Source organism: Lynx canadensis, chromosome C1, assembly GCF_007474595.2.
Source record: "Lynx canadensis isolate LIC74 chromosome C1, mLynCan4.pri.v2, whole genome shotgun sequence".
In the NCBI taxonomy this organism is placed as follows: Eukaryota; Metazoa; Chordata; class Mammalia; order Carnivora; family Felidae; genus Lynx; species Lynx canadensis.
Window position 1 is genome coordinate 215,669,612 of NC_044310.1, and position 1,142,649 is coordinate 216,812,260.

Here is a 1,142,649-nt window from a genome sequence, read left to right on the forward strand (position 1 = left end):
TCCCCACTGTTGCATTGTGACGGTCTTCCCAGGTTCTGGAAAGTCTAACCCCAATTTAAAGCCGTATTTAAGCCCAATCTAAACCTACGTTGGTATGACCAGTAGTAACCGATTAAAAAAAGAAGAAGAAGAAAGAAAGAAAGCTACTGCCCTGGGCCATGTGGCCAAGGCACTTGCAGAGAGCAGGGAAATATCAGCCTCCCGGTAGACGTTTTTGCTGATCGCACTGTTTCCTCCTCACAAAATTGGCCACGGGTTGTAGAACTGTCATCTCTGCTGTCTATTCCCAAGCCGACTGGGCACTTTTATTAAATTCTCACAGTGTGACATTGAAATACTCCCTGTGGGGAGGCCTGGCCTTGCGCAGTTGGGGTGCTCCGGGCTGCACAGGACTCCCCGGGGTTAGAGCTACACTTTGCGTCCGGCCCGTGGACACATCCCGAGCCACGCCGCCCACGCAGGCTGCCCCCTCCGAGCCCACAGCCCCTCCAGCCTCCAAGCCTGGCACTCGCACTTTCCACCTGGATGCCGCCCCTGTTCCCTGTTCCTACACCTGTCACAGTTGCATTCAGTCTCAGCCATCCAGCCATGAGGGTCCCCGCCCCCTCATCTAGGCTGGGTCAGGGGGCTGTCCTGTGTGCGTCCTGCCACTTACTTGACTACCTAACACTCTACAGCATAAGTGCTTGTTCTCACAACTTCCTAGCCAGAAAGATCTAGAATGCACTTCTTTTCTTATCCCCGGGTCTAGCATGTTACCTGACATACAATAAGCATTCCAGACACTAACTGTTAAATGAATCACTGAATAAATGAGTAGGACTAGGAGTATCTATTTAGAAGTATTTCTAGAAGTTTCCTGAAAGCCCCAGAACTCCCCTCAGCTGACTATTTTGTCCGCGTCCCTTCTGGACTCTGCACGAGAGACTCGCGTGCTCCGGTGATGCCCTAGTTATGCCCTTGTGTGTACGGGTTAATTAAGGACAACCAGCAAGATGGAGGGCTAGGTGTCACAGCATCTCAGAGGCTCCCCAGAATGGCAAACGGGTCACCCAACATTTTCTGACTAAAACAGACAGTCTCTCGTAAAGCTAGTGCCTGACGGATTTCTTGGCAAAGCAACTTTCTCTGAGCTGCCGCAGGAGTGGCAGAGGACGGGGCAGTATCTGGACGCCCCACATCCCTATACAGGCAATAGGCTTTAGGGGCCCAGCACCCACCATCTCTCTGTCCTCACCTGTCCCTCTGTCTTCACCTCACTTTTTCACCCCAGACACGTAGGGCATCATTTCAGCTTCCTAAAGGTGAAAAGCTCTTTCTGGCTTCAGGGTCTTCGCACATGCTGTTCCCTCTGCCTGGCATGCTCTTCCCTGGCTCCTTTCACTTTGTCTGATGTCACCTCTCTTGACAGGGCCCTGCCTGGCCATCATACCTAAGGCAGGTGTCTCCTTTCTCAGCCTCTGGCGCTTGCCTTTAGGGCAGGTGCCACGAGCAAGCTGGCCCCTTTCCCGTCTCAAACCACTTCTGGTCTCTCGGCACCACGAGAGCAGAGCTGATCCTGTCTCTCCCAGCCTCATATTCTCAGGGGCTGGCACACAGTAGGTGTTCAAGAAATATTTCTCAAGTACACAAACCTCATTCTTCAGGCTTATGAATCACGCAAAGACCACCTTCTCCCTCCACTTAAGTCCACAGAGGGCATTTATTCAGGCTACGGTTTTCACATTCTGAGTTGCAGACAACAAATGTGAAATTCCATTTGGCCACGTTGATGATTCACTGCCTGTTTTATGGAGTCGATTGGAAAAAAAAAAATGCCTTATGCCTTATACTCTTTTCTCCCTTAGCTGTGTTTTGTATCTTTTTATTCTATTTTCTTCTTCTCACGGGCAATTTGGTCATTCCTGATTTCACGTCACCAAAAGAACAGTATTCTTTTTATTTCCTTGTTGAGAACGCCCTCGTCCATAGAGAGATACTTTCACGATGGGCCTACATGAAATTTCTGGGTGGTTCCACCCTAACGGGAAGTGTATTTTGCAGGCGGCCAGAACGCTATAACATGAGCAAGTTTTGGCGGAGTTCAGGACCATATGTGGCCCTTGGGAGTTTTCTTCTTTGACCTGCTATCTCTGGGGCCGCTGTGTCTATTTTGAGAAGCACTTAGAGTGAATCTTCGGTGGTGGCGATTGGTGCGGATTAAGCTTAAACTACTGCGGGTTGAAATAACAGAGGCACGTGTTGACAGTCCAAACCACCCCACTCCCTTCCTCTAACCTATCTGTGCATTTTGCTTTCCTACACTCAAGAATCTTCCTAGAATGGCATTTTTCCTATGCACAGAATACAGACCCTTCTAGAAGAGCCCACACTCGTGGAGGAATCCTTTTGTGAAGTCTGAAGTTCGCTTTCTCAGCCTGTCTCCTCCACTCTTTCCCCTCAGAGCAAAGTTACCAAGTTGTCCCCTTAAGAACTACAGGGACTCGAAAAAAAGGTATTTCTGTGCACAGATGATACAAACCTAAGATTGCTGTCTTGGGTTTTATGTGACTCAAAGCACACGTGTAGATATGTGCGTGTGTAAGTAATGATGACAAGGGCTTATGTGTATAAATAATATACACGCAACACGGAGCGATCTGCATGCATTCTCTCCCATCGAATCCTTGCGAGCACTGCACCCATTTTCAGATGAGTAAACACCCAGCCATTAAGCGGTGCGGCTGGCATTCAGCCACGGGAAGCCCCATCTCAGTGCCCATTACAGCCAGCCTGGCTTCCTCTGTGTACTTGAGCTTGTGTTTACACATACGAGAGTGAGTACACACATTCACATCACACACCCGTGTAAGATAAATTCAGGCACAAACACACTAACACATATGTAAATGCTTAGGAAATGTTTCTGCAGGGACATATAATAATGCACTGTTAACCCGTGGACTCTAGGGAGAAGGTATGAAATTGTTACACAACACACTTTTCTAATCATCCCTGCCCTTTGAAACAAACATGCGTTAGTTTCGTACCTAAATCCCCAACTTACTGATTTTGCTGTACATGTTCCCACTAGAAATGCTTGTTGGGTCATTGAACGTTAGGAATAGCTTACGTGTTTGTTTGTTTGTTTGTTTCTTTTGTCTTTGGAAGGGCAAGGAATAAAAATTGGTGGAACGAGAAAGCATACATTCAACAGGAAGCAACCTCTTGAGATCTCCTTGCCTTCAAGAACAGGAAAGGCAAAAAGAGTCTGCACACAACTTACCCCTAAACGTGTAACGTTGTCGCCCAGCTTCTCCCAGACCCGACTCTGGCTTTCTTATTTGATTATTTCTGTGTGTTGAATGCTGATCTGTGCTAATCTGCTAAACAGTTTACATGCAGCATTTAATTTTCATATTTGTTTAGGAAACTGAGTCACAGAGAGGTAAAACAGCCAGAGATTCAAGCCCAGCAGGCTGGCTCCTGGGTCAGTGCTCTTAGCCTGTCCTGATACCATTGAGAATTTCCTGGGCCCCCCAAATGCCCCTTTGATGTTCTCTTCCTCTCTGAGTCTTCTCTACCTGCCCTTTCAGGGTGACTGCCTCCTTTTAAAGGCTGCAACATACATTTTAGGGCTAATTGTATCATTTGCAGGAATTCAGTTGCCCACACCAAAATCAGAACACCAATATTCACCCTTCTTGAACCATGTCTCTGTCTTCCTGTGTCCTCTGAAAATCCAGGGTTTGCATTTAGAATCCTGTGCTCCCATGAGATCCTGATACAGCACATAAAATGAGCATAATAAGGGGCGTGTGGGTGGCTCAGTCAGTTAAGTCTCCGACAAGCTCAGGTCGTAATCTCATGGTTCCTGAGTTTGAGCCCAGCATCAGGGACAGCTCAAGCCTGGAGCCTGCTTTAGATTCTGTGTCTCCCTCTCTCTCAGCCCCTCCCCTACTCGTGCTCTGTCTGTCTGTCTGTCTCTCTCTCTCTCAAAAATAAATAAACATTAAAAATTTTTTTAAATGAGAATAATAAAAGTATCTGCCCTACTGGTTAATGGCGAAAAAGGACTCAAGGGGTAACTAGCTATGGACCTTGGTCAGCCAATGATAGCTTTTGTCCCAGGAAAGACCCCTGATTCCTCCAGGTTTCTGCATTGTCGAGGGCCCTCAGTCGTGCAGGGGGGACTCCCGTGCTGCAGTAAGAAGGCTGGCAATTGCCGGAAGTGGTTAGAATCCAGTGTCCAGAGTGGTCTCAGGTCAAATTCTGGTTCTATTACTTTCTTGCTGTCCAATCAAACCCTGGAGCTTCAGTCTACGCAAATGTGAAATGGACTAAAGAGAGTAGCCAAGTATGGGATTTAGGATTAAGTGTGTCACCCCATGGAAAGTGCTTGCCACGCAGTAAGTCAGTGGTGGTTCAATTTACTGAGCATTTATTGAGCGCTTATTGCATGCCTGGCTTAGGGACACAGGCTTGGCGAAACGTAAACGGTTATGATGCTACGTATTCCACTTGCATTCTGCGCAGCAGGAAGTACTCCTTCTTTGTAACGTTCACCGTGACTGCCTTTCTTTTCGTCTTACTTTTCCATTTTGCACTTGCCCTCACAGCCCCGCAACCGCCTGCATTCCACCGTCCTCGACCGGTGTTAGAAACAGGATTCTCAGAGTTAGGCACCACCCTCCGCGTCCTGGCCGACGCTGGAGGATCCAAACCTCAGCCAGGGGTCCCTCTTGGAGTTCTCCAAGAAGGGGTGGGAGGACAGGGGTGCGGGGAGCACAGTAGCGTGACCGAAAGGTCACTATGAACCAGGCGCATCTAGATCTGCTCGGTGCCAGGGACCACGACCCCGGGGGCGCCCGGCGACCGGGACCCCATTCTCCGGGCTGGCGCCGGGAGGAGGAAGAGGAGGAGGCACCGAGGCCAGGTCCCCGCCGGGGGTAGGAGAGCCGCGGCGCCACCCCCCGCCGGCACGCTCTCTCCCGGGCGGGCCTCCGGCGGCCCCGGCACAGCCCCGCCCCTGCAAACCACACCCGGCTCCGGCCTCCCGGAGGCCCCGTCGGCCCCGCCCCCTTCACGCTCGCCCCACCCCCGGCCTCCGGCGACAACGGCTCGGCCACGCCCCCTAATTATCCACATTCCGCCCCCCGGCCTCTCGGCTGCCGCAGCGAGGTCCGCCCCTCCATGTTGGCCCGCCCCCTACTTATTCCTACCCCGCCCCGGCCTAGCAGCCGCCTGGGCTAAACCCCGCCCCCACGGCCTCGGGGGAGCGGGGGGACCCGCTGGTCCACACCCCGCCCCTGCCTCTGGCCCCCCCCCGGCCCCATGATCGGCCACGCCCCCTCCGCTCTTGCCCCGCCTCCGTCCGATAGGCCTGCGGAGGCCTGCTCCCTGCTCCCCCTCCCTGTCCCCCTTTCTCCCTCACTCCCGGTCTCCCAAGTAGCCTCGGCTCAGGCACCGCCCTGCCCCCAGGCCCCGCCCCGGCGCGGAGACCACCCCTCCCCTCCGAGCCCGGGTCCCCGCCTCGCGCGCCCCGCCCCCGCTCCCGCCCCCGCCCTCGCGGCCCCGCCCCGGCGCGGGGACCACCCTCCGCCCGCGGAGGCGCGGGCCGAGCGCTCGGGGCACTCTCGGCGGTCCCGGCCGTTCGCCGCCGCCGCGCGGAGATTCGCGCGGAGATTCCGCGGAGCCGCGCGCGTCCCCGGCCGGGCTGAGCTCCCAGACCGCGACGAGAGCCGCAGGAGCCCGCGGGGACGCAGTGCGAGCCAGGTAAGCTGGCGGCAGCCCGGCCGTCCCCTGCGGGCCGCTCCCGCCCCGCGCCCGGCCTCGCTCCCGCGGCGCCTGCCGGGGCTCGGCGGGCTCGCACCCTCGTGGGCGCCGATCGCTCGCCCGTCGCCTGAGTTCGGAGCTCCGGCTGCCTGGGCACGGCCGGCGCCGGGAGGCTTCGGGAAGACTCGCGCCCCTGGTCGCCTCCTGGGCTCCCGAGTCACCCCGGCGCAGGCGGCCGGGCCGGGGTTCCAGGCGCCGAGCCGCTGTCGGAGCCCCCCTCTCCTGGCCCTGGCGCCTCCCAGGCAGGCCCTGCGGGGTGGCCCGGCTCGGTGACCGCACGCGTCCCCGGGGCGCCCCCTCGCGCGGCCCTGGGGAGGAGAGGGGCCGCGCGGTCCCGGGTTAAACTTGTTGGTGACAATGCATATTTCAACTTCGGAGATCCCTCGTTTTAGGATGGAAATGAAAATCCCGGGTTCTGGCCCGGCTGTCCGGTGAGCGAGCAGCCGCGAGCTGATAGCGCGGGCGGCCGGCGGGTGGGGACGGCCGGGAGAGAGGCACGTTGTTCTCCCAAGTGATGTTTCCCGGGAAGCCGGCTCCGCGCTGCGGATTGGTGGTGCCCGGGAGTGCGGGCGGCTCCTGGCCCGCGGCCGCTCCTGCAGCCGGGGGACCAGGCCGGCGCTGGCCCTTCCCCGGGGTGCCGGGCGGCGCGCGGGCGGCGGGCCCTCTACGTGCCGAGAGGCCGGGGAAGTCTCCCGGCCAGTGAGATTCAAGAAGGGGACGTTGGGCTGGATTTTATTCGTACTGATTCTTGGCAAGTTAATGCAGCAGATTTGCACTGTGTCCTCCATCAGTAATAAGTTCGTGTAACTTTTGATCACAAAAGCAGTATATGCTTTGGGTAGAAAACGTAATAAAGAGAAAAACAGTAAAACAGAAACCATCTGTGATCGCACTCTTCCTACCTGCCTTCAATGTTTACATTCTTGGGGTCACAGGCTTGCCGATTTAATGAGTAAGTTACCACTGGAGCCTCTCCTGCCTAAATCAAAGTAATCGCTTTATGCGACTCTACCCTTCCGCACCCTTCCAAGTGTGATGGTCTCTGAACACCAAAGTTTGGGTTTATTGGCCTGGCTCCCTTCTCAGCTGGCCACGGGTTCCCTTCCTGCAGGCCTGAGGTGGAGAGAGAGGGCGCAGTCCGCTTAGAACACTGGGTAAGACTTGATTGGCCTGGTGCCTCTCCACCTTCCCCTGTGGTTTTGGTTCCTTGCCTTGTAATAATGAAGGTAATGATTCTCAATCTGCTTCTCAGGCCACCATAAAAATTAATGGGTGGTTTGCAAAGCGTTTTGACATTCTTGGATGGACAGCGGCTGTACTTTAAGGGGCTAGGGAGCGTTTTGCTGTTCCACGTTGCTGTCGTCATCAAATAAAAACAGTCTACCTCCCACCTGGCCGCCCTGACCAGGAAACAGTCTCTACTGATGTCCGGTGGAGCCTGGAGAACGTTCCTGGCTCCCTGCTCAGTGCATTCTGTCCAACAGGTCGGGGAGGGGGCGGGGGCTTGGAAGGAGACAGCACCCCCCCCAATCCGCCTCCTCGCTCTGCTTTCCGCCTGTGGGCGGTTGTGGGGAGGGTGAGGGGAGACTGACATTAAGTGGGCCCCCCGTTGCACAGGCCCCCGTGCCTGTCCATCTGTGGAATGCCAAGGCCACGCTGATCCCAGAAGGAACAGTTAGTTCTGGGAGGACTCAGAAAGTGAACAAACCTGGCTTCCTAGGGATTTGTCTTACAGCTCGCTTGTTTACTAAACGAACAATGAGCAGCTCAGATCTGCGGTGCCGGAGAAGCTTCTGTGAGCTTTAGTTTTTTTCCTGTTGTTCCAAGACGCAGGCCCCACACTTTGTGGCCTTTGAAAACAATTACTAGGGACTCGGACCTGGTGTGCGAAGCCCGCGTGGGGAGCGGTGCACGCACGTTGCCTTTTGTTCCCCCGGCAGAGAAACCACGGTGGCAGAGCCTCTCTGTAGGCCGGTCTGCAGGGCGCCTGTTTGTCATTTGATAGTTTCGTGTGTTTATTGTTGCTACCACCAGCACTTTGATCTGCCCAAGGTCTAGCTGATCGCAGCCCAGACACAGGGGGATTTCCAGAAGGACCCAGAATGAGGGCTGGACAAATTGCAGCTAAGTGTCCTTAACTGGGCCGTCTGCCAATTAGTGTTGTGCTCTTAATTTTCTCGGTGGAGGGAGGAAGAGGCAGTCTTCCTGAATTTTCTCCCTTGCTGTTGTTTGCTAACTTGATTTCTGGTTACCCAGCAGCCTGGAATTACTTTCCTGCGGCTGCTGGTGCAGACTTCTTTCTTATTCTAATGGGTTCTGGTCCGTCGATAAGGTATGCTAATGTGAATGGGGTTTACGCCCTTGGGTCCTGGGAGGCCGCTCCCACATTTAAATCTTCAGATCGCAGCCAGTTCCTTGTGGGAGGAGGCCCCCTGGCCTCCCTCAGCTTCTTAGGGGAAGCCCTTGACCCAAACAAGGTTAAGAATCCCTGAGTTCGACCCTTGCCGACCTCATGCCGGGCTCCACGCAAATGTCTGTGGCTCCCTGTTTAGGGCATCAGCCTTGTTTTGACTGAGTAGAAGCTGCTGTTGTAGCGAGCGGGCCTTGGGCCAGCCACGTGGGTTTTCCTTAGGTCTGTTATTTTCAAATTCAACACCTGAACCGGGCAGTGCTGTGACTTTTCTTCTGAGAACTGGAGTCAGGCCCCCGGGATATTTTCGAAGGCCCTGGAGATGCACACTGGGGCATCTTTGCCCCGAGGTCACTGCCTGACAACCCAGTTACTGGGAAAAGGGTCACCCAGCAGCTGCCTAGACATCACCCAGAGTGCTCTGGCTGGCTTTGCTCCTGGCCCAGAGGGGAGCCCGGGGTCTTTCAGTGTTTACACTCAGCTCCCAGGACTCTGCGCCTCCGGCCTCCCCAGCTATTGGCACAATAGAAGCCCCACCTTCTGCCTTCACCCTCCGCGGGAGGGACAGAAAAATAATTCACCGAGTCCCCGAACACCCAGGGCACAGTCCCGTGACTTATTCAGGATCTCTCAGGAAGCCTGAGCCTGTTTCTCAGTGGGCCCTGGGGCATCCGTGTGTTACGTAACAGCACCTGGTGCCATCTGGCCGCACGTCTTAAGGGAGAGGATGTCAGTATTCGGCCTTTCGAAGGCAAGAGAATGCAGAAGGTATTTTAGAAATAAAGGGGTGTGTTTCAGGGAGGGAAGGGTGATCCCCACCTGGGGCATCACGGCCCCCCATCCGCCAGGTGACCCAGTGCCCGCCCGAACCAAACGCTCACTAAGCGAGTAAGATTTCAGGAAGTAGAGAGGTGGTCTGGGTTCACCTAATTGAAGTTGAAATTTGGGGCGGTTTGGGGGCAAGAAGGGCTTACGAAGCATCGGGCCTGGAGTGCACGCTTAAAAATCCCTCCAGACACCGCGAGGGGTTCCATTTTACAAGGAAGCTACGAGAATTTAAGCAGCTCTCACAACACAGTGGTCCAAAAAGTGCTTGAGCTGAGAAATCAGCCTCTATCTGCCTGAGCCCAGAGCTCGTGATCGCATCTCCCAGTGTGCTAAAATGAAAGATATTCATACCTTTGGGTCACATGAAGCCACGCACAGGAAAATAGCAGAGTACCTGCCTCCCTTGCACAATTCTAAAAAAGCTTGCACTCTGAAGGTGAGACATCTCTAAAACCCGTAAAAATCTCTGCAGCCTAAATGGAAGGCAGGCGGTTGGCACCTTTATTCCCCAGGGTTGGGGGGGGGGGGAGCGAGCTGTGTCCCGCCCTGTCCGCAGGGTCAAGGTTGATTTCTTTGGGAGACTGAGGTTTTGAAGTTGGGGTAACTCGGACAGGAGCCACCGTGAAGTCTGTTCTGGTACCAGGAAGCGAGGGTATTCCGGGCAGATGAGGTCACTAGAACAAGGTAAAGATTATGGGAAGTCTGTTAAGTCAATGTAAGATAAGGATTCCGCCTTCCGCGTCGTAATCAAATAAATGACATGCCCCGCGATTATGCTTATCTGCTCATTAAAAGCTTGTCTCTGGAGAAACTCTCTGCTGGTTCCTGTTAGCCCCACTCCTCTGAACGACTTGAGAAGAAAACTTCCCGTGGAAGGCTTCTGTGGTTCCAGAATTCCTGGTATTCATTTCTCCTCTCTCTGTCTTCCTCTTTCCCCCGGTCTGTGGGACTGAGGCAGGAAACCCTGTCCCATTTTTAGGAACACGCAAGCCTGCTCGGGTCCCCGGGCCTGGAGGGAACAGAGGTGTCCTTTGCCGGCCCTCCCGGGCCTGTGCTCCACTGAAAACCCCACTCTCCGAGGAAAGGAACAAAGAGCCTTTCTTGGCGGCACCTGCCGGTTAGGGTGCTGTCGTTGTAAACACCCCCTCTGGCACCAGCTGCGGCCCTAAATGTCGCACAACCTGTGGGAGCCAGTGGGAGCCGGCTGCAGCCCGCCTTCCGTTGCACTGAGCCTCCGCAGCCCGACCCCCTTTCCGAGTGGGGGAACCCGTGACCCAGTCGCCCGGCTTCTGCCCGGACCGCGTGTGCCCGGCAGCTGGGCCGGGAGAGGACGTGGATGTCGCTGGTAGCCTGATTCGGCCAGCCTCAAAACGTACTGGATGTTGAAATCTCCTGGGAGATTTTGTAAAAATCCACCTTCGCCAGCCTGGTGCCCGGTGGAATCCAGATCTCTGAGGGTGGGGCCCAGACACGGGCAGTTTCTACAAACTCCCCGTGAGAATCCCCGTTCTACTCTAGTACTCAGGGCTCCACTCCGCCGAGGTGGGGGAATTTGTAGGAAGGACTGGAGATGTGGTTTGGGACCGGGTGGGGCAGACCCGGTATTTGAGGCCAGGGAAGGTTTTTAGGGCCAGGTTCTTGGAAAGGCAGGCAGAGGTCCCCGATCTTTCCAGTTGCCATTTGGAGACCTTACTCCGTTGGCCCTTTCCTTCCGTGGGTGGCGATCAGCATACTTCCTGGTGGTGCCTTGGTCTAGAACAGAGAAGGGTGTTCGTGGACAAAGGGATCGGGATCAAGCCAGGAGGCCTGTCCTTGGGGCGATCGCTTCTTGGGTGGGTTTTTGAAGAGCTGATTTTAAAGCAGAGTGCCGGAGTCGAGAGGAGCTTCCCAGGACCACCCAAGCGAAGAAAGGAGAAACTAAGGGCTTTGTGAGTCTGAGCTTGGTTACACGCATAATCTGATTATTTGGTCTCTATCATCATTAGCAGCCAAATTATTTTAAAACAGCGAGAGCTCCTTGGGAGACAGCAAGCACGTGGGAAGGGGGGGAGCGTCCTTGAACTTCTGAGCCAGGCTTGTTAGCAGGCTGTTAGCAGGAAGAGGGAAGCGAGGCCCCGGGATGCAGAATTGGAGGAGGCGTCCCTGGGGTTGTTCCCTTACAGGGTGATGAGACGAGGAGGACCGGGTTGAGAGGTGAGAGCGCGACTGGGGCCTGTTTCCTTAGGGTTGAGCCCATGAATGTGGAACAGCTCACTGGAGACTGAGTGTGAGCTGGGGCCCCTGGGAGCACGCTTCGGGTCACCCATGAAGATGGGGCAGGAAAGCCAAGGGGGAGGAGGAAAGAAGCTGCTGGAAGCGGGAGACCATGCAGGCTCTGTGTCCCACCGAGCCAGGCAGGAGAAGATGGGGTGTAGAGGAAGGGGGTTGAGAGCCTGACATAAACAGGGTGGTTGTGGGGTTGATCAGAGAAGCAACATCAGGAAGACAGGGGGCCCTGGGTTTGGCTTGTTAGACCCGTGTGATTGTGGTGGTTGGAAGCTTCTAGAAAAAAATCGAGAACACCGAGCGTGGACCACTGAGAAGAATGTTAGCGGTAAAATAAATAGGACTGTCGTTTGATGGTGTCGAGACCAGAGGGACCCAGGGCTGGGTCAGAGGGCCTGCGATGCTCCAGGGCAATGAGTGGGTGAGTGGCCCCAGGTCCCCTGAGGGAAGGAAGGAGATGGTTGTGGGTGGTTGTCATCGGGAAGAACAGGTTACAGAAGACTTCCCCAAATGCCTTTTCGCCCTGTGCTCATCTGGCTCGTTTTTTTGCTAGCCTTTGGGGGGTGCTGGCTGGGGGACTCCTGGGTGCAGGCCCCTTCTCGAGAATCCCTTCCTGGATCCCCAAGATGGGGAGCTGACCCTGCTCCCTGCATGTGTGTTGACCCGCTAGGCTGGACACTGCTCAGCACCGGTTACACTCGATCGCCACACCTTCCGTGCACAGACAGTGTGTCCCCTGAACCTGGGAACTGACAGGTGGAGAGAGGGGCTGACCAAGCTGAACACTCAAGGTGGTGACCTCCCGTATAACCATTTGGGGAGCACGTTAACATTCTCTTCTTAGACATCTTAACAGTTCAAAACGCACACTGGGTGGCGGAAGTAATTTCTGGCTTTTAAGAATTCTGGCCTGTGAATGGTAATCAGCTTACTCGGAAATGTCGAGTGGCACCTCTGTCACTCTGCCATTTTAACGTTTCATTCAGCGAGGCTCACCCCACCCTTTGCTTACCCATTTCCGCTACTGCCCCAAATTCAAATTGAAAGGATTTGAATTTTTAATAGGTTTTGAATACAAAGAAGTAAGTGGAATATGGTAACGCTGCACATGCGTTCGACTCTCTGTTTCTTATGACCCTGAGAATCGTGGCTTTGAGAAGTGGTATCACATATGTGTACGTGTCCTTTGGGTGAATGGAAAGTCAAGGCGCTGTGTTGAAATTTCACTGGAAACCGTCACTGGAGCTGATACAATAATACGTGTAAATAACTCACGTAAAGTGCCGGAATCGCTCAGTTGACGGCGCGGAGGTCCATGGTCACAGCCAACATGGTCGTCTGCTCTGATCTGGTCTCCCTTTTCCTCTCCGTCGCCCCCATCCCGAATACCCCTCGCGGAAGTTGGGCTATTTGTTTTTCCCCCTTTGTGGTTACAGAAATCAGTGTTCAAGACGTTTACAGGAGAAAAGCTCTGTCCCTCAGAGTCCTGGTGTCCTGGCGACACCTGTTGGATATTTTACCTTTGTAGTGCCGGATGAGAGGAAACCGCAGTGTCCCATTTTGTTCACGTTTCAGGCCCTCGTCAGAGGGTGCTGGCTCAGGGTGACGTCTCGGGAGATCGGACACTGGCTGTACGTCCAAAATGAATTTCTTCGAGTTCATGCGGCGCACGTGTTTTGCTCGTATTTTATTAGAACCATCTATGATTTCAGGACTGTTCACCTGGGGACAAGTGTATGCTGGTCACAGAGACGGTGCCTGAAGGACTTCTCTGCTCCGTAATCAGGGCTGCGGCGGATGCTGGCAGTCACAGGTGGTATAGTGACTGTGGGAAGAAAGGAAAAGGCCACCAGGAGTTCATTTTCTCCGGGTGCGAGCCTTGTCCTTTCCCTCACTTGTATTTTATTTGTAAATATCTTAAGAGCCCAAGAAATTCAGTTTCAGGTAATTTGACATTTAGATGCTCATCTCTCGGAACTGTAGTTACTGTTTGAAAGGGATACACACGCACACACGCACGCGCACACACTTGAAATACTACTATCCACCTTTTAACATGGAGATTTTTCTGTGGTTTCAAGTATTCATCGGGCTTTTCCTCCTTGTCAGGCACTGTGCCGAGTCTCCTATAAATGGCCTTTTCTTTTCAGTCAATTAGGAAACAGCCTGACTTGCACAAGCGAAAGTCACACGTGCTTCAAGGAAAATCTTCAAGGAAAATGAAGAATGAACCGACCAGCCACCTATCTTGTTCTTCCAGCCCTGTTCTTTGTACACAAGCTGCTGTCCGGGAACAGAAATAGGTGAAACTTAAGTTTTTCACAGACCGGAATCCGGGAAGTTCCTCTTTGCCGTGGTGTCTCCCATGACTCGGGGCACACCTGGGGTTTCTCAGTCCCATGCACCTGTCCGTGTCTGGAACTTGGGCTTTTCTGTTTACTTCTGATTTTGACACTGGACAACTTCGAGACCCGGCTTTCTTGTCTGGGAAAGGGTGGTGTAGTGCTTACTTCTGGGAGCTGGGAGATGTCGACGCGGAGGTGTGGATTTTACCGCATTAGCCCCGTACCTATCCTGGGAGGTTTTTGTGACCGTGGCCTCTTTTGAGTCCTGTGTGCACCGCAGGTTTTTCTTAAATACTGAGTAAATAGAGATTCTTTGGTGATGTTTCGCCATCTGAATTAAACCGGAGTGCAGGGCTTCGATATTTTTAGGTGTTCAGTCTGACCTTTGGCCCGCGTACAGGCGCAGACTGATGGCGTGATGTATTGGTAGATGTCTAAATAAGGATCACTTCCCCAATCCTTGCCCCATTCCTCAAATTTCTGGGAGCAGGAGGAAATGGGAGGGATACAGTCAGCAGGTTGTGCCCCAGGCTCAGACCTGGGCTGGATTGTGGCTCTGGCTGGTCTCACGTGCGGGGGGACCAGCAGCCGGTCCCTGGTGGCCGCTGAGCCTGCGTTTTAAAAGGCCTGACCTGCCCGGACTACCCTGGGGGCTGCGAGTGGGGGGACTGAGAAACGTGGTTTAATGCAAGTACTTTCTAGATGAACACATTTTTCTGGAGGAGTTTATTGTGATTGTTTCCTTCTTTTCTCTTAAAAAAAAAAAAAAAAAAGACCTCTCCCCCTGAGGTTTTTTAAATTAGTCAAGTAATCATATGTTCATCTTAGAAACATTACAAAACGTGGGGCGCCTGGGTGGCTCAGTTGGTTAAGCATTCAACTCTTGATTTCAGCTCAGGTCGTGATCTCAGCGTTTGTGAGTCTGAGCTCCTTGTCAGCCTGCTTGGGATTCTCTCTCTCCTCTCTCCACCCCTCCCCTGCTCGTGCGTGCTCCCTCCCTCCCTCTCTCTCTCTCTCTATCTCTCTCTCTCTCCCCTCTCAAAATCAATAAAAGTAAACTTAAAAAAATATATTATAAGATGCAAAAGGAGAAAAAAGTTCACATCACTGGAAGTCGGCCACTCACGATAACCACTCTGGTGTGGACAGGACATTTTTCTCAGGGTCTCTCTGACGTCTTCAGAGGTCAAGTCCAAGCCCTTGCAAACAGAGCAGCATGGTAGAGTGGGGACTTGTTCAGTGCGCACCTGGTGTGTAGCAAGTCCTTCTTATTTTTGAATGAACTCTGTGCTTTTGAAAAACTGCTTTTTACCTAAAATTGTTGCTGACGTATTTTCACATCAGCAAACACAGACTTGGACCCCCAAATGACCGTCAGATTTGTACGGGAGGTACCCTCTTTAACAAATCCTTATTCAGAGACCATTTCCAGCTCCTCTGAAATTATAAACAGTACTACAGTGAACATCTCCATACACACATCTTTCTTTCAGTACGTGTAAGTTTTTCCTTTGGATGAATTTTTTTACCACTATTGTGCTCAAATTCTCCAGAGGACTTCTAATTCTATTAACGGTTGGACGAATGTGTAATCGCTACTCAGAGAAACACCTCCAAAGGCAGTGACCTTGAGAAGAGTGTCTACATCCGATTCATGCAACCGGGTGAACTTTAAGACCAGCCTTAGACCTGCCGGTACCCCAAACCCTCATGCTCTGCATTGTGAGGTTTTGGGGCGGGCTTGGAAACGCACACCTGAATTTTAGGATGTGCGCTTACACGCGGGTTTCAAAAACATTAACATCTGGGGGGGAAGTGTGCGTCTGAGGACACAGGAGGAGTTTCTGTCGGAGGTCCTAGGGGCCCCCTCCGCCCTGGAAAGGAGTGACTGATGATTTCCTCGCCGGCTGCTTCAGGAACTGTCATTGCTAGGGGCCCCCCTGCCCCCAGGGCCATGTCATTCTGGGCACGGGGGTGATTTGTGGGGCGGTGTCTCTGATCAGCTGTGACGAGACGGACTGCGGTTGGATCTGGTGGGTCTGGCCCAGGGCAGCGCCCCAGACTTGGTTTTCAACTTCCAGGTTCATTAAGAGGAGAAAGTGCTTGCTGCCTTCCACGGACAGTGAGGCCGTCCTTTTGATTCCTAACCGCGGTCTGCTGTCACAGGACTTCTTCGTTCTGGCAAGAGAGGAAGACTACGTTCGGGGTGGAATGTGTTTTGGCCTGTGTCCTCAGCGTGGCTTTGCAACGGGGGCCTGGCTGCCTCCTCTTGGCACAGCCGCGGCCATGAGTCACTGTTCACCTATTGTAACATGAGGCAGCACTGTGGAGGCTGACGGGAAGGCCTGGGGACAGCTCCTTCGCTCTGGGTATTTGTTCTCGGTGGAGTTTGGGGGGCGGGGAGCCCCTAGACTGGGCCTGAGCGCTGAGCCTTTTGTAACTCTCGGGGCGCTGTCCCTGGCCCTGTTCCCCCGATTAGCTGTTGTTTGACTCAAAGTCCTTCATTCCCTCACTCACACTGACCCTGCTGTGTGCCAGGCAGGAGGCTGGAGAAACCACTGGAGGAGGCCTCTGTCTAGGGAAGTGGCCACCAGAGTACAGGAGGAGAGGTCAGGGTTCGTGAGGTTAGGGAAGCAGCCACCAGTGTACAGGAGACGAGGTTAGGGAAGTGGCCACCAGAGTACAGGAGGAGAGGTCAGGGCTCACGAGGTTAGGGAAGTGGCCACCAGTACAGGAGGAGAGGTCAGGGTTCACGAGCTGTGCTGGGGGTTCAGGACACTAGGTGAGAGACAAAGAACTGGGCAGGCGCCTGCAGGGGACTTGGGGGCGGGGGCAGTGGGTAGTTGGGTGAGTACAGGAAATCAAAGGAGGTGACTGCTTTCTGGGAGACCCTGGCGGGGGATGCCAGGGGCAGGTGGCTGGATGGAACAGTCCTTCTGGGCTTCATTCAGCTTTGAACTTCAGGCCCTGGAAAAACTTGATTAAACATGTGGGCGTGACTTGAAAGGGGTCTGACACCCTCCCCTCACCCCGGATCACCTCACAGCCCTCCTCTCCCCACCTGGGACTCCCGTGACCCTGCCGGGTGACCGGCCACTTCTCCCTCCCGACCTATTAGGAAAGTCTCCTACAATCATCCAACTAAATGACCACTCTGCGCGGGGTTGCATTACCTTTGTTAACAGGAATGACACAGGAAGCTAAGGCAGCTGTCAGATTAGTAAGAGAGCCACAGCATTTTTGTGTTCCAGAAAGGAAGAGGTATTGAGGAAGAAGGGGAGGTCTTTCAGCAGAAGCAACATCAGAGGGACCCTGTGACGGAGATCAGAGCACCTCTCCTGGGTCGCTTGTCTCCGACGTGTGCACCCAGGCCGTGGCGCACAGGGGCGTCAGGGTGAGCCCTGGCTTTCCTGGCCAGGCCCAACCCCCCAGGCCAGGCCATCCTTCCCCTCCTGACAGCCCCCTCCAGGGACCGCAGCAGCCTGAGCCGCTGAGAGGCCGTGGCTTTGCTGACCGTCCAGCGGATTTCTGTGTTTAACCCACGTTGACCTGGCTAATCCCGGTTCCGCTTGGGGGGAAACTTCAGTACAGCCTTCTGTCCCAGGAGGACAACCCGCCGTCCTCAACGTGCTCGGGGTAAAACCATTACTTTTTCAAGGTTAAAAGAACATGACTGAAAAGCTGGAACATGATGTCACAAACGCCGCTTTTTTGTCATTAGTGGAATTGTCAAGAAATTGGCTGCTGGCTAAATTGGGAGTCTGATTATTTTTCTGGGAAGGAGCCGGGTTATTTTGATGAGCAGGAAAAGGGAGAGAATGGCAGTGATCCCCTGGGGGGGTGGGCAGGGGGTGCGCAGAGGCTGGGAGTAACAGGTAAGGGAGGCAGGCAGGACACAATGCCGAATTATGGCTGAGCAGACGACTGGGACTCAGGCACTCGGGGGGGAAAAACCTGAGCGAGTGTGACTTCGAATACGTCAGGTGGTTTGTGGTTGTCCTTTGCCTTCGGGTTTTAGTGCCGGGAATTGCAAATAGGCAGTCGGGGCTGGAGGGGAGCGCCCAGAAGTAAGCAGTAGTCGTTTGGACGTGTACAGGGGCGGGTGAGGGCTGGGGTGGTCGTCACTGGTCTCCCCCCAGCCCCCTCCATTGTCTTCCACAAAGCAAGGAATCTGCACATTGAAACTGTTGTGGGAGAGGAGAGGAGAGACAAGCGGTAGCTACCTCCCCCGGCACCTGCCCCTGCAGGCAGCGAAACCGTTTGCTCCCAACCTACCAGTGAGGACACTGAGGCCAAGAGACTCATGGATGTGTCCGTGGACCCTACGAGGACCTGGAAATACCAGGCAGTGAGGAGTTTTATGTGGTGCCAGTGCCTGGATGTGAACTGACGGGGTTGTTTGCCGAGGCACTTGACCGCGGGGCTCTCCGTGTAATGGTTGTGGATAGCAGAGTGGAGGGGCTCAGATCGCTGAAAATGACCACCCCGGACGTGTCCCTGGAGGACGGTTGTTCACGGGTACTTCTGGGCTCAGCACTGAAGCAGGGTTAACTCGCTTTGACTGCATGTCAGGGGCCGCGCGCTTCTCCCCAGCCCCCACCCCGCCGCGCTTGTGTTAAACACCGGCGTCTCATTTTCAGTCTCCCGTCCACACCCTGGGGGGGGGGTGTCTGTGTCTTTGATTCCCGTATCTTGCTTTGAATTGTAAGGATACTCAGAAACTTTGGAAGCCAAAGTCATTTTCCTAGACGTTCTTGCATAACACAGATACGTTATGCATATGTTAGTAGTGATGGTTAATCGTAGTAGAAGAGAGGTCAGTAACACTTGCTCTGTGCATCCCATGGCTTCACGGCTTTCCCAAAAAACTCTTTGTCCTCACGACCCGCGACGGGAGGACTCTTGCCATCTCTGTGGAGCGGGGAAACTGAGGCACCGGGAGGGTAAAGGACCTGGCGGAGCTGTGAGTGCAGAAGCAGATTTGAATCCAGGCTGTCGTGCTACACTGCTCTGCCCCCCCCCCCCCAGCTGGGTGCCCGGGGCAGGGAACGCCCCAGGGCAAGCGAGGTGATTTCCGGAACCAGGCCAGGGAGCAGCGTGGGGGCAGTGCTGCGGGCACACAGGCAAGATGACGTCTCAGGCGAGATGGGCATGGGCAGGTGACAGCCAGGTGGGTAGTCTGGACCGTTCCAGTCCACCAGCAGGAGCCAAGGGTGGAGCAGCCCCTAACGCTGGGAGGTTGGGGACCTGGGCAGGAGAGAGTGTCCACATTGCCTCCCGACTGCGCCCTCACTTGGCAAGCCCACGTGAGCCCTCCCGCTGTGCCGTGTGGCCGTGTGACCATTTCCCTCTCGTTCCCATCGAAGGTGGCCCTTGCAAGAAGTACACCACATCGGGCACCGTACGGAGCTCTCCGTTGAGATAATCGGGAATCGTGGATCTTCACAGCCCTGAGCGGTAGGTGTTCAGACAGCAGTCTCTGTACCCGAGAGGTCTGCCCTCAGATATCCCCCATTTTGGGGTGCCTTTCTGAATGGCCATTATCCGTTGAACTAAGAATCAGCACAGTACGAGAAGCCCCCTGCCCAGATGGGTGAAGGAGCCCCTGCTTTTCCTGCCACCCTTGGAGAACCCCCGGTGGGGCTCCATTAGGTGGTGGCGGCCACTCCAGGGCCACCTGGTCCTCCATAACCTGGCCGCCACTGATGGGATGAATGGTAGGCAGGCCCCCTCTGGGTTGTAGTCACCCAGAAATCTGGAACTCAGGTTAGCTTGGTGGTAGAGGTGATGACTGATGGAAAGTTCCAGAATGTTGGAACCCAGAGGGAATAAATGGAAATGGCAGCATCAGTAGAACCATGGCGGGGGGGATGTGTGGTTACAGTTGGTTTTCACAGTGGGGCCTTCCAGACATAGTCACGTGATCAGGGCCTAGAGCCAGGTGGACCCTGAGCTATTCTCTTTGTTCTTTAAGTATTTAGTTCTTTTCCTTTTCTCTTTTTCTCTCTTATTTTCTAGTTAGCTTCTGGTATTACTGCATTGGGGCTCAATAAAGGCCTCAGGAATGCTTCCAGTATTTTCGAGTATTCCTTGGTTACTTGCACAGCAATTGCATTTTCTCCAGGACAGGGAGTTTGACGCAGGTCGATGAGATTAAGCTCCTCGATGATGTTGTGGTTTATGTCGGGTTTTATTTAGGTTGGGTTTATGTGGTTTATGTGTGTTCCGCGTGTGGGCCCATCGGATTTCGAGAGCTGGGCTCACGTTCCTGGAGGTGACCGCGGTTCCGCCGTTTTCTCTGGACGACCGCTAACGGTTTCGGTGAGCATGATAACCAGACCCTTTTGCCACTTTGCGGTTTTCGTTTTGTCGGTGTAAAATTCCTCTTTTGTGTGTGTTCGACATTTCCGGTCCCGTTTTCTGGGTCGTTTTGTTTCTGATGGATTTCACGCCGCGCGTAAGCCATTCGCTGGCGGATGGACCGCCGCTGGCTTTGTCGCCACCTGATCTTTGAAGAGTTTGCGTCTCGGCCCACTTGGCGAGCTCCTTCTTCCGGACGCAGGGTTACGCCAAGTCCTGGGGCTCTGGTCTACTTAGCTCGAAACGACACGGAGAGCGTTTCCACCGAGGTCATGACGTATGTCGGGACTGCGTGCGGTTCTCGTGGACTGTGCCCCGTGGGCCACGTGAGAGGCTTGGCCGGGCTCCCGTCCGCCACCCCTCCTCTTGTTTGGGCCCCCGGCCCAGTTTTCACCGAGAGGCGTGACTTGTGTGTTGTTGGGTCCGCCGATCCTGTCACCCGGGTTTCGCTGTGTGGAGATTCTAATTAGTTGGGTTTTCCAGTGCTGTGTGCGTCTGCTTTTGGTTTGGGGCATTTAATGCCTTCGTCTGGGGGTGCCTCTGGGATGTGGCAAGGGTCTAGGTCCCAGCCCCTGCCCCGGTGCTCAGAAGCCCCCTTCTCTGTATTTGGGACGTGGCGTTGATATGTGTGCTGGTGGGTTTCTGTGGGACTCCACAGTCGCATCACGTCCCGTGCGCGCTGACGTCAGCTGTGAGCCGTGTGGCTCTGTGACCCCGGGCGTCCCCCTTGTTCTAACCATCCATCCATCCATCCATTCGTTGATTCCCCCAGCGAATTGCACACTGGTGGCTTCAGCCTGCCGGGCCACGGTTCACCCCACGGCCTTTGCGTTTTCCCAAGAACTGGAAATACGATCTGGCCTGCAGGTCGCCGAGGCCTTCCTGGCTTTGCAGAGTCAGCCTAAACTTTTCGGTGTGGCCTGCTTCCGGGGACTGGCAGGCTGGTGTCCGAGCAGTTGGATCTCTGACCTGCTCTTGCCTGCATCCGCCAGGCCCCGCCCCCAGATTCCACGGTGGTTCCCTAAGTGATGCGCGTTAGTACCCCTGGGCTTTGCTTTTTGCTGCTTTCCCGCCCAGCGGGACCCTCTGCCTGAGGCCTTAAGGCTACATGCTGCCCCACCCCCACCCCCAAACAGGGACCCTTGGCGCCTTACGTCTCAGTGCCAGCTGCATTGGTTCAGAACTCAGAAGTCGCCAGCATTAGCACCGAGCCGGCACAGGCGCGTTCCTTACTTTGTTTTTAAGTTTACTCATTTTGGGGGGGGGGGGAGGGACAGAGAGAGAGAGGGAAAGAAAGAATCCCAAGCAAGCTTCACTGTCAGCGCAGAGCCCGACACGGGGGCTTCATCCTGGGAACCGTGAGATCGTGACCTGAGCTGAAACAAACGCCAGACGCTCAACCGTTCTGAGCCCCCCAGGCTCCCCACTTTTCCTCGAAAAAAAACCTCAGCAGATTTAAATTTTTTTTTTAGTGTTTATTATTTTTGAGAGAGAGAGAGACAGAGCACAAGCAGGGGAGGGGCAGGGAGAGAGGGAGACACAGAATCCGAAGCAGGCTCCAGGCCTCCGAGCTGTCAGCACCCAGCCTGACGCGGGGCTCGAACTCACAGACCGCAAGATCATGATCTAAGCCGAAGTCAAATGTTTAACTGACTGAGCGCCCCCCCCCCCCCCAGGTGCCCCTGAACCTCAGCAGGTCTAGAATATCACCTGTGAGGATTACAAACATTGCTCAGGTCCCTTCCCTAGAGAGTTAGTTGGCCCTGGGGCTGGGGTCTCTGTGTCTCTACATTTAAAAGCATCCTAAGGTGACTGTAGGCCCAGCTGAGAAATCACCAGGTTAAAGTGACCCCTCCCCCGTGGGAATACGCGTCTTGGTTCTCATTCCCAAGATGGTGTTTTTTCTAAACTTTTCGCGTGCCTAAATCTGTATTGTAGGAATAATAAGTGCTTTTGTAGCCATTCCAAGTACTACGGCCACGTAAAAGGTGAAAGTGAGTCTGGGCTCCAGGGCCTTGGCTGCTGTTCCTCGGGCAAGTGACCTTGAATGCCCTTGACCTCTCGGGCCGATTCCACTGAGCCGACCTGCATCGCTCGGGTTTCTGTGTCTGGATTCCCAAGTGCTGTTCAGTACAGTTTTCTTTTTTGTTTGTTAGCAGGGTCACTTTTGTCACGTAAAACAAGGGGAGTGGACGTTCTTTTTTTGTTGTTGTTTTTCCCCCGCTGTCTTCAGACCCGTCTTGCGGGTACCAGGCCCGACTCGCAAGGAGTTTGGCGCGTGTCGTCGTAGGGTGTGGCCGGACGCGAATTTCTTCAGAAACAACATGAGGAAACAAAAGAGGCTGTTGTGTACGACCTTCCTCGCTTGAACTTCTTTTTAATCGTGAACACAACCAAAAAAACCCCGCCTGATACGAAACTTGCCATCGTAATGGTGTTTAAAGTGTAGAGTTCAGTAGTGTAAAGCGTGTTCACACGATCGTTGCAACAGATCTCCACAACTTTTTTTGCATCTTGCAAAAGCGAAACGGACACTAAACCTCCCCAGTTCTCACCCCCCACGCCCCGCCGCCCCCGGGGACCACCTTTCCACCCCTGATTCTACTGACTGTGTTAGATACCCCCTCCGATGCGTGGAATCACCCAGTGTGTGTCCGTCTGTGACGGGCCTCTTTCACTCAGCGTGACGTCGTCCGGGTTCATCCGCGCTGTAGTGTGTGACGGATCTCTTTTCCCTTTCAAAGCGGAACAACGTTCCACTGTGAGGACGGACCCCGTTTGCTTCACGCGTTCGTGCACCCGCGGGCACGTGGTTGCACTTCTTGGCTCTCGAGCGTAATGCTGCTCTGAACCTGGGTGTGCAAAAATAGCTTTCAAGACCCTGCTTTCCGTATTTTGGGTGGCATACCCAGAGGTGGGATTGCTGGATCCTATCGGGTGGTTCTCGTTTTAATTTCTTTAAGTTATTATTTTGTTTTATTTATTTTTGTTATTTAGTTTTGAGAGAGAGGGAGACAGACAGTGTGAGCAGGGGAGGGGCAGAGAGAGAGGGAGACACAGAATCCGAAGCAGGCTCCAGGCTCTGAGCTGTCGGCACAGAGCCCGACGCGGGGCTCGAACTCACGGACCGCGAGATCATGACCTGAGCCGAAGTCGGACGGCTTGACCGACTGAGCCACCAGGTGCCCCTAAAGCTAATTAATTTTAGAGAGACAAGAGACAGAGAGGGTGAACAGAAGAGGGGCAGAGAGAGAGGGAGGGAGAGAATCCCAGGCAGGCTCCACGCTGCCAGCACAGAGTCCGACGCGGGGCTCAAACTCACGACCGGCAAGATCATGACCTGAGCTGATGAACCAAGAGTCGGACCCTTAAGCGACTGAGCCCCCCAGGCGGACCCTAGGTTTAACTTTCCGAAGCACTGCCATCCTGTTTTCACGACGGCTGTACCTTTTTCCATTCTCCGCACCAGGACGCCAGTGTCCCGGGTTCTCCTGTTTTCTGTTTCTGTATGTTTGATCGGAGCCGCGCTCACGCAAGTCAAGTGATACCGGGGGTTTATGATTTGCCCTCAGTGATTATTGACATGGAGTATCTTTTCATGTGCTTGTTGGCAGGTCTGCGGTTTCCAAGTGGCATTTATTTACTTAGATTTTCCATAAAGTGCTTTTGACAAGCCCTTTTTATAGGTACTTTATGGTACACACGGTTGTGGTAAAGACGAAAACTCTAGTGAATCGTCCTGTGTGTCGTCCCATCACACAGTAGATTGGGGGGGGCTTCTTTCCTTCTTTCTTTCTTTCTTTCTTTCTTTCTTTCTCCCTTTCTTTCTTTCTTTCTCTTTTCTTTCTTTCTCTCTCTCTTTCTTTCTTTCTCTCTCGCTACTCTTTCTTCTTTCTTTCTTCTCTTCTTTACTCTTCTTTCTCCTTTCTTTAGTTCTCCCTTCTTTCTTTCTTTCTCCCTTTCTTTCTTTCTCCCTTTCTTTCTCTCTTTCTTTCTTTCTTTCTTTCTTTCTTTCTTTCTTTCTTCCTTTCTCTCGTAAGAGAGAGCACGAGCTTGAGCAGGGGAGGGGTAGAGAGAAAGGGAGAGAGACTCCCAAGCAGGCTCTACATGCCAGCGCAGAGCCTGATGTGGGGCTCGAACCCCCACAAACCATGAGATCATGACTGGAGCTGAAATCAAGAGTCGGAAGCTCAACCCGCGGCGCCAGCCAGGCGCCCCGGAACCTTATTTCTGAATAGATCATTAGAAGAGGAGTTTCTTCGTGAAACGAGGGGAACAAGCCTTCCCCTGGCATCGCTCCCAGAGAGCCACCTTCTCTTCCCCCTTGCAGATTATTTAAGAACCTATGTAACGAAAGTCCACTGCGATGAGCAACCTCTAAAACACCCATGTGTCCCCGGGGACCTGAAATCTGAGACTAAAGGCCACCCAGTGACTGCAAAGCTTGGCCCTTCATTGTCTGTTCTGTTAGGAGCGATCCATGCTAATCATAGATTTAGAAAACGCAGCCTGCGGAAGAAATGAAACTCCTCTGGACTCCCGGTGGCTCCCTCCCTGCGAGATAAATCACTAGGACGTTCTCAGAAGTAGGGCCATCGTGCTCAGTCCTGCAAACCTGCCTTTTCACTCCGTGGCCATGGGAACAGCGTTTTGCTGGCCGCACTGACGTCACCGCGTGCCATTCGGCGATATTGCCGCCCTGGCGTCGGGTTGGAATGCTCTCTTCCGGGCGGGTGTTACTGGTGGAACCCTTGACGACCCCTGAGTTGACCGCCCCCTCCTGTGCGTGCCTGGCCAGTCTTGCCCGCTGGAATGGGTGCCCTCCCTTGGCATAAGTCCTTCAGCACTCTCTCCGTGCTGAAGTCAAGCCAGCGAGGCATTGGTGACCACCCTTTACGTGGCAGGCACCGGTCTGGGAGCCATTCTAGCTTTGGGAGAAGAAATACACAGTTTGAGCCTTCTGGAACAGACAGGAAATGCTTTCTCGCACTTCCCTCAGCCCTCCCGCCCTTTCTACAGCCTGCATTTGGGACGACTGCAGGGGGCACTGCCCCCGTAGACTGCGAGCCCTTTGCCACGTGTTTTTCCGGGTCTAGGTTGACAGGTGCGGTTGGGAGACTTCTCCTGAGCCTCTGACAAGGAATGTTTTCCGTTATCGTGGGTCAGCGCCTCGCCAGCCCCGGGAACACTCATTCAGAGATCCCCGAGAATGGTGACCTTGGCCCGCAGTGCTCCCCGTGAGACACTTCGTTGGGCCAGAGCAGGTGGGGTGGCTCAGCCTGTGTTTGCACGGCTCTAAGCTACCAGTGATCCCTGACTCACAACTTGGAGGTGGGCCACCTCTGGGATCTTCGGCCTGTCTGGGCCCCGAGGGCTCCTGCCTTGGTGATGGGCTGGCCCTGGATGTCAGCGTGGCCCTTGGGTGCTTGAGGAGACTGGGGGCTCCTTCCCTCACTGGCATGGGATTTCCTGGCTCAGAAAAATCTCAGGGATTCGTGGCCGGGCACAGCTTCTCCAGCTTCTCTCTACCTCCTCCCTCCCCGTGGCGCCCCGTGTGTTCACTGGTGGTGCTGGGGTGCTTTTTGGCTGATGAGTGGGAGGCGGGAGGGAGTTAGGTGGGTCCTAGCCAGTCAGTGCGCCCACACTGGAGGGGATACAGTTCATCTTTAGCCACGGCAGGCCTGCCCGTCCGGGACCACGTGGCGATTTGTAACGGGGATAATCATAAAGCTCACCCTGATTGCAGGCGTGTGTGGCATCCTCGGGCACACATCTTGGCCTGCCCCTGGGGATAGGCCGCGCGTGGCCCAGCCAGCAGCTGCCTGGCACTTTGCGGAGTTTGGGGCCTGGAAAGGGGAAGGCCGGGGGGTAGGGTGCAGGAGCTGAACTGTCACCACCCCGAGGAGCCTCGGGCCACAAGACTAAATGTCATGTGGTGTCCTGGAACAAAAGAAAGACACCGGGAGAGAAACCCCAGGGACATCGGGTAAAGAACGGACTTGGTTAATTATAATGTATCTGCGTCAGGGACGTTGGACAAATGCGCCCTCCTCACGCGAGAGGTCAGTCACCGGGGAACCCAGGTGTTGGGCAGTAGAGGGCAACTCCCTGCGTTTTTCCCCAGCTTTTCTATAAACCTAAATCTAGTCTGAAAAGAAAGTTCATCTTTAAGAATAGACAAGAAGAGCGGCAGAGAAGCGAGGTGGCAACGGCGGGGTGGCCGGGCTGGCCCTCTGCCCCCGTGTCTGCCACGCCTCCGCCACGGTCGGTGTCAGCATGAGGGTGTCCTGCCGATGCCGGCCAGTGGTACGGGTGCCCCTGCCAGGAGGAGCCCGGGGCCCCCGCACCCCGGCCAGAAACGGCCCTTCTCTACAAAGCCAAGTGCAGTGGGCCCGGACCGCTCCGGGTCAGGCCGTGGCCTGTCTCTCTCCGTCAGCACATTCTTTGTTCTCCCGGACCAGACGTTTAGAGGTGAGCTGCTCTCCTGGCCAGTGAGGCAGCTGGCTTCTAAACACAAACACGGATCATCTTTTTGCCAGGTGAACTTGAGAAAGGTAGCAGAGCGGCAGAGACAATGGGCCCGTTTATAAGCTGCTCTGAAAATCGGAGTCCAGAACATTGGGCTTCGTAGCGAGCACAGGTGTTGGGGGCCAGAGCCCCGCTGGTCCTGTTAGCATCTCGGGGTCGATGCACGGAAAACAGGGTGAGATTGTCTCTTGTCTGTGTGCACAGAGTACACACGGCCGCTCTGAAGGGTGTGCTCCTTGAGATGTTTTTGGTTTATGCAGTGAGTCGGGGTTCAGGGAGCAAGCAATGTTACATTCCAGCTGCACACGCGTGCGCACACACGCACACGCACACACGCACAGACTTGTGGTGCACAGGCTCACAGGCACAGAGTTTGGAGTCTTAGGCAAGAAGTCTTTCTTCCAGGACCCACCTCGAGGAGGGCGGGTGGACAGAATGCTAGTCTCCGGCTGGACCCGACGTCTCCCAGCCCAGCGCTTCTCAGATCTTAGGTGCTCTGGAATCACCCCGGGATCTTGTTAAAATGCAGATTCTGGCACAGAGGGCCTGGGGTAGGTGCATTTCTGACCGGAGACTGCGCTTTGAGTGGCCGGGGCCTCCGCGATCAGCAGAGTCTCAGTCTGGGCTCTGGGCTCGCGGTTGGCGTGGCATTGGGAGGAAAGTGGACTAGTGCTTCACGCTTTGGGGCCGGGGCTGAAATTTTGCCAGAAGGGTGAACTGGGAGATAAGCCTGACCGTGCGTATTGAGGGACAAGATTCGGCGAGAAAGAGACGAGGAGGTGGCAGGGGGGTAGGGCAGTAGGCTTGAGAGCGTCACCAGGGGGCCTGTGTGTGTGCACCTGGGGTGCCGTCATCAGAGAATGACAGCTGTGAACACTTCTGTGGCGCTGACCGTGGGCTTGGTGCTGTTCCAAGTGCTTCACACATGCTGTTCATTCCCCACGGCAGCCCCGTGAGGGTGGGCCCCGTTTTGTGCCTGTTTTTTGAGATATGAGCGTTTCTGCTGCCCGCTGAAGCCCTGCAGGTAAGAGAGGGTGGGAGCTGTGCCCCTGAACGCTGGGGGGGTCCAACGTCTGCTTGGAGGTGCTCAGGTGGGACAGGTGGCCTTTCCCGGCCGATGCGTCGGCACTCCCGCGCATCAGAGCTCTCGGGCCCTGCGCTGGGTCAGTGCCAGCCACCTGGGAGCTTCTGGACTCCACCCTGCTCAGGGACGAGCACTGAGGCCCCGAGGGCTCCCGGGAGGCGACCTAGAGCCGGGAGGGCGCCTTTAGGGTCCTGAACTGCACCGGGGACCCCTTCACGGCTGGCCGGGCTTTCCAGAAGGTCCTTCCCCGGCCTGCCTTTGCTTCTCAAACCCGGGTGTGTGTCTCTCCATCCCCGACCGAGATGGCGGCACTTTGCAGCTCAAACCACAAACCTTCCCCATCCAGTCCTGGAAAGAAGCTCGTCCAGATTCCTTACATGCTTAAGGTATGTGAGGGAAAAACAATTTTCTGGTCCCTTCTCTGGTAGAAACAGGCAGTGCGGTTTCTCCCGGAGAAGGCCTGGTGTTTAGGGGGCTGGACTTCCGGAAGTCTTTTCTCCCTTGGGTCCCTTCCTCCCTCTCAAGATGCCGTCGGGCTGCGGGACAGGCGTCCGGAGAACAAGGGCCACCGCCACCGCCATGGGCCTGGCAGGGGGTTCGCTTTGCTGCCCGAAGCAGTTTTGTCTCCCTCAGACGATCCATTTATGGTTGGCGTTTCTTTCACGCCATCTGGAGAGGCGGCCTTCGTTCACCCATTCACTCAACAACCGCCTGAGAGCCGGCTCTGACCAGGGTGCGGAGGGCTGGCCCCAAATGCACGGTCCCAGGCGCCGTCTCTCCTCTCAGCCCAGACGCTCTGGCCCGCAAACCCCGGAGGTCAGGCTGGCACACGCTCAGGCCACTTGTGCCCGCCGACCAGTGCCGACCCGTGCGGGAACTCTGGCTGGGCTGGTTCCCTTGCTGCAGACGGCACGTCTCTCTTCTGTAAGCCTGCGTAGAAAGTTCTTTTGTTCGGCAATATTGGCATGACTGAATCGATGCTGCAGCCAAACAGGATGTGGTCTGGGTGGCTCCCAGCTTCCAGCCATCGGTGGTTCTTGTTGCAGTTGCCTCAGGAGGTAACACCCACGGCCACCGCCGCCACGGCGGAGCACAGGGCACTTCAAGGCCCTGGAGGGGAGGCCTCCGGTCTGATGCAGGGAGACTGAGTTCTGCAGCGCCTCTGACCCCGCCTTTAACTGCAGGGAAAGGGAGTTGGGGGGAAGACGCGCGGGGCCAGTTCTGAGTCATAATCCAGCCTTGGAGGAGAAGGCTTCCAGGTAGAGCTTGGAGGCCTTGACACTTAGTTTGCTGGGAGGGGAGACGAGGACTTCCAGGTGGGCCTCCCTTCTAGGTCGAAGCTGGTCTGTTTCTTTGCAGGGCGGGGTGAACAGGAGGCGGCTGTAGTGTGCGGGGCACCTGTCCTCCCTCTTCCATGAGGTGCCGGAAGGCCGGTGCCCTGGTCCCTAAATCTTGAGAAGATACAAAGAACGCTTTGGGGGTGTGAACAGGAACTCACAAACGCAATGAGCGGCCTGTATAGACCTGTAGCCACTACCCAGGCCAAGACAATAGAACTTTACCTTTGAGGTCCCCGGCCCCTCCCCCCGTGCCAGTGTGTTTTATCCAAGATAGCGTAAGCGTTCAAGTGGCCCCCTAACCTGAACTTTGTGGTTTCTCCCTGCTATTATAGTCTTTCCACATTAGCCAGTAAACGTTGGGTCCTTAAGCACTGCCCTCTGGTTTTCACATCCGTAATGTTTGTATTGATGGAAGCATGCACGTTCTGTTCGAGGCTGGCTGACCCTAATAGGGTCCCAGTCATCCCCACCTGGGATCCACGCCCTTGGCTCATCCCTCCCCTGGTGTGGCTGGCCCGGCAACCTGCTTCAGACAGATTCTTCCGGTGATGGGTGCCATTTAATGATAAGGTTACCTAGATTCTAACTGCTGGATAACAGCCTTTATCTCTGCTTGCTTTGATAAAGTAGGATGCCATACAGAGAAGCCCACTTGGCGAGGACCCGAGGCCTTTGGTCCAGTAGCCAGCAAGGGGTTGAATGGCGCCAGTAAGTACGTGAGCATGGACGGGGGCCTCCAGATGAAGCCCCTAGCCCTGGCTGACGTCCTGAGTGTAGCCTGACGTCACAGCTGAGCCAACATCTGGATCCCCGACCGCAGGAAACCACAAAATAATAAACATGTGTAGTGTGGGTGTCATTTGTTACGCAGCGCTGGCTAAACTGATGTGTATTCTTCTGAGAGTTCCTTTCTGGCTGCACAACCGTGTCCCTGAGGGTTTCACCTGTGCTGTGATAACCTATAGCTGTAGTTTATTGACTTTTTACTGCACTGTGGTTTTCCACTGTATGTTAATACCCTAGTTTACTTACTCGCGGGCACCAGAGCGCGTTCACAGCCCTTGCTGTTACAGCCTGCATGCAGATGCCCATCTCTGGGAGCCGTCTAGCAAGGGGCCAGCGTCACTTCCCGCAAGCACTGTTCGGGTCGTGGTCGTTCGGTTTGCTCCACACCGCCACCATTGTCCCATGTTGTGTGACTTTTCATTTGGGAGGAGGTCTGATGGAAGGGAGAGGGCATCTGATTTGCTTTAATTTATGCTTTCATGACTATAGCTAATATATTAATGTTTATTGGCTTTTCTGGTTTCTTCCGAGGTGAAGGTCCCTTTTCAGGGTTTTTAACCCATTTTCCTTATTGGATTGCAGGATATCTTTGAATTTTGCTGGAGAATGAAACTTTCTTGGCTTTGAGTGTTGCAAGGGTTGCTTCCCAGTTTGTTACTGGGCCACAGGGGCTGTTAACAGTCCCATAACGTACATTCTGAAAACTCTCCCGAGGGGATAATCTGCAGCATTGCTTTGGAGGGTTCCACTTCTGGCCTGTGGTCCAGTCTCAGGGCCATGGCTGTGCCTGTGAAATTAGGCTCCTGGTCTGGGAGTACTTTCCTGTCCAAGGAGCTCCTGTCAGTCTCTGTCATTCTAGAGAAATCCGTGAGTCAGTGCTGGGACCCGGGTTCCATGTGCGCCGCCCCCCCCTCCCCCCGGCAGGTCTAAATCCGCATTTTTCTCTGCGGTCCAGATTGCTCCGCATGTGGGTCTGGGGAGAATGTGCCCCGCGTGTTTAGAACGAGTGCATTCCTGAAGAAAGTTAAAGTTAGAGAAAGCGGCTGCATTTCCTGCCATTCAGTGGCAGTTGGCTTGTGTTTGTTGCACAAGGATTTTTTCTGGTAACAATCTGTAGTCTGTTTCTGGTGGAATGGGAGGCGAAGTCATGATTTTGGGATGGAGGTGATCTGTTCCATGGCGATCTTTGTTGCCGGAGAGCGGCTGTGTGTTTGTGAGCTCTTGCAGATGATGCAGGAATGGAAAAAATATTAATGGAAAACAACCCTTTCCTCCAGCCGGCAAGAATTATTTTATTTTTAACAAAGTTCTTTAGTGGGAAGTTACTATCTGGGAGCGCACCTCTTTGTTGGTGAAGTCTGGCAGGAGTGGCCCTGGTGGGCTTGGCCGCCGATTGCCCTCCTCCTCCCACCTCTCCCCTTGAAGCGAGCCTTCTTGGGAAGTCCCATCTGGCACAACCTGGAGTGGCCACCCCGCCACCCCCCACCCCTGTAGGGGTGCTAGGTTTAGCAAGTAAAAATGCACGACATCCAGCTATATTTGACTGTTTGGGACATACTTACGCTAACAAAATTGTTCGCTGCGGATTCGAAATTCACATTTAATGGGATGTCTCTGGAGATCCACTGTGTGTCCTCTGCCGATCCCATGCCCCCTGAGCCCCGGCTGTGCTTGGCAATCCTGGATCTTGGTCTCTCGTGGTGCCTGGGCCTCTCCCAGGTACGGAGAGGACATCACCTGCTCGTGGCCGACTGGCTTGTGGCACCTGGGGACACACCTTTGGCTTCCCCAGCTTTGCTCCGTCCTCCTGCCGGCCGCTGTGGGCACCGAGCTGAGGCTGGGAGTCACAGAGATGCCTTAGGGCTCACAGCCTGTCCAGTGGCGGCGGGTAGCTCGTAAACGCAGAGTCGGGTTCTGCCTGCTGGAAGGCGCAGGAGCGAGAGAGCCTGGAGGCATGTAGCACCTTCTGGAGAGCCGGAGTGCTCATCAGACTCACCCCCAGGGAACAGGGAGGAGCTCACGTGTGCGGGAGGCCCCGGAAGTGCCACCCTCTAAGTGGGGGGTAGGGGGTGTGCCAAGAGCTGAAGTGACAGGCTTTGTCGGGGGGAGGGGGAGGGGCTGGACCCTGGGTTTATTATTTCTTTTGGCGGGCAGGGCAGGGCCTGGGGAGGCTTTCGCTACTGGAGCAGGCGGGATGTGTGCGTAGGAGTTTAGGGTCAGGCGGTGGAGCTGGTCAGTGAGAGGAATTGGCAGTGGGCGCTAAGGAGGCTGGGGGTGACACGGGGCCAAAGCGGGGAAGAGCCTTGGGATGGCTCCGGAAGGCCGGGCTCCACGCGGGCAGGTGGCCGGCAAGCAGGGCACCTTGTGTTCAGGAGCCGGGGAAGCGGGTGAGGCGGGCGGGCAGGTAGGTGTGCGGAGGACGGGGCGGCTGGGACCCCTTGGGAGGCGGGTGATGAGCTGCTCAACATCAAACGGCAGATCGCAGCCACCTGGGGGACTTTCTTTTACTGTCAGGCGACAGGTCCTGGTGATGGAGCGTCGTCCCCGGGGGCCAGGCGCAGGCCTGGGGCCGGCGACTCGGCAGTGAGCGGACAGGCGGCTCCCGCCCCGGGGGCCCAGCCGGTTAGCTGCTTACAGAGACGGCTGCTGGCTCCTCCAGGGGCTCCCGGAGTGTCCACCGCGTGCCAGCTGTGTTCCAGGGCGTTCCGGCTGAACAGGATGAGTCCTGCCCTTCGCGGAGCATTTTTCCTCCGGTTGGAAGAGAAAGGAAATAAACAAAACAACAGCACAGAAGTCTAGAGTGATCCGCGAAGCCAGCCGAGGGGGCCGGGGGGGTGGAAGCGTGCTGGTTTGGGTGGATATGTGGGAGCCTGAACGACGGGCCCCCCGAGATAGTCCTATCCTCATCCTAGGACCTGTGAGGGTGCTTTAAATGGTCAGAAAGGGACCTGGCAGATGTGATTATGGAGAGAGACATCGCCCTGGATTCTCCTAAATATAATGTAGTGGACAAGTGTCATTTTAAGAGACAGGCAAAGGGGATCTGACCTTAGAGAAGGCCTCGTGATGACCGAGACCAAGATCGGGGTGGTGGGCTTTGAGGATGGAGGAGAGGGCACAAGCCAGGAATGCAGGTGGCCCCTCGAAGCCAAAAAAGGCCAGGAGACAGATTCTCTCCTTGGAGCCTCCAGAAGGAACGGAACCTGCCATTGCCCTGACTTTAGGACTGGTTTCAGATTTCTGACTTCCAGACTGAAAGCGAATGAGGTGGTGTTTAGGCCACCACGTCTTGGGGGGTCGGAGGAAGCGACATTTGAGCAGAGCCCTGAATGCGGCGACTGAAAGTCACAGCTCATGGCACTTCCAGAAGGCTGGGGTGGGCGTTCCTGCTGGTGTGGGCTGGGCTGCGGGGCCTGACCGGGATCCAGGCCCAACTTAGCGTCAGGAACTCCTTGGAAGCCATGAGCTCTGATGGCCTTGGCCTCCAGCCTGCACGTGAGCCACAGCGAATTTATTTTAATGTGAAAGGTCAGTTGGAGTACGAGGACCCTTTGCGTTTCCCCAGTTTAGCTGAATATAAATGTATCTTATTAATGGAATGGTGGTGGAAAGGAAAAGTTTGTTTCACATTTGCCTTGTGTTCTGGTTTGGGGACCCCCGAGTGCAGAGCCTGAGGTAAGGACTTGGGGACCGGTAGCGGGGAGCCAGGAGTGTGAGTTGAGAGCGGGGATAAGCAAGTGCAAGGTGAGTGAGTTTCTGAGCTCATGGTCATCGTGATGCTGGGGCTCCTTCATGCTGGGGACCGTCCTAGGAACCATGTGACTATGCCATAGAACCGTTCCTTGGAGGACAGGAGGCTGGGGCACTGACCCAGGGCCGCCCCAAGGAGCGTGTCCCTCCAGGCTGAGTGACGGCTGAGGCCTGGGGTGTTGCGATTGCACCTGTCCGTTTGGAGAGCATCTTTTCAGCACAGCGAGGGGGCAACAGATCCAAATACTGTGTGGCCTTCGTGTAGTCTAGACTTGGTGACGGTTCCCTGGGGATGTGAGAAAGGCTGATAGTTGGGCTCCCTCCAGCAAGAGCCGAGACAGCCAGCAAGGTCTGGCTTAATGACTGTCGGCCATCAGTGTGACAGGATGGTGTTCCAAGGATCATCAGAGAAGCTTCAGATGTGTGTGGAAATGAGGGCGCATGGGGATCACGGGCCGCACACCTGCAGAAGGACTTCTGTGCCGTGTGCCTGGCGTCCTCCCTTGAGACCTGCTGGGTGGCGCCTTCTCTGTGCCCCAGCAGCCCCTTCCCCTCCGAGGAGTCCTTGCTCCTCGTTCTGCGCTCGGACGAGGACTTTGTCTCTCCGTGTCTTCCGTTTCCAGCCTCGAATTTCCCTACCTGCTTTCTCTTCCTTCCAGCTCCAGGATGCAAAACCCCAGTTTCTTACTTACCTCGCTGTCCCGCTGTGCTTCACGAGGAGGCAGAGGCCCAGTGGGATCTTGGAGACGACAGAGTGGCCGGTTGACCCTCGAAGCTCGTGTCCCCCAAACCCGAATGAGCAGCAGCCCCCGAAGCTCGAGCCGCGTTTATAGTGGTGTTACCTCTCGTGTTTAATCGGTGGTTTGCTGATCAGGAAGGCAAGCGGAAGCAGGTTCCAGAGCAGTCCCTGGGCGGAGACACCGATCATACGGTGCAGGTGGCTTTGTTGGGGAAGTGCGAGACGGCAGTGAGAACCCACCTTTCACGCCCCCCGATGACCACCTGGACTGCTGCGTTCTGACCAGGACCCGGTTCCACACGTTCACACCTGTCGCTGGGAGCTGGGGGGACCAAGAGGGAGCTGATGTTGCACACAGCTATGCCCTTTGCCAGCCTTGCCGGTGGGCAGGGGGGCACGGTGGTCACCCAGCCCCGTGCCCCAAGGGAGACCTTTCCCGGGTGGACACCGCTCCGGTGGCTTTTCCAAGTTTGCAAGGTTTTCTAACTCTTTCTTTTTTTCTTGTTTGAAGATTGCGGGGTTTTTTTTTGTTTGTTTGTTTGTTTTTTAAGTTTAATAAGTAGGATATTCCCCGAGGATGGGGACTGCTTTACATTTCGGGATAACAATGTTGCGTATCTCAACAAGGAGATCTAGAAACTGCAGATTCATTTCGGGTAAATATTTAAAACTACAGAATGGTCCTCTTGTCCCATTATTTGGGTCTCGGGCTTCAGAAAATGTTTATTCCAGTCAGTGATTCTGTCACTGACCCAGTTTTTATATATGCTTCGCGGGTGTGGCTTGTTATCTGCGGAGGGGAGTGGTCTGTGATATGTAGTCAAATTTAACGAATTATGAATCATTTAATGCCCCTAGTGAGTATCCTGCCCTTTGCTCCCCCGCTCTGCTGGGCTTTCTAAACTGTGGGTGTTTCCACGGTCCCCCGCGGCGAGGCTGGCGGAGGCCCCCGGGCCCCTTTACGAGGCTGAATAGCGGAGGGGGCTCTCGAGGGCCTTAGTCTGGGATGAGTCAGGCGTGGAAGGGAACTGGAATCGGTGGAAAAGCCGACCCCGGGGGGCTCCAGCTGCATTTCTCCCTCTTGTCTCTTTCACTGTTGCTGAGGTGACAGGTTGCCAGGGTGAAGGTTGGACCCCAGGAGGGAGAATCCGAGAGGTCAGGCGGCTGGCGGCCCTGGGCTCTCCCTGCCGTCGGGGAGGGGCGAGCAAACACGGAGGGCGCCCTGGGGGAGGAGGTAGCCGTGGGGTTCTGGAACAAAGCCCGAGTCAGGTGATTCCCCGCGCTGCCCACCGCTGAGGCAAAGGGGTGAGACTTCCCACGGTCACAGCATCCGGACAGAGCCAGGACCCGAGTCCCTGTTCTGTGTCTGACAGCGTCCAGGTGTTCAGCACACCAGACTTCGACTTGCGCCCTCGCCCAGGACTTACTCCTGAACTCCCTTCGCCTCGTTCAAGCGGCCCATTTGACTTCCTCCTGCTTGAAAAGCCCTGAGAGGTGTTTTTAATCTTCTCCCTGCCTTGGAGACATCAGTCTTACCGCAGCCTGCTGTGTCCTCCTCTGTTGGCTTTGCATTTGACCTTTCTTCTGTGGCTCGGTCACGGGTGGCTGGCCTGGCACCAGAGCCTCGTGACCCCTGCTCTCCGCCACCGGACCTCGGCTCGGCCATCTAAAGCGTCCAGTCTTCGTTCTCCCATCTCGGAAATGGGCACAACGGTTCCTGCCTTTGCCCACCTCACGGTGTCATTGTGGGAAACAGCCAAGAGGCTGAGGGGAAGGTATGTGTGCAGCCATCATGCGTTGTTCCAGTGGTTCTCGAAGTCTTTTCCAGGCACCCGTCGCGTCACCATCACCTGGTGGAAGCCCAGCGGTCTGTTGTGGTGAGGCCTCCAGCGAGTCTGACCCGGGCTAGGAGGAGAACCGTTCGCCTGATGCAAATGTTAAACGTTAGGTTCTCACCGTCTATTTATTCCCCAGGCGTTTTGTGGGGTCTCTGCTCTTTAGTCGGCACCAAATATCTGGTCTTGCGCGTTCCAAAGAGGAAAAAGAAAAGCCTAATTGGACAGACTGTAGCATGGCACGGAGAGCCCTGTTTTACCCTTGAGGAAACCGAGGCGCAGACTCAAGTTAGGCCGTTTGCCCGAGGCCGTCCAGCTGGTGAAGGGCCGAGCTGCCCGTGGGCCCACGGACGTCCTGCATCCACGCGGCTGCCTTCCGCCACCCGGGCCGCTCCCAGACGCCACTCCCTCCCTGACTGGAGCTCGTCTCCCTCCCACTTATTCGGGGGAAAAGTTACGGGGGTCAGACTCAAAAGCCCCGGATGCTGCCCTGGGGAAGCTGTCTCCTTCATTGTCACTTGGCCAGACGCTGGACTTACACTTCTGGTCCCCCACGGGAAGCCCAGGATCACAAGCGGGTCAGATCGCCCGCGTCCTTACGTAACCACCCAGCAGGTAGAAAAGTTAGTCAAAGCCTGGAAGAACAACTTTCCTTTTTTTGTTTTTCTTTCTTTCTTTTTTTTTTTTTTAATGCGAAAGCCCAGGCCCACGCATCTTCCGTTGGGTGAAGGTCTTCTCCGAGCGAGTCTGAGAGCAGGGTCTGTTACGAACCACAGCAAACCCCCCTGTTTTCCGGCTTCAAGTCACATAACAGCACAAAGACGCCAGGGAAGCAGCCTGGGTCCAGTCGTCTTATTTCTTCCTCAGGTGTTCAGTGCCATCTCATTCGGCCACCTGCTCTTAAGCGATTCACCTTCATGGAGCCTTGCGGAATATTCCAGCTGATTTTCGTGGAAGCTGCCCTTGTGCACACTTGGCCATTTGTGTCATGTGATCGTTAAATACGGAAGATTTCCATAACAGGCCCCCCACCCCCCACCAGCTGCAACCAGAGGGGACAAAACCCAGAGGACGAGAGGCAGCGTCTGGCCACAGGAGTGCGAATCCACGTGTCTGAGACAGAGAGGGGACAGAGAGTGCCTCTGTCACACACACAAATGGAAGCCTCCCCCTGGGGAGGAGGGACAGCCAGACACGCCGGCCATCGCACACAGCGACCAACACGGACTTGTTCCCGCATCAGGTGCCCCGGAGGAACCCACAAGTCGTGGAGAGTGAACGGATGGACCCGTAAAGAAACCACCGTGGGTGGCTGGCGGTCTGTCTCAATAAACCCCTGTCCCCTTGTGCTTAATTTTCTGTTTTTTTTTTTTTAATTTTTTTGTATTTATTTATTTTTGAGAGCGAGAGACCCAGAGCATGAGTGGAGGGAGAAAGAGAGAGGGAGACATGGAATCCGAAGCGGGCTCCAGGCTCTGAGCTGTCGGCACAGAGCCCGACGCGGGGCCCGAACCCACGAACCACGATATCATGACCGGAGCCGAAGTCGGGACGTTCCGCCGACTGGGCCCCCAGGCTCCCCATTTGTGCTTAACTTTCAATACAGGTTTAATACAGGAGAGAGGAAAGGCTATTGCTTCTCGCATACCCTGTAAGACTTGAAATGTTGTGTAATTATGGGAAAGGTCCGTGAGCCGGGTCCCCATTCTGTGTGAGGAAAGTTCAGCACGTACATCAGGTGAGATTCCAGACACTTTCATTTGGCTCTGTAATCCACCACCAGGCTAAATACGTTGTCCGTTAACAGCGTCGAGTTTCAATTTGATAACATTAGATACAAAGGTCATTGCCCGTTACCAAAGTGCCACGTTTTCAGTTTTATTAATTGGTTATCTTGGAGTGGAATGGTGTTCTTCCATGACGAAAAGCCTGGGGTGAAGTCCACGGTCAGGCCAGGAGATCCCGCTTTGTCTTGAGGGTCACTTGCATAAAAACTACTGGTGTTGCCCTTGGGGGTCGGGGGGGGGGGGGGGGGGTCACCGCTGCCCTTGGGAGGTCAGGGATGCCTCCATCACTGAGGTTAGAGGTAGGTCTAGATAACAATTTTGAATTGATGAGTTTGCCTTTGGGCCAGTTCTCTCTCTGTTTCTGGCCACACCCCCTATTGTTTTTCTTTCCCTCCTTGTTGCCATATCTCCTCCTACCTACGATCTTGGCCAGCACGTCTGGCGTTTAGCCAGGCACCTGTGGATATATGCCCACTTCCCTTTGGCCTGAGCCAACCACGGCCTGGCCCTCTGCCCCATTGCGCAAGTAGGGCCGGGAGGGAAATGGGGTCGGCCGACTTTCCCCGTAGAAGGTCAGACAGTGACTATTTCCGGCTTCGTGTCCCCTCTCCAGCCCGGCTGCTGAGTCCTGGACGTACAAAAGAACTAAGGACAGAACGTACACACACGGGTATGGCTATGTTCAATGCAACTTGACTTATGGCCACTGCAACTTGCATTTCATAGAATGCTCACTCACGAAACATTCTTGTGTTTGTTCCCCCCAAACTACTTACGAATGTAAAAACATTCTTCGTCGTGGGCCACGCGAAGACAGATGCAGCACCGGATTTGGCCCTTGGGCCGAAGTTTGCCACTGATATAGGACGGGAATTTATCTGTTCTCTGCTTCCCCTCTTGCTCTGCTACTGTGGTCCCTTTTAGGACGGCTGTGTGATGAGGGTGAGCAGTTCCTGTCGTGGAGACACTCCCGAGTCCGGCAGGCTCGGGGTGCGAAGGTTCCTTCAGCACATGGCTCATACATGTCCCTCTTGGTGGCTTGGGAAACCTCAGCAAGTCTGTCATTCCCACAGCAGCCCTGAGGTGGACGAGAGGAATCATGGGAATTTCTTTTCCCGTCTCGCAGAGACGGTGTTACGGATTCCTAGGGCTGCTGTAGCCAAGTACGCCGTGGGTGGCTTAAGCACCAGAAATGTACCGTCTCACGGGTCTGGAGGTTAGACGTCTAAGATCGAGCATCGACGCACTGGTGCTTTCTGAGGGGGTGAGGCGCGTCTGTTCCACGTTTTCCCCCTGCTTCTGGTGATTCGCTGGCCATCCTTGACGTTCCTTGGCTTGTGGACACATCCACCGATCTCTGCCTCTATCTTCACATGGCGTTATCCGTGTGTGTGTGTGTGTGTGTGTGTGGTGTGTGGCGCGCATGCGCACCTCCAGATCTCCCCCTCTGTAAAGTCAGATAGGATCAGGGCCTATCCTAAGGACCTTGTTTCCTTCCATTCCCTCCGTAAAGACCTATTTCCAAATAAGGTCACATTTTGAGGTCCTGGGGGTTAGGGCAAGACTCCAAACATAGGAACGTGCGGGGCAGGGGGGCACAATTCCCATGTTACAACAGAGGAAATGGAAGGCCTGGCTGAGCGTCTTGTTGGTGACCGTCCTGGGGTGAGAATGTAGGACCAAGCTGTCACCTCTGTGTTGGTATGAATATAGTTTCCCATCTAAATGTCACAAGCCTCTTGGTATTCATGCACCCAGCCTTCCAGACCTTTTTCAAGTAGGGTAAACCCTCTGTACTTGCGTCTTCAGCCGAGACTGTAAGCTGCTAAAACAGCTACTGACAGGTGCCCAGGGACATTGGACTGTGGGCAAAGACACCTGTGTTTGGAGACTCCCCAGATCAACAGAATCTTGTGTATCCTCCGCATTGCTTTTTGACAGCTCGGTGGTTCTTGGGGATTCCCCTTAATTTTGTCCAATGACAGCGTTGACGTTTCTTGAAATAAAACCAGGGAGTGAGGCATCTTCCCGACTTCAGGACTTGATGCCCACTGACGAACATACATTAAGTCCTGTGGTTTCTTCTGGGGGGCCGTGGGGACTGGGGGGCCCACTCAGGCATATGGCCACTCCCTGGGGAGAGCAGCGCTTCCCCGAAATACCACACCAGCTCTCCTCCAGGAAAGCTGGTCGCTGTGCAGAAACCTGGGGCTCTCGGAGGGGTAGAGCATGGAGCTAGGGAGTTGGAGAGGGGCCAGCAGGTCCTGTCCACTCAGTCCATCCCCCCTGGACCTCCCGGGCAGGACCATTCACAGCCAGACCACCTCCCTTCCCTGCACTCTCAACACCGAATTGCCAGAGGGTTCCGTGTGCGTGTGTGTGCACGCGCACCAAGTACCTGCCCAGCGTCCAACACAGACAGCTCTGAGCCAGCTTGTTGGGCAACACGGGGTATTAGGTATAAGGTAGGAGCTGACCCAGTCACCCCCACGTCTGCCAGAGACTCGTGTGATGCAATACAACTCAGCTTCAGGGCCACGGGTCTGTAAGCGAAAGTTCTCTCCCTAAATAATCCTCTGGAAGGAGCGAATGGAGAGCCCAGAGAGCTTGCAAGGTCCTTACCCCAAGTGCCGAGTGACTCAGCCCTTCATTCAGCAGTGAGTAAGCGTGTTGTGGTAATCTCTTCACGAAGAAAAATCCTGGCAACGTTTTCGAGTTAAGACGAGGTAGCAGCCTGCAGTTTCCCAGCAGACGTTTATTTTGTGCCTGGGAGATGGGCTCTGGGTAGCCCGGGGCGGGGTGAGCCGCAGCAGGGGTGAGGGAGGCCAAGGCAGGGATCACGTGGAGGTGCTCCTCCAGAACTCCGGCCTCGCCGGCCTCCCAAGTACCCAGCCCGCACAGGGACCAGAGCAGGGGAACGAGGCCTCCAGAGCTGGCACCCGGTCAGAACGAGGCTCGAGATTCCCAAGACCCCAGCCAAGATTGAGGGGTTTGGGGAACAGGAAAGGAGGCACCCCGAGTTCTGGAGTAGGCTGGTATCGTGACTTGGGAGGAGTGACTTTTCGCAACGGGAAACGCGGGCTATCCTGTCCTCACCGTCGAACAAGTTGGGATCAGAGAAGTCTGAAGACGCAGAAAGCCCCCGTGAGCCCCCTTGTGTTAACATTGTCACCACCTCCTGTCCTTTCTCGGCGCCTTGAGCACATTATCCCCTTTTAACGTGATGAGGTCTCCGTTCTGTCTTGCATCAGTCTTCCAAGGGCCGTGAGCACCTTGCTGAATATTCGGGGAGTCCCTTGAGTCTCCTCGAGTCTTGGTGAATATTCGGGAGTCCCTGGCCCCCGTGGGTAGCAAGGTGGACGCATCCCAAACCAACGTGCCGGGTGGACAGCGGCCTCTGGTTCCTGTGCCTTGAACGTCCTGTCCCCATCCCCCCCCTCCCCCCCGCCTTTTTCTGGCTCCTTAGGATCTAAATCTTCTGTCGTGTTTGAATATATTTTCTCACATTGTTGCCTTTTTCAGCGCTCGTTGACTTTGATCGAGCTGTCTGCCTTGCCTCTGTGATTTCATTCATTGCTTGCGAGGTTTAGAAGTTCCGTCTACCTCGAGATTACTGTGTACGTGCCACATTTCTCTTCGCTTCGGGTTGGTTTTCTTCCTGTCCCCATGCCTCTCTGTACATCTGGAAATTGTTTACGTTTGAAGCCCCCGGGCGGGGGGTGGGGGTGGGAGGGCAGACAACATACTCCCCGCCCCCGCCCCATCTCAGCATCACAGGGAATGATTCCTAATGATGCCCCTTTTTCATCGCGTGTGGACATATTTACACGGAAGAGGGTCTGTTCCGGGGAAGGGGCAGGGGCCAGGGGGCCTTGATTTAAGGGGGCCTCCAGAATGAGATTTCAGCCTCACATTCCACGACGTGATGGGGCCGGGAGGCAGTGGCTGAGAAGGAGTCACGCATTGGTGACCTTCAGCCCCGCCGCTCTGTCCTGCCATCCCCGCTTCAGGAGTCCTTCGCGGCCGTGGGCTCTGTAGTGTCGCGTTAGTTAGGTGGGATTCGAACCACCTCCTCCTGAGCGGCCCGCCCTGCGTGGTGTGCGTGAGGAGGCAAACCCCACTGCCGGCAAGGCGACTGGACTGTGTCTCTGGGGTTCAGCTCCTGAGATTGTCGTGTGGAGCTAAGACTGCCGGTCTCTGCAGCAGATGTAAGAGCAGGTGAGGGAAGACACGGCACTGGGGAAAAAAACAGCCAAGGGGAAAAAAAAGCCTTTGTCGCAGGCCGGGCTGCCCGGGAGGCCAACTCTGACACAGGTCTTTGTGCGGGAGGTTGACTGGGGGGATGCATGCTTGGGGTCCGCCCTGCCGGGGCAGGGCTTGCAGAGGGAAAGCGGGGCTGCGGTGGGTCTCAGGGACGCCTGGGGAGTAGGGTGGGGGCGGCTGCCCAGGGAGGGTCCCCAGCATCCCCGCCTTGCCGTGCGAACGTGGCTCGGAGCACAGGGGACTCTAGACCTGGAAGGGGTTCCGGCCGACCGACGCCCTGAACCCTAGGCACCCCCCTTGTGTCTTGCAGCGCCCCCCTTCTCTGGAAGGAAGGCCGGTTCCCGGGACTTCTGCTCTGACGTCTGGAAGCCCGTGGCAGGTAAGCCGCGCGGGCAGGGTGTTGGGGTGGGTGGCCGCCCCGGGCCTGCTTCGTGGAGACTGTGTGTGGTGTCGTGGCCAACGTGCACAGACCCGGATGGGGAGATGGGCCCGTACACCTGCAGAGCAACTCCCGAGGGAGGAGTCACTTCTGGAAGCTTCCTGGCCGTTTATGGCACGGCACACATCTCCCTCGGGGCTCTCTTGTCTTCTTATCCTCCTCCGCTCTCAGGGTCCCCAACACGGGAAGGTCAGGTGGCACCGGTGTGCCTGGCACCGGTGACTTCCCTTCCTGGTGCCACCCGTGGAACATTCTCGCTCTACCCAGAAACCAGATGGGCAGCTTGCTCTGCCCTGACAGCCATGGGGCAGAGCCCAGGTGAGCTGTCCTTCTGTGTATGCACAAAGGAGTTATTCTTACAACGGGAGAGTTTATGAGCTCCCAAACAATGACCACCGGCGACGGGGTGCGGGTTGAGAGAGTGCCATGTGGCCGCGGTTACGGGTCGCCCACCCCGGAGCTCTGGGAGGGCATTTGTCCCGGAAACGTGTTGGCAGGACGTCAGGAGGAAGTATTACAGCCGTCACCAGGAGCAGGCGTGCCGCAGCAGCGAGAAAGAGAGAATGGTGTCCTCGTGGAACGTTCCCGGGTATTTTCTTGGCTTTTCCTTTTTTTTTTTTTAACTTTCATTATTTTTTTTTTTTTTTTCAACGTTTCTTTATTTTTGGACAGAGAGAGACAGAGCATGAACGGGGGAGGGGCAGAGAGAGAGGAGACACAGAATCGGAAACAGGCTCCAGGCTCCGAGCCATCAGCCCAGAGCCCGACGCGGGGCTCGAACTCACGCACCGCGAGATCGTGACCTGGCTGAAGTCGGACGCTTAACCGACTGCGCCACCCAGGCGCCCCTAACTTTCATTATTGAAGGTGCAGTTGACATACAGTGTTACTTGGTGAGTTCCAGGCGCACCGTGTTGTGACCGGATAAGTCCGGAAGTAACTCCCTGCTCCTCGGGGAAGTGGAGCTCGCATGGGATTCCACTCCAAAGTGGGATCCTAGCAGCTCGTGATTCTTACTCGCTTGGCCAGCCATGGGACAGTCACCTCGGTGGGGTCGTCTACACAGCGTGGTGCAGGCTTCCTGTGTTTAAAAACCACACACGTGTCCTCCCCCCGGGTGAAAGGATCAGATAGAATTACATGGAGCCTCTGGGTAGGAGAGGGGAGCTCGTAAGGAATGGCTTAGAGGCTGCTGCCTTCCAGATCGTGTCTGAGTGATAAAAGCGCTTCCAAATAAAGTGGACAGCTGCTTGACTTATTCCAGGTTTTTCCTTAAGCCTTATGTATCCTGTGTTCAACTGGGGAGGGGGCTAGATGGCTGGATTCTGTTCCAACATTCTTATCCCCCCACCTTGTAGATCAGGTCTCCTTGTTCCCCAGTATCTGCAAGTGCTTTAGGACGGAAAGAATGTTTGGGATGTCTGCAGGTTACGCCCTGGGGGCTTTTAATGGTGATGTAAGGAATTTAGGAGCCTTCTGACCCCAGGGTCAGTGCGGCCCCCCCCCCCCGCCCCGCCCTGCCCCCAACACTGAGGTCTCAGGATTTAAAATACTTCTGCCCTTGCCTTATAAGTACAGCCCCTTGCCCTGGAGGCTGTGGTCTGTTTGGATTTGCAGCAAAACCCAGTGAAAGGCATCCAAATTCCTAGCATTCTTCTGGCCTGGCATTGGCCAGAATGCCAGGGGTTCTGAAATCAACGAGCAAACACGAAGCTTGGCTCTTTTCTCTAGAGAAACGTGATAGACACCAGTGGGTTGTACAACACGACTCCCTGTCCGACCCCCACGTGGTCTCATCTCCGGGGTTGGATGCGGGGTGCAGCTTGGCAAGTGCAGGCCACCCCCTCCTGAGTAAGCAGCAGAAAGTTAGTGGGAGCCCCTGCCTGGGACCCGTCTCCTACCCCAGCAGCAACCTGAGTGGTATTCACGTGGCTTGCTTTTCCTGGCATTGAACCAGGCAGGGTTCCCAGGGCGGCAAGTTGCCTGTGAAGAGGAAACAGGCTGGTGGGACAGCGCCTTCCTTCTAGACAGGAGCCAGAGTGGTGCCCCTTGTCTCTGTCTTGGCATAAAGGGCTCCCAGGAGCCTGGGGAGCTTGTTTTGGGGGCTGAAATTTAGGGGAGTGGATGTGTGTCCTACAGCGTTTAAAGAGATCATCTGCTGGCTGTGGCCAAAAAAAAAAGGGGAGGAGGTTCTTAACACACGTGGTCAGTGTTTGTGGCTTTCCCCCCACGGGAACGTAAATGCAGTTTTTTCTTTGTGCATTTTAATATTCAAGATCTGATTTGTGTCAAGTTCATCGTGCGGTGGGGCTTCCCAGGGTTTCAATGGGGATGTGCAGAGTTTTGCTGGTGCCCGATTCTGTGATTTGCCTGTAATCCCAGCAACTCCGAGTTAGAGTCTTAACCTGTTAGCGAGCGCCTTGTTACCACCGCCAGACATGGTTTGTTAAAGCACCTGCTTTAATGTTGGCTGCTCAAGAGGATGGACCAAGGCAGGGAGCAGAAATGAGCCCTGACTCTGTTTCTCATCACTTTAAGACCAGTGTGAATGACCGTGTCGCCGTGTCTCCAGCAAGTACCAGAACTTGGCCCTACATCTCCTCGGGAAGTGTGCCAGCCGAGGGCAGAGCTCCGTTCCTCCTCCGCAGGGGAGACCGAGGCTCGTTCCCACGGTTCTGCCAGTGCCTGGGAAGGCTTCCAGTCACCACCCTCCGCATGTTGTATCTGCTCAAGCCCTGCGACACTCTTGTTGTCCTGCCCATTTTACAGATCAGAGATGTGGCTCAAGGGAGTACCTCATTCAAGTTCAAGTTCAGAGAGTCATTAGGAAGTAGAGAATCCCAATCCTGGAGCCCACCTCGTGTGCCCTAAGGCACTCCTTCCTTGCCCGCCCCCCTTTACCTTGGTCCTGGGAGGGCGCTTCATGGCTCACGTGGGCTAGGGTCTCCGGGTCCATGCTGGCCAGTGGAAACAAATTGCAAGCCACAAACGTGAGCCACAGAGCTCATTTTTAGAGTAAACAGCTGATCACGTTTCTTTTAGAACTCTAAATTTACCTGAAAGTCAAGGATACGATTCAGGAATGAGTTGCTCTTAAAGGCAGGTACCTTTCAGCTACCTGGATTCCTCTTCTGGAGGAGGGCCGGCCCTGGCCAGGCGCCCTCTGTCTAGACCACGTCAGAATCACCTGCTAATTCTTTTCAGGGGCTACTTTTCAGACCGGGGATCTCCAGACCTTTCTGATTGTGTGGGGTTTGGGAGTGTTTTGTTTTGTTTTGCAGTGAAATTCATGTAACATCCAGTTCGCCATTGTACTTTATTTATTGATTGATTATTTAAAAAAAATTTTTTTAACGTTTACTTATCTTTGAGAGAGAGTCGGAGCGCGATCAGCGGAGGGGCAGAGAGAGGGAGGCTCAGAGACACAGAATCCGAAGCAGGCTCCAGGCTCTGGCACAGAGCCCGACGCAGGGCTCGAACCCACAATCTGTGAGACCACGACCTGAGCTGAAGTTGGAAGCTTAGCCAACTGAGCCACCCGGATGCTCTATTTTTTTTTTTTTTTTTTTTTTAATTTTAGAGAGTGAGAATGCACACACACAGGCACATGGCAGTGAGCAGGGGAGGGACAGAGAGAGAGAGAGAGAGAGAGAGAGGGAGGGAGAATTTTAAGCAGGCTCTACACTCAGCGCGAGCGTGACGCGGGTCTCGATCCCACGGCCCTGGGATCATGACCTGAGCCGCCCAGGTGCCCCTCAGTTAACCGTTTTAAAGCGTACCATTTCCTGGCATCTAGTGCCTTCCCCGTGTTGTGTAGCCACCGCCTCTCTCTGGTTTGCAACGTTTTCATCACCCTGGGAGCAGAGCCTGCACCCGATAAGCAGTTACTCCCATCGTCCCCCTGCCCCCCGCCCCCACCCCCTGGCTACCACTAAGCGGTTATTTTTTGCGGTTTGGGTCTGGCCCCAGTGTGTACGGTCTTGAGAGCCTCTTTCATATGCCCTTGAGACAGAGCAGGCTAAGTCCCGCATTGTCCCCGGGGTGACACCCAGGCCTGCTTGGACTGCCCCTGGCCAGATGACCTAGAGGCACCCGTTCTGCACCTGCCGAGCGTGGACACCCCCTGGGGCAGGGGCTGACCTCACAGGGTCAGAGGGCGTGACCCAGGAGCAGGCAGAGGGCAGCCCCTCAGCCATGCGTCCGACCTGAGACAGCGCTCAGCCTCTTTCAAAACCTCTGCGTGAAAATGCCTCACATCGGTGCCGCCTCATTAAGTCAAGGGTGCAGTTGAATCTGAGTGAGGTCGCGGGCCAGCAAAGTACAATCTGGGGAATGTGGACAGATGAGAAACCCGAGCCACTCCCGGTGAGGGGTTACACTCAGAATGGCACCTGCCTTCTTAAAAGCCTCCTGTGTTAGTTGTGTTAACCCTCCTACCCGGCCTGCCTGAGGACAGATGAGAAATTTTTAACATACTTGAGGGTTTGGAGATAAAAGGTGTGAGTGAAGGAAGAGTCCACCATTGTTTATTTCAAGAGCCTCCCAATCTCTGGCTAAACCCCCGCTCAGACGACAAAGAACCGATCTAATCAGAAACTCCCACATTTTCCTATCTCTCTGGCTTGAGTTTACCCCTTTGTTAGTTCATTGTTTAAAGCTGACGGGGCCGGCTGCACTCGGGAAGGGCAGAGTGAGTGTATTTTATTCTCTGGTCAGAAAGCGTCCACGCAAAGAGCTTAGCGCTTTCATCTGTCCTGAGTATAGACGAGTTTCAGTAACGAGCCCGTGAGCATTTTGCCGACGTTAATTTCCTTGGCCTTCACTTTACTTGTCTGTAAAAATAGAGCCAGTGTCTAGAAAGTTCCTTCAGATCGAATCCAATTAAATATGCACTCCAACTTGCTCAAGAGTGGGGCGCCTGGGTGGCTCAGCAGGTTGAGCAGCTGACTGCGGCTCAGGTCACGAGCTCACGGTGCGTGGGTTCGAGCCCCGCGTCAGGCTCTGTGCTGACAGCTCGGAGCCTGGAGCCTGCTTCGGATTCTGGGTCTCCCTCTCTGTCTCTGTGCCTCTCCCGCTTGTGCTCTGTCTCTTTCTCTCTCTCTGTGAAAAATAAGTAAACATTAAAAAACTTTTTTTTAAATAAAAACTTGCTCAAGAGGAAGAAAAAGGATTATCAGAAGGATCGAGACCAAGCATAGTGGGTTACGGAGGACCCGAGAACCAGGATTTGACAAATGAAGCTGCTTTCCAAGAATTGGATGCCCGCCCCCGCCCCCCCTTCTCCCCACCCCTTCATGCTTCTGCCCTGTCACCTGGTCTCTGCTGCTCACCCAGCGTGCACCTGGCCCAGGAATGGCCTCCAGCCAATGCACCGCAGTCCTCAGCGGGACCTGCCCCTGGGCCATGTTGGCTTCCGGCACCCGGGAGTCGCTTGGGCCAGCTCATCCTTTTGGGCCAGTCCTCGCTGAGTCGTTGGGTCAGCAGGCAGGTCGTGGACTGGCTCTCCGGTAGGGGGTGTCCCTCTCGGACCCATCAGGGGGATGGGCGCGGGGCCACGGGCGTGTCCCTGGGCCAGGCAGTGACGGCTGATGGTCCTCCCGGGCAGGTGAGAAGGAGATCTGCATTCACCCTCACCTGGACTTACATGCAGTTTCCTTTCCCTCCTTCCCTCTCGCCTCCCCCCTCCCTCCCCTTCCTTCCTTCGGGACCTGGCACCACCCCATCATTTTGGACTAGCCATTTAGCCCCTCTGGGCCTTCTTTTTCTCGTGTCTTTATTGAGGGACCGAGCATCCGCCATGTGGCTCCTCCGAACATGCGGTTAATGTGGTCAAGGGGGCGGCCCTCCCCTGACATTTCGGTCCACGCTGCCCATCAGGCACGTCGCCCTCCCCACCTCGGGCTGTCCCGAGGGTCCCAAAGGTCAGAAGAGGGATTAACATGCCCCACTGGCCAGAGTGAATGACTTGGGGCCCCTCTTTCCAAGAAGTGAGCAGCTGGCCTGCGGGACGGCCGGGCAGAGGCGCCAGCCTGGACCTTCCTGGCACACTCTGGTGGTGTTTTGTCGGCTGTCGTCGGGCAGACGCATGTCCTGGAGCTCTACCTGTGATGCGCCCGGGACCTGCTTTCCCGCTCTGTCGAGAGTAAGAAGGGACTTAAAAGACCCTGGGGCCAAGCCTTGCATTTGACAGGAGAGGAAGCAGAAACTTAAAAAAAGCCGGCGTCTGTCCAAGCTCAGCGTTTTCCCAAGGTCACGGTGTCTTCCCAAGGTCACGGTGTCTTCCCTTGACCACCCGGCCGTCTGCTATCCCAACAGGTCAGGGGTCCGCCCTGGTGAGGGTCTGTCATGTTCTACACTGTGTGGTGTGCCTGTCGCCTTGGCTCCTTGTGAACACGGACCCCCGTCCCCCATGCCCCCCATCCACCCCCCAGGCCTCCCTGGACTCTGTGCTCAGTAAACACAACTTGATCCTTTTTCCTTCCTTTTCTGTCGTCACTGGAAATCCTGTTTACACTCTGTTCCCTGTAGGAGCTGGAATGTGCAGCCTCCTTCAGTTGTCCTTGAAATTAAGTGTCACCGAGTGATGCTTTAGGTTGGCCTAGGCTGGCCTCTGACAGTGTCCACCACCCTCTGGGTTGCTCCTTGTTCTCTTGAACATCATGTTTATCAGAAGCGAGCAGATGTGTTTCACCTGGGGCCCACGGCCTCCTAGCGTGGTGCTTCTAGAGAGTCTGTGGCAGAACTTTACAGGTACAGGTGGTTTTCTGAAGAGAAAGCCTGTAAGCCCTTACCAGGTTTCTCAAAGGATTTGCACCCTCAAAAAGGCAACAGTTCTGGACTTGGAAGGAAGCCCACGACAGGCTTGGAGATCAGATAAATTGGAGATAAATTAAGCGGGGGTCGGGTCCCACCGAGGCACCGAATCTCTCTCCTTGGCTGGAGTACTGAGCGGAAACCAATGTGGAACTGGACAGAAACCGGTTAAATCTCTTCTTTCTTTACCTTCCCTTTGTTTCTTTTGCTTTTTGTTCAATGCAGCTATTATTTGCTCAGTTACAGAATGGGGAAGACTTGGCTTATGAAAATGCTTTGGATTTTCAAAAAAACAACACACGAAGAGCAAAGGCGCCGTGCAGGTGGCTAATGGAAACTCAGCGTCCACATTACCAGCAGGCCATCCGTGGGTCCTCCCGAATTGTTTAGGTTCCACGGCGTTGAGGTCTTGAAGCAGCATTAGAAGAGGAATTAATGAATTGTGGCTTTCAAAGGAGGCTATTTCTTTTTAATGAATGGTACAGGAAGTCCTGGGGCCAAAGTCAGATCGGGCAAAGAGGAAGCTTCAGGGAGAGAAATGTTACTTGTATGGTGTTTGAAGACCTCTTCTGTAGCTTTGTTTCGTATTTAAATTTCACGCAGCACTTTACAGTTTGCAAAGCTGTCTTAGATTTGTTCTAGATCTCCGCAGGGAGAGGTAGAGCGAGCCACATATTAACTACTAGCCTCGTCATACAGATGAGGGAGATTTGTGCCTCTAGAAACTGAACGGGGAGTAAAGTGAGGTCAGACAGAACCTTCCAACCTCAGCACCATCACCCAGGGTCCCCATAAGAAGAGATCTGGGGTCCCGTGGTGGAAGGCTAAAAGCAGGGTTCTGGAATTGTCCATCTGGAGAAGTGGCCCGACTCTAGCGGCGTCCAGGGGCTCCTGGATGGGCCTGCCGGGAACAGTGTTCACCAGATTCCTATCTGGCTTGGATTTCTTGATTTCAGAGGGATTTAATGAGAACCAGGCCCCCATCTGCCAGGGCGTGAAGATTGATCGGGGGCAGAGTTGCATATAAGTCACCAGAAAATAGTTTGCCCACCTTGGGATACCAAGTTTCTGTGGAAATTTCTTCAGGGCACCACACGGGAGTCGGTGTCACAGTGAATCTGAATGAGCCTGCGTGAGGCCCGCCGTCGAGGGGCCCTGTGGACGGGGGGTGGCCGGGAGGCAGAAGGCAGCACCCCCACTTTGGAGTCCTCTGGCGAGGCTGGACCAGCACGACCCAGAGAGTCTCTGCTGGCCCCAGATCCAGACTCGGGGGGGGACTTACATCCTACAGACCCAGGCCACGGAGGCCAGGCTCCCGGTTCATGGATTTGGTGTGAGGGGAGCAGACGCTTTGGTGAGCGCATCCTGGCTCGGGGGGTGCAGCCGCTGGGTGTTGCTTTACCGGTTGGGAGAAGAAGAACCCTCTTGACCAGTGTGGTTCTGCAGGGCTGCGGTCCAGACCCTGGAGAGAACCTGTCTGGGTGACCAACAGCTGCGTGGCCCCAATGACTGACCCGCCGTTGTGCCTTAATTTGCTCATCTGTAAAATGAGAATGAGGAGCTGCAGTTATGTGAGCGTGGTGCCTTCACGGCTGCGCTCCCACCTCGTACAGAAGCGCATCTGTGGATAGAGCTGGTCCCGCAGGGACGGTGACAGGGGCTGGAGGCTGGGGGACGTTGCGTGTCCGCGTCCGAGTGGCTCCAGGGCCCAGCCCTGGCCTCCCTCAGCTGGACCATGGGCAGCCCCGTGTGTTCCCGCTTTCGCTTAGTGAGCCGGAGTTGGGTCTTGAGAGCCCCCAAAAACACCCCAGCTGGCCCCACACCTGTCTCTGTTCGGGGTGTGCGGTCGCAGCGGGACCCCCGTGCTCCCGGTTTCTCTGTCAGCACCTGTGGCCACTACCGCCTCGATCCCGCCTGTTCGCGGCTTCTTCCCGCACCTGCTCTTCCCCCCGAGTTTTCCTTTCCTTTCTCCTGACTGCACGTAAGTTCCTTTTGTCCTGTAGTGGTTTCTTCCTGGTTGTAACTGACAGAAGCCTCCGTGTGTACACGCTTCTCAGCGAAGGCGTCTTTGCGGACCGTTGGCCCAGCACAGACACAACATTTTAGCCCCTTAATGGGTTCCTGACGGTCACATTTTGAAAGCGTCCCAATTGAGCGATATCCGGCATAGTCACAAAGTGGTGCAACCACCACCTCTGTCTAGTTGCAAAATATTTTACCCAAAAAGAGACCTGCGAGCAGTCACTCGACCTCCCTCCGTGGCCCCAGTGCTGGAAACCGCGAACCTGCTCTCCGTCTCTGTGGATATGTGCCTGCCTGGAGCCCCACGATGTGTGACTTTCTGTGACCGTCTTCTTCCCTTTGCCAGAGTGTTCTCGGGGGTCATCCGTGTTGGGGCACGTGTCAGAATTGCCTCTCTTTTGTGGAGAGTAGCGTCCGTTGTGTGGCTGGACCGTGTCTTGTCGGCTTCTTCCGTCCGTGGACACTTGGGCTGTTTCTTCCTCTTGGTGATTGCATGTAACGCTGAGGCTCGTTTCTATTTTGATGTTCTAACTAAATTCTACGGGCTCTCTTCTCTGCTCCCAGCTCTTGGAGAGAGACCGCTCGCTTTGGGCTCCAGCTCCCCCAGCCTGCCCCCGTGCCAGTCCCAAGAACCAGGGCTTGACCCAGTTGCTTCTTTGTGAAAGTCCTTTCGAAGGATGCTGATCCGAGCACACCGTCCCCTTCCTGTCGGGACTCTCGAGTGACAGCTCAGCCTGTTCCCACCCAGTGAAACGCCAGGGCAGGGCCCGGGAACCTGCACTTCTCAGACCCCGACTGACCTGGTTGGTCGCTGCCAGTCTCGGCTGCCTGTCTCCCCCGGTTGGAGGGCCCATCAGACGAGAAGCAGATGCAGGGGCGCCCCCTGGTTCGATCGGGTGAGGAAGCAACTCTTGATCTCAGCGTCGTGAATTCAAGCCCCACGTTGGGTGCAGAGATGATTTAAATAAATGAAAGTTTTTGAAAGGTTTAAAAAATAAGAAGAGGCAGATGTTTACTGAGCCCTTCCCGACAACCAGACGTTAGGCGACCGCCCTGGGCGTCCCGAGGTTGTGTCCCCGCGCCCCTGACGGTGCAGGTGCCCCTGCAGCTGTCCAGCTCTGGCCCCCTGGCTCCAGATACTAACTAATCCTGTCCTGGGCTCGCTGTGGTGGAGGACGCCCGAGGATGCTGCCCTCTCCCTACCGGGGCGTGGGCTGGGCACCGACCCTTCCCGCCCACAGAGCAGGTGCAGACGGAAGCCGGATAGCAGGTGGGCGGTGGGGCCTTGGACTTCGCCTCCTTTGTCTCTTCCTGCTTCGAGCCAACCAGGCTTTTTCCTCCTCCTCCTTTCTGTCTCCCTTCTTTCCCCTCCCTTCCTTTCCCCTCCCCTCCCCACCCCCCTCCCCTTCCCCCTTCTCCTTTGGAATCTCTGAAGGGCTACTTGCTGTTTTGGGCGGTATCCTACCTAATATTCCTGGGTCTTAGTAAAGAATAGCTCAGTCAGAAATCCGCGGGATAGCACTGCTATGGGAAACAGAGCATATTCCCTTTTATTTCTAATGCATTTTTAAGGGTGATACAAGAACTTTCCAGAAAGGAGCTGGTGGGGTGGAGGCAGCCAGTCCTCTAGGATTCTCAGCACCGGCGTTCCCTGCACGCTGAGCTCACCTCACTTGCCCCCTGGGGCCACCAGCCGGGGAGATCCCTGCTCCACCAGCGTCCAGACCACTGAGAGGAGCGCTGCCACAGGCCTCCAGGGCCACCCCTCCGTCCTGTGGCTGTACCCGGGGACCCAGAGGAGGGCAGAGACCAGGAGGTAATAGGGGAGGGCTTGTGTAGCATCACGGTGAAGGTGAAGGTCGGGGGCATCACACAGCACCTGTGTGTCCTGGGGCGCGTTGCTTCTCCGGATCTGTTTCATCATCTCTACTAATCGAACCTGCCTTGGAGACGTTTATTGCAAGCCAGCCTCGCCCACCCGTTCGTCATCTGTGCTGTCTTGGGCCTTCGGAGGCGGAGCTGAGGGGTCACAGTAGAGGCCCACAGAGCCTGCGAAACTCCCCGCCTGGCCCTTCGTGGCAGTGCTGTCCCGGGGACATTGGGCAGTGTCTGGGGACATGACCGGTGGCCGCAGCTGGGGCTGGGAGTGCTACTGGCATCCAGTGGGTAGAGGCCGGGATGCCGCCCGCCTCTCCACGATGCACGGAACAGCCCCACGGCAAGAAACGACCAGGCCCCAGATGGCAGTCGCCCCGGGGCTGAGAAATCCTGTTTTCCAGAAGTGGTTTTCTGTGTTAACTGGTTGGGGAAGGGGGCGTCTAGGACGGGTGATTCTGAGTGGTGCCCTTGGCTGGGATGGGGATGCAGGGGTGCAGGGGGGGAGGCGAGGCCAGCGTGTCGCCGTCCTGAGTGGGTGCGGGAGGCAGATGGCTGCCAGAGAGACGTGAGCTTGGGGATCAGCAGAGACGAGGCGGCCCCGTCGCTCGGGGCGGCCTAGCTGTGGCGAGGCTCACCCCAGCCTTGGGGGGAGGGCAGGCAGGTCTGCTGGAGATCCTGGAGCCCCTCGCCCTGACGCTTGGGAGCGGGGAGACCTTGGACCAGTTCTGTCACTTCTCCGAATCTCGGTTTCTCGACTGTACGGTGGAGGCAGTGATCGTCTGTCTCGGGAACAGGTGCGCGGAAGGCACCTAGAACAGAGCCTGCCAGTCACTCAGTGTCCGACAGGCGCTGTGCGTGCTCGCGTCCACAAACCGCGTGGCTCAAAACCACGGGAACGAGTTCTCACAGCCAGGAGGCTGCAGGTGTGAAATCCGGAGACTTGCAGGACCACGTTGCTTCTGGAAGAGCCCACCCTTGCCTCTTCCCGGCGTCTGGGAAGTCTCGACGGGGGACCCGCCGTCTTGACGGTCTTCGGCTGGTGGCCGCATCTCTCGGATCTGTCTCTGTCTCCACGTGGCCTTCGTCCCTCTGTGTCTGTCTGGGTGTCTCTGTCCCGATCTTCCTCCTCTCGGAGGGACACCTGTGATTGGGTTTAGGGCCCACCCTAATCCGGTCTAACCTTACTTCAACCTGATCGCATCTGCACCCTGTTTCCAAACACCAAGTTCACAGACGCTGGGGGTCAAGATCTAATGGATCTTTTCGCGGTAGGGTCGGGGGAGGGGGTGCATTTAGCTGACAGCGGTGGGTATGGTTGTCTGGACTGCCTGTGTTACGGTTTCTGTTGGAGTCCGTGTGCCTTCGGCCTTTCTGCGGGCCGGCTCAGCAGGGACAGGCTTACTTCTCTCTGTTCTTGTAGCAGCTGACATGGCATGTGGCCGATGCATCTCTGTAGTTGACTGAAATTAAGGACGACCCCCCCCTTCTGACGACCCTCGTCGTTTTCAGAACAGCAGCCTGTGCTAGACGGGCCTCAGGAAGGCCGCGAACCTAGGAAGTCTGGCTTTGGAGAGGCAGCCACATCCCTAAACGGTGAGGTTGGGACAACCCGCGGGCCGTTCACTGGTTCAGGTCTTTGCCGAGCGGCTGTCACTCTGTGCGGGGCGCTATGGGGCTGCCTGCTGGAGGACACCGTCCTCGCCAACCCGGAGCTTGCAGCCCAGCTGGAGAGGCGCTCATTTAAATACAGTCGTAGTTGGGGCGCCTGGGTGGCGCAGTCGGTTAAGCGTCCGACTTCAGCCAGGTCACGATCTCACGGTCCGTGGGTTCGAGCCCCGCGTCGGGCTCTGGGCTGATGGCTCAGAGCCTGGAGCCTGTTTCCGATTCTGTGTCTCCCTCTCTCTCTGCCCCTCCCCCGTTCATGCACTGTCTCTCTCTGTCCCAAAAATAAATAAACGTTGAAAAAAAAAATTTAAATACAGTCGTAGTCAAGTGATTGGGTCCCATGGTGCCTGGGGCGCCGGGGCTGGTGACTGCAGATGTTGGCGTTGGCGCCCAGAGAAGCTTGCTGGTGTAAGGGGTCTGGAGCCTCCTGGCAGCTTCCTTTCTGCCCTGCACGGGCTCGCGGAGCACCCCGAGGGACAGCGGGCCGGAGGAGACAGCAAGGACAGGAACTGGGGACGGAGCACCCAGCTCCCACAGTGCCCCCTCTGCATCACAGCACAGTTCAGGGCTTGAGGACCAGAGCCGGTGACCCGGTTTGCTGGGCAGGTCACCGGAACGGGCCCTGGGTGCGCCGGTTGAGAAAGGTGCCGGTTAGGGGCTCCGTGAAATTCTTCTCGTGGGGCCTGAGGGAGAAACCAGAGTTAGCCTGTCAAGTGCACCTTGTGTTGTCTTCTCGAACCTGTGTGTCCTCCAGTCCCTCCGAGATGACTTTGCGCCTCTCGTATCTGAGTGGGGCGGGTGGCCCACGTCACCAGGAAAGTGGGCTCTTGCTTTTACCGGTGACCCCTGTGCCCGCGAGGCCTGGCCTCATCCCAAGCCACGCACCGTTTTCCTCTGTTACCTGCCCGGCCCGCCGGGCCCAGGTGCGCACCAGGCTGCCCAGGCAGGAGCCAGCCCCAGGCCCTCTCTCTCACCGCGTCCGTTGATGTGCCAGGTGCGGTGGCCTCGCTCAAAAGCTGTGTCCACCGGAGCCACGAAAGGTGAACGTAGTTGGAAACAGGGTCTTTGTAGATGTAATCGGTTCCGTTAAGATGAGGTCGTGTCTGGGGCGCCTGGGTGGCTCGGTCGGTTAACCGCCTGACTCTTGATTTTGGCCCAGATCCCGATCTCGTGGTTCATGAGGTCGAGCCCCACAGCGGGCTCCGCGCTGATGGCGAAGAGCCTGCTTGGGATTCTCTCTCTCCCTCTCTCTGCCCCTTCCCTACTCACAAGTGCACGTGCTCCCTCTTGCTCTCTCTCAAAATAAATAAACTTAAAAAAAAAAAAAAAAAACTGGAGGTCACGCCGCAGTCGAGTGGGCCCTGATCCCGTGACTTGTGTCCTTAGAAGGCAGCTGTGTGAAGACCGTGGTGTGGAAGCCGAGATCAGAGCGCCCGGAGTCGAGGAGAGACCAGGATTGACAGAGGGGACAGAGCAGTTCCTTTGATTGAAGCCGCCCAGTTCGTGGCGACTGATTCCAGCGGCCGTGGGAAACAGACCCATCCACCTTGTCCCAGCCTCGTGAGCGGGGAGGCGCTGGACGGTGCGGGCCGTGGCGCTCAGGGAGTGTGTCCTGTGGGTGTGTGGGCCGGTAACAGTGCCGGCCACGTAAGCCCTTGCCCGGGGCTCTGAAGCCTTCACCCCTCAACCTTGACTAGGAGGAAAGCCCGTCCCCCGCTCCCCTTGGCGAATGTGGGCAAGTGGAGGCCAGGTTGGGGCATCGGCTGCAGATGATTCTAGCTGATACCAGAGGGTTCTGTCTACTGCAGGGAAGCCCTCCCGTCATTGGAGGCGCCACGGTGGATGTTCTGTCCCTCTGAGAGTGCCTCAGGCTGGGACCCGGAGCCCTGGGTTCTCAGCTCTGCGGGACTGATGAGCTCTCTGACTTGGGTCAGCAGCTCCGCGTTTCTCTTCTGGTCGCTTCATTATACGCCGAGCGAGGCGTGCTGTTACTGTATCTGCACACGTCATGCGCTGGTCCCGAGCACGTGAGCTTTCACGCACCCTTCCACCCGCGTGGCCACCCTCCCGTCGCCGGAGAACCTTCTCCGGGCCCTTCTTCCCTGCCAATCCTGCCGTCTCCCCTTGACCAGTATTCTGGTTCCCAGAGTCCATTTCCACCGTGCTCGTGGGTCACATGGTGTGTGCTGTCTTGTGTTGGGCTTTTTCTTGGCCATAATTCCCGTGGGCTTCCTCTGTGTTGTCACATGTGAGCGTTTCCAGTTGGTGGACACGGGCTGTTTCCAGCGTGGGGCCGTTAGGGATAAAACCCCCGCAAACATCGTCAGGCAGGCCCCCTCCGTGGACAGAGGCTTCTTTTCTCCCGGGCACGTGGGCCCAGGGGTACGGTTGCCGTGTCTGGCACACGGGAAGTGTCCCAAAGCGGTGGATGTGACTGACACTTCTGGCCGGATGGATCTCGAGGGATTCGACCGCCTGGAGCGGGCGGGGGGCAGCCGGTGGGCAGATGGGTGGGACCCGGCTCCTCCTGCAGACGCCTGCCCGGCCCCCCTTTCCACCTACACGTAGAGCTACTGCGTAGTCCCCTCGCCCTTGCCTTGGGCTTCTGCCAAGACCCAAAGGATGGGCTCTGCTTCTGAAGATGGAACGCTGTGCCCTCCGGGCCTCACGATGCACAGCGACTGTTCCCAAGCGCTCGACTGTGCGTTTATGTGGTTGGTTCGGTTCAGACCCCGGCCCCCCACCGCAGAGCTGGGCTCGATCGGGACCGCAGGTTTATCTGCACGGTAACCACACCAGGAGACCGTCCCGGGGGTCCCTGCTCTGCAGGGACTCACCGTGTCACTTTTCTCTTAGGACACACACGGATCTTCTCAAGGTCAAAGTGTTCTCTCTCTCTTTTTTTTAATGTTTATTTATTTTTGAGAGAGAGAGAGAGGGACAGAGCATGAGCAGGGGAGGGACAGAGAAAGGGGGAGACACAGAATCCAAAGCAGGCTCCAGGCTCCGAGCCGTCAGCACAGAGCTCGATGCGGGGCTCGAACCCACGAACTGTGAGGTCATGACCTGAGCCACCCAGGCGCTCCTCGAAGCGTTCTTTAAGACAGAGTTGCCCATCCATTGGCAGAGCTCCCATCACCTGGGCATTCGGAGTCTGCACCCGATGGGGGACCAGTGACTCCAAGAGCCCTGTTGTGTGTGCCTCGTGCACGTCTGCAAACGAACTTCGCCTCCAAGAGTTTAGTGTGGGGGGCGTGTTGACTCGGGACCTGTGTGTGACACCCAGAAAGGGCTGCTGCTTCGGGGCGCCTTTGCGCTGGGAGTTGGAGCGGGGGACTCGGTGATGGCAGAGCGGTTTCGGGAGCATCGGTTGAAGGGTTTGGCCAGCAGCAGGCGGGGAGAACCTTCCAGGCAAGGGAAACAGCCTTGGCTGAGCGGGCCGCATTGGGTTTTCAACAGGGGGGATACTTTTAGCCGGTCAGAGGGTGGGCTGACCCAGCATCACACATGAGGGCAGTCACAGGGGAGAGGCTGGGCGGGAGATAGCGGGGGTGGGTGAGCAGATGTTATCTTGGGGGCAGAACAAATGAGGATTTTTTTCCCAAATAATGAGGCCACAGAGACGGGGGCAGGGATTTCAAGGGTGTCGGGGAAGGGCCACGTCCTCACCCGGTAGAGTTTGTTTGGGTCTCGAGGAGGCCAGGTGGGGGGCACCTCAGCCCATCATTTGCACTTGAGGCTGGTTCTGTGTTGGGGCGCGACCCCTCGGTGGGTGGGCGCGTGGGTGCAGGCTGCTCGGCGATTCTCTGTCCTGTCTGTGCGTCGTGGTTACCTGAGAGCCTTGGCAGATCTCTGGACTGGGAAGTATTTGAAAGCCTGCACGGGTGCTTGTCAGCGGCATATCCAGGGTCGAGCAGCGGTGACGGGGACCGCTTTGGGGCTCAGGCGTGTGAGGGCCGTACCAGCTGGAGGCTGTGGACGGAAGAGAAAGGAGACAGAGAGGGGATCACGCTGGCCGGTGGCTCCGATCGAAAGGAAAAATAACATTAATCGTAGCCCTCGCGGAGGATAGCGGTTCTCAAAACGGGTGCTTTCGCCACCGGGGACGTTTGGCAGTGGCCGGAAACATTTTGGGCGGTCTGGAGTGGGGACGCTCCTGGCTGCTAGTGGGGAGATGCCAGGGGTACAGCTGAACGTCTTCCGGGGTGCGTGACAAAGGACGATCCTGTCCAGGATGTTCACGTCCCGAGGCTGGGGACCCCGACCTGGGGAGCCGGCACTTACGTATCAGCACATTTCATCCGCACGCTTTGCGGAGGTGGATGGTGTTATCCCTGTTTCATAGAAAGGAAGCGAAGGCACCATGCAGCTGAGAGTTTCAAGCTTGGAGCAGTGACATCACTGAGAAAGTGGGGGCGGGAGAAGGTCCTCAAAGGTGAGAAAGTGGGGACCTTGGTTTTGAATAGATGATGACGTTGCCAAGAGGAAGTGCAGAGGATTCGTGACTTGTGGGACACCACGAAATCGAGTCCCTGGTACGGAGCTGTGTGGGGACACCAGTGCCATTCCCATTGTGTCTGTTCCCCAGGGAACACGGCGGGGAACGACAGACCTCGAGGCCCGCTGTGGGCCCACCCGGCAGGGCAGGTTTTGCTGTCCTCCTGCAGGTGCCGGAGGCTCAGAGAGGTTCAGTAACTCGGCCAAGAGCACACAGCTCAAGCTGGTGCTCACGCTCAGATCGACCCTGGAGCCCCGTGTTTTCTGTGCCACCTCCCCTAAGTTCAGTCCCCACTGCAGTCCGAGGGTTGGAGGAGGAAGACGCGGGCGATAATTTAATGGTTTACTGAGCATCAGGTGAGGAGACCGAGGCCCGCGGCCGAGGACAGAGCCGGGATGGGGCCGGCTGTGGGGCTGGAGGCCCGGGCCAAGCGTATGAATGCGGGCTCAGTCGGTTAAGCGTCCGACTTGCGCTTAACCAACTCACAGTCAGGATCTCACGGTTCGTGAGTTCGAGCCCCGCACCGGGCTCTGTGCTGACAGATCTGAGCCTGGAGCCTGCTTCAGATTCTCTCTCTCTCTCTCTCTCTCTCTCTCTCTCTCTCTGTCTCAGAAGTAAATAAACATTAAAAAAAAAAAATGCCTTCGAAAGGCCGCTGCGGTGACTTGGCCAGACTTTTCCAATAACACTTAGGAGGTACAAGTCCACAGTTGCCCTTTGCCTGCTGACACCAGACTCCTCCTTCAGGAGCCTGAGGTGAGCACTCATCAGCGGTGCCCTGGTCGCTGGGGACCCGGGGATGGAATGTTCTGGAAGTGTGGAGGCAAGGTCACATGTTTCAGTTGAGTCCGTGACTCTCTGTTTTAGGACCTTGACTCTTGTCTGCTTCCTGGCGTTCCGGTCATATTAGATGTGACAGAGAGGGAGACACAGGGGGAGTACGCTGGGACAGGCGTCTATTTTCCTGGGGCCGCCGTAACAAAGTACCGCAGACCGGGCGGCTGAAAGCGACAAGTTCACAGTCGGGGTTCCAGAGGCCAGACGGCCGAGATCACGGGGTCCGCAGCGTTGTCTCCCTCTGAGGCCGTGAGGCAGACGCCGTGAGAGGCCTCTCCCCCTGGTGTGTGGCCAGCCAGCTTCTTCGTGTGTCCTCCCACTGCCTCGCCTCTGTGCCCAGTATTCCCCTTTATAAGGACCCCAGTCACAGTGCACGAGGGTCGTCCCAGTCACTTCGTCTGCACCGGATCATCCACCAAGATCCTATTTGCAGTGAAGTCCTATCTGCAGGTATCAGAGGTCATTTGATGAGGCACCCGTGAACCCACCTTGGTGTAATTCTTCGCCACAGCAAACGGTAGGTCTCAGGACCACGGTGGTGCAGTTGGACAATAGCGAGGAAAAAAAAGGATATTTCGCGGGGACTCCGAGCACTTGTTGATGGAAAGTACAGGGCTTGTATGGGCGCTGGGTCCCGATAACAGCCTCCCCTCTGACCTCTGCGGACTCTTTCCTGTGCCTCAGGCCCTGTGCACCGCGTAAGGGCATCACCTGTCGTGGGAGCTCTCAATACCTCTTTGCCTTCCTCGGGCAGGCGAGGACAGTCGGGCACAGAGAGGTCGGGGTGAGTGTGGCTGAGGTGGTGAGTGGTCACATGGGGACCTTCTGAAGCAGTGAGCAAGACCTGAGTGACAACAGCTGTCAGCAAAGTGAAGTTCGGGGGGACGGAGATTGCCCGCCAAAGGGAACTGTCGGTGCCAAGGTCCTGGGGCAGAGATGATTTGCATTCGGAACAGGAAAAGTACCAAGAAGGAAAGAAGGTCATGGAAGGCTGGGTGGGGCCAGATCGGGGAGCCCTGATAAGTCTGCTAGATTTAATCTAAGTGCAGGGAAATGCCACTGGAGAGACTTTGTTGAGAGACCTCCAGCTGTTCTAAGGAAAGTGTGTTTAGGGGTCAGGGGAGAAGGGAATGAGATGTGGGAGACCAGGTCGGGGGGCCGCTGCAGTGAGAGAAGGGTCAGATCAACACACTTTGGAGGCAGAATTGCCTGGATTTGTGACAAAGAATGTGTGGTCCCCAAAGTTTAATTTATTCTTTGTCCTTTACAGAAAGAGTTTGCCTGTCTTTGCTCTATGCCATCCTGGGACTCATTTAAAAAAAATTTTTTTTGGTTTATGTTTATTTTTAAGAGCGGGAGAGACAGAGTGTGAGCAGGGGAGGGGCAGAGAGAGGGAAGAGACACAGAATCGGAAGCAGGCTCCAAGCTCCCAGCTGTCAGCACAGAGCCCGACGTGGGGCTTGAACTCACGAGACGGGGAGATCCTGACCTGAGCCGAAGTCGGACGCCCAACCGACTGAGCCACCCAGGCGCCCCCTGGGACTCATTTTTAAATAAATGAGACCCACCATGTTTCTAGAAGAAAATAAAGTATATAAAGATGCCAATTCTTACCGATGCCATGCCAACAAAATCCCAGAGGGGTTACTTTTGTGAGGGAATGAGGAGGTGGGGAGACATTTTATTAGATTATTTTAACGTTCATTGGGAAGAAACAATAGATAAAAATTGCTGATAAGAGACTGAAGTACAAAGTTGCTGGACCTTCCAGGTAGGCAAATGTGGCCCAACTTCTACTGTACTAAATACAGGCTGATGTTGTTATAAACATTTGCAGACCGGTGGCACAGAATCGATGGGATTCAAACCCTGGTGTCCGCCCACACTGAGTGCACTGAGATGACATCACATCCATCAGCAGGGGATGAATTGATCGGGAACTGACATAGGAGTGATTGCTTAGCCGTTCGGTAATGAATTTTGTAAAGTTCCTCACCGAGCAGCACAATAAATTTCTTGTACGTTAATGTCACTGTACAAATCATTTTTTTAAATAAAGGAGAATAGATGTGAATGTTTATCAGGTTTTTCATTAAGGTAGGCCTTTCTGTGTTTCCAGGCAAAATCACAAAGGAAAGATTGATACGTGGCTGCATAATTGAGACTTTATCAAGTTAGCAAATGGGTTTGTGCATGTACAAAGCAGCCGAGCGGGGAAGACATTTGCAATGGCTAGGATGAAATTTTAGGCTGTAATTCAGCAAAGGATACGAAATAATAGTCATAAAGCAGGAAATAAGGGGGGCCTCTGGGGGGCTCCGTCGGTTAAGCGGCTGGCTCTTGATTTCGGCCCAGGTCATGATCTCACCGTTCATGGGATCGAGCCCCGAATAGGGCTCTGCACCAACAGCTTGAAGCCTGCTTGGGATTCTCTCTCCCTTTCTCGGCCCCTCCCCTCCCAAAATAAGTAAATAAGCTTAAATAAAATAAAAAAGCAAGTGCCTGTGATTTTTTTAAAACAGAAAGCAGGAAGTAGTAGATATTCGAAAATTTCTGACCGTCGTGGCCAAAGGAATGTGAATTTAAACTTTAGTGTTTGTTTCCAGGAAAGTGTTTGGCAACGCTTCATACTCTTGCTAGAAAGTCGTCCTAAGAGGATAATCTAGAATGCTGAGGAAGATTAGTTATAAAGATGGTCACCACCGCCGGGCCATTTATAGCAGCAAAAATCTGGCTCCCGCCAGGAGGAGCGGGGTCAGGGTGTTCTCCGATTGCGGAACCACGGAGAAGGCCCAGCTGGCCGGGTCGGAGCTAGCCAGCCCATTCATGAAACTTTCTGTGTCGACTTTCCCTTCTCCCGCTCAGCTCCCATCAGGCAGCCCGCGTTGCAAGGTTCGTTGAATCGGAAAGGCCAGGAGGGAGGCTGTGGATGAGTGTGTCTGGCATCCGCTCGCCTCTGTGGCTGGTTTTCAGCTGTGCCGCGTAGCGGGCTCAGCCCTGCTCTCTGCCTGCGGGGTTTTGCAAACACGGTCACTCATCTGCGTGGCCCTTTTGGCTTCTGCGGCTCCTGCCATGTCTTGAGGATGTTAAACCCCTGCCTTGAACTTGAGCCTCAGACATGGCCTGCGCGTGTCATGAACGAGAGCGGTCCGTGGGGTCGGGGCAGCGTGGAACCGAGGAAGCCGCCTCCCGTCTCTTCCTTGTCTGAATCTGGCACTTTAATCGGGGTCTCAGAAACAAACCTCAGGGGCAGTCTCTCTCCGTGAAAACCAGATAAGCCTCCGCTTCCTTGTCTGCACAGAGAGTGGCACCGGCCAGGTGTTCGTTTCCCAGAGTGGTATCGAGGACAAACCTTGAAAACGCTGTTTCCAAGTTAATGTATTCTGGAAAAGTTATCCGCGTATCTAAGGAATATTTTTTGAAAGGATCGACTGGCTTCCTCTTCAAAGCAACAGAAAGCTGCCTTTAAAATAACTTCCTTAGGGGCGCCTGGGTGACCAGTCGGTTGAGTGTCTGACTTCGGCTCAGGTCATGTTCTCACGGTCCGTGAGTTCGAGCCCCGCATCGGGCTCTGTGCTGACAGCTCGGAGCCTGCTTTTGGATTTTGTGTCTCCCTTTCTCTCTGCCCCTCCTCTGCTCACTCTCTCTCTCTCTCTCTCTCTCTCTCTCAAAAATAAACATTAAACAAAATTTAAAAAAAAAAAGAAAAATGATTGTTCTTACAGAGCTTCTGCTTAAGAATTTTGTTAGGGGGCACCTGGGTGGCTCAGTCGGTTAAGCGTACAACTTCAGTTCAGAGCACGATCTCATGGCTCGTGGGTTGGAGCCCCACGTCGGGCTCTGTGCTGATGGCTCGGAGGCTGGAGCCTGCTTCGGATTCTGTGTCTCCGTCTCTCTCTGCCCCTCCCCCCGTTCATGCTCTGTCTCTCTCTGTCTCAAAAAATAAATAAACATTAAAAAAAATTTAAAAAAAAAATAAAATAACTTCCTTAAATACACTTGTTATAAAAAGTGGGTTGATCTAAAGACAACTATTAATTTAGTTGTTGTTGTTGTTGTTTTTAAGGAAGACAGTTAATCAATTTAGAAATCACATTTAGAAATCACAACCCCTTTTAGTGCTGCTGTTTTGCCTTTTGATGACCGTGTCAGACGGGCGTCCGTCCCCTGACCAGCAGCCCCCAGGCCAGTGAGCGGACCTCTCTTCTCGTCGCTATGACTGCATTTCAGAGACGGCCACACTCGTTCTTCCTGGCCACTGGCTGGGGACCAGGGGTGGTGAGTATTTCTCATCTGGGCTGGTCACAAGACCCTCCCTCACAGCCCGTCTGCCGCCAGGCCCGTCACAAGGTGGCCCGGCCTTCCCATGTGACCCAGCGTGGCAGATCGCAGACCACCAGACCTCCCGAACCCCGCGCTTGACGAGCGCCACATGAGGGTTATTCTTTGAACTCCTAGCCGTTTTCCGCAGTAGGCTAATGAGACACCATTCGTGACCAGCAGCCACCATAACGCGCTCGGGATGACAGGCGAAGCCCCGTGTTTAGTGCCGGGGAATCCAAGGAACCGTGTCCCCCGCTTGCAAAGAAACGAGCGTGGTCGTCAGGGGACCAAGTCACGAGCATGATAACAGCTGTGATGTTCAGGCTCAAAGCGGCCGGTGCCCAGAGGGGACACTGAGAGCTCGGAACGGAGATGGGATTCCATTGGCAAAGGCCCTGTTGGCCGAGGGTCCCTCTCAGATGGGCAGGTTTTAATGGGGGAGAAAGTAGGCCCCCCGGTGAGTTCAGGGGTGCCTTGGAGGCAAACGAGAGGAGCAGCTCCTGTGTTTGGCGAGAGTCCGGGAAATGGGAAGGAGCATGTGGGCAGACTGGGGAGAAGAGCCTGGGACTGCGGTTTTCACCCCAGGACCCTGGGCGGCAGGGCGCTGGTCGAAGGAGGCCGGGCAGGGGGAAGCTGGGCCGCTCCAGATCCGGGGTGTCCTCCTTTGTCACTGGCCGGAGAAACAGGCCGGCTTGCCTGGCCCTCACTCCTTGGACAACAGAAGTATCGAGCGAGATGTGGGGACGCGGGTGGGCACCCCGCAACCTGAGGGACCCCTGCCACCCGTGGGGCCCTGGGAGGTGCTTCTTGAGCTTTGGGGGAACAGATAAGGGCTTCCGCGCGTGCCCCTTCTAGCATCTAGCGCTCGGAACCTCCCCTCCTCCAAGCTCTAGGCTCCCAGTGGTGCCTCGGGCGTGGGTGCCTTGAACACGTCTGCTCTCACGTTTCCTTCTGCTGAGCACAGAGCCCTGTTCTAGAAGCCGGCGCTCGGTGGGTTTTCACGGAGGTGCTGGGGGCTCCGAGTGGCCCCTGCTGCCACTGCCCTGAACTAAAACCCGGGCGTCCAGCCTCAGTGAGGCCCACTCCCGACACGGGTCAGGGAAGCTAATTCCCCGGGGCCCTCGCCAGTGGACCCACGCTCTTGGCACCCCCAGAACGAGGCACCGTCTCGTGCTGCAGGTGCACACAGCAGCAGAGCCCCGGAGAGGAGACTCCTGAAGCCGCCTGTGCGAGGTGGCGTGGAAGCTTCGGGTTTCTCTGGGCCGGCCGCTCCCCTCTCGTAACTGGAGCCCGTGTTGTCCCCGCCAACCGAGAGCGAGCCTGGAAAGGGGACACGGGTCACGTGCTGGTTTTCCACTTGGGTCGTTGCCCAGCCCGGACGGGTCGGGGGTCAGGACGCGGCAGAGAGCTGGGAAGCTGGGAGGAGTGGGCCTCCTGCAGGGCTGTTTGCCTCAGAGGGAAAGAGGTGACCGAGATACTGGCAGGCACACAGGCTTGCCCTGGCCTCGCCGGGTCACTGCCGGGCTCCAACCTTCCGGTGTCCTCGGTGTGACCCCCGTGGGAATCAGGTGTCCCCAACGGCCCCCGCTGGCCCCACAGGCGTGCTGGGACGCGTGGTGGCTTCTCCGCAGCTGGCCCGTGGGGTCATGGCCCCGGGGCGTCGGGCTCCGGGCTGTTGCTCACGGGGACACAGGTCAGCTGGGGAGGGGGGGGGGTCTCCGAATTACCTTGCTTCTCCGGAGGCCGCTGTTGCTTGGGGAGTGGGCCAGGTGGGCACACGGGATGCAGTTTGTGCTGACGGTCCGGGGACCGAAATCACCGAGGGCGGGTTGAAACTCGTGCCTGCTTTTTAACCCGGAGGAAATCTGATGCAATCAACACGACACTCTTACTCCAGAAATCAAAATCAAATGTGGAGATGAGTCATCTCCAAGAAGGCACGAACAGAACTCACCGGGGAGGAACCCAGAGCGGTCTGGGTGCCCCGGTTCCCCCGCAGGCCGGGGCCCGGCCCAGAGCTTGCCCTCTGCACCTTCAGGTCGGGGCCACCGGGGGAGCCCCGCGTGTCACACACACACCCTGGGGTCCTGAGTCAGGGACCCTACAGACGCTCGCGTTCTTTGGGTTTTCTCGGTTGCTTTGCTTTTGCGATGTTCCTGGGGCGGGGCCTTGGCAGAGAGGCCCCCACATGAATATTCTGTGAGTCTGGAGCCCGAGGAGTGAGGCGGGTCTGCATGGGTGGCCGGTGGGCTGGGCCTAGGTTCCCAAGTTTGCCTCGAGAATCTGGAAATAATTCTGTGCATGTACAACGATGTTGTCTGTTCCGAGGCCAGCCTCCTCGTTCCCGGGGAGGAGCTAGGAGCAGGCTCTTGTCTCCGCAGATGAATCAGCCTTTGCGCTAAAGAAAAGAAAAACTCATTAGTTATGAGTCAGACACAAGGAAGCTCTAATGCCCCTTCCCGTCTTCCCAGACTTGACTACTACCAAGGGGGCGGGGGGTTCCCGAGTCCAGGCGTGGCCTGGGGAGGATGCGGGGGATGGCGTGGCCACACACCTCCCCCCCACTTCTGAGAGGTCCTGAGGTCCTGTGCCAGCCGCCCCGGGCAAGGGTGCGTGCAGCCACGGGCCGTCCTCGAGAATTGAGTGACTGTAGCAGAGGGAGGGTGGCCAGACTTGTAGGTCATGCCATCCAGGCACATCTGACTGAGGTGCCCCCCCTCCCCCGGGGCACCCATCAGTGATTAAGAACGTGCACGTAGATTTCCAGAATAGGCCAGGATTCTCAGAATCATCTTGCTTTGTGTAATCAAGTCACGTGGCCATCTGGGGGACACTAGACATTCACGGGGGATTTTGACTCTTGCAAGATTATCCCAGGGATACCTTTCAGAATGGTGTCCGAAGCCTTTGTCTTGATTCGAATAGAATTCATTGGTGCTCCTGCTCTATGCGGGTCTCACACAGCAGAGGGGACGCAGAAGCAGGGTGAGCGCTGTGGCCTCCTAGAGCTAACGTTCTCTTGGAGAAATCAGGCTGGAGGCAGGACAGCGTGTGATTTGTTGGGTCCATAAGGAAAGTAGGGAGAGAGGGTGGGGTTAGGGATGTTACCGTAGCAGGCACCTGTCCCTGCTGATTTGGTGACATTCGAGCAGGGAGCCGAACGAAGTGAGGGATCAAGCCTGGTGAGCATCTAGGTTTGGGCCTCCCAGGTGAGGGGACAGCAGGTGCAAAGGCCCCGAGGTCGGGAAGAGGGAAAGAACTTCCGGAAAAGGGTCCACAGAGCTAGCGAGGACCCATTATATGAGTCCTTGAGGGCATTGTGAGCACACGAAGAGCTAAGAGGCTTTTGCAGGGCGTTGAAGAGAGTCCTGACTTCTAAAATCATTCTGAGGGCTAACTGAGGGGTAGGCTCCCCGAGGGCAGAGTTGAACACAGTGGACCTGGTGGAACGATGCCGATTACTGTAAACGTGGAAGGTCAGGCGAAGGTGTATTCTGAACGGAGCGTGCGTGGCGTTGGGCATGCACACACTTGCGGGCCCACCGGCCTCCACGGAGTAGGGGGGTGGCTGCTGGGGCACAAGGGAGGAGGGAGGGAGCTGCTGGGGAGGGAGACCGAGCTCTGTGGCTGGTTGAACGTGCCATTCAGCCACGACCGCGGTGGTGAAGCCTGGAGGGGGCCTGAGGCAGCCCCCGAGCTGGGTTTGGACCTGGGAGGTTCCGTTCTGAGGGGGCCCTCGGTGAGCTGGGTTTGGGGTTTCTTGTCCAGCTGAGCAGGAACCCGGCCGTGTCTCCTTGTGCTGTGAGGGGGCTCAGCGCCTTGGCCATGTGACCCCATGGCTCCTTAGAGTTTTTCCCCGGGGCAAAGGGAGACACGTACAACATTCCCTGTCTCTCTCCGGCAAGGCAGGTGATGAATGGTTCCTCACATCACCTTCCTCGTGTTTTTTGTTTGTTTGTTTGATTGCAGGCCCGTTAAAAGACGTACGCACATAGGAAAATAGTAATAAAATAGCAAATAATTTAAAAACAGTAAATGGGGAAAATGGCATCGCGTCTAGTGGATATAATAACACGTGACAACAGTGTCATGTGCTGGAAGATGCCGTAGGGAAGCTTCACGAGCTCGAACTCATTACAAAGCGGATCAGAGCACTGAGCCGTTCACCCCGACACGACTCTTCTGACCGAAGCAGGGACTGATTCCGGGGGCGTGCTCCTTGAGCTCCGGCAACTTGAATGTGGAGCTCGGGGACGATGACTGCGGATCTGAGGCAGCACATGAGTCACTGGAGAAGCTTGCAGGCCTGTGGGGAGGAGGGTGGAGCGAGAAGGGTGGAGAGGACCGTTTTCCTGGAGGCGCAGGTGAGGGGAGGGTGCTCAGGGAGCGGTAGCCACAGAGCGCCAGGCGCACCTGAGAGGCAGCAGGTCCGCGTGTGGTCACTGACTCACGTTGGGGTGCAGGTGAGTGACAGGCCCGGAATGGCAGGTGGAAACCGGGTCGTGGGGGGGCTCTGAATGCCGGGGCAGGGAGGTCAAACTTCGCGGATTTAAAAGCAGGAAGCAACGCCAGGGAGTTTTGAGCTGGGCAGTGACCTGACGTCGATGGGACAGCCTTGAGACAAAACGGCGCTTCTGTAAGGGACAGCAGGAGGAATCGGGGATCCCACAGCCGCCGGCAGCACGGGCCTGGTGCACTCTGGGCCTGGAGAGAAGTGGTTAGCAAGGCTAGGGAGAACTCGAGGCATTTTGTCCCTGCTGCCTCCTGGAGTTTTACCCACCCGCTAGAGCATCACTCGCCCCCTAGAGCATCACTCGCCCCCTAGAGCATCACCCGCCTCCTGGGCAAGTTACTCCAGCAATCTCTCCATGCCTGGCTCTGGAATGAGTGGAGATGCGGAGCTTCTCTGGGAACCCTCACCCTGATGGTATCTGGTCAGGGAAGGTTCCAGGTTCCAGGAAGAGAGAGTCTGCCAGGCTTGTCCAGCGAGGGCCGGCTGCCCTCTTTGCTGTCAGGACATGTCCAAGGATGGTCTCCCATTGTCTCTGAAGAAAACTTGCCATTCTGGGCTTCACACAGGGCATTGAGCGCCACGGGACAAGCGTCCCTCTTCCCGGGAAGGGGTAGCATGAACGAGTGCGTTGATAACTCGGTGAGCACGCGGTGCTTCTGGCTGCCCGGGAGCCTCGCTCTGGTGCCTCGACTGAATTCACCCTGGCTGATGAGTGCTGGGCTTGTCAGGATGTACAGTCAGTGGCTTATCTCTTCCTTGAATGGCACCCTCTCTGGGGGTATCTTTGTTTTTAAAAAGGGCTGCAGATCTCTTTATGTAACTGCTAAACATGCCTTTGTGTCTCTGCTGGCTCAGGGTAAAAAACTAGGTCCCCCATCAACAGTAAACAAAAACAATGATCCATCTCCAGAAATCCCAGTGACGTCCTGAACTGCTTTCTCCTCTGCTCACCCCTAAGCCCGGAATCACGCCCCCCCCCGCCCCCGCCGCTGCCTTCTCGGTGGTGATAGCGAATGCAGGAATCTGACCACTCGTAAACGTAAACGTTTATCTCCAGTTCCATCTGCCAGCCCGCAGATTCTCCCGAGTGCTCGCTGGGAAGCCGTGCCCTGTCCTGCAGGCACCTCAGGGGAGCTGCTGGCTCTCCCTCTCCCTGCCCTGCATGAAATCAGCCCCTCCGACGACCACACCAAGTCGCCCTGCAGGCCTTTGTGGGGGTGTTGGGGCAGGTGCCCCCTGCCGATCGCCACGTGCACCTGCTCCCCACCCCCAGCCCTCTGCAGCCTGTCCATAACTACACTGTCAGTAACGGCATCGCTGCTTCCGTTTTGCTCATCTGCGGCCAGGTGTCCTCCATCAGAAAGCTTCTGTGACTTCCCGTGGTCTCCAGGGCCAAGGTCGTGGTCTCCAAGGTCAGCCCCATTGCCACCTGGGCGGGCTGCCTTCTCTCTCCTCACTTTGCCGGTCCCCAGCACTCAGGTAGCCCCCGGGCCCCGCTCTGTCTGCCGACCCTTCCTCGGCCTCCAGAACCCTCCGGCATGTCCCCTACTCTGGGTAGCTTTCCGGGCCTCCCCCCGGCAGCTAATCGGGCTGGACTCTCAGTGTTATAGCGCGGGGGCCCCCCTAGCCCGCCTCGGGAACAGGGCCACGCCAGCCCTGTTCACCGTGAGAGCGAAGAACTCGCCCTCCCCCTCCCCACCCCGTTCACCGAGTGCCCTGGGCAGCTCTGCAGTGGGGGGGAGGGGGGGCCCTCCTGGGACGAGCCGAGGGTGCCAGTCAGATTTCACAGCCAGCTGGCTTTGGCCGTGTCTGTCTGTCTGTCTGGCTGCTGTATCTCCAGGAGGCACCGTCAGACCTAGAATCTTGGGTGGTTAATTTGCAGGTCTACCCGGCAAGCACAGGTCTCAGAACTGTCCTGTAGCCCCCCCCGCGCCCCCCCCCCCCGCTGCCTGTCCTCTCCGATCCCCTCCCCCCGCCCCCATACACGAGTCCCATTTTCTCTGTTCCTGCCAGTAGGTGAGACCCGTCTTTCGGACCCAAAGGATCCTCACGTCCTCTCGTCTCAGTGATGGATCTTATCATCGCGCTTCTTTTCTGAAGCCAGGCTGCTCCAGGGGTGGGCTCTCCTTGTATCCCGGGCCCCGCGGGCTCCCCCATGCACGTGGCCACATCTTGCCTGGTGGGCACAGAGCCGCCTCTGGCCTGGTGACCGGCCTCCGCGGCCAGCTCCGCTCCCGCTTCTGTCCAAGAGCATTCCGGTGAGGAGTGTGGCGTTCGGCGGTTGAGAAGGAAAGAAGGAAAGAAATCCTCCCCGGGGCCGTGGTGAGCCCCTGTTCCCCGTTCCAAGCGCCTTGCACGGATTCTCACGTTCGGTCTCCCCACACACCGGTGAGGGCAGTGCTGACTTGGCCCCGCGTCACAGGTGCAACAACTGAGGCCACCGACTTAAACGCTGAACACAAGACGTCCCCGCGGACGGCAGAGCTTGGACGCAAACCTGCGTGTGTTCGCTGCACGGTTGGCACTGAGCCCCCGGGAGGCTGCGTGCGGAGCCTGGGGGAAGGGTAGAGGCGGACGGGCTAGGTCACCCCACCCCCCTGCCGCTGCAGGAGGCGGTGTTGGGGCCATGCGGGTCCCTCTCATTGGTGAAGGCCACTCATCTGGGCCAGAAGCCGTATTCCCAGCTGTCCTTGAAGGGCGCAGCCAAGGAGCCAGGGACCGGAGACCGGTCACACGAGCCGTGTTGAAACAGAGTGCAGTTTGCCTGCCCTCGGGTCCCTCCGTGCCCCGACAGGTGCGGCCAGCTATGGTGTGTCCGCCCGTTTCCGGGGAAGAGCATGGGGTATTTGCCGCTTTGAGGTTGGCTCCTGGTTGTTCCTTTCCCCTCCGTGGGCTGGCGAGGGTCATCCCACAGCTGATCACGTCACCATCTCCTGAGAGAGCCCCCCAGATGCCTTTGTGCCCCTTCCGGAAAGAAACAGGCCCTAGAGTGGCTCTGGAGGCTCGGTGACTCCGTCTGGGTACATATACCAGCTTCAGGGGCACACGTTCTGCAAAGGCCTTATGCGCAGAAGTGGCTACGTGTGTATCTTATTTAGGACTGTCGGTTGTTGGGGATCCAGGGAGGATTTTAGGGGAGCGTGGGCAGGCAGGGAGCAGCCCCCCCGGCCCCCCCCAAGGCGGGGCCACAAGAGGTGCTGTGCTGAGTGCTGCTTTCCGGAGTATCCAGCATCGCGGCCGGGGCTGTGCCTCTAACGGGACCAGCCATTGTCTGGGCACACGGACTCATTTCTTCTGCCCTGAACCCCGGAACCGGCCACGTGGAGTCTACAGATCCCGTTCGTCCCCCTCTTCGTGATGAACAGGCCGGCCAGGTGCTAGAACAAACTTCACAAGCCCCTTTGTACCCCAGGAAGAGAGGGTGCAAACAGCGGGCCAGGATGTGCTGCCCGGCTCTGTGCGCCCGCACAGCGGGTGAGATGGGCACAGGGTGCACACAGGATCCGGGGAGTGGGTCCCCCCTCGCTCTCTCGGGCCAGGAAGACTGTCCTGGGTCTGTCTTGACTGGAATGGCCCTGGAAGAAAGAGGACTCCCACTTCCCACAAAATTCCTGTCCAACCTATGTCGCGCTTGCTCAAGGGAAATTCCTTTTTTTTTTTTTTTTTCCTCTTCCCCCACTTTCAGGAAGAAGCACATCGCCCAGCTGACCCGTGTGCGGCATGGTTGCCTGAGGAGAGCTTCAGCGAGCGCCGGGATACCTGGAGGAGGAGATATGACACGTTAGCGGTCCCCCCGGGAAGAGAGTTCAAGATGGCAGCTCAGCGGATCCGAGCGGCCAACTCCGGCGGCCTCCCTCGGTGCAAGTCCGAGGGGACCCTGATTGACCTGACCGAAGGGTTTTCAGAAACGAGCTTTAATGATGTCAAAGGTGAGCTCCCAAGAGACACAACGGTGGCTGAGGGGGCAGATTTGCAAGTGCTCTGAGACCCAAGGACTTCTCTGCCTTCAAGGCTCTCAAGGCCCCATTCAGATGTTAAGTTTTAGCTCTCTAAACTTCATGAGGACACATTCAGCCCTGGAACAATAACCATTTGATTTGTTTTGTTTTGTTGGTGGGTTGGGAGGTTATGAATTCCCCGTTGGTTATGAAACTTCTTCATACAGAATATGTTTGTCTTTTCTCCTCTCGTTGAGTTTGGGTGACATTAAGGTAGGGACCTGGGTCACACAGGGAGTATGTTCATCCTTGTAGGCCCTCCGGGTTCCGTCACACTGTGCCGCGGCAGCTCGAGAGCAGTCACAAGAGAGAGTAAGCAATGGATATGGCTGTGTTCCAATAAAACTTTATTTACAAAAACAGCACAGGGGCCGTTGTTCGCTGACCCCTGGTTTAGAGGTGGCCCCAGGGTCAATCACCCTGAGCCTCTGGGTTCCTCTAACAGACACTTACAACTGGGTCAGTGAGATGGATGGGTCATTTTCTTCCTAGAAGTCCACCTTGACCTTACTAGGTGCTTACTGGTGTCATGGGTTACATCCTCATCATCCATCGTTAGGCGGCTTCCCTACAGCGTTGACCACAACGTGTTGAGGTTACCCACTGGGCCGTCCAGAATACAAGCTGAGCAGTGGGAGCGGACCTTTACCCTTGTATCTTTAACTTGGCACAAAGTCAGTGCTAAGTGAATAGTTCTTGAACCAAACTGCTGTCTCCTGGGTCACACTGTGGCCCTCTTCCCTGATGTCCTAACAACCGTATGTCCCCCATTTGTCTCTTCCTAATCCCTTCTCCCTTCACTGTATCCTCAGTCGCTTCCTGTCTCTGCTTTATGCTGGGAGCCTTGAGCACTGCTTTAAATGTTCCTCAAACAAACATACTGGCAAAAGAAATCATGAGATTTTATTAATAACAGTAACAGTTACCAGGTAGTTTTATAAATAATGGAACCATTTATTTTTCATAGCCCAGTAATGGGCATTGTTTTCTTACTTTATAGCCTAGCTGATCATGGTTAAAGTTGGAAAACGTGAGCATAAATTGTGGGGTTTGGGCCGGGTTCTCGAAATGAGAGAGCTGAATTTTTAAAAATTATGATAATGATCTGAGAGGCATCAGGGTCCTAAAAGAACACTGCGATTGTGGGAAAAAGATAAAGGAGACATCCTGGGATGTGAGCTGGGGCTGGTCCGCTGGGGAGGAGCCCCAAACCCATTTCCCAAGGGCAGCGGGTGGCCTCCGCTGCGTCCCCACGGTAGACAGGTGGGAATGTATTCCAGCCAAAGTGTCCTCTGTGAAATCCTCTGCCCCCTGATAAATGTTCCGCCTGTATAAGAACCGAGGCAGAGGGGTAAGAAATGTATTATTCAGTGCACTGAACTTCCCGACACGCAAGGATTTTTTTTTTTTCGTATGGAAATCAGGGATAGCTGTGAATCTGAGCCGCGCTCCCCAGAATTCATTAAGATGGGATTCGATAGGGATTCTCCTGCGTTTGATTGGATAGACGCCCCACCAGGTGTCCCCGGGTGCTCTGTGACAGTTGACTGATGGAGGGACCCGTCTGGCAGGAGCTCATACCACAGTCCATTTCCACGGAAGGATCGCCATTTCCCATTGGATGAGCCTGATCCTTGAGTGAAATATGTTACTGCTTCTCTGCTAAGGGGAGTGCTTGGAATTTTAAGTGAAACCATTTTTATTCTTCAGTCTGCTGAAACCAAAGTGATAATTTGCATTGATACGTTCTCTTAGGCTATATACAAAGCCTGCTTAATAGCTTTGGTTTTTAATTTTAAAAATATCACTCTAAGGGAATTGTTCTGGGGAACATAATAGGGATATAACTTCTGAGGGACTCTAACAAGATTTTAATAGCTGGCACGCGCTCTAATTTTCATTTGGTTTTAATTTTTATGTGACATTTTCATTAGATGTGTCAAGGAAACAGAAAGTGGTTTCTATTACAGGAGACGGTGGCTGGAAAACAAAGCAAGAGAGGTCTGCTGTTGTCCCCCGACCCCAGCCTGACCCGTCCCCTGTCTCCCCACCTCTCCCTCAGGGTCCTTCTCTTGTACTTGAATGTGTTTATTCACTCCCCTCCCTTCACTGTGAAGTGGTTTCTCCTTGGAGTGATTTTATAGCAGGGCACAGCCACGGAGAACTCTGGCTTTGCCTTCGGCCGACACCTTGACCCCAGAACATGACTATGGCCTCTCTGGTGTGTGCATACCGGAGGAGCATTCATTCCACGAATATTTGTCGAACACCTGCTATGTGGCAGGCTGCCTTCCAGGAATACCACTGTGAGCAAAACACCCTAAGAGGGCTCTCACCCCAATAGGGCGATGCAGCACCCCCCCCACTAAAATATTCGTGGTATATTGGTTAATGATAAGTGCTACGGAGAAAATAAAATTAGGAGGGGTGGGGGCGATGTCTCCTTTAACATAACAGTTTGTGTGTCCTTAGGCATCATTATGCTAAGCACATCATCAGAACGCTATCTCCACCAGAGCCCGTTGAGAGAGTATGTCGGGCTCCTGAGGTCTGGACGGGAAGCCCGTGCCCAGTGAACCCAGAGCCAGATTCTCCCCACCGCCCCACATGGAGGGCGGGAGGCAACGGCCTTCACCGCCCAGATGAGCTTTCTACCAAGCTTCTCTCTCTAACTTGGTTCATGGAAACAAACAGCAACTTCCTGCTTTATTTCCCCAGACTTTGCTAAGGAAATACAATTCCAGTTCCATTATTTCTTTTCAAAGGAAAGGGAAACTGGCAGACGCTGTTTTTTTGGAGGGCCAGTTTGGTAGAATAGAACGCTTCTTGACTTAATCGTATATTAGAGAAGATGTGGGTGTAGGTTCCACTAAAAATACGGTCCTTTCTTAACGTTTTTTACAGGAAGTCAGAATATCCCTAAACCCTGTGAAACAAGGCACAGCTGGGGTGGGGGCTATCTTTTCTTTCACAAGGCGCTTTCCTCCTCCTCTGGATGTGCTTTGTCATGTTTGGGTGGGAGAGAAGACACTTAGGTATTTCGTCGTCCGATATTTTCCAAAACACACACCCCTTGTTGAGCTGACTTTCGTGGTTCCCATTGCTGTCTACATTGGGAGCACACATAGTTGAACGCCGTGAACCCGAAATTAGCTCGAGTCGCTGTTGAACGAGTTGGGGGTTTTTCAGACTTAAACACTTGCTCGGAGATGACATGAATGACAGTGGACATAAACCTTTCATTTTCAAGGCATGCGGGAGAGCCCCTTTCCAAGCTGTCATTTTGAATGATCATTTAAAGGAGGCTGGAAGGCACCGGCCTCAAAAGTCTTATTTTATTTATTTTTTTAAGTGTATTTATTTTGGGGGGGGGGGGGGAGAGCATGAGCAGGGAGGAGGCAGAGAGACAGAATCCCAAGCAGGCTCCAAGCTGTCAGCCCAGAGCCCGACACGGGGCTCGAACCCACGAAGCACAAGATCATGACCTGAGCCGAAGTCAGACGCTTAACTAACTGAGCCACCCAGGCGCCCTTCCAAAGTCTTATTTTGATGAAGAGTGGGTTCAGCTTGGAAACGTAAGAGACAGGTCTGCTTGTCAGGGAACCTTCCCCCCATTCACGTGTTCTGCGTTCAAGGCAGAGCGTGGGACCAGCTCACGAACTCAGATTCTATTCCAGGCTCTTCATGTCCCGTCCCTGGCTACAGGCCATGGGTCACCCCACTCAGAATGTGACAGGTTTTAAGTCAGTCACATTCGGCTTCTGTCTCGACCCAGTGGCAGCTCCGGGTAAGTCAGTTACATGAGGAAAACTGGCCAAAATCCGATGGCATCGGGGGCGCCCGGCTGGCCCAGTCGGTGGAGCCTGCGACTCTTGATCTCGGGCTTGTGAGTTCGAGCCCCACGTTGGGTGCAGAGGTCACTTAAAAATAAAATCTTTAGAGCTTAAAAAAGGTTTAAAAATGAGATGGCATCTTAAAAGCGATCCCGGGGAAATGGGGGTGTATGAGCCCTCCCGCCCAGTGGGCTGGGACAACAGTGCCGGCCCTCGGGAGCACAGCGGAGTTCCCTGGGACTTCTTTATGGCACAGCTGCCTGTCGCCCAGAGCGCTCTCCCTCCTCCCTGGTTCCAGCCAGTGCTCCGCGGCGCCCGTGGGCCTCGCCCTCACCCCCTGTTTCTTTGTGTTTTATGCAGTGCCTTCCCCCAGTGCCTTGCTCGTAGACAATCCCACACCGTTCGGGAATGCAAAGGAAGTGATCGCAATCAAGGACTACCACCCAGCCAACTTCACCACCCTCAAGTTCTCCAAGGGCGACCACCTCTACGTCCTGGACGCGTCCGGCGGGGAGTGGTGGTACGCCCACAGCACCACGGAGATGGGCTACATCCCGTCCTCCTACGTGCAGCCCTTGAACTACCGGGACTCCACCCTGAGCGACAGCGGGGTGATCGACCATCTTCCAGACAGCCCAGACGAGGTGGCCAAGGAGTTAGACCTGCTCGGGGGGTGGACAGAGGACAAGGGGCCGAGCAAGACCTACAGCAATAACCCCTTCTGGAACGGGGCCCAGACAAACCCGTTTCTGAACGGGAACGCGCCGGCGATGCCCAGCTTGGACGAGCTGACCCCCAGAAGCACCGTGGATTTGCTCCTTTTTGATACGGGCACGTCTTCGTTCACCGAATCCAGCTCCGCGACCACCAACAGCGTCGGCAACATCTTTGACGAGCTGCCGGCCGCAGGCCGCCTCCAGGCCGAGGCGCCGGGCAAGCGGGACAACCCCTTCTTCAGAAGCAAGCGCTCCTACAGCCTGTCGGAGCTCTCCGTCCTCCAGGCCAAGTCCGACGCCCCCGACTCCTCGGGCTTCTTCACGGGCCTGAAATCCCCGGCCCCGGAGCAGTTCCAGAGCCGGGAGGACTTCCGTGCCGCCTGGCTGAGCCACCGGAAGCTGGCCCGGTCTTGCCACGATCTGGACCTGCTGGGCCAGAGCCCCGGGTGGGGCCAGACCCAGGCGGTGGAGACGAGCATCGCGTGCAAGCTGGACAGCTCCGGGGGCGCCGTGCAGCTGCCCGACAGCGGCATCAGCATCCACGTGCCCGAGGGCCACGTGGCCCCAGGGGAGACGCAGCAGATCTCCATGAAAGCCCTGCTGGACCCCCCGTTGGAGCTCAACAGCGACAGGTGCAGCAGCGTCAGCCCGGTGCTGGAGGTGAAGGTGAGCACCCTGGAGGTGAAAACCTTCATCATCGTGGAGATGAAAGTGTCGGCCGAGGTGAAAAACGACATCTTTAGCAAAAGCACGGTGGGTCTCCAGTGCCTGAGGAGTGACTTGAAGGAAGGGCCCTATGTCCCCATCCCACTCACCTACAGCTATGGGGACACGGTCCAGGTGCAGCTGGACAACCTAGAGCCCTGTATGTACCTGGCCGTTGTGGCCCACGGCCCCAACATTCTCTACCCTTCCACGGTGTGGGACTTCATCCACAAGAAGATCACCGTGGGCCTCTATGGGCCCAAACACATTCACCCATCCTTCAAGACCGTGGTGACCATTTTTGGGCACGACTGTGCCCCGAAGACGCTGCTGGTCAGCGAGGTCACCCGCCAGGCCCCCAGCCCTGCCCCCGTGGCCCTGCAGCTCTGGGGTAAGCACCAGTTCGTCTTGTCCAGGCCCCAGGATCTCCACATCTGCATGTTTTCCAACATGACCAACTACGAGGTCAAGGCCAGCGAGCAGGCCAAGGTGGTGAGGGGGTTCCAGATGAAGCTGGGCAAGGTGAGCCGCCTCATCTTCCCCATCACCTGCCAGAACCCCGGCGAGCTGTCCGACTTCACCCTGCGGGTTCAGGTGAAGGGCGACCAGGAGGCCATCCTGACGCAGTTTTGCGTGCAGACTCCCCAGCCGCCCCCCAAAAGTGCCATCAAGCCCTCCGGGCAAAGGCGGTTTCTCAAGAAGAACGAGGTCGGGAAAATCATCCTGTCCCCGTTTGCTGCCACCACCAAATACCCGACTTTTCAGGACCGCCCGGTGTCCAGCCTCAAGTTCGGCAAGCTACTCAAGACCGTGGTGCGGCAGAGCAAGAACCACTACCTGCTGGAGTACAAGAAGGGGGACAGCGTCGCGCTGCTCAGCGAGGAGAAGATCCGGCTGAAGGGGCAGCTGTGGACCAAGGAGTGGTACATCGGCTACCACCAGGGCAAGGTCGGCCTCGTGCACGCCAAGAACGTGCTGGTGGTGGGCAGGGCCAGGCCGAGCCTCCTCTCGGGGCCCGAGCTGAGCACCTCGGTGCTGCTGGAGCAGATCCTACGACCCTGTAAGTTCCTCACCTACATCTACGCCTCGGTCAGGACCTTGCTCATGGAGAACGTCAGCAGCTGGCGCTCCTTCGCCGATGCCTTGGGCTACGGCAACCTGCCGCTCACCTTTTTCTGCCGGGCCGAGCTGGACAGTGAGCCCGAGCGGGTGGCGTCCGTTCTGGAAAAGCTCAAGGAGGATTGTAACAACACGGAGAACAAAGAGCGAAAGTCCTTCCAGAAGGAGCTCATGATGGTAAGTGCCCGGCAGGGGCTGGAGGGGGGGCCAAGTCCAGTCTTGCCGCCTTTCCCCCCGCCCCGCCCCCGCCCCGCACACCCGGGCGTGGATTCGGTGAATCGCCGGACCGGCATCTGGGCTCACCTCCGCTCCCCGAAATACACGCACGCGCACCTGGAGATGGGCGTTTGTGTAGGGACCCCCAGACGGCTCAGGGTCCAGCATGGAGAGCCCCATTCAGGCGGCTTCCCGCTGGGCTTGCGAGCTCCTTGGAGGCCTCAGGCGGGTCTCCCGGGTGCCCAGTGGGTGTGGGGGCGCAGGGAGGCTCGCGCTCCAGCCCCCTCTGCTCCGATCTCTTGGGAGAAGGTGCAGGTTTCATCAGGTTCCCCGCAGGATCTGTGCCGCCCCAAAGTCTAACTTGATCGAGGCGTCTTCCTCTGCCTCATGTGTGTGTGTGTGTGTGTGTGTGTGTGTGTGTGTGTGTGAGTAGGGATTGAGGACGGTCTCTGGGAACTGCGATCTGAGAAGAGGAAAGGGGGGGGGGGTTGGTGTCACACTATAGGACATACCCGGGCCGCCGGGTGAGGGGGGAAAGCATTCGCTGCACTGCTGAGCGAACACGGCCTCCCCAGCCCAGGTTCCCCACCTGCTCTCAACAGTTCATCTGCTCCCGGTGGCCTGTCTTGGAGAAGCTGACTTGGAGGAACTCAAACGTCCTTCTCTTGGCGTCCGCCTCGTTTCTGTGGGGGACGTCCTCTCGATGGGGAGAGCCTGCTTCGTTCACCTCCCCCCCGCCACCCCATCTCCCCAGTAGGACACATCCCCGGGCCTGTTCCTCTGGAAACCCTTGTGATTTTCCACTGGAAGCCTCTTGGTGTTCCTTCCTTGCTCTGTCAGGCTCCACACAGCCTTCTCGCCTCCTGACTTGTGTACGAAGTGAGTCTCAGCGGCCCTAGGATTTCTGCCGCCCGACCCGGCACCTGCCATGCTGTGTGAGCGCCTCTGGGAACGGCCGAGCCGGGTGTGTGTGCCGAGGTCCGTCCGTGGCGCACACGGCTCTCGGGAGCCGGAGATACCCAGTCCGCGGGGCACAGCCACCGCGGCGGGGAGCGGGCGTTGCAGCCTGACGGCGCCCCCAGGAATGTAAAATGCCAGGCGCGTGCCGCACAGTGAGAGCCAAACCTCGTCCAGAAGAAGGGATGGGAACCGAAGGTGTCGATCTTGGCAGCCCGGAGGCTGGGGGCGCTGGTGGTGGCAGCTTCCGCGGGGAGGACGAGGGATGGTCGTGGCTGGGGAGGGCCCGAGGCAGCAGGGGGACGGCGGACGGCACATGGGCCCTGGGCATGGCCGTCACAGCAGTGGGACATCTCTCCCTTCAGGGCATCTGCCCCCTCGCTGGCCCAGCCTGGAATCCTCCCCGGAGCTGCGTTGAGCCCTCGAGGCCCTCTCCCCTCCACGGACCTCGAGCACCGGGCAGGGGCGTGTGTCCCTCTCTCGCGGGGCCTCATGGGATTCGCCACGGGTTCTAGAATCGGGTGCTCTCATGGCACATGAACAGTGTTGATTGTTCCTTCATTGCCGCCTAGAAAACACCTCCCCCCCCCCCCCCCCCGAGTGGGCGGAGGTGAAAAACAACACAGCGAGAGCGGCCCTTCCCAGCTGTGGAAAAATAAAGACCGAGGAGGCGGCTTGTTCATCCTGGTCCTTCATGTCAGGCCTTTTCAGACTTAAGCGAAGCTCTTTCTGCCCCGCTTGGGGGACTTCTCTGACAGCACAGGTTTTCGGGGGGCCGTCCCTGGGTTCGTTTGTGGGAGCGATGGGGGGGGGTCTCTTGCGCCCCTGGGTGGGAAGGCTGGCACAGCAGGGTCTGCTCGGAGGCTTGCGGGTTTCCCTCGCCCGGGCCCTGGGCTGAATCCGTCACCATCTTGAGAGCGGGCGGGTCTGAACGTGGGCCAAACCTCCAGAAACCCCAGGCTGCTTTGTCCCAGCACGCAGAGGAGTCCTGAAAACCGGGATTCCTTTCTCCCGCCGCTCGCATCACTGAGCAGCGGTATTCTGCAGTCTCGGCTTCGGGTGAGCCGGCCCCCCCGGCTGTCACTGCGCGGCCGCCACGACCCACCCCGGCCGCCGAGTCGTGTCCCACCCCCTTGCATTCTGAAGATGGTTTTCTGTTCGGTTATGCGTCCGTGGTCTGGAAACCGAGTAAACGAATTGGAAAGGGGGGAGGTTTGAGACGGTAGGTTTGCGGGGAGATGGGAAGGAGCCCGGAACGAAAGGAGAACCGGGCGGTTCCGTCCTGCCCACCGTCGAGTGGGGTCCGGGCCCTGCCTCAGGCCTGGAGCTCTGCCCACAACGTCACGTGGAAGGCTGTCACGTCCCTGGGGAACCAGCCCGGAGGCCGTGCTGGCAGACCTTTCCCGCGAAGCGACCCGGGGCCCCAGACCCTGGGCTTCACTGGGCTTTCTCCCATCCACAGTGGCCTCGTTTACTCGTGTTCCGGTTTCTTCTTATTGTCCGCATCGGACATAAACGCCGCGATCGAAAGGACCCTGGCCCCCAGGACACAGTCTGCTACTTGAGGAAATGCACGAGTGAATGAGAGCAGACCCCGCCCCGGGCTGAGAACATGAAGGGGCGCCGCCCACACGGCCAGCCCACGCCCTGGCCCCACTTCTTTGATTCCGTGTCCTTGCTGTTGCTTCAGTGCGGGTTTTCGATATCAGAGCTCCTCCGAGGGCCGTCTTGCACAACCACGTGGGCTCCTTGGTGCGCCTGCCTCCGTCTGCCCTTTCTCACCCACGCGGTGCGTGACCACCGTCAGAGAATGCCCCGTCTGTCCCCGGCTCACCGAGCTCTGCAGGAGAAACCGGGACGGCCCGTGACAGAGGATGGCCGGCCCGTCGACGGCCCACCCCGGACCTTATTGAACGTGGTGGTGAGGGGCACTGCCGGGCTGCTGTCGGGAAGGGGCGTGACTGGCACTGACCGAGGAGGGTAGGCCGGGTGGACAGAGCCCCTGGGGCCCAGAATGAAAGAGCCGCCACAGAGCGTTTGTACTCGATATTCACGAAGCGTGTCTTGGCCGCCTCCTGTGTGCTTAGGGGCGATGCTGGGTGCTGGGCTTCCCAAGAACACGGGTCTTTGACTTGAAGAAGGCACGGAGTGAAGAGTCACAGCGCAGGACTTACTTGTCTCGAGCCCCGAAGAGAAGGGCCCCCCGGCGGATCAGGGAACGGCGAACAGGGTTGGGGCAGGGTGGATCCTGATTCGGGCAGGAAGCACGGAAGCCCACCTGATGAGGGAGGGGCTGTCAGGTTGGGGGTACCGCGCGGGCAAGGACCGGGGTGCGCGAGGGCATACATAGATGGGGTCCGATCAGAGGCTGGGGTGATGGAGGATGGGGAGTCAGGCTGGATCCAGCTGAATCCAGATGTGTCCCTGGGCCTTGGATTCCAGGTGCGTCGCTGCTCCTTGCCACGTCTCCCAGTCTCCGAGCCACCCAGAGGCAGCGGTCGGTGGAGAGCCCCAACCCTGAGTGTCCTTCCTTCCGATGATCAGGACGCCTGGGGGTGGGGGACCTAATTTTCATACTCCTCTCCAGGTAGACTTGTGTGAAGGAAACAAATGAGTAATTCTGACACGGATTCCCCGGGCCACGCCCCCTCCGTCTGGTTTTCACACCTGGCCGTCCACAGCCGCAGGGCGCGTTCTCCCTCCTCCTCTGGCGGGTAGCCGTCGGGTGGCTGGTGGGTCCCAGGGCCTGCCGTCACTCTCTCACTGCGTCGCTGGTGACAGGCTCTGTCTTCCTGCACATCAGTGTCGACCTTCAGACCGTGGGGGGGGTCTTTGAGTTTGCATAACTTCCTTGACTCACCCCAGGTGTTGTTTTTTCCTGAATGAAAACAGTCCTCACTGATTTTTGTTTGTCTGTAAACACGGCCTGTGTTTCTTTTTTGCACCGGAATTTTACACGCGTGAAGGACAGAAGCAGAAGGCGGAGGGGTCCCCGGCCCCGTCGCCTGTCGTTAACCTCTTTGAGCGGTTTGGGGCGTAGACGCTGCGGCTGTTTATAAATTCCGTGGGGTTGGCCGAGGGGCTGTCCCCTGCCCCGCGGTGCCCAGTGGAGAGCGTGCGGGCAGCCCTGGGCGCGTGCCTGCTGCTTCCCGGGTCTGCGGAAGGGCCGGGTGCTGGTGCCTCCTTGTCCGTGTGCCTCTGCACGCCCGTCCACACTTAGATGTCCCAGGGGCTCTGCACGCCTGTCCACAGATGTCCCAGGACACTAAGCCGTGGGCCCTTCCCGAGCTCGAGAAGCCATCCGTCGGCGACGTCGCGAGCGTCACCGGGGGTGGGGGGGCACAGCTGTGAGTGGCAGGTGCTGTTACCGTGGTGGCCGACCGCACGGTGCGTACCCCTCCTCGCTTTCATCGACCTTGGGCTCCGTGTCGGGATTCTTGCTCTCTGGGGGGACAAACCAAGGCCGGCTCTTTGCCGTCGGCACGTTGAGGTTCTCTACCGCTGCTTCTGGTCCACTTTGTGCAAAACACGTATCTGAGTGTGTTTGTACCAGGAACTGTGACGGCACCGAAGGAGAGGGCTTGGCTCAAGTGGTGGCCCTGAGTAGACCTGGGGGGCCGAGCGTGTGCGTGGAGGGTGGCACACGGAACCCCGAGGTTTTCGTTCCGCGACATGCTTCCGATAGGAGAAGTTATGTCTCGTGTCCGGGAATCCCTCGCAAACAAGACACAGGGTCCGTCCTCACGGCGGGGAGGGAAGGGCCGTCGGGGACAGGGGCAGGCCTCCCTGGAGGGACCGAGGCCAGCGCTCAGAGCTCGTTGCTGGAGCCGCCAGGGTGGCCGGGGGTCACTGGTGGCGGCTATGGCTGGGGTCGTTTGAGTCCGGGTGCGGGCTCTTTGGAGAAGGTTCTCTGAGAAGAAAAACTTACTCTAGGGTGCAAATCGAGGGAGGGGCGGCTGTTTCCAGGAGTGAGGTGGGGTGGGGTAAACCCCCAGAGCCTTGGACGCTGATGGAAGTCACGGGGAACATCGCGAGGTGGGGGCAGACGGGGGCTGGACGGGATGGCGTGCAGCGATTCTCTGCGAATCTGCAGAAGAGCCTCCTTATCGCCCCAAACAGGAGGCAGGTAGCAAACCAGTGTGCGTTCAGGCAGGTTCCCGGGGCTCCTGCGCCCCCAAAGCAGGGGCTCCCCTGCCCGCCGCTCATGGGGGAGTGCGGCCCTTCTGGTGTCTGCACATCTCGGGAATAGAAGCACGCGCGGGATTCGCACACAGCAAAACCAAAATGACACTTCATTATGTGTTTCTAAGAGTGTCTCCCAGAACAGCGCTTGGCACACCGGCTCCTGTGAAGGAAGTCGCGCTGGACCGAGCTGTGCCCGGCGGTTCCCACACGTTTCTGCTGCTTTCCCTCCACGCCGGTGGCTGTGGCAGAGACCGCGTGGCCCGCAGAGCCACGTGTGGCCCTCTGTCCACCAGGTTTGGCCACCTGGCTGAAATTCGAGTTCACTCTGAGATTGCAGCCGGAATCAGCATCGTTTTGAATGGGGTTTTCTGGGATGACGTGTGTGTGTGTGTGTGTGTGTGTGTGTGCGCGTGCGCGCGTGTGTGTGTGAAAATTGAGGAGGAAGCTACAGGGAAAGGTGTCAGAGCCTCCTGTGGTGAAGCTCTCTACTACCCAGCTCTGGCTCTGGTGGCACCCGAAATGTGCCCTTAAAAAAGTGTCTGAACTGCCCCTTGGTGGTGGTGTGGCAGTTTTGTGACGCTTGAAGCTGGTGTGGCTCGATCAAAGTTGTGTCACCGGAGCTGAAGTTGGTAAAGGAAGGCACCTCCGTCCCTGTGCTCCCCGCGCTCCACGGGATAGAGCCCCCGTCCTTGCCCAGCGCCCCTGGGGACAGAGGCGCAACTCTGACACGTTCTATTACCTGGAAAATGAGGTCGCCTCCAGAGCCGGGCGGCTGAGTGAGTGCACAGACACACGCTTGCTTTGTGAGTGGAAGCTGAGTGGGGACACTGGGGGGCCGACCGTCCAGCTCTGTGAATAGCCCATTTTCTGAAATACATAAGTAGTTGAAACGAGGCGCAATCCAGACCCGTGTTTTATCGGGTTCCGTTCCTGACGTCGAGTAGCAAGTGTCCGCAGAACCGTGGAGGCCGTTCGTTGGCCTGAGCGCCACGAAATGTGACCCTGCCTCCACCTCTGTCACCCCGAGCGGTGGGACCCCGGACAGGCCACCTGGCGTCTCCGGCTGTCTGGATCGGAGCAGAGGACAGGCAGGCGGGTCCGGCTCTGACGCTCAGTCGGGGTGGGGGCCTCTCCGTCACTCTCTCGGCTTCATCTGCAAAATGGGGTGAGCTCAGCCCCTCCTTCACGGGGCTTCTGAGGAGCGGATGAGCCCGTGCCTGGCTCACAGTAACTCTCACTAGTAGTGGTCTACTGCGAAACAAAAGAAACCGGAAAAGGACCACGGGTCCTCAAGCTGCCTTCTGGCTAACCACAGGTGCAGCTAGTTGCAGCTTTGGGACCCGGGACAGCACCACATTGACCCGTCACCCCTGTTTTCAGTTGCAGAGCTTGGGGCGCCTGGGTGACTCAGTCAGCTGACCGTCCAACTCTCGGTTTTGGTTCAGGTCATGCTCTCGCGGTCTGTGAGTTCGAGCCCCGTGTCAGTGCGGAGCCTGATTATGATTCTCTCTCTCCCTCTCTCTCTGCCCCTCCAACGCTCACGTTCTCTCTCTCTCTCTCTCTCAAAATAAATAAATAAACTTTAAAAAAAAATTGCAGAGCTTGACCTGCTGGGGGCATTCAGGAAATTGCCAAAAAAAAAAGTCACGAATCGTCCGTACTGTTAAACTCCCAGACATCGAGATGAGGGCTCTCTGTCTCGATTAGCTGCGCCCTTTATTTTTTTGTTGTTTATTTAAAAAATTTTTTTAATGTTTACTTATTTTGGGGAGAGAGAGAGAGAGAGAGAGAGACGGAGTGTGAGCGGGGGAAGGGCAGAGGGAGAATGAGACACAGAATCCGAAGCAGGCTCCAGGCTCCGAGCCGTCAGCACAGAGCCCGACGCGGGGCTCGAACTCACCGGCCACGAGATCGTGACCTGAGCTGAAGTCAGACGCTCAATCGACTGAGCCACCCAGGCGCCCCTAGCTGCGCCCTTTAAAGTTAGCGACCCGGCAGACCATAGCCGCACTCATCCAAGGCCACCTGTCATCCTCACAAAATACGGACAGAGTTCTCAAACGAGCCACGTGTTCGGCTCAGTCGGGAAGGGGCTGCTTCCTTTGTTGTTCTTGACGTGCTCTTCGGAGTCTGGAAGTGTCCACAGCAGGTGCTCCATGGAGCGTGGAGGGACAGGACGAACACCAGGTGCCTTTCTGCCTCTAGCCTCCCCAACCCCGTGCTCGCCTAAGGAACCATCTCCAGGGTGCTCCCACTTTTCCCACTGTCGGGGTATAGTCCGAGAGGGTGCTGGGCGGCAGAGGCCTCGTGGATGGTGCCAGGCCCGCGTGCACCCTGCAGCCGTCACGAAACGTGGGTGGCTGGACTTCTGCATCTCCCCGTGTGCAGACGCGTGGGCCTGCTGGTTTGCGCCGGCTGCTGTGATTTTCTTTAAGACCCCAGCCCGGGGTCGCGCAGAACACACCGTGTTGGAAGCCGGCCTGATCCAGCCCCTTTCCTAGATGGGGAAGCAAGTCCCCGGTGGCCACCAGCTGGTCCAGGGCCCGCCTCTGTCGCATTGCCTCCTTCCCGCCCAGGGTGGCGGGCATTCCTTGCCCTCCTGAGTCCCTCCAGACTCCTGTCCTGAAAACACACTAGAAAGTTCCTGCAGCTTAGGCAAGGGAGCAGTCCTATCGGTTCCAGAAAGTATTCTGATGGTGCTTCCTTGGGTTCAGCCTCCGGCCTCCCCGTTCTCCTTTTCCTCCACACCAGGCCTTCACTTTGCCCCCCAAACCCGAGAGCCCAGATGTCCGGGTGAGCTGCGGGCCCCAATCTGAGCCCTCTGCCTGCGGAGCTCTGCATCCGGCCGAGGCCCGCGGCACCTAACGTCAGCCCGGCTCTAGGTCCGGTCCCCTAAGCCCCGGGTGTGTGTTCTGTCTCCCCGAAGCATCGCCCTCTCCAGCCGTCCCGAGGGTGCAGAAACGGGGCCAGCTGCGCTCCCCTGCCCTCCCGCCGGGAGTCAGCATCCTGGGGCCGCTGAGACAAAGTACCACAGACCGGATGGCCTGGGACAACAAAAGCCTATTCTCTCTCAGCGCTGGAGGTGTTCGAGGGCCTGGGTCCTCCAGGAGCTGCGAGGGAGGGGCCGCCTCTGGTTGCTCTGACAGCAATCCTTGGCGCTCGCTGCCTGCGGCCGCCTCTCCCCCGTCTCTGCCTCTGTCCTTTCGACGTGGACATGTCTCTCTCTCCTGATAGAGACAACCAGTCACTGGCTGAGGGGCGGCCCTCGTCTACCGTGACCTGGTTTTAACTAATTCACGTCTGCAAAGCCGCTGTTTCGAAACGCAGTCATTGTGAGGTTCCGGCTGCCCGTGAACTTGGTGGGAGAGCACAGTCAAGCCCAGGCCACCCCGCAAGCCATTGCTCTCGCTCCGTCCCGTGCCGCAGCCACGCTGGAGTTCGGGGGGCACTTACTAGGCTTAAAATTTTTCGGGGGAAAGAGTGCACCGCCTCCGCGTGGAGCTCTGCCTGAGACCAGAGCCAGCCCTCTGACCTGCCCGGTGCTCTGCTCCTTTGTCCTCAGGCCTTACTGAAAATGGACTGCCAGGGCCTGGTGGTCAGACTCATCCAGGACTTTGTGCTCCTGACCACGGCGGTGGAGGTGGCCCAGCGCTGGAGGGAGCTGGCCGAGAAGCTCGCCAAGGTGTCCAAGCAACAGATGGACGCCTACGAGTCTCCCCACCGGGACAGGAACGGGGTCGTGGACAGCGAGGTGAGCGTGGGCTGTGAGACACAGTCACGGCGACATCCACCCGACAGTGCGTTCGTGGGGATAAGCGAGTTAATGCGGGAAAGCACGTGGCGGGCTCTCCCTGCGTGGGGCAGGCCCCATCCCTCCCGGGACAGTTGGTTCTGACCGTGTCAGGGTCGCTGTGCCCAGAGGAGGGAAGTCAGAGCGGCCTGAGCAGAAATGCCCGCCCCTGCAGATCCTGATCTTAAATTACCTTCCGTCGGACGGAGAAACTTTACCTCCCGTGTGAACGGAGCCCTTTGTGGCCGCTTGTGGTCGGTCTCCGTCCGGGTCTGTGTTGGATGGGTACCAGGTATGTTGTGTACCTTCGGCCACAGCTGGTGGGGTTCCTGCTCAGAGGTCCTTTGTATCCTCCCTTGTTCGCTTTAAGCTTCCGGAAAGATGGCTCAGGCCCGGGAGACCCGGGAAGCAGGAAGTCCCCGAGAATAAGGGCGTCCTTTATTAACGCAGCGAGTTTCTAAAAGAAATGGCCCACACGGAAAATGCCACAGGGGTTGTAAGGAGAGAAATCCTTCCTGTTGGCCCAGACACGATTTGCCACTTACCGGCTCTCCCACGAAACACGTTCCTCCCTCAGTGTGCTGGTCCCAGGCAGAGTCCGTCCCCCCTGCTTCTCTGGGCTTCTCACTCTCAAAAGAAAAGCATAAGTAATGAGCCCAGGAGCTGCGGGTAAGAGGATCGAATCAATAGGATCAAATCTCTTTGCTGTCCCCTAACCTTTTCTTCCCCCTCCCTCCTTTTATTTTGGACGCCGCCACCCAGGCCATGTGGAAACCCGCCTATGACTTTTTATTGACGTGGAGCCACCAGATCGGGGACAGCTACCGGGACGTCATCCAGGAGCTGCACATAGGCCTGGACAAAATGAAAAACCCCATCACCAAGCGCTGGAAACACCTCACGGGGACCCTGATCCTGGTGAACTCCCTGGACATCCTGAGGGCAGCGGCCTTCAGTCCTGTGGACCATGACGACTTTGTCATTTGAGCGGGTTCCCTCCCGTCCGCTGCTGCTCTGGGGCATGCACCCCCCCCCCCCGCCCCCCGTCTGTCCCAGATGCCCGTGCAGTCACCTGGAGCGGGGGAGGCAGGAGGGGCCGGCTGCTCGGACACATCCGGGGTCCCTCTCGGCTGGACCCGCACCCGAGGACCAAGCACAGACAATGCTCCGCCGTCCTCCTCCGTTGAGGCGGGAGAGGGGGCGCCGAAGGGAACTTCTACCACGGGTCGTCGCCAACCAAAATAGCTTTCTATTTGTTAGGTATAAATTTAAATTTAAAATCACTTTTTTTTTTTTTTTTTTTTTTTTTTTAGGACGGGGGGAGGCCTATGAGACAGGTGGTATCTAATTTTTTTAATGGACCAGAAAAGTTTAAAAAACAAAACAAAACAAAACACCTTCATAGGGGCGGATGCTGTTGAGGTTTTTATGTTCTAGAGAGACCTTTTTAAATTATGTTACAGATGTATATATGTATTTAAAGGCGATTCCCAGCCTCACTTTGCATTTGAACACTTAGCACAGAGAGATGCTTGTTCAAGTGTTGGACCTCTTTTGCTCTGTCCTTGTGAAAAGGGTGAATCAAATAGGAAATGTGGTTTTTCGGTAGATGAGTCTAGCTCTTGCCCGTCCTTTCTGGGAATGTCCTGGGCCCTGCTGTCCCCTCTGAACTCCCGTTCTCTTCTGTACCTTTGCCCCGTGTTACAGTAAACGATCAGCGGCAGCACTTGTGACCCTTCCGTGAGCTTCAGTGGGCAAAGTAAAATCCTACACGAGCCAGCAGGTGCCCTTGAGATGACAGGCCGCTGGGAGCTGGCGTTCGCTGTGGCCCCCACCTGCGTGCGGTCACTCAAGAGAACGGTGCCACGTGCAATGCGGTGGTCCCTGCAGCTCTCAGATGCCATTACCCTGGGGGCAGGGGAAGGCTTCCGGCAGGGCTCCAGGCCTCTCTGCTCCATGGGCCTGAAGGAGACTTCGCCACGAGGGACCCCTGTGCTCGTGTGTGTGCAGACGTGCCTGCCGTCACTGGCCAAACTCCGCTCCGTTCCATGTGACGTGAACCCCGCTCCCTTCCTGGTGCACCCATGTCCCCCAGGAAAAAACCGCGTAAGGGACACCTTTTTTTTTTTTTTTTTTTTTTTGTACAATTAGAGATTATCCGAGCAGGATGTATGTTTTCTACAAATGAAAACGTGCCCCGCCTGGAACCAGAGGCAGGAGGCTGCCCGCCTTTAGGCTGTAGATCAGCGTGGCCGTGTGCGGGCGAGCGGTGTCGGGCCCCTGATCGCACCGTGGTTGCGCCCAGCCCAGAAGGGAGGAAGGGGCAGGACTGAAGAATTGGAATTATGTGGCACACGGAGAGAATTCCTGGGAATGGGTCAGCACCCGCGCTGGGCGGTTTGGGATTCCTGGACCTCGTTCTCTGAATCTGCTGTTTGGAAACACATCATGTTGATCCCTGGGTGTAATCAGCCTACGATCCCTATCGGGCTGAAACATTCTTATGTACCTATCGACTCAGATACTGAAGACCAACTGGCTAGGAAAAAAAAAAAGAAACACCTAGAAAAACTACGTTTTTTACGCTGCAAGAAGCAGGACCCGCAGTTCCCCCAACGATCACACGAAATAACCTTAAATCCTGCTTCCCCTGTCCGCCCTCCTTCTTCCCAGAGATTGTCTCTCACCTTCTCCCCAAAGAAGAGACAAACCCAGTTGCACCTTAAACCGTGGATATTTTTCCTCAGGGGCTTGAAGTAGTTTCCTATGCAACATGTCTTGTAGCACAAATTGAATTCTACAAAAGTTGCAGTAAATTTTATTTGCATATTTTAACCTATTAGCGTGCGTGTGTTTTTCTGTACCCATCCAGACTTTAAATTTTGTTTAATGTTTATTCATTTTTGAGAGAGAGAGAGAGAGAGACAAAGCAGGGGAGGGGCAGAGAGAGGGAGACACAGAATCCGAAGCGGGCTCCAGGCTCCGAGCCATCAGCACAGAGCCCGATGCGGGGCTCGAACCCACGAACCGCAAGTTCACGACCTGAGCCGAAGTCGGACGCTTAACCGACCGAGCCACCCAGACACCCCTACCCCACCAAACTTTTAAAAAATAATAAAACCTAGTGTTTTATCTGTGCATAGAATAATGGCTCCCTCCTTAAAGAGCCAACCCCGGAGGTCGGTGTGACAGTTGGTTTAGCATGTTACTTTTCTATTCTTACTGAATATTCTCTAAGCCGGTCCAAGAAGTTCAGTTAAAACCTTCATTTCTTTATTGATGTTAATTTCAACGCTTGTAATAATAGTAATTTGCATATGAAGTGAGGGTATTTGCAGGTGTTTTTGAGGACCAAATATTCAGGAAAAGAATTTGGTTGAAAAACATTCTAATTTCCCAAGAAGAAGACCATTGCGTCCATGATAAATTCCCGCCTTGGTCCTCGCTTGACCGCCACGCAGTCATGTCACGTGGGGCCCATGTCAAATCGCTTGTGATCACCGAGCCCCCACCCCTGTGTCAACCTGGTGCAGCAGCCAAGCCCAGGCTTGGTCCTGGGACCTTCCCCACCAGGGGTCACCAGATCCCAGCACCCTGCGATCTCCCAACCATTGCTACTGTCCTGACTGGACCACAACCTTTGCCTTCTCTCCTGCTCTCCTTACTACTTATTACTTAGCACCCTCCCATCTGGTCCACGGCCCGCTCTCCCCTCCTGCTTCCCGCCACATGGTCAACTCTGGGCTCACCCTCACCCTTGGCTGTGCCTCCCACGCGCTTGTCCCAGGCTGAGCTCCCTCGACCATCGCCTACACCCACAACTCCCTGCCTTTGAGCCGTTCCCCCAAGCTGGCACACCTCTCCTTTCTTCAAGGAGCCACACTGAGCTCCTTAAGGGCATCCAGTGTCTAAACTCGTCGCTGAATCCCCAGAGCCTGGTGCCATAAACATATCACGGGAGGGAACTGACCATACCTCCGCAATAGAAACGCATCCCGAACGAGGATCGCTTGGCTCTTGGAGGGCCTAGAACGGCCTTTGTACTGGGTTTACGACCCGTGTGAACGTATTCGGCCCAGCAATGGGGGCATCGGACTCAGTTTTGGGTGTTCAAAGGGGGAAACGTGGCGGGGGTGGAACTCAAGTGTACCCCAAAAGCAATTAGTTTTCCTACTAGTTCATTTCTGGGCACGAGGGAAACACTGTCAGTTTGGCCCCACGATTTATGCTGTAATAAAATGCAGTATTGTCTAAAATAGGTTGAGATGGCTTCATCTGAAACCGTCAAGCGACCTGAATTTAGGGGAAAAATTGTCCTGCCAAGTGTCCAGCCTTTGCTGCGCACCTGTGGTCTATGAAAGGTGTGCTGTTTCACCTTCGTGGTGACCTTGGTTTCAAAGATGAGGAGGTTGGCCGGGGGCGGGGAGGGGGCGGGCGGCAAACAGGATGAGCGGGGGCCAGCGAGAGCCCCGTCCACCCCAGCCGTGCCCTCCCGCCGCACCAGAAGCAGAGAGAACCCCGACAGTTCACGGCCACCGCCTGGGAAGCAGGTGCCCGGGAGCGAGGGGTTCCCTTTGACGGCTGTGTTCTGGGAAGGGGGCTGGGGGTCCACCCCTCTCGGACCTCTGCCGGAGCGTGTGTGTGAAAACCTTCAGTATGTAACGTATTTGCACTTAGCCCAAATTTTTCTTTTTTGACAAATTTTGGCTTTATTGAGGTACACTTGACATAAAAACAAAAGTCTTCTGGGGCACCTGGGTGGCTCAGTCGGTTAAGCATCCGACTCTCGATTTCAGCTCAGGTCATGATCTCCCAGTTCGGGGGATCAAGCCCTGCGTTGGGGTCTGGACTGGCAGCGTGGAGCCTGCTTGGGATTCTCTCTCTGTCCCTCCCCCCCAGCCCCCAATATATTTATACAGATTTTAAGTCTTCCTTTTTTTCTAAGTTTATTTATTTTGAGAGAGAGAGGGAAAGAGAAAGAGTGAGTGCACATGAGCAGAGGAAGAGCAGAGAGAGGGAGAGAAAATCCCAAGCAGGCTCTCCGCTGACAGCACAGAGCCCGACGTGGGGCTCAATCCCACGAACCGTAAGGTCATGACCTGAGCTAAAACCAAGAGTCAGACACATGACCAGCTGAGCCACCCAGGCACCCCGAGATTAGCCAGAATAGTATTTCTAAAGCTTTTGCTTCTCTGAGCCGATTCCACCGAACGGAGGAGAAGGCAATCTCGAAAAAATACACCGGTCGTGTCTGTGACTTTTTCAATATCCAAAGTCATGTTTCTTAATTTTCCATTTCAATTGGTGTGCTTTTCAGAAGAATGTCTATAAACTCATGTCCTGAGTATATAGCACAACCTTCTTTATAATCTTCACCTCGGGGGTCAGCAGAAGACCACGAAAACGGAGTGTGCGTGCGGCAGGGAGGGCCGACGGGCTTCTCGCCTGCCGTGTGTGCTGACCCTGATGAAGCTTCCCCCGGCCCACACGAAATAGAAAAGTAAGGACAGCACGCTGAGCACCTCCGTTCGGCCAAACTTAGGTCCACCCAATAATCACTCCTGATTCTGAGATTAAGTCCTTCATGTTTTTTGGTGTTAAAATGTCCTTTATGTGGGTAACTGATAATAGTAAACTGTAGATATTGCGGTTTTAATGCCTGTCTTGGCAAAGTAAAATGTTGGCCGAGGACAGACATCCACACTTTTTTTTTTTTTTAAGACTTGAATCTTTGGACAAATAAGGGAGAAACGACACGAAACCGTCTATTTCTGTGGCTCTTTGTGGCTGTTTCTACTCAGACCACCCTCTTCACCCGTGGTGATAGCATGATCATGTTTTCTGGGTGCTCGAAGAACACGTTGGCTATGTTTAGAACCCAGAGCATGCAAACTTGCAGCTTCTCTTGCAGCTAAATGCAGGCGTGTGGCTGACTTACGCCACGCAGCTCCCTGATTCACAGACCAGCGACCTGCAGAGGGAGGAGGGGGTGTGATGGACCTTCCGGCGTTCCGGGCAGCGGTGGTCACGGGGCACCCTCCTCGCCCCGTCATGGCATCGGTGCTAGCCAACGTCCGTGGTTGGTGTGCAGGGGCACATCCCTCACCAGGCCGTTCTGGACACCGGCATGGAGCGTGGCTCCTCTCCCAGCCCTCTGGCGAATGACCCAGTTCCAATTTCTGTTGCCTGCAAATAAGCATGTGAGCTTCCGACCGGTTTTATTCCTTCAAGATTCCGCTCTGATAATCAGACTCCCCTGGGAAGTCCTCTGGGATGCACCAAGGAAAACCCTTCCCCTGTTTTCCCACAGCCCTCCGTCCTTACCCCAAGTATAATCTGAAGCTTTCTGTGTCCGAGCTGTGGCTTTGCTGGCTGGCCCCCCAGACCATAAACTGAGCAAGGGAGATGTCTTGCTCACACTAAGTTCAGACGCCCGCTCACTAAATCCTCGGATGCATGGCTGGATGAGTGGACAACTCCAGGGAACTGCCAACCCATCCATCCAGGGGACCGGAAGCTAAGCCCTGGCTCCTGAATAGCTTTGTGTATAATTGTAGGGGGTTCTTTTTATCAAATACATAGAAGTTTTTTTTTTTTAATGTTTATTTTTACTTTTGAGAGACAGAGCATGAGCAGGGGAGGGGCAGAGAGAGAGGGAGACACAGAATCCCAAGCAGGCTCCGAGCTCCGAGCTGTCAGTGCAGAGCCCGATGCGGGGTCGAACTCACAAGCCGTGAGATCATGACCTGAGCCGAAGTCGGACGCTTCACCGGCTGAGCCACCCAGGCGCCCCTCAAGCACATAGAAGTTGTATGGGGAGACTATTCTGGATTTTTTCTAGAAATGTTTATATCTCTACTCAGTTTACCAGTCTTCCTGCTATAATATTACATGTCTTTTGCTCGGCTGGAGCTCACACTCGGAAAAACAAGGGTTTGCTTTACTGTTCACACATCCACATCTTCTTCTCCGTCCCAAATGCAAAGTCATCTCACACCCAAGGTGTGGATGATCACAGCTAGGTGAGAACAGCAGACGCGGAAGCACTTGGTGAACATCTATAGCCCCCCAGGGAACGGTCTTGTCACAGGCCTACCTGGACACCTGAGCAAGCAGGACGCAGGACGGGCAGGCAGGACGCAGGACGGGTTGCCTGGCAACCCCAGCCATCCCAGGGCCCTCCTTCTCCCCCAGAAGGGAAGAGATCCGGAGAATTGCCTCCCTTTCATTTTCGACTCTGAGCCTGGTTAGAATCAACGTCCACAGAATGAAGACTGTATGGTACGATCCAGGCCGACAGGTCAGCGTCACGACTTGTCCCATCGCACCGTACAAATAGAATCCTGTGTGTGGACAGAAGTAGGTGTATTCCCTGTGCGCCTGGTGAATTCAGAAGGATACGTTTATGTGTTAAAAATCTCTTCGGAAAATCAGGGGGCGCCTGGGTAGCTCAGTCGGTTAAGCGTCCGACTTGGGCTCAGGTCATGATCTTGTAGTCCTTGGGTTTGAACCCCGCATTGGGCTCTGTGCTGATGGCTCGGAGCCTGGAGCCTGCTTCGGATTCTGTGTCTCCCTCTCTCTCTGCCCCTCCCCTGCTCATGCTCTGTCTCTCTCTCTCAAAAATAAATAAATATTTTTAAAAAATCTCTTTGGAAAATTAGATTCCAGTTCTCCAAGTATTTTTGCAAAACACCTTCACCGATACCTAATTATCACATTTTCCATGTGAGAGATGAGTTGAGAAAATTAAAGACACAGAAAGTAATGGATGTGAGTGAGGGATGCAGGCACTTGACCTAGTTAGAACTAATTTATACAGCCCTTGGAGATTTATGTATTGTTCCCAGGCCCCGGGAGTTAGCGATCATTTTTCAAATAATAGATTTGTGCAAAATACATAGAGAGGTACCTTGGTACCTGGTGATGGCCAGCGTCACAATGCCACGCACAGGACAATCAGAGCTATCAACACAAAAATAAATTGGTTTTGCATTCATAAATCCATACCTAAGTAAAAGCATCTCCCTTTTCTGTTTGTGACATGTAATGTATCCCAAAATTGTGCTTAAGATATTATTGGATATCTTTGATGCACTCGGGCAGCATTTTCTTCCTAAATGACAAAAAAAAAAAAAAAAAAGCTTTGCACAACGCTCCTGCCTCCCTTCTGACAATTAGCGTCCTTATTTTCAAAATGTTTTCAAAACATAAAACTTCACTCTGTGTCATTCAAGTGTTTTTAATCTTCGCTCCGATTGGGGTGTTTTGCAAGTCAATCAGATTACAACAGGAGTCTGGTTGAGACATTATTATCTTGGATTCCTGTACGTCTTCCACCCACAGCTCTGGGCGGAAGTGAAACGGGTCCCAGCCTAACAATCTTGAGAAAGAAAATTCAGCTACTTCAGATTATTTTTTAAAAACCATAATTGCTGTGACCACTCGCCTGTTTTTATTTCTTTATTTTTTTTAATGTGGCATTTGTTTTTGAGAGAGAGAGAGAGAGAGAGAGAGACAGACAGAGCACAAGCAGGGGAGGGGCAGAGAGAGAGAGGGAGACACGGAATCCGAAGCAGGCTCCGGGCTCCGAGCCGTCGGCACAGAGCCCGACGCAGGGCTCGAACCCACGAACCGCGAGATCACGACCTGAGCCGAAGTCGGACGCTCAACCCGGGCGCCTCTCGCCTGATTTTTTAAGCGAAGTTCACGGACCGCCTGAGTGAGACTCACGGGGAGGAAGCGTATTTTTAAAATGCAGATTCCAAGGTCTTCCTAGGCCTTTAGAATCTGATACTTGTGGCAGCCCAGGAGTCTGCATTTTTTTTACCAGGCTTTCCATCCGAGTCTGGGGTGGGCTAACGTGTGAAGACCAGGCTCAATTTTTGATTTTACAGTAAAACCCCAGGCAGAAAAGAAATGGAAGTGACTTCCGTTCCTGGGCGGGAGGGACAGGTGCGGATTCTGTTTAGTGGGGTCCGCGTGTTTCCGCAGCCACAGCTCCCCGCTTCTGAGCCACCTGGACTCGGGGCATCGTCCCATGTTCCCTCGCCCTCCCGCTGAACTTGAACTCAAATCCAGCCGATTGTTTGGGAGGCTTCTCGGACGCGAGCCGTGTCGCAAGGCCGCCGTCCCCGCCGAGGACCTAAGGGGGCCGCCGGTGCTTAGCGGCAGGCAAGCCCTCCCTGTCCTGTGCCTTCCCAGGCCTCCTGGTTGGCAGGCAGGGATTTCTGCCCCCTGCTGGAGACTGTGCTCCGCAGCCCCGGGCCCGGGTTTGGGCCTCACCCAGTGTTCCGAATGCAGGGACCCCGGTCCACGCCAGCCGTGGGGATTTACAGCTGCCGAGTGGGAGGCCTCTTGCGGGCAGAAGCAAGTCTTGTCATTTGGTTAACGCTGGTCGTTAGGCAGGACTCCGGAGAAGTCCCTCCCGCTGGCCATTGCAGGCTCGACGGGCTCGGATGTCCCCGGGAGGTGTGGGGGTGTTCTTGCGTGTGCGTGTGTGCGTGAGCGTGTGAGCGTGCGTGTTGTGTCTCCACCAGACGTCCAGGAGGACTCTGAGGCAGGCCCCCGCATTGCTTACCTGGGGCGACGTCACCGCCACAAAGCAACCGGCCCTTCAGCTTTGTGCCAAGGCCACCCAGACTAATAACAGCCAACACTTAGCACTTGCTTTGTGCCTTGCCGTGGTCCTAAGAACTCGAGAGGCTTTAACTCGCTTGATCCTTGCAACATCCCTGTGAGATACGTATCATTATTAGCCACAGCTGACAGATGAGGAAGTGAGGCCCAGGGAGGGTAAGTAACCTTCCCAAGGTCACGCAGCGTCCAAGTGCGGAGCTGAGATTCAAAGCCCGGGCAGCTTGGCTCTGAGGTCCTTGCTGTAGCCCATTCCTGCCGCGGCCAGGTGATGTTTTCCTGTGAGCCAAACCCCCTAGCAAGAGAAGGAAGCTGTCGCCTGCCTCACTGAAAGTGATACGCGGCACAGATTGTATTTCTGACTTCAGAATGTTTTACGTGGGGATGATGAAAAGCGGAGAAGGGTTTGCAATAGCCTCTTCGTTCTTACTTTCCTTGGGTCGGGCGGATGTGATTAGTTTGCGTGCTGTCCGCAGACGTCAGCGGCTGGTGTGGAGCCCGCACAGAGGCCGGCTAGAGTAAGAGTGACTCTAGAACTTGCCACATCGTGAATGCCCGCCAATAATGGGGCAGTGAAATAAATTGCCGTCCATTTCCACAGTGGAATACCGTCCAACCGTTAACGGGAACAGGGCGCTCTATAATCGTCGGCGCGAAAGGGTCTCCAAGACCCGGTAAGCGGAACAGAATAGAACGGTGGGTACAGAAGCCTTCATTTATGTTACGAGGGAAAAAATAGGGCCATCCACAAAGCACCCCTAGACTGACACCAAAGAAGCATGCTCAGGGGGTTCCTGGATCCTGGAGAAGCTGCACCTGGGGGAAGGCCTTCTTCTCGTGCCTTTCGATTTCCTACTCTCTCGTGGTGATACTTTCATGATTCTATCTATCTTCTGCTCCAGATAATAACTTATGAAATGAGAGTCATTTAGAATCGGCTGCGGGGATAGAACGAATACCCCAATCCGCAGAATTAAAAAAAATCAAGCAAGTACCTACTTTGCATATTGTTAATCAGCAAAGTGGGCATAGAGAGGCAGATGATCAAAACTGATTTACGTGCCTCCAACAGGATGTTTGCAGACAGGGTCCCCGGATGGGTCCGGGGGCGTCTAGGAGACCCTCAAGGGGTGCGCTGCGTTTTTGTTCATTCTGCTCTGTGTATCTTTTGAGGAGGCTACGTGGAGTTTTGAATGGCTTGTCCTGCAGGTCGATAATCCACAAAAGTTTAACAACCACTTGCCTAGAAGCTATGCAAACAGATGATGTCCATGTAGAAGACTATACTATTCAGAATTGGGTTTTTGTCATTTATTCATTTAGAGAGAGATAGAGAGAGACCAGGGTTGGGGCAGAGAGAGAGGGAGACAGAATCCCAAGCAGGCTCCGAGCTGTCAGCACAGGGCCCCACGCGGGGCTCGAACTCACGAACCGCGAGACCATGATGTGGAGTCGGACGCTTAACCGAGTGAGCCGCCCAGGTGCCCCTGTACTATTCAGGCTTTTAAATGAGTATCCCAGAGGGATCCTGCAGCCTCCAGCTAAGGAAACGTAAAGTAGGGAGAGGCCGGCACCCGGGCCATGGTCCGATGCAGCCCGCCAGCCTGTGCCCGGGGCACGCCCCACCCAGAGGCTCTCGGCAGCCACGCATCACGAACAGCCTACGTGTGACACGTATCATCATCGTTCAATCCGCAGGGACGGCATCTGGCTGCCTGTCACAGAAACCTAAGAGGGGCTGGGTCAAGGGAGCGGTTCGTTTTTGTCACCTGACAAGGTGGCCAGGGAGGGAGAGTGCTTGGGGGCTGGCGCCCTTGCTCAGGGAACCAGCCTCCCGTTCTCCCTGCGCGGCCATCCTTAGCGTGTGGCTTCGTCCCCTCGTCGAGACTGCTGTCGAATCTCGAGGTGCCAGGTCTGTTTTCCAGGCAGGCATAAGGGGAGGGGGCAAGTGGCATGGGGTCGTCAGCTAAGCTTGTCTCCTTTTACAAGGGAAACCAGAACTTTCCCGGCAACGGCACTCAGCAGAATTCCCTTCCCTTCTGGCCTTTCTTTAGCCAGGGCACGGTCACACGGCCACCGCCCGCTCCGAGGAGGCTGGGGGTGGGAGCACTGTGTCCGCTGGTTGGTTGCAGTAACCAGAAGCTGACTAGAAATCCTGCTGGGATGAGAGGGGGGCCAGTGGAGACTGCAAGGGCCCCATGTGGAGTGTGTGTGGATGGACCTCTTTTTCTGCCGGGAGTTGGCAAGCGTGGTTTAGTTGGTCAATTGGCCCTAAACCCTAAAAACTGGCCTAACGCCCTCATTGTGAGGGTGCAGTCAGGGGTTATAACTCACGGACCTGCATTTATTAGTGCCGTTGGAATCGGAGATGAATATAATTGCATGATTTTTTTTTACACGTTATTTATCTATATATTTAGTTTTGAGACAGAGCACAAGCAGGGCAGGGGCAGACAGAGAGAGAGAGAGAGAGAGAGGGAAACAGAATCAAAGCAGGCTCCAGGCTCTGAGCTGTCAGCACAGAGCCCGACGCGGGGTTTGAACCCACGAACCTCGAGATCATGACCTGAGCCGAAGTCAGACGCTTAACCGACTGAGCCACCCAGGCGCTCCCTTTTTTTCTTTAAGTTTTTTTTTTTTTATGTGTAAGCAAAACGCATCCTAATAAAACCGACCCTGACATTCAAGGAAATAAATGAAGCAAACAGCAGGGGCTGCTTCACTGGAGCCACACAGAGCTCGGATCGGAGTCAACCGAGGGCACCTGTTACCGCCCCGACGTGCCAGGAGCCTGGCCCGTGGGCAGATTCTGTCCGCGTTCTTCACTACGATAAAAAAACAAGGATGCTTTTTACCTGAGCTCCTTTCCCAGACACCGCCAGATGCTAGAACCCCTCCTAACTGAGGACAGGAGGCCCGGGGCCGGGGCTGCTCCCGGGAACGAACCTGCGAACCGTGAGGTGGTTTGAGCGGAGCAAGCGGGAGCTGGAGGTGATGTGAGAGAGTCTTGAACCATAGTGAGCCAACAGGTCCCTAAAGGAACGGGCCGTGACTGGCCACGGAAGGAGCAGACCCGCACTCACGTACGACTGGCGTCTGTTGACCTGACACTATTACACGATGTCGTCTCCAGTTGCAATAGAAGCATCTTCCCGGGGGACCAGCAGGTGGCCTCCCAGGCTCACCCCTCGCACGCCCACCCCCCTCTGGACCCCAGCCGCCCACGGTCCAAGCGGCCCCACCAAACAGCCAGGGAACTCCTCGGCCGAGCTGGGAAGGGTTGCTCTGGGGGACGTTTTGCTAAGACATTTCTGCAGAGGCCAAGACCCCACTGATGAGCAGCCCCGCCCCGCCAGATGCCGAGTCTGAATATAAACTTAAAACCCTCCTCCCCCTTGGAAATCTTCCATTTTCTTGACGGTAACGCTGAGCGTTCGTTTGAAAACCTCGTATTTGAAAGAGATGCTGCCGCAAAGCCAAATCTTCAGACTTCGTCTCCCCTGTCTGTTGCAACGTGATATCTGTCCTCAACTCTAAGAGTTCGTCTGGATCCGGGTTTCCTAGGTGAGGAAAACTTGCCGGAGTCTGTCTTTGCAGAAATGGCCACAGGTGAGGGAAAGGAGTAAGAGTTCATGTTCCAAAAGAAAAAAAAAAAAAAACAAAAAAATGACTCGAATACATGGCACTTGCTCCGCCTTTGGGGGAAATGATTGGAGAATGAGTTCAGATAGAGCTTGCCTTTTATGGTTACACATGATGGTATTTTTTTAAATCACACAAGGCACCTTCGATTTATGCTTTCTACACACCCACGGGAGTAACTGTAAGGTGATTCAAAAGCTGTAGTTGGGGAGGAAACATCAGTTCTTCCATTTGGTTTCATTTGGCTTTAGTTTCTGAAGATAAATTTAAATCTGTCTCCCTAACATAAATACTCCTTGTTTATCGTAGCCCTAAAACGTTTTAAAGAGGTAGATTTCATGTAGTCTGGTTCTTTAGAGTACTTTGAAACATTCTCTGACAGCTTGTGAATCTTTAAAACGTCCCTGTGGGAGTTGCATAAAAAATTAAAGAGAGACCCACTAAAAAACGTAGGGAGCTGTGAGTGCTTTTGTTGAGAACGCCCACAGACATTTCCAGGGTGTCTGCCCGGCCCCTCCTCGGGGGGCTCCACTCCCTCTGAGAATGGGTAGCCAGGACTCTCTTATCTGGATAGACTTGGGAGGCAATGGCATCTTGCCAGCCCAGAGAAGGCTGAACCTTGGCCGAGGTGTCCTTGAGGACAAGAGGAACAGAAGGGTCACATCTGAGACCCGCTCTCGGTTCTCTGACGCTTCCGAGGCACAAGTGGGGTCCCCCTCTTTGAGATGGCTCTCTCTCTTGCACCCCTCCAGGCCCACCCCTGGGTGGTTCCTTCTCCGGCACCTCCCTAGGGTTACCCTCCCAGCTGTGGCCTCGGCCGGGTTCCTTTGTAAACCACTCGTACGTAGATCCGTGACTCTTTCCTCCTGAGAACTCACCTCACTTGGTCATTTACACCATCTTTCTTTTTTTTAAGGCAATGTATTTAGAGAGAGAGCGAGAGAGAGAACGAGCACGAGTGGGGGAGGGACAGAAAGAGAGAGGGAGAGAGAGAAGCCCAAGCAGGCTCCACGCTGACGGCCCAGAACCCAGAACTCGGTCTCGCAAACTGTAAGATCACACACAACCTGAGCCCAAAGTAAGAGTCAGACGCTTAACCCAGACGCCCCTACACCGTCTTCCACGTCTGCCTCTCTTGCAGGACTCTGGGCTGACGCCTTGTCTGGCTCCGCTCACCGCTGGGCCCCCTGGTGGCCAGCGTTGGGCAGCGCAGTAATCACTGGTGGGAGGAAGCAGGGGAGCGGAAGGGAGGGTCTCGCCGGTGAGTGGCTCAAACTCTCACCCGGACGGTCTGCTCTGACAGCCTGCAGAGCCCCAAACTTGCCGAGCACAGTATTGATTTTGTCGGTTACCTTGATTCCATCCGCATGGCCAACAGTGAGACTCTCCTTCCTTGGAAGAACTCAGCCCAACTCCTGGCTCATTCACCGTCGTTCACGTCGCTTTTAAGCAGCATCCTCTGTTGTGCTTGGAGCCGCTTCAAGGAACAAAAGCGCCGTCCTAGTTTATAAAACCCTTTCATACCCAGAGATCCGAACGTATGGTAGCCTCCTGAAAACTGCCTGCAGGAATATCTGCTTCTAATATCATTACCTGTGGCTTTAGGGCTCAACTTGGTCAAGCCGTCAACAAACAGGAAGTCGGCTGAAGTTCCTTTTTGTCCGCCGGGAAAACTTACGGCCTTGAGCTGCACCTAACCACCTTCCGCCTTGCAACAAGTGTTTTCCACGGCTGCTTTTGCTCCCCGAGTCATCCGCACATAACCGGAGCTAAATGAGGAAAGACAAAATGATGCCTTACCTCCACGACGTCAGCCTGAACCTCACATCGAGGGAAACAGGATCCTCTGTGTTGCAAGTGGAAATCAGGGAGGAGCACAGCTCAGAATGTTGGAGACATAGCCCCGTCCGTGACCGAGAGGGGCTGTCGCTGGCTAACACCCTCCCCACCTGCCCCGCGTTCTAGCATATCTCCTTCCACCCTGGAGGGTCAGATGGGAGCTCCACCAGGCCAACCACCCCACGGGGACACAGAGAAGCCCGCTCTGCCCTGGACCCGAGAGCCTGAGGGAGCAGGTGGGCGGTCCTGAAGAAGAAACCTATGGGGATTCTCTTTCCCCTCCTCTCTGTGCTCTTGAATAGGCTCGTTTCTTTTGAATTCACACTCGTGATAAAAGTGGTTTCTACCAACATCCTTCCACTCAAGGACGGTTATTGGCAATTCAAAGCTTTCTGCGTGCCACTGAGAGCAGTGCGTGGTTATAATGTGTTGGGTCCAGACGCTATTATGTGTGGGTATCGAGTGTGTCCTCGGGGGGAGGAGGGAGACTTCCGGGTTTCTGCAGGGCTGCTTGCTCATCATTCACTCTAAGGATCGGATTTCTTTTAAAGCTCTTTGAGGGCACCTGGGTGGCCCAGTTGGTTGAGCGTCTGGCTCTTGGTTTTGGCTCAGGTCATGATCTCACGGTTCATGGGATCGAGCCCCGAGCAGGGCTCTGAGCTGACAGTGTGGATCCTGCTTGGGATTCTCTCTGTTCTTCTCTCTCTGTCCCTCCCCTCCTCAGGCTCACACAAGAACTCTCTCTCTCTTAAAATAAATAAACATTTTTTTAAAAGTCTTCGAGGCCTGGGGTGCCTGGGCGGCTCAGTCACTTAAGCTCCTGACTTCAGCTCAGGTCACGATCTCGCGGTCTGTGGGTTTGATCCCCACGTCGGGCTCTGTGCTGACAGCTCAGAGGTTGGAGCTGCTTCGGATTCTGTGTCTCCCTCTCTCTCTCTGCCCCTCCCCTGCTCATGCTCTGTCTCTCTCTTTCTCAAAAATAAATAAACATTAAAAAAAATTTTTTTTAAACTTCGAGACCTATGGGAACTGGTTCCTTTCTATTCTGATTTATGGTTGTTTTCTTTATCTGTCCTTTTTTTTTTCTTCCTACAAAGATCACAAATGTAATATAAGAATAAGACAATATAATGAGTCATGGCCACTTCTTACCTTAGGTGTCCTTCATGCTGGCCATAAAACACTAATCATACTTCTGTCTAGACCTCATTTCTGCCTTGGTTCATTTAGTAGAAGGAGTTTCTAGACTGATTAAATGTGTTTGTTTGTTTGTTTGTTTTTAAGAAATGGTAAAATTGGACTCTTGCTTCCAGCCACGAGGTGAAACCAGTGCTGAAAAACCTAACCAACTATAAAACTGGATGAAATGTAAGCGACAACAGCATTCAGACTCTGGTCCAAAGTCAGTGCAGGATTTTCAGAAGAGAAAAACAAGGGAATGCCACCATCACCCTAGATTCCTGCCTGGAGGTCCTCTCCAGAGAACAGCACAAGGAGAAGAAATCCAAGTGAACCACAAAGACCCCACCGAGCTAAGGGTCAGGGACCGGAGTTCGGAGAGTTCAGGGTATGTGGAGCACAGCACTGGAGCAGAATGAGCTACCCAGAAACGTTGCTCTTTGGAAGGTCTCCTTTAGCGTCCTTGTGTCTTTGGGTAAAAACTATACTGCACCCACATGAGACCACCTCTCTGGGTTGAAAGTCCTACTTTCGGGGAAAGAAACACTTCAGGAACCCGGCCTGAAACTTCAGAAACTTCGTGCCCCCAGCCTCCCATCGGCCCCTCCCTAGGAATATCACCAACAAAGTGATAACTAGTCGTTATGTCTCCAGTAACGCCACATAAAAAAATTAAAAAATAAAAAAGACTTTTTAAAGAGCCACTCTGGAGATTTGGAAGGCAAGCAATTTCCAGAGATCGTACAGTTCCAACCAGCCCAGTGGAGAGGCCCCACTGAAGACACAAGGCGTTCGGAAAAGAATTCAGAAAAGTCATGCTTGAGTCGCAGACAAAACTAGCCCCAGAATAAAGATGATTCTAAGCCTATCACCAAAAAAAATGAATGAATGAATGAAAACAACACTCAAAAAGATCAATCTGATGCAAAAATAATTTCACTGGCTTCCACAAAGCAAAAAAGAAACCCACAAAAAAGCCAAAAACAAAACCCTGCCACACTCTTTAAAGGAAGACAACAAAATCTGGACACTCGGTAACGTGACATACACAATGTCCGATATCCAATCAAAACGTACTAGACAAAGAAAGGAGTGAGAAAACGTGACACATGGGCAGGATAAAAATCAGTCATAGAGACAGACCCAGAAATGCTATAGATGACAGAGAGGCGATGGCCCTAGCAGAGAAGACCTTTAAAACAGTTACTATAATAGGGCCCCACCATTTTCAAGCAAGCAGACTATAATGAGGAGAGAAATAGAGTATGGAACCATAGGAAACTGCTGGGCTGGATAATACAATACCTGAAATAAAAAAATCTCTACACCTTTGCTAAACCAAGGGAATGATTTTTTTTTTAATCTTTTAACATGAAAACATTTCAAACACACGAAGGTAGAAGAATACGATGACCTCACAGCGCTCGTCACCTATTTCAACGTTCACCCACCTTCCGTTCTTTGTATTTCTATGTCCTCCTAAAACTTTTTTCTTTTTTTTTTTTTGGAGGAATTAAAATAAATGCCAGATATCATATCATCTCACTCATAAATACTCCAATATTTACACCTAACAAATAAGTGATCGAAGCTTAAATGCACACCTAATACCATTATTCCACTCAAAACACTATCAGTGATTTCTTCATAGGACATAATAACTACTCATTCTTCAACTTTCCCGATTGTCCCAAGAAACTGGACTTGGCCTTTATGGTTCATCTGCCCTCTTTATTGCTTTCAGTTGATGTGTCTCTTAATTCGCCTGTAATGTTCACAGTTTCACCTCCTCCTCTGGTTTTTCCATGTCAGTTATTTGCTGGAAACAAGCTGATCATTTTCCAGGTCATTTGCCCGACAGAATGTCTCACTTCCCGATTCGGCCGGCTGAGTCACTGGGGCATCATTTAAATTTATTCTAAACCTCCTATTTCCCGTGAATGGCTAGATCTAGAGGCTTGATTAGGTTCCAGTTCAATTTATGGGCGATCGTGCTTCACAGGGGGTGCCGCAGACCTCTCACCGCAGAGCTTTGGGAAGCGCCTGACGCCTGGCCCTCCCTTGGTGACATTAAGATAGATGAAAGGGATCAGCTATTGCCAGCCTAATCCATCCATTTTAAGTCCCCCATCACCTCTTGACCCGAGGTGAGGTCTCTTAGACCTCCCTTGGAATTATAATTTTTAAGTATCTTTGCCAACTTGAGCAAGAAATTGGACCAGTTTTTACTCGGTCAGTTGTGGATTCATTGCCTATTTGTCGAGGACCCGGGAGGTCCTCGCCTCCTTGCCAGGCCTCCTCGCTGGGTCTTTATCATCTCCGCTCTACTCCTTGTCTTTCCCATCTCATCAGGTCCTTTGGTCTGCTGGGTGTGGAAGCCATTCTGTGCTCAGCCACCAGGACCTGTCCACGTTCCAGGCCACAGGTAAGTACGAGATGCCAGGCCTTGCTTCTGGCTGTGCAAGGGGAGGTCTACAATGTCTTTGAAGCCAATGGAGCCGCAAGAGAGCCGCTGAGGTCACCACGCTCGTTCCTAACCACTTTTTAATTTCCAGATCCCCTTCTTCAGACACAGGTATGAGTGTGCATGGGTTGGGCCGTGGACCAGTGTATGGGACAGACACCGTCCGGAGTCCAGATGGTTCTCCCCTCTCCGCTCTGTGCTCTCCTACTCTCCTCTGTCTTCAGATGAGTTATTTCCAAATGTATCCTTTGTGCGCTGACCCCAGAGGCCATGTACACAGGCCACAGAGACCCGTCGAGGTCTGGCCGAGCCCTAGGCTGAGCAGAGGCTAGGCCGGCCTGCGGGAGCCCCGCCCCTGCCTACACGGTACCAGGAAGCATTGAGGTCACTACCCACAGAGAGATGCTAAGTGCTGCCTAAAGAATGCTTTTCCAAAGGGTTGTTTTGTTTTGTTCTAAAGGAAAACAATGGAAGAAAATCATTTTAGTAATCCAGGTGTCTTTGTGAGAAATGTTGAAACCCCCCTCTAGGAGTTCCTACGCATCTCCCTAGGAAATCTACAGGACCTGTGCAGCTCTCCCTCCGGGACTGGGCAGAGCACCTAGAAGGCTCTTTCCGTTTGCCCCCCCGCACCCCACCCCCCCATGAGAAACTCCCTCAAGCCGCAGGCCCTCATCAACGACACGTTTCGAACCGGGTGTAGTTTGGGCCACGTCGCGTCTTCCGCAGCTCTGAGAGAATTCCAACGCAGAGTCACTGTGAGGGGCTCCGGGATGGACCCAAGGTCACTCACTGCCATGACCACCGTCCCAGTGACATTTAAACATTCACAGAGCATGCTGGGGGATCACGACGAGACCAGCAAGCCCTTGAGTCAGAATCTCGTCCCCAGCACCAGCCTGGGGTCACAGACGCCTCTCTCAAAAAGGCTCTGATTCCAGCACCCCCTGCTCCAAGGGGGGGAATAGTCACACCTTGGAAACCAGCAACATGAAGAACGCGGGCTGTCTTACTCATCGTTCACATGACGCTTTGTTTTTTCCTTGGAATAACAGAGGGCAGTCACTTCCATTTCAGCCACTGACAAACCATCAGCTCCCACTGCGCTCCTGGCCCCACGGCCTCGTCCAGACCACCGGACATCTCGGTCGCCAGGCTGATTCCCCTGCTGCCAGCGCCCTGGGCTGCTTCCTTTCTCCAGCCGGAAAGCCGATGGATCCCAAACACTATTTCCCTAGAGCTGGCAAGGATTCTCCTCTTTCTCAGAGTGGATTTATTCCAGTTGAATCTCAGCTCATTCTATCTCACTCAGGGAGGAGTCGCCAAGCCCCAGTGACAGCTGGTGAGGACATCTGACCGGAATGAGCCGTGGACCGCTGAGCAATTTTGTGTCTGGACAGTCGGCCCTTCGCCCTATGTGGCTGGATTGGGGCGCTGTGCAGCCCCCCAGCCCTTGTCTTCTGGGGGAGTGGGGCCACGGGCACCAAGTCTTCAAGCTCCCCGGGTCGGGGTCCCACCACCCCACCTCCAGCCACTGCCAGTATCTCCTGGGACTCCCCAGAATGGCGAGCTACCCTTTCTTCCAGATTCAGCTTCCTTCCCCTGCTCTCTGCAGTTCTTAAAGGGGAGTTAGTCATTCCTCCCATGCTGATGCACATTCTCTGCACCCCGCACCCCAAAGCTGGGAGGACAGTATGGCAAATGTGAGGCTGTGTGACGTCTGAAGTCGGGACAAGAGACCACGTGGTTTCGGGAACATCTGCTCTTGAAGTCCCGACTGCCATGTAAGAAGTCCAATTATTCTGAGCAAGTCCACACCACGAGGAGGCCATGAGGACACGCTCTGGTCAACAGTCCCAGCTGAGACCAGCCTTCGGGTCAGCCTGGCCCAGGCACCAGACAAGGGGGTGAAGAACATTCCAGAAGGTTCCAGTCACTGAAACTTCTCACCCTGTGGAACAGGGACAAGCCATCCTGACTGGGCCTCCGTGAATTCCAGACCCACAAAATTCATCAACATAGTAACGTGGCCATTGCCTTCCACCTCCGCGTTTACGGAACTTTGCCCTGTGGCGCCCCAAAACTAGAGCCTCGCTCGGTGGCTCTCCTCCTCGGTCTCCACCCACGCGTGGGTGGTCTCCCTCTTTTATCTCCTCCTCCTTCTGTCTTCCCTCTCTTTTGCCTGGCATCCGTTATGTCTGGGGAAACCCTGAACTTTCCAGGCCCTTCTAGAAAAGCCAAAGGAGCATCTCTCAGGCGTTTAACAACAGTCCATCCTTCACAAGTCTCTAGAAACGTGCCAGCGAGAGAGCCCGCAGGGGCACAGGCGGCTGAGGTGGACGGAAGGTCTGGGGTGACCATTTGCTTCGCTGACCCCCGTTCTCAACTATCTGAGATGACAGAGAGCTGAGCAGCAGAAACGAATCTCAGTACAAGGCAAGTCGCGCCATCAGCACGCTCGTGGTGGATTTAGCCGCATCCGCCCTGAGTCACGCACAGAGGTGGCTATCCGGGAGACGGCTTCGTCCCTGTGACGGAGTCGTGAACTCTGCTTAGAATGATGGAGTGGGGACAGCAGAGCTGTGGTGTGCACTTGAGGAGCGAAACAGCCACGGGGGCCCCGGAAAGAGTCCTAAGAGCAGTTTAGAAAGAAGAGAGACAAACCCGGCACATAGTGCCCACGTGCAGCAGGGAACTTGGACAGGAGTATTCACCGCAGCCCCGGTGGCCTTCGCCGCGACATGGGAACGACCCCCGGGCCGTCAGGGGGAAGGGTGGACAGAGGAGCTCTGTTGGTCCACGGCTCTGCGGTAAAACCGCCGGCAGCAGAGCCGGGTTCCGGCGACGATTCGCCTCGCGTGGGAGAAGGCACGTGGAGGGAGGCGAAACCACCTGGGTGCGGGGTCGCTGCTCACCCGCCACCTGTCGCTGGGGGCGGGGAGTTCTCAGGTACTTACAGACGCCTCAATGAGCAAATGCACAAGGGGGCGTCACCCAGGGGCCAAGGACGCGTGGGTGCCCCAGGGAGCAAGGACTGTGCTGTATCCAGTTCTGTGTGCGCGAGGCTCGACACAGCAAAGCGAGGGCAGGAACGTGGCGGGAGGGAAGGGCGGAAGGCGGGCTGTGACCGCAGCCCGGGGAGTGGACAAGTTCACAAGGTGGTTCCGCGGGTGCTCGTTTTGAGTTGCTTGCTTCACGGGAACAGCGCGGTAGCCGGAAAGACTATAGATGCAGGCGACAGGGAGGTTCAGGACCCAGATCCTCGAGGAGGCAAGACGGAATGCGACCCGGGGCCGCATGAGAGTCACTCTTTGGAGCAAATTCTTCTTCCCAATGTATCCGTGAAGGAGCCTTGTCCCCGCCTGGTAGGGTACGGCCTCCAGCAAGGGGGGTGCTAACTGAGACTTCTCCCTTGTGCCCACGTGGCTCCGCTTACCAGCCACCATTGACACGGGTGGCGTCTTCTCATTGGCAAGGTCTGAAAAGCCAGACTGTCCCCGTCCACCCGGCTGCCTTTCCTCTGAATCCTGCCTCTGTCGCCATCCTCCTGGGAGAGTCAGGTACGCCATCTTTCCAAGGGGGGCACACTAGGCAGCCATTAAGCCACCAGCAGGTTTGTGGGCCGCCCCACCTGTGCAGAGAGGGGCCCCGAGTCCCCTGTACCTGCTCAGACACCCCCCACAGCTCCCCCGTCCCCAAGCCCTGAGCTCCAGACAGCTGGGCACTGAACTTCCTCCATCATTCTGCTCCCGGAAGGTCTTTCCTCCTTCTCATTTGTAAGAAACTACCTACCATTTTAAGCTTAGTTCAAAAGCTGCCTCCCACATGAAGCATCCCCGGCCTCCCCTCTGCCCGCCCCACCCTGCCTTTCCCCTGCCGCCCGTACCTCTGTGTCCCCCGCCATCTCGGGTCCCCACAGGAGCCAGGCTGCCAAGGCCCTCTTCTGCCCTCCCAAGCAGCGGGCCCACAGAGAGAGGCTGGGGGAGCCGGGAAAGAGGCCTAACCCTGAGTCAAGCTCATCAGTCAAAACCGAGCCTGGGCGACGCACAGTTCTACTTTTCCTGAAAAGTCTTTGTTCTTTGAAAAGCGGACTTCGCCGTCTGTGACGCGGTTCTTAACCCCAAGCTGGAAACAGATACCTCTAACTCCTTCTGGAACCTTCCTCCAGGGTTCATCCTGGGCACGCCCTGCTGAACACCCTCTCCTTCCTCCTCCCCCCTCAAGGAACCTCCTGCCAGTGGGGGCTGGGCTCCCCTACTTCAGACCTCACCCCGCCCTGGCCCCATGCCCAGTCATGCCCATTCCTGGATGCCAAGGGTGTGCCCCCCGTTCCCTGCACTTCCCCCTTGTCCACCCCTCCCGTGGTGGGTGCCCCCCGCCCTGTTCCTGCAGCTCCCTTGCACCATACGCCTAGACCAGGGGCGGAGGCTGACCTTGGCTGAGCTCCCTTCTGCTCCCTGGGGAGCTGGGCGCCCCGGCTGGAGCGGACACGAAAGGCTCTCGTTGATTGTGCCCCTCTCCGGGCCAGCTGCCGTTTCCTCCTGCAGCATTAACCAACCCCTGCCTCCCACCCCAGACCCTTTCTCACAACCGGGAAGGTGGGCTGGAACAGAAGGAGAGGGTGGAATCGGGTCTGGCACTCTTGGTTTCTATTAATTATCTGCAGAGCAGCAAGAAACCCGGAGGAGGGACCCACCGCACGACCCACTACCCTGCCTACACATTTCCCCAAAGTTTGCATCTCTAGGTACGCAGGGGAGTTGAGGGAGCAGGGCTGGGGCCTTCGGAACAGAGGTCTCGCACAGCATTGCCAGCCTGGGGCCTGCGTGGGGGCCCCCCACGGGAGGGTAAGGGCGGAGGGCTGGAAGCATCCGAGGGTCCGCGTCCTCGGGGCTGATCCTCTCGGGAATTTTCAGATTCCGTTCTGCCCCGGCATAGGAATCTCCCTTCCTTCCACTCCAAGGCGAAAATAAGAGACAGGTTTCCTCAGCAACCGAGGAAACATCTCAAGAGGGCGGTTATGTTGTTTTGAAGTGTTTTGAAATCTTATCAATGGTTTCCAGGGAAACCCAGGATGATGAATTGAGGCCTTGCGAGGTAACTTTAAGACGAGGCACAGAGGAACGTATTTGAACTCACGGCACACAAGCAGGGAGCTGTTTATTAAGGTAGAGACGCGTATCTCCCTCACCCCTGACGTTTTCATTTCGTTGCCAGTTCAGTGTTCTCTGAAGTGACTCCTCGGGGAGGTCAGCATTAGTTGGATCGCAACGTGAGAAATGACACGAGGCTTAAAAATTTTGAGATCTGTGAATCGCAGGAGACTCGAAATTTTAATTACCTGTGTATTACACTTTGGGAAAATCAAGACTGAGACTGAGCGCCTCGGCTGCCAAATGTTGGGCAGAACAGTCTGTAGGCCCAATACTGCAATGACAAATGAGCTCAGTGAAAGATGACCGAAACCCCTGTTTCCCACCAGACCGTCCTGGCTGAGACTCTGTCCTGCCGGTCGCTTCTCCCCTGCTCATCAGTCAAAACCGCGTCCGGAGAGCCTGGCTCCCTAATGGATATTGGGCTTTAATGCGCTTTTGGTTTGGGCTTTGCCTCCGCTGAGATCACCCGTGCTTTTGCAGCAAGCCACGTCTTCTTGGTCCGTGATGCCCTCTCGTGTCATCTTGCTCCCCCGTCTCAAAGTCACCTTGCCCGTATTTACCGTGTGACTATTTAGGAAGTCTCCCCAGTCCTCTGAAGGCTTCTCAAAGGTGCAGGGAAAGAAGCAGATGAATCTATGTATCAAATTGGTATAAATCGATAACCAGGTAGACAACCATCTAAGTAAATTAAAAAAAAATTTTTTTTTAACGTTCATTCATTTTTGAGAGAGAGGGAGACAGAGACAGAGTGCGAACGGAGCAGGAGCAGAGAGAGAGAGGGCCACAGAATCCGAAGCAGGCTCCAGACTCTGAGCTGTCAGCACAGAGCCCGATAGCGCAGAGGGCTCGAACCCATGAACCATGAGATCATGACCTGAGCTGAAGTGAGACACTTAACCAACTGAGCCACCCAGGCACCCCACAATCCAAGTAAATTTTGAAGAGTTTTCTCTGGCTGTACACCCTCTGGTGGGATATACTTTGAGGACAAAGGGGCTACAAAGAAACTTAAAATTTACTTAATAGGTTTTGGGGCACCCGGGTGGCTCAGTTAAGCATCAGACTCTTGATTTCAGCTTGTAGTTCATGAGATCAAGCCCATTGTTGGGCTCTGTGCTGACAGTGTGGAGTCTGCTTGGAATTCTCTCTCTGTCTGCCCCTCTTCCATTCCCGTCCTCTCTCTCTCTCTCTCTCTCTCAAAATAAATAAACAAACTTAAAAAATGTACTTAATAGGTTTGGTTTTAGTAGTGATATTGGTGTAGTAATTACAGAATACTATTTCATGCGTATTCTAAGACGGGGCAAATGAGTCATTATGCAAATGTTGGAAACAACAAATCTTGCTGTGAGAGGGGAAAAACTAACATGAGCTATGGCGATATGAAAAGGACCCCTCTGATTTGTGTTAGAGGTAAAGGCATCTTCAGTAGGAACTCGTAATTTAAAATATATATATATATATATATATATTTTTTTTTTAATCTCTCTGCACTGACAAGATATGGATACAATGACCCTTGGTGGCTATGAGCACACTCAGTCCCCAGAACGTGGTTTCTAAATTCTTTTCTCCCCCAAAGGGAAATTGACTGACTCCGGGCCTGGAGCAGGGAAACTACAAAGTCATCCTGGAATATCTTACAGCCTCAGAGAGAAGGAGGGGCCCAAAGACTGATGTGGACGTGTGAAAACAGCTTTCTTGAGGGGCCTCTCCCTGTACAAATTTGGGATGATTTGAGTGGTAAAGACAATGTGATTATATAACAGAGTGAATTTTTTAGGAAGGTGTTCGTGAATCCAAAAGAGTACTTTACAACGTTTTTTTTTTTTTTTTTTTTTTTTTTTTTTTTTTTTTGGGACAGAGAGAGACAGAGCATGAACGGGGGAGGGGCAGAGAGAGAGGGAGACACAGAATCGGAAACAGGCTCCAGGCTCCGAGCCATCAGCCCAGAGCCCGACGCGGGGCTCGAACTCACGGACCGCGAGATTGTGACCTGGCTGAAGTCGGATGCTTAACCGACTGTGCCACCCAGGCGCCCCTCCAAAAGAGTACTTTAAAAAGCGGTGAGGGAATAGGTCTTCTTTATGAAATAATGCCAGCAAATAAATTGAGAAGAATCAATAGATTACAAGAATCACAGATTTAATTATTCAGGTAAAGATCGTAACTGATGTCTAAAATCATTGGGTGAAAGGTTTCTGCGGAACATATTCACATGGGCTCAAAATGTCACCCCGCAGGTTAAAGGATAATGTATATTTAAACGCAGTAACTTCACGGGGCGCCTGGGTGGCTCAGTCGGTTAAGCGTCTGACTTCGGCTCAGGTCCTGATCTCATGGTTTATGAGTTCGAGCCCCGCGTCGGGCTCTGTGCCTACAGCCTGTTTCGGATTCTGTGTCTCCCTCTCTCTCTGCCCTCCTGTAATTGCACACTCTCTCTTTGTCTCTCAAAAATAAATAAACATTAAGCCAATTTTTAAAAAATGGTAACTTCATGTTACCCGTAATGGGATAAAGTCACGATTGCCATGTGTCTCTTGATGGAGGGCACCTGTCCACACATCATCCATGTGACATACCTGCCCAAAATGTCTGTCCTCAAGTCTGTCTTGAGCAAACAGTGAGACAAATCCAAGCCAAATTATGGGACATTGGGAAAAAAAAAAAAAAAGGCTGGCCTGGACTCTGAAAATATCAGTCATGAAAGACCGTGAATGGATGGGCTGCTTAAGGTGGAAGATGAAGAGAAAACCACGAGAACTGAATCGAATTCATGGCTCCTGATGGAATCTTGGATTGTAAAACAATCATGAGGGACATAATTGGAAAGATTTAAATACGGATTAATTATTAGGTGATATTATTATATTAGAGGTAAGTTTCTTGGGTGCAATCGTGGTATAGATGCTTATAAAAGACAATGTTTTTATTCTTAGTGTTTAGGAGTAAAGCACCAGGATACCTGTAACTTCCAAAGAGTCAAACAGTCCAAGGGGGAGATCATTGACGTGATATATACACAGATATGTAAAACATGCCGTGTATTGTAGCACACACATTCACACACACACACAGCAAATGGGGCAAAATGTTAATTGATGGATCAACGTGTAGATTATTCTTTCAACTTTGCAGTAAGTTTGGGGAAAATTTTTCAATACAAAGCTTGGGGAGAAAGTCAAAAACTGTGTTATCTTTCTCGTCTTACCACGACCTAGGGGGCCTGAAACCGCCGGCTTTCGTCTCACACGGTGCTGCAAGGCAAAAGCGGGAAGTCAAAGGATCAGCAGGGCCGGGCTCTTTCTGGTAGCTTCAGGGGAGAATCCTTGCTCCCTCCAGCTTCAGGGGGCTCCAGCTTCCTTTGGCTGTGTCACCCCGGTCTCTGTCTTAGTGCCCACACGGCCGTCTTCTCTGTGTCTCTGTGTGTACAGTTCACTGTCCTGGCTATGATATTGTACTATATTAGACAATATGCTCCCTTCTGGGACTCCACGTGGAAGGTACCGGAGATCCTCTGTATTCTTCCTTACAACGGTATTGGAACATACACTTATCTCAAACTAGAAAGTTTGTGTTTTTGTTTGGTTTGGTTTTTTTTTTTTAAGTTGGCAGAGACAGAGACTGAGGGGGGAGGAATCTGTGGGTCTGGCCATCTGGCCACGGGCGGAGGGAGAGGTTGAAGGTGACATCACAGTCTCAGGCAGGGATGAAGGGAGACGGTGGAACCAGAACAAAACCGAGGCCAGAAAAGGAGAAATACAACCCAGGCTAGGGGATCCATGGCCAGCAGGATGGGCTTGGGGGACCAGAAGCACATGTGTCTTTGGGACGCAAGGACCATCAGGCTTGGGATGCAAGGACCATGCAGGACCAAATAGAGCCCGCTGAAGCAGACATGGGCCATTTCCTCTAAGTCTGCAAGGGAGACCCACTGAGGCTAGGGCAGAAATGCAATTGGGCTCGAGGGGGAGCCAGGACCAGGATGGGGGTGAAGCCCTCTCTGTCTTTTCCCCTAACAGACCAGCTCTCTCCGCGCCTTAGTCCGCACACTGCCCAGAAAACGGTGGCCCCCAGCTCCCAAGTTCTCGTGTGGCCATCCCAGCCTCCGGGAGAAACTGACCTCTTGCAACTGGTCTCGCTCCCAAATCCCCAGGGGAAAAGTTCTGACCGGGTCCCCTGGGGCAGGGTGCCCTCGCCGCCACCGTGACCAGAGTGCAGGGTCACTTTACACAGCGTGGCTGGAGCTCGGTGCCCCTGTCCGAGGCGGGTCGCTGCGAGCTGGGCAGACATCTCCAAATGAATCGCTCACAGAAGTCCAGAAAGTGCCTTATGTTGAGGCCAATGACCTTATTAGAGCCGGAGAATTAACCACCACATTTCCTTTTTCAAAAGAGAAGTCCCTGTTTTCCAACCATCACGTTTTAGAAAAACATTCGTCAACAGGAGCCGAAGCAAACATTTAGATTGGCTTTTTCTTAACCAGGAAATTAAAGGAACCAGAGCATCTAGTCCCCGAGCCTTCTGAGAATCAGAGTCTTATTTACTTTTTTAATTTTTTTAATGTTTATTTATTTTTGAGAGAGAGAGAGAGAGACAGAGCACAAGCAGGGAAGGGGCAGAGAGAGAGAAGGAGACAGAATCGGAAGCAGGCTCCAGGCTCTGCGCTGTCAGCCCAGAGCCCGACACGGGGCTTGAACTCATGGACCATGAGATCCTGACCTGAGCTGAAGTCAGACGCTTCACCAGCTGAGCCACCCAGGCGCCTCCAGAGTCTTATTTTTTTTATAAAATCCTGATCTGGACAAATAAAAGTCACTCTTTGGTGGATTTTTAGTAATCGCTCCCCGAAACGTTCTAAAATCATTACTAATGGTTCTGATAAAATTGATCGGGCAATCGCTTATGGTAGAACAGCCTGTCGGTGCAAGGCCACTCTCCTTTCACGGAGAAGCATGGCTTCTTCGCAGAGACAGACACAGACGGGCGCAGCCCGTGGTCATTCTCCGGAAGTCTGCGGCAAGTGGGGTGGTCACCTGCAGGGTCACACGGCACCAGAGCGTGGGGCTGGGGACAGGTGGTGAGCATCAAAGCCTCCAAAGCTGGGACAGGAAGAGGGCTTTTCTTTCCTTCACTTGTATGAAAATACAAGAAAACCTTCTGGGAGAAGGGCTTCCCCTCCTGTTGTGGTATTTGTGGAGCCAGGTCACAAACACCACACATCTGAATAAATAAATAGGTCCGCTTCCCAGATTCGGGATCTGTTGCTTTAATCCTACGGTTCGGCCTCCCGGTGATTCTTCATTAATTGCACGCTCTAGAAACAAAGGAACTTTGTATTCTTTAATCATGGAATTTCCAGAGCATCAAAGTGGACAGAGAAGTTTTCAGCTGCCCTTTGATTTTACACATCCCCCTCCCCCTCGGGGCGTCCACCAGTGAAGGGGGCTAAAGGTCAGCCCCAGGGTAGGGGGGTGGGGCTCCCCATAAGCAGGGAGGACAGTCTAGAGCCCTCAGGGACAGTGGCTCAGGCAAAAGTGGTTGAAAAAGGAAAAGGCTTTTTATTATTATTATTATTATTAAACCAGAGCTTTTAAAAAAATTTTTTTAACTTTTTTTATTGTTGAGAGACAGAAAGAGACAGGGCATGAACAGAGAATGGGCAAAGAGAGAGGGAGACACAGAATCGGAAGCAGGCTCCAGGCTCCGAGCTGTCAGCACAGAGCCCGACGCGGGGCTCGACCCCACGAATCATAAGATCATGACCTGAGCCCAAGTGGGATGCTTACCGACTGAGCCACCCAGGCGCCCCATTCCCTGGTATATTTTAAAAGTCCAGGGGCACCTGGGTGGCTCAGTCGGTTGAGCATCCGACTCCTGATTTCGGCACAGGTCGTGATCCCGGGGACATGGGACCGAGCCCTGTGTTGGGTTCAGCCTGCTTGAGATTCTCTGTCTCTCTCTCTCTCTCCCTCTGCCCCTCTCCTCTGCTCATGCATGTGCGCTCTCTCGCTCTGTCTCTCAAATAAAAGTCCAGCTTATGTGGCCTCGCCGATATTTCCAGCTTGTGTTTTGTCCCTCCCTTGTCACCTAACTCTCCGGCTTAGCCAACAGCCCTTGGAGAGCCACCCTTCTCATACAGGTGCGCCCACCTGTACACCCTTGTGCACCCGCCACCTGGCCCTGGACAGGACAAGCCCCCTAACCTCTTAGTGTCCCATTTTTTCTCATCTATAAGACGTACGTGATGATACTGTCTTGTCTTCCTTACAGGTCGCTCATTTATTCCGCAATCATTACTGAGGACCAGCACTGTGCCACTCCCTCGTTGGGTGCTGGGGTTACAGTCATGAATAAACTACACAAAATCCCCGGCCCTCTGGGGCTTGCCTTCTATACGGGGCGGTGCACCAGGGCCTCTCTGATCCGATGAGGTCAGGACGAGCCACGAATGAAGCGAGGTCACAGCCGTGCGGTTGTCTGGGGTGAGGGCACCAGGCGCAGGGAGCAGTGAGGACCGAGGCCTGGCTGTGTGCGTGGCACGCTGGAGCAGCGGAAGCTGGGCGGCAGTGGGCAAGATGTCCCTGTGATTCGTGGGGACCACAGTGGCCCCGCAGGCCTGAGCACGGGGCCCGCCCTTGGGGACAGAGCGCCGTCACCGGAAAGGGAAGGTGTCCTTGAGTAGCTCGCTCTGTTGAGAGGTGTGAAGGAGCTTTATCTTCCGAGGGGGTCGGACGGCTTTGCTAGATCACGGGATGTGGTTCGGGGACCTCGGTCCCCACGCGGCCTGGCAAGTCCCGGTCGCTGGCACTGGCTTGCTCTGAAACTGGGGAAGTCGCGTTGCCTCCTTGAGCCTCCTCTCATTCGTGCACAGAAGGAGCTGGATTCAGTCAGTGGTTTCCAACCCAAGGGCTCGGCTCTGAGGGCCACAAACAAAACACTGCAGGGAGGAGCCCCTTGTCCTAGAGCCGTTGTCGCTCGGGACATCTGCCTGAGCCCTGGTGCCGTAGACGTGCTTTCAGAGCTCACCTGCACTTTGGAGAGTCGAGAGGGGTGAGTGGGGCGAGGAAGGCACGGGCCCCTGGTGCGCAGGTGGCTGTCCCTGCCTGGGCTGCGGCCTGAGGAAGAGAAGAGGTCGATCGTAAAGACGCCAAGTGCTGCCTCCGTCGGCGAGAAACTCACAGTTCATGCTGCCTTTGGAAGAACGTTCCTCGTCCTTAAATGCAACTTTAGACCGCACCGTCTCTGAGAGTTACCACTGAGGTGTGTGTGCGTGCGCACGTCCGTGCATGCACGTGTGCGTGTGTTTGTGAGTGCTGTGTGTGTGGATGTGGATGTGTGCCTGTGTGTGTAGATGCGTGTGTGAGTGAGTGTATGTGAATTTGGTTATTTGTGCGTGGGTGGTGTGTGGGTGTGGGTGTGGTCTGCGTGCACGTATTGTAATTGTGTGCGCATGTGTGTGATGTATGTGCATGCGTGGGGTGTGTATGTGTGTTAACGTGTTGTGTGTGGCGTGCATGTATGTGCATATGCAGGGTGTGTACACGTGTGTACATATGTGGGGTGTGTGATGGGCATGTGTGTGTACTGTGTTGTGTGTGTGCGTATGTGGTGTATATGCATGTGTGTGTACAGATGTGGGGTGTGCACATGTGTTGTGTGTGTGCATATGTGGTGTGTGCATGTTTATGCACATATGTGGGCTGTGTACACGTGTTGTGTGCAGCGTGCATGTGTGTGTACATGTGGGGTGTGTACATGCGTTGTGTGTACATATATGGTGTGTGCATATGTGTACATCTGTGGGGCGTGTACATGTGTGTGCATACGTGGTCTGTGCATGTTTATGCACATATGTGGGCTGTGTACACATGTTGTGTGTAGTGTGCATGTGTGTATACAGATGTGGGGTGTGCACATGTGTTGTGTGTGTGCATATGTGGGGAGTGTACATGTGTTGTTGTGCATATGTGGTGTATGCATGTTTATGCACATATGTGGGCTGTGTACATGTGTCATGTGTAGTGTGCATGTGTGTGTACAGATGTGGGGTGTGTACATGTGTTGTGTGTAGTGTGCACGTGTGTACACATGTGGGGAGTGTACGTGTGTTGTGTGTGCGTATGTGGTGTGTGCATGTTTATGCACATGTGTGGGGTGTGTACACGTGTCGTGTGTAGCGTGCATGTGTGTGTACATGTGTGGGGTGCGTACACGTATGAGTGTGTTGTCCACAGAAGACAAGGAAACCAGAGGAGGAGGAGGGGTCGGTAGGTCCCACAGGAGATCGGCGTGGAGACCGGACCCCGGGACGTGTGCCCGTGGGAAGATGCCACGTGACGTCAGAGATGGTGCCAGACCCCGGACGGGACGCTGCGATGGTCAAGCGCCTTCCGTAGTGCAGTGCAAGGGAGAGAGGCCCGTCCAGGGCGATTCCAACCCCAGAGGCAGGAAGTGATGTGTTCTTCATGGAGGGGAAGGACTGGCGGACAACCTCCCAGTCGGGGTCTCTCCTGGGGTCTCTCAGAGGAGGAGAAAAAAGGCGATTCCTTCCGTGCACCTGGGCGGGCTAACCTCATTTCCCTCTGGTCCCCAGGAAGCGTGGTATCAGAATCCAGGTGGCAGCACGTCCCTGCAGCGGGGTCATCACGACATCACGTCTGCTGCTCAGACGCCATCCGGGGTGCGTGCTGCGGCAGGACGGCTGGAGAACCAGGGGTCGGGGTAGGCTCCCATTCCCTCTGGTCACTCGTGGCTTCAGTGCCACTCACCGGCTTACCATGTGCCACGCGCTGTCCTCTCTGGGAAGCACAGGTGCATCACTGTAGGGCCATCCCGGCCTTCTGGGCAATGGCAGGAGTGACAGACACAGTCCAAGGTGGGGAAGGGCAGGAGGTGGGGACAGGGCAATCCTGAGAGCAGCTGCAGGTGGTGGAGGGGGTGGGAGGTGCCCTCATGTCCCTCCCGACACAGCAGGAGAGGGTCGGGGGATGGCCCACGATCAAAGGATCCTTGGTGAAGAAACTTGGGGGTGACCGAGCTGCAGAATGTCTAGGTCCCCCCAGTACCGGCCAGCTTTCCTCGTCCAGCGTCGGGGAATGCTTTTGCCTCTGCCCTCGCAACACGACACGCTTACACCTCCTACCACCCCGAGGCTGTCTGTCCATAAATGCCATTGATGGGGCAAGGGTACCACCTTCTTGTCGAGGGACTTAGTTTCCAGCACCCGTGGACACCAACCCACGGTGGAAGGTCACAGCACCAGGAGACGCAGGGTAAGAGTTACCGCTAAGTGAACTGGGAAGTGAATGTAGTAAGGTTGCCAGATACAAAATCAACGTGACATTTTTATGTTCTAACAATGAAGCAACAGAAAGGGAAATTAAGAAAGCAATTCCATTTATAATTGCACCAAAAATCCTCAAATACCCAGGAATAAATGTAACCAAGGAAGTGAAAGACCTACACTCTGAAAACTGTACGACTGCTGAAAGATACTGAAGATGACACAAACAAGTGGCAAGATGTCCCATGTTCCTGGATTAGAAGAATAAATATCATTAAAAATCCATAGTACCCAAAGCAATGTACATATTTAATGCAACCCCTATCAAAATACCAGCCCTATTTTTCACAGGACTAGAACAAACAATCCTAAAACGTGTATAGACCCCAGAAAGACCCTAAATAGCCAAAAGGCCTTGAGACAGAAAAACAAAGTTGGAGATATCAGAATTCCAGATTTTGGGTCATACTGCAAAGCTGTCGTAATTAAAACAGTCTGGTGCTGGCACAAAAACAGACACACAGATCGATGGAACAGAATGGAGAGCCTAGAAATGAAACCACATTTATATAATCAATTAATCTTTGACCAAGAGGGCAAGAATATGCAACGGGAAAAAGACAGCCTCTTTAACAAATGATGTCGGGAAAGCTGACGGCTACACGCAAAAGAATGACAATGGACCGCTTCGTTACGCCACACACAAACATAAACTCAAAATGGATTAAGGACCTCAATGTGAGAGCTGAAATTATTAACATCCTAGAAGAGATCGCAGGCAGTAATGTCTTCAACATGGGATGTAGCAACTTTTTTCTAGACATGTCCCCAAGGCGAGGGAAGCAAGAGCAAAAACAAACTTTTGGGACAACAACAAAATGAAAAGCTTCCGCACGGCAAAGGAAACAGTCGACAAAACTAAACGATAACCGACTGAACGGAAGAAGATATTTGCACGTGACATATCCAATAAAGGGTTAGTATCCAAAATAAGGAAAGAACGACACGACTCAACATCCAAAAAAGTGATCATTCAACTAAGGATGGGAAGAAGACACGAGTAGACATTTCTCCCACAAGGACATACAGGTGGCCCCCAGGCACTTGAAAAGATGCTCAACGGCACTCATCAGGGAAATGCGGATCAAAACCACAGTGAGCTATCCCCTCACCCCTGTCGGAATGGCAAAACCCGACAACACAAGAATCAACGGGTGTCGGCGAGGATGTGGAGACAGAGGAACCCTCTTGCACTTTGGGTGAGCGTGCAAAGTGGCGCGGTCACTCTGGAAAACGGTACGGAGGTTCCACAAAAAGTTACAAATGGAAGTACCCTACGACCCGGCCGTTGCACTAGTAGGTATTTACCCGGAGAATAGAAAAATGCTAATTCAAAGGGATATGCATGCACCCCTATGTTTATGGAAACATTATCCGCAGTAGCCGAACTATGGAAGGAGCCCAAGTGTCCATCGATGGATGAATGTCTAAAGAAGATGTGGTGTACATGTTATATATACATACACACACACACACACACACATGCACACGCACACAATGGAATATTACTCGGCCATGAGAAGAATGAAATCTTGCCATTTGCAACAACACACATGTAGCTGGAGAGTAGAACGTCAGGCGAAATAAATCAGCGAGAGAAAGACACACACATGATTTCACTCCTATTTGGAATTGAAGAAACAAAACAAATGAGCCAAGGGGAAAAAAGAGAGAGCGAGAAAACAAGAAATACACTCCTAACTCTAAAGGACGAACCGATTTGTCCCTCCACCAGAGCGGAGGTGGGCAGGGGCGGGGCGGTGGGGGGAACGGAGGAGTGCACCTGTCGTGATGAGCGCCGGGTGGATGTATGGCAGGGTTGAATCACTCTATTGTACCCCCAAAACTAAGACGACACGGCATGTTAACTATGCTAGAATTAAAATAAAAAACTTCCCTCAAAAAAAAGAGAGAGTTATCAGCAAGCAGGTCAAACCCTGCCGTCTGTCTCTGAAGTTTCCGCACCGGCTGGAGTCCGAGAAGGAAAAAGGAGGGAAATGGCTTCTCGAACTCCTACCGCTGGGCCGCCCACCTGCTCCAAGGCAAAGAGAGGGGCGGGCCGTTCAGACTGATGCGAGCGTGACTCAAGGGAGCAGAGCTCCTCCCGGAAGGCCGAGCTCTGATGAGGGAGCCCCCTCCCTGAGCAGTGAGGAACCGGGGGACACGTCTCTGTCCTCAGAGGTTCGGCTGCCTGCACGCCTGCTTCCCCGACGGCGCCGCGGGTACGGTCCTCTCTGCGCCCTAACGCCACACTTCTTCAGGCAGTCGTTTCTCTTGAACGGGAAGCCGGCCCCCGGCCAGCCTTCTCTCTGGCTTTTAAACATTTTTATTTTGTTTCGCCCTGGGCTTGTAGATCGGAGAAGAAGATCTACTCAGGGCATTTCAAGGTACTCGAAACAGTCACATAAACGTGGGCCTCAGTTTCAGCTGTTCCTTGGGCCCTCGGCAACGGGCGATCATGTCTAAGTCAATATTCGCTGAAATTTGGGCTTTGTCGATAAGTGTTTCTGCCTGAGGGACGGGGTTGGGGATGCTACCAACACAGACGGATGGAAAAGGAAAACCGGGGCCCGGGAAAACTCGTTCGGAGGGAGCAGCCCGTGTGTGTGTGGCTCTCCAGGGTTGCTGTCGGGATGCCGTAGGATGCTGGCCCACCGCCTAGAACATTGCTCGCCCTGCCCGGCTCCCCCTGCCCCTCTAATGGGTCACCCAACACCAAGGAGTCTGTAGAGAGGAGCCAAACCAAAGCTCTTAGGATGCCTGTGCTTGGATTTTCACCATCAACTGCGGTCGCCCTTCTCCCTCCCTCTCTTCCCTTATGAATGGTTTTCCCCAAAGACATTTTTCCTCAATGAACCACTGGCTGATAATTCTACCACGGGGCCCCATCGGGCACAGAAGCGAACCAGGTCTGGTGTGGCGCCTCTCACAGCATGGCGCTGGGAGCAGCGTCTAGGCGGGAGGGTCCAGGAGAGACTCACACTAGTTAATCGTTTGGATGGTGTCGTCCCTTCCCCTCGCGCCGAGAAGGCTGCCCCTCCCTGCTATTCATTTCCCGGCACAGAGGGGCCTCCACCTGCCGGCCCCAGGAGCCCACCGGTTTCAGTTAGTCTCTGCCGAGGGGCCACAGGACCAAGATCCCGCCCGTGAAGTTCTCCAGCAAAGTTGCTGATTTGATTCTGCCTCCGATGTAGGCAAGGGGAGCTGCGTCCTTGGGCCCCCAGTTCTAGAGGGCCGCAGTTATTACTGAGAAGGACAGCTGGTAAAAGCAAGATAAAAGGGGCCAGCCGGATGTCCAAGGCCGGACGCCCCTCTTGCCTGCTTTTGGCTTCTGTAATCTTGCTGGCCTCCTGCATCCGTCAACTGCCCACGTAGCGCAACCGATGAGTGCCCCCCTCCTCTTTTTCTTTCTTTTCTCTCTCGAGTCCCTACAATCCCAGCCATAAAAAGTGGCTGACACCAAGGCTCGGGCCTCAGCCTCTGGAGGTGACACCGCTGGGCCGGCACCAGTGCGAAATAAACAGTCTTTCCTGATTCCCCAGGTGCATGTTGCTCGTCTCTTCCTGGGCACCGAGTATTTGCTGTAACGTGACGAACGCTCTCCCGGCCCAAGAAATATACCAAGGAACACACAGGCCCCCCTTTTGCTCAGGCGCTGGCACTCGGCTCTGGCACCGAGTGACCCTCAACCCTACACCTCTGTCCTCACGAACAATGCCCTCCAGGTCCCAGGGAAATGCTTTCCTGTAGGTCTCTGGCCTCGAGACCAAAGGTGACTTTACCCCAAAGCTGTGAAGGTTTGTAGAGTGTGCAAATGAGCTGTGAGTGCAAGGAGAACTGTGAGCCCTGAGGAGAGAAAATACAAGATAATCCCCCTGTCACATTCCCCCCAGGTAGAGATCACCCATCCAAGTGCCTGTTGCGTAATGAAGTATCATTCCCGACAAAGTGCCGAACATCCGTTTGCTTACCTCTCTGTGTTCCTGTTGGTGATTCCAGAAATATTCCTGGATAAGCAGAGTGCTTGGAGCACTGGCATCTGGCCCCAGAGGAGCATTTTCCCCTATCAAACCATTTGTTTTCCTTTTCCTTTGCCCACACGTAAGCCTGGGTGTAGTATGTGCAAAGCTAAAACCACTTCCTGATCATTCCCTATGAATCTCTATATTGCTTTAAGGGGTGGTGAAAATGATATGAGTGATAGGACAATGCACGTGGTAAGACTAAAACATTTTGCCATGTTTCATGCTACAATGATGGTCTATTTTCCAAAGTCCTGTTACAACGTTTGAGTGAAACTTGTAAATTCCTGGTGCATTTCTGCATTTAAGACTTTTATTGACAATTCCAGTTGCTAGTGCTTCAGCAGATGGACGTTTCCTAAAAATCAAACCAATAAAAAACCATCTGAGAACTCCGATGACTTAGGAACATTTGTCTCCTTTGTCATCGTTATCAATAAAACACAGATTATATGAAAATAGTGAATATAAAAACATAATCAGTGTGTTTTCCTGAAATGAAAAGATAGAAACGAGCGGACAATATATGATTTATGAATTATGTAGGTTGTTATTTACTTATTCGAACGGCATAACCTACCTACAGGACACTCTGTTGTACCGAATAACAAAGTCCCCTGTCTGATATCTTGCCAGCTTTCAGTCACTTCAAAGCACAGTTTTACGTAAATGCTCAGGAGGTCGGGGAAGGTTGGCAAGACCTAGAAATGTGGCTGACAACCTCAAGAGGAAGGAGGTTCAGCCAATGAGGAGTCCTGGAGAAGACATTCTGTTTGGGTGTTACGCAGGGGTGACATGAGCTTTGCTGTAGAAGCTTTATTGAGTCCAGGAATTCCCACATCGGCTCGTGGAAATTGTCCCCCTCTTTTCTTCGCAGCAATGTGGAAACCATACTTGGCGTTGACATCGGCCGTGCTTCGTGCTCCAAAGCTACAAGAGATGGGGACTTCACACCATGAAGGCCTCTTAGGGTCTAGCTTCATGGAATAGTTTTAGTTCAAAACCACTTACTACAGTTGCTCCAAAAGTTAAAGATAGAATTATCACGCGACCCCGCCATTTCACCTTTAGGCATATACCCAAAAGAATTGAAAGCGGGGTCTTAAAGAGCTATTTGTACAACCATGTTTCAGCAACGTTACTCACCATGGCCGCAAGGTGGAAACAGCTGCAGTGTTCATCAAGTGATGAGGGGATAAACAAAGTGTGATGGGTACATACAATGGAACATCATTTAGTCTTAAAAAAGAAGGAAATCCTAACACCTGCGACAACACAGATGAGCCTTGAAGACATGTGGAGTGAAATAAGCCAGTCACAAAAGAACAATCCTTTCTGATCCACTTCCGAGAGGTGCCTGGAATAGTCCAATTCACAGACAACAGAAGATAGCCTGATGGTTGGTGGCCGGCGTGGGGCGGGATGGGGGGGGGGGGGGTTGGGGCAGAGCGCTGTGATACAGAGTTTCGCTTTTGCAAGACGAACCATTCTGGAGATGGATGGGAGTGACGGTTGCACAGCAAAGTGAACGTGCTTGATGCCTGTGAATTGTGCACTTAGAAATGGTTAAGTCGCTCAGTTTTCCAGAATGTGTAGTTGGAATCATACAGTACGTAGCCTTTTCAGATCAGCTTCTTTCACTTAGCGATATGCGTTTAAGTTTCCTGCACGTCTCTTTATGCCCCGATGCTTCATTTCTCGTGAGTGCTGAGTAATATCCCTTCACCTCCGGAAGGATATCTTGGTTGCTTCCAAGTTTTTGCAATTGTGAATAAAACTACTACAAACTTCAGCACATTTGCGCTTTTGCGGATGGAAGTTTTCAACTCGTTTGAGTAAACGCTAAGGGGTGCCCTGACTGAGTTATCTGGTGAAAGGAGGTGCAATTTTGTAAGAAACTGCCAAACTGTCTTTCAAGGTCATTGTGCCAAGTTTGCATCATCACCAACAACGCATGGGAGTTCCCGTGGCTCCACAGCATCGTCAACATTTGATGTTGTCAGTGTTCCAGATTTTGGCCATTTTAAGAGGTACGTAGTAGCAGTTTTTGGTTTTTGTGTTTTTTTTTTTTTTTGTTTTTGTTGTTTTGTTTTTCTGGTAAAGCTTTCCTTCCTATGTTGTGGTCAATATATTCGTCAGTGGAGAAGTGAACATCATCCGGTGGGATGTCCGGTGAGAGGAGGCCTTCAGATTTCTAGGGAAGAACTCTAGCCAGCAGGAGTGAGACCACGTGAAATGATAACCCAGGGCTGGCAGACCATGCGTTTCTTGGACACAAAACGCCAACAGAGTGTTCAGATGCTGAAACCCTCTCTGTTAATTACAAGACAGACTTTCTCTCACGAGTCCTATTTCCAGCTTCGAAACGGAAAGGCATTTCACAGCGAGGCTATCATTTCAGCCCTGGCCGCCTGCATAGATTTGTGATCTTAATGAAACCAAGATTGGCCTTTTATTCTCTGGACATGGCAGAGCTTTGACAGTATGCAGGATGAAAATGCAAATGGATCCTTCACATCCTTCTGAAATAGAAATCTGGGAAACATACCAGCAGGCCGTAGCTGGGGGCGGGCTCATCTTAAAGTGCACTGACCCTCCCAATACTTTCCAAAACTTCTTTATGCATTTCTTCCCAAATTGAAAGCCGTGAACATTCAGACAGGGACCATGTAACTCACTAAAGTAAAGAGTACCAAAAAGCGATTTACTCGGTATGATAATTAATGCCATGTGTCAACTTGGCCCACTTATGGTACCCAGACATTTGGTCCAACACTAATCTAAACACTGTTCTGAAGGCACTTTTTCGATGTGATAAATATTTAAATCAGCAGACTTTGAGTCAAGCGGATTTCTCTCCACTTTGTGAGCGGGCCTCCTCCAATCAGTTGAAGTACCTAAGCAAAAAGATGGAGATCCCCTAAAGATGAAGGGGTTCTCCCTCCTGACGGCCTTGGAACTTGAGCAGTGTCTACTCTTGCCAGAACTCCCAGCCTGCAGGCCCGTCCTGAGAATTTCAGACCGGCCAGCCTCCACCATTGGGTGAGGCAATCCCTTAAAAGAAATAGCTGTTCATTCCAGTCGATCTCTCCGTCTTCCTTGACATCAGTGTGTGCTGTCTCCTCACTGGAAGATGTCTTCCATGCCTAAGCCTTCCCCAGACTTGACCCTGGTCACCCTCTACTCCTCACCTCAAAAAGTGCCTCCTCGGGGCGCCTGGGTGGCGCAGTCGGTTAAGCGTCCGACTTCAGCCAGGTCACGATCTCGCGGTCCGGGAGTTCGAGCCCCGCGTCGGGCTCTGGGCTGATGGCTCGGAGCCTGGAGCCTGTTTCCGATTCTGTGTCTCCCTCTCTCTCTGCCCCTCCCCCGTTCATGCTCTGTCTCTCTCTGTCCCAAAAAAAATAAATAAACGTTGAAAAAAAAAATTAAAAAAAAAAAAAAGTGCCTCCTCTTGGGGGTGACAATGCCTCAGGCAAGGTGGGATCTCTGGGTCGGTGGTGATGTCAGAGCATGACGGAGGGTTCACTCTCGGGACTCTGAGCTGGTGAAATTACACATGAGTGAAGGGGTCTTGCCTGGTTCAGAGTCCTGGAGCTTGCTCAGTTTGTCCCCACCTCCATGTGTTTGGAAGATAACGATCCTGGGTGGTGTTGAAGGTAGGACATCCCACCAGAGATCGGCGGGATGTCTCTGCTGGGCAGGGAGGTGGAGAAAGGAGGGGCTGGCCCCCTCCTGGCCAATCCCTGGCCCCAGTGCAGGCAGGGGATGGTGGCGGGAGGGAGGACATTGTCTCACGCACTCAGCACTGCCCGCTGGCCCTTCTCTCAGTTCCCCACGACCTGAGCAGAGCCTACACCCCCATCCTGCCCACGTGTTGTGGGCCGCCGTCATAATAATAATGAGATTTAAATTTAAAGAAATCATTGAGAATTGCATTCAGTAATTCCAAAGCTGGCAAGTAGCACAAATTCTAGCTTGTCTTCAGGCTATTGTCATAAGGCCGGGGCACCTTAACTGTCAACAGAAATCCTACCCATCCTGGTAAAAAATTTGCATGGACCACATTGCTGTTTGTTTGCATCTGGACCTCGGTGAGCCGTCACAGTGGTGGAATTTTAATATTGTTACGGTCTCCTGTTGGACGTCGTCGGAGCTACAGACGGCGATGCCGGTGCTGAAAGACCCAGGAGAAAATTCACGCCCTTAAGACAAGTCCTGGTGAGAGCAGGCTATGAGGGAAGGCGAATTATTGTTGTATGCCTTGCTAAGATTTTTCTCAAGTTTTTAAAATTTATTTATTTGAGAGAGAAAGAGTGGGGGAGGGGCAGAGAGACAGGGAGGGGGAGAGAGAGACAGAGGATCCCAATCAGGCTCTGCGCTGTTAGCACAGAGCTGGACGTGGGGCTCAAATTCACATGCCATGAGATCATGACCCAAGCCAAAGTCAGATGCTTAACCGACTGAGCCACCCAGGTGCCCCTGCCTTGCTACTATTTTAAGAGAGGCCACTGCAAACTATTAGGGATGATCCTGGAAAAATTAAAGGAGTGTGACAGAGGTAATGCCTTACGTTTAAAATATATAATCCAGGAAGGGCAAAGAAAATTACAAATGGCGCCAGCTGCATGGCGGATGACATACTTGCCCTGAGTCAGGTCCAAGGTCCCGTTGGTCATGGAGAATCTGGTGACGGTTACAGAGGGAAGTGAAGAGAAAGCAGAAAGCCCAAGCTGGCTTAACTAAGGAGCTGAAAGATGCAGGAAGGAAGAAGAACAGAAAGGAAAATAGGGGGAGAAGCTTGGGGGGTTGTACAGAGGGAGAGCAAAGAGAAAAGAAGAAAGGAAGCTTTGAAAATGATTGCTAAAGGGGCACTAAGCGGGCAGCTGGGCGTCTGGCTCTTGATTTTCGCTCGGGTCGTGATCCCAGGATCGTGGGATCCAGTCCTGCATCAGGCACTCTGCTGAGTGCAGAGCCTGCTTGAGATCCTCTCTCTCTCTCTCTCTTTCTGTCTCTCCTTCTGCCCCTCTCCCCTGCTCATGTTCTCTCTCTAGAAAAAAAACAGATAGGGACACGTGGGTGGCTCAGTTGGTTAAGTGTCCGACTTCCGCTCAGGTCATGATCTCGCAGCTCGTGAGTTCGAGCCCCGTGTCGGGCTCTGGGCTGACAGCTCGGAGCCTGGAGCCTGCTTCAGATTCTGTGTCTCCCTCTCTCTCTCTCTCTCTCTGTCCCTCCCCTGCTCACGCTCTGTCTCTTAGATAAACATTAATTTTTTTTTTAATTAATAGATAAAATGATCGCTGGAGTATGTGAAATATGTCACCTCAAACGCTCTTTTCCAGACACACTGTGGTTGGCATCAGTTACTTTGTTGGCATTTGCTGTCATTTGTTACCTTGGATGACACCATGGGTGGTGAGATGGGCCATGTGGAACCCTGACGTATACTCGGGCCTCACAAGGCAGAGAAAGTCGGCTGAACAAGCATTCGTGACGTGTCTGTTTTTGCGACTTGCTTTACGTGAGATCCTTTTGTTTGTTTATTTACTTATTTATTTTTGAGAGAGAGAGAGAGAGAGCACAAGCAGGGCAGGGTCAGAGAGAGGAGACACAGAATCCAAAGCAGGCTCCAGGCTCCAAGCTGTTAGCACAGAGCCCGACGCGGAGCTCGAACTCACAAGACATGAGATCATGACCTGAGCCAAAGTCGGCCGCCCAACCGACTGAGCCACCCAGGCGCCCCTATGTGAGATCTTTCTTGACTGGATCAGATGTGAGCATGAGAAAGTGTTGACTGAGCCTGGCTCTCTGGGTGAGACTCAGAAACACCGTGCACAGTCCTCGTCCGCTCACACGCCCACCTGACCCTACTTCCTCCAGGCCACATCTGGTCACCTCCTTCCTCCTCGGCCTGGTCCTCAGCGTCGTCCATATTCACACCCAGCTCTTCAGCCCTGCTCCTCCCGGGCTGTGGTCCTGCCTGAACCTCACATCCTCCGTGCTGGCTCGCAGCTCCCCAGGCTCACCCCTCCCTGCCCATCTGCTTGCAGCCTCCCCTGTTCCCTAGGGAGCAGTTCAGGTTCTGGAACGTCCTTGAATCTGTGGGCCCTTTGCCCTCTCACCCCTTTGATCGCCTGTAGCACTCTCTCAGCCTTTAAGCGTTGGTGCTTTCTGTGTGGTGCCTTGTTTATACCTCCCCTTATGGACCAGTGCTTGGTGAAGTCCCAGTTGTTGAAATTAACTCGTAAAATGCACAATTACTGTCATTCAACTCTTGCAGCAGGTCAGTTAGCCTTGATGAAAAGTTGTAATTGATGTTAGATGAAAGTGATATATATGAGAGTGAAATTTATATCTATATCTGTATATATATACATATATATATATACATATATTTCAAAATCATAGTATGTCTTTTTCTGAAGAAGCAGGACTAATTGTTATCAAGTGTCTCCACAGGAGTTTCCCTAATCCCTACCAGGTGGCACAAAAATTAAACGTGAAATGTCCATTCACATCGCCTTAGAAGTATTCTCTCTGTACCTTGTTTTAGCAAAACCAGCAAACACTATATTCCGAATCATCGCTATTCCATGACCCTTACTTGGTAAATGACGTTACTTTATTTGTAATACTACACTTCCCCCTGGTGGAAATAATCCAGCTATAACAACTGTAATCTTCCTTCTCCTGAACCCGCTAGCATATTATAAAAGGAACGGGGAGGAACATCTCGTCTGTTTATTTCCAGACTTTTTACCCCAAAGCTAATCATTTCCTCTCCACTGGTCCCATGATTAAAATATGCTCTTGTGTTGATTTTCCTCCCTACTTCTGATGTTGTATATAGTCTCGCGATGTATCTTTCTATTTAAATTAATTTATTTTTCTATTGAAGCAGAGTTGACATACAATATTATATGAACTTCAGGTATACAACACAGTGGCTCAACATTTGTATACATTATAAAATGCTCACCAGGTGGTCTAGTTACCATCTTTCCTTTCCTTCTACAACGTTATTACAATATTATTGACTAGATTCCCTCCGCTGCACTTTACGTATCCATGTGTGGTCTTGTGATGCTTTCATAGTGTTATACAAATGAAAAGGTGTATCTTGGGGTGCCTGGGTGGCTCAGTCGGTTGGGCGTCCGACTTTGGCTCAGGTCATGATTTCATGGTTTGTGAGTTCGAGCCCCACCCCGCATCGGGCTCTGTGCTGATGGCTCGGAGCCTGGGGCTGCTTCAGATTCTGTGTCTCCCTCTCTCTCTGCCCCTCCCCTGCTCATGCTCAGTCTCTCTCTATCTCTCAATAATGAATAAATGTTAAAAAAAAAAAAAAAGAAAGAAAGAAAAGGTGTATCTTTTGCAAGGTATTTTTATGTCCCCAAATTTCATTGATTAATCATGTTTTTACCTTTAGAAGTTAATATATATACATATATATGTTATATATATAGCATATATATAACATATGTGTGTATATAGCATATATATAGCAAATATTAACCAAAAAGTTTAATTTTTATATTAACTATATTAATATGAAACAGAACATTTAAGGTGAGAAGCATTATTAGAGAAAAAGAGGAATATTTCATACTGACCAAAGGGCCCATCCTGCAGGGAGATATAAGGATTTTTAATGTATAGGCATCTTATTAATACAACTTCAATATATATGAAGCAAAATTAGCCCGAATTCAAAGGAGAACTAAACAAATCCTTGATAATAGAGGCTTTCCCTGTCTTTTAATAAAAACTTAATAGGAAAGGCAGACTAAAAATTCATCAGCATTTAGAGGAAGTGAGCAGTTGCAATTAACAAATGACCTAATTTACGTATGACAATTAACAAATCAGATTGCTAATATGTATATCATTCTATCCGGCTGCTGAATATCCATTTTCTCAACCACAAGGGAACGTTGATCTGAACTGACCACATGCTGAGCCACAAAGCTGATCTCAACCCATTTCAAAGGATTGGATTAGATAGGTACATTCTCTGGCTATAGTGGATTTCAGCCGAAAATTGCCAACAACAAGGTAACTAGAAAATCCCAATTTAAGAAAATTGAGGAAGAAGTAGGAAACGTTTGGAACTAAGATATGAGAAAAAAAGCTACACATGAAATCTGTAAACTGCTTTCTGTGACCGTGAGGCCCGGGAGAAGACAGGAAATAATAAACATGAAACCAGAAAGAAAGAAAATAGCAATCAGACAATAAAAAGGCTCAAAGGTCAAAAAGTCGTTCTCTGAGGGGCACCCGGATGACTCGGTCGATTGAGCCTCTGAATTTGGCTCAGGTCGTGATCTCACAGTTCGTGAGTTCAAGCCCCCCATGGGCTCTGACAGCTCGGAGCCTGGAACCTGCTTTGGATTCTGTGTCTTCCTTTCTCTCTCTGCCCCTCCCCTGCTTGTGCTCTGTCTCTCTCTTTCAAAAATAAACATTAAAAAAAAAAAAATTAAATCTACTGAAAAGTAAATAAAGGTGTAGGTTTGTTCTTTCTCCTGTAAAAGAATTTTTATTTCTAGTCTGAACATAAGCTACGTATGTCAGTTTGATACACTTGGGTCAAAATCTACCTCCTGCAAAAGTTTCAAAAGCACTCTGTAGGATATCCAAATCCTAATTTTTAGTATCGCTGACTTTGTTAAGGTAAGAAAAAAATTCTAAATGTGATTTCCCAATTTATTGACATATGACCAGGTCTACTGTAATAAAACTGTAAAGACTAGAGATTTAAATCTTTAAAAATTCAAATACAATGCTAATGATATTATATTAATTGCATAATTACTCATGATTTAGTATTGTCACGAGTGCACTTTAGAGAACACTTAATCACTCAACTTTCCTTACAATGTGTTTTTCAAAGTGGCAAAATGTTAAACTCTTCCTAATAATTCGATTAATCTAAAAACTTTACTGATCAAGTCTGGGTTTCAGAATGGGACCACAGCAAGAGTGAGGGTACTACACTACAAATTGCTTTGAGAATTATTAGCAAGTAGATAGAGTCAGTCCTAATGCCATAAAGGCCTCATAAGAATAAAGATCTGGGGCGCCTGGGTGGCTCAGTCAGTTAAGCATCCGACTCTTGATTTTGGCTCAGGTCACGATCTTGCAGTTCATGGGTTCAAGCCCCGCCTCAGGCTCTATGCTGACCGCTCAGAGCCTGGAGCCTGCTTCGGATTCTGTGTCTCCTTTTCTGTCCTGACCCTCCTCTGCTCTCGCTCTTTCTCTCTCCAAAATAAATAAACACTAAAAAAATGTTTTTAATTCATTCTTTGAAAAGGCTAAAAAAAATTTCAATGTGAAACATTTAAAATGATATAAGTTATAACAGCATCAAAATATAAAACACATTGTTAAACAAACCTCAGGCCCAAAATGGAGTCTCTTGAGCCAAGTCCTCAAACCAGGGCTTAATACCTAATTGCGTTCAGCCTCCCCAGAGATGTGGTCTTAACTGGTCAGTCCAGAATTTTCTGACCAGTGCTAATGATATAATCTGTCACAATGGTCCCCTCCAGCCCCCAAAAGGAAGATGAGGTCATCTACCTAGTAAGAATCCCCTGCCCTTCCCCCTAAGGGAAGTGACCTTGCCTGAAGCAATCCTTTCTTTTCCTTTGCTAATTGTTCCGCTTCTTTTCTGCCTATAAAATCTTTCCGTTTTATACAACCCTTCCTTCTTGCTAGATGGGATGTTGCCTGACTCATGAATCATTGAATAAAGCTGACCGGATCTTTAAATTTACTCAGCTGAAGTTTGTTTTTTTAACCACACGGAACCATATCTACCAAAAGATTTGCAAGGTGTCTCTACATGAAACTATACAACATGTGCGTGGATTGGAAGATCCCACATGATAAGAGGTCCGTTCTACTGAAATTAATCCATAGATTCAATGCAATGCCAGTCAACACACAGGCAGGTCGTTTTGTGCTCATTGACGAGGTCACGGTAAGTTTCATGGAAATGCAATGGCCAAAAATAGTTCAGAAAATCTTGAAGGGGAATAACAGAGTCAAAAACTCTACTTGTTATTAATACTTACAGTAAAATTACAAGAATTAGGATTACGTAGCATAGGTACAAAATTAGACAATAGGCCGAGCTGCAGCGAACAAAAATACACCAAATTAACAGAACAGAGAGAAAGCCCGGTAACAGACCCACATATATTTGAACACTTGACTTACAACGCTGTCACGATACAGCCGTGGATAAATGACACTGTTTTTGTCTTACTGGTGCTTTGGTCGGTTGCATATCTATACAGTTGGAACAATGCATAGCGACCCCTCCCTCACACTGCACACAAAATATCAAATAACCTGTGGATGGATGATAGGCTTATGTGAAAAAAGGCAAACGATGAAGCTTCTAAAACAGCAGTATCCAAAGAAGTGTTGAGATGATGGAAATGTTCAGCATCTGAGCTGTCCGATAGGGTAGCCCCTGGCCACGGGGGGTGCTGGTAAGCATTTGGAATACGACTAGTGTGACTGAGGAGTTCGATTTTTCTCCTCTTTAGCTTCAAAGGTACTTAAAGAGCCACATGTAGCTAGTGGCCCCCATCACAGATCATGCATTTGTAAAATACAACATAGGAGACTGTCTTCATGGCTTTGCTGTAATTAAGGACAAGTTGCTGAAACAGGACCAAAAAGACGCTAAACATAAGGAATGCAACTGATAAACTGAACGTAATTGACAAATTGGCATTAAGTATCTCTATTCACCAAAAAATTCCTTTGTCATAATAAAGATGCAATAGATACAAATATATATTTATGTTTGTAAAGCATATAACTGACCAAAGGCCTTTGTCCAAGATAAACACAAAGAAAAAAGTGTAAGAAATGTATTGAGGAATTTTCCAAAATAGACTAAGAACGTCAGCCTCATTAGCCAGCAGGGAAATTCAAATTAGAAACACAGTAAGATATTACTACTGCACCTGCTAAATTCTAGGATTCATGTATTTTAGACTAGCTAGAATTAAAAGATTATGCTACGTGTTGGCAAAGATGAGAGGAACAAACTCACAAGGACCAGTGGTGGAAATAAGTTAGTATGAGCCTTGGAAACCAATTTAGTCTTATCTATTAGAGTTAAATATGCTCTTATCTTACAGTCCATGCACAGGCAAACCAAAATTCAAGTGTTGTTGTCTCATGTTGCATTAGACATAAAGCCAAAAATGTGAAATAATGAAATGTCCTTTAAGAGAATAATAGGTAGAGGGGCGACTGGGTGGCTCAGTCGATAAAGTGCCGACTTCAGCCCCGGTCATGATCTCACAGTTCGTGGGTTCAAGCCCCGTGTTGGGCTCTGCGCTGACAGCTCAGAGCCTGGAGCCTGCTTTGGATTCTGCGTCTCCCTCTCTCTCTCTGCCCCTCCTCCGCTTGCACTCTGTCTCTCTCAAAAATAAATAAACATTAAAACCAAAAAAGAGAGAGAACAATAGGTTTATGAATTGTGGTACAGTCCTACACTGAGTGGAAAACAATAAAACAATGGCAAACAACATGGATGAATGTCACCCACACAATGATGAATAAAAGAAGCCAGACACAAAATAATGCATGCTTACAATTCCATTGGCATAAAATTCAAAAACAACAAAAGTTATCTACAGTGTTGGAGAACTCACAACAACGATTATGTTTGGGGAGGGAAGGGTCGTGGTTAGGAGGGAGAGCAGGGGGGCTTTCGGAAGGGCCGATCGTGTTTTACTTCTTGACCTGGATCCTGGTTACCCGAGTCTGCTCTCTTTGTGACGTTTCATCGAGCTAGAAACACCACGTGACTACTTTTCCAAGTGTATGTTGGAAACCAATGAAGAATTCATAAAAGAATAAATCAAAGCTGTATGTCCCACCCAGTCTATGTGATGGGAAATTTGCCTCTGCTTCCCCCCCCCCCCGCAAGCCCTCCCACCCGCCCCGCCATGGGAAGTATGCATCTTCCCATGGATACATGACCATCAAAATGACCACTGGATCATACATGACCATCAACAAACTTCCCTTCAAAAAGCAGAAATTGTGCAGACCTGATTCCTTGGCCCAGCTCAATCAATCCGGAAATTCCTATCAGATTTGATCCCCAAATACCCACTATCTGGAAACCTCTTCCCAAGTAGATACTGAAAAAGAAAGAAAGCAAATATTTCAAGATTGTAAGAGGGTATATAAAATGATATAACCTCTAAGTATAACTGATTGAAAGAACTTAAAAACGTTTAGTGTTAGGAATTCGTTAATATATTACTCACAATAGAGTGAAGGATAGAAATGAGACACAAGATATGTTTTGCTTGGAAAGAAGATCTCTTTTTGATAAAAAAAAAAAAATACAGTTTAGCCAGCTGGGAAATATGGACAATTTTTTCCCTTTTCTTTTTTGGATTTCAGGTGGAAGAGTTTGAAGTCCTCACACAACCAGTTTGGGGCACATCGTCCCATGGAGCGTGTGAGGCTCCCACCTGAATGTTGTGCACACACGTTCGTTTATTCCCTTTATGTCCATTCTCCAGTCCTGTATTCTTCCCCCTCCCCTCAGAGGTGACAGCTCTGAAGGGTCTGATTGGTCCTTGTCAAATAAGCCTGGGGGAGAGGCAGATCGTGGGTAGGGCACCTCATCATATAGTTTCTTGCTTAAACTAAACGCTTACCTCTCCATTATATTTTTAAGAGCTCTGTAATTCACCGTGTGAATATCTAATGCGCTGTGTCTAACTCTGACATCGGCTTCTGTGTTCCCCTCGCGATAAGCACCTAGGTCGCTTCCAGCTGTGGGATTGTCCTCCTACACGACCCCACGTGGCCTGTGTCAGAATCGCTGTGGGACGCGAGCTTGCGTGTCCGATGGCGAGGACACGGGAGTGCGTGTGTGAACACATGCACGCGGGCATGAGGTTTGGCTTCAGTCCTGGCAGATTTGCTCTTTGGAGCGGTCGAACCCATCGACGTTCCCCTCATGCCCCATGTGTGTTCTTGTTCCACATCCTGGCCAAATACAGCTAGGATTCTGATGGTCACAGGGACAAGATTTAAGAGGTGCCTTACTGCTATTCTATTTTAACTCCTCTGATTGATGACACGTTTGGGGATATTTTCGTATTCTTGTTAACTATAGGATTTCCCCTTTTATGAATTACTTGTTTCATATTTGCACCCATTTTTCTCTTGGCCTTTTTGTCTTCTTGGGTAGTCACACAATAAACAAGATTGTAACTTCATGAAATTGTTCCAGGACCAGTTATTCACGTATTTTTAACCAATCTCTCATCTGTGACCTTGTCTAGGTGATATGTTAGTGGACATAAATCTTTAATTTTGATACAATCAAATAATAATTTTTTTCCCTCACTGTTTGTACTGTTTTGGCCTTCTTTGCCTAGGTCCAGATTCCCTCCTGTTTCATTGTCTTTTTTCATGGGTTTATTGAGGTGCAATTGATGTGTAATAACCTACACATATTTAAATGATACAATTTGATAAATTTAGAAATATATGTACACCTAATAAATAATCACATGAAGATAATGAACCCATTGTCTTCCACTCCCCCAGACTTTCTTATAACCCTTTATAACCCATCCCTTCTGTCCCCCACCCCCATCCTTAGAAATCACTGATTCGTTCTCTGTCACTATAGATTGCTTTGAATTTTCTAGAAATTTCTATAAACAGAAGCCTAAGTATGTACTGTTTGGGGGTCTGCCTTCTTTCTTTCAGCATAATTATGTTGAGATTCATTCCACATTGTCATAGGTCAGTTTCTTCTTTCTCTCTGAATTCCTGCCTGCTATGCCCTCATACGGATATCCTGCCATTTGTTTATCCATACACTTGGCGTTGGACATTGGTGTTGTTTCAAGCTGTTGGATTGTTACAAATATAATTTATAATATTTTATAACCGTACATTATGATAAATAGCCATACTTGTACTTTGTGTGTGAGTCTTGCGTGTACGTCTGTGTGTGGACACCTTCCCATTCTTCTTGGGTAAATACCTAAGAAGTGGCAGAGAGATGTCCCTCCACCTGCTGCTCGCCTGTAAAGCCTCAGGGCTCAGCCTCAGTCTCACCATGTGCAGATGGTAAGCTGGGTGCTCATGCAGTCACCCCATATTTCCTCCTTTGCTAGGCATTGCTATTCTCTGTTGCCTGCTGTCCGATGTTTGAGCCATTGTTTCACGTATTTTGGTGGGTTTTGTTTTGTTTTTTTATTTTTGGTTCTTTAAGGTGGGAGGGTAAATCTGGTCCTATTATTCTATCTTGTCTGGGCTCGGGGGCTCCCTCTGAGCTGACTTATAATTTCTCCTTTTCCGTCAGTCTTCAGTCCATCTAGGGTGTACCTTTATGGGCGGCTACGTAAGACCCACTGTCGTTTTCCTCTACATAACAGAGGCCGGTTCTCCCAGCCGGTTCTGCTAAATAATCTGTCTCTCCCCACTGACATCAGGTTCTCAACTTCCAGGGCAGTGTGACAGCTCTGAGTTGCGTGAGCCAGTCTCTGACCACAACCAGCTCCATCTAACTGTCCCTGGGCTGAGTTGGTAGGACAGGTCTGCCAAGGTTCCCTTAGCTATTGTGAATCTTTATTCTTCCATATAGTAGGAAATGTGTTATTAAATGAGAGATAGGGTTAAAACTTGGAAAAAAATCTTCTCTGAAAATTTCAATGTGACTGCTTGTAATTTAAAGAAAAACTGGGGAAGAAATGATGCCTTTATAATGTAGGTCATCTCATCCAAAGGACAGAATCACCTTTTTGGTTTTAATTTCCTTAGGTATTCTTTTCATTTTTTAGGATTTTAGGTAATCTCCACACCCAACGTGGGACCTGAGCTCACAACCCTGAGATCAAGAGTTGCGTGCTGACTGAGCCAGCCAGGTGCCCCTTAGATATTCTTTAAAGCACTTTTCCTTTTCATCTTAAAACACTTTAGAGAGACAGTGCAAGCCAGGAAGAGGGGCAGGGAAAGAGAGAGAGAGAGAGAGAGAGAATCTTAAGGAGGCTCTACGTTCGGCATGGAGCCCAATATGGGGCTCCATCCCATGACCCAGGGACACCACCCGAGACAAGGTCAAGAGTCGGACACTCAACCGACTGAGCCAATCAAGGGCCCCAAAGCCCTTTTCTTTCATAGAGTTCGCATGTATAAGGAAATTCTTGGTATTGAATAGTTGTGTTACTATCACGAATTGTCTTATTTTGAAGTACAAATATGTCACTGAGATTTTATACTTTGCTTTGGAATCTAGAAACCTTCCTAAAGTCTCTCGTTATTTCTAAATAGTTCTGCTTATTATACGTATATAAAGAGAGAGTCAAAGAGAAATTATTCCCCAGACTTTTGTTAAAAATAGCAAAATAGATTTTATTCCGACTACAGCTGGGGAGGCGATGTCTTCAGTATAGAGCTGAGTTCCCCCGCCTCCCCACCCCCACCAATGTATGTAGAAGCGACCGGATATTTCAAAGGGAGGAGAGGGGAGGAGGGAGAAGGGTGTGAAACAGAAATTCCCAAAAGTGACTAGGGGATTGGTCAATGAGATTGGGCCATCTGTGTCTGGTCTCTAATAACTGGGGCTTATTAAGTTAGGCTCCAACCCTCCACAGAGACTGGGAGGCGGACATAAAACCATTTCTTTTAATGTTTATTTTTTAGAAAGGGAGAGACACAGAGTGCGGGCAGGGAGGGGCAGAGAGAGAGGGAGACACAGTATCCTAAGCAGGTTCCAGGCTCTGAGCTGTCAGCACAGAGCCCGACCCGGGGCTCGAACCCACGAACCGCGGGTTCATGACCTGAGCTGAAGTTGGACGCTTAACCGACTGGGCCACCCAGGTGCCCCAGATGTAAGACCATTTGTGATGGGCAGTAGCTTTTACAGGCCAAGATCCCATAAGGCTCAGAGGAGCCTGATGGAGTTTGGTCTAGGACAGTGTCTTTGTCAATAGGTCTTTGTCAATTTGTCTTTGCAAATGATGCAAGTTTTATACCAACCCTTCCAATTCAATGCTACTGGTTTTTGACAGTTGTCTTACAGGTCAGTACCACCAGTATTTCTGTAAGCCACACTGGACACCCTTGTTCTAATCTGTATTTTGAAGGCCAATGTGTCTAAAGTGTTCCCATTAAGTAGGACATTGGCTGAAGGTTGCGGTGATCTTCCTATTTCCTGGTTTGCTGAGAAGACTAATCACAGATAAGTGTTCTAAGTGCTGTGGTCACAAGTTTTACTTTATAAAAAAAGAGTTTCAGGGCACCTGGGTGGCTCAGTCGGTTAAGCATCCGACTTCGGCTCAGGTCATGATTTCGCGGTTCGTGGGTTCGAGCCCCACGTCGGGCTCTGTGCTGACAGCTCGGAGCCTGGAGCCGGCTTCGGATTCTGTGTCTCCCTCTCTCTCTGCCCCTCCCCTGCTCGCACTCTGTCTCTCTCTCAAAGATAAATAAACATTTAAAAAAAAATTTTTTTTTAAACTGGCAAAAAAAAAAAAGAGTTTCTGAGTCTTCGGAGATCATCCTAAGGGCTGTCTCATTTAACTAATAATGTGGTAAACGACATCTTTAGATTTTTTTTTTTTTTGAGATTAAACTAGCCTTGCTGTTCTCAGACAAACCTCACGTAGTCAGAATATAACCTTAAAAATGCTTTCTAGTTTATGTTGACTGATACGTTATTTGAGACTTTTGCATGAGCGTTCAGAAGCAAAACGCAAGTGTGCATACCAGTTTTGGTACGACCTTATCCAATTTTGGAATAAAAGTTCTGCAGCACAATACAATTAATTTGACAGCTTTCCACTTGCTGGAATAACTTACATAAAATAGAAATTATCTGTGCCTTGAAAGTTTGGTTAACTGTCCACCTGAACCTAGGGGAGGGAGGGGTCTCTAATTACCATTTCAAGTTTTCACATTTTTGTTCTTCTATTCAAATGTTCTATCGCTTCTTGTGCTTATTTTCACATTCTACGTTTTCCCAGGAAGTTACCTCTTAAAGTTTATTAGAGTAGAGTTGCTCATCATATTCTCTTATTTTAAAATCTGTGGTTTTCCATCTATCGACTCTCTCTCTCTCTCTAATTTATCACTTTTAAATCTTTTATCTTAACTACTTTTGCTAGAGCGTTCTTCCATTTTTCTTTCCATAAAATCAACTATTTGTTGCTAATTATCTGTATTTTTATTCTCCTATTTCTGGCATGACCTTTATTATAGATATCTGGCTTTATTTCTATTATTCCATGCCCATTTGACTTGTGTTTGATGTTCTTTTTTTACAAAAATTTATTTATTTATGCTTGAGAGAAGAGAGAGGGCGTAGGCATGTGTGAGTGGGGGAGGGGCAGAGAGAGAATCCCAAGCAGGCTCCACACCGTAAGTGTGGGCTCGAACCCACAAACCTCGAGATCGTGACCTGAGCCGAAATCAGGAGTCTGGCGTTTAACCACCTGAGCCTCTCGGGTGCCCCGATCCGGTGTTCTTTAACAATGCTTAACTTGTTTGCTTACAGTCTTTCCTACTTTGTATGAATACATTTATACCTTTCTGTAAGTATTGATTTCTTTGTTTTCCAAAACCTGTTAACCCATGGGGTTTTCATTATTATCGTGTTCTAAGTATTTCATTATTTTGAGGATGCTTTGCTTCACAGTCTGATCTTTCTTTAGAAAACTATTGTTTGGTTTCCAGTCCCACGGGACTTTTTAGGTTTTGTTAATTATTTCAAAACACATTTTGTTACACAGTTATGAAGGCTTCTTTTGTCCAACAAAAAAGGTCTTTTTGTCTAACACATGTTTCTGCGGATACGTTACGGGCCTGAAAGCACCACGTTTTCTCCAGTATTGGGGGGAGATTTCAAGCTCAGTAATTGTGTGGTTCAGCTCTTCTAATTAAATTTGACCAGTGTGTGTTATTTCTGGCCAAATCTGTTCTTGCTTATTACACTTGCTATTGTAATGAAGCAATTTATAGATGCTTAATTACAACAAACAGATGAAATAGGACGACCGAAGCCCATGTTCCTGGGAAACTGAAGATGAATCTTCTAGAAAGACAAATAAAATCCATTTACTTGACCATGCATACGGAATTCAGGGATGAGGTGTTAGGGAGGTCATTGTAAAGGCTGGGGAAAAAGAGCAAAATCTAGGAGGATTCTACGCTTGGATTTTGTGTGGGTGTCCTTAACAGGCTTGACTTCGCAGAAAACGACACGATCCATCGTAAAAAGTGCATCACGGGTGTGGTTTACGTAGGAAAGGGGACTTCAAATTCCAGTCAGAGCCAAGGCATCATATGAACCCCCTGTCGATTTTCATTTCTGATAGGTGTTAAATTAAAATAAAATATTTAAATGATATATGTATTTTTTTATGACTTCCTGCTTTTGTTTTTTTTTGATCAACCCACTGATTAATCATTTTAACTGTGTCAGGTAAACCGGCATCCACTGCCTATTATTTCTGTGAATATTAGAATATCTATAAAAAAAGATTGATGGTCAAGATTCTGAAATGTTGGCAGTATGTCCTCGCTCTGTGAAAGGATTATATCTTCCTACAGCTTTTGTCTATTTGACACATTTTTAGGGCAAGTTTGTGTTATTCCTGTAATCAGAGAGGAGATTTTTTTAAATAGGAAAAAAAAAGAAATACTAATAAAATTAAAAGTGGGGGGGCACCTGGGTGGCTCAGTTGGTTGAGCATCTGGCCCAATTTCTGCTCAGGTCATGATCCCAAGATCATGGGATCAAGCCTGGCGATGGGCTCTGCACTGAGCATAGAGCCTGCTTAGGGGTCTCTCTCTCTCTGCCCTTCTCCCCTGCTTGCATGCTCTTGCTCTCTCTTTCTCTCTCTCAAAAGGAGTATGTAAACAAGCAATCGACAGACAAAAGCAGTAATAACAACATATAGTACTTTACAGATCCCAAAGCACTTTTATTTGATCTTTACAAAAGCCTTAAGTATCAGCTACTCCAGAAGATCATTTTCGTTCTCTTTTAAACAGATGCAAAAAACAGGATCTGAAAAGTTGCATGGCTAGCCCAGGGTCACTCTTCCCATTTTCCTTTCCACAACATTCTACTGGCCAACCAGTCAGTAAGACCAGCCCAGATTCAAGAAGAGGGGACTTCTAGCCCCTTCTCTCGATGGAGAACCACAAAGGGGAACGCCACCGAAGCCATGTGGAAGGGGAGACAGTGTTGGCGGCCATCTTTAGGAACACAGAATCTTCCACAGTCACCCAGCCAAAGATCCCGGAACAGGATGACACGGGGGCTCTTTTTTGCTTATTTCTTTCTTTATAATAAAGACTATCTGAGGGCAGTTGTATTTTTTAATGAACATCAAGACTGGCATTTTATTTCATTTCTTTAAAGATTCTATTTTTAAGTAATCCCTTCCCCCCTACATGGGGCTCAAACCCACAATCCCAAGGTCGAGAGTCGCAAGCTCTTCCCTGCTGAGCCAGGCAAGGCAGGCGCCCCCAGGACTGGGGTTTTCAAAGCTCTGAAGCGGATTGGAGTTTACGGACTGTTTCTAACGCCTGAAACGAACACTGGCTCGAGGGGAACTATGATCTCACCCTTCATCGATTTTCTTAGAGTAGAAGTTAGTGTCTTTGGGTTGCTGATTGGTTCTCGGTAATGAAGCGATTTCCCTAGGCATAAAAATAAAACTTAGTAACTGCTTTCCATATTAAAGTCGTGAATCGCTCAAAGCAGCTTCCTGTCCCCCAGGAATCTAAAACAAAGCCCAGAGTGACTTTTATGGCCTCCTTTATCCCGCCCCCCCCAGCCCACGTGATTTACGTTCTTTTTTTTCTTCTTTCTTCTTTTCTTGCCCCCCCCCCCACCCGCACCCCTTGGGCCATAATTTCCCTGGGAGGGAGTATCCGGGACCCCGGTCACTGGAAGATTCTGGAGCCTGGGTGACTGGTGGTGCCACAGGGTCAGAGGAAGTCCAGGCCTCGGGGGACTAAGTATTTTTTTCTTTAAAGAGATATAGTCTATTTGGTTTTGTTCCTCCTGGGTCTTAACACGGTTAGAGCACGTTTTTATGAGCAAAACCAGAATCTTCTTACAGTCTATCCAGTTATTTGTTATATTCATTAGGACTTTCAATTACGCTCAGTATTTGCTTCCCTTTGTACTGCTCATGGAGGTCACTGGGCACTTTTTTTCTTTTTTTATATAATGTTTATTTATTTTTGAAAGAGAGAGAGAGAGAGAGTGAGTGGTGGAGGGGCAGAGAGAGGGAGACACAGAATCGGAAGCAGGCTCCAGGCTCCGAGCTGTCAGCACAGAGCCTGACGTGGGGCTCGAACCCACGAACCGTGAGATCATGACCTGAGCCGAAGTCGGACGCTTAACCGACTGAGCCACCCAGGCGCCCCTGGACACTTATTTTCTAATGACGTCCATTAATTGTCATTTTTGCTGCGGGGGATCTTCCAAGCATGCTTGACAAATTGTTGGGGACCTTCCTTTTCTCCAAGCACGGCTTGGCCAGAGCCGCCGAAAGACCCCCACGACTCACCTGCTGAGAGCACCTCCTTCCTCCCCTCGCCCCACCAACCCTGCCCTTGGCGAGTGCCTGGGGTCAGAGACACGCAGGACGGAGTCCAAACGGGTGGAAGCAGGCGGCCCTGACCGCTAGAAGATGCAACAATTTTTGTTTGGGGAGGGGGTCGCTGTGGTCACCCAGGACAGCGACCAAGACCCTTAGCAGGGGCTATGGGGAGCCAGAGAGAAGACAGGGGGAGGGGGTACCATTTGCCGGTGCTGCAGACTGGCCATCCACCCCCCCGGGGGCACTGGGGTGCAGCCCCGGGTCCTAGTAAGCCCAGGCTGTGCTTTTGGGGTGCCCTTCAGCAACTTCTCCCCCTTCTGTCATCCGCAAACTCTGCAACCTCGGTTCCATGTTCACTTGTTGGATTTTCAGCGTGTTCTCTCCCCGGGTTTGGTTCCATCTCTTCTCCTCTTCTCCCTCTTGTACCTCCTACATTTTTGATCTCTCAAAACCCGTCACCAGGAAGCCGCCTTTCTGCTGACGCTTTTCTGGACGCAGCCCAGGTCCATCAAAACTGTTTGCGTCTCCTTTTGAAAATCAAGCATGTTTCCAGCCTAAGTAGAGCCCGGTGCACGCACACAGGGCAATCTCTCTAGAAGTGGCCTGCGAATGGCTACCTTAATGAGTTCCTCTGAGCAGCTCAGCCCTGGGGACGCTGATGTTACCGGGGTCCCATTTCTTCCAGGGTTTGGCTTCACGATTTGTGACCCGCGCTTTGCTGCAGGCTTCGCCAGCCTGGAATACAAATGAGGCGCGTTGACATTTATGCCCAGACCGAAACGGCCCCCACTGGCACTTCTGAAATGGATCCAAGCTTTTCTGAAGCTTTCCCTGCTCCAATGTTAAATAATCCCAGAGTCGTTCAAAGCCACGAATCAGCATCTGAGCTGCCCTGTGGTTGCCTGCTCCCCTCGGCCGTGGAGTCGACCTTCCCTCTGCGTCCAGTTCCTCGAGAGAAGGAGGGTACAGACTTAGGGGCGTCCCACAGGAAGGACTGTGGGGTCCTTTCCTTCGATTCGTCTCATTAGGGCCAGTCCAGCGCCCTCCCCCCGACCTTCCATGGTTTTTTGAGCCTGAAGTGAAGGGGAGAGTGGCTTAGTCCCCTTTTGCCCTGGGGTAACCCCACCCTTGTAAAGATCATCGGAGCCGATGCAGTCACATCCAAGCCCCAAATTCAAGCGTTAGTGGGAGACGGGAAGCCTGAGTCCCCTAGGGAGTGAGACAACCACAGCGTGAGTTCCATCAGCCGCTCAATTTCTTGAGGGGACAGATGAGGAGCTGGCGCCTTCAGAGCGGTTTCTCCCTGCAGCCAACAGGCACCTGTCTTCGTGGGGCGTGAGGGGTCTAACCCCCAAGGTGTGGGCACGCTGGGGGACCCTGATGTAGGGCAGTCACATGGAGTACCCAGCATGTCTGACTCCCAAGCGGGTTGCATTTCAACACCTCCCTTTTTAGACGATGAAATTATTTTTCATAAGGATTATGATTTGATGCGACAGGCGGGGTCCGAGGACCCAGAAAGGGGGGTTCCCATTGGACTAGCCAAGAGGGCCCTTGACTTCAACACAGTCTGGAAATCAGGAAGTGAAAGTAGAGTTTATGGCAAATAGAGAGAGGGGCGCCTGGGTGGCTCAGTTGGTTGAGGCTGAGAACCTCTGACTCTTGATTTTGGCCCAGCTCATGATGCCAGGGTTGTGGGATCGAGCCCCACCTAGGGCTGCCTGTTGAGCACGGAACCTGCTTGGGATTCTCCCTCTCTCCCTCTGCCCCTCCCTCCCACTCGAGCTCTCTCTCTAAAATAAATAAAATAAAATAAAATAAAATAAAATAAAATAAAATAAAATAAGAAAAGGAGAGAGAGAAAGAGAGATGGAAATGGAAAAGTGTCCGGGAGGCTCAGAAAGGAAAAGAGCATGAGTGTCATCATTGCTTGGGGTCTGGGGGTTTTATTGGTGATCCTGGCCCGGTGCCTGGGTCCTCATCCAGGAACAAGACAGAACGAGTACAGGGCACAGGTGTGTTTCAGAAGCCACTCATTCCCTGAAGCCAGAGGTCTTGGTGTTAAAGTGTTTGCAGTCAGCAGTCCTGGAGAACGTTCATGGCGACCCAGACAGGTTACTCCTTAGAGGTTAGCTACCGTGCTGGAAGCCTCCAAAGATACCATTATCTCTTTGCCCCTTACAAGGAGGACATATGCTATTTGCATTCTAGGGCATGTGTAGAGCCAGGGGGTGGAGGTGGGGTGGGGGTGGCAGGTGCAGGTCCTAGGAAGAATAGAAACCGGAAAAGGAGCAAAGGGGGGGGGGTGGGGAGAAAGGCTTTTTTTAATGGGATTCCTTCAGTTTCCCTGTCTCACATTGAAACAAACAGTAATCATGGCCAAAAAAGAAACATAACCGGTGAGGATGTTCTTGCTTTGAATTACATAGATACAATCATGCCAGTAAAATTAAATAATAGAAATAAAATAAATATTGCAGTACAGAAAATAAGCACACTTATTTTTTTTTCCAATGGTTCTAAAATCTACATCGTGGTTTAAACTTTGATCTTTTGGTTACAGCCTGCTAGAATGTTTATTTTTTACCTTATTTTTTTCCCCGCTTTTATTGAGGCTCAATTGACATATAACATGGGATCAGTTTAAGCCGTACAACCTAATGACTTGGTCTATGTGTATGTTGCAAACTGATTATAGCAGTTAAGTTAACATCCATCACCTCTCGTAGTTACAGACTTTTTTCTTGTGATGAGAGCTCTTAAGAACTTTTAAGATCTCCTCTCTCAGCAGTAGGTATCTGTGCCCGTCTGATATAACATTTTAGGTAAATAATTGGCCAGTAACCAATATGTGGGTTTTAATAAAACTGAAACGTTTACAAAAGGCACAGTTCGGGCAGCTACTAAATCATACCATTTTTGTAAATTTTACTTTCTTGATTTACTCTTTAGATTTTTTGGTAAACTTTTTAATGTTTATTCAGTTTTTGAGAGACAGAGAGAGACAGAGCATGAGCAGGGGAGGGGCACAGAGAGAGAGGGAGATGCAGAATCAGAAGCAGGCTCCAGGCTCCGAGCCATCAGCACAGAGCCCGACGCAGGGCTCGAATTCACAAACTGCGAGATCATGACCTGAGCCGAAGGCGGACGCTCAACCGACTGAGCCACCCGGGCTCCCCTCACTCTTTAGTTTTGAAATGAGCAATGACAAGAGAATATACTTCGTTTTCCAGATGTTCAAATCTAACACACAGCTGCATACCTGGACCCCGGTTCTTCTGGTCACCCATCAGTTTGCTTCGGGTCTCTGGCTAAAGGTGGGCCATGCGGGACCAGCATCAGCGAGCGGAACCGCGGGTTCTCGGGATCACCTTCCTGTGCATCCAACGGTACTAAGGCAGGCGTGATCACAGATGGGCAGCGTGAAGCCGTCTCTCTGTGACAGAGACAGTGACAGCCACGGGCTGTCTGTAACTTACACCCAAGACAGATTCGGGTTCGCGTGGGAGCTGTGTCCTCACGGGCACTGTTTGGATTTGCCCGCACATGGAGACGATAAAAGCCAGACTGCCTTTTAGTGGGTTCTATTATTCTTTTCAAAGTAGTCCAGACAACGCCATCCCCTCTCCTTATTGTCTGCTCCGGACAGACCTTCCCACGGCTGCGGAACACAGTTCCTGCTTAGTACAAATAGACAGGTGAACAAACACGACCCCACCCCAGGATCTGGTAACAGAGAAGGAATGTCAGTTGGCCACGCGGACAGGCCGGGTGAGGACCCCGAGGGGGTCCTGCGGGACCAGCCGAGAGGGGGCCTTGGCTTCCAGAGGATGGAAATGAAATTGAGCCAGCGGGATGGGACAGCGGAGTTTATTGGAGATATCGATATTATAGGGAGAGATGCAGACAGAGCTTTCTAGAGACTCAGAAAGGAAAGGAGTATGAGTCTCATCTTAGTTTGGAGTCTGGGGGCTTGTATCAATGGTGATCTGCCACACGTGTCCCCTCAGGCATCCAGGAACCAGTTAGAACAAAGACGGGGGCCCAGGTGTTAGTCCTTGGAGCCAGAGGGTTTTGGTGTTGAGCTGTCTCTCTGGGGTTCTGGAACACTCATATGCTGGCTTCCTCTGGTCCCTCCTTAGATGTTCCCTATTCTAGAGAAATCATGAACTCCCCGTCCCTCACAACGAGGACGTCCGCTATTGGCTGAGGCTTGTGTAGTGTGGGGGGGAGGGTCCTCGCAAGAACAGAAACAGGAAAAGGAGCAAAAAGTAAATTTTTATGGAGTCCTTCAGCCGCTCTGTCTCACAAGGAGTCCTGCTTTTTCCAAATACTGATCCGAAAAAACTCTTCCGGAATCTCCCAGACACAGAACCTTCCAAGGCCACAGCCTCACCAAGGTTAACCTACATTCCAGGCTCCTGACATCCCAGGAGTGTGGGCACGCGCGTCCCTGGTGCGCAGGGTGTCAGCGAAGGCTTGGGGTCTCCTGGGAGCGAGCCCTCCACGGCCGTGCCAAGAGGCCTCACCAGGTGTCCGAAGGGTTCTGCTCCTCCCTCCCCAAAACCCCAGGCCGGGCATCCTCGCCTCCCTGCTGAAAGAGCGTTCACACCTGCACAAAGTCATTCCGATTCCCCCAAATCCTCAGATGAAGAATTAGCCTAATAACTAGTAATCATTAGTTGCATACTGAATTTCTTTGGGACTTATAGCTAAACATAACTGGAGTAAATTGCTCTAAAATGGGGAATAAACAGACCAGACTGAACATTTGTTTTAGTGAATTAAAGTTATTTAAGACTGACACTGGAGGGGCGCCTGGGTGGCTCGGTCGGTCGAGCGTCCGACATCAGCTCAGGTCATGATCTCGCGGTTTGTGGGTTCGAGCCCCGCGTCAGGCTCTGTGCTGACAGCTTAGAGCCTGAAGCCTGCTTTGGATTCTGCGTCTCCCTCTCTCTCTGTCCCTCCCCCTCCCACCCCTCCCCCTGCTCTCTCAAATATAAGTAACATTAAAAAAAATTTTTGGAAAATGTAAAAGACCTCAAATGTATTATCTTACAGTTCTGGAGGTCAGAAGTCTGCACATGGGTCTCTTTGGGCTCAAATCCAGATGTCAGCAGAGCTCTGCTCCTTCTGGAGGCTCCGGGGCGGAATGTGTCCTTGCCTTTGCTGGGTTGAGAGGCTGCTGGCTGTCCTTGACTCCAGGCCCTGCCTTCCGTCTTCAGGTGCCTCCGTTACTACGTCTCTGACCCTTACATCCTGCTTCCCTCTTCCAGAATCCCTTATGATTGCATTGGACCCATTCAGATAGTCCAGAAAAATCTTCCCATCTCAAGATCCTTAGCTTAATCATATTCTCAAAGTCCTAAGAATAAAGAAAGGCAACTCAAGATTAGGTCTCAAGGATTAGTATGTGGGGGGGCGGGGGGGGGGCGGGGAGAGGAAGGGGGCTGTGATTCTGCCTGTTACCGGGCCTTCTTGCCATTAAAAAAAAAAAAATTTAATGTTTATTTTTGAGAAACAGAGACAGAGAGCACCAGTGGGGAAGGGACCGAGAGAGAAAGGGAGACACAGAATCTGAAGCAGGCTCCAGGCTCTGAGCGGTCGGCACAGAACCCAACGCGGGGCTCGAACTCACAGACCATGAGATCATGACCTGAGCTGAAGTCAGATGTTTAACCAAGTGAGCCCCCCAGGTGCCCGCCTTCTTGCCATTTTTGAAAAATAATTTTAAAAATTAGCTCTGGTCGGGGCGCCTGGGTGGCTCAGTTGGTTGAGCGTCCAACTCTTGATCTCAGGATCTTGGGGTCATGGGTTCAAGCCCCACACTGGGCTCCACGCTGGGCATGGAGACTAAGTAAAAAAATAATAATAAAATAAAATAAAATAAGATAAAATAAGATAAAATAAAATAAGATATAAAATAAAATATAAAATAAAATAAGATGTAAAATAAAATATAAAATAAAATAAGATATAAAATAAGATATGAAATAAAATATAAGATAAAATATAAAATAAAATAAAATATAAAATAGAATAAAATAGAATAAAATAAAATATAAAACAAAATATAATAAAATCTAAAATAAAATAAAATCTAAAATAAAATAAAATCTAAAATAAAATAAAATCTAAAATAAAATATAAAATAAAATATAAAATGAAATAAAATATAAAATGAAATAAAATATAAAATAAAATAAAATAAAATATAAAATAAGATAAAATATACAATAAGATAAAATATAAAATAAATAGACTAAAATATAAATAAAATAGAAATAAAATAAAATAAAATAAAAATAAAATAAAATAAAATATAAAATAAGGTAAAATATAAAATAAATAAAATAAAATATAAAATAAAATAGAATAAAATAAAATAAAATAAAATAAATCTAAAATAAAATAAAATAAAATAGAATAAAAATAAATAAAATATAAAATAAAATAAAATATAAAATAAAATAAAATATAAAATAAAATATAAAATAAAATATAAATAAAATAAAATATAAAATAAAATATAAAATAAAATATAAATATAAAATAGAATAAAATAAAATAAAATAAAATAAAATAAAATAAAATAAAATAAAATTAGCTCTGGTCTGTTCACTTCTCTGATTCTTAAGTTCCAACAGTTTGCCCCAGTTTATGTTCAGCTTAAGTCCCAAAGAAATTCAGCATGTAACAAACAATTACTAATTAGGCTAATTTATCATTTGGGACTCGGCTGTACTTGTTCATTGAACTGAGAGGTGGCGGTACATTCGTTTGTCATTTTGATTTAGGCTGTGTGTGGGTCCTCAAAAACAATCGAGACAGTTCGTAAACTTCAGATAGAACGAATACACTTCAGAGAGATGAGAGAGACTCAGAGAGATGAGCAGGTGTCACCAGGCCGGGTCACAGAGCGCCCGCGGACACAGCCAGGGTGGTCTGGCTGGTGGTCTGGTGCCCTCTGGGGTAGACGTGAGCCCCTCTGCTTCCTGGTCACGGGATCTGGGGGTCACAAGTACACGGCTTTGCCCAGGCCTGGCCTCCAGGGGGTGTCTCTGTACGTCCAGGTTCCGGCCAGGTTCTGAGACCCAGGCTCCCCTCTGGGGTGCCCTCAGGCCTCCACACCTGGACCTCGAAACCTGTCTCTAGATAATCCCGCCTTGTCTGGTCCCCTCTCCTCCCTGCTGTCCCCAAAGCAAACCCCTTTCCCTTCCTCCAGCCTCCCCTCAAGGCCCCTCCTGCTTCTTCCTCAGTGGCCCCAGCCTCCCTCCGCCCCCCCCCCCCCGAAGGCCTCATCCAGCCCTAAGTGAACATCCGTCATCAGCGGTGCCTCTCGGCCTGGGCCGAACCTCTCCCTGGGGCCCGCACCTGCCCTCCCTGCTCGTTGGTGGAGGCCCTCTGTTCCCCCAAAGCCCCCAGGCAGGGTCAGAGGTCAGGGGTGTGGGAGGTCATCATCCCTATTCTCGGGGGTACACGCAGACCCTCCTCTCTGAGCCCCCACCTTAGTGCCCCCGCCCCCCCCCCCCAGAAGCTTATCCTGAAGGCGCAAGTGCAGAGAGTCCACTGCGGCAGGAGTCACCCCCCTGCCGCTCCTGTACAGGGGACCCCCGGCTCCCTGCCGTCCCACCAGCCACAGGCCCGCCCTGCCCCCGCCCTGGCCATTCTCACCATCGCCCTTCCGCCGGGACCCCCCCTCGGCAGCCTCCCTGTGCTTCATCGGGTCACCCGGCGGCTCACACCGCAGCCCGGCGCCCACGGGACCAGCCCGCTCCCGCCGCGACGCCGCGACGCCGCAGGAATTCGCGGGAGCGCGGCGACCCCGGGTCTCCGCCCCTGCTCAATTCACACCCACGTGTCCCGCTGTTCCACACCGGTTCTCCCGTCCCGGATGCCACATCCATTTCTCTCTGAGGCCCCTGCCTCCACCCTCGCAGAGGAAATCGCGTGATGGAGTTTCACGTCCCTGCAGCCTGGAGTCTCGGGTCCTTGGACCGCATCACGTGGCACTGCAGTTCTTTCTTTTTTCTTCTTGGATGTTTATTTATTTATTTTCCAGAGACAGAGAGAGAGAGAGAGAGAGAGAGAGAGGAAAGGGCAGAGACAGAGAATCCCCCGCAGGCTCCGCCCCTGTCAGCGCAGAGCCCGACGTGGGACTCGAACCCACACACGGTGAGATCATGAGCGGAAACCAAGAGTCGGACGCTTCACCGGCTGAGCCCCCCCAGGCGCCCCTGCAGTTGCTTCTCTGACTGATCTTCCCCCAGAGCCACGAACGCCAGGCAGGCAAGGACAGTCCCCTCTCTACTCCTGCCCGGCGCCCGGTGGGACCGAGCACGTCTCGTGGATGAGGCTCCAGCTGCCATCATGCCAACCGCGAGTCCTGTTTTGCTCAGCTGTCACCTTCCTTGGAAAGAGACAGTGAGACATACCCGCTTTGTGTTGTTCCTGCGTTCGTGCAAACACATTTCTAGACCACCTACCACGTGTCAGGCCCTGCACCCGGTCCTGGGGACCCTGAAATGACTCGGATGCCCTCAAACCTGGAGCACAGCCTCGTTAGGGGGTGGTGTCGTATTTATGGCAAGGTTTTAAATTCAACTCCAATAGAAGGCTTCCGGAAATAAAGGTTTCCCATGATCCGGAAAAATGTCAGTTTGGGGGCATCGATGGTCAGTCCTGGGGGCCTTGCCGTAGCTCACAGGGAACCCAGAGAAGGGCTCTTGAATGTCTCCAAAGAAGTCACCGTCCTCCTGAGCTTCCCTGGCCAGTCAAGCACGCAGGCACGGCGGAATCATCACAGGGGCCCCGCGGGTCCCTTCAACACCTGCATGGGAGATGCCTGGCCCCCACTGGTCACAGCCTAGAGAGAAAGGCTGAGAAATAAAAGGAGAAACCCATGGGGGGTGGCCCATCCCATCCCAAGGAACCTTTGCTCTTCGCCATCCCGGGGCGGCCTCCTGGACAGACCACGCACAGAGGCCCGTCTAACAGGCCTTGTGCATCTGGCCAGTCAGCCTTCCCACCTTAGCAACTGAGAATTTCCACGGGGCACGGCTCCCAGTGGAGAGAGAGCCCTGGCGTCCCGGGACGGGCAGTGCCTGTTGACATTTATCCTCAGGGAACGCGGAGAGGCCGCCATAGCAGGATGGAGCTCACTCTCAGCCAGAAAGTCAGAGCGGTAATGAACCCTAGATCTAGAGGAACCAGGGGCAAGATCCCAGGTCACTGCTTACAGTTCATTGTTTCCGTCCCTTAGTCCTTATGTTATCAAAGTCTCACAGGCCCACGGTTTGAAAAGTCCAGGCGTTCTACAAGTCCTGTTAGAAATAACACGGTCCCCTTCCCCGTCTCCCCATTTCCTGTTTCCCAGGGACAGCCGCCTTCACCAGCGTCGGGCGGTTCTTTTGGTTTCCGCCACCACGTCTGAAATCACACTGTGCCCTTGGGATCTGTCAACCCCAGTGGTCAGCTAGGGACTCTTCTCGGTGGTTGAGGGCTCGGGTGTCTCTTGCGCCTCTGACCACACAGCGTGCATATGCCACGTCCTGTCCTCTTACCTCCCCAATTGGGTGACACGGTCACTTCTGTGAGATCAGTAGCCAATATCTGCATTAATAGAAGTTTGCAAATGCAGTTCCGAGCTGTGATGGTGAGTTTTGTGCCAACTTGACCAGACCCCAGTACCCAGTTATCTAACCGAACACTAACATGGGTGTTGCTTCGAAGTTAAACATCATCCGCGATCACTTGCCTTTGAGTAAAGGAGATCACTATCAGGGGTGTGGGTGGGCCTCATCTAATCAGGTGAAAGGCCTTAAGAACACGACCGAGGTGTGCCTGAGGTGGAAGATGTTCTGCCTCCAGACCACAGCAGCAGCTCCTGCCTGAGTTTCCAGCAGGCGCCTTACGGGTTTTCGACTCACCAACCCCACAACCCACTTAAAGCCGATTCCTTTAAGCAAATAAAGAAATAAATAAGTTCGTGTGTCCTATAAGCTGTGTCTTTGCAGGGCCTTCACTCTGACGATGCTGAGCCTATAGAATACGGTGCTGACGCTTTCTTTTCCACATCATTCTGTTTTTCCTGGAGTTGTTGATCGTTGGTTTTTGCTTGCCTGGCTTGTGACGTAGTTAACACTCATTTACCCCCAACTCCCTGAGCTGCTTCGCTGTCCTGCCTCCCCCTCCTTTGGTGCCTCTGTGCAAAACCTCAACTTGCCTCTTCCAGACTGTTCTCTGGGCCCCGTGGGGCTGGCCTCCTGGGACTCCCCCTCCAAGCCCAGGGGCATCCACATGGCCTCCTTCTCCTGCGGACCCCCTTCCTGGGTTCGTACCTTCTCTCGCCTGCTTTCCTCCCTCGGTTCAACAGAACGCAACTTCATGGCGCCCTGACAAAAGGGGACCAGAAAATAATTTTCCTGAAGTCTTCAATGTCTGAAAATGTCTGTTTCTGTCCTCAGCCTGGCGGGTGGGGGAATTCGAGGCCGGAAACTGCTTTTCCTCTGGGTTTCGAGGGTGTCCCTCCTTTGTCCTCTAGCTCCCAGTGCTCCCCTGCTCAGTCCCGAAGCGTTGTGGTTTTGGATCACCCACGAGAAAGCTGTCGCCCACTCCCTCAACGCCTACGGGGCTCTTTTTGTCCATGCCGTGCTAAAATGTCATCACGCTGTGACTTAGGGGGGCTGCCTGTGTCCACCCCGCTGGGCACTGGATGCTGCCTTCACGGGGAAGTCAGATCCCTTGGTTCCAGAACCGGCTGCTCTCCTCCAACCCCCTTCCGGTGTCCCCCGTGGAATTCACGTTATTTGGACAATTTGGACATTGGTCCCCTCGGGCAGGTTCTCTAATATTCTCATCTATCTTTCCTCTTGGTTTCAGCTCTTTTCTTTCTGCTTTGGTTTCGAGGAATTGTTTTCAACTTTCGTTTCAAAATTGTTGTCAAGTGTTGACTTTCTACCCTCTCTGTCTCTTTTCTTTTTTAATTTTTTTTTTTAATGTTTATTTATTTTCGAGACCGAGAGAGACAGAGCACGAGCTGGGAAGGAACAGAGCAAGAAGGAGACCCAGAATCCGAAGCAGGCTCCAGGCTCCGAGCTGTCAGCACAGAGCCCGACACAGGGGCTCGAACTCACGGACCTGAGATCATGGCCTGAGCCGAAGTTGGATGCTTCACCGACGGAGCCACCCAGGCGCCCCGGATTCCCCATGCTTTTTGGCTGGGTCCATTGCAAGCTTCACCTGTGCTCTTCAGCATTCGTATCTGTTTGCTCTTGTTTTCTTGTTCCATTTGCCCTTCGAGACTCGGGAGTAAGGACCAGAAGAAACAACCGAAGCACCGACCTTCCCTGTTGTCTCAGTGGGGTTTCAGAAGGGAACCGGGGTTGAACACACATGCTCAGTTCCTGGGCTCTTACAGGACACTTCCTCACATGCTTTCTTGTGCCTTTAGTGGCCGGCGTCCTGAAGCTTCCACCTGGAGGCTAGCTGTGGTAAGGACGCTCTTCCTGCAGGAGAGCAGTTCAGGTTAGGAAGGAAGTCCAGGCGTGAGGAATTCTCCTTCCCCGGGGACGCCTGCAGGGCTCGGTGTCCAGAACGAACATCCAGCACCTTTACTGCCCCCTCCTCAGCTGTGGATGTGCCTCCCCGGGAAATGGGTGCCTTCGACCTCACCCCTCAAAGTGAGCTTCCTCCTCGTAATGAAGGTGCCTCTCTGGCTCCGGGATGCGGGGGACCGTGAGCATGGGAAGCAGGGACGGTCTGGACGCTGGCTTGGTCCCCGTGCTGTGGCCCGGCAGGCACGGCCCATTCCCACAGGGTGCTCGTCTGGGCCTCTGGTTGGGGGTTGACACTGAGCACCGAGCATTCCGGGTCAGGGAGTACGAAGGTGGCTCGCGAAAGCATCGTGCCTGGCGTCGGCTTGACTTCACCGTCATGTTCGTGGAAGTATGACTCCAAGCGTGCAATCTGTGCCTTAGAAAATAATTTGTTTCCTTTCACGTCATGGGCTGGAGAGAGCTCGGTGGCCTTAAATTCACCACTGGCCTGATGGCAGCCACCAACGGCTTGCCCCGTGGTATCTTCTGCCGTCACCTGACGTAGGCAGATAGCGAAGCCAGGGGTCTATAGGACACCAATTTCATAATTTGCGTTTGAAGAGCTGCAGGGAATTCTTCAAAACCAGCATGTAACTGACATGAGATAAAACTCACCCATTTTAAGGGTACAGCCCAATACGTTTTGTGACAAAACTGTACGGTCGCGAAACCACAGCTATGTGCCAGACACAGGCTATGTTTCCATCCCCGGAAAGTTCCCTCGTGTCTCTCTTGGGGGGTGTGGTCTCCCTGTACCCCCACCTCCCATCCTCTACCCTCGGGCGACCACTGACTCCTCTCCAACACTGTAGCTTCCCTTTTCTAGATAAACAGATCACATAATCATACAGTCCAGCCTCTTTCGCTTAGCGGAACATTGCCGTGTATCAGAAATGTGTTCCTGTTTTATCCGTGGGGAGCGTTCCATTGCCATGGACATACAACAATGTGTTTTTCTTGCATCCCTTGATTGACATTTGAGCTATTTCCAATTTCCGGCTACGATGAATACAACTGCCACAAACATTTGATACATTTCTCTGCGTGTTTGTGTGTCCTTTCTCCTGCACGAATACCTAGGAGCGGAATGGCTGGTCACGCGATAAGTGTCACGCGTCAGACGGAATTGCATGACTGTGCCAGGGGTCTAGATGACGCACTGTCCACCTTTAAACTAATTAAAATTAAATACAAGTTAAAAATCAGTTCCTCAGTGGCAGTAGCTACATGGCAAGCGCTCGACAGCCACCCGTGACCAGTGGCTGCCACACGGGAGAGCGATTCGGAATGTTTCCACCATCCCGGGAAACACCGCTGGACAGCACGGGCTTGGAACTGAAAACCTTGAGATTCAGAATAGAAAGCGTTTCATTGTTTTGGACAAAAGACGTTTTAGAAGCAGTGGGTAGTCTTCCTCACCGTTGTTTACATAAACAGTAACACCCTTGCCAAATCTCCTTACAAGTAGAGCATTCCCGTCTTGTACGCATTTTGCAGAACTTGTGTTTGGAGCCGCCCAAGGACCAGGGAGTCCAACAGCCTGAAGAAGTTATTGTTCGTGCTGGAGCAGCCGCCCACGGGGACCCCCTGCCCTCCCAGCCTTGCTAAATTCCTATCAACAGCTGCAAGACCCCAGCGACCCTACAGGATGGAGAGGGGGCTCTGCTCGTAGCTGGGAGAATGTCAGAGGCTCCATGACAGGTCATGTAATAACCGATTGGAATCACAGTCTCAGAAACGAGCTTTATACAGTGCTTCTCAGATGGCTCCTTCGTTCATCGCGCTTTTAAACAACGGCACGACGCCCAACGGATGGAGCGCAGGTCAGCGGTCAACGTCGACAGTCTACGTTTCAAGTTCCAGCATCCTTGAAGACCTTTGGATTTAACAAATAGAATTCTTTTCCTGACCACAGCCCAAATAGGTTTGTTTCACCTTGGCTTTTCCATTGAGGTTCTGATTTCCCGGCAGCTGGGGCTCATGGTGGGGAATCTGGACTCAGGACAATCAGGGGCATTGACTGTGGGCATGGCTCGGTCCCTGTGTGTGGTCTTTCTCAGAGAAGGGAAGTCCCATCACATAAGAAGGGGGTTTTGTTACCTCTGGGGCAATGTTGCATTTTGTGAAAGAAAGTATTTTAACCACCAGTTTGAACAAAGCTGGCGAAACAATAGTCCTTCTTGTGGTCTTTGCCATTAATCTTCTTTTATGTAGGGGGAGAATCAGATGCCTCGATGACGTCATCGCTTGGCCAGGAACAGAACCAATGGGACCAAAGGGCTGCATTGTTTTCCTGACACAGTGGTTCAAGATGAAGCTGTGCTTGCTTTTTCTTTTCTAGAGAGAAAAGGGAACATCTGCATCTGACCACCAAAAAACATGGCTGGAGTCTTCACATTGGGAGAATTTGCCGGAATGTCTTTGTGGAAGAGATTCAACATTTCCAAAGAGGGTCCCCCATCCGTCATCTGCTCTCTTTTCATCCCCAGATAAAAAGAGCTCATTTTCTTTTTAATGGTAAGTCTGGTGGCATCTTTTTTCCCCCTTCACTGTATTGTTCCTTTCACTCTCCACCTTTGGGAGGCAAAGACGTTTAGGGCAATAAAGCAATAACGTTATCTTCTGAAAGGTGGTCGGTATTAGCAAGGAGAAAAGGTGTCGTTTACAGACGCTTTGTGTGAAGAAGTTGAGTGGCACAACAAGCCTGTTCTCAGGGAAACACAAAGGCTGGGCACTGCCCTTCCAGGATATTCTGAGAAATTGAAATCTCCATGGCGTTGTGAGGAAGGCTCCCTGGGGAGAGGGGAGGAAAAGAGCAAACAGATGGGAGGGAGGGGCACTAGACCTGACAGAGAGGGGACTCCCGGACGCCTATCGAAATCTAACTTCGTGTCCATCCAAAGCTGCCAGGATGGCGAAATGCAGGTCACAAAATGGCGCGCGAGTGTGACCGCTGATGCTGTTTTACGTGCCTTTGCTGAGATCGCAGGCCACACCAGCGAGGTACCACGACTGACTTCCATTGCAGAAATGACCCCAAGTTTCCACTCCTTTCCAGAGTCACGCCTTTCGCAGTGTGACTTTGCACCCTCGCAATGAAACCCCAACGACAGTTGGCACTGTCTTGTGCATGAGCTGTGGCTGCTGACGAAGCAGGACCCTGCAATGAGTTCTCCCCCACCCACACCCCCCAGGCTGGCACAAGGGGCTCGAGGCGTCCCAACCAAACTTCCTCTGGATTGCCTTCTCTCAGCTCCCAACTCAGAAGCCGGCACTCAGCACTCACGGACAAGCCCCCCGTGAGAGTGGGCAGTCTCTGACCCTCGTGTCACATAGCCAGTCACCTGTCAACTGGGTTGCTTAAGAGTTTACCGTAAGAACGAGATCTATTTATTGAAGCGAATGCAGACTGAACTCCCCTCACTTAGAGAAAAAAGCTGTTCACGTATCTGCGTACCGCCTTTTTTTTTTAAATTTTTTTTTTCAACGTTTATTTATTTTTGGGACAGAGAGAGACAGAGCATGAACGGGGGAGGGGCAGAGAGAGAGGGAGACACAGAATCGGAAACAGGCTCCAGGCTCTGAGCCATCAGCCCAGAGCCTGACGCGGGGCTCGAACTCACGGACCGCGAGATCGTGACCTGGCTGAAGTCGGACGCTTAACCGACTGCGCCACCCAGGCGCCCCAACTTTTTAAAGCCGAGTATGAAAGTCCTCTATCCCCGTAACTGCCGATGACCGGCTTGTGAATTTCTTTCAGATCCGTTATCACAACATTATCTCTTTGTCAGTTTGGTTTATATCCTGTGTTCTAAAACAATGCTTTGTTTTACTTAAAAAGTTTTTTTTTAACATTTATTTATCTATTTTGAGAGAGACAGCGAGCACGGGCTGGGGAGGGGCAGAGAGAAGGAGAGACAGAAAGAGAATCCCGAGCAGGCTCTGTGCTGCCAGCGCAGAGCCCGACGTGGGGCTCGAACCCACGAACCGTGAGATCGTGACCTGAGCCGAGGTCGAGAGCCACGAGGTGCCCCAAATAATGTTTTGTTTTTCAGCGACGTCCGTTACTTTATCCAATTCTTCTACTGAGGCTCTTGTTTCAATATTATTGGTTTTTGTTGTTTATTGGTTTTAATTTCCAAGAACTGTTTGTCTGACTGATTGTTTTCATAGCAGCTTGCTCCTGTTTAATGAATGTAGTATTGATTCCCAAAACGCTCTGAGGATATTAATGAGGATTCTAATGGGCTTCTCTTTCTTTTCTCTCCACCATCTTTTAAAATAGATCACGGGGCGCCTGGGTGACTCAGTCGGTTAAGGGTCTGACTTTGGCTCAGGTCACGATCTCACAGTCCGTGAGTTCGAGCCCCGCGTCGGGCTCTGTGCCGACGGCTCGGAGCCTGGAGCCTGCTTCCGATTCTACGTCTCCCTCTCTCTCTGCCCCTCCCCTGCTCATGCTCTGTCTCTCTCTGCCTCAAAATAAATAAAAACATTAAAAAAATGAAAAAAAATATATATCACAAAAATAACCGATAGATTAGAAAATTCAGATAAGCAACCAGTATGCGCTTTACATCCTAACTCTCTCTCCGTGAATTATCATTGTTAGATTTTGTTTTCTGTTTCTCGCGTTCTTATATTAACCGTGTTTCCCTATAAGTCATTTGCTGAACTTGTCACTTTCCGGCACTTGGCTCTCCTTCAGTGTCTTAGGATCCTTGCCTGTGGGTTTGTGCTGGTTGATGAAAATCTGGGTTCATCAGCAGTGATGGCTGTTGTGAGCATCTTTCACAACGATGAAGGTCACTGTCTTAATTCTCTTGTCATGAGTATTCACGGACTGCGGCGTTTGGCGCTCTGTCTTGGGGTGGGCTTGTCCTTGCCTGTAAGGCGAGTATTGGCCAACAGGGAGATTCTCCATAGTTGGCTTGGATGGGGAAGGGACTAGAGGACTGGAGATTCTCTTGGGGGAAGAAAGAGAGATACTGTTTACCCTGGGAGCAGAGTATGTTGCGAGTATGGGAATTGCTTGGAGGCCGTCTTAAAGCAGCTTGCTGGGCCCCTCCTGCTGAGTTACCGATTCAGAGGGTTTGGGGTAGAGCCTGAGAACTGGCATTTCTAACACATTCCCCGTGGTTGTTGCTGCTGGTGGTCCAAGGATGGCACTTTAAGAAACCCTGTAAGGGGATCTGACGGCCGAGATTCCCGGCTGTTTACCCCTCCATGCTGACGTGGGGGCCGGAAGCCACTCCGGACGGGACCTCCCTCCTCCACAACCTTGATGTTCTCCTGAGGACCACAGACCTGCGGCAAACCCACCCGCTCAGGGGTCTGGGGGTCTTCTGGAACCTCCCACCAACTCCCAGCCCCCGCCTGCTCCCTGAGTTCCGGAGGCTCCCGAAAAAGTCTATGCAGGCTTCCTGCAGCCTCTCTTGGGCTGTGAACTCTTTCCGTTCTGACCAAGCTTGTCCGGTCCCGTCGACTGTGTATCATTCACTGATTTTCAAGAACCCCTCATCTGTTGTTTTTTTCTCTTCTCTGTTTTCCAGCTTTGCCAGAACTCCTCCTCCTCCTTTTCCTCCTACTTCTTAACGTTTAATGTGGCCATTTCTCAACATACACGGAAGTTGAGAAAATAAAATGAGTAAACCCTGCTAATACACGCATACATACATACATAACCCACTACTAAATTTTAAATGTTTCTGTTATTTAAATATTTCTTGTTGTTGGGGCACCTGGGTGGCTCAGTCCGTTAAGCTTCCAACTCTTGGTTTCGGCTCAGTTCATGATCTTATGGTTTGTGAGTTCGAGCCCCGCATCAGGCTCTATGCTGACAGCACAGAGCTTGGTTGGGATTCTCTCTTCCCCGCCCCCGCACCCCTCTCTCTGCCCCTCCCCTGCTCTCTCCCTCTCTTTCTCCCTCTCTCTTTCTCTCAAAATAATATATCAACTTAAAAAATTTTTAATATTTCTTGTTGTTTAAATGAGATCTGGGAAGGCAGATACATAACGCAGGCATTCGATCTACCTTCTAGAGTTGGCGGTCTCCTGTCATCTTAAATAAAGCCCCATCGGCGCCTGGGTGGCGCAGTCGGTTAAGCGTCCGACTTCAGCCGGGTCGCGATCTCGCGGTCCGTGAGTTCGAGCCCCGCGTCGGGCTCTGGGCGGATGGCTCAGAGCCTGGAGCCTGTTTCCGATTCTGTGTCTCCCTCTCTCTCTGCCCCTCCCCCGTTCATGCTCTGTCTCTGTCTGTCCCAAAAATAAATAAACGTTGAAAAAATAAAATAAAATAAAGCCCCATCCAGGCTGGTTTACAACACAACATTCCCAGCAGTCTAGTCCTTCCGGTTATACGTTGCTTTCTGGAAAAGTCTTGCTCGTGTCACATATTCCACTTCATTTCATGAATCCATCTACGGATAAGCCAAATATATATACGGGGACCAAACGGATGTAACAGGATATGATCTGCATTGTAAACGCCACAAGCCTTTAAATCTTGAAGACAGAAAACAGGCTGATGGATATGATTATCTGCCTCATAGGAGGGTAACGTTTTGTTCATTTATGGCTGAAACTTTACCCTGGGTTCCATCCATGCTTCTACTCTGTACAGTCTCGCTACTTTTCTCCATCTGCCTGACCGTGGCCAGCCTTGGCCATGTTTGGATAAGTTTCTAGACGCCAGTGACTTACATAGGTGGAGATCAGCTATGTTGACTTAGTTAACACTCTTCTGTATATGTGAGAAACGCGTGTGGACGTGGGGAATAGGGATCTAGAATGCTCTGCCCCTCCCTGGCCAACACTAGCGTCTTCCAAGCATACAGCAGCGTCACCAGGCGGAGCTGAGCACCTGCTGTGGACAGCGGAAACACAAAATGTCCCTCTGACCGCCTCTGGCCAATTTGTCTCTTCCAGTCGGTAAGCTGTGCCAGTGCCCTATTCTTTTTAATTAAATTTTTTTTTTTTTTAAAGAAAGAGAGAGGGAGAGCAAGAGTGAGGGAGAAGGGCAAAGAGAGAGAGAGAGAGAGAGAGAGAGAATCTTAAGCTGGCTCCATGATCAGCACAGAGCCCAACGTGGAGCTCGATCCCACGACCCTGGGATTGTGACCTGAGCCCAAATCAAGAGGGGACACTCAACCCACTGAGCCATCCATGTGTCCCGTGCCAGTGCCCTATGTTTTTAAAAATTGCAGGTTAGGGGCGCCTGGGTGGCGCAGTCGGTTGGGTGTCCGACTTCAGCCAGGTCACGATCTCACGGTCCGTGGGTTCGAGCCCCGCGTCAGGCTCTGGGCTGATGGCTCAGAGCCTGGAGCCTGTTTCCGATTCTGTGTCTCCCTCTCTCTCTGCCCCTCCCCCGTTCATGCTCTGTCTCTCTCTGTCCCAAAAATAAAAACGTTGAAAAAAAAATTTAAAAATAAATAAATAAATAAATAAATAAATAAAAATTGCACGTTAACGTTTCTGCAGGGGAAGCGGGTTTTAAACAAGAGAGCTCGGCGGGGAGTGGATGGGTCTTTACCCGTGTCGCTTATCTGTGGGTTTGCCCACCGTCAGCATCAGAGACCAGGATCTGCGCCTAAAAACAAGGGTCGCAGGGGTGGAGCCCCAGGTCCTGCCTGACCCCTCCCTGGGCCAGGCACATGGGAGAACCTGCCAAATGAGTCACTGGACCCCGGTTATCATTTCTTGCTCTTTACTGCTTTTGCAGATGACAAAAACACACGCACAACTCAAAAAATGTGTTTAATAGACAGTATCTGAGAGACATGAAAGGCGGTCTCTCCAGCCTTACATCCCCAAGGCAGCCACTGTTAGCCGTTTGGTAGTTTTCATCCCAGAACCTTCTGTGCCTATAAACCTGCTCCGTCACTCCCTTGTACCTTTTCTTTCTCTAGCCTATATTAAAAACATATGATAGACATTCCCCCAAGTTGAGAGTTAAATTCTACCACGTGCATCCCACAATTGCTGACTCGTCCTTTGTATGATACACTGATCCTAGCGGAGGAGCCCTTAGGTTGTAGCCGTAAGCATCCGCGCGAGCGTATCTCTACCAGGAGTGGCGGCTCAAAGAACAACTAAATCTTGGGACGCCTGGGTGGCTCAGTCGGTTAAGCGTCCGACTTCAGCTCAGGTCATGATCTCGCGGTCCGTGAGTTCGAGCCCCGCGTCGGGCTCTGGGCTGACGGCTCGGAGCCTGGAGCCTGCTTCCGATTCTGTGTCTCCCTCTCTCTCTGCCCCTCCCCCGTTCATGCTCTGTCTCTCTCTGTCCCAAAAATAAATAAAATAAACGTTGAAAAAAAAATTAAAAAAAAAAAAATTTAAAGAACAACAAAATCTTCAGATCAGGGAGTCAAGACCCAATGCCTTCCAGCTCCTGCCCCTTTAAACCTTAGCACTTGAGGTGCGCCCCTTCCTGAGGCCACGCTGAGACCCCCTGGCAGGCCCAGGGACTCACCGCTCCGAGAGTGCCTGCTGGTTCCTCCACTTGGGCTCTGCTCCGCGTTTCTGCCCTGACGTGTTCTTTAAAAGTCAGGATTCGAAGTCGGGTGCCGATCGACCTCGAAACCCCCTCCTCCCGTCTCATTCTCGAGGATTGCTGCTGTCGCTGCTTTCTTCCCAGTCTGGTGCGTCCCCGTGAGCGGCCGAAAATAGTCCTCGGCTCAGCCCGCAGGCTCGCTGCGGGACCCAGCCCTCACTCGGAGAGCCCTTCCCCGGGGCCCAGGCAGGCAAGACCCACGTCGCCTCTTTGGCCCGTTTCTGCCATCCTAGGTCCCCCCTGCCGGGTGGAGCGTCCTCCAGACTGAGCTCACTGCTGACGGAGGGCTTAGAATGCTGGGGAAAAAGAACTCGCCCCGGACGCTCCCGGGGCGCCGTGATGCGGGCCCAGTCTCTGTGCCCGGTGACCACTTCTCCACCGCAGCCAGGGAGCGCGGGCACTGGAGGTGGCCCAGCGAGCGCGGGCAATGCAAGAAACAAGCCCAGTGCCAGCCGTCTGTTTCAAAAGGCGTCCTCCAGCCAGAGGAAGGAGTGTGTGCTTACGTGTGCACGAGTGTGCGTGCACATGTGCGTGCGCGTGTGTGTTTTCTGTTCCGCAGCCTTCCCCTACCTGAGCACATCATCCCGACCACGGTTTCATGTCCCTTATGCCGTGGGGACGACAAACAGTGGTGAGCCGGTAAACGTGAACCCACCAGCTGCCCGGAGGAAAAGCCCCGATGAGCATCCGCTGCCTTCCAGGGTATAAATCCTCCCACCGCGGCCAATTTGCAAGCTATCACCGTGACATCATTAAATTCGGAGTTGGGAAGAAATGCAAAGTAACCCCCCCGTTATATATATATCGGATTTCTGCCACACAGACACAACAGACGTCAATAGCCTCAAAAGCACCGGCGTTAGTCGAAGAGGCGGCAAGTGGCGAGTTTTGAATGCTTATTGCTTCTTTTTAAATACAGCTCATTTCTAAGTTTATATGCTTTGATTTTGAATAGCAGCTGCATTTAATAACTGGCTCAAAACATTCGTCTGACTGCAGCAATTTGCTCCTAGAAACTCGTCCAAGCCGCCGAAAACTTGGTCCACCGCTGAGTGGCTCTCAGAGGGAAGCAAACCCCTGAGATTCAGCGTTTCCTTAAACATTGACGTGAATCAGTTTCCCTCTTCGCTGCACGGCCGTGGGGGCTGAGTGGCACATTCTCTCTCAGCCGTGATGCTGGACACCCAAATCTCAGCTCTCCGCCCTTCCCAACTGGACTTCTGATTCTTTTTGAGAGAAGGGGGGCAACTTCTAGAAGGTTCTGAAAAGAATGATTCCGGGGAAGTACTTGTTCTGAGTGCCTCTCACAGAGGTCAAGCTGGGCTTTAATTCTAGTATACAAATCTGCACATATTCCTTGTTTCTGAATCTCTAGAGTATCTGAGCAGACAAGTATTTGTCCGAGCCTCCACGAAAGGAAACTAAGACCCTTCCTTGGTCACCCCGACTCCCGGGGACATGCTTACCTGAGACCAGGACAGAGACCTCGCCGCCAGAGAGCAGCCGGAGAAGATTCCAAATGCGTTTTCGGAAGCTTTTCTTACGTAAACTTTCCATTCTGACTTCCAATAAAAGAGCCAGACGATCTCTTTCCACGAATTAGGAATCCAAATCCAACGTGTGGATTAAATCCAATACACCAACGTAAATCTTCAAGTTGGCACAACGCATGAATTCATCAACAATAACTCTAGAAGTCAACGGCCGTGCATGTGATACAGCCCTCCTGGGCTTGGCCTCCCTGTGGTTGGACGTAGAAGCTGAATTCTCCCCAAACCGGCCTCTGTCTTTTGCTCCAGAACGTGCGTCTCGCTCGCTGGCTCTTCTCACTCCGGGCCCGCTGCGTCCCAGTCCCTCCGATGTTGTTTGGGATCCTTTCTAGCACAACCCTCCAACTATCTACCTATCTACTGGGGCGGGGCCACAAGGGAGGAAGCAAGTGCATTATTCCCTGATCCCCGAAACATACGCGCACATACACGAATGCACACACATGTATACACAGGCACACACAAGCACGGACATTCACAAAGACGCATATACAAACACACGCACAAAGACAGACAAGACCAGATACACACACGTGCGCGCGCGCGCACACAGAGCTCATAATCTGTCTTCCAGGGAACCTTTCAGACACCTAATTTCTCCCTTAGCCCCGCCTACTTTTATTCTCCCAATATGGGTCAGCTTAACCAGCGAGGGCTTCCTGTAGTGATCTTCCCAATTCCACGCGAAGACATTTCCACGCGTAGCTGGAAAGGTTTCTGGTTTGGGGAAACGTCACGCTGAGGATTGTGTGCCCAATTAGGACGTGGGGGAGGGGGCAGTTTCCACACCACCAAGCAGGGTTCAGACACCAGCTGGTTGTCCTACAGTTCGACCCAGTTCGGACACTCTACCCGGGGAGAGCGTCAGATCCCACAGGTTTAGGGCTCGGTGCCCCCGGACTGCCCTCCACTTCAGACACCAGTCGTAAGCCCAGCTTGTCACCTGTGCTTCTGACCGACTGGCTACAGAGTGGAGGTCCCAACAACTCCATTCTTCGGTTCCATTAATTGACCAGACTGGCATTCAGAACTCAGAGAAACATTGGATTTATCAGGTCACCAGTTGATTATAAAAGGGTATAATCCAGGAATAGCCAGAATGGAGGGCATGAACAGGACAAGATGTGGGGAAGAGACACGAAGCTTCTATGTCCTCTGACACCCCCACCCTTCCCACATCTCCACGTGTTCGCCAACCCAGCAGGGGCCCAAACCCTGTCTGTTTGGGGTTTCATAGAGGCTTTATTACATAGGTACCACTGATGAAACCATTGGCCATCCACGATTCATCCAACCTCCCCTCTTGCGGGAGTGGGGGGGACAGAAGCTTCCAGCCCTGTAGTCACACTGTCGGTTCTCCAGCTAACGGGCCCCCATCCTCAGGGGCTTTCCAGAAGTCACCTCAGTAACCTACCAAAGGACACCTTTGTGACTCTTATCACTTAGGAGACTCCAAGGGTTTTAGGAGCTTTGAGCCAGAACCAGGTAGGGATAAAATAGATACCTCTGACCACAAATCACAGCATCACAGCCCAGGTTGAGTGGCGGCCGGCTGGGCGTGCAACACGGGAGAGCTCCTCTCATTCCTCTTCCTCCATCATGTCTCGATTCAAAGAGGTGATGGAGGGATCATGGGAAGGGGGAGGCGGGGGGAGCTCCACGTGGAAGGGGAACACGCACCTGCAGGCTGGCATTGAGCCTGAGTGTCAGCATGGAAGCACCTAGAACAGAGAAGATGGGACAGCCGTGGCAGGGACACGTGAGTGGCCAGGGCGCGGCTCACGTGCCTCCTGGTGGCATCCATGAAGTCTATTTGACGTCACAAGCATAAACCACAGCTTCCCTGATAAAGAACAAGACTGGTATTTTCTTTTTCTCTTTTTTTTTTTTTACGTTTATTCATTTATGAAAGACAGAGAGAGACAGAGCACAAGCAGGGGTGGGGCGGAGAGAGAGGGGGACACAGAATCCGAAGCAGCTCCAGGCTCTGAGCTGTCAGAGCAGAGCCCAACGCGGGGCTCGAACTCACGAACCGCGGGATCATGACCTGAGCTGAAGGCGGACGCCCAACTGACCGAGCCACCCAGGCGCCCCGGGACTGGTATTTTCCAATTAATTACTTCAAAGTCAAATCACATCATGCTTCAAATTCCCAGAAAGGTCACTTCTCAGGCCTTCACCCCACGTCGCCGCCGATCTCCAGTCTTCCTTGTGCTGTGCGTTGAGCCGCGCACCTGTCCACGTGATTTATGATTCAAGGCTCCGGCCTTTTTATTACTTGGCATTTTCTGAGCACCTGCTGTAGGTCAGGGGCCTTGCACGTTGACCTCTTTCCTACACAACCATTCCCAGTCGGTGAGTACTGGTATCATCCTGATAGCCCGGGCCTCAGAGGCTCGGACCGGCCAGCAGACGTCACGGGGCCCCTCGCACTGCCCCCTACACTGGCCACGAGCCGGAGAGCTCTGTCCCCTCAGGCCCACCACCTCTGGACCCCGCAAGGCTGCCTGTGCATCAACCTGGGGCTCTGGTTCAGAGGGTTAGTGACTGGGGCAGCCAGCAGGGTGTTAGAGGGGGAGAAGTTGGGGTGTTTATCTCCCCAGAGCCCTCCCTGTGGGTCCCTTCAGGTTGACCGTCGCTGCTCTTCTCAGGGAAGTCGTCTTTACCTGTGCTCCTTCTTCCAAGTTCTGGCAGCCACTCCCCGCGCCGGTCCCGGGGCCTGGAGATGCTGTGATGAGCCCCCGGGTATGGCTCTGGACCTTGTTCTTTCCCTGCACTGGGCCTGGCCAGACCTTTGTAAATGTCTCCTCCGTTGCCACTAATAAGTTCCCGTAAGTTCCACCTCCACAGCAGACCTGGATTCTTGTCTGTTTTCCCTGTCTCTGCAGACATCACCTCGCTCATCTGGACCACAGGGATGGCCTCCTGAACGCCTCCTGCTTCCGCGCCCCTCTCTCCTCCCTAGCGCAGTCTACGAGCATCCGGAGGGATATTTTATAAACCTAGGTAAGATCACATCACTGCCGCACGGAAAATTTGTCAATACCTTCGCGGCCCGTTCTTGCCCTCACTCACCTCACTTTTTCCGGACCCCATTCCCACCTCTGCCCTCCTCATTGATATCCCCATGCCTGGAATGATCTTGCCCTCGTGTCTGCACTCGCTGGGTTGTTTAGTCTGGGTTATCCAGGGCTGAGCACGGTTCCCAGCGCGGTGGAAAACCAGAGAGGGCGCTTCGCGACGGGGCAGCTGCAGAGTCACCTTGCAAAGGGTGAGGATACCAAGAGGAACGAGGGACAGTGGCCCTTGGCGGACCCCCCCCCCCATGGGGTGGACAGTGGTGGAAACCAGGGCGATCCAAGAAAGTGGGGCTCATGATCTCCCCAGAAGCAGAAGGACCTTCCGAGTCCTGAATTCGTTCCGGACTGGCCATCTGTGCCTCCTGGGTCCCCACGAGAGAAGGTTGGACTGTTGCTCCTGGACAAGAAGCTCCTGGCCCGTGGGGAAGATTCTGTCCATGTCGTGTCCCCGTTCGAGGTCACTGGAGGGGTCTGATCAGCGAAGGCTTGTATCACCATCGCTTGTACGTGTCATGTGACCCTTTGTCCCCATGTCCTGAGCCTGCTGTCCGGGTCTCTCGGCCTCCCGCCTCGGGGCAGCGATTGACGGCTGGAGGAGGAAGTCCAGATTCCTGCTGAGTGTCGGAGGAAGGCAACCCGAGATCCGGAATGAGTCACAAAATAAAAATATCTGCACGGGCAATGCAGATGCACGGTACCCAAGCTGAAAAAGCGCAGGGGCGCCTTTAAAAACGCTACTGTGGCCAGAAGTGACGGCCAGAAGCAGCTTCTGACCACACGCTGCCGTGTCTAAGAATGCACTGCGGAATCCGAGCCGCAGGCTTCCAGGGCGGTGAGGGGCTGGAGGGGCACCCACGGTGGGGCCAGAGGCTGGGGGTGGGGACAGAGGGGTCTCAGCAGCCGGAGGGTCCCCTGCACTTGCTTGCTCTAAAATTACCCTCAAGCACAGGCATAAATCATCGGTGTTTTCTCCTCCCCGCCCTGTGGTCACTAGATGTCACTGCAGGAAAAAATCTGCCCGGGAAACTGATGCAAGGGCCAGAGATATTAATGTTTGGAGCCTACGGAAGTGGTTGCCTTGGCAACAGGGAGCGCGTGAAAGAACTTCCTTCTTCGCCGACACCAGCGGCTTCCCAGGGATATTACAGTCAGCGCTGCAGACAGCAGATGCTGTCGGGCACCGAAGCCCGGGTGTGGGACCCAAGGGACGGCCCAGGATGGGGCGGGGGTGGGGACCAGCGGGCGGACCCATAGACAGAGGGCCTCTGGCAGTGGGAGCGCTCAGTAACCTGCGTCGATTGTAACGCTGAATTCCGAAGCCCCCAACCCAAAGTGCAGGCGTGTCCCCAGATGTCATGACTCTAACAAAGACGCGTCCTTTGGCGCATTCAACCACGGGTGCAGAAGGCCCGAGAAGGAGCGGAGCCCAGACAGGTTCAGACACTGAACCGTGACCGAGGGGCGGCTTGGGGCAGAGACTGGGCACCCGCCACCAGGTGCCACCCCCTGCTTTTCCACTTTCTGTCCCCCCTCTGCGGGAGGGGGACTGTACCCCAGGCTGTGGGGATGGGAGATGAGGGGGGAGGAGAGGGCAAAGGGGAGGCTGGGCTGGTCGACCTTCCACGCCAGTCTTGTCTTCATTCAGCCGCGACTAACCAGCTAACTGATCGGCGGGGCCAGGAAGGGGCAGGCACAGATCCTGTCGCCTGCGGGACCTCAGCCCTCAGTAAGGCGGTACTGCCCTCCGCCCCCCCCCCCCCGCCCCCTTCTCCTCCTCCTCTCCCGTCTCCCGAGGTGCCAGTGCCCTTGAACTGCCCTCTGGCTTTTCCAAACGTCCACACTACGGCCACCTTCCTTCCCCCTCCATCAGACCTGGCTCCCGGACCCCAAGGACCTTTGCACGTTGGAAGCAATTCGCTCACTGGAGCCCCAGGTGTAACCCTTGGGGGATACCAGCATTTAAAGGGTAGCTTCCTCTCCAGACGCACATCCGGTGGCTAGAATGTATGCAAGTGAGAGCAAGGAGGATTCTAGACCTGACTCCATCCAGAGCCGGGAAAACCAGGCATCTTCCCCCTGGCCAAGGCGTCGGGCAAGGTCTGGCAGGAAGCCTCGGGTGCAAGGGGGAGGGTCAGACCCCGGGGCCGGGCCACTATCCCAGCCTCCGGGTGGGAGGGGCTGGGTACTCAAGCGGCTTGCCAGGAGAAATCATACCCTGGAGAGCCGAAGACAAATGAGAAAAAGACAAGAGACGTGGGTTCTGAAGACCGAGGTCCACACAGACTATAAGGTCCGGTCCGTCCGTGTCCAGCCACGCCTGCTGTCGGGTCTGGATCACACCAAGGCCATGTGGGAGCCATGGGCAGGGGCGCAGGAGAGGCAGGAGGGGCTGGAGGCCCTAGGGGCTGCTCACATTCCCCCCAGGGCCCCTGGGGGGCGGGGGGAGGGGACAACTTTCAGGACCAGCCGTATTTTTGCGTTTCTGTATTTTTGCGGTTCTGTAGTTTCATTCTTCTACAAAAAAAACACTTGTTACTCATATTATTTTAAAAGTACGAAATCGGGGCACCTGGGGGGCTCAGTCGGTCGAGCGTCCGACTTCGGCTCAGGTCATGATCTCATGGTTTGTGAGTTCGAGCCCCGCGTCGGGCTCTGTGCGGACGGCTCGGAGCCTGGAGCCCGCTTCAGATTCTGTGTCTCCCCTTCTCTCTGCCCCTCACATGCTCATGCTCTGTCTCTCTCTGTCTCTCAATAATAAATAAACAGTAAAAAAATTTTAAAAAAAAAGTACAAAATCATTCTTGGGGCACGCTGCGCACAGAGCAACAAGCTGGTCCCCAGCTATTTCACATGTTTGTTTCATCTCCTGCTTGAATTGTTACCAAGTGTCTATTAAGTACACGGAGCCACATTAGCCACATCGGCTGTGGTTAAGACGACACGATTTGGGCTCCGTTTCAGACGTGCGTGCATGATGAGGACGCGGCAACACGCTCGGGGGGGAGGCCTCGGGTCCCGCCATCAGATGGGTCTTGTAGCCTCGGCCTGGCTCGCCAGCTGTCACAGCTCAGGGAACCTGGAACGTTGCGACGGGAGAGCTAGGCTTCGGCTGCCCCCCAGGCCCCCCAAGACGTGCGGCCCGTTGTCCCCGCATGTGCTACAAAAGGGGCGGGCTCTTTGTAGCTCCGGGGGTTCCTGCGGCCGGTTCCAGAGTGTGTGTGTGGCAGGGGGGCTTCCTCATGTCAACAGGCAATTCTCAGACACCAGCAGGTTGAGGGCTCTGTCTTACCAGACCGCCTCCACCCCGCACCCCTGCCCGCTTCAGCCGCCAGGCGCCCGCCCACGCGGTGGCCTGTGTTTCTGACCTACCGGCCACACGTGAGCGGTTCCAACAGCCCAGCCTCGGGGTTCAGACACCAGCTGCGAGTGTAGGCCGTCACCTAGGCTTCCGACTGACGGGACATAAATCAGAGGCTCCCACAACCTGTTCCTCTGCTTGCGGTGAATTTGCCGGAGTGGTTCACAGAACTCGCTAGATCACCGGTTTCTCATAAAAGGATCGAACTCAGGAACAGCCAGATGGAGGAGACACAGAGGGCGGGACGTGGGGAAGGGCGGGGAGCGTCCCTGCTCCAAACACTTCCTCGTGTTCATCAGTCTGGAAGCTCTCGGGATCCTATCCTTTGCTTTTCTTTGGAGGCCTCATTACACGGGATTGATTAAATCATTGGCCTTCGGTGACTGATCCAAACTCCAGGCCGCCTCCCCTCCCCAGAGGTCAGGGCGTGGGATTGAATGTTACAACCCTCTAATTAGTCTATTGGTTCTCCTGGCAACCAGCCCCTCAGATGCTTTGCAAAGGTCACCTCACCAACATGACAAAAGCCACCTTTATGCTGTCGTCACTTAGGAAATGCCAAGGGTCTTAGGAGCAGTGTGCCAGAAATAGGGACGAAGACCAAATACGTATTTCTTTTGTCTCTAAGTTTATTTATTTAGTTTGGAAGAGAGCCAGGGGGAGAGAGAAGGAGCATGAGCAGGGGAGGGGCAGAAGAGAGAGAGAGGGAGAGAGAGAATCCCGAGCAGGCTCCACACCGTCAGCCCAGGGCCAGACCCAGAGCTCGATCTCAGGAACCATGAGATCCGGACCTGAGCTGAAATCAAGAGTCAGACACTCGACCGACTGAGCCACCCAGACGCCCCCCAAATACATATTTCTTATAGATCACAATATCACCCAGCCAAATACCATCCACGAGAAAGCAACACACGCAAGTCAGGAAAAGACGCCGCGTTTTGGTTTTTGGCAAGTGCCGATGCCTCCGGCAACGCTCGCCTGGAAACATGCTCATTGTGGAATATTCCACCTGTACTTAAGGTGCCCTCCCCACCCCCCCAGCACAGGAAACCACAGTGCCCTCCATCCTGCAGGCGCCATGGGCCGACTCCTTCAGGGTCTGTGCACCTTGCTCGGATGCCTCTGTTACACCTTCCGGCCTCTGCCTCAGTGGTTCTCAGAGGGTGGAGACAGAGGACTGAGGGTTGTTAGAAACTGAGGGTCCCGGGTCCCACCCCAGCCCTACTGGTCAGAGTCTACGGTTTCACACGGAAGCCTGAGAAACGCCAGTGTTCGCCGGGGCTTGCAGACTATGGCCCGTGGGCTAAATCTGACGACCACCTGTTTCTGTAGGGCCCACGAGCTAAGGATGGGATTTCTGTCTTTAAATGGCTGGTGCTATGGACTGAATGTTCGCGTCCCATGAAATTTATATGTGGAAACCTAACCCCCAACGTAATGGTACTTGGAGGTGGGGCCTCTGGGAAGTGATTAGGTCATGAAGGCAGAGTCTCGCGGATGGCATTAGTGTCCCTTAAAAGAGAGACCCCACACGATGGAATATTACGCAGTCATAACGAAGGCAATCGTGCCATTAGTGACGTTACGGACGGACCTGGAGGGGGTCGCATTGAGTGAGATGAGCCAGACAGAGAAAGACAAACAGCATCTGATCTCACGTATATGTGGAATCTAAAAAGAAAAACCCCAACTGATAGAAACAGGCTAGAAGAGTGGTCACCAGAGGCGGCAGATGGGGGAAGGTGATCAAAAGAGAAGAAATTCCAGTTATAAGGTAAATAACCCCTGGGGACGTAATGCGGCACGGTGACCCTGGTTAGCACTTTTGTGCTGTAGGTCCGAAAGTTGCCAAGAGCTTGGGTCTCCAAAGTTCTCAGCGCAAGAAGAAAACGTAACCACGTGAAGCGATGGATGTTAGCGAGGTTTCTTGTGGCCACCACTTTGCAATACACACGTATGTCAAATTGTTACGTTGCTTACCCAAGACGAACACCAAGTTCCGTGTCAATGAATGTCCAAACGAGACTGAGAGAAAGAAGAATGGAGAGCCCAGAGGGCCACGTGAGGGCACAGGGAGAAGACAGCCACTGATGAACCAGGGAGCGGGGTCTCACCAGATACGGAACGTGCAGGTGCCTTGATCTTGGACTTCCCGGCCTTCGGAACAATGAGACATAGACTGTTCCTGTCAGCCACCCCGACCCGATGGCATTCTGTTAGAGCAGCCCCAACAGACCAGAACAGCTGGAAAAGAAAACAAAAGAAGAAAGTATTTCACGGAGTGAGGATTATAGGAAATCAAGTTTCAACATCTATAAATAAAGTGTTATTGGAACACAGCCACCCTCACTCCTTTATATGTTTCTATGGCTCTTTTCACACCGCAACCACGGAGTGGAGAGTTGCACCAGGGACCACAGGTGGCCCACAAAGCCTGAAACACTTACTGTCTTGTCCTTGGTGGGAAAGCTTTGTCCAGCCTCGATCTGTAGGATCAAATGCTCTCGACTCATCTCCCATTTCCCAGGATTTTCCAACGCTTGTTCCCAGGAAAGCGTAAACGTGGCCTCCTCTCTGACCTCGTCACCCCATCTTACATCCTGTGTGACTCCCGTCCCGTTTCCCGTGTCCCCACCCCTCACCCTGCCTTGCACTGTGCCGAACGCAGAGCCCTCCTCTCCTGAAGACTTGGTGGGTTTCACACTTCGCCTCCATTTCTCCTTTGCTAAACTCTGACGCGGCCTGGCCACCGGGACCGCGTAGTTCGGCGTGACCCTTGACGCCTGATTCCACTTGTGTCTGTTTTTCAGGACGGCTGATCTGAGCACCGTCTTCGTGACGCGAGGATTCGCGGAGCCCTTGGCCCAGAAAAGGCACTCCATAACCTCTTTGCTGAGCCAATGACTGAGTTGATGGGCCATGAGATCTAGTCCTGGGTTCTCTTCATGGCCCCCAGCACAGCTATGGGTAGACAGTTTCTAATGGAATGATTAATTGATGAATTGACTTTCCTTCAAGCGGTCCGAAATGCCTCGTCTCTCTCGTTCACCCATTCATTCTCCACGTATGTATCACGCATTGATGCTGTGCTAGTTTCCAGGGTTACAGAGATGGATGGGGATAGAACACACCCGTTGCTGTCCTGCCAATCGGTGAGAGAGGGAGGCATGGGCCGTCAGTGCCGGCTTGTTGGCTCCTTTCTGCGTAGACAGAGATCTCTCCGCCTGGCAGGCATCCCTGGGAGCCCCAAGTCCGCACGAAACACACCAGCTTCCAGACCGAGGGACGTGGTAGGTGTGGTCCTGCTCCCGCCCTGCTTTACCTGCATTCCCGGCACCCAGTTCCCCGCCACGGCTCAGGACCGGCCAGAGCCACTTGGAGGACATGACAGGTGTTTCCAGTGCCTCGCTGGAGTTTCACAGGGTGCGAAGGCCTCCCTGAGGGTTACCTGAACTCCTGGGATGCTGGATGCTTTGCAGCCGGGAGCAGCGTGATAGGGATCGTTTTCCAGTGAGGAGTGAGGCCATGCTATCCCATGCCAGGGTCCCAGGGTGTCACAAGCTGCTTGTATTGAAGTCTTAACCCCTAGGACCTCAGCACGGCACCTTGTTTGCAGACAGGGTCATTGCGAAGGTAACTGGTTAAGCTGAGGTCGTCCTGGAGTAGGGTGGGCTCTCCTGATCCAATATGACCAGTGTCCTTATCAATGAAGGAACTTTGGACCCAGAGACGTACATGCAGAGGGAAGACGGTGTGAAGACACGGGGAGAGGACAGCCACCCACACGTCGAGGAGGGAGGGAGGCCTGGAGCGGCTTCTGCCTCACAGCCCGTGGGAGGAACCAACCCCGTCAACGCTGCGACTTTGGACTCCTAGACTACAGATTGTGACGCAGTGCGTTTCTACTGCCGAAGCCAAGGACGCGGTCCTCAGAATCCCCACCCCTCCGGACCAGCCAGATTTGGCTGTCTGGTCCAACCCATCCTGCCTGGCTCCCTCCCCTTTGCAAGGAAGCCTCTTCCCGCTGGCTCTTTGGGCCCCCTCCACCCACAGGTACCTGGAGGGAAGCCCACCCATTTTGCCCGGCCAACGGAGGCCGGTCTGGGCCCTGGCAGAGGGCACAGGGTGAGCCTTTTCCCAGGTTGGCCCTCAGTCCCCTTGCAAAGGCCACCTCGCACTGGTCGGCTTGCTCCCGTAGGCCAGACCCCAGGAGATGGGCCATGGAAGGGGCGGTTCTTGGCTGGGCTACTGTCTTACATTGCCCCTGTTCCCTGGATATTTGTGTCCCTCAGAGCACGGAGGCCCCACGGCTCACAGACCCTCTGTCTTTTATGTGGGGGCTTGTGCGTGGCGCCTGAAGGAAGAGCGAGGCCGCCTCACCCGCCTGCTTACTGCTCGTGCTTCGCGTCCTTGACGCGACGGGCTCAAGGCAGGAGCGCCGTCGGCCCTCCCCCGCGGTGGGCAAGGCCAAGTTAGGCCACTCCTTGCCACCAAATCACGGCCTGCTCCTCAGCAGGGGACTCCCTGGAGCCGGCAGAAGTGGAAATTAAAAAGGCGGTGAGCAGGGGCGCCTGGGTGGCACAGTCGGTTAAGCGTCCGACTTCAGCCAGGTCACGATCTCGCGGTCCGGGAGTTCAAGCCCCGCATCGGGCTCTGGGCTGATGGCTCAGAGCCTGGAGCCTGTTTCCGATTCTGTGTCTCCCTCTCTCTCTGCCCCTCCCCCATTCATGCTCTGTCTCTCTCTGTCCCAAAAATAAATAAACGTTGAAAAAAAAAAATTAAAAAAAAAAAAAAAAAAAGGGCGGTGAGCAGTGCCCCGCCTGCTCACATCCTTTTACCTCTGTCCTAGAAATCCGACACTTAGGCCAAGAAACGGTATTTTCCCTTCATCCCCTGAGGCCTCTTAAGGCAAATTCTCAAGGCCTCGGGGACTTAGTGGGCGTCTTTATCTTCCCAAGGGCGCTGGATCTTTTCAAGGTCACCCCCTGGTAGCCTGAGCATTTTCTGCTTATTGGAACGAAAGCGAACTTCTGCAATATTCCACAGTATCCGTCTCCCACGACAGGTCGGGTCAAGGAGGAGAGTTAGCGGCAAATGCCCGACCCCCTGGGAGGTGCCATTAAGGCAAGCGAACACCCCGAACACCCCGCAGACATGACAGGTGGGAAGGAAGGAAGGCAAGTTTCTCTTCCGTGCGAACCTGCTCTCCCGAAGGGGGCAGGATACTCGAGCGATTGGCGGTTGATAGAAGCCGTCTCCTAAGCCCTCGGGCTTTCATGTCAGAAATCCCACTAATCATCTCCCACCCGTATGGAGTGAAGCCTGGTCAACAGCATTTACTGCTAAGGATGTTATTAAAAGTCAAACCGGGTAACTCCTGCCAAACCCCAGGGGGAACGTTGCAGGGAATGAATCATTCTGGAAAGATCCTGGGCATCTGTGTGCATTAACCACAAAGAGCCATTAAAATGGGAGCGGTGAGGGGAGGGACCCATACGAGACGAGATGCTGGCTCCCCTGGGGCGCCGGTGCCTGGGCGCCCCCTGCGGTCCCAGCCTGCGGGCTGTCCTGTCCCTCTTTTGATCATTGCAGAAGAACAAGCAGACCCCTTCTCTGCAGTTCGGTCCGGAACTCAATTCACCAAGACGGTTCAGCTTGGCCTCTCCTTCTGTGTTCCCACCAAAGACCAACATTCCCGATGTTGCTGTCTAGATGATGCTGAGTTTGGGCATCGGTCTGCATCTAGGATGTCGGGCGCATTACTTAACCGATCTGAAGCTCAGTTTTCTCGTCTGTCAAAGGGGAATGATCCCCTTCTGGTTGCAAAACAGAGCCTCATTTAGGTCACCCCAGAAGAGGTAAGGAGAGCCTTTGAAGAATGGCAAGGATCTTGAACATGGGGCCATTTTGCAAAGAGACTGGATTGTGGTAGGCACTAAGGAATAACTCTAAGGACCTCCAGCTGAACCGCTGGCCGGCCAAGAACACTGGGGAGGTGTCCTCAGAAGGGGATAAGCCCCATCCTTATATCATCAACATGACTCAGCTCATTTCTCTGTGTGTCTTTCTCTGTCCCGTCGGCATTCCTGGAAAAACACGCTGTTGGACTGGGAACCACCATTTCCCCTGTTTGGTCCTTTTTGTGTGAAGCTACATTGTCGGGTGGTGGCCAGACGATAGGTTACCTGACCTTGTGCCACATGCCTGTCCATGTTTTAATCAGACTGTAGAGGCCAAGGGCAGTAGGAGGTATTTCATGCTATACCCTCAGCAAGTGTGCGGGCCGTGCTTCCCAAATACACCCTGTCATAAGAATTGACATGTCTTCAGAGGCAAAGGAAGTAAGAGAAAAATGCACTACTGGGACCTCATCAAGATAAAAAGCTTCTGCACAGCAAAGGAAACAATCAACAGAACTGAAAGGCAGCCATCGGGATGAGAGAAGGTACTTGCAAATGACATATCGGATAAAGGGTTAATATCCAAAATCTATAAAGAACTTCAAACTCAACACCCCTCCTCGAAAAAAAAAACAATCCAGTGAAGAAATGGGCAGAAGACATGAATAGACACTTTTCCAAAGAAGACATCCAGATGGCCAACACACACATGAAAAGGTCCTCAATATCGCTCATCATCACGGAAATACAAATCAAAACCACCATGAGATACCACCTCACACCTATCAGGATGGCCAACGTGAACAACTCGGGCAACGACAGATGTTGGCAAGGACGCAGAGAAAGAGGATCCCTTTTGCACTGCTGGTGGGAATGCAAGCCGGTGCAGCCGCTCTGGAAAACAGTCTGGAGGGTCCTCAAAAAATTAAAAATAGAACTACCCTACAACCCAGCCATTGCACTACTAGGTATTTAGCCAAAGGGTAGAAAAGTGGTGATTCGAAGGGGGCACGTGCACCCCCGTGTTTATAACAGCGCTATTGACAATAGCCAAACTATGGAACGAGCTCAAATATCCATCGACTGACAAATGGATAAAAAAGATGTGGTATACAGATACAATGGCGCATTACTCGGCAATCAAAAAGAATGAAACCTTGCCATTTGCCGCAACGTGGCCGGAACTGGAGGGTATTATGCTAAGAAAAGTAAGTCCGTCAGAAAAAGAGAAACATCACATGATTTCACTCACATGTGGAATTTGAGAAACTCAACAGATGAACGAAGGGGAAGGGAAGGAAAAATCAGATGAACACAGAGAGGGAGCCAACCCATAAGAGACTCTTCAACACCGAGGACAAACTGAGCGTTGGTGGGGGTGAGGTGTTAAGGGGGCAGGAGAAATGGGTGATGGGCATTGGGGAGGGCACTTGCTGGGATGAGCACTGGGTGTCGTATGATGGATCACTGGGTTCTGCTCCTGAAGCCAAGGCTGTACTGTATGTTATCTAACTTGACTATAAATAAAAAGGAAAACAAAGAATTATTATGAACATCCAGGCCCCTGCCGTGGAGAGTCTGTTCAGGTCTGGGTGGTCTGAAAAATCTGTAAGTTTGGTAAATAACCTTCAAGAGCTTTTTACGACTCCCACACAGGACGGGCTTCGTGGATGTGTGATCAGCACAGTGGCACCAGGCCCCCCTTCAGAAGGGCCCACGCTTGGGGTTTAGTTCTCTGGGCTGCTGTCTTAGACTTTTTAATCATTTTTTCTGTGAATTTGTGTTTTATAAGTAAAGTTGGATGGGATAAGGGGGCATGGCCCCATTATTTCCCTGCTCCCCCAGAGTGGGTTGTGGCCCCAGCTCACTGTCCCGGGCGCCCCAGGTCTGGGTGTCCCAAACCACGGCGGCCATCTGCCTGGGACAGAACCATCAGTGTTTCAGTTGCGTTGGCGGGGGAAAGCCTTTGCTCTTGGGCCACCCCCCACCCTTGGTGGGGGTCTCGGCACGACCACACTGGGGTCAGGGTCGCATGCGTGTGTCCAGCAGCGTCTCAGGACAGAGCCTGATGGGACAGAGGCCATCTCTGTCCCAGATCGGCAGGCCACATCACGGCAAGCAGGTGACTTGGTGGGGAGGCCTCTGTTCCGGGTACGGAATGTTCTCCCAGACGGAGGCTGCCCCCTGTGGAGGTGCCCGTCCACCGTGGGCTGGGGCAGCGGTCCTGGGGAAGGGAAGATCGCAAGAGTCCTTGCTTCCGGCAGGGGCCCGGAGCCTGTGCAGGAGGCCGGCAGCCAGGAAACACCAGAACGGCGCTTCCCTTGGGGTGTGGGGAGGACGCAGGGTGCCCGTGGGAGTCTGCACTTGCCCTGCCAGGATCCCTAATGCCCCAGGGACTGTCACATTAAATGGCAGATAAGAAACACCATGGCAAACCAAGAGAGAGACTGCAGAAGGAAGGAAAACAATTATTACCTCAGTACCTGCAACACCACTTTCCCCCCTAATAACAAGGGGCCCCACAAATAATGTAGCTGGCCCTGCCCCACGTTTGCGAAAAAGTGTCCTAGCCCAGAGGTGTCTGTAATATCAGAAACCACCGCAGTCGGATTTAACTGTCCGGGAGGAACCCCGGGCATCAGACTGTGCTTTAAGCCCCCAGCTGATTCGGAAACGCAGCCACGTTTTAGGGGGCAGCGTGCTGGTCTCCCGAAACTTCAGCCTGCGCACAGCTCCCCGGGAAGGAAGGGGCTCACTCGGTGGGGGTGGGGCTGAGACCGGGCACGGAGTGCATTTCTCACAAGTCCCTTGGCGGCCCCGAGGCTGCCCGTCCAGGGCCCAGACCTGCTAGAGCAAAAGTCCTAGACTTCAGGCGCCCAGACGGTGGTTGGTAACTCGGGATGCCCATCAGAATCCCCCGGGGGTGGCTTTGAGAATTCCGATGCCCGGTCCTCCCCCGGACCGATCAAGAGAGCACGTGGGACCTGCGTCCTCAGGATGTTTCAAACTCCCCTGGAGATTCCACGTGCACCCAGGATTGACACCTGCCCTGGATGATAAACGTCTCTCTGGCATGGGGCGACTGGGAGGTCCGAGCGAGACCACGGGTGCCGAGAGTGCCTTTGCCCCTCCCCGCCCTGGCCTCTGGCAAGCTCTTGAGCCTGGCCCAGGCATGAGGTCAGTGTCAGAGACTACGGCCCACACACCTCCATAAAGGAAGACTGAGGAACCAGCACAATGGCATGGAAAAGAAGGCCAAGGTGAGCTCTGAACCCTGCTGGGCACCCCGGGAGCCACGATGCTGCAGGATTTCGTGTCCTTTATCAGGGCAAGACCGTGCGGCCCCCCAGTCCGTTCCCTCCCCGGCCAGCTCGTCCAAGCACCAGTGTGATGATGGGAGTCAGTCCCAGACAAAGCAGCGGCCCTCACTTTACAGCACGTCAGAAACCCCTGGGGGACTGGTCGATTAAAACAGGCCTCAGGCTCCACCGGAGAGTTTCTGACTCAGTACGTGTGGAGCGGGGCCTGAGGATTTGCGGGTCTATACAGTTCCAGGTGGGGCTGATACAGAACTCGCAGAGGTTGTTCTCTTCCGTTCTCTTGAAGGCTGAATAAGACTCCCTTGTGCGCACCGAACACATTCCGCCAGCCATTCATCTGTCGACGGGCGTTTGGGCCGCTTCTACCTCGCGGTTCTCGTGGATACTGCGACCGTGAAGACTGGTGTGCGAATATCTCTTCGAGGCCCTTCCTGGAACCCTTGTGAATGTATGCCCGGAAGGGGGATTGCTGGGTCGCGTGGCGGTTGGATTGTTAACCTTCTGAGGCTCTGCCATGCCGGACCCCAGAATGGCCACCAGCCTCGCACAGGGTTCCCGTGTCTCCACGCCCTCGCCCACGCTCACCGCCTGTTGTTCCGATGGCAGAGCCATCTTCGGCAGGGGGACGTGGCATCTCGCTGTGCTGGGATCTGCGTTTCTCTGAGGCCGAGGGATGCTGACCAGCCGTGTGTCGTCCCTGGACGGGCACGGTTCCCAGCACGGGGATGCAGCCCAAGGAAAATGAGCTTTCGCCCTCCCTGGGCGTCCACGGTACCGGGCAAAAACAAGCCGAGGGTGCAGCCGTGCTAGAGGGTCGCACGGCGACAGAGGCCACGGCGAACCTCCAGGTAGGGCTGGTGGCAAAGGCGACCCTGGGGCAGTGGGGGGGGGGGGGCTCTAACGCGTAGGCATCCCTGAGGAAGTCTGCAGGGGGAACTCTGTGCATGGAGCATGTGGGAGGCGCCATCCAGGTAGAGACAGCTCAGGTGCACAGACCCCAGGAGGGGCGGCCGATCTGTCCGATGACCCAGGAGGCCACGGGATAGGACGGGGGAGGAGCTCTGGGGGGCCGGGTGTGGGGGGCAGTCATGTGGGCTCTTTACATCCAGTGGAGGTCCTCAACTCTTCCTCTGGGCAAGATGGGGACACCAAAGCGTCTAGCACAGCCTCCTGTGTAAAAAGGGCTAAATATTAGTGCTTCTTATTAACATCAGCCTATTTTGTTCATTGAAGAGAAAACATCTTGGCTGGTTTAAGGATACGGTCAAAAGAAAGAGAGAGTCAGAGAAGAAAACGTGTAATAAGATCCCCTCTTCCCTCTGGGAGTCGCTCTCCGAGTGGCTCCCTGGTTTTTCGGAACTCGCTCACGTCTGGAATGCGTCCCGCCTGCCCGGTAGCTTGGCTGCTTTCTGGAATCCTTGAGACTCTTCAGGAATTCCAGCGGCCTGGTAACTGTTATGCAAGACGACATTCCAGGGAGGCGAGGGAGAGCAGGCACACACGGCCTCCGAGACCCTACTAGAACCTCAGCCTCTGCTGACAGCCGGCCCAGGCTCCTCCAGGAGGAGGAGCTCAGGCTTGGCTCGTGTCTGAAGCAGACATCTTTGGATGTTCTCGTGCCTTCCAAAGAGCGTAGACAGGTTGCTATGCTTCACAGCACAGAGGTGGTCTTCAGACGTCCGGGCGATCCCACGGAGCGGGTCGGCCCCAGTGCAGACGTGAGGTCTTGACACAGAAGAGAGCACAGCAACTTCTTGAGAAATGAATTGTTTCCCACAGCGGAGGCTCCAGCCGGCCTCCCTGACCCCTGGGGCAGCTGTTTCCATGGCACCCGCTGGCACTGGACACGGGGAGAGAAAGAGCCGGATTGGACTCAGAAGGATTCATCATACGCATCGGGGAAGGGAAGAGAGAGACGTAGGGGAGAGCGAGTACGCAGGCTGCAGAGCCTTTTTGATTGTTCTTTTATCTCCAGCCCTGTGCTGGCACGGTGCTCTCCTTTCGCGAAGAGCGGGTAGGGTCGTCATGATGGCACTGTGGCATCACAAAGATTTTTGCTGCAAGTGAAGTTCAGGCTCGTGCGTCGGAGGGCTCCCGAGGCTCTGGGGTCAGATGGCAGTGCCGTTTGCCGTCTCTGCCGTGAGCAGCTAAGCCACGGAGCAAGGCCAGCAATGGTGGTTTTGTGCTCTGCGTTCCCGGCATCGTTAGCGTGGAGGGGGGCACGAGGTACAGCGTACCTTCTCGAAGGACCGAGAGATACGTGGACGCGGTTTCACCTTCAGGAGCGAGAGTCTGAAGGAGAGAAGGACCAAGCCGACCATGGGCGTTGACGTGAGTCAGGCAGCATTACAAAAACAAAACACCAAGCCACCGCCCGGACCTCCTCTCTCAGTCAAGCAGGGCACAGCACAGAGGAAACCATTAACCCCCCCGTACATTCAGAACCACTTAGAAATTTCTACTCGAAACATTACTAAAGGGAACACTTCAGCTTAGGAGAGAGAGTAGGTCTTCCCGCTTAAACATTCTTCTTCTCCAAAATGATTATCGGTTAGCTATACCACATTTGTTTCTATAACAGTGATAACATTTACAATATTATGATTAAAGCAATGCATGCGAATCAGAGAAAACGTGCAACATATGAAATTGTAGAAAAGGAAGCACTGAAATTGCCCTTAATGTACCACCCAGAGACCATCACTGTTAAGATTTGGGGTTGTGCCCTTTATTTTTATAGTTTGTGTTATAAACATGTATTTACGATACAAAATATAATTAGGCTAAACTGTGTACAGAGTAACTTGATTTGTTCTCGTGTAATATTATGCACTTCTTTCCATGTCATTGAAATTTTCTAAGCACCATTTTATGTTTTAAATTTTTTTAGTGTTTATTTCTCTTTGAGAGAGAGAGAGAGAGAGAGAGAGAGTGCATGAGCAGGGGAAGGGCAGAGAGAGAGGGAGACACAGAATCCGAAGCGGGCTCCACGCTCCGAGCTGTCAGCACAGAGCCCGACGCGGGGCTCGAACTCGTGGATCGTGCGATCGTGACCTGAGCCGAAGTGGGACGCTTAACCGACTGATCACAGCGCTTAAAAAAAATTCAACAGAGTAATGGGGCAGAGAGAGACCACGGGATTGAGGAGGTTGTGCTAGGTGAGACCCTCAGAGAAGGCCTTTGAGAAAGTGAGGTTGGGCCAGAGACCCACGTGCTGGCAAAGCATCTTCATGGCAGGCCAGGCAGAGAAAATAAAGCTGATTACGGCCTCAGGAAGATGGCAGCTTGGTGGGTTAGAAGAACCTGAAAACAATGAGTGTGGCTGCAGTTAAGGGAGCAAGGGAGCAGGTGGCAGGAGACAAGGTCAAGGCTCAGGCAGCTGGGCATCGGAGGCCCGGGCAAGCGGTGTGGATGGTGAGTGCGATGGGCAGCCATTGGAGAGGAAGGTCAGAACATGGTGTGGCTCGGTTTATATTTAACACAATTACTGCAGCTACTAAATTAAATTGGCTGTGGAGAGCAAGAGAGTCGAAGCAGACCCCAGCTCGGTCTGCAAGGACAGTGTTACTGTGATGCCCAAACCAGATGAAAACATCGCAAGAAGGAGGAAAGGCCCTACAGGCCAACCTTCCTCATGGATGCAGATGCAGAAACTCTCAACGAAATACCAGCAAGTCAAGTTCAGCAGTCCACAGAAAGGATTATTCACCATGACCAAGTGAGCTGTATCTCAGGAATGCAAGGTTGGTTTAACGTCTGGAAATTGATGCAGGGAGGGGGCTGGAGTTCTGGACACGTCCACTTCTCTGTGAAAACGAATCCTGAGATACAGCATGTCTGAGTGAAAATATAGAGAAGGAGATTTACTTGGTAAAAGTTTAGGGTTAGTGGTTCGTAAGTCACTGGGGTGACACGGCAGTTGAAGTGGTGAATCATCCCCTAGTCCCGGTACGACTCAGGCTTCTCCGGACATGTGTGTGGATGGATGCAAATGGGAGAAAGGGCCCAGGTCCAGTTTTAGGGACTTTGTCCAGCAAACCATCCATGTGCCCCCCAAAAAATCAGAGCTAAATTGTCCACAGTCTCTGGATCCAAGCTCTGTTTCCCTCCCACCAGAGGATTGCAAGCTACTTTGTAGAAATGTGGTTTAAACTTTTAGCTGGTGCTCGTAGGAACAGACATCATCTCCTAGAGGAGATCTTGCAGTTTTAACAAGTTCAACAAGCTGTAGCACGTGAGGACCTGAAGGGAAAGGAAGGAAGGACCAGAACAATGTTTAGGAGGAGGGGAGATAAGATGCGGAAGAGAGCTCTTGGTGGAGGGCGTGGGGAGAGGAGCAAGCATCTAACACAAAGCCTGTTCTCCCTTCCTGGGCCCCAGAGGGCTGGCCGTGTGAGCCTCCAGGGGTCACAGGACCGGAACCCACCAGGGAGAAGCGCCACCCCCCCAGCTGCACACGATGTAGGTGTGGGGAAAACAGCCCCCTAGAGTGAAGACTGTGTTCGTCTTTCTGGACTCTCTGTGTACTTGAGACTCCCTGTGTACGCTTTGAGAACGGCAAGGAAGTGAAGCCAGGATGAAGCTCCGTCCCTCTCATCTCTGTTTTCAAGGGCCAGCAGTGGACACGCACCTGCTCAGAAGTGACTTTCAGGGAGGACGCCGCTGCTGTTCATCTCGAAGAAATGGTCCCTGACGTAAGATTGTCAGCGTTCGGCTTTGAGGCCCAACGAGCTGAGCCCTGCGAGCTTAAAAAGTATCTGTAAGCAATGGACTCAGAGCCTCGAGCTCACTTTGCTAGTGGGGGTTTGCATCCTGTCAAAGGATTCCAGAATGTTCCAACGTGCTTTGAGCCGACTCCATGTTGGGTCATTTCCTTTGTGCACAGGCGGTGAGGTCACCTCTGACAAGCCTTGTTCCGTGTACTCCTGTGTTGTGGCAAAGAAAGGATCACACATCCACGTTTCAACCTGACGGTCATCAGAGGAAAGAAATCACCAAGAGTTTGGCATGGTTTCCAGATTTCTCCACGGAGAAGAGATACGAGGCCTCGTCACCCTGACTGCAGCCTGCCCGGCGCTTACTCTAGGAAAGTCCATCCACCTCCAGCCTTTTTCTCCAGGGAGGCTAATTTTCTAGCATCCTCTGTATCTGTCGCAGACTCTCGACGTAAAAGATGTATCTTCCTCATATGTCCTAAAATACTCCCCCAGGAATCCAAACTGTGAACGAATGCCATGTGAGCAAATAGATTTTCTTGTTTTCTCTCAAGAAAAGCAAGGCTGTGTAAATCTATGCTGTAGGTCTATGACTAAGTTCTCCCCCACGTCCCCCGTATCTAGAAAGGCTCATTCGGGCTTCGCCATCCACGATGTCTGGGAAGAGAGAAAGCACCAGCTTGAAGGATTTAAGATTGTACTGAGAGACACTGCTTGACGTGGAAATACCTGTAACCTCACGACGATTTGCGATCTGCATTCTTCCTGGCGGTAGAGCGACTGCCTCGCCCGGTTGCTGCAGAGATTAAGTGAAGCAGGAGAAAGTGCCCGTGAGGGTGCCGTGTGTTACTCAACTGTAGGGATTGTTCTCTTCAGAGCATCAAATAAAATCCTACTTGCATGAGAACTCTTTATCCAGGTGCCGCTAATATGCCGGATACTTTGATTTGTTGTCAGCTTTCCAGGGACTCTGCGAGGTATTGGTCCCATTTTTTTTTTTAAAGATAACCTCCAGCTAGGTTGTCTACAAGAGATGTTCCTAAGGGTTTAGAGTCTGGGAGACATTTTCCGCGCATATGAAGTATCTCTAGATGAAATTCTTGGACACAAGAAGAGTGTGGCGCTGGGATTTCGCTGAACGTTACAGCACGGGAGCCAGAGCTGAGCATTCAACAGGTACCCCGACGTTCATTGCGGTGGGAGCACGGACGGTCAGTGGACATCCATTCCCCTGAGAAGGTGAACGCAAACATGAGAAGGCAAGGCGAGAAAGAGGGCACGCTTCTCCGATGACCTCAGCTCCCAGGCGTCACCTCACTGGCTCGTGTTAAGGAGAGGTAGCTAGCTCAGTCTTCCCGGAGTTGTTCTCAAACCACTGGTCTGGGGATGGGAAAAGAGGCTCACGGCGGACAGAGGCACAGGGAAGGGTTGAATGCGGATGCTACAGGGACACGAGACACAAGGAGACCCCAGGCTCTTCGGAGCAGCTAGAAAGAAGGGTTTCTTCTCGCATCATGGGTTCGGAACGTCCTAGGCTGGACAGCGGACACAGAGAGAAGAGAGAAAAGACAGACTGGACGTTATCGTAGAATGAATTCACCAAGATAAAGAAGCAGACAATGCAGCTTCTGGGTCTGTTGGTAGGCATGCTGTTCCTTGGGAGTTTACTTTCTGTGTGTCCCTGTGGCAGAGAGGTGGAGGACTGAGATCAAACCCAGGCTGGCTTGTTTTAAAATAGCTACTGGCTGTGTCTTGTGGACCCGGTGTTGTTCCAGGTGCTGTTCCAGGCGCTACAGAAAGGACATCGGGTGGGCCCAACACTCCCGTCACATGGGCTCCTGTCGAAAGCAGAAGTCGGCACGTTAAGCAGAGGTTATGAAGCTGAAGGATGGCCCTTTACCAAGGACGATCTAGATCCAAGCAGCCCAGACTACGCCCAGCCGCCACAGGGAGATGGGAAAGGGAGCCCCCGAGGACCCTCCAGGGTCCCGCCAGCTCCTCATTTTATTTATTAATTTATTTTTAAATTTTACTCACTTATTTTGAAGGAGACAGAGACAGCGCGAGTTGGGGAGGGGCAGAGAGAGAGAGAGAGGGAGAGAGAGAATCCCAAGCAGGCTCTGAACTGTCAGCGCAGAGCCCGACGTGGGGCTCGAACTCATGAACCGGGAGATTGTGACCTGAGCTGAAATCAAGAGTCGGCTGCTTAACCGACTGAGCCACCCAGGTGCCCCTATAATATCTTAAGACAAATATTCCTTCCATTAACAGATGAATCAATAGACAAAATGTGGTATATACGCACGATGGAATATTACTCGTCCACAAAAAGGAGAGGACCTGGGGCATCGTGGAGGAAGCTTAAAGACCAGATGCTGAATGCAAGGAGCCCGTCACCCAGGGCCACCTGTGGTGCGAGCCCATTTATAGGGAATATGTAGGATAGGCAAGTTCAAGGAGACAGGAAGTAGGTCTGAGGTTAACAGGGGTGGGGGAGGGGGCATGGGGAGTTACCGCCAATGGGTAGAGAGTTTCAATTTAGGATGTTGAAAAAGGTTTGGGGAAAGATGTGATGCTGGTCACACGACACTCCCAGCGTACTTAATTCTGCTGAATGGTGCGCTCAAAATGGTTCAGATGGAAAATTTTATACCATATGATATATAGATGGGTAACGATTGCCATAATTTTACAAAATAATGTAATTCACCCTAAGCCACTGAATCGTATGCTTTCAGTGGGTGGCTTGTACGGGATGCGACTGTCTCCATAAAGCTGTTTAAAAAATAAACAAGTATTCTTGATTGTCCCGTCCGCAGCGCGTGAATGTTACTGCTCTCGCTTTCAGTTCTTTTAAAGGGAAAATAAAGAGACGGACTAGAAAGAAGAGCTTGGCGTCCCCAGTGGCCCCCCAAGGACCCGTCTCCACCCCACCATGCCCTCCGTCTCCTGGGATACATCTCCAGCCCCCTCCCAGGCGGGGACCCTCCGGCCGTCCTGCTCAGCATCCCGGGGAGGGACCCGTGGCAAGTGCCGGCCGGTGGACACGCCGAACCACAGCAGCCCGCGGGGCAAGGCGAGTGTGGAAACACCATCGCTTTTGAAAGTCGGTCCCTCGGAGTGGACACAGCTGTGCGCATTCTTCCTGGCTCTTGCCTTTCAAAGCTGCTCCGCGCACTTTGATCTACAAACGTCCAGCCTGTCGATGCGAGGCGGTTCTCTTTAATTAATGACGCGCAACTTCGTTCTGATTTGTTCTGTGTTTGTTCACTTCCAGGGTGCCACTCGGGCCTCCTCTCTAAGCGAAGCAACTATGAAGGAACGGCTCGGGTTGCATAACGGGGGCCCCCAGGCGCGTGTGACCAAGCTGCTGCTTCTGGCTTGTACCTTTCACCTCCTTGCAAAGCCACCCGGGAGTCAGCGGAAACGTGTGTGGGCGAGGGAAGGGAAGAAATGTGCTCCGAGGACAGGAGAGCGATCCAGCCGGTGCCTGTGCATCTGTCAAGCCAAATGTGGTCTTTTGGGGGAAAATCAGCTTCTGAAGATGAGGTTTACAGCAGGAATGACCTTCTACAACTTTGCGTATCGTATCTCCCCCTCCTCCAAAAAATTGATAAAACCAGCAGAGTCGCTTTTTTTTTGTTTTTGGTTTGCCTTTATTATTTTTTATTATTTTAATTTATTCATTCAAATTCAAGGGAGTTCACATAGAGTGTAGTGTTGGTTGCAGGAGCAGAACCCAGTGATTCCTCGTATGACACCCGGTGCTCATCCCAGTAAATGCCCTCCTTAGTGCCCATCCCCCATTTAGCCCTTCCCCCCCACCGTCTCCCTTCCCCTCAGCAACCCTCGGTTTGTTCTCTGTATTTAAGAGTCTCCACCGGGCACCTGGGTGGCTCAGTTGCTGAAGTGTGGACTTTTTTTTTTTTAATGTTTATTTATTTTTGAGAGAGAGAGAGAGAGCGTGAGTAGGGGAGGGGCAGAGAGAGAGGGAGACACGGAATCCGAAGCAGGCTCCAGGGGCCTGAGCCATCAGCAGAGAGCCCGACGTGGGGCTCAAACCCACGAACTGTGAGATCATGACCTGAGCTGAAGTCAGATGCTTAACCGACTGAGCCACCCAGGCACCCCTAAGTGTCGACTCTTGATTTCGGCTCAGGTCATGATCTCACAGTTCATGAGACCGAGCCCTGCAGTCTGGCTGTGCACTCATAGCACGGAGCCTGCTTGGGATTCTCTCTCCCTCTCTCTCTGCCCCTCCCCCCACCGTGCTCTCTTTCTAAATAAAATAAATAAATAGTCTCTTATGGTTTGCCTCCTTCTCTGTTTTTGTCTTATTTTTCCTTCCCTCCCCCTATGTTCATCTGTTTTATTTCTTCAGTTCCACGTATGAATGAAATCATGTATTTGTGTTTCTCTGACTTATTTCGCTTCGCATAATACCCTCTAGTTCCAACCACATAGTTGCAAATGGCAAGATTTTATTCTTTTTGATCGCTGAGTAATATTCCATTGTGCATATAAACCACATCTTCTTTATCCATTCATCCGTCGATGGACATTTGGGCTCTTTCCATACTTTGGCTGTTGTTGATAACGCTGCTGTAAACATCGGGAATCACTTCTTATTAAGATACTTGTGGGGTGCCTGGGTGGCGCAGTCGGTTAAGCGTCCGACTTCAGCCAGGTCACGATCTCGCGGTCCGTGAGTTCGAGCCCCGCGTCAGGCTCTGGGCCGATGGCTCGGAGCCTGGAGCCTGTTTCCGATTCTGTGTCTCCCTCTCTCTCTGCCCCTCCCCCGTTCATGCTCTGTCTCTCTCTGTCCCAAAAATAAATAAACGTTGAAAAAAAAAATTTAAAAAAAAAAAAAAAAGATACTTGTAACTTACTCTGAGATGCTCATTCTAGGGACAAACATTCATTTCCGAAGAACTTCCAATTCTGACACCTACATCTCCAACACAATGCTCCGGAAGACACACACACACACACACACACACACACACACTCACGGGTACATGCAGACGTAGTATGTTCCAATTTCTTCTTTAGTGGTGGGAGACACAACCCTGTGACTGCATATCTGGGTTGAGCCGAACACCAGAGACCAGACCGCACCTCAGGCCTCAGCAGAGATGTGCGGCTGATTATGGAAAACTTGTCCTGGGGCAGCAAACGATTGGTCTGGAACTGGGGGGACTCCAGGGGCAGAGCCAGCATCTGGACCGGGAAAGGACTGTCACCCGGGACCAGAGATGGAGCCATGGCTGAGGCAAGACCAGGAAGGCAAAGTAGGAGACCTGGGGTTTTGGGGGCTTGGCTGTCCATATAAGAAAGGCTTAGTGGTTAATCCTTAATCTTCTTTCCAACTGTCCCCCTCTTACGTGCACGCCCCAGCAGCCACCTGAGGATCGTCGGGGACCCTGTCCTCACTCCCTCAAGCCCTTCTCGCATCCAGTTCTACCAACTTTGTGTTCTTACTCTGGCCCACTAGCTCTCGATGGACAATTACGACGCTATTACAAAGTCGTGTCATCTCCACCTGCCCTCTGTCACGCATAGCCCAATATAATCCCTCCATGTCCTCCCCCCCTGGAGATCCTTGGAAAACACAACTATGCTTGTGTTCCTTCTCTGCTTGAATCCCTTCTACGGCACCACACCTTCAGGCTAAAAACACGCACACTGGACGTGGCCTCTGGCTCTGCGTGGTGTGGTCCATGGGCCTCCCTGGCATCTAACTTCCATTCTCATGCCTCACCTTGGCTGCCTCCCACAGGGCCCTTGCACGGCCTGTCCCTCCTGCATGAACCCCCTTCCCTCCATCTTTCCTCAGCCAAGTCCTGCTTATCCCCAGATGTCAGGACACCTGTCACCTCCCCAAGAAGCCTCCCCCGCCTCCCTCGAGCAACACCCCAGTTCACCTTGGAATACGACTCCATGCCTTGTCCACGGAGTAGTGAGACTCTCACCATTTTACATTTACTTATAGATTAATGGTGAACGGCTGCCTCCCTGTGGGCCACCTGCCTTATGAAGACGGAGCCACGACCACACCTGCGAATGGTTCATCAGTTCCTAGGTATACATTGTCTCTCTGGGAGCGCGTATGGCGTGGGCATCCGGGGCCCTCTGGGCTCCCTCCCGGCACCCCAGACCCAAGCGAATACTTTTGCTCCTTGTTCTGCAAATGGTTCAAAGGAACAATTAAGAAGTCATGTCCCGGGGCGCCTGGGTGGCGCAGTCGGTTAAGCGTCCGACTTCAGCCAGGTCACAATCTTGCGGTCCGTGAGTTCGGGCCCCGCGTCGGGCTCTGGGCTGATGGCTCAGAGCCTGGAGCCTGTTTCCGATTCTGTGTCTCCCTCTCTCTCTGCCCCTCGCCCGTTCATGCTCTGTCTCTCTCTGTCCCAAAAATAAATAAACGTTGAAAAAAAAAATTTAAAAAAAAAAAAAAAGAAGTCATGTCCCTGTAAACGTTCCACGTGAGCTGTTGAGAGTTAGATGACCTTTCACGAAAATAGCAAAGCAAAGGCTTTATAAACTACAAATAAACGTAGATACATAATGAAGGTAGTATGAAGAAATGAATCAATGAGCAAAGGGCAGGAGGGAACGTTACAAAGAAATAACCATGAGGTTCCTTACTGGCTGATTACGCAAAGGAACATTTTTAAAATTACATAATGCTAAGAAACATAGATGACACACGCTACAAGGAAACTGCCAACAAACATACACCCACATCAGTCAGGTGGCAAAATGGTCAGCGTGCTCCCCAAAGCGTGAGGGTACACAACTGGGGAGCAAAGGACCTCCCCAGGGGGTCTCAAATATTCTTCTATTCAGAAGCATGTATTGGTTTGTTTGTGCGTTAAAAACATACACAACAAGCATGTCCAATGTGGGACTTCATAGATATTACTGCTTAGGACAAGGCTTAACAAGGAAGAAAATAAATAAATAAAATGTAAAAAGTCTATTTACAGGGGGAAAAAATAAGCTGAGTCAGAGGTTGGCAAACCATGGACCAGGGCCAGGTCTGGCCCCCAGACTGGTTTTGTACAGCCCGCAAGCTAAGAATGTTTGCTTTTATATGCTTTTCAAAGGGTGTTTTAAAAAAAAAAAATGAACAGATGGCTGAGATCATGTGTGGCCTCCACAGTCCAAAATGCTTTCTTTTTTTTTTTTAATTTTTTAAAAATGTTTTATTTATTTTTGAAACAGAGAAAGAGCGTGAGCAGGGGAGGGGCAGAGAGAGAAGGAGACACAGAATCCGAAGCGGGCTCCAGGCTCCGAGCTGTCAGCACAGAGTCCGACGCGGGGCTCGAACCCACGAACCGTGAGACCATGACCTGAGCTGAAGTCGGACGCTCAACCGACTGAGACACCCAGGCGCCCCCTAAAATGCTTCCTATCGGGCCCTTTTCAGACAAAGTTTGCCAACCTCTGAACTACATAATCACCGCGAGGCCGGAGATGTGGCGACAATGTGGAGAGTGCGTGGTGGGGGGACACTGGGGAAGCACAACGCTCAGGAAAGAGTGAAGCCGGCCACGCCTGAATCCACATCTCTACCTTCAGCTCCGTGGCCCCGGTTCGCTATGTAATCTTCCGAAAGTGTTGCCCTCAAAGCTATAAAATGGGAGTCATAAGAGTTCCTGTCTCCTAAGGGTGACGTGCGAACTCAATGGGTTCATTCATAGAAAGCACTGCGTATTATGCCTGATGCCTGGTAGGTACTCAGTGCGTGTTAGTTATCGTTGTTTTTTTAAATGTTTGTTTTCTCCATCACAGAAAATTGGACAAATATCGCAATGCTCTGAAAGATCCCGCAGAGACAATCCCCATTGCTATTCCGGCACGATACCTTTGGCTAGCCGGTTTCATTCGTGCGCTCGTCTACTCCGTCCTTCGTTTATTTTGCGCAATGTGCCAGTTGGGTCCTCCGAGAGGCAGATGCTGAGATGGAATCAGGAATATAGGAAGGTTATTGGAATTAGTAGCTGTGGAAGATGAAAGAGGGAAGGAGGGAGCGGGAGCGGGCAGGGGAGCCTTCGACGGCAATGCAGCTCGGACGAGGTCCCGGCCGCCGAGCAGGAGGCGTTCCCTTGCTGGGCACAAAAGCCCAGATCTCAGCATCCTCTGTGCCGTCACTGCCCGGGGCAGCCCTGCAGGGGGTCTGTTCCGGAAGCTGAGATGGAATCTGAATTCGCGACAGGCTGCAGGATAGCAGGTCATTGTCCTCCATCCTGCAGGGGGAGACAGCAGTCCCCACGGTGACCGCCACAGTCCACCCCTTCCTCCTGGGCATCTGCTCTCCGTACATCACCAGGAACTGCACCCCAGGGGTCCAGGGGGCCTCTATCTGAGGGAGGCTGCAGCTGGTACTCCCCTGCTTTTTAAATTTTTTTAAAAATGTTTATTTATTTTGAGAGAGAGAGAGAGAGAGAGCAAGCAGGGAAGGAAGAGCAGGAAGGGGAGAGAGAATCCTAAGCAGGCTTCACACTGTCAGCGCAGAGCCTGATGCCGGGGTTTGATCTTACGAACCGTGAGATCATGACCTGAGCCAAAATCAAGAGCCGGATGCTTAGCTGAGTCAACCGGGCACCCTGGTACCCCCTTCTCCTGTCTCCCTCCTCCGCTGTCCATTGTAAGTTCCCCTCACCCTCAGACATCACTTCGGCAGGCCTGGGTCTTGTGACCCCCGCTGTTGTGACCCAGGCTGTCCTGTCTCTCCAGCGGGCAGAGCCCCTGGTTAGCACCTCCTTCTCAGGCCGAGGTTGCCACATGTGACCCACTCATAGTCACCACAGGGCACCAAGAAGCTTGAAGGGGGTCACCCGCATTCCATGTGGGCTCACCCCCACCCCCCGCCACCTGACTCTGTAAAAGCATCCCTGCCCCCTCTGGGTGAGCAGATCCAATTATCCCTGCCAAGACGGTGACTCCTCTCTTACCTGCCCAAGCCTGGGGGCAGAGTCCCCTGAGCTCCGGAAGCAGCTGCGGCTGGTACTTTACTTCAGGGGGCTCTGAAGGTTTCCCCCAGCAGCAAAGGATCCCCTTTGGAGACCGGGAACCCTGAAGAGCCCCAACTTGAAGGGAAGGGAGGTACAAGGTCCCCGTGGAGTCCTTCGGAAGGATGGCGTGCTGGCTCGGGTCCTCTGAGGAGCAGGTGTCCAGATGGGAGTCCCCGTGGAAGGGCTGCGAGGAGGGGAGGGTGGGAACAGCAGGTCCAGGAAGAGCCTTCAGCTCTCGCAGGCGAGACACCTGTGAGGGAGAGAGAAGCCAGGACCAGGGCAGGAAGAGTCCCAGACCACAGCGCAGTTCCAACAGGGGTGTGGCCAACCCCATGGGGAGTCCCTGAACAGAAGTCACCATTATGGGGTGGGGTGGTGGCTCAGTCGGTTAAGCCTCCGACTTCGGCTCAGGTCACGATCTCGCCGTCCATGAGTTCGAGCCCCGCGTCAGGCCCTGTGGCGACAGCTCGGAGCCCGGAGCCTGCTTCGGATTCTGTCTCCCTCTTTCTCTGCCCCTCCCCTGCTCGCACTCTGTCTCTCTCTGTCTCTCAAAAATAAGTAAACATTAAAAAATGTTTTAGAAGTCACCATCAGAAGTGCTGGGTAAGAAAGACTTCCCGCCACGATAAAGATGTGACTGGTGCATGGGGAGAGGTGGGCGGGGGCAGGGGGGCTCTAGGCAACCAGGAGAGGGCCCCAGAGGGGAGGCCTAGTGCCCTGCTCAGCCTCAAATCTTCTACAAGCTGGAGCCAGCTCACTGCTGTCCCTTGCAGTGGGGGGCGGGCGGGGGGGGGGGTGATTTGAGCAGTGCGCCTCCAGGACCGCCTCACCGGGCATGAGCGCGTGATCGGTTTCCACTTTATTGCCAATATTGTCAAATGACTGCTTATCTTCTTTAGGATGAGTCAAACAAGGATGAATAATTTTAGTGCCTATTTACAAGTATTTATATTGCTTAGGAGAGGTGTCTCAAAATGAAATCCCAGGGTCAACACTATGATTATTTTTAAGATTCTTGGTACACGGCGCTAATTTGGAAGCATTTTCTGCTTCAGCCGGAAATAGAAGAGCATGTTTAACTCGTTGAAAAAGGCCAGCTTAGGGGAGTCTAGTTAAAAGAAAAGAAAAGAAAAACCACTTTCATACTGGTGTTTCTTTCTTCATTGCAACTTCAATGGGATCTTTGCGTGCCATACGGATTAGACATTTTTTCATAAATGTCATTGAACCAGTAATGTTTTTGTTTTTTGTTTTTAACTTGGCAATGTGCATCTTCTGACAAGTGGGTGCCAGGACAGGACTGGCCGTGCCAGGGACCCACCAGAACGCTGGCCTGCCAGGGAGGCTGGTGGGGGGGGGGTGGACGTGGGAAGCCGGAAGACCGTGATGAGGGTTTGACTCCATGGGAAGGAGAGGAGGAAGGAAGGAAGGCTCTGGGAGAGGCCCTCAGCTGCAGTGCGGCCCCACGTGCCCAGGAATGGCCTCCTTAGTGGCCCTGCTGTGCTCGGTGCCTGCCTGGGAGCAGCCCGCAGGACGCTGGCCCCCGTGTGAACGTGGTTGACGGGTTTCAGCAGCAGCCAGGCCCTTGCTCAGTGAGGGTCCCTGCAGTCGGAGATCTGAGAGGTGAACTTCCATGGTCGCGACTAAACGTCTCACGTGTTTCGTCCACTCGTCGGTGGGTACTGTAGCGGCATTTAATTGATTTATATGAGAACTGAATGTAATCGCTAGCATTTCACTTGCCAATAATGTCTTAGATGTGTCTTAAGATTCTCTTTCAGTTTTTCATATAGGTTGTTTTCAAGTAGCCTAATGTGTCTGCTTTTTTTAATGCCCTTTTTTACACCGTAACCTCAAGAAATAGGTTTGCTTCGTTTGAATTTTTGTATTTGAGTTTTGTTTGTCGGAAAGTGTTATTTTGAAAGAGAGAGCACGAGCTGGGGAGGGGCCGAGGGAGAGGGAGAGAGAAAATCCCAAGCAGGCTCCGTGCTGTCAGCCCAGAGCCCCGACTCAGGGCTCGATCCCACAAACCGTGAGGTCCTGCCCTGAGCTGAAATCCAGAGTCAGACACGTAACCGACTAAGCCACCCAGGCGCCCCCCCTGCTTAACTTTTTGAATCGTTTCTAGACTTGATTTTAGCGTAGGGTTTCAAGTTAAGTACGAATGGTCTTAAAATGCCAAATCGCTAGCTAATCTCCCCCCACAGCTGTTTGAACACCCCCTCCCTTCTGTGTTGAGTCCAAATGTCACTTTTATCAGATGGTATATCCTTATCTATGCTTCTTGGCTGTGAGCGGTGTGTCAAAACCTCTCGTTTTCCCAGCACCACAGCTGAGTCCGGATGGTGGCCTTAGCAACATCATTTTCAGGACTGCAAGTTTATCATGTGTCGGCCACTTTGCTAAGAACTGTGTCTGACTCTCTCGATTCCCACCCCCAACTCCATTACAGACACTGTTCCTACCCCGGCCTAGAGAAGAGGGCTCTGGGGCTTCTAAGGGTTCACTTGAAGTCGACGCTGGCGAGTTACGGCGGCGGAAGACTCACACAGGCAGATGCGCCCCCATCGTCCAGCCGGGGACAACTGTGGGCTTCTATCCTGCCTCGACAGCTGAAGACGCGGGAGTGTGTGAGCTCCCCACTCTGTCCCCTGATCCATCAGTCTCTTCCAGAGCAAAATCAGCTGCCGGTGCCTAGCTTTGGGGCACGTATGGATATCCTGCTGGGCAAGTCACGTGCCCCCCCCCCCTTCCCGCTCAGCGTCTCCGAGCAGGCGTAAGTTAAGCTCCAGTTAGAGGGACTTAAACCACGAACGGTTGAAACATGTGTCTTAGTTTCCGGAGCCTGCCATAACAAAGCATCAAGAACCGGGGGGTTTAAAACAACAGAAATGTATTCTCACACAAATCTGGAGGCCAGGAGTCTGAAATGGGGATGTTGGCAAGGCCCTGTGCTCTCTGAAGGCTCTAGGGGAGAATCTGTTCCAGAACTTTCTCTTAGCTTCTGGCGTTGCCCAGCAATCCTCGGCGCTGCTTGGCTTGTAGAGGCATCCCTCCCCCCTCTGCCTCGTCGTCGTCACGAGGTACTCTCTCTCGAGCTCCTGTCTTTTCTCTTCTTATGAGGACACCGGTCACCTTGGATGAAGGCCCCCCCCCCCCCCGCTCCAGAATGACCTCATCTTAAGTAATTACATCTGCAAAGGCTCTTTTCTCTCGGATGCGGTGAGAGGAAGCCCAGAGCCTGTGTGGGTGGTTTGTTTCCTTCTCTGTGCCCGCAGGGTGGTCCTTCCACCGTGTCCCTGTGACCCTGTGCTCAGCACGTGGACTCAGGCCCCATCTTGCCCTTTGGAGGTCTTGGATGAGTCGGTCTGCTCAGCAGACCCAAACTTTTCCATGTGCAATTACTCTGGGGGGTGGATTCGTGGCCCCCAGACCCCAGCTCAGGTCTCCAATCCAGCGTCCCCTGCACAAAAGCTGACAGACGAGGTCTGACTGACCTGAATCGTGTGTCTGACCTTCAAGTAGTCTGGGATCTGGGAGTCAGACAAATTGGAGACGTGGCTGGAAAGGATTGGTATTGGAGGGCCAGAATTCACGCGTGGAGAGAGGGAAGCTTTTGGCCGGGACGGGGGCAGCAGCTGGACGGCTTGGGAAGCTCAGGGTGCAGGGGGCATTGCTGGCAAGAGAGTGGCCAGGGCGTGGGGAGAGGCCGGCCCAGGTCTCCGCAGTCGCCTTGACCCGACTCACCCGGGCCAGCTGGGTCACAGCAGGGACGGCAGAACCAGAGTGAGTCTTTGCAGCCCCAGCCAAGGGAGCTGCCGGGCGCGGGCTGTTCAGGTCACAGCAGCCGGCATCTCTCTTGGTTTTCTCCGGTTTTGTAGCCGACTCGGGGTGTCTACTCAGAGAGGTGCGCTATTCTTCTCTGCATCTTGTCTGATCTGCATCTAAGGTCAAGGCAGAGAGATCGAGGGCTGGTGGGGTCTCCCCACCTCAGAAAGCAAAACGAACCCTCTGGGAGCGCTGAGATCCGGACATGTGGCCATGAGGATTCTGGGGTTTGGAAATCAGAGGTGGCCGTCGCACAAGGCACAGGAGGTCTTTCACAGACACGTGGAAATGCAGAAAAGTGGAGTCCGGGTGAATGACATTAACACGCCTCTGAAGGGCAAAATAATCCTGCCGTGAGCATCTGAAGGGACGTCCCAGCCCACGAGACAAAAGAAAATACACACGCTCTTCTGTCCCCGGCTCCTGGCACAGAGCTGCTAAAACTCTTGTAATTTCCTAAGGGAAAAGAGAAGCCTCTTTTGTTCTAATATCTGGTCTTTGACCTGGGTTCCTGACATCGAGCTCCTAAGTCCCCTGTCATTTCCTGGGTGATACGAGTGACTCTGGATCTGATGAGGCGACTCTGGGGGGCTCCTGGATGGAAGGGGATCACCGGAAACACTAAGCCATGTTCAGAAGCCTGGAATTTTCAGCCCCATCCTTAGTCTCCAGAGAAGGGAGGGGGGCTGGAAGTGGAGTTTATAATCCAACATGCCTAAGGGAGGAAGCCTCCAGAAAATCCCAATAGTGTGGGGTTCAGAGAGAGCTTCTAGACTGAGGAACACATCCATACGGGGAGGCTGAGTGATGGGGTTCTGGTTGATGGCGGGGTTCGGAGCCGACGGCCAAGAAAAAATTCTTGGAGACGTTTTCGGTGCAAAAAGGTGATTTTCTTAAAGCACAGGGAACAGGACCTGTGGGCGGAAAGAGCTACGCCGTCAACATGAGGATCTCCAACTTGACAGGGACAGAAGATCCTGAGCTCAGGGCCCTCCCACACCTTGCCCTCTGTGTCTGGTCATCTGGCTGTCTGTTTGTCCTTTTGTAAACTGGTAAATGCGTTTTCCCGAGCTCCAGGAGCTGTTCTAGCGAACAATCGGATCCAAGGGGGAGAGGAGGTCGTGGGAACCTCCAACCCGCAGCCAAGTCAAACAGAGGCTGCGGGTAACCTGGGCACCTACCGCTGGTTGGTGATGCCTGAAGTAGGAGGCGTCTGACAGAACTGAGCCCTGACCTGGCGGGATCTGACGTTATTTCCAGATGGGTAAGTGTCAGAACGGAGTTGAAATGTAGGGCACACAGTTGGTGTCACAGAATCCCACACATTTGATGACCAGAAATGTCAGAAGTATTCTGGCTAAAAGTAAAGGATATACATGAAAATGAAAGACTGGAGGTTTTTCCCATACACAGACCCTGCGGAGACCGAGGGCGACAGTTAGAGAGGTTTCCGGAAGCGATGGAACTGCACAGAGAGAGGCAAGTCTGGATACAGCCCGCTCCCATGTTGGGCCTCCGGTCTACAGAGCGGAATGCTGCGCAAAGATAGGTTTGGGGGAGGGCAGAAGCACCGATCCCACCGGGCCACGAGGCACTTCAGAATCCTCAATGGCAGCTGCTCTTCGGAAATCCGCGGAGGGTGATTGTCCCGCCAAAAGAAATGCTGAAAGGGAGAAATAAATTAACCTCTAGGAGGTAGGTTTTATGGGCTGGCCCAATTCCCCAGCAGGAGGCAGCAGAAGCAGCCAGGGTGGCCAGGCCACTATCACTCAACGGCCTACCCTCAGTGTAGCGCCCAGGGGCCAGGAGCTCAGGGCTCAAAGGGAGGTGGAAATTAAAAGTCTTTTGAAAGTCAGAATGCGCAAAAGGGAACCCAAATCTAAGACCTGGTGATCGGAGTCTCATCATTCAGTGTCCTAGAATTTTCGGGAATATGGGATACCTCAGATGCTCATCTTTCGACTGTTTTTCTTTGTATCAAACCGCTGACAGGAAACCATCAAAACCCTAGAGGAGAAAGCAGGAAAAAAAACCTCTCTGACCTCAGCCGCAGCAATTTCTTACTTGACACATCCCCAAAGGCAAGGGAATTAAAAGCAAAAATGAACTATTGGGACCTCATGAAGATAAAAAGCTTCCGCCCCGCTAAGGAAACAATCAACAAAATTAAAAGGCAACCAACGGAATGGGAAAAGATATTTGCAAATGACCTATCGGACAAAGGGCTAGTATCCAAAATCTATAAAGAGCTCACCAAACTCCACACCCAAAAAGCAAATAATCCAGTGAAGAAATGAGCAGAAGACATGAAAAGACACTTCTCTAAAGAAGACATCCAGATGGCCAACAGGCACATGAGAAGATGCTCAACGTCGCTCCTCATCAGGGAAATACAAATCAAAACCACACTGAGATACCACCTCACGCCAGTCAGAGTGGCTAAAATGAACAAATCAGGAGACGAGGGATGCTGGCGAGGATGTGGAGAAACGGGAACCCTCTTGCACTGTTGGTGGGAATGCAACCTGGTGCAGCCGCTCTGGAACACAGTGTGGAGGCTCCTCAAAAAATTAAAAATAGACCTACCCTGTGACCCAGCAATAGCACTGCTAGGAATCTACCCAAGGGATACAGGAGTGCTGACGCATAGGGGCACTTGTACCCCAATGTTTAGAGCAGCACTTTCAACAGCCAAATTATGGAAAGAGCTTAAGTGCCCATCAACTCACGAACTGGATAAAGAAATTGTGGTTTATATACACAATGGAATACTACTTGACAATGAGAAAGAATGAAATCTGGCCTTTTGTAGCAACGTGGATGGAACAGGAGAGTGTGATGCTAAGTGAAATAAGTCAGAGAAAGACAGATACCATATGTTTTCACTCTTATGTGGATCCTGAGAAACTTAACAGAAGACCATGGGGGAGGGGAAGGGGGAAAAAAGTTAGAGAGGGAGGGAGCCAAACCATAAGAGACTCTTAAAAACTGAGAACAAACTGAGGGTTCGCGGGGGGTGATGGAGGGGGGGGGATGGCCATTGAGGAGGGCACCTGTTGGGGTGAGCACTGGGTATTGTATGGAAACCAATTTGACGATAAATTTCATGTTAAAAAAATAAAAATAAAACGCGGAGGCCAAGGGCTTGTGCATTTTGTTGTTTTGTTCTAACTGCTTTCTACGGAATTAAAAATTTTTTTGCGCTCTTGTCCTCACTAGAAACATGCCCCTCACCGAGGGTTCAGGACAGACAGTGGGAGAGACCCTCCTACTTCAGCCTTGGCAGAAATTCTTGCTGCCAATTAAGTGACTAAGTTACAGATTTCGTTAAAGAGTCGCTGTTCTGTTCAACACCTTCCCAAAAGACACAGTGACGGCACAGAGGTCCAGGACCACTGCAGTGACCTCATTTTCCCTTTGAGACTCACCCCTTTGGATTTCTCACGATTATTAAAATGCTCAACTTTTTCCGGAAGCTGATTTGAGAGCAGAAGCCCTGAAAAGACTTAGAACTTCCCCCACCGATGGGGAAAGGGCGTGCACATTTTGGGGAGAGGTTCTGCACTGCAAAATGACTGTATCGTGTATCTTGCTTAATTCAGGTGTAACAAAAGATCATTGAAGATTGAAGTCATTGAAGATCATTGAGGATCTTGAAGATCATTGAAGATCAGTGAGGAGTGATGTCCCTTGACAATTCACTTTGCCTTAGGCCATTTCAATTCAAGCATAAATATTCTGAAGACAGAACAAGTTAGATGTTTTGAAAATAGAAGAGAGTAAGGAGGAAAGCACATATGCAAATGAGTATGTGTGTCTGTATTTTCTTTAATTCTTGTTTTCTTTCCTGGGCCATAAAACTAGGGAAACTATTCATATAACAGAAAACATACTTGAACAAGATGCATTTGGTTACACTCACTTAACTTTTTTTCTTAATGCTTTATTTATGTCTGAGTGAGAGACAGAGCACGAGTGGGGAAGGGGCAGAGAGAGAGGGAGACACAGAACTTGAAGCAGGCTCCAGGCTCTGAGCTGTCAGCCCAGAAGCTGACATGGGGCTCGAACCCATGAGCGGTGAGATCATGACTTAAGCCGAAGCTGGAGGCTTAAACGACTGAGCCACCCAGGTGCCCCATACGTTCGCCGTTTAAATGCACTATGTGGAGACACAATATATTTGTTCTTATTTACATGCATGAACTCTATTACACGAGCGATATTTGTTTGGAGAATGAGACAGAGTTCTCATTACTGCTGAGGGGTGGGTGGCACACAGATTCCTGGAGGGAGGCGGGGGAACCCGACTGGGTCATAGCTACGGGCAACGTCCTAGATCCTACCACTGGGTCTTGGCTCTACACCACCAGGTACCAGCCACAAGTGTAGGCAGGTTTCCCAACTTCCTAAGCCTAGGTTTCCTCCTCTATAAAAGGGTAATAATAATACCAACTTCATGGGGCACCTGGTGGCTCAACTGGCTAAGCGCCCAACTCTTGATTTCAGCTCGGGTCACGAACTCACGGTTGGTGAGATCGAGCCCCACTTCGGGCTCTGTGCTGGCAGCACGGAGCCTGCTTGGGATTCTCTCTCCCTCCTTTCCTGCCCCCCCCCCCGTCCATCTCTCTCAAAATAAAAAATAAACTTTAAAAGGAATTTAAAAAATAATAATACCAGCTTCATAGGGTTGTTGGCAGAATTAATTAGGACAACGAATGAAGAGTATTTGGCACGGGATAAACAGTCGTAAACGTCAGTTGTCATTCGAAGTCTCATTAACGAGGCAAAGAGTGATGGACAGCTTAAGCTTTCCACAGAAGTTTGGAGACATGAATCCCAAGGCTCAGTCTTCTAGAAACAGCTAGGAAATCTCTTGCTCTCTCTGGGGTTCAGCCCCCTCACCTACAACGTCAGGAGCTTGGACGTTGCGATGTTTAAGACTCATCCAATTTCCAGATCCTACGCTTCTAACTCAGCCTCCCACCAAATACCTTGCAGGTGCCATGGCCTCATTTACTCCCCGAAGGACCCACCAAAGTGGGTGCTGGTGCGTCTGCTTGTGTCACACGAGGACACTGGGGCTGACTGGGTGGGACAGCACGGCAGGTGGAGCTGAGGGCTGACCCAGGGACACTGCACACCTTTCTCAACCTCCCTTTGAGTCCAGAGGTCTGCGTAGAGATTCGACTAAAGGAAACCCACGCGTCATCCAGCTAAAACCGTGCCACAGGGTCCACACTGATTTCTGCATTTGTATTTACCGGTGTGACCCTCCCTCCCACCCTTCCCTACCCTGCTGTTCACACACCACTACCCCAAGTGTCCTTCCCAGCATCTGGCTGTGTTAATTAGCGTGGAGATGACAGCTTGGACACTGACATGCGGTTATGACCCCCACATACTTCCCCTTGAGCTGTGTATGAGGACTCCGTGAATATATTTACCGCTGTTTGTATGGGCGAATTTTGATTCATGTCAGATTTTTTAAAAATCAATGTACTATGTAAAAGAAAGCACGTTCCCACCCCCAACCCCCAGCATCACTGAGCATTTAAAAGACGCGGGTGGTTCCACTTATGAGAATCACATGGGGAAATGTATTGACTGATACATTTATGATTCTATTAAATGGATCATTCTGTTTTTAAAAGCAGAGGGAAAGTTTATCTCATGAAACTTCTAATTAATTTTTTTAAGTTTATTTATTTATTTTGAAAGAGAGGGCACATGTTCGAGAGCAGGGGAGGGGCAGAGAGGGAGAATCCCAAGCAGGCTCCACACTGTCAGCGCAGAGCCCGACGTGGGGCTCGAACTCACGAACTGTGAGATCATGACCTGAGCCGAAATCAAGAGTCAGACGCTGAACTGACTGAGCCACCCAGACACCCCGGAACTTCTAATTTAATTCGACGATTCCATCACTGTTGCCGGGGACGCAGAAGTAGAATACTCAGGGGAAATTAAGGCAAACGATTGCCGTGGAGTTTACAGCACAGTAGTGGGCTGGTGTCCCCAGGGCTCGTGACAATCCCAGATTTTCTCTATACACACTTATGGTTTTTCTAGATTAGGACATAAAATCCAGTCATTTTTTTCGCCCCAGGTGATTTTTTTTTTTAATGTTATTTTTGAGAGAGAGACAGAGCACGAGTGGGGTAGAGGCAGAGAGAGAGGGAGACACAGAATCCGAAACAGGCTCCAGGCTCGGAGCTGTCAGCACAGAGCCTGACGCGGGGCTTGAACCCACAAACCATGAGATCACAACCTGAGCCGAAGTCGGATGCTCAACCAATTGAACCATGCAGGCGCCCCTCATTTTTTTTCACGGCAGCACAGTTTTGTGTGGAACCGATAGGCCACATTTGATTTATCCTATTTCCAAATAAGGAAATAAACATTTCCTTATTTGTTGCTATCAAGAACACTACATCTATGGGGGAAAAAACATGTTATTCACCTTAAAAATTTTAGTTTATGGGGCGCCTGGGTGGCTCAGTCAAGTGTCCGACTCTTGATTTCGGCTCAGGTCATGATCCTGTGGTTCGTAAGTTTGAGCCCCGCCTTGGGCTCTGCATCGACAGTGAGGAACCTGCTTGGGATTCTCTCTCTCTCTCTCTCTCTCTCTCTCTCTCTCTCTCTCCCCCCTTGCCTCCTCAAAATAAATAAACCTTAAAAAATGTTTTTGTTTATCTCTGTGGGTATATTCTCTTTTTAAAAATCTAAATGCGGTAGGTTTTAATTTCTTTCCTTTTTTTCTCCTTGATCATACTTCCTGAAAGTTTCTATTTTGCTCATCTTTTCAAAGAACCCGACCTTGGCTCTACTGACTATTTCTACACATTTTATTTCCACCTTATCATGTTCTTTTATCATGATCAATGCCTGTTTTGCTTTTTTTTGGCTTATTTTTCTGTAACTTCTTGAGTTGGATTGTTAATTCTTTCATACCTTTCCTCTCTGATGGTAAAGCACTGTAGAACTATGAATTTAAATCGGCAACTCACAGGTTTGATTTGAATTTTATCAGCATTGTTACTTTCTAATTCATTTGTAAATCTACTTTGACAATCATTGATTTGCTCTTTGACTCGAAACTATTTGAAAAGAGTTCTTTCAGAATGTCCCATACTTAAATTTCATTTTTCATTATTTACTTGCAATCTGTTTCCGGATCTAATACCTTTTGGGTAGATAGCACGACCTACGTAATTTTGACCTTGGAACACATCATTGAGTTTTCCTTTAACCTGCATATCACCAACTTTTGTAAACATTCCATGGTTATTTGAGGGGAAAAGAAGCTTTGTGTCTATGTGTAGGGTACAAAACTCAATGTGTGCCTATTAAAATAAATATGTTAATTGGAATGTGCGATCTGCTCTCTTCCTTAATTAATTCTTATCTCCATCTGGCCAATTCTGAGCTGGTGCATTCACGTCTCCCATTATTATCGTGTCTTGATCATGTCTTTTAGCAATTCCAAAGATTTTCGCTTTACACGTTTCAGCGCTATGCTGTTTGTGCATCAAATAGGTTCACGACTTTACACAACCCACAGCCTTTCAATGGAGTAGAAAATAAGTACTCGAGAGTCACGTGAACTCTTCCTCATTTATAGAGCGGGCTGTGGAACCACTTTCCTGCCTCCTGTGGAATCTCTCTAACCACCAAATTTGGCCAAACCACAGAGGGCACAGAAATCCGTTTGCTCAATAATTTTACCCAAGTTCTCAGAAACTCGGCCAGTATCTTTCCCTTGAACGCAATCCAGCCATTTCATGGAGCTCGTTAGCTCTCCCGAGGTATTAGTTTATGATTTCTTGAATCATGGGGTCACCATAACAAAATGAGCAGGGGCTAATTTGTAGCCAGACACAAGTTTCTACTCTTGGCAAAACTTGTGCTATTTCATCCCCCAAAACTTACTGTAAAGAAACTCGACCACAGTTTGTGGGAAGTTCAACGTGACGGCAAGTTAAGCTGTAATTCACATTTTGCTTTGCTAAATAAAGCTTACCTTATCGCAACAGGGGTGAGATTTAAACACATTTCTCAGTCCCGAGTTTGCGTGCATTCATATCTGGGGGTTGATATTTCATGGAACTTGGAGAGGTAATAGAAGGGATTTTTTTCTTCCCCTCTTGACATCTTTCTGGCAAAACCTTATTTTAAATATCCTTATATACATACTTTTATGCACTTGGGCTACACTCCTTAACCTAAATAAATTCCTCTAAGTGAAACTCTGATACCAAAGGATGAGAAGCTTAAGGTTTTCATGTATAATCTGAAATTGCCCTTTGCAAAGCCTGTTCCAGTCTGCACAATTTGGTGTGGAGCGATGCCTGTCTGCCCGGGCCCTCAGCGCTCCAGATGTTACCAGCCCCCAGCGTCTTCAACCCAGCAGAGCAAATAAGTCAACCCTTCAACCTGCTTTTCTTCGGTTGCTAGTAGGTTTTACAGTTTTCCTAAGTCTATTGATCGACTTTTCCAGTTTTACTGAAATATAGTTGACATACGCCACCGTGTGAGTTTATTAAGGCGTACGACAGAATGATTTGATATATACGTTATGTGTCACAAAGGGATCACCACAATACAATCAGTTAACATTCATCACCTCGCATAGTTATGATGGCTTTTTCCTTATAAGGAGAGCCTTTGAGGGGCGCCCGGCTGACTCAGTGGGAAGAGCGTGCGACTCCTGATCTCAGGGTTGTGAGTTCGAGCCCCGTGTCGGGTGTAGAGATTACTTGAATAAATATTTCTCAGAAACAGAACCTTGAAGATCTACTCTCTCAGCAACTTGCAAACACACGATACAGCATCGTTAACCACAGTCATCACGTTGTACAACGTTTTCCAAACTGAAAGGCTGTTTGTATTTCTTCTGTTAGTTGCTTGCCCTATTCATCGCCCATTTTTCTATCGGGTTATTTGTCTTTTTCTCATCTATCTTTAAATGCTGTGTGGAGGGGTATGCGTGCATCTTCTGTCGTCTTGACGAGATTTGAAAGCATTCTATATTCCATCCTTTTATGTACGACCCAGCTCTGTTCTTCTTATCCATCACTCCTCATATAAAAAGACACCACAAAGTAGATCGTTTGTTCTGCCCATTCTACAGATGGCAGGAATGGGACTCAGAGAGGTTCAGCGCGCGAGAACCGACTCTAAACCTGGATGGGGCTCTCGAGTCCCACCCGTGTTGTGTTGTCCTCAGTCCCCTGAAGGCTCATGGCACAACTTCGCTCCCGCAGCCACGGCTGCTACAGGGCTTCAGGCTGTGCAACCAGCTCCCACTCATTTGACCCGGAAACACCCAGGCCCAGAGAGCGCCAACAGCCCCGAAAATGCTCTCTTTCCCCTAAAGTCCTAATCTAGGAACAAGCTGGTGTAAAGTCCTATCCCCTGAAATTCACGGAGTTGCAGTTTCCAAGAATCTCTGTGTTCTAAGCAAGGGGAAAATATGATGACGCTTCGGTTTGTCTTGGGTTCAGACCCCAGAGACCAGTGCTGGGGATCGAGACAGTCCCGAAGCGGGTCTGCCTCCCGTTGGGTATTCGCCACAAGCCCCGGAGCGCTCTGATCGTCATCCCAGAGTCGTCCCTGCCAATCTCCCCCAGAGGGCTGAGGCTGAGTGGATGGACGAATCGTGCTAGTAGCCATCCATCCACGCCAGCCAACTGAACTGCTTGGGGGAGGCGCTACGGGAAAGCCGCGACTCGCGAGGCACCCTGCTTCTCGGCGGTGGTCACACCGAGCCAGCATTTTTCCCTTTCGGAACCACCACTGCTCTTCAGGGAGTGGACATCTGCGCTCCGGGGGCGAGCGGCCCCACCTGGTTATGAAAGCCCCTGGGCAGGTGCAGGTACAGGGCGGGGACCCCAGGGGACCTGCGCTCCAGCGCTGGCTTCAGGGGTTCTCGGGCCACCTTCGCCTTTTGCTTACACTCCATTAGAACACTACGTTTGTGAATTTAAATCATGCAGATCTGAGGGGCGTCTAGGTGGCTCGGTGGGTTGAACCCCCGGCTCTTGATCTCAGCTCAGATTTTGGTCTCAGAGTCGTGAGTTCAAGCCCTGCATGGGGGTGCATGCTGGGCATGAAGCCTGCTTCAGGCAAATTTTAAATAGCATAGTATTTTTTATCTTTTTAACATTTGTTTCTTTCTTTTGAAAGAGAGAGAGTAAGCAGGGGAGGGGCAGAGAGAGAGAGAGAGAGGGACGGAGAGCAAATCCTAAGCAGTCTCCACTCTGCAAGCACAGAGCCTGACACAGGGCTCGATCTCATGAACGGGGAGATCATGACCTGAGCGGAAATCAAGAATCCCACACTTAACCGACTGAGCCACCCAGGCGCCCCTGAAAACAGCATATTTTTAAATGAATATATTTTAACGATGTGCAAAAGACTTGAAATAATTCTGTGCCTTAAAGTCAAAACATCGTGACTCACATAATTTTAAGTCAGGCCAGCTGGGAAGAATCTGAAACCGTGTTCCTGTCCTTGCCGCCTGGTGGCGCCATGTGCACAGGCGGACAGCCCCACCTGAATTCCTGGGGTGGCGGGGGGGGGGGGGGGCAGGTGTTACTCTAGCATGATGCAAACCGGAACCACTGTCTAGCTTCAAGAGTGCGTGCTTGTCCCAAAGGCTTCCTTCCACGCGTGTCACTACGGCTGCTCCGAGTGACGCTTCTCTTCCTGCCACTGAGGCTTCGGACAACGCGTTTCTTGAACAGTTACTTTGCACCAGGTACCGCGCTGATCGCTGGAGATGCGACAAGAAACAGGACAGAATTCTTTGAAGAACTTCCGCTCTAAGGTCAGAGCATCCCGTAAGTAGACGCCAGTGTAAGGTGATGAGCGTGAAGTGGGGCGCCTGCTGGTACTCGGACGCCCGCTCCGAGGGGCTGTGCGGGCTTCCTGGAGGACGCAGCCTGAGAGGCGAAGGATCAGAAAGGACTGGACGGGTAAAAATGGTTGGGGTGGGGGCAGACAGCGGAGGGAAGAAACCAAGGCAGGTGAGGGCAGGTGCAAGGACACAGAGCAGCAAAGAGGGGGGTCTCAGCAGCCCCACTGGCCTGCGCTGGGCTCTGCTGCCTTTGAGGTTGTCCCCTGGGTTTTACCGTGTGTTCATAGTCAAGGACGCTTCGTCCTTGCTCAAGTGGAGATCCCCCCAGGGACACACCTTCAAGTCTGTGGCCCCCAGACTTAACAAACTTATTGGCCAACCTAATTACGCAGCCCCTGTCCTCAGGGACTCAGGTGGACAGTGGCCTCCTAGGACCAGCGAGCCCTTCAGTCACCCCTGGAAAAGACAGACCCTGAACTTTGCAGCCCAAGGGTTTCTTGTCTCTGGGCTGACGGGGCTCAGTGGAGCTTCCTCTCCATTTGGAGCCTTCTGGAAAGGACCCTTAGTGTCCCACCTCTGAGCGCATGTCCAGTTCCTGGCACTGGCAAAACCATCCTTCCAGAAACTCCTGCTGGCCTCTGCTGGCCTCTTCGTTCCCTTCCTGCAAACTCAGTCAGGGATGTTTTCAGCTCCCGTATTAGAGCAAATGTTTCCTTTTCAGCCCTTGGGGCGCCTAAGTGGCTCGGTCGCTTGAGCGTCTGACTTTCGCTCAGGTCATGATCTCATGGTTCATGAGTTCGAGCCCCGCACCGGGCTCTGTGCTGACAGTTCGGAGCCTGGAGCCTGCTTGGGATTCTGTGTCTCCCTCCGTGCCCCTCCCCTGTTCGCATTCTGTCTCTCTCTTTCTCAAAAATATACATTAAAGACTTCAGCCCCGTGTTGTCTATTCCACGTAAGGTTCATTTTAAGAAAACGTTCTTAAAAGCACACACTGGCCCACGCTGGGCTGCATGATTCCTGCCTGTGCACCTTACAGCTGTTGCATTAGATCCCACAGTGAGCCCCGAGTGTGAGTTTTCACCTGCTTATCCTGAGATCTGGGACTCGTGGAGCGTCGGTTTCCTTGACCGCGGAATCAAGACGGCATTCATTATGTCTTGGGTTGTTTGGAGAATTAAATTCAGAATAGCACATGAAAAACTCGTAGCACAGTACTTGGCACATGGCATAGCACTTGGCTGAGATTATTATAAATATTATTATTGTATCTTTGAAAAAAGATCATGAACATTTATAACATCTTTTTTTTATATGATGTAGAGTTTGTTGTTTGTTTTTTTTTTTTTTTTTAAACCAGAATTTAAAGAGTCGTTATACTCTGGTCTCTATGGAGCTCAGTTTTCTATGAGAAGTCCAATCGGGTTGTCTCAGTGTTACCACTCAGTGTCAGCATTCTTTCAGTTAAAACTGTGACTTTTCTCTAGCATTTTGACTAGAGGTTCATTTCTGGCCCTGGGTGTTCACCAACAGATTCCATTGGTTCCCGGCCACATTTAATAGGATGGCCCACCCGGGGCACCTCGGTGGCTCAGTCGGTTGAGCATCCAACTCTCCATGTGGGTTCAGGTCATAATCTCACCGTTCACGGGATCAAGCCCCGAGTTCACACTCAGCACAGAGCCTGCTTGGGATTCTCTCTCTCTCCTCTCTCTCCGCCCCACCCCGCTCGCTCTTTCTCTCTTTCAAAATCGGCCGATAAAGAAAATTTTTGAAAAAGAGGAGGCCCGGCCCCACGCTCTCCTCAAGCCCCAGCACACCTCAGCGACACGTGACCGTCACTTTCCTCCTTAGAGAAAGACACCAACACCTGCAGATGAGTAAAACAAAACCACCACCTGCTTGTTCTAGAGTTCTACGCGCGTAATCCCCGTGAGTCTTTCCGAAACAAATAGGACAGCTTCGATCTTACGGACACACAACGAGACTAGGAGAGAAAGAGTCATGGCGGGGGAGGGGGGCACACGGCGGGAAGGGGGCGATTCGGCTGGGCCGCCTCCACACTACCGCCCTCCGTCGAGACGCTGGCCGTGCGATGCTGTGTCAGACTCTCAGGTCACAAGGATTCCTCCTTCCCCGCAAAGCAGCCCTGAGCTGCAGGTCCAGCAGGGCGCACACACCCTCTCTGCTCTAGCTGACCCCACCCTCCGGCCCATCCCTGGGGGGGCCGGGGGCGGGGGGGTTCCGCGGGGGACACTTGACCTAGGCTGGGCCAGATTTCCACCCCGGGAATTTAAAGGGGAACCCGTTTTCATCAGTCAGGTAGCGTATGAGCGAGGTCAGCCTTGTGAGAGCCGCGAGCGGAGCCGGACCCCCCATCGCGTGGGCCACAGAGGCAAAGGACAGCTGTCCGCAGAGAGAAAGGCAGGGCCCGAGAGGGGACAGGGGACAGCGGTGGAGACGGTCCTACAGCCTCCGAGTCCTACACCGCCTCTCTCTGCTCTTGGCTGCAGGGGAGGCTCCAGAAGCCGTACGGTGTGGCCCACTTTGACTCAATGCGTCCAAATTTTACCTCCGCTGTTTGCAACTTAAGAATCTCACATTTCGCCCCTGACCCACCTCCACCGTATTTCTGTTGCTCCTAATTTAAGAATCTTACAAGCCAAGACAGTCTGTTGGTCCCACACGATTTGCATGCTCAAATCTCAAGACGGTCCATGAGGACGTTTTATTTTTTTTATTTTTCTAACAAATACCCTTTTAAGGTGAGTATTGTTTTTTTTTAATGTTTATTTATTTATTTTGAGAGGGGGCAGAGACAGAGCGAGGGAGAGAGAGAGACAGAGAAAGGGGGAGAGAGAGAGGGATTCCCAAGCAGGCTCTGCACTGTCACTGTGGAGCCCCATGTGGGGCTCGAACTCACAACCCCATGAGCTCATGACCTAAGCTGAAATCTCCGGATCTGGAGAACCCGGAGGCCTGCAGGGTTGGGTTTTTTTTTTTCCTTTTTTTTCTGTTGTTTGCCTGACTTTCTGTTCATTTGGTTTTCACTGGTGCCGAAGGCACCACCAAGAACATGAGAACGTAAATCTTTAATTCTTATCTAAGTCTGTAGGACTGCTATGTAATTTTCTGCGAATGTGTACCTCGTTTGAAAACAACAGTGAGACCACAGTCCGTGAGTTCGAGCCCTGCGTCGGGCTCTGTGCCGACAGCTCGGAGCCTGGAGCCTGCTTCGGATTCTGTCTCCCTCTCTCTCTGCCCCTCCCCTGTTCATGCTCTGTCTCTCTCTGTCTCAAAAATAAATAAAAACATTTAAAACATTTTTTTTTAAATACAACAACAGTGAGACCAGACCGTGGAAGTACAATCCCTCCCTCCTGTGGTCCTTCTTGCCATCCACGCTCAGGGTCAGGGTCGCAGAGGGGAGAGGAGCAAGGCCTCTCCTCTAGGAGGGCCAGCAGAGGCAGACTGTGTGGCACAGAGAACCCCTACCTTCCAAGACGGAGATCACCTTTCTCAGGATGCCAGCTTTTCAGGACGTGTTGATGCGGGTCCGGGAAAAGTAACAGGAATGGCATTCTGTGCTCAGAGGCGTCACCAGGCACTCTTGAGGCTGATGAGACTGCTGCTGGTTCAGCCCAGCATCCGCCCTGTCAGCATTAATGGGAGCCAAAGATGGGAGGAAAGGAGAGACGCAAAGGAAGCCAGGCGGGGGGTGGGAGGCGATGGAAGACTGGAGGGGAGGGGGGCAAGAAGACAGAAGGGGGGCGGAGGGAGGAGGCCTGCATTGCCCACCAGGCTCTTTGCACACCCAAAGAGGTGCTAGCCTCTCCCTGGAGCCTGGAGAGCAAAGCCAATGTCTCTCCCTCCTTCCGTCCTTCCTTCCTTTCCTGCCTCTTCCTTTCCCCACGCTCTTCCTCCGTGTCTCCCCCCTCCTCTCTCTTTCCCTCCTCCCTTTGTCCTTCCTTCCTTCCTTCCTTCTTCCTTCCTTCCTCCCTTCCTTCCTTCTTTCCTCCATCCCTTCTTCCTTCCTTCCTCCCTTCTTTCCTTCCTCCTTCCTTCCTCCTACCCTTCCTTCCTTCCTCCTTCCTTCCTCCTACCTTTCCTTCCTTCCTCCTATCCTTCCTTCTTCCTTCCTTCCTCCTTTCCTTTCCTTTCCTTTCTCTTTGTTCTTCCTTCTTTCCTCCTTCCTTCCTCCCTCCCTCCTTTCCTTTCCCTTCCTTCTTCCTTCCTTCCTTTTTCCTTTCCTTCCTTCCTCCTTCCTCCCTCCTTCTTTCCTTCCTTCCTCCTTCCTCCCTCCCTCCCTTCCTTCCTTCTTCCTCCCTTCCTTTCCTTCCTTTCCTTTCCTTTACCTTTCTTTCTCCTCCCTCCTTCCCTTTCTTCCTTCTCCTTTCCTTTCTTCTTCCTTCCTTCCTCTTTCCTTTTCTCTTTCCTTTCCTTTCCTTTTCTTCCTTCCTCCCTCCCTTCCTTCCTTCCTTCCTCCTATCCTTCCTTCCTTCCTTTCCCTTCCTTCTTCCTTCCTCCCTTTTTTCCTTCCTTCCTCCTCCCTCCCTCCCTTCCTTCCTTTTCTTTCCTTTCCCTTCCTTCCTCCTTCCTTTTCTTTCCTTTCCTTTTCCTTCCTTCCTTCCTTCCTTGCAATTTTTCTTTCTTCAGAGCCTCAAGGGAGAGTTGGTAATTCTTCATCCTTAAGGAATTATAACAAGGTTTTAGGAGCTCTCGGAATGTGCCACGTCTCAGAAACACAAATAATTTATTTTCTATTTTCCAAACAAAGCAATAATTAGATCACTCCAGATAACTAATATCATGTTTTCGGAAGCCCTGAGTGATGATAAGCTAATATTTGTACAGTTGACCTTAAAAATGTGACAGTTCAGAAGCTCTTGGAGGGATGCCCAGAAAGCCACCGGTTACTGCAGGATTTAGCAACACCGTGTGAAAAAAAAAACTTTCACAATTCTTTTAAAAATACATTTACAGTGTCGTAAGCCACTACGCTAGAGTAACTGGGGAATTATTGTTTGACAGCATAATTACATTTTAATTGTACAGCAATTATGTGTTCAATAGGAATGGAGGGGAAATGCTGCCGCTGCCGTGAAACGCAGACTTCGGGGTTCATACAGCAGACGAGGTGGCCATTCGCGTCCTTTCGTTGGGTCCCAGCTTTTACAAAGATGGCGAGGACTCTCTCAAAGACGTTTGGGCATTCACATTTCCCAAAGAAACAGCCAGTGTCTGTCGAAAACCCAGCTAGAGGCTATTTGACAAAATGTCCCAAGACCTATTTAGGAAAATATTCCCAGTTGTGCAATCAGCTTCCAGGGGACAATGAAGGCTACAGAGAAAAAAAGGAGCATTTTGCCGGGGGCTGGGGCGGGCGCAGGAGCCCCATCCAAGAATCTCCTCGGACGGTCCCATTTGGAACTGGTCTGGTCTCCCTTCTTTCTGCTCTGAATGGGAAGCAGTTCAGGCTAGAAGACCACAACCAGCACTAATGAGCAGCGAAGTGGCCCTTAATCCAGAAGATCTGTGTGTTATTCCCCCCCCCCCCCGCCACCCCCAACCCCCCCACCCCACCTCTCCCGCCTCCCGCCTCCCTCACTTAACAGATCTGCTGTCTGGGCTCTGAGGACGGGAAAACTACAAATCTCCCTCGCTGTAAACCATTTCCCCAAACACCAGCTTCCTAGAACACTAGGTTTGTCCCCATTGTCATCTGTAACCGTTTAGTGGTGCACACTGTGTCTAAAAAGGTAGTTGCGGCACTTGAACAACTTGGCAGTTACCTGGAAAACTGAGTCTGTTTTAAAACGGATCTGGGTAGGGGCGCCTGGGGGGCTCAGCCGGTTAACGGTTGTTGGCCTTCGGCTCAGGTCATGATCTCACGGTTCGTGGGTTCAGGCCCTGCGTCCGGCTCTGTGCCGACAGCTCAGAGCCTGGAGCCCGCTTGGGATTTTGTGTCTCCCTCTCTCTCTCTCTCTCTCTCTCTGCCCCTCCGCTGCTTGGGTGCTCTCTCTGTCTCTCTCAAAAATAAATAAGTAAACTGAAGAAAAAAGAAAAAAGAAATTGCATCTGGGCAGTTCTATGACACATTCGGTACTCACCGATCTATTATCTTGAAGGGCGGAGAAGGAAGTCATTCTGGACCTGAAGGCAGGGCCAAACTGAACCGGCTCAAGGAGAGGCAAGGGAGAGGAAAGGACTCAGCAGAGCGGGACGTAGGTGAACTTGACCTGGTGATTGCAGGAAGCCGGGAAAGGCAGACGGGAAAGACCTTCCTAGCGGAGCGCTGGAAAAAGCTTAACAAACCAGCTGCCTGGGGGAAAAGGTTTGCCAACCTGTGTGGCATCCATCCCCCACCGTGGCCGAATGCAAGCCCTCGGCGGGACTGAATTCCCGCTTGCGAAGAATGCCCAGCGCCTGCTTTCTCAACCCTCCTTCCCTCTGTCTCTTCTTCTCAGTCTCTCTCTCTCTCTCTCTCTCTCTCTCTCTCTCTCTCTCCCTCTCTGCTGGATCGTTTGAAAGTTAAAGACTTTATGTCCCCCTGAACATTTCGGATCACGCTGGGTGATAGGTTTTAAAGACGCTCATCAAGCGGAGTAAAGACTGGCCATTCCTTTGTGGCGTCCCAGAATCCAACACCTGCACCCGCATTTCAGGAACGGAGCGCTCAGCGCATCTCGGGCGCAAGCAGAACCGGAAGTGCCGGTGCTTCACCGGAAATGCCTGTTCTTCTCATTCCCAGCGCCCCTTGCATCCTCTCTTTCCCAGCATTCCTCGAAGCAGGGTGTGACCATGTGACCAGGCTCCACCAATGGGGCCTGCGGCCCATCCGTGGACTCGGAAGTTGGGAGTTGGTGAGGCAGGAAGCAGCGCTGCGGGCCCTCGATGTGGGGGGTGGACCCAGCTGCCTCGCGGGCCCAGGTTGGCCGTGGCCATCCGCCGTGTGGGGTCCTCACCAGCGGCGGCGGCTGTGGTCTCCGAGCCGTCGGGCGTCTCTGCGCCCCGTTTCCCAGCCCGGTTCTGGGGGACGCCCCATTCCCTGTCCCCGGACGCTTTTCTGCTCAGTAGCCAGAGCTGCCCCACGGCCCCGACCCCGGATCTGCAGAGATCTCACGCCCACCACACTCTGAGCAACGCGGGGCCGCTTACGGCGAAAGCGAAGTTGGGGCCGGAACCTTCTCTTCATCCCCACTTAGTGGAAAATGGGGTCTGGACATCATGCGGGGGCGGGGAGGGCAAAGCTGTCTCTAGAGGCAGGCAGCTCGGCCCCCTTATCCTACTGGAGCTGCGGGACCGGGGGGTGCCCCTCACGCTGGGCCTCGGTTTCTGTGGGTCTAGTGGGTGTCACGCACCGGATCGTCGTGGAAAGAAGAGGTGGTGGCGGAAGCTGGAGCGCAGCAGCTGGGGCCCCTGTTCTTAGGGTGTTCCTGCTGTTCCTGCTGTTCCTGCGCTTCCTGCTTTATATGCACAGTAGCCTCGCCGTCACTCAACCTTGTGGGGAGACCATCAGTATTTTTATCCTCTAACACGACCGTATTTTACAAAGGCAGTTTTCGAGATTTTGTGATCTTCAAGGACCCCCCCCAAAAGTCTGCTCATGTTCTCCCGGTGTCTGTGGGACCCAGTGAGGAGCACCGTCTTCAGAGTTAACCAGACCTGCTGTGGAGGCTGAGAGGCTATCACCAGACGTGTCTTAAACCTTCCCTTCGCCGGGGATGGAAACAACTGTGTGTGTGTGTGTGTGTGTGTGTGTGTGTGTGTGTATGTGTGTGGTCAATTGTGCCCATCGTGAGAATAAAGCTCTGAGGCTCTGAGTGGTTACGTGACCAGCGGCTTTTACGCGGCAGAGCCAGAGTTGATCCTGGACCTTGGGGCTCCCTGGTTTGGAACTTGGTGCCATTTTGCCGATGGCAGCAAACTATTAGGACATACCCAGACCCTGTGTGTAGGAGCTGGGGAGGGGCCGTGGGGGAAGGGGGCTTCCTCACACACAGAGAATGGGGATCGTAAACTGGTGCATTTTTTTATGAAAAGGGATTAGGTAATATGCCGGCGGCACCTTGAGAATATTCCCAATCTTTGTCTAATTCCGCTTCCATGCATCTGTCAAGGGGACTCCCATCAGACATGCACTAAAGGCTTCAAACTCAAGGTTGTTTATTTCAGCTTTATCTATAAAAGCAGAAATGGGAAACATAAATAAGTCAAAGGGTGGAAATGATTCAGAAGTGATAACTCATCCCTTTATGCGGTCATCAAAATCTGTTTCCAGGGGCACGTGAAATTGCTCATGAGGGCAATGTTAAGTGAGAAAAAAAGGCATAGAAGTATATTCAGCCTATCAATTATGTGTATTTGTATATTTATGTTTAATACATATTTATAATTATATACATACGTATGATTAACACAAAAATGTTAGAATGATTCTATATGGCCAGAGGGATCATTGCTGATTTATAGTATTTTCCAATAACTCGACAATGCGGTTTTGTCAGAGGATCGACGGAATGCTGCAGTGTGTTTTACTTTACGTGTGTATTTTTATTTTCCCCCCGCTTTGTTGAGATACAGCTGACAGACATACGGCATTGTATAAGCATGCGGTGCATAACGTGATGATTTGATACACGAACTGGAAAATGATTGCCACGGAAGCTTTGTGAACACCTACATCACCTCACATAACTACTATTTTTGGGGGGGGGGGTCGGTCATGAGAACACTGAAGATCCAGTCTCGTAGCAACTTCAAGTACATATCCGGGATCGTGAACTGCAGCCAGCACGCCGCACCTGTGAGCCCAGAACTTACCTTCTAACTGGAAGTTTATACCCTTTGACCGGCGTCTTCCCCCCCCCCACCCCCCAGGCCCTGGAGATCTGCATTCTGTTCCATTCTAGGGCTCGTTTGTGTAGGAAAATAAGAACGTGTATAGCAATGGGCCTGGCTCCCCATATTAAAAAAAAGAGGTTCCGGTAAGATTAGATTAAGAGCCAAAAAACAAACAGCTGACAGACCCACGAGAAAATGACGAGAGATGATGAGAGGGAGACAGCGGGAAAGCAAAGAGAAGGCAGACGTCTAATATTGACATAAAGTGGAGATCTATTAAGAAAGTGCATTGTGGAAAAGCTCGTCATTTTTAATGAGTGCAGGGGAGTATGGGGGCTCCAGTCTCTCTTTGCACCATTTTCTTTGTACTTAATGGCAGAAGTACCACCAGCAACCCCAGGGGGTAGCCGTGGAATGGACAGACTATACGTGAAAGCACTCATGCGATAATGTGCCTCGGGAGTTGCTCAGTAAATTTCCCTTTTATTGCATGTGCTGAACAGCGTGGCAACCAAATATGCAAAGGGAAATTTATTAGATGTTCAAGGGAGTAGACGGAATTGCAGCTATCAGACGAGACGGTAACTCACCGTTGTCCAAACTGAGACAATAGCGACCACCTCGGAGGGTTGCCAGGGGATCACGAGAGGTACTGAAGGGTTTTGTAACCTGTAAAACAGCATAACAGTATTAGTTGTTTTCAAGATGCAAAATAATATTTACGGGAAGTGATTACATTTTTCCCAAGGTCATAAAGAAATTCTCAATAAATTTTGAGGTGGAAATCTTGCAGTCCACGTTTATGACCCCAATATAATATCTAATATTAGCCATTTGTATTTAAACCAGAGAAACTCCATTCCCTCCAACATATTTAAGGGCTCTCCTGATTAATACTTATGTATAAAAAATGAAATAAAGTTAATAGTAACTGATTTGGAAAATAAAACACTATATATTGAAATCAAATTATAAATTATAATAATAAATCAAACCATGCCTTAAAAAGGGTAATGTAATATTAGATTTTGAATGCAGGATTAACTTATGAATTCGGAAGTGATTTTTAAAATCACAAAACAGACATTCCAAAAGTTTGGTAATAAAAAAAAAATGTTTAAATTATATAAATGAGGGCAGGCTGAGATAAAAATATTCCCAGAAAATATCTAAACTCCATAAAGAGGTCATGAAAATTGAATAAAAACAATTAAAGGTCTGGGGCCCCTGGGTGGCTCAGTCGGTTAAGCATCTGACTTCAGCTCAGGTCACGAGCTCACGATTTGTGGGTTCGAGTCCCACGTCGGGCTCTGTGCTGACAGCTCAGAGCCTGAAGCCTGCTAAGGATTCTGTGTCTCCCTCTCCGCCTCTCCCCTGTTCACCCTCTGTCTCTCAAAAATAAATATTAAAAAAAATATTTGCTGTTTAAAAAATCAAAGGTCCAACAGGCAAGCAGACAAAGGGCTTGAACCCGCAGTGCATCCTTCATTATGAGCTTGGTATAATAGATGGAAAGGTAAATAAGAACACGTAATTAAGTACCAATCTATTTTTCCAAGATGCTGGGCGTATTTCTAAGCACTGACCTACTAATTCTCGTCAATCACAGCAACCCTGTGCGGTAGATAGTGCCGTTCTCATTTCACAGATGGGGAAATGAATCCCAGGGAGATGGAATGATTCACCCACAGTCACTCCACCGGGCAAAGCCAAGATTCAAGCCCAGGTGGGGGGTTCTCTCCCTCGGTCGCTGTACTACATCACCAAGGTCAAGGCCACAGAAGGTGTGTGGGTGAAGATTTGGATGCAAGATTTATCGTGTGGTTAGAACGCAGGAGCCACCAACGAGGCGGCAGGGCTGAAATCAATTATAGCCACCGAGGAACTGACACCGTCCTTAAATTTGTAATTAAACCAACTGAGAGCAGCCTGAAAGACGGGATCAATGACAAGAACTTCAGCTGGTCGGCTATGTTTGCAGTGATGGGGAAAACCGTGTGCCCATAAGCCAGCATGGGGAGGGGGCCTGGAGGGTGAAAACAGAGGACACGGCTGTAAATTGTCACACGACGTCAGGCGACAGCATTAATTAGAGGGGAAATTTCACCAGCATCCGAGAACTCATTGTCTTGCCCGGATACAGTGTCGTCTCTTCCTGGGGCACAGCAGGTCCCTTCTGCTCCTGGCGGCTGCCTGCACTCCACCCTTCCATCTCCCCACCTCCTTTGAGGGGCCTTCCCAGACCCAACCTGACTCTGGGAGTCCTGGGTCTCCACTGAAGCCTACTTCTCCCCACTTTGCGAGGCCGGCTCCTCTCCCTGCCTGCAGCCCCCAGACCCTTGAGGGTGTGGCCAGGTAGCCCCAGCTTCCGCCGCCGAGCCTGGCCCCGGGGATACCTGCCGAAGAACTCAGATATCTGGGTGCTGTGGAGGAAGCTCTAACGGCTTCATCAGAAAGTGCAAATTTTCCCTCCGAGAACGCTGTAAATTTTGACCCAGAATTTCATATTGTGAGTTAGGCATTCTGGGGCCCCATCAGTGGGAGGAGTGCTAGATGATCCTGCACCCTGAGAGGGAATGTGGGACAATACATGCTGCTAAGCTGAGACGTCAGAGTTTTTAATTTTAAGTCCAAGAGCCCACTATAATAACACATCTTTTAAAACTTGCGCATTTTTCTTTTTTTTTTTCTTGCAAACTTGCGTGTTTTGCCAGATAGTGATTTTCAGTGCAAAACGCTTTGATGAGAATTTGCGTGATCTTTAAAATCGGCCTGGGGTGGGGGTGGGGGCCTTTAGTGGCTCAGTCGGTTAAGCGTCCAACTTTTAATCAGGTCATAATCCCAGGGTCTTGAGATCGTGCCCCGCAGGTGGCTCTGCAATGACGGTGCATGGAGCGTGCTTGGGATTCTCTCTCCCTCTCTCTCTGTCCCTCCCCTGCTCGTTCTCTCCCTTCCTCTCTCTCTCAGTAAGTAAACTTAAAAAAAAAAAGAAAAAGGAAAGAAAAAACGGGCCTGGGATGTAAGGTCATTATTTGTCCCATTTACCTTTGCAGGGTGGATTTACTGAGGTGGGTGATGTATTTTCCCACAGTTTTCTAGCTAAAAAAAGGCCACCTCTGGAGGACACACTGAACTACGTGTAGGAAAAGCATTTAAAAGTGAATTCATGGGGCGCCTGGGTGGCTCAGTCGGTTAAGCGTCTGACTTCGGCTCAGGTCATGATCTCACGGTTCGTGAGTTCGAGCCCCGCGTAGGGCTCTGTGCTGACTGCTCAGAGCCTGGAGCCTGCTTCAGAGTCTGTATCTCCCTCTCTCTGCCTCTCCCCTGCTCATACTCTGTCTCTCTCTGTCTCTTAAAAATAAGTAATGTAAAAACAAAATTTTTTTAAGTGAATTAAGTGCCTACTGAGATTGCTGCAGCTTTTCTGCAGTAATGACAGAATCAGCAGTGGCTCACACTTGCAGGGGCACAGTGTCAATTGCAAAGCTTTGTAGGTTTCAGCTCAGTTTCTACACCCTCCCTGTGAAGTTTCCAGGGTTGCATCGGCCTCACTTGACAGGGCTGGGCTGTAAGGAAGCTGAGAGGTTGAGAGAGTCCACCAACAGCAGGGAGCCTTCCGCGGGTCCCCTGCGACCTCCCTCCTCTCCTCTCCCAGTGGCACCTTCAGAGGGGCACGTGCATTGAGATGCTAATTGTATATACACAGGAAATAAAGCTGAGGGAATTTAAGTAACACTACAAAGATCGCACAGCCAGTGAAGGGAAAAACCGGGGCTTGGACGCAGCAGTTCTGGTTCTGAACCCACAACCAGGGTGGTCCCCGGTCCAGCAGAGACAGCAGCCCTGAGGAACTTGTCGGAGACATGGATGCCTGGTGGATTCTGCATTTGAACCCCTGGGGTGGAGTCCAGCAATCTGTGTTTTTGCCAGCCCTGGGCGCATATGCATACACGTATACATACCTGTGCACATGCACACACGCACACACACACACACAGACGCACACGCACACGTGTGTGCACGTACATGCACACAGCTGCTGACTGCTGGGGCGAGGGCTCAAATCCGGGTGTTCTGACCCCTAATCCCTACCCTACCAGCTGTTGTCAGTCCCTCCCCAACACTGAATCATTCGGAGGGCTTAAAAGCAGCTCATTCACAACAGAAACAAAGAGAAGATGGAGAAACAAACGAAACACACTGTGCGGACCCCACCCCAGAGCCACGAGGTCGGGCCCTGGGGGTGGTGCCAGGCACCGCCTTCGTCTGAAATTCCCCAGATGCCACACAGCTGTTTCCGCAGGCTCTCTGATCATCTTTGGCAATCGGTTGATATCCCAGAGCCAGGCCCTGAAAAGTGGGTTGGGAAAGTCTGTGTGGGTGGGAGACGGGCGGGGATGCTCTTGGTGTCGGGGTCCCACAGGGTGAGCCTTCACCGTCGGGGGACCGCCTGGGCCGTATCTTTGGGGAAACTCCGCGTTTGTGTTGGAGCCCTAACCTGAGCGGTAAGGGTTCCTCTCCGGCTGCTCCGGGCACAGAGTAATTTCTCCTGATGTCCTCCGGGGAGGTGGCCGGGGCCACGTGGGTGGCCAGCCTGGAGTCTGAGCGCCCTGCAGGAAAACCGTGCCGCGGGGCCTTTGGGGCTGTGGGGGAAGCAGGATTGCCTCCCTCGTGTCCCTAGCACAGGTTCCCCTGCTCCCCTCCCTTCTTTCATGCTGTCTTTGTGGGTCTATATCCTTTTGTTCATGTTTATTTGAAAGAGAGAGAGAGAGAGAGAGCTTGAGCAGGGGAGGGCCAGAGAGAGGGAGACACAGAATGTGAAGCAGGCTCCAGGCTCTGAGCTGTCAGCACAGAGCCGGACGCGGGGCTTGAACTCACAAACTGTGAGATCATGACCTGAGCCGAAGTCGGACGCTTAACCGACTGAGCCACCCAGGTGCCCCAAGCCTGCCCCTTCTAACCGGAAGCCTGTACAGAATTCCCAGCGGGGTCCTCCTTTATCCCAGGTGGGTGTGCAGACACACTACCCCCACCCCCACTCTAAAAAAATAGCCAACTCTCATCCTTATATACTTACTGGCTTCTCTCCTCCCACCGGGCCTTTGCACATGCTCCTCCCATTGCCAGAAATACCCTTCCCTTTGCCTTCTGCCTGCTAAATCCTTTCTTCCCTCCATAGTTCAGTCCACGCACTGTCCCCGGACTGGAGACTTCCCTGCAGCACGTGGCCTGTGTCTGCAGCGTGTTGTAGTGTAGTGAACGTCTGTCTTCGCGAGGCCAGAAGACTTGTCTCGTGGTGCGCACTGTCGCATCTATCCCTTCCACTCGATAAGTATTTTCCGAAAGAACCAATGAAAGAGTGGACGTGTGGAAGCTCGAAGGCTTTCCAGTTTGGGCAACGGCACGAGCCTGATATGAACTGGCCTCACAGCCTGGTGACGCGGGAATATGTCACAACTCCTGCCCTGACCCACAGTCCAAACCCGAAGGCAAACTAAACCAGGCTTTTACTAAGAATGGCTCTAAGACCAGAAACACCCGGGTAATTAACACCACCTCCTTACACACCCCTTATTACTACCTTTCAGCTTCCAATGTTCAGAGTCCCATGCAAAGCAGAGACTTAGGTCACCTGCATCTGGTTCTTTCTTTCTTTCTTTCTTTCTTTCTTTCTTTCTTTCTTTCTTTCTTTTAATGTTTATTTATTTTTGAGAGAGAGAGACAGGCAGGCAGAGCGTGAGCGGGGGAGGGGCAGAGAGAGAGAGAGAGAGAGAGAGAGAGAGAGAGGGAGACACAGGATCCAAAGCAGGCTCCAGGCTCCGAGCTGTCAGCACAGAGCCCGACGCGGGGCTCGAACTCACCAACTGCAATTTTATGACCTGAGCCCATGTCAGATGCCCAACCGACTGAGCCGCCCCGGTGCCCCCACGGTTCTTTCTTGTACTTCTCCACAATAATCTGGTTGCATAACATGTTAGGGTCACAGGAAAAAGGAAACCAAATCCATGGGGTGTAGGAGAGTGGATTTTTGTGGAAGCATTAGGAACATTCAGCAAAAGCCATAAAAAAAACAAATAAAGCTGCAGATATCCCGGACGGAAAAAGACTGCCACTGGCAACGATGGGTCTTTGGTGGTTGAACACGGTCTCTGAGCTGAATTCCCTTGAACCAGCAGCCTGTCTAGGAAGGGTGGATGGAGTCGATGGCGATGGCCTGTCCTGTAACACAGCTGTTCAGGCTTCCTCCAGCTGTCATGATGTCAAGCGAGCACAGCTCGGGACAAGACCCATACTGCCAGCCTCCCTCCAGGCGGCTGCCCCTGCCTAAGCCCCCACATGGGCTTTCAAATCAGGACCTCGTCCTGACAAAGGCTCCCTCTTCTTCTACTTGGCAACTGAAAGCAGGCTGGACCAGAATCTAGAAATTTCATACCAGCACAACCACTCGTTTGCGGGATGGGAAAAATCCATTCGTGTCTCTTTACACGATGATGAAAAAGTGGGAGGAGCGTTAATTCCTTCTAATTCTGATCTTCTGTGCTTCTCTTATGCGTTCTGAACCTCAGTGTCCTTTCTTCACATAGGATGACATCATGCCTCGTTTGATCACGAGTCACAGGAGGGGAGGTGCCCGGGAGAGAAGAGAGAAGTGCAAGAGCCAGCTGTCCCCTGAATCACATGACATATTGATGGAGATTAGAGAAACAGAACACCGTAGATTTTAGAGGGGGGAAATCTATCGAAAACACGTTGATAGGAAAATCGAGAGGCTATAAGGAATGTGTATAGGCCACATACTGCTGCATAACAAATGACCCCAAAGCTTAGTGGTCTGAGACGCTTCCCTTCTCCTGGTTTCTGTAGGTCGGAAATCTGAGCCCGGCCTTGTGGGGTCTTCCTGCCTTCTGCTCAGGGTGCCTGACGGGCAGGAATCCAGGCACCGGCCAGGTGTTAGCAGCTACCAGCAGACTGGGGAAGGGTCAGCTTCCAAGAGCACGTGGTCGTTGGAAGGATTCAGGTCCTCTCTGGCTGTCCCTGGGGGGTGGCCCTCAGTTCCCACTGCACCTCTGCAACGTGACAGCATGTGTCATCAGCGTGTGCAGCCTGGAGAGGGGTGGAGGGTCCGCCAGCAGAATGGAGGTCACCGTCTCACGTAACCTAATTATGAAGGTGCCATCCCCCTCCCCTGGGCCACGTGCTGTTGGTCAGAAGCAAGTCTCCAGATGCCGCCCTCAAGGGGGTGGAAGATGCCATTCCTCTGCCCTTCTGGGAATGGAGTCTCCCGGGGACTGGCAGGCCTTGCCAGGGGCCAGCACAGGCATCAAGAGGCCACTAGTGCTGTGTTAGTGTCCAGGGGCCCCCCTAACAAAGCACCACGAGCCGAGTGGCTTAACAACAGGAATTTAGTGTCGCACAGTTCCGAGCCCCGAAGTCTAAGATCACGGTGTTGACGGGGCTGGTCCTTTCTGAGGCTGTGAGGGGGCATCTGGTCCAAGCCCCTCATGGCCTCGGGTATCCTTGACTTGTAGACACATCCTCCCCGTGTCTTCAGGTCAGCTGCCCTTTGTACGCATCTGTCTCCGGGTCCACATTCCCCCTTTTTATAAGGACACCAGCCACTGTTAGAGCCCATCCCAATGACCTCGTCTTAACTTAATCATCTGCAAAGCCCCTATTTCCAAATAAGCTCATAGTGCTGGGGGCTCAAGGTGCTGGGGGCTGGGCTTCAACATCTATTTCGGGGACACGATTCAACGGAAGGCAAGTCCTAAGACAAATATTATTTTTCTCACATGAGCCACACTTGGCTAGGGCTTTGGTTTTTGAAAACTAGACTATGGTTTTGTTTTGTTTTTCCCAAAACACGGAATCGTTTTTACTAAGCTGGAGTGAAATTTCACACAACGCAGAATTAACCATTTAATCATTCGGTGAGATTGAGTACCTTCACCGTCTTGTGAGACCACCACCTCGATCGAGTTCCAACATGTTTCATCACCCCAAAAGGGAACTCTGTACCCATTAAATAATCATTCCCAGTTCCTCTTGCCCCCAGCGCCCGGCAACCGCCAATCTGGGCTTTAGCTCTCTGAGGGTTATTTTAACTGGCCTGTCACTGTACTCTTCCCCCGAGTGTCCCAGACAGACTCACAGCACTGTCACAGGCACTGTTGTAGTCATAGCATCCTCCATATAAATAGAACCAACAGGAGTTATATATATATGGTGGGGGAAGGGGAGAGGGAGAAGGAATTTTATTTTAAAGAATTGGTTCCCATGATTGTGGAATCATGGTGAGTCTCAAATCTGATGGGTCTCTGATGGTTCCAGCAGACTAACTCATGGAAGCACTACCGTTCAGGTCCAAAGGCCACCTACTGGCAGAATCAGTCTTTGTCCTACTAAGGCCTTCAACTGATTGGATGAGGCCCACCCACGTTTATGGAGGGCAATCTGTTTTATTCAAAGCCCATCAACTTAAACGTAAACCTCATCCAAAAACACACCCACACAGAAGCAAGCAGAATACTGTGTGACCAACTCTCTGGGCCTCATGGCCCAGCCAGGCTGACACATAAAATTCACCGCCATGACTATGACTCATCGCTTCCTTTTTAAAAGTGAGGAGACTGAGTCACGGAGAAGTTATGTCACCAGCCCCTGGGGAGATGGGGTGCTGTGTGAGCCCGGACAGTCTGGCTCCGTGGTCCACACTCCACCCCGTGCCCCACCGCCTGTCCCACACCTGACTTAAGTTCACCACAGAGATGTGCTTCTGCTGAGACCACGGAGCCCTCCCTGCACCAGCAGGGATGCACTGGTGAAGGTGACAGCCTCCCTGTGGGTCCCTCCACCCTCCACCCTCCTGCTCTCTCTCCCCACCCCTCCCTTCCCCTTGGCCCCCTGCTTGTCTCCAGGCTGCTGGGAGGCAGGGAGCTTGTAGGAACTCCTCTGGAAGTAGCTCAACGTCTCCATCAAGGACGTTTCTGGGTTCTACCCGCCCTAACAGTTATTTCTTACAAGGGCACTGTAGTCCCCTCCTTCCCTGCCTTTCTGGTGTCGTTCCGCCTCCCCCTGTCCCCCGTGCTCCACACTTTACCACAGGGCCCCCGTGGCTCACACGCTCCCCTGCCTATCTCTGCACTTACTAGCCTCAGAATTTTCCATGGGATTTGCTAATCTAAACCTGCGTTAATCTTCTGGGCTTCTGGAAGTTGCCGTGAGAGAAGCAGATTGCGGGCCACACATTCAGCTGTGCAGGAAGACGGCTTTCACTTCCTGAGGGTGACAGCACTGGGGCCATGCCAGGGGCCTGAGGACCGCAGCCCTGGGGCGAGCCGACGTCCTATCGGTCATCCTCACTGTGCCCTGTACCTGTCCGGGCCTCAGGTGTCCTCTCTGCCGAACTCTGGCTCGGCACCCTTGTGCCCTGTGCGCCCTAACGGCCCGCCCTCTGAAGTCGGCCACGTCTGGGCCACCGACGCGAGCCCAGCCCCACCTCCGAGCTAGCGGCCCGGAGACCTCCACATCCCTTCTCCCCAGGCTCCTGGAATGGCCCCTGGTCAGGACGGTCCTCTCCCCACACTTCCCCAGAGGCACACGGTGCCACTTCACGTGAGGACGCCTACCCTCAACTTCCAGAACTGCCGAGGGGCCTGGAAACCAGAGCCTTGCCCCAAACCTGGTCTGAGGTCCTGAGGCCACACGGCTGCCTCCGCCTGGAAGGGGCAAGTGGGGAGGTGGGAGGGGCAGGGAGAACGGCCTCAGTTTCCGTCTCTAAAAGTTGTTCTGCCACATTGAAGGATGCTCTTCCAGAACTTTCTCGGGATCGCCTCAGAATGGCCTCTGGGGAGAAGGATTTACATGGGACCCACTGCTGTGAACTGAATCCGGTTTCCCAAAGCCCCGGCTTCTCCCTTCGGGAGTGACCACGAGGTGCCTGTCACGGGCAGTGGGTGCGGGCCACGGGCCTCCTCTGTGGGCCGGTGGGTCCCACACCGAGCAAACTATCAGCAGGATGAAGGAGAGAAGCTGAACCTGGATTTCACTGAATCCGGCTTCCTGTTATGGGTGAAGTCAAGGGCCCGGAGAACGAAATGATGTGTCCAGGCCAGCGGGTCCCTGAAGGGCTCTCGGTGGCCGATGCCCGACCCCCTCCCAAAGCCACCGGGACCCACGGAGCTGTGTGCACGCCCGCCGGTGATAAGCAGCCGCAGGGAAATCATGCCGAAGGAACGAACAGTCACTTTTCCGGGCGCCTGACCGCAGAAGTTCCAGAAGGATCTTTCCAGACGTGGCTCTAGGCATTTCACAACACACAGTGCTTTTCAAAGACAGATTTCACACACTGCCAGTCCTTGAGGAGATCATCGTGGGTTTTCAGAGCAAGAGGAAAGGGGGTGGCTGAACATTTCTGCCGTCTTTGAAAAAAACCACAAAAACCACAGCAGGAACAAATGTGACAGAAGAAGGCTCCCCGCCAGACGTGGGGTTAGGGGGGGGACGAGACCCCCTCCTTCCACAACTGAGCCAGAGACCGGCCCTCCACCGGAAGTGAAGGATGCCTCTCAGGAGGACAGGCCGTTCCCACGGTCACAAAGCACGCTCATTTTCCAAGAGACAAATGGGGTGACCCTCCAGCCTTCAGCCTGCGTAATAATGCAACTGGGTATTTATGAGATGTTGCGACAAAGGATAATTAAAAATGGGAACACAGCTACATACAATGGCTTCTTAAGAGCCGGACGCTTGGCTTTGACAACAGGCCCATGACAACAAGAAATGGCACTGATGTACTGAACACTGGACAGAGAGTTTGTGTCTTTGCGTTGCTTTTTAGATTACATTTCGTCTTGTAGGAGACCTAAAACATCTCAGAAGCCACCAATTGACTTCTAGCTCCTTCTCGGGCTGGTTTCAGGGGCGCAGCCACCCCATCCCAGCTGAGATTTTAGCTGCTGTGAAGAGAGACCCCACCTCACAATCCTGGTGGCCGTGCAGCGCCAGCCAGGGTGTTTTTGAGAAATGGTTTGCAAAGCAGGTTCAGAGAAACTAGAAATAAGCACAAAGATTCACTTTAGGAGCCACATCCTTTGGACGTAGCACCATGACCAAGAGAGGCTTAGGGGACACTTTGCATGGACACTCCTAATTATTTCCTTCTTTCCTTTTTCTCGTATCAGTGGTAAGTATAATTGCTAAAAGGCTCTGGGATATAAAGATAAGGGTGCAGGTTTGTTGTTGTTGTTTTTTTTTAAATTCACATCCAAGTTAGTTTTCATACAGTGCAACAATGATTTCAGGAATAGATTTCTTAATGGCCCTTACCCGGTTCGCCCATCCCCCTCCCACAACCCCTCTAGTAACCCTCTGTTTGTCCTCCATATTGAAAAGTCTCTTAGGTTTTGTCCCCCTCCCTGTTTTTATATTATTTTGCCTTCCCTTCCCTTATGTTCTTCTGTATTGTATCTTAAATTCTTCATAGGAGTGAAGTCATCTGATTTTTGTCTTTCTCTGACTAATTTCACTTAGCATAATACCCTCCGATTCCATCCACGTAGTTGCCAATGGCAAGATTTCGTTCTTTTTGATTGCCGAGTAGTACTCCATTGTGTATATATACCACACCTTCTTTATCCATTCATCCATCGATGGACATTTGGGCTCTTTCCCTACTTTGACTGTTGTTGATAGTGCAGCTATAAATATGGGGGTGCATGTGTCCCTTCGAAACAGCACACCCGTATCCCGTGGATAAATGCCTAGTAGTGCAATTGCTGGGTCGTAGGGTAGTTCTATTTTCAACTTTTTGAGGAAGCTCCATACTGTTTTCCAGAGTGGCAAGGGTGCAGCTTTAAAAAAAAAAAGAAAGAAAGAAAGACCGTCGTGGGGCTCCTGGGTGGCTCAGACAGTCGGACAGCATCTGATTTCAGCTCAGGCCATGATCTCACAGTTCATGGATTCGAGCCCCGCATCGGGCTCTGTGCCGACAGCTCAGAGCCTGGAACCTGCTTTGGATTCTGTGTCTCCCTCTCTCTCTGCCCTTCCCCTGCTCACATTCTGCCTGTCTCTCTCTCTCAAAAATAAATAAACATTACTTATTGCCCACTGGGGGCCCGACAGGAACGTAGAACAGTAACAGCTTAAATGACCATTGTTAAGACAATTTCAAGAGCATTTTTTCCAGATTGGACTATAAACCCATCCTAAAGACCCCCCTTCCGAGCATGGGCTTAATGCTGCCACCCTGGAAAAGAATAAAATAAAATGAGTTTAGATGGTTCACCCAATTGCACGTCTGAGTCTCTGCTGAAGGAAAAATGCCACCCAACTCAGCCATTCAACGTAGCTGGAGAATCAGCTTCCGACAGCAACATAGAACGATAACAGATTAAAGAAGGAAAAGCCCGTGGTTATCTCACCTGACAGAGAAAAAGTATTTTGTCCTACTCAGTAGCTAATAATGAAAAAAAAAAAAAAGTCCCCAGAGAACTGGGAGAAGAGGTGAGCTTCCATCATGTGACAGAGTTTTATACCAACCACCTGCAATCAATGCTCCGTGACTGGCGGAGAAGCTTACTGTTTAAAAGCAGCAGACAGACGGGGGCATTCGAAAGTGAATGCCCCCTGATGGAGAGACTTTAGACACATTCCTTTTAAGATTAGTGACAAGATAAGAAGGCCCATTATTGCTGGGAATGCTCACGGTACTGTCGGAAGTCCTGGCCACTGGTGAAAGGAAAGAAAATTAATAAAGGGAATAAGAAGTAAAGAGGAAGAGATAAAACCATCGTCATTTACAGAGGGGACAATGATTTACCTGGAAAAGCTGATCGGCTCCACAAAATAGTAAAGCTAAAAACTGTTATTCATCAAGTTTGGGGTCCTGAGATCAATCTCTGGCGGTATTTCTTGGGCGCCTGGGTGGCTCAGTTGGTTAAGCGACCGGCTTCGGCTCGGGTCATGATCTCACGGTTCGTGAGTTCGAGCCCCGCGTCGGGCTCTGCATTGGCAGTGCTGAGCCTGCTTTGGATCTTCTGTTTCCTCTCTCTCTCTCTGCCCCTCTCCAGCTCCCACTCTCTGTCGCCCAAAAATAAATAAACATTTAAAAAAATAGCATTTCTCTACATCAGCAATAACAACAAAATGTGTCATTAAAGTAATTACCCACCCACAAGAACAACACCTTCTTAAGTAGTTAGAAATTTAGAAATTAGCTTAATTTAATTTTTTATTATTTTTTTTTAGTTTATTTACTTAGTTTGAGAGAGAGAAAGAGAGCAGTCTCCACACTATCAACGTGGAGCCCCGATGCAGGGCTCAAATTCACGAACTCTGAGATCATGATCTGAGCCAAAATCAAGAGTTGGACATTCACCCAACTGAGCCACACCAGCGCCCCTAGAAATTAGCTTAATTTAGAAATGAGCTTAACGAGTAACATAGAAGATTTCTGTCATGAAGCCTCTGAATCATGATGAACGTCCTAGAATACATGCAGAAGCCACACATTAGGGGAGAGATGGCTGAATATTATGAAGATGCCAGTTATCACTTAGCTATTACATAAATGCAATACAGCCCCAATCAAAACTTCAGTCCAATCCAATTTTTTTAGAAACTCGGAAACTTACTAAAAATTCTGTGAAGACATAAAAGGCCACCAACATGGAAGTCAACCTTACAAACAAAGAAACAGAGGATTTCCCTCACCAGATATTAAGACATACTTCAAGGTCATAGTAAAGCAGCATCAGCCCTAGAATAGTCAAACACAGAAGAGACAAGAGAGAGCTCAGGAAACAGCACCTTGTGGGAATTTAAAGCTCATTAATGCACATGTCCGAGAAGAAAGAGCAAATCAGTTAACAGACTTCTTGGGAAAATTGGCTCACTCTATGAACAAGAATCAGATTGGATGCCTACACCAAACCACATCTGAAAGTGGTCTCTGCTTGGGTTGAAAACCAACTGTGGCAGGTAAAATTATAAAGTAACTAGAAGAAGATGTAGTAGAATGTTTTTGGGACTTGGGTTAGGAGAGCATCTGTGAAACAAAACTCCAGAGGGGAAGTTACATGGCAAAGGTAATAAATTTCTGGGCACTAAACGGCAAAGATTTCTGTGCGAGGAAGGATACAATGGACGAAGTTATTAGATCACAGAATTGTAGTGTCTAAAACTGACAAGGGCTGGACACTTACAAATTCTTACAAATCTACCAGGAAAACAGGGCCATAAACAACAGAACGGCAAAAGGATATGAACAAATTGCTTTCTTTTTTTTAATGTTTATGTTTTATTTCGAGAGAGAAAGCACGCAAACAGGGGAGGGGCAGAGAGAGAGGGCGACAGAGGATCCCAAGCAGGCTCCGTGCTGTCAGCATAGAGCCCGTTGTGGGGCTCGAACTCACAAACCATGAGACCATGACGGGAGCCGAAGTCGGACGCTCAACCAACTGAGCCACCCAGGCGCCCCTCAAAAACACTTCTTAGTGAAAACTAAGAAACACAATGAAATGTATATGAGCTACACATCATATTTACTATCTCACTTGTGACATTTTATATTAGCATTTACACATATTTTTTTAATTTTTTTTAACATTTATTTATTTTTGAGACAGAGAGAGACAGCATGAATGGGGGGAGGGCCAGAGAGAGAGGGAGACACAGAATCTGAAGCAGGCTCCAGGCTCTGAGCTGTCAGCACAGAGCCTGATGCGGGGCTCGAACTCACGGACCGTGAGATCGTGACCCGAGCGAAGCCGGACGCTCAACCGACTGAGCCACCCAGGCGCCCCAGAATTTACACATATTAAAGTTACATAGATTACCTATCATTTACGTATGTTTAAACAATTAAAACACACTCCCAGAGTTTATTCTCTGCCATGTTTTGATTAGATTGTTTTAGGCCAAGCATCCCATTTAGTAAGACTAACAACGTTGAGCAAAACATAGAATATATTCGTGTGAGGGAGGATCCAGAGAAAGAATGTCACCAAAGAGGGACCCCAGCATTCAGGTTACATTTGCTCTTTTCCAAAAGGATAGACGGAGGGACCCCCCCTTTTTCAGTAAGAGCTCTCAGTGGTCTCTCCTGCCTTTGTCTGGGGGATAAAATGGGTGTTGTGGACACAACAACAGGGAGGGGCTTTTATAAACACACCAAGCTTTCATGGGGCGCTGAAGACCACATCCCAGCGAGAAAGGTGAACAGGAAACAGACCAGCCCACACGAGGACTGACAGCCAGCAACGCGCTCCAACCAGCAGAGGTGACAGGTAACCAAGTGACCTGAAGCCCAGCGGACTTCCAGAAGCAACAAACAAAACATCCTCTCCGTTGGGAGACCAAACCCTTCACATCATTAACAGCTTAAGGATACCAGTTACCTTTCCCTGAGTACAAGTCCGCCTACTATCTTCTCTCCCAGAGCTCGTTAATCTGAAAATATCTTTTTTTTTTTTGTCTTTGCTCTTTGGGGTTATTTATCGTATGTGAACAGACTTCACTTACACTGTTACACCGTGTCCTTTGGGTTTCTTAAAACGCTTTTTCATATTTTCGATCACTTATTATCTGTGTGCTAATTCCCTCCTCACGGTATCTAATCTGCCCGTAAGCTGTGTGCGTAGAATTCCGGGTTGCTAATTATCATATCTCAGTGCTTTCAAGATTATCCATTGTCGTCTAGGTCATTTCTGTTGAGAAGTGGACAGTCTTACTTTTGCTTTATGTCAATTTATTTTTAAAAATGTTTTCAAGGTATATTTATTTATTTTGAAAGAGGGAGAGAGAGAGAGACCACACAGTCGGGGGAGGGCAGAGAGAGAGGGAGAGAGAGAATCCAAAGCAGACTCTGCACTGTCAGGGCAGAGCCCAATGTGGGGCTCAAACTCGCTAATCAAGAGATCATGACCGGAGCCAAAGTCGGACACTTAACCCACTAAACCACCCAGGTGCACCTATTTTAAAATTTTGAAAGAAACTGAAATTTGTAGAGAGAGAAAAAAACTATCCCCCAAACAGATGATACAGTTATAGTTAATAGTCAATAGTTCTCTAGTCCAACCACAAAGAAAACTTATTCTCAGATGGTGCCACCAGTGAATCCTCCCAAACATTTAAAGGAAGAAATAATACTGCTCTTTCACAGAAACTTCCAGAAAATAGGAAAATTCATTTATGGTTCCAGCATAAGCTTGATATTAAAGCCCAACAAGGACATGATGAAGGATGAACATTACAGGTCTGTCCCACTCAAGCACACAGATAGAAAAATACTTTATAAAAATCTTTTATTTTCAAATCAAATCTGGCGGTTTTCAAAAGAATAATAATCGTGACCAAGTTAAGTGTAGTCCAGGAATGTATTTTAAACACATCACGGCATCTTTCTGCATAAACAGAATAAAAGAGCATCATCACCAGATGATCATCTTGAAAGAGGCAGCAGGAATGTTTGACAAAATTCAACACTCCTGATGTTAAAAGTTGGCATCAACTGACGGTAAAGGAACCACCTTAATTTGATAATGACTACACACAAAAGAAGGAAAAGAAGTGAAAGGAAAGGAAAGGAAAGGAAAAAAGAAAGAAGGAAGAAAGGAAAAAAAGGAAAGGAAAAGAAAAAAAAAAAAAAAGGAAAGGAACAAAAAGGAAAGGAAGAAAAAAAGGAAAAGAAAAAGAAAGGAAGAAAAAAAAAAAAAAGAAAAGGAAAGGAAAGGAAAAAGGAAAAAAGGAAAAAAAGAAAGGAAAAGAAAGGAAGGAAAGGAAAGGAAAGGAAAGGAAAGGAAAAAGAAAAGGAAAGGAAAGAGGGAGAGGAAAAAAAGGAAAGGAAAAAAGAAAAGGAAAGGAAAGGGGAAAGGAAAGGAAAGAAAAGGGAAAGATAGGAAAGGAAAGGAAAAAGAAAAGGAAGGACAGGCAAACGAAAGGAAAAAGAAAGGAAAACAAGGCAGGAAAGGAAAGGAAAGGGAAAAAGGAAAGGAAGGAAAGGGAAAAGGAAAAGAAAAAAGAAAAGAAAGGAAAGAGGAAAAGAAACCCTTCTCAGCTCAGGGTTAAGGTAAAGTATTGAAACCTTCTCCTTTGGACCAGGAACCAGACAAGGAAGCCAGCTAGCATGCCTTCTGCTGACATCACACTGGTGGTCCCAAGCAGGGCAGTTAATCAAGGGGACAAAAGACATACGGATTTGGAAAGGAAGATAAAAACTTTCAGTGCTTGCTGACAACCATGATGTTATTGGAAAAGCTAGGTTAAACATCACAATTAATAAGCAAATATATCAAAGTCACAGAAGGAAAAGGTCAGCATTTATCAACCAGTTTTATTTCTTCATATCAACAATGAGAAACTTAAATCTAAAAGCCTTTTTCAGTAACATCGAAAATTATCAAATACCTTATCAAAGATGTGTAAGGCCTTTAAAAAACAAGCTCTGAATATTGATGAGAAAAATTGAATGAAACCTAAATTAATGGAGAGATATACCATGTTCCTGTATTAAAAGGCTCGATGTTATAATGATGCTGGTTTAATTCAAACTGATCTCTAGATTCAACACCATCACACTTGCAGGTCTAGTATTGTGTGTGTGTGTGTGTGTGTGTGTGTGTGTAAACTGGCAAGTGTATTCTTAGATATATATGTAAATAAGAAGGGCAGAATAGGCAAGATAATCTTGAAGACTAAGGACAAAGTTGGAGGAAGATGCTACTAACCGATATGGAGTCAAAGATACCTAGAAAAATGGAGCCAAATAGACTCCAAAAACAAACACATTAAAAAGACGATTTATGGCAAAGAGCACTACAGAGCAATAGGGAAATGGCAGTCTCTCACTAAATGTGCTGGGTCAGTTAGCTATTCATCAAGAACATAATGAATCTATTCCTGCTCCACCCCTTTCATCTCAAGGACTGGAATTCTACATGTTAACGATAAGCAATAAAATTTCCAGAAGAAAACACATAGACTATCTTCACGATCTTGCGATTGCAAAGACGTATTAAACAGGAACCAAGAACTATTGATCATAAAGGCAAAAGTTGATAAATTATGCTGTGTTTTAATCAGGAGCTTCTGCTCAACACATGACATCATTACGAGGTTCAAAACACAAACCTCCGAGTGCAATAGAATATTTGTGAGACACACAACTGACAAAGGGTTTGTATCCAGAAAACAGAAAGTGTTCCTACAAATTCATAAGAAAAAGACAAGCCAAATAAAGAAGGCAAGAATTTTAACAAGCCCTGAACAAAAACCCTCCAAATGACCAATAAGCCTAAATAAGTTTTTATCCTCGTTATTCATCTGGGAAAAGGCAATGAAAGCCACAGTGAGCCATCACTGGACACCCAGCAGAACAAGGTAAATTAAAAATATTGACAAAATTAGGGGCGCCTGGGCTCGGTCGGTTAAGCGTTCGACTTCTGTTCAGGTCATGATCTGTCGGTTCATGAGTTCAAGCCCCGCATCCGGCTCTGTGCTGATGGCTCAGAGCCTGGAGCCTGCTTCCGACTCTGTATCTCCCTCTGTCTCTGCCCCTCCCCTGCTTGTGCTCTCTCTCTCTCCCTCAAAGGTAAATAAACATTAAAAATTTTTTTTAAATAAAAAAAAACAGGCAAACTAATCTTACGGTTTTGAAAATCAAGATGCAGTTACCTTTGGGAACCAAGAAGAGAACAGCATTTGAAGGGACCCACATAAAGGAGCTCTGGGGCCAGAAAATGTTCTTATTGACCTGGTGCTCATCACGTGAGTGTTTACTTCATAAGCATTCGTTGACATGAGCTCACTTATATGTGGAATTTGAAACAGTCAAATTCACAGAGGCAAAGAGTGAAATGGCGGTTTCCAGGGACTAGAGGGTGGGCGACGGGGGGCGGGGGGGGGGGGGCAGATGTTGGTCAAAGGGTACAAAGTCTTGGTTATGCAGGATGAACAGGGTTCAGAGATCTATGTGCAGCATAGTGATATTAACTAACCATAATGTGCTGTGTACTTGAAAGTTGCTAAGACAAAAAAACTCTTAAATGTTCTCACCTCCACCCCACCCAAAAAAGGTAACTTATGGGACATGATAGGCCTGTTAATTGGCTTGGTTGTGGTGACTTTTTTCCACAATGCATAGACATGTCAAAACATCACGTTGTACGTCTTAAATATATACAATTTTTAAACGTTTATTTACTTATTTTTGAGAGAGACAGAGAGAGCGCGAGGGAGGGGCAGAGAGAAGGAGAGAGAATCCCGAGCGGGCTCTGTGCTGTCAGTGCAGAGCCCAACTCAGGGCTCGAACTCACAAACCCTGAGATCATGCCCTGAGCCAAAACCAAGAGCTGGGCACTTAACCGACTGAGCCACCCAGGCGCCCCAATTTTATTTGTCGATTATACCTCAATAAAAATGGGGGGATTCATTCAGCTACACACTCATGATGTTTGCAACAGGCTGGAAGAAGATATCGGCAGGCTACATTCAGACAATGAAGCAGCGTCCAGAACATAGATTTAAAATAGCTCCAACAAATCAATTTGAAAGAAAGATCCACAACTCAGGAGCAAAAAGGAATAGAGACAGAAACACATATCCTGGGAGAAAAAAAAAAACAACAACAACACAATAACATACAAGACTATAAAAACATGAAAAGATGCTCAACTTTACTTTCAAAAAATGCACCCAAAGCAAAAATACACTTTTGTCGGCGATTCACGTTGTTATGGGTGGAACTGCGTTTCTCCAAAATCCGCGTGGTGGAGTCCTGACCCCTACTATCTCAGAATGTGATCGACTGTGGAGACAGGGTCTTTAAGAAGGTAATTGAGTTAAAAATGAGGTCATCGGGGTGGGCCTCGATCCAATCCATCTGGCACCCTTGTAAGAAGAGGAGATTAGAACACAGACACGTACGGGAGGAAGACCGTATGAGGACTGAGTGAGGAGACAGGCATCCCCACACGAAGGAGAGAGGCCTCAGAAGACACCAGCCCAGCCAAACCCCGATCCCAGACCCTGGCCTCCGGAACCGGGAGAACATACATCTGTGTGGTTACAGCCCCCGGGTCTGCGGTCCCTTGTCGGGACAGCCCAAGAGGCCTGATGTACAGGTGAACAAGGAAAGGGACACTAAATACATCAGAATTGTTGAGTGTGGGAGGACAGAAAGGGAGGACCCAGAATGGGTTCCCAGGAACCACAGAAGCACCTTGCGCGGGTCCCTCGCCAAAGTGTGCCCTGAACTGAGAAGGCGCTATTGACTCACCCTCTTACCCTGAGGTCGGAAACCAAAAAGAAAAGAAGTGACGAACCAGAGCCTTGCTGGTACTGACACAATCTGAGCATCCAACCAGATTCTTCGGCTGTCTGTATGTACGTTTTCACCTCTACCATGTCCCGCGGGAGGGTGTTTTTTCCTTCCTTTGGGGTTTCCAAGGCCCCGGCCATGCCCTCCCTCGGGAAGGCGGTGCCTCGCCTGTCCCTAGTTTTCCTCTTCCTAAAAAGAAATCAAAGTGATTTACAGACCACTCAGGGTGCAAAAACTAAGACCAAATATTTGAGAAAGTTAGAACTTTCAGAAAATACGTACAGGAAGATAATACAGATTATTGCACATTTCCTAGCGGGTTGGCAAAGGTGGTCACTGATGGAGCTCTGAGGATTTAAAAAAAATTTTTTTATTATGTTTTTAATGTTTATTTATTTTTGAGCGAGACAGACGGAGGGCAAGCAGGGGAGGGGCAGAGGGAGAGGGAGACACAGAATCCAAAGCAGGTTCTGGGTTCTGAGTTGTCAGCACAGAGCCCGACGCGGGGCTCGAACCCACGAACCGCGAGACCGTGACCTGAGCCAAAGTCGGACGCTTCACCGACTGAGCCACCCAAGCTCCCCTGCCTTTGTTTTTAATACAACTTATTTTCTTGTGAATTTGTGAAATTTAAGTTTTAATCATGGCTGTGTTTAACAACAGGCTCCGAAATTTCAAGATTCCTGATGATCTATGTCACTGCCATTCTCACCAGCCGATGCAGCCGGCTCTGGGACTCCACCCACCAAGCAACTGAAAAAGACACGCGTAGCGGGGCTAACCATTCCCAGAGTCCCTCCCGTAGGCACTGTGGTCACGTCCACAGCCCTGTTCCCAGGAGGCTGGGGGACCGTCCTGCTGCTGTGTGACTGCCCAGGCCAGAGCTGTGTGGGTCAGACTGAACACATGTGACCCGAGAAGATAGACTGAGTCGGGTTCTCTGTTTCCCAGGACGAGAACGGAGACCCAGAGAAAGTGGCCAGCAGCTAGAAGGAGAGAAAAGAGACATACAGAGCGATGGAGCCTGTCGACCACGAAATGCCAGCGTTGGAAGAAAGCATCATCAACTCTTTGCTGAGGTCGTGAAGCCGCCTTCCTTCCTGAGCCCTGATTCTTCAGACTCCCCCCTTTTTACTCACCTGGTTTTTCTCATCGTTACTCTACCTCCGTCCGCCTGCCCCACCTTTGAGCTAGGAACAAACCAAATCTATGACAGCTGTCACATCATTCACTTGAACCTCGTGTTGCCTGCACACAGACACGCACAGGGGCACAGTCCTGACAGAAACAACCATCAGCAGGCTCAGGTATGGGTCGTACGTAGGGCGCGACCGTGTACTCTCGGGAAACGGACGCAGCTCAAGGATAAGGTCAAGGACGGGTCAGCAACGGGACCGCAGAGCCCTCGATGAAACGTTAGTGAGATGTCACGAACAGGCCCATGAAGATTCATTTCAGCGCTGAAACCTGGGGCCAGATCGATCAGGTCGGCCACGTTCTTTTATTCTATAGCAGAAAGCACGCAGCGTGCTTGTGCAAGCCTCCTGATTCCCTCTGTTGAGTTAGTAATTAAAATACTCATCACTTCACATATTTACCCTTTTTTTGCTAAGAATATTTAAGTTCAGGGGTGCCTGGGTGGTTCAGTCAGTTAAGCATCCGACTTCAGCTCAGGTCATGATCTCATGGTTCATGGGTTCGAGCCCCGCATCGGGCTCTATGCCGACAGCTCGGAGCCTGGAGCCTGCTTCGGATTCTGTGTCTCCCTCTCTCTCTGCCCCTCCTCCACTCACTCTCTGTCTCTCTCTGTCTCTCTCTCTCAAAAATAAATAAACGTTAAAAAATTCTTTCAAATAATATAACTGAAATAAAATTTCAATTATACCAGACAGTGTTATCAACTATAGTCACCATGTTATTATGTATTTTTTTAAATGTCCAGAAGCAGATTTTTTTCTTTAATTCCTTAAAACTGGAGCTAGAACTTCGGGGCTGCCTCCTCAAGGAAGCCATCCCTGACTTCCTAGGGATGAAGCCTATCAAGGCTCTCATCTCACACTGTACTCGCCGAGTGTTCTGGAATGTTCTGGGAGGTGATCCCCGCACCATGTGGGCATGGCACGGGCCTGGGGAGTGGGTGTGTGATGCTGGGGCTGCAGCGGTCTTTGGGGTGATGAACAGGCTGGTGTCGGGGCGCCAACCCCGAGGAGGGGGCGGCACCAGGAAGACGGCTCCTCTCTGGGCTCCCAGCAGGCGTGTGGACGGGAGTCCGAGCAGAAGCCCAAGCAGAGAGGGAAGGCAGAGGCCAGCAGAAGAGGCAGGAGTTGCCGACATTCTCGGAAGATTCCCCAAAAGAAAGCCAAGCATACTTATTCCTCATGTTTAAAGTAACGTCTGCATATTTTACAAGAGTTCAACAAGGCAGAAAAACATAAAGGAAAGAGACATCACCCGTGTCGCCAGCCAACGGTGCTGGCAACAGGCTTTCTCCAGCCTTACGTCTGCACCATAGTGCGTGGGGGACCCTGGAGGCTCTTCTACGACCCTGCTCTTGAACCCTTAAAACAGCAACATCAGCATTTTTCCAAACGCTTGTCATTCTAAGAGCGTCACAGCGGACAACCAAGATTTGCTTTGGAAGGAAGAGGCTGATGAATTGAACCGGACGTTTGCTCCAGACCTGCAAGCGTCTTCAATGGAGGCAGCTGTGAAATCTCAGAAGGACAAACCCAACAGCAACCCCAGCGAAGGCTGTCGGACATTTCGCGGACGCAAACAGGAAACTGCAAATATATCCACTCAACCACTGGATAATGCCGAGGCTGTAAGACCTTTTACAATCCTAGGTTTTCCATTCACACATATTCAAATCTTCCAGAACTCCTTGAGAATACAAAGCCAATGAACTTTTATCTAAAAAAAAAAAAATATTTGAAGTTTGAAAATAAAAGCAGACGATTTTCTCAGCATCAAGAGAGAAGTGCAGTTAATAAATGCACTTGTCCAGGGGCGCCAGGGTGGCTCAGTCAGTTAAGCATCCAACTTCGGCTCAGGCCGTGATCTCGTGGTTCACAAGTTCGAGCCCTACATCCAGCTCTGTGCTGACAGCTCGGAGCCTGGAGCCTGTTCGGATTCTGTGTCTCCCTCTCTCTGCCCTTCCCCTGCTCATGCTCTGTCTCCTTCAAAAAAAATAAACATAAAAAAATGTTTTTAATAAATAAATGAAATAATTGCACTCGTCCGCATCAAGCGTTGTAACCAATGCAGTTTCTGTAATGTTCCTACACAGGCTTGAGTTTACTAATCAGCTCTTATCCAAGGATAAGCTCGAAATACGACAGGAAAGGTCCTTGCCTCTCTTATGAAGCAGACTCAGAAATTTATTTCTAAAGAGAGAGAACAGTTGTATATTTAGCTTACATTTGATGGCTTGTATTTATATTCTCTCACCTCCCTCATTGTCTAGACTGGGCGGGGCTGCCCACCGAAGGCATCACATTCTCGAAAGCGTTCTTATAAACGTGTCATGAGGCACTTCTCCCTAAGTTCTGCTGAAGTTTGTGTTTGGTTCACACAACTTTTAGACAAGGGCCGATTATCGTATTTGGGGCTAAGGAGAGTCTCATCCCACATGCAAGTCTGATGCTCACGTTCAAGGCCATTGGAAGTGTTTGGGGCAACAAACTCAGCATGGCTATGGAGAGCCTTTGAACCTACACTTCACCTCTTAGCAACTTGGCTCACTCAGCTTCTCTGTTTCCCTCTCTTTCCCCTCAGACATTCTCATATCTTTGCTTTAGTTTCTCCTCTTTGTCTCCCCCTCCCCCATCCCCCTTTCTTTCCCCCCTCTGTATTAGGTCCCCACATTGCACATGGCGGAACAAGAAGACAGTGGACTGGCTCATGCGGTGACTCTCCGGGGCCTGGAGGGATTCCAGTCAGTCCTCATTCTTCACAGTGTTACGGTCTATAAAATCACCAAATCATAGCTCCTGGGGAAACGCAGGGTGAGGTTCCCCCTGCCTTCTTGTCATGTTTTCCAACACGTTCATCAACCAATCAACACATGCCCTGGATTATATGGATTTATGTTTAAGATGTGTGTGTGTGTGTGTGTGTGTGTGTGTGTATACACAATGGAATACTGCTCGACAAAGAAAAAGAATGAAATCTTGCCATTTACAACAATGTGGATGGAACTAGAGGGCATTACGTTAAGGAAAGAAGTCAGTCAGAGAAAGATATCATAGGGTTTCACTCATGTGGAATTTAAGAAACAAAACTGATGAACATAAGGGAAGGGGAGGAAAAATAAGATAAAAACAGAGAGGGAGGCGAACCGTAAGAGACTGTTAAATACAGAGAACCAACTGAGGCTTGCTGGAGGGGAGGTGGGTGGGGGTTGGGCTAAGTGGGTGACGGGCATTAAGGAGGGCACCTGTTGGGATGACCACTGGGTGTCGTATGAGGACTCACTGGGTCCTACTCCTGAAGCCAAGACTGCAACGCATGTTAACTAACTTGAATTTAAATTAAAAAGAAATAAAAGAAAGAGAGACACCTTAGTTGATATATATGTATGGCTTCATTACCGTTGAGATCACAGCCAACAGCACCGTGACCGCACTGAGCTAACACTCCTGTTTTCCCCACGAGGCACGCCACACCCTCCTTGCACTTAGCGGCACGAGACCGCACTCAGCACGGCGTCCGGGGGCCACTTTCAGCAGCAAAAACACCAACAGGGAGCACAACAAACGTGAACAACGTGGCACTCAGTGGCCCGTGCGAGGGACGCTCGTCCACAGCCTGAGCGACCAAGCAAGAAGCCAGCGTTTCCCCCCACCCCCGTTCCACCTGCCTCGGAGGGACTCCCGAGTTTTCGAGGCTCTGCTCGTGTCTGCGAGTGACCACAAGAGTCCCGGGGGTACTGATTCGGGGGTTTCAGATTTCAAATGAGTTTGAGCAGGTAGGAAAATATGCCAATCGTCATCTTCAAGTGATGAGGATTGGCTGTATTTTGTGTCTCCCCTTCGGTCCCGGCTTTCTTATTCGCAAAATGTATTGGGGGAGGAGGTAGCGGGAGGGGGGTGTTGGGTGGTTTTCACAATGCGCCCTGGGGACCCTAGGGAACGGGGGGCTGAGCCTCAGAGCCGGGGTGTGGGGGAAGCCAGTGCCTTCGCTGCGTCTCTTCCCGTGGCAACCGCTCCTTTGATCTCAGATCCGCTTCTGCCTCCCTCCACCGCACGTTTCTACTGAGCACAGATTTGCGGCACAAGCCACCAGCCCAGAGCCAGGGCGTCGGACCCCCTGGGGCTCATCGAGGCCCTGGCCTCCCTCTCCCGCCTCAGTAATCAGCCCAGGGGGGCAGAGTCCTCTGGTGCACAAGAGGGACCCTGGAAGGAAAGCCACTCTTGTCCTGTCTGGACACTAGTGCAAGAACAGCGAGGGCCCAGTGTCACTATCGGCCACCTCCTGCCCGCGAAGGACGCCGTCACCAAGGACAACGGAGCCAAGAGATGGGAGAGGGAGGAGAGAGGAAACCAGCCCAGCCTGACAGCAGGGCTGAGCCTCTGACACGGCCATGCCTGAAGTCAGCTGACTTTCAGACTCCCCAGGAAATGCACTTGAAAGAATATGTTTCTTAAGTAAATTCAAGCTGGATTTCTGCCATTCGAGAAAAAGCAAAGCGCCCTCCTTTGCGCACAGAGCCTGGACCAGTTAGAACTCACTGGCCTAGGTGGTTTTTATGATCCCTTCTTCTTATTTTTTTATATTTCCTCTCCTCCCACCCCTGTGTCACCTCCCCCGTTTTGCCCATCGCAGCATCGGGCTGCGGAATTCAATCCATTACATGTTACGTGTTTCCCAGGCACATTTCATGTCTATTTTTCCTATTCTTTTTAAAAATCTCTTGATGTTCATTTCATTTTGAGAGAGAGAGGGACGGAGCACAAGTAGGGGTGGGTCAGAGAGGGAGACACAAAATCTGAAGCAGGCTCCAAGCTGTCAGCACAGAGCCCGACGCGGGGCTTGAACCCAAGAATGCAAGATTGTGACTTGAGCCAAAGTCAGACGTTCAACCGACTGAGCCACGGAAGATGCAAGCAATGGGTCCCGTCTCCTCTTTCCCTTTGGATTCTCCCACCTGCTTCTCAGCAAAGTAGAATGGCAGCCGCTGGCTGAATTCGAGCCTCCGTGTGGCATCTTAAATACACTCATTCACTCGGTTATCACAAAACCCAGAAGGAGTAGGCATGTTCTTGTACTTTACGGACGAAGGCTCTGCAACTCAGAGAGGCGAAGTGACTTGCCCAGGGCCACCCAGCTCAGAGATGACGGGGCCGCGATGGGAATCCAGCCCCAGCAGACTCCAGAGCACGCGGGGTTGCCGTCAGTGCTCCGGTGGCCCCTGCGTGGAGGACAGGGAGAGCGGCCGTCCCTCCGCATTGAGGGAAGTGTCCCCGTTTGCACCCTGACTCAGCTGCTTGGATCAATGTTCCAGGGAAGCCAAGGTTGCAGCTCCAAGTTCTCAAATAGGTCGGCCTTCGTTTGGTTTTGTGCAGGGGGCAGGGACTGGGGACTTTGGGGAAGGAGCCCCGCTTGAGGGCAGCCTACGCAGGAGGGGAAAGCCAGCACCCGACACGAGTTAGCAGGCGGAGTGTAGACCTGGGTTGTCTAGCCAGTGACCGCTCGCTGCCCGGGGCTGCCGAGCACGTGGCGAGCGGCGAGCCCGAGCCGAGCTGTGCTGTCTGTGTAACACGCACAGCAGGTTTCAGAGACGGGGAACGACACGGAAGAGGCCAAACGTCTCATCGACACAACCTTCTTATTGGCCATATGCTGAAATGACAGTACGCGGGATACACCGGGTGCAATAGAATATGTTTTAATATTAATTCCACCTGCTTCTTTAACAGTTTTAATGTGGCTACCAATAAATTTTAAGCCACGTATGTGGCCCCCATTTAAAAAAATTTTTTTTAACATTTATTGATTTTTGAGAAAGAGAGAGGGAGAGAGCACAAGCAGGGGAGAAGGAAAGAGAGAGGGAGACACAGAATCCGAAGCAGGTTCCAGGCTCCGAGCTGTCAGCGCAGAGCCCGACGCGGGGCTCGAACTCATGAACCGCGAGACCACGACCTGAGCTGGAGTGGGATGCATAACCGACTGAGCCACCCAGGTGCTCCATATGTGGCCCCCATTTGAGGCTCGGATCCCATATCTACTGGACGGACTGGACTAGACACATAGACGCACTGAAGCAAGTTAGCGTCACAGCTACCAGAACCTTCCGAGGCTTGGAAGCTTACACGCCAGAGCAAGAGAACAGCTCAGAAGGAGGAACCTTCAGGGTAGAATGGATGCTTTGATGAAATCCTCAAATATCCAGACAGGGTGTTGAATTTCCAACGCCCACGAAGCGATGATTAAGAACCTGAGGCAATAGAACGAAATGCATGATTAACGTCGGAAGCCAATGAAAGCCATGAAATAATGGGATCGATGGTGTGGCCTTGAAGCACGCGCTGGCACTCTCTGATGGCCCTGAGGGCCCAGCCCTGTCTCTGCCCTGCACTGTCATCCTTCAGGCAGAACGGGCTGGGCCCCCAGGGGCCGGTGGGTTTGGCCAACTCGAGGCACTGGCAGGAGTCAAAGGGCAAGCGTGGAGAGAGGCCATCGTCTCGGCCACACCTTGCCGGGCTGTGGCTCGTGTGGCTGTAACTGCCTTGCCAAGACCACAGCTCCTTCCAGATGGCCACTCCACAGCCACTGCCAGTGTTCAGGACCAGTCTGCCCCCCAGCCCCCGGGAGCTCCACCACACCTTGTCGCTTTCCCAGAATGTCTCCCGCTCCTTGTAAACACCCCTTCACCGTGCTCTCTTTGCTGATCGCTTTTGAGCCCACCAACCAGTCCCCACCCCACCACCCGGGGGTGCAGAGCACAGAATGAATGAATGACAAAGGGCACCTGGGGGTGATCCCGGCCGAGCCCCAAACGGCTGGGAGAGAAACCAGGCAAAGGCAAACCATGATGCCAACAAGAACGAGCTTCAGGGCCACCGGGGAGGCCCCTGTGCAGAGTTCAGGAGGGGACGGGGCGCAGAAGGGCGTGGAAGGGAGAGAGGAGGAGAGCCGGCTTTGCAGCCCAGCATCCGGGGCCTCGGTGGCCCTCTGCCGGGGCCACCTGTGTGACCGCATGTTTCCTGACCACCTGAGCCCCATTTTCCTCGTGTGTAAGATGATAATGTCCATCGGGCACGAGCGGTCAGTGCAGCGCAGGCCTGGCCTGGGGACGGGGGCTGCCGGTTCCTGGCTTAGGGGCTTGCTTGTGGGCAGATAAGAGAACCCCTGGGGGACACGGGCCCTTGCATCAGCCGTGAGTCAGGAGAAGCAGCTGGGACCGGCTCCCTCGTCCTCAGCGGCCTCGCCTCCTCCGGCCCCCCCACTCTGGAGCAGGGCGAGCCCTTGGGAACCGTCCCCGGCCTTCCTCAACCTGGGGCCTTGGGGAGAGGGCGAGAAAGAGCAGAAGTCGTGCACCTGAGCCCGGGGAGGCTGGGTGCCTCCTCGGACCCCCCTCCCCGCCCCCTGTCGTGGGGCAGAGGCGCTTCGGGCTAATTCACACTCAGGGAGCACTCTGAGTCTCCTCTTCCCACCACACCGGCCCATTCCACACTCGAGCCCGTGATGTCCCGTGGTTTCTTGCCGTCGCTGGCCCCCGGTACTTTTCATCTGTTCAGGCTGCCCTGCCCCCCATGCCCTCTGCAACCTGCCCTGCAAGACCACTCTTCACCTGCTCGTCAGCGTGGTCGCACAGCGCTGTCCTTGACGGGCCGTTCTCCCTGCCGGAGGTCACCATCCCCGGCAACCGCACCAAGGGCTGGCAGTCAATGGCTCAGCAACCCCTTCTGTCCGGGGTGAGACCTGGTTTGCACCCCCTTCACTTGGATGGACATGGCTGGACCGCGTCCCTCCTGCCTCCGCGAGGTCGGCCTCACGAGCCCCTGTGCGTGCCAGATGGGGGGACCAGCGGCGACAACGGGCCCAGAATCGGTGTGGAGAGCATCGAAGCCTTAGCCCTCATTTCCCGTTGCCACTGTGGCCGGGTTAACCTGGACCTTGACTTCCGACCTGCATCCTCCTGTCTCCTTGTGCCCAGCTGGTCTCGTCCGGCTCTTCACAGAGCCCAGTACCTCCTGCTGCGACAGGACCCCCCCCTCCAGCTCCCACTGTCTCCCCCTCTCCCTCCCTCCCTCCCTCCTTCCTTCTTCCCCTTCCTTCTTTCTTCCTCCTCCTTCTTTCTTTCCCTTCCTCTTCCCTCCTTCCTTCCTTCCTTCCTTCCTTCCCTCCTTCCTTCCTTCCCTCCCTCCCTCCTTCCCTTCCTTCCTCCTTCCCTCTTTCCTTCCTTCCTCCTCCTTCCTCCTCCCTTCCCTCCTTCCCCTTTCCCTCCTTCCTTCTCGTCAATCCTTCTTCCCTCCTCCCTTCTCATCCTTCTCTTCTTCCTCCTTCCTTCCTGGGTCCCTCCCTCCTTCACCTCCTCCTTCCTTCCCTCCTTCCTTCTCTCCTCCCTTCCCTCCTCCCTTCTTTCCTTCTCTCCTTCCTTCCTCCCTTCCTTCCCTCCTCTCTTCTCTCCTTCTTTCCCTCCTCCCTTCTCTCCTTCCTTCCCTCCTCCCTTCTTTCCTTCTCTCTTTCCTTCCTTCCTTCCTTCCTTCCTTCCTTCCCTCCTTCCTACCCCCAATACTGCACAAAAGCCCTCACCAGAGGAACTTTCCCATAACCAGACCCTGTTGTGTTGTTGGGGTGAACTTCTTCCCTGACCCTCTTCTCTCCTGTATTCCAGGCCACTCCTTCCCTGAACCCCAGTTTCCCCAAACGCAGATCATTTTCACCCTCCTTGGTCCACGCCCGTCACATGGAGGCCAAGCCAAGGGACCCTCACCTTTCGTGGCCACTGTGGCTCTTTGCCGAAACAAAGAGCAATTTTCTCCAAAGAGGAATCCTGCGGCCTCTCTGAATCATAGCTCTGTCACCTACAGACAGATTTCGCAACTATCGGTGTCCCTTCACGTCCCTTGTCACTGTCTCCTTTGCACTCCTGCTTTCCGCGGAAGCCCCAGCCCAGGCCACAGCGGCTCACACAGTAGATGATCTGTTTGTACTTGTTTAGTAAGTGAATGGAATCGGTAAAACCTGCCACAATTATTAGAGGAGAACCCCCAAGCCCATGACTGTGGGGTAATAGACCGTCCGCCATGGCCGAGGAGAGGCTGGAGTCCGTGTGGCTGAATCCCCCCGGCGTCAATCAGTGTCACCTGCTCTCATTTCTTTTGAAACTCACGGGCTCTGAACAGCCTCACTTAATCTCATTTTAAATCGGGGTGCAGTCTTCTTAAAAACGGAGGCCTAGCATTTATAAAATGCATAATTCTTCTCTAGTCTGGTCTTGGTGTAACCCCCCGAGACAGAATCCACTCCCCAATGTTGACATTCCCATCTGCAAAGCACACCCCCCCATCCCTCCCTCAGAGCAGGTTCAACCCTCGTCACTGGCGGCAAGGACAGAGAGAGCTGTCAGGGTTCCCCGCGTTTCCTCCGGGCCTGGGGTCCCTCCACGCAGCAAAGGCAAAGCCAGACAGGTGTATCCATGCTGGTTCCATCCCATTGGTGGGAAAACGGTGGAGGGAAGGCATGGTGGCCGAAGGTCGGTCTGTCCCCGACCGCCCCCCTCTGTCGCTCCCTCTCACGATCAAAACCACACAGTCGCCTTCCCTTCATTGTCTCAGTGTGTCTGAATATCATCGCGCCGAACGCACGAGTTGGCTAATCCAGGCGGATTCTCCTTATTCCGTGAGATCAATGTATTTTATTTCAACCAACAGATCTTACCTTTAAAAATATTCCCAGCTTTGCATGAACACATTCCAACTCTCAGAACCTTGAGGTAACCTAACTTATTTCCTACAGCACATTCACCTGGGGATAAGAGGCAGTGGTTGAAGCTAGGTGTGGGGTGGGGTGGGGAGGGGGCCATCTTGACGTGCCCGGCCACCCTCCAGCCCTGGGACAGCCCCTGATCTCTGCAGATGTGTGTACTTCATGGGGCACTGACTGGATACCATTTGCGGGACATTTTCAACCGACAGGAACCTGGAACCTGGAAGAAATACCTGTTGGTGACGTTTTTTATGTCAGGTAATGTATGAGTTTGCTGGGTCTGAAACCACAGACATCTATGTCCTCACAGTTCTGGAAGCTGGAGGTCCGAGGCCAAGGTGCTGCAGGGTGATACTGTCTCCTGAAGCCTCTCTCCTGGGTGTGCAGATGGGGACCTTCTCACCATGTCCCCACACAGCCTTCCGTGTGGGTGTGTGCAGCCCCACGTTTCTCTGTGTGTCCCCATGTCCCCTTCTTATAAGGACACCGGTCAGATTGGATCAGGACCCTCTCTAATGGCCTCATTGTAACTTAACTGGCCCCTGAAAGACCCCATCTCCAAACACTGTCACGTTGTGAGATATTGGGGTCAGGACACCAACACGTGAATTTGAGGAGGACGTAATTCAGTCTATCACAGATATGGTATCATTCTCTACATGGCTTCAAATGCTGGTCTGCCACGTTCAAATTGCATACCCAGGGGCAAATATCTTAACCTCCCTGAGTCCCAAATACCCCATCTTCCAAACGTAGGTGATGATCGCCGTCCCTCAGGACGTAGGTGAGGATTCGATGAGATAGTGCGGGCGAAGGTTCGGCACAGCGAGTGGCCCATACTACGTTCTCGAGTAATGGAAAGGAATTCGATCCTTTCCTCCCCTTCTCTGTATCTGCCGACAGGAGTCCTGCTTACACTTTCACAAAGAGGAGTGAGTGGCCATCGTCACAATGATGATGACAGTCGGCATGGCACCTTCCCGGTGGCCCGTGACAGTCGGACCCCGTCAGCTTCAAGGAGCTTCTGGGCCGGGACTGCGGAAGCTCAAGAGGAAAGTGGCTACACTTCATTGCGGTAGGAAACCTCTGTTTACATTCTGGGCCCAAAGAGAAAACAGAAGCGTTCTTTTAACGTCTGGTCACAAAATGCTTCATGCTGTACCTTCTTGCCTACCCGGAAGTCCCTGGAGGGTTACACACGCGGCTTCCTGTCAAGTTTTGCTTTTCCATTTCCACCTACTATTTTTAAGGTGACTTTTCCATGTTTTCAGCTTTCTTCTTCTCTTGGCTAAACGTATTTCCCTAATTGATATATTTTCACTTCACAGATTTGTATTTATCATCATTACTGATGCCCATCTCCCCTTCCGCTTTTCTAAACTGAGAAATGAGATTTTATTTCAGCCGGTTAAACATTGCTTTGACACTTCTTCTCAACCATACATTTTCCCCCTTTTCCCCCTATTTTCTCCCTCCTTCGGCTTTGTTTCCCTTTTACTTTAAATGGACAGAGCACTCTGGGGCGTCTGGGTGGCTCAGTCGGTTGAGTGTCCGACTTCGGCTCAGGTCATGATCTCGCGGTCTGTGAGTTTGAGCCCTGTGTCGGGCTCTGTGCTGACAGCTCAGAGCCTGGAGCCTGCTTCGGATTCTGTGTCTCCCTCTCTCTCTGCCCTTCCCCTGCTCACGCTCTGTCTCTCTCTCTGTCTCTCAAAAATAAATAAACATGAAAAAAAATTTAAATGGACAGAGCCCTTTGAGAAAAACCAAAATATCGTGTGACAAATAATTTCTCCTTCCACCCGTAAGCAATGAATGGACCTATTATATGAAGTTTGTCCACTTCTCAGAATCAGAATTATCCATTTCATGTATGTAATCTTATTGCCACCGTGTAATATACCCATTCTTCCTGGGTTCATAGAGTTTCATTCATTCAATACATTTCTGTTTAACAACAGATGAACTTAAGAGAAGGGAAGGAAAACGAGATAAAAACGGAGAGGGCGGCAAACCATAAGAGACTCTTAAATGCAGAGAACAAACTGAGGGTTGCTGGAGGGGAGGTGGGTGGGGGGAAGGGTTAAATGGGGGATGGGCACTAAGGAGGTGCTTGTTGGGATGAGCACTGGGTGCTGTACAGAAGGGATGAATCACTGGGTTCCAGTCCTGAAACCAACGCTACACTGTATGTGAGCTAACTTGGATTTAAATAAATAAATTTTAAAAAATACATTTCTGTTTCAAAGTCCTACACGGAAGGGCCGCAGCCCTCCTCTCTTGCGTACGCGAATCCAGCTTTGGCGATTGCTGAATGGACGTACCCGCTAAATGGCCACCCGGTCTCTCCAATGGCATTCACAAAAGACTCACCTTTAAGATGGTGCAAAAGGGTTGGGGCACCTGGGTGGCTCACCCGGTTAAGCATCCAGCTTTGGCTCTGACCGTGATCTCGCCATTCGTAGGTTCCAGCCCCTCGTCGGGCTCTGTGCTGACAGCTCGGAGCCCAGAGCCTGCTTCAGGTTCCGTGTCTCCCTCTCTCTCTGCCCCTCCCCTGCTCACGCTCTCTCTGTCTCTGTCTCTCTCTCTCAAAAATAAATAAACATTAAAAAATATTTAAGATGGTGTAAAAGGGCATGGCAGTCCATGCCTCCAGTGGAATTTTGAGCAAGAGGACACCCAAGCCAAGCCCTGTCAAGCCTGCGGTTCTAATAGTCTGCAAGACGCCTCATGCCCCAGATACACTGATGTCTTTCTTTGCCGTGAAGTCCGTACATAATCGACTCTGGTCAAATACTGTCAACTTTGTAAGGAACATGGCACTTTGCTTTTCCTTCGTAAAGAGCACAAAAACAACATTAAACGAACCAAGGAAAAACTCAGCGTGGAAACGGAAATCTCTCGGTAGGGCCGGGCGAAATCAGCAAGGCGAAACAAGAGCCCTGAAAATTAGGCCCCTGGGAGTTTTGCTCAGGACTTGAATCGTTTTGTGTCCGCTGCTGAAATGGAACTTGGCGGATATGGTACCAAGTTCATAAACAGGTTACCTTGTGCTACCGGGCACAGCGGGAGCATGCCTTCACAACGTCCAGCGTAGGTCTACACGTGCACGTCAATGACTTGCATCCAGTCTGGACGGTCAGAAAGTATTACCATCAGAAAGTGAGTGAATGAACGGCCTGGTAGAACAAGAATGATTATATTCCTCTGTAGATGGAAGCCAGGACCTTCATTTTACAGAATCCTAACGTCTATAGTTTCTCACTCTGGAAAAAAGGAGAAACTGAGGCTCAAAGAGATTAGACAACGCGGCTGATATCCCGCTGGAGCGAGACTCTTCCCAACCTCTGGTTTTCTGCTTCCTCCACTCTGTTCTCTCCCGAGTTGCCTTGCATGGTGGAGAGAACTCCAAGCAGAACACGTGCACCTGGCTTCCTTACAAAGTGAGTTACCTGGCGCAGAGACTCATCCTCCATCTATACGGACCCTTTCCTCATTCTGACAATGAGAACAGGATAGCTGTGCCACCTACCTCACTAGAGATGCAGAAGAGACATCCTCAGATGAGACTGTGGGTAGGATTAGAAAAAGCAAACCGACAGTAGATACCAGTGACAAACCTTATTTTACTAGCATTGTCACTGAATGCTACTTAAGGTCATATTTGTTCCGTAACTTTTGTACAACTGGACATTTATTAGGAAAACGTCCTCCTGGAGGTCTCTGAATTCTTTGGTTCATGTTTAAAATCCTGGAAAGAATGTGGGTTGGCCAGAGAGTATTAAATTCTGCAGGTATCGTGCCATACTGCAACCCCAACACAACCTCAGTGGCCAGCCACAGAAACACAAGGAATCTTGGGGGAAGTTACATCTTGGTCACAGGCCACCACAAGGAACTTGCTATCGCCAGTTGCCATATGGTTGTAATGCATCTACTAAGAAGCAGACTTTCTTTGGGTCTGTGAGTCATTGTCCGAAATCATCGTTCTCCTTTGAGTGCATGTGAAATCGGATGATCTATTTATGCATTTTTCTGAAAATTGCACAAGAATGGAGCGCACGACAGGCATTGTCTTTCCTTCATTCCCAAGCCTTTGGAATTCTTTGGTCTTAGCTCATTGCTGCTGGCTTGTTGTTGAGAAAGCCTGAATTCTTCCATGAGAATTCTAAGTGCCCCCAGTGATCAAGGTTGAAACAATGTGAACAATATGATGTAGTAATATTGGATTATAACCCAATATAAAATAAATATCCATGGGCCCATACTAGTGTAAAAAATGAGTCAATAAATAAATGAATGGGGGAAGGACAGACAAATCTCCCATGGAGAAGAAATCCAAATAGCTGTGTAAATACTCTGTCCTCAAGGAGGAGGTGGGAGGGTTTGCGTAAGACCCCCGCTCTGTGAATATGGGCCACCCATGTAACCCCTCACCGATACTCCTCAAAACCGTCCATGTCTCAACCAAGAGGATCTTTTTTTTTTTTTTTTTTTTTTTAATTTTTTTTTTCAACGTTTATTTATTTTTGGGACAGAGAGAGACAGAGCATGAACGGGGGAGGGACAGAGAGAGAGGGAGACACAGAATGGGAAACAGGCTCCAGGCTCTGAGCCATCAGCCCAGAGCCCGACGCGGGGCTCGAACTCACGGACCGCGAGATCGTGACCTGGCTGAAGTCGGACGCTTAACCGACTGCGCCACCCAGGCGCCCCCCAACCAAGAGGATCTTAAGGGGACATATAAGTAAATGTCACATGGTATCCTACGTGGGCTCCCTGAAGAGAGAAGGACGGGGGTGGGGGTTCTCTTGCTCACAGTAAACATCTGAGACCAAGCTGGTAGCTGCGAGGGAGAGATGGATAGAACAACCATCATTTGGCAAACGTCTTGGTGAGGACGGGATCAGAAAAGAATCCACAAGGGATACACAAACCTGTGACGAGGAGCAAATCCACAGCGTGGGTAGGGACAGGCAGGTCCCAAAGTGAATACAGCAATTCAGAAGACGCAGAGTAGCCAGGACACTAGTGAAGAAGAAGAAGAAAGTTGCAGGGCTGACATCACCTGACCTCAAAATGTGCTGTGAAGCCACAGTGATGAAGACAGGGTGACGTCGGTGAAAGAGAAGGCAGATGGATCACGGGAGCAGAATGGAACTCCCAGGAGAAGACCCACGTACGCGCCACCCACTGGTCTCAGACGAAAAGGCAAAAGCAATCCAGTGGCGAAAAGGGTCGTCTTTCCAACCAACGGCGCCGGAACAACTGGACATCGCAGGCAAAATCGTGACTCTAGACCCGGACCTTGCCCCCAAAAGGGATCATAGACCTAGATGGAAGATGCAAAACCATATGGCGGGAGGTAATCTGCGCGGTCATAACGTGCATTTATTAATTTACAGTGATGAATAGTCGTTCAATTGAATGGTGTCATAAATCATGAACCACACATCAGGAGCGTTTTCTCTTCCTAGGCAGATCTGCACAATAAATGAACTGGAACAGGAAGGAACAGAGGAAGGAAGGAAGGAAGGAAGGAAGGAAGGAAGGAAGGAAGGAAAGTAGGAAGGGGCGCAGGGTGGAGGAAGGCACGCAGGGAGGCAGGAGGTGGGGGTGGTGCTCGGGAAAACCCCCTCCTCTCTCTGCAGTCTTGACAAGCCATGCCCAGGCCAGTCTGTAACTGTGGAGCCCAAACCTAATGCACAAAACAAAGCCCAGTGACGTGAAGGGGCACACGCTTCTAGGTCTTATGGTAAACCCACGAGCCTAACAGATCCACCCGAGAGAGGGGGTATGGGCCAGGAGCAAGACTAATTTCCCTATTTAGGGCTTTCCTGCTCTGAAGTTCACAGTGACCAAGTACATGTTAAAAAAAAAAATCATAACGAAACATGGGCCCGCGTGAGTGCCCCTTGGTCTGGGGACAGTGTGTGTGGCTCCCTTCAGATTTTCACAGGGGTTCTGGACACACCCACCTTTGCCTCTATTTCCTTCTTGGACTTGAAGACAAATGATGCAATCCCCTCCTCGTAGACCATTCCATAATGACAAGAGCCCATGGGAACTGCATCGTGAGCCAGAGCACTTAATGGAATCACAGGAAGGGGTCAACATTCTTAGATGGAGCCCCTCATTGGGCTCTGTGCTGACAGCATGGAGCCTGCTTGGGATTCTCTCTCTCCCTCTCTCTCTCTCTCTGCTCCTCCCCCGCTCTCTCCCTCTCTCTCAAAATAAGTAAATAAGTAAACATTAAAACACACACACACACACACACACACACACAGTTTCTCAGTGAGGCATATCACAGCCTTTCAGAAAAAAAAGACACAAGAACGAAACTTTGTCACCTTTTCTCATTTTTTAATTGCTGCTAAGAATGAAACCTTTTGAGATGACAGTTCTGATGTTGAAATCAAGTTATTTTTGGAAACTGGGTTACAGATTTTTTTTTTTTTTTTAAATCTGGGATGCTTCACGACAATGGTCGTGGTTTAACGTCTTTAAAAGATCTTTGGGAAGCCATGCTTTTCTGAGAAGTGTACGCATTTCAGAAAAGGGAGGAACCATTTTCTAGGCAAAGGTACACTTGGACTAAAACCACGGCCCAGAACTGTCCAGACACCGCGAGCCTCTTTCCCTTGTTTGGAGATCTTAAAGGGTCTGGCTTGCTTTACTGCTTCAGGTTTGCTAACAAACACTCACTCACTGTACTGCCTCTGAACACACTTGGCCCACGGAGAAGGCTTCCTCTCTTGGCGGAACACCTGCCAAGCTTGCCGATTAACGGAGTCTTCGCGGGATTCACTCCTGATCATAGTTTGCATTTTCTCCTAGCACACCGGTATGATAACAAAGACATTTGCCCTGAATACTTATTTATATAGCCAATGATTAACCCTACGTGGTATTTTAAAAGTGTTTTCTGCCGTCAGGGGTGGCCTCACGATTTTAAGTGGAAGCTGTCTGGTGATCTTCTCCCAACGTATTCAGGGAGCTCAGGAGTTGGATGCTCTTGGTCAACAGTGGACTAAACCCCTCTATTGGTTGTCCGTTACTGTGTAACAAATAGTCACGCATTTAGCGGCCTAGTATCGTATACGTTTACTAGCTCACGGTTTCTGCGGGTAGGGAGTCTGGGCATGGCTTCGCTGCGTCTCCCGCATCAGGTCTAACAAGACAGCTACGGTGTGAGTCGGGGCTGCGCTCTCATCAGAAGGCTCCAATAGGGAAGGATCCCCTTCTATGTTCACGTGATCAGTTGGCGGGAATCAATTCCTCGCAGGTTGTTGGACTGAGGGTCTCGGTATCCGGAGCCCTCCTTCCCCGCCGTCAACAGCTTCAATGAGAGAGCCCCAGAGGGAGACGTGTCCTCCTCACGCCGTGGCAACCTTGGGTGTCTCTCTGTCCCAGGCGCAATGACTGTACCAGGCTCATTTATCTTCAGGTACATGATCTCCACTGGGTCAAGAAGAGATAAAGGTCCGGTCTGGAGGAACTGGCATCCCGGCCAGGAGTCGGGGAGGACTCTGGCCAGAGGACACGTCCGAATTCCTGTGTCACTGATGCGAGTCCACGAGCGCTAGACCTGACCTCAAGATAAAAGCCCCTGAGTAGCCACATCAGGGACAGTGGAACCTTGGCATGGCCTTTGGGGTTCCACAATAAGGGGGACTTTGTAGAAGTACTTGGGCTGTAGACTCCAGTTCCAACCTCTCTCTCGGCTTCAGTCCAGATGGGACTTTCAGACCAAGCATCTAAAGACACCCGACTTGAGGCCGCGGGTGGCTCAGTCAGTGGAGCGCCCGACTCTTGATTTTGGCTCAGGACATGATCTCGTGGTTCGTGAGTTCGAGCCCCACATCTGGCTCAGAACTGAGAGCTTAGAACCTGCTTGGGATTCTCTCTCTCTCTCTCTCTCTGTCCCTCCTCCATTCATGCGTGCTCCCTCCCTCTCTCTTTCTCAAAATAAATAAACATTTAAAATAAACAAATAAGGGTGCCTGACTTGACCCTTTTCGCAACTGTGCCATCAAAAGTACTGTTTTCGGCCCAACCCCAAATTAAAACAAACAAGAGTTGCTAATAAGTTCCAAGTGTAAGCAACTTGATAAACAAATTCTATTCATCGATTACAAAACAACAGGGGAGAGAAAAACCCTTCTAATGAGGCTCGTGAGGCATCAGCCCTTTTGTGTTGATTTTACTTATAAGGAATATTAAGGTACCTTACAAAACCCCAGTGATCGTTCTGAATATGCTTATTCAGTCATTCAACAAACAGTTTCCAGGTACTGGGGATACAATGGCAGGAAAAGAAACAAGAAGAACAAAAAATCCTAGAATCCTGGAATCACAAGATATTTTAATATTTAATATTTTCCTTAAAAATTGTTTTCAGATCTGGGGTGCCTGGGTGGCTCTGTCGGTTAAGTGTCTGACTCTTGGTTTTAGCTCAGGTCATGATCTTGCGGTTCGTGGGTTCGAGCTCCGCGTCGGGCTCTGTGCTAACAGCTTGGAGCCTGGAGCCTCCTTCGGATTCTGTGTCTCCTTCTCTCTCTCCGCCCCTCCCACCACTCGTGCTCTGCCTCTCTGTCTCTCTCTCTGTCTCTCTCTCTCTCTCTCCCTCTCTCTCAAAAATAAGTAAACATTAAAAATTTGTTTTAAATTGTTTCTAGATCAGCAGTAATACATTTTGGATGCTGCAAGAGTCTTCCAAATATGACAGAGGTAGGAAGGGCCTCTTACGCTCACATTCATGTTTCCTGTTAAATATTCTAGGCAAAATTCTCTTCCATGTACCGCTCCGTCGTATTTCCAAATAAAACACGTAGGGCCAGAAATATCAGGATGGCATTAAGGAATTGCTAACACTGAGTTAGCACCAGTCAGGGCACTCGCTGGCTTGCTATGCTGATGACAATTCAGAGCGACAGGCTGCCTTTCGCGTACAACGAGGTGGGAGACTATAGGTCAGCTCACCCGATGTCTGTTCCCGCCTCCTTCTCCCCTACCTGCCTCCGCTACAGAGGCCGCAAGCAGAGCTGGCTTCTTGAGCCTGTGATGACACAGGGACGTGCCCCTCAGAAGGGGCCCCTCCGTGGAGTTGAAGTCTCTGTGGCTGATGTCTTAAAATTCTTAACAGTTTTCTCTTTGAGTTTGCATTTGAGTGAAGTACCATGGGACCAGAGGACGTGCCCTGGGGTCCTAGAGCCTTGGCTCACCTCCTACTTTCTCCTCCACCACGAACCCGTTCTCAGCCACCTCCTCCACAGACCCAGCACCTGCAACTGGGGACCTGGGCACAGGTACGGGGGAGGGTCAGCAGGTGCACTGAGTCTGGGGGCAGGGCCTGGACACCAGGGAGCGTCTGTCTGCACTTCGTGACCATCCGCATCTCCGACATGAAATAGCGAATAAAAACCACCTTGGTAGATGGAGAGGAAAACCACAAAAGAAAGGAGAACTTTTCCCGTACTCTTTAATTGAATTTATTTTTTTAAATCTTTATTTATTTTTTAGAGAGGCAGAATGTGAGCAGGTGAGGGAGAGAGAGAGAGAGAGAGAGAGAGAAACACAGAATCCAAAGCAGGCTCCAGGCTCTGAACTGTCAGCACAGAGCGCGACGCGGGGCTCAAACTCACAAACCACGAGATCATGGTCTGAGCCAAAGTCGGACACTTAACCAACAGAGCCACCAGGTGCCCCACTTTTCCCTTACTTTTTGAGCTGAGGTCTGTTTGGCATGGGATCCTGAAAATTATGTAGCCCAGCCCTGCCTGTTAGCACCTCAAATTCTATTTCCTAGCCTCCCTCACGGCTTAGAGATGACCAGCCCCAGGAAACAGATCTGGCCAGCCCAGCCCACTTGCTGAATGTGGTTGCTTGAGAACTAGAAACGTTTGTCTTAGTCATTGCTAATTTCCTAATACAGAACAAAAAAGCAGGTGTTCAGCAAAGTCTGATAGAATCAACTAATTAAAACACATTGTGTATTTGTAGCGCTGACTAATTATTGCTGATGTATTACTCAGGTCTCGCGTTGTTTTTTTCTGTTGATCTGTTGAATCGGGAGAGTGATATGCTGTCCTCCAGGAGAGCTTCTGTCCAATTTTCCTTTTGACTCTCAACCCTTTCCTGTGTTAGATGGCTGTGTTCAGTACCTAAAGGTTTCTATGACAATTGCTTGTGGATTAGAGCTTTTGTTCATGTAATCATTTCTTTCTACGGGAGGCAATTATTCAGCCTTTAAAAAGAAGGAAATCCTTGATTAAACAAAGTGAACGAAGTGACAGTTATGTAAGATGAGTCCGTCTAGAGATGTAATGTACAGCGTCTGACCAAAGTTGCGAATACTGTATTGGAAATTTGCTAAGAGAGTAGATTTCAGATCGTCCCACCATACACAGAAAATCAGCGGTCACGGGCGGGGAGATGATATGTTAATTAGCTTGACATCAGTTAAGTGTTTCACTCTGTACATGTATACCAAATCATGTTACACTTCAAATGTAAACAATTTTTTTAATGTTTATTTATTTTTGAGAGAGAGAAAGAGAGCATGAGTGAGGGAGGAGCAGAGAGAGAGGGAGACACAGAATCCAAAGCAGGCTCCAGGCTCTGAGCGGTCAGCACAGAGTCTGACGCGGGGCTCGAACCCACGAGGCGTGAAATCACAACCCGAGCGGAAGTCGGACGCTTAACCGACTGAGCCCCCCAGGCGCCCCTCAAATGTAAACAATTTTTATTAAAATCACAAAATAAGAAAGTCCTGGCATTTGCAGCAACATGGATGAACATTTTGCTAAGTGAAATTAGCAAACCCTTTCCAAACCGCCTTCCGGGAAACTGATCGCTGCTGGTGCTTGAAACAAACGCATTGTGCGCACGTGGAAGGTATAGATGGGTATGTTTACCTGCCCGGCACCCTCCGCTCAGCCCGAACTTTCAGATGCTGCCTCTTCCAGAGTCAACGGTAGGGAGATTGACACTACCAGGAAAAAGGCTGGTTAGGAAACGGCCCTTGTGGCCCACACAGTGTCTCTGGGCGCGACGTCTGACCCTGCTTCATTGTTGCCGCCCCAACTGGGAGCCTCCGATCCCCACAGCGCCAGCTTGCAGCTGCCGGGCTCCGCTGACACCGCTTGCCTTGCAGCTCTTCAAGGATCCTGAGACCACAGCTACCTGACATCCAAATAACCCATCTGCTTCAAGACATAATCAGCAAAACCATTGTAAACAAAACAGCTGCTTGAGCAACTGTGTTTTCCCCCCCTTTAACTGCTTGTTTTATCCGCTGACAACTCTAGAAAAAGCCTTCGCAAAAAAGGATAGATTGTGCGTGTGTGTGTGTGTGTGTGCTTGGAATGACGTCCTGGGTAAGGGTGATTGACGCCTCCATGGGTCTTGGATGGACAAGGATGTAATTAAGAAGCCAGCCGATGCCGGCTGCCAACCCTCCTCTCACTTTAGAACCCTGATGCGTGGAACACATTTCATTCTTGACGTTTAAACCAGCCTCCGAATTAACCATTCCTTTCATTTGCCCTCTTTTGCAGCCTTCACTTTTTCGTTGCGTTATAAAAAAAAAAATCTTTTTCAATGGTTATTTGTTTTTGAGAGAGAGATGGGGGGAGGGGCAGAGAGAGAGGGAGACACAGAATCTGAAGCGGGCTCCAGGCTCCGAGCCATCAGCACAGAGCCCGATGCGGGGCCAGAACTCACACACCGCGAGATCATGACCTGCGCCAAACTTGGACGCTTAACCAACTGAGCCACCCAGGCAACTCTCGGTTGCGTTTTTTGACATTGGTTCCAACAGTCTGACATTCAGACCGTAATGTTGTCTATGAAGGGTTTATCTATGACCGTTATTAATCTATTTGGGAATTTATGTCATTGGTTGAATTGTTGTTTAACAAAAGAAAACCTGCCCTTGGTTCCAATAAGTGAAATAATCCAGGAAGAGTGTTGGTGACAGGGAGCAAACCCCATGACTGTTATTAATCTGTTTGCCCCCCGACTCTACTCGTTTCTCTTCAGCTCTTGTTCCAAAGGCAGCACCGTGTAACTTTCTGTTCTTCTCTCCTGATGGTTCTTCCATATGTCTAAACACTACGTGTCTACCATTCAGTTCTGAGTTATCAACCTGTACTCTGCTGTTGGCGTTCTGTTATGGTCTATCTCGTTATATCAACACCCCACTTCCCTGCGTCCAACAGCGTTGGGACTCCCCACTTTCAGCCACCTACACAGACATTGTCCCCTGCAATCTTTTTTTTTTTAATATGTAATTTATTGTCAAGTGGTTTCCACACAACACTCAGCGTCCATCCCAACAGGTGCCTCAATGCCCATCACCCACTTTCCCCTCCCACCACCCCCCATCAACCCTCAGTTTATTCTCAGTTTTTAAGAGTCTCTTATGGTTTGGCTCCCTCCCTCTCTAACTTTTTGTCCCCGCAATCTTGCACTCCTAATCTGTCTCAGTGTCTGCTTCCCAAGGAGCCAGAAATTCACACAGTGGTCCCCAAGGTATCTGAGAAAATAGCTGAAAGACAGGGTTGGAGTAGGTAATTCAATTCCAAGATCTCCGTTCTCTCCCCGTTAATTTATGAATTCGTCCAAGTTCTAATCCAAATACCAGCAAGTAGTTTTGTGAAGCTGGAAAAGTTGACGCTGATGTCCATGTGAAAATGAAACACGAAAGAACAGCTAAAGAGACATAGGAGGGAAAGGTATGATGGGGTCCAGCTCTTCCAGGCATGAGAACATCCTATAAGGCCTCTGGCAGTAAAACAGTGAACCAATAGACAGGTGGAACAGAATTTTAAAAGTCCAGAGATAGACCCAAGTACATATGGAAACTTAGTATATGGTAAAGATAGTATTTCAAGCCACCAGAGCAGAAACAAATGTTTTAATAAATGGCACTAGGCCAACCAGGTACCCATTAGGGAAAAGATAAAATTAGATTCATGCCTCCCACCATATGGGACAATCATGTCCAAGTGGACCAGGGGCATGAATGTGGAAACATGAAGACATGTCCACACTATGCAAACAGGGGTGAATTCTCTTTAACCTGAGTGTAGAGAAAGGCTTGTAGCTATGATCCCAAAAGGAAAAACAATGAATGTTAAGGAGTGATAAACTTGACTTCATAACTACATATGTGTGTGTGTATAGACATACAGATATACACATATATATGTACATATAGATATATACAGACTATATATAGACGATAGATAGATAGATAGATAGATAGATAGATAGATATAGTGTATATGTGGTTTATATATATCTATCTATATATCTATATAGACTATATACTCTATAGACTCTTTCTATATATAGACTATATACATAGACGATAGATAGATAGATAGATAGATAGATAATGGATAGCTAATGGATAGATGATAGATAGATAGATAGATAGATGGGAGGTATTGTAGGTCATCGTATGAACATGTGACTTTAAAGATAGGAATACAGGGAGGAGGGACGAGGGAGAGAGGGAAGGAAGGAGATAGGTAGATAGACAGATAGATAGATACATAGACACATATATACATGATAATGAATGGATAGGTAGATGGTAGATAGATAGATAGATAGATAATGGATAGCTAATGGATAGATGATAGATAGATAGATAATTGATAGATAAAGGATGGATAGATGATAGGTAGGTAGGTATAGTCTATGTATATAGTCTATATATAGAAAGAGTCTATAGAGTATATAGTCTATATAGATATATAGATAGATATATATCTATGTATAGAGTCTATGTATATAGACTATATATATAGTCTATGTATATAGACTATATATAGAAAGTATATATGTATAGACTATATATAGAAAGTATATATATATAGACTATATATAGAAAGTATATATATATAGACTATATATAGTCTATAGAGAGAGAGTAAATATGTGTAGTCTATATATGTAGACTATATATATATATAGTGTGTATATATATATATAGTACTATTATACAGAAAAAAAATATCATAAGTAAAGCTAAAAGGCAATGACACTTGGGGGATATATTCACAACATGTATCGTGGCTAAAGGGTGATATCTCCAATATAAAGAATCCTTTAAAATGGAGAGGAAAATGACCAAAAACCTGACAGAAAAATGGGCAAAGGGTACGATTCACAAAAAGATATAAAGTCGTGAAGACACATGAAAATATTTTCCATCTCCCTCAGAAGGGAAAGGTAAATTAAAACCAGAGAGCGATTTCATTTGTTGCTTATCAGATTGGCAAAAATGCGCAAGTATGACAACGCGTCCTACTGGTGACCCGGTGAGGAAACCTGCTCTCTCCTGCGTTGCTGGCGAGAACAGAATTAATACAACCCTTTTGGAGAGGAATTTGGCACCACCTGGCAGAGCTACTTATGTGTTGTCCATGTGCTGTAGCAATCTGACCTATGAAGACAAGGGTATTCACTGCAGCGACGGTCATAATCGGAGGCAACCTAGTCGCCCGTACCTAGGACAGCGGGTGAATAAACCACGGTGCGTCCACATGCACATCGAGTGCCTCGCAGCTGACTGGACAATGTCAAAGGTCAGTGATATGGAGGGATTTCCAGGAGACAGTAAGTTAAAAACAAACAAGCAAAATGCAAAAGAGGTCTAGGGTACGCCAGCTCCCGTGTAAGAAACAGGGAAGAGTAAGAAAATAAACGCGTGTGTTTCTGCTCTTTCCTGCAGAAAGATAAGCCGGAAGCTGATGGCGTTGGTTAACCTCAAGAAAATGGCGTGAAAGAACGAGGAGGGGCGGGTACCTGTGAGTCTAGCTCTGACATTTGGAACCACATTAATGTCTCTCTTACTTAAAATCAATAAGGATGAGAACAGAACTAACAGTGAAGGGCACACAGAACTTAACGTACAAATGAGCTTCATTATGTGACTTCAAATCAATAACATGACCACACGGAAGGACGAGGAAGGTGAACAAACCCAAATAACGTTTCAAAGCAATATTTGGACCCTGCATCCTTGGGCCAGAGGCGGAAAGAATAACAAACAAATACTGGACTGTCTGTACGGTGGGTTTTTTCTCAGCAGCATAGGTTAGCGTTTCTGAAACTAGTCTCTGCGTTCTAGCTTTGAGGAAGTAAGTAAATGTATTGTGGATCGTGGGAGCCGGATTTCTCATTATGCGAAAAGGAAATTAAAATGTTGGAAGAAAAAAGAGTGACCTCTAAGGGAGGTATTGTAGGTCATCGTATGAACATGTGGCTTTAAAGATAGGAATACAGGGAGGAGGGACGAGGGAGAGAGGGAAGGAAGGAGATAGGTAGATAGACAGATAGATACATAGACACATATATACATAGATAATGGATGGATAGGTAGATGGTAGGTAGATAGATAGATAGATAATGGATGGATGGATAGATAGATAATGGATAGATGACAGATAGATAGATAGACAGATAATTGATAGATAATGGATGGATAGATGATAGGTAGGTAGGTAGATAGATAGATAGATAATTGATAGATAATGGACAGATAGATGATAGATAGATAGATAGATAGATGATAGATTTAGCCAGGAGCTATCAGTCAGACTGGTAGAATCGCTTCGCCGCTATAAGCTTCCATCCACAGCAAGGTGACGGGGAGGAAGGTGGTGTTCTTCTGAAAGCCAGTGGGTTGGCTGGCTTCCGCAGTCTCCAGACCATTCTCTCCCTTGGAAATAGCCCCTCGGAATGTTAGCACCAACAGCCTCGCCTCTTCCAAGCACGAAGTCACGAGTCTCAAATCGCAGGCTCTGAATCCCTGCACGCCGAGAGGGTCTCCTGTGACTTGCAGCATTTTTATGACGTTGGATGTTCCTTGTCGTCGTTCAAACCGCACATATCAAGACGGTCCTGGGGTGGGCACCATATGGCTATCCTCCCCCGTCTCTGAGTGACACTGAGGAGGATAATGACATTCTTCCAGATCTGACTCGGTCATCTTAATCACGTAACCCTTGAGCACCCCCATTGCTAGTCCCAGCTCTGGGCTTCCTGAAATCAGCCTGGTAGGGAATTCGATTAATGAGCGGCCCTTGCGGAGTAGCTCTCTCCCGTCATTATGACCGGGAAGACAGATTCGCGGCAGAGAGAAATGGAAATTGTAGGTTCTGCTCAACCCCTTTGTGTCTCACGACCCCAGGAGCCGTCCCTGCATATGGAAGGACGGGGGTTTCGTTTTGGTGCGATTATCAAACCAAAATTTCTACTTTCTCGTCTGTTCGCTGGTTACCATCCGTTTAGCTAAAGGGCTATGAGGATCCTGATCCCATGTCTAGTTTTTTGCAGTGTTGACGTCCCTGCTTCCCCATCCAGAGTTTTCTCCTCATGCTGTCTTAGAAGAGAGGGAAACCCACGCATGTGTGTGCGTGATAGCAGTGTTTTCTTTCCGGACCACGGAAAGTAGTCAAAATTTAAATTTTGTGTTCTTTAATTTAAAACAATTTTTTTAACGTTTTATTTATTTTTGAATTTTTTTTAATGTTTATTTGTTTTTGAGACAGAGAGAGACAGAGCGTGAATGGGGGAGGGTCAGAGAGAGAGGGAGACACAGAATCGGAAGCAGGCTCCAGGCTCTGGGCCATCATCAGCCCAGAGCCCGACGCGGGGCTCGAACTCACGGACCGCGAGATCGTGACCTGGCTGAAGTCGGACGCTTAACCGACTGCGCCACCCAGGCGCCCCTATCAGGGATTTTTAAAAGTCTTTGTTTATTTATTTGTTTATAATTTATTTATTTACTTACTACTTTTTTTTAACATTTATTTATTTTTGAGAGACAGAGGGAGACAGAGCATGAGCAGGGGAGGGGCAGAGAGAGAGAGGGAGAGAGAGGGAGACACAGAATCCGAAGCAGGCTCCAGGCTCCGAGCCGTCCGCACAGAGCCCGACGCGGGGCTCGAACTCACAAACTGTGAGATCATGACCTGAGCCGAAGTCGGATGCTCAACACACTGAGCCACCCAAGTGTCCCAGATTTTGTGTTCTTTAATTTAATTGTAATATAGTTTAGAGGTGGTATCCAAACAGATTTTCTTTCATTTAATGTTCTGAAGTCCTTCATCTCAAGACTTCGTTAAACTGCCAGGTTTATGAGTGTTATTTATCTTAGAAAAGGAAAAAAAAATGCTGTGTTTTACTTCTCTCTTTTTAAGATGAATATATATGCTTCTTGGAAGCATCGCATTGGAGAGAACACAGAAAATATAAAATATTATCCATAGCCCCAGCGTCAGAAGATAAATGTTTGGTGTTTGTTAGAACTATTTGTCCCCGGCCTGTTTGCCAGTTTATTTTCACATTTTTAAAATTTTTTTTCAATGTTTATTTATTTTTGAGACAGAGAGAGAGAGAGAGAGACTGAGCGGAAGCAGGGGAGGGGCGGAGACAAAGGGAGACACAGAATCGGAAGCAGGTTCCAGGCTCTGAGCTGTCGGCACAGAGCCCGAAGCAGGGCTCGAACTCACGGACCGTGAGAACAGGACCTGAGCCGAAGTTGCACGCTTAACCGACTGAGCCACCCAGGCCCCCCAAGTTTTGCATTTTTGTTGCATTCACAAGCTTCCATTTTTATTTATCCACGTGTTGATTGCTTTTATCGCTTTTAAGTTTAGAAAGTTATTTCTTCTCTCCAGTCATCGATTTTAATTTCTTACCTTTTTTTTATATCTGACTTTTTAAACTCTTGAATCCATGTAGAAGTTACTTCGGTGAAAGAGGAGATGTTTTTTCCTGCAAGGAAACACCAAGACATGTCTCGGCGAATCACCGGGGTTCCACACGCGCCCTTCTGTGTAACGCAGAACCCACCACCCCGTATGTCCAGGGTGATGACTTCTGCCAAGATAAAGACTCCTCTGGTTTGCTGACCTGTGGACGCAAGGAGCCCGGAGCAGCCCTGACAGCGTGCGGTTCAATGGAGCCCTCGCTGTGTCCCCTGGCAGAGCGCGCCCCATCCAGGAGCCAAAACAGCTTATCCTGCAGGGTCTGCAATTGTAGGGACGGGGATCACCAAGTCCCCCGTGGGTCCCTGGAAATCAGGGTGAGGGAGGGCATCCCTGCTTTGCCCGAAGGTTCTAGGACGCAGTCTGCCTACTACGGGAGCCCAGTCTGATTCAGGGTGCCTCGTGCGCTCTGGGGGGTGGCACCCATTGTCAGAGCGCCCTCCCCGCTGTGCCTCGGCCGGCCACCTCCGCGCTTTGTCAGCCCGGCAGCTTCTGGATGACGTGATCTCTGGAGATCTAGTGCTCGTGGGCTCACTCCCACCTTCCTTGTACCCTTCCGGGCAAATGCTATGTTGTGTGAGATTCCAGGCTTGTGGGTCAGGCACCTGTAAAGCTCCCAGGTAGTGGAGATTACAGAGGTAGCGGAAGTCCCTGGACTGCCCTGGGGCCCCTCAAAGCTGGCAGCCTTCCACGTCACCTCGAAAACAACCCAAAGCGATGTTTTTAGGCTTGGAGCATGCTGCCTCCAGAACCAAAAGAAGCTTACCAGGCACATTCTTGCTTTTTTTCTTTTTTTTTTAACGGATGCAAGAGAGGGGCGCCTAGGTGGCTCAGTCGGTTAAGCATCCAACTTCGGCTCAGGTTATGATCTCACGGTTCGTGGGTTCGAGCCCCACGTCGGGCTCTGGGCTGACAGCTCGGAGCCTGGAGCCTGCTTCGGGTTCTGCATGTCCCTCTCTCTCTCTGCCCCGCCCCTACTCGTTCTCTCTCTCTCTCTCTTAAAAATAAATAAACATTAAAAAAATTTTTTTGATGAAAAAAAAAGAAGGATGCAAGATGAAGTGATTTGCTTTCTGTTTTGGAGGACATTCGGAATGTGCCCTTGACCCTAAACCCTGCACCAAGGTAACGGGTCCCTGGACCTTCAGAGCGTTTACCGGCCACCCTGTAGCCCGGGCGTCTTGCCAAGGCCTCCGGCATACCGGCCACCTCTTGCTTACCGGTCGAACCCACGAGCTGTGAGATCATGACCTGAGCCGGAGTCGGTCACTTAACCGACTGAGCCCCCCAGGCGCCCCTGCATAAGCTGTAATCCTATTTTTTATTTGGTGGAGGAGGCAGTTTCAGGGGCTTCCACTTGATCCCCCGCCCCACACTTCGACAGCTCTCATTTATTTCATGACCCAATGAACCAAGATGGGGGTTCTTCAAACTATGAAGTACACTGATTCTAACTATATAATGGGGAACTAAGGAAATGACCACCAGATGGGATTTACCAAACCGCTGGCACATTCTAAGGTGTACTTTGACAGGATACCACTTATTATCTGGTCGCCAAATGCCCTCATCCAACAGGGGACCAGGATGACACTTTGGGTCTCTGAGTAACAATGTCAACACAGAGCCTTTTACTACTAGTCCTCACAAAGTCGTGGTACTTTTCTTTCCACAGTGTCTGGGAGCTTGAGTAAATGGCCATAGTCCAATGGGGACTATGTGTACTAACAGTACACAGTTAGGACAATGTTGGGGGCCTTGACTTCTGGGAACCTGGGGAGCTCTTCAATCGATGGATTTCGCGTCTGAAACCTAGGACCCGGGCAACAGTTTGTGACTTTTTCTTGGAATGACTGCCCTCAGTCTCCTGCTCACCCATTCCGACTTCCTTTTGAATTCATATATGAAACACCACTTGTTGGAGGCTCATCCATTTCCCCCCTGGGATACCATGTTTTATTAAATTATCGCCACCATTCACGCCCCTCGCTGCCACTCCAATTTTGCGGGTTGTTTTGATAACTGTGACCATCTGGCTTCTGGTGGTTAGGTGCTGGTCCCCGGGTGTCCATTGCTTTAGGGACTCCAATGTCCCTAAAAGTCACTATCAACGAGCCAAACTCTGTGACCATCTCTCCTACTATCAGCCCCGGCCCAGGGCAACTCCAAGGAGAAACCAACAGCTCACAGGGAACAGAGAGGAGATGCCTGAATTGTCATGGCAGACGGTGGAAGAAAGGACTGGAAGGCCCAGAGGTATGGGCGTACTGGAGTGAGGCGAATGGGAGACCCTTCTTTAAACTTCTTGGCGATGCTGGTGCCCCTCTTACCAGCACACTCCTGATGGCCTTGGCCCCAGGCTTTCCAGTGAAACATGGAAAACCACACTCTAGAGAGTTTTCTGGCCTCTGCCAACCTAGCAGGGAGCTCTGGCATGAAGACTTCCCATAACAAGAGTCTTACTGAGTAGGAATTACCAGGTTTTGGTATTCTGACCGGGCTCTATCATTAGCAAGGAGCTGCCCAGGAAGGGAATGGCCTCTTCTCCATTGCTGAGGCAGGTCCTAAGGGCACTAACCACTGGAGGCCAGCAGTTAACTACGCTTCTCGTAGCTGAATGGCAAGTTCTTTCTGGAAGGAAAATGGAAGCAATTCGCTGCAGGCTTGCTAAATCTCTGATGTGATTACAGGTGACTTCATAATTATCTGTCTCCTTTTCATATTTTTCATATGTGTTCAAAGAACGGCGTTATATTTATATTTGCAAAAAGAAAACCCCACAAAGGTATTTTGTAAAAAGTAATTGATCAGTGTGGCACTTTTCCCATGATACCGTGTGGTCATTGGTGACCTTGGAAAAGGCAGAATTGCAAGAATGGATGACAGATGAAAGGAAATAAGGGAGTAGTCGGGTACCGATTCCCCGATCAGTAACGTGGCTGTTAAATTATTGCATCGGAGAGGCTTCACGACCGCCCATCAGACACCCTGCACTGGCTTCCAGTGCCATGATGGACATGTGGTCAGTTGGTAGCTGTCGTGGCGTTCGGGCGCCAGAACAGGGGAGACCTGGGAGTCATCTCAGTGAGAGGTCATCTGCCGTGACAAGGTATGAAGCTGAAAGGGCGGACACATCAGTGGAGCTGAGTTCATGAGGAACTGCGGTTAGGTGAAGGACAATGTCTGCAGGAGACTCTGAAAGATGGAAACAATATGAGCCGCTGAAAACAATCATTCCAACCTTCCCACTTGCCTTCACCTCTCTGGGGGGGGCTTGTCTGCATGGTGTTGGGCTGGCGATGCCTCTTCAAGTATCATCACAGTCGTGACCTGAGCCAAAGTCAGTCGTGTAACTGACTGAACCACACAGGCGCCCTGGAGATGTATTAATTCTCAAGTAAAAAAGAAAAAATCCTACCTTATGGAGCCAATATGAAGACTAACAAGCTAATATTTACACAGAACTATGAGAACACTGGTGGGTATTATTGTTTTAATACAACGTTATAACCAGAGCATTATAATAACCTCTTACGTTCCGGATGCTGGAGAGCTCTTATTTCCTCATTAATTCCCAGTTAAGGAAAGCATGGCTTACAGCTGGCACATTTCTTTGAAGCAAAGTAAGTGTCCTTAGGAACCGAGGATGGATTCTTTGCAAAGCACAATAATGGGGGGAAAGCAATCTGGGACTTTGCAGACTGTATTTCTCCTCCAGGCTTTGCCATCATCTACCCACAGGACCATCGCCAAGCCCGCTGCTCCCTGGGCTTCCATGTCTTCATCCGGAACAATTGGGTTGAATGGTGGATCTTAACCAGTTTGGGGCCACGAGTCCTAGGGCAACGTGATGAAAGCTATGGACCTTCCCCCAAGAAAAAATGTAACATACAACATTTATGTACAACCTCAGGGGGGTGTGGAACAAGGGAAACCCACTCCAGAGTCCTCGCTGAAGAACCCTGGATGACCTCTCAGTTCTCGCCAAGATTACAAGTTTTATACTTCCGAGATGAAGGTGCCCCTTCAGAAGAGGGGACAGATGGGGATGTGCAAAGCTGCCAGCTTCCCCTGAAGAGCAGCCTGTCCCTGCCACACCTCTTCTGGGTCTCATCCAGATAAACTTGTGGGAAAGAAAGTTTATGATGCCAGTAGAAAAAAGACCATGGGGTACGGCCAGATGCTGGGCATGCTTTGCATTTTTTTGAGACCACAAATATTTCCATGCTTTGAAATTACTTTTTTCTTTTTTCCTGATGTGAGCTTGAATTTGTCCCTATAACTGATGCCCCCTTTAACATTCTTATCACCTTAATTTTCATAGCTAAGGCTGTTGGGTGATCATCAACTCTGGTTCCATTATCCAGTCATTAACTAACTCCATGAATCCAAAAGGCGCTCATTGAAAAAATTTTAGCCTGTGGTTTTACATCCATTCTTTACATACAGCGATGTGATTCCTCGTATGTAGATCACGCAAGGACATCTTGATACACAAAGGGAATGTGTCTAATCAGACACTCTTATACACTCCAAACACTGGGATCTGAGGGCTACACTGGACTGAAGCTCCTCTCACTGGAAAGACTCCTGAGACAGGATTTCCTAACCCCCTTTCTAGGCAAGATGGCAGACCCATTCCTCTTTGCATCCTCAGTGGGACATTTCATCTCCACTTTTCTTGTCCTGCCTTCAATGATTCAGAGACCTGACCCTCTACCGTGTGCCCTGATGGAGCAGGATTCCCCTCAGTTGGGCTAAGGTTGAGCCTTGGACAGACTCTGCCTCTCAATCGCTTGAGATTTTAGCAGGGAGAGAATTCCAAGGGTTGCAAATCACAGAAACCCAACTCAAAGTAGCATAAGCAAAAAGAAGGGGTATATTTTAACGATCCTGGGTTGTCTCAAGAACACAATCGTAAGAATCCATCCAGACTTGAGAAGCCAATGAATCTGGGGTGGGGGTTGCAGTCTCGGGGGGGCTCTCATCCTCCATATTCCTGCCCAACTTCCTTTGCTCCTTTAGCCCACATGGCAGAAACCACCACTGCGGGTCTCAACTTTGGGCCCCTGAAGGAGGCTGGCTTCCCTTTCTCAGTTCGAAGTCCAAGACCCCACAAAGCACTCTTGCCCATGTGGAGTCAGGTGCACACTTAAGACCCAGCCCACTGCAGCCAGCAGGTGGGTAACAGAGCACTGTCATGGCAGCTCCCGTGGGGACCAAGAAAAAGAATGGAAGACAGATGAGCAAATTTCCCCAAAGGGGGCAGGGGTTATGCTAGGTGGATAGACTCCTGTCTCCTTTCCATCTCCTCCTCCTCCGGTCCTATAACCACCAACCCGAGTTCCTCCAACCCCTTATCTATGAGTAGTTATATTATTATAACTACCTTAAAAGAAACTTAGTTCTCCCAAAACTTCTCTTACTAGGGCGTCCCTGGACAAACTCTGTAACAGGCACTACCTGGAAAGTTGAGGCTTAAATACCTCTTGAAAATAACACCTTCACTGTGAGTGACAACTAGAGGGCCCCAAGGTGCGGGCTTTACCACAAGGGCCCTTTCCCCTTCCCCCGACTCTCCACTGCCACCTGGAAACAGAGATCTTGCACAGGTCATGAGTGACGGAATGGAGGAGTTCACAAAGTCAGTGAAAGGAACAGCTTCAAAGGACACACTCAGAAATTGGTACCCGTAGGGCACACTTGGCATTTTTCCACACTAAGCAGACCACGCGGTTCACGATGTCCCGGGTACCACCCCCACGCGCACACTCACCTATGTCCATGCCGCACCTCTGACGTCCATCACCGTCCCTGGGTGGGCAGCCAAGTGGTACATCCCCAAAGTGGAAAAACACGTTCAACGCTACTCCGACCTCTGCTCTAGAAAAGGAAATTGCTTCAAGCTTCCCACCGTTTATGATTTATCTTCTGGGCACCCTTGGGAGCTCTGACCCAGAGGCTTTCCACACACAGCCCTGCTGCTATCTCGACCATCTAGGGCAGGAGTTGTTAATCTGAATCTTTGGCTCCCAGGAGACCTCAGGATGGTAATAAGGGAACCAAGATGCTGCTCATGTTATGGATAAATTTCTCTAGGAAGTTCTTAGCTTTCGTCAGATTCTCAGCATGACCCGTAAGCCGAGAGACATTTCAAATGGCTATCTTCTGGAAAGAGCTACAACTGATCTTACCTGGGATTTCACCCCATCCACTGATACTTTCTTCAGCAAACCGGGGCCAGAGGCAGGGGACTCGGTGAAAACACAGCCTGTGGAGGCAGCCCACCCCAGGTCACAGCGCCAAGAGTTGGGAAGGGTAGACCAGGAGCACGAGAAACTTTGGAACGTTTTTCCTCCCCTGGGGTTCGCGTTAACTCCCGCAGACTCAGCCACGGCCTCCAGCTAGATGGGTCTGAAGCCTGGATCCCCACCTCCCAGGCTGCCTGACCTGCACTTAAACTTGGGTGGTCAGTAGCTGCCTCAAACTCAGTGTGAGGGGGGGTAGAGCCGAAACACTGGGGGCTCGAGAGATGAGCCCGCGCTATTGGAAGCCCGGCCGTATCACCTACTAACCAAGAAGCTTGGGCAGCTCCGGATCTCTCCGGGCCTCACTCCTGGCACTGCAGTGGGGGTGATGAGCCCTTCCCTGCTGGCTTGGGGGAACATTAAAGACCAAGGCCAACGCTTTGCTCAAGATTGAAATCAGTGTCTTTCCCTTTAAACTAGACTCCATCCAGTGTCCTGCTGTGCTGTGATGCCTGCTGAGTGCCCGGCCCCAGCTCTGTGCCTTGCACATGGCAGTCACGGCCTGCCCTGGAGGAGCTTCCACTGCATCGCGAGAGAAAGACCGAGAACGAGGAAACAGACTCACAAATGAAATCATACAAGTGGGGTGAAGAGTTTTGAAGGAAACGAGGGGCTAATGTGGGGGGTCACAGGAAGCACCTGTGCAGGAAGGCTGGCCGGGAAGTCTGTCAGAGGGAACAGCATTTAGGTTGAGACCCGGAGGGTGGGAGGTAGGCCGCCATTGGGAGAGCAAAGCAAAGAACATTCTAGAAGAAACAGCACAGATTATCGGAGGGGCGTGTTTCAGGAGTGGAGAAAAGGCCCTGTGACTGCAGCAAAGTGTCGTGAGATGAGGCCAGAGGCCAGAATGGACCTCCCACCTGCAGCAGGAAAGCCCTCAGAGGGGAAGTGATGTTGGGGGGCGGGGGGGGGCGGTCCCTTGGGTTTCCAGCTCCCTCCGAGCTCTGCGTGCAAGAGAGTCGCAACAGGCGAGCCTGGCAGCCGGGGACACGTCACACGCCCTGCAGGGGTCCAGTAGCAGGTCTCATCCAGGAGTGAGGTTGGACGGAAAGCCTGGCCTCTGTCTGTTCTCCTCCCGACACCCCATCACTTTTCCTCTAAAATGTATCTTTCCATGACACGTCCCTGTCCCACACCTGCTGAGGGGGTCGGGGGAGGAAGGGACAGAGAGCACTTGGGGAGCAAATCTGGTTTCAGAGAATCAGTCCCACCACACCAGGCTGTCCTGCGTGCACGGCCACCGGCAGCCCACTGCACACACTGCCAAGCACCCTTCCCCCAAAATGACCCATCCACCCCACGGGGCACTTTTGTTTCCCGAACCTGCAGTGACCCCCAGTCTCTCTCATCTCTGTCCCCATAAGCCGCCCTACCTCCCACCCACCCGTCCACCCTGTCTCCCTCACACATACATGTGAGGGCAAACTGGAGAGCTTTTTAAGAGAAGATTTTAATTGTTTTTTGACCTGTCTCTGGCAGGTTCCATTTGTTAGAGATAATTGATAAGGCAGCCCACGTATGCAAGAGGGACAGTGCTTTTAAAGGAGGTTTTATGGGGGCGCCTGGGTGGCGCAGTCGGTTAAGCGTCCGACTTCAGCCAGGTCACGATCTCGCGGTCCGTGAGTTCGAGCCCCGCGTCAGGCTCTGGGCTGATGGCTCAGAGCCTGGAGCCTGTTTCCGACTCTGTGTCTCCCTCTCTCTCTGCCCCTCCCCCGTTCATGCTCTGTCTCTCTCTGTCCCAAAAATAAATAAACGTTGAAAAAAAAATAAATAAATAAAGGAGGTTTTATGCATCTAAAAATCAACTTAAAAATAGATCAATTTAAGGGAGATCCCAAGCTATATTTGCATACGATGTCCTTTATCGATGGGTCATTTGCTGTCACCTCTGGGGATTTTGTAGATAAGAGGATTTCTTTCCTTCTCATTATTGTACTATATTATTTTGTTCCAGTCTGAAGCACGGAGATATATCATAGATTGGAAAAAAAAAAATAGATGAACAGGACTGCTGCCTCGTTCCTAGTGCAGAAACCTGCTAATAAAACCATAATCCCTCAGCTCTGCGGAAGTCAACAACGGGGAAAGTCAGCTTTATTGGCTGAGATCCTTCCCCAGCCCGGAACTGGGAACTACGGAGCTTCGAGAGATTTCTGCGTGATGCTCAGCTCTTTCCGCAGGCCACAGAAACACACCATACTCTCTGACCCGTCAGTTTCACGTGCCCGAGAAATACTGTCTTGTCCTGCAAATACGTTGGTTAACAGCCAACAGAATGCCATGCTCTTTAATCATAACCCTTTCCTGGTTAAATCTCCGAAGATAATTCCTCCCATTATCCTAAACGCAGGTCTTTTTAAAATAGCTCCCAATCCAGTTTTCCCCCTCAGCTTACATTTTCCTAGAGTTCCGACAAACCCTGGATTTAGACAGTCAACTAACTCGAATATCACTAGTCAACTAGTTTAACTGAAATACCCTGAAGTTAAAATTCGGTTGCAGGGGACGTTTTCCAGAATTTGAATTTCCTGTCTTTTGGAGAACAGAAGCCCGTCCTCACTCGTAGATGGACAATTGTCTTCAGCTCCCTTTGCTGCCCGCCCTCCGAGCGCTGGGCTGGAAGCCGTGCCCCAACACTAACTTGGCTTCTGTGAAAGAGGCGAAAGGTGAGCCCTGGAGAGTGCACGTACGCTTACCAAACTCCTGCGCCGTCGGTAAACTGAGGCTCGCGCGCTTCCTTCGGGGCGTGCTCACCCACCTGGAGAGCCGGGGGCTGTGTCACCTCCATGGGTAAATGCAGAACAATCCACATGACAGACTTCCCTTCTGGCCCCCTGAGGGTCGTCCCTGTGGCCGTGACTTCTGCACGGCCGCCTTTGCTGGTCAGAGACGGCCGTCGCCCCAGCTTTCATGGTCTCCCCTGCCTTGGTTTTCAGAGCTGGTGAGGGTCTGTGCGGCTGCGAGGTTCTGGCTCCCTCGACGGCGGGGTGTGCGTCAGCCTCTGTTTTCCTGGGGTCCCCGCAGGGCTGGTACTGTTCCGGGCTGTTGAGGCTGCCGACAGGGTTTGCAAACTCGGCTTTGAACTCCAGGGGTCCGGGAGAGGAGAGGCGAGGTTGGAGTCAGTGGCTGAGAAGATAAGACCACGAAATTCCGTCTCCTGGGAAAGAAGGGGATTTCTGCGTGAACACAGGCATGACATCAGGGTGAGTCGTGGGCCAGGACGGTGGCGAAAGGGCCGGGATGGTGGTGAAAGCCTATGGGAGGCGAGCTGAGTGGTGGGTGTGGCCACTGCAGCTTTCTGAGCCCCCCCTCCCAAGCCCTCAAGCCTCCTCCCTGTAATGAAGGCCTGCTGGCCTCCCCCACCCCCAGCAGCGACATGGCTTTGCCGGAGGCCTTTCTGCTGAGAATTAAAGCCCCCCCGGGGAGGAACCCTGGACACCAGGCTGACAGGTGGCGCATAAAAAGCCCAGCAGCCGCGATAGGATGACTGAGGGGCATCCGCGTGGTCACCCAAAGTTCCCTAGCATTTTACAGGCCAGGGTCCCACTTGGTCATTGGCTTAACAAGGCGCTCTTCGTCGGATCTCCTTCCCAACCTGGCTCATTTTTCATTTGCCCCCCGTGCTTGCAAGGATTAGGTCCCAAGTCAACCCCGGGGGCGGGAGTCCTTGCCCCACCTGCAGCCTGCAGCCAGGGGAGATGGGAGAAGACAGCCCTCGCTTTCACCGTCCCCGGCTCTCCGATGACCGCTCATTTGCGCAACCTGCTCTCATCAAGGAAGCCTGCGCCGAGACTACAGGTTCCAGCCGGGACGTTCTTCCTGCACTTGAACCTGGAGCAGACGCTGTGACATCATATGGCTTGCGGTGAAACCCAACGGGGGCTCCATCCCACGTGGGAGTCTTTAACCGGTTTTCGTTAGGGGTCTAGGAACTGAGTAGAGAATGGCTGGTGGACTTTTTCATTTAAGCTTTACTACGGAAATTTTCGGGGTGCCTGGGTGGCTCCGTCAGTGAAGCATCCAACTTGATTTCGGCTCGGGTCATGATCTCACTGTTTGCGAGATCGAGCCCCGCATCGGGCTCTGCACTGACAGTGTGGCACCTGCTTGGATCCTCTCTCTCCCTCTCTTTCTCTGCCCCTGCCCCACTCAGGCATGCGCACGTTCTCTCTCTCTCTCTCTCTTTCTCTCAAAATAAATAAACATTAAAAGAATGAATTTTCAAGCAGACATAAAGTAGAAAACTGATAGATGCCACTATATCACTATATTGTAAGGAGACGAAGGTCACCCTATGGGTGACGGGCCCCCAGGGGCCTAGTGTAGCTGGGACACAGGACAGAGTTGAAAGACTGTCTGGTACATCAAATGCGCTCACTCCCACGCCCCGTGTGAATGAAACACAGTGACTGTATCAGTCAGAATCTGGCAGGAGGCAGAATCCAACTCGCATGGTCAAGAGCCATGTGCCATTAAGGAAGAGCCAATTGGCAGAGCTGTGGGCGGGGTGTTGCAGACACAGGAGGGTGTCCAGGCGCCCAGGGCCCAGCAGCGGTGGGCGTTACCACTGCCATTACCACACCGGGTCACGGGGACCTGGCCCGAAATGGCCTGAAAGTGGAAATGGCCCAAGAGGAGCCCAGCAAGGGTCGGAAGCCAGGAAGCTAGGGCAGCCTGGGAGGAACCAGAATCACGCAGGAACACGGCCCATGGCAGAGAAAGGCAGCCCAGAGCTGGGAAGGACAAAGAACTATCCGGATCCCTCTCTCTGCTCCCACTGTAGCTACCGCCTCCCAAATGCCAAAGCCAGCGGGAAGCCTGATAGAGAGCACAGACCTCAGGAGCAGAGCAGAGAAGGGTATGGGATGGATGGATGGATGGATGGGTGTAGAAACTAACCATACAGTGCTCACTAACATTAAATCAAGAAAGTGCCATTCTTGTGGGACAGGTTTTCTCCACTGTGGCCCTATTAACATTTGGGGCCAGATCACTCTCTGTTGTGGGGCTGTCCTCAGCATCCTGGGATGTTTTAGCGACATCCCGGGTCTCTACCCACTAGAGGCCAGTAGCAGCCGCCCAGTCATGGCACCAGAAACAGTCAACAGACACTCCCAGTTGTCGTCAGGGGCAACTCATCCCCAGCCGAGAACCGCTGCCGTTGGGAAAAAATACGTCATCGCAACGAGATGATAAGGTCAAAGCTTCAGACATCACAGTGTCACCAATGAGCAGACACCTTAAGCTCCACACCACGTCTAAGGCTCCCAGAGAGAGATGAGGGTGGGAAGTCAACGAAAGGCACTTCTGTTTCTCAGAAGATAGCTGACAGAGAGGATGCGAAAGCCTCCGACTAGAAGCGCGGGGAACACGTGATAAAATGAAACATGATCACGCGTAGCTAGGCCAGGCATCGCTGCTTGGACCGCCCTGCACAGCCCTGCAGCCGGAGTGGGTGTAGCACAAACCTGGAAGCAGAGGACAAGCTTTGGAAAATCCTTACAGGAGTAAAATGGAAACTGAGGTCCAGGCATAAATCAGGGCTCTTAATGTGGGGGACGAGGAAAAACCTGCCAGCCAGTGGGAGGAAAGGACGAGGAACTGATGGCTTGTTAGACTCTGGGTGGGGAGAAATGTCTCCCTTTGCCTCCCGCTGGTTTGATGTTTGATTTCAAAGTTCTAGGAATCTCCAGGCTGTGAAGTTAGTGGAAAAACCCAAAAACATCATAGACATTGTAAAAACAAAATAAAAACAAAAACAAAAACAAAAACATTGTAACACAGCACAGGCACTGGTGACTTAAATGGAAAACCTCTGGATTCTTCTGGACTCAACACAGGAAGGAGGGGAGGGGACACTGAATGATCTTGAAATTCAAACAATAACAAAGCAATCGACCACGAGGGACACCCAGCAGATGAGCATCAAATTCCCAGCATGACAGAGCAGACATTGAGACAGAAAGACGGATGGAAATCGCAAGAAAAGAGCAACATACAGAAGGACAGCTTTGAAAAAAACACATGGGCTACCACATTTTTAAAGTTATAGCTACCGAAAAAAAATTTTTTAAATAACAAAATTAAATTAAGTTAAAAATTTACAAAAAGCGGGGTGAGGGCGCTTGGGTGGCTCAGTCAGTTGAGCGTCCGACTTCGGCTCAGGTCGTGATCTCATGGTTCATGGGTTCGAGCCCCGCGTCGGGCTCTGTGCTGACAGCTCAGAGCCTGGTGCCTGCTTCGGATTCTGTGTCTCCCTCTCTCTCTGCCCCTCCCCCGCTCGTACTCTATCTCTCTCTGTCTTTCAAAAATAAATAAATATTAAAAAAAAAATTTGAAGTCATAGCCACTGAAAAATCAAAACTCCACGGAAGAGTTACAAAGAGATTCAAACCAGCAGAGGAGTTTTATTTCTAAGCCAAATGTAACAAGTCAAAGTTAAGAGCCACCTGACCTTCTCATTGAAATACTCTTACAGTATCCAGAGGGTTCCTTCCTGTGGAGCCAACGACAACAATGTAATGTAGAAATAAACCCTTCTTCCACATTTGAGAAGCTGTAAATTGCATACTGCCCCTGCCCCGTAGAAAGCTCTCTCAAGAAAAATATGGATCGGTTATTTCGCACAATAGGGCAATTAATTGTATAAAGTTGTGCATGGTGTGATTTTTTAACAAGGTTCCACTACAAATTTATTCCCTTGCATTCCCGTCCTACTTCCTTCTGGAGTAAGCCACACCGTTATGGGATCAGACAGGTGTTGAGGGGCTTGGCTGCCCTTGAATCAACGTCATTTGATGGTTTCTAAGAAACTCACCATTTATTGGTGAAACTCACCAACTCACTCAGCATTTATTCACTCCACAGGTACTTACTGAGTACCTGCCATATACCGTCCACTCTTCCAAGCACTTAGGATAAATCCAACGGAGGAAAATCCATGGCCTTAAGGAGCTTGCATTTATGATAATGGAAGAAGAAGAAGTAAATGACACTCTGTACTGAAAAGAAATAGCTGACCTTCACCTGCCCTACTTGTTGGCAAAGGCAAGCGTTACCTCCCCTTTCTTATGACAGATTTCCCTGAAACAAACGTACGTTTTCCCATAGCTTTCCTTGTTGAGTTTCATGTCTGCAACGCTATCGGTGATCTGTTCTGTCATCCGTGATGTCAATGATAACCTGGACGTAAGGTCATCTCTCTTGTCGCTGTTTCTGTCACGCATACAGAGATGACCCAGAGGTGAACAGCCCAGCTTCTGCTGGCCCCCCTCAGGAAGACAGTGGGGAAGAGGCCCTCCATCAGGCTGACCAGGTGACCTTACGGCTGGGCCTTCCCGGGCTCCCTACTGATCAACCATCCCAGACAACCACTGGCAGCAACGTCGCCCAGAAATGGATTGAAAGCCCAGTTGCCGCTCCCCAGCTGGGCGGACCCCTGGATCTCTGGAAGGCTGGCTGCTGGGGAAAAGGATTTCACATCCTAGGAAGCCAGGGGATGGCCCAGAGTATGTCTCCGGGGAGAGTGGAAGGAGACCGCTGTCGTTTCTGTGCAATCACCCAGACCCTCTCCCCTCCCTCCACCAGGAAAAGTCTAATCAGGACGGGAGGCAGAGAAAGGAAAACAAAAGAGGAGAGAAGACTGACCGCATAGTGTGACTGAATTTTAGGGTGACAGCAGAAGCAGGGGTGCGATGACGCTGCTGCTGGAAGGTGGCCAGGGGCTGGAAAAGGCAAAGAAAGGCTCCCATCCTTCAGGATCACAAACGTCTTGAAATATGACGGGGGGCAGAAGGAGAGTCCCTAGAGAGTCTAGGGAACCTGCCAAATAGGTGTGACAGGAGGGCCAGAGGGACATGGAAGGGGCCCGCGGGGTCCAGGCAAGCCGAAGACTACCGGGCGGAGCCGGAAGCCCCGCTGTGCCCAGGGCCTAGACAAGGGGCCCACGTGTGCTGGGGAGAAGGGAGCCGGTCTCACAGAGCCACAGTGTACTTCTGCTGTGTGTATAGTGGTGAATATACTTTCCCACGCACACTGACGCACCAAGTCTATCGGACTCAAACACCCACACGTCTGATTAATTCGAGCTTTATCTAAACTGCGCTATGCAGTAAAAAAAAGTGTGCTCCGAAAATTCCACTTGTAGGAACTCTTTTTTAAAGCTTATGTGTTTATTTTGGGAGAGAGAGAGAGTGAGCACACACGAGTGTGTGTGAGCAGGGGTGGGGCAGAGAGAGAGGGAGAGAGAGAATCCCAAGCAGGCTCTCAGCGCAGAGACGACATGGGGCTCGATCTTGCGAACGTGAGCTCACGACCTGAGCCAAAGTCAAGAGTTGGATGCTCAACTGACTGAGCCACCCAGGTGCCCCCTTCACTTCTACGAATTTTGTCCAAGTGGTAGGCACCTACCAACAACCTATAAAGACACTCATTGTATCATTTCTACAGCGGCAAAGAAATAGAAACACAAAATTCACAGATGCATAAAATAACTTATAGGACATTATTACATAGTCCTTAAAATGTGCATTAAAAGAAAAATTACGATAGTTGGGATTTATTAAGCACTGCCTTGTAATTTCCTCAAAGAAACACCTAGCGTGTTGTATCGGCTCGTTAAATTCCCACAACAGCCTTATGAGGTATACACTACTATTCTTTTCTTTCCAGATGAGAGAATAAGGCACAGAGATATCAAGCAACTTCCCTAAGGACACATCGCTAGTAATTCTGAGAGGCAGTAAGCAAACAAGAGAAATGTATTGCTTAGCGTACTGCCCTTGGCATCAAATTCCAGACGGGCAACTCTAGACAAAAGTGCTTAACGGGTGTGAAGGGAGAAAGGAGGAAACGCTCATTCTTAGAGGAAGACCCCAATTTTCTTTCCCTCAGTGAAACCCGCAGCCCTCTGAGGTTTAACGGAGTCACTATGACTTCCTCCCTGGTCTGTTCATTGAAGTTCCCATCTGAGAATGTCAGCCCTGGAAAAAGGTCTTGGAGGGCATCTCCTCCAGTCCACACATCCTGCAGAGATTCTAGAACAGCGCTCTCTTTCCATGGTGGCATTTTCCTTCCGTGGGAAGAGATATGCCTCAGACCCAGCCAATTATGTCATTCAAGTTCTGTCATTTGTAGAGATAAAAACAAAGTCCCCCTCCGTTGGGTGTCTGTGGTAGATCAAAGATGACCACAAATTCTTGGGGCGCCTGTGTGGCTCAGTCGGTTAGGCATCTGACTTCGGCTCAGGTCATGATCTCACAGTTATGAGTTCGAGCCCCGCGTCAGGCTCTGGGCTGATGGCTTGGAGCCTGGAGCCTGCTTCGGCTTCCGTGTCTCCCTCTCTCTCTGCCGCTCCTCCACTCACGCTTTGTCTCACTGTCTCTGAAAAAATGAATAAACTTAAAAAAATTAAAAAAAAAAGATGATCACAAATTCTTGACATGTATCCCATGGGGAAGGAGCTCAAGGAGGGGATCCACGTTCCCTCCCTTGAATGCAGGCAGCTCTGTGACTACTTGACCAATAGATCGTGACAGAAATAGTGATGTGTCCCTTTCCGGACTCAGATCTTAAGAGCCTGGCAGCCTCCACTTCCTGTCTCTTACAACACTTGCGATTGGATTCCAGCCACCTGGCTATGGGAAGCCTGAGCCACAGGGAGAGGCCACATACAGACGCTCTGGTGGCGAACCCCAGCTGAGCTTCCAGTGGACAATCGCCATCCAGAACAGCCATGTGAGTGTACCATCTTGGACGTCCCATACAGCTGAGACCTTAAAGGATTCCAGCTCCTGCCATGCAGACCGCCACTGCGTGAGAGCCTGCCTGAGAACTGCCCCACTGAGCCCGGTCAACCCACAGAACCACAGTAGGCAATCATGAGTTGGTGTTTAAGCCACTAAATGTTGGGCTGCTTTGTTATGCAGAGACAGGAACCGGGGGCCAGTTTGCACAGCCTCCATTCTGGAACGACAATACTCAAGAAAGTCTTAGAAGTCATCACTTCATTCAACAAATATTTACTGACTCTTTTCTGGGAGCCAAGAGACATTCCAGGCACTCAAGATTCAGCAATGAACAGAATAAGCAAAGTCCCTGTGCTCATGGAGCAGAAGGGGACGGAAAATACCAGGTAGTGACAAACGTCAAACAGAGAATTAAAAGAGAGACATGAATGTAACCTTAAATTGCATATATATACTCTTATATTAATACTGCTACTTTCTAGCTATAAGCACGGGCTTTCTTTCTGTTAATATTTCTCTGGTACATCTTTTTCTACCTCTTTCATTTTAATCTTTCTGTGTCGGTTCATGTTTTACCTTTGTAAACAATGTATATTTGAATTATGCATTTTTTTTTTTTTTAATTTTTTTTTTCAACGTTTATTTATTTTTGGGACAGAGAGAGACAGAGCATGAACGGGGGAGGGGCAGAGAGAGAGGGAGACACAGAATCGGAAACAGGCTCCAGGCTCCGAGCCATCAGCCCAGAGCCCGACGCGGGGCTCGAACTCCCGGACCGCGAGATCGTGACCTGGCTGAAGTCGGACGCTTAACCGACTGCGCCACCCAGGCGCCCCGAATTATGCATTTTTAAAAGTAAATGTGTATTCAATTTGGAGAGAGTGTGTGAGCGGGGAAGGGCAGAGAGAGAGGGAACAAAGGACCCGCAACGGGCTCCAGGCTCTGAGCCATCAGCACAGAGCCCGATGCAGGGCTCCAACTCACGAACCGTGAGATCATGACCTGAGCTGAAGTCAGACACTCAACCCAATGACCCAACCAGGCGCCCCTGAACTATGCATCTCTTAATGGTTGCACTCACACATTCCTGTTTGTTTTAATTGTTGTTGTATTTTGGACATATTTCTTCCATATTGTTTCCTTTTTTTTTTTTTTAAACCATGACTTTTCTTCTATTCCCAATAACTGAAACTCCTTTACAATATCTCTTCTAAATGTCTCTCCAAGCCCAGTTTCTGCTTAAACGTTTCCAACTTGATGTATATGTTGGTGAATATAAAATTCCCTTTAACTGCCACCCAGTGGTCTTCCTGCTGTATCCACACAGAATGAGTCCCATCCATCTCGGACCTGCAACACTGCAAATCTCTGACATGTATGGCACACTCTTCCCTTCCGGAGTCTTCTCTCTGTCACACCCTCGTTCCTTCACCCTTGCCCCCGGGACCCAGTTTGAAGAACCATTATTTCATTTTGCTATGACCCCTTTACAGTGTGGTGCCCACATCGGAAAGAATGAACATGACAGAAATCTTATCAGTCCCGAGAAAAATGACACTGTCTCCTCCCTTCTTTGGACCAAGCATTAGCCCTGCGGGTTTGGCTTGCGCTGGTTCTCGGGGGCTGACCCACAGTTGGTTCACAGCAAACTCACCACCAACCAGAGTCCCAGCGTCACCTCCTTGCCACCAACCCACATCCCCCCCATGCCTGTTTTGCACTGAACCTTCCTAATGCAAGTTCCAGACTGCACAATTATCCCCAATCAGACTTAATCTTGTTAGAGTCAGACTGTGGCTCCAGGCTGTCAAGTATTTTTGGATTTCTCCCAGTACAGTCACCCACAGAAGTGGATGTTTTCTTCGTTCAGATTTTTCTCTCTGTCATTTCCATGGCCCTTGTCCAGTCACTCTTTACGTCCCTTGGTTTATTTTCTGGAAATATAATCGTATCTGTTGGCAGTTTGGGGAGGGTGGTTGAGGGAACGGACGGGAAGCTACCTCCAAAGAACTTGCACATAAACGCTCTCTCCAAGTTCAAGGAGGAAAGCTTCCACATGGTGGGCATGATTAAACGTCTGCGGGAATGAACTGAGAAGTTGCTAATGCGTGACGGAAAAGTTTGAACGCATCCAAAAGACCAACCAAGAGAAATCTCAGGAAGGCAGGATTATGTCGTGACCGGCATGTAACAAGCAGAAATATACTAATTTGTATCACAGCTCGTTTGTATCAAGAAAAGGTGGGCCAGCAGTGGCAATATTAAAAAAAAAAAAAAAAAAAAAAGCAAAAACAGAGACTCTTAGAAGCAAACATTATTGGCGTCCTAGATTGGACCATGTTACAGGCTCAATTGTGTCCCCTCAAAATTTGTATGCTGAAGGCCTAACACCCAGTATCTCAGAATGTGACTGTATGTAGAGACAGCATCTTTACAGAGGTAATTAAATTAAAATAAGGTCATTAGGGTGGCTCTTAAGCCCATATGACTGGTGTCCTCATGAGGAGTGGACATTAGGACACAGACACACACAGAGGGGTGACCATGTGAAGATACAGGGAAAAGATGGCTGTCTCCACGTCGAGAAGAGAGGCCTCAGAAGGAACTGACCCTGCAGACCCCTTGACCTCAGACTTCTGGCCTCCAGAACCATGAGAATAAATTTCTGTTGTCTAAGCCACCTGGCCTGTGGTCCTTTGTGACAGTAGCTGGAGAAAGCTTGCACTAGGTCAAATCATAATGACTTGTCTGCCAAGGTCACCCCTGAGTGGCAGTGACTCAGGCCACCTTCCTGAGATCAACCAGCTTCCTTTGTGTTGAGTCTGCACTCCCAGGAAACCATATTCCCTTGAGGTCCATCTTCTCAAGCATTTACTCCACGGGAACATCTCTCCCGAAAGAGGACAGACTGGGAAGTGGCTTGACACCTGCAGGTGTGTGTACATGGACACATCTGCAGCCCATGGTCATAGCTGCAGGTAGACCCAGGCACCAGCCTTGGGGAGACGGGTGGATCTGTGGCCTAGGGAAACCTCAGCCTCAGTGCCCTGGCAAGATAGGGTTTTTGAAGAGGCAAAATTGAAAACCAGACCCTGGACATTAGAGAATGGGCCAAGAGTCTGCCACTTTATGGGGCTGTCCAGGCAGCCAGTTGGCCTTGCTCTGTCTTACCACTCTTGCTCTATCTTGGAAATGCAACACCACCACTGCAACCTAGAGATTTTGTTTGTTTGCTTTGCAAACGCGGAAAGAGGGAATGAATTAAAAATTCAGTCAGGTCTACAGGAAGCTGATAGGGAGGGGCTGTGGTGTGTGGCCTGTGAGGGGTTAGGTCAGCCTTGACATCTGGGTTCATACTGAGTCCTGCCTAGGACTGCACAAAATTGGCCCACCCTGAGAATCTCCTAGTCTCAACAGTTCTGGAGATGGGGACAGAGAGGGTCTCAGACCTTTGGTGTTCTTTGTTCTACACAATGAGTTATTGACACATTTGAGACCAGAATGGAGGTGTGGCTTCCCACTGGCTTCTCTTGGCCTCTGAGTGCTGGCAAGGAAGGTCATGCGACTGGGTGCCACCTCCAGCACAGGCCACGGGATCTTGGGGCCTTCAAGGAATTGAAGGGACTCTCCAAACTATCAGGGTCCCTACCTTAGCTCCTTCCTCCTGCTGACCCTTCCTGGCAAAATGCAAATGGAGCCCTATCAATCTCACTGCCCACCATCCCCATGGAGACTCACCCAAGACCACTCAAAACCATTCTCTTTGGTCTCTAGCGTCCTCCACCATGTGGCCCTGACACAGCCCCCATCTCACCTTATCGTGCCGACTTCCAGGCCCAGCCTCACGGCCTCCACTCCGCCATGGGCTCTCTCCCGACAGAGCCTTACAGGTGGTTCCCAGTGTCACCCCAGCCTTCTTTTCGGGGAAATTCCTCCTTCCCCATGGAAGCCCTCCAGGTGAAGTCAGGCTCCTCACTGACATGCTTAGATGCTCAGGTCAGATCCGGTCTCCATGCTGTCAGAGACTACTCCAGAGTGTGCATTCAAACACCCGGGGGGTGGTAAGTGGCCGGCCCCCACGAGGCAGTGAGAACAGAGACAAAAGCAGAGTGTCTCTCCATCAATACTGGCCGAATGAGAGAATCAGCAAATCAGCCCTCACCGTGGGCCCTGGAATCAAGGAACTGGAAGCAGTTATTTCACACTTACTTTGGACACAGTTCCCATAGGACTGTTTTCTTTTTTCTTGGGAGATCAAATTAGCCCTCTAACAGAAGGATTAGGACATTCAGAGGTGAGTATAAATGGCGGTTCAAGAAGCAATGCTAATAGCCTGACAATAAGAAAAAAAAAAAGATTAAAACAAGTGATAAAAAACAAAAGACAGTTGATTCTCATGACGGCTTAATATTATCATTGGAAACACAGCACATATGATGCCCTCAGGACTCTGGGTGCGGTCAAGACGCCCATCGCTACACGGAATGGCCAGTGGCTGCCATTTTTCTTGAAAGTCAAATTGTTGCTCATCTTAAAGACAAAGACAACATATACAGTGCATTCTGGGTGGGTTTCCACCTCAAAGCATCACAATGTTTTGGTGGTTCAGTAAACCACCAGGGAGGATAGAGATTGGCAGACTTTTTATGTGTGTTAGACAATCTCTACAGCAATCGTAATCTCCATCAACAGCACTAAGCAAATGGGTATGGCTGTGTTCCAATAAAACTTTATTTATAAAATCTGGTAGCAAGCCAGATTCGGCTCCCGGCTGTAGTTTTCCAACTGCCATCGAAAGCACTCATATTGTGGGACCCCTCACTTACCACCCATGTCAGATGAGAAAATAGAGAGACCTCTAAATCTTAAATAGCCTAGATGTCATCTCATCAAGTCTGCGGGCTGGTTCCTTTCCCTCTGCACTCTGTTGGAGGTGGGCGGAGTTTTCTCAGAAAGAGAAAACTCTCTTTCTGCTCCGGATCTAGACCCCTGGTCTAGCGCTACCAGGCCATTGAGGGGTCTCCACGAGCCCTACAGATGAGAATGCGTGCACCAAGAAGTCCCCACCCACCCCTGGAGGAAGCCCTAGAACGATAATGGTGTTACTTGTGGGTCTTGCTGTCTAATGAAGAACACTACTTGGCTCTAATAGTGCTGCTAATTAAAGCCAGGACCCTCAGTCAAACAAAAGAAGCTTATTTTGCCACTTTATTCTAACTGTGGGCATGAATTTAAATGATCCATCCGTGAGGTGCCTGGGTGGCCCAGTCGGTTGAACATTCAACTCTTGATTTCGGCTCAGGTCATGATCCCCGAGTCATGGGATCCAGCCCCCCATTGGGCTCGGTGCTGAGCATGGAGCCTGCTTAAGATTCCCCCCCCCCTCCTTCTGCCCCTTGCCCCTGCTCTCTCTCTCTCAAATATAAATAAATAAATAAATAAATAAATAAATAAATAAATAAAACAATCATCCTAGTACTGAAGTAGTGATATAAAATACTACATGAATTCTCCATATTTACATTTTACGAGTCTTTCAATTATATTTTTACCATTTGCCTGGGTAAGCCCTCCTCCTCTTCCTTTTTTTTTTTTTCCTCTCTCTCTCTCTCTCTCTCTTTAAATTTCAAGGGTCATTGCCGAGACTCAGCTTCACACCAGAGTTAATAAGCCATAAGTTAATTGCCACCCCAAATAGTCAGTTCTGGAAATGACTCCGGTGGCCATTAAATTCAGACTTCGGTGATGCTCCTTGAAGGCCCTGTTTATGGGAGGATCAGAGGATCTGAGATGACCATGAACCCACGAGACTGCTTGGGCGGGGGTCCCCCTCCCGCACTCCCAGTTTGAAGATGCAGTGAGGTAATCTGTGCTGTAACAACAGAAAAAAATATCACACGGAGAAAATTGCAAAGAGAAGCAGTTTTCTCGAAAAGAACATGAACCATAGCTTTGGAATTCCAGAATAGCTAGGTCAAAGAGGCCTCACTGCCTTGTGATTTCTGGGTACTTAATTTTGGTCTAGGTTTCCCTGAATATCTGTATTTCCAGGACATATTTAGAAAAGAAAAGCAGGACTACTTTGTATGATATGGGGAATAGCAGGAAGGAGGACAATTTCAAATATTTGTTAATCAGATCTCGTCACAATGAGGCAATAAAATAGGTCAAGCCTATGGGTTTAAAGGAAATGTCAGGTTATCCTAAGGCCTTTAATTATCAGGTTAAGCGTGCTATAGATTTAAAAATTAAAATTAAATTCAATCTTTGGGGCCTCTTGTCACAGAGACTCAGAGGGCCTGCAAAACTAAAGCGGCTTCTGGAAGCTCCATTAGCCCCAAGCATCAAATCTGGGAAGAAATCGAGGTTTTTCTCAGAAACATTAAGAGGGAAATCCCAAAGGAAGACGAGAGTTGAATAGAGAATAAAGGAAGCAGTGTTCTGCTTCCATCTGGGGTGTAGAAAGCTGGAGAAAAGCATCACTCCTACCCTAACGACGAGAGAACACAGGATAAATCACAAAATCACAACGTGTTTTGACCTACCAGAGACCTGAAATTGCAGGGCAACCAAGTATCCCAAAATCCAAAGAAACGAAGGTCGATCTAAGGTAGGGTGTCATCACCTGTTCGTCTGTAGCATAGCATGAGAGGATATGCTGAGACCTATATGCAGGCAAGACAAAGGCAGCTACAATTCTAAGGAAATGCAAAAGATTGAACATGGGCTTGCATGACAGTATAGAACCTCAGCAGACACAAGGGGAGTTTGTACCCACTGGTAGGCTCTTTTCCCCAGACCTGTGGCAAATGTTTGGTCAGGGATGGACATAGCCACGGCAACAGGAAAACCCAATCCCGGCTCAATTCCTGACCAGAGTGACTCACGCTAACAGGGTAGGAGAAAAGTTGTGCCCACTTCCGGCATGATGCCATTTACATCAATCTCTACTCTTTTCTACATGATGTCTGGTTAACACAAAAGTTCTGAGACAAAAAAAAAAAAAAAAAAAAAGCAAGAAGCATCAAGCTTATTCCAAAAGACAAAGAAATCAACAAAACCAGACTCAAAAATGACCCAGATACACTATTATCAGACAGCCGATTTCAACTAAATATGATAAGTCAAAACTCTAGCAGAAAAGGTGGGTGTCATGTATTGAACAGATGGAGAATTTCCATGGAAAAGTGAAAACTGTAAAAGCCAAAAGAAAATGTTAGAAACAGGAGAGAAAAGGCTATGGTAACAGAGAAGAAGAAAGCCTGCATCAAGCTGATCGGTAGACCTAACTTGGCTGAGGTCTACTAAGACCTTATTAATAATAAGGCTAAGGAAAGGATCAGTAAATCTGAAGATAGACCAATAGGAAATACCCAGCTGATACACAGAGGGGGGAAAGTGAGAAAATAAAACCAACAGACCACTAAAGAAGGACATGATGTAGAACGTATGGACGAAGACCAGGCTCAAAAATGTGAAGCCGGAAGGTCTGCAACTCTTACTGGGAATATTAAGTGAGCCTTTTGATAAAACACGTAAAAACATGGGAAATTCAAGTGTCAGAGACATTATGCTTTAAACCAGTAAGGGCTGGGTCAAAACTCTGGAAAAAGCTCCCATCAGCATATCATGAAACGTTTTTTCATTCAACAAGTTATTTTCTGTATTGTTTCTGTCTCAGGGTTTAATAAGTTGTCTTTGTCAATAATCTTCCTACTTCATCTAAATCTGCCAAATTTAGTATTTATAAAATCCATAAAAATATAGTATCATATCTTACTATCCATTAAATGTCAGGTTCAGTACTAATTTTTCCTTTCCATTCCTAATCATGATAATTGTGTTTTTGCTTTCTTTTCATGCTCAATCTTGCCACGAGTATATCAATTTATGAATATTTCCAAAGATCTGACATTTGACCTGTTTTCTCCACTACAAGTCTGTCTTCCCTTTCCCTGACTTCTATCTTTACTCTTACTATTTCCTTTAATCTTTCTTTGGTTTCAATATGCTCCTACTTCTAAACTTTCTGGAGATGAGTGCTTAAAAATTGATTTTTAAACTCCTTTTTCCTTACATTTAAGATTATAAATACTTCTCTATTGCATCCCAAACATTTTGAGACGTTGTATTTACATTATTATTCATTTGAAAATGACTGTTTTTAATCTCCATGATAATTTATTTTTTGTAACCTCTAGCATATTGATGTGTTTCCAAATATTTAGGAGAATCTTAGTTATTTAGGAGCTAGTTAAATTCCATTTTTACCAGAGAACATATTCTATCCTACTTCCATCCTTAAATATTTATGGAGACCTCCTTTGTGGCTTAAGCGTATGGTGTATTTCGGTGAGGGTTGCATCTGTGTTTGAAAAAAATGATGATTCTGTAGCTGTTGAAGGTGGTGGTATGCTGTAAATGTCAACCAGGTCAGGTTGGTTAACACAGTTGTTTCAATCTTTTATATCCATAATGACTTTTTTCTGCTTCTTCCATCAGTTACTGAGAGTGGTGTTTTAACGTCTTTAACTGTAATTCAGAAGATTTATTTATGTTCCCTTAAAGTTATGTCCATTTTTTGTTTCATGTATTTTGTAGCTGTTATTGAGTAAACACACATTGTTATTCGCATGTCCTTCCAATAAACTGTCCCTTCTATCATTATGTATTGTTCTTTATTTCTAGTGATACTCCTCTTGAAACTGACTTTATCCAATATCAATGTAGTCACTCTAGCTTTCTTATGCTTAATGATTACACGGTACGTCTTTTTCCACCTCTATTTTTCAGTGTATCTCTGTCCGTACCATACCTAATGTGTGCATCTGTATCTTGTTTACAAATATATTGGGGATGCCTGGGTGGCTCAGTTGGTTAAGCATCCAACTCTTGGTTTTGGCTCAGGTCATGAGCTCGTGGTCATGGGATCAAGTCCTGCATCAGGCTCCACATTGGGCGTGGACCCTGCTTAAGATTCTCTCTCTCCCTCTCCCTCTGCTCGTCCTCTGCTCACTCTTACACATTCTCTCTCAATATATATATATATATATATATATATATATATATATATATTATATCCAACTCTTGACCTCAGCTCTTGATCTCGGGGTTGTGAGTTCAAGCCCTGCATTGGGCTCCATGCTGGGCATGGAGGCTACTTAAAAAATAGAGAGAGAAGGATCTTGACTTTGCTTCAATCTGACCACCTCCATCTTTCATTTGGATTGTTTAATTTATATATACTGAATATAAGTATGGATGTGATTGGGTTCAAGTTTTTCATCTTGTTTTCTATTTGTCCCATCTATCCCACCCCTTTGTTTCTTTTTTCCTGTACTCTTTTGGGTTAGTCAAGAATTTTTTCAAAACTTTTCCACCTTCTCTCCCCTCTTCGGGGGGCGTTGTGGTGTTGTTCCTCATCCCCACCCCCACCCCCCATCCCCTGCTTAACGGCCCATCCCTTTCGATTTCTGCAGACCACGCACTCAGCAACCCCACGAGAGGTAACACGTGGGCAAAGAGAATTAGCCTGCTGATCTGGGTCTTCTGCTGATTCCCATCCGTGTGTCCAGTCCACATGGTCATTAAAACGCCTCTGATTTCTTCTTAGCCCAGAACAGGTTCTCAGTCTGCTCTTGACCAGGCTTGTCAATTTCCCTCAGAAAGAAAAGTGTCTGCTGATCTCACTTCCGAGGAGCCACTTGTTTCTGTCTCGAATCTTGTTCCTTTGGATTTCTTTGCATCACAGCTTTTTGGTGGCTTTTTATTTTTATTTATTTATTTATTTATTTATTGTAATTTAATTGAGTGTTTTTATTTATTTTCTGCATTTGAATTCTTTTTTTTTAATATGCAATTTTATTGTCAAATTGGCTTCCATACAACACCCAGTGCTCATCCCAAAAGGTGCCCTCCTCTATACCCATCACCCACCCTCCCCTCCTTCCCACCCCCCATCAACCCTCAGTTCGCTCTCAGTTTTAAGAGTCTCTTATGCTTTGGCTCTCTCCCTCTCTAACCTCTTTTTTTTTTTTCTTCCCCTCCCCCATGGACTTCTGTTAAGTTTCTCAGGATCCACATAAGAGTGAAAACATATGGTATCTGTCTTTCTCCGTATGACTTATTTCACTTAGCATAACACTCTCCAGTTTGGTGGCTTTTCAAAATATGCTGTTTTTCTATTTCATTGAGTGTTTTCTTGTTGGTTTTTTTTAATGTGTTTTTTTTTTTATTTATTTTTAAGACGGAGAGAGACGGAGCACGAGCGGGGGAGGGGCAGAGAGAGAGGGAGACATAGAATCCGAAGCAGGCTCCAGGCTCCGAGCTGTCAGCACAGAGCCCGATGCGGGGCTCAAACTCACGGACCGTGAGATCATGACCTGAGCTGAAGTCGGACGCTCAACCGACTGAGCCACCTGGGTGCCCCTTCTTGTTGTTTTATGGTGCAAGTGATGGCCTATTGTGATCTTTGCATTCTAACCTGAGAAGGCAACTCCCGTGTAACAAATATCTGTTGATAAATTATTCTGTACCTGTCCCCCTGGTCATTGCTCGGGATAAAGTGGCGAATGTGTTCAGAACTCTGGACCAGAACATTAGAATGCCACCCTAGTGTTTCCAGAAGAGTGGAAAACAGTGAGTAGGAAGAGTTGCCACTTCCCAGGACAAGCTTTTATGACTCCAAAGAACCCGGTTTGTACTCGAAGCGAGTAATTTTTTCAACACGATGTCTATGTCATTTTTAATGTTTCTCTTCTGATCACTTTTTGTTCTTCAACTTTAATCTCGCCACCTGTACAAGTGTGTAAAACGTCGCACACCTCTTTTTTTTCTTTTCTCTTTTTCTTTGGAATCCACTGTGTTCAGTTAAGGTATCGGAACATGACAAAAACGAGCCCATGAGAAAAAAGAAGGGATCATTAACTCCAAACGAGGTGTGTGAATGTAGGTTTTGTGTTAATCTGGGGGAAAGAAAAGTAAGGGTATCAGAACTCTTTCCCAGAACAGAGATGCCCATCCTAGGTTTTGTAATGACAATCAAAGGCTCTCAACATGGCTTTCCAACGTTGAATAAATGAACTGGGTAAAGTTACAGGCTTGAAACGAATATGTTAAGGCAACGGCAGATATAATAAAGGATGAAAACAATAAGGAAAAGAAAATAAAGTGCATGCTTCTTCCCTTTACCTCCTTTGCCCTTAAGAAGCACAATGAAAGCAGCCCAACGATCTCGCTCTCCGTAAATACAGGCAGCTATTGAAAAGAACAGATATTAAACATGTAAAAATATTACCAATAAACCCCATTCCTGGGTGGCTTTTCCTCTGTAAGCCCATCACTCCATTGGTTTTGCAGTTCTTTACTGTTAAACAAAACAGATCAACGGACAGTGAAGACTGACATCACTGCCACTAAATAATTTGTGAGAATATACAAATGCCAGGTGGTCACATGTTGTGTAAAACCCATCACGGCTGTGCCTACAGGATGCCAAGCAAGCAGCTGTAAACTGAAATTTTCAGTCTGTTTGCTTTGTTGGACCTAACTATGCAAATGCTTTGACGGGTTCCTCAGGATCAATTGAATGTTCTGTCATGATCAATTAGGCAGGAAACCCTCCCCGGCCGGTGGTAGTCAATACCACCTTCAGGGCTCCCGCAGAGCCAGGAGGAAAACGAAGCACTCCATTTGGAATTACAAATCTACTTTTCACCTAGGCCTGCCATTAATGAACCATATGTCCTGGGCAGGTTACCTCCCCTCGCTCAGGCTCCAATTCCTCATCTGTAAAATGAGGAGGTTGGACTAAACATCCCGGTACCTGCCATCTGTCACATTCTCCCTTCTTGGTAATTGGTCATTAGTTGTCTTGGAAATATGCATGTCGGTTCTGGGTTAGCTCAAGCACAGGTAAGGGAACAGGAGAGCCTGGCTTTGGCGTTGAGCTTTGTGCTTCAGTGACTCCCCCGGTCTCCCCTTAGAACTTCTTTCTCCCTCTGTCCCACCATAACCTCCACCAGATCGTGTGCACCAAGGGGAAAGCGCTGGCAATAAATAAAAGCTTTACCCAACCTCACGCTTGGAAAAGAAAGAAGAGGAGACCACTGAGTAGCGTGAGTGGGGCTGGGAAAGTTGGGTTGGCATCTGCTTCTTCCAGAGTTGTGTCTCAGGAAAACCGCACACGCATCGTACTTCTTTCCTACGATCGTTACGAGGATTCAATGAGAAAACGTGTACAAAGGCTGCAGAACTATGTTCCACATTTAATAAGGACTCAACCAATGTTAAATGTTGTGACCGCTATCTCAGAAGGCAATGATCAAAAATTTAAGATAATAGAATTAAGTTATTAGGGAGTTTGAATTGCCATTCAGAAAATGTTCCTTCTTTCCCCTTCCCCTCACACTGTGGGTGGAATATACCACCCTGCCTCACTGAGGCTGAGTTCGGCCAAGGGAATTTTAGTGGATGTGATACAAGCAGACCATTTAAAAGTGCTTTCCCAGCCTGGAATGGTCTATAGAAGCTTCTGATCTCTACCAACAGGAGAACATCCTGGGTAGCCAATGGCCATTCAGCTTGGGAGCCAGAACGAAACATGTAGAACAGATCTGAGTCTGAGACCCGGCCGCACTGCAGCAAACCCATGAGCGTAAGAGTAAATGATTGTTGTTTGCTTCATTACACAGCGTAATTACGGAAATAGCTGACTGATACATGTTGCAATGATGTTATTGTGGGCCAAAGCCTGGGTATAAGGGAAGCCTCTCAGGTTGAATCATGTTTTCTGTCCTGCTTTGTTTCCTTGCATCTGCTTTCTTTTAAGTATTATGTGTTTGGTGGGGGCAGGGGTGGGGGCAGGTGTGGTTTCCTGCCAGAAAACCTTCATCGAATACCTCTCTGCCAGGTTCTAGGAATATAAGATAACCAAAACATCATCCTTACCCTCTTATTATCTAATAGGAACCATGGATAAGTTAACAAGAAACAACAACTCTGTTGGTTAGAGACTGTGATAGAAAAACATCAGTCCACTATGGGACTGAACGGAAGGGACACCTGACCCAGGTAATGGGGCAAGAGAAGGCATAAGGCGGGACCTAAAGACTGAGCTGGCACAACTAGGCAAAGAGCGAGAGCGAACCTCTCACCCCGAGAGCAAAGAAATAAGGCACGAGCCAACAAAAGCCCATCTTTCAAGATGGAGTTCCTGCCCCAGATCCCTGGTTGCCTCCCCCACCCCCACCCCCCGGTGATCTGGGTTCAACCACAGTGAAGCCTCAAGACAGATTAATGTTTGTCTCATGCTCCCTTGGGGAGCTGCTTGGAAATACCCATGCTGGGGCCCACTTCTGGAAATTCTGAGTTAGCACATCTTGGAAGTGGCTCAGGCAATCTGCTGAGTTAAAAAGCTCTCCGATGATGCTAACGCTTACCCTCCTCCCCACCCCACCCCCAACTTTCCTTTTTCCTACTACCACCCTGCTCCTGCGAGCCAGGATGCCTGGAGGAGACACCCCAAAAGCCTGTCACACCAGTTCAGCTCCAGGGGCAGAAAAAGCCATGGGCGTGTGGGTGGTAACATCTCTGCTCTTCCCACTGAAAACTCCCAGCAGCAGCGACTGGACGTTCCCACAGTTGCCAGATGCCCGTGTCCACAGGGACGATTTATAGCTGGAGCTTTGCGACTCCCGCACAGAACAGAGCAGAGTCGGAACAGGAGAGACCCTGGATTGGCCTGGAGGATGCAGGAAGGTTCTAAATCTGGAAATTTGGTATCAGGCTGCTGCCTAGCCTTTCAACCCAGATTTCCAAAGGGAACGCGGATTGAAGCAATTTACTCACGCAGGTCCCTGGAAAGCAGAGTTTAACTGGATCATTTATGAAGCTGGCTCTCCTCAGCTCTGCTCCCACACACGTGATTCCTGCCTCTCCCCACCCCCGCCATCCGGCTACACATTCGCACACGAACACACATTCACACACTCACCCCTGCAGACCCGAGGAAGAAAGAGAAGGTCAAGCCAGCCCTGAGCTTCAGCGAATACAGCCTCAGCTCACGCATTTGTGTTTTGGTCCTGGCTCGATGGGTCACCCGGTTAGGGTGCACAGGGACAACTGCCGGGGTCTGAGCGGTGGCCAGCTCATCCAGCCTCCTCTGTGACCATCGCTTCTCTACAAGAGAAGGTCATCCAACTTGGGGCGCCTGGGCGGCTCTATCGGTTAAGCGTCCGACTTGGGCTCAGGTCACGATCTCGCGGTCCGTGAGTTCGAGCCCCGCGTCGGGCTCTGTGCTGACAGCTCGGAGCCTGGAGCCTGCTTCGGATTCTGTGTCTCCCTCTCTCTCCGCCCCTTCCCCGCCCATGCTCTGTCTCTCTCTGTCTCTGAAATAAATAATAAAAGAAAGTTAAAGAAAGTCATTCAACTCTATATTGAAAATCTAATTTCCTGTCAGGCAGTCTGACTTAAGGGAGAGATGGTTGTAGTAAGCGGGGTGCAGTGTGTGTGTGTGATGTGTATGTATTGTGGAGCGCGTGGCCATGTGATGTGGCGTGTGTGTGTGTGTGTGTGTGCGCGCGCCATGCGCAGCATGATCTGTGCGTGTGCGATTACGTGCACACGCACGAAGAGAGCGTCCTGAGAAGCAGTGTAGTGATGGGGAAGGAAATTTCTCCCTAAAGCCCTATTTTCCAGGTCTTCTCTTTTTTTTTTCAAGTTTTCTTTCTGAATGTCATTTTCCCAGGTTGGACCTAACTCAGAGGTGACTTTCTTCTCCGGAAATAGAAATTGTCTAATCAATACACTTCTGAGTAACATCAGCAAATGCGATGTAAGGGCAGATTAAAGTTCAAACTTTGTCGTCAATTTTCTAGAAACACATTAGATTTTGAAATAGCAAAACAGCTCCCTCCCCCGCGAGAAGCCCCTGTCGTTTCCGGGGGGAGGGAATTTCCTCATTGGACCACGCGAGGCAAGCCATGAGCACCCACGCTCTCCCCGCTGCGGCCCTTCCTTCACGCGGGTCACTCGGCCCAATCCTTCTCCCAAACAAGCTTCGGGTTTCCTGCCCGTTGAGACTTTTGAGGCTCACGTTCACATCTTCCTTTACAAAGGCAAGTCCAGAAACGGAGACGAGAAATGGATGAGCTTGATATCCTGGGGCCATTAGGCCGTTCACCAGCTTTGCAGACGGCGGAGGATGGAAGGCCACGCCTTGGGTCCACGGAGCCACCAACACTCACTTCTGAGAGTCGCCTGGCACCAGCTCCCCTCCGGGCAGAGGGCGTCGGAGTGGAGGCAGGCGCAAGCAGAGCTGAGGGCAGTGTGTTCATCCGGGGCTCTTCTGAGAAGGACGAGGCAGAGCTGTCCCTGAGCAGAACAGCCAAGGAGGTGGCCCAGGATGGTTGGAGACGGCCTCACAGCACAGCCAGTGGGTCCTCAACCAGCTGAGCCCCAGGGTGCTCCCCCGTCCGTCCTTCCCCTTTTGTTGCCCCGCTCTCGGCCCCAGGAGGCTGGCTGGCACGGGCTTCTGGATTCCGGAGGGCTTGGCCAATGGGGAGCCCAGTCAGGAGCTGGGAAGGAGGAACATGGTGAGGGCGACTCCATCCGAAGGCTGGCGGTCCACCTCACCGGACGACCTGAGATCTGAGCTCATGGAAGGGCTCCAGTGCTACTCCTGCCCTCTGTCCCTCCAGCCTGGGAGTGACAACAGCGCCCCATACGACACCTGTCCCTGGATGGTGTGCCGTCTCCTGGCGCTCTCCCTGTGTCCTTCTCACGCCTTTGTAAATGGCCCTTGGCCAGACGCCCCTTGCACGACCCAACCTGCATGGACACCTGTCTCGCCAGGACCCCACTGATACACCCGGGTCTTACGTTTCTCCAGCTTTACATCTCCATTCCGTCCAAGCTCCGGGAGAGCATGCTTAGAGCACCAATCATGGCTGCACCTCACTGCTCAAGGCAGCCTGTGTGTCAGACATCCTGGCCTGGCAGCCACCCCAGTGCCAGCGTCTCCAGCCGACTCTGCCCCGAGCCCCGAGCCTTTCTGCTCTGTCCTTGCTCCCTCAACCTTCCTCCTCCTTTAGGACTTTATTGCTCTGCCTTCCAGAACTTTCATTCCTTTGAAAACATATACCTAACCCCACCACACCCTTCCAGAATGCTCCTACCACCTCCTGGCTCCCCACCAAGGACACTGCTTCGGTGGTAACCCTCTCCAGGGTGTTCCTCATGCCCCAGAACCCCCAGCTGAGGCGGGAGACTGGGTCTCCCAGATGCCCAGGAGCGTCCGCTTCCCCAGCCCTGCGTCTCTGTGTGTGGACAGAACTCGTCAGAAGCAACCCCCACCCCGACCTGCACACCAAGACCCAAGTCTAAGCGTGACCCCGCTTTCCCAGTGGTCCCCCGCTGAAGGCGTGCCTCCGCCTTCTAGCACTTTCCCTAATCCTAGTCTTTATCACCAAGCTTCAACCTCTCTCTGACAAATTGTCCCTTGTCCCTTCGCGTGTTAGAAAACTTGACCAAGCTGTGTTCTCGTAGGTGATGAGTCCCTGCTCCTTCAAACCTCACCAAGTCCTGTGACTCAGAAACCCCAGCCAGGGGGCCCCAAAACGACTGTCACCCAGCCTCGGGAGGGCCCCCTGAGACGTTGCATGAAGTACAAATAAGACGAGAGTCTCGCATCAGTGCGTTCTGGGCACTATCGGATGCATCGCAGTTTGAGAGACAGATTGTCACGGCACCTATTAGCGTTTTACTGATTCCAGTCATGATGAGTCTGATTTACAGCGAATGCCTTTCTTTTCACTAGGGACGGTGCCGCGTTGAAGAACATCTAAAAATAAGCTCAAAAGAACAACTGTTTCTGGCTTTATTGCCGTGACCACAGCCTGCTAAGACTTACGATCATACCGTTGATAGATCAATGCCTTGTCTTCGGAGAGCAGATTTTCTTCGTTTGCACGGAAAGGGAACAAAACGCCTGGGACGACAGCGTTGCCCTGTGGTCGCACGCAGACGACAAAGTCCCCGGGGCTGGCCTGGGCCCCTGACTACGTGGAGTAGGTCGTCAGAAGACCCCTGAACGGACGAGAGAAGATAATGGAGCTTGCAATCCCATCAGGTGTCTTAGTGGCTCCCGGCGGGGCTCTCAGAGAGCAGAATGGGTGATGGGGCCGGTCTGCTCCCCACTGAGACGCTTCTGCCTGGGCCCAGCCTGCCCTGACTTACCCTCCTCTACCTCAGACACTCCTGAGGGGCTCCGCAGGTCCCGGCCGTGTGAGTCAGTGTCCGCTCGGGCAAGGACGGGACACCCAGGCGAGCCTGTGCGGGGGGCGGGGGTGCAGGGTCCCCTGGCCAGTGAGAAAACCTGGCAGGCTGGCTGGAGCCGGCCTCTCAGCTGCACTTCACCTCTGCTCGCCCCTGGCTGCGGGTCTGAGGGGTCAGTCGCCTGGGACTGTGTTTGTGTTTGGAAGGAGGTAAAAAATTGTTAACACTCGTACTTAGCATTCGCAGAGCACTTGCTACGTGTCAGGCGCTGTGCTGAGCACCTTCCTGCCTCAGCTCACGAAATCCCTACGAGGCAGGGGCTAGTTTTCGGGAGCTGATGCTCAGAGAGGTTGAGTAACTCTTACAAGATCACACAGCTAGTGACACAGCTGGTATACGAGTCCAGCTGTAAAACCGATGTTCTTAGCTCTTAACCACTCCTGGGTCTCGAGACACGATCCCCACGGACGTCAACGGTGTGCTGCCCCAGTTACTTGGTCGCCATTCGTTGGACACATCTTCCTGCCAGCCCTGTGCCGTGCGATGCGTCGTGCGTGTGAGTACGGTGAACGAAGCCGCCGTCTCTGGGGCAAAAGGGCGTGTGCATCACGAGGGTGGCTTGCGCTAAGCGTGCGGGTTAAGAAGTCGTGGGTGAATCGAGAAGCAGCATGGACCGTTGCAGCGGGAGAGCAGAGAAGGGGGACGGAGGAGGCAGGAGGGACACGTGTGAGGTCGGGACGCCAGACACCCCAGACAGAGGGGACGCAGAACAACAGCGGGGACGTGCCGGGCGCTTCCCGGAGCCACGAAGCTCCCGGCTCTGTGGGAGGCATTTACGTGGAGTAGGACACCCCAAGTGGTCTTGGAAGGAGCAAACGCCCATCAGATCCCCAGCAAACTAGGGAATGTGAGTTTCGTTTCACTGCCAAGAAAGTTTTGAGCAGAGGTCATATCACGATCTGAGCTATGATTTAGGGAGCTCAGACAGAAGTCTTGGTGCGTCCGTAGGTTGGAAGGAGGCCCAAACGGAAGCAGGCGGACCTTCCAAAAGAAAATACGGCTTCCCAGGAGAGGAACACCAAGGATGTTAAACCACAGCCTCCGCAGGGAGGTGGAGAAAGAGGGAAGGACTTCGGGACCACGGGAGTGGATTTGAGAGAATGGGGGCTAAGTGGAAATGGGGGGACCGGAAGGGCGTGAGCTGAGCCCACTGAGAAAGGAGGGGTGTCATCAAATCGTGGTTTTCCGTGTTTGAGGTGCAAGGTCACCGGGCCGAGGCGAATGTAGACTTAGAAGGTAGGAGAGCTGTTCCCCCGAGACGCGGACTCCGGTGACGCGCGCGGCCCCCGGAGCAGGTGAGATCACACACACGAGTGAGAGGCGGGGGGAAAAGCGTGCAGGGGGCGCCTGGGGGGCTCAGTCGGTCAAGCCTCCGACTTCAGCTCAGGTCATGATCTCGCCGTAAGCGAGTTCGAGCCCCACGTCAGGTTCTGTGCTGCCAGCTCAGAGCCCAGAGCCTGCTTCGATTCTGTGTCTCCCTCTCTCTGTCCCTCCCCCGCTCATGCTCTGTCTCTGTCTCTGTCTCTGTCTGTCTCTCAACAATAAATAAACATTAAAAAAAAAAAAAGGAAGAGCATGGAGAGTGCTTTGGGGGGCGGGGGGAGGCACCCCGGGGCCACAAACGTTCGGGAGACGTGAGACAGGAGACGGATCCAGAGGTGGGGAAGAAGGCGGCTTGCAAATTGTTCCCAGGAGGAAAAAGACGCGAGGATGTCCAGGAAAGGGGCCAGGACACCGAGTCAGGTGCTACGGAAGGAGCGAGGCATGGGCTGCCAGCGTCAGCGGCTTTTGCTTTCCGCGCTGATCAGGTTGTGGCTCTCCCGAGTGCAGGGACCACGTGTGGCTCTTCTTGGTGCCCTGCGACGCACAGAGCACAACTCACAGGGTGAGGGAGGAAGGGTGGCAGGACACGGTGATCCAGCCCCCTTCCCTAACCTGGGGGACCGGAAGCACCCACCCCCAGCCCCTACCTGCTCCCCTGGGCTGGGAGAGGGGGGATGGCACCCAGAGGAGACTGCAGGCCCCCCGGCAACCAGGACGGGGCACCGCCCCTCTCTCCACAGCCCTGCCCCTTCCTTAGAAAAAAACAGAAGCTGTTTTAAACGGTCAAGGAGACATACAACCGGTGTAAACGTTTCCTTTTCCCTCTCGGCGGTGACTAACAGGTGCCAGCAGTGACCTGACCGGCTGCTGGGGGAGCCCTCTCTCAGCCCCTGATCCCGAACAAGCGTCAACGGGGAGAAAACGGATTACTGAGCACATGAAAAGATTTGCCGGTTCCAGAGGGAAGATCGAGTCAATCAAACTTAAGCCCAGGGAAAGAGTTACTGCAGGTCAAAGCCCAAACATTTTTAAACTCTACCATTTTCTCAGTGCGACGCCAAAGGACTTTCCATCCTTAGAACCAAAGCAGGCTGTCTTGAAGAAAAAAACCTCTCAAATCAGAAAGAGACCTACGTGGAGAATAGGATGACCGAATACTTTCACTTCATAGTGGTAGGAAAGAGTAGATTGTATTGCTGCGGAGAGCAAACGGTCCCTAACAGAACGGATGGGGAAACGCTTCCAGAACTATCGGGGAAACGATAAGCTGGGAACTGAGAACGGAGAAACGAGAGATTAATTCAGTCACATACATCCATGTAACAGACACTTAGGGAGCACCTGTTGGGCTCAGTGCTGGGATGCGTCAGGGAGCAAAAGGAAGGAAGATCCCTGCCTTTGAGGGTCTCACACGCTAGCAGATGCCAGACCTCAAACGGAAGCTGAAACAAGTTAGGAGACATCAAACGCTCCAGAATAGGGGGAAGGGGCGACAGGGACGGGGACCGAGAATCCCTGGGGTTCAGCAGTCCCTGAACGCAGGCTCAGGCGTCAATAGGGTGGCCATCGTGGGCCCTATTGGGAAGACGTTATCCCAAGACTGGCAGGGTGAGTCTTGGCATGGGGTTACTGGGGCAGGAGCATCTCAGGCTGAGGGAATGAGGACAGAGACCCCAGGGTGAGAAGCCCAGGCTTGGCCGAGGAACAGTAGGCACGCAGGGTGGCTGTTAGTGACATGAGGAGGGGGGCTGAAAAGGCCAGGAGGTAATGGGTGGGTCTTAGAGGCCACTGTGAGAGTTTGGGCTTCTCTTCTAACCAGATGGGAAACCATCCCTGGGAGGTTGCTTTTGAGCAGAGGAGTGACCTGATCGTATTTCATTTTAAAAGGATCACTCTGGGGTGCCTGGGGGGCTCAGTCGGTTAAGCCTCCGACTTCGGCTGAGGCCACGATCTCACGTTTCTTGAGTTCTAGCCCTGCGTCGGGCTCTGTGCTGACAGCTCGGAGCCTGGAGCCTGCTTCAGATTCTGTGTCTCCCTCTCTCTCTGCCCCTCCCCTGCTCGCTCGCTCTCTCTCTCTCTCTCCCTCTCAAAAATAAATAATAAACATTTAAAACTTAAAAAAAAAGAAGGATCACTCTGTCTACTGCATCAAGCAAAGATTAGGGGACAGGGAGGAGATAGGGACACAGGGATGGGACTGAGGAGACCAGCCCAGCAATAGAGGAGCAAGAAAACAATAGCATAAATAAAGGCAGTAGCAAAGGGGGGTGTTGGAAGGTGGTCAGTTTCCGCACGAATTCTGAAGCCAACCCGGTGCCAACGGGATTTCCTCATGCCTTGATGTGGGAGCATCAGAAAGAGAGAAGGGACGGTTTCCCAGTCTTCTGCAGGGCCGCGGGGAATCTGGAGTGGCCATGAGCTGAGACAGGGAGGAGCTGGCGAAGTGAATCCAGAAGTCAATTTTATAATTTTTGTAATGTTTGTTTTTGAGAGGGGTGTGAGGGGCAGTGAGAGAGGGAGACGCAGAATCCAAAGCGGGTTCTAGGCTCCAAGCTGTCAACACAGAGCCCGACGCGGGGCTCGAACTCATCAACAGTGAGATCATGACCCGAGCTGAAGTCGGACGCTTAGCCGACTGAGCCACCCAGGCGTCCCCAGAAGTCAGTTTTAAACATAAGAGATTGGAGATGCCTGCTGGACATTCTGTTGTCGAGTCTGAAGGCTGGAACTCGGGAGAGCAGCCAACACTGGAGATGTACCCGTAGAGTCTCGGCACCTGGCCCGGATCAAGAACAGTGCATCCTGGGCTGTGTTGTGTGACTGGGTTCTATTAATCACAACATAGTACACATTCAGTACACACAGACGGTATACACAAACGTGTCGTTTGCACCACATCCTGGGAATTTCATCTGCAGTCTCCTTTGAATCGAATATTACCACATATTTGTAAAAAATAATTCAGTGCTGTGGGTAGTGCTTTAAACGCCATAGCATCACCCACTGCAAGAGTGACAGCTGCAGTCCACTGCCTGACCTTGCGTCCCCGATCGATATTCAGAGCCGTGGCACCACAAGGAGAAGGGCCCGGTGGTCGGTACTCAGCAATGTCCTGGGAACAACTGAGTTCTTCATTTCAGCCAGCCAGCCAGCCGTCGGACCAGCCAGCCAGCCGTCATACCCAACCACCAGGCAGTCAGGGATTACCAACAGAAGAAGGATGGAAATATCAGTAAGTGGGAAGGAAGGTAGCAAGAATGGAACATTTTTATCAAGTTATACAAAAGACATGATACTTGCTGGGTGATTTTGACCCAAGGTCTCGAGTCCCCTCTGCTCACCATGAGGATGGACGCCACTGTGAGTGGTCAGAGGAGACGTCATTGCTGCTGCGTGGGGAAGGCTTCTAGATGGAACTTACGCAAATTTCACTCGAGCTCGGTGGATGGGCCGATCACTGAGCACCTGCCGTGTGTCAGAAACTGTGGGGGTGCTACAGACATGAAACAAAACATGGCCGCCTTTATCCCCTTTCCACCCCTCACCTCTCCACTCCTGGTTTCAGCCTGACCTCATAGCCCTGGAAGACAGAGAACAAGCTTCACAGAGAAGAGTCCTGCCTTGCCTGTTCTAACTGGGGAGAAAAGGGGGAAGGAGAATTATACCTTCTGCTACCCTGGGTCCTTCCTCCCCACTTCTCCCATGAAAATCCTGCCAAAAGGGAGCCATTGAATTAACCTACTCACCTTGGATCCCACTTTCTCTCGGGGGAGGGTAAAGGAGGGTGTCCTCCAAGAGCACGCGAGCCATGACGGTCCAAAGCAGTAGGTCACGACTCCCTTCCCCTGGCTGGGGACATCCGGCAATATCTGGGACACTTTCAATGATCTCAGCTGGGGGTGGGGTCTGCTACGAATGGATGCACCCGGGGGTAGATGCTGGGGATTCTGCTAAGCCTCCTCCAATGCACAGGACAGCCTTACTCCAAGGAATGACTCAGCCCAAAATGTCAACAGTGCCGAGGGAGAGAGACTTCGATCCAAAGAGAAGAAGCCAGATAACATGGAGGACCAAAAGCAAACCCATCACTCTCCTGAGGAAACATTCTAACCAAGGCTCTACCAATGCGTGATCGGCAGCATGACTTGGGCATCCTTTATCCTTTTCTACCTTGACGCTGTGACACTGACAAAGCCGAGGTAAGTGTGAGGAGAAAAATGAGGGGCCGGCAAACTGTAGGTAGATTTCTTTTAACCTCACCGCACGGCTGCCCACGATTTTTGTACAGACCTTCTGCCTCATCGGCTTCCCTATCATCTCATCTCACGCTGGAACCAGAGACAATTCTGCCACCAGAACACAAACACTTCCCGAGATTGGTACCTTGAGGGAACTGGAAGGAAAAAGGCAATGGCAGCTGGCCAATGGAATCCTCTGAAGCGTTAGTAAAATGGAGACTCCTGTTTTACAGAGAGTGATGGGTAAAGACATTGACTGGACATTCTAATCAGATGTCAAGCTTGATTTTTTTGAGTGTTTTATTACCTCCATAATAAATGGAAGCCTAAATGGAAATAGATATAAAGTCAGAGTTGATTTTTACATTAACATTGCCTCCCATGGTGAAAGGGCAGCTCTCCGGGAAGGCTCCTGCCTCCCCCAACTGCAAATAATGTGGTAAAATATTAAGAGGGTTTCTGACCATAAAAAATTGTTTCTCTTTGTTCATCTTGCTGCCATCACAGCAGCTCGGTCTTATTGTCTGGACTCTGAGGGTTGTACTCCACATCTGGTGATTTTTTAGATTTGTGGGTTACGTGTGGTCGCTTTTTGTCTTTTGATTACGTCGACCACGGGAAGTAACATGAATAGAGACACGAAAGAAATGACTTCCTTTGGCATCGTTGGTAGGAGTGTCACACATCCCGTGAGCTTTGTTTGGTTAACTTGGTTAACGTGGCCTCGGTTCCACCAAAGGGTACCGTCTCTCTCTCACAAAGAGCTGTAACGAGGTCCCCTTTAACAACATTCAGGTGGGTGTAACAGCAACCAAGAGACAGAGTGGAAAGGTGTTTGCAAGAAAGAGACATCCCACCGAGATAATGCATACAGCCGGAGAAGCTTCAAAGCTTCATATGCTCCTTCACGGAGACTCGTGTGGCTGAGTCATGGAGTGATTCGCATCTTTCCACTTCACCTTGAGTCAGGAAATAGCAAGGCATCCGAATGGTGAAAAAAAAAAATGAATATGACTCCTTCGCTGGTCACGGGTGACACAGACAGACCTTAAAAGACCAAAGTTCTGCTAGCGAGGGTCCTAATTTTCAGGACACAAGACAATCTTACTTTAATTTAATGTTCTTTCATGGCACTGCCTTCAAGGGCTAAGACGATGCTGGGAAGGGAAGTGTTGAGGGGCTCGGCACTCCCTCCGAGGTAGGACGGGAATCCCCGAGGGAAGGAGGAAGGGGAAGAGCTGCCAGTGTGTCCATCGTGCACAGACCCCATAGAAGGCACCTCACAGATGCCCCCCTGCCCCTCTCCACTCCCAACCACCCTGCGGGGTGTGCATGGTCAGCAAATTGTGCTCAGGAGGCTCAGAGGGGTTGGCCACCTGCACAGTCGGAGCGGAACGTGGTGGGGACAAGAGCCGGCCCCAGGCAAGACCTTTCCACAGCTCATTCTGTGTTGATTGCGACTTTCCAAAGACAAGTGTCCAAGTCCGGGAGGAGACGAATGCGTGCCTACTGGCCCCGTCTCCCATTGGTTGGATTCCCCCAAGGGGCGTCACCTTCCCCGCATGTCCTGTCGCACTTGTGTGGGCCTAAGTGGCCTGTGGCACATCTCAGCCACGATGGGGAAGCAAGGAGAAAGGCCAGCACTTGACTGGCCAGCGGCGCGAAGGATCCGGAACAGCCGCCACAGCAGGCCCAGCAGTGGCAGGGACCTCGATCCAAGATGGCAGCCTGGCCGCACCATGGCTGAGGCTCTGAAGCAGCGCGCGAACCGAGTCCTGGCCGAGTGGTGCCTCCGCGTGGCACCTTCTACTGTCCTACGTGTATTGTACGTCTCAGGAAATGGACAGCTTCTAGCCCTGTCTCTCCATGTATGGGTTCGGGGACTAGAAACATAACGATAGGGTGCTTTGAACAGCCCACTGTGAGCTCACTTGGATTCTGCAGAAGGGCATACGTCCCCCTTGTAGCAGCAGATGCCCGTTTTCTGCTACCGGCTTCCAAAGGCTGCCCTAAGAGTGGCCACAAGCTGGGTGGCTCGAAAGAACGCAAATCTCTTCTCTCACAGCTGTAGAAGCTGGAAGTCCAAAGTCAGGATGTCGACAGGGCCATGCTCCCTCTGAAGGCTCTAGGAATCCTTCTTTGTCCCTTCCAATTCCTAGTGGTTATTTGCAGCCCCTGGTTGTAGCTGAGTCCCTCCAATCTCTGCCTCGGTCATCACATGGCCTTCGGCCCTGTGAGTGTATCTCCCGTGAGTCTCTGTGTCCAAATCACTACCTCTTAGGAGGACAGCGGTCATTGGATTTGGGGTGCCCCCAATTCAGTATGGCCTCATCCCAACTTGACTAGATCTACACAGGCTTTATTTCCAAATAAGGTCACATTCACGGGTGACCGTACAGGGACTTCTACATATCTCTCTGGGGGACACAAGTCTACCCGCAACATTTTATCGCAGAAATCAAGCAACACCCTGCTAGGGGGTCCATCTCGTTCTCTCCTGAGAAAACCACCATCCATCAAGTCAGTTTCAACACAGGTCCCCTGGGGCCAAGGCCTCCTGCTTCCGACAATGGCCTTCGTCCCCATCACTGAGATTACCTTCACTGTCTGCTGGCCGGGTGCCCAGGACTCCATCCCACTCAGTTCACCCCACTTCTACAGGGGCCTTTCTGGGTCAATCCCAGCCATGGAGGATGGCCACCTGCAAACTCCCGAGAGATGCCAGTAGCCCCTCCTCTGGTGCATTTCCCGTCTCTTTAATAATGGGGATCGGGGCTCCTGGGTGGCTCACTTGGTTAAGCGTCCGACTTCGGCTCGGGTCACGATCTCGAGGCTCGTGGGTTCGAGCCCCACGTCGGGGTCTGTGCCAACAGCTCGGAGCCTGGAGCCTGCTTCGGATTCTGTGTCTCCCTCTCTCTTTGCCCCTCCCCCACGCATGCTCTGTCTCCCTCTCCCTCAAAAATAAATAGGAAACATTTAAAAATAATAATAATTAGGCTATCCTCTTGGCCCTCTGAGTCCTCAGAGCCACATGGCAAATCCATCCCAATCCCCCAGCCTCCAGGAGCCTTCTGACACATTCCTCAGCACTGGGCCTTTGCCAGGTTGTGTAGATGCGGGCAGCTCCCAGGTCCAGTGGGGTCTCACGCCTCAGTGGCAACAGGAGAGCCAGGGGTGGGGTGGGAGCAGCTGGCGGCGCCAACCCGGGGGAGGAGCTGTCAGACCGCGGCTCCCATCGCCTGAGGGACCAGGGGAACTGTCATTACAGGTGCTTCTTACCAGCGGGCTCCCATCCAGAGCCAGTGCTGGGCCCTCTGGCCACAAAGCAAGGCAGAAACATGGACCCAAGGGGCTCCCAGACCGAGTAGGGTGGGAAGGCACTGATTCGTCCCCGTAACCCTCTGCAGGGGTACGTTTTGTGCAAGGAGAGCGAGGCACGGGGAGGTCTGGCAACTTGCCCCGGGTCACCAGGGTCCGTACCGGTTCGACTCGCGGCCATACCAGCTTGCTTCTGCAGGACGGCCCGCCTGGCTCACCGGCACCCGCTGGCAGAGAAGCAGAGGCAGGCACCGAAGCTTCAAGCGAAGTTGAAGTAGAGAAATGCTTACAACGGGAAGAGTATGGCCCACTGACGTCATGCCCTTGGAAAAGCGGGAGGAGACTGCCACTAGTTTCCTTCTGCCGCAGAAGCCCCTGGCCCGGCTCGGAAGCAAAGCTGGAGAACTCCTTTCCCTGGCACTCCGTATTTGTCAAGAGAGCTGGGGCGCCCAGGGGATCCTCCCCACGGGGACAGAACACTGTCCCTTGACCAGGGGAGGTCAAGCTGAGGGCGTTAGCTACTTCCAGTCCCCTTGCCTGCAACATAAGGGATTAAACAAGACACGTCAGGAAGGTCCCTCTCGTGTTATACCAGGTTATACAGCATTGTGGTTAATTTTATGTGTCATCTTGGCTGGGCCACCGGGTACCCAAATATGCAGTCAAACATTACTCCGGACGTTTCCATGAAAGGTTGCGGGGTGAGATTTACGTTTAATCGATGGACTTCAAGCCACACAGACTGCCCTCCATTGCATGGCCTCATGCAATCCGCAGAAGGACAAATCTTTTGAACAGCAAAAGACTGACCCCACCCCACATCACCCCCCCGGAACAAGAGGGAGTTCTGCATGAGACCGTCTTCTGGCCTTGAACCTCAACATCAGCTCTCCAGAGCCTTCAGCCTGACAGCCCACCCTGAAGAGTTTGGACTTGTCAGGCCCCATAATCACATGAGCCAATTACTTAAAATAAATCTCTCTACAAATGCCCAGCCTACTGGTTCTGTTTCCCTGGAAAACTCTAATACATACGGTTTGGGACAATGCAAACCTAGGAACCCTTCCAATATTGCAGGCTCAGCTTAGTTGGGAACGTCGGCCCCACCACCGAGCTTCGTAGAGCCAGAACCTCCGACCTGAAAGACTTTGGCTTGCTCTTAACCTGTTCTGCCACACTGACTGTCCTTCGAGAACATAACGCTGCCAGCCAGAAGATTCCACAAAATTGGTTCCGAACAGGGAGCGGTCCACAGAAAAACGGGCCGTCCTGGGCTGGCCGGTCCTTCTGCTTCTCCGTCTAGGACTTTGGGAGCCACATGCTGCACTGAACGCGTTCGCAGCTACGAAAGTCTGGGTTTCTTTCTTCTAATGCTTGAAGGATTCGCTCTTGAAATCTGTGCCTCTGAAAAACAGAGACTCATTTAGAGGCAGCAAGACTGTCTCCATTGTTCCCTGCTTCCTTCCGCATCAGGATCCCTACTACCCATTTCCTTATTCATAAGTCACCCTGACGACGATTTCTACCCTTAGCCGTGCACGCACTCAGCTGACCATCCTTCTCGCTTAGCTCACCCACAAAACACACACACACACACACACACACACACACACGCCAAACAAAGCTGCTCCTTTTAAGCTTGGGGTTCCGAGGATTAGCCGACAGGAAGGCCCAGACTCCCCCAAGTTGCCTTGTTTCCGCACCGGCAGCAAAGGGATTTGTTCTAAAGCAAGAGGACCAATCTGCATCGCAGAAGCACCGGGTAAGTCAGCTACTCAGGATCTGGGATCCTGATAAAAGCGCTTTCTTTCCTTCCTCTCCTCCTCCAAGGCAATGCTGCGGATACTCATCTCTGCCCCTTGAAATCCTTCGTTGTTAAGTAGGATTTAGGAATTCTTTGCTTGTTTGTTTGTTTGAGGTCTTTAAGGGGGGGGGGTGGCTATTTGTTTGGTTTGGGTTCGCTTTATTTAGTCTCGTGAGCACGTAGTGGCAAAAAGCAAACGCCAGATCCTATGAAATGAAAAGGTCACATTCCCAACTCACCCGCCTCTGGTCCTTGCAGGGAATCAGACCTTCATTCTCCTGGCCTGTGGCTCGCGGCCCGCCTCTCCTGGAAATGATTCCTGGTGTCTCTCAAGCTTCTCCAAGCCCTAAGCTGGTAGGGCGCTGTCCTCATACGTCAATGTGCCTCAGAATCGCCTAGAACAAGCCACGTCGGTGGCTTTAAATTTTCTCGAAACCACTCTAAAAAAAGTAAGAGGAAGCAGGTAAAATGAAGTTTAATAATATATTTTAGATAGCTCAATGTATCGAAAATATTATTATTTCAACCTGTAACCAGTACAAAAAAATGTAATGCAGTATTTGACGTGCATTTTTCATACGAGGTCGCGAAGTCCAGTGCGTCTTCCCAGCCACCTCAGAAGCCACAGCAAGGCCAGCGGCCCCCACACGGGACAGCGCAGGCCCGGAAGGCTTGTTCACACACACGTTCCTGGGTGCCAGACCCAGAGTTGCCGGGTTGCTGGGTCTGGATGGCACCTGAGAACCTGAATATCCACCGAGCTCGCAGGTGCTGCTGATGCTGCCGTCCGGGGACGTACTCAGAGAAATGTCACAGGCAACAAATGGGGGCGCCGGGGTGGCTCAGTCGGTTAAGCATCTGACTTCGGCTCAGGTCACAATCTCACAGTTCGTGAGTTCGAGCCCCCCTTCGGGCTCTGGGCTGTCATCGCAGAGACCTCTTCAGATCTTTTGTCTCCCTTTCTCTCTGCTCCTCCCCTGCCTATGCGCGCGCTCTCTCTCTCCCTCTCCCTCTCCCTCTCCTCTCTCTCTCTTACTCTCTCTCTCTCTCAAAAATAAGCATTAAAACATTTTTAAAACTAGGGGCACCTGGGTGGCTGAGTCCGACTCTTGATTTTGGCTCAGGTCATGATCTCATGGTTCATGGGTTCAAGCCCTGCATGGCACTCTGTGCTGACAGTGCTGAGCCTGCTTGGAGCCTCTCTCCCTCTCTCTCTCTCTCTCTCTCTGTTCCTCCCCCACTTGCACTCTTCCTCACTCAAAAATAAGTAAACTTTAAAAAATAAGTAAATGATAAAATTAAAAGGTGACAAGTGAGGAGACATAATTATGTCAAAGCAGACATTAACTATCACTATTTCTAGGTGAGATGAGGCTCCCGGTGTTGCAAAGCCTCAGCTGCCTGGACAGAGGTCAGGTGCACGGGTCTGGTGATGCACCTGTCCGTGCCCGCCCCCCCCCCCCCCGCCAGCTGAGGACACAGGCAACCCACCCTGGTGCCCTCTGCTGTGCCTGGCTGGCACATGGCTGGCACATGGAGTTATTCTGATGACTCGCAGCCCGGGCTCCGGTGTGAGACCCCTTTACAGAGACAAGATGGCCATTTCTGTGCATCTTGTGTCCAGACACACGTGCTTTGGAGAGTCGTGGGTCCTCGGCTGGCTCGGGCAGAGAACCAGCATCCAGCCCCGCTTCTGGGCACCTGCTCTCGACGCACACGCTTCCGTCTGGGTGACAGCACAGCGGCCCTTGGGCCAGGAGTGAGAGGTGTGCCCACCGCGTGGAGGAAAGGGGCCTTCCAGGCAGGCCTTCGCGCCAGGCACAGGGGCCGCTGGGGTCCATTTTAAAGACATTATGAGTAGGTGAGGTCAGTTGCCAGCAACCCGTTCTCCAGTCCTTTCCTCTCCCCCAGTGAAGAGAAGACAGCTTCCGAGCATAAGCAGAGCCACAGGAAAGACCTGAGAGTGGGGCGCAAACACTCAAGGATTGTCTTTTGCAAGAGGCCACAGCCCTGACCCGTGTGTCCCCGAGGCTGAGATAAGACAGCGGGGAGCGGGAGGGGAGAGTGTCTCGGTGAGGCGTCCGTCCAGTCAGACGACCGGGACTGAGCCTCCCCCAGCCCCAGCTGTCTGCCGGCCACGACCCGGGTCTCGGAGTCTTCGAGACTTTATCAGCAACTTCGTCATCTCAGATCTCCGATGCAGACCACACGCACGAGACGGTTCCCGCTGGCCGTTTGGCTCCCCGCCCGGGCAGGGAAGACAAGATGAACTGAGGCAGCTGCACACGGAGACCACTCGGGGTCAGTAAGGGCTGAAGGTTCAGTAGAACAAGGTGACCTGAGAGGTACATGTTGTGACCCCAGGTTCTGTTCCAGCCTCCTCGGAGGGGTGTGTCGGGCATCAGAAGCAAACACAGAAGAGATGGAGGGGTCAGACAGGTCAGAGGGCGGGACACCCCCAGGATCACAGACCCAGGAGAGAGCCTCCTGGCGGGTGAAGGGAAAAGGGAAAGGATGGTGATGGCCCCTTCCACTCTCTGCCCCCAGCCTCCCTCCCGAGGGGGACTGTGGAGGGCGGGCGGAGACCATGGGGGAACCTTTGTCAGGAGGGAGAAGAGTGGACAAGGGGCCAGGGGGACTGCCAAGGGTTGGAGGTTCCAGGCTCCAGACCCCAATGTCAAGGGGGCATTACAGTGAGGTTTCCTTCTGGCTTGTCGGACCGCCCACCCCAGCTAGATCGGGATATGAGATTCTGGGCAGAAACCTGCTCCAAAACATGCCCACACATGCTCACACACACACATATCCAGCACCAGCAATCTTGCAGCTGATTCTCCAGATCCTAGTAGAACATGAGGCAGATGGGTGAGGGGTGTGCCAAAGACCAATGCAGTATGAACCCCTTTTGGCAAGAAGCCCCATCACTGTACTTTCAAAGGGGTCTCACTGAGTGTGTGTGTGGCCTCTACACGTGTCACATGGGGTGTGGAACCTGCACTGGGCAGAGACTGGAATAGAGCCACACTGTCCAGTATGGCAGCCACCAGCCCCATGGGCCTGCTGAGCCTTTGAAAGGTGGTTAGTCTGAGCTGTACCGCAGGAGTCAAGTGCCTATCAGATTTTAATGACGTGGTAGAAGGAAAATCCAAACATCAATACTTTCATATTGACTACATCTTGAAATGATAATATTTTTGATATGAGTTACGTAGGTCATATATAATTGTACATGTATTCCTCATTTATACCTAAGGATTTATATATTTTTATACATAATTTTATATTATATGACACATAATATATTATTAAAATTAATTTCACCTGTTGGGTGCCTGGGTGGGTCAGTCGGTGGAGCGTCCAAGTTCGGATCGGGTCACGATCTCAGTTCGTGGGTTCGAGCCCCGCGTCGGGCTCCGTGCTGACAGCTCAGAGCCTGGAGCCTGATTTACATTCTGTGTCTCCTTCTCTCTCTGCTCCTCCCCTGCTTGCGCTCTGTCTCTCAAGAATAAATAAATATTAAAAAAAAAGTTTTTTTTTAATTAATTTCACCTGTTTACTTTTATTTTCTTAACGCGACTATTGGGAAACTCAAATCTCAACCGTGGCTTGCCTTGGTGGCTCCCATTATGTTGCTGTTGGGCAGTGCCGGCCTGGGAGATCGCAAAGACTTGATCATTTCCTTTGAGAGCAACATTTTCCAAAATATGGACCTGAGCATAAGAGACCCAGAGTGGGTTCTACACCAAAAGATTTCCTTGCCTCAGGAAAGGAAGTTTGAGAAGTGCCCTCGACGCCTCCCTCCTTCGAGGACGCACACTTGTGCAAAGGACCCGACGTAGTCGTGTAACGAGAAGACCTGTCTAGCCCAACATTCCCCAAATAATTGTATTTTTCCATCCTGTCCTTGTACAACCCACGGAACGAGAGTCCCACGGGACCGACGCTGAGATTGCTTCACCAACCCACCACGGGGAGCACGAGCCTTTAGCAGCAAAAGAAGCTGAAGACGTGGTACGAATGCCACATGCAGAATTTATGAGACTCTGTGGGAAAACAGCAGAGGAAGATGCGATGTCCCTGTTCCGGGTCAGTAGCGCTCAAGATCAGAACTAATGGCTGCAGAAAGATTGACGCCCAAGCTCATCAGTCAGCGACGAGATCATCCTAATATCTTAATCACAGCCTGTTTTTCATGGGCAAGACAATTACTTGGGGAGGGAGTGAGAATAATAAGCTTTAAACACTCTGTGCTCTCCACCTATGTGGTTCCCAGGCTAACAATCATGACTATTTCCACTAATTCAGCAACCGTTTGCCCTCGGAGGGTCTGTGACTTAAACGGTGTGTCTGTCAAACTGTCAACCGACTGTAGCAAGTTAGCGATATTCCTCTCTCCACCGTCTTTCCAGGGGGGTCCTGGTTGGGGGAGGGGGCTTGAAATGACCAGCAAGAGGACTGCCATTAACCCCAACAGCTGCTTCTCTGACCTGGGGACAGCAGCCACCTCGGTCGCCTGGAGTGACTTCTGTGTCCTAGAAGAATCACTTGAGTGTCCTCTCCTACGCCATTAACTGAGCCATGGCCTTGGGGAAGCGATAGCGGGACCCTCTTTGGTGTCTCAAAAGGTCCCGAGACCTAGGCTCCCTTCCGACAAAGCTGACACGTTGGATCTGCCTGACCAGGCACTGCCTCCTCTCGGGACCCCCCGTCACATCGATGGTGCTGCTTTCAGTGAAACAGACCTTTCTCGACATCGTGGGCAGAAGCCAGTAAAAGGATTTTCTCCGCCCGCCATCCCCTATCAAGGGCGACTTCGTGCTCTGTCCGGAAGCTGCCACACCACCCCAGCCTCTGCCCCAAAATAGGGACCTTCGATGCTGGGAGACGCTTGAGACCCAGAGAGTCTCAGAGTAACAGAGGCTGTCACTCCGTGACAGAGAATGGATGAGCCAGGGCCTCATCTGTGACCCCCTGTGAACCCTGCGAGGACCACCAGGGTCCCTTCCAGTACATGCGTGCAGAGCTTCCGAAGCTTTCTATCCTTACCCTGAAACAAAAGCGACAAGGCCATGGTAAAAGTCTGAGTTCAACTTCCTTCTTCCCTCTTTGGGATGAAAAAGATAAGTTTCTTCATAATCTGTCCATAGAGCTATCCATATAAGAGGAAGGAAGAAAAGTGGGTAGAGTGGGAAAGAGGAAAGGAAGAAAGAATGGAGGGAGAGATGGAGGGAGGGAGGGAAGTAGGATGTGTGAGGATTTTTCCCGCTTGAAACACTTCATTTCTGGGATGACCTTATTTGACCTTGGTTGGGATCTACAGCATAAAGCCTGAAAAAGCATAGCAAACTTGACATTACTTGCTTAACAGTGATGTTCTTGGGGCGCCTGGGTAGCTCAGTTGGTTAAGCGTCTGACGCTTGATCTTAGCTCTTTTTTTTAAACTTTTAATGTTTATTTATTTTTGAGAGAGAGAGAGAGAGTGGGGGAGGGGCAGAGAGAGAGGGAGACACAGAATCCGAAGCGGGCTCCAGGCCCCGAGCTGTCGACACAGAGCCCGACGCGGGGCTCGAACCCATGAACAGTGAGATCATGACCTGAGCCGAAGTCGGATGCTTAACCGACTGAGCCACCCAGGTGCCCCTCAACTCTTTTTTTTTTAATGTTTACTTTTTTATTTTGAGAGAGAGAGAGAAAAAAAAAACACATACACACGTGAGCAGGGGAGGGGCAGAGAGAGAGGGAGAGAGAATCTCAAGCAGGCTCCACTCTGTCAGCACAGAGCCCATTGTGGGGCTTGATCCCATGAACCGTGAGATCGTGACCTGAACCTAAATCAAGAGTCCGATGGGGGGGTGTGGGCGGGGGGGCACCTGGGTGGCTCACTTGGTTAAGCGTCCAATCTCGGCTCAGGTCATCTCATGATTTGTGAGTTCGAGCTCCACATCGGGCTCTCTGCTGTCAGCACGGAGCCTGCTTCAGATCCTCTGCCCCTACCCCACTCTCTCTCTCTCTCTTTCTCTCTCAAAAATATATAAACATTAAAAAAACGAAGAGTCAGATGCTCAACTGACTGAGCCACCCAGGTGCTCCTCAGCTCAGGTCTGGATCTCAGGGTTCTGAGTTCAAGCCCCGTGTTGAGCTCTGTGCTGGGCAAGGAGCTTACTTAAAACAAAGAAAAGAAAAAGAATGATGTTCTTGATAAAAGTCTCCCCTGCCTTTAGAAGGTGGAATCATATACTCCAGGGGTGTCCTAAGGCTCCCCTCCACCACCCCCTGAGGCTCCCCGGCAGGAAAGGTTCCAAGGGCCCTTGGAGAGAAGTCAACATGGGGAAGGGGCTCTAGGCCAGCAGGCCAGCTTTCAAGGGAAGGGCTACCTGGCAGGGAAGAACAGCTTCTGGAAGATGCCCCCACCCCAGGCCCAAGAGCAGAGCGTGGACGTATACAATAAAGCAAGCTGAAGCCAGCAAGCAGGGGAGGGGATCTGGGACGTTCACGGGTGCCCTTACAGCAGGGCCAGACTCCTGAGAACGAGGAGGCCCCCTCTTCCAGCTGCACAGGCAACAGCACCGGCCGCCAAACCCAGGCTCTGCTCCTAGAGCAGAAGGTCTCCGCTTCCCTCTCCAAGAAGCTTCTGGAGCAGAACTGGCCTCTTGGCAAAGGAGCCCCACGGCTCACAGACAACACGGGGAGTGGCAGAGGCCCTTCCCACCTGCAGCAGGAGGTTTTCTCAACTCTATCTTCAAGGCAAGTAGGACTGTAGTTATTCGCCATGAACAAGGAACCCGGGAAGATTATAAGAGTGAAGTTCTCCTCTGCGCAGAGAAGACTTCTCCCAGAAGGACGCTTGTCTTCCACAAACGCCCTCTTCTCTTGCCATCCATTGGCCATTGAGCCATTGGCCATTGGCCGTCCAGTGAGGGCAGCGAGCTCTTGGCCAACGGGAAGCAGTGACATTTGCCTGTTGAACCACAGCCCTGTGGCCCGAGCTACAGAGGATGACAAAGTCCAGAGGGGCGTGGTGGTCAGGAGAACAGGCACCGAGCAGGTGGGCCAGGTGCCCCTTGCCCTTCCCAGCTGGGACACGGGGAAACCACGCAAAAACTTCCTTTACGACGCTTGGCTTTAAAACTAAAGAATGAATACATGGATGTCGAAAACCAGCACCCAAGCTCTCCCCTCGGTCTTATTAGGAAGTGCTGTTAGCTGGGGTGGAAGGCACTGGAGCGGGGCGAGAATCCGCAAAGCTCGCTCACACCCCGGGCTTCCAGGGCAAATCCACCCGCTCCCCTCCCCCCCATCCACACACACACACTGAACGAATCTTCCAGATTGCTCATCCGCTCCAACCGTGCGCCGGGCTCTAGCTCCTGCAACCGTCTGCACCCAGGACGTTGAAGCACCTTCTTGCCACCTGCCCCACTCCCCCGCGTGAGGACGACTTCCTGCCCGCCCAGCAGAACAGCAGAACAGCAAAAGGGACCATTCTGTGGCCTGAGAAGGCATCAGCAGTCGGGAATGGAAGGCTGGGACCTGGCCTCGCCAACCCAGGGCTCCGTACGTCCTCTGCGTGTCCCCGGGTCTCAGTGTTTCCTCACCTTGGTGCTTGCCTCACGAGGGAGGAGATACGTAAATCCATCATCAAGGCCACATTAAGGATGAGCTCATTCGCTGGCAAAGACCTGGGTGAGGGTTCTGCAGTGTTGTTATTTTCGGTCAGGGGGTTGGGAGTTGTGATGTGAGGCATCATTGCAGTCGTCTGTGTCAGCTTTAATGAGGTACCCATTTAAGCCCAAGGACGCACACTGACTCCCGTCCTAGATCAGGCCCCCATGGGCACAAGCCATTACGGGTCATTGGAGGAAACTGGCAGGGGGCTGGGCAGGGTCAGGAGCTAAGATGTTAGAAATCGTCCCAACACGCCCAATGGCCTCTCAACCACACTGCCGCCCCAACTGTATTTTCCTGCTCTTTGCGACAAAGCCCTTGGAAGGAGCTGTCCATACACGTGTCTCCAGGTCCTTACCCAACATGCTCTCTGCCCCCCATACCACTGGCATACGCTCCCTGCCCCTCCATCCTAACCACCCTGGTCAAGGTCACCGATGACCTCCCGTTGCCGATTCCAATGGCCAACTGGCTCCTCTGTGTGTTTGTCCTGCCCCTGGCTTTCCTTCCACGCATACCCAACGGCCTCCTCCTCATCTCCACATGGATGTCTCGTAAGCACCTCAAGCTCGTCTGTCCAGACAGATCTCTCATTTTAGTGCCTCACACCCGCTGCTCCGTCATGAGGGGTGAGCCATCCACCAGTCCGATCGGGCCAAAGCAACAGCCTCCTTCTCAAGTCCTCTATCCTCTCCCCCCCTACTCATCCGATCCAGCGGCAAATCGTGTCGGCCCACCTCCAAATATAACTGGAACGTGAGTAATCGTCACCCTACCTCTCACACGCCAGTCGGAAACGCCCTCACCTCCCCCAGACCCACAGTACCTCCGTGCCTGTGTGGCATCCAACCAACAGTGTCAGGGGAACGTGGGCAGCAGGGGACATCACAGAAGGACCTGAAGATTTCTAAGTCTCAGATTGGCCTGCTGGTCATAGCAACCAGGACAAGCACGGAAGCATGTGGGTTCTCATCCTTAGAAAAGCCACCGAGGGGTCCCAGCAAGGACACGGTAAGGGAGACCAGCAGGCCCACCAAGGGCCATCCTCCTCTTTGGGCACCCGCTGGAAAGTGAGGCACCAAGAGAGTCGATGTGTTCATAATGGAATTCTTACGCATTCATCATTTACAAGGTGATTTGGGGTGAGGAAAGTGCCTGAGGAAAAAGCGCTTTATCACACGGCAGAGAAAATCTAGACAACGCCACACGGAAAAGCATCTGTCAGTATCTACGGCTAGGGAAGAAAATCCTTCCGATTTTTGGAGCTCTCCCACAGATGCGTTTTTAAGGGTTCACCATCAGTTGTAGGCTTTCGTTTTCGCAAAGAAAAGGAGCAGCAGACTCAGTCTGTACGAATTTGCATCGAAGCCCGAGGAAACGAAATTCAGTAACGCAGGTTCTTGCTCATTTCACGTGCCACGAAGAGCGTGTTACCGTGAAGAGCTCGAAAATCACAGTTTAAACACATCCTGAGCTCAAAACGTGGGCTCTGAGCAAAGCAAATTATCACATTTTCAAGAGTCATCACCAGTGGGAAGGAGAGGGAAGCGGATACGTGTGTGAAGAGTTAAGAACGAGCAATTTGCCGCTCTGCTCAAAAGTTTATGAATAAAACAAGGGAAAGAACTTCTAGCTGTGTCCTTGCCCGTGTAGGCAGTGCTCGGGAGACTATGACTTGGAGGATATGACATTTGGATTGGGTGGTGAATGCCAGAGACGAGGAGGGGCTCCCAAGAAGCCAGGCCAGCACGCGCAAAGGCCAGGGGTAGAAAAGCACACCTAGGGGAACGGTGGCTATGCGGCCTGGCTGCTGGGGTCACGCGAGGTGCAGAGCGAGACAGAGAAGGGGAAGGAGGTCTAGAGCAAGGCCAGGCCGGGGCAGAGGGGGCCTTGAATGGCATACCACTAGAATTGGAGCTCGATTCAGAGTTTACAGGCCTCATTCTGGTGGAGACTGCTCTCCAAGCATCACAGAGCTGCTCTCCCCGGGGAGCGAGACCCAGAGGCCCCAGCCAACCCCACCTTCTGGCAAGGGTGTCACTGTCACATTTCTGGGTTCACCCTGACGCCCAACTCAGGGGCATGGAGTGGTTTCTTTGGCGAGACTCGGAACGGGCAGAAATCAGCCTCTCTCCTCCAAAGACTATAAGTCATCGTGTTTCGAGGCTTTCGCCACCTCCTGTGACCTTTATGTATCTAAGGGTCAGACGCAAATGAAAGTCACGGTGGGCCCTCACTGTCCCCAGCCACTGCACACCCTCACGGAAGCGCGGGCCTAGCCGTGGGCGTCCCGTGCTACTCCTAATACCCCGGGCCACTGGGTTGTGCCCCACCTTCCCTGCCCCTGGGATGGGAGCAGACGCTACCGTAAGTGATTTACCTTCAGCGGCCGCAAACTATTGGATCGTACTGGACCGACCCGGGATACCGGCTCAAATTTGTCAAGCAAAGCACAAATGACCACTCGGAGATTATGTCGCAACCGCAACTCCTGTACCTAGAATTGTCACTTAAATGAAGCCCACAGGCCACTCCACAGCACGCCCCGCGAGGCACGGCGGTCGCCGCGAGGTGCGAGGCGGGCTGTGATCCTGACCTGGAGTCAAGCCGGTGAACGCCCGCCATCCTGTGCGTCCAGGCGTCCAGGTTCCGTGCCCTCGGGCATTGCTACAAAACCACAGCCTGCCCTCCTTCCTCGTGTCGTCAACACAGACGTCCTGAGTACCTTCCACGGTCAGGGGCTATGCTGGGTGCAAGGGGCGGGGGGTAATTATGAGACGGTAAGACACGAACTCTGCGACGAGAAAGCTTAGCGTCAACGACAAATAACAGAAATACGAGTAAATCGTCGCCGTCCACAGTGAACACGTCTCCGTTAAAATGACTATCCAGGGGCGCCCGGGGGGCTCAGTCGGCTAGGTGTCCGCCTCTTGATTTCAGCTCAGGTCAGGATCTCACGGTTCACGAGATCGAGCCCCGAGTTGGGCTCTGCGTTGACAACATGGGGCCTGCTTAGGATTCTTACTCCCTCTCTCTGCCCCTCCCCCACCACTGAATAAATAAACATTTAAAAATAAAATAGAATAAAATAAAATGATTACCCAAGCTCCTTCAGAGAAAGGAGAAGCTAATCCTTCCTGAAAGCCAAAGGTGGCTGCCCAGGACTGCATCTTGCAGGACAAACGGACAAAACAGATAAAAAAAGGGTCACTCCAGGCACCTGGGTTCAGTTGGGAAAGCAGTTAAGCGTCTGACTTTGGCTCAGGTCATGATCTCATGGTTCATGAGTTTGAGCCCCACATCGGGCTCTGTGCTGACAGCTCGGAGCCTGGAACCTGCTTCCGATTCTGCGTCTCCCTCTCTCTGCCCTTTTCCCGCTCACTCTCTCTCTCTCAAAAAAAATAAATAAACATTAAAAAAAAAAAGCTTTTACAAGAGGGTCACTCACCACCCCAACCCATTCTCTTCTATACCTTTGTTTTCCGGCGTTACAAGGATAGCCATTTTAAGACTGCCCCAGAATTTATAAAATCAGTCTCCCTTTATTGCACATAGAGTTTGCTTCTAATTCTTTTCTATTATAAATATACTACAGTCCTGAGGAATTAAAAATAACACTTCCCTCAGGAAAATTCCACAACATACAACTCTCCTTTTAGAATACTGAGTTTTAACATTAAAAAAAAAAAAAAGTCTGTGTAGGGGCGCCTCGGTGGCTCAGTCAGTTAAGTGTCCAACTTTAGCTCAGATCATGATCTCATGGTTCATGGGTTCAAGCCCCACATCGGGATCTGTGCTGACAGCTCGGAGCCAGGAGCCTGCTTTGGATTCTGTGTCTCTCCCTCTCTCTCTGCCCCTCCCCTGTCTCTCTCTCTCTCTCTCTCTCTCTCTCTCAAAAATAAATAAGCATTAGAAAAAAAACTATACAAGAATTTGTGTCAATTTTTAAAGGTGAAAATTTGATGATTACTTTGATTTCTATCCCTAAGAATATGAATAAAGAAGTATTTAAAAACTATTTATTGGTAATTTTTAATTCTCCACTTGAGAATTTTTTTGTCTTTTGTCTATTTTAGTTGGTCTTTTTTTTTTTTTACTGGTTTCGAAGAATTTTTTAATCCTGTAAAAACACGGACCCTTTATTACATATATGAAATATATATTTTGAAATTCTCTTAATTTGTCGTTCATGTCTTATTTTTGAACATGATGTGTTTGGGGATACTAAAGTCTTCATTTGCATAGTGAAAACTACCAATATTTTGCTTTATGATTTCTGCTTTGGTTGGTAGTATCTCATTGCTAAATTACACTTTTTAACTGTTGTGTATTTCATAGCTTCTTCCACGTTGTCCTATATTTTATGTTCCATCAGGCAGGTCCAATCAAATGTCCCTTCCAGGGGCGCCCGGGCGGCTCGGTAGGTTAAGTGTCCAGCTCTCGATCTCGGCTCAGGCCATGATCTCATGGTTTATGGGATCGAGCCCCGCTACGGGCTCTGCGCTGATATCGCAGAGCCTGCTTGGGATTCTGTCTCTCCCTCTCTCTGCCCCTCCCCAGCACACGCGAGTGCTCCCTCTCTCAAAATAAATAAATAAACTTTAAAGAAATGTCCCTTCCAACAGCTACAATTATCATTAAGAGCACACGTCTAGACCAGTCTAACAGAATCTCTGTCCTTCTCTAGTGATGCCTTTGCAAAAGTTCTGTCCCTGTTCAGTTTCAAGTCAAGAAAATGCCGTGAAGTAGAGAGTCCCTGCTCCCTCTCTAACCTCCTGCCCCTGTCATCAGACCAGCCTCTCCTCTTTAACGAGAACTAGCCTCTCCCCACTCTTAATTCCCAGACCACTAAACCAAGTCCCCAGTGGCCAGATTTATCAAGCACGTCCCTGCCCCATCAGTCAGAGTATTTAACTCTGCTATCCTGTCCCATTTCCTTGAGGCCTTTCTCCACTTGGCTTTTGGGACCTGCCCTCTCCGGTTCACCCTCACCCATTCCATCCTTCTTTGAAGGCTCTCTCCATCCACTTTCCTTTTTTTCTAAGAATCCCAAACTCAGCCTCCTTTGCTCTACCCCAGCTGTTCCCGAAGTGTGGCCCCTGGACCAACGGCATCAACTGGGCGCCCTCTAGAAATGCAGATTCTCAGGCCCCACCCCAGACCGACCGAGTCAGAGATTCTGGGGGTGGGGCCCACAGAGGCTAACGTTTGGGAACCCTCGCTTTGCATAATCTCATTAAAATGTTCCAATCATTTTCTCCAGGCCAAACATTGCTCGTCAGCTCTACGCCGACACACTAACCCCTCCACAGGACATCCCCTGTTCTGAGGTCTAACACGGATGACTCCACATATGACAATAATGTCACCCTCGTATCCCTCCAGCCCTCCTCTGTCCCCTCTCTCCATGAATAGCACCCCTGCCTCGCACTTGCTTCCAGGCTCTGGGTGAAGCCTCACCTTCCCATGTTCCCAAAATTGCCACCTGCCACCCACCCCCTCCCCAACCCCCCTTCCCCTGGCGATCTTTTTCCCCATAGCACTTACCACCTTCCACATAGTAACTATTTGCTGTGTTTACTGTTTACTCTCTGTCTGGAACAGAACATCCATACGCCCTTCAGGAGGGATCTTTGTTTTGTTCACTCCGTACCCCGAGCGTCCAGAATAATGCCTGGCGCATGGGAAGCATTCGTTAAATATTTAAATGAAAGAACGAATCCTTCTGATTCAGTCCCCCCCCCCCAACATTTTTATGGCGTTAAGTCAGACTTACAAAGATGAGCAAGCCATGACTTCATGAGTTTCACAATCTACCGCTGAGTGGAAAAGTAGATTGTAGGGCACGGGCTTGGTACGATTCCATCTGCAATGTGTGTGCAGAGATGCTACACGTACATGGCCCTAGAGCAACGTCCAAGAGGAAAGTCACCAAAACGTCTGAATTAGTTATTCGTCCCTGGTGACCTCATTCACGCCTCTGCCTCACGCACGCAGGTTTCAGACTCCACCGCGCCACGGGTCACACAAGAGTGCCCACCTGCCCCGACCCCGATGAAAGGCGACGTCCAGAAGCTTGGCTGCTTGGTCGTTTCCTCCTTTGGGGAACTTGCTCTCCACCCCCTTGTTTCCTGTGGCATTTTTCCTTCCTGGTTCTCTTCCTTTCCCCCGACACTTCCTCCTTGGCCCCCCCCACCCCTCCCTCTCCACCTGCTCGCCCTCCTCACCTCCCTCTCACCTGCACTGGCCTCCAATACCAGCCTTTCCTGGGGCCTCAACCCACTCCTAAGGTCCCTCCCGGAAAAGCCCACCGTGTCTGTTCTTGCTGGTTTGTTCTTCCCAATGAACTTTAAAATCGGCTAGTTTAATTCCAGTAAAAGAAACAAACAAACAAAAAACAACTGTGGGCATTTTTGCTGGAATTCTGTGACAGATGTAAATTAATATCTAAAATCTCTTCTATTCAAGCACATGTGTGTCTTTCTGTGTGCTTACGCTTTGCTTCTGTTTCAGAAGAATTTCACTGCTTCCTCTGGGCAGGTTGTAGGCATTTCTTAAGTGCATTCCAGCTGTTTGATTTTCTTCCTTGACTGTCATGTTGGATTTTCTCTCCTGCTGTATCGTTTGTCTTGTTTGTATATAAAGGGATGGATATGTATACATTCGTTTCGTAAGTGGTACTTTATAAGTTCTCTTTTTTATGGCTTTCCATCAGTTGTTTCGTGTTTTCCAGATATATAAGCATGTCAATTACAAATAGAGATGCTTTTGGTTTTTCCTTCCAGTACTAATGCTTTTTATTGCTTTCCCTTGTCAAAAGGCATGGACTGGAATTCCAGGGTCTTTAATAATGATGAAAATAGAGGACATACTTGTCTTATTGTTCCCTTTAATGGAAAACCCTCGAGTGTTTTCTGATTAAGTAAGATGCTAGTTTGGGGGCCAAGACGTATATATTTTTGATGTATTAAGAAAGTAGTCATCAAGTCCTAATTTATTGACTGGGTATTACCCTTTGTTAAATGCTTTGGCTTATGACATCTTTGGAGATGAGTTTTAAATTTTTATCCTTATTTCTATTAATATAATGGAGTCTATTAATGGATTTCTTAATATTGATTCAACCTCACTGTGTTAGTTACCCATTGCTGATAACAGATCATCCCAAAACTTAATGGCTTAAAATAACAATGAACATTTATTTTCTTATAGTTTCTGAGGGCCAGGGATTTGGGAGCAAGTTATCTGTGTTAACTAGACATTAATCATCAACAGCTGTTAACATCACACACACACACACACACACACACACATACACACACACACACAGAGTTGGGTATTATGCAACTCCTGATAGAAGAATATATCATCACTGTTAAAAAATTGAACTCAAATTAATTGATGGATTAATTTACAGGGAATATAGGAGACAGAAAAACATGTAAAAGACATCATAGGGAAACAGCAAAAGCCAGGCCACAGGAGATAACTATGTGACAAATTATCTGATTTTCCAAAATGTAAATTATAAAGAAAAGAGAGACAGACATACAGAGAGGGGGAGAGAGAAAGATGTAGGGAACATCTGTAGATAAAAACAGATTCAAGGGGCACCTGGGTGGCACAGTAAGTTGGGCATCTAACTTCGGTTCAGGTCATGATCTCACGGTGTGTGAGTTCGAGCCCCGCATCAGGCTCTGTGCTGACAGCTCAGAGCCTGGAGCCTGCTTCGGATTCTGTGTCTCCGTCTCATTCTGCCCCTCCCCTGCTCACACTCTGTCTCTCTCTCAAAGATAAATAAACATTTTTTTAAAAATTTTTAATTTAAAAAAAACAGATTTGAAAGACACACAGTATTCAACCACAATGTATGGATCTTATGTGGATTCTGACTCAGAGAAAGCACAAGAAAACAGAAATTTGATCACTAGCTGACTATGTGATCATATTCAGGAATCATTGTTAATTTTTTGTTGTCATATTCATATTTTGAACTTTTTAAATTTCTCATCTTTTAGAGAGATTTCCTGAACTGTTCATGGATGAATGAGATACGATGTCTGGGATTTATTTTAAAATAATATGGACGATGAAGGCACAGAAAACCTATACTGGCCGTGACTGGTCATTGTTGAAATTGGGTAATGCGCACACGGGCTTTCATTACTCTCCTCTGTGTGCTTTTGTATGTGTGTGACGTTTTACCATATCCGAGCTTTTTAAGCATCTTAACATCTTCTTGTGTCCTGAGCTGCTCTTTTTCTGGAAAGTCCTAGTTCAGTTATGACATCACCTTCCACCCAGGTACCTGCACCAGAAAGCTCGCAGACAGCCACCCTCCCTCGTCTCCCCCGCTTCCCAGAGTCCATCGAATGCTGCGTCCTGAGGTTTTCTATCTCGCACACATTTTCACAGAGGTGAAATTCACATGACCATTCTGATGCGGACGATTGGGGGGCGTTTAGCACACTCGTGCCCGTGTGCGGTCGTCACCTCTCTCTCCTTCTAAAGTTTTCATCACGCCAGGGAAACGCTCTGTACCCATTAAGTAATCACTCCCCGCTGCCCCCTCCTCCCAGCCCCTGGTAACGGCTAATTGGCTTCCCGTCTCCATGGATACGCTTAGTCTGGACATGCCCCATCAAAAGAACCATGCGCCCATGGCCTTGTGTCCGGCTTCTTTAACTTATAACCATGTTTTCAAGGTTTATCCCAATCATAGCAGGATTGTCCTAAATCTTTATGAATCGTTCCATTTCTCTCCGTCCCTACCACCCTTGCTTGACTTCAGGGCTTTAACCTCTCTTCCCCCGGCTGCCTGAACAGTCTCTGAAGTGGCCTCCCCGCCTCCCCAGCCTGGTGTCCCCACGGCAGCTGAAGCGATCGTATATTTCCCCAACACATCCTGCTCCCCACATGAGCCAGCCGCCCTCCCTCCAGGCTTCACGCCTCGGTCCCCTTCAATCCAAACACCTCCTGCGTGGTCCTTTCTTCTCTCGGTCCTTGATCACGTCCATTCGTATCATTCTAAGTTGGAAACGCTCCTCGTCACGGTCACTCTTTCGTTTGCCAAACACCAGGGCCAACCTAAAAGCCCATCCGTGGAGGGAGGATTGGAGTCATGATGTGGCAGCCACGGGGTCGAATGTCATTGTCATGCAGCTGTTAAGAGGACGCTGAGGTGACCCTGGACCGGCCGCTGAATCAGAAAACTACACTGCACTTACGGGCGTGATTGGGGCCGCTGCTGGAATCTGAATGTGGACTGGACATTAGGGAGTGGTGTTCTACGGATGTTTAGGATTTGTTTTGTAAACTATCGTCACGTCGTATCCGCTGGCGTGACGGTCTAATTATCTGACCCTTGGTAGAGTGGGAAGAGTTTGTTTGTTAGTGCCTCACTTTTATTTCAGCCAGGGCTATGGTGCACCTGATGGGATTTACCCCTACGGCCATCCTTCGCGTGGTCTCTGAGAGCTCCGGGAATCAGGTCACGCAAACTCCAGGGCCGGCAGAGCCGCGCCCGCACCCCTCACTACCTGACTCGGCCCAGCCTGCCGTTTTCTGTGTCAGCCTCTCCCGTGGGGAGGCGTGAAGGGAAACCGGCCCCCAGGCCAGCTGACTCCCGCACACAGGGCGCCTTTGTGCCCCCCGCCGAGGCCGCACATGACCAGCGTGGCAATGAGGGCTCCCGACGTGCAGCTCAGCCTCTCCCACCGAATTCTCTCGCCTAATCTGCTCCAGGGGCCCGCTGGTGCTTCTTTCCTGCTTTCCCAGCCATTATGCCAGGCCCGGCGGAAGAGAGGCTCCCCCGATGCTTCCCGCAGTCCCGGAATGTATAATGAAGTCACCAGCCTGCAAAAGAAAAGGCCTCTGTTTCTATGGGTGACGGAGCTCGGTTCCGGGATGTGCATTATGCAACTCGATCTTCAAAAAATAAAGTGGTGACTGTTAGGGGCATGTCGTGTGGCCTGGCAGCTTTGAGAGGAGACCTTTTTATTTTTTTTTTAATTTTTTTTTAACATTTATTTATTTTTGAGACAGAGACGGAGCATGAACGGGAGGGGGGCAGAAAGAGAGGGAGACACAGAATCCGAAACAGGCTCCAGGCTCCGAGACGTCAGCACAGAGCCCGACACGGGACTTGAACTCACAGACCACGAGATCGTGACCTGAGCCGAAGCCGGTCGCCCAACGGACTGAGCCACCCAGGCGCCCGAGAGGGGACTTTCATTTCTTGCTCTGTGAGTTCCCGGACACCCTCGGACACTGCTCACACTGTGAGCAGAGAGGCTCCTGGAGGCCGTCTGGGCCCTTAGTGGCTCTTAATCCAGGCCCAGATGACATGGCCTCACCCTCAGTGAAGACAAGAGGCGTCGCCCTGCCGGAGCCAAGAGGCCACAGAGGCTGTGAGCGCTAAGTTGGGATCGTGGCCGTAATGAAACCAGCGGGGCAAATGGCAGGGGTTAATGCCACGTCCGCCGGACAAAGCCGGAGTCAGGGCCAGGCCCCCCATCAGGCAGCACAAAGCGGACCGCAGATGCCCGCCGAACAAGAGCGGCTGAGAATCCGCAGGCCAAACCAAAGCCAAACCCCGCAGCCGTCGTCAGGGAAAGGAAGGGTCCGAACCTGGAGCATGAGGTATGTCTCGCTCAGTTTCTCAGACTGACCAAGGGCCAGAGTGAGCCCGTTAATTCACAATCCTGGTTCTCACCCCAAACCAGCCGAAAAAGAAGCTCCAAGGCTCTAGAAACCGCATTGTGAGAAGAGCTCCAGGGAAACCCTGAACTTCTGCAATCAGAGCCTGAGCAAGGCCGTCAGAGCAGGTGCACCTGTTGCTTTTCCAGGGGAGGAGGGAGAACAGAACCTTACTGGCTATTTTTAGGATCATCTCCTCTCATTGTACTTATTTTGTCCCCTCCCACCCCTATTTCAACCACCCCATCAGGCAACCATGCCGGTGGGTTCCTGTGCATCTTTTCCTTTAAATGTATCCTTAACGAGGGCACGTTTCGTGCCGTGTGCCCCCATTGTGACTTCTACAAACAAGGTTGCCTCGAATAGCTGCTTCTTATGTTTTTCATACCACACTGAGTGTTTAACACACATCCTTGCTGCTAAGTGGGCTTGTCCATCGTTTTCACGTCCTGCTCAGAGCTCCATGGTGTGTGTGTGTGTGTGTGTGTGTGTGTCCATCACACCCTACCTTTCCACCCTCCATGGGGTGAGTGCCCTAGGTGGCTCATCCCCTCACCAGCCACACATACATGTACATACACGCATGTACACACACATATACATATACACAAACATGCATGCATACACAGACACATGTACACACACATACACACATGTACACGTGTATACACAAACAAGCATACATACATAGACACATGTGTACATACACACGTGTACACACGTATACATATATACAAACATGCATACACACATGTACACATGCACACACATACACATATGTATACACATACATATATACAGGTACACATGCATATATACACATACACACATACATATACACATATTCACAGGCACACACATACACATACATGTACATATACACATATACACACATACATATACACATGCATACACACATACACATGTATGCATATATACATACAAACATACACATGTGCATACACATATACATACACACTTACACACATACATACACACATGCACACATATCCATACACATATATACATGTGCACCCATATATATACATGCACACAAACACATACATATACATATACATGCACACATATCCGTACACATATATACATGTACACACACACACACACAAACACATGCATACATGCACACACACATGCCCACAAACACACACATATACACATACAGAACATTTTCTTTTTGATGGGTGTGTGTGTGTGCATGTGTGTGTACCCAGAAGCAGCACTCCGTGGTCATACTGGAAATGACCCAGGCTCATCAATTGATGAACCCAGAGCTGATGACGGAGCTGGAGTCCGTCAGCTGAACTCTGCCAGACTGTCCGCCAAGGATCTGTCCATCCGCTCTCCCACCACCGATGTACACGGGACCCCACCCCCTGTATTCCAGCATTAATGCCATCCAGCTTCTATTTTCCTGATTTTTGCCAGGCTACTAGGTTTGCAGTGAGGGCTCACTGTGGTTTTAATCTGCATTTGTCTTTTTGCAAAGGAGTCAGAGTGTCTGTAAATTGCCGGTTCGTACCCTTTTCTTGTTAATTTGCAGCATTTCCTTACGTATTCTAAATATTACTTCCTCTTTAGTTTTAGACATTACAAACTTTTTATCTCACTTTTACATATTTTTTTCTCACTTTCTGGGGTACTTTTTAATGATGTATTTTGAAACATTTTCATTGAGGTACGATTGATATAGAACATTAATTTCAGGTGTATAACAGAGATTCGATATCTGTGTACACTGCAAAGTGATCGCCACGGTAAGTCTAGCTAATATCCATCACTGTACATGGTTATAAAAAACTTCTTTCTTTGTGATGAGAACTTTCAAGATCTACTCTCTGAGCAACTTTCTTTTTTTTTTTCTTATGTTTATTTACTTTTGAGAGAAAGAGAGAGAGAGAGAGAGGCACAGAGTGAGAGCAAGGGAGAGACAGAGAGAGAGGGAGACCCAGAATCCGAAGCAGGCTCCAGGCTCTGAGCTGTCAGCACAGATCCCAATGCGGGGCTCGAACCCACGAGGTATGAGATCATGACCTGAGCCGAAGTCAGACGCTTAACCGACTGAGCCACCCAGGCGCCCTCCTCTGAGCAACTTTCAAAGTTACAATGTAGCGCTATTAACCAGGGTCAGCGTGCTACACATTACGTCTCGTGACATACTTACTTTATAACTGGAAGTCCGTGCCTCTTGACCACGCATTCTGCGCACTTTCACCCCTGCCTCTGGCAACCACCGATCTATTCTCCATGGCGTGCTTTTTTTTAACTACTTAATTGAGATATAAATCACATGCTGTACAATTCACCCAATTAAAGTGTACAATTCAGTGGTTTTTAGTGTATTCACAGAGTTGTGCAACCGTTACCACAATCAGTTTTAATAACATTTCCATCATCCCCCAAAGAAGCCGTATATCCATTAGCGGTCCCTTCCCATTACCCACCGCCTCTCCCCCCTCCTCCCCGCCAAGCACACCAGCCCTTCAGCAACCACTAATATCCTTTCTGTCTCAATAGATTTGCCCACTCTGGACATTCCATGTAAATGGAATCATACAACATGTGGTCTTTTTTGTCTGGTTTCTTTCACTTAGCAGCGAGTTTTCAAGGGTCATTTGTCGTATAACGCGTGTCAGTACTCGGTTGTCTATTACCAAATAATAGGTATAGGTACACCACATTTTTGTTCATCCATTCACCGGGTGATGGGCAACTTTGGGTTGGTTCCAGTTATTGGCTGCTGTGGCCTTTCATGTATACAAAATTTTGTGTGGACACATGTCTTTCTTTCTCTTAGGTAACTACCTAAAGGTAGAATCGTATGAAGGTTCCATGTCTAGCATTTCCAGAAACTGCAAAGCTGTTTTCCACAGTAGCTGCACCCTTTTACATTCCCACCAGCGACGTATGAAAGTCCGCGTTTCTTCACCTTCTCACCCACTCTTGTTACCCCTGTCTTTCCGGGTGGGTGGGGCGTGGTATCTCCACTCATGATGCCGAGCATCTTTCCATGTGCTGTTGGCCATGTGTGTATCTTTGCGTTGGAGAAATGCCTATTCAGATCTATTGTCCATGGTCAAGTTGGGTTAGTTATCTTTTTACTATCGAGTGGTACTCGTTCAGTACGCTTTCTGAACAAAAAAGATAGACCCTTAATTTGATGTAATCACCTCAGGTTGGTTTTGTGTTTGCCTTGTATATGGTTTGTGATCTGTTTGTGATCTGATCCCTGGGAAGTTTCTTCTGTTCTCCGTCTGTGCCTCTATAATTATTCGCTTTAGAGTTCCTGTAGGACTTGGATTATTTTGGTGCCCTCCAGTTTTCTAGGTTCCCCATAACAGAGCCAAGGAGAAACTGCTGTGACTTTATGTCTAATGCTGTCTTAACAACAGCCCTTTTGACTGGGCCAATCATTTTTTTTTAAGTTTATTTATCTATTTTGAGACAGAGAGAGACAGCTGAGTGGGGAGGGGTAGAGACAGAGGGAGAAAGAGAGAATCCCAAGCAGACTCCACACAGCAGTGCAGAGCCCGACGCGGGGCTCAAACTCACGAAACCGTGAGATCATGACCTGAGCCAAAACCGAGAGTCGGACGCTTAACCAACTGAGCCCTCCCCCACCGGTGCTCCTTGACTGGGTCAGTCATTTAAATTAGCCAAATCTGTCTTCAAATAGCCAGGTTCCTAAGTCATTTTTTAGGGAATTCTGTAAAGCATGACTCTATAACGACTAGTGCCTTGAGATGGCAAGTCTGGTTTCATTGTCACAAAGGTTCATGGCCTCCTCCAACGAGACTGACACCACACTCTTCCTGGGGGTCCTGAGTGTCCCCACCTGGTGTGGATACCAAAGGAGGAATGCTACACACACAGAGTCTAGATAGCGATGGGTCCCCGTGTGGTCTAACGTCCTCTGTCTTTTTATGGATGAGGTATTCAGGTGCTAGGACATCCCTGGTGACATCCCGGACAGCACCCAAGCCTCCAGATTCTGAAAATACCACACTTTACGACTGTGTAACACTGTACAATTTTAAGAGAACATCTCCTCATTCCACTAGACACTCAAAGCCCCATCTTGTTAGCTCCATTTTAAAGGTGGGGAAACTGAGGTGCAGAGGTGATACGGGATCGTCCGCGATCCCACAGCCCATGAGTGATGGACAGAGCTGGGGAGAGACCTCAGCTTTTCTGACCCACACTACACAACTGTATGAGTCTGCTAGGGCCACCAGGGCCAAATGCCCCAGTGCAGGGGGGTGGGTTCAGACAACAGTCATGTATTTCCAAGTCCAAGAGCAAGGTCCTGCAGAGTTTGGTTTCCGGCGAGAGCCCTCTTTCTGACCCGCAGACAGTCACTTTGTGCTCACATGGTCTTTCCTCTGAAGGTGCATGTAGGGGAGTGGGGGTGGGGGAGAGAGGGAAAGACTGTGCCGGTGTCTCTTTTATAAGGACACATCCTATCGGCTCAGGGCCCCTCCTCTATGACCTCATTTAACCCAAATTACTCCCTAAAAATTCCGTCTCCAAATACAGTCACGTTGGAGGTCTTATTCGTTAGCATATGAATTTGGGGGGAACACAGTTCTGTCCACGGCACCGCTGTAACAAATTGCCACAAACTTGGTGGCTCAAGCAACACAGTGGCACTGTGTCACAGCTCTGGAGGGCCAAAGTCAAGGCTTCACCAGGTTTCGGCACAGCTGCATTCCTGCGGGAGGCTTCCGGGTAGAAGCCCTCTCTTTGCCTCTTCCAGCTCCCGGGGGCCACCTGTGCTCCTCGGCTCACGGCCCTTCCTCGCGTCGCCCCAGCCACCTGCTCTGTCCTCACATCTGCTCCTCCTGACTCTGATCCCCTGCTTCCCTTCACGATGGGACCTCCTGATGACGTTGAGCCCACTCAGATAAACCAGGAGAATATTACCGTCCCGAGATGCTTCATTCACTCAGTCCCGTCTGAGGAATGTCTTTTGCCTGTTTAGGTGACGCTCTCAGGTTCCAGGGATTAAGATGTGGACCTCTCTGGGGGGAATTATTCACCCCCCATGTTCACGTAACCCCTCTAGAACACGGATGTCTCCTCTGTAAAGTGAGAAAGTAGAACAAGAAGATTTCTAAGACCCTCACAGACTCTCTCTGGCTGTGGCTTGTGGTTAAGCCTGCCCGGAAGTGTAAGTTCTGATTGTTTTGCGCGTACGTTTCATCCACCAGCCATGCTTCTCTAGCTCGGAGCGCCAGTGATGTTATGTATCTGTTAGCGTTTCTCCTTCCACGGCTTCTTTCCTTTCTTGGAGCACTTCTGTGTCAACGCTTTGGCTCATCAACATTATTTTCCAGTTTTAGGAAAACCAAAATGAACATTTTTTGCTCAAGTCTTCTTCGACACTGCACTTCTCAGAATTTCTCATTTTTTCCGCACACATTACAACGCACACACATTCACTAACTCATTCCATAATGTTGTGCACGTGCCTGCAAGTCCACGTGCGGAAGGAAGAAAAAACTCGATGGGGATTTGGGACACCTGCTTCCTGTTACCTGGATGCCTCATCTATAAAAAGACCGATGATGATGATGATGACGATGACGATAGTCGATCGCTTAAGGACCTATCACTATTCGGGACACCTTCAGTCCTGAAGATGGCAGGAAACGCAGCTCAGAGACCCCAGTGAAAGGACCCGTGCCTTGCCCAGAGGTGTGGACAGGGCTAGGGGACCACCCGTGGGTTGGCGGGGATCCCAGAGCCTTGCCACAGTGGGCAGTGCTGTCCTCCCCAGGGTCACGGGGACAAGGGAGACAGGTGAGAAATGGAAGCCTGGGCGAGGGAGCTGTCATCACAAAAGGTCAGAGCGACTATCAGAGACAAGATGTCAAAACAGACAGTGGGTAGGTGATGAGCCCTACGGGCCCCAGCCCCTCCTTGTCCTGCCCACCCGTCTTACGCCAGTGCCTCCCAGTGGTCAAACCCAGCCAGAAGGGATCCCAGGAGATGCAGCTACTGGGGGTTCGTCTCTTGGTGGCACAGAGAGGACAGAGAAAAGCAGAGAACGGACCCTGCTGGGGTGAATGGAGGGAGAGAACCAAGAAGGGCCAGCTCTCTGGCCCTGTCACCAAGTGACTTTGCCTCCTTAGGCAAGTGACTCCCTCGCTCTAGGCTTTTGTTTTTTTCACCTGGAAATGAACCAGAGGGGCGCCTGGGCGGCTCAGCCGGTTGAGCGTCTGACTTCGGCTCAGGTCATGATCTCACGGTTTGTGAGTGTGAGATCACATCAGACTCTGTGCTGAACGCTCGGAGCCTGGATCCTGCTTCACATTCTGTGTCTCCCTCTCTTTCTGCCCCTCCCCCACTTGCGCTCTGTGTCTCTCTGTCTCTCAAAAATGAATAAATGTTAAAAAAAAAAAAGTTTTTTTAAGTGAACCAGAGAATTGGAGTCCACTAGTTAAAGGATGATCGCTCCCGTTTATTTCAATTTTAATAATCTCTGGTTCGAGATACAGACATAAAGTCGAAGTACAGAGATATGATATATGTTCAACACACCGCCAAGCCATATGTTTGTTTTCTGTAAATATATAAAATACTGTGAAGATGTGGCTTTCGAGGCAGCACTATGTGTAAATATATCAACTGGGTTTCCTTCAGTGCTCATAATTCATAACTGACTCGCACAGAGGTAAGAGGCAAGCCAACAAACAAACGCATATTCTAGCATTTGGTCTGGCCTGATTGGGGGGTGGGTGAGTGGGTGGGTGTTCAAACTCCCTCGGGATTTTAATCGATACATGAGCAGCTGTCACGCAGATAAATGAAGCTTGGGGAGCACAATGCATCCTTCACGGTGGCCTTCTCTCCTTACGAGCCATAAACCCAATGATGGGACAGTTGACCGCGTGCATGGGGGGCAGGATTCTGCAAAGAGCCAGGGCCTCTCCGAGGCAAGGGAAGGAGATGAAGCCTCTCAGCCCGGGCCCCAGCTATGGCGATGGCATCTGACAGTGGCCTAGCACAGAGCTCTTTCAACCTGGCTGAGAGTCTGATGACACCTTTGAACAGAAAGAGACGCCCCCCGGCAACAACAGAAAATACGGTGATGTATTCAGAGAGGGCAGCGGAAGCCAGCCTTCTGCTGTGTGCATTCTGCTACTGACCCGCCGGCCCATAGCTCGGGGCTGTGGCTCTTGCTAGAGCTCGTCCCCTGCCCTGGTTCCATTGGGACGTTTCTTTCTTCGTCCTCACAGTGGAGACGCCTCCGACCCTCTCCTGGTGCCGAGACCCAGTGACAAGAGGAAAATCCCAACTGACCGAAAGGGGCTGGTTGTTACTTCAAAACTGAACACATGCAAGGAAATTTCTGGAAGAGCACACAGGCAACAGGGGATCCCCTGGGAAATAACAGAGATTCCCTCTGGGAAAGAGAATTGAGGTTTTGCGGTAGGAGGAAGAATTCTGTATCTTCACTACATGTCCCTTACGCCCGTCTAAACCTTTGACTTATGCATGTATATCTTTTTTCATTAAAAAAAAATTCTCCTGAGGCACCCCACCATTGCCAGCCCTGGTGCTCAGTTTTCCGATGAGAAGTTATTTACCACAGAATGGTTTGCAGAGAATCTGTGATGTATTCGCGCGAATCACACGACCCTGGGGAAGGCATGAGGAATGGGTTTGCTTCGAATTCATGGAGTCCAAGCAAATAAAACCAAAAGGCCATAAAACATCTGAAGAAGGGCCATCTCTGCGCGCACTGACAGGCACTTGGCACGCTTAGCTCACAGCGGTGACAGATGCCATCCAAACGGGGTGGAGGGTCCTGCGATCAGCGGACCAGGAGAACGGACGTTTCTCTTTGAAGGAGAGGGTGTTGCTGGCGACAGCGTGGCCACCACCAGCTCTTCCTCTTTACGGGAAATCGCCACTGGTACATTCCTTTTGGCTTCCATCTTTTTGGACTTTTGTCTGACTTTTCCCCCCAAAAGTGGAAAGAGAGCGGAGACAACCTCTGTGAGCTTGCACTGGCCTGGGATTTGGATGTGGTCAGGTCTCCACCACCTTATGACTCAAGGCTGCTGCCCATGGGGCAGAACTTGATGTCTCCAAGAGCCATGATTCTGTACATACTCCACCTTGACCATTTGACCTTCGGACCCCAGCCTGTGATAACCTGTGCTCCGGTACTCTTGATCTCTACTGTTAGGTTTCAGTAGCCCCTTTGGCACTTTGTTTCCAATCCAGTGTTCCAACCCCATCCTCTTTTCCAAGCTCTGGAACTTGTCTTGTCCCCAACTTCAGATGCAACCATCCTTGGAGTGAAAGGTCTAGAGCACTTGTGTTTCCCAGCTCCAGCAAATCTGGCCAAGAGGAATTCACTGGAAGTGAGTTTGAGATGTTAACTAAATTGAATGAGGAAGAAATCTGGGAAAAACGAACCAAAACGCTGCTGCAAAACCATCTTTGTGGCACACAAAATTACCAATACTCAAAACATCATGGGCTCTCATTATCAACAAAACTGCTGTCTCAACCAAATGGTCGCGTTGACCAATTTGCTTTCTATCAAACTGCTTTCATGCAAATAATTTTCAGCTTTGTCATTTGTTGCCCTGGCCCCCAGCCAGCTCTCCACCCAACCTGGTCATGCCACACTGTCACCCAGGACACCGCCTCCCCACCCAGCATCCACTCCCACACCTTCCCTGCCATGAGGCACCGTCATGAGGTCAGACATGACCCAGTAATTGGGGAAATTCCATTCCTTTAGGATCACCTGAGAGCCACTTGATAAAGAAAGGGTCAAAGACATTAATAACCTTTTGGCCAATGAACACTACCAGCTAGAGGACCATATGAGCGAAATTCCTAGAATGGCTCCCCTCCTGCCCTATCTACAACCACCCTGCCTCAAGGTGGGGTAAGACATCTGAATCCATTCCTTCCCATGGTCTCCTGCCCCTGCTCCCTTCTTCTAGCCACTTAATAAAAGCTCTGCTTGCCCTCCGCTGAGCTCCCCTATAACCAACCCATCCTACCCCTCTGTCCCGTGTCTTGCTTGATGTCTCTCATTTAGACCCTTTCCAGCCCTACAGCTTGGAAGATGGCCATCAAGGTGCTGCCCCACCTGGGCCAAATCCTCACACGCAGTGTCCTACGTGGAACATCTTAATCCTATAGAAGCTTCCTCAATGTGGGGGAAGAATCCCAGGATGAGAATTTTCTCAAGTCGCGTTCAGGGCAGCCCGGTAGGTCACCATCATCTGACACAGCCTCCTTCTCCTTCTGGTTCATGATGTTTATCTATGTTTGGAATTGCTTTTTATGAATCGGAAGCCAGGGTGTAAAATTTGGAGAGAAAGGGAGACAGAAAACAACATTGTAGGAATATATTTGTCATAGAAGTTCAGACACATAAATGACCTGAGATATCACCGTCCAACTGCTGCTGGACGTCTGGGTTAGCTCTGCGTCAGCCTGTACTTGAACATGGGGCATGGCAGGGGTTCGTTCACCGGAGTCAACACGAACACTGCATCTGGTTCGATTCTTCGTGTCTTCCTTATTCCTTTGTTTTTTTTTTTTTCTTTTCTGAGAGAGAGAGAGAGAGAGAAAGAGAGAGAGAGCATCCGTGGGGCAAGAGCAGAGAGAGAATCCCAACCAGGCTCCATGCTGTCGGTGAAGTGCCCAACGCAGGGCTCGACCCCATGAACCATTGAGATCATGACCTGAGCTGAAACCAAGAGTTGGACGCTCAACCCACTGAACCACCCAGTCACCCCCTCTGTCTTCTTTTTTCTTTTCTTTTTCATACTCAAAATGCCTCATCACTTGATTGGTGCCCCAGTCAGGCAAGCCTAGTCCTCCCACAAAATGAAGTGATAAATGGGCTTTGATGCAGATACTGGCCACTGAAACCATCAGATGTATCGAAGAAAAGTTTCCCCAAGTTCAAAACACTCCACCTTTTTCTTTGTCCCCAACAATGATTGAAAATATAAAAACGTCTCATGTTAATTTGGTACGCTTATCAGTATTCCGAAACTGTCATGAACCAATTCCAACCCTATTATGTAGACACATGGATTAAAATATATCTCTGTGATTTACAACAGTTAATCTTTTCCTGAATCCAATGCTCCGAGGCTCACCCTGGCTTGGTGACATCAGAACCAATTAATGACAAAAAGCTTATGCTGGCTGAGTATGAATATTTCTGTTCATTTCTGCATCTGCCCCCTTTGCCTTTGTCTTTATCAGACACCATCCCCCAACAATTTTCCATTTTGGCGGTGAGATTGGAGACACGTGAGTGTCTGCCTTGCACCAACCTCTGCCGTGTGTGTGTTTCCATACGAGTTCTGGTTTATTTCCCACCTCCGTTGGCACTAACCCCTCTCACTGGCTTTCCAAAGGGCGCAGTAGACATTCTCTCCTGGTAGAGTAACTGAGAACTTTGCCCGGGCCACTTCCAATCGGAAGGAAAGAATGTTCTCCTACCCATGAAAAGAAGTGTGGCATTTTCTTCTACCCATGGATCGCTGCTCAGTAGATTTATATTAGAAACTTGACATTCCTTAGCAACGCCCTAGCAACAAAAGCTCACCTGAAATTTCATAAAGCTTTCCAGAAATTGTTTTCTAAAAGGACTCATTCCCTCCCAACATTTTTACCCTCGAGGAAATAATTTCTCTTTATTGCTTTTCCTGATCACAAAAGTAATACAGACTTGCTTTAGAAAATTCAAGCAATAGACAGATATGAAAGTAAAAACTCCTGGCTGGCACTACTCCCGTCCCCGCCCCCCCCCCCCAAGGAAAATCTCCCAACAAACGTTATTTAAAAAGGTTGGTTGGTTGTTGTTTTTAAACAGAGTTTAAGTTACTCTCGTGGGCAGGAAATAACAAAACTATGTTTGGGTGTCAAAAATACAAAGTGACTTTCCTTTTCTTTTTAAGAAAGTTACCACCATTTCTGCCTGATTTTGTTACTGTTTCCCTTTCTTTCCTGAACAAAGTTCCCTTTATCCTGAATTTCAGCTTTCTATCCACCTTATTGAATGAGAATAAAACCAGATTGAGTTGATGTAAGCATAGACTCCGTTGAAAGAGTGAGTTCACCCAATCCAACAAACCGGGTTATGGTACGAGGTATAGACGCTGAAATAATTAATGTAAAGGACAAAAGATGATATGGTTACTCAGCAGCTATCACACCATTAAGATGAGCCAGAAACTTCTGTGCCTGCAAATAACCAAGGTGCTTTTTAAAAGCTGGGCGAGCATCTGACCTCATGCAATTGAAATTGGAAGAGAAAATCCATGATCTCAGCCTCACATATGTCCTAAAACAATCCAGAGTTGTTCTTCTCCTAACTGTGGGAAGTCTCGGCTGACACTGAGAAAATTTCATATTAGCCGGCACTGAGAAAATGTGCATGATATATTAAGGTCTGGCCTCTGTCCTTAGAAAAGCTTAGCATCTTAATTCCAATTTTCTGTATCCAAAGTAAGTCGATGTCCTAAAATAAGGTCATCTATCCTATATGGTATAGACAAGATTAAAGTAATGCTCAAGTCATCACGGATTTCTCAGGAGAAAGAAAAAGCCTGTGTTCTGACAGTCATTTATTCATTCAAGAAATATTATTAAGTATAAATTTTTTGTGTCAAACCTCCCACCCAGACGTGTGAGAATAATGTGTTTATGAATCTTGCAAAATGAAAGAAAGAATAAATTCTTAATCAGACCCGTTGCTAGGCTTTGAAGATGCCAAAATTCATAAGAAGAGACGAGGAAACAAATATCAATACCACAAAATGCACGCTCCAGTCATTGAGAGCATCTACAAGGGCGGTGAGTATATCCCAAAAGGAAGCCTGTCCCTAAGACAATGTGAAGCCTCGGGGAGCCTGGTGGCTCAGCTGGTTAAGTGTCGGACTTCAGCTCAGGTCACGATCTTGCAGTTTGTGAGTTCGAGCCCCGCGTTGAGCTCTGTGCTGACAGCTCAGAACCTGGAGCCTGCTTTGGATTCTCTGTGTGTGTGTGTGTGTGTGTGTGTGCGTATATCTGCCCCTCCCCTGCTCTGTCTCTCTCTGTCTCTGTCTCTCTCAAAAATACATAAATATTAAAAAAAAATTTAAGACAATGTGAACCTCAAATATGTCAAGGAACATCTTCTCACTAGAAACAGCTACGAGTCCTTCTTCAAATTACACACATGGCAATTTTTCACTTAAAAAAAAAAAAAGGCTTGACATGTGTTAGTTCTCCAGAAATGCTGTGACAAGTGACCACACACTGAGTGACTTAAAACAACAGGAATGTGTGGTTTCCCAGCTCAGGAGGGCAGAAGCCCAAAGTCAAGGTGTCAGCAGGGCCACGCCTTCTCCAAAGGCTCTGGGGGGAGGGTCCTTCCTCTCCTCTTCCGGTTTCCGGTGGTGCTGGCAGCCCCAGTGATCCTTGGCTTACAGAGGTGTCACTTCAAAATGTCTCTGTCCCCACACGGCTTTCCCTCCTGTTTGTCTCATGTCCCAATGCCCCTACTCTTTTTTTTCCTAAAGTTTATTTATTTATTTCGAGAGAGAGAGCAAGCATGAGCGGGGGAGGGGCAGGGAGAGAGGGAGAGAGAAAGGATCCCAAAGGCTCTGAGAGCACAGAGCCCAACGCGGGGCTTGAACTCACAAACCACGAGATGGTGACCTGAGCCGACGTCAAGAGTTGGACGCTTAACCGACCGAGCCACCCACGTGCCCTAAAATGTCCCTGCTCTTAAAAGGACAACACTCATTGGATTTGGGGCCCACACTCACCCAGTATAAGTTCATCGTAGCGCACTTTCAACTGCAAAGACTATTTCCAAATAAAGTCACACGCACAGTTTCCAGCAGACCTTAATTGGGGGGGAACGCTAGGCTACCCAGTACAATTTGTGACTGTTTAGAAGGGAGCGCTTGTTGGAAATTGCCATCTGAACTTCATCGTCAAGCAAACTTGAGATCTATTTTTGGTCAGTTTTCCTCTTAATTTGAAACATTTCTCACACACATAAAGACTTCCAGAGTAAAGAGCAACGTGACCAACTTAAAGTCATTTAAAGTCAGCTAACTCTCAGAAGGAACCCGGGCCCTGATACAGAGGGTCTCAGAAGGGAGCCATGTTTCTGTTCACAGGTTGACCAACCACGCCCATTTGCCTGGCACTTTCTAGTTTCAGTACTGAAAGTCCTGCATCCCGGGAACCCCTCACCACCAGGCCGCCTGGGACAGCTGGTCACCGCACCACGCCTATAGATGAGCTACACAGCTTTGAGAAAATCTGGACGTCACCAGAAGGTGAGCACACTCTGGGAAAGCCACCCTAGAGATCTGTTTTTAAAGTGTGCTTCTACTCAAACAACAGATTAAAAGGTGGATTGGAATCTGGTATGAGCACCAACACATGGTCTGCCCTTAACAAATATGTCTTAGCTGGGGCGCCCGGGTGGCTCAGTCGGTTGAGCGTCTGACATCAGCTCAGGTCATGATCTCCTGGTTCGTCGGTTCGAGCCCTGCGTTGGGCTCTGTGCTGGGAGCCAGGAGCCGGGAGCCTGCTTCAAATTCTGTGTCTTCTTTCCTCTCTCTCTGCCCCTCCTCTACTCGCTCTTCCTCTCTCTCTCTCTCTCAAAAATAAATAAACCTTTAAAAAGAAAAAGAGTCAGATGCTCAACTGACCGAAACACCCAGGCACCCCTTTCCTTTGGATCTTAAAGACAAAGTTCAAAACTCTCATCAGTGCAAAAGCCCTCAGAAGGAGGAAACCCTCCAGCCGTAAACTGTATTCACCGAAGAGTTGTCCAGGCCTCAACACCTAACAAGTCCCAGAGGGAACAGGGCAGAGGCGCGTGGAAGACCGACAGTCTGAGACACAAAATATTTAGACCAAGTCTTCTGGTACAGATGCTGATTGATATAGGAAGCACATAAAACAGCCCTGCCCTTGTGGAAACAGGCAGGTGAGTTTGTAAATCCCTGGTACGGTGGAGAATAAGTGGGATTTTTATCTCGAATCCTGGCTCCGACACTCATTTTGTATCTCGGTCCAGGCGAATCACTGAATGTGTCTGGGCCTCAGTTTCCTCAACTGCAAAAAGAGGGAAATAACCTGTGCCTCCCGAAGTCACAGGGCTGGTGTGAAGCGTGTTAGGGACTGTCCGTCTCGAAAGCACAATTTCAATATAACGTACGGTTAGGAGAACGGCAGAGGAAACGAGGCTTGTGGGGCAGCCTGCCCACGGGACTGGCGTAAAGGGATATCAGCTCGTGACTTCAGAAATTCAATTCCACTGCCTCCAGCCGGAATTTTCGTTCTGAGATTGTAGATTCCTTCTCTGGATGAAAATAATCCTCACTATACCTGTATCACGTGTAAGACGTTGTTCACATGCGGTCTCGTATTAACAATAAAAAAGAAGTACGCTTATCGTAAAAAAATTGGGGGGAGGCTAGAATACAGGTTAACATGAACCAAGACGAGAAATATTTTCCAGCACTTATCCCGTACCCACCTCAAATTGTATCATGACTCTTAGCCACCCGATGGTTCCTGCCCACTCTAAAATGTGTGAGGTCATGTACAGAGGTCCTTCTTCGAGGGACCGGGGCTGCCCCACGGCCTTTCCTGTTTACCCTCACGTGCAAGGGGCAGTGGAGTTTGCACACGAAATCACACCGCCTTGTACAACCTGCCTGTGTTTCGTTGCCTTTTTTGCAAGTCGTGGCAGAGCCAGGTGGAGGGACTCTCGGCCGGGGCCCTCCAGGTGACCGGTGACAGGATGGGTTGGTGACTCATTATCCTCTCGGGGGCCGAGCTGGGGAGTCTGTGTCCCCCCCGCCACCACCCCTCGGCCCTAAACACACACATGCGTCTCTGCTGAAATTGCGTGAAAACCAGTGTTTGACGTCCTAAGCATGCGAAGGCGATCCTTCTAGAGAAGGAATATCCTGGCTGAGAGAGTTGAAGCCTTGCACAAGGACTTTATCCCAGCCTCCAGAAGGAAAAAACAGCATCCCCAAGTTGAGCAGAACCCAGAGTCCCCATAACACGGTCCCAAATCACCTCTCTCCTAGCTGCACCCCCAGCACTGACCAAGAGTGATGGCTTCCGTACATTGCTTTTCAGTGTGTCCACCCCTCTCCCTCCTCCCCACCCTCCTCCCTTCCCCCTCCTTCCCCCTCCTTTCCCTTCATCCCCCTCCTCCCCTCCCCTCCCCTCCCCATCCCCCCCTGCTTCCTTCCTTCCCCCCTTTTTCCCTCTTCCCCCTCCTTTTCCTCCTCCTCCTCCTCCTTCTTCCTCTTCTTCTCTCTCTCTCTTTCTCTCTCTCTGTCTCCCCCTTTTCCTTCCTTCCTTTTAAACCAGTGCAACACTTTCTTTAAACGAAATCTTATGTGGGAGCCCCTCACGAGCTTTTCCTTCCCAATCCCGCTTTCTGGACAAATCTCCTTCTTTAAGACCAGAAATCCTGTTGGCCCAAGTCACTAATTTCAAGTTATGCTCTGAGAGCTGGCCAATAATCGTCAGGAAAGGGCTCGTTTGCCCTGGTGATAGGACCTAAAGGACCTGAGGGCTCCTCCAGGCACCCACGAGCCCTGAAGGACAGAACACAGATGCCGCAGGAACACAGGGAAGGGAACCGGGAAGGGAAGGCAGAGAGGCGTGGTGCAGAGAGCAGGAGGGGTGCCCTCTCGCTTCCTGGGTGTTGGCGGGGTTGGTGTGAGCCCTGAGCCCGGGGGGAGTCCCAGCCTCCACTCTCAGTCTCCCCACCACTGCCCGTGGGCAGCTTGCCCCTGGGTTTCTTTCTCGTGATGAAATAACCCTGCGTGCGTCTCCAGATTTCGGCCACAACCAGAGGGTTACAGGCGAAAACTGAGAACTGAGAAGCCGGGCTGCTCTGGTCGCCACGGAAGGAACACAGGTATCAAGCCACTGACTAGCGCCTCCAGACCCCAAGTCCCCAGCCGCTCCCGACACCGGAGGCCGGAGCACTGAGGATCAGGACCAAAGTCCCGCAGAAACTGCTCTCAGGGACTCCTGCGAAGGATAGGAGGGAGGACACGAGGCCAGGGAGCACTGCGGAGCAGGGCCGTGAGGGAGGTCTCGGAGGACGGGGGAGCCATGGGGCACTTCATCAGGAGTCCCTTTCCCAGACTTGCCCTCCAGCCCAAGCAGGCAGGCCGAATGGCCCCCTCCCAGCCTCCCAACCAGGAAGAGACCCTGTAGGCGGCACCATCCATAAAGCCCTTGGAGGAACATAATGCCTGCCCTTTGGGCCCGCGGCCAGTGCTCTGAAAACAACTCTGTGGGTGTTGAATTCCTTGAACTTTGAGTAGGAGAAATGACTCTTCTGAGTTTGAGAATGTTGCCCAGGGCCTGGAGTCCAGACGATCATTTCAGAATAAAAGCTTCCACGGCATCCTTTGAAATTCACCTACCTGCTTCTCCATATTCTTATCTTGAGAAGGAATAAAAGCAAAAAACAACCCAATTTAAAACGGGCAATGTCTTGAGTCGACATTTCACCGAAGATACACTAACGGCCAGCAGGCACACGAAAAGATACTGGACGTCCCCAACCATGAGGGAAAACGCAAATGAAAACCACAAGGAGATACCACCTCATTCCCACCGGGAAGGCTGCCGTCAAAGAAAAGCGTAAAATAACAAATATCGGCGAGGATGTGGAGACATTAGAATCCGTCCACACGGTCAGTGGGAATGTGAAATGGTAGAGTCACTCCAGAAAATACATGATGTTTCCCTAAAACATTCAACATAGAACTACCATGTGATCGCACTTCTGGGTGTCTGCCCAAAAGGCTGAGAAAGCAGGGTATCCAAGGGCTATTTGCACCCGCGTTCACAGAAGCAGTATTCACGACAAGCAAAATGTAGAAGCAACCCAAGGGTCCACCGACCACGAATGGATCAACACTGCAGTCTATCCATGGGACGCAATATTATTCCATCCTTAAAAGGAAGGAAACCCAATCCCACGCCACAACACGGATGAACCTGGAAGACGTTACGTAAGTGAAATAAACCCGGTCACAGAGCAGACAAATACGGTATGATGTCACTGATTTGAAGGATCTAGAGGAGTCGAATTCTAGAGGCATTCTAGTCTAGGATTCGAGAGGCAGGACATAGAACGGCGGTTGCAGGGGCTGGGGGAGGCGGAATGGAGCGTTGTTTGTCACGGGGACGGAGTTTCAGTCTGGGGAGGTGAAGAGATCCGGAGACGTGTTGCGCAGTGTGAATCTACTTAGCACCATTGGACTACACCTCAAGATAGCGCATTTATTTATTTATTTATTTATTTATTTATTTATTTATTTATGTTTTATTTATTTATCTTAAGAAAACCCAAAAATAGGGGCGCCTGGGTGGCTCAGTCGGTTCAGCCTCCGACTCGGGCTCAAGTCATGATCTCACAGTTCATGAGCTCGAGCCCCGCATCAGGCCCTGTGCTGATGGCTCAGAGACTGGGGCCTGCTTCCCATTCTGTGTCTCCCTCTCTCTCTGCCCCTCCCCAGCTCATGCTCTGTCTCCCTCTCCCTCAAAATAAATAAGAACATTTTTTTTAATTTAATAAAAAGTAAAAAGGAAAGGAAACCCAAAAATATCTAATTACTACCTCTTTTGTTGATGTGGTGTAGCCTGATAGGACGCGACCAACGCTAAACAAACATACTCTACTCAGCCAGGAAGTCTAGTTGCCTAAAGAAATTGACCTTTTAGATGCCAGCTGGGCCTTTAACCCAAGAGGGCCTGCTTTCAAGCAGACTGAAAGTACCCATTCACTTACTACTTCTAAAGTCATTTAAAGCACTTAAATTCTTTTTATTTTTAGCTATTGCATATTGGTCTTCCATTAAGCCACAGAATTGGGCATTATGTTTTAAAATTTTTATCTCTGCTCACGCATTCAGAAAATTTCCATTCTTTCAAAAAAATTTTTTAGGAAAATGAAGATAGCACATTTAATGTTATGTATATGTTACTACAATTAAAACTCTTTAAATTTTTTTTAAACTTTTTTTTTTTAAGGTTTATTTTTGAGACAGAGAGAGACAGAGCATGAACGGGGGAGGGGCAGAGAGAGAGGGAGACACAGAATCGGAAGCAGGCTCCAGGCTCTGAGCCATCAGCCCAGAGCCCAACGCGGGGCTCGAACTCACGGACCGTGAGATCGTGACCTGAGCTGAAGTCGGACGCTTAACCGACTGAGCCACCCAGGCGCCCCAAAACTCTTTAAATTTTTTAAAAAATTTTAAAGTTTTTGAGAGAGAGAGAGAGCACGAGATGGAGAGAGAGAGAGAGAAGAGAGGGAGAGAATCCCAAGCAGGCTCTGTGCTCAGCACAGAGCCCGATGAGGGGCTCGATCCCACAAACCGTGAGATCATGGCCTGAGCCGAAATCAAGAGTTAGACGCTTGAGCCACCCACGCACCCCAAAATTCTTTAAATAATAATATTTTGAAAAGAAAGCTGAAGTCTAATCACATAAAGATAAATAAAGGCACAGCGATTTACAGTAAAAGAGAATATGAGTCATCAACAGTTGGTCCTACTTAATAAAGAAGGAAAATGTGGGAAAATGAGAGGCTAAGTGATGCTTAATGATGAAGAACAGAGCAAATAAATATGAACCAAAGCAAAAAAAGGAGAGGGGGAGAAAAACATACCATGGAGAGTTTCTTTGTTAGTTTTTGAAAGATCGAAATACTGCACGCCAGATCGTCGTTCCTGTTTAGATAACGCCTTGTTTGGGGGACATCTTGGGGGGTAAGGAATAGGATTGGGCTTGAAGAGTTTTGAAGTCCCCGAATTCCTCAGGGTAGTCTCAGCTCTGCTTCAATAATGAGTAGACCCTCAGGAAAGGTTGATTTCTCGCAATGCAGATTGGGCAGCCCACCTACTTCGGCGACTTCCTAGGTGGTTAGGGCAGAGGAAGAGAGGCAAGTGGAGAATCCGGGGGAATGTTCTGAGAGGCGGGCTTGCGGGTGGCTCCCGTAACTTCTGCCCACACCCCGCGTCCCACGAGCCGGAACCCCGCCACAACCTGACTTCAAGGGAGACCGGGAAAGGCAGAGAAGAGGACTGGCGTGCAATCAGTGACGGCCACAGCCCGGGCACGCTAATGTGTATCGTGACACCTGTACCTGCCGACGTCCCTGTGATGTAAAAAGGGAAGGCGCGTTTCTCCTTTTATAAGACAGCGAGATGATTGGTTTGTTCGGCATCGCAGAGAAGCCAAAGGCCAGGGCGTTAGCGCTGATCATGCGTGCACCGTGTGCCAAGTGCTCTGTGCCAGGGGCTTGACGTAAGTGACCTCGAGTCTCACAAGGAGTTAGTGTTTTTCCCATTTGATGGGCGAGGAAGCATGCTCCGAGGTGGGCCGCTCCTCCAGATCAGAGAGTGCCGAGGAAAGAGCTGTCCGGAGAGCCCAGGTCCCCAGCCCCTGCAGCCAAGTGCTGTCTGCCGTCCCGAGGGGCCAGCCAGCCCCCCGCGGACCCTCCACCTCTCTCTCTTCCTCCACCATAATCGTCTTGGAAGCCACAGAAGCGGGAAGGCTGCTGCACCTGCCACCAGCTTGGCTTCCCCCTGCGCCCCCATCTCTGAGCCAGTCCTGGTGGGGACCAATCCAGCCCCGGCCCCGCCAGGAGGAGGGGGCCAGCACCGTTGTCACTCTCCCAGGACACCCTGCCCCGCACGTGCACCCCGGTCTCCCGATTAGAACTCTGAATCCCATCTGGCCTCAGAGTCTGAAAGCCTGTAAGGATCTGCCGATCTACACCCCGCCGGCCCCCCAGCCCCTGACCATCCTCTCTGGACAAGTTGAAGACTGAGCCCTGGACTCCCTGGCCCAGACCTCCTACAGCCTCTGGCTCCAGAGGCCCACGTCCTACCTCCTCAGATGGCCTCACAGGAGAGGAGGTTTCCTGGTCCCTCGTGGGTGTGGTCTATACCTCATGACCGTCTGAGCCCAGGATTCCAGAAAACCAGCCCCGGACATCGAAGCAATCAATTGTCTGCCCGTCTCCTCGTCCTGTCTTACTGACCGGGTATCCCACCCAACTCCTGATTGCATCAACCAGTGTGCAAAATGCAGGCCTTTGGATGTTGCCAGGAGTTCTGAGGGCTTCAAGCCTCTCCCTCGTTCCTGGACCCTGCCCCCTGTGTCCCACCACTAGCTGGAGCCCTGCCCCCTCCCCTCAGCGTCTCAGTGGAACCTCCACTGTTCCGAGAGTTACCTATTAAATCTTCCATGTTGGAGCACCTGGGTGGCTCAGTCAGTTAAGCGTCCAGCTCTTGATTTCGGCACAGGTTGTGATCTCGAGGTCTGTGGGATCGAGCCCCGCATGGGGGCAGAGCCTGTCTGGGATTCTCTCTCTCTCTCTCTCTCTCTCTCTCTCTCAAAATAAATACATAAACCTAAAAAGTAAATTAAATAGTCCATATTGCAACGTAAGGATCTATAAATTGCTAGGGAAGCAAAGCACCTTTTTTAAGGAAACAGAGCCGAGTGGAAAAGAGTTTAGAAAAACGGCACTATGGTTGTGGGAGGTGCTGTGAAGGTTGCTGATCAGGGGCTGGAGCCCTGAACCCTGTCCCCTTCCTTCTGCTGGGACTGCCCACCGTGGCCACGTGGCCCATCTGCGTGAGCCCCTGCAAGCACCCAGGCTCACATAACAACGGCCACGGGAAGCTTACCCAAGGCGAAAGAGCGCTCTGTGGGGGGAGGAAGCCCCTGAAATCCCGATAGTGTTGAACAGTGTTGAACAGGGTGCTTTTAATTCCAAACTTACCAAGATTAAGTCTAACGTATACCTGATCGGGAAGTGAGGCTTTCCGCGTCAGCCTGACGGCTTGTCTTCGGAACTGAGGTCAACACGGGAGCTGCTGGGGTGCCATTTTGAATTCTGTCGAGATGGGCCTTCCGCAACAGAGGAAGGACTGACGCAGAAACCCAGGGATGGGGAAACCGGAGTCCCTGGGAGTGGTCTCCTTGAGGGTCCCATCAAGCTCCAGGGCCTGACTACTTTCCATCCTGAAACCAGTAGCCTCCAGGCCTTGGGTTCTTAGAGGCCCCTACACCTTTCAGATGAATTTCCCTTTGTCACTTCAGCAGCTCACATGACTCTCTGGGCTCTGCAACCCAAATTCCTCAGTAACACAAGGTGTAATTGAGAAAGACCGGCATTAATCGATTAGCAATCAGAATTTCCCATCAATACTCTCAAGAACTTTTATAGAATGCGTCTAAAGTGCGAACAAATTGATTTGGCAGCCAGGCGACAGATGTTTAGCTTCCTTAAGATTATTTACTGTTCTGACCAAACCTTCCCAGCATCGGCAAATTGCGAAACTAAATCTATTTTGTTTATTGTCCACAAGCCAAAATTCACCGGCAGCACAAGGTAGGTTGCTATTTTTAAGGTAATTGCCTTTGGCTTTTTGGCATTCAGAATCTCTAGCAGGATCTGTCCGTCCTTCTCAGCCCTGGGTGGCCGGGTGGCCAGCTCCCTACATTCCAAACCTGGTTTCTGTTTTGTTTGTTTCTTCACCCACAATAGGAACGTTCATACCTGACCACTTGTCCCGAATTTAACGGGAAGGAGGAAACTGGCTAAAAAGAAATTCAGTGAATTCCGCTCGTGTTTGTGTGGGCACGCACAGTGCCACCCCACACGCATGTACCTCGTCCCTGCTGTCTGCCAGGCCTGTGCCAGCCACCGGGTACTCAGAGATAAAGGGGACAGTGTCTCAGCCCGTCAGGGGCCTCACAGGGTCATCAGGAAGACAGACAGGTGGCCAGGAACCATGATGCTGTGTGACAGGTCCAAGGTCCCCAGGCACACAGTCTTTGGGGACAGAGAACAGAGAACAGAGTGAGGCCGCCTGCCAGGCCGATCCAGGAAAACCACAGAGAAGTGCGGGCGTTGGGGGGGCAGGGCCCTGGTGGTGGACTGGCTGGTCTGCAGGCAGTCAGGAATGGAAAGAGCATTCCGGGAGACAAGGACGGACAGAAGCATGGTGTTGAGGAGCCATTCGGAGGTCTCGAGACACTGCTTGTAGGCCAGTTCCCTGAACCCAGGGAACCCATCCGTGCCCTATGAGTACAGGAAGTTGAAATGCCTTTGTGTCTTTTTTTCTTCTTCTTTCTTTTTGTTTTTGTTTGATAACAGATATATGTATATTTCACATACAATTCGCCCGTCCAAGGGTACGATTCAATGGTTTTTAGTACAGACATCTCCACCACCTGATTTCAAAACAGCCCATCGCCTGGGGCGCCTGGGTGGCTTAGTCGGTTAAGCACCTGCCTCTTGATTTCGGCTGAGGTCACGATCTCACGGTTCGTGGGATGGAACCCTGACCGGGACTCTGTGCACTGACAGCACAGAGCCTGCTTGGGATGCTCTCCCCCCACCGCCCCTCTGCTCCTCCCCAGCTTGTGCTCCCTCTTTCTCTCTTTCCATAAAAATTAAAAAAAAAAAAAAAACACTTTAAAAAATATATCCCATCACCTGAAAAAGACATTCTGTACTCAGCAGTCACTTCCCCTCCCCCAGCCCCTGGAAACCCCGATCTAGTTCCTGTCTCTACAGATTTGCATACTGGACAGTTCATATAAATGGCACAACGCAGTACGTGAGCTGTGACCAACTTGTTCCGCTGAGAATCACGTTTTCCAAGTTTACCCAGGTGACCGCACAGATCAGCACTCCGCTCTCTTTTACTGTCAAATAACTTTCCAGGGTATGGATAGACCACATTCTGTTCATCCACTGATGGACACTTGGTCTCTTTCCACCTTTTGGCTGTTATGAATTCCATTTCGGTGAACATTCACCCGCAAGTTTTGTGTGGACGTACGTTTTTATTTCCTGTGGGTACGCACCAGAGCGGAATGGCCGGGTCCTTTGGTGACTGTATGTTTAACGTTTTGAGCAACCACCAGGATGCTTTCTGGTAGCTGTGCTATTTCACATTCCTACCTGCTGTGCGTGGAGGTTCTCATGTCTTCGTACACTTGCTAACACTTCTTATTTTCTGTGCTTCTGATCAAAGCCATCCTAACAGGTGTGATATGATGTCTCATTGTGGTTTGGGTTTGTATTTCCCTGATGACTAAAGAGACTGATGATCTCTTCCTGTGATCTTTCTTTTTATTCTGTTTTTGAGAGAGAAAGAGAGAGAGCGCAAGGGAGGGGCAGAGAGAGAGAGAATCCCAAGCAGTCTCCACGCTCAGCATGGAGCTCGACATGGGGCTTGATCTCGCAACTGTGAGATCATGACCTGAGCTGAAATCAAGAGTCAGACGTTTAACCCACTGAGCCGTCCAGGCACCCCTCTTTCTTCTTGAAAGTTCTTTCTTAAGGCTCAATAAATAACCGATGTCTGGACTTAAAAAGTGACTCAAAGGAGCCAAGGGACATCACTTCAGACTGGGTAGGTAAAGGACTGCCAGTCCCAGATTTAACTGGGCGGCTTTGGGCAATTTACCTAATCTCCAGAAGGCTCAACTTCCTCATCTGTAATACGGGAAAACAGATACCTAATTCATAGGCTTCTGGAAAGTAAATAATATATGGAAAGAACCTGTTGCTTGATGGTCAATAAATGTTGTTTTCTTTCTCTTTCTTCTAATAGCTGACTGGGGACAGCTGTGTAGTAACACATTGTCAAGAATTTCATAACTGCTAATGTTTCACAGCAGTAAAATGCCCCTGAGGGTGGGAAAGGACTTTCCGACTGTATTTGCTCGGTTGTTTGGCAAAGGCCGAGACCTGGGGCCTGAAGCAGACAGCAAACCCGGCCACGCCTCCCCTAACCAGGTCCTCCACAGCTGAGGAGGCTCAAAGAAGGATCTGCTGGTATCTTCCCCCGGCCTTACAGACCTCAAAGTCTCCGTGTGGACGGCAAAAGGACTTGGCAAGGTGGTCCAGATGGTACAGAGAATATGTGCTATGCGTGCTCATTCGAGAGATTCCTGGAAGCCTGAGTTTCCGGGGAAGGTCATGGCGATGTTGGTCTCTGAGCCGAAGAGGGGGAAGAGGGAAGAGGGGGAAGAATTGGATGGTTAAAGAGGAGGGCCATTTCTTTTTTTTTTTAATTTTTTTTTTTCAACGTTTATTTATTTTTGGGACAGAGAGAGACAGAGCATGAACGGGGGAGGGGCAGAGAGAGAGGGAGACACAGAATCGGAAACAGGCTCCAGGCTCCGAGCCATCAGCCCAGAGCCTGACGCGGGGCTCGAACTCACGGACCGCGAGATCGTGACCTGGCTGAAGTCGGATGCTTAACCGACTGCGCCACCCAGGTGCCCCAAGGAGGGCCATTTCTTCCCCTCCAAAGGGAAACTGATATGTGAGCCGGGCCTAGGCTTGCAAAGTATCTGGGGGTTGGAAGGAAGCGAGTAAAGCTTTGGTTGACTGGAATTCGCGTGGAAGGGAGCAAGAAATCCAGCAGTGAGAAACGGCCTCTCCGAATTCCTACCATGCCACCATCTATGGCTTTGGTTGTTTATGTGTGACTGTCAGGGCTCTCCCAGATGGCTGCCGTGGGTGTTGCCCAGCGGCTGTCTCGTGATCTGTGCTCTCATCCATAGTCAACTCATGGACAAACAGAAAGAGCGTCGTCTTGCTGCTACCATCAACCCCCTCCCACCCCAGGTGTACTGAGCAGGTGCCCCCCCAGAGCTGGTCGGGGAGCCGGTGCCTGGCAATACCCGTGACCAGGCCAGGGCAGGCTCCCTGCTGGGATCTTTCCCTTCTGTTGCGCTCAGTTCCTGTCTGGCCGCCCCCCTGGCCCTGGCCGGGCGTTCCTGACATTCCTGGCTGCTGGCTTTCAAGGCAACTGTCTAAAGATGGACATCTTTTGGGTCAATATATATATATGAAAGTCTGTATATTTATACTCTATATGTACAAAATTATGTTATGGACTGAATGCTTTGGTCCCCCTCCCAAATTCACATGTTGAAGCCCTACTCCTCAATGGGACAGTGTTTGGACAGGGGTTAGATGGAGTCATGAGGGTGGGGGCCCCATGATGCAATGACAGATACCAGAGTTCTGATCTCGCCTCACTTTTTCACAGAGAAGAGGTCACATGAACACACAGCGAGCTGGCAGCTCTCCAGAAGCCAAGAGAAGAGGCTTCAGATTGCAACCTGCTTTGCCGGCACCTTGACCTGGGACGCGCAGCCTCCAGAACTGTGAGAAATGAATTTCTGTGGTTTAAAGCTACCTCGTCTGTGGTGTTCCATTATGGCGGCCCAGGCTAAGACAACATCTAGACAAACATATTTACTGCCTGGCAAAACTCTTGACCCCCACTGCAGTTGTACAAAAACATCTGTTTCTCTTTATTGTTTATCGGCTTTTAAAGCAATGGTGAATTTTTCTAAGTTGTTCTCGAAGAAACCTGTGTACCTCGTGGCAAAGACCTCCCCTGTGCCTATGGCACTCAAGGAAGCGATTTCATATTACCAGGATAGCGCCCTGCTCCTGGCTCGAGTCCTCTGGGTCCTTCTCAGTTGTTAGAGAACATACATGCCTTAGAACATTTTTCTGAAGTTCTTACTCTGTGAAACATCGCGTTTGTCTTTATTCCCATGTAAGAATGCATCAACAGTGAGTAGATTTCGTTTTATCATTTTTCAACTTCAAACTAACATCCCAAACACCTATAGTGATTTTATAGTTTGGGACACGCATTTTTCCAAAGAGCGTATTTTTTTGTGAGTGTCTTAAAAAGACACGGTCCCCTGGTGAGTCTGTTTGCTGCCCAGCAGGTCTGAGGGATGTTAAGCTGGAGACCAGGTTAGCTCACCCCTTGTGGGGAGAATTGGAACATCAGGTGGGAGAGAGGCACAGTGGAAACAGGTGTCCCCTGTGAAGCTGTATTGACGCAGAAATATTTTCCTACAGGCCTTGCATATTATCTGAGTGTGAATAATATTGATTTGCCTACCTCGAACACACCTAATCTTTGGCTCCATTCTGATATCGAACCACTTCATCAGGCCACGGTCAAGTTCACGTGTTACTATTCCAAGGCACGATGGCTTTTGGAAGATGCGCTTGTATGGGAGACGTACCAGGCCGAAACTTAACAGAAAAGCCTTTGGTCTAGTCGCTCACACCTTAGGTAATTTTTGTAAATGTCTTCAATAACTGCGTTGTTGAACAACTGGAAAAATTCTAGCATGAACCACCCCGACGGCTTGACCGCTTGAGAAGGCAGGGGGCGGGTCAGACCTCCGTTCGCGCGTCTGCGCTGTGCCCAAACAGCTTCAGTAGCGCCCGCCTGACCTCAGCCTTGGCCCAGCCTCCGCCAGCTATGCCGAGCTCCGGAGTCTGTGTCCTGTTCCTCCCTGCGCCGCCTCTGAAGCCGAGAACGTTCGAACCCGGAGGAGATCACAGATCCAAAATGTCTGCGATGAAAGGGACCCCCCGGGTCACCCATCCAACCCTTCCGTGGATGAAGATATTGAATTGCAGAGATGCGAGGTGATCTGCCAAGGGCATTCGGCGCGTCACAGGCCGAACACGGGCTGCCTCCTGGGCTCCTGACTTCCGGGCCCTTCCCCCGCCTCGAGTGGTGGCAGGCAGGTGCCCTCAGCATCGGGTACTCGTGCTCCTTCTGTGTTCAGACTGCAGCCGGTCCCCTGGGGCCGTTTCACCAGTATTGTTAGTCACCTAATTAAATGGGAAGCCACAGCCACCACCCTGCCCTTAATTATTTCGAGGCATCCTGTTCCCTTGGAGTTTTAACACCTCCCCCCTCCCCCTGCTCCACCCAATGCCCACACCCACCTCTGCAGCAAGGAATTATTGTACAAATTTGAGCTGTTTTCCCAGTAAGAAGGCAAGTTTCAAAATAGGAGGTGCAGCCAAGAAGAGGAAGGGGAAGGGGAAGGGGAAGGGGAAGGGGAAGGGGAAGGGGAAGGGGAAGGGAAGGGGAAGGGGAAGGGAAGGGGAAGGAGAAGGAGAAGGTCGGTTGCGCTTCAAGAGGAGCCAGAGCTGACACAGACCTGTGAGTCGTGTGGACACGGTGGTGTCGTCCTTGAAGGAGATTCCAAAAGAGAACCGAATAGCAACGGAGAACATTTCGCTTTGGCCTTCCGGTTCTGTTCAACGGCTGAACTCGGTTGCACCTGCTGTGCCCAGGCCCCTGGCTCTGTGGGGAACCAAGATAAAGTGCCGCACCTCTGGCCTCAGAGAGCGATACAGTTTCCAGGGGGAAGAAAAGGTGTATCCAAATAAAGCATGTTTATTAGTGGAAGGCAGGAAGGGTTCTCAGGCAAGACAGGGGCAGCGCCCGCTGTTTTGGGTGCAGGGCGGAGCTCTGTGTCCGCGGAGAGCGGCTCAAGGCCCCGAGGTGCTGGAACACACAGAAGCCCCCCGCCAGCGCCGGCCCGTGTGCAGCGCCCTTCGCCAAACCCGCAGTCGCGGTTCGGGTATAACTTGGGGCTCTCCTTGGGGGTCAGATTTAGGGGTCACGGGATATCCTGGAGCCCCGCTTGCACGGGAGGCTCTAAATGCCACGAAGGGGGCCCTTAAGGAGGATTTGGAGCTCAGGTTAGATGGCCCGCATTGAGGTTAAGATGCTCCAAGTCTAAACAGGCAGCAGGGGGAGATGGGCCCCTAGGCCATCTGTGCTGACAGCTCGGAGCCTGGAGCCGCTTGGGAGTCTGTGTCTGCCTCTCGCTCTGCCCCTCCCCCGCTCATGCTCTCTCTCTGTCTCAAAAATAAATAAACATACAAAAATTGTTTTTAAAAAATAAAAAAAAACAAGTTATTTAACTACCACAAACTCATGAATACTTACAGAATATTATCACATCTGGCTTAGCAACGGGGGTAGGGACAATTCACATTTGTTGCAGTGCATGCGTGTTTAAAATTGTTGGAAAACTCAAAAGAATAAGTAAGGAAATGCATGCCAGTGCGCAGAGAGAACAAAGAGCCCACAACTTTCCACATGCGTTAGCAGAGAGCTCAAATATTGTAATGTACAATTGAAAAGTGAAAAGAGGGGCGCCTGGGTGGCTCAGTCGGTTAAGCGTCCGACTTCGGCTCAGGTCACGATCTCGGGGTTTGTGAGTTCGAGCCCCGCGTCAGGCCCTGCGCTGACAGCTCGGAGCCTGGAGCCTGCTTTGGATTCTGTGTCTCCCTCTCTCTCTGCCCCTCCCCTGCTCATGCTCTATCTCTCTCTGTCTCAAAAATAAATAAAAACATTAAAAAAAATTTTTTTAAATAAAAAAGAAAGGGTAAGTTGATAAGTGCAACGGCCCGGATGCATATCCCAGGTATTAAGCTGAGCACAAGAGGAGGACTCAGCAGAGTACATCCTGGATGGTGTCATTTATATGAAATCCAGAGAAGCTCAAACTAACCAGGGCAGATGGACATCACATCAGTGGTTACCTGGAGGTATGGGGGGTTGGGGTGGAGATCGACTGCAGAGGGATATAGTGGAACTTTCTGGAGTGACGGAAATACCTTATATTGCGACTGGGATAGTGGTTGTATGAATAATACACTTATCAAAATTCATCAATATCGCCATTAAAAAACATGCATTTTGTTGTATGTAAATCAGGCCTTCGAGATGCTTCTTTAAAAAAAAAAAATAGCTAAGGGGCACCTGGGTGGCTCAGTCGGTTAAGCGTCCGACTTCGGCTCAGGTCACAATCTCCTGGCTTGTGAATCTGAGCCCCACGTCGGGCTCTGTGCTGACAGCCGGGAGCCTGGAACCTGCTTTGGATTCTGTGTCTCCCTCTCTCTCTTCCCTTCCCCTGCCTGTACTCTGTCTCTCTCTCTCAAAAATAAACATTTTTAAAAAATGGCTAAAGTTAGTCACTGTGCTCCGTTGAAGGTCACACGGAAAATGTACTGGGAAGACATGTTAAGAAGAAAACAGAACAGCTGCCCCCAAAATAAGAATCTTGATAATCCTCATGTACACAGGCTTGCTAGAAACGTCTAACACCCGCAGCAGCCAGTTTTCCTAGAAGCCAAGAAAAGGCATCTCAGCACATGCTAGTAACCATCAGTTCCAGTTGCAAAATACTCATCGCAGAAGCGGCTGACATCCCATGAGTAAGAGCGCACGGTCGTAAATCAAACACGAGTCCTTGGGTGTGTTCCCTAGCCCACCAGACACCAACGGTAACTTGCCCGTGGGGACCCCTCTGAGGTCCATCGGTTGCATCTTGCTCAACATCCAGGGTTCACAAAGCACATTTGGGGATCCCTGCGGTACCCACGCCTCCCGCCGCATCAGGAACCGGAGGACGGCACTCCAGGCCACTCACACATCTGGCGGCGTTGGTCGTGCGTGACAAACCGTGGTCTCTCCCTGCGCCTCGCCTGTCTCCCGCCCAGCAGAGCGACAAACAGACGGTTTGCTGTGAGCTCTGTCCTCGTACCTCCAGTCCGTCCTGGGCCTTGATGCCCATTACCCGGCTGTGACCGCCCCCGTGGAACCTGGCAGGCACCCAGTCTGTCTCAAGGAAGGCTGTCTGCTGGGCCCCACGTGCCCCATAGCACGGGGACCAGCTTTCCAGCGGGACGTTCTCTCCCGGGCAGGCTCCGCCCTCCCATCACCATCCCCCGCCCCAGAAAAGTGCAGCCCGGCCCACAGACAACCACAGGCCCCTTGCCCTGTCTTCTCTGTCTGCACGTAACAGCCCCTGGATCACAGCGAAGGCTTGGGTTGGGGGCCCCAAGTCTGTGCAGTCGGATGGAATGCAGGGGGAAACAGGCATCTGTGAATGCAGCCCCCACCTTAATTCTGTGGACACACAGAGAGGCGGAGGGCCACGGCCCGCAGGTCTAAATGCTAGCAAATTATACATGAGGCTGCATTTACAATCTGGCCCTCTCCTTGCCCCCCCCGGGACCTTCAACTCTCACCCCAGAATCATCCTCGTGACCCGGAAGCTAACCCAGCGACCATGGGTCAGCTGTGCCAAACCCAGGACTCCCGGGAGATGACTGGCCTGGTCAGCTCCCCCAGAGCCCAGGACCGACCCACAGGTGCGCTCCCCTAGCGTCCCTGGGGGTGGGGGAAAGTACAGCCATCAGGGGGCCAGGCCTGCCTAGACCCCACTTCAGGTGGCTGGTGGAGAAGCCAGGTTGGTACAAAAGCAGCTCCACTTTGGGGGGGGGGGGGGAATGTGTGGAGCGCATCGGGCAGCACGGCAGGGCAGGGGTGGGGTCAGGCGGCCGGCTGAGCTTGGGCCACGGGAACGTGCAGAGCCACTGTGAGTGACCTTCCTCCGGCTGTGTGCAGCCTCCCAGATGCAGGAGGAGAGGGGTACCTGGGTGGCTCAGTCAGTTAAACCAGATGCAGGAGGAGAGGAGCGGCCCACGGATCCTGAGCGAAGGGACCATTTCTTACCCTTGTTTACGGACCCGAGAGTAATTTTCACAAGGACATAACTGAAGCAGTGTTTCTATGTTTGCTCTTGTCGTCATTGTTAAGTAGATCCTGTCTGGTGCTTTCAATATTGGCATGAACCAACTCTCCGAAAAGACAAACAAAACTTAGCTCTGAAAGACGTTCACGGAAATTATGATTTCGATGCACTTGAAAGCAATGCATTTTATTCTTTATTTTTTCATTTTTTTGACGTTTATTTTTGAGAGAGAGAGAGAGAGAGACAGAGCGTGAGTGGAGGGGTGGGGGCAGAGAGAGAGGGAGACACAGAATCCGAAGCAGGCTCCGGGCTCCGAGCTGTCGGCACAGAGCCCGATGTGGGGCTCGAACCCACGAACCGTGAGATCGTGACTTGAGCCCAAGTCAGATGCTTAATTGACTGAGCCACCTGCGTGCCCTGAAGAAAGTGCATTTTAAAACAATGAATGCAGAGGGGGGTGACGGTTCATGCTTTGCCCCCTGATGCAAGGACCCCATCTGTCCCCGGTAAGAAAGTAGACCCTGGGGAAAGGGAAGACGGAATGGGCACATGCCCAGCTACACCTCACTGGAGTGGCCACGTCCCGGCCAGAGACGGGGACACATAACCTCAGTGCAACACATGTGACTAAGTACTCTCCTGACATGAAAAGGGAGGGAGAGAAGCTGTGTACATCGGCGAAAGAAAAGTTTACTATGCCGTGCTCAATGGAAATTAAGAAATGCAAGTTTTAGGGGCGCCTGGGTGGCTCAGTCGGTTGAGCGTCCGACTTCGGCTCTGGTCATGATCTCACGGTCCGTGAGTTCGAGCCCCGCGTCGGGCTCTGCACTGACAGCTCAGAACCTGGAGCCCGTTTCGGATTCTGTGTCTCCCTCTCTCTCTGTCCCTCCCCTGCTCATGCTCTGTCTCTCTCTGTCTCAAAAATAAATAAAAACATTAAAAAAAATTTTTTTAAGAAATGCAAGTTTTAAAACACACAGGGTAATACATAATGTTTCCCCAAATTGCATATACAAAGATCTAGAGAATAGATCAGAAGGACACACATGAATTACTCAAAAGTAGGATCTATGAACGGGCAATGGAATGAACCTTGGGTTGGAATGAATAAGGGAATAAAATAAGACAAGATTTTTCTAATGGGTTAATGAAGACAGGGCACCCTGAGCTGGCGATCAGGCGCAATCCAACTCTGTGCACCTAAGATCCAAAACGAGCAAGAAATCGATGAACTTGCACGGCCATTGCACAGGAATAACTGTGAAAGGCTAGAAGCTACTTAGTTATTCAAGAATTAAGGGGCCAATCAAATAAATTATGGTACATCCATAGGTTGAAATAATATGCAGCCACTAAAAATTACACTGCCCTGTGATATTGTGATTTATGAGAGATACACACTTGGTCTTCATCCAATTCCTGGCACAAAACACCTAAAACCCTTGGAATTTCTTCTAAGGAGAGCGGCAAAGATGTCTTTTGTTATGTTAATGAGGCGGCTTTTGGAGAGCACCTTTGGAGGGGGCTGGTCGCCAAGGAGACCAACCTTGTAATTAAAGGCTTGCAACATTTAGTACCCCCTCCCCACTCAGGGGAGGAAAGAGGGACTGAGACTGAGTTCAATCACCAGTGGCCTTGATTTAATCAATCGTGCCCCTGTAAGGACGCCTCCTTGTAAAGGATGGGGTTAGGACAGCTTCTGGGTTGGGGAGCTCTCAGAGATGCGGGGAGAACAATGACGCACTCAGAGCAGGGAAGTTCAATGCCCCTTCCTGTTCACCTGGCCCCGTGCATCTCCTGTTTTGACTTGTATCCCCTGATAATAACCCAGTAACCTAGTGAGTGAGACGCTTCCCTGAGTTCTGTGAGCTGCTCTAGCTAATCCGTTGAACCTCTATCCGTGGCCTCTATCCATCGGAAGCACAGATAACAAACAGCTTGGACTCATGATTGGCATCGGAGGAGGGGTGGGGAGGCAGCCAGTCTTGTGGGACTGATCCATTAACCTGTGGGATCTGAGATCTGAAGCTGCCTCCAGGTAGTGTCAGGGTTGGGTTAAACCGTAGGACACCGGCTGGTGTCCGAGAATTGCTTGGCTACATAGAGGAAAAACTCCACATGTTGGAACCGGAATCAGAATCGTAGTGGCATCAATAAATTCACTGACGTGGAAAGTTATTCATGATGCATCAAGAAGTTAAAAAGCAGATTATAGAATAGTATGCATGACTGGGGCGCCTGGGTGGCTCAGCTGGTTAAGCGTCCGACTTCAGCCTAGGTCACGATCTCACCATTCCTGAGTTCGAGCCCCGAGACGGGCTCTGTACTGACAGCTCAGAGCCTGGAGCCTGCTTCAGATTCTCTGTCTCCCTCTCTCTCCTCCCTTCTCCCTTGCTTGTGCGCTCTCTCGCACTCTCTCGCAAAAATAAACAAATAACATGTTAAAAATTTTTAAAAATAGTATGTATGAGACCGCTCCGTAAGAATGTATACAGCAAAGGCTTGAATGTGGTTACTGCTGAGATAACAAGTACTTCTCCCACTTTTTCTCCTGGTTTCCCTGTGTCTTCCCATAGTTCAGCAGTAACATATATTGCTTACATGATAAAGAAATACAACATTTTCGAAAGGGGCTTTAATGCAGTAGGAAATAACGTGCTAACGTGCCAATTCGCACGTGCGACTCCTCTCTCCGCCTTTAGCGTATTGTAGAGATTGCGAGTGTCCAACTATCTTTGTGCCGTTCGGGCATATCAGCCCCTAGAGGTGTTGACTTCTGGAGGAAAAAGAGATCAGCACCTTGAGGTAGAGCAGGAATATGACCTGCAGGTGTTTCCCGCGATGAAGGAAGAGCCTAAATATAGAAAATTCAACTCTGGGAATGAACTCATGCTGTTCCATGATGTGAACCTCAGCAAGTTTTCTTCCTGTGCCATTCTTCAAGTGCATGTGGAGGGGAGCCGTTTGGGCGGCTGTCAGGATATAAGGTAGTTTTCCGCTCTCTCCTCCGCTCGCCGCCTGTTTCTGGGTCATTTGGCACCCGTATGCCCACACCATCCTGTTGGAAGGGGCCCAAGGGAAAGACCATGGTGGTTAAGGGCACAAAATCTGGACTTTGCCAAGAACAACACTCAGGCCACTTGGGCTTCACAGGGTAGGACTCCATCCAAAGAGGCGGGCTTTTCCTGCCCCCCCCCCCCCCCCCCCCCCCCCGGTAGAGAGCACAGCTGAGAAAAGTAGAATTTGCCCAGGACTTGCTAAGACTTTCCTGGAACTTACAAAAGTAACTTCCAAAGTTAGAAGGGACATTACTTCAACTGTGTGCCCTACTCCCAACTGAAAATCAAACCACAGCCCAGAACATAATTTCCACTGTGACTTTGAAGTGCTTCCTCGTATGTGCGTGGCCTTTTTGCAGGTTTAAATGTTTATAGGGGAAATAATTGTGTCATTGTCAGAAAAGGTTTTAGGGTCAGCCCTAAATAGTCTACCAACATAGTCATTGAGAATTCTCATTTTCCAACCCCACGGGAGTCGTTCTAAGCGTGCTTCAAACCCCGTTAGCTAACTTAGGCAGGATTTGGAGGCCCCAGGTGTGCCTATAGAGAAACAGAAACTGATTTGGGGAAGGAAGGAGGGAGAGAAAAGATTGATTCCAGGCACCAGAAACGCCTGGAACAAACATCCTAAACAGGAGGGAGTGTGGCCTTTCAGAAGACGGGTACAATTCCATCCCCCCAAGTCATCCAACATCAAAAATGTGTTACAAAAACCAAATGTGGTGTGGAATATATGAAGGAGATTGGTGTCCCCTGGACACTGAAAGGAGTGTTGAAGGCAGAGCCCCTGAAAATGCTAGTTTTCGCAACAAGTTCACTGCCAAAGTAACTAAGGCTGTAAGAAGAACTGACATGCTCCTTATAGGCTAAGCAACAAGGAAGAGCCGATGTGTGCTGTGGACATGTGAGAACTTGGGAGACAGGCCATCTTGGTGTTCATGATTGCCAAGAAGGGGTTTCTGTGCCAAACCAGTTCCATGGCTGATCTAAGCTACGAACGGTAGCTAGGACCAAGTCCCTGAAGAGGACAACCTCCCTGCAAATGAGAAAGGGACTTCTGAAAACCCTTTTTAGATTAAAAAAAAAAAAATTAATGTTTATTTATTTTGAGGGGAGGAGGGGCAGAGAGACGAAGAGAGAGAATCCCAAGCAGGCTCCACACTGTCCGTGCAGAGGCCAACGTGGGGACCGAGCCCACGAACCCGTGAGATCATAGGTGGGCTACTGTTAGAGACGTGAGTTTCTGAACGTATCATGAGAGCTGACCTCCAGGAGATATGCCCTGTGGCGGACAGACTGTAAGACGGCACCCATGACCTCACCTCCCGGAGCTGGCTGTGCAGTTTCTTCCCCTAGAGTATGGACAGGATTTGTGACTTGCTTCTAATGAGCAGAACATGGCAAAGATGATGGGGTGTCACTCCATGTCTATGCTCCATTATGTGAGACTCCATCTAAGCAGACCAACACTAGCGACTCTCGCTGATAAAACAAGGGGCCGCACTGGGAAAGCCCACGTTGCAGGGAACATCAGGTGGTCTCTGGGAGCTGAGCACAGCCTCTAGCTGACAGTCAGCAAGAAGCCACGGCCCTCAGTCCCACAACCACAAGACAGTTAATTCTACCAACTATCCAAATGCACTTAGAAGTGGATTCTTCACCATTCAAGCCTTCAGATGAGAACACAGCCCGGCTGACATCTTGATTACATCCTCATGAGATCCTAGGCAGGGGGCCCACTAAGTGGTGACTGAATTCCTGATTTGAAGACACCGTGAGAGGATAAACATGGCAGGGGTGGGGGGGGGGTTAGGCCACTAAGGGTGTGATAATTGGTATGAAGCAATGGACAACTAATACACACGCCTGGCTAATGTAGGACGGTGGCAGATAAAGTCTGGTGAAGTTGTTGTCCTTCCATTGGAACATCAGGGCTAGAAAAGCCTCGATATACCACCTTAGTGTACACACACACACACACACACACACATACACACACACACACACAACCAGCTGTAAATCATTCCTTTTGTCATGGCAGGAAGGGGGACAATAACCAAAGACCTAGTGCTGTGGCATTTTCTGCAGGCTGCTCACGGAATTGGAACAAATGCTTCAAGAAGCCCAAATAGAATAAATCAACTCCTTGAGCACGGTGTTTGCACCAGAAACCAGAAGATCTGCTTTGACCTTATTATATCGGGAATGTTAATCTTTCTTACGTTTATCTTTAAAGTAAATTAACTAACTAATGGATAGATAATCTATTATCTAACTTACCTAAGATAAATTAGTTAACTAATAGATAACATCCATTGTTCTCTCTTATGGGATAATTTTGAATCTCTAATCATGCAACAAACGTGTCCTTAGACCTATGTCACCGCCAGTGTCCAACTTTGAGTTTTAAAATCAACACCATGAGGGGCACCTGGGTGGCTCACTCGGTTAAGCATCTGACTTCAGCTCAGGTCACAATCTTACAGTTGTGAGTTCGAGCCCTGTGCCAAATTCGAGCTGTGCTGACAGCTCAGAGCCTGGAGCCTGCTTCAGATTCTGTGTCTCCCTCTCTCTCCATCCCTCCCCTGCTTGTGCTCTCTCTCTCTCTCTCTCTCTCTCCCTTGAAAAATAAATAAATAAACATTTAAAATCACCTCCATGACTACAAAATGGATAAACATGACCTTGCAACAGTTCATGGTGCAGAAGTTGACCACAAGTTCAAGGGCAGGGCCGTCATGTGTCCAAATATCATCTTGGGCTGCAACGATTAGAGAACCGCATCCACGTCCGGGCAGGTAAGATGTTTGCTGTGTTAAAGCACATTCATTCCCTGGGGTCAGTCCTAGGAAACCGGTTGAAAGGAGACAATGGGAGGGACCAGCAGTGTTTAAGGGAAGCACGATCTGACAGGTTCAATCGTGAAAACTTGTAAGAAACCAGGAAAGGACAGGTAACTCTCTTTCAATACCTGCAGGGCTCTTCTCAAAGACAGAATTCTAGGGGCGCCTGGGTGGCGCAGTCGGTTAAGCGTCCGACTTCAGCCAGGTCACGATCTCGCGGTCCGTGAGTTCGAGCCCCGCGTCGGGCTCTGGGCTGATGGCTCAGAGCCTGGAGCCTGTTTCCGATTCTGTGTCTCCCTCTCTCTCTGTCCCTCCCCCGTTCATGCTCTGTCTCTCTCTGTCCCAAAAATAAATAAACGTTGAAAAAAAAATTAAAAAAAAAAAAAAAAGACAGAATTCTAATCCGTGACAAGCGGTACCCATCACCCACCCAGGCACCTGCCCCACCATCGCACCAACTCTTTCCTTTGCCTGAAAGTGCTTTTCCGGGAAAGTGGACAACCCCTTCCTCTCCTCTTTTGCATCTCTGCTCAATGCAACCTCCCAGTACAGCCTGTCCTGACCACCCCAAACCTCACAGCCTCCCGACCTGGAACTCCCATCCCTGCTTCACTTTCCTCCATGATTCCTGGCACCTGACATACAAGTGTTTTACTTGTTTGTTTCCTGTCTGTGTCTCCCCTGGAGTGCACGTTCCGTGAGGACAGGCAGTTGGCTCACTGCCATTTCCCCAGTGCCTCCATTTGTTGAGTACACAGAGTGGGCACTCAATAAATATTCAATTATTAGGTTAATTAATTGCTGAATCAGTCTTATTCATATTATTCTGCTCTTTATGGAGACATTTGCCATATCCTTCGTCTCTAGATTATAGCTTCTTAAGGGCAGAGACTCTAAGGGAAACATTTGGATTCCCTAAGTACTTAGCACATTGATGAATGAATGAATGAATGAACCAACCAAGGAACAAACCATCTAAGGCCTAAAGGGCAAATGACACATTAGAAGAGGACAGGGAGCCACCAGGAAGCCTTTGAACGGAGGTTTGGAATTTCTTCTTGTAGCAGAAGTCAGGCTTCTGTTTACAGTACTTGCAAAAGAGTAAGCCCAGTGTTAAATTTATTTTTTATTTATTCAATACGATTCAGAGTTTTTCAAACCAAACAGGAATTAAAAAAATTTTTTTTAATGTTTATTTATTTTTGAGAGAGAGACAGACAGAGCATGAGTAGAGGAGGGGCAGAGAGAGGGGGAGACACAGAATCCGAAGCAGGCTCCAGGCTCCGAGCTGTCAGCACAGAGCCTGATGCAGGGCTGGAACCCATGAATCGTGAGATCACTACCTGACCAAAGTCGGACACTCAACCGACTGAGCCACCCAGGTGCCCCCAAATGGGGATTTTTAAAGAAAATTCTTCCTAGAGTCAAATAAGTTTGGAAAATTCTACATCTCACAATGTTGAACACACTTCTTTATGGCAAAGTTTATTCACAGATGCTTTTAAAATGCTAATATCCATTCTGAATAATTCACCAACATTCCCAATATTTTTTTTTTCCAATTTTGTTTTGTTACTGTTTCACCACAGGGCACTCTGCCCATGGAATGGCCATGAACACCCTCCAGTGTTTCACAGCACAGTATCTGGGAAATGTCACTTCAATATATAGGTTCAAAATTAACCCTGGAAACTCTGTCCGCTACGGGCTTATTTAACTGGAAAACTCGGCGTTCACTCCTCTGTTTGCAGAAGATCTGACGTGTAAAAGTAAAGATAATAAGACCCAGAAGAGCTGAGCAGGACCTCTCCGTCTGTCAGGTGATCAGAAAGGATCCAGCACTGTTTTTAAATAATAATAATAGTAAACTTTTAAAAAGTCTGCAGGTGGCAAGGTAAGGACACATGAGGAGGGGAGAGAAAGCTCGACCCCCAGGAGGGAGAAAGACACCCCTGTTTCCTTTGAGGGCAGAGCGTGTCTCGTACGTTGGGGAACGTCTTGCCCTCTCTCGGTCTTCTTCACGCTCAAGCGACAGCTAAGGCGGAGGGCGAGCTCCGTGCCCAGTGGACCAGGGCTGTGCTGCAAACCTCTAGCGACAGCCCTCAGAGCCACCCAGCTCACCTCCAACACTGTGTGGCTTCCAGGATGTGGGTGGCCAAGCCCCGACTCACAAGATGATGGCAGACGGGCTAGTGAAAGAACACCTACAAAAAGCTCTTTTTCTTCCTTCATCAAACAAGCAAGTGCGGAGGTTCAATGCCACCGGACGTCTTTTCTCGTTTCCACGAAGAAAGTGTGTTTGCAGAAAGCTGCTTCCCGTCCAGCGCGTGCCCCCGGCTTCTTCCCAAGGGTTTGAAATATCAGAGTCTGTCACTTCCCTTCTTGTTGGCAGAGGAGACTTGGCTGGGCTTTCCTACCCAAAGCTTTACTCAAAGTAGCACATTCACGTTACATAAGCACGTCTGTGTCATAGATGAGCGACGCTGACGTCTGGGGGGGACTGTAAACCCAGACGCTTGCCATATGCTGGTGGAGGGTCTAAACCCTGGGGGTGGAGGGGGCTGGTGACGGGCATCCCTCCCTGCGCGCGGACTCCAAAAGCCCCAGGCAGCCGGACAGCGTTCCCCAGGGTTGCTGTCCCACCCCCGTGGCAGGCTTTCCGTGACGGTGTGCCTCCGAGATGTGGAGACATGTGTCTCTCTTCTTTCCTGCCCCTCTCCCAGAGAGGACTGTGTGGTTAGCGGTACTTCTGAGCCGGGGAGGGAGAGGCCTTGTTCTGGATTGTGCTTTTTCATCTTCAATGCCAGGCAGGCCCTGGCTCCCTGGGTCCTGGGGGGACAGCCTTCTCCATGATCCGGCCTATTTTCCCCTGCAGATTTCTTATGTCCGGGAGTAGAGGGCGTTTTGTTTTGTTTTGTTTTGTTTTGTTTTGTTTTGTTTTGTTTCCTGTCCCTTCCTCCAAACACAGTGAGTCTTGACCTGCACCCTTGGGGACCACGGTTTGCTACCCCTACCCAAACAGCTTCAGGTTTCCCACGTGAGCAGGTCCTGGGTGGGCCTCTAGAGGCAACTGCTCCTGTCCCCAGACCTACACCGTTAGGGAGCATTCCTCCCGTGTCCCTCCCCACCCTGGTCTTTCCCATGAGCCATGCACTGGTGAGGTCCATGGAGAAGAGCCAGGAGCCGGCACCAATTTCCCCAGCGTCTGCCGCTCCCAGGGATTCTAACCTCTCAGAAGAGCCCACATTCAGCCTCGACAATTAGTTAAAACTCTGGATGGAGACTTCCGGCTGCTTGTGTGCCGGCCCCATCCTTCCCACGCCGTGCTCCGTATAAGCTGGCACTCCCGTCCAGCTCCTCGTGGGGACACGAGTCTCCCCCCCGGATCTCAGGCTGGTGGCTGCCCGTCTCGCTGTTAGGGTGCATCACCCTTCCCTCCACCTTCCTACCTCCTCGGCAGAGTCTGGAAGTCCCCTCCCTGCCCCCACCTCTTTCTGAAAAGAATAAAAAGGTTTCAAAGGGATTCAATTTCTTTTGAGCCGATTTTGTCTTTGTTTTGATTTTGATCAACGTAACAACCCTGGGGTGGGGGGGAGGGCGGGTGGAGTGCTTTGTTTTTTTGTGTGACCTTTCACATGCAGCAAACAAAACCCTTGGAATTTCTGCGTGGTGTTTTTACAATTTACAATAGGCATTCTCTTGAGTGCATTACCTAATGATCTTCTCGCAGTAACCCGATTCTCATTCTCGCGCCCCGTCTCCGCACTCACACGCCCGCAACGCCAAGGCCTTAACCCCCGCTCCCGGGGCCAAGTCTATGATTATTCTCTCTATGACATGCTTATCCTTGTAACAGTTGTGCTCATGTCATTTTAATTAAAAAGAAGCTTCGTTTTCAAGCAATTAGGGCCCTTGCTCAGAGAACAGAACTGAGCCTTTCAGGGCAAGGCTGGCTCTTGAACCCCACTCTTCAATCAATAATGATGTACTGTGTGCCCCAGGCCAGCTGTTGTATCAGATTCAGGATTAGTATTCACCGAGACCCAGCCTTCGGTGGGGCACAGGCTCGACTCGTTCGCTGCCATCCATTTAATTCTTAAGACAGTGCCATGAGATCGAGACCATTATGTCCACTTAAAACATCGTTTTGTCGTTTTTTTAATCTCTCAAGTAGTACTCGTGGTTTTTTGCTTTTTGTTTTTGCTTTTAAATCAAACTTTGCAGAAGTATATGAAGTAGGGGCGGCTCAGTGGGTTAAGCGTCCAACGTCGGCTCAGGTCACGATCTCAGGGTCCATGAGTTCGAGCCCCGTGTTGGGCTCTGTGCTGACAGCTCGGAGCCTGGAGCCTGCTTCGAATTCTGTCTCTCTCTCTCTCTTTCTCTCTCGCTCCGCCCCTCCCCAGCTCTCTCTCTCTCTCTCTCTCAAAAATAAACACACATTAAAAAAAAAGTATATGCAGTAAAAAATAAGGCAAACCTCCTCCATCCCAACACCTAGGCTCCAAAGCAACCACAAGTAGGCTTGTGTCTTGTGGAGGTTCCTTATATCTCCTTCCAGATAATATTTGTCCACACAGAATCAGACCTATACATGATACATTTATAATACATACTTTTTTCTGTCTATGTGGGCTGACACTCTTTGCTACTTGACTTTTTGCACCATATATGTGTGTGTACTGTGTATTTATAGATAGTATACATATCTATATAGAGATATATAGGTATCTATCTACAGGGATGTGTTTATCTTAAACATCTTTCCTTATCAGTAGGTAAATAAGCATCTACGTTAATCTTCCCAAGCAGCTGTTCGGTATTGCACTGAAGAGCTGTTCTAAAGTTTCTTTGCCAGTTCCCTCATTGAGAGCCATGTAAGTTATGTCTAGATGTCGTGACTCTGTAATAAATTAGCTGGGTGTTTTATGGGCAAGGTAATTAATCTCTATCTCAATATTCTCATCTGTGTAATGGAAATAAAAATAGTGCCTCCCAATAGGCTGTTGTAAAGACAAAATGGGAACATAATATAAAGCACTGAGAAGAGCATTTGGCATGTTGTAAACATTCAGCAACCGTTGGATGTTATTATTATAATAAATTTCTGTGTTCTTTTGCGAGAACAAACAACGCATTTCTGTAAGTAAAATTCATGTGTAAGAGAGTACAGACACTTAAGAGTTTTGGGAAGCCCAGCCAAATTGTCTTCCTAAACATTTACTCTAAAAGCGTTCAGCCTCACAAAGAAAAGCAAGTCAAAGCAACGATGTAATTCCATGTCTCACCTACTTAATTACCCAAGACTGAGCAGTTGGAAGGGAACCCGTATTGGTGAGGATTTGGGGAAAGGTGTCTTCAGACTGACCCGAATCACGTTTAAGAAACTCTCTTGCTGGGTGGCTCAGTTGGTTAAGTGTCCGACTTCGGCTCAGGTCGTGATCTCACAGCTCACGAGTTCAAGCCCCGCACCAGGCTTCCAGAGCCTGCTTTGGATTCTCTCCCTCCTTCTCTCTCTGCCCCTCTCCCACTTACACTTTTTGTCTCTCTCTCTGTCTCTCAAAAATAGACAAATAAACATTTTTTTTAAAAAAAGAATCTCTCTTGCTAATTTTGCCAGGCACCCTTGGAATATCTACAGGTTTTGTGTGTGTGTGTGTGTGTGTGTGTGTGTGTGTGTGTGTGTTTTTTAACAATTATGCAAAGTCTAGGTTGGCCTTCAAGGACCCTGAGGCTGAGGGGTGGTGGGTAGTGTCCCTCTGGTAAGAAATCCCCTCTGGGTGCCATGAGTCCACTCCTGGGCCCAGATGGTTACCAGTGAGCGGCTCTCGTTGTATTTCAGCTCCCTAAGTCACGGGGTTAGCTCTTCGGCCGCTCATAGGTCCATATGCAGCACCCAAAGGAATAAAATAAATGATTTAGGAGGAGGGGACCCTTCATTTAAAGTCTCTGAGGCCAGTAGTGAAGAGAGCGAGCAGACTTCTGCCTCTGTCACCTTCCACTGTGTGAGCTGAAGCAAATTACTTGAGCCCTCGCCACCTCTCTCTCCTCAGTAAATGAATGCCAGTATCAGTCCCTATCTCCAGGGCTGGTCTCCATGGCTATTGGCCCAAGGAAGACCATAGGATCCACAGAATGCTGAACCGCTCCTGTCCCAGTGGGTGAAGAGCCACTGTCCTCAGCAACGCGCCTGACTCTGCAGGTCAACTCTTCCTTCCCATTCTCCCGCAGCTAAAGGGTTCACGTCACGCCTGGCGCGGCAGTGGGCCTCCCCATTTTATCGCTGGAGCCGAATCCATTCCCGATCGAGCACCGCTCTTGCCCTGACGAAGTCGGATCATTCGACTGTCCCTCTGGCCTGTGCGTGAGGTCACTGGGGATATTTGAGTGCACAGGAATCGCCCGGCCCCCGGTTCAAGCTCACCATCGATAATAAATTATGATCACAATTGAAACTAAACTCTTAGTGCGGAACAAAGACAAGCAATCCTGTCACAAGGTCCCACTCAATCTTCTCCCTGTCTCTAGCTTCTCCGGGGAAGGGATTCCTGCTGGCAGTGTCTTGAAGAGGAGAACAAAGATGGCCAGAGAGCAGAAGGTGGTCCTCATAGCGTGGGACTAGCAAAGGGAAAGGTGGGAAACAGCCAGAAAAGGCTTGCTGGCCAAAGGTCTGGGAGGGGCTGGCTGGGGAATGAAGAACTGAAGGTGGGAGAAAGCCACAATCTCAGTTGAGGGGGACGGCCAGAGGCTGATTCAGCCGACGGGGTCTACGCTTTGGGGCCATTGGTTTGCGGGGGCCCCTTCCAAGGCCCTGGGAGGGGCCGAGTGATGTATTGACATGGCCGTACATGTTTCTGAAAACTTTGCAGAAGATATTTTAACCACAGTTACTTATGATCTCTCCCTGCCTCTTTCTCTCCTTCCCTTCTGTCAACTTCTCCTCGTGTCGCTGGTATTAGAGTGAAGTTGCCTTGATGATATATTTAGTTGGGGCTCAATGGGCATATTTATCTGGGTTGTGGTTATCTTTGTGCATAACTGTGGTCATTCCAGCCAACCCAGCATAGGAACAATGGCTGCCGGGAATAACCCTATCACCCTCCCTGGGACTCCCCTGATGTACGGCCCTGGGAGCCACCTCGCTACATGAAGGTACCCCTTTACGTTCCCAGCATCGCAAGGATGTATATAACAGAGCAAAACTGAGTTTAAAATAAGAAGCAGGAGCTAGACTGTGAAATATGCTTCCAACACTAGGTGTAAAATTACAAGCTGAGAATTCAGTGCTCATAGATGCCTTGCTAACACGGAAGCCCTCTCCTTCCCATCAGGGACGTATCTATGATGCTGCACGGACGGCTGTGAACGGACCGTCTTTTTTTCCTTCTTCACCGCGGAATTGCATAAATAGAATTATCAGAGTCTCTATGTAACTGCAGCAGTGGGAGAAACGGTAGGCACGTCTGGGTATAAAGATACATAAATCTTAATGCACCCCAGCTCTTGGATCCTGTTTTCGCGTATCTGACGCATCATATCCTTGCAACGTCCGATGGTTCTAGGCGAAATGACGTGCGAAGTTGCTGCCCACACAGCAAAACAGCCTAAGCAAAGAGGGTTCTCTTCGAAAACAGTGCTTTTCTAGAAGTCTGCATTTGTGGGGCGAGTGCAGTTCAATCACGAAATTATGTGTAATCAAAAACCTATTGCACTTTCTTTACTCTTTATAAACACTCACTTTTGTGCCTAATTTTATATTCATAGTTCTGTACGCTCCTTCCTAATGAGGCCCTCCAAAGTTGTACAAGCTTCAGACTCCACAAAATCTGGGTCTGCCCCTGCATAAACTCACAGGGGGAGAGAAAATGTGTTCCTTCGAACTCACTGAGTTCGTTTCAGATTTAAAACAAAATCGTCAAAGTAGGACACCCTGTTTCCAGCTTCTGCCACCCCAACCAGAGTTCAATCAAGAACAGGAAATTAGGCGCGGCTGGGTGGCTACAGTTAAGCGTCCAACTCTTGATTTCGGCTCAGGTCACGATCTCGTGATCGTGAGATCGAGCCCCACACGGGGCTCCGAGCTGGGCGTGAAACCTGGTGCACCTGCACACCCAGCCACAAAAAGAACAGGAAATGAACTAAACTGCAGACCTTATTAGAATCTCACTGATTTTTTCCTCCAATATCTCTTTTCCGTTCTGAGGTCCCATCCAGGATTCCACACAGCACTTAACTGTCATCTTCTGGTTAGTCTCTGTGGTCTGGGTCAGTTCCTTAGTTTTCTACCTCCCGCGACTCTGACGCTTGGGGTGAACGCTGACTGGTTATTTCAAACAATGTTCCTCAGTTAAGGCCAATGTTTCCTCAAGACTGGAGCAAGGTGATACATATTCAGCAGGAATATGACAAAACGGACGTGATATTCTTTCGGTGCGTCTCCTCAAGGAGTTCATGACGCTGGTGTGTGTTCTTAATTATGATGTTTCTCTTGATCATTTTGGTTCAGTTGGTGTCTACTGGGTTTCTCCATTATAAATTTACTCTTTTCCTCCTTGGTAGTAGATAAGAATCTCGGGGGAGATGCTTTGGGACTCTGGAAACCCTACTTCTCAAACTTCCTCCCTCTAACCTTAGTATCAGGGCTCTTGTCTGCAAATGTTATCACTGAGGTGTGTGCATCACGGTGATTCTTTATTTCCCTCTTTTTGTCTCCATTCAGCATTTGAAATTCTTTTTCAAGGAAGAGATGTCTCTCCTCCTCCATTTGCTTACTTATCATTCAATTCTTTATGTACCCCAGTAGGAAGCCATGATGGCTTTGTATTTTATTCTATATATTATTCAATACGGTCATCATCTATTTTGTAGCTCAACTGTTTCAACTTTGGCCACTTTGGGGTTCCCTTAGGTTGACTCCTGTGTCTGTTGACAGGCTCTCATCTCTTCTTGAGCTTTCCCTTACTTTTCGGCATCACAAGATGTTCTAGGCTCATCTTGTGTTTTCCCTTTCCCAGTACTGGCACCAACCACTTCCTTTTATTGGAGACTAAGATATGGGCAACAGGCGTGCTCACGGTCCCTGGAATGTCACTGCTTCCAGGCTCTCGCAGAGGACAGAGCTAAGAAATATATGGAAGTATAGTCATGCTTGTGTATACCCACATCTGTATCTATCTACCTACCTATCTATCTATCTCTCTATCTATCTATCTATCTATCTATCATCTATCTATCTCTACCTATCTCTATAAAATAACGAGCTTCTCCTAGTACCTCTTATCCCAGTTCAACACCTTTTTAGGTAAACAGGTGGCGGAGGCTACCAGTGTCACAGAAATAACAGCGACACCCATCCTCCAGAAACCCCCAGTCCATCCCACAGCCCTGGGGTCTCACAGATACTCCTCAAGGGTCCCCATTATTTGAGCTCCCTCTGTAGTGTCCAGACGTGAGGGCTCAGCTTCCACTGGGAATAAGTCAATCACCTTGTCCTTCTTAAAACCAAGGACACAAAACAAAATGAAAATGATCGGATTCCAATTGTTAGTCCTCCAAATGTTATGACTGGCAAAGACTCAGATATATTAAGATGCTTGGATTATGCCAGATTGCATCTTTAAAATTACGCTTTGTTGACATTGGAGCTCTGCCAGTCCTCAGCACCCAATTGGATCGAAGGTAAAGAGCTTCATATAATCTGAGTTAACACTTCAACCGGGGTGACTGAAATCACAGGGCTTAGGTGCTCATGTGTGCGGTGCCTTCTGTGTTATGCAAGTCAACACAACACTTTATCAGCAACGACCCCAGAGCAGTGCTAATGCTCCCAGAGGCAGCCAGTTTCTCCTCATTAATAATGTAACAGTAATAGCATTTAGAAGCTTGTCCTTCGCTACACTGGTTTCCACAAGAGGAATTTCCCCTAAACACTCTGGTTCCTGTCCTACCTTCCATTTTTTCCAAGAGAGCTGGGAAAGTGAGCAGATCGGGAAGTCAGGAAAAGAGAGCAGGCGTGCACAGCTGGCCCGTCCTCCTCCTCCTGAGAGCAAAGAGGAGACACTCTGGTCTGCTCCTCGCAGCCCCAGGGGCTCCGGGACCACAACCACGTATGTGGGGGGTTATGGTGTCTTATCTCTGCCTGCGGTTGAGCAGGGAGGTCTAAGCCCGGTGCTCCTGTACATGCTAAGCCATGATCTGGTCCGGGAGTACCTTTTGAAAATTTTTTAAATGTTTATTTATTTTTGAGAAGAGAGAGAGAGAGACAGAACACGAGCGGGGATGGGCAGAGAGAGAGGGAGACACAGAATCCGAAGCAGGCTCCAGGCTCCGAGCTGTCGGCGCAGAGCCCGACGCGGGGCTCGAACTCACGAACTGACAGATCATGACCTGAGCCGAAGTCGGACGCTCAACCGACTGAGCCACCCAGAAGCCCCCCAGGAGTACCTTTTGGACTGCAAAAGACACAGGTCAATCAACGCTGTAGTGAGGACAGGTCTTGCAGATTTTTGAATATTGACAGTTTTAAGCTGATTTAAGATCGTCCAAGTGAGATTTGATCTTGGTGCGTCACTGCTTTGGACAGTTTTGTTTCTCAATTCTGTTTTTTGTTCCTTCAGAAAGGAAGGACAGCAGGACCTGACCTTGAGCAAGCACAAGCTACCCACACCTTAGCAAATGCTCCTACCCTTAGCAAACTCAGGTGGGTGGTAGAAGGCCACAGAGCCCCGGCCTTAGCCAAGGCGGGTGCTACTGGGACCAAGTAGGTGCATTAGCCAAACATGAACTGTGTGTGGGCGGCCGCGGTATGCCAGCTGCTACAACTTGACCTTGAGCTGTGCAGGCACAGCTGACATTTAAACATGCACACCAGTATCACAGGTGAGGCTAAAGCTGGAGGAGAGCCTCCTCGACCTTGACCTTGACTTCGGTAGGCAGAACATTTTCTGCTTTTAAACTAAGAGGCAGCTGAGTTCTGCAGGGAGTTCTGTCTAGCTTTTATGTGGGTGACAGGCGTGGGGAGATGGGCAGTGATGCACTGGCCGCCCAATCCCATTCTGTAAGCACATCCGAGGAGGAGGCTGGAGGGACAAAGCTTTAATCATGTGGTTCCCCACAGGGCCCTGCACTGGCTGTACATATGTTCATTACAAAACCTCTGCTCCTGGCTTTAGACTTCAGAGACCTGAACTGAGTCACCTGCACGAGGTGGTGGGTTTTCGTAATAAACAAATAAAAGGAAACGGGAGTCTCTGAAGAAACAAAAGCTGTCATTTTGGATTAAGGTAGAGAAACAGCTCCCCAGAACTGTTGCAAACCTGAAAGCTACAAATGCCTGTGCCTCTAAGAATCACATTTGCTCAGAACATCAAGGAGAAACCAGAGTGACATTAAAAAAAAAAAAAAATCTTTAGGCTTATAGTCAGAACAGTAGCCCTGGAAAAGTAAAAATAAAATAAAGCAGACTGGGAGGATTGAACTGGAGAGAGAGAGAGAGATTTCTTAAAGAGGCAGCAGAAAGGGCAGGATTTTAGCAGACATCCAAAAGAGTGGTGAAGGAGGAAGTATTGACATCTAAGGGCAGGAAAGACAGATATAAATGGGAAAGATCTAGCCCTAACAGGGAAATGGTGATCTTGGTTGTTCACAGATCAGAAACAGTGATGGAGTCCGATGAAATCTGGCAAATCTGCCCTCTCAGGAGCTATGCCAGGAGGGCTTCCTGGAGGAGGTAAGGAAGAAGCCTCAGAGTCAATGATAAAAGCAACTGGGAAATCGCCATTAGTGGTCGGGCAGACGTTCCATGTAGTCAGAGAAAATCTGAACAGATTCGAGAGAAGGCCACGCAGACCAGTGTGAAATGCTCAAAGTGGCATCCTCGGGTGGATTTCAGAGTGACCCGGTCGATGTGGCACCAGTGTGTCCTACCCTGTGAGGACAAGCCTCAGGAATAAGCACTCTGAGAAAGGACAGCCAAAACGCTTTGAGCCAGGAGGACAGTGAGAGATAGGTCAGGTCCAGACCTTTCTGAGATACCCATCCGATGGCAGAATGTCCTCTGGCGGAATGATCCGGCTCAGGAAGGGAGTTGTAGGGGCACGGGCAGTGTGGATGGTTGCCACAGACCTAGAATATTTTTTTTCCTTTTTCCTTACTATGACAGCCTCGCAATCTGGAGGGATTGTATGGAGGGATACGTTTGAAAAACAAAAGCCACAAGGAAATAGTAGGAGAAAAGGCACTCAGACGAGGCAAACGGTCCTAACCCAACATGCTTGAGACAAGGAGAGGGAGCCATTCGGCAAGTGGCTTAAGCTGCTGGAAACTCAAAGGCCCTCTGAAGAGTGGGATGCAGAGAGAAGCCCACACCACCAGACGCGTCACGATCAGACCCTGGAAAGGGAGCACTCCCAGCAGAGCAGCACAGAGCATGGGCTCAAAGTGCCCAAACCAGAGGTTTCCTTATGGGGAATGGAGATAAGCGTCCAACAAAACTGGGGGTGGGTCTCAGACCACGAATGTCTAAGCTCTGCAAGAAGGCGGCAGTGTTGGGTCGCATGTTAGCAGGTGGATTCTTCCCGGATGAGATGAGCCCAGCTCTGTAATAATATCTCAACACTATATTTCTCCCAACTGAATTTAACTCAGAGGTCAAGGACTTGAGCCAACTGACATAGCCTGATGGGCACCTGTGGGGGAGGGGGTGAAAGCAAGATTGTCTCCATGCACACCTTTTGTTCACATGCCCAGGTCACTGCAAGGCTGGGCACTGGCTTGCCTCACTAGGGCCATGAGCGTGGCATGGGTGCCCTGTGATTCCTGACCTCTTAACTCTTGGATTATTTAAAAGAGGCACACACGAGACACTCAGGCACCCTCCTGCATGTTGGAATCACCTGAGAAGCTCTGGGAAAGTCCTGATGCCTGGGTCTCACCCCAGAGATTCTGAATTCACAGGTGTGGGAGTTATATATGGTCTCCAGGTATAGTAGGACACCCAGAGCTCAGCATGTTACCTTATTTGGAAATGGGGGTCTTTGCAGATGTAATCAGTTAAAAGTCAAGGTCAGAGCACACTGGATTAGGATGTGCCCTAAATCCAATGAGAGCGTTCTTATAATAGAACAGACACACAGAGACCCAGAGAAGTCAATATGAAGACAGAGGCAGAGACAGGATGGCAAGATGGGTCTATGAGCCAAGGAACACCAAGGATTTCCAGCACCACCAGAAGCTGGCATGGGCTGGTCGCTCCCTCCAAGCTTCCAGCCTCAAAAGCTGTGAGCAAATGGATTTCTGTTGTTTTAAGCCCCTCAACTTGTGACACTTCGTTACAGCAGCCCCGGGAGCTAATGCACCAGTGGACTGTCCCATGTGGCCGGGGTGCCAACCCCTGCCCTTTCCAATAGAAGAGAGGCCGGATGCACGAAGAACCTTCTATCCACTGTGCATCCCATCAAGAATGTGTCTGGCTGAGCCAGAGAGGAATTAGAAACGGGAGCTGGATTTCTGGTCTTTAATTTCTTTGACTTTTAACTCACGAGGAAAAAAAAAAATTAATTCCAAACACTATTCTTTTGGATTCCCACTTCTTTGAAGTTTCCCTTGCAAGGGGACCTAGTCTGGTTTTATTTTATCCCCAGCAACTTCCTAATGAAGAGAGAGTTTGTATTCAAATTGAGGAATCTTATCACAGCCTCAGTTTTTGGAGAACCTTTTCGGATGTCACTTGATCATACTTGTCGCTTGATCGTTGCCGACAGGCAACGTCAACAACGTGGCTGGATAGAATTGGAAAGGGCGAACAGACTACAGAGTGAGGGTGCGACCTTGGGGAAAAAGTGACCTTGAGCTGATATAACTCGTGCAGTGTTCCCACTGATTCCCGAGCTCTCTGGGAGCCGAGTATGTTGCCTCCGAGTCCCTAAGGGAATCTATAATCGAGCAGTGCCCGGCTAGGTGCCAGCATCATGGGAAGATGGGGCGGGTCTGTCCTGACAAACTGCTCATCTCCTCCGAGGAGATGGAGGGCTTGGGCAGCCCTTGCCCCAGTAGGCAAGTCCTATGGGTAACAGAGATAGTCAGTTGGGAGTGGGGAAGCCACCCCTCTGGTCATTGGAGGAGGGGTTTCCCCAGAAGACCCCAGGCCTCCAGGCCTACCCGACTTCAGTAGAGCAAGCTTTCCGTGGCCTTCATTGCTGGGCCCCATGAAAAAAACCTATCGCAAGTTTGTGGCCCTGACAGTCTGTCTTTCCCCCTCTCTCCCACCCAGACCCGGGCAAGGTAGAACAGGATAAAGCGTGTCAACTGGGTGCAGGCTCCATCTCTCCCCTTTGTAGCCTGTGCCAAATCTCACGTGCAGGCCGGGAGCTAGCAGGCCATATCTTGAACCTGGCCTTACCAGTGATAAAGGTGCCTGCTGATTGTCTTCGTTTACCATTAGTCAGAAATCGGGAGGGAGGGGAATGCCATTTGCTGACCCTGAAAGCAAACGCCACTGGCCCCTACTGAGGACGGGCCGGATGCTGGGCTCTATGCCAGGACCCTACAGGAATATCGCAATATTGCTCTTTTGGGTTTCGCTACTGCTCTAGAAGGCAATCTATCATCCCATTTCACAGAGGAGTACACCGAGGCACAGATAGTCTGAGTAATATTACAGAGACCGGGAGTGGGAGAGCTGAGATTTGAAGCCATGTACTCTGATCCCCAAATGCCAAAGTTAGTGAAAGAAAAGCAGACCTAGGTAGTACCAAAACCTTTTCTGGCAAGACATAATATAGAATATATAATACACATAGGTGTATATATAATACATATGGGTATAATACATTTGGGTATAATATGTATGAATATATATATATATATACACTCAAGTAAGAGTTGAGTATATATGTGAGCATATGTAGACTTACTTTTTTGATACATACATATCTTATATAGTAAATCTATGTATGTGTATCCAGCAATTTCTCTTACAAGAATTTATTCTAAGAAAGAGTCAAAAAGCTGCATAAACATATATGTAGAAGACTGTCCAACATTTGTAATGAGAAAATGGAAATTATTTGAATATCCAAAATAAAAGTTGATTCATCAGGGGCGCCTGGGTGGCTCAGTCGGTTAAGCATCTGACTTTGGCTCACGTCATGATCTCATGGTTTGTGAGTTCGAGCCCCACGTCGGGCTCTGTGCTGACAGCTCAGAGGTGGAAACTACTTCAGATTCTGTGTCTCCCTCTTTCTCTCACCCTCCCCCACTCATGCTCTCTCTCTCTCTCTCTTTCTCTCTTTCTCTCAAAATTAAACATTAAAATTTTTAATTTAAAAAAGTTTATTATTTAAATATATCACAATAGAGTCACGCAGCAGCAGAAGGATTTCTTTTAAGATTTTTTTTTTTTTTTTTATTTTAGGGGCTCCTGGGTGGCTCAGTCGGTTGAACATCTGACTCTTACTTCCAACTCAGGTCGTGATCTCACGGTTCTCGGGTTCGAGCCCCGCATTAGGCTTCGCACGGAGAGCACAGAGCCTGCTTGGGATTCACCCTCTCTCTGCCCCTTCCCCCTCCCTTTCTCACTCTCAAAATAAATTGTCAAAAAAGAGTCTTAAAATTTTATTTTAAGTAATCTCTACACCCAATGTGGGGCTCAGACTTACAACCCTGAGAGCAAGGGTCATGTGCTTTACCGACTGAGCCAGCCCCGCACCCCAGGAAGGATATTTTAAAGGCATACAAGTACCACCAGCGGAAGCCTAACCAATAGAGGGAAGGTTGAGAATCGGGGAAGCCGACCAAAGAGTGGCAATGACCTAGCAGGGTTGAGACACCTTAAGCAGGACGGGCGAGCTAAGAGCCAAGGAGCAGAGTCCCCAGAAGGTCCAGGAACTGGGGCACCAGGTGCATTTAGTAGGGGGTGAGTGGGGGTGGCCCAGAGCTACAGCAACGGGAAGCGGGTGAGGAAATGCCTCTTCTCGACCCCTGCAAAGACTGAAAGCGGACCCTCTGGAGGGAGTGAGCCCCATGACCTCTAGGCGGGCTGCCCCAAGCTTCCTCGAGGGCAGGGCCACCTCTGATGACAGGGAAGCTACGGTGTTTGCCTTCCGGATGCCGAGACCCCAGGCCCTTTCCTCCGACAGCTCCCGGGCACAGGGTCCGGGACTTCAGCTTCGGGCAGGATGCTAGCAACGTCTCTGGAAAAGGCCTGAAGATTTCAACATCAGGAATTTCCAGCGAAACGTCCAGCCATTGGAAGAGATTGAAGAGGCGAAGATCGGGATCCGGTTGTGCAAACGGGAGAAAGGGGTAACCCTGGAGGGAAGGCTACTGGCCCGCGTGTGCCTCTTGGGTGACCAGCACGATTGTCCAGTGTGAGGTTTCCAAACTGAACACAGTGAGAGCCAGATGGAGGAGACAGGATCGACGGAACGCTCCATAAACACTGGTGGAAATTCCACCCTATCTGGGGACACGGCCCAGAGTCGTGCTGCCAGGGGGAGAAGATGAGAGCAAAGCCGTGGGTCTGCCAGCACAGGAAACAGCATGGGTGTTGTGGACAAAGCACCAGAATTAAAGTGCCCAGGATTCAAAAGAAATTCGTTTCAGATCTCAGAAGGAAATCAATGCACCCAGGGTACAAGCATTGTAATTCAACTAGACCAAAGGCCGGTGGTGAGAAAAATTTGCCACGTGTGGCTAAGAGGTGAAATAGATGAGAGCAGTTCATTTCCTAACCGTGACCTTCCGCCTTTGTTTTTTATGCATCGGTTTGGGGGTTTTGTGACCAAATGAAAACCACTCGTTACAACCGTTGGTCTGCCATGAGCCCTTCAAGAGCGCTGGGGAAGGTGCGGTTGTGCACAGGCCAGCGGGATGTCACCAGGAAGACAGGCTGAGCCACGCTCCGGCACCAGAGATCTCCCTCCCGACACCCACAGTCAACACGCAAACCACGGAAGCCAGGGTTCGAGGGTGTGGAAGGTTGAATCGTGTGCCCCTCCAACCACCACCACAAAAGATCACTTCTGGCACCTGTGAATGTGCCTTTATGTGCAAACAGGCTCTTCGCAGGTGTAACTAAAGACATAAGTTAAGTAGCGGTCATACTGGAGTGGGGTAGATCCTTTATCCAGTATGACTAATGTCCTTACGAGAAGAAGACGAGAGACACAGAGACACGGGCAAGTCGTGTGTCCCCAGGCGCACAGACGGGAGTGGCATCTCCACAAACACGGGAACGCCAAGAACGGCTGGCAGAGCCGGAGAGGGGCACGGAGGACTTGACCTTGGAGCCTCCAGAAGGGACGCCCTTGATTTTTGGACTTCTGGCTTCCACCCATGAGAGACTGAATTTCTACTGCCTTGGGCCACCCAGTTTGCGGGCTTTGTCTCAGCAGCCCGAGGGAACCAAGACAAGGAGGTGCGCCCAGAACCAGCATCAGAAGCCACATCTCCCCACGCGCTTCCCCCACCTGCCTCGACTCAAGTGGGAGCCCCTTACAGACACTCCTCCAGGGGCTTGCGGCAGTCGAGACGATCGTCCCCCCCACCCCGAGAGAGGAGGCGGAAACACACAAGTGCGGAGAACGGAGTACAAATGGAGTCCTGTCCAGGCGGTCCAGCAGCCCCAAAGGCGGCGGCCTGGCTCTGGTTATGGATTTGTATCTCGGGTAACTTAAATACGAGCCTAAAAGCCCTCCAACCTGGATTTCAAACGCCAATATTGGCAGAGAGGTAAATAAGCCTTTGTTTTCCATTGGCGAGGAAAGCGTCTCTGTCCACAAGCAATTGAGGAAAACGAATGTGGAAACAGACGACACCTGTCTCCCCAAAGCCCGTTTTCCGCCTCTTGACCGCGCTCTACTGTTTTTCAATAAAGGACAATTAGGCCCATTAGGGCTGTGCGGTCCCTCAATAGCCGCAGGTCTGTGGAACCTGTGCACCGTGGAGCACAAATCGGTCCTCTTTAAATTCTTATTAATTAGATACCTCTTATCTGAACGCAGCATAATCTCTGCCTGCTCCCCCAGGGAGACCCTATAGCTGCGCTAAGCGTGGAACTGTGTGCCGCCCGCACCCGCCCCGCGCACCTGCACTCCCCGCACCGCCAGCCAAGGAGGCTCCTGCCTGGGGAGCTGGGGTGCTCGGTGTGAGGTCGGCCTCTGCCTCCCCGGCAGCGCCCGGCACGGAAAGAACTGCACAGCCGGTCGTAGTATCTGCCAACGTTCTAAAATTTCTCTCCCCCCCTCCCCCTAACCGTGGTCCTTGTGCTTTGCTATAAAAGAATCTGAGAAGGGGTGCTGGGTGGCCCAGTCAGTTAAGTGTCCAAATCTCACGGTCATGAGATCGAGCCCTGCATCGGGCTCCAAGCTTGAGCGCAGAACCTGCTTAGGATTTTCTCTCCTTCTCTCTGCCTCCACCCTGTTTGTATGCTCGCTCTCTCTCTCTCTCTCTCTCAAAAAAAAAAAAAAAGAATCTGAGAAGCTCTGAGAAAAGAGCTAGGAGATGTTAAAAAGAAGAGAGGGAGGAGGGGAAGGAAATCAGGGAAGATGTAAAAGCCAAGGAGGAAGGCGTTAACGTGCCATCATATTTGTTTCTTCTCTCTTAGAATTTCAGAGAAGGTCCCATTCCTGAGGGCAATAGGTAACAAGTAACCTCGGGCTCTAACATAGACCTTCAAGACACATGCCTGGGGGAGTTATCTTCAGTTGACCATGTGGGCTCTGCTCTTCAAACCTATTACCATAAGCAGGCTCTCCAGGCAAAGACTAGAGCATAGTGGAGATAATTGTAGGAACAGAGAATGGTCATGCTGCGGTGGGGGGGTGGGGGGAGGGGCGGGGGGTGGTTAGGTATTTCACATGACTCCCACCTCCAACCCTCAAAAGCTCCAAGACTCAGGGTTGTCTGTCTCCCTCCTGGATGAGGACTGAGATGCAGAAACCTGTGGCCATCCTGCTGCCCTGGGCTGGAGAGTAGATGAGTGGGCTCGGGAGAACCATAACCTGGTCCCCACTGGAGGGCCCTGACGTGGGGTGCTGACTGGAACACCTATAATGGCAGGGCCGGGAGAGAGGGTACCACGCAGTTGCACAGATGCCCAACATCTGGTGTAGCGGTTTTCTTTGGGCCAAGTGGATGCAGAAAAGGTAGTCTGGCAGAACCGACTTTATGGGGACCCACCCAAGAAGGCAGCGTTTGAGGGCAGTAAGAGGCTGGGGGTGGACCCCTGGGCGGGAGCTCAGTCAGGGTGCAATTGTCAGCCAGAGAGCCGGCCCTCAAAAGGGCTGATGCCTTCAGAGCTACAAGAGAGCCAGCATTTGGACACCTGTCATAACCAAGAGCTTTGGGAGTGGATCAAGATGGGCGAGGAATCTCTACTCTGTTTGGAGTGGGAGGGCCCACAGATGTACAGCTGAATCCTCTACCCATCACCATGTGCCTTGAGCTGGGTCCCCATAACACTTCGGGGCCCCGTGGGGGTGTGTGTGTGTGTGCGCTTGTGTATACATCCATATATGCATTTTACTTCTTTTTTTTTTTTTAATTTTTTTTTTTAATTTTTTTTTCAACGTTTTTATTTATTTTTGGGACAGAGAGAGACAGAGCATGAACGGGGGAGGGTCAGAGAGAGAGGGAGACACAGAATCGGAAACAGGCTCCAGGCTCTGAGCCATCAGCCCAGAGCCCGACGCGGGGCTCGAACCCACGGACCGCGAGATCGTGACCTGGCTGAAGTCGGACGCCCAACCGACTGCGCCACCCAGGCGCCCCGCATTTTACTTCTTAAAATGGCACCTCAATGCTTGAACTCTGTTGCTATAACATCACGGTTAGTGTAGATATCAGATGTTAATCTCTGCCATCACTAAGATATTAGTGCCATCATTAAGATATTAGATGTTAAATATTAAGGTGAAAACAGATGGAAATGAGATAGAGAAGTGTAGGAAATACCAAGGAACGGATGGCCATCTGCTGTGCTAAGGCTGGTGCAGAGATGCTTCTGTTGAGCGAGCCTACTGTTCCGAGCTGCTGTAACTAGAGAAGCTCTTAGTTCTTTGCAGATACAGAGGTTCGGTATAATCAATGGAGCCAAGCAGAGGGTCCAAAAATAGACTCTGATGCACACAGGAATCGAGCGTATGATAATGGCGACATTTCAAATCACGGAGGAAAGGTAAGTTCAGTAGATGATATTGGGACAACCCGGTTGGGCATTTAGGGGGAGAGAGGAAGCAATCCTTACTGCAATCTTAACACCAAAGTAAATCCTAGATGTATGTTTATAGGACAGTAGCCACTAGCCGTGTGTGGCTATTTAAATCTAAATTAACTAGAATTATATAAAAGTAAATACTAGTTTATTTAATCACACTAGCCACATTTCTGGTGGTCAAGAGCCACAGGGGGCCAGTGACCGCCAGACTGGACAGCACAGAACATACCTGTCATCGCAGAAAGTTCTATTCAACAAGACTGTTAGAGGGTTCAAATGTTCAGATGTTACAACTTACCTTATTAAAGCACTAGAAGAAAAATGAACCCAACTTTTTAAAATATTGGAATGAAGAAGTGTCTACAAATGATTCAAAAACATAGATACCAGGGGGTTGCCTGGGTGGCTCCGTTGGTTAAGCATCCGACTATTGATTTTGGTCCAGGTCATGATCTCATGACTAGTGAGTTCAAGCCCCCAGTCGGGCTCTGGGCTAACAGTGCAGAGTCTGCTTGGGATTCTCTGTCTCCCTCTCTCTCTGCCCCTCCCTCACTCACACTCTCTCTCTGTCTCAAAAATAAATAAATACACACTTTAAAAGAATGTAAACACCAGATAAAAGTGATTCAACTCGGTAAGTAAAATTTAACCTTTTCTCTGTATGAAAAATAACCTCGTAATCTAAGTTTCACATAGTGAAAAACCAGGGGAAGATTTACAATCCACAAGCAGATAAAGAGCTAATTTCCTTAATAAAATAGTAAGAAAAATGCCAACAGAAAAACGTGCCAGGGGCCAGGCATTTCATAGAACCAAAGCTATAAATGGCCAACAGATATATGAAAACCTTGCATGTAGTTAAGGAAATGCAAATTAAGTAATGATACCATCATTCAATAATGGAAGAGACCACTTTTTAAGTATCATTGATAAATATTTTAAAGTTTGCCTAACCACAACATCACAATGGCTATTATCAAAAACACAAGACTTAACAGGTGTTGGCGGGGATGTAGTGAACAAGGAATCTCTTGTACTATTGGTGGGAATGCACACTGGTGTAGCCACTCTGGAGAACAGTATGGGGGTTGCTCCAAAAACTAAAAATGGAACTACCCGACGATCCAGCAACCCCACTTCTGGGACTATACCCAAAGGAAATGAAAACACTGACTTGGAAAGATATCTGCACCCCCCGTGTTCAGTGCAGCATGATTTACAACAGCCAAGACATCGAAACAACCTAAGTGTCCGTTGATGGATGAGTGGATAAAGAAGCTATGCTATTGAAAGACAAATATCATATGATTTCACTCATATGTGGAATTTAAGAAACAGAACAGATGAATATGGAGGAAGGGAAGGAAAAACAAGATGGAAACAGAAAGGGAGACAAACCATGAGAGATTCTTAAACGCAGAGAACAAGCTGAAGGTTCCTGGAGGTGGAGGTGGGCGGGGGGGATGAATTCGATGGGGGATGGGCATTAAGGAAGCCATGTGTTGGGATGAGCACTGGGTGTCATATGTGAGTGATGAATCACTGGGTCTGACTCCTGAAACCAATACTACACTGTATGTTAACTAACTTGGATTTAAATTTTTAAAAGAGCAAAATAGTGAACATTAGAAGAAGAAGGAGGAAGAGGAGGAGGAGGAGGAGGAGGGAAGGGGAGGAGGAGAAGGAGAAGTAGAAGGAGGAGGAGGGGGAGGAGGAGGAGGGGGAGGAGGGGGAGGAGGAGGAGGGGGAGGGGGAGGAGGGGGAGGAGGGGAATAGGTGCAGGGGGAGGAGGAGGAGAAGGAGGAGGAGGAGAAGAGGAGGAGGGAGAGGGGACGATGAGAAGGGGGAGGAGTAGGAGGAGGAGAAGGGAGAGGAGGAGGGGAGGGGGAGGAGGGGAGGGGAGGGGGAGGAGGGGAGGGGAGGAGGGGAGGGGGAGGAGGGGAGGGGAGGAGGGGAGGGGGAGGAGGGGAGGGGAGGAGGGGAGGGGAGGAGGGGAGGGGAGGAGGGGAGGGGAGGGGGAGGAGGGGGAGGAGGGGAGGGGAGGGGGAGGAGGGGGAGGAGGGGGAGGAGGAGGAGAGGGAGGAGGAGGAGGAGGGGGAGGGGAGAAGGGGAGGAGGAGGAGGGGGGAGGGGAGGAGAAGGGGGAGGAGGAGGAGGGGGAGGAGGAGGAGAAGAGGGAGGAGGAGGAGGGGGAGGAGGAGGGAGAGGAGGAGGGGGAGGAGGGGGAGGGGGAGTAGGTGGATGGGGAGGGGGAGGAGGGGGAGGAGGAGAAGAGGAGGAGGGGGAGGGGGAGGGGAAACAGCAGCAGCAGCTATGATGTTATCAGCCATGACACACAAGGAAATCCAGCCATTGGTGACAACACAGATGGACCTCAATGGCAGTATGCGAAGTGAGAGAAGTCAGAGAAAAACAAGTACCATATGATCTCACTCATGTGTGGAATCTAAAAAAACAAGAGCCAAACTCATAGGAAAAGAGGTCATATTTGCGGTTACCAGGGCAGGGGAGGGAGGAAGGGGGGCAGAAGGTGCACACTTCCAGAGACAAAATAAGTGAGCACTGGGAACGGAGTGCACGGCACGACGGCGGCATGGGGGACGGGGCGCACGGCCTGACGGCCGCAGCTAACACCACTGGCTGGTAGACGGGAACGTTGCTGAGAGTAGATCCTAAGAGCTCTCATCAAAAGGAGAAGTTTTCCTTTCGGCTCTTTTGGCTTATTGTATCTATATGAGATGATGCACGTTAACATCATCTCATGATACGTGTGATTCAAACCATCATGCTGAGCACATTAGTGGGTCCATTACATCTCCATACAGATAGAACATTTTTTTTTTAAATATTTTTTTTTCAACGTTTATTTATTTTTGGGACAGAGAGAGACAGAGCATGAACGGGGGAGGGGCAGAGAGAGAGGGAGACACAGAGTCGGAAACAGGCTCCAGGCTCTGAGCCATCAACCCAGAGCCCGACGCGGGGCTCGAACTCACGGACCGCGAGATCGTGACCTGGCTGAAGTCGGACGCTTAACCGACTGCGCCACCCAAGCGCCCCAGATAGAACATTTTTAAAAAGTTTGTGCGCATCATGAGCTACAATGTGGAAAATCTGGTGAGGTCATACAGGGGTCACACAGAATAAACTAGAGCATCCTCTTGGGAGGCAGTTCGTCCGCAGAAATCTAAATTTCAAATGCACGTTACCTTTGACCCAGTAATCCCATCGTTAAGAACTTAACCCTACAAATTAACTTGGAAACGTGTACACAGTGATGTGCACGAAATGGTCACTTGCAGCGTTACCTGTTCAGCAAAAACAAAACAAAACAAGACCCCAGATGCCTATTAAACGGTCTATCTCAATAAATCATTCCACAGTCATGTAGGGAGCTATCATGTACCCATTAAAAATATATGTGCTGGGGCGCCTGGGTGGCTTGGCCGGTTAAGCTTCCGACTTCGGCTCAGGTCATGATCTCACGGTCCGTGAGTTCGAGCCCCGTGTCGGGCTCTGTGCTGACAGATCGGAGCCTGGAGCCCGCTTCGGATTCTGTGTCTCCTCTCTCTCTCTGCCCCTCCCCTGCTCCTGCTCTGTCTTTCTCTCTCCCAAAAATAAAAAAACATTAAAAATTTTTTTCAATAAAAAAAACCCATATATGTGCCGGTATGTTAAGATCCCCGAGATACATGAGTGAAAAATGTAAGGCAAGAACAGTGCGTGGTGCGATCCTAACTTGGTTTTGTTTTAAGATGTACAAAATATACATACAGATGCTTCATACGTGCCAGTAGGCACAGACATTAGGGTACATGAGAGCCTGCTAACAACCGCTCCCCAACAATAGAACTGGGGTGGGGAAAGGGGACGTAGGTTTATTTTTCTCTTTAGACCTTTTTGTGCTTTGGAGGTTGTTTTTCTGTGGTTTGATTGTTTTTAGCATATGCGTTCATTTGTTTGTATTAGAAAGGCATTAGTTTCAAAGAAGGATAAAGGCACGACATCAATGGAAAACAGCCATCGCCTCTTACCTACATTTAAATAAAACATTTTTTTTATGTTTATTTTAGCTTTGGGAGCGAGAGAGAGTGCGAGTGGGGGAAGGGCAGAGAGAGAGGGAGACACAGAATCCAAAGCAGGTTCCCGGCTCCGAGCTGTCAGCACAGAGCCCCACGCGGGGCTCGAACTCACAGACCGAGAGATCACGACCTGAGCCGAAGTCGGAACGCTCAACCGACTGAGCCGCCCAGGCGCCCCAACCTCTCACCTAAATTTAACTCCAAAAGGGTGGTATGCCCCCAATAATGTAGACAAAGGGACGAAGATAAGTTGGGAGCTTCTGAGCTCAAATTGCCCAGCACACGCCAAGCTCGGGCCGTAAGCCAGTCACCAAGGAAACAAAAGCGCCCCGTTCCTGACGTCTAGGTGTCAAAATGCCAGGCAGGTGTCACCTAGGATCTAGTTCCAGGGAATTTTGTCTTCAAGAGCCAGTCATGTGATAAGCCAGTGAGAAAAACAGCCAGCCACCATGAAGCCATGGAACGCTGAAGTTGGTCCCGGCTCCAGGCTTCACGGACGGTTTTCTATTAACCAGAGGTGAACTCGGGGGCCAGGTTATGGAAAGGCGCGGAGCCAGCTGTCGGGGACGGCTGTCACGGTTCACACTGCTGTAGAGGACACGTCTCTGCGGCAGGTGGATGTTCTATCATCCCCCAGCACCCCTGGGACCGAGGCTCAGAGGGCCTCTTGTGGGTCTGGAAACAGCCTGGAGGAGACAGGCTGGCGAGAGGCACCGCTGAGGATGTAAGCTGACAAGTGTAAGCCTTGTTTTGTTCTCTGTAGAAACAATGGAGCTTCCATGATAAGGGAAAATGTTTAAATTTTTCACATTCCCTAACATCCCACCGCCCGGAGTTAACTCCTTTAGTTTGGACGTAGTCTCTTCCTATCTTCCTTCACACGGGTACATATTTTTCACATTTCTAATCAGAACATACCAAAGAAAATAGCATCTGGCCATTTTAAACCATGTAACATTAAATGTATTGTCCACATCTCTGCACGGCAGTCCTACGTACCGTTTCAATGGACTACAAGTCCATTACTTGACCAAGCGGACACGCTGTTCCTGTTTTGGGTAGTTCTATGTTGCCGGACGCTTCTGATTTGGTAACCTGGAAGATGACGTTCCCATGAGCCTCTTCAATGCATACAGATTTTTTTCCTCCTATTGAATTACTTCCTAAAAATACTCAGGACTGAAATCACAAGACCAAAGCCGTAAGCATTTTTTTTTTTTTTTTTTTTTTTTTGGCAACATGTCGCCATATTGCTTTCCAGGCAGGTTATGAGGGTATTTGGTGATCTGACAAGGATTCAGCCACAAAGCCAGGACGGCCTTAGCTGTCCTAGTCAGCTGGGCTGCTACAACAGCATGCCATAGATGGGTGGCTTAGAAAAACGGGAATTCGTTTCCGACAGTTCTGGAGACTGGAAGGCTGAGACGAGAACGGCGGTGTGGTTGGGTGCCGGTGAGAGCTGTCTTCTTGGCTCATGGATGGCCACCTTCTCGTTGTGTCCTCACATGGCAGAGAGACAGAGAGAGAGAACTCTCCCTCTTCTCATAAGGCCACCAATCTTATTGCAGTAGGACCCCATCCTTATGCCCTCATGGAACCTTAATTGCCTCCGAAAAACTTTATTTCCAAATACAGTCACACTGGCAGTGAGGGCTTCAACATATGAACTTAGGGAGAACACAATTCCGTCTGTAGCGGCAGCCTTGCCCACCAGGGAAGCCCCTGGACCATCTGAGCCCAGCCCCATCCATGGATACATGATCACACCGCCACTTCTCTGGAACAAAGCCAGAGTGTGGTGTGTGGAAGAGGGACATGAGCTCTGACCTTAAAGGAAAGAGTTCAGGGTAAAGTCAACAAAACAGGGGAGTGGGGAAGGCTTTACAATTTCCATACAGAGACCTGGAAACTCATTCAACCTGGTTTGTTTATAATCAATGATAACCATCGAATGTGAGGTCAGCCAAAGTGAATCGGGAACGAGGCTGTTACATTCTAGACCTATACCTGCTCTCAGGTGCTCCCACCGCCAACCTTTTTGGACCTTGCCTTGACCTGATACCACCACCAGGACCTCCCCAGCCTCCCTGGCATCCCGGGGTAGCTTCACGAAGACAGGCTTCGAGAATCTCTAAAAGCATTTTTGGCCTCCTGACATCGCCAGGCGGTACATGAGCTCCGGCTGAGCTCAAGGGAGTCAGCGTCACAAAGATGAGTCCACATCGCATCACCTTCCCCAAGCCCCGCCCAGTTCAGTCCCCATCCTCTCCCGTCCCCCTGATAAATCATTCCACACAAGCGAGCCTGTTCCTTTCAAGGCAAGACGGAAGAGTATGCCTGCAATGCACTCCCTTGCCACACTTGTCCTCTGCTGGACCTCTGGTATGTCCTGGGCAGTCGGCACCGGACAGCCCCACAGGGATCAACACTTGGGCCGTAGGGATTTTCTTGAAAGCACATATGGTGACCCCAAGACCACAGCTGGCGGCTGAGGCTGCGGAATCAGCCTGGCAAGACTCAGAAGCCCTGCTCTTACCCAACCACACCCTGTACCCGTGGGAGAACCCTGGAGTGTGGCTGCGCCCTCCCCACCCAGACTCATCGCTCCTTCCATCCAAAATGAAAGCTCCATATCTGGGTCCAACACATGTGCAAGTAATGTCGATTTTACTGATTTTCCATGGAAAGAAAAGAATGCCATATAGTTTAAAAAAAAAAAAAATCACGTGTCTCATAAAATTTAACGAGGCTTCCTTGTGAGTCATGCTGTTTCTCTCTCTAGGTTTTTGACCACAGGTTGCCCGTCACCGGCTCTCTCCCTGTCCCCACGTCTTGCCACAGAACCTCAAAAATTACCTTTTAGCCTCTGAGGCTTTTCAACTCTATTCTTGTGCAGACCTTTGGTCTCTTTCTCTTCAAAACAAGCAATCCTGTCATTTGATAAAACTTGACCGGATTCTGCTCAAGCCCATCCCTGGAGCTTCAGCTCACCTTGGCCCTTAAGGCCAAGGTCAAAGGGAAGTTGAGGTGCTACAGGGTAATAAAAGCACATGAACCTGGGAGAAAGGAAAGCGGAAATCTGGCCCAACCATCAGGCCAGATCCTGAAGCAGATACAAAGTGTAACTTACCTCATGTGCACTGGAACACACACTTGAAATGAGCTAAGTGGCCATGAGAAAGTATTCACTCACCTGTGACCACCTGGACGGCTCTGAGAAGGAAGTGACCATTTGTCACGGTGGCCTAAATCTGGGGCACGCTGCCTCACAGAGTCGGTGCTCAATACACGTTTGTTGACTGGCTGACTAGCGCCATTTTAATATATATATTTTTAATGTTTATTTATTTTTGAGAGACAGAGCATGATTGGGGGAGGGGCAGAGAGAGAGGGAGACGCAGAATCCGAAGCAGGCTCCGGGCTCCGAGCGGTCAGCACAGAGCCCGACGTGGAGCTCGAACTCACAAATGGTGAGATCGTGACCCGAGCCGAAGTCAGATGCCCACCCAACTGACTGAGCCACCCAGGTACCTCAGACTGGCGCCACTTCAATGCTGCCCAACCTAGTCTATGCAGGTGTATATACTGAAAACTAAAATAAAATTGCCGAGGGCGTATTCAACCTAAGCTCAGTTAGATACGCTTTGAGTTTGAGAATATAGAAAGGCATTCAATGTTGTCGTAACATGTGATTAAATTAGTAACTGATGTTACTGATCAGATTGCGGGTGAAGTCAGTTCCTAGAAACATAATCCTAATACCGTATATAGCAGGCATTTTAGTAGCTCCATTTTACAGATGAGGGGACCGAGGCCTGAAGATCACAATAAATTCACCCAAGTCACACGGTAACCATGGCAGAGACGGAATTCGAACCAAGGGGCCTGGCGGATCCAAGCTTGTTTGTGGTGAGTTTCGGGGTTCTCTAGAGAGGTCCTGGACTAGACATTTTGTCCTACCGCTGCCTCTGCCGTTGACCTTTGGGTGACTGGAGGCTAGCTTTAAGCCACTGTTTTCTCATCCGTAAGTAAGAGCCATCTGGAGGTGCTGTGCACAAGTCTGGCATGCTGACATCGTAAGTGCAAGGCCAGCGGAATCCATTACCACTTCCAGGAAGAGCAGTTTGGCCGAGAGTGAGTCTGGCCGTGGCCCGGTCTGCTGGCTAGGTGGAGGCAGGTGACCTGCCCAGGGCCAAAATTGTTGCCAGAAGGACCACAAAGTTCTACTCCACCTCTAGGCGGGGGGGGGGGGGGGGGGGGGGGGGGCACGGCGAAAAGAATTGGCTAGAACACCAACCTCACCCCAATTAGGACATTATACCCTATAAACCTGGGAGTGATTCTGTGCTTTTAATAACCAAGCAGGTGGTATGGGATAATGGCACAGGCAGGACCTTTGGAATCTCAGAGAAATGCCCTTTGAGAGAAAGACACAGGGGTTGCGTTCATTTCTAAGAAACTCCTAGAAATTGCTTTGGTTTTCAAAAATACCATGACTTTCCTGAAACAGAGCTGTGGTCTGAAACATTTTAGAAATTGAAGGGCAAGGATTAGCATAGCAACAACCAATATGTTTCCACTAACAGCTGTGTAAGTTGTAGGACCCCCCCCCCCATTCCCCTACAACCTGGTTAACCAGAGATTTTTGGTGGACAGGTGCACTACAGCCTGGCTATTCAACATGAGAGGGGCAGACGAGACCAATGGCTTCACCTGGAATCTGCTCGAAGTGCAGAATCTCCGGCCTTAGTGAGGCCTACTGAACCGGAAGCTACGATGTTAGTGAGGCTCGGGTAATCTGTGAGCACATTAAAGCCTGAGAAGCGCTGGCCTGCAAGTCCTCTGGGCCATCCTGTGATTTTCAAGTTGGGAGACAGAAGCCCAGGTGAGGAAGTCATTTACTCCGGGGACAGGGAGTTGGTGGCTATGCCGGGGGAGCCCCCACACACCCGGTCCCTGACAGAGGCAGGATTGCTACCGGTTCCTGGGCCCCAGCCCCTCCTCCCCACTTGTGACACTGTCTTCCCCTTCCTGCAGCCCCAGAGATGGATGGAGTTGGGACCAACAGCTGGGTGGCCTCCGAGAGCATCAGACTGAGAGGGACACAAAACACTTCTGCAAACGAACCAAGATGGGGGCTGTGCACATCCCAGAATCCTCACACGGTGTGTGGAGAGGGGGGTGGAGAACATGAAGGGTGCCTCCCTGCACCCTAGGCTCACTGCCCAAACTCGCGGATGGATCTTCCCAGTGGGAACTCGAGGGATGTCTGTGATCACAGGAGTCTGCTAACCTTGAAATGTCAGGGAACCAACACCTCCGAGAACAGCCCTCAACCAGTGGATCAGTGAATAGATATCTCAGCGTCCTCCCTTTTGGGGTGACACATTTGCACTCTCCTAGAGGACCCTGGGGGACTGAGCCCCAGTCGCCTCTAGAAGCACCCTTCCCGGGAGCACACCCTACACTGGCTTCCTCCCTTTCCTTCTCCTTTCCCAGCATCGCTTCTGGGGCTTCCTGGGATCACCTCTCAGGTCAACTCCCAGCGCTCAAATCCTCGTCTCCAGGTCTACTCCTTGAGTCCAACTGGACTGCAGCGAGAAGCCCGAAGACAGACAGTGGCCAGGCTGCCTTCTGCAGGCGGTGATTCCGGGTGATTCTCCTACCAGAGCCGGATGTTCTCCTGAATGGGTGATGCAGGTTTGGGGCAGAGCTGAACAGCTGTGAATGGAGACGAGGGCTGGCGTGTGATATCCCCCAAGTGCCTTCCTCTTTAGCCTCCTGAGATGCAGCTTTGCAACTGCGTACATTAACTATTTAGTGAATGTTGGTGTGGATGGCCCCCCACCAAGCTCCGTTCAGTTTTGCGTGATGCTGTTGGTTACACAACTGCTTCAAAGACCAGATTGGTAGAGCAAAACCAGTGACATTTAGAAATGAGCTGCCAAAGGTCGGTGTATGCTATTGGCATATTCATAAACTTCCTGTTCCCTCAGTCCCACAGCATCAAGATAAAAGCTCTGTACTGACCTGGTTACCCTCTTCCTTATGGATCCATAGGTTCCCCCGCGGGGACAGCTAAAACTACAGGGGAGTGCCGATGACTGACTCCCTGACCTTCATCCCAGACCCTTCCCGTGATTTCCTGTGTTCTGTTACCACTAGAGATCTGCCTCTAAAACCAGGCAGCACCCTCTAAAAGTAACGTAAGGATCAGCAAAACCTCTATGGAGAGGGCCCACCAGGAAATAGTGTAGGCTTGGCAGGTCTTATGGTCTCTGTCGTAGCTACTCAACCCTGTAGTATGAAAGCAGCCATAGGCAGCATGCAAATGAATGGACCTGGATGTGTTCTAATAAAACTTTATTCAGACGCTGAAATGGAAATTTTATGTCACTTCCCTATGTTGTGAAATAGTCTTCTTTTGGCCCTTTAAAAACCATTAAAATGTAAAGATGAGGGGCACCTGGGTCGCTCAGTCGGTTAAGCGTCCGACTTCGGCTCAGGCCGTGATCTCACGGTTCGTGGGTCCCAGCCCCGTGTCCGGCTCTGTGCTGACAGCTCGGAGCCTGGAGCCCGCTTCGGATTCCGTGTCTCCCTCTCTCTCTGCCCCTCGCCCACTCACACTCTGTCTCTCTCCGTCTCTCAAAAAGGAATAGACATTAAAACAAATTAAAAATAAAATAAAATGGAAAGATGATTCTTACCTGAGAGGCCATAGAGAAACAGGCTGTGGGTGGGACCTAGTCTGCAGGCTGTGCCGTCGTCCAACCCACAACCCAGTGTTCTGTTAGCCCCTCTCTGCCGTCAGTGGAGGGAATGATGGAAGGAAAACAGAATCCGAGGGTGGTGTGAAAAAGAAAAGCAAAGACTAATCTTCATCGGTTCCCCCTCTGCCCACATCATCCCTTTGCCCTCTCCTTTGATGCGTGGGCAGAGCAAAAACGCCCCAAGCCGATAATGCCCACAGATGATACTAAACGCTTAGAAAGCATTTTGATGCCCTGTACTGGTGCTTGGTGCTTCTCAACTTTCCCCAAACGTGAATCCAGTGGGCAACCTCATATATTAAGATAAAGTGGAGGCTTTGATGTAGAGAGAACCAAAACACTGGGGAGCAGGGGAGGTGGGAGAACCCAGCGGACTCAGGCCCTCCCCACCCACCGCCGCTGGACTTCCTCGGGGGTTCCCAGGAACACGGTTTGACGACCGCCGGTCCCGGAAAAGGAGGAGGGGCGTCCAAACAAATGGCTGCTGTTCTTTTCCAAAGGCAGCCCCGTGTTCTCGGGAGACGTGCGGAAAGCTGGCGGCTCGGCCCCCTTGGCAGTGCTCGCTCACACTCTGGGCAGTGGTGGGAAGGGATCCTTGCAGCCAGTGCGCCAAGCCGGGTGGGTCCCAGCTTAGCAGCGCGTCAGCTCCTGGTCCCAAAACGTGCCTGGTGCAAAGACGAGGGAACAGGGTTAGGGCAAGAAAACGCTCTTTGGTTTCACAGGAAACAACACTCGATCCAGATCTATTTTGTAACGGGGCCCGTCTTCCATGTCACAGAAAATGTCTCTGCCATCAGGCTCATGAAAATTCCGCCGTGTTTTTTAACATCAGGAGGGACGCTGCGGTGAGGAAGGAAGGCACAGGGGCTTACACTCAGAAAACAGAAAGCTGGGCTTTCATCGTGGGTGCGTGTGTCTCTTCCGGCGGTGGCTTGGGGTAAGTCACCGCCCCCCGACCCAGCCCGCAAAGGTCTGAGAAAGGTTAAACGAGATAACTTTGGAAGACGCCAAGGACTCAGTGGCGATTCGATAAATATTTAAACTGAACCTATATTTGGAAACCAAATGAAAATTGGAGAACAGAAAAGCACTCCTTGGTGGTCGGTGTCGTTTTGCATACATTCAGAAGGTACGCCGCGAGGAACAGATTACCAAACGTACGAAATCCTAAAGTGGAACGAAGCCCCCAAAGAGACTGCAGCAGGCAATCTAGAAAACAAAAAGCGTGAAGGGGCTTTCAAAACTACGTGACAAATGCGATGAGAGATGGGCGGTTGGTAAACATCACAGAAACCGTCCTTTTAGCTGCCTCGGTAGATTCATTCTAAATCATTACTTGGCTTTCACATGATCTGGGAGACGATTATATAATTTCAGAAGTGTCTGTAAACGACTCATTTGCATCTGATTTCTCAATGTCTCATTTGTTCATCAGCCCAAGCCCTGTGTATCAAACCAGCTCCTTAATCTGCGCACAGAGTGTGTATAGGCAAATTAATCTTGCATTTTATGAGAGAAAAATTCATACACTCAGAATTATCACGCGTTTTGCACCTGATACGCAGAAGTGATTTGCACAATTGTGTGAGCACGTGTCTCCATCGACGCCTGCCTCTAAAACTGCTGCAAATCTAAGGTCAGCGTGCAAATTATGGATGCGTTTTTCACACCCCCGTAGCTGACATGAACACTCCCCAGTGTTTTCGTGGCACGCGGGGAATGGCTTGAGGGGGTTGCTAGGAGAGCGAGGCATCTTTGCCTTTTACCTTCGTTCGGGAGAGGGGAGAAGTAACGGCAGCTGGGCCCGCGGAAACCTGCCAGGGCGACAGTCGCCGTGTGGCTGTATTGCCACCGGGAAGGGGCAGGGGCATTTCCACTGAGCAGTGCGTTTCTGCCCTGGGGCTGGCACTTCCTCTGCTCTGGGCACCCTCACACCACAAGCCTGCTGGGTCTGCAGCCGTGTGCGGTGTCCCCACCCCTGTGTCCCCACGTGGGGACCTGGTGGCCCTCACAGGCTCAGCACCGCTGCTGGGTCTGTTTCTAACAAGCAGTGCAGGTTGGGGAAGTGACTTCATCCGTGGGGCCTCAGTTTTCTCATCAGTGTGGGAAAGGGACTTCGAGGTCCCTTCCGCAGCAATGATTCCATGGCACGCTCAGACTGCAGCCTTCCAGTGCCTTCTGTCTGGCACGAATCTGAGGAGCTGCAACCCCGCCCTGAAAGCAGACTGAGTTTCGCTTTGACATGCGGTTACGAGGACTTGGCTTGTCCAGCGATCCCTCCTCTGGATAAACACCCCCAAAGGCAATGAAGGCAGGGTCTCCAGGAAGTATTTACACACCCGTGTTCGTAGAGTCCTCGTTCGCGATAGTCAAAAGACGGAAACAACCCAAGTGTCCGTTGATGGATGAGTAGGTAAACAAATGCGATATGAACATTATGTATCATTTATATACATATAACGGAAGGTTACGTAGCCTTCAAAAGGAAGCAAGTTCTGGAGGCCATCACGCTCACTGGAAGAAGCCAGTCGCGGAAAGGCAGATCCCACATGATCCCACTTAGAGGAGTCAAATCCATACAGACAGAAAGAAGAATAGTGGTCTCCAGGGGCTGGGGGAGCAAGAATGGGAATTGTATTTAATGGGGATGTTATTTCAGTTTTACAAGATGGAAAAGCTCTGCAGATGGGAGGCACAGCTATGTGAATGTACTTAATGTCACGGAACTATATACTTAGAATGCAGTATTTGCCTTTCTGTGACTGATTCTTTCATCAGCATGATGTCCTCAAAATATATATATATATATATATATATATATATATATATATATAGAACATGACTGTTTAAAAATGTTTTTAGGGGTGCCTGGGTGGCTCAGTCGGTTGAGCGTCCGACTTCAGCTCAGGTCACGATCTCACAGTCTGTGAGTCGGAGCCTCGTGTCGGGCTCTGTGCTGACGGCTCAGAGCCTGGAACCTGCTTCGGATTCTGTGTCTCCCTCTCTCTCTAACCCTCCCCCACTCATGCTCCATCTCTCTCTGTCTCTCTTAAAAATAAACACTGAAAACATTTTTAAAATTTATGTTGATTTATTTCTGAGACTGAGAGAGACGGAGCATGAGTGAGGGAGGGGCAGAGAGAGAGGGAGACACAGAATCGCAAGCGGCTCCAGGCTCCGAGCTGTCGGCACAGAGCCCAGCGCAGGGCTCGAACCCACGAACCGGGAGATCATGACCTGAGCTGAAGTTGGATGCTTAGCCGACTGAGCCACCCAGGTGCCCCATGACATGACTGTTTATATCACATTTGTTTCTACTGCATTTACAGCATCAGAGGTAAGAGGAATAAAGGCCCCAAAGATGTCCACACCCCATACCGGGAACCTGTGAAAAGTCTATCTCGCGTGACAGAAGGGATTTTGCAGGTGTGGTTAAATTAAGGCTCCTGAACTGGGGCGATTATCCTGGATCACCCCGGTGGGCCCCATGTAACCACACACGCCTTCTAAGCGGGAGGCAGGAGAGTCAGAGGGAGGTGAGAAGATTGGACACACGGCTGGCTTTGAAGAGGGAGGAAGGCCGGGCAGGCGGAGTCAGTGGCTCAGCCGTTGAGCAGCCGGCCGATTCTCTGGCTTGGCTGAGGTCATGATCTCGCGGTTCTTGAGTTCAAGTCCCAAGTCGAGCTCTGTGATGACAGTGAGGGGCCTGCTTTGGGTTCTTTCTGCCCCTCCCCTGATCATGCTCTCTCTCCCTCTCAAAATAAATAAATAAACTTAAAAAAGAAGTGAAGAGGGAGGAAGGGGCCATGAGCCAGGGAACACAGGAAGCCTTTTGCAGCTGGAAAAGGCAAGGAAACAGGGGCACCTGGGTGGCTCAGTCTCTAAACTTCCATCTTTGGCTCAGGTCATGATCTTGCGGTTCGTGGGTTCGAGCCCCGCGCTGGGCTCTGTGCCGACAGCTCGGAGCCTGGAGCCCGCTTCGGATTCTGTGCCTCCCTCTCTCTCTGCCCCTCCCCCACTTACCCCCGTCTCTCTCCCTCTCAAAAATAAATAAAACATTAAAAAAATTTTGCAAAAAATTCTTGGAAAAAAAAGAAGAAAGAAAGAAAAGGCAAGGAAAGAGATTCTCCCCTGGAGCCTCCAAACACTTTGATGTCAACCCAGTGACACCTATTTCAGAAAGGTAAGGCATTAAAGGCGTGTTGCTCTATACCGCCGAATTTGTGGTAATTTGTTACAACAGCCATAGAAGCTGATACAACATGGGGACTCCGGAAGAGTTATGCTGAGCAAAGACATCCAGGTGGAAGGCAAGGTGGGCGTTGTGCTTACATGCTTGTCCTCTGAGAGACAGTTCTTACTCTCTGCATTACTGAGTCACAGAAGTTCACGAGGTAATCGTTCCCTCTATAAATAGTACTCACCCCTACCGCCTCTGATGCACTGATATTCTGTTGTGTTGTGCTCTATTCTGTTCTATTCCATTCCGTTCCATTCCATTCCATTCCATTCCATTCCATTCCACCCTATTCTATTCTATTCCTTCTATTCTATTCTATTCTATTCTATTCTATTCTATTCTATTCTATTCTATTCTATTCTATTCTACCCTTCTGCCCTATTATATCCTATTCTTTACTGATAGAATTAATCTTTCAACCTATTGAAGAATCATGACCCATAGAAATCATCTCTGAGTGACAATTACTCCTTAATTCAGAGGAATATAGTGATGGACCTTTTTTTTGGCCCCCTTGGTCTTTATCCAAAGAGGCAAAGTGAGTACCACACGGTAGCGTGGTTTGGGGCAAATTCCTTCCTGGCAATTCAAGATGGGCGAGGAGAGGAGCATGGCCCCAAGAGAAGGGAGGGGCCTGAGTGGAAAGATCAAAGGTGAGGGATCCCAATGGCCATGACCAAGGAACTTCTGAGAAAAGTAACATCCAGTGTTCAGTTTTAATTTGCCCTATCCCTTTGAACTCTGATTTACCCTTGCCCCGTGTCTGTTATCCCTAAAACTTTCTAAGAGCCCTTAACAACCATACCCTCATTTTCGTGACACGTGGAGGGGTAAAACTTGGATTTCAAGTAGGAACCATTTGCCTTGCTGGTGGGATTTTGGAAATGTAGATAAAAGCCATACATCGTTCATTAAATTAATTTTAAGGCTATCTATTACATGCGAAATCTTTTTAAAAGGACCTTACGCAAAATAGTACTACTGCTCATTTTGTTTACTTTTCATAAGAGGAAGATATTCTTCTAACCCTACAAATAACCACGCACTGACCTAAATATGCCAGCATGAAAGACAGAAAGGCATGAGCCTTTAAAAGCTGTGTTCGTCTGTATTTCTGTTTTCCTTCACCTTGGGTTGGGGGCCACGGGGTCCTGTGTGGGGTCCTGAACGTGTTGGTGGCAGGTGACTTACCAGGTTACACAGATCTCATGAATCCCAAATAGCTACTTGGCAATTGAGTGTTGCGAGTGGGCCCAAGGCTGATTGCGGCAACCTAGCATTTCCTCTGAAAACTCTTCTGGTTACTCGTGGGTTTCAATGCAACTATTACCTGTGACAACACCAAATAGTCAACAACAGTATTAGATATTGCCCGTTGGACAATGGCAGAGTTTATTACTGTGATACCGACAGAATAATGTAACCCCTCCCCAAAGATGTCCGTGTCCTAATGCCCAGAACCCTTGGAGATGTTACCATACATGTCAGAGAGGAACAAAGATTGCAGGTGGAACTAAGGTTCCAAATGAGATGACCTTGAGAGGGGGAAATTATCCTGGATTATCCATGTGGGGTCAATGTAATCAGAGGTGTTCCAAAAAGCAAGAGCCAGCAACAAAGGAGAGGGTCAGGGTGATGTGATGTGAGGAAAACTCCACTCATCTTCGCTGGCTGTGACATCGATGGAGGAAGGGGCCACAAGCCAGGGAGCGAGGACAGCCTGAAGAGGTTGGGAGGCAAGAAGGAAACAGATCCTACCCAGAGCCTGTGGAAATGAACGTGGCCATTGAGACCTTGATTGCAGTCTGGGGAGACCCAGAGAAGTCTTCTAGAAGGAGAGAATAGCACACTTGTGTGGTTGAAACCATTAAGTTTGGGTAGAAATAGAGAACAGAGAATACTGCTCTGGATGAGGATGAGGCATGGCCCTCAGATAAGGGCCGCCTGGAGCTGAGAAGCAGAACTGGTGGGGAAAGTGGGCTCTCTCTCAAGCCGTCCCTGGTTCGGGGTAAAGGCTCAATGAATGATGACTCAAGAACGAAAACGTCTTACACACGTCCTCTCCCATACGCGCCACGATTCTCCGACATTTTCACAGGGTTCAAGGATTGTCTATCAGTATCTATTACTATGGCACAAACTACTCCAAACTGTAGCGGCTTGAGACGGAAAGAATCATTTATTATGTCTCCGAGTTTCTGTGAGTCAGGGATTCAGACAAGGCACAGAGGGGACGACAGGTTCCTCCCCCTCTCGCAGTGGGGCCTCAGCAGGAGAGCTGGGATCATCTGAACGGTGTCTTATCCACATGTGGCATCTTCATGTGTCTCAGATTCTTCACAACGTGGTGGCCAAGGGCAAGCGGAAGGGGCCGGAAGCGCGGGGAAGAGGAGGAAAAGACGAGAAGTGGTCCTGCTGTACATGAGCCCCTCTCAGACATCCTGCGTCACTGTCCTTGCTGCATTCGATGGTTGGGAGGTCACGCATAGAGAAAAGGTGCACAACGTCCCTCCATGATTCCCTTAGGGAAGTGGAGTCAAACAGGTCCGGACTCAGTCACCTATAATAGCCATGTGAACTTGGGAAAGCTGTGTTTAAATTTTTTTCAATGTTTTACGTTTTGAGGGCCGGGAGGGGCAGTGAGAGAGGGAGACAGAGGATCTGAAGCAGGCTCCGTGCTGACAGCACAGAGCCCGACATGGGGCTCGAACCCACAAACCGTGAGATCGTGACCTGAGCTGAAGTCAGATGTCTAACTGACTGAGCCACCCAGGGGCCCCGAAAGCTGTGTATTAGGTATTGTTTCATCTATCTTTTACAGCTAGGAAAACTGAGGCTCACGGAAACGCTTACTCCCTTGCAAAGCACCTGACACATAAATCATTTCATGCTCATGACCACCTGTGACATGTCACTGCTTTCCTCCCTGGGCCAAATGACTGACCGATGAACACAATGTCAACAGAATCACGGGGTTGCACGGCCAAGGATGGCATGATAGACCAGGCTAGGAGCCGACTCTGTGCTGCCTCCCAGTAGCGGGATTATTCATCCACACCTGCCCAGTCACTTCACAGGGCCATCCCACTGGGAGTGGGCCATGCTTCCTTCCCCTTACTCTGGGCTCAGCTTTGTGACTTGCTTACGGATGTTTGAAATACGCTTGCCCGTTGGGGCTTGTTCTCTTGAACTTCTGCTGTTACTAACAGATGTACCTGCCTGGTCTAGCCCATGGTGCCAGGGGGAGAATGAGAGCTATGTGGGGTAGAAGCGAATGGCCCTGCACAGCGCAGCCAAGATCAGCCGAGTGCCCAAACTACAAACACTATGGGTGTGTTCTGATCTCCATCCCAGAGTCATTTCCCCAGAGGCAAAAATCCGTCCTGGGGGAAATGCAAGATGAGGAAGTGTAATGAGGGCACTTTCTGAATCCCCCCTCCTCCTGGTCCCTGCTCTTCTCTCCTACCTCTATACGACTCTTCCCCACCTTCCCCAGGAGCCCAAAGCCTTTATGGGACACTGATTCTCCAAAGCTCCCCACTGCCCTCTGCAGATGACCCCATGAGATGAGTTGACCTCTGTCATATTACAGCCCACACACATGCCAAATCAAAATCCCGCAGCCCTTCAACCATATGTACAAAATAATCCGACGAAATCAAATCAAGCTTGGGCAAATGGGTCAAGCACACAAAAAATCCAAAGACGCATAATACATCATGAATTTTCTAAAACACTTCTTAGAGACGATTTAGGTGGAATAGCTGGGTGTAAGGGCAGCTCTGTGGGTTGGGGGATGGGGAGCATTTTGATGTTTAAGGTTATGGCTGTAAAATTATTCCTATGGGCCACCCAATCTGCACTGCTGTGCTGTGAGAGAACGTGTAGGTCTATGGCCGGTCACCCGCAGAATTGCCCTGAATTCCCACTTTTCATTAGAGATTACCAGAATTATTCACCCAACTCTAACTCAGCCACGGGATGTGTTTGTGTGTGAACTCAGTGTTCATGTGTGTGTGTGTGGAGGGTCTTCATGGATGCTTTCATCCACAGCTGTCCTCATTTACTCTCTGGTCATGATCTTGGACTTGGATTCACATGCTGAACCGTGAAAGCAGTGCCTCTTCTACAGATAGTCTCCTGGAATGTGAGCTCATGAAAGGCAGGTGTCATCTTTTTCATCTTTGTGTTCCTAGAACGTGGCACCCTGCCCAGGATTAGTAGGTAAATGAACAAAGATTGGTTGAATGAGGAAATGAGAGAATGAATGAATGAATGAATGGGATGGTTATTAGCGTTTTCCTGGATTCTTCTGGTCACAGGAGAAATTCATTACGGTGAGGGCCAGCTTGGTCTCATAGTGAGGTTTTCACTCATAAATAGAAGTCCTTGGAAGGACTATCATATCAAAAATGGCCAGAATTCTTGGCTGTATTTGCATACGATGAATCTAAAGTAACCTTCTGGTGAATGCCACTGGGTCTCGTGTTGCTGGGGAAACTTTCATTTCAATTTGGCTAACATTTGTTGAATACCTGCTACGTGCGTGGCAAGAGGAGAGTCCTACTTTTTGAGAGATGTTTGCTCTTTCATTAATTTATTGGCTATTTATTGCTCCTGCAATGACCAAGCAACTGTGCAGATGAGAGATGGTCCTGTCTTCATGGAAGTTACAATTTAATGGGGAAGCCATTCGTTTGACAAGCATTTACTGGGCACCTACTATGTAGGGCACTTCTTATAGGTGCTGAGGATCAAATAGGGAACAAAACACATAAATCCTGGCCTTTGTGGAGCTTATATTTTAGAGGCAGACACAGACTCTACCTAAGATAAGTAAAGTACGTATTGTCTCAGACAGGGAAGTGCTAAGAAAAAAATAAAACAAGTATATTAGTTTCCTATCTGCTGCTGAAACAAATGAGCACAAACTTAATGGTGTAAATACAAATTTACTACCTTATAGTTCTGGAAGTTACATGCCACAAGTGTGTAAATAAGGCTGTGTTCCTTCTGGATCCTCTAGAAAAAGATCCTTTGTGCTGGCTTTCCAGCTTCTAGAAGCTGCATACGTTCCTTGGCTCATGGCTCCTTCCTCCATCTCCAAAGCCAGCACTATGTAGCATCTTCCAACCTCTCTCTCTCTTTCTCTCTGACCCCCACATCTGTACTCCCATCTCCTTCTCTGACACTGACCCTCTTGCTTCCTTTTTATGAGGACCCTTGTGATTACACTGGACCCACACACACGGTCCAGGAAAATGTCCCCATCTGAGCATCCTTAAGTTGATCACATCTGCAAAGCCCTTTGCCATGAAAGGTAACATATTTACAGGTTTCAGGGATTAGGATGTGGGCATCTTCTTCCTGCCACAGTGAGGAAGTGAGACATGAAGTATTGGTGAAGAGGGATGCCATTTTAGACAGGGTGTCTGGCCAAGCCTTCCTGAGAAGGTGCATTTGGAACAAATACGTGAAGTAAGCGGAGGAACCACATGGTTGCTGAGGAAGCATATTCCCGACAGAGGAAACACCGAGTGCAACACCTGAGGCGGGGATGTGCCTGGTGTACTTAAGGAAAGCAAGGAGGTCCACAGTGTGGCTAAAGAGGACAGACCATCCTTCATTGGTCTCTCATCCTTCTGCCCATCTGCGGGCAGAGACACGGACTGTCTTTGCCCTGAAACACCTCTTCAAGATCCTTTGCAGGGCAAACAGCCTTGGCAGATGGAGTTAGTGTTTCCTGTTCACAGTTAAGGGCAGACACGCTTACTTTCCATATAAAAGGTTCTCTAAGCTCAGAGTTGCCTCTAGGGCAACCCACTCAGTGTGCCTCTGGACCTTGTGGCCCTGTGGGAAGGGGGCTCCGTGAAATGGCGCATGAAAGTGCTGATAATCTAGCTGCTGCTATTGCTGGGAATGATAAAGTCCTTTGTTTCTGACCCAGGAGTCTCTTGTCTTCTGCAGGCATCCATGACATTGCAGCACGCTAACTTGTTAGCTTACCAGTAGGGGAAATGCTCAGACCCTGCATAGCTTTTGACAGGCACTGGTGCCTATACGGCTTCGGAGGCAAGAGTGAGAGCTAGATTTCACTCTGAGTGGGATGGGAGTCATGGGAGGGTTTTGAGCAGGGGTGTCACATGACCTAACTTAGGTTTTAAAAGGTTCATCAGAGAATAGACTGTTATTGAGAATAGACTGTAAGGGCACAAGGTAAGAAGCAGGGAGATGGATGGTTAGATCAATCACCTAGCGATAACCCAGAGGCGAGATGATGAGGACACAGCAGTGGTGACAGGGTGTGGTGAGGAGCAGTGGGATTCTGGATCTTTTGGAGTATAGCTGACACCATTTGGGCCATGAGAGGAGAGGCATCCAGGATGGCACCGAGTTGTTACCCTGAGCAAACAGAAGAGAGAAGTTGCCCATAAGTGGGATGGGGACGATTTCAGGAGGAGCAGGGGGAAGGGATAGCAAGAGTTCAGCCTGAGATGTTGGATTTAAACTGCCAGTGGGCGTCCCAGTGATGTAGAGGCAGTTGGATACGCATTTGTTATTCAGGGGTGAGGTCTGGGCTGGAGAGATGAATCTGAGGTTCATGAACCTGTACTGTGTGTGATATTCAAAGCCAAATGACAGAGATCACTGCGTACAGAAAAGAGAAGAGGCCCAGGGACAAGCCCCACCTCCCTCCATAGTTCAGAGGTTAGGGAAGCAAGCAGGAATCACAAAAGGGGCTGAGAAGCCAGGGAAGTAGTAGGAAAGCCTGATGAGCACGTTATCTCAGCAGCCAGGAGAAGAAGGGGTTTCCAGGAGAGGGAGTGACCAATGCCTGCTGATAGTTTAAGTAAAATGAGGCCACATGCCGGCATCCCGGTTATTAGTTACTTACAATAAGTGTAAAGCCAGAGGCATATCACAGATGGAGCAGTGAACTCTAAGTATGTCAGGAACCCTGACGGGACTTGGGGACCGGGAGGAGGGCAGGAGCAAAGGCTCAGAATGCCAAAGATGATGGGCACATTTGCCTGCGGGGGGGGGGGGGCTTGCGAGCCTAGCGAGGTTGGATATCAGGGAGGAGGGCAGGAGCAAAGGCTCAGAATGCCAAAGATGATGGGCACATTTGCCTGCGGCGGGGGGGGGGGGCTTGTGAGCCTAGCGAGGTTGGATATCAGGGTGCAATATGCAGGGTGCAGGCGAACCTGGGGAAGGCTCAGCCGGCTTTGCTCAGGGATGGCTGGGAGGCGTTGTTCGGTTTCCAAAAGACCACTGGGGTGGGTGGGGCGCAGGGACTTGCCTAGGGCGCACAAACCGGGCCCCGTGGGGCCGCCGATTGGCCCTGGTGTTCCGCACGTCTGCAACGACCCCATTTGCTTGCGGGGAGAGCCCTCTGCGCGCCGAGGCCGCTGCTGCAGTGCGGTCCGGATCCGCGGGGTCCCGGGGCTGGGCTTACGCGGGGGTTGCGGTGGGGGTTCACAGGCAAGGGACTGGGGACCCACTTGGAGCCGGCGGAGTACGATCCGTAGAATCCATACCTCTCAGCCCTTTTGTCTAAGGGGAAAGGATGCCTAGGGTGCCTCCGTGGTACATCATCCCCCCTCGCACCCACGTTCAAACTTCAGTTCACCCGTGGAGTGTGAACTCCACGCCCCCCCCCCCCCCCCGGGTAAGGCGGCTTCTCGCCTTCGCGAAGAAATTTCCCTCATTAAGGGGAAGCACTCAGGTCACTTTCTGAAGAGGCAAAAAGTTAAAAAATGCGGGTGGGGGGGGCAAGCCAACCCGGCCCGGCCGTGGGACACCGGCGGGTCGCAGCGCCTTCCGGAGCCAGCCGCTGGGAAAGGAAAACGCGGGGGTGCGGAGGCGGGGGGGGGGGGATTCGCGCCCCGCCTTCCGGTCCCGAGGGCACCGGGGCAGCGCAGGGGCCCGCGGGGAGGGCCGTGCGCCCCGCGGGACCGCCCCGCGCCCCCCGGCCGCCCCCGGCCCCGGCCGCGGCCGCGCGCCCCCTGCCTACCCGCGGTCCCGGCCAGGAGGGACGCGGCGCGGCGCAGCGCGGCGCGGACTACAAGTCCCAGGAAGCCCAGAGGCGGGCGCGGGGCGGAGCCTGGCGCAATTCCCCGGGATCCGGCGCGCTGGGAAGCGCCGCGGAGGACGCAGCGGCGGCGGCCGGAGGGCGGCGAGCGCGCGGGCGGGCGGGGCGCGCGGGCGGAGGCGGGGCCGACGTGGGCCGGAGCCCTGCGTGCCAGGGAGGGGGCCGGCCGGGCAGGCGGCGGGCGGCGCTCGGAGCGGGCTCCGCGGCTTGCGCGGCGCCTGCGGCTCGGTCCCGGCTCGGCGGGCGGCGCACGGCGGGCACGGCGCGGGGGGCCCCGGCGCGGCGGGCGGCGCAGCACGCAGCGCGCGGACCCACGCCGCGGCCGGGCGCCCGGAGCGGCGCGGCCACTGTCCGGGGAGGGGGGCGGCCCTCGGCCCCGGCGCTCGGAGCGCGGCGGCTGCCTGGCTTTAATGGCTGCTCGGCGGGGCAGCGCCTAGGGGTGGAAGGCGGCTGCGGCGCAGGAAGGCGCCCGAGCGAGCCTCCTCCGGGGCCGGCCGCGCCCGCCGCGGCGCGCTCCATGGGGGCCCGCTGACCCGGGGCGCCGGGGCCCCGCTCGCTCGCCGGCCGCGCGTCCCGGCCATGAACTGAGTCCGCGGGCCGGCCCCGCGCCTGCTCCGCCCGCTCCTTTCTTCTCGCGCCTCCTCCGCCCGCCGCCGGCGGGCCCGGCTCCCCGGGGGCTGCGGCGCCCCGGGCTCGGCGGCCCGCGGGCCCCGGGGCGCGGGGCGGCGGCGGCGGCGGCGGCGGCGGCGGCGGCGGCGGCGGGGGGCGCGCGGCTCCGGGCGCGGCGCCTGCACCATGAACTACCAGCAGCAGCTGGCCAACTCGGCTGCCATCCGGGCCGAGATCCAGCGCTTCGAGTCGGTCCACCCCAACATCTACTCCATCTACGAGCTGCTGGAGCGCGTGGAGGAGCCGGTGCTGCAGAACCAGATCCGGGAGCACGTCATCGCCATCGAAGGTGAGGGCCGGGCCGCCGCGGGGCTTCTGGAAAGCGCGGGGGAGCGGGCGCCCCCGGCGCGGCGGGGTGCGCGCGCGCGCGCGTGTGTGCGTGCGTGTGTACACACGCGCCGGGCCGTGGCACGCGGCTGCCCCTGCTTCCTGTCCTGCAAGGCCGGGCGACGGCCGGGGGGGAGGCCGAGGGCGCCGCCAGCTCGGCCGGGGAGGCTGGACCGGCGGCGTTCATTTGATAATGGGCAGCGGAGTCTAGTCTCTCTCTCCTGTGTGAAAGTGGCTCGGTGCAGCCGCGACCTGGGCCGCCCTAGTGACCCGACCGATGCCGGGGCGGGGGAAGGCAGCAGGAGGGGTTGGTGCCACCGGACCCGTGGCAGGTTACCAGGCCAGGGCCGAGCGTCTTTGCCAGACGCTGGAGACGTTTTGAGAAGTGCTGCTGGGCTGGGGGTTCTGGCCCGCGTGTTTAGTTGGGGCCAGGCCGCCCCCTTCCTGTCTTTGCCCCACTCAGGGGCCCTGTGGAGGCCGCCGAATGGAGCCCTTGCAGACAGCCAGCCCGGGTCGCAGGCTGTGTCACATCCAGGAGCGTGTCCACCTGCCTCTGTGCAAAGGCTGGTCTCCATAGAGTGTTTTCTCCCAAAAGTCTTGCGTCGTATTAGAAGAGGAGCTCTACCAGAAGGACAGGAGGGGTCCCTCAGTCTCTGGGTTTCACTTTCACATGTCCGGAAGGCCCTTTACTCTTCCCGCTGGTCGAGGGTGGCTACAGGAGAGGTGCGGAGCTCTGCCTCTCCTGGGCCTGTGTTCTCTTGGGATTAGGGATGGCTTTTATTTCTCTGATACTAGGCTTCAGGATTGTCTCCTTGCCCTGTCCGTTTTGGTCCGGCCGAGATCCACCTGGGGGACGAGGTGGGCAGTCAGTGTGGAGTTCTACCCCAGCCACGCTCAGTCAGCATGTTTTCCCCCTCGGTTGGCCAGAGATGGTACAAGGCCTGCGGGGTGGGCAGCGGTACCGACTCTCCTAACCAAAGGCCACTGGGGCCGCTGTTGAGGAACACTGAGAACGTTCCAAGGCCTGGCAGGAGATTGTCCAAAAGCCTGGCTGCAGGCAGTCACCCAGCTCCCCTCCATCTGTGAGGGCATCGACCACAGGAAGGCTTTGCTTTGGCATCGTGCATTCTGTGCAACTGGCCCCAGAGTGTCTTGCTTTGACGCTTGGCCAGTTAGATGGGGAGGGTGGATGTGGTGCTGACCTTCTTGGCATTTGGCAGCCCCACGGACTTGAACAGTGCCCCGGCCGGGCTGCTGATTGGCCAGCTATGTCCGTAGGGGACTCCGTAATTCACTGGGAGGACCTGAGCAGTGCTCCAGCCTTGTGTGGGACCTGGCTGTCAGACCACACGGCCGCCTTGTTGGCGATGTAAGATGTTTCCAGATTCCTCGAGAGGTAGACTCTCCATGTGCCTCCGACAGGATTTGTGGGTGGCCGTGGGACCCGCATGCACCTGCCGATGGCCTGGGTGATACTGCATGAAGGTTCCTCTAGAGCCGGAGCCCTGGCTCTGTGGTGGTCAAAGTGAGAGAGGCACTCACTGGGCCTGTTTCCCTGGTTTCTCTGCAGCTCTCTGGCTGCATCCACAGAAGTCTGATGAAACATGATGAAAGCTCGAGACAAGGATTGAATGCACCTGACCGAGAGCACCTAGTGGCTGTGCAGAGACCTCTAGCTGAGTGATTCATGACGCCTCGTTTTCATTTCTCATTCTTGAAGCCAAGCTCTGGGGTCTCAAGCACTCCCAGCAAAGCATCCTGACTTTCTAGCAAGAGGATGTGGTTACATTTTTCTTTTCGCTTCTTTCTCTCTTAAAAAAAAAAAAAATCACGTGGTTCCTAGATGGTGGTTTTTGGTAGCTTGCTTTGGTACCTTTACCATGTGACAAGTTAAGCCCCTTCTTGGCTGGAATCTTTGTCATTTCTAATAAGGTTCAGAATCAGTGAACGAATCCTAGTTGGGGCTTTGATGTTGCTGTTATTTTTCTGTTAGAAAAAGGAATGTCTGTTTTGCATTTGGCTGTGAACGGAGCTTAGGAACCATTCAAATGCTCTTCTGTTCTTTGCCTTATTATCAGCAATGATACCACCTTTCATTTGTATAGAACTTTAGCAGAAATACTCTTGCATTTGTAATCTCATTGTGCGGCCCCGCAGCAACCCCGTGAGAATGTGGGGCAGCTTCATTATCTTCGTGTGGTAAAGGATGGCCGTTCAAGGAGGGATAATTTGACTGAGGTCGTTCAGTCTGGTCTGAACCAAAGGATCATTTGAATGGAGAGCCTTGGTCTGTAGCCTCCCAAAGCACCTTCCACTGCCCCTTCTCACGGAAGGCCAGTCCGTTTGCGATAATGACACGGTCTCCTGCTCTGTGCCAGTTTTAAGGTACGGTTGTGATTTATGTCTGTGCTCTTAGTGTTTTGGAAGTGGAGGGGATTGCTCAATTCTGGCAGGGCGACATTTTTTTGCTATGCAAAGAACACTGTGCAGAAACACTTTTGTGTAGTTGTGCAGGGCTTGGGTTACTCGCTCTTACTGAAACCAAGAGCTCTGCCACGGGGCCCAGAGACAACAGCTGTTTGCAGGAGCCCGGTGCTGTAAGGGAGCAGGTGCCTGGAGCGGCGGAGTTAACTCAGAGCATACACGGATCTGCCCTGCCTGAGAGCCTTGCGGGTTAGGGTGATATAGTGGCAAAGTACATGTCTTTCTGAATTTTAAAATAGAGCCACTTCCCATCAGGAAAGTATGTGTACGTCATAGCAGATAGTTTAAAAATCGTTTGTCCCGCCAAACAGAAAACAGTGCATCTCAGAGACCATCCAGCTAGGCCTGCCCCCACCCCAACCCCTGTGTGTACGTACACAACATTGGATTCATAGTTTCAGAGCTTCTTGGTGAACGTATTGGGAGCACTTTCCACTGTTACGAGAAACTTTGGAGAGACAGTTTCTCGGAGTGATAATCCAGCACTTGGCTGTGCCATCATTCATTTAAAAATTTCCTGCTTTTTTTTCTTTTCTTTTTGGCGTTTTCAGGAATTTTTGCTGTTGGCGTGAGGACTGGCCTTGTCAAAGGGAATGATGTGTAGCTAACGTCCATTCAAAGCTCATTTCAAAGTGATCGTAAGTGGGTCTGGATCGGAAAAGTGTCTCAGTGATGGGCTGAATTGCACGATCTCATTTGAAAGAGCTCACCAAGATTCCCCAATAAGAATGTGTCTGTGACCCTGTTTGTGGGCATGGGAAATGTGATTCTGTTTTTGTTTTAAAATGTTACCTTGTCCAAAAAGAAAAAGTATTTTTTTCCAATTTTCACTTCGGACTCAGATTTATTTTTTCTCCCAGATCTCTGGCTTTTAGGGAAGCATGGCTGTTTTTCACATTTACCTGATCAGATCTGCGGGGTTCCCCACAGGGGTGTGGCGTGCTCTGAAGCGCGGCTTGTAGCCTGGGTATTCTCCACACCCGGAAATGAGTCCCAACTGCTCCTTCCAGTGTGGACAACCTGTTGGGTTCCCCCCTCGGGTTCTCCTTTAGAAAGTGTGTTGGGTTGACAGGGCCGAGGTAAATGAGCCAGCTGCCTTCCTTGTTAAAGAAACTTGTCCTTCTCTTAGGGATAATGCGTCTTTCAGCATCGCACGTTGTGATTTCAGCCTGCCAGCAGCCGAGCTGTGGCGGGGAATGACAACACACAGGCTCGTTGAGCTGGGCCAGCGGTTGGGCCCCCCACCACCCTTACCAGGTGGCAGATTAGGGGGAACCAGGCTCCCCACTGGCCCTGCCGCTGGTTTGTGTGGCTTCCTCTTGAAGGCTTCGGAGAGGCACAGTGGCCCGGTCCTTACCCGCAGAGCTGCGCTCCGGTGAGGGCGCTTTGACAGAAGGCTTCAAGGCCCGAGCCCCAGCAAGGGGGGGACCTGAGAAGTTGGGGCGAGGGACCACTTAATCCCATGGCCCAGCGGCATTGCCGAGCATCTGTGCACAGCAGAGTGCGACGTGCTTCCCCCGTATCATCTCCCATCATGCTGTCGGTGATCCCATGATGCCACCCCTGAGGTCCCGAAAGGGTCGGAAACTTGCCCCAGAGAGTTGACCTGGGTTGGTATGACCTCCGCTGGCTCCGTAGCGCCTTGTGAGTTGGAGATAGAGGTCCTGGTTCTTGATGGTTTCTGCGGGCTGTATGTGCAAACCGTCCCACGTCCGTGTTCCCTTCGCCCAAGACGAGAAGGGTTTGAGATGCTGCATGTGGCTGCAAGTATTACGTTCTCTGCAGCCTTGCTTACCACGGCAGAACTTGTAAGAGTTGGTTTCCATACAGAAGATTATTTAATCTGGTTGTTGCATGTGTACGTGTCTGGGGAACAAATACCTTCTTCCTGCCTTGGATGAGTGTAATTTTTCTCTGCCAGTATGGACTGTATTCGAAATGTTTCAAGTTTAATCAAAGGGTGCAGGTATGGGGCCTTTTCGTTATTGATACAAATGTTGCGGTTTCTTCCTTAAAAATAGTTCTCCCTGGGGCGCCTGGGTGGCGCAGTCGGTTAAGCGTCCGACTTCAGCCAGGTCACGATCTCGCGGTCTGTGAGTTCGAGCCCCGCGTCAGGCTCTGGGCTGACGGCTCAGAGCCTGGAGCCTGTTTCCGATTCTGTGTCTCCTTCTCTCTCTGCCCCTCCCCCCGTTCATGCTCTGTCTCTCTCTGTCCCAAAAATAAATAAACGTTGAAAAAAAAAAATAGTTCTCCCTCCACGGGCTGGCGGCTCTGGCTTCCAGGTTAAATTTCATACCTTACCGGCATCTAAGTCCTCCCCAATCCAGGCATCCCTCCCAACCTGGCTCAGGGCAGTGTCTCTCCGACCTCTCCCAGGCAGAGCTCAGGCCCCCTGCTTCGTGTCCCCGGCTTCCTTTGGCTCCGCTCTAGCCCGAAGGACTGGGAGCGTTTCGAGGGCAGAAATAAGGTCCTGTCCATTTTTTTTTTTTTTTTTTTTAATCTCCTCAGTGATTCAGGATGCCCAGGGGTTGCTTGCCAGAGGGGCTGACATTTTCTCTGGAGTTTGGGTCTTTTTGCCCGTCATTGGTTGTATGAATGGCACTTATCCTCTGGCAGAAGCGGAAGGTGTTTTGAAACCTGCTGCAGGAGTACAGACGTTAGGGCCGGGCACCTTTTGGCTCCGACGGGGTTTGGCTTGGGTGGAAATGGGTCCAGCCACATGTGGTGTCTGGGGCGGAAGTGAGCTTTCCTTAGTGTGCGGAGGGGAAGGGCAGGATCTGCTTGCTGAATCCTAACACCTTTTTCAGCCAGGCTCTCCGGAAAACGTTGGTGTTTCTTTACGTTGGGTGTAAGCGAAGGTCAGACGTAGGCAGCTGACATAACGTAGCGTCTTCATTATAACACGGAGAGCCGCCTGGTTCTCCAAGCCGAACGTGTGAATTACATGGAGGGCTTGGGAAGGCAGATTGCTGGCCCCCAGCCCCTGAGTTTCTAATTCTCTAGGTCTGGAGTGGGGCCCAAGAATGTGTTTTTCGAACGAGTTTCCAGAGGCTGCTCGTGCTGCTGCTGCAGGGACCGCACTTTGAGAAGCGTCACTGTGGATGGAAAAGCTCCAGCAGAAGGGGCATGTTCTTTGGGCCCTGCTCTCCAAGGCTCGTCTTGTGCAGGTTACAGGTGAGGGGGGGGCCAGCTGCCAGGGAGTTGCTTAGGGCCACAGAGCTTAAACGTAGTGGAGGAGGGATTTAAAGCCGGTTCCGAATGAATTGACATCGATGTCCACACTACCTCCTCGATGAGGAGTGAGTGCCCTGTGAAGGGAGTAGTTGGATGGGTGGGATGATGGGTGGACATCATCAAGGGGATCCTGCAGGGAGTTAGGACCACTGATGTCCCATGTCCTTTAAGTCCTAGTCTGCTGTTCTGTGGACCTTCCTTCCTGTCTTCTCGGAGATTGTTGATATTTAGCGTGCGTGCCCTCCGGTGTGTGATGTATTTAGATGGGGTTCCTCAGTATTCCCTTGTTCTGATAATTTGGCAGATGATGCGTTTTGGTGTCGCTGGTTTGGAGCTACAAGAACATTTCAGGGAAAGAGGAGAGCTGTGTGTTATTAGCAGCTTGTGGGGGGGGGGGCTGTCAGGGAGCCTGAAGGAAGTGACTCAGAAGCAAGAAGCAGCCACAGCGGCTGCAGGAACCTTTGCAACAGAACGTGTGGCCCTGTTACGACCACTGTGTTTTTTTGTCCCAGAGCAGGCTCTTTATTTTCTTAAGACTAAAATCCCTTAGTTTGCATCCTTTTTTTCCTGTGTCCCCCGCAGGTGTTTATAGTTTGCGAGTCTCGCTCTGGCTTGTTTGAACTACTGATGTGATCTTGTCTCGTGTTTCTCAACGTTCACACAAACCCGCGTCCCCCAGCCCCCTTCTCCCGACACCGCAGATCCTTTGAATCCTTTGCTTTAAGTGATTGAGTTTGGCAAAGCGGATCAGGCTTAGTTATTTTTAAAATCCAGGGTTCGGGGGTTCTGATCTGGCGCTTAGCTGCATAATTCCTTCCCTTTGTTAAGTACCTTTCTCTGAGACGCAAAATGCACTGTGCAGATATTAATCTCCAATCTCTGCAGCATCTGTTATTTTTGTGCAGGGTATGGGGGCAAGGCTCTGCATGTGCAGTGGCGCTGGACCCCCTTCTTCTGGGAGCTCCGTGCCCCTGAGGGGCTGACGGGGATTTTTGGTTCTTCTAACAGTGCGGGAAGCCTGCTTGCAGGGCTGTGTGTGGAGTGACTTACCCAGGATACAGCGATGGTCCATCCAGAGACAGGGCAGTTTGGGCCCAGTCCCTCCACCTCCCTGGGCTCCTGCTCACAGCTGATCAAGGCCAGAAGGGGGTGTTTTGGTTGCCTCTGGGGCTTGTGCGGGAGGGAGAGCAAATACCACCCCCCGGCCAGAAGAGGTTGTTAATGGACCCTTTGAATAACCAGCCCAAGAGCTTGTCTGTGTGCGAGGTCGGAACATTTTCCATGAAGAGCAGACTAAATATAGGCTCGAGGGTGGGGACCAGGGCCCAAGAGGGGGCTGTCATTGCTTAGATATTGTTTCTTCCACTGGTAATCAGAACTTGCCACCAGCCCGGAACAGGTGGCCACCCTAAGCTGTCTGGGAACAGATTGGTGTTTTTGTTTAACCAGGGGCTCATTTGCAAATTTCACACTTCTCCCGCTGTTTGATGGGGATTGTCTTTTTTTGGGCTGCAGTGTTGGAGTATTTGTACAGTGTTTCTACACAAGCAACTGTCTCCTCTTTAAAACTGCTCATGCCGTCTGGTTGTCATTAGCATCGTGGTTAGAAGCTGCTTTTTATTTTTCATTTTTTAAGGGTGGGAAACACTTTTCATGGTTCTGGGAGAAGAATTCCAAATAATTACCGGCCATGTTCACAAGCGATTTATGTTTGGTCTTAGAAATGTCAACATTCAGCAGGCTTTCGCAAATAGAACCATATTGATTTCCAGCTTAGGACACAGCCTCACCAAAGCTACCGTTACCTTATTCTCAGATAATAGTCTTCAAGGGAGAGTAGCATCTTTAGGAAGTAAGTTTAGTTGAAATTCAATGAGTTTCACTTGAAAAGGGACGTACCAACAGTATCGGGGAAAGGAAGAAGTTAGTTAGAAAGTTTTGTTTTGTTTTTTTTAATCAGTGCCTTCAACCAAATAAGACCCAACTTAGCTTCCTAACGGGCTTTTTACTCCTGAAATACAAGCCCAGAAGCATGCTGTCTGTGTGAGGGTGGTCGGTGGTCCTCAGCAAGATTTGGTAATGTAGGTAAGCTAATTACTTGCTAGCTTTTGTACTGAAAAATAAATTGATTTGGAGAGAGCCGATGGCCCTGAGGTTCAGCTGTTTGTGTTTCCAGTTGTCCTTTTCTGTGGGGGAGAGCTGGCGTATTTTCCAGGGAGGGCACTTCCGTAAGCCTGCCTGCCCACCCTTTGTTGTTGTTTTTAAGGATCTGGGGTGCTGCTGTGAGCCGTGATTCCGTCTCCTGTTCTAACAAGGCCCCTGGTAGCTCAGGCTGGTGAACCTGATTTCAGACAAACAAACAAGAGCATTGTTTTAATTTCGGCATCAACAGGCAAGTCTGGGGCTCTGATTTCCCACGTGCTATTATTATTTCAAGTTTGGGATTGCCGGGATTGAGACCACTTCAAACTCCCTAATTTTTTTGAACTCTTTATTTTATTTTTTTACATAGCACGTAAATACAGAAAGACGCCCGAGTCATAAGGGAGGAAGTTTTCACAAACTGACCATATGTGTGTAACCCGCATTCAGATCAAGAACCAGAAGGTGGTCGGCAAGGCAAGACCTATCTGTGTTGCGTGTAGTTAAAGGTCGCCTTTGTTTTTTTGGTCTGTTCTACCATTGATAGGCATTTGCATAGTTTCCTGCTTTCTGCTGGTACAACAGTGCCTCTGTGCACATTCTCGTGCCTGACTTTTGGTTCCTGTCAGGTGCCTGGGAGTGGAGAGCTGTGTCGTGTTACCTGTTCTCTCTGGTTGGACACAACCAATCATGAAACCACTCTATCTGGTGGGCAGCCCCTATCTGGAGAGACCTTTCATTGCTGTTCAGAGTTCATTACATGACACTCAGGTGGCTTAGGTGCTGCATTCGTCCTTTGGTTTTTGTTCTTTCCATTGTTTGTTCATAAACAAATGTTTAAGTGGCTAGTAAATTTCCGGCACTGCTTAGACTTCCGGATTTTCTACGAACTGTTAAATCCTTGTGAGTTGAATAATTACAGCTCTGTAAATGGGGAGCTGCCTGAGTGAAATCCTTCACCAGGAAGTACTTTTCTTTAAAACGTGAGTGGCACAACTCCCCTGAGACCAGAACGGGCCCCTTTCAGTTCTCCCTGGCTCTCGGCAAATTAGTAATCAGTTGGGGTACTCTATCCCGCCGATCCCAGATCCCAGCCTGGCCGGCATTGGTCTCCCCACATCCATCCTGGGTTTTAGATAACCCTTGGATCTGTGTTGGCATTTGAAAGGAAACTCATTTTCTACTCTGGGCCTGAACTGTTCTGTGGTCTTATAGTTACGTATTAGCACTACTCAGTTTCTGTTGTTTGTAGCAATTATGTGCAAGGCAGGAAAGAAACAAAAGCTAAGTGTTGCCAACGGTGCTACTCTCGAGGGGTTATTTTCTTTGTTCATTCTGCTGCGTCCTGGAACTGCCCATCTCCCTCCACAGAGGCCCGCTGAGGCCATACCTGGTAGTTGATAAGGGTGGAAGTGTGTGAGCTTCTCCAGTGGCCTCATAGAGCAAATGTTTACTTTGAGGGATGGGGGTGGGAGGGCTCTGTTTATCTTCCCTGTTTAGCGTGGGAAGTGGCTAGTGTGAGAAGCAGTAGGCACAAGATTTTATTGAGCACCTACAAGGTGGCAAAGGGGAATTTTTTCATTTCAGGCGTGCAGATGTGTGGGACCTGAGCCTTCTCCCGGCACACGCCAGATCTCGCTCAGGAGGCCACAGGGATGCAACCTGAGATCATGGGCAGCTGTGGGCGGCGTGGGGGAAGGGAGGGCTGCCTCCCAGGGGATGGGATTAAACCCAACCTGGAAGCCGGGTAGGAATCAGGCCACGGAGGGCTTTCCGGCCGGTGGGTAAGAGGACTGAGACATCTGCACTGAATCCTCAGCCTCCAGAGAATCGAGGAGGCCAGGATGAGGGAGAAGAGCCTTACAAGCCCCAGAGAGCAGGTCGAGAGCACTTTGGGCAGTGGGAGACCACCGGTGATGGATTTCTGCGTGGGGAGGGCAGTGCTGTGACGCTCAGTGGTGGCCGTGCGGCCTGGAAGCTGTGTTGGCCACTGCAGTCTCTGTGGTCGTGGGGAATGGCAGGGAGGGCTTGAGACTGGGAACCGCCTCCCGGCCCTTGTGGCGGAGGGTGGGGGTCTGGGCGGGAAGGTGGGGACACGGAGACCAGGTCCGTGGGATGCTTATGGAGGTGCAGGCCCGAAGCCGTGTGGGAGCCTCAGGATGGGGGGAGGGGGGGCGAGAGACTGGGATTCGATCCTGGGAACGCGAGAGTGGGGCCGCGTGGTGGGGATTCCATCTTTCGATGTCCTGAGGTTTGGGCGGGGGAGGTGCTTGGCCACGCGTGGCAGGTACCCAGGGTTTGTGGAAGAGGACCCTGTCCCTGTGGGGTTGGTCTGCGTATGTCGGTCAGGAATCGCCCCGTCTGTGGGACGGGCCCAGAGGCGGGCATCCGGGGTGCATCCCGGCCCCTCCCTCCTCCGCAGACTCTTGGATGGGGGTCCGAGGCACCTGCACGTGAGCCCCCTGGGAGTGTGGCTGTTGTGCCTCTCTGTCCAGGAGCTGAACCGGTGCACACGGGGACTTCTGTGATCGAGCTGTGGCTCACAGAGCCTGGACTGTGGTGGCCCTTGAGGCCCTGCTCGTCCCGCCGGTGGCCTCCTGGCCGGCGGTGCCTTTCTCAGAGTGGATACCACATGATGCTTGAGGGATGTGTCTGCCCGTAGCTACATCTGACTATCTGTTCATGCGCATACCGAGCGTATGTCTGTGTCTATCTGTTGGGTGTCGGTGAGTTTCACTCAATGGCTTGAATCCATAGACCCGTGGAGCCGGGTGCCAGGACTACAGAGGGGAATGGGCCGTTTGCCGTGCGTAGACCGGGCAGGCGTGTGCTTTGGCCCGGGTGCCTAGTGGGCTAGGCAACCTAGAGGGGGCGCCATGAAGAGGCCTAGGGGCTCCCAGAGGGTGCCCTGCTTGAGCCCCAGAAGGTGGGAAGCTGATGACATGGGGGAGGGGGTCGTTGACAGACGTGTCATCTCGTGTCAGCAGGAGGCCTTGGAAAACTCTCATCTTTGCCGGAAGGAATCTCACGGTCTTGCCACAGAAAAGTCAGGTTCCAATTTTTTCACTTAGGAAATTTCAGTTTTGAGGAGCCTGGGTGGCTGAGTCAGCTTAAGCGTCTGATTCTTGATTGCAGCCCAGAGATTCATGATCTCACGGTTCCTGGGTTTGAGCCCCACGTCGGGCTCCGTGCCGACAGTGTGGAGCCTACTTGGGATTCTCTCTCTCCCTCTCGCTCTCTGCCCCTTCCCTGCTCACATGCTCGCTCTCCCTCCCTCTCCTCCCCCGCTTTCTCTCTCTAAATAAATATTTAAAAGAAACGTTTAAGAAGTCATTAAAAAAAGGGAAAATTTCAGTTTTACCAATGTTTCTCAATTTGTGTTTGTCCTCATGCTGGGGAGTAAAATGAAAAGGTTACTTAATCTCATTTTGCCCATCATCTACATCTAGGGTTTTTTTCCCTGCTTCAGACTCCCCAGGCCCCACACTGTCTCCCTAGACCCCCAGCTTGCCCGGAGAGGCTTGGGTGCTGCTGAAATCCTGGCCAGGTGTGTTTTGTGCCTCTCCCTACAAGTCTCTGCGGCCCCACCTGGAGGCCAGGTGAGGTCCGGATGTGCCGGCAGTGCAGCTCCTCTTGAAAGTGGTTCAGAATTCCAGACTCAGACGTGAGAGCCCGTGTTCTAGCATCCCACCGTCTGCTCCTGATGGCATGTCGGCTGTGGGGCACTCAGATTTTTCATTTCACAGACTGCCTGCTTGGGATGAAAGAATCCCAGAGTGCTGTGGTCTTCTGCGTCTGGGGAGATCGGCACCCCTCGACTTGTTGAGATTAATATCGGGGCTCTTTGTGTCGAGCTGCTCATGGAGTTGACGGACCATCACCCCAGGCGCACCCTCTTCTGGGGTCGGCTTAGGGAGGGGGATATGCCACTAGCCTAGGGTCTGGGATTCATGCGAACAAGGCGTTTTGCTACTAAGAGATGAAATTTGTGGCTTAACCACAGCCCTGGGAGGCTCTCTTTTCCCCACCGTTTTGTGATGAACAGTTGGAAACGCACAGAAGAGTTGAAGGAACGTGTAGAGGGAGCTGCTCTGTTCTCACTGCCCTGCTTCTCTGCTCTGAAGTGTTGTATCTCTATCCATCCAGAGGGTTGCTGTCTAGCTAGCTCTTTCTATAGAATGCAGAGTTTTCCAAGGCTGGGCCGACTAGGGCTAGGAATCCAAAGGATTTGTAGAAACAGTGCCAGGCAGGGTGTCGTGGTGTCAGGTTCCAGGCTTAGTGTCGGCACAGTGGGGTCAAGGCCCTTACTAAGTGTGGGTCCCACATGCGGGGGTCTCATTCTGCAGGGGAAGTCAGTTTCACTTGTGCTTTGGAAGGACAGCTTTTTGTTGTGTTAATCTTGATTCAGTTTATTTCTTTAAGGTTATGTGTGTGTGAGAGAGAGAGAGAGAAAGGGAGAGAGAGAATCCCAAGCAGGCTCCATGCTGTCAACACGGAGCCTGATGTGGGGCTCGAACTCACGATCTGTGAGATCATGACCTGAGCCGAAACCGAGTCAGATACTTAGCCAACTGAGCCACCCGGGCACCCCAGTCTTGATTCAGTTTAGATGTGAACCCAAAAGGAGACTTTGAATTGAACTCTGAGTTGAGTTCTGCGGCTCGATGTGTGTGTTCGGGAGGGCAGCCCCTCCTCCGGCCTCAGTGGTTTTGGTGGGGGGGGGGGTGGCTCAAAGGACTGTGGTTTTCGACGTGGCCGATGTATTGATGTGCAAGACAGGCGTTTTCTTGCTTAACTGGTTTATACTGCGGCCACTTCCCTGGAAGTCAAATGATGTCATAGCGGATCACAGCCATGGTGACTGTGGCCTGTAAGGCCTGGGGATCTAAGGCCCCCACCTCAGTGACTTGCCATGGAATTCTTGGCAAATACGCGTCCCTTTGGGCCTCAGTTTCAGAATCCATACGATTGAACTTTTATCTCAGGCTTCCTCCTGTCTCTGGAGTGGCTGCTGAGGCCTCATCCGTGACTCATTGTCCCCCAAAATGACCGGGTCTGGTGGAGGTGGAGGGGGGAGGTGGGGATGAAGGGTGGGGAGGAGATGGTCCGACGAGGCCAGCCTGCCCTAGGGCCTTGTGTTGAATGGTCTCATCCGAGTATCCCTCCTCCAGCAAACTCCGAGTGAGATTCCACTCAGGAGAGTAATACCCAACAAAGGGAAGGAAACACACTGTGGTGTGTGTGTGGAACCCATGGAGCACATGGAGGGACAAGCACTAGTGTGCCTCGTGTAACAGGGGTACGTCTGCTGAAGGCTTCTGACACCTGGGCGCGTGCCGGGGTGAGCGGATGGAACCTCACGGGTACTGACCTCCAGTGTCCCGAGGTCCCCTGGTCCCCCATACTTAGGGTAGAAAGCAGGTGTGCGGCCGTCTGACCTGGTGATAGTGCGTCAAGGTCGTCACGAGCACGTGGTAAATGTTGCAGGTGCGATTAATGAGTCTATCACGTGCCCGACTTACACGGCAGGTTTTCAGGCACATCCGAGAAGTCTAATTAAGCTCTCCATCACCTCCCTGGCTCATGAGTTTTAGGGAGCAGCCTCCAGAATTGGAGTCATCCTGGCCCTGAGTTGGGAGCTGAATTACAGTGTGATCCCTGTCTTTGCCATGTTAATTGCAGCGTTCATTACAGAACCCGATTGGCCCCAAATTCCTGTTCTCCAGAGTGGACGCAAACGGGGCGTGTCTTCTGAGTTGTCCGCGAGCCGTGACCTCACAGGGGCTGATAGTCGGCGGCTTCCTCCTCATCTGCCCCCTGCAGTGCTGTCCACATCCTGCCCAGAGCTGGCCCAGACCCCGCGGCCTTGGACCCTGCGGCCGCGGACCCCGCGGCCTTGGGGGTATTGAGTCAGCAGATTCCTTCCCAGATTCTCTTGCGAGGCTCCACCACAGCCCTCTGCTGCCGCGTGCGTGTCGCCGAGTCCCCTCGGGGCCGGCCCGGGTTCTGCCGGCCGGTCGGACTCCACTCTCCTCTTCTCAGGACTTCAGCATCCCTGCTCACAGCCCCTGCCTTGGTTTCCACGCCAGATTTCTGTTCGAATGGGCCCCTGCGTCCAAAATCTCTAGCCGGAGCCCCGGCTTCGGTTTCCATTTTTGTCACAGTCATGTGTTTAGCGCGAGCAGGCTTTGAGCTGAGGGGGATTTATGGCAGACCCTGTCTGGGTTGTCACCTCTTTGTCACTCATTGAGGGAAGGGTCGAGTTTCTGAAGAAAGGGTGGTGGCTCTGAGTGCCCCTCCCTCTCTCACAATTACCCCCCGGCCCCCCGCAGTGGGAAAAGCTTGACTTTTGAACGCGTCCTCTGCTGTGAGCCAGGGAAACTTGGGTTCTTCTGGTTCAGTTTGTGAAAGAACGTTCTAGTCTCGTTCGTGGGTTTTCACGGTGGAAGATGTTTCCAGAAGACTTGCCTCGTACGTTTCATCGGGTAGTTTCCTAACGGGCAGCCCAGATTCTCCTTACTGCTTGCTCCCCTCCTGGTACCAAAAAGCCTCTTGTTTCTGAGGCTTTATCTTAAAGGCCACTTTGCAGGGATGAAGGGACGTCTGCCTTTTCCACCCCTGTGTAGACGGACCCCCTGTTCATCCCTCCCTCTTCTGCTTTGTGTGGTGTGTGTGTGTGTGTGTGTGTGTGTGAATGCACAAGGGAGTCTTCCCCCGTTTTATCCTGAGAACAACCTTGGCCACCTCACCAGTGGCTTGTTCACAGGAAGGGTGGGCGGTGGAGAAGTGTGTGGACGGTCTACACTGGGGTGTACGTCTCCTCCCACTAGAGCACAGTTCCACCCTGCTGCAACCACATGTTGCTCCTGAAAACAGTCCCTGCCTGAGAATTCTTTAGGAAGATACCACGTAAAGCTAATTGCGGTGAACTTTTCCAGAAACTTGTGTTTGGAAGGTCCGTTTTCCATGGTTACTGTTGCCTTGGCTCTTGTTACATAAGTCCTGTTAGATCCTGGGGTTTCTGGAGCTTGGGTTCCAATATTTAAAAAACATGACTTAAACCTTAGCGATCATGATACTGCCTTTTTGGGGCTTTCTGGACATAAAAACAGGAATCGTAATCAGAAACCTGAGTTTATTTGACCAAGAGTTTCTCTGTTGGTTTGAAAACATGCCCCTGGGAACACTCCTCAGTGGAAGCCGTCAGGGGCTGCGTCCACGTGAGCAGGGCCACCGAGCCTCGAGGCCACCGATGCAAGCCGGGCACTTAGACTTGTTTTCCCCAACCCAGATCCACGCTGGCCGGTTCCCCCCCACGCTCCACGGAGATGGGGAGCCAGGGGCTGCTGGGCAGGGGGCTGCACGGACAGGACGTTAGACTGAGGCCCCAGCCGGCCGCCGATGGAATCTGCTAGAGTGTGTTTTCCTGGTATTTGCTCTACGAGCGTTGTGATCTCGGGTAGATTCTGTCTAGGCTTTTCCCTGAGCTCGAGGGAACCCTCGGCTGCAACAGCCTCTTGCTGATTCTTTGTCCCTAGAGCCCCAGGCAGCCAGGTCCTACTGGGCTGGGCCGACTCTTGGACCCGGGCTCTTCCCCAGAACTTCCTGCTCTCTCGTCCGGGGGTCAGCTGGTGGTCACTCGTGGCCGGTTTCCACGCCGAGCTTGCGTACCTGGGAGGCCCCAAGCGAAGCGAGCAGCTGCTGGGAATCGGCAGGCGGTCGGTTGACGGCCGCTCACGAGCCGTGCGCTGTGCCAGGCCGGGCACCGGTGCCGACTGGCCGAGCAGCCTCCGCACCCTCCTCCCCTGGCGGTTCCGTTCCAGACGTCAGCTCCCGTTCGTTTTTAGGAAGAGGAGACCTGAACGGCCGTTTACCGCCGGGGGGAGGCTCGCACGGCCGAGGCCGCTGCGGGGGTCCGGGTCTCCCCGCGACCTGGGCACAGCTCTGTGCCGGCAGCCAGGCGGGCGGCTCATGGGTTTGCCTTGTAAATGACACCGTTGCCTGGAGGCGTCTCTGACAGCTGCTCCCGCTCCGGATTCCAGAAATTTCTACGAAGCATTTCACGACCCGCTCTCCCAGCTCCTTCCTCTTCTTCACTTAATAAAACCCGTAATAATAGCTCCAGCTGTTTAGTGAACGTGAGCCGTGCCCGGGACCCTGTGATCAGGGTTTAAACCTGCTTTGTGTCATTTTATCCAGGCCCCCCTGGGGACAGAGGCGGTAGAACCCCCATTTTACAGGTCAAGAGCCTGAGGCCCAGAGTTTAAAGCCAGGCCCAAATGCACCCACGCCTTGGAGCCGGCCGACTTAGGATTTGAACTCGCGAGTCACGGTCGTGATGTGCTGATGAAACAGAGCGGAAACCTCTCAGATCAGCCCCACCCAGGTCTGCAGGGGCACAGGGGGCCTCCCCCTTCGTGGACCGTCTTGCAGGTTCCAGTTTGTGATTCGAAGCTCGCATTCCCACCTCGCCTTTTAATCACTACTGAGGTGGTGAAGAAGGGAGCAGGTGCTGGGTCACTTCTACTCCCTTGCTGAGGTTTGGGGGTGCCCGGGCACTGGCTGGCCGTTTTGATTGCTGGAGGAGGAGATACGATGGCAGGGCTGGCTGCCTGCAGTGACAGGTTCGCCGCCTGGGACAGGGACGATTTCCAGATGGCGTCCGTTGACACTTCACCCGAGCTCAGAAAATCTGCAGCACCTTTAATCTGGGTGGGCTGGAAATACGGCTCTTAAATTTAAGCCACTCGAATTAGGTGACATTTTAATAATGGAGATGCTAGCACGCAGTTAATTTTTAACATGTATAAATAGAAGCTGCTTTTCCTCTGGGCTATAATTAGCATAACAGGCAGAATTGATACCCTGAGAATCCAAGGGTTTTGCCTGAGGTCACGCAGAGTTAGGTGGCTGAGCTGGCGGGACCGAACCCAGCGGGACCGAACGCAGCGGTGCTGTTTTCACGGGGCAGCAGAGCTGGGCACGGGATTTGCTTTCCACCACAGGTGTGGGTCCGGTGGGTCAGACGGCCCCACCTCTCTTCCAGATCGGGCCCCGGGCTGCAGAGCGAGCAGGGACTCGCCCGGGTCGTGCGGTGGGTGGTTGGCTTTCCAGGATGGTGTCCTCCGATTGCCGTCCGGGGCTGGCGGTGGTCTGGATTCTTGCCATGTTCCGGGCCCGACTCCCCGCACCGTCCGTGCAGGGAGCCGACCGCAGTGTCCTGCCCGGGCCGCGGGCTCCTGAGGGGCGGTGGGGCCTCGCGCCGGGTGATTGGGAAGTCCGGGCCCCCCCCCCCCCCGTCCTTTCCGGCCCAGCAGCAGCGCAGTTTCCTGAGGGTACCCCCCACCCCGGCCGGACGGTCCGCACGAGCTGAGGCAGGACGCCTGCCCTCACGTGATGGAACGTTTCCCGCACTTTCTGTCAAAACCGCACAGCAGTGCTCTTTCTGCACAACGTTTCCGTCAGCAATTTCAGAGACTTAAGATTACGTGAGAGACACCGCACGAATCTGAAGTTGACAGTTTTGACGAGTTTTGACAGACACACCCGCGAAACCACAATCAGGATATTGAACACGTGCGTCTCCCCACTTAATTGCCTGTTCCCCTTCGCGACCCGTCCCTCTCTCTGCCGCCATCTGCTCGCACCGGAGTGCTTTCTGGCCCTCTGGGTGAGTTCGCGTTTTCTGGAATTTAAGAGAAATGAAATCACACGTGCTGACTGCATTCACACACGGTGGTGATTTTGAGATTTGATCGGCTTGCTGGGAGCGTCAGAAGTGTGTTCCTTTTCATTGCTGACTAGGATTCCGTTATGTGGGTTTCCTGCAGTTCACCTTCTGATGGACGCTGATTGTGGTGGTTGCAGGGTTTGGCTTTTGCAGATACAGCGCCGTGAATATCCGCGTTCAGTTCATGTGCGCACATGCTTTCGTGTCCCTTGGTCAGTACCTGGGACTGGCGTGGTAGGTGTATATGTAAATTTGTTCTTTATTAGGAAAAAAATTTTTAAGTTTGTTTTGAGCCAAGACAGCACGAGTGGGGGAGGGGCAGAGGGAGAGGGAGGGAGAGAGTCCCAAGCAGGCTCCGTGCTGCCAGCGCAGAGCCTGACTCCGGGCTTGAACTCACGAAACCTCCAGATCATGACCTGAGCTGAAACCGGGAATCATACGCTCAACCGGCTGAGCGGCCCAGGTGCTCCGGGTGTATATCTGACTTCTAAAGAACCAGCCGACTTTTCCAAATCTGTTGTTTAATCTCATGCTCCCACCCACAGGGTGGGTGGGGGTCCCCACTTAGGGTGTAGGCTCAGCAGGCTCCTGGCAGTGACTGCTTGGGGGTAGCACCTGTCCTTCAGGGGCAGGATGCGTCGTCTGCGTGTCGTGGGCGTGTCTTGTACTAACGCCAGATGTGGGGGTGAGGCCGAGGTGGGGAAGAGGCAGAGTGGGAAACGGGAGGACGCCCCAGGGAGAGGAGCTGTGACCATACTCGTTTCATGTTCGTAAAAATCAGACCCATCTGGGTGCTTATAGGAGATTAAAAATTAAAAGCATCCGGGCAGAGTCCGCGAGCTGGCTTGTAGGTGCCTCCGTAGCACACACGAGGCGCAGGCGATGGGGTGAGGCGGGCGGAAGGCTCGGGCAGACATCGACGGTCCGGTCCCCACCCTCTGCATCACGCTGAGAGCCCCCGGCCTCAGTTTCCCTGCTTGGTTCCCGGTGCTTCTTAGGAAGGGGGCAACTTTGCAATGTTTGGGGAAGTTTTGAATTGTCACAACTTTGGAGAAGAGTGTTAGTGGCATCTGGTGGGTGGCGACCAGGGATGCAGCACAGTGCCCAGGGCGGCCCTGCCTCCCAGCCTCTCATCTGCATGCAGAGCTCTGAGCTGGCCTGTCGTTCTCCCCCCCCCCCCCCCGCCAGCACACACCACAGGTGTGTGTACCTGTGTGCTCCCTGGGACCCAGTACTTCTCCACGAGGAAGGAGATGGGAGGGCGAGGTGAGGGTTGTGCAAGCCTCGGTCTGCTCCTTGTCCCCAACGTTTTCTAGGAAACTGCCCCCCCCCCCCCCCCCCCCCCGTGGGGATGTGACTTTCTCTCCCCTCCCAAAAATGCCACCCAGCTCTTTATGACTAACTGCCTGGCAGCCTGAGCTCAGGGTCAGGACAAGTTAACGAACTTCTTTGTTGATTAACCTTTGCTTGGCTCGGGGAAATTACTCACTTGTTCTCTGGCCAAAGAGTAAACCTGGAAACTTCTATCTGTAAGTCTTTTTCGACAGCTCCACATTCTGGAGAGTGTCTTTCTTTTATTTATAGGAGGGGAGAGAACCCTGTGTGACTTCCTCCTGTAGTAGATTTTGCTCCTACAGAGGTTTTTTTTCACCAAAGTGCTGGTGGTGGGGTTCGGTGTAGGGGTGGGAGACGACGGTCAGTGTCCCTGTCGCTTCCTGCCCTGATGCCACATCAGCAGGACGCTGGAGAGCCACCTTTTATCTTGGTGTGTGGGGAGTTTGGGCATGTTTACCTTTTCGGGGGGAGGATATACCAAGGATGAGGGGTGATTTCCTGGACGTGGCAATGAGAAAATAGCATGTGCAGGCCAGACCTCTGGGCCGGACATACGCCCTGGCTCACCGCGGCCCTGCGTGCTCAGCAGCTCCCGTGTCCCCTGAGAGCTGTGGGCTTCTGTGCCAGCCGGGGAACCTGCCCCTTGCCTCCGCTTCCAGGAATTAAGATGCCTGAGTGCAGATGTCATTCTCTCAGGTGCCTCTGGAGGTTACGAGGAAAGCGTGCCGTCCTGGCTGGCCGGGGCCCCCGTGCTGGCTTGTGGGTTGTCGAGGTGGGCGTGCCTGGGCCTGCACGGGGCGCTCCTCAGGGTGAACTTCACTTCTCTCCAGGTCTCGTCTGTAGTTGATGGGCCTCGCGGTGCTTCTCTGGCTCAGGTGTGGCTTCCCTACGGGCTTCTCTCGACACCACGCTGTCTTAAAGGTTCGAGATCGTGAGTTTGGAAGACGTGTTCACGTCCCCGCGTTCCTTTCGGTGCATCCGAGGGCGCCATGTGCTGCCGCCTGCCAGCTCGTGAGGCTGGCCCCGCGTCCCCCCCGCACACCCGTGCCGCCAGGGAGGCCGTTTTTAGTTAAAAAGCCAGAAGGTGCCACGACATACAGCCCTCTCCCGCCCCGCACGTCAGACCTTCTAGAGGACTGTTGAGCTCTTCCAAATAAATATTGATTTTCTAGGGGTGCTTGGGTAGCTGAGTCGGTTAAGCGTCCGACTTCGGCTCAGGTCGTGATCTCAGGTTCGTGAGTTCGAGCCCCTGTGTCAGGCTCTGTGCTGAAAGCTCAAAGCCTGGAGCCTGCTTCAGATTCTGTGTCTCCCTGCCTCTCTCTCTTCCCCTCCCTGCTCACACTCTGTTTCTCTTAAACATTAAAAGAAAAAAAACACTTTAAATAAAACGATTCTGTAGCCTTTCAGGGTTTAACAGTGTGATGACCCCCAGGATTCTCTCGAGATGCTTTATGCTCAGCCTTACATGTTGTGCGTGGTCCCCTGCATTGTGTGTGCGTGTGTGTGCATGCAAAGCATGTGTTTGTATTTACAGGATCCAGCACAGGCCATCCCGTCAGGACACGGGGTCCGGCCCAGGCCATCCCGTCGGGACACGGGGTCCGGCACAGGCCATCCCGTCAGGTCCCACCTCCTGTGCCAGCACGTCTGCTCAGCGGGCTCAGATGTCCCAGGATGTTGATGGGTAATTCGTGTTGCATAGCTTGGCTCTCCCATAAATAGATTCCAAAACAGATCGGCCAGGCCTTGCCCTGCTCAAAGCCTCTAATGGCTCAAGGAAGTCGGAATTCCTTGACCTCACCCCTCACCCTCTGAGAACAAGTCATGGGGTAAATAAAGACAACGGAGTTACTTTGTTTAGCACCTGGGGCCCTTTGCCTGGGCCTGCCTGGTCTTGCCCGTCCCTGGGGGTACGTCACTTCCAGCTGTCCCTCAGGGGGCCCCCTCGTCCACCTCGGGTTCCAGATGATCCACATCCTGGCTCCAGGCATTCTTCTCTTCTCCTGACCCAGCTGACACCTGCACTGCTCAGGTCAAGTGCCACTGCTCCCCGAGGTCATTCAGGAGGCTCCCGACACCAGTGCCAGGCGTGTGGCCTGTGCACCTGGTCTAATCGTGGGGTGACCCGTCCTTCCCCAGCAAGGGCTCAGAGAGCTCTGGGACTGTGGTCTTGGGACTGGGCCCCAGGGTCTCATCCAGGGCCTGCGGTGCGGGTGGTGAGAGCTCCTTGGAGCCTGACCGCCTGAGAGCGGAAGGACCGCGAAGGCCGTGTCCCTTGGCTGAGTCCACGGATGGCAGCGAGGAGCACGCCTGATGTGTGGCGCACATATTCTCGTACTCAGATGTTCCAGAGGAGGGGCCGCCCACGGTCATAGTGATGAGTCGGCGAGCCTGTTTGTCCGTAGCTGCCATTTTGGGAATTGTCTTCAGATTGAAGGCGCTAAAAAAAAGTTCCTAAGTGTAGGCAGTGTTTGCCCTAAGCGGATAGTCTTTGCTGTTTAGGAACGGAATTTGCTTCCTCTTTATGCTGGAGGGCACGGCAAGTTGGTCTGTTTGGGTCCTTGGTTGAAAACATCAGAACCCCATTCTGGCTAATGCAAGCCGATGTGGAATTTACCAGAAGGGTGTGGGGGTGAGCCAGCATGGGAGGCCAGCCTGGGAAGCAGGCCTGGGGATGGAGTGGGCCCGGATCCACTGGCGGAGTCCAGGGAGCAGGCACAAGTCGCTGCGTCTGGGACGCCACGCTTGTCTTCCTGTTCCTGGGCAGAATCGGCCACCTCTTGGCCACCTTGATTGACAGCCCCACCGGGATGGCAGCAGAGGGGCCGGGCGGGCCCACAGACGCCGCCGTTGGAGAAGCTGTGTCCAGAAGCCGGCGTGGATCCTGAGCAGGCGGGGACCGCGCCCACGCCATCCTGTCAGCAGGGAGGAGCTCGCCGGGGGTCGCCGGCGTGATTTCAGGCATCTGCTCAAGTCCACCACTTCCTCGTGATTCCGTGTGGAAAATTCCGTGGAGCCGAACACTTTGTGCTTTTCAAAGAGAATGGGAGGGGCTCCCGGGTGGCTTTTGACACAGATGCTGATCTTTAACATGCACGCACATCACAGGCCAACTCATTGGTGGCTTCAAACACTTTGACTGATTGCTCGCAAATAGAAAGGACAGAAATTAAACCTACAGGGAGCTGGGACGATGCCGGAGGACAGGGTGGCCTTTTAAGCCTTCGTGCAAGTGAGGTACTTCGTAGGGCGGGGGTGGCCTGGTGATACCAGGTGTGGGGAGACATGTGGACCGGTCGTCCTGTGGGCCGTGACAGGTGGCTGGGGCCACTGCTCACGCCGACCGGGCGGCTCCCGCGGGTGCGCACTTGGCCACGCTTCCTTCCTCTCCAGACCTCGTGGCTCTAGCCTCTGGTCTTCCCTGCCCTCGGGGACACCCACTTACGTGCGCGCTGCGCGGGGCTGGGTGCCCTGTGGAAGGAGCGCCTTTCCCGAGTGTTCTCTGCTCCCGGATCTGGAAATGAAAGAGGGGTGCCGTGTGCTTTTCATCTCTCAACCTCGGGAATCTTCTGTTTGAACCTTCCCTGTGGCAGTTCTGCGTCTCCACCGTAGATACTACTGGTCGAGGGACAGCGCAGGTCTCCTGGTGCTGCTTTCTAGCTGTGTGCCTCGGGGAGGTCTCTGGACTTCTGAGCCTCAGTGTCGTCCTGCTTTCCTCAGGGGACATGAGCGTACGTGCGTGGCACCCGGGGTGTCTGGTCCGTGCTGCCACTCTTCCTGGCTGCCCTCCCTCCACCTGGCCTCTCCTCACACCCGCGGACACTCGGACAGTTGTCTGTCTGGTGGGTGCACATTCATTTGGCTCCCCCGGGAGACTTGAGGTCATGTCCCTAGCATGGGGGTCAGTGGTGTGGATGCCCGGCTTGGGGATGCGTGCCGTGTAGGGCTGTCCTCCTCCCGCGGGGTCGCCACGGTGGGATCCACCCTCCATCATGTGATTGACCCAGAAGTTAGCCATGCGACTGCTGTTGGTGGACAGGATCCTGCAGGGTCAGATCTGAGCGTCTGGGGACGCTGTGGGGGCTCAGTGTCTGTGTCAGTCTGCAGGGCTTTCCCGACAAACTGTCACAGCCTGGCAGGCTTAAGCAGCAGACGTTTACTGTCTCAGGGTTTAGAGGCTGGAAGGCTGAGTTCAAGGTGTCCCCTAGTGTGGTTTCTCCTGAGGCCCGTCTCCTTGGCTTATGGAGGGACACCTTCTCCCTGTGTCCTCGCGTGGCCTTCTCTGTGTGTGTGCGTCCCTCGTGTCTCTGTCCTCTTAGAAGGGCACCAGTCTTCTCGGACGAGAGCCTCACCCTTATGACCTCATTTAACCTGAGTCGCCTCCTTAAAGGCCATGCCTGCAGGTACAGCCACATGGGCAGTTTGGGCTTCAACATGGAATTGGGGGAGCGTAGTTTAGTCCCCAACAGTGTCTGCCCCTGCCCCTGCCTGTCCTGTATCACTTGGTGATACAGCGTGACGGGTGCTTCATTATTCACTCTGATCGGGGCTTTGATTTCAGCCCTGTCGGATCCTGTCAGTGCGGGTGTAGGTCAGCCATGGGCTTCCTGAGTGAACAGAAGCAAGGAGCAGCGAATTTCCAGACGCAAATGGAACTATTTACTTCCTGTCTTTATTATAATTTATTATTATAATATTTATACTTATTTTATTATTTATTTACTTATAAATGTTTATTTTTGAGAGAGAGCACGAGAGAGGGAGAGACAGAGAATCCCAAGCAGGTTCCCAGCTGTCAGCACGGAGCCCAACTTGGGCCTCGAACTCCCGAACTGTGAGATCATGACCTGAGCCGAAATTAAGAGTCTGACACTTAACCGACTGCGCCACCCGGGTGCCCCAGTAATATCTTTATTTATTTTATGTATTTAATTGTATTTATGTGATATCTATATTTTGATATCTTTGTTATTTTAATTGAGGTTGTTTTTACTGGGAAAATGTAAGAGCCGTTAGGTTATTATGTTATGAACATTTGAAAGAATGTGTGTTTAGATCTGAGCAATGTTTAAAGGTATAAAACAGATTGTGAAAAAAATTATAAAATGTGGCTAATGACACATGGGGTGAGGCCTCAGTTAGGACTGCCTCTGGCTGTGCCCACAGAGCCTCCTTGCCCCAGCAGGGAGGGGAGGAGTGGCCGACTCAGTCAGGGCTCTAACCCTGCAGTCCCCTGGCCTTGAGCTTGGCCCAGAAGGAATGTCCAGGCAGAGGGAAGGGGGTGGACCATCTTCCTCTCGCCTGAAGACCGCAGTGTGGCCACACTCTGTTTTGCAGCTGTGTTCTGTAATCCAAGTAGGAGCTGGGAAATGTGTTTTAGAAGTTGACTGATTAACTGATCCCATCACGAGTCTCTACAGCTTTTGGGCAGAGGGGCGTTGAGTCGTCTTCCTCTGCTGACAGGATCTTTGAGTGCTTTTCAGAAAGGGGTTTTGATGAAGAACTTTAAAGATGACAGAAATAAAACTGGCTACCAGCCCGGATCCCAAGCCCCTTCAGTTAACCTTCTGAAGACTTCCTGTGATCATGGCCTCCCCGCCCCCCTCCAGCTCCCTAGCGTGGACTTTGATCTCCTTGTTTTAGGGTCAGCCTGTGTCAGCTGCAGATCAGCCTTTGAGGGGGGTGGGGGTGGGGCGCGAAGCTTCCAGAACGGCTCTTAGGCTGGCGTTTTCTGCTGTTGTGCAAAGAGAAGAACGACACGTAAACTTTTGAGTGTTGACTAGGAAAACAACCTTCAACCCACACCACGCCAAGAAAAAGAGGAGTGATCTTTCCCACCCTCTTAAAAAAGTGAGTGATTATTCACTTTTGAAATCGTCAAAATAATACCACTTCTGTATCCTGATGGACAGTGGCATAGCTGTCGGTGACCATCATCCTGAAGTTAACTTTGTTTCCAGGCTGCTGCCCTCTGATAGCCCTTCTTTGTGCCTGCTGGTCCTGTAGCTGAAGGGTCCTCTTGGGTCTTGTCCTGGCGGCCGGCCATGGCAACAGGGGCTAAGAGGGGACCGTGGCCGGGGGGGCCCCACCTTGTTCAGGGCAGCAGAATTGTCAGAGCCAAAAACCTTGACACTTGTGAAACTGGCACTGGTAATGATAATAATTTGCAGATTATGTGACATGAATCATGTTAATCAGCTTACACGTATTAATTGGCTTAATCCTCTAGCAACTCAAAGACATAGATTTAATTGCCAATTTATAGGTGTGGAAACTTGAGACCAAGGATATTGAATGATAATTCATCTCTCCCCTTCCCCAAAGGTGTAATGACATGCATAGAAAATACAGAATTTGAATCCAGGCACATTTGGGCTCTTGCAGCTGATACGCCACCTGCGGGCCGGCCACGACAAGCGTCCCCAGGGCAGCCGTGCGGAAGGCGCTTGGTGTAGCTCCGATGCCAGGGCCTGCCTCCTTCCAGGGAAGGCTTGGACCTGGCTGCCGCCTTTGCTGAGAATTCATCTCTGCTTCCTCGGAGACTGTGAATTAGATTTTTATTTCTGCAGCCAGAAAATCATTCGAAAATATAGAAGATCTGTCTTGTAATCCTGTTACATAAAAAGGTTTACATTAAAAAAAAAAAATCTCTTGTGGATGAGTGAGGGTAACAAGCAATGAATTATTTAGAGAAAGAACGCCCCCCCCCACCATAAAAAAAAAAAAAAGACTCAGAGGCAGTAGGAGCCTTATGAGATCGTTGTGCATAAATTAAAATGGGAAGAAGGTGCTGGTGAGGATGGGCACGCTCAGCGTGATGTGTAAAAGGCCATCACCACCACGAGATTGGAAATCTGAGGCACGTGTTGCTTCTCTAGGTTGAGAATAGTTTGCATGCATCACGAGCCTGAAAGTTAAAGGAGTCCTGTTTTCCTGTCGCATCCTAAGTGGCTGTGGGTGAGGTTCGGTAGCGTTCGTCCACAAAATAAATAAATACACAGGCAAACTTCCGCCGAGATGCCATAGCAGCTCCTCTCGGGAGGCATTTCCCTACACGCTTTGGGGAGGGGGACGGTCCGGTCTTGTTTTTCTCCTGGAATGGAAGTATTGTCACGTTTGGAGCCTTCCCGAAACCGTATCCAGCGAAAGTGAAACAGCGATCCTTCTGCGTCAGCTTCGTATTTTGTTCCGCATGCCACAGACGAGCAGGGACAGGTAGGAGCCGAGAGGTTGCACAATCCCCGAGAAGCAGCACGCGGTGGGTAGCTTGTGGCCACCGGAGGGGGGACCCGGGCTGCCTAGCGAGCCACTGGCCAGGTGGCAGTGGAGCTGTGGTTTGAAGGGACCTCCGTTAAGACGTTAATAAGTGGGAAAATGCCTGAAAAATAGCCATCCTGTTATTTTCAAACTGTTACTTTGAACATCTATGATTTGTGTTCATTGTAGAATTATTCAGAGTAGAGATGGGAGAAAAAAGAAAAACAACCCCACCCCCAGACCTAGCATTTCAAGATGCCGTGTGTAGGTCTGGCCTATGTTACACGCCGTTTGGTCCCGTCTGCGCACATCTCGGGACAGAGGCTCTTGGGAGGTTTTCACACGCAGCGGGTTCGAGTGGAGCCTCTTCGCTGAATTCCACCTGTCGTCTTTCCGGTGTGTGGATGTTTCGTAGTTGGCCGCTTTGTTCGGTATCCTAAATCGTGTGCTAAAGTGTGCGGCCGAGGGCGTTTTCATCGTAACTGCGCTGAGCTCTCGGTGACGTTGTCCTAGATGGGTCATTGTTGTGCCAAGATTTTCTTCAATATAAACGGTGTGTTGTTGCATTGACTCCAGAAAGTTTGTACCGATCTACCCTCCGCTGAGGAGAAGGCCCTCCCCCCCCACCAGGCATTGGGTCGGAAGAGGGGTGGTGGTTTCAGGAGGAGTTAGTGCTTCCACCCTGCAAGCCCCATGGCGCGGGCAGGGGGCAGGGGCAGGGGCAGGTGGCCCCACACACTCAGATTCCCCCCTCCACCGGAGCCTTCTGTTTCTTAGGTTTCATTAGAATGTTGATTATGGACTTCGGGCTGACTTCAGGTCTGGAATTTGAGAGTGACACAGGGACATGCCCCGAGCCCCGGGGAAGGTCAGAGCCAGGGTTGGGGGGAGGAGGCAGAGGGGAGAAGCAGGAGACGGTCGGTTCAGCTGGTCCGAGAAAGAAGATGGGCTTCTCAGCAAATCCCGTCTGCCCAGCTTCCTCCACACGGGAACTTGGGAAAGATGCGCGCCTCCGGCCTTCCCTCGTGAGCCTGGGTGTGTGCAGGCACCCTCGGGTTCCTTCTCGTTCCTTCCTTGTCTGCAGGGCCGATTGTAGCCGAGGGCTGCAAACCACCTCATTCTCTTGCTTCGGAATCTTAACTCCGCGCACGCGGGGAGTGGCTCCACGCCAGCCCTCTGCTGCGGGGAGGGGGGAGTTCCAGCTGCGCTGCAAGAAAGCCTGCGTGTCGCCCTGTCACAGAGCACTGAGCCTTTGTTGTGGGAAGTGGTTAAGTCCTCTCCAGGGAACGAGCATTTCTGCAGCGGGTGCCAGGGGTTGCTCTGTGCCGCTGATCGCAGCGGCTGCGATTTAGCGGGCACCTACTGTGCGCCAAGAATTCGGTGTACGTTGGCCGCCTCTTCTAATGATCCACCAGATCCGTGTCATCGTGACATGGTGGGGATTCAGAAGCTCAGGGGATGTGAGCCTCACGGGAGGTTCTCCAGGTGGGGATTGGAGAAACCAGGTCTGGTATCCAGGCTGCCCGACCCCAGAGCCCGTGGGCGGAGATAGAACTGGCAAGAACTTGCAGGTGGCTTGTGTCAGGTGCCCCCGAGGCCAGGGAGGGCGGTGCACAGCCAGCTTTAGGCTGCACAGCTCTGGGGAGAGAAGACGGGGGGGGGGGGGGGGGTGGGGGGGGGGGGGGGGGGGGGGGGGGGGGGGGGGTTGGTTGCCAGGAGAGTTCAGCTCCCGTGCTGCAGAGTCCGGGAGCTGGAGGGACAGTGGGCACCTGGTGTTTCTGATCCTGTGTTAATCTGTCCCCAGCCGGCTGATCCCTAAGTGAGGTGCACGCATTCGCATGAGAGCCTTTGGGACCATCATGCATTCACCCCCGCAGGCTGACCTGTGTGACTCAGGGCTGTTGGCAGCATCTGGAGCAGAGGTGGAGAGGAAGGAGCAGGCCGGGCACAGATCCCGCCTGGGCCTGCCCGGCCGCAAGCCTCAGCCTCGGGGTGGGGTGGGGGGAGGCGGCACGCAGCTGTGACAGCACCGCCTCTGGGGAGAGCTGTGCGCGCCTCCCAGGGCGATGGGACGGCTGGAGAATCCTTGCCCTCCGGGGCTTGGAAAGTGGCGGTAAGGCACATCAGTGTGGCTTTGGGATCCTAGGGCCGGGGAGGCAAGGATCAGCACCCGGGCGTCGGGGAAGCCCAGGGCAGCCCGCCGCCCCACGCCTCTCCTCTGTGCGGAGACGTTTAAAACAGAAGCCGACGTGCCCTGGGGTCGGAAGTTTCTTTGGAAGAAGGGGCGGTAAGTAGAAGTGAGTTATAAAGTACCCGGGAAGGTGAACCGCACCATAGTGCTGGATGGGGCCTGCAAGGGGCATTTACATAAAACACGGGTCGGGGGGGGTGGGGGGTGGGCATCTGGGTGGCTCAGTCGGTTGGGCTTCCGACTTCAGCTTGGATCATGATCTCACGGGCTGTGGGTTCGAGCCCCATCTCGGGCTCTGTACCGACAACGCGGAACCTGGAGCCCGCTTCGGGTTCTGTGTCTCCCTCTCTCTCTGCCCCTCCCCTGCTCATTCTCTCTCTCTCTCTCTCTCTCTCTCTCTCTCTCTCTCTCTCTCTCTCAAAAAGATAAAAGCATTAAAAAAAAACTTGAAAAACAACGACGACGACAAAAAACACGGGTCAGATTATTGCCGGGTCGCTGAGCTGGCTGAGCCACTGCTGCCATACTCGGTCTTGGTGGGTCGGAGTCGCCGAGCGAGGGTGTCCTCGCACTGCTGGTCCGGCCCCTGCCGAGTGTGATGTCCGTTAGACTGTGCTTGTACCTCCTTAGCGAGGGGCTACACGGTCGTGCTCGGGCTCCCTAGTGATCTTGCTGTTAGTTTCCTGTTATCCAGCTTCGTGGTGCATACTTGTCCTCTTGTGGTTCTGGAGGGAGCACGTCCTAAAGTTAAGCTGTTGCCAGCAGACCTGTGCTCCTTCAGAGGCACCACGGGGGGTGGGGGGGGGGTCATCCCCTTGCCTTTTCCTCCCGTCTCTGGCGGTCTCTGGCACACGGCTCTTCTCTGTCCGCAAGGGCAGCGGGGGTAGCTTCCTCCAGGCCCTGCCCGGCCTCTGCTTCCCTCCTCACATTCCCCTCTGTCTCCCGCTTCCCCTCCCAAACTCTCTAACCTCCTCACACCTGCACAGCCCCCTTGTCGTGTAAGGTAAGGTCACAGGATCTGGGGGTTCGGTGTGTGCACATCGGGTGTGGGGGGCACCACTTCTCTGCCTGTCCCTTTCTCTGTGTTTCTGAAGGTCCTGTAGGTGATTCATCTCCCGGACTGCAGGGTCGGGGCACGCCTGTCATCGCTGGGCTCAGCCGTCTACTCAGGGTGGGGACGGGGCGTGGGCCCTGCTGGGCGTCAGGTATCTGGTGCGTCTGCTAGCTTACAGCACAGTTGAGGAAGTACAGTTAGGAGATGAGTAAGCAGATAGTGATTTGCGGCCGTTGGCACAGGCCTGCTAATGTGTGTGTACCCCACGTCTAGTCGCGTGGGGAGGCTTGAGTTTGGAATCCCAGCTTCTTCTCCTGGTCCAGACTGATGCCTGTGGGCATCCTTCTCGGCTGGGATCCCCCCCCCCCCCCGTGCAGCCAGCCTCCCCCCTGCTCATCACCAGCACCGAGGAGGCCTCCTTACTCTGCCCTGCACAGCTTTCCCCGCCGCCCACTGCTCTGTCCCCTCCTGCATGCCGTTGGGGACACTACCTGCCTTTTGGCCCTGGTACACCCTGTCCGCATCTCCCAGACACTGTTTTTGAGTCCCATCCCTTGTGAGTGGCCCTCTCCCATGTCACTTGCCGCTCTCTGCCTGGAGATGCAGTAATGATTTGTGCCTTGTTCACATGGTGTCTCTGGGGGTGTTGGGAGACCATGGTTCTCTGTCCACGTTTGCCCCTGCAGGAGCCCCAGCTTTGCAGGGAGGGAGGACGCCTCCACTGACCCGGACACCTGGACACTGGCCGACGCTTGTCTATGCTTGGGATTTTTATTTATTTTTATTTATTTATTTATTTATTTATTTATTTATTATATTTATTATTTATTTATTTTAACATCTATTTATTTTTGAGACAGAGAGAGACAGAGCATGAACGGGGGAGGGCAGAGAGAGAGGGAGACACAGAATCGGAAACAGGCTCCAGGCTCTGAGCCGTCAGCCCAGAGCCCGACGCGGGGCTCGAACTCACAGACCGCGAGATCGTGACCTGAGCTGAAGTCAGACGCTTAACCGACTGAGCCACCCAGGCGCCCCTATGCTTGGGATTTTTTAAACGGGGAAACAGGGAAGACAGGAGAAGAGGTAGTTTGAGCCCCAAAAGCAGAATTTGCAGGGAATAAATTCAGCTCTTGTTCTGGTTGCTAATCTGTTACCTGCTCAATACAGAAAATGTGGGACATGAAAAGAAGGGAGAAAATCGCCCATTATCACTCCATGGGCAGGCAGCCACGGTACTTTGAGGGGGCGTGTGTTTTCCCACCTTTCTGTTTGTTGAGGCGTCCTGGGTATCCCGTGCACAACGGCGCGTCCAGTTTCCTCCTACTTAATCTTTGTCAGTGACGTTTTCCTGTGCCCACCTTCCCACCGACGCGGTTTTCGGATGGGCTGTGTGGTATTTAATCGTGGACGGATTGGAATGGACCCGTCCCAAACCAGATCTCTTCGTAAAGCTTTTTGAGTGCTTCAACAGAAAAAACAAAATGGCAGAAAACTGATGTTATAAAGCAGGTAAAACCAAGCACCCCCACCTCGGTTCACCCGTTGTCTCCTGCCCGCCTGCGGCGAGTGGTGGCCATGGTGTCCCTTCCGCTCGGAGCCTCCTGTGTGTTGGCAGACACATGGTTTGCCGTCCTTGGTTATGTCCTCCGTGCCTCGTACTGGCATAATGGTGTTTGAAGTAAACAAAACGTGGATTGCTTTGCCACTGAGCCTAGAAAGAGAGAAAACCCCAGGGAATGTGGGCGGCTCACCCGGATGGGCGTCCGACTGTTGAGTTTGGCTCAGGTCGTCATCTCATGGTTCGTGGGTTTGAGTCCTGCGTCGGGCTCCACGCCGATGGGGTGGAGTCTGCTTGGGTTCTCTCCCTCTCTCCCTCTCTCTCTGCCCCTCCCCCTGCTTGCTTGCTCGCTCTCTCTAAATAAATAAATCAACGTTTTTAAAAAAGGCGGGGGGGGGGAATCTCCCCAAAACCATTAATGGTTCACACTTAAGTGTGAAGGCTGCAGAGCAAACCACGACCAGGTTAGTGAGCATCAGAGCCGGGCAGGGTCATGGGCAGGGTCATGGGCCGTGCTGTGGATGCGTTCCAGACGAGTTACTTTTCAATCTACAGGTAGTCCATTAAAAATCAAACACGTTTTAAGTTCGTTAGCAACCACAGTCAGCCGCCTTCTGATGAAAGAGGTTTGACTCTCTTCTTTATAAGATAAGTGAAGATCCAGATGTTTGCGGTAGGCAGGAAATCAAGTGGATTGTAGTAGGAAATTATGTGAGGAAGCTTAATGATTATTAATGTTTCTGGATCAGACAAGTGTTGAACGGTCTAGGGAAACGTGTACATCTCTTACTTCCGAGTTTACTATCTTATAATTAAAATCGTATAGGAGCGTGTCAGATAATTAGAAACTGGGTGGCATTTTGTGCTGAGGATGAAAACAAAGATTTACTGGGAACGCTGAGCAAAATTACACTCTGGCTGAGATTAAACACATGGCAGGCGTCCTACTGCAGTGTTTTAAAATCATCAGCCAGGCTTTTATTATAATTTTGGGGGGGCTTTGTTCTTTTGTCTTTTGCTCTAATGAAAAGGAATGCTCCGAAAATGGCATTGGGAGGGCCAGCGTGGAATCAGTGTTGGAGTTTCTCTCACGGCTGGGAACTATCAGATCTGTCTGTCTGCTGCTCCCCCCGGACCACCCCTCCGCCCTCACTGGGCTGTTTTTGTCTCCATAACCCAAGTGAGCATCGAGGCCGTTTACCTTTTTGGATAAATTTGACAAGTAATCAAATCAGAAGGGTACTTACGCACATGCATTCACGTATACATTCTCGAGTTCATCATAATATGTGCCACAGCGGCTTGTTTCTGTTAAAACTCAGGGCTGCCCTATGCCTCAGTTTCCCGGTGCAGTGACCTGGGATGGTGGTGGTGCCTCCTCTGACGTGTGGGGGGTGTAAGCACGGTGACCCCTGGAAGCCCGCCTGTGCCCAGGAATAGTGGCAGCTTCCCTCCCTCTCTCTCTCCCTCCCTCTCTATCCTCTACCTCCCTCTCTCTCTTCTCATTGTTGGGCACTTGGTTTCAACCTCACTCTGCCCTGTTCAGGTCCTGGATGATCTCAGTTGCAGCATGACTTTTCCCACAAAATAGCGCAGAGAAACTGGGCAAGTAACGGTAAGGAAGCAAACGCCAGCCTTAAGGGAGCGACCAACCCCGGGGGTGCTTCTTTCCTGCAGATGCTTCTGTGCGCTACCCCCCACCCCTCCGAGTTCTGCTGGTGTGTCTGCAGGTGGGAAGGATCCACGGCTGGTGAACACCACCACCTCCCAGGGCTGAGCCCCCCACCCCCCCATACAGCCTGGGGTCCCTGCAGGAGTGCCCTGCGGAGGGGGGCGGGTGGCTGACCGCAGTGCTGCTGCCTGTCCCCAGGGCTCCCTTGTGACCTTTCAGGGAGAAGTGCGGTCTGGAAGAGGCAGGACTATGTGTGAGTGGGGGTTCCCAGGTCGCCTGGCCTCGCTGTAGGCGGTCACTGCAAGTGCATTCAGAGCTCGGCAGCTCTCCGCATGGCCCAGCCATGGAGCGGTCCTGGGGGGCCCTGGGGGAAGACTGAGGCCTCATCAAAGGCTACTCTCTCTGGGGCCTGAACGTCTGCAGCCTTCAGCAAAAATGGTGTTTCTGCCCAGTTGGTGAGTTTGTGCGCATAGTGAGCTGTGACGGTCCACTGTGAGGTTGGACTGGTGGGAGGGTGTTGGCTTCGCCTGCCCTTGCGTGCCCCCTGCAGGCAGCGGTCTGCTTTCCAGAACTTTCTCTGAGCGGAGGCATGTGTGTTTTGGAACTCAGGGCCCCAGCTGTCTGGCCTTGGGAGAGCCCTCCAGGAGTCTGACCACAGAGGCCTTTCTGGTTATCCTGAGGAGTTAGTTAGGCCTTTGCTTCTAACCCTGTTACTGGCTTATCCCCGAAAATGGCTCATTTTTTAAACTTCTGTTTGCGTTGCATTTCCCTTTGCTCTGATTTTTTTTTTTTTTTTGATGTTATTTTTGAGAGAGAGAGAGAGAGAGAGAGAGAGTGATGAGAGGAGACAGTGCGAGTGGGGGAGGGGCAGAGAGAGAGGGAGACACAGAATCCAAAGCAGGTTCCCGGCTCCGAGCTGTCAGCACAGAGCCCCACGCGGGGCTCGAACTCACGAGCTGTGAGGTCAGATCATGACCTGAGCCGAAGTCGGACGCTCAACCGATCCTGAGCCACACAGGCGCCCTGATGGTGTTTTTCGTCAAGAAGAAATAATTTCCGTTATCCATTAGTGGAAGTCCTAATCGTTCAAGGACAGCTCAGTGGATCTAAACGTCCAGTTTTCCATGAAAACTCTCTCGCTCCCCATGGGAGTAGGTGCCCACCTTCTTAGTGGCTCTCTTTCTTTAGCACGATCGAAGGAACCCAGTGTGTGTGTGCGTGTGTAAACGCGAGGGTGTGGACGTGGGCGCGTGGCTGTGTGTGCCGCAGTTACTGGCGCTGTCCGGTCCCCTCTGGCCCCCTGCACCGTGTACCTTGGTGCTTTACGGGCGGCTGCAGGAAATGCACGTGCCGGGAGCACTGTGGGCGGAGGGAGCACCGTGGGCGGAGCTCCGTCCGGGAGGAGAGCCCACCCGAGCTTCGCGGAGAAACGATTTGAACTTTGTGCCCGGCTCAGACAGCGTGTCCGCTTCTCGTAGGTCTCCGTGGCTCTGACTTCCTCCCTCCTTCTGGTTCTTCGCCGCCCCTCCCTGAGCCTCCCGACATGACAGACTCCGAGCCCCCTGCTTTTCTGGCAGTTGGGCAGGTGTGGGAGCCCCGTGGCTCCTTTGTGTGTTCATGTATTCACTCGCTCAACCGCAGGGTCGCGGGTCCCGGGGGAGCCGGCCCCCGGGCCAGGCTGGGGACTCAGCAGTGAAGGAACCTGGCACAAACCGGCCTTTCTGTAGCCAAGCCCGCGGTGGGGCGGGAGGGATCAGCGAGAGGCTGAATTCGGTATAGCACACGGCACAGAGGCGGGGAACGCGGGAAAGGAACGGGACACAGCGGGGAGCGGGGGCTGTGCGTGTGCAGGTGGGGGCGTGAGAACTGGCGCGGTCACCGGCGGGAGGCGTGGCTGAGAGGGGACGTCTGGCCGCAGGGCTGGAGGAAGGGGGCCTGGAAGGACGGAGACGTCCGGATGGGGTGGTGGGAACTCTGCGCGGAGCCCCCGATGGGGGGGGGGGCTTGGGGTGTCATAGGAACATCTTGGGAGCCGGGCGGGGCGGGGGGGGGGGGGGGAGCCATGACGCTCAGAGGAGCAATGCACCCGCATAGGGCGAAGGAGCAGCAGGGAGTGGTGGGGGGTGGCTGCAGGGGGACAGTGCAGTTACAGCCCCCGCGAGTTTGCATCTCAGGTCACCCCCCGGCCCCACCATGTCGAATAGTGGCAGTCTTAGGGGCTCGCAGCTCTCTGAATGAAAACCGTCACTTGGATTCCAGTGATCACTTCCAGTATTGCTGTTGCTGAACCTGTAGGAGTTTTCAAGTTCAAATGCTTGAACTCTGGACCCTGTCCAATAGTTACCTCAACACTTGGAATACCTTGGCTGTGGATCATGGATGTTTTGAGGCCCGAGTCACTGAGTGACTTAAGGGGACTCACGCTGGAAGTCACTTGCATCCCCCCCCCCCCCCGTCCTGCTTTTCCTGCACAGCGAAGTCCATCACATTTTTTTTTTAATTTTTTTTTTTTAACGTTTATTTATTTTTGAGACAGAGAGAGACAGAGCATGAACAGGGGAGGGGCAGAGAGAGAGGGAGACACAGAATCGGAAACAGGCTCCAGGCTCTGAGCAGTCAGCACAGAGCCCGACGCGGGGCTCGAACTCATAGACCGCGAGATCATGACCTGGGCCGAAGTCAGACGCTTAACTGAACGAGCCACCCAGGCGCCCCAAGTCCGTCACATTTTAAATTCTGTGCCTTGTCACCAGTAAACCCGGCATGCTTTCCCCTAAGTAGCAGGCTTGAAGACTCGTTTCTTCAAGAGGTGAGTGGCTGTATTTTGTACCAGCCACACTAAGTGACTTCACGTTACCCTTCATTCCTGTTTTCTGCAGCCCCTGATACGCCTGCTGTGGTCACAGTTGTTGCACATTCCAGATAAATGCTGAATCTCCGCTTACGCCCTGCTTTCCTCAGGATAACCTCTGAGAACCACTGTGAAGTCTCATCCATATTTGTCATGTTGTTGAAAAGAAAATAGGGTTAGAGGCTTATTTGGAGCCTTTGAGTGTTTACGGTGGTACAGACGGGTGTTAACTGATTTATAATGTAAAGTCTTGAACTCGCGGGGCAGCAGCCAGGTCTGTTTTCGGCCGAGGTGTGCTGTGCCAGTGCTGGTGCTGTCGAAGAAAAAGGAGGCTCTTACGTGAGTAGCATTATTGGGTCCCAGGGTCCATCAGATTATGCCCTGGCCTCACCCCCGGGCTTAGGAGGAAACCTCAGCCACTGCGTGTGTGCGCATGCACGTTCCTGCACACAGAGCATGGGGGTGCCCCTGACCCCAGGGGCCGTGTTCTCTAGGACGTTCTCTGTGCACAGGTCTTGTCTGCTTTGCTTCTCCTTGTTGGGTGCACGGAGCAGGATGTCACTGGCGGCCCCTCCCCCGCAGCGACCGTCCCTGCTTCTGGGTCCACAGTGCCTTTTCCTTTTGGGACGCTTTGAAGTGTGCCATCCCACATGGGATTTAGTATTCCAGAGGAGGACCTGGAACACCCTGGGGAACCAGAGGAAGGATTTTTTTAAATTTGTTGTGAGTTTATTATGGTGTTTTAACGCCATTAAAATAAACGGACGACTATCACTGTTACTCCTTCTAGCATTTAAAACCAGTTTTTCCTGGTGGAAGCCAGAAAGAAAACCTTGTGTGTCTCATCAACTACTTTTGAAAGTTTTTTCTTTTTTTAAGTTTATTTATTTGAGAGAACGTGCGAGCTTGAGAGAGAGCAGGAGGGTCGGGGGGGGGAGGGGAGGGAGAGAGAGAGAGAGAGAGAGAGGAGAGGAGAGGGAGGGAGAATCCCAAAGCAGGCTCCGTGCTGTCAGCCCAGGGCCCGACGCGGGGCTTGAGCTCATGAGCCGTGAGATCATGACCTGAGCTGAAATCAAGAGTCACCCAGGCGCCCCTCATCACCACTTTTAAAAGTGCAAGTTTTTAAATTGCTTATTTTCTCACAGCAAAGCATCACCTGTGTTTTACATGCAACCTTCCAGTCCCGTAAGAGCGAGCAGCAGGCTGGCGCGCCTGGCAGACGGTGGTGATGTCCGTGGGTCTGGAAGGATGCCTACAGCAGGGCAGCCGTTGGCGTGACTCGCTCTGTTGTGCGCCTTCTGCTGGGATTAGGAATGTTACCGTCTGTGGCCGAAACTGGGGATGCGTTGGGAGGTCAGTGTTTAAGAGATGGCAGGAAGGGCATGGAGCAGGAACGGGGCTTCGGAATCTTGAGCTGTGCCAGGCGCTGATTTTTAGGGAGTTTTAGATTGAACCCCGTGCTCTCTCTCGAGATACAGGGATGGTGACAGGTCTTGTCCCTGAAGGATGCCGGTCCTCTCTGGCCTCCCGTCCGTGGTCCTTTTTAGGGATGCTGTGGCTGCCACGAGTGCTTGTTTCCGCATTGCACCTGCTTTTGTAAGTTTTTCTCTGTAGCTCCTTCCTGCATTTTCCCCCGTGGAGTGAGAGGAAGGAGCCCTAGGGGTGAGGCGGCACGGGTCACCGCAGTAGCCCCCAGAGGGCCCGCGCTGGGGACAGAGGCAGTGGCAGTAGGTTTGCATCCTCATTCTCCTGAGGACACTAGTCATTCATTTCTGAGAAGAGAATCTTCAAGGAGCTTGAAGGAGGGGTTGTGTGGGGCCGCCGAGGGCAAACGTGTTAGCTCTGGGGCCCTCCTTGGGGGTGGGAGGAGAACGGTGGGTTGTGGATGGAAAGGAGGAGCCACTGGGGGACACCTGGCTGGCTCAATCCCTAGAGCATGGGACTCTTGATCTCAGGGTGGTGAGTTCGAGCCCCACGTTGGGCGCAGAGCCTGCTTCTAAAGAATAAAAAAAAAAAAAGTTTTTACAAAATGCCGAGCCAGGAGCGGAACAAGATTTCCTTCCCTCCAGGGTTTGGGCGTTGGAAACGAAGCCCTTTTTTGGTCCGGGGCAGGGAAGTTCCTGACGCCTCCGTCTTGGCCCTCCTGGGTCTGCGTTCAGTTCCCGCTTCCTCCCGAAGCTTGGGGAACGGGCACAGGCAGGGTGAGTGGCAGCTGTTGGGGACGCTCCGGTTCTGATTGTCCCCCTCAAGCCCTTGTCCATATCCTTGTTGAGGACAGAACAAATCATTCTCATTTAACAAGACCGAAAAGAGAGAAGAGCCTGGTTATCAGGAACACAAATGATGTTTTTCACGACTCCACACGGCTGCTGCTTATTCTCCTGGGAGAAGAGCAGACTCGAGAAAATCTCTACAGAATCTTCTTAAGGAGCCTAAGAGAGTAGCTGAAGCGCAAATCCTCGACGCATTCGGGGGGGGGGGGGATGCAGAGACCATTACGAAGGGATTAAAGGTACAAGAGGAATGGGAACTGTCGGTGGAGACAGGGCGTTTCTCCCTTCTCATCCGGGAGCCTTTCGGAGTGAAAAGGAGGAGGCGATTCAGGCTGGCGCGGAAACTTCACAGAGGAATCAACGACTACTGCTTTTGGTGCCGTGGAATAAAATAGTTGCAGATCCGGAGAGATGTTTGCAGCCTCATTTTAAACCCAACATCGTTCTTTACTCGATCAGTTCCTTGAACTGCGTGCGTCTAGATAGACGCAGCTTTGGAGAGCATTTATTTAAAAAAAAAAACAAAGTAATTTACGGTCAGGGTTTTTATTTTTGTTTTTTGTTCTTTTTTTGTTTTTTTTTCTTTTTTTTGCTTTTAAGGAGTATAAATACCAAAAGTAATTACAGTTAATTTTCTCTGGAATATTCTGGAAATTTTGTCCTTATACGCATGGACCTCTTCCTCAAACAGTTAAAAAAACTGTCATTCTGTTTAGCAGTCACAGTGGGACAGGGTCCTGCATCAGGACACGTATTGACTTCACACAAACAAGCATTCACACGACAAACACGTGCCTCTTGAGGGACAGTAAAATGAATGCCTGCGTGTCCCCATGCCCTTGGAGACACACACAGGAGGGGCCCCGGCGGCTCCGTTGGTTGAGCATCCGACTTCAGTTCAGGTCACGATCTCGCAGTTCGTGGGTTTGAGTCCCGCGTCAGGCTCTGTGCTGACGGCTCGGAGCCTGGAGCCTGCTTCGGATTCTCTGTCTCCCTCTCTCTCTGTCCCTCCCCTGCTTATGCTGTCTGTCTGTCTCTCTGTCAAAAATAAATAAACATTGAAAAAAAATAAGCATTAAAAAAAGGAACACACAAGAACAGGTGATGTCTGTGAGTACCTCCCCTCCGTGGACTTCTCATCTTCCCTCGTCCCCGGGCAACTACTGTCCTACATTTTCTCCTCGTTAGTCCCTTTCGTTCCTTTGCAGTTGGACCATTTAATCGATGTATCCTCACATAACGTATTGCTCGGTTTTGTCTTTTTTTTTTTTTTTTTGGTGAGCTTTGCATAAGTGTCATTTATGAGTTTGTGGTTCTGTGACCTGCTTCTTTGGCTGACCGTTATTTTTGTTAGCGAGCCGTGGTTAGTGTGCGCAGCTGTGGTTCCTTCGTCCTTGCCCCTGTCGCGTTCCATTTTGTGGATGAAACCGCGTGACCGCCACCGGGCTTCTGTCTTGCTCTTCCGAATGGATGCATTGTTTTTGTTTCTTGTTTTTTTTTTTTTTTTTTTTTTTTTTTTTTTTTTTTCCCTCCTGCTGACGCTGGCTGGTATCTGGCATTTTAAATGGATAAAGGGCCCAGATGGTGAGCGATCATTCTGTGCCAGGAAGGAAGTTGCTGTTCTCTCTGACGGTGGGGTTGCTTTACTGCTCTTCAGGCTTCGGGACTATTCGTGTGCCCTGCGTCTTTCACTTTCAGGCATAGCTAGTCTGTGGGAGCTCAGGTCCACCCAGGAGCAGAGTGCAGTTCAAACAGCGGGGCCTGTGGGCCGCCGTCAGGGATCCTGAGGTCAGGTGTTTGAAGGCAGAGAGCAGGGACCCATCCTGAGCACAAGGGCCAGCGCCAGGCCTGGGTCGTGGCCTTGGCCTTCAGGGAGCCTTCCTTGTGTGGACATGTGCAGCCGAAGTGAGTCCCTAGATGAAAAGGAACAATCCGTGCAGATGACTTCCTCCTGTGGTTTCGGGCAGCTTCTCTGTCAGATCAGAAGAGCTTATCGGTCCCCGGGCTCCATCACTGAAAAGTATAGTCTCCTCGCCCTTCTGGTAATTCCCTGTTTGCTGTGGAAAACAAACAACCGCGCAAAGCCAGGAAAGACCCGAATCCTTAAATCCTCCTCTCCTGCCTGATACTAACACATGCTTTTAATGTGTCTCTTTATATTTATAAAAATGATTATAAAACCGTGTATGTTATACGTGAGATGATCTTAAAAAGAAAGTTGATCTTCTTTCAGGCTGTTATTTATTTTTAAGGTTTATTTATTTTGAGAGAGAGACAGACAGTGGTGAGTGGGGAGGGGCAGAGAGACAGTGGTGAGTGGGGGAGGGGCAGAGAGACAGTGGTGAGTGGGGGAGGGGCAGAGAGAGAAAGAGACAGTGGTGAGGGGGGTAGGGGCAGAGAGAGAGACAGTGGTGAGTAGGGGAGGGGCAGACAAAGACAGTGGTGAGTGGGGGGGGCAGAGAGACTGTGAGTGTGGGAGGGGCAGAGAGACAGTGGTGAGTGGGGGAGGAGCAGAGAGAGACAGTGGTGAGTAGGGGAGGGGCAGAGAGACTGGTGAGTGGGGGAGGGGCAGAGAGAAAGAGACAGTGGTGAGTGGGGGAGGGGCAGAGAGACAGTGGTGAGTGGGGGAGGGGCAGAGAGAAAGTGGTGAGTGTGGGAGGGGCAGAGACACAGTGGTGAGTGGGGGAGGGGCAGAGAGAGTGGTGAGTGGGGGAGGGGCAGAGAGAGTGGTGAGTGGGGGAGGGGCAGAGAGACAGTGGTGAGTGGGGGAGGGGCAGAGAGAAAGAGACAGTGGTGAGTGGGGGAGGGGTAGAGAGGGAGAGAGAGAATCTCCAGCAGGCTGCACTTGACACTGGGCTCCATCCCATGGACCGTGGGATCATGGCCTGAGCTGAAACCGAAAGTTGACGCTTAACCGACTGAGCCCCCCGGGTGCCCCTTCGTTGAGGCTTTTAAAAGCATTTTGCGGCATTTGCCTCACATGTCCGCGTCTACGTAAATAGACGTGTGTTTTCTTTACTGAACCATTTGAGGACGAGGACGCCTTGCAGGCATCAGGACACTTCACCAAATACTCCACATGTGGGTCCTGAGAAAGGAGGAAATAATTCTCAGTAACCACCGACCACGGAACGTTAGTAATCCAGTGCCACCCTCGTCTTTGCTGGCCGTATTTACAGCTTCCAGTTGTCCACTAATGGCCCGTTGCCTTTTTGAAAGTCTCTGAATTTTATTTTTACCGCTGGGAGCCGGACCGCTGGGATAAGGGGGCACCAAACTGCAGTTGGGATTTTGTCGTCCGTTTTCGGGATTTGGGGCCGTTCACGTGTTGGCTGAGGGCTGGCTTTCCTTGGGACCTGTTGGGTAAGTTGAGGCACTGTCATTTCGTGGGCATTGTCTGGCCACCTGCCACATGGAATCAGCCTGTGGCAGGTCCTGGGGCCGGGCTGGCCTGTCAGGACCGCTGAAGGGGCTCCGTGTCACCTGCAGGTTTGGAGTGGGGAGGTGAGCAGGCTGGCGTAATTACGATGTAGCCGTTTTCTCCAATAAGAGGTATCTTCTTCAAGGCTATTAAGTTTCCACTCCTGTGGGAGACTGTTAACTCCATCCTGGCGTTGTGGGTGAATGTTCCCTGTCCGCCAGCATTGGGAGAATTATTGGCTGGGAGTGAAGGGCCTCAGAGTGTCCAGGTGAAGAAGTTGGAGGAAGGTTGTTGGACTGAGCTTCAGGACAGGGGTTGTGGCTCCCTGGGGTAGTTTTTGGGGCCTCCCCCGGGCCTGGAGCTGTGCCCTGGGGTCTGGCAGCTTGAAGGCATGAGGCTTCTGTCCCTACAGGGCCCTTTGTGCCTGCCAGGGCCCCGGCAGGCTGGGAGTCTGGGATGAACCACACCCTGTCGGCTGGAAGCTTCTCCGGGGCTGCCCCCCCCCCCCCCCCCCCCCCCCCCCCCCCCCCGCGTTGGTTTCCCTTTAGCATTTACCCTCTGGCCTGTCCTTCAAGTCTGAAGTGCCTCCCTGGAGGCTGCCTGGAGCAACCCTGCTTGGAAAGGTCATTTTTCCTGCTTTAGAAACAAAGTATATCTCTTAACTACTAGCTCCAGAGGGTGCAGACCACGTTACAGCAGAGAAGGGCACAGATCTCGGCCACCCTGGAGTGAGGCAGGGCCGGCCACTGCCCCGGGTCGGGGTTCTGGGGGCACCCCCACTCCTGCCATACCTCCTCCCTTGGTCATTACCCCCTCCCCCTCCTCAGGGGTGTGGCTTCCTCCTGGGGAGGGTCAGTTGGTACAATTTGCCATTTTGTTTCCAAACAGATGGAGGAAGAGAAGATAGGCTCCCCATTTCTGTATCTTTTTCTAGGAGTTTCTTGAGGACTCTTCAGCAGGACGGGATGCCCCTGGGAAGAGAAAGAACTCTCCTGTGAAGGCAGAAAGTATTTTTCTGACCAGATCCTATTAGGCTTCCCCCGTTGCTTTTCCAACTCCTGTGAATTTCTTTTGCTGCTCGACACCCCTGGCAGAAGAGTCGCGGGTGTGACCTCAGCGGGTGCACCTGCGGTGAGCTCAGGTCTCACTCGAGCCTTTGCCTTTGCGGGAGTCGCGTGGGAGCTGGGAAGTGCCACGCTGAGCCCTCCCCTGTGCTAAGCAGGTGTACCCTGGGACGTGTGGTGGTGGCCTGTGTGCTCCGAGATAGACTCAGGAAGATGATCACAGGACGGATGGAGAGGACTCCCCACCAAGGGCGTGGCATCTGCTCTCTGCTGCCACAGATGTGACAGTTCATCTGTCTGCCTCCTGGCTCTGGTCACGCGCCTCTCCTCGTGTCCAGGCTGCTCCGTGGCCCTCCCTTCCCCCCATCCAAGGAAGCGTGTTTGAATGCACAGTGACGGGGGCATCTTTTTACGAGGCTAACCTTGACTGCTCAGTGCTTACTGAACAGTTAGCCTCGAATGGCCTTCTGAGTGTTTGCTCAGATGTAGGTTCTACTGGTTCTGGGATGGGAATGAGCGGCAGAGGTCCCCAGTCCAGGTGGCCACTCAGTGGCCCATCAGGCACTGGCAGGACGGACGGAACGAAGCTGGCAGATGGACATGGGAAGCTGCCTTTTGCTTTTGTGAAGAATGTGCTGATTCTTTTTGTGAAGAACCAGCGAGGCCCATGTGCCACTCTGCGATGCTTACAAGGTCCTGGTTCCATAGGGACCGTTTCCCCTCTAGATGGGCCACTGTTTAGTTTCTATTATATAAGGTTTATAAGGAAAGGATGCTCTTTGGGGTTTGACCAGCCTCCATGGGGTAGAGATAGGATCCTTCCCAGAGTCACTGTGGCTGGAAATAGGCTTTGTTCACCGCAAGCCAAGTTCTCGAAGTACGGAGGCTGAGCTCGTGAGCGCTTTGGCTTAGTTCCGACCGCCGCCCATGAGGGTGGGACAGCGTGTGCCTGGCCTGGTGAAGATGGGAGGCCCCTCTGAACCCCACCTCCACTGGAGATGCCTGGAGCTCCTTACCACACGAAGCCCTTCGCTTCAGGCCCTCCCTTGCTGTAACCGTCAAACTCGAATTTCCAGTTGATGAAACGGGGAAACCTGTCTTCCCATTGGAAGGTTGACTTTGTGAACCTTTTTTCTCGGGTTTCAGAATTGCTTGCTTTCTGTGGGTGAGACTGAAGACAAGCCAGAGTCACATTACCACCTTCTCAGTGGCCCTGTATTCTGTGGGTGGAAGGTCTTAATAGTTTAGCTTTTACATTTTGGCTTGAGTTAAACAATATTCTGATGAGACAAGCGGTGGTTTCCACACACGGATGGATCTGTTGCAGCCCGTGGAGTAGAATCAGGTAGAATCAGGCCCTTTCCTTCCTCAACTTTCCCTCTCTGCCCTGGGTTACTGCCTTTTTGTTGTGCGGATCACAGCCCGTTAGGGGCACAGGACTCTGTGCTCTCATTCATGTGGGCACTTCTGAAGCCAACCCCAGCGACCCGCCTGGGTTCAGAGGGCTTGTTAATAACAGTGCTGTTGGTTAAGGTCATTTTGACTCTCTCTTCCTTCTCATGTCGAAAATAGTGTAAGTGTTCGAGAATGGCGTCCATGAACACAGCTTCATTTGACCACATGGCCCGAGTCTGAGCACTTCGCTTGTGAAAGGAAGGACGCTTATTAGATAAGTTCAAAAGAAACACTGCCTCCTTCCTGTGACAGTTCTGCAGGGCCAGACCCTGCCTCCTTCCTAGGGACAGTTCTGCAGGGCCAGACCCTGCCTCCTTCCTAGGGACAGTTCTGCAGGGCCAGGGTATGAAACCTGAGCTAGAGGTTTATTGAGAGGAAATCGGAGACCCAGCTGAAACTTGGTCCGGGTCTCTTGGAACTGCAGGTAAGGAAGCAGGGAAACGGTAGGTGGGATGTTGTGCTCCCAGCGCCTGGTCAGATTTAGTCCGACTCGGGAACCATTCCTGAAGCTGTTTGCTCCTGAACACGGAGGGCTTTTGGGCTGTGGTGAGGTGCGTGTCACTGTTGTTAGTGGGAGTTCATCCCCTACAACCGCCCCTGCGGACTCTGCTTGGGGAGAGCAGCGTGTACTCGCTCCAGGGCCCCTCTGGGAAGCTGGCCCCGTTGCTCCTGCTGTCCTGCGCTTCTACTCTGGCCCTGTTGGATGCAGCGTTGGGATGGACGGACCTGAACTGTTTCTCCTCTGCTGACGTTGAAAGCGCTTGAGGCCTGGGACCATCTTTCCCACGCCCCGTTATCCGCCAAAGCACCGGGCACTGGTTGGCTCTCGCCGAGTCCTTGTTGGACACAGAGCACAAGGTGGGGGCAGGTGCGGCCCGGGAGACACGGCCTGGCCTTGGAGGACAGGGTGGGCTGCCGCGGGCAGGCATCCACCAGCTGGCAGAGCGAGCCCCGTGCTTGCTGGCTTCAGCAGTCGAAGCTGCTTGTAATCCCTTTATACCGTGTGCTCTCAACGGGGGTGAAAATCGGTTTGAGAGGTGAACGAATCCCAAATGCTACGATGGTTTGCGGCTCTCAAAGGCCATAGGACACAAACAGATGTGCAGTATATCTCGCTGTTAGGGAAAAAAAGTCTGAAAAGGAATTCTGTAAAACAGATGAGAAGTAGGTTCAGAAGCACTGCTTTGTACTAAACGCAGTCCTTTCCTTCAGGCCTTGGTTCCTGGGGGGTCCTGTGTGCCTGGATGTCCGCCCCCGCCCCAGGGTCATGGCTGGACCCTTCTCATTCCTCAAGATACGGCCTTGGCTTCACTTTGTCTAAGTGGTGATTTCTGTACTGGCTGTAATGGTTCTTGACAGAGGGGTCAGAGGGCAGAAATCAAGGGACATGGGGACAGCTGTCGCCAAAGCAGGCCAGACCGATCTGGGCTGACCCCTGTACCTCAGTTGACTTCTTGCCGTCATACGTGAATGTCCCTCTGAGCCAAGAGTGGGGCCACAGGAATACCGAGGGCACGCCCCCCGCCCACCCTGACGAGAGCCGTCCTGCTTCCTTAGGGCTCGATTATCCTGCAAAAAAGACAGTAAGAAGCTTAAAACTCTTTTTTCAGGGACACAGGGGACGAGAAGAGTGGAGGCTGGAGTCTGGAAATAGCCTGGTCTTGAATTAGCCAGGTTGGACTCCTTGTGGTTCCTGGCATCCTATCAAAAGAAGGAATTATGGTTCCAGAAGCATGCCTGGGATCTGTGCATCTGTCCCAGACCTCTGTCGGGAAACGGGGCTGGGGTCCTTCCAAGATGACTTTGGTTTCTGTCCAAGATTCAGGTTATTTAGCAGGGGATGGCAGTGATGGGGGTGGGAGCTTCTGGGGAGATTAGGGGGTGATCATCGGGGGGTGACAGTGACGGCTTGCCTTCTTACCACCGGTCCTGGGGTCCTGCGTATCGAGAGAGCCCTTGTGGGCGCGGGGGTGGGGCGGCAGAACGAGGACCTGCTGGCCAGAGACCTCTCAGTCAGTGTCTTCCTCCTTGCCTGGAAGCTTGCTCTGCCTTTGTGCTCTTCAGTTTCTTTGACAGAATAGAAGGTTTTATTTGGATGCTGCTGTGAATCTTGAAACAGATCAAAGAAGGTTCTGGAATATCCTACTGGTAAAAGAAAACCAAGCAGTTTGAAGCAGAGTGAGCAGTTGGGCACAAGTGTGGTCATCAACTCATGATGCTCACGGACCTGCTGAGTTAGCCACGCGGCTGTGCAGAGGTGAGCCACCGAAGGAAAAGACACTCGGTGTCTAGGAGCCTTTGACTGTCTCACGGGAAGCACACAGTTTTAGGATTGTGGTGTAAGATGCCACCAGGGAGGGATGTTCTCTACCCTCAGCAGAGAGCAGAGTCAGACCCCACGTCGCCAGTCCCAGCAGCTAGCTTAGCCATGTGGTACCCATGTACTTTCACTTCTGATTCTAGAAGGCTTTAAGGACTCTCTGAGCAAATCTTTGCCACAAATCTGTCCCCCCCCCCCCCAGCTTCCAGTACTTGAATAAAACTCCAGGGACTAATATGCTGCTTTTCTGGACTTTTTGAACGTTTTCCCAAACTCTTGGAAACTCAAGAGAATGAGCTTGGGGCTGTCCGCAAGCCTCCTGGTCCCAGTTATGTGAACATTGCTTTGCTGCCTGGAATATCTATAATAGAATACGAGAAATGAATCACATTCTTCCAGCATTTTCCGCCAGCCACCCTAGGAAAACTAAATACTGATGAGTGAGACCACAGACTTGTGGGGCCAAATTTCTAGCCTGGCACGGGCAAAAAACCTGTGGGTGCCGTGAAATCCGTTAGCTCAAAGATTAGCGAACCCTAGGCATGCATCTGATTGAAGGAGAGTGGGCCTTCGGTGTTCTTGTCTGGTGGGGTGCCCTCTGCCTGCATTGTTATGATTTCTAGACTCTGCCTCCCACGCCCGCCTTCCCAGCAGGGCGTGTCTAGTGTGCGGACTGTTTGAAGTGATGCTATGGAGAGCGTGTATCTTCTGTGCTCGATTTGGAAAGGCATCTGCTTCTGCTAGAAAATACTCAAATCCCTATGAGGCCAAGGTCCCAGATAAACCTCAGCTTGTGTGAGTCTCTTCGGCCGTGGGGATGGGCTTATTCTACTTTGTTCCCCTGAGAAGCTGAATTTGTGGCTGGGGGGGGGGGCGAACTTGGGAGTGGAGGCAACCGACAGATGCTTTGGTGGGGGGGGTCTGTGCACCAGAAAGAAAAGACCCCAGTAAAATTCTCTGCTGGTCTGCGTGTAACAACCTGTTCCTGAAACCGTCTTACGACAATGCATATACACTGGCAACAGGTGTGATATGTGCCTGTTAGCGGGACTTGGGGAGGTTAGTCTCTTGTGGCCATTTCTGCCCAAATGTCATGAGAAATAGTTATGTCCATTTAAAAAAAATTTTTTAATGTTTATTTTTTGACAGAGAGTGTGAGCGGGGGAGGGGCAGGGGAGAGAGGGAGACACAGAATCTGAAATGGGCTCCAGGCTCTGAGCTGTCAGCACAAAGCCCGACGCGGGGCTCGAACCCGCTGACTGTGAGATCATGACCTGAGCCGAAGTCGGACGCTTAACCGACTGAGCCACCCAGGCGCCCCGAGTTATGTCCATTTTAGAGCGAGAAAACAAACGGTGATTGCTAGGAGGTTCCTGTTAATTCTGGAGCAGAGGGCAAAGTCCAGTGCTTTGGGCACAGCTTTAGTACTCAGACAACTGACTTCTGTGTCCCCAGTTATCGTAGTGGCGACCCTGTCCTGGGGCGCCTGGGTCCAGAGGCACTCACCTGCTCCACATCTGTCTCCGTGTTCCAGTCGTGCAATTCAGGTGGTGAAACACACTTGCAAGGCCGCCCTTAGTGGGCGCGTCTCAGATTTCTCTCTCCTCCCCCCACCACTTACTTTCAGAAACCTGGGGGGTGTGTAGAGGCCAGCAGCCCCTTATCTGGAGTTCAGAAATCTAGAAGCTCCTACGTTTGCAGCAAAGCCTGGGCTGTTCAGCCGGGAGACTAGTTCTGGTCTTCACGTGTTCGTGCATACGAAAGTGCACACATTCCATACTCCGGTTTTCTGTGTGTTTGGTTTAAGGCTGCTCTGGAGCCGAGGTCAGCAAACTACGTCCCTCAGACCAAACCCGGCCCTCCACCCCTGTTTGTGTAAATAAAGCTTTATTGAAACGGACACACACCTCTGCTCATGCCTTCCCTCCGGCTGCTTTTGCATCTGGCCTCCTGCGGAAACAGTGCCTTGACCCTTGCCCTAGAGACAGACAGGGGGCTTGCAAGGTGGTGGTGGTTCAGTTCTGCTGGAAAGCACCGCGTTTTGGGGCTTGGGCCCCTAGGTAAGTGGAGCTCACCCAGGTGGCTAAGCGTCCCCCTGGTGTTGTATGTACTTCACCGTTTTGGAGGAAGTTATGCTAAGTAAATGAACTTTTCCAGGCCTTTCGTGTTTAAGGAATGTGGTCTGGAAGAGGCCCCTGGAGGAGTCCAGCGGGCAGGGCCGGGGAGGACCAAGACAGGTGGGGAAAATCCGTGAGTGCAGGCCGACGGGGGGCCTACTAGCTCTCTACCTCCTTCTGGAAGGACAGCATCCAGGTGTCCAGACCGCATAAGCCTCCGGCCCTCCGAGGACTCCTGAGAACGCCCCCCGCCCCAGCCGCCTGTTGGGAGGGCTGCCGTGGCGGCGTAGAGGAGCTGCAGAATATTCGCCAGCCCGCATGACGCCCTCTGTTCAGCCTCTATTTTTAGCTCTGCCAGCCTGCCCTAGCTTTCCTGGTACAAGTGGAGTGTGCCCGTTAATTTTCTGCAGGCCTTGTGGGCAGCCTTTGTTCCTTTAAATTAGTTTTCTTGTTGTTAGAGCCCCTTTCCACAGTCTAATTTTTAAAACCGAGCCTAATGCTGTTTACCTTTTAGCGCCTGGGGAATCACATCAACAGTACGGATATATCCGAGCACTCCTGCGAGTCTATTTTATAAGCGCCCTTAGCAGTTTGTTCTGTACAGGAGCCCCCTTTCATCCACCCGGAATTGTTAATTTGGGAAGCGGGGGTGCATCTCACAGTGTGACTGGAAGACCAGTGTCCCCTGGGAGCATGCTGGAAACGTAGGCTGCGTGCCTGAATCACAAGCGCATTTGGGTCGTCACGTGATTGGCGGACACGTCGTGGTTTGAGAGGCTCCGGGTCGCTCCGTGAACCCCTCACCCTTACATTTTGTGCACGGCCCCCCCCCCCCCCGTGTGGAGGGAGGAGCGAAAGGAAACAGTGGCAGCTTCGTTATTCTCTCTGGTCCGTGGTGCACCTGCGGGGTGTCCCCTGTGCCAGAGGCAAGGAAGGGCACCGTCCTGCACAGCATCCCTAGGTCAGGCGGGGTCTATGAGGGGGAGTCCCCTCTGCGGGCCCGGGAACAGGCAGCTCCTTTTCTCCTGCTCCTTTTCTCCGAGACCCTCCCTTAGGCCGGGCTGCCTTGCCAGGGGGATTCCTGATGGCACTCTGGGCCACCACAGCTACAGGGACCGTCACGTTCCCCGGGGAAGCCTGTGGTCAGGCCTGGGCCTGTGCTGGGGCCGCTTCATGCAGCTTTTATGCAGAGTAGTCTGCAGACCTTTGTGTAGCCCATTTGTGATGAGTTTAGTCGTTACAGAGTCACCTGCATCTGGTGGCACTTGCATTGTCCCCTCTCGTGAGCTAGCCCTGAGGCTCCCGAGTAGCAGGCTGCCGAGTCGCTGGCTCCCGAGTCCCCTGCTCCCTGGGGAGTTCCCTGTGGCTGGCTGGGCTGGGCTAGGTCAGCTCCCCCTTGCCCGTCAGAGGGAGGGGTGAAGACCGCTGCTGGACCCAGTGGGAAGGCATCGTCCGGGTGCAGGGCCGCGAGGGGCTGTGACCAGAGGTGATGTGTTTGCACCTCCATGATGCAGGGGCATCGGCCCTCGGCTGGGGTGGACTCTCGTGGACTCAGCTCATGCTTCTGTTTGTTCTCACGGTGTCGGGTGAACTTTTAGGGGCGTCTCCGGGGGGGGGGGGGTTGCTGCTTTAGCGGTCGGGTGCACGTCCACGTCTGGGTGGAAGTAGGACAGAGCTTGGTTTTCCAGGCATGCCGGCCGCGAGTGGGCAGGGCAGGGCCCGCTGGCCCCCAGCCCACGCCTGCGGCCGGCTGCGGAGAGCGGAGCGTTGGCCCAAGGCTGTAACCCTCACTGCTCTGTCGGGCCGGCCCGTCCCCACGTCCGTGCCCGAAGCTGGAGTCTCCTGTGCGCTTCTTTTCCCGCCTTTCCCCTTTGAGCCCTTCGCTGCTGGCGGCTTCCCACCAGTCATTCATTCTGCAGAGCTCAGCCGAGAGGAAGTGGCTCCCCAGTGCATCACCAGGCTCTGCCTCCGCGTCCCAAATGCCGCTGGCAGCAGCGGTGGGAGCTGCCGGGAATGGGGTTCCCGGGCCCCGCTCCACGGCCGCTGGCTCAGGAAGCCGGTGCTGCCGGGCCGCCGCAGGCCCACGCCGGAGAAGCCGGGGCTGTAGGCAGGATGCTGGAATGGGATGGAGAACCTGGATCCTTCTGGCTAAAGAGTGCACTCTTTGAGTCTGCTGGTAAAATGGTGTTTCTTAACGGGGAGCGCACGCTGGGGGGAAGTGGCAGGCCTGGGGGCACTCGTCACCCGGTGTGAGTGTGTCTGTCTCTCAGGGGCCTGTTTGCTGCTTTTCCTTCCTTCTTCTGGGAATGAAATCTCCAGGCTTTCCGTCTCCCCCGCTGATTCTGAGCAGGTGAGGGAAGGGAGAGGAGCCAGACAGGTTCTCGGCCCCCTGGTGAGACTCATTCCAAGGAGCTTCTTTCCTGGGCGCATTCTTGGAGGGCATTTGCCGAGGGTTCCTGAGTGGGGCGCCTGTTCTGGGGCTCCTGCCCCCTTCCTGCAGCTCTGAGGGAAGGAGGAGGAAGAAGTCTCGTTCCTGGTTTATTTCCCGCTGCTTCAGAAAGGTACAGGAAGTTTGCAAAGCTTCCGGAAGAACTCTAGTGTGGAGTTAGGGTATGAGCGGTGGACATCTGGCCCCTGGTGCCCACTTGAAGAGGACTTTGGAGAAGCCTCCCTCGGATGAGTTTGAGAAGTGTCTGAATGGCTGTTACCCGGCCCTCTGGCCACGTGCTTCTGGACGGTCCCACTTAGATCTGCTTTAACTTGTGCATGTTGCTGGCGTTGAGAAACGCGGTTACCGCAGGGAGCAGAGAAAAGTTGGCACCAAGAGATCTCTCAAGGGACCTTTTATAACTGGAAATAGTTCAGGAAACCAAGCTTGGAAGGCTTCCCTGGGGTACTTGTAACGCCAGTGGGACTTCGTTGTGTGTTTAGTGCTTGCTGTTGCAGGAAGCCAGGAAGGCCAGTGGAGTCGTTTGGTCGGGGAGAACCGTTGGTTCTTTGGATGCGGTGCGGAACCCTGGGGAACGGACCTTCCGGGCAGTGTGGAGTCCTTCCCTCACCGCTCCGTCCCCTCAGCCATTCACTCACCACACACGTTAGAGGAGCGGTGCCCTTTTGCCAGGCAGTGGGGACGTGGGGGGTGGGAGCAGCTCCCTCTCCTGCAGGGGTGATGGGCGGGTGCAGACACCTGTCTGAGGTCTGGAGACAGGTGTGACGGGGGTAGGTGGAGCTTATGTGGGTGTGAGTGTGGCAGCCCCCCCCCCCCCCCCCCGATCTAGTGCCATTTCTCTGAGCCTCCGTTTTATCAACAGGTAGCATTGATACCTGTCTTGCAGTGTCCTTAGGGTAAGTTAAGAAAAACGAGTGATCCCAGAACACTAGCACGCGGTCAGTACCTCACAGATGATTCCTGCCGTCCCAGTTACCGTCGTCGTTCTCGTCGTCCTTGGTATTAAAAGGAGCCTTGGTGTGTGAGCACGTCCCTCTGCCCTGTTCGTTGACGTTTGGTGGCACTGGGATCTGTGTGTGAAAATGGAGCCTGGTTCCTGGAGTTACTGGCTAGCCATTTCTATCTGGAGCCACAGTCGGACCCTTGGTTGGGTGAAGACCTCCCAGGGCTTTGGATTTGGAGTCAGCAAAGGGCAGGTGTGGGTGGTTCTGGAGGAGCCAGCCGTTCAGGGCACCTGTGAGCATGTCTGATATTGCTAAGTAGATCTCTGCAGCGGAAGTAGCATGTTTTCCTGAAAACGGCTCAAATGAGGTCTCTTGGTGGGTATAGGAGCTCAGCGAGCCACCACCCATGCCACACCCCGACCCCAGTTGCCCCGAGCCAAGGCCAGACCCCTGGTGCCCGTTACTGGGTGGACAGAGGGTTTTCTCTTGAGTCACCTGTGGCCACAAACTCGGGGAAGCATATTTATAGCTCCAGGGAAAGTGATTCTGACAAGTGCAGAGGTGTATTTGAAGGTAGGCTTTGGGGAGGAAGGGGTGGGGGCCTGAAAGACAGTCCATTAATCTGGCAGGTAATTAGGAACCCTGATCTCGAGCACCGCGTTTTACTTAGCACTGGTCTGCCTGTGTGTTTATGCCGGAGCCGAGTGTGGCCTGCTTCGCGGCCCTTCCTGATTTGTTTGGATTTCTTATGTGGGAAGTCTGCTTGTGACTGGGGCTCTTGATTACATGCCCTGGGGTGGGAGTGGGGCACCGTCTTGGGTGGGGGGGCCCTGGGGGGGCGCTTGGACCTTCCCGGTAGGGAAAGCAAACCAGGACCAGGCTGCCGTATCACAGCCCTTTCACCAGAAACCCCTCGCTACCCTGGGGCTGCTGTTCGGGTGCCTCTCTCCGGAGACCACCAGGGAGGCCTGCAGCTTCCGGGCAGGACGAAGGAGTGTTCCGTTTACACGCCTGTGGTTGGAGGTTCCCGGGGCCTCATAAACGTCTTGATGCCCATTTGGAACTGTTTTTTTGAGTCTGCCAAACAAACTTTCTCTCCAGCCAATAAAATCGTAGGGAGGTCTGGAGAGGCGGTTTCCCACGAGTGAGCCCTTGGTTTCTTAGCATTTCGGAACCCCGCAGGGCGGGGGGAGGGTGCCGGGAGAAGTGTGGCGGCTTGGAGTGGCCCAGGGCCCTGGTGCCCCTAGGCAGAGCTCTGTGGGTCTTTTCTCCACGTGGATCCTTTCCTCGGAATCTGGGTCAGTGAGGAAAGTATTTCTCCTCTAAGCAGCCAGCGGCTTGCCTGCTTTGTAATGGGATTCTCCCATCTGTCCCCATCTCTCTGAGGCCAAGTGCCTGCTGTCCTGCTCTGTGGGCCTCCCGAGAGGCCTGTCGGGTCTGCTCAGCCGAGAACCAGAGGTGACACAGCCCCGAGGAACGGCTGGCTGTCCGCTTGTGCCGGCCGGTCCGCGCTTCCAGTCTCTGAATAAAGGCACCACTTGAATGTCCGAAGCCGGGCCGCACGCTCGGGCAGATGCTCGTGGTGTCCTGGGTTTGCCAAGTGAGTGTGCGCGTCTCCGGGCGGCCCACTCCGCAGGTGGATCCCGGGCCCGGCGGGGGCCAGAGAGCTGGCCTCTGCAAGCCCCCAGCGCCCCCCGGCTGTACGGCAGGAGGAGCCGCCGTGTTCGGAGCCTGGGCTGTGCACCGGCAGTTCCGGCCCGCGGTCTTTCTGGCAGGATGGGAGGTGACTCGGGGCAGCGTGTGAGCCTCTGCTTTGGTCTCGGCAGCCTGGCTCCCGAATGAAGCCACAGTTGGCTGGGGGAGAGAACTGGGAGGTCTCCACCTTTCTCTGAGTACCTGAGGTTAAAAGCCGCTGGGCAGGTGGCACGCAAGGCGTCTGAGGCTGTGGCCGGTGGCCCACGCCACTGCAGTTTGGGCCGGGACATTTGATCGGTTGCATGACTGATTGGTTGTTGGGTACTTGGGCCCCGACTCTTGGTGATGTGCTGTGTGAGCAAGGCCACAGAGACTGATGAGCCGGCCGCCCAGGCCTCGCCTTCCTTTGTCCTGGAGTTTGGTTGTGGGCCCGGTGGGAGCTGCCGGTGGGAGGAGCTGCAAGGGGGGTGGTGGTGGGTGAGGGGCTGCAGCCCCCCCCCCCCCACCGGAGAGGAGAGAAGGGGGGTGGTGTGTCCATGGTGAGTGGGGGCCGCACCCGTCCACCTCCACCTGGGAGGTTGCTGTCACAGGTATCCCTTCCTAACCACCGGCCCCCCTCTCCGAGAGCAGGCCTGTGATGCCCTGGGTCCCTTTGTCTTGGGCCTCCACCTGCCTCGTGCATTTGAGGACTTGGCCGCTGCTCCAGTGGCCCCAGATGAGATGCGAGGGGTGCTGCCCCCACCTGGGCCTCACAGGATGGAATGTGGCCCAGGTGGCAGCCCCCGCCCCCTCCTGTGAAGTCCCGGGTGTCGTGACCCCGGGAAAGGCTTCAGTAGAGAGGCCGCCAGGGCCCAGACTTGCACCTTTCCCCTCTCAGGCTGCCCCTGGGTGCCTGGGCCCCGAGCGACCCCTGCCTGGGTGGGGTCCTGATTTGGCCCAGCCCTCCGAGGCCCCGACTGCTTCCTCGGCGCCTGCTCCTCCGGGAGGCTGTCCGGGGGGCGGATTTTCTCCTGGGGCTGCAAAGCCTTAGGGAAGGCGGGGTCGGAGCACAGCACAGCACAGAGGTGCTGGCAGGGACATGGGGCCGTTCTGATTCGGTGAAAGGAGCAGCGTCTGGTCTCATCCCAGAGGTTCTGACTTTGGAGAACTAATGAAAACGGGAACGGAGACGCGATGGAGCGGATGCTGGTGTCCGGGAACATTTGTTGGCCTTCTCTGTGCCGGGAACTCTAAGCGCTGTCCCAAAGGAGCCCACTGCTCCCCCACTGCCCCATGCCAGAATGTTCCCTGCTGTCCAGATGAGACTGAGGCTTCTCCACCTCACCAGGGACCACGGTACCATTAGGGAGATTGGAGTCCGCTGCTGGTGCAGCGCTGAGCGGCCTGCTGGGGCTGGTGTGCACCGAGTGCCAGGGCGGCGGGGTGGGCGTGCCCAGCTCAGCGCCATCCCAGGCAGTCGTGATCCGCATTTAACCACTGATGCCACAGTGAGGGTCGAGGTCTGCGCTGGCCCTTCCTCGGGCCCTGCCTCGTTCAAATGAGGTTTTGGTCGTGAGCTGGTTGTCTCACCTGTTCGCAAGGTGACAGGTGGGGTGATGGCCGGGCGCCTCTGCGGAGGCAGGACTGAGTCCCCGCTGTGGAGGCAGGCCTGCCACCGAATCTCCGCTCCGCCCGTGTGTGTGACGGTGGGCCGGGTGCCCCGCCTGCCCAGGCCTCAGCCCCGTTGTCGAGGGGAGCAGAAGGCGTGCCCTCCGGGGGCTGCTTTGTGGGGGGGTGAGGCCTGCCCGGCACACGAAGGGTGTGGCTGTGTCCAAGGAGGACACACGCTCAACGTGCAGCTGTAGGCTCGTTCAGGTCCTGGGAGGTCGTGGGCCCCGTGTGTCTGTGTGTGTGTATGTGAGAGTGACTGTGTGCGCCCGTGGGTGTGGGTGAGCCAGTGTGTGAGAATCTGTGTGTGTGTGTGCACCTGCGAGTGTGAGAGAGCCTATGTGTGTGTGCCAGTCCGTGTCTCTGAGAACCTCTGTGTGTGAGACTGTGTGTCTGAGCCTGTGTGTGTGTGTGAACCTTTGTGTATCTGAGAGCTTGTGTGTGTGTGGGGGGGGGGGGCGATGCCCCTGGAGATGCCCGACTGCCCCTCCCACGCTGTTGCCCCCTCAGTGGCTCCTCTAAACACGCGTAGCCTTATTCCCCGTTTCTTGACTTCTCTGTGACGTCGTTCTGTGTTACCCTTGCTGCAGATCTGTAGCCAATGACCTCAGCCACTTCTTTTCTCCTTATTTCAAACTGCTTTTCCTCCCTGAAAATCCTTTCTATCAACTCTTCCTTGTTACCCATGAAAACACGTCTGCTGTTTGTCCCTGACGGGATTTTGTTCTCTGTGGGCCTCTGTGTATTTCTCTCCGCCTCAGTTTCCCTCTCCTGGTACTTGTAGTTCATGTGATGGATTCCAGGAATGACGTCCACCCAGGAAAATCGCGTGTGTTGAAATGCAGCCTCTCGAGCCCTTGAAAATACTCAGAGTTCTTCCAGAATGTTCTCACGTCTCCATCCACTTCCTTTCTCTTTCTGGTCTAACCCAGCTGCCCTCCAGCCTCTGCCTTCAGGAGAAACGAGCACCCCCGAGACTCCAGCCCACTCTCCCTCACACTGAGTTCCGGGAAGCCTCGGCTGGTTTTCTCACGGGAACAATGTGATGATGGGATTGGGGCCGCGTTCCTCACAGAGACGCCGCCTCGGAAGGTCTGATTGGAAAGACGCACCAGCTCGCCACGACCGTCATTCATGATAGGACATTCATGCTCTCGGCCGTGAATACGTTGTACACGTTGAGGTCTGGAGGAGCCCCGAGGTCGGGTGGGTAGAAGTTGAACGTCTACACAGATGGGCTCTGGGAGATCGTGACCATCGCCTCTGATGGGTCCGTCTGTGATTAGGAAAAAGAAGCTTATCACACGTTTCGCTGAAGGTTTTTGTAATTATTCACCACCTTAGGATTCATGAGAATATGACTATGGGGGTGTCTTGGGCGTCCTGAGACCTTCTGAAAAGTGACCAGGGAGGTGAGCGCCTCATTGTGCTTCTCCGTGGCGCACAAAGAGGGCCTCGCAGCGAGCACGACTTGGGCCGCTGGCTGCGAGCTCGCCTTGTGTGGGCGGGTGGCGGGGGCACTGCCGGGGTCTCATTCTGAGTACTGCCCTCTGGGAAGATTTTAAATCCGTTCTCCATCCTGGGACTATTGTGGACTCACTGCAGAAAAAAACCAGGTGGCATGGGAGATAGAACGTTAAAGAACCGCCCTCACCCAGATCCCCAGAGGGAACCACTGTTGTATTTCTTGGAGATCGTTCCAGAAATTTTCTCCGCCCGTGGAATCTGATACATAATTTTTTATAACTTTTAAAAAATAGCAGCTTTATTGAAATATGATTTGCATGCCATAAAGTTGAGCTCCTTAAAGCATACTTTTCAGTGATTTTTAGTATATTCACAGGGTTGTGCCTATTGATAGATGGTTTCAGCACCACTGTCTGATTCCAGAACGTTTTTGTCCCGTCTCCCCCCACCAAAGAGAATTCTGTACCCATTAGCAGATACTCTCAGTTTCTCCCTCCTCTCAGGCCCTGGCAAACTTTAATTTCTGTCTCTACGGAGTTGCTTATTCTGGACACTTTGTAGAAATGGAATCATCAAATACGTGGTCTTTTGTGGCTCGCTTCTTTCCCCGAGTGAAGTGCTTTCAAGGTTCATCCACGTTGTGGCGTATGTCAGTCCCTTTTTAGGACTAAATTCGTAGAGAATGGGGGAGAAGGTGGGGGAGCTCGCATTTGCTAAGACATTCATTCATGAACGGACACATTGTGGCTCTTGTGAACCACTTCTCACCAGCAATGCACAAGGGGTCACACTTCTCCACATCCTCGCTAATACTTGTCATTGTCCGTCTTTCTGATTATAGCTGTCTTAAGGGGTATGAAGTGTGCTGTCTCATGGTGGTTTTGATTTGCAGTTCCCTAATGATCACTGCTGTTGAGCACTTTTTCATGTATTTATTGGCCATTTGTATCCCTTCTTAGGAGAAGGGCCTGTTCAGATCTTCTGCCCGTATTTTAATTGGGTCATTTGTCTTTTTTTTTTTGAGTTGTAATAATTCTTGGTATATTGTGGGTCACTACAGTCTTACCAGATATATGATTTGCAAATATATTCTCCCATTTTATAGGTTGTCTTTTTATATAGTGTTCTTGGATGTACAGAAGTTTTTAAGGAAGTCTGATTTAGTTATTTTTTATTTGGTTGTGTGGGCTCTTGGCGTCCTGTTGAAGAAATCACTGCCTAATCTAAAGTCCTGGAGATTGACTCCTATGTTTTCCTGTAAGTTTAGTGGCTCTGCCTGTTACATTTAGGTCTGTTTTGAGTTAATTGGTGTGAGGGAGGGGTAATTCTTCACTTTTTCCCTTCCCAGTGTGTTTGGATGTCCCTCCACCTCGGGATGTACAGATCTCTTTCTTTTTTAAGGGACGTATGTCACGTATGGCTGTGCCATTTGGCCTGGTCCCCATTTTCCCTTCGTAAACGGTGCTGTAGGGACCATCCCAGAGCCTATGTTGAGATGCATTTTTATTTTATTTATTTATTTTTTTTAATTTTTTTTTTCAACGTTTATTTATTTTTGGGACAGAGAGAGACAGAGCATGAACGGGGGAGGGGCAGAGAGAGAGGGAGACACAGAATCGGAAACAGGCTCCAGGCTCTGAGCCATCAGCCCAGAGCCCGACGAGGGGCTCGAACTCCCGGACCGCGAGATCGTGACCTGGCTGAAGTCGGACGCTTAACCGACTGCGCCACCCAGGCGCCCCGAGATGCATTTTTAAACATTAGGGTTAGTCGGCCTCATCTTTCCCTATTGGGGTGGGCAGAATAACGTCCCCCAAAGACGTGTGTTCTCTAATCCCCAGCACCTGCAATTACGTTACCTTGTATGGCACAAGGGACTTTGTAGGTGTGATTATGGTTAAGAACCTTGAATAGCGGGGATTATCCTGGATTATCACATGGGCCCGGTATAATCACGAGGCTCCTTAAATGTAGAAGAGGAAGAGTCTGAGAGGGAGGTTTAACTTGGGAAGAATGATCGTATCAGATGTGATGCTGCTGGCTTTGATGTTGGGGGAATGGGCTGTGTGGCCTCTAAGAGCTGTTGGAAAAGGCAGGGGATGGGTTGTCCCCTGGAGCCTTCAGATAGGAGTGTAGCCCCACGACACCCATGTCAGACTTAGGACCTCCAGAACCGCAGCGTCGTTTTAAGCCTCCGAGTCTATGGGAGTTTGCTACAGCAGCCCTAGGGAGAGAGGACATGTAGCTTTTCAGATGCTGTGAACTTCAGGGGTGACATTTTCTACTAGACCAGGTGATGCTCCAGGAAGTCTCCGGTCCCTGGTGGACACTCTGCCCTCTGTCAGAGTCCCTCGTGTTTTGATGAAAAGTTATTGGAAAAGGTTGGCCGTGCCGTCAGTGCAGCCAAAGGGCTTAAGTGCGTCCTGAAGTGTGCGTGCCGTGGGGACGTTGGGGCCACGTGGAGAAGGGCTGTGGGAGGGCAGGACGAGTCACTCTGGGAAGAGGGTGCCGAGATCGGAGCTGCAGGACGCCTGGGTCCTTCCTTAGGGCCCTCGCGTTGTGGATTTGCTGGTGTGCCATAGCACGGCTTCCTGAGGTCTGTCTTCTTCCAGGAGCGGAGTATGTCCGCTTTGTCGTGGGCTGGAGAGGCCTCGGGGCTGGCCGTGGACCTAGCCACCATTCCCAGTGTCCATTCTCTGTGTCCTGAATTCTGAACTGCCGGCAAACCAGCGACCCGTGGGAACCCTGCAGTTTTAGGGCCTCCAGGGTATGTGGGAGACGAGGGGGACTGTTCACAAAGGTCTGCTGCTGCTTTGGGGGCGGGGGGTGTGGTGGGTCGCTAGAGAGTTTCCCTAACATGTTGGAATTTTCCTGAATCTCCACCAGCGGGTTCAGGTGTGTAACCAGGTGCCTCCTTTATCTTGGGCTTCCTCTGGCTGCCTACCTGGGGCGGGGTGGGGGTGGGATTATGATACTGAGGGCCTGCCTGGCCCCGCCCTGGTGACCAGGGACCCTCGTCATGGCCCCAGGCCAGTCTCTTTGAGGCTCCAACCATCTGCCTCTGTGGTGGAGATGTAGAGAGGATTAAGCGGCTAATTCAGTATTTGGAAAAAATATCTGTGAGTTTAAATAAAGGCTCATTAAATACCTTTTTCGGATTAGAACTGTAATTGACTTAGTGTTTAAGGCAGAAATGGAGGCCTTTGATTTAAAAACTGTTGACAGATTTGAGCCTGAGCTGCTTCTGTTTGCAGAGGAAAGCCGCTGACTTCCAGTCAAGTTGAAACATAACTTCCTTTACGCCTGCCTGAGTTTGACTTTTGTCATATTTTATAAAACACAAGGGTTTTAATTTTAGCTCACATTTATGGTGCTTCCACGAGCTCCCTTAAGGTTCCCCCCCCCCCCCCCGCCCCAACTAGCTAATACCGTGACATTGTTGAAATGAGTGGACACACAAAACACTCAACAAAAGATGACAAAATACATGAGCTTAGAGATTGGGGTACGTGTGGTAGTAAATGTTTGCACGTAAAAGATGATCTCAAGTGATCTTCCTGAAGGAAATGGGTGTTTAACTTTTACAGCTGTTCCCCACGATTGAAAGGGATTCCTTTCTTCGTCTGTGACATTAGCTGTAATTGAAACGATTCGTTTATGTTCTCATACCATAATAAGCAGCGTAGTCGAATCATAACATATTGTGGCCTGTAATCAAGTGGTTATAGCGTATGAGTGTGTTTTTTTGCCTCCGCGGGGCTCAGGAAGGAGGAAGGGATTGTAGGTCCTTTGTTAATGCTGCCGATCGCTAACCGTGGCAGGGGTGGTCGAAGCTGCCTCTTTGCGTGCGTTCTGGAGCGGAGCGCGTGGTTCCCGATCGGCGTGGACCCCACACACCCTGGCACCCCTAGCACGGCGGGCGTCTGCTTCTCTTCGTCACCTGGGTCTCCAGCCTTACCCCACCCCCCAAGCCCACCTTGCAGCTCCCAGCCTGTGCCTGGAGCTCTCCCTTCTCATGGTCAGACCTGGAGGCTGTCTTCCAGTCCGTTTTCCTCGAAACCGTCGTCTCCTGTCGCTTCTGTTGGGGAAATCCTCTGTCCTTACTAAGAGCAAGACCTCTGGAGCCAAACTGCTTGGGTTCCAGTCCTGGCTCTGCTCCTTTGCAGCCGGGAGACCTTGGGCAAGTCAGGGTGCCTCCGCATGCCCATCTGTAAAATGGGTATGGCAGCAGCACACGTACTTAGGGGTTGCTGTGGGGCTACGTAGGTGAACGTAGGTGCGGTGCCCGGGCGTGTCTCCAGTGTATGATGGAGCTTTGTGGGCCTCCTCTGAGCTTCTGTCCTCACTGTCCCAGCACTTCAGGACGGTGACCCCTGTCCTGCCCCTCGCCTTCTGCGTCGGGTTCTGTTGCCTCACCCTGAGCACCCTCGCCAGTCTGCCTCGGTGCCCTCATCTGTGCGGCTGTGGCTCCAGTCCACACTAGCTTTTAACTCTGGTCCAGACAACTGCTGTGCCCCCCGCCCCCACGCCCTGCGCCCTCCTAATCAGCCCCGATTTCCTCCCCGTGGCCACAAGCTAAGATGCGCTGGCTCCTTCTGTGGAGGAAATTAGTACATTAGTTGGATCCAGGGTCTTTGACAAACGCTGCCCTTCTATTTTTACAGTCGGACAGGAAGTGGTGGTTTTATAAGTCTCTCTGTAGAGATTATAACCCTAGGGACTTGGAACGTTATAGTCAAACCATCCTATTTTTGGTAGGGTGATTGTTTGATTTCTGGGTAAATTCCAGGCATTCGTCATATTCTCTTAATTCTAATTAACTTTGCTGTGGGTAAGGGGCCCTGCATGGAGAGAGAGAGGAGGGTAGCGTTGAGTGTCTGGGGTGTGTTAGGCACTGTGCCAGCTGCTTCCAAGTGTCGTTTGATTGAAACCTTGCTACGACCCCCGTGGAGTAGGTGCTGGTGTCTCACTCCCAGATGAGGGAACTGAGGCTGGGGCCAGTTGAGAAGCTTGCTTAGGTCGCTTGGCTATAAAGAGAAGCTGGGTGATCCACCCAGGTTGCTGGTTTTCAAACCCACGCCTCTTCCTGAGAGCCTGTGTGTTGCTGCTGGTATGCAGGTCCCTGCTTAGGGGAAATGATCTCCGGAGAAGTCAGTAGGGCTTCCTCTTGGCAATTACCTTTCATCCTGCACGCTGTTTTCAGCCCACACAGCCTTTTAAAATCTGTTTATGATCTTGACCCTGGCCTCTATTCATCGACTCTTAAAGTGGTCCAGCTACTACTAATGACCGAGATGTGACATCATATGACGCTTTCCTTGGACCGATGAACCGGGTTTAAATTACAGCCTTGCTTTTGAGCAGTCAGACTCTGGGGGGATGCTGTTACTATTACGGAGCGTTATTTTGTACAGAGATTGACCTTGTCTGACATACCGGAGGCCAGGGAGGCTTCTTGGTTCCTCCGTTGGGGAAGGGGTGGGGCAGGGGAGGGGGGGGGGATTTTATTCCATTCGCACAGGGCAAATACCCGAGACCGGCTTTCTTCAACTTCTGTGGAAGTTTCGGTACTTCTGAGAATGCCTTCAAGTGCCCCTTCTGAACTTAGGTTCTCGTGTTGCACACGCACGTTACACGTCGAGGGCCTGCCTGCGGTGAGCTGACTCAGGAGCAGGCTCCGCTCAGATCCTCACCAGGGCCTGGCATCACCCCCTGCCGACACTTTAAACCAAGATAGAGGAGTCCCGCCGGGCTTTGTGGTATTTGGTTTAAGGGAATTAAGGGGATCCTTTTAAAAGGTTCATCTGTTTACCCTGTTCCAACGCCGTGACCGTGGCGGGGGCGTCCTGCCCAGCACCCTGGGCGCCATGACTGTGGAGGGGGCTTCATGGGAGGAACTAACCGGCATTTGTGTATTCGGATGTTATCATGAAGACGCACGTTTCTTAGTTATTCGCGATGAAAATGTTCTTAAGAGGCCATTGTGAAGCATCAATACCCAAGCTCTTCATGTTGTTGATATTTACAAACTTTCAAAGGATATTATACGAGTGAGCTATTTATTGCCATGTTTTAGTATTAAAATTTTCAAACACAGAAATGGAAAGGATTTTATGGTGAGTGCTTGTGCACCTGCGACCTGGATTCTACTGACTGTGGACATCTAACTGCCTGCATGTATGTCCCCCCTCCCATTATTTTCTTTCTTTTTTTCTTCCTTCCTTCCTTCCTCCCTTCCTCCCTTCCTCCCTCCCTCCCTCCCTCCCTCCCTCCCTCCCTCCCTCCCTCCCTCCCTTCCTTCCTTCTTTGTCTTTCTTTGTCTTTCTTTGTCTTTGTCTTTCTTTTTTTGATGCATTTCAGAGTCCACTGCAAACTTCAGTCCACAGCCCTCTGAGTACCGTGGTGAGCGTATCACCTGTTACTGACTTGAGTTGCACGCTGGTTACCAGGTGTTTTCCCTTTTGAGAGAAGCGTTTGTAAACAGCGAAATGCAGAGGTTGTAGGTGTGCCGTTTGATGAGTTTTGACACCCGTTTTATGGTACGAAACAGAGTGCCGGGTTGTCAGCGATGTGGAGCGGGGGTGTTTCATCTCCGTGTGTCAGGTTTCTGTCGGGGAGACTCTGCTGGAAGAAGCCGCACGTGGACGGAGACCCAGGCAGGAAGCGGTTCGCGTCGGACATGAGTGGGCCTAGAATTCCCTGCCCACAGGGCCCCCCGCCTTAGTCTCCTGGGGCTTCCTTAATAAACTACCATAAACTCGGCTGAGAAAAACCCGGAAATTTATTCTCTCTTAATTCCGGGGCCAGGAGCCGAAAATCGAGGTGTCGGCAGGGCTCCGCTCCCCGCAGAGGCCTGCCTTGCCTCTTGAGGCTCCTGGCGTCTTGTTGGCGGTCCGTGGTGCCCCCGTGGCTGGGAACTGCATCGCCCCAGTCTCGGCTCCATCATCCCGTGGCCTCCTTCCCTGTGCATCTGTCAGGTGGAGGGGAATTTTGGGGGGACGTTGTCCAGCCCCGTACGGCCCGAGCCCCGTCTCAGGGGCTGCGTAGCTGTGTGGCCTGCCCCCCGACCCAGGCCCGCAGGCAGCTGCTGGCGGAGGGTGTAAGAGCTTGGGTGTGTGGGCTGGGGTCTTTGTCTCTCTTCTTCACTGTCACAGTTGAGTCAGAAGGATGTTTAGAAATGAAGATCCTGGAAAAAGGTAGAGAAACTGATGAGAGAGGGCCTGCCTTGCCAGGAGCCCCTTGGTCCCAAAGGAAACCCGCACCGGGGCCTCTCTCCGTCAGGTTATTTCCCTTCTCAAGGCCCCGTGGCTCCCTCCCTCGCCTGGGAGGCGGGCACCGGGCACCATTCAGTTTGGGCGGCTGCCTCTTTGTCTTCCTGTGTATCTCCGGGCTCCGGCCCTCCGCACCCTCCGGTCACCTGTCCCCGTCCCCACACTCCCACGCATCTGGGGCCTTTGCTCCTGTTGTGCTCTCCTCCTGCCCCCCTTCCCCGCCGGGCCTTCTCTGCTGTCCGGGACCTTGCCCGCTCTGTACCTGGGCTGTGTCTGCAGGTTGGAGGTCATCTGCCAGCAGACACCGGGGGGCTCTCTGCACCACGTTTGCAAAGATCGTGCCCGCAGCCTGCTTGCCAGGCCATCCCATTTTGTGGGACTGTTAAAGGGACTAAATTCTCAACCAGAGATCCAGGGTGGGGAGCCCGAGCGGAGAAATTTCCGGAAGGTAGCTTTGGAGCCAGCACGCTTGCTGGTGTCCGAGAAGGGCTGGGAGGACGCCCTCTGGGAGTTTGTCCCGAGTTGTACTGGGGGACGGGGTGGATGACGTCGTTGGTGCCCTTTGTTCTCTGGTGCTCTGACTCTGGGAACTTCCATTAGGACCTTGTGATGGCTCCAGTGCCACCACGGCCCCAGGTGGCATCCTGAGATGGTTGTCTGCAGGCACCAAGGTCAGGTCGAGGCCCCTGTGGGTCTTTGTCAAGTTGGAGGGCAGGGCGGTGGTGACCAACCCACGTGCATTTCCACCCGTGTGGAATCAGAGCCTCTGTGTGTTAGCTGCCCGCCCTCTGCCAGCGCTGTGCTGGGCACTCACACCCATTCTCTTGTTCCGTTGACCCTGGAACCCATCAGAGTGGCGCTCTCCCTGTTGTAGTTGGGAAGGAGGCTGAGGTTCACGGGCAAGGGTAAGACATGTCCCAAAGCCACTAGCACTTAGCGCGTGATGGGCACCAGTGGGTACGCGTCGGACGAGCGTTGACCCGGAGCGGCAGAGCCATGTCTTGGACACAGGAAAGAGACGTCCTGTGTGTGTACTGGGAGAGAGGATGTGGGTCACCCCCATCACCGAGCATTGTGCCCGCGTTTTCTGTGGCTGCCGTAACCAGTCATGGTGCACAGCAGTTCTTGAGGTCCGAGGTCCTTAAATGTACACTAGGCTGCGTTCCTTCTAGAGGGTCTAGGGGAGAGTCTGTTTACTTGTCTTTTCCAGGAAGTTTCTGGAGGCCAGCATTCCTTCTAGAGGGTCTAGGGGGGAGCCTGTTTACTTGTCTTTTCCAGGAAGTTTCTGGAGGCCAGCATTCCTTCTAGAGGGTCTAGGGGGGAGCCTGTTTACTTGTCTTTTCCAGGAAGTTTCTGGAGGCCAGCATTCCTTGGCCCTGGGCCCCCCTCCTTCTTCAGAGCCAGCCTCGTGGCATCCCCCAGGCTGTCTTTGTCCTTCTGTCACATTGCCCTCTCTCTGACCCGGACTCTACTGTTCCCTTGTGATTATAGTGGGCCCACCTGGATCGCCCAGATTGGCTTCAAGGTACTTAATCCCACCCGTGATACCCTTTGCCATGTGAGGCGACCTGTCCACAGGTTCCGGGGACTTGGAAGTGGGCATCTTGGGGGCCCGTTACTCAGTCCACCTCATGCCGTGACAAAGGCTCTTAGAGCAGCGACACTCAGGCCAGGCATCCCTGTTCGTATGTTCTCATTTACTCTGCCTGGCAAGCCTTCCAAAGTAGGCTTGTTACTCAGTTTTACGGACAGGGAGACTGAGGCTCGACTCTCGGGGGCCCCCGTGCAGTAAGGGCAGAGTGGAAAGAGAACCTGGTGTCCCCTGCTTCCGAACCCAGAGTTCTGAAACAGCCCGGGAGCAGCGCTTGTGTGCAGATTCAGGGTCTCAGAGGAGGGATGTCGCTGGAGGGTTGTACCTGCGTACCAGGTGCGTCACGCACAGCCTCCCCACCTGAGCGAGGCTCCTGGCGGCTTCTTGGTCACCGAAGATCCTGGTTTCCTCCTGGATCCTGTTGGTGCAGAGACGGAGTCGTGTGCATATTTACTGCCCGGGCTGCCTGCGTCCAGAATCCCCATTGCTAATCAGGACCCCAGAGTGGATGCTCTCATCTTCCAGATTGGTGCTCTCTCGTCACCCCCTTAATCAAGTAAGTGTAAGGTGCTCGTAGGATCAGACATTAAAGCCGGAACTGTACGTGTAAGGGAGCGACTCACCCGTGACTAGAGATCTGTGGGGAACCAAGTCTTCTTTCCTTTGCCTCTGTCAGTTCTGTGTCCCTTTCCTTCCTTATCTCTGTTTCTTTGAAGGGTTTTGCTTTTTGAAGAGGAAGCCAGTGGGGAACTACTTTTCATTTTGTCCAGAACCGAGTCTGCAGACTTCCCTTCCATTGAGCCTTTGCTTTATTGCTGGGCTGAGCCTGATTAGAAGAGTTTGTGATAATTGTGTTCTTCCCGGAGCTGTTTGTTTCAGTGTTCTTCTTGGGGCAGCCATCGACGCTGTCTGTTTCAGCGTCTGTCCTGGGGCAGCCATCATCGGCGCTGTCTGTCCCCGTGTCCGTCCTGGGGCAGCAATTGGTGCCGTCTGTCCTGGTGGGGAAGGTACCTCCGACTCGCAGGCAGCCGTCTTGCTTGTCTGCCCCCACCGCACTGGAAGGCATCTGTGTCAGGCCTGGGTGGGGAGGGACGTTTGTCCCAAAGCAGCTTCATTAAGGCTGGTCTTCGTCTTGTTGGCTGAGAGGAATGTCAGAGCCAGACCTTCATCTTACAGCGCCTGAGAAACCCCTTCTTGCGAAGGATGATGACCTTGCACACAAACAAACTTGGGTCCTTTTCAACATAGCACATCGTATGTCAGCACACCTTTCATTCTTGCCTTGCAAAGATGTAGAGAAAGAAGGGACTCGTTAATTGGAGATTCTTTTGATTCTTTTCCAGGTGAGTTTCGAGTGGTTTTGCGGCTGCTGAATATTCAGTGCTGACCTTTGGCCATTATGTTAGAGACGGGTTTTCAAAATTAATTTCGTTAGGGTGTCCCATGATTCTTTTGTGCCCAAAGAGTGCTTGGATTCCAGCTTCACCCAACCTCAGTTTCTTCTTCTGTAAAGTGGGAATAAGGGCAATCCTCTGGTACCTTTTTTATCAGGATTGAGCGTGATGATGCATGTAGGTGGTTAGGACAGTGCCTGGTAAAATAGTATTACTCAGGAAGTCTTACTATTGTAAAATATTTTAAACTATGTTTCTATATTGAGCCTCGCATCCACCGCTATGGTAGCCGTTAGCCACACGGAACAATTTAAATTCAAATTAAAGGACAAATTCAGTTCCTTAGTGGCACTAGCCACGTTTACTGTCCAGTGGCCGCGTCTTTCTAGTGGCTACCACGTTGGACAGTGCAGATAAGAACCATTGCCAGGATTGCAGAGCTCCGTTGCCCAGTGCTGGTCTGGCGAAGGTTGAAGTATTAGCCCCCCGAACTTCTTTGTCTGTACACGAATTTCCTCTCTTCTCCAGTATTTATTTTACTTGGCAAACTCTTTTGTGTTACAGGGGAGTTGTGAATCTTTGTTTTAAAGACAGGTTTGGTTTTTTTTTTTTTTTTTTTTAGAAGACAGAAGGATGGATTGGCTTTAAGAGGCCAACAGGGCCCTATGGTGATGTCAGTAAAGGATGTTGGTAAAGGAAAAGTGACCTCCCTGAGGCCTGGCGGGCTGGAGGTCCACTCCTCCAACACTGCTCTGGGCTCAGCCTCTGTTTGTGTTTGAACGTCACCGTACTTTGCTCGGCAGCTGCAGTGAAAGGCGTTAACCACAGAACATCGCTGAGAACCGTCAGTGGGGCGGGGAGAGCTCACCCTTGGGTGCTCCTTCGCTTTCCCTGTGGGCACAGGCTCTGCCTCCCCCTGGCATCGCCTGGCCCATCTTCACGGCCGCCCACACCTGTGTGCGCGCTGCACGGCCCCCCTGCTCGTAGTCCCATAATTCCAGGGACGATGTTCGGGACGACCTCTGTAAGTTGCCGTTGGCTTAGCATCTCCAGGTGTGTGCCCCCCGACAGGGCTGTCCGGGAGCTCCTCTGGGGTCTGCGGCTGCCACCCCTGCAGGTGTCCTGGCCTCTCTCCACAGTGCCACCTGTGTGGCCTTGTGAACCCAGGACCCGGTCCTACCTGCTGTGTGTGGGCTGGGGTACTTCTCTAGGAGATCGGGGTGATGCCCGTCAGCTGGGTTCTGCTGCTCAGCCCTTTCCTGCCCTCCGGACTTCCCGCACTTGCACCATTTGCCCCACGGTCCCCGACACCCCAGCATGTGCTGCTGCGTTCCCTCCCGTGGGTGCCACCTGGTCGCGGCCCAGATCTCCTCTCTCTGGGGAAACAGTGACTTCCTTCCCCATCCCATTAGCCAGAAGTCGCCTCTCAGCCTTTGAAATGCTACCTCGGCCGCCTCTCCAGAGCCAGGTTATCATACGTGTCACGTTGTTGACATCAGCCCTGCTCACAAGGACCTACTGTGTGCCGAATATGTGCGGGGGGCGCGGGCAGACCGAAGCCTGGCCCTGCAGGGGCCCCCAGACGTGGCTGTGCCGGCCGTGAGCACATGTTCTGTGTGACCTTTTGGACCAGGAACAGATAGATACACGCGAGTCAATAAGGAGCCACGCGACGGCTGCCAGTAGACCTTTGCTTTCTCCTCCCGCCCTTCAGGTTGTCCATGTACTTACTTAAACCTTTTTTTTTTTTTTTTTAAAGCATTTTGTCTTCATCAAGTCTTTCCCAAAACATTCAACTTAATTTTCAAAGGAAAAAGTCCTCTTCAATTCTTATTTAATCAATGTGTGTAATGTTTAACCAAATGATGTAATTATAGATACTCTTATTAAAACTTCCATTGAATCGATGTGTGTAGCAGTTAATTAAGTGATGTAATTACAGTTACAAGCACAGTGGGGATACGGAGGTGTGGAAACAACGGCGAGGGTCTTGAGGACCACGTTCTCCGCTGGTGGGTCTGAGAGGGTGTGGGAAGCTCAGCCGCCAGCCCTCGGCGTGGGTGGGCTTGGCAGGTACGTCTTAAGAGGAAAGGGCCCCTGTGAATCAGCCGTTAAGCACATGGCATATGAGTTTCTGAAATCCCGTTCTTCCTGTGCCTTGTCGCTGCGACGGGCCAGCTCAGAGGCTGGGGTCTGTGTGGAGCCCCCCTGCCGAAGCAGCTCCAGGCAGGAGCACCTGGCCAGTGGGTACTCTGTTCAGCTTGACCGCACTCCTGGCGTGACCTCTCCTTCTAGCCCGACCCTTCCTGTGCTGGCCAGGAGCCCCTGGCTTTGCCGAGTCCCTAGTGTTGGCTTCTCATGAAGATGGCCTGAGCAGCTCGGGGCCCTGTTCACTGTTTCGTATGCGGAGCCGGGCCTGGGCTCGGAGGTCCGGCGTCTGCCTGGATATCACTTAGGAATTGTAATCTGCTTAGTAGCGCTCAGAATCATTTTTAATTTTTTTTTTAGCATTCATTTTGGAGACAGAGTGTGAGTGGGGGAGGGGCAGAGAGAGAGGGAGACACAGAATCTGAAATAGGCTCCAGGCTCTGAGACGTCCGCACAGAGCCCGGCACGGGGCTTGAACTCCTGGGCTGTCAGATCATGACCTGAGCTGAAATCTGACACTTAACCGACTGAGCCACCCAGGTGCCCCCCTCTTTTTTTAAAAAAAAATTTGTTTTAATGTTTATTTGCTTTTAAGAGAGAGAGAGGGAGAGCACAAGTAGGGGGAGGGGCAGAGAGAGAGAGAGAGAGACAGACAGACAGACAGAACCCAAAGTGGTCTTGTTATCAGCGAAAAGCTTGACGTGGGACTCGAACCCAAGAACCGTGAGATCATGACCTGAGCTGAAGTCGGATGCTCAACTGACTGAGCTACAGAGGGGCCCCTAGAATTATTATTTTTTTTAATGTATATTTATTTTTGAGAGAGAGCAAGAGTGGAGTAGGGGCAGAGCGAGAAGGGGACAGAAGATCTGAAGCAGGCTCTGCTCCGTGCTGACAGCAGAGAACCCTATGTGGGGCTTGAACTCATGAACCGTGAGATCATGGGCTGAGCCGAAGTTGGACACTTAACCGACTGAGCCACCCAGGCGCCCCGGTAGTGCTCGGTCCATGCTGGGTGTTGAGTATTGGCATGAACGCATTCTGGAACCTGAAGGGTTTGGGGCTGGATGGACTGTTTCCTGTTCTTCTTAAGCGTGACTGAGGAGTCTGTCATTCTGAAAACACCTCTTTAATCTCCACCCTCTGCAATGGGCATTCAGATCTAATGAACTGAGACACCAAGCGTGTTCCTCTACCTTCACGGAAAGACATAATGGATTGATTTAATTGTATGTGTCGTGCAGTTTTGTTTTTTTGCTTTGCTGAACGCATAAACTGTTTCTCGAAATGTAATTAGTTATGATGCACGATCTGATAGGGATAACAAATTACAGCCACCTGTGGAGAACCTTTTATGACAGTGTAGCCTCTCTCTTAATAGTGGCTCTCAGGTTATGCCTTTAGATCTCTGTAGACACTTCCCACCACTGAAGACTTAGGTGTCCTTGACTGGACAGTTCTCATTGGACTCTTGGGAAAATGGAGAATTCTGTTTTCAGGTCCATTTTGGTGTGACAGTGGTGAATATCCCGTGCACGCAACTCAGGTAAGGGAAGGTCTTTTGCTTTCTGAAGAGACTGTGTCAAGAGCCGTGGCGAGCCCAGGCAACCAGGAGGGAAAAAACAACCAGAAGGAAAGAAATGAACCCAAACGAGGCCAAGTGACTAATTTTGAATGTTTTCCGAGATCACGGGATTAGGATCTGAACTTTTTTTTTTTTTTTTTTTAATTTTTTTTTCAACGTTTATTTATTTTTGGGACAGAGAGAGACAGAGCATGAACGGGGGAGGGGCAGAGAGAGAGGGAGACACAGAATCGGAAGCAGGCTCCAGGCTCTGGGCCATCATCAGCCCAGAGCCCGACGCGGGGCTCGAACTCACGGACCGCGAGATCGTGACCTGGCTGAAGTCGGACGCTTAACCGACTGCGCCACCCAGGCGCCCCTAGGATCTGAACTTTTGAGCAGTGACTTAGAGAACGAAGAGGCCGTTGGAATCGTGCTTTCCCACCCGTTCAGTCGTTATTGAATAAAATGTAGCGAGGTGTAATTGTTCCCTAAACCAGGGTTGGCTGCGGTGCTCGCTGAGGACTTGCGTTTGTATTTTAATGCACGTTAGAAAGAAAAGCTTGGGGGGCGCCTGGGTGGCTCAGTCGGTTGAGCGGCCGACCTCAGCTCGGGTCGTGATCTCGCGGTCCGTGAGTTCGAGCCCCACGTCGGGCTCTGTGCTGACAGCTCAGAGCCTGGAGCCTGTTTCAGATTCTGTGTCTCCCTCTCTCTGACCCTCCCCCGTTCATGCTCTGTCTCTCTCTGTCTCAAAAATAAACAAACATTAAAAAAGAAAAGAAAGAAAAGCTTGGGTTCCTAAGCGACCATACTTAGGGTGCATCTCAGATGTGGAAAGTTTGCGGTTGGCTGAAAGGGTGGGTAGCACGGCTGGCATTTGACATGAAGGTGGGTTGTGATGCTGGGTGTTTGGGAACAGATCCCAGGAAGTGTGATTAAGGCTGAGCCTTTTAAGGACCAATTTTGATTCTAAGCCGCAGGAGAAAATATCGGTGAACGCCCACCTCGTGTTGTCCCTGTCACTTCTCTGGTTTGGTGACCGGCACGCTCCTCGCAGGTGCAGTGACATCAAGGCGCTTGACCGAGGTGATCCTTAGACATGCTCGTTCCATGCCTCGGCCCTGTCCCTCTAACCCGCGAGATACAGCTGCCTTTGGGAGAGGTGGAAATGCACAGGCTGGCATGTTTACTATTAGGGAAGTTTTGTTTTTTTTTTTTTTCTTCTCTCCCTTCCTTCCTTCTTTGTTGTTTATTTCAGAGAGAGAGAGAGAGAGAGAGACTGAGCATGAGTGGGGAGGGGCAGGGAGAGAGACAGAATCTGAAGCAGGCTCCAGGCTCTGAGCTGTCAGCACAGAGCCCAGCGTGGGGCTCGAACCCACAAACTGCGAGATTATGACCTGAGCCAAAGTCGGACGCTTAACTGACGGAGCCACCCAGGCGCCCGTATTATGGAAGTGTTCTTTATTGAAAAGGTTATTTTCAGCTCTTTCTTTCCACGTGGACGTTAATCGTAACCGTCTTGTGTTTCTGGTGCCCTTTTTCTTCCTATTACACAACAGCTACCTCATTCCTGAGATTGCGGAGGGAAGTCTGTCTCCTTTGAATGATCTGTTGATATTAGATAAAGCATGCCCTTCTTTCTGTTCTCTTTTCAAGGAAGAAGCTGGGGGAAAGCGGCATTTTATCATGAGGCACGCTGTGCCCTCACGTGGCTTGTCGGGTGCCCTTCCTCAGTCCTAGGGACCCAAACTCCCTAGTTGTTACTGCCAGTCTGTGAAAGCCCCTGGGTGGCAGAGATTTGCAGTAGATGCGGTGTCCCCCCAGAGGCCTGCTGCAGCCCCCCCACCCAGGGCTTTGGGGGGGACCCGGCTTCCCAGCTGTTGCCTTGGGCTGTGGTGCTTACTGATGGGTGATGCTTCCCTCGTGTGCTGGTACAGGGCGGGGGGCTGGGGGGGGGTGGCCAGGCAGGCACAGTCCTGGGGATCCACAGTGTGAGTGTGCCAGCCGACCCTGGCAGCGAGCTGTGGCTCAGGGAAGAGGTTTAGGAGGGGCTCAGCTGGGGCGGGGCTGCGGGCCGCTCTGGGGTCTGGCCGAGTGCTGGTGCGAAACGGTTTAGGACAAAGACGGCATAAAGCAAAACACGTGGGAAAACCGGCAAAGGCCAGAACGCTTGCTGGTTCGTATGGTGTGCCATCTGGGGGCTGGTAGCCCACCCCTGACGGGTCCGCAGGATGTGGGAGACGTGAGGTTAGCTGAGGTGGTGAGTGGGGCCTACGCACACCCCAGTCCCAGCTCGCCGCTAAGGCAGGTGCCGTCAGTGGGGAAGGAAGGACACGAACCTCACATCCTTTTCTGTTTTTTCAATCTCTTGGAGACATCTAGGGGAGGACGTGCGAGGTCACGTTGAGGGGTACCCCGGCCCCCGTTCCTCCAGCCTTCCCTATAGAGACGTGCTGTCGGCTGCTGCTGCCGTGAGTCAGACGGTGATACTGTGACTTCTAAGAAATGTGTGTGTGGTCATTCAGACGACTGAAAGTATATAAGTATATTTCTCATTCGTGCACAGTTCCCCAAACCCTTGGGATTTCCAAGGTTTTCTTGGAAGTGTGGAGTTGATGCCTTTGTTGCCTTAATGAAGGGCCCCCTCCCTGTAGGGTGGGCTCCCTGCGGGGGGGGGGGACCAGGTAAGACTAGAGGGTTGGAACTTCCAGTCCCACTGCCCCCACCTCTTGAGAGGGGATGCGGTTGGAGGTTGGATCAATCAATCATGCTTATGTAAGGGACCCTCCATAAAGTCCCAGTAGTGTGGGGTTCCCAGAGCTTCCGGGCTTGTGAATATGTACACACTGGGTGGGTGACCCCTCCCCCCCCCCCCCCCCCCGCCGCCAACTCCACTAGGACAGAAGCGCCTGTGCCCCAGACCCCCCTCCCCCACCACCAAGAACTTGCCTTGTATGTCTGTTCATCCATGTCCCTTGTCACAACTGTTAATAGGCTGGTAAATGTGTGTCCCTGAGTTCTGTTAGCCACTCTAGCAAATTAGTCAAAGCTGGGGCAGGGATGGTGGGAGCCTCTGATCTGTAGCTGGTTGGCCAGGAGCACAGGTGACAACATGGGCTCACTGCTGGCATCTGAGGAGTGTGTGTGTGTGTGTGTGTGTGTGTGTGTGTGTGTCTGGGGGGACTGAGCCCCTAATGTGGGATCTGACACTGTCTCCAGGTAGACAGGTCAGAGTTGAGTTAAACCATAGACACTCAGCTGATGTCGCAGAGAATTGCTTGGTGTAGGGAAAAACGTCCCCATGTTTGCGGACTGGAAGTGTCGGGATTGAAGTGTTCTCTGTGAAGGGAAAGGAGACACACAGGGTAGAAAGACGTAGTGGGGAAGAACTGTGTTATTTCCTCCACAGAAGGAGGGGAACATTGAGATTTTTCCATTTTCCTGGGCTTCCTTCAGATGAGCCGCACATAAGTGGCCTTCTGGTCCCCCCTCTGCTGCACACATGCACCACTGAGGCACGAGGCCCTTTGCCATTCCGGCCATCCTGGATGGTGCCCACGGGTGCGCTCACTCCAGTGCTCCCGGTGCCTGGGCCCCTCCCTCCTATTAGTCCTGCGTCCTGCCGGCCTCCTGCCGACCTCATCTCCCGTCCCTGGCCTAAATGCATCTTCCTCAAGGAAAGAATTTATATTGTTGTCAAATTTGGGACTTTTTTGATATCACTTAGCGCACGTGTCCAGTGGAAATGGATTGTGAACCACACGAGTCCTTTAAAATTCTCCAGTAGCCACATAAAAAATGTGAAAGAGGGGCGCCTGGGTGGCGCAGTCGGTTAAGCGTCCGACTTCAGCCAGGTCACGATCTCGCGGTCCATGAGTTCGAGCCCCGCGTCGGGCTCTGGGCTGATGGCTCAGAGCCTGAAGCCTGTTTCCGATTCTGTGTCTCCCTCTCTCTCTGCCCCTCCCCCGTTCATGCTCTGTCTCTCTCTGTCCCAAAAATAAATAAGTGTTGAAAAAAAAATGTGAAAGAGACAGGTGAGATTAGTTTGACTAATACATTCTGTTTAATCCAGCATATCTGCCATATTATCCTTCTGGCCTGCAATTATACGGAACTTAGTAAGGAGGCATGTTCATTCTTTTTTGGCGTTGAGAGCACATCCTGGTTTGGACCAGCCACGTTTCAACGGCTCAGAAGCCACATGTGGCTGGTGGCCCCCGTATCGCACAGCGTGGCCTCGGAGTTTTGGTTCAGTTGCATTCTTGTGACCCTCTGCCCAGAGCCTCTGCCCGAAAGGACACTACCTCTTGGCGAGTGCCCTCGTGGACCAGACTCGTGTATTTGTATGGAAGTCGTCTGTAGCTCCCGCATCCCTTGCCGGGCTCGGTGGTGGCCCCGGTCCTTGCCGCCCAGGGCACGGCAGTGTGGCCCGTGGGCAGGCAAGCGGTTTGCCGCCCCCGTACCCCCACCCCGTTAATTCTGTGTGGCCGGTTATCTCGGAGCATTCTGCACGTTCGCCAAGTGGGGAGTGTGTGCTGGCACCCCGTGATGGCTCGGCTAATTGAGCCGTAAACAAAAAGTGCATTCAGCACAGACGTGTCGGCTGCCTCCTCCAGGAGAGAGAGTAGGTTGGCTATTCCTGAAATGTAATCCCTCTTTCAGCCCTGCACAAAAGCCTCATGTCTGCGGGCTTGGGACCTGATAGATTGCCTTTGTACTGATGGAAAAAACCCAAACCGGGGCCTGGTGTGAATAGGGTTGTTTAGGGGAGGCCCCTGCTGCAGAGGCGGGCGGCACGGCTGGGTGCCTGGCCTGCACCTGAGCCCATCCCAGGTGTTCCATGGTGGGGACTTCAGGCTGGTGGCCCCCGCTGTCTGACTGGAGCTCTGGGAGCCCCAGCATGAGGAAGCCTTTGTCCTGGGAGCCACCCTGTTTGCATCCTGAGACCCGGGAACGCTAACACTAGGGCCTGCCGTCCTTGCTACTCCTGGGGTTTGGTGAGGAGTCAGGGACGAGATCGAGACCTTTAAAGTGATAGCGAGCACACAACATGTGAATGTACTTCGTGCCTCTGATCTGTGCGCTTAAAAGTGGGTAGAATGGAGGGGGCTGCATGGCTCAGTCGGTTAAGTGTCTGACTCTTGATTTTGGCTCAGGTCACGATCTCAGGATTTGTGAGATTGAGCCTCTGTGTCAAGCTCTGTGCTGACGTCGCAGAGCCCGCTTGGGATTCTTCTCTCTTTCTCCCTCTCCCCCTCCCCCTCCCCATCTCCCCCCTCTGTCCCTTTGCCCTTCCCTGCTTGCACTCCCTTTCTCTCTCACTCAAAATAAGAAAACATTTTTAAAAAATGGGTAGGGGTGCCTGGGTGGTTCAGTCATTTAAGCTTCCGACTTCAGCTTGGATCATGATCTCCTGGTCCGTGAGTTCAAGCCCCACATCGGGCTCTGTGCCGACAGCTCGGAGCCTGGAGCCTGCTTTGGATTCTGTGTCTTCCTCTCTCTCTGACCCTCCCCCGCTCACACTCTGTCTCTTTCTGTCTCTCAAAAATAAATAAACATTAATAAAATAATAATAATAAATGGATAGAATGGTAAAATTAATGTTATGTATATTTTTACCACAGTTTAAAAGATTACCATATTTTAAAAATGTCTATGTTGAAACCCAGTAGTTTTTCAGTGCTTAAGGTCAAAATTATACACCTGTCGTGTATTTGTATCCGCCTCTCTAACAGAAATTTCAGCTCTGCATCTACATGTAGGGACAGATCTGTAAGTTACTTCTGTTTCCTCTGATAGAGTATGAGAAGTGTTTTAGTGTTACTGGCCAAAGTGAACAGGTACTCAGTTTAATAATCTTGGAGAGAGAATCAGGAAATGAAATTACCATCATGAAACAGCTTTCCTCATCACTTGTCACAGCGATGTGTTTATTTTCCTGGCTTGTTCACTAGAATAAAACCTTAGTGTCGGGGCACACTGTGTCAGCCTGCCCAGGGAGGCCTTCAGGAACGAAGGGTTTCCTCTGTTATGACCAGCGGCTTCTGGCGAGCCGGGCTCTGCTTTCTCCTTGCCAGAAGCATCGAAGGCCTTACCGGGAGGTCAGACAAGGAGCGTTCGGGGGCGGTCAGGCCACCGTCCTGAAAGCAGCCATTGTCGGCATGTGAAGGTTTGCTCATTGGCAGGTGCTTCCTGGTTAAGCTGACCCTTCACCCCGGCGCCCCCGTGGCCACAGACCTCTTCCTTCTAAACGCCTTCTTGGGCCTGGCACTCCTGCGACAAGAGTCCAGCTTTAGGTCACGCCCCCTCCCCAGCAGGTGAAGTGGCCCTTTTGTTATTGGCATTTTTTTTTTTTTTTATTGAGGTAAAATTCACAGCCCATAAAATTAACCATTTTATTTTTTTAAATTTTTTTTTTTTAACGTTTATTTTTGAGACAGAGAGAGACAGAGCATGAACGGGGGAGGGTCAGAGAAAGGGAGACACAGAATCCGAAACAGGCTCCAGGCTCTGAGCTGTCAGCACAGAGCCCGACACGGGGCTCGAACTCACGGACTGCGAGATCGTGACCTGAGCCGAAGTCGGACGCTTAACTGACCGAGCCACCCAGACACCTCGTTGTAAAGTGTGTTTTTTAAGTTTATTTATTTATTTTAAGACAGGGAGTAAGAGCAGAGGAGGGGCAGAGAGAGGGAGAGAGAGAGAATCCAAACAGGCTCTGAGCTGTCAGCACAGACCCTGATGCAGGGCTCGATCCCGGGAACCGTGAGATCATGACCTGAGCAGCAACTGGGTCAGACCCTTAACCGAATGAGCCACCCAAGCACCCTCGTTGTTTCTTTTTTATTAATGGTAAGAATATAGAAATAATGGTCACTTGCCTGTTGTAAGGTCAATCTGCCTGTTGTAAGGTCGAGTGTAAGGTTTCCTTATTTTCTCTCTCTGCCACAGTGGCAGTGGCTTCTGTAGGTATGGCCCGGAGGCACTGGGCGCGCTTTCTCTCTCCAAGGGTCACAGTGTGGCAGTGCCGAATCACCGTCTTGTACACCTAAAACTGAAATAAGCGTGTTAACTCTACTGGGATTAGAATATAAACTAAAGAAACAAAAATCTGGGTGTGCTGTTGCTCTTAGAATACGTGACATTCGTTTTATAAAGAAGGAGGTACTCGTGTGGCCGTGTTGAAGGGCGTCCTCGAGGACAGGAGTCGTTTGGGTGAGTTGTCCATCTAGGATTGCCTTCGTAATCGATAGCTGTCTTTTCTCTTTGTGTTGAGTCCTTTTGGGCGTCTTTGGCCTCTAGTATTTTGCTGGTGGTGCTTCAGTGATTGCCAACAATGCCAATAATGAGTGAAGGCAGACCGCTCACCTGTTGGGGTACAAGCTAAAAAAAAATCGAGAGAACCTTCGAACAGGGGTCCGTGTGCGAGGTGATCTCTCTTTTTCCGAGCAGTGAGTCCTTTGCTCTAGGTGGTATCTAAGCCCTCGTGCGGTGGCAAGGGTGAATAACCGGCACTAACTGCCGTGTTCACAAACGTGCCTTTCCAGTTGACTCAGCACGTTCGCGTCTGTTGATCCTGATAATAACCCTGGGAGAGGTGGGGTGAGGTTTTCTTATCAGGAAGCTGGCGCTCAGCGAGATTGGGACTTTGAGCGCATCCAGGCCCTGAGATGTAAAACTTCCGCTGTGACCCCAGATTGACGTAGGATCGTACCATGAAGGACGGGGATGGTCTGTGTTTTCAAAGGCTCGAGTGTGAAACTCCCAGAAACACATTCATGGTAGTAGGTAGGTCTGGAGGAGGGACCCGAAAAGATCCCACAGAAATGCGAGCCCGTGTTTGCTAAATCTATTTTTTCCTTTCTGGAAACTCGGAGTTAAAAGCAGCAGTTGTGTTCAAGGCTGCCATACACACAGCTTTCATCCGTTGGCGTCCCCCGCCGGCTGGGTTTCTGCTGCGGAGTCAGCTCACGCTTTTGTGTGCACCCAAAAACAAAGCCAGTGCCCCGCGTTCTGCTTACTTGGAGGGTGTCTTGAGATGTTTCCTTGGAGGGTGGCTCGAGGTGTTTCCTTGGAGGGTGGCTCGAGGTGTTTCCTTGGAGGGTGGCTCGAGGTGTTTCCTTGGAGGGTGGCTCGAGGTGTTTCCTTGGAGGGTGGCTCGAGGTGTTTCCTTGGAGGGTGTCTCGAGGTGTTTCCTTGGAGGGTGGCTCGAGATGCTTCCTTGGAGGGTGTCTCGAGGTGTTTCCTTGGAGGGTGGCTCGAGGTGTTTCCTTGGAGGGTGGCTTGAGGTGTTTCCTTGGAGGTTGTCGCGAGATGTTTCCTTGGAGGGTGTCTCGAGATGCTTCCTTGGAGGGTGGCTCGAGGTGTTTCCTTAGAGGGTGGCTCGAGGTGTTTCCTTGGAGGTTGTCGCGAGATGTTTCCTTGGAGGGTGGCTCGAGATGCTTCCTTGGAGGGTGGCTGGAGATGTTTCCTTGGAGGTTGTCATGAGATGTTTCCTTGGAGGGTGTCGCGAGATGCTTCCTTGGAGGGTGGCTCGAGGTGTTTCCTTGGAGGGTGTCGCGAGATGTTTGCTTGGAGGTTGTCTCGAGATGTTTCCTTGGAGGGTGTCTCGAGATGTTTCCTTGGAGGGTGTCGCGAGATGCTTCCTTGGAGGGTGGCTCGAGGTGTTTCCTTGGAGGGTGTCGCGAGATGTTTGCTTGGAGGTTGTCTCGAGATGCTTCCTTGGAGGGTGTCTCGAGATGCTTCCTTGGAGGGTGTCTCGAGGTGTTTCCTTGGAGGTTGTTGTGAGATGTTTCCTTGGAGGGTGGCTCGAGATGTTTCCTTGGAGGGTGTCTCGAGATGTTTCCTTGGAGGGTGGCTTGAGATTGCAGGCTGCAGCCACTTGCGGCCCCGGGGATGGAGCACGCCGGACCTGTACGGAGGGGTCTGTTAAATCCCGGGCTCATCAGAAGGCAGCTGGCGCTGAGGAGCGCATCTGGGCAGGTTCTGAGGACGGATTGGATGTGAAACTGGGGTGCAGGGAGGCTTAGGGTCTTAGCGCATCTAATCTGCTAGTCACACACCTGTCGGGGAAGTGGTGGCTGAAGAGAAAGAAACACCTGGAAAACAGGAGGTGGAAGGGTTCTTCTGGACTTCAGGCTCAGTATGAGTCAGCCCCTCGGTGTGGGTGCGAGAGCTGGGGTGGGGCGAGCCCTCAGGCCGCCTTTATGGGCGTGTTATCTGGAAGAGGGACGGAAGCTCTCCGCACTCACCACCGCCACCCACGGTGATCTCTGCAGATTGCTTCCGGAAGCGCAGCCTGCCATGGGACCCGTGGGTGTGGCAGGGGGTGAGGAGGGATGGTGAGCCTGGAGGAGAGGCTGTGTGTGGGGGGGCAGGGACCGGGGGCCCCGGCACGGGGAGCACAGAGAGCAGCACGGACGAGTTGCGGTGCCCCACGCCCAGGCCCCCGGGCCCTTCCGGGCTGAGGCCTCTCGGTGAGGATCCGCGTGCCATCCGAGCCCCAGCTCCGCTGCCCGTAGGGTTTTGTCAGCCTGAGGACGCCCGTGCGACGTCTTCACTGCTCTGCAGAGTTTGGTTTTGATACGCGAACAAAACAGACCGCTAGGAGATGCGACCGACTTGTCCTTCCCGCGTCCTGTAGGGGGGGTGCTTGCCCAGGGGGGACGGGCATCCTGCGGTTTGCTGGGGCGCGTGCCCCGTTGGCGTGTAGTTCACGTCCAGCGCGTGGTGCAGCCTCGTGCGGCCGGGAGAACTCACGCGTGTGGCTGGCAACGGATCAAGACGAGAAAGTTACCGGGGTGGCGGCTGGGGGGTTAGTCCTGTGAAAGCAGACACCTTACTCTGGTTACGTCCCTCATTAGTCAATTCCCGCACGGTTGAGTGAGGAAACGCCCGCTGAATTCTTTTGTGAAGGGATGGATGAGTCAGTGGCTGGAATTGGAAAATTTTTGAGCGGTTTGGAGGGAGAAGGTTCCTACCCGAGGAGAAACTTGGCGGTGATGACAGAATACCTTTTTCACTTGCCAAGTGAGCAGACACCTCTCACCTCCTCCTCACGGATCCACGAGGCACCAGCAGGTGGAAAAGGAGGAAAGCGTGTCTTGTCTCTTGAAGCAGGTGGAGCTGCCGTGAGCCGGAGGGGACGGAAATCAGGGACAGCGGCTTTCTTTCCCTTCTGCCTCCTCCTTAGAGAGATCATAGGTGTCAACACAGTTGGGGTTCTGAGCTCGCCACTGCCTGAGACTCTTCTAAGGACGGCGACACTGACTCACCGAAGAGGGTCCTGGAGGTCCCCGTGGTGGGGGACCTGCCCAAGGCCGCTGCGGCCCCAGGGGAGCCGCCCAAGGACATCAGGTCCTGACGATGCTCCTCCCACAGCTGCCCAGCAACCGAGTCCAGTCTTCTGCCTGGAGGGTTTTGTTCTACTCTGTCAAATGCAAATTATTATGGTGGTGGTGGGGGGGTCGTCAGAATTCCTTATGGGTGAAATACAGAACGACGGGAAAACCTAGGATTTCTTTCCCTAAGATCGCTTCTCTGCGATGCAGCCCCCTCCCCCCTTTATTTAATGCCCTCCCACCCCTCACCTGGCACCTTCCCAACCCTCGATGCTGCGAAGCGGGAACTTCGGCCTCTTTAGAACCCGTGGCTCACTCCCGCCCACACACCTGCTCATGCCCGGCCTCCAACACTTAGCCTTCCGTGTCGTGAAATCCTGGTGAAAAGAATCACGGGCTTTTAGTAGAGCTACTAACAGTCCTGAGCAACCAGGTCAGGAGTTTTACTCTATTCATTCAAATACCTGAGTTTTTTTCTTGGGAAAATTTCTGAATTTTCTTAAATTCGCAGAGTGACGTAGTTGTCATTTTTCTGTTTTTTTTTTTTTAATTCTAGATTTTATTTTTTATTTTAATTCAGGTAGTTAATACACAGTACAATAATGATTTCAGGAATAGAATTTAGTGATTCATCACTTACATATGACACCCAGTGCTCATTCCAACAAGTGCCCTCCTTAAGGCCCCTCATCCCTTTGGCCCATCCCCCCACCAGCAACCCTCAGTTTGTTCTCTGTATTTCAGAGTCTCTTATGGTTTGCCTCCCTCTCTGTTTTTATCTTATTTTTGCTTCCCTTCCCCTATGTTCATCTGTTTTGTTTCTTAAATTCCACGTGTGAGTGAAATCATGATATTTGTGTTTCTCTGACTGACTTATTTCGCTTAGCATAGTACCCTCTTGTTCCCTCCACGTTGTTGCAAATGGCAAGATTTCATTCTTTGTGGTCGCTGAGTAATATTCCATTGTGTACATATACCACATCGTCTTTATTCATCAGGTGGACATTTGGGCCCTTTCCATAGTTTAGCTATTTAAAAAAAATTTTTTTTTAAACGTTTATTTATTATTAAGAGACAGAGCATGAGCAGGGGAGGGGCAGAGACAGGAGGAGACACAGAATCCGAAGCAGGCTCCAGGCTCCGAGCTGTCAGCACAGAGCCCGACGTGGGGCTCGAACTCACAAACCGCGAGATCATGACGTGAGCTGAAGTTGGACGCTTAACCGACTGAGCCACCCAGGCGCCCCCATAGTTTGGATATTGTCAATAGCGCTGCTATAAACATTGGGGTACATGTGCCCCCTTCGAATCAGCATTTTTGTATCCTTTGGATAAATACCTAGTAGTACAATTGCCGGGTCGTAGGATAGTTTTATTTTTAATTTTCTGAGGAACCTCCAGACTGTTCTCTAGAGTGGCTGCACTAGTTTGCATTCCCATCAGCAGTGCAGAAGGGTTCACCTTTCTCTACATCCTCGCCAACATCTGTCATTTCCTGAGTTGTTAATTTTAGCCATTCTGACAGGTGTGAGGTGGTATCTCATCGTGGTTTTGATTTTTATTTCCCTGATGATGAGTGAGGTCTATTTCTTTTTTAATCCGCCTTTTTCTTGGAGATTATTAGTGTAAATTATAGATCAAGCATACCGTAAGCGTCTTTACTAAGTAGGTTTATCGATAGACTTCTGTGAATCCACCTGGGCTCCCGGTACAGAGCATGTCGGGGATCGTTATTACCGATGGGACCTTTGAAAGAATCTTCCAGCAGGAGGGTCCTCTGTGGCTTGTTTGCCTAGCTTATTTCAGAATTATAACTAGCCCCTAGGTGATCAGCTGTTTGGATGTCTTGCTGTTTTTCAGTGAAATATGGCCGTGTTTCCTTTACCTTGAATATGTCGGTCTCAGCTGGCTAGGGTTGCTGTGACAAACATAACCACAGGCTGGCTGGCTCACAGAACATTTCTCACACTTCCGTGGGTCGAGATGAAGGCACCAGCAGATGTGGGGTCCGGTGAGGGTCTGCTTCATGGCTTACAGATGGCTGCTTTCTCACTGTGTCCTCACATGGCACAGGGGCTGGGAGCTATCTGGGGTCTCTGATCCATTCACAATGGGTCCCTGCTTGTGACCTGATCACCCCCTTAAGGCCTCACCTCCTAACATCATTGGCACGGGGGTTTGGTTGCAACATAGGAGTTTCGTGGGGACACAATTGGTTAAGCATCCGACTTCGGTCATGATCTCGCGGTTTGGGAGTTTGAGTCCTGCGTCGGGCTCTGTGCTGACAGCTCAGAACCTGGAGCCTGCTTTGGATTCTGTGTCTTCCTCTCTCTCTCTCTGCCCCTCCCCTCCTCTCTCTCTCTCTCTCTCTGTCTCTCTCTCTCTCTCTCTCTGTCTCAAATATAAACAAAGATTAAACAAAAACAAACAGAAAGCAACCATAATCTCTCCATAAGAGAGATATTATTAACCCAACGGTGCCTAGCCAGTACGCTTTCGTGAATGGTGCTTCCCGGCCATTTGCACATCCTGATGATGAGGAAGGAGCCCTGTGTCCCCGGCCTGTGGGTTGGGTGCTAAAGCCGGTGATGAGCGACCATGGGCAGGACGGGCATGAGGCTACCTGCGCAAAGACACGCTGATGAGCAAGGAAGGCGAGGAGCCTGGCCAAGGAGCCAAAAGTAGTTTTAGGGGAAAAAATGTATCTGCTGTTTCAGGATGGGATGCAAAGCGGGCAGACCCCCTGCATGGGGCTGCATGGGTGATGGAGGCAGCAGAGGCCCCCCCAAGGGCTTTCGTGTCCCCTTGGGCCAGCGGGGAGGTGGTGCTGGAGAGGCCTGAGCACAGGGCTTCCCCCCAAGTCACCAGCCAAGCTCCATATCTGCCCTTGGGCACAGCCTGCCCAGGGGACTCCTTTCTTGTAGGATCAGAGACATTTTTGTAGAATTCCACAAACAGAGACAGGAAGAATGGGCTTTGAGATGGAATTGGGTAGGGAAGAAGGCATCATCCTGGCCTTGGGTTTAGATAGAACCCAGCAGCCCTGGCGGGACCTGTCATAAAGGCTGACGGGCTTGGGCTCAGAGAGTCACTCTTTTTCTTAGTGGATGTGGTTCCAGAGGAGCAGTGTGCCCCATTTGCTGTGCTGTGTCTGGGGTGGGAGTAGATGAAACCTCTTGGGTTCTGAGGGGTCCAGGCCAAGCAGGACAGGGAGCGGTATCCAGGCAGGGTCACTGAGGTGGCCACAAGCTGTATGTGTCATCCCATCCCTGCCCTGGAATGAAGGAGCGAGTGTTCGGCCTGCTCGGCTCTGACCGCTGGCATGTGGCATTTAATCCGGACACCCTACTCCTGAAGGACAAGGAGCCAAACTGTAACTTCCAGAATGAGCACGATGGCGAAGGGGCCTCTGCTTTGGAGAAGACTCTGCCTTCCGGTGGCTCCAGAAGCGGCTGGTTCTAGGCCGATAGTTTCAGAACGAGGACGGTGGTGGGTTTATGACCGGTGGGCGGCCTCGAAGAGAGCTCTCCAGAAGGAATCTGTGCGAGGCTCTCCACCCTGTCGGGTGTGTGGGATTCCCAGCAGGCCTCGGTAGTTTACCGGTGTTTCGTGTCCCGGAGAGATGCGGTCATCCCTGCAGAGCTGACGCAAGGAATGCGACCCTCAGCGGCCATCTGTGCTGTCGAGCCACACGGGAACATGGAGTCTGGTTTGGGTGTTGGTCGAGAAGGCTGAATTTGGCTGAGGTTGTTCAGGGAGGCAGCGGCAGGAATGCCCTGGCCTCTCAGGGCTGAAGGTACTGGGTAGGCTGTTTGCCTGGAGGAGGAGACCAGCTGGGAAATAGAAGATAGGGGCGTGACTCCTGCCTGACCCCTGGCGGTGCTGGGTTCCCAGGAAGGCACGCGGTGACGCGGTCTAAGGAGAGGCAGCCTGTGTGTGCCAGTCAGTGATGAGCAGATGAGTGGGTCTCGGGACTGTGGACTGGAGGGTGCCCTCAAGGGCCACCGAGCTTCTAGAAGAAGCCTACGGCACATCTTCACCTGGCCAGGTGTGTGACAGCTGGGAGGTGATGGGGTGCACAGTGTGGGTCTGTTAGTTCTGTACTGATGTCAGCCATCCTCGCTGTGGGTGAATCGGTGTTAAGCTGTGGCTTGGTCCAGGCCAGCTGTGTCCGTAGAGCCTTCCAGAAGATTCTGTTTGCCACTGATGGGAGCAATGGATGAGTGAGCATGGGCCCTCCTTGTGCAGGGATGGATGGTCCTCCCCACAAGTTTCTCCAAAGACAGAGGCCCTGACACAAGACTGACCACAGTCAGAGAAGCAGCTCGATTTCAAAATTTGTTTAAGGGTTAGTTTCAGAATGAAGTGGAGTGAGATTATTAACTTTCCCTGGGGGGTAGGGGGAGAAGTTATGTTTGTTTTAGATCACATGTTTCCTGCTTGGTTTACATTTTATTTTTATTTTTATTTTATTATTTTATTGTATTTTATTGTATTTTATTGTATTTTATTTTATGTTACGTTATTTTGTTATATTTTATTTTTTTTAATGTGTTATGTTTTGAGAGAGAGAAAGGGTGAACCACTCTCTAGATTAATTTATGTCATAGATTTAGATGTTATATTAATTACAAACTTATTTTAATTGCAGGTTCACATGCAATAAGAAATATTCTTAAGCGATGTAAAGGAAGTGGCCACTGAGATATTTAAATGGAACTTGGTACATTTTCAGTTCTCCAATGGACTTTCAGTATCCGGGCTTTTTACTGAGAGACAGGATGGTGTTTCCATAGTCTTGAAGATGCTGCCCCCTTCTGGTGATGAAACTTAGTGTGCTACCAGCTCTCTGTAGCGAATTTGCATTCTGATTTTTGTTCCTATTTAAATAATATTTTTATTATTAAATCTGGAAAAGACAACTGGAATCAGCCATGGTCTGTCCCTCTCCTGCTCCATGAGACACGGGAATAACTTTCTAGTCTTTCTAACAACCCGACTTTGAAAACGTTTGTATTTTTCTGTCTAGTGTACTTCTCCTTCCACTAGCCGACACGTGGAACATGTGTATTTACGTGCCAGGCACCGTGATCGGCATCTCATGAGATACTGCACTTTTGTTTTTGCAAAGAATTGGGAATATGGTGTGTAGTTTTCCAGATCATTATTTTTTATGATACAAACACATGGCAAGAGCATTAAAATACTTACTTTTATTCTTTGTTTTAGAGAGAGAGCAGGAGCATGTGACAGGGCAGAGGGGCAGAGAGAGAGACTCTTAAGCTGACTTCACGCTCAGCACAGAACCTGACATGGGGCTTGATCCCACGACCCTGGAATCATGACCTGAGCGGAAATAGAGTCAGACGCTTAACTGACTGAGCCACCCAGGCGCTCCGAGCATTAAAATAATTTTAAAGTTTATTTATTTTAAGAGAGGGGGGTGGAGAGAGAGAGAGAGAGAGAGAGACAGACAGAGACAGCCCTAAGCAGGTTCTGCACCATCAGCGTGCAGCCCGACACAGGGCTTAGTCTCACAAACCGTGAGATCTTGACCTGAAATCAAGAGTCGGATGCTTAACCGGCTGAGCCACCTAGATTCCCCAGAAATAATTTTAAAGGAATTTGGTCTCTCTCTATCCAGAGGAAGCGGCTGGAAGCAGGACCCCGGCTTTGAGCACTGACGAGGAGACAGAGGCATACCTGTTGAGACTCTTGGGATATGGGGGCAGCCCCGGGGAGATGGGTGTGGGGCCCAGAGGAGCCTTTCAGGCCTGAAGGGCCCCCTTGGATTTCCCCAGGAAAGGGCTCTCAGAGAATGAGGGGCAGCCTTGAAGCAGTGCCTGGAAGAGGGGCAGAAGGATCACCCAGGGGAAGCGGCTGGGAAACCATGGATTTGTAGGGGGGCCGCCCAGCGTGGTGACGGGCTCAACACCAGCTCTTAGAGCTGACACTTCCCTGGGGAAGGGTGCCCTCTGGGGGGGGGGGGCGGGAGCAGTGATACTGACCCACGGTGTCCCATGCCCAACGTGGATGCCGAAATACCTTCTCAGACCCCGTTACCTGGGTCTAGAATTCGGCTCGTTCTTCCACACTGGACCCGCTGTTGCCTTAATTTGCCGCTCACATGGTTTTAGTTTTGTGAAATGCGTACAGCCCTTCAGAGCGCGCTGCCGTTTATAACTGAGCAAGCCGTGCTCTGGAGACTTGTCAGTGGGCTTTTTGGGGACTCATTTTCAGCAGCCACCGGTAGATGGAGGGAGTGAGACGTGGAAACAGGAGAGAGTCCTTCCTGCTTGGAGACGGTGTAAACCCGTCGCGGAACCTCACTCGCTGATAAATCCCCCGCAGACGTGGCAGAGGCACTTGTAGCTGACGATGTATGTGAAATTGACAAAAACAAGCTGTTGAGGGCAACGGGAGGTGGCAAGGTCTCTTTTAGAAGGTTTCTGTTTTTTTTTGTTTTTTTGTTTTTTTTAAGTTCAGAAAAATCGATCCTTTTATTTGCCTCGCTGAGAGCCGTTTAAGAATCCGTCCACAGAAACTGGGGTGGGTTATTAAGATACACGAAGCCAAAATGTTTTTCAGAAGAAAGCAATGGCGTGCTGGTTTGCATGCATCGTGCACTGGGGTCAGGCACTGCTCACGCTTGAGAGGTTGTGTTCTTGGAGGCGGTCGTAGAGGTGCAGTGGTTTGCCCCGATGGGTGTTGCGCCCTTGACAGGGGCGGTCATGCCGTGGTTCCGTGGAAATTACCCACGAGAACAGCCTTTACGCTGATCTCAACTGCACGTGGCAGCGCTGTGCCAACCCCACCTCTGTACTGGGGTTTGGGCAGGAAGTCAGCACCCAGGGTAGGTGCTCAAACGGGACGGGGTCCAGATGGCCGCGGGGCTGTGGCATCTTGAAGTAGACCCTCTTGGGAGTCCCGGGAGTGGATCTGTGTCTCTGACTGGAAGCCAAGGGACCTGGGCAGGGGCATCAGGCAGGCCTGGCGTGCGGCTGCTCTGATGGGATTGTAGAAGTAGCTATTAACCGTTGAATCGATTTTTAGAGCTGTAGAATTTTAGATCTCGGGGAGCCCTTGGGGACCGGCTCTTCCCACCCCACACCCACCCTAGAGATAGGAAAGCCAGTGACGTCTCCCGAGGTTCTGCTGTGCACTGAATTGGATGCACACAAATTCACACGTGCAAGCCCTAACCCCCACTGCGATGGCATCAGGTCAAGAGCAGAAGAGGTGTCAGAGGCCTCGCTCTCCTCTCGCTCCTCCACGTGAGGACGCAGCGAGCAGGTGGCCGCCTGCAGGCCACGAAGGAGCTCTCCCACGGAACAGAAGCGGTGATACCTGGGTCTTGGACTCCCAGACTCCAGAAGTGTGATAAATGGATTTCTGTTGTCCAGGTAGCCCTGCCTGGGGGACTTTGGATTTGGTGCAGTGGCCTGAGCTGAGTGGCACAGCAGATTGGGGGGATGGGGAGGGAAGAAAGTCAGGGTTCCGGACTCCAGGGGCAGAGGTCTTCCCTTTGGAATGATGCCTCTCCCGACACCATGCCTCACGGGCAGGGGTCCTCTCCTGGTCATCATCGTGCCCCTCTGCCAGCCCGGTGGGGGGATACAGTATGGCTCTGTGTCTGCCCTCTTGGAGCACACGTGCATCCTGGGGCCTGTGGAGCACTTTGTCCACGTGACCCCGGCACCACCCTAAGAACCATCCACACCTGAGGGAGCCTCCTGGCTGGGCTCCCTGGCCACGTAGCGGGCCCTCCTCGGTTTGCTGCTCTTTTGGTCCTTCCTCCTCTCCTACTTGTGGGGTGATTACTCCGTCTCCTGGGACGAGAGCCCTGAACCCCAGAACGGTTGGTTCCAAGCAGTGCCCACAGCACTGCATCATGTAAGGAAAGCTTGCAGAGGAAATGCTCCTGTGCCCCTTGGCACGCTCCTGGCTGGTGCCATTGTTGTGTGGTTACCTGATGTATTGCGCAAAGCTAGGTTTGCCTTCTTATGCTCATCGCTCTCGGATAATCCAACTCTGAATTCAGAATTACTAACCTAAATGCAGTAACACAAGGAACCACTTTATTTTAAATGTGACAGATGATGTGCTTTTGTTATAACTAAGCCACCTTCTGGGGGTGACCCGTTGTAGTCCACGGGGGCCCCGGGCCCTGTGTGATGGGGGTGTCATAGATCCCCAGATGCCTCTGCTGCACTTGTAGCAGTCTTTAGTTCCTGGAGATATTGAATCACAATGAAAACCCCCATCACCCTTGAAGGTTTCTGAGGCTGAGTCTGCTGCGGGCCTTTTAGGGAACCCTGTTCAGTCGCTTCTCAGCAAGTAATGCTCAGTCTTTACTTCCCGTGCATCGCCCATTAAGATCAAGGAACACATTTAAAACATAGAGTTCTAGGGAGCTTGGATTCGGCTGCCAAGGACCTTACTTTTGAGCAGAGAGAACCTCATGCAACCGAGTCCACCCACCAGTAAAGATATTGGAGGCATGCTCCTGGGAATTATACATTCTGAGGCCCAGGCCGATAACGGCAGCTTTGGGAGGGTGTCACCGCTGCAGCCTTGAGATCAGAGCCCACTGCCTCCCCTGGAATTACGTGATGCTTAAGGCGCGTGGGTCCGGTCGTCCAGGGTGTATGCGAGAGACCCACCAGAGGACGCTCAGGGTCCCTAGAGAGTTGTTCCTCCCTTGCGAGCCCCAGATCCCTGGGGAGAGGGGGTGATTGGGTTATTTCTCATTTACAGGCAGAGGGGTGAGCTAGGGCCCAATTCTCCTCTCACTTGCGGTGTGCACCAGATTGAGTGCCTTTATTTTAAAAGCACGTGAGTAAATGAGTCCTTGGTTCGCTGATCTAAATATTTGGGGCTGTGGATGGGCTCAGCTGCTTTAAATACTTGGCCGGTGCACTGATCCGGGAGCCTGTCTTCCTTTTGTCGATCTTCCCTGGTGTGGTAGATGATGCATAGATGAGCTCATTGTTTTCCTCTGAGCAGGTAAAAATGCATTTACTTTGGTGCCTTTGTATACTCCCACTAAATCAGTTTGAAATGCTTCCTCTGTTTTTATTTGTGGAAAACTTGCTTGAAGCCAAAATGTAAACTTGTAGCTGCTTCTAGAAGACATCCTGGTTTACTGCAGCGGATTCCTTCCCCATATGCTGACAGAGCCCCTGCAGGTATATATTTTTAGCTGCTGAGGGTGTGTGGGCTGGAGTAAGTTACCCTTAAGTGTAGAGAGAGAGAGAGTGTGTGTGTGTGTGTGTGTGTGTGTGTGTTGTGTCTTCCTGTCCCAGTTTTGTAGTTGGTGAGGCTACTATGGAAACCAGTGTGGAGGTTCCTCAAAAAATTAAAAAATAGAACTGCTATATGATCCAGCAATCCCACTTCTGGGTATATAACTAAAGGAAATGAAAACAGTGTCTTGAAGAGAGATCTGTATCCCCACATTCACGGCAGCCTTATTAGCCACAGTAGCCAATGTGGAAACAGCCTAAGTGTCCGTGGGTGGACGGAGGGGTAAGGGAGATGGGGGCGTTCGTATACATACAGCGGAATATTATTCAGCCACAAAAAATAAGGAAATCCTGCCTCGTGTGAACACACGGATGGCCTTTGAGGGCATGGTGCTAAGTGAAGTAAGAGAAGACAAATACTGATCTCAATCACTTGTGGAATGAAAAGCTGCACTTGCAGAGAAAGAAGAAATTAGTGGTTTCTGGGGAGGAGGAACGGGGAGATGTTGATCAAACGGTACAGGCTTTCAGTTATTAGGGGAGTCAGTTCTGGGGGGTCTAACGGGCAGCATGGTGGCTGTCACCGGCACTGTATTGTGTGCTTGGAAGTTGTTCAGAGTGCAGCTCTGAAATGTTGTCTGCACGAGACGGAAGATATTCGCGGGAGGGGTGGAGGTGTTACCTAAGCCGTAGCGGGGTGTGTGTGCACGGTCACCAGGCTGTGAACTGCGAACTGGCTTGTGTTCCGTGTTAGTTGGGTCACGGTGAGGCTGGACGACGCTCCTAGGCTGCTCCTTTGTGGATCCCCCTTGTTGCGCTCGGGCCAGAACACTCGTGAGCTGTGCCTCTCCGTGAAAGGGGACCAGTCTTGAGGATGCTCCAGACAGAGAGAGTTCCTGCCCTGTGACTGACGGAGCCCGAGCGCCCACACCGCTCGGGCTCAGGGCTGAGGCAGCCCCCACACCCGGCACACGGAGGCCGCAGAGGCCACGGTCATTCCGCGTAATCGACTCCAGGAAGCTCCTGCTTCCGGGTGGAGGTTAAGTGGTCCTGTGAAAATAGCTAATTTCATGTTAAGGACGAATAGGGATTAGGTTCACACTGCAGCTGCTGTAACCACCCTTCGGGGAGCCCCCCACCCCCCCCCCGAGCCTTTGTAGTCACTCATTCGGCTGAGGTAGGGTCAAGTCCCTTGTCCCATGTGCAAAAAGCAGTGAGAATGGGAGTGGTCTGTAACTCATCTGGACACGGTCGTCTGTGGCCTCCGTTCCTCCCGCTGGGGTGAGGTGCTTCCTGTGGTGCACCGGGTTACCTTTCTCCAGTCCTTTTTTTTTTTTAAATAAGAAACTCTTTTCTTTTTTTAAGTTTATGTTTATTTTGAGAGAGAGAGAGCACTCGAGCAGGGGAGGGGCAGAGAGAGAGAGAGAGAGGGAGAGAGAATCCCAAGCAGGTTCCACGCTGTCAGCGCAAAGCCCTACGTAGGGCTCGAACCCGTGAACTGTGAGATTGTGACCTGAGCTGAAACCGAGGGTTGGACTCTTAACCGACTCAGCCACCCAGGCACCCCCCCCCCCGCCCCCCGCTTTGTTCAGTCTTAATGCGGCACTGCCCGTGGTGGTCACCAGCAATGCCCGCTGAGTGCGCCCCGCCTAGAGCCCGAGTCCCCACCCGCCCTCCCTCAGCCTCTCCTGGCTCGGCTGACAGCCGCCGCGTTTTTCCACTTAGGCCCCAAACCTAACACTGAGACATCCTTACTGCCTCTCTTTGTGTCACTACCCCACGTGTCCAGTCAAGCTGGGACCCTGGCTCTACTCTCGGGACATGAAGAATCCTGCTGTCTGTCACCTCCACCTGGGTGGCCACCGTCCCATTCCGGGATCACCGCAGTGGCCTGTTTGTCATTCTCAGAAAGCTTCTAGGTGACTCTTAAATTCCAGCTCTGGTCATGTTACTCCTGGCCTTGCCCCCACAGTGACCTCTGTGGCACCTTACGGCGATCCTCGAGGCCCCCAAGTGGGGAAGGGCAAACTGTGGCCCTCGAGCCAAATCCTTCTTGCTGCCTGGTTTGCATGGGTCTTGAGTTAAGAATGGCTTTTTTAGCCGTGACTGGTGGGATGGATATCTTGTGATGTGTGAAAGTGATGAAATGGAAGCGTCAGGTTCCGTAGGTGACACTTTACTGGGTCCCAGCCACAGCCGGTGGCTTATGCACCACCTGTGATTGCTGTCAGGTGACATCCGCACAGGTGAGTAGTTGGGGACAGAAACCACGGGGTCCCCTTGGTGTTGTGTCTTTTGATTCCCCAGACCTAAACTCTGGCCTTTGGCAGAAGTTGGTGGGCCCTGCCCCAGCCTCCGCCCCTCCCTGACCTCCTCGCCTGCCCTGTTCCCTCCCTGCCTCCAGGCTGCCCTCTTGGCTGTTCCTGCAGCGTGCTGGCCTCAGGCCTTTGCCCGCGTTGCCCTTCCTCCCTGGTTTTCACTTCCTTCAAGTCCTGCTTGGCCGGGCCGCCTGGTTGAGAGCCATGTGTCTTCCCTCCTCCCCCACCGCCCCTTCTCCTCCCCCACCGCCCCTTCTCCTCTTCCTCCCCCACCGCCCCTTCTCCCCTTCCTCCCCCACCGCCCCTTCCCCTCTTCCTCCCCCACCGCCCCTTCCCCTCTTCCTCCCCCACCGCCCCTTCTCCTCTGCATACGCGGCCTCTTACTACACTGTTTCTGAGCTGTCCTCCGTCACAGGGCCATACGCTCCCGAGCACGGGGTCTTTGTCTCTTTGGGCCCCGATGTGTACCCAGCACAGCTTCGTGGTGCTCAGTCTGTGTGTCGAGTGGCTTAACGTAGGGAAAACGTCAAGCAGTTTAGGTGCTTGGGTTGGTGTGGAAGTCACAGATTGGATGCTCGCAGTCTCCATAGTAGACGCCGGAGAAGGCGGTTTTTGGCCCATGCCTCCTCTCGGGTGTATGGAGAACACGTTAGATTCTGTGTGTAAGAAACTTTCATTTTTTCTTTTGAAGAAGTCAAAAAGTTGGGGCACCTGGTGGCTCGGTCGGTTGGGCCCGTTGCCTCTCGGTTTCGGCTCAGGTCGTGACCTCATGGTTCGTGTGTTCGAGCCCCACGTTGGGCTCTGTGCTGACGGCGTGGAGCCTGCTCGGGACTCTCTCTTTCCCTCTCTCTCTGCCCCTCCCCTGCTCATGCTCGCTCTCTCTCTCTCAAAATAAATAAATAAAACTTAACAGAGTATCTTCTCTGCCCACAGTGTCTCTGCGTGTCTCTGCCTGCGTGTGACCCGTTTTCCCGTATCTGCAAAGTCTGTCTGTAGGCGCTGTGGCTGTGAAACATTTCACGGGGGATCTGAACACTAGGCTCCTTGCTAGGGAGCGAATCAGTTTAGGCTCATCTTACTTTGTCGGGAAGGGACGCGCTGGGCTGGTTCCCCGTCTCTCAGTGAGACGCGGCTGTGCGTGGCCGCTGCACCCACACCATCCGTCGGCAGACCACACGTGGCCCCCTCTGGCTGCTTCTGGCAGTCGTGAGGCCAAGGCCCTCGTCCAGGGCTGGTGCCCCATCTTGATTTCTCTGTCGCTTTTGGGAAGCTTACTATTAATACGCCCCTTATCTAACAATGTAGATTATAAAACCGTTGCCTGGCAGGTAGTTCTTGTTAAAAGCTCTGTAGCCATGCAGTGCGCTCGTTCAGGTCTTTCTCTTTTAAGAGAAAACAGTCATTGCCCTCACGATGGAGGCAGCCTCCGTGTGTGTAACTTGGCATCAGGAACGGAGTGAAGATTTTTTTTGTTCAGCTTTGGCATGGCTTCCCTAGGTGTGTACGTCGAAGGAGTATTACTTGTCGCTCGATTCTTTAGGCCGTTTTTTTGTTCCAGGTTGCACATCCCTATTTCCTCTGACAAATAACATTTAACTAAAGCTATGATACTCATCATAGAAGTCAACAGGCGGGGCCAGCATCGGGTGCTTTCCCTGGTCCGTGCTGTGCATTTCATGTTCAGTTCTTACCAGACTCGTCACGTGGCCCTACATCCCTGGGCATCCTATCATTCTTATCCCCGTCGCTGTTTTCTCCTTGCCGCGTCACCAAGCGAAATGGGGGCACCTGACCGGAGAAACTGGACACGCTCGGGGAGGACGTAAGGAAAGCGGCGTTTAAGAAATGGAAGCACATTTACAGAAATCTCCAAACTCTACGTCACAGATTGGGAGTCTCGGTAGACGCTGCTTTGCAGACACTGCCAGTTCTGCCCGCTCGGCACATTTTTGTTGTGCAACATTTCTTCCCAACCAGCAATTAGTTGATGACTCTAGAATTTCTGCCACGGGTCTGAAGAGCGTTAGCGGAAGCGGTGCACACCCTCTGTGCCTCGCGTTGCCACGGTAACGGGCACGCACATCGCCTTCCTCCTGCGGCTCCGGGTCGGCCCATCCAGAGCTCCACACGAAGCCGTGTTGGCCTCCTGGAATCCGATGGTTTTTTTTTTTTTTTTTTCTTCCCCCTACTTTTGAGAATTCTCTAGACTTTAACAAGCATGTGTTTTACGATGAAAACAAAACAAGGAAATAGGTTTACATGTCTGCAGAGAATTCTTTGGACACTAGTAAATATTGATGAGTGATCACCAAGATTGGCTGTTTGCTAAGCCTCGCAAGGTGCAAAATGAGCTTTCTCCCGTGGCCACGTGTTGACTTGCCGACCGTTGGCGTCCTTGTTTGCACTTGGTCTGCCAGTGGCCTTTCTCAGCCTCTTGGTGAATGTGGTGCAGGAACAGGGGAGAGCAGACTGCTGTTTTCCATCACAGCCCGCGTGAGAGGCTGAGAACTCAGTCGTGTGTTAGGTTTTCTCATTTTAGTTTTTTAGAGAGAGAGAGAGAGAGAGAGAGAGAGAGAGAACATGGCGGGGGGGGGGGGGGGGGGGGGGGAGAAGGGCAGAGGGGAAGAGAGACAAAAATCTCAAGCAGGCTCCACACTCAGCACGGAGCCCCTAATGTGGGGCTCCATCCCACGACCCCAGGATCATGACCCGAGCTGAAATCAGACGCCCCACCGACTGAGCCCCCCAGGTGCCTGCTAGCGTGTCAGTGTTTATTGAAAGCAAAATTGGTTCTCCTGAGATGAGTACCATTCACCCCATAGCTGTCCATCCTCTCAGGGATTGTGTGTGTGTGTGTGTGTGTGTGGGTGTGTGTGTGTGTGTGTGTGGGTGTGGGTGGGTGTGGGTGTGGGTGTGGGTGTGTGTGGCTTTCAGCAGTTCGGAGACCAAGACCTGCTTTGAGCCGGTTCCAGAGTGAGCTGTTTAAAGAACCAAATGGTAACTGGGCATCACTGTGACCCCTGCATGTCACCAGAGGAGCCGTGAGCCGTCCTCGGGGAATAGTGGCAGAATGAGTCACTGGGGCCACGGAGCTTGGACGCAGGGAGCAGCACTTTTACCATAAGTTATGGCTGTTTACAAACCCGTTATCATTTCACACCCGTTATCTCCTTAGCCCATTGAGGCCGGGAGGAAGGAAGAGAGGGTATTAAATCCTGTTTATGTCCTGTGGATGAGAACGAGGGTCAGGTGGGTGAGGGGCTTTCCCAGGTTCCCGTGGAGCAGAGTTGGCACCAGAGTGGGTTCCCATGTCTCCAGGCCCGGTCCTGCTGTCCTCGGGCCATGTGGGGGAGGGGGGGCTCCTAGGTGGGAAGCGGGAGACTTCGTGGAAGGACCAGAGCGTGATGCAGCCCGTGGATACTTGGTTTACGATTATTCCGGCACATCCTGGGCACAGTGTGCTTGTCAGCTTCGCCTTGTCACCCACGCCGTCTGGCCAGCCACACACAGTCGTCTCTGTTCCTTCAGTGCTCCCGCGGGGACAGCGACACCAGCACCCTGGGCTGGAGGAAGGCCTTCTGGGCACGGGGAGGCCTTCCCGCTGGCTGGGAGCCCGCAGGCCGGGGAGGGGTGAGGGTGGGGGCCCCCAGCCTTTGCTCCACCTGACCCCTCCCTCCCCCGAGCACTGGGCTCCGAGGCCTCCTTCAGCCGGCACACGGTCGGGGTCCGTTTGGGTCCCTCCAGGACTCTGAAGATCCAGCCCCAGGGCGTCCTCCTGGAGCTGGGGGCGCAGCGGGGAGAGGAGGCGGGCGCGCTGCTGGAGGTTTGTGTCCCCAAGTCCCCTGGCACTGCTGGGAACGTTCTCTGAGGATTTATTGGTATTTTAGAGTTTTAAGAAGGATAGATGGTATCTAGATGTTGTGTTCCACGAAAACCAATATTGATCTTTTAAAAATATGTTAGACCAAGGGGCGCCTGGGTGGCTCAGTCCATTAGGGGTCCGACTTCGGCTCAGGTCACGATCTCGTGGTTCGTGGGTTCGAGCCCCGCGTCGGGCTCTGTGCTGACGGCTCGGAGCCTGGAGCCTGCTTCGGATTCTGTGTCTCCCTCTCTCTCTGCCCCTTCCCCCCTCAAAAATAAGTAAACATTAAAACTCTGTTCAACCAAAAGTGTACCCCCATCTCCTTGCAAGGCAGAAATGCCTCGTGTGAACGCCCGCGGTGTCCCAGACGCAGGGGAGCCCAGGGGAGCTGGGCCTCTGCTCTGAGGGACGCCCGAGCCTGCAGGGTGGGCCGCTGGGGTCGGGGTTACACTCTGTCTCCTGCACGTGGATAATTAGCTCTTAGTTTTCTCCTTGTACTTTCGACATCACAGCTGCCTTCTCTGGGGCGTCCCCTTGCTGACTCCCAGTGTTAGTCTTCTGCCCAGTACACGTCTGAGCTCTTCATAGGGAAGGAGCGCTGGCCAGCCGTGTCGCAGACCTTCGGAATCCGAGCTGGCTGGCGGTATTCTGTAAAATTCCATGGTGTATGTTTTTCCCCCTTGTCATCTGGCTCTGGGAACAGAACTGCCAGCTGAGAGGGCTTGGCCAGGACTGCACTGGGTGTGGTCCCAGAAGGTGGAGCTGTCCCAGGCCGGCCCGGGGTGAGGGGGGGTGCTCGGGGAGGGGGCGGCCAGGCCCCGGATCCCTGGGCCACAGCCGGCCCTCCTGCCGCCGTGAGGCCTTCCGCTGCCCTCCCCCGGTGTGGCCGGCCCTGCCGTCTGAGTGGGGAGGACATGGGGGGGGGGGCACAGTGTTCAGAGAGGTTACATGGTCAGATGGGTCCTCCAAGGTCACAGACCAAGAGCGATTTCCCGGGACATGTAACTGGTCAGTCTGTCGGAGGCCTGGAGGAAGCCAGGGACAAGAGTGAAGGCAGCATTGCTTGGGATGGAAGGGACTCTTGAGATTTCACCAGAGACGTTTCCTGTTTAACAAATCAAACCTTTTAACGAGTCGGGGTGTCAGCTGCCAAGTTTTGGAAGGAGTCAAAATTACACCTGTTATAAGGTGGTGATCTGGGGTTTTGTTCTGGCCAGTACTTACAAGAATCTGATTTCTCATTTCCCAGGGAGATTCTGGGCTCCCGCAAAGTACAGCAATCATCATAGGGAAAGAATTAGCAAGAAGATCCCTTGCTCCAGAATTGTACGGTATTCGCCTTAGGTGGGTTTGCCCCCTCCTTTTGCGCTTGAACACAGTTTTCGTGTGTGTGTTTCCAGAAAACAAGTGAATATTAATGTTTTTGAAAGTACTTTTTTTATTAAAGGCTATTTATATTATAGAAACTCGTTAATGTTTATTTTTTATTTACAAAAAAAAAAAAAAAGAAAAGGAGGAAGACAGAGCTAGGAAGTAAGGGGAGGTTTGCTCTGGCAGAACGCGCTCTGGGGCGTCCCGTCCCGTCTTCCAGCTTTCTCTTCACTTTCCAGGTAACCCCCTGGCTCCTCCCAGAGTGCTACTGGCAGTAACAGTAACAGAATAACAGAAATAGGAGAACAGCTTCAAGAGACCACAGAGAAAGGAAGCAGCCTGGGTCCCGTGGGGTCCAGGACGCCGCTCAGAGCTTTGTCATTTTGGAGGAATGTCTGTCTGTTTATGACAGAAGGTCTCCTTTCCTTCTTTCCGGTCTTCTTTATGGGTGGTTTTCTTTTCTTGATGTGCAGGGGTGGGTGGCGGGTCCGAAGCCAGGAGTTACCACACCTGGGTGGATAACTGGGGTGCTCAGGCCTGGGGTACGGGTCAGGTGCGGTCAGAGAACCTGCGTCTGTGTGTGTTTTCTGGACGGGAGCCCAGGGCTCGTCGGGTCTCCTCGCCGGTGAGCAGGAGACGGAACCAGCCATACAGACATCACAGACTAAAAAATACAATCTTGAGTTTCCGCTAAAATGGAGATTTGGTGTGACTGTCTTTGTTTCTTTAAAGGGCGTTCATCGATTATAAATGTGATTCAAATCTCATACCTTTGTGGGGTTTTCACCTGGGTATGTTTACATGGTAGACAAAGAAACCCTTCCTTCTTCTGCCCCGGTTTTAGAACACGTGGTGGCCGCACGGTACCGCGTTCGTGGGTGCGTCCTTTAGGGGCCGGAACCGCATCTGAGGCCCGCAGGTCAGAGCCCCGGGCAGCGGGGGGCCTCGCCTGCAAGAAGGGCTCCGTCCGTGTTGATGTTGATAATTATGTAAAATTATTCTGGTCTGCAGCCTGCAGACTCACTGGAGAACGATCAGACATGCTTGACTTTCTAATTATAACCATAATCCGAGCGCAATTTCAGGATTTTGTTTCCCAAATTGCTTATTGTTTCCTACTTCCCCTTAGCTCAGCGAAGCCCCTCGTCTGCTGCTGGGAGGGAGGGAGGGTTGGAGGATTTCAGCCCGGCCTCCCCGCTTCTCCTCTCCCTGGGGCCCCCGCCGGCCTGTTAATTGATCGCACCTTTCCGCGCTCTCCGAGCCGGTGCCCCTGGTCGGTAGCCTGTTTCAAGCGGGGCCCAGATGCACCTTCTTGCGGACGACGCGTGTGCGGAATCAAAGGACGAGGGCGGCAGTAAATAACTCATGTCAGCTGGGGCTCTTGCCGTTGGTAATGAGATCTCAGGGGCGATGCCTCGAGTGCCCAGACCCCTCCAGATGATCTATGAATCGGTCTCTGCCTTTGTGTTCATTCAGACTGACAAATACACACTTAACCAGCTAATCACATTCAGGTGCTAAGGGAACGGAGCATGACTTTGGGTGGGTGGGTCTCCCTCTGACTCTTGAGAACCCACGAGGCCGTGGAGCCAGGGTAAGAAGAGTTGTGGCTCGGACGGGCACACTTTGGGAGTTCCCAGCCGATGGGTCCGGGGCCACGTGGCGGTTGGGTGGGACCCTGGCCAGGGAGCCCGGCTCAGTGGTTCTCCCCGGATGGACGTAACAGCAGCACGTACCGGCTGCTTCCCGGGGTTGGTCCTGACAGCCAGCTCTGTGCTCCTGGGGCCGCATAAACCACGGTCCCTAGAGTCCAAACTAACACCTCCGTGTGAGGCTGTGACAGGGCTTTGCGGTGCCTTTCATCTTTCAAATGTTCCGCCTCCCTCATCATCGTGGCTGGGGGTGCTCTTGTCGTTGGGCAGTGGTGTGGAGGTGACCCTGTTTCCCAAGGTGAGGTGAGCAGATAAGTTAGAAGTTGTATTGAAATAGTTTTACCTTTACTCTTTATATGAGATGCCGAGGCACACAGGAATACAAGGGCCTTAATAATTTGGCAACTTTAGAAGAAAATGGGTCCCACCTTGTAATCTAAAGTTGTTTACATTTTTTTAAAGTCTTTCAATTTATTTTGAGAGAGGGGGAGAGAAAAAGAATCCCAAGCAGGCTCTGCACTGTCAGAACCTGACACGGGGCTCAAACGAGATCACAACCTGAGCCGAAATCGAGAGTCGGACGCGTAAACGACGGAGCCACCCGGGTGCCCGTAAACTTGTTTACATTTAATGTGCTTGTTGGAAGCCCTGTCCCCCAAACCTTTATGCTTCCTTTATTGAGAAGTATTACATCTATTTGAAGAGAAGCTGGGGATTCAGAAATTACCACCACCATGTTCCTCCGAGGAAGAAAAAGGTCAGGGCAAGAATTCTTAGCTAAATTTTTGCCTATGGCCGTTCCTTTGTCTCCTGCTCTCCCTTGAAAACTACTGGCCGTCGTAAGGAAAGGGAAACATGAAAATATATCACAGGTAAATGCAACCGCTTTATTGCTTATCACTCCAGGTGATCTCCCGATAAATTAAAAGAAGTATTTAAAATAAACTGGCAATCATTTAAAGATACTCCTTTGTGAGCGAGCCTAATTGGCACAGCCCTCCCCACGGAACAGGCTCTTCGAGGGCATTTCTGAGGAGAGGCTGTAATTAACAGCAAATTAGCATATCGCAACACGGTGCGGTCCACGGGTGTCCTTCCCCATCTGCTGTGTCAGGAACTGAGGGGACACCTGGCCAGCAGTGGCCCGTAAGAGTTCTTTGTCATTTAGGAATGTGCGGATGAATCAAAATCTTTGCCGTGATTTTCTTCCTACGTTAAAAAAAAATACATATGTAGGTATATATCCTAACATGCACATATATATGTTCTGGCCAGATGATCGTGAAAACCCCTAAATTTTCTTTGTTGGTGTCTGTTCATTTACTGAACGCCTGCAAAGGTGCTAGGCACCCACCCCATCGGTGCTGGCGAGCGAGCAAACGAGGTCTTTGGTCTCGGGGTCCTTGGAGTCTAGAAGGGAAGGCAGTGTTGGCCATAGGCCCCCTACTAACCATAAAGTTAACAGTGTGGTCAGTGCTGCTTGGTGGGGAGGTGGCTGCTGCAGGGCATAGATGCCCAAAGTGGGATCGGGATGGGCGTCTGTGGAGACAGGAGCCCAGGAGTCCGTAGCAAGCTGCTGTTCTCCTCTGACATCTCAGTAGAGGGAGGAGTGTGGGTCATCCCAGAAGGGGCAGCGTGCGCAAAGGCCCTGCGGTGGGAGGGATGGATTTGAGGACGTGGAAAGAGGCTGTTGTTGCAGGTGCTCTGGGGATGGAGAACGCGGGAGCCATGGAGTGGGGGTCAGGGGCTTTGTTCCTTATACGGCCTGTGAGCAGGGAGACGTCGTTGTCACTGAAGGCTTTCCGGTGTTGGATGTTCCATCAGCCTCGCGTTGGGAGCACGGAGGGTCTCTGTAGGAGCCTGGGTCCGGTTCCCCCGCCCTCCCCCACCCCCAACCCTTTGTAACCTGGCAGGGGATTTAGGATGTACCAGGCACAGGGGCACACACCAGCATCCACGTGGTTGGGGAAGAGGCTGGATTTGCTGCCTCTGTATTCACCATGAGTCCTTTTGTGCAAAACACAACAAAACATCGGGTACCACGAGGTGCTGTCTTTCTCCATTTTCTCTGCCTCTTGGGAATACATTTGATTCTGTGGCTGTTCATTGTTCAGCTGAGATGTTTGCTCCACTTAGAGCACGTGCCATATGTGATATTCTTACAACACATTCAGTTCCCTCGGCCTCCGTAATCCTAGGGCCAGCTTCCCAACAACCAAGGCCAACTCCGCGCCTGCCTGTGGGTGCTGTGCGCAAAGAAAGAATTCTGTGCGAGGCGAGCGGTTTATCTGTGGGTAGTTTTTCTTGTAAAACGCAAATGACTGTGTGAGGAGGGTGACAAGGAGCGTCTGGTGGTTCACTTGGTCGGAGGGGGTGTGGCCACTGGCCGGCCCAGCTGTGGGGAGTGGCGGCCAGGCTTCCTCCGCCGGTCCAGGGCCACGTGCCTGGGTGTCAGAGAACCAGTCTCCATAGGGCATCTGAGCACAGCATCCGTCCTCTGCCTTGCGCTGTCTCTTAGCTGAGCCCACTGGGGAGCCCGCCAGGATTGTGAGAATTGCAGTGATCTAAAATGACCTAAAATTGGAGGGATCCCATTCTTTACTCGCAGCCCAAGATTAGTTTTTCAAAGCGTTATCTCTCTAGTGTTTCTAGGCTCAGACTTTATTACCTTTTGCCTAAATTTATCCATAAACATGGATCAGATGTACAGTTGGCACGACTCTCTTCTCCGAGCCATTGTAGCCCTATTTCTTATGCCAAGAGAAAGTATTTTAAGGCAGCAAGGGTCAGCTGTGCTCTGGTCCCCTGACTTCACAGGATAACTATGCATTCTGCCTCTCTTGGGGAGCTGGGTTATTGTGAAACTAGGTCAAGTGATTGTTTTTCTCTTTTTGCCTATAGCCGTTCAAAAGACAGAATCATTTCCTCAAAAACGAACCTTCTTGAAAGTCATATAGTCTTGGGATGGCCATCAAAGGCAGAAAACAAAAGAAGTTTGCCTTGACAACATCTGAACAACTGAATGACTTTTGAGCACGACAGACATTTTAGCCAAAGTTAAAGGCAAATAAAAAACAAAATAGTTACGACCTATGGCAAAGGGTTGTCTTTTATATACAAAGAGCTCTTATGAAGCAATAAGTAATTCCCCAACAAAAGGAATGGGCACAGACTCATCAAAAGAAATAATGGGGCAGATAGTGTGTACATATATTTAGCTTTACTAAGGACCAATTGAAGTGATGAGGTGACTTTTTCTTAAACCCATTGAAGTACAGGGGCGCCTGGGTGGTTCAGTTGGTTAAGCGCCTGACTCTTGATTTCGGCTCAGGTCATGATCGCAGGGTGGTGAGATCGAGCCCCATATCTGGCTCCTCACTGAGTATGGAGCCTGCTTAAGACTGACTCTCTCTGTCTCTCTGTCTCTCTGTCTCTCTGTCTCTCTGTCTCTCTTCCCCCACCCCCCACCCCTCCTGCCTTCTCCCTTGTGTGTTTTCTCTCTCTCTCAAGTAAGTAAACATTAAAAAGAAAAGCCTAGTTAAATACAATCTTAAAACAAGAAGAGACCCTGTGTTGGCAAAGGCGTATGGAAATCGGTCCCTGTCTGGTCTGTTTCGGCTGCTGTGACAAAACACAGGTGGGTGGTTGAAAAACCACAGAAATTCAGATCTCAACAGTTGTGGAGGCTGGAACCTGAGATCACGGTGCCTGCGTGGTCGGGTGAAGGCCATCTCCCAGGTAGCAGACTTCTGGTCGTGTCTCACATGGCAGAAGGAGGTGAGGGGGTGCCCTTGGACCTGTCTTAAGGGTATTAACCCTGCTCACGAGGCTCGTGATAGCACCTAATAGGTTAGATTTCAACCTACAGATTCGGGGGAGACACGTGTAGGTCATGGCATTACCCTTTTGCATTAGTGGAAAGAATGTCGATCAGGATAGCCTCTTGGGGGGGGGGGATGGACAAAGTGCAATAAAAGCCTTAAAAAAAAACGTATGTAGCCTTTGAGCACTTGTACCTGTGCCTGCCAACCCTTAACCCTGGTCAATCCAACCCATTAAATACAAACACATACGTCCGGTGCACAGAGACCGCATACGTTTATGGCTTCCTGCCCCACGTGGCGCCTCTGCCTCCCCAGCTGTGGTCCGTGTGACCTCACTCCGTGCCTAGCATGGGGTGGCCCTCCGCTGAATGTTTTTGCCCTGAACAGATTTTTTTTTTTTTTTTTTTTTTTGGTCAAGATTAATGGTAAAGAAAACAATTTTTTTTTTTTTTTGAACACACAATTTAGAAAACCACTTTGCAGTTTAACAAAAGCTTGGGAAAGATGCCCTTTTTGTTGCGTCTTTGAAGCCAGGGGGGACGTATTGTGTAATTTTTAAATGCCTTTAACTTCCCTAGAGATGCTTATAAAATGAGCAAATGTGGATCTTCAGTGTTTTGTTTTTTTTTTTTAAACTTCGAATGAATTAGAAAGTCAGAGTCACAGATTCTCCGGGGATTGGGCAGGGCCCACATTTTATGAATTTGCAGGGAAGAAGGGAAACATTTCCTTTCATTTTTGGCACGCTGGGGCGGCCTTACCAGGGGATTGTGACTTTAAGGATTCATTATAATGTGGGGGGAAAAAATGTTTTAAAAGCCAGAACAGATATGTGCAAATTAGTGAGCGACGGTAATAAAAGTAACGATTTTTAAAAACGAGGTTCACACGTCCAGAGAAGCGGATTTTGTTCCGTGTGTCTGAAGCGCAGAAAGTTGCTCTTTGTGCAATGTTGAAACGCCGGAGTTTCAGAGGAAGGTAAATGGTGGTTGAAATAATTAAGCCCAAATCGGCGGCAGGCCGCTGCTGCTGCTGCTGCCTTGTGAAGAACGTTGGCTCGTGAGTGGTCACCTCTGATCTGTGATGTGGCTAAAGGTTTGGGTAGAAACAGATTTTACCTGTAAGACATGTGCTTCTTTAAAAAATCCTCTGAAATCAGCTTCCTTTTATTGTGGAAGTGAATGCAGTGGCTACTTTTAGCAAGTGCATGAACTTACTTTTGAATCCAAGTCCTAAGACAGTGAATCTGGAAGCCTGGGTCTCTGGTGGGGGTGTGGGCTGGGGGTGGGAGGGAGTCCAGGTCCGTGGGTTAAGTAACACTTCACGGAGCATCCACCAAATGTGACTTGTCTAATTTTGAGAACACCAGCATTCAGGAGGCTCACGTCTTTATTTGACTGCACATGTGTGTTTGGAAGGGTTGTACAAATTTTTTTTTCTTTTAACGTGTATTTCCTTTTGAGAGAGGGGGAGAGAGAGACAGAACACGAGTGGGGGGAGGGGCAGAGAGAGAGCGAGACACAGAATCCGAAGCAGGCTCCGGGCTCCGAGCTGTCAGCACAGAGCCCGACGTGGGATTCAAACCTACGAACCGTGAGCTCGTGACCTGAGCCAAAGTCCGATGCTTAACCTACGGAGCCACGCACATGCCCCGAAGTGTTGTATAAATTCAGTCTTCCGGATGCACAAAATTTTTGCTCCTTTTTTTTTTTTTTTCCTGTTAACTGCAGTTTTCATTTGTAAACTCCTGTCCCTTAATGTGACTTCTGATTGTGTTCTGGTTGGAACCCAGAGCTCCAAATTCATGGGATACTCGTGATTTCTGTGTGGTCGTTACTGAACCACGAGGGCTGAAAATTTCCAGTAGGTTTTTGTGGGTGATTTGGGAGAGCAGTGGCTTTTGTGGGCCCCACCCCTGGTCTGTCGAGCCATACATCATTTTTGGGCACCTGGTCGGTTCTTGCAAGTTTACGCCCCGATCTATCCAGTTTAATTGGCTTCCTGCAGCACGTTTTCTTTTCTAACTGAATTTCCTGTAGACCCATTTTACATCGATGCAGAAATTTTGGGGCACAGTTCAGGCACAAATTAACAAGATTCAGGGTAAGGATTTACAGACTACAGGGGCTTTAATTATTTTTTCCTTGTTTCCATGAATAAGATCGATTATTAAGCTCGTATTTAGACAATGTACCCTAAGTTGGAAGACTTAATTTTAATCGTGCCTATTATTAATAAGCTCTGGATAGTAGTATTTAAATTTTATCAAGCTGTGGTTAAATGGCTTGTATAATCTCACTTAATATTCACCAAAAACAAAAACATAACCTGGGGGGAGGGATGTGGTGAATATATTAGAACAATGAATGGCTCCCAAGGACACCACATCCTAATCCTGCGAGTATGTGACCTCAATCCTGTAAAAAGGATTTTGTAGATGTAGCTAAATTAAGGCTGTTTGGAGGGGAGGTTAGCCTGCGGTATCCCCGTGGGCCCACTGTCATCACAGGGGTCTTTGTAAGAGGGAGGCCTGAGGGTCAGGGTCCCCGGAGGAGATGTGGGCGGAGTCAGGAGCCAAGGAATAGGGGCTCCTTCTCTAGGAGCTGGAGAAGATGAGGAGGTCGATTCTCCCCCAGAACCTCCAGAAGGAACACAGTCCCGTGGACACCTTGATATTAGCCACATCTGATTTTAGGTGTGAGATACGAAGGCTCTCGTTTTAAACGATTCGTAGGTGGTAATTTCTTTACAGCAGCAGCAGGAAACTGACTGGGTGCAGGGACTTACCACCAGGCATCTTGGTCACTGTCACCTTAGCCCATGTCCCTTGTCAGCGTTCAGATGCGGGCGATTCCTTCTGCTCTGCCTCACCGTGTGCCGCTTTGTCCGGGACGTGTGCCCTCGGTGCCGGTCTCGGTGCCCTCCGGGCCCTTCTGATGCGGGCTGGCCGCCTGTGCCGTCTCCAGCAGAAAAGTGTTGTCCCCCCCGTGGGGGGCGCTGCCTTTTTGGGGTCTCTGCAGCGCCCGCCCTTGGCTCCTAGAGCCCTCCTCCTTCACACCCGCTGCCCTGCCCTGCCTGTGCCCAGATTCCTCACCTCCTTAGGCACCAGCTCTCTCGCCCTGGCCCTGGGCAGCATCACTGCCCGGTGGGTCACTACTGGTCTTCTGGCCACTGCTCCTGCCCTCCCTGACGTTTGGCTTCGCGCAGCAGCCAGGGGAGCCCTCGAAGCCCAAGCAGGGCGTGACCCCCTCCGACCAGAACCTCCCCCTGGCTTTCCAGGCCCGATACAGCCCTCTGGCTCCCCTGGCGCTCACCTCCTGTCCCCTCCACGCGCCACAGTAGCTCTTCTGCCCATCAGTGTCTTGGTCTGCCTTCCTCTTCCCGGACGGCCTTCCCCCAGTGTCCTTGGGGCGCAGCCCCCACTGTTTTCAGCCTTCACTCAGGTGTCACTGGAGAAACCTCCTGGGCGACCACCCCCACCAAAGCCCCCCTCCCTTCCCTTGCCTCACGCTTCACCATGGAACACAGCCCCAGGCACACAGTGCTCCTTTCTTTCCCTGCTGTGGATGGAGTATGAGATCGGGAGGGCTGGTCAGTGCCCAGTGTGTCCCCAGCACTAAGGTGGGGGTCCAGCCCCTAGCAGGTGCCGTCTCCGTGGTTGTCCCCAGCACGAAGGGGGGGGGTTCCCCCCAGCAGGTGCCATATCGGTTTGTTCCCAGCATGGAGGCGGGGGTCTAGCCCCTAGCAGGTGCCGTCTCCGTGGTTGTCCCCAGCACGAAGGGGGGGGTTCCCCCCAGCAGGTGCCGTATCGGTTTGTTCCCAGCATGGAGGCGGGAGTCTGGCCCCTAGCAGGTGCCGTCTCCGTGGTTGTCCCCAGCACGAAGTGGGGGGGTTCCCCCCAGCAGGTGCCGTATCGGTTTGTTCCCAGCATGGAGGCGGGGGTCCAGCCCCTAGCAGGTGCCGTCTCCGTGTTTGCGAGGGATGCAGGTGAGTGAATCTTGCACAGCTCCGTTTTCCTCTCAGTTGTGGTGGATGGATCTTGAGCCACAGCACCTGTACTTTTTTTTAAAAAAATTTTTTTTAACGTTTATTTATTTTTGAGACAGAGAGAGACAGAGCATGAACGGGGGAGGGGCAGAGAGAGAGGGAGACACAGAATCGAAGTAGGCTCCAGGCTCCGAGCCATCAGCCCAGAGCCCGACGCGGGGCTCGAACTCACGGACCGCGAGATCGTGACCTGGCTGAAGTCGGACGCTTAACCGACTGCGCCACCCAGGCGCCCCTCACCTGTACTTTTGTTGGTGACGGGGGTTGGCACCCCCTCCTCACTGCTGGGAAGGTGATGAAGTCTGGGGGTCGTTGTGACTTCTGGAGCCAGGGAGCCCCGTTTGGATCTTGGCTCTACTCCCAGATTGGCTGGGTGACTCTCAGTCTCCTCATCTGCTAGTAACACTGGCACGTTATAGTCCTGCCTTCTCAGAGCATGTGCGCCGGTTAAGTGACATGGGCGCGTAGAGCAGTGGGTGCAAACCACCACTGTGGTCTTTCTCGCCATCCTTACCTTGGGCACCCCCCAAGTTCTTGCGTCTGCGTCAAGGGATGCCATCCAGCTCCTTAGGGATCCGTCACGTCTCTGGTGTGGTTCCCCTGGAAATGGGGAAAGATCTCCTACCCGTTGTGCTTTGGAGGCTTCTCTGACTTAATGTCAGTGACCCCACTGGTCGCTCCGATAGGAGGATGAGTCATTCCCCGTGTCCGTGCTTATTTCCTGTGTTAGAAATTGGATGGCCTGCTCTTGGCACGGGTTTATATCCCGAGTATTTGAAGACAGAGGAACTGTAGCTGTTACTTTTGATGTGTTCCCGGTGCAGTAGGAGGGAGCACGATTATGTCCCCGGGGGCAGCTGTTGATGTCCGGGCTCCATGTGGGACAGGGTGCTGCTCAGGTGGCCATCCACGCCGAGGAATGGTGGCCTGCTTTCTGGACATTTCCTGTTGCCTCTTATGGACTCGGCCCCTTTTCTTGCAGCAGAAACGCAAATACGCATTCTATCTAGTGTTTGGCCTGCTGCTGTCCGTCGTTAAATCCTGTTTACTGGTTCAGAATGCCTCGACCTTCCCTTGATGTGTGGCGAATAGGTTACACGGAGACAGCTGTCCAATGGGATGACACATCCTTGGTTGCTTTGGTTTGGTTTTTTTGGCTGCCCCAAAATCAGTTTTAGTAAAATAGTTCAGGTTAACAGCTGATGGTTCTCTTCGTGTTCTTCCCAGCTTTGAGAAGACAACTTTCCAGAATGGTCAGTGCCTGCTGGCCACCCTAGCTCTCCTGCTGGCTTTATAGAGTGTTGGTTGTGGTTTAGCCTGTCAGCAGGTTCCGGAACGAGCTAATGAGCTCTCTCTTACGCTGTCCGGCCAGTCAGTGGCCGGTGGTATCTTCTTCCTCCAGAGTCACCTTAGCTTCGCGAGACGGGCACTGCCCTGTCATCTGTGTGCCCACACGTGCCTGGGGTGGCGAACGGAGACTAGACCTTGTCCCTGGACTCGCTCCACAGAGCCAGGTAAGCATGATCTAAAGACAGGTGTTGGAGAGGACAGCGTTGGCCTTGCTGTGCCTTTTCTATAACTGAATTCTGGTAGGTCTCGTTGCTCCTGTTCAGGGACTCCCCAAAGTCAACCCCTCGGTCAGTGTCCGTTTTGAAAACCAGACCTCTAACCCTGGGAGCCCGGCCGGGACAGAAGCAGGTGGTTCTGTGGCCACTCACACCGGTCTTAGGAGTCAGTTGGACCATAATGTTTATTGAGCACTTAGGGGCCGGTCTGTTCTTACCACTCAGTCACGTACCCCACCCCTGTCGCACGGCAAGATTTCGGGAAATGCGTGTCTCTCGCACGTCATGCACACCGGACAGTTGTAGGAAGTAAATCACGATGCTTGTGGTCTCTCCTGCCGGTCAGCACTGCTTCAGGGGGTATGGGACGTGGGAAGGTGCGGGTCTTGGTGGGCTGGGACCCACGCTCCCGGCCTTCCCTGCCCTCACCCTGGAGGGAAGCGAGGGGGAGTAGGGAGGCAACAGTAAGGCCCTCAGTTATTTGAGCGTATTCTAGGATCGTGCTCATTTTCCGTTGATTGCCCTGCGTTCAGAGGCCGCCATGGCTGGTATTTTTACCTACCTGGGCCTTTCTTTTCCTTTGGGACTTGTGACAGAGCTGCAGAAACAGTGCATCCAAACGGAGGGACCGCTCAGGGGACGGATGCACGTTCTGTGGGCTGTGCACAGACAGATCTGCGGGTGGCAGCCTGTGGAGCGAGATTTGCTTTGCCTCATGCCAACTGGTGTCCACGCTAGCAAAACATGTTTTGGGGACAGAAAATGAGCTAATTTGGAAATGGAGGGTTATTAGACTCCATTGGCTCTGCACGTGGCAGCTTTGAAAGTCGCTGCTGCAAGTTTTCAGGGTGTGGTGAGCTGTCCTGGGTGGAGACCTGGGTCTTAGCCCCTTCCTCAGCGCCCTTTCTGTCCCCATCCCTGTGCCACTGGCCTCCACACTGGTGCCCATGGGCCCCCTGCAGGTATGCGGGCTTTCCGGCAAGGCTGGTCACGAATGGAAGTCTAGGCTGCCGTGTTGTAGGCCTCTGAACTTACACTTCTGGAAGCCTCCCAATGACACATTTGGGGTGTATTTCTTGACTTTTGGCTTTTTAACCCCCCCCCCCAACTTGAGACATTTTCTCTGCATGAATGACACATCTCTGCTTTCTGCCACCCTAGGTCATTCCTTCCTATGCCAGAATTTTTTCTTTTTTTGAGTATTGTAGTGTTTTTTAATATCCGTGAAACGCTTAGTATTTGTAATATGGCAAAAGGTCGTATTTAATAAGGTATAGCCCCCAAGAGGAAAATTTTGTTTCCGTTTTGAAGATGATTCCAAAGCAGGCTGCCTCATGGATAAGTTAGATCACACCGAGTGTGTCCATAAGCAGGGCCTTGGGGGAAATCTCTCACCACTAATTACTAACAGAAGAACCCCGAAATAGGGCCAGCCCACTCCGGAGAGCGTGGCCAAACATTAGCTCTGCAGCCTGCGTCCCGAGTGACATTTTGCTGAGAGGAAACTTTAACTGAGCGAGCTTTATATCCTGACTTTTGAAAGCGTTGAATGATTCCAGTACTCAAGTCCAGAGAGGAGACCAGGATGGGTGTTACCATGCAGCTCCCTGATTTAAAAGTTTGCCTTGTTTGCTTTCTCTGTAGAGGGTATGTGCGTGTTTATGCTTTTTTTTTTTTTTAGGTTATTTATTTTGAGAGAGGAAGAGAGAGAGCATGAGCAGGGGAGGGGCAGAGAGAGAGGGAGGGGGAGAGAGAGAATCCCAAGCGGACGCTGCACTTTCGGCCCAGAGCCCAGTGCGGGGCTCGAACTCATGAACTGTGAGATCATGACCTGCGCCGAGATCAAGAGTGGGTTCCTCAACTGACTGAGCCACCAGGCACCCCTGTGTTTATGTTTCTGAAAGAAAGAGCCGTGGACCCACGGGGGGGCCCATCCCTGCTCCCCTTCGCCATTGAAGACGGCCGTGCCTTTCCCACCATCTGTGTCTTTCTAAACCGTGATGTGTGTGTCCTCACACGGTATCTGGCATTCTGTGTGTACCAGGGGCAAGAACCTGCATGCTGAAGATACCCTTGTGCAGTTTGAATGGAAAACGGTGTGTTTCTCATTTTACCTGCTATAGAATATTCCCTTTAGAATTTTACTTATTTCATAGTTCAATATATCTCTTTAAAGACTTACGAAATTTTATTTTCCGTGTTTAAAAACATTTTCCTGCCGCGTATGCGTGTGCCTGTGTTAGACTTGTGCTAAGTGCCTGCGTACGTGTGCGGAGGGGGCCGAGGGGACCCATGTCCTGCCCAGGGATGAGTTTGTAGCCTCTCAGACCGTGTGGGTGTGTTTGATGGGAGGGCCCTCAGGATGGTTCCAGCCTCTGGGTAAGGGACTTGGGGTGCCGCTGTCTTCCTCCTCCCTAACCTTGAGGTCTCCGAATGTAGCAGGAAAGCGCACAGACCTGGGCTGCTTCCGGATGCCATCCAGACAGCCCAATCGCGGGCTCTGGGATCGAAGCCTTCCTAGCAGCAGGGAGCGTAGGTGCTTGTGTGGCGATCTGAGTGCCCTGGGCGGTTGACAGCCTGGCGGGGGCAGCTGGAGGCAACCTGCAGGGGTCCCGGGCAGCTGGGGTCAGGGCTGGCTCTGCCTGGCTGGGAGAGAGGGTTATTCCTACCTGTGGGGGGGGAATCGTAGGCCTGATTGTCCAAAAGAGAGCGAAACTGTTCTGTGAAAAGGCACTGTGAGCAACCCAACAAAATAGCAATTTTCACACTTACGAGTCACCAGGTTTTTAATTCGTTAAAAACATCACCTCGGAAGGGAATTACGGGATGACGGCGTAAACACGGGTGCGTGAGCGTTCAGACCATCTTCGTGCCCCTTTCCAAATGCGCCGTTGGCTGTGACACTTTGTGCCAGGAGTGAGATGTGTGATCTGAAAGGTGATTTAGGACACTGTCACTGTTGGTAGGAGTGTGCACTGGCCAACCCGTCTGGAGGGGCACGTGACAACCTGTGAGCACTGTTTCAGAAATGTTCACACGTTTGATGTAGAAACTCCACATGGAGAAAGGCATAAAGCGAGGTCGAAGGTCAGCAGAGAGGGTGTCAGAAGAATGCACGGGGGTTAGTTGCTGCCTTATGAGTGAAAACCTAGGAAAACGTAGATTTTATCCCGGTTTCTGTCTTCGCTGAGCGGTGGGTGGAAATCACCGAATACAGGGTGCGTGTGCTCCCTGGGATGTTTGTTTGGTGGCTTAATGGGGAGACCCCAGGTGGGGCCTGCAGCATCCCGGCTGGCACTTGGTGAGTGTGTGGCACGTGGGTTAATGCCATTATTTTTAAAAAGCACATTCTGTGTAGAGGTCGCGAAGGACGTCCACCAGCCTGTGACTGGAGGTCACGGTAGGTGTTATGGGATCATTTTTTCCCCTTTCACTTTTCTTTTTTGAGACAGAGAAGGCATAAGTGAATGAGGGGCAGAGGGAGAGAGAGGGGACCCCACGAGTGGCAGAGAGGGAGAGAAGTGGGGCTCACCCAAAGTGGGGCTCGAGCTCACCCAGTGTGGGACTCGAACTCACGAACCGTGACATCATGACCTGAGCCGAAGTCCGATGCTTAACCACCGAGCAAGCCCTTGTGGCCCTTAACGTTTTTCTTAAGTATATATTGCTTTCCTCAGTGACCTTGTATTACATACATAAATGAAGTTATTTACTTAGTACTTAGCGTGCACAAGCAGGGGAGGGGCAGAGAGAGGGAGAGAGAGAGAATCCCGACCCGGCCCCCCACTGTCAGCGCTGACCCCGACTCGGGGCTCAGACCCGTGAGCTGTGAGGTCATGACCTGAGCTGAAACCAGCAGTCGGACGCTTGACCGACTGAGCCACCTGGGCACCCCACGATTGAGGCTACTTAAAAAGAAGTAACGAGAGGCGCCTGGTGGGCTTGGCCCGGGGAGGCCTGGGACTCTGGTTCTCGGGGTCGCGAGAGCTCAAGCTCCACCCGCGGCAGAGTTAAGAAGGGCTTACTTGAATGGCACTCACAGCGTCTTCTCAAGGGGGCAAAGCTCAGCGAGGCAACGGGTGCTGGCTCAGAGGGCAACAAGCCCTGTCTGGACGGGACCTGGCCTCTCGGGCCGTGACGTCCTGTCCCACGCAACCTCTGAGTTGCTGTTGTAGCGGGAAGTACATCAACACGTGGGCGCAGCCGCGTCTCAGTAAAGCCTTATTTACAGAAACACACGGTGGGTGGGATTTGGCCCCGGGGCCCTCGTTTTTGACCTGTGTCCTGACAGATTGAGTATTCGAAATCCAGCAAGACCTGTAGGCGTGTTGATTTGTTTTCAGTGTTCTCATAAAGCAAAACTTCAAACTGCGTACGCTGAAAAGAGGCCACGTGTGTTGTTATTTACATCGATGCTGTAGAAGCCCCTTTTTAGGAAGAGTATCCCGTCTCTCCTGTAAGGGGACCGGTCTTCCTTCTGATGTGTGGACAGCGGCCACTGGGCTGTTTGGGGTTCGTGGGTCGGGTGTGCTGATCTCGGTAGCCTCGGGGGCTCTCCGTCACGGGACCAAGTCCGGTCTGCCTGTACACATTTTGGGGCACCCTCTGATGATTCCAGGACGGTCACAGTAGAATGCTCTGTCTCTGAGCTGTTCGCCACGCGTGTTGTGAGGAGACTCCATAGTGGGGTTCGCGTTTATTGCTGAGGGTGGATCCCCCCCCCCCCCCCCCCCCGATTACTCTCAGTGGTTTGAATGTTATTTTTGAGTCCTGGCCAACAGGAGAGAGGGATGAAGTCAGAATTGAAGGATATGTCCCCGAACCTCCTCGAGCAGAGGAGGAAGAGGGTCACTGGTAGTGAACTTGGGAAGAGAACGGCACACTGGACAAGAAGGGGGTGAGCCGGGTGGGTATACCTCTCGCAGCCAAGCCCCCACTCACCTGCCGGTGAGTCTCCTCCGGTACCTGGGGGGCTGTATCTGGTGGGAGGAGAGGGGAGCACAGGAGCCTTGTAGTGAGTCGGGCCCCCCCCGCCCCCCCCAGACCGTGCCGGGTGAGTTCTTTGGGGCGGAGGGAAGAAAGCACACAGGGAGGAGCCCCCTCCCGGGGGCTGGGCTGGGCCCGGAAAGGAGGAGCTCTGGGCCTGGACTCCTGGATGGACCTGGCAGAAGGGAAGGGCCCAGCGACCTCTGAGGGCCGAGGGCCGGACGTCTGAGGGAAGAAGAAAGGAAGCACCGGGGGACGGGCTCTCGGGGGAGGCGCAGCGGGACCGGACTTGGGGAGCCAGGGGGACACAGGCTGCCGTGGCCATGGCCAGACCCTCTAGACCAGGAGGAGGAGAATGGGGCAGACGTGCAGGAGGGGCGTCTCCAGCGTGGGGCCAGGGGTCCAGCATGGTGACCGCTGTTAATAAGCAACGTGAGTGGACTTCATGGACAGCAGCAAAAGACCATCACTTGGAGGCTGGATTGTATGACACTTTATTAATCACCGCGGCATCTTCTGAAGCAGATATTCCCTGTTTCGTCGCGTTACATGGAACAATTCATTGCACTTTCTTTGTCCCGTTAGGGTAGTAATATGTTAATATGGAACTTTAAATAGGGACCTGTAGAAAGGTTTTGTGGCGATTAAAACACATATTGAAAGAAAAGTTGGTGGAATTTCTCCTGACAATTTTTTCTGTATATTATTATCATTATTATTAAAAAAATTTTTTTTCTTCATGTTTAGTTTTTTTTTTTTTCCAACGTTTTTTATTTATTTATTTTTGGGACAGAGCGAGACAGAGCATGAACGGGGGAGGGGCAGAGAGAGAGGGAGACACAGAATCGGAAACAGGCTCCAGGCTCCGAGCCATCAGCCCAGAGCCCGATGCGGGGCTCGAACCCATGGACCGTGAGATCATGACCTGGCTGAAGTCGGACGCTTAACCGACTGCGCCACCCAGGTGCCCCTTGTTTAGTTATTTTTGAAGGAGAGAGAGACAGAGTGTGGGGGGGGGGGCAGAGAAAGAGGGAGACACAATGTGAAGCAGGCTCCGGGCTCCGAGCTGTCAGCACAGAGCCCGATGGGGGGCTTGAACCCACGAACTGCGAGATCATGACCTGAGCCGAAGTCGGATGCTCAATTGAGCCACCCAGGCACCCCTATCATTATTATTATTGCTTTAAATTTTTATTTTTATTTTTGAGAGAGAGAGCGAGCGAGCATGAGCAGGGGAGGGGCAGAGAGCGAGGGGGACAGAGGATCCGAAGCTGGCTCTGTGCTGACATCAGCGAGCCCGATGCGGGGCTCGAACTCACGAGCCGCAGGATCGTGACCTGACCTGAGCCCAAGTCGGACGCTCAACCGACTGAGCCACCCGCATGCCCCTGCACATTATGCTTTTTTGAAGATGCTTGAGAGCGGGTTTGGAGCCTGCCGGCACAGGTACTTTCCCCGTCATGTGGGGTCCTGCACATCCAAGCTCTCTGCACCCTGGATTTGGTGAGGAGCCAATGGGACGCATCGTGCTTCAGTTTCCACCTGAAGTCCCCGCCGCAGTGCCTCCGGGCTCAGCCCCGGCCTGGGTCGGGGCGCATCTGTCTTCCATCCCAAGGCGACCACCTTCCCCTGCAGCCTCCATGGCAACGCCCTGCCCCGCCGCCTCCATCTCGTCCCTCCCCCTAATTATGTGACAGCGAGGCCCCTGCTCGGTGCCCGGGCCTGCATAATGCATGAATCCCCGCGACAGCCCGCGCAGCCTGAGCAAAACAAAGAGCCCGCCTCGGAGAGATGGGCAGATTGCAGAAACATATTGTGAACACATTCGCTGCTAACTGAGGATCGTGTCATAAAACGCGTCTCTGGCCTGTCAAAAAATATTTTGACAGGGCCTCCCGTCTAGCTCCTTCGTATGCAAATGTGCAGGCAGTGCCTGGATACCGGGGCCACGCTCCGGGCGCAATCCACAGAGGGGGCGACCCACGTCGTCAGGGTTCACGCTCCTGCAGATAAACACGCCCAGACCCTCTGCGTGTTTTCCTTCTGATGTGTAAGCAGCCAGCTTGATGATTCTAGTGCTGTCGGATCCTGGGGCCGCAAGGGGGTTCCCTGAAGATTTGAAGCGTTGCTTCAGGGGAGTTTAACTGGGCAACGCACGCCTGGAGCCTGGCATGAGCGGGAGGGAGGGTGGACCGGGCAGGCTGCGGGAAACAGCCAGATGGAAGCTGGCTGGGGGGGCTGCCCCACCAGGGCGCTGTCGGTCGAGAGGGGGCCTGTGTCCAAGGACCAAGCCACGGGGTCCTGGTTGTTCCTGCCGTGGCTGGCTGGCGCTGCCTGCCGAAGGCCCGTGGGCTCAGGGGGCATCCTTCCTCGGGGTCGAGTCTCCCCCATGCTGCTTCCTCCAGGCAGTAATCCCGGGTTTACGATAATCCAGTGCCAGCCTCCCTGAGCTGGCTTCTGTAGGAGCCTGGCCAAGGGACTTAACCCCTCTGCCATGGTGTCCTCAGCTGGACAAGGGGGGCATCCATGAAACACGGTTGTGGAGAAAATTCAGCGAGCGAGGCCTGGAAAAATGCTTGGACACACATGTGGTGCATGGAGACGCTGACAAAGTACAGGTTGTTGTTAGAACCAGCCCTGAGCTGGGTCTAGAATAGATCTTCTCCTGCTGTTACATGTGGCCGCTCCCTGGAGACCCCACTGGAGGTACTACCTGGCAGCTTCTGGTAAATCTCAATACAAAAGAAAGGGTGGGGCCCTTTGCCCCATCCTTCCCCTTATTGGGCCCAGGCAGTGACAGTCACGTCGGAATTGGGACGGGTCTGGGTTTTTGGAGCCTCCTGCCCACCTGGAGACTTCACTGATGGGAGAGAGACATATTTGCCTCTTGTGAAGCCGCTGTTGTTTTGGGGTTTTCAGTCATGTGTGGCTAAATCCAGTTAATGTGCAGGCCGAGAATGTGTTCTCCGCAGGACCCGAGAGGTGAGCTGCCCCTGCAGGTAAATTAACAAACCGGCTCTCGGTGGATCTTACCTCTGGAGCAGCGTTCCCAGGGGCGTGCCCAGCGGCTGGCCAGGCTAGGGGGAATTGTCAGGGCAGAGCCTGGGGGGGGGGGGGTCTGGAGCCCCCAGGCTTCCCCCTGCCTATGCACGGAGCCCCCACTTTGTCTCAGTGCCGGCCACAGCCGTGTGAACTCTGCATGCGCTCCCGGCTTTGGTGAGCGGGCCGGTCTGAAATCCACCTGGGGCTGGCCAGGACCATCTGCCCACGGCCACGGTTCACACGGCTTGCTCTCTGAGCTGGGATCGGGCAGGCACATACAGGTCGTGGCTGCAAGCGAGAGAGAACCTTCGGATGCTTCGGTTGTCTTGTTGAGCCTGCCTTCTCCCCGGGGATCCAGGCTCTGTTGTCTCTCCTCGGTTTAGGTGGTCGTGTTTGTCCTCCGAAACCACGCCAGCCAATGTCATCAGGAGACGTGCAGGCAGGCCGACCATCTGCTGTCTTCCTTTTGCACTTGCCCGATGGCATGTTGGCGCGTGGAATATAAAACGTGCCCTGTAAGTCACCTTGATGTTCCCGTTTATTTATTTATTAAAAATTTTTTTAAAATGTTTATTTTATTTTTGAGAGAGAGAGAGAGACAGAGCATGAGCGGGGGAGGGGCAGAGAGAGAAGGAGACACAGAATCCGAAGCAGGCTCCAGGCTCTGCGAGCCGTCAGCACAGAGCCCGACGCGGGGCTCGAACCCACGGACCGTGAGATCATGACCTGAGCCGAAGTCAGCCGCTCAACCGTCTGAGCCCCCCAGGCACCCCTTGATGTTCCTCTTTAGATCGATAGTTGTTTTAGCAGAAGGTTCAGGTGCTTAGTGGCTGGAAAACGGAGGGAGCCACGTGGGAAGACCTGGCTGCCCCTGCCTGTGCCGGAGGGTGTCTCTGTTTCTTTAAGAACCGGAAGCCTCGTGCGAAGTCTTAGCCTCTCACTCTGGATGAGCTCGGCGGCCTTGAGTTCTGCTTTGCTTGAGCCCCTCCCCCAGAGGCTGCAGCCCGGTGCCCAGATTTTCCCAAATCTGTGAGTGGGCGCACCCTTGCACTTGGCTGGTCACTGACGGAAAGAAGCCGCTGTGGCTTTAAGACAGGTGGTGGGGCTTTCCGTCAGTCATGTATCTCTGGATTTTCTTCTTTCAGTTCTGGTAATAATTTATCATGCGTGTTTGGAAATACCTGCTTGAGCTTGCATCGGTGCACTGCTCGATGCCAGTCCTGCTTTTGAGGGCTCTGTGTAGGGACAGGGTAACCATTTGTGTTTGATGCCCTGTCACCTCTGCCTCCTTAGGAGCCTTGACCACAGCAGTGGCAATATCACCGCCGTGATTATACAGCCCGCGTGCGGTTCTGTTCAGAGCAGTAGAGAGCCCAGACGTTGGAAGGTCCCCTTACTTGGGACTGGGTCTCACTGGAGACCGTGCCTGTGGAGCTTCTCACGGGAGCCGGAGCCTGGACATTGTCCATCGGAGAGTTGGTGGCCCAGGCTGTGAACTCACCCACCTCTGATCCATTCTGCCACCTGGTGCCGTGACGAGCCGTGTGCAAGGCACTGTGGGTCGCCAGAGGCCGCACCCTCCGGGGGGCTCGGGGAATCTTTCTGGAATGTTTGCAAACGTCAGCCAGCCCTTCCTTAGCGCCCCCATTCCGAGTGGGGCTTTTCTCCCAGATTTCTCCACGTTCCCACTGTAGTCATGCAACTGAGAACAAGACTGCTGGGTTTTTATGTTGGTCACAGTACCATCTTTTCGTGGTGTCGAGATGGTCTGAATTGTCACCGATGGAGGCCACCTGTATGACCTCAAATCCGCGTGGGTGTCCCGTGACGCTTCCTCAGCTCCAGAACCAACTCTCCCTCAGAGGTAGGAACGTTTCTTCCCTGCCAGGGAATCTTCTCCAACCTTCAGGTGGTCAGCGCCTGACATATAAGTAACAGGTGTCCCGAGTTTGAGTCTTGACGTTGTAGCCCAATCTTACATCAGTAGTTGAGGCGTGAAACCTTTCTGAGCCTCTCCCTCGTCTGCAAAGGGAATGAGAATAAGTACCCCTAAACTCCTACCCCAAGTAATTTTAGGAAGGAAGTGGTATACTTCCGTGAACACACCGTGTTCACCACCAAGCTCCCCATACATGCAGGCATTATTTCTTTTCTATTTCCCTTTCTCTTTTCCTCTGCTTGATGGGATTTGCCTTTCATCATGCTTGGTAATAGACCCGCCTAGAAAAAAAGGTTGCCCTGTGTATTTGGCCGTCCTCAGGTGTGTAAGGTGGATTAACTCTTTCATCCATCATTCAGAAGATTCCATCAGCTAGATCAGTGACTCTCCTGGTGCAAACAGCCACGGGGCCCTTTCCGGACTCTGCCATTCCCTCCACGAAAGCTGTGCTGCTGGAGCCACTGTCCCCGGGGGACATAGGACTTTGGTGGGGATGGCTGAAGAATGCCCTTCAGGGCGGGACGGTTTTCCTTTCTGTGCTCTAAGAGCTCACGTTCCGGAGAACAGGCTTCTGAAGAATAAGGTTGGTCCTGAAATTGTCACCCACCTCAGCTGTAGTTTTCTTTCTTTCAGTGAGTGCATTGAATCTTTGGGGCGTCTTTCTAGGACTTTGGCCTCATGGAGAGGAGGGTGTAGTGTCCCATGCACTGTGCTTTTGGCGGTAACCATACTAAAGGATAAACACCCCTCCCCCTGAGTTTCGGTGGGGTCACTGGGCTCAGAGAAGGAGTGGGAAGGGAAAGCTCGTTAATTGTGGATGTGGTCATAGCTGTGGGACGGGAAGTGGATGTCCAGATGCGAGTCTGGGTAACGTTGGGGACGTAAGAGGGCTTGTCTAGAACCCTGCCGGCTCAGCGGTGGGTCAGCCTGACCGAATCCTCGTGTCGCCACTCGTTACGGGCTGAGTTGTGTCCCCACAAACTCCGTGTGTTGAAGCCCTGACCCCCGCTGCCTCAGAGTGTGATCTTGTTTGGAAGAGGCTTCGTTGCAGATGTCGTTAGTGAAGATGAGGCCTTACTGGAGTCGGGTGGGTCCTGAGAAAGGTGCTCTTACAGAAAGGTCGGAGATTTGGAGACAAACACGCAACCCCCCCTCGGCCCCCCACTCCCTGTGTGATTCAGCCCCTTGTATGCGGCCGTTGGTTGGATATCAGCTCCTTTATCTGCACAGCGAGCATTAGCCTTGCTGATAGGGTTGTAGGGTACCCAGCACCTCGTCGCATCTCAGAACGTCCCTCTTTTTAAGAGGAGCGTGAAGGTAGGTGCTCTGGGCCAGAAGGCAGAACGTTCAGGCCTTTCCACACGGGAAGGTGAAGCAGTGCCACATTATAGAGGCGTGGCCATGAAAGGTAGGCGGTAGGTGGTTGTGTGGCCACGAAAGGTAGGTGGTAACTGGCCACGTCCCATACTAGCCGTATGGCCTGGCTATGTGCCTCCTGTTTCCTTGGGCCACAGTGTCCTTGGCTGGAAGATAGGAAGTTGGACTAGATGGCCACGTTCAGCCCTGAGATACTCTGACCATGGGAAGGTGAATGTGGTGGTGTCGTGGCTGCGGCCCTAGGAATGGAAGCGCCTGGAGGTGCCTGTCTGAGTCTTGTCTGCTGCACTGCACGTAGTAGGTGTTCCACGCACAGTGGCTCAAACAGCAGAGATCGGAGCGAGCTCCCAGAAGAAGTTGTGAAGAGTGTAAAGATAAACATCAGGGATGCTAATGTCTCTTTATTAAATTAAAACAAATTGCAAAACAGGTTGGTCTCTCAATTTTGTTAGTGAAATTAAAAATTAGGAAAAATCTTGGGGTACCTGGGTGGCTCAGTCGGTTACGCATCCAACTTTTTATCAGGTCGCGATCCCGGGTCCGTGGGTTCGAGCCCCGCGTCAGGCTCTGTGCTGACAGTGCTAAGCCTGCTTGGGATTCTCTCTCCCCCCCCTCTCTGCCCCTCCCTCACCCCCACCCTCAAAATAAATAAATAAACCTTAAAAAATAAAAAGCTCTGTATATACTCAGATAAAGGATCGAACAGAAAAACCTCACGGCATTAATAGTAGCCATCAATGAGCGGGGAGATTACAAGTCACTGGCGTTGCTTTCCAGGATTGGGGGAAGAATAAACCGCGTGATCATGTGTCTGGGAGTCAGATGAGTACCCTGGCTCCCCTATAGAGAACAGTCTGGGCGAAAGCGGAGACGGGAAGGGGGGGGAGACCAGTCGGGAGGTTTGTAGTAATCCGGCAGAGGGAGGAAGTTGGCCTAAAACATGGTTTCTCAACTTGGGCACGGGAGGCAGTTTAAACTGGATGATTGTTTTGTTTGTTTGGGGGGCTGACCTGTGTTCCCGAGGATGTTAGCAGGCTCCCTGTCCTCTGGATCCAGCAGATGCGGGCAGCAGCCCCTTCACAGATGTGACAGCCGACAGCATCTCCAGGGTCCCCTGTGGAGCACAATGGCTTGTTGGGAACCACTGTCCTAAGATAGTAACAGTGGAGGTGAAGGAAGGGGGCCAGTCTGGAGAGATTTGAGAGGGAGGTTGGAGGACCAGCACCCTCGCTCCTGGCCTGGGGCCACAGCGGTCGGCTGGGTTTGGCACAGGGAACAAAAGGGGGAAGTGAGGCTCGGGGCTGGACGGGGAACCGTGGCTCTCGGGTTCGGGGAGGGTCCGGTACGTGTTCTGCTGTGGCCATGCCATTGCTGAGTAGGAAGTCCCCGTGGGGGCGGCTGAGTGGGGGTTGTTTGGAAGGCTGTTTGGCCGGGCGCCCCCCCCCCCCAAAGCTCAGATCTGAGCCAGAGCCTTTGAAGGTTGTCTAGAGATCGAGAACAAGCCTTGGGGGTGGATGAACTCATCCAGGGTGATTGTGTAGCATGAGAAGTGGGCCTGAGACAGAACCCTGGAGAATCCCAGCGTTTCCAGGGCGGGCAGGGGACGGGGAGGCTGAGGCGGGAATCTGTTTCTCCGGCCAGAAGTGTTGCTCAGCGACCAGACCGCTGGACGGGGAGGCTGAGGCCCCCGGACAGACGTGAACGCGTGGCGAGGTGACGTCATGTGTGGTGGGACCTGCCCACCCCCCGCATCCGCTCAGTACTCGCCGGCCTTGCGTTTCTGGGCCTGTAGGAGGTGTGTTTTTTTGTTTGCAGAAGCAGCACAGAGAACCTCTCTCACTGTTGGGAAATAGAGTCTGGCCTGCGACGGCTCCGTCTGGAAAACCAAACGTCGTGTGCTGTGCTCCCTGCTGCTGGGCCATTCGTTGCGGCTTCTCAGAGCTGTGGAAAACACCTGAAGGGCAGGTTCCACTGTCCCAGGACTTTCTTTTGGGATGGTGGGGTGTTGACCTATTCAGGAACTGGTAACGTTGTCAGGAATGGACCGTTTCCCTTTTGGGAAATCGGCACGTTTGCCGCTGTGGTTCGTCCGTTACGAACGAGGTTTGGGGGCCCACCACTGCTCAAAAAGCACTCACGGTTTTCCTGGACGTGAGGGTCTCCTCCGGTGTTTGGTGTCCCCTTAGGGCAGGGGGTATCAGCCTCCAGAGCAACCTAACTCCGTTTCCCTTTTGGCAGACGCCCCAGCTCTCCTCCCCCCACCCCCGAGGCATGCCCACACCATCACTCACTGGTGCCATCGGCCCCTGACGAAAGTGGCCGGTTGTGCACAGCCGTGTCGGGCTGGGATCCACTTGGCCGTCTTTGCCGGGTTCCCGGGTCACACATGGACGTTGCTGTGCCAGCCTGAGGTGCTAACGTTTCCTGCCCTCTGCTTGATTCGGGCTGGCCCATCTCCCACGATCCTGGCTGCTTTGTTGTGCAGTTACACAAGAGAAACGATTCCCAGTGGCCATTATGGCTGCTGGCCAGAAGGGAAGGTGCCGTTCCTCGCCCCCCTCCCGGAGTTCAGGGGTCGGGAGAGGCTGGCCCGACACAGGCAGAAGGGTTATCTTCCAGAAAAGGGACCAACTGTGTGCTACCTCCCAGATCACGAGTCCCCGTCTCAAAACCCAGAAGCAAGGAAATGCTAAAACCCCAAAGTACCATTTTCCCCACCCGTGTGGCCTGACAGGCTCAGCTTAATTAGAGGCCAGTAAGGAGTTGCCCTTCCTGGTCGGCTGCTGGCTGTTCTAGTCCATAAACAGCGAGGGTCTGTAATTAAGCTGTCTAATTGGGGGCCACCGAGGGGGAAGCCGGGAGCCGGGCAGGCTCTGTTACCTGCCACTCTTTCTATCCCTTCGGCACCTTACGGGAATGTCTTGGGAGAAAATTCTGAAGACCTTGGCAGGCCGACTCTTTGAACTTCCCTTTGGTAGTAAGCCCGCCTGAGAGGGTGAGGCAGCCGTCCAGAGTTTGGTGCATTGGGGGAGAAAAGTCCTCGTCTGTGTAGCTGGGGGTTGAGGCAGGTTATGGAGTGGCCCAGTCTACCCCTGCGTGTTCTCTGGCCTAATAACAACGTGTCCAGCCTGGCATTTTTGTAATGGCCAGCCTGATGCCCGTGCCTACAATAGTGCTTTTTTCCACTGGGATTTTAATTCAGGTTCCGATGGGAGGGTATTTCCCATAAATCAGCCGAAGCACATGTCCCTGCCCACCAGCCAATTACAGAAATGCAGTCGGGCAGACCTACACATTACCCGAAACAATGTATAATGGCACTTTTGAACTTTAAAAAAATGCTCTCTAATCTTACAGTCAGGCGCAGGCAAATCAAACCGTACACAAGCGTGTGTGTGTCCCCAAAACGTGGAGTTTTTTTTTTTTCTTTAGATGTGCCCTGGTTGTATTTTAGGGAAACTTGTAATTAGAAGAGAAATGGGGCGTGTGTGTGCAGAACGAGAACGCCTGCCTTCTCATTCCAAAGCAGTCGTGCAGGCGGCACCTTGGTAAATGTCAGAAGGTTGGAGCTACCGAGCTGGCCGCGTCCGCGTTTCAGGGGCTGCGTCGTGCCACTCCTTGTCCCCCACCGGGCTGCCTGCCGCTTAGTGGCCCCCCGAGAACTCCCTGTGCTCTATCTGTCCAAAGGCTTCGCTGTCCTCCCTCCTCCTTTGAGTGACGTCATCTTCTAAACGCAAAAAGCGCACATTTTCTTTTGCACACGGCGTTATTGCTGCCCTGTTACCACAGTACAGGAAACGATCAGCGAAGAAGATTCTCCCCAGCCTGATTTACCTGTGCTCCTCTCCCCACGCCGTCCTCCAGCCTGGTTCCTCTGCGTGCGGACGTGACCTTAGCGTGGCCCCGCTTGGCCGTGCTGACAGGTGTTCTGCTGCACAACCGAGCCTTCAGGGTCATCCCCTTCATGTGGCCCGGGGTCCCCTGGACCGTGCCTCTGCCCCCGCTTCTGTCTCCCTCTCCTTGCCACGAGCCTTAGGCTGTTCCCTACTGACCGGCCATTTCTGTGCTGTGTTCTCACTCAGCGTGCGGTCCCGAAGTGGGTCCCGGGGGGTCTGCGTGCTCCTGTGTTCCACGTTGCTTCCCCGAGGGTCCCAGAGCATCCCTGTTCGTGGTCTCAGCAAGTCAGCTCAGCCACCCCCGCACCAGGGAACCCTCTCCTAAGACCAGCTGGCCCCTTGCAGGTGAGGGGGGGGGGCGGGTTTCCCCTTGCAAGGTTTCCTCACCTTGCAGGTGAGGGGGGGGGTGTGCGTTTCTTTCTTCCCTGCAGTTTGGGGGCATTTGGTGGGGAGGATTTACCAAGAACCATGTGGCTGGGGCCTTCTGCCTTCCGCACGCACCCTCCCGGGGCGGTGACCACGGACGTTGGCGGGAAGAGAGTTTTCCTGACCGAGGAAAGCCTGGCCTGCAGGTAGTGAGAGCCTTTTGCGTTTATCTGGAGGCAGCAAGCCAAGTCCTCCGGGAGAGCCTTCCCACAGCGGGGCATGCGCCTGGGGATTCGGGCTTGGGTCAGCCAGGATTTAGTGCACCGTCGTGCTTGAACTTGTCCTTCCCGCCCTCCATGTGTCCCAGCGGCTGTCGGCAAAGGCATCCGCGGGGGCCAGCTGTCCCAAGACAGGCCCACCCGTGACCTCCGCTTGGCTGACGCGCCGGGAGGTGCATCATTGCGGCTCCCGCAGCCAAGGTCCTTTGGCCTCAGGAAGTCACAGGGGGTGGAGGGCCGTGTTTGTGAGGAAGCACAGACGGAACGCTTGGTTTTCAAAGGAAGAAAATGCGACTCGAGGAGCAGTTTGGCCTTGCAGCAGATTCCCTCAGGCGGGCTGGGAAAGTTCTCCGTGACCGTCTTTTTCCTGTGCCTTCACGCTGCAGGGGAGGAAACCGAGGCCCAGGGAGAGGGTGCCCGTGACCCCGGGGTTCTTGGAGAGCGTAAAGGACGTTAATGCTTTCCTCCGAATGGTCTTTTTCTTTTTTTTTCTTTTCTCATGCTTATATATTTTGAGAGAGAGGGAGAGAGAGAGTGTATGCACACTAGCAGGGGAGGGGTGGAGAGAGAGAATCCCAGGCAGACTTCTCGCTGTCAGCACAGAGTCCCGACGTGGGGCTTGATCCCACGAAGCGTGAGATCATGGCCTGAGCCAAAACGAGAGTCAGATGCTCAGCTCACCGAGCCACCCAGGCGCTCCTCCCTAATTGTCTTCTAAATTGTGTTTCGTCCTTCAAGAGTGATCATAGTGCCATGGAAGAAAGGGAAGAAACTAACTGTTTGCTGTAAGGGAAATCTGCCTGTTCGGTGTTACAAGCACATCTTTACTGGGGAGTCCCTAGGGATTTACCTTGCCCGTCTGCAGGGGCCCTGGGGGTCAGGTTATCTACCTTGTGGGTCATTGTGAGTGTGATCCTATCTCCCTGACTTCGGACGGGAAGCCTGGGACTGGGAAGCGTGCCGTTGGAGCGTAATTTAGAGACAGACTTATCTTCCCCATCATACTGTCTCTTGAAGCGGGTCCCTGATGTCTGAGCCAACAGGCACATTTGGCTCTTCTGAGCCCTGTGATCATCCACTGCGGGAAAACATCATCGAACCAAAGGAAGCGGACAACAGAGCCCCGCGGTGTGCTTGCCACCGCTTTGTGCCGGTGCTAGAGGAGGGCTGGAAAGGCCGGAGGGGTGGCGCCCCCAGCCACAAAGTGGGGGTGCTCGTTCGTGTTTTGGAAATGGGGAGTTTTAGAGCCATGGAAAGTCAGCCTCGCAGATGTCACAGGGCTCTTTGAGCTGCTTCCGCCGCAGGTGGCTGGGAGGTGCTGGATGGAGTCCTTGGAGGCGAGATGATAGGATGGGAAGAAATCCTGGAGCGCAGCCAGATTTCTTCCAGATCAGATAATAGCGAGGAGGAGTGGGAAGGAGGAAACAGCACATTGCCAGTGCATTCTCTTTCCCATCTCCCGCTCATGTGGCAAGTCCACTGATAGGTCTGTCTCCATGGGGACTTCTCCTGAGAGTTTGTTGTTAATGTTTGTCTGTTGGACGTGCTGGTCCTTACACAGGCGTTTCCAAGGAGTCCACGCTTTGCAGCCCCGGAGGAGCGCCCCCGTTTATATGAGAGGCTCTTCATCGTTCTCGGCTCTGGAATAAACAGTCTGCTCACAGTGTCTTTCTCCCCCCGAACGGGAGATCAACTGCGGTCCCTCCACTGGGAGGAAATCATTCAGACGTCCACGTTGAAGAAGCACGAGGCAAAGCCACGTCAGGCATTCGGTCCACAAGGTGATCTGTGAGAAGTTGGCTAAAAGGGCTCTGGGGTTTGACATAGTGGACCGTGGTGGGGAGGTCCCGCCAGGTGGCATCGCATCCATTGGTATACCACGACCTGTTGATTGATATATTTATTTAATTAATTAACTTTGTTTAATGTTTACTTATTCTTGAGAGAGAGAGAGAGAGAGAGAGAGCGTGCGCGAGTGAGTGGGAGAGGGGCAAGGAGAGAGGGAGACACGGAATCCGAAGCAGGCTCCAGGCTCTGAGCTGTCAGCACAGAGCCCGACACGGGGCTCGAACCTGGGACCCGTGAGATCATAACCTGAGCTGAAGTTGGTTTAACCAACTGAACCACCCAGGCGCCCCAAGATTTTTTTTTTTAAAGTTTATTGTTTTATTTTTGAGAGAGAGAGATCTGGAGAGGGGCAGAGAGAGGGGGACAGAGGATCCAAAAAGGGCTCTACGGTAACAGCAGAGGGCCCGATGTGGGGCTCGAACTCACAAACTATGAGATTGGACGCTCGACCGACTGAGCCACTCAGGGTGCCCCTCAGTTGGGATTTCTGATAGATTGACCTACATAGAAATATTAAAAAAAAATTTTTTTTTATTTTTGAGAGAGAGAGAGGGAGAGAGAGGGAGAGAGAGAAAGTGGGGGAGGGGCAGAGAGCAAGGGAGGCAGAATCCGAAGCAGGCTGCAGGCTCGAGCTGTCAACACAGAGCCTGATGCGGGCGGGGCTCGAACCCACGAACCGCGAGATCATGGCCTGAGCCGAAGCCAGACGCTTAACCAACTGAGCCACCCAGGCGCCCCTTAGAAGTATTTTTTTGATAGTCATCGTGTCTGTCTTTCAAGAGTGACTTTCTGCCGAGCACGTTCAAGCATAAGGGGGCGCCGCTGACGGGGGTAAGGGCTCCAGATCTCACACCCCAGTGCCTCAAGGCCAGCAGAGTAGAGTCAAGGTTGAACTGTCACTGGCTGTACGTGAAGTGAAAGGTGGGTTCACCAAACTGTGCCGAGTTGCTGACCCAGACAGACGTCGCCAACGTAAAAGGAGGTTAGGGGGGCGAGTTCATCCTGACCTGGAAGGTCCGCGTGGGGTTGGTGTCCTGACCGTGACGGTAGCCCAGCAACACGAAGGGCGGCCTCGTTGGCTTTCTGAAGCGCCAGCTAGTTGGTCACAAGCGCGTGGAAATGAGTCCTGTAATTACCAGGTTGACGACCCATCGCAGTCTGCCTGCCGTGAAAGCATTTAAGTGATTTGCTGAGCAGGGAGAAGATACTTTGGTGAGGGCACCTGAGTAATGTGAAAGTCCCCGCTGTGCCAGGAGGCCTGCGAGCCTGCGTTACGGAGGTTTTCAGTTGAGGAATCGCACTGCGGTCGCCGACCAAACGAATCCTGGTATTGACGGGGTGGGGCCTCCACATCTGGGATCAACTTCTGCCACGGTGTAGCTGATCTCATCATCGTCGTCACTTTTTTTTCAGTTTCTTTATTTGTTTTGGGAGGGGGCAGAGAGAGATTGAGAATGAGCAGAGACGGGGGGAGAGAGAGTCCCAAGCAGACTCCGAGCTGCCAGTGCAGAGCCGACGCGGGGCTCGAACTCACAAACTGGGGGATCGTGACCCGAGCTGAAATCAAGAGTCGGACCCTCAACCCACTGAGCCACCCAGGGGTCCCTGATCTCATCGTTATTTTATCGTCCAGGACGTGACGGTGTGGTGCGGGCACCGCCCCCCCGCCCCCCGCCCTGCGGGCACCTACCCCCCATCATGGACCACGTCCCCCATCACAGCAGGTTGTTGCCGCTTCTGAAGAACTAAATCCTTCGGTTAATGCCCCCCCCCCCCCCACCGACACACACACACAAAATCTAATCAAAGAAGGTTGGAAAGTACCGGGGTGACTGAGGTGAGCACGGATGACCTCTTACCTTGAGGACACCCCCACTCCCAGTGTTCTTCGACAGCCACACACTGCTGTGGGCTGGTGCCGAGAAGGCTTCGTCTGGGAGCGTGTTTGTTGTGTCTGCACCAGGCCACCTCCGCCTACCGCTGTCTTCTTGCAACGTCCAGGTCCCCCCCAGGCCTGCCCCTCTCCGTCCTCTGCCTCCGCAGGCAGTGATCTTCAGACTCTTATCTTTCCTTTTGCCCTGTTCTTGTTTGGGCTGTGTCCTGAGACTGTGACAGTGTCCCCCCGTCCCTGTAGCGGGGCCAGGGATGGGCCATCGGTGGGCCAGCCCGGGCCCACGTAGTAAGGTCCCGTGAAGAGTCTGCACGTGGCATTTTCAGAGTTGCCTGAAGTAGATGCCTGAAGTCGGGCTCCAAAGGCTCGGTGGGCGAGGTTCCGCTGTGCAGACAGCGTTTTCCATTCCCCTCGTGAACTCAGCCCCAGCCCCAGGAGCACGCCCTCCCCGCACGCGTGCCAAAGCCACGTTCAGGGAGGGCTGCGGTGGTTGGCCTGTGCCCGGCGGCCCTGCTCAGAACATCCTCCCCTCCTGAGCGTTTTCCGGCTCTCACATCAGGAGCTGGCGTCTTGGAGCCAGCCTGACTCGAGTTCAGACGGCTCTGCCCTCCCTTCCCGCTCTGCTGTGCAGCTCGAGTGACGCTACGCCCCTGGCCTGTTGTGGGAAAAAGTTGGCGGGTAGTGGTACCTGCTCGGGGAGTTGCTGGGGACCAGGTGCCACCGTGTGGGACATGCACGCGCCCTGGCGCCTGCGATGCTCTGAGCGCCTGGTCTGCCTTAGCTTTGCGTAGTGGTGGTGTTGGCCCCACCTGTCGTCGCCCTGCTGATCCCTGACTGGTACCGTGCCTCCTCCGATTGGATCTTGGCGGACACAGGGCGGTGTGACTTTTGTGACAGGCCCAAAGGAGGATGGTTAAACATTTTTAAAAGGTTTCTTTTAAACCCCTGTGCTGGATATGCATTGGAACAGTGGTATTGCTGTTCAGGGAGACGGGCAGAGGGCTCCCTGGAGGAGGTGTCCCCCCCCCCCCCCCCCGATGGGGAGGTGAGTGTGGTCACTGGGCAGAGAGTTCCTGGAGGACTTTGTGGGGCGGAGGGGAACGTCGGTTTTTCCTAAACCACGGAGTGAGTCTAGCCGAGAGGTTTATTTTTCTACGACAGAGTAAGTTCTGGTGACCTTTTTGGGTGCAGCTCTGTCTCTGCTTCCAAAGATTTTAATTTTTCCATTATTCCATCATTGCCTTTGTCATACTTTAAAAGCCTCTCACGCTTGTGTATGTCTTCTAAAAACGTGTTACTTTAATGATCCTTTCAATGATGTACCATTCTTCCAAAACTGAGGGGAAGGGGAGGGAGGGTGGGGAAAAAGAGAACATTTGGCTTTTTACTAAATCAGTCATTTTAAGACATCTAGTCAGTTGTTTATCTAAAACGTAGTCTGTTACATCTGAAATGTCACAGAAGATATCAACACTCCGTGCCCGGGAGCGGTGCTTTGCACACTTGTGTGGAGATGCATGAGAAGAATCTAGGGGCTTCTTGAAACAGAGTACGGGGTCCCGCCCCCCGAGATTCTGATTCTGGGAACGTGAACGTGGGCCGGGGCCCAAGACTCTGCATTTGTAACACCCATGCCACGTTCTCTGCAGATTCTGCTGGTCCAGGGACCACGTGCCAAGGAGCAGTGCCTAGAGGCTCCACGATTTCAAATGGCACTGCTCAGGATCACTGCCTGATGTGTCACTGATGTAGGGACCTGGGGGGTGTGCCTAGGCGTCATGGGGTCGACGAAAGGGAAATCAATTAGAAATACTTCAGTGCTTCCGTTAGATCATAGGCTAGCTTCTCTTGGTATTTATTCTGGAGTGCCTCTTGTATCCAAGTAGAGGCTTTGTCACTTCTAGCTTGGGTTAATTTATGGAGTTTCCAAAGCAACAGAATTCAGTAAGCCAAACTAGATGACTGACCAGGCTGGTGGGCGATCAGAAAAATGTCTTTTTGACTGGAGCATGATCTTTGGATGGAGACGATGAAAATATGCATAGAGCAGACCTGAGAGGAGGGAGCCCTTTGCTGCTCTGGGAGCTGGGTGGGTTTATGGGTTCATTCATCCCCTCATCCCCCCCCTCCCTTACGCTCCCCTCCCTCTGTTTCCCCATGTCCCATCACCTCATCCATCTGTTCGTCCATCCATCCGTCCATCCGTCTGTTCGTCCATCCATCCATCCGTCCGTCCGTCCGTCCGTCCGTCCATCCGTCCGTCCATCCATCCAATGTTAGTTGTTCTCCATGGCAGTTCCAGGCACTGGGGATACAGTAGGCAGAGAAGAAAGAAAATGAACTCTGCACACTCCTGTATGGCATGCAGTGTCTTCTGAGGTCCTGGGGCTGCTTGCACACGAGCTCGTCCTCTACCCCTCCCACCCTGCTGCTCTGGAGTACCTGGCAAATAGCACACAGAAAGCTCAACATGAAAACAAGTGCCAGTTTTCAGAGCAGAAAAAAAGTGTGGTTTCTGCAAATTACAAACCTGCGAGCTTAGCTGCAGTGGCAGTTAGAAGTCTAGAAAAACTATATTCTAGCCTGTGCCCCAGGCCCTGCGACTCTTGGCTTCATTCAGAGTCAGCCAACACAAGATGGGGACCACTGGATGCGTAATGCCAGCGGGAGAGAGACTCGTATTGCCGAGAGAAGTGCCCCGAATATTCACATCAGCAGCGTTCTTCATGTTCTTTATTTTTGATGTACGCTGATCCCCATTTTGACACGGTAACGAAAACATACTTGCAGCGAATGCTGCAGACGGAATGGACAAAAACCAGTTAATCTGAGATACGATTTGAGCAAATAAGCAGACATTAAAACCACTGATGACAGTGACATAGAAACCCCCTCTTCTTTGGCCTTGCTGTGGGGGTAGGAAGAAGCGGGTGTGTTGGTGGGTGAGGGTGTGCGTGGGCAGCCCTGAACGCCCTCCTCTCCCACCCTCGTAATCATGGAGTTGAAATCGTTTACCTTTTCTAGAAAGCTGTTTGGAAATGTGAATTGATAAAAGGTTTGTACGTTGTGACCCTGGAACTATGCTTCTAGGAACCTAAGCTAAAGGAATAGAGATTTTCACGGTGCTTGATAGGTCGATTTATATTTTTTACCCTGTCTTGTTTGAGAAAGGATATAAAACAGCCTACAGGGATGGGCGGGTATTTAAAGGCAAGATACCATCTCTGAATATGTCTTCTCTTGATGAAAATTAGTCTTACATCACACCAGGTGTCTTCTGAAATGCTTAAGGTTTAAAGCACCCTGTTTGTTTTTTACACTTGATTTTTTAATCGTTATTTAATTGGGAGAGAAATACAGAGTGATAATGACTGTTCAGCATACCAAAGGGGTTCAGCTGACCTTCATTTTACAAAGTACCTTGACTGAGCAAGAGACTCTCTGACCTGCCTCCCAGAAGACAGAGGAAAGGGTCTCAGTGAGTGCCCCTGTGGACAAGCTCGCCCCCTGGGAGCAGCCCTCCTGACCCCCCCCCTGGGGCCGGGCCCTGTTTCCATGTTCATCAGGGATGCCACCTGGGCCATCTGGTCACTCTCCAGCCTCTGTGCACTGCAGGCTGCGATTCTGTCCTTCCAGCCCAAGGCCCTCCCCGGGGCCCCTGTTTCCCCGAGACTCCCCGTCTTCTACATTCTCCCAGTTGGGTCACCCGACCTCAAGGCACTGCCTTAAGCAAGTGAGCCGGTCACGCGTCTGGAAGGTGACAACCCAATCACACCCAAGGAGAACAGCGCTCTACTGGGGGGCTGGGGAGGGGCACACATGGGAAAGCCAGAGATCCCCCATTGTCCTTTCATAGACCTCGCTGAACCCTCAGGGAAGAGGGCTCAGCTCCCGGCATGAACAAGAGTGGAAGCAAATACCAGTTCCCCCGTTGACAGGTGTGGGATGGCAGCTTAGCCCCGAGAGGGAACAGAGCCTCGCTTCGGGGGCAGCTGACCTTGCTCCACATCCCTCACCATCCACGTGTTAGCTCGCTGGCCCTGGGCACGTCCCTGACCTCTCAGAGCCCCTGCCTCCTCTGCAAAGAGGGAATCGTGCCCAGCCGCTGTGTGGGGCACCCTCTTGCTTTGCTACTTAAGGAAAAGGGGTGTCGGTTGACTGGTTTCTTCTCTGTGATTTGTCCCAACTTAGCATATTGTAGGGGGATGAAGTAGCAAAGGGGGAACTTCCCAAGAAGGATTGCTAGGTGGTCAGCACAAGTAGAACACAGGGGGGTAGATGGAAAGATGGCTTGGTTTTTTAAATCAGTTAGGGGCACCTGGGTGGCTCAGTCGGTTGAGCGTCCGACTTCGGCTCAGGTCGTGATCTCACGGCTGGTGGGTTCAGGTCCCGTGTCAGGCTCTGTACTGACGGCTCGGAACCCGGAGCCGGCTTCGGATTCCGTGTCTCCGGCTCTCTCTGCCCCTCCCCCGCTCATGCGCTCGCTCTCCCTCTCTCAAAAACAAATACACTTAAAAAAAATCATATTTTGTTCAGAGCATAAACAAACTTGTTGAAAAGCCAGCCTACGTCTAAGCTGAAAAATTAAAAATAACCTTTCTCTTAAAAAACAATACAACTCAGGTTTAGAAAGTACGAAGAACCAGAAGAGAAGTCTTCAGAGTTCCTGGGAGGAGATTATAATGAATGTTCTCTCGCTGGGTATTTCGGTCTGGACCAGGGGAAGTGGTAGATGCAGAGAAGGGGTTTTATTCGTAACGTGTATTTAATGTCATGTGGGCTCTTTTTCCTTCTTCTTCTTGTTCCCTGGGCCTCTCTGTGCAGCATGTGAAATCGTTGACAGGAACCCCAATTGATTCTTCTCTGCCCAATAATGTGTTCATTGCGGTGGTATTTCCTGGACAGCTGGGGTTGCTTAACTGCGTAGCTACGATGGTAAGGAAACAGATTTTCCAATTGAATATCTTAACACATGACGGATTGAAAAGGGTCACAGTAAACCACATCATCACGTACGCTGCAGACCGTGTGAGGGGCAGAAAGATATTAATAGGTTCATCACTGTCGCACGGTGGAGACCGGAATAAAGAGTGGGGTCACCCAGCCGAGGGTCATCGTCAGACGTCCCTGCGTGGGTTTAGTGGAGATGAAGTGATCTCGGGACAGTGACACATTACAAGTGACGTGAACTGGGTATTGGTGGTCAGTAGTGCCCCCGGGCCAGTCCTGAAGTTGACATTGGTCCAGTCTTAACCCACAGGGCTTTCTGAGGATCTTCTCTTTTCTTGCCTTCCCGCAGGATAGGCTTGAGGATGACTTCCTCTGAAGAGTCCCCGTCAGAGATCTCTGCTGTATTTCCGGGGAGGCAAATGGTCTCAAGAAAATTAGAATAAAAATATCCAACATATTCTATCCGAGTCTCTGAGCTGCTTCTCACAGCTAGATGGGGAGCAAATTTAAACATTTATTAAGGAGTAAGCAGTGCGTTTTCAATCCTTATGTTGTGTCTTTGTCACTGTGATTTGCATTCATATAGGAAGCCCAGCAAACTGGGAAAGAGAATGACTTTCTGATTGAATCCTATAATTTCAAACAAAGCAATTTCATGAATAAGGAATATTAATTACCGAGCCCAGAGTGATCCCCAGTTTTTTCATTTTGTTTTGTGTTTAGCTTTGTGTTAACAGAAACATTTGCGCGTTCCACACAAGGTCAGCAGAGATTTAAAAGCAGACATATGCTTTGAAAATTTATTCATGCTGGAACCGAGAACATGGAATTAATGAAGTGTACAGAAGCCGGAAGATAGAAGAAGGGGCACTGCCTCTATTTTTGTTCCGTGAGGCACTTTATTCCACTGGGAGGTCATCCTTGGCTGTCGGGTGTATGCAGTCTTCCTGCTGCGTATTAATAACCTGGGTGGGCGGACGCCGTGACAGATACAGAACTGGGAAGTGACGTGTCTCGAATCTGTTTCTAGGAATGGTAATCCTAACGATGCCCGGGGATCTCTTTGGGAGTCCCAGTATCCTAGATCTGCACAGCCCCGTCTGTCCCAGCCTTGATGGCCTCACTTCTCTGTGAGTCTCTTGTGTCCCCGTCCCTTTAGTTCACCGCTATTGGACTCCCCGCCCCCAGTTTCCAAAGGGAAAGCTTTTACCTGATCGCCCAGGAACAATTAAAGTGTATCTCCGGCCAGGCTGTGGCTGGGTCTGGTCCCCAGTGCTGGGCAGCTGCATTTGACAAGAGCAGGTGGCTTCCCTGTGTTCCCCTGGCCTCCCCGGAGCAGGATTCCTGACTTTGTGGGCAAGTAAGCTGCAGTGTCTTATACATATTTGTAGTGACGTTTCAGAAAGTGTGATTTATTCATGCTTGAATTTGTTCACTGGAGATTTCCAAGCTCCTCTTTTCCATCCCCAGTGAGGCTCTGTCTGTCCTGCATGCCATGGGGGCTCTCTGTTGGAAAAAGGTCCTGGTCTTTGATCCTGACCTGTAAGGAAGAGGGAGGGGCCGGTGCAGAGTGAGGCTAGGCCCTTGGAGCTTTGATTCTTCCAGGAAGCGGCTGGCAGGGCGGCACAAACTTTGCTGGGCATCATGTACCCAGAAGGTGGTGCCTGGCATGTCTTTTCCTTCCCTGCACAGATGTACAGGTCGTCCTTTAAGACTCCAGTAAGACCCAAGGGGTGCCTGGGTGGCTCAGTCGGTGAAGCATCCGATTTCGGCTCAGGTCATGATCTCACGGTTTGTGGGTTCGAGCCCCGCGTCGGGCTCTGTGCCGACAGCTCGGAACCTGGAGCCTGTTTTGGATTCAGCGTCTCCCTCTCTCTCTCTGCTGCTCCCCTGCTCATACTCTGCCTGTCTCTGTCCCTCAAAAATAATAAGTGTTAAAATTTTTTAAAAAAATACACCAATTCTTAAAAAAAAAAAAAAAAAAAAAAAAAAAAAGACTCAAGTAAGACCCAAGACTCCAACCCCCGTTTTCCTACTGGCCCAAGCCTGCTGATGATTGCTAATGAGGCTGGAGAGAATATTGCTGTCATTTATCTTGGGGCCTTATTTCCACCTTGGAGGCAGATATGCTGGTCTGAAAGAGACGCCTTCTTTGCGACAGGGTCATCGGTCATCGTATCCCTGTTTTTAGAGCTACATTCAAAACAAAACAAAACAAAACCAACGGGGCTGCTGGGTGGCTCAGTCAGTGATGCTTCCAACTCTTGATTTCGGCTCAGGCCACGCTCCAGCCTGCTTGGGATTCTCCCTGTCCCTCTCTCTGCTCCTCCCCTGCTCACGCTCTCTCTGTCTCTCTGAACACAAATAAAATAAACTTAAAAAAAAGAACGAAGAGCTTCAAGCCTAAAGTCTTGATTTGTGTATGTCAATAACGCAGTTTAACAAAATGGCATAAAAGAAACCGGAGCGTGGCATTCGGCCTCGTGCTGGGGGTCCTCAGCGGACGTTGCCGACCGTGTACGTGGATCGTGGCTTAATATGTGAGCGACACATGCTTGCTTTTAGATGAATCCAGTAAAGTGTTCCAGGGAAAGGCAGAAACCCGAACCGGTCCCAACTCTCTCGTGTGTGGTTGATTTCCCCGGTTTCTGGGAGAGGATGGCAGGGAGACTGAATGGGGGGGAGCCCCCCCGGGGGGGTGTCCCCTGCCTCTTCCGGGTGGAGCAGGCTGCACTGGGTCATCGTGTAGGGGGAGCCGGGCTTCTTGCCCGACTAGTAACTGTTATTCCAGCGGGAGCACCGGGCAGCCCGGGAGCTGAGCTGAGCCTTGAAGGGCCTATTGATGGCGGGGTTGCTTTGAGATCTTACTGGGGGAGGCAAAGAAAAGTGTTTTGCAAATCCAAATGTTATACACCAAATGCTCCCCTTACTTTAAGAATCGTAACTGTCAGGAGCTGAATTGTTTCGAACGTTAAAGCTCTAGGCGCCCTGACCCAGTATGTCAGGATATGACTATTTGGAGAAGGGTCTTTAATTTTTTTTTTTTTTTAGTGTTTATTTATTTTTGAAAGAGAGCACGAGTGGGGGAGGGGCAGAGAGAGAGAGGGGGAGACACAGAATCCCAAGCAGGCTCCAGGCTCCGAGGTGTCGGCGCAGAGCCCGACGTGGGGCTCGAACTCACAACTGTGAGATCATGGCCTGAGCCGAAGTCGGAGGCTTAACTGACAGAGCCATCCAGGTGCCTTTGGAGAGAGGTCTTTAAAGAAGTCATTGAGTGAAAATTGAAGTCACGAGGATGGACCCTAATCTGTGACTGGCATCCTCATAAGAGGAGATTAGGACACAGGCAGGCACAGAGGGACCACCACGTGAGGACACAGTGGGGGACGCCATCTACCAGCCAAAGAGAGAGGCCTCAGAAGAAACCAGCCCTGCTGACACCCTGAACTTGGAGAAAATAAACTCGGGTTGCTTAACCCCCTCTCACCCCCCACCGCAGTCTGTCATACCCTGTTGTAGCAGCCAGAGCAGACTATGAGCAGACAAATTGAAAAATTTGTCTCGATGGTTAAGGTTATTAAAACCTTGGTGGCCAATGAAACATCTATGGAAATTTTTCCTTCACACTTTCACCCCGATCTTAAAGCGTTTTTGCTCCTTTGTGCGCACTTTTTCATTAGCAGAATGTCTTTGTTACTAGAAATGAGGTTTTGCTTTAAACATTTTTTCATGCTTATTTTTGAGAGAGAGAGAGAGAGAGAGAGAGTGTGAGTGGGGGCTCTAGGCTCCCAGCTGTCAGCACAGAACCCGACGTGGGGCTCAAACTCACAGACCCTGAGTGAGATCATGACTGACTGAGCCACCCAGGTGCCCCAGGATGTTTTGCTCTAGAAATAATGCTGCTAATGCTCCGTTTGGAGGGACTGAGTTGACAGACCTCAGAAGGTCTCCGTGTTTTCTGCGAAGCGCTCCGTTTTCCAAAAGCCCAGGCCTTTGTACTGATCTCATTATATCCGGAATGTGTCTGATGGTGAGAATTTATGGCTTATTTATGAGTGAGTATTTCTGCTTTGAGGAAGGGAGGTCCTCCGCAATTGGCCGACTTTCCTGTGGCCTTCCAGGGTCAAGGTCAAGGGCGAGAACGTGGAGGGAGAGGCCACTGGGTCGGGATCTCAGGCAGAGAGAGGTGGGGCCGGCAGATGGGCTGGGCAGTGGATTTAGTGAATGGGGGCCACTTTGGTTTTCCTGCGAGGCCACCCTGGAGTCCTGGGTGGAAGCAGAGGCCAGCTTGAAGCCAGTGCAGGGCGTGGGGGGTTGGGCGGGTAGAGTAACAGAAGCCAGCTTGAAGCCAGTGCAGGGGGTGGGCGGGTGGGGGGGGCAGGGGGTGGTCAGGGTAGCAGAGGGTTTACTCAGTCTTTCCAGGAGCTCTAGAAGGAAAGCAGAGTCCTGAAGGGGAATTTGGGGATAATATTAATCTCAGGACTGGGACCTGTCCTTGAGATACAGATCAGAAAAGCGGGCTCTTTTACCCCAGCCTGCCTTGGGCTTTCAGTGTCCCATCCCTGGGAAAGTAGGGCAGTAGGGTGAGGGGCTTGTGTGTGTGTGTGTGTGTGTGTGTGTGTGTGTGTGTGTGTGTGTATATTTTAACCACCTTCTCTGCTTGCTCCCAAAGTCATTTCCACTTTGCTCTCCTCCTTTCCCCTCCCCTTTCTCTCCCTCCCTCTCCTCTCCACCCTCACCTTCCGAGCAGAGCGGAAGGACTAGCTCCAGCAAAGCCCTTCAGGATTTTATTGGAGGCACCTTGACTGCCTTTGCTGCTTCCCTTTGCGGACCCGCTGGGCTCTCCCTAGAGGCAGGGCCACATGGGGTGGGGGGCACGTGTCAGCCTTACTTCTTGGGTGGAGTTGGTGCTTTTCCTGAGAGTCTGGGGGTCAGGGCTGGGCTCCAGTCCAGCTCCACCCCTAACCCTGAGATCCAGGGCCCCCTTTCCCACCGGCGACTACAACTTTCTCTGTGTTAGAAGAGGGATAACAATAGTCCTTATGACATAGGAGCATTTGGGGGAATAAGCTGGATTCGCCGAATTAATATCTCTCAAGTGCCTCCGGCTGAGCCTGGCCTTGGCGAAGATTGGAAGGGGCAGCTGAGAGTTGGTCTGGCTGAGCCTTGAGGCCCATCGAGGGGCCCTGGGCTGCAGAGGGAGGGTCAGGGTGAGCAGGCTCCTGCAGTGTAGGCAGAAGGGCTAGAAGGTCTGGCTTGGGGTGGGCCAGCTGACGCCTGGTGCCTTTAAACCCAGGCTACCCCTTTCTGGTAGGTAGTATAGCCCCATACACGTAGGCTTTTTTGGGCCTGGGAATCTCCAGTCAATGTAAAACACATGTTTTTGTATCTCCCCTGAAGCCAGGAGGTGCACGGAAGGTGTGCGTCTCGTGGCCACACCGCGGCTGGACGTTGTTTCTCAGGAACGAGGCTGCCGCCGGCCAGGTTGGCAGAGTGTGGACCCAGGCAACCTGCGTGGTGCCCAAGTGGCGTGAGCGGGCTGGAGGCCCCACGTTTATCCCCTCGCCTTGGCATTCGATGGCGTCCTGTGAATGCTGGAATGTGCCGAAGCAGCGGTGGGGAGTCTGGGTAGCCTGCTTGGGTCAATGGCCATCTCGGGTGTTAGATTTCCTTGCATGTCGACTCCTAATTCCCTGGAGTTCTTCCAGGGGAAAAAGACCTTTTGTGCAAACGTCCCGTTGTACATGCCCAGAAACGCCCGGTGCCCTCTGATGCTTCTCTGGAAATTCTTTGACGGTACAGTGGCGGGTGGTGTTTGCACACACACACGTGCAGCCCTCTTCATGGGGGACTTCTCAGCGTGCAGTCCCCCGCGCAGGGTCCCCTCACAGCTCCCGACAGCTTTCCGGAATGTGCCATTTGAAAAACGAAAACCCATCATTTTGAGCACTTCCGAAATGCCAGGTGCCAAGGCCCCGGGCCGTTAGATCCTTGCGTTAACTGTGGGTTCACTCGTCATTACCCTCTCCGTAGATGGTTCTAAGTTATTTCAGGTGTTCTAGGTCTTAGTGAGGATCCCGAACTCCAGGATCGATGGCTTGCATTTCCTTCTATCTCGGTGAAGGCCCAGGGCCCGCAGGCAGCCCTTGCTAGCTGAATCTTGGCCAACCAGCTGACCCGCTCTCGTCCTGGCTGTTTCCTCTGCATAGTGAGCGTGGCCCAGGCTGGATGGGCGGGCAAGGAAGGAGCCGCCCACCAGGGGATTCCCCCCCTCCTTGGAGTGCTTACTTGAGGCTCCAGACCCTGCCCCCTGCCCCCCTCAATTCTGGCCAGCTGCCGGGCAGGCTTTCCCCCCCAGGGCAGTCACACTCTGGAAACTCCCCACCCCGAAGCATGGCTTCATGTGGTCCATGAAGGAGGGTCACGTTTTCTCAGGGGCGGCCACCCAAGATCAGCTGAGGTGGAGGAGGTTTGTGGCCACGGGAAGAAGTGAATCACCCTCCCCTCCACGCCTTTCCCTCACCGCTGGAGACCTCGAAGATAAACTCGTGGGGGTTGGGGGCTGCCGGGTGGTGTAGCAGTGTAAACGGGCATCAGCCGACCTCTGCTGTTACCTGCAACATGACCGAGGCACCACTGCTCCCTTCCAGAATTGATCTTGAATCAGCCGCCTGGACTGGTAAAAGTTAACCCCCGGCAGCATTTATCAAGCAGAACACTGATAGGGCCCGGGGTTCAGAGATAAAGTTGCTGCTCCTGTCTCAAGGACCCAGGTCTTCTCGGGGAGGTGGTTATGTAAAGGGCAAGTGTGAGGTCAGACCGGGGATTGACACTGAGAAGGGGTGGCCAGGCCCCAGCAACGAGGTGGACTTGGCTGATCCTGCCAGCCCCAGCAGATGACCGTGGAGAGACCGGGTGTGGCGTGGTCAGGACTAGAAAGGAGTTGGAAAGGCCTGGGAAGGAATGAAGGATCTTGGGAGGCAGCAGGCAGCACACATTTGTTCTAAGCACTGGGACAGATGCTTCATACACATTTCATTGTCACATCTCCCCTGTCTCCACGGCCTTCCTGCCAAATGAAACTGGGCCCGGAGACTCAAGGTCACTTTCCCGAAGTCACACAGGGCTTGCTTTGCATCATTCTGGCCTCAGAGCTCAGCCCCTTAGCCACTCTGCCCAGCAGGGGTGGCAGGGGGCTGTCCCAGGCCTGGAATGCCAGGTTAAGGAGTGGCCACTTCCTTCTGCAGGTGACGGGGCGTCTCTGAGCGGAATTGTGGCCTGGGCTCCCATCGCTGCAGAAGGGCTGGGCCGGGCTGTCCGCTCGTTCTGGAAATCCAGTGAAGGGTGAAGAGGAAGGAAGCACAGTGCACCCTCGAGGAGGCGGGAGGCGCCTGGGAGGGGGCCAGAGGGCACACGGAGGGAGGGGAGGCCTCTGTTTGGTTTTTATTCAGTGGGAGATCACTGAGTGTTTTCAGCGCTGGCTGAGGGAGAGGAGGTGATCGTGGTTGATGGAACGTGGTCCGGTGGCCAGCTCTGAGCAGGAGAGGCGAGTGTGGTTGGGGGGCCCGGAGGACAGCAGCTCCGGGCTGTGGCACCCCGTGTTTTCAGGGCAGCCTACGGGTTTGCGTCGTCGGAATGGGATCGTGGGGGACCAGGGCTGCGGGGCCCCCTCACTGTGTGGGCGGCTGCGGTGGGGCCCCGTGCTCCCGCTCTTGTCTGCTCCGTGGACACAGTTTGTGGCACCCTGGTCCCGCGGGCTGGAGTTCGGATGGACCCACCCGAGTCCACGGTGGGGTCTTGGGCGTCAGGGACCGGCACTAGACAAGGGACGTGCCGTGGCCTCGGCGGGACAGAGGAGGGTCTGCAGGGTTGGGAAGGACACATGTGTCAGCCGAGCCTCCTGAAGCAGGAGTATGAGAGAGAAGACGGATGGATGTCGTGGATGGTTGTGGCCAGGAGGGGAGGGTGGACGGGCACAGTCCTGGGTGGTTCAGGGCGTGACCTTGGGAGGAGGCCTTAGGAAACAGCGAAGGGCAAGACCTGAGTGCAGGAGGCAGTGTGGCCTGGCTCTCCGCATGGGTGCCGTGCTCTCTAGGCGCCTCCCTTGGGGTGTCTGCCAGGCAGTGACAGGAGGAAAGGGGACCTGGGGCACGGCATGAGCACCCACTCACTGCCAGGCCACCTGGCGATCCCCCGACAGTAGTGTCCTGAGCTGGACGGCCCAGGGGCCACAAACGTCCTTGTCCGGATTTGAGGACTTCTGCGTTGGTACCAAACCAGCCATGCCGCTGTCTTCGGCACCTCTCCTAGGGACAGAGGTGGCGCTACAGGGGAGGGTCAGGAAAGACGTCGGCGCCCCACAAATTGTTGGGCCACGGCACTTCTGTCTATCATCCCTCCCCTTGCCCTCATGGAAGGTTCTGGAGCTGGTGGTGATTTTTTTTTTTTTTTCCCCCCAAGGAGGCGAGCTTAGCACAACATACATCAAGGCGCAGGGAGGAGGCTCCGGGGCTGCCGCGGCTGTTTGGCACCCCCCCCCCCCCAGAGCAGCGTCTTCCCACCGCAGGGACGCCTCCCCCCTGCTCTGTGCCCGCAGGTTGCTGATGAGCCGTGCGTGGCAGGAAGATGAGACGGCACGGATGTTTTATTTCATCTTATTGTGTCAGAACTGGTCCCCGTGACCCACTTCTCCTCTTTCTCAGGAGCTTTTATGCAAATCGTAAGGAGCAAGGGGGTGGCGGCTGCTACCAGCTTGCGTTTATCCTCCGCCCCCCCGGGGAGTGCGGGAGCTGGTGACACATTGGCTAATAAAGGCAGCAGGGTGGTCACGTGTCTCCCACTGCTGACTGTGGTGGGGGTGGGGGGTCTGGGCTCTGAACCCACTTCTTAGTCATGTTGTTTTCCACATTTAGAGAGAAATATATCAAACCTTCAGGTCCCCTGGGCACAGATAAAAGATTTCCAGATATCTCAGCAGCCAAATCCCAAAAGGGGTGCAGAAGTGATAACTCTGCCCAAATAGGCTTTTCTCGAGCTTTGTAATGGTACGGACAGAAATTCCCAGGGTGTTATCTGTGGCCTGGATGTTTTTTATTTTCGTAGAAGTCCCCGACTTCACAAATCTTGGGCGGGGCGGGGGTGGGGTGGGGTGGTCAGCGGGTCTGAAAACAAACTTGGTAAGCATCCAGAAGTTGCCAAAGCATATTTAAGTGGCTGTTTGACAGCTCATGGTATTTGCTTCCACTCCTGGAGGCTATTCGGGGGCGTCTCTGACCCGATCAGACCCTCCTCGTGTTTTAATTGTAACGTCTGTAGGAAGATGATTGTGCAGATGGTATTATTAGAAGAATCTCTTCCGGCGGATCCTGCAGAGGAAGTTTCGCGACCCGACAGGCCCGGTCCCGTGTGCTCTAGAAGACGGGGCAGATTAGGTAATCGGTAGGAATTTCTTGGTCTTTCTCCACACAAATTCCAGAGCTTCTTTGCAGCTGTTCGGGGGACAGGTGCACAGCTGAGTGTTACCCTTGATTAAATCCTCCTGATTCCTCAGCTGTGTGTCCCCAGAGCGCCGAGGACTGGAGAGAAAAGCTGAGCATCCCTGGGGGAAGCTCTGGCCGCAGCCAGTGCCCGGCACCTCAAGAGTGACCATCCGCGGGGGACACTGTGGTTGTGACGCAAACCACAGAGTGTGGTGTGTGTGTTCGTTTCACCAAAGTGACGCTTAATATGTGTGCTTTGAATTTCATCTTGAGTCCCCTTTGTCTGGTGTTTAGCAAGAAGGACCACCAAGAAATTTCTGCCGTTTTCCTTTGTTTGGGGAGTGCGAAGCTACTCATGAGGGACTCTTTGGGGAATATTTTTAAAGCCAAGGCTTTTCTCCCTTGGCCTACGGAAGTGCGGGTGAGCTTTCAGCTTGGTTTTCTCTGCTTCCTCTTGGCTCCCTGCACCAGATTGTGTGGAGGAATCTGCCGTATCTGTAAAATGGGCTGGATTAAGGTTGCTTCTAGCCCTCGCTTGCTGTAAGTGGAGGATGCCAGCGTGGCCTCGTGCGGGAGTAACCGGGAGGGGACAGTGGGTCAGGGCAGCTCCAGACCGGGGGTACGCTGGCCGGAGCAGCCCCGTGCACAGGTCCCGGCAGAGGCTCATTGTGGGAGCTCCCTGCAGGGCGAGCCAGCGAGCTTACCTGCGATCACAGGTGCTCATGCGCTCCGTCGACCCCTTGTACGTGCTGGCCCGTCTCCCCCACAGGCGGCTCATGGCCCAGAGTGTTCACGCATCATGCTTAGGGTGTTTTCTGATTAAGAACGACACAACGACGCTTTGGATTTTAAATCACTCATTTTCGGCAAAACTTAGTTTTATTTCCTTTCCCGCATTGTCATCATGTCCATGATACTTATTGATTTAAACCAATGGTAATTGAGGACTCCTCGGTCACCGAAAGAGGACTCCTGGTGGCCTCGTCTGTCACTCTTGCTCTTCTCCCTATTTGGGGAAGGGTTACTGGAAATAATTGCTTCTTTTCTTACAGAGGGACCGTCTAGAGCTTTCTCGTATCATATACAGAGGCAAGAGAGGATGGCTGCATCAATAAAATAATAAAATGAGAACTCGGAGACACGGGAACCACCCCTTCCCTTTTCACGCAAGTGTGCCTTGCCTGTCCCTTGGGAGCAGTGGTTCTCCCCGGGTGACATCTGGCAATATTTGCACACATTTTTAGCTGCCGTGGCTTGGGGGAGGGGTGTATTGGCATGAGTAGGGGGAGGCCAGGGGTTCTGCTCAGAACCCTATGATCCCCAGGATGGGCCCTCGGCAACAAAGGACCCGAGTCCGGAGCGTCCGTGGCGCTGAGGTTGACCACCCTGTCTGGGTGAAGACCAAATACCGCTCCCTCTTGAAGCCGGTTTTGAATGTTCCAGCAGGAAACAACCGTTTTCTGCCTTCTTCTTACCTGCCTCCTTCCTATCCTATGTAACACTTCCTTCTGGATAGCGGTTACTTAGGACACTTGGGTGTCCCCTCACCTCCCAGCTACCCCATCAGCGAGCAGAGTGCTCTGGGCACAGTCCGTGTGTTCTACACCATCGTCTGGCTGGGGAGCAGAACATGTGCGGGCAGGTGGCCTCGTGCTGTCAGGTTGGGGGGGGGGGTGTCACAGACCGCCGGGGTCGCCGGTTCTGATTCGCCTTGCAGAATCTTCTGTGAGCAAAGTGCACCTGCGCAGGTGTCCTGCCGAGTGTCAGCGTCTCGTCGTGTTCACCTGGCGCCCAGAACCAGGGGAAGGCTGCCCGGAGAAGCCCTTCGTTCGCAGGCCACCGAGCTGAACTTGGGGTGCCACAGACCAGGGCTTGGGGGGGTGTCTCTCACTCCTCCTCTGCCCCACCCCTCCCACAGGGGCACCCAACTCTGGGCCTCATATAAAACAGCCTGATTCTCTGATCTCCAGATGCCTTCCAACGGGAAGTGGACTGGAAAAGCCCTCTCCCCGTGAAGTCAACCCAAATTCGGTTTTGATTAAAGTAGTTGCTGACCTGTTGTTCTGGCTCCTTCCATCAGGAGCGTGGTTGGTGCTGCCCATTGAGGTGACACCGTGGGGCCTCCGGTTAAAAGTGAAAAGAGGGGCGCCTGGGTGGCTCAGTCGGTTGGGCGGCCGACTTCGGCTCAGGTCACGATCTCACGGTCCGTGAGTTCGAGCCCCGCGTCGGGCTCTGTGCTGACAGCTCAGAGCCTGGAGCCTGTTTCAGATTCTGTGTCTCCCTCTGTCTGACCCTCCCCTGTTCATGCTCTGTTTGTCTCTGTCTCAAAAATAAATAACTTAAAAAAAAAAAAAAAGGTGAAAAGAGCGTGGAGCCCAGGCACAGCCTCCCGGGGTCTTCGTGTTCATATGCGTGGGACCGTCCAAGGTTGGCGTGGCCGTGGCTGCATTATTGTTGGCCCCCGAGGACAAATGTAGGTAGGACGTAAGTGCTGAGACCTCTTCCCGCTAGACCAGAATGTCCTGGCCTCAGGGACCGAGCCCACTGGCCCCTCCGTGATTTGTCAGGTTCTTACCTCTTTTGTGTTTGTTTTAACCCCCAGCTTATAAAAGGAGAAAAGTGGGGCCCCTAATGAGTCCAGTCCAGGCAGGGTTGACCGCAGGGTCGTCCGTCTGCAGAAGCCGAGCAACACAGTAGATCTGAGAGCAGAAAGAAAGCCTTCCTTCCCCCCGGGGTGGTCTGACTTGAGTCTCATGCCAGAAGGTGAATTGGGGAATTGTGGGTTGAGCACAAATGCCTTTCCTTTTGCTTCTTCTCTATCTTTCAGTCAACCTGCTGCCAGAAACCGGTCTGGAGAGTGCCCGGTGAACTGGGGGAGGGGCTTTGTTGCTGCTGGGGTGGGAGTGCAGAGCCGGGCAAGGTCAGTGGTTGGCTGGTTGCGGTGGCCCACACACGTGGTTCTGCTGTGATGCTGTAAATGTGATTACTAGCTGGCAAATTCTGTGACTTAGAAAGTCAGCTCCAGGAGCAGACGGCTCTGCTGACTACCAGAGATTCCCTTTGACTAAGGCTTATCAGCTCTAGTAACACTTGCGAAATAATACTCTCATGGAGGATGTTTAATTTATAGATAGCTAGAAATGGCCCAGGCCGGGGGAAGTCGTGGGAAGGTGGCCAAAAGATCCCATAAACCCGGAATAGGAGTGCAAAGCCGGCTGCTGGGAGGGGGGGGGACGACGATGGAATCGGGGTGTACGTACGGCCGCTCCCCATTCCTAGATCCCTCTGCACTCCTTCTCTATAAGGAGCCCCTGCAGCGTTGAGGATTTGCCTGCCTGCGATTTGGTTTTGATTGAGTATTGATAACACCTACAGACTTTTTTTTTTTTAAATAAGCCAAAATGGTGATCTATTCTCAGGCACAGAAAAATTTAAGAAACCATTGTCTAGATGGGTCAATTTAAAGAGCAACAGAAAAAGAAAGCATAGTGCCACCTGAACATACATAGCATGACCGTTTCTATTTTTAAAAGGCAGGTCTGCCTGCATTAAAAGGGGATTTAGATTTTGGAGTGGCAGGATCTGTCTGAGCCTCTGATTCTTTGCATCGGGCGAGCCCATGTATCCAGGGCAGTAGGGAGAGGTGATTCTCCCGGGTTGTTTCAGCCTAGATAGTCAGGCCTGGTGCGGGATCATTGTGCTTGGTGTGGAAAATAAATGCTTTCCTGTGAGGCGAAAGCAGTGTGAGTCAGTGGGCATCCCGGGCCGTGGCAGAAAGAGGTCCCCTCATTTAGCACCATCCCAGAGATTCCTGGTCATGTAAGGTGGATCAAATGGAACCTTCTACTCTGCGGACTGAGTCCTCCCACAGCAACGTGCAAACCCTGGGCTGGATTCAGGATAACCCTGCCGGCATCGTGCAAGACCCCAGCAGTTCGTATGGAGTGCTCTAGGAATGGGGTTTTACTTTTTACGTTTGGCTCTACGAATACCTCGGATGACAAGCAGGATCTGTGTCTTGACGATGGTCTAATTTCATAGGAAAACCTATCTCCAAACTTGAAAGTTGCCTTGGTCTTAAAAAGTGAGAATAGGTCCCAGGGGAAGTTAGGAGCCCTGGGTTCTGATTACCCATGAGTCCTCCTCCCCCCGCGCACGCAGAGGCCCCTGCCTCTCTGCAGGTGAGGTTTGAGTCGCCACTTAAAGCCGGCCTGACCTTTCTGTCCACACAGCTACAGCCTTGAAAGGGTAGACCCCACCCAGTGTTATTAGCGCTCACCCCGGAGACAGACCTGCTCTGTCTCCCAGCCTTGTGCCTCCCCCACACCGGCTTTGTGTGAAACCACGTGGCCTTGAAACACCATTTTTTCCCACAACTTTGTGAGTTCTTTGAGGACAGAGGCTCTGCCTTCTCACTGTGTAGCGTTGCGGTCAGTGTCCAACATGCATTTGATGAATAAATGAGCAAACAGAAAAGTGAATGAGTACATGGAAGCTTGCTAGATGTTGGTATTATTTACATCTGTTTAGCATCAAGCTCAGCCTTACACATTTCTCTCTCTCTGCTGTTAACAAAGCAAACGGCGATGCTCGCAAGGACCAAAAAAAGTGCCACGGTGGCAAGGGGGATGGGCACAGGTAGTGCGACCCCCCCCCCCCCCAAAAAAGACCCCGGGTTCCGCGCTCAGCAGTGAGCTGTGTAGCCTCGGGGAAAGCACCCACCCTCTCTGAGCCCCCTCTGCATCCACCTAAGCTGATGGGCTCTAGAAACCTCATTCTGAGAGCTGATCAGGGTCTGTGTGCCGCTCTGAAAGTTGCTGGTTCCTGGGTCTTATCAGAGAGGGCTTTTCATTGAAACTCTGAAGGTAAGCCAGATCTCTTCTGGGGTTCCCTACTTTTGCACTCGAGGAATGTTAGAGGCACTGCCCTTGAAACCTTGAGCGCCAAGAGTAGGTGGACAGAGCTTGCAACGATCTGTGATTGTGGCAGTCGTGTCCAGGTACAGCCAACCGGGGGTGGTCAGAATTGTTTTAAACTTTTGTTTTAATGGATTTTATCTTTTAGAGCAGTTTTTGGTTAACAGCAGTTTTGAACAGAAGATGCAGAGAGTCCCCATGTACCCCCTGCCCCGACCCATGCATAGCCTCCCCGCACTATCCACATTCCCTCCAGAGTGGTACGTTTGGTATAATCGATGAACTGATGTTGGCACCTTATTATCACTCAGAGTCTATAGTTTACCTTGGGATTCACTCTTGGGGCCGTGTATTCTTTGTGTTTGGACAAATGTGTAACGACACATGCCTACCCTTATGTGGTATCATATATTTTCCCCACTCTAAAAATCCTTTGTTCTAAAGTATCTTCTTAAAAGGAAATAGAATCAACCAGCAGTCTCTCTGATCTGTGTCACTAAATCCGCATGTTTAATTTCACTCTGAGTAAAAATCCAGATTTCCTCAGCTATAACTTCTTTCCTAAGAGGCCTCGTCGTGCATCTTTGTGTCCTTTTCAGTGCTCTGGGCACGGTGTTTGGTGATAGGCAAGGAGGGGAGGCCAGGACCAGCCGTCACAGAATCCCAGAATGGTGGTGGCCTGCCAAGGAGCTCTCTCCCTCAGAAAGAGCGTCTCCTGTGTCTTTTGCATTTCCAGGCCTCGAGAAGCCTGTGTAAGCATCCAGTTTGATTAGCGGACGCTTCGTGACATTTTCCTCCTGACACTTGGAAGAAGCCAATGGAAAGCCCTACATTCGAGACCTCAGGAAGAACTAACAGGTTGATCTGCATAAGAATATTGTTCTGCATCAGGTCATATCAAGGACCAGGATCTATGTAGCCAGGAGGGAGCAGGCAGGGAAATCTGATGGAAGAGAAACCCAGCAGGCAGCGTTTAGCACTCCCACACACTGCCTGGCACACAGCACCTTCGCTGATTCAGTCCTCACAAGACCGCAGAGAGTTTAGTTCCGATTTTCTTCCTCCCCACCTTACAGGTGAAATAGGAGACGGTGAGGTGGCGGACAGGCTTGGACACGCACATTTGCAACACTGTGTTCTCCTGCCTCTTAAACCGGCAGGGGCATTTCCCACACATTGGGGAACTTACTCCTAAAACAGTATTTCAGGAGTGAAACTGCATGGTCCTTCACTTGGAGGGCAGTGGTGTGAACTGCACCATCACAGGAAGCAAGAAGGTCCCTCCCTTGCTCCCTCCTTCTAGGCCATGCACTTGCTCCTTCAGAGTACAAGTATGCAAGTACACTTGGGAGGGGTAACAAGCACCTGAGATCTCTCGCTTTTTAAATAAGTCGTTGTTTGAGTTGCATCCTCCACAGAGCTCGGCGGGGAGGACAGATGCTTCAAATAAACTGGTGAGACCCGGCCCATGTTTTCTTTTTGCGGGCCACGCCCTGGAGTGTAGGGTTAGTGTAGGGTGGGGGTTCAGGCCCGGTGCCAGGCCTGCCCCCCGGAGGCTCCGGTCCGTGCGGCGGCAATCCAGCCCGGTGCTTCTGCCTTGCCCGCGGGGCCGCGCTCCCGCCGCCGCCGCGCTCCCGGGACTCGGCCGCCGGGCTGGGCGCGCGGCCCGCGGTCGCTGCACGTCGGCCCCCGCCCGCCCCGCCCCGGCGCGCATTTCCATTTTAAACCGCCGCCCGCCCGCCCCTCGGCCGCGGCCGGCGCAGCTGCCCGCGCGGCCCATTTCGGGGAGTGGCGGAGGCTGCGGAGCCGCGAACTGTGCAGAAAAGGCCTGGAGATGCGAGCGGGCCCCGCGCCGTAGACAATGAAGCCGCGGGCGCCGCCGCCCGCCCCGGGCCCCGCGCGCCGCGGCCGCACCTGCCGGCGAGACCGTCCCCGCGCCTGACCGCCCGCCCGCCGCTCCGCCCACCGGCCCCGCCGGCCCATGGCTGGGCGCCCCGGGCCCGGACCCCCGCACTCGGGCCGCGCGGCGCACGGGCCGGCGGGCGGCAGGGGTGCCGTCCCCGCAGCCTGAGCGCAGCCCTCGAGGCGAGCGGGGGTGGGGGGCGTGGGCCCACCCCGGGCGCGCCCGCTCTCCCCGCCTCGCCCCGCGACCGCCCGACCCGGCCCGCGGCGCGCTGGATGCGGCGGGGCCCCGGCGGGCGGCGCGGCGGCCACGGCCCCGGGCGACATGTACCTGCTGGACGGCAGCGGCGAGCCCGCGTCTCCGCCCGCGGACACGATGCCGCGCGGGACGCCCCCCCGGAAGACCGTCTACCGCATCTCCGTGACCATGGTCAGGAAGGACCAGCTGGCCGCGCCGGGCCCCGGCGGCCCCGACCCGCGCCCCGCTCGGAGGCCCCGGCCCGCGCGCTCCCCGGACGCGCCCGGGCGGCTGGTGGAGGAGGCCGAGGAGGAGGCGGCGGCGGCGGCGGGCGCTGAGGACCCCGAGGAACGCCGGCCGCGCGCCTGGGACTTCCGCACCTTCCGCACCCGCAGCACCGGGCAGCTGGAGCTCGGGCGGCTCCGGCCTTGCGCACGCGGCCCCGAGCCCGCGGACCTGGCCGGCAGCCCCCCGGCCGTGGAGGAGGGGCCCGGCTCGCCCGCGCCCGGCAGCCCCGACGTGGAGGGGGTCCGAGCCGCGCCCCTGCGGCGGAGCCTCAGCTTCAGGCACTGGAGCGGGCCCGAGGCGCCGCGGAGTCGGGCGCTCGGCCGCGGGAGGCGCCACAGCAGCTCCGGGAGCCTGGCTTGGGCGCCGGGCGGCGAGGCCGCGGCCGACCCCGGGGCCGCCCTGGAGCCCGCGGAGGCCCCCGCGCCGCCGGCCTCGGAGAAACGCAACACCCTGGACGTGGGCGAGGTGCTCAGCAAGAACGACGCGCTCTCGGACCTGGAGCGCTGGGAGCGCAGCAAGAGCAAGAACCGCACGCTGGACAACAGCGACCTGCAGCGGCTGGAGCGCGCGCGGGCGGCGGCCGCGGGCCCTGGCGGCGCCTCGGAGCGCCGGCTGCTGCGCTTCTTCAGCGGCATCTTCGCGCGCAGGGATGGCGGCGCGCCCGGCGGTCCCTCTCCCCGGAGCGGCGCCTCGCGGTCCCGCGGCTACTTCAGCCTGCGCAGGGCTCCGGCCGACGCGCACTCGTCCAGCGCCGAGAGCATCGACGGGTCCCCGCGCAGAGGTGGGCAGCGCGGCCGGGGAGGTGAGGGCAGTGGTGGGAACTGGCCTGGTGCCGCAGCGGCCCGCGCGGAGGACGCTGGGACTCGGGGGCGGCTAAGGGAGCCGCCGTCTCCGGCCGCCAGCCGGCGGGTGGCCACGCCGGGTGGGGGCTCGCGCGCTGCGGGGTTTTCCCCGGTAACGCTGCTGCGGTCGGGAAGATCTTGGCTTCCCCTGCCTCCGGCCGTGTCTGGTGGTGCCTTTCAGGGTCTGTGTCCTCCTGGGGAGAGATCACCTCGCCAAGCGGTGTGTTTCTAGGGCAGGCGCTGGCACCGCCTTCTTTAAGCGGGGTCATGAGCTCCGCGGGCTCCCTGGCTGTGGTACCTGTGGGCTGCCTGGGACTTGGCCTGGAAGCAGCCGCACAGGTGGTGCGCCCGGCCTCCGGCAGCCGCGTTCCTCCTGGTTAATTTTTTCCTCCACCCTCAAGCCTAGTCTCCCTGTAGGCGCTACAGTCTGGGAGTGCCGGTGGCGTGGCCCCCACTGATTGGACGGCGCTCACCTATTGCCATACCGGTAAAGATTGTTCACCCCGGCGGTCAGGGATACAGGCCTCTCCCCACAGCCTCTGGTGTCTCAGCGGGAGAGCGAGTCTGGGGCAGGATTCCGTTTGCTAGTAATGTATCCTATGCGGGTAGGATAATCACAGCCCGGCAGCCTGTTCTGAAATTTCGGTTCCCTTTCGCCTTAGGCCCTCCAACAGGGGCCTCGCAGGGAAGGTTTTGAAGGCAGATGTGACCATACTCTCTGGGAAAAATTAGGTAAGCTTGATAGCATTTGGGAGTCAGAATCGTCCAGAAGTCGCGACACACAGATCCCCTTCTCTCCACGTGCGGGGTCAATCACCCTGAAGGGAAGAGACTGGGGGTGAGTGGAGGGGCTGGGTTGTTAACCCCCTGCTGATGTTGGGGGTGGAGGGGAGACTTAAAGGTATGGTCCCCATGCATTTCGCCGCCGAGAAATCCGTGTGCTGATCACCTAACCCTGCTGTTGGTGGAGATGAGGGGTAGTTGAGACCCTGCGGTGTGTGCTTTTAATTAGAGGTTTTCAGCTGGTAACTCACCACCCCTGGAGTGCGGAGTCCTCCCTGGCGGACCTCATGAGGCAGCTGGCTGCCCAGGGTCTGTCTCAAAACCACCAGCACAGAGAAATCACTGACCTCGCTGAACTAGTTTGAAGGTAAACTGGAGCTAAACCTTGTCACGTTCTCATGTGCTTCTAATGATTCTCGGAACGTGTTAGAGAATATTTGGAATTAAGCACTTGAGCCTGCAGTAGAGTTTAAGTCTGATTTTTTTTTTTTTTAAAAAGGTGAGGCCGTAATACAAAGTCACTTGTTGCAGGCTTTCTCTAGTTTAACTTGCTGCCCGTACCTTGCGGCGGAACGTGCCTTGGGATATTGGAGAAGGGGCTGTGTTCGACTCCAGCCATTACCCACCCCTCCCTGGATGCTTTTGAGATACTCAGAAATGATGGGCGTTACTTTGTTGAAGTCGGTTTGTGTAAAGTTGCTCCTGCCGTCGTTTGCGTTCCTTGGGTGGAAGTTCAAATCCACAGGACCGCCGGGTTCTCCCTACGATAGCAGGCCTGCGTCTTTGCTCTGGGTTTGGCGAAAATAGTGATTAGCTGCCTGGGTTCCGGACAAGCACCCGTGGAGGGGAGGGAGGGCACACGCACGGTTTAGAAAGAATGCATTTCTTCGTGGTCCCTAGCGATACAAGTTAGAAGTATTGGGGTTTGGGTATTTGGGCGCCGGTCAGGTGGATTGATAATAGATTTGGAAAGTAGAGGCGTAAGGCGTGTTGGAATTTTTCCCTCTAGGGCGGCGTAAGATTATAATAGTAATAATTAGAGTAACACTCGCTTTGTTTGTTTCTTGTGGCCAACCCCTCTCGGTGGAATTGCTTTGGTCTGAGACATAACACTAGTTAGCATTGTGGGTTGAGTAGAAAAACTGAATGTCTCTGAGCTGGGTTATGGCACACACAGTTTGAATTCCAGGATCTCACTTTATTCTGGAGTTTGAGGTAATCACACAAAAAAAGGCCACGTCCCTCACCTGCCTTTGGCTAAAAGGCCTGAAGTGTCCCTATTCTTGGGGTTATTTATTGTAAAGTCAGCGTCTGTCACAGGTTAAGATGCAGTCCCCACAGCTTTCAGGCCTTTTCATGTTATTACACTTTCCTACTTTTTGTAGATTTGCTTCCTCTGATACACAGTGTTCAGATTCAGGTGCTATTTAAGTGAAGCTCTGAATTCAAGGTAAAATACTGTAAGGTGACGTTCAGACACAGCAGAACCCAGACTCACTTTTCCCGTAAACGTCCATAGAGCAGAAGTCCACAAAGTACAAAGTCTTGCCTAAACCAGGTTTGGACAGGTAGGTTTACAAGACCTAGAGAATTTTGCTTTTAGGAAGGTGAGGTGCTGTGTGTTACAGAACGTAGCCAAGTGCGTGGTACTCCCATCGGAATGAGAAATAGTTTTGCCATTGAGAGTCCGCGAAACGTTGCAGCCCCTTTCTGATTTCAGCACTGCGGCTAAACCGTCGTGGAACCGAAATGCAGCATACAGAACGAACAGCGCCTCTAGCTTTCTTTAAGTCTTGGCCACACGGTATTACACTTTGAAGTTCTTGGGGTGGCCCAGTGAGTTGAGCTTCTGACTCTCGATCTCGGCTCAGGTCATAATCTCACGGTTCGTGGGCCCCAACCCGCGTCGGGCTTTGCGCTGACAGCACGGAGCCTGCTTGGGATTCTCTCTCTCCCCCTGTCCCCCCTCTCTCAAGATAAATAAATAAACATGAAAAAAAAATTCGAAGTTCTTTCAAGTCTAAGGGGAATTAGAGGACATTTGTCACCGGGGACAGGTTCTCCTTTTGTTGGACTCTTTTTCAGCCCTTGTGAATTGGCCTCGGGGGAAAAAAACTTTAAGAGACAAAGTAATTGTTACATTAAATAGTTTACGTGACTTCTTGGAATTACAAGCTTCATCTTAGACGAGGTACTTATATGCCAGTAGTAGGGAAGGAAGAGGGTTAATCTTATTTTATTAAAAAAAATTTTTTTTTCAACGTTTTTTATTTATTTTGGGGACAGAGACAGAGCATGAACGGGGGAGGGGCAGAGAGAGAGGGAGACACAGAATCGGAAACAGGCTCCAGGCTCCGAGCCATCAGCCCAGAGCCCGACGTGGGGCTCGAACTCACGGACCGCGAGATCGTGACCTGGCTGAAGTCGGACGCTTAACCGACTGCGCCACCCAGGCGCCCCGGGTTAATCTTATTTTAAAACACAGGTTCACACATCACGTGCGTATGGTTTTTCTGTATGTTTTGAAATTTTTTTACATTAGAGAAAGATCAGAGGAGAGGAGCAGAAAAGGGTAAGAGAGAGGGAGGGAGGGGGAGAGACAGATTCTTGAGCGGGCTCCCTGCTGAACACAACCTGGTATCATGACGTGAGCCGAAATCAAGAGTTGGGCGCTCAACCTCCTGAGCCACCCAGGCGCCTCTCCCCTGTATTCTTCAGGCTTTAGGGCGAAAGGATGGGAGCACCCACCTTTGTAGGGTGACTCTCTTGTACTTCTTCATCCCCGTCATGCTCACCTATTTAGGCTTTTCCTCTTCCTCGTTACACATCCGCCTCCCAGAGACCCCTGGCAGGCTTCTCTGTCAGGTTCATTATCATCTGGAGCCCTAGAACGTTTCAGAGGGGCTCTGTGTCAGATCAAGGGCAGTTTCCTATTACCTGATGCACATGTACCGGGGCAGAGTCTGTTGACACAAGTATAATTTAATGCAAAAAAAGATCAAATAATAAATGATGAATTACCCTGTAGGGCGTCCCCTCCCATTGCGTGCTCTCTGCACCCCTCCTGTTTGCCAGGGCGGCAGGTGTCTGTAGGGTGTTCTGATGCTGTCCAGGAGGATTGATTACCACAATAAAGTGATTCATTGATAGCCCCGACTGAGGTTAGTTAGCTTTTTAAATTAGTAATTTGCAACTGATGTGACAGCACATTTTTAGGAGTGGCTTCGTTCTTTAATTTCTGCTTCCCCTGATTTGTATCTTTCAGCTTGCGCAGCTTGATGGACTGTCTTATGGTTAAAAATAAATAAATAAATAAAATAAAAAAAAATTGAAGCACAACACCTTCGTGGAGAAAGAGAGGAGGCAGCAATTAAGTGAAATAAAATTGCTGAAAAAACTTGGTACCTTTTTGTTAACTTGCTCTGTTATTGGGAAGGGCGTGCATGGTTTTAAAGAAACAGCATAATTCAGTTTCTCATGCGAAGCATTTAAAACTAATTAGGTGCTCCGTATTTGGGAGATCGCATGCTTTTTATAAATGACTCTAGATAGTAATTTAGGAAAACCTTCGTTGTTTTTGTCGTGAGGTCGGATTGCTTTCCTGGAGAACAGAGCAGCCCCTGAAGGTCAGCCAGGGACGCCCTAAGCAGGCACGGGAGGCTCGGACTGTGTCTTGACGCGTTAATTTTCTCCACGTGGAGCCCGTCGTATCGGCATAGTCACCTGTTGGCGCCGGCCGGGAAGATCGTGCCGGCAGAGGCACGTTCAGAAGTCCACCTGCCAAGGACATCTTCCGGTGTCACGTCAGCCCATTGCAGCAGTCCGGCTGGTCATACAGTTCACAGACCGAGGACTCAGCTATGAGGCAGTGGTAGTGCTTAACCCTTTTGTTCGTTGCTTGTTTTTCTGTTGCGTCAACAAATACTTGTTGCGTTTCCGTGGCATGTTCCGAGCGGGAGCAGGGGGCTAGAGCTCTTGTCTTCAGAGGCCCGACAGCCTGCTGGGGGAGGGAGAGGTTCCTATGAAGCTTCACGGGATACTTAGGGGAAGGGTCAACTGCATTTCTCTGCACCGCATTCCTCCGTTAGAGCACTACTAATCCCAGCGTATGATAATAACCTCGTCCGCATACGTGCCCATTCTGACCGTGAGCCCCTCCTGGGCAGGAAACGAAGCCTGTGTTCTTCCTGTCTGTACGGCAGAATTAAGGGTACTATGGTTCCACTTGGACTCTTATTAAGCGTTTGTGGCAGGAATTAATGAAAGGGCTGGCGGAAAGAAAAAAGGGAGCAAGGGTCCGTGAGCAAGAGAAGGAGTTAGTGAAGACCTCACCGAGGGGTAAAAGGATTTGGGTCTTGTCGGATCACTAGGAGTTGAGCAACTGGAAACGAGGAGTTTCTCCGTCAGCAAGTTGGCTGGGATTTCTGGAGTTAACCTGTAAGAAATCATTCCTCTTCGCCAACATCAGGCATAAAGGCGGATGTTATGGTTTCCACAGTGAGTTGTTTTGCTTTTTTAGCATAAGGTGTTTGTTTTTCATAGGAAATCTCTTTCAGGCTGTTTCTTTTTCTTTTTTCCTCTGCGATGATTTGGAACAATAGTTCATCAAACTGATGTCACAGTAGGGGCGCCTGGGTAGCTCAGTCGGTCGAGCGTCCAACTTCAGCCCAGGTCATGATCTCATGGTCTGTGGGTTTGAGCCCCACGTCGGGCTCTGTGCTGACGGCTCAGAGCCCGGAGCCTGCTTCGGATCGTGTGTCTCCCTCTCTCTCTGTTCCTCCCCTCGCCCACGCTCTGTCTCACTCTCAAAAATAAAGATTAAAAAATTAAAAAAAAAATGATGTCAAAGTGAGTAAGATAATGAAGGAAAGTAAAGCTTTTATTTATTAAGGACAGTGACTGAGATAAAGCGTGTACAGCTGCTGTTATATCCCCAGGTGGTGAACAGAACTGGTATTAAGGTCAGCAGATTAGCAAAAAAGAAGGGAGATTATTGTCTTTGTATCATTTTGAGAGAAGAACCATCTGCCCGCCATGGTTTTGCTCTAGGTTTTGTTCAGCCCAGATTAGAGTCTGCTGGGGTGTTGATGTTTACTTGTTTGTAGGCGACGGCCTTTAAAATTCTGTTTCTTGTGATGTTTTTCAGTTGACAGAGGCATTCCCGTTAGTTGTCTAGTCTCTCGTTAATTAAGAATTAATGTAGACGCCTCTGTAATTCAGAATATGTTAACAGCCCACGTCTGGCTGGTTTTCTCATAATCTCTCGTTATCCTCTTTTCTTATACAGTCTCGTTATTTCTGTTTCCAGGGTTGGTTTTCAGTTCTAACATCACTCCTGGGCCTAAAGACTCAGAGCTTGGGGAGAGATCTGCTCTCCTGGGTTGGGAAGTGCACTTTCCTCCCTCATTCAGTGCCGGGGGTGGGGGTGGGGTGGGGGGTGGCACACACCAGCGGGAGGCTTGCGAAGGCCTCATTTGGCCTCTCTGTATCTAACAAATGCAGGTAATCTTAAGAGGTGCATTTTCAGTTGGCAGGAGGGAGAGGGAAAACGAGGGTCACTTTCCTCCATAGTCCTCTGTTGGGGACCTTACCAAGGGCGGAATGTATTTCTGGTGCGATAGCAGGTCCAGGACTTGGCAGGAGGTAGCATGCCACTTGTGCTGGTGAGGACACGGGGCCGCCCCGCCCCCTTTGTTCAGTGGATTGTCTGTGGGTGCCAGTGGGACGCGAGCTCATTCGAGTGGATGTCAGAGGGAGTCTTGTGTTCCCCTGTGCCTGTCCTCGCACGGGCTCCTTTCGCTGGTCCTGCGGACGGACCCTTGAGAGCGGAGGCCGTGAACAATGCCTCCGGCCTTTCTGGTGCAGCCCCTGCCCTCCTCTCCAGTTCTTAGCCCAGGTCAGAGTCCCTCCGACGGCCACTTCTTCCGTTGATGGGGATGGGGAGCCGGGGCCGTTTATCCGCTTTGTGCTTTTCTGTTCACGTAGCAAGGGCTTTAGAACAACCAGACACCGGGTGGTCTGTGAAGCACCGGAAACAGGATCCTGACTTAGGGATGCACACCTTTGATTGCTTTCCTGCAACTTACATCCTGTTACCTTAGCACCGGGCTAAGGTGTGGGAGACCTGAGCAGGGCTGGTTCTGTCTCCTTTGGTGCCACACAGGTAGCTCGTTGATAGCTCCCAGATACTTAGAGCCCTTCCTCCTCCGCCTCCTCCTTTAAAAAACAAAACAAAACAAAACTTTTTTTTAATGTTTGTTTACTTTTGCGAGAGAGAGAGAGAGAGGGAGGGTGAGCATGAGCAGAGGAGGGGCAGAGAGGGAGACACATGTCCGAAGCAGGCTCCAGGCTCTGAGCTGTCAGCACAGAGCCCGACGCGGGGCTCCAACCCATGAACCGTGACATCATGTCCTGAGCCGAAACCATGAGTCGGACTCTCAACCGACTGAGCCACCTAGGTTCCCCTGGAGCTTATTCTTCTGATTATTTTCATTCTCAAACTGGAATCCCAGCCTTCTGAGAGTCTGATATCTCTTGCATTCAAGAGTAGGTGCCTAATCCGCTTTCCTGATCTGGTTCATGGAAGATTCTGGGAGCCAAGTACATTGGAGACACTGGAGATTTTTACTTTGAAAGAGACGCCCGGGAGTGTGAAGACTCGTCTCCCGCTATTTGAGAAGCGGACATAAGAGGGACCCAGTGGAAAAGGATGCTGCCTCACAACGAGGCAGTCTCTTGTCACAAGCCCGCGCGGTTTGGAACAGGCCGCCTTCCTGTGCGCAGAGTTCGCCGTCTCTGGAGGCTTCCACGCCTGGGCCAGTCAGGGAATGTTGGAAGGGGTGCTGTGTTCGCTGTCTGGGGGTTTGCAGTTGCTCGTTAGGCCTCATCCCAGTTTTCAGGTCAAGAGCCCCTTCAGGATGGAGGATTTTGATGGTTTTGCACCTGCTGTTCTCCTAGGAAGCGGCTTTCTCCCAAACTTAAAGGGAGGTTTGTCCGTAATTTCTTGGTCTTCTTCCCTGCCCCTGCCTGGCTCCCCCTGTGGCTCCCGCTTTGTTCTGCTGGCTAATCTGCCTGCCAGTCAGAAATTGTCTGCCCCCAACTCCACTGTCTCCCCAGCGGCTCCCCGCCCCCCCCCCCCTCGGCCCCAGCTAACCTCTTCCTGGGCTCCTGTTTGGCCATTGATCCCCTGGAGGTACGGACACCGTTAGTCCCTTGGGCCCCGGGGTGCCGGGGGACGTCTGAGCGTGACATTGTGGCCTTTTCCTTCTTGCTCGCTTTCCTGGGTGCCTTCGCCGGTACGTGGGGGATGCCACGATGGTGGCGGGAGGAAGTGTCCTGTGCATCCTGGGAGATGGGAAGTTGCCACGTGGAGGAAGCAGGCTCAACTCTTCGGCTGGCAGATGCTCAGACGGGTCCTGTACCCAACTGCCCTGCGCCCCATCTGCCTCATCCATTTAAGTAAGGGGTTCACCCCGCACCTGGCTGGCGCTCTGGACGACCAGGAGTGGATGTGAGAGCAGGCGCTAATAAGCACGTGGTTCAACGGCATCGTCTTGGATTTACAGGGGTTGCCTCTGTGAAGTTCGCAGGAGACTCCGAGGCGGAAAATCCCGAACGCGTGGCGGTGCTTGGATTTGTACGTGCCGCGGAGAAGGCTGATGGCCTTCCTCACGCTACAGCAAGGATACACTGACCCCGGGTTTTGTTTTTAGTCTGTCACCCTGTATTTTCCCACGAGGCTCGGTGTAACTGCAGCTTTTTAAATTATTGGCCGTCGTACCTGAAAATTACCAGGCGGGAGAAGACAGTCATCTTTCTTCTTTGGCTTAATCGTCCCCCCTCTTTCTTCATTCACGTCACTGGAAGATTATTGCTTTCCAGCACATGGGTTCGTGTCATCCCCGACCCAGGCCAAGGGCGTGTGCATCTCAGAAAGCTGGTTTCTCGCAGCGCCTTTCCCGCAGCGCTCCCGCTTCCTCCCGGAGGGCCGGTGGCCAGAGTGAGCTGCCCGGCGGACAGAGGACCCCGCCTCCTACCTGAAGGACGACGCCCCTTTCCGTGGCAGTGAGTGGTGACGGATCGTCCTCTTGCCACTGACGTGTAACCTTCAACGTGATAAGCGCTGGTATTTACCCAGTGTGTTCGGCGGAGTATTTGGTAACAAATGTCGTTTGGAGCGCTCCATGTCTTCTCGAAATCCTTTGGTTTGCCAACGTAATGGTACAGAGATGGTGTCACTGGACCTGTGTTGCTCTGGGGCCGACGTTCTCACTCTTCACAAGGAGATCCTCCTGGGCTCAGCCATGGGGTGCGGGGCCGGTAAACCCATTGTAATTGGAAGCATCCTAGGTGGAAAATGCACGTAAGACGCTGAACTGAACTGGGCATCCTAGCTGGGCCCGGCCCACCTGAAGTGAGCCCAGAACGCTCACGTCAGCCTGCGGTCGGGCAGAGTCGTCTGACCCAAAGCCTATTTCGTGGTAGAGTGCTTGTGCTTGTAACGTGTTGAATGCCGTACCGGGAGTGACAGAACGTCCGTGTGGACGCAGAGCGGTGGGCCGCGTATTGGTTGCTGACCCCGGTGGTCGCTGGGTGACGGGGGGCCGCTGCCGGCCCACATCTCGGGACCCGGGTGGCCTCTTCAAGTCCCCACACAGGCACTGCGGGCGGAAGTCTGGCCTCCCCTAGGCCTTGTCTCCGTGTGGCAGCAGGTGACATGCCTCGTGACTGGTACTGGCGTGTGCCCTGTGCCTTCTCGTGGCGCCCTGGCACCTGTGCTTGATGCCCAGGCTTCACCGGGTCGGCATGCTTGTTCTGCCGGTTCTTACCGTCGGAGTGTCCCCTTCGGGTCTCGTGGGAAGAGTGGCCGCGGGCCCCAGAGGCTCTGCTCCGTCGCTTGTGTGGTCCCCGCAGGTGCACTGCTGGTCCGAACACCGGGCTGTCTTAGGGCCGTGGCGCCGGGTCAGGTGGCCAGCGCCCATGGCTGTACTTGAAGACTCGGTGGCCACAAGTTTCTCTCCTCCTCCTTTCCCCCGGTCTGTCTGCTGCCTCTCGAGAACTTCTACTCCTCTCGCGCTCCCCACGGCCCTTCCCCGGGTCTCCCCGTGGGTGGAGTGAGCCCTGGGAGAGGGGGCTTTTGAATCCAGCGCTCCGGTCCTGAGCCCCACTCCGCTGGAGTTAACTGCCTTGCCCGCTCCCTTCCCCCGAGACAGACACACGGACCCTTGGGAAGGCGTTTGTCTCTTCCCAGACCTGTTCACATTTGAAGACTTCGCCTACCCTGTGCTGGAGCTAAGATCTCAAGTTTCTGCGCCAAGAGCGAAAGTCAAATGCAGTAGAACCTAACAGGCTAACGCGGTTGCCGCGAATTTGTGTCTGCCACCTGCCTGGACCGGGGCCCACGGGCCGGCGTGCCTGCGGCACCATTGGGTTATTGGCTTGTGACAGTAGAGAGAGGCACAGGTGCAGAAGGACGGTCCTGTGGGTCTCCCATCCTCTGCGCACGTAGAGGGGCGGTGGGACCTCTGGAGGGTCGGACCTGGTTTGCGTGTGTTGCCCTGTGGTGATGCTCTGCTGTGTTTCGTTCGCTTGTTCCCACAGAGGAGGAGTGATAAATGTGCCGTGACATCCTTTCAGGCTGGTCCTAGGGCCCAAGCGGCTCCCCGGCTGAGGAGGGCATCTAGAGTCGGATGTCTGTCCTTGCCATTTTCCAGAATGAGTGTCTTTGAGCAGACTGTTTACTCTCTCTGTGCCTCAGTTTCCTCATTTGGAAAATGAGTATTGATAATGACACTTGCCCTCCTGGGCTAGTAGTAGGGGGATCAGGGATATGTGTGGGTGTGTGACTTAGGGCACTGCGGGGTGTACGTGTTTTGTCCCCATTATCTGCTCTGGCCCCCTCAGTGGTGACCCCCCCCCATCCGCCTCCAACAACAGGGGACATTCTGGAAGGAACTGCTGCCACCCTGGCCAGCTCGGAAAGTGAGGTTCTGCATGTATGAGCTCTTCTATCCATGAAAAATAAAAAATAATCTCTTCCCCTTGAGATGGAATGGGTAAAGATGATCCTGTGGTGCCTGGGAGGCTCAGTTGGTTAAGCCTCTGACTTCAGCTCAGGTCATGATCTCACAGGTCATGAGTTCGAGCCCCACGTCAGGCTCTCTGCTGTCAGCACAGAGCCCACTTCAGATCCTCTGTCCCCCTCTCTCTGCCTCCTCCCCACTTGTGCTCTCTCTCTCAAGAATAAACAAACATTAAAAAACAAAAAAATCCCTCAGAAGTAACAGTCAAATCCATTGACTTTTGTATTTTTAAATGCACTTGTCTTTATATACATTTAAGATTTTATTACAACTTACTGTTTTCTATAATACTTATGTTATATAAGTACAAAAATTTGTACATTATAAAGTAGTTTAGGGTAATTGAAGTCAGTAACTTTTAAATTTTATGACTACCTTAATAGGCAAAGTAGCCCTGAACTGAAAAGTTAACACCAGGGTCTCGAGGCCACTGTGCTGTCCCTTTGGGAAGAACACTTAAATGTTTACGGTGCTCGTTGGGGCATCTGGGTGGCTCAGTCGGTTGAGCATCCGACTTCCGCTCAGGTCATGATCTCTCAGTCCTTGAGTTCAAGCCCCACGTCAGGCTCTGTGCTGACAGCTCGGAGCCTGGAGCCTGCTTCAGACTCTGTGAGTCTCCCTCTCTCTCTGCCCCTCCCCTGCTCACTCTCTCTCTCTCTCTCAAAAATAAGTAAACGTTAAAAAAATAAGAAAAAATATTTACGATATTCGCAGGCAGTTTGGATACAACCACTTTCAAATTCTTGTTCCCAGGAAGGCATTTTGAATAACCGTGTTCCTGATTCCCCCCTCAGCCCAGATCCTGAGGACTCCCCAAGGCCTTGTTACTTACGTGTTCCTTCACCTGACGTTCCGTTGATGTGCAGGGTGAAGGTCAGGTGGGTGCAGCCGACAGCATCCCTTGGCCTCTGTGTCCAGAGACATGATTCTCAACAGAAGATTCTAGGGGTTTGCCCTCAAACAAATCCACATTCCCGAGGCAGTTAATTTTCCACGCTGCAGGAGATTTTTGTGGCATTTCCTTAAAGTCTTGAGGTAGATACTGATCCCTCGACGGGAGGTTAAATTGTCAGGTTCCTTCGGGCCACAATTTGGGTTCAGCATTCCTGGGTGGGACCCGCCCACCTGAACCTTTTATTCTCCAGAATTCCATCCCTGTCGGCCTTTGAAACCCCACCCTCTTTTGTAGGACGCGCGCCTTTGCGGGGACAGCGAGGTTTGTGTAGAGAATGCCACGCAAATCCCAGAAAGGTCGTTCGCCCTCAACGCCAAGGCTCTGCAGACGGTTGAGGTGCCCACGTTGTGGGTCCCGCTTCCGTGTGCCTGTGGGCTCCCGTGTGTGTTCGTGAAGCACGGTCCTGTCCCGGGAGTCGGCGAGGGTCTCGTCCGCTCAGATGCCTTTCAGGTTGCCAGCCCCTCTGATTCAGACACACTTCTGGAACCGTCTGCCTCCCCCAGGTCTTCAGTGTGCCCAGCCCGCCAGCCCCCTTTCAGGAACATCTCGTCCCACCTCGTCACTGCCCAGGCTTGCTGTGAGCATTTCCCGAGTCGGGTGGGGGTAGCCGTGGGGACTGGAATTTCCCCCTTCTGTTGAAGTTTCTGTCGTGACCGTGCCTGGGCTGGCTGGTGCCCACACGGCCAGCACAGGGAGTTGCCACTGAAAGGAAAACTGTCCTCTGTTTCAGTGGACGCGGCCCTCCAGGGTGCCCGGCGGGAAGTCACCGTGTGTGGAGGTGCAGGGAGTGACCTTTGGGTTGTCCAGGGGACGGCTCGGGAGCAGAGCCTGTGGGCCGCAGGGCCAGGCGTGGGCCCTGTGCTCCGCCCTGCAGTATGGTCCTCCTGCCACCAAACTGCCACTTGAAGAACAGATCTGGTTGCTGTTTTTAGACTGTTTTTGCTGCTCTGTGTCGGTAAAACAACGACAGCACAGTGGTGGCGGCGACCCCCTCTGAGTGTATGCGGGCTGGGCGCGAGTCCTTTATTCCAGCAACAACCTCGCGAAGTGAATTATTACCCCATAGGTCAGTAGGGTTAGCGGGTCATCTGTGGAGAGATGCACGGGTAAACCCGAGGCCCCGGGCACTGGGGCTGCAGTGACACGTGGGAAGGGTGAGCGGCTGCATCCCTCCTGCCCCATCGGATGGCCCCACGTGAACGTGCCGCCCTTCTTAGGCTCTCTGGATCTCTGATGCAGAATTGGCGCCTTTCGAGGGAATTAAAAGCAAAAATGGACTACTGGGACCTCATGAAGATAAAAAGCTTCCGCACTGCAAAGGAAACAGTCAACAAAACTAAAAGGCGACCGACGGAATAGGAAAAGATATTTGTAAATGACCAATCGGACAAAGGGCTAGTATCCAATATCTATAAAGAACTCACCAAACTCCACACCCAAAAAACAAATAATCCAGTGAAGAAATGCGCAGAAGACAAGAATAGACACTTCTCCAAAGAGGCCGTCCAGATGGCCGACAGACACATGAAAAGATGCTCAACATCGCTCATCATGAGGGAAACACAAATCAAAGCCACACTGAAATACCACCTCACACCAGTCGGAGTGGCTAAAATTAACAACTCAGGAAACAACAGATGCTGGCGAGGATGTGGAGAGACGGAAACCCTCTCGCACTGTTGGTGGGAATGCAAACTGGCGCAGCCGCTCTGGAAAACAGTGTGGAGGTTCCTGAGAAAATTAAAAATAGATCTACCCTATGACCCAGCAATAGCACTGCTGGGAATTTCCCCAAGGGATACAGGAGTGCTGATGCATAGGGGCACACGTACCCCAGTGTTTATAGCAGCACTCTCAACAATAGCCAAATTGTGGAAAGAGCCTGAATGTCCACCAACTGACGAATGGATAAAGACGATGTGGTTTATATATGCAGTGGAATACTACTTGGCAATGAGAAAGAATGAAATCATGCCGTTTGCAGCGACGTGGATGGAACTGGAAGGTGTTATGCTGAGTGAAACAAGTCAGTCAGAGAAAGACAGATACTGTATGTTTTCACTCATGTGGATCTTGAGAAACTTAACAGAAGACAATGGGGGAGGGGGAGGGAAAAATAGTTACAAACAGAGAGGGAGGGAGGCAAACCATAAGAGACTCTTAAATGCAGAGAACAAACTGAGGGTGGATGGGGGGGTGGGGGAGAGGGGAAAGCGGGTGATGGGCATCGAGGAGGGCACCTGTTGGGATGAGCACTGGGTGTTGTCTGCAAGCCAATTTGACAAATTATATTAAAAAAAAAAAAAAAGCATTGGTGCCTTTGTTAATGTGCAGAAATGAGCAGACCGCAGGATGTCTCCATGTAGCCCCAGAACCTAACTTTTTTGGACCTCAGAAAGGGAGTCTGGTGCAAGAGAACGGGGGAGTGTTCGCGACCCACAGGGAGCTTACAGCGTGGTGCTGCTGGTGGTCTTGTCCTGTGCAGGTTCCGAAGGTCTCAGGTCTGTTTCTTCCCTGCCCCCTCCCCTGCCCCCACTGATTCCATTTCAGGCAAATATTTTCTTTTTTTTTTTCTTTCTAATTTTTTTTTAATGCTGCTTTATTTTGGAGAGACCGAGCATGTGTGGGGGAAGGGCAGAGAGACAGGGAGACACAGAACCCGAAGCAGGCTCCAGGCTCCGAGCTGCCAGCACAGGGGCCGACGCGGGGCTCAGACTCACCAGCCACGGGATCATGACCTGAGCCGAAGTCAGACGCTCAACCGACTGAGCCCCCCAGGCGCCCCGTCAGACAAATATTTTCTGATGGGCCTCATACTGGCAGTCTGCAACAGGGGTCTTCCCCATCCCGCCTCCTGCATCTCAGACCCAGTAAGAGATCGGTAACATTTCCACTGCTTTTCAGAGCAGTCCTGGAACTCCTAAAGGGTGTTGGTAGAATCTTCTGCAGGCCTGTGGGCACCTGTGGAGACCTGGCTGGCAGGGCTGGGGCTGCTGTCTGAGCACTTGGGCAGTGAGCTGGAGTTTTATCCTCCCTGCCTGGGAGGCTTGAGGCGTCAGGCTGGATACTTTGTTTTCCAGACTGTCTGGGGCACTTAAGGACATTGAGTGGTATTTACAATGTTTTGGTTAAAAAAATTCTTTTTGAATGTTTGTTTATTTCTTTGGGGGGAGAGAGAAGCACAAAGAGAGACAGAATCCCAAGTAGGCTCTGTGCTGTGAGCACAGAGCCTGATGCGGGACTCGGTCTAACGATCTGCAAGATCACAACCTGAGCTGAAACCAGGAGTTGGATGCTTAAGTGACTGAGCCACCCAGGCGCCCCCGCCCCCCGGTTGTTACAAGTTTTTGTTGAAGCGTGGTCGACACACAGTGTTGTATTAGTTGCAGGCGTACCTCACGGTGATTGGACAAGTCTCTACATTACTCAGGCGCTCGGCACGATGCTACCGGGGAGTGGTTACCGTAGTTACCGTGTCACCATGCAACGTCATTACCGTGTGACCGACCGCTCCCGGTCCTGTACTTTTCGTCCCTGCGCCTTACGGGAAACTTGTACGTCTTAACCCCCTTCGCGTATTTCGTCCATCCCACTAGCTCCCCACCTCTGGCAATCACCAGTTTGCTGTTTTCGTGAGTCTGTTTTTGCTTTTTAGATTCCACACATAAGTGAAATGCAGTCTATGTGTTTCTCAGACTTATTTAAACATAGTACCTTCTAGGTCCATCCATATTGTGGCAAATGGCAATATCTCATTTTTTTTAATGGTCGAGTAATATTCCATTGTGTTTACGTGTGCGTCTTTATCCATTCACCTATCTGTGGATTCAGGCCACATCCATATCTTGGCCATTGTAAATAAGGCTGCAGGAAACATAGGGGTGCATGTATCTTTTTGAATTAGTGTTTTCGTTTTCTTTGGGGAAATACCCAGCTGTGGGATTACTGGATTATATGATAGGTCTATTTTTAATTCTTTTCCTCTTTTTAAGAGAGAACGCAAGTGGGGAGAGCGGGACGAAGGGAGAGAGAGAAAGACTCTCAAGCAGGCCCCGTGCTCAGGGTGGAGTCTGATGCGGGGCTTGATCCCACAACCCTGGGATCATGATCTGCGCTGAAATCAAGAGTCGGACGCTCACCTGACAGAGCCACCCGGGCGCCCCTATTTCTCATCCTTTTTAGAACCTCCGTATTGTTTCCACAGTGACTGCACCAGTTTACATTTCCTCTGTCAACGCATAAAGGTTGCTTCTCCGCATCCTTGCCAACACTTGTTGTTTCTTGTGTTTGTGATTTTCGCCTTTCTGACAGGCGTGAGGTGGGATCACATTGTGGTTTTGGTTTGCATTTCCCTGATGATGAGCGACGCCGAGCATCTTTTCATGTGCCTGTTGGCCATCTGGATGTCTCCGTTGGAGAAATGTTTATTCAGGTCCTCTGCTCATTTTTAATCAGATTATTTCTTTCTCTGGTGTTAAGTTGTATTAAGTTCTTCCTGTGTTCTGGATACTAACCCATTATCAGATATGTTGTTTGCAAATACCTTCTCCCATCAGTACGTTGCCTTTTTATTTTGCTGATGGTTTCCTTCACTGTGCAAAAAAATTTTTTATATCGGTATAGTCACAGTTGTTTATTTTGGCTTGTGTTTCTCTTTCCTCAGGAGAGCTATCCATAAATACCTTGCTAAGGTCGATGACCAAGGGATTACTGCCCGTGTTTTCTTTTAGGATTCTTAGGCTTCAGGTCTCCCATTAAGGTCTTACATCCATTGTGAGTTTATTTTTGTGTGCGGTGTAAGAGAGTAGCCTGGCTTCATTCTTTTGCACGTAGCTGTCCAGATTTCCCAGCACCATTTACTGAAGACTGTCTTTTCCCCGTTGGATATTCCTGTCTTCTGTGTCGTAGGTTCATTCCCTGTACAGACGTGGGTTTATTTCTCTGCTCTCTCTTCTGTTCCACCGACAAGTGTGTCTGCTTCCATCCCGTTTTGAGTACTGCAGCTTTGTAGTGTATCTTGAACTTGAGGATTCTGATACTTTCAGCTTTGTTCTTCTTTCTGAAGATTGCTTTGGCCATTTGGCGTTTTTGTTGTGGTTCCATATAAGTTTTAGGGCTATTCTCTTTCTTTGAAAAATACTGTTGGTGACAGCTCAGAGCCTGGAGCCTGTTTCCGATTCTGTGTCTGCCTCTCTCTCTCTGACCCTCCCCTGTTCATGCTCTGTCTCTCTCTGTCTCAAAAATAAATAAACGTTAAAAAAAAAAAAAAAGAAAAATGCTGTTGGTATTTTGATAGGACGGCATTAAATCTGTAGCTCGGTGTGGTCGCGTGGACATTTTAACACTATTGATTCTTCCAGTCCATGAGCATGGAATGTCTTTGCGTTTATTTGTTTGGTTTCTTTCATCAGTGTCTTACCGATTTCATCTCCCTGGTAATAAGTTTGTTTTCAGGTGTTTTATTTGGTGTACTGTGTTTTCTCAAGTGCTTCTTTCTGCCGGTTTTCCTCGGACGAGGTTGCTGTGATGTGACGTCCAAGGATCTAATGCTTGGCAGGTGCTCGATGAGTCCGATGCGATTGTAAATGCGTGGGTGACCGGAAACCCCTCGGTCCTCCCTGGCTTTCAGGCTGTACTGACACGTGTCCCTTCTCCTCGTCCCTGGTGGTCCCAAAGGCTTCTCTTATCTCGTCCTTGGGTGAGGAGGCGTCTTGCTGCCTGACCCACACCTGCGGCCAATGCTGCCTGTAGCTCTCGGAGGACTTGGTGACACGTTTCTAAAAGATGGCCTGGGAAGTTAGAGCTAGAAGGGACCTTGACCCCCACCTCCCAGCCTTGACCCCTCCCCTTTTGAAGGTAAAAGCAGCACCTGGTAGGGGTGGGCTCCTGAGGCTGCCGGCAGGTGCAGGCGGCCCGCCCTACGCCCCTCACCTCCCTCCCTCTTGGCCTGCAGGCTTGTGTTCTGTTCCAGAAGCAGAGCCCTAATTGGAGCACTTGATACTCTACGTCCGGGACATTTAGGTGCAGGTTGAGTTTTAAATAAAGGTGATAACCAAGAAGCGAAGCGCGGTGTATTCTTAGCTCCTGACTGGAGCCCTTCCCTTCTGTCCAGCAGCGAGATCGGTTTTGAGAACAAACCACTGGTTTTATTTTCAGAGTTCTAAATCCAGCCGTGTAAACACTTGGAGTCTGAGCCTGAGGCTTTGGCATGGAGTCGTGGCTGCTATTTTAAATATGCCCGAAGCCTTCTTGGAAATCACTCGCTGCTGGTTTTCCTCTGATGAGGCTGTGAGCTTGGGATCTCAGAGGGAGATCAGAGAGAGCTGGAGCACTGGGGTAGGGCTTGTTTCGTAGAAGATTCTTTCCCTCCCTCTAGATCCCATTCCCAGGCCAGGCAGGGCCCGGAGCGGGGAGGGGGGGCGGTGTTCCCCTTACTGAGGGGCCCGGGCTGTGGGGTACTCTGCTGCCCTGTGGGGAGAAGGCCAGTGTCTTCTGCTCAGCCAGGGAGGGGACAGGTGGGCCTTTCCAGAGGCTGTGCTAGCCGGTGACAGAGTCTCCTAGGCAGGAATTGCCACGCACTTCCATTACAGTAAACAAAAGTAAACTGAACACATCTTGAAAATCTGCTTGCAGCCTCAAGTTAAAGAGAATCATTCGAGGGGCACCTGGCTGGCTCAGTCAGTAGAGCATGCGACTCTTGGTCTCAGGGTCACGAGTTCAAGCCCCACGTTGGGTATGGAGCCTACTTAAAAATGAAAAAAACTGAGAATCGTTTGAGACGTGCCAGCATCCTGTTAAGGCCTCCGGGGGTCTGTGACTGGCTGTGATTCGCCTCTTTTTCCTCCCTGACCCACCATACAGCAGCACTGGGTCTAAAATGGTTAGATAACCACGGTCCGTTGTTGGTGCTGCACGGTGGATGCCACTGGGGACTCCCTAAGAAAATCACCTGTTGTTCTGGGTGCCCCTCTGCACAGGCCCCTTCCCTCCCCTCCCCTTCTCAGTGTGGCCTCCCTCACGTGGCCCCTTCTCCACCCTGCCCCCGATCCACCCTCGGAAATGAAGCACTCACCCGGCTTGGGGACAGTGGCTGATGACCTCCAGGGAGCTTGAGGCAAGTTGGGGACGCGAAGTTAAGTCTCCTGGCACAAACAAACGTGCAGTGTATCGAGAAACTTTTCAGACACCATCGTGATAGCTAGTTGCAAGGTAGACCACGTGACCAAGGGTTGTAAAACTTTCTTCAGAGGATGTGAATCAGAGTAAGTTCAGACACCAGATACGCATATCGGGTTTGATTTTGCATGTCCGTCCGAGGGGCTTTTGTATCCTAAGCCAGAAAGTGAGGGGGCTTCGTTGGCGGGCTCCATGGGAACCAGCCCCTCCGTGGTCAGTGATCATCATGGGCAGGTGTGGACACCTCTGCATAGGTCCCCGCCCGCCCCAGCCCTGTGCTTCTAGCCTCTACCCGTATCGGAGCTCGGGGTCCACCTTCCCTGTGCTCTGTCAGCTGGACACCTGGCCTTCTCCTGCATCAGGTCCCCAGCGGCTCTGTGGGTGCAGCCCTCCCCCCTCCCCCCTTCTCTTCGGCCCCCCACTCCTCTCCCGTCTACTTTCCTCCTTCCATACCTCTACTACCTGGGTCTGCAGGAGCAGAAGGGGCCTTCCAGCCTGCCCTCCACAGTCAGCCCTCACACATCAGCCAGAACAGAAGGCACGACTCGGGTCGTCTTCCCACCATAAAAGCCACCAGGTGGCTTCCACTGCCATTGTGATAAAATCCACTCTGCGCTCCAACAACCTCATGTCAGGCCACACTTGATCCTGCTCCCCTCCGCCCCCCTGCTCACTGCCCTCCTGAGTGGGCACTGCCCCTCCCCCTCTTCCCCATGCCAGCACCTCAGAGAAGCCTTCCTGGCTGGCCTTCCCCTAGCCCGCGTCCCCCTTACCAGGGTCCCTTCTGTTCGCGCCTCGCGTCCATGTGGTCTTTTCTACGGGTCTCTCTGGGCTTGTTGGTCATCTGCTGTAAATTGGTGCTTCCCAAGGGCGGCATCAGGTAGGAGTCGGTCACGGGTATCGCTCTCGTTCTTGGCCTGGGGCCTGGCTGCAGGAGCTCCGGGTGAATGAATGAGTCAGTAAGTGCACGGGACACGGCCGTGGGCGGCAACGTCAGGACGCTGGCCGGGTGCCGTGAGCGGGCAGGGTGCTGTTCTCTGTGTCACCTGTATCAGATTCAGATGCCCCCTGGGTGTGGCTGTGTGGTGCGAGAACCTCCCCGGTGGGCAGCATTTCCCATCAGGTCCGGCCGTTGTGGGAGGTCAGCTCCTTAGGAAGCAGGTTCTGGAAGGAGAGCACCATGCAGGACTTTCCCCGAGGCCTGCTCTCGGGAGGAGGGTGGTGTGGGGCCACGGTGCGGTCACCAGAGGACTTCAGGCACCCCGAGAAGGTGGGCAAAGCAGGACTTTGGAAGTGGACAGTTCTCAGAGTTGTCCCAAGTTAGGTAAGGGGGCTGGGCCCTTACACCCATGACCAATCTGTGTGCCTTCCAGGGGTCATGTCCTTGGACCACACCACTGTCTTCATTCCCAGGGCAGTGACTGGAGGGGTCTCAGCTTGGAGTGGTCAGCCACCAGCGCTCCGCAGGCAGGCACGGAGGGCTGGAGGGAAGGATGGGGCCGTGCCCATATGATCACGTGCAGGTATTTCTAGAAACCCCTTAAAAGCCCATCAGAAGCAGTACTCGCCATCCTACTGCGTTAAGGGAAAATCGACTTTAATTAGCTTTTTTTTTTACTCACACGTAGAAAATCATCTATCTGCTAGAAATATTTTCGGTTCCTCTGCAGTAAGAGCGGTCTTACGAGTTGCTCCCTAGCAGGAGGTAATTAATGGCTTTTCCAGTTGGAAAACCTAGCCGTTTGGACGTCTTACTAATTTTGCAAAACCTACCGTGAACGTTTTATAAAAGGTGAGAGAAATCGCTCTCTGGTACCGGAAGGTGTATAGGCAACCGTCCTATAAGGTTAAGGTTTGGCTTTAAGGTTAGTAGTGTAAAGAATGAGGAATACCCAGATTAGGTGCACCTGCTTGGTTCCTGGTGTCACTAGGTCAGCACGCCTCACACTCAGGACATGTTACTAGGAGTGAGTAGGCGCCAGGAGGCGTGGGGACTCAGGTTTCTTCTTCCCGGCTCAACCTGGTTTTGCGGGCGTGGGGTTAACGGGATGCCCGTCGGGGCCTCCCCCAGGCGGCCTGGTTCCTCACGTGGCTGTGAGCTGTGCCAGGTGGGCAGAGTGTGTTCATGGCGGGCAGGAGATGGTGACACAGGCCCGAGAATTGGAGAGTAGATGTAGCAAAAGAGCTCGTAGCTGTTACCTTCCACGGACCTCGTAACTTCGTAACCAGGTAAGAATCTCTGACAGTCACAGTCTGAGGAGTAAGGAGCGCAGAGATGATGGAGACCTTCTCCTTGTGTTTCCTTCTTCGTTATGCTTTGTGGTGCCTGGACGCTGAGCCTGACCTTTGAAGGCGCCACGGAATGCCTCTTTGATCACCACGAGGATGGGCCATCTGACACTATGGTTCTTTTTTCCTTTTTTAAAATCCCCCCCCCCCCCCAAGAGAGAGTGCGTGTCTGCGTGCATCAGCTGGGGAGGTACAGTGGGAGAGGGAGGGAGGGAATCCCAAGCGGGCTCCGTGCTGAGCACTAACTCCAGGCTCGATCCCACCCACTGTGAGATCACGACCTGAGCCGAAATCGAGAGTCGGGGGCTTAACCGACTTAGCCACCCAGGCGCCCCCGACACTGTGGTTCTCGGAGGCGTACAAAGAGAAAGCGTTGCTGCCTTTTCTTATTACAGAAATAATACGTGCCCGTGGCAGAGAATTAAAGCAGGACCCAAATCGTTAATGGAGATAAACCGCCCCCCCTGCTGTGAGATCGGTTGGACGAAACTCCAGACCACATTCTCGGTTGTTGGATGCTATCAAACCAATCAGTTACCCGGTGTGTGACCCTGGGCTCAGGGGACGTGTTCTGTCACTCCGTTTGGATGCCTGGCGTATTATGCTGCATCTGCCATGGGGCTTCTCCATGCACAGCTGGGGTTGGTTGAGGGTGTGGTAGTTTGTCAGGGGAAAGGGGGGGAGGTCTGCATCCGTGCCGTCGCAGCAGCGACTGCTGAGCCGAGCAGGGCGCGGGGGCAGGTGCACTGGGGGAACCGTGCTGGAGGAAAGAGGTTAGAGGTGGGGCGTGAGTCACACGCCACAGGTGGCACCAAGAGAGCGCTGACGTGCATAGGACGCCATGGGCCCTGAGCCCAGGTATCAAGGAGATGGGCAGGGTAGTGACCGTCCTTCCTAGGGGGCCTCCTGAGCGGACTGAGGTGGGCATTTGTAGACCCCACACGGCATCGTTAGGCAGAGGTGCCTGCCACTGATGCCTGTGACCGCTGCCAGCCCCTTTCTGCGTAATTCTTTTGTGCGGAGAACAGAGGATGGTGGAGAAGGGAGCGTGCTAGGGTTGGGGGGGGGCGCATGATGGGCAGTGCAGGGTGGGGAGGGAGTTGGCGTGCTTGTTTTCCAGTGTCTTTTTTAAGTGTTTATTTTTGAGAGACAGAGCATGAGCGGGGGAGGGGCAGAGAGAGAGGGAGACACAGAATCCTTAGCAGGTTCCGGGCTCCGAGCCCTCAGCACAGAGCCCGACGCGGGGCTCGAACTCCTGAACCGCGAGATCATAACGTGAGCTGAAGTCGGACGCCCAACCGACTGAGCTCCCCTGGTGCACCTCGTTTTCTAGTTTTTAATTCTTGCCCACGACCAGTAGTGACCCTGAACGTCAGCGGCAGAGGGGAACCCAGGCGTCACATGGGGTCCTGGAGTGCACGGCAGGCATTTACATATTGATGACGGAGATGACCCTGTGGCTTCTGGACTTTGCAGCTGCCGGCGGAGTCTTGGACGTGAGGCGGGGACCAAGCCCACAGAGAGGCGGATCCGTGTTTGTTGGCCAGCACAGCAGACCAGATTAGATTTGCTGGGCATCGCAGGCTAATGGGCAGTGTGTTAATCCTGTAACACAGCCACAGAATCAGCAGTGGTGCCGTGAAATCACTGCCCATTTCCTGTTGATGGGCTGCAGGGGTGCGTGTGTGTGTGGGGGGGTGTGTGGGGGGTGGGGGGGAGCATTCAGGCTGACTCTCAAGATGAGCCCTGTTTCCATCCTATAAAGAGAATATCCCTTTTTTTTTTTTAAGTTTGTTTTGGTTTGAGTTTTATTGACATTAAGTAGAGGATTATTTTATTTTATTTATTTATTAACATTTATTCATTTTTGACAGAACAGAGTGTGAGCGGGGGAGGGGCAGAGAGAGAGAGGAGACACAGAATCCAAAACAGGCTCCAGGCTCCGAGCCGTCAGCACAGAGCCCGATGCAGGGCTGGAACTCACGAGCTGTGAGATCGTGACCTGAGCTGAAGTCGGACACTGAACCGATTGAGCAACCCAGGTGCCCCTAAATAGAGGATAATTTTAGCTGAAGACTGTTACGAGGCCACGTGAAGGATCCGGGGTCTCAGCAGCCTCCCCGGTGGTCAGGGTGGGCTCGTTGAGGTGAGAGGGGTTGGGACCACCCCAGGCGCCAGCAGCTGTGGGTCTGCACGGAAGGCTGTTCTAGAAGATAAGATTCCAGGTTGTGAGAGTCAGAAAGGACCCCCTGCAGCCCTCTCATTTTACAGACGATGGGACTGAGGCCCAAAGAGCCTAAATGACTTGGCTGAAAGTCGCACGTCTGCTGGGTGCGGAGCGCAGATTTGAAGCAAGCTTCCCGCCTGTCCTGTCAGCTCACCTGTCCCGTGTTTCCAGGAGTCCGTCCCCATGAATCTCCTGCAGAAGTGGTTGACCCCACGGGACTCCTCGCAGTTCCAGAGGGGTGACATTTCTCTGTAGGTGGTGGTGACAGATGAGCGGCCTCTCTGTGCCCTTCTCCCTGCCGTGGGGCACAGGTGACCCTGGCCCCCTGGCTGGGGCTGTAGGGACCCGGTAAATTCTGATTGCTGGTCCCCTATCACCTTTGGATCCGTTGTCATCTGTTGTCTGCCCGTCTCTTATCATAAACATTAATCGCACCGTGAATTTAAAAATGTCACTGACTGTGTCCAATTTTTTGTGGAATTAAAATTGCCTGGCCGCGTTCTCTCCAGCACAGGACTGACTGAAATTCTGCATGTGAATTCCAAATATCTGGGCCTTCTCTCCTGTTTCCTTAGCATTTAATTTAACCAGGGAAAAGTTTGCTTATTTCAGCTTTGTCATAATGCCCACAAATGCAGTGGTTGTTGCCTACCTGGGGCATCTAAACCGCGTGGCAGAAATTCCCTTGCAATCCGTGTGTCCACTCAGACCTCAGTAAGAAAATCAGTTGTAAGCCATCTCGGAAAAATGGCTGTGAATTTAACCTCCTACCAGTTTTGTTTTCTCTCGTAATGTCTTACTCCTACCTTTTCCTAAATTGTCCTTATTTCAACGTTTTCCTTTTCAGGGATCCTGCCGCTTCATTTTAGGCATTAACCTGTTTTCAGGAATCCTAACAGTTCTGTTTACAATTTTAAGTCTCGTAGAACGTGGGATTCTGACCGATCTGAGCAACAATGTTCCCCGGCTTTTTGGCCGTGCCGGGAGCTGCTGGCAGGAGGCTCTGTGTCCTTGGCTGTGAGGGCAGGCGTGTTTGTGGTGGGGCGTGCTGCCAGGGTCACTGTGTCGGGGACACTTCACTGCAGCCCTTGTGTCGTGGGCATCAGTAATGTGTCCTAACTGTTGATCGCACCGGCCATACAAGTTAAAGTCCTTGCTAACCTACCCACGTTATGGAAGCTGTGACCCAAGGCCCCGACCTGAGTCCTGAAGGACAGTGTGGAGCCTACTCTGTGCTCAGAGCCTGGGATGGCAGTGTCCTGGCGGTAGAGCAGAGTAGGGCGGAGGGCCTGTCCCTCTGACTGGTCTGGGGGCCACGCGGTGGCCATTGGTGGCCTGGACCACCATGAGCATCCGATAGGCTCTGACCCCCGGCTCATGTGGGCACGAAAGAAGGAAAGAGCTGGGGTAGGTGAGGTGTCACAGAGACCCCACGCCTGGACCCGTGCTCTCCTTGCCCCACAGTTTTCCTGACTCTGTGAGGCGGGAGGGCGGGGGTCAGGTGTTACTGCCTGCGAGTGGGACAGGCTGTGTCCGCCTGGTTTGTGGCCAGGACCAGGGAGACCTCAGGCAGTATCTCCGGTTTGGGATTGTGGTGATGTAGAGGATAAGGTTTTTGGGTGGCAGTAGCTGGATTAGCTTCTGTTTCAGGGCAGGTTGGGGCTGACTTCTCGTAACACGGTAGTTCACCACCCAGATACCTATTTGATCGTGGGAATGTCCTTTTTCTCCTGAAAGTTTTGCGGCCCCTTTGAATCCCCGCAGGTCAAGTGGGGTTCCCCAGCCCCCGGTTGAGTCTGTCCCTCTTTCCAAAACCTCTGGAGCATTGCACGGCCAGAATTCACGCTTGACAGCCGTGAGATACGCTCCGAGAAGTGAACGGCCACGTCCAGATTGCATCCTGCTGCCATAAGGCTAGCATAGCTCAAAACCCACATTTGGAAACGGTTTTTGTTTTATTGTTGGTGCCTTAACCGCATTCTTTCTGCACGAGGCTTTGTGGGCCCTGCTTTTCCTGCAGCATCTCACTCCCAGTGATGGTGTCTAAACTCGTCCCTGAGCTGTCAGGGTTTGGGAGTGAAAACTAGGATGAGGCCCCGCTGAACTAAGGAGGTGGCAGGTGTGGTGTTCTGCCAGAAGTGCTGGGGGAACGTGCTTCTTTGGGGACCTCCGTGCTGAGACAGGGCCCGTTTTGAGTTGGAGACAGACCTGTCACCTGTGTATGTTGAATTGCTTGTGTTCTGTCTCAGGTTAGCAAGAGGTGGGACATAGGGCTATCCGGCCTGGGGAGCCAAAGCCGCCCCCGAAAGACGTTTGCTGCTGGAACTGTTACCACCCTGGTTTTGTAACAGTGGACCAGGAATCAGGTGGAATCAGGGCCCAGGCTTTTAGTTTAGTTCTTGTTTATGAATCAACTATCTGAAGCAGCATCAGCAGTGAAATGCGTGTCCTTCTGAAGGAAACAGAGAACTTAGAAAGGCCCAGAGCTGCACAGAGGACCCCCCCTCCCCCCCTCCCCCCCTTCCTGCCTGGCTCTCCTGTCCTCCTTGAGGCTGTTGATGGGCATCTGTTTTCATGTTTGAAGAGAGAAAGGAGACTTCTTCCTCTGTGTTCTCTTTCCCAGGTCCTCATACCCTCTACTTTCCTTATCCTCAGACACATCTTCCAAGGTGTTCTTTGCACACCAGGCACAACAGTGGTGTTCTCAGGGTTTTGGAACAAGGTGCACTGTGATACACTTAGGAACCCTGTTGGGGACAGTGTAGGGAAGGGGGATAGGAACCCTGTTGGGGACAGTGTAGGGAAGGGGAGTCATGATCCTCTGAAAAGTTAAGAACTTGGCACATTCCCTGGAGTTCATCTGGGCAGGTACCATTTTGCTTTGGGGGCCCTTTAGGAGAGAAGAAAGGGTCCCACTAATTGTGAATAGCGCCGCGAAGGGTTTTGGGTCACATCAGGGCTCGGGGGAAGGTACCTGGGTTGCCTTGCAGGCCGAGTCTGGTGGTGGGATGGGGGTGTCTTGGTGGCCCCACTGGTCACCCTGCTTTGGGAGGGGCTTATGAAGGGGCAGCACCTTGGCAGGGAACGGGGGTGTGGGAAACTGTCTTGTTCGTGAATCTTTGAGGCCACTGAAGAAAGCAACCTGAACTTCCGGGGAACCTTAATACAAACCTGGCATCCCAGTGGTTTACGCTTTATCCCATTTACCATAGAGATCCGGAGATTTTCAAATAAGAAATTAAATCCTACTATGGCAAACGGTGCCAGTGAGCTTCTGTTAATCCTCCATTTGCGAGACATCAGCGTATTATGTATTAGCCAGTTTGCGGCGTGGCTCTTTCCTGCTGCGCTGAAATGGAGTTCTTTATTTTATTAAGGACGTGCATGTCCTTCCTCAGCACAGAAATGATGCCACAGTGGGAGCCACGGCCTCCGCCCACGCTCCTGTTCCGTGTGGATGTGCATGCTGTTTCCCATTGTTCCGGTTTATATTTTGGGATTACGAATGCTTTAAAGTAAAAATAAATGCTCCTTCACTTTTCTGTTGCTCAAAAGAATTTTTTTTTTTAAATAAAATCCTTGTGAAATATAAGGTTTTTAAATAAGCATCTCTGTCCCTGAGGTAATGCGTTATTTGTAAAATTTCACCCGCAGTTTCAGGTTCCTTTTTTTTTTTTTTTTAACCCTTTGTGCATCATTTCACAAGTTTTGCTGGGAACCTGTATTTGTGGTCACTGGAGCCAAACGGGATCCCAGGGGGAAGGAGAGACCATCAAGTCTTTCTAATTGTGGCCACATGCGGTGCTTCTGGTTGATCATTTGGAAGAAGAAATGAGAGTCCATAGCTCTGCTGGGGATTGAGCCCACCAGCCAAATGATGGCGAGTTTAATGTAGGGAAATGAGGTTTCTTCTCTGTTGTCCAATGAAGGTCACTGGCGAGCCTTTAGCTGCAGGCTCTGAGCCCCGAGGAAGGGCTCAGGGCCAGGAGAGGAGCTGGAGCCTAAGTGGGAGCTGAGCTGTCTCTTTGGTTCTTGGGTAGGTAGGCCGGTTCTCATGGGCTGGGGGGCGGGGCTCATGGGGGGGCGGGGCTCATGGGGGGCGGGGCTCATGGGGCGGGGCTTAGGGGCGGGACTTTATCTCCGCTCAAGTCCCTTGGAAGAGCTCTTGCTTCAGCTTATTAGTGCTCCTGCCCTATTGCTCTGAATGTAGGTATTTTCTGGATTTTAGAATTTGGCAGCATTTCCCCTCTATGTCAGTAATTATGCCACACGGATATGATTTTTGCCTGTGCATTCGTGGGCTATAGGCTGAACCATGTGAAGTTGTCATTTGTCAACCCCTTTCAACCCCAGTTACACCTGGTTCAGTGTCATGGCAATTGGGCTGGGGTCAAAAACTAACCGACAATACCTTTTAGCTGGTTTTACTCACTTTAGACTTTCAGGTTGCTTTGTGCTGTGAGAGCTTGGCCAGTGCTTTTTGAGCCACGTGTGATTTCGGGCTCCCCCACGGCTCACTGTCACTTGTGGCCCCAACACAGCTAGCGTGCGTCCACCCCCGTGGCTGCAGCACTCCCGGAAATGGGGCACCTGAAGCCTTGTCCTTCATCCCACGCCCAGAGGCAGCAGGAAGGCTTCCCCTGTGGGTAGTCAGACCCTGTGCTGGACACAGGCCGCATCATCTCTTAGGTCATTGTGGAGTTCACAGGGGGGAAATGCCTGCATTTTACCAGTGAGGAAACTGAGGGTCCGACTCAGAAGGTCTCCTAGTTTGAGGACACCGCCAACCGGGACTCCTGTCTCTGAGGCTCTGGCACGGAGTTCCCTCTGCCCTGGGACCCTGGACGTCGGGATGACAGCCAGGTGGGAGAAGCCGGGCTCCCCACCCCCGCCACGGTCTGAATTCCCAACGTTGCAATTTTACGTTTGCAACAACTGCCGAGCAGATTCTGAAAAGCTGAAGAACTGGGATAGCGGAGCAGGGAAGTCCTGCGGGGAGCTTGTTGGAAATGCAGATTCCGAAGGTCTTTCTTCTTTTGTTGAAGTGTATCGTTGCCACACGATGTCACACTAATGTCAGATGTACAGCCTCGTGATTCGGCAGGCCTGTGTGTTACTGGGTGCTCTGCGGGCTAAGTGTGGTCCCCATCTGTCCCCTTACGTGTCACTACAGTGTTATTGACTTACTCCCGTGCTGTACGTCTCAACGCCTCCTCCCCGTGACTTGTTTACTTTGTAACTGGAAGTTTATACCTCTTTGTCCCCTCTGCCTGTCTCACCCATCCCCCACCGCCATCCCCTCTGGCAACCAGCAGCTCGTTCTCTGTACTGGTAGTGATTCTTGTTTCTGTCTTTTTGTTTTCTTTTTTTTTTCCATTCCACGTATGAGTGACATTGTATGGTATTTGTCTTTCATGGACTGATGTAGCATCAAACTTCCAGGTCTGTCTGTGTTGCTGCAAGTGGCAATGTCTCGTTCACGCTCACGGTGGCGCAATATTCCCGTGTATACATAGCACATCTTCATTCACTCATTCGCCTGTCTGCGGACACTCAGGTTGCATCTACGTCTCGGCTGTTGTAAATAATGCTGCAGTAAACACGGGGGTGCAGATACCCTTCTGAATTAGTGTTTGCATTTCCTTTGGGGGGAAATACCCAGTAGTGGAATTACCGGCTCACCTGGTATTTGTGTTTTTAATTTTTTGAGGAACCTCCACGCTGTTTTCCACAGTGGCTGCACCAGCTTCCCACCGACGGCGCACATCCCGCCAACCCGTATTTCCTGTCAAGACCCTGAAGTTCTGAGCTGGAGTCTGAGGCAGAGCGGGTGGGGGGTAGACTTTGAGGAACACCGAAGGTAAAGAGGGAGGGAGTTGAGATCTGCCACCGCTGATCTGACCCTTGCGCGGAGCAGCCGGGAGGAGGGAGAACCTACTCTCGGCCTCCTGTGCTGTTTCATGAGCCTGGATCATCGCAGGTGCTCAGGAGATGGTCATCAGTATCACATGTTCAGTCGTAAAACACGAGCGAAATGCTGTATTTTGTTTTCTCTGTGTGCTTCGTTCAGTATGGATGTACAGGGTTGATGGACAGTGGGAAAGTCACGTGTACTCTGGGCAATGTTCTTCTAAGTTTCTGTTTTTGTTTTTTTTTTTTAATGTTTGTTTATTTTTGAGAGAGATAGACAGAACATGAGCAGGTGAGGGACAGAGAGAGGGAGACACAGAATCCAAAGCAGGCTCCAGGCTCCCTTCTGTCAGCACAGAGCCCGACGCAGGGCTGGAACTCTCAAACTGTGAGATCATGACCTGAGCCAAAGTCGGATGCTTAACCAACTGAGCCACCCAGGTGTCCCAGGTTTTTTTGTTTGTTTGTTTGTTTGCTTTTTTTAAATGAGTGAAATCATTTGTCTCAAACCAAATTAGTTGTGATGGAAAAATTGCATTGTGTGCCTGTATCACAAAGAAATGTAATTGCATTTTGTAAAGAAGACGTGCGTTTACTCATTTCTGCGCTCCTCAGGAGTCTTTCCCGACGGTGTCACGGGCGAGACAGAATATTCTGTGTCAGTGGGAGAGGTGGAGGCAGGAAGTCCAGCAGAAACTAAAGCGTGTCCCTTTTTTATTTTGGCTTAATCCCTCCCCCCCCCCGCCTGATATGCTAATAAGATTGTTCTTTATTATTTTAAATGAAATTTACTGTTACTCCAGTAGATTCGTGTGTTTATTCCTACAGAGTGCTCGTTTTCAGCATGCAGGAAGTCACATTACAGCTTGATGTTTTTCTGATGTCCAAGTGTAACTGCTTGGTCCAGGCTCAGCAAAAATAGGACAAACGAAGGGGTAATTTCACTGGTAGATTTTACCCCCAGCATTCCTGGTTATTGCCGGAACCGAAAGGTTAATGTGGTCTGTGGCCATCTTCACTCATGCCCCGCATTTAAATTAACTCGGAGGTGTCGGAGGAAAGTGCTGAAGGACAAGGTGCAATATCTTAGCCAGCTTGCAAAATTCTATCCGTTTCAGGACCTGAATTTTTGCCTTTCATACGTCAAGAGCGTGGAAGAGTCTGGAAGGGTCAGTGCCACAGTGGTACCAAATACAATGGGGGGAACACGGGTTTTCTGAAGTCTAATACGGAATTATCATGCTTCCGTCTGCTTGCTGGGTCCTTTCTTCACGTGCGTTCCTACCATTAGGAGTTAGATGATCAATCTGGGAGCCCTGATGGGCAGCAGGGAGCTGATGAAGCCGTTGGGACGCAGGCACGTGACCCCACAGCTCCACCCGTGCCCCATTGTGCGTGCTCTTTGGTGCACAGGGGGGTTTCCAAAAAGGAATGTTTCTGGCTTTCAAGTTGGAACATATATTTTTGGTGTAGTATAATGAGGGCCTTAAAATTCCCGGTTAAATTGGTGGTTCTGCATATGAATATTTTTGAGGGCAGACCTAAAGCCGTGTTCCTCGGTTACTGTTAGTAGCAAGCAGAGAATAAAGGGAGTTTAGTAGTCAGGACGAATTTCAAGAAAATCTGGGCAAGGGGGACCTCACCATTCTTCCTGGAGTAAAAATATAAATGAACAACCGGGTGGTTTCTTCCTGTGGCTCCCTGTTCCAGATGCTCTTAGGGCCGTCCCCTTACCTGTCAGCGTCTGTGGGTGTTTGCATTCCTTGGGGTCCAGAGTCTTGTCTTGGGGTGTGGCTGGACAGGGGAGGTTCTGGAAAGACAGGCTCTCTGCCCCTTGGCTTTTCTCTCTAGTGCTTTTCTTAGAAAAGCAGCTTGGGGGAGGGGGCGCGCCTGGTGGCTCAGTCGGTTGGGTGACCGACTTCAGCTCAGGTCATGATCTCACGGTTCATGAGTTCGAGCCCCGCGCTGGGCTCTGTGCTGCTGACAGCTCGGAGCCTGGAGTCTGCTTCGGACTCTGTGTCTCCCCCTCTCTCTGCCCCTCCCCCACCTGTGCTCTGTCCCTCAAAAATAAATAAATGTAAAAAAAAATTTTTTTTTTCAATATATGAAATTTATTGTCAAATTGGTTTCCATACAACACCCAGTGCTCGTCCCAAAAGGTGCCCTCCTCAGTACCCATCACCCACCCTCCCCTCCCTCCCAGCCCCCATCAACCCTCAGTTTGTTCTCAGTTTTTAAGAGTCTCTTATGCTAAAGAAAAGCAGCTTGGACTCTGGGGAGAGGAGCTTTTCTCTGAGATCAGCTGCGCGTCTTCCGTAGCAGGGTCTCTTAAGGAACAAGGCAGGACTTTGGGATGTCTGGGGGCACGCGCGGAAGATGCTTTCTTGAGACCCACCGAGGGTCCCGGTCTGTGTGTGTGTCCTCTGCAGAGGGTCCAGTCTGTGTGTTTCAGAGCCTAGCAGGACGCAGGCGGTTGTGTCGTGCAGGGGTGTGGCGAGGGGCGTGGAGGCAGGCGGGTAGTGGAGCCAGCAGAGCAGGGCAGCTCCCACCTGGAGGCTCCTCTCTCTGGCACGTGGATGCAGGCTTCTGTTTGCATTTCCAAGTTGTCCGAGCTGTTCTTGGACTCGTGGGAAGGCCCTCGTCTTGCTCGCGGCCTGCAGATCAGACCCGGTCAGCCGGCCCTGCACCTCGGGAGGAGGAAGCCAGATGGACACCGGTGCGGGGATGCCTTGGACCTCTGCGCCCTTTCCTGAGAGGGGGGAGGCCTGCCTGGAGGACAGGGGGCAGGGCCTTTCCCCTCCGTGTTTGTGTGACCGCGTTCCTCTGCACCACCGGCAGCATGGGCTCAGTGCTAGGAAGTCCCGAGTCACGCTCACCCCTCAGAGGGAAGGAAAGGAGCTTAGGGGGTGCTGAGCAGGGCTGGCGGCGGCCTGGTGGCCCCTGTGCAGGTGCCGAGCGGTCCTTCTCCGTGTGGCACCTGCTGGAAGCGGACGGTGAATGTACCTATTATTAGCAGGAGTGCGGGCAGCCTTTCCGCTCTGACCCTGAAGCCGCCCTCCATCGGTGTCTCGTCCACGTCCGTGCCACGTGTGTGAGTGCCTGTCCCCTCGGGCGTGCGGGGGACCCGGACGGGAATAAAGCACTGTAGTATAAATACGCTCCTGTCTCAGGCCGCCTCGCCCAACGTGGAATGACAGTCCCGGCTCAGACCTTGCATATTTAAAAAGATGATTAAAATGAAGGAAAGTCGACTGTGAAAAATACACGTAAGCCAAAGCCACAAAAAAACCTGCTAAAGATACCCTGAAATTGACCAGGTACTTTGAATCGCACCTTTCTCGTGAGCGCGAATTCTCCGAACCTCCGGGACCTCACCTTCGGCAGTGCTGCTGGGGCGGCCTCTCCGCTCGGCATCGTGGTGATGACCCTGACCCGGTGTATTCCTGTGGTTACCAAGCATCCTCACAGTCTGAGGTGTATCGGACTTGCTGTGTCTTAACACGAAGTTAAGTTGGGAAGGAACTCTGCTGGCACGCACCTGTAGTTGTTTAGAACTTTCTGGAACACCAAAACAGTAATCCGCCATGGGTACGGCCTGGGGAATCTGTGCCACTTTGACAGCGGGCATTTGGGGTGTTTTCCTTCAGTTTCACATATTTTGGTTATCAACTCAGAATTTCTGTTTAATTGAAAACATCGTTTCCCCCTGCTGTTGAGAAACTGGTTGTCTGCCTCTTCATGTAACTACCGACCCCCCACCCCCCCCCCCCCGTGACTCTGCATTAACCATCCCCCTCTAGGGCTGTGTCCTCGTATGTCTGCCTTCAGAATTCTGTTCCAGAGAAGCTAACAGTGTTTTACTCCAAATAAAAATTCCTTATTACTTCCTGGTCCCTAATCTTGGAGTTCTTTGAGCGTTTTCTTTTTAATATTATGACTTAAATTTAAGTCCCGTAATTTGAATCGGTGCCTTGTTAATGGGAAGAAATGCTTTCATGTCTTCTTTCCCTTCAGTTCTTCGACTGTGTTGGGATCCCCCATGGCACCAAACAGCTGGGGCCTTTCTGCCCCATAGAGACGGTGGCTGAGGGAGCCCCAGTGTTGCCCACAGGCTGAGAGCCGTCCATCGGGGGTGACCACTGTGCTTTATTTTAAATTCAAATTGCGTAGCATTTAAGCCGGCGTGTGAGAATGCATTTTCTTAGTCCTGTCTATCCAAGAGGGGGGAATTGAGTGGGGCACAGAGTGGTCTCTTCTGAAAATGAGATGCAGCTTAAATGACTTTTGATTCTAGTGCTTTGAAAACTCTCTCTCTCTCTCTCTCTCTCTCTCTCTCTCTCTCTCCCTCTCCCCCCCTCCCTCCCTCCCTCCCTCCCTCTCTCCCTCTCTCTCTCTCCCCCCCTCCCTCCCTCCCTCTCTCCCTCTCTCTCTCTCTCCCCCCCTCCCTCCCTCCCTCCCTCCCTCTCTCCCTCTCTCTCTCTCTCTCCCCCTCTCCCCCCCTCCCTCCCTCCCTCCCTCCCTCCCTCCCTCTCTCGTGCCCCCAATGCATGTTCATTCTTCTAGTGTCGCTGCCCTGGGAAATTGAAATCGGGCAGCCGGCCTGGTCTTGGCCCCCTCACCATGAGATGGACCAGCTCCCCCAGGCAGGGGCCACAGCCTCCAGCCCTCAGAAAGGTCTCGACGGAGGAGAAGGATAAAGGCTTCTCCTGGGATGTCCATCTTCGCAAATTTTTGGTTATTTTTCATTTAGCCTTGCCTGAGGCAGCATTCTGTTCTGACCAGCGATCAGGGTTTTTTGTTTTTTGTGTTTTTTTGGTTTGTTTTTATTTGTTTCTTTTGAGAGAGAGAATGAGCCAGAGAGAGGCAGAGAGAGAGGGAGAGGGAGAATCCCAAGTAGCTTCCACACTGCCAGCACAGAGCCCAATTTGGGGCTTGAACTCACGAACCGTGCAATCAGGACCTGAGCCGAAATCAAGAGTTGGACGCTTAACCAGCCGAGCCACCCAGGCACCCCCGTCTAATGCCTATTTAATATTTGTTGTGATGAACACAGTCTTAGGTGGTGGCTGATTTAGAATCAGCAGTTTGTTCGTGAATCACGCTCCTTTCAATTCTCATTTTATGCCTGTTGCTTCATTGTTGTGGTTCGTATTAAAAACTATGTTGTATATATTTTTTACATGCCAGATGGGATAAAGTTTAACAGGGTTCTGAGAGGTAACAGTGAAAAGACTCTCCTCATTGCCCCTGCCCCCAAGCCACCCAGTTCCCAAACCTTCAGTCAGGAACTGTTGACCGGAAATATTCTCGAACAAGCCTGTGTATGTATTTTCCACGTGTAGTATCCCCTTATGCAGGGAACGGTTGCATTTCTGCGTGTTGACGCTTCGTTTTCCCAGCCACTTAGTATTCCATTATGTGGATATATCTAAATCTACCTAAGCCAGCTTTGGGTTTGTTACAAGTGACAGGGACAGGGGGACTCGCTGGGACGCTCTGTGAGTGTGCGGTTCATGTTGGGAGCGTCACTGTCATTGACTCCCCTGGATCATTGGGGTCACCCTGTAGATCTGTAAGGCCACATCCCCATTTTTTTCAAAAAGAGCAGTCGGTGACGGAAAAGACGTGTTCTGCAACTTGATAAGTAATGCTGTTCGCTCATGAGGGTGTTAGTTACCATTCTCCCAGTGCCTACCCGGGGTCATCTCCGTGCTGGCTCTATCATTGTTTATCTGTTTGCAGGCTGTGTTTTCTCTGGGGGCTGCTGGGCTCACCAAAGAGTGGGTGTTCAGGTGCACCCCCAGTATTTAGCCCCCAGTGTGCTGGCCCCATTGGGGGAGGGGTCAGAAGCAGCTCTCGGTCTTCGTTCTCACGAACGTCTTTCCTTCTGAGTTCCTGCCGATGTACTTCTGTCCATCGCTCTGCCTGCCAGCCAGGCACTCGGGTCCCCAGGGGTCCAGTGTCTCCAGTGTTGAACACCGGTCACTTCCAGCTTCCAGCTGAGGATTCAAGGCACATGCATCAGCCTCGCATCCCCATCTGCTTGTGGCCGCCCGTCTTCTCCACTGACCCGTCCTTTCCTGAGCACAGGGTCCTTTGTGATGGGTCGTCCCACCTCCTAAGCGTCTTTGCAGGGCCAGCGGAGGCTGGTTTCTTGGGCGGCCACCCGCCTCGTTTTCATGTCACTGTGGATCGGGTTCACCTTGCTCCCTTCAGACACATCTCTCGTCCTTCTCTGTGATACCCTCCAGCAGCACTGCACGCTTATGCCCTCTGCTTCTATCCCGGCACCCGTGTTTATTTGAAACTGGTGGCATTGCTTGACTTTTAGGTATTTTGTGAATCGCGTTACTATTTCTTGGACGTAACGGAGTGATGAACGTTTCTGAGTTTGCGGAAAATACATAGAAAGTGAGAGGTGTTTGCCCTCAGCTGGTCGTAGTGGGAACGGCTGTCACCTCCTTGTGACTCACGCTGTCTGTTGACGAGGGCATAGTGTGCATGGTGGTGTGGGGTCTCGTCCACAAGAGATGGTGAGCGGGAGGCGTGGGGAATCCGGTCCTTTGTGTCCTCTGTTGTGGGTGGGCGCACCTGACCTGCACCCGTGATGGCCGCCCCGGTGTTCTGGCCAGGGTCTGGCCAGGCCCCGGGACTGGCTCTGTGGAGTCCCCACGGCGGCTGGGGACCCCTCGTCTCTCGTACGTATCGTACAGTCTTGACTGGATCTCCGCTGTGTCCTGTGTTTGGGAGGACCAAAACCCCAGCACGGTCTTCCGAACTGTCAATGGCTGTTGTATTGTGCACATGGGGATTTTCCAAGCCCAGTCATTCTCTGCATGACTTTGTTGGTGGGATTTCAGACAAGACTACCTTAGTGAAAAACAGACCAGAAGTTCACTGACAGCTATAGGGGCAGTTCTGGGAAAGCCTGGGACCTCCTCGGTCTTCCTGATGACAAATGAGCAGGATCAGAGGGTCTCAACTCACCCCCGGACAGTGTGGTCCTGTGGGGCTCGGGCAACGGGGACATTCGAGGTGGGGAGGGACCAAGTTCTAGAAGCTCCTTGGGGTTGGATGGAGCGTGTGTTATGGTTTAGGAGACGCAGACTTGGGAGCAGGAACGGGGCGGGAGTAGCATGAGAACCTGGTCTGTACCATCCTCGGTGTTGTTCTGGCTGGGGAAATGGCACGTTGGGGGCATTTTGACTCTGCGCTGAAGTGAGTTGTGGCACCTGACTTTGCTTTACCTCCTGTTTTACAGATGCCTTTGTGAATAGCCAGGAATGGACATTGAGTCGATCTGTCCCGGAGCTCAAAGTGGTGAGTGGTCCTTCCGGCCTCAGTGGCTGTCCTTCCTTCCTCACCTCCTCACCCCGCAGGAGAGCGGGGCTCTGTAAGAGGCAGGACGTGATGTGCGAGCACGCTCGGCCTGCATCCCGAGGGGGCCTGCTCGTCCTTGGGGCCCAGATTGGGGGGGGGGGCACGCTTCTGGGTGTGTCCCTGGGAAGGGCCAGGTGTAGCTGACCGTTGGGGACCGGAGCCCTGAGTGTGCCTGGGATGGCCACACCCTTCCGTCCATCATTCTGTCTCTCCTGCCCTTGTGCACACGCGTGTGAGAGAGCGTGTCACACACGCATGCACAAGTAGGGCTTTATTTGTCCTCTGCCGGGATGTCATGGGCGGTTTCTGTGATGAGCCGTCAAGCTTCAGAATTCATCGCTTAAACCACGCGACTGGTCGTTCACTGTGTTACAGAGGAATGACATAAGATCAGAAGAAGAGTTTGTGTATTAAGAATTTTATTCTTTCAGTGAGATTATTTAAAGCTTCAAATTGCCTTCTGTAAAAAGTGACTTGGTTCTTTGCAACCACACCTTGGAGCACCTGTAGTCTACACACTCCCCGTGTTAGGATGGAGGGAAGGGACCAGTATAACTTTTTTTTTTTTTTTTCAACGTTTATTTATTTTTGGGACAGAGAGAGACAGAGCATGAACGGGGGAGGGGCAGAGAGAGAGGGAGACACAGAATCGGAAACAGGCTCCAGGCTCTGAGCCGTCAGCCCAGAGCCCGACGCGGGGCTCGAACTCACGGACCGCGAGATCGTGACCTGGCTGAAGTCGGACGCTTAACCGACTGCGCCACCCAGGCGCCCCAGTATAACTTTTAAATAATCATGTTCTTTGTCACGTAAACAGCATTTGGGAGAAGTATCTGTGTGTGTGTGTGTGTGTGTGTGTGTGTGTGTGTGTGTACACGTATGTGTGTGTGCGTATGTTCGTGTGTTTATATGTCCGTGCAAGTATACATACCTGTATACACATGTATATACCTTTGTGTATGTGCACGTATTTTTGTGTGTGTGCATGTGTGTATGTCTGTATACACAGATGTGTGTGTATTTGCCTGGGGTATTTATATGCGTGTGTGTGTATGTAGACACGTATATGCATATGCGTGTGTAGGTGTGTGCTGTGCGTGTGTCTGTATGTTTATATGCAGACACGTGTAGTTGTGTGGTATACGTATATGTTTGCACCTGGGTGTGGCGTGGGCGTCCACTTCGAGCCACTCCAGCGTTGGGCCCTGATGATAGAACGCGGGCAGGCAGGCCCTTCTCGTTCACTCCCAGCAGTGACGGGTGGCTTGGGCACAGGCCCGCTCGGTTCTCCCTGCCCCTCGCGCTCAGCCTTTCCCTTCCTGTGCCCTCTGTCCCGAGTTCCGTGTTGCTTTTAGCAGCTCCAGCCTGTGTGCCAGCGACCCCCCCGGAGGCCCTTGGATGCTTTCTCCCCCTGGGCCCCAACCTCAGTGGTGCTTTGTGGGTGACCCAGGGCAGGGGCACGACCCTTCGGGTGTCTCACTCCTGAGATGAAGAGACGGAGCCAACAAGGGACATTCTGGACCTGGAACAGAGGATATGTAACTTTTGTCACCAGGAAAAACACGTTTTTAAACCTAAGAAACAAAGGGTGACGCGGGAAGGCATGCTGAGATCTGTCCGCACGGTCTCCGTGCCCTCCTGTCCCCTCCTACGTGCCTGTCCCTGCTGCCACCGCTGGGTGTCCTGGTCGGGGGACATCTTGTCCCCGCCGGAGCTCTGACCTTTCTCTGCAGCACCTGCCAGCGGGTTTCCTTCCTGGTGGGAGACGTAAGATCTGTCGGTCCCACCCCCTTCCCGAAGCCGGGCCTCTGCCTTGAAACGGCCACCTCTTTCTGCTTCGCGTTTTGTAACCACGGTACCTGGCACAGGAGTGGTCCCACCAGGCGCCTTCAGGAGACGCCCGTCGAGTGAAGTTTGTCGGCGGCACTGTTGCTGGGAGGTTTGGGGGAAGATGGAGCAATTGCAGATACGCCCCCACTCCCGTGAAACCGCCAAGAGCGCCTGCATGGTCCACGATCAGAGCGCCAGGACGGAACGATGCTGGGGTGACGGTGACGCGGGCCGCGCCAGGAGGCGCTTGCTCTGCGCAAGGCATGTTGTGAGGGCGTCACACGAGCATCTCGCGCTCACCTGCCTGCTGCCCACGACTCGGGGACCGTTGTTACCCGTTGCAAGATGAGGAAACGCTCTCCGAATCCTGAGAGTCTCCCCACGAGCCGCACACAGTCAGCAGGTGGCGGACCTGGGATTTGAACGCGGTTTGCGCTTCTGCACCAGCGGGAACCTCCTCCGACTTGCTGGCCCCACGTGACCACTGGGCGCTTGCAGGGTGGCCCGTGCGACTGACGAGCTGAGTTCAAACTTTTCGTTGACGTTCAGTCAAGTTAAATCGAAGGAGCCGAATGAGGCCGGCGGCTCCCCTTGTGACGGTGTTACAGTCTGACTGTGATCCTTGAGTGTCGAGCTGTCTGATTTGGGGAGTTTGGGGGGGGTGGGTTCTGCCGGAGCCCCCATGTTCGTGCCGGCCCGTAATTGAGAATGGTCACTCCTAAAAACTGGTTTTCTGCTGGTGTTTCAGAAGCATGTGATTTCCTGGAGTGAATGCCTAGAGGTGTAGGAAGGGTTATGTTCGGAGGCAGCATGGATCTGTGCTCCTGACGGGTGACTGTTTCGAGGCTTGCTAGAACGTGCCAGAGGTTGACTACGTCCCGTGGATGAGGAACCAGGACTCTGCCTTCATGCGGAGGAAGTTCTCTTTGTCCTGCCCTGTGTGTGGATGGACAGACCCCGGCGGGACAGACCCGCTCCGGTCAGGGAGCCCTCCCGCCGAGCAAGGGCAGCTGCCCGTCCTCAGCAGGTCCCTTCTGTGCCGAGGAGTTCTCCGCGTCTCCAGAAAGTGCTCCTTTGTTCAGAGGCAGCCCCCTGTGCATCCACAGGGCCGCCGTTGTTCCGCGCCCTCGCACGACATCCCCCGAGACAGGTGGCCCCTTAGGTCAGCGCCTCCGGGATCCCTGACTTCTGTGTCACAGACGCAGCAATTAAATGACATAATCGCAAGCCTCAAGTGGACTCTTTATGTGATATTTTGCAATAAATCTTCTGGAATCTGTCAGAGAAGAGAATCTCAGTGTTTGCTTTCTTTTCAAGCGTGGTGGTACCATGCCTCATGTTTTCTCAAGTTGTGTTCTGCTTGGGTAATCAATGATCAGTTGCTCTTGGATCCGAACGCGGGTCACCGTCCTCGGGCGGCAGGCAGTGGGTGCTCCCTGCTCACATCTGGGCAGAAACAGGAAATACGCCCTCGACGTCTCGCCCGCAGAGGGAGCGTTAGGCACTTGTCACGCCCTCCTGTGGGCTTTCTTTGGATTCCCAGCTGGGATTTTTATTGACGGCCTTGATTGTCTGTTCAACAAACTGCACTAAGTTTAGCAGGTAAGTGGGGAGGTTTAGGATGACAGAAAAATCAGTCTGAACAGAGACGGTGCTCTTTCCCTCTTGTCGCTGGAGAACGTGGAGCAGTGGCCCTGACGGTCGGGGCTCCTCCCCAGGGTGCAGGGCCCGTGGCACCGTGACGGCGTCTGTCTGCCGTCGTGTCATTTTCCGGACGCCTCACCTGTGCTCCTGAGCGGCCCGTGTGAAGCCCGTAGGCGAGGGTGAGCTCTCCTCCTTTTATCCAGAAGCGGTCGTGGAACCCGGAGGAGCTTCACCGCCTAAAAAGCGTTTCGTCCCTTCTTATTTCCTCCTCACAGCCGGCTGTTTGTTTCTGCCAGTGGTTCAAATTAACACAAGGCCCATGGGGTGCCAGTAGAAGGTCTCCGGGGTGGCCTTCCCCCCGCCACCCCCAAGACTCACGGACTTTTCTCCTGAAGGGGAAGCTCATTCTCTGCAGAGCACTGTTGTGCGAGGAGCAAGCAATGTGCCACACGCAGGAAGCACAGACCGAGCAGTGTTTGATTTTGAGCATTTTCCTCCTCGGGAAAGAGAACGTCTGATCTTAATTAAAAATTTAATTTTGCGGCACGCTGGTTTGGGTTTTCTCAGCATGAGCTGACAAACAGCAGGTGCCCTTGAGCAAAAGAATAATTAATAGGTAGAGATTCTCGGCTTATAGAGGCCCCAGGTAAAAAGAAGACAGGAGTCCCGTCGGAAAGGGAAACATCTCTATTTCGGGTCTGCCCACGTCACCTGGCTTTGTGCCCCGGTAACAAAGCATCTCTGTTTGTCCTGGTGCTGGAGCCGCTCACTCGTTTGCTCATTTACGCAGCGGGTGCCGTTGGGAGACTCCCGGGCCGGGTGTAGCACTGGGACCCAGGGGACAGAGACCCAGACCCTGCCCTTCGGAAATTGTCAGCATCTCCGACAGACCCGCATAGTGATGCTGGTAACACAGAGGTCACGAGACGGCGTTGTGAGGAGGGCACTAAGGGGGCTTTGAGGAGAGGTTCCCGGTTGAGGCTGTGCTTTAGGAAGGCTTCTCGGAGGAGGTGACCTCTGAGCCGCTTGCTGAGCAGTGAGCCGGAGTAGTATTTCAGGAAGTGATTGATGAGGAAAGGTCCAGGTGTCTGGAGACAGATAGCAAGTCCTGTCAGGGCGAGGCAGTTTCCAGGAGTCTCTGCTATTCCTGGGGTGAAGGGGGGAGCCTGTAGACAGGCCAGCTAGCATCTGCCCCGTGACCCAGTGTGACTGGGAAAGTGCTTAGGAGCACCAGGGCTCCATGGGAATCTGGGATGGTTTCCACGTTTCCGGTTTGAGAAGCCTGGTGAGGTGTGGCCATAGAGGGTGACGAGCAAACCGGGGCGAGAACGTGCGATCTGGACGTGCTGGGGTTCGAGCACCAGCTTGGGTGGCGTGGGGTGCATGCGGATGACTGGTGGGGGGGCTGGAGAACGAGATTTGGGAACAGCAGGTTGGTCCGGGAGGGCGGGACGTGGCCAGGCGCACCGGGGCCCGAGAGTCGAGACTCTGGAAGAAACCAGGAGACCTGGAGAGTGCTCACGTGGGCTTAGCAGGAATTCCAGGAGGACGCTCCGGCAGGAAGTTTGGAGAAAGCGCGTCTGGTCTGTGGCTTCCGGTGATGGGCTGGGTCAGGAGCAAGAGGGAGGCTAGCACTTTTAGGAATGAGGTCATCTCTGACCTCAGGGCCAGCGTCCCTGTGGCTCTTGGATCAGCACTTGACATTGTGAGGGTCAAGGGCGGGACCAGGAGGGTGGGAGCGAGCTGTGAGCCTGGCCCTGGTGGGAAAGGGGAGGCAGGCTCGTAGGAGGCCACCTGCGTCCGGAGGCAGGGCTCTGGTTTTGTGTTTCTGAAAGAACTGATTTGGGCGTGCTTAAACGCAGAGAGGAGAGATGTGGTGGGGAAGGTACAGTACAGGAGGGGGGTCTCCGATGGGCTGCTTGCAGAGAAGGCAGAGGGCGTGAGGTCCCCAGCACAGGCGAAGGGAAGCCTTCCCAAGGGGCCGGCTGCCCTCAAGTCCATGTCTCGTCTGGCAAGCCTGCTGCCTTGCCAGAGCAGTGGCCCTCCTGACTCTCGATGGGCATTTTTTTTTTTTTAATTTTTTTTTTTTTAATTTTTTTTTTTTTCAACATTTATTTATTTTTGGGACAGAGAGAGACAGAGCATGAACGGGGGAGGGGCAGAGAGAGAGGGAGACACAGAATGGGAAACAGGCTCCAGGCTCTGAGCCATCAGCCCAGAGCCCGACGCGGGGCTCGAACTCACGGACCGCGAGATTGTGACCTGGCTGAAGTCGGACGCCCAACCGACTGCGCCACCCAGGCGCCCCTCGATGGGCATTTTTAACCCAGTGCGGATCCCTCTGCTGCCTTGACCATGGGCCGAGCCCCTGCAGCCCCTCCCCCACACCGTCCTCTCGCGATGTTTCTCAGCTGGCCTGGCTCCGGAACCCCCCCCCCCCCCCCGAGTCTGGTGGAATGTACCAGAATACCCTTCTCACTCCCATTTCACTCTGTCCTGGACCGTGCCCCGTTTGACACAGCAAACCCCGCCCGGGACGGTGAGGGTGCGCAGTCCGTGTCGACGGGCCGACTCAGCCTACGCTCTCCTGATACACCCGCGGCACACGGTGTCGGAAGAAGGCCGCTGTCTGTGGGTTCACACGGCGTTGATGCCCTCTGAGCCGGCAAGGCCGATGAGAGCAGGAGGTGCAAACGGAGGGCACGGGAATCTCTTCCACTTGCGGAGGAGAATTTAATGAGCCGGGTTCGGGCCCTCCAGCCGCTGCTTGCCTATGGTCGCGCTCAGACTTACGTTTTCCCCTCCCCCTGTTTGCAGATCGACGAGCAGAGTGATGTAATGATACTGAACGGTCGTCCGATTCTTTGTTTCAGGGAATCGTGGGTAACCTGGCCAGCGGAAAGTCGGCCCTGGTGCACCGGTATCTGACCGGCACATACGTCCAGGAGGAGTCTCCCGAAGGTACGCTGGGTGGCAGGCCACGTCAAGCTCAGGAGCGTTTAGCTTATGAAAGTTTTCTGTAGCGTATTCTAAATCGTTACTATGATGCATCACACGTTTTGAGAAAGAATAAAATACCAGGCAGTGAAAGTCCTTAGGTATGTTGTTTCTTTTGTAGTATTTTTAGCTAACTGATGATATTCTCTTTGGCATTTGGAGCCGTAGAGTAGAGCCTTGAAATGCTGTTGAATTTATCTCTTATCTAGCAGTCCTGGCGTTTCAAATGTTAATCCAGGGTCACCCCTTTAAACGTGACTCGGACATTTGTCTGTTCCGGATACTAAGTTTGTACATAATCTGCACGTACTGTTACCTAGTGGTAGATAGGAGCCTCTCAGGTTACCACCACCGTATGTTTGAGTATGTTTCCCCCATATATTGTATTCTGAACATTTAAGAATCATTTTGCATGAGAGTAAGAGATTTCTTTTGCCATTAGGCATTTGCTTCTTCAGTTAACATGTTCACATTTTATTTTTTGCTTTAAGTAGAATTAAGGCAGTGACAGGAAGCCACGTAATCCCTGTGTTCTTTAATCCACGTAGAGTTCACAGGAAGTTTTCTGAGTTATATTTTCTCTCCGTGTAACCTTTTAAAATCCAACTCTGAGACACTGAATTTCTGGTTCCTTCTTTTTCTTACTGGCTGTTCCATTCTTTGCAGATATGGACGCAGGTAACTATACATTTTCTTCATGGCAGAACTTGTCTTGTTGGAAGAGAGAGGAGAGACACAACTTCGCACTGTAGTGTTCCCTTGCCTCCTCGTTCTGTGTATCATCCGATTTTGTTTCATTTCATCCTTTTATTTCAGTTAAACATTTCACCCTGTTTTGTCCCTTAGATGTCTTCTTAGCAGTAGTCCTGAGTAGCTTCCCATGTTTCCTGTAACACCTGTTCTAGCATTTAACTCTTGTCCTGGATCCCGTGTAACCATTCAGAAGAGTCTGGAAGGCTGGCGTTCTGGGGCCCTTCAGGGCTCTGCCGTCACTGTGCAGAATTTTGCAACCCTGTCATCACGGCCTCGTGGTGGTCACCTCAGGGAAAGGCCCGCTTTTCCGTTACCCGTGTGGAGAGGGGGGTTTAGGGAGATGGGTCGTGGAGGCTCCTGGGCGGGGATCGAAGGGAAGCAGGGTGTCTATCCGATGGAAAACGTATATACCTGCTAGAAAATGGCATGGTTTGGAGACAGGGGTCGGTGGGGGGGGGCGCAGTGCAGGGAGGAGAGAAGGTTCCAGGTCTTTCTGACGTCTTTCCTGGGACCTGTGCCTGAGTCGTGCTGGTGTTGGATTTGTTCCTTGGTATCCGAGCGTGGAATGTAGCCATGGTCGTTTTGATTCCACCTGGAGAGTCAGAGCAGTTTTCTCGGGCTTTCTACTCACTCGTCGGGGTTAGGCGTTGTATAGGTCGGTGACCCCAGATGCCGAAGGACTGGCTGACCTGACCTCAGATGATCCCCTCCTCCAGTAAATCCACTCGCGCTCTCCTCAGATGCTCTGATTTCCACCAGGGGCCGCCGGTGATGTGGTGTGGGCCCCTGGTTTTGCTGCCAGTGCTCTGGCGTTGGGACACCAGTCCCTGAGCCGTGGATGCCGTTCTCGTCCCCACGTGGTGCTGTTTTGTCATTATTATAGCTTCTGCTGTTTTCCCACTTGCTATTTTCGGTCTGTTCTATCACATTTGGGCCTGTGGTTTCTTTGCCGGGGGCCCTTATATTTTGATGAGCATGAAGGCATTTTTCTTGAACGTTCATACTTCAAAAGTAAAATTTGTACCCAGTGGGGTGACTTAAACCGTGGTCTCTAATGAACCCACTTCCTTGACACCTTTTACTCTACTAAAATTTCATGGCATCGCATACAGTTACAAAAGTACATTATTTTATTTATTTATTTATTTTTTTATTTTTTTTTTTTTTTTAATTTTTTTTTCAACGTTTATTTATTTTTGGGACAGAGAGAGACAGAGCATGAACGGGGGAGGGGCAGAGAGAGAGGGAGACACAGAATGGGAAACAGGCTCCAGGCTCTGAGCCATCAGCCCAGAGCCCGACGCGGGGCTCGAACTCCCGGACCGCGAGATCGTGACCTGGCTGAAGTCGGACGCTTAACCGACTGCGCCGCCCAGGTGCCCCAAAAGTACATTATTTTAAAGGAGAGCGTGTGACTACACCAAAGGCCGTCCCTGTCCTCGTCGGCAGAGTCTCATCCCCCCTCCCCTCCTCCAGTGGCGCCTGTGCCCAGGGCCCCCTGGACCAGGGGAAGGACTGTCAGTGGTCTTTTCTCAAGGGCTCAGCCCACCTGTCTTCTCATGTGACCCCAGGTCATGGGTGGGGCTGCCAGGTGGCCCCAGTGGACCTGCGTCAGGGCCGCTGGCTGCAGAAAGAACTGGGGCAGGTGCCCCCCTGTGCCTGGAAACCCCATAAGCCCCAGTGAATCTTTGTTTCCCAGGAGCTGTCTGCATGTGCCTTCGTGGAACCAGGCCTGTGGCCATGTCCTTGCCTGTCATGCAGGGGGACCAGGGAGCCACCCCCCACTTCCTGTCCACTTGCCTGGGCCTCTCGTGCAGGGGCACCAGGGAGCCGCCCCCCACTTCCTGTCCACTTGCCTGGGTGAGTTTCAGAGCTGTAGGAGAATCCGGTTGTTTCTGAAAGGACACGAACAAGGAAAGCCTGGGTCTCTCGCCGTCTGGCCACACTGAAGTTCTTTCTCACCACCAGGGAGTCTGTACCTGGAAAGTAATTATAGTTCTTGTCGGATGTGTTAACATCGACCGAGCGCCTGTGCCCGCCTCATTGAGAAGCTTTACACTCAGAACGTTCTGGAGTCGGGACGTACCAGAGTCGTTGCCCAGGTTTACGGAGCACGTCCGAGCAACGGAATCCCGTCCCACGAGTGTGGACGGCAGGTGAAGCCGATTAGAGCTCAGCCCCACCTGCCACAGCTCACAGAGGCCAGAGGTCAGGTTCGAGGGCAGCTAGCTGCTGACGGGCATCTCCATCGCCACGCTGGGGGTGGTGCCCTTCAGGTGAGCTGCAAGGCCTGTCCGCTGCTTCTGGCTTGTCCTCCTTTTCCTCTCGCAGCTGCCGGGGGACCAGCTGCCTCTGGCCGCACGCAGGCAGTGACTTAAGGCAGGAGGATTGTTGCTGCCGGGACTGTGAGGTCTGCTTGCGCACCTGGCGCCCTCCTGGAGCTCTCCTGTTCCCACCTGGTTGTCCCTTGATTTAATTAGCGTGCAGTGTCCTTTAGCGTCACTCTGACCTGTCACAGGATCTGTGGGTTGCTGGCTGTGTGAGGTGGCGAAGGCCTGCTGTTTTCAGACGAGTGTGCTCTCCGTAGAAAACTCTGGCATGGGATGACCCCAGACATTTGCCGGAACGTACTTTGCATCAGACTGGTCGTAGCTGGGTTTCTGAGGATAACAGCTGTTGTGTTTTAGTCGTGTGATTCCTTCTCGCTGGTATTTTATCCTCGTAGTAGAGAGAGTTGAGCAACACGATTTCGGTAATTTTAAAGATGCAGTTTAAATGAGGGACGGATTTAAATATTTTGTGTATTTTTTTTTAATTAGTAAATTAGCAATGCACAAGTGGGCACCTCAGCAGGGAGCCAGTGATCCCATCAGAGGAATCCAAGGAGTAAAATTTTGTGCAGGCGGATATGCGTTCAGCCGTGCATGTGCATGTGTGTGCATGTGTGTGTCTGAGTCCTAAGGTCGCCCTGACAAATTACTACAAACCAAGTGGCTTAAATCAGCAGAACTTCACTGTCAACGGCTGTGCAGACCAGAAGCCTGAGGTGAAGGTGTTGATGAGGTTGGTTCTTTCTGGAAGGCTCTGAGCGGGAGTCTCTTCTGTGCCTGGCTGCTGACAACCTTCGGCTCCTTGGCTCGTAGACCCATCACTGCAATCTCTGTCCCTTTCATGCGACGACATTCTTCCGGTGCCCTTGTCTCGGTGTCCAGATTTCCCTCTTTTCGTGGGAACGGCAGTCACTGGGTGTAGGGTCCCCCCTCATCCCCCCGTTCTCTAGTCTGACCTCATTTTCATCACATCTGCCAAGACCCTCTTTCCAGATGAGGCCACGTCACAGGTGTCGGGGGCCGGGACTCGAATATCTCTCTTGGGGGCTGGACTCCAACCCACGAATGACCCTCCGTGTTTTGCGCACACGATGTGTCAGCAGAAGCTGCAGTCAGCGCCGTGAAGTTGCCCTGTTCCCTCCCGGGGCAGGAGGAGCGAGAGGTGACCCCCGCTCTTCCCGGAGCCTCACGGACACGAGATGAGCGTGTGCGTGTGTGACCTTCACACCTCTGATGGGAATTTCACGGCTGCCGTTCCCCTGCAGTAGAGACAAGATGAAAATGACCCCTTTGCTCTCAGCGCCCTATTAATGGCTGCGAATTAGAATTGTGAATGATGTTTTGGGCATGGAATTAGAGTCTCCACCTCGTGTAGGTGCTTAATATTCACGGTGCATCCCTCCTTCCCCACCGCAGACCTCCGTGACCACCATTCGGCGTTTAACTCTCTCCCCTCAAAACTGAGAAAAGGAAAACAGGAGAGGAAACCAGGCTCTCCAGGGTTAGTGGGAATTTGATGGACACTGTGGACCTGCCCCGAGCCACTTGACCCCGGGCGGGCTGGAAGATTGTGGGTTGTGGCGTCCCGGAGACACTTGGAGCTTTGAAACGGAGTCGTTCCCCTGAGACCCTGTCTCCGTGACATCCCTACGTTCTTCTCCCTCATGCCGTGGGCCCTGCCGAGCTGTGCGGATGGCTCGTGCCGAAGCATCTGGAGCCCGGGGACCTCACACCCAGAGCTGCCTTTGTGTTCGTGGGGTAGGGGACGGGCCCAGAGCTAAGATGAGACTCAGCTGTCCAGTGGATTGAGTGGGAGATTATAAGGTTGGTGGAGACAGGCTTAAGAATGTCCGTGGACCCTCCTTCCTGGGATAATAAGATTAACTGCTCTTCGCTAATTTTTCAAGAAAGTACCAGAACTAAACAGGGCAGAAGGTGCCAGGGTGTCCGTCCCTAGTTGTGGGTGTCACGTGCAGCTGGACAGTTCTCTGGTCACTGCCCCCTGCAGCAAGGGCTTGCTGGCGGTAAGGTCCCCGCGAGCTGGCCGTCCCTCCCCCGTTCCTGCCCGCAGGACTCTGCCTGCGTCGGTCTCTGGGCAGCAGATAGGTTCTCAGGAGCACATGTATCCGAAATAGTTTTTTAATGAATGTTTACTTAGTTGCTTAGAAACAAACCATGTGGTAAACACTTAGCCATATTTTCTGGGACATATGAAATGCGTTTAGGCCGTCTGCCCCCAAAATCCTTTCCAAATCAAATAAACGTGAAAAAAAAAAAAAATTTTGTCCACTACCACTGCTCAACAGATGTTAGGGCTTATTTCTAAACACGTCCTTTTGTGCTGTTTAACGTTCCAATGAAAAAATCTGTAAACTCTAATAAAAGTTGAGTTGTTTTGAAGCCCAGCCGTTTAAATGTTTTCAACATAATTTTAGCATGTTACTCGTAACCAAGTGATTATGTGTACATGATAATTTTTTAACGAGGATTATCTGTAACCCTTAAGGTGACGAGCAGCCTGCCAGTAGGTTGCTTTAATAGATCGAGCAGAAGTCCGGTCTTTCACATTCCCTAACTATTTCAAAGCAGCCTCTGACCGTGGAAGTTTCACTGAGCTCTCCTTCCTTCCGTCCATAGAACAGTCCGTTAACTCTGTCCTCTCCCAGCTAGGCCATAGGGAGGCTTAGGTGATGTTGTCCAGAGTAGGTGAAGGCTACTAAAATTCTTAGTAGAGCCACCAAGAAACAATAAAAGAGAGGCATATTCTCTATGGAAAAGAAAGCTGTAAACTAAGAATAAGGAGGGCGGTGCCTGGGGGGCTCAGCCGGTTGAGCGTCCTGCTTCGGCTCAGGTCGTGATCTCGCGGTTCGTGGGTTCGAGCCCCGTGTCGGGCTCTGTGCTGACGGCTCGGAAGCAAGAAACTGCGGGGCTACTGAGAGTCGCTACCTTCTAGATGGAGAGCAGAAGAGCCTCCTGGGTAAACAGCTATACTTCACGGCAGCGACCGCTGCGTGGCCGGTGAGTCTCTGAGCACCCAGAAGGGGGCGTGCCGGCTTGTGCCACGGGACTCGGAGCCCCCATGCGGTCCAGTGCATGCTGTCCGCACAGCCTCTGCCTTCCTGAGACCCCTCTTGACGTCACGCGTTGTTGTCACCACACTGTTTCCTTACTAGGAAAGAGGAGAGGAGGACTCGTTTCACTGTTGCAATTACAGACGATTTTTTCCCACGGAGAGGTTAGCACCAAAGGTGTTTTTTTTTTTAGGGCTTTAAACGCGTGACCTTTGCACTGCAAAGGAGAAAACAGTCACTGGGTCTGTCAAAGCTGAACCCCCCTCCCGGCCACTCAGGTGCCCTCGCCCTCGACCTTTGCCACATGTGTCCCCGTCTTGGGCCCAGGTTCTCGTCATCTTGGCAATTGACGCCCATCCCAGGGAATCCGAATGGCAGTGGGACCGTGTGCCACTGGCCCGGGCGGCGCCTGCCCTGGTCTGGCAGCCACGGGGTCCGTGTGTGTTGTATTAGCCTAGACCCTCGAGCGGAAGGGACGGACTGGATGAGCAAGTTCAGTGCGCCTAAGTAGAGCAGAGATTGATTTACTTGAGGACCGGGAGCAGCGGAGGGCGTGGGTTTAGCTCTGGAAAGTCCCTGCTAATCCACGTAAGCTCGTGAGGAACCGCCTCTCCCACTTCTTGCCCCCGTGGGCTTCGTGCTCAGCTAGGTCTCCCCCCTTGGTGGCAGGCAGTTCGTGGGTGGCCTCGTGACCCCGTGATCCTTAGTGTTCACAGCAGATGGGGGAGGGTTGATTGTTTCTCTCCGTGGCTGCAGCAGCCGGTCAGACGCGGCCCCGGCTGCCTTGCTGGAGCCCCGTGCTCCTCCTGTGTTGTAACCACTGGGGGGCTCGTAGCTCTTCTCCCCTGACTCACGGGTCGGGCGTCTCTGTTTGCACTGTGACAACCAGGTGCCCTGGAAATGCCGCGGGCACGGTTGAACTCACCCCAGCGCTGCCCCCGGCGGATCTCTCCCTGTGACTCCTGCAGTGTCCCTTTGGCTGCGGACCTGGGGCTTTTCGGGCATTGCTTTTCCTTCTTGGTTTTCAGGGGCACAGAACTTTGGAATGTTAGGCATTTGTTTGGATCCTAAGGTAGCAGCTCTCAGAACCGATTTCCTGCACCCCCCTCTGCACTGTCCTCTTAACTCACCACCTCTCCTTCCCCCTCGCTCTGTTGCATGGGTCCTGGGAAATGGGAGAGATCACGTACCTGTAACCATTCCTTGGCTAGGGCGATCTGACCATCGGGGCGGAGAGGTTTTCTGTGGAAGGCAGTGCAGAAAGGGAGAGATCCCGGGCCGAGGCCAGCCTTGGGGCGAACAGAGAAGAGGGTGAGGGACACACCGTGCCCGGGGCAGAGAGGAGGGTGCGGGAGAGGGAGGCGGGGGTTGGGAGAAGCTCCCTGCGTGGTCGTGGGTCAGGGTGGAGAGGAGGCTGGGAGTGAACTTGAAAGTACGGAGCTGACCTTTCAGTCGTGGCCGATTAGAGGTGGAGCTGTTGGCGTCGGCGTCGGCAGAAAACGTTGCATTCCGTGAGACCGCACTCGCTTGACCTCACGGCTCTGAGCGCAAGCTCCCCTCTGGGGTTGTGGCCAGCTCCAGGGGCAGGACTCGGCGAGAGGGAGGTAGAAGTCAGCAGCCGTGAAATAGGCCAGGTGCCAGGAAGAATCCCTAGGGGAGTCTGTGGTATCCTGAAAGTGCCCTTGAACTCGCCTCTGGGTCCTGTGCTCCTGCAGGAGTCAGGCGTCTCCGGCCTGAGGGCAGGGCATCCGCAGGAACCGGCCGTGTGCTCTGGGAAGGACCGGGGCCGGTCGTGTGTGTGTACACGCGTGCACACGTGCACAGCTACCAGTGGCTAAAGGTCACAATTTTGTATGGTTCACGTGAGTTCGCAGGCGACCGACCCAGGCCAGAAGCGAAAACCAGATTCTACTTCAGCGTCATGTTTTATCCATCCTGGCCGGCTTCCTGGAGGTGGTGTGTTGGGAGACTCTGAGGCAGGACCTAGTTCAGGGAGAGTATGAAGCGTGATGAGGAGGTGATGCCTGTCCTGGGTCTGGAAGCTGCTTGTGTTCTGTTCCCGTGGCCCCGGGGAGCACCGGGTGCGGCCGGCACTCGTTACCCTTTTCTGAGCCCCGCCCCTCCATTTTTCTTAAAAGTGTTTTGTTTATTTTAAGCCATAACGTCACAAACAAAAGAAGAAAACAGCTCTTGCTCTTTGAGGGCCACTTGAGTCTGTTGATGGTGTGGAGAGTGTGGAACCCCTGGGCTTGCGGACAGACCGTCTCTCTTCGTACTGCAGGACGAGGGGAGCGGGTCCGGGCTGCACCGAGCAGGGGGTCAGCGCCCGGCCCAGCACGGGGGGTGGGGGGGTGGGGAGGGGAAGGCCTGTCAGAGCGCAGGGGCGGGGGATCCCTGCATCGCCTGACAGTGGGTCAGGGCAGTTGCTCTGTGAGTCTGGGGGCCCTCGTGAGAAATGGCTGATGTAGGAGCCTTCTGGAGGCAGTCGGGGAGGCCTGACGGGCCATTGCTGGAGCCTGGCTCTGGAGCGGGGTGTGGGGACGAGCTCTGGAGGCTGGAGCTGACGGACGGATGGATGGAAGGAGCTGCGGGCACCATACGTCCAGGCCCCCCATGGCCCCGTCAGGGGTGCTGGCTGCTCGTGGTTCGTCCGGGGCCCTGCGCCCTGGCACGCTCTCTGGCCTGGGCCGGCGCCCGACTGTGCCCCAGTGGCCGCTGCAAGCTAATCTCGTTCCGGGATGTTCCAGACGCAGCTTCCTGGGCCTCGCAAGGTCAGCTTCGGCCTCAGAGGCAGTGACACACAGGGACCCCCCCCCCCCCACCCCAATCAGTGAGGGCGCCCGGGGCAGTTCTGTCTCCTGCCAGGCCTTGGTGCAGCCCCGCCCACGCTCCGTGCTGGCCACCTCAGGTGTTCTTGGGGACGAGAGCCTCCCTCTATCAAGGATGGAGACAGGCCTGGACGCAGAACCTCCTGGACTCCTTCCATTTAAGTAAATACACTGTTTCCATGGGACTGTAACAGTTGCAGAGAGAAGCTGGAAAACAGCCGTCTGAATCATAACGTGGACAATGTGCAGGCGTCGCCATCAGCATCAGAAATGGCAGAGGCGAGACGGACTCTCCAGCAGGGCTCCCTCACCCCTGCTCGGGCTGTTACGCCCATGAGCTGAAAGACTTGTTGCTTTTTTAAAGCTTTGTAAAAATAAGCCAGTAAACACCCAACAGGAAAGAATACGGCCCACGGCGCCCGATACGCTTGGTACCTGGCCCTTTACAGAGACAGTTTGCTGACCCCTCACTCTGCAGAGCATAGAAATGACGTCAGTTCGTTGAAACATGTAGGATTTCTTGGTTTCTCTGTAGGGTCCCATCTAACAGCAGCCTTTTTTAATTTCTTGAAGCAGATACCTGACTGATGATCAAAGAATGGTGAGGGAGCATTCCTTAAAGATACTACTTTTACGTATTCGGTTCTCAGATCGCGTATTTTAAAATAGAGTTTACGTGACGACAGCTTATGTCTTTAACGGGAGGTTATTTTCACACGGGTAACACTAGCTGAGAACAAGGAGTCTGAGGGACTGAGAGGCCATCAGCCAGCGCGCCGGGAGCTGTGTTCCCCCGCTCGCTGTCGCTCACGTCCTGACCCTCCAGCCCTCAACACGCACGTCAGGCCCCTGGGGTGTCGCCGGTCCAGGAAGCCTTGTTTAAATATTCCGGGCGGGGAGTTTGTGCCCAAATCTGCAGTGCTCTCTGTACCTTTACGTTTTCTCAATGCTTAAAATAAATGTGCAAAATATTAAAAATAAAGCAGCCACCAGTATATTTTACCCCAAAGAAACAAACGTGCAAGACTAAATATACTTTGTTAGGTGTCACCACACAAGCTATTTCGGGGGCAGCAGTGGATGCTGGAATGTTCAGGCATGACCACAGCGGTGGGTACTGGAACATTTGTAATAAACAGTTTACTGATTTGCTCATAAGTCAGCAGGGCCCGTCATTACGTGACTGCTCTCCCTAGACGGCAGATTCGGGACCGGGCGCCCCAGCCCTGGCCCCATCCGCTCTGGGTTCTGGGGGCAGGCTCTGCACCTGCTCATGGTGCCCATCCCCCTCCCCCGCCCATCCCCCACCAAGCCTGGCCCTTCTTCCCCGCTTCCTGTCCTGCCCGCTGTCCTTGACGGTAAGTCCATGAGGGCACAGGTTCTGTCTTGTTCCCTCGCTCCCCGGCACCGACGCTGTGCGTGGCCCCCGGTGGGGCTTGCTCAGTGCTAGTGGTGGTTCAGACCAGGGTTCGGTCCACCCGGTGCCAGGAGGAAACGCAGAATTGGCCAGGAAGCAAGTCCCAAGTGGAGCTGAAGGAAGGGATCACACATGGCGACACCCGCGACTCGCCTGCTGCTAGCGAGAACCAGAGTGTCATCAGAGTGCAAATCGGATGCGTTCTATTCCTTTGTTCCCTTATCACTTGCTCACGTGGAAGCCTGGCCTGAGATTAGAAACACAACCTTATGTTTAGGTGAGAGTCTCTTCTGTTGGGAGAGACTTGGAGCATCTTCTCTGTCGCGCATTTGGAGAAACGCTGTAGAGGACTTGCTGTTTCGTGAGCTGTTTCGACTCTTGTTCTCCCAGGTCTTCTGGAACACGTGGAGTTAGGACCACGTACGGGGCAAGTCTTGGTTCTCCTGTGCGAATCGGAGCACCGTCTGCGGCCGTCTGGTTGCCGCTGCCTTGGTGCCCTCTGGTTTCACCGAGTTTGCAGGGTGAGCCCCTCTGAGTGTGAGTTTGCCTTTGGAAATCACAGAGCTGTCATTGTGACGTAGCGTAGCGGTTTCTAGCTGATGTGTGCGAGGCCCCTGTGACGTTTGAGGACCCTGACGGGCAGCTGGCGTGACCTAGCTGGTGCCCCCTCCCCATGGCCGCAGGGGCTGCCATTACCTGAGTTTTCACAGGAACCACTCAAGGTGGGGGCCCGGGGTTGGCCGCGGTGGCGGCTGTGCGTCTGTTCCCCTTTGTTGCCGGAAGCACCCGCACCCAACCTCACGACTTTGCAGATCGCCGGCTGGGCTCAGGACGCTCGGAAGGAGCCGGGGTCCCTGCGTGTGCTGAGCTCTGCCGTCCACTGCAGGTGCCTGACCCCTGGCACTGAGTTACTGGGGAAAATACCGGGTTCATGGGAGGAGTGCAAGTGAGCTCTGGGCTTTGGGTCCTAGTTTCTCCAAACAGGAAAATCCCGAGTGTGTGGCGCCAGGGCGGACTGAGTAGGTCCGGTGGGGGGGTAGGAGGGGCGGGCTCTGAGCCCAAGGGCCAGTCGAGTGCCGGAGGAGGTCTGGCTCGTGACGCCAGGGCTGGAAACAGAGGCCGGACCCAAGGCTAGAGGCCCGGGTGGTCGGCATTATGCCTGGAGCGTGCGGTGAGGGCAGGCGGGCGGGAAGTCATTCGCACGCACGGCGTTCCCCGCGTCTCAAAGCGGACCCCGGACACCTGCAGAAGGAGACCAGGTGCCTTGGGCTCTGTGGCCCCCCTGCCTTCTGGAGTTGATGACAGCCCAGAGCTGACCTTCTGGTGCTCTTATCACAGAGGACTTTGAGGGGGGTGGGGGGGAGGGATAGTACTATCGTATTCTAGAGAGTGCTTTTGTGGGGTAGGGGGAACCCATAAAACTTAATGAGAATGCTGCCGGGTCTGTCACTAGATCTTGAAAATGGGAGACTGGCCGGGGCCACCCACCCCACACACCTGCCCGGAGTTGCTAGGTTTATTTTAGCCTTAAAAACGACATCAGCTGGGGGAGAGAACTCTCCCGTAGGTTTCACATATTACAACACTGCTGGTGTACGTATCCCTCAGAGCCCTTGGAAGCTAAGAGTGAGGAAACAAGAACTTTGGAGTAGCAAAACCGCTTCCACAGACGTTTAATTTTCCACCTTCTGCTCGAGCAGCAGCTGCGGATTTCCACAGAGCCCCTGAGTGGGGCCCGTGGCACGTCGCGGGGGTCCACCGGTCACACTGCTCGTCAGGGGCGGCAGAGGAGCTCTGTGCACACGAAAGAGCGCCTCAGCTTCTCCGGTTCCAGCGTCTTGTCTGCCTTTCCGGCCGGTTAATTTTGGTGCTGTGGGCGTGAGGTCAAGAAAACCTGAGCTGCCCGAGTGACGCTTCAAAGAAGTACCTTAGCGACCTGTGTGCTCTTTTGGGGTGCCCTTCCAGTGACTAGATCCCGGAGTGTTGAAGGAAAAGGAATGGCTGTGCTTTCACAGCCCCCACCTTGCAGTAACGAAAGCGAGTGCTCTCCTCGCGCAGAATCGTCCAGACGGCGCCCCCTACGTCACGGCCAGCACTAAACGCACCGTGGCCTACCCTCGAGTCAGCCGGTGAACTGTTTTCAAGTGACTTCTGTCTCACGGAAGGCTGTCACCACACCTGTGCCCGGCTTGTCGGTCATGAGAAAGCGGGACGTGTCCCGTAGCGTAGCAAGGCGCTCGTCCGCATAGATTTTAGGCGCAGACACGTGCAGGACAAGGTTTCTAAAAGGCCAGTCTGAAGCCGCCGCTCTCCTGACATTCCAGAAGGTGGTTGTCTGAGTTTACATCGGAGTTTGCTGGACACACTCAGATCTGTGTGCACCACGTACTTGATTTGTTGTGAACTGTGATACAGTTCCAGAACCAGTTGTGCGTATATGAAAATGCTCACTGAGTCGACCATGTAACAAACACTTGTTTTTAATGTTTGTTTATTTTTGAGAGCGAGAGAGACAGAGTGCAAGCAGGGGAGAGGCAGAAAGAGAGGGAGACACAGAGTCCGAAGCAGGAGGCTCCAGGCTCTGAGCTGTCAGCACAGAGCCTGACATGGGACTTGAACCCACGAACCGTGAGATCATGACCTGAGCTGAGGTCAGACATTCAACCGACTGAGCCACCCCGGCGCCCCAAATTGACCTTTTTTTTTTTTTTTTTTTAATTTTTTTTTATTTTTTTTTTTTTTAACATTTATTTATTTTTGAGACAGAGAGAGACAGAGCATGAACAGGGGAGGGTCAGAGAGAGGGAGACACAGAGTCTGAAACAGGCTCCAGGCTCTGAGCTATCAGCACAGAGCCCGACGCGGGGCTCGAACTCATAGCCCTCACGGACCGCGAGATCATGACCTGAGCCGAAGTCGGCCGCCCAACCAACTGAGCCACCCAGGCGCCCCAATTTTTTTTTTTTTTAACATTTATTTATTTTTGAGACAGAGACAGAGCATGAACGGGGGAGGGGCAGAGAGAGAGGGAGACACAGAATCGGAAGCAGGCTCCAGGCTCTGAGCCGTCAGCCCAGAGCCCAACGCGGGGCTCGAACTCACGGTCGGTGAGATAGTGACCTGAGCTGAAGTCGGACACTCAACCGACTGAGCCACCCAGGCGCCCCAAATTGACCATTTTTAAAAGCCTGGCAGCCTCTCTGGACAGAAGGCCTTTTGAGTAGCTTTGAAAACCTGCTGCTTGCTGAGAAACCCCACCTTTGCCGGCAGGGGCAGTGTTTTGCCAGGGCCCCCGTTTCCTTACTTTGTTTTTTGTTTTTAATGTTTGCTTATTTTTGAGAGAGAGCACATTTGCACAAGCTAGGGAGGGGCAGAGAAAGAGAGGGAGAGAGAGAATCCCAAGCAGGCTCCGAGCTGTCCGTACAGAGCCAAACACAGGGCTCAAACTCACAAACCATGAGATCATGACCTGAGCTGAGACCAAGAGTTGGACGCTTAGTGGACTGAGCCACCCAGGCGCCCCTGTTGTCTCATCTTTAAAGTGACGTGGAGGGTCTGTGTCACTTTTTCCTGGAACATCCTATGGTCTCTTGATCAGCAGATTCAGATCTTTTCTGCATTTGTGGAAAATTCCTTTGCATTTTATCTCTGAAGGGTCTCGTAGTTCTTTCTGGAGGAATTTGTTGTTAGCGGCCGTATTTATCCTTTTGTCAGACTGGTCTGCCTTCCTGTCTGCTCACTTGTGCCCAAGGACTTTATCTCCAGCTTGCTGATCTCACCAGCTGTTTTATTTCAAGCTGTCTCTGTCAGAAACTCAGCTTTGAGCCGTGTCTCTTCTGTTCCGTATGTTTTTCAAATCTTACTCATTTGTTCCAAAATGTTACGCTGGTTCTCAGTTCTAGAGGTTTCCATTTCATCTCCTATTGGAAATTCTCACCCCTGGCATTCGTGTCGTGTGGAAAGCCTGTTCTTGAGCTGTGTTAGAGAGGGAAGCACTCGTGATGGGTTTCCTTCTGCTTTTTGAGTTTTGTTTTCATCTGCATTGGCTCTTGTGTTTTGCGTGCTTCCTTCCTGTCTCCCTTGTCGCCTCCTCCCGTGTTTCCCCCAGTAGTGTCTTTGCATGATGTCCTTACCATTTCTCCAGCCACCTGCTCCTTGGGCGTCTGCCCACACCTTCTCTCTGCTGAGACTAGTGCTGTCCTGGCTCTGCTCTGGGGTCCCCGCAGGGTCCCCAACACTGGCTGGGGCCACCGAGGAGGCTTCTCTCATTCCAAGTCAGGTATGGGGTGTGGAGAGCCCCTGACCATCTGGTTTCCTGTGGTGGGAGTCACCCCCAGTCTGAGTGTCCCGCACCAGAGGGCTGGACCGCTCTGCCCACATTGCCACCAAGCAGACCTCGGTCCTGCACGCAGATCCCCTGCAGGGAGGTGCTTCGGCCACCTCCCTGAGGCTGGATGTTATTTTCCTGGAGAATACAGTATAAATGCATCATCCCGCCCTTCCCATCCCTTTCCTCTCCTCTCTCAGGGAACCACGTCCAAACCACGGTCACAGATGGGCTCTGCTTTTCCTGTGAATGTGCCAATGTCCTGATCCGGGCTCTCTGCACTCATGGGGTGGTGGGGGTGGGGGGGGAGATGGACTACATATTGTCATTCCCCAGGGGCCCCCTGCATCCTGGAGTTCTTTTCGCCTCCAGAGAGCCTTAGGGCCGTTCACATCCGTGGTTGTGCTGCCACATTTCTTCCTCTGCCTTTTGGGGGGGCTGTTGTTGACCCCTGGGGTGGAGAGGGGGTGGGAATTAGGAGCCCTGTCCTGCCCAGCCCTGGAGTCTTCCTTCTCATCTTAGGGCCACTGTTTTCGAGGTTTTATTATGAAGCTACACCTCTTTTCTCTGTGGACAGTGAATGTTCTTCCTCCTGCTGCTTAGTTTCTTCCCTTCGTTTTATTAGGAATAAAGAAAAGGAAATCCAGTGATAGCGAAGTTCACATCTGCTCTCTTAATCTAGAACTTTGACTTTTTTCCTGATCTTCCTTTGTTATTTTACTTAGATCTGGGTGAAATGAAGTCATGAGAGACCACGGCCTGCCCAAGGAAATACCATGTCCATGCTTAACCCCTCTTTTTCCTGGAGTCATGACCCTGAGCGTTTACCCAGGGAAGTATTTAGCAACCACCGCATTCATCCACTGGTCCGTTTCTGTAGTTGCTACTTTTTTTTTTTTTTGTAAACAATGTAGGTTTTAAAAAAAATTGGCAGAGGCAATGAAATCTGACTCTGTTAAATTTTGTAAACTAATACATTACCAATGAAACTTTTTTCCTAGCATAAAAATAATACACGGTCCAAACAAAATTCCTTTTAAATGTCACAGTACAAAACCTCTGTAAAACCTCCATGTTAATAAGTTGCTGACTTTGGTATCTTCATCGCACTTAAAAAGACAAAGTCAACTTTAAAAAATTTCTGGCATGCTCATGATGAATTTTTTTAATGTTCTCCCAGGGAGAAAGAAAATCCTAGTCTTTTTCAAAGTGTCCCTCTCATTCCACTTGTCTTAAATAATTAGGAAACAATAAAATTTGCAGATACTCGTTCTGTTGGGGCCATGCGGAGAAGAACACTTCAGGCGAGTGTTAGGAAGGTTTTCATGGCCGAGAATGTCTACGTGGTGAGCGCAGGGGGCTCAGTCCCTGATGTCCCAGCCCGAGCCACAGCCCGTGATTGCTGACCAGCCCCGAGGCCAGCTTGTGCCTCCGGGAAGCCTCGGATCCCAGCCACGTCCTTATCAGAGGCTAGGACGATGCCCCTCCCCTTTCCCTTGGAAAAGGGAAATGATATACTCTACAGATGCAGATTGAAAGTCAAAAATCATTTTCATCCTTTGCCAAAGCATGAAAAAGTGAAGATTAAAATCCACAGGAGAAAAACAAACACACACGGTGAGCAGTTTTCTGTTTCGTGCTCTCAGTACAGGGCTGATCTTGGAGCTGTGGGCAGAGCAAGGACAGGGCCATCCCCCGTGTTCCCAGGTGGCCCCTGGGTGCTGGGAGATTGCGCAAAGGCTGCGAGGCTCATCTGTGGCCTGGGTGGTGTCACGTGCACCCTGTCTGAGCAGAATCTCACGTGGGAGAGAGGGGTGCAGGGATCTCTGGGCACATCTGGGTTTGGGTTTCCTTCCTGCCACGCGCTGGCATGGGGGCTTGGTCAGCGTCTGACCTTTTCCTCCCCAAGGACACGAGGATGTCAGTAGTGATGTTTGTGTCCTCGGCAACAGCAGAGACCACGTGGGAAGAAGAGTGCTTTGTGATCTATCGCGTGTTCTAGGTCTCTGTTATTAGCGTTGCTTTCTCTTGCTCAGAGAACTGTTAACGATACATTAATAGCTTTCAGTCCCATCAGACAAAATGATAGAAACAGAAATGTCAAATATCTGTTGGCAGTGATCACTCCCAAGAAAGCTTCTTTTTAATAGGAAAATTTAGTTTGCTTTCCCCCCCCCCCCCTTAAAGCAGAATGACAACAAAGATGAGCACTTAGACCTCTCCGTGTAAATCGCCCTCCACTGTAGATCGATCCCACCTACCGTGAATTAAATATTAGAAGGAACCCAGGTCCTGCTCAGGACCAGTTGTTTTACTCACCCTAAGCATCCCAAATTTAAAACTGGTTCCCAGGAATGAGAGCGGGACTCCGTTTCAACCTTGAGACCTTTAGAGTAATTGATCACGTTGGATCGTAAGAGACTTCCTCGAGTCTTTTTGAAAGACGTGTAGAATTGCCATATTCCTGGTGTGCTGTTCACAACACACGTACATCCGCGTCCCTGTTCTTGGGAGGTACAGTTCTTGCCGCCTCTTACCCGTTTTGGGAAGAAATGAAGGGGACTCGCTTAAGAACGCAAGCTCAAGGGCACACAGAGGTAAACAGGGAAGTTTCCTGGGAAGCCTGAAAACCTGCCTTTGGGTGAACCAGAGAAATCACTAAATCGCACGTGAGGTTGAGTTCGGACAAGAAGAGCCGCACGTCTCTGCCGAGTGCTTAACGTGGTGCCGTTTCCCCCTGGTGGCCTCACTACATCTTTGGAAGGAATGGACATAAGGGACGAGGGGCGTCAGTTTTCTGTTCTCGTGGACATGTCCTCACGGGAACGGGGCCCTGGTGCCACGGTAGGGCCGGCAGATCAGTAGCTGTGTGTGGGCTCTGTGGCCCCCGGGGTCGGCTCTCCTCTGCCCCCCGCGCCCTCTGCACCTGTAGACAGGTGTGCCGGGCCAGACATCTGTTGATGGTTTCCACTACGAGGTCAGGTTGGGGGACACTTTGGAAAAGTAACAGTAATTTGATGTTACATCATGATATCCGGCAGCCCCAGAAAGCTGAGCGGCACCCGCATAATAAATGCGGATTATCGTGTTGGCTGCGGGGAAGACTGGGCGCTGCGTGCTAGGAACACAGAATTGGGTTGCGTAGACCTGCAGGAAAGTAACTGGAAATCGGAATATAAAATAGGCATCTGGGGTGCCTGGGTGGCGCAGTCGGTTAAGCGTCCGACTTCAGCCGGGTCACGATCTCGCGGTCCGTGAGTTCGAGCCCCATGTCGGGCTCTGTGCTGACAGCTCAGAGCCTGGAGCCTGCTTCGGATTCTGTGTCTCCCTCTCTCTCTGCCCCTCCCCTGCTCATACTCTGTCTCTCTCTGTCTCAAAAATAAATAAAAACATTAAAAAAAAATTTTAAAATAGGCATCAACACATCTACATGAAAAGCGAAGTAGGTTGTGGTGTTGGTGGTGTCCTCTAAGATTTTGGGAGGAAAAGATCTGATGCCTGGGACCAGGCGGTGTGTTCGAATTTAAGTGGCAAGAGTGGTGGCCTCTGCTGAATGCGGGCCAGTGCGGAGCAACACGGTTTCCTCCTGAGGCTTTGCCCCTTTGTTTCTGAAGTAAACGGTAGAGGGGTGCCCGGCCGGCTCAGTCGCTACAGCTTAGGACTCTTGATCTCAGGGTTGTGAGTTCAAGCCCCACATTGGGTGTAGAGATTACTTTAAAAAAATAAGATAAAATCTTAAAAAAAAAAAAAAATCCGTAGAAAATGAGCTTTATTTCCATGCCAGACCACGTCTCCCCAGTACACAGTGGCCCCATGCTAGTCGAGTCTGCTGATGATCAGTGGTAGGAGCTTATTTATCTATCACTTTTACTGACCCCATTCTTAATGCTTAAGCACCTGGCTGAATTTTATCTAATTGTTAAATCTTCAGGTTCATGGCAAATGCATAGGAGTATTTAATCTCTTTTCCTGAGGTATGTATAGTACCAGGAAAAATAACATCAGCCAATCACAGGAAGCTAATACCTGTAGTTGTAAAGTATTGAAAAGACATACTAATTATATATCGGGGGGGGGGGATGTAAAGTGATTTTAGAATTGAGAGGGGTCTTTCCGGGTGGAAGAAAGGATCACCCCTCCTTTTAGAAGGTCTAGAATCCTTTGCTGAGGTTACAAAGACAGGAATTATGGAGGAACAAACAGAGGGGTCGGTGTAAACCCTTCTTGACTTGAATACGATGATTGAACCATCTGGAAGCATCATTTGTGAACAAGGCTCCACAAACACACATGAAGAGAAGAGAACGAAAGAGTTGGTGTGAAATTCACCCCGCAGGTGCCGCGGAGCAGGGCGTCCAAGGGGGAGGTCCTCAGTCAGCCCCACGCCGTTCCGGGAGGACTGGGTGCTGACGCCCAGCGGGTTCTTGCTCCCTGGAGAGGTGGGGGAGGCAGCTGGGCGGCGGAGGGACGCTGGGACTTGGGGAGCGGGTGTGGTCCCAGGGACAGGCTCCGCTGCTCCCTTCCTGCCCGGAGACGACCCGGACTAGTGAGGAATCGGATGTGTGTGGCCAGGATGCCCAGGGCAGGCCTCTGTGCACTTGGGTGCTGGGGGCTCAGGGCCTGCTGGCGGGGAGGCAGGGTCCCAGGGCGAGCGTGGGCTCGGGGCCAGCTCTGCGGCATTGTGCGGTTCCCTCAGGTTGTGGGGTGCTGTGGGGTGGGCCTGAGGCTGAGAGCAGGTGTGAGGCAGGCAGGAAACTCGTGCGGAAACCTAGCTGAGAAGCCTAGGTGATTTCAATGAATATGGACAGTTGGGATGGAGAGAACAAAGGGGGTTTTGAAATGCTCTAGGGATAAGCTGGGTGGAGAGAGAGAGTGTGCGAACTCATTCTGGGGGATGGCGGACCACCAGGACAGAAACTTGGCATCAGAGCATATTTTAGCTTGCCAGGGCGGCTGTAACAATGGGCCACGAACTGGGGCGCTCGGCACAACGTAGATTTGTTCTCCCGCCATACTGGAGGCCAGAGGTCCGAGCTCACGAGACAGACCTGTTCCAGGCCGGTCTCCTGGCTTCTCATGGTTTGGGGGCATCTTTGGTGTTTCTTGGCTTACAAAGCCCCTGCCTTAATCTTCACCAAAATTTCCCCTTTCCTAAAGGCACCAGTCATTGGTTAAGGGGCCCATCCTGTGCTAGTATGAGCTCATCTTAACGCCTCACATGTGCAGTGGATTTATTTGCAACTAAGATCACATTCTGAGGCACTGGGCGTTAGGACTTCAGCGTGTGAATTTGGGGGTGCACAGCTCCACCCATAATAGCAGTAATGCACTGCATGAAGTTGATGTGGCTCTTTTAGGACGTGATAATTAGCCACTTGCAGATTGCGGGATGCTTGATGATCACCGGGGTTTTTAAAATACCCGCTGGGACACCAAGGGTGCCATGCCGCTCGGCTCCCGTGCCCACCAAGAAACCACTGGTCTCCGTTTCCCTGAGCACAGGCAGAACTCTGTGGCCGAAAGGACATGCAAGGTGCCGCCCAGACCAGTCCCTCCCAGCAGAGGGCCCCGCTGATGTGACATCACATGACCTGCCTTGAAACCACCCAGCTGCGAGCACAAATATTTTCCTGTGATGTGAGGGCTTGAAAAACGTGCGTCAGATCTTCTCTCGGCAGACTTGGTCTGAAGTGCACTGTTAGCTCGGGCAGGTTCACGGTGATTGTCACCCTCATTCAGGAGCCTGGATCGAGGCACCAGGAACCAGAGGAGAGATTTTTGAATTTGTAAACAAATACCTGTTGGTTTTCCCGTGTCGCTCTCAGTATGACTTGTCAGACCTCTGGCAACAAGAGGGGAAGAAAAAGGCTTTTCCCCCAGTACAGATTTCGCATCTAACATTGTGTTTTCACGAAAGGCTAAATTCAGTTCATCTCGCCAAGAAATAGCGGGTTCTTTTAAGTTGTAGAAAATACAGAAGTGATATTGATTACTATTGCAACTTGGGCTAACTTTTCTATTACAAGTAGGTTTATTAAACGTTAAGTGTGTCTTTTATAAAAGCGCGTGATGACCCTTGGCAGAAACTTTGAATATCGCTAGTAATAATTGCCAATGGCACTGCCCTTTAGGTGGGCGCCTGCCCGCAGGATGAGGTGGTCCCATTTTACAGCTGGGGACACTGAGGTAGAGAGAGAGGTGAATAAGGGAGGCCAGGTCCCCCAGCATTGCAGTCTTGTGGCCGTGTCGCACCGGGGGGGTAGGGGGCTTCTGTGCCACACGTTTCCTGGCTCACTTTATAGTCACGACAGCTCGGCTGGGAAAAGGGTGTCATACTCGTTTACCTACAAGGAGTCTGTGATTTGGGGACCGGAAGTCATCGGCTAGTCTTCCGACAGGCGCAGACACGCCTGTTCCCTTCTCTGTCCTCTGTCCTCTTTCTTCAGTGTCGTGCCCACGCAGGGGATCAGAATGGGAGTTTATGTGTTTGATCTGAATGTTGGAAAGTTTTCTTCGGTTTTTCTTATGGGAGCAGACTGAACACCAGATAAAGCAGGTGTGTTTTACGTGTTGCATCGGTGCCCGGAAGGGAGTGGGTGTGTGCGTCTGTGTGCATGTGCGTCTGTGTGCGCGCACATCTGTCTGTGCACACACGTGTGCTCGCTTTGGAAGATGAGCCCACCCGGAGCCGATGCGACCCCTGGAGGCGGAGGGCGGACACACAGCCTCTGGGCCGGGGAAGCTCTGCCCCCCTGGTTCTCCAGGGGGTGGTCATTTGGGGGTGTAGGTGGCGTTTCTGGAAGGTGTCTGTGCCAAGGCCTGAAAATGAGAGCAGGCAGTGATGATGTGTTCCTCTCTCAAAAACAAGAAATCAGAATCCCGCTGATTATTAGCTAGAGTGGATTCAGAGCCCGGAATCTCGGAAGGTAGTTTGTCCTTGGAGACGGCAGAGGGACCCCGAGGTGCGCACACTTCCCTCATCCACCAGAGGCCTGGCGGTTCTCTTGTCCACCCGAGGTGGCCCGGGGTGCTGCGAGGAGCTGCACGGGACCCTGACATGTCCCGCCCCACCTGGGTGTGTGCGGGGCCGAGATGTGGAGGGCCAGCCCCCGCCCCACCTCTGTATACGCACGGCGCCCCAGCAGGGTCCCTGGTGGTTTCCCGCTAACACAGCGCGCTCTCTAACCCCACCCCCCTCCGCCAGCCAGCTGCCCCGCTCTGTCTCGACCCGTGGGGAGATACCATCCAGTAGTTGTGTCTAACACGTGTGTAGTATTGAGCATCCTTCCCTTACTTGTGCCCCGTGAATACGGAAACACCATTCCCATGTTCTGTGTTTTCCTTTCAAAAACTGGGTTTCTCTTGAGGAGAATACAGGTTCTCAGCCCTTGAATTTATCAAAATCTTGTACACTAGGCACCTGTTCAGCATGAAAAATTCTTTCCCGTTTTGCAAAACCCAACAAGAGAATGATCATTTCAATGCTCTCTGTTTCTGAACTCTGTGCATCGTGTTCCCAGTGAGAGAGAATTCCCGAATTTACAAACAAAGCCTACGTTAAAATTCTTCTCTTCTCGGCCACGGGTGATCCTGGCATTGCACGGGAGGCTGTGCACTCTAATCAGAAGTGAACACGGGTCCTTAAAGACAAAACACTTAAATCTGAGTTCAGTAGTTGTTTTAAAATCCAGTGGTTGCTGGTCCTAAATACTGAGAGATGCCTCCAGGGCGACAGCCAAGGGTGTATTTTTCCACAAGCGAAGCCCACGTCTATTTGCCCTCCTCACTCCCGGTCTTTCTTGTATAACGAGATTTTTTGTGTGTGGCAGGTGGCAGATTCAAGAAAGAAATCGTTGTTGACGGACAGAGCTATCTGCTGCTGATTAGAGATGAAGGGGGCCCCCCAGAGGCACAGGTAAGTATTACAAGCAAGCGGTAAGCAGCCTTCTCTTTCACGTTTGCTTCAGCGTTGAGGTTCCCATTCAACAGAAATGGCTCTGGAAATCAGGTGTGCTCAAGAAAGGTGATGCAAAAGCCCCACGAACCTGTTTTCTCCAAGAAACGAATTCTGTTGTTCCTTCAGACAAAATCCTAGAGCGAAGTTGGGTCTGCGTGGCTGGTTTTCACTTTGTGTTTTTAAGAAGGAAGGAAAGACACGATTTGCGCTCATTTGTCAACTCCGTTGATTTGACTTCCGGAAAGACCCATAGTCCTCTCCCGTTCCCTGTAAGCGGTTTGCTCCCTAGAGCAGCAGGAGCATTGAGAAAGTGGCTGGTCCGAAATCGGGAAATCCGATGTTGGGGGTGGGGGATTCTGCTCACTGGGCTTCTTGGCACAAGTGCACCTCCTCTGAACACCGGCATGCAGCCCAGTGTGGTGTCTCCGGAAGTTCCCTGAAGGCTGGGCATCCTGGAAATCCAAAAGCACAGGTGGCGGTTTGCCTGCTCTCCAGTGCCTTATTTTACTTGCATAATAATTTACTGGCCAAGCGCATACTGGGAGCTGAATCCAGGAACGGTGGGCGAATGCCTGCCCCGTGTGGGTCAGCTCATGTAATCCTCGAGACGACCCTGCAGGACGATGTGCTGAGGAGTCCCGTCTCCACCGCGGATGCCGAGGCCGGGACTTCTTGCCCAAGGATGGACGTGGTGAAGGGGCACAGACTCCGGGGCTCTGCCTGTGAATGGCACCGACCTGGGGGTAGAACCATGACTCCGCCCGCCACTGGAGTCTCAGTCTTGGCGTCTTGCCGTGAGAACACGTTTACTCGGTTAACCGAGGACCAGTCCTTTATTCTGGATGTACTGTGTTCAGGGGCGTTATTTAGCCCAACGGCTTCCCCTCATTAAAGATTTCTACCATGGGGGGCTGTCAGTATGGAGCCTTTTACAGCTGACCGACAGGATTTTGTACACAATTAGGCAGAGCGTGCTTGAATATTCAAGGGGGAGAGAGTCCTGTTTTTAAGTTACCGTTCCCAGGCACGTGGAGGCATGATCTTTGTTTTCATTGTTTCCGAATATTTTCTGGGGCTTACCCAAGCATAATGGCTTCACGAATGAAGTCGTAGGACTTTTTTGTGGCTACTAGTGTCATCCTAGGGTTGTGTAAAAACTCTGCCAATCAACTGGCTTTTGTGTGTGGCAGTTGCCGGGGGAGCCACGGGGGTGGGTTGGGGGGATTTACGGAGTGCTCACCACCTACTAGGCGCTGGGCAGTGAGCGCCCCCTTGGGAGAATGAGGTGTGGCGTGCACTTGCCAGCCTCGGTCTGGTCCCCGGGTCCACGATTGCTCTTCAGATGCGTGGGGACACCTCACCTCACTGCTCAGAAGAGAAAGGAAAAACATACCTCCAGATAGAGAGAGGGCAAGGTAGGTGCCCCGTGTCATCCTGGTCCTGGGTGCTCTGCTGGGGCGGCGGGCCTGTCCCGGGATCCGTTCTTCCCAAGATTTTGATCTCATCTCAGTTTTTCATTTGGACTTTACGTATATTTATATTTTTATCACGTAGAATTTCCACATATAAGCGAATACGCTTTTCAGTTAACACACGAAGTCAGAGCTTAACCCCACCCCTCCCCCCCCCCCCCAAATTCCCCCATGTATATCCAAGCTGGTACCTTGGCTGTAAAAACTTACTTAGGAGCTGTGGCTTCTCAGAGAAAGGAAACAGGATTAACGTTACTATTACTGATTTTTCCATTTTCCCTTGGAAAGTGGAGGATCTCTGGTGCCGGCCTGACCGGCTCGTGATTCTGCTGTTGCAATCACGTGCGACCCTGGGAGGCCGCTGAGGTTCCAGGACCTTCTGTTCTGTCTGCTTCGGCCTTACAAGGCGGTCATGCGCACTGAACAGGCTCGTCCGCGCCTGGCAGCGCAGTTGTTTGCCCCGAGGCACATTTGCTGTAGCTTCCCCTGGATGCGTGGAAAACAAGAACAAAATGGCCCAGAGTCAGGTGGTTGTGGAGTTGGAGAGGCTCTGCTACGAGGCTCGGTTTGCCTCACATTTGTGGGACCGCCATTGGCTGGATCAGGACGGAGGGTAGAGGGTCCCATGGGGAGGCATGTCTGGTTTGCATTCCTTGGAGACGGGGTGGCCTGGGTGGGAAGGGGGTGAGGGTCCCGTTCCAGGCTGTTACGAGAAGGACGGCAGTGACGCCACAGCAACGTGTTACAGCCAAAGTCCGGCCTCAGACTCGGCCTGACGGAGGGGTCTGCCGGCCACGTGTCCTCTGCTCACGAGATGCTGTTCCCACCCTTTCGCTCCCCGAGCCTCGTCACTCAGTTCCTTCTTCCCTCCTCCCCTTCTTCTCTCCCCAGTTTGCCATGTGGGTGGACGCTGTTATATTTGTCTTCAGCTTAGAGGATGAGATCAGCTTCCAGACTGTTTACCACTACTACAGTCGGATGGCCACCTACCGGAACACGAGCGAGATCCCTCTGGTTCTCGTGGGGACCCAGGGTGAGTGCCATCTGCACGCAGGTTGAGTTTAAAGGATTCCAACACTTGAGCAGCGAGTGGAGTTGTGGCCTCTGTTTTTGGTGTGGAGGAATCTGAAAATGCTTCGAAGAAGAAATAGTTTCCTCCTGAAGGCTTTTTCCAGTGAGAATCCACGAAACTGAAATTGTCACATTTCCTGAATTGATTCTGTGGAGAAATCACTTGGTCAGCAGCCTCAAAATAAAACCCTCCCCCAGTACTCTAGGGAAAATAAAATCTGTTTTCTGTTGTTTTCTGTAGGAGGGGTATCTTAATTCTTTTGGTTACATAAACCAATTAATAAGCAATTAAAAGGTTTATTTTACCTTTTAGTGCATCTTTAAAATTCTACCAATTTCTTATACACAGCAGAGTTTTGTCTTATTTTGCCCCGTTTGTTATGTGTTATGATTTGTAGCTAATTTTTTTTTTCCACCTAACAGGCCCCTCAGAGTCTAGAATTAACCCTGTATGAGTACGTTTCTTTTCTTCTGGGTCACTTAAAACTTGGCCTCTTAGCAGAGCCACAGCCCTTAAGTGTCCTTGTTCTCAGTCAGATTCACTGACGTACCGGTGTCTGCATCTGGGTCTTCAGTAAGAGGCCACATAGAAAGAATCTCTTTAAGAACCAGATGGCAGGTTGACTTTAAAAACTGCTTTGTCAGCAACGGGGGCAACTTAAAACATAATCGTGTCAAGAAAACTTGGATTATACCTTCATTTTTGTTGTTGTTATTCATACACTGTTTTTGTTAGAACGTCCACATCTGGCCTCCCTTTCTCCAAGCCCTGATGTGACACTTTTCTAAACAGGCACTCGGCTGTGTTGAAGAAGTTGTTTGTGTGATACCGGCTCCAGTGTGAGGAGAGTGAGCTCAGGCAGATGAGCCCGGGGCGTGGGGCGGGTGTGTGTGTTACAAGAATGGAAGTAGCAAGGAACCAACTGAAAGCATCATCTGTGTGCTAGATATGAAATGTTAGAGTCAGGGTTTCATGGGGAGCCCCCCCCCCCCGCCCCCGCCCTCTTGCAGCCGATGCTGCAAGTGGTCCCAGCCCTGAAGCCTTGAGAGCAGGTGGATTCCACCCGCAGCCCGATGGGAAAGACGTTCTTTATGCCCGAGCGCCCCCTAGTGGTCCCTGGGAAACAAGGGCGCGCCAGTACGGAGTTGGCATGTTTGAGGTGGCATCCTGAAAATTCTTAGTAGTAGTGTTTTATAGTGGGTGGCCCGTCTAGAGCAGATCCTGCTTTAAAGCTTCCCTGAAGATGCAGCGACTCCTTCCCAACAAGCACCACTCCGGCAGCCCAGCCCAGGGTATTTCTGAGCAAAATCAGAGACCGGGTGTGGGCATCTCCTTAGTGCCTGCCCGAGTTAAGGGGTTTCTGTTTACGACTCAGAATGCCTTTTTTTCTGGAGACTCGCTGTGAGAGGGGGCAGGGACTTGTTCAGCCCAGGCCAGAAGGCTGTATGCGATCATTAGTTGTCGTCTTAACACAGCCAGGTTTTGGGTAGTGGAGAGTGGAGCGGAGTGTCCTGTCCCTGGGTGTTGGGGCCACGCAGTCCTGGCATCGGGGCATCCTGGCTGTGTGACCTTGACTGCCACCTCCTGTGGCCGGGTTTAAGTGGAGGAACTTCTGTAAGGCGCCGGAAGCATCCGTGGGCACATACACGTAAGATAAGTGGCTGCTGCTCAGTAATCAGCTTTGGTGAGGTCCTGGTTGGGATGCCAGAAGCACGTCTGTCTCTCTGTCCCCTTCCTTGGGGACGAGCGGGGCTGTCTGTGTCCCACCTCAGCCGAAGGAGGGCATATCCATGTCCCCCACCAGGATGGTCCATGTGCTTGTAGAGGAGGCTGACGGAAGGCTCCGTAGAGGCTCTGGGGAGGCCCTGACGTGGGCCCTGACTGCAAGGACCTACCCCTTTTTATTCCCGCTGGCGGTAGAAGCATCTGTTGAGTGAGCGCATTTTGTCTGAAGAGGCCCCGGGTGAGTGAGCACCCGAGCCAGGGAGCCCGCGTGGAGGAGGGATTCCTGACAGTCTCCTCACACTCGTTTGTGAGACGTCGTTCATACTTCAGCATAGCCCCGTCCCAAACGAACGGGACGTGAGTGAGTATTAGCAATTAGGCAAGTTCCTCTTGGTCCTTGATCAGACCTTTAATTTCCAGAGTGCCCCAGACGCCCCCCAGTGGCGAGGTGGTGGAGTGAGTGTGGGCTTTCTGGAAGGTTCTACTCCCAGGTACTTTTTACTGCTCACAGACTTGCTTTCTGTGAAGCCTGCTTGTTTGTTGTGCTTTTGCACAGGTTTTGTGGGCTGCTGGAGAGACAAGGTGGGTCAGGTTATAGATGAGGGACTCTGAGCTTCTCTCCCCGGTGTTTGGGGTTGGTAGCCTGGAGGTAGGAGGTTCTGGAATGGGAAAGATGAACAATTATGTTCATTCTCTAAGGACGCCTGGCATGTGGCGCGGCCTCATCCACAGGCGGGAGGAGGGGCTCTGTGGGAATACGTGTCCACTCGTGGAGCCAGGGAGCCTGTGTGAAGGTCCCGTCAGGGCACAAGACATTTCCGAATGAGGCGGCTGTGTAATGTTTGACGAGCAGGTTCTATTTTAAATGCCTGCAGATTAAATTTATTTGAGAGAAAGGCACGAGCCCTGAAAGGATACAGAGTTAGGATGGAACAAAAAACAAGGCTTGTGTCACCCTGACTGAAACGAGGTGCAGATACGACACGGCCACACCCGTGACGTGTCGCTGTACCTGGGAAGATGAGACGGGACAGAAGCGGGGTGGGCATCCCACTGAGGAAAGGGGGCCGTGGAAGTGTCCGGGACTCCAGGTGGCGATAAATCATCAGCCGGATTGACAGATTTCAAGCTTTTTTCCCTCCTGTTTCCTTAAAAGATGTTTACACCTTTAAAAAAAATACATCTTTTTCTTAAGTGTTGCGAAATTTAAGTCAAATTTGTTAACCTGTAAGGCAAGACAGGGCAAGATAGATGTTCTTTGAACAAATCCCTGTAACAGACCTTGCCAGGGAATGTTCCGGAACATCTCTCGAGATGGCGCAGGTCTTTGTCCGCAAAAGAGGTATGAATCAGAGTTAGTCTTGATTTCTCTGAGGGAAACTGTCAGGTCAGGCCTGTTCCATAGGGCTGAAGATAAGATAGGAAGCAAAGTAAGAAAAAAGAGAAAGAGAGGGAAAAAATGAATAAATTCTTCCCTTAAGATGCCCCTTTTTTATGCACTTCCTGCCCCCAAGTAAACAAAACATACAAGGTTGTGGCTGCCTCGTAGGTCTTCTCTTGTGCTGCACCTCCTCTGGGTAGTAGGGAAAATCCCACCAGTGGATTTTTGTTTAAAGAGCAGCTGGGCGTTTCCTGTAGCTCGGGAGCCTTTATGCCGAGAAAGCTTCACGGCAGGAAAAGTCCCTGAAAAGTGCCTGCTGTCTCACACCTAGCTCCGTAGCCTTAACATCTTGGCCTTCCTGCGTTGGCGTGTGCCAGGCACGAGGCTGGCACTTAGCAACTCCCTGGGAACTCATGATAGGACGCATCTGGGACACTGAGCTAATAAGGGCTGAGTCTTCCTTTTTTCGGGGACTGGTGGCAGGTGCCTGACACGTCTGCTTTGCCGCTCAGACGTCCCCATCTGTACATAGATCCTGTAGAAAGTGGGTCTGCCCAGGAGCGGCTTTGTTGGAACTAACACCCCCCGACTGCCCCACCTCCCTTCCCACTCCTGCCTCAGTCTCCCTTAAACACACCAGGCGCTCTCCCCCGCAGGTAGTGGCTGGTTGGCCCTGCCACCTTCCTGTAGATGGGGCTGCCCTGAAAGTCACACTGAGCACACGGACCTTCGACCTCCTTCCCTGCCTGACGTGGCCCTGGTGGCCACACTGTATGGTTCAAGGTTGCTCCCCATCTGCGCCCCGTTCTCTGCCTCCCTCCCCACCTCTCCCTCCCTGGCTGACCTGGTAGCCCCTCCGTGAAGCACAGATTTTTGTGTGCTCACTGGGGTAGCCCTGTGCCTGGAACAGGACCAGACACCTAAGGGCGGCTCTGCGGACACGCACCGAACGGGTGAATGGCTGCACCTGTAGGAATTCTGCTCATAGAACGCATTTCGCAGGATGCTTCTTGCACCGAAAGTCACCTGCAAATACCGAGCGTGGGGTGTCTTTTTCCCTTTTATTTTCCTCCGGAGCCACATTTAACTCTCACGCCTTCCTTCTGGTCTTCCTAGGCGTTCTTTTGTCCCAAATTTCAGAAGCAGGATCCTCTGAAACGGATTTTTACAAAGGATGACTCTAATAAAATGTTTGAGATTATTACTAGGAGGGTAAGCTAGGTTTTAACAACCCCAGGTCCTTAAGTTCCGGGAAGCACCCGAGCTACTCGTGGTCACCCTGTCTTTGCTCGTCTGTTCCAGATGCCATAAGTTCCACGAACCCGCGGGTCATCGACGACGCCAGGGCTCGGAAGCTGTCCAGCGACCTAAAGAGGTGCACGTACTACGAGACGTGTGCCACGTACGGGCTGAACGTGGAGCGCGTCTTCCAGGACGGTAAGCGCCCCCCGCGGCCAGCGCAGCACCGACTCCCCGGTGGGCGGGGCCCGTCCACGTGACCGCTGGCCCCGCCCCCATCCAGAGGGGGCTTTTGGCTGCCTGTGCCCATGTTCAGAAGCCCCTCCCCCCGCCCCTTCGCAGGCGCTCCGTGACCTTGGCGTTCAGGGTCAGACATTTGCAGGTTTCTGCGCGCGGTGTGTCGGGCTTGACGCGTTTGCCGTCTCTTCTCCACCGTGGCTACTGGTTCTTAATTCAGGCTTGTTCCTAAAAATGGTCTACGTATCGCATGTTGGGCTTTGAGGAGGATAAACAGAAAGAGTAAAGAGAGCCAAGCGTGGACCGAAAAAACCCAAAACAGAACAAAAGCCCAAACGCACATCGTTCCGACCCGTGGCTGGGAGCCAGCGCCACGGGGCAGGAATTGTTTCTTTGTGACTGAGTTCATTAGTGACCCCCCTGCTAATCCCGGACCCCCGGGACAGGGGGCGTCAGACAGGAGGCTCTCCGGGAGCAGCGCAGGGTTCCATATGGGGGGGGGGGGCAGCACCACGGGCACAGACTCCGATGCCAAGTGTGGGCTGGGAAGGGGGTGGGGTGGATGGAGACTTGGCTTCTCTGGTCTAGGGGGGAGGGGGGTGTCAGGAAGGTCTGGGGGAAAGCCGCTTCCTCTGGAGGGTCCCGCTTCTGGTCGTGGTCGTGGGGACTAAATCCCGGGTCACCCCCCAGCTCGGGCTCACATCCGCGGCGGCAGAGCAGACCGCCCGAGCCGCCGGGTCACCCGGCCTTGCCGGGCACCAGTGCGAATCGTAGTGACAGGCCTGCACTTGCGGGACAACGTGCGAAAGCTCGTCTAAATGTCTGGATTCGTTTTCAGTCGGGGCTGTAGGAATTGCACACTGTGACCTGTTTCATTACATCGCAAAGGTGACTGTTTCCACACAGCACATTTTCTTCCCCTTTCCTTAAGCACCGCCATGCTCTAGGCTTTCGGCCTCTTTTCTTCCTGCAGTGGCCCACTCTCCCCCCTTCTCACAACGTGTCTTCCAGAGACCTTTGTACCCGCAGTCTTCACTGTCTCCCCAGGCCCCGCTCGGAAGCCACAGCATCCCGCCGAGGGTCCTGGGGTCTCCCGGCCCTTCCTCCTGCCCCCCACGTTTGGGGGCTCCCTGTGGCGCCCGTGCAGGCCCGTGTTTGCAGCACCTTGAAGGGTCGCCCGTGAAGAGCCCTGCACGGAAGCGTGTGGGGTCCCGGGAGGGTGTCCCGCGGGGCAGGCTCGCCGTCTTCCACCAAGCAGCTCAAACCCTGTGCGACCAAACTGTCACACGTGAAGGTCCCCAAGCTTGAGCCCACGACCGAATCTGGCCAACAGCCTGTTTCTGTAAGTAGTGGTTTCGGTGGCCCCGGCTGGGCCGCTTTTGTTACCACTGCTCAGTTGAGTGGTGGCAACTAAGATGTCAGGGCCCCACGAAGCTTGAAACGGGGACCCTCTGGCCCTTGGTGGAAAACGTGTCGGTCCCTGATGGAGATGTTCAGAATTTCCTTGTATGGGTGAGCTTATTCTCCGCAATGATTGCCTTACTTGTGCGTTTATCGCAAACGTGAACTTCCCGTAAGTAAGTGAACGCATACATCATAATCCTAAGAATTAGTAAATAGTAGGGGAGGCCAAGATTGTTATGCGTCCCTGCCCTGCCTCCAGAGTGTGTGCAGAAGCACTTTGTTGTCTGCAAGTTGGGATGCCAGCAAGGGGAGGGGAAGGGCCTTTCCAAACATCATCATCTCATGTAATATTAAGGTGTTGGCTGTTGTTGGGATTTGAATGGTGAAGCACGTTATGCTCTTGGGAGTTTTCCCAGGCTTGGGAGATTTTCAATACGTTCGTTTTGTTACTTCTACTTTTAGAAGTAATGCCTTCCCGTTAAACATTTGGATTGTACAGAGTCAGAAAAGGAAATAAGGCTCACAATCTGACAGCTTGTGACTATTGTGATTTTGTCCTTAAAATATCTTTATATGAAGGTAAGTTTGAGAAATAAAATTAGAGTCGGGCCACCTGGGTGGCTGAGTCGATTAAGCAACTGACTCTTGGTTTTGGCTCAGGTCATGATCTCGTGGTTTGTGGGTTTGAGCCCCGCGTTGGGCAGAGTCTGCTTGGGATTCTCTCTTTCTCTCTCTCTCTCTCAAAATAGGTAAATGAAACTTAAAAAAAAAAAAATAAGGGTTTACTCTTATTTTGTAGGGTAATTATGTGGTATATCTTTTTATTGGTTCGTACATAAACTCCTTAATTGTTACCGATAAAAGTTCTTGACTGAGTGGAGATTGTGCTTGGTACTTAGAAATCGTGAACGTTAAGAATCTGTATTAATCTTTAAGGAAAAAACACCCCGTAGGGTTCAGAGTTCAAGAAATCAAGGCTCAGAAAAATGACGTAGCTGGACCAAAAACTTTGGGCCTGGATTGGACGCCTGTCTTGGGACCACGAGCCCAGAGCCTTAACCATCCTGTCATTACACAGCAGGGACCTGGGTCCTGCCCACTCACCTGGGGGAAGGCTGGGCAGAGTGGCTTCAGGGACGCAGGTTCACTGCCCGCTCACAGACACTGTTCGTGTAGATTTGTCTTTCGGTTTTCTGGCAAGCCTTAGGACTTGTTTTTATTTACGCACTCTTTACTGTTGCATCGTATAAAGAGAAAGAAGCGGCACGTGGTTTCTTTGTAAGGTTTAGCTTATTGCTGGGAAAAAAACAGAGGCCGGACTGTTAACCCAGCAAGACCTTATTTGTACCTGCCGCTGCCGGCCAAGCATTCTAGTCCCCTGGCTCCCCAGGTTTCTTCTTTAAGATACCAGGGACTTTGAGTCTTTGCTTCTTTAACTTTGCCTTCTTAGCGTCCTAAAACTGAAGACAGAATGTTTGCTTTTCTCTCTGTGGTGTCATTTTCAAATGGCTCTCGGAAAGTAATTCAGGAGGGAGCATCCTTACGAGCCCCAGCGGTGTCAGGAGGCAGGGAGGTAGATGGATCCATTTGTTCATTTGTTTATTCTTTGAGTCCCTCACCTGAGCACCAGCCTTGCCTGCACCGTGCCTCTGGTTTGGGGTAGAGAACAGGGAGGGCCTTGGTGAGGTGAAAATTCAAGTACCCAGAGACCTAAGCTTGCACCTTGCCCTAGGGTGGAGGGGGCGAGTGACGGACAAGGTTGCTTTTTGTCACCTGCTCACAGAGGTTCGGGATCACCCTTGACCCGACTCCTGCTGAGTGTGTGTGGCTCGCACAGCAGAACTATCTGGCCCCCACAGGGAGTCTTATAAATAAGATTCACCTTCTGAGAATGCACGTGCTCACCGGTTCTGCATCTGGGCTGCTGGGTCTCATGGGGGCGTGGTTACCCATCTGTTTGGAGAGCCCTACGGGAGCCCTGGGCCACCAAAGTCTGGACCAGAGGGGATTGAGGCAACCTGGGGCTGCACGTGCCCTCCCCCCCACCCCCCATGTCTCTCAGTCTGTCTAATTCTGTGCAGTTCTGTTTGCCCCCGGTCGTGTCTGGGAGATGAGCTACAAGCTTTTGTATTTTTAACATTATAATGGTGATTTCTGGGTCAGCATTAGATTTTTCAGAAGCCCCTGGTTGTCTGTTCTCTCAGGGCCTGGATATATGAAGAAACAGGATTACAGGAGAATAAAGTTCATTCTCGGTAGACGTCATTCCTCTGATGTTAGGATTCTTACTGAAGAAGGGTTTCCCTCACTTCCTAAGGCAACGAGCTGAGTGGGAGAAGGCCTTGCAGTGGCACATCTTTTGTGCCATGTTAGTTGAGTCTCCGGCTAGGGGTGGTGGGAGTTTTCAACCTAGATGTTCAGGGACAACCTACGATGCTTAGGACTTATTGACAAAAATAGACTCCTCCCCTCGAAGGCCGAGCAGTGCCGAAAGGTAAAAACTCGTGTGTGTAAGCGGTCGAAGGGCCCCTTAGACCATCAACGTGCGCCATCTTGGGAGGAAGAAAGTGGACCCTGCCGCCTTATCTTCATGACGGAGCATTGGGGATTTTCGTTCCCTCCAAGTGGGTTTTTGGAAATGGTGAATTATGTTCTCTTTTTGAACATTTGAAAATTTCCTATCCTACGTTGAATGTCCTCGCTTATAGTTTGTTTTGCTTCGACGACGGTACTTGTGTGATGGCCGTGTGTCGGGTGTAGTGAACTGCCACAGCGTGGTTCCCTCATTCCAACTAAGCAGGAGGTAGAATCAGTTTGTTGTTTGTTTTGACATTTTTTGGCATAGAGCCAGTAGAACCCCTACTTTTTTTGGGGGGGGGAGTATATTTTATATTTTTTAATGATGGGATCTGACTGGTATGTGGTATTTTAAAGATCCCTGATGTCTAAAGAAAAGTGGTTTCCCTTTCGTACAGAATGAGTAGAACTCTGGTAGTAGTATAAAAGAATTTAGTTTGTCCTTACCCAAGCCCTTTTATGCCCTTGCCCTCTCTCCCTCTCCTAAAATGAGCTGATAGATTTGCCTGTATTGTAAAGCAGTATCGTTTTCTATGTGGGTTTCCTGTAATGCATCTGGACACCGGCTGTTTTGTATACCGAATTCAGTATTCTGAGCACATATATTCTGAAGTTGTAGTCATTTGTTAAATCCCACCGAAAGCATCCTATTAGACGTTAAATCACACTCCCCTGGAAAGCTTAAACTCCCTACCTTCTTCAGCTTGTATTCATAGGACAATAGGAAAGCCTGTCTGCAACCTATTCTGCTCCGACAGTAATTGTCAGACCCGGTCAAGATCCGTACTGACCAAGATCTGGATAAATTACAAATTACCATCTGTCAGCTTGACTCTCCCCAGGGCTGCTGAGTTTTGTCACCGTGTCATCCCGTTACGAACTGGACACTGTCCAGTTCGGCGATCCCACGTGGAAGACTGTTCACTCTAGAATAGATGATCTGCGTTGCATTCATAAGAAACGGTTCGGTTTTAGGTGCGTGTGGGCGGAGAGGCTGGGCGACGGCATTAGAGGGCTCTGTCTGCCCATTGCTGGTGCTGCCATAACCCCGGCTTGCGCTTGGGCTTCCGGGAGTTACACGCCGACGTGCACTGTCCTGTGGACGGGCCTCTGTCTGATGGCGTGGTCCCGTTCTGGGAGGACCCACATCAGGCTCCCGGCACCGTCACGCCAGCTCTTTACAACCGTGTTGCGGTTCACGCTCTGGAAAGCACTTTCGTAAGAAGCTGTTCCCTAGGTGCCCCCCGGCCTGCGGATGGCTCACTTGGGCGCGGGGACCCCCGTGCTACGGGCTGAGCCGGGAGGGGCTATGTGACTGGCCCAGGGGTTTTCAGGAAGTCAGGGAGCCTCCCTTTGCTTTCTGGCCTTCGCTCCCAAAGACGGAAATCCTGATGTGCACAGAATCCCATTTGCCATGAATTGTATGCGGCTGCCTGGTCCTCATTACGGGAGCGTCCAGCATGGGAGTAGCTGTGTTCACGAGCCCGGTTTGTACAACCTAATTGCATGTATTAGAGCATCATTAAGTGGGAGCAATCTTCGGGGACTTTGCTCCGAGTGCCGCGTGGTGTTTTGCTGACGCCGCCGTCTTTTGTTTGTGCCGCTAAAGGATGTGTCAATTAGGCCCATTCCATGCTTTCTTGGAACCAGCGTAATTTCCATTGTGGGGGTGGCCTCTTTTATTATTTGTGTTGTGGCTGCTGTTTTTCTCTTTATTGTGTTGAGATTAGATTGGAGTCCATTTATTTTTATGTTTGGTAGATTTCTTTTTCCAGAGGAGTGCTTTCAGAAGTAAGATTTTTTACGTTTAAAGGCAAGCCATATGTCTGTGTACATTGGCATTTAATAATACATACGGAAAAGGTGAACTGAGTCCTGAAGTGTCTGTTCGTTTGTATTTTTTTTTGTCATTTGTAATAATGACTGATATTTATGTCACACTCCAAGGACCTGATGTCAAATAGTAGATCTTAATAGGCCCTGTTTACCGCCGACGTCAGCCTGCGTGTCCTTTTCTGACCATGGCTTTGTCTGTGCCTCTGTGCCCGTCGCTGGCCCCGCCCCCCCCCCCGCCCTTGGAGCATGCTCACTGCCCCCGCAGTGCACCGAAAAGTTGTACATTCAAGACTTCCTGGGACAGATGGGTAGTTAGTTAGTTTATTATGACAGGGTAAATTTCAGCTGCTTAAATTACACTTTATTCAGGGGCATTCATATTGAAATTTGTTTTTTAATGTTTATTTATTTGTCTTGAGAGAGAGAAACAGAGAGCAGAGGGCAGGCAGAGAGAGAGGGAGAGAGAGAATCCCAAGCAGTCTCAGTGCAGAGCCTGACACGGAGCTCATGCCCACGAACCGTGAGATCATGACCTGAGCCGAAATCAAGAGTCGGACGCTTAACCACCTCAGCCACCCAGGTGCCCCTAGGGGGTTAGTATTTTAGAACTTCCTAAGAACAAGGGTGAGAGTTACGTACATATGGCCCAAACGGGAGAAAGGAAGAGAAGGAAAACGCTCAACAGGTTCTTCTACAGGGAATTGGTTGAGTCCACTGCCACGGGCGTGGCCCCAGTTTGGCCGTCGTTCTGCTGTCATGAACCACAAGCGTCATTGCCTGTCGCTGCCTGGCGGCTTCTAATGTGGTCGGATCCCATGGAAGTTAGAACCTGCAAGTGGATTCCAAAAGAGCCATGTCTGGCCCATTGTTTATAACCTCTCATTAAATGGAAGAGATACCTAGCTGGTGTTAACACAAAGTAGACTTTGGGTCGAGGCTGTGGGTGGGAAGCGTATATGTGCGGTGAGGAAGAATCTGTAGCTTTGGGTGGGTCTTTCTGTTTCTGCCGTAGCCCTCGGTTATGTTTGGATGGGAAAGTGCGTGAATGATTTACACTGATTCGTTGTATGAAGCATGACGTTGTCAGTACCCTTTATATACGCGCATTTTTTTAATGTTTATTTCTGAGAGAGAGACCGTGCATGAGCGGGGGAGGGTGGAGAGAGACGGAGACACAGAATCCAAAGCAGCTCCAGACTCTGAGCTGTCAGCACAGAGCCCGACGCGGGGCTTGAACTCACGGACCACGAGATCATGACCTCAGCCGAAGTTGGACACCTAACCGACCGAGCCACCCAGGCGCCCCCGTATGTGCATTTTTTTTTTTAATGTTTATTATTTATTTTCAGAGAGGGGAAGAGCATGAGTTGGGAAGGGTCAGAGAGAGAGAGGGAGAGAGTGAATCCCAAGCAGGCTCCACGCTGCCAGTATAGACCCCAGTGCAGGGCTTGATCCCACGAACTGTGAGATCATGACCTGAGCTGAAATCGACAGTCGGATGCTTAACCGACTGAGGCACCCAGGCGCCCCTGTATGCTACAGCACTTTTAAATTTGGTTTATTTCTTACAGAGATGCTTTCTCTATAACGAGGTTAAATCACAAAATGAAATAATACCAAAGCTAAAATAATCAGCATTAGCTGTAGTAAGTCATATTTTCAGGGGCTAAAAAAAAGCAAAAGCAAAACCAAGAGAATAACAAAAGAAGTTTTGAATTAGTATTTTCAGGGGAAAAAAGTTTGAGTTAAAAACTTCTTGGAGTTGAGAAGCTGTGAACATACGTGTTCTGGACGAGCCAGACATCTGGCACTTGATCTGCCTGACAAACGGGGAATTTGTTAAGTTAAGCTGAGACTAGTGACCGGGTGACAGGGAGCACTGTCAGGGCTCATTTGAGAACTTGTTGAAGGTGATGACCTTGGAATAATCTGAGTGTCTTAAGATACTGTTTTGAATTGGACACAAGTATGATATCAGCTTGTTTCTTATTTGGAGTCTCTTTGTCCAGAAGCTCTGTTTTGAGAGTTTCCTCTCACCCGTTGAACTGATCAGTGGACCCAGAGGCTGGACTTTTCAAGAGGGATTATGTCCTTTGAATATCAGTTGATTCGCCTAAAATCGTATATCCAAAGGGAAAATGTTTAGGTAGGGGGCAATATTCTCAATTATGGGTATGATTCACCGACTGTAGCTGCTGGCCCTGACGATACAGAGTTATGTGTGAAACTCAATAATTTTTTTTTTTTAACATTTATTCATTTTTGAGACAGGGAGAGACAGAGCATGAACGGGGGAGGGTCAGAGAGAGAGGGAGACACAGAATCTGAACAGGCTCCAGGCTCTGAGCTGTCAGCACAGAGCCCGACACGGGGCTCGAACTCACGGACCGCGAGATCGTGACCTGAGCCGAAGTCGGACGCTTCACCGACTGAGCCACCCAGGTGCCCCGAAAGTCGATAATTCTTAAACTCATTTATGGTGGGGTGGAGGGGAGCATTACAAGGAAAAAGGCATTTTGATTCTTTCAAAAATAACATCCAAAGAAGTCCTCTTAAAGTCTTGATACCAAGATTGATGTGATTACAAACAACAAGAGACCATAAATAATCTTCTGTTTCACAGTTTTGTGGACTTACCGTGTTACTAGAGGCTTTGCTCCACCCTGGTGGTTTCTTACCCTAAGTCGGGAACATTTTGTGCTGTGTTTCCCTTACCGGCAGCCTCATGCGGGCACCGGTCCCCACACGTGTGCACATAGACGCCTGCTTTAACTCACACACTGCCAACGCTCCTAGTACGTGTGCTTTATCCTGATTTTCACGTTAAGACCCCTATCTTTTGCTCCTGGAATTGATTTTATCAATGACACAGAAAATGGTTGTGTTAATACTTGCCTGCGCTGTGGCCTCAGAGCTGGGATGTGCCCCGGGATTCTGTTAACGGCTTGAGCCAGCTTGAATTAGCTTGATGTATTGTTAGTGCATACAAATGGCTTTTATTTTTGTTCATAATCTGTTCACGATGCTACGGGATTTTGCTCTTCCTAATGTTTTTAAAATGACGCAACGGTGGGGGCGCCTGGGTGGCGCAGTCGGTTAAGCGTCCGACTTCAGCCAGGTCACGATCTCGCGGTCCGTGAGTTTGAGCCCCGCGTCGGGCTCTGGGCTGATGGCTCGGAGCCTGGAGCCTGTTTCCGATTCTGTGTCTCCCTCTCTCTCTGCCCCTCCCCCGTTCATGCTCTGTCCCTCTCTGTCCCAAACAATAAAATAAATAAACGTTGAAAAAAAAAAAAAAATGACGCAACGGTGATGTACTTTTTGACCTATTTAACCCTCCGCCGCCTCTGATCAAAAGAATACAAAAATATTACTTAAAAAGCATAGTCGGAAATTGTTCTACTTCGTAGCTGGTGTTTCCAATTTATTTTGAAATCTTCTGTTAATTTTTTTTCTTCTTTCTTTCTTTCTATATTTTTAATTCACATCGAAGCTAGTTAGCGTGTAGTGCAATAAAGATTTCAGGAGTAGTAGATACCAGTGACTCATCCCCTTGTATGACACCCAGTGCTCATCCCAACAAGTGTCTTCCTTGATGCCCCTCCCCCATTTAGCCCATCCCCCCACCCCCCAACCCCTCCAGCAACCCTCAGTTTGTTCTCTGTATTTGAGTCTCTTAGGTTTTGTCCCCCTCCCTCTTTTTATATTTATTTTTGCTCCCCTTCCCTTAGGTTCTTCTTCTGTTTTGTCTCTTAAAATCCACATATGAGTGAAGTCATATGATATTTGTCTTTCTCTGACTGTGGAGTCTGGTTTATTTTACAACATTATTTCCCCCTAGAGAATACGGACACAGCCAGATTCTGAGTAGCCTCCGTTCACTGAGGAATTGTCCGCTAATGACTGGATTAGCAGCCCCAATATGTTGTGTTCATGAGAGAGAAGGAAGAGGAATCCTCCAGGGAGGAAAGTTGTGAAAGTCTTTGACACTGGAAGGCGTAGCTTTACTCCACGGGCGCTGATACCTGTGCATACTCCTGAGCTGGGCGGGGGAGGGTGCTGGTCAGTGTCACCTCCAAGAGTGCCCGGGGGTCCAACTCGGAGCAGGTGCCGGGCCTCCCCCGAGGCAGGCCTGGGGTCTGCGGTTGGCCCGTGTGGTTCACGCGGCGTCACTGCAGACTTTGCGAAGAGAAGAGGGCACACCGGCAGGTGTATGGAATCTCCCGGGCTTCAGAGAGAAGTCCGCCGTGCAGAGCGGGTTGAAGCCGTGTTTGTGTGAAGAAAAATAGGCTAAAAGCTTTGATGACTAAGTTGGATTTGTGCGATTTGCTAAAGACGAGGTTCTTAAAGAATATGAGATACGGAAGTAAAGACCGCCCCCAACGCCACCGCCTGGGGGCTGTCGTTGTTACGGGGTGGGGTGTGTGGCCGCGTGCATGCCCGCGTGTTCGGAGAAAGTGGGTTATCGGGCCTCGCGACGTTGGAGAGCCTGCTTGATTACATCCGTACTTTTTCTACAATAGTTTTCTCATTATTCCATTGCATTCCATTAAGTGAATACAACTACTTTTTTGGCCCAATCGCCTAGTAGGTATTTGGTTGTCCCCCCTTCCCATTTATGTATTTGATTCAGGTTCAGGGCCTCGGTGGAGGGCTCTCTGTTTAAGTCTTTGTCTCCATCCTTAATCCTTTCTTTAAGAGACCGCTCTGGAGGGGAGACTGCCGGCTCAGTGGCCCGCGTGGCCTTATGGCTTTCGGTCCTCACTGTCCCCAAAGTCGTCCAGGGAGTCGTCCCCGCTCAGGCCTCCTTTTTCTGTACCCTGGTCACACTGGGTATTTTCTGTTTAGAAACGTTCATCATTTATAGATAGAAAAGAATCATAGTGGTATTTTTTTTTTTTTTTTATTCTTCAAAATACTGTTTTTACTAGGTTTGTCTCTCAGTGTAAAAAGCAGCTCCTCTTTGGCAGGCAGGAGTTTGGTCAAGAGACGGGGCTCGGAGGTCTGGCGTGGCAGGTGACACGTGGGAGCAGATGGGCCTCGCTGCTCTTGAAGACGTGGCCTCGGTGCTTCCGGGGGGTTCTCTGCGGCTGGAGCGGCGCAGAGACCGCCCCCGATTCCGTGTGTGGCCGCGATGTCGGAGCTGGGGTTCCCTCCCCCGTCCGGCCCTTCTGGCCCCGCGGTGTTACCTGTGCGCTGCCGCGGGTCCCCTCCGAGACAGACGCCCGCAGCGGGGTGCCTTCTGAGGGAAGTGGAGAAAACCCTTCCCGGAGCTTCGTGTCGTGTCAGTGCCCCGGGGGGTTTGAGGGGCCCCGGAAACCCAGCCTCGTTTCCACCCAGGACAGTTCCCGAGAAGGGCCGCGCCCGCCCCGGTCCCGGGACGGGTCCGCCGTGCCTGCAGCCGGAGCGCGGGTGCACTGCCCCCGGGGGTCGTCTTTCTGCAATGGTGGCCGGGGACCCCCTCTGGACCAGTTCCCCGAACCCTTGAAGCACATGTCCCCGCTGGCGAACGTGAAGATCCTACCTCATTGTTTCACGTTAGATGTGTCAAAATCTGGGAAGAAGACCATTTCATCTTTGCCCTTTCTGCAAACGAAAGCAGAAACGTGCATCCGTTTTCCTCCGTCACATCCTGAGTCGGCTCGCCGGCACCGGCGTCAGTAACTCGAGCACGTGGTGGTGGCCTTACCTTTCAAGGCTGCCGTTCAGATGCCGCCCACTTTCAGCCACCATCGTACGCTGGCCCCTGCCTTGGGCCCGCGAGCAAACAGCAGCCCCGTCTGACAGAAAAGGGAGCCGTCTGGGGGATCGTCTGGCCAGCTGTCGCATGGTCAGGCCTGGCGCCGTGAGGAGAGCGGGGCGATGGCACCTTGAGATTGTCTGTCCCAGTCCCCGCGCCGTCAGGTGGCGCCCCCCTGAGGCGCTCTGCAGTTCTTTCCCTCGTACACGTGCCTGCCTGCAGGGGGCGCTGCGTTCCGTCTTCCCACAGCTGTCCTCCTGCAGTCCAAGGGTTTTTTTGGTCTGAGTTTTGGAATTTCAGGAAGCTCCCTCACATTTTACTTCGTGTGTAAACCGTAAGAAAAAAATACTGAACACTGACGCGGTCGTCTGGATGCTAGAAATACTCCTGTACCTGGGCCAAAATTTTGTTATCAAATGCAGCACCAAGGCGCCTTTTGCATTTAAATTCATCTCTTGCCTGAACTGCACACTGGTAGGGTATCATGTCTGGAAGGACGTGAGAACCTGGCTAGCCTGGCCCTTCACTTTGCAGATGAACAGGCGGGGCCCGCGAGGCCATCCTGCCAGAGAGCACCGTCAGAAACTAGAGACTAGGTGCGTCTGTCTCAGCCACATGGTCTTACCTTTGTTCTGGAAATGTTAAGGGCCACAGATTACATTTTTTTAAGGTTTATTTATTTTGAGAGAGAGTGAGTGAGTGGGGGAGAGGCAGAGAGAGAGAGAGAGAGAATATCCCAAACCGACTCTGCCCTGTCAGAGGAGAGCCTGACATGGGGCTCAATCCCACGAACCATGAGATCATGACCCGAACTTAAACCAAGAGTCGGACACTTAAACGACTGAGCCACCCAGGTGCCCCCGCAGATTACATTTTAAAACCTGGAAGTGAATGAAGACGCTCCTTTAGTTATTTTAAATAAAATTGAGCCACATCCCCACTGGGGAATTTGGGGTTACATGTACCACTGTAACCAACATATGAATTATTTGCGATAAGCCGTGTGATAAAAGTTCATCTGCACATACTGTCTCCACGTAATAGAATATGTGGGTAATAGAACGTTGGATCTATAAAGAGGTCTCTGAGACTCCATGAAAATATGGCAGAAAGGAAATGTTTGCTTTCGAGTACTTGATTTTGTAATTTAGTGACATGCCACCAGGGGGCATCAAAAGAGCTCGTAAGGATGGTTCTCGCTGGCGTATTTTTCCCCTTTGCTGTCACTGTGGAGAATACAGACATAATAAAACTAACACAGTGGTTTAAGAGATCATTTAGGCCTGTAATAAGATACAGTCCATAAAGCGTGTGAAGTTACTAGATCAGCAGTACAGGAATACAGAAGGAAAGTTTCATTCACTGGGATGGGGAGGAGGACAAAATAAAGATGAAATGATACATTCTGTGGTTAAAGGGACCCAGATCCCTTCTTGGTTTTTGGTTTTTTGGTTTTTTTTGTTTTTTGTTTTTTTTTTTGCCTTGCATGTAACTTAAGACTTCGAAGAAAATTTGTCAAAAGACGTGTACTTTTTTTACTAGAGTATAATGAACATTTATTATTTAGTCTGTCATATTATTTTTTTTTAATGTTTTTATTTATTTATTTTTGAGACTGAGACAGAGCATGAGCAGGGGAGGGCCAGAGAGAGAGGGAGACACAGACTCCGAAGCAGGCTCCGGGCTCCAGACACAGGGCTCGAACTCACAAACCATGAGATCGTGACCTGAGCCGAAGTCGGTCGCCTAGCTGACTGAGCCACCCAGGCGCCCCTAGTCTGTCATACTCTTAATGGAACTCCCCAAGAGTTCTTTTGGCCTGATGACAGCCCGGATGTCCCACTCTAGGGTCTGCGTCATTGGTCCAACACCAGGTCTGAGCAGGTGGCCGTGCAGGTCTGGGGTGAGGCCACTGCCCTCGGTCTCTCTGCTGGGCTCTTGCCTCCCCACTGCGTGGGATGCTGTGCGTTCTCCATGGGCCGGAATTCCTGGACAGGGGGAAGGGAGTCAGTCGGTTTTGGGAAATGTAGATACTCTTGTGGAAGTGAGGCAAGGTGTGGTGAGGAGTGGCTATGATCCCTGAAGGAGTTGAGGGCCCTTCAGAGAGCTCCCACCTGCTGCTTCTCCGTGCGCCCTGCAGTGGGCTGGGCACGTAGAAGAGCCTCACTTTTGGGGTTCAGGGTTTTCTTTTTTCCTTCCTCTACTTTCCCAAGGTTGAGGGCTTCTCAATGCTGTTTTCCTCTTGTTTACTTTTTTTGGCTTTTACCCTTTATTTTCTCCCACTACATAAATTCCATTAGAAATTGTAGCAGCTCAGCTCATGACTTTTTTTTCCAAGATTTTTAAAAAACATTTAAGAGGGGGAGGGCAGAGAGAGAGGGAGAGAGAGAACCCCAAGCAGGTGCCGTGCTGTCAGCACAGAGCCCCATGTGGGGTTCGATCTCATGAACCAAGAGATCATGACCTGAGCCAAAATCAGGAGTCGGACACTTAACTGCCTGAGCCACCCAGGTGCTCCTTTAGATTTTATTTACGTAATCGCTGTGCCCCACGTGGGGCTCCGACTCACAACTCGTAGATCAAGAGTCCCGCACAACCAGCTGAGCCTCAGCTCATGACATTTTCAACTTCTTTACGTGGTCAGTGGGACTTCCTCCCCTTTTTGCTACGTCAGATGAGAAACCTGTCACATCACAGGCTATTCTATACAGATGGCGTCTTTTATCAGATTACTTACGAACTGAGTGTTTGGAATTTATAAGGAAGTAAATATAACTCCCAGAGTTCTACAGGCCAGTCCCCCGCGTGGGGTAAACATAGCCGGACACTGAGCAACAGGAGAAGTGAGATAACACAGGGAAATTTCTGCTGTGGGCAGCAGGTTTCACAGTCTAGTCTTTCAGTGCCGTGGAAGGGTGTTGCACCGGCCCCTGAAAGACGAGAATTTGGGGGAAGGGGCCGTGTAGGCGGAGCCCTGGCCCAGGCTCTAGATGCTTCTTCCGCTGCATTTAGTAAAGTCTGCATTCATCCATTTGCAAGGCACTGAGGCGGGTGCCCGGGACCCGCAGGAAATGAGCACGGCTCTGAAGCCAGACGCTTGTTGACCGCTACGGTGGGATCGTTCTTCACCAGAGCTGCGTGATGGAATTTTTTAGGGAGCAAGGAAATCCTGCTGCAGAAGTACATTGAGCTCCTAAACAATCCCTGATGATAGACCTCCGCACGTAGCCCAGCCAGTGCGGCCACTGAGAAGAGCCGTGAGTGCAAATCCCCGTCGCATCCTAAACGGACAACCCCGGATCTTTTCCCGGGGGCTCCCCTTCCTCGGGTTCTTTGTCCTGCGTGCGTGCCGTCAGCCTGTGCCTGAGGGCTGGTGTTAGGGGCCTGGTGGCGGGCATGACGCCTGCTTTTGTTTGCTACTCTCTGTCCTCGACCGGCTCTGCCCCCCAAAGGTTCTTAAAGAAATGCAAACAGGTAGTCCGTCCAGCTCACGCTGTTGTGCAGTCTGAAGACGATCGGGAAGCCCTCGGAGACGTGAAGTGATGCGCAGAGGGAATCTTCTGGGTAACCCGCAGCTAACTTAATTGCTATGAAATACAATGGCTCACGTAAGGAGGGACCGTTGGGAAAAGGCAATCAAATGCATAAGGACCGCAAGGACCGCTCCGTGTGCCACTGCCGTGTGTTCCTGCTCAGGTAACGGTGTGGAAGCCGAAGCTCACTGCTAGCACTTTCTGTGGCTTGAGTGAGTCTGCCCCGTGAGGCAGGAGGGCAGGACCCTCGGCTGCTAAAATAGCATCACATCCTGTGTATGGATTTTGCTTTTCAGAGTTACGTTTTCAGGTCCGTTTCTGTTAAAATACACAGTTGTGCGTGTTTTATATGTTATCTATTTACATCTATTTAAACATTTTAGTATTTCTCACTAGAATAACAGCCGTTTATAACAATACAGGAAACTGTAAAGGAGCCAGTTAAAATCGCCTGTGATCCCACCACCTAGTAAGAAACATTTTATTGAATGCCCGTTGAGTCGATTTTCAATACTTTCAAAACAAAATTGGGACCTTATTCTATATTCTTTTAAATAACCTGCTTTAAAAAGACCCGAAAATAGTTATTCTGTGTTTTCATTTCTTCTAAAGTCTGTGTTTTCTGATATGACACCACAGCATTCCTCCCTCAACTTGTGTGTTACCAGCATGGATTTTCCAATCCAGAGACAGAAGGCTGGTCTTGAGACCCACCTTCCAAGACCTGTTCCGTAAAGAATTCTTGGGTGCCTGCCGGCTGGCAGAAATGCCCACTTGCGGCTGAGAACGTCTTCGACTCTTACCTTTTAGATCCCGGGTGCGGTCAGCTGTGACGTCCTGCCCGGAGCACTGGGTGCAGAGGGACGCACTCCCGCATAGGCGTCTGTATCGCCCCGCCGTGTGTGCACGGGGCCCCCTCTCCCACGTCCCTGGTCACCAGTGAGCTTGTGGCCACAAACCGGCCTCCAGATAGTCGTTGCCACCAGAAGTCACTGGCCCAAAAACCTGGGAGTCTCTCTCCTTGCACCGTATATTTCTTATGGGAAATAAAGGAATTGGTATCGTTAAATATACATGAGACAAAAATTACAAAGGACCGGATAGGCCCTTTTTGTCCCCCTCCACTTTCTGGCAAATCAACAGAACTAGGACAGATTCTGCAAAGATCCATTTCTAAATCTCATGTATCCATTTATCCAAATATAAACTCAAAAGATTCAAACAAAACAGAGGCTCAAATTGAAGGGCAAGTCTTAGAACACTCAGCATCGTTTGGTGATTTTGTTAAAACTGCTCAGAGGGGCTCCTGGGTGGCTCGGTCAGTTAAGCATTTTGGCTCAGGTCGTGATCTCAGCAGTTCGTGGGTTCAAGCCCTACATTGGGCTCTGCGCTCTCAGCTTGGGATCTCTCTTTCTCTGCCCCTCCCCAGCTTGCTCGCGTGCTCGCTCTCAAAAGAAAAAAACAAAAAATACATAAAAACTAAAAAAACAAACTACTTAGGAAAGCTGGTAGATTTGAGTAAAAAACAAAACAAAACAGAATGGCTTTGGTGGGTCATTGGTCCGCGTGAGGGTACTAAGTGTCGAAGTCACAGACTCCAGGGCCCAAGGGTGTCTGAGCCACGGCCTGAGACGTGTGGTGGTGAGCCCCTGCTGGTCCCCCCCCCAGACAGCCACAGCCTCTCCCCTGCAGCCCGTGAACAGTGCCTTATGGCAGAATCAAGGCATTTGCAGATGTGGTTAAAGATCCTCAGACGAGGGGCCGGGCCCTGAGCCACAACCACGTGGCTGGTAAGAGGGAGCAGAGTCGTGGCCGCACACGGGGAGAGGACAACGCCCGGGTAGAGACGTGAAGGTTGGGGCGACGCGGCCACACGCCAGGGCTCGCCGGCGGCCCCCGGAACCTGGGTGAGGCAGGCGGCGGATTGTCCCCTGGAGTTTCCGGGGCCAGCACGGCCCTGCCGGCACCTGGCTCGGCCAGTGATACAGATTGGGACTCGGCCCCCAGAACCGGGCCAGGCCGTTTCTGCTGTGTTGTGCCCCCAGTCTGTGGGACCTTGTTAGGGCGGCCCCGGGAAGCTGCTGCAGATGGGGTACCGTCATCTAGTTCCCACCCCTCGTAAGAGCGGAGAGCTCCGTGATTCCTGCTCCCCACTCCTCCCCTCTCCCCCCACACCTCGCCCTCCTCGTCAGCGACCCTTCTTCCTGGATCCGGGAGCCACGGTCAGTCCTCATCCTGCCCTCCCCTGGCGGCCTTGACCCACACGCACCCTTTCGTCCTGTCACACCGGCTCCCCATCCCTGTTCTCGTGTTGTTGTAACTCCCAGGGCAGCTGCGCTCTCTCCTCTGTGGGTTTTTTTTTTTTTTTTTTTTTTTTCTGCACAGCCTTTCAGTGATGAACCTCACGGAGACCTGGTGCCAGGCCACCACGTGTCTCTCCACACTGGTCACCGAATCCAGATCCGTTTCCGTGACATGTTATGGGCAAGAAACTATGTCCGGTGCTTCTGCCGTGCAGCAGCGAGAAACTGGGGGGTCAGGCTGACTGCCCCCAGCAGGGATTTGCTGGGTGCCGTGTGTGGACGTGAGCCTGCTCGTACGAGACGCTGGAGCCCTGTCCGGTGCCCAGAGGCGCCGAGGTGCGTAACCTCAGGTCCGCACGGCCCCGACCAGCTGGAGCGGAGACTGGCCGTACCCTGCCCGTCAGCCTCACCAGCGCCCAGCAGCTGGGTCTCTGCCCCAACTAGTCTTTCCAGAACAGAGAAAAACATGTCGACAGGAATGCTGCTGCTATGGGAGGCTGTGGGGACCGGTAGGAAAACACCTGAGTGGGAGTCTGAACACTTTCTCGTTTTTGCTTTATTGTGTCTTGTGTTTTGCCGTTCCGGCCTTTTCTGTTCCGAAACGAGCACCAGAGAAAATGAAACCTGTATCCGAGGTTTCAAAGACAAACCACAAAGCTCGGACGGAAGTATTCAGCCGTTGTGTTTGGAACTCGGTCGAAGTAAATGAAGATGCCGAAACCCAGATGTTTCCGGTAACTTTGCCAATAACCAGACAGGCTGAGCCGGTGCTGATGACGTGACACGCTGAGAAACTTCAGCTTCTGTTGACAAACTTCCTGTTTCATTCCGTAAAGACAGCTGCTACGGAATATCCGCTCGCCCACAGGCGTGTGAATTCAGATTATTGAGTCACAATCTCGTTTTCTTGCCGAGTCAGTCACCAAGGAAGTGTCACTCCCGGATGCCCACGGATAAACGCAGGGCAGCAGGCCGAGCTGGGCTCTGTCTTTATCTTCTCGGTCTGCACGATGATTCAGCTGCTCCCCTCAGTTTACCCAGCTGTGAAATGGGTAGGTCTTCCGTTTATTACTTCTTGGGATGCCTGTAACAACCGAAACACAGCTGTCACATGCTTGGAGGGCTTGGAAGGAAAACACCCGCCTATGATAAAGTAACGGAAAGCCTGGGAAGGTGGCGCGATTCTGAGCAAAAGCACACGTTCACCGTAGGATCCATCCACTCTACGTAGACTCCTTCCCGAGGGAGGCCAGTCTGGCTCGGCCCTAAGGGAGAGTGCCCTTCTGGGCCTTTCCCTCCTCACCTGTCCAGATGTGGGGCACAACACTGAACTTTTTTGTAACCAGGTCTTCCCCTTGTGTTCTGGAAGCAGGTTAACTCAGCATAAGCTCTCACCCTTCTAAGTAAGATGGACTGACGCCTTCAGAACTCTTCTCCGGACCTGCTCTCCCCTAGCAGTGTTCCTCGAGATGGTCGGTTACTCATTAACTGAGCAGTGACGCTGGTTTGCTTTCTTGTTTTGGCACCTAAAAAATGTCTCTCTTGACAAAATTACCAAAATTCATCAGAGAGGGTCCCCCCCCCCCCGCCCCTGCTTAAAGGTAAATACCTTCTTACCTGCTGTCACTTCCACCCAGTTCTTTTTCTGGGGTCCTTTGCACGAATACCCGGCATTGACAACACTTACAAGTTACCACTGAACAAAAGCTAAATTCTTTAGTCTTGCTCACACTGATAGATGGTCAGATGGTCCTGCAATTAAATATCCAGACCCATGAACTTACTGTATTCTTTAAAATTTTTTTCAGTGTTTATTTTTGAGAGAGAGAGACAATGCAAGCCAGGGAGGGGCAGAGAGAGAGAGAGAGAGAGAGAGACACGGAATCCGAAGCAGGCTCCAGGCTCCGAGCTGTCAGCCCAGAGCCTGAGGAGGGGCTCGAACTCATACGCCATGAGATCATCACCTGAGCCGAAGTCGGACGTTTAACGGACTGAGCCATCCAGGTGCCCCCACGAACCTAGTATATTAAGGCTTGAAAAGAAAATTCAAATAATAGGTAGCTTTTCTCTGGGAAGGACACACGTTTCCCCCCACCCCCACCCCAACCCCAGAATATGGGATCCACCTGATTTAGGAACCCACGTCTGGCGAATGCAGAGAACAGAAACGACCTTGCTAGGAATCTGGTGTTTGTTATCTCCCTTCTCTGGGTGAGGGGACAGGAGTGTCTACGGAGGACGGGCCGGGCCTAGACGGTGCACCCGGGGCTGCCGAGACGTGGGCACTGCCCCTCCGGTCACTCCAGCGCCCCCGTCCAGTCCACACGCAGCCTCGGGCGTCCCACGTAGGCCAGTGGGAACGCAAGAATAAAAACTCGGAACCTTCGAGTGTGCAACCTAAGAACTGCTGATAGGGAAGCGATCACGGATTGAGAAATGGAGCGTTTAAAATGGAAATAACGCCAGGGCTCTGAAGTAGGGCCCGGTTTAAGTGCAGTAATTACAATAGTTGCTAGGCGGCTCCCACTTACCGCCGCTACAGCAGGCCGCCTTTATCTTTATGGCGGGGCTTTGATTCCAATCAGAGCTTTCGAATGAGCGGATTCTGGTGTTTTCAGTCAAGTTGCAGAGTAGGAAACAGATGCAGCCGTTAAGTAATTAGAATCGTTTCTCATCCCGCGAAAGGGAATGAGAAAGATGTGCACGCCGTGGGGGGGACGTGCCAGCCAGGTGACCCGAGTGGTGGCATCATCCCGCTGTATCCTTTCACCCGTGGCTCCTGGCCGGTGTCTGGGCCACAGCACCCCGAGGAGGCCGCAGTTTACGTGTGAAGGTGTCAACCTGGGAAAATTCAGAGCCGCCTCCTTCTGAGAGACCAGTTTGTTTTCTCGTGGAAGGGGTTCCCTCGGCTAAAAGTCTGGGGAAGGTTGAGGAGCGGTTCGAGTAGCCGTGGTCTTGGGTTAGTGCCGGTGGTGGTGGAGGACGGACCGGCGATGCACGGTGACCCCGCGCAAATCTGCCCGGTCCCAGCTGTCTTCGCCCGCCGCCGGGCACAGAGCTGTTACCTGGAGGGTCACCCTCCGTGGGAGGAGACCTGCATTGATATCACCCTCATCTGGCGTCCTGACAGCTGAAATTGACGGTCGTGAAAGCATTTTAAGCCAACAAAGACACAGTGCTGTTGAGAGAAGGAAGAAGTCTGTTCTCTGAAAATCGTGGATGTACTCACATTCTTTCCATCGGAACAAGAAAACCAGTGGCTTCAGGATCGATCTTGTCTCAGGACAGGACGGGTCACCACAGAAAGCTCAGCAAAACGGTACTTCCTTGGCCGTCACCACCTGGGTTTTCCGTCCTCCGAGAGGTTCCTGATGCCTTCGCTTCCTCACCCTCCTCCCGGAGACCAGGGTTCAGAGCCAGTCTACTCCGCTCGCTCTCCGACCCCCTGGCTGCCCTGTGCTGGTCCAGGTTTTCCCTGGGGACCCTCAGACGATGGAAGAGCCATGCCTTTGGCCGAAATTGTACACCTGTGTGATCAATCCAAAATTCAATCTCCTGGAAGTATTCCAAGACAGAAAAATGTTGGAAACAAATTTTAGGAATTCAGGGCATTTTTTTTCCTAAGGTGGCGCTGTCCTGTGCCATATAAACGTACAATCTAATTTAAAGACTGCCTGTTGATTCCTTTTGAACTTTAAAATTTCCTGGTGCCTCAGGTTACTGTGTGTGTCTGCTAAGTCTAGTTCTTAAGTGGTCCTTCTGTGGTATTCTTTCGGTGCCTTGGAAAAGTATGGACGAGGGGCGCCTGGGTGGCTCAGTGGGTCATGATCTCAAGGTTCCTGGGTTCCAGCCCTGCGTTGGACTCTGTGCTGACAGCACAGAGCCTGGAGCCTGTTTCAGACTCTTGGTCTCCCTTTCTCTCTGCCCCTCCCCTGCTCTCTCACGCTCTGTCAAAAAAAAAAAAAAAATAATTAAAAAATTTTTTAAGAAGTATGGACGTGGGACATTGGACAGCTAAAGGAGAGTACATTTTGTTTTGTTTTGTTTTGAGGACGTACTGGACGTGAGATCCTCTGTAGAGATGATTTACTTTGATAAGCTCTACGAGAGCAGGAAGTGGGTCAGTTTCAAAATTTTGGTCATGGGGTCTGGCACGGTGTCGTGGCCGTGATGGTCTCGCATCCAGCCCACCTTCCTGAGCCAGACACGTGATCCTGCCCCTCATCTCTCTGGGGCCTAGATTGCAGCTCAGGGACGAGTCTGTCCTGCTCACGAGTCTCGGCCACTTCCTGGCACCCACCACCTCCATGGTCTTCACACTTGCTTGTGACCGTGAGCCGCTCTCTGGGAAGGTTTCCTCGATTGGAGAGCAGTATGCAGAGTGGATGGCAGGGCCGGGAGCCTAAGTTACCGACTGCGACAGCCTCCACCCCCGCGGGCTTCATGCACTTGTCCCGCAGCTCTGCATGGATGGCAGAGCGCCTCCGGGGAGCCGTCCTGTTCCCCTGGGGGCAGCTCGTCGGGAGCGAGAAGCTGAGGGTCCTCCCTGCCCCATCCCCTCCTCTGCACACCTGTGCTCCTGGCGTATCGGGCTGCCTTACGGGGAAGGCGGCTCTACCTGGGGAGTAAGTAAGGAGCGCCTCACTTGGTGAGTTCTCAGCACATTTTATCCTGCATGTCCACTCTCTGGAGAGGATGTGGAGACAGAAGGGATTTCCTGAGCCGTTCGTCCTGGAGAGAGCAGAGGGGGGACAAACAAGAATAGAAAAACAGTTGTGACAAGCCCTCACGGGGTTGAGCTCTCCCCTCCCTCATCCTCATCAGCAGATACCCTTGCTCTTTGGGGACAAAGCCACTGTTGCAGATGAGAAGCTGCCAGGTCTCCTCCCCCAGCTGGTGGTGCCCCAGAACTGGACAGAACCCGCCTGTGACTGTTCCCAGCACGTCACCTAGCAGGCAGGAGCCTCTCCCACGCACAGGTATGGACACTTCCAAGTCGCCAATGGTGTAGTGGCTGTGTTGGCAAATGTCCTTATTTTGAGAAGGAACGTGTTGAAGTAAATATTTAGGGAAATAACGTCTGTGACTCAGTTTATTCGGGTAACAAAAAAGCCAAACACGGGAAAGTATTTGCTTTGTCGGAAGTGAGTGGTGGGTTCCTCGCTGTTCTTTGTACTGTTGGTTAAATTTTACCGTAGGCTTAAACACGTTCCTGATAAAATGGGGGCTGGGGGGCAGGGCTTTCTGTGGCCCCTCCTGGCTCTGTGTGGGGCTGGCATCCCTCCTTCTCTTTCCTCTCCGAGCCAGGCGGCATCGTGTGGCCTTGAACCAAGGCTTCCGGGTCCCTGTCGGCTGAGAGCTTCTCGGAGCTTGAGACAGTCATCAGCTGTCTCCTTGGCATCTCTTGGGCATCTTAGAGGCACTTCCTGCTGAGCACATGCCTCTTCTGTGCCGCGGTCCCTGTGCACCTACCCCGATACTCAGGCTGGACGGCTGGGGCACGTTCTGACTCCTCTCTCTGCCTTCCTGCCCAGTCACCGAGGTGTGTTGGTTTGACCACATGGCTGTCTGGTCACGTGTCTCGTGTGGCCACCAACCCCCGTGCCCTGGCTGGAGCCACCACCCGTCAACCAGGTTTGCTTGTACTTTGTACGCTTGGTAGGTGTCCTTCCCCTAGTCCTTCTCCCAGTGTGGCCAGAGGGGCTTTTTAAATTCACGTGTTATCAGGGGCAGCTGGGGGGCTCAGTCGGTTAAATGTCTGACTTCGGCTCGGGTCATGATCTCACAATTCCCGAGTTCGAGCCCCGAGTCGGGCTCTGTGCTGACAGCTCAGAGTCTGGAGCCTGCTTCGGATTCTGTCTCCTGCTCTCTCTGCCCCTCCCCCAGTCACACTGTCTAGCTCTCTCAAATTAAACAAACGTTTAAAAAAAGTTAAAGAAGTTTAAAAAAATAACACATTCACATATAATCAGAGGGTGCCCCCTGATGTCTTTTCAGCCTCCCGGCTTTGCTGGGGCATAGACGCCTCCTCCCCCCTCCCCCCCCCCGTCAGTGACTGGTGTCTGCATGGGGGCTCCTGTGTTCCAGGCTCCTCCCCTTTCCCATTCCAGGCTCCTCCCCCCACCAGCCTTGCTTTCCTTTCGTCCTGGAGGCCAACGCTCCGGTGCCACTTTCTCAGGAAAGTTGGGTCCTTGGATGGGAACCCCGAGCGCAGGCACCCGGGCAAGGTTCCAGTTTCCTCAGCTGGTAAACGGGGGTGACACAGAGTACCTGTGAGTTAGTCATGGCAGAATGCCCAGAGCAGATCCTGACAACAGAACCAGGGTTTCGGCAAGCTCAGTGCCGAGGATGATCTACGCGACGTACCTACTGAGACCCCGTGAGAACAAGGTCCGTGTTCGTTCTCAAACCCGTGTGCCCAGTGCCACGCCGTCTTCTTGGCACCATGGTGGTCCTTCTGCCTATGGCACATACAGATAGAGAAGCCGAGTCACCGAATGGCCAGATCGCCCGCCGTGGGTCCAGGGCCTCAGTTGCCGAGCTGAGATGGACACCCGGATGTCTGGCTTGGACGCCCATGCTCTTTCCTGTGACACTTACCACCTTCGTTAGGGATCAGTAATTACTTGCCAAGAGTGCGAACGGAGTACGTTACCAAAGAATCATCGGGGGCCTAATAAACGGTCTCTGCGGCACTTAGGGAAGGAAATCCTTCCAGAAACGTTAAGGGATTGGGTTTCTCCCTCCCTCCCTTCTTTTGTTGCTTCCTCAAGTCACAGCTTTACTGAAACGTAAGTCACCTACCATCAGAGTTACCTGCTTGTGTCTGGTTTGGAGGTTGGTTTTTGGCTTTCCTTTTCTGTCCCATCTTCTCTTGGGGTGTTTGTAATCTGAAAACGCTTGGCGATTAATACGGTGTGCTCTTCGTCTCTTCGTACCGCGTGAAGTCAATGTTTCTCGTCCTAGCTTCTTCGCCTGAAGTTCTTTCAGTAGCATCATCAGCTGCCCCGGAACAGGTCACAACTCGGCCGCTTTCTGCGGGTCTCCAAGGTTTGTGGGCCCAGAGCCCAGGCGGCTCAGGGCACCGCTAGGTGGCAGCAGTGTCCCGGCTAGAGACGCCCGCCCCGGGCTTCCTGCAGGTGAAGTGAGCCACCCGTGGGCTGTGCAGGCCCAAGGTGGGAAGTTAACGCGCCACATCCACTTTAACTTGAAAGGTACGATTAACTGGATCAGGCCTAAAGTGGACGTGCTAGGGAACCGGGACCTCGTGGCAGAAGCTTGGTCAGCTGCTGGACGTTCCGACTCCTCGCCACGGGCCAAATACGAACTCTGCTCCGAGTGTTACGGGAAAGCACTCCCGTAGCCTGTGTTTCGTGACAGGTTTGGACTACGCCATCTCATCAGAGACTGCTTGACAGGGCAGCTCACGTAAGGCTCAGGGTAAAGGTGTTGACACGCCAGCCTGACAAATAGAAGCTAGTGGGTCCCACGCGGTAACGGGGGGGAGGTGCCCCTCCCAACCCCCATGTCTGCCATCTCTCGATACGGTCTTGCCCAATTTTATGTCAAGATTTTTTTTTTTAAACAGCCTTCAAAGTAAGTTGAAGAATTTAGGCCTAAAAAAATTAATAGCCACAGGTAACCGCGCAGGATATTATTGGCAGGTACAGCAAAAAATATATTTCCACAGAAAATTGGATTTTGCACATAAAACTTAGTAATACTAATAAAGACAGGTCATTACCGGTTTTAAGCCAAATAAGCAAACTCAAAGAGACCCGCTGTCAGTGTGAATCTCGGTGGTTTTTTATTTTTTTGGAGACGTGTAAATCAGCTTTAGTATAGCAAGTGCACCACGGATTTGCTGAAATCATTCCCACCCCTTCTGACGGTGGGTAGAGTCGCGCTTGCCGAATAATTTACAGTCCTGTGGCAAGGTATGTTTATATTTAAGCCGTGCAACGGTGTAGTTAATGAGAAAGATAAGAAATTTATAGTCCTTGGTGATTGATAGGATTACTGCCTCGGCATTAATTGAAATCTGAGGGATCACAGCTGTGGGCTTAAGTTAGGGGGAAAAATTACTTCAAGTAAAGGAAAACTTTTAGATTTGCTTCTGAACGTTTTAAAGATAATTTGCCTGCTGACAGTGTGGTTGGTGGTAGAAATGGGCGCTCCTTGCCAGGGCGTGGGTAATTACACAGAGATAATTACGGCATTTCCTCTGTGACCTCCCTATGGTGGGTGGTTATGAGTGTGGAAACAAAAATTAAATACTGTGGGGTTTTTTAAATGGCTTTAAAATTTTACACGTGTAATAATAAAACTCTCTCTGGCTACCCTTTGCTAAATATTCTCTGAAATATTTAAGACGTTAGGGGGAGAAAAAAAAAAACCCATACTAATAACGGTAGAGGCAAGTCTGCGATCTGAGTCGTCGCCTTAAAATTTCCTCTGATTGTATTTAATCTGGGTATGTCCAAAGTAATCTCGCAGAGCCCTTCCCGCCTGCCATTTTTAAATGCACCATTCTTGTTTAAGCTCAGTCTTGTGAAAATGTCTAAATTTTCCCATTAAGTGCTTAAAAAGTAATAAAACTAAAGTCATTAGCCTTCACTCATCAGAGCTATATCAGGAGAAATATTCTTTGGTGCAATAAATCTGACCAAGGGTTCGACATTCATATCCCTTGGATTCATTCCCTGGAAATGGACGTTTGAAGGTAAATTGCTTAAGTAGGGCAGTTTAAATTTTTAATACAATCTTATTGTAACTGTTAGCAAATGATTGAAGTGCAAAGGGGCCTTATATGTTCTGTAAGATTTATAATAAATGCTCTATGATGCCTTTTCTGGGCTGAATTATAGATGTTATGGCAGCTAAACGCTTATAAAGGCCAGAAAGTCTCCAATGCAGAGTTGAGTCTTTATAGGAGACTAAATCATGCTTTCCGAATGCAGACATCTTTCCCGTGGACACTTGTTAATCCCAGTGTTAATGGGCTTCAGGCACCTGAAAGCTGTCTCACGAAGGGTAGCATCTAGTGCTCCCGAGCCCGCTGCGCAGCGGTTTTCAAAAATACAAACACAGCAAATTACGGCTCCCATCACCAGTTTGCTTTTGAGATGTAAATTAATCTCATCAGATGTCTTTTTCTCTGATGGAATGCCTTTGATTTAGGACAAGTTCTGGCCTCCCTTTCCCGGGATCAAGGAGGCTCGTATTCGTGAATCATGGCCGCTGTGATACTCTCCTTGCCTTCTAGACCCAGGGATACAATGAGGTTCCTTTGGCTGTCTGCCGGCCAGCTCTTGTCGGGCGTGGATTTGTCGTTGGAAGGCGTGTGACTGGATGGCGGGACTGGCTCCTCCCGGAGGGTCTAGTTGCAGCCCTGGAGAGCCACAGGGGGTGGGTGGGGTGCCCCCGTGGACAGAGTCCCCAGTGCAAGGTACGGGGCACAGTGTCATCCTCTGCCTCCTGTGGATCTGGTTCAAAGCCTCTGTCAGGTGCCTCTTTAATACGTTTGAAGGATAGAGCTCCCTGCTGTACGCTTTATATTTTTCCTCATCTTTTTGGTGTGTTTTTGCCCATCAGAAAGAAATCTGGGGGCGCTGGGGTGGGTCAGTCACTTAAAGTGTCCGACTTCGGCTCAGGTCATGATCTCCCGGTTCGTGGGTTCGAGCCCCGCGTCGGGCTCTGTGCCGACAGCCCGGAGCCCGGAGCCTGCTTCAGATTCTGTGTCTCCCTCTCTCTCTCTGCCCTTCCCCTGCTCTCTCTCTCTCCCTCTCTCTCTCAGCTCCTCCCCCGCTCATGCTGTCTCGCTGTGTCTCCCTCAAAAATACATATTAAAGAAAAAGAGAGAAATCTGTTTTTTAAAGACGAAAGACAATACTGTTATCTTTTCTTATTTATATTGTAGTTTTTTGGAGGAAGGAAATAAGTACCCAGATTTTCTAAACTTTCTTTGACAGCGTTACCATTTAGTGTTTTTAAATTTCCTGGGCTGGAATTTGCCTCCTGCTTACATCTCTCGTTCACAGATGTACTTTGAGGGTCTTTGGTGAAGAGAGGATATTCCTTTTAAATTAAGTTCTCTAATTCTGGAGGTAGATATTAATGATTTGAGTTATTAACCAGTATACACTCGAGTTCTTTTTATCTATCTGTGTTGGGTTTTTTTTTTTCCTCTTAAAATGAATTCCCAAAGGCTTCACTAGAAAAGCTTGTCTGTGAACATACCTGTTGTTAATAGATATGATGTGATGTGTACCAGTATCAGTGGAGGGACCTCAGACCCCAGGGGTAAAGTCTGCCTTCTTTGAATAAAGAAGTCACCATCACTTCCTTTCTATTTGTTTTTTAAAGTTTTTTTATTTACTTAGAATGGGGAGCGGGGCAGAGAGAGGGAGCGAGAGAAAAAAACCAAGCAGGCTCCACACTGTCAGCACAGAGCCCGACGCGGGGCTCGAACTCACCAACCTTGAGATCACGACCTGAGCCGAAATCCAGAGTCTGAATGCTTACCTGACTGAGCCACCCAGGTGCCTGCCATCACTTCCTTTCTCTTTAAATACTGCCCCTGAATGGTGCTGAAGCAGCAATATTGTGGATTTAATTTTCATAATTTTTTTGAGCCTAAGATAAACCTGGGAATGTGTTGAAGTTTAGGTGTGCCTTTTGCTTGTGTTCTTAAGCGTAGGATCTGTGCATCCCGAAACAGTACAGTAGGTATCGGACAGGAGGTGACTGTCTCAGCTGTAAGTGCCATCGCCGTGTGGACTTCCTTTGAGTTTTTAACCTCTTAAACTGTTGGGATCCAACTGATAACTTCTTGTGACCTGCTGGTTGCCTTATGAGAATTGAGTCTGTGATTCTGTGACTTGGGTCCAATGTGTCCACCATGCGTTTTTCTGGCGCCATTTTTCTTGGTGAGTTTGATCCATGAGGACATCAAGGACGGCATTCCTTAGTCTCGTGTTAGTGAAGGATATGTTCTTAGGGTGGGGTGACACAATACTTTTGAGTCAAGGAGAAAGGGTGTCGAGCTTAGGACCTAAAGGGTCATTTTATAAACTTTTCTCTGCAGCTAACACGTATCCCCCAGGTCAGATAAATTTAGAAATAGGTTTATTGTTCTAAAAACATAGGTACTTTGAGTCCCTTTCTCCTCCTAGCTGGCCCAGAGAAGTCGATGATAATCAGGTGTCATTTGCGGTAGGAGATCACCATCTTCTGTAGGCACCTGTTTAAGAAGGGAGTGAAGGACCATTGTGTCTCGCTGGGACTCTCTCAGGACTCCGGTATGTTGGCACAACGGTGATGAAGTTAGTTGGAAAACTTGTGAGTGTGGATGGATCCACAGAACGTGAAGAGCCGCCAAGTGGATGATTGCATTTATATCGAGTTCCACAAAAGGCAAAACTCCTCTCTGGCCAAAAAACTCAGAAGGATGGCTTTGGGGAAGTGAGAGTAAAGGACTGCTTTGGGTGGAGGTGCAAGGGACCCCCCCCCCCCAGGGGATAGAAGCCTCTGAATCTTCATGGTGATTTGAGTTCTATGACATTTGTCAAAACTCAAGGAATGGAACAACTAAGGTTTCTGCATTTTTACGGTACATGTGTTTCATCTCAAAAAAAAAAAAGAACCCTAACCAGTTAATGAGTGAGTTAATTATGCGCATGCTGAAATGCATCGGGGTGAAGTGAACTGATGTCTGCAACGGATTAGAAATGCATCAAAAACTAAGATGGATGGCTCGGTGGGTGGGTATGTAATAAAGCCGCGGTAGCAACATGTTACAGTTAGAGAATCCAGGCGGTGTGTGGATGGGCGTTCAGTCATTCTTTCAACTTTTGGGGCAGGTTTAAAAATCTGCATTAGAAAAATTTAGGAGGAAAAAAATCAAAACACAGTTGTTCCATTTAAAATATTGTTGCAGGGGGACGCCTGGGTGGCTCAGTCGGTCAAGCGTCCCAACTTCGGCTCAGGACGTGATCTCCCGGTTCGTGAGTTCGAGCCCCGTGCCAGGCTCTGTGCTGACAGCTCGGAGCCTGGAGCCTGTTTCGGATTCTGTGTCTCCCTCTCTCTCTGCCCCAGCCCCACTCACACTCTGTCTCTCTCTCTCAAAAAATAAACATTAAAAAAAATATAAAATATTATTGAAGGTATTTTACGTTAAGATGGGTCCAAAGAAACTAAACTTCATGCGACGTACTTTCCCACCCACAGATGGAGGTGTGCAATGTCATTGTGAGCTCTCTCTCTCTCTCTTTTTTAAGATGAATTAAATGGGTTTTTTAGTCTGGAATTAAAACGCATGTATGATTCTTTGAAGAATTTCAATAATTCATAGAAACTGGCGGTAACGGAGAGGGATAGTGTAACTTCCTCACGGTCACTAAATCACGGCAGATTACAAATTCAAAATCAATCCGTATTCTCCACTGGACTCTAATTAACGCTTAAACGTTATTAGTCACAAACATGAAATCTTGATCGGCGATGACCTCAGGTATTCTAAATGTAAATAAAATTAGATTTAGATCCTTTTTAATTACCTGAGGTGCTGTGAGTAATTACAATGGCAATTGATAAACTTAATTTCTCGTTAGAGAAAAAACAAACAAAAAAAAAACTTACACAGAAAGTGTCTCTACGTGATACGCTTAACTCTTCAGTAGCCATGATCTATGGGAAAGAATTCTCCAGAATTCTCTGCTAATTAAATAAAACTGTCATATCATTTCTTTGTTTGGGCCCTCGAAGGCATGTAACTGAAATGCCTAATACTGCTGTGGTATCACAAAAGGCAAGACTTGCCGGAAGGAAGGAATCTTGCACATTTGAAAGGGTGGGTTTCCTGGGTGGTGGTCCTAGTTACATAATAATAATTGATGGGCGGCAGGGAGAACGTTACAATGACTTAATGCACGAAGCCCCGTTGAAGACCAAGTGGAAATCCGTTTTGTCACATCATCCTTCTTCCTAATTGCATCACACTACATTGTATAATTCAGCCTGTGTGTCACTGTCACTTGTTTGAAGGCCTCTTGTGCTGGGCCCACCACCGCTGGCTCGTTATTAACGGAGCCGGGGGAGAGGAATAATTTTCTCCGGCTCCAGCCAAGACATCTCCTCTCCCACTTTAAGAGGGAAATGTCTTTTTTATGGAGATTGTTGTAAGGATAATTATTTCTGGAAATAGGAAAACAGATTCACTTGTGATAGAGAAGTCCATTTTTCTTGAAAGTTAAAAGCTCTCCGATGGGGAACGTGCTTGTGGCAAACCGGGAGATTAGAGAGATGTCTAAGCTCCTTTTTCTTTCTTCCTTAAACCTGTATCTCCAAATAGGAAGCAAATTAGACCTGATAAATTGGGCGAGGCCAATATTAATCAAACTCTGTTCACTTCGGGAAAAGAAACCCGGTGGCGGTACGTCCCTGTGTTCGTCTCGGGTTCCCTGGTTGCAGCGTCTGTACGTGGCCTGGATGTCTTATGCATCCTCTCGTTTGGGGCCCTTTCTGGTCCTCGTTGCCCCTCCCCTCCTCTCCTCTTCTTTAAACTGTGCTGCAGTTCCTTGGGCCTGAGTAACAGCACAATCAGTTTCATGCTTTTCTCATTTTTTGGGTGGTGTCTTCCCCGTGTCCGTGTTTTAAAAACCCGTCCTGCGGTCTCTGTCCTTCTCTGTCAGTCCTGCGTGGGACGCTGCGTCCTCGGGTGTCCCTGCTTTACCCGCTTTGGCCCTGAGGCTGTCATGAGCACGCGAACCGTGTTCGGTCTGTCTCGTGGCCCGTCATTTGGTTTAAAAGGGGGTGGGTGTGAACGGTGAGTCCCGCCGCCGTCCCCGGTGCCGCAAGAGAGGCGCGAGGCTCGCCGGGCCGGGAGAAGAATCCCAGGGTGAGCGTTCACCTGCAGGGGGTGTCAGAGCCGTTTCTGTTCCGGAATCATCAACTTTCTCTGCAAGACAGCTTGATGAGTTGAGAAGAAGTGACAGGCTCATTTTTCCCCCCTTTGTTTAAGCCATTTATCTTGGAGGCCCTTGCCTGCCATCTAAATTGTATTGCCAATTTATTGGGATATTCACTGGCCTCGTCTTGAAAGACGCTGATTCGTATCCAACGTGAGGGTAAGTGAGAGAGGAAGTTAATCATCTCTCGGCCTTTTGAACGGATTTGCACCGGCTCTAATTGTAGCATTTGGAATGTTTTCTAACCAGAGTTTGTGTTCGGCGCTGTGTGGCCCGAGGTTCCGGGGGGGAATATCCTAGTGACCCAGTCCAGAAAGCCTCCCTCTTTGGAAGGTCTCTAGTGTATGCTTTTGGCTCCTCTGTTCTGTGTTTCGGGTTAACCTAACCTACATTAGCTACTTTCTGGCCCTGCTGACTTCTCTTAATGATCAGGTATTCGATTAAGTGGAATAATAATAATACCGAATGCTAGATGGACGCTGAGTGAAATGCTGCTCAGCCTTGTAGTCTTACGGCCCCACGATAGCACAAGAGCACAGTGCTCTTGTGAGCTGGCGAGGTCCCGAAGGAGAAGGCCCTCTGTCCACAAGGTCCAGGTGACCGGCCGGCATCCCAGCCCCCCTGCCCGAGTCTCCACACCTGCCGGAGGGACCAACTCCGGCCACCTAGCATCTCGCTCTGGCGATGTTCAGAGAGCAGCCCTGGGACGCGTGGCCAGCAGCGGCCCCCTCGCCTCTCCTGGCTGTGGCTCGTCAGCACCCAGACTCTCTACCTCCTCTTGGCTGAGCGCCCGGCCAGCGGCCCCACACCGTCCCCACGTCTGTTGGAAGGCGGGCTCGTCCCATGCTTCTGACTGCCTGCCCCGCGGGTGTGATGCTTCTAGTGGTTTGTGCCTTCTCGGCCATCTTCTCCAGATTCTTCCTGCTTTTAAGGATTCTTCGGTGTTCCTGCAGGATTTGTAATTTCTCAGGATTTCCCTTCTGAGAATTATCCCGACGTTGTTTCCACTCTGAACATGGGCCTTCCTTCAAAGCTGTTCGTGCTCCCACAGCCGTCAGGGATCTGACACTGGGGTGCCCAGAGCGCCGTGCCGAATTCTGGAACAGGGATTGGGGGGGGGGGGTCCAGGGATCCAAGGCCAAGACCTTTGAGCTCTGCTTCTTGACCCCTTAGTGAAACGTCCTGGAAAGTTGCCTGAACGGTCTCTCCGCCGGGGGTGCTCTGACGGGGAGGGCACAGGCCGTGCTCGGTCACCGCTGTCGTCGGTGGGGCCAGCGGGTGGCACGGCCTCCCCCGCCCCGCAGGCGGCCTGGCACATACTAGTTGCTCTGTGACGTAACGAAGGAATAAACAGAGAGTGAGTAGGGATGCCATAGAGCCTGGTGGGGACGCCTCCCCAACCCCCCAGAGCGAGCATGGCATGGTCAGTGCTCGGGCATCAGCGGGGGTGTTTGGGGGCCCTCCTGCGTCACTGGTGTCCATGCCACACCCTCCGGGTCACGCGTGCCTCTCGGGTTTCACCCCATCCTCACCTGTGCCCTGAGGGGTGGGGCTCACCCCCCAAGTGTGAGTGATTGGCAGAGGGGGTGGCAGAGGGCAGTGGGGGGGCGGGCGGAAATGGGATGCCTCCTTCCTCCCTTTGCTCCTCCTGAGTGGCCCCTGGGGTCCTTGGTGCTCATTCCCGTTGGGGGACCCTGGGGGCCCCGAGGAGCTAAGCAGCGCAAGTTACTCTGCGTGGCCGGCGCTTTGGGGGGCGCACGGCCATCCCAGCCTGGTGCCCTGCTTCTCTGGGCATTCGCCGAGCACCACGCTCATGCCACATGCCGGGGGTGGTGGTGTCCCTTCTAAACCCCCTGTGCTGGCCCGCCGGCCAGAGACACAGGAGAGCGCCCTCCCGCTGGAGATGGGCTCGGATGAACACCCTCCCGTATCCCTGAGCACAACGCAGACCTGGGGAAGCTCCAAAGCGGGCAGGTGCGTGGAGAGGAGAACCAGCCAGCCGCCTGCACAGGGACTAGGGATGATGTGGTGAAGGTCTCAGACCAGGCTGCTGGAGGGGCCCGTCAGCTGGAGAGAGCGTGGCTGCGAGCGTGGGGCTGACGGAAGACCGGACGGCACGTGGCGAGTGGAGGACAGAGCAGCTGGGGGATCCCCCAGAATGTCCACAACTAACCGTCCTGTTCTCTTGGCACAGGGGGCAGGCCAGAGCCTGAGGTGCGGTCTTGGGGGCTGGGGGATCTCCAGGCAGTGCCGTTTGGAATGCCCTCCTTTTCTCCTGGGGCCAGATGCCGATAGGAGCACATTTGAGCCCCGGAAGCCCCATGCCCAGACTGCCTGAAGCCAACACCAGCTGGAAGACATTTGACGATACGGTGTTGGGATAGATCGACACTTCTTTCTCAGAGAAGTGAGTGTTTGCGGTCCGTGGGGCTGGACACAGGAGCCCTGAGTCCTTTGGAACCTAGAACCCAGCGGGCGGTCAGCGTCATGGTTCCCGCTGCCCACCGGCCCGGTGTCCACGGCCCCCGTGGGGCTCACGTCCCCGGTGTGCACGGCCGCTGTGGGACTCACATTCGCGTTGGCAGGTGCACATTGGGACTCGCCTTTTAGTGGACAGTTGTGTTGTGAAGAGATGCGTAAAAGAGAGGCGTGTTTCCTGCGGGAGGATTTGATGTCCCCCTGGCCACAGCTGACAACTCTATATGGGAATTACATAGGTGTATAAAAAACATTGAATGGACCACGTTTCTTTCAGCGTGAGCTTCTCTTAATCTGTCCTTTCACTTCCGGTGAAATGAGAAAGGCAATCCAGCTGCCCTGGACACGGTAGAAATTTCCCCCCTCGTTCTGAAATTCTGAAATTAATGTCGGCAGCCATGACTTTGCTCCGTCCTGAAGGTAACTGTTTATTACAGTCGGCGTTTAAATCCCCCTGTTAATAGGAGCAATTAAACAATAGCTTCATTTCCAGCAAATTAACAAGCCTAATAGGTAATTGCGACATAAATGAAGATAAATTTGTTTTAATACAACGAGATAAAAAGAATACAGACAAGAACTGAATCTCAGATTAAGAATTCAGAGTTCATTACTTCATGGAAAACTTGAGAGCTTCACCAGAAGAAACAAAAGTGAGCTTGGCTTTTTAGGGGCTCAGTCGGGCGTCCAACTTCGGCTCAGGTCATGATCTCACAGCTCGTGAGTTCAAGCCCCGAGTCGGGCTCTGTGCCGACAGCTCGGAGCCTGGAGCCTGCTTCGGAATCTGTGTCTCCCTTTCTCTCTGCCCCTTCCCCGCTCATGCTCTCTCTCTCTCTCTCTCTCTCTCTCTCTCTTTCTTTTTCAAAAATAAACATTCCAAAAAAAAATTGCAAAAGCGACCTTGGCTTTTTAAACCACGGCCTGTTTTGGATTTGCAGCGTTTCTTCAGTGTAATAGAGATATAGTCATGGTTTGTGCCGAGGAACACATAAGGTAAGTCATAAAGGATCCCCCCCCAACACACACCCACGCCCTTTCTCCTGATGACTCACTTAGGGCACAGCTGCCAGCAGGCGATTCTTGTCCAGAGCCTGTCCTGTTGTCACTGACAAGGAAACGGAACAGGTGTGTAGAAGGGCACGTACTTTGCACACACCCCTAAGTTACTTTTGTGACCTGCTCAGTTACGGGGTACCTCTCCTTCCTTATTAATATTTGGTACGGTTAGAAAGCTCTCCTGGTGGTTTGTGGTTTCTTTTGGTGGAACGTGGAAACCATCGGCCTGTTTACGGAATGACAGGTGTAGTGTCGGTGCAGACGGCGGGTGGCATGGGACACATCAGCCTCCGAGAGAGCAGTGGGGTGGTCTTCCAGGTAGAGGCAGAAAAGGTGAAAGCCTCGCTAGGTTGAGGATAACCAGTTCCCCGTGGGTCACCCGTGCCACCGGGAAGATCTAACGTATGTCAGAAAACAGGAACAGGGTCCAGGCTGTCTTTCTAATTTTTTTCTATGTTTGTTTCTTTGTGAGAGACAGAGAGAGAGACAGAGCACAAACAGGGAAGGGGCAGAGAGAGGGAGACACAGAATCCCAAGCAGGCTCCAGGTTCCAGACACAGGGCTCGAACTCACCAACCATGAGATCATGACCTGAGCCGAAGTCAGGCGCCTAACCGGCTGAGCCACCTAGGCGCCCCCAGGCTGTCTTTCTAAAGGGAACGATATACTCACGTTTCAGGAACCGTAACTTAGAGTAGTTCCTGTGTCCCCAGCTGCTTTGAAAGTTTTTAAACTGTGGAGGTTTCCCTAAATTCTATCTCTGAGCTTAGATCCCCTTAGGAGAGCTCCTTCTGGTAGCTTTGAATCGCGATAGGATGCACGGCCAGCCTAGAGTTCCGTACCCTGTGAGAGTGTTAACCAGGTGTAAGGAGAGCGGCAGCAGTTTTGGAGAGGAGTCTCAAACCAGAAGGTCCACATGCCGCTCCAAGCCTCGGGAGCCAGGCTCTTGCGTCCTGGCCGCAGCAACTCTGGCACAGCCCCTCACCCACCGCACAGCCCCACGCTCCCTTGGTCACGTCCAGACCGACAGGACCCGAGACTTCCGTTCCGCACCAGTTGTCCTTCAAACACAGATCCCGTCACCGCTCCTTGAGTGTTTTGCTGGCCCCTGTTGCCTCGGGGATAAAGTCCACACTGCTCACTCCTCTTTGCATACGAGACCCTTAAAAATGTGTATGCGGTTGCCCCTTTGAGCTTTGCCCCCACTGTCTTCTCCTAACATTCTCACCCGCCATGAGACTCGTCTGCTCGCTCCTTGACCCGCTTGGCCGGTGCTTGTCGAGTGTCGGGGACACCTTGGCCCTAGGAAGGTGAATGGAGCTCGGTATCCAGCATTTCCGGAATAGTTTGGAGCCCTGTGGAATTGATCCACTGTCTTAGAAGGTCTCCACCGGTGTGCTGGTACCAGGCCAGGCCGTGGTTCTTGCTGGTTCGCTAACGTCATCAAGCATCCGACAACCCAAGAGGCCTTCAAGAACTCACGTCTCCCTCACTGCCCTCCTCCCTGCCCCCCCCCTCTTTTATTATACTTGTTTTTCTGGCATAGCTTCACCTCTACTCAAACTCAGATAACGTGGACACAAATCTAAGAGTTGGGAACAGGGACACCAACAAAACGGAATACACACCTCCGGTAACATTCACCAACTTGGAGATCTTCACAGTGAGAAAAATCCCACCCCCGATTTCTTTTCATTCCTGACAAAGTCACAAATTCGAAACTACATAGGTAATTTGGTAATTAATTTCTTCTTAATTAATAAGATAGTTTAATGATCACTGAACTGTAATTTAACACTGAGTTGAGACATTAGAGGATCTTTTATTTGTTCCTGGAAGATTTACGGTCCCTGGTGGTTTCCATTATTTATGGGGGTTCTCCTCGCGGTTCCAGAGGAACAGCCGTGAACGGTACGGCGGACATTGCCTTGGGGTGGTAGCACCAGAGGCCAAGACGAAGCCCCATCCTCACACGATGCTTTTAAAATACTTCTCCTGGAGTAGAATTAGAACCTCATGCTCGTTGATTTTTTTATTTATTTGTTTAGAGCAAAGGGGTAAGGGCAAAGAGAGGGAGGGAGAAAGAGACTCCCAAGCAGGCTCCACACTGTCAGCACAGAGCCCCGCGCGGGGCTCGAACTCCAGAACCGTGAGATCGTGACCTGAGCTGAAATCAAGAGTTGGACACTTGACTGACTGAGCCACCCGGGCGCCCTGCTAGTTAATTTTTGTAAGTGTGTCTGTCGTAGACGTTTTAAAGACTATTCTTATGAAATGCATCGTGCGTACTTCAATTCCCGTCTCACATTGCTTCCTCAAATTTGGCTCAATTTCTACCAAATATCCACGTGGCATCTCACTGGGGCTCTTCGGTGTCCGTCAAATCGACGTGCTTTCAAGGTGCCATCCTTGGCTACAGCCCCCAGTGCTCCCCACTCCCTGCTCCCCAACATAGCCCGAGTGCGTGGGGCCCACCCCAGAGCCCCGCTTACTCCAGAAGAGGCGCTTACTCCAGATTGACGGCACTCAGGTAGCAGAAGCCATGTCGTGAAGGACGTAATAACGTAGATTTAAGAGCAGAGCTTTGTGAAATCAGTTGGCTGGTCGCTCACCTAGCAATCGGGGTGAAGGGACCCCACCACCTTGGGGCCTAGTCACTCAGGACCTCTGCTGGGGGGTCTGAGCGGATCACGAGTCAAGAAGGGACCAGGGACAAGGCTGTCCTCAGTGGCCCTATCTCTGGTGGGAAAACGGGAACCACCGACGTGGGGTGACGATGTGCCTGGAGTGGGGAGCTCACTGAGGCGAGGGGCCAGGTCATCCTCCTCTCCCCCTGCCTCGGTCCCTAACTTTGCTGGCCTGTAGGTGCTGGCTGAAGAGTTCCCGTTCATTGATCAATTGGAGCAAATCATCTAAATGGGGGGAGATATTCAGCGATTAAATTTACTAACATGTATTGGACTATGCCAAAAATGTCATAATCGTCAATGAAACAAAAAAGCTTAATTTAGGTGCTTAATTGTGGATGTTGCAGAAGCCAGGCGGTGCCGTGCAGGGAGCTCACGGGCATCCCCTGGCCCCCAGAATCTCTCTACAAGTGGAGAGCAGGGGGCCAGACTTCTCTGCGAAGCAATACATGCCTGGTTCCGGCTTGCTTATTACACGGTCGTCTGTTGACAATCCCGTAGGCCAGGCGCTAGGGATCCAGGGGTATAGAAAGTAGGGCCGCAGCCCTTTAACTCGGCCCTGACCGCGTTCACGCGAGTTGTGTGCGCGTGCGTACGTGTGCATGATGCTGCGCGCTCGGCGATGCTCGCTCATGGCGTGGGGACCCTCCCAGGAGCCACCCGGGCACTGGAGCGTATCGGGGGTGTGGGCCTCCACTGACCATCTGGATGGTCGGAAGAGGCAGGCTCCCTGGGGGAGGGGGAAGGTGTGGTTTCTGAGAAGGAGTTGGAGGAGGAGGGGAGCCATGCCCGGACGGTGGCGACAACTCGTGCAGCGGCCTTCCGAGCCCCCAGCGCCTTGTGACCTCTGTGGCGAGCCCTGCGTGGCTTGGCCGTGAGGCTGGGGAGGTGGCAGCATTGGGTTTTGAAGGGATCCTTGTCCTCCCTCGGGTTCTGAACCAACGATGAAGAAGGTTAAATTGCTGCCTTTTACTGGTAAAGCCGTCCTGGGAAAACGAGGCTCGTCCTTCTGTGGAAACCGGAAACAGACTGTGTTACCCGGCAGGTTCCATGCCGTGCGGGAGCCCCACACCCCTCCGCCGAGCCCCAGGCCCACAGGCCCCCAGATTGGAGGGGGGAGAAGGGACAGCTTGCTGCCAGGGGTCGGGCGTCTGTACAGGGGGGCCCGTTCAGAGGCCAGGAGTGTTCGGGCAGTGGGAATCTGTCTTTGTGGGAGGAAATAACTTGGAGTGGAGAGTCCTCTCCTCAGAGACACCAAACAGTCCCATTTTGCTAAGGAATTTCGGTTATAATGTGCGTCCTCCGGGAGCTCTCGAAGAACCGTAAACAGAGCAAGGCCAGGGTGAGATTTGCCTTCGGAACAGACGCCGTGCAGTGTTTTTTGTGGGGGGGGAGGCTGCAGTGAACAGGACTGTTGGGGAAGCTGTTTCAGTAACCAGCCACGGAAAAGCGAGGTCTTGGACCAAGGCAGTGGCCATGAAGAGTGGGAGATTCCGGTGGTAGAATCAGTAATCTGCCGTGTCCCCTGCGGTAGGCGGTACAGTCGTGGAGTTTGGTGGGAGGAGCGTGAGGCTCAGGTTGGGCCATGTGGACTCTCCCGGGGAGAAGTGCAGTTGGTAATTGGATACGCCGTTCTAGAAAGCAACGGGGGTTCAGATTGGGGAGCCTTTGGCATTGAGGTGGAGGAGACTGCCCCGGCGGAGGGCACGGAGGTCAAAGAAAGCTAAGGAAGGCAGTCTGGAGGCACCCACGTTTAAAGAGCCAGAGAGGGAGGCTAAGAAACAGAAGTTCCAGCCGGAGGAGGACGACTGGAAGCCGGTGTCCTGGGAGGACGCAAATGACTCAGGAAAGAAGGGAACCTTCAGCACTGCCGAATGCTGCCCGGAGGTCAAGTGAGACGGCGGCCTCTGGTCAGCCAGTCACCGGTGGTCTTGGCAGGGGGGCAGGCTCAGCCCCGGGGGTGGAGACAGGAGCCGGGTTGCAGGGGTCAGAGAGCAGAGGGATATTCCAGAGAGCTCCCTGCTGGGGGAGGGCTGACTGGAAATGGAGCCAACAGCGCGATGAACCGGCCTCGGCCAAGCAGCTCCTGGGTGCCAGTCACCACGCTGGCTCTCTTTTATCTGCCATCCAAACAAAAAGTGAAAGTTGTGGAGAAAGTGAGGACGCAAAGTGAAAGGATGCATAGACTCTGTCCTGGGAGAGGTAGAGTCTCGTGGGGATGCTGGCGGGTAACGCGTTCCGTCGCCAGGCGGCATTGCCACCCGCCGTGACACGGCCACACTCGCTGCCCCGGAACCCCAGCTCTGCCACCGGCTCAGCCCCCTGTCTGCTTTATTGACCTCATCTGTGGAACCAGGGCCTGTGGGCATTGAGTGAGCTCTCGGAGGGGACTGCCCGGTGCATCGTCCAGATGGAAGCCGCCACGGAAAGGAGGACACGCGGGGTTGCTGGACCGACTCCCACGGTGACCAGACATTCGTCTCCTCGTTCAGTGCGAATGATTGAAAAAATAAAGTCAAAGCAGAAATGGGGCATCGTGCCAGGATTTAATGAAGTCTTATTTGGGAACTATCGGAGAGTTTTATTTTTATCGCTAATTAGAGGGTGCCCTTTGTCATTTTCTGATAAGAAATTTTAAATTTGTGGAGAAAGTTAATGTGTCACTCACTTTTCTTGTTCCTTAAGTTTTTTTTTTTTTTTTAAGTTTATTTATTTTGAGAGGGGGGAGGGAGGGAGGGAGGAACAAAGAGAGGGAGAGAGAATCCCAAACAGGCTTCGCACTGTCCGTGCAGAACCCGACACAGGGCTCCGACTCACGAACCATGAGATTATAACCTGAGTTGAAGTTGGATGCTAACCACCTGAGCCACCCAGGTGCCCTGACCGTTGCTGAAGTTCTTCAGTAAACATCTTTTTATACTGAAGAACGGAAATACCTGTATGAATGTCCGCGTAAGAGTGTGGTTTAAAAAGTGATCTCTGGGTGGTCACTCACATCAAGCAAGAGCCACTACCAGCCCCCGGTAACTCCTTACGCCCTGATTACGGGTACCCTAGTTAAGGGATATCTGTGTCATCCAAATAAAATTTCCGAGTGGTGGCAGAAGTGACTTTTAAAACAAATGGAGCCTTGGTACTGAAGGATCAAATGGTTAAGGAACTTGGTTAGCAGCGTCTGGTGAGAGAGCGAATGTTTCACTACATAGTGGTGACACTGGTTAGGACTCAGGTGTAGCTCATGTCACCAAGGTTGGTAATGTATGTCACCGAAATGGAGGAAGCATCGCCTCCCAGTGATAAAGAGTCCGGATTCATAGCTCAAGTGATTGGTTTATCCTTTCATTAACACCCACGTATTTATTTATTTATTATTAAAAAAAAAATTAGGGGCACCTGGGTGGCTCAGTCGGTCAAGCAGCCAACTTAGGCTCAGGTCACGATCTCTCAGTCCGCGAGTTCGAGCCCCGCGTCAGGCTCTGTGCCGACAGCTCAGAGCCTGCAGCCTGTCTCCGATTCTGTGTCTCCCTCTCTCTCTGCCCCTCCCCTGTTCGTGCTCTGTCTCTCTCTGTCTCAAAAATAAATAAATGTTAAAAAAAATTAAAAAAATTCATGTTTATTTCTGAGAGAGAGACAGAGACAGAGACAGAACATGAGAGGGGGAGAGACAGAGAGAGAGGGAGACACAGAATCCGAAGCAGGCACCACACTCCAAGCCATCAGCACAGAGCCCGACGCAGGGCTCAAACCCACGAACCGCGAGATCATGACCTGAGCCGAAGTCGGACGCTTCACCGACTCAGCCACCCAGGCGTCCCCACATCCACGTATTTATTTAAAACATGTAAGATACTCCATGTGTTGAATAAGCACATGTAGACAAAAACTCAGTTCAAAATTGCCCAGCCACTGTCATCTGGGGTGATACTCATGTTTTAAATCTGTTAACACTTCAGTGTGGTAAACATCACAAGTAGTTAATGACGGCAGTTCAGGAGAGTGCTGCCTCACTCCGGCTGGTATTCCGTTGCCTTCCGGAGGGGGGCTCATCCACTCAGACGGTCCATCCTGGCTACCCTGGGGGTAGCTCTTGTGAATTCACCCTGACTTTGGCAAGGTGATCCAAGGGATGGACCGTCTCACTGTCTTGGCAGACAGTGGTCACTCTAGCTTTTGCACACCTGGACGATTCACCTGGCAAAGTATTGAAGCGAGGCACACAGGGACATTACCCCTCGGGTCGCATCCTTGGGACATTCAGCAAGTAACCGTTGGAGCAATTAACCGTAGGTAGATTTTGCTTTTCAGTATGGAGGGGGAGGATGGCCGCACCTTACAGGACCGTCACTGCACCTTCCCCTTTCCCTCTGGGTGTTCTTCTGAGTCACCTGCTTTCATTGTTCAGCATTCAGTTTCCGCCCTGTTTTTTATGGGTTATCCTAGGCTCTGAAGCAGTCTGTGTACTTCAGAACAAGATATTTGTAAACCATTTCCTTTTGCCGTTTGTTTACGGAGGCAGGCAGGCCACAAAAATTATGGGGAAATTGAACAAACGTGAATAAAAGTTCTAGTAAAGAAAAACAAAGGTGCTACAGTTCTTAGAAGTCGTAGCTTCAGTTTATGTAATTAATGTGGTAGAACCACAATTAAACGGACAGAAGAATTTTAGTACCTAATGTGTGGCTTTGGCCTTGTACAGCTATCCGGCACTGGGGGAGAAGCCTCACTGTAGAAATGTTCTTTTTGGCCACGAGCTCTCTCCCTCCAGCCTCCAACCGGAAGAGGTAGAACACTCATTTGCACTTGGATTTTCACAAAATGAAGATTTTGTAACATACTTGACTTGTCTTAGAGAGTTTCTCAACTCTCCTCTTAGCATAGAAATCATCTAGAGAAAATGTCTACAGAGCTCTTCAAAGAGCTTAGCCCTTAGCTCAAAGAGCCCTTAGACCTTTTGTGGTCATCCAGCTGAACAGCAACTCTGAGGCCGGGAAGAAGACAAAAGCGCGTCATCGTTGATAATCAGCCCCCCCCCCACACCTTTTGCTTCCTCCCCTCAAAAAAAGAAGGACATTAGCGATCACCCAAACAATCGTGATTTTAAGTCTGCTTACTTTTGGTCTTTGGAAGTTTATTTCACCCAAATGACACATGTTTTGCAGCTGTTGGAATATGAGCTTAGATTTTATTTTTGAGTTCACGTAATGATTTTTAAAATGTTCTAATATATGTCTTCAAAGACCCCCAGATCAATATGCCAATGGTTTTGAAATGACAGAATGCTGCGATATTCCTCTGTAATTTAAACATGATTAGCTGATGAAGGTTATGATCAATACACTGCGGGAAGATAAATTAATTGATATCATCCTTTCAGGATAGGAGGCCTCTTGGAGGTGGGTTGTAACTAATGAAGCTGCGGCTTCGTCTCCAAGAGCCATTTTTTATATCCTGCACTTTGACGTAATCATATTTACACGATCGTTCATTTCCACGAGAGCCATGAGCGGTGGGCAAACCAGTTCCTTATTAAAATTTTGTTCACTCGGAAAAGAAACTGTCGGTGGCCACTCCGTGTGCTCGTTCAGTGTTAGAACCCACCCCTAGGGACGAGGGCTGTGTTCCTTTGCACGGGTGGCTTTCAAAATAGCCACCCTCCAGCCCAAGACAAGGATTGAATACCATTGAACTTCATTACAGCCAGTCCCCAAAGACACCCATCTATTCAAACAAAGGCTATAGTTATTCTGTACTGACACCTATTGGTGTGGGAAGAGTTTTCTTATTGTTGACTTCCTTTCCAATTAAATCCGGCATGCTTTATCAGCGAGCCTATTTGCCAAGAGAGGCTATGGCTGGTTGAATTTAGATTTGTATTGATTAAGATAAACTCCCAATGTGTGAGGTGATGTATTTAAATAAAGTCTTTGATATAATTACATGTCCTCGGAAGTAATTCTGTGCAGTAGCTTATAAAGTTAAGAGTAATTCTTCAGGCTGTGCAAAAAAACCCCCACAAAACCCAGTTTTTTGATTCTCCGGGTGGGATGGGGTTCATTAGATGATCCTATCTTACTTAGCATCACTTTTGCTGCCAGTAACTGGAAGAAATCACGTTAGAATAACTTGAACGGGACAGGTGCATATTTTTGTTGGTTTCGTTGTAACGAGGTGGTCTGGGCAGGGCTGTTGAGGCCTTTGGTGTAGCCAGGGGGCCAGCTTCTCTTGATATCACAGCTTCTGTCCCCAGCGTGGCTGCAGGGGCTACAGCTCACACATGTGCATTTTAAGCAGCAAGAAGGGAAAAGATGTAAGGAAGAAATGGGCCAAGGGCAGCCCTCTGAGGGAAGACTCTTGGAAGCTGCCCCATGCCCCTCCAGCCGTCACCCCACCGGCCAGCGCTGGCTGGGACGGCCGCCCTTAGTTGGGGGGCGGCAGGACAGAGTGGAGGAGGCTCTGGGAAATGTGCGGTCGCTGCTGCCAGCCGCGGCCCGGAACCAGGGGCCTGGCTGCTGCGGAGGAAGGGAGCGGCAGGCCACAGGGACAGCTCACGGTCTCTGCCGACATCCCCCGTATTTGGAAGCTGGCCTCACGCTGATCTCTTGTGTCTCCCATCCACTAGTTGCCCAGAAGATTGTGGCCACAAGGAAGAAGCAGCAGCTGTCCATAGGGCCCTGCAAGTCGCTGCCCAACTCCCCAAGCCACTCGTCTGTCTGTTCCGCACAGGTGTCCGCTGTGCACATAAGCCAGGTACGCTGGGGGGGTGGGGGGGCAGGCAAGTCCGAACCGAGGGTCGCGTGGCGGTCCCTAGAGCGCTCTCAGCCCGTTCTGAAGTGGATTTCTTTCTTCCTCTTTTTTTTTTTCCTTTTCCACTTCACGAGTAACAGCATGTTGGTAATTGACGGAACGTCTCCTTCGGAAAGTGCCGTGGTCAAGTGGGTTTTACGGGCATCATTCTTTACCGTTGCGTGTCTTCACGCTGCCTGTGTTATGAGGCCTGCTGGCTTGGCCAGAGACCCGAGGTGTCCAGGGCGCCCCGCGGTCTTTGCTGGTGATCTAAATTACCCTGCGTGCGTCCTGCTCCCAGTCCGCTTCTGGGTTGAACGGTTGTGGGTGAACCTCAGCGGCTGACCCCACTACATGCTCGAATGTGGTAGCCGCCCTCCGTTCTGATTGCCGTCGCCCTTGGGCCCTCCAGACACCGCTGTCTCTCCGTAGTAACCTTTTGGCAAATCGTTTACTTGGAAGCAAACGAAATAACGGTCACTTAAGAACTAGCCCCACCGCCTGCTGAGGATCCCGTGGACCCGGTTTTGCCTGCGTTACATGTCTTCGAGGAATGTTTCTTGGGCAGGCGTGGCGTTGGCACGGGCTGCAGTGGGAGGGTCTGGTAGGACGCTGTCGGGTTCCTTGGGAAATCAGGAGGTAATTGCGTTTACAGTAGGGGCCTATGGAGTCACAGATGTTGATGGCCCCACCATAGGCCTCTGTCATTTTCTGCCCCTCTTTAAACGTCCTCCCCCGAGCGTTCACATTTTCAGAGTGCGCATTGGGTTCTGTGGCACAAAACCACGCTCTTTCAGCATCTGATCTATGAGGGAACCATGGGGCCCATTGTTTCAGCCACGCCCTTCATTTTTCAGAGGAAGTAGAAAATAATTACATTTTCACTCCCCCCCGCCCCGCTCCCCACCATTTTTAAAGCAAATGACAGAGACTTCTCTTTCTTAAGTCACTTTTCTTAAGAAAAAAACGACTTCACGAGAAGATAGGGATGTTCTAGAGTTAGGCCGTGTTCTACGTGATGCTAATCAACTTGCCACGTCTGAGAAGCTATCTGACCTGTCACGCGGGCGTCTCTTTGGCGTGACGTGCTGACCTGTCGCTTATGACCCCACCGAGGTGGCGGCGTTGGGCTCCTGGAGCGTGCCGTTAGTAAAACCCTGGTGTTTCATTGTTGCAGACGAGTAACGGAGGCGGGAGCTTAAGCGACTATTCCTCCTCCGTCCCGTCGACGCCGAGCACCAGCCAGAAGGAGCTTCGAATCGACGTCCCTCCCACGGCCAACACGCCCACACCCGTCCGGAAGCAGTCCAAGCGCCGGTCCAACCTTTTCACCGTGAGTGTCGTCCCCGGGAGGAGGCCGGAGGGTGACTCCCCACAACTTCAGTTCCCGTCCACCTGTTAGTTGTAGAATCCACACTAAGTTAAGGAGCGGAGCACTGATTTCTGTGGAAGCCTAGGAAAATGATGAGAGGCAGAGGCTGGAGTACTGAGTAAAACGTGCATGTCGCGGGGCGCGGGGCATTCGGGTGCGGGTGTCCCAGTGAAGAGTGAGGACTTGTGGACAGTATTTATGACCTCGTGATCGTCTCCGTCTCCAGAGAAAGACTGGTCACATTGGCTACGAGGAGGTGACAAAACTGTGCCAGAATTCCCAGACGTGTGCCTGTAACCTGCACGTGAGACACATAAGCCATTTCGATGCACAGATCCCCCTCCTTCTTCTCAGGCTGTAGCGCCTAAGAATCTACCACTGGGGGTGGCTCTCAGCACCAGGAGCCTTCAGTGTTTTTAGAGGCTCGTGGACGTGAGGCTCTCCTCTCGGACTCTTCTTCAGAGTCACTTACGGAGCCTTTTAGAAACTGTAAATCAGCTGTCTGGGCTTAGATTTATGAACTCAGAGCCTGTATGTGGGCCCCAGGCATGTGTAGTTTTTAGAAGCTCCCTGGACGATTGGGAGGCAGAGAACCCCTGAACTAGGGGGGAGGCAAAGGTGCTACTACTGAATCCCTTCCCGTACACACGGCAGACATTACCAATCAATCGTGAAAGGCTCTGCAGTTGAGCCCGGAACTCCAGGCAGAACAAATGTCCTGTGACTGGAGTCGTTTGACTTGAGAAGAACATTTTTCTTTCTTGGGACCAGGTCTGTGCATTAAAAATACATGCTTTTGTTTTGTCTTATTTATTTTATTTTATGACTATTTTTGAGAGAGACAGAGTGCGAGCAGGGGAGGGGCAGAGAGAGAGGGAGACACAGAATCCGAAGCAGGCTCCAGGCTCTAGCTGTCAGCACAGAGCCCGACACGGGGCTCGAACCCACGAACTGTGAGATCATGACCTGAGTTGAAGTCGGATGCTTAACTGACTGAGCCACCAGGTGCCCAAGTATATGCTTTTAACGTAGTGGTTGTCAACCAGGGTGTTTTTGCTTCCTGGGGATATTTGGCAGTTTCTGGAGAAACTGTGAGTTGTGACAACTGGGAGCCGGTCGGGTCATGGGTAGCACCCGGGGTTGCTGCTAAATATCCTACAAGTACCAGCCAGCCCTACACCAGAGAGTCACCCAGCCCCTAATGTCAGTTGGTGCCCCGTGTTAACCCACTGGACTTGTCCTTTTGGTGGATTGCCGCTGACCGAGGTGCGGATAAGCCCAGTGTTTCCTGTCTTGACCTAAAGGGGGGCTCTGCAGGGGTGGCTGGGGGCCCTGCTCACCTGCTGCCCTTATTTAGAGATGGCGTTCTGGTGACCTGTGTGGCTGCCGAGCACGGTAACACCCTCCGCACCTTTCCTACCAAGTTCGAGGCCACTTTCCCACTGGATGGTCATAACCGCCAAGGTCGGCTGCCAACGGGCCCGCCCCTTTTCTGTGCCGTACCGCGCCGGTTCTGGCAGATGCTGCTGCTGCGGGAGGCCCAGAGCGAGGACCAGACAGACCAGGCGCGGACCCCAGCCTCCACTGCTGGCCGCTGGTCCCCCTCGGCGAGCTGCTTAGCCTCTCTGAGCTGCAAACTGCAGCATTCTCTGTGGACAGTGCTGCTGGAGGAATCCCCCGTGGGGGTGAAGGGCCTTCGTGGCCTGGCCTTTGTTTTTCTCTCGGTGCTGTTGCAGTCAGAAAAAGGATTTCGGACGGCGCGAAGCAAAAGCAGGTGCAGGACCACGTGACAGCCTGGGAGGGAGGGGAGGCGGGCGTCCGGTTTGCTTAAGTGCGTTCATGGCTTCAGAGGCCGCGTAGTGAAATTACACACCCAGGAGTGATAGCAGTCCCCAGCTTGGCCCGACACTGGGAGCCCCGTGCACCCCAGGCCAGGGTCTTTGGCTGCGGAGATGTCACCCACAGACAGGCTGTGTGCTCACTTGGGACTCGTGGACTCGGGACACCAAGTCCCGAAGGCGCGGGGAGGGTCGGCGGTGAGCAGGACGCCCCCCGGGCATGAGTGAGGGAGCAGTGAGGGCTTCGAACACGGACCAGGAAGTTCTCTGTATCCTTGCCACACCTGTTAGGGCCCAGCAGGAAGAAAGGACACTCAGGCTCACCGTCATTTCCCAGGGTCACATTTACCGGTCACTGGCTTTGGTCTCTATTCCAAGGAAAGAGGTGAGAAGCCAGGGAATATCGTTAAAAAGGGGGCTATCGATAAAGAGAGCGGTGGCCCATCCCCATTCCTGCCCCTTACGAGGCTGGCTCTGGAGTTGGAACGTGCCAGAAAATCTTATCCCTGGCCCTGCCCACTAGGTGACCATGACAACCCCGGTCGCTTACAAAGGAGAAAACTTTAAGGCAGGAAGAATGCAAGTAATAATAACTCAGTTAATACATACTTCCTTGCCGTCTGCAGAGACTGGTTTTCCTCTCTGTCAGGAGTAGTTCTTGCCAGAGTCAACCCACGTTCAAGGGAAAGTGTTGTGGAGAAGAAGAAGGGGCGAGAGAGAGCAGAGAGGTGAGGATATGGTCCTTTTGCTGCTGCTTTGGGCCGTGCGTGCGTCCGAGAGGAGGCCGGACCCCCAGCTGTCCCGGCCAGGCGAGGCAGGTGCGAGAGCCAGCAAAAGTGCCCCCCGAGGGCTACTGAAAACCCCCTTCCGTCATGCCAGGAGCAGTGTATCTGATAACGCAGAAGCCTGCCCGTGAACGTGTTAGTTACTCCTGCCCACTCTCTCTTTAAATGTTGGAAAACAGTCTGAGAGTAAACCGTTTCAGAAATTGAGTCCAGCTGCACTGCTGTTCTTGGCGGGAACAGAAACTTGGGGTCATGAAAGAAGCCAGCGCCACGGTGGGTTTGCCTCATGGTGTTTAAGGAGAAAGGCTGCGATCCCAGGCGGGAGCCAGATGTGGGCCATTACTGGGTTTGTCGTCGAACGAATCCGTGGCGGTGGTGATGGTGACGTGTGCGTATTTTTAAGGTGAAGAGCTTAGAAATATTAACTCCACTAGATGTCAGTGTCATCCAAGGAATGAAAAGCGGCAAATTAATTTTGAAATTGTAGCAATTAGGGAACTAGATTCTCATTACTAGTAGCGTGCACCTATTTTTAAATACGTAAAATTCACAGGCTCTTCATACCTGGCAATCGTTGGTAATTATGGGCTCAAATTGGCAAAACGTGTATTTATCTAAAAGCGTTTAGTAGGAGGACAGATGTGCCTTATGGCGAACATCTTAGTAAAGATCCCTACAGCCTGGAACTGTAACACCCGGGTGAAGGGGCGCTGTCCACCTTATTTATTAGACCGTCATAAAGAGGCCAGAGTTAATTAAGTAGTACACACATCATTTTTCAAATACCGTGCTTATAAATTTCACAGAATAGACCTGTAACGTACCCACCACTCCGGGCTCACGTTTTGCAGTCACAGATGTTTGTTTGCATATACGTGCGTTTTTAGACAGAAATCACATGCACTCTAGAATAAACTGGGATAAACACACAAGCTAGAATAAACTTAAAATCGCTCCTGTGGTAGCCAGTTCGTTTTACATTTGCGGTAGGGATCCATCAGAAGCTAAATAATACCTTAACTTTGCTTTTTGCTTTGGAAAAAAAAAAACCACGGTTTTGAGAAAAAGAAGTATTAAAAGGCTCCGTCCATTCAGTGTTTGGTTTTCTAATATGGGTTCTTAGGACAGTTAATTCCGTGTCGTTGCACTAAAGTACATGTGGTTAAGATGTTGTACGAGAAAATATTTTCATACAGAGGAGTAAAAAACACGTGCACGTACTTACCACCCAGCTCATCAAACACAAGCATTTTGCTACGAAAGAAATAACACGTCTTGGGTAAAAGTTGAAGCCCTCCAGGTGTGCGTCCTGAATACAGCCCCCCAACCCCCCCCCCACCCCTGCCGCGTGTCTGAGGATCAGCATGACCTTGAGTTTGGTGTTCATCGTCTGTATCCGTGTCTGCAACTAAGGCATGTGTCCGTGACTGCGCGCTGCCTTGCCTTGCCTCTTTTCAGATGTTAAAATAACAGTGTCATTGACACGATCCTTTCAAAACCTCACCCTGTCACGCCGATCCCATTAGAACAGAGCCAGGCGTACCCAGTGACCACGTTGTGAAAAGACTCCAAGAAACTCTCCGTAAAAACAGGCAGCGAGGTTCATGGTGTGAATAGACGCGTTTGTGTTTTGTGTGTCATAGAGGAGAGTGTGGGTCCTGTCACCGTGTGGCCCGGCAGCCTTTGACTGGCGATGGCTTGCAGGGGAAAAGCAGGCTTCTGTCCGGCGGTGAGGGCTCTTCAGCGATGCTTCCTGTCCCCGTGCGCAGCTGGCGACGGGGGTCCCCTCCATGGCTTCTTGCATCACGTGGGGAAAGGTAAACATTTTTGCAAAGACGGAGGTGGCGACGGGGCTGTCTCTCTCTTCCTGGCCCCCGTGTTCAGTGTCGGCGAGGGTGGAGGTCTCTCTCCGGGCCGCTGCCGACCCCCTTGCGGAGTGTGATCAGCCCTTGTTGGGCGCCAGCTGTGTGCACCTGGCCGGTCGCGTCGCGCGGTGACTCCTGACACGCGCAGCTGGCGCCCGCAGCCGCTCTGTACCGGAGGCTGTCACGGAGCCATTTCAGCACGAGCACAAGGATGCGCTGCGGCTGGTGTCGTCTCAGGGCTGGCGGATGGCTCAGGGGATCTTACTGCAGATACGTGCGTCGCGGTGCTTATGTCCGGCGGGTTTGTCTCCGTGTGGCCCTTGGGTCTCTGTCCTGTTGGCGGGTACTGCAGCCTGCTGGGGGACAGCAGTCGTGGGACTGAGGATCGCGGTCCCTGAGACGTCCGTGTTCTGGCCGTCTCCACCAGAACCTTAGAGCCGTCCGGGAGCCTCTGGGGCATTTTGGCGGTGGAGTCTTACTAACTTTCAAGGTCATTCACCTCCCAGTGCATGATCAGACACTGAGTTTGGTTCTCCAGAACCTGCTTCCGCAGGATCTGGAAGTCTCCTGCTCAGAGACAGGGGGACTGTGGGGACAGATGTGCTGCCTTGAGGACAATGTTAATTTTTTGTTTGTTTTGTTAATTATTCTGGTTAATAGAGAATAATGAAGGTGGATTTTTCAAATTGGGAAATTTGGAATTAACCAGATTTCAGAAGTATCATTAATGATCTCTGTTGATTAAAAAAAAAAAAGTTGTTGTTGTTGTTTTTTTTAAATATTATCACTGGGAGCTTTGAATCTTACTTTACAAATAGAAACCTCGAGTTCCGACTTGCCTGAGCACGTTAGGATATGGCAAAAGGAGAATTTAGGGCTATTTCATGGCTGTAACTGTACGTTATTAATTAAAGAATTAATTAGAAGAGTGAGCCCCTACCCTGTGGCTAAAATTCATGACAAGGAATGGGCTCCCTTTTAGCCCAAATGGACAAACTTTCTTCTACAGTTTTCTTCAACTTTCTCTTTGCTGCTGGTTTTATGTCCTGTTACCCCATGCCAGGCTTCTAGCCTCCTAAAGAAAAAAGGTGCACAGTGTCTGGCACGTAGTAGGTGTTCAGTGAACGTTGGCTCTTACACCAGCAATGTGGCATGTTCCCTAACGAGCACACATGCTCTTTGAAGCGCCACATCTGAGTTTATCGCGGGGACTTTCCTCTCTCACCCCGTGACGTTGCCCCTTTTAATATTTAAAAAAACTCAGCTGCCCTGTCTTACACCCCTCGGAAACTGGATTTCATTAGCTTTTCATTGCAGCACTGGACACCGCAAAGTCTATTCATTTCATATATCATCTCCGATTTGAAAAGCACATGAAAATGTTTCTCCATTTTCAATATTGCGTGAGTAATGTTCCCATTGAAAAGTAATGGAGTGAAGTTGTCACTTGTCAGCACAGTTATTAAGGAGGACGAGTTTCAGATCTTTCTCTCATAATAAAATAAATCTGTCAGAAAATCATTGTGCTCACACTCTCTCTCATGCCATCGAGAGACGGAGACTGAGCCGCGGCGCGCCTTCCACTTGCCGAAGTCACGGCGTGCGCGGGGTCACGTCTTCCCCGGGCAGCACGCGGCCACCCTCCCCGCCGGTCGCCCGCGCCCGGGGCCGTTCACGGAACGTGGACAACTCCACGCACAAGGCTGTTCGACCGACCTGGCCGACCAAGCTGCTCGTTTTCTCCCAAGCGCTGGTATTTTGCCAGAAGAGATACTTTCAACTTCTTTCCCCTCTGTTATGTTTTGCGGTGTGGCAGGCCAGTTGGATGTCGAGGGTGTTGCTTTCTAACCATTCAAAAGCAACACTAAAAAAATTTAAAAAAATAAAAAACCTTAACGGCACCTAGCTACGAATGAAGGGTGTACTGTTCAATCGCCCAGCTCCGTTGTTAGCAGAATTTAGAAATCCTTCAGACGTTCGTTAAATATATACGTTTACGTGGTCGGTTTCTCAACCAAGCTGCAAGGAAGGAGGCCTCTGCTCCTTGGCTGTATTAACTGCAGGCCCAGAACGTGTTTTCCTGTTGGGTGTTGCTTCGCTATATGGTCCATTGGTTTCCAGTAATTGAATTTTGAACTCTTTTAAAAAAAAGAATTAAAAGGTAATTCTGCGGTGGAAAAGTAGGGAGAAAAGTTGAGAAAAGCCTGTGTAAAATGACAGATCAGTGGAAATTCAAAGTACTAAACGGTCTGCTTCTCGGACGTGCGTGCATACACGCGCACGCCGTCCGTGGCTTCTCCGTATGGGTGTGCAGAAACTATTCAAATAAGGGCAGGCCTGCAGATCCGTGAACCGCAGCTCTCACCCAAATGCTAACTTTATTTTTGCTTTGCAGTCTCGGAAAGGGAGTGACCCAGACAAAGAGAAGAAAGGCCTGGAGGGCCGAGCAGACAGCATCGGGAGCGGTCGAGCCATCCCAATTAAACAGGTACGCCGTTTCCCCCTTTCTTCCCTTCCTGGCGCTGGAGGCACACCTCGGGTCTCTCCTTGCTATGATGCTGGCTCGTGCACCAAGGTTTGTTTGATGTGCTCTGTTGATGAATGTAGAAGTCACTCACTTGACATCAATTAGAAGAGGTTCCTGTGTGTATTAAAATAGGATCATTAGAATAAGAAGAGGGAAAATGTGACAACAGATCTAATGAAGTACAGTCTGCCCGCTGCATATGGAGAGTGTTTCGAGGCTGAGCTGGCTTCAAAGGCCGCCTTTGTAGCTCGGCTTTGATTGGGCCGCTGGCCGCCAGTCGACAGGGGTAAATCAGATCGCTGTACAAGAGCCCCTTGTGATCACAGGAATAGCCCGATGTGGCCCTAATTTGCTCTCGCAGACGGACATCTGAACACTGTTTCAGGCTGGTTTGTAACAACGAGGCAATTAGTTGTGATAATCATAGCCGGTGTGTCAGCTGCGCGCTCTTGTTTGTAATTTGCTAATGAAGGAATTGTAACTTTGATTAGGTTCAGTTTCATTTAGACCTTATTATATAAAGGAACATTTACAGCTGTAATGTGGGGCCTTAATTAAACTTCCTCATTACACAACAGGACTTGAATTCAAGCATTTGTTTTGGCCTGTGTTGCTAGCCTGGAATAGGTTTTCATTAGCCCAGAAACCGGGAACCAAATGACTTTGTGTCTCAAGTAAAGTGGGAATTCACGTGACGTATTTTGCTGTTACGTTCCCAAGGAAAATAAAAATAAAGACTTCGACCCAGCGCTGTGGCTCCTGGAAATAGCGTCTTTTACTTTGTGAAAGTATTTGCAAAGTCCAGTTGATTGAGAGTGCATTCTGCTTGAGAGAGAGAGGAGGGGGAAAAAAAAAATCTGTGGGCAGAATAATAACTCTGCCTCCTGAGAACACGGCTGTGACCAGTTTGTCCCTCTGGGTGATCGCTCTCTGTCAGCTTCTACTGCGGGCACCTAGGCCGTTTCCCAAACCCTTCGGCAGCCCGGCTCGGCCCCGGCCGCCCTCACAAAGGGCCAGAGTCTGGCGCACACACACCTTTGCGCCATCAGGAGTGCAGCCGCAGGGGCCGGGCAGGTTCGGTGTGGACGTACCGGAACAGGTTGGCTAGAGCCCTGGCATCCCGGGTGAGGCCCGAGCAGGCACTCCACGGGGTGTTTTCACAAGAGACGTTCAGTTACTTTTTCTTTCTTTGTGTGCCTTCATTTATAAATGGAGCCGTCTAATAAGGCGATTTCAACGTGTGATTTTTCTGCCACCGACGCCGTTTCAACCAGAATTATGAAAACCGTTTAACTCATTTTTCTCTCATTTAAAACATCGGTCCTGGGACCTTTCCTTTTGGGAATATTAAAACTTAATTCCAGACTGTTTCCTTAATTCACGCCTATTGCCGAGGAGGGGGGTGCTGTCCTCTGCGCGAGCCGGGCAGGCCCCCGGTGTAATTGGAACCTTCACTCAATCTGTACCCGGCTCGTCTGCAGCGGGCGGGGGGTGGGGGGTGCTTTACGGGCCGGGTTTTCAATACGTGTGCCGATTGGAGTTGACCATCAAGCGTAAAATGAGTATTATCCAGTCCTTGGAAGCCTTTCAATTGTGAATGTTCAAAACAATCACGTCAAAATCTAAATCATGGTCTGATTTCCCGAGGAATCGTAGTTGGGGAGCACGTGCAGTTCTCTGTCCCCCGTAGCTGCCCCCACGTGCAGCCACGGGTGGACCCCTCCCCGGAAGTGCACACCTGTCAGAGCCCCCCGCTGCGGCAGAATGTTCCAGGCCTCAGATTCCTCATCTGTTAAATGGGCTCTGGATGATACCGGCGTCCCCCGTAACGCCAGGATGCAGACATTCCAGAGAGAATTTTTTTCAATGCCAGCAACACCGGATTTTCAAATCAGTCCTGCTCGGGGTTCTTTCGTTGGAGCCTTTCTGTGGGTCACCGGGATTGATGTGGGTCCAGAGACGGTCATATAGATTTGTCTCCCACGCCCGTGTGTGCCGTGTTTATAAAGGAGCCGAGATCATTAGAGATGGTCTGAATTTCTAACCCTCCCAGCGTCGTGACTCCAGCCAGAGGAAATGAGGAGCCGGGGCTGCGGAGGAAGGAGCCCGTGGCCGGCATGTTCTAGGAGCTCGCCAGACCCGTTGTCGACGAAACAGTATAAAAGACACTTACGGTTTACGCGCTTTTCCCTTCGTGTCCCCTTGAACCCTCCACGTTGCCGCGTTGAGGTGGCCGTGTCGCCCTCACTTTGTGTCTAAACCCAGACCGGGCGGCTTAGGGAAGCGAGGGGGCCAGGGTTCGGAGCCCAGCGCCTCTGCTCCTTGCGCGGCCTGTGGGTGAAAAACCTTCAGAAAGCTTAGAAAGCAAAGTGACGTGTTTTAAATGAAACACGTGAGCCCTGACCTCAGACAAAAATGCCTTCTGCCCAGGGGCGCCCGGGCGGCTCAGCCGGTTAAGCGTCCGACTCTTGATGTGGCTCGTGTCCCAGTCTCACGGTTTGTGAGATCAAGCCCGACATGGGGCTCTGCGCCGAGAGCGCGGAGCCTGCTGGAGACCCTCCCTCTCTCTCTCTCTCCCGCCCCCCTGCACCTCCTCTCTGTCTCAAAAGAATGAACAGATCTTAAAACAAAAAAACAAAAACCTTCTGCCTACGAAGAAGAAACGTCCGAGACTTCCAGAGGCCACAACACGTCCCTCCGGGGACGACGCGGCCACGCTCGCGCTCCGGGCTTGGGCTTGGGAGGACTCACTCCCCTCCCCCCTCCGCCCCCGCCCCCCCAACCCCGGTGGTGGCCTGTGCAAGTCCTGCCCTTCTCTGGGCACTTGGTCCTCACGCACAGCCGTGTTCAAGACTCGCTCTGCCCGGGGGAGCTCGTGGGCCCTTTGCCCAGCGGCAGAGAGATGGCCCCGGAGCCTCCGTGATCCAATTCCCCCCCACCCCGGGGCCGGTGAGGCTGGTGGGTGTCGCTCCGGCTGGTGTGTTTGATCGAGGCAGGCTCCTTCCTGCCCCTCCTCCTGGGGATCCGGGAAGACCCAAGCCAAGGCGGTCTTCAGCCCGCGCTGCAGGCCGACTCATGTTCCTGTGGAACGCTCACGTTCCAGTGGATTATTTTCACCATGTTCTGCTCACGTTTTACAGCTCGTTCATTGTGGGAACAGCGGCTCCTTCCCCCAGCGTGGGAGCTAGCTGGATCGTGACAGGCGAGGATCCCTTCACTTCCCCTTTTCCGCAGTTAAAGATTCCTCATCAAGAACATAACTGATTTTTCTGCAAAGTAATTTCGTTTTTCGAGGACCCGGGCCCACCTCTCCTTTTTTTGTCCTTTCTGGGGCCTTAGAGGAGAATTGGTTCAGAGAGTTCTGTTTTTCCTTTTTTTTATTCCTCTCTCTCTCTCTTTTTTTTAACTAATAAGATAAAGTCTGTTGGAATAAAAATTAAAAAGCAAAGCAAGAAAAAAAAAAAAAAGCCAGAGGCCCGGCTCAGCGGCGAGTGGGCTTGTCACGTATTAATTTTTCATTGCTGTGGAGAGTTGTACATACATAATCACTTGATTGCAGTGGGAGTTAGGGAGCTCCTATGGTGTCATTTGCATAAATCTTGTTAAGTCAATGGCAGTTAATGAAGTACAAATGAGCCCGGAGAAGGTGACATGGAAATCGTGGGTGGCAGATGGGAGGTCTGTTTGGGGGACGGCAGCTGTGTGCTCTCCTTTCTTTCTTTCCCTTTGGCATTTTTTAATCTCTATATTACGGTACACATACACAGCCTCGGCCCTGGCCTCTCCCCTTCCCGGCAGACTCCTGGCCGGAGCCGGGCCTCACCTCGCCTCCCGCCCAGTAACGGGCACTGTGGTTTGTTTCAACATCCCCGACCTTGGGCCGCTTGTCTTGTGCTTCTTATACAATTGAAAGACACACACGTGTTTTATCTGGTGGGACGCACGAGCCCCTCGCTGAATATTTTGAGAGTGTGTTTTTCTCCTGCAAGACCTCGAAGAATCACAAAGAGTAAAAACTGTCTTTGCTTCATTATGCGTCTGTGTGGAGTCTGGTCTCCCCCCACTTGAGGCAGGCCACCAGTGTTTCTCTGGCGTTAGTCTCCCGCCCGAAGCGGGGTAGGTATTCCCTGGGATGCCCGTTCTCCGTCAGGAGCGAGAGGTCCTGGAAGTAGGGGGCCATCCAAGTCAGGCTGCGGCAGAGACCCCTCTCCGTCGGTGCAGACCCCTCCCGCGGGCCCCCGCAGGCCTGTCTCTGTCATCACGAGGGTGTCCCTGGCCCGCTGGTCTGTTTTTCGAAGCTGCAGGTGCCTGCAGGCCTCATCAGGGACTTGTAGATTCGTGGGCAAAACACAGCGTCTGCTTCCTGCTCGAAGAAGCTTTTTCTTTTTTTTCTTTTTTTTTTTTTTTTTTAAATCTGTTTCATCAACTGGTTGATATTTTGAGAGGAGCTGGTCTCTGTGGCTTTTGAAGAAAGGCAAGCAGAGAGGTGTCTGTGGGCAGGGTGCGTGGGGTGGCCGCCGTGGCAGTCACGTGGGAGTCGCCGGGCCGTGGGCTCTTGGTCTGCGAATCCGGCTGAGGCCCTTTCCGGGTTCGGGGGCCTGCGGGGTACCGCTGCGGGCCGAGGTCAGCACACTTCAGTTTGTGACGCCCCACGGATACACCAGAGGCATGAAGTGTCCTCGGAACACCTGCTTTTAAGTCTTAATTTTGACCTTGAACCTGGTTGTCACGGTCCCCTCCGGAGCGGACAGTCGGCCGGGGAGAGTGGGCACTTGTCAACGGCCGCCCGGAGCCGCCAGAAAACCCTTCCCGAGCCTTGAGCGGAAGCGCTGACCGGCGTGGAACTTTCCGGTAGCACTCCGCCGACGGGCATGGGAACTGTTTGAAGCAGTGCGCGGTTTTGATTCTCAGCTGAGTAGAAAGAAGCAATTGTCGATGGAGTGAAAGGCGCCTCTGGAGTTAATCCCCTCGGCCAGCCTGCCGCAGGCCGCTGACCCGTGTTGTCTGGTCCCCGGGATCAGCACGAGGGGGTGGAATGTGTGGGGCTGACGGAATAAAAGCCCCCTGATGACGCTCACTTTCACCTCTCAGAGTTGGACACCGCTCGCGGCCGGTTGGTCGACTGCCAGCCGGTGCGTCGGCAGAGGGAACACGCTGGAGACCAGGCTGGGACTTCGGGGAGATTGAGGGAGAGGAGGGGACGCCGTGTTCTTCCTCCCAGGAGCGCAGGACAGAGGCCGGTTCTGGGGGCCTGCGCCGCCCTCTCCACAGCACCTGCAAGGCGTCCGCGCGATGGCTCACGGCGGTCAGGCCTGACCACAGAGGAGCCAAGGTGAGCGAAAGGCGCCCTGAGAATACGTTGTTCACCCATGTGGCAAATCAGGTCTGCGCGGGCATCAGGGGCCCGGTTAGTTCCCCAGAAGCAGATAATTTACTGACGTGGACCCCAGTGCCCTGAAAGCTAATTTACCTCACTCGGGTGAACAACTCCCTGAGAGCATTGCATCTGGCCTGGTTCGCGACAGACTCAGCCAATTACGATTATTAATTTAATGGGTCAGGTGGGTGCGTCACATGCTTTTAATTTGACTCCTCAAATATCACACCGTCGTTGGAAAAACAGCACAGAATGTCTGGATGCCTCGGCAGGAAGTTACAGTCGTCTGCCTTTGACTAAATGGGACACGCTTCCCCCCCACCCCCAGACCCCTTTGTGATAATGTAGGGGGACGATAATACGGTCTGTACAAAAAATGCCTGAAGAAATTACATTAACCGAAATGCCGAACCCATCATTTCAATATAAATCTGCGAGGCAGTTTCAAACCATACCTCCCCGGTCTTGCTGGCCGGGCTGCAGGAGGGTAGGTAATACAAAGCCGTGTGTGCCTAAGTGCTTTGTACATTGTAAACTGCCGTGCAGACATAATGTTCTTTCCAGGAAGACTCAATGTGTCCTCTGTGTATCCATAATCCAGGAGCTGGGATAATATCTGACTAAGTGATTCATTTCAGCAAAATGTTGTTTATTTTCTCTAAAAGTTCAACAGTGATGGTGAAACCCAATTCCCAACGAGCTCAGAAACATAAGCTCACACACGAGAAGAGGAACGTTCCCCAGAGCGGATGTTGGCAGGCGTTGCCAGAATTTGGTTTTGTCGGGATGAATCAGTGATATTTGTTCTGGGCATTGGTTCTTATCAGGCACAGTCAGCCTATAGCAGTCACATGCTCTCCTGTGTAGACGTGCACTGGGTTCCGTGCTGGGGAAGATGTCCACGACCCAGGCTGGGCTCAGAGGCGCGGTGAAGACCGCAGTCCTGGTGAATAAGTGTGTGGAAGGGACGCTGGGAGCCCCAGGAGCTAAGGAATGATGGATTCTACTGAGCCGGAAAGGTGGGGAGGAGGAGGGGTAGGAGGGTAGAGGGTAGGGGATGGGGAGGCAGCCACCAGAGGCAGGAGGGGGACAAAATGAGCAGAGTGGCGGGAAGGAGGGGTGCCGGAAGAGGATGTGAGGAGGGGAGTCTGGAAGGGCTGGGGATGTCCTGTGGCCAAAGGCCTTGGCTGGCCTTAATGGGATGTTGGGAGGGGTGCTGGTTTCCCCGTGTCCGCTGCGGGGCGTCCTGCCGTGTTTCCGCACAGTGGTAGGGTGGGGGTGGGAGACTTAGGACAGCATAGAGCTCGGGGCTCCAGGCTCCCCATAAGGGGACTGCACCTGCAGGCAGTGTCCCCGAGGGCCAACCTCTGCAGAGCCATCATGGCCACTGTGCTTCCTAATACGAGGGTCTCCTCCCTCTTGCTACTTTATCCCATAGGGTTTATGATGCCGGGTACTTAAAATCTGTAAGAGTATCGGCAGTGGCCAACGCTGACTGTTTCTGAGAGCCAGAAACTGTCTCCGTTCGACAGATGAGAAAAGGAAGGCCCGAGAAAAAGGTAACTTGCCCAGCATCACACAGTGACTTAGCCTGCGAGGGCTGTGAGGGCTGGGATGACAGAGACCCCCTCGACGAGGGGATTCAACAACAGACGTTGGCTTCTAGAGACTGGAAGGCCGCAATCAAGGGGATGGCAGGATTGGTTTCTGGTGTGGCCTCTCTTCCCGGCTTGCATATGGCTGCCTTCCTGCTCTGTCCTCACACGGCTTCTCCTCTGTGCAGCTACTCCTGGGCTCTGTTCCTCTGCTGCAAAGGCCACCAGTCATACTGGAGTAGGGCCCCACCCTTGGGACCTGAGTTAACCTCCATTACCCTCTGAGGTTCCCTGTCTCCAAGTATGGTCCCACTGGGAGTTAGAGCTTCAACATCTGGATTTGGGGGACACATAAATCAGCCCATAATGTGGGGCCGATCATAGCAGAGCTGGGACAGGAGCTCGGGTGGGCGTGACCACAGGGCCACCTGCAACGGTCTTTACGATATTCTTCTGCCTTAGGCCTTCCAGATGTTACGAGGTAAGGCCACCGTATTCCTGTCCGTATGTTGGAGAATCGAAAGAGCCCACTTTGTGGGGCTCCGTGTCCTGGTCAAGAAACACAATATTCAGAATGTCCTGGCTTGAGAGTTTCAGCATAAATCCTCTTAAGTTTCAGTAAACGGTGGTCGCTTGAAATAAGACGTAGGGGAACGCGTGCTGTCACCAAGCACGTAGCTCCCTCTGTGTGCGGCACATCTCATAGTCGCTAAGGCAGTGGAGACCCTTCAGATGGCTTTTCAAAAGAGACACTGAAATAGTCCGTGGTTTCGGTGGATGCTTTCCCGGGCAAAGGTAGCTCTTCAGGACAATGAGCAGATGTCAGGCCTATGGCTGGGAGTGGCCAGGAAACGCTGGTTGAGTCCGTGAGTGCCTGTGGTTCTGGGGTTTATCTTCCAGCTCCCCTGCTGGCCTTCCAGACACACACTGTGTCGCAAGTCACCTGACCTGCCCCTTTGATAGAGGCCACAGTGCTGTGTGTTAGTGTATCCCAGGTAGAGGGGAGGCCCAGAGAGACATACATCTCATTCTTGAAAGGGGTTGGCAGGAACGCCAGGACCTCCCTGTGAAGGTTCGGATCCCGACGCATGATGCGTGGCTGCGGACCCTTCACCACAGTCCACACGTTTGCAAACACCGCATGGAAACAGAGGGTTTGCGACGACGCCTGAGGAAGTCCTAGCATCACAGTCTGACTTCATTTCTGTTCCGTTGAGCAGCTGTGAATGGAAGATGCGGGGTCTCTGCATGTGAGAACCTCGACCACAGACAGGGACTCCTCCCAAGCTGGCTTTTGTCCTTTGTGAATAGAACGTGGACACCTGTCCTCCAGAGGAGTCACACCGGCTATCAAAATCGCACATTTTGTGTAAAAAACAGCAAGAGCGGAACCCCGTGGGGCGTTTGGCTGCTGGACTGGACACTTTCCCCCCAAAATGGGGGCGGGGCCCAGGCCTTACCTGCTGGTACCCCAGGCGTCCTGGGGCCACCGTGGCCCCAACGCGCGCTCTGGGCCCACGGCGGGCTCCTGCTTGGTGCTGGCTCCAGAGCCTCTCACCCCGAGTTCTAGAGAAGGGGTCCCCGAGTTCTAGAGAAGGGGTCCCCGAGTTCTAGAGAAGCAGTCCCCAAGTTCTAGAGAAGGGGTCCCCGAGTTCTAGAGAAGGGGCCCTCTTCTCAGGAAAGACAGCAGGCAGTGACATTTTCACCAGGTAGTTTTGAGTAGCAAAAGCACCCTCTCCTTTCCCGCATCTCGCCAAGGGGACCTCTTTCCAGCTGACTTGGCGATGACCAGGTTTTCAGAGCCTTAGTACCAAAGCTGGCAGCTATAATTAAATAAGTAGGTATTTGACGAAATAGTAGAAAACAAGCACGGAAGGGTTTAGGCACGGGAAGTGTATTTGTACGTAGACATCTTTTATAAAGTACCGAATAATACGGTTATGTTTCTGGACAGGCAAAATAGATACAGTGAACATCTCAGGGCCTCCCCAGACCTAGTCTTCCCCGATTCCGTGAGACCTGCACCCCGCTGTATTTACCTGCTCCCATTTCCACCTGCTTAGGAAGTCCGCACAATTAGGCAGGTTATTGCTGTGTTGGGTTTAGAACAGCAGTGCAGGCCTCCTTCCCCGGGTGCCTGTTGCGCATCAGTTACTGTACTAGAGGCCGTAATGAGATGAGCTCATTTAATTCCCCGCCGACCTAGGGCGGCACTCCTGCCGGCAGCACACGAGGAGTCCAAGGAGGTCAGGTCATGCCGTAGACGAGGTCTCCGCACTAACAGGTGTCAGAGATGGGATTCAAATCCAGGAGTTCTCTTGAGTTTCTTTCTAGAAAAGTCTTCCCTGCCCCATTCCCACTGACTGAAAGTGTCCTCACAGCGACCGTCTTTTCTAAACCGGATCAAAATTCAAGTAGATGGTAGCCTTGCCTTGTGGGGCTCCATGTTTCACACGGGGCCATCCTCGAAAGCGTGTGCTGTCTGGCACTTAGACCGACCCTGGTACCCATGTGGCAGCATGACCCAGGGTCACCTTCAGGCCCTGAGGTTGACCGATTGATCAGGGCTGGCTCGTGAGAGATTTTCACCCGTCTAGGCACATGGGGTCACTTGGGACTCCTTCCCTTCCCTCGTTGAACATGTATGGCTTCGGTTGCTACTGGTCCCTTTTATCTTCCTGTCTTTGGGGCCCAAGTGGAATGCCTTCTGTTCCACAAAAACCTACCTTGTCCTCAAGGAGAGGTAATGGCTCTTCGCCCTCCTCCTTCCAATGACACTTCATCAGGTCTTGGGATCTTGGCCGCCATCTTGTCTGATGAATCCGCTGGTGCGCTTCACGCATCTGCTTCCCTGCCTGCTCACACGCTTACGCAGGGGTGCTGGCTGGCGGAGCTCCTCTCCTGCAGTGGTGAGTAGGGGGAGAGTAGAAGTAGTAGACGAGTAGGCCGCTATTGTAAACTTTGATGTTTGTTGTGAAGAGTGTGTTCCATTGGAGAGGTTGTACTCAGCGTTGGTCTATATTTGAAAAATTGCGTAAATTTTAATTCAGTGTTCTTTATGTTTGATTCTTGCATGTACCTAGAATACTATATTTAGGTGTGACACGAGAGGTACATTTTTAAAATTTTTCTTTTAATGTTTGTTTATTTACTTTCGAGAGAGAGAGAGAGAGAGCACAAGTGGGAGAGGGACAGAAAGAGGGGGAGACACAGAATCCAAAGCAGGCTCCAGGCTCTGAACTGTCAGCACAGAGCCTGACACGGGGCTTGAACTCACGAACTGTGAGATCATAACCTGAGGCGAATTTGGGCACTTAACTGGCTGAGCCCCCAGGTGCCCCAAGGGGTACATTTTTTAACCTTCAAAGAAGCAAACCATTGTCAGTGACCAAAATGATTTTCAAAAACTTTTTTTCTAGAACCTCTCTGCTACTTTTTATCATTCATACAGAAGAAATTCCATCTAAGTATCTTCATTATGTGACTTGGTTTGTAAGAATTTTTTTATGTCAAACCTGCAAATTTTCATAACACTGGAGTGTTCTGTAATTGCCAGATTTTTACCCCATTTTTACCCCAGATTTTACCTCACTCTACGTCAACTACAGCCTTCGTGATTGTAATTTGTGCTGAAACAAGAATATGTTTATCCTCACAATGTTATTCTATAGGGAAATAATTCATATTATTTTTAATGTGCATTAAATTTTATGGAGATACATAAATATATCTGTTGTACAGACATACCACTGTGGCTATAAGTAACCCTCAGGAGACAATTCAGAAATGAAAAGCCGCAAGAAGCAAATAACATGGATGGATATTTGGCCTTTCTTTGCTAATACCCAAAGTATTGGAAATTTAAAACAATGAGAAGTAATTTTATGCTTTGTTTTATAACTAACAAAGCATGATAAAATTCTACTCTTAGCAAAAGTTAGTTTAACAAGAATGTTTAGGGGCGCCTGGGTGGCTCAGTCGGTTAAGCGTCCAACTTCAGCTCAGGTCACGATCGCACGGTCCGTGAGTTCGAGCCCTGTGTCGGGCTCTGTGCTGACAGCTCAGAGCCTGGAGCCTGCTTCACATTCTGTGTCTCCTTCTCTCTCTGCCTGTACCCTGCTCACGCTCTGTCTCTCTCTCTCTCAAAAATAGACATTTAAAAAAAGAATGTTTTAGAAACGCATTGCTGTGTTACTGAACATTGGATGATGTAGCAGTACATAAAGGATGTAAAAAATCCTATTCACTTTGTCCTATTAATCTCTCTGCTAGAAATTTATCCCAAAGGAATGAATGATTCACCAAGAGAAAGGGACAGAATCTTAGATGTACAAAAATGTTCATAGCAGAGTTATTTATAATATCAAAACCCTGGGAACTACAGATGTCCCACAACGAGGACTTAATTAGTGATGGTCAGCTAATAGTGCTAGGCAGACAGCGTCTGGAACTTTCAGAGACCATTTAGAGGTGTGACAAGTGTTTGTGAAATAATCATGGAGAGCGTAAAGCTGTGTATTTATAATAATCAGATCACCAAATGTATACTTGGTTTAAGGTTGGGTGAATAGGAAGACAATGAGAAACAAAGAAGACCTTTAATATTTTCAGCTTCTGGTTGTGAAATAATTTTGCAAAAGCTGCAGTAACAGCGTCCCCCAAGCCCCGCGCCCAGCACCCCCTCAGGCTGGCAGGTGCACACAACCCCAGCGCAGCGATCACCGCCGGGTGCAGACGGCGGCACTGTGCGCTGAGCTCCTCCGCAGACCTCGTTCTGACTCCATACCTGGCTGCAACCCGGGGTCCCCGCGTGCGTGGGGTCGCTTCACCCCCTTGGCCACCTCCACCCCGAGAGTGTTCCGCGGTCTTCCGTACCTTCCGGAGCTTGCTGCCGTCTTAGGAATGCCGATCGGGAGTATGTCGAGTGCCCTTCAGCACGCCCTGCCTGGAGTGACTGGACTGAGGCTGGGCCTCTTGGGCTGGGGTACCGCAGGAGCGTTGTGTCCTGGGTGCCCTCAGCAGGGGGCACGTGAGAGCCACGCAGCTTCCTGTCAGTGGTGTTGACCTTGGCCATTTGGCTAGGGTGGGCTCTGTCAGGGTTCCCTGTAGGAAGTGATTATTTTTCCCTTTGCTGACAACGAATTGATGAATATCTTGGGGAAATACTTTGAGACCACGGTGATAGTCTATAAAAACATTTTTAACGATAGAAGTTGCATTCAATAAGTAGGTTTTAAAAAATGAAGACAATTTCCTTCTGATCAATGTGTATTGTCTTGAATAAAATGCCCTGGGTGCCGTGTGTGTGTGTGTGTGTGTGTGTGTGTGTGTGTGTGTGTGTGTGTGTAAGTAGAGCAAAGCTAAATTTCCCCTCCTTCACACGGAATGAGCTAGAAGTCTAAATACCACGAAATGCCTCTTCCAATCAAGGAAATTTCAACGTCAGTAGTTACATATACACTAGTGCTCTTAAACACTTACTGGCCTTTTAGTAATATGCACCACGCAAAATTATTTCGCAGCCCAAAAGGACAGCTAAGGGGAGCCCCAGGGTGAGGAAGAGCCTGGAGGGGGTGGGTGGGGTGGGGGAGGTGAGGAGCCCCAAGTGGGCGGGGAGGAACCCCCAGGGCAAGTAGGGGCTATCAGCATTGGGAGTGTGAGCCGACCAGGTGAGAGTGGAGAGGCAGTTTGCAAACTTACAGGGAGCCAGAGGCTGTGGGCCTTGAAGGGTGAGCACACAGTAGGTTCTCAGCGGATCCTAAGAGCGAGTAAAGCTCTGAGCGCCACTCTGGCCCAGGTGCGATGCCAGGTTGGTGTAACGCAGGAAACTTCATGCAGGTCCTTCTGCCAACCAACATGTGTTGGGTTTCATCTCAGATCTTTTTTTTTTTTTTGCATGAAAATTGAAGTTCTATTTGAGATTTCTCCTATTTTTTTTAAGTAATTCCTTACGTATTCATATATCTGTGTGTTTTTGTAATATATTAATAGAAACAAATGCTATGCATTAACCGTAAGAGGTTTTTTTCCCCTCCTGATCATTCCATTTTTACCCAAACAATCATGTGCTCTGCTGGTGTTCATACTGGACTTACAGCGGCCTCGCGTAACAAGCATGCTGTTTCCAAAGCCGGACGAGGTCCGCGGTTTACACGTGGGGAAACTGAATCCCCGGGAAGGTTCTGTGACTTGCCCAGGGTTCCACCTCATTATGTGACAGGATCCAGGACCCGTCTCTTCAGACGCTCACTCTAGCGCTCTTTCCACTATTAACACAGACATCCTGGGCATCTTCTTCTCCCTTGGGCTTAAAAATAGGTAGAAATAACAAATAATGTTTGCACATACCCTGATTATATTGCGACTGGCCACTTTTTTCCTAAGTTGCGTCCTAAAGCTCCCTACTGTTTGATCTCACTATTGTGAAAACGAGGACGAGAATAACTAAAAATGATCACGTTTGCAAGGACCTGGTTCCTGTGCCATTTATTTATCCAGCAGGCTCGCCGATGCCCCCACCGCAACCCAGTGAGACTCGGGGGTGCTTTTCTTTACGTCTTACAGATGATCAAGGTGAGGCTTTGCTCGCACGATTTCCTAAAGCCTGTAGGAGGCAAAGACGGGATTCAAACCCACGTCTGCCTCTTTCCAAAGCTCCCCCCCCCCCGCCGCCCCTGCCACCGGTCTTCGCAGTTAATGGCCTCATCTCCGGCTGAGCTTGCCGTGTGACTCCCTCGGTTACGGTAAACATCCAGGCACCGGGTAACCCAGAGGCCGCTGCAGCCGCGTCTCCTAAATGACGCCGGCACGGCGGGGCCTTCGGCTGGGGGCACCCGCGCTCCACGGTACAGCCAGACCTTCCGCGACAACTCCTTCCCACCCCCCCACCCCCCGCCCCCGTTCCAGAAACCCTCTAAGTATATTCCGCAGCGGTTGTTTGTAATTGGAGTATCTGGAATTCACTGTGGTTTTAATTAGTTGATTACTAGTTCTTTAAAATGTACTGTACTCACTGTGGGTCTTGCAAATTGGTAACTGGTAGCTACCAGTATAATTAAATATTTCAGAGCACTTGGCTACAGCGGCATTGAACTGTGAAGAAATAATATTGTATAGCCAATCAAAAAGAGATCCTTGTAAACTCATTTACGGCGGCAGTGTGTGTTAGGGCCATCATAGACATGCTTACTGTAGGAGAAATTAAAGATACAATTTTGTGCTAAGAGGCAATATAGAAATTAGTTCCTGAATTACTTGTTAATTGATTTGGTAATTCCCTTGGGTCTGTATGCTCTTCTCCCCCCCCTTTTTTGTTGTTGTATTCAGTTAACGGTGACTGTTCCCAGAGCAATAAAAATATTTTTCACACTTAGATTAGCTACGTCCTTCCATCAGACTGCTCGCATTCGTATTTGCAGAACCAAAAAAAAAATACCTGCCTTAACTACAACCAGCATATTGTTGTTTTATGTGTTCTCATCAAGGTAACCAGCGCGTGCATTTGTGGGACTGGATAATTTCAGCAAAAAGGAAGCGCATTTTTATGTCTCGTGTTTGAGGAGGTTTCTCTGATTTTTTTTCCCCCCTTTTCCTAATGGAAGCCCTCATTTTATTATCAACAGTGGAAGAGGTTTGGCAGACTTGATTTATGGAAGTCTTATTGTTTGCAATTCAGCAAGAATAACCGTACAAAAGGCCATTTGTAGGAAAGTGCAGATTGCTCCTAGAAATGATACTGGGAGAGGATGAGGCCTGTTTCTCCTGTGGCGATTGAGGGTGTGTCAGAGGAGAGCACTGTGCCCCACAGGCTGGCAGGGGGAGCGCCTGGGGCCCGGCTCCCTGCCTCGGGGCTACCCCTTCCCCTCCTGCCGGCTGACGGACGGGAAACGAAGTTGGGCTTCGTGTACGAATTTATGCTGCTCTGTGCGGGAGGCAGTGACCGTCGTCCTTCGGGACTTTTGAGACCAGACACGGTGGCCTCATACACATTTCTCGTACCTTTTGGCTGTACTTGGGGCCCAAAAGGGGATATAGAAGACTCCTTACCAAATAGGGTTACCTTAATCTGAGGCCAGTCGGTTATATTTTCTGTTGCCCTCCCCCCCCATCACCGACGTGTCTAAGCATCATTATGCTTTGGCTAAATTCAGGGCAGTGGATGTGCATTTCAGCGTCTGCTCTTAAAAACCTGTGATGATGATTTATATTCAGTTGGGCAAAGCAGACCGTGTTTGCATTCAGCCCTGTCTCTATTAAAAAGTACGAAGGTACGGCAGTAGAAGGTAACGTTGATTCTGAAACGCGAAAGCCCTCCCAGTTTTAAGAGGCGTCCTCCATTGGGCTACTGTTGAGCATGCCCTTTGGCGAAAGAGCCGCCTGGCCGGTCGTTGGCTTTGGTGGGCAGACAGGGAATACTTGTGTGTGCCCTGTGCTCGAGAGGGAGTCCTTCTCGCTGCCCACAAACGGGGTGGCTGCTGTTCCCCTCGTTTTCGTGGTTCTTTTGGGGCCCATAAGGCAAAATGCAGCCTCTGCCAGGAGGTAACTGCTTGGGCACACCTGGCACCTGACTAAGGCTAACAGGTGTGTGCCCAGCCTCACCGTCGTGCACTGTGGTTCTGTTTATTTCTAACTCCGTCTAAGTCCATCCACTCCCCTTACCCCCCGTCTTCAATCTTTTCTCGCACGGCCAGCCATCTTGAAAGTTCTTCGTGCAGGTTCCTCGGGAACTTGACCTTTTATCACTTTCCTCCACTGATGATTTCAAAATGACCCGAATTTAGCTTAGCAACCCCGGAAGCGGTGGTTTTATAGCCCCCTCCCCAATGCCCGTGACCTTGCTGGAGTTAGAAAACTGCTTTCCGTTTTCAGGTGGCAGGGATGGTGGCTCCCTTGGTAGAGAACTTAGCACCAGGTCCCATCACTGACCCTGAAGTGGGGTGGGGGCAGTTCACAAGCCTGGGCAGTTTCGTAGTCTTGAATTGTGCCTCTCTCCACACTGCAGAGAAGAAATACGTCCCCTCGAGGGATTAGAAGGACACAGCTCTAAACGCTGTATTTTTTAAATATATGTGATTTTTATCTCCAGCTTCACAAGTGTATCTTACACTTGAGTATGTTTTCTGTGGTTAAATTGCTGATTGTCTCCCAATGTTTGAGTGAAGTTCATGCTTCACTAAAGCTCACCTTGCTTATTTACCAGGGCCCTGACCTGAGCTCCCCAGTGTTTACCGGGGCCCTGACATGAATGCCCAGGGTTTACCGGGGCCCTGACCTGAGCTCCCCGAGGTTTACCAGGGCCCTGACCTGAGCACCCCAGGTACAGATCATAGGCACATCTCCTGCCATGCAAGGACTGAGAGATTTGGAGCAGGAAGTGAGGGCTGGCAGTGAATCTCCAAGGTGATGAATATTTCTCCATGATATTTCTCATGATATTTCTGCACTTTAATGACTATTTCTACTAATACTTGTACTAATAATTTTTAATGGTTCACACTGAATAGGTGACATTTTGATACATTAATGAACCTTATCAATGACTTTTAAAAGTTCTCTGGCCTGCCAAGAGGCCTTGCCCCGGCCCCCCAAAGGAAGGGTGAGAGTGGAGTGTCCAGAGTCACGGGCTCTCTGTGAGCTGTAAATAGTGGGTGCCACACCAGACACCGGCTTTGAGAGTCAAGTCCGTCACCACCCTTGGGTCAGAGGCGCTGGCTCCCGCTTCCAAGGTCTGTTGCAGAGGATCTCCCTTCAGAATCATCTGCTTGCACTGAAATCTGTCAGAATACTTGAGAAGCCTGAGCCTCATGAGCGGAAGGGCGTTGCACAGTGGTGGCTGTGTCTGGCTGGGAGGCAGAGGGCCCATGGGGGGCCTGCGGGTCAGGAGAAGCTTCAGGAATTGGAAATGCTGGAGATTTGGACCAGGCGGCTCAGGGACACTCCCGCTGTGGGTGCACGAGGCCTCCCGGGGACCGAAGCTTGCCTGGGCCACCGTGGGTCCCAATGATGGGGTGTGTTTGCGCTAGAAGGTGGGGGCGATTGGACAGGATCATGACAGATGTCCCAAAGAGAGGACAGTGCAGATAATCGTAGTGACTTTGCTTTTTGGGGGACGAGGGTTTTCTGGTTTGTTCTTGGGTTTCCGGGAAGTAATGGACATGACTCTGGTACCTTCTTGGGCGCAAGATTTGCCACAAGAGGAAACCTGTTGAAAACAACGAAATAAGAGCCAACCGATGCTGTGACCCGTGCCAGGCCCTGGGGCTGACCCGTCCATGTGTCAGCCTGCTCGAACACACACACAAGGTTTGTTTGGGGGTTTTTTTTGTTTTTTTGTTTTTTAACCTTTTTGGCAACTGGTGTATCCCAAGCCTCTAGAACAGTAGGCTCTCAATAAATAGTTATTGAATGGAAAAAACCCTCAGTGGTCACAACCACCTTATGTGGGTAATAGCGTACTTCCCATTTTCCAGACCGAGCGAGCGCTCGGAGAAATCAAGTCGCTCACTCAGTGTCACACAGCCTGGAAATGGTATCACCGAGGCTCGGGCATTATGTGACTTCCCAGGAGTCACGTTTGTTCTGGAAGGACCTGGGGAGGCTCAGCGAGGACCCGCCCAGTGGAGGGTGCCTTAGCTGATAAACTTCTGGAGCTGGAGGGCTGGAGGATGGGCCAAGGTAGGATTCAGGCTCGAGTTTCCCTGGACAACGAGTTGACCTCAGAGTGGAAGGTGGAGAGAGTTCTGGGAGCTTTCGCTCACCTGGGCAGTGTCCCAAGTGCACTCGGAGACTGCAGAGTCCGCGTGTCACGTGCATGTGATGTGCGTGTCACTGGGTGGCGCACTGCTGAGCACGGGCTGGGCCGCGCCAGGGTAACGGGTACCTTCTCCCAGGGCTCACGGCACCTTTACCGCTCTTCCCCCTGCGGGTGCCTCCGAGAAAGGGCGGAGCTCGTGTCCTCATTTGCAGGACACCTCACTTGGGGCTCGGTCCTCAGTCTTGGAGAATCAGGTGTTGCCGTTTGGAGCTGTCGTTCGACGGGCTGCTGGGAAGAGGTCGGTCTCGGGATCTGGGACGGCGTGGACCGGGAGGGTGGCGTCAGGACGTTCCCTACAGCCCCCGTGTCTCGACGGTTCGCCACGCTGCGGGCTTGCAGCGGAGCCTGGCCGTCCTCGGCCAGCATTGTCCTGGGGCCTGCAGAGGACCGCCTTCCGCTGCCCCCGTTCCTAGCGGGTTCTGGCGGTGCGGGGGGAGCCGGGCTACTCGTGACCTTTGTCACAATTCCATTTTATTGGTCACGGATTAATTTCCTTCATGTCCTTTATAGCACGGGGCAGCCTCCGCACCGTGTCACCTTGATTTCCGAAGGCGGACGTCTTTTCAGGACGGACACCCTGTGCCGTGTTAACCAGGTTCTGACTGCCTGAGAACTCTGAGCAAGAAAGGGCCGCGGCTGGGTGTCTGAGTCAGTGTTGGCCAAATAGGCACTGACTGCCGCAGAGGATTCGTTCACGTAGCAGGGGTCTGGTAGTGTTCCTTCCCTTCTGCGGGGAAAACTGTTGGCTTTTTATACATCGTAAAGAGGTTTCTTTCTAACGTTGACGATAAATGCTTTTTAGTTTTGCAGACCACATACCTAATTTCTCCATCTGTGTCTTTGTGGGAAATCCCACGCACGTGGGAGCGTTTGGTGTCCAAGCACGACCGTGACTTCCGTCCTTGCAGTGCTGGGTCGTGGCTTTGCGCTGGGCTGTGCGGCAGGCGCGGGACGGACAGCAGGCTCCCTCGGGCCAGTGCCGGGGGCAGGAAGACCTCAGCGTGGGGGGCGTGTGACCCAGAGCTGGGGCACGCTCTCCCAGGAGGGGGGGGGGGCGGAAAGGGCAGCATGAACAGCGTGCCGTGGGCAGTGGGTGCGTGGTGGGGGGCAGGAGAAGGGGCTGCGGGAAATGACAAGTTTATGGTGACAGACAGACCTGCAAATGGACGCTCTGCAAATGGCAGGAAGGGTCAGGAGTGGGTGATGCAGGGCTTGGATGGCGGGGGGAGCGCCACCTCTGGAGACACAGGTGGGACCTGAGGCGGGAGCTTCCACAGACGTGTGATGACCCCACCCACGAAAGAGGTGGGAGAACCGAGTGGGGACGCCCTCGGAAGGCGTGGACGGGAGCCGCCTCGGCTCTGTGAGTTGTCGTGATGATGTCAGGTGGCTGGCACTGGCCTTGGCTATTTTGGTGGCCGTGGCGGGTTGGTTGGCTTAGCAAAGTAGTTGTGTTTCACCAGGCCGCTTAGTTACGTGGTAGCTTGTGTTTCTCTCTGCACTTCGGTGATGTCGGCGAGCGAATGTGTGCTCTCAGGCACCAGAGGGAATCTATGCCGTCAGGCTCGGGCAGAACCAGCCACCGAGTCTCCTCTGGTTGTGAGGCCATTGAAGCAGGAGACACGTTCATTGGTTTTCTTTCAAAGAATTCCTTTCCGTGAACGTTCAGTGATTCAGAAAACCCCCGCTAAGCATCCTGGCCTCAGGGGAGTGCAGGTCGGGAAGCTTACCGTTCAGAAAGATGAAGGTTCTTCTTCACAAGATGCTTTGCAGGCCGGGGGGGACTCAGGCTTCCTTTTCGGAGAGCCGGCCTGGGCTGGGGGCAGTCCCCAGGCAGTCCCCGAGGGTCTCCGGGCCCCGGGGGCGTCCCCCCGCGTTAACAAGCTGCCCACACCACCCTCCTCACAGCAGGTTGTGAAGGTGTTTACAGATCACTTCTTCCATGGGATTTTTCGCTTGTCTTCCATCGGATGCTGAGAACGGTCACGTCCTTCTCAGATGCACCTGTCAGTGAGTCCAGCGGGCAGCTCTTAAACATTGGTCATTAGTTGTCCACGACCAGAAAGGGGCGGGGACTCGGGAGATGTCAGTGGGGAGTGATATTGTCGCCATGCGTCCCCAGTAGGTGAGTTAAGGCATTTGTGTGAGGCTGGCACGGCGTACATTTACAGGACGTCTCGTGGCCAGGAGCGGGCACAGGACTCGTGCTGATGCTGGCACCTCTCGGACACTCTTCGTGGTGATGAGAGCTGTTGGTGGCCCTGTCCTCCTCCCTCTCCTCTTCCCCCCTCCCTCTCTGTCTCTCTCCCCGCCTCTCCTCCCTCTCTCCCCCACCTCCCTCTCTCCCCCTCTCTCCCCCTCCTCCCTCTCTCCCCCTCCTCCCTCTCCACTTCCTCTTTTTCCTCTTCCCTCTCCTCCGTTTTCTCCATCTTCTCCCTCCTCCACCTCTTCCTCTTTTTCCTCTTCTTTCTACTCATCATCACCAATAGATTTTCATTTTTAGGACAGTTTTAGATGCACAGCACAATCAAGCAGAAGAGACAGAAAGTTCCCCCAACCCCCTCCCCAAACACACCCAGCCCCCTCCACCGCCAGCACCCAAACCACAGCAGCACCCAAACCACAGCAGCACCTGCCTGCATTGACACAGCAGTGTCACCCAGAGTTCACGGTGTCCCTCGATGTGTACGTTCTGTGGGTTTGCACGTACGTACGGTGACATGTCCCATCGTTACGGTGGGTTTCACCGCCCTGAAAATGCTCCGTGCTCCCCCTGCTCATCCCCCCTCCCCCACCGCTGCAAACCGCTGACCTTTCTATTGTGACCGTACTGTTGCCTTTTCCAGAACTGCGTGTCGCACAGTTGGAATCATAAAGCATGTTGCTTTTTCAAAGTTGCTGCTTTCACTTAGTAACACGCATTTAAGGTTCCTCCACGCCTCTTTATGGCTTGATAGCTCATTTCTTTTTAGTGCTGGATACCATTGCGTTGCCTGGCATAACACCGTTTGTGTATCCGTTCACCTACTGAAGGACACATCTTGGTTGCTCCCGAGCTTTGGCATTTTGAGTAAAGCTGCTCTCACAGACATTTGCGTGCGGCTTTTGGTATGGATGTAAGTTTCCATTCATTTGTGCAAATACCGAGGAGTGTGGTTGCTAGATTGCACGGTAGGAACATTTTTAGTTTGGTGAGAAGCGACCAGACGGTCTTCCCGAGCGCCCGCACCCCTCGCACCACCCCCCCCCCCCCAGCAGTGAATGAGCGCTTCTGTTGATCGACGTCCACGCCAGCGCTCCGTGTCGTCACTGCTCAGGACGCGGGCCGTTCTCACAGGTGTGAAGGGCTATCTCGCCGTCCTCATCCGCAATTCCGTAGTGACCTGTGACGCTGAGCGTCCTCGCTCAGCTGGCTTGTCATCCGTGCATCTCTCTTGGTGAGGTTTCTGTCCCGATCTTCTCACTTCCCAGCCGAAGCGGGTTGTTTTCCTCCTGTTGATTTTTAAGAGTTCTTTGTACGTTTCGGCTAGCGCTCCTTTATCAGAGGTGTCTGTGGCAGCCTGTGGCTTGCCTTCTCGTTCTCTGATCTCCCCTGCTTTCCCTTCTAATAATCATCCTTCCGTGCTCCCCACCATCAGTATCAGTGTGCCCCTTTCCCTGTGATGTTGGGCTGGTTCGGTTTGCCTGTAGTGTTTCATCAGGTGTTTTCTTTAGGGGTTAGTAGAATGCTTGCATGCATTTCAGCCACTCTACACGGTATGGAAATGCGTCCTCAGAATCCTCAACTCTTGTGTTACACAATTGGTCAGAAGCCTGTGCAATTCTTCCAAGTACTTTATTACACATTGTGCCACATTTAGAACGGGTGAAATACCTTATAAGCAATATCTTACAGGCGTTCTAAACTTAATTCTAATTAATAAGCATTCAGGAATGTGCAGAAGTTCTTATGAATAATAACTCTCCCTGTCCCATGTCACTGGCAACATCTGTAATTAACAGCTGGGGGAGTAACCGGTTGCCTGTTTGCTTCTGTGTTTATTGGCTAGCGTAACCCTGTGCAAGGGGGAACGTACCCACCCCCAGATAAGAAGCCCCAGCACACAATGCAGATCAGTATCCGGGGGGAGGCTGGCTGGCTCTCCCCACTTTTTCGCAGGCATATTATGGGAAGCCGCACCTCCCCAAAAGGCAGGATCGCCTTTGGCTGAGACCCCATCACATCTGATTCTCGAGGCATGGACCTAGTCGCAGGTAGTGAGGCTTAGGGGTGCCGATGGGCTGGGGATCTAAGCAGAAGGGGACAAGGCAGCTTAGAGCAGGTCAGGTGTCTTTGGAGAGAGGGAGGAAGGATTGCTGCACTCAGCAGGCAGGCAGGCTGCTGGGTGCAGGGATTCTCAACCCGGGCAGCACTGCAGAAGGACCCTTGGCCTGCAGCCAGGGTGAGGGCGTCAGCAGGAGCACCTTGCGAGCCTCGGAGACTGGAGGGAGGCCAGGAAATGTGGGGGGTTGCTTGGCAGGGCTTGGAGCTGGGGTGGGGAGAAGAGGCTCCCCTGAGGGTAGAGAGGAGCCACAGACGGCCAGGATGGGGGAGGAGAGCGGGAGGGCTGGGTTTAATTGTTGCAAACTACAAAAAGCCCGAAAGTAATTCGGGCTCATTGTATCAAAATTAGAAAACACACATGGTGAGAAAGAAGAAAAGTCATCCGTGTTGCTAACCCCTGAGCTGACAGTGGTTACCACTTTTTCAGACACCTGTTGGAGTTTCCTGCCCCCTGCACCTGTGCAGACTCGCCCCCGTCTCCTGGCCCCCACAGAACATCTGTGTCACCCGGGTTGGTCCCCTCTGCTCTGGGCTCCATGAGGGAAGGAATGGTGACTGTTGGTTATGGTTAATATCATAATGGTGCCCAGTAAATGCTTCTTGAATGCATGGATGGAATAGTAACTGGTGTATCTTCAGTTGTATTTCTGAGACGAGATCGCACTGTGTAGGCCATTTCCAACCTGCTTCTGGTTACCAGCCTTTGGGCCTCGGAGGCGTTCTTTGAGGCTCATTATCCACAGATCCATTTGCCCTCCTGGCTCCTGTTGTTGGGCAGCAGAAGGGGTGCAGGGACATCCAGGCAGCTGGATCGCGCTTGTGCTCATTCTTCCCAGCTTCCCTGGTGTAAGTTTCCAGCAATAGATTTGCTTGGTCAAGGGCATAGGGATTCGAATCTTTAGATATGTATTTCCAAGTTGTTCTCCAGAAGAAAAAAAAATTTACTCTTTTATGAGCAATCTTTCTACATACGTCTACATTTGGGTATCTTATGTGTGTGTGTTTTCATCCAAATGGGTTTCTAAGAATTGTTTAGTATTACATTTTCCTGTTTGAAAAAGACAAACTTCCTTTATTATCCATTTTAAAAATTATTGTCATTGGCTCCCTTTATTTTGTGTGTGAAGTACATGTCTGACTGTCGGCTCATTTTTCCACTGGTGTTCTCATCATTGGCCTGTTAACTCACTATTTGTTAGCCGTTTCAGCCACTTGTGTGTGTGTGCACGCGTGTGTGTGTTTAATATTTATTTTTGAGAGAGCGCGAGTCGGGGGAGGAGCAGAGAGGGGCGGACAGAGGATCCCAAGCAGGCTCTGTGCTGACAGCTGGAGACCGATGAGGGGCTCGAACTCACGAACCGTTGGAGATCACGACCTGAGCCACAGTCGGTCACGCAACCGACTGAGCCACCCGGGTGCCCCAGCCGTTTGCTCTTACATACTTTTCACAATTTCTTCATTTACCTTTTGGCTTCCATTTTATTTGTGGTAATTTTTGGCATTGTCCAGTTCTTCCAGAATTTTGGAGTCAAGTCTTCTTAAGACTGTGTTTCCTCCTTTATTACGCTTTAAAGGTCTTCTCTTCTCCCAAGTCCTTCTGGAACTTCATCCTTTTCCCGCTGACCTCTTTGCTTCCTTCAGCTAGTTAACCTTCTGTCGATGGGGAACATTATCCACTTTCTGCTCGTCCGAATGCCGCCTTGATCACATTCCGTAAGCTCTCAGAGTCTCGGGAAGTCTGTCTCTGTTCCGTTGGTGGGGTCCACGCTGTACTCCATCAAGTACAGGTTTTGAACTAAGCCTTAAAATCTGTAGGAGAGGGGCTTTTATGGAAGGGTGGGGAGGAATGGTTTGTAGGTGACCTTGAGAGGGGAGCCAGTGTTGTCCCACCCCTTCCTTCTGTCCCCACAGAATTGGTGCTAGTTATCAGGAAGGCCGTCGGTTTGCAAGGGGGTCAAACGAAGAGAAGGTTAGGTCGCAAACGTGAGACAAATTGAGAAGTAACACTCATCACCGGTTCGGAGGGCGTGCTATAGGCCGGGTGCTGGTATCAGTTTGCTTCCGTTGTGTGGCCTTGCAGAGTTCCAAGGCACCTGTACGAGGTGGTGTCGCTTGCCCAAGGTCCCCCAGCTCATAAGCGCTGGGGTCGGGGACCCCCAGGCCAGCATTGTAAACTCATGCTGTGCAAAACAGCCAAGGTGGCAGGGATGTGTGAAGCTGGGGTCTTCTGGGTCCCTCTGGGGTTGTGGTCTGGACACAGTCCCTGTGGCCTTGGTCTTCCAGTGACATCACACCTGGGCTGAAATGCTATTCGGGCAGAGGCCCCAGAAACCTGGTCTCTAGGAGTCTGGCGGCTGAACACTAGGGGGTACCTAGGCAGAGGGGAGGAGTGGCCTTGTGGAGGGAGGTGACTGCCTGGGCCCTAAGGTCCCGCGAAGCCCTCGCTCCCCGGGGCCCACGGTGCTGAGAGCTGCCCGGTCTCCGGAGGCAGTGCAACAGCCCTGAGGCCCAAGTGCCTCCGTGGGCCTCTCCCGCTTCTCCTGCTGGAGGCCAAACGATGGCCAAGCTTCCCGAAGAGTCAGCTGCCGGAGGAGCTGCGGAAGGAGCCCCGCAGGCACCACAGGCCGAGACTTCGGGAGCGCCTGGTGTTTAATCACATCCCTTTGCTTTTTCAAGTGAGTTCCCTCTCCGGGACCTCAGTGGCTTGACTCTTGCGTTGCATTTTCATGTGTGTTCCACATTCCAGAATATAATTAGAGCAAGGAACTGTACGAGCTCATTTTGGCCGTATTCATATGCCGTGATGGTTACAAAAGTCACCACAAAGCCAGCTCTCTTTGACACTTTTACCCGGTGCTTCAGAGTTTGTTTAACACAAAAATCAAGAGTCGAACACTTAACTGACTGAGCTGCCAGCCTCCCCATTTCTGTCCTGTTTTTTATTTAATTTAACTTTTTATAATTTTTTAATTTTTTTTTATTCTTTTTTAATATGAAATTTATTGTCAAATCGGTTTCTATACTTCTTTTTAATGCTTATTTAGTTTTGAGAGAGAGCACATGAGTGGGGAGGGGCAGAGAGAGGGAGACACAGAATCAGAAGCAGGCTCCAGGCTCTGAGCTGTCAGGACAGAGCCTGACGTGGGGCTCGAACTCACAAACCGCAAGATCGTGACCTGAGTCAAAGTCGGATGCTTAACCAACTGAGCCACCCAGGCGCCCCTAATTTATTTTTGAAAGAGCATGCACAAGCAGGGGAGGGGCAGAGAGAGGGGGAGACACAGAATCGGAAGCAGGCTCCAGGCTCTGAGCTGTCCGCACGGAGCCCGACGTGGGCCTTGAACCCACGAACTGTGAGATCACAACCTGAGCTGAAGTTGGTCGTTAAACCCACTGAGCCACCCAGGTGCCCCCACCCTGTTTTTTAAAGAGTGCTGCTTATGGCTCCTGGTGGTGGTTCCGTGGCCTGCTGTTGGCATGAGTCACGTTTTTTGCACACACCGTCCTGATGGCATTGGCTCCAGGGCCCGTGTTTGCCCTCCCAGCGTGCACGGTCCCGTCTTTCCATGGAGTCATCCCTCACGTTGACTTCTGACCCGCCCCACTGGCCCAGCAGAGGGGCGCCTTGGTGGATGAGTGCCGGGGGACGGAGCCCTCCCGTCACCCCAGGGCTGCACCCCCACCACCACCTTTAATTCCATGCCCGCCTTATGTAGAGCGTCAGTTTTGGGGGGCAGTGTCTGTTGGAGCTGGGATGGACTTTCGCTGGTTACTCAGCAGACGGTCCTGAAGGAGGTCTCCACGAGAGGACAGGAAAAGGCCACCGAGAAGGAAACGCTCTGAACTCAGGCAGCTGGCGAGAAGGCTGGTGAGGGAGGCTGCTCTGTGGGGGGCTTGGCGGGACGCCGAGGTCCTGCCATGGGACCGAGGGCGCAGCGTCTGTCTCTGGAGCCCCGTGGGAGTCCCTGTGAGCAAGCAGGGCAGACTCCAAGGCAGGACACTTTTATTTTTATTTTACTGTGTAACGTTACTTACTTGTTTAAAGAGAGCTCGAGAGCGTGCATACGGGCGGGGGATGGGCAGAGAGAGAGGGAGACCGAGAGTCCCAAGCAGGCTCTGTGCTGATGCGGGCTAGAACCCACAACCCTGAGATTGTGACCTAAGCCGAAACCAAGTGGGACGCTTGACTGACTGAGCCCCCCAGGCGCCCCTAAGTTACAACAAAGGCCACATGGGAGCCTTTGATTCATTAATTGTGGTGAAACTTTTGAGAAGCTCCATGGAGAAGGGACTTGCTTAAGACCTTGGTGTCACCGCGCCCCCACCCCCACCCCAGCCAGCCGTGACCTTGCTTCACGCCTCACCAGGGAATGCCTCCCCACCTTCTCCCGTCTTTCGAGACAGACTCCCTGGAGGGACGGCCCGTCCCCCGCGTTCCCCCCGCACCGGAGTCCCACGCCGGGGCCAGAGATTGCTCTCAGAAAATGCCAGTTTGATTCTGTCACCACTTAGCTTCGGATCTTCAGCGTCTCCTCACTTCGTGCACCAAGGGGTCCGGAGCCCTCCTCCACCGGGCAGCCCTGATCTGGTTTCAGGCAGCCTCCCCACCGTTTCCGGTTTCTTAACACCCTGTGCGTCTGGAGCCTCCCCGCCTTCCGCAGAGAGTCTCGTGAGCCAGGAGCGTGCGGCCTCCTTCAGCCTCACCCCTCACCTAAACACATCTGTAAGATGCTGCCCGTGGAGCCCCCCTCCTTTGAAACCTTCCGTATTTATGGATGTCCCCACCCCTGCTGTCCCTCTTCGCACTTTGTGCCTTCATTAAGTCACCTGGCACATCGGGCTAACTTTTCCCTGGGGACACCATGGGGGGGTTACGTGTCTGGCTCCCCGAGGGACAGGGTGTTCCTGGGGGGCTCTGGGTCCTTGACTTCAACCGCGGCTAGCACGTCGAAATGCAGAAAGTTTGCTCCACATAACACATCGCCTGTGTGGTTTACCAACCCGTGTGTGTAGACGTTGAAGGCAGAAAGGAACGACTCAGCCACCACATCTCAGCGGGACAAAAGGACGCGCGGCTGAGAAGAGCCAGCCGGTGACTGGAGAGTCCTTGGCTGTCACCGCCATTATTAATACATTGTAAAGACGTTTTGGGGATCCCGCCATATTTTGTATGGTTGCCAACAAAACGTTGACAGTTGTATTGTGGTTAATAAATTCATTGAGATTTATAAGCATTGTTTACAGAACCTGTTCGCCTGCTGAAACTCTAGCAGCATCTGTTCCTTCTTACTAATTAACTGCTAATTACGAATGAGCTTTGTGTGTTTGTCAGTATAACTGGCTCATGCATTTTGTAAGGAACATTAACAAATTGATTTACATAGTCGCAAAGCAATCAAAAAAGTAAACTGAACAGCAAGCCTCTGAAGCCCTTTAGCCGGTTTCTGAACGAAGCAAACTTTTGATGCTATGTGTATTGTAAATTTCCCGTTACCTTAATTCTTCGCTGAAGGTGCGGCGATCGGAAGCAGTACTCGCCGAGTTATAGTCGAATTAGAGCCCCGCAGCAGGTGACGGTGACCCCCGGGGGGGGGCGTCTGGTGGGGATGCCACGGGGGAGAGGTCCTACAGAAGCGGCCCCGTGGGAGGCGGGTTCCGCTCCCTCGAAATCCTCGCATCGGAATTCTGCCGCTTGATAATGCTTCGCGTCAAAGCAGCAAAGTAAATGTTGAGCCCACGTGCAGCAAGGCGGCTGGCCGGAAATTTGAAACCTGCTGTTCGTCACACTCTTTTCCTTCTCTCGGATCCTCCCAATTTCAGACCGCGTAGAAGCACAGCATGCTTTTAAGAGCAGGCATTTAAAATTCACCAGTTTAGATGGCTGATTCCAGCAGTTCTGGGCTCATCGACTTTAAGTCCCCTGCCTCGCTGGTGCGACGGGCATGTCTGCATCCTGACAGCTCCAGAAGAATCCAGTCCCTTGGGGTTTTCTCTGCAGTCGCCTCCTTGCTTAGAGCTAAGGGACAGAAAAATAGAACCGAGAGGCAAGGGAGACGTGAGCACAAAAAGAAGGGAAGAAATGTGTTGCACCAGTGACCATTATTTTCACGGCTACCTCTCCAGATTCTTTAGAATGTTGGTATAAAACTGGAGAGCACGAACCAGGCAGACAGATGGATAGTGGGGTCAAGGGTTTGCAGACTAGCTCAGGTTAGATATGATCACAGCGTTACGTTAAAAAAGGAAGCAGCACTGGTAAGTGTTTACTGAGATGGAATGTTCAGTATAAAGGATCAAAGTAGACAGTGCTGGTGTGAGCCCCCCCCACCCAAACCCGAGTCACCTCCTGTGTAGAATAGGAATGACAGAACGGTCCCCTGGCAAGGTCATTGGGTGGATTAAGAAGAGAATAGGTAAGCTCTATAAGGCAGGTGGCGGAGAGTAACCGATCAGGAAACACTAGTCCTCCTCCTCCTCTTGGCGTTCGTACAAAAGCAAATGTACGTAAGCACCATATATTCAACTTTATCAGATCGTAGTCATTACCTGCGGGAGGAGATCCTTCTTTCTCACCAATAAATTTATTGCTTTTAATTTCAGATAAATGAAAAAAGTTTAAGCGAGCATAAAAATGGAAGATGAGGAATACAGGCTCCAAGGTTGTGTTAGGGTAGACTGGCAGAGTTACTGTACACAAAGCCGTAAACATGTTTGACGGCCGACACGGCCGACGGATGCCCTCAGATGGCACCACGGACGAAGATAGGTCTGTGCCTTCAAAGTCATTCTGTTAAAAGGGAGGAAGAAATTACCCGACGCAACATTTCACATACTAGAAGGAAGGACAGAAGCCGTGCTTTCCAAAGCATTCGTTCTTGCGGTTTTTTCCCATGTATAAGTTAAGTTTAGAAAACGGAATTAATTCCAAATAGCCTGCTCCAAAGTATCACGAACGAACTCACAACCTAGCAAGAAAGCCAGGCTTTTGTCAGCGTCTGCAGTACGCGTCAGACTCTATCAGGCGCTACGACAGAAAGGGCCGGGGGAGCCCAGAAGGGAGCATTCACTCCGGCTCTGCATCTTATACGGGCTGTCCTTAGCGTTTGAGTGTTTACCACAGATGACGTTTCATGAACAGAAAGCCTTTTCTCTTGGAACTTAATTGATTGAAGACTTCTTTTAAAGCATAAATGAAAATGTAAAGTTTTTGTTTTTTTTTTTTTGATTTATAGTAGAAATCCAGTTTCTGAGACTTTCTGGTTAAATGTTGCCTCTCAGGAATTTAAGTTGGAAACATAAAGCCATCTTTAAGCCTCCTCTAATGAACATGGGATTGGTTCAGGAGAGACACTGTGGATGTTTCAGTATTTAACAAATTAACCGTGCTGGATATTTAATGTGACACAGGTCTGGAGACCACAAGACGTGCACGTGGGTATTTTTCTCTCTCTCCCCCGGGACCTTAATCTGTGCTCAGCGTGAAGCAATCTTTTGTGTAAAAAGCTTAAGAACGATAGGATGAGCTTGGAATACAGTGTCTGAGAACAACGGGTAGTTCTTTTCCATTTAAATATTGCACAGGGGACTCGGAAGAGCCTTTGGGCCAATCGTTTTCTATCTTGGAGACGTATCTGCGCCCATCTCTGTGCACACATGCAGAATCACACATACGCTCCATCAACATAACGTTGGGGGAGCCAGGCGGGCTTTGGAAGTGGGCTTGTGGGGTGGGGGGTTTGTTGGTCACCAGTTTCCGTAGCCACCCTACCCCGTTGAGATCTCCCTCTTTAGGGGAATCCTAGGCAGCGACGAGGAGGCTGCTTCGTGCCTCCTATCAGGGACTCCTAGGAGGAGGGGTATTTCTGTTTTCGCACGTGAAATCGTTTCTTAGTTACAGATTATCATCGTTTGAAAGACATTTTTGTAGCTTGATTGCCACTCAGAAATAGATGTCACCAACACAGGATGAGAGAAACTTATAAAGAATTACGAACTTCTTTTTAAAATGAGAAAGTCAGTGAAGAGAGGCAGCATAACCAGAAAGGGGGAAAATTAAAATCTGAAATAATTTATGAGCAAGATAATTCTCCAGCTAAGAGTATATTAGCTGTTTACTCAAAATGGTTGAGAGGAATGTTTGTAATCAGACCGTATTGTGGTCTTTGGGGGATTCACGATCCCCCTGCAGTCCGCGGGTTTGGTTTCTTCCTCGTGGGCTTACAGGCAGGCGGGCATCAGGCAGGCTCCCCGGGGTGACACATCTGTGGATGGCCAGTCTTTCACGACAGTAAGCCGCCAGCCACCGGCAGCCCTTCTGGAGGCTTCCGCCATTGTGAAGAAACGGTTGAAAAACAGTTTAAGGAAAGAAACGGCTTAGTGACGTTTACGTAGGGAGGGAGAAGACACTCCTCGTCCCCTGCCCTGTTTTCCCCTTTGCCCTGAAGTCTCTGGAGACACCCGCTCTGTCTTCTGGCCTCCCTCTCCGAGAGCTCCTTTTCTGACTCCTTCCTTTGGAAGCCTTGCAGATGAGGGGCCCAGGCTCAGCAGTCGTTGGCCCAGGTCTTCCTGGCATAGTAGCAGCATTCAGACGTGATGTACTTCAGCGTTGCCCTTCTGGCTGCAGGATGAGGCTGGACCGGAGGGAGGACAGAGGCAGAGCAGCGGTCCAAGTGAGAGAGGCTGGCGCAGCCCGGGGAGGGCTCGCGAAGGCCGTGCTGCCGGAGTAGAGGGAAGGGGACGCACCTGGGAGTTTTGCGGCAGCGGCTGATAGACGTGCAGGATGAGGGAGGAGGAGGAAGAAGAAGGATGCCGCTGAGGTCTCTGGCTCAGTGAGCATCGTAGAAGACGGTCCTGTCGCGGGATGAGAGAAGACGGTGGGGAGGGGAGAATGGGGCCCCAGAAGAAGCAGCGTCACGTGGTTTAGACATCCACGTTTGAGGAGCCCCTGGAACAGCCAAGCAAGCCCCTCTGGTGGATGTTTTGCAGCTGGGGGAGACCTGGGCTGAAGTGTGTGTTTGGGGACCGCACGTACGGACGGGGCAGCCGTAGACCTAAGGGGATGTGACGTGCGGACTCGCACAGAATGAGCGCAGAGGGCTGGGGCGGCGTCCCAGGAACACGAGCACGCTAAGAACAGGCCGACCGGGAAACAGGACCAGAGAAGTAGGAGAAAGCCTCCGAGACTGTGTCGTCGTAGGGAAGACAGAACGTGGCCTTTGCAGACAGAAACTAGGAAGAGGACTGGAAGGTATCGGTTGGCTGGGGGGTGACAAGGTCTCCATCCGTGATGCCATCAGTGACGTCAGTGGCACCATGGAGAGGCTGTTGAATGGCGAGCAGCAGGGAAGACGCCGGACAGCGAGTGTGGACGACCTCACAAGCAGCCTGATCCGTGAAACAGAGAAAAATAGGTCTCGGAGTTACCGCCTAGCGCGTGGTGATAAACAACGTGCTAACAAACTGCTCTCGGCAGCCTCACTCGTTCAGAAACCCTTGAGTAGAAATACATGTATTTTTAAATAGTTATTCGCTTACCATTTAGCAACATACGAATAACCGCCAGTGTTTACGAAGCACCGACCACGTGCGAGGCGTCGTGGTTTGGCTTCTCGTTTCCGGATCCAGGGGCTTTCCTCCACAGGCCCGTCTCTCCCCGACAGCTGTGACTTCCTGGGGTCTCCTGCCGGTGCTGAAAGAATCCATGATTTCAAGCGTGCATCCCTCCTCGCAGCCTCGTCCTCATCATCCCTCGTGATTTCCCGTGACCTGACCCACCCGCCGCTACCCTCTTCCTTCCCCCAAAGCTCCAGGCACCGCTTTTGCCCACTGTTATTTGTGGCCTCACCTACGCCCTCACCAGTGAGTAGAAGGCCTTTGAGCACCGTGTTGGGAAGCATCTGCATCCTGAAAAGACACCTCGTGGTCACCAGTCCACGATGATGGCGGATAATCCGCGCCTACTCCCGCAAGGTGCCACTGGAGGGGAGGAGGTCCTCTCTCCGGAAGCAGGAGCTCAGCCGGTGGTCGGCCCTCCCCGACGTTCTCCTGGCGCTGGCCACCCTCCTGTTCTTCACGTTCAAGAGCACAGCCCACTTGGCTACAGCAAGGAAGGCATGCCAGCTCCCGAGCCAGAGTCCCTAACGAGCACTCTGCAGAGACCTGAGGGATCTGAGAACACGGATGGGGGCGGAGGGGGCGTTCATCTCTATGCCTCCCAACCTCTAGGGACATTAGCATTTCCTTCCGAATGTAGGCAGCAACCCACAGTAGCGATAACACAGCCTGTGACCTCGTCACCCACAGAAATCGCGAACATTTTCCCTTCACGTGGTCATTGTCACAGATAGTTTGATTGGGTCCCTTACACGCTCACCGTGTGGAAGAATGGCCAGGCTGCCGCTAGGCCTTACTTGAAGTGTCAGTAAAGGGGCACGCTGTTTACCTGCCGCCGATCGGTGTTAAGTTTGGATTACTGTATTCAGGTCGAGTTGGTTCTTTTGTGTTCCCGTGAATTTGAAGATGGTGTTCTTGCAAGAGGGCTTCTGGGAAGTACCTCCCAAGACTCCACCGGCTGGGAGCAAGGCTGCCGGTGGATCGAGCTTTCCTGTCAATTCTGTAAACTGAAAACATTTTCATCTCATGCATAAAGTTGCGTGTAAGACGAGGGGTACGGTGTTCAAAACTCAACAGAGATGTTTGTTGTCCTGTGATGCCCCTTCTCAGTTTTGCCCCGTGGAGCCCTTCAAAGCCAGAGGAATCATTCGGTCAGGGTCCCACTCCGTGGCTCAGGCACCTGCCCACCCCTCCTGGCGTCTCGCTGCCCTGTGTCTCCCTTCCCGCCCCACACCGTCTCTCCCGTCCTTTCCTCGTGGACCTTTCAGAATTGCTGCTTGTGCCCCACTCTCCCGGTGGAACTATGCTTACTGGGGCCACTGGGTGACAGTCCCATTTCCAGAAAAGCAACGCCCCTTCTTCCTGGAGCCTGACGTCTGCAGCATGTGACGGTGACATCAGATCTCCTTCCCGCGTGACTTTCCTCCCTGGGGTTGCTACACCTCCCCTTCCCGACCTTCTCAGCCTCCGTGGCAACCTTCCCCTGCCCCATCTTACCGGGTGCCCTCCATCGTCTCTGGGCTCCCAGCCCTTGGTGCCTCGGTGCCCTGAATCAGAGACCTCTGTTTTAAGCCTGTCCACTCCAGGATCCATAGCCCTTGGAGATCTTCCCCATCCCCTGAGTACTGTTTCCACCACCGCCTTTCCACCTGACCCCAGGATATCAGCGGACAGCTTGGACTTGGGTTATCTGTGGCCAAATGAATAAAAATATTTAACGCAGGAGTTGTAAGCATAATGCATTATAGGGGCCAGACAGATGCACCTTTATTTATTTTTTTTTTTAATTTTTTTTTTTTTTTCAACGTTTATTTATTTTTGGGACAGAGAGAGACAGAGCACGAATGGGGGAGGGGCATAGAGAGAGGGAGACACAGAACCGGAAAACAGGCTCCAGGCTCTGAGCCATCAGCCCAGAGCCCGACGCGGGGCTCGAACTCACGGACCGCGAGATCGTGACCTGGCTGAAGTCGGATGCTTAACCGACTGCGCCACCCAGGCGCCCCCAGATGCACCTTTATTCTTTTTTTTTTTTTTTTTTTTAATTTTTTTTTTTCAACGTTTATTTATTTTTGGGACAGAGAGAGACAGAGCATGAACGGGGGAGGGGCAGAGAGAGAGGGAGACACAGAATCGGAAACAGGCTCCAGGCTCCGAGCCATCAGCCCAGAGCCTGACGCGGGGCTCGAACTCACAGACCGCGAGATCGTGACCTGGCTGAAGTCGGACGCTTAACCGACTGCGCCACCCAGGCGCCCCCAGATGCACCTTTAAAGAGCACGTTCGGAGGGTGGGGCTTAAGCATTTGGCTCACGGGCAGGGCATCTCCTACCTACGGCAGCCGTAGTCACCCCCACACTCCTTATTCTGCGGCCCGTGTTCCCAGATGGGCCTGTTTTGTTTTTTGTTTGTTTGTTTTTTTTTTTATGTTTATCTATTTTTGAGAAAGAGAGCCAGCAGGGGAGGGGCAGAGAGAGAGAGAGAGAGAAAGAGAGAGAGAGAATCCAAAGCAAGCTACGCACTGTGAGCTCAGAGCCCGACGTGGGGCTCGAACTCCCAACTCACGAGATCATGACTCAAGCTGAAGTCAGACGTTTAACCGACTGAGCCACCCAGGCGCCCCAGATGGCCCAAGTCTTTAAAGGAAGCCAGGAGTCTGGGTTTGCATATCAAATGTTGCCATTTTTCAGCGTTGCCAACTGATGGCACAACACGGGAAGCGCTCGTAAGGGCTAATGGAGGCACATCAGTAGACTGGAAGCAGCCCCTGAGCTCCCGGGGCCGGATCTTAGCGCCAGGCCCTCCCCACCGACCGGAGGATGTCCTGCATCTAACTCGGCATCGGGCCAGCTTGCCCTGTCTCTGCCCTCCAGCTCCAGCCCAGCTGCTGCGGCCCAGCCGCGCCACTGCCCGCATCCGGGCCCGCGTGCTGCGTCCCGGCTGACCACCACTCGTCCGCCTGGCCTGGGCCTGCGTCCTCTTCAGAAGCCTTCCTGGCTTTCCTCTCCACGGCCCAAGGAGATGCCCTTTTGTGCGCGTTGCCCTATCCCTTCATTCCCTAAATGACCCTCTGCACACAAACACCATTGCGCTTGTCACGCTGCGTAATGACAAGTCACGATCTTTTCTGCCTCCCCCGTTGGACTGCCCTTCTCGTTTGGGCCCCAATTACAGCTTACTGTTTGGGGTGTCCCCAGGACCTCGTGGGGACCGGGCAGCCGGGCTCTGTTGTCGAACAGGCAGCGAGGAGCTTTCGAGCCGTGGGCTCTGCTTTGTGCCAGGCAGGTTACCTGACCAGGGACGGACACGTGTACCAGGCTGGAGCTTTCTCCCAGGAACCAGGCATGTTGGGGAGCCGCAGGGGCAGTTAAAGCCAGGCCATCGCAGGATCTCAGGAAAGGGGCCGGCAGAGAGTACGGGGGTGGCTACCACATCCTGAGTCAGACCAGGCCATGAGGCTAATTCTGTGATGCGTGCAGCTCAGACCACATCTGGGATGTGTTCACCTGGAGCCGAAACGACTTGGTGCCCACATCTATGAGTGCAGGTACTTAACGGACGGGGGCGCAGAAAGTCATGCTGTGCCCAACGCTTCCTAACAGGAAAATGGTCTGCGGGGGAAGGTCGGGGAGCTGGGCAAGCTCTTCGCCCAAGGACACTGTTCTTAGCCGTGGCTCACCTCTGGCCCTGCTGATCTCCGTGGACCTTTTCTTCTCACCCCTCTGTTCCCAAGCCCCTAGCTCTCCTTGTCTTTGCATCTCTGTCGTGACATTCTTGGAGTCACCGGGTCAGGAACCAGGGACTGCCCCTGCTCTTGTATATTGTCCTTCCCTACTCATTCCTGGACATTGACCATGTCCTGCCCACTTGTCGACCCGGCTGCTACCCTTGGGAAAGCCTGCTTGGGAGGTGGCCCTCGGCTGGCATCTGGGAGCTTTGGGGGCTTCCCAGCATCCCCAGGACTGACGAGAGTGGCCGGCTGTGCCCACACTGTGTGCAAACAGCACGGTCGAGGCCCAGCGCTCGCTCTCCTCCCGGGGGGCTGGAGTTCAGGTATGTGCCAGGCAGAGGGTGCCTATGGACCAGCCCCCCGTGAGGTCCCCGGCGCCGGGCATCTAATGAGCGTCCCCGTAGACAGATGTCACATGCATCGTCACAGCCTGTGGCTGGAGGAACGAGGGGTGTCCCGGGACTCCTGGAAGCCTCTGCCTGGTTCCCCCGGCACTTCTCCCTTTGCCGACCACTCCACCTCTTGGCACTGAAATAAACCACAGATGCACACATGGCTGCAGGCAGTTCCCGGGGCCCTCCCAGCGAGTGAGCAACCCCAAGGACAGTCTTGGGGAACCCCCAGCACAACAACTCTCAAGACTAGATTTCACCACCTCCTTTCTGGAAACCTTTGTTTCGCAATATGCTCAAACTTCCTTTTCCTCACACTTAACCATTTCTTATCAAGAAAAAATATAAGAAGGTGAGCTTCTGTCTGGAGGCTGGTGAGTTTAAAGAGGCGTCTTGTTAAACACTTTACTGCCTGTTTGGAAATTTGGATCAAGGACTCAGAGGAAAAAAGATTTTGAAGAAAGCCATTTGTAGGCTCTTTCCCTGAAGTTCACAGACCCCCTGAAACCCAGGTGGAGTGTAAGAGTAGGTGTCTCTCTTCTCAGAAGGAATCCTGCTGCTGCCCAGCAGGCAGGAACCTGAGAGCCACAGACCGGTGGGCATTCCCCAGGCTGACCGTGTTGAGCCACATGAGGGGAGGAATGTTCCCGAGACGGCTGACCCTCACGCACTCCAGAACTCCGTGGCATCGTGAATCTCGTGTCGAAATAAAGAGCATCTCGTGAGACCAGGTGCCCGTAAGGATGACCGTTCTATTCTCAAAATTGGAACCTGAGGAAGAAGAGACCATTCAGATAGTTTCTTGGGCTTCTGGTTTGGGCTAAGATCAAATGAAAAAGATGGCTCCGTTCAGAAAAAAAAAATCGGTGCTCTTGAAAGGAAGCTGGGACCAAAAAACACGCGATCATCTTTTGTTTTCCCGCAGGCACAGCCGTTCAGACTTTCATACAACCCCCAAATCCAGAGCCCTCTTTCCATTCATGTGACTTATGCTTGCAACTTGGTCCAAAAGGAAAACGGCTCACTGTGGAAAGGCTTCGGGGCACTGTGTACATAGGCTGTATTAAATTCATAAGCAGTGTGAACCCCTTCATAAATTATTTAGCTTGAAGTTCATTCTCTGTGGGAAATTACGCCTTTGAAAAGATACGACGGGGTTAAACTGAATCAGATCTACCATAAAACTCTTCTAAGCATAGTAATTCGATCTGTCATTTTATCAAATAAGAAGCATTTCCATGCTTTTGGATACTCATACCAAGTCGTGGTGCTAGCCCAGTAAAGGGATCATATCCACCACTGCAGGCATGTTTCCAGTGCTCTTCCGGGTTTGCTGGACAAGACCGTGGCCCTCACACATGACGCCTGACCCGTGGCGTCTCGTCCATGGGGACCAGCCTGAGCTTTTTGCTTCTTTTACCGAGTAGGGCAAGATTCCACAGAGTTGCTTGGTTTGTGACATACGTTTTACACGGTCAGTATGAGAAGTTGGACTTCACCAGGTGCCTTTAAACTCCATTCCCATCCCAAGGTTAGAAGGTCTTCTAGTTTCACAGGATGGTCAGTACAATGGCGGGGGGGGGGGGGCAGCATTAAAACCTTTAACATAAAACAGTTTCTGGTCAATCCTGCACAATCTGCACATGTGTGTTCACCTACCAGAGTGGTTCACAGGTTGAGGGAATGGCCGTGTCTCCACCGCCTCCCCCAGCTCAGCCCCTGGGGCAGAGTCTGCACTTGGTAAGCGCATGGCGGGCAAAGTCATGCTCATGGGCCGGTAGTTGGGTACTCACACTGGTGTCTATGCCGTCTCAGAGCGTGGTTAAGGAAAGGAGGGAAATAATCACTGTCTCAACAAAGATTTGGATTTAACGAAAGGACAAAACCGTTCACGGTGAAAATAATAGTCCGTTGCCCGTCATGGCCATGATGAGATCATTGCCCACGAGCATACGGATAACGTCCACTTGTAAGGTGCTGTTCTCAGAGCTCTTTTCCACTCTCCTCATCCCCCCCCCCCCCCCGTCGCGTTTGTGCATCGACAAGTGCACGCACCGCACACAAAGTTTTTCTGGTCTTCCAACAGAACTCACCGCTGCGTCTTACTAACTTATTCAACTTTTTGCCCCTTCTTGTAAATATTTGGAGGCGTTTCTCTCATTTGGGCTCTTCGTGCTTTTGCAGTATCGGAGAGGGTTTTGAGTTGTGTCCGTGGCTGAGTTCTCCTCGCCCGCCGCCTGCCCCTCAGGGCCTGGGGTCTTCGGTGGATGGAACCCGCCGTTCACGTGTGTGTTTTAGGGGTATGCTGGCCATGTTGCTCCCCAAAGCTCTAAGTAAAAACGACTTTGTTCCATGGCGCTATGTTAAATTGGCTGGTTAATTCTGGTGTTATTTACCCTGTAATTCATTAGTTTCACCCCACCATTGGCAGCTGACAGGCTGTAATTTCACGCCTTGCAATAAAAGATGTCTCATAATCTGCTTCATTTAGCAGCAAGAGAATTTAATGAAATTAACTGCAGTCCTAATTATGCCAGTGAATACTAAAGACTGCCATCAAGTTTTCTCAGAAAAAGGACGAGGCCCACCTCGTGAAGGATTTAGAATATAATTTCCTGGGAAAAGTTGCAAATGTCTCCCTGCTATTGGCCAACAAGGGCCAATTATGACCACGCATATGACTATAATTAACTGGTTTTTCTCTGAATGCCTCTCCAAGTATTCATCGTTTCCAATCAAATTTAAGAGTGATTCCTCTACGGGAGCGGTGTTGATGATGTAAACATACTGACGTTCCATTTAGCATTCGTGATCTTTCCTCCTGTGGTATAGGCTTCCAGAAAGTCAACGCTGGGCAACAGGTTTTCACTCTGTGACCCTGAGAGCTCTCCTGAATACACCATTAGCTCTGCCCGTTCCAGGCGCTGGAGGGTGGGGACCGCCCACTGCAGGTGGCTACCTGTGGGGCTTGGAGGTTCCATCTGACCTGCTCCCTCGCCCCGCCCTTCTCCAGGACACCTGGAGACGCCCTTCTTCCTGCCTCACCTGCCAGCCCACTCCCTGCCCTCCAGGTGGGGGGAGATGTGTTCTTGGCACCTGACGTCCCCAGTACTCTCGCACCTGGAAATGCTCTGCCTGCCCTCACTCCTGCGGTCTCCTTCGCTGGCTCTCCCCCTTCAGCGGAGGACTAGGAGGAGAAAGGAAGGAAGACTAGAGAAAGCTCCCCTGCCACCCCAGCCCTGGCCCGCAGGGGCTCCTGTCCCCGCCCTGGGGCTGCGTCCCTCAGCCGCGCCTCCTTGGGGCGCAGAGAGAACACAAGCATGACGTGAGTCAGTACAGTGACCACGAAGGACACGCAGATTGGGACACAGGAGCCAGAGGAGTGGAGACACACGGAGGAAGGGCCGCCCCTTCTCACCTGCCCGGAGAGCGATTCAAACGTGTACGTGAGAAATTCTGTTTTATTTAAGTGCGATGGAAACATCAATAGCCACGAGTTATTCACCGCTGCCTGTTTTGTAATCACACTTACACATGAGTGACATTTCTTATGTTCTGAAAAGTAATCACCTGCCTGGGGGCGTCACCTGCTCCTGTGGGCCCCCCGCACCTGTGCGTCGTGGGCTCTGTGTGGAACTATCCGCGTCACACGTCAGCACGCTGGCAGGGTAGTCCTTGTAGGCGGCTTTAGTTTCGGAGGCCACGTTTGAAAAATGATGGTGAGGCTTTTCTTCACCTGGGGCTGCTGGTGGGCGGGGGCGGCGCTTTGTGGAGAACCCCCCGGGGGCACCTCGGAATCACCGCTGTATGTGCGCGATCACCCTGATCTCGCTGTCCCTGCCCAGCGGGCCCTATGCCAGCACGCCGGCTCAAAGACAGCGATTGTGCTGCAAAGTGAGGCCCGCCCAGGCCAGTCCTGTCCAGTCCAGTCCTGAGGGTCTGCGTCCACTTGGGGGCCCCGGGCGGGGGGGGGGGGGGGGAACCTGCCCAGGGGCATTTAGCAGGTCAGTGGCGGTGCTAGGCCCCGACCCAGGGCCTTCTGCCCCCCACGGCCTCCTTCACTGGCCACCGTGTCCCTCTCCTCTCCGACCGTGGGGTTCCCGGGCAGCGTCCCCCGGGTTGGAGCTGGCGCTCCACGCGGGGGGCTCTGAGCCCACAAGGTCCGCAGCGCGGCCCATGCCCAAAGCCACCTGCAAGGCCGCCGGAGAGGGGCAGGTGCAGGGGCACGTGGCCAGAGGAGGGCGGGCGTGGGAGGCGCGTCCTGAGAGCCCCAGAAAAATAAGCGCGCGGAGACGCCTCCGCCTCCGCCTCCGCCGCCGGGGGTCCTGGCGGCCTCCCGTCCGGGAAGGAGGGGAACCGGCTGTTTGGACGCGCCACGAGCACGTCTGGTCTGCAGCGCGCCAGCGGCAGTTTTGGCGACAAGCAGCAAGGAAACCTGAAGTATTTCTCTCGCGGACCCTCCCAGCTTATTAAAAGAACTTATAGACATGAAAATACATTAAAGGGGGCAAAGCGGAGAGGGTGAAAGAGATTAACAACCCTCGCTGAATAGAGCCTATTGATGAGACAGGCCTGTGGGCTGCCGCCGGCTCTGAAACAAGGTGTTAGGAGCTGAAAAAGGAGGTCAGGCCTGTCCAGAATCTCGAGGGGAAGCGGGAATTTAGATTTGAAAATCTTATCCGCCTGCGTGCGCGCCGCTTCCCCCCCTGCACCCCCGCCTCCTGCTTGGGAGCTGCCCTCGGGAGGAGGAAGCCCCGCGACCCGGTGTTCGCTCCCACGCTCACAGACCCGCTCCAAGCGCAGCCCAGCCGGGAGGGCCCGCGGGAAGCGGCGCGCGTGTCGCGTCCGTCGTCTGGCGACCCGACCGGGCGCCGCGGTTTCCTGCCGGGCGTGGCGTGTGCGTGGGGGGGGGGCTCCCCCCGCCCGGGATCGGGGGACCCCGCGTCGGGCCGGCCAGCGCCGGCAGGCTGTGGGCGCCCCTGGAGGGGTTTGCAGGGGAAGCGGGCGCCGGCGAGGGTGCGCGGACGGGAACCCGCCGTGCGCATCTGCGTGCGGGGAGAAAGTTAGCCGTCAGTCAAGTTTTATCTCTTAATGAATAGAGACTGCTGAAGTAAGGGTTAGGTAATTGAGTTTATAATTAATTAGCCATAACCCTCATCAGATAAAGCAGTTGTGAGGAATCTTTTTTTTTTATCTCCTCTCTCTCCCCAGGGCCTGCCCTTCTTTGTCCTTGCGCTGACAGCCCGCACTTATCTCGGGCCGCCGCGGCCCCGCGCCGCCCGCCCTCCCCCGGCCGGGGCCCAGGGTGGTCAGCCGGCCCGCATTGTGCTGGAAGGGCCCTAATCAGCCCAGCTGTCCGGGCCGTGATGAATTAGCGGCGGGAGTCGCACAGAGGTGGACTCCAGATCGGCCCGATAGCCCGCAGATTGCCGCGCTCCGTCCTGACTTGGGCGCGTCTCTGATAGACCTTTGACACCTTCCAACAAAGAGGTTAAAGAAGGTAGAGCCGGAGAAGCCGAGTGCTCTCCCAGAAAGTTGGGCAACTTACAAAAGACCCCTTAATTTCTATAGCCCGGCAATTCACGGCACAAAGGGAGGAAATCAAAGAGCGTTTGCCCTCTCCCTTTGAGGAGCCCTTTAAAAAAAAAAAAAATCCCATTTATCGGAGCTTTGCGTGTTTGGGGTCCGAGCAGCGGTGAGCACGTAAGGCATTAACATCCGAGACTGTGCAAGGGGATCGGTCTTCGCTGCGTGTCGCACGCTGAGCGGGGCAGCGTCCTCCTGCCTTCCCTGCTGGAAGATTAGAAATCTTGTGTTCAGGCAGGTTAAGTGAGGAATTTTTTACAGGACAAGGCCGTGGCCCTCTTGCTGCTGAGGATACTGAATTAGAAAAACTCTGGGCTCATAATGCCACTTCCTGGTGATTTTAGGCATTTCTGATTCACCCCCGGGCAGGCACAGGTAAGCCCCCCAGCACCCCAGGGGGTGCGGCAGGTCAGCAGGTGTCCTCCTCCTCGCCGTCTGTGGCCGCTGTCCGTTGTCGTCCGGGCGAGAGCTACGGGTACGGAACCGGGTACCAGCTCTTATTTGGGGACTTGCAAGCCAGAATGTTTGAGCAGACGATATGACTGAGTAATGATTTTGAATGTTAATGAAAATTTAATCGGACGGAATATATTATTCGACCTCATTTAGGGAGTAAAGTATGATAAGTGCGTTTACAAGTGCTGAAATTTATAGAACAAACGAGTTCACTTTTGTGGGGAGGAAGGCAGGAGACCCACACGCTGATGCGCGGTCATTCAGGACGGTAGCTGGTGGCTCGTGTGGGCTTTGGTTACAAATACAGACGGTCCTCAGAAGTCACTTGGCCAGTGCCGCTCTTGGCAGACATGCCTGGCAAATGCAGACTCAAACGGTGTACACGTGCTGGATGCTACCATTGAGCCACGTGGAGCGACTCATTTTTAAAGGAAGCGAATACGGTAAACGCATCCGTTCTTCGTGTTCTGTGGAAGGAGCGAAAGGAGTCAGATGCACAGGCTCCGGGGACAGTTTGCCACCAAGATGCAGAATCACTCAGCTACAGCAAGTGGCACTGCCTTGCTGACCAGAGTTCCTGGGATCACCTCCAGCACACCCAGTGTGGAAGCCAGTGATCAGGCCCCATCAGCTGCTGTCCCAGCTGGGGTAGCGTAAGCCAGGCTCCTTGTTCCAGTCCTGCTGACGGAGGGCACCGCGCACGGGAGCCCACGTTCCTTCTCTGCCTGCAGTTGAATCGTGCGTCGCGGCCCCGTGCGAACCACAGGCGCAAAGCGGACGGCTCTCACACGTCCCGCCCCTCTCCCGTCCCTTTGGTGGTATGTGAGGTTGTCAGTGGGGTCCGATGGGCCACCCCGTGGATTTCACTTCCCAGCTGGTTGCTCTGCCCTTCTTCACGGAGACGGGCCAACCGACTCATGGTTCTGCCTTCAGCCGCTGGGTTGTCGACGCACATTGACAGCCTCCTCGACCTCAGGATGCTTCGGGGGCCTGGAGACTGGCGGGAACGGGGGGCCTTGAACCCCCCGCCAGCCTGGCACCCGGTCCCTGCCGCTTCTGCGTGTCAGCCGTGATTTAGGGAAGCGTCTCAGCCCATCTGAGTTTCACCTGCATCGTGTGTTGAACTAGTGGAATTGTAGGCGGTCTCATGGCAGCGTCTCAAAAATGGCTGGTTCTGCCCTGCGTTTCCCTCTTACCACTTTTGTTGTTGTTCCCTTCTTTCCCGTCAAGAAGTTAATGGGACAGATTTCAAGAAACAGTTCTTTAGACGTCCTTAGTTTTGGAGCCAGTGTTCTGTGAAGCATCCTTGACGGTCCAGGTCACTTCCAGGGCCCAAGTCCCACTGGGCGGTGGGCAGCCCTCCCCTCGGGCCGCGCTCAGTGGGATCGAGTCACTCGAGGGAGGTCCTGCCTTTCAGTCCTGCTTTCCAGGGATGTCACCTGAGTCCTCAGCCTTCCTTACTGTATTGTATTTTAGAAGTTGGTTTATTTTGAGAGAGAGAGTGGGGGAGGGGTAGAGAGAGGGAGACAGAGAATCCCAAGCAGGCTCCTCACTGTCAGCTCAGAGCCCGACACGGGGCTCGAACTCACGGACCGTGATGTCATGACCAGAGCCGAAATCAAGAGCCAGGCACCCCTCAACCTCCCTTATTTTAAACTGGGATCACTAGTGAACCCTTTCCAACTGTGTGAAGGACAAGCAGAAAAGGTTTAAAGGAAGAAATGACGAAGGTAGTCCTTTGGGATGTTCTCAGGCTGGGCACGTAGAAAGTCAGCATTGCTGACACCAGTTCCTCTGTTCCTTGGGGGGAGCGGCACAAGGGGGAGTGGGAACAGGGGTCTGAGCATCTCAGGGATAGCGGTGAAAGTCCACGTGCAAAATGGGTGCTTGGAGGTGCAAGGAATTAATGGTAGCGTGGCAGGCATTTCCAATTCAGTCAGCAATATGTTTGATTCAGAAGTCGACATCACCTGAAATTCTTAATCCCCTTTGCTGTCCTTTGTTTAAGTAGCGTCACTATTTTTTAGACGTAGTTATTAAACCCGTAGTTATTTCGGGTTTATCATTTTTTGGACCTGATTGTAAGCTCATCTCATCTTAGATATGTTTTTGAAACTTTAAAGTTGAGTTACACTAAATCAAAAACAGAGTGATTCCAGGTTTAGATATAAATAGAGTCTCAGTCTTGCTTTCCTTTAGATTCGTTGCCCTGAGCTTTTGGTTCTCATAGCGTAAGTACATGTTTACTCAGACCTCATCCTCTTGCCCCCGCAATGCTGGCAACACCAGGAGACTTGAGCTGCCTCTCTTAGTTCAAGCCTGGGGATGCCCAGTGGAGCTGGACGAGTCGTGGTGATGACAAATGGACGATCAGGCCTCCGGGTGGAGAGGAGAATTCCTTGACCATCGTGTAGAGACGTGGGGTTCTTTACCTTTTGAGGGTCTTTCCGTGCTTAGAGGCGGCCGCGTTTCTAGGAAGCCAACCTCGTCTCAGGAATACCAAAGACATTTACGTTTTTCACCTTAAGTTAGCCTTTCTGAGGCTGTCGCTCCTTGTCTTAGATGTGTTCAGGGCCCCGTTGGCTCACCCAGCATTACCTGGGTGGTGTGTGTGTGTGAGAAAATGCACCTTTCCCGGTGTCCGCGAGAAAGGGTTTGTTGGCTCACTGAGGTGGAAGGGTGACCCCAAATAAGGGCAGCGGGAGGCACCCATTGGCTCTGATCTTTGTGGGTTTGGGCCCTGCACATTCTTGTGCTCCGTGTGCTGAAACCCAGGCACGTGTGGTTCTCGTACCCTTTGCACGTGTGAGCCGGTAGTAGACTCCCAACAGAAGTCCCAGAAATGGTTTTCTCTAGTTGTGGGCATCCCCGTGTGGACCCGCCTGCAGTCTAATACTGAACTAGTCCCTGTGAATTCGGGCATGAAATGTGCAGCGGCCAGGCAACGACCTTGATGTAAGACCTCATGTTGGCCCAGAGTACACAGGCCAGGATGGGAAAAGGCCAAGTTCCCGTGCAAAGTCAGATACCTGCAGCCACATGAATTCGGGGTAGGATGTAGGACAGCCACCAAAACACCATCCCCTGCCCAGAGCTACCATTAAAACTTCAAAACATCGGGTAGTGCTGCCTGCTTGAGGCTGAACCCGGAAGACCTTTTGCTGAGGGTCAGCTCGTGCCATGGGCTCTGGTATGTGGCAGGCTGCTTGGTTTCTGTGGTCTGGTTGGGCGTCGTAAGTGTGCGAGCAGTGCCTGAGAGGACATGGCTATGGGTGAGCAGAGAGGTACACAGACGCCACTGCTCCTTATTTAATGGGCCCGGGTTTGTTTATGTGGCAGCCAGGCGTTCCCGGTGACACGCCCCCATTGGAGTCCCCTAGATTCTGGCTCGGCAGTCAGTAGCTCAGGGGGGAGGCGCTCCATCCGTGGGTTGCAGCTCTCTTTGGAGCCTTCCCGAGCATCCCAAGGAGGCCTCAGACACGGTGTCCTTCCCCCCTTCTGTCCCCCACCCTCCTAGGTTGCCCAGAGCACGTCCATCGAGGAGCGTGCACCCTTCTTGCAGACATTTCTCTTAAAACAGAAGCAACGAGAGTGGATACACACAAAACTTGACCGTGTGACACATCACACACAGACCTTGCGTTTCTCCCCATGTGCACCGTGCACGAAGGACACAGAGGAGCCTACCAGCTTGTAGATAGTAGCAAACACGAGGCCAGTTAGTGATAAGGAAAGGCGAATAGACAAGCATTTTCTATGTATGTCTGTAACTGATTTCCAGGAATTCAGCACAGAAGTCATTTGGGAATCAATTGAGTACAGAGACAGGTTTTCCAGTTAAAAGCACCGAAGAAGCCAAGTCTGCTGAAGTTCCTCCTGAAATACGCCTTTTGATCTGTGCTGCCGTGCATGTTTTTTGTTAGACCATTTGTAATGCATTAGGTGAGCATAGCTGCAGTTGGCCGTGGTGCCTGGTTGATCGCAAGGAATTTTCACCGACAGGGCACCGTGGCTGTACGGGCATTTAATTTAGCATTGCCCTTGTGGGAAAGTATGTCTCTTCATTGCTAAGACCTTTAACTTTGTATGAATTCACACCGAACATAATTCAGGCTGTATGGCGATCCTTAACAAATTCCATCGTCAACATGACTACAGGAAGGGAGCCTAAGTAGGGCATGAAAGATTATAATTCATTAATTTTTTCTTTGGCTGGTAAGCCCATGACTGCTCACTGCTCTAACGCATGTTACCCAGCATTTTGGCAGAGTTCAAAAATGAAAAGGTGCTTCTGTAGAGTATGAATGTAACGTTTTTGGAGAAACATATGTATCTAACTTTATAGCTGCAGAGTTCTAGAGGGCTTTTTAGCAACAAAAAGTGTTTTTCCTTAAAAAAGATAAAGTTTATTCTTTCTTTTTCAAAAGACATTGAGCCTTCAAGTTGGCAAATTGATGCTCAGAACATATCCGTCTACTTGAATTGATTTAAGATACAGTGATTTAGGAGGAAATTATTTTAAAACTGTGTAAGACTTAGAAAGCAGGCCTTTTAAGGAGTTCCTAAGACTCTTACCCCAGAGATGATAAAAAGTAATGAATAGGAATTATTTCACAATGAATTATATTTTGTGTGCACAATTATATGTACTCATTACTTGGTGTGTACTTCCCCTTTGTCAAACGTTATAACGTATCCATCTACCATGAAAGGTCCATATAACATGAAAGGTGGTTTCCTTCCGTGCCTGTGAAATTGATGAACTGATGAGCCGGGAAAGACTTACTCATATTTTAACGCCAGCAGTAACAGTCCTCACACCCAGAGAACAGGGGCATCAAAGTTGGTGGTAGCAGGGAGTATTTGCTGCTGTAATTGACAAATAATACCCCTCATAAATACTGCCAGTCTTTTCAATTAGTTTTCATCTAAAATTCGGGCTACAAAATGATGGCCTGTCAACTGACAATGAATGGCAAAAATTAATAAATTGTCTTCTAAATAGAATGGACACTTAAGAAAAATTGGGCAGCCAATTTAGCACAGCATGAAGCGAGGGGAACCTTTTGTAGGGATGCCGGGCACTACGGTCGTCTCCGTCTTTATTAATGGTGCTCGGCGGCTGCTGACAGTTTTGTTGCTACTGGCAACTTTCTTCATTAAAATTAAAGCCAGCATCAAATTCCATTAGCCGTACTCTGGGCACCTTGCATTTTCTTATACACATTGTTTCTTTTATTAACTCCCTGTCCACCCATGAGAAGTTTTAAAGGAAGTTAAATGGAAGGAATTATTTGCCAAGGCCAGAGAACCATTGTCTGTTCTTGGGGGAGGAATGACTGTTACCTGTCCGATTAGAGGCTGCACCCTAAAATCTATAAACCCCTCGTTTTTGTTCCCTCCGCTTTCAAAAATGGGAGCACATTACCTCTAAATACAAACTTTTAGGGATCTTTCAAGCTTTCAGAGAGGAACAGCCTATTCTAGTTTCTGATTTTTTTTCTGAGCCTTTTTTTTTTTTTTTTAACTTCTGGCTTCCCATTTCCAACTGTATTTCCATAGCAGACTGTACCCTGACACAATAGTGGGTTGATGCTTGGAGACACTTGCATTTGTCACAGATGCCTTAGAGTTATTTTCCCCAAAGGCATTACTTTTATCTGTAGAACAAATTTCAACCTTTGAAGGAAAAAAAAAACCCAAGCTTTGCTGAACAAGTTCTCAACTATTGTCTGAAAAGCTGTTGCCTGCCCAGCACTGCAAGCAGTTCAAAAGCATGAAATGCCTCCGCCCTGGAGCGTAGCCTCTTTGGGCAGCAAGAAGTCACAAACAGCTCCGATTCTAGGACAGCTCAGGTCTTGCCTGGGCACGGACGCCCGTCCACCACCCCCGAGCAGAGGTCGTGTGTCTGCTGGGGCCGGCTCTCAGGAAGGCACGAGGCTGGGATCACCCACCACTCAGGTCAACTTCCCTTCTCGAACCAGCCTCCTAATTGCTTTCTCATGCCCTGAGTCACGGTAAGCTGAGGGGCTAACCCTGCCTCTCCACTGTTTTTCTTCCCCTCTTCCTTCTTTCAACTCCTACCTTACACCGAAAGAAACCCAGATACTCATTAAAACAATAGAGAGTTAGGTGCCGGGCTACGAAGGAAAAGGCAAAGGCATTATGCCGGAAAACCTGCACTCTGAAACACAGCCGGCGTGTGAGCATCTGGGCACTGGAGGCAAAAAGGAAACCGTTGTCCTGAGCTCTGCTGGAAGCGATTGCTACATACGAGCCTGTAACCTTGTGTTAACCAACGTGTAACCATAGGTTACAGTTACTTCCCCCGCCCCCGTACCTCAAGGAGAAATACAAAAGAGATAGCGTTCTCTGATTGCACAGTGTCCCGTCACCACCCTCTCCTTGTACCTTCTCCTTTCCCATCATACATAAATAAAACAGTATCTAGGGTAGCGTTAAATAAAAGAGAATCCCAACAGGTGAAACACGTCCTGTCTTATTCTGTATTTTGGGTTTCGTTTTTTAACGTAAGAAGTACTGAGATTCCAGAGTGTACGTGCTTTTGCTTTGCGGACAGGTGGTAGCTATTGCAATCTGTTGTTTCTAGGAAGTATTTCTGACGTTTTATTTATTTTTATTTTTTTTAATATTTTTGAAAATTTATTTATTTTGAGAGACAGGCCCAGAGCGTGAGTGGAGGAAGGATAGAGAGAGAGGGAGACACAGAATTGGAAGCAGGCTCCAGGCTCTGAGCTGTCAGGACAGAGCCCGACACGGGGCTCGAACTCATGAACCATGACATCACGACCTGAGCCGAAGTCGGACGCTCAACCGACAGAGCCACCCAGGCGCCCCTATTTCTAACATTTTAACGGTGAAGTGAATCAGTCAAATAATTGCAGGAAGGCTCTGCTACCCAGTCTTCTTTTTGAGTAATTTTAAATAATTAAATGAAGAGCAACGTGTCCAATAGTATTTCAATTAGCTGCGTCTTAAAAAAAAAAAAATGAGTATTCACCAAGATTGTGTTATTTGCTGAAACGTAGACATGCAATCATTTAATAGTGTTGCGAGGCCTCTAAAATGAGCAGGACTGGATCTCTGTACCCGTGGATAGCCATCTGCAACTCCAAGGGCTATTCTTCCACTGGAGACCCCCCTCCCTAGTATCTGCACCCACTAATATGTTACAGCAAATGGGGCATGAAATACAACACTTTATATATAGTATGTACTAAGTGATTCTTATATCGAAACAACGAGGCCATTTTTAACACGCTGACACAATGTTTGCAGTGTTTCATCATTGGATTGTCCTGATTAACAGTCAACTTCTCTAGTGGGACCCCTGGAGTAATTTCTTTTTGAACGCGATGAATCCGATTTGTTGGACGCTGCTTCGTCCCGTCACGTATTTTAAATTGCGAGAGCGGAGTAAGCAGCTACGGTGTGCTCTGTGGGCCCACTTCCCTTGCTGCATTTTTGGCCAGTGCTGAGAAGTTGGGTTCAGGCGTTTTCTCTTGGTAAGCCGTCACAGGCACCGTTCGATTTTGCTGCCTGGTTGGGGCAGGTCTCCCTTGTCTGTGGCAGCAGCAGTCTGCCTTTGTCGCGGCCTCGGAGCTGGCACAGAGGCGACGCTCGCGGGGGACATTTGGTAGAAGGGAAGCACATCCGGGCCGCCCACGTTCCGCGTCGCCTCTGTCACCCCGATACACTACGTACATTTGGCAGGGCAGCCCCTGCCTGTGGCTGGTGGGGGAGGCGGCCCCTGCCTGTGGCCGGGGGGGGGGGGGTGCGGCCCCCGCCTGTGGCCCGGGGGGTGCGGCCCCCGCCTGGGGCTCGGGGGGTGCGTGCCAACACCTGTCTCCCCTCTCCTTGGCTGCAGAGGCATGCAGACAGACTGGCCGGGTTTGTTGTCTGTGAAAAGACCCACCGGGGTCCCTGGTGGGCAGCTGGTGGTCTGGTAGCAACACTCGTTCTTACTCAGCGAGAGAATGACTCTGGGGATGACCCTTTACCTTCTCCACCCATGTCTGTGTAGGTCCGTGTTTGTGAGCACAGACGTGCGTGCCCATTTTATCACGATTTCCGTCAGCCTGTCATCTCCTCAAGTGGAAGGGGTGGGGAAGACCCTGGAATCTGTAGAAAAGTTCTCCCTGACACCTGTGCCGTTAGCACAACTTAAAACGGACCTTCTGGGGGAACAGAACCATTTTGAACCCTGCCCTATTCCTTGCTCGAACTTACTCCTTTAGGCAGAACATCAGGAGCACGGGTGCCCCCTCCAGCTGGGACATCCTGGGGACCGAGCACCTGGTGGGTGGCCGTCTCAAAGAGGAAACCAGCCTCGTAGCGTATTTGGACCACCAGGGACCCTGCTGTCCTGGCGATAGCTCCATGGACAGACAGCCCCAGGGCAGGACACTGACTGGATTTGTTTTACCAGAAGCACAGTCTCTTTTTTTTAAAGAATTTCCAATCCGTTGGTGATAGCATTGACTTTCCCAGAAACTAAGTAGCCGCAGCAGTGGGGGTCATCATCTCGTTGTTGTGATCGGACTGGCCACAGAAGGAAATGTTTGTGCTACTCATACGCCCGCGGGAGTTTCTGCAGGTTGGGGCTTGGCGTTCTCAGGGACCGCCATGGGACTCGTTGTCCGTGCCAGCGGGGACAGACAGTAGAGGCCACCGGGAGCACTGCGTTGACAGCTTCTGAGGCTCTTCATGACAAGTGCCTTGTGCCGTCAGTCCAGGCGAGGGAAGTGGGAGCCCGTATGCCAAGGGGACGCCATCCCTGGGTAAGGACTGGCCTGAAATCGAAACACGGCTGTTGGCACAAACCTCGCTCTTGTCCTTGACCGGGAGGAAAAACGAATCCTTCCCTCCTCTGGTTTCTGCAGTAGAAGTTCCGTCCTAGGCTTGAACTGCCTTCCACTCCCTACGGCCACATCTTAATTTCCATAAGGGAAGAATCCTGAGGGCCACACCCTGGGTAGTGTTTCTCGGCAAGCCTCCCCACGTGCAAAGTCCTGGTTTACACTTAGGGTGTGGGCAGTAAGACTGTTTGTATTGCTTTGGTCTCTGATGAGATCGCTCGATGAGCGTGTCACTTCGACCCGTTTCCCCACGCGGTGCAGGGCATACGCGCGTGGCGACAACAGGTGTGCAGGCGGAGCCCCACAGACAACGTGAATTCAGAGTCGGGCTTTGCCGCTCCCTGGTCACGTCGCCTTGCACAGTTATCTAATCTCCACGGAACCTTTCCTCGCTCGTGCTAACGGTTCTGCCCCTTCGGCTACTTGTGCGTTCATTCAGCGGGCATATTTTGATCACTTGCTATTTGCCAGGTGACAGGAAACAAATGGGCAAGACGAGAGTGGCCCCTGCGGTCGCTCCGCGAGCGAGGCAGAAACGAACGGCTGGCACCGTCTGCACAGCATTGCCCGACAGAAACAGAATGTGAACCACGTGCCCCATTTCAATTTTAATTTTCTTTCGGCAGCCACGTTAGAGCAAAAACAAGGGGCACCTAGGTGACTCAGCCCATTAAGCACCCTACTCTTGATCTTGGCTCAGGTCATGATCTCACAGTTTGTGAGTTGGAGCCCCACGCCCGTCTTCACGCTGATGGTGCGGAGCCTGCTTGAGATTCTCTCTCTCCCTCTCTCTCTCTGCCCCTCCCCTACTCGTGCACACTCTCTCTCCCTCTCAAGATAAATAAATAAACCCTAAGAGTAAAAAAAAAGTGAAGTTTTAATGTGTTATTATAAGCAAACATATCCAAAATTGATTCAATGTGTAATCAACATAAAAAGTTATCTTTTTCTCTTCCTAAGCTTTCGGGAGTGGGTACGTCGGTCAGAACTGACCACGGGTGGAATCTGGTTGTCACGTGGGGCTCGCGGTGGCCCTCAGAATGGAGCTGGTCCAGAGTGAGGGGCCGCTGACGCGGACAGGGAGGCACCAGCCGAGGAGGAGGGCGTTCTGGGCTCCCGTCTGCACAGGCTGAGATCGCACTGGCTGTGGGACACCAGGTCGTGCTGTGGGCAGCCATGGTGAGGCTTTGCAGGGCAACAGTGTAACCGGTCGAGAGAATTAAGCTCCGAGCGTGGCAGCCGTTGAGAGTCAGGTAGGTGAGTAAGTGGCAGAAACACAGGAGAGAAACTCGGAGCAGGAACAGGTGCGTTCCCAGGAAGAACATAGTATCCACAGTCGTTGGTGGACGGATCTCCCGTGCAGAGAACTTCCAAATAGCTTCTGCGGACGTGAAGTCTTCTCCACAGCCCGCCTGACCTGTCGGCTTTCCACTCTCGTTCCGCCCGACTTCAGCGCACAAGCCTGGCCCTCGGAAGGACGTTAACGGACAGTTGCCAGAGCCTGTGCAGCGTGTGTGGAGACGATGGCTCAGGGATCGTTGGCTCAAACAAAGAAGCAGCCGCAGGCTTTACGGGAGTCCCTCTCTGCGGTGCCCCCGTGTCCCCATGCAGGTGTGCACACCGGGTTTTGCGAAATGCCCACCGTGGCCGGAAGGCATCGGGCCCCTCCATCCCTAGCCTCGCTGGGACTGCCTTGAGGGGGCGGGTGCCCTGGCTTCCTGGGCAGGTGATGGAGTTCAGCTTCTTCTCTTTTCTTTTCTTTTCTTTTTTTAGCTAAAACAGAACCCCCCCGGCTGCACAGAGCCACTCGCAGGCAGTGGCGTGCTGGCCCCCGGGGCCCATCGGGGCGGGAGGAGAGGCCGCCACCCAGGGGGGCGAGTGACTGTGCCCCGTGGAGCCCCAGGGAGCCCCCCACACTCCGGCCGGTGTCGGGGATGTCCCCCCGCAGCCATTAAGTGCAGATACCGTCATCCCTGCTGCTGAAAACCTGGTGACAGGAAGGGGCAGGTTTGAAAGGCAAGAAAAACGAGGTGATCAAGAGATAATATTAACTGGAAAAATCAAGAAGGGATCTGTCAGTCCCGGTGCAAACACGTTCCTTTCTTAGCGGCCTCTCCTTTTCTGTGGCCGAGGGAGGCGTTTTGTGAAGGTGGTGGTCGCGGGGGGCCCAACACGGGCGGCTTCGGCGGGTTTTTTCCCCGCCCACGTTGAGAATCCATTTGGTTCTCTCTTTGGGACTTAAGAATTCCAGCCAGAGCCAACGTGAGGCGGAAATCTCCGCGGCCTCACGGCCGACGCGGGGCCCAAAAGGGGAGAAACCCAACAAACTTTTTTCCCCGCTTTGCCGTTTTGTTACTCCGTGGACACGGTATTAAATCGGATTCCGTGTCCATCATTATTAAAATGTGAAGTGTGTCGGTCACAAAGCATCCATTTCGGGGCAGTTAGCTGAATAATTCCTTTCTTTATTATCCCAAATTACTGCTGAGCTCTGGAGAGGGGATCGGTTTAGCCAATTATTGCCATTTGAGCTGGATTTGTGGGTGATTAGCTCCTGGTCGAATCCAGTCCGGGCCGGCGCTTTGAAGCCCGCGCCGTGTGATTTTCTCAGCAGTGAGGTAGGAATAGACGCGGCTAATGACAGCAAGGTCGCGCGGGTGAGCTGACCTGTGTGTGGCGCAGGCTTGGGTTTCACAAATAGGGCATCCACAATAACAAGTGTGGCACTAACCCTGCCGTGCATAATCGGGGCTTTCTAGGATTGTCGGAGATGCTGACAGCTCAATTACAGGGTAACCCTTTGTACCCTACAGCCTGGCAGAATAACGGGAATATTACTAACCAGCGAGGGGAGGGGGTCACCAGGGAGCTGGTTAGAGATCCAGAACCGGCTCCTCCGCCCCCTCCCCCACGCCTTCCCGGCAAGAGCAGGCTGGGAGAAAAGCCTCCATTTGTGGGATGATAGATCCTCTGGAGGAGAGAAAGGGGCACAAATATTACGAAAAAAGCAAACAAACAGAAATTCAGTTGGGGGGGCGGGGGGGGAATCCTTCCTGTCGTTTCTATGGAAACACTTGAAACTGGGAAGAAAGTTAAGATGGTCTCATTGTGGCCGAGCTCCCCTGTGCTGGCCAAATTGGTCCGTCTCCTGCCCAGGCTCTCATCCAGGCATCGTGTCTGTGGATTTGCTGCAAGTTTTCCATTTGAGGAGAATCTGGGGAGACCGGTTAATTGGGAGTATTTTCCTGCATGCGGTGAATGATTATGTTATTGATTTCCTGCTGTCACCCAAGATCAGCGTTTTCTACACCTTGAACGACAAGCTGTTCTGACCTGTGGCGTGTCTGGTGTCTTGTCATTTTTGCCACGCTCGCTTTTTTTCTCTTAAACCCTCTTCTCACTCGTCCAGGTTGAACTTGACAGCGTTTTAATTGAATGGCAAAGATGTTACTCTTTCCCCACGTTTTAATGTTTGGTTTTTTTTTTTGTTTTTTTTTTTCCAACGTTTATTTATTTTTGGGACAGAGAGAGACAGAGCATGAACGGGCGAGGGGCAGAGAGAGAGGGAGACACAGAATCGGAAGCAGGCTCCAGGCTCTGAGCCATCAGCCCAGAGCCTGACGTGGGGCTCGAACTCACGGACCGCGAGATCGTGACCTGGCTGAAGTCGGACGCTTAACCGACTGCGCCACCCAGGCGCCCCATTTAATGTTTGGTTTTTAACTGCTTGCATGTTTGGGGACACTTTAGATTTTTGGAGGCGTCCTAAAACTAGGGCTGGCTTGTAAATTCGGCTAAGTATTATGGGGACTGACCACACACGGGTACTGAGAAGGGAATCTGGGAGCCCACGCCTGCACGGACGGCCCAGCCCCCCATAGAACCCCCAGGCACTGGAGGGACCTGACCCATGTGTCCCATCTGTTTGGGGACCAGGGGTTAGAGGCACCTCATAGACCCTCGGGGAAGGACATCCTGTTGGGACTGAAAAGCAAGACTCCCGTGGGAGCTGTAGGGACTCCCCCCTTCTTCTCCTGAGGACACTAACCATACTGGATTAGGGCCCGTCCTCACGGCCCCATTTAACCTTAGTTACCTCTTTAAAGATGCTGTCTCCACACGCGGTCATATCATGAAGCATGGTGGGCATGGTAGGACTTCCACACGTGAAGTTCAGCTCATAACAGCCAGTATCTAAGGGTTTGGGTGACGCTGGTTTCAGTAGAGGTTATGGAAGCCCGGGACCCAGGACCCGCACCTCGGGGCTGAAGGGTGGGGCGTGTTCACCTGGACGGTAAGGGAGGAAGAGGACGAAGCAAGGAGGGCGTTTCAGGGAGAAGAGAATTTGCAGTTGTAATTCCAAGTGACCCCCGTTGGCTGCTTTCGCAGTTTCGTGTCCTGGGGCTGGGCTGCACACCCTTTTTCTGTCAAGAGCCAGAGAGCAAGTACTTGGGGCTTTTCTGCAAGCCCTGAGCTTGGCCAGGTGAAGGCAGCCACACCTTCGAGTGGAGGTAGCCTTGTTCCCATTAGAGCTCATTTGCAAAAAGAGGCAGAAGGTTAGATTTGGCCCATAGGCCAGACTTTGCAAGCCCCGGGTCCTGTGGGATTCCCAGCACCAACGGCCCATGTTCGAGTGCCCTGGACTGGGAGATCCTGTCGAACAGCAGTGCACAGAGAGCTCAGGGTCCCCCATCACGACGCAGACTTTGCGGCCATCAGCGCTAGTCCCGTGTGTCGGTGATGGGGGGCCGCGGGGGTGAGGCCTGGGGAGACTTTACCATCACATCAGGTGCTACGTGTGTGACTTTCCACTCGTCTGGGTCCAGGCACGCTCTCAGACAGTGTGCATTTGCTGTTTGCGAGGGACAGCTTAGCAAAGGGGAGAGCGGGGGCAGGACAGGTAAGTTTTCATTCTGGAAGAGTAGCTAGGTATTAGGAGGGACAGCAGGGAGCCTTTGACGTGGAGGAAGAATGTCCCTGCTCCTGGTACCACCCCCGTGCTTTCCTCGGTCTAAAGATGAAATTCCGTCCACCTTCCACCCACCCAGATACAGTTTTCTAGGTGGTTCGATGTTTAGTGAGCTCTGTGCCCAGCGTGGGGCTCGAACTCACAACCCTGAGGTCAAGAGTCGCGTGCTCCACCCGCTGAGCCAGCCAGGAGCCCTTCTAGGTGTTTGTTGTTGTTGTTGTTGTTAAGTCAGTTATCTTAAATAAGCCACAAGTTTAATGCATGTTACAGGGAAAAAAGAATCTCAACTAGAATCAAAGTAAAAAACACAAATGTGAAGATGGAGCGATTGGCATTCACACTCAGTGGGTCTCCGTTACACCAGCGTTTCTCTGCAATGTTTCAGAAGTACGTTGAGAGCTTTACCTGCTATAATGTGAATTTGTTCAGCCCTGTTAAGAAGGTGAATCATAAAACACGGAGGAACTGTAACAGGTGTTTGTTACAGAACCAAAGAAGTACTCGAACGTCACTGTTTTTTGTTTTTTTTGTTTTGTTTTTTTTTTTGGAAGTATAGAAACATTGAACCTTTCTGAACTCGGGTGGAGAAACTTGCGTTTTTAAACTTGGTAATTTAGGAAGCTGTCGGGACCCCCCTCAGTGCAGCAGGATAATTCCATGCATGTCACTGCGAGGTCAGGCACACGCTCCCCTCCATGCGTGCGTGGCCTCCAGCCGCTGTTCACACAGGTAGAGAAATGCCACCTCGGGAGAAAACGTGGTCTGATCTTCCCACGGAGCAGCCCGCAGCCGCTTAATGCCCCCTTGCCACGTGGGACCCCGGCCATTAAATGTCCCCCCGTGTCATGATGAACTCTGTGCTAACAGACCCCGGCGCCACCCGGTCCCTCGGACTCGAAACAAAGACCTATGTGCCTGGCTAGGACCCCCAGTCTCTAATGCAGTCAGTAAATCTTTGTTGGTAAATAGTTGCGATTGAGCAGAGTTTCAATATAAATTTACGAGTGGTGTCTTATCCCAGCTCGGGGCTGCGGCAAACACGAGGGATGGATTTCAGACAGCACTTGCGTTCAGTACGTTAACTTTGTAAGTTATTTGAAGCTGGTACGCTTAACGTTGCTTTTGGCTTTCAGTGACCTCTTGGGACGCAGCGGACAATACACGTGACTAATAAAGAGATTGCGGCCCAAAGACAGTTCTACCCTTTGCCCCACCGCAGGAAAAGTTCCTTGAGCAAAAAAAAAAAAAAAAAAAAAAAAAAAGGCAGAAGTGCCCGGAATCCCGGTGTTCTGGCCGTAGATCATCAAAACCACAGTCTTTCTGATGCGCCAGCAAATTAACGAGGTGGCGGCAATTAGATCAGCACGTGACATTTCCACATGAGATGACAGGAACATTGGAGCGGTCACAGAGCCCTTCCGTTGCCTACTATGCAAACAAGTAAAAGAGATCCAAGCTGTAAAATCGGTCTGGGAGGGCAGAGTGATTCACGGAGAGGCAGCCTGGCATTGGGGTCACAGGTGTAGACCGCTGCTCCTGGCTCGTCCTACCACGCTGGTCCCCTACTCGGGCAATTAACCCAAATCATAGCGGTTTGTTTGAAACCATAACCATTTTATTATTTCTCAGGCTCCTGTGGGTGAGGAATTTGTGCCAGGCATAAAGGGGACGTCCCTGCCCCACGGGTGCTTTCGGCCAAGATCGTTTCTTCGCTGACGTCTTTGGTGCCTCACCAAACGTGGCTCAGAGGCCTGGGCACGGAGCCAACAGCTCAGGGGCAGTCTTGCAGCTGGGACCTCGGCTTCCCCCCCCCCCCCCCCCCCCCCGTAGCCCCAAGGTCTCCCTCTCGCCAGCCTCCCCAGCAGGACAGTCTGAATTCTTACCAGGCCAACCCGGGGCTCCCAAGCAAGTAAAAACAGGAGCTGCCAGATTTTTCTGAAGGCTTTGGCCGGAACGGGCCCAGAATAATTTGCACCACATTCTGCTGGTTGAATGGAGTCAGAAGGCCCGGGGACCACACAGCAGCAGTTTTTTGAGGGTCATCTCTGGAGACCAGCGAGTTCAGCCCGCCCTCCCACGTGCAAGGCACCTTCACGCTGCCCCTGGATTCGCAAACCTCTCATCCCACCATGGCCTCTGGCTCAGGTTCGACGTTTGGGGTTGTCATTTTCATCAGGGGCACGTTTGGAGGAGGCTCTTTGGATACGATCCTTGCCCTCTGAAGACCTGGGGACTCCAGAGACAAGGTGCCCTCCACACACGTGCACACGTTCACATCTACCCAGTGCTGACACGAGACAGAGCTGAAGCAGGTGCCCTTTCATCCAAAAGGAGGAGAGAGGCGGGACGCCCGTAGCGGTTACTGGTCCGTAGCGGCTCTGAACGCAACCGGCACGTACTGCTGATCACCCTACTCTGGCTACAGGGTGTGTGTCCTCCCCCTGGGGCCTCCTACTGGGTCCGGGGCTCTGCTGTCTCAGCCGCCCTTCCTTTTCCGTAAGAAATGGCCTGTTTTTTTGCAGCTGTGTGGCTTTTCAGCCTGCTTCCTGCTGGTCTTAGTTTGAGGGTCAGGGGACTCTTTTCATTTCAGACTCTGTCTCTATGCCTTGTAGTCTAACCTGGTACAATTCCTTTAAAATCCTTGTGGGTGTCCTTTGTATCAAATTGTAATTTATTCCATTAGACAAAAGCCAACCCACAGATCCTTGTCTGTGGTCCACACGTGCTCTCTAATTGGAAGGGTCTGAGAGGCCCTGCCTTAAGTCTTAGAGTTCTTGAGATGGGGGTCCGACGGCCGCAACCTTGCTGGGTCTTCATTCGGAGATCACATCTCCTGGCATCCCCTGGGTTAGATCTTTGTTCTGAGGAGAGTTCTTACCCTGAGTTTCCTGCTGGCAGAAGAAGCCGGGAGTAAGAAACGATTTTTCTCCTGTTGGTGTTTAAATCGGGAGTATTTTCTCTAATTCTACCGAAAACCTGCCTTAAGCAGCCTTGATTCCCCGCTACCCCCAGGTTCATCAGAACCAGTAACACAGTGGGCACGTTCTGCTCGGAAATGTCCTCTCCCGGCTCCGTGCTCCCCAGGCACCCCGGCTGTGCTCCACGTTCCTGCAGGGAGCAGGTCTGCTGTTGGCTCGGCCAGTGCCCAGCTTGGGCACCCTTTAGGCAAACTCCGGTAGCATTTCCCTTCCTGTCCTTGTAGCCTCTGTGAATAGCTGTTCTGTTCCTGCCAGCCTCAGCCAACTGCCTGGTTCCGGGCCAGTGCCACATGTTTGTGGATTTTATCAAAGCAGTAGAAGCTACTAAGTCTGTGCTTATCTGTCGTTGCCTAAGAATCTGCCCCAAAACTTAACGATTTGAGAAAACCATCATTACTTCTCACAATTTCGTGGCTCAGGACCACAACAGGGCACAGCGTGGCTCCCGTCTCCGACCTCCCCACAATAGAAGCTGCAAGCTGCCAAGATTTCTGAATGTGCAAAACCAGTGTAGATCGCGTCTCTACCAGTTCTCTTGGTTAAAGTGAGGCTCAGGCATCCCCGAGTCGGGGTGGGGTGATTCTCACGGGGGCACGTGTACCTAGAAGCAGTGTGTTGGGAGCCATCTTTGGAGACCAGCCGCCATGCCAGCTGTATAGGGAGGTTACAGAAAGTCTCTGTGCCTCATTGGCCTCATCTGTAAAATGGGGATAATCATAGCAACTACTTGCATCAGGTGGTGAGCTTTTGGTGGGTTAATCCTTGTAAGGCCCTTAGAGCAGCACCTGGCTCACGGCCCAGTACTGTTTTGAAAGTGAAAATTAAACAAAAAAAAAATTTTTTTAATTGAATATTTATTCTTGAGAGAAAGAGACGGAGCATGAGCGGGGCACGGGCAGAGAGAGGGAGACACAGAATCCGAAGCGGGCTCCGGGCTCCGAGCCGTCCGCACAGAGCCCGTCGCGGGGCCTGAACTCACGGACGGCGAGATCGTGACCCGAGCCGAAGTCGGACGCTCACCCGACTGAGCCACCCAGGTGTCCGGAAACTGAAAATTTTAAAAACAGATGCATAAGCCACATAAAGGTCAAATGAAACAGTAACTGTAACTGATGTCTACAGTGTGATAGCTGGCCAGCGAGAAGCGGTCTTAGGTAAGAGGCGGGTTTTGTGGGTGCAAAAGTAGCATCTAAAGACCAGGTGTGCATCTTGACCTTCGCCCGTGCGGTTTTGCCCTGGGTCACACAGCGTCAAAGAGGCTTAGAATCATAAGGACTGTTTGGTTTGCACTGGCTGACGAGGACTGTCCCCCGTGTGGCTCTGGCAGAGAGCCTTCTGGCCTGTGTCATCTTCTGGCTGGTGAGACCATGGTTTCGTGTCCTTTAACAGCTGAAAATGAATTCTTTTTAGATTTTCCATCTTCTTGGTACTTCGGTGGACAGTGTGTAAGTTCGGGACGGCCAAAGCTAAGAGGTGAAGCCTGAGGGGCTTAGCCTGATGCCGCGAGGGGGCTGCTGGGAGTAGTGCTTGTTTCCTGTGCGTAGTACTCCGTCCCAAAGGTGCACGGTGGGTTTGCAGTCTTTTCTTGGGCACATTGGTGGGCGCCGTGTTCAGAGGAGGGCCCCACACTGGTAGAGCCACCGGGACCTTTTGCTTCTCGAAGAGTCTGGGACTAAGAAGGCGTTCTGGTGTGTAGGCACGTGGTGGGTGGGGTCTCTCGCTGGGACTTTGTGGTGGCTCCCCTTGGTTCCTGCAAGTGAGGGCAGGACTGCAACTGAAGGGGGACCCCCCTGTCTCGTGTAGCTGCAGGGCCCAGAACCAGGCTCGGCCTCACCAACCCCCCCCCGCTTCCCCCTGGAAACAGACGACTCCTCTGCCAGCCCCAGCTGTCCAGACCCACGGGCCCCCTGGCACAGTGCTGTCCAGGCAGGACCGGGTGACTCCGGACCCGGATCGTGCAAAATAGTAGTCTAGCGGACTCAGGATCGAGTGGTTTAACTTCTGGTGTCTGTTTAGACTCCGAAATGCCCTGATTTTTTTCCCTTGGTACAAATGCTCTTAAAAAATCAGTGTTTGGAATTAATTGTCAGGAAAAAGAAAAAAAAAGGAAGGGGGAGAAACTGAGAGAAAACGTGCTTTTGATCCACTGAAGCTGTTTGCAGCGTCTTGTCATTCGTCGTCCAATCAAGCCTCTGATTACAAAGCCTCGCCTTGCAGCCTCCTTGGCTGCTCATCGGAGAGCGTGTGTCTCTTGGCGCCTCTTAGGATGGGCCCTTGCTGACAGTCGCAGAGAGGTGGGGTGCGGCGACCAGCCCCTCCAGTGTTCTGGCTAAACGTGGAGGCTCACACAGTCCAGGGCTGGCGGGCCCTAACTTGGGGGCAGCGGGGCGGCCGGGCGGCTTTGTCGCCACAGAAATCCCAGGGGGCCGGGCAGTGAACCCAGCCGGGGCCCAGGCCGGAGGACAGAGGCACGGCTCCTCGGACACCGGGGTGTTCTTCAACCCTGCTGACTCCTACAGCATTTGAACCGTAAGCAGAGAGGATTACCCTGCAAGGTGGACCATAGAATTTATTTAAGATTGTCGAGACGTGCGTTTTCTAGCTTTCCCAGCCCCAAGATCAGTCCACCTGGGGTAGTTCCCGACGATGTCATCTCTTCTCGTCACCTCCTGGTTGGACTATTTCCCTTTACCCCCTTAGGAGGAAGTCCCGACAGCCCTCACGGGGGAGAGGATAATCGTGTGTGTAGGATCTGCTCACGAAAGTACCACAAGCCGGCCAGGAGCGGTGGGGTCCGTGTGCACGGAGCCCCGGGGATGGGGTGCCTCTCTGTCTTTGTCTGTGTGGGGCGGGCCGGAGCTCGCTGAAGCCCAGAACCGCTCTCAGCTACCAGTGACACCGAGGTGACCCCTGCGCCTGGTATTACAATTACATCTCAAACAGGGCGTTGGGAAAATGTGAGCCCACACGAGAGCCTCTGTGAAGTTCTGTTGAGCTAAGTTTAAAAATCTGAGAAATCCGCCGGAGAGGGAAATTTAATGATGTTAAGTGATGGCTTGTTGACCGTCGAATCACCAATAGTGACTTGCCCTCTGCCTGGTGCTCACTGTGCAGTGGGACCTGAATCGTCCTGGTTTGTCACCAGCATCCGGCTTCTGTTCGCTGATACCCGTGCCATATTTGGATTAGGTTGGTTTTTCGTAGGGCCTAAGAAATCAAGGTACGTTGAGCTTTGCCTTGTGTTTTCTTCAAATAAGAAGAACCCGCAAAGAAATGACCTTCCAGCAAGGTTCCCTTGTGCATTTCTGCAACCTCAGGAGTACTTTCCTCCAGAAACGACGTTTACCCAGTGTCCGGACCCCCCAGCTGGCTCAGCATCCATCACGGTGGTGAAATTTCAGAGACAAAGCAGTATTGTCACAGGATCAGGAATTCTTCGGAGCTCGAACCTAATTATCGCCTAAAAGTGCTTACGTGATAGTTTCTTGGATTTTTTCTTGCGCTGTGGCTCTGGGGGGATAGCGGCGTCAGTTAGGAGGTCGGAGGAAGCAGGTCCCAGTTCCCCAGGAGACTCAGGGGCGTCTGCTTCTAGGAGACTCCATTTCATACCGAGAACCTGCCTTGGGCCTTGGTCCAGGTGAATTAACTCGCACCATGCTTGGGCCTTCTCAGTTGTGGTTTCCATCCCGTGAGTTCCAAAGTGGACTTGGGGAGGAAGAGCAAGCCGGGAGACTCTCCAGTCTTCCTTGTTCCACGAGGTCAGGAGCCGAACGGTCCCAGTGCGGAAGCTCGAGTCGAGATAGTCCGACCCAGGAGGGCGTGAAGCCCTACCAGGGAGGGAAAGCGCAAAGTCAAGGCCGAGCTCAGCGCTGGCCACCGGTTTTCAACCCAGAGAGGCCAAGAGAAGACGTGGGAGGTTCGCGGGGAACTGAGCATTCAAGCAGGAGGGAGCTCCTTCAGTCGTCCAGGGAGCCTTCGTTAAACATGCTTCAGAGCGCAAGGGCATCAAATTCCTAATGGTTTTCAGGAAGTCCTAACACGATTTCATTAAAGGCAGATTGATTATACACGATTGTTCTGTTAAATCCTGCCACTAAATTTACAAGTGGAATTTTGTTTTTAGTAAGTTAGAAATCCGAAATGAAAAACTATAAAACAAAATGTTCTTATTTGGGGGAGCCCGGGTGGCTCAGTGGGTTAAGTGTCCGACTTGGGCTCAGGTCATGATCTTGCGTTCGTGGGTTGAAGCCCCGCGTTGGGCTCTGTGCTGACAGCTCAGCCTGGAGCCTGCTTTGGATTCTGTGTCTCCCTCTCTCTCTGCCCCTCCTCCACTTATGATCTGTCTCTCTCTCTCTCTCTCTCTCTGATAAATAAACATTAAAAAAAAATTTTTAGATGTGCTTATTTGTAAATATCATAAGTTTCAGAATTCAGTTAATGTGTTATTTTTAGAAAAAGGAACTTAGGTTTCCTTTTTTAAAACATACCTTGGGGTGCCTGAGTGGCTCAGTCGGTTAAGCGTCCGACTTTGGCTCAGGTCATGATCTCACGGTCCGTGAGTTTGAACCCCGCGTCGGGCTCTGTGCTGACAGCTTGGAGCCTGGAGCCTGCTTCACATTCTGTGTCTCCCTCTCTCTCTGACCCTCCCCCGTTCATGCTCTGTCTCTGTCTCAAAAATAAATAAAACTGTTTAAAAATTTTTTGAATGAATGAATGAATGAATAAATAAATAAGACATACCTTTAGTTCCAAATGCGCTTAGTTATGGGAAGGGTGTGGGGCACATACATCACGGTGGCTTCATGGCGGTTGGTATCGTATTTGTTGAACAAACGGTCCCCTCTGCAGCACTCATGAGATTCCCAAAGTGAAGTTCTACACGCACACACACAAACTGGTTGAACATATGTCCTGTGCGTAAAAGAGAGGAGAAAAGCCAAATTGCCAAGTGAAAAATAAGTGTAAAGTTTCCATTTTAAGATGATAAGAGAAATGAATGTTTCAGATTGTTAACGTTATCTGTCTGCTTTTTAAGAAAACTCACACAAGACTTTGTGAATTTATATTTGGCTCCTTTTGCTTCAGGGCATGCTGCTGAAGCGAAGCGGCAAATCTTTGAACAAGGAGTGGAAGAAGAAATACGTCACCCTGTGTGACAATGGCGTGCTGACCTATCACCCAAGTTTACATGTGAGTATGGCCCCTTGGCTCGGTCAGCAGGCCCAGAACTCAGCTCACACGCTGGGCGTGTGTGTGTGTGTGTGTGTGTGTGTGTGTGTGTGTGTGTGTGTGTGTGTGTGTGTGTGTGTGTGTTGGGGGCTGGGGGTCCCCACAGCGTCAGGCCTCTGGCCCCCGTTTGAAGTTAAAGTAGTATTGGGTCTCCTACTCCATCACGAGATAAATAAAATGCCCCTTGCTCTCTCCATCGGACCACATGTCTCTCTCTTCCCCTTCCTAACAGCCGATCTCTGGCTCTCTGATTCTGCGAGGAGTTACAATAAAAGGGACAGGTGAAGTGAAATTTTAAATGGAAGTAAAAAGACAAGAGCAGGTAGCAAAAGAGACAAGAGAGCTTATATCTGCAAATCTAGAATAAAGGAAATGATTGCACTGGAACCCAGGAATCGGCTCTGAGCAGCTGAGAAAAACAGTAAGTTAAGCGCAGTTCGTGACTCAGTTTTTATTGTCAGACAAGAGCACATATTGTAAGGTAAGAGCCCCCTTTCTACGTGTGTTCATGTAAAGTGCATTATGTTGGCGATTTCTAGAAGATGGATTAAAAAGCAGAATCAATGTCACTTTGGGGGGAAAGTGCAAGGCTTTAGAAAGCTTTGATAAAATCTGAAGATGGGGCGCTAATGATATTTCTATAACAACACATGCCATGAATCTTGCATGATAATCTGTCTTGAGGTAGGTCAATGTGGAGATTAGACTATATAGCTCATTTGGATGTATCACTGTGTTAAGCTTTGCATTGAAAAATTACAGTTATGAACCAGAAGTTAGACATAAGGGCATTGAAGAAGATTTAGAATCATTCCCAGAGGGCCACCTGGGGAACATGACTGCTAGCATTTGGGGTATACACTCCCAGCCATTTCTATGCGTATGTGCTTTTTCCTCCCACAACCACGCAGTCACCCTGTGTTCGCTGTCTGGGGTCCACCTTCCTAGATGATGACAGATCACGTGCACGTCCCCACGTCAGCAAATACACTCGTGTGCCACCATTGTTGACGGTTACGTGACATCCGTCGTGGGGATGTGCCCTCATCGGTCTAACAGTGTCTCCAAAACGGGCATGTTTACTTTGAATTACTTTTAACGTTTTGAGTAACTCTAATCAGTGTCCTCTGTTGACATCGCTTTGCCTTTACCTGTGTTCCCCCTGATGCCCAGCAATCGGCTTCCTTAGTTGAAGAGTCTCGCCCTCTCATGGCTTTTGGGCATATGTTGCCAGACTCCTGGAAAGAGTTATCAGTTTTTCTCCTCTGGCAGAAAACCAGAGGGCTTTTACCCTGCACGCGGGTGAACGTTTACCTTCACAGTAATGTATCTATGATATTCCACTAGGATAAGTAACGAGTGGCATCCTTATTGTTTACTTTGCTTCCTGGGGTGAGTTCCTTTCTTCTCCTTTGTGTCCTACAGCTCTGCCTTTGCCTTTCAGGAGCGTGTTGAAAAACGGGTGTTTCATTAGGCATCTCTGACTTATTTCTGATGTTGATGGGGACGCCTCCCATGCTTTAACCATTCCAAAGCCTCCAGAGCTATAAATTCTTCATTGTACTGAGGGGATTCCCTTGCGCTTGCCTTATTTTGGCTTATTTGGGAATAGATTCGGGTTGCTTCTCTGGGTGGCCTCCCAATCAGAGGGACTTCGTGCCAGTCCCAGGAGGCCTGCCTGTGACCATTCCCGCGTCTCCCGCAGCCCGCTGCTCGCCTGCATGGGAGCGCCAGGATAGTGCTGGGTCTGCCCCTCTCTCCCCAGCACGGCCCCATCCGCTGGGGAGCTGCCCTCTACCTGGCTCCCTTCTTCTGGAGACCCTGCCAGGGAGCACAGGAGGTCTGACTGTTGCCCCAGTTGCTTTATGTTAGTCAGAGAGAGAAGAGTAATCCAAATATCCTTCTTGCCGCGGACTCACCGACCAGTAAAAAGTGGGGTCTGACCGATGAGCATTTCAGGCCACCTTACGCTCGCCAGCCAAGCTCAGGCTTGGTCAGAGGGACGTTTGCTCCTTCTTGCCAAGGGGGAAACGTGTCACAACGGTATGTCCCTGCCCATCCCAGCCTCTCCGTAAATGTCATCACCATTCGGTCTTCGAAAATATTCCCACATGGGCTGCTTCTTGTGGTGCCCCTCCGTGTTTGCCAGTTCCTTTTTTTTCTTCAATACGTGTGTATGCGTGGATGTTGTCGGAGTACGGAAGAGGAGCTCAGCAGGGCTTTGTTTTATAATTACATGGCAAGCGAGAGCCAATCATTTTAAAGTGCAATTCCATTAATGCCGGTCTCCCGGGAACTGAAATTATTGATGCAAATACACACGCCCCACCCCCCCCCCCAAGGGGGCAGGGTCACCTGGGGATAGACTTGAATTACTAGAGCAGGGAGAGAGGGCACAGCCTTCGTTGTAACCCTCCTCTGATATTGTCACAACCAAGCTTTGGAAATTTGGAGAGGAAGTGAGTTCCGGGTAGGTGTTCTCTTCCAAGTTGCTAGAGAGCTGCAGGTCCCTCACGGTGGAGTGAGTCTGGCATTCTTTGGCTCACGACGGGAAGAACCATCAAGGGAACGCCCACGGGCAGAGGCCAGACTTTTTCTCGTAAGACATTGGGGAGCACGCGGGATGTGTCGCAAATTCAAGTCTTAAAATTGTAGACCGTATAGAACGTCCCCATTATTTTAGTGTAGGAAACGCCAAAGGTGCTAGAAGGCAGTGATACCAGTTAAACTGATCACGCTCTAACACCCACTTTCTCAGTTGCCCCCGGGCTGTACTATGGCTGGAACCCACGAAGGATGCGTCTGCTGCAAGTGGGTGAAATATTGGAGAAATCTGCCCAGATTGGTGGCTTTGGGTTTCATTACCGTTGACCATCACCCCTATTACTGGTCCCCAGCAGGGCGTCTGCACTGAGCTGAAATAGCATAGCCTACAGCCCGCGTCTCTCCAGGGAGCAAAGGAAAAGAACCCGGCTAAACCATCAGGTGTATTTAGATAGAGTTTTCTAAAACATTCAGTGTTTCTCAGCAGTGGAGTCACCGGGCCAGCTGCTGGCGTGTACCCCTGACTTTCGATGGTTAGGTAATTTATTCACCAAAAAGGAACCTGGCATGTTTTTCTGCACATGGGATTCTAATGAGGTGATGCTTCCATAATGGGGTGAGCTGTGGGGGTTTGAGAGCACCGGGCTTGAGGATGCACGAAACATGGGGAATTCAGACAGGTACCGGGTGGGGCCGCACAGCGGCCCCTTCGCAACCCACGTGTCGCCCTGTGGCTCTCGTCACTGGCACAGACGTGTGCTTACTGTGCGCGTGTCTGCTGCTCACGCTCCCCCTCAGGCTGGACCCGGGCTCCAGCAGCAGCCACCTTCAACTTGGTGATCGTGGTAAACTCAGGGAGCCGGATGGGGGTCTTGCACCCAGAGAAAATTGGAGCAGAGTAAGGGACTGAATCGAGTTCAAAGGGAAGTAGGTCAGCATGGTGAGGGCCCTAATCATTTCATTAGAAGTTCAGATTGTGAGCACCTGCGGGGCTCAGTTGGTTGAGCGTCTGGCTCTTGACCTCCGCTCAGATCGTGATCTCGAGGTTCATGAGTTCGAGCCCCACGTCGGGCTCTGCGCTGACAGCTCGGAGCCTGGAGCCTGCTCTGGACTCTGTGTCTCCCTATTCTCTCTGCCCCTCCCCTGCTCATTCTCTCTCTCTCCCTCTCTCAAAAAAAAAAAAAAAAAAAAAAAAAAAAAGATCTGCCAGAAGTGAGTTATGATCCTTAAAGACGCCGATGCCATTCGCTTAGGACGCCGCTGTCCGTGGAAGTGTTCACGTAGAAGATCGTCCTTCAGACACGAACCCCGAGTTTGAGCCCCAAGGAGGGGTCCTGTGCACGCTGGTGTGGTGGAAAACGAAGGCAGCCCCTCAACAGAACACACCGTCAGTGCGTGGTCCCCAGCTGTGGGCCGAGCTTACGGGATCCCGGTGGAAAGACGAGCTTTTTGAAACCGTGGCTTAGGACACAGGCTGCGGGTCATGAGTTGGGGGCCCCTGGCCCCGCAGCCCTCGGTGGGGTTGGCGTGAGGCCGACGGGCTCGCCGTGTACCTGGAACGGGTCAGCTACTGGGGAAGCTCCTGGAAGCCGGTCTCTGAGGACTGCCTGCCGATCTCGGTGCTCGGGCAGGTTCTACAGGCACAGGGACATTAAGCAGGGACCTCTGTGGGGTGGGGCCCCCAGGGTGTCATTTCCCACCGGTCTCAAGGCTTCACATTCCTCTTCCTTCCCTCCCATCCTTTTCCCAGTCAGCTCTTCTTCCAGGCCTTCATTCTTCCCAGGGTTGTGGCATCATCCCTAGAAGGGTCTGTCCGTCCCAAGCCCCAGGCTCAGCCCCGGTGCCCTGACACACAGCATGGCCTCGCTCCGTCATTCCTATGGCTCGGGCTTTCTCTGTGCTGGAGGTGGGAGTCATTGAGAGGAAGCCTCTCTCCCCGGCCCTGTTTCCTGCCCTTGGGAACCTTGAACAAGAGACCCTCTTGTCCAGAAGCAGAGGGTGGAGTTGCGTGTGCGTGGCCAGACCGCAGGAGGCGACGGTCGCTCTGGAGATCAGGCGCAAACAGGGAAAGGACTGACCCAACCCAGACTGAGAAAGTGTCCCGGAAGTCGACCGCAGCAGTATCTCCAGGCCCCAGACTTGCTCGCTCTGTGCTCTGTGCAGTGTGGACCCACCTCACCCGCTGCCACACCTCCTCTCCTGTTCGGGCTCGTCCCCAGAGGCTCAGGAGCCGTCAGCTGGACTGCCTCCCGCCCACGGGTCCCTACACCGTCTGCGTCACGGGGAGCCGTGGGAGGTGCGGCACAGGCGACGGGAGTGACCGTGAGTCTCGGCTGTTCCTCAGGACGGGTGGTTCCCGCACCGGCTGCCCTCAGCCGTCGCAGGTGCGGTGACGGGGGCCGGCTAGCCGAGGAGGCGCTCTGGCCAGCGTGGGGACGGCCGCAGGTGCGGAGCGACGGCTCCACGCCTGAGCGTGGCCACAGCTGCTCGACGGTGGGCCTGGGCCACCCGCCTCTGCACAGGTTGGAACCTGCCCCCGGACCTTCTGAGCCCACATCCGTGTTCTTCGGCATTCCTTCCGGGCCGTGCCTGTTACCGTGGACATCGAGGACCCGGCCGGCCGGTGTCCACCCTGGAAATCTGGAAGAAGAATCCCCTGGGTGGAAAGTTGGGTGACAGTGTCTTCCAAGGTCACTTCCGATTCCAGAGGTACCCCCTCCCCCCCCCCCCCCCCCCCCCGGCCAAACCTCAGCAAACTGAGGCCGATGGAGTCAGCTGGACTCCCGAGGGCAGAGCTGCTGAGTGAGATCAGGGAGTCACGTGGGCAGGTGTGAAGCCCGGGGCCCAGGAAAACCCAGTTCACTTGATTCATCCTTCTCAAGATGCTGCCTGTCATTAAATTAAACCTACAGCTCGGTGTAGATAACAGGCCGAAGGCGCAACCAAAATAATGACGCTGCTCTGGGTTTGTGAATGCTCCCGTCGGGTGATCAGCCGCACAGGTTAGCCCAGGCCGCAGGACTGTCCCTGCTGAGACCTGGCGGAGGTCCAGGCCCCCTGGGACTTAGTGGCCACCCTCCCTCCGGAACTGACCAGCTTAGCTCCCCCTCCACCTCCACTGGGCACTCTACAGACAGCCCCAAACTCGTAAGATTAAACTGTGCGGGGGGCAGGCTTCTCAGGCTGCTTGGTGGTCGGTGTTTTCAGGTCTCTGAAAATCGGTACACCGACAAACCTTTAAAAAGCCCTCCCTGCCTAACTTTCTCGGGGGAGATAGGGTGCGTGTGTCTGGTGTGTGACACTTGGCCGGATCACGGTCAGGCCGGGCGAAGGGCGGCCTGTTGTGTGGACTTAAATAGGAGCCTTAGGGAGCACCTTGATAGAAAAACGGAGGGGATAATGAGATAGAACTCAGACCTCGGGGCTCCACATCTCAGCATCGCTGCCTATTCATCTTCCGTGTCGAGAGAGCAGCCGTCGAGGGCACGGTTGACAGAGGTGCACGCGCCGGGATTCCGAAGAGTGAGCTCGTGGCCACGCGGTCAGGCCAAGGACTTCATGGGGCCCCGCCCGGGAAGGCTGCCCGGGCTTCCTCTGAAGGCACGGGGTGGCTGGAGGAGCCCGCCTGGCTGACATGGGCTCAAATTGCTCACACTTTGGAAAACCTTCTCCTGGGATTCCTTTCTCACTCTGCACGGGGCCCGAGTTGGAAGCAGCCGTGTTTCTGTCCGCTCTCCCTGACGCACAGAACTGGACTTGCCCTTCTCACGGCAACACTGCCCCCTGAGCGGCTTAGGCCCTCCCGCTGCACAATACCTCTGATTCTGAATGCTGTTGACGTTTGTTTGTTTTTTCCATGTTGGGGAGAGTCAGACTTGGACTCTTGAGTTATCATCAGAATGCTGATTTCTGCACATCTTCAGGTTCTGATCAGGTGGAAAATCCACCTCTTGACTGATGCAAAAGAGACGAAAAGATCTGGGGTGATTTCCTGAGTGGGTATTTATCTCAAAAGAAATAACACGAGAGAAAAAGGAAGATATTTACGTTGTGAGAACAGCAGCTCTTGCCTGTACCCACTGCTGGTGATCACCATTTAAAATACACACAACCTTCACATCGAAGAAGGACATTTTCCTGGAGCACTGAGGAATCACTCCGAATCCGTGATCAGCCCCTTCAGCTAGCTTTGCACACCTGCTCAGGTAGACCTCAGATTTCCCGAGGCCGTGAACACTGAGTCACGGTCAAGAGAAACTCTTCGTTGGTTTCCCCAAGACATTGCAGAAGTCAGACTAGCCTGAGTCTACATGATGACGCAGATCAGTTCAAAGCCCAAATTTCTAGATGCGCAACGTCTTGAGCGATAGAATGACTGATGATCTTGAGGACAGTGTCCCCCGTTCTTAACCGAGAACGGCAGCGTCAGACGCGCCCCGTCTGTGACACGCTACTCCACGAAGCGTGATTCCTTCTGTGACGAACAGCTATTTGGTCTTGCTTCCCCTTTATAAAAAGCCGCAGTGCCACAAGCTGTCTTCCGGTCTGTGTGTTCTCTTCCAGCCTGGCTTCTTCTGTTTCCAGTGTGCTGTCCATCCTGCGGGGTCGGGGGGGACCTTCATGCCCTTCCTCCACAACAAGTCCTCCCTGATTGCCTGGCAGACCAGCTGTTCTGGTGTCTTCCAGCATCTGAACTGCCCCTGTCTAGCCTAGTCTAATTGAAGGCAAGGACTGTGCCCTGCTCCCCACTGTCGGCCCAGGGCTAGTGTGGGTGGCATAGAGTCCAGTCACGTGACCCCTGCGATGTCCTTGCTCCTACACGGCCTGGGCTGAGAGCCTCACGGGTGATGATCCTGGCTCTACTTTGAAAATCACAGCGAGACTGGGGCGGAGAAGATGAACCGTGTTGCACAGCCGTACCTCCCTGGGTGTAGATTAGCTTAGGGCAGGTGGGGGGGAGGGGGACACACACTCGTGGTATTATATACAAAAGCCATGAAATCTTTAACCAGTGCTGGAATCCCCCCCTCCCCCAAACAAGCCATTTTAAAGTGGATTAGGAGGATAGGTAGTTACTGAGGAGCAGCGATCTGGAGCTCTGGCTGTGGGTGAGCCTTTCTGTTCTGGTCTGACCGCCAGCAAATGGGGATGGGTTTGTAAACTGGGTGGAAGTTTCTAGAGTGGCTGGAGTCAGCCCTGGGGAAGCCGAAAAACCCCAAGTTTGTTGTGATGAGGGTAAAGGGATACCCCCTAGGGGGATACGGTGCGGCTTTGTTGAGGTTAACGTAGAAGTTGGGAGTGTTCTCTGCCTCCCCCGGGAATAACCGCTGTCGGGTTGTCCTGTGTGAGTGGTTTCACGGGCAGACCTGGCCCTCCAAGCCCGAGGTGGGAACGTCGCCTCGAGGAGTTCCACGTATAGGTTTTGTTTGCTTCAAATCGCACTTAATACTTTGCCTCTTTCCAAGAAAGGCTTTCAGGCAGCTTAGGACAGACAGTTGACGGGAAAGCAAATTAAGAGCATACATCTGCAGGGGCACCCGGGTGGCTCAGTCAGTTGAGCGTCCAACTTAGGCTCAGGTCATGATCTCACGGTTTGTGGGTTTGAGCCCTGCGTAGGGCTCTGTGCTGACAGTGCAGAGCCTGCTTGGGATTCTCTCTCTCGCCTCTCTCTCTCTCTCTCTCTCTCTCCCTCCCCCTCTCGCTCTCTCAAAAGTAAACATTAAAAAACCCACCACACATAGTCACCTAAGAACATAGGCCATACTTGTACACACAGAACTTCGTTTGAATTTGTTTTACATAGAGAAAGAAGTCATGATATGATGGGTCTCTGGCCTTCAGAACACCATTACCTCCATTCATCTTAAAATTCCTTCCTTCCTTCCTTGATTTCCTTCCTTCCTTGAGGGGTTCCTTCAGTTTCCTGTGCTGATTCCTTCTGATGCACAGGTGAAACCCGCACTTGTGATTTCCACACCGCGATGGCCTGGATGTAGCCCCGAGGAGCACCAGGACTTGGCGGCCCTCTTTGGGAACCCCCAAGCCCCTCATTCGAGGTCCAGGACTCTGGTTACTCCAACATCACATGGATCTCTGCCTTCCCTGCTCCCTGGGAACTCATCTGGGAGGACCTCTGCCTGCAGTCCCACCGACAGGTGGTTTCCGAAACCCCATGTCTCCCAGACTTTCAGACCTGCACGTCTGCTCCATTTGGCCAGCGTGGTGTCCTGCCCACCAGGGTTTCCAGAACTCAGCCACTGTCTGCTCTGCAGGGAAGGGCAGTTCTCCCTGTGATTTTGTCCACATCACCTTGTGCTTTTCATCATATTGTTACTTCCTTCCCTCTACTTGATTCTCTTAAGTGTTTCCGTGGTGGAGAAGATCCCCACTCTGCTTAGGATGAAGGCCTCACCCCTTATTGAGACCTCCCCAGGCCTCGCCTGGTCCCCCCTGCCGTGTTCTCTGGCCTCCCGACCCTAACAAATACAGCCGCTTGCGCCAGAAATGCTCGTTCTGTCCCTCCCCTTTGCCAGACAAACTCTGCTCATCGGTCCAGACTTGAATGTCACTTCTCCGGAGTTCCCTCCACCGGGCGTGCTGGGGCGCACCTGCTGTGCGTGCCCTCCCCTTGCTGTGTTCCGTCATTTCTCTGTTCTCTTGGCTCATCTCGCTGCCTCATTCTCCCACGAGACTGGGAGCCTCTTGGAGCAGAGACCTCTGGCGTCCTGTTGCCTGCATCTCCTTCACGTCGGCGCCGTCTTGTCGAACGAAGAAGAAGGCTCGAGTGGCCACACGCGTGGGCTGTCCTCACACCTGCGGGCCTGCGGTTCCTGGAATCAGAAGCAGAGGAAGCCGCCTCCTGATGCTTTCAAGCCACAGAAACAAGGCACAGCCGTACCCAGCCTCCACCTGCTGCAAATAGAAGAAAAGGTCCCCACGGTGGGAGAAGAGCTTAAGGTTTTCGTTGTGTCTTGTTTTTTAATTGTAAAATACACCTCGCATGAAATTTACCACCTCCACCGTTTTCCAGCGTGTAGTTCAGCGTTCAGTTATCCTCCTTGTGCAGCCAGTCTCCAGAACCTCTTCATCTTGCAGCACCTGAGCCCGCGTGCTTTTCACGCCAAATCCCCGTTTCTCTCCCCGCACCCCCGTTTACTGTCGGTCTCTGTGAATTCGCTCTACTCTTTGATTACCTCACGTGAGTGGAATCGCACGGGATTTGTCGTTCTGTGACTGACGCATTTTCATTAGCAGAAAATCCTTGAAGTAGCAGGGGCTAGGGCTTCCCTCCTTCCTAAGGCTGAATAATATTCTCTTCTGTGTATAGAGAACATTCCGTTTTATCCGTTCATCTGTGGAGGGATGTTTGGGCGTCTCCCTCCTCCGGGCCGTCGTGAATAGTGCTGCTGTGCACGTGGGTGTGCGAATGCCTCTTGAGGTTTCGTTGTCTGAACCACGACACGCAAAAACTATAGAGGATGACTGAATTTTGTAGACGTCCAGCCTTCTCCAGGGCCTGCGGTGGAATATGCTGGGTGCGGTCTTGAACAGAGTGAACTGGGGAGGGGTCCCTGGGGTATGAAAGCAGCAGCCCGGCCCTAGTCATATGGGTTTGTCAGGAGCCCTCTGAGCGTTGGGGACGCGGTCCCCTCTGTGCCTCCAATGACCTGGGAACAATCCCTGGCATTCACCCATCAGTTTCAGATGGGGTGATGAACCGTTTTTCCCAGATGGCAGTGCTTTCAAACACGTGCAATGATACTGCCAAGGTATTCTGAGTATTTTCGGGGAATATCGACAACTTTTGTTAAAAAGAATGACTGCAGGGGTGCCTGGATGGCTCAGATGGTTAAGCGTCCGACTTCGGCTCAGGTCATGATCTCACAGTTCACGAGTTTGAGCCCTGTGCCAGGTTCTGTGCTGACGGCTCGGAGCCTGGAGCCTGCTTTGGATTCTGTGTCTCCCCTCTCTCTCTGGCCCTCCCGGCTCACACTGTCTCTCTCTGTCTCTCAAAGGTATATAAACCTTAAAAAATTATTTTAAACAACAAATTTATTTTTTAAAAAAATGACTACTGATACACTCCTACCTTTTGCATATAAACAAAAAAGTTAGATTCTTCATCAAAGTCTTATTTCTGCCTAAGTAATTTTTTCTTTATTTTATAGAGCCCTGAAGGTTTGCAAAGTGTTTAGATTTCCAAATAAAATGGCCAAAATGCATGCTCGCTATGGAACAGGTTCGTCGTGTTGATCACACAGTGTGTAGGGCGTGACCAGACCAAAAAAAAAAGTCCTCTTTCTCTATAAAAATTAAACCACCAAATATCCTAGATCCTACCTAACCTATTTTTTTCAACATTGAAAAATCCTTCTGCCTTCTTTTCTTAAAAAAAAAAAAAAAAAAAAAAGTATATGTGTGTTTCTGTAAATACACAGATTTAAACGTAGCCTGTGGATTGGAGTCTTGAAAGCTTCTAGTAGAGTCGATGGGACATTGTCCTATCATACACAGCATGATATTTCATCATTTGAGCCCAATCTGTATCGTTTTGTTTTCCATCTTTGGTCTTTTTAGTACTCTTAACCATAGCCAGAATTCTCGCGAAAAGGTAAATAAATCAAAACCATTGGTTTTCTTCAACTGACAGTAAGTCACAGCCGAGGACTCTGCGGGCGAGGACGGACGTGGGGGGTAGTGAGGAAATCTTTCACTTCTCCTAAGAAATGGAATCCCATTATTACATTTTATAAATATTTTCTTCTGCGGCTCGTAACCCAATTGCCGGCTTGTCGCTAAGGTCTTGCAAGGAGGAGAGGGGTGGAGGTGGAGGCCCGCCGCTTCTCAGGTGTGCCTGTGGCCCCAAACGGAAACCAATCAAGGTGCGATTTATGTTCATTAAGTGCTTGTCAAAACTGAAAAATTTTCTAATCAACAGCAATCTAGCCGCGGCCCCCTCAATGGCTGGGAGTGCTACCTCCGCGGCGTCGGCTGTTTGCCTGTTACAACTCTAGGCTAAAATCCGCTGATGATTACATTAGGCTAAGCTGCGGAGTAAATGAACCGTATCTTATTTAGGTGCCACTAGCTTCAGTGTAGTCCTGCCCCGCAGGGCACTTGATAGCGTTTTATGGCTTTAAAATTAGTGTAGCTTCCCATTTGCTGCAGGGCGCTGCATGTTATGCCTTTGAACTCAATAAGCAAGGGGAAGGGGGCCTTTTGTTTTCCCCCGGATTTTTCTCCCTTGCATTTTAGGCAATTTTGTTTTGCATCTTTTCCAGACGGCATTTTGCAATAAAAATGTCTGACTACCGTATACAAGCCTCCCCCACCAAAAAAAAAAAAAAAAAAAAAAAAAAAAGGAAAGAAAAGGGGAAAGAAAAAGAAAAGAAGGAAGGAAGAAGGGTGGGGAGAAAAAGAAGAGAAAGTAGAAACCATCTTGCGTTTGCAGAGGCCAATTATTTTTTTTTCCTATGCTGGGAAGTGAAAAGTCACTTTGAGGGTCACCCCCAATGACTTCTTATGTCAGAATTGCTACCCGAAGTGGGAACAACACCTTTTTAAAAAAAAAAAAAAGGGGCGCCTGGGTGGCGCAGTCGGTTAAGCGTCCGACTTCAGCCAGGTCACGATCTCGCGGTCCGTGGGTTCGAGCCCCGCGTCGGGCTCTGGGCTGATGGCTCAGAGCCTGGAGCCTGTTTCCGATTCTGTGTCTCCCTCTCTCTCTGCCCCTCCCCCGTTCATGCTTTGTCTCTCCCTGTCCCAAAAATAAATAAACGTTGAAAAAAAAAATTAAAAAAAAAAAAATTAAAAAAAAAAAAGTTAAAAAAAAAAATTTAATGTTTGTTTTTTGAGAGAGAGAGAGAGAGAGAGAGTGTGTGAGCAGGGGAGAGGGGCAAAGAGAAAGGGAGACAGAATCCAGAACAGGCTCCAGGCTCTGAGCTGTCAGCACAGAGCCCGACGTGGGGCTTGAACCCACAAACCGTGAGATCATGACCTGAGCCATAGTCGGACGCTCAACCGACTGAGCCACCCAGGCGCCCCTGGAACAACACCTTTGACTCAGGAAATGCCCACATAAAATCAGAGGGCAAATATTCCAGAATTTTTATTGGACACAGTAGGCAGAGCCGTCATTCGCTGAGGGCTTTGACCCTCTCGCAGACACTTCGCACATTATTTCAGGTGATCCTCGCACATGAGGTAAGAACTGTTCATCCCCCTATTTTTAAAGATGTGGAAATGGGGACCAAGCATGATTAAGTAGCAGGTCTGAGGACACAACTCCAAGGTTGGATCCTGGGCTTGGTCCCCAAGGCCATCCTCTGGCCAGAAGGAGGCTGACTTTGTCCTCGGCAGACGTGTTTAGTTTAGGAAATCAGAATGTCTCAAGAGTCAATGAACTGACTGCTCCTCATTGGAGATGAATCTGATCGAATCACTGTAAACCACCATGGCAGCAGTAACATCAGGGAAATGGATGAACTCCTGTTAAAGCAAGGCATCAGGAGGAAAGAAGCGATGAGACTTCCGTACGGGTGTGGTGAATGTTTCAAAGCTAGAAGAAGTCCTGGGGCGCCTGGGGGGCTCAGTCGGTTAAGTGTCCGACTTCGGCTCAGGTCATGATCTCAACGGTTCATGGGTTCGAGCCCCACGTCGGGCTCTGTGCTGACGGCTCAGAGCCTGGAGCCTCCTTCGGATTCTGTGTCTTCCTCTCTCTGTGCCCCTCCCCTGCTTGCTCTGTCTCTTAAGTATGAATAAATTTTTAAAAATCAAAAAAAAAAAAGTCCTTAAATTTTGTGGTGGGCAACAACAGATATGGGAGATTTCTGTCCTACTTTGGGTCAACTGGTAGAAGAAAAAGCATAGCGATCATTAGTGCCCCCCGCCCCCCGAGGACAGACCATGTCCTTAAAAATCTGCTTTTCTGGCAAATTCATCGTGAGAAATCTGGAATCTTAAAGAGCTTCAGATCTGATACCGTTACGATGAGCATTCCTATCTCATTCTAAACTTCCCAGATCTAACTGCCGGTCCAGTTGTTTCAAGCCATAATTAATTATTAAAGTACTCATATAGCCAAGGAAAGGCGCTAGCTCCTTCGAGTTCATCGTCATGAAATTTCACTCATGCTTGCCTTTCGAAGAGGCCTACAGTGACTGGGAAGACAGGAAGCCATTTCCATACCGACACATTCATTTTGTACGGGCTGGGTTTGAGCACGCATGGGTTACAACTGGGTAATATTCAATTTAACCTAAAATGAGGAAAATCTTTCTTGCAGTGGAAAGCTCAATCGACTAGGTCAATCAAGACAGATACAATCAGGGAGCAAAAGGTATATTCATTATTCAATTTAGAGTTTTCTGCTGTTTTGATTTCTATTATAATAACCCACCCCCCTGGGCTAACGTGGGACTTTAGCCCACGCGTGTTGGAGGCTAGCCACCAGACTGGAGAGGTGGGCCCTTGGCATGTTTGGAGCTGTCCATGGTGCGCAAAGTGCACCGCCTCCGATGCCCCGTGATGCTTCACCAGCCTGCCCTTCTACCCAGTCTTATGTCACTACCTGGCCCTGATCCCTCATGATGTTTCACCAGCCTTCCTTCCTACCCGGTCTTATGTGACTCCCTGGCCCTGTAAAGCTTTTATTAACTAAAGAATTGGATGCCATAACCGTGGGCTTTCGTCTCCGTCACCGGTAGACATCCACTTCACCAGGTACCTTCTTCCTGTGGTGGCCACACGTCACGTTGACGTGCGCTCACAAGCTTTGGTCGAGTGGTCTTCACAAAGGCAGTTCCGAAAGCGAAACCCTGCAATTCTGTTGGCTGTCTGGGGAAACAAAAATCATTGCTCATAGGGTGTTTCGCTTTGAAGCTGCCTCCTACCTCGCTATTGTGACTGGTCCTTTGGAGAGAAGGAGAAATTGTCTTCTTTGAGTTATGTGATCTGAAAGGACACGGCCAGAAGATTTCTCATAGTTTTACGATATTTCCATAGTATTTTTAGGGTGTCGGTTTCCTCTGTGCCCATGACTATAGATGAGGCTATTGTTTATTATTCAGAAATGTTGGACTTGAACATTTGCTTAGTCTCTTTGAATGGACGGTATTATGTGTGTCTTTATAGATTAGTTTCCTTTGAAAAGAGTATTAAATGGAGTTGGGAATAGCAGTGCATCTAACAATGGGCTCTCTTACATACTTTTTTTTTTTGAGCGCAGAAGTAAGGATTTTTAAAAATAGAACTTATACAAACTACAGTTCCTCTTTGAACCTGGACATTCATGAAGTGCAGTGAAAATCAGGAGAATGAGTCAATCCTTTCCTCCAGGAAAAGACAAACAACCTGAGGAACATCTCTAATGTCTCTGCGTAGATCTGTGCTGTGCGCATAAAGTCACGTGTGCGTAGCCGTTGGCCATTTTGCAAACATTGAACTGGACGAGTGGTTCTTGAGCCTTGTGGCCTCAGGACCCCTTTGCCTTCTTAAAAAATAACTGAGGAATCCAAAAGTGCTTTTGTTTCTGTAGGTTGTATCTAATTGATATGTAGCACATTACAATTCTAAACTAAGGAAATTTGTAAATATTCACATAACTCATTTAAAATCATAAACCATCTGGAGCGCCTGGATGGCTCAGTCAGTTAAGCATCTGACTCTTGATTTCAGCTCAGGCCATGATCTCGTGGTTCTTGAGTTCAAGCCCCACAATGGGCTCTGCACTGGCAGGCAGAGCCTGCTTGGGGTTCTCGGTCTCCCTGTCTCTCTGCCTCTCTCTCTCAAAAATAAAGGAACGTTTAAAAAAATAATAATAAATCGCCCTTTTGTAATATGATTACATAAATCACATTTTTATGAAAAACGCCTTTTCCAAAATGAAAGAAAATCTTGACGAGAGAAGATTGTTTTCTTCTCGAAACTCATTGATGTCTGGCTTAATAAGAGAGAGCTGGGTTGTCATACCGTCATCTGCCATCAGTTCGCTATGTTATGTCATTTTGGTGCTTAAGGACCCTCACCTGGTACAGACATTTTGCTGGAAAAGGGAAGAGTATTCCAGTAGACATTTCTGATCATTGTGGGTGTTCTGTTTGGTTACTACACCAAAATGCAACGTGACAATTTGTCAAAACTTAGGAACGCAGCACAGAATCTGAACAGCTACCACTAAATCTTTCCTCTCTGCTCCCTTAAAATTCATTCAGCCTCACATGTGACACCGTGCATGCGTCATTTCAAAAATATTGTTTAACTGAGGTATGCAGCTTTCCAAATGGTGACACTTTTCATCAGATGATATCCAGAAGCTGCATTCATTTATATCACTGCCCATCTTACCAGCAAAGGCCTTAAGTATTTGGAAAGTGTCAGGCACATGGTGAGAGATACAAGTCTCCAAGGTTCTCATGCTCACTGGAAGCTCAAATTATATTTTATACGCTGGATGCGTATACTGTGTGCTATTTTTCTTGCATTGTTCATTTTCAAGAAAATACCTGCCAAAGACCCAAGACCGAATAAGCCTGGTTCATGTCTGACATGGTCATTCTTGCAAGTAAAAGTGTGTCCCAGCCAAAAAACTGGCTAGTTCAGCTTGCAACTCCAAGCAATTGCAGAAGTGCATTTCTGCAGGACACCGTCCAGCTTGTGTGTGTGGCACAGACACTCATACGTACTTACCGTGTCCTTACGCAGAAAATTAAAAAGGCGTGTATGTACTCAGGGTTGAAATATTGATGAATCTGTAGCTTTTTGGTTGGTTTGGTTTTTTTGCTGCTTGTTTTTTGGGGGCTGGTTGGTTGGTTGATTAAGAGCATTCTTAAGTGCAACTTTTTTTTTGTTTTTATTTAGAGAGCATGGCAATGAATCTTATAACAGCAACAGGGACTAATACAATTTGGTGCCACAGCCTTGGTTTGTGCTCTGGGCCAGCACTTTTAGCCACCATTAAAGCAAATTTCAACACAGTGAAAGAGGCAAAAAGTGCCTTGCAATGTTTTGAAAACAGTACTGAACCTGTGAACCCCTTGATCGGGTATCAGGGACCACGCTTTGAGGACTAACAAGCTAGCTTATCCAGAGAGGAAAAATCCGATCTAATGGCCATGGCCAGTCATCAGTCTGTCCTAACAATTATCTACCCCAGAGAAAGTATTACATGTTAACATAAAATATTAAATCTCTGAGCATTTATGTGTAGTTAGAAACCAGAACTTATTGGGAAAACCTAATTGGAACAAAAATTTCTGTGATTCTTTTTGCATCGCTTAATTATGGAAATGAGGAGTCTCCATACTTTAAAAAAAAACAAAACAACCCAGCGTGTAAAAGCAGAGTGGTGTCGATTGCATCATCTCTGCAAAGAGAGTACGGTTTCAAAGCCATGGGTTTTTATTCAGATGCTCTCATTCTGAGATGCCAGTCATACCGTTTCTGCATTTTGGGTTAGCTTTCAGATCTTGTTAACTGCTTTTGTACCCCCGTGAACACATAGGGCAAACCCATCTTTCAGCAGACAGCCAAAGGTGACGTCGGGATGGGAGGCAGGGAGAATCAATACAGTAAGGGTATTTTTAGGGACTCTTGATGGATTGCTGTATTTTGAGCTTAACTTCGAGTGCCAGATGCCCCAGAGCTGACTAAGATGAACTCACCATTTGCTGAGAACCGTGGGGCCGTCGTGCACGCAGAGGGCTCTGAGGTCACCAAGACAAGACGCACCTTCTTCCCCGCCCCGTGCAGTTTTGGGGAGAACCCCTGTGTCATTCTAGCAGCCTCTCGTGGCGTTTGGGTGAGGGTTTACTCTCCTTGCAGGAGCTCAGCGTCACCGAGCTGATGACCTCCAGGTCCTGGTAACGCGTAGCTGTGAGCTTTTAGGACAGGATCCTATGGCGGCAGATCAAATGAATCCTGCGTACCGGGAGCGATCGGAGGCACCGCGGCGCTAATGACTCCGCGGCCCTCCCTGAAGGCGGCCCCCCAGAAGGTGGGAGCCGTGTTAAGCTGTGCTTCCGTCAGCAGGCTGAAAGCTGTGGATCTGACACGGCTCCCAGTCGCTCGCAGGTTTCTCTCATTGCACCTCATTTGCATCTGGGACATCAATTAGCATGTTTGTTGAGGCTAATTGAATGAAACTCAATCATAGCTCTTAATTGCTTGACTATGTGAAAAGAAATCACATTAATGCAGCTAATTAAGTGTACGGCAATAGATGCAACATAATTAGGAGCGAGAGGTAAAAAACAAGGGTTGGCAAAGGTGTGGGAGCCGGGTTGCGGGGGGACCCGGCGCACAGTCACCAAGGCTATCGACACGTTCAGGAACGGGTCCCTGTGCTCCCACGCCTGCTTGGAAAAAAGAATCCTCGAGACAAGAGCGCGGACAACTTGAGAAGAAAAATGCAAATAGGTTGGCAATTACTACTTTTTCAAGCTGTTGTGGGGCGGGAGATGGCGCCTCAGAGGGGCCTGGCTCTTGAGTGGGCCCCGGGGACTTGTTACGTGCTGTTTAAAAGTACTTGGCTTTGAATTACCCTCATGCCTCGTTAAAGGGTTTTTTCCCCCTTTTATCATCGATCAGCATTTTCTACGAGGAGCACAAGAAGGGTAGTATCTGTAGCATTTGCATATCAAAATCAAAATCAAAATCAAGCTTGCTGGCTTTATTTTACCCGGCGAGGTCCCTCCCTCGAGCCCCGCAGGGCCACACGTCCCGCTTCTGAGGAGGCCACGTTGTATACTGGTTCTGGCTTTAATTCCTCAACTGCCAAGCTGGGGAGACATGAAAAGGGATGGATTCTTTCAAACACGGGAAACTCAGCATCGTTTCTCTTGGGGGAACCCAGAAGCCACATACTCAGGCCTCCTTGCCTTCCACTGTTTCTGAAGCACCACCTCCAAGGGCTTTTCGTGGATTAGGAGATGCATCTTGTAAGGTCTGTAAAAAAAAAAAAAAAAAAAAAAAAAAAAAAAACACAGTGGCTTGCAACGCAAGAATTGCCAAGTTCATATTCTGGGGTTTTTTTTTTAGATCTAGTTCCTCTGAAGTTTCGACACCTAACTCAAGCGAGGAAACAGATTCCCTGGCCCATGCTGAGCCAAAGATAAATGTGTTCCCTTGCCGCGTTCACATCCAAAGAGCAGACTCTTGGTACATTTCTATAATAATTTTAAATAAAATATCCTGGTTATTGTATGTTAAAACATGCCTATTAAAAGAGCCCATGCTGAGGCTTAGTCACTATCTGATTAGCCTCATTTTAGAGCCCATAAGCAATAAATGCTCAATTACACTCCTGTTATTGTATTTTAATTTGTTAAGAATTGGCATTAAAGAAGAAAGTTATAGCAAGTTGATATTTTTGAAAGAGCAAGTGTGGGAGAATGAAGTCATTCTGTACAAGCCTTGACTTTGGTTCTGAAGCTTGGGTTTGCCCATTTTCGTTGGATATTAATGGAAGTACGTTGAAGATGTCTAAGATGACCTTTGTTTTTTCTTTAATGACCTTGACACTTTGCCCTCCACTAAGCAAGGATGGCTTCCTTGGTGCTTTTTGTTCACATCCCCAGAACCTTGAGCTCAGTCATGAGTCTTCCCGTATTCCTTCCCGTCTGGGTCTGTTTGCTCCTTCACTCTGATTTCGTAACCACCGTCTTTCTGTCTTTGGTCCATATCCTTCCAAAACCACAGCTCTTTCATGGTTGATTATATTTTGGGGTGTTGCCCAAGCGTCTTGACTTCCACGTGGAGTCTTCAGTCTTGTTGGACGGCGGAGACTGACTCCAGGCAGCGCGTCCTGCGGGGTCAGCATGCCTCGGGACCTCTGCTCCTGGCCTCCATGGCTCACGGGAGACTTGTGGATGCCACTGCCGCTCTCCGGATGGCTGGTTTTACAAGTGCTGATGAAGGCCCAGCCTCCCCACTGCCTCTGAAGAGCTGGTCTGTATCTGCCCCGCTTTGGTGCAGCTCCGATCCTTTCTCTGGCCGTCTTCAGTCCCAGATTCCTCCTGGCTCTGGCCTTGCTTGGCCTTGTGAGTGTGTGTTTGCCACCAAGAGTTGGCCATTTGAGTTGTATCCTTAGGAAGTCATCAGGGACCTTGTGGCATCTTTTCCTTCTGGGTTGGTGCTTTTCAAACCTTCTAGAGTTCTGTGTTTGCTCCATCAGAACGTCTCCCCCCCCCCCCCCCCACCGTGGCCAGGCCTTCCCATTCTGGGCTTTTTCTTCCTGCCCTTCCTCCTCTGCTGAGAATTCCCATGCCCTCTTTCCTGAGTCTGGGTCGGCTCCCGCGTGCCCCCCTCTAAGTGCTCTCTCTCTCTCTCTCTCTCTTTTTTTTTTTTTTAAATAATTCTCATTTTTTTTAAAGCGTGGCAGAACAGGGATTTTTGTTTATTTTGTCTTATTTTAATGTTTATTTTTGACAGAGTGCAAGTGAGCGAGCGGCAGAGAGGGGGGACACGGGATCTGAAGTGGGCTCCACGCTGGTGGACTGACACCAGCGAGCCCAGTGCGGGGCTTGAACCCACAAACCGTGAGAGCATGACCTGAGCCAAAGTCGGACACTCAACCAACCGAGCCACCCAGGTGCCCCTCCTCCCCACCTTTTTTCTAAGTTTATTTATTTACTTTGAGAGAGAGATCGAGAGAGCGCAGGGGAAGAGCAGAGAGAGAGAATCCCAAGCAGACCCTGTGCTGCTAGCACGGAGCCCGACGTGGGGCTCGATCTCACGAACCATGAGATCATGACCTGAGCCGAAATCAAGAGTCAGATGCTGAACCGACCAAGCCACCCAGGTGCCCCGTAAGTGCTTGTGCTGTGGGGTGAGGTCTCTGCTTTTAACACTCGAGGCCGACCCTCCCTCCAGCAGACTGCGGAGGGACGATGCCTCTTCTCGTGCTGTCTGTCCTGAGGAGCCGCGTGCGGGTTCCTTCCCCTGTGTTGGAATCTTGTGCTTCTGGTTCCTTTTTGGCTTCTGTCCGCAACCGTCCTGCTGTTTGATGACCCAGTGACTGCTTCTCCGCCCCTTCACCTGCTGGCACGTGAACTTAAAGGCCCCCTTTGCCTCCCTTGATAGACTTCGGCCGACTTTCCTCATCCCACAGCCTGGGTCTCTGTCCCTTGTGCTGTGCTTCTAGGACTTTATCCGGTTCTCTCTGCGTCACTTGACCCTACAGGTTAACAATTACAACTCACTTTTCCAGCCTCCCTGGGTCCCTGGCGGCCCACACCCTGGTTTATTTGGCGGTTCTTCTGAAATTACATTGACAAGAACTTCATCGTTCATCCTAACTACAGATTTATTGGCTTTTCCCCTTTATATTCTGAAAGGAATTCTACCAAGATTCTGCCAAGGAAGGAATGCGTTTGTTGCATTTCATGCTTAGCCTTAAAACACTTGACGTGCTATTTGCCCAAGAATGTTTTAGAATATGCCCTTTCTTAATGTGTGAGGTCGATTTAACATGTCTACATGTTTGGCCAGGGGGCACTTTGCCAAAAAAAATGCATTTTGAAGGGTCAGTAATTCCTAACTCACCAGTCGGCCCCTCACCCTGACTCTCAGCTGCTTCTCCTCTCCCCCCACCCGACAACCAACTCTTAGATAATGTTTTACTCTGCACGGAATTGTCCAGCGACCCCCACAGAGACCATCCCTGTCTACCTAGACATCCCTGTGGCTCCCTGTTAACTGGGTCATCCACCTCCAGCATGAAGAGAACACAAAGATGCTTTCTCTGGGCACGGTGAGCCGCTCGGAGAAACACAATGTTTGAGTACCAAAGAACGTTCTTTCTTTTTCCACATCACATCTGGCCATTACACACCCATCCGCGAGCTCCACGTTTTCTCAACACCGTACCACCGACGCCCTCAGACATTTTCCTGGTCCTTATTAGTAAAATGCTTGGCCTTTTATTTCAGGAGTTTCTTACCTGAGTTCCCAACAGACCGCTTCATTCTTATCTAGAGGCTTCGTGGTGTTGCCATCCAAGGCAGAACAGGTGTTATAAAATAGCTCCCTACTCCCTGGAACTTTACCTGAAACTTACAGGAAGACCCCGGGGTCCTAGTGCACCTTCTGTAAGCAGCAGTTTATAAAATACGATTTCACGTGGACACTTGTTTTCTCCAGCTGGTTTCTAATCCCCCTGATGGAAGCATTTCCTGTGTCTGCTTGGATTTGAGGGACCTGGGTTAGTTCAGGACAAAGAGACTGTGGTTTCAATATAACGATGATGCCACCATAGTAGACAGATCAAAACCTCATTATTTTTAAAGTGCTTGCCACAGTGGAAGGGTCATAGGATTACAACTCGTGGTGTCTGATAGAACCTTGTGTCCTAGATTGTGAAAGGTCGTCTTTTTAATATCTCTTGGATGTTTAACATTTTGAACAGGATTACATGCAGAATGTTCATGGTAAAGAGATTGATCTTCTGAGAACCACTGTGAAAGTCCCAGGGAAGAGGCCACCCCGAGCCACGTCGGCCTGTGCGCCCATCTCCAGCCCTAAAACCAATGGCCTGTCCAAGGACATGAGCAGTTTACACATCTCCCCAAATTCAGGTAAGCTCGCAGCGGACGTGCTGAAGAATCCAGCGTGACGACGGCAATAGATGTCGCTGGTTGCAGGAGAGTGCGGAGCCCTTGCGGTCAAGTGAGATTTTAACCATTAACATTGTACGTTAAGGCTTAGAAACCTCTTCGCTTCTGTGGGTGGTTCTGTGACTGCCAGCCAGCACCTGGTGCCATTTTGAGTCATGGCCGCCCAGACCAAACCACGAGGTCCTCCCCTAGTTGTGTAGTTGAACGTCGAGGCTCACATATGATCGAGGATTCGAGGGCCTTGTAAAATACGTAAATTAATCGTGCGGATATCAAGGGTTGGTATTCATTTGTGGCGACCAAGTGGATAAAAGTAGGAGAGCTATTTGGAGCAAGATTTCAAGGAAACCGTTGGACCTAAGATTTCCGTTCTCTCGGTTTTGTATGGTAACTGTCGGGTCATTCTTTAACACAATTGTAATTTTTCCTGTTCTCTTTTAAAGGAGCATTTGCTTTTTAATTTGGGATCAGAGAGCGTGTTTTCTCAAATTTAGACGTGTTTAGAGATTCCTGGCCTTTGTGTGCAATTGCAAGCCATTCAAAATGTCATGGGTCGCTTTTGTTTAAGAATCTTTGCAAATGACTGCCCCCGGCCCTAACCTTCTGGTGATTATTATCAGAGAAAAGGCTGGAGTCCTCCTTCTGACACACTTCAACACATGGATTTGTTTTCCCCAGCAAAAAGTCCCTTTCTCCTCTCTAACCTACATCCAGTCTTCTCAAAATAAATTATGGTTATGCGGCACTCTCTAGCATATGTCTTTGCTTCTTAAAAATGCTGCATTTTCCCCTTTCTGAGATGTTAAGTGCTTTTAAAGAGGGATGATGCTAACCCCACGGTTCTGTGGCATAAATATGGCATTGGTTGGTGAAAGCGGGGTAGGAGAAAGGGGCCAGAATTGGGGGCCATAGCTTGGGCTTTACTTCAGGATGCCAAGTGGTGTTGGACAGCTCACTCAGCCAGGTTTTACCACCACATCAGGTCGATCTTGCCTGGCCTGCGTACCTCACAGAGATGTGATGGCAGGTAAGATAACACATACGACAGTTTTGGGAAACTCATAAAGTACAATACAAGCAGCAGCCGTTATCACCAATCAAAACAAAACTGGGCTGGGCTTGCCATCAAAGGAGACATCAGTTCATTCCAGAGTGGTGACAAGGTCTCTTAGGACCTGCTGACCTGCCTTCCAAGACATATATGAAGTTTCCCTCTTCAGGGTGGTGTGCTAATGCTGGGATTAGAAGAGAGAAAAGAACCACCCAAGGGAAAACAAAAATTCTGTATTGAATGAAAAGCTAACATCTTCACCACTTTGTATTTATTAATTTACTCAAAACATATTTACTGACCACCTGTTCTGTGCCAGGAATGGTGTGTGCTGTGGATACAGGGTCCCTGATCCGCAGAACTTCTGCAAGAGGCAGGCCTCTTCAAACCAGCTAATTTTCCACTTCCCCTTGTAACCCATCGTGTCAGATCCACGCGTTTATTTCTTCAAGTCAACAAACGTGTATGGCATTTCTGACGTATGCCAGGCCTGGTCCTGGGCCCTGGGGACGCAGAAGGTTAAGACGTCATCTCTACTCTCCAGAATCTCACCCTCTGGTGGGGAAGACAGACGAGCAGACAAGTAAACGCAGTGCCACATAGCAGGCCACGGCAGGAGTACGTACGGGGGCCTGCAGGCCCAGGGGTGATGTGTTCAGCGCTACCCTAGGAGACGGGGCAAGGCCTCAGGGCTGGGGCACCACCTATGCTGAGTGTAAACAAAGGAAGGGAATTTGCCAGGCATTAGGGTGGGAGAGGAGCCTCCGAGGTGGAGAAGTTGTGGATACGTAAGGTTTGCTGTCTAACTTCCTTAATCTTGAGACTTGCATCCCATGGTGCCACTGCTCGTTTTCCTAAGGAAAAATGTGACATTTGGTAAACAGAAAGTACAGAATGCCATTTAACCATGTCCTGTCCCATGCGGTAGGTTATGTATGGCCTGGGCCTGGGTTAAAGGAGTGTTTTTCAGTGCCCCCATTTCTTTTTAACGCCCCTGCCTTGGGTGGACGGGAGGGCGCGGGGAAATGCCGAAACCCCTTTTCCACGCTCACAAGCCCAGTTGGTTACAGCGCATTCTTTCAGCCCTAAGCCAAGTTAATTCCTCTTTTTTTTTTTTTTTTTTTTTAATTAATGTTTATTTATTTGTCTAGAGCAGGAAGGGGAGAAAGCACATGAGTCAGGGAGGACAGAGATAGGGGGAGAGAGAATCCCAAGCAGCCTCCACAGTCAGCACAGAGCCCGAAGTGAGACTCAGACTCACAAACCACGAGATCATGACCTGAGCCGAAATCAAGAGTCGGACACTTAACGGACTGAGCCACCCAGGCGCCCCGCTAAGTTAAGCTTTCTTAAAGGGAGCCTGCTTGGTTTTTCCTCTCCTTTGCATCACAAGTGGGGACGAGGAAATGGGGGTGTGACATCTGCAGGATCACAGTGCCCCTTTGGGGGAAGAAAGGGTCTCGTGGTCATGGCACACTTGTCTCAGCGTGCAGGTGACGTCATTGGCGGGCGGCCCTCCATTCCCTGCTTCCCAGGTGCTCTCTCACCTGAACACAGCAAATTTACCTGGCAGTGAACTGGCGTTACACTTACAGGGTGGACTTCTGGCTAAAAATAGGTATTATTGTAACTGTTTTAGAGCTCTTTGCCAAAGAACTTCCCATGTGCTTAACAGTATCCTTCTTTACAACTCCTTTGAATTTTGCTGTTTTGTTCTAGAGCTCCGAGTTAACTGGTCATGGTTGCTTCTTTTTATGCTGTTCCTTTTTATTTGTTTTCTTACCTCAGTGCTGTTGGAGTAGATAAGTGTCTTGTGCACCTTCCCTTCTAGTAACTTTTTCATTTTGCACAGACGTTACACTTGCGTGTCCCTAAATCCTTGTGCATAACACTTCTTGTCTTAGAATAAAGGTCCATAAGTGAAGCGATTCAGCCAGTGAATATAAACACTCATGAGATTCTTGATATACATTCCAAATTAATTTCTGGAAAGGTTTTGTTATACAAATACCCTACCACCTATAAAGTGAGTTCCCATTTCACCCACACACACTTGTGGCATTGCTATTATCATTCTTAGAATCTGTAGTAATCTCATAAGCAATAAAAATATCTCCTGCTTTATTTGGATTTCTTCAGTTGGGACTAAGGTTGGCCATCTCACGTTTATTGTCACAGGTATTTCTTATATTGAAATTGTTTAGATGTCGTCTTTTCCCTTTTTTGTACTAGGTGTTTGTCTTTTTTATTGATCTGTAAGAACTCTTTATATATTGAGGATATTAGCGCTTTATAATACATTCTGCAGATAGTTCCCCAGTTTATTATTTGCTTTTTTTTTAATTTTATGGTCTTATCTGCAGGTAGAGGTTTTCCCCGTTTTTAGCATATGATCAAAATATATACGCAGAATCAAATCAGAAGTCCTTTACTTCTGTGGTTTCTACTTTAGATATTTAGAAGGCCTCTTGAAATCCTGAAAACAGTTAACAATTCACATATGTATTTCTGAGTTTCACAATTTTATTGCCTGTTTTTGAAAAATATTTAGCCTTTAATCCATCTTTAATCTGTTTGGGTCAATTATGTGCAAGAATAAATCTGATCAAACTTTTTATTCAAATTGATAACTAATTCTCCTTTCTGTGTTGTTTTCTTATAACTGTATGCATCACCTTTATTGTACAACTAATTTAATCAAATTCACCATGTTTCTGGCCTTGAGACTCTATTCAGTTGACCTACTGTCTCCACATGATGTTATCATGTATGGGTTTACCACAGTGTCTCAGATTCATGACTCAATCTGTTATCTGGTAGCAATATTACTCGTTCATTTTATTGTCGTTCTTGACTGTTGCCACTCGTTTATTTTTTCCAGTAAACTTCAGAGTAACTTGAGACCTTCCCCTTCCCCCCAAAAAAGAATCCCACAGTGGCTCTAACTGGCATTGCTTCTAACCTATCAGTTAACTGGAGCAACTGACGACTATGTTTGCGTTTCTTGTCGTGGAACACAGGTCTTGCCCAACTTGCTCAAACTTAATATACATCCCTCAGTAAAGTTCCAGGACTTCGTTTAGATGTATCGTGCGGATCCGTTCTGTTCATTTTTGGTGACGTGTGAAGCTGATCTTTTTGGGGGGTGGGGGAGGAGAGTGAAGGGGGCTGTCTATTCTATCACCTACTTGGCAAGAAATAAGAAAGCTCCTAGTCCTTATACTTTTTATCTCCAGCCGTCTTCCTGAACTCTTGTTAGTTGGAGTATTTATTCAGATGTCTGTCTTCATTTTCTAGTATACGGTCATAATGCATCTCGCATTTCAAATATTACAGTGCCTCGTTGTACGTCAGTTTGGTTTTTAGCCTTTACATCCAATGTCATGATTTGGGTACTTTACTGTTTCGCTTCCTGTTTCCTGTACGCTTCATCTTCCATCGTTGTTGGGTCTGCCGTGTGTATGCCCAGTCCTGATGAGTGGTCTGGAGACTTGGGGGCAGTACAACGCCTTCCCTCCAGGGGCCTTGTACTCCACGGTGGTGGCAGAGGAGACAGAAGAAACAGAAACAGATAAGGCCATTGAAGTTGGCGATCAATGCTCAAAGGACAAAGGAGGCAAGGGGCTAGAAGATCACTGGGGGGGGGGGGGGGGGGGGGGGGCAGGGAGGTCCTATGTTATTCCTGGTATTGGGAAATGCTTTGCCAGTCTTGGAATGTTGACCACATTTCACACACGAGACTGCTGGAAACGTGATGATCTTGATGTAAGGTTTTGCCCTGGGCTCGGGAAAGAGGAGAGAAACATGTCCAAGCAGCTCCCTTGCGTACTAATAACTGAGCTCACCAGTTAAGCAGAGTAAATGAGCCTTCATGAAGGTGGGGTGGCCCCACGCTCCTGTTGGGCAGCTGTGGAATGCAGGCATGGCGGGCTCAGGGACACATTCCGGAAGAGCCAACCCTGGGCATCCCCGCCTCCAACCTGATGTGCATGCTGATGCTTGAAAGAGAAGGGAGCAGCTTGGGAAACTCGGAGCTCTGCGCAGTCACAGAGAAATGTAAATAAGTGGCAAGGAATGTCCGCTCTGACCGTGAGGGACATAAGTGAAGGGCACCAGCCTGCCCGTGAACCCTGGGCCGTCGATCTGAACTGAACCTACCCGTCAGCGTGTGCCACACCCGTGTGCAGAGGCCGCAGGGAAACCCCTGCATCGGCCTGATCGACCCTCAGGCTCTGACTCATAAATACGAGTACAGACAACCAAGGGGTCTGTGGAATCCAGCAGTAAAAGCAAACAGGGACCGAGGGAAACAAAAGGACCAGTGATCCTAGAATAAAGGGAGTGATACTGAGGGAGAAGGAAGGAAGAGATTAATTACTGTTTTCATAAAATGCAACAAACTAAAGAGTATATGAAAAACCTGGGGGGAAAGACTTCTTGCAATTTAAAGGAAAAAGATGACAAAAATCAAAAATTCCGTAGATAGGTTAAATACTGTAAAGAGGGGCGCCTGGGTGGCGCAGTCGGTTAAGCGTCCGACTTCAGCCAGGTCACGATCTCGCGGTCCGTGGGTTCGAGCCCTGCGTCGGGCTCTGGGCTGATGGCTCAGAGCCTGGAGCCTGTTTCCAATTCTGTGTCTCCCTCTCTCTCTGCCCCTCCCCCGTTCATGCTCTGTCTCTCTCTGTCCCAAAAATAAATAAAAAACGTTGAAAAAAAAATAAAAAAAAATACTGTAAAGAACATGGCCAAGGATACATAGGTGTGCAGAAGAAGACATATGTTGGCGTCTTCTTGTCCGAAGAGCCTGGTATGAAACTGGAGGGGACAGGAGGCTCTGAAAGCTCAGAGAAAATCCCAGAAAGCATCCCAGGTAGGAGGAGAGAGCGAGGTTACCCGCCAAGAGACGGAACTCTTCTGGCCTGTCGCCTTCTCAGCGCAAACACCACGTGCTAAAAAGTAACGGAAGAATTCCTTTCTAAGGACCAATCACTTAGGGGTGGCTGGGTGGCTCAGTTGGCTAAGCGTCCGACTCTTGATCTCAGCTCAAGTCACGATCTTGCAGTTTGTGGGTTCGAGCCCCACATCGGGTTCTGCACTGACAACAGGGAGCCTGCTTGGGATTCTGTCTCCCTCTGTCTCTGCCTCTCCCCCACTTGCTCTCTCTCAAAATTAAATAAAAATAAACTTAAAGCAATTAAAACACTAAGGGCCAATCATTTTGAACCTAGACGTCTATATGCAGGGCCAAACTACTATCAATCAAGTATGACGATAGAAAAGAATTGTTTAGATGACGTATAGGCATACAGAAGCCAAGTGACTTTTTGAAAAATCCGCTTAAGCATCTACTCCAGCAAAAAAGAAGAGGAGGAAGAAGAAAAAGAAGAATCCAGAAGATACTTATTCAGGCCTGGTTAAGTCTCCCCCTCCCCAGGGAACCCTCCCCCTCCTCCAAGGTCACTCACGCAGGATGTCTGTGGCGTCATCCGTCTTTTCCATTGCTTTGGCTTGGAACCCACTTGGCCGTTCTAATCCCAGGCCACATTTTTGAGAATCCATCCAATTGTAATCGCAGATATGCTTCCAGAGAAGACTGTCAGATGTCCGGAACTGTTTTCCGGCCTGAGTTATTGGCCAGGCTGGTGTGGTAGAATGGTATCCACCGATGATGGAATGCAGACTTCTATCAGGTCCTTAAGTTCCTCTGACATTGAAGTAGACAACAGGACAATGTAATGGCCAGCGTTCGGGCCCGAGGAGGCAGAAACACTAACTTGGGTCCCACCTTCACCATCTCGGGACTTGAACAGGTGTCTCTGCGCACGTCAGCTTCTTCCTCATCGTTACGGTGGAAAACGGGCCCACCTCCGCTCTTGTGAGGGTAACACGCCGCGTGCTGCCTTTCCAAAGCGTGGCCCAGGGCGAGTCTCCAGAAGTGTCTCAGGAATCCGTCATTACAGCTGTGCTTGTCCCCCGTGAAGAAAAGGAAGAAATTGCGGAATTAATTTTTCCTACATTTTTTAACATTTATTTATTTTTTTTATTTTTTTTTAATTTTTTTTTTAAAGTTTTTTTTTTTAACGTTTATTTACTTTTTGAGACAGAGAGAGACAGAGCATGAATGGGGGAGGGTCAGAGAGAGAGAGGGAGACACAGAATCCGAAACAGGCTCCAGGCTCTGAGCTGTCAGCACAGAGCCCGACGCGGGGCTCGAACTCACGGACCGTGAGATCATGATCTGAGCCTAAGTCGGACGCTTAACCGACTGAGCCCCCAGGCGCCCCTGGAATTCATCTGTTTTCATGCCACGCACTGTTGTTTCTGTAGCCTCTGTGTAGTCGTTGTGGGTTCAACACCGTAAACCCGTGCCGCCTGCAGACTGCGTGCCCCCTGCCGTGGCAGAGCGGTGGGCAGAGAGGCGCTCTGCGGGGCTTTCCGGGATCTCCGAGGGCCCTGGGCTCGAGGGCCGTGGCCCAGCGTCTCTTTTTTCCTGCCACATTTGGTTCTGAGCTGCCACATACCTCCCTGTCCTGAAAGGGTGTCTTTGTTGAGTATTCGGGACCACGACTGTGCTTTACCGCACCGGGGCGACGCGTGGGCCTTCGTAGCGGGGGAGACCTTGCCCCCTTGCCTCCCTCCCTCCGCTCCTGGCCCCCGGCGGTTTCAAAATACGAAAGAAAGCCGTCGGGAGGGTTGAGGCTGCTTTTCCGGGGTGGGGGGCGGGGATCTGGATGTGTTTTGAGTATCGAGCCGCCGTTGACATCTAAAGTCTCCGCCATGCTGTTTTCCTCCACACTTCAGTAATCAGGACATCCAGCAAACCCATAAAAAACCAAACTAATAGCATGAATATTCAGTGACCTAGAATACTAATTATTGTCATGAATATTAATGCGATCGGACTTGCTTTTTCCTCTCCTCTTTCTCTCCCGTCCTCTTTCTCCCTCTCTCCCTCTCTCTTTTTTTCCACTTAGCCGGCTCTAAAGATGGGTCATAATGAGAGCATTTAAGAGGGAGCGCGCTCTCCGCCGTGACAGGGACTGGGGTAATAAGGAGAGCTTGATTAACGCGGTGCACTTGGGGGAGAGATGAGAGGCTTCACGTGGGCCTGTTCGGGGGAGGCAATGAGACACCGGCGGCTCTGTTACTGCTCCCGGAGATTAATGAGGCCTAAGAGTGCATTAGGAACAGTGACAAAGGTTTGATCTAATGGGCTCAGTCATTTTTCCTTTGAGTGACAGACGCACAGAAGTAATTGGCTGTGCAGAATGGCAGCTCATTGGCGGTACTTAAGGATACATTATCCCCGTTGTGTGGCCCACAGAGGCTGTTTATCAAAACTGCTCACACCGCAGACGCCGAGCCGCTAAGCTGCTGTTACGGCGGTAATAGCTATTACCAAAAAAAAAAAAATAATAATAATAACGCAACATCAAAACCCGATCCGTTGTTGTCTCATAGAAGCAAAGTTTTTCTTTGTTTAGTTTCACATGGTCCGGTGCCGGTCACGTGCGTCTCCCGGTCTGTCGGGCCGCCCCTCGTCAGCACCCCGGGGCTCGCTTCTCACCGCGTGCCGGCCTCCGTCACCCCTTCCTGTCGCACACTTTGGACTTTGTTTACAACGTTCATCCTCTGATACATAAATCGGGCGCCGCCGCTAAACCCCCTCCTAGCCCCTTGGTAGAACACTTGCCTGATTGGCTGAGAATTATTTCTCGAAAAAAAAAAAAAAAAATCCAAACAGCAGCATCCCGTGATATCTGCATCCGTGCACTAGGGTTTACCGGGAGTGGGTTTTGATGGCTATTTAACAACCCGTTATTTTTAGGAAAAGGAAGAAACGTTTTGTGGGGTTTCTGTTAGCTACATCTGTAACTAAAAGACGCGAAAGTTATTATTTTATCCTTTAGAAGAGCCCGGACATCTGCAGCTTCTATGAGACATGCATTCTTATTGCTAGCTGTTTCTGTGTTTATACGTTTCTCCCACTGAGGTTGAGGCAAATATCCGTTCTGTTGCTTCTGTCATTCTTCCAAGCGTGGACCGTTAATTCTCTGTTATCCCCTCCCAGTTTCGTGAGCTCACAAATTATGTTTTTGTTGAGTCCATACTAGTGCCCGTCACCCGCCAGGCGACATCTAGGAGGTAACCATTGAGGATGAGCACTGTTTGCTTTCCCCCACCCAGCACCCTGTGGGCAGGACCACTGGGGACAAGTTCAGGAGCCTGCCTTCCATTTTTTGGAAGCCGTCTTCAATTATTTGAACTCTAAGTGGGGTGTTCTTTTCTGTAAGGACTGCCAAAAGCACCTCGATCGTGGTGATTTCAGTTAAAAACCCTGGAAACGCTGAGCTGTCCGCCACTCTGGGGACAGACACACCTATAAGTAAAAGAACAGGTTTGGAAACTTTTTCTCCCTTTCAAAAGTGTGTGTGTTTGGTGACGAATAGTGTTTCAAGCTGGACCAGCAAATGGTCGGCATTTGAGAGAGGCGGGGGGGGGGGGGGGGGGGGGGGGCGGGGCCAGGGAGGACCTCAGCCATCAGGAAGGCAGCTGAGTGCCGGCCTGGGCCTCGGAAGGAGCCGTTCTGGGATAGAGGGGAGGCCACGATTGGCCCCCTTACTACGTCCCCATCCCCACACTGGCAGAGGAGGATCTTCAGGGAAGTCATGACGCTTGCCATCTCCCAACCTTGTGGCCCAGTGTTTCGTGGCTTCCGCTCATATGGAGAACGTTCGCCTTTCTGGAGTATTTCTGGGGGGTGGTAAAACCCAAGGACATCCACAGCCAAGCAGTTCACTTCCACGCCACTGACGTGGTTTCTCTGTGAGCACCGGCTTCACGAGGACTGGAAGGGAGAGGGAAGGGGGCACTTTGAAAGTAGACCCACATGACCACCTCGGCCTCCTCCCTGAAAGGGAGAATAAATGTAGCGATAGCCAGAGAAATTGGTTCTCAGAACGGTGCTGGCGAGTCAAAATGGATTTTGTGCAAAGCACATACTGTATTTACCAAAGAAAGAAGAAAGAAAATCTCAAAGACGGAACCGTTACCCATCGCCAAGGAAGAAAGTGAACGGTTGAATGTAGTGGTTGGGAGTATGGAGGGCAAGATACGGACGTCTCAGGCGTTCTGTTTCACAGAACCCTATTATACGAATGCTGTCATCATATTTTGTTGCTTAAAAGAAAACCTTAGTTTTGTTTTCCTCCTTGTGGTGGCGCCATACCTCGTTACCGCTGCATCGCAAGTGAACTTGGCCGTGTCACCCATAGGAGTAATGGGTCGTAGCCAAACAAGCACGAGGTGCGCGTTGTGTAAGCCAGCGCAAGGAAGCATGGTGACGCAGGTCTCCATCAACACCTAGGAGTCTGTAGCAGCAGGTGTTCTGAAGCAGAGAAAATCGGGCAAGATGCAAAGAGTGTTTTTGCAGCGACAAGCGTGGTGCCTGACGACTGGGATAGACAGACTTTGCCTTTGGAAAAAAAAAAATTTAAACCTATTTCTAAGTACAGTCACTTAAGTGAGAACTGACCTTCTGGTGTGCTTAATATCTTGGTCTTGAATTGTCCCAGACAGCAATTGGGACATCCCCCGGGGTGCAGCGCTAGCCCGGAAGCGGGGGGTGAGCAGGCCCGCGGGTTCCCTGGCTCCCCTTCTTCACCATCAGGTTACACCAGCATCCACACGGCTTGCACCGTGTCCCAAGCACACGATCTCGTTTATTCCTTTCCTTTTATAAACTGTGCCTCTGACCCCTTGGGCGTAACTGGTCATAATACTTCGGGGATTTTGGAAGACCGAGGGTGGGAGGCGCGTGCCTGCATTGCCCCAGCGCTGAGCGTGCACTTGGGCTCCCGCATTGTGAGGAGGACGATACCAGCAAGACACAGGCGTGAGCAGGTGACCGCGAGGAGATGCTATCACGAGAAAAACGTGAGGGAGACAGACTCTTCAGAATTTAGAGACAGGCAAGTTTAGCAATGTCACCATTTTAAGCTTTTATTAAAATATAAACGATAGAGGGGTGCCTGGGTGGCTCAGTCAGTTAAGTATCCAACTCTTGATTTTGGCTCAGGTCATGATCTCACGGTTCGTGAGACCGAGCCCTACGTCAGGCTCTGTGCTGACAGTGCGGAACCTACTTGGGACTCTCTCTTTCGCTCTCTGCCCCTCCCCCACTCATGGTTGGTGTCTCTCTCTTTCTCTCTCAAAATAAGTAAATAAACATAAAAAAAATTTTATTTAAAAAAAAATTTTTTTTTAATGTTTGTTTATTCTTGAGACAGAGACAGAGCATGAACGGGGGAGGGGCAGAGAGAGAGGGAGACACAGAATCGGAAGCAGGCTCCAGGCTCTGAGCCATCAGCCCAGAGCCTGACGCGGGGCTCGAACTCACAGACCATGAGATCGTGACCCCGGGCTGAAGTCGGACGCTCAACCGACTGAGCCACCCAGGCGCCCCACATAAAAAAAATTTTAAATAAACTACAGAGAGAAGGAAAAGTCACCAATGGTGAAATTAACAAGTGCTCCTGTCTGCAGAAGCTTTTCAGTTTACCCAGCGCTTCACACAACGCGATCTTTGTGTCATTCAGCCACATGAGGTATATTCGTGTCCTCGTCATTAGTATCACCGTTTCTCCTCCTCCTCCTTCCTTGTCACCATCGCTGTTATTACATCCACTTTACAAATCGTGAGCTGAATTGTTTTCACGATGCCTGGGTTCCATCTTCTTCTAGCCCACTGGCCTAAGAAAATCAGCAACGTGTGTCAGGCCACACGTCAGAAGCCAGGAAGATATTAATGCTGTTTGACTGTGTGATGACTCTCCTGGGATTTTATCCAGAGGAAAAGTGTGAATAAAAGATGTCCTTTGCAGTGTTGTTTACCCCAGTGAGAAATTGGAAACGAAGCGATCCGGAAGTCGGAAAGTAGCAGTATAAAAACTGCGTTAGATCAGCAAGATGTTACGTATCTAAAATTATTCTAAAGATGATGGGCCCACGTGCGAAAATGGTTAGAGAGCTGAAATTAAGAAGCGGAATCTAAAATCACACCATTTCTGCAGCCGCCACTAAGAACATTTGATGCTCATGTTCAAAATGAGTTGCTCTGTGACATGAGATTTTGGTAGACTTCTCGTTTATCTCACTCATTTTTATCTATATAATTTTGCCAGATAAGTTTTAAAGACAATAGAACTGACTCATTTTTCCCCCCTTGGCATCGTAAGTAGAAGAGGGAGAAGTCAGAGTAAAATGAGCTTTTTCCACATTTGAGGAGATAACTGCGAACTGATCCCAAGACTTGTCGTTCTGAGTGTGGCCATGCAGTTGTGTTCGGTGACAGTCACACTTGCTGTTACCGCCCAGTGTGGACCCCGTACGTGCTTTCTTCCCTGGTGTGGAAAACACATCACAAAAAAAGATACTTGGTAATCTCAGAAGCCCACGATTCGGTCTCAACAGTAGATGTGTTGAATGCACCCTTTCACAAAACAAGTGTCACGTTACAACAATGCAGAATCCTGGACGCCTACATCTTTAAGACACCGAATGTGTCCTTGGAAAAAAAATCCTCTTAGCCTGAAGTCTTGGTTGCCAAAAAGGAGGGCAGATTTCCAATGCAAATAGTGAGGTGAACGGCCCTGCTCATAGGCACTTAAATCACCCGTATCTCACTTTTTATGGTAGTGTTGTGAATTATATTCTTTTTGGGTTTATAATTAGAGGACGAACAGATGGCGAAGGCCTAGTTTGAAGTGGCGTGGCCGTTAGAGTAGCCTCCGCCGTCCTGTTCCGGTTCCAGCAAACTGGTCTCCCCGCCCACGCGCAGCGGGGGTCCACACCCCAGGAGGTGTGCAGGGCAGCCTCACACCCAAGCTCCCAAGCTTTTGTAACATCAGAAGCCAGGTAGGAATGAGAATTGACCTAAGAAAGCAGTCTCTATGGGGACGCCTGGGTGGCTCAGTCGGTTAAGCATCTTACTGTGGCTCAGGTCATGATCTCGCGGTCTGTGAGTTCGAGCCCCGCGTCGGGCTCAGTGCTGTCAGCTCAGAGCCTGGAGCCTGCTTCGGATTCTGTGTCCCCCTCTCTCTCTGCCCCTCCTCTGGGCGCGTGCGCGCTCTCCCTCTCTTTCTCAGAAATAAACATTAAAATAACTAAATAATCCCTGTGTGTTTCTGAGAGTGAGGACTCCAAGGGGGGAGGGTGGAGCTCCCATCAGTCCTGTCCTGTAATTATGATCTGTTTTTAAAAGGTCTGAGACTCCACAGTGGACATAAAGGTCTGGTTTCTACCCACGCACTCAGAGACCCCTCCGTGGCTCTCGTGCCCCCCTCGCTCGATGCGCAGGAAACTTCAGTGATCTATCACCTGTCGCCAACTGCTGCTCTTTCTCTGGCTGCGTAACCGATCATTCGGACGCCAAATATTCTTTTTCCAGTTCGAGCCTTTAGGCAGGCCAGGCTTGTTCGTGAAGACGAACCAGAACGGAAAGTGCAACGAGCAAAATTCTGTACTTAAAAGAAATGACTGTTGACGAATCTTTATTTGAATGCTGTGAAAGACCTTATATCTCAGAGTATATTTTTAAAAAACCAGAGCAAGCTACTTTTTATGTAAGAAGCCTATAGCTTAAAAGAGGAATGCTGTCTTTGATGTCATTTGGCGGACGAAAACATCCGCGTTCAATAGAGACCCAGCGTCTTTTTCAGGCTCGTTTGAGACCAGTTCAGGCAACACACTGATCTTCATTCAGATATAAATGCCGTAGTCACTTTGAAATGCAAATTGTTTTCAGAAAAATAGCATATGGTGGAGGTAAGTACCTTTTCAAATCAACTCTTACACTTTAGGGATGTAAGTAAAGCCAGAATTATTCTTTGGGAAGAATCTGGCGCTTTTGACACATGGAAGCTCGCGCTAATCAGGCCGGCCCGTAAGCACACGCATATCCATATCAAGGCGATGGGGCTGAGGCCCCGTGGATTAGCATGGTAATGGAGCTGCCCCCTGCTAATCAAGGCCAGCAGCCAGCTGATCCGTAGATGGGGCGTTGGAGGAGACCCTCCTTCTGAGTTCAGAATGGGCCAGGTAGTCGACCCTGTGTTTCCTGGTAATGCGGATAATATTCGGGGGAGGCAGATCACAAACAGGTCTTCTTGTGTCCCCCCACCTACAGAAGCACCGTCTCCTCCAGCGAAGGGCTGGGCCCCTCTTTGAGGATTGAGGCCAGTGCACCTGTCTCCTTGTCCCACTCAGCTCTGTCTCTCATGCTCGCCGACCCGACCTGTGTGTGCACAAACCATTCAGATGACCTACTTTTACCCTTTCGGGGGGTTGGGGAGACGTCGCATCACGAGAACGTACACAGAAAGCGCACAGTCCTCAGTTACAGCAGAGCCTGTGGGTGGCCGCCCTGCTGCCCCTCTTCACACACGCACGCTCCCGTGAGGTGGTCACCGCGCTTTCTCCCGCGTTGCCTGTTGGCCGTGGGCCGTCGGGCGGGCGTCCCAGCAGTCGGTGCCTGGTCTCTTCCGCACGTCCTTTCTGTGAAGCTCGTCCTGTGGTGGCCACGTCAGTAGCTCATCCCTCCCGCCCGGTGTGTGGGGCTCCCGTGGTGGGCAGACACCCAGCCAGCCCCGGTGCGGGCCGTCCCGAGGGTGACGCTGTGAGCGTTCTTGACTGATGCCAAACACAAAGAGCCACCTTGAGAGAGAGAGAGAGAGACTTCGTATCGGACCGTTCAGGGGACACTTCACGTGAGGTGAGTCCATCAGAAGGGAGTTTGGGTTGTCCTGGGACAGTGCGAGACCCCTCTTTCCATACCATTCTGGAGAGAGAGGCCTCCGTTTCCCAAATCTAAAATAAGCCTGCAGTGTCCCGCGGAGTCTGTCCAGAACCTTCCAGCAGGTGTTCTCTCCCGCCCCTCGTACCTTCTCACGGCCCTTGTGTTCCTTGGCCTTGTGTCTTTGGCCATGTGTGGGCTGGCCCGGTACAGCCGTGTTCTAAGGCGCAGACTCTGTTTCCTTCACTGTGCCCGGCACACGGCATCCGCGGGTCCAGGGTAGGGAGACGGGGAGGCCTAGGAGGTCAGTGCTAGGACGGGCGGCAAGCCTCCACCCCGCCGGCGAGCTAAGGAGCCAGCCTGCCTGTATCTGAGATGCCAAGAGTCCTGGCCTCAAGTGAATCCTCGCGGCCGTAGCAGGTGCCCAGGGCATCGGCCTTGTCGTGCACCAGTTTCACCAAGGGCCAGGGAACGCCAGCACGCACACTGGGTTGCAGTACAGCAGAGGAACCCCAAGTTTAGGAAACCCCAGTCTTTTACAGTGGGAGACACGCAAGCCTGCCCGACCCCGTGCCGTGGAAGGCGATGCCGTTACCCCGGACGGTAAACAAACCTGCCCTCCTCTGGAGGCAGACGTGTATCCCTACCGTCCAAGTCTGTTCACTGTACAGACGTCCCTGAACAGATCACCGACAACAAAAGGGCGCCAGTGCCTGTGCCCCACCACTCGAAGAGACAGGAGATCGTGGAGCAGTCTACCGGCAGTGGTGGGGCGGGGGTCTGGTCGGGCACTGGGGGCATGGAAGGCGGGGATGAGGCGGAGGAAGGGCAGGAGAGAAGAGACGGCACCCCTCCTCCCACCCTCAAGGAGGCCTCAGCTCTGGTGCTTGTCCCTGGGAGGAGGGGGGAGTATCCCATTGGCTTCCTTTTAAGCCCTCTTGTCCGTTGACCCTGGCTTAGAGCTTAGCGAGACCTGCCTCTTGTCCCCAAGAGAGAGGATGTTCCAATCCAGCCTGTAGAGTCTGTCCCCTCCGGGGACACGCCGCCACGGCCACCAGACAAGTGGTTCCCAGCCACGTGCTGTGTTCTTCCCCGGTCTGATAGCCACACTCCCGGTTTCTCAGCCACACTGACGGAGTTCTGCAGCAAACGGACGTGCGTCGAGGTGGGCGCCTGCCAGAGCCACTCAGCCTGCCCGAAGCCTCGTCCTGCACTTGAGGCCCACTCTGACTGCGTTTAGCACAGTGCTCAGGCCACACTTGCATCCCAGGTGGCCTTGGTCTTTGATCCTTAACTGCCAGGAAATCCGAGAAGTCATGGGCGTCTTTCCCAGCTGAGAACCCCAGATCCTCAGCCTTAATTAATAACTTGTTAACGTGAAATGAATTACCATCCATTCAAAGATGCAGCCCTCGAGTACTTGGAGAGAAAATAAAGTGATTTTAAGCATAGCATCTCCCTTACATGCTTCAGAGGTATTTTCACAAGTGGTGAAAACATCTCCCTGTGTGGTGACACACAGGGCAGACATCGCTGGATGCGTACGTATGAAAATCTAGAAGCAGGGGACAGCGTTGCCTGACCGGAGACAATTGGTGACATTTACTCGGGAATAGACGTGAAATTACGCATTAGCCTTTGTTGGATGGCCTGAGTGTGTAAAGTGACCTATGATGCCGTAATTAGATTTTGAATCTGTATAGTTATTGAAGATATTCAGGAAAACACTTGGGGGTTGTTGCTTTCTTGGACCAGCAGACTCACGCAGAGCAAGTAGCAAGGCCTCAGAGAGTGACCACTGGCCCAGGACCGCTCACACGGGGTGAAACGCTCCACGGGCCACAGCAAGCCAGTGAGACTGCTTTCACGGGGCCGTGACCAGTCTGCGGGCCACTGGTCTGCCTCAGAGTTAAAACCTGTGTCTTCATGTATTTACATTTAAAGGCACGTGCCTGCTTGTGTCGATCCCCAAGCTGTATGTTTAGGGCAAAAACAGTATATATTTTTTTTAACACTTCATAACTTTTTTGTTATGTCACACAGTTCATGGATCTCTCTCTCTCTCTTTTTTTTTAATGTTTTTATTTATTTTTGAGAGAAAGAGAACGAGAGAGACAGAGTGTGACCGGAGGGAGGAACAGAGAGAGAGGGAGACACAGAATCCGAAGTAGGCTCCAGGCTCTGAGCTGTCAGCACAGAGCCCGGTGCGGGGCTCGAACTCACGAACCGTGAGATCATGATCTAAGCCGAAGTCGGCACTTAACGCACCGAGCCACCCAGGCACCCCTCATTGATCTTTTGTTATTTGATACTTGGAAAAGTTTTCACGGATGTTAAAATAGAATGTTTATGAAAAAGAGGTTTCCTCTCTTGAGAGAAGATCGGAAACGTTTTACTTCTGAAATGAAATTCTTCTTATGCGTAACTGTGAAAGATTTCATAGCTCGCAGTTGCCAAAGATGAGGATTAGATGGGCTGCGCGGGAGGGCGGCCAGGTGCCCTGGCTGCCACCTTGTCAATTCAGAGAGCTCGGGCACGATCCCATTGCTGCCAGATAGTAAAACAAGTTTTCAAACAATGCCAGAAACCACGTATTTTCAGAAGAAATCTCCCCAATTCTACTTTAAAAAAGAAATCATTGTGTACCTAGCAGAAGTGCGTCCGTGAACCCACCCCAGACTTCTGGCCCCAAGTCTATGGATCTGTTTTAAAACGTTACTTTTGTGATTATGTGTCCACAAACATGCAGTCCTGTGGCCAGAACTCAGTCGTGGGGTTTACCTGTAGTCCCAACAGTTGGGACTTGGGTGTGGTTGGCACAAGGAAACCCTCACAGGCGGGAGGGCCCTAAGGTTCAGCTTTCTGAAGAATTTTGTACAGCTGCATTGGGTCTCACACCAACTCCACAATCAGACACCAGGAGCGCACAGTCTTGCCAGAAGGTTCTTCACCCCATAGGCCCCAGTTTGGTTCCTGGGGGGGGGGTCCCCTCAGGAGCCAAACCCCCAGCAGCTTTAAATACTGAACCTGTGCTTAAAATTTCATCTGACAATGGGGCGCCTGGGTGGCTCGGTCAGTGAAGCACCGACTTCAGCTCAGGTCATGATCTCAAGGTTCATGAGTTCGAGCCCCACATCGGGCTGTGTGCTGACAGCTCAGAGCCTGGAGCCTGCTTCAGATTCCGTGTCTCCCTCTCTCTCTGCTCCTCCCCTGCTTGATTGCTCGTTCTCTCTCTCTCTCTCTCTCTCTCTCTCTCTCTCTCTCTCTCTCAAAAACAAATAAACATTTAAAAAAAGTATTTCGCCTGACAAACAGCCAGAAGTTTGAAAACCAACAGACCAGCTGCAGATACGTGAGCAGCACCATCAGGTAGACTGGCTTTAGTGTGTCCATTTCAAGGAATCTCCTCTCCGCCTTCTATAGTGGCTGTTTGGCCTGGAGACGAAGAATTTGTCAACCTAAGAGCAGCTCTTTGTCACATACCTCCGTTAGAATACCGCCTGTGTTCCTGTCAGAGGTCAGACTGACTCCGCTGTGCTTGTGCACACAGGTCCCTCTGGAGTCCTGTCACGTGTACGCAGGGTCAGACGCACTTGGAGAACATCCTCTGCCTTTGGAGGGAAGCGTGTCAGGAGCGGTTTAGGCTGGTTGTGCTCTGGGAGCCACACTCCCGGGAAAATGAACAAGGGAAGTGTCGTCCTGGCGTCGTCGGCAGAGACCGTGAACTTGTGTTGGTTTCCCCAGCTGCTTTGGCCTCGTGTGCGGAAAGCTGGTGTAAGGTGATGTCTTGTGGGCAGCTTGCACACTGGGTCGTGACGCGTCACAGGTGTGAACGGGCAGCATAAGGGCGAAGGATCATCTCCTTGTGGGTTTCGGCAAACGGCGGGTGCACCTGCGGGCGGTTCGGGCTCGGGGGGCCTGGCTCAGCAGTGGGGTGGGAATTCGTGGCGTCCTCCCTCTTTCCCTTTCCCCCTACCGCAGAAATGTTGGCAGTGTCCTTGAAGCCCCTGTCTGCTGAGAATTCACGTGATGACGGGGGGAATGGCTTCAAGGGCCCCTGGGGGGTGGGGGCGGGGGGGGGTAGTCCCAAATGTGGCTCTTGAGTGGAGGTGTATATGAGGGTACCCGAATGGAAGAGAAGGCCCAGGGTCAGAAGGTGTGGGCACCAGGACTGGCAGAAATGGCACAGAGACCAGGCAGGCCCAGTGGGAGCAGGAGAGGGGTGCCCCAGCAAGGCTTGGGGACTGCCCACCCCCCGCGGCAGCTCACAGAGGAAGCCTGGTTCTACACACACCATTTCACACCCCTTGCGTGCACCTGCTCCCCACTGGTTGAGGCCAGCGGGTGCCTTCCCAGGAGAGCAGGGCAAAGAAAGGGTGCGGCAGGAAGGTGGCAGGTGGACCCGGGTGTGGACGTGGGCTGCCGGGGGACACCCAATGGGAGCAAGCTCGTCGGCTGCCCAGACGCTGCCCTGTTGTCATAGGGATCTGGCCAAGGACAAGCACATCCAGGAGACCGCTAAGGGCACCCTGAGTGTGGCGGATCCCTGGAGGAGCGTGCGGTTTCCCCCTTAGCGCCACCCCCACTGGCCTGGGCTGCTCCTCTGTGTCTGAGATGCCAAACACCTGGCCCCCCTCCCCAGGATGCCGTGGGGATCAGCGCCGGAGCAGGTGCAGGACTGCTAGCCAGCGCCGTCATTCGGGATGTGTGTTTCCAGGACTTTAGGGACTGAGCGAGCCTGAAAATCAGAACCTCGGTGCTTAGGAGGGACGTAGTTAAACTGGCTCCTGACCCTGTGGGTAGACAGAGGAGCCCGGACGGGGGCTCCCGACCACGGCCCTGTGCACTTCCATCGGGCATCTCTGATACAGGAGCCCGAGGTGATGAGGAACCCTGGCCGTCGGTGTTGTTCCATGTCCATAGTGATTTCCGGGTACCTGAGCTCTAGCAGGTGCGCTCAGAATTACCTGCGGATCTTCTGAAAAGACAGGTGCCGGGGCCGGGCCTGGGAGTCTGCATTTCTAACGTGCTCCTGGCTCTTGGGAAGATCTGGGTCTGTCTTTTCTTTCCTGAGGTGTCGCTTTCGGCTTTTTTTTTTTTTTTTCTGGAATCGGGCAGACCTGCCTAGGAATAATTTCCCTTATGACTTTCCAGATGCGCCCAGTTCACATAACCGCCTAAAATCAGCCTCCTTTCTTAAGGTAGAAATACACTTTTTTGAAGCAAAATCTTTCATGTTCCTTGATCACTGGCTCGTTATGTTTGAGTAGATGATTTTGTGACTTTGCCGTGCTCTGTGGGATTATGATCAGGGTGGGGTCTGTTGTTTGGAGTGGAGCCCTGGTCCCCACCTCCAGTGCAGCAGAGGCACCAGAATCACCAGGTGCTGTTGGAGACGTGCATTCTTTCAAGCCCCACCCCCAGGCCTCCCGAATCAAAATGCAGACATTTTGAAGCCTCTGTGTTCAAAAAGCTCCACAGGTAATTCTGGTAATTGGCCAGATTTGGGAACTACTAATCCAGCCTATGTATTTAAAATCCTGTGCTATGAAAACCTTCTATTAAGGCAATCGAGGACTTAATTGGCTCTAAACTAAAATAATCAGGGGAAAGTTGAAAACAAAACAGACCTAGCGCCTTTGAAAGTCTGCATAACCCGACAAACGACTTCGCTCCCAGCAAGGTGTGATTGGCCCGGCTTTAGAGAGAGGCACTTAATCATGTTTTTGGGTCTAAAATTGGTGTGACCAGACGATCATTCATTCTGATGCTGAACACCTGTCTCATATCATTAAGCGTGTGATGGGACCCTTTCCATCACAGCCCCTCTGCCGTGCATTCGCTGAGGCTGTTTTTCCTCTGCTCGGTCTCTTCAAGGATAAGAGTAAACTTACCTGGTTTAAAAGAGCCTGCGTCTCCTCCGATGTCACATTTAGGAGCTTTGATTTGTGCTGATCATCCAGTACAGCTTCACCACGAAAGCCGTCCTGTGGCATCAGGCAGTTGGCTGCCTCTCGTGGCCGTTTTCATTTCGGTTGACGCGTCGCCACGGTGGGGCTCCTGTGGGGTTCGTCTCGCCGGCCTGCTGGGACTGTGGCTCTTCTTCCGTGTTCACCCCTGCTCCGCCTAGACGTGACGTTGTGTCGGCATCTTCGTTTGGGACCGTGCCGTGTGGCTAGGCTCCTTTACGGGGCGTCATCAGGCCCCCGAGACTTGCTCCCCCCCCCCCCCCCCCCCCCCCCCCCCGCTTACTTTCGTCTCGAATACCGTTTTGTCCGACTCTTCCGTTTTCCACTTAGGACGCGGCCGCTCTCGGTGCCGGGGCGCACTCGTGTGTAAGCACGTAGGCCTCTAGACTAACTCGTGCTGGCTTCTGGGGTCTGCAGTCCGAGGTGGTGTTCACCTGACTTGTTTATTCCTAGGGAATGTCACTAGTGCGTCTGGGTCTCAGATGGCAAGCGGCATCAGCCTGGGCTCCTTCAGCAGCCGGCCGGACAGCATGCAGCAACGCTCCTACTCTGTCTCCAGTGCCGACCAGTGGAGTGAGGCTACGGTCATTGCAAACTCGGCCATCAGCAGTGGTAAGAGAGGGCGCGGCCCCCTCGCGGTCCTCGGTCGCGAGCCGGGGGCTGGACGTGGCGCCCTGACCGCCCGCGCGCTGAGTGCGGGCCCCGCGGGGCAGCTGCGGGAGCAGTGTGCGTGTCCCGTTCCATCCGTGGAGCGTGGGGTCCTTGACAGAGGTTGACAGAGGTGCCACCCACGTCGCCCCACGTGTTCCAGGTGGTCAGGGAGGAGCGGATCGCATCCCCGCCTGACGGCTTTGGGAAGTGGGGCTGCAGACAGGGCGCGTGGCCTCCCCACGGCCACGCACGGGAAGGCGGCGAGACCGGGAAATAACGCAGAATTTACAGCCTCGTCACGCTTGCCTGTGTGACCCCGTGTGCACTCTCACCACCGGTGCGCAGTTTACGTCGTGGGGGCTTGGGGGGGGGGCGCGTCTGTCTCCTGTTCTCGTCAAAGGAAAACACGCAATTCGTGCTCCTTACGACTTTCCCCCAATTCCCGATGCACCCTCTGAATTTTGGAGCGTTCCCCTCCCACCCTTTTTTGGGGACGGCGGGGTGGGGGGAACGTAAGTGTGGACGTCAGAACCTGTCTCGACACGTGTGTGCAGACGTGCGTTAGGTGCTGGCTTTGCCGCCACACGCTTTGCCCGTGGCGTTTTGTCGACGGCCCGTTCACCGGTATTTAACGGAAATCCCCACTGTTGGATGTTATCTATCAGACAGGGCTTTAAAGTAATTTTAGCACGATTTGTGCTAATTAAAAGATTCAGCATCGGGTCTTCCCCGTAGACCCAACAGCTGCTGCGGCAGGACGTTTGCCGTGGGTAAACCCAATCCTGGCTTCCAGTCGCCCGGCTTCCTCTGGCATCGCACCATGCCAAGCGACCGCTGTAAACGAGGGCGTCTCAGCCTGGGCACGGGGGAGAGACTGAGTCTGTGGGGGGCTGCCGGAAAAGCCTGCGGCTTGTGAGCCCAGGTGGAGCGTTGCCCCGTGCCCAGCACGCGCCCGCCCCCAGGGCCCCTTCCTCGTTTGAAGGACGATGCCCTGGCAGGTGCGTGTGCCTGCTTCCTCGTCTCCAGGGACTCTTCCGGGCGTCCTGCCTCTTGTCTGAACCGCAGCCAAGGGGGTCCTCGAGTCCCTGAAAACTAACCACCTACGGTCTCGTCCCTTGGAACGTGCCATCCGCGCACTTACAGCTGCCGCCTGCCTGGGCCTTCTCATCGTACAGCCCGTGCTCCGGTCAGAGCACCCCTCCCCCCGCCCCACCGCCAGGCAGCCCTCCCCCCCACCCCCCCCACCCCCCGCCCCGGGAGCGTCTGTCTGACCCGGTGAGTGGGCGTTCTTCCCCCGCCCCTTGTCATCCTTGGGCTTGGAGCACAGGTGTGGCCCATGGCCTCTGTGACTAAACGCCTGCCCTTGTTCTCGCAGTGACTTTCCTTTCCAGGGGGAGCAAGCAGTTCACATAATCACCGCATTCTCCAATATTCGGGATCCATCCGGTGGCTTTTCAGTCAGTATTAACCAGCCAGTTGGGTTTATTCTGTGGCCGCCTTTGTGCGGAGGTGTTTCCAGAGCCCAATGTGCACGGCACCTTGTCGGGCAGCGACCTTCTAGAGCTTTCCTCCTCTGAGCGCATTGTGGGGCTACCAGCACAGCCTGCACAGAGTGACGGGGTTTAAGTTCTGCTCCTTATGCGCAGCGGGAGTTCTGTCTGGGGGAAGGCAGCAAAATAAAAGAGCTAGGTTCCTGAGAGAGACCATCGCCCCCAGCTTTGCCTCCCCCTACGCAGAATGTTTTCTAGGAAGGGCATGGGAAGCAGCATATTCATCTAAATCCGTTCTCCGCAAGCTTTCTTCCGCACAGTTCTGCCTCTGGTGGTCGCCACGGCTCTCTGCGTCTGGCTAGGCGTGCGCACGCGGGGCGCTCAGGCGCCCCGAAGCACGGGACTCCGTGATGTCCAGACCCTCGGTTTGGCTGGAAGTGTCGTCCCGCAGGAGATGATCGCGTCGGTCTGCACACACACATTTGTAAAGTCCCTGTAAGAGCCTGAGATCACCTACGTTCGTGCGCTACTCTTACCCCCACAGAGCGGTCTCTCCTGTGTTCACGCCCTCGAGAGTTCGTTTTTCCTCCACGCGGCATGCCTGTTAGCGACTAGCTAGGCTCCCTGACGCCACGGAGCCTGAACCCTGAGCACGGGCGATGGGGCGCTCAAGTCTGCCCCCACATCGTGCCGGGGGATCCGCAGGGAGAGCTCGGGAGGAAGCCCGGGGCTGGAATGGTGCAGGTCGTTTTAAGGGTTGTTGGAGTCCGTGAAAGAAAACTTCTCAACGAGAATGAGACTTGAGCAACGCTTAAAGGACCAGGTGCTTTTTTGTACGTGTGCGGCCACACCGCAAGAGGAAGTTATTCTGAGCATCGAGGAAGTTTGGACAAAGGCTCAGAGAGGAGGAGAAGGGGAAACGAAACAGGCAGGGGGTGGCAGTGACATGGGGTCGGCGGGCACGCGCGTGGCTAACTGGGTGCAGACGGGACGAGAAGACCATGGGGAGGTCAGAATGGCAAAATCAGTTAGCGTCTCAATTTTAAGGCTTAGAGCTGGCGTCATTTTAAATAGCAAAGATCCGGAAAGACAGCAGAGTGCTGCTGGGGAGTAAGATTCCTGCCGTCTTACACGATCCCTCCTTATCTCCTGCATCTCCTAGGGGTTGGTGGCACGTCACAACCAAGATTCGGTTGAAAAGGGGAACAGTAGCAGTGATAATAATAATAATAATGAGAGATACTGTTTATGAGGGCTTCACGTGGATTATCTCATTCGATCCTCGGGGAGCAGACGCCTTTGATGGGTGGGGAAACTCTGGTCCGGATACGTACCGCCTGTCGAACGTCACACCCCGGCAGGGGCCGGGATGAAAACCTGGGTGGCCTGATTCCAGGTCTGAGCTCCACGCCGGTGCTTCTCCAGATGGGCTTTCCGGGCCAGCAGCAGCAGGGGACTGGTTAACCCGGGGACTGGTTAAAAGTGCAAATTCCTCGTCTCATTGTGGACCCACTGGGCCAGGTCCCGGCACCCCATGTGCTAACAAGCCCCCCCCCACCCCGGGGAATGATGTTGCGTGCCGAAGTTTGAGAACCACCGCTCTGGCAAGAAATGCAGCCACCCAGACTCCACCGAGATTTGCTGGGTGGCGGGTGGGAGCCGCGTGTTCCCGGGACCCCCGGGGGTGCTCGGGTACACGCAGGAGAACCCCCGCCCACCTCCAGCGAGGCTAGCATCACGACTTCCTGCTGGTGAACACCACCCCTGCCTTCCATGATCTATCAAGTGGCCAGACCCAGAGCAGTTTTTAATGAATACGAGGGCACGGGCTCTGACAGGCGACTTCAAGAAAACGCGTTTATGAATGGATTTCCAGACCTCAGCCTGGGCATCAACATTCTGTGCTGTGTTGGAAAATAATCACAAAAGAAACAAACATGATTAAGAGCTCTCTCTCGTGCTTTTTCTGAGTTACAGTTGATACAAATCCCACCCTCTTTTTTTTTTCTTTTTTTAAAATTTTTTAAAATCCTTTTATTTTTTTTCCCCTCAAGTCTCTGGTGTGGGTGTCAGAATCATGAAAGCTTACGCTGTGCTAGCAGCAGGCACAGGGAGAAGGTAAGCGGCTTTTGAATCCAGATGCCCCTGAATTGGTGAACCCGCCTTCCCATTGTCATCCACTCTTATTATCAAATATGAGAACAACAACATTGGGAGTCCATTTCTCTCTGCCCCCTCGTCCGCACTAAATTAAGACTTTGGCTCCAGAGAAGTTTTCAAAGGCTGACCCTCTGCACCCATAGGTACCCCGGGGGGTTTTCTCTCTTTTAAGCAGCTGTGAGCAACTCCTAATTAGATAGATTACTACGTAGTGTGCAAAACCACAAAACAGGAGGCTCCGGTGAAATTAAAGGTGGGTGGGGGGGGAGAGAGAAGAAGAATCCATTCTGTGAAATGGAATGCCCCACTGCTTTATGACTATTACTGTTGTAAGGTTTTACATTAAGTACCTGAGGTTTAAAATTAAACGTCTAATATAATTTGGCGTCGCTAACATGAGACCCGCATCTGCCCTTAGAGGAAATCCAGACAGCTCAGTTCAGGGTTTCAAATTGCTGTCGGCTGGCTTGCGAGCGGCGCAGAGGATTGGGTCCCTCTCCGGCGGTACGCCACATGCTGCTCGGCGTAATTTTTTAAATGCAGAAGCGTATTCATCTTGAGCCCCTGCATTGGAAAAGGCTGTTCCAGTAGTACATGAAAAATTAATTTTTTTACATTTTTCCTCACTCTCCTAAGTGTTTGACAGAAGTAATTTTTGCAGCAAGAGAGAATAAAAACTGGTGGCTGTAAATTCTTGTCCTGGAACCTGTTGTGTAGAGATTCTTTATGGACCCAGAATTGATCTACACGTCAGACCCTGTTGTGGTTTAAACTGTTTATCACCGTAATGGCAGCGGTGAGCCTGTGAACACCAACTTATAATCCTGGGTGAAAGAAATGGTTGTTTGCAGTCAATGAAGGGGCAGCTCAGCCATATTGATAGATTCAGAACAATTATCTCAGCAACAGCTATTGGCCGAGAGTTTTCTTGGATCCGATTGGGAGCCTGTAATTTTCGGGGGGATTAATCATGTTCTCTATAGGTAATTTTCTCTAAAGCGTTAGCCAAGAGTTCGCATTCCTGTGGGTAGCAGTGGGGGGCGGAGGGGGGGGACCCCAGGGGCTCGTTTGTAGATACTTGGCTGTCATATCCTGCTGCGGGGCAAAATGCACTTTCAGATGAATCACACCTTTGCGGAGGGTGCAGGCCGGGCAGGCCTGCCACACCGTCTCTGCCAGTGCCAGCCTTGGGGCAAGGGCCGTGACTTGCTGTTGCCATGGCCACGCGCAACCCCCTCCCCATCCCCCCGACACCCCTTTCGAGGTTGTTCAGATGGCTCCACCCCGTCCCCCGATTGCTCTATTCCAACAGTTCATCTTTGCTGCTCTGGTTGGCCATCCCCGTGAATATTGCACTGCTCCAAACGACTCTCTTCCCTTCAGCCCTCCCTCAGCCTGCCTCCACCGGCCGCCAGACAGCCTCGTCAACGCCAGGTATAAACCCCGCAGCCACTCGCACTGCCCTCCACAAAGGGGTGTGTGTGTGTGTGCGCGCGCGCACGTGTTTCCTTCCAGCGGTTTATTCCTCTCTCTGCCAGAATCTGCTAGAATCTATTGTCGGACCCCTGATCCCGAACCCGAAGCCTTTGGGTTTTTTGTAACTTCTAAACAGTCTTTCTCATTAGGAACATTTTGTTTCTTTGTTTGCCTGGCTGTTTTAAGGATAGAGGTTGGAAACAAGTTTCAGCGCTGCTCCCGCCTCCTACACTTCCCTCTGTTTTTCCCATCCCCGGGGCCTGGCCCGAGGGTGCTCAGGCGGCCCCGCGTGTGCCCTGACAGAGAGGGTGCTGTAACGGGGTGCTGGGATGTTTATGTCCATCCGTCCGTCGATTTTGTTACAGTTAGAGCTCCTTTTTTCTCTGCTTCGATATTATGCTGACAATTTTGGCATGTCACCAGCAGGTGGTGGTAGTGTGCCACGGCCACTGGGACCAGGAGGCTTAATTTGTAGGAGGATTTTTGAGGGAAGGAGAAGCCCAAGGTGGGGACCGCCTTTGTTGTCAGTGGCCTCTCTGTTCCGGCAGCTTGACGTCCAATGTGCATTTTCTGAGAATCACTAGTGCTGTTTGATGACTGAGGTTCAAAAAGGTGGAGAAGCCCAAGACCACACTCACGATAATTAACCAAAATGCAAACCCGGGTCTTTCTGAGTCTAGAGTGGATAGTTTCCTCCTGTGCTGTTTAGTGTGTGCGTGCGTGCGTGTGTGTGTGTGTGTGTGTGTGTGTGTGTGTTTAAGGGGGACGGATGCTTAATATTAAAACATTGCATCATAAAAGTTGTTTATCTTTATAAAGCTTGCTTTTAAAGGAAACCGCGTTTTCCCTTCTCTGGTTCTCCTGAACTTTTCCCTTTATCATTAGTTCCTCCCGGATCCTGGCTGGCATTCAAAAACCATTCCCTGGGGTTTGTCATCAACCTTCAGCTTCGCGCAGTGTTAAAGGGCCCGTGGGCTGTCATCTCTCAAAGCTGGACAGACACCCTGTCTCAGCCGCCGAGGTCTGCCCCCCTCACTGGGCCGGTCGGCCTAATTAAAGGGATGACCCGGTCCCCTCTGTGCTCCGAGCCTGCTTTCCTTTCTCTGCATGCGGCCAAGGAGAGAGCAGAGGCTTCCTAGGGTGACTGGCCACAGGGGGTAAAAGGTGTATTTTTTTTTTCCGTCTCAATCAAAACGCTGTTACTTTGTACTTTGTCTCCTTAGTTCCTTCCTGCCAGCTATTTCTAGCAGCGGGTGCTGACCAGAGGAAACACTGCCCCCGATACCAGGACGGGGAGCACTGGATTTCATGCGTAAAGGCCAACAGTTCCCACTTTGCTTAGCAAAAGTCTAGGAACCATTTTAGACAGTAGGAAAGGATACTGTTGCCAATTGCCTTGGCACCTGGACTAAGTCTTTTAGCCCCTCTGGCCCTCAGGATCTTCATCAAGACCAGCGGTTCTCCACCAGGGGTGATTCTGCCCCCTCTCCCCACCCCCGGGGACATTTGGCAACGTCTGCGGACGTTTTGAGTTGTCCCAGCCAAGGGGCAGAGGGGTGCACTACTGAGACCTCGCGGGTAATAGGCTACCAAGTGCAGCGCACGGGACAGCCTGCCCACCTCAAAAAGTGATCCCACCCGAGAGGTCAGCAGTGCCAAGGTTGAGAGACCCTGACCGAGGCAATGACAACTTCAGGTCTGTGACCCCTCCCAGCCACCCTGGCTGTGCTCCACCATGAATTAAATAATCCTTCCCCAAAGGGAAGGAAGCCCGTTTCCTTACTCGAGGGAATTACAGCCGCCAACCCAAGGCAGTGCCTCATCCCAGCAAGACTTTGAGCTTGGTCTCAGACCATCCCCCAGGCGGAAGACCGAGGCTAGCCGCGTCCCCCGGAGTCCTGCCGCCGCTGTGCCCGCCAGGATGTTCCCTGGCGTCTAGCAAACTCTCTCTGCTCTCCAGGCACCAGGGCCCCCACAAGATGAGGACCTGGCGCGATCCCCATTTTATTTTTCTTATTTTTCTTAATGTTTATTTTTGAGAGAGAGAGCACGAGCAGGGGAGGGGCAGAGAGAGGGAAGAGACAGGATCCGAAGCGGGCTCCAGGCTCCGAGCCATCAGCACAGTGCCCGGTGCGGGGCTCAAACCCACAAACCATGAGATCATGACCTGAGCCCAAGTCGGACACTCAACCGAAGGAGCCCCCCCCCCCAGGCACCCCGCGATCTCCATTTGAGATGAGGCAGAGAGGGCAGCAGGTACTGGCCGGGCTGGATTCCGTCTCAGGCACTACGCTGACCTCTTAACCACCCACTCAGCTGCCCCCGGCAGCGCTGTGTGACAGAGGGAAGGTCTGCAGCTGGGCCATCCCGGCCTCGGCTGTTGGTGGGTCCATCTGCTACCTGTGTGGGGAGGCGTGGACAACACACGTTGACGGGCATGATCCTGGCACCCTCCAGATTTAGACGCCACAAAGTGAGTTAAGCTAACAACGTGAAACCAAGAACTAGAATACTGAGTTCGGGTTTGGCACGGCATTTGTACAAACGGGGTGACCGACCTTGGTGGGGCCGACCTAGACGCTGCTCGTCAGCCAAGACACCGTCGCGACTTGGCTGTGCCCTGAGAGTGGGGGCCCTCGGACCGCCTCCCGTGCTCACCTCCGCCCAAACCTCACTGGGCCTGCCGGAGCCTCCTGCGGGGCCACGTTTCCAGAAGGCCCCTGGCATACTGGGAGGTGTCCAGAGCAGCGGACGGGGAGGCAGAGGAGTCTGAAACCCACATCAGATAGAGAAGACAGGGATGGGGAAGGGGCCTCCGTGGCGGGTGGGGGGGGGGGGGTCTCATACTGGGCTCCACATCTGAGGATTGAGGCTGTTTTTTAGAAATCTCAGTTCCTGGGGCCGAGGGCTGGGGATGGGCTCCCCTGGCCTGGGGTGAAACAGCACCAGAAGGTTCCCCCAGGGGTTTCTCACGTGCAGCCACAGTTAAGGTCCAGCCTTCGGGGAGGGGGGGCGAGGGGGGCGGGTGTGAATAGGGTGTGTGCCTCACGGTCACGATGAGCGACATGAGCCTTACTCTGTAGACATCCCGAGAACAGAACCAGGGGTAGTGACTCGTCACAGGAAGGAGTGTTGTGACAGTGTTGACACAAAGTAGCATGAAGTCACGTGACATCGGTTCCGGCTTTCCCTTCCCGCCTCTTACGTTGTCTTACTCCCCTGACGACCCTCTCTGTGCTTTACCAAGGGTCTAGGGCAAGGGGCTCACTGGCTCCCCCACCCCAGACCCATCCGGGGTACAGGGTCTGCCCTGCTTCCCTCCTGCACAAGGGGCGGGGTGTCTCTTCCACGTCTGGACCCGCCGCCTCTCCATTGCAAAGGACCCTGCTTCCGCATTCATCCCGTCTCCTTCCTGTGCCCCCAGAGGTGATCAGACCCCGCCCTGGAGCCTGCAGACCCGACCTCTCTCCTCCCGGAGCCGGCCAGGACCCTGCAGCTACCAGGACTTGGTCTGCTTGCTTCTCGGCAAGCTTTCCCGGGGCGGGGGCTGTCTGTCCTCACCGTCTCTGGTGACCCCTGACCCCTTTCTCTTTGACCCGTCCGGGTCATCCTGCTTCCCAGCCCCTCGAACCCTTGTGTCATCCATGGCCAGCCCCTCACCCTGTCAGTCCCAGGGCCCTCCTTGGTTCCCTTCACCGTCTACTCGTTTGAGACTTTCTTCTCTTGGCTTCTCCAATGACACCTTCTTTGCATTTCCCTGCTCTTTTCTTGGCTCTCTCTCCGCGTCGTCCTCCTCCACTCCAGACCTCAGATCCCTGACGCTGCTCCGGCCACAGCCTTCTCTCCTCCCTGCACGCCCCCCTTCCCCGAGTGGGCCTAGACGTCTGTCCAGACACAGAGGACGCCCGCGTTCATACGCCCGGCTGGACCACACTCGCCTCCGTTGAACACACGTAACCAGCCCGCGACTGGAGGGGCTCTTGAGTAACTGACACTTAGCATTTCCAGAGCGGAACTCGAGATTTCGTTCTGCAACCCTCCACTTTGCGCTCCTGGGAGCTCAGGCCACACGGCCTTTTACCGTCACCTCGCTGAATCCGCTCCTGTGGCCGGTTCTCTCTGCTCTCTCCCCAGGGGCACCCCAGGCTGCCCGCTGAGCTGCCTCTCCTCTGCCCACGGGTCCCACTGTGGCTCTGCCTTGTCGGCCTCCTTTCATCCCCTGCTGTGTGTTTCTGCTTCCCTGAGGTTGGCCAGACTCATCTTCTGGGAAAAAAAAAAAAAAACATGAATCAGATTGCCACTCCCCCCACATGACACTGCAGTGCCCCCCCCCCCACCCCTGCACACGGACTGTGTTCCTGATGTTTTATTTCTGGCTGACAAGGCCCCAGCTGTTCTGGCCCCCGATGCTGCTTTATCCTGTGTCCCACCCGCCCCTCCCACCTCCCCGTCCTTGTCTCCAGCCCGCTGCTCTGCTCAGACCTGGGTGAGCTCACGCGTGCCCATGTCACCCCCCTCCCAGTTCCTCTGCTTCCCCTCCAAGCCCTTCCCAGGCTTCCTTCTCCTTGCGGCTTTATCGGGACCTGGCTGACACGGTGCCCCTGCTTGTCAGTCTCCTACCCCATCAGAAGGTCTCCCTGCCCTGCCATTTCCTAACCAGTCACCACGTTGTATTGTCTGAAACCTCCCTGTCTTGCTTTCCTGTTTGTTTTGTCTTCTCCTGCAAGAAAGTAAGTCCACCAGGAAAGAGTCTTCTGCGTCCCCGAGTCCCAGGGGCCACGCCCTGCACGCTGTCCCAGTGTTTGCTCCCTGCGCTGCTGGTTTTGCTCACGAGTCCTCGAAGGAACTCGCATGGTCGCCAGCAGAGCTCCCCCACCCCCAGAGAAGAACGGGCCACACGTGCCGGGGGTGGCACAGTGGGCTTGCAGGACAAGCTCCGAGGCCTCTACCAGTCCGATGCGACAGAATTCCTTGGATTTTCAAGATGTTTCTTTCTAAACGAAAGGCTTTGCCTGGTGCTCTGGAAACGGCCGACCCACAGAGTCGGTGCCCCTTGCCCAAGACAGAGCGCGGTGAACGAGGCGCACACACCTGTCCACAGAGAACACTCGTGGGGGACCGCCGGGAGCATGCCATACACGTTTTTAAAATTAGTTACCAGTTAGGTTTAAAACTGCATTTCCTACCTTCGGTTATCTCAGCCCGTTTCGGAATCGTAAGTCAGATCACTGCTGCATTCAGGAGGAGTAATCTAGGTGCGGCTCCCAGTCGTTCCTTAATCTTTCACCTAACTTCATCTCACAAGTATTTATTGACCCCTTACCTTGTCCCAGCCACTGCCCTGGCCCTGGGGGAGAGCGGGCATCCAGGCAGAGCTCCTGGGTCTGCGGAAGGGGAAGGGAAGAGAGAGAATGGGTGAGGGGACACCCCGGTCCGGGCAGCTCACGGTTCTCCAGGAAGTCTAGAAATCTCTGGTGGAGACGACACCCGGAGACTTGAGTTTCTCGCCCCCTGAGTGTTTTTAGTAACAGGATTTCTCATCGGCCGCCACACAACAATGTGTTACATTTTCCAGCTTCCTAAAACACCGATGTCTAAAATGTTATGAAATTGTTTAGTGTTTTATTATTTTTGGTGTCTGGTCCCTGCAGCTTTCATTGCAAACGTTCATTTTGAGAGTAAATTTTTTAAAAAAGAGACAAGCGTCATTTACCACCCCAGCATCCAGTTGTATGCAGGTAGACCAGTATAAAAAGGTCTGTCCGGTGGGTGTGTTGCTACTCCAACTAGAAAGACTCTAATTGATCTTTTGTGCTGGCACCATTAAAACACCTGATGTAATATTGTGGTATATTTTTAAGCAACATAGGACTTTTTCTCATGGTTTTATATCACTCTTGAGCCAGGAAAATACTCGTTTTGTATTTCTGTGTTTTGCTCAGGTCGTCAGCCTGGGAATCCAGTAGCTTATAAAACTCCAGTGACACTATCTTCCTGGTGACTGTCCATTATTAGAATAAAACCTGATCAGAATTTTTTCAGTGCCTCCCATGCTCCCTGCTATCGAATTTACAACTGCATGCAAGAACAAAAAGACCTAAAAGGCTTAAAAAATTTTAGGTGCCAAGAAGAAAGAAAGGAGTAGAAGTAAGAGGGAAGGAGGAGTGGCTATAAAAATATAATTGTGAGATGGTTAGAAGGAGATATGTCAGGTAGAGTGGGTGGATGGATGGATGGATGGATGGATGGATTGGTGGGTGGATGGATGGATAGATGATGAAGGGATGGATGAATGGTGGATGGATGGATAGATGATGAAGGGATGGGTGGATGAATGGATGGATGGATGGTTGGATTGGTGGATGGATGGATGGATTGGTGGGTGGATGGATGGATAGATGATGAAGGGATGGATGAATGGTGGATGGATGGATAGATGATGAAGGGATGGATGGATGGATGGATGGTTGGATGGTGGATGGTTGGATGGATGGTGGATGGATGGATAGATGATGAAGGGATGGATGGATGGATGGATGGATGGATTGGTGGGTGTATGGATAGATGGTGGATGGATGGATGAATGGTGGATGGATGGATAGATGATGAAGGGATGGATGGATGATAGATGGATGATGGATGGATAGATTGGTGGGTGGATGGATGGCTGAGATAGGTAGGATGATAGATAGATAGATAGATAGATAGATAGATAGATAGATAGATAGAGTGGATGGGTGGAAGGATGAGATGGGTAGGTAGGGGGGTAATAGATGGTAGGCAGACGGGTGGATAGATGACAGAGTTGACAGCTATGTGTAGGTGGTCAGCACCATCCGCAAACCCTCCGTATTTCTTCCTCTAGCTTTTGTGTATTGCTTTGGTTTTGCATTCTTCAACTTCCTTCACCGAATACATCTTTTGTTACATCTTTTGCTTTATTATCTGACAGAAAAGATTATTAACAGAAAGTGGTATTAATATTAATTATACAACGATACTAAAAATTTTATATCATGGGGAAACAGATGGTTATTTTAAATGACTTAAAATTTTATTCTTTTACATGTGGAAACATTTTAAACATACGTGGTTATAAATGCTATTTTAATTGCTACATTATTTCTGCAGTGGGGTTTTTAAAAGCTTACTACATTTGCAGGGAAATGTTTCTACGTATATCGCAGAGTTTCTTAAAATGCATTCTTATTTACAGGAAAATAATCATAATTGCATTTGAGATACAGTTTGGGGGTGGGGGGCAGGTGTCACGGATGCATGTGCCGTGAGGTTCCCACACCCCGGCTTGCCATCTGGTCCTGGTTCGGGACCATGGTTCCTCCCATGTGAGGGCCGGTCTGCATGTGCCCAGGCTCACAGCCTTGCCAGCTTTCTTTGCAGATGGGCACTCTTCTCTTTCAGACTGTGTGTAAGCAAGTAGCCCCCCGCTGGCCTCCAGAATTGCAAGGGAGATACAGCATCACTACTCTGGAAGTATTTTCCACGTGTAATGTAACGAGAGAACAGAATTATTTAATGCACTTCAAAACGTTGAGCTCATTTTTCCGAGACTGGAAATCCAGCTTTTCAACCAGCTGTTGAGTCTCATTTCGTACCACGCTTTGCATCGGTGCCAGAAGCTAGCGTCCCGAAACTACCCGCCAGAAATCTCGGGAGCGCTTGCCTCTGGTCTCAGAGCCTGTGGCCAGAAGCACTGCTCCATGCGAGATGCCTTGACGGCCAGGAGTTCAGAGGGGAGTTGAAGTCTGGGGGCACGTCAGCCCCCATCAGTCAGGCCAGCCGGACACGCGGGTCGGGCCCCCAGATGAGACGTATGTGGCCACAGCATCCGTCCAGGCCACACATTCTGGAAGAATTATCATCATATGATACCATCTAAAGCTGTCAAGGTGTGGGTGGTTATTACCTGAGCCGGCGCCTGGTTTTTATCCACGACTTCCTTCCCGGGGGGCGCTGGCAAACTATAAACCGCATTTATACAGATCGCATTAACACAAGTTCCTGAACAACTCATTATTTTTTTTTTTTAAATTTTTCAACGTTTATTTATTTTGGGGACAGAGAGAGACAGAGCATGAACGGGGGAGGGGCAGAGAGAGAGGGAGACACAGAATCGGAAACAGGCTCCAGGCTCTGAGCCATCAGCCCAGAGCCCGACGCGGGGCTCGAACTCACGGACCGCGAGATCGTGACCTGGCTGAAGTCGGACGCTTAACCGACTGCGCCACCCAGGCGCCCCAACTCGTTATTTTTTAAAAAGGAAAGTACTTGTCTTTTCATACAACATGCCTTTCTTTTTTCCTTAAAACTGTATTACTTATGCTCTGGTTTTCATGTAAGAGATTCTTTGATTCCTAGACACACGGATAGTAGACGCACTAGTGTAAAAGAGTCCCATAAGTGGACAGGACGCCTGTCCTGTGGTAGAACACGGTATGACGCTGGGGTGGGCGAGCCATACGTCAACGCGTTCTGGTAAGCTTGCCTCCTCCTCTCTGGCAACTGGCTAACTACCATTTTCCTTCATTAATTTTTGCAATAATAACTTTACGTGTTTCCCTAGCTATAAAACATAGCAGTTTAGAACTTTTTTTTAAGTTTCTTTATTTATTTTGAGAGGGAGACAGCGAGCGAGCAGGGGAGGAGCAGAGAGAGAGAAAAAGAGAGAATCCCAACCAGGCTCCGCACAGAGCCCGACCTGGGTCTCGATCTCACAAACCGTGAGACCGTGACCTGAGCCGAAATCCAGAGTCAGACGCTCAACGGACTGAACCCCCCCAGGGTGCCCCTCGAAAAATTTAAAATGCAGAGAAGCTTTTTGCTTGAAAAACAGACTCGCCACCCTGAGTTACGGTGTTGGAAGTCCACACCCTTCCAGTTGTATCTGTATTCTTACGTATTTCCGAAGTTGGATTATATCCTAACTGGCTTTAGCTGTAACCCTGTTAACTTCCCACTGTGTCTAAAAACGGTTCAGAAATTGGAAACAACCTCTAGGACCAGGAGCAGGGCACTAGAAAAGAAGTCCCGGGAACTCCCTGCAAGGGGGTACAATGTAGCCGTGAAAATGTTGCTCTCTCTGGAAAGATGTGCCTAGGCGTCCTTGTTCTGTGAAGGGGCTTTAGCTCTGCTCTCGTGTGATTCCACCACCGCCCCCCCCAAGCACACCTGGCCTCCCCACCCTCGTGCCCCAGCAGAGACCACCTTATCCAGGAGGCCTTGGTGACCCCCACCCACTGCCCACACCCCCCTCCCCTGCACCGCTAATCTCCTTCCAGCAGCCTTTGTGATTTCCTCGAGTGTGTTACCTGCCATTTTCCGCCACCAGGTTGTGAGGGGGAGGACCCCGCCTAGCTCACGTCTCTGTCCCCAAGGCCTAAAACAGGACCTGCCTCGGTCAGGATCCACCCAGGGAACGTTCCTCAGGTTTTATGTAATGATACGAACGGCTGAATGTTACTGTTTGCCATGTGGTCGCCCTTAATTGGGTGCCTTTTGTAGATTGCTGGTTAAACTTACCGTACAGCTCCGTGAGAAGGTACTGTTCACCCCCTTTTTAAATGAGAAAACAGTCTTACAGGGTTTTCACACAGGGTCACACAGCCAGCGAGGGGCATGTGTGATGCAGGCATAGCACAGAGCTATGGGCCCGGCCAGACCCTCACGCGTGTGTGTGAAAAAGTCACCTCGGGGCGCCTGGGCGGCCCAGTCGGTTAAGTGCCCGACTCGATGTCAGCTCAGGTCATGATCTCACGATTTGTGAGATCAAGCCACGCCTTGGGCTCTGCGCTGACAGTGTGGGGCCTGATTGGGATTCTCTCTCTCCCTGTCTCTCCGCCCCTCCCCTGCTCTCTTTCCCTCTCTTTCAAAATAAATGAATAAACTTAAAAAAAAAAAAAATTTAGAAAAAAAAAAAAAAGTCACCTGAATGGAAAGAATAAGGAGTCGTGGAAGATAGTAAATGTTTTTCCCTGTTCTGTTTTCATCTTTCAGTAATGAGTATATCCTACTTAAGTTAAAAAAAAAAATGTTTTGAAGAAAGTTATCTCACATATGAATCCTGTAGTTAGAAAGCGCACATTAAGAGGTAAACATTTGAGGATCGCCACCTGGACCTTGTCAGTAGGTATATTCTGTGGGACTCTCTCATTTATCCAAAACGCAAGAGCAGTGAGTCTTTCTTGGCGATAACAGAAAGGGGTCCTTGACTAGCTGTGGAGGGGAGAAGACAGGGGGACACTGGGGACTCTGGGGGCAGCAGTGGGCGAGGCGGGACACCGGCGTCCCCGCCCCCATTCTGCCACTTGCCACGCAGTGAGAAAAATTCCAGATACAGAGATGCCAGCCGAACGTGGAACCAGTAGCCGAGATCATGGGGGAGCTCTGCAGACCCCGTCCCGTCTGCTGCCCGGCAGACAACGTTCCAGAAGTGGGATTGTTCACACGCAGGAACTGGCCACGGTGGGATGCATCGCGGCTCGCGGTTTCCGGAGCAAATTGCGGGGCTTCCTGGCCAGTGAATATGGTCGTCGGCCTGGACAAGGAGACGGGCCCTGACTTCCTGCTGGTGCCTGGTCCCCTTCTCCCTCAGCCACGAAGCCCGACTCGAACACGTAGGCCTGTTTCTGAGAAGCCGCAGATGTGAAGTCAGATACGAGCAGACCCCTGCTCTCCTGTGCGATTTCCTTTTTAATGTTTGCCTGCAAATGCGTATCGAAGCTGAATTCATACGAACTGAAGCCATCACACTTCGCAAGTGGGCCGTGCTTTCCCAAAGGAGCTGGAAAATGCTATGAAATTCCCAATTATGCCTCATCCCAGCCCGTTCCTCTGCACCGCGTCTCCCTGTCATCGTTCTGTGCTCTTTCTTCACAGTGGAACAGATCCACTTAAATCCCCCAAGCATCCAAGGCTACATGGACTTGTGACTGTGAGGACACCTCGCAAATTCCATTTCTGCGCCTGTTTTGCATGAAGCGCGTAACTGGCACACTCTTTTCACTAATGCCAGCGTCTCCTTTTTTCTGTTTTCCACTCAGCCTCGTAAAGAAAATGAGAGCAAAGTATCTGTAGCTGCCTTAGCTGCATGCACACACACGCACACACACCCTGGGAGAGCTGAGCTGGCCCGGCCAGACTGGATCTCTCGGCCAGTGGGACATTCTTGTCCCTCAGACAGCTGCGGCTCCCGAGATCAGAGTCTCCTTTCGTGCAGCGTGACAAGGTGTGCCCAGAGACGGGACTCAGCTTCACCTGTGAAGAAGTGCCCTGGACCTAGAATGGGGAAAACGTGCTCGAATTTCACAGAAGAAAAGACATAGACCCGTTTCTTCCTTTTTTGTGGCCAGAGCCAGGGAGTCAGAGAGGACGCTAGAAACTAGTGAGGGGGCTGCTCCCTAGAACCCTTGGCCGCCGGGAGGGGAGGGGAGGGGAGGTGTTAAGTGGTGAAAGCCAGCTGGGGTCGGACACGTCCTCACCAGAGCTTGCGGCCGTGGAAAGTGGGGTGAATGTGCGGGCCTCAGAAACGCGGAGTGAGGGACTGTCTCACGCCCAGAGGACCCGGGGAACCCTGCCTCCCGGCGACAACTCAGAGGCTTCTGCAGCCCTAGACCCCCAAAGACCGGAGATGGCCAATCCCGGCCACCCTGGACCGGGCGCCATCCCAGGGTGTGTGGGCAGGGATGATGGGCAACTTTCGGGAGAAGGTTACCTTCTGCAGAGGTGGGGGGGGAGAAGGGGAAAAGAAATGTATTCTTGAGGAAAGGGGTGGGCAGAGCTGCAGAGGTAGAGGAGGCCCACGTCCTGGTTGGGGAGGCTGGTGGCCAGTCGTTCCTTTTAACCTCGCCCCAGGGGATAAGAGGCAACAGTAGGGAAGAATGGGAAGGAGCGAATCTTTGATGAATAGCGAGCGGCAGATTCTACTTCTCCGCTGGGGCTGCTGCCCCTTCCACTGACCCTTCCGTCAGCCACAGGGGGCTGGGCTTCTGCTTCAGGAAAAAGAGAAAAATGCCCGTTACTATGTTTGGGGACACAGTCTTATCCTTCACTTCATTTCATAGCCGTTTCCCCAAAGATCAACCATAGTGTCTGATTGAACCAGATTGACAAAATTTTAGCCACGATGAAGAAAATGCTTTAAACCCAAAGCCGACCCAACTCAGAATCTCTGCCAACACTTGAATTTTGTGATGTTGTGTTTTATTTTATTTTTGCCAGGACAAAGCCTGTATTCCAAGACAGTGGTGGAAGGACTATTGACAAAAAAAAAAAAAAAAAAAAAAAAACAAACTGTTGTAGTAGCAATGAAGTCCGTTCTTTTGTTTTTTTTATCTTGAAAGAATGTTCTAGAATTAATGCTGAATTATTAACTACTCTTTGTGCGCAGCAAGTGGAATCTTAGTTTTTAAACGCCATCAGTGATTTTAGAGATGACCGTGTTTTCTTGCTTTTGCGGAAAAGACAAGAGCCACTCACTTGACCAGTGGTGTTATCTGTTGAGGAAGGTTGTACTGCACACTTCAGAAATGCAGTGATCTTTGGACTGTGGTTTTGAATGAAGATATTACTCACGGTATCTTTATCCATGGGGTTGTTGGTGGAGACAGTTATTCCGGGTATAATATTTGACAGATTTTCAGTCAAGTTAAAATTATCTGTCATGTTACAAACTTTCCCTACCCTTAACCAGTGCAGGCGGGTTTCTTGGCGATTGACGTGAGATTCTCATGAGATTCAGTCATACAGAACACCAGAATTTAGGGCAGGTTTTCAGAGCGGTTCATGCGTTTTCGTGAAACCCCACACTTGCCCCAAAACTTAATAGTCATAATTATTAGATATCCTTTGTTCTTGTTTTTTTTTTTTTTTTTTTCTCATTTTTGGAAATGATTGCAGAGGGGGATCAAGATTATGGTGCCCACCATGGTGTTAATAATCATGGTGGGGAACAGGCATACACAGGATTGTCCCAGGCAAGGCAGGATGAGCGTCACCCTAGTTAAGGTGGCTCACATGGGTACCCTTAGGGGTAGCCTCGGATTCTCAGGGGTACCACCCATGGGAATCCCTCACTTTATGCTGGCACAAAATCAGCATCCTTTTCTCTCAGGATGATCAGGGTCTTGGCAGATTCGATCTTGGCCAGATGCATCACACCATGCCAGCCTGCCAGGCCCTCCGTGGACTGGGCCGTGTTGACACCCCTGGAACGTAGAGCTTGCCACACGTAGGCCACAGGCTCCTCTGCAACGGGGAAAAACCTTAACTACAGATTTTGGATGGAAACAAAACCGTCCGCTCTGATCTACTCGTTTGTCATCTGGTTTAGGGGACCTTCTGTCGTCCTACCTGCTGCATACTTGTGACCTGGTAAATATTTTGAAGCCAGTGTTTTTAGTAGCTGTGTCAAAAGTGAGAAGTCATTAACCTCGTCTTCTCCTTAACATCATACCAGATGGATTCCGGTATTCAAGGAACAGATGACCTTAACGTCTCTCACTTCCTTATTCAAATGAGCGTTGCCGCAGTTCACACCAGTTACAGACTTGAGTGGGTTGGTGATACCTAGTTTCCAGGCAGAGGAGGTAGAGATCAACCCCAGCCTTGGAAGCGACATAAAATATGTAGCACAGTCATTAGGCATTAGCCGCAGGTTAGCAAAATTCTGAAACAGCAGGAAACAGAAATAGTCTCTTCCAGTGGCTGTTAAGGGGGTCATGTCACACTTTTCAAAAAAGAAAAATAAAAACTTTGTGGGACAAATCTTCACATTTAAATATGGGAAGTTTTTTTTTTTTTTCTCTCTATTTTCCTCAAGAAATGCTTATCTTGTTAAAAGGTTATTTGGATACAAAACAGGTAACCAAGGCAGCTTGTGATGCAAATTTAGGTTAAAGTATTTTGACGCCTTCTGCATCCCCATAAATGGACCTGTAGCAATGTGGAGTTTACAGTTGGATCAGTTAGGGTTTTGCAAGGTTAATTGTTTCTGTGTTCCTTTAAACCCCTCGTACCTTTCTGTTTGGTTCACTTCTCTTTCCCCGGGGCGTTAAACAGTACGCCCCTCAAGCCAGGCACTGGGTAGTTGTTTATTGAATCTGTAAATGTCTGGCGTCTGCACACGCACAGGCACGCACTCCCTGAATGTATAGTCAAGGTCAGGCCCCTCTGAGTGCTGAACTCCATCATCACCTGTGGTCCTGAGTCATTGCAAGGCTGCCCTCCCGTCAACTCCAGGGTTTCCTGTGGATGGATTACCGATGGAACCCAACCCTTCCAAGTTCCCCCACGGGCTGAGCGGGCTCAAGAAGCAGGGGAGTCCCGCTCAGTAACCTCAAGCCCATTGACTGGAGCTATTGTTAGGGCCCAGGTGTGGCGGAAGGGCATGGAGTTCCTGAGGCGTGTAGGGCCTCTTTTCAGGTGGCCAGGCTTTCCGTTTGAGCCACCTGATACCACAGTACAATCACTGACTCCTCTGATGGCATGCCACCCGCCATCAGTAAAGGCTTGGGAGCCCTAAGGGTCCCTTTTCATAATCAAGCTGCCTGTCCCCCGGCTTAGGAGAGAGTAGTGGAATTACATAGAGCAAGAAGTTTTTCAAGTACTCTTTTAAATGGCGACAAGACATCGTTTCTGACTTCGCAAATTAGCATTTGATTTCATTCAAGAAGAAAATAACCACCATTGACTTCAAACATAACAAAATGTTACATGGGATGCCTGAGGGGAATTGAGATCATTTTAAGAAGATACAATTTATCATCTTTGCAGAATAAATTTATTCTGCAAAGTGCTTAAAACTGTGAGGATAGTTTCAGCGGGCATTTAAATAATATTTAAAATGCCCGGGTGTTAAAGGCACAGCTCTAGATAGACTGGATTTTTGTTTCCTCTGGCTTTCAAAACAACTTGACTCAAATTTATGTTCTTTGTGCTACCATTTGTGTCTTGAGACGTTCTTTTTTTGAAAGACCTTTTTACTGAGTACCTATTTTTGCTCGTTGATGCCTACTGGCTACTAGGCACACATGAAGAAGTCAAAAAAATCAGAGGGACGCTACCGCATAAGGGAAACACCAACAGACCAAATCACAGTTCTCAGAAAGCAAAGATAGGAGGGCCATGTTGAAAGGGGGTGGGAAGAGGGGCCGGGAGGTCATGGTGAAGATCGTCTGGCCCTCTCCCTGCCTGTTTCCAGCACTATAGTTTGTCTAGCTTTCGTTGTGGCATTTCTCAAAGTAAATCTCCCAAGATCCTTTCAAATAGTTGCCATACTTTCCCCCCTACATTTGTAATATTTTGGTATTGGGGTGTGTGGTTTTCTGTGTTGAGAGTCCTTAGTTTCAGCTTCTTGGATGATGATTGTTCTAGAAAACTTGACCACCCTCTGTGGCCATGCTAGCATGTTTTTCAGGATTCAGAGCAGCTAGAGGTGTGCCAGCAACTGCCCCCCCCCCAGCCTCCGCCTAGGTCCCGCCTCTGCCCCTGTGTTTCGTCTCTGTCCACAGCACCTACCACCATTCCACTGATGTGTGTGAATGTGTGTGAGTGTGTTCTGTGTGTGTCGGTAATAGTTTTGCACTGAAATGTAAGCCATCTAGGACAGGAGCTGTGTTTTGTGTACTTGTGTTGTTACAGTTCCAGAAGAGAGCCTGATGATGCTGCTGAGTGCTTCTGCCTGTCCATTTGCTTGGCACCTGACTGCCACCACACTGAGCACAGGCCAAAGTACTGCGTGGTGCTATGTCCTCTTGGGTTGGGGTGGGGTGTAAGAGGAAGGGAGGAGGCAGGGCAACCCAGGGCCCCTGTGCTGAACAGCAGGAAGCTGGAGTTGCTATCGACCAAGACAGAGAAAGACCAGGTTGGAGTATGACGGACCAAGAGCAGGTGTTCAGGGGGCTGTTTTGCCCATTTGACTCGTGAAGAAATTGAGACTGATGGAGATGAATTTCCCTAAGTCACATAGCCAGTGGCCAGGCTAGGATTTTGAACTGCCTTTCTGATTCTGCAGCTGTGCTGGTTCCTCTTCATGGAACACATTGTGGCTGCCCCCCTGCCCTCGATATGCTTCTGTCTCATTCCACTTGGTGTTGGCCATTCTGGAGTACCGTGAGCATCTTCGTGGAGGTGGGCAGGGGAGGAGCTGAAATGCAAATTGGCCAGCAGACAGTATGCAAGCTCAAGGACTTGGTGGTCTGGATGACCTCACGCACAGCTAGTGAGAGAAGCGTGGAATTTCTAGAAGCGGCTTAGCAACACATACCCAGAGCCCCACAGATAATTATTTTCTTATGCCCACGCCTTGAAAACTGTCCTAATGTAATAATTCCAAAGATCAAGCTGTATGCAAGTGTTGGTTTTGATCAAAACTTTGAAATCCATCCTAGGCAGTAGTGAAATAATTAAGCAAAGTAAGAGACATACTCTGTTCTTTCTGATGTTTTTGTTTTTGTTTTTAAACCTGTAATTGACCCTGGAGCAGTGGGATAGGTCACGACCAGATTACCTCCTTTTCTAATCTGGGCGTCTGTGTATCAGGTTTTCTTAAAGCTGAGGACACCAGGACTCTTATTTTTTTTTCAAACCACATGATGTCAGCAGGTTAAGAACAGGGATGTGCCCTGAAGAAGCAGCCTTAGTTTGGTGCCTTTCTGTACCTTGAACAGAACGGGTGGATGGAACGTGTTCAGGACCCTGGACAGAGCCCTCCATGGCCTTGCCTAACTGAAAAGCTAGATTTTTCTGCCTCACGCAGGGACACTTCCTAGGGCAGCAGTTGGCAGTTTGACTCCGCGTCTCTTTTAGGAGAAACTGCTAAATTCCTAAAGAGGGGAATTTACGTTATCAAAGAGGGAGCGTGTCCATTTAATTAACTTCTCTAATTGAGTTTTCTTCTAGACACGTTCAGTCTTCCCCCAGCCTGCTTGGCCGGCCGGTAGACCCTCCCACGTGAAACAGAATCTCTTTTGTAACTGACTAGTCACGACCACCAAACTCGAGAAATGGTTGTGGCTGATTATGTAAAAAGAGATAAGGCTGGAAAGAAACAGGAACCTCTTGAAATGATTTCATCTCTACCCAACGGCTCAGAGCGCCCTTGCACCCCTCGGAGTGAGCTGGATTAATTTAAGCTTTATGTTGCATTCAGCTCAGAATCAACCAGAGAACAATTTGATTTTTGACCCTCGAGTGCGAAATCCTGACTTGCATTCCCTAGCCTACCCCTTCCCAGTATGTTCCCAGCATTGGCTCCTTCAGGCCGTCGGCCTTGCCCAACCACTGCAGACCCTGCCTTTCATCCCCTAAGATGAGATTGTGATATTTCAGCGCAAGCTGGCCATCCGGCATGAGAGAAAACCAAAGAGACTTGAGAGGAACAAGGCCGTCCTGCCCGCGGGCGTGTGCTGTGCTCCGTAGGATGAGGGGGAAACTGGGACAGCTCCCTCAGGGAAGGACAGAACATTCCAGGGCCTACCATTCACCTGAAGCACAGAGCCGGGTCCTGTCAGGTGGCTGGAGGCCCAGACCGGCACATCGCTCCCCCGTCCCCCACTCAGCTTTGAGGCCCAAGTCCAGTGAATGGCGACTCTAGCTGAAGTGTGTGAGTGTCCCCAGGCCCCCGTCCTGACCTCATTCTGATGTCATCTGCATCTTGCTAGACTGTGAAGTTGACCTTTTTTGTTTTCTTTGTCTCCTAGCCCTTAACACAGTGACCATCCCCCCCGCCCCACTTTTTTTTTTTCTTTTTAACAGCTTCATTGAGATAAAAGCCACGTAACGCTACACTTCACTCGTGTAAAGTGTACAATTCAGGAGTTTCGGCGCTTTCCCAGAGGTACGCCACCATCACACGGTCCTTCCTAGAACGTTCCCGTCACCTCAGGGAAAAAATCCTGTACCCTAATTAGTGATCAGAACTTGTACTTGTATGCTTAAGGCTGTCACAGAAACATGTCTCCGTAAGTAAGGGCTTCACGTAAATGAAGATCGCGTCCCACGCTTCAGCTTTATTTACGGAGCCGTGTTGGGGTGACTGAACGCGGCCCAGGTAGGAGATGGTTCTCCCCCACATTTTCTCTCCATTCTGGCCTCCTCCTATTGTGTTCCTTTCCTCCCCACTTTGTAACTCCGTCTAACACTGTGGTGTCTCTTCCTTCCCCCAACACCTGTCATCTTCCTCGAACCCCCATCGTGTCCCCGCTGCCCCTTCTTCTGACACCGTGTACCTCTGTGTGAGCGCCGTGAGCGGCAAAGGGAACCGGACAATATACCAGTCTCTGAAACATCTTCAGAGATTGGGATTCAAGTAAACCTCCTCCTGTTGAAAGCTCCCGTCAAAAGGACTGTGAGAAGGGGCGAGGTTTTGAACTTCACTTCACACTCACCTTTTAACAGAGGCCGGGATGTTGTGATTTCCTTGGATGGCAGAGGTGGCCTGTTCTTTATTTACCAGCCTGCACATCTCTCTGAGGTTCAGAAAGGACAGAGCCCTTCTTAAAGATCCAAATTAGCTTTATATCGTTGGCCTTGTCTCGAAGGAAATGTGTTTTAATTCACTGGCTCCTACATGCCCTCATCTTGAGTTGTTAGAAGGTCTTAGCCCTCAACTGATGCCCCCACCCCCAACCCAGCCCCGACAAATAGCCCTGCCTTTGATCATTTTGAATTCTTTTAATACCAAAATAAAAAGGATTTTTAGGAATATCTCGTACCTAATACTGCCAAATGAGTGAGTTAGGGTATATGTGAACGCAAGAGAGAGAGAAGAGGGCTGGTATCCGTCCACCTGTGCTCTTCCTGTTTCCTGTTCCTTTGTTTTTCTACAGATCCGTATCCTCCTTTTCAGTATAAACTGTAAGGTGTGTTTGTCTCTCTTCAACACCTGGGAAATTCACAGCCAGCCAGCCCTTGGGACCACCAGCAGCACGTCCGGTGGTGTGGGTGGCTTCCTGCAGCAACTTCTTGGCGTCCCTTCTCCAAACCAGGCCCACTAAGGCAGAGTGGGGAGAGGCACTGCCTCCAGAGTCTGGGAACGGCCTGACCTCTGACCGCGCTGGGGACCGGGGATGGGTGTTGGGACGGCCAACGGCAACAGTGGTAGCAGGTGGCGGGTGCGGTCACACAGTCGCGGGGGGACACCGCCCCTTTCCGGCGCGGGGCCGAAGGACGCCTCCCCCAAGGCAGACACGTTTCCAGACGCTGGGGAGCAGCAGGGCCTTGGAAATCACATGCACGGAACCCCCGTGTATGGGAGTATCAGCCGGGATATCAAAAACCTATCTACACCCACCTGGCAGTGACAGCTCTCACCGAGGCAAGCTCCCTGCAACAGTTCATCAGAAATGGCCCAGCTAATGATCGGCTGGGCAGATAATCGGAGGAGAGTTAATTGTAAGGTTCGATATGGCATCTTGTCAGCAGAGATAAGTTGTCACGTTTTCCACTTGAGCTGAAACTAAATGATTGTAAAATAAGTTATGAGTGTCCTTGGGCCTGTCTGCCGGAATGATAGCTAAGAATACATTCCTGGCCATCAGTCTCCAGCAGGCTGCTTGATATTTATGCGAACGGAATGTTATTTTATTCCCCTCTGGTCATGCTTGTCAGCTCCCCGAGTGAAAAGTGAGGCGCGTCTTTGACTCCTACTTCACATCCCGGAGCCTGGAGAGACTGCAGATTGTTATCATTATTGCTCATATTATATATTTTTTGGGGTGTGCGTTGAACATTGATGCCCGATTGGGAAGAACTAATGGCTGGCATTGAGCACGCGGGATGCCAGCGGACCAGCCCATCCCGGCCCCGCGCCGCGCATCCTGGGGACTCCCAAGGCCCTCCGTCAAAGCCGGTTTAGATGTGGAGTAATGAGGCGCTCGCCTTTTTTAATTTGGCATGCCTCCCTTCCCTTCGCTTCGACCCGCCCGTACTTAGCGCCGTCGACCGTCGGCGCCTGTCCCGGTGCCCAGTAATTGATACAAAATAAAATGCATTATTTGTATTCAGTCAGGAGGAGCGGATTGCGTTCCGTGGGCTGTGGCTAGAGCTCATTTACAGCGTCTGAGGCTGGGCTTTCCGGGCCTCTTTCACTTTGAGGGATACCTTGTCAGGCAGGAAGAGTCGTCGGAAATGGAAAAGCACAGCATGGAAGCCTAGTACGTTTTGATTGCTCATATTTTAAACCGGAGGAATGTTACACAACTCCTGTTGAAAGGGAGTTTTCAGGATCTGGAAGCCGGGGGCATCGGTACGGCAGCTCGAGACCCACTTAACTAGACACCGGAGCTTTCTCGGCATGACCCAGCCCCAGCCTCAAGAACAGGCTGGCCGGCCAGAGTCCTGTCTCCTGCCGCGGCCTCCCTGACCCAGGGCCCTGCCCCTCCTCGACCCCTGTCTGTTGGCCACCGGGATCGGCCCCTCTGTGCCGCGGTTGTGGCCCCCTCGCGTCCACTCCTGAGCTGCGCCTGCTCCCGCTGACCCTGGCCCGGATCATCTGCTTTTTCCAGGCACTTGTGGCCCCGCCCCGCCTCGGCCCACCCTCCGGAGACACCCAGCCTCCAGGTGGCCGCTACCCGTGCAACGAAATTTCCAGGGCCCGGGCCGTGGGGCGTTGGGGCATCGACACAGGCGGGGAGAGGGGGCTGGACAGAGGCGGGAAGCGTCTACAGGAGACGGTAGACGGGGGAAAGTCACGGCCCCGGCTTGTCAGCTCTAAATCGGGGCACGGATGGCACTCTCTGTGGGACCCAGCCCCTACGAGCAGCAGGTCAGGCGGCGGATGGGAAGGACTGCTGGATTCGCGTGTACTGTGTGCACATCGTTTATTCCTCATCTGCAGTGGAATGTACGGGGCTTACCGGTGCTGATCCTGCTTTTGCGTTCTCATTATGACAACCCTGTGTCCTCTCAGACACTCGCCTCCCTCCCGTGGCCAGGTTCGGGCTCGTGTTTCCGGTTTTCCCCCCACCGCTCCCCAGAGCCTCCTCCTGACTCAGTGGTCCTTTGTCTCCCTGTCACTCTCCATCTCTGAGTCCTGACGGCCCAGGCAGGGGTCCCGAGTCACATTTCTGTTTCTCCGGGGATGCCACAGGGCTGGCCTGCCTGCTTGACCCGGGAAGGTGGGCATTCAGACGGCTCCTTACCTTACCTCTGTCTGCGTGCCGGGGTGCTTGTGTTAGCCCACCGTTACACCTGTGCAGCTGACATGCTCCCTGGACACATGATCCCTCTCTTCGTTCTCTGAGTAGCGTGGCCCCAGAAAAGCAGTCTTTTGTGAAGGCACCAAGCAAGAAATTAGATCGGCATCCATTCGCTCCTTAGAAATTGGCTCCGCGGGGCAGGGGTTCCCCCCTTTTTTCTTTGATGAACCCCAGGTGCCTGGATAGAGTTGGCTCATAGAGTACTCGGTGCCCGTGAAGTGTTTGTGTCACCTGTACGGCTTCTTTAAGGGAAATACTCTCGCAGTGTAAATAGATTTCATTCCGGGTGTTAGATGCTCACCGAAAAATAGGTCCCGGACTGCTGGAAAGTCGCACAGCTGGCTTGACACAAGCATGCTTGTGGTTTTAAAACGAAGTCACAAAGTTGATCGCACTTCTCGGTTATCCTCCGGGAAGTAGTACCATCCACCTGCGTGAGCACCTCTGGAAGGGAGGTCGTCAGTTCTGTATAAAACTTAATTCCACAAATACGCGCAGAAGTCCCATTTTCATCCAGTGTCTCCTCCAGGCTCTGTCCCGGTAACGAGGTTGAGCCCAAGTCCCTGCCTTCGTGAGGCTCGCGCACTCTCCAGGAGGCGTTTGTCAACGAGGAGACGCGTGTGTGGGTGATGCGCTGTCACACGTGGTGAGCGCCACCTGGCACGTGAGGCGGGTGGGGCTGGATGTGAGGCAGCTGGGGGCCGTGGCCGGAATGGGGGAGCCTCTCGAGGGGCCTCTCCTTGGACTTCTAAGACCTGCGCCTTCCTAGTTCCCCTGTAATCTGACAAGCGTCAAGCTCGCTTTGGCTTCCCCATGAAGGAGGGGGTGAGGAGTTATGTGGGGTGCTCCCAAGACCCACACAGTCCCTCTGTGGCCGGTCCACTGCTGGGGCTGGGGCAGCGGCTTGACGGGAGCAGGGGTCAGCCATGACCAGACACAAACAGCAGAGAGGGGCTGTGCTTTGAAAAGGATCAGAAATCAGGTGGTGGCTGGGCGAGGGCATGGGGTCATGGAGGGTTTTGTTAGAAACGAGAGACAATACAATAATACAGCACGTTTGATGCAGCCCGGGGAGGGTAGGAGAGGCTGGGGGCCAAGTCACTCCAGCGGCAAAATGGGGTGGAATCCAGCTCCCAGTTGCAGGGAGGTCCCAGGTCCATCAGGGACCGGCACAGGAAGGGGAATGCTCACTTCTGATTGCTGCTTTTGGGGGATTTTTCTTTTGTCTTCAGCAAAATGAAAAATGATGTCTCTGTGGGGGATGGAGTGAGGTGTGGGGCATTTAAGGAGAATGGAGAAGGTGTGGTACAGCCTCTTGCAGAGCAGGGAGTGGCTTTATTCAGTTTCCTCGTGCATCCAAGGGCAGGCCAGAGGTCTGGCCTCCAGTCCAGCCTGGCCCAGTTTGGGGGTCATAAAGATAGAGGAGGCCAGTGGGTGTGAGGCTGTTTCCTCCCTCCCCCCACCCCACCCCCCACGAGGCCTGAGTACAGGTGCTGAGCCAGGTGCAGGGTGGAAACTAGCAGTCAAGTCGGGCTAAGGGTCAGGAAAGGCAGAGGGAGGAGAGTGTCACCAGCATAACCCTCAGAGTGTGGGTCCCGGTGTAAGTGAGCTGGGAAGACAAAAATAAGACCCAGAACAGCCGGCTCGTGGTGGTGGGTCTGGGTTAGAACCATGAGGGCTGGATGGAAGGAAAGAGCTTAGCAAGGGGGAGGCTCGAGAGGCCAGGCCGCTGCAGTGGGGGTCACCTCGGAAGATCTGGACGGCATCACTCGTGAGGATGGGGTGAGCGGCTGCCGGGCAGTCCGTGAGCCAAGGGGCATAAGCCAGGGGGTCGGCGTGGCGGGTGTGAGCGGAACCGTCCAGGGAATGGTGTCTAGGAGGCCGGGGCTGGAGGAAGAGTGGCTTGCAAGCCGCACCTGTGTGTCCGGTTGAGGGGGGTGAGGGGGGGGCTACCAGTGCCGTCACCTGAGAGGTGTGTCCCCAGGGGAGAGCCAGGTCCTACCAGCTGAAGCGAGCGTCCTGAGGAGTTCGCTCGTGCGAGGGAGTTTGCACGGACAGCCCGTAACTCCCGGACGAGTCTGAGAGGGCGATGAAGAACAAAAGAGCAGTTCTGATTCCGCACTTGTCTCACCATGGCCGTTTTAGAGCAGGCGGGTTTTTGTGGCGGGAGCCGTCCTTTGTGTCCTGGCGCATTCTTCAGCGTCTCTGGCTTCTCCCTAGTCCGTGCCTGTAGCGCCTCCACCTGTCTCTGTCGAGAACCCAAAGTGTCTGCAGACGTGACCAGATGTCCCTGGGCAGGGGTTTCCGATGGAGAGCCGGTGGCTTAGTGGAAACACGGAGCCACAGGCGGATGACGCGCTGGCCTTGAAGCTTCCCCGTGGAAGAGAAGGCTTGCGGTAAAGGCTGCCGCTGGTCCCTCGGGGGAGGGTGGGTGTCAGGACTGGCGTGCGTTTCCTTCTCAAGACTGCCACTCAGCTACTTGCCCCAAGCGAGTCAGCCAGAGATTTCTCCCTGAGTTGCAGATATCCCAAGATGCCCAGATAACTCGGTAATGAGATCGCCGTGTCCCTGACAATGATCTCTAGGAACAGTTTTCTGAATCTGGAATGGAGGGGCATCCCTAGAAACAGACACCTGTCGTTTTGTTCCACAGGAGGGTGAGTTATGACCAATATACCCGTGAGCGCAAGGTCATTCCCAAGTAGGATTCTAAAGTACATTGTGAGAGGGGCACCTGGGTGGCTCAGTCGGTTGAGCATCAGCCTCTTGATTTGGGCTCAGGTCATGATCTTGAGGTTCCTGGCATCGAGCCCTGCGTTGGGCTCTGCGCAGACAGCACGGAGCCTGCTCAGGATTTTCTCTCTCTCTCTCTCTCTCTCTCTCTCTCAAAATAAATAAAACATTAAAAATAAACAGATTGTTAGAGAAGTGCTTTGTATATATATAGAAAAGGGAACAGCAATTTAATTAAGCAGAATAGTTCGTTGAGGAGAAAAAACATTACATAGATTTCCCTTTGTTGTTTTAAAATCATCAAAAACATGACTAGGTTGGACGCCCACCTACAGCCACGTATTTGACAAGAGTGTTTGGTGGTTTATCAGCAAGTCCGAGGATCCGGGAGCTGGCTTCACAGGTGACCTGCCGTACCCGGGTCTCGTTCGCCGGTCTCCCCGGTGCTTCCCGGTGTGGATTACCGCCTCTGAAATTTGGGGCTCGGTTTGGACCCCTCCCTCTTTAATGTCTTCTCTGTCGCCTTGGGTGGATGTACGAAGTTGTGTGCTCGAGGCAGCCAGGAGTAAATAGGCAAGGCAGTCGTGAAGGATAATGATGTGCAGGGCCCTGCCCTACCCTGTGAGGAACCAGGATGGCCCAGCCGTCGCATTCCAGATCACATGCTGCTACCGTAGAGACATATGGGCGGAGTGTTGGAAGAGCCTAGAGAGCCCAGAAATAGAGCCACCACACACATATGGAAGCTGTTCTGTGACCATGCACAACTCGCATGTGTATTCTGAGCATCTGATCCAGAAGTGTTGGTGCGTGCCTTAAAAAAGAATTGGGGTGGGGGGGGTGCCTCGGTGGCTCAGGTCGGTTGAGAGTCCAGCCCTTGGTTGTGATCGCGAGTGTTTGTGAGTTCGAGCCCCATGTCAGGTTCTGTGCCGCCGGTGCAGAGCCTGCTTGGGATTCTCTCGCTCTCTGCCCTTCCCCAACACGCTCGCTCTCTCTCTCGCTCTCTCGCTCTCTCTCTCAAGTAAATAAATAAACTTTTTTTTTTTTAATTTTTTTTTCAACGTTTATTTATTTTTTTTGGGACAGAGAGAGACAGAGCATGAACGGGGGAGGGGCAGAGAGAGAGGGAGACACAGAATCGGAAACAGGCTCCAGGCTCCGAGCCATCAGCCCAGAGCCCGACGCGGGGCTCGAACTCACAGACCGCGAGATCGTGACCTGGCTGAAGTCGGACGCTTAACCGACTGCGCCACCCAGGCGCCCCTCAAGTAAATAAATAAACTTTAAAAGAAAAAGAGAATGGGAGGGACCTGGGGCAGCCGCTCCAGGCTCAGTATCATATGGGGGAAACGGGCGTCTAACTGCCCTAGGGAACAGGCGTGCCACTTAGATGCAGGTAACTGACAGACGTCCACGTGCAGAAAGCCCATCTTCGGGGTCAGTGGTTCAGGGATGAGAAATGTTAGTTTGGGAGAGAGCGTCACAGCAGTGGGGGTGACATGTGGGTTGGGACGCACAGTTGGGAATGAAAATGGTGCTCCGAATTGAGTGGGTGCCCAAGGGCCAGAGTAAAATAGTACAAGGGCAGTTGTCATTGCCTGTTTTCCTCATCCACCTCCAGGATGGGTAGTGGGGACGGTCGTTGTGACAACTGTTCTCCTATTGTGGGGACAGTCATTGTGACAGCTGTGCTCCCGTGCCTGACACAGGGTAGACTCTTAACCCTTAATGGTCAGAGAGTGAATGAAGTCTTTTGAAATCTGGGCGGAAAATAGGTGAAATGGACAGAAATTAAATCATGATAAGGTGTGAGTGTGGAGTAACATCCTAAGTGGGTTGGACCAGCTTTAGGAGGCTTAGAGACTCTTAGAGGCTTTAGGACCAGCTGACGCTCTTGTCCCAACACCCCTTGGCAGCACCAGGCGGACTCTGAACTCTCTGAAATTGTGTGCAACGTGTTAATTAGAATAGCCTTTTTCTCTGGGATATTTACAGTTTTCATCTGCTATCCAGTGGGCTCTAGTATTTTTAAAATATGTAGAATTGCTGCTTTTAGAAGATGAATATTGTAGAAAAAAGTCTGGGAAAAGAAGGCAGAATGCCCGAAGAAAAGAGACACATCAGCTGCTCCGTCCAGGCCAGGGGGGCAAGGACGGGACCAAGGGCAACTGTGGCTTAAATGGAGAGCAGGGGCGAGCTCGAAAGGCCATACCAAAAAGAAATGGTGACTTTGTGAATAAAGACTCCTCTTCTAGCCCCAGCCTTCTCAAGTCTGTGTCCCTCACCCAAAACAGGGACAGAAGCAGCCAAGAGGGGACTCAGGCCTGCTTGCTACTCCTTGGGCAAAGTTACCCAGTGAGGTTTACCAGATGTCTGGCCTGGGAGGGCAAGTAGAGGGAAGTCAGTTTTGGGGGAGGGCAGATCCCTGAGACATCCAGTTGTCACTCTTCCTGAGACTCCTTAAAATGGTTGCCAGTGTTTCAGTGGACCCTGTTGACCAGTCTCCGGGGTCTCGTGCCATCAGATGTTCCCAGGTTACCCTGCGGGAACTTTGGGGTGGCCCAGCCTCCGTGCAGCCCTGCTCCTTTTCATGATACTTTACCACCTTCTAATGTATCTGGGGAGGGACTCTTTTTCTGTCTTTCTCAGTGATGGATCCCAGGCTTCTACAAACACGGCCCACAGTCGGTGCGCAGAACGTACTAGTTGAACAAATTAAGTACTTTGCAGCGAACTTTCCGTCTTTTGAGCTACCGAGATGCTGAATCATGAATCCTTCAGGCTTTGCGGGTGTTTGGTTGTGTTTCTCCATCACTTTTTCAAAGCACTTTCTCCTTCTGGTTGAATTACATGTTCATTCCCTGAACAAAGAGAACTACTGTGCTGTTCTCTCTGATAAAGAGGAAAATGGACATAAGAAATTGAGTTTCCCCTGTAGTGAATTATCACATCTGGGCACTGGTTTTAAAATTGTATAAATAGCTTCAGTGGATCAAGAATCGGCGGGTCCGCCGTGGTGGGAGAGTGAGGTGGCGTGCCATTTCTCTATAATAATAAACGGGTGTTGCAGTCGTGTTAACGTTGAGGGTGGAAGTTACGAGAATCGGGAATCCCTCCGTCCTGTGTGCACGCACAGAACCAGACCCCCCCACGAGGACGCCTTCTATGCATTCTTGTACATCTCTAAGTTACTTTTAATGTATCGGTGTAATTATGGGAAGAGAAAAATAAACTAATGAAACGCATGAACTCCCCGCTTTCCTTTTCCAGAACACCAGTCGGGCAAAGTAGAGAACTTTAAGTTCTCCACAGCCTACAGATGATCCAGAAATAAAGGCCTTGTTTTTGAATGGCAGGCGGTGCATGAGAGCAGGTGGCCCCGTGACATTTGAATACTGGATGCTCTGGGCCTCCAACCCAGTGATCTCACATTAACGTAGTACCTGTGGGGCCTGATATGATATTGGAGGAACATTGCTTTCATATTTTTGCAAAGCCTGCCTCTTTTCGAGTGTTAACTTTTGCGTTCTTTTGCCTTTTCCGGTCTGATGGCAGACACGGGGCTGGGCGACTCCGTGTGCTCCAGCCCAAGTATCTCCAGCACCACCAGCCCCAAGCTCGACCCGCCCCCCTCCCCTCACGCCAACAGAAAGAAGCACCGAAGGAAGAAAAGTACCAGCAACTTCAAGGCCGATGGTCTCTCCAGCACTGCTGAAGGTAAGGCTTCCCGGGGACTTCAGGGTGAGAGTCTGCATTTCGGAAAATTAATTTTTCTTTTTCAAACTGGCGAAGTCGCATACCCTTAGAACCACAGATGCACAGCAGCGCAGGTCACCGCGTGTGCCCTCTTTGTACAAGATGGCACTAGTGGGGCCCTTGGAAGCTTCTCGTCACTGACTGATTCTCGAGATTTTTCAACCAAATCAGTTGTCTTACCTCCTGGCAGTCCTCTGGTGTGAGGCAACTCTGGTCTCCCTGTCACACGCCTGGCCAGGTTCTCCGTCTTGCCCTCCCTCCACACCCTGGGGCGAGCACGTCCACTCCCAACTGGGAGGTGCGCCATGTTGTATTATTCCAATAAAGGTTGTTGCCTCTCCTACTCTAGGAGTCTTTTCTGATACTGGCTGGTCTCAATCCTTACGAGACAGCTACCTCAGTTCCGGCTTTTGGCCACCTGTTGTGAATACACGCTCCTTCTGTGAGTGTCTATCCACTCTTTTTGTTTTGTGGCCTCTATTAATATTCCAGCTGTCACGGTTTATCACGGTTTGGCTTGATTCTCCTTTCGCTTACGTCAAGTACTTCATTTTTATTCTCGGTGATGGCCAGATGTGACCTTTCTGAAGTGGCTCCTTCAGATGGATTTACATGTTGTTATTCCAGGGATACAAAGTGGTGATACACACACACACATACATCCCATTATGAGAGGCGAAATGAATGAAGTTGTAAAAAAAAAAAAAAAAACAAGCTGAAGAAATACTTCAAAGGAAAATTAAAATTTCATAGCATTCTTGTTGACGACAAATTGTTACTTGTGGCACCGTCCGCAGTGAAGGGGTCTGTTTTCAACAAGGATTCCACACACACACCAGAAATACTTTTATAACTTCTACTCTTGTTCTTTCCCCATTTCTGCCGTGCTTTTTCTGAATCCTCTGCCCGTTGGTCCGGAAGTACAGTTTGCAGCATTCGAGAAAGTGGCTTATTCCCTCCTAATAGCCAGCGAGGAGCCTATAAGCCCACAATGCATCCACTAGTAAGGAAGGAACAGAGTTTATGGTGCACGCGCAGAGTTTGATGTTTACGCGATTCTGGGAGCTGAGTGGCGGTGTGGTTTCTTGCATAATGAGGGGTCAGACGTTCAGAGTGGCCAGTAGCTTGCTCTCATGGCGGCCAAGTGGGGAAGAGCCTGAAAGCCCTTCTTTACATTTCTTACCGTTTTGCCTTCCATAGGCTCCCTGCTAATAAGTTCAGCCAATAAAGACCGACTTTTTCCTGTTATGACAAATGAGGATGATTCTGTTCTATCAGCAGCGGTGAAAAATAACGATTGTGGATCACAGCACCCACCCAGACGTTACTGACCTTCCCACTGGAAGAGAATCGGCCCCAGATGCTGAGCCTTGCTGAGACTCTTTCAACGTTTATTTATTTTTTTTTGGGACAGAGAGAGACAGAGCATGAACGGGGGAGGGGCAGAGAGAGAGGGAGACATAGAATCGGAAACAGGCTCCAGGCTCCGAGCCATCAGCCCAGAGCCTGACGCGGGGCTCGAACTTACGGACCGCGAGATCGTGACCTGGCTGAAGTCGGACGCTTAACCGACTGCGCCACCCAGGCGCCCCTGCTGAGACTCTTTCAAACAGCCCTTTAGCAAAGGCCACCCCCCCCCCCCCCCCCGCCCCTGGCCATAGCCAGGGGCGTGTGGACACGCCCCACCCTAACAGGAGGCTTAGAGCAAAACCAGGAAGAAGCCTGGCCTCTCATGAGGGTGGGTGACGTGTGCCACACATACCCAAGGGCAGAGTAAGATTTGCTTTAGGGAAAGGCTTCCTGTCCGGGTCACAGATAAACACCTTATTGGGTGTGTCATGTTTCAGACTGATGACTTTTTTCCAGGAGCGACACTTGGTAGACACTGATTGTCAGGTCGACGTATAATGTACATTATCCATACGTCACACTTTCCAAGTATCCCACCTACCCACCTGACAGAGTGAAAGCCATGTGAATAAGATACAGCCGTAAAGTGAATTAGTAGTTTCATGTTTGTTTGTTTGTTTTTTTTTTTTTTTAATTTTTTTTTTCAACGTTTTTATTTATTTTTGGGACAGAGAGAGACAGAGCATGAACGGGCGAGGGGCAGAGAGAGAGGGAGACACAGAATCGGAAACAGGCTCCAGGCTCTGAGCCATCAGCCCAGAGCCTGACGCGGGGCTCGAACTCACGGAACGTGAGATCGTGACCTGGCTGAAGTCGGACGCTTAACCGACTGCGCCACCCAGGCGCCCCAGTAGTTTCATGTTTGATTGGACTCCTGCTTAAAACCAGTGTCCCAGTCAGCCAGTGGGGAATCGAAGGAAGTTTGAGAAGTGTCCATGAGCTTGTTGGACACCTAAGAAGCTTCCAGCCCATTTCGTGCGTTACCGGGATTGTACCCTGTGCTCTGAGCAATAGCGTGTAATAAGGCTGAGACAGATCCTCGATCCAAAAACAACCACGGACCCTTTCATCAAAAGGCGTTACTGCTGAGGTGATGACACAGACAGAAAGACAGACTTCCAGGCACCACAGAAACACCCAAATTAGAAGTCACAATGGTGTCGAGAGGATAGATGATGAGTAATGGTTGACGTGTGTTCACAAATTCAACACCAACGATCAGAAGGGAAACTGTGCCCCTGACTTCCTAGTTAAGAGATTATTGTACCTGTAACGCCAATGGCCGTGACATCTTTTCAGTAGAAAATAAGGCAACAGGTTCTCTATAAAAAGAAAACGTATCATTTTTCCCTAGGAAAGGTTACACACAAAACAGTAAATGAGTCATTTTTGTGAGACACGCTATATTGCGTTATTTCTAAGGTACGCTTTTTTCCCCACGTTGTAACGTCTCTGAAGTCACAATGTAACCTGCAATTGAGGTCATTTTAGATTCAATGATACACAATATTTTTTTAACAGTCTTGACAAACTAGTAGCTCCTTTAGGTAAATAGTGTAAACCGTCTAACTGAACCATCTGTTTTTGAAGTTAAAGCTAGCTGTACTTGTTTGCTTTTTAGAGGATAGTGTTTAATTTTAATTATATCTCTATAGGGGTGGTGTGGAACCCCAGGGGCCAATGGGGGGGGGCAGTTATCAGGGCCCAGAGGGAGAGCTGTCTGGAGAACGCCTCTGGTCGGGAACAACGACCCTCAGGAGAGGGACGTATGCAGCCTGTGGGGAGGGACCCGAGAGGATCACCCTAACCTCATTCCTCTCCCTGATTTCTCTGATCCCCTTCCTCCCCGCTTTGACTAAACCCAACCGGAAACCAAAGAGCACCAGTCACATAGGTCCAGGTTCAAGGCAGAGACAGAAAAGGCAGAGACGAGGCAACGGAAGCCAGGGACTCCTGCCTCTTACGTGCCTCTTAGCAATCCCTGGGGAAGTCCATGCCACTGACTCTTGCAGGAACGTAGGAGACTAGCAGCCTCTCGCGCAGGGGTGTGCACTGCCCAGCACCGTCTCCCAAGGGCCTGACCGAAGCCCGGCCAACGGGGTGGTCGGAGCTTCCTAAACGCACTTCGGTATCATTTCCCAGCCGGGTGCAGGAAGGAGCCCGCCGCACAGCCTTCCTAGACTCCCAGCCAAGCACAAGTATTCTGGTGCCAGATGTTCCTCAACTCGGTGGCATGTGAGTTAAAGTATGAGCTAAAAGTGCATATCATCAGTATTTATGTTGCCTCAGAAGCCAGAAACCCTCTGTCCACACGGGGGCTCTCGGTCTACCTGATAGAAATAAGGACCTCCCTTCTAGCCAGGTTTTTGCAGCATCAGCATTCGTGGTTAGTTATCCTAGTTCTCTTATGCTGAAGAACAGCGATTAAACTCCACACTCAGTGGCAGATGATGGTGTACCCAGGGCGCCTGGGGGGCTCAGTCGGTTGAGCGTCCGACTTTGGCTCAGGTCATGATCTCACAGCTCGTGGGTTCGAGCCCCATGTCGGGCTCTGTGCTGACTGGCTCAGAGCCTGGAGCCTGCCTCGGATTCTTTGTCTCCCTCTCTCTCTCTCTGCCCCTCCTCTGCTCCTTCTGTCTCTCTCTCTCTCTTTCTCTCTGTCAAAAATAAATTTCTTAAAAAAAGGTGCTGTAACCTGTCAAACAGTCATTTACATATATTTATAACTTAAAATGAATGGGGTGAAATCTAGTAAGTTATAGGAGCAGATACTCTGATCTTCAGAAGTATAAACATAAAACAATTCCTTATCTTTATGTATATTTGGAGTTCCAAATCGCAACTCGATTGTGTATGTATATGCATGATGTATATGATGAGCCCTAGAGCAGATGTTTGGATGATCAAGCCAGTCACTGGGCTCGTGTATAACTATTCGTGTCATTTAAAGAGTCAAAAATTAAAAGCGATCGAGCCCCTTCCTTGTGGCGTGGAGGAAATGTGAGGTACAAGCCAGGGCAGTGCGCTCTTTGTGAGAGTGACACCATATGTCACATAAAGCAGAGTACTCCAGGAGAGTGATGGATGCCTGGTTGCTCCCAGTGCTGATAGCTGAGGTTGCTAACTTTGGGCGGGCATGGACACCTTCTCACTGAGATTAACTTTGAGAAGAGGGAGCCTCTTAGAAGCCAACATCCTCTAACCACCATAAAAGAGGGGCAGGTGGTTACTACGTTTTTTTTTTTTAAAAATTCACGTATCCCATCTCTACCCGTACTCCTATTTAATAGACCGTTGGGAACATTGGATATTAAAGTATTGGTGATCTTGATTTTAAATTGGATTTGATTTGCTCAGAATTAATTACATTTCGGAAAGCGTTGTATGTTCAGATCCGGGCTCCTTACGCTATGATGGTTATAGACCGATGAAGGTCAATTCAGATGTGGGCAGGGAGCCCGGGCGTGGGGACAGCCCATGTCACGGAGGGAACCTTTGAAGTGAGTGGGAGAAGAGCTGCAACAAAGGATGGTGGCAGGAGAGACACGAACTATGTTCACATAATGGAAGGGACCCTGGCTGGCCCAGGAGTAGATTTCTTTGGGGCCGCTGGGCGGAAGCTTCAAGAAGCTGGATTTTGGTTCAGATATTAAAAGGGAAACTTTGTGAGAGTCAGGGCTGCCCTGAGAGGTGGGGGCACCGTCCCCCGCAGTGGGCACCGCACTGGCTGCGGTGGATTCCGGCTCTAGAAGGACGCCCTGGGCTCGACAGAACCAAGCTGGAGGGCACGTGCCCAGAAACCCCTGGGCAGCGGGAACCACGCAGACCGTTAACGACTTGCCGTCTTTTGGCACCGTCTTCGAATGGCGATCCTGCCTTGGCCACTTCGTACCCGGGGTCCACTGGGGACTCACCATCTCTGAAACGGAACCGTGGACCCCGCAGTCTCGTTCTCTGGTGCCAGTTCTGGTGGTTCTCGTTAGTTTTGCAACATGGATACAAGTTTGCGTCAAGTGCTAATTTCCCTGTTTCCCCAGTGAAAAGGTGGAAGGAGAGAGAGGTTAAGTGGCTTTCTTGTCCAGGGTCAGGTTGCTGGTAGGTGACAGAACTGTCTCTTGATTCTCTGCCTCAAACTCTTTCCACCAGGCAAAAAGCAGGTCTTTGAGGTATGTGGAGCGGCTTTTGAATCTAGGAGTGGGGCAGACAGAGTCGCTTCCTCGACATTTCTTAGATTCCACGTAAAGATCCTTTCATATGGATCATGACATCCAGAAGTTGCGTAGCAGAGACCTTCCTTTAAAAACTCAGAGCCAGTCTGGATTTGCCCAATCTTAGTATACAGGAGGGTATGCAGAAATCCCGACGGGTGTCTTTCCCCCTTGGGTTCGCCGCGCTCTGTTCTGAAAGTCTCAGAAGAGAATTTATTTTATCCCTTGGTTGTTCATTCTGGGTCTTTCTAGAACCATTGTGTGGTTGATCCTGGATGGATACTGAAATATTATCTTGTGGAGGAAAAGTCACAACGGCCTCTCTCCGTTTAGGATAATTAAAAAAAAAAAAAGAAAAGCCGTCAACAGCTGCATTCGCTGAGCAATCGGAGGCGAGGCCCGAGCCTGTGTACAAATCTCATTAACTGTAAGTTGCAAAGGTCGGGCCACACAGAGTTTTCCTTCCCTCTCGCACAGAAGAACCTGACGTGGTGAGTCATTTTATTCTTCATCAAATACCAAGCAGCCAGCAGCAAGGAAGCACTATGTGTTGGGCTCCATGAGACCCACGAGAAGTGAAACTCCGTTCCCCCCTCCCCTCTCTCTCTCCCTCCAGTCCTTTAGAGCCTTAACTTGGAGATCACATTACACAAGAGACCGGCTACCTTTTAAACCCATCTTTAAAGAAGCCTGGGTAGGGGCACCCGGGCGGCTCAGTCGATTAAGCAACTGACTCTTGATTTTGGCTCAGGCCATGATCCAGTGGTTTGTGACTTCAATCCCTGCATCAGGCTCTGCACTGACAGCTGATAATAGCGTGGAGCCTGCTTGAGACTCTCTCTCTGCCCCTCCCCTGCTCAGCCTCTCTCCCTGCCTCTCTCTCAAAATAAAGAAATAAAATTTTTTTTTAATTAAAAAGAAAAAAAGAGGCCTGGGTCGTTCTGAAGCAGTACAAAATAGCGAAGTTAGGAAAAGGTAATGTGCTGTAGAGCTTAATTTTACATTCTGCAGATTGAGTACCCGTGATTCTTTCATCTAATAAAGTGCTGCAGAAAGCATCACCTTTTCATCAAATGTCCTCTGTTCACAACAACTTAAAGCCCCACCGGTGATGATCGGATTTGGCACAAAACGGACTTTGGCCTTCACTGAGCTACTCCTAAGAGGACGGGTGTGGCCATACCGGACCAGTTACCTTTTACCTCAGGAAAAAAATTGTTTTTCTTCAGTAGCTGAGGTTTTGGAAGGCACTTTGGAGAGAAAATAGAGAACTGTGCACGAGCCTTGTCCAGGCTTCTTCCTGGATACTTAGAATTACCAGAAAGCAGTACCCAGGTGCATGAAAGCTCGCTTAGCCTGTGACCAGCGGGCCGCGTTGACTGTCCCACAGTTTGGGGCATCGCTGGGCCATTGGGGGCGCCTGGCACCTCGTGACTGGGGGGGCAGTCTGTTTCTTTTGTCACAGAAGTGTCTCGTCCCCATGACGTCCTCACTCTTCCTCTCTCCTTGGCCACAGCCAGCCACTCCTTGTCACCTGCGATGGCACACACGGCCAGCATGGGGTCAGGGCCGAGGAAGTGGTTCATGCCTTGCTTCCTGTCCGCAGGGTTTTCTCATTTAATTTCGTGTTGTCTCGAGGTCACGGGAGGGGGAGGGAAGGGAGGTTTATGAAAGCCATGCAGGCATTACTGTCACACGTCACCTTGGGTTTGCGCCTGTTAACCTTCAGGAACATTCCCGCAGCCCCCCTCATGTCTGCTCCTTGTTTTAATTGTGGCCGCCACCTTGCGTAAAAGGAGAAGGCATGAGAAGCCCCCATAAATGCCAGCGATTTTTCTGTAACAATAAGGACTTCCTGATGGAACTTTCTCATTACTTAAACTGGTTTAGTGCCTCCGAGTCGTTGAGTTGAGCAGCTGATCAGAGTGAATGTGGAAAAGCCAAGCATTCAAACTTCTTCCGGGAAGACACTCCTAAAATACAGTAACTCGGACAAGGCAGCCAGGGTGGCTGTGTTTCTTCGCCCTCGAGCCGGAAGTTAGAGGAGACGCCACCTACTCGGAGGGACTTGTTACTCCCCACAAACCGGATTGTTTTACCAAAGAGAGTTCTCAGGTTGTAACCCCGGCTCCCACGAGAACAGACTTGCTGGAACGGAGTAGCTGTGGGCTTACTCTGGACATTGACATTATAGATGGGGCACAGTGGACTCAAAAGCCATCCTGCAGGGTACAGACCTCCCAACACACACGAGCTGGAGGCACACACGGATCCTTTGTGGAAGCCGGCGGGTCGGAAATAAACAAAGATGAGTCGACCACAGCAGGAAGAGCCAGAACAGAGGATCCCCATCATGATGCGCTGACAACAAGGGAAGGATTTTTGATCATGTTTTTTTTTTCAAGTACACACAAACTAAAGAGTTAGATTCAGTTCCTGGAAGTGCATTGATCCCCTGCTGCACGGCCAGAGCTATGCCTGGTGCTGATGTAAAAGTGAGTGGGGTGGCCCCTGCCTTCAGGATGCCCACTGTCAGGTGCAGGTGGAGTGTGCACGTCCGGAAACCAGCCGTGGCCCCCGAGCAGCCCATCCAGGAGCCCAAGGCACCCGGCGCCTTGGGGCCCCCAAGGGAGGCTCGGCGGCAGAGGTGAGCCGTTCATCCGCCTCCGGCCGCGTAGAGAACCATCTGCTGCTCCGGAAAAGGAGGGGGAATACGAATAGCGGATACGTGATAAATCTTGTTATGAGGCACTTTGGGGGTCCAGGCGTCCCAAGGAGACTCCTCGTGGGACAGGACGGCTGGACCTCCTCTGTCTCCTGCCACCCACGAGCACGGGATCCCCTGTGAGAAACGCGAACTCCTTTCAAGGTCCCTGTCCTAAAATACAGGCGCGTGACTGACCTCAGTGCCTCTTCTTTTCCCCAAACGTAGGGGTGCTGGCGTGCAGTGGGGTTCAGTCGGCGGGAGTCGCCCACGGCCTCCAGCATCCATCAGTAGATCGGGAGACAGCGTGTTTCCTTCTGGGCGCCCTGGGGTTGGAATGCTGCCGAGATTTGGGACGCCGGGTCACGTGACCTTTCGGTGGGTGTCAGGATAACCCCTCGAAGTCCTTTGCTTAATGTTCTCAGGACGTTAGAGCTGTCGGGGCCTTCGGTTGTCACTTAGGTCTGCGACAGAACTGAGACCACGGTGTGATGCACTGTGCTTCCTGAGCTGGGCAGAGTCAGCACTGCTCAGCCCGGGTGATCCTTCTTGGTTTTCCGGGCACTCTTTACGCTTTCGCTCTGCCGCGTGTATCTTGCCACAAAGAGCACGGGCTGCCAACTGAAACTGACGTTCAGAAGAAAGCGGTGATGATGTGTGTGCAACTCCCGTGTCTCGGCCTCGTGGGGGCCGCAGACGTCGGTGCGTTCCGCGTTAGATGCTTACACCCAGGGGACTTGGGGACGTGGTGGCACCTGTGAGGTCTCTGTGTCGGAGGTTGGAGCGCGGTTCACGGCGTCTTCCCTCCCGGAGCTGGCAACGATGGAAACCATGTGTCGAGAGGACTTCATTCCTGAGGATGTAAAACAAAACAGAATAAAGGTGGCAATTAAACCTAAAACTTAGTCCACGTAAAGACAAGTTGGGGGGTGCCTGGGTGGTTCAGTCGTTTAAGCCTCCGGCCTCAGCTTGGATCGTGATCCCCTGGTTCGTGAGTTTGAGCCCCGCGTCGGGCTCTGTGCTGACAGCTCAGAGCCTGGAGCTGCTTCGGACCCTGTGTCTCCCTCTCTGCCCCTCCCCTGCTCACACTCTGTCTCCTTCTCTCTCTCTCTCTCAAAAATAAATAAACACTTAAAAAAATTTTTTAAAGGCAACTTAGTAAACGGGAAGTATAAATAAAATGCGCATACACCTTGTATCTTAGTCCACGGGGGCCGCCAGGACAAGATAACACAGACTGGCGGCTTGGGGGGTGGGACTCATTTCTCTCCATGCTGGAGGCTGCAATCCGGGAGCGGAATGGGGCCCCTCTAGTTCCTGGGGAGGACCTGATTCCCGGCTTCTTGCCGTGTCTTCGTGGCCTTTCCTCCTTGTGGCTCGGGCTTCCTCTTCGTAGGAGGCCACTCACCGCATCCCGAGGGCCCCGCACTCTCCACATTAACCCTCGTCACCTCCCCAAGCCTCCGTCTCCGGCAGCGTAGCCTTCAGAAGAATTTTGGAAGGGCACAGACATTCAGCCTGTACAGCCTTGTAACCTTCTGTTCCTTGTGACTGACTGTGGGTTGACTGTGCCCCGTCGTGCCATTTAAAGAAGGTGTTTCGTGGACTCGGTGAGTCAGGTTGGAAACGGGTCTGCCGTCCCCGGGGCCTCGGACCCTTGTCAGGACACGTCATTAATCTGGAAGGAAGGAAGCCAGCGTTGATTCACCGTCTGCTCTTCAACACGTGTTACGTCATCGCGGCCTTCAAACGCCCCGGTGGTGTTGGCGGGCGGGACGGGTGCCTCCATTTTCACGGGTGAAGGAAAAGGTTCAGTGAAGTAATTGCCCAGGATCTGAAGGTGACAGGAATCCGGGGTCTGCCTCGGGCCTCTAGGACGTGTGCCGGGGGCCTGTGCTGTCCATCTGTCCCCAGCACCCCTGCTGTGGCGCAAGCTTCTCGGCACACTTGTTTCTTCCCTCTCGTGTGTGCATGCCTGCACGCTCTGGTGCATTCACGTGCAATTTGGGTGTCACTGCTTCAGCTACTCTGCAGGATTAGAGGACAGGCTGTCTCCCGGCGGTGACGAGGGGGCATCGCTCTGGAAACTTTTTTTGCAACTTCGGTAGGGACGTGTAACTGCGATGCCACGAACCTGCGTTTTTATGTTCGTCCTGAGGACGGCCCCCTTTTTGGAGGGGGGACAGGGCAGTGAGGCGGTTTGAAGATGGGAGGGAGGAGGGAAGCTCGTGGATGAAGCCCCCCCCCCCACCGTCTGCTCGAACCCCGCGTTGCCGATTTATGTATTAATCAAATGTCTGCCTCGCGGGCTCCCCGGGTCTGACCGCGCGCTCCTGCGTTACCGGAATGTGCCGGGGAGGCTCCGGAGCTGGTGTGGTTTGAGGCCAGCTCTGTTTGTTTCGTAATCTGTGCTAATGCGTTACCTCCTGCTTTCAACTCCACCCCCTTCGCGTGTCAGCTGCGCCGTGGGCGCCAGGCTCTGAGCTCGGGGTGTCCTCGCCAATGAAAGAAGTAGGCACCGCGAGCCCTTCGGCAGGCATGGCCGTCCACACACACACACACACACACACACACACACACAACTTATCAAGGGCTCCTTTTGTACTCGGGACATGGAGAAAATTGGCCATTTGTCTGTGGGGTAATGGGCTTTGCGGCAATATGAAAATCTCGCAAATGGTTAAATTCAATGACATTATACCAGAGTTCATGAAAAGTGACAAACTGCACACAGCTTAATTCTATTTAATTTTTTTTTAAGGGGGGAAAAAAGCAAAGGGAGAATGTTTTAGTTTTTCTTAAGCTGATTTCTCTCTGCTTTTCCTTTAAAAGTGCCTTTCTAGTTGCCACACAGTGATGTGATCATTATCTGCCACCTCGTCGCCTTGCTGCCTCTGCGTGCAGTAAAATACAAAAAAAAGAGAGAGAGAGAGAGAGAGAGAGAGAGACCAGGGGAGCTTGTGAAGTATGACTTCCTATCCCAAGACTCATTGCCTACGATTCGTAGCGGTTGACAGTAATGATCTTATTACAGTACTCTGGACCTTGAAGAGATTTCATGAGGAGAGAGAAAAGGACAAGCCTCCATGTAATCAAGTGGTGCTGAATATTCCACGCGTTTTTGATCACACACTGATTGGGCACAGTTTTAGCCCATCTTCTAGTCAATTATGCATGGCCCCTGTGCTCCCGGATAGTCAGAAACATTGATGGTGTTGTCTGGGCTTTGGCAGGCAGCCAGGGGTTTGAAGTGCCTTGCACACCATCATCCCAGGATAAGTGCTTTTTAGTTGGAATTGATTACCTTTCTTTGGGTTTTGCTTAATAGCAAAACTGCATTTGGAGAGGGCTTCAGGTGAAAAATGGACATATTAGCCATTTAGAGCATCTGAACTCCCCGTCAATCTCTGGGCTTCCCTTGTTTCCGTCTAATTTCTGTTTAATGATACAACGTTTGATAATATTTAAGATATTCTGTGTCGTCTGCCTCCAGGCACACATGTTGAGCATGGAAGACAGGTTCAATGACACGGCCAGCGTGTCCGGGCTCCCAGGCTGGTCCAGTGAAGCTCCGGGCTTCTAGGGGATGGGTCTCCGTCTTGGCCGGAAAGCACTAATTACCCAGAGATATTTTCACGGGCAGGGAAATAAGGTAGCAGACGCAGCCTACAGTTGACCGGCCGGTCGCAAGTAATTGTGGGGCGCGCATCGACGCAGCTGGGCCCGGCGTGCTCACTGCCTGGTGCCCAGGAGGGCTGTTAGCACATAGTTCGTGCTGTCGTTTCCCTCCCGTTACTGATCTCGAAGCCAAGTGATATGTGAAAAGATGGGATTTCTCCTACCAGAATGATCACTGAATGTTGTCCATTGTGACGCCAACGCAATTAAGTGAATGGTAATATGCATAAGAGAAAACGGTTATAAACTAAACCGGGATTTTTGCTTCCTCGTGTTACACTCTCAATTCAGGTTCTTGGTGGATAGATAGGCTCAGAACCATCGGATAGGGAAACTTCAAAGTTCTTTTTAACACGTGTGCAAGACTGAGAAATTGGACGTGGAAAAGCCAGGGGGTCGGTGTGGGATGCTTCTAGAAATCTGTCTTGAATCCACCAAAGGCTCGGTGTTCAGTGGCCTCTGGTCCTTGAGGTGACTGACACCAGAGATGGGAACCATACCGTTTCGCCACTGGGTACCTCAGTAACCTGACTTGACTCTTCTTAATTGAGTAAATAGGTAGCTTTGTTCTTTTACTTGGTTTTCATTTAGAGCTTTCTTGCTTTCTGCAGGTGGGAATAATTTTCCTCTTCAGTGGCTCTCTGCAGAAGCCATGATTCACTGTAGGCAAGGTTACTAAACAGCCGTAGGAGAACTTAACAGAATCCCTAACTTCATGTTTTCTGAGCACACAAGCGCGCGTGCGTGCACACACACAAACACACACACACACACACACACACACACACACACACACACAGAGGGCTTTTTCCTTTCTCAATATCATGAAAATAAAGTATTTTCTATCAGTGTAGATTTTAGTGATGATTCTTTAAAAGACAAAATCACGAACAAAATCAAAGTTGACCATCTTTTAGCAGCAATAATTGCAGCCTTGCAATAATTGCTTCCTTGCAATGTGTGGGTGATTAAACCCAGTCTGTAGCCTCTCAACCCCCCCATGGGAACCTCTGGGTTCACATCCTCCACATCCGTGGCTCTCTAGGACTTATCCTAAGGAATAAATTCATATTAAATAAAAGGTCTTGTAATAGGCTGTCAGAAGGATATTCCTTAATTTAATCATTTCATATTCAAGCCATTAAAGACTATTGTCATTTTACCCATGGCTGTGTTTCAACAGGTTGACAAAATGTATTTTTACAACTGGAAAATACCAAATCCACAATTAGCAAATAATGCAAGTTTTAAAGGCCATAATTTTAGCTGGCATACAGTATGATCTCTTTTCGGCCCCGTAAGTTTACCTGAACAGGTGAATCTAGTACTTACATTTAAAGAGAAAGAGTCAGGAGCGCCTGGGTGGCTTGTTTGGTTGAGCGTCCGACTTCGGCTCAGGTCATGATCTCACGGTCCGTGGGTTCGAGCCCCGCATCAGGCTTTGTGCTGACAGCTCAGAGCCTGGAGCCTGTTTCAGATTCTGTGTCTCCCTGTCTCTGCCCCTCCCCTGTTCATGCTCTGTTTCTATCTCAAAAATAAATAATAAAACGTAAAAAAATAAAAAATAAATAAATAGAGAGTCAATAAATGTATACAGTTTCACCAGTGAATGCAGACTATGTCTTGTAATTAACATGTAATTTACCTTGAACAGGCCAATCAATTGATGTAAACAATTTAGAATCATCTACTTTCTTGAATCCTCCTCCCCCACCCCCAGATGTTGATTCTTCTCACTGTTGGGAGATCAGTCTCTTGAAGGTAGGAGACAAGAAGGAGGGAGGGATTCACCTGCCTGTAGTAACCTTGACCATGTGCCTGGATTGTCAGGAGCCACCACTGTGGTTGGTGGTTTGGGGCCGTCTTCTTGAACAACTCGTAACAACGAATGTAACCCGTATTGTCACTGGCTCTCGGGGCATGCTAAAGACAGGTATTGGCAAATTTCCCCCCAGTTCTGCCAGCCGGGGAGAAACGGACATAGCCATGGTTTGGCCATTTTGCTTTGAGCAGCAAAATGGGTGGGGGGGGGGAACACCCCACCATGAGTACTCATGGAAAGGAAACAAAGCCAGCCCTCGGCCACCGTCTCCTCGAAAGGAGCACCTCCAACCCTCACATGGTTCCAAAATGGCGGTGAAGGGGGCCATTGGTCTTCTTGCCTTTGGAACACTTGAAGATGAATATGTTGTGTGTGCTGGTGTCAATAACTCATTCCCTCATCCCCTTTGTTTTCAAGCTTATTTTATTTATTTTGAGAGCAGAAGTGGGGGAGGGGCAGAGAGAGATGGAGAGAGAGAATCCCAAGCAGGCACCACCTCTCTATCAGCGCAGAGCCTTACACAGGGCTTGAACCCATGAACCATGAAATCGTGGCCTGAGCCAAATTCAAGAGTCAGACACTTAACCAACTAAGCCACCCAGATGCCCCAATAACTCATTACCTTCAATTTCTGATCACAACTTCTCAGCTTAGTTGACCCACGGAGGACTCTGTCCCAAGTTCCTTTGCTTGAAGAATTCTAAGACCAGATTTGAGAGCCATTAATGTATAGGCCAAATCTAGTTCCTGGCCTAACTTTGTTTCCAAACCCCAGAGTGTTTCAAATTCCCCCCTCCGCACTGTCGACAAGTACCTTATGTGAGTGTGATGGAACGTCCCGTAAGCGCTCAAGGTCTGCGTAAAGGCACTCACCGCTGCGGGGCCATTTGCAGGTGGTCTCCATGGAAAGGATGGGTGAGGAAGCCTGTGTCAGGGGAAACTTGGGGCTCCCGGGAGGCTGGGGCTGCATGGGGGTGGGACCTAGGGCCCGGCAGGGAAAGCTGGAGCCTCAGCGGAGATGTTGGGGAAGGACCAGGGCCGGGAGGGCGTCCGTCCCAGCAGGGCTGCGTCGCGGGTGAACTACCGGCGGTCACGTCTGTCGCCTTTCCCGTGCCTCCATTCTTCCCTTCTAGCTCTTCTCTCCATTGTCCCTCATTCTGGCGTCTCCTCTCCTGTTTCTTTCTTTTTCCATCTTCCTCCATCCGGGATTTTCTTGCTGTTTTCTCTCTGTTCCCATCCACCCCTTAATCTACTTCTTTTTCTCCCTTGCTTTCTTACTCTCTTTCCTTATGTTTTGCTACTTTTTGAACATTGTTTTTTTTTTAATTTACATCCAAATTAGCATCTAGTGCAACGATGATTTCAAGAGTAGATTCCTTAGTGCCCCTTACCCATTTAGCCCATCCCCCTTCCCACAACCCCTCCAGTAACCCTCAGTTCGTTCTCCATATTTGTGAGTCTCTTCTGTTTTGTCCCTCTCCCTGTTTTTATATTATTTTTGTTTCCCTTCCCTTATTGTGTTCATTTGTCTTGTCTCTTAAAGTCTTCGTATGAGTGAAGTCATATGGTATTTGTCTTTTTCTGACTAATTTTGCGTAGCATAATACCCTCCAGTTCCATCCACGTAGTTGCAAATGGCAAGATCTCATTCATTTTGATTGCCGAATAATACCCCGTTGTATATACTTTTTATTGTGAGAAAATATATAACAGGAAGTTTGTCACATTTGAGGTTACAACTCCCTAACATCGGTTACATTCACGGTGTCGTCCAGCCATCACCACTGGTGATTTCCAGAACTTTATCATGGCCCCAAAAACCTGCATAGCCAAGCCCCGTCCCCCGGCCCCAGGGAATGTCTACCTACTTCCTGGCTCTGCGGATCTGCCCGAGGTAGATGTGTTCTGTCAACAGGTGTCTGTCCTTCGTGACTGGCTGCTTTTACCCAGCATGTTTCCAAGGCTCATCCAGGCTCTAGGAGGTGGCAGGGCTTGACTCCTTTTTAAGGCTGAGGAATGTTCCGCTGTGTGGACAGACTACGTCTTGCTTACCTGTTCAACTGTTGAGGGACACTTGAACCGTTTCCACATTCGCCTGTCGTATAGCATTGCACTAAACATCGGCATAAAATATCAGTCCCTCTTGTCAGTTTTCTTGCAGCAGACATGTAAGAGCACATTTAACTTTTCAAAGAGTAGCCGGATTCCATCTCTTCTTACATTTTGCTGTCTGCTTTCCTTTTCTTCCTCATCTGTAACATGGATTTGAAGGCTCTCCCACAATTGAGTGCATCACCTTTTGTTTCTCTTAATTACAAAGATATATATGACTTTGACGTGTTTTAAAATCTTTTCTATTTTACTTTTTTTAAGATTTTTTTTGATGTTGGTTTATTTTTGAGAGAGACAGAGCACGAGTGGGGGAGGGGCAGAGAGGCGGCGGCGGGGGGGGGACAGAGGATCCGAAGCGGGCTCTGCACTGACAGCACAGAGCCTGACGCGGAACCCACGAACCATGAGATCGTGACCTGAGCCAAAGTCAGACACTTAATCAGCTGATCCATCCAGATGCCCCCCTATTTTCCTTTTTTTAAAAAGCCCTAAATACTTTTAGTTAAAAGCTCCTTTCATTGGTACGTGAGTGTTGATTGACCCCACGCCTGCCTCACAGCTCGGTCACACCCTGCGGGAGATACTCCGCATCTCCCTGAGACCACAGCCTCCTCCCAACCAGTCCGGACTCCTGGAGCCGCAGGGCATCGTCCCCAGAGAGCGCGCTCCTGGTGTCCGCGCTCCTGTCGCACCTGTCCCTTGGTGTGGATGCAGGCATTGCTTCACCGTGAGAACTCATTTGCAGAGGCCAGCTTTTTCCCTTCTCTGCCTGGAGCCTTAAACACAAGAGATTATTATTCCTCACCTCTGCGGATTCCACTTTGGCCAAGACGAGCTTTTACGCTTCTCTTCCGAATTAGTGACTTCACGGCTATCCGCCTGTGTTTGCCCACCGATCTCGCTGTGGCCGACGTCTCCGTGCTGGGTAGGGTGTCCCTGTGATCACCTGCCCCGTCCTCCTCAGAAGACTACCCAGCACGTGATTTCTGTGTGCTTTCTGCCTGGTGCCAGTCACTTAGTTTTCAAGATGACTTTGGGCTGGACGGTGGCGACCTCCTGGGTCCTGTGTGTCTCTGCCTATAGGTCGTTACAAAGTTCAGCGTGGGTTTTCCTAAGCCATGTGTCGGGTTGCCGTGAGCTCCGTGTTTGCGTGTTCCTCTCTGCAGTCGTATGGTTTTTTATCCTTCTGTCCTTCAGAGTTTGCGTCCCCTGAGGCCTCCTCTCCTCTATCTTTCAAAGAAAACTGTGGGATTATTGTCATTATTAGTAAAAGTGACTGCGAGATGGAGACAATAGCAGGCCTGTACACCGGGTTATTCCAGCACCCTCCTTTCCGTCCTTGGATTGTAAGAATCTTCACTTCACATTCATAGTGAACGCTTACTACCCGTTCGCTACCGAGAGGACGCTGTTCTGTGCTGCTTCCGAGAACCAGAGATCGTCCCACCGGGACCCTGCAGCCCACAGGCACGTGGCCCTTCCGGGACTTTGTAAAGTCACAGGGGCCTGGATTAAATCCAGATCCCTGAAACCGCATCTCAGCTGGTGCGGTGGGTCGGAGACAGCAATGCTGATGGCGACGTCAGGTCCGCAGCTGCACCATGACGCATCGAGGGACCTGTGGGCCATCGGAGAGGACGCACTGAGCTAAAGGAGCACGACTTGCAGGGCAGAGGCCCGAGGGTGCGTCCTGGGCCGGTGGTGGTGGTGACAAGGAGAGCCCTGTGTGACCGTGAGGGCATGAGCTGTGCAAGACTGTCTGGGCCACGGGAGGAGATGTGAGAGACACGGAAACAGAATCAGGAGAGTTGAGGCTGTGCCAGCCTCCAGGGTGCAGCGGGGAGCAGGCCACGAGGATGGGGGTCTGGAGTCCGGGAGATCAGAGACACACGTGACAGTGTCCCCACAGGAAGGGCCGGAGCGGCCGGCTCTCTGGACAAGTTCTAGATGTCTGCTCTAGAGGTGGGGCTGGGGAACCGGCCTGAGAGAGCCCGCGCCCCGGGTGACTCACGCATGCCGCCAGGGTTCAGAGCCAGTGTTTAGGGAAAGGCCGAGTAGGCTGTGTGTAGGACAAGTATCACCAAGGGTCAGACACCCACACAGACACACGGTCGCATGCCAGGACCCGGCCGGCCCCCGAAGACGTTCTCGTAGTGTCTGATGATTAAACCGCCCCACGTGGCTCGTCATACGTATCCTCCGTTCGTTATGTTTTTATTTTGATCCTATTTATTTTACTGGTTTCAATCAAATCTCAGACCTATAAAAGCTCAAATATCGTTATCTGTCTTGCCAGAGGCTGGAAACCTCTGGAATATTTGCCCATTACTTGTTGGTGCTGCCTGTTAGGACTTCAGCCGGGGCTGTTGGCCAGCACACCTGCACGTGACCTCTCCACGTGGCCAGGACTTCCTCCCGACACAGTGGGCAAGCGTTGTAGGAGAGCTGCATAGCCAGGAGGAGGCCATCCATGTTTCCTTCTGTGCCTAAGCATCAGGGGACACAGGGTGTCAGTTCTCCTGTAACCTATCAACAAAGTCCCACCTTGGTTCCGGGTAGAGAAAGAGACTCTGTCCCTTGCTTGGAGTGTGGCAGGGTTCTGGAAGAGCCTGTGAACCCCGAATACTGCTGTTACCATTACGGAAAATTTGCCGCAGATAGTAAATAAATACGCGATAGCAATCGATGCAATGGAAAGAGACATAGCAGAGCGGGAGGACTGAGGACCTCCAGGGGCAGGCAAGGTTATTTTCTATGATGGGTAAAGGGGCCAAGAAGGCTCGCTGAGGACACCTTGGAGCAGAGACCCAAGAGGAGAGGCTGGGAAGAGGTGGCCCTCTGAGGTTGTTATGTTCCTGGCAAAAGAATCATGTTCTCACTATAGTTACAGTGGCTTCATTAAACACAGCACTTGTCCCCAGTTAATGTAGGGACCTATATGCATTTTATGTTCTATATTGCTGAAAACAAGCTGACTTTTACCTTGATTTCTGTGTTGCAATTATTTAGTGGTGAAATAGCTGTGGGAATATTTCACTGTCTTTTAAAGAGCAGTTCTCCGTTTCTCTCTCCATTCTTTAAAAGAAGAGTCAATATAAAAGTATTTCAGTATCTCTTAGCTTGTTGCCCCACATACAATTGTCATCCAGTATTATGGGATTTATCCTTCCCAAGTAGCACTATGGAATCAGAAAACGTGCCATTTTTAAAGGTGGTCCAGAGACCCACCAGATACAAAGGGATACTCAAGAAAAAAATGGTCATTTTCGCGCATATGGCTTTCACGGCTTCAAATAAAGAAGACGAACTACAAAAAAGTTTTTTAATAATTTAATGCTGCGTAGAATTATTCTCAGAGTTTGGTCAATGGCACTGGGCGTTTTCCAACAGTTGGAGAAAGACACGAGCACTTAATAGTGGGCATTCTCCATTCTAGTGCACTTAAAATGAAGGCAATCACATAAGGTTCTCTTGCTTCATGGGTAATTAAAGCATTTCGCTCCGCCATTCCTTATTCTAATGAAGAAGAAGAAATTTCTCTTTTGCTGAATTATCTCGCCGAAGGGTTTTATTTCCCCTCGTTGCTCTGACTGTGGAAAATGTTCCTTTTACTTGTGATTGTCTGCTATATGAATTGTGAGTCAGGGGGAAAAAAATGTGAAGGTTCTCCATGGCATCAAACTTCTAAAAAAAAAAAAAATGCTTAGACACTCACTGTCCGTGGACACAAAACAGCCGGGACCACCAGCGTCCAGATTCCTCTCTCCTCCTCCGGGAACCAGCGAGACTCTGCTCGCCTGTTTGTTATCCTCTGACTTAAGAGACCCCTTTTTTTTTTAATATGAAATTTATTGTCCAGTTGGTTTCCATACAACACCCAGTGCTCATCCCCAAAAGGAGACCCACTTGTTAAATGGCGAATTTCAGAGGTCACGGGCAGTGACAATGACAGATTATCCACTAAATAGCATTGACCAGAATTGTTAAGCTGATTCTTCCCCACACCCAGGACACCTGCCTGCGAACCTTCTCCCCGCCCGTGGCAGGCACCAGCAGAGAGTGGCCACCCCGTCGCCCTTTGGGGTGGACAAAAACCATGTCCACGTGGAACTGGTGTGTTCCTCAGCCTCCTCTCGGCCTCTCGTGGTGGATCTCCGGTGCAGACCATGCACCGTCCCCCGCCTCCTCCAGGGAGCCCGTCCCACCACACAGGCGAACTGAAAACCGCGCCCTCATGACTGCCATTAACATTGGAAATTCCCGAATAGGATAGTGGCCAAAGTACCTCAAAGGTGGGGGGGGAAAGAAAAGACTTAATTTTCAGGCTTAGATCTTCGTTGGTATGGCCTGCGAAAGGCTTTAACACCGACTCCACCTCTCAGGACTCCGGTGGAGTTGTTTCCCTCAGCACTGTCGGCAGGAGCCCTAAAAGGCCCACAGTTCACAGTCATAGAGCCAAACAGGCTGGCCCTTTCGGGGTGAGCACAGGGGAACACGCTGATTTTTTTCCTCATTTTTCTACACCGTTCAGTTGACAATTCCTTTCTGCCCGGGGCAGTCTTGTCTTCTGTCCATGACGTGTTTGTTGGAAACATTTCACATGGGCTAACCTTGCTCTTCCAACTGTTTCGAAAGCCCGAGAAGACAGGACACACATCAGATACTTGCTGTGTCCCCCGAAAGCCCGGCACCATGCACGCGTGGGCTGTGCTCCAGGCATAGGGCAGAGTTCACCGGGGAGAGGAGGGAGGGGACCTCCCTGGGCCCACGTGGAGGTTCTAATTGGTTTTCCAAAGTATTTCTTTTTTGAGAGACAGAGTGTGAGCAGGGGAGGGGCCGAGAGAGAGAGAGGGAGACCCAGAATCGGAAGCAGTCTTCAGGCCCTGAGCTGTCAGCACAGAGCCCGACGCGGGGCTCGAACTCAGGAACTGTGAAATCATGACCTGAGCCGAAGTCGGACGCTCAACCGACGGAGCCACCCAGGCGCCCCTGGTTTCCCAAAGCATTTATTCTCTATGGATTGGCTCTATGTGATCTAAACCAGTGTTCCCCAAAAGTGTGTGTTCTAGAATATGAATCCAACAAGATGCACTGAAGGAAAAGTTTTGGAGAGCGTGGCCTAGTCTGTCTCCCTGTTGGGGGTTGTAGAGACCCCAGCAAGTCGAAGTCTCTTGGAAGCCCTCCATTTAAAAGAAGAAAAACAAAAGCCTCATTTAACTTGTTTAAACTGTGATACCAAACATGTGTGGCCATACCCATCTAAACTCTAGTTCAGTCCTCAGGACCATTACTCTGTTCTGGAACACATTTTGGGAAATGTTGAAACCAAAGAGTACAGTGTTTTTTGTTTTTATAAGATTTTTTTCTAACGTTTTTAAGTAATCTCTACACCCAACATGGGGCTTGAACTCACAACCCCGAGATCAAGGGTCGCAGGCTCCACCCCGTGAGCCAGCCAGGTGCCCCAGGAGAACAGTGTTTTAATTGTTTATCCAACAGCCTTATGGGAAGGCCTGTTGGATTAGAAGTGTCCTCACTTCTAATTTGGGAAAGAGCACGTGGGATTTCACCCGTGTGAAAACCCAGAACATTCTCAGAAGCACAGAGGTCTTGAGTGCTTGTTTAGCTCTGGAAAGCTGCCCTCCCAGGACTGCTCTGGTGCGGGCCTGGCCCCTGGCCCCTGGCTCCCAATTCCTATGGAGCTCTGGGTCGGAATTAGAGCTCACATTTCAAATCTGAAATTACACAACCCGCTTCACTTTTGTGTCCTTTTTCATAACTGTGTGGTTTCATTGTCTCATTTCAGGTCATCTTAGAGAAGGCTTATCTTTGCTTGAATCTCTTACGTTTAGCATCTTTTCCACACATATGCTTTTGATGCACTCCTGAAAGCTAGTTACATTTAGGATTCTTCTCCAGCTTTTTCACTGCTGTTCAGTAGTGGATGGAGATAATACTGTCTTTCAGTTCTGGTGCTTGTATATCTTGAATGTGCTGATTGACATGAGAATATTATAAATGGAGGCTCACTTCTTTCTGTTTTGGAAGTTGAGAAATAAGTCATTATCATCATTATATTTAATATTTATTATCTACGTTCACTACGTACACTAATTGTACTCAATGCATGATCGTATTTAATCCTGACTTTTGTCCAACCTGATGGTACAGGCATTAAGCAGGACTAGAGGGCTCAACACGCTAAGTTGTGTTGGCTTCCGTGTTAACATGAATTTCTCGGGAGTGTGTTGAACTGATTTCACTTTTATCAAAGTTAGGATGAGACTCGGCATATGGTGCCATAGAAACAACTGTGTTATTTTCTAATAACTTACTTTTTTTAATTTTTTTTTTTGAGAGAGAGAGAGAGTGCAAGCAGAGGAGGGGCAGAGAGAGAGGGACAGAGGACCCGAAGCAGGCTCTGTGCCGACAGCAGAGAGCCTGATGCGGGGCTCGAGCTCACCAACCGTGAGATCGTGACCTGAGCTGAAGTCGGACACTTAACCCCCTGAGCCACCCAGGCGCCCCCACGACTGTGCTATTTTGAGCGTCGTTCAGAAGTACAACTTTTAATTCACTTAAAGCCACACTACCTACCCCCTCCCATTGGGGGAAAAAAAAAAAAAGGAAAGAAAATCGACCTAAAGAAGAACCATACATACTCCATGCGACGGGGACAGGAGGCAGGCTGGCTGTGCACAGCAGCCCTGCACTGTCCAATGACAGACAATCTTGATGGGACACTTTGATGCAACAGATCAGACTCTGCCATTGAGAAAATCTGTGAGCTCTCCCGAGCCAATCGAAAGCCCTTCTGCTCTCCTGACGATCCCGTGCCTCTGTGTCAGGACCATGCTCTCTGTGCCCGGCTTATCCATCTTTGTTCTTGTTGTGCTGCTTCCTTTCTTTCCCCGGTCTCTCCTCTCCCCTGCCCGTCGCCCAAAAAATCCATTGTGCAAATTGATTCGGAGATCGGGCTTGATAAAACACCAGTGTTTCGCCCTCGCAGCCTCCGCGCGGTGGTGTTATTAGCTCTCGCTGATTATCTGGCTGTGCGAGCCGAAGCTGCCACAGCGGGCTTGGAGGTGTGCCGAGATTAACTGGGGGCTCTGCAGCCGTTTGTCACACAAATAGCGGTGCCAGTAAACTGAAAAACGATCAATCATTTTTCTCAAGATTGAAACCTTTTATCAGCTGTTTCAGCTTCATTATTCGATCAACGATTAGCAGCCAGCCATTGTCACTCAGTCACCCACGGTCACCGGTTCAGAGCTGCTGCCGGCTCAGCGGCTGCCCGGCACCTGTCCGCAAGGTGAGGGCACCTTCCTCCCACCTGTCTGCCTGCCGGTCACTGCCACTTGGCACATTAGAGATAGGTGTCTGGCGGGCATCTCCTGTTTTCGTTGAAGTCATGCTTTGACACATATTTCGTTTCTAGGTGTGAGATCAGTAAATGGGGGGGCATTTTTCTTTTACGTCCCCGTGGGTGTTTCATTTAAAAGATTGTTGCCTTTTAATTGAAATGCCAACTGTCTTGATTGGAGCAGGGAAGAGGTGTTCTTGTCCACACCTAAGTCTTCCATGTCACTGTGAACGTGTGATAGAGCCCTTTGGCTACCCGCTCCGGACTTTTCTGGAGCTCAGAGCCCAGTTCATCCGGAGGGAGGAAGGAGGACGGAGCCATGGCTCCGGCCTGCAGATAAGCAACCCTTCGTAGACGCCAGCGGCTAGAGTCCACAGGTGGGCCTGTGTAGACGGAGGGAGTGTATGCCGATACCATGATTCATGGGAAGCAAAGTTACTCTACGAGGTTGCCAAATCATGATCATCAGAAGGGGCCTGCATATTTGTTTAAAAACAGGACCACTGAGGGGCGCCTGGGTGGCTCAGTTCGTTGAGCGTCAGACTTCAGCTCAGGTCACGATCTCACGGTTTGTGAGTTTAAGCCCCGCGTCGGGCTCTGTGCTGACAGCTCGGGGCCTGGAGCCTGCTTCGGATTCTGTGACTCCCTCTCTCTCTCTCATCCCCTCCCCGGCTCATGCTCTGTCTCTCAAAATATAAATAAATGTTAAAAAAAAAAAACTAAAAAAAAAATAAAACAACACTGAGAGATGGATCTTTGGCCTTTTTTTTTTTTGCTTTTTTTATTCAAATCTATCAGAAAATACAATTCTACCACTACGTAAAAGTAGAAGAGGAAAAAAAAAATCACTTAGTTTATTTCTATATCATCGAGATCCTACTTGATTTTTCAGCCAGAGCTCTACTTGGCCAGGAGCGGAAGGGTGTGTGTGTGTGTGTGTGTCTGTGCACCTGTGTGCATACATCATGTCTGTAGTGGAAACTTCTAAAAATATTGTAATTTTACAAATCGTTCTGAATCGTGTTTGTACCATTTTCAAAACTGTTTCCATAGCATCTTGAGATTAATCTTCTACGTGTTTTTCCTTGGTGATACGTCTTCGTGAGGGCTGGGACTTACCTTGTGCCTTGTGTTCTCGTGGCATCCACATCAAGATAACTGCACACGGCATATGGTGAGCAGTTGGCCGCGTGTTGACATCTCTCGTCCAGTTTATTGTTCTAGAAGAAGTAGTTTGGAGAACATCTCCAGCTTCCTCGGTGCGGTCGTCTCTGAGATAACCAGTAGAAACCCATCTCCTTGCTAACTGAAACATTGAAAGCCCACCCAGATGGAAGGTTCTGGTCTCCCCTGTTGATCATACTGGTTCAGTCCCTACTGTTGGGATCCCTCTCCCCCGCCCTTCCTTGTCGTCTCCCTCACGCGAGTGTGAGACACTGTGCGTGGACAGGCACCCCGCCCCCACCCCACAAGGGAGTCCCCGGCTCTTGTTAAATAGTTTCTTGGTGAAAAAGAATTTCATCTGTATTTCTCCGTTAGAGGCTCTTGGTGTTTGAGGGTGGACCTTCTTGCCTCCTCCTGCCTTTCCTGGGTGAGTGGCTAACTGGAAGAAAGGGGTGAAGGCTCTTAGAACAAATACAGAAGTTCACTAGCAAGTTATTCAGATAGCACTTCAGCCAGCTGTTTGAGATTTTCTTTCTGTGGATGCATCTGCTTTGAACTGTCTTGATCTCGCTTAGGCGGTAAGGGGAAGACACCGGCACGTACTGACTTTGTGCCCCTCTTGCTGTGGTGGCTCCTTCACCCCTCATGGCAGCCCTGGGTTGGAGGTGGAAGGGGACCGTGGGACACGGACCCGAGTCACCCCTTGGCCACCCTGTGCCTCTGCCAGGCAGGGCGGCCTCGGTTCCCCGAGCACCAGCTTTCCCGCCTCCCCCTCTTCTCTGTTGTCCATGACCTTCCCTCATACCTGCAGCACTGGGAAGAGGGCGCACGTTGCCACGTGGGTCAAATTCAGCCACTGACCCACTGAGACCCAGCAACGCCCTGCAGCCGCCTCTCCTCCGTGAAGGAAGTGCTCATTGCCATCCTGACACTTTTTTCTTGGCAGTTTGCATGTTCTTCGCAATCTGTAAAATATCATTTTCCCCCCAAAAGAATTAGAAAATAATAAAACCTTCAAATAATGCATATTTGGTACAGTTTCATATGTTCCATATTCGTTCATGAAACTGATGGCTGGAAACCATAAGGCCATGAACTCTGTCCTTCTGTGGAAGGAGCCAGTTTAGTAGTTCTGTTTCTTGCGATTTGTTTGGGGTTTTTGCGTACAAAATGGGCTTTGGTGAGAATAGCCTCACCTCCTATCTTGTGCCCAAGTGAACTTTGGGATGGTATTTTGTAGATGAACTCGTGATTACAAACTTGCTTTTCATACACGATTTTATCAGTACTTGTATTTAAGAACGGTGCTGGTTCTGTCTCCTGACCCTTGTGAGCCTGAGTTCAGACCTTCCCCCAGAGCAGATAATTCACCACAGGTGTGTGCCTCCACGGATCTCTTGAAACCAGAGTAGCCATGATTCGGGTCTTTAACTTCGTTGAGCTCTTCTGCTTTTAGTGAAGAGGTGGATTGTTGTGTGTGTGTGCTGATTACAAGCAAAGATCTAAATTTCAGCACGAGGGCAGACATTTTTTTTGTCAACGGCTCAGGCCCATTTTCTAATTCTTATAAGCTAATCCTGGAAGTTAACGAGAGAACTCATACTTGGTACGCTTTTTAAAAATATACGTTGTAATTCACTGAAGGGGGGGCAAACGTAATTGCAAGTTCAACAATTCCAAATGAAATACAAGGAGACAGCATAGTATCCGGAAGAACTGGCCTGGGTGGATTGCTGCCTCTAAAGAACATTAGTTCAAGGGTGCCCGGGTGGCTAAGTCGGTTAAGCGTCCGACTCTTGATTTTGGCTCTGGTCATGATCTCATGGTTTCGTGGGTTTGAGCCCTGTGTCAGGTTCTGTGCTGACAGTGCAGAGCCTGCTTGGGATTCTCTCTCTGCCCCTCCCCGACTCGTGCTGTCTCTGTCGCTCTCAAAACAAATAAATAAAACTTAAAAAATAAAGAGGGGCGCCTGGGTGGCTCAGTTGGTTAAGCGTCCAGCTTCAGCTCAGGTCCTGATCTCGAGATCGAGTCCATGAGTTTGAGCCCCATGTCGGGCTCTGTGCTGACAGCTCAGAACCTGGAGCTGCTTCACATTCTGTGTCTCCCTCTCTGCTCCTCCCCCAATTGCTCTCTCTCTTGGTCTCTCAAAAATGAATAAACATTTAAAAAAAAAAAAAAAAAGCAAGGAAAGGGAAAGGACATTAGTTCACAAACATACCATGAAACCTGCATTCACAATCATAAATTAAACAGCTTATCTCTCAGCAAAACTGTCCAATGGAGCAGGCATTCACATTGTTAAGAGCTTCTATTAGTACATCTGACACATACTGTTTAGGCCACACAGAGATTTCAAATTGCCTTTAATTTGTAAAAGTTGATTTAAGGAGAATAAGTGATACATTACGACCAGGTAAGTTTCCTCTGTGCATATGCCAAGCTACAGGATAATCCTTTCATATGGCAGTGTTACTGCTGGCATTTCATTCTGAGGAAACCATTCAAATGACTGGAAGGAAAAAAACTCATACTCCTGCCCAGAGGTGCTTATTACAGTATTTTTAGTAGACTTCATTTTCTAGAAAAGTTGTAGTTTCTAGAAAAGACTTCTAGAAGAACTGAGGAGATATTATAGGCAATTCCCAAATGACGTCCCCTTACACACATGTGTGCACATGATTTCCCGTTGCTATTTACATCTTTAATTAGTATGGTATGTTTCTTACAATTAATGAACCAGTATTGATAACCTTAGTATTAACTTAAAGTCTGTACTTTTTTTTGGATTTCCTTAGTTTGGACCCACTGCTGTCTCCGTTTCAGGATGCCATTCAGGGTCCCATATGACATTTAGTTGTGACGTCTCCTGAGGCTCCTCTTGGCTGGGATGTTTTCACAGACTTCCCTTGTTTTTGATGGCCCTGACAATTTTGAGTAGTACTGGTCAGGTACTCCTGACCTTGTAGGATGCCCTTCTTCTGGAATTTGTCTGCTGTTTTCCTTAGGATTAGTCTGGGGTCGTGATTTTTGGAAGGAAGGTCACAGAGGCAAGAGCTGTTTTTATGACAGCATGTCAAGGGAACATAGTACCACCGCCATTTATGACTGCCAGTGCTGACCTTGATCACTGGCTTGAGGTTGTGTTCCTCAGACTGCCCCTCTGTGAAGTTACTTCTGTCCCCTCCCCACTTCCACGTGGTCCTTTTTGGGAGGAAGCCTCTGTGTCCAGCCCTCACCTAGGGGGGAGGAGTCATACCCCTCTTCCTCTCGGGTGGGGTATCAACATAAACTATTTGGGAAGCTTTGTCTCTTCTCCCCATTTATTATTTCTTCAATCATTTCTTTACATCTGCATGGACTCTTGGATTATTTATTTTATACTTTAGGCTATAATCCAGTACCGCTGTGTTTATCTTCTTGCTCGAATTATTCTGGCTTCGGCCACTGGAAGCCCCTGCCCCCATCAGTGTAGGGCAGGTCTGTTTGTTTATTTTAGCAACTTCCTCACTGCGGGGGATCTATGAAATGCCCCAGGCTCACCTCTACATTTCCTGCCCCGGTCCCAGAATTGGCCACCTCCCCAAGGAGCCCTGGATCTTTTTTATTGGAGAATGGTATTAGAGACTGAGCTCTGTGGGCTAGATTACTAGCTTGTCTTTCCTCCTTGGCTCTCAGCAGACAAAGCAGAGAAAAGGAATCCATGTGTGTGTCTGCACACATATCTATAAATATTTCTATATGTGACCACCTGTATCTATATTAAGTTCAAGAGAAGATAGCATCTTTAGTAGCATGAAATTGGCAATAACTCAGTGCTTAATGGTAAGGAACTGTGATATGCTGTCTCCACGATGCCACTGTTAAAAAGGATAATTTTGAAAACGATCCTAACCTAACACCTTACATTTCGAAAGTATTACAGGTCTTCATAGAAGCCATACTCGTAAGTGTGGTCATTATTCGTGTATATGGTTAAGAACTTTAAGAGGAAAATTGAAGGGATAGTTAGATTGGTCATGGTATATTCTTAATATTAAAATAATATGAAATTAACTTTGCTTCTGCAATAGTATTGAAGCCGTGTTCCACTGTGTTCTTGCTTGAAGCTGAATAAAGTTGGTGTATTTAAGTTACTTTTACAGAAAGAAATGAGACTTTCGTTGTTGTGCTGTGTGAGTACAGCACTTTCCTGGGCCCTCCTAGGATAATCATGACCTTGTTTAATTACTCAAAATAGTAAAAAGTTGTGAAGTTATGGTCAAAGCAGTTTTATGGGAAGAAGTCTGTTAGTCTTTCAAGGCGTGTATGTCCATAATAGCAGAAAAGAATCAAATGATTAGAATTCTTTTGTTTTCCACTCTGATCTTTGTACCCGACTTTGACTAAGTAAATACCCACGTATGTTAAAGCCTCCTAGGTTTCTGAAACTGCGAATCAGAATGCTATCGGGAATTTCCGGGGAGGTTCTCCTGAAATGCGTAAGGTTACAAATATTTTCTAGAAGATATTTTCAGTGGTGTTCCCCGACTCGGATGGCCACGTATAAGGGGACTGTGGTTGACTGAATAACCCTGAAGTGTCCCATTTCACTCAGGCAGGTGTAGGAAGTCAACTACAAAGATGTCAGATCAAATGCAGTGTCCGCCATTGTTGAGGCTGGTGGTCCAGTGATCACAGCCCCTCAATTACAGCCCCGGGAGGGAGCACGAGCAGCCATCATTACATAATTATGCCTTTGATTAGTTGCTTTAACTGGTCATCGCCTTTGAAATATGATAGCACGATTTAAAGTTTTATTAAAAAACTATCTTTTCTGGAATTGTTGGAGAAAGATTTTGTGTTAAAAAAAAAATCCAAAGAAAAGCCTGCAATGTATTCCTAGAGGAGATTGAGAAGGAAGAAAATGAAGAAGAAAGGGAAGGGGGGGGAGGGGAGGGGGATAAATGTTTCCCATTTTTCCGGGGTAAGAAGCTCAGACACCCTGGTGCCCAGCCTCCCTCTCCCAGCGTCACTCGCCCCTGGCCTGCTGCCCACCTCCCCGAGCCCTGAGCTGGCCCTCGGAGAGGGGCCAGGAGATACGGCCAGGGCAGGACGGCCCTTGCTTTGCTGCAGCCTGCCAATGTGAACCCGGATGAACGGATCTCACACATTTCGCACACATCATTCAGCTTGGAAAAACTCGTTTGAACCTCGTTTTTTTCTTAAGTGAGAATTTGGTTTGCTTCTTGTCTCTATCTGCAATGCCAGGTGCCCCAGTCCTGCAATATTGAAGCCCTGTTCGGGGAGTAACCAGACCTTTAAAAAAAAAAAAAGGCTGGGGAGCCACTCCCCTCCCAAGTCTACAGCATGCTTAGTCTCTGTTCTCGTGTCCTGATCATGTGTCTGGAAGAGGGTGAAGCCTAGAGACCGAGGGGCCCCCGTATCAATATCCTAACAAGCCACCTCCCCCCCCCCCGCCCCCCAGCCAGAAAGCCCTTCCTTCTCAAAATGAATAGCTACTCCATGAAGACAGGGCAAGAAGTTAACATTAAGTGTTCACGTATTTCTAATCTCCATCTGAGAACATGCCCGACCTGAAATCTACATTACGAATGTATCACAAAGGTATATTCGACTTCAACTCCTATTTTATTTTAGTCCCTGTTAAAAGTTACCCTCTTGGCATCGTACTGAAATACCCAATTAATTTTGGGTGCGCTTGAACCCTTGCTCTGCAACACAGTGTGTTTCTAGGCCAAGAGGAAAACCAGCCCTCCACCTAATTGGAACTTCTGGTTTTTATGGCGTATCCTGGAGCTTTCGCTTAGTTTTTATTTTCACTGTTTTCTGGGGTTAATGGTATTTTCTGTGCACGTCTACATTAACCACTATGCGGAAGCCTTCGGCGGCTTCCAAGCCTTCGCAGCTTTAAAGAAGCCGCCGATATGGAGATTGTATTTGCTGTAAAGAAAGCCATTATGGGTTATTGGAAAGTGAATTAAAATTTTATAATTAAGGGTCACTGACTTCTTTCAGGGCTTTGTTGAGTTGGGTATTTTAGCTCCTGCGTTCAGGAGCTTCAGGTTACAAAAAGATTATACCAGTCTTGCCAGAAACTGGTAACGACGAAGTTATTTTGCTTCCTGAACATATGTCCTATATTTGCTTGGCCTCAGGTTTTGTTTAATCCTCTCAAAGGCCCTTTTAATGGACGTTTCAACGTGACTACTTCTCTGTGTGGCCGCCTCTGGGAAGCAACCATTATGTCAAGCCCCTTTACAGCTAAAGTAGGGAGTTCACATAGCGTAAGAATCTTTGGGGTCGCATCTTATGGGGAAAAATAAACAAAAAAGAAGGCACTGCCTCTTTACAAGAGAACAGAAGATTTACACAGTCTTGTTGAGCAAATGAACGTTCAAATGGCCAGCACAACAGAAATCTCCAATCTCTAACCTCACAATGAAATCCCCACCAACAAAAGATTGCGGGGTACTGGGGACGCTAGACTGGAAGTGATACGGAACCGCAGTGTGACCCACCCCCACCTGCTGGGGGGCTCCTGGGGGGACGGTCTTTATGTGGCCTCTCTGTGGAGCAGAGACGGTCCCCTCTGCACGAGTGGCACTTATACTGATGGCATCTTAAAAATAAATACCCGTCTGGTGTGGACAGGGAGTGGGTGCTATCTGACAAGGTTATCATTCGCCTTCTCTAAGAGGTACAAGTTTGCAATCCCTCGTGTGAATGGAGAGGGTTATTTGTTTCGTTCCGAGACAAGACATTCTTAGAAATGAGTGACACGCCTTCTCTGACCCAGCCCCTTCCTGCGTGTAGGTAAAAAGATCCTATTTGTTCTCATAATTGATTGTGAGGGCTGCAGCGTGCCTTACTTAACCAGCCCTGTTCGCTGCACACCGCGGATGTAATTCATGCACACTTGAACGTCCAACATGGCTGACAAGGCTTGGACATACAACCTCACAGCTGCATCATTTTTTAATCAGCTATCTGAGGAATATTTATCTAATCAACAAAGAGCGCTGTCAGAAGGAGACCAGAGGTGACATTAATATAAGTCTGTGGTCTCCTGGCACACTGATGGAGGAAGAGTTCAGGAGAAAACCAGGCTCGTCTGAGCACGCCAACAGACTAAGGTGCATTTTTATTCCACTTGCAAAGAGCTAGTCGAAAGATTCTCACCTTGGAAATTCGGCTGTCTGTCGTCAGTTCTTAGCCATTCATTTGCATGCGGTAGTTAAAAATACAAGAATTTTGGTTTTTTACTTTTTTATTTATTTATTTATTTTTTTGCTTAGAGAAACAAAATAACAAGTGTCCCTTTAAAATAAAATCGTAAGTCCCTCACAATCATCGTGTGAACTCGGATGAAAAGGCAGAGCTTGCAAAAATCAGGAGACGTGTCCTAATTGGGAGTTGTTAACTCTAAATGATTCCAGCTACCCTAACTTCGTGGAAAGCCGTAATTTGCACATTTTCCCCCTTTGCTCGCTGTCCTTTGAAAAGATCATGACTGTCTGTTAGTAATTAGGAGTCGGGTGTGTTGTGCCAGACCTCATTTTGGACACAGGGACACAAAACGCATCTAACTATCATCAGATACCTTAAAGAAATATTCTGCGAACTGAAGTTTATAGCAGCGTCTTTTCTTTACGTGAATGACTCAGGATGAGCAGCATTTGAGACCCAGATGAGCTGGGTCACAGCCACCCCCAGCTGTCAGTGTGGTCACCCGCTACCCAAGAAAATGAGTCACTCTCCAGATGTGAGTGTCCACAAGGCAGCTTTCCGGAAGGGGCCATGTCACTAGATAGCCAGAGCACACGTGCAGGTGCACTTGTCAGCATTAGGATTCGGGTACCAGGACTACCACTCACCTGTCTTTTCCTTTCTTTGTAATCCAAAGATTACAAGGTGCTCATATGCAAGAGGGCTCTTGGTTAATTTGAAGGGGAAGTTGATGATGCCACTGGCACTAAAAGGCAGTAAGCTTTTTGTGTTCGTATAGGTTGCAGGAGGAGTCCCTACTATCTTACCCTGTCTTTCTCAAAATTGTGATCCTTTCAATCATTAGGAAACACATTCCAACCCGTATAAGGATGAGTTCCGCGTCCCTCTCTGTTTTAATTCTCGAGCGTGAGCCGTGTGTCCCATGCACTGCCTCTTGCTGTGGTATTCACCTAACAGTCTGGTATTGAACGTGAGCTCACGGTTCGCATTTTGACACCATTATGGGGAGAATGCCGTCCTGCTAATGGCTTCCTGTCCCCTGCTGGCCCCCCCTCCCCCGCCCCGGGCCCACCGACTTTGCTGCCGAGGTAGATTGGGGTTCAGAAAGTTCCACTTAATTTGCAGGTAGTGAGAAGAGCTCCCTCTCCCCACCTAACATTCGGGCTGACAGTTAGCTTCCATCACATCTGAAATTACACGATGTAGGGTTGTACACCCAGGGAGATTTGAATTTGTGCTGTCGACATTTGAGACTGCGCGGAGACATCGGGCTGTTGAAATAGCTACGTAAGGCACCCGAAACTGTTTAGAGAAGAGGACTTGCTTATCCAGTAAGCACAACAGTAGCGTGGAAACTGCTGGAAGATTGCTCGCACCCCACTGCCTTTCCTCCCGGTGATGTGAAACTCCGTAGTTTTGTGAGAAGTCACACTGGTGACGGAAATCAAAATAAGTTAGCCTGTGTTGAAATGGAAGAAACTGTATCCCTGAAATTAAAAAAAAAAAAAAAAAAAAGTAAATCGCGGTTTGTGGGTTCAAGCCCCGCGTCGGGCTCTGTGCTGACTGCTCGGAGCCTGGAGCTTGCTTCCAATTCTGTGTCTCCTTCTCTCTCTGCCTCTCCCCTGCTCGCGCTCTGTCTCACTCTGTCTCTCAAAAATAAATAAACGTAAAAAAAAAAAAAAAAATTAAAGATTGCCCAGAAAATGTAGCATTCTGAGCTAGTCTGTGTGAGGCAGCCCTCAAGCGTCACTGCTGTTGCAAAGGTGGCGGCCGCGGTGTGTGATGGCCGCGTGGTTGGGGAACGAGGCGCCCAGCCAGCAGCGTCGGGATGCAGTGCCCTTCCGTTTGGCACAGTGTCCCCATTTCCTGCAGAAGGGAGCACGGGCGGCAGCACCGTGCACAACCTGAGATTTTACCGATGATAATACGATTGTGTTTTCTCTTTGAGAAGCTTCGAAACAGGTGGACCTAGAGCAGTCGATGCCCCAGGAGACAAATGCACGTGTCGGGACCTTGGTATCATCCCGAAAAAGTCCATTTGTTTAAGAGGAAGGAAAAGGCATGGCATTTTACACATTAAAATTGATTATTTCATCAATAGGTTAATAGAAAACCAGACTGCGAGCTCACTTCTTACCTCTACATCCAAACGGTAATGGGAGATCGGAGCATGAAAAATGCAAGGCATATGCAGGTGAGGGAAGAGGTTTGCACTAGAACTCCCCCCACCACTCCCTCCAGAAGGGTGCCCAGCCTCAGCTCTGCCTATTTATATGTAAATGTTTGAGAAAGAGGTAAGTTTCGAGGCTGGGGAGTGCAGCCTCTTTTGTGGCCACCGCTTTCTGGAACTTGTAAAACTGGGGCCAGGACACCAGAGCATCATCTATTGAGATAATTAAACACGCAATTAATTCTGCAAAAGCGTCCGCTGTACCCGAGGGAGCAGATAAATATTCATTGAACGTTTCTAAAGTAAACATTTGAAAACTGTGACTAGTTTGGTTTCCTTTGTCTCGGGTGCCTGGTGTTCGTACCGGAGGGTGCCGGCCGTGACGTTACCTGGGACAGACACCCTGTAGGTAGTTGGTGCCTCGAGGATGCGGAGGTAAGGGGAGCTTCTCACCGGGGCAAGACTAAATTCAGGCTCATATACGGTAGAAGGGCCTGCATCCCCAACCTTAAATGCCCACTAGTTTAGAGATTAGATTTCCTACTAAATTACCAGTGGGTTTTCAAGCTACCAAGTAACTCTTCGGTGTGTTTAGTCATAGCTTACTTTTTCCCGGTTTTAAGTCGGGCGACCACTAAATTACAGCTGCTTTCTGCTTTCCTCATTAGCATAAAATTTGCATCCCGGATGTACACTGTTTGAGAATCACTGTGCTTGCTTCCGTAAGTGTCCTTATTTCTCACACGTAATTCCTGTTGTCCCTGCAAGTAAACCCCGTGTGCACAGAAGTGCTTGGGATTCAGCTCAGCAGCAAAGCTCCTCGCAGAGCCCTGGTCATCACGGGGGCTCCTTTCGTGACCACCGGGCTTGGCACAGCTAGAGCTGAGCCCACCCTCTTGGAGACTGAGCGTCTGGGCTTGAACACGACAGCAGGAGCCAGCACCGTCCTGAGTCCGGAACGTGCTGGGGTGACCCCTGGCCAGCGTGTTCCTTGTCTCTGCGTCAGTCCGTGAACCAGAGGGTCGGCCTGGCTTCCCCAGGAGCGCCTCTTACCCCCAACGTTAAACGGTTAGCCCCAGAGAGCCTGATGGCGGGTTTGACGGCTCTCTTCTCCTGGCCGTGGAGGTCGAGAGAGAGAGATGGCCCGGCGTGCCTCTTCTTCCGAAACCTGGGTGACCGCGTCCGCCACGGACAACGCTGGCGTGCGTGCCCGTGTGGTGGCCGTCCGGCCCGTGGATCTGTGGCTGTGCCTTCAGCCGGAAGACTTGCACCACAGGAGGCTCCCTACTTAACCTTCGCTCTTGATGAAGTGCGTCCTCTGAAGGGCTGACCGGAGCCAGCCTCTCCGCCACAGGTCTCTCGGCCCCGAGTGTGCGGTTGGGAGGGTGGGGGCCAGGTGAGGCGAGAATGTGTGCCCGGAGAAGAGTGCCTGAGGAGGTCGGGGACCCCTCCCGCCCCACTCTACACACGGTGGCAGGTTCATGCTGCGGCTCTCTCCCAAACCCAGGGTTCTTCCGTGAGTAACTGGCCATCTGTCTTTTTTTTTTTCCCCCTCGGATACTTTCTTTGATGAGTTGAGAGCTTGGGGCGTGTGCTCTGGGTCCCTCAGAGCTCCCTTCAGAGCCTCCAGAGGCCCCCATAGGAAGGAGAAGGGCCTCCACCCTCTGACAACAGCAAGATGGTAGCCGAGTTTTGCCGGCGCAGGCTGCTGTCCAGATGAACACGTGTCGAGGGGGAAACGAGTCCAGTGTTAAGGGCTCCGGCTATTCAGGGCCCCTACCTTCTGCAGCATACACGTGAACCGCGAGTCACCGGGGTCTCTTTTGATTTGACACATTCCCAGCATTCTGCCAAATCAAAGGGCTCATGGCTGCTGGCATCCTAGCTCCTTCAAAAGACGCCACCCGTCGCCAAGAAGGCCAGCCTGGCACTGTTTGGAGTGGCCACGTGTCCAGCCCAGCAGGGCGGGAGCGACGCATGGGCTTCCTTGCCCGGGCCTTCGTTTGATTTCATGCCAACCTAATGATGCCGGCTGGCACGCCTCCCCCACTCTCGATCGCCCTGTGCCAGGAGCAGTGGGGGGAAGGGGGGTGCCGGGGGTGGGGGGGTGCGGGTCTCCCTCCCCTCCCCCCCCCCCACCCCGGTGCACACCTGCCTCCCAGGAACCGCTGGCTCGGAGGTGACGTCACGAGCTGCTTTGACATTTCTCCCCTTTTCATTTGTTTTATTTTCCTTTTTGTTTTCTCTCTTTCCCCCCGCCCCCTTCTCTGCTCTCGGGATGCAGCCAAGCGCAAGGCATGGAAACTAAACCGTGTTGGTAGCCTGCGAAATATATACAGCAGCAGCGGCACCAACACCGAAGGTAACGCCGCGCCCCCCGCCCTCGCGCCCGCGTGGAGCCGCATGCCCCTCATTGTGTCTGCAGACTCATCCCCGCCGTCTCCATCGCCCGTCCGTGTGCTTGATTTTGCCATTCATGTTACTTTTCAGCTTACTTAAATTTTGACCTTTCGCTTCAGTCCTAGAGTAGTGATGTTTAAATTACTTCAGAAACCTATTTTCTCCTCTTTTTTTCTTTCCCTTTATACATGCGGGCACTCAATGTAATATTTCCCGAGTTATTACAGTTTTTAAAAGTGTTAGTATCAGGTGTAATGATCTGTAGCCAAACACAATAGTGTGCCGTGACATTTAAGTAACAGTCTTAATTTGTTTTGTGGACGCATACTCCATAATGCCGCGTGCAGCTCTAATCCAGAGGCAGCCAGGCCCGGGTCATTTGCATGGGGCTGCTGTTGCTTGTAAATTCAGTATATTGTTGTGTTTCTAAAGGTCGTCTGGTGCCAAAGTTCACAAATTGACTTGCGTTGCTTTTTCCACCGAAGACAGCCGCCCCTGCTTTTGTATAATAGCAGATTGAATTTTTCCCACCTTCATTGGAACAACACAATTATAAATTGCCTCTTTTTTTTTTTTTTATGATTGCAAATGTCAAGGGTCAGAATTATTTTGTTGCCAGGCAAAGGAAAACCAGCGTCAGCCCACGTGAGTTTGTAAGGGAGGCTGGTATACAATGAGCACGATGCAAAATAGGTCACAATCCAGCGATCTTGGTATAATAGGGGGACATTTTTTTTCACTTAAGTGCAAGCCAAATGGGTCAAGTAATCGCCAGCTCGTGCCCTAACACTAATTGACTTATTTGGGGATGATTATAACTGTAATATTTTTCTTAATGTCACTGTTTTCTGGGCTGTTGATTTTAGCGATTGCCAAGCAGTGGCATTAAATCTCTTGTAAATTTTAAATTGCACGCTATTTCTGTAAACAAGTCCCTCTCTTCACATCCTGATCATTAACCTTTGCTGATTTATATCACCATCCTCTTTTCCTTCCTTCCACAATTACTCCTGTCTTGCTGCTGAAAGGCCTCTTCTCAGCCAGGAAAAAAAAAAAAAAAATGAATCTGGAAAACAAAACTACATTTTCACGATGGCTTGTTAAAGGCCTATTTTTTAATCATAATTTTTTTCATTCCTCAAGGGGACGTTGTCGTCTGTGAAGGTACCAATGGAGCTTGACCCCCTTGGTATCTTCTTTCAAAGCATTCATTCCAGAAAGACAAAATGAGAGAGAAAAATAATAGAATGTTAAGAACACTCACATGCAGCCTCATTTTTTGTTGTGTTTTAAAGGGTGTTACATGTACTCCGTCCCTACTCTTGGGTGTCAGTTTTTCAACGTAGGCCGCATATCATTTCTTCTCCCTGTGTCCTTTTCAAATATGTTTTCCTCTTGTGTGTGTATGCATTTGTCACAACAAATTTGTTTATTGACTTCCAGCCTTTAAAAAAAAAAAAGGTGACGTCTGGTTTCACGTGTGGTTGTATACAAAGCTGGGGGACAGTAAGGAGGCAGACAGACAGTTCCCCTGGGACTTGCTGACGGGCCTTCCTGGAGACTGGCCGACAGGTGTGACAGGTGTTACGTACGATGTGCAGAAGTGGGAGCTTCTCACCTTGACCAATCAGGTAATCTGCGGTGTCTGCCCCGCCCAGTGCTCCTGGCCGGGGAGGGACAGTGACGCACACGCTGCTCCCTGAAATCTGTAAATGCCAGATAAGGCTGCATCTTGGGGTCCCACAGTCGGTTGCCAACAGGTACTAAAGGCAGGCAGTCCTGGGCATATCGGAGTAAGTAACGACCACAGAGCCTACGGTGCGTCCCGTTTTCTCTCGCTTCTGTTCAGTGTCGAGTTACACTTGTGAATCTCTAATTGAGCGGCATGGTCTTTCTTCATTGACTCTGGGTCTCAGATCCATTCTGTATGCACAGTCTCATTTCATACCACTTTTAACTGTACGTTGCCAAATTCGTGTAGTTGTATGAATTATCAGGACGCCCTTCTGATTTCCAGTCTTTTGCCGTGTGACATCATCATGTCTGTAAAACGATCTTTGATGAAAATTCGTTCCCTGAGCATTCCACGTTGTGTGGTCACCTGAGGTCTTGAGCATTCCATTAAATGTCCCCATCCCCAGTTCGAGTATTTTTTGAAGGGGTCCCTTGCGTGATACACACAGAGGTGCCTCCGGACACCCGAAGTGCAGTTCATGCCCAAGTTTCCTGGGGAGAGAGTTAGAAGCTGAGTTTCGGGAGTTTAGGGGAGGGCACGCACCGTGAGCCAGGCACCGTCCTAGGAGCACATCCACTCCTACGAGCGGCCCTCCGTGCGACCCGGGGCAGGGGCGTCCGCAACCCCCCCCCGCCCCCCACTTTCCAGACCCAGAGTGCAGCTCAGGCTGCCTGGAGCTTCAGGCTGGTGAGAGATGGGCAGGACCGGGCTTGAACCCCGTGACCTCTCTCCAAAGCCCTTTTCCTCCTGCGTCCACTCTTTTCCGACCCCTGGGCTGCATGATTTCAGCTCCCGTACGTGCCACCCTGCCGGTAGGTACCACATCGGAGACGGGACGTTGGAATCCCGGAGGCAGAGTGTGCGTCCGGATAGCTCAGCTCTGGGACCTGGATCCTCGTGGAGGGGCGGTGCACAGACATCAGGAGTGGACCAACACGGACCGCCCAGAGCTAGTGAGGGAAGCACCCAGACGAGGTTAGACAACAGACAAAAGTGTGCTCTCTCCTCCTTTCTGTCCGTTTGGGTTCATTATCTCCGAAACCGAGATGGAAACTTGATCTTTGATGTTGGACTACGTTTTACATCTCTGTTACTTTACAAAAACTCAACTCTTTGCCAGGGTTGGTGAGATTTAAGTTCTTCCAACGAGAATGAGCTTGAGTTTTGCCATCTCAGAGGTTGGTGAAATGGGGATGGAAGGTGTGTCGGTGATTGGATTCCCCGGTTCGTCGCTGCCTCCGAGCCCAGAGGGAAAACACCTCCACGCCAGGCGGCTGAGGGCAGACGTGGGAGCGTTCGCCTCCGTGGTCCGCGTCTTTCCGAGGAAGAACAGAGAGAACTGGGCAGAAGGTGGACGCTGCGTCTGGGAGACGTGGAAGGAAGGCCTGTTGCATTGTGGGCAGCGGGTCCCCCAGAGCAGGGGCCACACGGAACCCAGGCGCTGCCTTCAGGCATCAGCTTCCCTGCACACCTGGAGACAGGTGCGATTGTCATCCCTGTGGGATGAACAGAGGGAACAGAGAGACTGTTCCGGGACACGTGATGAAGCATTAATGGGCAAAGGCAAGATGCGTTGGGGAGCAAGGGGTATTTCTTGGGGTGCGAGGCCCACGCGCATTTTGTGAGCTGAGAAAGCCACCTCAGGCCACAGATGATGCTCTCACCCAAGTCCCAGCCAGGTTCAGTTTTAGTCTGAAGTCCCAATTCAGCCTTGTCTTGGGTGCATTTCCGTGGATCTGGAACTTGCCCCAGAGACAGGCCTGTGAGCCCTGTTTGGACTGCCTCCCCGCGCCTCAGTGGGCCAAATGGAGGGACCCAGGGGTCCCAGGCACTGTGATCGCAAACAGGCCCCACGTGGAGAAGCCCAAGCTTTTCGGAGACCAGCACAGCTGATCGCGTTGGACCTGTGTCCGGGCCCCTCCTGCACCGGATGGCGGGGACAGTCCCCACTCACATGAGCAGACCTCACCACCCAGTGTCCCCGGTCCCAGTGCCGAGGCTTCCGCCCCATTCAGTTTGAGGCAAATAGATGACAGGCATATGTTTACGACTCACACATGAGGGCATGACAGGCTTGCTGGGGTCTCAGGTCCCTGCCTGGGTGGGTCCTGGGCAGGGGGACAACGGAAGGGCTTACCGTCAGGTCGGGAGGTTGGGCGAAGACCCTGGCACGCAGGGAGGGAAAAGAAGTTCCAAAGGAGGCCCTGGGCGCCCTGGGGGTCCGTGGAGAGCAAAGCTCCGTGCAGTGGAGGGGTTCAGGAGCGGCCTCACCGTCCACGGGATTCAACAGGAGCCACAACTGAACACAGCTCTGGACGGCTTCCTGGCACCCCGCCCCGTGACTCCCAGCCACCCCCGAGGGAGGCCATATCCTCCACATTTTACAGAAGGAGAAACTGAGGCGTGGGGAAGGGCGGTCCCGTGCCCCTGGAAAGCACCTTGGCAGGTGGAGACTGGGCTGGGCACTGGGGTTGAAGCCGCAGCCCAAACCCTGGACGTGGGCTCAGCCACAAGCACGGAGCACACGTAGGCTTGAGCGGAGAGGTGTAGACGCCCCGCTGGGGCCGCGATGCTCTGTGGACAGCCGTCACCTCACCGCAGCGAGGGAAACGGGGCTGCTCCTCCTTAGCAGGTGTGGCCGGTTTTCTCCAGTGGTGTCTGGACCCGGCCCCGGCCCCAGGGCCCCACCGCCTGAGGCTGCCGTCTACACTCAGGTCTCTTCGCCGTAAGTCACTCCAGATACTTCCAGTCACACTTTGATCCTTGGTCAGAAATTTTGCAGACCTCGTGTTTGTGAGCAGCAGCGTGGGCAGTGCTTGTGAGCCCAGACCCTTGAGCCAGAAGGTCTGCGTCCAGTTCTGGAGTCCCCACTGTTCCTCGGTCCCCCCATCTGCACACTGGGGGGGACGATGGCCCCTACGCAGGCGTGGCGAGGAGTCGGCACGTTAACCCATCCAGGGTCCACGCGCGCCCCTGCCAGTCCTTGTCTCGTGTCCAGAGTACCTCGGATTCTCTCATTCACAGAAAATTCGGAGCTTGAGAAAACGTTCACATGGCGAGGAGCAGACGTTCAGCAAGAGGTGTTGCCCTGAAAGTGTAAGAGCCTCTTTTTTCCAGACTTTTAAAGCTACCCCTTCCCAGTTCCATCACTGTCCTCGTCAAAGGAACCATCAGACGCAGAAATTTGGCGTCGGGAGCAGTCGTGCCTGGCCGATCCCGGCTGTCCTGCCCCCGCCTGGCTTTCTTTCTCCAAAATGAAGACACAAAGCCTGCCTCGAAGGGTAATCGAAGAAGACAGACGCCCACAAATCTCTCGCCACAGAGCTTGGGCCCCTGGTCAGGGTGACCACAGGGCTCGCCGTTAAATTGTTATAAAGACTTGCTTCATAGGAAAATAACTCCAAGAATACAGCCCATGGAGAGGATTCAGAGGACCATTTTTTTAGGCCTGTTGAATGTATTAGTGGAAGGCGGAATCGGCCAAAGCAGGCACTGGCCAATGGCGAGCGGCCCAGGTTAAGAACTCATCCAGATAAATTAAGATTTGGGAAACCCTTTCATGGGAAATAACTCCAGAATTGACTTTCGGGGGAGAGAAGCAAGGTTGCTTGTTTTTCCAGCCCTCGACTTCTAAAAGAATGACAGTACTGTTGGCCATCCCCGTGGTGATGGGGGGCTGGGGGGGGGGGGGCACCCCACACGGGCAGTGCACGAGCCGCCCAGCACGGCAGAGCCCACGCAGTCCTTCCACCAGGAGATCGGGGACCCTGGAAAGTGATGGATGTAAGTTGGAATGAGTGACAAATGGTAACTGTAGAGCACTGCTTAGGGACCAGATAAATTACAGCAGGTACCTCTGGGTTTTCCTTCTCTCTCTAAACCAAGAGCTTGGACCTTTAGCTTTCCTATAGTGCCTGGACCGTGAGCAAGCACCAGGAAAATGTTAACACAACCTTCCTCCCCCTCCTGAAGTGTTGTCGGTTTTGGATCGGACCGTTTATTTTTTTCAGGAGCTCTGTTTTAGATACCCTCCTTAATTTCAGAAATGCCTCGTGTCCCACGGTTCTGGAAGCCAAAGCTAATAGAATAGAGTTTCGCGGTGCCTGGCTCTCAGACTGCCCTCCCAGCTCTCTCTAATGTGTTTGGAAAACAGAAACCTCCTTTGTGTTTCACGAGAATCTTCCTGTGACAACAGCGGTAAACATCCCTAACTTTGTGACCTCCCTCTGGGGGCTCACTTATTCCCAGAATTAATTCCGTTCTTGTCCTAATTTAAGCCACTGTACAAAACCTCTGTGGGACTCTGGGCTAAACAAAGATATTTACCAAATTCAGAGCTTGCAGAAATATTTACCTGAGAACCATGAACCTCGTGTGTTCATAATGACCAGAAATCACGGGTTGGTTTTTTTTCGTTCCCCTTTCTGCTTAAAATCAACTCCTCAAGCGGGAGGAGGGAGTGTTTTCTTATGTATTATTCTGTTGCCATGGGTCTCAATTCTTCACAATCCTGGACCATAGTCTTTAGGCTTTCTTCCACATTTATCTTGTCCTATGAAAATGGGAGAAATATTGAAAATAAATAAAAACTGACTTTTTATATCATGGTGGGTTTGGACTGAAACCTTAAACGTGTGGTTTTCATAATCGAGTAAAATATCTAAACCACATGCCTATTTCATATATGCTTTGGAAGCAGAAATATTGTAGTATTTTACCACATGTATGGCTCAAAAATTACCATACAAGCCTGGGGCTGTGTACCACATAACCTTGAACGATCTCGTAGCGCGGAGATCGTGGTAGGCCCAGAGAGGGGGCCGAATGGCAAATGCGTCCCCTCTCTGTTTCCAGCATCAACAAATTGATAGCGGCGGCATGGGGAATTGCGTGGGGAAGGATTCTGAGGCTGTGTCGGGGGTTTGGGAAGTTGTGGATGTCTCTTCTGGCAAAAGAAAGGGAGGGACAGCACGCCTTCATCATCCTAGTTCAGCCTAATGCCTCCCTCCCAGTCGACGCTGAGATCAGAGTGGGGGACGCTGAGATAAGAGTTGGGGGGCAGGGGGCGGGCAGCTGGCAGCTCCCAGTCCGAGGGGAGCAGAGCGGGAAGGGCGGTAGAGGGAAGCGTGTTCCCAGAGAGGGCCCCAAAATCGGTAGGACTTGAAGAAAAGACAGCGTGGAGTTTTGGGCAGAAACTGGGGGAGACCCATGGCTATACTCGCTTGATAGTGAGGAAAAATGACGTGGCCAGACAGTAAAGTCGCTATGAACACATGAATCGGGGTGCTGCGGCATACCCTAAGACAAAAGTCCTAATTCTCCAACAACGGAAGCCTGAAGTGGAGAAGACCGCTGTCTCCCTACAAGTCTTGGCTACTTTATCATCAGATCACTTAAATGGTGACCACCCGGAAGCCCCTGGGCTTTGTGGACCCCGGAGTTGTATCAGCCGCCTCTGGAAAGCGGACGTGTCTCTCCTCTATGCCGGACGTCTCCTCACCGCACGGCTTAGATAACACACTCTCATCCTGTCCGTTGTTAACTATGTCAGGAAGGATGCTTGGCCTCCCGGATACCGCCGGCATCAGGGGTCTGGGGTCCAGGTTTGTAGGGGCTCCCCAGAAAATGGACTCCGATTTCCCGCCTGGCCGGTGAGACAGCTGCAGACACCTGAGCCCTTCTAAATTCAGAAGAGGAACAAATCTGCTCGATATCGTCACTCGCCTCACCCCTGCATCTCAGAGACATTTGAGCCGTTGTGCATCCGTTGGGCACAAGGGTCCGGATCGCCTTGGCCTCTGCGTTTAAAACAGCGCGGCTGCTGTGTTTCTTGGAACCACCGCCGAGGACAGAGGCGCGCATCCATCCGACTCCCCTCCCCTTTGACCCGCTCGCCCAAAATGCACCCCCGTCAGCCATCTCCTGTTGCAAACAGCTTCCAAATGTACAACAGTTGAAGCTGCTTTGAGTCCTTTTAACCCTTTGTCTGCTCAGGCTCCGCAAAAATAATTGATGACTGATTGGCCCATTAACCTTTAAAAAAAAAAAAGTTTGACAGCCCAGACTTGTGTAACGAGGAGGGATTCCTTGTGAAATCGGTCTGATGGCTGACTTGCTTGCCCCTAAGGAGGCAAAATTAGCCCCACGGGGCCTCGTCTGCATAGAAACTGGACGCAATTAGTGTAATATCCGGTGTTATTAATGTCGTTTGGAATAATTGGGCAGGTTGATTTCGACAGGTTCATGGCGCTAAAATACTATTATAGTGGACCTTTCCGCAGCTAACTGTTAAACACGGAAAACTGTTCAAATCCCTGCGAGCCCAATCACAAAACTTTATTCAACAGCTCAGCCCTGGAATGTCATGCCGTGAGACAACACAGTTCTTCATCAAGGGCTTCGGGGTGTGGGTGGCGCTCTGATTTGTCCTTGTCGAGGGGCCGGGGATTGGATTCTGCTGATGACGTTGTGCATCTGAGACCAAGAAAACACGCTCGTAATGTCCGTGCCCTCAAGACTCCTTGCAACCTGAGTTCTATTTTTGCAGGATGAATTAAGTGTGAGCCGCCATAATTGTCACAAACAGGCGGTTTGTATTAGCGAAATGAAACCACTCGAATGGAAAAACGGCAACAGTACCTTCCGACGGTCCAAGTGCCCACTCTGCACATTTTAAATGAGGGTGGCAGGGGAGAGTAACGTCCAGTCTGTCGCCCTGACTGGCCTCACACCTGCCGGTTATTCTTGGTATGCATAAAACTAAAATGTCACCGTCGTCACTTCATGATGTGATGGAATCCTTCTGGCCCAGCAGCGACCTGAATAAGCCAGTATCATCTGGTAGAAATTCTTTTCTGAACATGAGGAGGAACGTATTAGTGTTTGTCCCTACAGAAGAAGGGAGAATGGGGGGGCCCGGAAATCGGCTGTTTACTTAATCGGTGCAAATAGTCGCTTGCCATGAGCGAGGACCAAGTCCAGAGATTGACCAGGCATTGACCTAACAGGATGGCCCGTGGGCAGGTCGGTGCCCCCCACCAGAGCGAGGCCTTTTCTCCCCTGGATTAGTCAGGACTGGCTTTGGAAGCGACAGAAATCCAATTTAAAGGAGCTTAAACCAAGAAAGGAAGCAGGCAGGCTCACGCCAACTCCAGCTGGCTCCGGGGGCCCCTGCACCCCGGAACCGGGAGCATATTGGGCACTTTCATTCTTCTCACTGCTGGACAGCGGCCTTCTCACCTTTCGCGGGCAGGGGCTTCAGTCCCAGAGGTTTTCCTTGGCGTGGAGGCGCAAAGGCTCCTGTACCCGCAGGGCGCGTCTTACCAAGTCCCAGGTTAGAGAGGAAGGTGCTCTGTGGCCCCAACCCAGCTACGGAAGCTTGGAGAAGGAAACGTGGCACACGTGACCCCTACTAGAGAAGAGCAGCCACGTGCTCGGATCGTCCTGGCATAGATGGGACTGTCCCTCCTCCCGGTGCTGACTGATCACCAAAGACGTCAGCTGGACAGTCCCCGGCTTATGACTGTCACATCAGGACCTCATGTCACGGGAGCTGTGACCACAGCAGGGCAGATGAGATGCCTTCTGCCAGCCCATCATCCTGTCCCTCGACCTTTTCCAGACAGGACCGGGTTCAGAGTCGTCACTAGTGACAGGCTGGGTAGAGATTTCTGGGAAACTCCTTTCCAAAGACCCACTACCTTGGGGTGCCTGGGGAGCTCGCTCAGTTGAGCTTCCAACTCTTAATTTCAGCTCAGGTCCTGATCTCCTAGTTTGTGGGATCGAGCCCCCCTTGGGGCTCTGCGCTGAGCATAGAGCCTGCTTGAGATTCTCTCCCCCTCCCCCCGACTCATGCGCTCTCTCTCTCTCTCTCTCAATAAATTAGAAAAAAGTAAAAGACACACCACCTTGACTTTCTGACATCGGCAGCAGAAAAAGGCAGTGGGAAGTGGGGACCCCCTTCTCTCTCCCACTGGACACCTCATGAGAGTTCCTTTCCTTTATATGTTGGTTATTAAGGGGCACCTGGGTGGCTCAGTTGGTTAAGCGTCTGACTTCGGCTGAGGTCATGATCTCACGGTTTGTGGGTTTGAGCCCCTCATCAGGCTCTGTGCTGACAGCCTGGAGCCTGCTTCGGATACTGTCTCCCTCTCTCTCTGCCCTTCCCCCTCACCTGCTTGCGCTCGCTCTCTCTCTCTCTCTCTCTCTCTCTCTCAAAGGTAAATAAATATCGGTTATTAAGAAACAAAGATCACTGCTGCCCACTTTAAAGAGAGAAGAATTAAACGTAATGAAATAATGCCAATAAGGTCTCAGCTATTTTCCTGACACAGAATTAGAGCCCAACAGGATTGTTTTTTATATTTATCATTCCATGAAGTAGATTCATTACAAAGAAACAAAGTATCCCTTCTTGGAAATTATATGTAACATGATTGAAAATGCAGTTGCTCTTCAGGGGCGCCTGGGTGGGTGAGTCGGTTAAGCGTCCAACTTCGGCTCAGGTCATGATCTCACAGTTCGTGGGTTCAGGCCCCGCGTCGGGCTCTGTGCTGACAGCTCGGAGCCTGGAGCCCCCTAGGATTCTGTGTCTCCCTCTCTCTGTCCCTCCCCAGCTCGCGCTTTCTTTCTCTCTCTCTCTCTCTCTGTCTCTACTCTCTTTCAAAAATGAATCAATGTTAAAACATATATAAATTTTTTTTAAAAAATGCAATTGCTCTCTAATCCTTGTTCTTTTTTTTTTTTTTTTAATCTTGGGAGGCAGAGAAAAGCCATACGGTAGATATAATTCAGTTCTGAAATTCTAACTATATCTGTGAGTATTAACATATTGCTCTCCCTCAAAAAAAAAAAAAAAAGAAAGAAACACGTAAAGACAGTAATATCTGGGGAAACGCGGGATGCCATAAGCATAAGCTGGGCGCCTGCGGCGGGTGGCGGGTGTGGACCACAAGTAGTAGACCGCGTGCCCAGGTTTCAATCCCTTATTCAGGGAACGAGGCATCCCAGCTACCCAGCTTCTGATAAAGACATCTCCTCGCCAGGGCCCAGAATCTACAAGAAGGCTGAGTGGCTCCCCTGCTGGGGGTGCCTCTTTCCTGAGACAGCGTGGGGTTCCACCCTCCTTGTCCACAGTGAGCTGGACCCCTCTCCTCCGGGCGGCCCACCTGGCAGAGGCCGGGCCCAGCATCAGAGGCACCACCAGCTTAGCCCTCGGGAGCCTTGCTGGAGCCCACAGGGGCAAGACCCGAGCGTCTGTCTTCTGCCAACTCTAGGCACGGGGTTCAGCTTAAAACGGAAACAGTCGCTGCAGAATAGCCTCGGGGATGAGTCCTGACGTCCACACCTGCCCCGTGACAGAGGGGGCCTCTGTGCGTGCTCCCATACGCCTTAAAAACAGCACACTCACAGACCGTCACAGTGACCAGTCATGACGCTTACTGTGGCCCCACCTGCCATCCCCGTTCGTGGCTTCGTTATTTCTAGAAGCGGGTGCCTTTCGAGGTGGACAGGCCTTCCCATCTAAAAAGCACGCTGTCTCAGACGCATCGGGGTTTTGAGTGTGGGTACAGTTGGGTCTGAACTGGGTCGTGAAAGTTCCTCGTCTTCTCCAGGGTTCTTCCAGCTGTTCGTCAGCCTTTCCTCAAGAGCGCGTGTCCGCCAGGCCCGGCTCCCGGGATGTCCTGCATCCGTTTATTTGCTCTTTGCTCCGTTGAGGCTTATCGGTGCTTCGTTACCATCAGCAGGCCCCGCCAGGGTCTCAGCTGCCAGGAGGCGAGGCGTGAAACCCGCCCCGGCCGCTTGCACACTCTGGCCCGTCACCTCAAAGCTCGGGACGGGGTCCGCTCCTCGCCACCTGTGTAATGAGTGCAGGTTCCAGGCCATCCTTTATATTGTTGCTTTTGGGGAGTTTCCCGCTGTTCTCTGTATCTCTCCTTCCCTACCTCACAGATGGAAAGAAATGTATTTATAAACAGATGTATGCAAATATGATCTCTGTTTTAGGGTACAGAAATGCCACCAGCCTGGGTTCAGGCCCTGCATCAGGCAATGTGCTAACAGCTCAGAGCCTGGAGCCTGCTTCGGATTCTGGGTCTCCCTCCCTCTCTGTCCCTCTCCAGCTCGTGCTCTCTCTCTCTCTCTCAAAAATGAATCAATGTTAAATATAGATATATATATATATTTTTTTTTAATGCAATTGCTCTCTAATCCTTGTTCTTTTTTTTTTGCTGGTGGCATTTCTGTAAACTGGTCTTGTAACTTGTCCATGTTCTATGTTCTTATGTCTCAGAATTTGTCAGTTGTTGAGGTTTCCTACATAAACAGTCTTGTAATCCATGAATTTGTGTCCTTCCAGTCTTCAGATCTTCTATTTCTCTATCTTGTCTTACCGCATTGCCCCGCAGGGTCGAACAGAGACTGTTATGATGAGCTGCTTTGCCTCGATCACCTTTTAAATTTTTTTTTAATGTTCATTTATATTTGAGAGAGAGAGAGAGACAGATTGCAAGCAGGGGAGGCACAGAGAGAGAGAGAGAGGGAGACACAGAATCCGAAGCAGGCTCCAGGCTCCGAGCTGTCAGCACAGAGCCCGACACGGGGCTCGAACACATGAACCATGAGATCGTGACCTGAGCCAAAGTCAGATGCTCAGCTGACTGAGCCCCCCAGGCGCCCCCACCCTGGGCACCCTTTAACTGATGTGAAAGGAACTCTTCTAACATTTCATCGTGAAGAATAATGACGCGGTGGGGTGCGGATAGGTGCTCTGTCCAACAGAAGGACAAACTGTTCCTAGTTTGATAAAAGATTTCGGTCACAGTTATTTTCTTATTTAAGTGTTTCCCCCCTCTGATTCGGAAGGTGCACATTCTGCTGCTTTTCTCATCAAGGTCGACCCTCATGTTCCATCATGTGAGCCTCACTTGCCCAAATCCTACGTCCGTTCTTGGCCTCCCTGCGGAAGCATGTGCCGCCCTTGGACACGTCGGCTCCACTCGCACATCTCTGATTCTTTCGTTTTCCCTAAAGGAGACGTTATTGTCAGAAGTAGTTTGTGACACAGTTTTTGCTTACACATATCGACATATCTGTCTATTCATCTGTACACCAGTCCTTCCCTAGCTCTCCCCTTCTTTCTAGAATCTTCTGAAGCTTATCTCAGTAGTTCCTTTAGCGAGGATCTGTTGGTAATAGGCTTTTTCCATAGTTCTTTTTTTTAATGTTTTATTTATTTACTTATTTATTTATTTATTTAGAGAGAGCGCACACGCACACAGGAAGGGACAGAGGAGGGGGAGAGAGAGAATCTGAAGCAGGCTTCACACAGTCAGTGCGGAGCCCCACGCACAGCTTGGTCCCACAACCGTGAGATCATGCCCTGCACCAATACCAAGAGTGGGATGCTCAACTGACTGAGCCACCCAGGCGTCCCTGGTTTTGGGGTTTTTTTTTTTTGTTTTTCTTCCTGTATAAAATATATTGCATTCTTTTTCTTCACGGAAGGTTCTCCTGGGTCCCAGGTCTACACTGACATTATTTTCTCCCGGGACTCTGAGGACATTATTCCTCTGTCTTGCAGCTTCGATTGTCACTCTTGAGACGCCCGTCATCATATGGCTGCCAGTTTGGTTTTTTTTAAGAGCAATCCACCCTTTCCTGCTTTGTGTTCTTAAGGGCCTCTTTTTGTCTTTGGTTTTCCACAGTTTCCTAAGCTTTTGGTGTGGTTTTCATTGCTGTGATCCTTCTGGGTGGATGTCATTTCCGTGTCTAGAGCTCCGATGGCTTCACAGCCCCGCGCGGCTCCCACCGTTTGCCCGGCAGTGAGATGTGTGTGTCGCACATTCCCCGCACCCGTCATTTCTGACCCACAGGGTCCTTGCTCATTTGTCTACTGTTTCAGCCAGTCCCTCCAGGTCTCTCCTCTCTGCACTTACCGCCCCCCCCACCAGCTCCTTCTTCACCCCATCCCTGGTGGGCTTGTTTTGTTAACCATTATAATTTGAATTTCCAAAAGGTCTACCTTTTTTTAATGATCTGCCTGATCGGTTTTCATGGTCTCCTTTTTTTGAAAATTTAGGATCCCGTGTTTTCATTTCTTTAAACATTTTGCGCATAATTACTTTGAATTCTGTACCTGAAATCCTCCGGATCTAAATCCGCTCCCCCGTCTCCCGTGTGTTCGGTGTTTTGGGTTCTGAGTTCACACGTGGGGGATCTTTGTGGAATGCTTTCCCTCCGAGGAGGTGCCAGGAGCCAAGGAGGTTCTGCAGACCTGAGCCCGTATCCCCTTCCTTTCCGGATCGCTGTTGGGGGTGGGGCGGGGTGGGGGGAGCATTCACCTGCAGGCGTTTAAAACCCAGTGCTCGCAGTTCTGGTTTATTAATCCATGGGTGTGATTTGGGGAGGGGGAGACAGGGTAGGCTACGGGCTTAGAGATGATGCCTTCCTACACATCCATGGACGCCATAACACGTGTGTTTCCTAGGAAAGCCCCACACACCTGTCTGCCGCATGACAGGAAGGTTTGGTGGGAAGGGGCGGGGTCACACCCAGGGCTGTGGAAGCCACGCCCAGGCCGATGCAGGAGCACTCACCTGCTGGTGTCAGGAGTGCGGCACGCGTGTGTTGCATAAGCTCAGAGGGACCGTTCAGGCCAAGCCACGACTTGTGAAGTGGTCAGGTGAGGGCCGAAAGGAGGACATGGGGAGAGTGGTACAGAGCCGGCCTCCGTAAGCAGTGTTGAGCTGATTAGGGAGCAGTGGGAAGAGGGAGAGGATGGAATCTGGGTGAGTCTGAAGGTTTATGACTAGAAATGGCGTTGTAAGCATCAACAGAAATCGTGAAAACCAAAAAGGAGCCTTCAGAGATGACAGCAGATGTGTTTCCATGCATGTTAATTTGATGCGAGGCCAAAGTATCTAAAGAGTATCTGTAGGCATTTTTTAAAATCCCTAAGTGATTGGATTTGGGGGTCAGAGATACAGACCTGAGAATTGTCCGCATAAGTTAGAAGTGACTGTCTAAGCGTTAGAAGGAAAGGAGCCCTGAGAAGTGGTGAGGCACGGCCATGAAATAAACGCCCAGGGTATGTATTCACACCCGGCCGCATGAAGAAGGGCCAGGGAAGGCAAGAAGAAGCTGTGATTTAAAAGATAGCGGAGCGCCTGGGTGGCTCCGTTGATTGAGCCTCTACCTTCGGCTCAGGTCATGAACTCACGGTTTGCGAGTTCGAGCCCCACATCGGGCTCACTGCTCTCAGTGCAGAACCCACTTCAGATCCTCTGTCCTCCTTCTCTCTCTGCATCTCCCTTGCTTTCCTCTCTCTCAAAAATAAATAAACGTTACAAATAACTTTAAAAAAAATAAAGAAAACTCTAGCTGAGTATGAAAAAGCTATGGCAAGACGGTGCTGAACCCACCCATCCCTCCTTCCCGCGGGGCAGACATTGCTAGTTGATTGTAGCACTCGTTCTCCAAGAGCCTGGGGCCAGCCTTGGAATCCTCAACACGGATTCTTGGCAGCTGCCCAGAACTGTTTCAAAAAGGTTGAGAACTGTCCTGCATCCCTCCCATAGCATCTCAGGGTAGAAAGGCCCTATGGGTCGCCTCTGAGATGCCAAATTTCCACCAGGCTCCCTTAGAAGAGGACACACAACAAGGGATTGAACTCCTCAAGGGTGCAGAGACCCAAAGTTGGCTGTCGCATCTGTGGGTAGCCCCAAGGGGGAGAGACTCTTCTGCAAGTACAGACAGGAATATTTCGCGACCTAGAAGGTACTAGAAAAGGAAACTTGTATCCGGTATAAGTAGAGAAGACAGGTGCTGGAGTTGACCGTTAAGGTGATTGAGAAGCCACAGAGGACATGCTGTGGGGACAGTACATTTGGAAACTTGCAAGAAATGAACTCCGACGTTCCTGTGAATGCTTAAATGTATTTGTGCCCGAGAGGAGATCTCACCTGCGCAGGTGAGCCTTGTTCACGTAATTAAATAGGGCAAAGCCAAACTTCAGCACTTGAATTTGAAAGTTCTGCCTTCACATGGGGTATGACCAGCATATTAGCGGAAACGCTCAGTGCCAACTACTTCACTGGAATGAAACACGAAGTGTCGATGTCCCTGTGTCGCAGACCACATCCCTCCCCCCCCCACCATTGTTTTCACTGCTTTGTATTCAGTCATCAGCTTTGTATCAGTGTGTGTGTGCCCGCCCTCCCGGCTCCGGACCGTGTGTCCTGCATGCCAGAACCCTTGCCCCCTGCGTGGTAGCCGGCAGCCATGTGACTGAGCCCCAAGGCAAGCTCAGTTCCCTCCCTTCGTTCAAGAAGATGTAGCCCGTGATTCAGGCTAGAAAGCTTTACGGCAGACCAGTTGTGCGGAACTTTAACTGGGAAGCTAATGGTTGTCATTTTTTTTTTTTTTTTTTTTCACTGAAAGAGCCAATAAATCCTGATCAGGGGGCACTTCTGTCACGCACTTGAATTTCACATATTCAGAAAAGCGTGAGCCTGTTGAGTAGATCTAATGAGCGGCTGTCACAGTCCACCCGTGAATTAGCACGTGTTCCTGACGGCCCGGCGGTGACTTAGCTCGTTCTTTCTTATCTTGCCTACCAGTTCCCTGGGAAAATTTTGCATAAAATGCATGAATTTGGGGCTCTGTATTACAAAATTCAGTGTGGAAGACGTTGTAATTTATAGCGTTAGGGACACAAAACCGTGTGGATCAAAACGCTGGACGTTTAAAAATCCACGGATATGGGGTCTCAGCCGATAACCGCAAGGTGTGCTCGCGGGTCGGTCATGGACAAACCTGTTGGAAAGTCACAGCTGGTTTTGAAAATGAAAATCCCAACAAGGCCGCGAGTGACCGGGGGCGGGGGTCCTGCGGACGCCCCGAGGCTTCCTGCCCCACCTGTCTTTCCCACAGCAGGTGTGGTGTTCCACTTGTGCCTGAACACGGGGGTCGGTTGTTCTCTGACTCAGAGCACAATACATTGGGGTAAAATTTCTGACGGCCCCCCTCACTTTCTGAACTCTTATCACTAGCTCTCCAGAGCTCAGGAGCCAGAGAGAGTCAGGGAGCATGGGATGATGCCCAAGGACCCTGCAAGCAAGCAGAGGACCCCCTGAGGCTCCACTGTTGTGTTCCCATGGCCCGCCCCTTCCCCTTCCTGGGACATCCCCACCCATTCCTTCCCCCAAGCTTTCCTGGGTCTTCTCCAAGCGAAGCCCAGCTTGGGGGGGGGGGGGGGATGGGCTTCAGCCAGGGCCCGTCCTGACCACTCAGCACCGGCACCCCACCACACACCCTCATCACACGAGCCTTTAGCGACTCCAGGATTGTCGCGGACCTTTGAGAAGCTAGGGGAAGCCGTGGGCCTTCTTGCCAGACGAACCTCATTCACGTGCCCTAAGGCCGGGTGCGTTCATCGGAGAAGGCTTTCAGCAAGTTTTGCCAACGGACGTACCTTCGGGTGCTGTTCAGAGCGAGGTCCAGCTCCCCAGCGGGCTGAATCCGAAAACTGCAGCAACGCTGACTTTACTCAGAGCACCTTACCGTGAGTCATCAGAACGTGTCGGGATTTTGCGTAGAAGCGGCACGGCCCTGTTTCCGAAGCAGGTTGTGGTCGTTTAGGGGAGTGGTTCCCCAGAGCAGGCCGTGCATTGAGAATCCCCGGAGAGGGGTTGGTGGCATCGACGGGGTCGGGCGGAAGGGGTCTCTCCGCCTCGGTGGCTGAGGCGCTCCTCTCCCGAGACGGAGGGAAGCAGGGAAGGGTAGCTGGAGAAGGCTGCGATCGCTCTCCAGAGCGGAATGGCACCCTTATGCCGAGGCTCAGGGGCTCCCGGGGAGGCAGGGGTCTGGGAGGGAAGCCCAGAGGAGGCCGGGCTGACCCGGGCAGCAGGGAGCCGGGCAAAGGTCAGGGGCTGTGAGGGCTGCTCAGGAGCCGGGCCAGGGGAGCTGAGAGCGTGTGAGATGGGGGGTCTGGTGCCGCAGACGTGACCACGTGCAGAGCGGTCATCGAAACCGCGGTCTGCCGCACGGGCCATAGGTGGTTCTCATCACGAATACCACCTTCTCACCGGGCAGTTGTCATGCAGCTTCACGACTGGTGACTGGAAACCACAAACCAAATGAGGTGTTGTGCCTGTAACTCGTGCTCAAGATTTCTTCGTGGCTGCTGGTAACTGGTCACGCGGTCCCTTTTTTCTCTGTGGCAGTAACGAGGGGAGGGGGTGAGAGAACAGAGCGTCTCCCATGGCCCAGGCCCTGTCAGCCTCAGTGGCACACGTCACTTAGCCAGTGGGTGACACTATGGAGTAGGTGACCTCTCCCCTCATCTTCAGGGTACGCACGTGAGCCTTGGAAGAGTCGAGACTCTGTCCCAAAGACCCCACTGCGGCAGGTGCTACGGCAGGGTTTCATGGCAGGTCCCCCTCTTCTCCGTGCGGACGGTCGCCCCACGGCAGCCGTGAAGTCACCTCCCATCACCCGGAGTCCCGCCCGCTCTCCAGGCGGGAGGTGATAGGACGAAATTTCCGCCGCAGTAACTCTTGTGCCGTCGAAGAGCAGAAACCCGCAGGCATCCCCGTTTGCCGCTGCGGTATCCGCGGATCTCCACGCAGACGCTAAGAGAAATCAAGAGTGTACCCCGACATTAGCGGGTATTAACTTAATTTTCGCCCCACAGATACCTCGACGGTGCAGCGAGCTGCAGTGTTATTTTTCCCGCAGTCGCTTCCTCTGTGCCCAGCACGGAGACGCTGACATCACTCACTGGTTTTCATTTTTCCTCATCCCCTGAGCATCGATTGAACCCTAGCTAACCCACGCTGCCTTTAGGAACCAAACCTTGAGTGTTTGGAGGTCGGCGGATTCAGATCTCCGCCGCGTGTGCTGCTGGCCCCATGCAGGCGCGATTGAACCCAAAGGCGCTTTTATGGCCGAAGCCCGGCAGAGGGGCCGCGGTCGCATGAAAGCTAAAGTCTTCATCCCCACCACTCTGTGTTTCAGAACAAGAAGAAAACTTTGAGTTTATCATCGTGTCCCTCACTGGCCAGACGTGGCACTTTGAAGCCACCACTTATGAAGAGCGAGATGCGTGGGTCCAGGCCATCGAGAGCCAGATCCTAGCCAGCTTACAGTCCTGTGAGAGCAGCAAGAATAAGGTAAGACCCTTAGCATGCCGCCCCCCGAAATCAAGAGCCGCTGATCGTTAAAGGGAAGTGAAGGCCCCGGAGTGATGCCCCAGGGAGGGGAAGCGTCATGTGATGTGTGTGATGGGCAAGACCCAGTTATCCTTCCTGAGCCACAAGCTGAATAATTGAAAAGATAAAAAAAACACTTTGTGTCGATATGTGTCGCGTGTTAGCGTCCTCGCTCAGCCACGTCCGTGCGGCAGCACATTCTAAACCTTCTCTCTCTCAGCGAATCCCAAATGTAAAGCGTTGACCTCCTTGTGGTGCACGATGGGATCTTTTAGTTAGGCTCACGCAGCCACATTGATTTTGTTTTACGCAGAACATGCTCGGGAAAAGAGGGGCAGACTTAAAACGTTAGCCTGTTCCCTCACAAGTGCGCCAAATTCAAACCCATGTCAAGCTGGAAGACCCAAGTCGTTACAGATGGGCGTCCGGGAGGAGGAGAGGCACGTATGTGAGCGTCCGGGGAGTTTGGCGAGGACGCCGGGTCCGTCGCCTAGACTTGGCTGATGACGCCCGATACGTGTTTTATTCGGTAACCCAGACGGGATTCTTGGCAGTCATTGAGCCAGAAAACAAACAAAATTTAAGCTGCATTTTCTAGATCCCTCCGGCGATACTCCTCCGAGAGGACTCATCTTTCCGATGAGGGCTTCCCTCCGATTCCTGACTTTAGTGGCCTGGATGCTTTCAAACCCTTCTCTGGGACATTTTAGAGTCTCGAAGAGCATTTTGATTGTTCAAACTACGATCAACCGGAAACCGAGAGGCAGAGGCAGAGCATCGCCACCCACCTGCAGTTTCACTCGTAACCATTTAAGGAAATTTCTGCCGATGATTTATGCTCAGCTTTGTCATTGAGAAGGGAGTCTGTCTTTCAGAAAGGTGGCATGTCCTACTTGATCCCCTCTTTCACCAGGGTAAACCAGGCCACAGCCATTATTATTATAATGCGATTTGCTTCACTTCTGTAAAGATGTTTTTTACCCAGGGTGGGGAGAATCACCGCCTTTCCTTTTCCGAGTCCCTTGGCTTTACTGAGTCACATCCACAGATGGGGACTCCTGAGGCGAATGCGGGGAAGCTTCCGGATCTCCTCGAGGGTGGGGGTTGGTGACACACGTCCCACACAAAGCATGGGAGTCTAGTTCCAAAACCGGAGCGCAGAGAGCGCGTGGCTGCACAGACAGACGCATCCCCAGGCTTTGTACACAATCACAGTATTTCAGGTTAGGCTCTGAATCCAGCCCACGTCGTCCAGATTCAGGAAGAAGTGAATCTCCCGTTGCCTTTTTTTCCATTTCACACACTTTCCAGACCCTTACCAGCTCTTTGGGAGAAGAGACGGCGTCACTTCTGGGCCTGACGCAGACACCAGCCTAAAATGCTGTCCCTTTCTTCTAGCCGTGTGCACCCGGGCAGCGGTCTCCCTGGGGAGGGGGGACCCGTGGAGCACCGGGGGGGACGAGGTCGCACCTGTTCACCTTGGATGTTTGAGTGTCAGAGTGCCCAGCATGGAAATCCTGTCCAATTTCTCTCCCAATAGCTGGAGGGAAAATGCAGACCTGGTTGAGAATGAACTCTGGAGAAATTGTAGCTGCCTGTGGGTAACTCAGAGTTGGTGGCGGGCATAGGCACGCACACACACACACACACACACACACACACACACACACTGTGGAAGTCAGGTAGACAGACGCAGGTAGGCACATGTACACATAGTCCAGATGCCAACGCAAATTGTTAAATACACTTTGAATACTTGGGTGTCTAACCAAAGGGATTAAGATCCTAGTGCATTGTGTTAATTACATAGTAGAAGTGAATAAATTATAATTTCTGTTGCTAGGTAGTGAGCCCTCAGTCGTTTCCCATCAAACAGTTGACATGAGTTGGTTCAGCTTACGCATTCTGACATGAAAATCAAGCTTATTTTAAGTGTCCTCTGAAATTTGTTTGGGTTTATCCCAAATTAAACTTACACACCATAAGCCTTTAAAAACAGTACGTAACACCATGGGGGAGGGGAAGGGAGAAAAAAGGAGGGGAAGGAAAAAAAAAAAAAAAAAAAGAGAGGGAGGGAGCCAAACCATAAGAGACTCTTAAAAACTGAAAATAAACTGAGGGTTGATGAGAGTTGGGGGGGGGGGTTGGTAGGTGACGGGCATTGAGGAGGGCACCTATTGGGATGAGCTCTGGGTGATTGTATGGAAACCAATTTGACAATAAATTTCATATTTAAAAAAATAAAAAATAAAAACAGTACATATCCTGGGGCGCCTGGCTGACTCAGTCCATAAAGCATGCAACTCTTTTTTTAATTTTTTTTTAATGTTTATTTTTGAGAGAGACAGAGACAGAATATGAGTGGGAGAGGGGCAGAGAGCGAGAGAGAGAGAGAGGGATACAGAGAATCGGAAGCAGGATCCAGGCTCCAAGCTGTTAGCACAGAGCCTGACGTGGGGCTCGAACCCATGAAACGTGAGATCATGACGTGAGCCGAAGTCAGACGCTTATCTAACTTAGCCACCCAGGCACCCCAAGCATGCAACTCTTAATCTGAGTCGTGAGTTCAAGACCCACATTGAGTGTAGAGTTTACTTAAAAAAACAAACAAACAAAAGTTAGCTTAAAAAGACAGTATATATTGTTTCACCGAGCACCTCTGCTTCCAAAAATTTGTCATTAGTAAGTAATGACAGAAGCAGGCAAATTTTAGCAATAAGCAAGTTCTTTACAGCACTGTTTACCCTGGAGAAAAATTGGAAGCCACTGAAATGTCCATCAAAGAAAACTTCATAAAGAAGTTCTTGTAAGTGGAACAACAACTTCAGATGATGACATTGGAGGACAGCATGGTGGCATTGAGAAATGACAGTCATTAGGCTAAAAGGCAGATCTAGGGGTACGTGGGTGGCTCAGTGGGTCGAGCGTCCGACTTCGGCTCAGGTCACGATCTCGCGGTTCGTGAGTTTGAGCCCCGCGTCGGGCTCTGTGTTGACAGCTCGGAGCCTGGAGCCTGCTTCGGATTCAGCGTCTCCCTCTCTCGCTCTCTGCCCCTCCCCTGCCCACACTCCGTCTCTCTCAGTCTCTGAAAAATAAACATTAAAAAAAAATAAACTTAAAGGGCAGGTTCTAAAGCAATATATGCCGGCTTTTTCAATAAGTACGTGTGTGTGTACAGATCGTGCTAGAAGAATAGATATCAGAATGTTAATAAAACCGAAGTATGGACGATCACATCAACACTTACAAATTTTATATCGTTCCTTTCTCCCTTCTGTATTTTTTTCAACGTGTTGAGGGAAGACAGTTACGTGTCTGTTTAAAAACAAACGCCGCTCCCCGCCCCCACCCGCATCGGTGCCCTAGTTGCTGTGATAGCCGAGATGGTCTCCGTGTGGATGGGGCGTCTCCAAGGGACGAAGCGTGGTTTGGATGTGGCTTCCCGGCGAGGAGCCCCGGGCTGTGTCTCACAGCGCTAACTGAGCCCCGATCCGCGGCTTGTAAAGCGGCTTCTCATTCTCTCACCTTTATGGAAGCAGGCACCCAGCGGGGCGTGTTAACCAGCGGCAGCTGGTCTGTGCCCACTCTCGAATGACCCAGAACTTCCCTCCGTCCTCCTTTCCGGTGGAGTCCTCTCATCTGCCAGGTCTTGACCCGGTGCAGGAAGCCTTCTCCATCAGTTACGCTTTTTGCCCAGAGATCTCGGGAGAGGAAGGGACGGCTCGATGTGGTCCTCATCCTGTATCTGCTGACAGACGGTTTGGTTTTTCCCCGACGTCTCCAGCGGACGTGGAAACATGTCCCGGGTTCTTACCTCTTGCATTTGTGTGTCTTCCTCCATGCGCAGTCCCGGCTGACGAGCCAGAGTGAGGCCATGGCCTTGCAGTCGATACGAAACATCCGAGGGAACTCCCACTGTGTGGACTGCGAGACCCAGAGTAAGTGTGGGCTGGGGCGGGGGGCTCGGGGGCCGGCAGAGGGCGGCGGGATGGTCCGGCAAAGCCCCCGTCACAGCAACCCCGCTTCTGTCGTTTCCCGTGTGAGGGTTATTGTGTCACGTAGGGGCTTTTAAGGAATTGACACATTCTCGCTTGGATTTTATTTTACCACCATATCCTTCGCCCGGAAGCCCCACTGATGGCACCCCAGGTCTCTCTTAGGCCTCGGGCCTCGGCATTCCGAGGAACGGCAGTCACCCCACGCCACGGGTTGGCCGCGCGCCTGGATTTCTGTGCCAAACCCAGGAATTAACCTTTTGCTTAATCAATGATCATGTGCTTGTTTGCTTTTCCATAAAAATACAGTGCCGTTGTTAATTCCCGCCCAGAGATTTCTGGAGTTTGGGGTTTTTTGTTTTGTAATTTCAAAATCATCTTGGCATCAAAACAGTTCTCTTTTTTTTTTTTTTTTTTTTTTTTTTTTTGCAATGTTAAATTCAGTATACGCTAAAGCATCTGATTGAACTCCCAGACTTCATAATTACTTCTTGGTGCCTTGGAGTAGCCCAGTTTTACTTGGTGCTTCCTGCTGTCCAGTACAGAATATGTTTTTCCCTCTGAGAAAGTCATTTTGTTATTTGTATCCTTGAGGTTAAAGACCGACTTCTAATTCTCTGTACCCCCAGCCCTCAGCACAGCACTGGGCGCATTCGGTAGAACTTTCTCCGGCCATGTTTTGTGTCATGAAGGTGTGTTTTGATGAGAGGGAAAGACAGGTGAGACAAGGTGAGAGGCCTTGGCACCGGCCGTGGTGTCACCTGGGAATCGCGGGCGTGTGATGCGGTCCTGGCCGTCCCCGAGCCCGAGCCCGAGCCCGAGCCCGGTGGGCGAGGCGGGACCCAGAGACCACAGAACCCGCCACGGTGGAGAAGGGCTGTTTCCGGACGCCCAGCGCCTCCAGCCGCCTCTGTGCAGAAGCCGGGGTTTGCAGGGAGCGGGGGGCGCCAGTGGGACGTGAGCAGGTGGCTGCAGGAGTCGTGGTGTCCGGGGAGCAGCGGGACAGGCAGCGGAGTGGCGCTCGCACGTTGACGACCAGCGTGTCTGCTGCCTGGGTTGGAAGCTGGTTGGAGCTGAGGGGGGTGAGGGTGCTGAGTGGAGAACGTAGGAGCCTTTCTTCTTCATCCGTAGACACGGGGAACTCCTTCCCGGTGTGAGAGCAGAGGTGAGATGTGTTCTGAGCCATGCGGCTTGGAATCGAGCCACGGAGGGAGGCGGAGGCCGCCGTGGGGGTGGTCCCCTGAACAGAACAAGCAGACGCGACCTCGGGGCTGTCACACAGGAAAGGGGACGTGCTTGGGGCGCCTGGGGGGCTCAGTCGGTTGAGCGTCCGGCTTCGGCTCGGGTCATGATCTCACTGATCATGGGTTCGAGCCCCGCGTCGGGCTCTGTGCTGACGGCTCGGAGCCCGCTTTGGATCCTGTGTCTCCTTCTCTATTACTCCCCCGCTTTCTCTCTCTCTCAAAAATAAAGATTTAAAAAATTAGAAAAAAAAAAAGAAAGGGGACACATCCGCTCTGAGCAGCCACTGTGTTGCAAGGCAGGGACGGGAAAGGTCCTGAGGCCAGCGTCCACAGCCCCCACGTGAGAGAGAGGGTCTCTTCTTCAGGTGTCTTGACGCACTTCCTTGAAGCATCTTTTGTTTGAATTTTTGAATTTTGCTTTCAAAACGTGTCAGGAGATGAAGTTCCAAGAGAGTAGTTATTTGACCTGTGTGTTGTTATCAGAAAGTCTTTAGAGTTAGAATTCTAAAAGCACAAAATCTGAAAGCTCTTAGAACCTCCGCCAGGAAAGGCACCTACGATTGCTTCCGCCATAGAGCTAGAGTCCTTGGAAAGGGCCGATTCCGTGGCTCACAGGCTCCGTGGTATGTGGTGCATTGGAGGCCAAGAGTCCTTTCTGAGAGCAGGTAGGTCACTCAAGTGCCAAGGTGTGGGGGCTGAGACACAGAGCAGCGGGAGAAGGGAGGCTGGTGTGGGGGTGGGGGGGCGCCACTCGAGTTGGGGGGGGCGCCACCCAAGCAGATATTCAGGGACAGAGGGAACGAGGAGAGGCCGAGTGTGACAGTTGCAGAGGAAAAAGAGATCACGGGATCCCATTCCGTAAACACCTGGACTCCACCAGGCCCACACCCGTTTTCTGTGATGCTCGTGACTGTAAATGCTGGTGTGGCCGTGGGCCCCACGTACAGGGGAGGAAATGGGGCGTCTGAAAGTCCGAAAATAGCCGATTTTGGTGAAAGTGCTGGGAAGTGCACCACCCACACCCTCGTGATGAACTGTGAAACTCCCACAGGGCAGTTTGGCATCGTACATAAAAAGCCGTAAGCAAGTGGCCGCCCCACACTCCAGCTGTGCCCTCCAGGCGCCAAGCCCGTGGGGATGAGCAAAGGGCCTCAAAGACCTGGCTTCGAAGGTGTTCGACACAGCGCTCTTTATAGAGCAAAAAGTCGGAACATCCCACGTCTGCAAAACCGGAAGAACCGTTCGTGGGGATGTCTTCTCGGTGAAATAATGTGCAACCTGAACAAGTTGTGTAAAAAATACACGAATGGAGATGGAGAAACTTGGGAATGTACTGGAAATGAAAAAGTATTTAGTCAGTGAGTCAAGGAGAGCCCAGTGAATCATTTTCGGTATTTAGGCAGAAAAGATCTGTAAGGATGCATTCCAGAACGTCGACCCCACTTGTCTCTGAGCGGTAGGGTCCTTGTGATGGGGGTTGTCTCGATTATTTTATAAGTGAGCGCGGATGCGGAGGAAATGGCACACTGGGTGGTCTGTGTTTTGGTGTGTGCGAGTATGAGGTCAAACGTTAAACGCGAGAAAAGCCTCTTGTTTCTGGGTGTTGGAGAAGAAAAGCTGTTAAGGTTGCAGCTCTCTGCCGACCCGAGAGAGCCTGCTTGCTCCTCACGGGCTCCCATCCAGGGAGCTGGCCCTGCCTGAGCCTTCCTGGGGACCGCACAGGACCCCTCCCCCAGCGCCCTGAGCATCCGAGCTGAGAGGTCATCTCTCGTGCTTCCAGGGGGTCTGGCGGGAGGGGGTGGGCCTGCCAGACCACAATTGTGGCTTCCTTGGACATCACGGGGCCTGGGCTCCTGTTTTCTACTGACGCCATAATCCCCTCTTCAAGGGGGGCCTGGGGACTGGGCCCCGGGGACCTCTCATTGGCACGTAGCCGAGGCTGGTTTTTATTGTTCTTACTGACTAAAGGGCTTTCTTTTCCATTTTGTTTTCTTTTTTTTTCTTTTCTTTTTTTTTTTTTTTCTTTTGTTGAGAAAAGAGAAATTGAGCCAAGACAGACAGTGACTGTTTCTGGTCCCAGGTAGCTTTGTGCGTTCTCCGCTATAGTCTCGCCATGCCGTGCCTGTCAGCTCCTTTGACTTCCAGAAGGTTCTTATCAAACCACGACGCAAAGGAAGAGGTCCGTGTCCGCCCCGGCGAGCTGCCTTCAGGACTGTGTACCATCGGCGACAGCATGGCTGTGCCTCTCTGGGAGCCCTGGAAGTGGCCGAGCCCCTCCGCACAGCCCAGTGGCACCCCCGTGGCACTACGGGCTGGCACGGAGCTTCGCTGGGGGGTGGCTGGTCACAGAGGGCCGACATGGGGCTCCGTGCCGGCCTGCAGGAACAGAGCGGGCCCTGCCTGGCATGTCCATCAGCTAGCAGTGCTCAGGGGGTTGCCCCCTGGTTCCCTCCGTTGTCTGAAGGCAGAGACGCCCTAAGGGGCCCACCCCGCTGGGGTCCCTTCTCCCAGAGCTTTGGCAAAGGGCCTGGCTCTCGAGATAACGGTGGGTCAGTGCTGATGGCCACAGGAGGCACGGGCCACCCGGACGGAAGACTGTCAGTGCCAACCGTGCTTGATCTGTGGCCAGAGAGGGTACCGGTGCAGATGTGACGCCCACCTCGGAGAGGGACAGGATCAAATCCAGGGAAAGCGGCTGCCCTCTCACCTGCGATGGGGCAGGGCAGAGGTGAGAGCAGGGCACACGCTCCTGTCCTCCACCGCGTGGTTGGAGACAGGTGGCAACAGCCTCCGTCACCAGCCATGACGGTGGCTACACAATGAACTGTGACAACATGAAGAATTTTTTTTTTTCCACGTTCAGTTACTTACTTTGAGAGAGCACATATGCATGGGAGAGGGAGCAGAGAGAGAGAGAGGGAGAGGGAGGGAATCCCAAGCAGGTTCCACGGTGTCAGTGCAGAGCCCAGTGTGGGGCTCTGTCTCACACATCGTGAGATCATGACCTGAGCCAAGATGGAGAGCCGATGTTTGACCCACTGAGCCACCCAGGCTCCCCAAGCACTGTTTTCAATAGAAAGTACTTTGGATATCGTTAAGTGTGCAAAAGCAAGAGAAAGCTTTTTTCTTGCACGTGAATATGCACAGGTCAAAAAAATGAGTTGACCGTAACGGAAGGGGGTGGTAGTTCTAAAGTTTTCTTTCTTTGTTCTTTATACGTTTCTTTGAATGAGCTTATTGTTTTTGTAATTATAAAGGGGTCTTAAGATTGAGAGGGACTTGAGGATGTGGGTTCCCCCCATTGGCAACTTATTGTCCCCTCTGAGGGTGGGGCCCAGTGGTCCAGTGGTGTCCCGTGGTCATGTGGGAGGAACGTTGTGGGAGGTCCACTGTGTCCCATGGTCTTGTGGAAGGAATGTTGTGGTAGGACCACTGTGTCCAGTCATCATGTGAGAGGAACGTTGTGGGAGGTCCACTGTGTCCCGTGGTCATGTGGGAGGAACGTTGTGGGAGGTCCACTGTGTCCCGTGGTCTTGTGGAAGGAACGTTGTAGTAGGACCACTGTGTCCCATGGTCACGTGAGAGGAACATTGTGGGAGGACCACTGTGTCCAGTGGTCATGTGAAAGGAACGTTTTGGGAGGTCCACTGTGTCCCATGGTCTTGTGGAAGGAATGTTGTGGTAGGACCACTGTGTCCAGTCATCGTGTGAGAGGAACGTTGTGGGAGGTCCACTGTGTCCCGTGGTCATGTGGGAGGAACGTTGTGGGAGGTCCACTGTGTCCCGTGGTCTTGTGGAAGGAACGTTGGGCTCCAGATGCCACATCCCCTTCTCTGGGTGATCCCCCCTGGCTTGTGAACACAGTACCCCCCCATCTCCAGTTCAGTTGTGTCCCCGTAGGGCTTGGGGATTTCTGTGTCACTTGGGATTTGGGGCTGTGGAAACCCCCACCCACTTGTTCTTCCTGAGAATGTGCCAGACTGCGTGGAGACACTGTCCACACAGCTGGTAGACCCCAGAACCCTGTTTCCCAGAGTGGGTGCCCATCGGTGGAGGGAGTCCGTGATGTAGGGAGTCTGGAAACCCACAGCATCTACCTCTTGAGGAGCCGTGCCTTAGGATATCTGTGCTTCTGGGAAATCCTGCAGCGAAGCTAACTATCAAACAGGGTCCAGACTCCTGGGAAGCCTTTGTTTAGAACCCCTGCTGCCAACCGTCCACCGGGAACACGTTAACGAAAGTCTCACCCCTGAGAGCCCTCGAGAACCCGAGAGCTTGGACCCCTGGCGTGGATCTCGCCAGCATGCCTGACCTTCATGGACAGGCTGGTAGAGGCAGCTCAGCCTCTCCACTGCCCCAAGGCCCCCTCATCCATGATGCCTTGCTGCCTACCCGGTCAGAGCTGATCCCTCCCTCCTGGCTGGTCTGCGACGCCCTGGATGGAAATCACTGGCGTGAACTCCTCCCGCCATGTTGTATTAACGTTGTCAGTGCCTTTCTCTCTCGTGTCCCCCTGGATCTCAGGGGCCCCGTCATTTATCTTTGTGGACCCCAGGCCCGCACACAGGAAGGGACACCAGCCCCAGTCCCCCAACTCTAGACGTCCCAGAAAAACCTAAAGTAGGAGCACGTTCAACCTCCGGCTTCTGTCGCTTGCTCTTTCCTGCAGGCATAGACAGGAACTGCAAATTACATAACCGTCAGCCTGACATCCTTGGGTCTTTGCCCAAATGTCGCCTCAAAGAAGCCTTCCCTGACCACCCCTGGGTTTAAATCACACACGCGAATCCGTCTCCCTCTTCTCCCTGGTGGGGTTCTCTCGGGGCACACCCTTACCAACGCGTCGTGTGTTTGTGTGTGTTGTTCTCGCTTTTTACTGTCGGTCTGCCCCGGAGAACCCAAGTCCCACATTTCTGTTTGCAGGGGTGTTTGTGTTCCGTTTGCTGCTCCGTCCCCCGAACCTGGCACGGAAACAGCGGTGGATTTGTGAAGGAATAAACGTAATTCTAGCCGACACGGAGCACTGCGTTTCCATGTGTGGTCACCTCACAGCATCTAACGCTCGGACAGCCCCACGGGGACGGGCCTCATTAGCCTCATTTCCATCCACGGCCTGGAGAGCAAGAGACATTGGCAAGGGGCAGACGGGGCAGGAGGGCGTGTGTTGACAGGCCCGTGGGGGTCCCTGCGCTGGAGAGGGAGGGCCCTGAGGCCGGAAGGGGAGACAGGAGATGATTCAGAGCTGCCAGGCCGTATGGCCTCACCTGTAGGCCTAAAGTGGCAGCCTAGGGCCGCGACACCCCAACACGTCCCGGGAGGTGCGGGGGGGGTGTGACTGGTCAGTTCTGCTGACGCCTGCTAAGTTGTCGTTCTCGTCTGTTGGAGCAGAGGCAAGGCCATCCTTCCTGTGGCCCCAGCGGCAGGGCACTCAGACAAGGCCACGTCCCTGCAGCCCTTGGACTTAGGTGACCCCAGGTCACGGCAATGCTTTACTCCCCTCTCGCCCTCGGTATTTCTGATTCTCTAGCTTTCACGGAGATCCGCGTGTGGTCGTTGACTTGTGTCCTGTGCGTGCTGTCCTCCTTCTGGGGACACCACAGCAGGGAGGCCTCTGAAGCTCATGGGGGAGGGCAAGGCGACAGTGCATTGACTTCTAAACCGGGGGTTGGGGGTGGTGGGGTCCTGTGCCCATAGGAGAACTTGGAGAATGGTTGCGGTGGTGGGGCGGGCAGTGGCACCTGGTGAGAGACTCTTCCCACGGCTCAGGTGAGCGGCATGTGGTGACTGTGGGGACAGTGTGTGAAAGTATTCACCAGCAGTGCTCAGTGGTGGGTGGAGGTGGGCACGGGAACCTCATGGCTTCCTAGGACGTGCGCCCTGCCTCACGCCAGCCCTGGGGACAGGTCCCTTGCTGTCGTTGGGCTGTTCTCTCCACCTGAAACTACACACTGGGGCAAGCTATGCGGAGAGGTCACGAACGGAAAGAGGTTGGCGCCCCTGATCCTACCCCTTCCACGGGGAAGGTGCCGTGAAACGGGGCACGTGTGGGGAGCACCGGGGACAGGAGGAAGGGGGCGGACATTGAGAGACTGAGGTGCTTGGTGATTGGCTGGCTGTGGGAGCGATGGAGAATCAGGGTCGAGTCCCAGGATCCCGGCTTAAATAACCGGTGAACCGGTGCCATTTGCTGGGATGGGGCTGCCCCTGGCAGGAGACGACGTTCAATGAAACGTGGACGGGCAGGTCCCTGCAGGATTTCCAAGTGGAAATGTATGACGGTAGTCACATGTGCAGCGCGGAGAGAGGAGCGTATCTGTGACCGCTGAGGCAGATGGTATCTGTGGACAGTTGTTAACCATTGGGTAACAACGAGATCTGTGGGTTGCATTGAGTTGGCTTAGGAAAGAGTATAGAATCAAGAGACCAGCCTACAGGACCCCCTGAGGTAAGGGGCGGGTTCAGGAGGAAAAGTAGGGAAGGAAATCAAGATGGGGAGCCAGACAAGTGCTAGAAAGATCCAGGGAGGGTACCGACCAAAAAGGCATCTGGAGGCAGTGTTGTAAGGAGGGCTAACCAGAGATCAAGTGAAATGATGGTTAAACACAGCCCTTTAGATTTTGCGTGACCTGGTGACTTTGGCTGCCCTGCTCCAGCGGAAAGGTGGGGATAGAGGCCAGGTTGGGATCGAGAGGTACAGACACAGAGGTGGTGGGTGTAGAAGTAGGGCTGTGAAGAGGCGCAGCAGGGGTGTCCCGCAAAACATTCACCACCCCACCCTCCTCTCTGATCATCCCACAAGGCCCAGGCCAAGCCTCCTCCATGCAGCCCTCCTTCTTTCACCTGTGATGGCCAACCTCTTCCTTCCCACTCTGCCCGTACATTTACTCTTTAACTGTACCCTTCAGTGTTTAGTCTGCATTTCCTTACTCTGTTTATTTTTATGGTTGACTATCGCTGTCATTAGTTGAGACGTACGTTTCCTCTTCCCGACCACAATGTCTCTGAGTCACGGACCTCTCTTCTCTTCCATCTCCCCCATGGTATCCATCACCGCTTTCCATGGTGTATATGAGATACGAAACAAATGGCTGGCTGATTTCTGGTGAATGGGTACAAGGCCCCTTGACTCTTCAAGGGGACCTGGAGTAAATACCGATTATTCCTGGATGACTTAAACCTTACTTGATTCTGTCGGTGGTCAAAGCCATTGGCTGTCAAGGTGAGAGCCATCTTTGCAAATCCGCCTCAGCTCTAGAATCTGGCACGCAGCCAACCTGCGGCCTGCCTTCTCAGTCTTCCAGTGCTGCCAGCCAGTTTCACACTGGGAGCGACCCAGCTCAAGGGTTCAAGCTGTATCCCCTAAACTCATTCGTCGCCCTTGGTGCATCGTCACAGCCTAAAGCGCTGCCATTCACTCTGCAGGTCAGGGTTGATCCAGCGAGGTCATCACCTAACCAGTGGACCCCGCCCACCATCTTGCCAGCAGTAGTAGATAAGTCGGAGTTACTCCAGTGGTCCCCCTTATGTAAGATCGCTGAAAACCATGTCTTCATTGTCGTGTGCCTGCCTGCCTTTTGTCTTTGAAATCTGCAAATGTGTCCATTTTATGACTATTGAGAACTCAGATATGCCTGTGGTTGCTGAGGTGGTTGTTTACAAGGGATACCGTAGCGCTCTCGAGTGCTCTCTTTCCTTCCATCAGCAGCCGTCCACAGTAGATGCAAGTCATGTATGGTTCTTTTCCACGTGCATCTGCGCTCTCGAGAATGCTACTGTCGGGGGACTGGGAAATGCATTTCTCTGTCCAAATCACTGCCGGCAGCTGCTTTTATCATGTAGGGAAATTCCTAGGCTTTGGCCGAAGCCAGATTGTTAAAAGGCGCCCCCAACGTATCAAACCTTCTGAGATGCCTAAGACGCTATGGAGTCCTGGCCAGGGAGCATTTCCAGGCCACGTGATTCCAGGGAGGGACTGCTGGGTGTGAGGTCTAGCAACTGGCCTCTTTGTTCCTGAGATCCTAAGGGCGGTTGGAATGAGTCGGTGATGGTCTGACCCCCTGTTCCTCTTCCCACAGATCCTAACTGGGCCAGTTTGAACCTGGGAGCCCTCATGTGCATCGAGTGCTCGGGGATCCACCGGAACCTAGGCACCCACCTTTCTCGAGTCCGGTCTCTGGACCTCGACGACTGGCCCATCGAGCTCATCAAGGTGATGTCATCCATCGGGAATGAGTTGGCCAACAGCGTCTGGGAGGAGAGTAGCCAGGGGCGGACGAAGCCCTCGCTGGACTCCACAAGGTAGGGACGTGGGAAGGTGTATGGCGCAGGGGCATTCCGCCAACAGTTAGACAACTGGAAATGACCTTACTGCTTACCGACAGGCTCAACATGGATGGCCCTGGCAACCTGTAGGAATAGTGAGGAGCCCGCACAGAAATGTCTGTGTTTAAAATTGGTGTTCAGCAGACGTGGATAATTCAGACTCCTTAATTTTTTATGTTTGTTTTTACACCTTGGGGATTCCTCTCTCCCTCTTAGAAATGTATTAAGCTTCCGACCTTATGAATATATCACTTTAATTAATACATTTCTAATAGGTGTAAGCTGTGCTGTTAACACTAATTACGAATTTTTGATTCTTTAATGTTGTTATTCTTATATGTTTGATAAGCATCTGCTCAGTTGGTTTCCCTCGCCCCTCCTACACACACACACACCCACAATAAGTGAGTTTATAGTAACAAAATATATTTTATTTTCCTAAAATATATTTCTAACACTTTTAATCAGCCAAGTTCGGCATAACGTATGGTGAGTCCTCATTAATGTTAATTGTTACGCAGTGTAAAAAACGCATTTATTTTGAGCCCATTTATTTTCTCATTTTTCATTTACAGCTATTATAAACCGTTTTTGAGTACACATACATATTTAATGTACCTAAGAGGTGATAAAATGGCATGTCTTCCGAGAAAGCCTGCTTCATCGAGGAGAGTGGGTCATTCCATCTCGGCGGGCGGCTGCCCCCAGGAGGAGGCGTCCAGGGTCACGTCTCCACCTCTGACGGAGGGGCAAGGGGCTCGCTTTCCGCTCTGGCCTCTCGGGTGTGTGAAAAGAGGGACGGAGAGAAGGGGTCTCCCATCATTAGCACGTTTTAAAGCCCTATGGCTTGTTTTGCTGGGGATGAGACCGTGTGCAAGTGCCCATGGCGGTCTGCGGTGGTGCCCCACTTGAGGCGTGAGAAGGCGGTTTCTGCCGCTGAGCAACCATAATGCGCGCAGCGTCGGTGGACTTTGTTTTACGAACGCTGAAAAATGAATTTGTGGTGCCACCTTCGGTTCACTTTAGAGAATGAAGCTGGTGTGTTATTAACCTGCTCTTCACGTCAAGCGTCCTGTGGGGAGGGGGGCGAAGGGAGCAAGAAGCACCCAAAGCGTATTTGTCTGGCGTTGCCTCAGTTGGCTGGGTGAGCTGCTCATGGGTGAACTCCACCACGCAGTGCCTACGGGGACAGCTTAACTACAAACTGAAGAACCAGTACCCTTTTCTGAATTTTTTATCTTGACCTGTTTAACGCTAACATAGAAATTAGCAGGCCATCGAGTAGGAGCATTCTTAAAAGACAAATTTATGTATTATTAATATCTATTTTTTCATAGATATGGTTTCCTTAGGGGATAGTTAGGTCTAAAAGCGAAATATGATTGGAAATCAGATTGAGCTTAATGTAGGAGTGCAGAGAACATTGAGATAAGTTGGAAAAAAAAATTAATCATGCATTTTATTGTTTGTGTGTAAAAGGAGCAGATATGTTATTTGTAATACTCTGAATTGGAAAAGTTTGTTTTTCTAAATCTATCATAATTAGCTACTGTTTAGAGCGTTCAAAGATACGGGTTGATACTTTTAACTGATAAGTGTTTTATATTAATTTCGTCTTCATTCATAAGTGAAGGTTGTGTGCGTACAGGCACTTGATTGTTCTAATTTGTATATCTGAGTTAAGTTCTTGAGTGCATAACTTTCTCTTCTCTCCAGCATTGTACACATCCCATGTTTATATTTTGGACATGTTTTATAGTCTTCCTTTCTCACATACGAAGTGACTGCAGCAAAATCCCACCTTTTCTTGGATCCCATTCGCTGTTGGCTAAGAGCCGCTGAGTTTCAGCCCTCTCTCTAAGGCTGTGGTGATGGTGATGTTGCGACGTGGTGTTTCCAAAGGGAGCTTTGGAATGTCTAAGAGGATGAACAGCTTTGAGAATTGAATGTCTCTTCGTGCCTTTAGTAATTCTCCCAGGGAGTTTTGTTTTTAATTTATATTCAGCTGTTACTCAGTGAGCGCTTTCTCGTAGAAAAGAAGCGATAAATGATGATTTCGCACCTACAGTGATTTGTGAATGTTCCAGGGGGCCAGCTGAGGGTTCCAGGACTCAGGAGAATTCACAGTATGGAGGGATTCCTATAGCCGGTGTGTCCCAGGGAAGTTTCACTGGAGAAATGGCACCTGAACTGGACTTTCAAATGTGGGGTGACGTCCAGGCCTGGGGGGAGTGGGGTGTGTGGGGGAATGAGCATGGCCTGGGCAAAGTCAGGGCCTGTGGGGGAGTACAGAAACTGGGGAGTCGCCACCCATGGAGCTGGGCCACCAGGTAAATGAGGAGGAGGGGGGATGTTGGGGCCAAAGCAGAGCAAAGACTGGGGAGAGCCTTTGAGCTGGGCTGTATTATAACAGCACCTCCGGAGTGGCCAGAGGGTGAGGGTTTAGGGGTTCACGTGTGATCCGCCTGATCCAAGAGTGCTAAAGGCAGCTAGCAACGTTGTTGGACAGGATGGAGAAGAGGCAGGGAGGCCAGTTGGAAGGCTGTGGTCCCGGCGGGTTATACCTAGAAAGGCGTAGATATACACCGTCAAAAACAGAGAAACAGCTCTGCATTAGTGGTGCACCAATAATTCAAACCCTCACCATCTTCACTGCCTCGTGCAGTTTCCTCACATAGAAAGGAAAAACGCAAAGTTGGGGCTAGAATCTCCGCGTGGAATTCGGTCTGTGAAAGGAGAGTGGGTATGGAGCCTGGATCCCGCTGTCCCGGGACAAGGAAACATGCCCCCCCCCCCCCCCCCGCCCCGCCGACGCCCACCACCTGTGGTCTCTGCAGAGACCGTGATCGTTAGTCCAAACAGCAGGGGGGAGGGGGGAGGTCTTCTAACCTGGCCCTAAGGTAATTTCTAAAAAGAAATACTTCAGTAAATTTTCATTCCTATCCAAGGATAGGCCAAGTGCCACGGATCCAGCTTTGGATCTCTTTGGAAAAGAGAATCTTCGGAATTCTTTGGAAAAGGGCCCAGCTGCGTTCCCAAGCAGCCCCGTCCATTCCGTCTTGTTCAGAAGATTCATTCTGACAGTGGAATATAATTAGAAATGGGCCGTTCTTCCCCAAACACACACGGCGCGCACGCACACACACACACACACACACAGGACCGTGGGGAAGTAGAATACAGCCCATCTTTCTGCAAAGAAACAACCGGTTCCCCGAAACCACCTCGTACTGGCGTCACCCAGGCCTGCGGGTGAGGTAGGAAAACAGGCGCCTTTGACCAGCTGGCTGGCCTTCTGCTCGCTGTCCCTGCACCCCTGATGAGGGCAGCTTCGGACGGCTCGTAATTGGTTCCAGGGATTCTCAGCCGCCCTGAGAACTGCCGTTCAAGCTGGAGCAGCGTTGTGATCAATCGAAGCTGACGGCGGTGAAGCGGTATTGACTTCCCCTTCCTAAACCGGGGAATCATTAGTCAAGAAAAGCATCTTTTAATTACTCCCAGGAAGAAAAAAAAAAAAATCTTTTTGGATGGATTCTGCAACAACTGCCATTTTTTCCCAGTGCATTCGATATTAAATTTATTGTCTCAGGAGGGGAGAGGATGCCCTTCATCCCCCCCCCCCCCCCGCTCGGTAATGGAGGTTTAATTCAGAGAAAGGAGCAGGGTAGAGGATATTGATGCCACGACAATTAACTACATCTGGGGTGGAATCAGAATTCCCCTCTCTAATTGCTATTGATATCATTTAAGCACACACTTAAAATATTGATTTTAAGTGCAGATGCTGAAGTAGGAGAGCGGTGGTGACAGTGGATGGAATTTACTAGATTTTAGGGGCGTAAGGAGGGGCAGCGGCAGGCTGTCTGTGGGGCGAGGACTCCGGGACGCTTGGCGTGCGAGTTGCGTATCGCACCATACGCTGTGTTGTTGTGTGCGGTCGGGGTGTGGGGCCTACGGCAGCCAGGCAGGACTCTGGTCCCAGTGTTAGCACGCACGTTGTGACCATAGGGCAAAGTCAGGGAGCTCTTTGGTGACCCTTTCAAATCAAGGAATCGTAGGCTCGGAGGCAGAGACATCAAGTGCACGTTTCTCGAGTGAATGAACAAACGAGCAAACGAGCGCATGGGGCAAAGCAGGAACGGGTCCGCTTGGAACCCACGTGTCCAGTGCTCTTGCTGACCTGAGCGTCGAAATTCCTCGCGCGTTCGTGGAGGAAATTGGGGCTCCCATGTTCGCCAGCACGCGGCGAAGGCGTCCGTCCCTGCAGACCTCTGACATCTTCCCCTCCCCGGCCACGCGGTGGCTACTCTGCCTCACTGTGGTGTGTCCTTCTTCTCTATTCCTATTCCCCGTTCCACTTTGGAAGCTTTCCGGGTTGACTGCAGTGACAGCAGTTTCCTAGCAGGGCCCAGCGGAGCCCTCCGGGACGTGTTCCTCGCGGCCGAAGCTGGACTCTGCCCGGCTGCCCGGTTTGTCTTCCCGACTCCCGTCTTAGGGTCTCAGCATCGAGGCATCTGGCCCGCGAGGGTGTGCAGGGACCGGTAGCCGTTTGCATCTCGGGGCAGGTAGCCTATTTACACGGTGGTCTGAGAGCCAGCCGATCCGGTCTCGGCAATCAGAGGAGCCTGGACGTGTGTTTTCGGTGCTATAAAGAGCCCTTGGGAGAAGCTTGAACCCCAACTGAAATCCCCCTTCCTTCTGATCCCACTTGGAAGGGAGCCGCGTCGCTGATTTAGTAGACACTCTTCTGCCTCTTTGAGCCTTCTTTTTCCTTCTGTCATTGTCACCTGCATGCCTCAACTCCCCTCTTGTCTTTAACCTATAAAAAGATGCCACCTTCGGGAGGAAGATTTGGGGCCGGACGTCAGAAATCTGCGTGGGAGAGACCGGCCGCACACTTGCAGACGGACCAAGTCTGCCCAGTGACACGAGTTCCGGTCCTTTTTGATTTGGGAACACGACTTTCATCTTATTTATGCACACGGAGATATTGATAAAGGGGAAATGTATCCAAACTGAAAATAATTGGATCCCCACCGCTAACTCTGAGATATTAAAAGCAGTACCACTTGGCCACGTCTTTGTCTCGTTAGGTTTGATCATAAGATCACAATGTAGTAATCTCGAGCTCAAATTTCTGGCATAAAGATGCACTGTTCCAAATGTGGCCTCAGGGAACACGAGTCCCCGCACAGCCCCAGGATTATCTCATCTTATTATTTTTCAACAGTTCTTGGCCCGCCGAGGTCAGTGTTTTGTCTCTTTTGAGTGTTCCTCTATGCTTGCCACCTTTTCCTATTTTCTTTCTTTAAAAAAAAAAAAATGGGCAGGGGGAGGAATGGGGGGGAAAAAAAGGACTCTGCCGTGATGACCAGAACCCATCTGTACTTGGGTGGCATCTGCTCCCCACATGTCACTTCCCTCATTAACAAGCAATTGAATTAATTAAATGCTACTCAGAACACGCATAACAAGCTACCGGCAGTGTCCAAATTAGCACTGATAATCAAGGATGATTTCCTTTATTATCCTGCTAAGTGGTGCACAGACTCTGATCTCCCTGTCTGCCCTCATCTATTTACATACCCCCAGCTTCTGCCTTTGGAAGCGGAGGTTATCTTACCTAGTTAATTTGCCACGATCACCAAGCATGGCGGATTGATGCCCTGCCCCCGCCGCCGCCGCCACCGCGCGGCCCCCTCCCCGCCTGCCCTCCCCCAACCCCAGCCTTTGTATCTCAGGCTCACTGATAAATTAAAGGCCACCCCTGTGGTCTCTCAAGTGAGTAATAGAGGCAGAAATTTCATTTTGCAACTGGCTGATTTAATGATCCAAAGGGTAATTAATGGCCTGATTATCTTAATGTTAAATATGTCCGGCAGCAATTACTGTGACCTCCCGCTTGTCAAGGTCCGGGCTGTGCTCTTCCTTCAATTAAGTTCTCTGGGGCTTAATGGTATGAATAAACTCCTCTGATTCTATCATCCCGGACGGACGCAGAGGGTTCAGGGAGCTGGGGGCTCGTTTGGAGTTTTAATCAGCCTGTCTCCTACTCCGGCGATCAGAGTTAACAATTAGAGCAAGGACAGCTTAACTTTCTTCTTCCCGGTGCCCAGCGCACCACCACCACCCCCCAACACCACAACGCATGCACTTTTGGGTTATTTTATTTTATTTATTTTGCCTTATTTATTTCAGCGCTCTCAGGGAGAATCCTGTTTGTGGAGGAAGACGTTGCATTGCATGAGGCTCGTCTCTTCCGATATAAATTATCATGTGAGCGCTGTGGTTTTGCTGTTTGACAGGCTTAATTAATTGGCAGGAGCCCCCGAAAATGACAGTGCCACTAATTGCAACTCAGAGTGAATTTCTGTCATCGTGGTGCGCCTGTCAGCGGGCATGCCCTGGCCCCAGCCGTCAGAGCGGCCGGCCCTCCCCGTCCAGGCGGGGACAGTATCCCCAGCGAGCGAGGACACAGGCACGCCGTCCGCGTGCAGGGGCGACGTTTACTGCCAATAAAGTTTATGTGGCCACAGCTCTGCAAACCCAACAGCTGCTTGGGGACCTCGGATTTTACTTCAGATATTTTAGCGACGTCCCCCTAGCAGGCCGGCTTGGATTCAGACTCCGAGCACCATAACTCACTTCGCACCCCTCCAAGACTGGACGGCCCTCATTAGCACGTTGCTAAATAATGCTTGAGTTTACCCGAGCTTTCCCCAGATCAGAAATATTCCACCATAAATATTAAGCCAATTAGGAAAACGTACAAATGAGAAGTGCTTTAACACTGCCTCAAACATAAATACCTATAGATTACAGTTGACAACAGATACAGCAGTTCATCCAGTAATCCGCGGTCGGGGAGCGTGGCGGGAATGTGCACTTGGTGGCAGCGGTCTCCGATGAAGGTATCGTTAAGGGACCAGCTCCAACTGTAAGAAAGGGGAATCGAAGAAGATTCTCCTTACGGCTAAGTGAAACGGGATCTGCCTTTCGCGCGATAAGTGTACCTTACGTTTGCCTTTGAACCAGGTGGACGAGAGACTGCTCTTGGCGTCTTATGGCCGCCTGCTGCACGTGATCCCCGGCTATTTATTTGATCCTGCGGGAAACCAAATGTGTCCTGGGAGCCGGTTTTGCTCCCAGGGAGCTGTCTCGAGCTGAAAATCCCTATCGTGTACTCCCTGAAATGTAGCAGTGGAGACAGTTAAGGGGTTTTTTTTGTTTCTAGGAAATGTCATTACCACTGCCACATGAAAATGCAAACCCAGCAGCCTCTAGGTGTCCTGGGCACGCCTGAGCCTCTGTCCATTTGTGAGCGGATATAAGGGAATGGGATGTTAAGGTTAGCCTTTCGGGGTGTGAAGTACAGACCATAGAAGACATTCTAAACGTGGGCCTGTAAATACTTTCTAAAACAGTTGCCTCTGCCTGGGTCCCTGCAACAGCAGAGCGTTTTCCGAAGGGTCTTTTCTTCCCGTGTCGTTTTGATTATTTTGCACCGGAAACTTTCTGGCCCCTGAGGAACCTTTCTGCTTCGCGGCGCTGTGCGCTTTCCCTTAGCACGGAGCCATCCTGTGACACAGGACGATCCCCGTTTTCCAAGTTGAGGAAAACGCGGAGTTACCACCTCGAATCATCTGTGCAGGGTCGCACACAGGACTTCGGGAAAGATCTCTTGAATTCACGATCTGACCACTGGCACCTGCTCGTGGTCCCTTCTTGTGACTCCTGTCTTTGCTGTCTCAGCCTCGCGTGGCCAAATCCGGCGGCCGGTTGTCGCATCTAGAGATACTGGTGTCCCCTTCCTCTCTTCCCCTGGGCCCGGCTCACAGTCTTAAACTAGCGTGGTGTTTCCATGTGTATGTGTTACTCATGTAAAGGTGTAATACGTGATACTCTAACTGCCATTTATCTCCACTCCTGAAGTCCAGTGGCCTTGCTTATGTAACTTAGGTATAAAAAAGCATCATCCACTTTAGTTTTTTGCATTCATGTGGCAGACATGATCTCTTAAGTCATGCAGCCATGATTGTAAAGTCTTAATTCTCTGCAGTTGGTGCTAATCCCAAGAGCTTCTACAGAACACAGGGCTGAGAGCTCTAAATATCTGAATCAGCCACCATAGATGTGTGGTCTGAGCCCTGCCTTTTCACGTAACTACATCCTCTCCCTGCCCGAACCTCCCTCTGTTCATGCCCCTGCCCCAGTGTTGCCTGTTGAAACGTTTGGCTTGTATTTAAAGAAACAAACAAACATGGGGCGCCTGGGTGGCTCAGTCGGTTGAGCGTCCGACTTCGGCTCAGGTCGCAATCTCACAGTTCATGAGTTCGAGCCCCACGTCGGGCTCTGTGCTGACAGCTCAGAGCCTGGAGCCTGCTTCACATTCTGTGTCTCCCTCTCTCTCTGCCCCTTCCCTGCTCATGCTGTGTCTCTCTCTGTCTCAAAAATAAGTAAACATTAAAAAAAATAAAATAAGCAATCCTGTTTGTTCTCTGCATGATGAAATGCACAGGCAGGCCGGAAGATTTCTGGTTTGGGTTCCGTGACCGGCACCTTCTGAGATTTTTGATTGCAGACAAAACAAGAAGGCAAGTTCTCATTTCTAAAATGAAACTCGTCATTATTCCCACCCACTTGGTCATGTACATTTAATGCTCAAAGAAAACAATATTTATGAATTGGGTTCCATTTTATCTGGAAGACAGAATCAGCTTTATACCTGGGTCCTACGGGCTGATGGAGACAAGTGGCCCATGCCCTCTCGGGTGCTGGCAAGGGTCTGCTGATGTAGAAGATACGGTTCATGTTTATTTTGCTTTATGTCTATAGAGCGGTTTATTGTAGCATCAATATCACCCAGAGGTGCACGTCTTTGGACCCTACCCCACACCTACCCAATCAGTATCCCTGGGGTAGGGCCCAGTGATGTGCTTTCACTCTCTAGGAGATTCTTATGCACATTAAAATTTGAGAAGCATCGGTCTACACCTCCACCAAGCAGCATAAGTAGATATCCACAACCCTGCCTGGAGTCCACTCCCTGTCTTAGCCCAAGTGCCTGGAATTCATTCCTTACATCTTGAGACCCAAGTGTCTACCCTTTTTCTTTACCAGATGCTTGTCTGCCCTAGCATATCCAGTATGCCAACCCAGCAGATGCTACTACCCAGGGAGATCTCTGTGTCTGGCCCCAGTACAAGAGGATTATACACTATGATCGAATGTCATTTTCCCCAGAAATGCAAGGTTGGTTCAACACACAGAAATCAGTCGAGGTAGGGGCACCTGGGTAGCTCAGTCGGCTAAGTGTCCGACTCTTTATTTCAGCTCAGGTCACGATCGCACGGTTCATGGGACAGAGCCCCACAGTGCAGAGCCTGCTTGGGATTCTCTCTCTCCCTCTGCGCCTGCCCTGCTTACGCTTTCTCTCCTCTCCAAGTAAATAAATAAACTTAAAAAAAAAAATCAATGGATGTAACACACTACATTAATAGAATAAAGGACACAAAGTACATGATCATCTCAAGAAATTCAGAAAATAAATCCGACAAAATTCAGTACCCTATCATGATATAAACACTCAGCAAACTGGGAATAAAAAGGAACTTCCTCAGCCTGCATCTGTGAGAAGCCCACACCTAACATCCTGCTTAATGATAGTGTCCTGAAGGCTTTCCCCCTAGGATCAGGAAGAAGGCAAGGATGTCTGCTGTCTCAACTTCTGTTCAACATTGTGCTAGAAGTTCAACCCAGGGAATTAGGCCAGAAAAAGAAACCAAAGACATCCGGATCATAAAGGAAGAGGTAAAACTACTTCTCTTTGCAGATGACATGATCTTGTATATAGGAAATCTAAAGGAATCTACAGTGAATTATTAGAGCTAGTAAGTGAGTTTGGCAAGAGTGAAAAGTACAGAATCAACATACAAAACTCAATTGTAATTCTGTGCACTTACAATGAAAATCCAAAATAAAATTAAGAATAAAATTTCACTTATAGCATCAAAAAGAATAATATAGTTAGAATAAGTTAGCCTGTGTACTGACAATTTAAAGAGATCATTGAAAGAGATTAAAGAAGACCTAAGTAATTGACAAGATATCCCATGTTCATGGACTAGAAGACTTAATATTCTTAAGATATCAGTACTCCTCAAATTGATACATAGATTCAACTCAAAATCTCTGCTTTTTTTTTTTTTTTTTAAGAAATGGACAAGCTGATTGTATAGCATATATGGAAATACAAGAGACCCCCAGACAGGCAAAACACTCTTGAAAAAGATAACAAAGTTGGAGGACACACACACCACAATTTCAAAATTTACTACAAAACTAATCTAAGGCTGTGTGATATTGGGCTGAGCATAGACATACAGATCAACAGAACAGAGCTGACTGTTTTGAAATAACCCATACGTCTGTGATCAATTGATTTTTAACAAAGGTGCCAAGAACATTCAGTGGAAAGAAACAGCCTTGACAACTGATTATCCACACGCAAAAGAATGAAGTTAGACCTCTATCTCGTGCCATCTACCAAAAAAATTAGCTCCAAATGAATCAAAGACTTAAAACTGAAACTATAAAATTTTCAGAAGACATGGATAAATCTTTGTGACCGTGGATTTGGCAGTGGTTTCCTAGATACAACACCTCTAGTACAAGCAAAAGAAGGAAAAATAGATTGGACTTCATTGAAATTAAAAGTCTCAAGCTTCAAAGGACAATATCAAGCAAGTGAAAAGACGACACGCAGAATGGGTGATGATGTTTAAAAACCGTATATCTAATAAGGTCTAGTATCCAGATCATATAAACAATGTTTACAACTCAACCATAAGAAGACAACCCAATTTTTAAATGTGCAAAAGACTCTGAAGAGACATTTCTCTAAGCAGGATAGACAAATAGCCAGTAAACTCATGAAAAGATGCCAGACATCCTCGCTTCCTAGGGAAATGGCAATCAAACCCATACTGAGATACACTTTACACCCACGAAGGATGACCTTACTCAAGAAGATGGACAGTGGTGGGTGTTGGCAAGGATGCAGAGAAATTGGAACACTCATACACTGTCGGTGGGAATAGTCAATGGCACAGTGCCTTGGAAAATAGCCTGGCAGTTTCTCAAAAAGTTAAACAGAAGAGTTACCATGTGACCAAGCAGTTCTTCTCCTAGGTGCGTACCTAAGAGAAATGAACACATGTCCATACAAAAATTCGTACATGTGTGTTCGTAGAAGCGTTATTCATAATAGCCAAAAAGTGAAAACACCAAAGGTCGTTCAACAAAATATGGCCTGTCTAGACAATGGAACGTTATTCAGGCATAAAAAGGAATAAAGGACCTTACGTGCTACAACTTGGGTGAACCTTGAAAACATCGTGTTTGGTGAAAGGAGCCAGAGACCAGAGGCCACACATTAAATGATTCTGTTTATACGGGACCGCCAGAATGGGCCAATCCATGGAGACAGAAGGTAGATTCGTGCTTATGGGGGGGCTGGGTGAGGCAGGGCAATGAGCTACAGGGAGTGACTTCATTTGGGGGATACTGAAAAGGACCCGTATGTCCATGGTGGCGATGGCAGTATAACTTTGTAAATATACTAAAAAACCACCGGATTATACACATTTAAAGGATGAGTTTGATGGCATTGTAAATTATGTCAATGGAAACAAAAAGATGAGAAGGAATTTCGCAGGAGAAAGGCGGAGCAGGACATTCCACAAAGACTGTGGGCCAAGGTGCAGAACTACGTGTGGGGGAAAGGTTGGCCCGGTCGGTACATCGGCCCCTCGTTTGGCACGGGGGGCCCGTGGAGGAGTCTGTCTGGTGCGGTGCTCTGAGCAGTGGTCATACTTCAGCCGGAACCTGTGCCCATGGAAAGATAGTCCAGAGGTGAGTGAGACCAGGTTGAAGAAGGCAGTGCCTCACGTCCAGGTGCACGAGTGAGCCGGAATCTGGGATCATCCCTGCCAGGGCTCCAGGGGAGCCTCGAGAGGCCAGGCCCGGCCCGGCCATTGCGTCACAGAACCCACACGACAAACCGACATCATTCTCCGTCATGATAGACGAGGAGCTGGCCTGAGTGCAGCAGCCGAAATCTGGCCCAGGTCCCGCTGGTGGCAGGACCCTTCCTGGGAGGCGGAGTCAGACCAAAAGGACCCAGGAGGGTCCTGCCGTATGCACCGGTACCCAAACTGAATGTGGGTGCTGGGATAGGCAGGCATACACAGTGCTGACTAGTTTTCTTCCTTGGGCTGTAGGACAATGGCTGAGGCCATTAACGGACTAGCAGAGCAAACAAGGTAACTTCAGTCACGAGATCCCGACCGATCGATTTCGTGTCAGTAAAGGTAAAGCTGACGAGGTGGTGGTTAAGCCAGGGACGGGGCCCAGCCAGGCCTGTCCTGTCCTGTCGTGGCTTTGGAGCAGGATCTCTGGGCTCCGGGGGCCACACCCTCCAAAAGCAGCAGAACAGAGTCCTGATTTCTCCCGAGAAATTGCTTGTGGTCCCAGAGAGTGGGAACGGCAGTGGCAACACCATTAAATCTTCAAATACTGAAATTGTCATTTGTAACCGATACTAAATTTCACCAACCTGGGGGTCCAGAAGACGAATGTTACCTGAAGTACACATCACTCCGTCTTAGGGACTCGCTCCTATAAAAAGCATCCCTAATGCTGATGATCTGATACAAATGACCGTGGAGAACAAATACATAATCATGGTAACTTACCCGTGACTTTCTCCTCAAGGACCTCCAAGTGCTGCCCTGTATGTTTTCACATGGGTCCTCACGATCTCAATGAAATTGGAAGATACCTGCTTAAAATCAGAGAAGAGGAAAAAACTGGGGCACCTGGGTGGCTCAGTCGGTTAAACGTCTGCCTTCAGCTCAGGTCATGATCTCACGGTTTGTGGGTTCGAGCCCCGTGTCAGGCTCTGTGCTGACAGCTCAGAGCCTGGAGCCTGCTTTGGATTCTGTCTCTCTCTCTCTCCCTCTCTCTCTCTGTCTTACCCTCCCCTGCTCACACTCTCTCTGTCTCTCTCTCTCTCTCTCTCAAAAATAAACATTAAAAAAATTAAAATCAGAGAAGAGGATCCCCCCCCCCCCGCCATGTGCGCAAAACGACTTATCTGTAATCTCATCCAGCCTTGGAGCAGGACTAGGTCACGGACTTGACATCTGGAGGCCCCGTAAGAGAAGTCTACCGCATGGCTTGTGAGCGTGGAATGCTGTCAACAGCCGACCACAGCCTCGGGCCATGCCTTCCCACTGCTCCAGTGGTTTTCAGGCCAGGAAACATTTGGAATTGACCATGGGGCAGGGTATAAGGCTGGGGGGCTGGGATGCTAAAGTCCGAACAGGAGGAATTGCTTTACCCACAGTGACTGTAGCCCCTGTGCTGAGGAGAACGAGGAAGAGCCAGCCACAAAGTAAATCCGCACTGCTCAGAAGGAGCTGAAGCAGCCCTCCCCTGCAGACCTTTGGGGTTCTTTCCAAGCCCTCCAACAGAGGGCTCCAGGAAGCCATCACCCTTCCCCGGAGATTTCTCCTCCGTGGGGGCAGTGGACGAACTGACAGAGACGAACACGTTTTCGTTCTAGAAGGCCAAACTGCACCTTTCTAAATGCACTAAGTGAAATGAGTGTAATCACGTGATGATACTCCATAAAGTTCCAGAGAAGCCATAGTAGGTGAACAGTAAAAAGGAAGTGGCCACCAAAAAGCCCCAGGGAGTATCCGTCCAATGGAAGATTCCACATGCACAATAGAGTGAATGTCTGTTCTTGGAGAAGGAGACATGGCAGAGTCGTGTGCCCCAGCTACGTACAGTTGTGTAGAGTGCAGACTCATTTAAAAGCTCAGAAGACAGTTTAGGCAGGTGTAAGGCATAGAGCATCCTAGGACTTGTGTACGAAGCAGTGTTTCTGGGACAATAGACGGTAAAAATGGAATCCAGATTCCATCGAGGGGGCTCTAATCTCATGGGAACGGCAGACCCCATGCAGCTAGAGTAACACGAGACCAGCAAGCATGCTGACCAACCACAGCACAAATACAGATCAATGTACAGTTGCTGAAATTTGTAATAACAAGCAGACTTTGCCCCGGGAAAATAGGTGGGATGTTATATCACTCTCTGTCACAGGTAACCTTACAGTTAAAAAAAAAATTACTTGTGATTTAAAAGTTCTCGTGCCCTCGCCGCAGTCCTGTCTACGACAGTTTTGTTTTTTGACGACCACATTTCATCTTGAGGGTTTTTTTTTTTAATCCCCCCTCCCCCCTCCGGGATCGACCCTGTTTTCCAAAGTGCAACAAAAGCCGCTGGCAATGCCATGTAGGGAGCTGGCATCGGAGGATGATTTCGCCACCTGTCCCGGAGGCGACGGCTCCTCCCATAGGGAGTGAGGACGCCCCTTCCTGGACCCACTTATAACAGAGCCGAGCACCCTGTCCAGATGGAGTAAATGCCAAGGGGGTCCATATCTCTGCGAGCAGGAAGGTGGTGGTGAGGGCCTGAAACGGAATCATGGTGACACTGAGGAGACCGTTTTCAAGATGGCAAGGCACCAAGTGCTAAGGAGCAGTGAGGAGAAACGTGCAGGAGTCGAAGGGCCGGGATGTCCTGTGAAGGAAAGAAGATTCAAAATGCCCGGTCAGGGGCACCTGGGCAGCTCAGCCGGTGAAGCGTCCAGCTAGCTCTTGATCTCAGCTCCGGTCTTGATCTCAGAATCACGAGTTCGAGCCCTGCGCTGGGCTCGGAGCTGGTCGTGAAGCTACTAAAAATAAATAATGAAATAAAATGCCACCCAGCCGGGCCCACGTGTTTGGTGATGACCGTGGATGTGCGGTCATATATAAAGGCCAGTGCTGCTTACGCGGTCATTGGGCTTACAAGAGTCTTCCCCCGGAAAGATCCTGTGGCCCAAAGCAAGGTTTCTTCCAGGGTGGGCTTCATCCCCTCCCCCACACACAGACCTTGGCCTCTGGCATCTCACCTCTCAAGTTCAGCACACCGAAGGCATCAAGGTCAGAAATAAACCGAACAGGTCCGAAAGGCCTGGGGTCACCTGGAGCTCTGACCTAAGTAGGTAGGAAGGCTGGTGTTCGTATACTACTGCAACCACCGGGAACCGCGAGACCCATCGATGCCACAAAGGCCAGGTGCACCCGGCCGTCCACAGCCTTCTCACTTCCGGTGGCTCCTGGGGCAGGAGAGGCTGGCCCCTCGCTCGCTGTCCTAAGCAGCACTCCAGGCAGCCGGCACCTGGTTCTCCCTGTGGCCATGAACGCGGCCTCTGTAGGTAGCACTTTACACGGTCCTGCTACTTAGGCCTCGTTGTTGTCCCCGTGTTACAGCTGAGAACACACAGGCCACACGGCAGGAGTCTGTGTCCAGGAACCCACAGCCCAGGCTCTGAGCCTCAGTGCTGTGCTGCTGGACTTTCGGGCTGGCGACCGAAAGGTGACCGCATGTGACGCTGGACGGCAGTGAGACACGGTGCGGCGGCCGGCCGCGTCCACGGGACTCAGGACGTCAGCGAGGTGGTGTATCCATGCCTGAGTCCCTGCATCCCGTCCCCTCCAAAACGGGCGGCTTGGGGCAGAGGGCTCACTGCTTCCCACGCCCACCCCCGCCCCCTGGCACACCATCTTCTTTCCCGTGCTTGGCGACCATAATGCGTCTGAGCACCACAGACAACGGGTGGCCAAAAACACATCATCTGAAATGTTTATTTCATCTTTCAGGCTTAGCAAAAACAGACACGAGTGGTTCGTCTCAGAAGTCAGCGTGTCGTGCGGCACGTTCTTACTTCCTCAGATGCCTGTGGGTCACACCTCCCTTCCTCGCGGTGAGGAACCACAGGTCTGCTGTGCAGAGTTTGCCGGGATGCCCACGTCCGCTTTGGGGAAGGGGGCACGGGTCCGCTGAGCGCTTTGTATGAGGAAAGAGCAGAAAAGAGGAACGTTTCGTGAAGTTATCGCAAATACTGATTTTGCTCAGAAACCCAGGCAAGGATGGCTCTTCTGACAACAGGTCCTCGTGGGAAGAAAGCCTCCTGCGGGGTTGATAGAGTCGAGGAAAGGCCGGGAGATGTTGCGTGATGCCAGGAGAAGCTTCTGGAAGGCGATAAAGATACAACCAAGATAACGAGCATAATGGCTTTTCTCCTCGGTCTGTCTTAGACGCTGTAAATGGCAGCTCGGGAGGGGAGGGGACAGAAACAGTAAGCGGCTCTGGAGGAGGCCGAAGCTGGGTTCTGGGTCTCGAGCTTCCCTGTCCTGGCGGGTTCACAGACCAGACTCACACTCAGTCTTGTCGTCTGTAAGCTGTAAGCTGTAACCAGAGCGCCCGCCTCCTGGGTCGGGAAGCTCCGTGTGGAAGGGACACAGAGGTTCTGACTCGTCTCCCGTGGTGACGTGGGGATGTTGGTCAGATGACCTGTGGAAATAGACCAGTGGTTCTCAACGGGGGACAGGCCGAGGTGGGGGACATTTGGCAGTGTCTGGAGACGTTTACCATTGTCACAAGTGGACGGGGGGCGGGGGGGGGGCTTCTGAACATCCTACGACATGTACGAGGGACCCCACCACAGAGTTACCCAGCCCCAATGCCTGTAGCACCAAGGCCACCACGCCCTGAGGACGGAACAGAGGCAGGCCGGGTTCCCTGTCCCGGCATGGTGGAAGGCTTTCTGGGAAGAAGCTTGTGCTTCTGAGGGCCAGCCCTCAGAGCCTGGGACAGTCACTGCCTTACAGGTTTCTGTGGACTCGAGGCTGCCCACCCTTGACGGGCTCCTGTGCAGGGCGCGTGAGCAGAAGCAGGACCAGCGCTGGGCTCAGCAGGAGAGGGACCGGGCAGGATGAGGGCCAGACCAGGCACCTTCGACCGTCCCTCCAGCCCTCCCTCTCTGGCTGCCTTGCTGCGGCCTCTAGCCTCTGGCTTAGTTGGTGGAAGGGTGTAACTGGCCTCCAGCTCTTCCCCTGGGGGTAGGTCTAGGCCACCTGACCATCCCTTGGGCTGGGTCGCCCAAGACACTGGGCATTTTGACGGCCTCAAGTGGATAAGACTCGGGGAGCACCGGCCCCTCCCGGCGGACCTACAGCTCCGAGATGGGCAGAGAGCATGTCCGAGGGGTGGCCGAACAGGGCGAGGAGGGGGCAGGCCGCCCCCAGGTCATGGGCCACGCTCCAGGGGGAGGTGCTACAGCTGCAGGTGGAAGAGGGTCGTTTCCAGGCAAAGGGAAGACCAGGCTTTGCTCCACAGTCCCTTCCGGCCCTCCTTTCCAAGCCCCCTGGAGTGCAGCCACGTTGCCAGACGAACCGTATTTGCTAAGACATGCAGAGTCTTGATTAATCCCACCTTCCTCCCTTGAGTTCTCCAGGGGGGCAGCTGGCCAGCTGCCAAGGCCACCGGAAAGGTGAGCTGGGCCGCTGCAGAGCCCTGCGTGCTGACCGCTGGCCGGGGCTCCCGGGCCGCTCCTCCCGTGTTCTCCCCAGGCCCCCAGGGCAGCCCGTGTGGGTGTCGGGGTGCACCGTGCAGCCACGGAACGGGACGGCCGCCCCTGAGCCCTGGGCCTGCCCTCCTCTGTAAGCGCGAACTGCCCCTGTTCCTAAATTCCCCAAGGCCCCTTCCGACAGTTCCCCTCACCTAAACCCCAGAGCGGGTCCCCGCAGGGAGGGCCTCAGATGAAGCCAGCCGAGTGCCGACCCCCGTGCGTCCCTCAGGGCGGCCGGGGAGAGCGTCAGATGCCCCGGCCTGACCCGCGGGCCCCGGAGCCGGCGGAGACCGGAAGACAAACCCAGCAGCGGGCTGCCTTGCCCCGGTGGCACCTTCTCGAGGCGAGTGATGCCTGCAGACCGACAGTGAGGGGGCTCGTCCCCTCGAGGTGGTTCACGTTCAGGTGAGACGGGCACAGACGTTCCAAGCTGATCGCAGGCTCCCCAAAGAACCCCTGGCTTCCGCGGTGTTGAAAAGGCTCTGCCCCTGATGCGTCGCACATGTGGTTTGGCGATCGCCGAGCCAGGTGCGGCGGAAGAACTTATTCAAGCGCAGGGGGCACCTGCGTGGGCTTTGAGTTAGGAGCGTCGGGGCACCTGCGTGGGCTTTGAGTTAGGAGCGTCGGCACGGTTCTGGAGCGCCGGCCACCCTGTTGTGGCGCGGGCTTGTTACTCCGCGATCCACTGGCTGAGCTTCGCTTCTGAAATGCTCTCCCCTCGTGGCCGGTTTTCATCTGGCTGTTGAAGCAGCCATCAAAGAACGCTACCCTAAATGTTCTGCTCTCAGCCCGGAAGCCTTTGCTGACACGTCGCTAACGCTCCGGCGGCCTCTCGGGGACGGGGATGGTGTTTGGCCGGCCCGTGGGCAGTTGGGTGCTTATGGACGGAAGAAAAGGAACAACGCTTTTAACGCCCGTTATTTACAGGGAAGCCCTGTTTCCCGGCGCGGGGGATTGGGTCCAATCGTGGCCGGAAGGGTTCACCTAAGTAATCCTTTTAAAAGGGGCGGGGGGGGGAATCTCTGAGGCACCTGCGTGACTCAGTTAAGCATCCGACTTCGGCTCGGGTCGTGATCTCACGGTACATGGGTTCGAGCCCCTCGTCGGCTCTGTGCTGACAGCTCAGAGCTTCTGTGTCTCCCTGTCTCCCTGTTCCTCCCCACCCTGCTCGCTCGCTCTCTCTCAAACATTACAAAAATTTGTTTAAATAAGTAAGTAAAAGGTGGGATCGTTCACGACTGCTTTGTGTTGACTTTGAGAGCCCTGTCATAACCAGCTGGGCCACCTGACCTGTGAAAGCCCAGGGCCTGTGTTCGAGAAGTGGTGCTAGCATGGCCTTCCAATGCCGAAATACTCCCCATCAGCTGCGATACTCCCTTTGCTGTTGAACGTGAACTTTCAGGTCACTGTGGCTTCCCCCCCCTCCCCCCGAGCCCCTCGGTGTCTCTCCCCCTGGGAGTCTGTGCAATGGCCGTCATGTGGGTGGCGTGCAGCCAGCAACATCCGTGTCACTGCTCGTCACCTCAGTGGGATGTGCTCCAAAGCTTGGCTGTGTGTCCTGAAAATCCCCGCTCCGAGGAAGGTCCTGAGGTCTGAGGGTCACACTCGGGCCATTACTTCCCTGCGCTTCTCCCCTGGGGGAAGAGGGATCCTCTCTGCCTTCTCCGTTTCAATCACATGGCCGCCCTCCCAAGCTCAGGGGAGGGCACCCACTTTGCAAATCCATTTGCTGAGACAGAGTGCAGGAAGCTTTGACGTGCAGGCTGACGCCCGCGTGTGCAAAAGTCAGAAATATGAATGCCTTACTCTAAAAATCCAAATATAAACCAGAGACTCCCCCAAAAGCCATCCTTTTCAGGTTGTTGAGTTGAATCATGAACTCTTGGAATCATTGGATTATTTAGTGAGGCAGGGGAGGGGTCATTTTTTAAAGACTTATTTTGAGGGGTGCCTGGCCGGCTCAGTCGGTAGAGCATGTGACTCTTGATCTCAGGGTCGTGAGTTCAGCCCCACGTTGGGTACGGCGCCTACTTAAAAAAAATTTTTATTTTGATGTAAAACTTTGCACACAGTGCGTGGCACACATCTTGAGTGTGTGATCAGTTCCAGCCATTTAAGGGTCCGGTTAAGGGTCCGGCTTCGGCTCAGGTCATGGTCTCACGGTTCGTGGGCTCGAGCCCCGCGTCAGCCTCTGTGCCGACAGCTCGGAGCCTGGAGCTTCAGATTCTGTGTCTCCCTCTCTCTCTGCCTCACTCTCACTTGTGCTCTGTCTCTGTCTCTCAAAAATAAATAAATGTAAAAAAAAATGTTTTTTTTAAGATTTTAATTCTAGTATAGTTAACATACAGTGTAATATTAGCTTCAGGTGTACAATACAGTGATTCAACACTTCCATACATCACCTGGTGCTCATCATGACAGGTGCAATCTTTAATACCCATCAACTATTCCTCCCATCCCCCAACCCATCTCCGTTCTGGTAACCAGCAGGTCTCTAGAGTTAAGAGTCTGTTTTTCGGTTTGTCTCTCACTTTTTTTTTTTTTTTGCCTTTGCTCATTTGTTTTGTTTCTTTAATTCCACACGTGAGTGAAATCATGTGATATTTGTCTTTCCCTAACTGACTTCTTTCTCTTAGCATTATACTTTCCAGTTCCATCCATGTTGTTGCAAATGGCAAGATTTCATTCTTTCTTATAACTAAACAGTATTCCATCGTGTGGGTGCATGTGTGTGGGTACGTGTGTGTGTGTGTGTGTGTGTGTGTGTGTGTGTGTGTGTGTGTGATACCACATCCTTTTTATCCATCTATGGATGGTCACTCGGGCTGCTTCCATAATTTGACTATTTGACTATTTGACTATTTGATAATGCTGCAGTAAACATAGTGGTGCGTGTATCCCTTTGATTTAGCGTTTTCGTATTTTTGCAACAAATGACCCAGTAGTGCCATTACTGGATCATAGAGCAATTCTAATTTTAACCGTTTGAGGACCCTCCATACTGTTTTCCACAGTGGCTGCACCAGTTTGCATTCCCACCAACAATACATGAGTCTTTTCTCCACATCCTCACCAACACCTGCTGTTTCTTGTGTTTCTGATTCTAGCCATTCTGACAGGTGTGCCGTGATATCTCTTTGTGGTTCTGATCGGCATTTCCCTGATGATGAGTGAAGCTGAGCATCTTTTCATGTGTCATTTGGCCATCTGGACGTCTTCTTTGGAGAAGTGTCCGTTCTTATTTGGGTTTGTGTGTGTGTGTTGTGTTGCGAGTTCTTTATATATTTTGGATACTAACCCTTTAATTGGTTAAGTCATTGGCACATGCGTTGTGTTGTGTAAGTTCTTTATATTTTGGATACTAACCCTTTAATTGGATAAGTCATTGGCAAATATCTTCTCCCATTCAGTAGGTTGCCTTTTATTAGTTTTGTTGATTATTTCCTCTGCTGTGCAAAAGCTTTTTATTTTGATGTAGTCCCAGTGCTGGATCTTTGTTCTTATTTCTTTTGCCTCGGGAGACATACCTAGAAAAATGTTACCACCGCCAGCGTCAGAGACATTTCTGCATGTGCTGTCTTCTAGGATTTTCATGACTTCAGGTCTCACATTTAGGTCTTTCATCCATTTTGAATTTATTTTTGTGTTCGGTATAAGAAAGTGGTCCAATTTCTTTCTTTTGCATGTCGCAACTTTCCCAGCACCATTTGTCAAAGAGAATGTCTTTTTCCCTTCGAAAATAATTTTCTGCTTTGTTGAAGATAGTTGACCATGTAATTGTGAGTTTATTTCTGGGTTTTCTATTCCATTCGATTGATCTATGTGTCTATTTTTGTGCCAGTACCACACTGTCTGAATGATTACAGCTGTGTAATAAATATAGCTTAAAGTCGGGAATGGTGATGCCTCCGGTTCTGCGTTTCTTTTTCAAGATGGCTTTGGGGGCGCCTGGGTGGCTCAGTCGGTTGAGCATCTGACTCGATTTCAACTCAGGTCATGATCTCACGGTTCATGAGATGGAGCCCCCCACATCGGGCTCTGTGCTGACAGCAGGGAGCCTGCTTGGGATTCTCTCTCCCTCTCTGCCCTTCCTCCACTCTCATGCACACACATGCACACTCTCTCCCTCTCTCTCAAAATTAATAAATAAGCATTTACTTAAAAAGCTAAAAAAAAAAAAAAAAAAAAAAAAAGATTGCCTTGACTATTTGGGATCTTTTCTGGCTCCGTATCAATTTTAGGATGATTTCTTCCAGTTCTGTGAAACATGCTAGTGGTGTTTTGAATTTTTTTTTTTCAACGTTTATTTATTTTTGGGACAGAGAGAGACAGAGCATGAACGGGGGAGGGGCAGAGAGAGAGGGAGACACAGAATCGGAAACAGGCTCCAGGCTCCGGGCCATCAGCCCAGAGCCTGACGCGGGGCTCGAACTCCCGGACCGCGAGATCGTGACCTGGCTGAAGTCGGACGCTTAACCGACTGCGCCACCCAGGCGCCCCAACTAGTGGTGTTTTGATAGAGGTTGCATTAAACGTGGAGATTGCTATGGGGAGTAGAAACATTTTAACAACATTTGTTCTTCCAACCCATGAGCGTAGAATGTCTTCCTTTTTTTGTGTGTCATCTTCCATTTCTTTCACCGGCGTTGAATAGTTTCCAGAGTATAGGTCTTTCACCTCTTTGGTTAGATTTATTCCTAGACATCTTATTTTTGATGTATTTGTCAATTGCTTTTCTTAATTCTCTTTCTGCTGCTTCATTATTAGTATATAGAAATGCAACAGATTTCTGCACATTGATTTTGTATCCTGTGACTTTACTGAATTTGTTTATCATTTTTAGTAGTTTTTTGGTGGACTCTTTAGGATTTTCTATATACAGTATCATGTCATCTGCAAACAGTGACAGTTTTACTTCTTCCTTACCAATTTGGACACCTTTTATATCTTTTTCTTGTCTGATTGCTGTGGCTAGGGCTTCCAATACTATGCCGAATAAAACTGTGAGAGTGGACGTTTTTGTCTCATGCCCGATGTTAGGGGGAAAGCTCTCAGTTATTCACCATTCAGTAGGATGTTTGCTGTGAGTTTTCCATGTATGATCTTTACTATGTTGAGATATGTTCCCTCTAAACCTACTTTGTTACAACAAATTGGACAACCTGGGAGAAATCGATAAATACCTAGAAACGTATAACCCACCAAATCTGAAGCAGGAAGAAATAGAAAATTAGACTCCCAACAAACAAAAGTCCAAGACCAGATGGCTTCCCAGGGAAATTCTACCAAGCATTAAAAGAAGAGTTAATACCTATTCTTCTCACACGATTCCAAAAAATAGAAGAAGGAAGACTTTCAAATTCATTCGGAGGTCAGTATCGCTCTGATACCAAAACCAGATAAAGACAGCACAGAACAAGAGGACTACAGGCCAACAGCCCTGATGGACATACATGCAGTCCTGTCATTGTTGACCACTGCATACACCTGTGTGATTCACACCCCAGGAAGTTCACTGTCATAATCCTTCCAGCTAATCTCTCTGTTAAGAAGCAGTCATGGACTTGACCTCTATCAGGACAGAATAGTTTTTGCCTGTTCTAGAGATTTCTGTAAATGGTATTATATAGCATGTACTTTTTTTGTGACTGACTTCTATCCCTCAAAAACTACACTGAAAAGTATTAGGGCTCTATCAGTGGTGTGTTCTTTTGTATGCTTTATTCTTTCAAAAGAATATCTGGAATATAGTTGCCCATCAAGCATGGTTTTTCCCATTTTGTAAATGTTTAATCGCCAAGATCTAAGAGCTTAGTGTATGTCGGATGCGTTCCTTGTGGAACTGGTTCAGAAGCTGAAGTCCAAGTTCATACTCAGGTTCACCTGACCAAGGGTCAACCCTTAGTTTACAGTGACTTGTCATGTATCCTGGGCTGTCGGACCTCTCCTGTCCCTCAGTTGCCCTATCTGCAAGTAGCAATAATTATAATAGCTGCCCCATAGGATGGTTCTGAGAAGTAAACGAGAAATACAGGGCTGAATACCTAATCTTCTAAATACAGGTCAAAATTGTAGGCAAATGTCATCTATTAGCTTTTGTTAGAAACGGGGAAAAATACTAAGAGTTCAGATACTTCGGGGTCTAGTTCAACAAGCTCGTTTGAAAATTACAGTTGTGCACACAGTGTATTTGCTACCGTGTGCTGAATCAAGTGATCAGCACGCTTCGTCAGTATCTCCCGTAACACCCAGTACTGTGCCAACCCCTTTGGGACAGACAAGAATATGTCTCAAAAGACAGTCCAATGACTTTCTTATGACATAATGTAAAATCATCCATGTTACTCTGTGCCGAGTTCTGTGTCTAAGACTCCAGGTGGCACGTATCTGAAGAAGAGAATAAAGTGACATTTCTTCTTCCGGTTCTGGGGAGGCAGCCTTGTCTCTTAGAGACATCCTTCTCATCCTTTGCAGCCTGCATGCTCTGAACCTGTGAGGTGGGTACTCAGGAATCACGAGTGATTTTCCCATGTGGTCACAGAAGCCAAGGAGCAGTGGCCACTTGGGATGCAGATGTTCCAGATCACAGCCACCGGTCTTTTGGTGCCAGCCGTCAGTCTTAAATGCTGGCTGGTCCCGCGAAGGGAAGGGCGTGCTGTCTGTGTTGCTGTGAAATGGAGTGGCTCTTACTGAAATCACGTAATTGGCTTTCACATCAATGGGTAACAACTTACGGGTAAAGAAGATAGTTGCATTTTTTAAAATAATAATGCTTAGTGTCAGCCAGGGTTTCATAGACATGTACCCATGTTCCCCCCCCTTCTCCGCCAGCAAGAGTGAAAACTGGCAAAATCTTCCTGGAAGGAACTTGGCAATATGTATAAACAGCCTTCAAAATGACATACTTTGTGGGGCACCTGGGCGGCTCAGTCGGTTGAGTGTCCAACTTTGGCTCAGTTTATGATTTCACAGTTCGTGAGTTCAGGCCCCGCATCGGGCTCTGTGCTGACAGCTCAGAGCCTGGAACCTGCTTCGGATTCTGTCTCCCTCTCTCTGCCCCTCCCCTGTCACACGTTTGCGTGTTCTCTCTCTCTCTAAAATAAATAAACATTAAAGAATTTTTAAAAAACACGTGACATACTTTTTGAACTATCAGTATTTCTCACACGCATTCGAAACAAAGAGGCAGTGAGGAAGGAGTTCATTGCAAAGATATTCATGGCATTGTTGTTCCAAAGTTAAATTTCTTTAAGTTTATTTATTTTGAGAGAGAGCACAAGCAAGGGAGGGGCAGAGAGAGAGAGAGAGAGAGAGAATGAATCTCAAGCAGGCTTTGTGCTGTCAGCACAGAGCCCTTCGCAAGGCTCAGTCTCCCCGACTGTGAGATCATGACCTGAGCCGAAATCAAGAGTCAAATGCTTAACTTACTGAGCCACCCAGGTAACCCCCAAAGTTAAAAATTTTAAATAAAGCAGGATTCCGAAAAAGGTGATTAAATAAGTTATTTATTTTAGTATACAAATAAGATATCTATTTACATAACATAAAAGGCATGTATGAGTAAAGCATTTTGAAGACTTTAAAAATGATGCCACTAGGGGCACCTGGGTGGCTCAGTCGGTTAAGCATCTGACTTCGGCTCAGGTCATGATCTCGCGGTCCGTGAGTTCGAGCCCCACATCGGGCTCCGTGCTGGCAGCTCAGAGCCTGGAGCCTGCTTCCGATTCTGCGTCTCCCTCTCTCTCTGCCCCTCCCCCACTCATGCTCTGTCTATACACGAGAGGAATGAAAACACACATCCACGTGCCAACTTGTTCACCGGCGTTCACGGCAGCGTCCTGCATGTGGTCAAAAAGTGGAGACAAACCACATGTCCGTCGGCCGAAGAACAAAGTGTGGTCTGCCCGCACAATGGACTGTTTCTCAGCCATATAGAGGGTGATGTACCGATTCATGCTCCAACATGAATGACCTCGAAAACACCATGCTAAGTGAGAGAGGCCGGTCACAAAGACCCCATATTGTATGATTCTGTTCACATGCAACACCCAGGATAGGCTGCTGCACAGAGACAGACAATAGACTGGTGGTTACCAGGGGCTGGGGCAGGGGGAGGCAAGGGGGAGATGGGCAGTGACCCCTACTGGGAACAGGATCCCTCTGGACAGGGCGAGGGCGGGGGCGGGGGGTGGGGGGGAGGCGGACGAACGTGCCCTAAACTTGATTGTGGTGCTGGTTGCACAGCCGTGACAATGTAAAAACCCATTGAATTGTACGCTTTAAATGAGTGAATCCCATGGTATGTGAATTACATCTCGATAAAGCCGTCAGTTAGATCAGGAAAAAAAAAATATGCCACACATTTTCAGTGGGGAGAAAAATAAAAGGCAGCAGGTTCTGAAGCTTTCAGTGAGGCCGGAAAAAATCACGTTTCCCCGGCAAACAGTAACCGTTCGCAGAGCACCGGGCATCGCCAGTGCAGAGACAGGGCCAGGCGGGAACAGCCGAGCCGCCGGGCTCTGAAGGCAGCACTGCTTAACGGCTTGGCATCCGTGGCCTTATCCCCGCGGAATCTGTGCGGAAGGTCAGAGCGCCACTCAAGGTCAACACGCGGGATTTCTGAAGCGTCCCGTGGCGTTCGGTTTGCGACAGCAGGAGGGACCTGCGAACCCTCTGGCACGGTCGTGCCCGAGTCAGAGCCCAGATGTGCGTCCAAGTGGCTTCCAGCTGCTCACCTCCCACCCTGGCCTCTGCAGGGGGCGTCAGCCCTGCACAAGGACAGGCTGAGGCTGCCCGGGGTGGGGGTCTGCCGGTCCAGCCGAGGAGACGGCCGGGATGTCGGGGCCTGACCGCGTGGGTATATACACCCAGCGCCTCCAGACCCGCGCTGGAGCCGTGTTATCGAAACCCTGGCGTGTGTCCTGTTTGCGCTGGGGACACCAGCTCCGCGAACGCGGTGAGGCTCTGCTGCGGGCCGGGGAGCTTGGGAGCCAAGCCACTGGGGGTGAAGCAGGAAGTACCACATCATCCACAGCTACCTGACTGCTAACGGCTTAGTGAGGCCATGTGGGTGAAGGAGTCTGGAAGAGATCGATTAAAGGTGAGAGTTTTAGTAACAGAATTAAGAAGAAAACCTGGCAAGGGGCGGGGGGGAGGGGTGTTTCCTGACATCGCGGTGGAACTTCTCCGCTGTCCCGCCCTCCTGGGTCTCCTCCGAGCCCCCGGCTGCCTCCGCAGGCAGCGCAGGGTGGGTGTTGCGGCTCTGGGTGTCGGGGACGCCAGGTCGGAGACCTCAACTTTGAAAGCCAAGCCGGATTCTGGAATTATCCACCTTTGCCGAGCGAGAACTGAGAACTGGCCATCAATGCTGGTGCTCATGGCCTCGGTGATTCTCTTTCCAGTGGGCGTCCCTGGCCATCTCTAGGAGCAAACTAAATCCATACCCACGAGAGGAAAACAAAACAAAACAGATAGCCTGTGGTTTTCCAGTGCTCAGAAACTGGTTTCTTCTCTCGGAGAGAACAGCCTTCCGTTTTGCCCTCAGATTTCTCACGCATCATCACCGCTGTCTCTGCCAACACTATCCAGACATACAATGTGAGCTCTGTAGCCTTTCGGATTTCCGAGCAGCTTTAACTGCTGTCCCTTGATAAACTGATTGGAGCAGTGCAGTGCAAGCCTACCAAGAATTCTGCTTCTGCAGACTGCCTGGTTCTGAGTGCTGGCTCCCTCGCTCACTAGATGCGTGGCTCTGGGCAAGTCCGTTAGCCTCTCCAGACCTTGGTGTCCTTGTCTGTACCCTGGAGAGAAGAACGTCTGCTTCATAGGGCCGTTCATAGCTCTAGAAGCGTGCAAAACCCCTTTCGTAATACGTGGGTCCATAAGTTGTATATATGTGTATCAACACCACTGGCGATCTCGAGGCCTTATATGCCACCTGCCCGGACTCGAAGTCCTACGTGGCCACGGCTCTCCTGGGCCAGCAGAGCCTCCTCCCTCAGTCTATCTGCCCCTGATGACCACCACCTTCATTCCCCGGCCCCTTCCCCAAACACAGACCTGGCTCCACTATTGGCCGGGTGTTGTATGTATCTGCTGAATCGTTTCTGGGAAAGTCAGAGCCACCAGCTTCCCGAAGGAACTCACGGCTGTGCCCAGAGAAGCCAGAGGGAGATTGTGGAGAAGGTTACAGACCTCCCTGGGAAGAGATAGCCCATGATTTTGGACTTCCAGACGGTCCTTTAGAATAGACCCTCCTTCCCATTAAAGATCCAGGGACGGTTTTCATTAGAAGTTTGCCCTGACGTCCTTGATGAGAAGTCCGCCCAAACTAGTCCTTCCGTAGCAGCAGACTGAGAGGGAGCGTCTGGAGGAAGTGGAAACCCCAGACTTCCGGTGAGAGTCTGCAGGTTCTTGGCCCGTTTGGGCCGCAGGTCAGTTAACTTCGGATCACTCTGAAAAGGGAGGCGGTGAGCGGAAGATCACCAGGGAGCCCCCTTCCAGCTTGAAGAGTCTGCAGACCTCTCTCCTCTCCCTCCCCAGCCGTAATCCGCGACAGAAGGCCTCGATGTTTCTTTGGTGTGAGTGTAGAACAAGACGCCGTGAGGAAGAGACTGTTCCGTGGCTCCATGGGAATCCCCTGACACTTTCTTCAGAAGGGGACAGCTTCTTCATGGGGTTAGCGCGCAAAGACACTGAGGTGTCCGCTCACACCCTGCAGTCTGGAACGTCCCCGATCAGTTTCTATGTGACACGGCACAGGCTGGTCCTGACTTTCAGAAGTTGGAACTCGGCGACTTCAGGTTCATTTTAAATACCAGAAAGGTCCGTTTGCTCTTACTAAGCGATAGTCGGCACAAAACCTAATGCCTACACGCAGTAGATATTTCTGAGCCACACGAAGCCAAAATACACGTGTAGAAAATTTGCGAAGCATAAACCAAACGACTTGAACGGCGGCCGAAACGTGACTTTGGTGCAACACCTTCTCTCAGACGGGTTTTTTTATTGGCAGTTCCTGTTTTTCTTCACCTGTCGTCTCTGCCACGCACGTCAAGACTCGAGTCCCCTGTGAAAGGAGCCAGACGGAGAAGGCCTACCTGGCATGTCCGTTTCCGTGAGATGTCCGGAAGAGGTGAACATGCAGACACAGGAAGCAGACGAGTGGGAGCTGGGCGTGGGGTCCAGGGCGGACTGCAGGTGCATCTTTTGGGGGCGACAGAGATGTTCTAAAGCAGTGATCGTCGCCCAGCTCTCTAGGTTTACTAAAAACCGTTGAATCGTATCCTGAACACAGGTGATTTTTATTGTTTGTAAACTACACCTCAATAAAGCTGTTGGGGGGAAAAAAAAAGCCTTAGCACTGCCCTCCCCCACCCCGGGAGCTCTTGGTTTATTAAGAAAACCGAAGAAAACCCAAGACAAAGAGGCAGCATCAATGAGGGCAAAGCCACAAAAGGGTCCCCTGCTGCAGTCGCAATAGTGACCCATATCCCAGCCTGTGATGAGAGGAAGGATCTCTTTTCCTTGGTTTTCAAAGCCTCTCGTGTAAACATGGAAGCTGCTGGGGGCCTCTTTCTTCAGTGCTGGAAATGGCCTGCTGTCCCTCCGCGGGACCCCGCTGGGAACTCCCCACGGCACACTCTCCCCAACCTCGCAAACGTGCCTCCCTCTCTGACTGCTTCCGGAGGGGCCTCCACCACCAAGAGCAGCCGTGCAAATGTCCTGTGCGTCAGGAAGACACCACCGCTGACTCTAGGTTTGAAAGCTCGTGTCAGGGTAAGTGGTTCAGAATCTGAAGTGTATTTGGGAAACGAAAGCCTCCCAGGGGAGCCTCAGTGGGAAGGGCACAGCCGTGGCCGTGGGGCAGGTGGAGTCAAGGCGTCTTATATGCCCACACAGGCCTCAGGACACTGGGGGGGGGGGGGGGCGAGGGGGGCTCTGCTCTCCACCGAGACCCGCCCTCGTATACATTTCGCAGAAAGATCTAGAAAGTGGAAATAAGATTCTTTTCACAATCAGGAGAATATCATTATGTGGGGTTTTTTTGTGGGTTTTCTTTTTTTAAGTCTTGAAAACACCTATTTCCTGAATGCTTCCAACACGGTCCATAAATCGGCCCAACCTTCTCAGCAAAGAACCAGGATGCCGTATCAAAGCCCTCTGATTTCCAAAATACACTCCTGTGAATTTTAATTCCGGCAAACGATGATAGATGTTTCTGGAAAAAGAGTTGTGTTTGAGAACCGAAGTAAACGACATTCGAGCGGCTTCTTTACTATGCCTACAGCTTCCCAAACCAGTAAGGGGCAGAGGCTCTGGGCTGTAACATCCCAGCCAAATCCCCAGATTGCGTGGACAACAGAACGCTTCCTGAAGAGATAACCTACTAATGACCAAGGGCCGCGTTTTAGGAAGTGACGGTATTCTGCGGAGAGCTGAAAATGCAGACAGCCACATCCACACCTCTGTGATTCCATCCCCAGTCAAGGTTCACGTGTGATGTATACCCTTCGTGTGTACGTTTTTCTGGAAAGAATCCTTTAAAAACCACCTTAAAGCCCTTTTCAGCCTAGCATCATGTCACGTACCTCCTTCCACGTCACATATCTCTTTGAAAGCACTATTTAACGGCGTCACGGTAATCCATCTGATGGCTGAGCCAGTCCTTAGCCATTCGGCTGTGGACACTGGGAATCCTTGTAATGGGGCAACTGGAATATGTGGGGGGGGGCACACGCTGTGTGTGCGTCTCAGGGGCTTACGGCTCATCCTTTCCTCTGGATGGCTTCCTAAAAGGAGCCCAGCTACCTCAAGAGTTGTGGACTTGTTGGGAAATGTCACAGCGGCACTGAATCGCTCTCCAGGAAGGTGGTGGTGCCCCGCCCCCACGCATCCCTCCTTACCCGCGTGCCCTCACCCCGTGAAGCTGGTCCGCGTAGCACCTCCCGGCTCGTGGTCCCACGGCACTGCTTTGACCACGTCTGCTCGCTCACCTCCTCCGTCGTCAGGGTTCTCCAGAGACGTGGAACGAACGGCATGTGTGCGTGCTCACGCAGAGAGCGAGATTTATTTTAAGGGATTGGCTCACACGATTACAAGAGCTGGCTGAGCTGCAGGGCAGGCCAGCGGGCTGGAAACTCGGACAGAAGTTAACGCGACAGGCTTGAGGCAGAATTCCTTCTTCAGGAAACCTCAGGTGTTTGCTCCTGAGGCCTTCGGCGGCTTGGCTGGGGCCCACCCACGTTGTCGAGGGTGATCTCCTTTACTTAACGTTGTTAACCGTTCACAGCGACACGTAGGCAGGTGTTTCATTCAATCACTGGGCGCCATGGCCTGGACACCTTGACACATGAAATTGACCATTAGACCTGCCATGGCTCCAGCTGCCCAGAGAATTCCACCCCAGCAGAGCCACAAGCTGTCTGTCCTTGGGGAGGACGTGCGTTTTATTGGGCCCTTTCGCCTTTTAAAGGATAATCTCCCTGGATGTGTGTGACCACGAGATGACACCTTGAACAACTTAATGGCATCGCCTGATACCAGACGGGTTTCGTAGATTTCTGGTTCCTGTGACTTAGTGCTTTTGTAGACCGGACGGGGTCTGCCCTCCAGCCCCCTTCTCGCCATAGAGCCCTGCACTCGAGCCTGTCTCCTGCTGTTGCCCGGATTCTGTCCTCCTCTGCACCCGGGCCACCCCGCGTCCCTTGTGTTCAAACAAGTGACCACACCCCCCGCCTTTCCTTCCTCACCCCCAGCTCAGCTCTTCATTCCAGCGGGAGGTCTGGCGACAGATGGCGACCCGCGGGCTCGAGCAGTGAGGTTCCAGTCCTGTCCTCATGAGGCCAGATCCGTGCTGCCGAGGCACGCCACGCCTGCCCCCCAGGGTCTCACAGACACGCTGAAAGTTGTCTGATGATGTGACCCGGGGAAACAGCGAAGCAGGGCAAAGGGGAACGGAGAAGTCCAGGGGACTTCACCGAGGAGAGAGGGCACAGGAGGCAGGAAGTTGGCGGGACTGGGAGAGGCTGGTCCAGCCAGAGGGACCTGCTGGTGCAGAGGCGTGAAAGAGGGGCCAGGAGAACACGCGTACGTGCATCCCGGGCAGGTCGTAGCAGGGAGAGAGAGAGAGAGAGAGACAGAGAGAGAGAGCGTGCATGGTGGGTCTGAGACGGTTCCTGACTTTCCATGGAGCCGGTCAAACACATCCAACTCCTGGGCCTGAGACAAAGAAAAGCTTGTCAGAGCAGCTGTGTGGGTGTCCCAGCCCTCCCTGCCCAGTCCCTGTGGGAGGATAGAACAGGGCCCGTGCCACCCGGGCACGCAGTGGACTGCCCTGAGCTCAGGGAACCCACGTGTGTAATAGTGGACAGGAAACACCTTTGCCTCCGTTCCGACAGAGACGCTCCGGTGCAGGGAGCCTGTGCAGACATTCCCGATAGAAGGATAATCAGCAAACAAGGGCAGGCGAGTCTCTGCTGGGAAGACAAGAGAACGCGGGAGCGACCTCTGAAGACCCGTTTCCCGACAAGAGACAGGCAGACGGCGTCAGAGGGTCTCTTCCATCGTGTCTCCGGTCTAGAACGTGTGAGAGTCCAGAACCTTCCTTACTCGGGCAGGAGGGGCAGCCCTGAAGAGATGAGGGCGGCTTGCGGCCCGATAGGGCTGGGGGCCTGTGGAATCCCTGGGCCGAAGGCAGAGGGCTTCATGGGAGCACGTGGCCGCGAGGCCTCCTGCTGCCCAACGTCAAGTGCTTCGTTGAGCTCCTTGCCAAGCTGTGTCGTCTGCGTGTTTCATCCACGCCTTTCTCCCTGGTGGTGTGGGTACTGGATTCCCACCGCTGCTGTGACAAATGACCACGAATTCAGGGCCGTAACACAACAGTTGTGTTATCTTGCAGTTCGGGAAACCGGGAGTCCAAAACGGGTCCACACGGCCGTGTCCCTTGCATGCGTTTGCTTGCGGAGGCCACCCCCTCGCCCTGCCTCGTGGCCCCGCAGCCCCGGTCCTCTGGTTCTGTCGTCACCTCTTCTCTGACTCGGATCCTCCCGCCTCCCGGTGATCTCGCCAGGTGGGGCAGTGGGTTCCCAGGAATCAGGACGTGGACCTCTCTAGGGAGATTTTGTGTGTCCGCCGCATCCTCGTGTTGTCTCTAGATGCCGTGGCCCCCACCGTCACGCCCCCACCACGCGCTCGGCCCCGTCTGCGTGTTTCTCTCCACCCGACATGCTGTGTGTAGGCATAGCTCAGTCTGGGGTGCAGAGCCAGCCATCTGTTGTAAGGAAGGTCACGGAGAGTCAGGACAAGGAGCGCCCCAGGCTAGAAGGAGGGCATCGGGCAGGACGGGCTGGGTCAGCCTCTGCCATACTGCGGACCGCCCAGAGCCTCAACTTTCTTCACAAAAACAAAAAACAAAAGGAGCCCAACACCACTTGCCCTCCCCAACCCACCAGATGGTCGTAAAGCTCCAATGAGAACAGCCCAGGGATGGATCTCTGAACTATACCACATTGAAAATGTTGTCACCTTTTCTGTTCTCTCCATTGAACTGAGAGCTCTTGTATGTCAGGGGTGGGCAGGGCGCCCGGGTGGCTCAGTCGGTTGGGCATCCAACTCTTGATTTCTTGATTTCAGCTCAGGTCATGATCCTAGGGTTGTGGGATCGAGCCTCGCGTGGGGCTCCATGCTGAGCGTGCAGCCTGTTTAGGATTCTCATTCTCTCTCTCTCTCTCTCTCTCTCTCTCTCTCTCTCTCTCTCTTTCTTTCTCTGTCTCTCTCCACGCCCCCACCCCTCTCCCCCAGTCCCTCTCTCTCTCTCTCTCTCTCTCTCTCTCTCTCTCTGTCTCTTTTTCTCTCTTTGTCTCTCTCCCTCTCTCCACGCTCCCACCCCTCTCCCCCAGTCTCTCTCTCTCTCTCAAAATAAAAAGAGTAGGCTACAATGTTGACCAACTGCCAGGCAGATACCACACCTCTTGGTCAGAAGCCACCAAGGTTTGAGTCGATGCTTCTTTAGTAGAGATCAGTGCCTTCTGCCTTGAAATAACCTCCTTGAAAATACGTGGTTGGTAGAAAATGTAATGTTTCCATCTACCTAAAGTTCTGCAGGGTTTTGCTGGGCAATTATCTGTATGAAATACTTTTTTTTTCCCCCCAAGTAGAATCCTATTGCTAATGAAACCGTATTTTGAACATGAAATTGTTACAAAGAGGGAAAAAATGTCATTATCCAGAAAAGCAGCAATAGCTCTCGCATTTGATGGTCTAAATAGAATATTCCTCTTCCGGGGACATGAAAGTCACCCCCCTGTATCAGCCTGTGAAATTATTTTAGAATTGAGTTTTAATCCCTGGAACAAGGAAGGGAAATGGAACCCTAACCCAGGTTCCATGCATGGGAAGTCACATCTGAAATTTAGAGACAAGGTGTGTAGGGTAGCAGGCCTCGTCACTAATCCGAAAGAAATATGAAAAAAGGGGGCTGTTTTAATGTTGGAAAAAGGCAGCTTGAAAGGTAAGGCTTCCTTCCTGCAGTTTCCCCTGGTGCCCTTTTCCCCTGATCACATTTGCTAGATGTCCATTTCTGTAAGTTTTCCCTCTAGAACAAACCTATCATTTTTCACCACAGGATATTTACAGCTTCAATCAGTGCCAAATTCAATTGGCTTCTGATCTCATCGCTGGAAGTTATAGATGCAGATATTATTTGCACTGCGGTTAATTATGGAGCAATCAAACTTTGGCTTTTCCACTGTAATTTCCTCTGCCAGCTAATTTAATTAATCACCCCCAGCTCAGCTCTTCCAGCTGCGACCAGCAGGGCCATTAATTAGGCATGTGGCTGTGGCTCACCGACCAGGTCCCCCTTCCAGGCTGCTGCCCATGTGATCTCTCCGGGAGGGAGAGCCCTTGCTAAGCACCCAGGCAGGATTAGGGGTGGGAAAGCAGACTGCTCCGTCCCCTCCAGAAAGGCAGACAAACCCCTTAAGGACCTGTCGGGGCGAAGAGCGTGCCCGCAGTGGTGACGCGTCAAGCTGAGCGGAAGAAGGAAGGCCTCACCTTCCCTTTCGCCTGGCCCGTGAGCTGGGGAGCAAGTGGCGATCGATGGTTGGCCCTGGTCTTGGGTTTTTCAGTCAGTCTAGGGCACTGCCTGTACTGCTCCTGTCCTTGTCACACAGAAGTGTCGCTTCGCCTCCGAGGGTTCGTTACATCGATACCGTGGCTTTGGAGGCTGACTTTTTTCCCTGGAGGAAAGATTAAAGCGCTGTTTTGCTTATATCATAAGGTGGCGACTTTTCTGGTCTGTACCCATTGAAATTGACGCCTCGGTTAGATTCAAGGGATTCTCCCATCGCGGTGCGTTGAAGAGCCGGTTCATTTTCAGGCAGGTTCCTGCTTCCCATTCTCACATAGAGAACACTCATTATTACTGAGAAACCGTTCCTAGAATCCCACACGATTGTCTGTGTGTGCGCGTACATGCACAGAGAAATAATCGCCCAGATACGGCAGGCTTTCTTACGGTTATTCTTAGAGTTTGTTTGTGTTACAATTAAGTGAGGGTTTTTTTTTCCTAAATATATATTACATAGGAAGATTTTTTTTTTTTAAGGACTGGTTAGGAGGTCTGAGTTTTGTACAAAAGGATAAATTGATGAACAGGTGTTTTCAAGAGCTGTAATAAATCATCCTAGAACAAGGAATGCCTCTTCTGAGATCCCATCCCGCGCCCTGCCCTCAATTAAATGAATCAAAGAGATAAATGTGAGCGTGCGCACACACACGCGCACACACACTCAAACACACACAAAGGTTCGACTCGAGAGGGAGCGGGGCGGTCCAGCTCGGTAATTAAAGGGATAATAAGGACGCATTCTGTGCAGGTGGAAGAAAACGGGGAGAACTCACAGAGTCCGTAGGGTTGGACCTGTGTGTTCAGCCGGACAGGAAGCACCCCCATCATAAAACCCCCGTGGCCTGTAAACACCGCATTTCCCTCCCACCAGGGAACAGGGGCTGGGAGGCCCCAACAGGGTCTGGGCTTGAACGGGGGCTGGTGTGAGTTGTGCCTTCCTGGGGAGGCGGGGTCCGCACGGCCCTTAAACAAGTGTATTCAGTCTTGACGGCTGGGGCCAGCCGTGGGACCCGCCGGCACGTTAAAATTTAAATGCACAGCACATGCGTTCGTCTTGCCCTGTGAAGATGGTTCTGGAATGCAGTTGCAAGTGGCAGTTTCTCCCTGACATTCCCACTCTGCTGTTGGGAGCATGGGAGATTCTGGAGAATTGCAAAGCAACCATAATGCAAAGGTCTTCTGCAGACTTCTGGTCTCAAAAAAAAAAAAAAAATGTTTTTTAGTCATTCTCTTCCAGAGAAACCTCTCTTTGGATTTAAAGATTTGAAAATCCTGAAACCAATCCCGTCTCCCTAGTGATAACTCGAGGATCCGCTGTAAGACACTCACCCATTTCTGTTGCTGCCTGAACCGGCCTGTACGAGTGGAGGGCAGGCAGAGACACCTGACTCTTCCTTTTGGAGCACAGATGTAAATCCGAAAGTGCTCTATTCCTATCCGACCTCCCCTCCACCCCCTCACCCCCCAACTGGTACTGGGATCTGTTTGGCAGAGAAACACCGTACAGGGCTACTTTTGTCCTTGCTGCAGTGTCTATAATGCTAACCTCGCAGCCCGGGCCTCGGTTTCCCCACACATGGAACAACAGACCCCCTCCCGTGTGGGGGAGCCAGCCACTGTATATCCCAGAGGCCCAGAAGGCTTCCTTTCACTGCTTCCTTCTCTCTTCTCTCTGCACCACCCCTTGGCGGCCTTCACTGTCAAAAAAAAAAAGAAAGAAATGCTACCCTAGAGGGAGCCGAGGGGAGGCCTGCTGAAGAGGGATGGGCAGGCCCAGGGCATGACCAGGCCCCTGCGGTGGCCCCCGCGGGCACCCTGTGGTTTTCCAGGCCTGGGGAGCTGCCCTGCTCCACGGGCCACCCCAGGATGTGGCCCAGCCGCCTGCCTTTGTAAAGGCTTACCACCCTCGAGGAGGGCTCCTGGCGGGGACAATGGCTGTCCGTCAGAGATAACAAACCCCGTGTCCTGGTCTTAGGTTCATTGGGCCCGACGGGGTGGGGTGATGGCAAAAACCCTGATCACTGTTGTCATTTCTCTGCTTTTATTGCAGCCTTAGAGCAGGAGAGGGTCCATTCCATTCACTGCGTCTTTAAAACCCGCCCCAATCTTCCCCCTTCTTTCCCTCCTGCTTAGAAACAGGCTCTGACAGTCTGAATGTTGGAAATAATTGGATTCTAAATTCTAATTCATCTGTAAAGTATTCGGTGATTAAATTAGCCTAATAGATATTATTTCTTACGTGGCTGCATAATTTTACCCTGCTCGGATCTCAGAGGCCCTGACGTGCCCCCCAATTTACTATTGACGTGAAATTCTCAGAAGGGCGAGGTGGAACTCTGCCTTCTTCTGTTTTCCCAGGTTAAGAGTTAAACTGATTTATGCTTAAAGGGTATTACCTTACTGCCCCAGCGCAGTTGCACAATGTGTGTTATTCTTGAAGAAGAGCTGGAGAGGAGAAATATTATTTTATATAATTTTGGATCATCTTTTTCTTTTCGGAGACTAAGAGACATTACGGACCTTTTAAACGTGGTGGCCGGCCCTTTCCTTACAAGTTTATTGGGTTTGGTTTTTTTTTTTTTTTTAAGTAGTTGGAAACGTTATCACAGTAGAACTAAAATTGTCAGCTCGTTACATAGACCCTAGAAGTGTGAAGACGGTGCAAAAACATTTTAGATATCCCGGAGATACATTTCAGCTGGGGCCTCTTTAACTCTGCGGAAACGAGACAACAGGAGAGAGGCCAGAACCCCGGACTTACCTCCGAGGAGGGCATCGCTGCCCTCCATTCTTCTGCCTCGTTTTCTGTATTTCTTCACCTGAATTTAATTTCTTCAAGTATGTGCCTCTCCCCTCCCCTCCTCCACCCCCCTGCCCAGCCTCCCTCCAAACATCTGCAAATAAAATCCGCAGCTCCCTCCCTGGTTCAGTAGCTGGAAACAGCTGGCGGTTTTGTGCGGTAACGGAGCAGTGGGGGGGACAAAGTTTTGGCAAACACTCGGGAAACCCGGGACAGAGGAGGCAGGGTAAAGTCAGGAAACTGTTTTCATGAGTAAATGAAGGAAAACAAAGGCCGCTCAGCAGGAACAGAAGGGACACACACTCCCGTCTGAATAGCTCCCTAAAAGCAGAGCTGAAAAGGAAGAAGGCCCGTTTGCTTCTGGGGATCCAATAAATTGTTTCAGGAAGTGAAAGTCTGTCCAGGCTAATGGAACCGAGATTGACAGCGTGCTTCTCATTATGGAGCCCATCAGGGGGCGGGGCATTCAGGGCCGTTCGGGGGGCTGGGGCGGGAGTGAGGGGGCCAGAGCCCCAGGTGGGGGGTCGTCCTGTGCTCACTGAAAGAGTCGTGCACCCCCACCACCCCCCCCCCCAAGAAAAGACCACAAGAATAGAGAACCTCATCTCTCAGGAGCGTTTTTTTTGTTTGTTTTACCTATTCTGTCACAACACATCCTGTTTGCCACTTGTCACCCCTCTACCGGAATCTTCTGCACCCTCTTCCCAGAGACCCTGCTGAAGCGGCAGGTTGCGGGATCCGAACCCCAGAACATGCTCCTCCAGGGATGGCCACCTCATGGCTTGGACCCACCTGGACCAATTTGAGGTTCTGGACGAAGATCTTCCCGTAGGTTGATAACACGATCATGGACATTTTTAAAAGCTTTTTTTTTTTATTTTAATGTACATGTGGTGCCGTGGCCAGTTTGTTGAGGCCATTTACAGGGCCATATCTGTTAGACAACCAGAGACCGGCCGTTGTTTTCTTTGTCCACATAGGACCAAGCTAAGGGAAAGTTGACCTCAGTTGAATGAGATGCGATCGGTATCCAGGACTCTAGAACGGGCTCTGGGAGGTGAGGGTCCGGCCACCTCTGCGGGGAGGGGCATTTCGACTGTCCTGTGCTTCACACCCTCTACCTGCTCGGAGGTGTGGAGAGACCTCGAGGGCTGGTCAGCCTCCCCACAAAGGTGACCAGACATGGCACGTCGGGTTAAACATCACCAGGCACAGGCCAGGGTAGGGAAGGCAAGTGAGACACATGCTCGGTGTCCCTTGGCCCAAGGGACGGGTCACAAAGGCTTGGTTGTCCAGTTCGTTGATGTGCTGGTCTGACAAGACTCCCCTCTGGGGCAGGAGAGACTCGGTGACAGTCCTTCCCAGAAGTAGTGTAGCTACTGCTCTTTCGTTTTGAACCTCACCCATGCTGGGCACTGCAGGACCTCCAGCTACATTCCCTGCCTGGGTCCCTGTCCCAGCCTTGCCAGGTCTCAGAGAGTGCCACCCAACTAAGCAGTGAGTTGGGGGGCCTTCTCCACCCTCTTGGGTTCAATGGCTGGGGTGGGCATTTGGGGGGCGGGTGTGGGCTGGGAATTAAATTGACAACACATAAACCAGATAAAAGGCATACAAGTTTATTGGTTTGTTTGGTTTTTTTTAACCTGCATTTGTGGGGCGGGCATCAGAGAAGGACGTGAATACCAAAAGGGTGGAGAGGTTTGAGAGCTTATGTGCTCTCTTCACAGGGGAAAGGGAGGGGGAGAAAGGCCACTCCAGGGAGAGCAGCTGATGTGTAGAAAGGATAAATGGGCCCGTAGGAAAATAGATGGGAGACCTAATAGCCTGTGACAGGGTTTGGGTGTGGAGCCCATTTCTCTCCGGTGGTGAGAGTCCACCTTCCCTTGTTGATGTACCTCTCGGGGCAGACATTGACCACAGTTGAGTTCTTTTCAATGGAAGACCTATTTGTAGGCAGGTGAGAGTCATTCAGAGAAGTCCTTTTCCTACATTCGTTGATTCTCGGAATGTTCTCAGGCATGTGTTGTACATTTTGAGTCCTACACAGGGCATTAGGTGTCCTTGGACAGTGGTGTCCTTTGTTAACCGTACCGAGAGTCCATAAGCACTTTGCGTTTGAAATTAGCAAAGGAGGAGTTTTCTCGTGTCGTGCTTTGAAGGAGTTTCTGTGCACACTGAAGAAGAGGCTACGTGGCTCCAGCTCTGCTGGAAGATGGAGGGACCACTACGCAGCATGCATCTGTGGGTGTGGGTCTGGTGCCACCTCTCTGTGCCGCCATCTTGAAACATCAGACGCTCCAGTACACCTGTTAGTTGGCCGGCATTTCCAAAAAGGCTGCACTTACTGTTGAGTGAGTGGATGATAGGTGTATCTTGAGGTTGATGGCCTCTGTGAACTTAAATGTTGGTCTTAGTGATTCACAGGCTGTCTGCAAATTATCGATCCGCTGACACGAACATTTTATTTTGGAGTAATCTCGACACCCAATGTGGGGCTCGAACTCAGAACCCCGAGATCAAGAGCCACACGCTCTACCGACTGAACCAGCCAGGCGCCCCCATTCTGTGTTCTCAACCTGCAGGAAATAGTGATCTTTTCTCCAATGGGTTAGCTGCACTTTGAATTTTGTACCCGAAATCCAGGGCTGTCCACGTAGTAAAAACCAAGAGGACAAGGATTCTGTCTTTTGTTCAGCATGTTTTGTTCCTGTGAAATTACAGCAGCTTATACCGCAAATGCGGCTCTTTTCCCCTCGTGTTTATCCATCTGCCTCTATTCACCCTGTAGTCCAGAACCTAACACAGTGCGGTGCCTAACTCCTAGTGAGTGCTCAATTGATATTTCTTGAAAGAATGAATGCTTAATAGGGCATCGGATGATGGCGGTAATCAAATCAAATTCCAAGAACTCACTTCAGCCAAGAGAAAAAAAGAATTATATTTCAAAGTACAGAGGTAGAAGGGATGTCGGCATCCATCACTTGGAGAAGTGGGATGAGAAGACGGGGGACCAGATTTGGGGTGCTGTACAGAGCTGAAAATGCCCACAAGGATAGGGTGCGAGCCAGACCACTCACATGTGTGGCCGCATCCAACCCCATGTTGTACGCTTCTATGCACTTGACTTTTTTTCTTTTCTTTTTAATATATTTTTTAACGTTTATTTATTTTTGAGAGAGAGAGAGTGCACAAGCAGGGGAAGGGGAGAAAGAAAGGCAGACACAGAACCCGAAGCAGTCTTCAGGCTCTGAGCTGTCAGCACAGAACCCGACGCGGGGCTCAAACTCACTAGCCACGAGATCATGACCTGAGCCATGGTTAGGTTAAGCGTCTGCTTAACCGACTGAGCCACCCAGGTACACTGCACTTGACTTTGTCTTAAAGATCATGCACTTCTTTTCTGATTTTTTTTTTTCAAAGAAAACATACAAAATTAAAATCAGTTTAGTCCATTGCTTTAATGCAAAGAGAGAATTTCCACGCTTTTTCCTTGGGCAGATCTGAATATTTCCTCGCCTTTCCAGAAAGGGCAATATTACCTCTGTGCCTGTGGGTCTCCCGATTGCCAGGACGCTGGCTCTGTCCAGACAGAGGTGCTTTCCAGCAACTCTGTGGCAGAGGTGAGCACCTACCAGACCACCTACCAGATCCTGGCGGAAGGCTATGTGATGCCTGACTGAAGGTAGTGATACCACCAGACCAGAAGGTTCCCTGATGGCTGGCCCCCAACAGAAGGAAACCCGCAATGTGGAAGTGACTCTTGTTCCGCGTCGACTTCATGCTCATCTCGGGTCCTTGTTTACCCCTCGAGAACAAAGAGAAGTTTGCATAGAAGAGGGAGGTTGTTTAACCGGAAGGGCTCTGAAAATTACAGATTCCTGTACAGTCAGCATTAATATGCTGCTTTTCAAACATATAAATGGGGGATTGAATTGCAAGAATGTCAGCAATAAAGAGTGCATTTGTGGAATGACGGCCTGATTGGTATCCCTGCCTTTTGAATGGCTGACGAGGTCTAATTGGCATATAACGCCCTATAAATTTATTAGCACGTCTCGCCTGTCATTGGTGGACCTGCTACTGTTAACCACCAAGAAATTACCAATTTTCAGGAGTTAGTCACTCAAGTCGCACTATAACTGGGTTTCAAAAAAAAAAAAAGTGCACGCTGCTCATGTTATAAATCAGGCTTATGCCTCGTACAGCACGGCCCTCCAGCTGCAAATTATCCCCCGGACAGGGAAGTTTGGGACGAGGGGAGTTGCAGGGAAACCCACCGCTTCCCCGCACCCCTGCTCCACAGAGCTCTCCGCCGAGACCCCGGTTGGCACCGTCTTGCCGACCTGCTTGCCAGCCCCCCGGGCTCCAGCTGTTCAGGCCACCGATGGGCTGGCTGGAAATTGCAGTTCGTGGAATTGCAGTTCGGGGGTCGTTCGCATCCAAGGCTTTGATGTTCTCTTGGATACATTCAACCCTCGGGCGCATCATGCAAAGAGGATTTTTTTTTAATTTCAGGAACATAATAGAAATATTCAGGAGCAGCCGTAATTATTTCAATTACTTCTCTCTGGTGTTTGAGACACACACTCAAGAGTCACAAATTAGAAAATAATATTCACATGTGTCTTCTAATTGGTAACAGATTAGAGGCATTTTATCTTTTTCAATAATTTCCAAATGTGCCCCAAAGAGAGTGGGAAGGAGCAGAAAGAAAGGTGTGGAAAAACAAACACAGCTTTCCCAGGCCAGCGAGAGGCCGCCGTTTCGGCCGAGACCTCAGGACGGCGAGGTGTGGGAGGCCCTTCTCCTGCAACGTGTTTTCAATTGTCCAGGTTTTCGGTTTCATCGCGTTTTTGTCCCTGTCGAAACCTGGCTTCACGTGTTTGTACCGACCCGCCTTGGAAACGTCATGGTCACGTGTACGTATGTTACGAACACGCTTTCGACCGCTGCACATCTCATCTTCCACGCACACACACGCATTCGCATCCCTGCGCTCGTTTTTAGGTGCCGCCGGCTTGTAGAAATTTGGAGTCGCCTGTGCCTCTGCGTCCGGGACTCTGGGAGGAGTGAGGGGTGGGGGTTGCGGTGGCCCCCGGTCACCCAGCCCACCCTGCTCTGGTTTAGATGCAGGCGATGTCACGTTCTTCCGAATCGTAGGGCTCCCCACCGTTCACTTTTCACAACGGAATTTAGTTTTTTGGAATAGCGCTGTTAAAAACTCGTCGCTCCCACTCTGGAAAACACTTCGGCAGTTTCTCATTCGACGGAACATGCGGCTCCCATGCAGCCCAGCGACGACTGCACTCTTGGGCGTTTATCCCAGAGAAATAAAGACTTCCGTTCACACAAAAACCTTGTGACTAATGCTCATAGCGGCTTTATTTCTAATAGCCCAAAACGGGAAACAACCCAGAGGTCCCTCGGTGGGATCGTGAGACAGGCTATAGTTCACCGTACCACGGAACACCACTCAGCAACGAAAAGGTGTGGACTGCTGACGAACACAAGCTGAGCCTGGAGGGATCTGCGGCGTCCTGTTGAGTGAAAAAAGCACATCCTCGAAGATTACATGCCGTATGATTCCATTTATGGAGCATTCTTGAAGCGACAGGATTACAGAGATAGAGAACAGATTAGCGGTAACAGGAGGTTAGGGATGGAGGGATCGGGCAGGTGGCTGTGGTTATAGAAGGGTGAATGAGAGGAACCCTGGTTCTGGAAATGTCCCTGACCTTGGCCGTGACGGCGGATATAGGAACGTGACACGGGAGTGTGGTATGGTTGCGTAGAACTAAGCAGATACACACACAGGTACAAATGACTCCCGAGTAACACTGGGGAGATCTGAACAAGCAGGTGGAATGTGTCATTGTCAAAGTACCCTACCGTTTCATTGCACTGTGGTTTCTCAAGATGTCACCATTGAGGGAAACCAGCGAAGCCATCTCCCCACGTTAGGTCTTCAAACTACAGGTGAATCTCGAATGTTAAGTAACAAGTTAAATAAAGCAAAATAAATGATGGCTTTGGTAGAAAGGTCAGGACTCCTGAGGGAAAGGGCTCTTCCCAGATCTGGGAAAGGATAAGGTCAGCCTGGAGCATGTTGCTGTTCCTGAAAGCCTAGCACCGGGCAGGGACTAGGGGTGACGCATCACATACAACAGGGGCCTCTCCAGGAGGCTCCTGTTGGCCAACCCTGGAATAACATAAACATCAGAAAGAATAATGGTGGTAGTAGGTTCTAGGACATTTAAATTTTTTAAAGCCTGTGGGTCTATGGTGATAGTCCCAAAAGGAAGCACAAGGTGGGGGTGGGGGTAGGGGCTCTCCTGGACAGAAAATGCCAACTAGTGATCAGAACTGGAAAACCTCTGTCTTGGGCATCTGGGTATCTCAGTCAGTTAGGTGTCTGACTTTGGCTCAGGTCGGGATCTCACGGTCCGTGAGTTCGAGCTCCGCGTCGGGCTCTGTGCTGACAGCTCAGAGCCTGGAGCCTGCTTCCGATTCTGTGTCTCCCTCTCTCTCTGCCCCACCCCCTCTGGTGCTCCCTTGCTCTCAGAAATAAACATTAAAAAAAATTTTTTTTGGAATCTCTGCCTTGCCCCCGAGGACACGGCAGCTGACCCCACAGGCATCATCAGCCCATGCTGTGGCGCTTTGGGGAAAGGTCTTGAGGAATAGGAGGTCCGGCGTCCAGAGGAATCAATCCCCGGTCACTTGTTAGTTATACAGGGGAGGAGGTTCTGGACAGAGGACAGGCCTGGAGGCCACTGCTTTACCTGTGCCTCGACTTGGTAGTGGGACCACCCCCCCAGTCTACCTCCCGATGTGATGATGTGACGGGGGGGGGGGGGGGGCGGTGACACGTGTGTGGTGTCCTCGCCGATAATAAGTGACCCGAGTTGGATCAGGCAAAACGAGATTGGGGGACATTGTGCCATACTTGGATGCCTCAAAAATATCCATATAATGGAAGACCCAGAAGAGGGGAGGGGCTTGGGAGGTCTGTCAGATCAATGGAGATGAACGTGCCCAGGGACCAGACGTGATAGACCTGGCCCCGTCGATTGACTCCTGGTTGGAAGAAATCGGCTCTAGAGGGTGTCTGGATCGCGTGGGGAAAACGGAGTACGGACCACGTGTTGTCAACAGTAACACTCTACTAACGTTAAGTTGCTTGGCTCTGATGATAAGGGCCATTGTGATACGGGCACGCAAACTGAGGGTCACACAGCAGTGTCTCATGCAGGACACGACGGCACTTAGACCCTGGAGTATTTTCTCACTGTGATGAAATACACATAAAATTTAGCATTTTAATTTATTAAGTGCACAGTTCGGTGGCATTAAATATGCTCCCGGTGGTTGCACAGCCGTCACCACCATCCATCTCCAGAACTTTCTCATCGTACCAAACTGAAGCTCGGTACACTGACTCACGCCCCCCTCCCCCAGCCCCTGGCGCCCACCAGCCTACCTTCCGTCGCTATGGCTTCGACTAGAAGAAGAGCCACGCGATAGTTGTCTTTCGGTGACTGGCTTATTTCACTCAGCATAACGTCCTCAGCGTTGACCGGCGTGGCAGCACGTGACAGGATTCCGTTCCTTCTTAAGGCGGGACAGTATTTCGTTCCTTGGATGTACCACGGTGCGTTTCCCCATTCATGTGCTGACGGGCGCTTAGGTTGCTTCCGCGTTTGGACCCTTGTGGATAATGCTGCTATGAACCCGGACGTCCAGATGTCTCGTCAGTGTCCAGCTTTCAGTTGCTCTGCCTGTACACCCCAGAAGTGGCTTTGCGGGGTCTCACAGTAACACTGCGTTTCACCTCGTGAGGGCCTGCCGTACTGTTGTCCCAGTTTCTGGATTGTTGACACGTTTAAACAGTGCTGACTGTCTCAAAGAAATCCTTTTTTCTAAGGAGCCTGCTCTAGAGGGCCTCAGACACCCTCGTGCAGGAGGACAAAGGGAAGGGACAAGCTCTCAGGACCACAGGGCTGCAGCGAGCAAGGCCTCTTTGGGCGAGGCCCTCTGCGGAGAGGGGCTGGGTGGGTGGACAGGGCTTCCCAGGTAACATGGAAGGTAGCTGGTTGCTACCTTTGTCATGCAGAGGACACATGATGAATCGTTTGCTGTCACCGTCATTTCACAAAAGGGCGTTTCGCATCCAGATGATAGGAAGGACCTACCCTCAGAAGCGTCAGCGCCCCGTAAACTTACAAATTTAGCTTTGCAAGATCCCCACTGCACGGTTCGTGTTCTGCCATTTCTCGGTGGACCGGAGGTGGCTTTGCCACCAACCGATACTTTAAAGCAACTGGACTGTCCAGGACCAACCAGAGAATTTGTGGGGCCCAGTGAAGAATCAATATGTGGTTTTCTGTTCGGTAACCATCAGGAATTTCAGAACAGCGGAACATTAACCCAAGCGTGGGCTCCTTCTGGGTCAGGGGCCCTGCGCGTCTGCACCCCCACGAGGCCGGCCTGGGCCAGTGAACCCAGTGTCTAGTCCTCCCTAGTGCCAGTGTTTCGGGATTCCCTCCCCAGGAAAAAGCCGGGCAGAATTTTAACGTGGCGTTATCAACGACCATGGCGTTGGGCAAGTTAAACGCGGTGTCGGTTGTGGAACATAAAACATCTGACCGGTTTCTGCCTCCTGATCCCAATTAGTTAGATAGATGTTAGGTGATTTTCATGAAAGAATTAACTTTAGCTTGTTAAAGAATCATCCTGTCCCTTCTCTACAGAATTCACGTATACGCTGTGGAGAGTCATTCCCAAGATGACCCACTCACTGTGGGACCAAACTTGGGGAAAATAGTACTTGGTGGGGGTGTCGATTGGCTCTGATCCTGTCACCATTTGAGACGGGTTAAGAAAGAAGAAACAGGGGCGCCTGGGTGGCGCAGTCGGTTAAGCGTCCGACTTCAGCCAGGTCACGATCTCGCGGTCCGTGAGTTCGAGCCCCGTATCGGGCTCTGGGCTGATGGCTCAGAGCCTGGAGCCTGTTTCCGATTCTGTGTCTCCCTGTCTCTCTGCCCCTCCCCCGTTCATGCTCTGTCTCTCTCTGTCCCAAAAATAAATAAACGTTGAAAAAAAAAAAAAAAAAAAAGAAAGAAAGAAGAAACAGCCATTATTCATCTGTTGGGTCTTCTCTAAGAGGGACGCCCAGCCTTTCGTACATTCTCAGTTGTCGTTACACTGGGAGGAGTCCACGTTGACTGGTGTGGATGGTTGCTGGAAGACCGCCCCCTCTGTGGCGAGCGTGTCAGTCCGGCTGGCTGCGCATCGGCTTATGTTTTCAAGAAAACTCATGTGCACATTCATTTTAAATGCCTTTTCCATTCACATACCGTCTGGAATGTGTTTCCTCTTTTAAAATCTGTTCTGTTTTCCTTATTGCTGTTTTGGTTTGTTTGGCCGTTGAGAAACCACGTGACTGTTCCAATCCCCACCTTCCCCCCACCCCCCCCCGAAATCAAAAGGAAAACTACATGAAGAAGATCCTTTAGGGGCGCCTGGGTGGCTCAGTCAGCTGAGCGTCTGACTTTGGCTCAGGTCATGATCTCACAGTCCGTGAGTTCGAGCCCCGCGTCGGGCCCTGTGCTGACAGCTCAGAGCCTGGAGCCTGCTTGGGATTCTGTCTCCCTCTCTCTCTGCCCCTCCTCTGCTCTCACTCTGTCTCTATCTCTCAAAAATGGATAAATGTTAAAAATTTTTTTTAAGAGATTCTTTAGTGTTCAAAATCATTAGTCTTTAAAAACGTAATATTACTGGGGCACCCAGGTAGCTCAGTCGATTGAGCGGCCAACTCTTAATTCTGGCTCAGCTCATGATCTCAGGATATGTGGGATTGAGCCCTGCATCAGGCTCTGTGCTGGCAGCCTGGAGTCTGGGATTCTCTCTCTCTCTCTCTCTCTCTCTCTCTCTCTCTGTCCCTGCTCTGCTTGCATACATGCATACACTCTTTCTGTCTCTCTCTCTCAAAATAAGTAAACATTAAAAAAAACAAGAAAGAAACATAGGGGCTCAGTCGGTTGAGCATCCGACTTTAGCTCAGATCACGATCTCACAGTTTGTGAGTTTGAGCCCCGCGTCGGGCTCTGTGCTGACAGCTCGGAGCCTGGAGCTTCCTTCGGATTCTGTGTCTCCCTCTGTCTCTGCCCCTCCCCCGCTCACGCACACGCACTCTCTCAAAAGTAAATAAGCACTGAAAAAAAATTATTTTAGCCCAAGGTGCTGTATTGCTGAAGTCTGTGGTCCCCAAAGCCGTTTGTCAGCCCCTGCTCAGAGCTCGTATCGCTCTGCAGCTGTCGCCAATCCGTAACCTGCAGCCTCCTCTCTCTCCTTATTGAACAACCACGTAGCGGACAGGTCTCCGAGAAGCCACCAGGTCATGCTTGGCCCTCTGCAATTACTGCGTCTTGCCCCTTGGTTTCTCGTTTAAGAAGAGCCATGGAGTGTCCGCTCCCTGGTGTTTAAAGGGCACTGGTGCACGTACAGCAGAGGCTTATATCCATTTTACAGTATGCCGAGCGGAGGAAAAGGGCCATTTCTCTTCCCTTATCTGTTTATGATGCGATATGTTCCAAAGCGGATCCCATCAGCCACTGTTATGGCGAACTTAATTCGCTGTGATGGGGGTCCTACCACCAGGGCTGACGCGAGGGCTGCCCAGGCGCGTCCCGTTTCATGACACATTACGCGGGATCTAGGACCGCCTCACCTGACTGGCTCAGGCCCCCTCCGACTTGGCACAGATTTATCGGCATTTATGCTCTAAAACGGTTGCTCACGTTTTCTCTAACGTTGAAGCCCGGAGATGGCGGCGTGCGGGTGGCCGCTGTAGCTTAGCCACGATTCCAATGTGAAAACACTCACTCAGTTTTCAAATTAATTCACAAACTTAATTTGTCAGACTAGCTTTGCACAGACTAATAAAGGTGTGTCTGCTAAAGTTCCAACGAGATAATATGCTTGGGAGCGAAACGTGACCCTGGGGCACAGAGACGGTGAGAAGTTTCCCAGTTGAGGCATCTGTACCTCGGGTGGTTTTTCCTTTCACGTCCCGCATTTCGCTGTGTTGTTGGACAATAGATCAGAAAATGGGGGCCGGGGGGGCGGGAAATACTGAAAATAAAAGTATTACGGCTGCTTCTGGAACAGTCTGGGTGTCCCGCCCTTCTCTAATAGCATAACGAGGTTCCGAAAGGATTTCCTTGGACAGACTTGCTCTGAGTTGCCCTCAGTGCCCCCACTCTCTGCCCCCACTACCTGGGCCCTCCCCCCGCCCCAGCTCTGTCCAGGGTTCCAGGCAGACAGCCCCCCAGGCCCTGCGTCCCCTTCCACCCACACCCACCCTTTCGAACTGGCCGCCTCCCAAGTGGGCAGTGAGAGGTTTGGAGAGGATTGGGCTCTGGGGTCCGTGCTATGGTTCCAGGGACCAGAAAGTAAGCGTGAGCAGATTCTCTCGTCCTGGGACTCGTTTCCTGTGTAGAGAGCCTGAGAAAGCACGTGGGTCACTCTCAGCAGACAGGTGGGAGTCGCTCGTGGAGGGCCGCAAGCCGAGGCGGGGGTTGCGCCTTCCTCGGCCGCGGTGCTGGTGGCAGCACAGCATCCACAGGTCGGACGGGAACGGACGGGAGAGGCCCCCCGGCTGCCTCTGCCTATGGCAGTGGGCGCGTGCCGGGTCCCCAGCGGACGGTTGCCACGTGTTCTAGAGGCGGCGTTTGTCCACACGGAAAGCCAGGCTGAGGCCTCCCGTTGAGTGGACCCGGCGAGAGGAGGAAGGCCCGGGCGGACACCTGGCCCGGCGGGGTGGGCTCTCCCAGCCCCGTGACTCAGCCCCTGCCTTCGTTCCATCGTGGACAGCTACCTCTCAAGTGGATGTTCCTGTGGGACCTCAGTAGGCCTTTAAGTCACCCAGAGGGGAAATCGAGGCCCAGGGTCTGTTCTCTGTGAGTACCTGGTGCTTGGTAGACGACCAAAGGGGGTGAGTCTTGAGCTGGGTCTTGTCCACGATTAGCCGAATGTTTCCTCCTTCCCGGGCCAGCTCGCACTTGTGCCTGCTTTGAGGTTTCCAGGTAAAATTCCTACAGGTTGCCCCAGAACTTTAGAGGGGTGATGTTGTCTCTGCCCTGTTGCTTGTAGCCTGGCGCGTATTTCTGCTCGGCCTGGCCAGGTTCCAAACAGACAGGTGTTGGAAGGTGCCCAGCGCTAATGACAGCAAAGCCCCAGGAGCCCCAGGACTCAGCCTGAACCCCAGACTGAGGTGTGGTGGGGAGAGCCAGCTCTGCGTATGGCTAGTGCTCTCATCCGCTGCCGTCTAGGTGGAAGGGGACCCGAGGGGGCACTGGCCGTGCCGTGCCCTTGAGCACGTGATCCCGCCTCCCGGGCTGCCCCGGGCCGCACCTGCGCGCTGAGCCACCCGCCCCCAACACCTACAGCTGGGCACCGCTAACTATGACTCACAGAAGTAATAAGCCTAATATAGTTGGCTTTATTTAATTAATAATGATTCTGTTCCGTTCCTCGGAACTCATAAAACACCCTGCAGGTTGGCAAAAACACTCATAATATTGATCAGAAGTCAGGCGGGATATTTATTTTGTCTTTGCCCCGTGAGCATAAATCCTTGTCCGTTGCCTCCTGCTCTCTGCATGCGGGATTTACAGTGGCCAGTTTCTTAAAAGCTTTCGGTAATTAAGGAATAAATATCCATCGGTCTTTGTTGGCCGTCCTTCCTTAGCAACGCGGCCAGGGGAGAAGGCATGCGTGCCAGGGGCGGCCTGCCGCGGGCCGGGGTCTTCTCCTGCAGAGAGAGGAAGCCCCCTGTTTTCCTAACATATTGTTCCGGCCCCCCTTCCGTGCCTCCCTCCCAGTTCCTGCTTTGCTCGAGGCAGAAAGACACTTTGGAAATTCCTTGCTGCTAGCTGGCTCTTTCTTTCCTCTCCCGTCGCTGTCCCAGTCACCGTGTAAGCCACACAGGCCTCCTATCGCTGCTGAGGGTATTCCTTTGCTCCGATATGCTTTGCTACAGAATCTCCTTTAAGATCAGCATTGACAAGGGCGCCTGGTGGCTCAGTCAGTCAAGTGTCCAACTTCAGCTCAGGTCACTGTCTCACAGTTTGTGAGTTTGAACCCCGCGTCGGGCTCTGTGCAGACAGCTCGGAGCCTGGAGCCTGCTTCGGATTCTGTGTCTTCCTGTCTCTCTCTCCCCCTCCCGGCTCACACTCTGTCTCTCTCTCTCTCTCTCTCTGTCTCTCTCAAAAATAAATAAACATTAAAAAAAAATTTTTTTTTTTTTAATCAGCGTTGACAAATCCTCTCCCAGCCCGCCGAGTGGGAAGAAAGATGTTCCCGAGAGGAACATTGTGACAAGTGACAGGCACCAAAAAAAGTTCTTGGCCTTTTAATGTTTGGGGGAGGGGTTCCCAGAAAAATGAACACGTTAGACTTGACACAGGGCTTTCGGGAAAGGCCGCTGTTGGCCAGTGCCTTACACAGGCATCCGGTGAAAGCCTCGTTTGTGGGGAGTGGAGGGCTGCGGCCAAAACCGCCGGGGACCACCGCTCACGACACCCTCGAGGACCCAGTGGGGCGTCTGGTCACCGTCCAGGGTCTGCCTCCCCCCACGACCCGTGTCCTGTAGTGCCACAGAACAGTGCCGAAAGCCAACCCAAAGCTTTGTGGTTATTCGCCGAAAACGCTCTTTTCTGCGAATCCAACCCATTAACCTCGTTACCCCTTGGCAGCCTGCTGAGCCCTCCCTGCCAGACTTACAACGCGGCCGGTGGCGGTTCCGTGTGACTGCATCCTCGCAGCTCGCCTTCGAATGCGCGGGGAGCGGAGAAAGGGGCACCGCGTCCAGACGATTCTCTGAGGACCGTGGCCTCTCCCCGTGGGCCCGTGAGACTTGCCCTGCCCTTTGCTCCTCACCGACTGCCGGGGTCGTTGACGCTGACGGCGACCCAGGTCCTCTCTGGGACCCAGCTGCCCGGGCACCTCCCCTCACGGCACTTCTGTCGCGAGTCCCGGTATCCGTGTCGTTTCCTTCGCACTCGCTACCCTCAGACATCTGTGGTTTCATTTCTCTTCATTCCGTATTTGTCTTTAATGCCAGAGCATTTTTGGTAAGGAAAAACTGGGAGGGAAGAAATGACCAATCGTCTCCGTGGGCCCTATCTGCAAGCAGCAGTGGGAACATTCCAGATCACGTGCACCGTCCGAGACAGCAGCTGCCGGTGCGCCTGGTGTGTGTGAGGCCTGTCTAGAGCAACGGAGCAATCTTGTTTTACTCGGATTAAACTCAGACACCAGCACGTGGCTCGTGCTGCCCCTTGGGGGGGGGGGGAGGGGACGGGGCTCAGCTCTCGATTCTCTGACACGAGTCCCATCGAACCGTTCCCCACAGGGAGGATCCGGTGTTGAGCTCGTCAGAGAGGGGCTGTGAGCAGGCCCGACCGGGACACCCTGCCGGGGCAGTGGCCTGGGATCGGGGCTTCCCCTTCTTGGGAAGGCAACAGAGCCCGGAGGAGGAGCTGAGACAGTGACCACCGGGGTCAGCCGCTTGGCCGTCACAGGCTTGGCCATCACAGGCGGGGGACCCACCTCTCTCTGGCTCCCCTTCTCCCCTTCTAAAACGGGGCAGGACCTACCTCACCGGGCGTTGTCAGAGTGAAACCACATAATTGACGAAAGGCTCAGCCCGATGGCCAACGCGTCAGAAGTCCTTAAACTGTAGCTGTGACATCGGCGGTCACGTTCCTCGTCTGGGTGACAGAGTCAAGACAGAAGCACGTGCCCACAGGCGGATCACTGCAAGCCCACACGTGGCTCAGGCAGAGTTGGAAACAGCGGTGGAAACAGGGTGCGGGGTCAAGGCCGGTGGAAAGCAGCAGGCGTGGAGGGTGGCATCCTGGGGACTTCACGTGGGAGGCCTCTGCTCGCAGGGATTGGAAGGCGCCAGCCTAGTGCTGGGCGGCTCGAGGTGCCACGGACGCCCAGCCCTTCCCGGGACACCCCTTCAGCTACTGGGGACAGATGACCCTCACACTCGGGGCCTTTGTCATCGTGATCGTCAGCATCAGGTGTGGCTGGTCTCGCCCTGGTGGCATTCTCGGCTTCCAGACACCTCTGGCTGGCCGGTCGGAGACCCTCGTGTCTCCCCTGGAGCTGGGCACTGCAGTGGACTGCCAGGACCGGGCACAGTGGTCCTCACCCCACGACTGGCCCCGTGACCCAAGATAGAGCCCAGGGCAGCCCACACACCTCAAGCCGCCCCATCCCCGGGTCCTCGCCTCAGACACAGGGGGATAAAGCTCTGCTTCCCACCACCCCGACCCAGCTCGTTTTCTCTGCGAATGTAAATGCTCCTTTCTGCCCCTCCCCCACCTCCTCTTCATCGTCTTTTCCTGACTCTCACCTTGATCTTGCCATCCGCTGAGTTAGCTGTCCTTGCCGGTGTGCATCACCTGGCTTATTTTCATAGACCCTGGGCGTTATTGGTGCCACACCGGCAGGATGGTACCAGCGTCCGTGCCCTTCCGCCCTCTCCGTCCGGTCCCCGGGTCGGCCGAGGGGAGCGGGACTGTGGCCCAACGCTACCGAGCTCCCGGCTGCAGCCGGTCCCCAAAGCCCATCTCGAAGGCCGGGCTGGTCTGGGAGTCTGGCTCTGCCCCGCCTGCCGGCAGCTTCTTCCTCCCACGTAGCGACCTGCCTGCACCACCCCGGGCCCCCCCCCGTGTCTTCACGGTCCAGCCACCCTATTTCAAACTCGGAAAAGCCGTTCGTTGCACACCACCCACACTTGCGCCTTCTCTGAAACTTGGAACGCAGATGACCCGTCTCTTTTTCTTTTGAAGCTTTTCAGGAAAAGACCTGTCCTTTTTTTGAGAGTGAGAATGAGCAGGGCCAGACAGAGGGGGGCAGAGAATCCGAGGCGGGCTCTGCACTGACAGCAGAGAGCTCGATGTGGGGCTCGAACTCAGCAACCGTGAGATTGTGACCTGAGCCAAAGTCGGACACTCAACCGACTGAGGCACCCAGGCACCCCAAAAGTCCTTTCCTTTTAAAATGTCATAATTTCTCTCAAAATATGGCCATGACTCTGCGATCACATGTGCATTTTGCTCGGTGTTTGACACGTAGCTCCTTTGTAGGAACGGGGACCATGCTCGGGGGCCCTTGATGAGCCCAGCGTCACTGGGAGTTACCAGGAAAGGTGGTTTCCCTCCTTCTCGTCGTCATCACCCTCAGGATCGCCACAGCAGGTGCTCCTGGGACCTGCGGGCAGTATTTACTGGCGCCTGGGAATGACGTCATTTCCGTCTGGCAAGCACTGAATATGCAGGTGGCAGCTGGGATGTGTCCCAGACTCCTCTTCGGGGGGCACGCGGAGTCTTGGCCACATCAAGGTCAAGTGCAGCAGAGCCTGTCTGTCGGGCTGCAGGACCAGAGTGCATCCCAGCCCTGCAGACCCTTCAGGACTCTGTGCACACACGGTGCTGGGGACCGCCGGGGCCCCACCTGCTCCCTGACCCCCAAATCCTGTGCTCGGTACCCGACCGGCCCACAGCTCACCCACCAGGCGGTTTCCTGGCTCAGGGGCCGGTGGGGGGTGGAGGGCCACCTAATAAAGGGGCTTCATTTCAGGCCGGAAGAGAAGAAAATATTTACTACTGCACCTTCGATTGTATCTTTCCTTTTTATTTTGGGGGGATTGGGTCAGTGTCTTTCTTCTGATTAGTCGTCCGTTCTCTCATTTTCTCTCACTCCCGTGCGGTTGATTTATTTAAAGGTGTGTCAGCACGGGGCTCAAATGAGGAGCTGGGCCGCCTTCTTTCTGCTGACGGCCGGCCGTGCCAATAAGTCATTTTTTAGCTCATTAGCTAACGGAGGCTGTGAGCAGCGGGCCTCCAGGGGATTGGAACGAGGTGAAGTGATCTGTTGCCAGCCACGCTGCTCTTGAACTGGCCTTCCTTGGGGAAAATGAAAGGCTCGGCCAAGACAAGCTGGGGATCCCAGAAGGAAGATTGGGACATCAGAGTAACAATTAGAGTATTTGTGTGTTGGCATCCTGGCTTCGTAGGGCAAACGGTCTTAGAATATTCTCGTAGAAAAGGAAACACTACCGGAGTGTCCGTTTTTCGCGTGTTACATGTCGGCACGGAAGCCGGAGGACAATGGTGGAGGCCGTGGGTGTCCGGAATGTTTCGGGTCAGACTGGGCTACCCTAACGAAATACCGCAGATTGGGTGTCTCCAATACATAACTGTGTTTTCTCTCGGCTCCGGAGGCAGGAAGTTCAAGGTCAGGGTGCCAGGGCTGGTTTCTGGTGAGAGCTCTTCCTGGCTTGCAGACCGTGCCGTCTTGCTGTGCCCTCCCTCGGAGAGAGATCCCTGTGTCTCTTCCTCGTCTCATAAGGCCACTTTTATGACCTCATTTAACCTCAGTTACCTCCCTAGAGGCCTGGCCTCCAAATACAGACACATTGGGATTAGGGCTTCAGCATATGGATTGGGGGGCGGCGGGGAGGAGACACAATTCAGTCCAAGAAGACTTGGGATATCTCAAGGCTGTGGACAGGGCTAACCGCACTTGGCCCCAGACCCGCTGACAGCCACAGGGTCCTTTACGCCGGCTGGGCACCCGTCTCCCGGCATCCCGAGCCCCTCTGCTGCCTGTGGTAGGGTGTGGGGGTCACACACACCAGGGACGCTGGTGGAGTTGTCGGGGTCCCTGGCCAAGAGTCCCCACCTCACCCCGCCGAGCACGTTGACGGCCCGGACTTAGAACCCTGAGCGTCCAGCTGGCGTTTGGCCACCACGGCCACCTTTGTCACGCCCACCACCCCCGCAGGTGCGTTCTCAGGTGCTCGATGGCAACTGTGCGTCATTAGAGCTGCTGTTTGACTCCATCGTTGCAGCACCAACAGCTGCCACTTGCAGAGCGACGGCTGGGCCAGCACATCCTCCAGACACGCGGCCTCAGCCCCGAAACCACCCCGCCTTCTGTAGACCCGCTTTATGGGCGAGGGAGGGACGGCCCGAGAAGTCACTGAAGGCGTGGAAGTCTACACCATGGAAGCAGGCACTTAGATCCCGTCTCTCCGTTGCCAAAACCAAGGCCTGTGGCCCCACCGGCCTTGGGGCGATTCTCTTCTCCCGCCCTCGGCCACCGCGGAAAGCACACGGGGTAAAGCGTACCCACCCCCGCCCGGTGTATCGGGGTGCACGGTGACCACAGGACACGGGTTCTAAACAACAGCAAGTGCTTGAGCATAAGTAGGGGTTCCTGAACTCGCAAAACCCTCACACGCCCTCGTCTGAGTTCTCCGTTCCTACTCGCTGGATTTCAGCCGCGAAACAGAAGCAATCCCGATTCAGACATGAAGTGGCCTCGCTTAGCGCTCCGGCCCCTCCCGGTATCCGAAAAAACAGCGAGGGGCCGAAGTCCCGTAGGGCCCAGAAGCCGGCGTGGAAAGCTTCTGCTTTTAAACGGCAGAGAAGTTTTGGTGAAGAGCCGTGTTTCCGTCACGTGATGAAAGCCATACATTAAACAGCTCTGGGGGCCAGGTGGACGTGGGCTGGAAGAGGCAGTCCCCACCAAGAAGGCCACGTGGAGGCTTTGTTCTGTCTCCTTGCGGTATTCCTCGGGGACGGCCCCCAGTATCAAGCCTGTTTTCTGTATTTGAGTCGGTGGAGGCCGTGCAGCCCTATTGGTAATTGTCCCCTTGCTCCCGCTCCTGCAGGGTCACAGGTGGATCAGGCGTAAAGGCTGCCAACCGCCGGCCTCCAAGACCCTGTTCCTAATTTTATAGACCTAACAGTAGAGTCTTCCTTCGAAAGAAGCTCCCAAACTGGTATTCAGCCCCATGAAATCTGGACCCACCTTTGTTCCGTAATTATAAACAGCACTGACTTTTTTTTTTTTTTTAATTTTTTTTTTCAACGTTTATTTATTTTTGGGACAGAGAGAGACAGAGCATGAACGGGGGAGGGGCAGAGAGAGAGGGAGACACAGAATCGGAAGCAGGCTCCAGGCTCCGAGCCATCAGCCCAGAGCCCGACGCGGGGCTCGAACTCACGGACCGCGAGATCGTGACCTGGCTGAAGTCGGACGCTTAACCGACTGCGCCACCCAGGCGCCCCTAAACAGCACTGACTTTTAAAAGCGAGGAATGGGGTGGGGTGGGGTGGGGGAGGGTGCCCGGGTGGCTCAGTCGGTTAAGCGTCCGACTTCGGCTCAGGTCACGATCTCCCGTCTCATAGGTTCAAGCCCCGCGTCGGGCTCTGTGCTGACAGCTCGGAGCCTGGAGCCTGCTTCGGATTCCGTGTCTCCCTCTCTCTCTGCCCCTCCCCTGCTCACGCTCTGTCTCTCTCTCAGAAATAAACGTTAAAGAAAAAAATTTTTTTTAATAAAAGCAAGAAGCGGTTTAAACACAATCATTCAGACACACGTCGACTTCAATTTCAGTGAATTCAGGCGAGCTTGTTTGTGGGGTGACCAGATCCCAGGACAGAAACCAACCCCCCCCCCCCGCCGCCCCACTTCCCCAGGAGAGCACGCCGCCTGCGGGAGAGGACTCAGAAGCTGGGGGCCTTCTTCATTCTTCGGCTGGGATGTCCGAATATTAAAAAGAGAATTGGATAACTACAGCTAGGACGATAGTTCCAGTGTTCAGTTCCCTGTTTTATCCCTGGGTGATTTGGCAATGCGAATTAAAACCAAGCAGAGCAGAATAAAACAGCTCTGACTTTAATGCCCACCAAAAAACGAGAGCTAGCAAGTGGGGACTTGAAAATCTGAATGCACCCTTCACCATTGTCCCTTTTCACTTCATTCCCGTTTTGTTCTTGCTATTTGGCGGTTTACGAAACGCACCAACGTATGTTAAATACATTTTAAATGCGGTTGTTTTCATAGCACGAGAAACACGATTTTGTTGGGAGTGTGTTGTCTCTTGCCCGCCCGGTATTTTGGCCCAGGCGGGGACAGGGTGCGGGCCGCGTCCAGCTTCAGCCTCGTCCGGGCTGCGGGGGTGGGTTCTCAGCTGTAGCCAAGTGTTTGTCCTGGAAATCTCCGAATGAAAAGGGTCGGGGGGTCACCCTGGGGTCACTCGCATGGACCAGGAAATGAAGCAAAACTAATCCAGATTTGCTCCTGGAAGAATCTGTTTGCCTAAGTATTTAAAAACAGATTAGGGCTAACCCGACACTAGATCACTGGGAGCAGTGTAAACACGAGTAAAAGGTGTAAACAAGGCGTCTTTTCTGTCCTTCGGAAGAAGAAATGTCATGGTTAATGAGTTTTCTTTCTAGAGTGTCGCGGAAGCCCTAAGTGATTCTCTGTGTAGTTTGTAGCTCTGCACCCTGATTATTCTCTTGGAGAAAATGCGGGGTTTTAGGGGGGGTTAGTTGTGAACCAGTGTATCATTTAAGTCTCTGGGGCATTAGAGTCCCTCTTCTCTGTAGGGCTTTTCTTTTTTTCTTTCATTAAGCAGCCACAGACCTTTGCTTCGGACGGTATGAACACGCTTTGCTGTGGGTCTCTTCCTTTCTGTCTCCTTTTGCCCATTCCCTTCCCATTCTGCCCTCTCCTCTTCCTCCCCAGCCCTCCTTCCAGATGTCACGGGCAGCATCCTGTGCCGCTTGGACCCTGAACCCCGCCTTCCCCCAAAGTTCAGGAAGCACATTCTCAGCAGGCCCAGTGCTGCTGGGGGAGGGACGCCTGGGGCTGCTGTCTGCATCCCAAGGCCCTTCCCCGCCCTTCCCCAGTGTCCTGCCCTCCTGCACCCCTAGCTCAGCTCTCGCCTCGGGCCGCCTGCCTTGTCTCCTGGGCTGGGCCCTAGAACATCTTGATGTTCCCCACGTATCCAGAGAGATTACAGAATCACGTAGGAACTTAGTTTGCTTGTCTTTTCTAGACCTCCACATGCCCCCATGCATCCGTGTGGCTTCATCCGTGGGCCTGTAGTAAGGTTTTCCTCAACCGAAGGATGTGGAGATCCCAGGGGGATCACATACTCCCTTCCGTGGGGAGGAATTAAGAGCTAAGACTTCAAGGTCACACCCAGGTGCGGGGAGCCCACCGGCCATCCTGTCCGCTGCGCTCCGCAATGTCCCCTGATCCTGACTAAACGCTGTCATTGCTTATCCGGCCTGTGGCATCCACCCTGCCTGGTGCCAGACCCTGGGCAGGGGGGTGGTTCCCCCTGGCCGCGGCTTCCGCGGCATCAGAACCCCCCCCCCCTGCAGGTTCTGCAACCACCCCCCAAGAGGTTCTGACTCTGGAGGTCCGGGGCGGAGCCTGAGATTCTGCATTTCTGACAAGTTCCCAGCTGCTGCTGGTCAGGGACCCCACTTTGTAAAAAAAAAAAGTAAGCCCGTGCCTCAGGGGGCTTCCTTGTGAAGATAACTCGTCTCCTGCTATCTCGCTTCCTCCCCGATGCCCCCGGACCACATGGGTTCTGGAGCAGAGGGGTTTCGGCCTCGGCCACCCTTCCTGATTGCGACCGCACCCGTGTGGGGACTCTTGCAGGGAAGAGAAGGAGCGGTGGATCCGGGCCAAGTACGAACAGAAGCTCTTCCTGGCCCCGCTGCCCTGCACGGAGCTGTCCCTGGGCCAGCACCTGCTGCGGGCCACCGCCGACGAGGACCTGCGGGCCGTCATCCTGCTGCTGGCGCACGGCTCCCGGGACGAGGTGAACGAGACGTGTGGAGAGGGGGACGGCCGCACCGCGCTGCACCTGGCATGCCGGAAGGGGAACGTGGTCCTGGCGCAGCTCCTGATCTGGGTAGGTCGCCGCGCACAGGACAGCATAGCCGCGGGCGCCTTGCTCTGCTCTGCGGGCATCTTTCTGGTGGGAGGCGGCGGGTCTGAAGATGGGAAGCACACGAGTAGGGAACTTGGAATTGAGGCGCAGAGGCCCCTGGCTGCCGGGCTCCCCTGTGTGAGGACGCCGCTTGAGGACCGATCAGAGGGAGGGAGGGGGTCCGCGGGGCCTGCTCTGCCCAGCCCTCCCTCGCTGGGTGTCTGCAGAGCTCATCTGTCCCATGACCCTTCGGGGTCAGGTGCGGGTGGAGTGTCTGTCCTGTCCCTTTTACAACCAACTGCCGTCCTGTGTTTGGGAGGGGGGTGGAGGGGGAGAATACAGCTAGTTTATATGGTTTTCCCTTTACCCAACCCAGAAATACTGGACCCAGAGTTTGATGGTAGGACTTTATCAAAGGGCTTCTTCTGGACTGTTCTGGTTAACTTCCACTAGGGAAAATTATTCTGTTTGTTAGTTTGTTTGTTTGTTTGTTTGTTTGAGAGAGAGAACGCAAGTAGGGGAGGGGCAGAGAGAGAGGGAGACACAGAATCCGAAGCAGGCTCCAGCCTCTGAGCTGTCAGCACAGAGCCCGATGCGGGGCTCGAACTCACGGACCGTGAGATCGTGACCTGACACGAAGTCGGACGCTCAACCGACTGGCACACCCGGGCGCCCCTAGGAAGAATTATTCTTAGATTTCTACGGACGCATTCGTCATGGAGCCTGAATGGCGACAAGAGGGGGACAGTGTGTAGAGCCGCGGGCACCTGAGCAGCCCACACCCACAGTGGCACGACCCGCACACCTCTGGGGCTCAGCCACCGCGCATCCCCACCGAAGGGCGACAGAAGGCAGCCTGCCGAGAGGTCCCCGGCGGGGGCGGATGGCGGTGCTTACCCATAGTAGGACCTGGATAGCGGTAACAGAGGACTTCTCTGCACCCTTGTGTTTTACATACAGATTTCCCCCAATGAAAGGGAATCACCTCCAAGATCAAGAAGTGCTTATTTTTTGTTTTTACGATCGGAAAGGCAGAAAAGAACTAACAAAGCCAGGATTACCCTCGGTCTCCTGCAGAAAGGAGGGCCTTCTGGGTGTCAAAAGCGCATGGTTTCTTTCAAAGGACGCGCCGTGGGGCCGGCTGTGGCCTCTGGCCATCCGCGTCCCTAGCCACCTCGTCTGTAGTCCTTCCCCGGGTGGTCCGTCCCCACCCCACACCCCCTCACGAGCTGCCGCACGGCTTGGAGAAAGGCGCCTGGTCCCCCCCCCCGGCGGCCCCCCCCCCCCCCCGCGACCCTAACGGCCCTCTCCGTTGCCTCCACAGTACGGGGTGGACGTCATGGCCCGCGACGCCCACGGGAACACGGCGCTGGCCTACGCCCGGCAGGCGTCCAGCCAGGAGTGCATCGACGTCCTGCTGCAGTACGGCTGTCCGGACGAGCGCTTCGTGCTCATGGCCACCCCCAACCTGTCCAGGAAGAACAATAATCGCAACAATAGCAGCGGGCGGGTGCCCACCATCATCTGAGGACCGCCGGGCCCCCGCAGCCTCGCGCCCTCGCCCAGAAGTCACGACACGTGAGTCCCGTCGCGTCCCCACTCCTCCTGGCGGTCAGCCGCCCACCCGCCCTCACCCCGCGCGCAATCACAAAAGCCTGACCGTCCTCACGGGGGGCGCAGCGGAGGCCGCGAGGCTGCAGGACCGACTCCTTTTCCCCCCCGAACTCCCCCCCACCCCCCGCGACGAGCAGGGGCTGCCCGGGGGGGCCTTGGTTTCTTGATAGCACACCGCGAGGTCCCCCGGCCCGGCGGCCTGTGGACACAGAGCACGGCACAAGGGACGGGGACGAGAGGGGGAGGGGAGGCGAGGAGCAAGGAGAAGGGTAACTCTCCTTAACTGGCAGTTAAGCACATCAGTACATTTCACCTCTACCAAACGGAACACTCGGATTTCATCTCTTCTCCGAGGAGCTTGACGGCATAAATCAGAAGCAGGCAGAGTTTGTCAGGTTTGAAGCCCCTATGATGGTATGTGTCAAATCAGTTGTAGCTAATCTGTCCGGGGAGAATACTGGCTTCATTACACTTGTATAGTAGAGTTCTTCCAGCATTACCGCTGTTTAATAGAACATGATTAGTCATCACCGAGAAAAAAGCATATTAGCCGAGGAGGTAGTTACACAGCACGCTCGGATGCTTGCCACGATGTGATTGCAATACTTCTTAGAAGCATCATATCATCTCAGACATGTTCTTTCGAGCCCTTGGAGCCCTTCTTTCTAAATTCACTGTCATAATTTAGTATCTGTTTAATTTTTCAGTCCAAAGAGAGGAAATCAGTTGCTGAGTATTATTTGACTGCCGTCGCTCTCCTTGGTGCAAAAACAAAATGGAAAAAATAAATAAGGGTAACTCGGAAATTCAAAAGGAAATCACGGATCCAAGCTAATAATAACACTTCGAATACACGTAGTGAACTAACCGAAGGCATAAAAGGCTATTTTTTTTTTTTTTTTTTTTTTTTTTTTTTTCCCAAACGGCAGAGGTCTTTTACTTCCTTTTGCCAAGGTGGAGGTCTTGGGTCTCAGTCACTCCTGGGCCACGCCGGAGTATCACCCAGGCTTCTGTGTTATGTCTTTAGATAAGATTGTGAAAATCTATTTGAATAAAAGAAGTTCATAAATATGCATTGATTTTTGTACAGACAAATGTCACCTCTGTTAATTTATAAACTGAACTAGATGTGAACTAATAATGTGCAACTAGTTGAGATGAGAGGGTTACAGATCATTGTACATGGAAAACACTCCCAGCAGCAAACACTTCCATTAATGTGATAGACAGCTTTGAAAAAGGAACACATCAGAAGAAGATAGTAGTACAATTTGCTTATTAAAATCGAGAAAGGGGGAAAAAAAAAAAAACCAGACACTGAAGCATTTTAGAGAAGAGGAAGGCGGCATGTGATTTCTCATCATTTCGATCTGATGGCACTTCTGCCGACCCAGAGGAGGGGCCGTGGCAAAGCAGGGGGCGACTTTGCGAATCCCAGACCCACGTGCTCTGCACAGGCAGGTCACGACCGGCCGCCCACGGCTCTGCGGCACCTGCCGGCCGGCGAGAATCGCTAAGGCTTAACTTGGCGGCCAGGCCCTCCGTTTGGGTTATCAGCACGTCCCCTGGTCTGCCGTCACTGTGTGCCATCGGGGCTGCTTTCAGACGTTAGCCACCTTCAACGTGGCCAGATTGTGACACCCTGGGTTAAAAAGGAAAGGGGCAGCTTTGCCTGGAGCGCTTTAGCAGTCTGTGGGAGGAGAGGGTCGTCCAATGGGAAGGCGCCTCTGGGCTGCTGTAGCACAGAAACCAAGGCCACGCTAGGCCAGTGGCCGCCCCCTCCCCCCAACCCCGGGGAAGTCCCCTGCTCTCATATATGAAACCTTCTATTTTGTAAGAGTTTTCCCTCTTCTTTCACTTTAAAAAAAAAAAAAAAAAAAAAAAAAAACACAATTCAAGTAGGTGGGGAAAAAATAAAGCTTTACACAGAATTTATATGTGGGTCAGTGTTTCATGGACATTTGTAACCTTGCTTCCTCTGCGTGGAGCCCAGCGGGCTCCAGGAACGATAGGTTCAGAAGGCTGAGAGCCCTGACCACAGGTCCCCTGCTCCTCCCCCTGGTTTTTAATTCTGTGTTTCATCACTGTGTAGTTATTTTAAATGTGAATAGGGGAAAAAAATGTCACTGCCTATTTTTGAAGAACTCATTACTGTCCTATTCCACCCGGACACATTCTCCGCCGCACAGCCTTTAGCGTAGACTTCACGTAGTGAACGCAGATATCGTATAAATGAAATCCTTAAATTATTTCACTGTAGTTAATTCCCACTGTAGGAACACCCTATCATATAGCGAAGCCTCGTTTTGAAAAGAAACAGAATTCCTTGTAAGGCTTCTCTTTGAGATGTATATGAGTGTGTACATATTATTATATGTGTTTATAATATAATATTTTCCCAAATGACTCCTTTTTTCACTTAGCCTTTCACGACCTGAATGCTAGACCGGGTTCCCCCCACCTCCTCCACCGCACCCCTTCCCTGTCTCCGGCACGGGGACGTCATTGATTCCTCCTCAGAAAACCTGACCCTTCTTCTGCTATTTTTAGCCATGCTTCGGGAGGCGGCCTGCTTTCCTGAGCCCGAGTTTTGGCAACAGAGGAAAGGCAGTGGTGGTTTTCAAGGGTTTTCCTCTAAAATAAAGTGACTGATGGCTAATCTGTTTATATTTCAATAGTGTCAGACCAGAAGGGCTTTCTTCGCCAACGATGCTATCATTCCCATCTTAGAGCCTTACGTAACACCAAGGCCAGGAAGCCAAAACCCAGGGCTAGTGTTAGAAATAACCAATTTGAGAAGGGGGTCGAGTTGTGTTCGTTGGTTCTCGTGGAAGTTCTGCGAAGTGACCGTGAGGACACCAATGCATAGTCCAGCCTCTTCTGTTCAGAAGTAGAACTCCCCTTACCGAGAAACCACGTGCTGGGGAAGACACACACGCACGCGGTCACGGGTTAGGGTAGCTTCACGATCTGGCTGGATTCCTTCTGTGCCCCAGAAACCCTGCAGAGAAAGGAGCCTTGATTCTGACCCCGTGAGAGCAGATCTCCGGTACTGGGCGGAAAGGTGGCTCTCCAAGCCCAGAGCCCCAGTCATGGGGCCCCGGCCCCCGCCCGTCTCCTGTCATCCTAGGAGAGGAGCGGCTCCAGGGTGAGCAGGTGACAGATTCCCGAGTCAGTGGCCCCATGAGCAGGTGCAGTTGTGGGTCTCCCAGTGAACGCACACCGCGCGTAATTATCCCGGGAGGCAGGGGGAGGCAGGGGGTGCTCGCTGATCACGCGGCAGTCGGGTGCTCTCGTTGGGTTACTCTTGACCAGGATCCTGAAAGGAGCCCATTCTCTGCCCGTGAGCCCGGGCGGCGGCCCTTCCAGCACCACTGGCTTCTGAAGCTTTGTCTAGCCTGATGGGGTCGCCTTGGACCCAGCCTCTGCCGTCTGGCCTAGGGACTGTTCTTTGCAGTTTTGTGACACCTGCACGCATTCAGGGTCATTCTCTGCATCCTCAAAGCAGCGGTCACTAACTTATAGGGGAGAGTGTGGTCCGGTGAGAAAGACAGCCCTGGCTCTCCTGTCCCTCCTGTGTGGCCTAGGGCAGAGGCCCTCAGCTTTGGGGATCTTTTTCCTCATCTGTGAAACCAGGGTGGCCTTGTGGGATCTGATGACCAGTCGGTTGCCAACCAATGTGATAAAAGCCAGCCAGACACCCAGCCAGAGGCTAGATGCTCAGGAAATGGGATTGTTCATTTAGAACAGAAATGCCGAGAGCAGAAAGCCAGAACCCAGGCCTGGAAAGCCGCCCCCAGGCTGGCGGTGCGTCCCCCAGCCAGGGCCCTAGGGAGTCGGTGACGGCCCCCCCTTCCCGTCTGAGCCTCTGGGCCTCCCCTCTGCAGGGCCAGTCAGTGCCCTTCCCCACCCCTGTGTGCTGGGAGCAGTGTCAGAGGAGGGGCCTCGCTGGAGCGGCCGTCCCTTTCAGGGCTGGCATCAGGCTCGGCTTGTCTGGTCCCTGCACTTGGGGAACACATCTTCCCCGTCAAGGGTGGCCACTGGGTCCTACCCGGCCCCCAGCCCGAGCTGTGCTCGAGGATGACCTGGGTCACCGCGGCTCCAGCTGTGCCCACCCTTCCTCCTCGCATTTAGAATGTTCCGGAAATAAGTCCACATTCCCGCCTAGGGAGGTTCAGAAGCCTTGCAACAATATAGAGCCTCTAAGAGTAAGTATGGTCAGGCCTCAAAAACTTCTCAAAAGGCAAAGATAATTGGAAAGCAAATCCATTACCCCTCGATGGGCCCTTCCCCCCTCCCCCCTCTGCGCTATTTCCATCCCTCACGCGCCCCACAAGGTCGGCCTGACTTTCTAGAACTCCCCTGGATTGTATTTATGTCCTTCAAGCAAACAAATTGAAAAGCAGTCAGGAAGGAATTCGAATAGAAATGTGCTGAAGAATCACATCTTTCTTTCCCGGGAAATATAATTTATTTCTCACTGGCCTCCTCAAATGGGGGTTTCACACCTTGTGACGTCCTGTCTTCAAGTGATTCTCACCCCCATCCTTCACCAAAAAGCTAAATAAGGGCCTTTGGCATCCAGACTTGGATTTTTCACTTCGGGCCATTATCGACACGTTTCCTGCTTGAATTCCCAAGCGGCTTTCTTCTGGAAGCCCTGTGGTCAGTGAGCCCTCGGTGTGGGCCCCCGCCCACTCCGTGCCCTACACCCTGATGGCTCTGTCATCGTTCAGGCATCGAAATCAGGTTGCCTTTCAGTCAGAATATTCAAAATTGAATATTCAAAATATCCAACTCCAGTTACGCAGAGGAGAGAAGGTGGGGGGCGGGTTAGATGGAAACAGACTTTTATTTCTATTGTTGCCAGGAAGTTGTCCCTGGAACCCAGAATGGCCAGGCCCCTCGCGAGGAGAGAGAAACAGCGCCACTCAGGGTCAGCACGCCCCCACTGACCCCTCACCTCTCCCTTCGTGAGGAAGAAAGGACAGGTGACAGCTTAGAATTCATATTTCAAAAACACCCTTGGAGGAGAAGGGCTGTCCTTACATAGATTTTTTTTTTAAACAATATTAACGGACTTCCTGTTTAATTTTGGATGTCTGCTGCTTTTTAAACATACATTGGCACTTCTTTCCAGTTCCGGTTTTTCGGTTTGGGCCAGAGTGGCAATTAGAGGACGAATTCATCAGCCATCAGCATGGGATTCTGCAAAACCAGAGAGTCTGTTTTTTAGTCTGTGATCTTCAAAACGCCCAAGTTCTAGGAGTTTGGTTTCACCAGTGTAGGAAGCACCGTCCCAAAGCAATGAGTCAGGACCGCAGATTTGAAAACCGCTCTCACCGCGTTTCACTAATGAGGCCCTCGTTTTGTTCTCATGTGACGGCATCTGGTTCTGGGGCTTGCACCCGGTTGGTAAAAATGCCCTTCTCCGAGGCCTTCCCGTCCAAAGGGCCTGCGGTGCCCGGGGTACGTGCAGGGCAAGCCACCTTGGTCAGTGTGCGAGGGGTCAGCTCAGGGCTTGTGTTTTATTTTGGCCTGGTGTGTGTGGCTTCTGTAGAGAAGGTCCTCCGAGGGTCACGTTGGAGCTGTATGCTAGAGACTCGCCTGTCAAAGTCGAGTTAGGTCCCCTCTGGAATATTCCCTGGTGGCAGGGATATCCTGTCTTCTGTTTTGAGACGCGGGTAAAAGAAAGGAACCACACTGATGTGAGAGCTTTGGGGAATCTTCCAAATGGAACAGCCCGGTGTTGGGAGCGCTTGCCCCTAAATCAGAGTCTGCCCTGACCTCCCCGTACCTCCCCAGATGGTGTCAACACTGGCCTGGGAAGCTAATATCTGAGCTGGCCCAAACTCGTGTGAAGAAGATTGGGGGGGCCCCGACCCCAGAAGCCCACACAGTTAGGGATTCCTCGCGTAAGATGGCCAGTGTCCGGGCTGGATGAAGGACGTCCCGGGGCTTTCCAGCTTAGCACCTGGATGTTGAAAGCCTGAGTGGGCAGCCCAGCCAATGTCCCCTGCACCCTGCTCTGCACCTGACATGCCGCTGAGTGGCCTGGGGGACATGTGCATCCTGCCCGGGCCCTTGGAGGGTCAGGGGACAGTGGGGACCAAGGGTGCATGGGCCAGAGCCGGGAGTTAGCTCACTGACCACTCTCAGGAACACAGCACGCCTTCCAGCCCCGCCCCCGGGTGCCCAGGCAGATCTGAGAGAGGACTGGGTTGTCACACGGCTCATGGGCAGCAGATATGCTTAGAAACCGCTTTGCGGCCGTTCGCACATCTCGAGGTTAGAAATCACGTCTTCTCCAACCCTTGAAAAGGTCGCGGTTCCCCTCCTGCAGCTGTCCTTTTGTCTAAAATCTGTCGAATTCTTGAGGTGGCACCCCTGCCCCGGTCTGAGCACCCGCGTGCTGGGGAGGATGCTGCGTGCACTTGACCAAGGGCACTCCAAGGGCAAAGCCTTGGGAGGCCTGGGCCGGCTGCCCCAGGAAGGGCTGGAGGGGTGGGCCACGCCAGCCATGGGCACGGCCACGTGGGTTCCAGGAGAGCTTCCTGCCCCAGACAGTCCCCTCCTCTCCTGCCCATGACCTCGAATGGGGTTCTCGTGTGGCCACGGGTGTGTTTCTGAATGGGAGCCTGGGTGGGTCAACGGTGGCAGCCAGGAGGCATTTCTAGGAGGGAACAGGGAAGGCCGGGTCCCTGCCCACCTCCCAGCACGCCTTGTTTCTGTAAATAGCGATGTATAGAAGACAGAAGAGCGGCCCAGGGTTTATCCAGAGACGGCTTTGGTTTCTTTGGGTTTTTTTTCCTTTTTTTGGTTGTTTTTCTATTACCTCATTCAGCAAGTTTGTTTCACAAGGACTCAATGACGCTTTATTTATACTGTTTGTACTGTAATTAAAACCATTGACAGACATTTCACTTTGCTTGTTATTTCTTATGATTTTGTTTTGATTAAATATGCCAGTTTGTATTTTCCTGCATTGGGATTTTTTCTGTCGGCTGTACAGTATTCTAAGGGGGAAAAAAAAGAAAGAGAAAAATGTGTAAAGTAATGGAGAGAGGTGGCTATAGTGTAGAGGCCTCTTTCTAATAAAGAAATGAAAATATGTCTACACTGCTTTCCGTGGAGGTTTTGTTGGGCTTTGGGGGGGAGCGGGGGGACGTGTTGGTCATTTGTCACGACTAATTGGGTTTCGGCGCTCAGGCGAGGTAAATCCGAGAGAAGAGGTGATTACAGAAGGGAGTGTGCAAGGCCCAGGCGGCCTCTCGCATGAGGAAGTCGGCACGCGGGTGCTGTGGTCGTGGCGCCAGGGGACGTTAAGGAGCGTCTCTTCCAACTTGTTCGTCTACGAGCCACTCTAAGGGGCAGTGGTTTCCCCAGCCTGAGATTGGCTGGACCACACCGCCCCAGACGTGTGAGGAGGGCTCAGCAGGTGGCTAGGGAGTAAAACCATTCCAGGACGCTGTTATGAATAGTGTCGTTATTAATAGTGTGACATTCTTCTCATACAAAATACTTATTATCTTTACCCCCCCCCCAGCGCCAAAATCAGAAAATTAAAACACCCAAATGCCGCCACCCAGACATCCCCCCTGGCAGCAATTTGGCAAACGCCTTCCAGGAACTTCTTTCTGCAGATGGCCTCCCCTCACCCACTCTTGCAGATCATAAATATACAGACACATGAGCCCATTACATTTCCTGCAGAGATTTTCCCAGGGCACAGGCAGCCAACAGCATGCCCCCCGGGGGGGAGCGTCCCACCCAGCCCCAAGGTCACGCGGCCCCCTCGGCAACAGGGTCACAACACCCCAGCAGACCACATGCACAGTGTTACGGGAGTTATTTGTCTTCTAGGGAATAAAAGAAGGAGGACGAAGGAAAGGTTTAGGAGAAATCAGTTCCACTTGCACGCGTGTTGGTCCTCTTGTATCTGGTAACGTAGGGCTTAAGTGGACGAAGGGGTTGTGTTTCCTCGTCAGAGAAGATACCCAAAGAGAGCAAGCCAGGGCCGGCTTGAACCAATCCAGAAGGATATCCGGGCCCAGCCTCCTTCCGGCCATCTGGTCAACCATCATTCGTGGGTGGGTGTTACCTCCCGGCACCCACATGAGGGCCCCTCCACCGCTGGCCTCTGCATTCCACGCGTGGAGGAGAGAAAGGACAAGGAGAGAGGCATCTGAACAGGCCTCTCCTATTCAGTGTTCCCCGAAGCCCCACTTAGGACTCTATTGACGCCCCATCACATCAGCCACACAGGGCCGAGGTCAATCAGGGCTGCAAAGGAGACTGGGAAGGAAACGTGGTGGCTCAGTGGGGCAGGGTCTGGCTGTAAGGCAGAGGGGTGTGAGCGGTCCCTGCCCATTCACCCTTTGGCTCCCCAAAATACCCTCTGTCAATACCCAGAACAGTGGCTCCCCCAGAGAGATGCCCGTGGGCAGGCTTCCCAGGACTCTGTCCCCACCTTCCATCCAGTGCTCCAGAGTCAGTCTCAGAGTGTCCATCCAGTCCCAGCAGGTGACGGCTTCTCCAGCCCACTCAACCTTTGCAAGCCAAGGCACTTGAGCCAAATGCCCTCCCTGAAAAGCTCGGTCAGACCGGCAAGGTAGCGAAAGCAAGATTGAATGTCTGGATTTAGTAGCCAAGATTGTGAGAGTCATGGTACCCAGCTGCAAAGGGACGGTTGGTGGAGACAGAGTGAAATAGCATTTCTGCAAAGCAATACGGAGTTGTGTACAAAGGTTCCGAAAACCTTCCCTCTGGCCCAGGAGCTCAGGGCCTAGACAACAAGCCATCCCGTAAATTTGTGTTGATTACATGAATGAATTTGATACCTAAGAATCTGGCCAAGGAGAACATGGCTACTTCCCCATTTGCATAAAAGATGTTCGTGGGGCGCCTGGGTGGCTCAGTGAGTTGAGTGTCCGACTCTCGATTTCAGCTCAGGTCATGATCCTAGGGTCGTGGGATCGAGCCTGACGTCGGGGTCCACGCTGAACATGGGGCCTGCCTGAGATTCTGTCTCTCCCTCTGCTCCTCTCCCACTCACTCTCTTTCTCTCTCAAATAAAATTAAACTAAAAAAAAAAAGATGTTTGTGGCTGTGGTATTTATATAACAAAATACAGGGAACGAGCCCAAAGTCTAACAGGAGGGGGATAGTTATATAAAGTACCGTATGGAAACATCAGTCATTCCAAATGTGTTTATCACTTGGAGAAATGACACCATGTAACTTAAAAATTAGGATACGGAATATATAATGGACTCCGCTAGTAAAGAATGTAAGGTCTCTCAAAGGTATTTTTATATGCTTATTTCGTATTGAGGGGGAAAAAATCCAAAATGTAGGCAGCGCTGTCTCTCTACAGGGAGTTCCGGGTTGTGTCTATTTTCTTCCTTATACTGTCCACCTTTTCTCCATAAGAAAGTATTTTTAAAAAGTTATTTCGAGGTACATTTTAAAAACCCATGGTTTGCCACTGACTTTGAAGACAGTGGTTGGGTTTTTTATGAATATAATTTTTGCTTATACTAAAATCGGAGAAATGGTTAACTGATTCATAAAAGGCTGAAACAAATTGATTAAAAATTAGGAAGCATTCGGGCTAGGAGCACACCATAATTCACAGACTCCGGAGGAAAAAGGTTCAAAGAGACCGATCACAGCAGTCCCAGCACACAGAACCTTCCAGAAGGCCAGGCTGCCCCAGGTCCCCAAGCCTCCTCCCCCACACCAGGTGCTCTCCACCCTCCCAGCCCTGCCCCCAGGGGACCACAGCAGCTCCCCTCCTCTGCTCTCCCTCCCCCCCAAACAACCCCTCTGGGAATCTGATCTTGCCCCTCGGTGCCGAGACCCCTCGCCACTCCCCACTGTTCTGACAGCAAGCTCTGCCCCTCACTGTTGGCTCCAGCCCAGTCCCAGCATCCCCCTCTTAGGTCCACCTTTCCCTTCCCCTGGGAGGTCCCCACTCTTTGTGGCCAGCTCCTTCTAAACTTGGGGTCTCAGGTGAAATGTCCCTCCCTCTGAGGGAATCCCCCCCACCCCCAGCCCGGCTCAGTCAAGACTCCCTGCACGTGCACGGGCGCCCTCCTTGCCCTTCCCTGTGCGCTTCTCTGAGGGACAATTCTCCCCCTCCTGAGCCTCACTTGGATCCATGGCTGGGTGTGTCTGGTCTCCCCCCGGCCCCCCGGAACCTGCCCAAGTGTGTGAGAAAAGGAACAAACTCTGACCACCAGTGGCTGCCCCGCCTGGGGCACCGGGGCACTGAGGGCCCACCTGTACCAACATTCTGACTTTCAGGACACCAAGCCTCCGTGTAACTGTGACAGGTCTGAGGCGTGCCCGGGGTCAACACTCGGGGCGGTCACATCCCCACAGCCACCCCAAGGTGCCCCGGCAGAACCTCAGTGGTGGTGGGTGCCGGGGCCCTGGTCCAGTGGTCCATGTGTCTCTCGGGCCTCCCTCAGGCGCGTCCCCTGGCCTGCTCCCCCCCCCCCCCCGGAGGTGCCCTCTTGGGCCCTGGGCTGCCCCCTGCCATGGGCCACAGGGCTGGGGCACGGTTACCGCGCAGTTGCGCGGGGACAAAAGCCTCTCGGCGCGTGCCAGCAGTGAGCACGGAGTTCCGGTGGCCCCTCGTCTCCTGCACGTTCCAGAAGCCGCCGAGCCACAATCCATCACCACTTGAGTCCGGTAAGGCGCCTAATTGGCCCATAAATGTGGTCCAATAACCGCACCTGACACCCAAAGACACTGCAGGCAATTAGCACTTATTTATTTGCATACGGTATTGACCCATCTCCGGCTTCGCTGGCTTTGCACACCCGCCTTTCCTGGGGCCGCAGGGAGAGGGGTCTCGCTTACGGCACGGGACGGGTTCACTGGCAACACACACGTGCACCGCGCGCACACAGGTTCACACACACACACACACACACACACACATCACACATGCTGCACACGCCACGCACACACCACTGACCCCCGGGGACACACCCCACACGTGCCTGTACCGCACACGCGCCCCGCCCCCGCGCACACATCAGCAGGGGTGATGGGAAGCTGGCCCTGCCCTGGCCTGGCCGAGGACCTCCGTGCGTGCGGGACCCAATCCCGCCCACGCTGTGTCGGAGGCACCTGCGCGCCTCCGGCTGCTGTGCGGCCCGTGCGGGTGACTGTGCACCGCGCAGGCCGGGGGACGCCAGGACGGTCGAGGCCCAGGGCCTGTGCCCCGGTGGCGCGGACTTTCAAAATGCGCAGAGATTTGGTCCCTTCCTTCCGTGGAGTTCATCCGGGCATCGCCAAACCTCACCCCAGAAAGCGGCTTCCAGAAAACAAGCTGCTGCCCGGAGGCCGCGCCCCCCCGGAGCCTCGGGGCCGCGCGCCCTTTGCCGTGGAACCCGGAGCATTGCCTTCGAACGACAGAGCGCCACGCTCATTGCCAAAGCCACGCACTGGGCTGGTGAAGGCGGGGCCGAGCACCCAGACAGCCTGGGCTCCCGAGGACCTCTGAGCGCAAGTCGGTGAAATGGGTGTCGTCTTCCATGTGAGTGCATAATGGGGAGGACTTAGAAGTGCGCTGGGTCCTTAAAGAGCCCACAGGAGGTATTAAGACTCATTATGGGGGCGCCTGGGGGGGCTCAGTCGTTAAGTGTCTGACTTCGGCTCAGGTCATGACCTCGTAGTTCATGGGTTCCAGCTCCGCACCGGGTTCTGTGCTGACGGCTCGGAGCCTGGCGCCTGCGTCGCCTTCTGTGTCTCCTCTCTCTCTTCCCTCCCCCCGCTCTGTCACTCTCTCTCTCAAAAACAAGCCAAAAATTTTTTACAGAAAATGAAACAATTACCAACCCCACCCCGCCCACTGGCACTTGAATGTGAGCCCCCCCAGCCTTCTAAATACACACTTACATGTGCTTTCACTAAAAGCATAAAATAACATCCTTCCAACTATGTGATAACCTACTCGTCCCTCCAAATATTCGTCTCGAAGTTTCACAAGCCGACAGACAAGCCGAAGAATGGGAGATTTCAGCGAACGCCCCGAGAAGCCCCATATGCATTCACCAGTTACTAACAATTTCCCATCTTGGCGATCTACAGACAGATGATACGGAGAGGACACATAGACGATAGATCGATGACAGTATGCACACACACACTAGGGTGAACCATTTGAAAGTAAATTACCAACATCATGATTTTTCACCCTTAAATAAATAGGCACAAGGACGTTCTGTCGTAACTACAAGACCATTATCCCTCCCCAGGCAGTTACCATTGATATGATATAATATGCCGTCCATATTCAAATCTCCTCAATTGTCCCAATAATGTCTTTTATAGCTGATTTTCCTCTCATCCAAGATCCAATCAATAATCACACAGAGCCCTTAATTGTCACGATAACCTACTTCTTTAAACTTAAATGAGCATATGAACAACTTTTCATGTCAGAAAAAAAAATAGCTAATATGATTTAAACACTCACCAGCCAGGGAATGAAGCTGCCTTGTTCCCGGCACTGCACTAATACGGGACTAACATTTTATTGAAGTTTTTTTCCCCCAATTTTAAAGGCAAAAATTAGGATCCCTTGGCTTTTCTGCATTTCAACACGGCTGGGTGGCAATATTTTATGTTTAATGACACTTTGTATTTTCCTGTTGCTCCCCTGGTGTATTCTTTGCTGGCTTTTCTTTTGGTGGATTTATCTTTTTCTTAATGATGTGTGAACTTGGAGGGCACTCGCCCTTACATGTTACATGCCACAAAGTGTTTCTCATTGTTTCATTTTCTTTTTAAACTCGGCGATTTTCTCATGTGCAGAATTTTGACACTTGTGACCTCAAATCAGTGTTTACTTTTATGAGTCTTGGCCTTCGTGCTACACTTAGAAAGTCCACAATTGTATAAACCTCCATTTCTCTTCCACCACACTCCCCTTGTTTTCTGCTACTTTGTTACAGTTAAACTTTTCATCCCTCTTCCATTTGTGAAGATTTAATTTTCTCCAAATGGTTAGCTAATCAGACCGGTTCCATATTTTTTTTTTTTTTTTACCAAGTCCATGTATTAAACAACAGGATGAAAGTCCTTTTTAAATGAATGACACATAAATTGTGGAATTTCCATGTGATAGAATGGTAATTGGCCATTAAAAAGAATAAGGTAGGGGGGCGCCTGGGTGACTCGGTTAAGTGTCCGACTTCGGCTCAGGTCACAATCTCACGGTTTGTGAGTTCGAGCCCTGCACTGGGCTCTGTGCTGATGGCTCCGAGCCCGGAGCCTGCTTGGGATTCTGTGTCTCCCCTCTCTCTCTCTCTCTCTTTGCCCCTCCTCTGCGCTCTCTCTCTCTCTCTCTCAAAAATAAACATTAAAAATTTAAAAAAAGAATAAGGTAGACCTATAGGTTCTGACAGGGGAAGGTCTCCAAGATACACTGTTAAGTAAAAAATTCAAGTTGCAAAGCAGTGCACAGACATGTAGCATGTGACCCCAAAACAAAGGTGTATTTGTGTGAACATACACACACAAGTACAACAATCTCTTCTCCTTCTCGGTCTCCTTAGATGGCTGCTGCATCTTCTATTTTGACTTTCAAATTCTGGAAATCCCAGGACTCAGTCCTTGACCTATCCTATGCCTCCAGGACCTCCCTAAATGGTCTAGGCCCGAGGTTTTCAATATTTGCCCCTGACTTCCAAAGTTTTCTCTATCCTTCCCTCTCTCCTGACTTCTAGACTCTTCTTTCCACTGCTAAGTAGATATTTGGATGCTGTAGAGCTTGGGATGATTTTGGCTACAAATAATCAAATACTAGGAGAGAGGAGAGAGGTTTAATTGTATCACAGAAAATATTTTGAGGCAGACAGTCCGGGGCTGGTGCTGTGGCTCAGCAGTGTTATTAAAAGAAGAAAAAAAAATCAGGTTCCTTCATGCTACAATTGTTAGCAAGATGGCTGCCACAGCTCCAGACATTGCATTCACATCCCTGGGATAAAAGGATGGCAAGACCATATCTATCCTTTTTATCAGGAAAACAAAGACATTCCCAGATTTCCCACCACTCTCCAGCAAATTTTCCCTTCATGACTGTCTCATTGGCCAGGACTTGGTCACATGGCCATCTTCAGACGGGCCACAAAAGCAAGTCGAGTACCTTGTCCTTTCCAGCCTCTGTCCGGTGGGTGGGAAAGTGAAAATAAAGGCTGGGAATAGGTGTCAACCAACCATAATTGGCCTCCAATATCTAACAGTCACCTCAAGCGCACTTTTTCAAAACAAAAATCCGCCATTCCGTCCCAACACAACCCCCCCACATACGCCTCATCTTAGTGGGCAGCACCTAGTTCTCACCGGCACCTCTTGCCCAAATGCACGGGAGCCACCGGGACTTCTCTCTCCTTATCAGCCTGTCCTGCCATCTCCAGAGATACATCCTAGCGCTGACCACGTCTCACCCCCGCTGGGTCGGCACCCATACCCAAGCACCCGGTCACTCCCGTGGCCCCAAGATGCCCTTCCCGCTTCCCCTGCCGGACCCTTTGTCGAAGCTCCGTCTGGAAGCCAGAATAACGCTCTTAAAAATGAAAGTCAGCACCTGAAAAAGCGCTCTCAACGCTGATGGCTTCTAGCATCCCCGGAATAAAGTCCGGCTGGTCACCTTGTCTCGCTAAAGTCCCACACGAGCTTGCCCAACTCTCCTCTGACCTCCGGAGGACCCCTGACCTTGCTCTTTCCTGAATGTGCCGTTTGATTGCCTACCCGTCTTTGCACAGGCTGTTCCCTCTCCCGTTCTGTTCCTTGTCCTATAACAAATAGATCAGAGTTATATCTAGGTTCCAGAAAATGAACCAAAAAAAAAAAAAAAAAAAGATGGGAACTTAGAATATGACAAAAGTAGCAATTCATATCAGTAGAAAATATGAACCATTTAATAAATGGGGCGAATTTTTGTGAATGGTCTTAGGCAGGTGATCGTTTCAGAGTAACATGGGCCAATGTCTTTATTCTCAGAAAATGCACAAAGGTTTCGAGTAACTCAACAACAAATAATAATAATAATTAAATATTAAGTGGACAATGGAGGGGCAGAGGCTGTACAGGTGTTCACTTGCTGTCCTTTTAATTTTTCTGTATATGTTTGAAGACTTTCAAAATTAAAATTGGGGAATATTTATAATTAGATAACATGTGATAATAGAATGGAGTAGCTATTATAAGCCACGAAAGTGAAAAATTAAATAACCCACCATCCCGGTGCCTCTGCTGAAGGTAACCACTGTCTTGAATTTATGCTAATTGTTTTCTTGCTTTAAAAAAAGAAAGTTTAGGGGCACTTGGGTGACTCATTCGGTTAAGCATCCAACACTTGGTTTCGGCTCAGGTAATGATCTCACAGTTCATGGGATTGAGCCCCACATTGGGCTCTGCACTGTCAGCTTGGGATTCTCTCTCTCCCCCTCTCTCTGCCCCACTCCTGTGCTCTCTCTCTCTCTCTCTCACACACACACACACAAAAAAAACCCTTAAAAATAATAAATAAAATAATAATAAAAATAAAAATAATAATAATAATATAAATTTAGCCTGATACCACATTGGGTTTATTTGCTTCTGAGTTCTATAAATCTGGAGTCCTATATTTTCCCCCCCCCAACAGATTTTCCAAGATTTCTCTATGCCATGTGTCACTGAAGTTCATCCATTTGCACTGTTCCAGAATGTGAATGGACCACAATTTATTTATTCTCCTGATTTTCATTATTTCTCCAGTTTTTGCCATCACCAACCAGGCTGCCAAGAATATCCTCACACGCTTTTCCCGAGCAGGTGTTCATGAGTTCCTGCAGCTCTGTGGTCTCCGAGTTTCCCCTTTTGTACTCTCTAAAATTAAGTAAATTTGAAAAATTACGTATCCTTTCCCATCCTTTAAAGTTGAAATCTCAACTTTTATCACGAGCTTAAGGGTTGAAAAAAGAGGGGCGCCTGGGTGGCTCCGTTGGTTAAGTATCCAACTCTTGATTTTGGCTCAGGTCATGATCTCACGGTTCAGTTCATGAGTCTGAGTCCCACATCAGGCTCTGTGCTGAGCCTGCTTCAGATTCTGTCTCTCTCTGTCTCTCTGCCCCTCCCCCATTTGTGCACGTGCATGTGCTCAGTCTCTCTCTCTCTCTCTCTCTCTCTCCCTCTCTCGCTCTCGCTCTCGCAAAATAAATAAACGTCAAAAAGAAAGAAGAGGGGCGCCTGGGTGGCGCAGTCGGTTAAGCGTCCGACTTCAGCCAGGTCACGATCTCGCGGTCCGTGAGTTCGAGCCCCGCATCAGGCTCTGGGCTGATGGCTCGGAGCCTGGAGCCTGTTTCCGATTCTGTGTCTCCCTCTCTCTCTGCCCCTCCCCCGTTCATGCTCTGTCTCTCTCTGTCCCAAAAATAAATAAAAAACGCTGAAAAAAAAAATTAAAAAAAAAAAAAGAAAGAAGAGTTGAAAAGGACATAATTTTGGTACATTGTAAATATTAACATTTTAAAAATAATGACAGGGGCGCCTGGGTGGCTCAGTCAGTTAAGCACCGACTTCGGCTCAGGTCGCGATCTCACGGTTCGTGGGTTCGAGCCCCGCGTCGGGCTCTGTGCTGACAGCTCGGAGCCTGGATCCTGCTTCGGATTCTGTGTCTCCCTCTCTCGGTGCTCCTTCCCCACTCCTGCTCTGTCTCTGTCTCTCAAAATAAACGTTAAAAAAAATTAAAAAATAAATAAAATTAAAATAATGGCAGTAGTTTTGTAAATAAAGTAGTTTTATTTCATTGTATTCCAAGTGCACTATCTTTAACATCATTCCTATTTTATAAGGAAAAGAGAAAAAATAAGGAATTTTGTCAAAGATACGAAGAAGGATGACTACATCTAGTGTGATTGTTATTGGCTAATAAATACATTGTTTTTGTCTCGGTTTACAGCCAGCTCTTGTAGTTCCTCAAGCTACCCCATTTTAAAAAACGTGTCCGGTGTAGATGGTGACCCTGCTTATGGTGGTGAGTTCTGAGGAACGGATGGGATCGTCAACTCGCTGTGTTGAACACCTGAAACTAACATACCATTGTATGCGAATCACTCTTCAATAAAAAATAAGTAACAATAAAAATGCGCCCACTGGAATGCAAACACCATGACAATTTCCTGTCAGTCATCACCCCCTTTAAAATTACATGACGGAGGTCCTCAAAGCTCAGAAATTTTCTATTACCCCCTCTTTTTTCTTGAAGTTGTACTTCCATTCTCCCCACAAAATGTAATCCTACTGCTTGTATCCTGAGCGGTCATTTCTTGGTCATGCTATTACACGTCTCTGCCATGCAGATATGTATATAACACAAATGTTTAATTTATCTTAACTTCCTGTGGCCTTATTTCTCTAATTGTTAAACATTTTTTTTAATGTTTTATTTATTTTTAGGACCGAGAGAGACAGAGCGTGAGTGGGGATGGGGCAGAGAGAGAGGGAGACACAGAATCCGAAGCAGGCTCCAGGCTCCAAGCCGTCAGCACGGAACCCAACGCAGGGCTCGAACCCACAAACTGTGAGATCATGACCTGAGCCGAAGTTGGACGCCCAACCGACTGAGCCCCCCCAAGCGCCCAGCAACTGACTCTTGATTTCAGCTCAGGGCGTGAGCTCAGGGTTGTGAGAATGAGCCACAATGAGCATGGAGCCTGTTTGAGATTCTCTCTCTGCCCCTCCCCTCCTCATGCTCTCTCTTTTTCGAGAGAAAGAAAGAAAGAAAGAAAGAAGAAATAAAAAAGAAAGAAGGAAGAAAGCAAAGAAGAAAGAAAGAAAGAAAGAAAAAGTAAAGAAGAAAGAAAGAAAGAAAGAAAGAAGAAAAGGAGAAGAAAGGAAGGAAAGAAGAAAGAAGAAAGGAAGAAAGGAAAGAAGAAAGAAAGAAGAAAAGAAGAAAGGAAGAAAGGAAGGAAACAAGAATGGAAGAAGAAAGAAAGAGAGAGAGAAAGAAAGAAAAGGGGGAAAGGGAAGGGAAGGGAGGGGAGGGGAGGAAGGGAAAGGGAAGGAAAGAAAGAAAACGATGAATTAGAAACGACTTGCAGAAGTTTTTATTCGACAGTCACTAGTCATTCTCTTTTTACAGCCTTGATGCCAGAATCTCTCATTGCCCCTTTGCCTGACAGCCCAGAGTATTTTCTTACAACCTGGGGTGATGCGCCAAAGGAAAGACTGGGCGTGGTGGCCGGAAAGTGGACGAGGGGCTCTCGGTGAAAGGAGAAGAGAGAGAAAGGAGGACATTAGGAAGTTTGACTCAGGTTTCCTTAAAACCATCGGTTTCTCGTTCCTCCTTGGACAGTCTTTGAATGCACCACTGTTCTAGAATAAATACCGAAAAGTAAAATTGCCTCGTTGGCTCTGCACATGTTTGACTTCACAATATAATCGGCAAATTGTTTTCCAACGTGGTTGTGTGAATTTACGTTCGTATGAGAGGGTTCCAGGTCTCCATACCTTTGCTCCTACTTGGTATTATCAGGCTCTTAAATGTTTGCCAATCTGATAGACGAAAATGATATTTCAGAGTGGCCTTAAGTAAATTTCTCTGGTTACAACGGAGATTGAGCATGTACTTATAAATTTACTTGCCAATCTGGGGCGCCTGGGTGGCTCAGTCGGTTAAGTGTCCAACTTCGGCTCAGGTCATGATCTCGTGGTCCACGAGTTCGAGCCCCGCGTCAGGCTCTGTGCTGACAGCTCGGAGCCTGGAGCCTGCTTCGGATTCTGTGTCTCCTCTCTCTCTGCCCCTCCCTCGCTCATGCTCTGTCTCTCTCTGTCTCAAAAATAAATAAATATTAAAAAAAATTTTTTTAATGCTCTCATTTGATGAGCAGTGTGTTTTGCAACCTGTTCAAGAAATCTTTTAGAAAAAATATTCTTCAGGGTGGCTGGGTGGCTCAGGTTGAGTATCCAACTTCAGCTCAGGTCATGGTCTCACAGTTGATGAGTTCGAGCCCCACCTCAGGCCCGCTGCTGTCAGCGCAGAGCCCACTTTGGATCCTCTGTCTTCCTCTCTCTGTCCCTCCCCCACTTGTGCTCTCTCTCTCTTAAAAATAAACATTTGGGGCGCCTGGGTGGCTCAGTCGGTTAAGCGTCTGACTTTGGCTCAGGTCATGATCTCACGGTTCATGGGTTCGAGCCCTGCATCGGGCTCTGTGCTGACGGCTCAGAGCCTGGAGCCTGCTTCGGATTCTGTGTCTCCCTCTCTCTCTGGTCCTTCCTCTTTCTCTCTCTCTCTCAAAAGTAAATAAATAAACATTTAAAAACATCGTTCTTTAAAAAAAGAAACAATATTATTCCACAAATGTTTCTAGTTTTTTGTTTAATTTTGTCTTTTACACCAATATCTTTAATCTATTTGTAATTTGTGTGTGTGGTATGTGAGGGAAGCGTCAGTTTCATTTTTTCTAGGGAGATCATCAATTGCTTCAGCACTATTTATTTAAAATTTTCTGATAGGGGCGCCTGGGTGGCGCAGTCGGTTAAGCGTCCGACTTCAGCCAGCTCACGATCTCGCGGTCCATGAGTTCGAGCCCCGCGTCAGGCTCTGGGCTGATGGCTCAGAGCCTGGAGCCTGTTTCCGATTCTGTGTCTCCCTCTCTCTCTGCCCCTCGCCCTTTCATGCTCTGTCTCTCTCTGTCCCAAAAAATAAATAAACGTTGAAAAAAAAATTAAAAAAAAATAAAATTTTCTGATAAATCAGGTTTCTGTATATGCATGGGGTGTATGCACCAGGCTTTCAATTCCCTTTCACTGTTCAAATTGTCTGTTCCCATGACAATACTACATTTTCTTAATTACTGAACTTTATAAGACTTTATATCTTATAGGTTACCCTCCCACCACCACCTATTTTCATCTTCAGGCATGTCATGGTTTTTCTTAACCCAAGTTCTTCAAACTTCCTCCTAGAGTTTTGATAGGAATGACCTTGAATCTTATAAACCGGTATGAGAATAATTGACACATTTATGACACTGCATCTTTCCATCCACAATCATTGTGTCTCTCTCCATGTATTTTTATATGCTTCAATGTCTGTCAAGAAATTGTTGCAATTTTCCCCAAGTATCTTATTTTTTTATTGTTGTTAAATGTACGCTTTCATTTCCCTCCCTCTTCATCCTTATGCCTTTTAATTTTTCTTATCTTACTGCTTTGGTTTTGACCTCTAGTTACAATGCTGACTAAAAGTAGTAACAATAGTCTTCTTATTTGTTTTTTGATAGTAAAGCTTAAGACATTTAAAATACACTGAGAGAAGGGCGCCTGGGTGGCTCAGTCGGTTGAGCGTCCGACTTCGGCTCAGGTCATGATCTCACAGCTTGTGAGTTGGAGCCCCGCGTCGGGCTCTGTGCCGACGGCTCGGAGCCTGGAGCCTGCTTCGGATTCTGTGTCTCCCTCTCTCTCTGCTCCTCCCCTGTTCACACTCTGTCTCTCTCTCTCAAAAATAAACATTCAAATAAACGAACAAACAAACAAACTGAGAGAAAAAATGTGCTCCACGTCCTGAGCCTGGATGCCTTGTTTCTCTTGTTCACAGTCACTTCTCTGGCTCCTTGAAGTCTGACTGGCTCACGGTGGCTGCCCAATCATTATTTATTGAATGGATGCTTTTCCTCCAGCCATGAACGAGTGTCCCCTCACTGTGTTGTGTCAGTGTCTGGTCTTACAAACGTTTTATATTACTAACTCGTATAATATTTTTAGATTATAAACTTCGCTAAAGGATTACAGTATTGCTTCGTTTTGGTTTTAATTTACTTCTCTTTGAGTTTGACCAATTTTGTGTGTTTATTAGCAATTAAAGCAAAAAGCATGCATTCTTCTGCTCTAACCCCTCCAATGGCTTCTTGTATCCCTTGAAATAAAATCCAAAGTTCTTCCCAAAGCCTCCAAAGCCTTCCATGATCAAGTGCCTGGCTATTACCTCTACGACCCATTGTCTCGCCCACCACTCTCCTCCTTGCCAGTTTGCTCCAGGCACAGTCGTCTTATTTCTGGTCCCTCTGCCTGGAATGTTCTTCCCCCACCTCTGTGCATTTCTTGCTTCCTCCTTCTTTCAGGGAGCTACCCACTTTCACCTTATCAGCAAGGTTGACCCTGAGCCTCCTCATCTAAAGTAGCACCTGCCAGTCTACCCAGCCTTGTTTTCCTTCCAATCACTTAGTTGTCTGAGTAACATCTGATATTATATTGCATTCACTTACTGTTCTGTGTAATGTCGCACCCCCTAGAATGCCAGCTACACCCCAAGACCAGAACAGTGTCTGACATAACGTATCCCCGTACATACTTGTGCGATCAGTGAGTTTGGTTTTCACCTTCCATGAAATGCCCGTTCATGCCCCTTCCCCTTTCATTCTAGCCATTGGTGTGGAAACAGATTAATCCACCTTGTCATGTTTCTGACAAGTGTTTTTCCCGGTCGTTCCTGATATTTTAATTGTTTTATGATCTTTTTAATGAACAGGAGCTTCCGTTTTCTATGTAGACAGCTTTGCAATCCTTTCCTTGCATCCTGCCCCTCAGCAGGTTATTATTTAGCTAATCCTCTTTCCTAGGTTTTGAAGGTTTCCTCTCATACACTGAATTCTGTAATCCATCTGTAACTGATACCTGGTTAACATGGGAGGTAAAGATCCCTTCTTTTTCCCCAATTAGCCGGTTTTAGCAAATCCCCAACATGCAATAATTCTTCATTTTCCACAAACTCACAGGCCTTCCTTTACCATAGGTTAAATCTTCGTATATTCTACCGTCTATTGCTGAGTATGTAGTCTGTCAATTATATAATGGAATGGTTTTTGTTACGTTTATGTATTTATTTGGAGAGAGAGAGAGCAGAAGCGGGCGAGGGGCAGAGAGAAGGGGAGACAGAATCCCAAGCAGGCTCCATGCCATTCACGCAGGGCCCGATGTGGGGCTCGAACCCCCAAACTGTGTCATCATGACCTGAGCCGAGATCAAGGTTGGCTGCTTACCGCACGGTGCCACCCAGGCGGCCCGATTATATCATGTAATCTTATGAGCACTAACCCTGCAGCCAACCTATGTGGATGTAAATTCTGAACCTACCAGTTGCTAGCTGTGTGAACTTGGAACCATACTTAACTGCTCTGTGGCACGGCTTTTGTCATCTGCAAAATGTGGGTGACAATAATACAAAGTGGCCACTTTGTAGGTCCCAAAGGCTAGCAAACACCAGCCATTTCATACGGTTAAACACAATACCTACCTCACAGGCTCGTCGCGGGGATTCAATTAATTGATGAAGGTCAAGCGCTCAGAAGAGGGCCCGTCGCCACGGACATTGGTTGTTTGCTCATATTAGAGCAAGTACCCCTCCTCGTTAGGATTCCCTCTAAAAATCCCCCAGCCACATTCATCTTTTGATTCTTCCAGATGTACGTTGAAATCATGTGCTCAGTTTCAGATAAGTCTTCTGGAACTCGGGGTGGGATTGCATTGAGGTGATCAGTTCATTTGGGGAGCCCTGGCGGCTGTAAGACTCCTGTTCTCTCCAGCCATGGGCTGGTCTCCAGCTGACTCCAGTCTCTTCTGATGTTTCTGCACAGAGTTGAGGGGGAGCAGGGTGAAGCATCTGGGAACTCTCCCGCCTGGAGGGAGAGTCCGGGGGAGGGAAGGGGGGTTCTGACCTCAGGGCTGGGGGGGGGGGAGGGCACAGAGGGGGGTCATCTTACTAAATCATCATTCCAAGACCAAGGCACCCCTGCCAGAAAGAAATCACGCCAATGGGAAAATTTCCTGAAAGCATCATCAAATTCCTCCAGCCGAAACAGTGGCAGAACAGGGGTGTTGGCCGGCTTCAGGCTTAATGTGCTGAATTGCTTGGAATACGAGGGCTCTGACGTCACCAAGGACTTGGCTAAATGTCTCCAAATTAGGTTGAAAACCCCTCCATTTACTTGGCTGTCAGGCGGCTGCAGCAGAGTAATGTGGGTGGAAGGACCATTATCTTTACTAGTAGTTATTAGCATTGTTAGTATTCACTCATTTTGAGAAAGCTCCCCAAAGGCCCAAGCGGCTCGGTGGAGAGCAGGGCCAGCACAGCCCCCAGAGCTCAGGGCTTCCCAGGCAGACCACCACGGAGGCCCTCGTGTCCCCGAGACCCACGGAGGGCATGGCGGTCCTCAACGCGAGGCAGAGGGATGCTGAACCAAGCAAGTGCCGTCCCAACCTTTGCAGAGAGGGAGGTGTCTCTGAAGAGAGAGAGAGAGAGAGACCACCCATGAAGGGGGCTCCTTGCCAGCTCTAAGCGTGGGTGCCCTCCCAGCTGTGATTCCACAGTAGCCACCCCAGCGGCTCAGCTCAAGTGGGTGACATTGTAGGCCCCGGGGGCCCAGTCACTCCTCCACAGACCCCTGCGGAGCTGGGAGAGGTGTTCGTGAATGTCCACTCATCCGTGGCCTCCGCCCAGGCGCCCTCACCCTGCGTACCTTTCTTGCCCGTGCTGGAGGGGAAGAGGGCCTTGCCATGAGCCTCGGGGCGCACTGGGCTCCCCATGCCGGAAGTGGCTGTCTTGCCTGGACTCTGAGTGCCCAAGGGTGTGTATGGCCCCCAGGGGCCTGTTGGGTCCCCCATGCCTAGCACAGTGCCAACAGACCCATTCTCAACTGGCGGCTGTTCCCATCTCCTCGAGGGCTCTTCTGTCGCGTGTACCTCTGGCATTCGTGGGACAGTCCCATACCACAAGGACCGTGGTCCCACCAAGGCCAGTCTGGGTGGAGGCGCTCTGCAAACAGGTGGTGCTGGGGTCCGCAGAGGGCAGCCTGCAGAGGCGCTCTTAGGAGCCCAGGGCGTTGCTACAGTCTCTCCTCTTGTCCCCGGGGAGGCCTCCACTCCACTGCACAACTGCCTTCTGGAGGGAGAGAATAATTAGGGGGAAGAATGGAAATCTCCCGACTTTACAAATGTGGCTTTGCAAAATGAGGCAGGAAGACAGATCTGTCTTCACTATTATTCATTAAGGAAAGTCCTTTATAAATCCCAAATTAACAATTTCTCATTTAAAGATGGGCGATTATCATTCTTTTCTGGCAATTTATAGCTTTCAAAATGCCGAAATATGGAAATTATTGGGGAGAAAATTCCAGCCATGGTCATGGAAAATGGGGATCCGCTTCGAAACTATTGATAAACATTTGAAACAGGATCAATACTCTGAAGTCTATAGAGCAATAATCACGTGCCCGTATGTGGCATGGCTGCCTCGGCAAGTTCCAAACGACCCCATGGGGGTCAACAGTCTGGACGGCACAGAGCCCCCACGTTACTGGAAAACCCAGGGATTCGCGTAGCCAGGTTTCACACAACTCGGAGATCCTTTGGCCAAGGACAGTCGCACCGCCACGTTTACAGTCCTTTTCTCAGTTTTGCAGTGTTCCTACCGGCTTTCTAAATAATCCCACCAGACACCTCTGGAGGGAGATGGTGTCTGTGCAAAGGAGTCACTGCACATATTAGGAATGATGAAGGCCTTTCTGAAATGAGACTTCATGTCATTTGTCATGATTTACGCATCCACGGAGCCCTTGCCTGCTGGCGGCTCGCTGAAAACCAAGAACAGACAGCAGGACTCCCGCGTCTAGCCACAGTCAGCCCCGCGGGCTGCCAACTCTGGGCCCAGGGTAGCACCAGACGTGTTGAGGTGGTCTTCGAGGGCTAAGGAGGAGTCACCTTACTGAGGTCTGAGTCCCAGGCGGTCTGAGTCCGAAGCTGTGCACCCGGCCAGAAGTGGGCGCTCCCATGGCCCTGACGTCACCACGCACCTCACCTGTGTTACGTCATTAACCTCCCCAGAAGACATCTTGAAGGCTGCACCCTGGGTGGGTCATCGGGTGAGGAAACAAAGGTCCAGATGGGTGGACTGGTTTGGTCCAGTTTAGCTCAGGGGAGTCTCTACCAAGATCTGACCGCCCTTCCCGTGCCAAGTTCAAAGAGAGATGCTGGCTTCTGTTAAGAAAAAGGGAAACTTGAAACAGGACCAAGCACCCCCAGCCCCCACCACACCACCCAAACTCTTTCCCTCCCCTGGCCTCCACCTCCCGCCCTCTCCCCAGCAGACCTGTGGCTCCGCCCCTGACACGGGGGGGGGGGGGGGGCGGTGGTGGTGTCCTCAGCACCCAAGGCTTGTGGAGAGAGAGATCGGGATTCGGAGTGATCCAGGACAGAACCCGCTGCCAGCTCCACCTTGCTTGAGGCCCCTTTCTCGCGGGGTGTAGGTACTACCTCTGCAGACAGGGGGCCCCACCCCTGCCTCCCCAGCGGCTGCGAATTGAGAGCCCGCAGGGAAAGCGCTGAGTACAGAGTCCCCCGCCGTTGCTTCTAGGCCCCAGCTAGCTACCTGGCTGGCGCGGCCAACGAGGTGTTCTGGAAGCTTCGACACAGAGAACCACCAACTCGGTTTCAGACAATCCGGGCTACACCGACCCCTGCCCGCAGGGAGGCGAGTCCAAGGCCTGGTGGGGTCACCTCCCCTCCTCCCACCCCCCCTCCCCCACCCCGCGCGCTCCCAAACCCCTTGTCTCCTTCCATGGTGTGGCCGGGCTCGGCTTTTGTCATTCAGAGCCAGGGCCGCGCTCCCACCCTGGGGTCAGGCGGCCACTTCCAAACCCCCAAAGCGCTCAGCTCGCTGCAGGGTCGCCGCACCAGGTGCTCAGGCCGCAGTCGGGCTGGGGGCGGGGACAGAGGGAACGCGCGGGGGATCTGAGTGACCAGAGCCCCGGCCGGGGGTGGGGGTGGGGGCGAGGGTGGGGGAGGGCGGCTTAATGGGATCAGGTTGGTGTAATCCCATTTCAGCCTTTGTCCTTCTGACGGCCGCGGAGACCGAGCTGGGGGGCCGGGCCCTTTAAGAAGACGCGCGGCCACACCAGAGACAGACCAGCACGACAAAGGCCCCGAGGGATCCAGTGGCGGGAAACCAGGAGATGAAGGCGGGTGGAGGAGGGAGGGTGGGCGCCCAGCGTGACGTCGCCTCCAACGCTGGGCCCTGCCTCAGGCATTAGCCTGGACCCCAGGCCGCTCTCTCTGGCCTTGGGCGCGCCTTTGGGCAGGGCCCCCCGACTGCGGGCGCAGGACCCGGGGTCGTTACCCCAGCCAGGCCGCGCGGGCTCGTGAATCGCACGCGGGATGGGCGGCCGCGCCCACCGACGGCCTCCCTGCCCCCTTCGGGCTCTGAGCTGCGGGGCCGGCGGGGGGGGGGGTGCGGGTTCGACCCCACCTGCTCCTCTGTCCCTTGAGGCCCCAGGCGCGCACGTTGGTTCGGGCAGGACAGACCCTCCTCGCGCCCTGATGGCCTCTCCCTGAGCTGCCCGGGCCTCAGCTTTCCCCTCCCTAGCCTAGCGCGTCGCCAGCTCCGGGGCTGACACGCGGAGTCCTCGGGGCCTGTTGCAGGCAGAGCGCAGAGGGTGGGCCTGCGCGCGGCGGTGGGAGAGGGTAGGCCAGGGCGCGAACACTGGTGCCGCGGCTTCCCGCGGGGGAGGTGGGGGTGTCCGTGGTGAGCTGCGGAGGGGGTCATCCCAGAGACCAGAGTGGGCGTGGGGGGTGCGCCCGCACGATGGAGGTCGGGGGTGTGTGGGGAGATCTCAGAGGCCAAACGGGGCGAGGGGACACGGACCACGGGGTGGGGGGTGGGGGCCGGAGATCAGACTCTGGGCCTCCGCGCAGTGGAGAAGAAACAGGGTGGGGCACAGAGGCGCAGGCCCCTCGAAGGGGCGTCCGGCGGTCCACGAGTCGGGGGAGCCCCGAGGCGCAGACCCGAGTGCGCAGTGGGCGCTCGACTTCCAATGGCACCCGGAACGGCGTCTTGGGTTGCTCCAGTGGGGTGGGACTCTGGAACCCCTGAGCCCGGGATCCGGGAAAACCGAGAAACTCGGCGGGGCCGGGCTAGACGGAGCCGGTTAAGCGCACAGCTGCAAAGACGCTACCACTGCACGCCCACACCCACCCGTGCGCACACATCACACCCGTGCTCGCCGTAGAGCCCACCGCGCGGGGAGGGGGAGGCGCTCGCAGGGACCTTGGGGTCCGAGCTAGAAGGCTCAGCGCCCTCGGGGCAGTACCACTCGCTGGCCGGAGGGGCTGCGATTGAGGGGCAGCCTCGCTCGGTCTGGGGGCAGGGGTTCCTGAGACCCAACTTGGGCGTTGACCGTGGCGCTCTCGCCCCACCGGCGCGGGCCTCGCCGGGCATCCACGGCTGCGGGCCTGTCCCCTCCTCCGGGCGCGGAGCTGGCGGGGCGCACCCCGCGTCAAGTGCGCCGCCCACCCCGCGCTCCCCCTCCCCCCGTGCCACCAGGCTGGGCCGCAGCGCCCGGCAGGACACTCTAGGCCCAGTCACCCCAGTCCTCGGCCAGTCGGGAGCACGCGCTCCCTGACCTTTTCCCCAAAGCCACGGAGGGCGGAAGTCAGCTTAGGTCTCTCACTTCTGAACTATTCAAATAGGCAATCAATTTTTATGATGTAATTTATAATTTATGCAGGCTGTCTTCATACATATGGTGTTGCTTTTGTGTGTCGGGGTTTAGGTGCTTTATTACTCTGACGGTGTGATTTGCATTCATGTTTGGTTACTAAGATCATATTTCTCCTGTTTACACCATAAGGGCCCAAAATGAAGATGGATGCCTCCTCCCTTCGCCCGGGGCCGCTCCCGGTACACCCCAGACCGCAGCTCCCCCCTAGACCCCCGGAGCCCCGCTACCTGAGGGCCCCGGCGCGGCCGAGCTTAGGGGGAAAGAGGCCCTGACTGCCGGGGCCTTCCAGGAAACCCCGGGACTCCAGAGGGTCCAAGCAGGCCGCCTGCTCAGACTGCGTGCGCTTGAGCAGAGTCCTGGGGTCTCCCGGGACAGAAACAGAGGCCGGTGTAAGGGAGCCTCCGTCCCAGGGAGGCCGTGGCTGGGCGCGGGCAGGCCACTCGGCTGCGTTGTCCCCCGAGTTCCCCACAGGCGAGAGGAGAGCGAACAGAGGATGACTCTACTGCAGGGCCTTCGGAAGCCGGGCTCCAGCCTTTTGAGGACAGCCACTGGGGTCCAGGAAGGCCCAGGATCTGGGAAGCTGGTGACCATCAGAGTGCCCCCCCCCGGCCCGCCGGGCTTCCCAGAGCACCCAGAACCCCCCTGCCAAGGGGGTGGGTGAGCGACTCCGCTTGGGCCAGGCCTGGGGCAGAGAGAGCAGCAGCGGAGGCCCGGTGCTAGCCAGACACAGCCGAAGTGATTAAGCCAATTAAGCTCGAACAAACAGACGCAAGGCTAAGCGAGCTTTGACCCCAAGAGAACCAGCGTCTTGGAATGCAGGTGCTTGGGCCAGCAGCAGGCCCAGTGCGAACTGTGCTCAGCCGTAGACTCGGGATGATCTCGGGAGGCACACCAGGCCTGGAGGGCCCCCACTCCGCCCCACCGCACGCTATCTAGTTGGAAATGTCCTGCACAGAACCATCCTGGGGGCTGAAGACTGGGAGGCGAAAGCTGGGTGTAGAAGCAGGTGCCACAGCTCAAAAATTCCCTCATGGGCTGGGGTTGGGGAAGATTCAAGCGCCAGTCCAGATCCAGGCCGCTCCAAGGATATCCCCAGCCCCTGCAGGGAGGGGAGGAGGAGGTTGCTTGGGGCCCAAGACCAATCTCCAGAGGGCTCTGCTCAAGGACCCTACGGATCTGGCTTTGAGTTTTCAAAGTACCCTTGGTTCTCCAAAGGATGGGGGTCTCCCAGCTCGCGGGAGAGCTAGGGCAGAGAGTGGGGTGGCTGTTCCTTTGCCCCCCTCCACTACATAACCCTGCTCAGGTTGGTGGACCGGGGTGTGGACAGCCTGGGGGGGGGGGCTCTAGCGGATGGTTGAGGGCGCAGGGCCGTGGCACTCCCAAGCGTAATTATTTGATCTGCAGATGTAAGTGGAATTTATTGTAACAACAAATATAGTGATGTCAAAACCCAACCTTGGATTAAAGCCGGCAGCCAAAGGGGAAGTGTATTAATTTCCAACAGCATCTCAGGCCAGAGCCTATTAGAACAAGCTATTCTTCAGGCCCCCCCATCAGAATTAATCATTGGGAGTTAATTTGAAGCTCAGACAAGTTGCTGTTAATTTAGTGCAGGGAGGACGGGATGGAATAAAAAGCTGAGGTGCTGGCCGAGCCTCGTGGGTCTCATTAATCAGCCAGCTGAGACGGCCTGGCTTGATTACAATTTGCAAAAAAATTCATTAGGGCCCAGGCGATTGACAATTTTTCTCTCTGCCTGTGATGTGACTCATTAGGCAGCCAAATGAAAGCCATGATGACGGCCATGATGACAGCGGCCATCAAGCTCCCGCTTGTTTATCTTCCTCCCCTCGGCCTGTCTCCCGGGCCTCGGCCTCCGCACCGGGCTCTCGGGGGCGCCCCGGCATTCAGGGGTTGGGGAGGAGGAGGGGCAGCTTCCCCAGAGGGCAGAGGGGCTGGTGGTGGTGCCACCTCTGCAAGGCTGGGGGAGCCCCAGGCCCTCTCCTCCTGCCCCCAAAGTGCAGCTAGGGAGGGCCGGGGAGCGTGGTCCCCCCTGCCCCCCCCCGGGGGGGGTGAGGATTCCTGAAGGTGGCCCCAGTTTCTAGGGAACTTCACTTCCCCGCAGGGTTTGTGTGGCCAAGGCTCTGGGTCCCTCTGTGCCCTCCATCCGTACCACGGGCTTTTGGAGAAGATGGGTAGGAGTTACACCTGTTACCCTGAAAAGGTATATGGGAGGTGGGGGCCCTCCAGAATCTGCCGGGGGGGGGGTACCCCGCTCTCGAGATCCAGCGATCTTCCCCCAGGCCCAGAGTGCCGAGTGGGGGCGCCCCCGCCGGGGAGGCCGCCGCTCCCCCGGTTCTGCGGCTGGGACCCTGCACCACCAGCCGCTGTTCCATCCATCCCGGCCAGGGACCGGCTGGCTCAGGTGTGCGGGGTGGGGGCGGGGGAACGGGATGTGGTGGGGGCGGTGTCTCCGCTGGCCTCAAATGCACGGTGGCGGCGTGTGGCCAGGGGAAACCAGCCCCAAGCAGATGACGCTCACGGGCGATCAGGGCGCGCTCACCGGCGGGCCACTGGCGGGATCAGGGGGAGCGGCCGGGCCTCGCGGACCAGGCGCCAGGGCAGGGAAAGGCCCCAGGGTTCTAGGTGGGGGACAGGAAGGAGCCCCCAAGCTCTCCGCGCCCCGCAGAGCCGGCTGAGGCCTTCGGAGGACCGGCCACTCCGTTTTATTGTGCTCAAAACCCAAGTCTGGGCCATCTTCCGCCGCTGGAAGTCTTGGGAACAGCGGCGGGAAACGGTGACTTGGTCGCGTCCGTCCCTCACCTTGTGCCCGGAGTGCCGGTGGAGGCCTCAGTCCCCGCGTAAATTAAGCCAATACGAGTATTGACCTAGGGCGACGAGTTCCCCCTTCTTGGGCTGAGAGAGCCGCGGTGGGTACCGCGCGCGGCGGCTTCGGCACCCGCTCCCCACCGGCAAGGCCGAGGCCGGGGAAGCCTCTGGCTTCTCTTCGCCCTTCGGGCTGCAGGTTTGCTGGTCGCGGCCAGGGCTCTGGAGCCGCGCTCGCTCACTCTCGCTCGCCCGCTCCACGCCCCCCGAGCACACCGGGCCTGCCCACGACTGTCTCCAGGGGGCCTGGCCCGGCGCTTCGGGGTCGGGAAAGGAGCGGGCGTCCCGGGCTGGGCTCCGGCGGTGGGGGGGGGGCGGGGTGGGGAGCGGGACAGGGGGTCGGGGCACGCCCCGCCCGCGCCCCGTGGGCCTCCGGGCCGAGGCGGGCAGCCGCCCGGCTCTCAGGCACCCCCGCGGGCCCGCCGCCCACCCGCCGGCCTCCCTCTTCCCTTCCCCCGCTTTGTGCTGCCGACCGCCCCGGCGCCCTTGGGGTGGGGCGGTGGTCGGGTCCCGCCCCTCCGACCCCGCCCGCCGAGGGAGGTGCCCGGCCCGCTGGCGCTCACGGCCCGCCTCCGCCTCCGCGCGGAGCGCTGCCCGGAAGCCCTGCTCGGTTTGGTGGGTTTCTGCGCCTGTCGGAAGATAACGCCCGGAGCCTGATTTACGGGCCCTCGGCCCAGCCTGGGGAGCGAGCACCGCTTCTTTTCGGATCGGGGATGTGTGGGGGGGAACGCGTCTCCTCCCTGGCTGTGGTCGATTTAGAGCATCGGGAGTTAGTGAAAAGCCGCCAGTACCCGCACTCGCTTTCCCTCCTCCGGGCGCCCGCCTCTTCCTCTGGCCCAAGTTTGCCAGCCTCCTAGGTAGCGATTAGACCATGCAAAAGGGGGAGATGTCAGCTTTCTCAGGTGAAAGTTAGGCTCCCTGAAATTTAGAACCCAACTAGAGCTCTTGCTCGCCAATTAGAAACCTGGGAAGGTGCGGGGTGTGTTGTGTCCCGCCAGCCTGCGGAGACCAGGACGGGGGACTTTGATCCAATGCTGGTCCCAGACCAGCTGCCTGGCCATTCTCCCGTGGTGCCCTGTAAACACTGAAATCTGGACACACTCACGAGACCCAGAGATTGGTCTTTTTTTTTTTTCCTTCTCTCTCTCTCTCCTTTTTATTATTCACAAGACTGCGATTGTTTAAATGTCATAACTTATAAGAAAATAAGCTACATTGAAATAAATTAAACACAACAGAGACGTGCTTCCAAACATGGCTCAGATAGGATGTGCAACCCCAGGAAAGAACGCCAGGCAAAACCAAAGCAAAGCAAATTTCCAGGCTGCCCCCAAAACGTCTGCTTTTCGGTCAACTTAAAACAAAAACAAAAACAAACAAAAAACCAAAAAAAAAAAAAAAAACAACCCAAAACAGAAACAAAAACGAGGGTTTGTTCTTCAGTGTTATGTTTACCTTTGGAAAAGTATGGAAAGGTGGCTGCTATCCGTGGAGGATTACAGCAGAGGTTCTGTTTTCTTCTGGAATGTGAGTGGAGAATATTACAGGGCAGTTTGGTCCTCTAACTTTCAAAATACTGCAGCTGAGATCCAGTTTATATAGATATCTATGTACAAAGTAGGATAGTATAATAAATATTTACTGTGTCATCAGGTACAGCTGTAGTCCCTTCGAAAGCAGTCTTCAGCCTTCTGAATGAATATACTCTCAGTGTGCTTGGGATGTCCAAAGTTGGGTGTGTGTGTGTGGGGGGGGGGGGTGACTTTGAGTTTTGCTTCAAACATGGCAGAGGCCACCGTGGTTTCCTTCCAGAGCTGTAGCTTCTCCAACGGCGGTCCAGGCCCTGGCTCTCCCTGGGCCCTCAGGGTCGGGCCTGCTCCAGCTGCTGATGCTGACTTCTGATCGCGAACCTGCTGACGTGGACGGGGATGGGGACGACGATCTTGGGGTTCCTGGAGGGCTCCCCTGTCTTGGAATTGGCGTTGCCAGCCTTCACCCGTTTCCACTTGGCCCGGCGGTTCTGGAACCAGATTTTCACTTGCACCTCGCTGAGTTTGAGGGCGTGGGCGATCTGCGAGCGCTCGGTCAGCGACAGGTACTTTTTGCAGTGGAACTCCTTCTCCAACTCCAGCAGCTGCTCACTGGTGAAGGCAGTCCGCCGCCGCCGGTTCTTGCCCGTGGACGTGGTGCTGCCCGCGGCGCCGCCGCTCGGCGGGGCCTCCTCCAGCCCGTGGCCGGGGTCTTCCTCCTTGTGAGCCGCCTGGCCGGTCAGATTGTCATCCGAGCTGTAGTCCAGATCGCTCTCCAGCGAGAAACTCTCCTCCTTGCCCTTCGGGTCGTCTTCCACCTTTGACTCGTCTTTCCCTTGCCCTCTGACAGCCCCGACTGAAAGCAAAACCAAACGGCGTTTTATTACATTTCGCACACTGGCCTTCTTCCCCTTCCCACCGCCACTCGGGCCTCCCCCGCCCTTAGCGGATTGTCTTTCTATGACATTAACACATTGTGATTTCCTGGCCTTTGAGGGGTAGAGAAGGGGGGGGGGGCGTGAGAAAGCTCAAAGGAGGAGAGGAGACAGGACAGGCGACGGCCCTTTGCCCAGAACCATCACTCAAGGGGCCGCCAGGCCGCGTCTGCACCCTCCCAGCCTCCGGCAGCTTAAGGCAGAAGTAACAGGAGGCGTGAGGCCCAAGAGAGCAGCATCCTCTTTGTCCCCGGGGTGGGGGCTGGGTGAGGACTGAAGGGGGAAATTCACGATCCGTCTTGCCTCCCCCCACCCCCCAGTGAAGATTCAGTGAACCTCGATTTCATCGCAGCCAAAGTGGGGCCACAGGGAGGTGGAGATCCCAGACCGGGTCTTTTTTTTTTTTTTGAGGCAGATGATGTTGGCGAAAGGGAAGTTTTGTAGCCTTAGGAGAAGTTCCCACAAGACACCCCAACACACACGCAGACGCACAGCCTCCCGGGAATCGGCTTCTCCCGGGCAAGCACCAAGCCCAGTGAAGGGGGTTAATAGGTCCGGGCGCCCCTGAGCACACGCACGGTTGAGACGCGCAGCCCAACCCGCCACCCCTAAAGGTTGAAACTCATCCAGGACCCCAGGTCACGGCGCGCGGGAGGGGGGACAGACTCCTCCAAACTCGCCGCCGGACAGACGAACAGCCGCCCGGCGCAGCAGCTGGCCCCGAGGGCTAAAGGCTACTACCCCTAAGCCCTAGCTTGTTGCTCGGCTCTAAATGCCCCCCGGAGGCCTCGCGGCACCGCTCGGCCGCGTCCTCCCGCTGCTCCGCAGAGGGGGGCCGGGGCGGGGGGCCGTGTGGGGGGCTTGGCCTCGCCCCCTCTGCGCCCGCGGGAACCCGGAGCGGGCTCGCCCCCGCCCCCCCTCCCGCCCCCGCGCCCCGGCCGCGCGCGCCGCCGACTCACCGAGCGACGCCTGCACCGCCTCGGCCGCGGAGAAGGCGAGCAACGAGCCCTCCTTGGCCAGGAAGGCTTTGCCGTCCTCGGTGTCGGCTTGCAGCGCCTCAGCCTTGTCGAAGCTGCCGCCACCCGGCAGCGGCTGCGGCGCGAACTTGCGGGCGGCCGCCGCCTCCTGGTGCTGGGGAGACGCGGAGAAGCCTCCGGGCAGCGTAGCCATGAGCGTGGAGGTGAGCGCCATGCCCTGCGCCAAGCCGGAGCAGAAGCCGGTGGGCAGGCTGGGGATCTGGTGGTGAGGGTGCGCGGGCGGCAGCGCGGCCTGGGGCAGCGCGGGCGGCGGCGGCGGCGGCGGCGGCAGCACCACCGGCCGGTAGGGCATAAACATGGGGTAGCCGGTGTAGACGAAGTGGCCGGGGCTGGGCTGCGGCGGGCTGCCGATCAGCGAGTCTATGCTGAAGGCGGTGCTACTCCCCAGCGGGCGCTGCATCATCATCAGCGACGGCGGGAACGCTGCGCTCATAGACGCGCTCGGAAGAGGCCAGCGAGAGGCGAAAAGTCCCCGCGCCGCGCCGCCGCCAGGAAGCCCGCCGGGCGCCGGGAGCACAGCCGGGTGCGCCGCGCAGGGGCCGAGCCGGACCCTGAAAGCAGGCGCCGCCGACCCTCAGCCCTGAGCGGGTTGCATGCCCGGCGGGAGCGGGTGCGGGCAGCGCGCGGGGTGAGGTCGTGAGCTCCGGAGTGGAGAGGGCACCCGGGCCCCGCGGGCTCGCTGGAGCCGCTGCCCGCCTCTTGCCCGTCGGAGCCCGCGCGCGTGTCGTCTGCCCCCCTCGGCCCCGGCTCGCAGCCGTCAGTGCGTCCGTCTGTCCGATCCGCAGTCCGTCGCCTCCCGCGGGCCGCTGGGGAGCGCGCGAAGCTGGCGCACTTGTCTTCGGCGGGCGCCGCCAGCACCTTTAAATCGCGCTCCTCTTTCTCATTCACATTTTGCCTGCTGCCCGGCCGGGCTTACGTCACGTGGGGCCGGACGCCACCGCCTATTGGCTGCGCCGGGAGGAGGCGGAGCGAAAACGGGGCTCCGCCCCTTCCACCAGGGCTGGCCGGGAGCGGGCTGCGGGCGCCGCCGGCGGAGCGCGCGGGCCCGAGAGCCGGAGCCTGCGCGCCGGGCCCGCGCCGCGCAAACTTGAAAGGGGCTGTTGCCTCCAAAGCTCCAAGGCTCGAGCCCCGTGGCCCGGCAGCCTCGTCGAGGCCGCGTCCAAGGGCAGCTTCCGGGGCTAGGACCTACCGCGGCTCAGCCGAGGGCGTTTTATTTCTTCCTCCTAGCGCTGGAACAAACCTGCCCGCGGCTCACCCTAGCGTTGGGTGCTGCTGCTGCGCCCGTGGTCCAGAAGAGGTTCCCGGAGTTGGGAGCAAGGTCCTGCCCCTTCACATGCGCCCCCAGGGCGCCGGTCGGGAGCCGGAAGGCCCTAGCCACCGGCGGGAGCCGGCCGGGTCTCTGAGCGCGCCCCCCGCGCTCCCGGGCGGGGCGAGGAGGCTGCTGGTTCCCCCATCCCGAGCTGGGCCCTCCTGCGAGCGCTCCCTTCTCATTTTTCATGACATTCTTAATCATCGCACCTATTTACACACTTTGCCTGCGCGCACCAAAATAACAGCCACGATAATTATGATAATAAAGCGAGTCCTTTATCTGCTCCATCCTCGGGGAGGAAGGGGGAGTTGCTGTGCCTGCAGATTGTATAACGTGAGATTATCCTGATGAAAGCTTTATGATGTTTGCTCAAATAAAAGCTGCGTTTTGTAAATAGGCGCTAATTAAGCACGTTGAGAACGGAGGGAGCGCTCACCCCGGCGCCGCCACCCGGTTTCCTGCGCGAGGACTCGAGGGCGCGCGGGTCCCCTCCGCCTACTGCCGGACGGAGCCGATTCCCTCAAGATGTTTCCCCTGTCTCGACGATGGTAACACCCCAGAATTTGGGAGCGAGGGGACTAACTGGCGGGGAGGGAGTGGGAGCTAGGGATGTTCTCATCCCCTAATCTGTGACAAAAAGACAAACTTCCGATTCTCGTGTTCTCTTTAAAAGGGGAATCTATTCGTGGCCGGGGCAGACGGTGCAAAGCGCTCCAGCGCGCGCGGGGCTTCCACGCGCCTCCAGGGCCTCGGCTCCAACTTCCTGGGTCTAGACGTTCGCCGGGAACAGCCGACAAGCACCTGGCTTGCGAGGAGAGCCGAGAAGGGCATTGTTATATCAGTCATTAAAAATCCGCTCACGCCGAGGAGCTAGTGGTTGGGGAGTTGGCCCGTGTTGGACGTGTGTTATGTATCACTTACAAGCACATTTAATTGGGAGATAAAGATAAATCGATCTTTATGAATTTATCGACCCTATTCTTTGAAGCTCTTCTTTCCCCCGCTGTAACCCCAAGGCCCCCAGGGGGACGTCTTAATTCCAGACCACCTCTTCCGCCAGAAACCCCCTGCCCACCCAAAGGGCCCTGGAGGAAAGAAAGAGAGGAGGGTGCATCCCCGGCGCCCCTGAGTGCTGGGAAAACTCGCCGGCCCCGCCGCCAGCCGCCCTCCCCCTGCTCGCCTCCTCCCCATCCCCTCCCCACCCCCCCACCCCCCGCCCCACCGCCACCCGGACAAAGACGTCTCGAGCGCGAGCGCGTTTCCCCACTCCAGGCCGCTGTAATAGATGGCTCCGGCGGCAGGCGGTTTGAAAGGAATTCATTAGGACGCTGCTGGCTGTGTTGCCTCCACTCGCTTCACGCCCAGACCCCGAGGTGGCTTAGGCGGTGTGCAGGGGGATCGTCGGAATCCACGGGGAAGGAAGTGTCTGTGGGGTCTCTGAGCTCTATCCCTCTTTCTCCACTCCTACAAAAGAAGAAAGAGAAGAAAAGGGGGAAAAAAAAACCAAAAAACACCAAATCGAAGCCCAGGGCAAAAGGCTGATTTCTTTACGAGCATAATAAATACTCCCTCTCATTATGAGATAGTTGCAGGCACACAGGCTCTGGTGTGGTTACCGTGTTGTTTGAATACTAAGAAAAAATGTTCGACTCCCTTGCTTGATTTACGTCGCTGCAGTCGGGTCTCTTTCCCGCTTGACACCGGCGCGCGGGTGTAACCTACTCATCTCACCCAGGCCGATTTGCCATCCACTTTGCTCTTTCCCCGAAAAAATATTGTTCTAGGGACTTCCGCCGCCTGATTACCCTCCGAGAAACCGGGATTCCTTTGATTATTTTGGTGATAATTCTACATTTAAAGTTCAGCAGGAAGATTTAGGTCCGTTGAATTATAGCTACACTTGAAATAATTTGATGGCATATTATTTGCATCCATAAATTGCTCCGGAAAGTATTGACTGCGGGGGTTATAATACTAATCTTCTTTTATTAGTGAGTTCAGAGAATTCTCATCAATATGAATTTTATTTACTAGTGTGCTTTTTCTCGAATGCAGCGCAGTAATATTTTCTCATCTAATGCTTAACTACTTAGAAAACGACTGTTCGCGTCATAAAAGGATCCTCGTGTTTCGCCGTGGTTAACAAGATTCATTCGGGGCACCTCAGCTACCTTGCAAAGCGTGCCGAGCGTGGGAGACTGCGGCTAATAAAAGCCTTTAGAGTTTCCCCCCGTCTCCTCGGAGAGATTTATGGGTAGCGAGCGACAGGTACGTGGTTTGCCCATCCTTCGGATTCCTACCTGCTTACCTCGGAACTGCCTCACACCGCACAGCCCTTGGGGTGACCCAGCTCGGCCCAGGCTGCGCAGGAAAACCGGCCGGCACAGACCTTTGCAACTTTGCCTTAAGAGGTCCTCCACCAACAACTCCCTGGGATTAGGAAGAAGGAAGGACGCCACCGAAGGGACACCTGGGTCCTCCAACTCTAGTTAACTTCCGCGAACTCCCCCCCCCCCCCCGCCCCACACCCCTACCCAGGAAAGCTCCGGCAAAGAAGTTGGCCCACCCCTCGGGCACTTTCCTCGGCCAGTGCCAAGATCGTATTAAGCCACTTAAAACCCCAGACGTCAGTAAAAGTGGTGGTAATTAAGTTGTCTCCGCGCTTCGGGGCTGTCCCAGGCAACGCTTGCACGCAGGTGTGTGACGGCTGAGTACAAGATGCTAAGTGTACAAGTAGATGAATATTCACGCGGCAAACTTGCGTCGGCCTGGCGAGTCCAGCCCGGAGGAGGCGGCGCGGCGAACGGCGTGTTTCCAGGCAGCCGCCAGGGTCGAGGTCGCGGGCGGTGCAGGAGAGGGGGCAGCGTGGGCGCCCCAGGTTCTTCGTGGGTGCGGAGAAACCCGCAGACCTAGCCGGGCCCGGCGCGCCCGCCCGCCACCCAGTCCCAGGAGGCCGACTGGTTTCTCTGGCAACCGTGTTGTTTTTATTTATAGAGACTTTGAGTGGCCTGATCATTCGGTCATTGCACTAGCTCTCGCTCCTGGCAATAGTTGGGAAATAGCTTGGGATGGCTTTTATTTGCGGAAGAGCAATTGAGATTCACACCCAGCAAACTCACAACAGTCCCTCCCAAGCCCAAGACGCACTTACAAAGGGGTGCTTGTGTAAAAAATTCCCCATCAGACACACCAATTTGCAAGTAGCAGAAAGCATTGAAGTCTCATCTTTTCTAACTATTTTATTCAGCTTTTTTTTTTTTTTTTTTTTAATCTGAAAGCCCAAAATAGACTCCATGTGGTTCTAAGTGAAGTCAGCCCTTGGCTGGCTTTGAAATAGCCCCTGCAATTATGTAAAAGAGCCATTCACTAACAGGACGGAATTAAAAGGGATCTCGCCCGCTTCCCTTTCATTGCCAACCTCTCCTGTTTGGCTTTTCAAAGCACTTCCAACACGATGTCTTTCTCCAGGACAAAAGGCAGAACAAAAAAAGTCCCCAAACTTGTAAATTGAACGTCAAGGGAACTTTAAACAATTTAAAGCCCATAAATAATGATAAAGGGGACCTGGCAAAAAAGGCAAACCCATTCAATTAATAGAGTTTCCCAAGCAAAGATCAAGTGGTTTATAAAATGAAAGTCTTTGGTTTCATTATTCTGCTCCTTGACCATGCAGAAAGCAGGACAGGGGGTTTTTCTAAAGCGCCCTGAAGAAGAAACACTTTTCGGGGCTGTGTGCCGCGACATTCTTATGTAGAAAGTTTCGCTTTTTGTCCCCCACCCTCAAAGTAGCAGCAACAAAACCGCAAACACCAGAAACGTGAAGGGGAGGAGACTTTTGTTTTGTTTTGTTTTGCATTTTCCTGGGGGGGGGGGAAGGAGGTTGGAAAATGTTCCCCTCAGGCCTGAAGGGCGGGAAACGTGACCCCTAACACCTGCGCCGCCCTCCCCACCCCAGTGCGGAGGAACCGGCGGGACCACGGCCTGGTGGCCCGCGACCCGTGCCCTCGTGCGATCTGGGGGCCGGGATGAGGCGTTCTTGCACCACCCGGGACGCTGGGGACTGCGGGCGTGGACGCGCTGACCCGTCACCCCACCTCGGGCTCGGGCTGCAGAGCCTGGGCCTAGGCGTCCGAGGGCGCAGGCAGGGGTCCTACTTCCTTTTCCGAAAAGCCCTACAGGTTGGAGCGGCGAGTGCGTGACCCACTGGGGGTACTGGATGGACCGAGAAGCCCTGCGCCCGCGCTCAACGCTAATCGCCCAGGCAGCACCCAGCCCGGGCGGGGGTGGGGGGCGGGGAGCTGTGGCAGGGGGATCCTCTGCGGGGACTGAGCCGGTCAGCCCCGGTTTCCCAGGCTGGGAAGAGGGCGCGAGCCGGGCCGGAGGGCTGCATTTGGGACACGGAGGCTGGGGCGCGGGCGGCGAGGGGCAGCGAGGGCCCGGGCCGGACAGGGTCTGGGAGGCCGTGCGGTCCGCGAACCCCCGGCCCCGGGGCGCTGGGGAGGGAGGCGCAGGCCGCGTGGCGTTTCTCACCTGGCTCTGTCTCCTCCCATCTGCGCCCTCGGATTCCCGCGGCCCCACCTTTCGGGGACTTCAAACGGCGCCCCCGCCACCCTGCGCCCGACTTTCATCTCCCCGCACAGCGGGCATTGTTTGCGGGACTTCACAGATATGCTAATCCCGGGGCCGCGAAAACGGCGGCCTGGGAGGCGGGCAGAGGGCACGGAGGGGTGAGGAGGGGCGCAGCCAGCACTGGGGCCTCGGGGACCTCCTGAGGAGCAGGCCTCCTGGGACGCGGGGATCCGCTACCGTCCCCGGGTCCCGTCCTGCCCGCTGGCCACGGCCGGCGTCTAATGGATGCTGAAGCGGGAAGCGTCGGGCTAGCGACCAGGGCCCGGGCTCAGCCGTGCGCCCTACGCGCTTCCACCGCTCGAGAGGAGACCCGGTGTCCGGGCGCGTCTCCCCGGGTGGCTGGGGGTCTCGAGACCCCCGGGGTCCTCGCAAACCACGGCCCCTGCCGCCACCCCTCGACAGCCCAGACCCCAGCAGGCGAGTCGTCTTTTAAAAAGGAAGCGGTTCACCTCGACTTCATCCATTTAACCCTTTGGAAACCACACGGGAGGGAGCGAGAGAGCGTTTGGAGCAACAGCTACCCGCATCGGGGGCGCCGCTCCAGCTTGAACTTCTGCGGGTCCGGGTGGAAAGCAGCCGTCGCTTTTAGGCAGAACTCCGTTTCTCCTCCTTCCACAAATACTTGTAAAGCAGAGCCCGCACTTGCTTTGGTCACTGCTCCTTCCGATGAGAAAACATCGCCTGCGGAGGATGTCACAGGGCAGGGGACAGGCATTGGGAGGAAACGCTGGGGGAAGAGGGGTTGGCTAACTGGGGAGGGAGCCTTAGGGTGGCCTCCCTCACTCCTGTGATTTCCCGGAAAAGGCCATTGTAAAATTTCACTTAGCCATAAGCTAAGAGAAACTCCAGGTAGGTATGTGTGTAACTGACCAACCTGGCTCCCTTGAGCTGTCCCCAAAGGACGGGTTTTGACTGGTAGGGACAGCAGCTCATGGAGGGCCACGTTAAATGTCAGGCTTTCCCAAAGAGAGGGCAGAAGGGCTGTGTGCTGATGCAGGCGGGGGAGAGCCCTTCCAGTAACCCACAATTCAGGGAAGATAACACTTGATGCCAGTCCCTTCTAGAAAGGCAGACAGGGACACTGCTTACTACAGAGCGCCCAACTTTCAGAGGCAGGGAAAAGAAATTGCGTGCTCCAAAGCCACTGGGATGGGCGCACCCCGCACTGGAGAAAGATCTCAGTGTAGATCTCTGACTCTTGACTCTTGTTTGAGGGGCTGAAAAGACACTGAGCACCGCAGTCAGCAGAGGCCGGCCACGGGACTCAACTCCCCTTCTCGCTCTCCTTGAACCCTTCACCTAACCCCTTTGCTCAGCGACCTGAGGTCAGGTGTAGGCCATGGGCCACAAGGGAGTGAGCCAAGTGCCTTCAAGTGAGGCCTGAGAAGTGACGCGAAAGCAGGCCCCCGTGTTTGCCGGGCTGGGACAATCCAAAGCCATTCCCTAGTCAAATCATACACCTTCACTATTGTTATCATTCCCTGCTACTGCCCGAGAAAAGGCTTGCGGGGGTACCGGAAGGAGCGCATCCTTGCTTTTAGGTCTCTTTATTGCCCCTGCTGCCCTCAGTATACAGCCCCTCGTGGGAAATGCTGACCTGCCAGGCCTTTGAAACGGAAGAATCTTGGAATTTCCTGCACCTGTCGTCTGAAAAAATACAGGGAACTGAATTTGCCTGATATTGCCAACAGTGGTCTCCCTTGTGGGTGTAGTCTGAAGTCCCCAAACTTAAGGGAGAGAAGGAGCCCAGAGCAAGGGTAGAGAGGAAGCTGTGACATCCCAGAGTATTTTCTTCTAGGGGCCAGCCTGTAGGTCACACAGCAGAAAAAGGGAATGAGGAGAGAGGAGCCCTCATGTGCACCTTGTGTGTGTGTGTGTGTGTGTGTGTGTGTGTGTGCACGCGTGTTGACAGTCCCTCCCTTCTCTCCCTCCCCTCCTTCCTTCCTCCCTCCCATTCTTTCTCCCATCATTCTTTCCTTCCTCCCTCCCTCCCTCCCTTCCTTCCTCCCTCCCTTCCTTCTTCCTTCCTTCCCTCCCTTTTTCCCTCTTTCCTCCCTTCTTTCTGACGAACAGAGTTAAAGAAAGGGTGTTGTTCATACCTTACTATCTAGTGTTTATTCTGCACAGTGACTTTGAAACACCCTTCGAGGGGAAGTTACTCATGTGGGTGACTGCACTGAGGTGACTGCTGCCTGCAGGGACATTGCCATGGACACCAGGAGAGCCGCTTGGGGGCTCCGCCCCCCGTGGGTGTCGGTTGCCTGTTCAAACCCGGCCTCTGCCTCCAGCTCTCCTTCTCCAGGGCATGTGTGGGGAAACTAGGCTCAGCTGGGAAATGAGCCAAAGCCAGAAGCAATCCTGCTCACCTCCACCCGGACAAACCTTCTGTTCTCTGAAGTCTGGGACAATAACGAACGCGAAGCTTCAGAAGGAGCAGAAATTGATCATGATGGCTCAGAGAATGAGGGTGATTGACATCATGTGACCAATTTGATGCATTCCCTGAGTTCAGGCACTTTCCCCTCCCCTCCTTGGGCATCATGTCCCCTCCTTTTATTCATTTATTTCTTTGAGGAGTATTTTAGAATCTGCTCGTTATCGTGCTGATAGACCTAGCTAATCTTTTGGTTATTATCATTTCCCCTTGTTGTTAAGTTTCTCTCAGACCCACTTAAATTGCAACAAACACATAACAGCAACACCAGACACCCAAGAAAACCCCAAGAAACTTGAGAAATGAGAGACTTAAAAAAATTCCTCTCTGCCCCTCCCCCACTCATGCTCTGTCTCTCTCAAAAAGAAAACAAACAACAACAACAACAAAAAAGAGAGACTTAAACATTCAACTTCATTCTAACCCCAAAAGCATTCAAATTCAGTTCATTCAGTACTGTTGAATGTTATTTGGAAATGTATACTTTAAAATGTAATAAACTGAACAGTTTACTGTATTTTGCAACACAAATTTTACATTGCATATTTTAAATTTACAATGTAACCAAGTTATTTCCTATCTGTAAACAGAACTCAAATATGAATTATATATTTTAATAAATTAGTGAGGGAATGACAGGAAACATTTTTATTTAAGGCTTCACAATTTCAAAAGGATTAACAGCCTGAAAAGTGACGCCGGTAGGCAGAGCGCTCAGGGACCCGCACCGCCCCCTATAGGCCATGGAAGTAATGGCATCTGCTTTAGAGCCTGTTTGGGCTGCGAGGTTCCTGGGGAGCAGACTCAGCAGATCCCAGCTCCCCTTCTCGGGGATAAGACGTCTATTTTTTTCATGCCTACAATTGCATAAGAAACAGATTCCCAATTTCTTTTCATTATAAACGTCTAGGACACAAGAGAAGCCGTTGTCGTAAACGAGGGTGGGGGGAACCAGACCTCCATGATTTGCACAAAGTGAAATACGATCCGATTTTGGATGTGGTAATAGAAACCCCACCTCGGCTCTCTTTAAATCCCGTGTTTTCCTGACTCTGACTCATCCCGAGCAGCCCCATCCTGGAAGTGGATGGATAAGAAACCCTCTGACATCTGGGTTTGACCATCCTGGGCGCCGGCCTCTGCGGTTCCATCTGCGTAATGGGCGGGAACTCCGGGATCTCTTCCACCAGCCTCCTGATTGCGTTTCTAAAATGGGGGTAATTAATACAGCGCTTAAGTCACGGGTGGTCGCAGGAACCGCTTCAGATCACGTAGCACTCCCTGGCAGGGGGCCTGGCCCAGAGCCGTTGCTCGGTAGGGTAACTGATTCAGCGCCGACCGCCAGCCCTGCGCGTTGCAGAGTGCCGGATGGATACCGGGGCAGCCTGGGACGCAAGCCTGTGCGCTCGGAGGGAGAATACCAATTTGCGGGCGGCCTCAGATCACAAGACTCTTGAGCATTTAAAAACAAACCGCAGGCCACGAGTGGAACTGGATGCACCGTAGTGTGTAACGCACGCGACGCCTGGGGGTGGGGGTGGGGTGGCGTTCCCAAAGCGCCGCCCCAGGGTCGGCTCACCCTCGCGCCCGCGGCAAGACTGGAGACCGAGGCTCGAGGCGGTCCCTGGCCCTGGGAGCCGCCTCTGCAGTGGGCTCTCCTCGCCAGGCTGCGCAGGAGAAGGGCGCAAAGCACTGTCTTCCCAGGGAAACGACTTCTGGGTCATTTCAGATTATTTTATTTTCAATGAAAGCTCGGTAGACTCTGTCAACGTGCTAACCAAACTCTCTGGGGGAGGGGACGGGCAGCCCGTGCACTTTGGCCTCCAGTTTTCCCCCAGACGCCCTGTCCCTAGGGCTCCCGTCGCGATCCCGCCGTCGGAGGTTTGAACGCGGCTGGGGGCACCGGGACGGACGAAGCTGGAGCGCCGGACGCGGGGGCGCGGCCAGGACCGAGGGCTGGCCGCCGCTTTCGGCTCCTGGGCTCTGCGGTGGCGGCGGGACCCTGGCTCGAGGGCGCCCCCTGCGGGCCGCGGCCGGGATCGGTCCTTCCGAGCCGGGGAGCGGGGCTGCGGGGACTCCCGCCCAAGGGGGCGCCCCACCAAGGTCCCCGCAGCCGCGGATCCCCAGCACTCCCTCACTTCCGGTCTCTGAGCAGCAGGGGCTTCGCGTTTTGGTTTCGGGTGTGTGTGTGTGTGTGTGTGTGTGTGTGAGGGGCGCTTTTACCGCCCCCCCCCCAGCTTTTTTTTTTTTTTTTTTTGGAAAGGAGCAAACATCTCCAGTTTTAATGTGGCCCAATTATCTCGCTTAAACGACTTAAAATGTTTCTCTTTAACTCATTTCAATCTAGTAAATATGCTTCAGCAAGTAGCTAATTTCTCAGGGATGGCTTCGCCTCGCCATTTGCATATAAAGCGCGTCGGGGGCCGGCCCCCTCTTGAGGTGCCCAGGTCGCAGGCAGCTGGGCCTCCTCCTCCGGGGGGGACGCCTGGGTTTGGCCCGGGAAGGCGGCCCCGCGATTGGGCCCGAGGACCAGAGCAGCAGCGGGGACGGAGCCCCCGGGCACCGGGCACCCCCCCCACCCCCAACCCCCGCCCCGGGGAGGGCGCAGGCCGTCCCCTGAGCCCCGGACCCCGCCCGCTCTCATCCGAGGGAGGGGCCGCCCCCGGGACGCCACGCGGGCGCGAGGGTCGGGGGCGCATCTCTCCCCAAGTGCGTTTATTCAATCGCGCCTGGAGATGGATGGACTTGGGTCCAGGAGAGGAAACGGCAGCGCTCAGTTGAGCAATCTTCTGGCTTTAAATTCCGAATAAAAGTCTCAAATATTCCCGGGTCAGGGGGGCACCGTCTCATTAAAACCACTCTCGTTCTGAAACTGCAATGCAGACATTAAAGTGCAGTATTTTTCAATTAGAGCTGACGAATTCAATCAAAATTCCATAGATTAGGATGAAATGAGGCATGGGTCATTTACAGGGGAATTTAATTGCCGAGCCATTAGACAAATAGTATATTTGCCGTTCCCGCGTTATCCATCATTTTCGACATCAATACCGGGGCCGTCATCTCCCCGTCCCGCAGCCGCCCGGCGTCGGCTGTAAACACTCCCTTCCCTGTATCTCCTGATTATATCTGATTTCATTTAGGGCCATGGGGGATTATAAATGTTCACGCAATCAAGTTCATTAGGACTTCAAATCGCATTTCTGATTGGGATCGCTCCGCCGCTGTCCTCGGTGCGCCTTTCAAACCCCAGGACGAGGCTTTCAAAAACATCTTTTTGAATTTAAAGCTGCACATCCCTTTTGTCTTCCGACGGCCCCTCCCGCCCCCCCTTCCCCCGGGGCGGCCCCGCGCCCCCTCTGTCCTCCCTCGCGGGGGAGCAGTCCCGAACCCCACTGCCCCAGAACGGGGTTGGGGGAGGGTGGCTGGACCCCCGCGCCCCCACCCCCACCCCCGCCCCGCCCTCGAGAGCCCCCAAGGCTGGGCGGCGACCCCCAGCGCGGCCCGCGGGGCGCTTGGGATCGAGGGCAGGAGCGGGGCGCCCCAGGGGTCGGGGGGGACGAGCCCCAAGCGCTTAGGGGGTCGCGGGTGGGCACCAGCCCAGGGGAGAGAGTGCAGCGCAGGGCATCGTTGGCTCTTGAAGCTGCAGGCCTCTGGGGAGCGATTGGGCCCGACCCTGGGGACTGACACCCGGGACCCCTCTAGGGACGAGGGCGGGGGCGGTACCCAGCCATTCTCGCTTCCTATCAGCAAACTCAAGAAACAAAGGAGCCGGACTCTTCTGGGGACAGCTCTGCGTACGACAAAGGCTCCACACATCCCTTCCAGGACAGTTGAAAAATAATAGCTTAATATTAACTGCTTCTCATAAAAATATACTTTCACAGTGACACAGTTACCAGAAGAAACCCTCATTTTACCCCCGTACTTTGTGCTCATCGCTGTTAGCTGCCTCAGTAATTTAATTGGAATGAAACGTGAGAAATGTGTCATTTTTGAAGAATTTACACATCACTTCCTAGAAATCTCATTGTGTTAACTAGGAGCCTACTGCGTTCTGTTTAGAACCCATAATCACATTTTTATGTGTCTGTATTACGAGTTAATGTGACCTCCTGTCTTTAGCAGATTAAAAAAAATATTCCTTTTCCATAACATCTGCATCGAACTCTGGTTTGCACACGGTACAGGGAGACCCTGTCTGCCCAACGTTCTGCAAACTTACCAACTTTCTTTAGAGCAGGACAGAGAAATGTGAATGGAAAAAGTACCCACTAAATGAATAATTACACACCAAATTAAAACCCTGCATTAAACATAGTCGACAGCAAATACCGCATTCTCAATCATGTTTATTGCTTACAAATTGCATTACAGAGAAATCTACTCTTTTTATTGGCGTGATTAAGCAGAGTGTTAGGACGGCAGAAATACCATTCTGTTAGATTAGATGGAGGCTGGGAACTGGGCTAGTTACATTGCCTCGGTGAATGTACAATTTTGTTAAAGAACACGTTTAACACACAAATGAGGATGGGCTGTCATTATGGCATCATAAAAGCGTCATCTTAAAATTATATTTATTTATAAACACATTGCCTATAAAATGCGCATATTTAATACAAACGGGAGTAGGCCATTCCATAATCGATATTTTAATTACTGAATTTTTTACTATAGCGGCACAATCCTATATGATATGTCACAATCCTATAGGTTTCCTATATTCTCCTCCCCTTTATCATGAGAGCTAAAACCTTGTTTTCTTCTAGTTCTGGGGAGAGCAGGTCGGTGGATGAGGGTAACACCGTTTGCTTATGGCGCCACCTGCAGGACTCTATGAAAATGAGTTTCAACGCCGCAGTCCTCTGCTGGGCTCCAGATATTTAATAACCTCGGGCTTATTTTGGCAAGTTCATGAAATTAATTTTTGTTTTCAAATAGGACGATGTTGACGTTTGGCGACAAAGTCCTGGGGTTTGAAGAGTATACTTGAGTCCACAAACAAGACGCAGTATTGATCACAGGTGAAACTTTGGGGTTTCTGAATATCCCAGGTGCGCACGGCAATTTTGAGGAAGGAATAATTTATCCTTGAAATAATGGAATTAAAGGTTGCGATATTCCTGCTTTATCACTTGGTCCTTGGGCAGCCCTTAAGAGATGAAAAGCACTTGGCAAGCTAATAATATCTGCAATTGTAGTGATTAAGCTTCCTCTCAGTTGCCCCGCATCAGGACCGGTCACTGGAGCAGACCAGCTCATTCTCCAAGCCTGTATTTTATACCGTTTTTGTAGAGGGTTAAGTGTTCTTTGCAAAAGTTCAACAGCCTGCCCCATCAGCGTGTGTCTAAAGGGTTATTTCAGAGATTGGAAATGTGACAATTATATATATAGTTCCTGGGATTAGCAAACGCTTCCTAAAGAGTCAGTGGTTTTGATTTTCTTCAAAACCCGCTGAATTGATGATTATCATGTATCTTTTTAAAATTAAAAAGACGCAAATGCACTACAGAGAGGCCCAATGCCGTGTTCAGAATTTTAAACCTAACAGGCACAGGCTGCCACGTCCGGGGACTGCCTGCCTGTGCCCTGGGGATTGCGTCTGGCCACCCCGCTGTGCCGGGGGGGGGGGGCGTTTTGCCCTGTGCAGGGCACAGCCAGGACGCAGGGAGGCGGACCTCCTCAGGACCACTCACTTCTGCATTTAAATCCTCAGTGGTCAGATGGCAAGTAGTATCGTCAGAGATACTCAGTAAAAGCGGAAGGAAACGATGCTTGTCATCTTTTTTTAGTGGAAGCGGCATTTACTCTTTTGTTACCTTCGGCTTCTGGAACCATGTGAATCCATCATTAAAAATGAAATACGAAGTTAAAAAAAACAATTTAGGTCTTAGGGAATTGAGTTTATGTAATATACTCAGAGAAAAGTAATGATGTCCAATATGAACCGCCTAAGAATGGAAAACATTTTTAGATCCTTTAATAAAAAAATGCCAGGGTACATTTTGTTCACTGGAAGGGAAGTCAGCCAGGATAATTCTCGCTTTGAAGTAGAATGTCTTGGGGTGCTGGGCTGGCTCAGTCGGTGGAACCTGTGACTCTTCTTGATCTCAGGGTTGTGAGTTCGAGCCCCACGTTGGAGGTAGAGATTACTTAAAAATAAAAACTTTAAAAAAAGGAAGGGAAATGTCTTTTTTTGATATTTATTTCGCCTAGCTCCCCCTCCCCCCTCTCTCTTTCTTGCCTCTGTGGAATTACGCAAGTCTCCTTGATTTGAGAACTTCTGAATACATGTAGCGTGGAACATAGCTAGACACAGTCGTCAAAACAACACGCTTTTTTTGGACAGGTATTTTATTTCTTTTGCCAAACAAAGCAAGTGCTAGCAGTAATTACATTCTGAAAAACTATGAATGAATTCCACGCCATTTGATGAGTAAGCTACAGCCCCAAACAACCACACCAGGGATTTTCGTCCCCTCCAGTCATGACCGTAACTCAGGAACGGTATTTAGCCCATCTGGATGGCCCCCGAGCACATTTCTAGCGCCAGTTTGTTTTCTACTCATTCTCTGGAAGCTGTGATGTCGCTTTCCCGATGAGCTGGAGGCAGAGTGAAGGACGCCCGGCATCGTCACTCTGTTCCTGCCGCACCGGGGTCCAGGGTAACCAAGAGTGCTAGTCTGGAGGTACGCGACGTGCAGATGCTACTGGCTGGTGCAGTGGGCTGCGGGAGCTTGTCCCGGAAGCCTCACGATTGTGCACGGGACACAGTGAGGACAGTGATGGATGGAGAGGTGCCTGAACTTCCACCTGCCCCGGGAATAAACAGGCGTCCCCCGTTCGATGCGGCGCCGAAGCCAGATCGAAAGCGCTTCCTCTCCGCAACCCACCCCACCAAGTGCTCAGGTCTCTCCAGGAGCCTTGCTGACAAATGGGCCTTCTTTGCTTGGCCGTGAGCTGCCCAAGGAGGAGGAGCCCGTGAGCCTGTCCGGTTGGTGACGGGCCCTCAACCCCAAGCGCTGGGCTCGGCGGCCAGCAGGCTCGGTCAGAGTTGGTTAAAGCAAAGAGCAAACGGCTACATGGGTGCGTGAATGACTAAACCCGAGGAACTTTAGGGATTAGCTGTTCTTGGGCACGCCTAGATTTTATTTTGTTTATGTATTTTTTAAAAAGCTTATTTATTTTTGAGAGAGAGAAAGAGCGTGTGTGGGGAGGGTGAGAGAGGGAGGGAGGGAGAATCGCAAGCAGGCTCCGAGCTGTCAGCGCAGAGCCCGATGTAGGGCTCGATCTCACAGTTCATGAGATCATGACATGAGCCCAAATCAAGACTCGGACCCTCAACTGACTGAGTCCCTCCCGGTGCCCCTGGCAACCTGTCAGTTGATCATCCTTTAGCAGAGTTTTAGAAGTACAAAGCCAGTATGTTTTAAGGGAGTTCTACTTTGTTCCAGGACTCTAAAACATTTACACTGTAATGCATTTCAGAAATACGGCCGAACTGTTTTCTCAGGCGGCCGGGATGGAGGGGGGGTGGCTCAGAATTACATCCTATAAGGACAGTATGTTTGCTCAGATTCTCATTTGCAAAATCCAGTGCGGACAGGGCTCCTCAGTGGCTGCACTTCTTACCCTGTATTCTTGCCCTTCTTATTCTTATAAATGGCTTGGCTTTTCCACTTCTTATCCCTCGATCAGGTTGTTTTCATCTCATAATGATGCAGTCACAGTAACAGAAGGGACCATTTACTGAGCTCCTTCCCTGGGCGGGCTCTGGACCTGGGGTTTTGCGGTCTCTGCACTCAGTGGGGCCGCCCCCGCCCCGGAGAGCAGGGCTGTTATCCACGCTCGTGAAGAACCCTCACGTTCACAGACGTACACGATCCAGGCCCTAGCCCAGACCTCCAGAGTCAGAATCTGCCATTCAACAAGATCCTTTTCCAGTTGGAGAAACCTACCTTGCGACAGTTCTCTGGCCGAATCCTGACCTGACAGGAGGTGCGTGGACACTTTCCCCGTCCAGTTGAGACAATCACATTTGACTTCAGTTAAGTAGCTGCTCTTGCTTGGGGGCGCAACCCTTTCCCCGGGGTGTCACTGTGGGCTCCTGCCTGTCCCGCAGCGTGCTGTCTGCCTTTCCAGGACAAAGCGGTCTCCTGAGAGTCCCGTGGTGACCACATCTGCGCACCTGCTCCGTGGAGCCTCACGGCTTCCCCAGGGAAATTCAGAAGCCCTGGTCTGGAAGCCAAGACCCTCCCAATGTGCCCCCATGCCGTCCAGTCCTTCCTTCGTCCAGCTGCCAAAGCACAAGGACCCTCCCCTCCAGGAGGCCGGGTCTCTGTTCCTCCACCACACCCTGCACATTCTTGCAGCCTGCCTTCGAAACAGTGGTGACCGCAGAATGTTTATGGAGGAGGGGCTTGGGGACGGCCGTCCTCTTGGGGTGGGGGTGTGAGGGTGGGTCAGCTGAAGGTGCTGGGGGACGCCGTCCTATCACCCCCTTGGCCCACTGTGTTGAAATCGAGGCTCAGCCCAGCTACCTGCTTCAGGATGTCTGCCCTCACGGTGGGGGTGGGGGGGCCCGGCTGGTGCCCTTCGCAGCTCCACAGTAGGCCTCATCATGGCGCACACAGCGGCCCATCTATGCTGCAGGTGCTGCCTAGGCTGTGCGCTCCCTTCCAGATCGGCAGCCGTGGGAGCCATGCCCCGCCCCCCAGGCCCGTCTCAGCACACCCGTGCGCTGGCTCAAACCGGAAAAGATGGAGCCCCTGCTTATCCCCAGAGGATGGTGGCGAAGAGTTCTTGTTTCGAAATCTGGTATATCGACAAAAACTCTGAGGGCTTGTGGAGGCAAACAGATTAGAGGACATCTACCATCGAAAAGATCGTTTATTACTCACCATTCCCAAGAGAAGGGACACGGCATGCCATGGGGCGGGCACGTGGGGAAGCACCAGGGTTGGTCAGGAGGTTGGGGGAAGGGATGTGGACAAAAGCCTCTCTTGTGGTTTCCATGGAAGAACAGGGCCAGGCGGGACAGACGGGCTTAGGATCGGCTAGTGGGAGTCATTTCGGCAGGCTCTGGGGTATAAGGGCTGTCCCTACCTGTCTGGCACCTGGCCCTGGGACCGTTAGGACAGGTGGACCGTAGCCCAGAGTGTGACAGCCCAGTAAAGGAGGCGGGTGGGGGTGAGAGCTCTGGATTGGTGGGGTTGCATTTGAAAAGCGTGCTTGGGGGTGAACGGTTTGCTGTCCTCAGGAATCGACCAGCCCTGGAAGGGGCAGTCCCTCCAGGGTCAGCCAGGTCCCAGATACCAAAAGCACCAGAATACAGAAAGTAAGGTATGGCCTATGCAGTCCTGACACCTTGAGCAGCTCTCTGTGTATGTGATGCCCGGGCTGGGTTGATGGCAACCCCTACCAACCCGTGTCTGTTCCTGGAATCTGGCTTCCTGCAGGTTGCCACAGCTGAATCATTTGGGGTTTGGTGAGAGTGTCAGAAGACTCACATGGGACCAGAACGCTGGGCTCGCCGCCCCTCCAATGTCCCTTAGGGACTTCGGGACTGTGATGTGCTGGGAAGCACCAGGGGGCTCCAGAAAGGCGCTCTTGTTACGGAAACAGGTGTTCTCTCTCAGTACGTACCCCTCTCACGTGTAGGGCACAGAGCCTTTCCAGGCGGCCAGGCTCCAGGAGGGGTGGGACAGTGCCTGTGAGGCTGATGGTCTGATGGGCAGCATGGAGGCTGTTAACCCACCGCAGGCAGGACACAAGCCTTGGGAAAACATGGGTATCTTTTCGTTCAACTTCTGTTGAAAAGTACTCTCTGATGCCAGTACTGTGGAACTCACAACCTTGACCCTCACGAGCAACCCTGAGAGGCAGAAAGGCCTTTTATTGCCAGTTCTGTTCCAAAGTGACCGGGAATCTGTGAGGTCCGTGCGTCCGCCAGGGGACGTGGCAGGTGCCGTCCAGGTCTGCCCCTCCTCCCCCCCGAGCGCACCGCCTCTACAGAAGGCAGCAGTGAGAATCAGAGCCTCAGTCCCAGCGCTCTGGTTTTCAGTACAAAACACCTTCCGGCTCCAAAAGGAGGTAATTTTGCAGGGACTTTGGGAGGGGTAGCAGGGGCGCGAGGTGGGAACACTTCTTGCCAAGTAACTTCCGAATGGCACAACGGCACAGGTGCTGCAGACAGCGGGGGGTGTGGGCCAAAGCAAACAAAGACCGGTAGAAGGCCTGGTGCATCTGGAAAGAAGGCAGGCGGGAGATCAACCCGAGCGCTGCACCTGACAGCCAGCAGCGCCCTCCACCAAGGGGGCGCGTGGATTTTCCTGAGGTGCCGTTCTAGGGGGTCTGAAGGAAGTCCGTTTTGGGTGACACCACAGGTAACACAGGTATTCTCCTCAAATCCTGCTCTGCTCCCCCCACTGCACGGCGCACTCGCTGTTGGGCAATGTGCACAGAACTCAGGTCAATGAGACGTGAGGGGAGAGCTTCTGGAGGCTTCTGGGGGCTGGGGGAGGGAAACGTCCTCACAGTTTCTTAATCGACAGTGACCGTGGACTTTGTTGGGTACCTAGATACACCTCCACTTTGCCTTCTCTGTCCTTTTTTGATGCTTTGCGCTTCCCTGGGTATAGTGTGAGGAAACACACACACACACACACACACACGCACGCGCGGGCGGGTGAGCAGAAACCCAGCGATGCTGTGCTGAGGGGGAAGGAAGGGCGCTCCCTTACCTGAAATACTTCCTCCGGAATCACTTCCCGCCAGGACTCGGACACGCGGAGCTGAGGGTAGGAGTTGAAAAGCGTCTCGATCACCGTGGGGGCTGGCGCGCAGGTCTTCAGCACCTGGTCGGAAGTGGGGGGGACAGAACTTACGTCGACTGGGCTCTGGGTCCAAGTGGGGAAAGGGCCAGCAGACGTGGGGGGGTGTCTGGGTCCCACTTCGGCCACTCCCTGGCTGTGTGACCCCACTCTACCTCAGCCACACCGGGGATAACAGCCCTTGAGGGATCAGGACAGCAGGGCCACGGAAATTAGTTCCCAGACAAGCGCAAGGCAAGTGGCCCATCTTAGCCCCCTTGATGGCAGCACATCCCCGAGTCTGGGCCAAGTGCTTACGCATTCACTTTCCCAGGAACAGGGTGCCGATGGCTCCGTGGGCTCTCCTGGCCTCCGGACTGCTACTCAGAGAAGACGAAGGAGGTTCTGTTGGTTGGCAGTCTGGCCCAAGGATGGTGTTTACAAATTCTTATCTCAATTTTCTAATGTGTCAGGACATTGAGGGAGAAGGATCGCTTTGCCGTTGAATTTCCTCCCGACTTGGCCTTTCCATTTTATTTCCAGTCTCTGCTAGCAAAGGAGTCCTGTTTTCTTATTTGCAAATTTTACGACTGAAATGAGAACACTATTTGCTTTTTAAAAATCAGCTTTTTCTTGTGATCGTGACATGTGAATGAACACAAAAGTAGACCGAATGGTATGATAGTCCCTATGCACCCCCCCATCAACACATGGCCAACCCTGCCCCGTCCACACCCACGTTACCTCCGATTATTTTAAAGCAAATGCAATGTATCCTATCATTTCATCTGTAAATATTTCAGTGTGACTCTTACAGGATGCTTTAGAAGAAACCACATCATTACACGACCTGAGAAATTAACGAGTTTCTTAGCATCATCTAATATATGGCCAGTGTTTAAATTCACAAATTTCTCTTCAATTCTCTTCAATGCCATTATATAGTAAAAAAAAAAAAAAAATTGTTTGTCTGAATAAGAACTGAAATAAGGCCAACAGGGTTGAGATTGGTTGATATGATGTATTATCAGATCTCTTATTTGTGTATCGTGTTATAGATTATTGAAGAAACTGGGTTCTTTGTCCAGTAGAGTCTCACAGTGTTGGGATTTTGCTCACAGTATTCCTGTAGGGTTTGGGGACACGATGTTCCTCCTCTGCTTTTTGTAAATTAATGGTTGGGTTTGGAAAATTCATCAAATTCAGATTTGATTTTGGGGAAGGGCAGGGCAACATCATAGTTTTCTGTTTTTGAGGCTTAAGATTTACCAAGGGTTGTAAAATTATTCTTAGTATTTCTTCATTGAGAAAACTGAGGTTAAGCAATTTTCTTAAGATCAGGCACCAAATATCTACAGCAGGCAATTAACAAACAGGGCCAAAGGCTGAGCTCCCTGGGGCTCTCTGAACTGAGTCAAATAGAAGAAAGTACTTAAATCCCCCAGTATGGTTGCTCCATTCACAACTTACTGAGCTTGGTTCAGATATGAACCCTTTTTAAAATGTTAAGACAAAACAAGAAATTAGTGTATCTTTGTTTAGAGATAAGCACCATTAGCATTTTAAGTATACTAATGTTTAATGCATTCGGACAAAAAAATAATATATACAATAAGAGTGGGCTAATACTTTGCATATTATTTTGAAAGTTGATTTTTGTCCACTCAAAACAGATTGCGCACAATTCAGAAATCATAAATGAGCACTTCAACATTACTTCAGTGACCATATAATATTTTATTTGATGAATATATGAACATATTATAATGTATTCAATGAAACGACTACTGTAAACTGATGTTACAAACAACGAACACTCTTGAATGTGATTCTATCTCTTTCTGCCCCTAACCATCCTTATTTAAATTATTTTTATTTTTTTCTTTTTTGAGAGAGAGAGAGACAGAGTGCAAGGGGGAGAGAGGGGCAGAGGGAGAGAGAGAGAATCTTAAGCAGGCTCCCACACAGGTCTTGATCCCATGACCCTGGCATCATTACTTGAACTGAAATAAAGAGTCGGACGCCCAACTGACTGAGCCCTCCAGGCGCCCCCTTTATGTAGCTAAGATAATTCTGTCTTCTTCTGACATTGAATTCCTGGAAGCAGAAATGTAGGGTCAAGGAGTCTGTACATTTTAAAGGTTTTAAAACATGCTGTCAAATTGTGAGTGTGCAAATTGGCACACTTTTTGAAGAATGGAGTATGAGAGTATCTCTTTCTCCCTACCCAAATTATCTCATTAGTTATTTAAATTTGATAGGTACAATATAGAATATTTACTTCTGTTTTGGTGGACCATTTGTGTTCTTTTGTGAATTGCTAAATTATGTTTTTTGCTCAATTTTCTATAGTATGTTTATTTTTTCATTGATTTGTAAATATATTTTATATTTTTGCAAATATATCTTTATATTTGCAAATAATGGTATTTTCTATCAATATAAATATCTCACATTTACTTTTCTTGTCTTATTACATTGGTGAGAGCTTTTAAGTTCAATGTTAAATAACAATATTGATAGCAGGCATCATTATCTTATTCCTGATTTTAATAGGATTATCTGTAATGTTTCACTAAACCATATAACCTTGGATATTAGTTTCAGATAGACTCTCTGTTCTAAATTCAGGAAGTGTCTTTCTGTTCCTAAGTTACTGTAAATTTTAGGATTTAATTTTATTTTTTGCCTTTTTCTAACCAAGTTGATACAAGATTTTTCAATACCAACCCATTTTTGTCTTCACAGAACAGACTCTATTTGACTAATCTGAAGAAAATGCCAGATTCAATTTGCTAAGATTTCTATATTTCTTCTAAGAACTAAATGTGGTTTGTTGTTTCAGTTTTGTAAGCTATTTGTGTCAGGTTTTGATATCACTTTATGTCGACTTAGCTTAGAAAATCTCTCTCCTTTTAGCACATTCCAAGATTTTAAAAGTGCAAACTTCCTGGAAGCGAGAAGGCACGGATCTTGCATTTAACATTGTCTATGCCTGGTCTTATGCTGCAGATAGTACTTTAATATTTTCACTTTCTTCCTCGGTTATTGGTATATTTTGATTTCTTCTTTTTTTTTTAAAGATTTTATTTATTTTTTATTAAAAAATTTTTAATGTTTATTTATTATTTTGAGAGATAGACAGAGTGTGAGTGGGGTGGGGCAGAGACAGAGGGAGACACAGAATCTGAAGCAGGCTCCAGGCTCTGAGCTGTCAAGCACAGAGCCCGACGCGGGGCTCCAACTCAGAAAATGCTAGATCATGACCTGAGCCAAAGTCAGACGCTCAACTGACTGAGCCACCCAGGCGCCCCAGATTTTAAGTAAACTCCACGCCCAACATGGGGTTCAAACTCACAACCCCAAGGTCAAGAGTTGCACGCTCTACTGCCTGGGCCAGCCAGGCGGCCCTTGATTTCTTCTTGAATCCATTTTGTTAATCTTTATTTTCCTGGAAAACAATCTCATCTTATTTTATTTATTTAAAAAATTTTTTTAATTCCAGTATGGTTAACATACAGTGTTATATTAGTTGCAGCTGTACAGTATAGTGATTCAACAATTCTAAACATGACTCAGTGCTCATCATGGTAAGCGTACTCTTAATTCCCTTCAGTTACTTCACCCATTCCCCACCCCGCTCTGGTAACCATCAGTTTTTTCTTCTTCTTCTTTTTTTTTTAATGTTTATTTTTGAGAGAGAGAGAGAGAAAGACAGAGCATGAGCAGGGGAGGGGCAGAGAGAGAGGTAGACACAGAATCCGAAGGAGGCTCCAGGCTCCGAGCTGTCAGCACAGAGCCCGATGCAGGGCTCCAACTCACCAACTGCATGACATGGTGACGAAGTCAGCCGCTTACCTGACTGAGCCACCCAGACGTGCCACCAGTTTGTTCTTTATAGTTAAGAGTCTGTTTTCCTGTTTGTCTCTTTTTGTCCTGTTTGTTTTATTTTTTAATCCCATGTATGAGTGAGATCAGATGGTATCTTTCTCTGATTCATTTCACTTAGCATTGTGCCCTCTAGATCCACCCATGTTGTTGCAAATGGCAACAATCTTCATTGTAAAGAAACTTAGCTTTGCAGGTGTATCTGTCAGAGTTCCAATAGGACAGAGACAGCACACTGATATAGGATCGTCCCGGGAGGGTTTACCGATACAGGAGCTATTAAGCCCGGTGTGAGTACAGGGGAAGTCAAAACACTAATGTGGAGCTGGGAGCAGGGCCACTTCTGCCTCTGGGACTGAAGGGTGGAGAGTCATGTGGGCTATCAGGAGTAGTGATCTTGGGTTGGGGACATGCAGCCAGCCTGAGGCACAGAGGGGGCCAAGCAGAGACCTCCTCTGACCTCGCCCTCCTTCTCCCACTGTCTGCTGGGAGACTGCACTGGTGAAGCCCAGGAAGGCAGAGGGCCCAGGGCCTTCTTGATCTATCTACGCAGGTGGAGAGAAATTCTGGATGGGAGATATCCCCACTCTCTCTAGGAACAAGCACCCCTTTTCATTTGAAATTCTGTAATTGGGGGCACCTGGGTGGCTCAGTTGGTTAAGCGTCCGACTTTGGCTCATTCATGATCTCACGGTTCACAGGTTCGAGCCCCGCGTCGGGCTCTGTGCTGACCGCTTGGAGCCTGGAGCCTGTTTCGGATTCTGTGTCTCCCTCTCTCTCTGCCCCTCCCCTGCTCGCACTCTGACTCTCTCTGTCTCTCAAAATTAAACATTAAGAAAAATAAAAAGAAATTCTGTAGTTGTATTTCCAATGTTTTCCCTTGTTTAGTCTTACTGGAATTTCACTAATTTGTTTTTTCAAGGAATCACCTATTGGATTTTATTGACCAGTTCTTTTCAAATGTTTAAATCCATTAAATTTTGCACTTATTGTTATTAATGCCTTTGTTCCTCTTTCTGACCCCTTGGATTGACTGCTCAGTTAATTTAGTAACATTTTTTCCCACTTGAGTCATAATAAAAGCAACTTTTAAAGTGGTGTGGGTACGGTCACAGCCCTAAGTTTTGAGGCACAGGGTTCTAACTCTCTTTCTTAAATATTCTGCAATTCTGTAAGTATTGATGCCATAGTTTTTTGAGAGTGTGCTATGCAATTTTCAAAAGGTTATCTTTGAAAATTAGCTGTTTGCTGTTAATTTCTGATGTATTGTATTACAGCCTTTTTTTAAAGTTTACTTATTTATTATTTTCAGAGAGACAGAGAGAGAGAAAATGCAACTGGAAGAGGGTCAGAGAAAGAGGGAGACAGGGAATCCTAAGCAGACTCTGCACTGTCAGCACAGAGGGGGAGGTGGGGCTCAGACTCACGAACCATGAGATCCTGACCTGAGCCGGAGTTGGACAGTTAGCTGCCTGAGCCCCCAGGCGCCCCTCTATTACAGCTTTAAATGATATCTGCCTTGGAGTACCAGAAGTTGTAGTCTGTTGGCAGGGTTCAAAGTTCAACATGCACTTGTCACATGTATGATTGGAAGCTTCTCCTCCCCCGTCCCCGCCACTTGATCTATGAGAGACTGAGATGTGAATTTAAAATCACCTAGAATTACTATTTTTCAGTTAGTTTCTCCATTGTAACATCACCTTTCTTTGCCGCACAGGCTCCTGATGGTTGTCTCTTCACTGTGGACCATATTCTTTATCTCACCGTCAGGGCATCTCATCCCTTCATTTAGTGGATCTCCTGGGAATTCTTCTATGTTGCGTGTTAGTATCAATCCATCGTTTTATTTTTCGTTTGTTTTTGCTAGAATTACCTCTGTTAACCCTCTCGTTCCGGTTTTAACATGTTTTGAGTGTCTCTGTGTTGGTAACAGGGCAGTCTAAGAAATGTATATTTATTGTTATCAATAATCTATTTGGGCTTACTCTGTCTTATTCTTTATGATTTTTCAAAGGTTTATTTATATATTATTATTTTTTATTTATGTATTTAGTAATCTCTACACCCAATATGGGGCTCTAAACTAATGACCCCGAGATCGAGTCTCCCGCTCCTTTGATGGCGGGTACCCCTATTCTTTTATGATTGTTTATGCCCGTTCCTTTGTTGTCTGATTTCTGTTAATACAAGTTTGTGTTTTCCTTGTGTTTATTCTTATATTTTGGAAGTATGTATCCTATTTAAAATTCTCCTAGTGGTTACCTTCAAGATAAAAAATAATGGCCCATATTTTCTAAACATTAGAATGGTATTTTTTGCGTTCTAGATGTGCCATTATCCCTGGCACATCTCTAGATGTGCCACTGTCTTCTCCTAACCAATTCTTCTCCTTCCTCAATAACATCTGGAGTTTTGGTTCCAGATCATGATTATTACAAGGTCATATTTTATGTTGTGTACTTCCTTCAGAGATAACTTTTGGCATTAGCGTTTAGTTTTACAACCTGCCTTACAATTACTCGAGTTGTCTCTATTTTCCCTGAGTTGTATGCCCACCACCTGTCCATTAAGCCTTTCACCCCAGATATTTACCGAGATCCTACGAGAAGCTAGGGACCGTGTTATGTCTGCGTGCTACAATGGCAAACTCTGCCTTCCCAGAATTTTACAGCCCCAAACTAGATGGTCCCGAATAAAAGTAAAATCAATAATAGACAACAGGTGCCATAGCAACTGTGATGGGGGGATCACGAGGTGCTAGAAGTGGGACCTAAGTCAGACTTGGATTCGCAATGGGGGCTGAGTTGGTCAGGGGAAGACCAGCTCTGTGGAGTAGGTGACACTGGAGTTAAGACCTAGTTAAGGAGTAGGAGTTACAGAAGGTAGGGCGGGTTCAGAGGGCAAGCGTGTGCTGGGTGGAGAAAACAGTGGCCAAACCTGGGAGGTGAGGAGATGCTGAAAATGTTGGCCGGGGCACAGAGCGTGACGTGGGGCATGTGAGCCAGAGACTGGGGAGGGAGGCAGGGCGCCGTCAGGCCGAACGCTGACCTCCAGGATGAAGCTGGGCGACCTGGAGGGCACGGGGGAGCCCTGGGGGAGTGACAGGATCAGATTTTGATTTCAGAAATAGCACCACGGCTACAACGTTGTGAACAGTTTCCGGGGGCCATATTGGAGGCAGGGGGCCCAGTTCAGGGGACGTGTCCAAGGGCCACAGGAGAGATGGTGGCGGCTAAACTCAGCCGATGGCCGTCAGGATGGAAAGAGGAGGAAGATGCTGAGACACAGGGAGAAGGCCGAGGGGAGGGAATCTTCAGACTTGAGTTTCCCAACCCCGAGATGGTTTTCCGTCTTATCCCTTCGTCCACTGGAGTATTCCCATCCCATTGGTCTTCAGCCCCAGATACCGCCGACACCCTGCCCTTGCTATGAGCAACAGCGGGCTGCTACACCCAGTTGCGCAGTGCTCCCCTCTCCCTGTGCTGTGTGGGCCACATCTGATGCGGTTAGTCAGGTCCTCCTCTGTAACATTCTTCACTTGGCTCCCAGGAAGCCACGCTCTCATCCCACCCCCCTCACCGGCTGCTTCTCCTCTCTCCCTCTTCTTGATGTGAGAACACCCCTGCATTCATAGGTCCTTCCTCCTCCTCTTCTTCTTTTTTTTTAAATGTATTCTCACTTCCTGGTGATCCCATCTGGTCTCCTGGCTTTCAGTACCATCCATATGTAAATAAGATGCGGTCCATATATGCAGTGGAATATTACTCGGCCATAAACAAGACTGGACTGTTGCCATTTGCAACAACATGGATGGAGCCGGAGAGTTTCCCTGAGCAAAATAAGTCAGTCAGAGAAAGACAGATACCGTATGATTTCACTCATGTGTAGAATTGAAGACACAAAACAAATGAAGAAAGAAGAACAGAGACAAACAAACAAAAACCCAGAGTCTCAACTATAGCCCTCTCAAACTCTGGGCTTGGACAGCCAACCACTTACTTGGTATCGAAAACAAGCCCCCAGTTCTCTTACTCTACCCACAACCTTCCATTTCAGCTGATGGCAAACCCATCTTTTCAGCATCTCAGGCTGAATGCCTTGGAGTTGGCTTTGACTCCTCTCTCTCTCTCACATCGCTCATCCAATCTGTCAAGAAATCCTGGGGGCTCCGTCTTCAAAATATGTTCAGAATCAGAGAAGATCCTGGCAACAGCCTCCTAAGTCGTCCCCCCACTTCTGCACCCCCTCCCCTGATGTATGTTCTCAGCACGGAGGCCAGAAGGGTCCCCATCAAATGTTAGTCGGGTCCTGCCACTCTGCTCAAACCCCTCTGATGGCCAAAGTCATGACAGTGTCCCGCAAGAGCCCACACCATCCACGCCCCTCCCCTACCCCTGGTCCCATCTCCTGCTGTCACCAGCTCTCTCTACCGTCAGCCACACTGGTCCCCTTGTTCCACACACAGGTCAGGTTTACTCCTGCCTCAGGCCATAGGCTGGCTGCTGGTCAGCTGGCCCCTTCCCCCCAGACACCTGCACACCTGCACAGCTGATGCACTCACCTCTCAAGTCTTGGCTCAAAGCCACCCACCCTGGATACTGCGCTGAAAACTGCAACTGCCCCCCCCCCACTATAGTTTTTATCATTTAATTGGCCCATTGATGATGCTCATTGTTTAAAGCTTGTCTTCCTGTTCGAATGTAAGCTCTATGAAGGCAAGACTACTTTTTTGGGTTTTTTTCTGAACTATACCCAAAGCACTTAATATGTTGCTGATGCATGGCTGGTGCTCAGTAAATATTTGTTGGATAAATAAGTAGAACTTTGTCTTTCCTTTTCATCTCTCTCCTTTCCTTCCTTGTTTCCTAACTTCCTTTTCTAGCTTCCTTCCTTCCTTCCTTCTTTCTTCTTTCAAATGATTTTAAGTAATCTCTCTACCCAAAGTGGAGCTCAAACTCACAACCCCGAGATCAACAGCATTCTCTAGTGAGAATGAGCCAGCCAGGAATCCCAAGTATATATGTGTTAAATGCATTAGGAAGGCAAGGTTGATAAGACACAAGTGTCTTACTTTTACCACCCAAATGAAAAGCATCTTGGCTGAGTCTAAAATTCTAGCAACCAAACTTTTCCTTTAAAAATCTGAAGATGAGAGGTGTCTGGCTGGCTCAGTCAGTGGGGCATGTGACTCTTGGTCTCAGGGTTGTGAGTTTGAGCCCCACCTTGGGTGTATAGATTAAAGAATCTGAGGATGATATTTAATTGTCTTCTGATAATATTGCAGCAGAGAAATTGGAGCCTAGACTGATTTTTATTCCTTTATGAATATTTTCTACTCAGATACTTTGCAAGATTTTTCCATGCTTTTCAAAATTAATTTTTTTTTAACGTTTATTTATTTTTGACAGAGAGAGAGAGAGAGACAGAGCATGAGCGGGGGTGGGGGTGGCAGAGAGAGAGGGAGACACAGAATCCGAAGCAGGCTCCAGGCTCTGAGCGGTCAGCACAGAGCCCAACGCGGGGCTTGAACTCACAGACTGCGAGATCATGACCTGAGCGGAAGTTGGACGCTCAACTGATTGAACCACCCAGGTGTCCCTTTCCATGCTTTTTTAGAACACTTGTGCTAGAATGTATATAGGAGTGTGACTCCCATCACTGATTTGCAGAGAATATCCATTCGACTTCTATGAGTTAAGATTTCTAGTGCAGCTAAGTTTTCTTCTATTATGTCTTTGAATACTATTTCCTGTTTCTTTTAGAGAGAAACAGTGTGTGTGTGTGTGTGTGTGTGTGTGTGTGTGTGTGTGTATGTGTGAGTGGTGGAGGGAAAGAAAGAGAATCTTAAGCAGGCTCCACACCTGACTCAGGGCTCGATCTTGCAACCCTGAGACCACGACCTGCGCTGAAATCAAGAGTTGGATGCTTCATTGACTGAGCCACCCAGGTGCCCCTGATTACTATTTCTGATCCATTTGTTCTAGGCTCTTCTTCAGCAACATCACTTATCTGTGGGTTGGCTTTCTACCCTCTTTCCTTCATAAACACCACTTTCTCTTCTAGTTTCTTGGTTTTGTTTTTTTCTTTTGCACTTAGGAAGAGCTTTTGAAAAAATTTTTATGTTTGTTTATTTTTGAGAGAGACAGAGACAGAGAGAGTGAGTAGGGGAGGGGCAGAGAAAGAGGGAGACACAGAAGCCAAAGCAGGTTCCAGGCTCTGAGCTGTCAGCACAGAGCCCGACGCGGGGCTCAAACTCACGAACCACAAGATCACGACCTGAGCTGAAGTCGGACGCTTAACCAACTGAGCCTCCCAGGTGCCCCAGGAACAGCTTTTAATGTTAATTTTCCTTTGTAGCTAACACACTGTGGTTGACTTTCCAACACTCCAAAGGATTAGTTTAATTCAATCGCTATAACTCCATTCCCCTTGCCATGACTGGTTTGGGGAAGTGCAGGTTTAAGTCAACTGGGGCCAGTGAAACACAGGGGAGCCTCCTCGGGCTTCTAGAAAAAAGCAAGTGGATATGAAACGAGGAAGCTGGCTGGCCCAGTTGTTGCTGGAAGCCATTTTCCGACCAAGAGATGAGCCATCCTGAGGACGAAGCCAAGTCACAGAGGTTGGAAAACATCTGGTTCCTTGGGGACCTCCTGGGGACACAGAAACAATCCATCCCGAAGCCTGCCCTTACTTCTCTATTTCTTGTTATATGAGATATGACGGAGGCTGGAAGTATGGGGAGGAGCCATCCAGGGCGCCGGAGCCTTGGAAATGCAGGCTTCTTCCCTCCCTTTCATGGGGTCTCCTTTCGCCGAAGCCAGCCAGCAGCCGGCTGGTATGGGACTCTGAGTTCAGCTCGAGGGGTCTAGCCGCACCATCCCCAGCCCTCAACATGCAGAGCAGAAGGCAGGGACGCCAGGGAGTGGATCTGAGGTCACACGTGCCAACAGCACAGCTCCGTCACTTACGTCACCGACTTGGTTCCTTTTATGAATCAATTCTGCTTTTTGCTTCCCTTCAGGTGCTGTCCAAGCCGCCGCTGTATAACCTTGTCCCCACCCACCCCCCATCCCCCTTGTCACATCATGCTACTGCCTTGTCCCCTTAACCGGCTCCGTTTTAGGCACTTAAAGGCTATGTCCTCTTGTGCTCTGTAGATGATGGCACACAGTTTCTCAGATTTTCTTCTGGATCTTTTGATGAGAGGTGCGGATTTCCTTTCCACTCCCTGGATGCCGTCCCCGCATTTTGTTGTTGTTGTTTTTCTGCCCCCTTTCCCCCCTCATGAGTCTATTTATATGTCTGCCTATTTGTCATTGATTAAGGCAAGAGCCAGACAGGAGGTCTGTCAAAATGCGGGCGAGGTCCGTGATGCTGTATTTCCCGGTGGGAGACTGGAGGGGCCGTGTGGAGGAAGGCTCGAGAGGACCATGCCCAGCCCTGTTCCGCCTGCACGTTCACCTGGTGACTGCGCCCCCCTGGGAGCCCTCTTCTCCTACCCTATTCCCAGCACAGCTCGCAGGTTGCTATGCAACCCGGCTTCCTAGGTTTCCACCTTTGCACTTTGCTCCATCTCCGAGAATGCACTGTATCTCCAAAGGCATCCCCTACTGCCTGGTCGACTTTAAACACAGTTTTGTAATGTGCGCCTGACTGCCTGAAAACTTAGGGCAGTGCTGAGGATTTGCTTTCTCTCCCGGCTCCCTTTCCCGTCTCCCTTCCCTCCTCTTGTCTTGGCGGCTCTTCTAGTACGGGGACAGGAGAAGTTGCACTTTAAAAGCTGGTCATCGCAGTGCTACTGTAAGAATGATCATCTCTGGGCCCCGTCCTACCCCAAATTTGTGTTTTGTCCCAATCCATTACTCTTACGAAGTCAGAAGCAGGCGTTAGAGAAGGAGAGAGACGGTGAATGCCGGAGATGGAGAGGTAGAGGGAGAGCCGGGCAGGCAGACGTCTTCCCACCCGAACCCAGGAGCCCGCCTTTATCCCTTCACCAGCACACAGTGTGCCCCTGGCGTGAGGCTATTTCTGGCTTCCAGAAGCCACCACTAACATGCCGTTTCCTGGAGCACGGTGGTCTCCGATTTCGATTGCCCCCCTTTTGCGCTGGGAGAAAACCGCACCGTCAAGCTGAGCGGTTCACACCGGACCCCTCCAGATCTAGTCTGGTGACACGTATATGGTGTCCTATGCAATGCCTGCTTCTTCAGACCCTCCCCAGGCTAACCGTATCCCTCCAGTGACCCTGCGATTGGCCCTCAAACTTACTCTCTGCAAAACGTTAAATGGCTCCCAGCGACTGCAGGCGCCAGGGAGGCCTCCCCGCACCGTCCCCCCTCCCAGGACGAGCTGCCCTCCCTCAGCAGAAGCGCCCCCTCCTCCGGGCCCCTCCTTCCTGGGTCACAGACTGTGATCAAGTCTTATTGCCTGTCTCTGGGAATTCATTTCCTGTCTCTCTGTTCCACCTCTCTGGGGCTCCCCGGCCCTCCCCAGTCCCCCAGCCCCGTGCCCCCTCACGTCTGCCAGGCAGCTGGCTGCCTTCATTATTTTTACGCCAACACAGTTTAAAAAATCTCCGCTGCCTCCTTGCTGTCTGCGGAGATGCGGCTGCCACACTGCTCTGACATCCCGGTGTCATTAGGGCCCACGCACACTCTCCTCGGCTAATGAGGCGGCAGAAAGAAAATTAAGGGGGAAAATCACACAGGCACATTGCTCTGTATGTAGATGGAGAAATAAACCAAGAACAAGGAAAACAGAGGTGCGCTCCTGGAGACAGCTCACCTCCCTCCTCCCACCGGGGACGCTCGCACACGCACACACAGCTCTGTGAAGACAGGAAACGGGAGTGTGGTTTGTGGCTGCTGCTACCCCAGGATTCTCCCACTGAACCCCTGGTGCAGCTGGCGGTCCTGTGAGGTCGCTTTACCGCGTTCTGTAATCAGGCAAAAAGAAGACAGCAAAACTTTGGGTCCGCACTTTCAGCGTGGTCGGTGCCCAGAAGGGGAGGCAAGGCCAGAGATTTGCAGATGTTTCTAGAATCTGCCATTCTCGCCACCAACCTTCTTCTCTCCCCTCGTTCACGCTACCCGCATGCCTCGCCTGGATTTTCCACCAGTCCCCTCCTCTGGCATGTTCTCCACACTCGAGCTGAAATATCATCCCAAATACTCATTTGATCGTGTCACCTCTGCTGCTTAACATGATGCAACACGTTCCCCTTGTTCTTAAGACAAAGGCGAAAGCCCGTCACCCTTAAGACCCCTGCCTCTTGCTCCCCCTGGCTGGTTTCCTCCTAGCTACTGGGTCACCTTTCAACTGCATACATCGCAGTGCTCTGTCTGCCCCAGGACATTTGCCCGTGCTGTTCCTTCTGCCAGGAATGGTCCTTCTTTTATCCTTTACATGGCGGCTTCTTCGGCCTTCAGGTCCAGGCTCATTCCGCACCTGCCTGGGGAGCCTCTTACCGCCCCCCCAGCCACGTCAGGCCCCCCGTTTGGCACTTTCAAGGTACAGTGGGCCTCGGTTTAGCAGCTTTCTGGCCGTGGCGACTTCACCTTGAGTGTGTCGTTGTCTGAGTCAAGGCTGTCCTCCACTCTCGTGAGGCAGCTCTGTGAGGGCAGGAAATGCACACGCCACAGTTCAACACTGACTCCAACACGGAGCACAGTAGCTCCCTGAAATGTCTGTCGAATGAGTAAGTGCTCAAGGGCTGCCTGTGGGAAGCACAGCCTACGTCTGCGGTCAGATGGCTCATTGCTGGTCCTGTCCCTGTGCTTCCCGCGCTCCTGGGCTGAGTCTGAATGATTTAGGCCGCCTGGCTCAGGGGCACAAGGAGAGAGAGATGTGAGCAAAGCCCTTCACTGCAGACCAGGCCTCCTCCGACCCTCGGTCCACTGGTGACGGCTGCAGAACAAGTCGGGTCCACATGTGTGTGTTTAGAGAAACACTCCTGCCTACTCTCCTGTGGGCCGGGCCCCACCTGTCCCGACGCATTCCCGAATTCAAACCTGGCTGCGGCCGGCCGCCGCGTCTGCACCTGCCCTGGAGTCCCGCCGTCTGACTCTGGCGTTAAGTAGCGGGCAGCCGGGCGGAAAGTCCTGGCTTCCTGTCAACACGCTTGCTTCCTAAGCTGTGACACCACTTTGATTTTCGGGGCAGAGCACTGCGCGCGGCTCCGATGGGATGCTTCGAGTCCGCCTGCCGCGGCGACGGTGCCTTTGTCTGGGCCTGGGGGAGCTGTGATTTATGTCATAAGCTCGCTGTGAAACCTTTGCCTCAGTAATTCTGAGCTCCGTGGGTGTCTCTTTACATCTATTTAAAGCACGGCTGCTGCCCACGGACGGCGTGCTCTGTGACATTCCCTGGTGCCTCTGTCTACGCCCCGCCATGGTGCTGAGTCTTGCCTGCAGAGTCGTTTTCAGTGTTTGCTGCGCGCTCCACGAGTCTGCTGAGCGGAGTCGGGTCTGTCCCTTTGATGTCCTGCGTGGCGATCAGACCCCTTCCCCGGCGGACCGACCGCTTGCAGGGGCCTGGCTGCAGGAGCACGCTGCTTCCGTGCTTTGCCCCGCTGTCCCGGGGCAGGGCCACAACAACACAGGCGCTTGTGTCTTTGCTTAGAAGATTCTCAGTGGGGTGGTAAATGCATTCCCCTTTGAAACCTGCTCCTGACCGCAGTGCCGGGGGCCGGGGGCTGCGGACCCCACCAGCGCTCCTTCCAGGGGCGTCCCCTCGAGGTGTGGGGAACAGCGCAAAGAAGTCAGATCCCCGTGTCCAAAGGTTTAACCCACAGGCCGCTGTGGCCCGGAGTCGCCGGCATCCCTGCACTCATTCAGCAAACAGGGACTGAAGATGTGCGGGTTCGGGCGTGGTGCTCCGTGCAGGGGAGGCAACGGCAGTGCGGCTGTTTTGTGAATGCCTCCGAGTATTGATTCCTCAGGGAGGCTCCAGTTCCTTCGCAGATGGCGTGAAACTGCAGACGCAGACAGATCGTCACTTCTGGGAGCCAAGCACTTCCCAGGGCCTCTTGGTCCCTGCTATAACAAACAGCCTCCACATTCAAACCTACCTGCGGCTTGCAGCCCCGCTGACCATGTTACATTCCTGTGGGCTGGTGGAGTGGGGGGCGGATCCCAGGAGAGGGCCCCTCGGGGGCCCAGAGGGGGCACCCTGTGCCTTGTCCTGCATCTCAAGGTCTAGGTAGGGTACTTACAGCTCTGAAGACAGAGTTCAGGCGCTAGACGCCCTGCCCCCAGAGATGATGCCCAGTGAGGTCGTGCCTGGGACTTGGAAACCCACAAAGATTGCGTGATTCTAAGACCAACAAAGGAATATTTATTACTGGTCACTACTGAAACAAGTGGACCTTTTTTTTTTCTTTTAAAGAATTTGCCGCAAATATTTTTCACTTTTGGTCCATCATGTAAAGTCACTTCTTTTGTCTTGCTTGTTTCTTTTTCCTTCTTTATGCAGTTTCACGCCCCGAGGGCTGAAGTATCTTGCTTTAATGCAAATGCAGTGTGACCGTGACCGGGAGGGACAGCAGGTGGGTCTTGATCCCATTTTATTGGTCGATGAACTAAGACCAATGAAGGTTGGGACCCATTACAATGTAAATGATGACTCAGAAATGTAAGTGTTATAGAATATAAAAGTGTGGGTGTTCCTTCCCTGTCAAGAGCCTGCCATACTGAGATCCTGCCACAGTGGAGTGCCACGAGAGAATTACTTGTCACTGTGATGGTGAGGTAATGAAACACTCAGGGAGTCCAGTGGGTGGGTTTTCCACGTTTCACCTACGTTTTGATAGACACACTTGGCAAAGTTAGCATTTGAGAGAAACGTGTGAATTTTACTATTTCAGCCCATCTAGAGTACTGTCCTTTATTTATTTATTAAAAAAAATTTTTTTAACGTTTATTTATTATTGAGAGACAGAGAGACACAGAGCATGAGCAGGGGAGGGGTAGAGAGAGGGGAGACACAGAATCCCAAGCAGGGTCCAGGATCTGAGCTGTCAGCACAGAGCCCGACGCGGGGCTCGAACTCACGAACTGTGAGATCATGACCTGAGCCGACGTCTGGCGCCTAGCCAACTGAGCCACCCAGGCACCCCGAGTACTGTCCTTTAAAAGTAGTAGCTTTTCAGCTATTTGTTCAAAACTTAACAGGCCAAAGTATGTCTCTTGCTTATGACTGGCGAGCCTGGGGATAATTTTTAAATCAAGCATGCTCGATTTGACATCTAATGGCACGACTTCCCTTCAGTGAAGTCTTTTATGGGGAAGACAATATCTTCTTATCCCAACCAATATTTGGGGAACTTTTGGAAACATTTTCCACCTTCTAAGTATTTTCTCTGATGGGACATCTTTAGTCGTCATCTTTATCATTTCAGGGTAGATCTGACACGTGGGAAAAGTGACAAGCTGCTCAGAGTGAAGTCTGCAAAGCGGGGTTGAGGTCCCAACAGAGCCCTGACCCAGCGAGGGACATTTCACCTGCTTGAAACCCAGGTAGGAGACCGTCATGAGCCTGGCGTATTTCCCAGGAGTGTGGTGTGGACGGAATGGCAGAGATCTGCAAACAGTGTGAAGTACTTTCCTTAATCTCATCGGTAAGGTAGGTGGTCAGAGTGGGTATTTCGTTTCAGATTCCACAGGAGACCCATACCTATTGTTTACCAATTACACCAAGAGGTAAGCCGCCAAAATATTTTGGGCCATGATGACGTCGTGGAACTTAGTGCCTGGCATCGCCAGGTAACTACTATGGACGGATACAGTCAGGTTGGCAACTTAATTTTCCTTTTTTCTTTTTTAATGTAGGCTCCCCCAGGGTGGGGCTTGAACTCGCGACTCTGGGACTGAATCCCATGCGCTACAGACTGAGCCAGCCAGGCGCCCCAGGCAACTTAATTTTCTAGTGACTCCGGCCAGGAGGCTTTTGGGTCCTGCTCTTCTAAGTGTGGTCCCAAGACCAGCACCCTCGGCCTCACCCGGGAGTTTGTCAGACATGCACACCCACCCCCCACCCCCATCAGAAGTTGCATATGGACGGGGGGGGGGGTAGGGCTGCTGGGCCCTTGAATCTGAGAAGCGGCGCGAGCCCCCCCGCAGGCCCGTCCCCGGGGGGCCCCCTTACCTTGGGGAAGGCGTCGGGCCACACGCTGGGGGAGCCGTGGTTGAGCAGCGCCTGCACCGTGCGCTGCGACGCGGCCTCCGCGGCGAAGGCTGCGGTCTGCAGCGCGCGGGCCAGCGGCGAGGCCCCGCCGTAGTCGAGCGCGCCCGCGTCGGCGCCGTGCCGCAGCAGGAGGCGCGCCAGGCCCGGGAGCGCGTGGCCGCAGGCCTTGTGCAGCGGGCTGCGCTCGTCCTCGTCGCGCGCGTCCGCCGCCGCCCCCCGCCGCAGCAGCAGCGCGCACAGACGCAGGCGGCGCGCGTGCTCGTCGGGCCGCCGCGCCGCGCCGCATGCCGCGCTCAGGGCCGTCTCGCCGCGGCCGTTCCTCGCGTCCACCGGCGCGCCGCGGCCCAGGTAGAGGCGCGCGTGCTCGTCCAGGCCGCGCTGGGCCGCCACGTGCAGCGGCGTGTCCCGGCCCGCGCCGCCCGCGCGCTGCACCGAGGCGCCGTGCTCCAGTAGCGCTTGCGCGCACCTGCGGGGAGGCCAAGGCCCGGTCAGCGCGGGGCGGGGCGGGGGCGCGACCCCCGAAGGCCCCGCCCCGCCCCTGCCCCGCCCCCTGCCCCGCCCTTGCGCCCTGTCCCCACCCCCCCACCCGCCCCGCCCCACCCCACCGCACCCTGGCTGCCGCTGCCACCCCCAGCGCCAGTTGACTTCGTGGAAAGCGGGGGGCGGCCCTGAGAGAAAGGACCCGAGTTCGGCCGTCCCGTGCCCAGGCTATGGGAGTCGAGACTGAGCTGGGGAGAAAAAATGACATTATGGCAGACCGGGGTGGGGGTGGGGGTGGGGCCAACCCGTTGCAAATGGTGGAAATAGCTAGCAACGTTTCCTCAGGATCCACGTGCAGACTTAGAATTTAGGAGGAATTTGTAACTGCTCGGTGCTACTTTGGAGGGTAATGTGGTTCAAACGACAGTGCCCGAAGCACTAACTACCTGGGCTCTTTGTCATGGCTGGCGGTCACAGAGGGCTTGGGAGGCCTGTGCTAAGGAGGGTCCCCTAGACCGGCGGGCTCTTCCGCAGCAGCCGGCAGGTAACCCTGTAAGCTACGCAGCTTTGGTGACCGTGCGAGGCAAGGCTTGCCGCGCTCCCGCAGAGGGAATCCATCCATCCTTCAAGGCACTGCCACGGACTGGCACTGGGGGGGTCCTCCTACAGGGCTGCAAGCGTAGGTGGAACGTGCCTAATTGTGGGGCCACCTTTGTTTCAATCAGACTTGCCCTTGGAGACTGTGGATCTTGGCTGTAGCCACTCGAGACGCCCACAGGACACTGCGGTCCCCCCCGGAGGTGGGTGTCTTGTGCTGCCTCCACGTTCACCGACTGGATCCCCAGAGTGTCCTGTTACCCAGGCATCAGTGCCTCTCCCAGGAGAGAGAACCCCAGACTCCTACCTAAGCGGGGACGGCAGGCTGATGACCAGGCAAGGCTCACGCTGGACCTTGGGCCTCGGACGCTAGTGGGAAGCTCTCCCGGAAAGCAGGAGGCCAGTCCTGCATCGTGCTGACTTTTGTCCCTCGTGGACACTGCCAAAACACCAGCCCCACCTCAGACACCTGCTCCCCAGGTCAGCTCCCCGACCTGGCCGTTAATGTGTTTGCCTCACCTTTGGAGTCTAACACTCCAGCATGCCGGCCTCAGGCCAAGCCTCCGCTCCTGCTGGCTGGTCCAGACCTGTGGGTCCCCTTCTCATCCCTGGTCTGCTGAGACTTGAGTCCTAGGCCCCTCATCTCTCAGCCCTGCCTGGCTTCCTTCCTTCCTGGGTGGGGCTGTGGCCACTCTCTTGGCACCCTGGCTCCCTGGAACCGAGGGGACCCAAGGGGCCGTGTCTTCCACGTTGAGCCCCACGGTCATCCACCTGCTGTCCCCCATTTGGCTGCTGGGTGCCACTGGAGGAGACCCGGTTCTCAGATACAGGCCCCCAGGCCCCCTGGTCCTCGGGGAGCTTGTGTTCACCAACAATTCAGTGTTGGAGGCACTGTTTCTCCTCTCCTCCCCGTCAGCCATCCAGTCTTGCTTCATTCAGAGCTCGGGGGCTCTCTCAGGAGCGGCCACCCATCCTACCTTCTGCCCGTGAGTGACACACATTTGCTAGAACCCGTTTCTGCAACGATCTTTCTGTCCTTCCTCCGTGTGTCTGGCGAAGGGAGTCCCTCTCGACCGTCTGCCCCCAGGTGTGGCCCTCTTCTGCCTCCGTGGGGGTCTTGCTCTGTAAGTGATGTGTTCTTTGCCTTTTCTTTGTCACCCAGCTGTCCCACACTTCCACCGGTCACTCAGCCCCATGGACTCCACCTCTTTATCATCCCCGGAACTGCTTCCTCTCTCCATTCCCCATCTCACTGCCCTTTGTCGAGGACCATATCATTTCTCGCCTAGGCCTTTGCCACAGACTCTAAATTTGCCCCCTGCTCCGTTCTACCCAGAAAGAGCCTTTCAGGTGCGAGCCAGGTGGCCTGACCCAGCTCCCGTGGACCTCACCAGCTTTACTCCCTGGTGCTCCATCCTGTGCCGGCCAGGTGTGGTTCTTAGAGCACATCTGCTGTGACAGGACCCTCATGCCTTTTGCACAGGCCCCTCCTTCCTGGGAGGCTGTGCCTCACCGGATGGCGCACGCGCTCCTCTCTTCCCCTCCTCTTCCTCTCCGACGCCTTCCCGGTGCTACCAGCAGAGGCTCATACCTCTGTGTTGTCATTTACCTCGGGGCAGAGCATTTATCTCCCCACGTTTCCAGTGTTCATCAGCACGTTTGACTCCTCTCTGGAGGCCGTCGGCTCCTTGAGTGTAGAGATGGGGGTTTTATTTGTCTCTGCTCTTTGGTGCCCGTTGCAGAGCTAGCCCACGATTGGTATTCCCTGAAAGCACGTTGGACTAGCGCATCTCGTTAATGAACGTCTTTTAGCGTTCCTTCATGTCGCTGCTCTTTTTTCCTGTTACGTACTTAGCTGGGGGGCTGAACCGAGATCATCCGTCGAGGGTTTCCAGGCTGGAAGTGGCTGCCCTTAAATCCGTGTATATTTCTACCCCGGGACTCTCGGCATTTCTAATTCCTTCTATTTCTCTAGCCTCCGTATCAGCAGTTATCTTGAGAGGTGGCCTGTCTTGGGTGAAAAATCTTTACAAACAAGTACAATTTGATGTGAAATGTCCTTGGGGACAATAACCAGCTAAGAGAGGATGCAAATTTTACAATCAGAGTGCTTCAGAGTAGCTTCCTCTTTGCCTCTCTGGGAGGCATTTTGAACACTGCAGCAGGAGGTTAGAAATCAAGGGTTCCGTCTCATTTTGCCGCTGAGCCTGTGTGCGCTCACAAACAATGGCAAAAACACTTCCTTCTACTATTTTTTTTTTTTTTAAAGCCGCCCAGCCTCTCCAAAGAAGTCCACCGGGAAATACAACCCGGCCTCTCTTCCACGTCCAGAGCTTAACTGGCTGATGTCCAAGTTGCTGTTTGCAACGAAGATACCTTTCAGAAGAACGAGGGCAACCAGCCCATCCTCCGGAGGGCTGCGGGTGCCCTTTTCATTTTTAATGAAGAGCTCTAATTGGCTAAATCTGGGCACTTCCTTCGAGCAGGTAGCGGGGTAAGTTGCAGACCACACGCACGAGAGAAAACAACACAAACAATTGACTGAGGCACACATCTCTGCTGGCGCTCACTGGGCAGTCATCGAAAATGAAGGTGTGGGAGCCTGTTTAATGACACGGAAAGCTATTTGCAGTGGTTATGGGAAAAGATTAGGTTACAAAACAGCACTGAACGGTCTTGTTTTTTTTAAAAACCAGATACATACAGGCACAGAGAGAAACAAACCTAGAAATGTATAGGCCGGTGTGTGTTTACCTGTGGATGATGGGGCGAGGGACGCTTTTCTTTCCTTTTTGCCTGCCCGTATCTTCGAAATTTCCATAATGGATCAGAGTTATGGCTCGAAACAGGAACAACGGAGGTTGATGATAACAAACCCATCCCCCACCAGTCACAGCAACAGTTCACGGAGTCTCAGAAATGGCTAGCATTCCAGGGTCCCAGAACACGCGCAGATTTTCCATTGCCGTGTCCGGGTATAAGCAGCGATCTCAGGAAGTATGTACCGAGTACCTCCGAGAGGGTGAGTCTGAAGGACAGGGCAGGGGTGGTGATAAGTGAGAACAGTCTCGGGGGCCTCCCAGACCTGACCTTGTACGTGTCAGTGTCTCTAGTGGAGAAGAAACGGCCCAGCGAGGACAGCACCACCCAAGCTTTGGTTCGACTGTGTGGGCAGCCCAGCTTCGGCTGAGTCCTCTCCTCTGAGGGCAGATTCCGTGAGCAGGTTTCTTGCTGTCCTGACAGGCGACTCACGAAGGCCTGGGGCCGGTGTAGACGGCCCCTGTCAGGAACCAAGGGTACATTCCCATCTCGGCCTGCCAGAACGACTTGTCTCTGTCTTACGGGGATTAAGGAGACACTGTATTGTCTGAACAGCCTCTGATACAAAGCAGCTTGGGCAAACACTAACACCCCCCATCCCTCATCGCCGTCTTTGATGATGATTGTGGTGACAGGCTGTTACAGCGGCCTGAGGTTGACAGCACACAGAAAAAGGAGCTCGAGCCACAAGGCAGGAGTTAATAAAGATGAGCCCATCGAGGGCTGTTGAATTAATGTCATTTTAACTTATTTCTAAGTGGGGAAGTAGGACTCTGAGCCCACGTCCGACACACGGCTCCCATCTACCTTCCAGCATCTTCCTGAGGCACTGCCCGGCAATCTCCCAGGTGCAGAAGTCCACAAGAATACTTTTCTGCTGTTTACTTGCTCTCTTCCCCGTTGACAACGACCCGCCAAGCCTCGCTGCATTTTGTGAGGCCGGGCCTGCTCAACGCTGGCCGTCATCTGCCCCCCTCCTCCCCATTACTCGTCTTTTTTTTTTTTTTTTTTTTTTATTTATTCTTGAGAAAGCGAGTGTGCACATGAGCAAGCAGGGGAGGGTCAGAGAGAGAAGGAGAGGAGAGAGAATCCCAAGCAGGCTCCACACTGTCAGCGCGGATCCCAACTTGGGGCTCGAACTCACGAACCATGAGATCATGACCTGAGCCGAAATCAAGAGTCAGACGCTTAGCCGACCGAGCCACCCAGGCGTACCGCCCCCCCCCCGCCCCCACATTACTCGGTCTATACAAAGCTTTCAAAGGAGGTATTTCACAGCCTCTGGATCTGAGCTGAGAGGTCTCTAGTACTTGATCTTTTAAGTTATTTTTAAAAAAGGTTATCTGTAGTTTTTGCGACAAATCTGCATGGTAGGTGGAATTTGCAGGTGGGAAACTTGAGGCTTAAAAGACCAGTGACTTGCATGAGGGCCATATGGGTAGGAAGCGGCAAGGTGGAGATCTCAACTACTCTGGCTTCAGAGCTGTCCGTCAGGCCACCCGCCTGCCGTATCATTTGTTAAACTCTCTCTCTCTGAGCCAGGCACCGTGCTAGGAATTTTCCAGAAGTTACTTCTGAACTTTTCATTCAGTCATGGATCCACTCGTTCAGGAAGTGGAGAACATCTTCCATGCAGCCCCTCAGGGTGGGGAGAAGTGTGTCTTCTCTGAGCGCTTCACAAGAATTTCTGGATAAACTTGCTGCACGACCCAGAAGGCAGGACAAGGCAGGGGAGGTCACCAGCCTCGTGGACTTGGTCCGTGGGGCAGGTAACAACAGCCTGCTTCTCACCGGGTCATGCCAGCAGCTCTGCACGCAAGCTCCCATGTTCCCCAGCTGGACTCAGTTTTTGAGGTCTGGGCAGTGATCTCAAGGTTAGGGACGTGGGAGATGACGGTGACCCCACAGCCAGCACACCCCGCTTGGGATGGGAACCCCAGCTATCACTGGACAGCTTCATGATCCGGCAACCACCAAAACATGGAACCGTGTTTCCTATTGCCGGGGGTCGCTGGAGTCCTTGGAGAGTCCTGGCTGCCTTCGCCCTTCTCCTTACACGATTGCTGTCCAGTCCCTCTGACAGGCAGAAGGGGTTTCATGCGAGATGACATACGCAGGGAGTGTTACGAAGCAGTCTTGTTGGATCATCGTTGCTGCTCCGTTTCTTCCTCAGGGTTGCCATGCGGGCTGATGGGCTGGAGACACGTCCCCGGGGCAGGGTGATTGGAGCCCCAGGGCGGGGTCCATGGGTGGGGGTGGGAGCGACTGTCTGGGTGCTGGGCAAGTGCCAGCCTGTGGGGGGCAGGGGACGCGGGGGAGAGACTTGGGAGGAAAATACAGCCGTGTTTTCTAATGAAGCCATTGCAAGAAGTTTCCCTCCTGTGGATAGACTCCCCAGCTGGCTCCGAATGAGGGACGGGGAAGCCACTGCCCCGCGACTTTGATGGAGGAGCTGTTCCACTTTATTTCCCTGGACCTTCTGCTGAGGCTCTCCTTTGGGGACCTGCCACCCGCCCCTTTCTGTTCTGTGTTTTCTTCTCTTTCCCTTTCTTCCGAGATGCTAAGCTGTGAGACTATCAGGCATAAATGTTTACAGTTGAAAGGGCTGATGTGAATGGACAAATCCTTAAGGGTAGGGGGGAGATTGAGAGAGAGACCAGCCGGCCATTTCAATCCTTCCGGTTTCTCTCTGAGCAATGGCCACCACTTAAATTTTTTCTGAAGTGACGGATGGTTGTGGCTGGTGATGATGTTGTGGGCACATTCTCCCCGGACTGCAAGCGAAACCCTGCATTTTGGCAAACTGAGAAATGATTTAAGGAACAGACTTTGCGAAGTCATCTCCACTGTGTGCCCCACTTGCCCCTGAAGTAGTATCTAACTTTCTAGAATCTTCACCAGCATCCCTTCATCAACACCTGGATGAGAGAAAAGTTTTATGTATGCAGGTATGTACGAATTTTTAAGGTGAAGTAAACTTTGCATATGGAGGATTGCACAGGTCTTAAGACTACAGTTGTATACATTTCGACAAAGGAATGCGCCTGTGTAAATGACATTCCAATCAAAATGTAGAATATTTCGCTGTCTCCGGAAGTTTCCTTGTGTTGGCTGCCAGTCTTCACCCACAGGCAATCACTGTTCTGATCTCTCTCATGGTTTAGTTCTCTAGAATTTTCTCCTTTTTGGTGTCTGGCTGCTTTTGCTCAGCATAATGTCTTTGACATTCATCATATCATTGTGTGTGTGAGTAACTCGTTATTTTTTTTTTTTTTATTTCTGAGCCGTATTTAATTGTCTGGATATACCACAATTTCCAAATTCCCTCTTCTATTGATATTGATGGACATTTGGGTATCTCTGTTTTTTGGCTATTATGGATAAGGCTGCTGTGAACATCTTTGTGTAAGTCTTCTCGTGGACATATGTTCTCGTTTCTCTTGGGTAAATACGTAGAAGTGGAAGAGCTGGCAGGTGTATATTTAACTTTAAAAGAAATTGCCGAACATATTAGTGAAGTGATTGTATTATTATGCAAAGTACAAGAGTTCTGGCTGACCCACACTCTTGGTGAGATGCAGTATTTGTCGGTGTTTTCGACTTTAGCCACTCTGATGGGTGTGAAGCAGGAAATTTTTCCTTGTGGTTTTAAAAAAATTTTTTTTCAGTGTGTATTCATTTTTGAGAGGGAGAGAGAGAGATTGGGCAGGAGCAGGAGGGGCAGAGAGAGGGAGACACAGAATCCAAAGCAGGCTCCAGCCTCTGAGCTGTCAGCACAGAGCCTGTGACGCAGGGCTCGAACTCAGGAGCCGTGAGATCATGACCTGAGCTGAAGTTGGATGCTTAACCGACTGAGCCACCCAGGCGCCCCTCCTGGTGGTTTTAGTTTGCATTTCCCTGATGATTAGTGATGCTGAACACCTTTTTGTTTGCATCTTGGCCATTTGCATATTGTCTGATCAAGGCTTTTGCCCAGAGGGTAAAGGTTTGACTTGGCTTCCATTATTACCTCTTCTAATTCCTGACAGTGGGTTGTAGGTTTTCAAATGGGACTTGGCAAGTGATCCGAAAACTGACGAATCTACCTGAGAGGCCATCAAGGGTCAGGGAAGGGGCATAGACACCTGTAATAGAACATGTCTGGAAGGTGCTGGCTGGAGATGTGCAGGGACTTCCTGACTGTACAGGGTGTTTGAAAAGAACTTAGGTGAACAAGGGAGAGGCGATCGTTCAGCATTGGTGTCTCTTCCAACACTTGGCTTTTGGCAATTTCCACTGTGTGCCACCTTACTTGCAAAACATGGGCCCTCGATGGGACTCAGTTTCCTGGTCTGTAGATTGGGAATTCTCATGCCTTGCGGGCCTGCTGGAGGACCATCGGAAGTAAGACCGTTGAAAGTGTTCAGGAATGCGTGAAGTTCTACCAATATCAAATCACCCGATGGGGGTGGCCCCTCTATGACACCTTGCTCTTTAATATCCTTCTGATGCCTCAGACTCCTGTTGAATCAGGCCACGTTTCCTCCCCTCAATAAATCAACCACTCCTCTGGGGTGTGGAAAGAGCACACAGTTTTCCGGATTATGTATCAACACCCACGAGCCTGGCACCTTGTGCAGGTAAACCTCCCGTGGAGACATTTGGAGTTGGTGCGAGGACTTTGAACAGTTATCTCTGCTTGAAACTGGCCAGAGAGTGCCTTTCTTGCCTCGGGAAAAGTCATACTTTCTTTCTCTCTGCCTGGATTTCAGCTTGCCTCGTCTGAACTAGAAAAGCATTGTCCAATAGTTCTCTTCGGTGATTGTTAAGGAGATTAGCTGCTTCCACAGGTCTGGCGCTGGATTCTGAATGATTTTTTTTACCAAGTTAAATTAATCCAACCGGGACGAAAAAAGTAAACATGCATGCTTTTTACTGATATGCTCATGAAGGAAGGAAGTCTTCCTCACTTCCGTTTAAAGCAAGATAACTTCAGATGGGGGGGGGGGGAAGAATCAGGCTTCTACTCATCCTTTTCTCATTTTAATTATCTCAGATTTAAAAAAGAGGGTCAAGGAGAGGAGTCTGATAATAAATAGGGCGAGGCTGACAAGCAGGTTACTAACGTGAAGAGAGTAACTTTACTGGAACTTTTCTTTTTGGGAAAATCTCTTCAAAAGGCTCCTAGATTAAAGCTCTGATATCCTTTTTTGTGTGTTGAATTCTGAATTCTGAAGCTTGCTGGTTGGAAGGAAGCACAGATAATTTTTCTTTTTTAATCCCAGGAACTCAGAGACTCAAAGGTTTTAAAGTCCTGCACCCATGGTGAATTGCTGACTAAAAGGGGTTGGAGCAGAAGTGGGTCCCGAGGTGTGGAGACCATTGTCATCAAGAGTAAGAAAATGAAATGGCTCTGTATGTAGGTCAACGACCCCCTCTCTGCTGTAAGGTAAAAAAATTAAGGATGACCTAAAATCTACTATGTATAAAAAGATTCTGGAGAAGGTAGCTCTTTCTTGTCAAAGTGATAATATGTTTATACTACCTGAAGCCAGACCTCCTCGGAGTCTAACTTTAGGGGGACTCTTTAGAGCTGAAAAGCTGTGGTCGAAACCCCAAGCCCTTTCTGACATCTATTACCTTTTTATCCTTCAAGGTAGTTGGCTATGTTATTGTAGAGGTGTTCAATGGAATCCGCAAGCATTTTCCATTATAATCATTGATATCGAAGGGATTCTAAGTCAGCTGTTGCATAGTTCTGCCTGAACTTCTGGTATATTCATCACTTATCTCAAACTTTCCCCCAATAACCAGGATTTAAATAAGTCAAGACTGTCAAATTAAATCACCAGGGAGAAAGATTCATACGGAGAGACACATAGAGGCGGACGAGGGATGCAAAGAAGAGGAGGAGGAGGAGAAAGAGGAAGACAAAAGAAAAGAGGTTTAAAAAGCTCCATGTTAATACAAAGGCATTTGAAAAGTCCTTATTGAACAATGTCCTGGACCTGTATGATTTCTGAAAAACCAACTGAAGCCAGGAAATTAGTTTCTATCACACAGTGGATAAGCTGTAGCCCTAACGGTCTGCATATATCTCAGCTCTTTATAACATCCAGATGTGAACTTGTTGGCTTGTCAGAAGAGCTATTGATGGAATTCACAATATTTTGTGCTCTGAGTAGGTGTTTCTTTCTCATTTCTTAGTAAAAAGCAGTATTTTTCTGATACCGTAAAGCAGGAGGCTGGAACCTAAGGTGTGAAGCAAACTTAGTTTTTAAAACTCTTTTTATTTTTAAATTATTTTAGATTTATGGAAAGAGTTGCAAAGATAGCACAGAGAATTTCCAAATGCCTTTCACCCAGCTTTCACTAAGGTAAGCTAGAAAGTAGAGAATGCCTGCAGCTGAGGACAGAAATGGATCACAAGGTTTGAACTTACCAACATGATTGGCAAACACTGAATTTCTTGACCTCCCAAAGGGACTCTGGGCTCCCAGAGTGGGACAGAGTGAAGAGGTCCCAGGCAGAGCCCAGTGACTCTCAGAGTTAAGGAGATAGATATAGGGGTCTGGGGAGGCCAAGGCAGGTAGAGTTTGCGAGGCAGAGTACTGGGCAGGGGCTGTCTTCAGAGAGAAAGAACTTTGCAGAGCGTCCCCTTGAGTATTCAGTTGAGTAGTGATTAGTGTATGTGTGTGAGGGAACTGCTCAAGACGGGAGAAATAGCACCCCAAAAGAGAGGGAATCATACCCATGGTATGTAGAAGTTCAGGAATAGTGTCTGTTCTCAACAACCAGCGTTTAAAACCGCATATATAATGGGGCATGGTTAGATTACTAAGAAGGGTGTGGTCTCAGTAGTAGGGAAAAAATTAACTTTAGTCTTAACACTGCTCTGATCCTGCCTAACAAAACTTAAAAGCAAGACCCAAGAGGATCAAAGTGTTTCCAAGTAACTTTACATTTCAGAGTACAGATCAAAAATATTGATAGGGATAGAAAAATATCCAACACCCAATAAGATAAAGAGAAAAAACAACAACAACTCAGTCAATTAAAACTGACCCAGATGATAGAATTAGTGGACAGGAACTTTAAAATCGTTATTAAGACCATTTCCGTATGTTTGAGAAGCTAGAGAAAAGGTTGAACATATTAAGTAAAGGTGTGGAAGATACAAAAAAGACCTAAGATTGGACTTCTAAAGTTGAAAACCATAATGTCTGAGGTGAAAAATACATTAGATGGGAATAATGGCAGATCAGGTATTTTAGAACAAAAGATAAACCAATTGCAGAAGAAAAAAAATGACAGCACCAGTGAGCTGTGGAACAACTTAAAATGGTGTCATATACGTGTAAATGGAGTCCCTGAAAGAGAGGAGGGGATCATACAGAAGAAATGTGAGGAAATAACTACCAAAAATTTTCCAAATATGATGAAAATTATAAGCCCTCAGGTCCAAGAAACTCAAGGAATCTCAAGGACAAGAAACATGAACAAACTACATCAAAATACATTATTACCAAACTGCTTATAATCAGTGATAAGGAGAAAAATTTTAAGCTGGGAAAAGGACATTATTACAAAAGAACAAGAATAAAGAAGACAGAAGACTTTTCACTAAAAAATGTTAAGTTGAAAGACAGTGGAGCTATGTGTTTAAAACACTGAAAGAAAAAAAAAAAACCCTGTCAACCCAGAATTCTCTACCTAAAAAAGCACTTTTCAAACAGGTGAAATAAAGACTTTTTCAAACACACAGACACTGAAAGGATTCATCACTATAAGAAATGTTGAAGAAAGTCCTTCAAGCAGAAGGAAAATGATACTAGGTGAAATTTTTGATCTCTACAAAGAGATGAAGGAAACTGGAAATAAGAACTACCTGGGTAAACATACAAACTTTTTTTCTTATTCTTTCAATATATTTAAAAGAGTATGGGCTATTAGAACAAGACAAAATTTATTGCAGGAATTGTATGTAGAAGTAAAATATGTGATACCATTAACACAAAGGCTAGGAGGAGAGAAATGGAAGTATGCTGTTGTACTCTATATGAAATAGTATAGTTAATACTTGAGAGCAGGCGGATATAGATGTATACACTATAAACCCCAAAGCAACCACTAAAATAACACAACAAAATTTTTATAGAATAAGTCAAAAAAGGAGACTAATGGAATCATAAAAATTCCTTAATTAATACAGAAGAAGGTAGAAAAAAGAAGATACAGTAAACAAAGAATGGATTGAAAAAAATAGCAAGATGTTTGATTTGAACCTAGCCATATCAAAATCACATTAAGTGTAAATGATGTAAACATCCAATTAAAAGGCAGACTATCAGATTGGATTTTATTTTTTTTTTTAATTTTTTTTCAACGTTTATTTATTTTTTGGGACAGAGAGAGACAGAGCATGAACGGGGGAGGGGCAGAGAGAGAGAGAGACACAGAATCGGAAACAGGCTCCAGGTTCTGAGCCATCAGCCCAGAGCCTGACGCGGGGCTCGAACTCACGGACCGCGAGATCATGACCTGGCTGAAGTCGGACGCTTAACCGATTGCGCCACCCAGGCGCCCCTCAGATTGGATTTTAAAAAAAGATCCAATTACAGGCTGCCAACAAGAAATCTACTTTAAAAATAAAGGCAAAAACTGAGGTTGGCCTTCAATCATTTGTCAGCAAGAAACTGAGACCTTCAGTCCACAGTCCCTGAGGAGCTGAATTCTGCTGATGAGTTTGGCAGCAGATTCTTTCCCAGTTGATCCTTCATATGAAACCCTGGCCCTTGTTGACATCTTGATTGCAGTCTTGTGAGTGACTCTGAAGTAGAAAACCTAGCTAAGCAATTTCCAAACTTTCACCCACAGAAACTTTGAGATAAGAAATGCGTGTTGTTTTAAGTCTCTAAGTTTATGGTGATTTTTTATGCAGCAATAGATAACTCATGTAGATGGAAAAATATATACTATGATAACACCATTCGAGAGAAATCTATATTAACATCAACTAGATATATTAATAGGGGACTTAGTAGATTTTAGAGCAAAGAATAAAACCAGAGATAAAGATATCTTTTCATAATGATAGAGGTCAGTTCTACATAATAATGCTAAACATCTGTGTACTTAATAACAAGGCTTCAAAATATTTGAGGCAAGAACTGATAGAACTATAGAGAGAAATAGACAAAATGATTATAGTCAGAGATTTCAACACTTCTCTTTCAATAACTTGTAAGACAAGTAGGCAGAAAACAGAAAGGTATAGAAGTCTTAAATGACAGTGCTAGGCATCTTGACTCATTTGGCATATACAGAACACTCCTCTCACACCCCTCTCAATAACTGTGGAATACAAATTCCTGTCTAGTGTACATGGAACATTTGCAAAGACAGAATATATTTTGGATAATAAAAGAAGACTCAAATTGAAAAGGAGTAAAGAGATACAAAGTAAGTTCTCCTACCACATGGAAATAAAATTAGAAATCAATACTAGAAAGATATCTGGAAAATACCCAAGTATTTGAAAACTAAATAACGCACTTCTATATAACTATGGTTCAAAGAAAAAAATCCAAAGACAAATTAGAAAGAATTTAAAATAGATTGAAAATGAAAATATAACATTAGCATTGCAGGATTTAGCTAAAGTAATACACAGAGGGACATGTACAACACCAAAAGCAAGCCTATATTAGAAAATAAAAAAAAAATCAAATCAATGACATTAGTTTCTATCTTCAGAAACTGGAAGAAGAGCAAATGAAACTCAAGGTAATCAAAGAAGGAAATATAATAAAGACCATAGTGGAAGTTAGTGAAATAGAAAACAGTAAACAAACAAACAAAAAAATCAATGAAATAAAAAACAAGACTGATCAGGGAAGAAAATAAAAGAAACAATATAATGAATTCCAATATCATGAATGAGAGTGGTGATAATACTATAGCTTTTAAAGATTAAGGGGCACCTGGGTGGCTCAGTTGGTTAACCATCCGACTTCGGCTCAGGTCATGATCTCGCAGTTTGGGAGTTCGAGCCCCACGTCGGGCTCTGTGCTGACAGCTCAGGGCCTGGAGCCCATTTCAGATTCTGTGTCTCCCTCTCTCTCTGACCCTCTCCCGTCATGCTGTCTCTCCCTGTCTCAAAAATAAGTAAACGTTAAAAAAAATTAAAAAAAAAATTAAAAGGATAATAAAGAACAACTTATGCCAATAAATTCAACAACATAGATGAAAGAGATAAATTTCTTGAAAGATACAAGCTATCAAAGCTCACCCAAGAAGAAATATTTTCAGTAGTACAACAGCTATTAAAGAAATTGAATTAATAGTTAAAAACCTTCTCATAAAGAAAACTCCAGGCCCAGATTGCTTCATTGATGAATGCTACCAAATATATTTTTAATTTTTTTTTAGAGAGGGAGTGTGTGAGTAGGGGTGGGGGAGGGGGAGTGAGAGAGAGAGAGAGAGAGAGAGAGAGAGAATTCTAAGCAGGCTCCATGTTGAGCATGGAGCCCAATATGGGGCTCAATCCCATGACCTTGGGTTCATGACCCAAGGTGAAATCAAGAGTCAGATGCTCAACCGACTGAACCACCCAGGTGTCCCACTACCAAACATTTAAGAAAGAAATAATGACAATTTTATACCAGCTCTTCAAGAAAATGGTTGAGGAAGAGACACTTTCCAACTCATTTTTGAAGCCAGTGTCACTCTGATATGAAGACCAGATAAAGACATTACAAGAAAAGAAAATTACAGACCAATATCTCTCATGAACATAGATACAGATTAAAATTTTTCCAGCTAATCAGACCCAATAATTTATTAAAATGGATAATATTCATGATCAAGTGTAGTTTATCTCAAGATGGCGAGGTTGGTTTAACATTTGAAAAACAATCAATATAAATCATTATACTAACAGACTAGAAAACACACTGTATGATCATGTCTAAATATGCAGAAAAGGTATTTGAGAAAATTCGATATCCATTAATAATAAAAACTCTCAGCAAGCTAGAAATAGAGGGGAGCTCTCTCAATCTGAAAAAGTTCATCTACAAAAATCCAATGTCTAATCTCTTACTTAATGGTGAAAGACTTAGGCTCTCCTCTAAGATCAGGAACAAGAAAAGTTGTCTGCTGTTACTACTTCTCTTCATCATTGCCCTGGAGATACTAGCCAGTGCAATAAGGCAGGATAAAGAATAAAGTGCATCAGCTGAAGAAGTAAAGCTATGTTTATTCAAAGATCACACAGCTGCCTGCATAGAAATCTTACGGAACTTACAATGAGTTATGAGAACAATTAGTGAGCTTAACAGGGTTGCAAGATACAAGATCAATATGGACAAATAAATTATTAATTTTATATAATAGCTACACATGATCAAAAATTTACAGTAAAAAATACCATTTACCAAGCACCAAAAATAAATATTTAGGGAGAAATCTGACAAATATGTGCCAGCCCTGTACACTGAAAAGTAAAACACACAGCAGAGAGAATTAAAGACCTAAAGGAACGGAGACATTTCTTGTGTTTATTATGTCCATTCTCCCCAAATCTATAGATTGATCTATGGGTCAACTGGGGAGATTCAAGGTTGATTCTGACCCCAGTCAGAACCCTGCAGCTTTTTTTAAAAAAAATAGAAATTGACAAAATGGTTTTCAAACTTACATGGAAATGCAAAGGAACTAGAATAGCCAAAACATCTTTGACAAAGAACGACACCCGAGAACCTACACTACCTGACTTCGAGGTTTCTTATAGAGCTCTAGTATTCAATACAATGTGGTACTGATGTCAAAATTGACAAACAGGCCAATAAAATAGAAGACAAATATAGAGGAATGGCTCTACCACAGAGCTCTGGTAACCTTGTGTGTATCCACACAGGCTGTGCAAGCAAAGGTCTTGAACCCCTGCTGATCTAAGTCTTGGCAGGAGTTGTCCTTCTTGGTGTGTGGGACGAGGCATTGGCACCATTGGCCAATCCTCTTTTCACGGTGTACATAAGTGATAAATGGTCTGAACTTAAGAGTGGCTCTTTACCAGTTGAATCAGTCAGGCTTTGTCCTGTGTGTACACTTAAGAAGAGAGTCCAGAAATAAACCCATGCACATGTAGTCAGTTGATTTTAGACAAAAGTGCAAAGGCAATTCAGGGCAGAAAGGAAAGACCCTTTGACAAATGGTGCCGGGACACTCGGACATGTGCATGCAAAGAAGAAAGCTTCGATCTATACCTCACACCATATGCAGAAATTAACAAAAAAATGGGTCACAGACTTAAATGCAAAATGTAAAATTATTAAATTTGTAGAGGAAAATTTAGGAGGAAATGTTTGTGACTCTGGGTTAGGCAAAGACTTTTTTTTTTTTTTTAAAGATATTATAACCCAAGGTAATTTCTAAAGAAAAAAAATTGACAAGCTGATTCCACCAAAATTAAGAATTGCTATTCTTTAAAAGGCATTTAAAAATGTTTATTTATGTTTGTGTGTGTGTGTGTGTGTGTGTGAGAGAGAGAGAGAGAGAGAGAGAGAGAGAGAGAGAGAATCCCAAGCAGGCTCCATGCTCAGTGTGGAGCCTGAGGTGGGGGTTTAATCTCAGGACTGTGAGATCATGACTTGAACTGAAATTGAGAAGATGCTTAACCCACTGAGCCACCCAGGTGCCCCTAAAAGGCATTTATTTTCCTAAAAGGCATTTTTAAGAGAAGACAATACAACCCATAGGTTGGGAGATAATATTTTCAAATTATATGTCTGATGAGGGGCTTGTATTCAGAATATATAAAGGAATCTCAGATTTTAAGAAAACAACCCAATGTAAAAAAAAAAAAAAAAAAGGGGAGGGGGACACAAGATTTGAACAGGCACTTCACTGAAGAAGACCGATGGATGTCAAATAGGTACATGAAAAGATGCTCAACATCATTTGTCGTTAGGGAATTGCAACTCAAAACTACAACAGGATATTTCTACATACCTATTAGAAGGTCTACAGTTAAAGAGTTTCCATAAGCAACCACTACCGAGGATGTGAAACAACGAGAACATTCGTACCCTGCTGGTGGGAGTGCAACTTGGCAAACCACTTTGGAAAGTTTGGCAGTTTCTTAAAAGGTTGTCTTTCAATCGCATACAAGCCAGCCATTCCACCCCTAGGCACACGTCCAGGAGAAATGGAAGCAGACACCCGTACAGAGGCTAGTACACAAATGTTCATAGCAGCTTTATTGGTAATAGCCCCAGACTGGAAACCATCAAGTGTCTTTCAACACACGAACGGATAAACACATTGTGGCAGTCCCATACCGGGGAATACCACTCAGCAATGGAAAGGAGTGAATTAGGGATCCACGGCACAATATGCTGAATCTCAAAGAAATCGCGTTGCATGAAAGGAGCCAGACAAAATGTAAAACACTGGCAAATTCAGACTGAATTATAGGGCTAGAAAAGCAGATTAGTGGGATAATAATGGAGGAGGGGAGGGGGGATAACAGTGGGGCAGGGAAACGTCTGACGGTGATGGGTGTGCTCTCTCCCTTGATTGTGGGGATGATCTCGTGAATGCATATTGTCGTGGATGCATAGGTCCAGATTTATCAAATTGCGCACTTAAAACAGGCGCAATTTACTGTATGCCAATGACACCTGAGGAGAGCTGCTTTAAAAAGTCTATGTTTAGGGGGTGCCTGGGTGGCTCAGGGGGTCAAGCATGGGACCCTTGATCTGGGCTCAGGTCACGATCTCACGGTTGGTGAGATCGAGTCCCCGGTAGGGCTCTGCCTCTGGCTGTGCTGAACCAGCTTGGGATTCTCTCTCTCCCTCTCTCTCGGCCCCTCCCCCGCTCCTGCAGGTGCGCGCTCTCTCTCTCTACGTAAATAAACTGTAAAAGGACATATACGTATAGTTAGCATATTTTTTCCTTCAGGCACCCTCAGGTGGTTCTCACGTCTTTCTCAGTCCCTGCTCTCATCTCGAGTGACACTGGTCGCTGGTGGCCCCGCCTGGGTCACCGAGAGCCCAGCGGCCCCGCCTGCTCTCGAGACGGTGGTTTTGTTTAATCCCCACCACCGTGATAGAAAATCGCAACCCCGAGGGCAGGGACCAGACCATTTTGACTGACGGAGTGTCACGACGAGCAAACGCAAGCCGCCTGCCTCTCCCGGGACTCTGCGGGCCCCGCGGGGACAGACACCCCGCAAGGGGAGCCGCGGGGGTCGGCCGGCAGCTGCAGAACTCCCCGAACCCCGGGCCCTGGGCAGGCGCCCGAAAACGCGGGGCGCAGCTCGGCTTCCTGTGGGACTCCGAGGCCCCGCCCGAGGAGCTAACCATTTATGTCACACTGTGACAATTATTCTGCATAAAATTATCATTAAAAACCCTAATTTTTCAGCCTCCAACGCCGCCAGTGGCCTTTTAGCATTCGTCAGCGCCGGCGTCTGCAGGCCTGTGATCACCCCGCTCATTACCTCGGTGCGGCGCCTCCCGCCTCGCGCTCGCAATCAAGCGCTAATTACACCCGCCCGGGGGCCGGGGGGCCGGGGGAGCCGGGGTCCGGGGTCCGGGGCTGCGAACTGGGGGCCGGGGGAGCCGGGGGAGCCGGGGTCCGGGGCTGCGAACTGGGGTCCGGGAGGCCGGGGGAGCCGGGGTCCGGGGTCCGGGGCTGCGAACTGGGGGCCGGGAGGCCGGGGGAGCCGGGGTCCGGGGTCCGGGGCTGCGAACTGGGGGCCGGGGGGCCGGGGGAGCCGGGGTCCGGGGCTGCGAACTGGGGCCCGAGGCTCCGGGGGAGTCGGGGTCCGGGGCTGCGAACTGGGGGCCGGGGGGCCAGGGGAGCCGGGGTCCAGGGCTGCGAACTGGGGGCCGGGGGTCTGGGCCGCAAGAAGGATCCAGTACTCTGCCGGGAGCGGTGGGGTCTGGGTCTGGGGTCCTAGGGGCTCCGGGTGTGAGTCGCGACGCAGGGGCTGGGGTAGGCGCTCAGGTCGATCCGGGGTCCCGGGCCCGGGGATCAGAGGCTTAGGGTCTGGGGCTGACGGTGGGGGCCGGGGTCTGGGGCGGGTGGTGGGGAGTGGGGACCGAGGGCGGGTCGCGGTCCGGGGTCAGGGCGGGGGACCAGGTGGAGCAGGCCGTGACGGACCGCGGGGACCCCGGAGGTGGCAGGGGCCGGGGCGCGAGTCTGGGTGCGGTGAGGGCGCGAGGTGTGTCCCGGATTCTGGGACACAGGACGAGGCTGGGTTCAGGGTCCAGGGACCAGGCCGGGGACCCGTTGGGTCCTGAGGATCCGCGCAGGCCTTGGGGATCGGGGGCGGGACCAGGGGCGGAGGCCGCGGGGTCTGGGGCGGAGCCTGGAGGCGGGGCCAGGGGCAGAGGGCGTGGCCGGCCTCTGGAGCCTTGGCCCCGGATGGGGTCAGGGTCTGTGGCCCCCGCCCGGGCCGCGTGTCCTTACCTGAGCGAGGCGGCGGTTCGGCAGAGGTGCAGGGGCGCCAGGCCCTCGGCGCTGAGCAGGTCGGGGTCGGCGCCGTGCTGCAGCAGCAGCTGGGCGCAGGCCGTGTGGTCCCCCAGGCAGGCCTCGTGCAGGGCTCCCTGGCCACCGGGGCTGGCGTCGGGGTCCGCGCCGCGGCTGAGCAGGTGGCGCACGCAGGCCGTGTGGCCGCGGGCCGCAGCGAGGCACAGAGGCGTGGTGAGCTCACGCTTGTACTCCAGGGTCCAGAGGCCTGGGGGAGAGGAGAGGTACAGTGAGTGGGGGACCGGTGGGGGGCCGTGTCCCTTAAGGCCCAGCTAGCGTGAAACCATCTCTTAGAAGTAGCTACCGGGTGGACACGTAGGTACATAAAGAAAGATAGACGATATAGAGGTATGTATTGGGACCAAGAACGCCAGTGAGTTCCAGCTAGAGGCACAGATCTAGCTAGGCGCACAGAGAGAGAAGAGAAGACAAGACAAGAGAAGAGGAGAAGAGGAGAAGGGCCATCTCCCACCCTAGGGTGACAGGTGCAAAGACAAAGGCAGAGGGGCAGAGAGAGATCTCCAGGAAAACTGAAGTGTAGGAAGTGGGGAGGAGAGTCTCAGAGGCCCAGGAGAGGGAGATGAAGACCCAGGAGGGAGAAAAGGAATAAAAAGAAGGTTAATAGGGGCCAAAACCGAGCCGGAGGGAGTGGACCGTATTGAGAAGCAAGAGGGGTCTTGCCAAATAGGGGGGCGACTGAGGACGAGGCGAGGAATTGAGGAATGGAGAGCCGGCCAAGTAGGTGGATGGTGGGAGAACGTAAGCCAGGAATTCACATTTCCCAGGCTCTGAATTAGGGACAGCCTGAGGGAGGAAAGTGAGCTGTGGATTTTTCTGGAATCCAGCTCTCTCTCGTTGAACCCCAAACTTATCCCTTTATCATTAGCGGGAGAAGACAGTCGGCGAAACAAACTGACCCCCTGCACCAAGGTTGCTCAAGGAAAGGCCTTAGAAAGTTTAGTCCTCTTGGAAGCCACTGGGTTTCAGAAGCTCCCTTTGATGTGGTGTCCACATTCAGCACAATTCTGGTTTGTTTCTTTGCGCTTTTTAGGGTTGTGTGTGTGCGTGTGCGCGTGTGTGTATAGGGTTGCTCTTTCTTGACGGATGAATGGAGCAGGTGCTACACATTGTACTTCTCTGAAAACTTTGGGCTTTCAAAAGGCCCATGGAAGGTTGTTAGCGGCCAGGAGCGCTTGTGGAAATGGGGGAAGCAGTCCCTGGTGAATACACTTCAAGGGACAGGATTTCACATGGCAGGAATGCCTTCTGATAATGATGGAAGAATCGATACCATGGCTGTAATGAGCTGCAGAGGAGACCCTTTTCACAGGCCACCTCCTTCCTGGGACCCATGCTGAGCAGGTTTTGAAAGACCACTCATAATTACCTACCTGCTTGTGGTGCAGGGTTCCAGCCTGCCCTGTGTCCCCGAGGCCCAGCCCGAAGGTTGTTGCACACTTAGGTGGGGGATGTGCCTGTCATCCCGGCAGTGGAAGGTGGTGGCCAGCTGGGCCCTGGCATGTGGGCCCGCACGGGTTTGGTCTGCCCTTCCCAGTGAAGACCGGGCGTGATTTGGAGGGGGATAGATGCATATGGTCCCTGATGGTAACGGTGGTCTACGTTCTTGCTCCTGGTTCTGGCTGGACTCGTTTTCCTGAGCTAGGAAGTCTACTTCCTGGGCTAGGGAGGGCAAGGAAGGGGGGGAGCACCCAGACTCCATTCTCTGGGGCACACCAAGTTCCCAGCCCAACTCCACCCACCCCATAGCTCCCTTCACCCACCCCTGGATTCCTGAGTCTTCCCAAGGACTGAAGGAAGGAGTCTGGGCTGGGCGTTGAGCTCAGCCGGAGCTTGAGGCCAGCACCTCCGTCCGGGTCCTGGGAGATGGTGGTAGGCTTCCACTTTCTTGAAGGTCTTCAAGAAAACCCGAGTTCTGAGGCAGCTGTGTGGACCACAGAGCCCGAATCAGCTGCCTGTATCGCCCACTCCCCGGTCCTGGTTCCGCCACCGGGAGGAACGTGGACACAGGCTTCTCCCCACGTGGCACATCCCTCCAAACGTCAGCTCCTCATGCCAACGCTGTCCTTGGACTGCGACTGGCATTCCGTCCTGGGTGCACCGAGGTACTGGGGGGCTGGCCCTGTGAACCTGCTGGTGTACTTCCGTCCCCATGACTCCCTTCAGGGGGGGCTGGGATTGGCCACCAGGAAGTTCTCATGGGGGAGAGGGTGCTGTTCGCAAGCCGTGTTTGGTCATTTCTGCCACGTGGTCAGCTGCAAGGAGCGTCGAGTGGCTGAGCCCAGGGAGCACGGACAGTCGCAGCCCTGAGTGCCACCCACCCTCTCTTCCCGGTCCGCATGGAGGCCGTAGGCCAGCACTGGCACTCAGGGCTGCCCCATCCACGGTGACAGCTCACCGCCTTCTCCGTCAGCCTGCCCTAACTTTCTGTTGTGTGGGCGTGCCACACCATAGAAACCCAGCAGAACTCAGAGGTGGAAAGATTAAGGCAGAAAAAAGGAAGAAGCCTTTGGATTCAGACCATGGGTTAAAGTCAACACTTCTTTGAAACTGCAACGTTTGAGTGTGGTTGAGTGTGTCCAGGGCTGGGTGGTACGTAATTTAAAAAATTAGCATTAATCGAGCATTCAATAATTCACCGAGCCCTCCCCGACCCCGTAAGTAGACTTCCTAGCTCAGGAGGACGAGTATAGCCCTTTGGCCGTGTTTTGGGTTTATTTCCCTCTCCCTGTGTGGGGTATAAACAAGACGGTGTCCGTTCTTTGGAAACTGACCTTCCGCATTCTTTGCCTGCCGGAGCCCACAGGTCAGACACATGGGACACGGGACGCTGGCCGTCGGCCCACTGACCGCAGCGTCTCAAATCCTTAGTCTGGCAGAACTGTTGTGCCAACGCGTGAACCCTCGTGGTAAATGTGTTGCATCTGGACCCCCTGGGAAAAGGGTGCCCTGTGCGGAGTGCCAGCCAAGAAGGCCCTGGCAACAGCCTGGTGGTCAGGAAGTCTCACCATCCCGAGTGGGGTAAAGGGGTGTCTTTCTCCTTGGGGGGGGTCTCAGCACATAGCAGTGTTCAGGCTACAAGAATGCGGTCAGACATACGACTTAGGGACCTCTGATTTCTTCCCCTCCCTCCCCCGTTCTCCGGCTCCCTTGGGTTCCGGGCGGAGCACCTGCTAAGGGCTCTCCCTCTGCTGATGCTGGCTGTGCCCCAGCCACCCTGCTGTAGCTGTGGTGCTCACAGGTTCCTAGAAGGCCCTCAAGCCGAGCTACATGCCAGGGGACAGCTCCGGGAGCACTCGGACGCGAGGCGTTCCTTCTCCGTCTCCTGCCTCCCCGGATTCCAGGTGCAGGCACTGGTAGGCGAGCACCCAAACCGATGCCCTCTTTGAAAGACAAGAGACGCTTCCAGCATCAGATGGGCACTTCTTACCATCCTTTTGGCCTTTCTAATTTGATTTCTCGCATCTCAGAAACCAGATTTCACTTATAAGCATCCTTTGCTCGAGTGTGTGAAATGTGGCGGCCTCGTGAGCGGTCTACACCCTGGACTTACATGTCCAGCGGAGTGTTAGTGGCTCCTGAAAAGCAACTAGCCGAGCTTTAAAGGAAGAGGGGTACCTGACAGTCCAAACGTGGCTGGGGATTTCACCTGCCACTCCATCTCATCCTTCTTGATCTCGAACACCACATTGGCATCCTGGAAGAACTCGTTCATGAGCAGCTCAAGACGGCCCAGGTCTCCCGTGACCAAGGCAGCATGGTACTCGAGCACTGGGGACCCGGCTCTAGCTTGAAGCTCTTTCTCCATCTTCTGAAAGATGTGAAGCTCTCCCCTAACCGGCTCTGGCCATCTCTCCATTGCCAGGCTGCTGATTTCAGAAGAGTTCTTCGGGAAGGGGAAAGATGGTCCTATGGAGTGTGAGCTATTTCTATTGTCATTACTCAATTGTTATCCAGTTGGGGCTCGGTGGCGGTGTATTTATAACTCCTGCGGCTCCGCTGTGATCATGGTTACTTGATATGATCAGCATCGTGTGACCACTCGGATGCCAGTGTGCTCAGCCACCGCCTTGTGGTTATATAGATTCAACTCCCGGAGAGCGACACATCCATTTATCTCCAAGACAGCTCTGCACCCAAGGGCGGACACCCTCAAGTGGGCGGGGCTTCTCTCTCCTGCTCTATAGGATGTCTTCTTCCTTTTGACCTATCACTTTCTCTGCTGCTGTGAACAAGGGTGGGTGGATGTGTGCCCCGAGGGCTGTGTCAGCCCTGAGCACGTTTGAAGGAGGCCCAGCTGGACGCTACAAATGACTAGGCTCTAGGCAAGCGTCCCTGCGTGGGAGGCTTCATAGGGCACACCAGAGATTCCCAGAGCATCATCTGGGGTCCCTGGTGGCCTGCGAGTCTCTTCCAGTTGTTCAGGACTGACCCCCTTGCCGCAGACGGGAAATGCCACAGTTTCTGGTTTTTAAATGAACGGTAATAGCTTTTTGTTAGTAGCTTCGTGATTACTCGTTGAAGTTTAGTGAAGGGCTTTGTTTTCTCGCCTAAAAATTAATGAAATCATTTTTTCTTATAATGTAGGTGAGACGCAGTTCTTATATCTTTTTTTTTTTCTTACTCTTGTTTTTCTCCTCCTACTAGGAAGTTAGAATGGGCCACTGTCGTTGAGTGGTACCATCCTTCGCCATCACTGTGTGAGTTGTAATAAAACCCTGTGACCAGAGGCTCGAGGGAGGACGGAAGCTCAGGAGGGTGCTGTCCGGATGGGCAAAGCGGAAGCGGTGGGACACATGCCCAGGACAGTTACACACACAGGGGTCCCGAGGGAGGGGTAATAACAGCAGCCACCATCCAGTGGGCCCAGCGTTGGACACACACCCGTGGGGTCGAGTCGCTGCGTGGATCCTGCAGCTGTAAACACCACAGAGACAACAGGACTTCTTTCGTACTGTTTTCCGCAGTGGTTGTACCAATTAGCCTTCCTACCAACAGCGCGCAAGGTTTGCTTTTCCTTCACATCCTCGCCAACACTTGTTGCTTCTTGTGTTTTTGATTTTCGCCATTCTGACAAGTGTGAAGTGACATCTCTTTGCGGTTTTTTTTGTTTGTTTGTTTGTTTGCGTTTCCCAATGATTAGCGATGTTGAGCAGTTTTTCATACGTTTGTTGGCCATCTGAATGTCTTCTTTGAGAAAATGTCTACCCAGGTCCTCTGCTCATTTTTAACTGGATTATTATTACTGTTTACTTGGTGTGGAGTTATCTAAGTTCTTCATGTAGTTTAGATATTAACCCCTTATTGGCTGTGTCATTTGCAAATACCTTCTTCCATTCAGCATGTTGCCCTTTTGTTTGTTGATGCTTTCTTTTGCTCAGCAGAAGATTTTTACTTTGGTGTAATCCCAGTAGTTTAATTTTGCTTTGTTTCCCTTGCCAAAGGACACATATCTAGAAAAATGTTGCCATGATTGATATCAAAGAAATTACTGCCTATGTCTTCTTCTAGGAATTTTATGGTTTCAGGCCTCACATTTAAGTCTTTAATTCATTCTGAGTTTATTTTTGTGTTTCGTATAAGAAAGTGGTGCAGTTTCATTGTTTTGCATGTAGCTGCCCAGTTTTCCCAATACCATTTGTTAGAGACTGTCTTTTTCTCATTGGATGTTTTTGCCTCCTTTGTGGAAGATTAATACTCCGTATAAGCATGGGTTTATTTCTGGACTCTGTATTCAGTTCCATCGATCTATGTGTCTGTTTTTGTGTCACTACCATACTGCTTTGATTACTACAATTTTCTAGTATATCTTGAAATCTGGGAGTGTGATATCTCCACTCTAGCTTTGTTCTGTTTCTTTTTTTTTTTAATTTAATTTAATTAAAAGGTTTTTTTTTTTAATGTTTATTTATTTTTGACAGAGAGAGAGACAGAGCATGAGTGGGGCAGGGACACAGAGAGAGGGAGACACAGAACCCGAAGCAGGCTCCAGGCTCCGAGCCGTCAGCACAGAGCCCGACACGGGGCTCGAACTCACAGACCGTGAGATCATGACCTGAGCCGAAGTTGGCTGCTCAACCGACTGAGCCACCCATGCACCCCGCCTTGTTCTTTTTCAAGACTTGCTTGGCTATTTAGGGTTTGTGTGTGTGTGTGTGTGTGTGTGTGTGTGTGTGATTCTCTGTACATTTTAGGATTGTTTGTTCTAGTTCTGTAAAAAAAATGTTGTTGGTATAGGGATTGCATTAAATCTGTAGACCGCTTTGGGTGGTGTGGACATTTCAGCTGCACTGGTTCTTCCAGTCCATGAGAATGGATCCGTGAGGGCTCCTTAAAACCTCACTTCACATGTTTCAAAGTTTACTTCCCTTGTATCCAGCAGCAGCAGCAGCAAAGACAGAATCAATGTCATCAGTGGGGCAGCAGTGATTTTTTTCAAGGGTCCCCTCTGTGCCTAAAACTCTGCTGGGTGCTATAGACAGTGCAGTGGTAAGGAATATATAGACCATGTTTGCAAGGGATGGAGAGCTTCCGTTGGACACAAGAGGCACGTGCATGCAGAAAATGATGAAAGGTGACACTACGCGACCATTTCCCTTATCAACTACACACTGGAATAAAGCCAGTCACTCTCCCCACTTCATCTACCTACCATGACGTTGCTCTGTCAGTTTCAGTAGCAATATTAGTTCTTCAGATTTTTCATTTCTCTAAGCTTAGTCATGTTGCCATGTTATTTTTCTCAGACTGATTGTGATTAGTTCATTTCTAAAAGACTTATTCATATACAACTATAATATGACCCAACTTGTACTTCACTTTAAACTGAAGAATTCCTTTGTTCCTGATATATTTTGTCATGGGTTATTTTTAAAGGGATGGGAAAACTGGAGGTGAGTGCAGGGATAAGAGCCATTCTGGCCCGTATCCTATGCTAAATTTAGCTTTCCATGCGTTATATTTGTCAACAGTGCCCTAAATATCCAAGCTTGATTTCAGTGGCTAGGGAGTAGTAGTCCAGAAACAGACGTGGTTCTTTATGAGAGCTTCAAAAATAGCTCATGGGAGACAGCATTGGTTTTACAAGTAGGACATGTAGATTGTTTCAGGAGAATTCCAGAGGTGCCTTAAAAAAACAATAGCCATATGTGTGATTATGACATTGAAAAACAAAATAGGACAAAGTAAGAAGCAAAAGACCCCACTGATAGCTGTAAACAAATTCATTCGTTCATCTATTCATTCAATAAACATTTGTGGAATATTACGCTCTATGGCGTGTCGTTCAGTTTTGGGGATACAGAGACAAAAAAATACAATAACCCTGCCCCCGAGAACCACACAGGAAAAAGCAGCGACCACAAGACCCCAACCCACAGGAGTGCTTTAGTCTCTCCTTCCCACTAGCTGAACAATGTCCTTTAGTTACAGGTGAACAACACTTTTCCTGACCCAACGTTGGGCTCCTTCTTGCTCACTGGAGTTCTGTCCATCCATACCTTGCTTGGGTCAGGCCATTTTAATTTCATTTTCGTTGTCTTCGCCCTACTCAGCTTAATCAAGCGTGGGCTTGCGAAGATGCCACTCAAACTTTACCTCCTCTGCCTGTTTCAGTCCAGATGAAAAACTCAGCTTCTTCTAAGAATGACTTTGTGTATGATGCTGCTGAGCAAGTATCGAAATCCTGGAGGAATTGTGGTACAACAGAAGGACCAGAAAGACCAGAGTTTTAGTTTTCAAATAAGTAAAGGATTTGATTTTCCAAAGTCTGAATTGACATCAGTGTTGGGCAAGATCTCTAAAGATGAAAAAGACAGTTTGGGTACATTTAGAAAAGGGAGTGGGGGTACTTGGAACTCTGTGGGTCACTAGGAACAAGTCAGGTTGGATAAAATCATTTTCCTTGGTGACATGGTTATTTCATTAATATGTAGAGGGCACATCGGCATGGGTCATGTTTCAACCTGCCGTGGAAGTTTTCCTGAAAACCTTTTAGAGGAGGTGGACAAAATGTGGGTCTTCTTTTAGGAAAGTCCTGCTAAAAACTCCAGCTGGAGAAGTAATACACTGCCTTCAGAGCAGTGGTTCCAGTCTTGACTGTAAAATGGAACCACCTGGAAAGCATTAAAAAGATGTGGATGCCTGGATCCCTTCCTGAGAGACTCTGGTGTCAGGGGTTGGGGGGTGCAGCCTGGAAATCAGGTCTGTCTGTTAGACCTGCCCACCCTCACCCCACAGGTGCTTCCAATGTGCAGCCAAGGTTTTCAGTCTGATCCTGTACAATACATGCTTATGGATGATTTGGGTGAACATTCAGGAGGGTGCATTTCATAGTGTTGGGTGACATGCAGCCTGATGTAATCACAATTCCAAAAGATCTCAACAGGCCAGAGCAATGGGCCTGATTCAATTGGTGCCGCACGGCAACATTAAAACCCCAGGCACATAGGATCCTGTTGTCCTTGTGGGTCAAGTGGCTGAGACTGCCGCACACCCTTGGGGGCTCCTGTTTGTGGCACTAGAGGGTGCTTTTTCTTGTTTTTAAGGCCAGAGGTTAGTGGAGCTGTTGTCGATGTTTGTACCCAAATTTAGGCGACATAAATGCAGCAAATATTTGACATTATTTTAAACCATTCAGAGCCTCTTGGTGCAGAGTACCTTGTGTCGGTCAGGTGTCAGGTTGAGTTTCCTTCTTCCTTGAGACCGTGGGCTTTGTAGGACCTGGACTCCTCCCCTGGAACCCTGGGGGGTGGGAACCTGTGCTTTCTTGACCTCTCTGTTTGCTCAGACTGTATATGGTGTCCTGCCCCCATATTGGGGCATAAAATTTGCTCCTGAATTACTATTTTTTTGGTTGGTTTGTTTGCCATCCCACTAACAGCATCACATAGTGAGATTGGCAACTATCCTGAAGATATGAAGTGTCCATCACCACGTGCACAATCTTACCCCACCTCTCTCCTCTGTCTCCATTTCTTCTGTCTCTGGCACAGCCACTAAAGTCCCCCACCTGCCCCCTTCACTGTGGCTCCACCCATTCTCAGGCCATGTGGTTTCAGCTTCTACTCCAGGGACCTGGTCCAGGAAATTCTTCTGAACAAATATGGAGCCCTTCTTGAAAGAGAGGGATTCTGATGAAAATAACTTTCGCCAAATCGGTGTACTTACCAGTTTCAGTCCTTCAGAAGAACTGTCAAACTTCACTTGTATCTGTGGACCATTTCAGAGAACTAAGCAAATTTAATTGTGGTGGACTTTTATTGCATATGGTGGAGAAAACTTAGGAAAAGAAGGACAAAAATCCAAATAGGAGTGGATACCCAGCTTCTATCTCAATGACTCAGTGAATGGACCAAATCTCTCTAACAGCTATCCAGGTAGTCAACTGGATTTGAATATAATTTTGCAAAGAATATTTTCTGGGACTTAAATTATAAATGTAAAATTTTGTCCATAGAAGACACAAAAACTGGCTCTCTATATAGAGTCTTGACGTGTAGATAGCAATGAGAGGGAGTTTTTGCCTCAGGATCACATGAGCTGAAGAAGTGAAATCCACCTTGAAATTATAATGAGATATACATATGGTAGTGCTTGAATGAATGGTAATTATTATTTTCAAGTAACATCAGGATCTTTGCATCCTGCCATTGAATTGATGAAGGATCTTTTCTTCAGAAGTGTCTGAGGATGAGCCCTGCTGGTACTCGGTGGAAGAATCTGGCTGAGCCTGAAATGTGGGTTTCATTACAGGGTCAGGCTGTTTTTCCAAGACAGCGACTTTCCATGTGTTCAGGCCCCAGGGTAGAGTTTCCCAGGCTGCAAGATACCCTGCCATTTCCTCATGTTCCTGGAGAGACCCAAATGTGTAGATTCTTTCCTGGGCCATTGGGCAAATGTCTGCTTCCTTCTGAGGTCAAGTGTCCAAATAAATGGGCAAGCTAGGGCAGCAAGTAATTTCCCATGTGGCCATCGTGGGATTCTGAGCACTCTCTCAAATATGCCAATGTATATTGTTAGCCTGGTCAATTTCATACTTCCTACATGAGTTGTTTCTATAAATGGCCACGTACTAAATCCGATCAGACCCTAGGATACTCACATTTACTACTGCTTGGCCAATAGCTAAGGTCTTTCTCTCGCTGTAAATCATTTTTATCTTGTTTTGGTCCTCACTCTCTCCATTTAATTTTAAAGGCCACTCCTCCTTCATCCCCACTCCCTGTAGCTTTTTCAAATAAAAAAAAAAAGTTTTTAGAATAATAAGCTGGGCGGGTGTGTATGACTCTGCTTCTAAGAGCACATTCACCCATCTACCAGAGTTCGTCACACAGACATTAATATAAAAAATGTTAAAATACCTCAACCTTTTCTCTGAATAACAATGTTAGCACAGCACACCTCATTTAACAAAACATTAAAACATCTTACTTCTTCAGATCAAGTGTATCTATTAATAATGACTTAAATTGTCTGTACTGATTTCACATTATTAAGAAATCTCATTCTCATCCTGTGGAAGCACACAATTTGGTGGTGGGGGGAACACCCCGCTAACCTATTTTCCTGACATTGCTACCCAACGTGGATCGTGCAAAACAACAAAGTCGCTTCTCATTATGAATGCGATCTCATCCAAAGGTCAAGTGCTGCTTTCATCCATAGCCCAGGAGGGCTTTTTTTGGAAGCTCAGAAACAAAGGTGCCCTTGAGTGGGGCATACCCACTGTGGAACAGAGCAGTCAGATCCTTGGCACGCACAACCACGAGTAAATAGCCCTGGAAGGACGTTTATAGACTCTCGGGACGTTGCTGGAAAGCATATTATCGAAGCTTTCCCTGATAAAGGTGACGAAGTTTCTTTATGACTGTCATGGGGATTTAATTACATGATAAAATAGCAGCTCCTGCCTCTTGAGACAAATTGCATGTTAAGACTGATTGTTTTTTATGAACCTCACACAGGGAGCAAGATACTTCTCTCTTGAAGTTGCTTTGATCTGCTCGTTATGTCCTGTCACCCTTCATATCCCTTCTAGAAACGAGGACTTTACTGATCCTGCAGTTGTGGAGGGAGGGCTCCTGGTGAGCTCACGTGGGTGCTTTGCAGCCCTGCGTGGAGCAGAGCAGGGCCAGTTTTGTCTGATGGTTTAAAGTTGGCTTTACTTATTTTTCTGTTGGTGAGAAATGAGAACCTCGGGCTTCCAACAGAAAGATGGGGGAAAAGACGTTATCAGAAATGTAAAGGACTATTAAAAACGTATGCAACATACACTTTTATTAATTTCAAAGCAAGTTAAAATAACAAGATTTTTAAAACGATAGATTTTGGAGAAGTTTGGTGAATCCGATGCTTCCTCATTTACAGGTGGAAAGATGCACTTCTGTACAATTTGGAAATATTCTACGGAGGCAAAGAGTAGAAGTCCTTGCCTCTGGGAAGTGTTGTGCTTGGTGGGAGAGACAGGTGAGACAACCAGCAACTAGTGAGTGGGACGAGATCACTGCTAGAGGCACAGGTCCGATGGGGAGAATGCATCATGCAGAGCATTAGAGTGACAGGAAGTAGGGATGGAAGGGGCTGGCTCCACAGGTGGCATCGGAGCAAAGCACAGAGGTTGTTGAGGGACCAGGATGACTCATGTCCCCTGGAGGGTGTCTCTTTCCTTCCCTTGACCTCTGGTGGGGGTGAGGAGCTGTACCCTATTATTTTTGGCTGAACCAGAGCCAAGGTGTAGCCTCAGGACTGTGTTAGATAGGGCCGTGGGTATAACCTGGAAGGGAGGGCCAGGCAAGAGAGGCATGTGGGTAGGAAAGGGGCCTAAGGGTTGGAGCTGAGGTAAGTGGCAGGGACGAGACCTTTGGTGGACATAGAGATGGGTTGCCCAGACCCCACTGTGAGGGAGGACTTGTCGCCCCAGATGGCAACCAACTCCTTCAGGGTTTGCTTCAGCTGCAGAGAGCCGCCTCATCCCAAAATACATCTCCCGAGGCTGCCAGATCCCAAGATCCGTCAGGTGTGGGGAGAGGTCCTGCCATCTTGACCCAGTGTGGGAAAACTGGGAGAGGGTCTCAGCTCTAGAGCTCCCCTAGGGCTGGCCATGCATGGCACTGTGGGGCCTGTGTCACAGATTGGCTTCCCCTCTGCCAGTCTGATATTCTTTCTCTCTTCACAGGGGTTCATGCCCAGCAGACATCCTGTGAGGCCAACTCTACTCAGTGTCAGACTGTGAGCCCCTGAGGCTCCTGGGCCACCAAGAAAGATGAGTAGATGTGTTGTCAGAGCAGGATAGGACAGGAGAGCAGAGAGATGGCCTGCCCAAGAGCCAAGAAGGGTATGAGGGATTGATGGTGTCATTGGGGTGTGGTTTGGACCAGAGTTTCTCAAACACCTTGAGGTGAAGGACTGGGGATTTTTGTTTGTTTGTTTCAATTTGCCATGGACTGAGTCTTTGTAAAGACACAATTAAAATTAATTACAAGAAAAAAATACAATGGGAAAAAAGCCCAGTAATCACACACTGTTGCATTCATTGTCAAGTTGCTGTCAAAGTTTTTAAAAGCTAACTGTCAACTTCTATGGCAAACACTTGGCAGACCATCACCTGCCTCCCACCGTGCTCTGAGTAGTGCTGTTAGCTGTTATCTATCACTCACTGGAGTACAAGGTGGATAAAAGGATGCTGGGAGAAGAGGCAGGGTAAGTTAGCTCATGGCACATCTTTCAGGCCCTTGAGCACATGCTATACAATTTGAACCAGAAGCTGTTCGATGGGGATCATCAGACTTTTTCTGTAAAGTGCCAGATAATAAATATCGTAGCTTTTGTGGGTCTTTGTGGCATCGACTCCGCTCTGCCTTGATAGCGTGAAAATCGTCATTGACGATATGTAAATGAATGAGCTCGGCCGTGTTCCAATAAAACTATACTTACAAAAACAGGCAGCCAGCCCTCAGGCTCTGGTTTGCTGACTTTTGGGGTAGAAGTAGGGAGCCACTGCAGGTTTAGAGGAAGGGGAGAGACGCGCACCTCTGAATAGGAAACTGTCATTGCATCCTTTTCTCTGTGTGCCTTGCCAGCTCTCACTCCAGTGAACCTGCTCTTTACTCTCAAGGCAACCTTGACTCAGCAAAAGTCAGTGGAGCAGGCAGGTTCCCGGGCACACAGTTGATTTATTTCCTTACCTACATCCTGCTTCTGGTTTGCTGAACTTTTGAATCTGTAAACTTATGTCTTTCATCAAATTTGGGAACTGTTTGGTAACTATTTCTCTAAATATTTTTTTTCTGGCAAACACTTGGCAGACCACTGCCTGCCTGCCACTGTGCTCTGAGTAGTGCTTTTCGCTTCACTGTCTTCCTTCCTTCTTTCTTTCTTGGACTCCAGTTGGATATGTGAGTCCTTCTAAATTGCCCCCGTTCTTTTTATTTTTTACCATTTTGCTTTCTGTTCTTCAAATCGGATACTTTCTATTGATCTATTTTCTGATTGATGGACTTTCTTCAGTCATCTTGGATCTACTGTGAAGTCCATTGTTGACTAGAACAAGGCCAACTCTAGCTTCAAGGGAGGTGGGAACATCGTATTGCCTCAGGGACTCAGTTAGTAAAGAAGGAGGCACCTTCTTGGGACCGGTCTCTTCACCTCCATCTTTCTTATGTAAAAGAGTTTTTGTTTTGTTTTTCAAATTAGAGGATCTCCTTCCGTTGCTGGCTGCATCCCCACTGCCTTTCTGGATAAGTGTAAACACCACTGTTTAGGATTTGTGACCTCACACAATACTATCAGCCTACTTGCCTGGAGTCCCTCCCTCTGCTCTGGTATACACACTCTCATTTTTAGATGGGTCCCTCTTCCTTGCACAAGGCGGCATGCCCCCCGTATGCACCATGTTGAGCAAACTGTCTTTATTTTGATTGCCTTCCTTTCAATCACAGCCTGGTAGGAACATGTTCATCTATCAAGGGCCAACCCCAGAGGATTTTAGTGTCCTCCATATGCTATTTGGTCTGTTAATGTTATGTGCCTACTGTGTGCCAGGATCTGGCATCTAGGACAAACCCAGTCCAGGTTCATACCCAGTTGCTGAATTTGGTATTAGAAGATGAAGGACGATAGGACTGGGAAGTAGAACCAGGCTACAGTTGCCACTTCCAACGAGTGCCTTAGGGTGATTTTTCCTGAGCAGAGCACACCATTGCAGGAACCATCATCATCCTGGGAAGGAGAAAAGCCTCTTCGCTCTCGTCCTCATTCCCTTTTTGTTCTTTCGAAACTCTCCGGTGTGCTTGGGAGTGATGCTAATAGAACTATGTCATCAGCATACATTATTTCCTTATTAGCCTGTTTCTCAATTTTGATTCTGAAAATATCCTGATTTAGCCTAATTGCAATTTCACCGTGTTCCACAGGCAGTGACAATTCATACTGGGGGAGGGGGGCAGTTGAGACATGACCCTGTAGGATTTTTCTCCCTGCCCCGTCTGCTCTGAAGCTGGACCATTAGCTCTAAGACATGCATCTCATCTCATAGTGATTCGACCTGCTTCTGGGAAAGAAAAGAGCCTCGGGTGTGTATCTGGTTGAAAGCAAATAAATATCTTTATTCTGGGTGGTGGGAGATATTTTTCTGTATCTGAAGCAAAGGCTGATGCTGGAGCCATTTCATTCCTAAATAATTTAACTATGATATTCAAAGATAATCCGATGTTATTGTAGGAAAGTGTATTTCTAATAAATTCCACTTGATCTGGGTGAATCAATTCAGGCAGCACATAATTGAGTCTGTTAGCAAGGACTTTAGCAAGAATTTTGCAATCAGTGTTAATTAAGAAGATGGGACAATAATTTGTGCATAATTCCGGATCTTTCCCTGGCTTGTGAATCAAAGTAATAAGAGCAGTGCTCCGGCTGGTGGTGGGATAGTGTCATTAGGTGCTGATTTATAAGTACTTAGAAAGGTTTAATTTCATTTTGCTTCGAGCAGGGTCTCCCTGCCCCCACATTCTCTGCTCAGGGTGTGCAGCCGAGATGGCGGAATGCTTTCGTCCCTATCCTTCCCTGTCACTGCTGACCTCCTGCTTCTCATTTCTTTTTTTCTTCTGCAGCCGAGCCCCCCACTCATTCATCCATGTTTTTTCTTAATGCTCTTATTTGCATTATTTGAAGCCAGGGACTCCATGCTATTGATGTGTGTGTGTGTGTGTGTGTGTGTGTGTATGTGTGTGTGCGGAAGGTAAAGTCAAAGGGTTGTAAACAGCTTCAGTGGGGAAATTTTTTCATGGATCTTCCTGCAAAATGTGTCTGGTGGGGGGGAGGCATCAACAGCCCTTGATTAAAAGTCAGGAAACATCCTGGTTTACACACTGAGGCTAACTGGCTATTGACCAAAGAACAAATGTGAGCCTCGGTGTCCCCATCTGTAAAATGCAGCTATAGCACGAACTACAGGCATCAAGAAGGACCAGGAAGAGCATTAGATTCACACTTTCTACAAGTTGGGGGACCCCAGGGATGAAATTCAATTTCTTAGAGTCTCGTTTCCCTCAGCGGGGTAAGTGGGAAAGACCAGCCCTTGGGAAATACATACCTCATGAAGGTCCTCATTATCTGTGATTCCTCTCTCTCTGCCTCCACTTAGGTCCGGTTCCATTTGTAACATGTTCTGGTTTGGGAACGTATTCTCTCTAACAGTTAGAACAAGACAGGCTCTATTCCAGCTCGCTGCTTATTTGGTGCATTCAAGTTCATAAACCAGTCTCCCACCAGCCTTCCAGGAGATCCCTTCCCTCCCCGGTCAGAGTGGAGTGAGTCATCCCTTTGAAGGCAGGGCCTGGTCTGCACAGGCCTCGGTTAGGACGCACCACACTTCGAAGGCAATGGAGTGTTAATCTCCTCCAGAAGCACAGGTCATTGCTCTGGAAACCTTGGTTAGCCCAACTTATAAAGACTCTAAGAGATGGCCTGACCAATCCCATTGTTTTTTTAAATGACGATATTAAGGGGCACCTGGGTGGCTCAGTCAGTTAAGGATCTGACTCTTGATTTTGACTCAGGTCATGACCTCACAGCTTGTGGGTTCGGGCCCCTCGTCAGGCTCTGTGCTGACAGCGCAGAGCCTGCTCGGGATTCTCTTCCTCCCTCTCTCTCTCCCCCTCTCCCGTGCTCTCCGTCTCTCAATATAAATAAATAAACTAAAAAAAAATGAGCATATTAAGGTTCAGAGAGATGGATTGACAAGTTCAAGATCACACGAGCAGTGGTGGAGCAAGGCAAGAGCCCGGGTCACCTCAGTGTTAGTCTCTTGCCGTTCCCAACATCATGTCTCAGGGCCCCCAGTCGTGTGCATGTTCCTGTCATTAGTTTGAATATGACTCCTATAAGGGAGGGGCTGTGCTCATTTACCAGACATGTGGCCATTCGGTTTGCCCCGGGTGACATCCTCCTCCACGCACAGGGAAGAAGCGGTGGATGTGGCCCTCATGTGATGGCAGACTCAGTGTCAAGCCCGCCAGGGGTGCTGGTTGGATGAGAGGTTGAATTCCCCAAACAGACCCCACCTTGACGTGTATGCACATGCCTAGCACACGTTCCCCACACTCATTCCCCACCTATACATGCTGCTGGGCACGATCTCTTAATAAACACCCAATTAGTACTTCTTTAACTTGCCTCCAGATGCTTAAATACCATTACCCCAAACACAACATAATGCCTCCAGTTTTCTGTTTCAATCAAGAATTCAAGTAGCATCTTGACTTGTATATAATATATCAGCAGCAAAATCATGGAATGCTGACATCCTTAATAATAGCAATTAGTAATCAGTTGTTTCTTAAGTAGTTTGATTACGCCAGTTACCAAATTGTACAGTTGATGCATTTGGGGGCAAGGAGGGTCTCGCCACCCCGCCCCCCAGCCAGTCTTTCTTCCTTCCCGTGTTCTCGGTGGTGAGGGAGCTCATAGGCATTGAAAAAATGCAAGGGTAGATAACACGACTGCCACTAATAGTAAACAGTAGAGACTTGCTTTTAGCAGAAAGTAGAATTAAATATTTCTTTGGGGGAAGACTAACCCCAATAGTATCTGTGGGAAAGCAGTCTGTGCCCGTCCACCTTAATGTCAGCAAAGGAGCTCGGCCTGTCCTTGGTGGTGCCAGGCACGACACTCAAAATCTGGGCTCCTTCTCAGTGCAAGGACCTTGTACTAGGCTCTGGATACCAAGTGTCAGACAAGGTTCTCACTCCTAAGGAGTTGCTTTGAAGTCTGAAATATTTGGGGTGTATAACAATTAGCCCAGCAAGGCCAGGGGTTTCAATAACTAATGGAGACTGAGGGCATTATGCCGTCGTGGAGCGATGGAGAGGCTGTGGGCCAGGTGAGCAGAGGTGGCCTTCCAGCGAAGGATGTCCCCTATGTAGGGTCTGGAAGGAAGGGGTGGCCTAGGGGAGCGGAGGAGGCCCTCGCGTGGCTCAGAATTTGGGTGCAGCCCTGGTGGCATGCTTCCTTTTGGAATGGGGCGGATGGCACAGATAAGGGAGCTGATTATGGGGGAGCTGTGTGCTCGGTCCTGTTTAGCTAATCAGGGGAGCAGGTGGCTATGTGAGGACACAGGTGCATTGTGTTCAGGGGGATCCCAGTTGATCATTCCCCTGCCTCTCTGCGGGCCGTGCGGGGAGGATCCATTCTGCACTTTGCCCCACGATCGGCCGGGGCTAAGCTCTTCAGTTCCCCCGATTTTTGTCCTTCTCAAGAGGGGACATGTACACCTGGGGAGACTTCTGAGAAAAAGCTGTACCCACCATTTTCTCAGCTGGTGTCTCTTAGTCCCCATGCGTTTATTGTGACAGACGTAGAGGCCTCAAAATAAATTATAATTATTTTTCTGTTCCATTTGGTGGAATAACAGGTTCACAGAGCCACAAACATGGGGATTTCACCGACAGCTACAAGGTCCTGGCATGTTCATACTGACAAGCAGAGAACAATGATTACTTTTTCTTAGTTTTGCCAATTGTCGTCTTGGAACGATGCTCAAAAACCTGCCAACCAAGGTTGTCCTTGGGGTGGAAAGTTTCCCCATCTTCCTCAGATGCTTTGGCCCAGCATGCTTCATGGCTCCTGTGTCTCCGGGGCCTGGGTGGGCATTCCTGGCCCACCCCTGCTGGTTTCAGCCCTGTCTTCCGTTTTCTTCCTTCTCTCGAGGATTTAAAATTTTCACAGTATTCATTCCTGGTATGGGCTGCATTTCGAGGTATTGCCATAGGTTCTGGCCTCTCTTCAAGCATCCTAAACACCTGTATATTTGAATCCAAACAGTTCTCGTTCCCACCAAGGATGGTCCCCAAGGACTCACAGTTACCTGGAGAAAGAGCCCAATTGCTCCCGCGCTCAGCAAAAAGGAACCCGTGCACCATTTCAGGCTGTGACCATGAATCTTTGGGATCGTAGCCTCAGAGAAGCATGGAGATGGCCGGGACCTCAACGCAGCTCCAAGCTGGCATTTCCCAAAAAGTGTCTACAAACTACCGATTTCCCTAGTGGCAAAACCACACAGAGCTTTTCACATACAGTTGGGCCAATCCCTGAGCGTGTGATTCAACAAGGATCATCTCTCAAGCTCATTCCACCATGGATGTCTGTTTCGGAAGCCTTAATCCCATCTCATGTACTAGCTAATAACTAAAGGCACCGGCCCAGAAAGGGAAAGCTACTTTCCTACGGTCACACAGCTTGTTGGTGGCAGAGCCCAAGCTTCCCTCTGGAGCGTCCCACCCCATGGCGGGAGCTTCTTCAGACTCCTGATAAGTACCCCGTGGAGAGGGCTTCGAGCCTGGGAGGCGGTCACACGTGTTACTTCTGTTTACATTCTCCACTCTCCACACTGCCAGGCACGCAGCACAGGCTCAGCACCTCATGACAGGTCCCTCTGTTTTCGGTCTCGGTCGGTGACACTAGCTTCTACTTGTCACCAAGACCTACCCATGGACCCACCATGCAGTTCTCCTGTTTGTCATCTATCTTTGCATTTATCCTGCTCTCTTGGTTTAGACTCTTGTAATCCGCCACCTGGAAACTGCCTTCAGTCACCTCTTAAGTAGGCTCGCCTCCCCTTGCTTGTTTCCGTCAAACGCTGCTTTTACATCGTGTCCGGAGTGACACACGGAACACAGGCCTGAGCATGTTGCACTCTCTGCCCTCAGGTTCAAGGCCAGCCTGCCTTCCCTATAATAGAGTCACTGGTAGCAAGATGTGCCTTGGGGTCACACGCTGAATCATTCAGTGTGTGATCGTCTTGAAATGAAAACAGCCCGGAACTCACCCAAGTCCTTAAAACGTGTCACGAGCAACGGACTGTTCTTGCCCCTTTGAATGGTGCCGTTTGGTGGAGAGAAGTATATACGTATATGGTATAGAATGGAGGGGGTTCATCGTGGGAAAGAATGACACTCGTCTAACGCAAATTTCATTGTTTTCAAGTGTTCAGCCAAGTCGGGGTGGGGAGGGGACAGTGAAGACTGTGCAGGGCAGTTAGTAATGTGAAAGGAATACTCTTTGAAACTGGGCATTGCGAATACACAGCTCCCCAAGCAGCTGGAATGGCTTGGGAAGGCGAATGTGGAAAGGGGGCACTTGCCTTTAAGCATGGCAGAAAACGGTGTGACCATCGGTGTAACAAAGGTAGGCAGGGTTCAGGGAGACCAAATAGAGGTGGCCACAGTCAAAGTGGGACTCCCCGTCCCCGGGAGCTGAGCCTTCGGCGTAAAGATGAAGCCAGATTATAGCAGAGATCTGGCAAGGAGGGGACGCCTGGGAGCAGGTACCCAGACTTCCCTGTGCTTCTAGCACCTTCCATTAGCTGCGCCCAGGAGGAGTCAGAGAGTACGCGGCAGATGATGTGGTTCATAAGGTCAGCCTCGGGGCAGGTCGAGTGCAGGGCAGCTCTGAGGGCAAATGCAAAACACAGAGCTCAAAGCTCCCGGACCCGAACAGCAGGTGGTGACCACAAGGTCCCCTCCCTGCACCCCAGGGCAGTCTCCTGCACCGGTGAGTGTAATGGGCGCTGGCTTGCTGAGGCTGCAGGACCTGTCTATGCAACGCTAAGGTCGGAGCAAAAGTGTGTTGTTCTTTGGGCTCGTGGCTCCTGGGCCTCGCTCTGGCCCTGATCATGGTCTTAGATAGCAGGAAAACCAAGGAAAAGAGGACGTAGGAGATAGTTTCTCCCTAAAGCCCAAAGCAGCTTGCTCAAGTCTCCAGTGAGAGGCAGCACCGGAAGTACACGGCACCCATGTCACGAGGGAGTGGATGGGTGGTCACCGCCTCGCGTTCCAAAATGGATCTCCTTCTTCACCCCATGACAGCCCCATTGGCTGGCACCAATGTCCCACACATGCTCCCTTTCGGCATACCTCCTGCATGTGCGAGCATGTGTCTGTGCGGGCGTGTGTGCCCGTGGATGTGAGCACGTGCACAGATACATGCGTGTGCAGGCACACGTGTGTGTTGGGAGCGACTCTGTCTAGTACGTGGAGAAAAGCCTGGTACACCTAGCAGGGGCCAAGTGCATGTGACAAGTTAGAACACAGCACCATGCAATTAGAGTAAATCTTGCATGAGGGAAAATACTGTCATGCGTAATACACAGAAGTTCCATGAAATGACGGAACAAAATACAAAGAAATGGGGAGAGTGAGCCCAAGGACCTGAATAGACAAGTCACGTGGGAAGGGGTCTACGAAGAAAGACAAAACCCTACGGATAAGACTTTGTCCTGAGCGGTAAAGAAAAGATAGGCAGGCGGGCTGTGGACGTGACAAGGGCACACTTGTGTTGGTGGCTTAAGGATAGATATTCGTCACCAGCAATGCTCAGGGTGCAGCGGGACACCCTCACCGGTAGGGGGAATAGACACCCTTTCAGGAAATACTTCGGTGATTTTTCTGTCCTTCTTCCAGTAATACCACTCCCAGGAATTTATTTTAAGGATGTACCCTGAACAAGAAAAAAGCCATCCGGAGGCTACTAAAGACGCCAGTTACAGCATTATTGACAGTAGTGAAAATGGAAACAAATATTCCCCTCTTGTAGGCATTTGGTTTAAGCATTTTGGGATTCATCACCTCAATAGGTGATCGAAATTCAGAAGGCTATGCAGCGCCATGGCAAATACTTTAGATATAGTAACTCAACAGAGCAGAAGGCAGTCACGCCTACCGCGTGGTCATAAGTCGGGGAAATTTACACATGCAAAGTCAGGGCAAAAGTGAAAACAGGTGCCTTGTAAGCACGGGGGGGGGGGTGCCATGGATTACTTTTCCTCTTTCTAAGTCCTTTGAATCGTGTGCTAATGGATGCACAGCAACACACACAGATACGCACAGTGTGTGTGTATAAACAGGAACCAGGCGGCCAAGCACCGCTCATGTGCCTTTTTCAAGCCCAGCCCTCCCACGCGCTCAAGAGGCGGAGTTTAGTTTCAGATGCATTGTGGTTACCTACGAGCACAGGGTGGGGTGGGGGGCGGCTGGGCCGAGGGGTCTTTCGTCCAGTTCTATCACGGCGTCCACATGCCTCACTTCAGCACAGACCAAGTGGCTCACTCTCTCCTCATCCCTGGCGTCCAGGGCAGACTTGAATCTCTTCACTAAACCTGAGTTGAGCGGGTAATCGGGAAGGCCATCAGGGTTGGACGAAGTCTTCGTATTGACCAGACTTCTCTTCTTCTCAACTGAGTCCAACGGTAACAGCTGTTCGCAGAGGACTGTGGGCATTGCTATAAATAGAACAAACTTGGCTCTGTTGCAGCTGCTGGGGAGGGCCACTGGCTGGCAGTCTCTTCCTTCACGGGGTGCTGGGAATCCGTCTTCCCTGAGGGCCTCAGTTAAGGGTTATTCTAGAGGTGGGGCAGTAGACTTGTTGGTAAGTGGGGGAAGAGGGAAAAGACACGCTATTTTATTTTATTTTTATTTCTTAATATAATTTACCATCAAGTTGGCTAACATACAGTGTATACAGCGCGCTCTTGGTTTTGGGGTAGATTCCCGTGATTCATCGCTTACGTGCAATGCCCAGTGCTCATCCTGACAAGTGCAAAGGGATGCTATTTTAAAAGAGAGCTCTCGTAGGTCCTGTTGAACAGCGTCTTCTTTTAACAGGAGTGAGATTCTGTCCTGAAACTGGTTGAAAGGAGAAGCGGTAGCGGGCGCTCCCCTTTCCTTCTTCCCTTGAATGTGGATATGATGTGTAGAGACGTGGCCGCCATCTTAACAGCCAGGGGGCAGTCATGAGACGAAGGACCCCCTGAGGGGAAGGGAACAGAAGGGAAAGAGATGGCTTCTCGATGACATTTCTGAACCTTTGCCTCAGCTCTGGGCCGCCAACCACTAGACTTTCTGTCTTGATTCCTTATGAGCTCTTCATGAGTGGCTTGCGGCTGAAAGCGTAGGTAGTGTGTTCTCTCTACCTTTAAAGTCACGGACATGTGCCGATAGTCTAAAGAGATGGGACAGAGGTGGCTCAGCCTGTAATAAAGACTGTGGATGAACCCCCTGAGCCTTCTGGTCTTTGGCAATTGAACTCTTGCCTTCCACGATAAAATCTCACTGTATGCTGAGTGAGCAGCTCAACCACGGAGCAGTGGCATCGTGGGCTGGGGTCCTCAATGAGCAAGGAGCCACGGCCACTCGAGGGACTGCCATCCAGTGTCACAGGGACCGAAAAAATGGACCCTGATGGAGACATCTTGGGATTCCCTGGCAATGGACTTTGCCCAGAAGTGAGATCTTCACTCAGCGGATCAGCCTTGGGTTCAGATGTCTGACCCAAGTCACAGAGAGTGTGGTTGGCCCCTGGCTCCTTCTTCAGCCCAAGAATTGTGGGTTTTTGAGAGAGACTTTTGAACCTGAATCTCCAAGCACAGATGCTTGGCAGCCTCAAACGCCTTACATTTAGAAAAAAATTTAACACCAGGGCCGTTTGTGTTAATACAAAGTGAAGGAGGGTAGCGGCCAGAGAGAAATTACTGGAATTTGGGTGAGGCGATTTAAAGAAAAAAACCCGAGAATTATTAGAGATTGCTATCAAACTTCAAATCAGAAGGGAGGTAAAAATGAAGCACTCGTTAGGCAGATAATACGATGACAAAGCTCAAAATACGGCACTCTCCGATCTTAATTACCACGCTGTCTGCTGGGTGTTTAATCAGTAGCACATACACTATGCTAATTATTCGGGCTAATTTTGTTATAATGCAATTCTTTATCAACCCCGCCATGTATAAATTAGGAATTGAAATGTAACTAACACAAATTGTATTTAAGGCAACACGAATTTCTTTATTTCAGTGTGAACTCTTCGAATCTCGCTTTACCTCTCCTTTTTTGATTAGCCCATGTGGCCCACCCCCTCCACTGCCCACCCCGCCTCAGTGTCCCACAGCCTGACGTTATTTGAGGAGGAAGGAGCCCAGAACCAGTACTGGCCCCTTCACTTCTTGGAAATCTTATACGTGACTACCTCCTTCAGTGAGTGTCCTTGAAAGGTGCAGACTGTGTTTAAGCAATCAGTGGTAGACAGATCCTGGCTTTCTCTGAATCAGATAAAGGTCGCTCCGTTGTTCTAGTTTAATGTTTAAGTAAGCATCAGAGGGCACCACAATTCACGTATTTTCAGTGATATACTGTATGTGACTTACGTCAGTTTGTTTGCAAATGTGTTTGGTTGGGAACTAGTAACACAGGTCGTCACAGAAAAGCACAAACATTATCTGGAGATTTCCACGTCGTGCGGGTTTGCATCCAAATGAGGTCAGGTGCAGAAGTTGGACGGTGCACAGCCCCCCTGGCATGCCTTCAGAGACCGCCAGCCGTAGAACTTGAAACAAAAAAAATCGGGTTTTGGTTTTGGCTTGGTTTGTAATTCTTTTGCAGCAAAATAACAATGCTTAATAAGTAAATGGATGCAGTTTGGGTCCCATTTGGTCTCAGCACCGTGTGAGGGTCGAACGTCAGCGAGACTAGGTTGCCAGGGGAGGGTCACGGTCTGGGAGAAACGTTGGGTCCCAAGTACTCAGACCTCCTTGCGAACTCAGGGGAAGCGACAGGCACTGGGCATATCCAGAGGCATTCAAAGTGACCCTGACACGGATCCGCTTCTGAGACTGATTTCTTCTTTGAGCCTGAAATGCCCCCGCTATTTCCTGAAGTTCTAGAGAGCCGCTCCTCTGACATGCGTGTTCCCCACATTAGGTCCCCAGCGCCCTTGGTTCATACCTCACCTTTAAATCCAGCTGTGGATGCTCCCAGCTCGGGGTTGCCCTGCGGCCCCCTCCAGGCCATGCTACCGTCTGTCTCCCATTCCGTTCTGTTCTCTCTCTGGTGCCTGCAGCCCGACTCCACGGTCTCCGGCAACGCAGGTGCTTCTCCCTGCGGTCAGAAGCCTTTTAATTTGGCTGAAGTTTCCTCTATATCCCTTTCTAATGGGTTTTTCATAGCTTTTCGGGCTCGATGGTTTCAACCAGGACATTTGTGTGAATGTATTTACCGTGGTGTGGCGGGACTGGCTTGCCCATCAACCTACTGGGCCACGGGGAGCCACTTTGTAAAGTGGCATTGTTATGTGGTCTTTATGGGCAGCTCTTTGTGCAAGGGGAAAACAGAGGGCTCTTTCATTTCCTTTGTGTTTTCGAAGGCTTGAAACAACGCAATGGGATATGGGCACAAACGAGATGTGATGAAAGCCATTTACAACTTTTGCGAGGGTTTTTTTTTTTTTTTTTTTTTGTTGGGGCATGATTTATGATGGCACAAAAATGGGGTTGTACAATTGGAGATGCAGACGTTTCCATTAATGTAACTCTCAAAGACAAAATAACAAACAAACGAGTTTCATTCAATAAACACTTTTTGAGCCCTAGCGTCTGCCAGGCACTTCTCGATGTGCTGGGAGTCTAGGGGACTATATACTCCACACTGATGATATTGTTCGTGACACACACCAGGCACTCGTCTAAAGGTGTTGCATGTATAAACTCGTTTTCCCTTTGCAACAGTCTTGCACGGCAGGTCTACCATTATCACCACCCGGCAGAGGAGGAAACCGAGTAGTGAGACAATTTTCTTGGAGTCCTGTTGTGGCTAAGTGGCAAAGCTAAGGTGCAAATATGTGCGGTCTACGGGTGCCTCTTCTTTTTTTAAAAATTTTTTTGAAGTTCATTTATTTTGAGAGAGTGGAGGAGGGTCAGAGAGAGAGAGAGGGAGAGAGAGAATCCCAGGCAGGCTCCATGCTGACAGCAGGATGTGGGGCTTGAACTCATGAACCATGAGATCATGACCTGAGCTGAAAGCAAGAGTCAGACGCTTCACTGACTGAACCACCCAGGCACCCGTCTAGGTTGTTCCTTAAAACTCCCTGGTCGAGCATCTTGGCTGTCTGACCCCCTCCCTGCAGACCCCATTCTGCTCTCTTGTAGTCTGTTTCTCCATCTTTCCTTTCTGTTCTTTGGTCTTTTTTCCAGATGGAGTCTTGGGAGGAAAAATGAGGAAACAGCGGGAGGGAAGCAGAAATGCACAAGGGCAAGGCAGGGACCAGGAGTATTGGGGGAACTTTGGGAGAAGAAGGTCTAGGAGCAAGTATCATGTATGTGAGAAGGGGATGAAGAGAGGCATCATTTAAAGAAAAAAAGAAAAAAAGGCAAAATCCTTGGTTGCCGGATGGTGTTCCCCTAAGCAAGAGACTGGACCACCAGGATCACAGCTTATTAAGTCTCACAGCTAATTATGTGCATCAGTGTCATTGGCCGGGTGACAGTGATGCATCTGTCAAGCATAATGATGGCAAGTGAAAAGTTTGCCCTCCGAGAAGTAAGTGTGAAAATCAACCTGATGGAAAGTGGACAGCGTAAAGTCACTTTGAGGGCGCGGAAGGGCAGTTTGAGACAGTAATCTGCTTTCAAATTTTAACTCCTCCCATCTCAGATAATCTTAGACATGAAGGAAAAGGAGAAAAATGGAGAAGATCTGTCAGTGGTTGAACTTAGGGCAGAATGCATCACGAGGGCAAAAAGTTTGAGCGATTCTTGCAACAAGTCGAGCAGGCAAGATTGGGGATGGGCTGGCCAGCTCATGGTGGGTGTGAGTGGAAGGGAACGCAGAGAAGGAGCCCTGGGGAGATCCTGCCTCAGCATGTTCGGAGAGGGGCCCTGAGAACAAGAGTGCACCCAGAACACCAGTGTCTCACGTCACCCTCTGTTCCTGATGCCTGGCACCTGTGGGCAGAGTGGCTTCTCAGGAGGACAGTCATGCCTGCTTCAGAAACGCTTCCCACATCAGCCATTTCAAACTAGGAACAATGCAGATGTCACCCACAGTAGAACAGACAGATAACATGTGGTGTATTCCTGAAAGGGACATGTAGAGTAACGAGGGAGGATACTCCACAGTTACTTGGGAGAAGTGCTTGACTCTCACAACCATAATGTTGAGTAAATGAAAGTTGCCAGATATAAGAGAGCAAATACCATGGGACACCATTTACATAAAATTTGGAAATAGGCAAAGGCAAACTATACAGATGGAAATTAAGACAGTGATTGCTTTTTCTTAAAAAAATTTTTTTAGTGTTTATTTTTGAGAGAGAGAGAGAGAGAGAGAGAGAGACAGAGTGCAAGCAGGGGAGGGACAGAGAGAGGGAGACAGAATCCGCAGCAGGCTCCAGGCTCTGAGCTGTCACCACAGAGTCTGATGCGGGGTGCAGACTCACGAACCACAAGATCAGGACCTGAGCCGAAGTCGGACGCTTAACCAACTGAGTCACCCAGGCTCCCCAGTGATTGTCTTTTCAAGAGAAAGAGGAGGCAGTGCTTGGGAAGGGGCATAGAGAGACTTCAGGCAATGTTCTCCTTCTTGAACTCCTTGGTGGTTACAAGGGTGTTTGTGGTAATTCATTGAGCTGTTATGTTGTGTATGTGTGTGTGTGTGTGTGTGTGTGTAACTTTTCCATATGCATCTTGTACCTCACAATATAAAAAAGATAGAAATGGACCGTTTCAAAGAAAAAAGCAACTGAAACACACACAAGGCAGAAATATTCCCAAGAGCTTTTGTTGAGAGTTTATTCATACTTTGAAACCAAAAAATGATGGGCTGGGAGAGGTGGAGTATGGATGACTGTATTGTCCACCCAAGACAGATTAAGAACACTGGGCTTTCCATTATGAATACCAGGAATCTCCATGGGGACCGATTCAGGGCTGAGGGGTCCCTTAGGTCATCTTGTAGACCCCATGTTTCAAAGGTCCACCTGTCAGCCAACCAGCATCTGCTTTGGGTGATATTTGGTGTTTCCAAGATTGTCCACTTTTCTCCTTTCTCTCTCATTGACTCGTAACTTGTGGGAAACTCACTTGTAGTGGTCTGAAGTCTCAAAATCCCACCACAAAGGGAGACCCTGCAAATCAATTAGCAAAAGGTAGGCAGCCTAGTGGAAAAGCGGACATGAGACTTTGTGATGGAATCGCGGTGTGAAGATAAACACTTCTCAACCAGGACGAGACTGGACAGTAATCAGTAGGAAGCTGCCCAATGTCCCAGGCAGTCCGTTATTATTTAGTAAATAAATGGACGTAGTAGATCCACGTTGCACTCTGCAGTATGTAAATTGACAACACGTGGTCTTTTCAAATGTCCCTGCAACATGTGTTGATGTGCAGACGTTTGTTCGCATCCACGGAAGGCCATACAGAAAACATTAATAGATTTCCAGAGACGTGTGTTTATATTCTCCGACCACGAAAGTGGATAAAATGAAAATATGACAATATCTTTAGGACAAGCAAAGATGGTTGTAGCACTTGGGTATTGGAAACAAACGAAAGCATTTGTTAATGAATAGCTCACAGGTTATAAGTCAGTGATGAGAAATTGTTTCAGATGGATGACAAGGGCGAGGTATAGCAAAGTTTACTGGAGGTGGCCAAAGCCATCCTCAGAAGAAAATTTCTAGCCTTCAATGCTTTTATTATCAAACAAAAAAGAAGGGAAATCGGACTAAACATTCACTTCAACACCAATATAAAAATAAACCCTGAAAAGCAGACTAATAGATTTAGGAGAGTATGACGCAGAATAAATAGAAGAGTAGTGAAGATAATTTAAAAAGTCAACATTATTTTGAAGAGACAGTATTAAAAAGTACCTCTTGGCAATAAAATGCCAAGAGGACAAGTGCAAATACGTAATCTTAGGGAGAAAGAGGCTATATCCAGATATAGAACATAGTTTTAAATCTTCAGGAAGAATATATTTTAACTCATCTGAGAGTCTTAATGCAATGAGTGATTTTGGGGGGAAAATGAAATGAAATAAAAACGAAATAAGGAGAGGGTAGAGAACCAAAGCACGTCAATTTTGTTGGTGAAACTAAAAATATTCTGTTAAAGAAGTGCTCACAAAAGGCCGAGATAAAGCACCACAAACATGATAACAATCATAACAGGAACAACAAACAAAGGTAGACAAACATCAATTACAAATATAATTGTAAAAAATCCAAGTAAAATGTCCACAGATCAAATCCACCAATGCATTGAAAGAATAATACATAAGACCAAGTGGGGTGTATCGTGGACTGCAAAATTTGTTTAACTTAAAAAAATTTACTAATACACTTCATAATATGTCAAAAGAGAAGCGATATAATGATCTCAATAGATGCTAAAATAAAGTTTTATGGCATCTAACACCTATTTCTTACTAAAACCTCTAGTAAGCTAGAATTAAAGAACATTTTCCTACGTGGTAGGGGTTATTCTTCTAAAAGTAACAAGCAGCCTCATGCGTGATGCTGGAACAGAGATATTTTTACCATGGTCAAGAACAAAACAGGCAAGCTTGTATCATCACTTCTTCCCTGTCCCAGTTTGGAATCAGTTGAGTGGAGACATCAAAGAGATACGGCTCAAAATGTCAGCTTCATGGTGATAAAGCCAACTGAAGAAGGTGGCTTCAGATCTGAAGCCAGAGAAGCTGGCTGGCGATCCCCGAATTAGGCAAGATGCACAGTCACTGGTGACTCTGACCTTCCTTTCTCCACCCACACCCAGGTGGCACTGACCTTCCCAGGAAGCAGAGAGGTCAAAGAGCACCCTCTCAGATAGGCAGACCCAAAGAGAATCCAGAAAGGGCTGAGCTACGGAAGCGAGTTCTTCTTCCCGAAGATACCAATAAAATGCTCCCAAGGAAAAAGATGTGAGATGAGAGGGAGGCCAGAAGCATCTCACGAGTTCAAGTTTTGCATATGGAAGCACGTGGCCGAGAAGACCTCTGACAGTATTCTACATTCCTCGAGAAGTTTTAGCCAGTGTGATAAGCAGAAAAAGAAATAAGAACAATAAATACCTTTAAATAAATCAGAATGACCAATTATTATCTGCAGATGATGCAGTTATTTGGAAAACCCGAGAGAGTCAACCGAAAAAATATTCACTTGAACTGCTGGAAATGTTCAGTAAGCTGGTCTATTGCCCTTCCAAAATGAAAAAAAAAAAAAGCTTATTTATATTCCAGCAAAGTTAGAAAATTGGGCAGGGTATGGAGGAGAGAATCCTGGAAAAATAAATTCATTAGAATGTCCAGGAAGCTACGGTAATTCTTGAAATGTGGTATTGGCAGAAGATTCTACAGAAGATCAATGGAAGGGAATACAAAGTTCGGAGGCAGAACCAATAAGTGAGTTTAGAATATGAAATACAGGCCCTTAAGGCATCAGGAAAAGAAGGATTTCAATAAATAGAATTGAGATAATTAGAAAAGCAAAACATCAAGTCTGTACTCTGATACACCAAGAGAAACTCCAGATGATTTAAAAGTTCGAATAAGGAAAATAACACCCAGTGCTCATCCCAACAAGTGCTATTCTCAATGCCCATCACCCATTTTCCCTTCTCCCCCGTCCCCTCTATCAACCCTCAGTTTGTTCTCTGTATTTAAGAGTAAGCGATGGGGGCGCCTGGGTGGTTCAGTCGGTTGAGTGTCTGACTTTGGCTCAGGTCATGATCTCACAGTCGGTGAGTTCAAGCCCTGCGTCGGGCTCTGTGCTGACAGCTCAGAGCCTGGAGCCTGCTTCCAATTCTGTGTCTCCCTCTCTCTCCGACCCTCCCCGATTCATGCTCTGTCTCAAAAATAAATAAACATTAAAAAAATTAAAAAGAGCAAGCGATGAATCCCGGGAATCTACCCCCAAAACCAAGAGCACCTTGTACACACTGTATGTTAGCCAATTTGGCAATGAATTATATTAAAAAATAAATAAGGAAAATAAAACCATGTGACCATTAAAGGAGATTATAGATACATATTTTTATTACCTTGAGATGAAGAAGGTCTCCCTAAATATTAAAATGAAGGTAGAATCTGGAAGAAGATAGATTTGCCCAAACAAGTAGCATTAAATTTCCAAATATCAAAAAGACCTAAAAACAAATGGGAAAAACACTTGTGGGAAATATGAAAGACGAACAAACCTTCATATGTAAAGGGCTTCTTAAGAGTCAATAAGCACAACCCAATCTCCAATGCAAAAAGAGCCAAGAATATTTATGAACATTTCACAAAAAATAAGTTAAAATGCCAATAAATCACTTAAAGTGATGTTAAACTTCATGAGTATTCCAAACAATGCAAATTAAAACATGATATTAGATTGGCAAAGTTTCAAAAACTTGCGTGTTTGTGTGTTGAAGTGAGTATAAGAAAAGAGGCATTTACAAACACTTCCAGTGGGTAAAAAAAACTTCTGGAGGTCAGGATGTCTAGTGTGAATTTATTTTTGATAAAGTATGTATGATATTATCCTTAGAGAAATATTGGGAAGACGGAATTCAAGCATTCACAGTGGTTATCTCTAAATGAGATATTTTAGATTTTTATCTGTATTTTCTGTTTTCCATAGTGAGATGATTGCTTTTGCAATCATGCTGAAAAACTATTTTTTTAAAGTTTATTTATTTATTTTGAGAGAGACAGAGAGACTACAAGTGGGGAAGGGCAGAGAGAGGGAGAGACAGAATCCCAAGCAGGCACAGAACCTGATATGGGGCTCGATCTCACAAACCACGAGATCATGATCTGAGCAGAGATGAAAAGTTGGACGCTTAACCAACTGAGCCACCCAGGCGCCCCTGAAAAAGCTATTTTTTTTAAAAAAAGAATACACGGCTGAGCTAGTTTAGAAGACTTCGAGGGAAGCGTAAGAAACAAGAGCTTCCCCAGAAGGTACAAAGGGACAGTGTAATTAGAAATGTGATTCTGGGGGCGCCTGGGTGGCGCAGTCGGTTAAGCGTCCGACTTCAGCCAGGTCACGATCTCGCGGTCCGTGAGTTCGAGCCCCGCGTCGGGCTCTGGGCTGATGGCTCAGAGCCTGGAGCCTATTTCCGACTCTGTGTCTCCCTCTCTCTCTGCCCCTCCCCCGTTCACGCTCTGTCTCTCTCTGTCCCAAAAATAAATAAACGTTGAAAAAAAAAAAAAAAAAAAAGAAATGTGATTCTGGGGGCGCCTGGGTGGCGCAGTCGGTTGGGCGTCCGACTTCAGCCAGGTCACGATCTCGCGGTTCGTGAGTTCGAGCCCCGCGTCAGGCTCTGGGCTGATGGCTCAGAGCCTGGAGCCTGTTTCCGATTCTGTGTCTCCCTCTCTCTCTGCCCCTCCCCCGTTCATGCTCTGTCTCTCTCTGTCCCAAAAATAAATAAACGTTGAAAAAAAAAATTTAGAAATGTGATTCTGTGTGGGAGTTAAGACCAAGGGAACAGGGGAGATGGTGAAGAAATAGTCCTCAGTGGATATTATATCTTAAAATTGTTGAAGCTGAAATAGTGTCACTTGGATAATTGCAAGCCATTTCTGTAGTGAGATTTCTCTTTGGGAGGGTCATTGGAAATAGCCCAAATAGCCAACAATAGGGAATTGGCCAAATAAATTATGGTACATTGATTCGTAGAGTTGTACAAAGCCATAAAAATGCTGTGATGGTAGAACATTTAATGGCATGGAAATTCATTCACAGTTTATTGTTAGTGAAAATCTTGTTTCAATACAACGCAGATGGTGAACCAATATTTATAAAAATATGCATTTATTTAAAGACTTGAAGGATGCTTTTTATTTTATTCTGCTCACTTTGTTGCATGTTTTGGTACAAGCACCTGTTTCTTTCAGAAGAGAATACACAATAGATATAGTTTACATAGAAATGGTTTTCTGGTCAGCAAGATTAAGCTCTAAGATGGCTGGATGGATCAATACATCCAAGAAGGAGACAGAAGGGGGTTGATCAGCAAAAGACAAGAGACAAAATGCCAAACCCTGCCCCGGGGAGAGGACTTCTGGTCTCTGGATTCCAAATAGTAAAGACCCATAGGCCATACCGTCTACTTGGCGAGACGGAACCTTGATGGTGCCCTCGCCCAGTGCCATGGCACATTCCAATCACCCAACTAGCACTCTAGAGGTATTGCAAGGAATTGGCTCATGTGATTATGAAGGCCGAAGAGCCCTATAATCCGTGGTTGGCCAGCTGGAGACCCAGGAAACTTGGTGCTGTGTTTCCAGTCTGAGTCTAAAGACCTGATAACCACTGGGGCAAGTTCCAGACTGACAGGTGGGGGGTAGGCGGGGTGACCAATGTCCCAACTCGGCCACTCGGGCAGAGAAAATAACTTCTCCCTTCCTGGGCCGCTGTGCTTTATTCACGTCCTCAGCAGAGCGGAGGAAGCCCGTCCACACTGAGGAGGGCAGCCTTTACCCAGCTTCTGGGTTCAAATGCGAATCTTGTCTGAAAACACCATCAGAGACACACACAGGAGTAATGTTGAACCAGCTATCTGGGGCCAATCAAGTTGGCACATAAAATTAACCTTCACAAGGATGGACCTATAATTGTGAAATGCAAACGTGTGAGCATTTTATGTTCTAGGAGGTAAAGCCTTATATAGAGAGAAATATTGAAAATACTCCAGAAAGGGGACATACGTGATGGACATAGGGCTGGTGACAGAGCAGAGGGGCTGGTGAGGGGCTGGTGAGAGAGGATCGGAGAGATGCCCCAAAGATGAGGTAAGCTTGCCTCCGGAGTCTGGATGCGTGGGGGCAGAGTTCTAATGGTGTCTTGTCCCTGGGTGAGATAACAGTGAGAACCTGTGGCTGAGAGAGGGGAGAGGAGGCTGGGGAGGGCGTGTGAACATAGCATGAATGTTAGAAATATCTGTTGTGGCCAACGGGAGAGGTTGATTAGGAGCAAAGAGAAAATTGATAGAAGACACCGCGAGCCCGTGGGTTTTTGTGGCACCTACGGTGGAGGAAGCATCCCGCTCGGAGCCCATCACATCTTACTCTCCTCTGGTCTATCAGGTAGGAGTAAGGAGGGACATGACTTCTTTTTCAGAAATTCTTGCTCCAAAAGCATCGTCAGGGAGCCCCTACTGTAGGCCACGGAAAGGCTTGGAGAGCAAGGCTCCTGGTTCTGGGGCCAGCTAGGTAGAACTCGTGACTTGTTCAGCCCAAGCAGGGGTGGTGGCAGGGCAGGGGCAGATGACTTCTTGTTGTAATTATCGGAGGATTCACAGGCAGGTGGCTTTTTTTCATTAAAAAGATTTTTATGGAACAGGCAGGATTTGGGTAGGTAGCAGGGCTCCCTCCCAGAGGGAGGAGGAGAGGGAGCAGAGGGATGTGGACGGGCCACTAGGTGTGTAGACGGGCCGGGGGATGGGGGGATGGGGATAGGTGTGCGGGGATGTGGTGCTACGAGAAAAGGGCTTGGGTCCCCGTGCAGGGTCCTAAGTGCCAGCGATTGGCTATTATGGACAACTACTCAATTATTGAGAGGACGTGTGTGAAATGACCAGAGTGGGGTCTTAGGAAGATTAATTTGGCCTGGTTTATAGAAAGGAGAGGAGAGGGAGGCTCAGAAGAGGGGGCAGGTCCCCGTGTCACAGACATCTAAAAGGGTTGTGGCTAATGCGTGGCAAAACAATGAGATTAAACAATCCATGTGATTATGCATTTAAACTTCTAATTTTAAATCCAGCACCTTAATTAAGCATAAATTATTTTGCCATTCAAATGTATTCTGGCTCACAGCCCCCCTCTCCGTTGGGGGCAAGAGGGGAGGAGGGCGGAGGGGAAGTGAGAGCAAGTCAACAATCAGAATTATCTGTACTTTCTACCATAGACTCCCGAGGCGAGCAGCCGTTCCCCACGTATCCTATCTTCTAAATCGGCTCGCCATTTGCCGTCCTCACTGATTCCCACCTTCTCTGAGAGGCTGCCATTCTTGGGTATGGGCTGTGTCCTCAGCTGTACCCCCACGTCTGCTGGAGGAGAGCACGGGGGGCTCCAGGTGGAGTGCAGTGTGAGAGGTCCGGGGCCTCCGCGTCTGGAGGCAATTAGAAAGCCCGGGGTCGCTGAGCATTTCCGGGCACCAACCGAGGTCACCGAGGACATCTTTCGGTCAGGGAGGTGGATGTCCACGCCCAGCTGGGCAGGGAGAGAGCAGCGCCGCGGAGCCTCTGTGGGTGGTTCAGACTCCCCGAGGGGAACGTTGGGTGGGATCAAAGAGGGGACATAGAAAGGAGGGGACACTGGTTTCATACAAAAGTGCACTTGGGACTTGTAGTTCTGCTGATCTGTTCCTTCCCTGCAGAACGATGGGCCACGGGCCTTGTCCATCACGCGGTGGGAATCCCGTTGCCTCGGCGGTTCTGCCGTTGTGGGGAGAGAGGGGAAAGAAGAGGGGGCTCGCTCTCCCCGGAGCCTTGCCAGACGGCCCGGGGTTACAGAGATCCAGGCCACTCATTGCTAAGGAGGACTCCCCCTGAGTGGGAGTCCACCCCTTCTGGGTTTGGGACTTTCCGTGTGTGGAGGGCGGGACAAAAGAAAGAGTTATCACCTTTAACGAGTGTGCGCTCAATGCCTTCTGTGTTCCCAACCTTTGACACTTGATCTTGGCCAAAAGGCCGAGAAGCGATGTGTTCCCAACTCTTTAAGAGCGTGGAGAGACTAAAACCACACAGTCTCTCCTTCCTAGGTTTTATGATGTGTCGACAAGACAACTAGACCACTCGTCACGAATCGGGAGAGTATTTTTCCTGGACTACGCCAGAGGGAGAGGTAGTAGAGACGGAAGGCAGGTAAGGAGTTCATAGGAAGGAAGATCAATGTGGTTTGGGATTTATTCTGAGGACTTCCTGGAGGAGGTGAGAGTGAACCTGGCCTTAGAGCAACGCATGATTTGGAGAGACAGAGGGGCGGGCCTCCTAGTAGGGATGCTTGGGCCGCAAGCCTCCCCAGGGGGAGGGTAAAGGAGTGGTCAATTCATGAACTCACCCAGTGACCCTCTGGTGCAGGCCCTGGTGGTGGGGGCCCAGCAGCGAACCAAAGAGGCAAGGTCTCCACACTCGGGGTGAATGTACGTGGCGCGGGGAGACAGGGAGCGGACGAAGCTATCCGAGGGTGCGGTGTTTTCCGAAGCAAAACAGGAGGACGGTAAGTGCTCGGCGGCCGTTTCTGTTTGCTGCGGGACGATCAGGAGAGCTCCTTTGATGAGGTGACATTGAGCGACACAGAGAGAGGAGACAGCCCTGCGCACAGCGGAGAGAAGGGCATCCCAGGCCAGCGGAACAGCAGGCGCGGAGGTCCCTGAACAAGGAACGTGCCAGGTGTGTGTGAGGACCAACCAGGACGTGTGTGGGGGGGAGGGGCGGGCTGCAGTGCAGTGAGACAGAGCGAATGGGGACTATGTCATGAAGGGGCTTAATGGTCACTGGAAGGACGCTGGATACTCTGCTGGGGGAGATGGGATGTTACTGGAGGGTCTGGAGCAGAGAGGTGAGCTCAGGGTGGGCTGTGGGGATGAGGACAGGACCAGGGAGACGCGTAGGAGGCTGCTGTAACAATTCAGGAGAAAGCCGATGGCTTGGGCCAGGGCATCGGCGGGGGACATGATGGCAGGGATTTGGAATCTGGACATATCTGGAAGACAGAGGAGATGTGTGTGGAAACCCTCCCCCGGGATGAAGGAGAGCTCCCGTCCAGGGCTCCCTCAGGGGCTGGGTTGGGGGGGGTGGGTGTCTTCAGGGGGCTGCGAAAGCCACTCATAGCTCCCTCACCCATGCCCTGGCAGGCCACGGACCAGCAGTGGGGAGGGATGACCCCTCATCGCTGGCTGCGCGCAGACCTGCCCACAGCAGCTGCCTGGAGTTGGGGGCCCCTGTGAAGGGAGTTGTTGAGTCCAGTCCGTCCAGCAGGGGGCAGCAGCGGCCAGCGGTCAATCCTCTAAGTGGCCCGCATTGTTCACTCACACCCAGGCCGGGGACACTGGGCACAAAGGCCTGGGAGAAGAGGTGGTGACAGGGCACCCCCAGCAAGATGCTGTCTGTCCGTCTGAAGGAGGAGTGGGGCTTGCCGTAAGAGAATTACAAGGATGTGGGATTTAAATCAGTCAATTGGAGATGGGGCGGAGCCCTTTGCCAATTTAGCCTTCGGAGCCAGTCTAGGTTAACGTTTTACCAGCCACGTGCCTTGGGCAGTTACCTGATTTTTCTGGGCCTTAGTTGTCTCATCCAGAAAATGGGAGGAATGTCGTGCTTCTGGTGCATTGATCCATGAGCAGTGCTGGTCTGTGGGAAGGGCTCAGTGATGTTCCTTTATGATTTTGTGAACATTGTTCAGGCGTGAGCACGGCACCCTGTGCGTACAGAGGGCATTTCGGGACCTTTGAGAGCACGGGAGTGTCTCTCCTTCCTTGCAGGGGACAGTGGATCTGTAGCTAATAGCTCGTGTGCATGTCACAGCTCGGCCCTTACCCTGGGAGGCCGCAGGTAAGAAGTCCAGCCATCTTCCTCCCAGGGCTCTTCCACACAGTGACAACCTCTCCAGGGGACGGTGTTAGCAAACAAAGCACAAAATATTGAAGGCCGGTTGTGGGGCAAAGGGTGGTGGCCTGGGTCTGTCCCTTCCTGCTGTGATGTGTGGTCTGTATCCCCAAGTGGCCTTGGATTAAATGATCCCTAGGGTCCATCGCAGTTCAGTAGCCCCTGATACCTGAACCAGCTTCGCATCCCCCAAGGCAGCGTCCGCCAGGTATGGTGAAGACAAAAAAAGAAAAAAAAAAGAAAAAAATCAGCAAATATCTCCTCTGCCAACAAGACCTGGATTCCCGTTAAACCCCTGCTCCAGAGACAGCCTTTCCTGCTGCTCCCAAGGCCAGGGGAGTGTTGCCAGACCTAATCAAGCTGGACCCAACGGCTGGCAGACAGGACGACAGTCTTTGCTCCAAAAGGTAATGAGAAGCGGATGCCAGGTTGTTATGCTTCGCTCTTTCCTGGAGGTTTGGGGAATCCGAACAAGGCTGCAGCCAGGAAGAACAGGTCGAAGTGCGTCTGAAAGTCAACAGCACATTAAAACATTACGGTAAGACGGACATAACGCAAAATTTGCCACGTTAACCATCTTTAGGCGTGTGGCTCAGTGGGTTCCAGCACATTCACAGTGTTGAGCCACGTCGCCACTATCCTCCCCGGAATTTCTTTCATCTTCCCAGACGGGAACTCTGTGGCCAGCAAACTCTAGCCCCCCGTTCCTTTGTCCCCCGGTTCTTGGTGACCACCTTTCCGCGTTCTGTCTCTGTGACTCTGTCTCTGTGACTCATACAGTATTTGCCTTTTTGTGACTGGCTTATGTCGCTGGGCGTAACGTCTTCAAGGCTCATCCATATTGTAGCACGGAACAGAAAAAAGGAACAGAATCTCCCCCCTTTTTAACGCTTAATAGTATTCCGTTGTGTGGATAGAGCACCTTCATCTGTCGACGGGCAATCGGCTCCTTCCACGTCTCAGCTATCCTGAATAATCCCGCTGTGAACACGGGTGCGGACGTGCCAAGAGCCCTTTTTGTGCTTTGCTTCCATCGTGGGCCCTCCCCCCTGCCCAGAGGGCCCGAAGAAGTTCCCATCCCCAGAGCTGGGGCTTCTCTCCGACCAAGCAGCTCCAATCTGTTTACTTTCTCGAATACCCAGGTGTCTTCCAAAATGCTGCAACGCGGAGCAGAGAAGAAATGATTGTGGTCTGGGAAAGTGCGAAGCCAGGAATTCCTTAGTGTCCATTTCTACCAAAATAGAATCTTAATATGCTGCTGATAGCACTGTGTGTTAGAGTCGGCGCTGGGTATTAGGATTAGGACCGCATCCTAATGGAGCCTCCAGGACCCGTGAGCTGCCTTGTGAACACCCCACCCCCCCGCCGCGTAAGTACAGACATTAATCTGTTAAGGAGCATTGTATAGAAATATTCTTCCAGAACCTTCAGAAATCTGGCAGAAACAACTGAGCTTTTGGCTTATGTGTTTGGACGCTTTTCTTGACAATAGTTGCTCCGTAAGTGCGGCTCGTTCTAAAGGCTATTTCTGTAGGTCTTTCTGTAAATGTTTGAGGGTACACGTCTCCTGACAATGTTTTTTTTTTTTTTTTTTTTTTTTTTTCCTGGCGAGGATGCATGCTTCCTATGCCTCTGAAAGCAGCACTGAGTGTGTTTAGTTAATTCAGTTAGTTAGAAGGAGGGAAAGTGGGCAAAGGACACAAACAGACATTTCACCGGAAGGGAGATACAGATGGCAAATAAGCATGCGAAAAGAGGTTCGACATCATTAGCCATCAGGGAAACGCACATTAAAATGACAGTGAAGGATTGCTGGGCACCTATCAGAGTGGCTAACGTAAGGAACGGTGACGACACCAGATGCTGATGAGGATGCAGAGAAGCCGGGCCATTCTGCCATCGCCTCTGAGAATTTAAAATGATGCCACCACTCTGGAAAACAGTATGACAATTTTTTTAAGTTTGTTTTTATTTATTTTGAGAGAGAGAGATAGAGAGCGGGGGGGGGAGGGGCAGAGAGAGAGAGAGAGAGAGAATCCCAAGCAGGCTCCACACTGTCAGCTCAGAGCCCAATGTGGGGCTCGATCTCACAAACCACAAGATCATGACCTGAGCCAAAATCAAGAGTTGGATGTTTAACCAACTGAGTCATCCAGGCTCCCCAACAATTTCTTTTTTTAAATGTTTATTTATTTTTGAGAGAGAGAGAGAGAGACAGAGAGAGAGAGAGGAGAGCACGGGCGAGGGAGGGGCAGAGAGAGAGAGGGAGACACGGAATCCGAAGCAGGCTCCAGGCTCTAAGCTGTCAGCACAGAGCCCGACGCAGGGCTCAAACTCAAGAACCGTGAGATCATGACCTGAGCAGAACTCGGATGCTTAACTGACTGAGCCACCCAGTCGCCCCAACAATTTCTTATGAAACTAACCATGAAATTTTCACAGACCCAGAGATTTCACTCCTGGGTGTTTATCCCAGAGAAGTGAAAACTTAGGTTCACACAAAAACCTTTACATACATATCCATAGCAGCTTTTTTGCTTTGGGATAATAACCCCAAACAGAATAACCCAAGTGTCCTTAACCCAAGTAAGTAAGCTGTGGCCATCCACACCACGGAGCGCTTCTCAACTATAAAAAGGAAAGGACTGTCGATACAGGCGGTAACGTAGTTGTGGATTTGTTGTTGCCTGGGGTTAGCATGGAGGAGGGCAGCGGGGAGGTGGTCGGGGTTACAAAAGGGCAACCCCACGGATGGTCATGGTGGAGATACGCTGGGTCCTGAACGTGGCGGCGGAGGCAGGAACACAGATGTGAAAAAACTGCACACACACGTACACGACACCAAGTGAAATGGGACATCTGAACAGGGCCAGTGGAGTGTGTCTTTACCCATGTCTGGTTGGGACACTGTATATTGTCCTATACTTTTGCAAGGTGCTACCATCGGGGGAGACCGGGTGAACGGAACACAGGATCTCTCGGCATTATTTATTTACAACTGCATGGGAATCGACACTTATCTCAACATAAAATGGTCAATAATAACACGAGGGGGCTGAGCTGTCAGACTTGTGTCCTCCGTTTAAGACGGACATTCGCTCCATCAGAGGGCGGTCCCCACGCATTCCCTTTTTAAAATTTTTTGGAATAACTGGTCACGTTAGCTAACATACAGTGTGCTCTTGGCTTCGGGAGTAGATTCCCGTGATTCATCACTTACATACAACATCCAGCGCTCATCCCGACATGTGCCCTCCTCAATGTCCATCTCCCGTTTTCTCAGCACCCTCCAACCCCCCACCCCCATCAACCCTCAGTTCTCTGTATTTAAGAGTCTCCTGTGGTTTGTCTCCCTCTGTGTTTGTAACTTATTTTTCCTTCCCTCCCCCCATGGTCTTCTGTTAAATTTCTCAAGATCCACATATGAGTGAAAATATATGGTATCTGCCTTTTTCTGACTGGCTTATTTCACTTAGCATAATACCCTCCAGTTCCATCCAAGCTGTTGCAAAAGGCAAGATTTCATTCTTTTTCATCACCAGGTAGTATTCTACTGTATATATAAACCACATCTTCTTTATCCATTTGTCAGTTGATGGACATTTGGGCTCTTTCCATAAGTGGGCTATTGTTGAAAGTGCTGCTATAAACATTGGGGTACATGTGCCCCTATGCATCAGCACTCCTGTATCTTTTGGATAAATTCCTAGTAGCGCTATAGCTGGGTCGTAGGGTAATTCTAGTTTTAATTTTTTGAGGAGCCTCCACACTGTTTTCCAGAGCGGCTGCACCAGTTTGCATTCCCACCAACAATGCAAGGGCTTCCCCTTTCTCCACATCCTCGCCAACATCTGCTGTTTCTTGAGTTAATTTTAGCCACTCTGACCCATGTGAGGTGGCGTCTCAATATGGTTTTGATTTGTATTTCCCTGATGATGACGATGTTTAGCATCTTTTCATGTGTCTGTTAGCCATCTGGATATCTTCTTTGGAAAAGTGTCTATTCATGTCCTCTGCCCATTTCTTCACTGGATTATTTGTTTTTCGGGTGTTGAGTTTGGTAACTTTTTTATAGATTTTTGATACTAACCCTTTATCTGATATGTCATTTGCAAATATCTTCTCCCATTCCGCCTTTTAGTTTTGTTGATTGTTTCCTTTGCGATGCAGAAGCTTTTTATCTTACAAGGTCCTAGCAGTTCAGTTTTGCTTTTATTTCCCTTATCTTTGGAGACGTGTCAAATAAGAAGTTACCGCAGCTGAGGTCAAAGAGGTTGTTGCCTGTTTTCTCCTCTAGGATACCGATGGTTTTCTGTCTCACATTTAGATCTCTTATCCATTTTGAATGTATTTTTGTGTCTGGTGTAAGAAAGTGGTCCAGTTGCATTCTTCTGCGTGTTGCTGTCCAGTTCTCCCAGCACGATTTGCTAAAGAGACTGTCCTTTTTCCATTGGATACTCTTTCCTGCTTCATCAAAGATTAGTTGACCATACATTTGTGGGTCCATTTCTAGGTTCTCTATTATATTCTATTAGTCTATGCTTTTGTGCCAAGACCATACTGTCTTGGTGATTACAGCTTTGTAGTACAGGCTAAAGTCCAGGATTGTGATGCCTCGAGTTTTGGTTTTCTTTTTCAACATTACTTTGGCTATTTGGGATCTTTTGTGGTTTCATACAAATTTTAGGATTGTTTGTTCTAGCTCTGAGAAGAACTCTGGAGCTATTTTGATTGGGATTGCATTGACTGTGTAGATTGCTTTGGGTAATATCGACATTTTAACAGTATTTACTCTTCCTATCCATGAGCATGGAATGTTTTTCCATTTCTTTGTGTCTTCTTTAATTTCCTTCATAAGCTTCCTATAGTTTTCAGAATACAGATCTTTTATTTCTTTTGTTAGGTTTATTTCTAGGTATTTTACGGTTCTCGGTGCAATTGCAAATGGGATCAGTTCCTTGATATCTCTTTCTGTTGCTTCATTATTGGTGTATAGAAATGCAACCGATTTCTGTACATTGATTTTATATCCTGTGAACTTGCTGAATTCATGTATCAGTTCTAGCAGCTTTTGGGGGGGGTCTTTCAGGTGTTCCATGTAGAGTCTCATGTCATCTGTAGATGTTTGACTTCGTCTTTGTCAGTTTGGATGCCTTTGATTTCATATTGTTGTCTGATTGCTGAGGCTAGGACTTCCAACACTATGTTAAACAACAGTGGTGAGAGTGGACATCCCTGTCGTGCTCCTGATCTCAGGCGGAAAGCTCTCAGTTTTCCCCACTGAGGATGATATTAGCTGTGGGGCTCTCATATATGGCTTTTATGATGTTAAGGTATGTTCTTTCCTTCCTGACTTTCTTGAGGGTTTTTGTTAAGAAAGGATGCTGTATTTTGTCAAATGCTCTTTCTGCATCTATTGACAGGATCATATCGTTCTTATCCTTTCTTCTGTCAATGTGATGTATCATGTTGATTGATTTGCAAATATTGAACCAGCCCTGCAGCCCAGGAATGAATCTCACTTGATCATGGTGAATAATTCCTTTAATATACTGTTGAATTCGATTTGCTACTATCTTGTTGAGAAGTTTTGCATCCATATTCATCAGGGATATTGGCCTGTAATTCTCCTTTTTAGTGGGGTCTTTTTCTGGTTTGGGAATCAAGGTAATACTGGCTTCATAGAATGAGTCCGGAGCTTTCCTCCCGTTTCTATTTTTTGGAACAGTTCGAGAAGAATAGGTATTAATTCTGCTTTAAATGTCTGGTGGAATTCCTCTGGGAAGCCATTTGGCCCAGGACTCTTATTTGTTGGGAGATTTTTGGTGACTGATTCCATTTATTCACTGTTTATGGGTCTGTTCAAATTTTCTATTTCTTCCCATTTGAGTTTTGGTAGTATGTGGGTGTCTAGGAATTTGTTCATTTCTTCCAGGTTGTCCAGTTTGTTGGAATATAATTTTTCATAATATTCTCTAATAATTGTTTGTATTTCTGTGGTGTTGGTTGTGATCTCTCCCCTTTCATTCATAATTTTATCTATTTGGGTCCTTTCTCTTTTCTTTTTGAGAATTTTGGCTAGGGGTTTATCAATTTTGTTTATTCTTTCAAAAAACCATCTCTCAGATTCATTGATCTGTTCTATTGTGTTTTTTTTGACTCTATATTGTTTATTTCTGCTCCAATCTTTATTATTTATCTTCTTCTCCTGGCTTTGAGCTTTCTTTGCTGTTTCTAGCTCCTTTAGGTATGAGATTAGGTTCTGTGTTTGGGATCTTTCTTACTTCTTGAGATAGGCCTGGCTTGCAATGTATTTTCCTCTCAGGACTGCCTTCACTGCATCCCAAGGGGTTTGGACTGTTGTGTTTTCATTTTCATTTGCTTCTATATATTTTTTAATTTCTTCTTTAATTCCTGGTTGACCCATTCATTCTTTAGTATGATGTACTTTTTTTTAAAAATGTTTTTATTTATTTTTGAGACAGAGAGAGACAGAGCATGAGCAGGGGAGGGGCAGAGGGAAAGGGAGACCCAGAATCTGAAGCAGGCTCCAGGCTCTGAGCTGTCAGCACAGAGCCTGATGCGGGGCTCGAGCTCACGGACTGTGAGGCCATGACCTGAGCTGAAGCCGGACGCTTAACCAACTGAGCCACCCAGGTGCCCCTAGTACAATGTTCTTTAACCTCCATGTATTTGGAGGTTTCCAATTTTTTCTTGCGGTTGATTTCAAATTTCATAGCATTGCGATCTGAAAATATGTATGGTACGATCCCAATTTTTTATATTTGTTGAGGGCTGTTTTGTGACCCTGTATGTGATCTGTTTTGGAGAATGTTTCATGTGCACTTGAGAAGAATGTGTATTCTGCTGCTTTTGGATGAAAAGTTCTGAATGTATCTGTTAAGTCCATCTGGTCCAGTATATCATTCAAGGCCATTGTTTCCCTATTGACTGCCTAGATGATCTGTCCATCATCCTAAGTGGAGTATTAAAGTCACCTACAATTACAGTATTACTATCAATAGGTTTGCTTATGTTTGTGATTAATTGATTTATATATATTTGGGCGTTTCATGTTTGGGGCATAAACATTTACAATTGTTAGCTCTTCTTGATGGATAGACCCCTTAATTATGATATGATGCCCTTCTTCATCTCTTATTACAGTCTTTGGTTTAAAATCTACTTTGTCTGATATAGGTATGGCTACTCCAGCTTTCTTTTGACATCCTGTGGCACGATAGGTGGTTCTCCATCCCCTCACTTTCAATGTACAGGTGTCCTCAGGTTTAAAATGAATCTCTTGTAGGCAGCATATAGATGGATTTTGGTTTTTTATCCATTCTGATACCCTATGTCTTTTGGGCATTTAGTCCATTTACATTCAGAGTGATTATTGAAAGACATGGATTTGGTGTCATTGTGTTATCTGTAGGTTTCATGCTGGTGGTGATGTCTCTGGTCCTTTGTAGTCTTTTATGCTTTCCACTTACAGAGTCCCCCTTAGGATCTCCTGCAGGCTGGTCTAGTGTTATGAACTCCTTTAATTTTTGTTTGTCTGGGAAATCCTTTATCTCTCTTTCTATTCTGAATGACAGCCTTGCTGGATAAAGGATTCTTGGCTGCATATGTTTTCTATTCAGCACATTGACTATTTCCTGCCAGTAACTTCTGGCTTGCCAAGTTTCAGTGGACAGGTCTGCTACTACCCTTATGTGTCTACCCTTGTAGGTTAAGTCTCATTTGTCCCTAGCTGTTTTCAGAATTCTCTCTTTATCTTTGTATTTTGCCAGTTTCACTGTGATGTATTGCGGTGTTGACCTGTTTTTGTTGATTTTGAATGGGGTTCTCTGTGCCTCCTGGACTTGGATGTCTGCTTCCTTCCCCAGATGAGGGAAGTTCTCAGCTATAATTTGTTCAAATAAGCCTTCTGTCCCTTTTTTTCTCTCTTCTTCTGGAACTCTTATGATATGGATATGATTACATTTCATTGAATCACTTCGGTCTCTAATTCTCCCCTTGTGGTCTAGCAATTTCCTGTTCCTCTTTTTCTTGGCTTCATCATTGTCCATAATTTTATCTTCTATTTCACTTATTCTCCCCTCTGCTTCTTCCATCCTTGCTGTAACTGCATCTAGTTCATTTCTCATCTCATTTACAACATTTCTTAATTCATGGTGACTATTTCTTAGGTCCTTGCTTTCTGCAACAATAGATTTTCTGCTGTCTTCTAGGCTTTTTTTCAAGCCCAGCTATCAGTCTTATGACTATTCTAAATTCTCGTTCAGATATATTATTTATTCCTGTTTTGAGCAATTCTCTACCTGTCCTTTCTCCCTGGAATTTCTTTGGAAGAGAATTCTTCTGTTTTGTCATTTTGGCTACTTTTCTGTCTTTTACATGTTTTAATAGGTTGTTATGTGTCCTGTACCCATGAGTACTACTATATTAAAAAGGCGTAATACACCGTCCATGTCTTGGCACCTCAGGAAGTGTTTTTGGAGCGTGTTGTGTTCACTCTGTGGTCGCATCTATGGTTGCTTTCTCTATCCACTACTCATAGTGGTGGTTCAGACCTTCCACTAGGTGTGCTTTGATTTGTTCGTTGAAGTAACCCTGGAAAAATGGGAAAGGAGGAGGGCGGAGGAAGCCTTATCCCATAGAAATAGAGAAAGGACAGGAACAGAAAAAAAAAAGACCAAATAGAGAATCAAAGAAACTGTAAGAAGGCTTAATCCAGAAAGATAGAGAGGAAAACAAAGAAGAGGTAGATACAGAAAAGGTGTAAAAAGAGTAGAGTAAAAATGCCTGATTAAACAAACAACCAGAGTAGAGGAAGAAAGATAAAAGAGGAGAGAAAAATATATAATAACAGTTGACAAAAAATCAAATCAGAAAATGCAAAACTGCAGGACAGTTGTCTGTTGGATCCTGGGACTGGTGGCTGTGCTGGCCTGGAGGAGAAGCTGTCTGGTTCGGTCAGTGCCAGTCTCATTCCAGTATATAAGCAGTTACCATGCATGGAGGGGTGGGGTTTGGTGTAAGGGGGTCCTGCCTCCACTGGGGCCTGCTATCCTGTTCCCTGAAGCCCCATTGTATGGTTGGTGGGGGGAAAATTTGCGACACCCAATCTCTCCTTTCCAGACTGGGTGTCTCAAACCGCCCTGTTCAGGTGGCCCTCACAGAGCAGTGCGGGTGAATGGCTTGTCCTGCTCCACAGTCTCTCGAGCCTCCCAGGCGCTTTTCTGGGATTCAAACCCTGATGTCTTAAAGGATCCTGCTCTGCACAGACCTGGTTCTGGGGTAGCTCACCCCGCTGACAAGGCTGGCACCTGTAGGGTCTTTTGTCCTTGGGGGGGGGGGATATACTCTCTTCCCACAGTATTGGAAGGAGGGGACTGTTTTCTCCCAGTGCACCCCCGAGATTGCTACTGTGCTCCAGGGCTGGCTCCTTCCCCTTAAGGGGTGCACACCAGTGGCCCCGGCCCAGAGAAAGTCGTGGAATCCTGAAAACTCCAATCTTCTCTCCTAAGGCTGTTTGCAAGGTAGAAACTGGCTCTCTCTGTATTTTTCATTGTTTGGTCCATGGTCTGGAGAGGTTTTTCTCTTGTCCAAACACACCCCATGCTTCCACAGCCTCTCTTTCTCTTCCTTTTGTCTCTCCACCTAAGGGGTTCTCCTCCCTTCTGTGCCTATGCCTATGTCACCCTTTTTACCTTTCCCAATTTGCACACACACACCTCTGTCCTGCCAAGCTGTCTCTCTACACCGGTGGAGATGCTTCTGTCACTCTGTAGCCTGGAATTCTGGAATTCCAAGTTGGCCTCCACCTATTCTGATGCTCATGGTGCCTGTAAAGTCACCAAGTTATCGGGACCAGCCTGGTCAGCGTCAGCATTTGACTCAGTAGACAAGGAAATGCTCATGGGTGGATTACACCAATGGGTAAAACTTCCAGGAATGGGGTCTTTCGTCTCTGGGATTTGCAGATGTTTAGGGAGAAAGGGACATGTAAACCCATCCATCCGCAAGCGTGGCATGTAGGGTCTTGAATGTATTATAATTTGAAAGTGAAGCCATGTGACTTTATTTGCGGTCAAAGCTCCAGCATGTGTCTGGTTGCCTAAGCAAATGCTTAGAGAAGTAGGACACATAAGGATAGGCAAAAAGACATTAGGGAAGGCACATGAGAGAGTAGTGTGGGTGTTGTCTTCACTGCTGTTTTATGCAAAACAGGTAAACGCTCCAAACCCAGACGTGAGACAAGAGCAGGGGTTTATAAGGGTTGTGGATTTATCACTTCTGCAGGGACTGGAGCCCTTTGGTCCATTTCTTTAGCCTTTTGATGACCTCGATTAATGCAGAGGAGGATCTTGGAGAACCTTGGGGATCATTTCATGTTCTTGGTGATGTTGTTTTTATTCCTCTACCAGTTGGGGTTGGCCATAGACTGCAGGTCCGTGTCCCCTCAGCATCCCTACGTTGAAATCTACCCCCCAATGTGACGGTGTTGGGAGTGGGATCTTTGGGAGGTGGTTAGTTCATAAGGGTGTTGTTTATAAGCCCCTGAATCTGTGATATCTTTGTTATAATAGCCCAAATGGGTGAATGCAGCGTTAAAAAAAAAAAAAGAATATGGCAGGGGCGCCTGGGGGGCTCAGCTGGTTAAGTGTCTGACTCTTGATTTCAGCTCAGGTTGTGAGATGGACCCCCATGTGGGGCTCTGTGCTGAGCGTGGAGCCTGCTTGGGATTCTCTTTCTCCCTCTCTCTCTTCCTCTCCCCTGCTTGTGCACCTGTGCTCGCTCTCTCTCTTTCTCTCAAAATAAATAAACATTAAAAATAAAAGAATATGGCAAATAGTAAGCCACCAGAAAGGCTCAAAACAACAACAAACCACACACACACACACACACACACACACACACAATCCCAGTGTAGGTAAGAGTATGGGGCATGTGAAATTTAGGTACTTTGCTGGTCAAATGCAAATTGGAATAACCACTTTAGAAGTCCATTAGGGAACATCTATGAACACTGAAAACGTATAATAAAACATACATCCAGCAATTCTACTCCTGGGTGTGTGTCCTTTTTCTACACACACATGCTTTAACCAAAAGTCTTCTACAAGAACATTTCTTTCATTGTCAGGGGAATACAAATCAAAGCCACAATGAGATATCGTCTCACACCTGCCAGGATGGTTGAAATGAACAACACAGGAAACAACGGATGTTGGCGAGGTTCTGGAGAAAGGGGAACCCTCTTACGCTGTTGTGAGAATGCAAACCGGTGCAGCCACTCTGGAAAACGGAATGGAGGCTCCTCAGAAAGTTAAAAATAGAACTACCTTATGACCTAGCAATTGCACCATGACATATTTAGCCACAGGATACAAAAATACCGATTTGAAGGGGCACATGCACCCCAATGTTTATAGCAGCACTATCAGCAATAGCCAAGTTATGGAAAGAGCCCAATGTCCATCGACTGATGAATGGATAAAGAAGGTGTGGCTTTTATATACAATGCGATATTACTCAGCCATGGAAAAGGAATGAAATTTTGCCATTTGCAATGACGTGAATGGAACTAGACAGTATAATGCTAAGCAAAATAAGCCAGTCAGAGAAAACAAATATTATATGGTTTCACTCATATGTGGAATTTAAGGGAAAAAAAACCAGATGAACATAAGGAAAGGAAAAAATAGAGGGAAGCAAACCACAAGAGACTCTTTTTTTTCTTTTTTTAAATATTAAATATAATTTATTGTCAAATTGGCTTACATACAACACCCAGTGCTCATCCCAACACATGCCCTACTCAATGCCCATCACCCACTTTCCCCTCTCCCCCACTCCCGATCCACCCTCAGTTTGTTCTCTGTATTTAAGAGTCTCTTGTGGTTTGCCTCCCTCCCTCTCTGTTTGTAACTATTTTTCCCCTTCCCCTCCCCCATTGTCTTCTGTTAAGTTTCTCAAGATCCACATTTGAGTGAAAACATATGATATCTGTCCTTCTCTGACTTATTTCACTTAGCATAACACTCTCCAGTTCCATCCACGTTGCTACAAATGGCCAGATTTCATTCTTCCTCATTGCCAAGTAGTATTCCATTGTATAGATAAACCACATCTTCTTTATCCATTTATCAGCTGATGGACATTTAGGCTCTTTCCATAATTTGGCTATTGTTGAAAGTGCTGCTGTAAACATTGGGGTACAAGTGCCCCTATGCATCAGCACTCCTGTATCCCTTGGGGAAATTCCTAGCAGTGTCACTGCTGGGTCATAAGGTAGATCTATTTTTAATTTTTTGAGGAACTTCCACACTTTTTTCCAGAGCGGCTGCACCTGTTTGCATTCCCACCAACAGTGCGAGAGGGTTCCCCTTTCTCCACATCCTCGCCAGCATCTATAGTCTCCTGATTTGTTCATTTTAAGAGACTCTTTTTTCTAAGTTTGATTTTTTAAAACTCATTTTTGAGAGAGCGATAGAGAGAGAGTGCAAGCACGGGAGGGGCAGAGAGAGAGGGGGACAGAGGATGTTAAGCGGGCTCTGTGCTGACAGCAGCGAGCCTGATGCAGGGCTCGAACTCATGAACTGTGACATCGTGACTTAAGCTGAAGTCGAACACTTCACCAACGGAACCGCCCAGGTGCCTCAAACCATAAGAGACTCTTAACAAAAAAATAACAAATTGAGGGTTGATGGAGGTAGATGGGGTGGATGGGTGATGGGCGTCAAGGAGGGCGCTTGTTGGACGAATAACTGAATTCTACTCCTGCAACTGATATCACACTGCATGTTAGCTAACATACTTGCAACAAGTAACAACAAAAAGAATGCTCTTTGTGACATGAAGAAGGGACTGGGAAGCACACGGACACACTAATGGTAGCATAGATACACGAGCAGCGCCGTGTGCACACAACGGGATAGTATGGAGCAGTGGGAATGAACGATTCTATAGCTCCGTGCATAGAACGGATGAGCCCGGCAGAAAATTCGAGTGCAAGAAGCCAGGGCCAAGAGTACATAGACTGTGATTCTTTTTTATACTAGGTTCAAAACAAAGTGAAAGGAAGTGTTAGAAATCATGCCAGCAATTACGCTTGGAGGGGAGGGGGACTAGAAAGGGACGAGAGGGGCCTTGGGAAGGGGGGAGCTGGAAAGGGACAAGAGGGAGCTTCTGGGTGTTGCCTACACAGGGAGCTTCAGTTTGTGAAAACTCACTGAGCTGTCCATTCACCATATGGCTCCTTTCTTGTTCATTATGTGTTACGTGTCAATTTCAAAGTTCAGAAAATAAAATATAGGGGCACCATTGATTCATTTATAAACGGCTTTATTGAGATATGTTTATTAGTATAAATAGATAAATGATAGTATAACATTATGAAAACATCGGGAGAAAATGCACCGCAATATACTAGTGATTACCTTTGACCGTGCATTGTTACATCTTGTTTAACGTAATGTTTTAATTGACGGTGTTATGGAAGTCTGGCCTTTTCCCGACACTTTTCTCTACCTCTTTGGTGTGGACGGGGAAGGGGAAAGATGCTTCTGCGGCTTACAGAACCTGTTCAGTCCCGTCCTATGAAGTCTGTGTTTTCGTAGGTCAAAGTGAATGAGGATATCCCATACATTAGGGTTCAACCTAATAGGTTTGTATTTGCACAGTTTCCAGCTATAACTATTACTTGATCTTTGAGTGAAGTGTATAAAAAGAGATTTATAAATTATTCCCAGTAAAATTGTCCATATTTTTGCATGTTACCTACAGGCCACTAGCCATACGCAAGTTAAGACTGCGCACTTGGTTTGAATGTTGAATGATAAAAAATGTGTTATTGAGATGCAACCAGGAGCCAAGAGGTTGTTTTCGAACCTCTGACCTCGTGTATTCCCAGCTGGAGAAAGACAAAGGAGGAAAAGATACCGTGGGGCATATCGCGCATGGGAGTGGAGACAGGTGACCTTGGGCCTGTAGCGCAGGGCTCAGGGGACAGGGCATTTTGCTGGCCCTGTAGCTCTTGTGCCGAGGTGGAGGCCAAGAAGAGGTGTCGCCTAAGATCCCTTCCTCCTCCTGCTCTCTCCTTCTCCTTCGTGAGATGTAAGTGACATAGAACATTACATTCAGGCGTGTAAAATAATTATTTGATATTTGCAAAATGGTCACCACCACAAGACTAGTAAACACTGATCACTAGACCTCGTTGGAAAATCTTTTTCTTTTGATGAGAACTTCTAAGATCTGCTCTCTTAGCAACGTTCAAATATGCAGCACAGTCTTGTTAACTAGAGTCACCTTGCTGTGCACTACGTCCCCAGGACTTACTTATTTACATCTGGAAATTTGTCTATTTTGATCCTCATCGCCCGTCCCCCCCACTTCTTGCACCCATTCAGTAACATCTTCCAATCACGAAAATAATCGTTAGCTCTTAGGGCCACCAGACAGAACCACCGAGTCTCCTTTGAGCCGTTTGTCTCCAACTGCCACCCAGGCCAGTGGCCTCTAGCACCTTGTCACCTGTCCCAGCCTGCAACAGTGCCCCACCTGTTGTGTCCCCCGCAGTGGTGATCTCTGGGAAGATCTGAGCATTCCAAAGTTGTTGGTGGTGTTTTGCAAGCCAGAATCTTCCTGAGCGGAACGTCAGTTTCCTGGAGGTCCTGTCGCCTGGGAAACCGGTCTTAAATGTCACGTGGTACCAAGGTTGGCAGAACCCACATCTTCTTGGCCACTGATCCGTTTCCACTGGGTTCCAGTTTGTCTTCGGTCTGGCAAATGCCTGAGCACCCGTGACTTGGTCATCTTGAAACAAGCAAACTGTGGGTCCATATGGAGTCATCATCTTGGAATTTCTTCTGTCAGGGAGTGAGCCTATCATCCCCAGATGCCACCCGGCAGATGGCTGTCTAACTAGACATGGATAGGCACTTTGGGAGACAGGGCATGTGGCAACGGACTTTGTCTCAGGTTCTCCTGGGTGTGGCCCGCTCATGTGGTAATTTGGCTATTTAACAAACGGCAGCAATACCCACAGCCTTCTCTGGTTTGCCCCCTTTCTGATTCTCATGCATAAGTGGTGCCCAGAACAGAACTTCTGAAGTTTCACGTGCATTTGAGTCGCCTGGGATGTCATAAACTACAGGTTCTGATTTAGTAGGTCTGGGGTGGAGCCCAAGATGATGTATTTCTAATAATGTTTTGGGAACCAGCATCAGTATCGTCCTGAGAGCTTGTCATGAATGCAGAATCTTGGGCCCCGATCCTGACCTGCTGGTGAATTGTCTGCCTATTAACAAGATTCATAGGTGATCCAAGGGCACAGCCAACATGCAGAGGCACTGCTCAGGGACACAGCAGCACAGGCCACGGCAGGACACCTAGGCTGCAGGTGACCATGTACAGACAGCAACTGCGTTGGGCTCTGGGGAGCCCTCTCGAGATGCACTGGTGCCTGTGCCAGTTCCTCAAGACCAGTCTGGACCATTCATCCTTTTCCCTTTCAGGTGACTTTGATGATCCACCACCCCTCCCTGGTGGTCTGTTTCCTGTTGCATAAACACTTTCCAACTCTGCTGTGGTCCATGAAGCACTCTTCCTACTCAACGGCCATCTGTTTTGTGCAGTGGGCCTTATTTTCCCCCTTACTGTCTGTGTTTCCTAAAATCCCAGGGACCTCAGGCAGAGACAGGGGCAGGTGGGCAGGGACTGAGGGCATTTTGTTGACCTCTAGCCACCCTAAGGCACCCTGGAGGCAGTCACATGACACCAGCACCTAGTTTCAGCTGCCAGCACTCCCAGGCCCCCGTTCATAGAAGTCAGGCCCTGGTCTTCAGGGATGATGTTCAGGAAGAAAGCTTACGAGAGTTTATTGACCTAACAATGCCAGCGTGACACCCGTATGAAAGCTCTGTGGGGTCCCCTACATGTTTTCAAGCGGCCAACTTTCAGGAAGATCTTCTTGGCCCCAATTCACCAATAAGTCCCCCCACTGGCCTGGCTTGGCTCCTTTCTTACCACCAAGACAACCTCCATTTTGTAGGGATTCATCAAGGCAACCAGAGGAAGGCTTTGAAAAATGCATCCTGTTCCAGGGGCCTCAGCTCTTCCCTCCACGTGTGAGGGAAGTCGTTAGGCTTTAACACTTCCCAGTTACGTACGTCGGCTGAGCCATGCACGTGTGTGCGTGTGCACACACTTGTGAACAGGCGTCTGGTAGGGCAGGGACGGTGGTGTTATCAGATAAGGACGGTGGTCATACTCCAGTACAAGTGGCCAAGACAAAAAGACAATCGTGTGTCAACACAGTTATTTAGCTTTGGAGAAGACCCGTCCAATCCTAGTTCCCAGAAGAGAAGAAGCCGGCAGATGTCAAGTTTTCTACTCTTCTGCATATCCTCGAAATCTGTTTGAATAGTAAGCCTGTCTGGTTAGGGGCGCCGGGGTGGCTCCGTGGTGAAGCTTCCGGCTCTTGGTTTTGGGTCAGGTCACGATCTCACAGTTTCGCGAGTTCGAGCCCCACTGTCAGTGCAGAGCCTGCTTGGAATGCTCTCTCTCTCTCTCTCTCCCTCTCTCTCTCTGCCCCTCCCCTGCTCATTCTGTCTCTGTCTCTCTCCAAATAAATTAATTAATTAAAAAAAAAAAAAGCCTCTCTGGCTAATATTACATCTCTGGAAATATCAGGTCTTTGCAGCGTTAATTACTCTATGTGTAAGTTATCATTGACGTTAAAATAGGTTATATCCCCTTCCTCACTGAATTTCCCCTCCCATCTAGCACCCTGTTCTCTCCACCACTAAAACGCATGCCCCTGGAATAAAGTGGGGCGTCTTTATGAAGGGTGGGGACTGAGCTTGCAATGGGGTCTTCACCTGACTATCAGAAGCGTTTGTTCTCAGAGGTGAGTCTTGTCTTCCTGCCACCTGGTGCCTACGGTCCTGCCGACCCGAAGCACCTGGTCCCCGACGGTGTTCGGGCTCAAGGGGAGACATTAAGGTGGATTCATCTATTCCTGGATTCTTGGTGCCAAGGATTTGCCTCTTCAGCATCTAACACAGGAAGAGTGCCTGTATCATCATCTCCCGCACCCTATCTCTGTCGATGGAGCCCAGCCGTACCTGTGCGTGGGAAGGTGGGGCCCCATCCAGGGAGGGGGGAGGGGTAAGGGTGGAGCCTGGTTAGTGCCGGCTCTGCCCCTTGAACTAGAGCAGTGCTTACAAGTCTCCACTCGAGGGCACTGTGATCCCCGTGTTGTTCCGGTGTCTCCTTCAACTGGGGCCCCTGGCTCAGTGACCCGCTGGTCCGCTCTTCATCAAACTCTCAACGTGCTGGTTGAGAAATGAAAGGAGGTTCCATTTTCCTCAAGGGTGGAGTCCCTGAGGCAAGCGACCGCCACGCCTGCTGTCCCCGCACAGAGACAGCACTGGGGGTCCTTGGCCACGGGGGCCACGTGAGTGGAAAGACGTGGCCCAGTCTCTGCAGGGGTGGCCAGTTGTCCGGTGTTGGTGCCTCAGGGGTGGCTACCCCAGGTCGATCTCTTACTGGTGGGAGACAGGCTGGAGCCACCTTCCTCACGAGGCCGAAGGCCCTGGGTGGGGCGCCCAGCCCAGGAAGCCAGGCCCAGAGTGACAGCGGGATCCCGTGTGGTCTGGGGTCAACTCAGCATCAGTGGAGCTCTGGAAGACCAATTGCTCCTTCCTTTTCCGGAGAGAGGAGAAAGACCCGGAATGGGCCTCACCAAGGCCAAATGCAACTCCAATCCAGATTTGGGGCATTTGGAGGACGGCACAGGCCCGCCTCTGTAGGAGCAAACGCAGGCCCCGCAGCCCTGATGCTCTCTCCCCACCGAACATGGCACCACCACGCTCCAGGGATGAACACAAAACCCATTTTCCATCAGCTCATTACCATAAGCGTTATTTAATCCAAAGGCTCCGCAATCCTTCCCTTGTGTGTGTGTGTGTGTGTGTGTGTGTGCATATGTAGTCGCTCGATGCCACGAGGAAAATAAAAACTCTGCATAGAGCAGAAATAATTTGCAAGGCTCCTTTGGGTTCGTGCGTTCCCAAGCCGCCCTTAGAGGTCCACACCAGCGCCCCCCTTTGAAGGGCTGCGTAACAAAAAGGGCCTGGCTGGGTGCATTATAATTTGCTGCAAGTAGTTCCAAAGTACTCATATTTTCAATGCCGCGAAGGGAAATACTAATGTCACAGGACGTGGGCATTGTGCTTAGAATAAATACACACACAAAAGCTGAGCGCGGGTATTTCGGATGTCTCGTTGGGGAGGATGTAATTACGTTTCCCTTCGAGAACGCTTTGAAGTGGGAGGCTAACTGTTTCCCATAAAGGCAACATTCCCCATCAGCTGAGCTGCTAGTTGGAGAATTCAGGCAGGATCAGTTAATTTCCAGGCGGAGTGAAATCTTTCAAGAGGGAGGATGTCATCCTTTCTCCGGCCTTTTGAAATCAAGCGCCGACTCACCTGTGGGGATGATGTAGTGTGTTCAGTGGGTCCTGGGGGCTCCCAGGACCCCCGCGGGTCTGGGCTGCTGAGCACGGCCCCCCCGGGTGTGTCCAGCTGGTATCAGCTTCTGTGCGGGTCCTCTGCTCTCTGACCCTCACCAACGGTGGCACCTGGCTGGCGGGGTGAAGCCCCTTGCCTCACGGCGGGTGGTTGGCTACCAAGGATAGAAATGTTGTGGCACGGTGCCTCCCCGTCCCAGGTCAGAGGGCTCAGAGTGGCACCTGTCTCCCGGCTGGCTCTCCCTCCCAGCCTTCTCGTCAAGGATGGGCTTGCCCTCCATGTCCCCCCCGACATCGTTCCCATTTCTCCAGGCCACAGGTCAACCGGCTCTGCTTTGCACCCAGTATTTCCACTTTCCCAGGGGTCCCGGAGGCCCAGGGGCTGCCGTGCAGCTGACGGAGGTGACAGTTTAGCAGGTCTGTGGCTACTGGGCTCCAAGCCAAGGGAGCACAGAGAACAAAAGGAATGAACAGGGCCAGCTGGACCTTGGGGTTGGCATCTGGGGAGGCTGGGGGTGCGGGTTACTGGGGCTCCCCTTTGGCCCACGGAGTCTCTTCTTTGGGACCAGTTCACACTTGGACGGCCAACCACAGGCCTTGGAATGCGACACAATGCCAAAGGCAGGACCCGGAGGGGACAGTGGCTGTTACCTGGGGGTGCAGGTGGGGGCTTCCAGGAAGCTATGTAGCCCTGCTGTCCCCATTTCTTCTCTAGAATTTCTGCTCTGTGGATCTTTTCGGGTGATTATGCCCCTTGCTTTTCTTTTGTTTTAGAGACAGAGAGAGAAAAAGAGAGAGCAAGAGCTGGGGAAAGGCAGAAGGAGAGAGAGAGAGAGAGAGGGAGACAGAGAGAGAGAATCCCAAGCAGGCTCTGTGCTGTCAGAGCAGAGCCAGGAGCCTGCTTACGATTCTGTGTCTCCTTCTCTCTCTGCCCCTCCCCCACTCACACTCTCTCTAAAATGAACAAATGTTAAAAAAAATTAAAAAAATACTTTATTCTAATCGCAAACACATTAATTAATCATGGTATGCACTGAATGACAGAAGCCTGGGAAAATGGGAGAATGTCAAGGGCAGCGCCACTGTTGTAATCCCACTTCCCGGGGGAGCCCACTTTTCTCATGCCACCTGTCCGCGTTCCCACCCTAAAATGCATCACCCTGGTCACAGTTCATCCTTGGCGCTGTTCTTTTAAACATGGTAAATACCAAGGGAGATTTTCAGAGGGAAATTTGTAGCTCTAAAAGTGTATATTGAAAAGAAAAAAAAAAAAAGGCTAAGAATCAATGAGATAGTTGTCGTCAAAAAGTTAGAAAAAGAGTAGCAAATTAACCCCTAGGAAGTGTGGAACGGAGGAAATGGTAGATAAAAATTAACACAACGAACACCTTGCAAGAGCTGATTCTTTGAAAATGACGAAGCCCTGAAGGGGCTGGCGAAGGAAAAGAAGAAAAGGCATATATAACCGACATCAGGGGTTAAGATGGGATTCCTTGTCAGACCTTCCAGACCTTAACGATTGGAAGAGGATATTGGGAGCAACCTTATGTCAGTGAGTGTGAACATTTGGACAAATTAAATGCAATCCTCAAAATACACAACTTCCCCAACTGATAGAAGAAAAAATAGATTTTGAATCGTTTTCTAACGCTTTAAGAAGTTAAATTGGAAGCTGAAATCCTTTCCACAAAGAAAACTCAACTCGCCCGGAATGCTACCAAAACTTGAAAGAAGACGCAATGCTGATCTTGCAAAAATTCTTGGACAGGCTAGAAAAAGAGAATTCTTTCCTACTGATTCAGTGAAGTCTTCACATGAAAAGCCGACAAGAACATTGCAAGAGAAGAAAATTACAGAGGAGTTTTACTTAAGAGCATAGATGGAAATGTTCTATGCAAAATATTACCAAAGATAATATGCTTATCAAAAAGACACCTTGGGGGAGCCTGGGTGGCTCAGTCGGTTGAGCGGCTGACTTCAGCTCAGGTCATGATCTCCCGGGTTGTGAGTTCAAGCCCTGCAATGGGGACCTGTGCTGACAGCTCAGAGCCTGGAGCCTGCTTCGGCTTCTGCGTCTCCCTCTCTCTGTCCCTCCCCAGCTCACACTCTGTCTCCTCTCTCTCAAAAATAAATAAATATTACAGAAAAAAGACACCTCAAATGCAACCTTTTATTTGAACATGCAAGGCTGGTTTAACACTCAAAACATCAATTACTACACATGGTTCAGAACAAGTAAATTAAAGCATGATAACAGGGCACAAATGTGACAGCAAACTTATAGCAAAGGACACAAAGAACAAACTAGCTGTTACATAGGACACAAAAAAGTGTAACCACAAAGAAAAAATTGATAAGCTCTGTTACATTCACATTAAGAACTGTTCATCGGGGGCACCTGGGTGGCTCAGTCGGTTGAGCGTCCGACTTCGGCTCAGGTCATGATCTTGCGGTTGGTGGGTTCGAGCCCCGTATCAGGCTCTGTGCTGACAGCTCGGAGCCCGGAGCCTGTTCGGATTCTGTGTCTCCCTCTCTCTCTGCCCCCTCCCCCGGCTGCACTCTGTCCCTCTCTGTCTCTCAAAAATAAAAATAAATTAAGAAAAAAAAAAAGAACTGTTTATCAGGACACCACGAAGGCAATGAATGCATAAGCTGGAGAGTGGGAGGCAGTATTTGCAGCCCACGCACCTGTAAACAGCTTCCTTCTAGAACACAGAAAGAACGCTAAAGCTGGTAATGAGAAGACAGAACGTGGCAGAGAAACGGGCAAGACACTCACCAGGCACTTGACAAGAGTGGCTCCAAATGGTCCCTAAGCATATGAAAAGGTGAAGAACCTTGGCAGTGGGCGGGGAGAAGAAGTTAAAGCCACAGTCTGACGTCTGGACACCCGCTCCAGAGCGGCGACCACCCCGAGGGCCGGCTGCGCCACGTTGGGGGAAACTGGTGCTGCCTTCCACACTTGAGGGTGCTCTGGGGTGAGCAGCTCTGAGCTCCAGCTGTTTACCTTTTCATAAACACCGGGTCTCACATCCCTTAGGATAAAAGCCTTGGTGCCCTGGTGCCATGTGCTGGGTGGATGTTGAGCCCTTGGTGGCACCTGAAGGACGCGGCGCTGTGATGTTCTGGGTGCCTTCTCAAGGCTGCCTCTGGAACTCCCCGGTTTGGGAGGCAGGGTGAACCCGGCCGTGGTGCTCTTGTCACGCGTGTCCCTGATGACTGTCACAGCTTAAGGGTTTACAAATCCCTCCTCTCTGGAATGCTTCCTTCCTGAGGCCACTGGGAACTCAGAGCTGGAAGGATGTTTATGGAGTTCGCCCAGGGCTTCAGTGGTCGGGGAAACACACATGGGGCTCACCGGGCGGGCCCCAGATCGCCCCTGTTCGGTCTTCATCTCGCGTGGTCACGTGGTGTGGGGGGGCAGCCCTGTGACTTTGGGAAGACCGTGAACCTGTCTGCGCCCTGCCTGGAAAGTGGGGTGAACGCTCCTGGTTTTCGGCGGAGGTGCACTTCCGGCAGGTGACCGTCCCCGGTGTCCCCCTGGCCTGCAGCAGCGGGCCCTTCCTGACCCCTCCCTGCTGCATGTGGGAGCCGTGGGGTCTGCGTCAGCCTTTCCTGTGGTGAGGGGCAGGAAGCGGATGTTTTCCCTCCGGGGCCGGGCGCACCTGCCTGGTTGTCTCCCCCATTTGCCGCTTCCGGTCCCCGCCCCCCGCAGCTCAGGGCGAAGTCTGAGACTCAGGGAGGTGAGGGCCCCGGGCATCTGCCGTCAGCCTTTCGGCGGAAATGGGGGCTTTGGGAGGTGTGTGTGTGTGTGCACGTGTGCGTGCGTGTGGGTGTGTGCGTGTGGGGCACGTGTAGGTCCACCTGCCTGTTCACATGTGTGGGGTGGGTGAAGGCACGTGTAGCTTTGTATGTGTGTTTGCAGGTCTGTAGGTGTGGTGTGTGTGTGGTGAGCTGTGTGTGTGTGTGTGTGTGTACATGTGCTGCGTGTATGTGCATGCATGTGCACGTGTGTGTGTGTGCGCGCGCGCGTGGCTGGACCGGCCCAAGGTCACTCAGCTGGCCCGTGGATGTGGGCCCCGCCCATCTGGCCCGCCCCGCCCCCAGAGAGGCCACACCCCTTCACGGTGCCGCTGGCTGGTCTTCCTTCCCAGGCAGGCTGGGGCGGGGCCTGGGGAGGGTTGGAGCGAGGCCAGCCAGGGACGCCAGTGGCGGAGCTCAGGTCGGGCCAAGAGGCAAGGCGCCCAGGTCTGCCAGACCCCCCCAAACTGGCCCCCAGCGAGGGAAACAGCGTCGAGGGAAAGGGAAACAGCACTGGAGGCGGAGGCTGGTGGGGCGGGGGGGACCCTGCAGAGAGTCCCGGGTTTCCCACGAGACCCTTGCACCCTGGCCCCAAGGAGGCAGGGGCTCCCCGACCGCTCTCCCCTCCCCCTCCTTTGTCTCAGCACCACGTGCTCACGATGGTACACGCCGGCTCTGCGGGCCTGCTTTGGGCATCGGGAGTAATCGAGCAGCAAGCCACGTTCACCGAGAACACAGGTGGTGCCGGGCACCGTGACAGGTGCACCGGTCATAGCTGGGTTTCCTCCTCGCGGCGGCACAGAGGGGCAGAGACTAGATGCGTGCCCTCTGGGTTCTCGGAGGGTGCAGAGCCAACAAGGGCGAGAGCTGCGAGAGACTCTGCGCTTGGGCCTGCCGAAGCCTTTGCTCTAAACCATCGTTAGACTTGACTACAGGGACTTGATTTCTAAAATCTTACTCCCCCGGCCAAAACAAAGAGTGGGGCACTCCTCCCGGCAGGCGGAGGAACTGGGTTAGTTGTTTGGGGTCAGAAGACGGTGATTTGACAGCAAACTGGACGTGGAGGAGGCCACAGTGCCTCCCCCCGACCCCCGACCCCCGACTCCTGGGCTCCCTTTCCCTCCCCAAAGCCCACTGGGACAGGTGTATTCCGGAGCAGCTGCGAGGCCATCAACCCTTACCGAGAGCCCCTGTGCCAAGGCCCCTCAACACACTGCCTTCGGTAATGACACGGGCCCCAAGCGCAGCCGTTCAGAAGAGCCACAGAATCCGACAGTCCTGCCACTTCAGGGAGTCTCGATTCTCCATCCGAGAAGGGTCCCCCCAGGGGTGAAGCCAGGCAGAGGCCAGCCTGGTCCCAGGGACTCGGTTACACACACCCGCTGCGCCATCTGGCTTCGCACATTCGTCCTATGACCATTTTATGAATGTCTCCTCCCCGACCCGACTGCGGAGCAGCTCGCTCTGTACCCCCGTGTCGTACCCAGAAGGCGCTCGATACAAGACTTGGAAGATGAGCAAAGAAACCCTGTGCTGCCGCGGCTGTGAATTCTAATGAGATGAATCATTCCAGGACCATGCATAAAGGAATGATTCTAATGGAGGGGTTTCGGGGGCTTGGAGACACCGTTTTGGGCCAAGGGCCTTAAGGTTTTCCAAATCTCACTGCTTAGGTCGCTGCTAGCTTGGCTCAAGCCCACTGCCTCTTATTTTCCTCTGCCGTCATTAACATCACCCCGTGCATCTCCGGAAGTCTTGACTTTCAAGGACATAGGAAGCCACTTCTCTCAGACATTTGTGTCCCCTAGTCTCATTAGTGGCTGAAACTAAGTGTCGCTCTTGTGAAACAGCCCTGTGACACCTACCACAAGTATTGCCTTTTTGTTACATGTGGACCTATGCTTAGGAAGAGATTTCACATGGCGTTAGGGTGTTCTAAACCTGTCGTTTTAAATGGAGGTGCCTGCGTAAGCCCCGGTGGTCTCGGGAACACCTTTTAATCATAGAGTTTTTTTTTTTTTTTTTCAATTTTTTTTTTTTAATTTATTTTTGGGACAGAGAGAGACAGAGCATGAACGGGGGAGGTGCAGAGAGAGAGGGAGACACAGAATCGGAAACAGGCTCCAGGCTCCGAGCCATCAGCCCAGAGCCCGACGCGGGGCTCGAACTCACGGACCGCGAGATCGTGACCTGGCTGAAGTCGGACGCTTAACCGACTGCGCCACCCAGGCGCCCCGGGAACACCTTTTAAGAAACGCCATGTCATCACATACGGGTTCTGAACCCGAAACCTTCTCATTACTCAGGGCAGGCCAAGTGCAGAGCCACCAAGAACTTTAATTCCACTTTAATCAGATTCCATTCCATAGAACACTCTCTTAATGAGGGTTAATGACATTAATTACTGTCCCCTTCACTTAAGAACATGCTCAAGAGGAGCTAAATGCCACATAATGGCCCAGGAATAGCTCAGGCCCCAGCAGAACTCCCGAGAAGAATCTACTGCCCTTCTTTCCGCCAGCCCCCTCTGCCCTCCACCCCACACATCTCCTTATTTTCCCTTCCTCACGTCATTCCTCCTGTGTCCGTGTCAGAAGCACACGGAACGCAAATGGGCATTCTCCTGCAGGACAGGTATGCTGGGCACCTCTTCTGAGGGGAACCCAGCAAGAGCTACTCAGATGAAAATGCGCAGGTAATTTGACCTGCTGACGTCCCTTCTAAAATTTTATCTCACAGAATTTTCCCCCCATACAGGCCCACCAAGATGGATGTATGAAGGTATTCATTGCGGCATTGATGGAACACAAAAGACTGGATGTAATCTAAATGTGTGTCAAAGACTGGGTATGCTGTAAAATAAATAATTATGCTATCTATCTATCTCATCAATTTTTTTTAACGTTTGTAAAATTTATTTTTGAGAGACAGAGCACGAGTCGGGGAGGGGCAGAGAGCGAGGGAGACACAGAATCCAAAGCAGGCTCCAGGCTCCAAGCTGTCAGCATAGAACCTGATGCGGGGCTCGAACTCACGAACTGCGAGATCATGACCTGAGCTGAAGTCAGACGCTTAACCGACTGAGCCACCCAGGTGCCCTTATCTATCTATCTATCTATCTATCAATCATCTATCTATCTATCATCTGTCTATCTATCTATCTGGATTACACTATATCCAAAAAGTGGGGCATTATGTAGCTGATATAAAATGAGGCCAATCTATGTGTGCTGATATAAAACAATACCCCAGGTATTGAAAAGAGCAATGAGAAAAATATATGTCTGATATGTAGTCATTTGTGTAAAGAAAGTGTGTAAAATTGTGTAAAAAATATCTATGTGTGAGTATACGTGCCTGTCTCCATGCATTTCCTGCCACACACCCAAAGCAGGAGGGCTCCTGGAATTGGGAGGGACATACAAGGGGTCTGCTCGTGCAGAGCAGAGGGCATCTGTGAGTGGGGCAAAGCTCGCTGGGGGTGAAGGGGAGGAAGCGTCATAGCTCTCAAGGAACCAGGAGGTAGAGCTGGTTGAGTCAAGCCACGGGGAACTCAAGTGAAAATCTAGCACCTTGAAAGATGGGAGGCCATAGTTTGGGAGAAGATGGTGTGACCCGGAGAGATCACGTCTCCGTGTGAACGTGCTGTGGGAAAGAGCAGGAGACACCGAGGACGGAAGTTAGGTCATCCTTACCAATCACTCTAAAGCTGGGCTGTTCAATATATTAGTCACACTGGCTACATGAAGCCATTTAAATTAACAGTGGGGTAAAAAATCCAGTTCCTCAATTGGACCAGCCACATTTCAAGTGCTTAATAGCCATGTGTGACTATTGGCCACTCCTGTAGGTGAGCACAGACCTCAACCACCATTTTGATCGCTGCGGGAAGTTCTATTGGATGGGGGCTTCTGCCGTTCAATTATTGTTTTGGTGTTTTTTTTTTAAAGTTTATTTATTTATTTTGAGAGAGAGAGAGAGAGAGACAGAGAGGATGTGCAGGAGGAGCCGAGAGAGGAGAGAGAGAATCCCAAGCAGGCTCTACGCTGTCAGTGCAGAGCCCAACCCGAGCTCAAACTCAAGAACCCTGAGATCATGACCTGAGCCAAGATCGAGAGTCAGATGCTTAACTGACTGTGCCACCCAGGTGCCCCCAAATTGTTGTTTATTAAGCTTTACCAACACAGATTTTATGAGTTATGACCAAGTGCGCTTGTCATGAAGAGAAGACCAAGTTCCATGGTACTGTCTACTTGTAACATTTCAATAATGTTTATTTCTTTACAGCCCTCGTGATTTTCATTTCTTTACAATCCCGATCCCATTCTTTGGTAATGGGCATCAAGTTCTAGAGCCTTGAAGTCTCTTCTTGAGTCACAGCCAAGGGTCAGTTTCCCATGTGACGTGATAGGAAGGGTCTTGGTGCAACCACTCAGGACACGTGGAAGTTGAACTGCTCCTGGAGTGAGGTTGGGTGGGGAATCTGCCCAACTCTCCGGCCACTTTGGGCTTTGGCCAGACACAGGCTGATGCGGGTAGTGGGGAGCAGGCCCACAGTCTGCAGAAACTGGGGTTCCTTCAGGAAGAGGAGGCAAGTCTGTGGCAGGCCAGTTGGAAAGCTGGGGGTGTTGATGCGCACAGACCGGGAAGCTGCCTTTCTGTGTGTGCAGGGGACGTCCCCAGCACACGGGCCCATGGCCACCTCTCTCTGTCCTACTTTGTGCCCGTCTCCTGTGCAGACACAGGCTGAGGGGGTTGTGCTGGGGGCCGGAAGGACACCCAGAAAGCACACGTGGTCTTAGGCATTGAAAAGCTAACTTACCAGGAATCTGAGAAAACCCAGAGAGCCAGCTTGGTCTATAGGGAGGGAGATTCTACAACTTTCTCTGGCGGGACCAGAACCATCGGATAGGATATTCTGAAGTTTCAGATTAAATTCCTTTCAAGTCTGCTTCCTCTGATGGCGTTCTCACCACAACTCTGAGGTGAGTTACTTACTGTCTTCCACCAAATCACCTTTCATATTAAAAAAAAATTTAAACTTATATCTTGATCCTTATTTTTCTATTTTTTTCAAAGTTAGAGAGAGAGAAAGAGAGAGAGTACATGTGCAAGCAGGGGAAGGGCAGAGAGGGAGGGAGAGAGAATCCCAAGCAGACTCCACACTGTCAGCACGGAGGCAGAGCTGGATGTGGGGCCGAACTCACAAACCATGAAATCATGACCTGAGCCAGAGCCAAAAGTCAGATGCTTAACCGACTGAGCCACTCGGGTGGCCTTAGTCTTGTTCTCATTTAGCATTTCTTCCTTCTTCATTCAGGCTTCCTCTTCTCCACATTGACCCAATGTTCCCACAGTGCTATTCTGCCGCCATTGGCCTGCCCAAATTCCCGTGCTTCCCAAGAGCAGCAGGCTGGGAGTGAGGAGAACTTTGGTCCCATTGTCCCAGATGTCCGCTGTGTGACCCTGGGCCCTAGTTTCCCCACCTTCAAAGTCAGAAGATGAAACTTGTGAATTTTAAACATCGTTTTTTGTAGCTTCAGCCACCAAATTACTGAGTCAGTTCAAAGAAAATGGTTTTTATTCAATTATTTAAAATACATTAATAGAGCAAAGACTTAATATATCAAAATATGTGCAAGATAATATGCGGTATATACGGATTAATAAAAAGCTGGAGTGCTGGTGACAGACTCAAGGTACCTACTAGTTTGTCAAATCAGTGGATTTTCCAAATATCACATTTTAGTTTTGGTGACTGGTGTTGATGAGCTGGAAAGATTGTGGAGTGTGTAATGAGTGGATTTCGGTTATATAGAAGCTTTACGTAGATTAAGAGTTACAAGCTCTAGAAACAATTGCTATGGACGTTGAACTTGTACAGCCTGCAAAGATCGGAGTGAACGCAGGGGCGGACGAACTCACGGCGTTGGCCTGGGTCTTCTTCAGACAGGCGATGGTGAACCTTTTCCCTGTCAAGCCAGGACCACCTCCATCCCTGAGACACTCGAGGATGGTTCCTCAGAAAGGCATTACTTTTTCGTCTTCTCCTTTTTTCCTTTCTTTTCCTTCTTTTCTCCTTTCCCCTTTTCAGTGATCCCTCCTGTTAGTGCCAAGGCTCGCTTTTTACCCATAGGGGTTTTGGCATACCAGTCCTGAAATAAAACAGATTTATAGGCAAATATCAAAATGACACTCATGCACCAAAATATTCTTTTTTTTTAAAGTTTATTCATTTTGAGAGAGAGTGTGAATGAGGGAGGGGCAGAGAGAGAGGGAGTGAGAGAATCCCAAGTGGGCTCCGAGCTGTCAGAGCAAAGCCCCACGCGGGGCTTGAACCCACAAACTGTGAGATCAGGACCTGAGCCGAACCCAAGAGTTGGGTGCTCAAATGACTGACTCCCCCCCCGCCCCCCGCCCCAGGTGCCTCCCAGGGGAATATTCTTCAAAACAGAGAAAAACTTGCTAAGAAGGAAGGGGCAAGCAGCCGTTAAACTTTGGGCATTTAATGTATATTTAATACAAATTCTTTCTCAGTGGGTTTTCCAACCTGTCTTTTAACTTCCACCTCAAGGAGTTAACGGTTTCAGAGAATCACAGACCAAATCTGACTAGCAGCCCTTCCCAATTAGTCTCCTATCTTTCTGGGGAATCTTACCCTATCCTGAGGGCATGGGCTTTCTTGGTCATGTGAATGGCCCTCCATGGTTCACACATGGCCACCAGAAGCTAGACTGCTGGCTACGCAGGGGCCACAGGGAGGCCACGTAGACACGCCAAGGGGGACTGTTGAAAACATGGCAGAAATACTGGAGCCAACGTGCCAACAAAGCGTCTTGTGGTTACAACTGGTCCTGAGAATGCATTTTCTCAACCTTCACTTTTCATTTGAAAGCTAAGAAACATTTTAGTTCACAAACTTTATAGTAGTAATAGTATTTCACTGAGTGACTATCTTACAAGTGGTTTCTCAATTCTCCTATTAATGGACACATAAGTGGTTTCCAACTTTTTGTGAGGAATGATGTTGACATGCACAATTTTTACGTATCTCCTTGTAAACTTATGAGAAAACTCTGGAGAATATCCAGAGAAGTAGGCTTCCTGGGATGGTAGGGCACGAGCATCTTCAATTTTACTGAATATTTCTAAATTGTTCCCTGGAGTGGCTGTGAGGGGGAAGATAGCTCAGTCTTTGTAAGTCTTAATGTGTCTTTATTCCTTCCTGTCTCCTGGGTGCTAGTTTAGTTGGGGATATATGTTGGGCCTACAGTTACTGTTCCTCAGCACTTTGCAGAAATGATCGTACCGTCTTCTGGTAGGGATTGCTGTTAAAGAGACGCCTGGCCTCTCCATTGTTGGCTTTTTATAGGCAACCCGGCATCTTTGAAGACTGGCTTATTGTCTTGTTCTTAGGTTCACAATAATGTATGTGAGTGTGGATTCATTTTTATTTGTCCTGCCAGTCACTTGGAGTTTGTTTTTAACCTAAGAATTCATGTCTTTAATTCAAGAAAATTTTCAGCAAGTATTTCTTTAAATCATTATTCCTCTGGTATTTCTTTTATTCTCTTCCTCCAGAACTTCTGTTAGCTTGGGTGTCAATATCTTCAAGGTTCTTATTGCAGTTTATAGATTTTTATCTTTATGTTTTTCTGTGCTGCTTCCGGAGGGAGCATCCTCCAATCCATGAATGTGTTCTTTGACCATGTCTAGTCTAGAGTTCATACCCCTCTTACTTTTTTTTTGGCCATTTAAGTTATATATTTTTAATTTTTTTCAAAGACTTCTATTTTTAAGTAATCTCTACACCCAATATGGGGCTTGAACCCACAACCCCAAGATCAAGACTCACACGCTGCACTGACTGAGCCAGACAGGCAGCCCTCTATTTTTTGTATCTAAGCTTTCTTTTTGTGATTTTTCCCCCCATTATTATCTCTTATTCCATTTCTGCCTGTCTCTGTTTCAAAACTTTGTGTACATCTCTAATGGAAATGAGGCCTTCATTTATTATTTTGAACACCTGAATTGTATTAATTTAAACTCTTTGTCAGGTTGCACTAGATTTCCTCAAATGTTTTGGAATTTTTATTTTCAGGTTCATTTTGAGTAGGAGGCTCTGTTTTGGTTGTATTCGTTGTATCTCCCTTATTTCTCCCTCTCTCACAGTGCTTCTACACAATTCTGTGAAGCCAAAATCCGGAAGCACGTCTTATAATGACGCTCCTCGGTGACGTCGACATACCACAGACCCGGAGAAAGGAGCAGCAGGTATAGTCTCTTTTCGTTTCCTAGCCCTGATTTTTCTCTATGCTGCTTGCCTTGTCTGTGTGTTTGAGATTTATCTTTGTTTCTGTCTGGCACTTGGGGATTTTTCTCATCTTTCTTTTAGCTTTGGCTCTGTTTTCCATGTAAGGTGAGGTGGCCACGTATGTCAGGTGATGAACTCCTACTAATTTATTTACATACAGTATTGGGGCGTCTGGGTGGTTCAGCCGGTTAAGAATCTGACTCTTGATTTTGGGTCAGGGTTCATGAGATGAAGCCCGGTGTCGGGCTCTGTGCTGACAGCGTGGAACCTGCTTGGGATTCTCACTCTCCCCCTCTCTCTCTCTGCCCTTCCCCAGCTTGATCTCTCTCTCCCTCTCTCTCTTCCCCCACCCTTGCTTGTGTGCTCTCTCTCTCTCTCTCAGAATAAATAAATAAACTTTATAAAAAAAGAATATGGTCTTTGTCTTTGGCCTATGGTTTGAATTTCAGCTCTGCTCCTTTTTAGCTATGTGACTAGAAGCAAATCATTTTGGCTCTTTTTTTTTTTCTGCTGTAGCAAATTACCACAAACTTAGTGATGTAAAACTAACCATTTATTATCTTTCGGTCTTAAAGGTCAGAAGTCCAAAATGGGTCTCACTGGGCTAAAATCTAGGTGTCTGCAGGCTGCGTTCCTTTCTGGAACACCAGGGGGAATCTATTCCCTTTCCCAAGACCACCTGCTGTCTTGGCTCGTGGCCCCTCCTTCATCTTCAAACTGGCACCGCGGGGCTACTTGGAGTTCCAACGGATCCCTCCCAGGCTGCTGACTTTCTTGTTCTCTCTTCTGATTGCTTCTTCCACTTTTTATGATTACACTGGACTCACCAGTAGAAGTTAGGATAATCTGTTTTAGGTTCAGCAGATTAATAACTTTACTCCATCTGCAACCTTAGCTCCCCTTTGCCGTGTAACCTATTGACAGGTTCTAGGGACTCAGATGTAGACGTCATTGCCGGGGGCACTATTCTGCTACCACAGAATGACTCTGTGACTCTATGACTCTCTATGACTCAATTTCCTCATTTGAAAACTGGAGGGATTATGAGGTCTAAATGAGTTAACAGAGTGCCTGGTACATAAGTAGTCACAAGTATTAGCTAACATTATTAAGATTATTACTAATATGTTTTTAAAGATTGTTTATTTTGAGAGAGACAGAGATAGTGCGAGTGGGGGAGGGGCAGAGCGAGACGGAAAGAGAGAGACTCCCAAGCAGGCTCTGCACTGTCAGCACAGAGCCCAATGCAGGACTTGAACCCACAAACCGTGAGATCATGACCTGAAACGAAATCAAGAGCCAGATGCTGAACCGACTGAGCCACCCAGGTACCCCTAACGTTATTAGGATTAGTACCATTATGATCCTTAAATATTTTTTCCATCGTGTCCGTGGGGTAGGGTATGATGTGTTTGGAGAATCGCCAAGACCCTAGTCTGACATGTCAGAAGCACGGTTAGGTCAAATTTCTCAGGGCAGAAATGATTGACTTGATCACCAGCAGCTACAGCCACAGCATCACGTTATTCAGCACTGTGACAGCGCCTGTCCATTTATCCATCTGTTCAATAAATTTGCCACTAAACGATTTCATTGGGCCTCTAGTTGGGGCCTGGCACTGTCTCAAGCTCTCGAGCTATTGATAAGAAGCAGAAATTGAAGGGGCGAGGGGGCTAGTAGTAATGGTGGTAAAAAATGATTTCGTTTCCTCAAAAAAAATGAATAAAGTGATCAGATATGCCAAGAATGGAAGTGAAAAGCATGTATGTTCTCATCCAGGTTATACAATGGTGGCGTACCCTTCTCTTGAATAAGTGTGATCACTTACAGTTACTGGACCTCAGGCACCTGTGACAGAAAAACATCTACAAATCACTTTGGACGGTTAAAAAGCCAGCTAAGAGAAAGCATAGGTTCTGCTACCCTAAACCCAGCTCATCAGAACAAGGAGGAAGGTGATTATTTCAGAAGGGCAAATAGAAATTGGGGGTTTCAGAAGAGAACACGACGTATCACGTGCAGAGGATAAATATTTGCAATTAATTCTAACAAGGTGAAAACAGTTAACAAGAGCCTTGGTTCAAATCCTTGGCAGGAATTCCAGCTTGGAGTTGGAAATATTTCTTTTCAGTTTTGCAAACTATAGCTGCCAAATCTGGCCTGCTGTATGATTTTGGAATAAAGTTTTATTAGAACGCAGCTATGCCCATTCATTTACATACTGTGTGTGAACGCTTTTGTACCGTGATACAGGATTGAATACTTGTGACAGACACTGCAGGGCTCTCAAAGCTTAAAATATTTGCTATCTGGCCCTTTATAGAAACGTTTACCAATCCCCGCGCTGGATCATTATTTTGGCGATCAGTATTGTGACTATTTTTTACCTTGGACTGAAACGTTAGTGGCAAAGCAGGAGGGAATCATGGTTTTCAGAGTTGGTGGACAACTATTATATTGCCAAGGGAAGTTTTCCTAATCTCAAGCAGGCTTCCAGACACAATAAGGCTTACGCGAGAATTCTGATTCTTTTTCCGATGATTGCAGGGCCAATGTTGCGGTGGGTATAATCGCACGGATATAATTTCCCTCTCTTGTTTTCCCAGTTGGCCAAGGAAACTGCCTCCCGGTCCAGAAAGTGGACACAACTATATTCACTTTGATTAGGAGTGTGAGGTGTGCCCGTTGGCCTGGGCACCCAGGACTCTAATGTTGACTTGCTTGCATAAGGCACAGAGCTCTCCACAACTTCCTTTCCTCCTGTAAAGCAGGGATTTGGAAGAGCTGGTTCTCAGTTTCCTCCAGATCTAAAAAATGCTATGAACGTCACAGAATGGGATAAAATATGGGCTATAACCAGCATGGGCTTGAGATGCACCATTTAGGGAACAGTATTCTCTATGCACAACTTGTTCCGTTACATGAAATACAACGGGCGCGACACATGTACGCGTGGATGTGTGTGTATGCCTGAGAGTGTGTGTGCGTGTGTGCGAGTGTGTGTGTGTATATTTAAATCCAGTGGTTTTGAAGCTGCTATTCAATTCTGCAATTCGGCTGTTAGTTTATAAGATCATAGACCACATTTTTTCCTAAAATCGGGAAGACACATGTTCACGGGCAAGACTGGAAAGAATGTGTGATCGAAACATTTCGAGTTTCCAAATTTCATTGTGTATGACACATTCATGAAACTCAGGAACCAGAGGGAGGAGGTCATGTGACAGGTGTTTGTGGCTAAGACAGGGCCACATGGGCGTTCCATTTACCTTAAAGCTCTCTTCTTCCTCCTGGTACACCGGGCTCATCCTGGTTAGCGCTGCCATGAACTCCGCCGCCACAAGTGGTTTGTAATTTTGCCGGTGGATTCTGCGGTCCGTGAGCACGCCTTTAACCACCTGGACTATGTGTCCTTGGGTGAAGCCATCGGTGACCTTCGCCAGGCAACTAATATTCAAGGCATTAGTAATGATGCCTCCATTGCGTTGAATGATCTGTTTCCACAGAACTGTGGCGTCCAAGATGGCGGAAAAGACACAGAGAACCAGGGTCACCACAGAGAAAGCAGGATTTTCTAGTTCTTGGTACAAAGTGGCATCTCACCAAGAAAGGGATGCACAGGAGGAACACTTCATTTTATTTGTAATTCAAATGAGCAGGAAGCCATATAGCTAAATACTTTTTTTCCCTCCGAGTGATTTGCAACCATAAGACATACATATTGATGGCCCTGAGGTCCTAGATCCACAAGACAAGGAAAAATTAAACCACATTGAAGAATACTTGAAACAGTTTTTTAAAAAAATGACCAATATTGGGTCCCTGGGTGGCTCAGTCGGTTAAGTGTCCAACTTTGGCTCAGGTCATGATCTCATGGTTCATTGGTTTGAGCCCCGTGTCAGGCTCTGTGCGGACAGCTCAGACTCTGGGGCCTGCTTGGGATTCTGTGTCTCCCTCTCTCTCTGCCCGTCCCTTACTCACGCTCTGTCTCTCTCTGTCTAAGATAAACATTAAAAAATGGAAAAAAATAACCATTGTTATATAATCTGAGCACTGTCAGGTCTGGTAAGTGACTAGCTCATCCAAATACATTGATCCAAAAACACTTGATAAAATGAAAAAGTCTAATTACTGTCCAGGAATAGAATGATCTTCAGCGTATCTATGAGTCACATCATAGAGTCAGACTTTGGGTCATGAGTCCTTTTAACAATCCAACTCCACTGTCCTCTTTGGTGGCGAGGCGGGGGGGGGGGTCGTCTTTGGCCTTGGCGTCAGCTGAGTTGTTGGAAGGGGTGCATGTCCCCCTGGGGTCTTCAGTGTCTCCCAACTGTGCCAGGTTGGGTGTCATGGGCCATACGGGCCACCAGGTTGACCTAAAGCAACATCCAACCCTCTGGATCTACTCTGCTGCCTCCGTGGCGGGTTTGTTTGGGCTCTAATCCATCTTTGCTCGCCTGTAAAATGGGAGTTGATTTACTTCTCGGGCTGCTGTGAAAAATACATACAAGAATGTAGACAAAGCACTGTTGTAATATACGGTGGGCACTTTATTTTCTGTAGCTGTATTGCTGTTGTTGTTGTAATTATAACTATAATTATTATTTGTCATTCCATTTTGTACCAAAGTTTCCTAATGCTCATTAAAACGTCAATTATAAAAGATAGCATGTAATAAATACAGAACATGTCAAAGAATGTTTATGTAAAACAGATCATAGCAGGTGAGGATTACCCTTAGCTAGATATAACTGAGGAAATGTTAGAAATCAGAAGATACAACCCATAGGAAAAATAACGATGACCAGACGGCATCATCCCTTGGGATCTAGTGTGTCCCCTGTCAAGATTTATTAGAACATCGAGAAAAGGTGCGAACAGGTCGGGACGGTGACTCTGGAAGCTGAGGAGAGGGCATGCTTTATGCGGAGTCACGGGATAGAGCCCCTAAAGCTGAGGACCCAGTAGGTACCCCAGACTGGAAACTCAGACAGCTTCAGACTTGTGCACCCGGGCAAACTTCTTACCCGTGGCATGGAGTGGACCAGTCAGTAAGCAGTCGGTAAACGCAGAGGGTCTAGGATCCCAGAAACCAAACCCAGCTCTCATCCCTGCCACCCCGCTAGGCTATGACGGTCACAGCCTATCAACACGAGGGGCCTCTCCAAGTAAAGATTCTTCACAAACGGAGCAAACAACTACAATTACTCTCGTCCATTAAGTACACGTGAACACACGATTGACTCTTTAAAATGTATGATACTTGATATTTATGTAGCGTTTTGGTCAAGGTACTCCCAAATTCACAAATCGTTGATTTCCCCCCGATGCTCACCATTTGTTAATGGAGGCACAGTAAGGGGACTCGGGAAGCAGTCACAGCTATGGCAGGACATAGCCACAGCCTTCACAGGAGCCAGAGAATGGGAAGGAAAGATCAGTTTGACTTCTCATATTGGATGGACTGGACTTGCCTTTAAAAGAACGGCTTCCAGGGGCGCCTGGGTGGCGCAGTCGGTTAAGCGTCCGACTTCAGCCAGGTCACGATCTCGCGGTCCGTGAGTTCGAGCCCCGCGTCGGGCTCTGGGCTGATGGCTCCGAGCCTGGAGCCTGTTTCCGATTCTGTGTCTCCCTCTCTCTCTGCCCCTCCCCCGTTCATGCTCTGTCTCTCTCTGTCCCCAAAAAATAAATAAACGTTGAAAAAAAAATTTTAAAAAAAGAACGGCTTCCACTGCTGTTACAGAGCCACCAGCTGTGGGGCTAAGAGGGGAGTCAGATGCAGAGTAAGTCACAACCTGAGGGGCTCACTGAGATGGGAACCCCACAGGGAGCACCGCAGCCACAGCTGCCGAGTATCTGGCCCAGCAGGTGCAGGCAGAGAGGACAAGAGCACAACAGACACGGGGCTGGCCGTGGGTGTGGTGATGGGGGGGGCAGACCAGTGGAGGAGCTCACTGAGGGCCGCTGAGCTGCTCCCCACACTGAGGTGCTCCCCAGACCGAGTGCCATATTTGCCTTCCTTCTCCTGGATGTGAAAGGCTCCTCGCTTCTTCAGATGAATCAACATTCTCTCTCCCTTCTTTAGGCTGAAAAGAATCTGGTCTCTGAATCCCCTTCTCTTTTTCTGACGTTCCACACGGATTCTACCCTGGCTCCCAACTGCGTGCCTGGGATGATGTAGTGTCTTAAAATTCATTGTTTAATTTGTGGTTTTACAAAAGCACAGGAAGGGATAATATGATTTGGATGAGCTTCTGGCCTCTGAAGACTAGACTGCGAGAAAAATCGGAAGACGTGGACTGGACTCATCTGACTAGACACTGGGTCTGGGGTGGGGGCCTGTGATGAATTGGGATATCAGTGAAACAGATCCCTGGGAAGAGAGGCCAGAGAGGAAGGCATTAGGAACGTGGGGAGAGGAGGCCCAGAGGGAATTCTGGGGACTAGTCAAGGCATTAATCAACCTTGCTGGTGGATTTTCTTTACAGACATTTAGAAGGAAACAGCTTGATTTGGAGAAAGAAGGTAGATACTGAATTCTACTTGGTAAACATTAAGGACTGTGTTTCCTCAAGCTGGCCCACCCTTCCCTCCCCAACCCTGCCTCGAGGGATCTGAGAAGCAGGATCATGAATGTTCCCGAACACCTTCCACGCTCTGCTGCTGGTAGAGAGACGGCCAAACAGAGGCCCAAGTTATAGATTTGCAGTCCACGCTTTATGGGCTGGAAGAGACCACTTTTTGATCACTGCAAAGACAGGAACAGTCTTTCTTTAAGATGGACGCCCCAGCCACTGGGGCTATGAAAACTTCAAGGTCACCAGAGGAAATGCCGGACAGCATTTATGATGTCAGCAAGAATGGCGGCCTGAACAAATCACCCACCATGGGAGAAATATGTGAGAGGCACGTGGTTTAGTGGACAGAGCCCCGGGCCTGAGAAAAGTCCTGCACGCAAGGTTATCATCTGCCCACAGGTGAGGGGATGCTTTCTCCTTCCTCCCCTGTGATGCCGCCACGGGGAGATTCAGATTGGAAACTGCAATGTGATCTGTGTCCTAACACATGCCCGGCGTTCCATCAAAAAAACCCCCACAACTGTCCTTGTTAATAACACCAACAGCTTCATTTTTAAAGGGCCTATGGTTTTGTCAAACAGTAGAAACTATTCAATCCGAAGTCAAGAATAATGCTCTGGTGCCTTAAAATTAATAACACCCTACCTTATTCCATTCAGATGCCTTAAGATATATACCTACCATCCAAAAGTCTGTGGAATTGGGAGAGGAGATCTGACCAACCAGAATGAGAGCGGGAAAGTTCCGAGAAGGCCAGGAGGATGGGACGCTCTGCGCTGACTCACGTGCTCCTGGCACCGACCCCACTGTGTGAGTCTTTCCAGGCAGGGCCATGCATCCCTGTGCGCTTGAACTCCACTGGGGCCATGGGAGTCATCCTGGCCGATGCGACACGAGTGAAACGACAGCTGGCCCTTCTGGGCCCCGTCCCTAAAATCTCCTGTGAGATACTCTCTAGTGTCTTCTCTATTTTCCTTTTGTGCTAGCTGAACACGAAGGTCCCCATGGAGGGCCTGGCGGCTCTAGAAGATGGAGATGCCACTAAAATGATGAAGAAAGAACCGAGACCAAAGTCCTCCTGTACTTTGTGCATAACATTGATGTGTGAAGCCAGGATCCCAGTTTATCAAGATAGAAATGAACGCAAAGGGCACATGGAGTGGTTGAGAAGCTGGAAGTTTATACTGTGTGGGGGCTAGAAGGTCGTCCTTTAGCAGGTAACATGGGCCGGGAGCTTAAGACCAACCGGAAAGGCCCGCAGAGCCCCTGTGTTTTGGGGATGCTATTGTGACTGGGGAAGGACGAATGGAAACCAGGTTTGACCTGGTCCTTTCCATTACTTCTCTTGACGTTTAACTGTTACCATATAGCCGCTGCCTCATCCCCACTACTACTCCACTGGGAGCAATTTCCTGCACATTCCATCACCATCACCATCACCACTGAAAGTGCCCATGTGCCCACATTCTTGTCCATTCCATCACCACCACCACCTCTATACCAAATCTACGACCGTGCCCATCACTGCCACCACCATGAGGGGTAAAGATGACCCCTCAACGGGCCACACTGCATTATTCACACCCTTGTATAGTCCACTGCCCTTGAATCTGGGCTGGCCTGGGACTTCCTCTTGACCGGTAGAGTCTGGTGAAAGCGATCGTGTGTGACTTCTGAGGCTGAGTCACGAGAATCCTTCCAGCTTCTGTCAGAACCTCTGGAAACGTTTGCTCTCAGGACACTCTCTCTTGGGACCCAGCCACTGTGCTGTGCAAAGCCACACGGAAAGGCCAGGTGTATACCCTATCTGGTTGGCAGCCCCCGCTGTGCTCCCGGTCAACAGCCAGCATCGGCCCCAGTCACAGGAGTGAACGGCCATAGCTGTCCAGCCCAGTTGAGTCTTCAGATGAAGTCCAAACTGACACCTGGCTGCAACATCCCGACATACTTGAAGGAGAACCTTATGGCTGACCCCGTGAACCCTCTGAACCATGGGATGGAATGATCTGTTGTCTTAAGCCACTAGGGCGGTTTGTTACACAGCAGTAGATAACAGAAAACACCAGCACCCCCACCATGGCCACTTGCCGCCCGGTCCTGTACTCCTTCTCCATAACCACGGCCACCATCTTTGTTCCCTTCGTGCCCGGCACCACCCATGCTCTCGCGGGAGCTGGGACGGTGCTGTGTGTTCTGCCGTCCCCTCAGATAAGGGTCATGACAGTCCTGGAGACTAAACGGTCCTCTTTACAGATGAAACAGTGGGGGCTCAGGAGGTCAACTGAGCTGTCAAGGTCACCAGGCCATCTGGTGGCAGAGCTGGGACCCAGAACCGGGTCTCCTCAGAACTCGTATCCCGTGGCCCTTTACGGTTTCCCTGCACTGCCTCCGGGGACACTTGTTTCGCGTTATTCCCATTTAGAAATATATCTCAATACAAATAGATCTTGAATTTGTCTATTCAAGAGGAAAAAACTGGAAAAGCTCTTGTTAACGTCAATGGTTATTACAAGTAAGTCAACAGGCTCTTGGGCTAATACTTTGAGCCTGGAAAACTTAACAAAAATCAATCTGTGGAAAGAATAATGCTCTCTGAGAAAGACGCCATCACTGTGGGTCCAAGACGACGGGTGTTCATCTACCTGTTGAAAGAAAAGTTAGCACCCGCAAGGACTTCTGTCCCCTTCGGGGCCCAAAATAAGTATCCCTGTCCAGTTTCCTTTTGTCTTGGGTAAAAAGGACGAAGTTAACAACAGAAGAGACATGCACGTCTTGCCCTCGTGACCGGGCGGTTTGTATCTACGGCCCAGGCTCTGTGGGCGTCCCAGGGCCCCTCAAGGGGCACCCACCTTCCGGTCAGGCCCCCACCCTGGCCCCGCCCCAGTCACGGTGCCCGGGAAGGGGCTGGAGGTACTTGCCGAATCTGGAAGCATAGTCTGGTCTGGGAACCAAAATAATTTTTTGGTAAACTTTGCAGAAGGATTGAAGTTCCGCATCGAAAGGCCGCTGTGTGGTCCCCACGATCAGAATCCTGTCACCCGGTTTCAGGAGTCTCAGGATTTTTGGAAGCTGTTTTTTCAGGCGTTTAGGTTCCATCTGGGAGAAGGGGAGAGAGGGGGAAATGAGGCCACGCGCAGAGACAGAATCCAGGACGGGAGGACACTCACTCTCGGAAGCATCGCGGCAAGCGTGGGTCACAGCGGCCTCAAGGCCCTGATTACACGATGCTCCGAGTTGGTCCTGAGCCCAGGCCGTGATGCTTTTCCTGGCCTGGGTGGTTTGAATCCAGACCCTTCCTTTCCTCCACATCTGGCATTGGGACTTGGAAAGGGGGCAGGAAGGAAGCACCTGACCGATTTTTCTAGCCCCTTGACCCCCAGAATGGGACGCAGGGCCGATGTGCAAACGGAAGGAAGCTGGCTGGTGCCGGGACTCCCGGCGGTGACGCGCGTCCCTCCGAGCGGTTCTGAGGGTGAACCCGAGACCGCCTTCACCGGCGGCCCTGACAGTGAGCCACCGCAGGTCTGGATCTCACGTCTGAAAGACACCTGGTTACAGAAGAGTGTGAAACTTCTCTGAAGCAGTTTGGAAAGGGTTTGAACCTGTATCATTTTAGTAAAGTCCCAGCAGTAATGAGGGAGAGGAGCAGGACGCGAGGTACCCCAGGGAGGAGGACTTCAGCTGTGGGGGTCAGATTTGGCCACGTCGCCATGGCAACGCACCAGCTTTCAATCAGCCCCCACCGCACAGCCACACGAGGAGGGCGGAGGAGGACGACGCTTGGGGTGATGGAGACAGCGTCCACGGGGGAGCCCCGGGCACGGTCTCGGCCACTTTCGCTCTCCCTTGGCGAGGGGTGACGGAGCCAATGAGACCCTGAAAGCTGAGTGGGAGCGAAAGAAGCCCCCACGTGGCTTTCCTGGAGCAGAGCAGATCCCAGCTCTCGCTGGGAACACCCAGCAGAGAGCGGTCCTATGCGTCCCTGCGTGTCCCTGTGCAGCCCGGCCCAGAGACAGCCCTGCAGACAGGGAGGGCCGGTAACACCTGGGGGAGAGCAGGTGTCTGATAAATCCCGCTCTCAGGAATGAAGGTGAACGGCAGGGTATTGGAGCCACAGCTGGCTGAGAGCGTTGGGTATGGTTTGCGGGGCCTCTGGGACAGGGACAATCATGTGCTATGGTGCCCTGCTCTCCAGGAGGCTCTTGGTGGGCCCGGCAGAGCTGGGAGTCAGGGACGGGCCCACCATCTGCTGTGCACAGGGGAGGGGGAGTTAGGTGCGACCGAGTGCCGTGGAGGGCAGGGGTGCCCAGAAGAGAGGGGTGGGAGAGGAGTCCTTCCGGGCAAGGGCAAGGGGCTCCCCGGGGGCGCTGCACAGGGTTCTTCTGAAGCCCAGGGGTGTCCTCTGTGTGTCGTGGGGCTGTTGGCCGTGCAGTGCCCACAGCGGTGGTTGCTTTTGGTAGTGAGAAGGCCAGGTTCCATGTCTGGACTGACAAGGTGCAGGAGGGAGACAGTGGGAAAAGGCAGGAGCCTAGAGGCCACGGGGCCATTAGGAGGAAAGACTGGTAGGAAGTTGCATGAACTTGGGAGCTCTGGTCCCAACCAGGCTTGAGACTCGAGGCCTCCGTTGGCGTCCAAGGACAAGGCAGGGAGCTGGTCTTCTCCAGCATTGACCCTGGACTCAGCACTTCTACATCCAGGCTGGTTATGTGTCTTCCAGCTGAGTAATCCCAGGAAGGAGCAGCTCGTGAGAGCTTACTGTGTTCTAGGTACTTCTCTCTGCTCAGCATGGACTTCTCCACCTGGTCCTCACAACCTCCCCAGGAGGGGACAGTCCTCGAGACCCTGGGCCCAGAGAGGCTGTGTGACCTCCTGAGTCCTGGAGTTGATGAGCAGGACCCCGACTTCCAGACTGGCACTCCTCCCTCTGCTCTGCTGGGGTCCCCTTCCTCCCAGAGGGGACGTGCTGGGGGCTGGGGTGTCTCCCAAGTCTCCTTCCTGGGGAAAGGGCCTATCCCACTTGAGGGCTGCAAAGGAGACCTAAAATATATGTTTATTATTATTATATTGTATTATATTGTATTGTTAGGCTTAGATCATTATTATGATATATCCACATCAGCTTTACTAAGGTACAATTCACATACTCTACAATTTATCTATTTAAACTGTATAATTTAGTGGTTTTTAGTACATTCGTAGAGTTGCGCAAATATTGTCACCGTCAATTTTAGAACATTTTCATCAGGCCCAAAAGACTGTGCCCAGGATTAGGCAAGAGGATATCTACTTTCTGTCTCTACAGATTTGTATATTCCGGATATTCTACATAAATAGACTCATACAGTATGTGTGTGTGTGTGTGTGTGTCCGTGGCTTCTTTCATTCTGCATATTTTGGGGGTTCCCCCATGTTGTGGCATGCGTTAATACTTCATTTTGATTACTGAACGATAGCCATTGTCCGGAAAGGCCAGGTTTTATTTATCCATTCATCAGTTGATGGGTATTTGGGTTGTTTCCACTTTTTGACTGTCGTGAACAGTGCCACTGTGAACATTTCTCTTGGGCACACACAGGAATTGAGTTGCCAGATCATATAGTTACTCTATGTGTAACGTTTTGAAGAAATGTCAGACTACTTTCCAAAGTGGCTGTGCCTTTTTATAGTCCCAGAAGCAGAGTACAATGTTTCCAATTCCCTATATGCCCTTGTGAACACTTGTTGTTATGTATTTTTCTTTTCGCTTTCTTTTTCCTTTTTTAATTTTTTTAAAAAATAGTCTTTAAGTTTTATTTATTTATTTTGAGAGACGCAGAGACAGTGCCAGCGGGGGAGGGGCAGAGAGAGAGGGAGAGAGAGAATCTCAAGCAGGCTCCGCACCGTCAGCGCAGAGCCCCATGCGGGGCCTGAACTCATGAAATCACGAGATCATGACCTGAGCCGAAACTGAGAGTCGGACGCTTAACCGACTGAGCCACCCAGATGCCCCTCTTTTTCCTTTTTTTTTTTTTTTTTAAATTATGTATCCTATCTTAATGGATGTGAAAGGGTATCTCATTGTGGTTTTGATTTGTATTTTCCTGATGGCTGATGATGTTCAGCATCTCTTCGTGTGTTTATCTTCTTTGGAAAAATGCCTATTCGGATCCTTTGCCCACTTTTTACATTGGATTATTTGTCTTTTTATTATTGAGTTGTAAGAGTTCTTTATATGTTGCGGGTACGAGTCCCTTATCAGATAGATTCATGATTTGCAAGTACTTTCTTCCATTCTGTGGGTCGTCTTTCCTGATGATGTCCTTTACAGCAAAAAGGTTTTTAGTTTCGATGAGGGGCAGGTTATTTTTCCTTTTGTTGTTTGTGCTTTCGGTGTCATAGCTAAGATATCGTTGCTTTATTTAGGTCACACAGATTTGTGCTTCTATTTTCTTCTAAGGGTTTTAGAGCTTTAGTTTTTACCTGTAGGTCTTTGATGCATTATGGGTTGATTTTTGAATCCTGTGTAAGGTAGGAGGTCCAGCTTTATTCTTTTGCAGGTGGTTATCCAACTGTCCCAGTGCCATGTTTTGAAAATATTATACTTTCTCCATTGAATTGTTTTGGTACCTTTGTCAAATTGAAACTGGGAAGTGTTGAGTACTCCAACTCTGTTCTTTTTCAAGATTGTTTTGGCTATTTAAGGTCCCTCGAATTTCCTTCTGGATTTTAGGGTTAGCTTGTCAATTTCTGCCAATAAGCCCGATGGCATCTGGATGGGAATTGTGTTGAATCTGCAGGTAGTTTGGGAATTCTTGCCATCTCAACAATATTAAGTTTTTCGGCCCATGAGGCTGATGTATCTTTCCTTTTATCTAGGTCTTCTTTAACTTTTTTCAACAATGCTTTTGGAGTTTTCAGAGTAGAAATCTTGTACTTCCTTTGCTAAATGTATTCCCAAACATTGTTTTGGATGCTATTATAAATGGTTGTTTCTTAATTTCATTGCACGTGTATGGAAGTAAGTTGCTTTTTGTATGTTGATCTTGTATCTTGCAAGTTTGTTGGACATGTTTATTAGCTCTAATGCTTTCTTTGTGGATTCCTTAGAATTTTCTCTATATAAGAGCATGCCATCAGCAAATAGAGATAGGTTTACTTCTTCTTTTCCAATATGAATGCCTTTTATTTCGTACCCCCCCCCAACCACCCTGGCGAGAACCTCCAGTAAAATGCTGGAGAAAAGAGGTGACATTAAGCCAAAAGCCAAAAGTACGACATGACCTGTGGAGGTTAGTATGTGCCCTTTATCATGTGAGGAAGTTCCCTTCACTTTCTATGTCGCTGAGTCTTTTATCACGAAGGGGTGCTGGGTTTTGTCAAATGCTTCTTCTGAACGTATTGGGATGATGTGATTTTTGTCTTTTCTTCCAATGATGCGGCATATTACACAAACTGATTTTTGGATGTTAAACCCAGGGTAAATCCCACTCGGTCATGGCGTGTAATCCTTTTTCTATGTTGTTGGATTCAGTTTAGAGGAGACTTTTTGTAAAGTAATTCACAGCAGAAGAGGAGATGGAATTTTTATGGCAAAATGAATCCCGTAGGCCGGGCCTGAGGCCAGACCACCAGGCATCTTCCTGTCATTTCCTCCTGCGCCCACAGGAATCCAGAGCCTCGACCAGGAGGAAGCAATGGCCCTGCGTGATTCCACCCAGGAGAACAGAGGAGGTTAAAAGAGGGGAAAGCACAAGACAGGCATGATGGAATGAGACTTCCTGGAATCGTAGAAATGGCGCTCTGACCATGAGGATGAAGACCCGCTCATAAAGGGGCTGCTCCTTAATCCCCACCCCAGGTCTTTGCAGAAACCTGTCATCTCTCAGACCCAGCCTCCGGGCTGGCCTGGGACAGGGAGGGGTGTTTGTTGGGCCTTTACTTTGATACTGAACCAGGCGGGTCTACGGCCATACCACCCTGAGCGCGCCCGATCTCATCTGATACTGAACCAGGCTGTGCACCAACCCCCCAACCCCCCCCCCCGCCCCCCACAAAAGCCCAAGGAAGAAACTCCATAATAACAGGCAGATAATATAGCAAATGGTTAAGTGCACAGATTTTGGTTCAACATATTTGATTACAGTTTTGGCTCTGCTCTTGACAGTCGTGTGTCCTTGAGCCGGGTGCTCAGCTTCTCTGAGCTTTAATCCCTTCGTCTGAGAAATGGGGGAAGTCAGAGAGCCTAACTTACTGGGATGCTGTGAAGATTGCATGGCATAATGCGTCTGTCTGACAAAGTGCTTGTTAAGGGATGATTTGTGTTTTCTTCTGAAATCCAAGTGCTGGTGGGAGACAATGCCATGTCCACTCTGTTGAGGAGCAAGGTTTTTAAAGGGAAGAGACAGAAAAACTGGGGCCTTTGCAATTTGGAGGAGCCTAGCAATTTGCCAATAGAGCTCAAAATGACTGTGTAAAAAGCTCCCATCAGTTTCCATTATATCAGATGATAAGTCTTCCTCCGCTCAGCCCTGAGAAACTGCCTTCTGGGCCCCACGCCACTGAAGAAAGCTGTCTGCTGAGATTCTGGAAGGAGAGACCTCATAGGAATATCTACACCCGTGCCAGGAAATAATCCAAAGCGCTTAGATGAGGCTTGGAGAGTTTGGTGATATACGGGGTTCATTTCACCAGAATGAATCCAAAGCCCTCTTATGAAGAGTGGTTATATTAAATAAAACCAACTTTTTGAAAATACACGAGCAGCAGTTTGGGAACGGGTAGGGGGAGGAGAGTTTGGACAGGCTTTGCAGCCCTGTGGAGGAGGTTTCCCATGGGTGTTTGCATCTGAGCACTGGGGAGACCATGGGCTGGGGAGACAGTCATTGGTTTGGGTGTGGTTTTTCAAGCCATGGGACGGTGCCCAAGGAGGGCCAGTAGAGAGAAATGGGCCATGGGCCTGGGGTAGAAACTCAAGGAGACACAGAAGGCACAGGAGGAGGAGATACAGAAAAAGGTGTTGGTGGGGTATGAGGCGGCCAGGGCTATGGAAGCCAAGGGAAGGGGGAGTTTTACAAAATGGTGGAATGTAGCCATCTCGAACATGGCATAAAGGGAGAGCAAGGGGACCAAAGTGTGTGTTGGCAAAATGGATGTCAAAGAAGAACTTTTTGAGAGCAGTTTCTGCGGAATTGGAAGGCAGCAAACAGACGAAGGCGGGTTGAGGAGTAAGTGGGGATGGTGAGAATAGACCGGTCTTTTGAGAAGCTTGATGGAGAATAAAGTGGGTGGCAGGGGGTGACTGGGATGTAGGTGGTGCATGTGGGAGCTGCCCAAAGGCTGGTGGAAGAAGGACTGATCCCAGGGCCCCAGTGAAGCTGGAGACTGCCAGTCTGTGGGGAAGAGGCGTGCTTGTGTGGTCTGAGCCCATCCCCAGCAGCCTAGTTGCCATGGTGATGGCAGTGCCGTCCGCCTGTTCTGAGGCAGATGATATTGCTACCTGCGTGTCCCGAAATGGCAGGGACACCTGAACTTAATTAGCCTGTTTGGATAACAAATGTTGTTCCTGGGCCGCATCCAGAGTGACATCCTCGCTGATGGTGAGGTGTCGTCCCATTAGGAGCGGATGAAAATGAAAGGCAAGTCCGTTCAATCAGCACTCCCTTGCACTCGGGCCACCCCTGTTCCAGTTCAGAGGCCTGTCCATTATGCACGAGACCCTGGCGCTCATCCATCACGCCAGCCAACATCCCCACGGTCACCTGGCAACCTCCGCAGCCACCGCCTCTACGGCCGGTCCCGCCAGCCCCCACACAACTGTGTTACTGTGGGCAATTTCAAATCAGTGCTTAGCATCCGCACAGCAATTTCCATTTGCTTTTCTGCAGTCAGCTCCACAAAGCCACACGGCCGCCAGCTCCAACAAAGCAAGAGATTCCCTCATGGAGGCCTCTTGCGACGTCGGGAAGGCTGCTAGACGAAGTAACGAAGGCTAATGGTGCAGAAAATGCAGCCGCAGCCTGTCTTGCCTCATTCTTAACGCCTTCGCCGCGTCCACAGACACCCGACTGGCTGTGTTGGGCCGCAGACGGTGGAGATGATGGCTGTGCTCCCAGGAGGAGGAGAGGGGAAGGGGGCTCGGCCCAGGCGTCCGCCTGGCTGGGGGTTTGTGAAGGTGGCAGGGCTGGGGCATACTTGGAGCTGGGCCATTCCTGAGAGTCTAGAGGAGAAAGGGCTTCTCGGGGTGTTGGGGACGACGGGAAGGGACAGGGGTGTGGGAATTCTGGAGCAGGGCACTTTGGCCTCTAAGGCCAGAGGGCCCCACGGGCAGTTTTCAGGATGTGATCTGGAGCGGCGGGGGGTAGGGGAGGTGTGGCAGGTGGATGCGGGTGTAGCTGCATGGTGGGGGGTGGGGGGTGGGGGGGGCGGGCGGCATGGCTGGCACTCCGTGGCGTCCCAGCTGGGAGCACCACCCAGACGGGGAGCAGGGCTTTCGGACACACCTTCTTCTGGGTCCCAGCGCTATCCCCAACCCGCTGTGGCTCTCTTGGAGCCTTTGTCCTCTGGTGCCAAACAGGGCAAGGCTGCCTCCTTCCTAGGGTGGCCGGGAGCTTCCCCGACAGAGGCGTCGTGCCCCTGGGAACCTCTTCTTCTTGTGCACGGCGGTCGTGTGTGTCAGGCCTGGGGATCGCGGCCTGCCTGGACTTCTTCCTTGCTTTGCGGCTGACGACGGGGTGATCCTCATGTATTTTACGACCTTGGGAGGCCTTACCCTAAAGGCTGAGGCGTCTAGCGGGGGAGCAAGTCACCGTGGGTGAGACTTTTTTTCAGGGGGAGATTCTGGGATCCCTCGGGTCCAAGAAGCAGCCGCTGGAGTGCCGTCTGTGCTGTAGTTGAGGGCGGTGGGCAAGGCAGCCTCCTGCTTTCTTTGCGGGTGGACTTTCCTCTCCGAGCCTCAGTGCCTCTGGGACCGTGGAGCCTTTGGGACAGAGGCTGGACCACGGCGGAAGGAAGGCTGCTGGGTTTCCCTGGCGTGGCCGAGTGACCGATGAGACCGAGGAGAAGCTGGCTGTGATGCCTCCCGGGTTCCTGTCCCCTGTGGACGCGGCTGCTGCCCTTAGCTTTCAGTGGTCACCTTCAGAAGGTAGGCGGCCAACGCTCGAGGCAGCTCCGGGCCCTGGTGGCCGAGGGACTTGAGAGCGCAAGTCAGGGGCCGGGTGTGGGGGAGAGAGAGCACAGCTGGACCAGCCTTGGCCCCAGATTTCCAGGAAGACGGTGGAGGCAGCACGAGGGGCAGGCCCAGGACGTGGGGGGACACACATTCCCACGTACGTCTGGGGGATCACACAGCGATTCCCCCCCACCCCTGCGGTCTCTTGCTGGGTGGGGTGTGCAGGCCCCCCGCGGCTCTGTCTGGGCCTGGGATGGCCCGGGCCACCCGGCCAGCCATGGGGACATTCTGCCTCTTGTCCGTCAGGTGTCCCGGGAGTTATCTGAGGGCCTGGTCCATTTTCTCCAGTGCAGTTAATTCCCCGGACAGACGACAGACTCTTCTAATGCAGAGCTGGACAGAATTAAGGTCTGATTTATCCGTCGCAAAGACTCTGCTACCAAAGGTCTTCATTTCCCACCGGAATCAAACCAGTCCGCGGCTGTGTTTGTGGGAACCGGAGGTCGTGCTGTGTCCCTGGGAATCAGCGACAGTAGGGCCTGTTCAGGAGAGAGGTCTGGAGACGGGCTTCTGGCCTCTCCCCTCTGCCGCCCACGGGATGTGTCTGCTGAGCCCGTATTTCGTTCCCCGCCATCAGCCCTTCCCCCAGTGCTCCTCTGGCTCTCTTACACGTGAGCAGTTCACCGTCGCCCTGTTCCCCACAGACTCAGGTGTGCAGGTGAGCCGATGGCTGTAAGCGCTCAGAGCGGAGCCACAGCCCGAGGGGGTCATGGCAGAGAATGAACGCGGAGGCTGTGCTCGCTGGAGCCCTGTAATTAAGTAGGCACGGAAGTGGATGCCCAGAGAGGTTAAGTTACTTGCTCACGGCCACACAGCCAGCTACGATGAACGGCGTGGTGAGCCCAGAGCCCACGTCTCGTAGTCTCCAGGCTGATGTCCAGCGGGAGCGTGAGAAGCCCTTGCTCTCTCAGGACAGAGTTTCTGATGACGTCGGGTGTGTGACACCTTGGGTCACACGCGCCCTGCGTGTGTCTTTAGATCTCTGATCTGGCCCGTAGTTAACTCCTGTCTCGACGCGATCCTAGGTGGGGACTTTCTTCACTGCAGCAGAGTGGCCAGCAGAGGGAGCTAGCTCCCAGATTCCGGTAAATCATGAATGAGTCCTCTTAAGGGTTTCTAAAATGACAGGGCAATCAAGGCTCATTTGGGGGAAGAAAAGATTGAGCTTTCATGCTTTTTCCAAATCAGCTCTACCTGCTAAAAATGATGTATAATGCATAAGGATCAAAAGTGATTAAAATCCTTATGAATTTAATCAGAAATTCACAGTTAACCACTATTTGCTTTGTTGCAAATTGATGTCGAATAACAATCATGTGTATCTGCAAATTTTTTTTAACTTGTGGGAAATTTGCTGGTGATTTGTGGGGGGAAGTTCGGGGGAGGGGGGGCCGTTTAAAGGAGAGAAAAGGAGGAAGGAAGCAGTTGAAAGCCGGCTCCCTGGAGGCCCCAAATGCAGGCACTTAGCAGTTCTATAGAAGGCCTTTGTTCATAAATTTCGGGCCCTTGCTATTTATTATTATGAACAATAGGAAATCCTAATAATAACTCCTCTGTGTGCCATTTGCTTTAACTGAGCAAAATTCTCTGAATTGTTTCTTACCTCTGCGTCACATGTTTGGGTCCAAAGCTCTCCCTCCCCCCTCTTTCCACACTTTCCTTCTTCTTCTTCTTTTTTTTCCCCCAAATTATTCCTCATCAAAGCAGACCACTGAATTTTTTCAAATGCAGACATGTATAGGGCAGAGAGAGAGACTGCCCTTTCATTTCCTTCCTCCCGTAAAAAAGACCTTGAAAAATGGAGACAGTTCCTGGTAAGAGTCCCCTCGGAGGAAAGAAAAGGCCAAAGGAAGAAATGCTCGAGAAGCCCTTACCATCCTTTCTGCGCTGGGAACTTTCTTGTAGAAGGTTTTTTCTGTGTCTCCGATCCAGACCACGGAGGGCTGGAGTTGCCGGGCCACCTGCAGGGGGAAATGTACATGCTTGTCTTTCTTGGTCCCCGACCACGAACAGCAGGCCCCCCAAGACGGCTCTCACGGGGGAGTGGGGCCCGGAGGGGCTCCACTGCACGACCCTGGCCCTCCTGCACGACGGGGCGGGGGCCCCCACCGCGGCCTCCTCTCCCACCTTACGGGCAGGACACCATTGAGGTCTGTGCATTTGGCTCTAGGACCCGGAGCCTTGAATCAGTCTGGCTTGAAATAAAATGACAGTTTTCTGCTGCAACAAAATCAAGGGGTGTTTGGGTCTCAAGCTGTAATTACAGCCTGCTTGCAGCTCCCAGGTTTATTCAGACCTGCTCCTCGTGAGAAAAGCTGTTTCAGCACAAGGGCCCCCGGAATGCCTTTTGTTCTCCTTGGTGTGGCTGTGCCTTTGTGGCCCAGGTTCTGTCTGGGAAGTGGCTCTGAGCCCCTCCACGGTGGGCGGGGCTTCGCGACAGCGCTGGGACGGCAAATCACGGCCACACACCTAAGGATCTCTTCAAAGCGCCCCCATGACAGCAAAGTTCGGGGTTTTTTTGCAACAACCTGTGCTTTGTGCAAAATTGCGACAGATGAAAGCCGGCCTCCGGCTGCAGCGAATGTAGTGTTATCTACTCCTATTTTTATATTTCTTCAAACCTCATTAAGGCAGCGGGCATGATTTTTAACCAAGACAGGCATCTAACAAATGATGGAAAAATCACTAGGCTCGCTGCGGCCGTTTCCCCAGTGTTACGTACCTAGTGAGGCAGATTATGCACGCTCTAAGACAAAAGCCGATGGAACTTGATCCTGGTGCCAGCGTGACACCTGGGCCGTGTGCATTCACGGTCCCCACTTGCCAGCACCTTCAGGGGGGAAGCACGTCTTGCCAACCACTGTTCGGTACGCATTAGTTTTTAGACCCAGAGCCAAAGAGTTTAAGAACTGCAAATTGTAGCCCCAATTCCTAGGCGGGGCGGCGGGGTGTGATAACCGCAGCGAGTGCCAGCAGTTAGTGAGCAGCCGTGTGCCCGGCCAGGGCCACACGCGGCGCACACGGCAGGACACTCACGGTCAGGGCCAACACTGACCCAGCACGTCCTCCGCTTGATACGTGGTTCACGCCACAGCCCTGCGAAGCAGGTGCCGCGATGCTCACCCAGGTTTGCAGACGGGGAAACCAAGGCTGAAAGGCGCTAAGTGAGCTGTCCAAGGTCACACAGCTTGAAAATGGCAGAAGCAGGATGTAAGACCAGGCTGCTGGCGGCAAAGTCTGCCAGGCTCTCGGGCCCCGTCGCCAGCTGTCGGTTCTCTGGGTTCCTTGCCGTAGGCCCCCCGACTTTACAACGTGGCCCGCCCCCTCCCTCGCTGCAGACCGAGGGTGGGCTCCAAGGAAGCACTGTTCTGCTGAGAGCTATTTTAAGTCCAAAGCTTCCCTGCTTCCAGCCCCTAAAGAAAATAAGAAAATGAGATCCTGGGTTTCCAGCTTCTTAGAAAAGACACACTTTATAATGACAAAGGCAAAATCTTATTCTTTTTCACTCCTTAAAAATCGTAGCTTTAGAACAGAAAGCTGTTGGAAGAACACCGCACAGAAGCCGTTGTCTCCCGTCTCGGGCTAATGGTGAGCTTGCCGAAGGAGCCGGCCTCTCCCCTCCTGTGTCCACTTGGCAAGCGACAGCCTTTCCAGTCTTTGCGTGTCTCCATTCTGCCGATCCACTCGTCTCAATGGCAATCGCAGATGTGAGCACAAGCCCTTCCGGAGCCTTCTGCTTCTAACGAAGTAAGCTGCTCCAGCCGTCTTGAAAGGCAGGAGTCTTGTTAGCTTGGGATAATTTGAGACCAACAGTCTCTGGTCGTACCATTCCATTCAATGCGAAAGTCTAACAACTGTTCCCGAACTTGCGTGCGTTCGGGGCTGGTGGGGAAATTCCAAGCTTCCTGTGTTTGTCACCCGCACCTGTGAAGGAATGGCTTTGCCGGGACCGTTCACCTGCTGCGGGGCACACGGGGCTGTGTGGGGACCTTGGTGGTGACGTGGTTTCTGAGGGCTCGGTTCTTATCAAGTGAAGCAGAAAATGTTTCCCCAGCGATTTCTCTGACAATAACAATACAAGGAATGATCCCTTGCAAAGCGCCTCGATCTCATGACACCACTTCTCCTTCGCTCGCTGAGTGCGTACTGTGCCCTGCTCGTCCCAGCATCTCCCCTTTATATGTGAGGTCACTGGGGCAGAGAAGGGGTAATATGCCCCCCAGCACCGGAGAAATGTTGGAGTCAGTCTGCCCAGAGTCAGACCTGGGTCTGCCTTTGTTAACCAGGCGTTAATGTCTGCCCTGTCTCCATGGGAGACAAGATGCCCGTTCCAAAGCATCTCACTACCCTTGACCTGTTTCCTCCTCTAGCCCCTTTTTATTCCAGCAGGGAGAACTCTAAAGCCGTCACTGCCTTGTCCTCCTCAGTGGGGAGCTGGCCAGAGGACATCTGGTGGCCAGGCTCAGTTCTGGACAGATGAGAGAGGCATGGAATCCGGGACCCCCACGCGGACATGTCTCCCACCAGGGAGGATCGAAGGGATGAGACTTGTCTTGGGAGAAAAGAAGACTCAAGGGTGTAAGCTAGCTGTTTTCAAATAGTCGAAAGGCTCTCGTGGGCCAGAAAGACTGGCTTTATGTAGACTGAGAGCTGTTCTCACATTTCTTCATTCGTTAGTGCTTCCCGAGGATGGGCCAGGCGCTGTGCTTGGTGCTGGGGTCCCTGCCCTCAAGACCTGCCCAGGGGAAGGGAGGGCAGCTTGTGAGGGTGGCCCTAGGAAAATGGGGTGTCGGTGAGGGCCACCAATGACAGAAAGAGCGAGAAGTGGGTCAAGCAGGTGACCAGGAATGGAGACTGCAGACAAAGTGTTAAAGCACACAGAGCTTCTAGTGGTCTCTAGAAGATCACAGAGCCTGAAGATGGGGATGCGTCGGCCATGCCAGAGACGGGAGCCAGGGCACAGGGCTACGTGTGCCCTCGTGGGGCTGCTCGGGGCCACAAAGGAGTCACAAAGGCTGTGGCAGGGCTGCGGAGTTTGCTTTTATCCCGGAAGCTGTGGAGAGTCTGTAAGGGACTTTAATCAAGAACTTGGATCCTAGTTGCAGTATGGAAACATCCCTCTGGTGGGTGTGTGAAGCATGGCGTGCTGGGGGGCTGTTCCCGGGGAACTGGGAAGTTGGTTGGTGGGCATGTGGGAGTGGAGGGTGGGAGCTCACCAGTGGAGGGGGAGGGTGGGTGGGGCCCGGTGACGGCTGTGGGTGAAGAGCCTGATGGGGCAGGAGTGCTGCGTTGGGGACAGCAAAGGGCACAGAAGAGGGAGCCGTTGCCACCGCCCAGGGAGGTCAGTGGTGCAGGAAGGGAGTGGGCAACGGTGGCCAGGGCTGGTAATCTGGAGCTCACTCGTGGCCTTGGTGGGGCGTGGAGGGGAGAGAAGCCAGGTGACAGGGGCTGAGGGGTGAAAGGGTCAGAGGCTGAGGCAGGGAGCATTCTTTCAGAAGGATGGGGAGCCCGGAGCCCGGAGGTGGTGTGGGATGGGAGGGCGGCCAGCAGAGGACGACCTAGGAGGGAGAAGGGCTGTCCTCCTTCCCCAGGGAGCAGGAGGTAAGGATGGTTGCTGGCCCAGGCTGGGCATCTGTGACACGAGGGATGTTCGCAGATACAAAGGGTGGACAGGCCAGGCTTTGAAAACATGGAAATTCGTGGACATTTGGCCCTTCCTTATTGTTACTGCCAAAGCAGTATTCATTAGCAAAATTTTCAGGATACGTATTCAGACACATAAACAACACTCTTTGCCTCCTCTGTATGAGCGAATTGTCACGTATTTCCCGCCTTTGTAGACCGTCTTCGACACCCATATTTGCCAAAATGAGATCGTTCCTCATACACCGTTTTGCATTCTGGTTTACCCCATATGAAATGTATTTCTCCAACATCATTTTAACATGATGTCCCATAATTTATTGATCTAACCTTCTGATTTTGAACATTTGGAAGGTTTCTGCCTTCTAACGAAATCAAACAGTGCTTCGATGAGCTTTGGGGGCCCATGACGAGGTCATTCCCTTAGAACGGGGCCAGACCCACAGCTGCTGGACCTCAGGGCTTATGTTATTCTTGTTTTCGCCGACGTTGGCAACCTGCCCTCCCAGAGGTTCTCTGCTTACACTCTCTTCAGCTGTGGATAAGCGAATCTGTTTTTCCACACTCCCTCCTTAGTGAGTATTAACAATAAAAAAACTCTTTGCCAATTGTTAATGAAAAATGGTATCCTTTGCTCTTTTAATTTTCATTTAGCAATGATAAGCCTTCATTCAAATTACTCACAGAGAGTTTGAGGTCATGGGCAATTAGATGTAATTAATTCATAATTGAACTTTCCAGAAGTTGCACGGGCTAGTTGACTTCAGCTGCCAGTAGAGGGCTCTTCAGTCCCATCAAATATAACTACAGGTTTTCAGTTACATGTCAAATCTGGAATCAAAACGAATTTCCACCATGTGCTTTTTCAAATTCTGGGAAGCTCCATCAAACAATTAAAGACTTCTTCCATGTGATTTTTATGGCTTTGATCTTTTTTAATCCCGAAAGAAACGCTATCAACATTCTCCATCAGAATTAGATTCTCTTGGGTCAGGATATAATGACTCCACGGTGAAAACTTGTTTGTGTTTGGCACACTTAAATTACTAATATGATTTGCCCAAATGACTCCTGGAAGCTTTGGAAGTTCTCTCCGAAAGTGTCCTATTTTGCTTGCCTTAGAGAAACTGATGAAAAGCCAGGTTACTTTTTTCAGTGGTTGAGTCTCAGTTTACCAAACTGAAAACACCCCGCATCCATCCATCCATCCACCCATCCACCCATCCATCCATGCATCCCTCCCTCCATCCATCCGTCAAACTACCCACCCCATACCTATTTGCCAAGCATCTGTGATATTCCAAGCTCAGTGGGGGGAGGCAGGAGAGACATGGTGGAGAGTGTATAGTTTCTGTGTCTGAATGAGAGTTGCTGGGCACAGGCAGGCAACCACCAGGGAGCTGTCATGCTGGGGAGGAGTGGAGAGTTGTGAGTTACTCAGGGAGAGGGGAGGCTCACGTCCCGAGACTGTGGTCACTTGGCTTCTGTTTAAACACTTAAAACGTGAAGGCGTTTCGTTCTGCATCTCCACTATTTAAAAATAGTGTTTAAATTTTTGATTTCCTTGAATTACAGTCTTTTACGAGATGGCGGAAATGACTTCAAGTCCTCACTGGGTATGAGCTGGGCTAAACCGTAAGTTGATACTCAAAGGACGAGCCGAGGTGTACTAAAGAGTCAGGAGACCGGCTGGGCTGGCCCTGTATGCACACCGGGGCTAACGGCTTCACGCCAGGCTGCACTGACCGAGCCAGCCTTGGGCAGCACAAGGGTTAATGCGTACGCGCAAGGCCATCTACAGTCTCCACTAACATGTGGCACGTTTTAGCCACATTCAAGGCCTTCCTTGCTTTACGTGTTTCCAAATTGGCTAACGATTCTTTAACGCCTGTGGGTGGACCCTGGTCAAGAGCAGACGGACCCTAGATTTATGGTGATTTACAGCCCACAGAATGCCTGCACGT

The 1,142,649-nt window shown here is 51.6% G+C and overlaps 5 protein-coding genes and 1 long non-coding RNA gene across 13 annotated transcripts in view; 2 read left to right on the plus strand and 4 right to left on the minus strand.

The window, feature by feature from the left end:
* The first annotated feature begins 5,652 nt into the window (after positions 1-5,652).
* On the plus strand, positions 5,653-91,476 carry SH3BP4 (SH3 domain binding protein 4). The gene is made up of 6 exons (XM_030326033.1): positions 5,653-5,754; positions 42,445-42,513; positions 72,808-73,051; positions 77,314-79,670; positions 88,414-88,602; positions 89,404-91,476. Exons 3-6 carry the CDS (start codon positions 72,934-72,936, stop codon positions 89,626-89,628), a joined length of 2,889 nt encoding a protein of 962 aa, XP_030181893.1. The 5' UTR covers positions 5,653-5,754; positions 42,445-42,513; positions 72,808-72,933; the 3' UTR covers positions 89,629-91,476.
* A 235,756-nt stretch (positions 91,477-327,232) lies between these two features.
* LOC115520092 lies at positions 327,233-335,710 on the minus strand. The gene is made up of 3 exons (XR_003970691.1): positions 335,622-335,710; positions 327,728-327,730; positions 327,233-327,242 (listed from the first exon to the last, which is right to left on the minus strand). It is a non-coding gene; the product is annotated as an uncharacterized LOC115520092 (long non-coding RNA).
* A 77,457-nt stretch (positions 335,711-413,167) lies between these two features.
* On the plus strand, positions 413,168-967,168 carry AGAP1 (ArfGAP with GTPase domain, ankyrin repeat and PH domain 1). 7 transcript variants are annotated; one of them, XM_030325013.1, is made up of 20 exons: positions 413,168-413,353; positions 600,868-600,926; positions 607,334-607,421; positions 608,124-608,135; positions 630,013-630,098; positions 632,504-632,645; positions 637,093-637,227; positions 681,464-681,591; positions 682,805-682,960; positions 689,883-689,975; positions 753,811-753,915; positions 775,898-776,066; positions 797,371-797,529; positions 830,198-830,359; positions 866,541-866,618; positions 885,408-885,562; positions 889,449-889,539; positions 898,916-899,138; positions 958,164-958,419; positions 959,762-967,168. In XM_030325013.1, the coding sequence occupies exons 1-20, from the start codon at positions 413,191-413,193 to the stop codon at positions 959,963-959,965; spliced, it is 2,664 nt and encodes an 887-aa protein (XP_030180873.1). In that variant the 5' UTR covers positions 413,168-413,190; the 3' UTR covers positions 959,966-967,168. The 7 variants fall into 7 exon arrangements, with proteins under 7 accessions (XP_030180873.1, XP_030180875.1, XP_030180877.1 ...); XM_030325019.1 differs by lacking the exon at positions 413,168-413,353 and adding an exon at positions 564,073-564,123; XM_030325015.1 differs by lacking the exon at positions 866,541-866,618.
* A 25,181-nt stretch (positions 967,169-992,349) lies between these two features.
* Positions 992,350-994,422, minus strand: GBX2 (gastrulation brain homeobox 2). 2 transcript variants are annotated; one of them, XM_030323585.1, is made up of 2 exons: positions 993,912-994,422; positions 992,350-992,873 (listed from the first exon to the last, which is right to left on the minus strand). In XM_030323585.1, the coding sequence occupies exons 1-2, from the start codon at positions 994,420-994,422 to the stop codon at positions 992,350-992,352; spliced, it is 1,035 nt and encodes a 344-aa protein (XP_030179445.1). The 2 variants fall into 2 exon arrangements, with proteins under 2 accessions (XP_030179445.1, XP_030179446.1); XM_030323586.1 differs by having other exon boundaries at positions 992,765-992,873; positions 993,845-994,422.
* Positions 994,423-1,011,269: 16,847 nt separating this feature from the next.
* On the minus strand, positions 1,011,270-1,053,541 carry ASB18 (ankyrin repeat and SOCS box containing 18). Its single transcript, XM_030326017.1, has 5 exons — positions 1,053,301-1,053,541; positions 1,049,605-1,049,872; positions 1,030,210-1,030,714; positions 1,013,110-1,013,223; positions 1,011,270-1,012,612 (listed from the first exon to the last, which is right to left on the minus strand). The coding sequence occupies exons 1-5, from the start codon at positions 1,053,539-1,053,541 to the stop codon at positions 1,012,427-1,012,429; spliced, it is 1,314 nt and encodes a 437-aa protein (XP_030181877.1). The 3' UTR covers positions 1,011,270-1,012,426.
* Positions 1,053,542-1,114,560: 61,019 nt separating this feature from the next.
* IQCA1 (IQ motif containing with AAA domain 1) overlaps positions 1,114,561-1,142,649 on the minus strand; it is a 117,888-nt gene continuing 89,799 nt past the window's right edge. Inside the window, exons 10-14 of the mRNA XM_030323789.1 lie at positions 1,140,259-1,140,326; positions 1,136,917-1,137,003; positions 1,126,755-1,126,932; positions 1,120,528-1,120,766; positions 1,114,561-1,115,099 (exon numbers count right to left, since the gene is read on the minus strand). Of these exons, the coding sequence (XP_030179649.1) occupies positions 1,114,977-1,115,099; positions 1,120,528-1,120,766; positions 1,126,755-1,126,932; positions 1,136,917-1,137,003; positions 1,140,259-1,140,326 (695 nt within the window). The 3' untranslated portion in view covers positions 1,114,561-1,114,976. The remainder of the gene's footprint in view (positions 1,115,100-1,120,527; positions 1,120,767-1,126,754; positions 1,126,933-1,136,916; positions 1,137,004-1,140,258; positions 1,140,327-1,142,649) is intronic.

What these genes read in the sequence shown, in the direction of transcription:
- SH3BP4 (XM_030326033.1), top strand. Translation starts at nt 72,934, where the DNA reads ATGGCAGCTCAGCGGATCCGAGCGGCCAACTCCGGCGGCCTCCCTCGG. An exon ending in GAGCTTTAATGATGTCAAAG is followed by an intron (nt 73,052 to 77,313) that starts GTGAGCTCCCAA and finishes TGTTTTATGCAG; the next exon opens with TGCCTTCCCCCAGTGCCTTG. An exon ending in TCCAGAAGGAGCTCATGATG is followed by an intron (nt 79,671 to 88,413) that starts GTAAGTGCCCGG and finishes CTTTGTCCTCAG; the next exon opens with GCCTTACTGAAAATGGACTG.
- AGAP1 (XM_030325013.1), top strand. Translation starts at nt 413,191, where the DNA reads ATGAACTACCAGCAGCAGCTGGCCAACTCGGCTGCCATCCGGGCCGAG. An exon ending in GCACGTCATCGCCATCGAAG is followed by an intron (nt 413,354 to 600,867) that starts GTGAGGGCCGGG and finishes CCTGTTTTACAG; the next exon opens with ATGCCTTTGTGAATAGCCAG. An exon ending in GGGGCCCCCCAGAGGCACAG is followed by an intron (nt 630,099 to 632,503) that starts GTAAGTATTACA and finishes TTCTCTCCCCAG; the next exon opens with TTTGCCATGTGGGTGGACGC.
- GBX2 (XM_030323585.1), bottom strand. Translation starts at nt 994,422, where the DNA reads ATGAGCGCAGCGTTCCCGCCGTCGCTGATGATGATGCAGCGCCCGCTG. An exon ending in GGCGGTGCAGGCGTCGCTCG is followed by an intron (nt 992,874 to 993,911) that starts GTGAGTCGGCGG and finishes TTTTGCTTTCAG; the next exon opens with TCGGGGCTGTCAGAGGGCAA.
- ASB18 (XM_030326017.1), bottom strand. Translation starts at nt 1,053,541, where the DNA reads ATGGAGAGATGGCCAGAGCCGGTTAGGGGAGAGCTTCACATCTTTCAG. An exon ending in AGCCACGTTTGGACTGTCAG is followed by an intron (nt 1,049,873 to 1,053,300) that starts GTACCCCTCTTC and finishes CCTCTCCCCCAG; the next exon opens with GCCTCTGGACCCTGGAGTAC. An exon ending in CGAACCGCCGCCTCGCTCAG is followed by an intron (nt 1,030,715 to 1,049,604) that starts GTAAGGACACGC and finishes GCCTCCCCGCAG; the next exon opens with GTGCGCGCAAGCGCTACTGG.